Source organism: Rhyacophila brunnea, unplaced genomic scaffold (genome assembly GCF_057557595.1).
Source record: "Rhyacophila brunnea isolate RB1 unplaced genomic scaffold, BYU_Rbru_1.0 scaffold_7, whole genome shotgun sequence".
Taxonomy (NCBI): domain Eukaryota; kingdom Metazoa; phylum Arthropoda; class Insecta; order Trichoptera; family Rhyacophilidae; genus Rhyacophila; species Rhyacophila brunnea.
The window spans coordinates 14,041,408-15,194,840 of NW_028233339.1; the positions used below are offsets into that span (position 1 = coordinate 14,041,408).

The 1,153,433-nt window shown below is 32.5% G+C and overlaps 5 protein-coding genes and 1 long non-coding RNA gene across 9 annotated transcripts; 3 read left to right on the forward strand and 3 right to left on the reverse strand.

Annotated features, from left to right (window-relative positions):
• Window positions 1-20,853: 20,853 nt before the first annotated feature.
• On the reverse strand, window positions 20,854-51,125 carry LOC147064528 (uncharacterized). The gene is made up of 8 exons (XM_085958223.1): window positions 50,790-51,125; window positions 37,532-37,642; window positions 28,520-28,618; window positions 27,051-27,149; window positions 25,513-25,611; window positions 23,275-23,472; window positions 22,888-22,983; window positions 20,854-21,467 (listed from the first exon to the last, which is right to left on the reverse strand). The coding sequence occupies exons 1-8, from the start codon at window positions 50,799-50,801 to the stop codon at window positions 21,261-21,263; spliced, it is 921 nt and encodes a 306-aa protein (XP_085814349.1). The 5' UTR covers window positions 50,802-51,125; the 3' UTR covers window positions 20,854-21,260.
• Window positions 51,126-51,834: 709 nt separating this feature from the next.
• RpS21 (ribosomal protein S21) lies at window positions 51,835-53,973 on the forward strand. The gene is made up of 4 exons (XM_085958224.1): window positions 51,835-51,881; window positions 51,966-52,025; window positions 52,909-53,100; window positions 53,883-53,973. Exons 2-4 carry the CDS (start codon window positions 51,976-51,978, stop codon window positions 53,890-53,892), a joined length of 252 nt encoding a protein of 83 aa, XP_085814350.1. The 5' UTR covers window positions 51,835-51,881; window positions 51,966-51,975; the 3' UTR covers window positions 53,893-53,973.
• A 2,858-nt stretch (window positions 53,974-56,831) lies between these two features.
• On the reverse strand, window positions 56,832-236,078 carry LOC147064530 (uncharacterized). Its single transcript, XM_085958222.1, has 7 exons — window positions 235,992-236,078; window positions 131,476-133,618; window positions 129,992-130,510; window positions 78,080-78,265; window positions 76,461-76,620; window positions 61,116-61,342; window positions 56,832-59,581 (listed from the first exon to the last, which is right to left on the reverse strand). The coding sequence occupies exons 2-7, from the start codon at window positions 133,599-133,601 to the stop codon at window positions 59,380-59,382; spliced, it is 3,420 nt and encodes a 1,139-aa protein (XP_085814348.1). The 5' UTR covers window positions 133,602-133,618; window positions 235,992-236,078; the 3' UTR covers window positions 56,832-59,379.
• Window positions 236,079-236,284: 206 nt separating this feature from the next.
• tio (zinc finger domain-containing protein tiptop) lies at window positions 236,285-953,915 on the forward strand. 4 transcript variants are annotated; one of them, XM_085957599.1, is made up of 6 exons: window positions 236,336-237,298; window positions 320,532-320,587; window positions 331,771-331,821; window positions 503,500-503,688; window positions 940,316-940,478; window positions 949,220-950,706. In XM_085957599.1, the coding sequence occupies exons 1-6, from the start codon at window positions 237,292-237,294 to the stop codon at window positions 949,225-949,227; spliced, it is 474 nt and encodes a 157-aa protein (XP_085813725.1). In that variant the 5' UTR covers window positions 236,336-237,291; the 3' UTR covers window positions 949,228-950,706. The 4 variants fall into 4 exon arrangements, with proteins under 4 accessions (XP_085813722.1, XP_085813725.1, XP_085813723.1 ...); XM_085957596.1 differs by lacking the exon at window positions 320,532-320,587 and having other exon boundaries at window positions 236,285-237,298; window positions 949,220-953,915; XM_085957597.1 differs by lacking the exons at window positions 236,336-237,298; window positions 320,532-320,587; window positions 331,771-331,821 and adding an exon at window positions 341,873-342,747 and having other exon boundaries at window positions 949,220-953,915.
• On the reverse strand, window positions 848,927-851,787 carry LOC147064532 (uncharacterized). The gene is made up of 3 exons (XR_015071957.1): window positions 850,641-851,787; window positions 849,157-849,334; window positions 848,927-849,106 (listed from the first exon to the last, which is right to left on the reverse strand). It is a non-coding gene; the product is annotated as an uncharacterized LOC147064532 (long non-coding RNA).
• Window positions 953,916-1,002,876: 48,961 nt separating the features above from the next.
• Window positions 1,002,877-1,003,749, forward strand: LOC147064533 (uncharacterized). Its single transcript, XM_085957669.1, has one exon. It carries the CDS (start codon window positions 1,002,877-1,002,879, stop codon window positions 1,003,747-1,003,749), a length of 873 nt encoding a protein of 290 aa, XP_085813795.1.
• The last annotated feature ends 149,684 nt before the right edge of the window (window positions 1,003,750-1,153,433 follow it).

Consider the following 1,153,433-nt stretch of genomic DNA (forward strand, 5'->3'; position numbering starts at 1 on the left):
TGGAGCGCTGGCATTAGAGATCACATCAATAGCATTCCTAGGGTAGAATCCCACTTCCTGAGAGCTCAAACTTCCAACCATGTCCGATCTAATAAGATCATATATGGGCCTCCACGGTGTGGAGGTTTGTACTAACAGATTTTTGTTTTTTTACGAGATATGGATGTCAGTCACTTGCTCAACCTATTAGGTCCATACTATGACTCATACACAAATTGAAAAACAATATGTGTACTTGCCAGACCCAGGATTAGAACCAGGGACCCACGACGCCACAGTCCGATGCTTACACCAGACAATTTATTGATGGCTCTTTAAATTTAGCAACACTTTTGCGATCCACACACCAAAGTGAATATTCGCGGCGAATTATTCGCAACGAATATTCGCCAATCAAGCTCGTATTGGCTTACGGGAAAGATCACGCTTGCGCGACCGCCTTGAGCCTTGAGTGCGAATTTTTCGGATTTCAGACGGAATCGAATTACAGATTTCGGAAGGGAATTAAGTTATTCTCTTAGAAAGTTCAATATGAAGCGCTGCGATTGTTTGACGTTTCGGTCGAGCATTCAAATATATAAATAATTTTATATTATTCGCTATTGACTCTGAAGTCCCTTGAGATGTTGATCGTATTTTTTGCCTCGTGTTCTTCTTTGCTGGCCCTTTTTACCCCCTGTTCTTCTCAATTATTTATCTCTCTGGTTGCTCATCTTGTTTAGCAGGCTGGCAGGACTGACGCTTCTGTTGGTGGCGTCCTTTGTCTCTGCTATTCAATAGTTGATTGTTTTTTCCTTTGGTCGCAAGAGGAAAAAATGAGTCTTACGAAAGTACAGTTAAATTTTGAAATCGTGCATTAACATGAAGCATAATGAAGACAGCAACTTCGCGGAAGGACTGGCGATGTAGACCGACTCGAATGAGTCAGAATGACTGATGGAGGATCCCGTGAGTGAGCTGAGGGCGTCAGTAATGTTACTGGATAATAAGGTATCGCAGATTTTTTCAATGTTGACCCAACAGGGTCTGCCTGCAGTGGTACCTACTCCGCAGAAGCCGACGGTAAACATCGACTCTTCGGTAAGTTTCTTACGGCCGCCCGCAAGGCCCAAACCAGCGGAAAAATCCAACAGGATTCCGTTGCCCTTATTTAGTGTCGTAGTACAGGAGCCTGCTTTACCGACGCCAGACAAAGCTCGGGTAGCGGAACTTACCAGATTCCAGTTTTTCGACACAGATAATTGGGCGGGGGTTCGCTATGCTGAAACCCAAAAACAGTATTTATTATCAAACAGCCAATTTTGTGTAATGTCTCTTTCTATCCAGCGTTGAAGTGATTATAGACATGGCGGGTGGATAGAATCGAATGATTTTTTTAATGGTAAAAATGTAATTAAGTACCTACTGTAAATTATAAATTTACGTAGGTACATTTTAGTATGGAGTTTAATAAATCAACCTATTCATTTTAAAGTGCAGTAGCAAAAACACAACAAAAACAAATCATATAGGTATAAAAAGTTAGGTATCCATAAAATAAGCTTTTTCATAGAAGTAATAAATGTGTATTGTACATTGGATAATTAGTGAAGTTGTGTTTAACGTATACCTTGTTTTCATGTTTGTACAATTCATTATTTGGCAACTATTTTTTTTACTCAACGAATAATTCACATGAATTGAGAATTTAACTATGATAGAAAAAATCTTGAAAAAATAAACAATCAAGCAGCACTAGTTTTTATGCTTTTAGCCACCATATTTCAACATTGCCCATACAGATTACAGCACCAAACCTTTCTTATCAGATGTCAGTACATCACATTAGCGCTTGGCGTGAACGGTTCAAGTCCTGCTCGGTGTAATATTTTTTTCCAAGGTATTTTCTAGTAGCCCGGTATATTACTGAGGTATTTTCAAATAGTGTACATTAATGAATTCATTATTTTGTTTTTAATTTTTATAACTGTAATTCTAGTACATATTTAAACGGGGCATCTAATTAACTGAAAGAAAATACTACCGTTATTGCTTTATTTTGGAATAAATAATTGTTTTCCCCCATTAGACATATGAGCATAAATAACACAACAGATAGGTAGGTAAAAAAAACAAAATATCTTTTTACATATTTCAAAAATATTGAAATATAATGTATATTATGGAGCCAAAAATATAAATGTAAATATTATACAACATAGTATCATGTATCTATTGTCATCAAACGAAAAGACCCTAGTGCGATAACGTTCCAAATTCCAAATCAGTAATCTAATCAAAGACCTCACTAGGATACCCCGACTAAAGGTTTAACTTTCCTGACTTACAACATAATAAAAATTGCAAAACGCATTCAGTCGGTTGAACGACGTGCAGTCAAGGGACGAGGGTGCATTTTTTAACTGGCCCGGAGAAGACCAAAGCACAGTCAGCCGCCAAACCTTCCCTTTGCCCCTCTCCCGCTATCTCACCCCCCTTATACCGAGCCCGCCCTTAGATTTGTTTTAGATAATTGTTGGGCAGTGCAAATTCTCTGGCGAGAGAGGAACGTACCTAGCGCCACGCGACGTGGCCGTGCGGCCTTCCTCAACACAAAAGTGCAGGCCGCGCATGTTCCTAGTTTTTTTTTTATTAATTTAGTGAACCCTTTTTACCATTGTTACGTTAATAATGATTCATATAACTACCCTTGAAACGAATCACGTGTCCGAAAAAGTGCTTTGGTGTCAATGCCGCTGGTGTGACTAAACGCGACCCCAAATATAACGCCAGTGCCATGCCTAATATAAGATCTCAGTTATAAGCGATATTGTAAAATTATCATTGTTTGCCCATGTGTTAGTCTAAATAAATTGCTATTCTGCGCTGAATTATAAATCAAAAATATGTGTTATCAATAATTATGTCCCACGATGCCCACACCTCCAACCTGAAGTGATGCTGGATCAATGATATCTACCAAGATACATGTGAGTCCTTCTTTCCGGTATTACTATTGTTACCAGACAAAAAAAGACCATGGCGCGATGACGTTTCAAATTCCAAATCAACAATTTAACAACAAACACATCAAAACGCCCCCGGCTAAAGGGTTAGTTTTCCTGACTGACATCATAATAATAATTGCGAAACGTATTCTGGCGGTCGTGCAGCGTGCCGACGAGGGACAAGGGTGCATTTTTTTTTACCCGGCCCGGGGTTGGAAGCGGCCGATCCCGAATGAATGTACCGTTGGTCAGTAACCTGCCCCTTTTCGCCTCCCTTCAGCAGAATAGACCCCGCCAAAATTAAAAGATGCCTTTTAAAATAGCGTCAGTTCAAATCTACCTACAATGAAGTGATAACATAAAATAAGTGTTACGCCGGCGTGCGGCGTCAGCCGTGTAATCGCATAATCAACCGTGCTTCTAGCCAATTACTAAATCATTTTTTTATTATCAATAAATATTGTAATAAATAACAAAGTGCCTGCGAAATTAAATAATGTGTAAACACGTCCATGTGAAAAAGAATGCAAAGTGAAGTGTTACCTAGTTGAATGCCGTGGGCCCCCTAGCCATCGACATGCTTTGCGTAACCTCTGTCGATTTAACGTTACTTTATCTCAGTCATGCTGAACCCTTGTATTCCAAACTTGTACAATTTAATGTAATTAAACGTCTCCGCGGAGAATCTGTCAAATCAGGAATCCGTGTTATAATTTACCCTGTCAGTAATGACGCTGCACACACCCTCTAACCAGTCTAACCGAAATAATGTTCATGAAGAATCCTGCCAGTCCACATGTGAGTCCCCATTCATTCTTCTTGGTATCACTATCTATATACAATTGATTGTTATTTTTTTCATATTTGTCCATTTTATTACAATATCGTGTTACTTTTAAAGCTCATTGTAATTCTAAAATCTATAAATATTTTACTTGTATTCTGTGCAAAAATGATTATTAAAACTTTCTTAATCTAAACCAAGTATTTTTTATTGAATGATCCTGCAAAAATATTTAAGTACAGTTAAGTGACTGTGACATATTTTGTTTTGGTGTATAAGCCATAAATTTAATAAATATACATAAATTATATTTAATATATACATAATTATAATATATACATGTATAGGTACTGTATGTATAGCCACGGTTGGTAGTGCAATTGTTGCTGTAGCTGTGCGATCTGATGTGGTCCATTATCCAAAAACACTCAATCACATTTCTGGTCTAACAGCGGGCAGCCGTGTAGCGAGCCTTGGGTGAGTCTGGCTGGGCACGTAGAAACAGAATGAGCATGTTTTTCTATCGCATAACCTGAGTTGTCTGAAATGTTTTTTCGATCAGTCAATGCCAAGAGGAAACGGAGAATGACGAAGTCGATCGAGAGAAAGAAACGTAAGCAGCGACCGACTGCATCATCTGTTTCACGTATATTGGAGTCATTCCACAGTGGCATGAAGGTTACAGCAAAAGCGATTAGCAGTTGTGTTGGTATTGTTTGGTAGCATTGAAACAGGCATTGTAACAAACAATACCATTACAGCTGTGGATTACCTATGGTGGCACTGTAGAATGATTTCAATGTACATAGTCTGTTAATTTGAATATGTTTTCGACTGAAAGTTGTAAAAATATTAGAAATCAGGATTTAAATAATTTAAAAACTGTTTCATTAATTATCCTATTCATACCTATGCAAAATTTTGATTCCTTTGAAGTATACAAAATATGGATGAATATAAACAAAACAAAAATATTTGTTACTGGTACTGCCATAGTAAAGTAAAGTTTAACATACTTCTCTATTGGAACAAAATTCCCAATTCTTGTCGTTCTGTAGACGTTTCATTTCAGTTTTTACCAACGATCCATTAAATATGAGTTGTTCATGAACACTTATAGGAAATCTGGCACTCACTACCAGAATGTCCATGTCAGATACCTGCATAAAAATAAATGTCATGTTAAGATATTATACGTAATGAGTATGAATGTATCAGAAACCTCATAGATTTTATTACCAATTTCACATTTACAGAAAAATTTCTGCGGTCATTTTTGAAAGTCTCCGAGCGGAATGCACAATCTAAGATTTCGTTCCTAAGGATAAGTCGCCGAAAAGCATGACTTAACTATAGACAATCCTGAGTATAGAGTTAAGGAATCCTTAACCATAGACTACTTTTGTTATGAACACGCCCCCTTCTGTATTACCATTTACCACTGACAGCTGCTGTCAAAATAAATTCGCATGTCTATAACACAGTCCATACACTCAAATTCATTTAACAATGTATCTCAATATGGATATTGATAGTGTTAATTCGTTTGGCATGTACTTGCAGAATATTATTTTACTTTTATACGCCAGCCCGCAGAAATACAAAATGCCAAGTGAAGAATGACACTTGACGCTAGTGTTACCATGTTAAAAAAATATCTTGTGGTGCCTGTGGAATCACGTATAATGACTTATAACGGAAACATAAAAGTATTATAATTAAATATTAATGTGTATTTATAGTTATTGCATTTATAAAATGCAGTTGTCTTTGTTTTGTCATCGTTTAATAATTATAAAATAATTTACCTAACGAGAATTTTTAAATATGGTATTATTTTCAAAAAAAATGATCTTAACTAAGGACAGTGTTTCTGCATAGTGTTTTCTGCTAAGGAAATTTTAGTTATGGCAAATGTTTCTGCATTCCGCTCTACAAGTATGATGGGTATATTCGCAAATGGGTGCAGTTAATGCACCCAATGATTTTCGGGAAACCTGCCCTTTCTTGAAGTCTGAAATTAAAAATATTTTTACCGACACAAAATAATATTCCCGTTAAATTCTTATTGAGTAGGTAATTTTACTTGTTGTGTCTATGCGCAGTTACTCTAGTTACATGACATGTACATTGTAATATTGTATAAATTGTTCAGAGGGTATCAACACAACACTAAAAATAATGCATATCTTTGGGTTCGGTCACGACTGTCAGCGCTGTAATATGGCGACTGTATGTAAGTATTACTAAGCACTGCTCAGTGCTCGAAATGGAAAATTTTACGAACAGGAACGCTCAATAATTTTTCAAAAATGTGCAATATTAGATATAATATCTGTAATATAAAAAAATATCTTAGTTTTACATAATGTACTTTATAAAACATTTTCCTCATCACTTTCGCCCGAATCAGTTGTTTGTAACATAAAAAATATATCATAATATAAGTTTACGAAATCGTTTACTAAAAAATACATCATTCATTATAATAATAATTATACAAATAAGTATACCTAAATGTAAGTATATGAATCTAATTGGAGTAGGAAACATAAAAATATATGAAATAATGGACAAACCAATACAATTGTCCATTTGTTTCGTCAGTAGTTTGAATAAAAACATGTAAATAAGTGTAAATAAATGGAAACATGAGTAAAGATACTTTATCGTTATTGATTTTTAGGTTTTCACCACATGTACTTCTTCCTTCTTTCTTCGATATCATATAATATCTCTTGATAATGGCCTCTGTAACAAGCCCGATGTAAATAAGTGTAAATGGAAACATGAGTAAAGATACTTTATCGTTATTGATTTTTAGGTTTTCACCACATGTACTTCTTCCTTCTTTCCTCGATATCATATAATATCTCTTGATAATGGCCTCTGTAACAAGCCCGAAACGTCGAGCAAAGAATGAAGAATTACACACGGTGAAAACCCAAAAATCAATAACGATAAGGTATCTTATCTTCAAGTCTCAAACAGAAGATAAGTACATTGGTTAAACCAAGTTACATGCTACTTTATTTAAAGCTAGTAACTAAATTGGAAATATTTTGATTAAACAATTTTTTAATCACATCAAAATCCATCATGTACGAAAAAGTAGGAGCATGGTTCATAATAAATTAATTTAATAAAATTAAGTACTTATTGAATACACCAGTTTTACGAATGTAGCATTCATTATTAAATATGCATAATTTTAAACAACCCCAGACTAGAAAAGAATATTCAAATATTTACACCATGTGGGCATGTGGGATAATTTATTCTAATAGGTTTCTGATGTTGTTGAAACTATTAATTATTGTGTAAGTAAATTCCCATTGGATTCCTCTATGATTTTATTTAAATGTATGCTACCTCTTTTATTTCGTCAACATCTATCGCATGAGTTTTCGCAATGTATTATTTGCTCAATGCAATCTATATGTTATGTATTATATAATATATAGGTGCATATGAGGGTGAGAAAAAACACGTCACACAGTGATGTTCCTAAACAAATGCCGCGTCAATTTTTCTACAGTATTTTAAATCTCCCTATGATGACTCAAATACCTCTGTAATAAGGAATCTCTTCTATGAATATATAACAAAAAATACCTTTGCGATAATAGGTATAAGAAATTAATAACTAATACATAATATTTATTCGCTTTTTATGTTACTAGGTATAAGATAGAGTTTAGACACTTACCCAAATCACCGGAGTGTAAGGTCCTATTCGATACCCAACTTCTATAGGGAAACAACTCGAAATACATTGTTCTAAGATTTCGTCGTTACCACTTGGCAATACCTACACAGTTTTGTTATTTTTACTCATTTGTACTCTGCTATTATTGTACAGTAGGTACCTATATAAAAATCCTTAGTACTATCATAGTACCACTATGTTTGTGGTTTGCATATTATGCGACAAGTTTCTCCAATCACAAGACAAACAATAATTCAAAACACCAACAAAAACTCACAATCAAGACATAATAATTATTATAGTACCTACTTGATTTAGGTGGGTGTGTACTTTTTTTATAATTATTATGGTTTTATAAATAAATATTACGACGATGTAAACGACCACGACCACGACCTCTTGTTAGTCGAGGATTGCTGTTTAAACTAATATTTTGTAAGAAAATTTATTCTTTCAAAGCCCTCAAATCAAAAATTACACGTGCTATTAGTTATTGTTTATAAAACCTTTTTTTGAGACAAAAAAATCTCTTCCTTACGTAACATTTCTGTGGATTTGGGAGCAATAAATCTTCAGCGACAATATTTTTTTCAATGCACAATAGGTAGGATTCATTGTATTATTATTGAATAGTAAACAGCTTTGCTACGTAGAAGTTTTGTGAAACAAAAAATATGAACTAAGTAGATACCTACCTATATTGATTTAATGATTTATTTCAAAGGACCGTATTACTATGGTTATTTTAATATTCTCAACAATATATTTTTTCCATTAGCTTTATTTTCTGTATAACATGAAGGATAGGTAAAGAGTTTAGGTAGGTACCTACCTACGAGTATTTTTTCACTGCGAAGTATTTCTGCCGAACTAAAACCGAAATAAAAAATAAGAGTAGGTACCTAGCTCAGCATGATATGGGTAATACTATGAACGTTTAAATTTGTTCGTCCCCCCTGATGAAGATGCCCATACACGCAAAAATTGTACAGAGACCACTGACATTTTAATTTACTTGCACAATAGCGTTATTAAACCTCCTCGGTTGTATATAGCTCCATACCGATGGGAAGACACCTTGTTGGTTGCATACCATCTAATATCAACAGGTCGACTAATGAACGGCCTCGATTGTCTTATGATGTATTGTGAAAACTATGAATGCGTCAAGCTTACCTAGTACCTAAAGTTAGCTATCCTATATTTTACGCAATCGTCAATCGGACAGTTATTGTTTTGTTTCTTCCATCCATTTCTCTCCCGTTTCATTCCATAAAATATTGTGACTTCCACTCCCGTATTGATTACAAATTTAATGTACTCAAAATCATAACTGTTTGGGAACCCGCGATTTACACTCTTACCCAAGTCAGCTAAGCCCTGTGGTTCATACCAAAGGGTCTAAAATCCAAGCCTTGGTAGATACCTACACAGAGGTAATTTATTTATTCATAAAACATCAATTAACAAATGAATTATTTTTCACAATACCTATGTAGATATTTCATGTGTTTTAATTGAAAATCAAAAAAAGGTGCGTAATAATTTAACGTTATTATCGATATTAGTAGTAGGTACCTACCCTAAATAAATGATGTATTTTGTGATTTTGTCTGCAAGCAAAAAAAACTTGTTGAATAGCACTGAAGAATAGAATAATATACTATTATCTCATATTGTCTTAAAGAAAACGGAAGAGAGCAATACAGTCATGTAAGGGTGCTTTCTTCAATAAAAAATGTATTTTTTATTATCAGGCATGGATTGCCAAAAATGCATTGTTAGGAAAAAATATACCTAGATGCATTTCTAAGAAATTTGCCTTACTGTGGCACACATTTGTATCGACATGTACGAATTATTAAAAATCAGGGGTAGTCAACAAGTAAAATCATTGTTTAATAAAAAGATTTTTTTTTTTTTTTTAAATATATTTATATACCAATTCATATTCCTCAATTTCAACACAATCTGAACCGGAACGCTATATTAAATATTCTGATGAGGCTCGAGAATTTTACGAGACATCTCGCTATCAGGATTCCACGAAAAGGAACGGTAGATTCGAGGAATCCACGAGACGGAACGGAATTGTCAACGAATTCATGAACCGGAACGGCGCTCGGGGCGTTCCGCTCCATTCTGAGCGCTGGCACTGCTATTATAGCATCGGACACGTTTCCTATGCATCTGCTTACTGATGCCTGGCTCATTGCGCAGAAGACTTGGTTTACCCGTTTTTGGTACGCTCCCTCTGCGTAGAAACACAAAATAGTCAAAACCTACAATTCAAATAAAGGAGACATGTTATTTCAATATCATATTCCCTTCAAATCCTGTTAACCCTTAATGGTAAATGCTTATAGATAAAGTATTTACATGTGCAGTTATGAAACTGAGTAAATCTATCTTACCCATGAGCCATGGCATTGGCATAGAGTAAGGTTATATTAAATGTCGATGTAATTTGTCACACGCCATCTCCTTATATCTTCAGCGTGTAAAGCATTCAGAAGACGTGTACATTTGGTCAATACACCATTTTTTTACACGTATTTAGTCTATGGCTGCATACATTGCTGCCATCTTGTTTTCAGATAATTAAAATACACTTTACGCCAAAGAGATTGGACACAGTCTAATCTCTTTGCTTTACGCGAAGTGGGTAAAAGTTGTAGTAATTCTGAAAGCGCTATAGTGTACGTATATGTTTCATATTTAATTCATAAAAATTATAGAATATTTGGCGTAAAATATAAATATTATTTACATATTTAAATCAGGCGCGTAAATAAAATTATTTAGTATATCGTCGTTTCCGTTGCAAAATTGTATATCTGCAAAATTTGAGTTTTTTACATTTTTGTATAATTAAAACCGCAAAAATCGCCTTTACACACATGCAAAATAACACAATTTACAAAAATTGCATTTTCGTTGAAATTATGAAAACCTTTTTTGAATTGATTCAAGTGCCATACATGTTTTAAACTGTTTTATGCTCCCCTGAAAACTTGAGATTTTGCAGATATACAATTTTGCAATGGAAACGACGATATGGTTGCGTCGCTGACGCTTTGGTGTGATGCCAAACCAGTGATGCCAACCGTACTATAATTATAGTACAATACTATAATTTTAATGTTGCGAAAAATGTAAAATACTATAGTTTTACGCCAAATATGCCAAAATACTATAATTTTAAATTATTCAAGACGTAAAATGTTCCTGTACTATATATTTTTCAGAAATACTATAATTTTTACGCTTTTGTACTATAATCAGCATAGAAAAAGATGGCAACACTGTGCCAAACGCAAAATTCGCATCAAATGCAAGCGGTAGCGACAGCGATAGCGAGTGCGTTGCGAATTCGCTGCGAATATTCGCGTTGGTTTGTGCGAGGCTTAATATATTGAAGAGTTTCATATTAGTTTATATCATCTCTGTTCTGGCAGAACACACTAACTGGAGTATACTAGTTTTGAGTAATTTGACTTTGAAGCTTTTACAATGTTTGAAATGGTCTATCATGTGACTTTATTAAGTAATCGTAAAAAAGATGACTTTAAAATAAAGACTGTTTGTTTATTAAGAAGGTTTCTGTTCTTCTACCCGCATGGGGTATTGCTAATTTGAATTTGTCCAGGGCCTATGAAACCGCCTTGCAAAAACCCTGGAAAATTCTTAGTAGCGCAAGGCGGAGGTGATTCTGATGAATATTTTGTCGTATTCATTGGGAACTGAGGACTGCGATATGTAGTCGAGTTTTTTCCCGTGGTAAAAGAAATCTGGCATAGGACTGATATTCTAAGTATATACTTATCCTATCTTATATGATTGCAGTCACTGGATCTGAAAGGCATGAATCATCTTTACATGTCACCATTTATTATTTTTATTCTTTTTATTACATCAATACAGAAATTAAAAAGTGCATCTCTTCCGGCCTCGTTCGCCATGGTCCCCGGAAGGTCTCGAATGTCCGCATCTGCCATCTGTAATAAAAAGTTCAGGTTGTGCCGCTCCTTGCTAAAGATTTGACAATCTAGGAGTAAGTGTAAGACGTCCTGGTCGCTTCCGTCGTCGCATGGACACTTTCCATCAGATGTTATTTTAAACCGGTGCAGGTATGCTCGCATGACTCCGTGACCTGTAAGAATCTGAGTCATCTTAAAACACAGCCCCTTATGCACCCTGACGTCTCGTGCTGCTAAAATTGAAGGTAAAAACTTTCGGGTCAACTCCCCTGTCGATGAGTTTATGTATCGTGAGTTCCATTCGTTTTTCACCATATCTGAAATTGTAATTTTCGCGTAGCTCAGAGGAAATTTGTCATAAGCTATCGCGGTCTTGGGTTCAGAGGCACCATGCCGAGCCAATTTGTCAGCTTTTTCATTTCCTTCTATCCCGGTGTGTCCCCTTATCCACTTGAAGTGCACCTCGGGGTGGCGCCGTCTCAGTAGAGCGGACTCGCTGTGAATAGAAAAGACAATCGGATTAGTAGACAAGGGATCTCCAATTGCTTGGATTGAGCTTTTAGAGTCCGAATAAATACAAATACTATGGTTTTCGGTGAGCTTTCGCTGGATTGGATCTGTGCCTGCCCACTCCAGAGCGCATTGGATGGCATAGAGTTCGGCCTGCATTACCGTACAATAGCTGGCAAGGCGGTACTTACGAGCCGCAATCTCACCGCCATTAATGTATGCCACAAACCCTGCACCAGTACCGCTATCAATTTTGCGCCCATCCGTGAAAATCGGCATGTTATTGAATTCGTTGCTTTCCAACGTTGCAGGATAAGAAGCCACTTCAGAAAATAGTCGGGAAGGAAGAAATAGAAACTGGCCGGGTGTGGCAGCCTTCTATAGTCCACCGGTTTTTCGTAAAGCCTGTCGTCAGGCAGAAAACCTGCAAGGCCCTCCTCGCCCTTCTTAGCTCTGTAAATGAGAGCGATTTGTTTTAAACGTAAATATAGAGGCATAAGTCCTGCTAGAGCTTGCGTTGAATTGAGCGAAGCCGTTCGGTAAGCTCTGCATATTCGTATCGCTAGTGCTCGCTGAACCGTATTGAGTTTTTTTGCTATGTTTTTCCGTTTGGCAGCTTCATGCCATATGCTGGCCGCATACGTGATCATAGGCTCAATAGCACAAGTGTAGAGAATTCGAAGAGCTTCAGAAGATACACTCCATGTGGGTTTGGCCATTCTAGCTAGTTTGAGCGAAGTCAACGCTGCTCTTTTGCAGATGCTGTCCGCGTGCTTTGACCAATTTAGTTTGTCATCGATTACAACCCCTAAAAGTTTAAAATCCCTAGAAAAAGATAGAGGTTGCCCATTCATCACCAGCGAAGGCGGAGAGACGCGCCTCCTAGTAAAGAATCAGGCCTTCGTTTTCTCCGCGGAGAAAGACAGTTTGACCTTCCTTCCCCAGGCCTTGACGCTCTCCAGCACGCTGTTAGTCATGGTTTCTAGAGAACCAAGTTCTTTGGATTCCATAATCAGCCTACATCATCAGCAAAGGCCTGTGCGTGTACACCTTCAGGAAACGGCATAGAGAGAAGATCGTCGAGAACTATGTTCCACAGTACAGGGCCACAAGACGAACCTTGTATGCATCCCTTTGATATCTCTTTGGTAGCAGATGCTCCAGCATATTCGACGAAGACTTCTCGGTCGGATAGATAGTTTTTGATGGGCCTGAAAATGTTAGCGGGACAATTTTTAGATTTCAACTGTTGAAGAAGATATGGCCACCATGCGTTGTCAAACGCGCCTTTGATATCAAGAGATACCGCCACTACGAGCTGACCATCGCGGTTAGTCCCCCCTGATTCTATCAATTGCTGCATGAAGCGCGTCTTCAGTCCTCTTTTGAGGGGTGAAACCGTACTGGTATTCGCTGACAGATGTTTAGTCTGAAGTTTCCAGGAAACTCGATTAATAAATAATTTTTCGAGTACTTTACCGAACACGGGCAGCAATCCGATGGGCCGATATGACGAGACGTTAGCGTAGTCGTCTTTTCCCGGCTTGGGAATGACCACCACTCTAGCTACCTTCCAGATTTTTGGAAAATGACCAATTCGCAAACAAGCATTATAAAGAGCGACAACTATGCTAGGAACAGTTAAGAATGAATTGAGACAGATATCCGCCGTGAAACTGTCGTGTCCCGGAGCTTTAGCTGGATTGAACAGCCTCATTGTTCTTTCGACCTCCTCGAGAGTGAAGTTCTCGTCCTCATCTTCCTCTGAAGGAATCGAGGCGGCATTTCGGATCAATGTCTGTTGCTCCGTTTCGTTTGCAATACTGTCGTCTGGAAAAAAATACGCAAGAAGAGCCTCTGCAGTTTCGAGAGCCGAAGAGGTCATGCGACCGTTGCTTGTCAGAGTTTCAGGCGGTTTGAACGCCTTACTTTTGAGCAATCTCTGAAGACTATACCATACATTCTCTTTTCCCTGAGCCGAGCAATGGCTCTTCCAGCTTTCTAATTTCGCTTCCGCAATCGCAGTTTCATACTTATTCTTTGCGGCTTCAAAAATCTGTCGAGTGAACGGCCGTCGAACCACGCCTGAATTTAGAAATTTTGTCCTTTCTACTCTAAAAGCCGTCTTCAATGTATCCAGTTTCGGACTCCACCATGGATTACTTTTTCTTCGGAATCCTTCGCCCGAAGAGCGCACCATCGTGCTCTCGCATGCTGACTCGTTCGCCAATGACCATTCTTTGACAATGTTTTCGAGCTCATGTGCGTCTGTGACGCTATCCAAACTATCTACAGTAATACCGCGATCCTGAATCTGTGAAATAAGTGCAAGCCTAAAACCTATCCAGTTAGCCTTGGACGTCTTAAGAAAACCTGGTCGCTGTTGATTGGCATTTGAAGTTTTGTTTGCAGCGTAGCTATCTGAGGCCTGTAATGAAAAAAACAATCGCATTGTGGTCGGATTCCAACGCTGCATCACGACATACTCTCCAATTTTCATTTCTGGTGAGCAGAGCGTTGGATCGCGCAGTAATATCAATATAGCTTTCCAGCTTACGAGTTCCTCTGATTGTTTTAAACGTTGGGACAAAACCCTCGTTTAATACGTTTAGGTCGTGCTGTGCTAATAAATCTGACACGGCTGTGCCTCTGCTATCAGTACGTCGACTGCCCCACCAGATGCTCTTTGCGTTTACGTCGCCTCCGAGTAACAGCCTGTGACCCTTTGAAGTGTTCACTAGCCTGCTCATGCCAGTCAGCGATTCATCGATGTGCATCGACGGCGCGCAGTACAGTGATCCGACCAGTAGCGTTTCTCCTAAGTAGTCGAGTTCTACAGCAGCGCAACTATATGAGCTAAACTCGGAAAGTAAAATGCAGTGGGTTAGAGATGACGTTCGACGCACAAGAATAGCTGCCTTCACTGGATACAGACTGCTCGGCTTCTGAAAAATGATACATGAAAAAAGCGACGAACGGATTTGACCCGTGTTACCAGTGTAGGCAGATTGATCGTAGCTTGGGGGCGGCAGTTACCCAAAGGGCGGCAAATCGAGGAGAATCACTAGAAATATATACCCATAAATAAGTAGGTATATCAGTAATAACGGAAATATCTTTGCATTAAAAAATTCAGCTCACTGGTTGGAAACAAAATGTATTAATTAGATACTATAAAAGTTTTAACAGGATTTTTTTTGGCGGGTTAGCGATGTCTAGTTTACTTCCGTTGTCCTTAAACGTCATGTGGTAAACAGCAATGACACGTGTATACCTAATTTAAAAATTATCCAGATATGTTTGCCAGTCACTCGCGAGTTTTGGAAGTTGTTAAGTGTAGAATCGCTGTATTGTATATTAAAGCAGAGATGGCATTTAAATTAGATTTAGTGGTATAAGTATATCTTTTTAGTAATGTATCCATACAACACATTTCTTAGATATTGGAGTCATGAAAGGATGATAAAAAGTACTGTATTAAAAAAATGTGTCTGCATTTTAGTACTGCCTAGGGGCGGCATTTTGTCTAGGAACGTCACTGGGTACGGGCTCCACCAGGGTCCGCACTCCAAGCGGAGGTGACCGCATCTGGATGACCAGCTTGGAAGAAATGGAAGACAATGACATGGTGTAACATGAACCTAATGGATCATAATAGCCCTCAACCAATGGAATTGGCCAGATACCTAGGCTACTTGCACAACATGGAGGATTTGTCGTACAACACCATCCTGGTGCATAAGTCAGACATAGCCATTTTGCAAACCGATTATCATTGTAGATATCAGCATTGACGTGGTAGTACGACACAATATGTTAAAGGCAATTTCGGTACATAAAACGAAACCCGTCAAACCACCGGTTTGGAATCCAGGACGAGTGGTAGATCATCTTAGGAAAACAACACCGGTCGAGTACAACCTATTCGAAACGTCTCGCAGGACAGCTACCTACTCGGCTGCTTCTCGCATCGGGACGAAGGGTTCATGACCTCACAGTACTCAGTAATAGTAGACAATGGATTAGTGGAAAAAGTGATCACATAATTGTATGGCCAATATTTACCGCCATACATCCAACAATACCGCAATACCGCCAAGCATCGTCAATCGGAACGGAAGCTAAGCGCTTCCACGTGTCAAAACATCGACCCAGTATTCTGGTTACGGAACTCGTCTGCATGTCAAACTCAAGGAGAGAGGAAGGTGGGGATATTTCGGAATTATTTATATCTTCAAGAGGACCACCAAAACCAGCTTCGAGGACAGTTATAGGGAATTGGATAAGGTCAGTAGTGTTGGAAGCAGGGGTACAAGAACCACCAGGCAGTGTCCGCTCAGTTGTGGTTTCCTTAAACTGTTAATATACCCAATAGATGACATCTTAAAGAGAGGTAACTGGCGTAATGAGTCGACATTTCACGACAACTACCAGAGAACGATGGGCACACCACCATCAGAAGGGGAAAAGAATCCATTAACTTCTCTATTCAACCATATACATTGAAAGTCACGATGGTCTATACCGCGTAATGAATCATTATCACATACAGAAATTTAGCATACCCAACCAGTGGCGCACCCAGGGGGGGGGGAGGAGCAAGGGGCCCTGGCACTGTCATGTCCAGCGTGGTCGCTGTTAGTCACTTCCAATCTGCCAGTCGCTGATGACACGCTCAACGGTTACCGCCGCTATGCCTCCAATTTAATAAAAACTAGGAGAAACTGTACAAATAAACCACCGTGTATTATAAAATATGTAAAAATAATTATATGAAGAAGAAAAAGAGCCTATGGGACTAATTAACATTGTCCTCCTTGCCCCCCCCCAATATTAAATCCTGGGTGCGCCACTGTACCCAATACCAGGTGATAACAAACAGATATCTCAAGGACTTCAAAGTCAAATTCGAATAATGATAGGAGTTTTACCTACCCATAAAACTCTTATTATTCATGTTGACTTTGAAGTCCAAGTAACTTCTACCTGGTTCCTTGAGCCATATCATAATGAAGACAAAGGGGTCCCAAACTTCCTACATAAAAAATGGACGCGTGGGTATGACCAGTAAATAAAAAGGGAGGAATGACCAACGACAAGAAAAAGGAAAAAAAATAGTAGAATATAACCTCACGCGAAGAAGAAAGAGCAAACCCTATCTCAAAGACTTCAAAGTCAACATGAAGAATAAGAGTTTTATTGGTAGGTAAAACTTCTTTCATTATTCTATTTTGACAAAATCTAGCGTTTTTTCCTGCCAAATACCTAGCTGTTTCCGTACCTACCTCCCCGTATGGCATGTTTTTGTCAACGACCGTTGGTAACACTGGCGCCATCATATAAAAAGTATCTATGATGATGTCTATGGTTATTATTTTTTGACGTCTCCTGGGACAAAACTTAGTCTATGGACAAAACAAAATAACGTTCTTTGGGAAAATATTATACTTACTATAATATTATTGAACATTTTAAAGAAATGGATCACATTAAACAGGAAATAGATGACGAAATGACGGAAGTTTCTGAATGTGATTCTAAGTCATTCGTTTTCGGGCGAATTTCGTCAAATTGATGAAGAAACGAGTGTTGAACTCGAATGTCCGACCATCGATATTGTTTGTTAAGCAAGAATTTGACAGTAATGACGGCGCGGAGCCGCCCAAAATTGAACAACCCACGAATTAACGTGACAGTAGACGAATATTCAGATGACCAATCTTTTAATATTTTTGTTTTTCATTTTTGTCAGCTGTAAAGACTTCCACAGAGCCTATACGTCTTATAATATTTACCGTTAATGTGCCGCAGATGCCGTCATGAGATTTTATAACTTTCTTTTTAGACCAAACCTAACCTCCTACCCCAACCTAATATAATCTTGGTTTGTGATAATGATGCATCCAAATGTATGAAAATTTTAAGTAACAATTATTGGATTGAAAAGCCTATGCGCCGACAAGAGGGTATTTATTATAATTGTCTACATGTAATAAACTGTTTCCGTAAAAAATATGAAAGCTCATGGGCATCTGCGGCACAATTACCATATTTACAAGTATTGATTGTTAGCCAATGCTTCAGTGATTCCCAACCTTTTTGATTAGTGTGATCCTTTATGATTCCTTAGTTCAAAGCCGGCTTATTGTTTGGGCACCACATTAATTGATTATCATGGAAAGGGTTCAGATGACACTATGGATACTATCCATGGCTTTATCTTGGATAATCTATCAGTGACCCTTGGCGGAGGTAAGTTGTGGATATCTGGCGATAAAAATGCACACTTTGTCCAGTCATACTTATTTGTTTTCATTGAACTAAGAATACAAATTTCAGATGGTTTTTTTTTTTTTTAATTCGATTAAACCCTGCCTAAACCAAACCATAAGAGAAGAATATTTTTGTCTAATATTATATTCTATTATGGTTTGCTTTAGGCAGGGTTTAATTCAGCGCTCGAAATGGAAAAGTTTACGAACCGGAGCGCTCGACAAATATTATATTATTAAAAGATATTTACATAGTCATCAAATCGTATGTGTATTTTATAAAAATAAGTGTGTCAGATTTTCTATTTTATGGCCTATCTAGCTCAGATGGTTAACATATTTTTTCCACGAGACGGAGAGATAATTTTACAAATTTCACGAGTCGGAACGGCGTTCCGTTCCATTTCGAGCCCTGGTTTAATTGAATTTAAAATATTAACCAATACCATCTGCAGTTTGTTCAATTTAAAATTGCCAACTGTAGAGGAATGAAAAGACCTGTTGGAGTGCTGCTATGTTCTCGTATTGTCAATGTGAATATTAAATCTCACACTTTTAATCAATGACATTATTAATGTACAACGCACACAATACAGTAGGTAGCAAGTAAACTCGTGGATAGCGACATTCGCACATGCATAGGTAGACATCACGCATCAGGAATTTATAGCAATATCACCTTTATTATAATGGCGTTAGAACAGTGTTTCTAGTGTCAATGTTCAGTTGAGCGAACCCGTTCGAACCAAACCATTCGGCAGACCCAACAAAAAAGTGAGTGACATTTTTTTCCCAGATGCTTCGTCCATATTAATGTCATTGCTTTTAATACATATTTACTTATGACCAAACCGGTCAGTATCTTCATAAATTTTTAATTGATTTCATAATGCAATTCTACAATGGAAGGCCTTAATGACAAGAAAACATATTAAAAATGAACAAAGAATTTTGAATTCAAATTAAATTCATGTAGTTGCAATAGGAGGTGTAAAAATGTTTATGGACTTTAATCAAACGTCCACTAATTTAGGCCAAATTAATAATGAAAGGTTGGAATAAAAAAATAATACATTTACCATTCATTGATCTCATCGGCTGGGAAAGGTTGATAATAAAACAAATTAATATGGAAATATTGTTTAATTCTATTAAAACTTAACAACTTTATCTAGGTATATTGAAAAGTTATTTACGATGTTATGCTAACTTAAACTGAAGAATTAAATGTTACAAAATAACTACTTAATGTTTTTTTTAATAAATTATTATTCTAACCTAAAGGAAGTATACTGATTATTGCCACGTAATTAAAATACTCTCTTAAATATATTATAATATTTGAGCTTTCAAATAAATACTGTATAATGATCATATTATTATCATTTGTATTAATAGTTAAGATTTATAAAGTAGTGACACTTCATAGGTAGTAATACGACTCAAGATTACATACATAACTAGTAGGTACTATTTGTATTAAGGGGTTGAACTCTTTCATAATCAGTTTTTATCATAAGACAGGCAATACATGTGATTCATATATTAGTGAGTGTAGCATAGGTACGTTATTAACATTTTTTTATACACTATGATATCAGTATATAGCTCAACAGCCAGAAATAGCAGCTTGTAATCTATATAGAGCATGACTTGACTATTATCTTACTATAATAATTATATACATGATATTAGTGCTATTCAATGAATATTACTTAATATTAATAGTGCAATAGGTACATGATAATTCGAAATTGGGGCAGATTATTGGCCAATTAATTATTACATAATAACATTGAAAAACAATTCAATACAAAAAGTTGACATTTCATTTGTCTTCTCATTGTTATCACATTTGATATCTATTATGTGCATTTCTCCCAGTGTTCTGTTGAACCTCATGATTCAAAAAGTATTTAATAAAATGCGACAACTATAATTTGAGACAGTGGTTCTACCATTGCGATGGTAGTATTAACGAACACCGATGTATAATAAAATATTAGACCTCAAGTTATAGTTGTTGGTCTCTAGTTATGTTATTTTTAACTTATTGTAGGTATATAGTTAGAATGAGCGAAGTTTTTATTATTTCTACTGTGAAATCAGAGCAAACAAAGAATGATTAAATGCTTATTTATGAGATATCAATATGTATTCAGACATAAACCATTTTAGGCAGAATTTAATATATATAAAACCTACTTACCATATAAAGGCAAGTAGAAGGCCACCTTTATTTCTAAAAAAAAAACAAGTTTTCATGAAAACACTTTCAATAATATGCTTGAATAACATTTTGATGGCATTAAAATGTAGGTACATAATTGAATATTTTAGTTGCTACTAACTAATTTGGTTATAATATGGAGAACGAGATAATGTGATTGTTGTTTTGACATTAATGTATCACAATTATAATAATATACTGATTCTTTAGTAAAATATACCAAATATCGTTGAAAATGTTAGCCCACAATTATTATATTGTACAAGATCGTAGCGTCAATTGGAAAATATTTATCTTTCCATATTTTATAAACTGATCAATACGTATCTATATATATATATATATATATATATCAAACGTAAAGTATGATGCCGATTTTTTGTGAATGCTTAATATAGTTTGAATGCAAAAGTGTGCTATCAAAGGGTAGCTAGGATAGCATTAATAATGGTTATGGTAAAATAACTAATTTAATGTAACGATTATACTCTATGTTGGTGTAAATACAATATTTTTGGATAAAAATCTGAATACTATTTCAGATAATTTTACGCAATTTAAATTTACATTATTATTGTAAGAAAGTATAAAATGCAAACTGCAATATAGAGAAGTAATTCAATTACAATGGTTAAATATTTAAACGTTATGTAGGACATTACACATTGTAAAATTTTTGTTATTCTATAATCTATGACAATCCCATGATTGTAATTGTCATTCGAGTGAAGTAATTTAAACGGCTACGAAGGTCACTTCTTGTGATCAGCACGCATTGTAGATTTATGTCATGTTCGATCTTTGTTAATAAGCTCTGCAATGTCCATAGTGTGCAAATACGACGCCACTTCTTTTTTCTTATTTGACTCAGCCAGCTGATAAGGATTGAATCCGGTTTGGTTTTTTAGTGTCACGTCACTTCCTGCAGCTACTAAAAGCTTCACACATCCTAAATGGCCAAATAATGCTGCGCCATGAAGTGCGCTTTCTCCATTCTGTAAAAAAAATACATAAAAAATGAGATAAAAGTACTTAATACAAACATAACTTTAAAATATAAGTATTGATATGGAGGGGTTTTTGTCAGTGGGTTTGTTTTGACTTTTATTAAAACCACGAATTCGGGGAAATTGACTATTAGGTATATATTAGATATAAGCATTGATATACTACTAGATGAGCAGTTCCCATACAAGTCTCATTTTAAAAATGTACCACAAAAGATATTACGAATATCGTCTTATAATATTTCCTTATAGGTATAATGCGTTAAGACCGATAACATGGATTCCCGAATTTCAACCGTATTGCCCTGGCTGTAAAACTAAATTTGCGTTCTTGGAATAGTGAACCTAAGGGTGGCTGCAACGCAAAGCAGACAGAGCAAGTCGTCATGCGCTGACTATTAGTTAGAGTAAGATTCAAGCTAGATTGGGCTTACTCAGTAAGTTTTAACAAAGGCCGAGTCGCTGAAAATCGGGCGTCATTTTAAGAAGCATATGATTCATCCAGTAGTATATCAATGGATATAAGACATATAGCTGCTAATTGAAGTTAGAAAAACCTTGGTGAAAGTTTGTGAAACAATTTTCAATAAGTCACGGGCGCTTTGTCATTATTAGAGATGAAACACTGTTTATGTACTGGTTAATATTAAATAAATACGAGCGGCTTGAGCGTTGGCGTGTAACGTCATGTGTCCCAGGTTCTGAATCCTGGATCTGGCAAATACACATTGTTTTTCAATTTGTGTTTGAGTCTGGGCCTAATAGATTAAGCAAGTGCATCCATTTATTGTAAAAACGAAAATCTGTCAATACAAACCTCCATTCTGTGGAGGCCCATATGATCTTATTAGGATCAGATATGGTTAAAAAAAAAACTTTGGATTACAAATTGTTATTAAAACTAGACTGTAGGTACGCACACTTCGATATTTTGATTTGGGAATGCGCCTCTGCAGTAGTTTTGAGGGCTCATCTACTACTGAACGATATCTTTTTCTTTAAACTACGTAATGGTGGAAGTAATTGCAATTATTCCGTTAAATTAAGATTCTTAGAATTCTTTATTTTGTTGTTAGACAGAAATATACTTGTGAGTGTCCGATTTCAAAATTACAAATATTATTATTACAAGTTAAACATTTACCTACCTAAATCTTTCGATTATAAAATTTTTGATAGGGGATTTAATTGATATGAGGATGTACTGTCAACTTCAAACCTATCTTGAATTTTCGAACATAAGACAAAAGGGGTGTTATATGGTGAAAATGTAAGCGAGAGTTGTTATTTGACCAAGTCACATATTTTTGGCAGAGTAATAATTAGTAAAAAATATATTACGAAACCAATAAAATTCATTCTTTCAAATTGCTCCTAGTAAAGTTGTCACCAATGCCAATTCACTTACAGGTAAAATTCCTAAATTTGGTTTTTGTTTCAGAAGTTCAGATACAACAGCTGAATGGCCCTTATGTGCAGCTTTAAACAAAGGGGTTGCACCGTCCTGAAAACAAATTCATACAATTATATTAATATTGTCATTTTTAAAGACGGCATATAGTAAAGAAATTGTGAGACTGGTAATTAAACATAATTTACAGAAAATTATCTTTGACATAATTGAATTGATGAACTAAAATACATATTATATGTACAAACAAAGATAACAATCTACTTTTGGTCAGAGAGTGCCTCCTGCAGACTGGGTATTGGAATGCTCATTATGTATACAAACGGATTTCTCTTCCACCTTAATCAACATTACAGTTATATTATAAAACATTTAAATACGTACGCTTCTAACTTGGTCGACATTTGCACCGTGCCGACATAAGAATTTGACAATATGGTCGAATCCCATCTGCGATGCGATCCAAAGAGGTGATGCGCCATCTGTTCTAGTAGCGTTAGGCAGTGCTCCTGATTTTAATAATGTCTCTACGATGCCCGCATGTCCATTTTGAGAGGCAATAAAGAGTGGTGTAGCTTTGTCCTATAAAATAAAATTGTATTAACTTAATACAGGTCTATACATATTACACAGTTTTCATATATCGAACATTGCAAAAATTATTCTCTTCCAATTCCTCTCAAAACGAGGTCAGACAAAACATTTATTATCTTTCTTGGATGCTTACTGTCAATTGGAAAAGTGGTGTTATAATTCTCAAATCATTTTCATCAACTTTTTTATGCGTAAGGTAAAGGCACTAATGGTTGACAGTGCACTAATGGTTGACACTTTTGAAATATATTAATTAAAATAAGAAAACCTGTGCGTGTATCCATTCGAAAATAGCTTAAAAACATGTACAGTGTAAATTTTGTGATGAACCAGTCAAAACTCATTTCTTTGCGAGCCAAACCATTAAAATGGCGAATATTTTTTAAAGGGTGTGACAGAGTGAGTACGTATTTCAAATTTTCTTACCAAATCCGTTAAGAATGCTGTACTCTTCCAGGTAAGAAATTATTACATAATATGTTTTTATTTCAGATTTTTGGTATCTTACATGTAATAATATATGTTAGAGTGTAGATTTGAATAGGTTTCGTGATAATATATTTAAATTTATGTCTGAAATTGATGGGTGTCAATTATTGGACCACAAAATAAAGAAAACCTAATAGTTGACAGGGTATGTCAATTAGTAGTGATCACATCAAAGTTGCAATAAGAGTGATTTTTCAACAATTTCGGCATACACATACATTCAGTTTTGATTCCATATAAGAAAGTATATTTTTCGTCCATCCTCTCCAATAGTAGACACATGTCAACTACTAGGTAAATTAAATGTCAACTTTTGGTTCCGCAAAACACGAAGCGACTGCCTCAAGAAAAATGCCACCTATAAAACGACAAAATGTTTCAATACTCTTAAGGCTATACCTCAGTTGAGGCATGGTCTAAAAAGATCGTGGCTAGGGGGTGCGCAGATTGCGGGTCGCGGGTGCAAATGACGCATGCCGACCGAAATATAATTTGTCATATAAATCCAACATGCGTCCATTTAATGTTCTGTTTATTGTTCTATCAGTAACAATAATAATATATTCATTGACATGTTTTCTTTTTAAAATGGGTAACGTTTTATGTTATCTTTACACGATTTAAGAATTAATACCCCCGTCGCCATCACGAAACAAAATTACGTATTGACACCTCGACGTTGTCTCTCAGACTGCCAGCGAGTCCAAAATTTCGTCGCGCCTATAGTTGAAAATTATTTGCCGTTCCACTGAAGTATCGCCTTAAGCGTCAATTACATTGAGCTTCTTTACGAGCTGTTTGTTGGCGAATTTATAATCTGCCTGTAAAGTCCCCCAGTGTAATTATCGAACAAGCTAACATGTTCGATGATTACACTGGGCGACTTTACAGGCAGATTATAAATTCGCCAACAAACAGCTCGTAAAGAAGCTCAATGTAATTGACGCTTTAAGCATCTCTTTACGACAACTGCAAATCCAAAAAAATGTATTTTAGAAGGGAAAAAGAGATATCATAAATATGTCTGCGTTGTCCAAAGGCATTTAATAAAAATGATATCATGGTAATGATTTGTTTTGACAATGCAAAAACGAGTCACCGGTTGATGGTTAATTTGTATGTAGGTACCAGAAAAGGTAAGGAGAAAATATTTAGGTAGGTACATGTAAATTATACCAAAATATTCCATGTCAACTATTGGTGTCTAAAGGTGTCAATTATTAGTGATTCATCTTTTTTGCCATGTCAAGCTTTAGTGATAAAAGATAGGATACAAAAATGTTTTATTAAAAAGTGTGTTTGATTATTGCTTATGTTCTCTCATTATAATATAATCGGTAAGGGTTTTGTGCAGTGATTAAGATATCTGGTTTTTAAATCTATGAAGAAATGTGTATTCTATATTAAAAAAAACATGATTTTTTTCTTAATGTGTCAACCATTAGTGCCTTTACCTTAGTAAATATTATCAAACAGTATAGGTAATAGAGATCATTATAGTTATATTATAACAACAAAGGTATTCAATGAATATCGTACCTTCATACAAGCATTGACTTTCGCACCTCTGTGGATTAATTCTTTGACGATATCATGGTGACCGCATTGGCAGGCAACAAAAAGCGGAGTACCACCATCCTGAAAACAAAATCGTTATAAATTTAGAAAAAATAAGAAATATATTCCTTATTAGGTCCCTTAAAGTGCTGACTATCTTGCCAATCTCATTCTTCAAGAGTAAGTGAGATGCGATGTTGTCATTTTAAAGTACTATTTGACAGTTGGTGAAAATTGGTTAACCTCAAAATGAGTGCGCGGTGTAGTTTGTTTTTTACCGGCAGGTTCGTCACCATCATTTTACTGCGCAAGCACAGATATAGAACAAATCCCGGTACAAGTCGGTTATCCTGGATACAGCGGCAAACACATTTTGAAAATAGCCGATATACTGGATTATTTGTTAGGATAACCTAACCCAAACTAACAAAAAATAATCCACTATTTCGGCTATTTTCAAAAAGTGTTTGCTGCTATATCCAGGATAAACGTATAGAACCCAAATCCCAACTGTCGCGTGACAATTCAGAAGCTTCCGAACTTTTTTGATTCATGAATGCAATCTTTCAACTTGCATGATAATACATGTTTACACGTAAGTACATTTTCTTGTTATAGCTGCGATATTACGCACTGTCAGCAGTAAATCCTTGCACGTGTAAACGGGGTATTATGCTCGATACAAATATACTAAAGCCGAGACACATTCCTGGATAGTTGGCTCTAAAGCAAAATGTCGAGTAACGAAGCATTTATATCCATACAATTTCCATAGGATCGGTTACAAATTTAAAGTGTTTAGTTGGAATGTATTTCATAATCTCATTTTTATAATAAAAATAAATGCGTTCATCGGGATCACTTTGAAGTAAGATGTTCATTCTTAACTCAAAATGAGAAAGCCACCTTTGACAAATACTTAGGAGGTTAATTATCAGCCTAGAAATTTTTGTCATGTGTCATTTGTCAATGTATATGATGTAAGTTATTGTTATACATCTACTCCAAATATTTTCATCTACAATTTATTATTGTTTATATTTTTTCCAAGTAATAAATCAAATATCAGAAAATATATCAAAAAGTATTTTTTTTTAACTATGTTGTATCGAAAAGAAATTGGGTTGAAATAAATGAACATAATAGAGAAAAGAGTAACATTGTAAGTATACATGTAATTACAGTTATTTGTGGTTAATTATTTAAAAAAAACGTTACATTCACTGATTTAAATTTGAATATAAAATAAACACTAATTTGTTGCATGTTTGTCAGAAGGTGATAATAATATATTGACAGTTTACTATGTTTACAGTTATTAATTGAGCAGAGCAACAGATGCTCCGTCAACCACGGTAGTCAAAAGGTCGAAAAGTAACTATCCTTTAGAAATGTGTACATTATTGCAAAAATAATATAAATTTGATTCTTCCTAGTTCATTGTTTGCCTGGAAGAACCCATGCTGTGGAAAGTATTATCGTGGTAGGCTATGTATAGTTTTATAACTTTTATTTCTTACCATACTAGGTGAGTCGGTTTTAGCGCCATTATCTAAAAGCAATTGGGTAATGTCCAAATATCCTGACTGTGCCGCAAAAAACAATGCCGTAGTTCCTGTCTGAAAAAATTACAAAAGTCATTTTAATATCATAGGTGTTTTACTATTTTTACAACGTTTTTCTTAGGTATTATTCTTATTTTTCCGGTGGTTGTTTGTCCGGTACAAATCTTGCAATTGATTTTTAACTAACTTCCCGGCTAGCTAGACATTTGAAACTTTTAGAATATATCAGAACACGATGCCAATGCATTTTTTTAAAATACTTTTAGCCATCTTTAAGTAGAATTGAATACATTTTTAGTTAATTCTGTTTTGTATGAAAAGTTATTTCGATACCATTATTGGTTGCTAGGGGGTCCTAGCAACTAAATTATTAATAAATAATATTTACGTGCGTTACTATGGAAATCAATATGAGATGACATTTCATTATTCAGTATTTCTATCAAGTACAAATTTTTTTGATCGTTTAAGCTAGTCAAGTCAAGTTTATATGATTCAACAGAAAATTTTAAAACATGTATATAAAAAGTTCTTTTTATCTTGTAATTATTATTCAGTAGCCTGAAATTTTTCAGACTACTGTACACTATCAAGGCATATTAAATTTCATCAATATTTTGATAAAAAAACATTCAATTTAAAATGTAATGTTTGTTGTTATACAAGTAAAACGTATCACCACTAAAAAACACATAAAATGATACTTAGTGATGAAAAACATATTTAAATACAAAGTGTGCTATTACATAAGGCCTCATAGCTTCAAGACACAAAACGATTCGCACAGGTGAAAAACCTGAGGCATTAGTTTGTATTCTTTGCCCCGGGATACATACATATTTAAACAAAACATACAATAGATGTATGTACTGCTATATCTATTAATTTCCATCTATATTTTTTCTCATGTATCAAATAAATAGTTAGATACACGATATAAATAATTTTCCCAATTATATGTGGTATAAATGAAAACTCCAAAAAGCCACTCTTGTCAGTGTTGATTTGTGCATTCCTAATAGCTGTCTAAGAAACTGAGGGTATCAGTTTGTTCTCTCTGGGAGTAGAAATAATCTGGTATTGGTGATGCCAATTGCGATTGTAATTGGTGTCTTCAATCAAATTGCTTCTGATGTTGATATATTCCACTTACAAGAAGTGAAAACTATTTTTATATCAGGTTTGGCTTATTTATTTCTACTTAACTTAAATGAAAAGTTGTGAACATCTTGAATTAATAATTTTTTATATCCATATTTATGTTAAAAATAAATGAATTGAATTAAACAGTTTTTTTTTTAAATAAACCTATTACTCAATATTATCATCATTAGAAATTATGAATTGAATGCTTGGTGAAGGCGTCCTCACGCATCCTTCTATGCGACTCAAACATATTGGTAGGTATATTAATAATCGCTTACAAGTCTCCGAGCGGCAGGATCTGCACCTTGTTCGAGGAGTTCTTTGACGCATTCCATGTGGCCGGCAGCCGCAGACAAAATTAAAGGTGTTGTCCCATCCTGTGGAAAATTGGCAAGGTGTAGTAATAATTATTGTTACATTTTATAACATATATTTTTATGTATGGTTACAGTAGGCACCATAGTAATAATGACCCGAAATCCCCCCCAGGTAATGTTCAAACACGCGCGTTAACATGATCTTACTCCCTACTTCATTTATCGTTTGTCAATTTATGGCTACGGCCGTATGTTGTAGCTTAATCACTAGGAAATTCCAATAGAAATGGCATATTTAAAAAAAAATATTACTTTATTCTTAGGTCAATAATTATTATAAAGCAATCATTGTTCCTAGGATGTTTATTACATTTGAATAGTCAAAGACATAGCTTATAATCAGTATCTTTAGAATTATCTTCAAATGTGTTAATCGTGCCCATTTTTTGAATAATAAAATGCCTAATTCTTGTCAAATTTGGGATCACAAAGATTATAAAATATAATTTTTTATCGTAAATATGTCACTATATAATTTTAACATTAATTTTACTAATGGTTTTGTAAATGCATTAAAAAATGTAAAATATCTTAACACTACTCACTGCACATGGATATACTGAAATATGACTATATTCTAAAACATTAGAGCGAGAGGTTTAAAAGAACAGTATTTTATGTACTTAATAAAAATACTTTATGCAGTCATCAAATGTTTAAAATAAATATAAAGGATAATAAGGCTTCAAAATTATATAAATAGATTATCTACAACGTTTAAGGAATGTCCAGGGTTATGCTCTGAAAATACCATAAAAGCTTCATTTTGACCTACGCTGAGCATGTGGGCCCATAATAGGTAGGTGATGAAGTTTTTACCTAGTTTATTGTATTAATTTATTATATAAGTTCAAATTAATTGTATTCGTTGTCAGTGTGTTTACCTTTTAGTGAGTGCACATAGTGCCTGAAGATGTCGAAAGGCGAAAACCGGGTCGCAAAAAACAGCTCAAATGGAATATTACAAAACTTGAATCCATTAGAATTCAAATTCCATCAAGTACCTTCGTCGGTCGATAGTATTAATATTATAAACTCTTTCATTCAAAATGGTGAGAAGGTTTATTCGGCATAATAAGAGCGTATGATTGTTAGTAACAATAGATAAAATTAGTACCTATGCTGTTAAAGAGTAAAGTTGGTCTACTAAATTCGGTACAATGACAACATCTGTTACAACTATAACTCTATCTATTAAAATAATAATAAACGACATTACACGCTTTAAAGGTCGCGAAGATGTCCAATCTGGAACGGGATTTATGTCATTATTATGAATGTTGTTAAGTCTTAAAAATAAGATAGTATCATCATATTGGAATTAACTGCCACTTGTCACCAACCAGTTTGGTCACGGTCAGCGCTCGGCAATGCACGCAGCCGCACACGTCGCCGGAGTTGACGACGCCTCCATCACTTTTTTGTGTGTTCGATAAGAAGATTTGCTGATGATATCTTGAGACTGCGACAATTTGCTACCAGTGCCGTGGAGAGAAATGTGTCAGTATGGGGGTGACAATACATACAAATATCGAAATATCTATTCATTACGTGGTGATTTTACTGGTTACATGTGATTTGTACGTATGTAGTTCATCGTGGGACACTTCGCACCGTGAGTGTAAAACCAACGCATCTGCAAAAGACATATTTTGGATATATTAGGGTTTGAAGTCTTCGTTTTGTTAGGAGAAATAGATTTTCTAAAAAAAACATAATATTTGGTTTATACCTACATGATATTGCATGCTCTTTCAGTTACTTCACTTTTACATGATCAGGTTCACGACTTCTGCAGTTGTTTTGCATTTAATCTCGAAATTGAAAAATTTGCAGATACGTTGGTTTTACATTCACGGTGCGACTTATTCGTGCGCCGCAGTACGTGAAACATGAGTTCGTATAACATTTTATCAAATAATGACAAGTTCTTCGTTGAACATTTCACCGTGGAATACATTTGTACGTATCTTACAAAATGCGGCGATAGTTTGCAAATAGTGCTGATCCAATTAGATTAACCCTAATTTAACCTAGTAAAGACATCTCCACATGTTGTTGGATACGTAATAATATACTCCACGGTGAAATGTTCAACGAAGAACTCGTCATTTGATTAAATGTTACACGAACTCGTGTTTCACGTACTGCGGCGCACGAATAAGTGTCCTGCGGTGAACTGTTTACGTACAAATTTCCGGATACGGATTTTACTATGAGATGGGATGATCGCAATCGAATTGAATGTGTAGATGTCGTATTCAAATTTCAGTGATTTTAATTTAAAATTTTTCGTGCGATTATAAAAATTGAATCAATGTTATCCAAAGACATTTATATGTTATCAAATGTCAGTGATTTCACTTGTGACTACGATGTTCGCACTCGTTTTTTGAAGCTTGTCCATTTTTCTATGCATTTTGGCTTGCAATGTGATAATCCCAATGGTCGATTTCGTTTATATGACTATCGCATAGCAGGTCCATCCATGCATTGTTAGAATTCATTTTAATTCAAGCAATCGTTTTGAACAATAATTATTAATAACGCAGTGCGGTGGGCGCATAAGCCGACTATAATAGTCAGGCCTAGACACTGAATAGCAAGGAACGATGGTAGTGTTAATAATTATTGATTATTTTCGAATACAGTGCAGTAACCTGTTCGGGGTATATGAAGGTAGTCGATTTGTTCAAATTAATTAATGTAGGTATTACTATTTTACAACAATCGTCATTTTATACAAGCAGTTTACCGTATTGCATTTGAAGAATAAAAAACAACTAGCACTACAACCAGGGCTCGAAATTTCCCGGAGCGCACCGGATTCCCGTTCCGGTTCATGAAATCTACAAAATCATGTCTCGTGGCAAAATTTATTTGACCATCTGAATTAGATAGGTCACATAACACCCCTAAATCCACCAAATGAAGGTAGACATATTATGTACACAGATACATACATACCAGCCCTATCACTGATTGAGAACCATGAGTTTTATTTAGGTAGCACCGGCGTGATATAGGTTGAAATCATAAAAGGTATTTTGAGATAGGTACTTATAACATTTTATAAAATTTAAGCATGGATTTTCAAATTTTAAAATACATTATTTCCACTAAATATTTGACGAAATATTTTTAAAACAAATTAATATAGTGATCCTGTCATTACTTAGGTATTAATTAAATTATCCACTGATAACGTAGTCTTAAAATAATTTATAAGATTCAATTATTAAATACCAACATCCCAAGTCATATCACATTTGATCCCATAGGTAGCGGTTTGGCAACTAGTATGTCATTCAATTTATCTACATATTGAGTTTATGGATATTTATCTGAATTGTATTATTACTTTATAATGAATATGTTGTAATAATTAAGAAATGCGCCGCATCCACGGCATTTCTGGACCACACGCCACTGGTAGGTAGGTATCTAGTTACTTTTCAATTAAAATCTTCTCTATTTTGGAACACGTTGTACCTATAGCGATTACCACATATTATGTACTTATTTAGTTTTAAGAGTTTTTAATAAACCATTGCGCGGCCCTGGTAATCAATCGAGAGCAACAGTTTATATTAATTATTTTATTACCTAATATTTTTTTAACGCCTCTACATTTGATGCCCACTTCTCTGGAAGACGATTCCTACAAGTGACATGACTGACGAGTTACACGGTTTTGGTCATTTTTACTTATCTTGATGACAGCAGAGCCTTAAAAGAGTGCAGAGAAACGGACGATTGATATCCGGGCTCCATAATAAACCAGTCGGGAAAAAACAAGCCAAACGTGACTGACTACGGGAAAGTCAGGCAATCGTTATTAATATGTTTTAATTTATTTAATTTCAAAGTACTGTTATGTTATTGAAAGTTAGTAGGTAGACATTAATAAAATAACATTTGGATGGCTTGATTCTCAATTATTATCTACTGTATTTATGTCATTCCAATATGATTGAAAACAATTCAATACGGCAAACTTTTCAATAATATATTTAATTTTGACGTTCTACAATTATAATACATAATTACAAGATAAAAAGAACTTTTTATACCTATACAACGTTTTTAAATTTTCTGTTGAATTATTATGCTCAATTATGCTCAAACTACTTGATATGAAGTAAATAAAAAACAAACAAACCAACAAATATAGAATACTGAAATGTCATTTTGACATTTCATTTTGATTTCTATAGTAACGCACGTATATATTAATAATTTTGTTGCTAGGACCACCCCTTTAGCAACCAATAATAGTCTTTTACTTTGTAAGGATTTTTTTGAAACAACTTTCCATACAAAACAGAATTAACTGAAAATGAATTCAATTCTGCTTAAAGATGGCTAAAAGCAATGACATTAATATGGACGAAGCATCTAGACAAAACAATGACACTCAACTTTTTGTCGGGTCTGCCGAATGGCATAATCTGTTCCAACGCCATTACAATAAAGGTGATATTGCTATAAATTCCCGATGCTCTTTGTCGGGTCTGCCGAATGGTTCGTTTCGAACGGGTTCGCTCAAATGAACATTGACACTAGAAACACTGTTCTAACGCCATTACAATAAAGGTGATATTGCTATAAATTTCCGATGCGTGATATTGCATAATGGAAACTGCGTGACGTCTACCTATACATGTGCGAATGTCGCTATTGCGCGAATTTACTTGCTAGCTACTGTACTGAGTGCGTTGTCCATTAATAATGTCATTGGCTAAAAGTATTAAAACGTTGTAAAAATATGCAACGCACGGAATGAGATAAGAATACTATTATTTCTAGAATTACATTAACTAACTACAGTGGCGGGTTTCCTTGACGCAGATTACGCAATATATTTGTCAGAAGATACTAAAAGGGACCTCGAAACAGTCAGAACCTGGCATACAGATACAATTGATAAAATCTTAAACTTTTTACAAATTGAGTATAAAATATTACCCAAAGTATAACAAAATCCTTGTAAATAACAACAAAAGAGCTCATAATATAACAGGCACGTACTTGTACATAAAAAAATATAATGACAAACATTATTATGTGTCGCCAGTCATCAAATCAACCTTAATAATAATTATTGTACTTGAAGGGTGTGATTTATAGTTCTTTTGTGTCGTGGGGAGGGTGGTTTAAAACCAGACTATGCGTTAGACCTCCACGTCCCTAAACCTGACACTGACTAACTATGTTTCCCCCTATTAGAATATAGGCCTCCAAATTTTTCATAAAATATAATACATGAAACAGATACATACATATTACGACAATAATTAATATGTTTACACAAATACGAAGTTTAAATAATACTTTGAATTTATGTTATTTTTCTTCGAATATATTTAATTTCAATCAATTAATAGGTATGAGCCTTGAAAGCAATCAGCGCCTGGGACTAGAGAATCCAATCTCGAGCCAAAATCTTAATCCCGGGATTTCGGGATTACAATTTGACCGTTTGAAATTCGGGACCAGTCCCGGGATCCGCATTTTTTCAATAGATTAAATTTTTATACCTATATACAAATAACGTTGATAAAATCGGTCAAAAATAAATCTAGTATAATTTATACTATTTAAGACATTTATTGTTAGTATTGTGTACTTTCAATCTTAGAAATACATTAGTTTAATGCTTCCGCTTCATAGATCTAATTAGTCAGCGAAATATGAAACTGTCGCAAAACGTATGAGATCATGGTGGAATCACTTTGTTAAAAGTGCGAAGCATTGTTTTTTCTAATTTTTCTCATTTTTATTAATTTATGTGAAAAAATAAAATGAATTGACAACACATGGCTAATAAATGAAACTTCCTTCAAACTCAGTTTATTTCTAATGTAGTTATATGTTATCAAAAGTATTTTTTCTGTTATATTTTCGTTTATATTTGATTTTCCATAAAAATTGATAAAAAAATCAATCCCGAAAGATTCGGGATTATGTTTACCAATCCCGGGATTCATAGGTATCGAAAATAGATCGGGATCCTGGGATTGGAATCCCTACGTGGGACGTATTTACGCATTAAACTTAAACCACCACTACTGTCGAGGCACGAACTCAGAATAATGCAATTTAAAAAATATTATATTAATAGAAACCGGAATTACCGTATACGAGAGTGAAAAAAACATCTTTCGATTTATATGATAATTCAGTCTGCTATAAATATTATTATTCTAATGACTGTTATGGTTTCGCTTTTGTTAAAAATACTATGAAATGTATTCAAATTAGTTTTGTCGTGTCGACATGTAATGTTTTGAATACACGAGTAAAAGAAAGTGACATTAAACGAGCTATTATACTTTAGCATGCGATAATGTTAGTTTGATGATCACTTTTACTACCTACTTACGTCTTTGTATAATTACTTACTGTTAATTGTTTATCAAAACAATACCGAAGCAAAATAATTGGATACGTTAAAAAATATAGCTAATTGATTTCAAATTAATTAATAATTGTCCCTTGCTTTAGACCTGTATAATAATTATTGTATAACAATAGTAATATGTAAAAGATTTAAAAAATATGTAATATGTATTATTAAATAAATACAATCAACGGGAAATCGTGGACCTTATAAACACAGTTAACAAACACACAGCAGCTAATAGTAAAATTCAGGGTCGACTTGATGACAGTTTTCCGTTTCAGTCATATTATGATTCGTCGAAATTATATACAAAACATACCCAGTATAGATTATAGAGAATGGGTAGCAAACCTTATGAACGAGTGCCAAAAATTAAAAAATAAATATTTACAATAGGTACCTGCGCGGTGGATTTTTTTTTAAAATTGGGAACTGCATTTTTAGCTTTTACCGACCGCTTTTTTCTCAAAAAAATATCTAAAAAACAACTCAGTCGACTTTTTTTTAGATATATTAAAAAATATATATCTAAAGAATGAAACGATGGCTTTTTTAAAACTTTCTTTTCCAAAATATATTTTCTCATTTGAACTATGCTTTGCATACATTCAAAATCCAGGTCGAGTTTTTAACTTTATTAAAAAAAAATCCGAACGGTTCCCCCCCCCCCCAAATAAAATTACTACCTAGAACCGAAGACTTTTTAGCTTTCCTTCCGAAAAGATTTTTCCCGTTCCAACAACCTTTTCGTCGTAAAAAATATCGTAAAGATTAATAGGTTCGCCACCGCTGGTAACCACATAATAAGACAATGGTGATGTAAAAGCAATTATGCATAAAACTTTTTAAAATTACTTCATAGTATTTTGGTGCAATACAAGAATGCATATATATCAACAGATGACCGTGGAGTTCAAGGAAATGTTTGCACATAATTGTGACGAAGGTCTTCTAGTAGTGAATGTAAACAAACAATATGCTGTAGTCTTCGCTTATAAGTAACCCGACTATAGTGATTTTTCGGCTATTACGAACCCGTAAAAAAGCCGTATCAAAGTTCTATAAGACGTGTATTTTTTATTCGGTTAAAACGAACTTTCGTATATTACGATTTTTTGCAAGTAAAATTTTCGTTTAAAACAAACCGAAAATAAATACATATACTTTGATTAAGTGTAAAACTATTGGATGATGATAGAATTGTAACTCCTGTAAGTGCCAGTCAAATTGTTGATGAGAACGAGGGCAAAGGTGGTGGAATTGAGAAGAACTATTGCATAATAGATCCAGTAACCATTACTCACAGTATTGGAGATGCTCGTTATTTTCTTCAGCCGCGGAATACTCTACAGAGTTTTCAATGAACTAGCTGAAGTAAAATTATATGTAAATGAATGAAATTTTGTCACAAAACGAACTTTTTTGTCTAAATAAAATGACATAAATAGAATGAAAACGACTTTTTAATTTAGAAAACGTATTTTTTTTAAGTTATAGCAAACTTCCATGCACTCGTGTATAAACACATTGGTTTCATAAGTAGCAGAAAGTTTTCTGTGTTTTGTAGATACGCGAGTTCTTTTTTTTATAATAAAATCAGGGCTCGAAATGGAACGGAGCACACCGAAGCGCCGTTCCGGTTCGTAAAATCCCAAAAGTTTTCGCTCCGTCTCGAGGAAAAAATAATTTGACCATCTGAGTTAGATAGGCCATTTATAACAAAAAAATCTAACGTATTTACGAAGTTTTATAAAATATACCTACATAAAATTTGATAACTATGTTAATATTTTTGGAAGATTATTGAGCGCTCCGGTTCGTAAAATTTTCCATTTCGAACGCTGAATAAAATAAAGAATAGTTTAACTGAAAACGGTAGATTTTTTCACTGAGCACTTATAACGAACTTCTGATATAATGAATCTTTTTTGTCGGTACCCTCGAGTTCGTTATAACCGAATACCACTGTTTACTGTATAATATGACAAGAGACAATAATTATTTATCCAAATTTTAACTTTTTGGTGCATACAGTATATATAAGTAAATTGTTATTGATAGAGATCGCAGTACGAACACAATAATACCGATCATATGATTTATATTCGTTGATAACAGTGCTTTATCCGAATAATCAAACATAGTGGTTTGTAAGACATTTTAAGCACTGTTTTTCCTGGCTATAAATTTATTCATAATATATAATAATTTGCTGACTTTTCCCTGTGATATCCGGATAATCGAGTCCACGGGTACTTAAGTACGGTATAATAGCAGCGTCATTACGAGCCAGATAAAATAAACTGCATGCTAGATTGTACCTACTGAATCTGTCTGACCAAATAATAATGCATTCCTGTGTCTTCGAACAAAACCACAGAGCGCATTAGGCACATTCAGCCACTCCCGTGTTTCCGATTTCGGAACGAGCCGGTGCAATTGAATTCAAGTTAGAAAAAAGGAATATACACCAAAGTGTCAATTTATTTTGGGAGCAGAGTAATTACCTTGTCTCGCGAGTCGACGTGTACTTTTCCGGTGTCCAAAATGCTCCTCAGTTTGTCCACATCTCCTCGGAGAGCCGCCAAATGAAACTGGACATCGGTACGAGATTCTTTCTGAAAACACAAAGTGGAAGAAATATTAGAAAAAAGACACAATATGGATAAGGTAGCTCGTTATATAACAATTATGATGATACAAATTTCATTATTTCATAAACCAGCGCATCTATTCTATATACAAGACTGCTTTCGGCCGCTACGGCAGCTATCTAGGGTAGGTTTGTATCGAAGTGTTAGCACTTATTGTTTTTTTTTCTTTCAAAAAAGATTTTTTGCGAGAAAAAAGTGTTTTCTAATTATGTATGTTAATTTATGTATTGTTCCCCCTCCCCTGGCAACGAGTGTATGACTAACAACCAATATTTTTTAAAAACATCGTTCACCATGACAATCACGTAAAATGACGTACAAATACGAAAGTCACTTCATCAATTTTATTTCTGCAACTATAACATTTCGTAACAATCAGGTTTTCTAATTGGTATTGAACTGACTATGTGTTAATTAAATTTATTAAATAATCACCCAACAGTGCAGTAAGATGAAAGTAGCGTGTTAGTTATTACGTACAGGAAAACTGATTTAATTATTCATACCTAATTACTTGAATGGAAATAACAAAAAAAACTAATCGTTTCACGTGTGTCATTGTATGTGAATTTCGACAAGATGTTAGACACAGCTAATTACCTAAATATTTACAGTGCAAAACTTTATCACAAATCAACTTTGATAACCTTATTTACGTTGTGTTGAATAAAATGCAACAAAACCACAAGTTTTTTGGACATGTTGGTGTTTGTATAAGTTACATTGTAAAAAAATAATGATTAAAATTCCTACAGAACTGCGGAAATTAATATAAATATTTTGCTAGGTATAAGTAGATAGTAGATCTAGATACCTATATACTAGTGGGCAATTAATAATATTATTGCGGTTGCCATGCATGAGATTAAAACATTAATACCATGTAACTACATTGCTGAATGATTGCAAAAATGGACATTACATGGTTTCGATGGGGACAATTAAATATGTGTTACTCGTCACCAGGAACGGAAAAAATAATATTAGAATGATTAGAAAGTTATACTAATACTAGTTTCATTAAAATATTACAGTTTGTCGAAACATGCATTGATTGCAAGTGACTTGAATGAACTATACCATTATTTGAGGTAGCTGTACGTATGTTGTTTACATAATACATTAATGTTTGTAATGTCACCTTATGTCCCTCAAATCCAAGTTTGATGAAAAAAAAATCCATATGTATGCAGCAAAAAAGTCGCCTGTGTCGCAAGTGTGTTTAGTAGTGCTTACCTATGTGCATTTAAAAATTATAGTTGGGGGATATTACATTTTTCTAAGCTTAAGCAGTCAATTTATTATATTTAGATCGTTTTGAGAACGGATTTATAACCTGTCAACTCAAATATCGTAAAACCAACAAAAACATTTTCAAAACTTCAATATTTTACACTAATTTTGGTGTATTTAATAAGATTTTTTACATAAAATTACATTAGGTAGATGTTTAGTTACTGATTATAATAATTATTAATATTAGTGTGGTTTCGTTCATATTTCGTGGGCATATCGACTTTTATTCAATATCTACTTGACCAGAACTGTCAATAAATTTCTGTGAGTAGTTTTCCCCCAATTTTTTTCCGTTCAGAATTCAAGTCGAGACATTTTATTCTTTTCGTTTTTTTCCATGCGTTTTTTCTAACTAACACAAGTATCTCTACTATAGTGTCTATCCACATAGAAATGAATCCAGGTAATGAGAAAGCTTCTTTAAGCTTTCCTTTCAATTAAACCTGTTTTCCTCCCTTATTATTTTTCCTTTTAGAATCCAGGCCAGCAGTTTTTTATCATTTCATCCCATAATACATCTTTTCTCCATCTTCTCCATCCTCAAGCCTCATATCTTTAGACAATCTTTTACTTTCGGGATCGACAAACATTTTCAAAATAAAGGACATTTCAAAAAAGAAAAAAGGTTTAATATAATATAAAAGACGGATGATAACCGTACCTACAATTAAAATGCAACAGATTCAAATCTTAAATGTTCGTATCTTTTCTATGTTCTCAGTTCGCCTCTGGTCTAAATTAGGCCTGACATTGATAATGTAATAAAAAAAACCTAAAGAAGAAAAGCAATAAACTGTGTGTACTTTGCATTGTTTTAGTACATAATGATATTATTCATTGTCAATAAAGAATAATGCAATGCAAACAAAAAAGACGAGATTCTTGTAAAATTACATCCATAGAGAAAGAATGTCATTATTTCTGTGGTTTGGAGGAAATCACCGCTTTGTAACTTCGGCATACTAAAATACTCATAATAGTTTGAAGTGATATTGGATAGAGTGGCCAAAAAATGTGAAATATGTTACGCGTAGTTATCATTTAAAATATAAAAAATAAAGACAGCCAGACAAGAGAATACAATTCAATTTCAATTTATTTATTTTTGAACATATTGTGGACATTACAAATTATAGGTTTAAGACGTTCAGAACATGACATGAAACATTATTACAAAGAAGAAAGAAAAATAAAGGTAATAAAAGGGATAAAAATGAAAATACAATTATAGGATCTATAGAAGTTTAAAGAAGTACACCGAGTTTGCCAAGGACACCCTATTTTAAGAATGTATAAAATAGCGTCCATTTAAACTCACCCTCACGCAAGTGGAATATATCAACACCCGAAACAATTTGGTTGAACATGGTTATTGCCCTCCCAATTGGCATTACCAGTGGCAAGTTGGTTCTGCACCTTGGGAGAATAAATAACTGATGCTCCCTATTTCTAAGATAGTTATCAGGGACACACAGGTCAACACTGCTCAGAATGTATGCCATTTATACCTCGTATAAGTCGAAAAAATACGTAGCTAAATAAATAAATAAAGATCTCTTCTAAATTGCAGACTGCAGTGTGTAAGTATTTATTTTATTATAGTTCGATAGCTACCTAAACTATACTGCTGTGCTTGTGCGTCCACGTTGATTATAATTTAATTAGTTTGGGAATTATTTGTGAACGAGTAGGTATAGCGTATTTATGTCATGAAGGTTCACTGTCTATCTGCTATGTAGGATGCGCGGTAGTAAAACTAAAAATAGCAACTGGTCTCAACACGCAATAAGTAATTATTATATAGTTATATATAATAGTTATATATATATATATATATAGTTATAGTATATTATTATTATTATACCTAAGAGCCCAATTGAAGATAATATCATCATCATCTTGGATCAATTTACTACTTGATGAAGGATTCTTCAACCTGAATTCATTCCTCGCGGCCATATGTGTCATGAAATATCAGCTTCTGTAGAACAATCTCGTTGATCCAGAGTCCAGAGGCCTCTAGGCCTATCTTTCGTTTTTCTTTCTGTATACATATTCTTCTTCTTCGACCATGTCCGATCCTAATAGGATCATATGGGCCTCCACAGAGTAGAGGTTTGTATTAACAGATTTTGTTTTTACGAGAAATGGATGTCAGCCACTTGCTCAACCTATTAGGTCCATACCCTGACTCACACACATATTGAAAAACAATATGTGTACTTGCCAGACCCAGGATTCGAACCTGGGACCCACGGCATGATATTCCAACGCTTATGCCGCGCGGCCACCGTGGGCGACACATATCACTGAATAACTAGAATTGTTCAGCGATTGTTTCTTCTTCGAGCTATGTGTCTTGCCCATGGCCCACACATCCTGAAGCAGGCCCCCAGTCTAGGATCTTTGGCGGGCCTCCTACCTATCGACAAGCTTACGTTACGTATTCGAAATAGTGTTCGAGGTAAAGTTTTTATCGATTTTTTGTATTTGAATTATGGAGTTGTCGAATACCAACAACAATAATCAAAAATTACATCACACAGTCACATAATTTTAAATATTAGTATGTTTTAAGTGAAATAGCGCCGTTTTTTACTATCAGAGCAATTTTGTGATGTTTGTTTATCATACTTGGGTGGTCGATCAGCCAAGCCGGGTCCCCAGGCTAGAGCCCTGTCAGCCCCCTCTTTGTGAGGGCCATGGTCCTGTCTATTTCCGTTCAAGGTTTTTTCGAAATCCCCGATTTTTTGCGATTTTCCATCTAATTGTTTCATTACCATGCTGTGTTAATTTAAGTTTACAAAGTAATCTTTCTTTTACCCAAGGTCCATGTTTCGCAAGCATGATAATTAATAAAGTGTAGTCAAATGTTGTGAGAGTCGGTAGGTACTGCTTCTTCTTCAATAGGATTCACTCAACATCGAGCCCTGGCATCCTCCATCCTTCGCCTCCACGACACTCGGTCTTCTCATGTTGTCCACAGCGTCAGCTAGGTATTTGGCGTCACTCTCTACAACTACATTGTTTACGATGCCTACATCATAAGGGGTTAAAAAATTAACGCTGGTTAAATACTTTGTGAACAATTTCGTCAAAATATATACAACCTTCTATAGACACTTTATCCTGTTGTCTCAGATTGGTGTAATTCTTCACTAGCTTACGTCTTGTTGATGAGGATCTTTTTTCGGTAAGCGAAAGAGTCAAAAATTCATTCATTAATATTATTAAGTTCGTATAATTTTTTTCTGGACACGGTGTACAAAACTATTTTGAAAATATTACAATATAGGTACGCACGTAACAGTTCAGTTATTTCGTGGTATTGCGGTCGAATAATGATGAAATTATACTTTATATTTTGTCAAAACAGAAAAGTTGAAGATACAATTTACGGTTTTTTGTATAAAAATCTTCCTACTTAATATATTATCTTGATGATGAATCGATGTATGCAACAGTAATATAATTTATTATATTCTATCATATTATGCTATGGTGTTATGGTTAGTTTCATTTATCTTCGATGAATTGGCGTATGGTAACTATCTGGACATGACGTGACGTCAGTGGCGCACCCAGGGGGGGGGGGGGGGGCAAGGGGCCCTGGACCAAGGAATCCTTTGATTAAAAAAATCAGCTCACTGGTTGGAAACAAAATGTATTAAGAATTAACATAAAAGGTTTAACAGTACTGTATTTTTTGTCGGTTTCGCGATGTCTAGTTTACTTCTGTTGTCCTTGGACGTCACGTCCTTGATGACCAGCAATGACACGTGCAGATTTGCGAATTATATTATGTAAATACATAGGAACTTACATAGCTTGCGTATTTTGAAAGTTATCAGGTGTATTTTTAAATGTATCTGAAACCGTGGACTCACAATATTGATTATTGAAGTAGAGATAGCATTTAAATTGGATTTAGTGGTATATATTTTGTTAGTAATGTATCCGTACAACACATTTCTTAAATATTGGGGTCATGTAAGATGATAAAAAATACTGTATAAAATGGGGCGGCAATTTAGCGCTGCCTAGGGGCGGCATTTTGTCTAGGGACGTCACTGCAAATATTATAGCCCAAAAGTGCATATAGAATAAAATTGTAGGTATACCTAGTATATTACAAACTTGATTATCAGGATTAAACGGCCACATTCTGTAGATAGCAAAAACTCTGAGTAATTTAATATCCGGAAAATCGAGTTACTACTGTAATCCAAACTTTACATTTTATACAATATTATATTATTATTATCATCATGGCGTGACAAAGTTTTCTCGGTCTATGTGGGATGTTATGTTGGCGTCTGCCTATCTTGTTTTTAGAATTAACTAAGTACGATTTAGTTAACAGAATGTTATGTACCGATTGTGCGTAATGGTAGCTTCAATTGATTCAACCTCATTTTACGCAGGATGAAAATACGTGACATTTGAAATCAGACGGATCAGATAAAATTAAGACAGGACATTTGTAAAAATAACAATGGCGAAACTCATTATGTCACGATTGAGTTAAATGTTAAATTGGTAACGAAGATCTTCAAGCGAAGACAGCTTGTCTTCGTTTCGTAAACACACGTGTCTGAAACAAACATAAGGCCTAATAAAATACGTCGTAGTTTTTATTATTACGTATTGCAAAATTAGACGAATACAAATGTACGTGTTTAGTTAAGAAATTATTGATACAAACACCATCCATTCATTGCCATGATAGACAAAAATATTACACTGTTTGTTAAAATAATTGAGCTGGCAGATACAAGAACTAAGAAGACTCCATCAAATTACTGATTTTCACCAGCCAGTGACGTCCCGTGAGGGTAGGCAGATTGAGCGTCGCTTGGGGGCGACAGTTACCCAAAGGGCGGCAAATCGAGGAGAATCATTAGATATACATATAAAGCTACATAAACTTAGTAATAACGAAAATATCTTTCCACTAAAAAATTCAGCTCACTGGTTGGAAAAAAATATTAATTGTCGGGTTTGCGATGTCTACTTTACTTCCGTTGTCCTTGGACGTCACGTTCTTGGTGAACAGCAATGACACGTGGATACCTAATTTAAAAATTATCCAAATATGTTTGCCAGTCACTCGCGAGTTCTGTAAGTAGTCAGGCGCATTTTTAAATGTACCTTTCTTAAACCGTAGACTCGCAATATTGTCTATTGAAGCAGAGATGGCATTAAAATTAGATTTAGTGGTATACCTATATCTTGTTAGTAATGTATCCATACAGAACATTTCTTAGATATTAGATCTTAGTCATAAAAGGATGATAAAAAGTAGGTACCGTGTAAAAAAATGTGGCGGCATTTTGTTTACGGACGTCACTGTCACCAGCTTCGTTAGCATATTGAAATGAGAAAATTTATACTTAACTAGAGAGTAAAATTATAGAAAAAATATGGTTAATTACATATTCAATTATACTACATGGTAATTCCATAATTTAAATCAAAATAAATGGCGGTTCTTGTCGGTTTAAGGGAAAAAAGGGGCGGCAAACAAATTTTGAAAAGAGCCGATATTAGGTTTTCATTCTTGAATTATTATTCATGAATGTTGCCAAAATCTGCAATGAATTAGCGCGGTTCCCGCCTGGCTTCCAGTAAACCGATTAACCGACTTGTACCTAAATGTCTGTTATTATAAAAGATTCCTACTATAATAATAATATAAAGCAAAATAAGTATTTATGAACGAACGTATTTAAATGAGGTAAATTCATAACTATTTTATTACAGTATTATGCAACTCATGTCAAGAGGCAAACCACGAATCTGTGTTGTTCAATTTACTGTCATTACTTACTTAAAAAACAGACCATCCAAGTAAAATTCGACACTTAAAATTCAAGTCACGTCCAAAACACTTGTTTCAACAAACAATGTAAAAACAGTAAAATTCAGAACGAACTGAAATACGCATAAAAATATACCAACACAAGACGTCGAGTAAATCATTTATTTTTAATTTTTTGAATTTAGTCTAAATTTAAGGCTATACCTCAGTTGAGGCATGGCCTTAAATTTAGCAAAAAGATCGTGGCTAGGCGATGCGCGGATTGCGGGTCGCGGGTGCAAATGACGGATGCCGAACGAAATATTATTTGTCATAGAAATCCAACATGCGTCCATTTAATGTTCTGTTTATTGTTCTATTAGTAACACACCCTCCTCTTGAGGGGGATCAGCACAACACTCGCCGGTGTCCATCTGACACCACCGCAGAGATCCGAGGACGTTCCTTACAGGAAGACTGTAAGTGACATTGTGTACAAGACCGCATTTGCGGCATGGCAGGCGAGGTGGACCGCCTCCCCCAAGGGACACACTTACCGTTTTTTTCCAGACGTATTCTGCAGGCACCAAGCTAGAAGACTCCAACCTTCGCACTGGATTAGCCAGTTCCTCACCGGCCATGGCAACTTCGCCGCCAGACTCCACGAGTATGGCTTGATAGTAGATGGGCCGGGTTGTACCTGCGGGCACGACCACCAAGATGTTAAACACATCCTCTGGGATTGCCCGCTTATGGAACTCGAACGAGCGGAGCTGTTTGCCAGGGTCCGTCCTCACACGGGCCCAATTGGTCATGGAGATCTGGTAGCAACCGAGGCCAACTTTGCGGCATTTGAGAAGTTTGCAGCGTCGTATGGGGAGCGGGATAGTCCCGACTCTTCTGAAGACTCATCCATTTCAATTCGTGACACTCAGTATGCGGGTACACAAAGCGCTTAACGTCAGCGGACAGCAGAGCCAGTCCAAAAAACAAACATTTTCTTTCTTAACTTTCTTCTTTAAGCACTACGGTGCATGGTTGCAGCATCAGTCCCGTGCGGCTCCGTCTCGGGACGGAATGAGCACTTAAAATCACTTCTTTCAGACACGGTTAAAGCGTCATAGAAAGCGGCCGTGCATATCCACGGTTGTGCATATATGACGGGTGGTGGTGGGCACTTTAACGTATGTTCTATTAGTAACAATAATAATATATTCATTCATATGTATTCTTTTTCAAGTAAATGGGTAACGTTTTTAGTCATCTTTACACGATTTAAGAATTAATACCCCCGTCGCCATCACGAAACAAATTGACGTATTGACACCTCGACGTTCGCTCTCAGAATGCCAGCGAGTCCAAAATTTCGTCACGCCTATAGTTGAAAATTATTTGCCGTTTCACTGATGTATCGTCATTACTCTCAGAGGCATGCCATTAGAATGCAACATATTATTATATGATCGAGTGAGCAGTCGCCCGGTAACAAAAAGACGTCTGTCCGAATCACACACAACTAAAGCCTTCACGTTTTTAATCCTTACGTTGTGTCGGCATTAGATGGTCATTATATATAATTAGCATGTTATTTAAATGTTGTAATTAAATAGTACTTCATTAAATGTTCCGCGGTGAATGATTAAGGTTTGATTTTTCAATCCTGTCTTATCTTTAGCCTTCTTAATTAAATATAAAAATAAAGCCTAAAATTATATTTACACCTAGTACGCACTGTCCAGTTTGATAATAATATTATTATAAGTATAATACCTACTTACATAAATGCAGTAGGAACTAGGAATGGATTACAAACGCACTAGAAACGGTTCATTCTCTGTTTATCACCGTGAAAGAGATTAAATTTGTCGAACCGTATAAAATAAACTGGCATTTCATTTCAGAACAGTGATGCCAACCGTACTATAATTATAGTACAATACTATAATTTTGATTTCGCGAAAAATGTAAAATACTATAATTTTACACCAAATATACCAAAATACTATAATTTTAAAGGATTTAAGACGGAAAATGTTCCTGTACTATATATTTTTTAGAAATACTATAATTTTTACGCCTTTGTACTATAATCAGCATAGAAAAATATGGCAACACTGTTTCAGAACAAAAGTTACGTATTTACCTTTACCGACCAACCTTGTAGGAGAAACCTGCAAATTACGTAACCAAATAAATCAGTCGGCATTGCATAACTAAATAGGTATATTTTTCGATTTACGCCGATGTTTTAACCTTTGGAAATAGTCTGATTATAAAGTAAGGCTTACTTACTGGCAGTGAACGTATTGATATCAACTATACCTTTCGAAGACAACCTACATACAGAAAATATTTGTTTATATACCTACATAATATAATATTATACTATTGTAGTATCTACCCGTGTTTTGTTCGTAAATGACCCCCAAAATAATTATTAAAAAACTAGTTCGCTATTTTATGCTAAATACAAAAAACATGATATTCTAATATAACTAGGTATATTAAAATACTAAAATATATTATGAGCGTACTTCAGTGAAACGGCAAATAATTTTCAACAGTAGGTGCGACGAAATTTCTCACTAGTCGCCAATCGGAGACAGACACGAGGTGTCCGCACGTCGATTTGTTTTGTCATGGCGTCGAATGAAAATATTCTTAAATCGTGTAAAGATGACTAAAAAACTTTACGTATGTACTTAAAAAAGAAAACAAGTCAATGAATATACTATTATCGTTAGTAATATAACAATAAACATAACATTAAATGGACGCATGTTGGATTTTTATGACAAATTATATTTCGTTCGGCACGCGTCATTTGCACAATCCGCGCATCGCCTAGCCACGATATTTTTAGACCATGCCTCAACTGAAGTATAGATACCTTAATATTACTAATAATTTTTATACATAGAAAAACATCTTACAAGAGGTTGTGATCGATAAATATTATGAAAAAAGTATATTTTCTTCTCGTAAAACCACAAAAAAAAATTCTGGGGGATTCTCGAGAATCTCGAGAAATCTATACTTACAGTTATATCGAATTCTCGAGAATTAAAAAAAATGTAGAAATTACAAGGTCTACACCAGTGGGTAGGGTCTATTTTATATACAAAGCGGCTATCGACGGTAGTATATCATGTTTATGTATCGAGGTATTATAATTGTTACAATAAGTTAGCCGTCTAAACTAAACTGTCTATCTCGCTCTATAAGTTAATACATACAAAAGAAGGGCTGTTAAAACAAAGCACTTTTTGACGGTTTACAGACTTATTGTAACAATTAACCCCTCAATACATGAATATGATAAACTACCGTCGATAGCCGCTTTGTGTGTTGAATATGTCCACAGGCTAGTAAATCGTTGTTGGCAGGGAGGAAAACAAAAAAATACAGTCAGATTAATATTATTATCGTATTGCTTTTTGGCCACGATGTTATTTATGGTCTGAAATAAATTCAACAATAATTATTAACAAGTAGGTACTTAATACCAGCTCAGTTAATATCAACGATATTAAAGACATCCTTATTCTTAGTTCAGTTAGTTCCTTCATTTATAGTTAATATTACAACCTTCCTATTACAAACATGTTGTCTTTTAAATTTAATATTCAATTAAGTACTTAGTTACATTTAATATAATTGCATGAAATTTAAATAACGCATTAAAAAAATAATTTAAAAATAAACATAATTATTAATTAGTATCTATAAAATAGTTAACGTTACGTAAAATATACGTAACAGTGTTTTATTTTGAAACCGACTGCCTGCTAACTGTGCTAATTGTGTAATGCAGCATAATAGGTATATAGATTAATAATAAGTATTACCAATTATTTTGACATATTCTCATATCTCAGTCGCACCTAACACAAATTAACAGAACAAACAACTAGGGTCAAACTTAGGGTTTGCAATACCGGCATTTCAAAACCGGTATCCCTGTATTTTTCGGTACCGAATTACTGATATATTCGGTATTGAAAATGGAAACAAAATGTATTAATAATTAACATGAAAAGGTTTAATAGGATAGGACTGTATATTTTTGTCGGGTTAGAGTGTTAGATAATATCTGGTTTACTTCCGTTGCCTTTCGACGCCCTTGGTGACCAGTAATGACACGTGCAAATTTTCGAAATACATTATTGCATTATAGGTAGGTAGGTACTTCCCTAAGCTTGAATTTATTCAAATGTTTTCGCCAGTCGCTCGCGGGTTTTAGAAGTTGTCAGATGTGTTTTTATGTTTTTTCCACATCACAAATGCCGATATTAAATAGGAAATACCGGAAAATCTACTCACACTAGTAGGATATTAATTTTATAAGTAGAAATCGAAAGAATATTATTTTGAGTTTTCGATGTGATGTTTGTTTACAGTTTAGGTACACAGTGATATAATATTACGGGCCGTTACAGAATCGTTATAGCACTTATAGCGTAGAGTGAATAATAGGTAAGTATATGGGTATATCTCGGGTGGTGCTGAAACGTTGTAAAATAAATTTAGATACGCCAATATTCCCAAAATTTAATTTAAATTAAATTACACATTATAATTAGTGGTTGTCAGCCATTCACTCTAACCATTTGGGCTATTGAGCTGGACCAAACACACACTGAAAAAGCAACATGCATTTTTTCCAGTCGCGAAATCGAACCCGCAACCCACGTCGTAAAAATAGGGAAATATCCAGTTACTATAAATTGATCGTGTGATCGATTAATGTGTATATTTAAATTTTAAATTATATGAGTAAATAGGTAGGCATTTTCTAGTTAGGGAATAGGTATAAACTCGAGGTTTCTATTTAGTATTATTTTCAATTCCGAATCCAAGAAGCTCATACAAATTTAATCAGGTATTAAATTTGTACCAAAGTAATATTGCTAAGAAAAACACCACACATTTAAAGGCATATTATTTTGTAGGGATGAAAAAGTTGCCATCATAAATATGTATAGGTACCTACATACGAGTATGTCTGGTTAAAACATTTTTACGGAGCTACAATACCTATATTCTGATGTCAACTGATATTAATTTATTTATTGAAAAGGAAAAATCATCAAATACATATTCTTAAAAAAACTAGATCTTGAGAAAGATAGTTATAAGGAGTTCAATCGAAATGTACCTATACAGATTTCATTTTTAAGTGGTGTTAGTTAAAAGGTTACACCTTGAGTTACATATGTTTTTAGTTTACGAACAAACGCTATTTTTATCAAATAAAATATAACTATTCCTGAAATAATTGAAAATGCTCGAATCCGGGGATTTCGGATTCAAGAAATTTAACGATGTCCTGATTGCAAACCCCGTGGTTTCAAAATTTGTTGCTTGTGTAGCATCGTTCTATGAAACTAGTAATATTACTCAATCACTGATACTATTATCAAACTATAGATTGTCATGCCATCTATTATTTGTCAACAATTAAAATAAAACTAAATTCGGAGCAATTCTAAAAACTCCACATTGACATTAGTAGTTATTTATTAATTTTTGTACTACCCGTTTAATTGTGTATATTAATATCTAAACATGGCATTGACAATAATAATTAGTGATAAATTGTGGAACCGGTCAATTAAGCTGCGAGGCTGTTGTAAAATAGAATGATGTTTCTCATTATTTTTATATGTGCGTTTACCGCACAATAAATCAGGTTTTAAATACTTGACGACAACAGGATACAGTATTGTAAAAATGTAGGATGCCCGTGGTTCGAATATAAATCTGATTCCGATTTCCAATCGAAAAGAAAATCCTAATCTATAGGTCAATTGATATAAATAGCTAGAGACTTGGCGGGCCTGCGTACGGACTATGTTTACATACATTTTCGTATGTCAGTGAAGTCCGCCTCTGGCCGACGAAACGTCAATATTGTTACTTTTACTTCACCTTGAGCTATTCCGAGATATTACATCAATAAATTGTATAATGCAACATCAGTCACAATAAAATGTAATACATGATCACTCTTACCTTCAATGACATTTTCGTATTGTTGATGATTTTATCCGGTGACCTTTTAGGCTATATTTTATTCGGCAGGAAAAACACGTGATGAAAAAAAATAAACACACACGGCACTCTAATAATAAATGTTTACTATATTAATACTGTTCATTAGAAATGGATGCATATTTTTATTTTTATAAAAAATAGTTTGACAAAATGTCATTGGTTAATATTAATTCATTTGCGCGCGTCGAACAGCTTTGGATAGATCGCACACATAACTAAATACTCTGCCTGCATTGAAAACTCGACGAGCGCACACTCCCGTACGTCCGTATCATCGATGCTATTTCGCGTATTATTGCGGCAAACAGTATTCCCGCCACTTTTAGAATGACCATAAACAATAATATTTGAAATATAAGGCTGTTCAACACACAAAACACTCAAGGATGATTTAAGAAGAAAGTTCATTTATTGAGAAGTTAATTTATTTTTCATGCAATAAATGTAACTACCTACCTATTCCAGTTATAAACTTTTGCTGAACCTATTACATTTTTGACACCAAACTTGAGTGTCACCACTTGGACATTATTCATGGAACGCTTTAACTATTAATAATAATCGAAAGTTGCTTCCATGATGTGTTCTCCTCTTTGACCAAACCACTATTTATAATATTATTCAATTCCCATAGTTATCCATCAAGAGAGTCCTTCGTCGACTAGCAATCCGACGTCTTTTTTAATTTTAAATTCTGTAATACACAATAAATTACAACATACGTAGGTAGGTATGTAGGTATATTTTCACAAAATTAAAAAAGAAAGGTTATGAAGACATTTAAAATAATAAGTTTAATATAAACGATTCAATCAAAGAGATTGAGTCCAATCTCTTTGGATTCAATATTGCTTAGTTAGTACTAAAAAATTAAAAATAATTAAAATTACGTCCAACCTCTTTACTAAAATCACACTTATTTATATGAATACGTAAACTATTTGTAGCCATATGTTTTTAGTTTTTTTTTCAGAGATTTCTGCTTTACCATCCGATTTTCGTTCCTTTGCTTCCGCCATTTGCAACTTTTACGCGTGTTCTGTGTCAATCGTACGTGTTTTTCGATAATTTAAGTGTTATTAGTGAAGTTCCATTATACAAGGAGCGAAATTAAATATTATTTATATTTTTCAGACTCGCCACAATGGAAAACGACGCACATGAATTTGTTGATCTGTACTGCCCAAGGAAATGGTAAGCATCTGACGTTTCCACGTGTGTCACTTTTCAATGCTATATTACCCAGTTTGCATGCAATGAATTGGCATACAACGACTTATTATACTCGTGTGGTTTGTATTAAGAAGATTTTTTTGAATTGTATCTGTCATTTCGTTTAAGTTGTCGATCCTTTCGATATTTGTTATTGAACAAATTAACCTTACTTTAAATATATCATATTATGCATAGATCACCCAGTAAGTATGTATACAAATTGATTGATATGACATTTATTCATGATTTTATCCTTTTTAGTAGATACAATACTCAATATCGTCATAAACAAAATTGATAAACAGCCCGTAATTCACATTTTTTACTGAAGTCAAAATATACGATATAGGTATTACCTACAAAATTGTATTTCATGAAAACTGAGCGCGATGTCAGATGCAAACGCAGCAATGGCAAAATGGACTTTCTTTTCTAAATAAATCTTGCTCCAGTGTCCTAACACAACCCAGTGAAACTGAGAAACAAATGAAGGTAATATTTATAATATTTACTCCATATTGTCATTTCGGTTAAGGTGTTTTGAGACCAAAAACCAAACCAAAACCTAACACTACCTACTGAAAAAACACAACCTACTTATTTTTAGGTTATACTAGGTTGTGTTAGGTTTTGGTTTGGTTTTTGGTGCCAAAAGACCTTGGTCACAATAACGATATGGAATACTGTAAAATTATCTAAACGAAAACCTATTGCGCAAAGCCCCCATCCTGTGTAAAAAAATGAATATCACATTTTGATGATATAGAGTACGTACACATTGTATTAAGTAGGTACCCTGGCAGGCAGGTTGTAGTAGTAGTTCTGTTGTATGTTGAATTAACTAAAAACTGTTGCGTTCCAGCTCCACCAGCAACCGATTGATCCATGCTAAGGATCACGCTTCAATCCAGATCAACATTGCTGAGGTGGATCCCACAACCGGTCGCATGACTGACACATCCAATGTCTACACGATCTGTGGAGCCATCCGTAGAATGGGAGAATCTGACGATTGCATCGCCAGGCTCGCCAAGAAAGATGGAATCATCGCTAAGTATGTTTATTTTGAGACATTGGATTTAAGCCCACTATTCATAATTAGTATTTTGCTTTGGGCACAATTCACTGATATGTATAATTATACATTAATTAATGTCGAGAAAGGTAAAGTTGAGAAGTTCACTTTTTTGTCTCCTCTTTGTAATTGATTTTTCAAAAACATTTAAGTACTTAACAATTTGTTATTAATCAGAAATTGCATGAAAGTTTAAGCAGACATTGAATTTGTCATAAGTAACATCCCACAAAATTTTCATTTAATGATTTTTACCCCGTTTACACCTGCTGACAGTATGTATTATCGCGGCCATAACATGAAGATGCATGTGTAAACACGTATTATCATGCATATTGCAAGATTGCATGCATGGATCAAAACAGTTCAGAAGCCTCTGAATTTATTGGTATTTGCATAGTGGGTGCACGCGCATGTGCAGTAGAATGATAGTGGTGCACTTGCCGGAAGAAATATGAACTACACCGCATAGAATAGTTTGGCGTTTACTGATTATCTACGTATCTGTCTGAATCTGTTAAATAGCATCATAAAATGACATCATTGCGTCTCGCTTACGCTTGAAGAATGAGACTGGAGAGACAGGCAGCACTTTTACGTGTAAACAGTTATTATTGCGATAGTTAAAAGTACCCACTATTGGTGCAAGTAAATGTATGCACGTGTACAGGTGCTACTATTTCTGCACTAGCTAAATATTTTAGATGACTTGAGATGTTGAAATTAATTGTCACTAATTCTTTGTTTCTCTATTTTTTCAGAACCTACTAAATGGCTGTGTGGAGTAGCATAAGTTTTAATCTAATTTTAATATGCTGTAAAAAAAGATCAATATACGGTAACAAAATCTAATCCTGTGTTTTTCTATATCTTACACTTCTTTACCTTGAATAAACCATCCCATGAAGAATATATTTAAACTGACAAGAAAAAATAAATATGACTAAAAGTTATTCGTAAAATGAAAAGAATGGGTAAAAGTTGAAATAAAATTTAGACAAATTATGTAAGTAATTCATTTAATTAATTGTCAGTTTGCATAGTTACATTTTTAATTGACAGTTCATAATCGGTGTTATAAATTTCACCATTAAATCGACACCTACATGAAAGGTTGGAGCTGCGTTTTTGGCAATTTTGACTTAACAGCTTAATGTCCGCATGTTTTTTCATTGAAATACACCTGGCGGCCGGGCGATTTTGCAAAAAATTCGCAAAAAATTGTCATTTCACTAAATTCACTATAACTTGTGAACCAATTGAGATATCTTAACCAAATTTGATTTGATGGCTTCCAGATACTTCGCCGCATAAATCAATGCGATTTGAGCAGTGGTTCTATATCTGTGGGTTGCATACTTATGTGGTGTAGTGAAAAAAAACTTAAATCTACTATAAGGTCTTTTTTTAAATATGTAAAATCTACTTTTTCACATTGTTTTCTTTGCTTTTATGATCATAGGTGTCAGAATTTAATTGGATGAACTCTTTAAATACAATTGTAGAATACAAATATTTTAGAAAATCATAAAAAAATATATTATGGATAATAACAAATTCCACCTATCATTTATGGGTTGATTGGTAAATACACAATTGCAACTTGTGTTTACGTCATCGATAGACCTATATTGAATCTGAAGATGCCGAAAGGTGAAACCCAGATGGTTAGAACGATTTAAACCACGAAAAAGTACACTATTCTCAAGAATTTAGCTGTAAATAGATTATTTTAGTTGAAACCATATTTGTTTTGATGAGGAAGTGGGAAAAAAAAGGTTTTCCTACCCATACTGTATCTTTTGAGAGTATTTATTATCTGCCCTCATAGACCCACAATAATATCTAATAAAAATATAAGAACGACGATAAAATCATGCTACAAACATTATCGAACAAATATGATAATGTTATATCATATTATAAATACCCAAAGTTTAAAAATCTCTGCTTCTCAAATCATCCCTGTTGCAGATTCGACCCCATCCCCATGTAAGTTTGTTTCCTTATTTTTTTCAGTCATACTGAGAAATCATAGGTTCATATTACTCTTATTAGTAGGTATTAAAGAAATCTGGGTAGTGTCTTATAAGTTTTTATACAATCGATATAAGTAAATTGTATTCAGTCTCTTCTGAACTATCGGTCAAAACGTCGCCAAAATTGCTATTCTCTTGCTAATCTTTTATGATTGTAATCTTCATATATAAATTTTATTTTTATTCACCTCAAAATGGGCGGAGGAGATGAAACATATTTAGAAAAATTTCAAAGAAATATTTTTTTATTTGTTTCGTAAACATATGTTCAGAACCCCTTGCCACTAGGTTTGAATAGGTCATAATATTATCAACTTCCCTATAAACACGTCAATAATTGTTTTCGGTTATCATAATGACTCGGCACCATAAAAAAATGCCATATGGGCCCATTCATAAATAATGATAAATTATATATAACATAAATTCGTGAACATAAGTTGAGAACCGCTGTCACTAAGTTTGAATATGTCATACTATTATCAACCTCCCTATAAACACGTCAATAATTGTTTTCGGTTATCTGACTCTGCAACATAAAAAATGCCATGAGGCCCATCCATAAATCACTACGTATAGTGTAATAGTAACCAATACTACGATATTTAGTCAAAGGCCCCATGGTGCATTCCAGCATCCACTGCTTGTATGTATTACGTATAATAAATATATGTGAGAATTCACTCTCTCGCTAAGCAGAGACACAAACCAGCAAAATTTAAAAATACAAACATATTATTATGAATAGGCACGTGTTATTCTCACACACGTCAGTCTACCATCTAGGATTAGTTTTACAAAACTATTTAGTAAAAATAATAGTTTATTTTTTGTTAAATAATACGTTGATGTGTACACTACCATCTATCATCGACATTTGAAATCAAACTCAATTGTAACCCAGTATTTTTTCAATAGAATGTAATGTATGACGTAGGACGCATATACGCGTCCACGGACAGCAAACAACGTACTTCAAGGACGCAAATACAAGTCCGCGGACATTAAGCTGTTAATTGCCTTTTATTAAATAATTTTAAAGATAAAGTGATAATATCGAGAAAAAAAACAAAAATTGAATCAATATTTTATAGGCATAACTAAAAAATACGATTCCAGCATTTAAATTAACGCTGTAAGTCATTAAAATTTATTAATATCGTTCTACTGGAAATTACCATTTTGCAGTTCTGACCTTATACATGGAGGGTATCGAAATGATAGTAAGTATATTATGTCAGCAATAATTGGAAACAAACAAGAAATTCAGAGTGGCAGAGAAGTATCTAAATTATTCTTTCTATTCATCTATTTAAGTTTTCCGCTGAGGAAGAATATAAGTTAAAGTTATAAATATATACCCATGGACTAAATATCTATCGACACGATTATTTACTTGCTACAAAATAAGTCATTGATTTTTTGAGCACTCAAAATTAATTATACAGACACCGCGAACCAAAATAATAAATGAATGTAATGTCCCTTGACAGAACACTAGATATTCTTAAACTCAAAATATGAAAAGTTAAATTTATATTTTGTGCCTCCATCAAAAGTCGACATCCACCTGCCGGTCATAGCATAATTGAATAGATTGGTGCAGATCCGGTTTCCAGTCTTACAGGCAATTGGACCAAATGGGCCTCACGCTTCCAGTGAAACATAGGATAAGTTAAAAGTTGTATTTAATTTCAATAAAATATTTCGAGTATTGAGATATTTGAAAAGTAGGGCCCTGTATGTACAATAATATAATCATAGAATTCTCGGGATAAATTAACAACCAAAGATTGTAATAGTAGTGATTCAGGAACACTTGAAAAAGACATTAAAAATTAGCACATCGCTGTCAATGGAGATGCATTAAATATTGTTAGACGGATACAAGCGGCTAGTATTTTGCTGTCTTTCCATTTTATGTGTCACTGAAAAGAAAGGTGTTGAAGTGGGCATGAAATTTGAATATACCATAGACTTTCGATTATCCGGGCTAATGGTGTGGAGAGACGGCACGGATAATCCGAACTATGGTTTTTTCTTTTTAAAATACTCATTTGTGTATTATACATTTCTATAGCAGATGATTATTTTAACATGTTTAATACTCATTATTTATTAAGAAAATCTGGTTTTTTCTAATATCAGTTCAAATTTTCCCAAGAGTTATTATATTGTTATACATATTCGAATTCCCATTGGTCGATGTACCTACTCCAATAGTGTCAACAGAAGTCAGTGGCGTGTTGTGACTAATGCGATTGATAATTTCTTCTTCCTCACTTTCAGCCTCTACTCTTTCTCTTCTAGTTGAATGAGATTAGAAATAATATCAGTGTCACTCATTATTTGAAAACCTAGATTCATGTATCATATTCTAACCACTCCTCAATATTTTCTCTATCAACATTTTATGCTTCAAGCCATGTAAATTTGACATTAAATAGCTCACATATTTCAGATACTATTTTACTTGTCTCAGGCTCGATAGAATCCAAAAAATCACACGATCGAACGAGTGTTATTGGCTTTATTTTGTACCAAGATTGAGTTACTCCATGTGTCGCATCCGGTGTTGTAATTTTTTTCCATGATTTAATCAAATCATCTTCAATTCAAAGGCTTTTAAGAAAGCCATTACGGTAATGTCGTTTCATTAATGAGATGACCCCTTGATCCATGGGTTGAATTAAAGATGTAACATTAGGTGGTAAAATTTTTGCAACCATAAGGCTATCGTCCGTTTTCAATATGCTTTCATTTGGATGCAACCCTTTACTTTTCAAAAAATTTCTCACTTCTGGAACCCATTTAGTTTTGAACCAATCTTCAAAGATCCTTCTATCCATCCATGCTCCTTTCCGGATGTAATAATCAACAGGAAGCTTTCTTATATCTGTTCCCTTCAATGATCTTGGTTTTTTCGTTTTTCCAGTCAACAAAAGTTTCATCTTGCAAAGATCTAAACACGAACATGTGCACTTATAGGACGTGTAAACATGGAAGCAAGCTTCATGTTAACGAAAACGAGCGATTTTTTTAATAACTAAATTCATGCACGGGTAATCGGGAGTTTACTGTACATAGTATTTGATTATGTAAATTGTCCAAAACTAAATCTTTTGGCTTTGGTGATTTTAAAGTTATTTCCTTTCGCACAAAGAATATATGAATATTGAGACATTCACAGGAATGAGAGGTAAATAATATTATTTCAAACCTCGATTCAGTTGTACAATTAATTATTTTCAGAGGTTTTAAAATAGGTATGTCATAAAATCTTTTTTTTTTTTAATAAAATGGGTGATGAAATAATTGTTTTCAAACAGCTTTTTTAATGCACTTAAAAAATGTACAGTTGTTACCAGGTGACAACTTATCAGAAACAAAAGAAAAACCACAAAAAAATCAGCATAATGTAATATTAAAAACAATTTCAGTAGATACACAATAAACTTTAAAGTTCATTTATTGCAATGTTTGAGTGCCTGAATGGAGTAATGAACATGTCAATAATATAATAACGACTCGAAAAAAATGAAACCTTGGTATTGAAGTTTTAAAAAAAATAGTGAAATGTGATTTTTTGTCTGTCTAGTGGGAACACAAAACTGTATCATCCTCAATAGTTGAGGCATTCTAAGATTGGATTTACAATAAGAGATAACAAAAAGTTCAGCTGTTTGTCGCCTAAATTTTGGTGGCGGATGGAACAAGTATCTTATCTATGGATGGAACGGATTGGCTTTTGGGCCCTTTCAATGCTATCAGTTTGATTTATAATGATTTAACAGACAATAATAATATGAAACAAAAATAATATGTTAGTGAATACAATCAGCAACTTGTTAGGTACTTGTCAAAATGCAATCTCATTTGTTCAATTGTTTTCGGTGAGATTTGAAGTAAGAAAACAAAAATGTCAATATGTTTAGTTTGGCCACCAAGCTGACCAATATATATTTTTGGTTTACTTATAATCTTGAACTGTAATAAGAGCACTATAAAGACATACAATTATTTCACATGAACAACGGATGGGTTCATCACGGTACTCCGTAATAATAGTATATTTCTGTACAAAAATATTCTTTAGGTTATCTGTTTTTGGAAACAACAAAGTAATATCAGTATAATTATTTTTGTAATCTCGGTTATTAATGCTTTTATGGTATGGTCTGACATGACAGATTTTTAATCTCTCTCAATTAATATTTTTCTATTCTGCCTCTAGATACGGCACCAAAGTTCCTGTTTCTGTGACACTGTAGCACCCTTCTGTGGGCAATTCTTCAAGAATGTTTTCAGTCTGTCTACCGAAGGTCATTTGGTCGCTGGTATCAAGGGTTGGGTAAGGAACGTCAAATTTGACAGCGCCTTCACTCATGAGATCTAACTTAAGGTTGTCAACACTGAAAACACTGAAAAAAATAATTAAAGTCAATTTTTCAATTTGTATCAAATAATAGGCATTAGTTTGAGTAAAACATAACTTTAAACAGTCATTTATAAGTTAAGTTTGGATATCAACTGAACTCTGACATTAATTTACTTATCGGTGTAGCACTTTCGAGCCCTCGTATCCTGTTATAGATCTACCATCATAAATCGTCCGGTGTTCGAATTTAGAACTAAGCTCATCAGTCATCACAGTATAAAAAGTGTTGAATGGTATTTCAAATGCTAGCATGTAGCGTCCTCACTCAGCGGACAACTTTTACTGGTGGATCTTTAATAGACACTTGGGTCTACTCATACAAGTTTCACTCATCCGTAAAACAGATAAAATGTGGTTGGAAAATTAACTCTACCCACATTGCTATAGCTGGGGCTGCAGATTTGTGTTCATTTCTTTACATCATTGTTGTAATATTGCTAATATGCCAGCTTAAATAATAGCTCGTTTACACGTGGATGGATTTACTGTTAGCAATATATATTGTCACGATCATAACAATAAAATGTAAACATATTATCATGCAAGTTGCAAGACTGCATGGATCAAAAAAGTTTAGCGGCTTCATTTTCACGTGATAGTCGCAACTTGCAAGACATTTTCCGCATATGCAGTAGAACGATAGTGGCAAACCTGCACACAATATATGTGTGGAACAACCAATGCGTCTTGCGAATGAGATTGGCTCGACAATCAGCATTTTTGTGTTTAACACGGCAATGCTGGCAGTAAATCCATGCATGTGTACATTTGCTATAATACAATTTTCATTGCATATTCTATGTTGTTAAAAATGTATTATATCAACATTTCAATAAATCATGCTAATTGCAAATTATCATTCATGTCGGTATATTCCGCAAACATGTCTACTTTGATATTGAGATTATTTATAAATTATAAATATGTGCCCTGTCCAATGACATTATTAATAGACGACGCACTCAGTACAGTAGCTAGCAAGTAAATTCGTCCATAACGACTTCGCACGTGCGTAGGTAGATGTCACGCAATATCCATTATGCGATATCACGCATCGGGAATTTATAGCAATATCACCTTTATTGTAACGGCGTTAGAACAGTGTTTCTAGTATCAATGTTCATTTGAGCGAACCTGTTCGAACCGAACCATTCGGCAGACCTGACAAAAAGCATCGGGAATTTATAGAAATATCACCTTTATTGTAATGGCGTTAGAACAGATTATGCCATTCGGCAGACCCTACAAAAAAAGTGAGTGTCATTTTATTTCCCAGATGCTTCGTCCATATTAATGTCATTGGCCCTGTCACAGCTTTCTATAGTATTCGTGTATAAGCATAAGGGAATGATTTCAACTAGATGGTCTGTGAAATTGAAATTTAAAAAATCCTATTTAATTATCATGGTGGTAATACAATACCAAAGATTGCTACGAATATTCTGCACTGAATAATTTTAATAACATAGATTTGTTTAACCTAATATAATATAGTTTATGATGACTTAACCATTTACCTATTCAACTGTTCCAGTTTTGCGTCTCCGGTTTTCAAATAATTTGACACATAGTTGGCGGTAGATTTATGATCTGGATATATTGACGTATGATCTTTGGTGAGATGAACTCTGAAATCTTTTGCGAAGTTTGTTCCATACTTTTCAGGTAATTTGCAGTACTCGCATTCATAAAGATGTTTGTCTTTATGCTTATTTCTTGTAAGAACATGTTTCCTCAAATTTTCCTGAAATCAGTAAATATTAACATTAATGCATGATTCTTTACATCCATACAAAAGCTAAATCACAATTTATTATTCTTCCAAAGTCTCAAGCACTAGCGATATTACCGTAAAGTAACATTAGGTGTGGATGGATGTAGAGGCCCCGTGGACTAGGAAGCGCCTTAGCCCAGCCTAGGTAAGCAAATGAGTCGCTGTCAGGGCTCGAAATGGACCAGAGCGCCGTTCCGGTTCGTGAAATCTATAAAATTATCGCTCCGTCTCGTGGACAAAATAATTTGACCGTCTGAACTAGATTTTCCATATAACAAAAAAATCTATCACACTTATGTTTATAAAATACACATAAAATTTGATAACGATGTTAATATCCTCAGAAAATTTTCAAGAGCTCCGGTTCGTAAACTTTTCCATTTCGAGCGCTGGTCGCTGTAGAATTTATGCAGAATATTATTGTAAGCATACCACATGAGCATGATACCCCGTTTACATGTGCATGGATTTATTGCTGACAGACAGTATGTATTATTGCCGCCATAACAAAAAAAATGCATGTGTAAAGTAGTATATTAATAGTTCCTTATCTCTGGATAACATAATATTTAGCATGTTTTATTGTTACTGTCATATCAGCTAAAACCAATGTGAACACTGTACTTGGGTTTACATGAGGACACTTCTATTGTAATATTTATTTATATCTTACACTAAATTTCACATGCTATTTACATAACACCTACATCGTATTATCGGAGCAAATTGCAAGATTGCATGCATGGATTAAAAAAGTTCAGAAGCTTCTGAATTTTCTCGTGATAATTGGACTGTGTGATATCTGCGCCTGCACAGTAGAACGATGGTGGCAAACCTGCGGGTAAAAAAACAAACTACTCCGCGCAGAGACTCATTTTAAGGTTAACCGATTTTCACGACCTGTCAAATAATAGCATAAAATGACAACGTCGCGTCTCATTTACTCTTGAAAGTGGCGAGACAGTCAGCACTTTTACGTTTATATCGTGTTATTATCGTGATAGTTTAAAATACACACTATTGGTGCAAGTAAAGCCATGTACGTGTACAGGCGCTATGAGTTTGACAGTTTTGACAGAAACTAGACATATTTGGAGGGGCGCCGAGCAAGAGTAGACGATGCAATATTGTTAATGAACATACAGTCCATGATATCACCCGCAACATTAATCACATTTCCCCCGCTTAATTGCTGTGCAGGTATGTTTGTGGTGAAATTGTTCCACTGTGGTGATTGGGGATAAGTATGTAGGTCACTATGTAGGGGAACGAATGTGAATATTATTACATACTTTTGAGAGTACATAGTCACAGAGGTTTCATGGAGATTTTTTTTGGCACTATCCACATGACCCTCGTCTAAAGCACAGTAAATAGATCTATGGTATGATTTTAATTGTATTTTTCCGTTTAAGATACATGATAAGGAAATATCACAGGTACCTACATATCATCGACTTTACTTACAATTTAAGACTAAAAAGTGGTAAGGGCGGCATTTTATTTAGGGATGTCACTGGCTGTTATGATAAAAACAAAATTCGCAGTGCATAGTTTTCCAGTAATTTCCTATTTAAAAAAAAATATTTTAAAACCTATATAGAAAATGTCTTTTATTTACTTTTGATGGCCCAAGTTTTAGTTGTAGGAAAGGGTTGCCCAATAATGTCAGTGCCTACGGATAGTCACAATCTGCAACTGGTATCGAAGTATTCCAATTGTCTATTTTCATAGGAATTGGTTTGTTAGTTCTTCACTCAATTTGATGACTTGTGAATGAAAAAGGTAAACTTAGCTCATCAGAATCTTCATAAAGAATGCTACATTAAGTTTTGTGTGTACCGACATTTAGTTTGATGAACAACTTTTTTGGTCACTTTTGATCACTAATGAATAAAAACTAATTTTTCTTAGCAGAAATAATGTTTGAAAATATTTTTTGAAATGTTATTTGTAATAATAATATAATGATAACAATGAATATATTAAGTGAAATATTAAAGATAAATTTACAATTTAAAAAAAAAATGTTATAAAATGTGAATCCCATCTCATTATTACATAATATTATTTAATGATCATATTTATTATTAAAATTTAGTTTATTAAGTTTTCATAATTTCATAATACATAGTTTTAATATTTTTTTTAATTGTAAGTTTATCTTTGACTTTAAATAAAAAATACTTTTCTTTTTAATGTTTTCAGATACATATTTAGTATAAATATTGTAAATTATCAAAAAAATGTCTAAAATTGCAAGCTTCGTATTTTTCCGCTAGGTGCCTCTGGTGGGTAGAGGGTTCGCCTTAAAGCGTCAATTACATTGAGCTTCTTTACGAGCTGTTTTTTGGCGAATTTATAATCTGCCTGTAAAGTCGCCCAGTGTAATCATCGAACAAGCTAACAAGCAGGTTGTAAACACTCTACCGAGAAAAGTTGAAAGCCGGTCAACTTTACACGCTACACGCCGGCGTGTGGGCCTACTGCGTCTGCGCAGTAGAGCGCAGTAGCAACCTCCCGGTAAAAAAACGAACTACGTTCTGTCAAAATAGTCGCTGGCTTGTGGCTTCTCAGCGAATGGAAAGTTTTGTGTGTAATCATCAAATCGCAGTAGCTGAATCGCCCGCTTTTAAATTCACCGCTTTAAAAAAATAAAATAAAAAAAAATGCTGGCTATCAAGGACATGACATCCAAGGACAACGGAAGTAAACTACACATCGCGAACACGACAAAAAAAATACAGTCCTCTTAAACCTTTTATGTTAATTAATACAATTTGTTTCCAACCAGTGAGCTGAATTTTTAATGACAAAATATTTCCGTTATTACTGAGTTTATGTACCTATCTATTTCTGTATACGTCTTAATGATTCTTATCGATTTGCCGCCCTTCAAGTAACTGCCGCCTCCAAGCGACGCTCAATCTGCTTACCCCCACGGGACGTCAATGTGTAGAAGGAGGGTTTCTTAAACATATTTGGTTCCTCTCTCTGTCGTCGCTGGTTACGTCACTGGCCATAATTCGAAAAATCTATAACGTGTTAATCTCATGAATATAAAAAGACTCCAGCGCAAAATGTTATTTCTTAGAACAACGATTTCCATAATGCATCGACATGATAAAAAATCACTTCGCGCGAGATTTATGTAAAGTCGTATAGTATCGGGTAACGAGTAACGATCATGCATGCATGCGTTAATCGCGTGAAGTTGGCGATTCTGCACGTCTCACAGTTTGCGGCTGCGGCACTGATATGTTTATTATCCGCTGAATTAATGTGGTAAACGGTGTCCCGCTGAGAAAATAAGAATAAAATAAAACGTTTGCCAGTGGCGGCGGGTGGGATAGTTAGTAATCCGGAATACCTTCAGTGATTTTCCACGTCTATATATTTGTCTAGTACGTGTATTGTTGAATATTCATATTTATTTAGCTTAGCCAAATTAATATTAAACATATTAACAATTAATTGATAACAATGTTATGAACAATAAAATTGAGACTGAATTTATACAGTGTCAGCTTATATATTTATGAATTTTCTTTTTTTCCATATTAGTCTTAAAGTTTTAACACATACTACCCAATAGTTCGCTCCGCACCAACCCACCCGGCAACACACTTGGTTTTAATCGGGCATATTACGAGGTCCTACGTTTGGTGTGAAGCATCGCTAGTTGTTTACGCCTGGGAATGTCTCAGAATGTGCTTTGGCTGAGTTTACAGAGACTTTCTAACAAAAATGCCCATGGGAGAGAGGAGCATGGAGAATTAACAAAAATAAATGATTCTAATTAATTTACATAGGTATATGTAAAATCAAAGTTAAAACAATACGGATATACTAAATTATGTGAAGAGATCTTCACGTCCACAATAAGACGCCGCAAAATCATTATAGTTGGCTTTTGTGGGGACCAAGTTGGACGGCTCGATGGGCCCAACAGTTGGTTGGATCGACTTGAGCATCTCTTCCCTTTCTGTGCACATTCTCGGACATGGGATGTGGTTTGCACCCTGTAGTTATCCGCCACATGGACATGATAGTCGGGTGACAAGTCCAAACTCAAAGAGCTTGGCAGCAAATCCACCGTGCCCAGTCAAGAATTGACTGGTGTGATGGTCAGGAGTCGGACTGGTTACCTCCAATCGAAATTGGACATTAGGAAGGAACAACACATACTAAATATTTAACAGATACTAATTAATAAAGTACAACTTAATTAGTAATGTAAGATAAATTGCAGCCATTTTTTTATTTGTATAAAATACCACTTCGGCAAAGTGCTGATATATGAAAATTCCAATTAGTTTGAATATATTTTTACCATTAGTGAACCGGTGTGATGATTTCAATCAATTTGTCTAAATGTTTTCGTAAAAAGCCACCAGAGATGCCAAAAGAAAGTATTGATGAATCTGAGATTAAAATATTCGATCAGATTACTTGCATTTTAGGATCTGATTCTAAAGAAAAACATATTAAAAATGAAACGTGTATATCTCGACGCCAATGCGCTGTAAGTGCACTTGGATCACATTAACTTTGAACCATTCTTGGACATCATGAGAGCGCTGGTATTGACAAGACGTTATACTTGCCAAGATAGCATGACGCCTGAAATATTGGAGACAGTTGGTGACATATTTATTTCGCTTTCGTTTGAATATAAGTGCCTTTTAACTCATAAATGATGTCAACATTTGCGCTTATTGTAATTATTGTAAACACAACTGTCATCAAATATACTTTGTAAGCAAATTCATTTGAGATGTCCTCAATCAAGAGTTTCCGGCATACCAATGCAACATACACTACTGGTATCGTTAAAATCATTAAAATATGTTTATATTTGATACACGAAAGAATTATAGAACTTTAAAGAGTACCGACGATATGCCTTTAGTCAACCGTCCCGGAAAATAATACCCCGGTTGTATAATGTCCCGGAATTTTAGAAGCCACCCACCTGATTTTCTTTTTAAAACAAGTAGTTTTGAACAAGACGTGGGACTTGGCAAGATTAGAAATTACGATGACGAGAATTAATTTTGTAAAAAAGGGAAAATGGTCTCGACCCATATTTTTGACGGAATTTTAATTTTAGGCGAAAAGGCTGATAATATTGAAGATATTTTTTAGAGGAGAATATCTAAAAAAATTGGAAATGGTAATTAGTATTTCCTAATTAGTAAAAAAAGTGGTGTGACTGCACCAAAACTGGATTCGATAAGTATAGATTAAAAGGATTTGTTATAGGTCTCGAAAGACTTTTATTTTCTAGAAAAATCGATGTTTAAAATACATTAACTAATAATCATTAAAAAGAAAACCTACGGCGTTTGACAAAGGTTATTATTCAAATTACATTTTTTTAATATAAACATAAAATAATATTACGTAATATATAATAAGATGAATTCATTCAACGAACACACTTTTTCTTTTAAATTTAAGTTATTTTTTAATTTAAAAAATAATTACAACATAAAAAGAACTTTTTATATACATATTACGTTTTTAAATTGTCTGTTGAATCATATTAACTTGACAATTTTATTTATTAATAAATACTTTTTTTGTACTTACGAGTATATTAAAATATAGAATACTGAAATGTCATTTTGACATTTCATATTGATTTCCATAGTAACGCACGTATATATTAATAATTTAGTTGCTAGAACCCCCTTAGCAACCAATAATAGTGTTTTACTTTTTACGATTTTTTCCGAAATAACTTTCCATACAAAACGGAATTAACTGAAAATGAATTCAATTCTGCTTAAAGATGGCTAAAAGTATTAAAAGAATGCATTGTCGTCGTGTTCTGATATATTCTAAAAGTTTCAAATGTCTAACTAGTCGGGAAGTTAGTTAAAAATCTTCAATCGTCCAATACAAATCTTGAACAAACATGAAAAAAATTATACCGGACAAACAAGAATACGAGCTAATAAAAACGTGGTAATAATAATAATAAATCTTATAAACGTTTTTAGATATGTAAAATATTTATTAAATTGCAGTTTTCGCTAAATGTATCATTGGCCTCACACTTATTTCAGTTTCGGGTTAGTACTGTTAAATACCTTTTGAAGATTTTGTAAATATATATTTTAGCCTGCACTATATACTTTAAGAAACTGGCCCTTACCATTCAATAAGCGTTTCCCAAATGGGTTCTGCAATAGTTTATGATTTTAACAAAATAATTGTAGACTGACTAAAAATATTTCAATCATTCTAAAAACTAAACAGATGCAGCCGTCCAGATTATATTATAACCCGATCGAAGTCACGATAATTAAAGAATATATGGATAATCACCATTTTGCCCTGCTCCGGTGGCTATTATATGGCTATATAACCCTTTTAGCCTAGTGGCCCAAATTTATTGGGGCTTCGGGGTCCGTTTATACAAAACCTGGAAGCAAACGAAACAGCTGAACGTGCGTGAAAGGATTCGCATCATCCAAAAGCACGACAAAGGTAAGTAGCTACTTTAAGTGAAATACCTACACTATTATTAATGTTAAATAAAAAAAAAAAATTCCACCGAAGAAAATTTTAAAATAAATGTCCAAAAAATAAGTGTCAAGAGTACGTCATATGTCGAATATTGACCACTGCTCTCTATATATGCAATGACGTTCATTAAATATTGGTGTATTTGACGGTTGCAATACACACTATTGCACGTCTATTATAATGCGTGGTTCATTTTCGTAGGACACTTAACATTCAAAAGCCTACGTCAAAATGTAGTGTATTGGGGATAGCCTATCGGAATTCCATTTATAATCTGTTCTGTGGTTCAGACGTTATGCAACTGCAAACATCATCAATTTTGCAAGCATCAGCCAAAACAAACGTGTTTGAAAAACGTGCAGCAAAAAAGCACATATAAGTACCTATTGAATATTTTCTGAAATGTCATTTTAATGAAATATTTTTCTGGGAGGATCAATATGTTTTAGCCTATGGTCCCTTTGAGTGTAAATCCGGCCCTGCCGGTAGCATGAAAAGTAGTCTTCACTAAAAAAAGAGTTGTTGATATATTTTCTGGATCATAGATTTCAATTAATAAACATTTATCTAATATATAAAAATTAATATTTGTGTGTTTGTTTGTTCGTATTTAATGCGCAGCCATACCGTTCATCCGATTGCGATAAAACTTTGTCAACTTATTGCTTGCACTTGCGCGAAGAGTATAGGCTAATATATAAAAATGAATGTCTGTCTGTCTGTATGTCTGTCTGTCTGTCTGTCTGTCCCGTATGCGTTCCTATACCATTCATCCGATTGCGATGAAATTTTGGTAAGTGGTTGTATGCACACCCATGAAGGTTTCTGAATTTAAAAAATCATCATCTTCTTCTTCTTCTTCATTCTATTTTATTTTATTCGTATGGTTCCTATACCATTCATCAGATTGCAATGAAATTATGGTAAGTGGTTGTATGCACACCCATGTAGGTTTCTGAATTAGAAAAATTATCATCTTCTTCTTCTTCATTCTATCTTCTTTTATTCGTATGGTTCCTATACCATTCATCCGATTGCAATGAAATTTTCATCAGTGGTTGTATGCACACCTATGAAGGTTTCTGAATTAGAAAAATCATCATCTTCTTCTACTTCTTCATTCTATATTCTTTTATTCGTATGGCTCCTATACCATTCATCCGATTGCAATGAAATTTTGGTAAGTGGTTGTATGCACACCTATGAAGGTTTCTGAATTAGAAAAATCATCATCTTCTTCTACTTCTTCATTCTATATTCTTTTATTCGTATGGCTCCTATACCATTCATCCGATTGCAATGAAATTTTGGTAAGTGGTTGTATGCACACCTCTGAAGGTTTCTGAATTAGAAAAATCATCATCTTCTTATTCTTCTTCTTCATTCTATCTTCTTTTATTCGTATGGTTCCTATACCATTCATCCGATTGCAATGAAATTTTGATAAAGTGTTGTACCCTTGCCCGCAAAAGTTTCTGAATTAGTACAATCATCTTTTTCTTCTTCTATTTGTATGCGTTCTTACGCCATTCATCCGATTGCGATGAAATTTTGACCAGTTGTTGTGCGCACGCCCGCAAAGGTTTCTGAATTAGTACAACCATCTTTTCTTCTTCTATTTGTATGCGTTCTTATGCCATTTATCCGATTGTGATGACATTTTGACCAGTTGTTGTGCGCACGCCCGCGAAGGTTTCTGAATGAGTACAACCATCTTCTTCTTCATCATTCTATCTTCTTTTATTTGTATGGTCCCTATACCATTCATCCGATTGCGATGAAACTTTCGTTAGTGGTTGTGCCAACACTTGCGAAGGTTTCTGAATTAGAAAAATCATCATCTTCTTCTTCTTCATCATTCTATTTTCTTTTATTCGTATGCGTTTCTATTCCATTCATCTGATTGCAATAAAACTTTCGTCAATAATTGTGCTAAAACCCGCAAAGGTTTCTGAATTAGAATAACCATCTCCTTCTTCTTCTATTTTATCTTCTTCTATTCGCAATGAAACTTTTGTGAGTTGTCGTGCGCATGCCCACGAAGATTTCTGAATTAGAAAATCATCTTCTTCTATTCGTATGCGTTCCTATAACATTCGTCCGATTGCGATGAAACTTTTGTCAGTTGTTGTGCGCACACCTGCGAAGGTTTCTAAATTAGTATTAAATTCAACGTTTATTGTTTGTTTGTTCAATGCAATTTTGATTTTTTTTTACTACTAATAACGTTTGCATATTTTGGATTCGATTTTAATTTACTGGTCTTTTGTTTGACATTTACTCCTATTAGAATTATTTTCATATTGCCATATTGTATTACACCGATATTTTAATATTAAAAAAACAATTACCACTTATTATTTTTTAAATATCTAAGATAAATATACCCACGAAGCGACCCTGTGCGAAGCCGGGTACTTCAGCTAGTTAGTTATAAAATTTCGCTGAAATAATATTCATTAGATCAAAATGTAGTAGTAATTTAATATTATCGCTTCAAGGAAAAATCATTTTTGAGAGATAGGTACATGATAAAAATGAAATATTTTCCAAATTTAACACATTAAAAAGGAAATCAGCTGTGACATTTTTTTTGCCTGCGCCAATTATTTTTGTTACATAACGATAACATATTTAAAAGGTTCTGTTATGTTTCACAACATAATATAAATAATTACGAGATAAAAAGAACTTTTTATATAACACGTTTTTAAATTTTCAGTTGAATCATAATATAAACTTGACAATTCTATGTTTTAATAATTTAGGACAAATAAGGCAATTGTCAACTAATCATTTTTTGCTATTTTGCAACAAACAAACAAATATAGAATACTGAAATGTCATTTTTATTTACATAGTAACGCATGTATATATTAATAATTTAGTTGCTAGGAACCCCCTTATCAACCAATAATAGTGGATTGGATTACTGATTTCTTCCGAAATAACTTTTCATACAAAACAGAATTAACTGAAAATGAATTCAATTCTACTTATTAAAGATGGCTAAAAGTATTAAAAGAATGCATCGGAATCGTTTTCTGATATATTCTAAAAGTTTCAAATGTCTAGCTAGTCGGGAAGTTAGTTAAAAATCGATTGCGAGATTTGTACTGGATGAACAACCACGGACAAACAAGAATACGAGCTAAGAAAAACGTGGTAAAAATGGGGTTCCGTGACTAAAATGAATTGAGAAATGCTGATATTATTTTAGATGATTTCAATCTTAGAAATTGAATCAATTTACAATTTAGATATTGTAGAAATTGTATTACAAACATATTATATAGGTAGTATTAATAATTGCGCATAGCCATAATGGTTTGATTAGTATTGCCAGTCGTACGGCGCATATTTCAACGAGTTATTTAGTTGCCGCAGTTCTTTATATCACGCATTGAAAAGTAATTATCGAGCTTCCATATTCTTCGAAGACTTATTTTCCGATCGAATCAGATATACAGCCAGTACCCAGTGCGTTCACCGCAAAATCGCCTCGGTTAAGCACACATAAAATGCGTTCAGCCATTAAAAAGCGCGAACGCCTGAATAAATTTCTACCACGGGAATAAGATGAGTGCCAATATTCATTAGCGAGCCGGGGCATTAATTATGTGAGATGCCTCGCGAAACTAAATCATGGAAAAATATTAAATAACAGGTTCGTCACAGCGAGGACTCCCAACACTAAAATATATCCTACTTGATATGATTTAAGCAAATCGCCAGTGCTGTCTGTCTAACTTATTAATAAGGGGCTCGTTTCAGGATTATAACTTGATAGTGATGTGCATGACGAATGAGAATGATACCGGCGTGCCGGGTCGGAATTTCGCGACTATTCTGAAAGCAATACAATATTTTAATAATGCTAAATAATGTCTAATTTGACGAATGTAGAAAATAATCAATAATGTCGATATTTATTTTTGAATTGGAAAAGGTCGATAAACTAAATATTTTCATATTGTGGAGTCCATGTCTCAAAGCCATCTACATAGTAAGGCCGAGGCACGAACTTGTGAGTTTCGATCGTAGTGCAAGTTACTGCTTATACTTTGAATCCAATGCAGTTACGTCATGTTCGCAATAACTTATGAAGATTTTTGATTGAATAGGTACTTTGGATTGTTTGATTGAGAACATTAGTGACACTACTTTATATGAATGAAGAATGGGCTCGATCAGCTGGAAAATTGCGATATAGAGGGTTTAAAAAGATATGGCGCCATTGAAAGAAGTGAATATATTAAAAAAAACAATTGAATAGCTCCGCATCCAATTTTTCACGAATTAAGGACAAGAAAAAGCGGTTCTTGTCGGTTTAAGCGTTTAAGGCAGGAGGGGGCAAACTGCGGCCCGCCATCATTAATTGTACTTCTGATGACGAATAACTTTTATATATATTTAAAAAAAATATTGACAATAGATTAAAATTTGAAGAATTTGTTGTTTCGTAAATTTATATATTATCTCAGTACGTCTTCCTTGAGTCTCGTCTCACACTATGTAACCACTATTTTCTATATTGAACATCGTGACACATTTAAATACTTTTAACTCCGCGTTGCAAGGAAAAAAAATATATGCCCATGATATGGTAAAAAGTTTGAATGGATTTCAATTAAAACTCAAGTCATTCCTTCGACAAATATCGAATAACAACGTGGACCACTTTCCAACTTTGAAGTAGCTGAATATACCAGAATATAAATTTGAAGAATATGGTAAAATTATTAAAGCTCTGAGTGACGATTTTTTACAAAGATTTGGTGACTTCTGAAAAATTGAGACAAGCTTAGCAATAGTACGCGATCCATTTTCAATCAATTTCATTGATAGTGTACCGACAGAGCTACAACTTGAGATTATTGATCTGCAGTGTGACACTGATTTAAGAGAATTGCATCGTCGTGAAGAAATCTCCAAATTTTACAATGCCCTTAATTCAGACAAATTCGACCAACTTAAAGATTATACAAGAAAAATGTTCGTTATTTTTGAATCAACTTATATTTATGTGAACAAACATTTTCGATCATGAACCTCAATAAAAAATTTTTACGATCGAATATCTCCGATGCCCATTTACAAGCAGTTTTGAGAATATCAACTGCAAAATTAACACTTGAATTTAAAAAAATGTGCAACAGTTTCATTCTTCTCAATATTTTTTTGTAATGTTTATTTTTCGTGATAATAAATAGTGTATATATTATCTAAAAATGGTATTTTATTTGCGGCCCGCCGCTCATTTTGAATTATTGAATTTGGCCCTCCATCCAAAAAGTTTGCTTCCCCCTGGTTTAAGGGAAGCATGCGGTAAACAATTTTTGAGAATAGACTGCATACTAGATTATTTGTTAGGTAGGTTAAGTTAGGTTAGGTTAGGTTTTCATTCTTGAATTTTGAATGATTTTTGCCAAAATCGTCTATGAAAATTGGCGCGGTTCCCACCTGGCTTCCCGTAAACCGACTTGTACCGATTTTTCTTGTCCTGAATTCACTAAAGATAATTCTCATTAAATAAATAAAAATAATTAGTGATTCTTTATTACTAGGTCTGAACATCTAGGTAGAAGAAATTAAGGTGACAATTTGAGAAAAATATATTCATTTATTAAAGATGTTTGGTAAATTGTTGAAGCCCCTGTCATATCTGTGGAATATACAGATACTGCCACTGATTCATTACCTACATATTATAATGTATTGATAATATTCACAGAACAGATTAATAAATAGAATTCACATATGCTATCCCCAATACACTACATTTTGAATCAGGGTTTTGAATGTGTGAGTGTCCTATGAAAATGAAACACACATTATAGATGTCCAATAGCGTGTGTTCCAACCTTCAAATACACCAATATTGAATGAGCGCCAGTGCATAAACCTACAGCAGTTGTCAGAACGAAAGACAAGCTTAGAATTACGTATTCTTGACACGTATTTAAGTTTATCCCATATTCTTCCACACTCGAGATCGGTTGCCTGTTACTCCACACCCGTTAGGTATTTCAGTTCGCATTAATTCTGTGTCCCCTGATAATATTGTATGGTTGTTTGTATATTATAATGATCCATATGAAAAAAAAATCCGTGTGTGGGAATTTTCTTTGCATAAGATCCTTTCATTGTATATTTTGGTTTTCAATAATATGTCATTTTAGCGACGGGCTTTGGGGATTTGGGGACGTGGAGGCCCGGGGCACTGATTGATTTTGAGGCACTCAATATAAAAATATATTACGAACCATAAATTCCAACTACCAACTTATCTAGTCAATCAATCAACAATCAATGTATCTCTTTTCTACAATCACATACAAGTATAAGCCACTTTGATCTTAATTGTAGGGATGTTGGTAATATTTTTTTTTATTCAATTTGTAAGAAATACGCATATTTTAAAGATTTTTGTACAGTTTAATAATTGTATGACTGGTTTGAGTCTCCCATTAAAATATTCTGACGAATTGATGGCATCATCTGTGTTAAGGCTATCCTTCACATGGGGCACGGTCTAAAAGGACCGTGACTACGCGAAGATTGTGCAAACGACGCGTGCAGAACAAAACATAATTTGTCATAAAAATTCAACATACGTCTATTTGATGTTATGTTTATTGTTCTATTAGTAATAATAATAATATATTCATTGACATGTTTTCTTTTTCAAGTAAATGGGTAACATTTTTTAGTAATCTTTACACGATTTAATAATTATTAATTTCCCCGACGCCATCACAAAACAAATTGACGTGTTCACAGATCGACTTTCGCTCTCCGATTGGCAGCGAGTCTGAAATTTCGTCGCACCTATAGTTGTAAATTATTTGCCTTTTCACTGAAGTATGCTCTTAAAGAAAAACGTTGCTGGTCGGGATCGTAAAACTATTTATTTCTTATTAACAACAGGCTCGTATAATCGTTTCGAGCACAACGGAAAGCCTGCATCGGTTAACGAGAATTACGCAAGATTCACGAATATCACTCGTGGAGACTTGTTGCCAGTGCTGTGTAACGTATCGCTTATTGCTTTTGTTCGCTCATATAACCTCCCCCTTACATATTGCTTATACGTCGTAACGGAAATAATATTTTTCCGTATGGCAATATTTCCTTAATGAGAATCGTGCCTGCACCAAAAATACGCTTATCGTTAAACGAACGCTGGCTGTTATCTATTTAAGCAGACCTCGCTTCACTCCCTTCGAACATGTTGCCTTGTAATTTTCCATGTCACTTTTCGCGGAAGATAGTTGAGGCGGTCCATAGCTTTTCTTCCGTCGATCTATTAACGTATACCTACATAAATTTATTTGTGCCATAAACGACGCAAAACCGTACACCGAAATAATGTTTTGATAACTAAAGGCGGTAAGTACCACACATATCTTTAATGTAATATGTTACCTACAAAGCCTTACACCTTATACCTACCTAATAACTCAATAAAAATAGCAGGACAAGGACACCAAATTATATCCTTCTCCAATTTTTAAGAAAGTCATTGCAAGAGCAGAGTGGCACTTGGAGGCACTGATTGATTTTGAGGACCCATATGATAAAATAAAATAAAACCATACATTAATTCCAACTACCAACAAACCTAGTAAAAATATTAATTTATCTCATGCACAGAACAGATAATAAATATAATTCCGATAGGCTATATTCAATACGCTACATTTTGATGGAGGGTTTTGAATTATGAAAATGAAACACGCATTATGCACGTGCAATAGTGTGTGTAATACACCAATATTAAATGAGCGTCAATGCATAAACCGAGAGCAGTTATCAGTATTCTACGTATTATTGACACGTGTTTAAGTTTATTACGGATTCTTCCTTACTCGAGATCGGTTATCTGCTACTCCTTACCCGTTAGGTATTTCAGTTCCCATTAATTCTGAGTTCCCTAATCTCATGCCTAGTGCCAAGGTGACACAAAATAATAATATTACTGGTTTATTTTTTGTGTAAAATTAGATATATATTTGATTGGTCATGTTATAGGATTTTTTGACGTCAGTTGCAGGGATTTTCTTATACTTTGAGTATTACTTTATTAATACGCAATTTGTATAACACATCTTTTTAAGAATCAGGTATAATTTCATAATAGTGTGACTGCTTTGAAACGTTTCGAGGCCACCTTTTAAGTCCTCTGACGAATCGATTACGTTATCTAACTACGTCAAAGAAACGCGCCGCTGCAAGAGCATCATCACTGTTTCCACGTCGGACGTTGTGTGTCGGTGAAGTTATGTATATAACCGACCAAATTCAACTGTGAAAATACAACCGTCCATCAACAATTTTGTCTTCCCGATATGATTACTACAAAACAGGATATAGATGTATTTACATAAAAATATTTTATAGTATGCAATCAGCTAGGTAGACAACGACAAGACGGGTATATAATATATATTATAGAGAGGTCGAGTGTGACTGACTATAGAGGGGAAGGAGAAGGACAGACTAACTATTGTATTGTGAGGATATTGTAGATATAAAAAAATATACTTACCAGATTATTACAAGAAAATGAGCAATATCGGCACGCGTAAGGCTTGTCACCAGTATGCAGCCTTAGATGCCTTTCCAATCGAGCTGGATGATCAGCTTTGTATGGACAATGAGGACATTGGGCTTTCTTCTCTCGGTCTCCAGAATGAACCTTGTTATGCCTGAAATTAAGGTATTGATTATAATACATTTAATTGTGCAGTGCAGATCTGAACAGTCCTTCTAAGAGTCTAATTCTAAGGTATGTATCCACACAAATGTTTTCAACCTTCGCAAACAGAAATTCTGTATAAGTATGCAATACTTTTTTATGCAATGCTAGATTTTTGCACGAACTTTTGCACATTCTTCACAGACTCATTTCTTATAGGACAATTATTACCACCGCATTATTCTAATAGTCTTCACAATAATTATTATTTCCATGTTAGGTAGGTACTTACTTTATTTCGCAGTATAATAATTTGACGAATAAATTTATCTATGCAGAAATGATGAATATTTATGAATATTTGTTGAATCAAATTTACTGCACGTAGCTACTTAGTTTATGATCCGCAAACACATATTAGAACAATTAGAAGGAACGTTGTTGCTAATACCAATTACACATGTTGATAATGGATAAGTAGGTTTCATATTTAGTATTTTTTACTATTATTTTTCTCGGTGTAAAGGCAGGGTATTAATGAAATAACAAAAAATAATTAACCGATTGAAGATGTCATAACGACAAAAACAGTCTTGGAATGATAATAAAAAATGTGGAAATAGTATTAAAAAATAAAATTAAAGACTAAGTAGGTAACTAAATTCACTATTTATTATTCCTTTATTTCATATTATTATTCATTAATATTGTAAGTAATTTATCTTGTAGAATTTAGCATAACCAATTATTAACAATAAAATAATCAAGACAAAGCACCACAGTGTTACGGTATCTTAACATATTTTACGATACATAAGTGTTAACCATTCGTTCAATCCATTGGGTCCATAGTCCATATGATGAATCCAAATACACATATTGATTAATAAAAGCAACATGTCAACTTAACTCTTCAAGTTCGGTGGAAGAATGCGGCAGCAAAGTGCAACACACTAAGATGACTAAGGGATGTCTTAATTCAGCAGCGGATCTACCCCGAATGATGACGATGAAAACACGTAGCAATGGGTATATGGATTAGGATAGTTGGAAAATTGTATCAACCTACATTTAGATAAGGGTGTACGTTGCGATTTCGAGTTTATGTCCTCGAACGTGTGCATTTAATTATTGATGTTTTGTATGTGATGATATGCCTAAGGTTGAAATTAAATACTTATTTATGAATCTGCATCATATTCGTCATATATTAAAGATAAATACAAAGGGAAAGTTTAAAGGATATAGTTGAATAATATGCCAAATTAGCCATATATTACGTTATGTGTAATACGAGTACATGCGTAAATGAGAAACGAAATACTGCTGAAATAGTAAATTTAACACAATAAGTAGATACTTATAACATATTATAAATAATTCCGATATACACACAATTTGTCCAAAATCAATCATATTTTGGCTCTCCTTTCATACATAAAACGACTAAGTATCAAATTCCATTATACCTTGTTAGCTGTACTGCAGTTTTCGCAGCATATGAGCAATGTGCACATTGATGTGGTCGCTCTGAAGAGTGGGCTGCTGCATGAGCGCGTAGTTCAGATTGACTTCTCCCAGTGTAAAGGCATCCTGCAATTGGGCAAGCATGAGCTCGTCCAGTGTGCCTCGTCGCGTGCTGTTTCAGGCTGTGTCTGTGAACCAACCATACATGAACGTCATATTTTGATTTTCTTTGGACTATACCGATAATGATATGCAATCAAATTAGTGAATAAATCCGAATTTCTTGCGTTCAATAGCCTGACCATCATTAAGTTATAAACCAAAACTGCTATTGGTCTATGACAGTGGCGCACAACCTATTTGAAAGATGAGAGAATTTATCGATTTTATATTTTTTCACGGGCCGCAGTGGGTAAAACTGTTGAATAATAATGATATATTGTTGGTACTAGACGAGACATACCTATATGTTATTATACTAAATTTAATAGTTACGTATTATTTTCAGCTTTTCTATCTAGCTTCTCCTGTGGCTGGAATCAATGCCATTTGAGGGAAATATTTCTTTGTAGTGCGGGCCACGGCTTGTGCATCACTGGTCTCTGACGATCGGCTTTTGCATTTATTCAGTTTCCTGAAGATAACCGAAATTTTCTTAGGTTTCGATTGTACGGTTCATAAATATCATGTGGTAGATACCTACCCACCACAAATTTTCATAGATTTCAAGGACGTTATTATTTGAAACCTTTTTTGATAACTGGAATGACTTGTTAGATTAGCGACATTTACATTATAAAATTATAGTTTATTGAATAGTCACTACGAAATAAATCGTATCTGAAAATAATATATATAGCACCTGAATATAATTAATTTATATTTATAAACAAACAATAAACAAAAATTGTTTCCAGGTTTCGCCACTGAGATGAGTACCTACAACACATATTTTGAAAAATAAATTTTCTGTGAATTTCTCTATTGCAACAATTTTCTTATGGCAACATTTGTGACAAAGTCGGGAAAATATAATTTAGCGTTTGTATATGAATAAAAAATGAATGTGGTTCTTCTGAATATGTTTGTACCATTGAGATAATTATTATCTACATGATAAAGCAATTTGAACATCTAAAAAAATCTGTAAGAATCACTCTTTTTTGCAATATAGGTAGAGTTCAGTTTTAAGTACATATGTACAAAATGTATTTATAATAATTCTTTTAAAAATATTCAATAAAATGTAATTATTACCTAATTTTTATTTTAAATTATAGTAACTAACAATAAAATTGGCGTCGGTATAAAAATTAACGCAGTTTAGAAATTGGCCTTTGTTACCAGGGACGTGCAAAGGGTGGGTGCCGATTGGGTTTTTTAGTTAAAATATGATAAAAGTCAAAGAAATGTTTTATTGTCATCAAAATATATAACAAAATTTATGACATATTTTACTTGCTTATTAAATAATTAATACAACATTATGAATTATAATGTAAATCGTATTTATAAGAAAATTGCGCAAGCGATTTTTTCATCATAAATTATTTCATTTTATTCAACTGTTTTTTACTTTTGTCGCCTCCTTAATCCTGTCGCCCGGGTGTTTTGCACCCCTAATGCAGGCGCTCCATTGACGAACCAAAAATCCGAGGACAATTAAGTCGTCCGACTTGTCTATGGTCTACTACTGATGATCAACGAACGAGTAAAAAAGTCGAGCTTGAACAGTTGCGATAGTAAAACATATTATCGTGATATATTCCGATAGTTTTAAAATGTGTTATTTGCGAGTTGATTTGCTTAAAATAATAATATAGGAATGAAAACAACACAAACTTTACGTTTTCTTTTAAAAATTTCATTAATTCAATATAAAAATAATTGCTGAATCTCATGTAAATTATTCACATTAATTAAAATATTTTTTAGAATAATTACAAGTTTTTTTGGTCCAAATTATTGCGTATTAATGTCAAATCGAACTAATGTATTGGTTAACGGACGAATTATAACAACTCGGCGAGTTAAATATCAAACACGTTTCAAAGTCCGCAGATTTTGAGTGCTCCATGCGAAAAATCCAAAGACTGTAAATCGTCTGACTTGCGTACCAATGGAGTAGGGGCATAACACCACTGCTTGACGCACACGTCCTGTTTATTAAAATACAAGCAGAGATAATTTTTCCATAACTTTCATCTTTATTTATTTATTATGAGAGAATACAATTATATGTAATTCGCTGACTAAACTTCAAGGCAGACTAAATTTTTTGAGTAATTTTATTTTCCTCATACTTCGTCTATATAATAAATAATACGTGAATGGTTTGTATACACATTATATAAATATATAGCTTACATATATTTGTATCTTCGGAGTTTTTTAGATACGGACGTGCGACGATATATCATCCCATCCCATAATAATCATTCTTGGCCGAGCGCTCCGAGAGCTGTAGAAGGAGGTATCCATCAAAAATCATAATTCAAATTTATATTTTAAATTAACAAAGAGGAGGGTAGGATATAAATCGCCGGGCGGTGGAGCGGGTGGGCGGGGCCCCGCGGACACTCCATCTTCGTGTGCCGGCCCTGGGAACGAGGATCTTTCTAGAGCGCCTTGACTTGACTGATCAATGACCATCAGTGCTGGACCGGAGACGACCATAACGCCCCCTATATTGTGGAAGAAAATTCTCTAGAAACTAAACTAAAGATAGTACCTTGATTTAGGTACATCTTGTAAGAAAATAGAATTATTTCTGTTCATTTAAGAAAATACGAATCGTTTTCGTTTACCACCCATAAACCTGTCGAGTGTCAGCTTTAGCATAAACCTTTAAAATTATAAACCTTTTTCGTTAGTGTTTTAAAAATAATGTTTACTGTGAAACCACTGTAAAAAATGTGTAAATAAAATGCGCTCAAACCAGGGTTCGAAATGGACCGGAACGCACCGGAGCGCCGTTCCGGTTCATAAAATCCCCAAAATTATCGCTCTGTCTCGTGTAAATATAAATTTGACCATGTGAGCGAGATATGTCATATAATAAAAAAAATCTAACAATCATTTTTTTACATACCTACATATATGTATAGCATTAGATAACTGACAGTTTTAATATTTTCGTAAAATTATCAAACGCTCCATCCGCTTAATCCATCGATTATAATCCTAAATTTCTATTTATTTAAAAACTTTTAATAACAATATGTTTTTCGCCAAAAATCTTACGAAATAATCAGCTTTAATAACTATCGAATGTAAGGCCTAGTCCAGACTAAAATACGTCTATCTGTATATGAACAATATTTTCCATCCGCGGAAGAATACGAAAAAGAGAAACATTATTATATGACAATATTTTTAATGTTACCCATAGAAATATGTGTACAAAGTTTTTAAGTAATGTTCATTTGTTAACATAATATTATGTATCTTGGTTTTCGCCTCCTAAATCATCGTTAAATTAGTTTTATCATATTCATAAGTATTTGACAACTATTTATTTCATGGACGTATTGAATATCATTCATTCATAATTATGCTGATATTATAATAGAGAGAAAATGATTCATATAAATTAGTATCGTAGTGTAAAAAATAATCATTATATAAATGTGATTTAGACAGGTCTAGAGCTGAGACCCTTTGATTGCTAAGCCAATGCTTATATTTGTTTGTGTTAGAATGCATATTATAATATTATTATCTTGCTACAATGACCATGTTTTATCATCAAATAATAATAAAAAAGTATCAGTGTCGCAGCTAGGAATATTGGTGCGCAATGAATATATTTAAGCGAGGTTCCCCTAGTTGTAATTGAAACAGAATGGTTTCATATTTAATATTTGGTAAACTATGAAGAAAATATATCTATCTGTTATACTTCAGTTTCAGATCTTCAGAAATCAGGTTCATGCTAAACTTATTTATTTATTTTTTATTTATTTATAAAAAAGAGTATTACGGCATTACAGCTATTAGTCAATGGGCCATAATACATAATAAATACAAATATATAAAAATATATTAATTAAAAATAACAACTAATATAACAAGAAAGTGGAAAAGACAGCATGTGTAAATATTAAATATGATAATACTCGTATATACAATTATAAATTTAACCTATTTAATACGTCCAAAAACATTATATAGTTAATAAAAAACAAATCAACCTTTATGGTGCCATCAAATAAGCAAATTGCACGATACACAGCATCGTGAAACATAACATCTGTCCTGCGACGAGATATCTTGAAGACCGTGGAGCTACGAGTGATATTGGTGGGAACATGAAAATTAATATTTGCCAGTATATACGGATTGTAAATGAACCCACGAAGAAGTAAAAAGAAATGCTTTAAAAGAACAATCACTCTTCGGGTGGACAGGGATTGCATTGATAGCATACCCAGAAGAAAACGAGTCGGGAAATTCATTTTATTGTCATTATCATAAGGAAAGAACCCGTATGTTCTTAAGTAGAGAAATCTAAGAAATCTATTGTGGACTCGATCCAACTTAACTTATGTGGGTACCTACTTACATCAAGAATAATTACCGTAATAGATTTTTGGGATTTCACCGCGTGTTCTTCCTCCTCCTTTTCTCGACATTTCCGGCACTATATGTCTATAAATAATCTGACGTGAATGACATAATATTATTGAGAAATTTTATTCATTAAAAATAATTCATAGGGGACTGAGATCTTGCAATCCATATATGGCGGCCCCCAATGCATTGAATATTCTTGTATGAAATAGCTACACCACTGGTAAGTACAGGTTTTATTGCTCTAGTTTTTATGTTTTAGTATTATTCATAAAGTATATTATACATCTTTAAAATATTAAATTGGATTGCTAAATGAAAGATATATGAATTTTGTAAGTCAGTGACGACATCATTTTCTGTATAAATCACAAAAAATGTATACCAAATTCATTCCATTGAATATGTCAGAAAAAGGATAACAAACAAAAATAATATATTATCGGGAAAATTACAAGCGCCTGTCTGCATTAAAATAATTTAGTGCCCATAAGACAAAAAATACCGGGGGTGAATAAAGGGGGGCAACAAATCCTCGGGGGGGCGCTAGACGCAAGTGAAGGGGGTCCCGGCTCACACACGCCGCTCAGGCAACTTGATTTGGCCCATAAATAAAATGAACACAATATAAAGTTGACAGATTTATTATGCATAGGAGGAGTACGGGTTGGCCGGGTCTGCCGGAGAGGGGTGGCAAGGCATCCGAGAGGGACAGATGCCAGGAGTAAGGATGTCTCCATATCAACGATAATGCGATTATTACTTGATTCGATACTGATAAAGTACCGATAACTTTACCCCATTACAGTCAATACCTCCTTACCGTTACTAGTTACTATCTAGTATGTTCATTATTTGAATTTTTGCATCAATACATTAACACATTATATTACAACAAAGTTATACGAAAAATTAACATACAACAGAAACGTGTTTTTTTGCTATTTCAGCAAGTTACAAAGCATATAGATAATTAAATTCAAGATTTTTTTTCAAGGTAAAATAGTGGCATGTTCGCTAACTAGGACTATTAGTCCTAAACTTTTGAAATGTGTTATAAATGGTAGAAAAAAACCGTCATGTTTTTAGTTTATTAAAAAAGTAGAATAAATAGGTACAAAAATACGTTTGTACAGTGTATTTTTATAACGACGCACTCCCATTGGGCAAGGAGAACGATATAACGAGAATGTTATGAAACTAATATTCCAGAATAATAGTGGATTCATTATCTAATCTTAACATATCTGGGGGTGCTGCGGTTGATTAAAAAAAAAAATTATTCGGATTATAAATTAAATATAAATTATTAATTGTTTTAATAAGTAATTAAAATAAAGAACTTTGCATAAATTGCTTGCAGAAATAAACTTTAACAATGCTAATAAATCATTAAAGCTATTTTTCTTTCCTCCGCTGTCGCGCGCGTGCTCACGTACGAACGTAGAAACGGCGATACACTGTCGGGCCTGCAGTACCGATTAAGCTCCCAGCTGCATGCCCTGCGCCCATTCGAGCATATTCGTTTGAAAACGGTACTACAGTACCACGGTGTATGATATTTATTGGATATATCTGTGCGCGGGCGAGCTTAATTCATGCTTAAATAATATTGATATTTTCATACAATATACATAAATTTATGTAAATTCTAATATTCTATTTTCTCAATTTGGTTGGGGGTGTTGCAGTTCCGCAGTGCATATGGACGAGCCGCCACTGTTTATGATACTAAAGAATTATCATGTTGACAGTACAATTAATTGTTCTTCCGGTACACACGGTGAAAATGCACCTTATCCGGAATAATTAAAGAAATAACATACTTCAATAATTATAAATACATTTCAGATTCAAGTTTTTTTATAATTTTGTAAAAATATCGTTTTAGATAGGTAGTATTTAGTTGTTTGGCATGCGTCCCATCCCTATCCGGGAGGACGTCGGAAGACGTGAAGGATGGGCGCCGCGAAACGCAGCCAAGAGATAAAAAGACGATGGATTGAAACGATGCCCTTTCGAGGGCTAGGGACTTTATTTTTAAGCCCAAGTATTAATTATTATTAATGGACAAATATTTTTGTGAATATTTATTTGTCATAAGACAAAAATAATTTTACACCAATGATCAAACGAATCCGAAACGTTTCAAATTACAAGTTACTCTATAACAATATTTGTGATCATGCAAAGAAGATGTTTAATCATCTATGATTCTACAGGAGTAATCATCTAATTAGGACTGTGAAAGATTATTTTAACACGTTTTTCTTAACTCGTATTCTTGTTTGTCCGGTGGCTGTTTATCCAGTACAAATCTTGCAATCGATTTTTAACTAACTTCCCGACTAGCTAGATATTTGAAACTTTTCGAATATATCAGAACACGATGCCAATGCATTCCTTTAATACTTTTAGCCATCTTTAAGTAGAATTGAATTCATTTTCAGTTAATTCTGTTTTGTATGAAAAGTTATTTCGGAAGAAATCCGTAATCCAATCCACTATTATTGGTTGCTAAGGAGGTGGTCCTAGCAACTAAATTATTAATATATACGTGCGTTACTATGGAAATCAAAATTACATTTCAGTATTCCATATTTGTTTGTTTGTTTGTTGCAAAATAGCAAAAAAATGATTTGTTGACAATTGCCTTATTTGTCCCAAATTATTAATACATATATAATAGAATTGTCAAGTTTATATGATTCAACAGAAAATTTAAAAACGTGGTATATAAATAGTTCTTTTTATCTTGTAATTATTTTTGGATAAGTATATTGTGGAAAGGTTTCTTAGTTGTTTTTTATTCAGGTTACCTATTCACTATTGGGTGATAAAAATTATCTATAAATTATAATATACTTACATAATATTAATACTTAACTACTAATTTGGACAATATATAATATCATAAAATATATTACGTTGTATTATAAATAGATGATGATGGTAAACGTATTTTGACATATAATTTTTAAATTATTACCTAATACGTAACAGGGTAATTTCTTTGATGTATGACCTATCTAGTTTATTTTTCTGTAAAAACATAACACGAACAAGTAGTGGATTGTAAATATGTGTAGGTATATGCTCAATGATTCAAATTTATATTTAAAGTTTTAGTAAATCAGTTTTTTTGAAATTATTTAGATTTATATTATTAATAAATATCTATTTAAAGAAGGTATCTAAAAATATGTAATTAGGTACATTTGTAAAAAAATCAACTTTTAATTGGTTAAAATAATGTATAATATATTAGTTTCGACAGCGAACGTTAATTAACTAAAAGCCAATAATTAAATTTAAAGTAAGTTCAAAGTCAGGTGTTTATATACAATATTTACATGGACATTGCAAATTAAATCAATGTGATATCACTATATTTTTGGGTATGCTAAGCATACTTATACATGCAAGTTTAAGTTATTTAATTAAGAACGATACAATTCGAAATGTTTAGATTTAAAGTCATGACCAACTTGATTTCAAGCTAATAAAGTACATCTTAATTAGATTTATATGCGTAAAATTATTGCCAAATCAGCAATTTATTCAGAGTAATGGACCAAAATACGCTTAAATCAAGACGATACAATCTTAAAATAGAGCGTGGAATATTTACAACCGGAATAATTTCTACATTAAGTTTATTTAGAAGTTTAAATTTGCCTCATTTTGTTTGCTAATAAATATTGAGAGATAAGTGCAAATACGGAATCGTCCACGAATGTAGATTTCTTAGATTGTTTTTAAGACAACTACTCGTATCAAAATGCATTAATTAATAAATTAATGCAAACGTTGACTATTATATCTTATATATCACTACAGTAGAGTTGTACATCCATCCTAATTATTAGTTTGATACTATCATGAAATGAGGTGTGTTCATAAAACTTATTCACAAAGTTATCAGAAAATATACAGAGATTTATCCAGAAGCGGATTATTCCACAAGTGCACGAGGACTCGTCCTTTATTCAGTGGAGTCACGTCGCTTAAAAAATCATAAAACTATTTTTAATACTTTGCATGCAGCGCAATATTTTGTCCTATATGTATTAGATTTACAATAAATTAGCAATGATTTAAATTCAATTTAAATTTAATTGAATTTTGGTATTAATACTTATCACACTTTACCATTCGTATAAATAAGTCACATAGCCATATTGTTGGACTACTTCTTTCGACGACATAAATCCGTGGTGTTCGTTTTCTCTTCTCATTTCCATATCCATGACTTATGATATAGGTAGGTACATCCACCGTCTCTTTCTTGGAGCAGGTTTGATTTAATTTACTCTGTTTTTGAAAGTATTAATTTATATTAATTATACTATATGTATCGACCTGATAGGTTGAGCAAGTGGTTAACATTCATTTCGTGTAAAAACAAAAATCTGTTAACACAACATCTGCTGTGTGTAGGCTAATATGATCCTCTTAGGATTAAATATGGTAATGTAATGTAATAATCGTCTCTGTTCTGGCAGAATACACTAACTGGAGAATACTAGTTTTGAGTAATTTGACTTTGAAGTTGTTAAAAAGTTAAAAATAATGGTCTATCATGTGAGTTTATCAAGTAATCGTTAAAAGGATGACTTTAAAATAAAGACTGTTTATTTATTAAGAAGGTTTCCAGACGGTAAAGTTTGAAATAAGGAACATTTTAGTACTTACTCAATATGTCATTTTTTCGAATTAGTGTCTTCTGCCAGAACAGTGATGGTATGTTTCAATACAATAATTCGTTGTATAACTTTACTGTTTATACAAATTATAGGTATCTTTTCCCAAGACAAATTTCCTTTGTTAGGTTTTTGAAAAACTGACCAAAACCTGTCGTGTGGTGTACAAACATTTATTGTCATTATAAATTATGATCATCCTCTATTCGGGGTGGCTTCTTTCAACAACTGTCGCCACCCATATTTACTCGTTGTACTGTTTTTATAATACTGCATCTATTTGTTTGTTTTTTTATACTTTTTTGTTTTGAAATGACATGCCGTGAACGTCTTTCATTTATAAAGTTTACTATATGTAAATAAATACATTTGAATTTGAATCCTAATCTAAAGTGCTTAAGCTTACCCACTCGGTAACCCCAGAATATGGCAGTCATTGGTAACACCAAATGGTGAAATTTGACAGTACTCTTCTGCTGTATGTACCCTTTTATTGCTCTATCGTATTTTGTTTCATTGTCGACGAGTGGAAAACCGCTGGAGAAATGCAGTCATACAGTAGGTAAGTCATGCCCCCCACACCATCAGGATAGGATCTTTGGCGGCCCCCCTACCTATCGCTAAGGTTAAAAGCAGTGACGCACTACATTAACGTTTACAAATTGTATTTTAGGTGAAATTAGGGCTACTTATATGGTGTATTATTAGCGACTTTTAATAAATCTACTTTAATTATGGAGTAGTCAAGTATCAACAGATAATAATGAAAAATTATATCGTATAATCATATAATCTAAAATGTTAATGGTCATGAAGTATAATAGCGACTTTTTACTGTTAAAGCTAATTTATTATTTGTGTTTATCTCACTTATCCGGTAAACCCGCCCTGCCAGCCCCCCCCCCCCCCTCTTGTAGGGCCCATGCGGTAGGTAGTACCCAAAAGGCAGAGAGTCTCCATAAAAGTTGTTGAATCGACGAACCCATCATGTTCAGCGGATGTACGTAGAAGCGAATACTTGGGGAGTGGATAACAATAGAGAATGCCTTCATCCAGCAGTGGATCGCCCCTAGGTAATGATAATGTAGTATATGAAATACTCAATTAAAATATTATACAGTAATTGACGTCTGACAGAAGAATGTACGATGTAAATCGGCAGGTAGTTATTTATTATTATGCATTTTACCAAACTTTCGTTGTGAATATTATTATCATTCAAGTTATATAAGCAGTGGAATCTCATACTCGTGTCAGTAGTTAATTCTCATTCCATAGCAGGCAGTCAGTAGCTTGTTACTAGACGAGAAGTGAGTAGACACATTGCCTCATATTAACACTTCTAAAGTTTCTAATTCCGATGAGCCATTTTATCATACTAACAGGTCGCGATGTGCCCGACTCGACGCAGTAATATTCTCCGTGTTTATCCACGGTACGTCGGGCATAATTACGAACAGGGATGCGACTTTCTGATATGCCGAAATTATTTTCAAAACAACTTCTAATCACATATTTCATGAATCATTTTAGATATTATGTTCTATAAATATTATAAATTGTATTTATTATAATGACTTTCTATCGATAAACTTAACGGTGAGCATACTAACAGTGGATAATTCATAGTTACATCTATTGACCAAATGGCGAGACAAGACTACACCTTACTGAAGAATAATTTAATATAATTTACCTTCGAGGTATTTTAATTAGATGTCACTGTATTATTGATTAATAATCGATTGTGTAATCCTAAGAAAAAAAGCTATTATGATGTAATTATAATAATTATCATTTTTTTTAAATAATTATAATATGTCAATCTACGTGAATAACAATGCATATATTCTAGATTTATTATTGAATGTATTCTGCCCTCATAAGGAAAAAGGCAGCTTTTCGACAAAAATCACAAATTGAGTTAGTGTACAGATAATGCTCTACGTGAAATTCTGAACCGTTTGACATAAAGTAGAAAGCGGTATAAAATTTATTTCAGTGTAGTAATAGACATTTATTATTTTTCGTTTTTTTTCAGGAAAACGGTAGTTATTCTAAACAAAAAGACATTATAACTAGTTTCATAAACAAAAACACAGCATCGATTGAAAATATACTGGTTTTTGCTTATACCATATATCAAATGATTCATCCACATTATTTAAAAAAATATTAAGAAAAGTTGAAAAAACGTTAAAAAGTATTTTTTTCGTTTTAATATTTTTGGATACGTCTCCCCTCGATCAATTATTAAAACAATATTAAATGTAAATTGTCAATACAATAGTAAAATGAAAGCTTTATATTCTGATGCTTGATAATTATATGTAGAAATCAGAGTATTTATCGTAATATTGGATACTCACTTATCGACATAAAAAAATCATGACATTATAAAGAATAATTCACAATCAAAAAGGTAAGATATAAAGCAGTGAAACAATAACGAATAAAACGCTTTTTAGAGGTATGTAGACCAATTTACTAGAGCAAATGCTTTATAGAGTTGACGAGGACCTACATATATTGGAGACAAACAGGTGAGGTTGGCCCAGTCGTGTTAGCCGCCCCTGATTAGTAGCTACTAAGTACGCGAATCTTCGCTCTCTATGTACCGGCCGCCTCGAAAGTTTGAGTTAAAGATATTAGACTTTGTGATCCTGATGGAGTCACCTCTTGGCGTGTGACGCTTATTATGTAATGCCGCGTAACGGGGCGAAAGGTGAGAAGGCGTCGCGGCACGCCTCGCACGCTGCCGGCGACGGCGTCGTCGGGCGTCGTGTAGCTTACTCGTTCCGTATAATCTTCTAATAACCGGGAGCGGGTTGGGAGACTTTTGCTTAGACAGTTCAAACCTATTTACAGTAGCGTGTATATCGGTAGGTATTCATAATATATTTTGATAATAAATGTTGATACAGTATTTTATTTCATGTGTATCTTTTTCTTATCGATGATATTTTTTAAACAATATCTGTTCCTAAGTAAAGATTAAAGAATTTCAAATTTATCGTAAGAACATTTATTATTTATGAAGATTGTAAGTAGAATGCTGTCGGAAAGATCACACTCTACAATCAACTGTGGAAAGGAAAAAAGGCGTAATCCACACAAATCAAATTTTACAGAAGGCACAAAAACGTTTTTGTTATGGTTTTCGGTCTAAGTTAAAATACAAAATAAACATCGACCTTGAAGTGCATAATAATTAATAGTTTGGTATTTATATCATATATGCATTTCACTCCAGCTGACAAATGGAACAACACAATTGAAATGAATTACCTAGTCGAGAAGATCATTGCGACTTTTATACGATTTATACGATACTTTTTAGATATAACCCAAACCTGGGAATCAAAACGGGAATGGTAAAATAGTCGAAAAGACATTTGGTACCTACATCTTTTCGGACATCATATATTTTTAGTGGTGGCGAGGATTCACGCAGTTATAATAATATAATATTGTAGATGTGAAGAGGCATACTCAGAATTAGATGAAACCTGGAACGACATTGTTACAAACGTTGAGGGGATGACAAAGATGAAAATATCAAAGAAATAATAGAATAAGTAAAAATTAAATACTTTGGCTACATCTACATTCTACATTATATGACATAACGAGTATTAACTTTTGCATATTATTATTCAAATGAAGATTTAACTATTGCGAGGTATAATAATAAAAAAGTAAAAGCGAGCAATAAACAAACGAGAAAAGAATGCCAAAGGCTTAAATACTTTCGACAGATAATTTAAAATTATCTACTTAATTTACTGTATTACTAACCGTATCCGGAAATTTGTACATATGCAATTTGCCGTATCACACTTCACCGTCAAATGTTATATCGGAAATATATGGTTGTATATTAAAGACCGTCCAACCTCTTTGGTTTGTATAGTACCTACTGAGATAAAATTCATGTCTAAATAAAACACGGTTCTTGTCGGTTTACAGGAAGCCAGCGACAAACAAATCTTGAAAATAGCCGATATAATGGATTATTTGTTAGGTAAGGTTAGGTAAAGTTAGGTTAGGTTTTTTTAGAATTATTAATACCCATGTCCTTGCTCTTTCGTATAAGGTAGTTGCTAGTAATTTATAACACTCACAGACAATCCAGGCTTTGAGAAAAACACATAAGTATTGAGCCCTCACCGGAAATCGAACCCAGAACTCTCGGGTGGAAGGCCGGCACAGTACGTACTGCACCACGAGAGCCGCTGGTTAGATTAGGTTAGGTTAGGTTAAATATCAAATCGAACACATCAAATTTAATATCTGATAACAATGATAATACCGGTAGTCCCAGAAGTACCCGACCTGACGTATAGATAGCAGTTTTTGTTTGAAAATAATGACTATGATAGAAAATACCAACCTTATAAAGCCTAAGTTTGAAGTTTGACGATGCTAAATTGTTCAGTAATTATTTCTCAGCCATCAAAAGTGAACGCTCTCAGTGAATTTGTAAACATGGAAAAAATTGGTCATAGTTATGTGATACAATACTTTCATTTGAAAGGCTTCAGTCCAACCAATATCAAAGCGGCGCTAGATTCTACTCTGGGGGTGTCTGCTCCTTTGTTTGCAACAGTAAAATATTGGGTGGCTGAGATTAAACGAGCACGGATGAGCTGCCAAGACGAACATCGCAGTGGTCGACCAAATGAGGTAACCACGCCAGAAATGGTGACGAAAATCCACAAAATGGTATTGGATGAACGTCGACTGAAATTGCGCGAGCTAGTAGACATGGTAGGCATTTCAAAAAGTGCTGTACATCACATATTGACTGAAAATTTGGACATGCGAAAGCTGTGCGCAATGTGGGTGCCGCGATTACTCACAATGGAACAAAAACAGCATCGTGAGGATGTTTCAATCGAGTGTTTGGCGAAATTTCACAGCAATAAAGCAGAGTTTTTGCGTCTATTCATAAACATGGATGAAACATGGGTCCATCACTTCACACATGAGACGAAAGAATAGTCAAAACAATCGACTGAAAAGGGAGAATCGGTTCAAAAGAAGGCGAAGACAGTTCCATCTGCATACAAGGTCATGGCGTCAGTTTTTTGGGTTGCGCGTGGGGTAATTTTCATTGATTATCTTCAGAAAGGAAAATCAATTAACGGTGTATATTATGCAAACTTATTGCAGCGTTTGAGTGATGAAATCAAGAAAAAACAACCGCATTTGGCGAAAAAGAAAGTTTAGTTTCATCAGGACAATTCATCAGTTCACACATCCGTTATCGCCATGGCCAAAATCAATGAGTTAAAGTTCGAATTGCTTCCTCACGCACCCCATTCACCAGATTTAGCCCCCTCGGATTATTTTCTGTTTCCAAACTTGAAAAAATTGTTCGGTGGTAAAAGATTTGGCAACAATGAAGAGGTGGAGTCTGCGGTTGATGGCTATTTTGAGGAGCTCGACGATTTTCACTATAAATAGGGTACCGAAACTATTGAACATCGCTGGGAAAAGTGTATCGACATAAAAGGAGACTACCTAGAGAAATAAAAATATTTTTCCCCAAATTTTTTGTGTTTTCTTTGTTAGGTCGGGTACTTCTGGGACTACCCTCGTAGTGCTATTATTAGATATTTGAAACTAATCAATATCAAATTAATTGGAACATTATTGTCTGCAAAGCTCCAGGAACAACGCGTATTTTTTTCATCTCTTTCCGATAAGAAAGCTTATGGCGAACTGCGCTACGGTGAAATGTAATACGTACAATTGACATGTAACCATTACTAACTACATATTTGTATTTCAATTGTCTTTATAATTTAATTTAGAGTGGTCAGCTCGAATAACATACTATAGTCATATTAGTGCATAATATAATAATAATAAACATAGTAGGCGGGTATATATTATTATATAGTGAAACAATCTAAATGTTCAGAAATAAAACACGTTAGGTGCGCCACTGATAAAGTAAGTGTTCAGTCCTCTCATTTACATGAAATAGAGTTACATCATAAAGGTGACGATTTTTGAGACACATGTGTTGTTAGTCTGAGAACAATGTTGTGTTTTATTCGAAAAGTTTCACAAATGTATGATAATAGTTACAATTAAAATTTTTGAGCGTATTTGAGAGAAAAGCAACCGCATTATATAGCATTAGGGCCTACATAATAATTATAACAGATGTGTCGTATGTACATATGTATCGTATATATACGTAGTAATAATTTTAAAGAAGAAATTTGAAAGTATCCGTGTATAAAAATAATTACCGTGATTATTTAAGTGAAAATTAATAAAACAATATTATGAAAAAGTTAGTTCTAATATTATCATCATCAGCCACTGCTGGATGAAGGCGCCCTCTAGCTCCTTCCACTCTTTTCGTTCCCTAGTTTTCTGCACGTACACCAACCGAACTTTATAAGTTCGTATATCTAGCTGGTTTAAGGGCATCTCTGTGGATGTTTAGTGCCACTTGGGTACCACTCTATCACGGAATTTGTTCGGTGCTTGGCCTTTCGCCGAGTGACATGTCCAGTCTATTGCGATTTCATCTGCTTAGCCACCTCTATCCGACTGATTTTCTCTTAGGGATGCTTACATACTATAGCTTAAAATTTAGAAGGGATCTTTATTTAGCTACATATTTTTTCAGACTTATACGCGGCGTAAATGCGAACTCTGCCATTCTTGGTGGTGTTGGCGTCTGTGTCTCTGATAATTACCTTAGGAATCGAGGGAATCCGTTGTTTGTTCTCCCACGGTGCAGAGCTAACCTGCCATTAGTAATGCCAATGGGAGGGCAGTAACCATGTTTAATGAAATTGCTTCGGATATTGATATATTCCACTTACATGAGGTTGAATTTAGGTGGACGTTGTTTTATAAGTTTTTAAGATAGGGTCTATTCAAAGTTCACTCTGTGTGCTTCCATCTACTTTTATTTTGTTATTTTATTTTATTTCTTTTCTTATTTTACATCTTATTCTATTACTTATTGTATTATTAACTTGCGCTTATCTGTATTTTTATTTTTAAATTAAATAAATAAAATAAACACTTATTTTATGTCATGTCGTGAACGATTTGAATTTATATTTTGTTATGTTCATTATATGTAAAATAAATAAATTTGATTTGATTTGATCACATAGCGTACTCTTGTCTGCTTCCTTATCCGTTGGTTTTTTGTGGTCTTTCCGCGTTCGTGATGTGGATGTTAGAGAAATCTGACGACGTCAGGCTCATTAACAGGCTTGTAGAGCTCATGAGTATAGTGATGTCAATAGATTACAGATTGGGCTAAATACATTTCCAAAAATTCTGGATAAAGTACTTCCTTGTTATAAAATTCGTTCTTTTGGTTTTATGACCAAATTAATGCTGAGTTAATTATATGGTTTCTCATATAACTGTCAACAGATTATGATTCGGTGAAATTTAATACTGTACCTCAATTATAAATTCATTATCCATTTCCGTATTGTCAAATTATAGTAAAATCAGTAAATATTATTTTATTGTTATTTCCGCGATATCTATATTTTATATAATAGTCAGCTACTCGTGTGTCCATTAATGCAAGTGCCATTTTAGTCGGTGACTCGATCAATATAATCATTTACTAAGTTATTATGAAAAGAATATTATTTTGACTGTATAAATAGCTAATAATATTTCATCGAAAATGTCACTCGAATATAAGTTCCCGGGCTGTTAGAATGTCATTCTTCGTATGGTCCCGCACAACATCTCATTGAATCGAGATGCGGACTTCGGACCCGTATCATAGGTATTGTAACACAACTACTGTGACATACTATTGTACCGACCATTACGCTGCAAATAAAACTCGCTTCTGCGTCCATCTTCGACTTCTTCATCATCATCATTCAACACCATGACATACGACACGTCCACGACTCCTACAGTGGTAACTCACATCGAACCGCAAACCGCAAATATGGTAACACTGCTTTAAATGATGTGTGCATGTTAAAAATATTACAAAACAATGTTAAGTATGGAAAGCTTTAAGAATCATAGTAATAACATCAAAAATCTCCAACTGAGAGCTTAAAGTATACGGAATAGCACGGCGTAGTTCTGTTAAATACGGGAGGTTTTCTACGTGTCTACGAGATAGCTACGGCGTAGCCATCTACGGGCTTTACGAACATCAAAAAGCTTCTGCCAGCCGTGACAAGTTACTTGGCACCGCTAAAAACGTTAGATGGTCACAATATGTTGCACATTTTGTTATGGATTGAGTATCTTGTGATATTTATGGTAAAATATATGGATTGTGTATTGGAGGATCACATCGGATAATAGATCCGACTGTGCCAGGATATTGTACGTATGCAGTTCGCCGTAACACGAAATGTTGGATCGGAAATAGATAGCCGTACAGCATTGAGATTAAAAAGTAATTCACCGTAAACCTTACCAACTGTGGAAGGCCGGGGTCGACGACGATCTGTTATACTACTGTTGAAGATGTGATCATGTAATTCACTGTATTAAAATATGAAAAAAAAAATGCAAATAAAAATATGAATTTGGACATTTACATTATTAAAGAAAGAATTTGGTTTAATTTTAATTTAAAGTATCGCTAAAAAATAAATATAAGTACTATTTTTCGTTGAGTATATAATTAGCTTAATAAGTGGGCCGTGGGTCTCACAAAGAGGGGGACCGACAAGGCTCTAACCTGGAGGCCCGGGATCTCGGGCGGGGAGGGAGCAGCGTGGCGGGTCGACCAGATAAGTGAAATAAACATACAACACAAATTTTCTCTAATGGTAGAAAAGGCGCTATTGTACTTAAAGAGTTTTAACATTTTACAATACGTGGTTGTGTGATGCGATTTTTGACTATTGTGTGTCGCGATATCAGAAAATTCCATAATTTAAGTGGATTTATTGAAAAATACAAAAAATCACAGAATACCCTTAACTCACCATTTAGAAAACGCTTATGCAGAGCGTCACACTGCCCTTAACCCTAGCGATAGGTAGGAGGGCCCGCTTCAGGATATGCGGACCATGAAGTGGACCTACTCGAAACTATAAATTACCTTGGGGTTTCTATTGTTCTGTCACCAGAAAAGTCTAATAGAGTAAACATTATTATATTCTATACTGATTTAGACTTATTATGGAGTACCTAACCAGTATCTACCTACTTAGTTTTTTATCTTGTCATACCTTCATATACTAATCTAAGATCTTTATAATTATAAGTTAATACATTAACTATTTACAAGCATATAACCAGGGAACTCAGAAATAATGGGAACTGAAATACATAACGGATAAGGCGATAGCAGGTAACCGGCTCGAGTAAGGAAGAATCCGTGTTAAACTTACACACGGGTCAAGAATACGTTTTACGTCGAATATTGAAAACTGCTCTCGGTTTATGCATTTACGTTCATTTAATGTTGGTGTATTACACACATCATCGCACGTGCATAATGCGTGCTTCATTTTCGTAGGACACTCACACATTCAAAATCCTGCATCAAGATGCGGCGTATTGAATATAGACTACCGGTATTCTATTTATTATCTGTTCTGTGCACATAACTATCGTAGATGTTATTTACTTTTACTGTTGATAGTCAACACTGAAAATGATATAGCGCCAGGAAACACAGAATTAATGGGAACTGAAATACCTAACGGGTGTAGAGTAATCAGCAACCGATCTTGAGTATGGAAGAATAAGCTTGTCCTTCTTTCTCTCATTCGATATTGGTGTATAGTTTACAATGTGTGACACTCACACATTCAAAACCCTGCTTAAAAATGTAGCGTATGGGGTATAGCCTATCTGAATTATATTTATTAATCTGTTCTATGTAGAGCTCCTGCAGTGAGATCCGTATTGTTAATTATACGCTTATTATAAGCTCTTGTACCTACCGCATGAATCGTACCTACTACCTTTGCGAGTTACCAAGATAAGCAATCATTGTAAAATATACATACATGCCTACTCCCTAAGTAGTCGGATAGTTGGATTAGCGGTCACCTCTTTACTCACTTATTACCTGCTTATTCAACTATAGATCCATTTATCCAACTTTAAGTCTATTTATCCAACACCACAATAATGTGCAGTGTGGTTATATTTTTTCGGAACATAAATACACCGCTGAGTGGACTGGAAAAAATGGTCACAATAAATAGGATACACAGTGGCGGTACATGCACCTGTGCAGATGGAATGTGTGGGGGGCATTCCGCAGGCACCCTGCGATGTCACACAATGCCCGAAGATAATCCGACGCCACTGGCTGGGCAAAAAGCAAGCACATTGATAGTACGGTTTCTCTAATGGACAGGACCGAATTGTCTTTTGAATAGTAGGTAATTATGTTTATATTAACTGATATTATATTACATAAATACATATAAATATTATATAACTATATATATAATATCAGTGTATACCAGGGCTCGAAATGGAAATTATATGTAGGTTCTATAATAAACAATGAAAACTGAATAAAATCACAAATGAAACAGAGAAGCACCAATTTCAAATCCCATTAAAAGGTTTTTGATTTTTTTTTAGTTGGAATGTATTTAGATGGATATTTTTGTTACCTATATGATGGCCAAACTATTGAACTCAAAAAAACGTGAAAAACCGTTACGTATGATCAAAAATTAGGTTAAATTTGAAAACCCGCTAAAATAGTTGGGTGTGCTTTTCAAATACCTACCCCTAAAATGGATAAGTCAAAATACTGTTTAGAATGTAAGAATTAAAAAATAAATAAATACACAAAGTTCACAGATTTAATAGATGTGAGTTTTTTATCATTTTTCTCAAAACTACCTAAAATCATTTTTATCATTTTCCTCAGAACTACCTAAAATCGTTTTAGGGGCTTTTGAAACTAGGTGCTTCAGTCTTTTACTGTCGAATATTGAACAACTAAGGGGGGGGGGGGGGCAGAAACAGTTTCAAACTTCCGTGATATTTTATATTTAAAATCTATATTTGTGTTTTCCATGATTTTCAATAACATTATTTACCAAAAACAATGCATTTAGGGCCTAAGGGGACAATCTACCACTTCTAATTAGCATAGTAACCTACTGTTTTATTTTCATTTTAAATGGTTAAAAGACGAGGATACATCCTACTTTGTCATTCCAGCGCTTAAATCTTAAATAAACAGTAATTTATCAATGAAGCGTAGGTGATAGTTTTTTTCAGTGGTTAATGAATAGTAACAATAAATTAGAAAAATGCATGTAACATCATATTTTCGGAAGAACGAAGTAAGTATATTAATTGGTGTCTTAATTTTCATTCTATATTCTTCGTTTAGTTCATTTTCACAGTTAAACATGCGGAATATTCGTTGAATATGTTTAGATTTTAAGGGCAGTATTTTCCGGAAACATTTTCGTCCCATCCGGGTGCTGCGTCGCCGTCAATTGTCGCAGACGCAGCGCCGGCCAGCGCCGCTCGCCGCAACTTTGTTTACAGCGCGAATAAACGTGGAAAAACGAACGAAGCCGGTCGCGCGTCGCTCGTAATTTTGGCGGCGAATTCTCCAGCCCCCGTTTCCCGCCAAATAATGTGGCGGGAACTGCCGACTGCAACATGGCCGCTGACTTATGCGCGCCGGAATTGAGGTTAGGTTAATTTGAAGTGAGCCTGCGTCCGTGAGCGGGAATGGCCAATGCGACGTTAAGATTCCAAAGAGTTTTACGGCTTGCCGGCTGGCGAATTCGCCTTTTCATTTGCCAAAAAACGTACTTGTTTCGTTCACAAAGGCTTTCCGCGCGAATTTACGTAGTAATGGGACTAAAACACTGAGGAATAAACAATGAGAAGCTTTACTAGCTTAATTTGTAATAGTTCATTACTTATTTCCGTCATTCAATGCTATGTTAGTACCTACGTAAATACGAGGGTGGGTCAATAAGTCCTTAGAAAAGCTGACAGGTGGCGCGACTAGTACTGTAAGCGGTTTGTTTTCATGCAGCGGCACTACCGATTCAGTATGCTGCGAAGTTTCAATCAGATTGGTCGGGTTGTTGTGTGTTTCTCGTACATTTAAAAAAAAAATTTGCTTGTGGAAAATGGAAAAATGGAAAATGGAGAAAATTGAGTTTAGAGCTGTTATTAAACATTTTAATATAAAAGGGTTAACAGCAAAGGAAATAAAAAATGAGTTGGATTTAGTTCACGGCACATCTGCTCCTTCACTTGCAACTATTTATAACTGGTTAAATGAATTTAAACGTGGTCGTACATCAACAAAGGATGAACCACGCTCAGGACGTCCTGTAGAGGTGACTACACCAGAAATGATCAATAAAATCCACGATATGGTGTTAAGTGACCGAAGATTAAAGTTGAGTGAGATAATTGAGGTTACAGGGATCTCAAAAGGTAGCGTCATTTCTATTTTACATGACAAATTGGGCATGAAAAAAATTTCTGCAAGATGGGTGCCGCGTTTGCTCACAGTCGACAATAAACGCAATAGAGTGGTGGCCTCTAAAGCCCTGTTGTCGCTCATGCAACGCAATCCGGATGAATTTTTCCGTCGCTTTGTGACTGTAGATGAAACATGGATACACCACTATACTCCCGAGACGAAAGAACAGTCAAAGCAGTGGATTGCGAAAGGCGAACCATGTCCAAAGAAGGCGAAAACCGTAAAATCAGCTGGTAAGGTTATGGCTACTGTATTTTGGGATGCACGTGGAATTATTTTCGTTGACTATTTTGAAAAAGGAAAAACAATAACAGGGGATTATTATGCATCTTTATTGGACCAGCTAAAAAACAAAATTGAAGAAAAACGGCCTCATTTAAACAGGAAAAAAATCCTCTTTCATCAGGACAATGCCCGTGTTCACACATGTTTACGATCAATGGCTAAAATTGAAGAATTGAAGTTCGAATTGGTCGACCACCCACCGTATTCGCCAGATTTAGCCCCCAGTGACTTTTTCCTTTTCCCAAACTTAAAAAAATGGCTAAGTGGACAACGTTTTTTTTCAAATGAAGAAGTCATCGATCGGACAAATGCTTATTTTGAGGACCTTCCGAAAACTTATTTTTCTGACGGTTTAAAAAAAATTGAGAAACGTCTAACCAAGTGTATTGAGCTCCAAGGAGATTATGTTGAGAAATAAAAAAAAATACAAAAATAAAAACTGTTTTAATGCTTTTTTCTAAGGAATTATTGACCCACCCTCGTACATAATTCCTATAGATGGAAAGGTTTAAAAGTAGGCAGCCATAAGGGTAGCTAGATTTAAAAAAAATGCATTTGTACCATAGCCTTTACATCTGAGGATTGTTGGGGCTGCTAGCTTTGTGAAAAATGTTACTTAGGGTTTCAAAAAATAAATATAGTAATATCGTAAAATAGGGTAAAAAAATATACTTAGTAATATCTTAAATGAGTATATTATTCTTTTTTGAACACTACAGCATAAGGCCCAATAACGTAGTATAGTTAAAAGAGTATTGCAGTAGTAGAAGTGAATCAATCATATAAACTCATAAGCTTTGAGAAAATCACCTACTGAATTGGGACCTCGCCGGGAGCGAACCCGGAGCCCCCAGATGAGAAGCCAGTAGGTACCTTACGCACTAGACTACGAGGGATGAATGAATATGCTTAGAGCTACTTACGTAATCATTATTATTTATTTGTTGTTTAGTGTAGATAGGAACATATCCGTCAAACTTTTCTAACCAGTCGTTGCTCTGCAATTTTATAGAAACTAGGTTATGTATTATATTACGAGTATTAGCATATTATTTTGATATCCGGGACAAATTTACTGCATTTATTGAGACAAGTACTATTTTCAAGAATTACCACTATAACACGTGGCATATCACGATTTTGCTCTGCAAATAAACAGGTGTGTATCGAAAAGAACTCTTGAGAATCACAAACACACAAATAGAGAAAGGTACATATTTTATATAGTAATTAATATTAGTGACATGACTAAATATCTGTAGATGTCAAAAATATTATTTAATCGAGTGATATAATGTTAATGACAGTTCTAGAGATAAATCTTATATCTAGTTTTCTCGTTTTCACTCTAAATAATCTGTCTAAGAAAATTTTAGGGCATATCCAAATGTAGGATAATCTGAAAAAACTTACAAGCTATCTTTACATTACAAGGATCTTGGGATTCCGTTTCATTTGTTGATTTTGATTTCCCGCGGTTAAAATCATTGATATTCCGGAAGTTCTGGATTAGAATTCTTCATGGTCAACTGAAATAACGTATTTTACTCAGTATAACTTAGATGAAACGACTATTTTAAGATATATATCGATATAAAAATAGAACTATGCATCATAAAACTTTCATTTTCTGTTTATTTATGGGAATATTATAATTAAAAAAATATATATTATATTACCAATCGATTACCTACCTAATTAAATAATTAACATTATTTTTAATATCGTCAACACTGGCGGCTCTCGTGGTGCGGTGCGTAAGGCGCTGGCCTTCCAACCGGGAGCTTTGGCTTCGATTCCCCGTGAGGCCACAATATATTTATTTCTCAAAGCCTCGGTGTTTGTGATTGATCAAAATTACTAACAACCAAATTAACTTACAGCCCTACAAACTTGGGAGGCCACTGCCGAAAACTAAACAATCAAGACTCGCAACTGGACAGAAACTGACATTCGAATGACGTTTTCAAAATGTCGTCCATATGGTAGTTCATACTTCCATTTTGACCGTTTTTAGAGTGTAAGTTGGTAGGACTGTAATTTAATCAAAAAAATATATCGTCAACACTAAGTTCCCATTCGCTATATTATAAATCAATAATAAAGACGTTGGTTTAAACGGGCTAATAGAAAATCCTCATTGATAATAAAAATATTGACAACAGTTGATTGCGGATTCAGAAAAATATACCTACATATAATATAAATAGGATGGGTACAAAAATATAAATTTTCCTCCGCTATTTCATTATGAAACATGTCACTACATGTCAAGTAGTTGTATGAATATTTTTCATTAGAATTCATATTATTCATATGTATTAGAAACGATGATTTTTCTCTCTTCTAATTTCATGTTTTCACCAATCCCGAAATTGTACCAAGAAGATTAAATTCTTTAAAAAAAACTATAATCACTTTAATATTTGAAACATAGCTCTGGAGTCTAGATATAGTCATTAAAGATTTTTTGATGCTCTGACAGTCTCGTCCGCCAAATGTCTGAAACGGGTGCATTCATGCAGTGACGCCCCGTGGGGGTAGGCACATTGAGTGTCGCTTGGGGGCGGCAGTTACTCGGAGGGCGGCAAATCGAGGAAAATCATTTCGTATATATAGAAATAGCCACTTAAACTTAGTAATAACGAAAATATCTTTCCAAAATCAGCTCACTGTGTATTAAGTAACGTAAAAGGTTCAACAGGACTGTATTTTCTTTGTCAAGTTCGCGATGTCTAGTTTACTTCCGTTGCCCTTCGACGTCCATAGTGACCAGTAACGACACGTGCACATGTGATAAAAAATACTGTATAAAAATGGGGCGGCATTTTGGCGCTGCCCAGAGGCGGCATTTTGTCTTGGGGCGTCACTGCATTCATGGTGCATCATATTACGTCTATAAGATTAACCGTCACTGTTTTTTGGTCATACGTACCTTCAGTGTGGTGTAGTAGGTACATAAATTAAAATTTTCTTGACAATAAATTTAAATATAACTAAACCTCTCTAAATATCAGAAACCTGGCACACCTGTCGATAATTATTATGAATATTGTAGTTTGATATTATTGGCAAGGAAGTAACCAGATAGCTACTTAGTTGGTAGGTACATATTTTAATAGGAGGTACTTAGTCAGTATTATTTCATTGTATTAAAGATTGAGCAATAACAAAATAAAGGGCATTGAGTTTTTGCAATCCAAGCTGATATTCTGTTATCATGAATCGCAACTTATAAATAATTATTGTGCTTTCAATACTTTTAACCAGTGAAGTACCAAGTACGTACCTACAAATAAAAATATAGGTATTCTTGAAAGGGATCAGCGCATCTATTCTATACAGAAGACTGCTATCGGCAGCTATCGAGGTTAGTTTTTAATATGTTTGTATCGAAGTATTATAATTATTGTTACAATAAGTGAGCCGTCTAAACTGTCTATCTCGCTCTTAAATTTAGCACAGCCAAAAGAGGTGCTGTTAAAACATAGAACTTAATGTAACAATTACAATTAACTTATTGTAATTGTTACAATGAGTGTTAATACTTCGATACAAAAATATGAAAAACCACCCTCGATAGCTGCCGATAGTAGTATTGTGTATAGAATAGATGTGCTGATAGAGTTCTCTTTACCTAATAATAGTTTTTCATTTTATATTATTTTCTACTACGGATTGGTAGGTATTCGAAAAAAATATCTCATCTACTCATCGTCATTATGAAGCTGTCCGTACACATAAACCATCAAACGCAGCTTTTGATCCTCCGCTCGCACTTCGACCCTTAATAAATATACCTAGGGAGACGCAACGGCCGGACGTTCAAGTGGGTGCGCGCTGTAAAAATCACCGCAACTGGGGCCTCCCAAGCCTCTTCCAATTAGGTGGTTTTGCATAAAAACTTTCAGGTCTTATAGTAAGTGACCAGGGAACTCAGAAATAATGGGAACTGAAATACACAACGGGTAAGGCGATAACAGGTAACCGACTCGAGTAAGGAAGAATCCGGGTTAAACTAACACACGTGATAAGAATACGTTTTACGTCGAATACTAAAAACTGCTCTCGGTTTATGCATTTACGCTCATTTAATGTTGGTGTATTACACACACTATTGCACGTGCATAATGCTGCTTCATTTTCGTAGGACACTCACACATTCAAAAGCCTACTTCACCATGCGGCGTATTGAATATTGCCTATCGATATTCTATTTATTATCTGTTCTGTGTAAGTGACGTATAGAAATTCTGTAGGTACGTGCGAAAGTATTGTAGCATCATTTAAAACCTCAACCAGTGGCATGTAGAATGTCCCAGCACATGGTACATATAAGTGGCTATTTTGACGTTTTTTGGAAGAAGAGCTAAAAAAGCTCTCGACTTGAATTTTGCACGGAATTTTCATCTTCGACAGAAAAGGCGATGATATGACTGGAAGGAAAAAAAACTTGAAAAAATCCTCGGCCATCCATCCATTATCACAAATATTTTTAGTTAATCTAATTTTTGTATTTTTTTCGCCTGCAGCATTTATTTGTGTTCGTCACCTCCCCGCAACTGTATAAATGGATGCGTTTCATGAGTTTATCTAATTATGAATTCGGATATAGGTCGAATACCACGGAAGTTTTCGGACCGGTGTTCGGATGTTAGGTCACCGTGAGAAGTAGAAGTGGGGCATCGTCTATTTTCTTCGTATTCTTTGGAATTGACGACTCGCGCGCTCCACTGCTTTAAACTTTCAAGCAACTCATATTATTATCACCTGCTTCCAAAGATCACGAAAACAAATCAATTGCGAAGTGACGTCACAGAGTTTTTCGCCTTTGTTGCTCGCAGCCAGTGCAGAAAATAAAGTACGACGGCGAGCGCTAAGGTTACAACTCATTCGTATTCTGTCATTCTCGTTGCCGGGCCATTCATTACGAGGTCGTGATGCGAGGTTTGAGTACCAGCCATGGCGGAGCTCGCCTCTCGCCTCCCCCCGGAGCGTGATGTTTACCGAACACAAATCAAACAATCGCGTGAACTTTGAATTCTCACCGACCGGTCGGTTGGCGGGCGCTGGAGATTACTTCGTCGCCCCGGACAGAGATGTCGCCTTGAGAAAGTTTTCCCGCGCGTCGCGTCGCCTTCCTGTCACGCGGCGCGGGTTTATGTTGTGTTCGAAATTTGAACGCGCCGCTGGATGAAGCGTTCAATATTGAAATATTTATTTGTTTTCTTCTGCGACGCCCTATCGCTTTGCAGAGACGTTTGTTTTTATTACGGAAATAACTTTGTCTAATGCAACATGATGTCGGGAAAAAACAGAATGCTAAAGAATGATAGGTAGTACATATTGTTATTTCGTTGGATAAGATTTTTCCTACCAATAAATACTAAACATATAAATAAAACGCTTAACACCAAAACTACACAAACTGAATTATTGAGTGACATCATTTTATTTACCTATGTACCTATATCGATCTAAAATTTGTCACTTGTAAACAGATAATTCTCATTTTCGACGTTAGATACGTCAGCATTCCAAACATATCCATTTAAAACTTGTTTTTAATGAATAGCATATCTTAATGGTATTTTTTTTAGATATTGAGACATTTCAAAATTTACCCAGGAGTCACTAAATTCCGAAATGGGGTAGAAAATTCAATTTTATAATATTACCGTCTGATTTTATTGGTTTTCAGTTAAACTTGACGTTTTTTAATTGGACACCTATAAAATACCAAGATGGTGGGGAACATTGTAATTTTCTGTAATTAATTACCATTTGATTTGTTGATTTTCAGTCTAGATAATAGGTAATATTATGTTTGTATGGTATCTAATGAATATTAGTTCTAAGTTACACTGTTGTAATTGGATGCCTATGAAATAACAAGATGGCGACCGAAAAATCATATTGTTTATTTTATTCTGACTATATACAATATTTTTTAAGAAATTAAGTATGGGTACGTATAAAAAAATTCTACTCCTTTTAAGACTTCGCTTCATTAAAGGAAAGTCCAAATTTAAATCAATAAAATCAGAAGAGAATTATAGAAAATTCAAATTTTCTCCGCCATTTTAAAATTAAGGGACTCCTGTGGGTCTATTCTATACTTATCGAACGCTAAAGTGATAAATAGTATCAAACTTAGGGTAGGTTTGTATCAAAATATTAGCACTTATTGTAACAATTACACGAAGTTGGTTTTTATTGTTGCAATAAGTGCTTTATTTTAACAGCAGTAAGATAGGTGCTGTTAAAATAAAGCACTTATTGCAACAATAAAAACCAACTTCGTGTAATTGTTACAATAAGTGCTAATATTTTGATACAAACCTACCCTAAGTTTGATAATATTTATCACTTTATCACTTTAGCGGTCGATAGGTATAGAATAGACCCACTGGGAGTATTTTATAGCTGCTCAATATCTTAAAAACGGTCCTTAAGATATGTTCATCATTTTGTCGGATTTTATTGACCGAATAGTTACGAGAATTAAAATATTAAAAAAAAACAATGGAATGTTTTAATGCAGTTAAAGCATCTCATTCCAAAATGAAAAGTCTAAAATGCCACATTTTCATATTTTAAGTCTATATTTTTAGGAAATCTTCAAATCGTACCAAAAATGTAATATAAATTTGGAAATTAATGTTAAACTTAGTAGGTACCTACGTTTTGGAATGCCACTCTTTAAATCACGCTATAGAGTATAGATAAAGTCGGCGTGCCACATTTCTAGCAATTCCTCGCTGAATAACTTCAGTGAAATCCATGCATTGGACTTTAGATGTATATCTATATATACCTGTGGTGTGCAGGCAAACGTAAATTATATTGTATCAATAAAAACAAAATTATGCAAATATTAACAAGTCAAAAAACAAAATATACTATTAAGGTGTAAGTACATACATAGATAAAAATAAATCTTTAATAAACGATTTAAATTGATGTTTGCTACAATGTTTTTCGATTCGAACCATAAAATAGATTAACATTTCAAGAAATGCATTCCTGTTTGTGTCGGAGCCACCACCACTTCGACATCACAGTAACAAAGAGCATTCAAAGAAAAGCATAATAAAATAATATATCACTTGGAATCATAAAATAATTTAAGTTACCATATCGAAGTCATACAATAACGTAACTTCTGTATGTCCTGGCCCGGCCGAATTTCTGTTGTAGCGAAAATGAATAAATAAAATGAATATGGATATGAGTGCCGTCTATGAATTGTCCATTATTTGAATTTAGAACTAAGCTCATTACAGTAGGTATATAATCCAATTCACTACTAGACAAATTGATTAGGTCAATATCTGGAAGGTCAGCTATTTTTGTAATAAAATACAAATCACTTGCCAAAAATGTAAAATATCAACGATGACAATTTGTGAAAATTTATCAAATCCACATACTTATTTGTTAAGTTGTAGATACGTGAAAATTTTCACACTTAAATGATAAATATTGTTGGAAATATACATGGACGTAGAAGACGTTGCGAGTTAACACGCTCGTGGCTTGAAGGTATATTTATAGGTAAAACCTAGGCGAGGCCTATAAAAAGGCGATTTAAATTTCTCATGGCACTCTCCGCGATAACGAATAATAACGATAAGTCAAATAATGTAAATATGCAGTGCCTTTACTTATCGAACAATTTGTATAGATTTATTTTATTATTATTATACATAGAGAAATAAATACAAATGGTCACCGAATCTTTGGAATGGAGTGAATAGTGCCTCCTGGATGATATCATCAAAAGGATTTCCCACTGTGCCTACAACGCAGTGTTCAACCGGTGTGTAGGTACCTACTTTCCGGAATCACATATACCTGCTAAAGATGGAAACTCATTAAAAGAGACATTTAGAAACAGAGTATCATAGCTTGGCACAGGTAAATGAATGCTGCACATACAGCGCAAGAAGGACAAATAACGAAATAATTTGATATTGTAAATAGGTATGGCATATATATACCTACCTCAAAAAAGACACAATTTTTTGACAGAGGGTAACCGAAACGTACAAAACGTAGGGTAGACCCAGAGGTCGCTGAATGACGAGATTCATACGTTATACGGAATTACGTGGCTAAGTAATACACAGAACTGAGAAGAATAGAATCGGCATTTAGAGATTTCCATCCAGTGATAGATTGATTCAAGCTAATTATGTGATAAAGAATTCAAGATACGAAATAAGTATATATTTAGGATAATATATAATTAACATTAACCGGTTCTAAACTTGTTGGGCAGGTTGGTGCATATAACATATATTATATTATTTCAGGGTTGTCACTATGTATAACTGTTCGTAAGATGATCTGTTTTCAGGTGTTTAATACCTCGTTTATTTTGTTTATGGTATGTTCAAATATGCACGCTACAACGTGAATCGCGTTCGATCAAACGTAATAACAATAATAACGCAGCATTTCCATGATTTATACGTCGGCCATTAACAATCCGAGTACATAAATATAACACATTCGAATGTCTTATCGTCTTGCCTTATCAAATGTGAGCCGATCAATAATTTATTTGTGAGAAAAAGAAGTGTCCGTCGCTTCGGATGAGAGTTGAAGAATTATGACTGACGCGGTTCGGGTAATAACAGGTTGGCGTGGGGAGTGACATTTGCCTTCGCGATTATTGTTTATGGCCTCCATAGATAACGCCCTTCTGCTCTATGGATGCCCTTAAATAAATTGATATTGTTCGTGATTTAGATTTAAAATAAGAATCATTTATTTATGCTACGGTCACTCTATTCGATTAGGTTAATTTAGCTTCCTTGCTTATTCTAATTTTGAAATTTGAAATAGTGTATTACAATTAATAAGCTTCGCATATTGCACCGATGGAAGGCGCCACATAATTATTAACGCAATATAAAAATGTGCACGCGGAAAATCAAAATGTCTTCCTCGAGCATGAGTAAATCTGTCAACAGACGCGAGCATGTTTCTCCGATAATATCTCGTCAAACGAACGTGTTTTATTCACTTCCTCCGCATTTAGATTTAACACACCGAATTACACTGACTTGCCGCCATGTTCTGTCGTCAAAGGACCAATAACGAGTTTCCGGCGACCGCCATTTCCTCAACGACGCGATTGACAGAAATTTAGATATTGTCATGTTGTTAACCCGAAATGACGTATTCGTGAATAAGTAGAGATTTTATAGAATTTAAAATCGCAATCTCCCCAATATAACTACATGGACACCACAAGGAAAACGTGAGAAACATGTCATCACAGGTAGCTAATAAAATTTATTTAATTATTGTTAAAATTAAGAAGATCAGGAAGATCTATTGTACAGATTGAAATGCAAACATTATTCATGTATGTATACCCATTTGCCATTTGGTATAACTAATTTATAGTACCTACCTACGAGATGTATTATAGAAATGCAGAAACATTTGTCATAACTAAAATTTCCTTAGCAAGAAACACTATGCAGAAACATTGTCCTTAGTTAAGATCATTTCTATTGAAAATAATACCATATTTAAAAATTATCTTTCCTATAGTTTAGGTAAATTATTTTATAATTGTTAAACGATGACAAAAATATGACAACTGCATTTTATAAATGCAATAACTATAAATACAATATATTAATATTTAATTATAATACTCTTATGTTTCCGTTATAAGTCATTATACGTGATTCCACAGGCACCACAAGATATTTTTTTAACATGGTAACACTAGCGTCAAGTGTCATTTTATCATCTGGCATCTTGTATTTCTGCGGGCTGGCGAATAAAAGTAAAATAATATTCTGTAAGTACATGCCAAACGAATTAACACTATCAATATCCATATTGAGATACATTGTTAAATGAATTTGAGTGTATGGTATGTTTTATAGACATGCGAATTTATTTTGACAGCAGCTGTCAGTGGTAAATGGTAATACAGAAGGGGGCGTGTTCATAACAAAAGTAGTCTATGGTTAAGGATTCCTTAACTCTATACTCAGTATAGTCTATAGTTAAGTCATGCTTTTCGGCGACTTATCCTTAGGATCGAAATCTTAGATTGTGCATGCCGCTCTAAGACTCCACATATCCTACATACATAATATTATTTTGTCCTTCAAAAGTGATAAAAATATTTATTTATAATTATAATTATAAATTATAAAAAGTATTTAATATAAGTACAAATATAATATATGTATTATCTTCTTAGACCATGTCCGATCCTAATAAGATCATATTGGTCTCCACAGAGTGGTTTGTATTAACAGATTTTATTTTTACGAGAAATGGATGTCAGCCACTTGCTCAACCTATAGGTCCATACTCTGACTCAAACAGAAATTGAAAAACAAGATATGTATTTGCCAGACCCAGGATTCGAACTTGAGACCCATGACGCTATAGTCCGACGCTTAAGCCGCGCGGTCATCGTGGGTGTCATAATATAATATAGTAGGTTATACACATATATTATATAACATTCTTTTGAGAGACGTTTCGTTGGCCAGTAATTCTAAATATGTGTTAAGTTATCAATAGCTCTCGACATAGAAAAGTTGTCGATCTATAATTTTGTACGTTCAACGAAACTTCAATTACGTGCTTCAAAGCAGGTTGCCCCCCTTTCTAAGCCACTGCTTACATGCACACAATATGACAAGGCGCTAGGAATTATTATTATGTATGGATTGTATGGATCTCATTCAACAGTTTTAAATGTTTGTGATGTCATATTATTTGGAGTCTAACGTTAACGCTAGGCTTGTCAACGATTAGTACTAAACATATTTAAAAAAAAAAATATTTATTTGGTACTCGTCGGCCTACTGGGATTTATTCCAGTGTCCCGCCAAGCTAATCTGCAACTAATGTCCAACAAGAAGATTTCGTCAATATTAATTCGCTGTAGTCGCATATAGAAGACTTCTCAGTGACGTACCTGTCATGGCGGCAACGCGTGTTTAAATAATCTATCGGCTCTCTTTTTAGATGCAACTCCTTTTCTTCTTCACAATAAGCCAAGAGTTTACTAATGATAATTCTAACATCACTCCTGATCATTTTAGACATTTTTTTATTATTAAAAAAGCATCAGATTATGTAAATTGATAGATCCGTACACCACGGAAGCGTAAAATGAAATGATAAATTTGGAGCGTTCCTCATTTGAAAACGGAAGTGCAATTAACTGCACAGGAGGGGCTTGTTAGTTCACAGTTTTAACACGTGGACAAAAAGTTCTTGTTCGACCATAGATATTTTCTATCGATACAATACCGTACCTTTTCTTTAGGTATCACAGCACTAGACCGTAGCTTTGTCCAAACTAAGCGCACCGTGAAATTAATGAAAACTGTATCTATTACTTACATACTAATTTAAAACTCCTTATTTGTTAGCTATATTAAATGCATGCAACCGTTATGGTCATGAAGCATGCCTCACGCACCAGGAATGCGTTTTCATAAATGAGTCGAAAACAAAATAATGTATGGAATTTGCCTGAGAACATAAATATTTGTTATGCTTTACGACAAGTGTTGTAATCAAGAGAATCGCGAAGTGAAATGACATTTTCTGATCTTTGATTTGAAATTCCGTAGCCGACAATTCGCGTCGACTACATTACACATGGTGATGCCAGTGGTGATTTTAGTCATAACTAGAAAAAAACTATCGATTTCTGTACTTAGATGTATGTTCAAATGTATTCATTAAGTCAAAGATTGTCGAAGTTCATTAGGGGATAGCCATTAATAATTCCTAAGGGCGCCGCAGGTTATTCGATTTTTTTTAGATATTTTATTTATTTACTAAATAGTAGTATGGCATTACAGTCTTTGCTCAATACGTCATAATATATAGTAAAATACGAGTAAGTATACAATTATTATTATACTCAATAATAAAAATCAAAAAATTACTAGTGAGGCCTTCAAAAGAATCAAAATATTCGTGCCAAAAATAATCTAAGTACTCCACTCGCATACCCACGATTAGGGATTCCAATCCCGGGATCCCGACCTATTTTCGATACATATGAATCCCGGGATTGATAAACATAATCCCGAAACTTTCGGGATTGATTTTTTTTATCAATTTTTATGGAAAATAAAATAAAAACGAAAATAATAACAAAAAAAAATACTTTTAATAACAAATATAAGTACATTAGAAATAAACTGAGTTTCAATGAACTTTGATTTATACCCATGTGTAAGTTGCCGATTCATTTCATTTTTTCACATAAATTAATAAAAATGAGAAAGATTGGACAAAAACAATGCTTAGCACTATTAACAAAGTAATTCCACCATGATCTCATACGTTTTACGGCAGTTTCATATTTTGCTGACTAATTAGATTTATGAAGTGGAAAGGCCATAAGTACACCATGATTTTCTTTACTATTTTAAATCTCGCTAACCCATTCATTAAGTCTTTACTATCAGAAACAGCAATCTCATATTAAATTCCATTATTATTTATATTACAATATTATTTACTCCATTAAACTTATATATTTCTAAGATTGAACGTATACAATATTACCAATAAATGTCTTAAATAGTATAAATTATACTAGATTTATTTTTGACAGATTTTATCAATGTTATTTGTAAATATAAAAATTTTATATTAACAATGGGAAAAAAATGTCAATCCCGGGATTGTCAAATTAAGCTAAGGATAAAATCTTTAGACATTAAATCTTCAGTTCTGTCATTGTGACGTGAGTCGGAGGGGTATTGACATGTTGAAGAGATTGGTCAGAATTTGCAGCATAAACGGAACAAGATAAAGAGGAAAAAACACACACGCGCTGGATGGATCGATTCAATGCACTGATGCACGCTCAAAATGACAGAACAGTAAGCTTTGGCGGCTATTTATTTCGGGCAATAATACAATTTTATTGCAAAGTGATGCTTTTCCTTTATACTCTTCTGCAACATCTTCTTGGCTACGCTTCTAGGCGCTGTTGTCTACTAAATGGGAGGAGCTTGTTAGTTTATATTGGAAGTGCGGTTAAAAATGGGCAGAACATGTTAGTTCACAGTTTTAGCACGTAGCCAAGAAGATGTTGCTGATGAGTAGTAGATATTACACACGGAGTCGAAATCGGATATGATTTCACAACCTTCGATCTGTCTACAAATCCCCAACGAAAACACTTTTATTTTTTTTTAATGTCATTAACATTTATTTGCCTCGCTACAACTTACTGTGGCTATTCGTTTCCTGTACAGCATTTGTAGCTACATATTATATTTTAGGTAGGGATATGTGGTTATTGTTGTTCGAATCTGAGTTTCGTGTGAACAACAGGTCTACTCACCCACCCCATTATTAGATAATTGATATTTTTAGGGCGTTGTGAAAACATCGTAATACAGTAACGAAGTCGTCAGCCGTGAAACGAAAAGTTTGAAAACCACTGCATCAAGTGATTACCGCGAACCACAGACAGAGCCGAATGATTGGATAACCGGAATTCTTAAGAAAAGCAGTGTCTATCTACTGGTACCCGACATTTTTCACATTGGTACATGTATCGATTGACAAAATGTCCATAATATAAAAACGGCGACTAAGATATCGCGAAGTTCAATACATTATTTTAACATTCTGAGTGTAATAAAAATAATATTACAATGTATTGGATTAATCTGTTATTTTAAAGAACATACATAGGTACCTACATATTATACATAACAAAAAAATCCCGGAACCTGAATTCCAGGATCCCGTTTGATTTCTTGATTCCGAAATAACAGACTTCGGGATTAGTTTAGTTTTTTCTGTTTTGTTCGGAATATATCGGTCGATGTACATGGTACCCAAGAACTAGTGAAGAGAAGAGTGAAGGGAGCTATGGGAAGGCCTTCATCCAGCAGAGGATCGATTCCGCTATGTTCGTTCGCAAATGCCATTATTTGTTATGACTTATACCTATCATTTATATAGGCTTTATAATGATATTAAGTTGAAAAGAAATGCGGCTAAACGATCGTTTTGTCTGAGACTTACCTAACCGTCATTTTCTATGTTGACTCTTCTGACTAAACTATGATGAGTTTAGTTAGTCACAAAAGCCATCTTAAGACGATACTTCAGTGAAACGGCAAATAATTTTCAACTATAGGCGCGACGAAATTTTCGACTCGCTGGTATTCGGAGAGCGAACGTCGATGTGTGAATACGTTAATTTGTTTCGTGATGGCGACGGGGGTATTAATTCTTAAATTGTGTAAAGATGACTAAAAACGTTACCCAAAGAAAACATGTCAATGAATATAATTATTATTATTGTTACTAATAGAATAATAAACAGAACATTAAGTGGACGCATATTGAATTTATATGACAAATTATATTTCATTCGGCATGCGTCATTTGTACCCGCAACCGCAATCCGCGCATCGCCCAGCCACGATCTTTTAAAGCCTGCGCTGCGCTATGATAAAAATGATGGCTACAACAACATGTCATTTTAATCTTCTTTGTCCTTGGGTCGGTAAATTGAATTTACGCATACCAGCAGCGTCATTAGGCCGTCAACAGTTAAAAGCTTGCATTAAAACAAATTCTTACGACGCCGGTGCTTAAACCCCGGCTCGTTGGTCAATTAATAATATCGAAATCGTAATAATAATGGATGTAAATAAAATCGGAATTCGAAATTATTGCACGTACGGCATGATATGAGAGTCTCACTGTGGGCGGTTTATTACCTTCTCTGCATCGAAGGGGTCAACTTTTCATTGCCGATTGAGGCAAAGCTATCGACAATTTGGTTCTTCAATCGAAAACCTTTCAGAAAGTAATAATAATCCGACAAAACATTCTGAATGCTGAGCTACATAATTAATTATCAACAATAATTCTGAAGTGTAGGTAGGAAGTTGGAAGAACCTACATAATTTATTGTTGAGTAGATATACCTATACTTCGTCTTATTTTTTACGTAGGTACCTACACAGCGCAATGTTATAAAAATTCACTGAATAGATTATTAAATAGAATTCAGATAGACTATACCCCAATACGCTACATTTTGAAGCAGAGTTTTGAATGTGTGACTGTCCTACGAAAATGAAACACAGTATAGACGTGCAATAGTGTGTGTTGCAACCTTCAAGTACATAAATATTGAATGAGAGTCAATGAATAAACCGAGAGCAGTTGTCAGAACAAAGGACTAGTATAGAATGACGTATTTTTGACACGTGTTTAAGTTTATCCCATATTCCACACTCGAGATCTGTTGCCTGTTACACCACACCAGTTAGGTATGTCAGTTCTCATTAGGTAATTCTGTGTTCTCTGTACATACTTAACACAAAATTGCTGATTGATGGCAGTTAAAATCTCAAAAGTGAGCTTAAAAGTTAATAATTATAGTAATTAAAGTAAAGTTAGAAAAACAATCGTAGAATTTGTCTATGTGATTTTGTTGTCATTTGGTGGAAAAAACATCTGCTGGTCGCATTTTTCACTTGACAGTCGCAGGCAGAATAGAAAAATGTTGTATGGGCGCATGTGCAGGAGCTGCCTATTCATTCGATTCGACTATCCGCGCGCCATCACTGTCTCGGCATGGTCTCACCTGTGTGCGCGGAAAAGAGTTGCAACAGTTCCGCTGATTTTGATTTATGACCATATTCCAGTTGAGACAATTTACTATGTGCTTATAGTGTTCTGTTCTCGTAAATCTAGGAGTGTAAAACAACTAATCCCGGGATTAAACATTTTGTCCGGATTTATCGTTGTTTTTTTTTTTTTTAATAATTCATAATATTATTTTAAATCGCTGATGTAATTTAAGACGTATGCACGTAAAAATGGTTAACGAGCAAAGGAGCTCTCACACAATGGACACAAATCAAAATTTCTAAAACCCGTTTCAAACCTAGCTTTTCAATTCTAATGAATAACTTAACAGCCAGTCGGTGTAGAGTTGTAGACGCTACAAACTTGTTTTACTGTGACCTTCAGAAGGTGATTTGGAGAAAAAAAAATGAGATAAATCATCATAATATCCAGCAATAAAAATTTAATTATGCTAATAACACAGTTATTGTTCTGAAATCCCAAAAATTTCCAAAATGTCTCTAATAGATTGTCATTAGGGACATAACTAACAGAATACCTAGTTTCTAGAAAATATTTATTTGTAATTATATTAAATTTATATAAGTATATAAATTTACCAGATATAAACGAATCTTTTAAAATGTTAGCCACATGAAGTCAACACTAGATGGCGCTATCGGTAGGAATATTCTGATAATTCAGACAGGAAATAGATAATAATATACCTTCTACATTACCTCCATATGCTACTAACTATTATGGTTTTATATTAATTAATAATACCCATTATTTATTAATAATAAATCGAGGGATCAGAGCATTATGACGACAAGTACAATAAATACCTATGTTATAAAATAAATATTTTTAAACTTATGATAGTAATTATTCCACTCATATTCTACAAGAAACAATATTAGCATCTAAAATTAAGAACATAAGCGTAAATGTAATAAATACATTATTGTGGAAACTTGTAACTTGTGACGATGTAGTCTCATCCATTTTATTTATATCGTATTCCTATACATTGTAACTACGTTAATTGCGTTTATTAATGTTTTAAAATTTTATTTTTCGGACACGGGGTCCGCACAAATTTTGAGGGTCTGGGTTATAGTCCCTTTTATTTTATAGTAAATTAGAGCCTGGTAGTCAATAACGTCCCGATCTATACCTTTAATTAAAAAAATAACCGAAGCATAAAAATCTTGACGAGGTAAAACTTTTACAAGGGTGCCTACAAACCTGCCAGCCCCACAGATCTCTACGTCCCTAAAACCACCACTGTTTGGGAGTAGATTTCGTTGAAATACTTCAATTCTCAGTAGATGGTGTGTAAGTCAATTTAATAATTTCTGGTGTATTTATCTGACTTTAAGATATTCGAAAATAAACAATAATAATTACAAGATAAAAAGAACTATATACTTACAACGTTTTTAAATTTTCTGTTGAATTATTTTGCTCAATACGCTCAAACTTGTACTTGATATGAAGTAAATAAAAAACAAACAAATATTAAATACTGAAAATGTGATTTTGACATTTCATTTTGATTTCCATAGTAACGCACGTATATATTAATAATTTAGTTGCTAGGACCACTTCCTTAGCAACCAATAATAGTCTTTTACTTTTTACGGATTTTTCTGAAATAACTTTCCATACAAAACAGAATTAACTGAAAATGAATTGAATTCTGCTTAAAGATGGCTAAAAGTATTAAAAGAATCCATTGGCATCGTGTTCTGATATATTTTAAAAGTTTCAAATGTCTAGCTAGTTGGGAAGTTAGTTAAAAATCGATTGCAAAATTTGTACCGGATAAACAACCACCGGACAAATAAGAATACGAGCTAATAAAAACGTTGTAAAATAGAAAGATATCTATATAAAAAAACAGATAATTTTTTAAACTAAAAACGAAAGGGGACGGCATTTGGGACGGGCTGGTAATCCAATGTTAGGTAAGAATAAAAATAATTACTTGTTTGAATCCGTTTACACGCATCAAATAGTTAAATGGTGATGTGAAAACTGTCCATAAATCATGTTTACTTATGTACCACTTCTACTCCTCAATTTTAAGGCTATACCTAAGTTGAGGCATGGTCTAAAAAGATCGTGGCTAGGCGATGCGCGGATTGTGCAAATGACGTGTGCCGAACGAAATATAATTTGTCATATAAATCCAACATGCATCCACTTAATGTTCTGTTTATTGTTCAATTAGTAACAATAATAATATATTCATTGACATGATTTCTTTTTCAAGTAAATGGTAACGTTTTTTAGTCATCTTTACACGATTTAAGAATTAATACCCCCGTCGCCATCACAAAACAAATTGACGTGTTCACAGCTCGACTTTCGCTCTCCGATTGCCAGCGAGTCCAAAATTTCGTCGCACCTATAGTTTTTTTTTTTTTTTAGAATTATTAATAACCTTGTCCTTGCTTTTTCGTACAAGGTGGTTGTTAGTAATTTTGAACAATCACGAACACCCAGGCTTTGAGACAAACACATAAATATTGTGTGTCCTGACCGGGAATCGAACCCAAAAACTCTCGGATGGAAGGCAAGCGCCACTGAAGTACCGTCTTAAATTGAAGCGTTTTTCGCAAACAGCCACGGAGTCAACCATCAATAAGCATAGGTAAAAATGTGGAGTAGATAACTACTTACCAACGAGCGTGGCATGCAATGCGGAAATAGCACGATTCGTTCGCAGTTGAAATATCATTGCAGCGGCCATTTCTCAGATCTGGCTTCTGACGTCACAATCCACAGGCAAGGTGTCACTCCGTTGCCCCTTTGCGAGTTTTGAATTCCTCGATAAGTTAATAATATTATCATTACTGTAGTAGATATACATTAATAGGTTTACTTCACAGCGATAAGAGATTTTATAAATGTCACTTCAAAATCAAGTAACAATAAAATTCCATTAGTTTATGTTTATAAGATGTATTATGACTATCGAAAGGAAAAAGGGCGTAATCCACATAAATCAATTTTTACAGGAGGCACAAAAACGTTTTCGTTATGGTTTTCGGTCAAAGTTAAAATAAAAAAAATAACATAACCTTGAAGTGCATCATAATTAATAACCTGGTTTAATATCCCTAATCTGATATTAATTAAAAAATAACCAACAAAATGATGGTTAAGTCATTTTTCCCACGTCACTTCCTTCTCTTTTTAATTGTTAGCTAAATTTAGATAATAAATCGGCATTTACAGCTTGCAACCTTTGAACACAACGTGTATTTAGTCGTATACAACGTTACTTTGCAGTAAAACCTATTTTGAAAAAACTGGGGGGTTACGTCCTTTTTCTTTCTACAGTCGAATATGTATTATCTTAAAAATGCATTTGGTACCTAATATATTTCTGGTAACGATTGTAAACCCCGTACCTAATCAGTAAAAGCTTCAAAAAATTGCCATAAGCTAAATAATATCTGATTTTTCTGAAAAAATCTTATGTACCTGTTTATATTTCCGCAGATTGTAAGAAAAAATATCAAATTTGCGTCTAGCCACGTCACCAAAAATACCTTTCAATAAAAAAAAAATCAACTTTCTTTGACTTTCGCCACATTTCCACTAAGGGAAAAGACTGACACTCGGGCGAAAATCTTTGGTTCGTCGCTTATAACTCACCACCCAAAACATTTAATATCTTAACCTCTCACAAATAAAAATATGTAATTGACTTAAGTATTTAATTATCTTTATGGACCACCTTGTAGGTAGTAATAAGCAATCGTAATAAATTAAAAAAAGATATAGGTAGTATGAGTATCCATAAGTTGATCATGTTTCATCAATATTGTTCTAACAGTTATTGAAATAACAAAACAAACATACAGGCAAAACATCACAAAGCCCGATCTACGCTACAAAGAATTTCCAGGGTTTTGCGTGGTGGTTTTATAGACTTTCATAGCCGAATCCAATATTTAGTAATTGGTTGGGCCATTTATGTTCCGATTCCACTCCTTATCTCCTCACCCACTTCCTAATTTCCAGTGTTATTGTTACCAGACAATGAATAAGCAAGAGACGGTGTTACAAAGAACATTCAGTTGCATCTCGATAGCGGGCTTCTAATAACTTTCCGTCGCTTAAGTGATTGATTCAATAAATACAGACTCATCCAGAATCTATCATCATCATCATACACCCTCACATATAATCCATAAAACTGTGTCACAAAGTGCGTGAGTGTACGAACCGGGTGACCCAAAACAACAACACCGCGCGAGCGTAAGTTGAAACCAGACCACGGAGCCATCATACATCATCACAAAGGTCAGTGTCTGGCATTCTGTTCCATCGCCCCCACCCCTAGATCCGACCTCCTCATCTTCCCTTATAATAATTACAGTCCACTTAAAAAGCTCAACCAGTAATATCCAATGCGGAGAGCGAACAAGGCATTTTTCTCAGCCGGCACAAATTCCTTTTGACTTAGCATCAAGTAGAGTAGTTTACGTTCCAAAGTCCTTAAATAAACTTTGTAGTAAATGCGAGGTATCCATAAAGGCATTTAAAAAAATATTCTTGATCCTTATTTATAAAATTATTAGTATGTGATTATTATGTTATATGATAAAAATATACCGATTATTAATTACAATTTTTTTTTATTCAACGAATAATAATTCACAAGATTTAACATTCTAATTATTGAACATACATAATTTTGAAAACACTTCTGAGAAAATATATTATAACCAATAGAAAAAATCTTTTTGAAAAAAGTAAGACACCACCCCACAGGAATCGAACTTGCATCTCTCGGGTATCGCGCTCATGCAAATTGACTACAATGCTAAAGGAGTCATACTTAACTACGACAAATTTTAACTAATGGGTTTTAATACTCACTATAGCGCTTTCTAAGTTGAGCTACATTGGCGATCGGCTTTTTTATTTTAAATCAAAGTAGGTAGGTACTTACCTATTACTTTAGATACTAACCGACGTTACGGATCACTCCAAGATTTGTTGTAACTTACTTGAACTTACTCGCTAATAATTTTTAACTAACTTTTTTTTTATAACGAATAATTCACGAGATTTAAGAATGTATGTATTCTAATTATTGAACATAGAGGTTACTTTTTTCAAAAAGATTTTTTCTATTGGTTATAATATATTTTCTCATAATTGTTTTCAATATTATAATACCGATTATTATTACCTATTAATTAATGTCATTTTAATATTCCCAAACCCATAAATAAATTACTCAGTTTGTATTGATCATAGATTTGACCCGCTTGTGCGAGTATAAAATGGCTATTTAAAATAACTTTGAAACTACGTATCGATTTGTACTTTCATATAGTACTTTTGCGTACCAAAGTGCAGTAAAAAACGGCATGCATTCGAAGAATAAAGTTTGAAATTGTTGAACATATTGCAACGCGATGCATTTGGCCCGCGTATACCATAAAGGCGGGATGGTGGATTCGTAATAATTTGCATATAAAATTCATATTATTTGAGTAGATTCGCCTTGCGTTCCTCATAAACTACCATAAAACTTTCGAACATGACTTGATGTTTAACTTGGCGGTATAAATTGCCGAGTATGCAAACGATTAATAGTTGAAGTAAAATAATACAAACCTCCATGTTGACATTTCGCCAAGTGAATTATGGCCAAGTTATGTTGGGCTGAATGACGGTTTATGCGCGAGCTCACGTTTTGCGGACTCTACGCCAGTGGTTCCCCAATGCCCATAGATACCGTTACATGTCATTATTATTTAACGTAATTTTCTAGTTACATTCAGTGCCGCCCTTGAGCGGACTTAGAACGTCGTCCATTTTATATTTAGTTTGAAATTATCTGCAGATTCGTTAGGTTCCTACTTACTTAAATTATAATAAATTTCAGGTATTTTAAACAGAAAAATAAACCAAAAATCTTATAGTAGGTTTTGCAGATTTATTTGGTGACATCGCATTGAAATACTTGGGATTAATGCTAGAAACCTAACAGAATTTTTTATACTACCCAAAACCACACTATATTTAGAAATTTTGATAAACAATCATAAATAATCTGCAAATAACATTACGTAAATAAGACGGTAATCAAGCCCTAATTATTTTTTCTGAAATTACTCTTTACGCCTTGTCTGTCCAGATGGCGCGATTTGACTGGAGCGTAAAAACTCGCGCGCATTCCGGGTACATGTGACCTCATTGAGCCGTCCACATGCACATGCAAGTACTCGCCAAACTCTCGACAACACGACATTTTTATGGGCATTTTAAAATAAATTACGTCACCTAGGTCGTCAATACCAAGAATATATCTTGCTAGTATATTGTGAGTTATTAAATCTAAGGAGCCATGCGTCACGACTGAGTCGCGCTTGTCTTTTATGCCTATTAAAAATGTAATACGTTGCATACTGCCAAATGAATCGCGTTATATGGGCGCAACAAGTTTTTGTTATTTGCGCGTAAAGCGCGGTGAGACAGGCGCCATCTGGACAAGGTCTAAGAGAACTAACTACGCATTTCGTTAGTCGACACTTGGATCACACATGGATGTCATCATCTACAACTCTACATTTATATGTTTTGTACAATATATAAATGCATTTACATGATCCTACTCTGGTGTAAGAAGGTACAACGTTAAAGTACCCGTATTGTTATTCTATGGTTGCAAATTTTAGATAGAAAATTGCAACACAAAAAGAAGAAATGTGCAAGTAGGTATAACTAATATTTAAATTTATTCCATTACATAATATTATGTACTTATATTTATTTTTAAAGTGAATTTTAAACGGAAATTTTGAGAAGCTCCGTTGAATGGGGTAGCGTACTGTAAATAGGTTGATCATATTTAAACAAAGCAATATATTATTAGTTTTTAGAAGGTTTAAAAGATTTATAGCAGTTTTGATATTGCTTTTGTACGATCTACGAGTAGTCTAAAAGTGATGGAGGTGCACAAGGGACGATTGCCTTGGGGCGGTTGGATAATTTAAATTTAGAATATTGCTTTGTATAAAATTAAAAGATTAGTATGCGAAATGTATGTTACACAAAACTAAATGATACGAGTACATAAATAAATACTTTGAATGCTGAGAAGCCGTCCACCATTCACAATTTATAAGTTGGTAATAACGTATATATAAATGTATTAGCATATAATATATAAACAAGGTAGGACGTGAAATAACAGTAAAAGATTATCTACCACTGCTAAGTAAGTTGTCTTGCATATGTAAAAGAATTATTTCGACAAAATTATATTAATTAATGAAGACATCCAAATTGTCTTTGGATTGATAATTGGCTTTGAAAAATGTTTCCAATTATTTTAAGGAATCACCACAATAAATAATAAATAATATATGCACATATTATTATGCTTGATTTCATTATTAATTATTTTTTCAATGCGTAATGTGTTGTATGACAGCACAATTATTTTCATGTTATTGTTTTGTTCATCTGTCATCGACGTCAAAATAATATTTTAAATTGGAACTGCCCAAAAGATTTATAAAACTAAAATTAATATAGTTAGGTATACATAAGATAACATTATTTTCCTGATTCAAAGCGCCACAAAACAACAAGTAAAAAACGATAATAATTTCTGGTAAAACATCAGCCAGGGTCCACTGCAGGATAAATACCTCCTATCTTCTTTCCACTCTTCTCGGCCCCTAGTTTTTCGGTACCAAGACCAAGTGAGTCGATTCCGGGTTTAGTGTCCCTTAGTACCATCGTATGACTGTATTATTAACCATCGGTTTTCGACTTGCCGAGCACATATGTCTAGCTCATTGCCATTTCATCAACCCTCTATCAAATCGTGTAGTCTTGTCTAGGGAATCCAATCCCGAGCCAAAATTCTGATCCCGGGATTATAATTTGACAATCCCGGGATCCCGAGACTGGTCTCGGGATTAGTATTTTTCTCCATTGTTAATATAATTTTTCTATATTTACAAATAACATTGATAAAATCGGTCAAAAATAAATCTAGTAAAATTTATACTATTTAGGGCATTTATTGTTAATATTGTATACGGTCAATCTTGGAAATACATAAGTTTAATGGAGTAAATAATATTGTAATATAAATAATAATGTGAATTCAATATGAGATTGCTGTTTCTGATAGTAATGATTAATGAATGGGTTAGCGAGATTGAAAATAGTAAAGCAAATCATGGTGTACTTATGGCCTTTCCGCTTCATAAATCTAATTAGTCAGCCAAATATGAAACTCCCGTAAAACATTTGAGATCGTGGTGGAATTACTTTGTTAATAGTGCTAAGCATTGTTTTTTTCCAATCTTTCTATTTTTTATTAATTTATGTGAAAAAATAAAATGAATCGGCAACTTACACATGGGTATAAATCAAACTTCATTCAAACTCAGTTTATTTCTAATGTAGTTATTTGTTTTTAAAAGTATTTTTTCTGTTATATTTTCGTTTTTATTTTATTTTCCATAAGAAATGATGAAAAGATCAATCCCGAAAGTTTTGGGATTATGTTTATCAATCCCGGGATTCACAGGTATCGAAAATAGCTCGGGATCCCGGGATTCGGGATCCCGGGATTGAAATCCCTAGTCTTGTCTGCCTTCGTAGAGATTTGTTTATTATGTCATCTTTCCGCGTTATGCTTAACATGCACTTTTTATTCCACGTTGTGTAACGTGGCAAGTAAAATTTAAACTGACAAAATATATATTCCTTAGGAGAGTATTTAATTAAGTAGATACCTGTTCTGTCATAATAATAGGTGGGTGTGAACGGATCTTAAGGCGGAAACTCGTGTTCGTATGATTGGTGTGTTTGAAAAGTATTCATGCTCAAGTCATGAATTTATAAGCCGTTTTTTATTATTTACTAATAACCAGTGGGAAAATATTTGTCAAGTAGGTACCTATACCAGTCATGGGATTGCGCCTTTAGTAAAATTTCATAATAATTAATTCCCATTAACGCATGACCCCATATATTTTATTCGTATCCGGAAAATTGTACGTACGCAGTTCGCCGTATCACACTCCATCGTGAAATGTTTTATCGGAAATATATGGCCGTATATTAAAGACCGTCCAACCTCTTTGGGTCATATAGTACCAATTAATATCATTGAATAGTACTGACATACAATTAATGTCTAAATAAAACACGGTTTTTGTCGGTTTACACTTTACAGGAAGTCAGCAGCAAACATATTTTGAAAATAACCGATATACTGGACTATTTGTTAGGTTAGGTTAGGTTTTCATTATTTAATTTGATTTAATCTACCGTATAGTATACGGTCATCTCATTCTGATAGAAAGCTCACGGCGAACTGTGCTACGGTGAAATGTTTTACGTACATTTTACATGCAATCATATTTATTAAGTATGACTATGCATAAAAGGACCCTGAACCTACTACTTATTACTAATACTTTTTACTAAAATATTATTAATTATTGGTACGCAAAATGGTGGCAAACTGTGTTTATATTATAATATTTACAAATCAACCAGTGGCATATTTTTTATGGCATATCTCACTATGTAAATAAAACTGTCGATAGCGAAATTTGATACGAAATTTCATTTATATATGAAAATATTTTCCTATTAGGTGATTTTACGGTTCTTTTAATGTCATACAAATAGTCGGGTTAATAAATTAGATATCTTTTATTGATTCGGGAAGAAGTCAGCGATGATTTTTGATTCAAAAATTAATGTCATTTCAGAAGGCCGACCATGCGGATTATGTTACATGGCAAATTTTATACAAGCTACCATACTTATCATTATTAATAATAAAATAATTAAGTATAAAATCGTCTGAATGCAAATGAGTAAATAAAATTTCGATTTATAAATCGATAATTCAGAAACTATATTATAGCCCATAATTGATTGCAAATGAAAGAGATGATTATTTTTGTTTTCACCTGACAAGTTTTATTTTTAGAAATAATCTGAAGATTTTAAAGGTTAATTAGCTAGGTTGAGGGAAATACATTTTTGAAATTTGATTATAAAATGTCATATTGATCAATCAGTATTATGCTAAGTGTTATGCCAAAATAATAACAATAAATAATCGTTATGGAATGAGACAGTCTGTAAAAATTGAATTTTAATTAACAATAAATAGTCGACGATTTTCAAATCAATAAATAGTAATCATATAATGACCGCTTTGAGGTGCAAAGCAGGTGTATTTGGCAAGGAAAACAAAATAAACTTGAATAAATATTTTGGAATTAATTTAATTAATTATGTGACAACGTAACGGAGCACATGATAAAATAGAAGTGACGAAGACGCTGCATTAGACGTTTTATAATTTAACGTTTACTATAATTTTCCACTGATAAATTAACTACGAGAAATTGATAAACATATAATTTAATTGCCACCAATAGACATGAACATTGATAAATTATTCCATGCAAATGTATCGATATTCGAATTGCAAAGATTACTAATAGTTTAATATATACCTATTACCTACCTACTATGGTTATCAATTTATGAAAATAACTGTACATAGTCGATTTAAAGAATATATTGATTCATCCGAAATTTAACCCCACGATCTATGCGTAAATTGTAGCACTTTGCTGATTTGGGTTTGAAGATAAGATCTAGGTACATCTTAAAGCAGGGTTTTGAATGTGTGAGTGTCCTACGAAAATGATGCACACATATTGCAACCTTCAAATACGCCAATATTGAATGAGGGTAAGTGCATAAAGCGAGAGCAGTTGCCGGAACGAAGGACAAGCTTAGAATGACGTATTCTTGACACATGTTTAAGTTTATCCCATATTCTAATGTAATGGAGTTTTTTTTAAAATAGCAAATGAAAATGAGGTGAACATATAGTTCGAAGAAAAGACAATCGTTAGAAAACGTTCGAAAGGTAAACGAAACAGAGACAATAGTTAAGTTTTGCCGAAGTACATGGAAATGCTAATTGGTACGACGTTGAGGCCGAGGGGAATGGAATCAGCTTGAAGAGACTTTTATCGAGTAATGAATCAAATTTATGCTGATGATGATAAACCAGGGAACTCAGAAACAATGGGAACTGAAATACCTAACGGGTAAGCAGAAGCAGGCAACCGATCTCGAGTAAGGAAGAATACGGAATAAATTTAAACACGTGTCAATAATACGTTTAGTTCGAATACTGAAAACTGCTCTCGGTTTATGCATTTACGGTCATTTAATATTGGTATATTACACCCACTATTACACGTGGATAATGCGTGTTTCATTTTCGTAGGACACTCACACATTCAAAACCCTTCATCAACATGTGGAGTATTGAACATAGCCTATCGGTATTCTATTTATTATCTGTTCTGTGTGATAAACAATTTAATGAGCTAAATATATATATTTTTGTATTATGTCAATTTATTGTAAAAATAATGTTTCTTCTTGCCATTTATTTTTATTTATATATCTATACCTACTGCTTTGCTTGTTGGACATAAATTTACCGTAATAAGAAAATTATATGCGAGTCAGAAGAGATCGTGCACGGGAGTTAACGACAAACAGAAGGGGATCTCGCGAGATGGCCGAGCAGTGTTGATCTCTTTGACCGTTTGACATTTTATTACCGAGCAGATTCAAATGAAATGCGCTTGTAAATATTGCACTCACCCATCATATTAATAAAATAACCCGTCGAGCCATGGAGAACTACTGTCATTGCATTGCTTTGCATGTGTTTTCATATTACTTTTCTTAGCAAATTGTTATAAGTACGCGTGCCATGCATAAATACCGGACGTTAGTTTCCTATTCATATTTTATCATTAAACATAACACAATTTCTTTTTTAATGTAAGTTTAATATAATACATCTGAATGCTTCGACAAAACTCAAATAAAAAGTTATATTTTAATTACATATTATTTCTTTCATTAACTTTGCTTGCTGCATTATTAAGAAATTAATGAATTTACAAAAATTTGATTTAAAAAATTGAGGAGTAAAAAAACAAAAAAAAAAAATACCTCGATTTTGATTGTGAACGGAATTTCTTAAATTTGACGGTTTTTTGGCCAAAAGAGCTAAAAAAACAACTTCCCACTTTGATTCTGAACGGAAATCAGGGCTCAAAATGACCGGAGCGCACCGGAGCGCCGTTCCGGTTTGTGGAATCTGTAGAGTTATCGCTCCGTCTCGTGGTTAAAATATTTTGACCGTCTGAGCTAGATATGCCATATAACATAAAATCTAGCACATTTATGTTTATAAAATACCCAAAAAAATTGATAACCATATTAATATCCTCAGAAAATTTTCGAGCGCTCTGGTTCGTAAACTTTTCCAGTTCAAGTGCTGACGGAAATATCTCCGTTAAAAATTTTTGTCATGGAAAGTTAAAAAGAAGAAAGAATGCTCAAATTATGCTCAATATGCTCAAACTTGTACTTAATATGAAGTAAATAAAAAACAAACAAACAAACAATAATATAGAATACTGAAATGTCATTTTGATTTCCATAGTAATGCACGTATATATTAATAATTTAGTTGCTAGGACATGGTATGGGGGGATCCATTTTGAAATAATATCAATAATAATTTATTTTAAATTATTTAACGTGATAGGAGGGGGTGTAGTTAACAAAATCTAACTTTATTGTCCCTAGCAACCAATAATAGTGAATTGGATAACGGATTTCTTCCGAAATAACTTTTCATACAAAAAAGAATTAACTGAAAATTAATTCAATTCTACTTAAAGATGGCTAAAAGTATTAAAAGAATGCATTGGCATCGTGTTCTGATATATTCTATAAGTTTCAAATGTCTAGCTAGTCGGTAAGTTAGTTAAAAATCGATTGCAAAATTTGTACTGGAAAAACAACCACCGGACAAACGAGAATACGAGCTAATAAAAACGCAGTAAAAAATCTCGAGAATTCCCGAATAAATATCATTGAATTCGAGATTTCTCGAACCTCAAGAAATGAAAAAAGTTGAGAACTAACAAGCTTTAGTCCAAACGTCATTTTTGAAGAAATTATTGTCGTTTTATCACGTTATAGCAATTATTAATTTTTTTCAATTACCTACCTAATGAGTGATAACAGATTTTTTTAAATAGGCTTGTGAATCTAATCGCACGCGATATATATATGCAAATATTTGTAGTCAATCTTGAACCTTGATTATCTCAAAACTAATAATCGTAAAATAAGTAATAACTGGAGTGCAGTCAAAGTACAATAATCAGTTTTTGATTTTTATAATAAGACTAAATATTTGAGATTTTCTTTTTTTACAAAATGTTTCAGAACTTTTGTTTTATATTAATATACACCTTTTTCTCACGTGCATTTAAAAATTTGTCATAAAGACTAATGATGAATTTTTAGGCGTATTACTAAATGGGTGGTAGTATTATAAAATTGTCTGCGAATATACATTACTGGGAGTATGTCGCTGCTTCAGTACTAGGGTACACTATGTGACAAAATGTCAGTTTTGACTTGAATCAAAAAATATGAAGAATCAGTGAAGTTTCTGGGAAAGGCTGCACTATTTTTGTAATTTATTTTACTATAATATTTCAGATAAATTTGTAGACACCAACATGAATATCAAAGGAGTATGTTTGTTTTAGTGCAATACTACACTTTATTACATGAATTGATTTAATTTAAATAAGGAAGGGAATTTGAGGTGGGTCTTTATAATTTTAGATAAAATATTCATGTTTTTAGTATATTTACATAATAATAATATATAAATACTTTTTAAAAATAACTAATTACTCCCTTATTGGTGTTATTCAAAAACTTTGACAGCCATTTTCTCCTAACAGGTTTTTGTCAAATAATGTCAGTACAAGGGGTATTGAGGCAGCGATGTATACATTCACATTGAATGCATCCCATACAAAAATAGGAACCTATTGGTATAATATAGATATGCAAATTCATTGCCTTCTTCAAAGAATAATGATTAAAAAAATATTTCATATTGTAATTTGGTCATTATGTACATATTTGTGTATAGATACTAACATTTTATCAATCAACATTATTGTATAGTCAGAAATAATTATTTTATTTAAGATTAATAATATAAAATAATTTAGTACCTGTATTATATTGTAATTGTTGTTTTAAACATAAAAATTAACGATGGAGACATTCAAGAGCTTAATAAAAAATATAAAACTGTAAGTACTCACTTTTTCGAAAAACCGGCGCCGCACTCCGAGCACAGGAAGCGTCTCGGCGCTTCGTCACATTTTCCCACCTTTTCGCTCACTAATGGCGCCGATAAATACTCATCACCGCTTTTCTGACAATCGCTGTGCATCCGCTTGACGTGGAAGATTAGGTTACTCTTCCTAGAGAAACTAGAGTTGCATACTCTACATACGTGAGGTCTTTCGTTGGTATGCTGTCTCAGGTGACAGCGCAACGATGGCTTCAAGAACAGCTTCTGACACACAGGACATGCGTACTTCTCGGAGATCTTGTCTTTATTGTTTTTGCCAGTTTCTTCAATTATTGGCTCGCCGTGCAAGACTTCGTGAAATATGCACTCGGCGTGTGATGCAGTTACAAATGGACACATTCGGCAATTCCACATTTGGAGAGCGGAATAATGCGGATGAGTCGTGTCTTCGAATGAGCATGCCTTGTTTCTGATGTGCCATGTCACTTCTTGGGGGAGAGTGAATTTTTTTCCGCATTGAGGGCAACTGTGGAAAAAAACACAAATTATTCAGATGATTACGCGGTAATTAAAACTGTTCATTATTCACTTAAGGCGAAGAGAATTGCTACTGTAGACTTACTGGGGGCATCTAGCGACAGAATATTTAACTGATAAATTATAAAAGTGTTTTAAATGATTAATATATAAATCTAAAGACATTCATTATAATACTTAAATATATATTTTTTTAAATTCCAAGATTATCATAACTATTATAAAATTTGCGTTCTTTGAACACTTTCATCCTATTATTACATACGTATTATAAATAATTATGTTTATCATTAAACTGTGGTTTAATAATATCTATTATCATATTATTTTGTTGTTATTATTATTATTATTATGTTATTATTATTATTATGTTATTTTTTTTAATAATTCGGAATTTTATTGAATTTTAAAAATTAATTACAAAAATCATCGATTTTTCTAAAAAAATAAAATGTGTTTAACTTGAAATCCATTTTTTTTATAAACCAAGATTCACTATTGAATAATCCAACAACTAAATTTAATAAAAATAAAAAATGACTTCATGTTATACCTACCTATTATATATTATAAAATGACATAATTTGTCGTATGAAAGGTAAAACGATGTTCATACCTATTTACTTAGTCGTTTATCAACATGAGATTTTGTGATGTTTTTATTCTTCTTTTGTTTCTTCATATGAACGAGGAATGTTAAATCATGGTAAAAAAAACTATTGAAACATCATTACAATACTATTTTTCGTATGGACTGGCCAGCTATAAAATAAGATGGTTCCTATTTCAATCCGCCATTAGGGCTGCACGAAAATGGAGGTTATTTCACTAATACTGAGTTTCTACGAGGAATGGTTCTTACCCATTTTTGCCGAACCCATTTAGTCATCGTTCTGGGTCAAACATATTAACATAATATAAGTATCTATTGTAAGGTGTTTTTGTCATAGTTACCTGGAAAAAACGTCTTTGTGTTGTTGCTGTATGTGATATTTCAATTCAATAATATTGGCAAATCTTGGAGCATCACAGTGCTGACAAGCCTTAGACAGATCTTTAACTTCAAACCCTTTCTCTCTTCTCTGTTCCTTTTCTTTGATTCTATGTGACTGTAGACTTCTGTGCACCAGAGCTTCTTTTGCTGAAGAAAACTCTAAAGAACATGCCGAGCAAAAATACATCTTCCTGCTATGTTTTTTTAAGATATGACGAGAAAGTCCAATCCTTGTCTTGCAAACATAAGAACACTGGCTACATTTCTTCGTTTCCTGATACTCATCAGATGCAGTAGATGAAGTTGATGCTTTGCAGTGGATTTTACTATGTTTTTTCAATTGAGCATTATATCGAAACCTTTTATCGCAAATTTGACAAGAAATAATCGATTTCTTTCTTATAATAATGGGCATAGATCTATTGATTGCCGCGATTACTTCTAGGTGGTCACAGCCTAATAAATGGTCTTCCATAGATAATGAACTTTTAGTTTCGTATTTACAAAATGAGCACCAGTATTTTCCGCTCATGTTGTCTGTAGTATTTTTGTGAGATTTGGATCTCCAGTGGCTCAAAAAATCGGATTGCCAGTTTGTATAGAACTTACATGGACTGCATTGGAATGGAGACTGGCGAGTTATTCTGCAAATATTATCTAAAATTTGCTGCCTGTTTACTTCGTCATTCATACTGCTTTTTCTGAAGTGATAATGTGAAATCAAATGCTTCCCCATTAAAAATGGTTTTACTTTGCATTTACAAACGAGGCAAACAATCAAAGTGGATCTACGTTTTCGTTTCGTTCTGGGAACCTGAATATCTTTTTCGGCATCAGTTGATTTTTTAGTACTCTTTCTTGACAAATATATTGAGTCATCCAAATAAAGCGATCGTTTGATAGTTCTCTTCGCAATATCAACTACCAAAGAATTGTTTCTGAACGAGCCAGAATATTCCAAATCTTTTTCAGGGAGGGTGCGCTTTAGATGGAGATTTGACATTAAGTGTTTTTCGTAAATATTTCTTGATCCTAAACGACGATTACATGGACCGCACCAATATTGAACCGAACTTCCTTCTTTATGCAAAGCCATTGCGTCCATTATTTGTGTTTTCCCGCTTTCTTTAGCACCCGGTATCCATTTTCCTTTAGTATGTCCAGGAGGAGGCATATACGCGTCTTCTTCTTCATCATCTATTTCAAGACTCTTTTCCATTCTAGATATACTTTCCTGAGGCATGATCGGTTTCCATTTCCCTCCTGTATGTTCTTCTTCCCAATCTTCATTATGGTCCGGCTCCGGCGTTATTGGTGTAGCAGCAGTCCAATGCGTTGCCGAATCTCTACCACTAAAAATAGGTTTCCATTTACCACCGGTATGAGAAGGAGGCGGTTTCCATTTTTCAACAGAATGTACATGATCATCATCTTCCATATCGTCAGACTCATCAGACATATCACGAGAATCTTCATCGTGTTTGAAATCATCAATTATCGCAAACGACGGTTGAGTGTGTTCTTTTTTAACGGTCTCACAAATATTCGCGACAGCTTTGATAAGCTTAGTTTGATTATCATCTGTACCTGTTACTTTCAAATTGTGTCCACCGATCCAATCTTCACCACGCTTATTTGAAACAACATTAGAATAAGATTCATTTGTCCCATAAATTTCTTTTACTGTAAAATTTGTAGCTAGCATAGCAGCCGTAGCTCGTCTTGTCAAAACTCCAGCACCAGATTTAGAATTTATTTGTATTGGTGGAGGTATTGCTACAGTAGGCTTTTTAAAACTACTTTGAAGTTCCAGTGATTGAAAGAATACATCAGCTCCAAGATTATATTCTTTCTCTTCGTGAAACGGTCCTATTTGTGATTCAGATAAAACTTTTGATTCATCATGTTTTATTTGATCTAAAGCATCAGAACTGATGCTTAAATCTTGCGGTATTGAAAGTTTATTTTTTCCACACATTGATTTTCTGTGTTTTACATAATTTTCTAATCCAATAATCGTCATGTTGCATTTAATGCAGAGGTGATTGTCATCCTCATCTTCGTCGACGTGTGGAAGCCCTAGCATCGTGCAGAGTTGTTTACCTGCGAAACAAGTTAGTCTGTTAGTCAAACTGATAAGTAGATAAGGTGATAATAAATCTCCCGTAGCTTCTTCGGCTGGCGATAAAGTTTCAGGCTTCAACGCGCTCGCGAGATGATAGAGACAACGCCGTGATTGATGATGAGAGCTTAAATTAATTGTTGACGCAGGTACGACTACGTATGAAGCTAACTTACTTACACATGCCAAACAAAGTTGTAGTTGCTTAGATACTTTGTTAGAGCACCCCTCCACTGACACTTCTAGGTGAAATGTGCGAAGTATTAGTCACAAGGGTTGACAAAGAAAATAACACACTGATTAAATGATAGAACTTAATGTGTCAATAAAAAGTGTTACAACAAATTACATAATTTTATTAATAGTTTTAAAATACTGATTGTGACTTTTAAAATAAAGTATATGATTATTTAGATAATATTATATACGGCTAATTAATCATTAGGTATAAGCGAAACCATTAGATGGTAAAGAATCTAGTAATATCATCATAAATCGCCAGGTTTTCGAATTTAGAACTAAGTTCATCACAGTATTAAAGTATTGAATTATATGTCAAATGTTAGCATGTGGCGCCCTCACTCAGCGGATAACTTATACTGGACTATTGCAAAAAACATCCAACGTTTAATCAAACAGTTATTCATTCCGTGAAGGCAGTGACGTCCATATGCAAAGTGAGACCCTTACACAGATTTTCATTGCCGTCACTTTTCATTTTTAGTTTCAAATTGTCTGCAAATTCATTCAGGTATCTACCTATTAACTTATTTTATTATTAATTTTCGGTCATGACCAACCATGATATGCACTCATACACACCATCTACTGAGAATTAAAACATTTCCACAAAACCTACTCTCAAACAGTGGCGGTATTAGGTAGGTGGACGTCTATGGCGCTGACAAGTTTGGAGGCACCCTTATAAAAAATTGCCTTTGCGATAAACCACCATTGCTATATGTATTACAATGGGTACTACAATACAATAATAGCTGTATTGTCAGAATTAATTAAGCTTTGGTTATTTTTTTAAAATTAAGCAGTCGACACTTTTTCTCATTTAGTGCTAACACCGCGACTGGCGCGTTTGGAGTCGTTGGCCATTATATATACTTAAGTTTTGTTATTAAGTTAATTAAGTCGAAATATTTGTAGTCGTTCCTTCATTCGCCGCCCTTTATAATGTGCCACCCCCATGCAACGCATGACAGGCCTACCCCCACGGAACGTCACTGCGTAGAGGTATAAATATAGTGTATTTACGTAATGGCATGATACCATGAATGTACAGCTGAAGGTTCCTCATAGAAAAAATATTATTTATGCTCTAAAGCAGAGCATATCAGTATACCGTATACCTATCACTACCACAGCCGAGTTAACTCGTCAAAGCATGTATGTCGCGTCAGGCCATGGACGAATTAACTCGTGCGTTCTTGTAAACGTCATAACTTCTGAATAAACTGTTTATGTATATTTTGTAAACAATATTTTATCATTTTAGTGTAAAAATATTCACGATAAAATCAAGAAACATGTTGATTTGGTAAGTTTTTACAAATATTAATCATTCTGCTCCAATTTCATATTTTTAAGGGATTTATATTAGGTATTCCAAAAATAGCTGGCTTACAAGTGTCCACCTAGTAAACATTGGCTGGCAGTGATAAGGCCCATGGTTTTTATCCGCATACTTGATTTTGTGCACTTTTTTTTATTAAATAAGTAGTTTCCAATTGTTATGTAATTAGATAAAAATAGTAGATAGGCTAAGTTATGTTGAAAGTATGATATGTGCACAAATTTTAACAATTTACACGAAAATATTCGTTATGACGTATTGAACGCGATGAAAATTGTTGGTTGCATTGATAACCCTGCCGATTGGAAACATAAGCGCCGCGACGCTCGTCGGTCCGGTATGTGCCGACGCCGAAGGCCTCTCTACGCAGCAAGAATTACTTTAAAATACTTTAAGACGAAATAATTAAGTGCTTTTAAGGGGTAATGTGATACAGTACAATGATGGCTTTTTTGAAACGTATTGTACATATGATTTTTTTCAAAATATTGTGAACTCAAACATAGGTACTTAATAATAAATATGTAGATACCAGTGACGAAGGGTGCCTTTTGAAAGTAGGTGGGCTATGGTAGATAATTGAAAATAAGTCCTAGAAGCCATATTTACAGTGAGTACCTACTTGAATTTGAATTTTGTTCGTCTTCAATGTTTTACTGAATAAATATAAATATAAAATAATATAAGTAAAAAGAGACAAAATAAAGTATATATTTTTAAAAGTAATGCCCAACCGTCTCAACCGCAATTTGCACTCGAAAATTGTACTATCACAGGAGTCGGACGTTCAGTCCTCAGGACCACGGGACGAATCCAGTACGCCGAAATGAATAGTTATACATATAAGAAAAGAGCCTGTTGGGCTTAATAACAAAAAGCCTCAGGTCACATGATATAATGACCCTGGTTTTGTGTGTATGTATTTTTTATAATAAGTACTGTATGATTGTTTGTATGTGTTGTGTGCGTGAAATTTACCAAATTACTTGAAGCCTTTATATTATTGTGTTTGTCTCTGCTACATATTAGTACCAATACTAATTGCGTCAGTAAAAGTAAATACAATATGTCTATCCAGGCGGTTACTAATAAGTAATAATACATTCCTACATATACGACAGATATCGTTGGGAAACTAAATTTAAAAAAAAAAATCTAAGAAGGTAGGCTTTAGATCAGTGATCGCCAAACGGTAGATCACATAGGATATTTTATCATATTATTTATAGATTTGCCTCTCAAAAAAAAACTATCCAGCTCTATCGTCGAAAATTTTCAAGAAGATGGCCCTTCATCAGAAATGGAATTGTTAAAATTTCAATGTGATTTGTCGCTTTAAGAGTATTGCCTCAACTGTAGAATCTGTATGGCCTTTCGTCCCAATAGAAAAGTATCAAATTTTAGTTCGAATTGCACTCAAAATGAAGGCATTGTTTTGTTCTACCTACCTATATGAATCAACGTTTTCCACTATGAAGGTTGTTAAAAGTAAATATAGAAACAGACACATATGTACATCTTGATAATTGCATTTAGGTGGGAGTGACAAGGTACTCATCGAGAATTGAAAAAAGTGTGGAGGAAAGTGAATGCCATTCTTTTCACTAATTATTTTTACTTTTAATCACACTTATTTCAAGATATTTCTCAATTATTACTTTGTTTATAAATAAATAATTACCTTATTATTTGAATTCCGATGTTTATTTTAAGTTTATTTTAAGTAATATAATAATATTATGTATGGTACGATAAAGGACAATGATAACAAATTATAAATAAATAATTTGTATAAGTAGCTCACATCCTTATTGAGTTTGGAGACCACTGCTTTATATAATCTCATAGGAGGCCTAGTATGGAGTCTTCTCTACTGACCAATATTCTAAACATATTTTTTTTTGTTACCTATTCAAAATCGAGTTGTATACCTACCCATACAAGATTTAATTGAAAATTCATAATAATTTTGAAAAACGTCAGAAACAGATTTATTTTATTAGATTATTAACATGGTGTATATTAGACTGAATTATTTTCTTCATTTTGGTTAATGTGCAACGTACGAAATTGTGGGATACTGAAAACTGATGGATTTCTTACATAAAGAAGATGATCTGTAATCTTTGGATGACTAAGTCCGTTAACGTATCTATTGCGGAGAAGCTGAATATCCAGAAAAGGAGTTCGGGGTTATGTGTGAAAATCTGACTTCAATTCTTCATCTATACCTATGACCAGTAAATATCCTAAGTCAGAGAGACTTGTAGTCATCGGATAACTCAAAGGAGGCAACTACATTAAAAGTAAGGACGTGGAAGATACGAAACCCAGGCGAGCTTATAAATCTACTTATTACTTAATTCAGAAAAAAAACTTGTGTCAGCTAGTGAAGGTTGTGATTAGTCCTAGATTTACCATAAAGTTGAAGTATTTTTTCAGATCGTTACAGACCAGAATCACTAACGTTCATTTGCTCAAATGTTAACAGAGTTTGAAATATTGTTGTTTTAATTTAATAAAACGCAATTTTTTTGTAGTACTTATTCCGCTTTTAATCAATAGATTAGGACCGGTTTCGTCCGCCACAGAAGGACATTTTCAACTGAATACATTTTTTTGTATAAATACATTTATGTCGCTTTGGATTTTGTTTGATAAATATTGTCTTAAAAAAAATGTATTCAGTTGAAAATGTCCCTCTGTGGCGGACGAAGCCGGTCCTAATCTATTGATCAAAAGTGGAATAAATACTACATAAAAAATGTGTTTATTAAATTAAAACAACAATACAATGCAGTTCCCCCATGAATTGACAGTTAACAAAAAAAAATTAAAAAATATAAAAAAAAGAGTTTGAAATAATAAAAATCACTATAATTTTTTGATTACAAGTGATACTAAAAGATAAATAAGATTAGTATTACTAAAAAACATTTTTTTATGAGGTACCTATTTATGTACTTTTTTGGAGCCTCTGATATGTATTATCCCAGCGTCTAGTGGTGTAGTGGTAAATAAAATAGTACCGAATCACTGTTTTTTAAAAAATTCCAATAAATTCTCCTTCTTTTCAGTATTACGACCGACAGGCACTGACAATTTTGTAGCAGCAATGACTAGGATTATTGATAGACAAAAAATCGATTCAATTAGAGTAAAGTAGGCAACATATTATTTTCTACTGAGTACCAACTTAATCACATCGGGATTGGAATGACTGTTTTTTTCGTATATTTACGCCCATATTACTAAGTATGAATTAAACCCCGGACCCATGGTATGAGAAGTCAATGTCTTACACATTGGACTAGGAGTGGCACCAACTCATTTGATGAAACACACACGTGTCTATTACAATCTCACGAAGAAGATATCCCTCCAGTGAATTGAAGGACTCCGAACAAAAAGAGGAGAGTGGGGAGGATTGGAGCAGTGATGGCACCGTTGAAATAGTGCATTCGCTCACGCAACTGCAGCCAACTTAATAATAACTGTAGACGTGCAAAATGCAATTTGTTGTAATTTACTGTTCCGCATTATAATGTGCCCCTCTGTTTCAGTTGTTCGGTAAATGCATCGGCGAAGGGAGCCAGGGTGAGTGGGGCGCGGCGAGACGCTGGGAGAGGCATTTTGATTGAAAGCTTTGCACTGCATTTGTAATCGTATGGCATTATTAATGACTGCAGTGTTTCCGGGAATTTTTAGATTCGAACGAACGAGGTAACGATTAATGTCTCCTTAGTAAGAGCATGATTTTACCCTTTAAAATAATAATTTTAAGTAGGTACCTAACTTAGTGAATTAATTTTTACTGCAGTCCATTTTTATTTTAAATGAAGTACGTGGTGGCGAAGAACTAGAGACTGAGTAGACTGAAAATATCTAGGGGATACCTTCATCCAGTAGCGAATCGACCTCAACTGATGATGATATTATATGACACATCTGATAAAGAAAATCTCAATATTGACGAGGTCAGAATAGTTTAAAGACATGAAGGCAAAATTGCAATATAAAACCTGATTGCAATGTAGGTGAAGTTAATTTTTAACCACATTTATCTGTTTTAATCGATTTGCGAAAGAATGATGCATACTGAAATGTCAGCAGTGTCGTTAACGAGGGGTCTTTTATTATTCATATGTTGTATCTATTAGTATTTAAAAGACACGTTCACATACAACCATCGATGTTGTTTTAATTTATTTGTTAAAATAACGAATTTATTTCAGTAGGTAATACTACAACGTCACATCTATTATATTTATACGTTGAAGAAAGTCTTATTCTACTAAACGCATACATGTGACCACTAACCACCGCGACCTGTGGTTGCCACATGCTGCAGACTGGATTTTTGAGTCCCCGGTTTGTCGATGTTACCGACAACCAATCTTCGTGCTCATACCACTGCAACGCATTTCATAAGCTATCGAAATGTCGCGGAACGCCATAATATACTCCACATAATAATATTATGTGGAGTAAACATGTAGGTATATGCGACCAGTGACAGCAACCAGTGGTGACGCTAAGCTACAAAGGATTGCGTATTCGCTATGCCTAATGCGTAGCTGTAGCTAAAAAATTGCTAATGATTAAATTGGCTGCATGTAATTTCACAATGGAGATTCATTCGAAGCAAACATCACAGTTTTCTGCGTTGAATAGAAGATTATTATGTAAGTATGTAACAAATATGTAATGTAAAACAGGTGAGTGCCGTTCAACTTAGTACTCGAGACAGCGAATAAATGTACCTATAAATCCAGAGACATAATATAGCCACCGTCTTAAGTACCTACTCTTGAACTATCCAGAGGAATACTTGGGAAAACCCAGGATATAAATAGTTTTATAAAAATATTAGTTTATATAATATATATTATCTACTTACTAATATCATTTAATTTTACACATTTTTTCAATTATTTTGTTTCCTCTTTTATTTTATTACTGTTTAACTATTTATTAATTCTCATGTGATTCTCAATGTAGGTAATATAATATGTATCTAACTGATTGTTTGCAATGAAATAAGTAATATAAATTATATTAAATCCTAAAAATTATAAAAAAATAGGTTTATGTATGTTTAAATAATTTATTTGAATGATATTTACGGCTTATACATATTATATATTAATTATACTTATGTCAATATTTTTCAAAAATAATTATTGAGTTAATTATTTTATTAGGTATGTAGTCCAAAAAAATGTTGAAATTTACTACATACTAATAAAATATAAATCGTGTCGTTCTTTGTTATTAGTTAAATTATTAAAAAAAGTAGTTTATGCCCTAAAACAGAGCATTGGAGTCAGGCGTTAGGGGCGAGCGTCATACCTATCTGTTATTAGACCACAAGCACAATCCGAAATATTAAATAGATAAAGACTGATAATAGTATATTGTGTCGACATTATGCAATGTATTTATGTATGTGTACGTGCACTCAGCATACTTCTCGATAATAGCTACGACATAATTTGAAACAACCTTAAAAACATACATATACCTACCTATAATATAAAAATAACTGTAGAAAATTATTTCAACCGTATCGGTAGGTATTGAACCTACAGCCATAGTAATCCGGGCGAGCAGATCAACCAAATTAGATACTGGCTCAAATCCTAGCCATGCCAAATCAATTAATTTGAATGTTGTTCAATGAATAATAATATGTAATATATTTTTAAATCTTGTGTAGGTCTTTAATAAAAATAATCACCGTAAAAAAATCTTTCGCTTCATAGTATTTAGGCAGTAGGTATATTTTTAATTGATATATTATAATTATATTGGCGGTGCTCACATCGATATTGAGTAATCACCAACCAGTGGCACGTAAGTCAGACATCGTTGCTACGGTCGCCGTGGCGAGTGGAAGTGCGTGTCTCACCTGGATCAGAGCATCTGTACTGCGCACTGCAACATCAACAGTGAACCAGGAGTCTTTCTTGGAAACCCGCAGGGATCCGGACACGAGAATCAAGCTACGCTCGGATAATAAAGCTGATTGCTGCCAATCTAGTAGTATGGAAATCCTGAATTAACGCACGCAAATATTGATTTATTTTAATAATAGTGAACCAATTATGTGTAGAATGTATCGTATCACCATATAATTAATTATCATGATTTATAAGACCCTTCATTTCGTCAATATTTGTCTCAATAGTAAACATTACACGTATGACATTCGTATGAATAAAATTAGTTTTAAAATCCATAAATTAAAAAGTATTTGTAAGTACCTAAATAAAAAATTGAATTTGTAGATAGATTAACAAGTTTATTAAAAAAAATATTAGGTACCTACCTAGGTAAATACTTTGTAGTGGCAGGTTTAGTGACTTGAAAGCTCGACGCACTCACTGAGTGATTTTGAGGTCCCCCACGATGATAAAATAAAAGAAAAACCATAAATTCCAACTATCAACATACCTAATAAAAATAACAATGTAGGTATCTATGCCCTATTCAATTATTTTTGAAGGTGACAGGGGATGATGCATAATATTAGTGGTTTATTTTTTTATATAAAAATACGTAGGCATTTATTTGTTTGTATTTTGTGTAGATGTGTTATGATGTTAGTTGCATTGATTTTTTTATACTGTCGGTAATATTTTATACCTACTCAATTTGTGATTTAATAGGTAATTGTATGACTGGTTTGCACTGTTTCGAGGCCCCTTTTTAATCTTTTGATGAATCGATTTCATCATCTGCGTCAATGAAAATCACCGTGGATACTGTGATATTGAGGAATATTAATAGTGATCATAACATCAAAACAATAATAATTATGTTGCACCCATGATAGGAGCCGTCTATGAAGTTGTGGCTCACGGGTCCGATCTCATGGTTGAACAAAAAATAGGTAGTAGGTACCTAAGTATATATTTATTATTATGTAGGTATTTGAATCAGTCCAGAGACCGAATGGGTTAATTGAATGACTGACAACCACTTCTCGTAAAAGGAATACTGTCCTATATAAAATCATGAACATGTCGATATATATATATAATATATATTTAGAATATGGCGTAAGCCGTAATGTGTTCAAACAATTTGTACTAGCAGTGGTAACTTATGCGTGTAAAACATGAGAGATTAAAAAAAAGGTTCACAAGTCATAGATGGGTGCATGTTGGCCATAATGTAGAAAAACCACAACTGTAACTGAGGGATATAGAGAGGTGAGGCCATTACCTAATACACGATGCACTAGAGGTCGCCAAGCTGAAGAAATAACAAATCAATCGACAAATGGACAAATGGAGTCATCAAAATATTTTGAAGCGTGATACCTTTTGGGTGTGGTTGTATAAAGGTGCGATTCTCGAGTGTGGTGAGAAATATGGGATACACTAAAACACATGTCAAAGAAAGGTTGCATTACAGCTTGTCACATAAACGCAACGCGCATTAAATATTGGTCAATATTAGAGGAAATTAAGGGAGCTTTGCATGGCGAATGACAACTGACTTTCGCATTTTATTGTATTAATCTGGTCTGTCGCAGTCATACAGTGGCACTTACTTAAGGAGTACAAAAACTAAAAGATCACAATACCCCCCTAAAACCTACTGAATTCATCGGCAGTTAAAAACTATGGATCGAAGAGCTAGGGGAGGCTAAATTTAGTCCGAGCGCTGATTTTCATGATGTCATAAAATATACGTTTTTGAATGGGTCTTGTACGATTTGGCGCCCCGACAACTGGGCGCCACGCAATTCAAAAATAAATAGACGTTAGGTACTTATAGGTAGATACTTATAAAAAATATTTAATATTATTATTTATATTTTGATTTAATAGTTGGTGAGAATTTAAATATGCACACGAAAATAATGATTTAATCGTGCATATGTTTAAGTTCCAACGAAAAAAGAATTTATTTATTTTAAATAAAGGCTTAGGCATGGTAATTCTCAATCCGCAATAAAAAAACATTATGTTAAGAGTAAAATCAATTAAAACTACTAAGTAGTAGATAGAAACTGATTAAAAATTTTCGTCTACGTTCTGTATACGTGTCTACGACAGTGCGGCGTCCAATTGTCCTGGCGTCCAGTTGTTCCGTTCCCTTTTTGAATATACCTACCCGTGTTAATTTTCGCGCTAATTGTAAGTAAACATATTTTTGGGCTATATATAATGGATCTATACCTATCTAAAACCAAGTGTTAGATGTTTTAAACATTATTATAATATTGTAGTATGTAGTTGTAGATTGTTATAATGTATGGAACCGTGTACCCGTACCCCACATCGCACCGCCTGTCGGGGATATTTTGATGTATGCGAGCAAGCGAATATTTTAATTAGCCAGACATTATAATATTGCCGGCTGACATGCGATCCAATGATACTATGAATTAATTATTGAAACGATTCCCGACCGCTGCACTTTTCCCAGTGGCGATGAGTGATAAAATAAATGGAATATTTTTAATAATCAATATCGCTCACATTATTACGTATATACGGCAAGCAAATAAATTTGAAGAACGTACAAATTTCGCGCATAAATACCACTTTTGTTGATTGTTTCACATTATTCTGCGGTGGGTTTCTTTAACGCTAATGACGCAACCGATTCGTCGGAAATTTCCACACTAATTTGAATATACACTAGGTCCCTACACTACTACAATATTTCGTACAAATTTAAATATCATTTTGTTTTACTGACATTACTTAGAATTCTACCTACCAGAATTTATAATTACACTATTTAAATGTACTGTTAATATCTTTATCTACCACCAATTAATATTGAAATAATATTATCAAATTAGCAATAGATGCCTATTATAACTATTAAAAGCAGTCATGTATGATATGTATTAATTTACTTTTTCCGTAAATATATTCATAACTTTCATGCGTAATAAATAAATATACGAAATCGCGTGTTGGAAAGCATTTCTATTATGTAGTTAATTATTAAGGCTATACCTCAGTTGAGGCATGGTCTAAAATATCGTGGCTAGGCGATGCGCGGATTGTGCAAATGACGCGCGCCGAACGAAATATAATTTGTCATATAAATCCAACATGCGTCCATTTATTGTTCTGTTTATTATTCTATTAATAACAATAATAATATATTCATTGACATGTTTTCTTTTTCAAGTAAATGGGTAACGTTTTTAGTCATCTTTACACGTTTTAGGAATTAATACCCCCGTCGCCATCACGAAACGAATTGACGTGTTCACAGCTCGACTTTCGCTCTTCGATTGTCAGCGAGTCCAAAATTTCGTCGCACCTATAGTTGAAAATTATTTGCCGTTTCACTGAAGTACCGTCTTAATGGTGTCAATCAGGAAACGTTTGCCAAAAACTTAAACTGTCTTCGGACTTACATCGCCGATCAATTATATTATTTGAATTTAAATCAGCATTCAAATTTAAGAAATATATCAATGAAAATATTGAAAGACGGTTTACATGGTATTTTATTTTTTTATCAATGAGCAGGTATTACCTATAATTATTCATAATTATTTGTAAAAATAAAACATAGGTTAATAAGTTGACCATTGACCAGGTTAATCGTACTCCACTGTAACTATATGGATGCATTTTGCCGCTTAGATGCCGGTGTAAAAATATAAATTACCCGAAAAGGGAGGCACATCCCTCCTCTCGTGTTCATGTTGTGTCTACGTCAATGCAGAAGAAATAAGAATTAATGATTTATCGTTTAGATTTAGATGTTGATTATTGATGTTGAAGACAAGAACGATATAAATATATAGATACCTATCGATGTATATATTTAATAAAACAAGATATTGAAGACTCAAAATTTAGTAATCGCTGGAACCAGTTCCGATTAGTCGATTGATGTGACGCTATAATCCAAAATATTATTACAGATTTATTTATAAATGAATATTTACAGATTTTTTCAATCGTAGCTATACTTGGGTACCTACGTAGCTATATGTTTTGATCATAGCTTGAAATTTGTTATTAATAAAATATTATTATTATATTTTATTATTTATAGTAGGTATACCTACTTTCTAAATTTATGAAACAACAAGACGTACCTAGTCTATACAGGAATAATAATTATTTTCGAACAATTTGTATTCAATAATGTGTAAGAATGACATTAAAACCAATTCGCTGCGGACCTTTTAATTAATATTTAATTACTACAATTAAATAACATGCTAATTATATAATATAATGGCCACCTGATGGGCAACGCACCAGTTGCGTTGGACGCAACGAATGGGTTTTAATTGAGTTCTGGTCGGCTCCAATATTTTTAAGATACTGGTGCTACGCCCAATTATTGTTTTGTAATTTCTTTCAATTATAGTTTATTTGTGATTTTTATTTAATAATTTAAGTATTTATGTATATATTTAAAAGAAAAGTTTCTGATTAAAATGTAAGTATATATTTGATTCATTTTAATTTTCTAATATTAAAAAAATATGTCCACTTAGGAACAGTAGGTATATCATTAAATATCATCGAGTTTGTTCAATTTATTATTGACATTTTAAATATAAGTACTTGACCGATTTTAAAAGTCCATGTCCACATGGCGCGTTTTGACTCGCGCGCGGTCGAGGTACAGGTGACCTCATTGAGGTGTCCACATTCATTCGCGGCGAGACACGCGCCATGTGAATACGACTTAATTCGTGTGTCTGGCGAGGAAATTTTATTCTAATTCGTAAATAGCTCAAAAATTAACGAATTATTTTATACTTTTCCAGAAATTCTACTGTGTGATATCTAAGTGATAAGCCACCAAGTTAGTTCAGTTTACCCTACGAAATAATATCATAAATTATTAAAATATACATATTAATTATTGATATACCTATTATGTACAATTAAAATATTATTAGGTATTTAGTGGGACGAAGCAAGTTATGTCCTTATAATATCAATAAAAATATTTTTGTAATAAAATGACGAAAGAAACAATTAATTATTACTTTATGTTTAAGAAAGTAAGATAAAATAGAAAAAAAATCAATTAACTAGATAATCTGAAAGCATTTAATATACTACTCATGATTAAAAAGTACTTAGGTATTATAATATCGTCACTTAATATACCTTGCCTTTCGTTGGTCCCGTATCTAAGACGTCATTATATCCACGTCTTCGGCATTACAGGCCGAGTTGTCCGGAGCCAGAGGGTGTCGTCCGAATAACGACTGACGCTCAACATCGATCCACCCCCTTGACACCCGGTCGCCTCCTTAACTATGCACCTATTTCCATTCTACTCCCCCTCTATACGTCCATCTGTCTGGGACATTTCAGTCATATTCTCCACCTTGTACATCATTTTTACTGAGAAGCACATACATTATTATTCTTGTTAACAAATACTTTAATTTATCATATCATGAAATTCATAATTAGTTATTAACTAAAAAACCGTATAAATAGTAGGTATAAGGAATTCTACCTGTTTTTTTTGCAATTTGCCATCCAGCGCTCGAAATAAAAGATTTTACGAACCGGAACGCTCGATAATTTTCCAATATATTAAAGTGTGGCCGTTTTTTTCTTACATGTCTGCCTTCGAGGAACAAAGGCAATAACAGTCTATAAACATCGAACTCGCAGATTAGCCAAAAATTTACAGGCCATCCATAGACTGACACCGCATGTAGTTTTTAACCGTATACCATACTAAACTTATGATTTCTGTTCATGGAAATATATTTTCACAAAGTATATTATAAGCATCTGATCGTATCCGTTTATACCATACACTTCCACTCACAAACTTAGTGAAAATATATTTTCATGAACAGAAATTATAAGTTAAGTATGACACATGGTTCTGAAATGCATACGGTTTCAGTCTATGGATGGTTTCTTAGACAGACATCATTTTCAATGCTGTAGGTTAAAAAAATATCTTTTATTTGGTTTACTGTAAATAATTCTATTATTCTCTTATATGCTTTCATTTGTGGCCCATAAGCAGTGCATTATCAGTTTTTTTTAGGAACAATCAATATAAAACAATGATCTAAAAATATCTGTAGCAAAACAATACATAATCTCATTATTGCTTGTAGAAATACAATCTTTTACCATGCGTTCTGGTTTCGTGTTAAGCTTAACTATTATTAATCAATTGATATAATAATTTTCTTAATAATTTATGACCGAAATGTTCCACGAGACGGAGCAGTCTTGAGAATTTTATGAACCGGAGCTGCGTCCCAGCCCACTTCGGGCGCTGAATTATTCAATGAATTAAAAACATACACAACTGACCGTGTTATGCGTTTATCGATAAAGCGATGTTTTCCCTAAACAGACAATTCGCTTGAAAATGTTGCCTTTTATTAATTTTTAATATGTTTAGGTACCTATTGTAATAGTTACAATTCGAATTGTACAACAATATTTTACTAACCTCCATTCACATTACCCAATTAAACGACAAACGGTTTTAGTGAGGATTGACCAAATAAAAGATTTTTGACTAGGTACTTCTGTAGTAGTGAAGTCTCTTGAAGGGAAGAGAATATGTTGTCACTGAAATATTATTAGGGTAATATAGGTATCAACAGGGCTTGAAATGGAACGGAACGCACCGGAGCGCCGTTCCGGCTCGTGAAATTTGTAAAATTATCGCTCCGTCTCGTGGAAAAAAATATGTTGATCGTCTGAGCTAGATATGCCATAGAATAGAACAAATGACACACTTATTTTCATAAAATACACATACGATTTGATGACTATGTAAATATCTTCAGAAAATTTATCGAGCGCTCCGGTTCGTAAACTTTTCCATTTCGATCGCTGGGTATCAACTTGAGAAATTTTATAATTTTATAATATTGCTGAATGCACGTCAACAAATAATTTAATATTATCGTATATTTTAAATAAATAAACATACCTACGTGACATAAACCTGAAATTAAGTCGTTGGTCGTTATCTATGCAAAAGTTTGCTGCACCATTTATAATAATTTCATGAATTAAAAGATTTTTAATATTTTAACACAAGACGTCGGCAGTGTTTTTCAAACGCGTGTTGTCAATTTGAAATATTTTAGATGTGATTAATTTTGTCACGGTCTGTCTGATTTATATGACGTCAACAAATAAATCATTTATTTGTGGCCCTACGTGCATATTATTTTTAATAAATGTTTGTAATTAAATTAATTTTTTAGAAGTCAAGATAAACGTTAGTTCACTATGAAGTCTTTACTATACATAGGCAGGCACCTACTAACTTTGCTATAAGTAAGTAAAACCTCTGACAAAATTGAGTGGGCGCAGAGTCGAAATGATTAATACACTAAATTATGTTCCTATAAATCATATCGCTATTATAAGGATGAATAAAATGTTTTTATTGTGGATATCTGAAAGTGGTTTTGTGATAACATCGCTTGTGTCTCATGTAAATTAGGAGTCACCAACTTAATATTTGATTAAAACGTTATTATCTATAAGTAGGTATACTTACTTGTGTATTTTATATATATGAATATCGTAAGAAAGATGCCTTGGACGAGTTATAAGCTTTCGCAGCCGTGGCTTGCGGGTTCAAATTCCGCGTTTGGAAAATTTCTATATTGCTTTTTCAATTTGTGTTTGCATTTAGACAATGCCGTCCCGTGGGGGTAGACAGGTCATGCGTTGCATAGAAGCAGCACATTATAATAGGCGGCAAATTAAGAAATAAATACAAATATTACAAGTTTTGAGGCAGTGGCGGTTCTACAAGAAGCATAAAATGCAGTCGATTCATTAGAAAGTATCAACATGTTAGTTTAAAAAATGACCGAAGCATAAAAGATCCTGACAACATAACTATTGTCGTATTTTAATGAATGTTTATCACAGGAAACATTTTCACAAGGGTGCCTCCAAACCTGTCAGCAACACAGACCACCACATACAAAAAACCACCACAGCTTAAGAGTAGGTTACGTGTAAATTGAAGACAGCCCAAAATAAAAAAAAATGTAATAGGCAAGTAGGTACCTAGCTACCTCAGAGTAATAATATAAAGGGAGTGGGTTTTGTTCGGTAAAATGAAGCCGTAATTCTTCTGTAACGTATAGAGTCGAGTAAATTTGTGTGGATACATCTTCTTCTAATTTGCATATTATTTTATATACATACCTAAGTGTTAAAGTGTAGATATGGGTTGTAGCAATATAATTCCGCATGACGTTAGTATGGACCATGCAACCAGTAATTAAAGTCAATGTTTATTATTCCTTCAATGCGAATATCTGATCGAAAATATTGAACAAGATTCAATGATAGCTATTTAGCCATTGGCGTGCCGATTTTTTCAGCACTGTGTCGATGAAATAAATAATAAATTTAAGCATGAACCTATGTAGGTAAGTACCAATGTGAAGTTGTTACATTTAGTATGATGTTTTTTTTAAATTGCCAATGTCTTTTTACTCACTTTCCGCGGGTCTAGAACGATTTGGCGCCGGGACAACTGGACGCCACGCAATTCGAAAATAAATAGACGTTAGGTACTTATAGGTACTTTAAAAAAAATATTTAATATTATTATTTATATTTAAATTATTATATTATGATTTAATAGTTGATGATAATTTAAATATGCACTCGTAAATAATGATTTAATCTTGGATGTGTTTCCAACGAAAAAAGGGTTTTTTATTTTTATATAAAGCGTTAGGCATGGTAATTCTCAATCCGCAATAAAAAAAACATTATGTTAAGAGTAAAATAAATTAAAATTACTAAGTAGTAGATAGAAACTGATTAAAATTCCTCGTCTACGTTCTGTATACGTGTCTACGACAGTGCGGCGTCCAATTGTCCTGGCGTCCAGTTGTCCCATTCCTCTTTCCGCCAATGCATTGCAGTATTAAAATTTGAGAGTGATCTATTAGTTAGGTAGGTATATACCTATTTCAAACTTGGGGTAATCCATACATCATTCAAACAAAAAAGTCGTTACATTTTGGCGTTAAATTAGACTACTCATATATTATGTACTTACTAGAAGTACCTATATAATACAATCATTTATACGAAGTACCAATTTTGTATTCAAATATTTTCCAATATAATTTTAGTATCACGTATGCATACAGTTAAGTATGTATATTCTCTGCGTTAGCAGCATTGTTTATAAATATAAAAATTACAATTTTGTTTTAAATAAAATTACACTTTGGTTACCTACTCTTCTATATACTTAGGTATTTACTGATATTTGCGGTTTGACGTGATAATTCATTAAATAATGATTCAGCCATACCTACATAAAGATTTTTTACACTTGTAACACTCATGTAATGCGTTTTAATATCAGTGTCTGTCAAAAAAATATGTCTGCCTGTCTGTCAATCCACCTGAATCTTGCTGCAAATGAATCTGCAATGTAAAATATGTTGTAACTAATTAAATAATAAACCTTATTAACCTTATCACTGCCAGCCAATTTTTACTAGGTGGACACTTGTAGGCCAGCTATTTTCGAAATAAAATAAATCCTTTAGAACATATGAAATAGGAACGGAATGATAAATATTTGTGAAAACTTAGCAACACAGCATGTTTATCAAGTTTATCGTGAATATTTTCACACTAAAATGATAAATATTGTTGAGAAAATATACACAGAATGTTTATTCAGAAGTCATGACGTTTACAAGAACCCGCGAATATAATATTCGTCCGTGACCTGACGCGACATACATGCTTTGGCGAGTTAATTCGTCCGTGGCACGGACCAGGCATTTTTGAACTTCCCTTTCTTAGTCAGCCTCTACCTTCAATGATGAAGGATTTTTTTAAAACATATTTGGTCAACTCAAAGGTAATCAATAATCAATAATAAGTAATAATCATATTATACATAATTAGGTAGATACGAGGGTGGGTCAATAATTCCTTAGAAAAAAGCATTAAAACAGTTTTTATTTTTGTATTTTTTTTTATTTCTCAACATAATCTCCTTGGAGCTCAATACACTTGGTTAGACGTTTCTCAATTTTTTTTAAACCGTCTGAAAAATAAGTTTTCGGAAGGTCCTCAAAATAAGCATTTGTCCGATCGATGACTTCTTCATTTGAAAAAAAACCTTGTCCACTTAACCATTTTTTTAAGTTTGGGAAAAGGAAAAAGTCACTGGGGGCTAAATCTGGCAAATACGGTGGGTGGTCGACCAATTCGAACTTCAATTCTTCAATTTTAGCCATTGATCGTAAACATGTGTGAACACGCGCATTGTTCTGATGAAAGAGGATTTTTTTCCTGTTCAAATGAGGCCATTTTTCTTCAATTTCGTTTTTTAGCTGGTCCAATAAAGATGCATAATAATCCCCTGTTATTGTTTTTCCTTTTTCCAAATAGTCAACGAAAATAATTTCACGTGCATCCCAAAATACAGTAGCCATAACCTTACCAGCTGATTTTACGGTTTTCGCCTTCTTTGGACATGGTTTGTCTTCGCAATCCACTGCTTTGACTGTTCTTTCGTCTCGGGAGTATAGTGGTGTATCCATGTTTCATCTACAGTCACAAAGCGACGAAAAAATTCATCCGGATTGCGTTGCATGAGCGACAACAGGGCTTTAGAGGCCACTACCCTATTGCGTTTATTGTCGACTGTGAGCAAACGCGGCACCCAACTTGCAGAAATATTTTTCATGCCCAATTTGTCATGTAAAATAGAAATGACGCTACCTTTTGAGATCCCTGTAACCTCAATTATCTCACTCAACTTTAATCTTCGGTCACTTAACACCATATCGTGGATTTTATTGATCATATCTGGTGTAGTCACCTCTACAGGACGTCCTGAGCGTGGTTCATCCTTTGTTGATGTACGACCACGTTTAAATTCATTTAACCAGTTATAAAAAGTTGCAAGTGAAGGAGCAGATATGCCGTGAACTAAATCCAACTCATTTTTTATTTCCTTTGCTATTAACCCTTTTATATTAAAATGTTTAATAACAGCTCTAAACTCAATTTTCTCCATTTTCCATTTTTCCATTTTCCACAAGCAAATTTTTTTTTAAATGTACGAAAAACACACAACAACCCGACCAATCTGATTGAAACTTCGCAGCATACTGAATCGGTAGTGCCGCTGCATGAAAACAAACCGCTTACAGTACTAGTCGCGCCACTTGTCGGCTTTTCTAAGGACTTATTGACCCACCCTCGTACCTACTAATTAATTAAAGTCAAGACAGATGCAACAAACGATAGAATAAAACTAAATTACGAACAGGAATGACAAAAATATTGGTTTATATTTTAATTATTCATATTTTATTGCCCATGTAATAAAAACTGCATTATTAAAATATATTGCTTTTCAAATGATCGCTGTAGGTACCTAAGTATTTTCGGATGGCGGATATTTATTTAAAGATGTACTCCCTTTGAATATAATATAATAATCCATTCCATAAAAACGAAAAAGTCATTAATTTTGTTTTTGTGTATCTCCCCTCGCCTCGAAATCCACGGCACGTCATTGGGCCAACTTGGTGCATTACGCAGCGAGTAGGGACCTTAGAGAAAAATGGTCCGATGCATCGCATAATTATTTACCGAGTGAAAAAGATTAATAGCAGCGATCGCCAACAATGGTGGACGAAATAAAAATATTGGTCGAACCGCGGGACGGCGTACTGAGACCCGCCTTCGCATTTGTAATCGCGGGCAGCTTGTCTTGCTCGCTCGCATCCCAACAATGGACCATCGCGGGACATCTTCGATAGAGAAAATCGTTAAAAATAGATGACTCGCGATCCATAGGTATAATATTTAATTTTAGTGGCCGGTTACAATAATAGATGGCATTGGGCACATGTCGATAAAGTAGTGTTTTAAAATACCGACTTAGCATTCATTGATAGTTTATATTATTATTCATTCCGTTTTGTCAGCCTGAGCCATTGTGTGTATGATAACATTGATAACACTTTACAAAATATAATTGTAATTTAAAGTAACCCAAAAACCAATGTTCATCTATTTTCGTATACTGGGGATTTTTAACAACGATAATAATTAATTAAATGTAAAGTTTTGTCAATTTAATGTACCTACCTAAGTTCAGAGGGATTGACTTAGTAATACATTTGTTACGTGCCGCAGGAAATTATTTTGAACAAGCTGACGTAAATGTGTGAAAAAGTATTTGTCTCTGACGATTAATGGAAGGCCATCTGTTTCTAATACACTTATCATATCATGAGTATCTTATGCGTATTGCCTCTACCTACCCATGAAGTGGTCACCGGAAAAAAAGACGATAAGATTCGAAGAATCATCTCTATCCCACTAGCTGTCTTAATAATGTGTAGAAGGTACCTACCTATGTAGTAAACCTGCCAATATTTTTATTTTTCAAGCTTGCAAGCTGGGAAAAGCTTTGGCTTCACGTGTATATAATATATCTCACAACTTTGAGGCGTTGGGGACTGATAGATACCTACGTTATAGGTATTAGGTTTGCGTCAAATTAAAAAAAACACCTATTTTTGTGGTGAGTTCAATTGATAATAGGTACTTACATACATATTTAATAATTGGAAACTAAGAAATCAAGAGTATTCATTAGTTTTAAAATATGCATTTTAATCTCGTGAACGGTTGGTTACTCGTATTGGTAGAAACCGGCATATTACAATATATTATAAAATAATTCACGTTTTATAGTGGGTAGCAGTGGCGAAGGGTGACTTTTGGAAAGGGGTAGGCTGTGGAGATCTGATAAAAAGAACACACTTGTCAGGTATACTTACGAGAAATAAGAAGATAATACGATATTACTACTAATGAATAGATATACATTAATGATAACGACACACTAATTTAATGAAACTTCAAAAACTCACTGACGACATGAAATTAAATTACTTACGTATTTTTTCAAAAAATTTATACACATCAAAAATCATTAGATAAAAATTCTTTTTATTTTTAAAAAACAGTCTATATTTATTAATATTCGATTAAACACCATAGAATTTTTTTTCGGTTTTAGGCTCTGCGATCGGAGCTTACCTTAGTTCATACAATTCGATATACTGGGCGGGCCTACGTGACGTAAAGTCCATATGAAAAAAATTGAGAATTATTTGAAACATAATCCGACCTTTATTTACGTCAAGACAGATGGCGCGCTGTGGTATATTTTTTAAAACCTTTGTAGATTGTTTTACTATTATCTGTGTAATACATTCCTACACATACGGCATCTCTCGTTGGCAAAATAAATTATTTTGTAGAATATATAATCAAGTGATTATATAAATAAGTCAATATGCAATTAAAAAATATTTTTCTTAAGAAGGTAGGCTTCAAATAATCGCCTTGTATGGAGTCTTCGCCACTGGTGGGTAGGTACCTATTACGACTGTTTAACAAGTCAGTATCAACTAATATTGACATACGAGGAATGTTCTGTTGACAATGTTTATCTAGCTAGGTCAATGAGGATTGGTTTTTTCGCTGCGCTCATGGAGATGCCCATACAGCCGAAAGTCGTACACTTTCCATTTTAAATTTGGTCAAACCCGATATGAAACAGTCGACATCTCGTTGGCTGTATACCATATAATATGTAACACCAATACGCTGACCAATGAATGGCCTCGAATGCCTTAAAACTGTCAAAAATGTACGCATATGGATAATGACTATTCTTTAAGTAGGTATAGCAAATCAATGATCTACGGCTTGGTGTAGGTAAATTGTACGTAAAATATTTCACCGTGGCACAGTTCGCCGTGGGCTTTCTTATCGGAGATAGATAACCGTATACTATACGGTCTCCAATTTTATTAGATTCAATAATATGAACATTACTTAATTCAATTTTAATAGCCGATTTTGACAAAATTCATGAATTCAAGAATGAAAACCTAACCTAACCTAACAAATAATCCAGTATATCGGCTATTTTCAAAATTTGTTTGCTGCTAGCTTCCTGTAAAGTGTAAACGGACAAGAACTGTGTTTTATTTAGACATGAATTTTACGTCAGTAAGTACTATACGAGCCAAAGAGGTTGGACTGTCATGCCATATATTTCCGATACAACATTTCACGGTGAAGTGTGATACGGCGAACTGCATACGTACAAGTTTCCGGACACGCTACGGCTTAGGCTGACCAAACCTTTCATTGATCGATTTTCAACTACCTACATACTTTGATTATTCTATCATAAATGTCATATTTTTCAAATATCTTTTACACCAGCTGTCTTCTTCGCAATCGCAGTTTCATTTCCCATGGACGAGTCTCGCCATGTAATATTCACCTCAAACGACTGACGGGACAAATGCATCTCAATATTTCATACCCTTTCAGTTCGCTGGCTGTGCATATTCATCATGCGAGTCTTCGGGCAAGCTGCGATGCAAGTCTATCCGAGAGGCTGGACGCTGAATTGATGTGTTCTTGTAATATCTACTTTCGGAGTTCAGATGCATTTATATACCTGCTGTGATCATGTCATGGAAAGATTCGATGGAGGTAGGTACATACTTGTCTGCATGGTTGGTAAGTAGGTATTATCGATTGCGATACTCCTTACTGAATGTAGATATGTATTTTCAATAATATATTCCATCCAAGTAAATCAATTCGACTTATATTAGTAATACTAGGTAAGTAACAAAATATGTACCTACGAAATTTATTTAGCATGGAATAAACACCTACCATGGAGAGGAGGATATCACGTTCGGCTCTTGAATAGTGACTGGCTGGTTTGAATAGCTGTGTGTAAACGGATGATCACGTATATTAATCATCAAATTTAATATGCGATTGAAATTACTGTTTTCTTTTTCATCTACGGAAAAAAATATTTTTCACTTAATTTAGAGTTTATACCATAACCTCTAGCGTAGGAGCATTATATCTATTATATTGTGAAGTAGGTATGAATACGTAATATCATGCATTAGTTAAAATGTGCTGCGTCGTACTACTAATACTCGTGCGTTCAAAGGCTGTAATATTTCTTACTTAAATGTATCACGTTTTTGTGTAAAATATTATGGCAACTATAGGCAAATAAATTATCATCACAGATCGGAATATTGAACTAGATCCTTTCATTATTTTTCCGACCATGTCTGATCCTAATAGGATCGTATGGGCCTCCACAGAGTAGAGGTTTGTATTAACAGATTTTTTTTTACGAGAAACGGATGTCAGCCACTTGCCTAACCTATTAGGTCCATACCCTGACTCACACACAAATTGAAAAACAATATGTGTACTTGCCAGACCCAGGATTCGAACCTGGGACCCACGGCGTTATAGTCCAGCGCTTAAACCGCGCGGCCACCGTGGGTGTTTAAATGTTTTATGTTTATTAGCCTTGAAAAAATAATTAAAATTTAGATAATTAAAAAAAGTCTAAGCCGGTAAATGATAATTAATTTAAGGTATTTTTGAAAATAAATTGAAATTTTTTCTTCAGGATTTATCTACTTAGTTAAGTTAAAAAAAAAACACTTTCCTAATTCTACGATATTATTCTCGGTTGACATTAGTAGGTACCTACCTACCTATATCATATCATTATTATTAAGTACCTATTAGGAGCGGAATGCAGAAACATTTGTCATAACTAAAATTTCCTTAGTACAAAACACTATCCAGAAACATCGTCCTTAGTTAAGGTCATGTTGTATATGGTTCACCTCGTCGTAAAAGCTTCGTTCGTTTTTTTCTATTGAAAATTATAATACCATATTTAAAATTTCTCTCTCCTATATTTTAGGTAAATTATTTTGTAATTGTTAAGCGATGACAAAAATATGAAAACTGCACTTTATAAATGCTATAACTATAAATACATAATTAATAATTAATTATAATACTTTATATCAGTCATTATACGTGATTTCACAGGCACCGCAAGATATTTTTTTAAAATGGTAACAATAGCGTCAAGTGTCATTCTTTACCTGGCATTTTGTATTTCTGCGGGCTGGCGTATAAAAGTAAAACAATATTCTGCTACATGCCAAACGAATTAATACTACCAATATCCATATTGACATAAATTGTTAAATGAATTTGAGTGTATGGACTGTTTTATAGACACGCGAATTTATTTTGACAGCAGCTGTCAGTAGTAAATGGTAATACAGAAAGGACGTGTTCATAACAAAAGTAATCTATGGTTAAGGATTCCTTAACTCTATAGTCAGTATAGTCTATAAGTTAAGTCATCCTTTTCGGCATCTTATCCTTAAGATCGAAAAATTGGTTTGTGCATTAGGCTCTAGGTATCTACTTAGGTCTCCTAAATATGACCCCATAGCCTACCGACTTCTAAAAATCACTATTCGCCTCTGATATAATACACTGATACCTGATAGGTACCTAATCACGGAATGGAAAAAATCATCTCTCACTTGTTCTGTTATGATATGACTAAGTAAGAGGTAGGTAGGTACTTGCAATATACAGGCCAAGTAGCGCGCAGCAATTTGATCAGTCGGGTTTATGCCGATTCAGCGCCGGGACAACTGGGCGCCACGCAATCGAATGAAATTCTAAAATAGACGTTCGCGAATTATAGGTAGGTACTGTTAAAAAAATATAAGTAAGTAGGTACCTACTTATTTAATATTATTAAGTAGGTATAGATATTATTATTTAATAACTACTTTGTGAGAATTTAAATATGCACACGTTCACACGTATCTACCTAAATAACGATTTAATTGTGCATAAGTTCCAACGAGAAGAGAGCTCTTCTATTTTTTATCCTACTTACAGCCTCAGGCATGATAATTCTCAATCCGCGATAAAAAAAACATTAGGTAGGTAGGTACTTATGTTATGAGCAAAATGAATTAAAATTACTGCCTAAGTAGAAGATAGAAACTAATTAAATTTCCTCGTCTATATTCTGTAGGTATGCAATCGTAACGAACGTATATTTATTTCATTCGATAGTGCGGCGCTCAATTGTTCTGGCGCCCAGTTGCCCATTTCCGTTCAGTCGCATTTAGCGTTTTTGAAAATAGTACTATTAAATTGTTTACGTTCAGATTGTTATTTTAAATAGTATTTTTGTATAGCAACTACAGTCTTATGTTTTAAGTGGGGCGGCAATCATAATAATTAGGTGTGTTAATGACACAAAACTATGGATGACAATAATTTCATGAAACTAAAGGTGTCACTATGTTATCAGGTTGTTTTTTTAGGAATTAGGTACCTACTTACGGGTGGAATAATACATCGATTCTTTTGCGAGTCAAGGTAAAAATTAACTTAGTATTTAGTATCGAATCGTCAACATTGCTCTCGGGTCGAGATGATTAATATGTCAATCGTGCAGAAATATTAAATTACTCACAAGCTACTCACGTAAGCCCGATTGTAACTATTTACAAGAGTAATTTTAAGTCATCATACATACATACGTATTTACAAGCTTAAAGTTTACATGTGCTTTTTTATAAACGCGTGTGCAGTCAGTTGTATATAGTGACTGTTGAATGATGATTAAGTGAACCATTAAATCTCCAGCCTATCGCCGAGGCGAAGAGTTGAGGGGCGAGAGCCAATCGCCATCGCAGGCTGGTGGACTGTCAGTCAGGTAGTGCCGTGCCCGCCCCACATCATTAGCGAGACGTCAATCAATGTCAGGAGTTCTTATTGTTGTTTTTTATACGAATACACAATGAGAGACATGCCTTGATATGGGTAGTGTAGGTTTAGCTTTTGACTCGAAAACATACATTGGCATATAAGTTACTAATATTTATTATTGTCTATCTATATTCTTACCATACAGGTTATATTGTAACATATGTTTACAAATACACCACTAATATTACGGGATAATAAAAATTGGTGTGATTTTTTATTCTACACGTTTAAGAATGGAATGAGGAATGAATGATTTTGAAAATCAGACTGTTATGTATTATGAATAACTTTAATGACATCAATGAAGTGGCAAAGACTCCATACTGGGTGATTATTTAAAGCCTACCTTATTAAGTAAAATAATTTTTAATTGCCTTTTAATGTGTTTAAATAGGAATAACTTAATTATCTTATATTCTACAAAAATTATATATTTTGCCAAGCGACATCAGTATGACTGTAGGTATAATATGTATTATAAATTGACTGACGGCTTGCTTAACTTGAAGGATATGTAGCTATTACACCAACATCACCAACACAATCCAAAAAAGGATTTAACATATTAGGGACATTTCACGCAAACAACACATACAGACGATTAAACACGTATTGTTAAAAACGCACACACATATGTTATCTAGTTTCATACTCTAACGTGTCCAGGGCTGTAGATATTTTAGCCTAACGGGTATATTGTAAAAAATAATATACCTACATTCAATTCGGCAGCCTCGCGGTCTAATCGACCGACTGGTTTAATAGCACAATTTTTTAGTCCTTATTTTAAAATGTTAATATTATAATATAGTATTGACTAAACACAGTTCTTTATATTTTATAACTAATTACGAATTGACGAGAAATTATTATGGTGACATTCATTGTAGTGTTAGGTATAAGTGTACTTGGCCAGTTGAAATAATAACATTTTAAGTAGATATGTTAATATTTTTATGCTTACAGAAATAATTATTCTCTCTGTTTAAAATTCGACGCAACTACGAATAGATATGTGGTACATATCGCGAATTAAATGATATGGTAGAAGTATCTAGTCAGAGTCAGTTAATGATTAGGTTACTTCTATGTAACCACGACTGTAGGTAGGTACTTACTTCATATAATTTTATTTTAGAAAAATGATAAAATAGCATCGAAGTTTTCCACGTATGAAATTAATTAAAGGTATCAGGATCGCATAAACGAATACGTCTCGAGGGGATGATTGATTCATTATGCCTCTCTCTCTTTCGCTAGGATCTTGAAAGGCGTCCACTTGGGACGCAGAGCTGCTGTCTGGACGATGCGATGGTCAGGTTTAACCGCGGGCTGGACAGGTATCAGGAGTGCAGGGAGGGAGAGGGGGAACTTGCTCACCTATGTAATGTTGATTAAGTGGGCAAAATTAAACCAAAGCTGAAGAACAATTAAATCATAAATAGGTACGTGTATATTTAATACCTAAGTTCGTAATAAGTTGTTACTTTTAAAATTTAATTTCACATGCCTAGGTAGGTACCTATATCCAATATATTTATAACAAACTGAATAATAATACCTATGTTCAGTTCATTTTTAATATTAATATTCTAGTAAGTATAGAAATTAGGTAGGTAGGTACTGAATCTGTCTTATTTCTTTAGTGTTGTGCTAGTGATTTCCATATCAATATTAGCTACAATAATTATAGGTGTAATTTAGGTACATACTTGGCCCCTACATCCTGAACCGAGCCCCATGCTAGGATCTTTGGCGGCCCCCCTACCTATCGTTAATATTAAAGGAAGTGTGATGCTCTACAGTATTGTTTTCAAAATGGTGTTCAAGAAAAAATTAAGGGTATGTATTCAGTGTATTTTTTACCGTTGTTTGTATTTTTTAATACAACCACGTGAAGTAGGTACCTATAGAGTTGTCGAGTATCAACAGACAATAATAAAAAATTGCATTATACAACCATATTTCTAAATGTTAGTATTTACGAAGTATAATAGCGCCGCAGTCGACTTTTTTTACTATTATAGGAAATTTGTTATGTGTATCAGACGATCGAACCGCTACGCGGGGCCCCCAGGATAGAGCCCTGTTAGCCCGCCCCCCCCCTTTTGGGGGCCATGGTAGGTACAACTATTTAAGAATATCGATGGTTATAAATGTCATAGTTTCGTTACTTGCGGATTGATCCATAAATTGACTTTTACTATTTATGTCAATAATTATTGCATTATACTTATTAAGTGATAATATGTTTAGAAAATCAAGTTACCTATGCGTTAAATATTAGTGCCAAGTCTTCAGCCGCACAATATATATTATATGCTCTATATGGTATACCTACGCTCCTAATCAGCGACGATTTAGTATTGACCTAATGTCCTAATAATATACCTATGATATCTATATTCGTATGGTAAGTACAAAATCAGGTATCTCGGTCTCACTCTAGTCTAGTGGAATATGACAATGTATTAATCAATTTTGTAGAACATATTATCCATTGTTATCGCTTATGGTATACCTACATGGTTGTTATTAAATTTGGAGCTTACTAAGATGGAAGAAATCTAAACGAGTGGTGATTATGAACAAAATATAATATACAGCCAGTAATTGGATAGGTAGGTGGGGGATGGGCATAAATCGTACGAAAATAGTTAATATATTTAATTAAAAGCACCTGTCTCAATTTTTGCATGCGTAATTAAATTACATTCATTATAATAGTATGTACAACACACATTATCGTAAGGAATCTAATCTGATCAATATATCGTACACGCCCCATGTTTCCTTCCTCGTCGAAGCAGAAATAATTTGAAGTGTTTTTTCGTTAATAGGATATCAATCAATCCGGTACTAAGACGTACAAAGCACACACCTCCATCACATTCTCAGGTGTGATTAAGTATGGAGTGATCGGCCTATAATCTGCCTTCCTTCTTGTTAACCCACCCCACTCATACTGCAACGAACTTCCGCTGCTTCCCTCACAACGCAGTGGCGGATAATATGGAAATTTAAGAAAATACTTTGTTAAAAATAATTTTGACATTGCAATTGCCAGAGGATCTGCAGGTATATTCTTAACGATAATTACCTTGGCACGTTTCCGTTATTTTCATTAGTCAAAATTAACACGAAAGGCATTCTATGAACAAAACAGTTATCGGCGGCTGTCTTCAATTTATAATACGGCGAAAATTTAGGTTCGTAGACATGTCGGTCAAATTAAGATATGTTCGTGCTGCCGAACTTAAGCGGATAAGACCGAACACAAGCGAATAAAGCCGAACCAGCGTCATCTAGTCGGTAATGCGCCAAAAACAAGAATTTTGTATTGACACGTCAGACATATCAACATAACCTACAATTTTATTAGTCATGTCATTGCGATTGCAGTACAACGATCGGATCTTGCATTTCAATTCTCAATATGTAAAATTGATGTGTAAAGTTAGCACGGCCAAGAGAGGGGGGGGGGGGGGTTATTAAAACAGTTCAGACGGTTAACTGTTTTACATAATTAACCGCCAGAATACGTAAATTGATAAAAATGTGATATATTGATCACAATTAGGTAGCTATTTTTTTGTTGTTAAATGATATGTTAGAATAGGCCTGCTGATAACATTTAATCTTATAGCATAGATACATAATATTATTCAATTATAAAATCTAGTCGCAAGAAAATTAAGTTAACTTCTCAAACAAATTGTGGATTAGGTAGGTATCGACAGTTGTTATGGGCGGCAAGGAATTAAATATTAATTTAATTTCGATTATAACGTAATAAACACAAAAACCGGTGGTCCCCATACGATATGGACGGGATCGGGACAACTGAGCGCCATAACAATTGGACGCCGCACTGTCGAATAAAATAAATATACGTTCGTTACGATTTTATACAGAAAGTAGACGAAGAATTTTAATCAGTTTCTATCAGTTTAAATTCAATTTGCTTTTAACATAATAATTTTTATTACGGATTGAGAATTATCACGCCTGGGGTTTTATACAAAAATAAAAGAGCTCTCTTAAACTTAAACAAATGCACGATTAAGTCATTATTAACGTGTGCATATTTAAATTCTCACCAAGTATTGAATAATAATTTAAATATAAATAATACTATTAAATATATAGGTATCTACTTTAAACGTAGATAGGTACCTATAATTCACGAACGTCTATTTATTTTTGAATTTCATTCGATTGCGTGGCGCCCAGTTGTCCTGGCGCCGAATTATCCTAAACTCCTGTGGACTGCGTTTGTATGGGACGAATGTAGTAAGAGTTATAAAAGGTATGTAAAAGTTAAACATATTTATATTTGGGGAATTAATGATTGGAGTAGAAGATAATAATATATACTACTTAAAATAATTTATATATCACAATGTAGATAACGTCGAGATAGTGATATTTTAGCGAAAATGAGTTACATATTTTTTTTTGTAATTTGACTTCCAGGATCTAGTCAGTGAGCGTAATTTCGTGCCGAAGTTACAACATGAAAAGTAAAAATTTATATTTTATTTAATTTTTTCTGTCTATAAAGATGCAAACTGTCCTTTCTTTGTGCTGTTAGGATAGCTCAACACTTCGGTGTTATGATTATATTATTATTATATGGAAGGGAGTTTAGATTTTCACCCCTCATCCCCATCCTTATCACAGCCACTCAACACCCTTCCACGACTAAGTGGCTAATGGAAGATGATTGAGCGATTGCCTTGGACTAAACATCTTACAAAGCAAAATGAAGAACGATGCTCAAGACCTGTTGCAGTATGACATGTACGTTATGTCAAAAGTAGAATTCCTATTATGGCACAAACATTAACTAGGTACGCAAGTAGATACTTAGGTAATATACCTAAAAACGTAATATTTAACTTCTACAATACATTATAATTTGAAGGATGAAATTAATCACACAATTTGTATTAGATATACCAACAATCAAGTGGTAAATATATTATTATGATTATATATTATGTTCATAAATAAAATTCATTAAATGTTATTTTTTTAGTATTTTCATAAGGAAGTTGATTTCTCAGCAGAAACACATATAAATGGAAGTTTTTATAGGCAGAATCTACCTACTGACAATAATTTGAATTTGCTTAACTTACTCAAAATTATTTAATTATGCATTACTATATAGGTCCAATTTAAATCTTATCATATGACGATGACAATTTGATTGTATGCATATATAGATACCTTTATAACATTAAAAAGAAAACATAAAAACAGTACTTATATGTTCTAATAAATAAGGGACTAAGTATTAATATTACTATCGGGAGACCTAAACTACCGCGGTGGTTTGAATGTGTAAATAAACAGACACATATCATCACAGAACAGATAATAAATAGAATACCAATATGCTATATTCAATACGCCGCATGGTGAAGCAGGCTTTTGAATGTGTGAGTGTCCTACGAAAATGAAGGACGCATTATGCACGTGCAATAGTGTGTGTAATACACCAACATTAAATGAGCGTAAATGCATAAACCGAGAGGAATTTTCAGTATTCGACGTTAAACGTATTCTAGACACGTGTGTAAGTTTAACCCGGATTCATCCTTACTCGAGTCGGTTACCTGCTATCGCCTTACCCGTTGTGTATTTCAGTTCCCATTATTTCTGAGTTCCCTGCATAGCATCCACGAGCTTGCGGCGGACAGAGGATAGTGGAGAAGCTTCCTGGATGCAGCCGAGACCAACAATGGGTTGTAATGCAAATGCCCGATGAAAATGATATTGATAATATTATGTGCAAATGCCGGTTTTCAAATACCGGTATTGCAATCCCTAATCAAGGCTGAAAAATCTGAGAACATTATTGGTATATAGGAGATTACAGAGTTGTTCCAGTTAGTGGTCTCAAATAAAGACTTCGATCTTTGATGATTACCATCCTTCGTCGAAAAAATATTGCAATTATAGAAGACTATTAATCAAACAAAAAGGGTAGATTATATGTAACATAACTTTGCACTCCGGCTCTAGGATGAAAATGATGTAATATATTCTAAAAATATTTTCTTATTACTACATAATATATGAATAGATACAAGTGAATATCATTTGATCTAATTTTATGCGAGGTAATCAGGGACAGAGGCGTATCAGTGTAGTAAAAGGTGCAAAAAAGTGCAAAGTTATAAAACGTACCTAAACCTACTCTACGTTCACTGAAACCTAAAGCACTATAATTAATTGACATCTAAATTGGGAAGATCGTCATTAAGCAGTGCAGCGAGCATGGCAATATATTAATGCTACCTATTCCTTTAAGGAGAAGTTAATCATGCGTCTCGAATTATAAAAAAGGTGACATAAATGAATTATACAGGTAAATAAATCTCCTTTTCAGGTATTTTTACAACATTCGTTTATTTCTGTGTAGATATGACACGTTCACCGTTCAAAGAATACAAGATCGTATGATAAGTAATAAATTTATGTATTCACAGTGGAATCAGGCGTTTGTATCGCGGTTTAATCTTACATCTTAATTTGACTGCGTCTCTACTCTGTGGAGGAATTTACGTATGATGATATGATAATACTGCCAGAGGTTTAGACATTCGGCCAAGTCAAAAGTAATTAAGATATAATTTCATATTATTAAAATCCTACAACAGAGAAGCGCGAGCGAGGTATTAAACATGTCAATAGAATAAATATTAGAAAGAGAATGAATCCTTAATATTGAAGAATGAACAGAAAAGTAGGCTTTAAAAAAATCATTGTGAAAAAGGTCGCAACTTTTTGTTTGCCTAGTAGGCACACGGAATTGGATCATAGATACTCGACCATGGCCCCCACAAAGGGGGGGCTGACAGGGCTCTAGCCTGGGAGCCCGGGATCAGCAAGGGCCCGGCGTGGCGATTCGACCAGATAAGTGATATAAATACACATCACAAATTCTCCCTAATAGTAAAAAAAGTCGCCTGCGGAGTGATTTTCCTTCACTAATGTTATAATTCAGAATTATGTATTTGTATGATACAATTTTTATTTGTGTATCGATACTCGACAACTCCATAACTCAAATCAAAAAATTTTAAAAAAGTATACATTAATTTTACCGCGTACACCATTTGGAAAACGCTAATGTGGAGCATCATACTGGCTTTATCGTTAGCGATAGGTAGGCGGGCCCGCGAAAGATCCTAGCCTGGGGGCCCGTTTCAGGATGTGGGGGCCATGTACTCGACAGTTTGGGGCAGTCGAAATTTGAATTTACGATTTTAAATATATAACCAAAAGGACAGCAATTTGCAGCCTTGATTTTAATGTGGAAATATTAGTTATCTATAACAAATTAGTAAATACAATAGATTCAGGTGGAATTGGTTTAAAGTTCATTAAATGCAAATCGTGTCGTTTTTAAATACCCCTGCCATAATAAATGTGGAATGAGTAAAGATTACTCCGTCCAATGTGTTGTCCAACTTATAACAGTTGAATTCAAACTTGATTTATGTCGCGAGGAAATATTACTAATATGTATTTTTTCATACGCTCATAACCTGCGGCTTAATTTATTGGGCCCGGCCCGGATTGGAACTCAGTTTTGGTTTAGGGTCACGAGGTCGGTCTCAAGGCGATTGGACGATGGACGCTTTTTGGAAACATCAAGACCGACAAATAATATCGTAATACATTACATAGGTGTCTGTCTGCTTACAATCGGTATACTGCCGTAATGTGTTAATATTTTTTTATTCTGTGTAATATTCGATAAAAAAATACTTAGTTATTAACCTTGCAGTAGAGTAGAGCATACGCTTAATTATTTAAATTGACATACATCTATGTCTTGCTGAGATCTTTCTCGAAGATGTTGCATGTCTATGTAACGGAATAAACCGTCAATTACATAAATACATCAATGCCTAATTAACCTTGCCATTACGATGCTAATTAATTCCGTCCATTCCGGTGATGTCACCTTGAGTTACCATATGAGATTGACAATATCGACACTGTTCTGGCAGAAGACACTAATTCTAAAAAATGACATATTGAGTTAGTTATACCAAAATGTTCCATATTTCAAACTTTACCGTCTGGAAACCATCTTAATAAATAAACAGTCTTTATTTTAAAGTCATCCTTTTAACGATTACTTAATAAACTCACATGATAGACCATTTCAAACATTTTAACAACTTCAAAGTCAAATTACTCAAAACTAGTATTCTCCAGTTAGTGTGTTCTGCCAGAACAGAGACGATATTAGTAAAGTAAAAGAAAAATGCCTATTTTGCAACATAAATAAATTTAACAAGATTTTATCATCATTTTTAGCTATTTTTTGTTTTATCTAATAAATTATTTCGATAAATTCTTAGAGTTTAAAAGTTATAATAGGTACTATCTTGGTCTCACAACTTACTTTCATATCTCTTTCTCACAATTGAGTAGGTACCTATGTCTCTCTTTCTCGCATACACTTTTAGAATATTTTAGATATATCTCTTTTATTCGTAATATAATGCGACACTCTGTTTGCAATGTGCATTTATATTATACGACAAAATAAATTAAATCTGACGGATGTCTTTCAATTATATGTACTTAGGTACTGGATAATGCTATCGATTTTGAAAATAATATTAAAACATTATATAATAATATTTTAATTATGAATATTGATGGAATAGCCGAAATATTAAGATGTTGAAGTATATAGTTATTAACTGAAACATTTGCAGTTTATTAGGCTGGCTAACATAAGGTGACATTACAGTAATAGGCATGTTAAACATGGTCATATACATCACACAAATACTGAACCAAAATGCTCGATAACTAGGCACAAAAAAAAATTCAAATCACCACGAAGGAAAAACTATCCAATACAAATCTTGTATTCAAGAGCATAGTAAGCACTATGTAAAGAAATCTTATAGGAAAGCGAAAGGGTGTCTATCTTAAATCTCGCCTCGTGATACTTACATTGTTTACGGTTTGAACCCCGCGACTGGGTAAAATTAGATAAATAGTAATTAGATCCAGTGGCATGGACTCAATAAGTTGAGTGAATGTGTAACGACCATTGATAATAATAATGTATGGTATTATACGATATGCAATCAGTGATGTTTTATATTTTATATCACTAAAATGCAAGTGTGTATTTACGATTTTCATTCACAAGGACGTCTTCAGAGCGCAACGACAAACTTAAATATCATTGTTAACATGCAACCAATGTTATCTCAATGATATTATACTCATCTGAGGAGTTAATTTTATCTAAAAAAAATATGTGTGCAAATATTCATATTTATTTGCATAGATAAATGAACTCGTGAAATTATTATAAGTATTATGTTCAGTCAGTCTTCCTATAATTGCGATAAATGAAGATGGCAATACTGATTGATTCCTTTATATACACAATATTATATCGTCTCGAGAAATATGTAATGAGAAAAGTTGATTCTCATTTCTCGACAAATCAACGTAGGTACCTACCTAATAACTCTATACTGTCCATAAAGGTAATTGAGTATCTAAGTGGCCTACTTAATTTTTGTTATCAACATATTGTATAATTTTATCAACCTCACCCACCTCACCTCATACACCTTCAACTGGGTAATATAATTATTAAGGTACCTACGCAATTTTTGAGAATAGTACTAAATCTGATACAGTATTTCCTTCTCTTCGTTAATTTAATTAGCAGATTACTAAATAGTAACCGATCATTATAAAAGACTTAGTTACTTAGACATTAGATTATGTTTACTTACAAGGAGGGAATGATGTTTATAATAATATAATATACTAGCTGACCCGGCAAACGTTGTTCTGCCATATAAATTATTTCTAGTGAATATTTTGTTTGTTAAATAAAAAATAACGAATGTATCGTAAGTGTGTGGGGATGGGATCTATGACAGAAAGAGGAATAGAGCGCTGTAGACGATGACCGCCGATAAAAACAAAAAAACATCAACCATTCATTTTCTCAATTCAAAATGAGTAATGATGTTCATAATGAATGAATTACCTGTGACAGGATCTCGTTGTTTAATGTTTATGCAATATCCGTCTTGTCCCTTCCAGAAAATCAGCGGATATTGGAGAGCGTCCTATGAACGGTGAGTGTCAGCGATGAACTCCAGATTATTGTTTCTTCTTCGAATCACGATTTCTCACGTCGATGTGCGGTGGCCAACCATGATTCCAGCAATGTCGTCAACAAAAGTCGCATTGAATCGAAGTACGTGCTCTCCAGCTGGTGTTTTATCAGGATTGATGACAATAGCGTGATTGTCACTTTGCAATTCGTGCATGTGTGCTTTGAAGAATTTCAATAATTCATTGTGCTCATTCAACAGGGCGTCCAGTTCGCCGACGATGCGCCTGGCATTAGGCGAATTGAGGCTATTGTAGCCGCAACGTGCATCCACATGATTGATGTCCTCACCGCCACGCCCATGAAGTAGATTTGTAAAAATGTATGTGGTTCGTTTGGCATTGGCAGCAATGAGCTTACTTTGTGGTATGCTTGGCCTTTGACTTTGAACGTAGAATGGAATTGTTGACCATTTGCCGCAGTATTGTGAACTATTTCTGTTGCTCCGGACGAAGTCATTTGGAAGCATGAATTGAATGTGCGAATGGACTTCAGGAACAGGTTTGAATCTGGAACCGTGCCGATGAGCAAGCCGTTCAATGGTTCTGGAGGTATCTCAATTTCTGGTAGTTGCACTTTTCCTGATGCGCAACACATCCCGGCTGACTCATGTTTGAATTTGAGCGCACGACAATGGGGACATTTTTTGTCCATAGCACCAATCAGCACTTTCAGATGAGCGGAATATTAAATATCTGGCTCGTATTCGAATGCGAGACGAAGGAACGAAGCGGATGTAAATGTTCGATGTACTTGTTGGCGTTATCGGTCATTTGCTCTGCGTGTGTTAACTACGAACCGGCGCGCTTGGCTCCGTTCCAATTGTCGTTGTTGATTTCGTTTAGCTCGTGCCTCTTGTGATTGAGATGCACGCAATTGCGACATGCTTACACGCACGTTTTTGTTATCTTGTTGGATTTGTTCGTCTGTTCTTTCTGCTCTACTATTTCGCATGTTCGTTGCTTTATTCGTTCGATGGCCCAAATGGCCCCCTTTGCGTCTTGCTGGCATTGTGCACTGTAATACACGCACATAAAAATAGATAAATAAAATAAATCGTACAAAATTTTGCACGCACTGCATTGTGGTATGCCGAATGAAATGTCAAAATGACGCGACGCTTCTCTTGAATTCTTCTCGGACGTAGCGCTATCTGTCATTCAACAACATAAATAATTTCGTTCTGTTTGAAATACGAACGACGGTTAAATTTGTTCATACAAAAATAATAAAATCGCGATTAAAAATGGGAGGGTGGGGGTAGGAAGGTGAAAATTTGGGGTTATAGGTATTTTTTTATGCCAAATAATAAAAAAATACAAAAAAAAATTGTCAAAAAAATAAAAATAAAATATTCTGGATAGAGATACCCTAATCACCTAGCGGTATGAAATATACTTGTTGACCTATTCTCATACCTAACAAATATACATAAAAAATTTCATAAAAATCAGTCGAGCCATTTCGGAGGAGTTCGACCACAAACATCGTGACACGAGATTTTTATATATATAGAGATTTACACTATACAAGAAGTAACTACATATTATTATTGAATATAGTTATATTTACTCTACCTACCGAAGTTTAATTTAAATTTCTAACAAGTCAACATTTAGTTGCAGTATTTACGTTACAAATTATTATTGTCTATCGCATAGATTACAAAAGTACGTAGATTATTATTTAAAAAAAAAAGTTTCGGTAGTTGTATTATTAATTATATATATATGTACTTATATTATATAATATCCTAACGATGCAAAGTAAATCTATGGAAATACCGCTATTATATTCATACAAAATTACTATAGGTACCAGCAGTACCTATCTATATGCAGAATTTAATAAATAATAACATAATATGTAAGTACCTATATAAAAACTGGAATTGTCCAAAACTACAATTTTTTTGTTAGATTTTCTGACTTACGTTCTTACGTATTAATCATCTATCAAAGATGTAAGATAATAGTCGGTATATAGCTATAGTACTGCTTTTTACATAAGTATAATTTTAAAATAAAGTTTTAAATCGATAAATTAAAAAGTCCAATAATATTTTTACTAAAACGTAAATTAATGTTTTACACATAAAGTTTACATCGTAATAACTTTAGAAATAATATTATAATATACAAATGTCTTATATTATACTTACCTATATACTTTAAATCTTCTTCTGTGCAGCTACAATTTTAAGGAATATTTGTCTTATTTCAATCAATATATACAACTTTATGTAGATACTAACTAGATAGCATAATATATAGGTACTATTAAAAATTTGAAATTTAAAATTAGGTACTATATAGTTTTTTGGTATAATTAATTACTTAATTTACCTAATATAAGTATAGGTACTAACACTATTAATTATACTATGTAAAATCAATGCCAAAAGGTGACTTTTGGAAAGAGGAAGACTGTGGAGATCAGAGAAAAAGAGCACACCTATCATGTATACTTATGGGAAATAAGAAGATAATACGATATTACTACTGGTAAATAGGTGTGACTAGTGACAACGACGCACTGAATGAAAGCTCACTGACAATAAACATTGAGCGATGAGTTTAAATTATGTATTTATGCACATCAAAATTCATAAGATAAAATTAGTTTTATTTTTAACAGCAATCTATATTTTTATGTGATTTAATGCCATAGAAATTATTTTTTAAATTATCTTATTATTAATTATTTTGGACAAAGTTGCAGTTATAGACAATAACATTATGCGCAAAGGTTTTAGGCTTTGCCTTTTGAGCTTACCGTATTGCATACATTTCGGTAGACAGGACTGAGACGCGTGAGCTAAAGTTCATACAAAAAAATCTGATGTTCATCGCACAATAATCCGATACATACAATAGTTGAAGACAGATAGCGCCATGGAATATTTTTTTAACCTTTGGCAGATGGTTCTGTATATATTATTTATAATACATAAACGACAGATGTCGATGGAAAATAAAATTATTTTTGTATGAAATTATTATTTTAAATATATATGCAATAAAAAATCGCCACTGCTATGCCTGAAGCCTTCGCCTGTTCTTCAAGCTAACTAGAATGCTATCCTGGAAGGTCGCTAAATATCAACCATGGAGTATTTAAATAAGATACAGAATGCTGGTGTGATCTGGAGAGATGCAAGAAGACTGGCGAGATGACATGGATTCGTATCGTATATATAAAAAAAACAATCGTTCCTTTTTCATGCGTAATTTTTAGTATTTTATTAAGTTACCTCAGTTTACACTGAGAGTAGAGCCAATCAAATAAGTAAGATTAATTTGTCTAAAAAAGATGACTGTGATTGGTTGGAATGCATGAGAGGATTATTAGAATGAGAATGAGACTTGTTGATTTTTTTATCGAAGCGCTTCGTACAAATATTACAAATGTGATTTTTGACATTTACAATATATCATTTCATTCGAGAATAATGATTTACTGATTGGCTTTATGAAATTTCGTTTGGAGGAAGACCGAAGACATAATATATCTAGCCGTCTACCTACACAAGTTCATTACCAACAATAACAAAAAAAATCTGAACCTGAGAGGTAAACTGAGTTATAAAAACATTTATTTTCAGAAATTTTCCTATTGTTTTCGCTATTCATTCGTTAATATTGTAATAAATCTTGTAATCTATGTAAAATATTTAACACAATAAGCATTTTATTTACAATGACGTACGTTTTAATTGATATAATGTCTTATTTTTTATATTTTATTGGTGACTATAGGTAGAACTATTTATCTTGGACAAATCTGTGTTTGAAAGGTATAAGTTATTAATTTTTTAGTAGTCTCATTTTTACGAAATTAAAATTTTAATGCTAACGTGTGTAAAGAATAAATTGTGCTCTTTTTTGTGTAACATAGATTTTGTCACATATACGCAAAATAAATAGATTTACTTATACAAGTCGATTTACAGGAAGGCAGGAGGGAACCGAGCTAATTTTCATAGCCGATTTTGGCAATCTAATGAATTCAAGAAGGAAAACCTGACCTGACCCAACCTAACAAATAATCCAGTTTATCGGCTTGTTTTCAATATTGTCGCTGGCTTCCTGTAAACCGACAAGCACCAATAGATATTTTAATTTGTAGAAATAACTTAAACTGGGAAAATCATTTTTAACTCTAAGTAGAATTGCTTATTCAAAACATTGATAATGTATAATAATTAACTTAATTATAAGTACATACATAATGTAAAATATATACAAAAATATACACCAATTAACTTCTAAGCAAGAGTATTTCGACAACTGTGATGTATTTCAAAACTGATTATCTCAGCTGCAACCAAACTGACTTAACGGTCAACGTGCGCCGCGTAGGTCAAAATGGAGTTTTTATGGTATTTTCAGAGCATGATCCTGCACATTCCTTAAACGTTGTAGAAAATCTATTTATATAATTTTGAAGCCTCATTATCCTTTATATTTATTTTAAATATTTGATGACTGCATAAAGTATTTTTATTACATAAAATAGTATTCTTTTAAACCTCTCGTGTTTTAGAATATAGTCATATTTCAGTACATCCATGTGCAGTGGTGTTAAGATTTTTCAGATTTATTAATTTTTAAACGCATTTATAAAACCATCAGTAAAATTAATGTTAACATTATATAGTGAACTATTTACGATAAAAAATTATATGTTATAATCTCTGTGATCCCAAATTTGACAAGAATTAGGCATTTTATTATTCAAAAAATGGGCACGATTAACATATTTGAAGATAATTCTAAAGATACTGGTTATAAGCTATGTCTTATGTCTATGTCCATTCGAATGTGATAAACATTCTACGAATAATGATTGTTTTATAATAATTATTGACCTAAGAATAAGGTATTATTTTTTTTAAATACGCCATTTTTATTGGCTTTTCCCAGTGGTTAAGGTACAACATACGGCCGTAGCCATAAATTGACAAACGATAAATGAAGTATGGAGTAAGATCATGTTAACGCGCGTGTTTCAACATGTACCTAACCGAAAAAAAAACTTTTTTTTAAACGGTGACTACGACGAAATTTCCCGAAGAACCAAACTGGTACGGGTATTTGATGGTTTGAATATTATCTTTAAAAGTGATCTTTCACTGTGTCTTGAATGTAAAGTGTTCAACCAATATGTGCTACCAACGCTCACCTATGCGTGTGAAACAAAACTTTTAATGTAAGAGGAATTCAACGAGTAGCGTAACGTGGCATCGAAATGTGCATGTTGGACATAACGTAAAGATACCACACAACAAACCAATGGATAAAGGAGCAGACAAGAGTACGCGATTTGATAGAAATCGCTAAGCAGATAGAATCGCAATCGGTTGGACGTCACACGGTGAGTGGACAATCGCTGGACAAATGCCGTCACACAGTGGTATTCAAGGGGCAATAAACGACCACAAGGATGCCCTAAAACTGGCTGGATAGACGAACTCATTAAGTTCGGAGGATGAACGTGGGGGTAAATAACTAAGGACCGATAAGAGTAGAGAGAGCTAGGAGAGGACTTCATCCAGCAGTGGATCGACCCAGCGGATGATGATGACTGAATATTTATTATTAGATAGGCACCTACCTATTAAAAATATATATTTAAAAAAAAAAAACTCAAAAACGTAATCATAGAAAAATAGTTGATACGAATACGTGGCGAAGGATCGAGGGTATTTGTGAGACCTTGTTCTTGCCCAATGCTGGATAGTGATGTAATACATTATCTAAGGTGTGTCATTAACAGTTACTATTTTGAATCTCAGTTTCGTAAATAGTCAATGACATTATTTATGTGTAATCGAATCAATGAATGAATACCTAATACATTTTTACGTAGGTATGTTTACAGTTTAATTCAACGATATGCCACATCATGTTGTCAGTTAAAAAGTGACGTAAAGATTAAAAAAAAAAGATTTTGTACTTTTCGAAGTTTCAAAAAATAATACTTACCAACATGACAGATTAATTTCAAAATTATAATTCACTAAACCGCAACAATTCCCTTAGAAGTAACGCAATAACAAGGAAAAATGAAGAAAAACACATTACTTTCTAACAACATGTCAAAAATAATGTGAAAAAAATTGGAAAAGTCGACTGATGTAACCAATTTTCCGTTCGTCAAGCGCTAATTTTCACTTTAAGGTGAACGATAGACGCAAAGCTTAATATTCACAGACTCTCAAACAGTCATTATGTTAAGAATATATTCTTTTTTCGCGTTATAATCCTCGCGACTGATGATTGTGACGTCTCTAACTCTACTATCCTCTGAAAGCCTTAATGTGGTTGCTTTCACTTGGTCACTCTACCTAGCCGGTATTCGTCCTCTACCCTTTTTGACTAGTCTCATTGCCAATAATAATGAATCTTTCAAAGCTTTCTAGGTCACATATAGTTACTGAAAATAAAAAAAAAATATTAATATCAGGAACGTTTTCACGATTGAAAAAACCACCGTACACTATTGAAATATATTAATTAAGTCAGAGAATAACACAGTTTTTTGTATGATTGAATAAATTACAAATAATATTTTTTCAATGATAGCATTTAAGAGATATTAGCAGATTTTGAAACTCTAATGCATTATAAATAAATATGATGTCGGTACTAGGGATTCCAATCCCGGGATCTCGAGCTATTTTCGATACATATGAATCCCGGGATTCATAAACATAATCCTGAAACTTTCTGGATTGATTTTTTTTATCAATTTTTATGAAAAATAAAATAAAAACGAAAATATAACAGAAAAAATACTTTTAATAACAAATAACTACATTAGTAATAAACTGAGTTTGAATGAAGTTTGATTTATAACCATGTGTACGTTGCCGATTCATTTTATTTTTTCACACAAATTAATAAAGATGAGAAAGATTGGAAAAAACAATGCTTCGCACTATTAACAAAGTAATTCCACCACGATCTCATACGTTTTACGGCAGTTTCATATTTGGCTGACTAATTAGATTTATGAAGCGGAAAGGCCATACGTACACCATGATTTGCTTTACTATTTTAATCCGCTAAACCATTCATTAAGTCTTTACTATCAGAAACAGCAATCTCATATTAAATTCACATTACTATTTATATTAAAATATTATTTACTCCATTAAACTTATGTATTTCCAAGATTGAACGTATACAATATTAACAATAAATGTCTTAAATAGTATAAATTATACTAGATTTATTTTTGAACAATTTTATCAATATTATTTGTAACTATAAAAAATTTATATTAACAATGGAAAAAAATGCCAATCCCGGGATTGTCAAATTGTAATCCCGAAATCCCGGGATCAGAATTTTGGCTCGGGATTAGATTCCCTAGTCGGTACCAAAAAACATATTACAAAAAAGAAAAAGGCGCGTAGGTATATAACTGGCTATTTCTTAGATACTCTAATGCTATCACTCGAAAATATTTGTGATGAACGAAAACATTCGATAAGGAAATTAGAAATGTTTTTATATTGCAATTGAGACAGTTTTCTATTAAAAAGTAACTATGAAAAAATTATTAAATTAAACCTCTTTGTCAAATCATTATTTTTTTTATACTCAATGCCTTTTTCAAGATTAATAGATTTTTATTATTCAAAATACATACTTTTAAAACACTTTCATAAAACAAATACCTACAGATAAAAGAAAAAAAATCCTAGAAAACGGTAGAAGGATCCGTTCGCATATGACGTCATATGTTTTGGCTAACCTTTAACCCCCTTGTCTATAATACGTCACATTTTTGACACATCCCCTAAACTAAACAGATTTAAAAAAAAATACCATTAAATCCACGATCTCTAATATTGTGCTTTCAGTTACTTTTATATTTTTTGTTTAATTTGTGACGTCACATTTTATCTTCTGCCCCCCTGGAGCGTGACGTCATATATAGACGGCCACTAAGTGAATCTCATCCATCCTAATGTCTTTCTTTGTCTAAGTTTGCGTTATCAGTCCATAACTCTTGGAAAATCAAATTAATTGTTTACGGCGTTTACGCCATTATAGGTGTATCACATTTATATATTGTTATGTGTTACAAAATTATTTAATATTTAGTAAGAAAATTATATTTCACCATAGCCTCATTGGGATATGGAACTATTCTGAAGAAAGGTGTTTGTACGGGTTGGGAAGTCCCAGTGATGCCGGGAAATTGAACAGTTTCCCGGTTGAAGACAGGTGTTGTTAATCCATCATCTTTGTGCGGAAAAAAGTAATTGTTTTCAATGGCGTCTCTCGGTAAGCCGCGTACATGCCCGCCGCATTGACGCGTCATTATTTTTTCCATCAAAAATTGATTGAACACGCCTAAGAGCGAACGCTTACTACAGTCAGATGAAGAGGTAAAGCTATGAGAGAGGGGGAGGGGGTTGCAGCCGGATGAAAGCTTCCCAAACTGTATGGCTAAAATAATTCAGTTTTAAATTAAACCGGTTATGATTATTCAGCCACAATGACACTACAATAAGTCGGCTCGCACATCATAACTCGCCTTGTGTGCCTGACGGCCATAAATCAAAACTTCTGAGACCGCCGGCGAATGTTGCATGCTACAACAACCTCGCACATCTGCCTAGCGGCAAACGTCAAACGCGAAAAAGGAGAAGTCTCTCGTCTGCCATTTTTATTGTGTTGATTGTATGAACAAACGTCAAACGCGGTGACCAGCGATGAGCGAGCAATGACAGTGTAGACAGAGACAGAAATGGCCGATTGTGCGGGCTGTGCGCATGCGCGGAGTCGACATTTTTTGAGATCGACATGCAGGCTTTGGCCAATGCAACTCGAGGCATGTTGCAGGGTCGCAGAGTCGCAGTTGCATCGGCCAATCTGCGAAGCTCCATTTGATAACGTTTGTTTCTTGGTTTACGATGACGTCACATCGACGAATTCGTCGTAAGACGCATGCGGCGAGTTCTGATGTGCGAGCCCTCTAACAGGTTACTTAAGTACCTACTCGTAAACTTAGAATAGAGAATTTTGACCAGTTATAATAATATTAGACATGCGTTGTACTCTATTCGTATCCATTGCCCATTGTGTACCTAATCATCCTCCATGAATCTCTAATCTGAGCTTTCTATCTCTATCTCTCTCAACAGTTGGTCACGGCCTCCTTCGTTTGACCATCACCTTAGGGGGAGGCTCAAATTTTATAAACGGTGTTTACTATTTCAAATGTTATCTGTATGAAGCATTAATATACTACTGGATGAATCATATGCTTCTTAAAATGACGCCCGATTTTAAGCGACTCGGCCAGTGTTAAAACTTACTGTTTTAATATCAGCGGACTTAACTCGATATAAGCTCACTTAATATTTGTCTCGAAAACGACCTGGCAATAATTATGAGTAAGCCCGATCTAGCTTGCATCTTACTCTAACTAATAGTCAGCGCATGACGACTTGCTCTGTCCGCTCAGACATGAATTTTTGGTAGCTTGCAAGCTTTGGGTAGCAGACACCCTTAGGGTCACTATTCCAAGAACGCAAATTTAGTTTTACAGCCAGGGCAATACGGGTGAAATTCGGGAATCCATGTTAACGGTCTTAACGCATTACATACAAGGAAATATTATAAGACGATATTCGTAATATCTTCTTTTGTGGTACATTTTTAAAATGACACTTGTATGGGAACTCCTCATCTAGTAGTACCTATATCAATGGTATGAAGTAATATTTAAGTATACAATAAATGCATACATATTTTACACAATTTTAGGTACTTCTCGTATTATGGTTCATCACTGCATATCACTCCTAAATATATTTTTTTTAAATGTAGTAATTTTTTCAAAAAAAAAAATATATCAGGATGGATTTCGTTTATTCAGAATTTAATACACCGCTATTCTGGTCGCTAGCTAAAAAAATAATTTTATCGGGCAAAATATATACCTACTATGGTAATAAGATTATTAAAATAGTTTGGTTAGTTAATCAGGGTATATAAGTACGAGTATGTAAGAAGCAGATGAACCAAAGAGGTGGAAGGTCTTAAGCCTCAATTACATTGAGCTTCTTTACGAGCTGTTTATTGGCGAATTTACAATCTGCCTGTAAAGTCGCCCAGTGTAATCATCGAATAAGTTAATAAGCAGGTTATAAACACTCTACCGAGAAAAGTTGAAAGCCGGTCAACTTTACACGCTACACGCCGGCGTGTGGGCCTACTGCGTCTGCGCAGTAGAGCGCAGTACCAACCTCCCGGTAAAAAAACGAACTACGTTCTGTCAAAATAGTCACTGGTTTGTGGCTTCTCAGCGAATGGAAAGTTTTGTGTGTAATCATCAAATCGCAGTAGCTGAATCGCCCGCTTTTAAATTCGCCAATAAACAGCTCGTAAAGAAGCTCAATGTAATTGAGGCTTTAGTCTCTCAGGAGATGACGGAATTTTAATGTTGTCTTTATCCTCAGCAATGAGGGAACGAACAAGAAGAGAGAAAGGCATTTACTTAGTAAAATATCTAATTTTGTATTTTTCTCCAATTTCAATTAACTGAAAAATATGTGATTATAACAATAATGTCATTGGATTATAACATTAAATTTTGAAGCAAAATAATAAAATATTTAAATAAGTTACATTCTTATAACTAATGACAGTTTAAAAAAAAATAATGATCACACCTACATAGAGTTTTTTTAAATTCAATAGTGGTCCATGTCATGAATAAGAAAACTCGTTGAGAAGCAGCATAGGGGTGGAGAAGTGGGTGGGCTCTAATTGAAATGCCTTCAAAGACAAGCGCAGCTGAGTCCTCTTCGTTATGCTTTTCCATCTTTTGTCAATTCTTAGAACCCGCTTGTGAGTGTGAGGATATATTCAATCGTTTCATGTACAACCGACTGACATCTCGTACAGAATAATGATTAAAAATTCTATACACGAATTTACGAACGTGTAGGCCCTGCTTTACAATAATATATTGACTGCCTTATACATATACATACATAATATATTATTACATTTATGGTGGATAACTTTTAACTTTATATTATGTGTCTTTTTAGTATCAAATACAGCAATATTTTAGGTACCTACCCTATATACCTACGTGTTAGGAAATTTATCATACCAAAGTGTATATTTTATCTACTTTTTTATCGTTTTAATTTAATGTGTTAAAGTATGTCTTTTAGATTGTGAATAAAATATTGTTTTACCGTTTAATAAATAAGCTTTTCTGTTTTATTTAGAATGCCACAATGCAATTTTAACCAAAACCGAGTATATATAATATATGAAGAAACAGAAGTAATCAGTTCCACTGTTGTGCGGAAGGATTTTAAGTCACATAAAAAAACCTTCAAATAAAATGGTCGATTGTTGACGTGCAGATGTAGACAAAACATGGCCCCCACATCCTGAAGCGGGCTCCCAGGCTAGGATCTTTGGCGGGCCCCCCGACCCATCGCTATGGATAAAGGCAGTGTGATGCACAGTAGTGTTTTCCAAATCGTGTTTAAATTAATGTGTAGGTACCTAGGTATATTTAGTGTTTTTTTTTTGTATATTTTAATATATCCATTTAAATTTTAAATTATGGAGTTGTGTTGTATAATCACATAATTTAGATAATAATATTATAGGAAGAAAAATAGCGCCGCACGCGACTTTTTTTTATTACTATTAATGCGAATTTGTGATATGTGTTTATCTCACTTATCTGGTCGACTCGCCTCGCCGGGCCCCTCCTGAGCCCGAGCCCCCAGGCTAGAGTCCTGTCAGCCCCCCCCTTGTGGGGGTCATGAGACAAACACTATCCTAGTACGTGGATGTTGTTAGTTTGGTTTGACTTACGTTGACATTAATGTTTATTCATGCAGCCTATGCAACAAAATGTCTTTTTAAAAATTATAAATAACTTTCGAAACGCTCTCCCGAACAATTAGCAATAAGCTATTTTGGCTAGTATTCATATTGATGTTATCATAATGCTTATTAGGAATAAAATATTTACAGTCATTGTCAGAAAATGTACAAATGAACTAGACAATCTGATTATTTTCGTAACCATTCAAATTGTTAAATTAAACAATACCTATGGGTCAGCATATTGTAATACGTAAGTATGTACAATTACTTAATGATAAATAATACTTACCAACAAAATAACAAAACCTAATAGGTACGCCATATAAAATCTATGAAAGTTTATAAACTCACAGATAATATCAAATTGTGTATACCTAATAAACACAAGAGACCTAAACCCTAAGTAAATTGCTTACATACGTACCTACAGCACGCCATATTTGTTTCTTTGTATATCTGTAACGAAAAAGCTGTCACTCTCTGACGTACGTAAATCTATATGAAAAAAGTTTGCGTCTTTGTTGCGCAATCGCATAAATAGAACACCCACGTTGCATCCCTCTCACGCGCTCTGCACTTAATCGGTTACTCACGTATGTACCTACATATATTTCGCTGACATGCCACATGCTCACATGCACTCATGACACTCACGTAAAATACATCGGCTTTAACGAAATATATACCTACCAATCTATATTAGTTTTCAAATCGACGTGTTCTTTAGCTATGAATATTGTTGCGCTATATTGATTTACTTATGATATTATTGTTAGCAAATTATCGTCCAATACGTCCAATAAGTCTACTCCCTATTCTCTACAAGACTTTCACAAAAATTCTCTCAAACCGTCTGCAAAATGTACTAGACGAGAACCAACCGAGAGAACAAGCCGGATTTAGAGGAGGATACAGCACTATGGACCATATCCAAGTCGTCAGAGAAATCATAGAGCGGTACCAGGAATACAAACTGCCACTATGCATGGGTTTTATAGACTATGAGAAGGCGTTTGATTCGATAAAGAAATGTTCAATACTCGAGGCACTCCGAAAACAAGGAATCCCTGGACGCTATATAAATATTTTCAATAATATATACAGTAGCGCAACAGCATCTGTAAATCTCCATAAACCATCGCGCAGATTTCCTATCAGCAAAGGAGTCCGACAAGGTGATACAATCTCACCTAAACTATTTACAGCTACCCTTGAAGACTTATTCAGGCAACTTGACTGGAATGACAAAGGGATCCCCATAAATGGAGAATACCTGAGTCATCTGCGCTTTGCCGATGACATAGTAATTTTCTCGCAAGACTCAGAAGACCTCCAAAGCAGAATGCAGGAACTCGCTGAAGTAAGCAACAAAGTAGGTTTGAAAATAAATGTAACAAAGACGAAAGTCATGTTCAACTGCTTTGCAGGCCAAAAAGAGATCCTCATCAATGGCACTCAGCTCGAACAGGTGAAAAGCTACATCTATCTGGGACAACAAGTATCTATGGATGGATGTATATTTGATGAAATTGTTCGCAGAGTAATGCTAGGCTGGAGTGCTTTTGGCCGCCTGAATAATGTCTTCAAAAGTGACCTTCCACTGTGCCTAAAGCGCAAAGTGTTCAACCAGTGTGTGCTTCCCGTGATGACATATGCGTGTGAAACATGGACCCTAAGTAAAAGAGAGATCCAGAAACTTAGAGTAGCACAACGTGGTATGGAGAGGTGCATGCTGGGCATAACGCGAAAGGACAAAAAGAGGAATGAGTGGATAAGGAAGCAGACAAGGGTTTGCGATGTAATAGAGTTTATTAAAAGCCTTAAATGGAGATGGGCTGGACACATAGCTCGAAGAAAAGACAATCGTTGGACAAATCTAGTCATCCAGTGGTATCCAAGAAGTACAAAACGTCCACAAGGTAGACCTAGAGGCCGCTGGATCGATGAAATGATAAAGTTCTGCGGAAGTACGTGGCAACGCAATGCACAGGACCGAGAGAAGTGAAAGCAACTTGAAGAGGCCTTCATCCAGCAGTGGATAGATTCAGGCTGATGATGATGATGATATAGTAGCCACCTGATATTTTCTCTAGTTTCAATATAATTATAGTATCTTTGCAAACTACTGGCGAGTCGTTTGCGTATTCCTAAAGAATTGCGCATTTATTTAATTATATTTTACCACCAGGCGTCATTATCGGTTTATATATATTTTTAATGTGTGAATTACAACCGAAATAATCAGCAGATTCCTTTAAAATTAGATGAATGTCATTGTTTATTCGGGATATCAATTTATTTAAATTATTTGTAGCAATGATTGCATATTGTGGTTAATAAATGCATAAGCTTGAATTATAAAAATGCTAAAGTCAAAGTAAACGTTAAATTAATGAATTTATCGGTCACTTTTGTGTCTTTGCCAATTGTATAATCACTGTGTTAATTTAAACGGGAAAAAATCTACGCCGTCAATGCTCATTTTTGCAAATCTGACTGAGGGTCTAGGACGATTTGGCACCGCGAACTGGCCTCCGCCGATTGGCCTCCGGTTATTGGCCGCCGGTACAATCGGACACCGACCCAACTGGCCTCCGGGACGATCGGACGCCGGTACAATCGGGCGCCGGCCTAATTTGACACCGGCCCAACTGGCCGCCGGGAGATTGGACGCGGCACCGCTGAATAAAATGCGCAAAGGAAAAGACCTACGTAACGACTTCGTAGAGAAAGTAGACACGACACTTTAATAAATGCTTCTATCTACTTAGTGGTTGTACCTAATACATTTTGCGCTTAATATATTTTTATTATGATAGATAATAATTATTATTCATGCTTTATGCTGTTTATAAAAGAAAAGAATTCTTTTCTCGCCAGAAATTGAAGATGTGCATAATTAAGTAATTTTTGTGTATACCTACCTATTCATATTAAAAACAACAAATATTAATAATATATTGGTTAGTTAAAATATTGTCTTTCGGCGTTTTCTCGATTTCATGTCATTATAATTGAACTTTATATGTGTATATAACCCGTAAATAAGTATTTTGAAGATTATGAAATTACAAACAATATAAGTAGGTAAACTACTTGAAAGGTATATACATATTACATTAGATATTATGTTGACAAAGCGAATTTGTAACTTTATTGGAAGTTTTAGTCATTTTTATTTAAGTATAGTACGAGTATATATATGATGTTTATAAAAATAATGGAAAAATTTTAAAGATGTGCACAATTAAATTTACGTATTTTTATTTATATTTACGAATCTGTAGGTGTCCCTATAAAGGGGATAATTAAGTATATGTTATGCGAAACTCAACTTTACAGAAAGCGAGGAAAAACACCAAATAAAAACAGTAAGTAACCAAAATATATGTATTCGTATATGGTACATATTTTTTTAAAGTTTATTAAATGTATATGATTTAAAATACAACCATAAAACACTTAAGCTATTGTTATTTATTTCGTCGTGTGTTTTTTATTTTTTTTGTCTGTTTCTAGTTTATTAGTTAAATTGAGCCAGTTTGAATGAAAATAATATTCTTTCAGACTTTTCTTAAATTAAAACAATACATTTTAAAGTGTGTTTTAGGGTAAATAAAAATATCTTTAAAAATTTAAGAAAATAATCTGCTGTAAATATTTCAGTAGGTTGATGGATAAATATGTAAAGTAACCTTATAGTAATTAATAATATTCACTATTTGCTAAGTCATATTTTTATAATAATACTTACATATGAATTTCTTTAACGGTATTAAGTCACAGTGAAGCCTTGATGAAAAGACAATACCAATATTAAATAATAAAATAAAACACAATATTATGCAGTGCTAAGCAAAATTGATAAATAAAACGACAATTATAATAATACATTTATTTTCAATGACAACCTATTTTAGACAATACATTTTAATAATATAAAAACAAAATGCAGTTCATAAATTAATACACATCGTATGGGTATTTTATAATCCTGCTTATGATATTTAAATAACATAATATACGTACATATTCATCTCAAAAAACCTCAAAACAAAATAACATACGAAAACTACACAAAATATTTATTACTATCCATAAAAATAAAGGAATAAATGGAGGAACCTAATAATACAATATTAGGTACCTTCCTACCTATCTACCTAAAACTTGTAATGTATATGCGATCATCTTTTCTGTAAATTTAATTCATTAAAGCACTGTTAGAAAAAAAATTTAACGTTTAATTAAATTTAGAATATAAACTAGATTATTATTAAAATAAGCAGTAAGGATTTGCATCATATTGCTACTTACAATGATCAAAGAAAATGTCTATGACGAGGATTATACATTTTTTTATTTTACCATATTTAGCTGTTATGAAAATTTGCCCCGAAAATATACTCCGAAATTATGGTCTATGTATACAAAGGTAAATAATCATTAGGTATTTTTTAAACATCTCAAAATACTAATACTAAGTAGATAATGCAAAAGTTAAAAGCATTAACCCTACAGCGGAATGAATCTAGATCAGTGATGGCGAACCTGTGACACTAGTGTCACGCGAGATGATTTTTCATGGCACGCGAATGTTTTATTTTGAAAAGAGAAAAAAACCTACAATAATTTAATAATATACAAGAAAGTTTTGCAAATAAATTAATGTTCTTATAAGTAAGTATATAATATTAAAAAATGATGACGACAGAGCAATGTTTTCTTCGGTTTTTAATATTATTTTTACCAATCAACGAAAGTCAGGCAAAAATGACAGATTAAAAATAAAAATATTCATCCAACAATGATGATCAGCAGTCATTCAAATATAAACAGCTGCTTATTATTTTACCTCAAATATAATCGCTAAAAACGGAAAACCGCTTAGTTAGTGATAGGGAATATAATAATATGAAAGAAACGTTGCTAAAATGCTTCCACGATCTCCTTGAAATTTTGAAAACAAGGAAAAAATTATTGAACGAATAAAAGATTAGCCTTCGGCTAGAAACACAGTGACAATAGAATCTCAAGAACTCAATTATAATCTTTAAACTTTATCAATAGCATTCTTAAAAACTGTTTTTCATTTTTTTCTCATGAATCTCGGTATGTCAGACAGTCGAATAATTATAATAGGGAAATTTTGGCCCACGTACGTAAAAAGGTTCGCCAACCCTGATCGAAATAATACTATTAAACCTATTTTTTTCTCAAAAAAAGGGGTTTTCAAACTGTGTTCATTCGTATAATTCTGTTTAATATAATATTTCTTTTATTAATTATGTTAACTGTAAATTCATGGTGGAAATGAATCCTATTATTGATTTAATTTAATAAAACGCAATTTTTATCGTACTGACTAGACTAGCCTCTGGGTGGACGAAACCGGTTGCAGTTAAAAAAGGTTCATGTGATTGGGTCATCGATATATTTAATAATATGTTTACTGTTCAATTCTACTTATTAAGTCATAATTTGTGTTATACTAATTATTTAATTTATAAAAACGTGCTGCAATATAATCAGTCAATGTCGATTTAATGATTTATTTTCTTCCAAACTCAATAATTACCCAGTATTATTTAACCTAACTAAAAACATACGAAATCCAACAGGATTCGCGCCCAGATGCGTGCTCTGGCCACTAAGCTATACGAGTCCTATCTACTTGTATCGAAGTGAGCTAATGCTTTTATAATTGTCTCTGAAGCACTTTCTAAATTGCGTTACTTATTGGCAATCGGCTTTTGTATTTTAAATCAAAGTAGGTATTGAATTATCGATTTCAGGATCACTCCAATGTTTTATATTATATTTGGCTGATATTTTTGAACGAATTCACTGGACAGCCGGCTCTTGGACTGTTAGCCGATGAGTTAGACATTTTTCGAAATTCTTGTCCTATTAAAAATATTTTTAACGCTATTAAAATATGTTGTATAATTCTCATGACAAAGGCCAATCATTTTTTAACCCCTGATCGAGCTAATGAGGTAGTTAGATCAGATTATTTTTAAATATCTGGGGCTTTCCCACGTACCCAGGTATTTCCACAGATAAATTAAAAATAATTCCCTATTACAAACATCGGCTTCCTAGTGATTAATATAATAGGTATTATACATTTCGACGTAGTTACACAAAACAATACAACTCATTAAATATAAATCCATGCTTGGTGAAATGTTTCACCAGTCAATATAATTTTTTTCCCTAGATTATTTATTTTCTTATTATCTTCCCAAGTCATGTCACCATTCTGTATCCACCATATACCTATATAATGTGTGGATGGTTTTTAGTAGCCTTGGTCAGGTGACAGGTGGTGTTATTGACTTTTGTTGTCAAAGAGGATATATAATTATTAAGTTTACACTGCTACTTATTACTATTTTGTTTTACTGTTTTTGTTATATTATACGTATTCATATTCCAACAGTGAATTTTCCATTTGTGAGATTTTCTTCAGAAATAAATATTTATCTTCTTCTTCTTATTGTGCCATCTCCTAGCGGAGGTCGGAAACCATCAAGGCAATATTAGCTTTGTCGTCTGCTACCTGGAATAGTTCAGTGGAGCTGCACTCGTACTAATCACGGAGGTTTTTAAGCCACGAAATGCGGCGCCGTCCTCTGCTACGCTTACCTTTGATCTTTCCTTGAATAATAAGTTGGAGAATACTGTACTTTTGTCCTCTCAGAATGTAGCCGAGGTACTGTAGTTTCCTGGTTTTAATACTACGTAGAACTTCTTGGTCCTTTCCCATTCGATTGAGAATTTCAACATTTGTCACCCTGTCAGTTCAAGAAATTTTGAGGATGCATCTATACAGCCACATCTCGAAAGCTTCAAGTCTCCGTAACATCTATTGGTTTAGCGTCCATAATAATGTTTATAATAATGTATTGATGTTAGCCATACTATTTATCTTTCAACAAAAATATGTGTACACATTTTAAATTAAAGGTGAAATTTTTAACATATGAACATTTCGACTTAAATTAATATCTAGTACACTCTACTCCAGTTATTTTAAAAATAATGTAAAAAAATATACCACACTATGAAAAAATATTCATTTACCTATGCACCGTGCTGAATTTTTTGAGTCAACTTTTCTTGAAATTTTTCTAATGTGAATTAGCGCGTTTTTTATAAAATACGTTTAGTAATAAAAATGGAATAAGCAATTTTAAGCCGAAGAAACCTAACACCTATTTCAAACGATAGTCTATTGATAATAATATGCACCTACATACAAATTCGCTTTGTCAACATAATATATAATAATGTAGGTACAGAATACATGTAGGTACTGAATACGGTATAGTTTGTCAATTATTATAGACTTATTTTATTTATTACGTAAACGCCTTGATTAATATAAATTGTACCTAATTATTAAAGATCGATTGACCAACACATTTCAAACAATAATATAATATATAATGTAATATGTAGGTACCTTTCAAGTATTTTACCTACTTATATTGTTTGTAATTTCATAAACTTCAAAATACTTATTTACGGATGATGAATAAATATAAAGTTCAATTATAATAACATGAAATCGAGAAAACGCCGAAAGATATTATTTTCACTAACCAATTCATTATTAATATATATTATATATTTTTAATATGAATAGAATACACAATAAATAACTTACTTAATTATGCACATCTTCAAGTTCTGACGAGGAAAGAATTCTTCTCTTTTTATAAACAGCATAAAGCATAAGTAATAATTATTATCAATCATAAGCGAAAAATGTATAAGGTACAACCACTAAGTAGATAGAAGCACATTAAAGTGTCGTGTCTACTTTCTCTACCAAGTCGTTACGTAGGTCTTTTCCTTTGCGCATTTAATTCAGCCGTGCGGCGTCCAATCTCCCGGCGGCCAGTTGGGCCGGTGTCCAATTGGGTCGGCGCCCGATCGTACCGGCGTCAGATCGTCCCGGAGGCCAATTGGGTCGGTGTCTGATTGTACCGGCGGCCAATAACCGGAGGCCAATCGGCGGAGGCCAGTTCGCGGTGTCAAATCGTCCCATTCCCTTTGACTGAACCTGAAAAAGAAGAAAGATAATGTCGTCCCCAGAACAGAACAAGCCGAACTGATTTTTTTGTGAAAATACTTCCTTTTTTGATTCTCTATATGGAGTCAGAACAATCCGACTTATAAACATTAAAAAGATTATCAGTTTAGATCATTCCAAGCTTAACATTCAATCTTAAAAACATTTTGGAACAATATTAGCTTATCTGATGTTATCTGACAAAATATTATGTAACAGAATATACTTTTTAATGTTTTTTTCACATAGACAATGCTTTTAACTAATGCATTCGGTATCGTATATTTAAATCAATATTCTTATATATACAGTTTTCATATTAATCACAAATAATTACAAGATAAAAAGAATTTTTTATATACAACGTTTTTAAATTTTCTGTTGAATCATATAAACTTGACTTGATTAGCTTAAACGATCAAAAAAAATGTACTTGATAGAAATACTGAATAAACATAGAATACTGAAATGTCATTTTGACATTTCATATTGATTTCCATAGTAACGCACGTATATATTAATAATTAAGTTGCTAGGACCACCCCCTTAGCAACCAATAATAGTGTTTTACTTTTTACGGATTTCCTCTGAAATAACTTTTCATACAAAACAGAATTAACTGAAAATGAATTCAATTATACTTAAAGATGGCTAAAAGTATTTAAAGAATGCATTGGCATCGTGTTCTGATATATTCTAAAAGTTTCAAATGTCTAGCTAGTCAGGAAGTTAGTTAAAAATAGATTGCAAGATTTGTACTGGATAAACAACCACCGGACAAACAAGAATACGACATAATAAAAACGTTGTAAAGACATTGTAAAAAGTTTAAAAGTGCTCTCCTGTAAAATGTCAAAAAAATCAGTTACGTTTGTTCTGTTCTAAGGGGACGATGTGTTATTAAATTAATGTGGGGTAGGTACCTACTACCTACAAAATGGTATTCGATCAATATATTTTAATTTAATAAGTTTGTTGAAGTTTTTATTTAACAATAAACACACGTAGGTGAGAGGCGTCATGCATTAAAGAATAATACATTTAACCGTGGTCTGCCGTATTTTCCGGGCACAGAGTCACCCTTGACGGGGGTAGATAATTCCCCCGGTTCTCAAACCCCAAGCAGCCAACCGCTCCCTCCACTCCCCCCAGTGCTGCTCTCATTTCGGATGTCATAAAGTGACAATTTATGATAACTTGGGGATTAGCGGAATGCTCGCTTCTCTAGCAATATTTATAATGCGACCGCCGTATTATCTATACGTTTTAATACTCGGGATGTATGGGTGATGCCGACCAACTAATTCGGTTCTCGAACGATAAACAGAGGCGGATCAGGAATTCCCTTATTCGAGATCAATCATCCAAGCACTAGGTTCGTTAACACTCATACCATTATTCAATTCAATTGAAAATTATTTATTTACATACTTAACTTGTGGAATAACTGTCAATAAATTTTAAAGTTAAGTGATTGCACTAATTTGAATGTCTAATATTTGATATGGGGTTTTTAATGAATAATATTGATTTAAATTATTTGCAGTGAGTTCTCGACTTACGACCACCTCAACTTACGACCATTCGCACTTACGACGAACAAAAAATCGTTACAAAATCAATTTTATCTTAGTTTTTGCGCGCCCATAAAAAAAATCAGCTTACTGGTTGGAAATAAAATGTATTAATTAACATACAAGGTTTAACAGGACAGCATTTTTCGTCGTGTTTGCAATATCTAGTTTACTTCCGTTGCCCTTCGACGTTCTTGGTGACCAGAAATCGATTTCATTATGCCAAAATCTTTGAATCGCAAAAATGACATGTAAGAAGCCACAATATTACCGACGTCAAAAAATGGGGAAAAATATGTATTGATTTAATTTTGTATGTTTGGTATATAATATTTTGTTAGTAATGTATCCATACAACACATTTCTTCGATATTGGAGTCATGAAAAAATGATAAAAAAATACTATATAAAAATGGGGCGGCATTTTGTCTAGGGACGTCACTGGTTATAATTATATTCGATTTACGACCATTTCGACTTACGCCTTATGTGACGGAACGGAACCCCTTAGTAAATCGACAACTCACTGCATTAATCGTCATTTAGCTGTCAATAAAACATAAGAAATGACAATTTAGTTGAAATGTTTATTTACATTTTAGTACATTACGGTTTTTTTAATATCATTAGTATATTATAGTTTATTAAAGCCCTGTCATATCCTAAAATAATTTTATAATTAAATATAAAAACGTCTAATGTAACATGTCACATTTTAATAAAACCAGTCATATCGGAGCTATTAATTACAAACAACTAATTGCTGATGACGAATTTCTCGCTACTTATAATTATATTTACAGCTATTTAGAGACTTACGAAAACTAGAATTTAGATCGCAATGAATGCCTTACTCAAAATGAGACGCCTCCTTAGCAATTGAAACGTTAACCTAAGTCTGAGACTGCGTATGGAATGTACAGTGGCGCGTTTAGGGTGGTGGAGACCCGACGCACTGATTGATTTTGAGCCCCCCTCGATAAAAAATAAAATAAAAACATATATTCCAACTATTTTTTATTTGTATAAAATTTTGTCTTATTTGCATTGCTTTTTCAAGAGTCTTCGGAGCTGTATGCGAGGAGGATAGCACGTGGCGAGGAAGGTACAACCACGAAATATATGCATTGTATGAAGATACCCCTGTAGTCTCATACGTGAAAGTGAAAGGATGGAAGACACCCAACCACCAAAGAGGCCTCTCTTCAACAGACCAGAAGGGAAAAAGAGGGTCGGGAGACCTAGACTGCGGTGGCTGGACTGTATAGAAAGAGACACAGCATCACTGAGACTAAAGCGGTGGAGAGAGCTTGCGGCAGACAGAGGGGAGTGAAGACGTTTCCTGGAGGCGGCCAAGACCCACATTGGGTTGTGGTGCCGATGGTGATGAAAAGATTCTTTCTATTTTTTTTTATATAGTTATAATATATATTTTTTCTCAGTGTTTTCAAAGTTGTGTATGTTCAATTGTTAGAATGTTACATAAAAAAAATTGTTAATTAACTACTTATGTTTAAATATTATTTTAAATAGATGGACATTGCCAACAGCGCCAAATCCCACTCTGGCGATAATTCCCACCTAATGCTGTTTAGTATGGGGAGATATCCACAATTAATATACGGCCAAAACCAGAAGAGACAGGCATTGTTTTTCATCTAATGTGTTTTGCTCAAAGCCTTTTTTAGCAAGTAATTTAAATCTGAATGTATTCAAGGATCACGCGGTATTTTTATTCTCCTTGAAAACTGCGAGTTTCAAACAATAGCTTTGCGCTACAGTCTACATTGTTTCGGTTATATTTTTAAATAGAATTTAAAAAAATCAATAAAAAACGTCAAAGTAACCATTTTAACTTGATTAATGTATCATGAGACCGTATTGAAAAATGATTTATATTAACCCATGTCTATAGAGATGTCACGAATTATTTGTTTAAGATTATGAACATAGAGAGATTGTCTACGATGTCCGTATATTATTAACATATAAGTAGGATTAAAATTAATATTGCCAAGTAAAAAAAATGTCTATTAAGTTATAAACAAGGATGCAATTTGATATTTTCATCCGCAATAAAATAAGACAACAAGATAAAATACAATAATCATATTGTCTACCATTAAACCACCCACCATATCACAGAAGTAAGCGCATCATCATGTGTCTGATTCTTAGACTACGGGTTCGAATTCCGCTTTCTGCTAATTATACAATTAAAATAGTGTTTTGAGTATTTTCATGCAACGATGACCCAAGACGTTGAGCAAGTGGTAAAACATTAACTCTCATGAAAAGTCTGTAGGTAGGTAGGTACGATTTGGTGTGCTCACCCTTAAATGGATACATTAGCAGAATAGCTTTAAGCATGTATTTTGAATATGCACCGTTATTGTTAAGCAGGTAAAATAGATTTTCCAACTACATACATAATGAGTATTATATTGGGCATATGCGGATTTCTGCGGATGAATTGAAAGAATAGGTAAATAGGAGAACAATGTTGTGTTACATTGGTCGTTGATTGACTGACTAACAACCATTTCTCGCAAAAACATCTGATTAAGAAACCTCTTTGGTAGTTGGCTAAGATCCTGGCTGGAATCCAGATCGGACTGTACAGTAAACGATAAAATAATATAAAAGTACCTATGTAATTATATATTATGTAGGTCTTTATACAAATATTATTGGTAGGTATTATCAATTTATTATTATAAACTTCTGTAATTGCATGATATTGTTATAGTTCGTATTAGAATTAGATTCGTAGGCAAAAAATTACCATGAGTTTGAGACGAAAGTGAGAGTTTTCTTAGTGGGAAGAGCGCGCAATGGAATGCGAAGAGCCATCGATAACATTTAGCTTTGAGAGGAAACCGCCAAAAACGGCGCGTTCCTTTAATCCAGCCGCGCGTAACTGTCAGGAAACATTGGCAAATCATAATCAAGTCGGAAAATTTTTATGATTTTTCCAAAGGAGTAACAACCCCCCGAATCCTCCCGCGCCACCACGACCCCTGTATGACTTCACGCGAGGGAAAGAAGTGAATGGGGTGGACACCGTGGGGGTAGGCGTGTGATGCGTCTCTCGACAATTCGACAAATGGTATAAATAAATCAGTTTTGATAAGACACACACCTAGATAATAATTTATTACGATAAATAATTACAATTTATATACAATAATATGTATTAGTGTCCGGAAAATTGTATGTACATAATGTGCATTTAGACGTTAAGATCAAATTGATGCCTAAATAAAACAAATAAAAAATACGTAAAAAAACCACCGGGATACAAGGAAGCCAAGTTATTATTGACCACACCCACTAATAAAATTACTCGAAAAAAATCGGTATGTTGACGTTTATTTTATTTGGACTAAACCACTATGTGCCATTGCTGTTATTAAAGAGTACTTATAGATTAAAGGTAATTATTACAAACACACCGCTATGCGCAGAGTAACTACCGAAAAGAACCCCTTGTGCCACCTCCGCCACGCGCGCCGCTTTCAGTGTGCTTTTTCCCTAACGATGGTGGTAAAGCACTTTTGAAACATCAACATTGTAAACATCACTTTGTCAATCATTTGTCCTCTCGTTTGTTTTTTAAACACGGTCATATTTGGATGCTACTTCAGTACCTTAATATCGTATTTAATTGTTAAACATGGCAAGCATAAGACTAGCCAAATTTTATGATTGATGTTCTTACGATTTACAGTGAATAGTAAAGTTATTCAATATTTGATTAGCGAAATTTGAAGCAACTCAGATAAACGTAGTTGTTAGAAATAATTCGCATGAATCATAGACGGACAGATAGCTTAAATTTAAACTTAGAGAACTCACACGAAAAGTGTAAGATATGTTTCATTTTTTCATTTCATTATTTTTTCTAGATTTCTGTCGAATGTATAATTATTATAAGTACTAGTACTATAAGGGAAGTAGCGCGAACTTGTGCTTGCCCTATGCCCCAATCCTGGGTCGTGACGAGGTTGAAGAATATTACTTAGGTGTGTTTTCGGCGTTTTTCAAAATTATGTATTTCAGAGTTTAATAACAATTAATATTATATGATCATAATATACACCCACGATGGCCGCGCGGCTTAAGCGTCGGACTATAGCGTCGTGGGTCCCAAATCCTGGGTATGGCAAGTACACATATTGTTTTTCAATTTGTGTATGAGTCAGAGTGTGGACCTAATAAGTTGTGCAAATGGCTGACATCCATTTTTCGTAAAAAACAAAATCTGTTAATACAAACCTCCACGCTCTCGAGACCCATATGATCCTATTAGGATCGGACATGGTCGAAAAAAAAATATACCTGGGTATTTGGCGTGTACGAAAATACTTGTATGAACATTTACTCACATCGGTCCTCCGTTGGTCTCCACGTTGGTCGTTTACTAACAACAGATCCCTGGTGTCCCTTTTCACACTATTTTTACACGAGTATGAGTACGACAATGGTTTTTTATCGTTTATGAATCGGCCTGACGGTTTCTTCGTACAAATGTTTTCTTACAAATAACATGTAGGTAACTCGTACACGGTCGACTTGTTTGCGAAATACAGGACGGTTTCTAGGGTCTGGGGCGCCCAGGACAGGCAAGGCAGCGGAGTTACGTTATCTCGAGAGCGTGTGACGCGAAATGTTTTGTGTTTTAAGGGTGTTTTAATTTATTACCGACCGAAGGGATGGGGGTTGAAATAATACGAGTATGAATTAGGATCATGGCTCGGCTCTTGCTTATGGATAGATAGATTTAGGTACCCTGCACACTTACAGCGCTACTGCGAGAACGTAATCTCTGAGGCTACCGTGACCTTTCAGATGTATGGCCTGTTTGTTTTATTAAAATTTAGGAGCCACTGGCCCTAAGTGCGAAGGAGGTATGACTCAAATCCTGAATATTTTAAGACCGTGAAAGTATATTAAAATGAAAATGGAAAAACTATGTGACGTTTGTGGTATCATTGCGGTGGCACTCTAGTGAAAATTGATAATTTATTTGAATGGGTAGAGAGCAATACACATGAAAAGTTTACTTTTGATGTAGATCAAATTACATGCTTTAATTATAATGGCAGCTGATTAGTTATTGTGGTTTTGAGAGTATTATCACCGTAAATGAAAAACATCTGAATTATCTCAATTATACATTACAATTCAAGTACCTAGGCTATATCCAGTATCAAAACTGTCAGTGGTCTAACATACTACCATTGTCATTATTCAACTTGTATAAGCGTAAGTATTATATTTGACTTAATTTTAGTGAGGATACTGAGGTGTTACAAATTAAACAGCAATTGGTTTTATTTTCCAACATCACAAACAAATACTCAATTTTCCATTCGTCGTGAAAATGATAAATGTCTCGGTTTTCTTTTAGGCACTCATTTCACTCATCGTTAATTTATTCTTCAACTGTTCAAAACTAAATTAAGAGAAGAAACTATGCCTGAGTTTAAAGCGCGGTGATTCATATCTTTTCTTTCTCTCACTCCTGCGGCAGGCTGTGAATGATTCAATAAAAACCAAGTGAAACGACGAAGTCACAAGGCCTTCCTCATGAATAATTTTAAAGCAACTTTCACGTAAGCTGATTAAGAAAATAAAAATATGAATGGTTATGTTAGTACCGGGTGATTTTGCCAACATAACAGTGATCGACGACCAATGGTCGACTTTATCAAAACAATTATTGTGCTAAGATACATTATAGTGTGGGTAAGCGAGAAATTTTTTATTTTAATAATTTATCCGTGCACCGCTCACTAAATATTAGATACTTAATAATTTAAAAAAAAGCATAACAGAGTAAAAATATGTGTAACGTGAAATGCTTTTTATTTTAAAAGAAGAATCGATGTTGCTAAATTTAAATATAAAGCATATTAAAAATATGAATTGTTAAAAAAAATCACATACGTACCTACATACGAAAAAAATATTAAACCTTACTTTAATGATATAGGTCAGCGGTTCCCAACCTGTGTACGCGTACCACCGGTGGTACGCGAGTGGGTAGTTGGTGGTACGCGAAAAATAATCAGTAATGGCGGACATAAAAATTAAATCAAAATCAGTCATAAAAATAACATTTAAACTATTGTATTTTTTCTATAATTCATAATTTTAATTAATAATATACAATACAGTTGTTAATGTGTACATTCGATGATCGAAAATCCAACAATCAATATCGTATTTTTGGAGTAGAAAGAGCTTTTTCTTCATATGTTTAAAAAAAAAAAATAAGTATGGAAAAAAATTGGACGCAGGTGTAGATTTAAGGGTATATCTTACATCTTTTGAACAAAATTCCAAAAATTATGTTCTTCGAAACAAGTACAAGGATCTCATTAAATTTATTTTGCTTATATTTTCGTAAAATTTGTTTAAAAATTAAACTTATAACTTGATAACGACGTATTATAATCTTAAGCAACACTTTCATAACTATTATTTTCGATACTAAATAGAAAATTTTGCCTGCGGCGTTGCTGTAAATTTGTAAAAATGAAAGTGTGAATTGTCTCGTTCTCATCAGAAGATTTTTTACATTTACCTTGTTTAATTAATTTTATATATATTAATATCGGTAATTTTTGGAAAAAATCGCCTGCGGCGCATTTTATTTTTTATACAAATAATTAAATTTAATTCTATGTAATTTTTTTTAATAAAAATTAGTTGTTAAAAAAACTTCTTCTTCCTGGTTTTGAATTTCGACAAGCAATGAGCTTCGGCACCTTTTAAAAATAAAACCTTTGGTATTTTTTTTAATCTTAAATAAATTGAGTTCTGGGAAATATAGTCGCCCTATAAAATTTATAATGCAAATAGAATATCAAATTTCTCGAAATACAATCATTTTTACGAAGTGGTACAATTAAGCGTGATGTAGGTACTACCAAGTGGTACGCGAGCCAAAAATGGTTGGGAAACGCTGATATAGGTGATCATATAATAATACATAATAATACGTGGAGACTGTTCAACGAAAGCACATTTTATAACATTTTTTTTTTAATTGTAAGTTTATCTTGGATATTAACAGATTTTTTAGATACGTACCTATTGATTAAATAAAACTCTTTAAAACAAAGATTACCATATAATTAAACTAGATTTCACGCTTCCTATTTTGTAGCTAGATGTGTCTAGTAAAACCACACATCCCTAAACATATGCAAATATTATGAAATATTCATTGCACGACATGAACAGTACAAAAATAAAGTATACATTTAATAAAATACGACAATATCCACCACTTATACTAATTCCCACGACATATCCGAACCAATTCGGTTGAAAAAAACTCTTGCCCTCCTGATTGGCACCACCACTGGTAGGTTAAATCAAAACTTTGGGAGAATAAATTCATGTTTCGGAGTTCATATGTATCTGGACACGCGATCGACTCTAGCAGGAATATGATTCACATCGTGCAAATAAGCCTCAGACGTTTTAACACTTTTAATGGAAGGGACTTATTTAAACTTAAACGTTTACATGTAAATTGTATGTACCTATTGCATTTCGCCTTATCACTGATCGTCGTCAGCTGTCATACCGGAAATATATGGCCGTATAGCATTGAGATAAAAAAACGCGTTTTTCGTGGTGTATTGCAGATATAAATGTTCCAACTCTATTAGAGTCAATAAGAACATTAATTTGACGTTGATTTTGTATACATTATCTGATAATAACGCTGTCATTATTATCAGATATTTGATTAATACAACTTAATACTTACGAGCACCTACGTACTAATACTGCTAACCTACTTTGGGTTCATTCAAAGTTGCATACACATATAGATGGTATGCTTGTATTTACTTATCTGCCTATTTTTTCTGTTTTTACATTGTATTCCAGTGGCATTTATTATGTATTTTTAAGTGTTTTATTTATAACTGAATTTGATCTCAAGACTTTAAGTTACGTGACTTCAGTCTGTCTATCGCATTATATGCAATATGGTACGATCTGACCGCCAAGCCTAAAATCTTTGTGCATAATAATAGTCCAATCAAATTAGACCGAATACTAAAACTAAGGCAAAACTGGTACTAATTCGTGTCGTGGCACCAGCGGTACTGGTCGGGGTATTGGAATGTGGCCTTTTCTACCACTCCCACGTACCAACTGGAACATTGGACCCTTTGAACATAAAGTCTAGTTTGTAACCCCAAACCGTTTATTTGTAAGATCTTAAGTTTAAAATGGTATTTCTTCTCATTAAAGTTTGATTTTTACTATAACGCGTGTTTTCGAATACATATATACTGTTTTCAACAGCAATCTCATAGGGGTTAGAGATAGAAAAAAATTATTATATAAAAATTTTAGGAATGTTAATAAGCTTTAAAATTGTATATTACAATATTTTTGCTACGACCGACAGTTTTTGAGATATAAGTGAAAAACCAAAAAAAAAAATCAAAATTTTGCAGTTTTTTGCCCGCTCAAAGTTGTGCCAAAGTCATCCGAATTGGCAAACTCGTTTATTTCTTACTCATTATCATTATATACAAGTTGGAAAAAAAAATCTTCTACCCCACCTTTTGCAACCAAAAAGTACAGATTGACTGGACTATAATTAATAATATTGTATATGACTGCAGCGTTGTCCAAAATAGTTAATAATTAGATAATTTAATAAAATAGTTTCAATGACATTTAATAAAACTTATATGAATAAATATGTATATACTTACATTTTGATGTGTAAAATGTTTAGGAAAATACATAATTTAAACTCATCGCTCAATACATATTTTATGTCGTCGGTGAGCTATTGAGATTTCATCGAATTAGTGTGTCGCTGTCATTAGTGTGTACCTATTCATTAGTAGTAATATCTTATTATACCTGTCATACCGGCCATCTATTTCCGATTCGGTATTTCGGGAATGGGACGACTGGACTCCGGACAATTGGACGCCGCACTGTCGTAGACACGTATACAGAACGTAGACGAGGTATTATCAGTTTCTATCTACTACTTAGTAATTTCAATTCATTTTACTCTTAACATAATGTATTCTTTATTGCGGATTGAGAATTACCATGCCTAAGGCTTTATGTATAATAAAAAACTCTTTTTTCGTTGGAACTTAAACATATGCACGATTAAATCATTATTTACGTCTGCATATTTACATTATCACCAACTATTAAATCATAATATAATCATTTAAACATAAATAATAATATTAAATATTTTTTTAAAAGTAGGTACCTATAAGTACCTAAATTTTCGAATTCCGTGGCGTCCAGTTGTCCCGGTGCCAAATCGTCCTAGACCCGGTATTTCATGGTGAACTGTACATATTATAGCATGCGTACAAATTTCCGGACAGAACAAAAAACAAGACAAATAGTGTACCTACACAAGAACTTAGTACACTTACATCACCTGTTTTTAAATGTCTTTACGTAGGCAATATTAATTGTCACAACAATGCAATGTAAATTACTTATGCCGTCATATTTCGTTAATTTATACCACTTAATCAGTGTCATTAATGACATCTGAATGACAAACTTTACTTTTAATACGAACTCGATATAAATATTCATAATCGACAATATTGTATGCAAAGCAGGCATTTAGAAAGGACGTCGTGTACGATAAGTATTATTTATAAATGAAACTATTGCACGACAGTGGCGGGCTTAGAGACTCTAAGGCCCGATGCACTTACTGATATTGAGCCCCCCTCACGATAAAAATAAAATAAAAACCATAAATTCCAACTACCAACGTACCTGGTAAAAATATCAATAAGTATATAATATAATATTCCCTATCCAAATATTATTGATGTAAACAGTGATGAATTGAAGACAATATAATATACTTAAGGGCGGACGTGCTCAGCGGGGATCAAAATGGAGCTTTTTTTCTATTTTCAAAGCATGATCCTGGACATACCTTAAACGTTATAGATAATCTATTTATATAATTTTGAAGCCTTATTATTCTTTATATTTATTTTAAACATTTGATGACTGCATAAAGTATTTTTATTACATAAAATAGTATTCTTTTAAACCTCTCGCTCTAATGTTTTAGAATATAGTCATATTTCGGTACATAACTGTGCAGTGGTGTTAAGATTTTTTACGTTTATTAATTTTTAAACGCATTTATAAAACCATCAGTATAATTTATATCGACATTATTATAGTGAAATTTGACCAGAATTAGGCATTTTATTATTCAAAAAATGGGCAAGATTAACACATTTGAAGATAATTCTAAAGATACTAATTATAAGCTATGTCTTTGATCATTCAAGTGTATAAACATCCTACGAATAATGATTGCTTTATAATAATTATTGACCTAAGAATAAGGTAGTGTTTTTTTTTAAATACGCCATTTCTTTTGGCATTCCCCAGTGGTTAAGCTAAAACATACGGCCGTAGCCATAAATTGACAAACTATAATTGAAGTAGGGAGTAAAATGATTTTAACGCGCGTGTTTGAACATGTACCTAACCGATTTTTTTTAAACGGCTCCATTTTGACCTACGCTGAGTATGTCCCCCCATCTGTTTATGTGGATATGTTATAGGCACAGCACAGTTTAATAAATATAATTCAGATATGCTATACCCCAATATACTACGTTTTAAAGCAGAGTTATGAGTGTGTGAGTTTCCTATAAAAATGAAACATGCATTATAGACGTGCAATAGTGTTTGTTGCAACCTTCAAATACACTAATATTGAATGAGCGTCAGTGCATGAACCGAGAGAAGTTGTCAGAATGAAGACGAAGCTTAGAATGAGGTCATCTTGACGTGTTTAATTTTATCCCATAATCTTCCACACTTGAGAACGGTTGCCTGTTCTCCACACCTGTTAAATATTTCAGTTCCCATTAATTCTGTGTTCCCTGGTTAATAGGTTCTTTTGAGGTTAGTTGAAAGGATTTTGTTATGCTTTGAGTATTATTGTATACCTACTATATTTGCGATTTAATAATTGTGTGACTAATTTGAACTTCGAGGCAGCCTTTGAAACTTTCCGATGAATCGATTGCATCATCAAAGAAAATATTATATGAATAATTAATATGGCGTTTAAATCATTTAAAAATAAATATTTCTTAGTACCCACCTAAATGAAACTGCAAAATATACTTCCTCTACCCCAAGGTTTTTTCATGTTTTTATTCAATTTATTTTTCGGGCTTCAGGACCATTACCAATTTGGGGGTCTTGGGCTTAATGCCCCTATGGAAAAACTGACCCTGTCTGTAGCTAATTAAGAAACTTGCTTTGATTTTACGTTAATTTTTTTGAAAGTATTAATAACACTATGCGTATTACTGATATAATTATACAGGTAAAACAATGTTGTTAATAGGTCATTTTCAAAGCCTCCAAAATACGAGTATATCTAGAAAAAAGTTTTTGAGAGGAATTCAAATAAAAATCTTTCAATTTTTGGGAGCAATTAACTGCTATCGACCTAAATGTAGGGATTGCAATACCGAATGAAAATGTCAATGCCGGTTTTACGGTATTTCTTATTGAATACCGGTATTTCTTAAACATTTAAAAATAAATATAGCTATTAAAATCTTTTAAAAATATTATTTTATAGCAAAAACCTATATACCTAAATTTATTATGTTGTATTGATCATAATTGTAGAACTAGTGATTTTTTACAAATAATTTGAATATATTGATAATTTTAAGTCAAGCCCTCAAAAGTTCATCAAGTGCAAATAAGTCCGGCTGCAGGAAATGCTTCTTAAATTCAACGCTTGTACAGTCAGTCATCAATAAATAGAATAATTGAACATTTTTGTCACGGATGTTTTCTATTTCGAAATAATATTATGATAATTCATCGCGACAGTTACTTATATAAATATATTTGATGAAATCTGTTTTATTAATTTTTCACCTCTGTTGGATTCATTTGCATTTTAGCAGCACATAACATATAATTCATTTTCAAAAACGTAAACGATTGTGCTTTCTTAATACCGGAAATTCCGGTATTTTGGATTTAAAAAACCGGTATTTCGGTATTGATAAATATTGGAATATCGTTTTTGAAATACCGGTATTGCAATCCCTACTTAAATGTACCTACTACAATTTTTCTAATAATATTATGTATGTTTCTCATTCCTTTCGAAAGGTGAAGGTACCAATATCCAATAAAATAATGTCACACTATTAAATTTCGTGATATATATAACACATTTCAATTACAAGGCTGTTACATTGACCTATATACTATGGAGGTTCATAATTGCTCTGTCTAAAGGGAAAATGGTAATTGATCATGTTTAGCTTTATTTGCTATGTACGTAACCAATCCATGCAACGTAGACAAAAAGATTATTTGCATTATGCAGCTAAGTACTATTATGCTTCAAATATGTTAATATGTGAAACCTGCAGCCCGTAGATCGCTTTTGTAGCAACGCTTTATGGTGAATGAGAGTTGGCCGCTTCGGTCAGTATTTTATATTAAGTACACACTACCTATGAAATACTGTCCACTTGAGTGTACCTTACAATGACGTAAGAAGAAACTTGTATATGTATAATTATTTTGCTATCAATAATTCTTTTTACTTTTGATTACTTTCCGACTGCTATAGGGTATGCTCACTTTTCACTCTCTTGAATCTCGTAGGTCACTTCTGCTCTTGAGATATTTTTGTCTGCTATCACGAGGGATGGTTTCCAGTCCTGGCGTCTTAAATAATTAAAATTTATATGCACCTATCAATTACCTACGTGGTCGCAGCCATGACCTATTCTGGGTCAGAACTATTTCCTCGAGTCAAGCCTATCAGGCACCATTAGCGAGGGGTGCGAGACCAGTCAATGCGCTCCCTAAAGACATAGAAATTTTCAATCATGTGCTGTGCATTTTGTTTTTGAAACTTTATTTTACTGTATAAAAAATTGTTTATGTTTATTATTTTTTCTTCTTAATGTAAATAATCTCGTGTTGTGAACGTCCTGAATTTAGATTTGTTATGTCCACAATGTTTTGTTTTCTTAAATAAATAAATATTATAAATGCGTAATACATACCTACTCAATAATAATTGTAATTTATTTCTTTTAACTATAATACTTATTAGCTTTTTGCTGAGAAATAACAAAAAAAGAATATTTTAATAATATTAAGTAATGAGATATCAAAGAAAGTATCTATATTGACCATATTATGATGTTATGAAAAATAATACTGTTAATAATAATACTGTTAAAAATAATACCGATTTTTTTATACTGACAAGTCAATGAATGATCGCTTTATCGTAATTAAAATGTCCAGTACCTACTGATAGTGAGAATAGACAAGCGATTGTATAGTTTGGCGTGTTGCAAAACAAACGTCGGCGTGGTGTGGGCGGCTTCGCGGGCGGATTTGAATGGCGGAGATTGATCCGGGCGCATTCTTATGGGGCGGCTGCACGGCGCTAATCGATGCGGCACATTGCGCCACCGGCTCCTTCGAGTGGACCACCATTACGCACCTTTATGGGGGCCCGCTGGCACCCCGGGTCCCCGCTGCCGCCCGGCTGTTGTGTCTTTTTAGCCGCCCGCCCACCCCGGCCGCCCTTGGCCCAGACGACTGGTGTCTTTACCCCGCGGCGAGGGTAGTTTTTGCGTTTTTCTTTCGGAGACTGATTTGATTGTAAAGCCAGGTGGATCGGTTGCAATGTCGCTACCCCATCGGCATTTGAACGTTTTTGAATATATTATAATAATATATAATACGAAATACTTACCTACATGGAATAGAACCTCGTTCCTATAGGTATATTATAACGATACAATAATGACATATATCTGCAATATTGATTGCCTTTCGTAAATAAGTAGGTACGTTGCTGAGTTATTAACTGCAATAACTATATACTCGTACCTACCACAAGATTTAGATTTATTTTCCACATTATAATTATTGTTTAGTTAACGTACCTATGTAAAAGTGAAGAGATCTATAAAAAGGTGTACCAAAACAATTCACCGTGCGGCCAGCTGTACTCGCGGATAGATTCACAAGCTTATTAAAAACTATTATTACTTCCTTATAATGATATCGTAGAAAATTATTAATCGCCAGACATTTAAAAACAACTAACTTAACTAGGTAGGTATATAAAATAATACTAAACTATTTTTTTTATTTAACGAATATTTTTTTGGAAAATCTTCAGTTGTATGACAACTAGTTTTTTTGTGGTAATTAGGTGGGACACAGGTGGCTCAATTGGTAAAGCACATTGGACGGAATCGATGTGGGTTCGAATCCCACGTGGCATCTTATTTTTTTTCAAGATTTTTTCGAGTAAGTATGTTTTTGAGGTGTTTTAAAATTATGTAGATATCTATGTAGGTATATTGTAAAGTAGCCGCTGTGTTCCTCCAGAAATAACGTATTGGAATAAAATTGTGAATGTTCACGAGATTAAACGCAATGAAATGAATTAAATAAACGTATTTTTATTTTTATCCATTCCAGAATAATGCATGCTAGAATTAAAAATTTATAGTACCTACCTATATGGTCATGGTTTTAGATATTTATGCCACAGTTCGTAGAACTCAGTACAAATTTATAAGACGGTTTTGTGTAGCTTTTTGTGCTCAAAAATAATAGTTTAAACTAAAAGATAATATACAATAAAATTTAATTAAAATATCTGATAATACTGACTATTTATATCGGCCAATGGGTAGCCATATAAAGCAAATTCTATCGGATAACAAATGTTATGTTGGTGTTATTGACCGTCTTCACCTCTACCTATCTAAAAAAATATTGCAATGTCTAGATAGGTTGTAAATATGTAATAATATATAGATAATAAATAGAACATAGATGTTCAAACGTCGAACATCATGTATTGAGCAAATAGTGATTTGTTATGTAACTTTCCATTGACTTGTCAGAAGAAACTGGATCAAGCCAGAAACCAATAAATCAATAATCTTTACATACGCATACATAATTTTGCTTAAGTAATTCACTGAAAAAAATCTTCTCCTCAGCTAAAATAGAATAATGAATGTTATATTATGGCAAGTCGAATAAGTATTAGTTACCTACCCATACAATGTAGGTAAGTATCAATAGGTAAATAATCTAACGATTCACAAATAAATAAAATTTATGGACATTCTACGCACACTACTGTAATGACAGTTATCTCACAAAAGGTGAATACAGCTTGATTTAAAAAAAATGAGCGACCACATAACTAACTGAAATAACCATAACATATTTATTGATTTGTGGGAAAGTGTTTCAGATATCAATATCATGGAATTAATAAATATAATTGCCGATAATAATATTAAGCTATGCTATGACAAATGTACCTACTATGGCCAATTTCACAAAAATAATTAGATATTATCCATTTTTTTTTCTTGGTGGTAACTCAGAAGTTCCATATCAGAATTTCAGTTTTGTGTAAAATTGAAATCATTTGCATAACATTTACATGCAAATAACTTGTTAGGTAGGTACATTTTGAGTTACAAATATCATTAAATAGTTTATTTATACGATAGATTTTATTCGTGCTCAACGTTATGATTTAAGGCTATAACCTCAGTTGAGGCATGGTCTAAAATGATCGTGGCTAGGCGATGCGTGGATTGTGCAAAGACGCATACCGAACGAAATATAATTTGTCATATAAATCCAACATGCGTCCATTTAATGTTCTGTTTATTATTTTATTAGTAACAATAATAATATATTCATTGACATGTTTTCTTTTTCAAGTAAATGGGTAACGTTTTTTAGTCATCTTTACCCGATTTAAGAATTAATACCCCCTTCGTCATCACGAAACAAATTGACGTGTTCACAGCTCGACTTTCGCTCTCCGATTGCCAGCGAGTTCAAAATTTCATCGCACCTATAGTTGAAAATTATTTGCCGTTTCACTGGAGTATGCTCTTATTGACAATACGATAAATTTGGTTACATTATTAATTATTTTCAATCAAACTTAATAAGAGTAATTTGATTAAGACAGCTGTGAAATATGAATACGGAGTTTTGGCACCAAACTTTGTACCTGGCTTGTAGGTATATTAAACTTTAATCTATGAAGATTTAAGAATAATCAGATACCTATGCAACGTAATTCAACATAATTAAGTACGATAGGTGTCGTTAAATCTTGCAATGCGAGGATAAAACAATGTGATTAATTTTACCAATTATGTGAGGTTAATGTCACACCGATTTGAACTCGGAATAGTCATTGCTCATCAATCAGTCATATCAACTGTTCGCATTTACAATATCTCTGATGATTAATATTGAGTTTAACACCTTAACTTTAAAAAATGTAGGTACTGAAATAATGAAATATAATATACCGAATAATTTTATTCTACTGTGGTAGACAAAATATTTTTTTTCTTTCTATCCTTTTCACATTCATTCAAACGCAAGCTTTCTAATAATAGTAATGTTGAGATATACCTAATCATTATTTAACTGTATTCGTTGTCAATGTGTGTTTGCGATTGGTGAGAGCGAATAGTTCCTGAATATGCCGTAAGGCAAACCCCGAGTAGCGAAAAATGACTCAAATGGAATAGTACAAACCTCAAATCAATTAGAATTTAAAGGCGTGCATTTTTGAAGCAAGTATTAATAGACAATTTTGAAAAGTTTTTAAATAACAACTGTCAGAATTTTAAATGAATGGTAAGTATTTATTTCAAAGTATCGGTATAAGCCCGCCAGTTTTAATGTTGAATGTAAAATAATGGTACAGCAAGAAATAATATTCAAAAATCAGTAGTAAAAATAAATAATCATTATTTAAATGACATGGGCCAATAGATAACATCAATATCCATTATTATTTTGATAGTATGAAAAGTAAAAAACATTCAATGGGGCGCACGGCATTTAAGGGTTACCATTATCGCATATAAAGTATATTACTCTATGCATTCATGAATATCGGTAAGAACAAACTATTTATGATTATATTATTATTAAAAGAAGATCAAATAAGAAGTCGCAGAGGTGCAGAAAAAAGAGCTAGATGGACATTTCACAGAATAAATGCGAATAACCTCAAAGATTAAATTAATAATTTATCAAAAATATAGGTTCTCTAGGTAGGTACTACAAATATTACAGAAATCATTTTTTTAAACTAAGTACATTTTTATTACCTATTATTGTCTAATTTTATAAAAAAAATGAATCTCAGTTTGGGTACAACAATAATTAATAGTATGATATTAAATTTATCTCAATTAAAATTGTATGCTAAATTAATTAGTTAGGGTTCGTGGATTTTTTATATGTTACATGTTTTTTACTCATCACTACAAAAAAGGTTTTTTTCAACGTCTTTTAAAATTACTAATTTAAGTAAGTATCCTAATTATTTATATAATATGTATATTATTATTTTTCAGTGGCGAAGGGTGGAGGTAGGCTGTTAAGATTCGCTATAAATAGTGCACACTAAACTTTTTTAGTCATATATATTTGTTTTTATTGAACTAAGACTACAATTTACAGATGGTGTTAGTAAGTTTTTAAAAATCAATTAAACCCTGCCTAAACGAAACCATAATAGTTTTGGTCTAATTTGGGCAATACGCCAAAATTGTGCACACTTTTTCATTCATAGTTATTTGTTTTCGTTGGATTAAAAATACATATTACACATATTGTTGGTTATTTTTTTTAATTCATTAAGCCCTGCCTAAACCAAACTATAATAAATAAAAAATATTATTCTATTTATAAAATATTCAAAATTATGTGTGATTTAATTGCATAATTTTAGATATTTTATAGATACACGTGTATTTTTTGACTATTATCTATTATGGCTTGGTTTCTCAGGGTTTAATTGAATTTTAAAAACTAACCAACACTATCTGTAAATTGTAGTCTTATTTCAATGAAAACAAATATGTATGTCTGACAAAGTTTAATGTACTCTTTTTATGGCGGATCTTAACAGCCTACCTCCACCCTTCGCCACTGTTATTTTTACTATTAGTGTAAATGCCGAATCAGATAATAATTTAATATTGTTAATTTATTACAGTATGTAATATAAACAAGACCGTGAAACGTATTGCCATTGGCGAGCCAAAAGTCCGAGGACAATTAATAAGTCGTCCGATTTGTCTATGCTCTGATACTGATCAACGAACGAATAAAAAAATCGAGCTGTCAAAAGTTGCAATTATCGGAATGTTTTCCGATAATCCTAAAATGTTGTGTTATTTATATGTAGACTTGCATAAAATAATATAACAGTAAAAACAACACATATTTTATGTTTTCTTTTATGAATTTTATGAACGTTTTTAGTAATAGGTTGTACGTAATTGAAGGAAAAGATTTTTATGTTATCGTTTGACTGGGTGTGTATTCTAGATTATCATTTTCAATCATTCACATTGATCGACATCGGTCGTCTTTAGTAATAGGTTGTATGTAATTGATATATCATTGAAGGAAACGTCTTATTCTGTCATATGTTTGTTACAATTGATTATTATTGTGAATTTTTGAACACAAGAAATACATTTATTGTAAACAACTGAAGTCTGTCTTATTATTTAATTCTGATACTGAAAATAGTATGTAATAAGCACTATACAAGTCTGAAGTATGTCTTGTTTTTATTGCAAAGTTGAAAATGTATAAAATATACACTACAATTTATTTAACTCCGCGATGAAGTAGAGATTAAGGGTTTGAATCTCATAAGGTAAGGTTACATATATCTTTGAAGTGCGCTTAGATCAAGAGTGTATGCCTAACAGCTACCTACAACTGGTGGTTCGGAAGGTGCAGTTAAGTTAAGTTACAGCTGATAGTTAAAATGAAATAGTATCTTAAAGGCACTAGAAGCTTGCTCAGGAGACTCGCATTGCATCATTGAGCCATTTTATAGATACACAAATGCTGCTACACTAAATGGGCGTAAGGGATGAAATAATAGAGAAATACCATTCTAATAGTACAATCTGTTCTGGAGAGCCAGGTAGAAAGAACAATACTATCCTACTAATTTTAACATAATAAGGAAGCTACTAAATAAGTTATTTCTGTAAAAGAAAATATCTGTCCAAAATAGATTTTATACTGACAAATTGATATTTATACTTACCATTAATTATTTAAATAATTCCAGGAAATTGTTTAAATAATTCCCTATCATAATTTAAATACTTCCATTGTTATATTATAATACTTACCAATAATCATTTTTTACTTGCTGTTCATATTAAATAGTTCCCACCTTTTTAATAAAATACTTGCTCGATTTTTTATTAAAATACTTGCTGTTAATGCATATATATACTTACCCAATAATTTGAAGCCGAATTTAAATTCAAACTCCATAAAGTACCCTCAGTCGATAGTATTAATTTTCTAAATATATAAAGCTTGGCTTTTTTGAGCGAAGCGTATTACGTGGAGTCTTCGGACCATGGCCCCCACAAGAAGGGGGGGGACTGACAGGGCTCAGGAGGGGCCCGGCGAGGCCAGTTGACCAGATAAGTGAGATAAACACACGACACAAATTTGCTTTAATAAAAAAAAGTCGCCTGCGGCGCTAATTTCCGTCGAGAATATTATTACTTAAAATTTTATGGTTGTATGATAATTTTTTAAATTGTGTATCGACACTCGACAACTCCTTAATTCAATGGATGTATAATATACAACAAAAACACTAATTATACACATTAATTTTACCGCGCAAACCATTTGAAAAATGCTACTGTAGAGCATCACACTGCCTTTATTCTTAGAGATAGGTATCGGGGCCCGCCAAAGATCCTAGCATGGGGGCCCGGTTCAGGATGTGGGGGCCATGCTTTGGACCCATCAATGATACACAGGTAGGGTAGATACGGAGATACAATGACGTACTAAACGCATTGTACAAGATCCCACCCATCGTACAGTCCATTAAATTGGACCACTTTATGTGTCTAGACATGACAATTAAACGTTCTGGAAACCGAGAGTCAAACGAAAACTAGGTCGTCCTTGTACAGGATGGAGGTATGCTATCGAGTTGAATTTAAAGGCGGCGAAAACTAGGTGAGTGTAAATGCTGGAGAAGGCTAAGGCGTAAACCCACTTAACGGAGCGAGTGGGGCTCTCGCGCAAAATTTCACAAGTGGCGTGTAAATCATCGAAAATTTAACGTAATCAAATACGCCAGCGCACACTGGATTTGACAATGCATTGTGCTCGCCTGCCCCATGAGTCATCGTTTTTTGGCTTCTCAGCGATACGAATTAACGAAAATACAACGTAGTTCATTCATTGAACACGGCAAGCAAAATCACGCTCCTCGAAGCGTCGTCGATAAGACGGGCGAGAAGCCATTATTTAAGAACAGTGAACTCTTTGTTTAGTTATTGCGTGTCCGATATTAATTACATGCCCCGAGAAATTTAATAATATTTTATTGCTTTGTTATGAGAGACGCTGATAATAATAATTATTTTGTGCTCCTTGAGCCCCTTATTACATAGGTGAAGGGTAATGCGCGGGTGGGAGGGGGCCTATTCAGTAGTGAGCGCACCGAACGCGTTTTTGGTGGGCTTTATGCCTAATACCCACATAAGGTTGGAGCGCCAAGAAGAAGTACACAGATTTAATAAAATGTGTAGGTACCTAATGATTGTCGCTCTCGTTTCAAAAGTTCAATTATATTTCTTACAAACACCATCATCTATGAATTGAATACATTTAAACATTTTATTATTATTTGAAAAGTACGGACATAAACAAACCCATGGAGTGATCAATAATTCATGTTTATAAAATTTATTAAGAATATCTACGGATGTCTTTTTTCTAAAATGTATTTAAAATTTACGACATTTTTTGATAGGCTCTTATATTATGGATTAAAAATGTATTTTACGATGAGAATATTAATACATATGATCGTTAAAGTAATAATTATTGCCGAACACTCGTCTACGCAGTGGGCACATTATCTGAAATGTCTCTGTTTTCTGATTTTAATCTTAATATGACTGAATTAAAAAAATACGGAAAATATACTATTATTGTCATTTTGTTTTTACACGTAGCTATCTAAATATTTAATTAAAACGATGATTCAAGTCATATTAGGATACCGGTCTTACGACAGATATTATATATGGCAAGATTGGTGAGTTTGTGTTTGTATGTATGAGATTCCCAAATTCTTTATAAGATATTTAACCGATTTTCCACCATATAGCGTATATCACTGTTTGTGACGTAAGCACGTCATTCAAAATGGCTGCTTTATATGTCACTTTCAAATGTCATTTTATTAATGCATTCATTACAACAAACGTTTGCTTGAGGCCCTCGTTCATTTTGTAGACTCTGTAAAACATTTGCGAACTTTAAAAACAGTTCCTAGTCATGCTGTTTATTTATTTCATTCATTCATTTATTCTTATGCCGTTTTGACATCTCACAATAGAAGTGATTGAAGTGAAGTTAGTTATAATATAACTGTATGTATTGCCACCAAATGGAAATGTTTACTGGGAATACTCTATCCTTTCGTACAGTAGAATTATAAAATAAATGTGATAAAATAACTGTTAATTTTTTAAATTATTTAAAGTTCATAATATTTATTCATTTATAATTATTAAATGTATATGGTACCGTTCGCACACTTTAAGACACATTAACAATTTCAAAATTTTAAATTAATGATCGGGGAAAGAAATTTTATAAGTTTTCCATTATATGGACACCATGGCACATTATGACGTCACGTCGTGACGTCGCTAACGAACGGATTACATTTGCACTCATGCATACAAATAAGCAGTATTTAGCCTATAAAGTATTTGGGAATCTCGGGCGGATGTTTGATTAATATTATTCCATAGCTTATAGTATTATTAATGTTTACATATAAATTGTACGTATTAAATTTCGACGTATCACAGTTCACCGTGTCATCCGTCATCAATCCGGTCATTATACGCTACGCATTATTAGATATTATACCTGTATTAGTATACTTAATGGTTATTTTATGTCAAAATGGAATCTCCCGTTCCATATAATTTTCCTGTGTGCCCGCTTATGGTGGTGCTTTTGTGCGATGTCAGTCTTGCATAACGTGTGTAAAAATGTTTTAAAAGTAAAAATATGCTACACAATACGCGTAGAACGTAGATGAAAAAAAAAGATTCTAGAATGATAATAATATCGCAGTCGCAAGGTCGGTCGCGGCTCACCTGTCAAAATGAGCACTGCCTTAAACAAAATGTCTTATTTATGTTAATTCAGAAACAAACCGGAAAAAATATGTACTACCCCCCGAACGAAAATGTAATATTTGTAACAATTCATAATGCCGCGCGTCAAATATATCATTCTGTTTGTTTGAAGAGTTATGGATGCTTTTTGTGTAGGGACGTATCGGTTGTAGGAAATATGGAAAATAGATGTGTTTATATCCAAGTGTAAGGCATGGGCCGGCTGAGGATAATGTCAGAGTATTCTTTCGAGGGATGAATTACGTGGACTGGTTTAAATTTAAATGTAAACCGAAACGCATAAATCATTATAAAACTGTGTCTTACGTACATACATAAATCTTACGCGTTAGATATTATGCAGTGGACTTGGTTTTAAAATGATTTATGACACTCTGATTGAATAGAAAACACGGTTTCAATTCCACCCTAGGTATGTTTTATTTGCATGGAATTTACTTAATTTTTAAATACATATATACTATGCAAGTACACGGGCAACGTATTTTTGTTAATAAGGGTGGTGCTAATAAATATAGACTAACTAGATGCATCTAGAGACGGAATACGAAATATGGAATTTATTACCCGAAAACATTAAAAGAAAAATAAATATTTTTAAAATTCAATAATAAATTTACAATTAAAAACGTTATAAAATGTGCGTTCGTTAAATACCTATCAATAAAATGTATTTTAATAAGTTCTATCGAAATTGTAAAAGAAGTTTTTGAATATGTTATAATTTTAATACTTACTAGATAATAGATACTAAATAATAATAATAAAGATAAAATAAAAAATGTGTGTAAGTACTGAATTTTTTATATTAAATCGAGGTTCGGTATTGTGAACATATTTCTAAGTGTAGGTCTTATATTTATATTTAAATATATGAACTGAATTGTAAATTATATATATAGTTACTGTTAAGATGGGGTGGGGACATACCTATTACCTATTCCATAATTATATAATTACGGATATTGATAAATTATACTAAATAATTTTATTTACAAAATACAAGGAATGTTCATTGATCAACAATGGCTAGGCATTTTTTGCTGTGAGGAAAATATTGATATATTTTTATAAAAAATACAATAACCTGATCACACCGTTTACCGTTGACATGACAAGCCAAGCGACCCTTCAAGTTGCCATGTATTTGCTTTTTGTAAACAACTGAAGCCTGCCTTATTCTTTATTTTGATGTCAAAAATAAACCTATAATAGACACATATGTTGTACCTACCTACCTGTCTTCTTATTTTTTTAAGTGATAAAAATATAAGTATTAACACACTAGGCATACGACATAATTATATAATGGAGCATGTATTTTCAATGGTCATTAACCCAGTGTAGATACCTACTGAAAACAGTTTCTAATTAACATTAATAATTGATTACAAACTAATTCTGTTGTACCCAGAGCATAGAGCCAACCAGTGGCGAAGGGTGGAGGTAGGCTGTTAAGATCCGCCATAAATAGTGCACATTAAACTTTTTCATACATACATATTTGTTATCATTGAAATAAGACTACAATTTACAGATAGTGTTGGTTAGATTTTAAAATTCAATTAAACCCTGAGAAACCAAGCTATAATAGATAATAGTCAAAAATTACATGTCTATCTATAAAATATCTAAAATTATGCAATTAAATCATACATAACTTTGAGTATTTTATAAATAGAATAATATTTTTTATTTATTATAGTTTAGTTTACGCAGGACTTAATGAATTAAAAAAATGAACCAACAATATCTGTGATATGTATTTTTAATCCAACGAAAACAAATAACTATGAATGAAAAAGTGTGCACAATTTTGTCGTATCGCCCAAATTAGACCAAATCTATTATGGTTTCGTTTAGGCAGGGTTTAATTGATTTTTAAAAACTAACTAACACCATCTGTAAATTGTAGTGTTACTTCAATAAAAACAAATACATAGGACTATCAAAGTTTAGTGTGCACTATTTATAGCGAATCATAACAGCCTACCTCCACCCTTCGCCACTGGAGCCAACAGTTACAGCTGTTGGCTAGAACATCAATGGCTAGAACGAATTTCTTAAGAAACCTGCTCAGAAGATCCACATTGAATTGTGGAGCCTTTTTTTTTAGATACATTCATTACAATGGAAAGAAAAAATACTATTCTAGATTTCTAGTGCTGAGGAAGTCAACTGTCATCTGCAAGTTACAGCATAACCATAGACGATTTTGGTATTAGTCTATGATACAACTAACTCGAATATTCGTCTATGTTATAACCCTGGTTGGAATGACAGAGAAGAATACTATCCTAGTAAATTTAAAAAAGCGGCCAATTAAATTATTTCTGCCCAAATTTTAATCTATTCTGACACACAAATATTTATACTTGACATTAAACATTTTAATAATTCCTTGTGCTTGTTTAAATACTTTCTCATATATTATTTGAATACTTACCATTGAGCATTTTTTTACTTGCTGCTGATTTTAAATTATTCCCAAAGATTAATAAAATACTTTTATTAAGATACTTCCTATTTTTGAATATTTATACTTACCGAATAATTAGAAGCCTATTTTAAAGATCAAGACAGGCAGCGTACATTTAGCCATAATACTAAGAGAAACGGTGATGAAACAAATGAAACGACCCTCCCGGCGATGGACGACTTCGGCTGGCACTGTCTGCAATTCTCAAGAAAGTGTCGATAATACCAAGCGCTGATGTGACCTTCTTGGAAATGATTCACTGGCAGAACATTCTGGTACAAGATTAGTTCCCATCTTATGCTTAGTAATGGATCTTTATAAAACTACTTAAATAAAACATAGTTAAATAATTTCCTCTTTTTTCTTGTTATAAGACCGTCAGAAACCGGCTCCGGCCCAATCCCCATAGGAAGTCAATTTATTGAATGCTAGTAGGTACACACGTGATTCAGTGCAATTATAGAACAAGCATGATGGCTGAGCGGTTACGCGTCAGGCCTATAATGTTGTGAGCCCCGGGTTCGAATCCCGCGTCTAGCAAATTCCCATGATGTTTTTCAGAGTGCGTTTGGACCCACAGTGTAGAAATAAAAGGTTGAACAAGTGGCTAACATCCATTTCTTAGAATAAAACAAAAATCTGTTAATACAACCTCCACTTCGTGGAGACCCATAATATGATCGTTTTAGAATTGGACATGGTTAAATACTTAAAAAACTGTAGGTATATTTTTTAATGGAGTTCTATTAACTACCAAAGTATATCTACTCAAACTTAATTATTGAGATTGGATCACTTACAAAATATTTTAATTATAATTTCAAAATTAATGACATTTAAGATAAGTATTACATATTCGTGTAAAATTGATTCATAGTGTTGTCATAATTAGTTTATAGATAAATCAATTGTTATCAACAATAATTGTTATTTGTAATTAAGATATTCTTATACATTTGTATTTATTATGTATTATGGCGCATTGGCCAATAGCTGTAATGCCGTAATACTCTTTTTATAAATAAATAAATAAATTACCAAGGTAGATACAACCCCCAAGAGTGAGATTTAACATAGGTATTCCAAAATTAACCATCAACGTAGATTTTAACTTTCAACGGTGCGCTGACGAGAGTTGAATGTTATCCATTCCTTGAACGGTATCGTAGAGTGTAATAATATTTTTTTAAATTCCCAAGCACGTAACCGCAGAGGCCAGAGAGGTAGTAGCTGCTTAGTGGTATCTAGATGACCCTTCATTTATGGGGAGGAAGGAAGGTCCAACTCTTTATAATCTTCGTGAATAAAGTAAGCATTGCCACAGGTAACGTAATAACTAAAGAGGCCAAAGTAACAAGGTTCTTTCGCCGTTAAAGGTATTTTAAATTTCCTTCTGACTAATACGGGCCTGTAAACTATAACTCATTTCCAGAGACACGCTCCCAGGCCGAGACGGCAGTCACACACAGACTGAACGCGGCGCGATCTTTCAAAACTGGCGACGATCAAAGGCATGCAGATCTCAGCCTTTTGTCAATACGCAATAAGGACGAAAATAAATTTAAAGAAATCCGGAATTCATTGATAGTATGAAAGACAGCGTATGGGAGTTCTTTTATAATTCTTTGATATAAGATTTATTACACGACCTAATACTTATAAATGCTACCTAGGTAAAAAGGTACGTATAATAATTACAGACTTCTACAATTTTCTTAAAATAAAAGTATTCATCAAATTGTTTTATAAGCACAGCCTGTTTAGTAGATACCTTGAAGTAAAAATATTATGAAAAGGAAATACTTACCTAATATAAATTAATTAATAGATACCTATCCGTAGGTGCATATGCCTACACATATAATACATCCATATTATAATAATAGATATAGGTATACAAAATATATTCAAATTGTATTCGTGCATTTCTTACTTTCTTACTATATTGTTGTCATGTGTCATATCCCTGGGGATTATTTTTGTTTTTTTTTCTATTAGCGAGCTCGTGTTCAAAGCAATCAACAAGTCTTCAATATTATCAATGCAATTAAATTGATATCCAAGACGCACAAACCTATTCAGTAGCGGAACTTAGAATTTTGGCCGAACCCGAAAAAACTACCCCCATTTTATTTCAACGTACCTAATAAAAAATATTTCAAAAAATAATAATATGAAAGCATAAAAACTTCAAAATTAAAATGGCACAAGCAAATTACAGTGAAGTAAATTGCGTCACAGTCGCATTTTTTCTGCATCTAGGTATGTAAGTAGGTATATGGAAAAATAGGTTGCATGTAAATTATACATATGTAGCTTTCACCATAAGTTTGTATAGGTACCGGAAACAGATGACCGTATAGCATTGAGATCGATTTATTATTTATACTAACAAATTTATAGATTACAATAATTTGTTGTAGAATACGTCGCATAAACACTAATTAAAATTTAAAAAAAAGTCAAAAACACTAACTAAACTATACCGGCCCTGGTTATTATTATATGGTGTGGAATAAGCATTAGGTACCTACATATTAATGTGTTTTATTTTAATTAATAGGTACAATATTTTCACACCAGTTTTCACCCAGTGAAACTAATATTTTTTTACTAAAAATTATCAATTACATAAACAAAATATTCACTTTAAGGTGAAATACTCCACGAAAGATATAATTGAGAATAAATTGTGACTTGTTAGTGGTAGATACTTTAAAAATTCTCCGCAAACTCTTCAATAAATAGGTATCTACTTATGAGCACTGCATTGCTGAGCTTTTAGACTAGGTACCTCAATTATTGAAACAATCACAATAATTAATACAGTGGTTTCCAAATTTTATGTTACTACGCCTCCCTTTTAAAAAAATCTAATCTTGGCGCCTCCCCCCTTTATTTTAATATACAGACACATTTTTAAATAGCCAAAAATGTACTACTTAATACAACAAAGAAAAAAACTTAATTAAGTTTAAAAAATTTAATCAAGATTTTACTAAGTAGGACTTTTATTATATTAATTTTTAAATTAATTTGTTTTTCATGCGATGGATGTGCTTGTTTCTTAGCACAGTGTACTCTTTTTCTACTAAACGGGGTCAATATTTGGATTTCATTGCAGCTAATGCAGAAAATCCGTTTCGCATAAAAATATGATGTTACAAATGGTATAATAGTAGTACCTACTTTACTAATTACAACTTGCATTGCTTTTCTTGACAAAGTATTAATATATTATTTCTTCATTTCGATTCAATCAAAATTGAATTAGGGTTTTTGTTTCAATGAATTATTGCATGATAATTCTATCAATTTTTTCCTTTTTAATAATAGTCAATCCAAATTCATCATCGTTCATTGACAAATGGATTCTATCATGGGCCCCATATCCTGAAGCGGGCGCCCCAGGCCAAAATCTTTGGCGGGCACACCTACCTATCGCTGAGGTTAAGGGCAGTGTGGTGCTCTAAAGTAGTGTTCCCTAAATTATACACGGAAGTTATCATTTAAGTATATATGTCCTATAGCAATCATCATAATAGGTATCACATCAAATTGCAATGCACAACTACATATTTAAAATATTTAATAGTCTTGAAACAAAGTAGCTCCGCAGGCGACTTTTTAAAAAATATTGGGTTAAATTTGTGATGTCTGGTCCCGGGCCCCAGGCTCTTTATAAACTATGCATTTGCAAACTGCAAACCTGTGGCTACATTTGTGTTAAACTTTTCACGCCTCCCTTTGCAACACTCCGCGCCTTCCCAGGGAGGCGCGTCTCCCAGTTTGGAAATCGCTGAATTAATATATACCTACAGCCATACAGTGCAAACTGTTCAACAAGACAACATATTTTTTAAAGAGTACCTATTTTATAATATCTATAAGTGCTCAATAATATTATTATGTGGATAATAATTAGGTAATCAACAGATATTATTTTAGTAGATATTTTATCGCTTTTATGTTTTATTGCAATATACCTAGGTATACTTGATAACATATTTCAAATTTCCGAACATGATTTTTTTAATGTTGTAACATTGAACAATTATTATTAATCGTTTAATAAACATCTGTGTTACCTCAAAGTCCTCAGGCATCATAAAATATTAGCAACTAAGAGTTCCATATTATATAAGAATGACTATACTAGTCTATAGTCGTCTAGACTCTAGAGTCTAGATGTCAGTTATAAAACTATTTCGATATAATGATGCTTGGGGTCGCTATAATATTATCTCCACGGCTTTAACAAAGCGGGGAGCCAATAAATCTGTCAAACAGTTTTATGTAAGCTGCCAGTATAAAGTAATAAAGTAAAATGAATACGGGGGCACGTTAACGCACATTTAAAATATAATAAAATATTCCACAAGTACCTATGATTCAAGGTGCTAAATATACTTATCCGCATATATTTTATGTGATAAAAATACTTTATGCAGTCATCAAATGTTTAAAATAAATACCTATAAAGGATAATACGGCTTCAAAATAATATAAATAGATTATCTACAGCGTTTAAGGAATGTCCAGGATCATGCTTTGAAAATAGAATAAAAGCTCCATTTTGACCCACGCTGAGCACGTCCCCCCTTAAGTTAATAGTAGTTAATATAATTGGCTCTCTCTCTCTCTCTTTAGGATAATAATTGCTCTAAGGGCGCAACGAGTGTAACCAAAGACTAAGTAAAGACGTTAGAAATGAGAATACCTCATATATTATATACTTAGACGGTTCCTAAACATATAAAAATGTGGCAAAAAAGATCTTTGGGGCCTCTTATTTTCATTAAAATTACAGAGAGACACTCCAATTTGCATTATTCAACGTTATTTTTTATGGTCAATAAAAGTGGCCAATATAAAATTATTAATGTTTCGTAATGTCATAGTGATTAGATATTATTTTTTTCGATGTCATAGTGAGTAGACAGGTAGCTTGTGAATTCACCCCCCCCCCCCAGCGTTAAATTGTTCGTGAACCTTTATGATTTGTCTGTGTTTTATTAAATAACAATTAATGGCGGTGCGATGCCACTAGAGTCATCTAATATGGCATAAAATGAAAGCAATTTAATCAAAAAGTGTTTTAATTTAAATTATAAATATATCTATACCTATATATTCAATGATAGGTAAACTATATTTTTAAAATTGTTCTAAAATGTGCGTTCGTTGAATACTTTCATCTTATTAATGACATCATATTTTATAGTTATTAAAATTAGTAAAAAAAATCTTTCAGATGTACCGATGGGATTTTTGAATAATTCATAGTTTTAACGTATTACTCTTTTTTTAAATTAGATAAATATAATAAAAAACTTATCGGTTTCTGTAGAAAATTGAAGTCTGTTTGATTTGATTTTTTATCGTTTATATTTATGGTAAACCTTTCTTCTCATGTCATGGAAAGATTTCCATAAGTAGTTAGGTACCTAGATAGGTACTAAATATGAATATTAATTATTAATTAACTACCTACTGAATTCATTGATTTTACAGGAAAATTGATTTCATTTGTTGCTAACGTTCTCTATTTAAAATTTGTCTTTATTATTTTCAGGTTTAATTGCTTCAGAATCAAACACCTCCTCGCATATCATGCTGCCTCGATACTTTATAATATTTCGTAACAAAAAAAAGAAGTTTTAAGTATAAAAAATCTCTGTGTGTTTTTTCGATATTGTTTTTAATTAGGTAGGTAGGTATGTAAGGAAGTAGCGTCTCACAGTGGCCTCCCGAAAACAATTATGATTCCTTTCCGTAAATGTTCGCAATTGGCGGGCAGAGGGTATAATTTAAAATTAATTTTGCGGCAGCGAAAGAATAAAATTGACGGTATTATGGCACAGAGGCGTACTTGCTCACGGGCGAAAAATATTTCGAAATTATAATCAATTATAATAATATTAACCTTATAATTTGATTCTTGAACCATCGAATCTTTGACGTGTTACCGATGCCCAACGTCCGTATCTACTCACCGAGCCACTGAAACGTAATTCTTTTGATAAATCTGATTATGATAATGTTAGGCTCATAAAGAATAGCTAGAGAGTTTGTACACAACTTTGATGACGTAATTAAGATATATTTCAATCTTGGTTAAATTGTTTCTGAGATCGCTTTACGTATTTACCTATTAATTTATTTACGTATACCTATCAATTCAACGCACACCGATTAGTTTTCAACCTACAGATACCTATGGCTATTTAAATTTTTATCGGTGCAAGCCAAACCCTGTGACAAAGTATGTTCTGACTTCTGAGCATATTAAACAATCATTATTATTATTATTGGCGCTACAATCCTATGTGGATCTTAACCGCCTCACGAAGAGGTATCTTAATATGTTTTTGTTTTTTTTGTTAGTCACTTGCTCTACATATTAAGTCAATACTGTGGATCGAAACGCAAGTTGAAAATCAACATGTGATTTTTTTCCATATCCGGGATTTGAACCCGGGACCTATGATATTACAAGGTCGACACGTAGCCGCTCGGCTATCGTGGGGCCGTCATTCTGACTTCTGAGCATATTAAGACGATACATCAGTGAAACGGCAAATAATTTTCAACTATAGGCGCGACGAAATTTTGGACTCGCTGGCGTTCGGAGAATGAACGTCGAGGTGTGAATACGTCAATTTGTTTCGTGATGGCGACGGGGTATTAATTCTTAAATCGTGTAAAGATGTCTAAAAACGTTACCCATTTACTTTAAAAAGAAAACGTCAATGAATATATTATTATTGTTACTAATATAACATTAAATGGACGCATGTTGGATTTATATGACAAATTATATTTCGGTCGGCATGCGTCATTTGCACAATCCGCGCATCGCCTAGCCACGATCTTTTTAGACCATGCCTCAACTGAGGTATAGCTTTAAGCAATCATATTAGCGTAAAATATGTAGGTAGGTAGGACCTACCTACCTAGTTTGTTTCGAATTTCATTACCCACTTTAAATCCTACACTTAATTCATTTACCTAATTAACGAGTTCAATAATATTGATTAAGATAAAACTGCCAAACAAAATACAACACTGTTCCCTTTTCATAATTAAGGTGGTAGGTACGAGCTGTGATTATAATTTGTTAATATTATCTCAGTTTTAACGATAGGTCAACATCGTATATTTTTACCAATATGTCGAAGTGCGTAACGGTAAAAACTGGCCAATAAAAATCACTGTAAATACATACGGACAATAAATACAGTTTATATATTTAACAAACACCATCGAGGATGTCGATAGTTAGGTTAAGCATTTGTTATTTTATGCATATACGAATTTATAGCAGACTGCTATTTGATTGTCTAAATCAAAATGACATTAATAATATATTTTGATTTAATAGATTAAATTGTGTGGTGTTCGCTGATAAGAACGCCTCGACCCCTAAATGCAGCTCTGAAGCATTAAAATGGCGGGCATCAAGTGAAACGGGCCGACTCAAGAGTTGCGTGAAGCGAGCCGCTACTGTGGCCCTGCACCGCTTTTTAGCGTTCGGAGAGGAAGAAAAGGGCGCCTCGCGAATGGATTTCCCAAAGCAATAAAATTAACAGATAATATTTTTAACAAGAAAAGTTTTTCGTCACACAAATTTTGTTAACGGCCTAATAAGACGACTTTCACTAGGCTATAGAAAGTAATTGAGCATTAGATACCAACACATCTACAATTTTATCGCATTAAGAATATTTTTGTAATATTTTTGATTTTTGTACAATTTGTAATCCAAGAATACTTTGTCAACGATATTTTCTTTTGTTTTAATTATAAAACAAAATTTTACAGATTCGCTCTTCGATAAACCCCATTCAAACATTTCTACATAATAGATATAGGCACCGAGTATTGAAATTTACCCATTATCTACGTACTTAGGTAATTATCTACGAATCAACAAAAGACTACTTACTTATATAAACTATAAGTAGGTATTCCGACTATGTGCGATCCTTATAAGATCATATATGGGCCTCCACAGAGTGGAGGTGTGTAGGTATTAACAGATTTTGTTTTTACGAGAAATGGATGTCAGCCACTTGCTCAATATGTGTACTTGCCAGCCTCAGGGTTCGAACCTGGGACCCACGACGCTATAGGCCGACGCTTAAGTCGCGCGGCCATCGTGACTTATTATTATTATTAATTTAATTTAATAAAACGCAAATATTTAAGTACTCTTATAGTACTTTTCCACTTTTATTAATTATATCTGGACCGGTTTTGTCCACCTCAGAGGGCTATTTTCAACTAAAAAATCTTTATACAACAGTCATTTTTATCAAAAATCAAAACAATTTAAAAAGGTGACACAAACATTCAATCATAAATTAATAATCGCCTATTAAAAAGTCGTCGTCACTGATATATACCTACCAACTTTTATACTCAGTTACAATAAAAACATATTATTTTCTCTATCTTCACTTCGAATATGGCAAAGTTTGTCATAAAACGTAATAAAAACCAGAAAATACGTATCTACTTATATTAAAATAATTGAAAATCGCTTTGTACCTAACAAAGTACCTACTCATGAGGTAGGTACTCCTTGATGGGGTCATTGTTAATAAAGTGTACAATGAAAACGAAACACATAGATGTCATATAAGTAAAGTTCATAAGTACATTATTATTATGCAAGATACATTTAAAAAAATCACAAACAATATACTTTACGAAATGTGAAATAACACCCACGATGGCCGCGCGGCTTAAGCGTTGGCCTATAGCGTCGTGGATCCCAAGTTCGAATCCTGGGTCTGGCAAGTACACATATTGTTTTTCAATTTGTGTATGAGTCAGAGTATAGACCTAATAGGTTGTGCAAATGGCTGACATCCATTTCTCGTAAAAAACAAAATCTGTTAATACAAACCTCCACTCCGTGGAGGCCCATATATTATGATCATATTAGGATAGGACATGGTCGAAAAAAAAACGCTAGTCACTGGATTCATAGAAAAATATTTTTTTGTTTAATTTATAGATATGTATTAGATTTATTAAACACTCCCTTTCATCGAAGATTGCCAGTGAGTTATGTGCAAATACCCAATAAAGCTTATTGAAGCGCCTACTTATTTTCAACAGCATGAGATTATTAAAATTTATAATCAAAAGTAGAAGACGTAATATGTGGCCATTGTGCACGTCGGCGCCTCTGCGCCTGCGCGTTTTCCGTTGATGCATAGATCATTTTTGGATCTATGATCCGCAGATTTATGGGGCATGCGCGATCGTAATGATGTTTTGTTAATGGGGTTTTTGTAATATATAGACGCAATAACATAAAGGTACCAGTCAACGGCTTGGGAGCGGCCTTCCATACTTTTGTTCTGAACAGACTTGTTTATTTTTATACTATGCACTATGGTAGTTATGTACTCAGTGCTGTGCAGTTGAATACGTTTTTTTACAAGGGACAATTTGGGAAACAATAGATATACTATTTAAGTATTAACATCATTAAACAATTTCCGGATTCCAATAAAGATTTGCATGTTGAAAAATTGATAGCAGAAAGACCATTTTTGTTATTTTATGACTCAGACTAATTAATTAACACCACCTGTCTAGCAATTTGATAACTATGAAATTTTACACAATAATAAGGAATAGCTAACAAGTAGCTAATAATCAATCATTAGTTTCGTGAATATTCTGATGTTGTTGGTAGGTATATTAGACAAGACACCAATGAAAAACTAAATAAAATAGATATTTTATATTCCTACTTATCTACCCTTATATAGAATCATAATTCCAACTTCAGATCACATGTCGAAAATATTTGAGTTTTATTTCTTTACATATTCAACTTTTTTTTTTCATTCAAACAAACCTACTTCATTTCAGATTCTTCACACAGAAAGTCTTCACCAGGGTTAAAACTCCACTATCTTTTTATTGAATAAGTTATGTCGTTTTCCAGGTTTACACTTAATACCTAGTTTTAATACCTACATAAGTATAAAGCTGTTTTATAGCAGTGTAGAATTCTCACCATTAAGTCAGTGTTAAAACCACTACTTATTAGGTAGGTACAAAGGAGATAACGCATTTTGAAGAAAGTGTTTCGCGCCATTTTCATTTAGATATATTCCATAGACTATAGATACATTCTAATTTTAATTTGTAGTAGGTAGGTACCTATATTATTGTTCCATTGGTAGTTTATAATATTTTAAATATTATTATACTGATAGTGACATGAATGATAAAATAAATAAATGTCAGTGGCGAAGGGTGGAGGTAGCCTGTTAAGATCCGCCATAAATAGTGCACACTAAACTTTGTCAGTCATACGTATATACGTAATCTTACCTTGTATTTATCAGTACCGAAAGGTGGAGGTAGGCTGTTAAGATCCGCCATAAATAGTGCACATTCAACTTCGTTAGTAATAAGTATTTGCTTTCATTGAAATAAGACTACAATTAAATTTAGTACTTTTTAGTTTACAAAGTTAGTTTTAAAAATTCAATTAAGCTCTGCGAGATCGAAGCCATAATATATAAGAGTCAAAAAATACTTGTCTATCTATAAAATATCCAAAATCATGCAATTAAATCATACCTACATAACTAGAGACTATAAATGTCAGTGGCGAAATGATTTTTAAAAAAATAACCTACACCACCTGTAAATAATTGTAGTCGTGGTTCAATAAAAACTAACTAACTGACTAACAAAGTTGAATGTGAACTATTTATGGCGGATCTTAACAGCCTACATCCATCCTTCGGTACTGATAAATGCAAGGTAAGATTTGTCAATTTAATTTACTGTGCTGTTTTCTGTTGTAGTAATTTAACTTATTGTAACCAAACAACCACAGAGTATAGTCGGTAAGACCCCCTTGTTGTGTACGGCACTGAGCGCTAGAAATAATACCTAACAATCTATTATATTATTTTAAAACCATGGGAGTGTTTCGTCAGTGGAATTGATGTAACAGCGTGCAGTTGTTACGTAAATCATTATATTTTGTTGTTTGTTTTCAATTTGATGTATCGACGGTTTAATATCGAGTATAGGTAGGTATTTGATGGTGCACTAAAAGATAATAGTATTTTTTTATAAGCAACACTATTGTGAGGAAAATTTAATAAGCTCTAACTACATAGGTACTAACCTACGCATGTTATTGCAAAAAGTAAATCCCGGATCTCGAGAAATGAAAATGTCCAAAATTTCGAGAATTCTATAATTTCTGAAACGGAAAGAAGCCTTGATTTATAATGACAACTTTTAATATAATAGAAATAAAAAAACGCTTTGAACCGGAACAGAATACCTTATAGGTACCTACGCCTGTAAAATTTTACATATTTTATTAATAATAATTCGGCGATAAAATTTAAAACAAATTGGGCAAGAAAAGCTAAAAAAACATCTCGACTTAGGTACAACCGAAGCGAAATTTTCTAAATTCGCCTTTAAACATTTTTTGGTAATAAAAGCTCAAAAAAATAGTCTTTTTAAAATTTGGGCCGGTTGAGAAAAGAAATAAAGGTAGGTAATTCTCAAGAATTCTTGCAATTCTCGAGAAAAAATATTCTTGAATTCGAGAATAATAATCGAATCTTGAGAAATCACAAACTTTACTTAGGTAGGTGGTTATAAGGTCCGAATACTTAAGTTGGAAGGCTACTTCTTTTTGTAGTAAGTAGGTTGAAACGAGTATTGATATATAAATAATCCAGAATAATAATAGTAGATAGGGACCTATTCATTTCTGAGTTAATAAGAAAGACACCTAAAATATCTACCTATTATAACATTATAACGAAGGCTATGTACCTACTTGCCAAATTGAAAAAAAAGTCAAACCTAACAAAAACATTCATATCAGCATGCCCCCCACAAGGGGGGCTGCAAGGACTTAAGCCTGCGGCCGGTAATGCATCAGGTTTTTAAGAAATAATTAATTTATTTAAAAAGACACATTGAGCACATAAGAAATTATTAATTCAAGACGTTCATAACATGAAATTTAGGATAAAAGTACAGGTAAATCAACTTATTACTTCAAAACAACAATAATTCAAGAAAAATACGAAATAAACAATAAAATCGAATTTTAAAAACAAAATACATATTGCATAGCTAAAAATGTCTACATCTCTAGGGAGTGCATTTACCAGCCGCACAGCCCTCGCTATCGGTGCCTGGTGAGCCTGACATGAGGAAACAGCTTTCACCCAAAATAGGTCATGGCTGCGACCACGCATGTAATTGACAGTTGCATAAAAATTCTTTTTCAGAATATCAGGATTAGAAACTACCACGCGAGAGCAGGGAAAATGCTTTAAGAGGAGAAGTGACCTACGAGCTTCAAGAGAATGAAAGGCAAGCATGCCTAAGAAAGTTAGTCGGAGAAACTGACAAAACGAAAATATTTACATACGTTAAAATAAAGATGTCGTGGGTCCGGGTCTGGCAAAAATCCAATGTTGTTTTTCAAGGTCATCCGTGTGAAACTCAATAGCTACCCCTTAGGTACCTACCTACTTACATCTGTCATAACGATCGACCTAGATGGTTATTCAAAATCATATTAATAAACCTGTAGGCATAACACGTTACTATCTAGCCGTTTGATATTCTATGATTGTCAATAAAATAATATCATTTGATTGGAATGGTTAGGTAGAGTCAGAGTTATTAAGATAAACTCCAATGTAAAAAAAAAACTATTGACACTGTGTACGTGTGTGTGTCGGCAGGTAGGTAGATACACATTACTAATACCCACCTGCATCTGTGTGGCGGCACATCGCATACTATAAACCAGGGAAGACAAAACTTCGGCTCAGTGTATATAAAAACTAAATTATTTTAATATTTCAGGCAAAGCATATGTCGAGTCACTTTCACAGTCGAGTCACACGTCTTATTTAGGTATGGTCCCAATATTTAAACTCGATTTGATATAAATAAAAATGATTTCAAATTATATCTACACATTTATATTTTTTTATATAAATCGATGTTTTTTTAAAATAGATATAAAAAATATTAAAACTATGAATTAGTCAAAAATCTAAACGGTGACAATTTTAAAACTTAATAAACTTAATTTTAATAAAAATATAACCATAAAAATAATGTAATAATAACGTAACCTATGTACCAAATATATGACAAATTCACATTTTTTTTACAATTGTAAGTTTATCTTTGACTTAAAAAAAAATCTTTTTAATGTTTTCAGATACATATTTATTAATTAATACATGTGAAATTGTAAATTATCATAAAAAATCTCAAATTGCAAGCTTCGTATTTTTCCGATAGGTTCTCTGTTGGCATATAATAATATGATCCCCCTTGATAATAAAAAAGATAGGTTGATATTTTCTGATACGAGGCTGCACACTGCACAGCCGGCCGCCAGAGGTGGCTGCCTACCCTCCGATATGTTTTTATATTAAAATGTTTTTGTTAAGTGATTTGTTAGCGGGCTTTCATGTTTTTATGATTGGTGCCCTGAGCTTGGCGCTCGGCTATAGGGCGTCTACAAAAATATTATTAATCGATTTATTTTAATAAAAAAAATATCAAGTGTACGTCGGTACTTAGGTTATAGGTAGCGGTATGTTACGATCCAAATGTACCCTTGTACTAAATTTAATAAACATCTAAGACCTATCTAATTCAATCAGTTAATATTCATATATTATACTTATACCTAACATCACTTATGATTCTTATGAAAGAAGTGATTAGGGATATATTTTCACCTGCGGTCTTTTTTGCTATTTATAGGTTTTCAATATTCAACGTTCCTACATAGGTAGGTACCTATTACTAAATCCGTCAACCCAAGAAGGTTATAAAACACTTGGTCATATAATTATGTATTTATTGTAGGTACCTAAGTACCTACATAATATAAACCTAAGGTACCGGTAAGAAATGTTTAATTTTATGATGAGAATTATTTCGAATGGTGAGAATTATCTCGAACCACCAACGTCATCGTAAAATATTAATATTTACGTAGGTAATCTAACCATATAATTTACGAAATGAAAAGCATGCACGGTTTGCAGGAAACTTACCTATGAAAAAAAAAGTCTGTCGTAGGTAGTAAAAAAAAAATCCATTCCAGGAAAAAAATCAAGAGCTTTTCTTCTAGTTTTTTAGTTTACACAAAAAAAAGAAATACTTTTGAGTTTAGTTACCATACAAATAGTTAAGTAGGTATATCTGGTTATTTAAAAAAAAACTAAAACTACTTAGTTGTGCCATGAAAAAATGCTAAATTTAATGCCATATTCCAGGTGCGATATTTTCAAATTAAAACTGATTAAAAACGCTAGACAAAGAGGATGTATTTGTCCATTGCCGACTCAAGTAGTAAGCCGATACATTCACAACGACTGGTCCTACTTTTTCCGCCCTTCCCGTTGTTGTCTATAGGTGACCTGTCATTGTTCTATAGAGTGCTCATACTGGCGCGTCTGTCGTGTTCACACAGGGAATGGTTTGATTTGGATAGATGAGTTACATGATAAATAATACAATTACATTAACACACCTTCTACAAATGTAATGCATAGATCAATGCTACATATTTTTTGGAAATCGATATTACCACCGGTTTTTGTATGAAGGACTAGTCTGACTTTGACAGCTGATGAATAAAAGGAATGTATATTATTTATAAATAACACTGATAGTTAATATATTTGATTTGAGATTTTTTTATAATTCAATTTGAAACGAGAAAGGGCGAATCAACATGTCAAGCAATCTGGGATCTGATTTTGACAGCTGAACAGTGGACCATGGCCCCCACAAAGGGGCGCTGACAGGGCTCTGGCCTGGGGGCCCGGGCTCACGAAGGGCCCGGTGTGGCGAGTCGACCAGATAAGTGATATGAATAAGTACACATCAAAATTTCTCTATAATATCTAGTAAAAAAGTCGCTATTTTCCTTCAATAATATTATTATTTAAAATGATGTGTTTCTACCACACAATTTTTATTTGTGTATCGATACTCGACAATTCCATAATTCAAATTCATGTATTAAAATATATAGATATATAAATATACACATTAATTTTACCGCGTACTCCATTTGGAAAACGCTACTGTGGAGCGTCACACTGCCTTTATCCTTAGCGATAGGTAGGGGGGCCGCCAAAGATCCTAGCCTGGGGGCCCGCTTCAGTATGTGGGGGCCATGCAGTGGATCACTCGTTGCTTGTGCAAAAAGATATGCTCAGGCTTTATTAATCTAAAGATGACGCTGATTTGTCACATTATGTTACAAAAAAATAAAAGACCATAACCATGTTACTTCATTTTACCTATTAGGTATGCTTTGTGATTTATAATTATATTTCATAGTAAGGTGGGTACCTCTCTACCTGGTGATAAAGCTATAAACCTTTCAATTGAATGTAGGTAGATACGGAAGGTATAATAATTATGTAGGTCTTACTAATTTAAACTTACTTGCGTAGTTATTTTCTGTAAAACATGCGATGACATATTTTAATCCTGTAACCTAGATAGGTAGCTACATATTTCTGAAAATTTATCTAGTAGGTACGTAAGGTAGATAACTAACACACTTACCTGCCTTTGTAGGAATATATTTCAACGTAGGTAGATAGGTATGTGCACCTATTTAGCTATGCGGGTGGTGTGAAGACGCGTGAATTGGGGTGGAGAGGGGGAGGGTAACTAGCAGGCCCAACAACAAGGGCAGATGAAACAATGACAAGGAGGCAACTGCTAAAATTAAAGTCGTTAAAACAGACCCTCCTCGGAATGGACAATTAAGCCAAATTAACAAATGTTTATTCAGGAATAAGAACGCTGATCCAGTGGCGCACTAATTCCTTCAAATATGGCTGCATATGCTTTTATTCTCGATATCTACAACGTAAGTTATCTAGCGATCGAATTTTGTTGAAGCTTCATAGTAAACAGACTTAAAGTGACATTGTACCTAGCACCTAGGTAGGTACAATAGCGCTGCATGCAATTTTAATCGTGCGTACTCATAGAGATATTAAATAAAAAGAGGGGCAAAGAATCGGTTTTCTCATACAACTGAATGAAGCAGGCAAACAATAGCCGACAACTTATGAGAAATAGCGACGCGATAAAAAAAAATCAGGGCATCACGGAGGATTTACTTTGGTCATTATAACGTACCCATATAATATTATGTTAACGTGGAAGTTTTGCCGCAACTTGATTATCAGCCCGCCTCACCAGACTAGCCTGCTTCACCATACTTTCATATAACCTGCCGCCCCTAGTGCGTACTAGTGCAGAAAGAAAGAGTAGTTCACACAGTCTACACATACAGAGAAATGTGAAATTTTGTTGTGTGTTTAATTATTTATAATTACCTACATATTCCATATATATAAGTACAGAATTAGAATGTTTAATGATTTTATACATAGGTAACTACCACATTTATTGTAAGTATAACCTTTAAGGCTTAAGGAAATATAATGCAATCATAGACTATAGATACATCTAGACGCCACCCGTTGCATTGCTAAATGAAGCCGCGTGCCTTGCGTTTGGTTTGTGGGCGAGCGAACGCATTCGTCTACAAATGTTCGAGACCATAGACCATTTCGCTAGTGCTCGCCCAAAGTGCTCGCACTAGACGCTCAGAATTAAAATATAATTTTCTATTTTTTTACGTTATATAGTATTTTTAAGCGGTCAAAATGCAACCATTAGATAAAGATATCCATAATTTAAGTTATTTTAAAGAAACACTAGGTCACTGATATTAAAATTTACAAATAATAGACAAATAAATTATCACGAACATGTATCAACTTACCTATGAAACGTAATACCATCTTCTTGCTTATCAGTACGGCTACCAAATTTTAAGACAACACACAGAACCATCTTTTCTACTTAATTAACTAAAAATATTTACCACCGACTTTATGTTTAACACAAAAAATAGCAATTTTAGCAATACGAGCTCGCAGGTTATCGACGCTATGTGAAGCGTTTCGCTACGATTTGCCGGCGATACTTTTGGAAACTAGCTCAGACATTTATGTAGACCTTTTATCTTACTCTAGCGCGTGTCGCAGAGATTGTAAGGGTGCCGAATACTTTCTCACTTGCACTCATACATCGTTGTTGTTCAGGCCTTGAATGCAATATTATTTATGTTATTTTAGTGTTTGTTAGTGTGTGATTGTTTTCTGAAAATCGAATATGGCATATTCTCCGATTAGTAATTTTTTGTGGGTTTATAGAACATTTTTGTGGGAAGGATGAACACGATAATAAGTAGTAGGTACATTTTTCACTTAATTTGTGGATGACTGCTTTTTACGCGATTACCTACCTACACTCAATTTTATTTTACTAGGTAAGCATATAGTGTAACCGCTGCAGATAGGTTTTTAGTTTACTCAGACAAGCTTTATATTTTTGACGGGATGGTCCGCCTCATCCTGTAACCTTGTAATATCGTATGTAGGTAACTTGGACAAAACTAACAACTTAGGTATAACTATTGAGACCTTGATTTATAAAAAAAGTGAAAGAACGTAAACTGCTTAAACCAAAACATTCAAAATCACATTCACTTGAAAACTTCAGTAAAGCTGGCCAATGGTTTGCCGGATTCATTCAAACCATTTTTTTATCCATCAGTGTATAGGTAGGTGCACAACTATATCTAATTATATTTTTTTAAACGTAGTTAAGTAGGTAGGAACTACCTATGCAACTAGATATAGGTATATTAGGTATTTGTGTATATAAATATCTATTCGACAAAGTTACCTAACAAATATTACATACGACACGTGTTTCGTTCAATTTAAAACTTTAGATATCTGGAATTTAATCAGCAAGTGATTACAATATAGACGTACCTACCTGTCACATTGTCAAGTAGGTAAGTTACGTAAATGCTGAATATCTTTATTCTTTTTGTTTACCTACTCATCGTTTTATGGTAGGTATCTTCTTAAAATTGGTACCAGGGAACTCTGAAATAATGGGAACTGAAATACATAATGGGTAAGGCGATAGCAGGTAACCGACTCGAGTAAGGAAGAATCCGTGTTAAACTTACACACGTGTTAAGAATACGTTTTATATCGAATACTGAAAACTGCTCTCGGTTTATGCATTTACGCTCATTTAATGTTGGTGTATTACACACACTATTGCACGTGCATAATGCGTGCTTCATTTTCGTAGGACACTCACAGAGTCAAAAGCCTGCATCAACATGCGGCGTATTGAATATAGCTTATTGGTATTCTATTTATTATCTGTTCTGTGATTAGCACTCTTCACACTTACTTAGGCAATCCGTATCTAAGTACCTGCCTAGTGTTTGAAATATTTTCGGTTAAAATGTTGAAAAATTTTGAAAACAAAATATTACTTACTTTGGTGCCTACCTACTTAGCAAAAGTTTATTTAGGTAGGTATATCGAAAATTAGGTTAGTAGGCATATTTACTTTTTCTTATGTAGCTCCTATCTAGGTGGCTAAGTAGTAGTAACTACCCAGGTACGTACCTACCTATTGGCAATCTATTGGCCGTTATTGAGATCGACTTAATATTGTATAAGTAGGTACCTAAGTACCTAGGTAGTACTAGGTAGTATCTAAGTGGGGAACTAATAATTTATTATGACATAGATATTATTTACCTAGGTAGGTAGGTACTTACCTAGATTGTTCTTTTTTAAATTCCCTTTAAAATCATTTACGGAGCGCCACTGCGGGGTTCCAATATAAAACAGCCACTCTTTCCAAAGTTAGCAACGCTTTTGGAAACCAAATGATGATTCGACTTTATTGATTAAACATTTGAGTTTACTTTTTGTTAATTAAAATAAACATTTGCAATGCAAAATCTTTATCTTTTACCTCAAATAATAAGTAGCATTGTTGGTGCTCAAATGTTGACCTAATCATCATTAAATGCCATGAATTGTTAGCTACCTGCCGTATTTATGTAGGTAGATAGGTATGCACCTACATACTATAAAAATGGATTGTGAAAAACTGTAATAATTAATTAGTACTTAAGAAAGTAGGTACCTAATTGTTAAATTAAAAAAATATCTAGGTACGCAAAAGCGCCTACATAATATATTGGTTCATAGGTAGACCTACCATGTAAAGTAGGTACCTACCTACCTACCTATAGGTTGTTTGGTCAGTCTGAATATGTACCTACTCTTAGGATTGATCAATCGAGTGATGTCTTTTATTCAATAGACGTGATGTAGTAAAAACTAGCTTGGGTATATTAGGGTCGACCCACACGGACCGCAAGACAACGGACAAGGTAACATTTTATCATTTTTCAAAAAAAAAACAAATAGCTACATAGGTAGGTACCAAACACAGAACAGATAAAAAATAGAATACCGATAGGCTATATTCAACGCATCTTGATGCAGGGTTTTGAATGTGTGAGTGTCCTACGAAAATGAAGCACGCATCATGCACGTGCAATAGTGTGTGTAATACACCAACATTAAACGAGCGTAAATGCATAAACCGAGAGCAGTTTTCAGTATTCGACGTAAAACGTATTCTTGACACGTGTGTAAGTTTAACCCGGATTCTTCCTTACTCGAGTCGGTTACCTGCTATCGCCTTACCCGTTATGTATTTCTGTTCCCATTATTTCCGAGTTCCCTGGTACCAACTTATATTTTTCTACAATACTTGTTAAACTATTTTCGTGTTTGAGTGAACGAGCAGTCTGGGTCAGTAAATATTCAACCTACAAAAAAACATGACCTACCTGAAGTCTAGGGAATACATTATTAATAAATGAACATCAGTGACCACTCGCATCATCCCCAAATCCAAACCTAAGCAACCCGAACGAAGAGGAAAAAGAAATACTCATAATAAAACGGCCTTTATGATTTGTGGACCGCGTCGCCCCCCCGGCCCGTCCCTTAATCCGTTCGCCCGGCACACATGCAAAGAAAAAGCACCAACATATACAAACGGCTTGTATCAATAAATTATTTAACGTTTTGTATAGCGGCTAATGTCAATTATTTTAAGCGATGGCAGCCGTAAGTACAACTATTAACTGGCCGCGCCCACTGTGGGCGGCGCTTCGATCGCCCGGCCGGTGCTGCCACCTCGCGGATGCATTTACCGCCAAACAAAAAAAGCTAGGTTATGTCGCTGCAGAAATATGTGTTTTAGGAATTTTTACGCAAATCTATCAATAGGATAACACTTATATGTGTAATTGAACCTTCTTTTGTGCCAGCAATATACTTGACATGTTGTACTATCGTTTTAAAACGTACACCGACATTTTAGTACAGACGCAAGGAGAACTGTCAAATTTGTACAAAATTTCTTATTTTACATTAAATTGATAGTTTTCAGTTAAAATAATAAGTACACATGATAAAATAATGATATTATAATGAAATTTGTACTTACAATGCGGTGGGATAGGCGAAAATCTGTTGAAATTGTTTAAAAATGCTCGTTGTCAAACGTATCACTGCACTAATTTGACGTTACTCCGGGCGTTTGTAGCAACGTTGGCGCGAATAGCCGAGTGCAGCCGACGCGGTTCGGAGGACGGCCCAGCGGCGGGCCGTGGCAGAGGTACGCCCACAGATCGCGTAGTTTAGTCTGTCGCTAGATGGCTCTGGTGCGGAGAAAGCGCGCCAACATTCCGGATGAGTTTCCCGCCACGGGCCGAAACGCAGCGGAGACGCCCGACGACCGGAGTGTCCGGTGATTGCGCCGCGGAACAATTCACCCGTCGCCGGGACGTCAGTCAGCGTCCGGCAGGCCGGCTACTTGGGTGTGCGTCGCGACGCCTCCGATTACCCTAACTCACTATCAGCCGAGCCATCAAAAGCTACCGTTGCTTACTAATAATAAAACACAATCCTTCAATAACATTCACCGAATGAGCACAACTTCTTCCAAGTGCATTCCTCCTTATTATCCAATTAAAATTAAAAAAAGAATAAACTTTTTTTAAAAAACACATGAAAGTTTTCCTAAACAAAAAACTCGATGAAAATTTTCGGGTGACATAAGAAGAATTTTTACTATTATTACTAACCTATGTAAAAAATATTGTGTTATGTAGTGTGAAGACTTGAATGAGAGTTGTGATACGACCGTATGAAGTTGAATTGTTTGGTTCTGTGACAACTTACTTTTTAGCAGACAGTCTGTCAAATCAATTGACTGCCAACCTGCACGATGAGATCATAGACAAAAAACTAGTATACCCTGATCAATAAATAAGTTATTGGTGATACCGAATAGTACTTAATCATAAATTATAGCAAGTTTCTAAGAATAGCAAATAATCTAGTATGAATGATTTATTTACAAAAGATTGATGATAATTAAAAATAAATAATTATTAAACTATACCTACCTACACGTACCCAATCAATAAAATTGTATACGATTGTGCAATATTTCAAGCATTTTTTTAAAAGAATTTACAAGAAATTCGTAATTGAAAATATCTTAAATAAAATTGATTGATTATTAATAAATACATAAGATAAAAGTGTCCATACATACTTACAATAAATACATTATAATAACTTAGAATAAAAATATAATCGACTTACTTAAATATAAAATCAAAACAAAGGTGTTTTGTGAAACTGCACTTCATAAAAAAAGTTGTGTAAAAGTTTTATTCACCTAATATTTTTGACAAGTTTGTGCCAATGCAGTGAAAGTCTTTGAAAGATTTTTTGGAATGAAAGGTAAGAGAATTATTTTACCTGCTTAAATTTTAATTATTCTATCATAACTACCTACCTATCTAATTTATATAAGCAATTCATACAATAGGTATATACACACAGGGAAAAATATAGGTACATAGCTACTTAGTAGAATGGTGTCAGATACTTGTGGCAGTGCAGACGACTCATTCGGGTGGTGTACAGTACACCGTTGCAAAGTGATTTCTACGTGGCCGCAATGTTAGAAGAATATGTCCTTCCTCTACCTACCCACACAACTATCATAAGATGAAGATAATTTTATTTACTTATCAGTAATTCGAACATAAGTTTATACTTAATTAAATAACGCCAAATAACTATTAATTTTATTATCTAACCAAAAATATTACATAGCTACTATCTACCTATCTGCATATTATAAAAATAACAATGTGGGTAGTTATAGGTAGATATCTATCTACTCATCAAAAGTGAAAAATTTACTAGATGCGAATGTAGGTAATATAGGTAGATGAATATAAATTGATTGAAAACTAACCTATTTCAATTTTATAGATATAATATTATGTAGGACATATTATGTGAAATATTTGTAGGTACGTAGGTAGATACTTATACATAACTTACCCACTAAAAATCAGTATTTAGGTAGGTAATCCATATTATAAAAGCTTTTTTGAGATCAGTCCTACCTAGCTACCTAACAATGTGCATTTGGTACGTACCTATGTAGGTACATAACCTAACTTATGCAGGTGGCATACCCACCTACTAAATAAAGAAGGTATCGTGCAATTACCTACCTACACACTTTATAGGTAAGTAGGTATCCCTATTCATCTTTAAAAATCCAACTACTTATAGGTATCTACTTAGAGCTTAATAAATATTTTTGATAAGTAGGTAGGGGTGCACCTCGGTAGTAGTTGTCTGTCGGTACCAATTAAATTAATATTATTTGATTAAATATTTATATTGGATAAATACATACTTAGGTAGGTTACTTACACAGGTGCTAATTAGTTATCAAATCAATATGGTGAAATATAGGTATTATTATTGTATACCTACTTAGATATTAGATATACATAATTTTAGATATTTATACTACCCTAAAATTGACTATTGGTAGATAATCTGAAATACTCGTTGATAGGTTTGTAGGTAAGAAGTACCTACCTATCTACCTGTTTATGTAAAACATTGAAAGATTTAGTGTAAATAGGTACCTTACTAAATTCCAAAGAAACCGGATAGGTACTTTTTATAATCTGATTAATTGCATTAATAATATGAATAACTTGTAGGTACCTACCTACCTATACTTACCTACATTATCATTAGTTTATTAAGTTACATTTTGTAACAGTCACTGATTTGACATTGGCCAAATCAGAATGGAATGAAACGAATGAGTGTCAAATGAAATCACTGTCACTTTGACATGTCAAAATATGATGTTACGAATTTGGCGGTGTGTGTGTAGACTGTTGGTAGACACATATTATTATTCGGCCGCATTTATTAACCTGTAACTCACCTGTCACTTGCCATTTTGTAAAGTTCCCTGACAATTCGTGCCAGGACCAATCATCACTGATTACAAAAGAAGATAAACAAGCCTTATTTCTTGACGTTAGACAGATTTTAATAACATAAATAAATCGAATTAAATAGGTACCTATATATCTTAGGGTTAATACTTTGATTTAATCTGAAAAAGTATGAAAGTCCATGTCATAGAATATCATATTATTATTAATACTAGGTAATAAAAATCATCTACTTATAAGTAGGTATGTACCTAGATCTCTAATTTTTTAAATGGTAGGTACCTACTATATTTAGAAAAATTCAAATATCAAACTGAATAAGTCAATAGTTTGAATTTATTACTTGTGTGTATCTACCTATACTTATAGAAATGGGCTTAATTTCAATAGATCAGGCCGCCACATAGGTACATAATGTAAGAAAGAAGTCCTCTACTTTTTAATATTTGGTAAAATAAAAGACGTTGAACATGATCTAGTGGATGGACTTTCGAAACTGAAAAATGACTAGTTACTTAGTACTAGGTACCTAAAACTAATTAGGTAGGTATTCAATTAGTTGTACCTACCTAAGTCATTTCGCACAGCAATCAGTTAATTCCATTATCCATAAATTGTAAAATATAGATATGTATCTACTTATAGATAGTGACATGATAAACACTATAAATCTGGAATTTGTTATAAATTAATGGTACCGTTTTGTTAATTAGGTTGGTGATAGATAGGTATGTAGTTACTATATACTTTGATATGTAGGTAGGTACAAACATTGATTATTTCGAATACGAAACATGTTCGACTTGAACCGGGCCTAAGTCATTCATTTTGTATTAAACATTTAGCTTATATCTGCCTGTGAAAGAACAGGCTGCATTAATTATTTTACATACCTACTTAGATAGGTAGTCAAGTAGGTAGGTAGGTACATACACCGAACCAATATTATTTAAAATATTTAAATAAACAATCATAAAAAATCACGTGATCGTGTCAGAGTAGATAGGTAAGTATATAATAACGAAATAAAAAAAGGTCACCAAAGATAGCGATTTTATAAATAAATGTTTATAGAAGCCAGTGAAGTTGTTAATGCACCATCGTATATAATATTCATTTTGGTATGGCTACCAATATTCAAGTACCTACCTACCTAATTTGGAAATCTCAGAAACATTTTTTTGAAAAATATTTGTACCGTGTGGTACGTGAACGCGAGCTAACAACTACGCGTTCGATGAGTGGTCTCATAGTCCTTTTATATTAACGACTAGGTATCTTTCATAATTTTAAATCTTAGGTAGGCATGTAGGTATTACCTATTTATTTAATAAAAAAATGTTTCACATACCTACTACACATTTTGAGAAATAGGAATTTCAATCAATTAGTATTTTAATTGAATACCTACTCTCTATTCCAAACTCTTTGGTAAAAATAAAGAAAATCAGCTAGAAATTAAAAAAAACTCAATAACATTTATTTATTTTGCTTGCGGCACTCAAGCTATGTTCTTTGCTTTTTTGTATTTTTGAATATGGAATGAATAAATTATTGGTGTTTTAATTATTTGCCTATCTTGATTTTTATAGGTACCTACCTATATGTTATTACAATAATATGTGCATGACCTATTATTTATGGCACGGATTCAGATGCTTGTTCCTTGATGGTGCACCTATACTCACAAACTAACTACTTAATAGTTAGTTATATATTTATATATATTTTAGCATACAGTGCGAAGTAGATATAACAGTTGATTTATTGTATCTATATAAATCTATAAAATATCAATATACCTATTATGTTTTCTTTCAGGTGAGATTGTTTATTGGAAAATACCTATATGTAGCTATCCAATAGCTCTTTATAATATTATGCCCACTTATTACATGAATACCTATCAGTGACGTCCCTAGACAAAATGACGCCTCTAGACAGTGCCAAAATGCCGCCACATTTTTTTATACAATATTTTTATCATCCTTTCATGACTCCAATATCTAAGAAATGTGTTGTATGAATACATTACTAACAATATGTATACCACTAAATGCCACCCCTGCTTTAATAGACAATAGATATTGCGAGTCCACGGTTTCAGATACATTTAAAAATTCGCCTGACAACTTCCAAAACTGATGAGTGACTAGCAAACATTTTACACAAAATTAAGTAATTATGTACCTACCTATAATTCAAATATAATTCGAAAACCTGCATATGGTATTGCTGTTTACCAAGGACGTGACGTCCAAGGAAAACGGAAGTAAACTAGACATCGCGAACCCAACAAAACATTATAGTCTTATTACAACTTTTATAGTAATTATTACATTTTGTTTCCAACCAGATGAACTTTTTAATGGAAAGATATTTCCGATATTACTTAGTTTAGGTGGCTATTTGTATATATACCTAATGATTCTCCTTGATTTGCCGCCCCCAAGCGACGCTCAATCTGCCTACCCCACGGGACGTCACTGATACCTATGTATTTATAAAATATGGTTTATTAATAACACAAAGCTAGATTAGCGGTGAAAAATCGTTACCTACCAAACGATTATTTAACGCAGGTACCTACCTACACCTTGAATAGCAAATCTACCCATGTGCATTTAACTTTTTATCTCTAATTCCTAATTCCTGTTTTCTTGACAACTGACGCTAACCGAGCAAGCGGTTCTTTTATCAGCTGTAAGTAAGTATAAAATATAGGGGGAAAAGGCTATACATTTTGTATGGAAATCTATGACACCATTAAACGGACATTTGAGTATCAAAGCCGATATGTACACCAATGCGTGGCCCTTACAGGGGGACCGACAGGGGTCCAACCCGCGGGCTTGGCTTAGTAGGGAGGGGGGCGTGGCGGGTCGAGCAGTTAAGTGAGCTAAACACATTTGCTCTAATAGTAAAAAAGTCGGCTGATGATTTTATAATTATTTTTAGCGTGTTTCCTTGATTAATAAAAATGACTGCTCACGGTAATCATGGTAACTGCGAAAGGGTGTCGCAATCAGTGCTTCATGATGTGATGACGAGTGCAGAGGACTCAATAATTCAAGTTGATTTATTTAAAAATACAAAAAAATCGCTAAAAATACATGGAATAGGTTCCTTCCCTTAATTTTATCTCGCGTAAACCTGGGGTTTGCTAAAACCATTTGGGAAATACTGCTGTAGAACATTACACTATTCTTAACCTTAGCGATATGTAGAGGGGCCTCCAAACATCCTGGCCTGGGGCCCGCTTCAGGATGTTCAAGCCATACTCCAATGTAGGTAGGTTCATACCATAGAGGTATTAAATAAGGGGCAAGGAATCGGCTTTCTCATACAACTGAATGAAGCAGGCCAACAATATCCGACAACTTACGAGAAATGGTGACGCGATAAAAAAAATGCAGGGCATATAATATAATGTTAACGTAGAAATTTTTCCGCAAGTTGATTACCAGCCTGCCTCACCATACTTTTTCACCATACTTTCATATAACCTGCCGCCCCTAGGTTCATACATACGCCCTTAACAAGACGTGGGGCCCCCGAAGCTATTGCAAAACAAATAATATAGAATATACCTAGTCTGACTCAGAAAATAACAGCAATACCTATAACTTAGTTTGGCAGTGTTGCCATGTCTACTGATGTTTTAGTACTTTGTTAGACAAGTTGTTTTACTGTTAAATCAACTGACATTTTTATTGTATATGTCACTATAATGGCGGTATTGTTACAATAAGTATGTAAGTATATTTATATTCACATTTTTGGCCTTTTAATTTAGACAAACACACCTTGTACCTTCGTCCAACAGGCGTTCTTTCCGACTGCAATGTTAATATGTAATATGTTAATTTATTCAGCTATACCTACCTCAGCAATCTTTTTTATGTAAGTAGGTACCTGGGGAGGTGCCTATTGTCGTTTTTTGTTAATATTGTAAATAACACAATTCTTTTCTTTTTAGGTTAGAAATATTTTTCAATAATCTTATATGAATGTTGATAATATTTGTGTAAGTAGGTATTTAAGAAGGTAGGTACCTATCACAGAACTTTTTTTATTTCTTTGTGATGATTTTTAACACTTAATAAAAAAACTTTGTGATTTAAGTACCTACCTACCTACATACTTACGATATTATATTTAAATTACCTCACGGCTTATGCACTGACGCTTATTCAAAATTGGTGTATTTGAAACACACACTACTGTACGTCTATAATGTGTGTTTCATTTTCGTCGGACACTCAAACATTCAAAACCCTGCTTCAAAATGTAGTGTATTGGGGTATAGCCAACCTGAATTCTATTTATTAATCTGTTCTGGGTTAATAACATTATAAATAGCACGTGCATGATAATAAAATGAAAATATAAAGAAATGGGAATGTGTTTTTTGTTGTGGAGTGTTGTTTTTTAAGAAGTAACTATCGATATGTGATACTTCGAGCAAGTTCCGAGTGGCATCAATCATCATATGAAATATTAAGTTAAACAGAAGTTCATCAAGAACATTTAATCATCATCATCATACGTTTCTTCAACTATTAATGTGTCCTGGCCTACTAAAGCAATTTAGGTACTATATTCCGGACGACCTAGCGCTGATGCTTTCCAAAATTCTCCTGCGGCGCTGTCCAGCCATCTCAGTTCAGGTCTTTCAACGTATGCGTAGGTAAATAGACCGCCTTGTTCAGTGACGTCCCAAGGGGGTAGGCAGATTGAGCGTCGCTTGGGGGCGGCAGTTACTCGAAGGGCGGCAAATCGAGGAGAATCATTTGGTATATATAGAAACAGGTATCTAAACTTAGTAATAACGGAAATATCTTTCTATTAAAAATTCAGTTCACTGGTTGGAAACAAAATGTATTAATTTACATAAAAGGTTTAACAGGACTGTATTTTTCGTTCGCGATGTCTATTTACTTTCGTTGTCCTTGGTCATCACTCCTTGATGACCAACAATGACACGTGCAGATTTGCGAATTATATTTGAATTATACGTAGGTACCCAATTAATTTATCCAAATATTTTTGCCAGTGATTCACGGGTTTTGAAAGTTGTCAAGTGTATTTTTAAATGTAGGTATTTGAAACCGTGGACTCGCAATATTGTCTATTGAAATAGAGATGGCATTTAAATTAGATTTTCTGGTATATATTCTCTTATTAATTTATCCATAGAATACATTACTTAGATATTGGAGTTATGAAAGGATGATAAAAAAATACTGTATAAAAATGGGGTGGCATTTTGGCGCTGCCTAGGGGCGGCATTTTGTCTAGGGACGTCACTGGCCTTGTTGGTAGCTTCTCTGTCGTCGTCGATCCAATTCAGTCTTTCCATTTTTACATAGGTATGTAGGTACCTATGCCGCATGATCGTTGCATACCTCAAAGTGAGTAAATAACTCCTCATTATAATATATTATATTATATCGACCTCCAATAATTGTCATTTTCTATAACAGTCTTAAAAACTATTCTCAGAACTCTCCTTTCATAATAGGTATTTGATGAGGTCCTAGTTATTTAGATTTAGTTAAAAATTATTGCATCAGAATATTTTCTGTAGCTATTGTATTGCTGAAATGTGGATCGAAAGATAGGTATGAGGAGGATGATTACATGTAGGTAAATTGTAAGTAAAATATTTCACCGTGGCACAGTTCGCCGTGAGCTTTCTTATCGGAATGCGATGACCATATAGGTAGGTATAGGTAAATCGTTCTACAGTGGCACCATAGGCGATTCGCGCGTGTATTGAATTGCTTGCGACAATGCCTGTTTCAATGCTAGCAAACAATACCACTACAACTGCAAGCCGCATTTGCCGTACTCATGGTGCCACGGTAAAACGATTTACCTATACCTACTGATTCAATATGAACATTAATTCAATTTTCATGGCTGCTTTTGACAAAAGTTATGAATGCCAGAATGAAAACCTAACCTAACCTAACAAATAATCCAGTAGGTATATCGGCTATTTTCAAATTTTGTTTGCCTCTGGGTTCCTGTATTCCCGTAAATCGACAAGAACCGTGTTTTATTTAGACATGAATTTTATGTCAGTACTATAAGACCCAAAGAGGTTGGACGGTCTTATACGGCCATATATTTCCGATACAACATTTGACGGTGATGTGTGAAACGGTGAACTTCATACGTACAAGTTTCTGGACACGGAGGGAGGATGGGGTGTTCTAATAATATCAAAATCAATCAGAACTACGCCACTGACTAACACATATTAAATTTAATGTTAGCTAGGTAGATATGATTAAATTGTATCATGATTTATCCTCGTCTGTCATTATTTATGTTTTATACTACCAGCTGTCTACTGTTGAATAAAAAAAAAGAATTATTAAATAATAAATATTTAGTTGATTCGAGTTGTTCGTCAATTTGGCCGTCATTTATGAGGCATAAAACGGAGTATAGACGGTCATTACCCGTTTATAGACCACTAATATCCCAATTAAGAACAATAAAAGCCATGTCCCTGTGCGTTTGTATGGGTGATATGCCCGCTTTATGCGCTCCTTTAATTGGTCGTTCCCCAAACACCTTCGCTTTGTCATGCACGGGTTATGGTTTATTACTACATTTTTTGACATGGAAAAAAATACTTATTCCAAAAAATAAACGTTAGGTACCTATGTAGGTACTTATATTCAAGCATTTTCCTAAAGGGAGGAATTCGTGAAAACAAATCTAGGTATACCTATATTGTATCAAATTTAACATTTCATGCACCATGTAGTGAAACATAAGTCCATTAAACTATTTTTTTTATTTAACTAATAATTCACAAGATTTAAGAATGTAACATTCTAATTATTGAACATACGTAATTTTCAAAACACTTCTGAGAAAATATACAACTAATAGAAAAAAATCTTTTTTTTTTTAAATACGATACCCAGCAGGAATCGAACCTGCATCTCTCGGGTTTCGCGCCCATGCACATATAGTTGCCACTATTCTCTAAGTATCATATTACTTAATTGCGAAAAATTTAACTAATTGTTCTTAATACTTTCTGAAGCGCTTTCCTGCTGGGTGTCGTATTTTTTTCAAAAAAGATTTTTTCTATTGGTTAAGTATATATTTTCTCAGAAGTGTGTTCAAGCTTATGTAAGTATGTTCAATAAGTCTAATAATTATCTAATAATATAAGTGAAACAATCACAAAAACCAAAACCTTGAGGAAATCACATTAGTATTGTGACCTCACCGGGAATCGAACCCGGAGCCCCCGGGTAAAAGCCAGTACCTTAAGCATTTGCCTATGGACAATGACTCGATATTAAAGATTAATTATTAACTTTACCCATATAAATGTTTTATTTACTACATTTAATAAATGAATTATTGGTCAAAAGCAAATAGGGTTTTCTCCACCACGTAGGTACTTACTTGTTTTATATATCAGTACTTAAAAAAGGGCAGGCACCTACTTATATTTATCGCATTGTTTACATATTATGCTCAGCAGAGGCGAAGGGCGGAGGTAGGCTTCGGAGATCTAACATAAATAGTGGAAATTAAACTTTGTCAGTTATATCTACATAGGCACTTCATTGACTTCACTTCAATTAACTCCTGTCTAAAACAAAACCATAATTATTGATATAAGATAAATATTCTTCTGTCTATAAAATATCTAAAATGTGGCATTAAATCATACGCATTTTAAGATATTTAATAGATAGAAGAGTATTTTTTATATCTGCTATGGTTTGGCTAGATAGGGTTTAATCGAATTAAGAAAAACCATCTCCAATTTGTATTCTTAGTTTAATGAAAACAAATACTTAACTATGGACTGACAAAGTTTAGTGTGCACTATTTATGTTGTATATCCACAGCATACTTCGCCACTGGTAGAATACACGTTTTATAATTTTGCACCTTTTTTGCACTTTTTACTACACTGATACGCCTCTTTGCCTGATTACCTCGCATAAAATTAGATGAAAAATGATATTCACATGTACCTATTACATTATATACTTATATATAGTAATAAATAAATAGATAATAAGTCTTGTGTAAAACAAATTAGAATATATTACGTCATTTTCATCCTAGAGCCGGATTGGAACGTTATGAAGCGTATAAGTGGGGCCACACCGGCAACAAGTCGCGCGACAACTCGTTAAATTTTACGATAATTATCATAATTGCTTAAGAAATTTTACGATAATTATCATGCTTATCGTAAAATTTAACGAGTGGTCGCGCGACTTGTTTTCGGTGTGGCCCCACTTTATAGTTTACTCAGGTAATTCATTTTACTTAGATGGGTAGGTACATAGGTACTTACATAAGTAAGTATACTTATTTATGATCATTTTGTATTTTGTTTTGTCTTTTGTATGTAAATACGTATTATCTATCTAATATATATTAATAGTGTCCTCTTCGTGTAAATAAATAAATACATTTGAATAACACCCTTCCAATGACATTAATATGGAAGAAGCATCTAGAAAATAAAATGACACTCACTTTGTGTCGGGTCTGCCGGATGGCGAAATTCATATTTTAATATCGGTATCCTACGCTCAAATGAACATTCTGCTTGCAAGCGGTCTGGCGACACCGCTGGGTCTGCCCATACAAAATTTCTGACTGTCAGGTTTCGACTCCACCGTTATTATTGTGTTACAAAATGCCAATGTGCCTAGTTAAAAATTGTAAAAAAAATCTACTAAACACTCCAAGAAAGATGGGATATCACTTTTCATGCGTTAGTATTATTTATTATTTATAAAATGCCATTTTAAGATAATGTTTATTCAATGCAATTGAATGACAGCAACCATTGGACAGTCGCCTGTGATGTGCTGGGCTCACTTGCGTTTAATCTCCGAGAAGTCGTAAGTAACCGAGAATCTGTTTCTAACGCAATGAGTCATGACACTAATACGCCATTACAATAAAGGTTATATTACTATAAATTCTCGAAGCTTGTATCGCATAATGGAAATGGATACGTCATATGGTCACGTGACATCTACCTATACATCTGTGAATGACTTTCATGCACAATTTCTCGTGCGCGCCGGTATGAAGTGAGTTGTCCATTTAATATGTCATTGCACCCTTCTTCTTATAAAGCTCAAATTACACTAGCTGACTCGCAGATCCACCCAGATCCAACAACTCACCCCGATCGCACTAGTGACTGGATTGTGAAATTCATTCGACGATTGATGACAGTTTGCTAGACGGTTACCATACGTTCTCGGTAATCGAGTCTGCCAATATCGATGAGCTTTATTCTTATTATATAGTTGTACCTATGATAGTATAGGCTGAATGGTATTTCCCAATGGGTCTTGGGTTCAAATTCCACGTCTTATTCAAATAACATGTTACTTTGCAGATCAATGTATGTTTAGAACCAGCGCATGAAACCAATTATTGAGAAAATGGGTAATGATTATTCCTCGTAAAAATTCAATGCGATTTAGATAATAGGTACCCCTTTATCTTACACATTATCCTATCATAGAGACTAGATTTTATAATAAAGAATCAAACATACAAATTAAAAAAAAAACTGTGGTTTCTAAATAGGTGGTGGAGCACCTTCAGAAAGATCAAGAAATAATATTCAAAAAAAAAATATGTAACAACCGCACTAACCCCCCCCCCCCCCCTCCAATAAAGTTGACAGGTAACCGGTTGTAAAGAAAACTGAACAATAGGTAGCTACCTAAACTTTGTCAGTCAAACGTATTTATTTTCATTGAACTAAGACTACAATGTGTAGACATGTAGACAGTGTTTGTTAGATTTTAAAATTCGATTAAACCCTGCATAATCCAAGCCATAGTAGATATTAGTAAAAAAATATTGGTTTATCTATTAAATATCTAAAATTATACCATTAAATATTAGATAATTTTAGAAATTTTATAGATAGAAGAATATTTTTTATCGTTGTGGTCTGTTATAGGCAGGGATTTATTAATTTTAAACAGTTAACCAACACCATATATCCCTAATATTATTATGTATTCATAATTCAACGGAAACAAATAAGTATGACTGAAAAAGTGTGCACTATTTTTGTCGGATCGCCCTTATCATACCTAAACTATTGTGGTTTGGTTTATGCAGGGTTTAATTGAATTTTAAAAACTAACTAGGTACACCATCTCCAAATTTTATTCTTAGTTCGATGAAAACAAATACTTATGATTGATAAAGTTTAGTGTGCACTATTTATGATGAATCTTAACAGCCCACCTCCACCCTTCGCCACTGCTATTATACCCAGCTATGTAATTTCAACCGAGTTATGCTGCTAAATCCCAAATAGGTAAGTACACAAAAACCTATTTAAATTGAATTTCTTAAATGAATCCGCTGTAGGTACGCGTGAAGCTAACAAAAAAAAAACAAACAAAAAACGTAGATAGGTAATGAAGGCATCAAATAAAAAACATAAAAAAAGACTACCGGAACAATATATTTTTACGAGTCGACAATTACCATGTCGGGCGAGCGCCGCTAGAGGCGCTGCCTTTTAATGTCCTCCCAACTTCTTGTTATCTTTATTTTTAGTGGAGGGATCTATCTACTGCCTTCCTACGGCAGGTCAAGAAAATCTATGGAATGGAAATTGTCTCTGATTGCTACTAACACAGAACACTCGCCTAACGTGACGCAAGGTAGTTGAGTCATTGTAATTCTATCGTGCCTATAGCATATCACATAATATTTTTTGTTTAGAAACGTATTTGAAGAAAATATATTTACCTACCTATCCGATAGATGCTAACGAGGTGGTGAATACTACAGACACCCAAAATAAATAGTATGTAGGTACTTATTTTGGGATGTTTATTATATTTTGTTATTTTTATTTGGACTATGATTAGGTACCTAAGTAATAATGTAAGTAAATCAAATGGTTATATAATACCTACCAACCAATATTTAAAGAAATATACAGTGTTACTACATACCAACGAACTTAGCTAAAATTATTTTTATATTAATTCTTATGACATTTAAATACGGTCGTAAGGGGAGATTTAGCACTATAGCCGTATACCTGCCTACGTGAACTGAAGCTAGAACTATCTGTACGTGCCTACGCTGATTTTGTGGTTTATCAAATTAGACACAGGGTGGTCGGCATTATATTAAAAAATCGAGGATCGAGGATAGTTTTCTCTTCTGATGTCGTAAGAAAATAGGTGATCTGTCCATCAGGAGTGGGCTTTACCTCGTACTTTCCGACCTTCGACCTGACCAAATAATTTTCTCAATAGGTTTATGAACAAAAATTTTCAGAATCCACATAACAGACAAATATCTAGAATGGTGTCAGATTCTTGTGGTAGTGCAGGCGACTCATTTGGGTGGTGTTCACCGTTCCAAAGTGATTTCGTCGTGGCCGCAATGCCTGAAGAATACCTATCTATGTCTATCGTACCTACGTGGAGTTCGTTGAAGATAAACTTGTTTGTCCGTTCACGAGACTCTCAATATCCTCATCTAGTCTTTACCATCCAAATCCCAGAGGCATAAGTAAATTATAGGTAGGTACAATCTGGGAAGACAAAAAACTTTACTAGACGCATTTAAGTTGCTTAGGTTTACCTGACGTTTTTACCAATTAATAAATATACATAGCTAATAAAAATGTATAAATATTTGTATATTTAGGTATATTTTACCATTAGCATAAATTCATATTAGATATAGGTACTTTCTTACATAACAGATAGGTAGCAAGGTACCAACATAATATGTGTGTACTCATCAGCAACATCATCTTGGCTACGTGTTAAAACTGTGAACTAATATGCTCTGCACATTTTTAACCGCACTTCCATTATAAACTAACAAGCTCCTACCATTTAGTAGACAACAGCGCCTAGAAGCGTAGCCAAGAAGATTTTGCAGAAGAGTAGATACCTACATTTTTTTGCGAAACTTGCAGTTGCATTTCCACCAATACTGGGATCAAAAAATCCATGAATTATTATTAAGACTGACAGCGTTGTGTTACAAAGTTGTAAGTAAATAAATAAGTAAAAATTCAGTAAATATTTTTTTAATGACTTGGTAAAAACAATAAACATATAATGATTTAAAAGGTTTTATACCATAAAAACTTATAATATTTTAAAATATGTATCACTAATGTTTATTTCACACACATTCAAAAGAGTTCATAAACAACTCACTAAAACTTGATTTAATATTAAATTTATTGCCCGATATGCGAATAAAAATATAATTAGATATAAAAAATCAAATGAACAAATTCTTTTATGTTTCTTTAATTGTGGACACAAATTATACCCATATCGAAAACCAGTTTTGAAGAAACTGATGTATAGTATAATTTACCAAACTAAAACTGTGACCGACATATTAGGTATAATTGACTAGGTACCGTCTTTCTTCTCTTGATCACGGTGTTAAGGAAAATGAAACATATATGTTTAAAAAGACATTACTATTGTTTAAAAAAAGTATTTACTACTTGACGACAACTAGAGAAAAAATGTATTTGTTATCTATGCCATATTAATAATTTGTGTTATGCAAATATTTTTTATTTTAGTATCGAAAGTGATTAAAAAAAATAGGTGTAATAAGTAGGTAGGTAGTACTTACCTCACTTTAAAGAAAAAAATATATATTATTTTAATTAAGTATAAGTATATAATTCAAAATTATAAAACAGTTATCAGAAGTCGATTATTTACTTAAAATAAGAAATTGACATACTTACATATCTATAAAATTTAATTTAGAGTGAGTCATCACTCAGTTTTGGTTATTTTGCCTATAACACTGATAAAATTTCGTGAGAAAGAGATGCATACTACCAGATAAAGATAGAAACAGCATTTATATTTGATTATCAGATTTTATGTGTGTTTATTATTTAATATTAAGACAACACATTTGATCATATCAAGACAATGTTGCTTTTGATGGGAACATCAAGGTTTATTGGGACATAGGCACATAGAAACAATACTATTTTAGATCTACTATCTATATTGAAGATTCTGCGTCATTTTTGAGTTTTGTTGCGAGTCTAATTTATAATGTGAACTAATAAATTCGCGACCTTGCAACACTTTCAAATCCATCAGACATCCAACACCAAATTACATAATGTACTTAACTAATATCACAACCAGTGGTGTGCGGTGAATTTTGCCTGTAGTAAATAGGTACCTACGTACAATTTAAGATTTAGGTTTTCATCATACTAAATTATCTGACACCCCTAATTCTCACATTGCTTTTTTTTCGGTAACGGATAGGAGCCAGGGTTGGCCTTATGTCGAATATATGAAATAGGCCCAGTCGGAGTATGCACACTAGGGCCTCATGCGTGATGCTAGATGTAAAGCTGGAACCCTAATCCAACTAAATGGAGCAGGTGGGATGGATAGGTGCATCAAAAAAAAAATCAGAACATGTTGAGTGTAATTTTAATATGATCATAAATTTATTTCTCTAAAGTATAGTCATAATGTTTATACAAATATTAATTACAGACCCAACATTTTCATACTTGGATACCTAAGTACCTATGTCTCTAGGCCCTAGAGCAGCGATGGCGAACCTATGGCAAGCGTGCCACTAGTGGCACCCGAGATGATTTTCCACGGCACTCGAATGTTTTATTTTGAGAAGAATAAAGAGAAAGAAAAAAGAGAAAAATACATACCTAAGTATAATAACTAAAAAAATATTTGTTTTACAAAAAAGTTTTATAAATAAATATATAAGTATGTACTTATTTATACCTATAGGTAATATTAGAACATAATGACAAGATAGCCATTTGTATTTTCTTCGGTTTTTTATATTAATTTTTCCAATATTATTTACCAATCGATTCGGAAACGGAAACGACGAAATTCATGCATTAATAACAGATCGCTTTGTAGTATAAAAAACAGCAGGCAAATATTATTCAAGAATTGTCATTACATTTAATTGTGTAGGTCGGTCCTTACGTTTTATGCATTACACATAATATTATTGCACTGACCTCAACAGGCGGGGGGAAGCGTGAAAGAAGAGTGGTTAAAATCCTCACACGACCTCTTTGAAAAATTTTAAAACAAGTAAAAAAATATTCAAAGAATATAAGATAGGTACATATGCATTCGACTAGAAACACCGTGAAAGACAGAACTCAATTGTAATTTACAAACTTTTTTAATAGAATTCTTTTTCCATTAGTGCTCGGCACGTCAGACAGTCAAAAAATAATATTTAGGAAATTTTGGCACGCCTACGAAAAAAGGTTTTCCAACCCTGCCCTAGAGTTGACGTTACAATTTTCACTATTTACGAATGTAATTATAAATTAATTCGCACATGAGAATTTCCTTATAGGCAGTGCCTCGCATTAAGAAAATTATCATATTATTTAAATTATTTTTACGAGTTAATAATTAATGTAAGTATAATATTATAATTATTAATAGCTTAGAATCGGATATTAGCCATTGCTGTTATAGGTAACCTACATAACATTATAAAGTTTGTAAAAAATCTCTTTTCCTCTTTGCCCAAATTCCCAATGCGCCTCTGTAGATATCAGGCGCGCATTGGACATAAGTTGTGATTTGTGATATAAAACATAATGGTGCGTCATAATTCACGGCGCAAAGAATGCGAGCGTTCGTCACGCCAACCTACCTAGCTACTTTTTGAGAGAATTCCCTTTGACATGTTGATGGAGACTGAGGAAGCTATAAACATGTCACTTTCGAGGTGGCAGGGTGGCACTGCGAAGGGGGCCACTCAGGTAGGGCTGCGTGATAACTGGACACTGTTACCAAAGTAACAAGGAAAAATAAGGGATGATAAGTATTCGTTTTTAGTGCGTTTTCACATTATATATAATATAGTTTCATACTGTGTTATATACAAATAAATCTATTTCTATAGGTTGTTCGGTCTCTTAAAATATTAGACTTTTGAGAATCAGCATATAAGTCAGCAGGTATGTCATTTGTGAATATAGTGCCTATTGTTAATTAAATTTAAACACTAGATGATCAGTATTGCACCCTATGGGAGCAAGTGTGGTATGATACGGGACGTGCTATTTGGTATACTATAGTTATTAAGACGATACTTCAGTGAAACGGCAAATAATTTTCAACAAAAGGCGCTACGAAATTCTGGACCCGCTGGCAGTCGGAGAGCGAACGTCGAGGTTTGAATACGTCAATTTGTTTCGTGATGGCGACGGGGGTATTAATTCATAAATCGTGTAAAGATGACTAAAAACGTTACCCATTTACTTGAAAAAGAAAACGTGTCAATGAATATATTATTATTGTTACTAATAGAACAATAAACAGAACATTAAATGGACGCATGTTGGATTTATATGACAAATTATATTTCGTTCGGCATGCGTCATTTGCACCCGCGACCCGCAATCCGCGCATCGCCTAGTCAAGATCTTTTTAGACCATGCCTCAACTGAGGTATAGCCTTAACTTAATAATAAAATTTGTATATTAGTTAAGTAATTAAAAATAATTTTCCCACACTACGCCAGTGCGTATCCGGCGTGACAAAAATCTTACTTAATATCTCACATATGAGTGTGTTAAAATAGATCTCAAAATACACCTTTTGACAACAAATATTATCCTAAACTATACAGTGCCTACTGCTTCTTGTAGGAGCACATGACTATGGTGTCGGACATTCTCTTTGGAAGTTAAAAATTGATGTTACGAGAAATGCATGTTAGCCACTAGCTCAACCTATTAGGTCCATACTCTGACTCATATTGAAAAACATTATGTGTATTTACCAGACCTAGGATTCGAATCTGGGATCTACGACACTATAGGCCGACGCTTAAGCCGCTCGGCCATCGTGGGCTGTGACTGTAAGTAAGTATAGTAACATTTTAAATGTTGTTTTGGATAAGATATATCTAATATTGGATAATTATTATCATTTTCGTATATCACTATTCTTTCATAATAATATGTACCTACCTAACTACCTAATTTGTAAGCAAGTTGACAATAGATACCTACCTAAATGGTATACAAATTAATTTATATAAATAACCTTTTATTAAATTGAGTATCGAAATACTTTATTTCAAAATTGAAATGTAGCATGACAAAAATGTTACATGCACCGTCCTATATCTACATGTATATAATATAAATAAAGGTGTCTGAAAATATCACTTATGTACAATTTTAATACATAATTACTTAATAGGTATACTTAATGATACATGACAATATTGTACTTAGGTACTTGATAATGTACCTAAGTAGGAATTATCAATTACTTAAATAATTATTTATTTTACGTATCTATTAATAAAAATGTTTTTAGAAAATGTGAAATCTACCTCATTCAAAGGTGGCAAATTGGTTTTGGTTATTAAAAGCGAAAGTATAGTGATAACAAGCGATTTTCGAATTCCTATGAAATAACAGCTTGCTGAGTGTATGAAGATTATTATATTATTTGTATAAATTAGTAATTAACCGGTCATTATTTGATCTTGGCAATAAGATTGCGCTGTTAGCATGTTGTCGTGATCGCCAAAATGTTCGGCAAGTATTCGAAACTACACATTGTACGGCAATAAACGGCTGCCATTAAATTTAAAATAAATGCCGGAGACATTGACATACTATTCACGTCCGCATTAAAGCTGATTTATCTGAGAAGATGTCATAATGATTTCAATAAAATATCTTTCTACAAAGAGCACATCCAAAGCCGGCCGTGATGTCATCTTTATGAAACGTCAAATTTCTGTCAAACGAGTAGTGTCGTTCTACTACTGGATCGCATGCATTCGATCGAACCGCTCGCTGAATTGAATTAAATGCCTGTTGTTCGAATACTACGGTCATCATATTATTATCGTTGGTATCATATCTACTTTCATTTTTTAATAATCTTTGTGATATAATTTGAATCATACATATTATTATGTACTTATTATCTACTTATTATTATGTATTATAAAATCTATATAAAATAAGTGTATATTTTTGTAAAATTTAAAGAAATTTAAAATGTTCGTTTTAACATTCATAGCTCCGAAAACTAAGGCTTTAATAATAATTATTCCTATTATCATCATAAACAGCATAATATTAAGCTACTTCTGACAATTTGAATGGCTGAATGACGAGTTCTTCGTTGAACATTTCACCGTGGAATACATTTGTACGTATCTTACAAAATGCGGTGATAGTTTACAAATAGTATCTACTGTTCCAATTAGATTAACCCTAACCTAGTAAAGACATCTCCACATGCTGTAGCATACGTACAAATGTATTCCACGGTGAAATGTTCAACGAAGAACTCGTCATTTGATTGAATGTCACACGAACTCATATTTCACGTCTAACCTAACCTAGTAAAGACATCTCCACATATTGTAGCATACGTACAAATGTATTCCACGGTGAAATGTTCAACGAAGAACTCGTCATTTGATTAAATGTTACACGAACTCATATTTCACGTAGTGCGGCGCATGAATAAGTGTCCAGCGGTGAACTGTTTACGTACAAATTTCCGGATACGCTAATTGACAAGGTTGCCATACTTATATTGTCTGGGAGAGGGAAAAAAACTATATAGGTAATATTGAATCATGCTTAATACTTGCTACATTTAGGAGAACATCACTATTGCAGAAGAGCGAAATCGCCGTCAATCCGTCGACGAATCGTAATTAATTTTTATTCAGCTAAAAAACCTAAAATGGCGATCGTAAACGTGTCACATCTAACGGCCGAACTTCAGATGAGTTGTGTTGATTGCCGCGCAAAATACAAGAAGGTGGAGGAAACAAGCCGCTGGAATTATTACGGAAATATAATTCAGTTGTTGATTTGCATGTTCTGCAATACATTTCTTTGCTAACTTTTATTTCGTAGCGATTGACGTGAGATTTTTATGAAGCCCGACTACAAATTTTCGAGTTCGTTTGAAGTCGTTAAGATTCGCGATTTCAAAATACTTACGTACATTGAATGCAGTGAATGCTTTCCAAAATTGAGTTATATCGGAATGTAAACATTTTGTCAACATTGCAATCAGTGTCGGGTTCAAGGACGTGGAGGCCCGACGCACCGACTGATTTTAAAGTAAAATAAAAACCATAAATCACTTCACTCGTCTAAAAATAATTGTGATTAAGGATGGCAGTGCTGAGTATTACTGCCCTTCTAAGGAAGAAGGCTGTAAACTGACTCACACACTTTCGAGATAAATGACATAATGTGTTTTTTTTTCCAACTTTAGTACTGTGAATTAATAAAAAACGGTGATAATTTTTATTAGTAGGATGTTAAAATACAAATAAAGTAATAATAAACAAGCAGTAACTGCAATAAATAGGTGCACTTACTGGCTTTTTGCTAAGAAATTTGTATTATTTTAGCATATGTCCATTTTTTCAATAATGATTATAACGGTATTTTAGTTATAATTCAGAATTTAAAGTTAACAGAATATATAGCTTTTAAAATTACCTAACGGATGGCATTCATAACTCAATTTCACAAATTTTGCGAGTTACTGCCTTCTTCCTTGGAAGGGCACTATAGGTATAATACCTACGTATCTGTTTGAGTGTTTATGTTATAAGCCCATTGCCTCCTATGTTACATTTTTGTTATGCTTTGGGTAATATTTTTTACTCAATTTGTGAGAAAACGACGTATCTTTTAAGATTTTGCGTATTTTTTTGTTAAGTATGCTATTTTTTTATTGCTTTATTTTTATTTTCCAAATTTTGTGACGAATCTTTAAAAAATCTTCGAAAATTGATCTACAAAATAAGTACCTTGGAAGATATTTTGAAAAAATATTTAAAGTAACTTTTATCCGATCGGTAAGGTGTGAGATAATGACCTACAGATTAATCTGCTTTTGACTATAAATTTGTAACTTGTTTGTATTTTAACTTCAAAAAAAATTAGCAACCATTTTTTTAATGCGTAGGTACCGATGTAGGTACCTATGTGCATTCGTGTTTATTTGGAAGACATGATCTAATCAAATAGGTAGGTACCTTAATTATTTAAATAATATTTACGTAAGTACCCACTCACTATCCTAATAATATGATAATCAAGTTGACCTATTGATATTTAAGACAGAGATTTATTACATCTTAAAATAGGTGCTTCCATTATTTTGTATTGAAGTATCATCGATTCCGATATGATAATTTTGAGAATAGACAAAGAAATTCCATCGGAAAACCGTCGAAGTTTGTGATTTATTTTTATAGATGTGATCTGATGGCTTTGATTAGAATTAAAACAGTGGCGTTCTTGACTCCATAGAAGGAAGCAAACACGTAGGTACACATAAATAAATAATACACATTTGTACTCTTTCATCATTTTATTTTAAATATATAGGTACCGACCTATATATATATACACATTCATATACAGTCAAATGAAAATAATAGATTTTACTAAACAAAAAATCGAGGCTTAGAAGGTTTAATTATTTTTACACGTAGTTCACCACATAATTATGTAGGTGAGTATATTGTTTCAAATTTAAAATTCATGTTATTATAAAGTTGCAATCTTTCGATTTCAGTAACTTAAATAAACAAGTTAATTTTCAAAACGTGCAATAAATAGCATGTATGATGCGAAGATAGGTACAAGCTAAAACAGCTAATGCGAGTATTGGTTGGGGGGGGGGGGTTAACAGGGCTTTAGCCTGGGGGCCCAGTGTGGTGGATCGATCAGCCAAGTGAGATAAATACACATCACAAAATTGTACTAATAGTAAAAAAACGTGCTAAAAAGGCGCTATTTCACTAAGCATAGACACCTACTAAAATTTAAAAATATTTGGTTGTGCGATGCAATTTTTGATTATTGTTTGGCGATATTCGACAACTCCATAATTCAGGTGGGTGTAGATATTAAAAAAATACAAAAAAAATAAAAAATACCCTTAATTTTACCTCGAACACCACTTGTTATACGCAACTGTAGATCGTCACACTGATTTTAACCTTAGCAATAGGTAGGGGGCCCGCTTTAGGGTACGATGGCCATGATTAGTTAGGTAGGTATCGAATAATCGACCTAGCGTCGTATTTTTCTCAAGTAAAATTTCTAGTTTCTATCTATAAGTACTTATATTTGAGATATTTTCAAAAATATATTGGTGTTAAATAAAGAATTGCACATTCTCAAATCTTGCGAATTGTTCGTTGAATAAAAAACAGCTTTTTGTTAATAATTATTGGATTTGAGTCGATGTCAAACACAAGAGGCATTTCTTTGTAAAAAATAATATGGACACCACTGAATTTTTATTAATGTAATAATTTATATACCTACTTAGGTACTCGTAGATAAAAAAAAAAACTATTAAATGTGACCTTTGAAATATCGGAAATACTCAATATTAATTACAATATCTGATTTAATAAGCATTCATTATTTTTACATTTTAGTCACATCAAGATAATAACTAACAAAACCGACATTTAAACAAAAATTGCGTTGGTGAGATAAAATCTGAAAATTGAGTAAAAGAATTCAATTATTACATCTAAAACTACACTTTTTAGTATAAATATCTATTGCCAATGCCCAATGGTTTCAATTGTACTTGTCTCTATAAGTACATAGAATCAATATATACATACTTACTTAAGTGGGCACAATAATAATTAAGTATCTAGATTCTAGTCTATTCAGTATTGGGAATATTTTTGAAGACTGTTTATTATTAAATTCTAATTTTAATATACATTCATATAATCATATATTAATAATACCACAGATGAATAATATATTATTATAATCTGCAGTGACGTCCCTAGATAAAATGCCGCCCTTAGGCAGCACCAAAAAGCCGCCTCATTTTTTATAAGTACAGTATTTTTATCATCCTTTCATGAGTCCAAATCTAAGAAATGTTTTGTATGGATACATTACTAATAAAATATCAAACTAATTATTCGCAAATCTGCACGTGTCGTTTCTGGTCACCAAGTACGTCAAAGGAAAACGGAAGTAAACTAGATATCGCACACCCGATAAAACCAGTGAGCTGATTTTATTAATGGAAAGATATTTTCGTTATTACAAAGTTTAGGTTGCTATTTATATTATATTCCAAATAATTTCGATTTGCCGCTCTTCGAGTAACTGCCGCCCCCAAGCGACGCTCAATCTGCCTACCCCCACGGGACGTCACTGATAATCTGCATACATACAAATCAAATGACTTGCTAATGCAACTCATGTATCAAACTTTTTTCTACTTTCGATAAAATGTTCACAAATTTAGGTTTTGTCTGGCGAGCTGTAGCAATCTTTTAGTCCCCCCGAGTGATATGTGTGGTAAACCATTATTCACTACTATTTTGCATATTAATTAATGTCTTCGCATTTTTTATAATCAATTATGCAAATGAATTCTTGTATTTTTTATAAGAATGTGTCGCGAATTAATTTGACAATTAATTAAATCGACTTAATTTACTGAAATTCTTTTATTGAATTATGAACGAATTAAAGGTGAAAATATTTCAATATAATGTACCTATTTCGAAACATAAAGCTCATTCCAATAAAATAACTACTCAAATGACATTGAATATCATATATTATTATATACTTATAATAATATGGACGAATCATCTGGAAAACAAAATGACACTCACTTTGTTGTCGGGTCTGCCGAATGGCATAATCTGTTCTAACGCTATTACAATAAAGGTCATATTGATATAAATTCCTGATGCTTTTTGTTGGGTCTGCCGAATGGTTTGGTTCGAACGGGTTCGCTCAAATCAACATTGACAATAGATACACTGCTCTAACGCCATTACAATAAAGGTCATATTGCTATAAATTCCCGATGCGTGATATCGCATAATGGAAATTGCGTGACGTCTACCTATACATGCGAATGCGCGAATCTACTTGCTAGCTACTGTATTGAGTGCGTCGTCCATTAATAATGTCATTGATAATAATATATACATAGTCAATGATGCTTTTATACCAAACGAGAATAATTACGTAACAATTGGTGTAATCTGATTTAAAATGAAGACTGAAAACCAAAAATACAAATACATATAAAATAAATACATAATATTAATAATGAAATCAGTTATCACTAGAAGATTGACTTACTATACATGACAATGAGGAAAATATTACATGTATTATTTTTGAATTTCGTGAGAATATTAGATTGATGGATTTGTGGGAAGGTGGGTGTACACTGTAAATATGCACCAAATTGAGGATATAAGACTTATTAATAAAAAAAAATAGAAACACCTCCGGTTTTAATATTTATTCAGAGTTCACAGAGATTGATTAACAATGAAAGAGAATACTTCAAACGGTACACGGAAATAGATTAACAAGATAAGATGACTCGCTCGACCCAATGAGCAGATGAACTTGCCAAAGGATTAGTTCACTTCAGGTGTGTATCGCATTTGACAACTAGATAACTACACCTAGCACTAGAAACGGGTCTCAATAGTATAAGGTGATTAGTTTAAAAATAGAGGACCTGTATGATCAAAAGAGTCAGAGCTATCCAGACTAAGCTGAAGCTGAGAGATTGTGAGTGAAGATTACGAAGGAACATAAATCCTATTACGTCTGCATAACGCAAGCGCCATGAACTAAAAAAATTGAAGCCATTCTTAGTTTATTGCTCAGGCTATAAACCGTAGGAAACGCAAATGACACCGAGTGTCTTAAAATATCACGAATATTGAACGCGAATTTCGTTTAAGTGACAAAATTTAATGTAGGTAATGATATTATGTAAATATTGAAAATAACATATTATTTAATAGGTACGTGTTGAAATTTATCCCATACACTCGAGATTTAAAACTTGTTACCGAGAATGTAACGCACTTCCATTATTTCTGTGTTCCCTGTGCACTCAATTTATTAGTGGTGTCTATGTGCTCCAACTAACGAGTAGTCATGGATTAAGAAATAAGCACAACGGCTTAACCGTCGGCCTATAGCGTCGTGGGTCCCAGGTTCGAATCCTGGGTCTGGCAAGTATACATATTGTTTTACACATTTGTGCATGAGCCAGAGTATGGACCTAATAGGTTGAGCAAGTGGCTGACATCCAGTTCTCGTAAAAACGAAATCTGTTAATATAAACTCTCCACTCTGTGGAGGACCATTATTATGATCCTATTAGGATCGGACATGGTCGGAATGAATGAATGAAGAAATAAGATGATTAGTATCTTTAATACTATCTAGGAAAAGAAATACTAGTCAAATAATATGCAGGTAGGTACATACTCTTAGAATAAATAAAGCTTCTACGAGAACTTAATTAAAAAAACATACTTATGTATTTTACTCATATAGTTTATATTATTCCATGTAAATTTTTGACATAAAAATACTGATTATTCAGTATTCACGTACTTTCACTCATAGGTATAGTGAAATGGATGGCATTAATTATATGTAAAGTTCATTTCTCTAAAAAAATCAACTAACACAATATTATACTTACCTACAGGTAGTTTGATTAGAATTTTAGTTCATAAAAAAAATAATAAAATAAAATGTAAAATCTTTTCAAAAAAAAGAAAAAAGAGTTTTCAAAAATAGTAAATTAATTTTATTAGCTAGTTAATTTGACAAAAATTACGGATCACCGATCATTTCATTCATTGTCAATAGAATTATTTTGTTTGTTGATGTTTGACATCATTGTCCTCCTTAGAACCTTGATAAAAAAATATTCGAAACGAGTTTTCTTCAAAATGTATGTGATCGAAATCTTCGTTTACCTGAGATTGTTATATTTTTAGATACTTCGTTGATCTACCCTCGCCGGTAAATCCGATATGGATCTGAAGACAACGAGGAATAGCATCTGTGGTCAATAAATCGAAGTGGCAGTATGTATAAGAATAGCTATATTTTAGGAATAAAGCGGCCATAAATCACGATCTGTCAACTTCTGTCAACTGCAGAGGCCTGCAGCAGTATGCGACTCGGGGAAGGTAAAGGCAGGTAGGTTTTTTATTTTTGGAAGAACCTTATGCAAAAAAAGTCGCGAACAAAGCTGATAGAATGCATACAAATTGTGTAAGAATTCAAACGATGTTATGATATAAGAAAATCTATTAGATCAGTATTTAAAGTATAAAGTCTATAGTAAAATAAAGTTAACTTAGGTAAACAAACAGCAATGTAAATTTAAAACAAAAAAAGGTTATTATATTACCATTTGAATTTTACTGTTAAGGGGTGTAGATTGAAGTAAATTAGTGTTTCCTTCAATATACTTACTTACTCAATAAATTAAGCCAATGGTGTTAACTAAAAAATATAACAGACGATTCGAATAGCAACATACACAAAACTTAGACAGTGATTAGTGTCATAGTTAGGACTACCATACGTCCCGGTTTCACACATTGGTCCCGGCTGGTTTGGCATTTTGTCCCGGTTGTTGTTCCGCGTATGAATGATTGTCAATAATACATTGTCATGATTGGATGAAGTAGCGTATATATAGCGTCGGGCTTTACCCCACTAAACGAGGCACTGAGTAACATGCACAGTACAAAGTAATGCAAAATCTAGTCGCCATAGTCGAAGGTTTTAACGTCAGTTTTGGCTTATGACTTAATGCGTAGCAAGTCATTCAACGCAAGAAATAGAAAGCCCCCCGAATGACGTTAAATATTAGGTACCTACTAATATTGAGTCCACGCTGCGTTTACGTGACAAACTTTATTATAATAAAATTATTAATTATAATTATGATACAGACGTAAATATTGAAAATAGCATATTATTCTTCTACACGTTTTCACTCCAGAATCGTAGCTTATTACAACCGCATCCAGAAGGTACGTAACGCACTTCTCATTATTTGTGTGATTTAATCATATTCAACTTAGGCCATGCATTAGTTGAGGCACGGTCTAAAAAGATCGTTGCTAGGCGATGTGCGGATTGCGGGTCGCGGGTGCAAAAGACGCCTGTCAAACGAAATATTATTTCTCATATAAATCCAACATACGTCCATTTTATGTTCTGTTTATTATTCTATTAGTAACAATAATAATATATTCATTGACATGTTTTCTTTTTAAAGTAAATGGGTAACGTTTTTAGTCATCTTTACACGATTTTAGAATTAATTGGCCCGTCGCCATCACGCAGCAAAGTGACGTATGTCTGACTCGACGTTCTCTCAATGAATGCGAAGCGAGTACAAAATTTCGTCGCGCGTACAGTTGAACATTATTTGGCGTTTCACTGATGCGTCACCTTAACTAAAAATATAATAATAAACTGAATATGCATGTTCAATTTATTTTGTAAAGAATTTTTGGCAGCTCTTTTCTTTCTTCAAAATGTGGCGTTAGTTATGTCCATATTACCTACATACACTTTCATTGCAATAAAGTACGAAATCAATAATTCCATACTAGTATTTAGGTACCTATATAGGTGTCACTATTTACTATTTTCTAACGTTGTAATTTCATTTCTTACATACGGTACTTATACTAATAAATTCGCACAAGATGAAGCAAGGATGATCGTGACCATCAGTTTTATATAACGGAAAATGTATATACAGGTAAAGTATTACACCAAACTAAGGTGTAGCCTAACTGGTAATGTCACTTTTCCACTAAGTTACACGACGTACGAGTTAAGTAAATTTAGCATCGATCTTTGGAATGTTTGTTCTTCATCAAATACTCTGCTAAGAGATGATAATAATTTATGTATTATTAATATAACTGGTGGGCATTTTTGATTTCATTTGCGTACTCCCGAGAGCAGTGGTGGTGCTGTGGTACAGGTTTTTCATCAAGCGGCCGCTATAAAAGTCGCAAGATATTAACTAATTTATCGACTTGAGTGATTAAAGTGTCCGCTCTACACGTGCTTCTCAAAGTGGGTGTATTATACAAGTCACTTCTGATAACTATTAACAATCATTTTTAGGTAAGTATATCGTTTTCCCTTGTAAAAAATAAAAATAAATATTCAACTGATGGGAAATTGATTGGAGACTTAAATGGAAACCGTAATTGGGTACTTTCTATTATTACTTACAGTTTCCAAGTATGTATTATTTCTGAATAGTCGTAGGTGTAGAAAGAGAGATAATAATTATGTCTCTTACGATGAGTTTTATACTTACTACTTAAGTCTAGATAAGTATTTTAATTTTGAAAATAGACTCATATATAGACTATATTTTTTCCCTACAATAGGAGACAAAAGATAGACGATTTAGTTCCCTCTCCATCTGCATAGATATAATGAATAAAATATTTTGCAGTGCTGACTCAGTCAACCAGTGTATAACCCTTATTTTTCCATGTTCTTTTCTTTTTCTTTCTTAGACCCACGACGAAGGGCCATGCACTCTTCGTTAATAGGTATATAAACGCAAGTACTACAGATGACGAGAATAAAAGGCCGTTTGGCTTTGGTGCCTCATATTAGACCTGCCTATATATAATTGAATTGATAATTTTGTAATCTTTCTACTTTATAGTAATTTAACAACCGAAATAACTATCGACTTTAAGAAAATCCTGTAGAATTTAATATGTATACTTACAATATAATTTATATTATCATTTTGTTTTTACTATTTTTTTATTCACTTTATATTTGCAGCGTTATTCAGGGATGAATATAAATAAAAAGCCTCGAATAATAATTATTATTGTTAAGTAGACAACAATCCGTATTATCATGTGTTATATTGTGAGTCAACTGTTTCTGTGATTATTATTTCTTCAATATCACAACGATTAGGTAATAGTATTCCAAAGCGGCTGTGTATGTGTGAGGTGTGTGCTAGTAAGCTAAATACGTATACCTACTTACTTATACTTTTTAAAGTATTTTTGTATAAATATGCACACATGTACTCACCCTCACGCAAGTGGAATATATGAATAGCCGAAGCGATTTGGTTGAACACAGTTATTGTCATCCTGTTCGCCATCACCAGTGGAAAGCTAGTTCTGCACCTTGGGACAACAAATTCCCGATTCTTTTTGAAGTGAACTATCAGGGACACATAGATCGACACTAGTTTTTATTTACACCGTAATAATGAAACTTAACCGTAAGTAGTTGATGTCCGATCGAGAACAGTTTGAGGAGCATATGACAACGGTTTCCAAACTGGAAAGCCGTTTTACAATTCTAATATTAATAACCCGTCATCGTCGCCGGCGGATTCTGTCTCTTGCTGATTGATTTACTGCTCTGTTTGCGCACAAATCTCATTTTTTACACTTATTAAATATTATTTTTATGAATAATATAGCCGGGGAGCGGGCAGCGCGGTCGTGGGACGTATTTTCATTGCGATCAACCTCAAGCCGGTGAGATGATGAACTCTTAACGGTTATTATCTCAAATATATTATTGTCAAATGCCACGGGATGGACGTTTATCGTGATGGACGGCATGATACAAAACCCAGACGCCATCTCGCCGATATGCATATGAATAATTAAAGTAATAAAATAAATAATACCAATATAAAAATGATTTCTTCACTTTCAAAAATAACGTTTTTATAGCGAAGGTACATCTTTATTAAGTCTATTTTGTAGGTATTTACGTCTTTCAAAAATTACGTGTTTTCATTTAATATTTTCTGTTAATTGTTTGTACTTCGCCCGTCGCCGTGTTAACACCTCATGGCAAAGAGGCATACCACGTGACGTCTCTCTACTTTACAAGTAGATAGTTTTAAAGAGAGGGACATCAGTAAGTAATAACATCTGATATAAATATATAGCTATGTAGCTACGATTATATTGCATTTGTAGGAATTATTGTAAATTTATAAATAAATTATTGTAAGGTAGTAACAATGCATCAGTGCCTTGAAAGAGATGACAGTTTTCAAATACCCATAACTAAATATTTCTTTTTGTAAGAGAGATCTAAAAATGAAGAGTACCCCATCTGATACGCTCCAAAACTGGGGGCATAGGGGACACAATATCTTGTCATTTTCCTCGGTCCTCGCCATGTTTTACGCTTACCGCCATGTGAGGAGCTGCAACGCGTAGATCGATTTTGTAGCACCACTGCAGGGTTAAGAGGGGTCGGCTACGGTGACTGATCGCACTCTGTGGCGGCATACGGAACATATATCCCATTTACGTGATCCGTCTCTTCGTGACATTGACTGCTGAGTAGATAATTACATTTTAATTATCACGTTTAAATAACATGCCAATTACATAGATCGGCCGCCTGATCGTTACGCGCTAGATGTGTCTTCAGCGTCCAATGACTTAATCACCGAGAGGTGCCGTATCCACTCAAGATTTCGATTGTTTGTAATATACTAATATATCTACCCCTAAGATTCAGCGAAGACATCGATTCTTAAAGATCAAAAATCGAGACTTTTGGAACCAAGTAAGAACCTCAGAAGAAGTCAAACCTATACCTACAGGAGGACATGCAAAACGTACTAGTTGAATAAATGAAATTAATTCATAGAATGGGTACAATAATACAGCCTTGACCTCCACGTGACTTCAAAATTGCCGAATGCAGCCCGCCACGCCCACGTGAATTTTATGTTCACTAGGCAGAATGATTATGAAAACACAATAGATAAAGCAAGCAGACTAGAATACGCGATCTGATAGAGGTCCTAAAATTGAAAAATTGCTGTGCCATTCTGAAAGGGCTTAAAACATGCTTTATCAATGAATTCAATAGAACTATGTACCTACATGTAGAGTTGGGTTTCGGGAATTTCCCGACGGGAATTCTCGAGAAATTTTCGAGATTTTCCATCCTGAATCTCGAGAAGCTTTTCTCGGGATTCGGGATTTCTTTATTATCAAATATTAATTGAAAAAACGATTTTCTATATGGAAAAAGTGAACAGAAAAAACAAAACGTTCAAGGACTGATCGAGGCATTTAATACAATTAAGCCAACGTCGACTCAAAATGAGCAAAATTTTTGCAACATTAGGGAAAAAGCTCAAAAGCGTACGCGATTGTCAGACGCAGCCATTGACATTCTGTGTTTTTTGAAATTTTATTTTAATAAGTAATATTTTGAATTATTTTTGTTTTCCTACTTCTATTTTGTTTGTCTTCTTACATAAACAAAAAAATCATATTTTTTTTGGAATTTGTCTGTTTTTACAGTGATTTTAGGATTTTTATGTCTTTTTTTTTTAATTTCCCGATATCTCGAGAATTCTCGAGAATTCTTTTCTGGAAATCCCGATCTCGAGAATTCAAAATTCCATCATTTCGGAAATACCGAACTCTACCTACATGGCACAAAGAAGAGTGGACAGAGCTAGAGGAGGCATTCATTCAGCAGTGGATTGACCCAGGGTGATACTATTATAATGTTACTGATGCTAGTAATTATATAAAATTGGGTTCAAATTTTAATAAGTTTACTGTGGCATTATAGGTCACAAAATAATGTATTGACAATGTTTGATAGGGAATACCTAATACTACTACAACTGCAAATCGCTTTTTTGGTAACCTTACGCTGCAACAATTTACCTATATGTACTTTATTTTATATATTATTATTTCCATAATTCCACCAAACTATTGATTATTCACGTATTAAATTAAATGGTCATGTTCCTTACTTATCAGTGGCTAGGGGTGGATGTAGGCTGTCAAGATTAGACACAAATAGTGCACACTAAACTTTGTCAGTCACTCTTATCTGTTTTCATTGAACTAATAATACAATTTACAGAATCTGATGGTGCCGGTTAGTTTTTTTTATAATTTAATTAAACCCTGCCTAAACCAACCCATAATAGTTTAGGTACGCTATGGGCGATCTGACAAAAATAGTTCACACTTTTTCGATCATACTTATTTATTTTCGTTGAATTGACAATACCCTAATATTACAGATAGTGTTTTAGTTTTGGTTTTAGTTTTAGTTAGTTTTTTAAAATTCATTAAGCCCTGCCAAGTCAAACCATAATCGGTAAAAAATATACTTCTATCTATAAAATATCTAAAATAATATAAATAAACGAATAGTATTTTACTATTAGCTAATGTGCTAAGTTTAATTGAATAAAAACTAACAAACACTATCTACACATTATTGTAGTCTTAGTTCAATGAAAACAAATACTTTTGACTTACAAAGTTTCGTATGCACTATTTATGTCAGATCTTAACAGCCTACCTCCACCCTTCGTTACTGTTACTTAGTATCTAAAACGGGTTATCATTACCAATCAAAGTTAATAGTGTGAAAGCAACGTGCACTACTAGTATTTCTACAATTTTATTTAGATATGTATGTATGTAGGTTAGTAGGCATTATTACGTATTACGAAGTATGAGTAGGTATACTTATCAATGCCTGTCAAAACAACAAGACATTTTCCAATTCTTCAACTGACAAATAATCCGTCAGATATTAATGTTCGTGTTGTTGACCTATCGCATGTGGAAAAGAATAACTGCCAACTTGACTGATGAATCAAATAAAGCCAGATTAATTTACATCAGTGCAAAATTGACAGGAAAAATCATTGCTTTTGGGGATCGTCGCGTATTAGTTTTAACACAATGATTATATTTACATACGTCAGCTAACAGTGGCGAAGTCTCCATGGCGATTATTTGAAGCCTACCTTCTTAAGAAAAATATATTTTTATTTCATATTGACTTATTTATATAATCACTTGATTATAATATATTCTATAAAATAATTTGTTTTGCCAACGAGAGATACCGTATGTGTAGGAATGTATTACACTGATAATTACAAAACAATCTGCAAAGGTTTTAAAAAATATACCACAGCGCGCCATCTGTTTTGACGTAAATAAAGGTCGGATTATGTTTAAAATAATTCTCATTTTTTTCATATGGACTTTACGTCACGTAGCCCCGCCCAGTCTACCGAATTGTATGAACTAAGGTAAGCTCCGATCGCAGAGCCAAAAACTAAATTATTAATAATTAGATAATTAAAAAAATAATTTCTATGATAGATATGATATAGGTATAGACTGTTTTCAAAAATAAAAAGAACTTTTATCTAATGATTTTTGATGTGTATAAATGTTTTGAAAACATACGAAAAAACAGCTGATCGCTTAATTTTATGTCGTCAGTGAGTTTTTGAACTTTCATTAAATTAGTGTGTCGTTGTCATTAGTGTGTACCTATTCATTAGCAGTAATATCGTATTATCTTCTTATTTCTCGTAAGTATACCTGACAAGTGTGTTTTTTTATCAGATCTCCACAGCCTACCTCTTTCCAAAAGTCACCATTCGCCACTGTCAGCTAATAATGTAGCCATACCAAACGGAGATTATAAATTTTATCAAAACTTTCAATCTGTAATGTTTCTTCAAGTAATATTAAATTACGTAAATAATTAGTTATGAAAAAGAATAATATTATGCAAAACAAACGAAAGGCTTCCATTTATGTAACAGATATTTAAGCCGGTACTTCAGTGAAACGGCAAATAATTTTCAACTATAGGCGCGACGAAATTTTGGACTCGCTGGCATTCGGAGAGCGAACGTCGAGGTGTCAATACGTCAATTTGTTTCGTGATGGCGACGGGCGTATTAATTCTTAAATCGTGTAAAGATGACTAAAAACGTTACCCATTGTCTTGAAAAAGAAAACATGTCAATGAATATATTGATATTGTTTCTAATAGAACAATAAACAACATTAAATGGACGCATGTTGACTTTTTATGACAAATTATGTTTTGTTCTGCACGTGTCATTTGCACAATCTTCGCGTCGCGTAGTCACGATCGTTTTAGACCGTGCCCCAGGTGAAGTATATAGCCTTAAGTAATAGTTATTTGGAGGAAATTAAAAACTATTTTTCAAATAAAAGATTAGATTATCCCTAAAAATAACTAGGTTTCAAAAAAACTTTGCTAATAAAAAGCATCTACAAATTTAGGTAGGTATATTACGAAATTAATGTTACAACGGGTGAAGACTCCTCATTGAAGGAACGTAAATAATAGTAGGTAGGTACCTACTAATTATTACAGGAAGTAATGTTTATTGTTTTGAAATGTCAAGAATTGTTAAAAATAATATTATGCTATTATGTAGGTACATATTGCTGCTGATAAACAAATACAAAAAAAAGTCTAGGCCGACTCTATTTAGGTCGGAATACAAAGCAGAAAACTTCAATCGTAGTGCTAGTTGTTCCGTATTCTTCGAATGCAATGCCTATAGTAAAATCTATATTAGATATGTACTGCAAACAAGTTACCCCATTGCATTTGAAGAACATAAATAACCAGCACCACCATCGTAATTCGCTATTCAGTGCTCGGCCTGACTATAGTAGGTCTTGTGAAATGCGCGTCAAACGAAATCAAAAATCGTCAAATAAATAATAAACAAAATAAAATATATACACTTCCAATGAATCCGATAATCAAGTGGTCGAAGGCTTTGACAAAAGAAAATATCCCCGCATAATACCTACGTGTACATGCATCAGAATTGTCCGGGGTCATGACAGTGAACAATGTGCAGTTTGTAATAAAATTGTAGATATTCTTTTACTTTTACCACTGGACAGCTTTAGTGTTTTTCACACAAATTAAAGCGATACTTTTAGGCGTATATAGTATTCAATTAAATACGGAAATATAATTTAGTTTGCATTATTTGTGACATTAATTAGGTACATATTGTTCGTAATTAAATTACATCTAAGCTAGTCAATGTAAACATTAAACGGTTAAGGGGGAGAGGCACGCCAGCAGAGAACCTAGCAAAAATTTTTGAAGCTTGCAATTTGAGATTTTTTTTGATAATTTACAATTTTCAACTGTATTAATTAATTAATATGTATCTGAAAACATTAAAAAGATTTTTTTTTAATAGATAAATGTGTATAACTTGATTTTTTTATTTATATCAAATCGAGCTTCAATATTGGGACCATACCTAAAATAAAATGTGATATAAATAAAAAGGATTTCAAGTTATAAACATTTATATTTTTATAAAAATCGATGTTTTTTAAAATAAATATAAAAAAATATTAAAACGATGAATTAGGCAAAAATCTTAACGATGAAAAATTGAAAAGTTTATAAACTAAATTTTAATAATAAATATGACCATAAAATATAATGTAATAATAAGATGTGACCCTGCAACGAATTCACATTTTATTACATTTTTTTACAATATCTTTAAATTAAAAAAAAAATCTTTTTAATGTTTTCAGATACATATTTATTAATTAATACAGTTGAAATAATTGTAGATTATCAAAAAAAATCTCAAATTGCAAGCTTCGTATTTTTCCGCTAGGTTCTCTGTTGGCATGCCTCTCCCCCTTAAGAAAAAGTCACATACATAATATTATATAATATCGATGGTTTAGTGCGGTGGTGGACAACCCATTTGAAAAAAAGAGCAATTTATCCATTTTCTAATGTTTCACGGGCCGCAGTGGCTAAAAGTGTTGAAAATAATAATGATAATATTATATTGTACTGAACGAGACATACATTTTATTATTTTAAATTTAATGGTTTCATAATATCAGCTAGGTACTCTAATCACTCTCCACTCTGTATTACGTATATAAAATGTATTTGAACGATAGAATAGATAGATAGCATATAGGCAATTAGAATTTTGTCGTATTCAATTAAAAATTTGGTGATAAAGTAGGTACCTACTTGTTATTTTGGGTCGTATGCGGCCCACGGACCGCGGTTTTTACTTCCTATAACAATGATTTGATTTAATACATGATTTATTATTCTTTCTATTATAGTGTAATTAGTGCTGTACAAAAGTGTCAATACTTTTAACCGATATTTCGATACCGAAATCGGTATTTTGAGATTTTTTCAGACAAAACATCCTTGTGAAGATAAGTATAAATCCTTTTCGTCCGATATGGATACCGGCATTGACACTTTTTCTTGCAATATGACGGCTCTGGGGGGTAGGTACCTAATGAATATTTTTAAATTGGTTAATTATATTGAATTAATAATGGGCTACTAAAATTGGCATAATAAAATCGGTAATATACCTATTATTAGATAGATATACCTACCTACCTATATTTTATTTAAAATTGCTTATATCAAATGATATACCTACTTAGGTAACGAATATGTAGTTTATTATATAATAGTCGAATAATCGATATAACACCTGCACTATGTTATATATAGCCATGACCTATGTTTGTCAATGTCACCATTACGATACATCAATATAATTCCGCATTTACGGACGATTCGTGACTTTACATTAGATCTGAATGTTCAAATTATGCAAACTGAGATGTTAAAGATACGTCTACACTGCTCCGGTACTTTTTATGATAATTAATGATTTAATGCAATGCTATGTGTAATATTAAATTGTAAAAATTATATTATTTTAATGATTTATTCTTGACATTTTGTTTATTGAGTTTGCCCGGACGTTGTGTAGTCATGTCTTGATGCGTTGATGCTTTTATTCCTTGAACCACTTGATTTATTGCTATTGTCGTGAGATATATTTATTCTATATGCTGGACAGTGGCGTATTTCGGACTTTTTGTTGGTGGGATCAAGAAAACAGTAACACATTCTATACCAAAAAAAAATATTTAAATGTTCAAATTAGAATTTAAAATCAAAATAATCATAGATTATTACATATTAAATATTATATATTACGTATAAATCAGCGATTTTAAAAGCAGTGGTAGCTAAGCGTGTCTCTGGCGGGACAAAATAACTACGTACAGTGTAGGTACCTACCATATATTATATAGTACTTATACAAATTATGGCTTCAAAAAGCAATGCTTGTTTTCTATTTTAGGAATGACGGTTGCCATAGAAACTTCAATCGGAAATGATTCGAACAATACCATACATATATTATAGACTATACACTACATATTGCGTAATGTTAATGATCACTTGAAAACTATATTGAAAGTATGTGCAACATAATAATTGTATTCCTTCCTTAATTTGCCACCCCTTATGCCTTATAGTGTAGTTACTTCCCCTACTATGATCTACTTACCTTCACTTAACATTTTAATATATATCGATACTCTGCTGTAATATTTTAAACGCCTCTAACCTACCCCTGAACTCACCTCTCAATTCAGCATTTTGTATTCCTTCATCCGTTATTGTTACCTTTTTACACAATTATCAAGAAGTTTATTCAAACATTAGACTATAGATACCTACATCTAGGCGCCACCCATTGCATTGCTAAATGAAGCTGCGTGCCGTGTGTTTGGTTTGTGGGCGAGCGAACGCATTCGTATACAAATGTTTGAATACATTTCGCTAGTGCTCGCACTAGACGCTCCGAATTAAAATATAATTTTCTATTTTTTACGTCATATAGTATTTTGTAAGCGGTCAAAATGCAACCATTAGGTAAAAAGTATCCATAATTTAAGTTATTTTAAAGAAACACGGTCACTTGATATTAAAATATACAATAATATACAACTAAAATATCACGAACATGTATCAACTTACCTATGAAACATAATACCATATTCTTGCTTATCAGTATGGCTACCACATTTTAATACAACACACAGAACCATCTTTTCTACTTAATTAACTAAAAATATTTACCACTGACTTTACGTTTACCATAGAAAATATCAATTTTAGCAACACGCGCTCGCAGGTTATCGACGCTTAGTTAAGCAACAAACTAAGATTTGGCGGCGACACCTTAGCAAACTATCTCACGCATCTGTAAACCTTTTATCTTACTCTAGTGCGTATCGCAGAGATTAGAAGGGTGCCGAACACTTTCTCACTCGCACTTATGCATTGTTTTTGTTCAGGCCTTGATTCAAACCGTTCACGGAACCCCGGTTATGAATCGGTTAGATACATAATAATATTATCTATATTATTTGCAATGATTCTTCGTAATTATTTTTTATCCCCTCTGTTAATAATGTGAAATGTGGCACTGGTGTCAATGATATACCTAACATTTATAATTACATCGCTAGACAGAAGGCGTGTTTTATTCCTCACCGGTTATTATAATGCATGAATGATGTTTTCGTGACTGCCATGGATGTTTTTAGTACCTAATAGACATGTAAAATAGATAACAATGAAGCAATTATTAAACTTCAGAATACAGAAAAACGGATTGAGAATTGAATTATTTCACAATGATAATGCCTAATTTTATTCATCCAAAGAAATAAGTACCTATCTTATTGAACACAGCTATGCGTTATTGTAGATACAATAAAGTAATATAGGTACCTACCTAATGGTTTAGAAATACTGTTCGTCATAATATTGTACAATAATTCTTGATCATTTATTTATATTGCTATTTCGGGCTAGAAACCTATTTTTAGAACGAACAATCGAATTAAATAAATGAACAATGAGATTAACTTTAACGTGTGTTAAAGATTATAATGTTATTTTCAATAATAACGTGTGGTACTTATGTATGATATGCAATAAAATTTGTTACGTAAACGAAACACACTTTCAATATTCGAAATATTTGACAATTCTTACGGTTGTTGCGTTATTATTGTCTGACGACTATATTTCTTTCTTACTAATCCAGGGCTCGAAATGGACCGGAACGCACCGGAGCGCCGTTCCTGTTCGTAAGATCGGTAAAATTATCGCTCCGTGTCGTGAAATAAATAATTTGACCGTCTGAACTGGATAGACCATTTTATATAAAATCTAACACACTTGTTTTTATGAAAAAAAACACATAAACTTTGATAACTTTACTATGTAAAAATCTTCAGAAAACTGTCGAGCGCTCCGGTTCGTAAATTTTTCCATTTCGAGGACTGTACTAATCTATTCTGTAGTTCAGAATATAAAATAATCATGGGGTAAAGAAGTGATGGCTAGATAATAAGACAATACCTATACAAATAAAAAAATATTATCATACTTATCCAAACACAGTAAATATTATTGATACAGTGATAAGTACCTATCTACTCTTCTTGGTCGTACCCTCATGGCTGAGGATTGTGACCACCTATGAATTTTATCATTTTTTGAGCGACCAATACTTCCCATCCCTCTAGATCTTCCGCTTCTCTCAGGGCGTCCCCAGTTAGCTCCTTAGCACAGCCCAGAGAGGTGCTGTTAAAACATAGCACAGAATTACAACTAACTTATTGCAATTGTTACAATATGTGCTGATACTTCGATACTTTCCTACTCTAGATAGCTGTTGTAGCGGCCGAAAGCAGTCTTGTGTATAGAATAAATGCGCTGAAGAAAATCTATCGGTTATGTCGCTCATTAGTAAGTAGACAGGTATGTAGGTAGGTTACCTAAGAAATATTACAATTTTAACAAACAACATTCAATAGCCTAGTTATAAAATAATATATTATTGAGATACGATGTAGATGTGATGTTTCTTTAACGCAGGCGACGCAATCGATACGTCCGAAGATTTGAAAGGGGGCCTCGAAACAGTTCAAATCCGTTATACAATTATTAAAGTATACCAAATTGTTGCGCCAGACCTCTTCGTCACTAAACGCGTCACTGTCTGCAAATAGGTATTTGCACTATTATAATTATTATAGTTCGAATCCAGGGTCTGGCAAGTAGGTACACATATTGTTGCACCCACGATAGCCGCGCGGCTTAAGCGTTGGCCTATAGTGTCGTGGGTCCCAGGTTCAAATCCTGGGTATGGCAAGTACACATATTGTTTTTTTTAAATTTCAGAGTATGGACCCAATAGGGTCTGACATCCATTTCTCGTAAAAACAAAACCTGTTCATATAAACATCCACTCTATGGAGGTCAGTGATGCCAACCGTACTATAATTATAGTATAATACTATAATTTTAATTCCACGAAAAATCTAAAATACTATAAATTTACGCCAAATATACCAAAATACTATAATTTTAAAGGATTTAAGACGAAAAATGTTCCTGTACTATATATTTTTCAGAAAACCCATAATTTTTACCCTTTTGTACTATAATCAGCATAGAAAAAGATGGCAACACTGATTGCAGGCCCATATGAACTTATTAGGATCGGACATAGTCGAAAAAAATATCTTCATTGCGCTTGCGGAGTTTAAGTATAAACACAGTAGGTAAGTTTAATTTCCCATTAATTTTATTCAAGTTTATAGGCGTAATATAAAATCATATCAATATGTAAGGTTATGATTAAACGACAAACGTCATAATGTATGTGAGTTAAAGTCGGTAAGAAACGTAGGTTGATACGGACACATGTAATATTTTCTTTAGATGTTACAAAAATATATCACATTTCTCGTATTTGCCTTTGATATCCGAGCCTTCTTCATATTTCACAGTGATTACTGCTTTCTGTCTCGATTACTTATCGCCCACGGTTTCCACTAAAGTAATCTTTTTTATTTTACTCACTAAACGGAAAGTTTGAACGCGCGTCCTCGCCAACCATCGGTTCGATATTGAATTTATGGCGCCACGGCAAAGTTGCGAGTCCGACAAAGTCTTCAATGTATGCCTTCAATAACTCCGACTGATCATCTTCGCCGCGTACCTATACGGTGTGCCAAAATATTTGCACCCCTTCAAAGCATTTAATACTCGAGTAATATTATCCAATCATATGCACCTATCATTAAGTTATGTTGTTATGTGGCTTCTGAATATGGATCAATTCTTTATAGATATGTTCTTACGTACTTAAACACACTCAGTGGTCGTTTTAGGTACGCGGAGACTCCGTTAAACATGTTGCTTTAACAATAAACCTCTATCGAGAGATAAAAATATAACCATAGTTATTTAGAGGTGAAAAGGATGGATAGAGTAAAGAGTTTATTTTCTGTTAAATAAATAAATACAATGCTAAAATGACAGGGCAAAGTTATGATATAGTGTACTGGTATACCCACTGACAGGACTGACTTTGTTAAAGTGCTGAGATTACTGAACGAACTGAGAATTGGAAAATCTGCTGACCGCCGCATCGTTGCAACTTCGAGGCGTTTCGATGACAGAGCCCAAGGAAGTAGACCCTTATCAAAGTATGTCACACAAGTCAAACATGCTAATCGCAGATGCACCGATTATGCGAAAGTTGAATGACTCGTTGATTCTTAAGTTGTCGTAATAACGCTGACAAGGCCCGAGGTCATTGACCTATACAGTTACTTTTTCAGGAGTTTTTACACTTTCATTTAACATCTTTTGGTTAATATTTTGCACACATAAAAATTGTAAAAAACTTTTTTTTTGAGAAAGCTACCGCATTATCTACTTCATGGAAAACTACTACTGAACATATTACAATAATATTGGATGGTGGGATTTGAAGTCCGAATACACAACATTAATTTATTGAATGAGTGATTTGAAAATACATCAGACAGTGTAGTTATTAGGGCATAGATACACCACACGGTAGTTTGCATGCGTCGACGCTGGTCTTACTTGATTCCAAATGCATCCGATTAGAATCTCCAATTGATTTTTTTATCCAACTGCAGTGTCGTATGTCTGAGCCCTTTATATTTTATTTACAAACCTAGTTGGTACTTAGTGGGACGAAGCTTTTTTCTTTATGTTTGTGAGCTTTTCTTTCCTAGTTTTATGTATTTTTAATTAATTAACCACGCTACTTTACTAAGTTGTGAGTATTAAATTAATCGAAAAATGTATAATTATAATTGCTTCTAACATTAAAAGTGTTTTTTAGTTGCTCAAGTAAAATTTTTCCATAGCTGTTGTTTCATTCAAGTTCTTTTAACATAATTTATATTCTTAATCTATTTTAATTGTTAAAAATTTAGCCTTAAATATTCCGAGTAAAGAATAAAACTACAAATATCTGCTAAATTTATTCAAAAATCACTTCAATATGATTCGCAAAATTTATCTTAAATCTACAAAAAAATATTAAATTGCCTTCATTTCATGAAATATTCCTTGTTACCTTGTAATATAAAGTAGGTTTTTTTTAAAAACCTGTCACAAAATTGCACTGATCTTTTGTAAATTTAAAACGGACACTGTCTAAAAAGAATTTCATAATAAATTAATATTACCAACCAAACTATAGTTACCTATTGTTACTTAGTATGAATGATTATAATAATATACATAGGTAGGTACTGATATTAGGCCATTATAACATGCCGATTGCCGACAATTAAATACAAAGATACTTTAGTTTTGTAGTATTTAATAATATTGATGATTATGATCAGTGTACTATATATTTATAGTTTTCACACATCTCTAAGGCCCGTTTCAGACGGGACACCGGTGTCGCGCTCGTATATAATAAGGAGGTCTTTGTATACGAATAAAAGTGCCTTTGTATTATGTTTATGAACGCCCCGAGCTAATGAGTCAAAGGGTGTCCGGTACACTTTTCCGTCGGCCGCTACATTCTCAAGCCGCTGATACACATGTTTTTATGACCGCAGCCAGTTTTATATTCTAATTTATATCGCGAAATTATGCATTGACTCATTAGCTCTGGGCGTTCATAAACATAATACAAAGGCCCCTTTATTCGAATACAAAGGCCTCCTTATTATATACGAGTGCGACACCGGTGTCCCGTCTGAAACGGGGGTAAGATTCTAGGTAACACCATTACCTGTCGTATGTGAATATATCAAATAATAAAAAAAAAATGGTTCAAGTCTGTTGTCAAGCCAGGCGGGAACAGCGGCAATTTTCATATTCTATTTCGGCAAGAATTCATGAATTAATTCAAGAATTTTAATCTAACCTAACCTAACCTAACCTAACCAATAATCCAGTACCTATCATCAGTACTATATCAGCTATTTTTCAAATTTGTGCCGCTGGCTTCCTAAATAGATAAGAAATATATTTTTTTCACGAGAAATCGATGTTATTTCCACTACACAGACAACAACCAAGAAAACTTTAAAGAAATATATATTTTTTACCCTTCTGTAGAAAAATACAAGTTAGCGTTGGACGGTACTAAAATAGAATGTTTATTACAGCTGAATCGCGCCAATGTAATGTCGCTCTCTTAGAATTACTTTAATTTAGTGTCTTAAAACTGATAAAGACTGTCCGCTGACATCTGTTAGGAAATGAATGCAATTAAATTGCGTAACAAATGTGCGATGAAAAACGCATTGAAATCCCCTTACAATCATATCAGTAAAGTCTAAATACCTGGCCACCTTGCATTTCGACTTAATGTGACATGACGTTTTGCAAACTTTTTATATTATAAAGAGCAACATTTTATTTATCATTTCAGAAAAGAACATTCATTAATACTTATCTGTTTTATTTTGTCGGCTTTTCGAACACAAACTAATAAATACGCTACGTGAAGTCGTATAACTTGAAACAAGTCAGTATTGCATTGACATTCTACGTGAGTAGTTTTTTTTAATATGATGCGCTGATTTTATGGGATTATTTTAGTATTTTTTAACGCCTTTTCACGTTCCAAATAACGAGTTTATGGTTATTTAAGGAAGAAAACATGATTTCTGTTAAACGTTTGCTCACTGGATCATAATATTTATATGTTTAATGTTATTTGAATAGTTTGCAATATTATTTTTTTTATTTAAATCAAGATTAAATATTTTTTTGATTCAGAATAAGAACTCGTGTGCTTTTTTATTGCCGTTCATTGATTTAAATTTTAAAATATCAACATCATAACTTACTAATACGCTGCCTACCTACCTAGATATATTATTTTCGTACCTATAATACGTGTGTGGTATAGGTACAATTTTTTACGGTTTTTTGTGATTATTCGTCTAAAAATTAAATGATTGTTTATTAAAAAAAAAATCGGTATGTATACTTATGTACGCGCGTTAGAAGTAAAACTTCTTTGGCGTAACAAAACAGAAACAAAATTTGTGATAAACTAGATTCTTTGACTAGCTCTTAATTATCTTGTTAAATTATACACTCAAGAAAAAGGACCGCTTATTGGAACGCCGTTGGCTTATTTCTATACACTTTAACTTATATTATTAAATTATATTATGGTTTCTCGTTGTTTTTATTTGAAAGTACCAACTGTCACTCTGACGTTAAATCGTTTGTTTACGTAAGGAATTGCAAATAGCCGGCAATAATAAATTCGCTGCCTAGGCAACGGAACAATTCTAAACTATAATATTATACTATATAATCGTTACGATTGCAGTTTCATACTGTGGCGTGAAGGTAGTGCGTTCGGATGATAACCAAGCAATCGGTGGTTTGAATCCAATCGAGTGCGTTTTTTTTCGTCTGAAAAAATAAATTATGTGTTACATGTCACTCGCCAAAAATACACTCTGATCTGATTTCCCAAACGCGCCAAAAGAAGTTTAAATTCAAAAACCGAAGGATTGATTCACCATTATATGTGTGTATCTAAAAGTGCGGCTACACCGGCAACAAATCGCGCGACAACTCGTTAAATTTTACGATAAATATCATAATTGCTTAAGAAATTTTACGATAATTATCATGCTTATCGTAAAATTTAACGAGTTGTCGCGCGACTTGTTTTCGGTGTGGACCCGGCATAATATTCGTCATTGTACAGGCCAATTGCCGTAACCCTCACTTTTCACCAAAGTGACATTTTGATGGTAATGCACTTTATTGCATACACTTTCTTACACGAACTGGCCAAGTATCATAAATCCAAAAAAAATATTTCATATCAAAATAATTGAAAACTATTTTTGAAGTTATACTTCTTTTGGCGCGTTTGGGAAATCAGATCAGTGTATTTTTGGCGTGTGACATGCAACACATAATTTATTTTTTCACACGAAAAAAACGCAATCAATTAGATTCGAACCACCGATTGTTCGGTTATCAGCCGTACGCACTACCTTTACGCCACAGTATGATCTGCAATCGTGACGATTATACAGTATAATATTATAGTTTAGAATTGTTCTGTTGCCTAGGCAGCGAATTTATTATTGTCGGCCATTTGCAATTCCTTACGTAAACAAACTATTAAGCGTCAGAGTGACAGTTGGTACTTTAAAAATAAAAACAACGTGAAACCATTATATAATTTAGTAATATAAGTTAAAGTGTATAGAAATAAACCAACGGCGTTCCAATAAGCGGTCCTTTTTCTTGAGTGTGTAATTTAACAAGATAATTAAGAGCTAGTCAAGGAATCTAGTTGATCACAAGTTTTGTTTTTGTTTTGGTACGCCAAATAAGTATAGGTAACTTCTAACGCGCGTACATAAGTACACACACCGATTTTTTTAAGCCATTTGTAACTTGACAAAAAATATTCCAGCCTAATGATGTAACCCTCTCTAAACGTAAGCCACGCAATTCGTAATAAAATAATATACATAAAATAATAAATAAATATTATATAAAATAATAAGTAGGTAGGTACCTACATCCAATGCCTACAGGTTTTTTTACTTCCTGAACAATTTCATATTTTGAGGGTTACGCTACTTGGCCTGTACCTACAGTGATGAATTATAGGTATAAAGACTTTGCAGTTATTTTGCCACATAGCCAGAAGAGAAAACAATAATTTGGAAAAATTCATCGGCAATGGAAAAATCTAATACGAGGTGAAAGTCGCCCACACAAAGCTTCAGACCTTTCATTGGCTTAAGTTATGCGAAACGGTAGAATGTGGGGATAGCTGGACAGTGACGTCCCTAACCAAAGTGCCACTCTTAGGCATCAGGGCTCGAAATGAACCGGAGTGCACCGGAGCGCCGTTCCGGTTCGTGAAATCGGTAAAATTATCGCTCCGCCTCGTGGAAAAATAATTTGACCGTTTGAGCTAGATAGGTCATAATATACCAAAAAAATCGAACACTAATTTTTATATAATACTCTAATTAATTTATATATAACTTGATAATTATGAATAATGTTAATATCTTCAAAAAATTGTCGAGCGCTCAGGTTCGTTAACTTTTTCATTTCGAGCGTTGTTAGGCGGTATACTTAGAAAGCCATCCCCTTCCATTTTTAGTTCCAAATTGTAGCAACAGAATTCTTTAAAGGATTAGAGCGTTTCAACGAAAACTGCGGTATTTTTAGATACTTAGATTTCTGTGGGACTGACATATTTGTAGGCACCATATGTTTTTTTAAACTTCGTCGGTACTTTCTAACGAAGCGACCGCATCGTCTGCTTCATTGAAAACTGCCACTTGCAGCGCGTTTTAGGGGACTGTAATGTGGTTGGAGCTTTCTGGTTCTGGGAGGGGGTGGTTTATATGGGAGTTAATCCAGGCACTAGCCTTGGTGTTGTTCGGCTTTTTGGCTGGAGCAGGTCCCGGGTCATGCACTCTCGCACTTGTATGGAAATACTTATCACTCGCACGGTATACTGGGGTTTGGGGTTAATGATAACACTCGATAAATACTCATTAGATGAGTCACCCTGTATGCGTTTTCGGTTGTTAAATTACGATTGCCGGTGTTCAGAATTATTGCTTTTAAATGTTGTGAAGATCGTATTTGTTCCTTCATTTGTCGCCCCTAAGCAAAGCACGGCCTGCCTACCCCCACATAACAAGAATAATAAGGGGAGTCACGATTCTAAATATCGAAACACCCAAAAAAATAAGATTGTAAAACTAATGTTGGGCGTTTTTATTTCAGAGCAGACATGGCTAACAGGTGGGTACCTACATCTCATAGCATAAAACTGTTATGTTTGAAAGTTTATTATTTATGCATATGCAATGCTAAATAACTTGCACCTAATATAATCAAAATCCTTAGCAACTAAGTCGTGTTTTTGTCAGCTTCATATTATGTTTAGGCTCCGCTCTGTCTATCTAAAACAAGGTATTCTTCTATGTCTCAGGTTGGAAGGTAAGCACCTAAGTAACTTACCGTGATCGATCCTAAGAGGAGAATATGGCTGTTCACAGAATGAGGGTAGGTACCTAGTATTGACACATTTTTGTTGTTACGGGAAATGAATGTTAGCCACTTGCTGAACCTATCAGGTCCATGCTATGGGCCCGAACACGCCCGGGATTCGAACCCGAGAACCGCGATGTTATGTGACAACATGTTACCGCTCGGCCATCGCGGGCTTACCTTTATTATTGCGAATGCTTGGAGCAGGTCGTCAAATACTAGGTACTCGGTATTCCTCGTAGTTCAATGCGTAAGGCGCTGGAGTTCGATTCTCGGTGAGGTCACAATATATTTAAGTGCAAGACTGTGATTTTCTCAAGGTGGTTGTGATATTTTATCTTTTATTACTAAATACACTACTATGATTGGGCACCATGGCCTATTGTAGTGTTATAAAGAATATATTTACAGAATGATATTATTATGTATTTTTAGTTTTAATCACAGAACAGATTAATAAATAGAATTCCGATAGGCTATACCACAATACATTGCATTTTGAAGCAGGGATTTGAATGAGTGAGTTTCCTACGAAGATCAACCACACATTATACGCGTGCAATGCAATAGTTTGTCTTGCAACCTTGAAATACACCAATATTGAATGAGCGTCAGTGAATAAGCCGAGAGCAGTTGTCAGAACGAAGAACAAGCATATTCTTGACACGTGTTTAAGTTTATCCCATATTCTTCCACACCCGAGATTGGTTGCCTGTTACTCCACTCCATAGGTAGTTCCCAATTTTTTGAGTTCCCTGGATTTAATTAACTGCAAAACGGAACGACTAATTATACACCTTAGTAACATTGTTACTAGCTTTATCTTAGTATATTAAGGCTCTCCACTTACGTAGAATAATATAGTTTTCATCTTCATCTTCGGTTTATTTATTTTTATTATTGTGAATGCTTGGAGCAGATCGTGCACGGAGCATTTACTCGCTTATTTTTAGTTTTACTTAACTTATCCGTAATCTATGCTGGTGAAATAATCACGGCAAAAGTATGCCGAAGGAGGAGGTATCAGGATGGCATAATGTCCAAGAAGCATGCATTGTTTTCCATGGCGGGACGGGCGCGTAGTGGCCACTGGCCGGTGGCTGCAGATGCTACGAGATTAGGCTCCTCTCCGGACAGTGGCGCCACGTGATATTATTACCTCCACGATTTACATAGTATTACATACTTAAAATACTTATATGAGGACTATGGAAACAAAACAGCGTTTTCTGTTCTCGTAAAATTTGTTTCCATAACGTTACGTTAATAATTACGTTTTATTGCATTGAATAAGCACCACATTAGAAGTAGGTAAATACAATATGTAAAAAAATAAGTGAATTAAATTAAGGACCTTCCAGTAGGTATTTATTTATTTAATTTCAAGCTAAGTTCTAATAAGAATACGTTTATTTGCATGGTAACTCGTTATGAGTATTGTAAAAATCATTTCCATGTTTGTCTCATTTCATTGTTAATGACAATATTTTTCTAGAAAGCTTTGAATTTATAGAATGCATTTGACAATATTATCTACACCATGATATTATGTCGAGTTGTAGGTTATTGTAATCAGTAGGTCAAACGGTACATATATTCTCAAAAAAAAAATCTTAGTCGCTACACAAATATAAACAAACAGTGACAAAATATACTACTGTAGTACATTTCCTCGAATACATCTTTCGTAAGTAGAGATTTTGCAGATTGCATTCAGCGGGTCTATTCTATACACAAGGCAGCTATCGAGGGTAGTTTATCATATTTACGTATTGAGGTATTGTAATTTTATTGTTACAATAAGTTAGCCGTTAAAACTGCCAAGCGAGGGGCTGTTAAAACATAGCACGTTTTGACAGTTTAGTTTATTGTCACAATAAACCGCATCAATACATATGATAAACTACTCTCCATAGCCGCCGATAACTGCGTTGTGTATAGAATAGACCCGCAGGAGTGTGCTGGCGTTGGTAGTTTACAATTTCGTTACCTATACTTACATGTTATTTTAAGACAGCAATAACAATGGATTATAGAAACAAAATTACCTCAATAAATCATTTTTCTAGCATTACCCTTTAAAATACCTATAAATACATATAGGCATCTACAAAATGCGTTAAAGAAAATGTTCCTTCTATTGAGAATACTCTTATTTATATGAATGTTAAAGTGGACAAGTTCCATATTAACGGCTTAGACACACGATGCTGCATTTTGTAGAAAATTGACTAAATGGATCCGCTTAGAATCAAGCAAGATCTACGTTGTGGCACTACTGTTTGCTTCGATTTTCAGCGACGTGTCTTCGTCCTATGGTGTATTACTAAATTAGTTACAAGGATTGATTAATCATAATATAGGATAGGCTTTTAGCTAACTGTAAATACGTCTATTGCATACATGATTTTTGACAGGCATTTTGAAATTTTAATTTTTAGCAATCGGGGCCGTTCAGTTTTGCCCTATTATATCGCTATGATGTAGGAAAGCCCAAATTGAACGTGGATTTTTGTTTGTAATGGCGTCTCTATGAACGCTGCAAAAATATTCATGCCTCATTGTATACAATTCATTTTGAACTGCACTTTAGTTTGTAGCAAACGTTTGAGATTTCTTTGTCAATGATATGCTTTTAAAAAAATATGTTCTTGCGGGCTTGCGTTTTAACCATTTTTCTTAGGCTCTTTCGTGGAGTTCAGAAATTTTATCCGCTTAGTGGTTTAACTACACTTTTCAGTCTATGGTTACCGCCAGCCGTCACTGTCTTTCGCCCCCGGCGTGACCCCTCGCGGCATACAATGCGACAGTGGCTCTCGATAAAATTCTTAAAATAATGTATTAGGAGCGCAGGAAGACGCGCCCGATACAGCGCAAGTCGCGATACCGTCCCACCGCCGTGCATTGTTCGCGTTCTTTTTCTGACTGCGCCGGCAGGTTGGCCTCTGTCGATTTATGGTCGCCTGATACTTGAAACGCTAATGAATTGAAAAGTGCGGATGAAGTGCCGTGTTATCCCCGTTCTCGCCAGTCGAAGCTTTATCAGTTGACACCAGGGAGAGCTTTTTTGGTCCAATAAAGTATTCCGTGTTCACGTTCCTGTGGTTAAATCAGCCCCACTCACCTGTTTTTTTTCACCTGTCTCTCAGTAAAGCCACAAATGTTATATTTGGCATCTGATTAAAGAATACATGGTTTCAGATGATATCGTTTTTATTATACCTTACCTACATATCTAAAAACTCAGTAGGTACTACTGCTATGTATCTAATATATATTAGGATTAAAGTTATCAAAGCCGATATAGGTGTGTTCTATTGCTTCATGTTCCCACGTGCAAGAGAAGTTCGAGTTACTGGTTTTTATAATTTTCCTGAGGCTTTGATTGCGATAAAAATCCGTTGTTTTCCCCAATTCTGTTAAAAAAAACACAGTTCGATATTATAGAAACGTGTTAAACAAACAAGACTTTAAAATATTATTATGTAAGTTAAATACGGCTAAGAATATAAAAATTACAGAATGAGGAAATTGATAGTAAAAATATCTTTTTGTGAAAACAGTAGCACAGCATAAACAATATTTTTTTAAAAGTATGGTTTGGTGAATGAGTTTAGCCGATACCTAATTTCCATTTGATTAAACGTGAAGTTAGCAGCAATCAAAGCTGTCAATATCGATAAATAGCTTCAACGTAATTTTTCCGGCTGAACTGCCACTTATGTTAACTAAATCACTAAAGTGTTGCGAAAAATATTTCTTTTGCATCTGACAAAGCATAAGTATGAAGTTATTATGTTACACAGGTGCAGTCAAAGTGAAATTTAGGATCGTATTCTGATATCAGCACGTTGCATATCCATTTTAACGACAATAAGTGAGACAATATTATTACTTTGTTAATTATTCATAGGCGGATTCTAAATAGGTACTTACCTACTAAACTTTAGTTAGGTAATCTATATAGAATGTACCTCCATATTTTCAAAACTAAAAGCACATTATTACTTTGATAAGATAATATTTTTTAAACACAATTTCTCCTTAAAGGCGATTTCTTTACCTACGAGAGGCACCTGGCGGAAAAATACGAAGTTTGTAATTTGAGGTATATTTTTGATAATTTACACTTTCATCTGAAAACATAAAAAGAAATATATTTCTTTATTTTAAGTCAAAGATAAACTTACAATGTAAAAAAATGTTATAAAATGTGAAATTGTCAAAGGACCTCATCTTATTATTAAGTATATATATTTTATGGTCATATTTATTATTAAAATATAGTTCATTAAGTTTTCTATGCTGTACGTAAGAGATTTTTGACGCAGGTATTCATAGTTTTAATATTTTTTATATTCATTTTAAAAAACATCGATTTTTATAAAAATAATATAAATGTGTTAGTATAACTATGTGTTAGTATAACTATGTGCTGTCTTCTCTATGAAGTTGATAACCATAAAAGCGATTCCCAACTTTGAGACCGGTGATCGGATCGGAGGTTATGTTTTGAGGCTTTGATCGAGAATTCTTGACAAGTAAAACCTAATTTTTTTTTCAGAAATTTCTGAGATTTTCATTTCTCTAGAAATCAATAATGAAAATTTCGACGATAAATTTTTCGAAAGAAAAAACTTTTGACGAAAACCGAACATCTGTAATAATAACGCATGTAGGTACACGTCAATGAAGGCCAGCAATAACGTGCAGATTTAACTATCGTGACAATAAATGTTTACACACAAACCTTCTGATTGTCGCGCCAATATCATTTGTCTTGTTGTTTTCGAGTTTCTTGTTGTTGCGTGTATGTTTTGTGTGCTGCGCGAAGTAGTTGCATTTTAATATTATGATCACGACAATACGTAGCTACTGGTACCTACCTATTGTCAGCAGTAAATCCATGCATGTGTAAATGGGCTATAAGGGCATGTTTTACAAAATTTCAGCCATCATATTCATCTTCTGTCTAAGCCTCTTTTTCTAAGACAGTGATGCAAAAACCACGGCCCAAAATGGCATAAAATGTTACGGCCCAAAATAACAAGTAGGTACCTACATACATATTTACTTCATCACCAAATTCATTTTTTTTTTACAAATGAGTCACTGTGTCTGCGATGCAGGTGCAGTCTATTTTTAGATCATTGTTTACAAAGCACAATGGTTAGTTATCCAGATAGTTTGTCAGTGCACGTTTAAACTAATAAAATGTGTGTATTGTCTAGTATAAATACATATATCATTGTTTTTCAATAATAATTTTATCCTCTGCGGCCCATGAAAAATTAGAATGCATAAATTAGCCCTTCTTTCAAATAGGTTGTGCAACATTGTTCTAAAAGTTCTCTCATCTAGAATAAATAATATTCAATGTATGAAGTAGTTTGTTTTACCACTCATCACGTATCCAAAATACGTTTTAATATGCCCTTTATGAAGTGCATTAACTAGCTACTATATTATGTACTTTTAATACTATGTAATAATTTAAACGTAACAAATATGATATGGTTTTACCTATATGAAAATTTAATAAAAGTATCTTAACGGTTCATACTCACAGACAGTATCCATCATTAATAAAATTAATGGTTATCGACAATGAGGCGGGCACAGTTCAGAATCTGATAATTTTTCACAAAAAATAAATAATATGGACTTGTACTGTTTTATTTAAGACATGGTGGGAAGGTGAGTGTGTGTGTGAAAATGCGTGAACAAGAGAATTCTGTGCGTGTATTCGCACTTTACCAGGTATGCAAAAACAGGTATTTCGAATTAAGCTGCTCGATCCAATGCATTCCTGTTCGAGTCTAAATGAGACGTCAATGCAAGATTCTTTGCCATCTTTATTTATGACTGCTTGTCTATTTTCTAAACTAATTTATTGCTAATTAATAATATCTCATTGCATTAGAAAATGAAAACGCATTTATATGTCTCTATATGACTGTTAATTGTGAATGAATGCTGAGTAGGTAGTTGGTAATATTAGTAGGTAGGTATATATGGTTTATTTCAGGAGCATCCCCACCAGAAAAAAGTCATTTTATATATTATTGTCCATAATATATTTTATACTAGGTACTTAAAGTACATAATATATTAGGTATATTATTATATTTAGAAACTATAATTTCCCCTAGAATATTATTTAAATTCTTTGAATTTTAGAAAACGTACGAGCACAAGTCTGTTTACTGGAATCCAGGTGGGAACAGCAGCAATTTTCATAGCTGGTTTCGGCAAAATTCATGAATTTAAGAATGATAACCTAACCCTAACCGAACCTAACAAATAATCCAGTAAATCGGCTATTTTCAAAATTTGTTTGCCGCTAGCTTCCACTAGCTAAACAGACAAGAACTAACATAATAATGTATATATCATCACCTCAATACCACAACTTTACTAAATAACTTGATTTTCACTGTTTTTGAGATATCTATTAAATTATGATTCTACATTTCCTTATCTACAAAATGATAAAACTAGGTAAGTCAGAAGTTAATGGAAACTGTGTTAATTTTGTGTTTGAAAATATTAGATAACATGCATTAAATAAATATAATGATATAGGTATCTACAATATTTTTTTATACAATTGAACATAATTTAATGGTTCCCAATTAGACAACCATTATTTTCCATTTTTATTTTAAATAGTAATTAGGTTTCGCCTAGATTTATGTTAATCAAGTACCTAAAGTTTAAATTTCATTTTCCCAACAATGACCAAATCAGAGTTATCTAGTTGTAGTATTGAGGTGACGATATTATAATATAATGTTCTATAATAATTGAACTTTGAATAATTAAATTTTCCAAAATTAATAATTAATACATACCTAATAATTATAATTAACTAAGAAATATTTTGTAACCTAATCAGGTACCTAATCAAGTTTGGTAAAATGTGTAAAGCATTTAATATGATATAACGTAAATAAATCTTACGTTCGCAGTAGACAAAATCATCAACTTGTTTCTGTTCTATTAATCACTTTAAAAAAAACGTGTTGACTCGGTATGTTAATTTGCTCAAAAACATTGAACATTTAATTAAATTATAACACCTTTTTGGAATAACAAATGTCATTTTATTTAAATACCTAGGTACCTGAGTTTTAACAATAATTTTATTATTAAACCAAGTTATCCATATTTTTTTAACGTAAGTAAGTAACTTAGTATATAAACGTAACTGTATAATTACAACGATTTAATATTATAGACGGAAGTAGTTGTTAAACTATCCATTGACCTTAAATCGTAAGGTATACGATAATTAAAATAAATCAATTAATTGAAAAATATTTAAGTAGGTACCTACATGTACTTTTATGTATCTAGGCATATAACAGATTTATAAATTATCTATAATTTATAATTACTGTAAGCAAGTAATAGCCATCTGTAAAGTTGACTGATTTAAGTGTCATAAAATATACAATTCCATTAAATACAGAAGTAGCCAACCTTTGATTCGATTTTAAGCTCATAAGTATATTTTTTAAACATTTCGCCAAAAAAAGGTTATGTATCTATACGTAAACATGTAGTAAAATAATTATAATATGCACATCACTACCTATGAAAATATTTAAATTTCTTTAGCGTAGGTAGGTAAGAGCTGAAATTTGCTACATAGTTAAAGAGGAAAGATCAATCCACTCTTAAGTTTACTGAAGTTTTTTTAATGTAATATTGTGTTTAATGCAGAATTAAATGAAAATAATGACAACTTTTATCCATTGTATCATTACACTCATTACTGTCTTGCTAAGTAAAAAGACAGTGTATTTGTTTTTAGTGAAATGAGAACACAAGTTTTAAGCCCTTTTCTTTTATATTAAGTAAAATTATTGGATTGTTTTGACATAATCTCTAAATAGATAGTGTCTATAAAGAAAGTAATTTAATAGTTGGGTTCTCATTTCACTAAAAACAAAAACACTGTCTTTTTTAATTTTATTTCACCAAAGTGCAGAGCATCATCTATATTCTATATTCATACAAATATGTATGAAGATTACAGCATCAATAATTTAATAGTAGGTATTTAAAGGTATCGCTGATTTATCACATTGCAAATTTATGTCATAGGTAGGTACCAACATTGGATGGATTGGAACTTGGGATTCGTAATAATTAATACGGTACCGTACCTTGTAGGTGAGTTTTTCATATTAAAATTATTTTTAGGAGACAAGATAGATTTACATTAATTAATGATTAAAATCAAGTATTTACCACTGGTTGACGATGTCTAGTTCACTGTTTTATAATAAATTAATAATATTTTATAATATACCTACCCACAAAGTATTCGTGAGTTCATAAAGTAAGATGACGTACTAGCGAGCTTGCGCCAACAAGGTAGCTGTCAAAAGACGTTGCCAGTATCAAATGATAGTTTACCCAGCAGGTAGAGTTATTTATTCGCTAAAATTTATAATCTGGGAACACTGATGACGCTACGTTTTGACAGGATGCAGTCGATTTATGGATATGCTTCGTTTAATTAAAATTTTATGTAGATACCTAATTTACATAACTAAGATTGAGGTGTTTTATCGAATAACCAAGCTTTACTGGCAATATATCGCAAAAATAAATATATTTATAGGTATTTACATCTCTTGGAAAAATAGCTGTCTTTATAAAAAAATTACTCAAAATATTTTCAACTCATTGCGTATGGTCCCTCAATTATTTTTTTATTGTATGGTACTCGTATCTATAGACGCTAAACCGAGAGATGTCACGGAGACTTGGGGCATTCAAGATGTGCCTGTTTAAATGCATCCTCAAAATTCCTTGGACTGACCGGGTGACAAATAATATTTAAGTTCTCAATCAAGTGGGAAAGATCCGAAAAATTCTGCGTAGTATCAAAACCAGAAAACTACAAGTAGGTACCTCGGCCACATTATGAAACGAAAAAATACGACATTCTCCAACTTGTTATCCGAAGAAAGATCAATGCTAAGCGGAGGAGAGGACGACGCCGCATTTCGTGGTTAAGAACTCTCTGATTGGCATGAATTCAGCTCCACTGAATTGTTCCGGGTAGTAGATGATAAGACAAAGATCGACCTTCTGCTAAAGGATGACATGATACGAAAAAGAAATGGTAAAATGATTTTTAATTCTAATCTCACAATATTAGTGAAACAATTTAATCTTGAACATCCACAAATGCGTTTTATTCTAGTGTGCACTTAGGCAGTGGCGCACCCAAGGAGGAGAATGTAAATTAGTCCCATAGACTCTTTTTCTTCTTCACAGCTTAATTTCTCGTTTATCGGTCTTTTGTCCATTGCAATCGGTGTACCTATACCATGGTCCCCACATCCTGATACGGGCCCTCAGGCTGGGATATTTGGCGGCCCCCCTACCTACCGCTAAGATTAAATGCAGTGTGAAACACTACATTAACGTTTTTCAAATTGTATTTTAGTTCAAATTAAGGGTACTTATACAGTGAATTCTTGGCGATTTTTAATACATCTACTTTAATAATGGAGCTGTCGAGTATCGACACATAATAATCAAAAAATATATTGCACAATTATATAAGTAATTGAAAATGTTCATGGCCATGAAGTGTAATAGCGCCGCAGGCGACTTTTTTACTATTAAAGCTAATTTATGATGTGTATTTATCTCACTTATCTGGTCAACCCGACACGCCGGGCCCCCAGGCTAGAGCCCTGTCAGCCCTCCCCAGCCATGACCTACACCACTCCGGAATTCGGGTGGACACCGAGAATTTTTTGACAGTTCCCTTAGGTATTGGGTTTCTAAAAAAACCTGACATTAGTGTCTCGAAATTTTTGTGTTAGAAATTAAAATCTAAGAAATTTTTCTAAAAAGGGTGCTGGAGAATTATAACAAATCATTTTTTTGCCGTGTTTTTATTTGTCTAATCTATTGGCTTTCAATTTCAATGTTTTTGGGGGGGGCCAAGGCCCCTTGCCCCCCCCCCCTGGGTGCGCCACTGCACTTAGGTATATGAAGCCCACTGCATCGCTTTATAATCTAAATTATTTAAAAAAAAAATATTTCTATTGATAGGTAACCTTAAATAAATTAGAAGTATTCAAATTAAAAAGGTATCACAGATTAATAGTACCTACTAACTTATTGATAAGTATTCAAACATTGTTTGTATTTTATATTCTTTTTCTTCTGTCGTGTCTGTGAATACGATGATTCTAGGTCTTAGAGACGCTCTAGTTAGGGTCTAGCTGGACTCTTCCTATCCATGCCTTGTTCACCGTGATGGGCTGCAACATTTGCTTCAAACATATCATCGATGGTGCAAATGGCTATATTTTATCAAATAGTATTTATTATAAAAATATTATAATTTATAATACGTATGATATATTAGGTACCTACACCTTACAATAAGTCCTTGTTTATTGAATACTGAACTAAGATTTAATTATAAAATTGAATAATAATCAAGCATATTATTATTAATTAACTACAATTAGTTATCCGTATTCTTATATCCCACTAACAATATTAAAATTTAATTGCTTCAAAATTCCACATGTATTACAAGTCCATAATAGCTATTAATTTCCATGGGATGTATATAAAATGATGGCGTTTGATTCAGTTGACAGGCAGCGTGGGCCTTCTTCGAGGCAGAGATTGACTGTTGAATATTTTCCAGTGGCCATTCATTATACGAACGATGTGCCAGTATCAGATGACACTGAGGCGGTACATACCTACCTATAAAACTATATTATAATATCTCTTCGCCACCTTCTGTCTGTGGTTGTAAAACGGTAGGATTCTTGAGTCTGGGGAAATATGAAATAAACTTGATAAAAATATGATATTTTCAATATTTAGATCTGCTAGTCTGTGCTAGTGCTAGGGATGCAACAAAGTTAGTCATGTAAACAAAACGCGCCTTAAATATTGGTAATATTTGAGAACAATCAGTGATCCTGTATTTATTGCGTTTTAATACTTGACCGTCATTAAGTCATAAACCAAATCTGACTTCAAATTCTCGGTATATGGCGACTGGTTTTGGCATTTCTACCTTATTAAGCTGATCTGTGGTAATTAGTAAAATTATAACAAGCAAAATAACTAGTGGCACGTTTTAGTATCTACTATGAAATTAATTCGTCATTAAGAGTGCATGTGGACAGCTCAATGAGATCACATGTACCTGGAATGCGCGCGAGTATTTCTACGCGAGGTAAATCGCACCATGGCCTAACTATACCTACTATAGAAAACTGAATAGGTACCTACCTACGTAATTCCGAATATAAAACAGAATATTTCTAAGGTAACTAATGTGAGTAGGTACCTACCTAATACCTACGTACTTAGGTATAACTCAGTCAGTGACGTCCCGTGGGGGTAGGCAGATTGAGCGTCGCTTGGGGGCGGCAGTTACTCGAAGGGCGGCAAATCGAGGATAATCATTTGGAATATATGGAAATAGCTACCTAAACTTAGTAATAACGAAAACACCTTTCCATTTTAAAAAATCAGCTCACTGGTTTTGTCGGGTTAGCGATATCTAGTTTACTTCCGTTTCCCTTCGACGCCCATGGTGACTAAAAACGACACATGCAGATTTCTGATAGAATAAAAACGACACATGCAGAGAGTCTGATATATTGTTAGTAATGTTTCTGTAATGTTTCTGTACTGTTAGTAATGTTCAACACATTTCTTAGAATCTTAGATATAAGACTCATGAAAGGATGATAAAAATACTGTATTAAAAATGGGGCGGCATTTTGGCACTGCCTAGGGGCGGAATTTTATCTAGGGACGTCCCTGAACTCAGTTTGATCTTTGGTCGGAAAAATAAGTTATCTAAACTAATATAAATTGGGTTCACATTTTTGTTTAGAACCTTGTTGTTTACCTTAGTCCAGCAGCCACTCTTCGCCACTGCCATATAATGACATTATAATATCTCCACGCATGGATGGCATCAATGCATCAGGTTGTTTATTAAGAGGATTAGCGTCTCATGAGGGTCTCTGTAATGATGCAAATTTTTTTTGAATCGTTAGGTTGTTTTCCCAACTTCTTCGCTGATTTATAATATTCGTTGAAAAATGTTTACAGAAATAAATATTTAGTATTTATTGATAGCATCTAATGCCACAAAATAGTATTAACATAGTTTAGTTAAGATGTTGCTACAGGCGAGGCTCGATTTCACAACATATTTATATTATAAGTGGGTGCCTCGCCGTATCACAGTTTACCGTGAGTTGTCGTACTGGAAAGCGATGGCCGTATACCGAGGGTTTCCAATCGGTTGACGGCAAAGCAAGCATTTGGTCGATCCCAATTACGATTGTGAATTTTCAAAATATAAATGATTTAATTATGAACACCAATAAATCATTTCATTATTCTCAAAACATTACCCTCAGATAAGTTTACTTCAAAATAACTTAGTAATTAATACTTATACCTAAGTGTAATTTATTAAGTGAAGCATGATGCACAAAGTCGTTAGGTACCTCAGACTTCGTTGTTTTGCGAACGGGTCACTCTGATCGTAAGACGACATCAAGAGATAAAAACGGTCAATCAAGGTGGACGTTGGACGCAAACCGATAGCTGTCCTCTCAGAGTATTAATCCCTGTTAATGCTATCGGTGGAAGGTGCCTGGTGTAACTCAACACTCGGATGCCTGGACTTAGGACTTAAGAAAATGATTTTAAAGGAAGTTGGGGGTACCTACCTACTTATGTAAGTATCTTATGTGAGTATCAAGATACATACTGCTATATGTAGGTAGGTAATGCGCATTTAAAAACAAATATCTAAGAAACTTAAATTCGTCCTGATTATGTGTAGGTACATATTGGTAAAAGATACGTTTACCTCCACAAAATTAATTACTAGGTACTTTTTTTTATTTAATATTATTAGCATATGCGTATTCTGCCCTCATAAGCAAAAAGGCAGCTTTTAGACAAAAATAACAAATTGAGTTAGTATATAGATAATGCTCTACGTAAAATTCTTAACCATTTCACATAGAGTCAAAAGCGGTATAAATTTTTTTTATTATAATAATCGACATATTGGTTTTCGTTTTTTTTCACCAAAACGGTAGTTATTCTAAACAAAATGACATTATAACGAGTTTCATAAGCAAAAACATAGCGTCGATTAAAAATATACTGTTTTTTGCTTATACCATATATCAAATGATTCATACAAATTATTTAAAAATTTATTAAGAAAAGTTGAAAAAACGTTAATGTCTCATTATCTCAAAATGTGACTGAAAATGTGTATTAGCGTATGTAAATAATTTGGAAACACATCAGAAACATACTTATTAGAAAAAATCTTGAAAAATATATGTTGTCGGATAGGGCTCGTACCCACATCCACTGGATTACTGCCAATGTCCTCTGCCAAATAAGCCACCTGCACCCTATCTAATTACGGCAAAATAAAACTACCTAATACCTTATCATGCAACTAAAGCGTTTCTCAAATTTCGATAATGTAGGCTAATGCCTTTTGTGGTTTGAATCAAGATATTATCAATCAATAGTTAGGTAAATTTACTTTGATTTTGAGTCGGCGTCCGAATCTCAAATATAATACAACCGATGGTAAATATATAGAAAAATGAGCACATCGTTTTTTTGCTTATTAGTTAGGTTACTTAGAGGATTGTAAATATTATCAAGGCTTTTATTTCATACGTGTGAAATAGAACGTAAAATTTTATTATGATCATATCGTTATTTCAACGCTTCCGCACGGGCGAAACCCGAGTTAGCAGGATTAATAATATTACAATTTTACGAGACTGGCATATTATTTCATAAATAATTGTATTCAAACATAAATATTATTATAAGAAGAAAGTTATATATTTTTTTTTCAAAATAACGTTTATTATATTATATTATTTTTATTTGGAAACATAAAAAATAACAATATACCAATTCGTCAGCGCCTAGAAGACCATCATCCAGTTGTCCTAGTATCCAGTTGGTGTCGGTGTCCAGATGATGGCGCCAAGCCATCCCACCCTACTTAACTAACTACCGACTAGTAGGTACCTAGCGCCATGTAAACAGATAGTTTTTATTAGATTCTTAGAGAGTAATTAATTTTAATATAGCTACCTACTCATTAAGTTAACAGATCATCGTACATTTATTTACTTAACCTTTTATCTTTTTATAATAGATATTTCATTTAAATAAGCACCAAGATAGATATAAAAAAAATTACCTGATGCGCAACAGCGATTTTAACACGGACTAGAAAATTCTACTGTCTTGGTAGTTCACCGTTTTGTCGAAGTGACTGTTTTGTATCGAGTTCAGCTCGAAAGAATAATATACAGGTAGGTAGGTATTTAGTATACCTAATGCCGGGTCCACATTGGCAACATGTCGCCGGCAACCTCGTTAAATCTTACGATAAGTATGATAATTATCGTAAAATTTATCGAGGTTGTCGCGCGACATGTTGCCAGTTTGGACACGGCATAAGGACGTATATAATAAAAACGATCATAAACATGTCAGACTTTTATACTTATAGCCTCAGATTTTAACATTGAGTGCGAGTGTTTTTTGAAATATGTGTGTAATCGTTTGTATGTGTTGTACGCGTGAAAGGTACCTACCAAATTAGTTGAAGCCTTTGTTAGATTAGGTTTGTGTTAATGCTCGTTACGTGTTAGTGGGATTGCTACGTGTCGTCTGGTTGACCAAACCGACAACCTAGACAGGTCGTTGGCAAATTATATTTTTTGTAAAATATAAAACTATCAAGTTATTATTTAAATAAGTTCATATGCAATTAATAATATTTTTATTAACAAGGTAGGCTTTCAGTATTCGCCATTGATATCCTTAAAACTATTAATCTAATACAATTGTAATAACGGTTATAAAATATCAGAAAAAATATAAGTTTTAGCTTATCTCATAGTTAGGTTCTGAAGCATTGTTCTTACCTAAGGTCAATTTTAATATTATACCTACCTATAGATTAATAATATATAGGGAAGTGTTTGTACATTCTACTGATTGTTACTGGTAGGTGTAGTAGGCACCTATGTATATGTATACGTCAAAATTATGGTAGTGTATTTAGCTAAAATGTAATTCTAAATATTTTTAAAGACATACCTACATACTGTTTAAGCGGAGAGAAAATGTCATTGTAAAAAGATAAAACAGCTCTACCTATGGGGGTAGGAAACACGTGACATCAGAGACTTACATTTCCCGTAAGGGTGGAGAAAACATGGAACCGTGCGAAGAAAAACGAAACACTTGTCACAGTTCTGCACTTGTAACAATGGAATTAGGTACTTACTTCTCTATATCACTAAATGAGTATAAACATAACCGATTTATGTACTTAGGTATGATTTTAACGGTGTAATAATTTGAATATGCATACGTAAACTGTGTAATCGAACATGGATTTGAAAAAAATATATGGGTTAGCAAAAATGTTTGGTGGCGCTTTTCGCAGTGGACTGTATAATTTGAAGGATGGCTGTGGATTCTCGATCTAGTGGTGGGGGCGATTTAACAGAATGCCAGACACTGACCTTTATGATTATTTATGATGGCTCCGTGGTCTGGTTGCACTGTCACTCGCGCGGTATTGTTTGTTTTAGGTCACCCGGTGCGTGGCACTTGACTCGTACACTATTTTATGGATGATATGATATGGGGTTGATGGAAGATGATGATTGGTTTTATGATTGATGCACGCTACGTTCACTCGATAGTTAACGCAGCGCGGCAACACGCAGTCGTTCGTATTCTTGAACTGACTCAATGTCCTTCGCAATTACGATCGATTAGTGACCCGCAACTGCCGGTTACTTGGTCTTGTGGTAATAATCCTGGATTTGGTTGGGGTATGTGGGAAATAAAGATGACAATCGCTCACAATCGGCGCAACCAATGTTCTATAAACACATATTTATAGACGTTTATAAAGGAGAAAAGTTATAAAAATACCATAACTAGAATCTTCTTCTTGATCGTTCCTTCATCCGTCTCAGTAGAGACTGTGCCCGGCGTCAACGCTCTTCTTCTACTTCGCCTGTCCTGGAGCCTACCCAAAACCACCAGTTACTTCAAGTTATCCAGCCGTGCCGAATAATAGGTACATTTTCCCCACAAGGGGAGGGCTGACAGAGCTCTGAGGGGGCCCTGCGTGGCGGGTCTACCTTATAAGTGAGATAAACACACATCACAAATTTGCTCTAGTGGTAAAAGAGTCGCCTACGGCCCAATTTTACTTACAGAATATTAAAATTTTAAAATATGCGATTGTGTGATGCAAATACCTATTGATTATTGTGTGCCGATATTCGAAAACTTCATAACTCAAGTGGATTTATTGAAAAATACAAAAAATCAATTTACCCGGAACATCATTTGGGAATCGTTTTTGTACAGCGTCTGTTTTTAACCCTAGCGATAGGTAGGGAGCCCCGACAAAGATCCTGGCCTAGGAGCCCGCTTCAGGATGTGGGAGGTACCTATGATTTTGTTATGCCTTGAGTAGTATTATTTATACTCAATTTGTGATTTAATAATTGTATGACTGGTCTGATCTGCCAAAGTTTTTGTTTTTAAAAACAATGTTGCTAGATTTAGCAGAGTAAGTAGATTTGTATCTAATTATTTAGTGTGCTTAGTTTCCGGTTTAGTCCGTGGCATTAAAATTTATGTGCAAAATTTTCTACAGGTAGACAGGTATGCAAGTAAGTTGTGTCAATGATAAATTTACATAGATGAAGATTATTTCGCACCTCTTGCGTTTCAATCGATAACCTGTTGTTTGGATGGATGTGACAGTTTGCAGCGAAACGTCGCAGTAAAAGACATGAGTTACTTGACGGTGCAGGATCCCACTATGACCAGTTCAAGGCCTGACTCCATCTCGTGACTCTAAGTCTAGTTTAGTGCGATGCAGGAAACATTAGCTGGACAGTTGGGTGGTATCTTAACGGCCTTTTCACATTGAATCACCACGGTCAATCGCCTACTCACTATCATAATATATTCAGAAATGTCAATGGTATGTTATGTTTCTGATCAGGGGCATCAGGGTCATGGTTGAGTTAGGTGGGAAAGGAGGATTGATGCAGGGCGCAATTAACCGAAATACATATTTATCGACTTTTTCGTTTCTCGAGATTCGAAAATGAACGAATTCAGGCACCAATTTTCTGACAACCACTCAAACTGACACGTAGGTAGGTACCTACTTACTCACAAAAATAGGTACTGACTAATGATAGTATGTTTCCATAACAATAATTATTTTCGTTGAAAGATGATTATTTTTATAACCGGGGGGAGGGGACTGGTTTAGAATCAGTCAGTGCATTGGGTCTCCACGTCCCTAAACCTTTCACTGTGGGGAAGTCATATAATGCATAGGTTCAACAAATAAAAAAATCATTCTATTGTCAATCATTGAGACTCTGTTTATCCCATACTTTTTGGTATTTTGCTCTTAATTAGATAATTCAGTTAGTTTAAGGGTAGTTATTTTGCAGTTTTAAGTGTGCATCTGAGTTTGAATTTATCCCCATCATTTTCTAGTGATTATACATAAATTAACTGAGAAATGTATCCAGCTTTACGTTATTTCAAGTGGTACCTATGTGAAATTATTTACATAATCACTTTCGCTTGTTTTCTTTTGCTGTCCCTTTCAGGAGCACAATAATATTATGAAGCTATTTGGGAACGTGAAACATAAATGACACCGACACCATTAACTATAAGTCGTTCGGTTGGTTTATGTACAATACATAACTATTACAGGTGATACTAATGCTCACCTTTAACTAAATGTATTGCAGCTTTCTTTAGTCACTCTATAGTCTACACGGTTTCTCTCCTACATTGGCTAAAACACCAGTAAGTAATGTCCATATTTAGAACTTTCCTAATAAAGTTAAGAATAATTTATTATAGTTCACTGTACAACTGTCCATAATAAAAGTTGTCCAATACAAAATTAACAGTATAATCGTGTTTTCAGCCATTCTCTGACCACTCACTTTCCTAAAATAATAATAATTATTGTATCAACAGATCGTGAAACACGACTAAACAATGGGAAATTATTTACTTAATAGAGCAAATAATAAATATCGTAAAATCTAAAATAGACAGCGACGTATTACTGTACTTGTATTTGTAACAATACTGGTTTTGCCGTAACTGCAAAACAGGTGACAGTGATGTTTATTGAATACGTATTAATGTCGTGAGGGAAAAGTTTTTCGTGACATTTTGCGCGGTAATTGTAGAAAATTTATTACCATAATATTATTATTGATAAAGTAATAACATAGAAAATACGATAAGTAGGTATCTAGAAGTTGTATTCTTTTTAAAATAAGTATATCCGGCACAATGTAGGCACCTACCTACTAAGTAAGGACAATGACATACTGTTAATTAATGGCGATCAATAAAATATAACCGTATGCTCATAAAGATATATTTACTATTGTAACAAATTGGAAATATGTAGTAGGTACCTAGATACATACCTAACGATGAATTTACTACAGTTGTTATACTTATGTACCTACTTATATGGTCGGTAATGACCGCGACTTTGCTCAGGTGAGCGTCCACGGAATGGGGGTTATATTAACAATTTGTACGAGGGATAGTTGTTAGGCTTTCGCACAACCCACTGGGTTCGTGCATTGGATCAAACATATGAACCTAAATAAAAAAAAAAAAACATAATAATATGCATTTTTATTCAGCAACTCACGGCTTTGGACACCACCGCTCTAACAACTGATCATCAAATTCGAACCAACTATCATACACTTAATTCGTCTAAATGTCACAAGATAAGAGAAACGTTACCCGTCTAAGTAACTAAGAATTTAGGTACATGTTGTTTCGGACCCAGAACATGGACCTAATAATATAATGTTTGAGGCTTTCACGGTTGTTTTTTTATCGTAATAGATTTTTGAGTTTCCACCATGTGTAGGTACTTCTTCCTTCTTTTCTCGACGTTTCGGGCTCGTTGCAAAGGCCATCATCAACGAGCTTCTGCAACGAGCCCGAAACGTCGAGGAAAGAAGGAAGTTATACAAACGGTGGAAACCTAAAAATCTATTACAATATGGACCTAATAAGTTGATAAAAACAGTTAAAATCCATTTCCCGTTAAAACTAAAATCTCTTAATACAATCTCCACATAGTGGAGATATATATTCTCATCTTATGATTGCACACGATAACTTTCCTATTACTTTGTACAATGTGTCTTATGTTGGAATGGTATTTCCCATATTTTGTATGAAAAATATGGCAATGGTTGTATTACGGCATTACGCGACAATCATGATGCGTCGCTACCAATTACCTAAGTGTCAATCAACTATGCTAAGTTTCGCAATGCCGTTATTATATTTACTATATAGGCACGTATGTCGTGTATATACTTATTATGAATGAAAACTAAATCAGTGTTTTCATTTACATTATTTTGAATCCGAATAATGACCGGAAAAAAAAAACAATGAAGTACCGGTTATCGCGGTCGAAAGGTGGCGCTATTCACAGCTCCTCTGGGAGGATCTTACTTACCCCCACCGCCCCACACCGATGTGAAGTCGGCGGCGGTTGCCTTCGCTCGTAAACGTTGCCCCATCAAAACGTAGTAAAACCACATTTTACGATCCGTCGAAATCTTTAAGCGTTCGTCGTGTACCGCACCACGCTTTGCTTGTAGCTCTATCCGCAGAACATACCCTTTAAAATGTTAAAAAATTATCACAAGTAACTAGACCTAACGGGATTCGTTAGAAACAAAATCAGCAATGTTCAAAAAAGTTCTATAAGATTCATTCAACTTTGATTCGAATTGTTTTATAATACGTATCTTTTATGTTTGGGAATATGGGTGTATCTGTATACTATCGGAGGAAATGTGCCGTGGGTATTAGGTAAATTTTTCAAGCCTTTTTATTAAAGACAGAAAATAACATAGGTATATACATACATAGGTATATACATACCTAGGTTAGAAATAAAGTAGGTATTGACACCCTATTGTATGGTGGTGAATCTTCTTGCAGACGAGACCTTCTGTTGATTCCCTATAAAATAGTTCTAACAAGTTCCAGTTTGATGTACCTAAGTGCCTTTTTCGTATGAAAAAAATGAGAATAGAGGGTTACGTGCAAAATGTACGCACAACATTTAACTGTGGCACAGTTCGCCGTGAGCTTTCTATTCGAAAAGAGATGACCGTACACTATACGGTCTCCAATTAGATTCAATATGAACATTAATTCCATTTTCATAGCTGATTTTGGCAAATTTCATGAATTCAAGAATGGAAACCTGACCTAACCTAACGTAACCTAAAAAATAATCCAGTATATTGGCTACTGCACACGTACAGGTTTCAGGTACAGGCAGTGGCGGCTCGACGATTTTCTGGGTGGTGGGGTTTAGTCATTATTTATTAAATATACCTACCTACCTACTTTCTTATATTATACATTATGAGGAAATTAGTAATTTTTCCGAATAAATAATATGGTTATCTGAGTCGTTTAATAATTATTATAGACTTACCGTTATCAGTTTTGAAAAACGACATACAGCGAGAGTTTTTACTCACCATTGGGTCATTTGATTGTCTCCCCAGTATGATAAAATAAATTAAATAGTTCATTTAATCATGCAATTCAGTAGGTATATTGTGACTGTGATAAAAATATCGAACGTGTATTTTTGACATAACGATGTGAGGATGGTCCCTACGAACCCTTAAGGTAGAGCCGCCCCTGGGTACAGGTACAGGAAAAGAGATAAAAATGTACTTATGAACTTTAACACTTACCTACCTATCAGTGGTTGTACAAAAACTAGTGGTCCCAGTTGTCTTTTTTGCCACACTGTTCACATACTGAATCCAATAATATTATGTAGGTACCTACTTATAACATCGTGAATTTTGGAGGCCTTGATTAAAGTTATGTGCATTACATTAATAATATAGGCACCCATGTTGAAAATACCCAACTACTTTTCAGAGACAAGAATCTGTTAGAGATAGTATATAAAAATATGAAAATATCTCAGGAGTCGTAAATGAAGCTTCATCGACATGTGACAGGGGTGCTACAAACCCCAGAGCTTGTGAAAAGGTGAATGATCGTCGTCTGGGGCGGCCGTCAAAATATTGTGAAAGAAATGTTTATTGCCGAATAAAACATTCAGAGGATATCCATTCTCAGGTGACTTGAACTTGTTGGGTTATATAGATATGTATGGTAATAGGTAGGTATACCTACAGGTTAAATGAATTAAGTATGATGTGATATGGAAAACCAAATAGGTACTCAGTACCTAATATTATTATATTATTAGGTACCTACATAGTACATAGGTATATATATGATATATTATTCAAAATAATGCGTTAGACAGGCCTCAGATCTACCTAGGTCCCAGCAGTGGCGAAAGGTGGAAATAGGCTGTTAAGATATGACGTACCTAAATAGTATATATAGTATTTCAAGTTATACAAATTTATATTTTTATAAAAATCGATGGTTTTTAAAAAATATTAAAACTATGAATTAGTTAAAAATCTCTATGTAAAAACATAGAAAACTTAATAAACTAAATTTTAATAATACATATGACCGTAAAATATAATGCAATAATAACGTAACTGTGGACATAAATATGTAACAAATTCAGATTTTTTTACAATTGTTAAAAAAAAGTTTTTCTTTGACTTAAAATAAAAAATATTTTTCTTTTTAATGTTTTCAGATACTACAAATTTATTAATTAATATCTACAGCTGAAATTGTAAATTATCAAAAAACGTCTCAAATTGAAAGCTCCCTATTTTTCCGCTAGGTGCCTCTGGTAGGTACAAGCCACCCCCTTAAACGGGCCCATAAAAAAAACCACTCAAACTGATAATATGTACCTATCTATTTGTATACTTACCTACATAAAATAAACTACTCATTTTCATCCTTGTAATTCTTCATAATAATTATTTTTGGTTAAAGGATGTGATTTATGATTTTTATTTTTTTTATCGTGGGGGTCAGAGTATAAGCCAGTGCATCGAGTGGTCGGGCCTCCTCGTCTGTAAACCCGTCACTGTTCATTTTCCACTCAGATCACTCATACGAGTAAAAATTTCAGCAAAGTAGATACCTACGTCAGAATTTGGGTGAATTATTGTGATTCAAATGCCTCAATCAGATCCAAACCACACTCCTCTGGAAATTCTCTCTGCAGGTGTGGAATAAAGCTTGTCCCAGGAGAACTAACGAATGTCGTGTGGAAAAATACCTAGAGGTTGGTAACCTGTAAGGTTGGTAAGTCTAGGTTAATTGCATATTTGCTAGCCAATAAGGAATTTATACTTTTTAAATAGGTCCCTATATAAAAAAGATACTCACCTAGTACCTATAGGTAATTAATTAAAATCGTGACAATATCTTACTAGAATCTTGGTAGATTCTAATGGGAGGGTGGAATGCCTTTAATGTTTCAATTTCCGTCTAAATATTATTTTCCATTAAATTTGAGTTTCCTAGCTGGAACGAATCACGCATAGGTACACAATTTCATTATTAAAACAGTTATGTTAGCAGAAAAAGTCAACGAGAAGAGCGCAACATAGCATTGGTAATCGCTCTTAAGCTAATTTTTACAACTATGAAAGTACCTACAATACAACGTAGGTACCTACCTATTTACATACGAGCTGCAGACACATCAACGTATTAGGACAACAATTTTGTAATGACAATAACTCAAATTTAATGACCCTTATTACAAATGTAAATACTATAAGGTATCTATAGGTAGTTACTATTTCAAATACCTACGTTAAATTACATTTAAATAATTAAATTTAGACGAGCAGATCCGAATTTCTATGAGTAATATCATTTACGATAAATCCATTATTAGATAGGTACCTAGGTAGGTAGGCACCTAAGGCAATCAACTAATTTATTTATGTCGTATATCGGTACTATTTAGATATAACCTGTTTGTCGTAGGTAAGTATATTAGATCTATTTCAAAAAACCTTATTTGAAAAACGATTAATGTTTTTTTATACCATTAGGTACCTACATTATATCTCACTCTCATCGATCCACTAGAAGAAGGCCCCTTCTTGGTGTCTCTATGGTTCGTAGTCTTTTGTTGCCACGTACTTCGGCTGGGGTTGATTATACCATTGATTCTGCTGAGCCTTAGTCATCTATTAGGCATTTTAATATCTTTTGTGTATGCAGATGAAGGACTTATACCTACTTCTGGCATTGCTGCCATGACAAAACCACCTTGTAATGGTGTTAGTCTTCTTTTAAAGTTACAAAACCAACACATAAATGAGTCACCTGTAGGTACTGCCAGAAGAATTTGACACCATTCTATCTACTGGATAGTGAGATTCTTCCAGAAATGATCTGCCCTTCCAGAATCGCGCTTGCCAATTTCTACTTCGAAGTCTTCGTTTTCTTTGTCTGTTTATTTACTTATAAGTATATTAGGTACTTATACTTATTATAGGTATTTTTATCATTCTTTATATTAGGTATGTGTGTAGTAGTCTAATATTAACACTGCCAATAAACAGTATCTAGGTATGTAATGAAGATATGAAACCAAATAGGTAATATTAAAAAAAGCTCTAGTATAATATTCTTTCTTTACAATAAGGGCGCACCTGCCGGTGGAAATAATAAAAAACAATGGCTGTGTAGGTACAAGATGGCGGCCTCCACTTTTGCCGCCTCTCGTTTTGACGTCCCGCGCAATCCGTAATCACGTGCTAACATCCGCTTCCTGCAACGCGTGTTGTTGGTTGTTTGTTTCGTTTTTTATTCATTCTTTTGGCGGGAAGACGGACGAATAAATATATCAAGCATGTTTGAATAGGGGACGGAAAATTATGAATTCACATCTATAATAGGTAGATAGGTATGTAACTAGTGAAGTTTAGTAAATATTAATATCTACTTAGCATACTAATCGTAATGTTGTTTTGATACCTAACAATATAAAATTAAAAAAAGCGTTAGCAAATTAGTAGATACCTATATGTAATTACATACTTAGAATTGTTTTATATGGAAAACTTTGATATTATTGAAATAACTTTTTTATCGAATAAAAATAATTCAGTAGTTGAATTTGAAATTTTAGAAAAGCATTTCCTGTATATCACATTTCGCTAGGGCCATAAAACATTTTTTTGTTTGCGAGTCAGAGCTTGGAAATAGTTAACTTATGTGACAGATATAAATCAAGAAAGTGACGTTGTCGCAGGGCGAGCAGCTGACGTACGCCACTGAAAGCGAGCGTCATGCACTCACAAAACACATACATCCATCATTTGTCACGTTTTGCAAGGGCGGTTCGTAACAGCGCCAGAACATTTTGTTTAATATACCGAATAAATCTGTATACCGTTGAAACAATCACATCAGTCAAAAATGCGAAATATTCTGAAATTTCAGTTTTATATTTATGAAGAAAAATTAATTCATTTACTAACCTGAATACTATGGACATAACTAATAGTTAATAATTATGTATTATTTTTTACACGAAACCTCAGATTAAAGAATAATACACAAAACACATAAATCTGTATCCAATTTTCTTTACACTTAAAAAAACTTAAAATCAAAATAACGATTATTATTACTGTTAGAAAAATAAGTGAAAAAAAATAGTGAAATTTGAAGAAATTAAGTATTTACGTTAATGTAATGCGCAAGAGAACACTCGGCCATCTTTGTGTTCCTTGCGTTTTATGGCCTGGCTGACATAAAGTAATAAAGCGAACCGGCTTCAAAATCTATCATGAAAAGCCATGGCGACTAGTTTTCATAATGGTATCTTATTAATCTGTTCTATGGTCATCTAGCAAAAATATAAACTTTTATTTTTCACTACAGAATGTTCAAACCGCTTCCAAGTGACGTTATGGCGTAGATAATCGGAAAAGACTTTTGGCTGCCATCGTGATCGTTTTCTACGTCAAAATACGTAAGAAAACGTTTCTATTGATAGCACCCGGTACCTACCCGGTAGTCCAGTGACGAAGGGTGGAGGTAGGTTGTTAAGATCTGCCATAAATGGTGCACACTAAACTTTGTCAGCCATACATATTTGTTTTCATTGAAATAAGTCTACAATTTACAGATGGTGTTTGCTAGTTTTTAAAATTTAAATAAATCCTGTTAAACCAAGCCATAATAGATAATAGTAAAAAAAATACTCGTATATATATAAAACATCTAAAATCATTCAATTAAATCATACATAACTTTGAATATTTTTATAGATAAAATAGTATTTGTATCTATTATAGTTTGGTAAGGTAGGGTTTCATAAATTAAAAATAATTAACCAGCAATATATTATGTATCTAGTATGTATTCTTAATCCAACGAAAAAAAAAGTATGAATGAAAAAGTGTGCACAATTTTGTCATATCGTCCAAAATATACCAAAACTATCATGGTTTGATTTAGGCAGGGCTTATTTGATTTTTAAAAACTAACCAATACCATCTGTAAATTGCAGTCAAGAGCAGAATGCAGAAACATTTATCATAACTAAAATTTCCTTAGCAGAAAACACTATGCAGGAACATTGTCCTTAGTTAAGATCATTTCTATTGAAAATAATAGCATATTTAAAAATTCCCTTTCCTATAGTTTAGGTAAATTATTTTATAATTGTTAAACGATGACAAAAATATGACAACTGCATTTTATAAATGCAATAACCATAAATACATATTAATATTTAATTATAATACTCTTATGTTTCCGTTATAAGTCATTATACGTGATTCCAAAGGCACCGCAAGATATTTTTTTAACATGGTAACACTAGCGTCAAGTGTCATTCTATCATCTAGCATCTTGTATTTCTGCGGGCTGGTGTATAAAAGTAAAATAATATTCTGCAAGTACATGCCAAACGAATTAACACTATCAATATCCATATTAAGATACATTGTTAAATGAATTTGAGTGTATGGACTGTTTTATAGATATGCGAATTTATTTTGACAGCAGCTGTCAGTGGTAAATGGCAATACAGAAGGGGGCGTGTTCATAACAAAAATAGTCTATGGTTAAGGATTCCTTAACTCTATACTCGGTATAGTCTATAGTTAAGTCATGCTTTTCGGCAACTTATCCTTAGGATCGAAATCTTGGTTTCTGCATAGGGCTCTTAGTTCAATAAAAACAAATACGTATGACTAACAATGTGTACTATGTGCACTATGTATGGCGGATCTTAATAGCCTACGTCCACCCTTAGCTACTGTCCAGTACAAGTACGAACATTTTTGTTGAATAGTAATACTGTTTATGGGTTATAATTAACAAAGATTGGTTATAGGCAGTTGTTTTCTACAAAACAACATTTTAAATAGGTACCCACGAAAAACAATCTACCCAGGTGTAGACAATAAAATAAATAGACTTAAAAAATTATCTTTTGCTTGTTCGAAACTAAAATCACTATTAGGTAGGTACATAGGTAAATACGTTAAAACACCACTGTGACTGAGTTTCTTCAGTATACCTATGTAGAGTTTGTATTCTACAAGCTGGCGTTCACGTCACGTCATTCGCGGACGGATTGCATTGTGCCATCGCATTCGACTGTTGCAAGTTTTCAATGGGAGGGAACGAGAGGGAATGCAGTGCTGAATGCTGAAGCGGGGGGGGGGGGGGGGGGGAACCGCACGCCAGCTTATAGAAGATAGACTCTACTTAGTTCGCGTTAGGTTTTACAAATCGGTGATGGTTTAATAATTAATGTTCTCGATTATATAACTAGGTACTTACCGATGTAATGTAATATTTATCCTAAGATATTTCATTAAATTTGACGATGTTGAGAATATTTCTATTGATCAATAATACATTTTTGTTCTTAGTTCAATTTAATCACCGCCACCACTGATCTAAATGCAAACACATATTTTAGAACTTTACAATATCACCAGATTAGCTTTCCTTTCTTTGGCCGCTCACAAAATTAAGTTACATAAATCACTCAAAGAGCGGTGTGCAAGTCAAAAATGCACAAGCTGTCGGTCACAAATCATTATCGGCCGACACAAATTTGCAATTTTGTATTCAACCGATAAAATACGTGTGACTCTACAACGCTTACCTTGACCCAAAGTTCTTGTTTAGTTTAGTTTAGTTTGTATGGGATTGGCAGAATAATTATTAAACTGCAGAGCTTTTGAATGGCGTGCTCAAGCAATTCAGGTGGTGGGTATATTCAATTGGTTCTTAATAGTCAGAAAGTTTTCAAAAGAAAATACACGCATAATGATATTCCTTGTTTATTTATATCTAACACTATAGCATAATATGAAGATTCTTTAAATACCTTAGTAGATTACATAATCGTGAAGTTTAATAGTTTTGGAATGAATCAAGACTTCAAGGGAAGGGCGTAAAACGAGAAAAAGCGATTCAATAGCAATAATTACATTAACTCTGTATTATTTTTGTTCACTAGAAGAAATCGCATCTGTACATATTCACAGTTAAATGGTTCTATTATATAGTAATAATTGTGTTAACTTAAAGCGTCAAATCTCTTTATATTTATACATATATAAACAAACAGAAATGCATACATTAAATTGTAAATGCGTATATTACCTATATTCGTGAAAATGCACGTTTCATTATTAAATTAAATCACCATAGTTTTGTATGGTTAATCAATTTCTTCGTTAATCCAAGATGTCAATAATTATTATCATAATATTTATATCCATTTTTTTTTCAGATTATATACACGCTGATAGGAATGAGTCATTCGTATTGATATTATTAATGTTAATAATGGACGACTTTGCAATTATCAATAATAAATGATCTATTAAAAACACAATCTTTAATTTAAAAGCATAGGTATAAAGTGTTTTCTCCGCAATATAGCTACTGCAAATTTAATCGTTTCAAGTGTAAAATGGGTGGTTATAATAACAGTTGTTCTGGTTTTATTTCATCAATTCACTGGATTATCAAGAGTCTCTTGTACTATATTTTATTTTTATAATCTTTATGATATTATGAAATCGTCATCATGTAACAGCTATCCATGTAGGTATTATGTTAAATAATGTTACACTATAAATTACTTATATGCTGCTTAGCTATATGGAAATAAATAAGTATTGTAAATGTTTTTTTATCACATAGGGTTGTCATATGATAACGAAATAAAAAGATTTATGATCACAATTGTACAATCATGACCAGTGTCAAAATTCATTCTACATAATGTTATATTATAATGTCATAATGAGAATAATCGGTATAGTACCAATGTCAATGATATAAATCAATAACATTGATAGTACAGTACAGGACAGTAGGTACATATAAAAATAATGTAAGTACTGATTTTTTTTTTTAATATTTACCCTTGGTTTTGGTGGGCCCCCTTCAGGTGCATATCGTTAGTTCGACACACCACTGAAGCAATGAATGCTTTTGAACAATTTTACGGTTCTTTTATTTGAGAAATGAATTATTACCATTACAAATTTGAGCACAAAAGAGGAAAGCTTTGCGGCGACTATTTCAGTTAGCGATAGATCTGCGAAAAAAAATATAACATTATAAATAAATAATAGTGTTTGCTTAAAAATATTGGGGCTCGAATCTGCAACGCGATTGATTTTACGGATATTTTTAAAGTACTTTGTTATAATTATTTATAGCTAGACAAGAGCGTGATATAAAAATGTAAGTAACTATCTAAATAAATGTTCGACATTTTACATTAATATGTGGATTTAACTAAAAATATTATATCAGGTCTAAGTAGGTACCTGCCTATCTGAAGTTGTATAATCAATAGGTATATTATTTAAAAAATAGGCGATATACCTACCTGCTGGATTATTAGGTTAGGTTAGCTTATCGTTTTTGAATTGATGAATTTTGCTGATATCGGTTATGAAAATTGCTACTGTTCCCGCCTGGCTTCCAGTAAACAGACCATGCCCCCCACATCCTGAAGTGCAGTGTGACGCTCTACAGTAGCGTTTTCAAAATGGTGTATGCGGTATAGGTACTTCATGTGTATATTTAGTGTTTTTATATATTTTAATACATCCAGGAGTTGTCGAGTATTGATACACAATTTAAAACTGTATCGTATAGCCACATAATTTTAAATAATAACATTATTGAACAAAAATAGCGCCTCAGGCGACCTATTTTTACTATTAGAGAGAATTTGTGTTTTTCTTACTTATCTGGTCGACTCGCTACGCCGGGCCCATCCTGAGCATGGGCCCCCAGGCTAGAGTCCTGTCAGCCCCCCTTTTGTGGAGGCCATGAAACAGACTTGTACCAAACGTAATTATTGATCAGTGAATTCAACAGGAAATAAGGATTCCATATACATATTTAACAAAACAATATTTCTAGACGATTGAAAATAATATGTTAATACTCGAACATATTATAAATGTGTAAACGCAGAATGTCTAAAATATATAACAAAGTAGGTATCTATTACGAATTTGACATTTTTTGTTTAAAATGTATTCTCGACAAAGTTGGTATTATTATAATTCCATATAATTAACAAAAGATCCGCGGGATACGTAAAAGTTTTTCTCAATGTCATAGATACAGAAAGTCGTAAAATATTACTTCATATTATTATTATATTTCTTTTGTATAATGAAGTTTTGAAGCATATTGAAATTCCGAGAACGATAATTTTATTCCTGATTGGATTCGCAAACAAATTACTAATAAATCAGCAAAATTCTCTGCTACCTACCAATTGATTTTTTGTTTTATTTATGTATAGCAGAGAATATCAATATTGATTAGCTACTTACATTGAATAACGAACTTGACATCTGGTCATTTTGTCAACCACTACGATCATTAGAATAAAATAATAATTTATTATGTAAAAATATTCATAGTTATACCTATACTTAGGTAATAATAAGTATATACTTAACTATGTAAATAAATTACATAATATTATTTTGTTTAAATACGCACCATTTAGGTTCTAACCATAAAGTGAGAGTATTGAAAAGTTTTGACAAAGATCTTTACCATGGAACAGATTAATAAATAGAATTCCGATAGGGATAGACTATAACTCAATAAGTACAATACATTTTGTAGCAGGGTTTTGAATGTGTGTCCTATCCTACAAAATATGTATGTGTAGGTGTATCCTACAAAAAATAAACCAAACGTGCAGTGTGTTGCAATTTCAAATACACCAGTCTGAATGAGTGTCAGTACATAAAACGAGAGCAGTTGTCAGAACGAAATAAAAGCGTATTCTTAACACGTGTTTAAGTTTATTCCATATTCTTCCACACTCGAGATCAGTTGCCTGTTTCTCCACAGTCCACACCCGTTAGTTATTTCAGTTCCCATTATATCTGAGTTCCCTAATCTTTACCCACTCTATTACTTCAATACCCACTGAACACTTAAATACTGAGCTTGACCGCCCCATTAAATAGTACCTACGCTATTTGGATAACTGGATCTTTTTTAGCTAACGAGAAAATTGATGGATGAATTGGTGATAAATTTGAACTCCCAACCATGGAAGACGACCATGCATTCAATCTTAACTATCTAACATGCCTATATTATGGTAATAAAATAATTTACATAAATAATAATAATACCTAATAACACACAGTATGGATCATAATCTATCAATATGTATGGTTGGCGTTGGTATTTATAATATGAATACGTGTATTAATTAAGGCGCTAAGTACCAAAAACAAAAAAACTGACATTTTTATAGAAAAGTGTTCTACATACTAACGTCAATAACTTCAACTATTAATTGTCTAAGTGAAAAAAATACAGCAAAATATTTAAACCTGTCGACGTTGTAAGTCCGTTTGCCTGTTTTATTTATAATGGTGAAAATAGCACAACAGTGGTCAACCTCATTCAATATAAAATGGCTGACAATGATGTGTTGACACTTGCGAGTTCTTAATACCTAAAATTATGGAGGCTGCCGTGATTGCTTCACTGTAAAACCACATTTTTCAAAATGTCTGCTTCATGAAATTTTACTGCAATGAATCGGTATTTTGTAACTACAGGCAATACTACTTTTTGGTACTTAGAGCCTTAATTAATACACGTATTCACATTATGCCGTAGGTAATTAATAAATTCAAGTTACACTTTTTTTTAGCAGATTAATCAGTGCGTTTATAAACGATTTCTAACCAAAGATCACCCATAGATAGTGAATAGGTGCCTACCTAATATTACATAATTATGATATTGCCATTGATGAATCCACTCTAGGTACTTACACGATACAAAATACGAAATGGTTGAAACTTTTTAAAAATCATAGACAATTTGAAATTAACGATACATTTTTATTTTACCACTGGAAACCGCTGGCGTTTTCAATATAAAATTAAAATTAGGACAGCAGTAGATATATGAAGGACTTGTAACTATTTAAAGTATAATGTAGATTTCATCAGTTCCCCTGCGCAGTGTCTACTTTGAAATCCGGATAAATAAATTAATTTGTATTAAAAAATGTGTAAGTAATTCAATTATTATCCCTTTCCCCCCGGATCGGTAAAATCTTTTGGCCAGATCGCAAAGAACGTTAATTATATAGGATTTTTGGTACAAGTCTGTTTACTGGAAATATAAAATTATTAATATAGCTATGGCAATTTTATTTTCATAGCTGATTTGAACAAAATTCATGAATTCAAGAATGATAACCTAACCTAACAAATAATCCAGTATAACTAATGGCTATTTTCAAATTTTGTTTGCCGCTGGCCACTTGGCAACCTGTTAATTTTATTCTATGCTCTGATTCTTAACTTACCTTGAAAGCTCTTGTTCATTTTTATATACATATTACGTACCTATTGACATGTACAGCACTTAATTATCATTCTAACTGAACAGTTTACGACTGACGCGGTACCAATTTTTTCCCGACTGGGTACTGGTGAAAACGAGAAAGTATCTCTTCAAAAAGACAAGGATGCATTCAGGTAACTCAATCTGTTCGGTGGATACATTAGTCGGTATAGGGAGAAAACCATGGCCCCCACAAAGGGGGGGCTGACAGGGCTCTAGCCTTGGGGCCCGGCGTGGTGATTCGACCAGTTAAGTAAGATAACCATACACCACAGATTTGTTGTAATATTGAAAAAAAGTCGCCTGCGGAACTATTTTACTTAAAGAACAATACCATTTAAATTGATTGTGCGATGCAATTAAGTATAATATGATAATTGATATAATTAAATGACAATTTAAGTGTAAAATTTTATTTTATAGTCATTTTAGTGTATTTCGTGACTAATGACAATGACTATTTTTCCAATATGATGGAGGTTTGCAAGTAACTTGACTACAACAAAAGGGGGTCGTGATCAGTGCTTCATAATATGATGCCAAGTGCCGACAACTCAATAATTCTAGATATATTTTAAAATACAAAGTATCGCTAAAAATAGACGAAATACCCCTAATTTTACCTCGCGGAACCTTGGGGTTCCACGGAATACCAGTTTGGGAACACTACTGTAGAACATCACACTGCCCTTAACCTTAGCGATAGGTAGGGGGCCCGCTTCAGGAAGTGGGGGCCATGGAGAAAACATATCGCCAGGTAGCACTTTGTAGGGAACTTTTTACTCGTGCACTTGCACATTTCAAAATTTTACTAGGCATTTGAACTGTTTAAAGCTTAAAATGTTTTGTAGGCGACACACTGATGCATTCGTTTGGTAATACAATAGATAGACTCCCGATTATTCGGGATAATGGTGAGGAGAGGTGGCATGGATAGACGAAAACCACGGATAATCCGAACTATGGGTTTTTATTTTTAAAATTCTACATATTATACCTACTAACATTTATAAAGCATATAATTATTATTTTAATATGTTGAATACTCATTATTTATTGAAAATCATCAGCTCGAATTTTCACCTAGCGACAGTCGCGCGAGCCTTCGAAACGTATAGATATTTGAATGCGGTGATCGGCGAGCCGGTATAGGAATGACCAATTCGTAGAAGTTTGTATGCGACTTCGACTCTTTGACTCGGAGCCCGAGAAGCATGCAACTTGTCGATTGCAACAGCAGATGTTTTTTTTCCAAACGAAACAGTCGCATTTGACCAATCCGCGGAGCTCCATTTGGCAACGTGTGTTTTGTGAATAACGATGACGTCACCTCGACGTATTCGACACGTAGGTGAGACGAGTTTTCAAGCGAGAGCCGGCTCAGGGGTCAAAATTTGTGAATCTTTCATTGTGTTCCAAATTGGACCGCGATCCCGATGGTTCTATTCCCACGTTTAACTAATTCTTAGAACGTTTATCGGTTTCGTAAAGGATAGTCATAACCTAATCAAATTTATCGCTAAGTCAATGAGTTATTTTATAGGCATCCTCTTTGTTTGGATCCATAAATATGGCGATTGAACGCCGGTTGACGACGAATGTTAATCGAGGAAATATTATAAATAGCCCGATTTCGTTACATGAAACCGAGCAATTTAATACGATTGTGACATAGTAATAAAAAGACGTGTTTCCTCAACTATCATTTTGTATTATATTATTTTACTGAGGAAATAATTCATAATTTTATACTTATGCAGTATTGTCATGTCATGAACAACTGAATAAGGAAAAATAAATAAGTTACATTAAAAAAAAGCATGTTTATGTTGTGTTTTACTTGAAAGATACTTTCTACAATTCTAGCATCATAAATCATTCGGTGTTCGAATTTAGAACTTAGCTCATCACAATATAAAAAGTATTGAATGATATGTCAAATGTTAGCCGTTAGTTAGGCGCCCTCACTCAGCGGACAACTTATACTGGTGGATCTATACTTAGGTAAATATATCGTATTAAGTATGTCTTATCATTGATGTAGTAAATAAATCTACTTATAGGTACATACATTCTATCGTAATAGTTTTCCAGAGAATTTTAATCAATTCCAAGAATCAACAATGCTGAACACGTTGTATATATTTAAATTTTTTTTCAAAGAAGAGAAAGCGTGCAAATGGCATGGCAAAAGTTACTGTATTTTCAATCGATCAGTTCTCGATTTGCTTCCTATTAATATTCGACTGTGAAAGAAAAAAAGACGTAATCCACACAAATCAAATTTTACAGGAGGCACACAAACATTTTTCCCTTTCTAATTTCTACAAGGCATGCTTACTTTTCAATCTCTTGAATCTCGTCGGTCTCTTCTTCTCTTGAAACACTTTTGCTTGTTAGCGAGAGGGATGGTTTCCAATCCTGGTGTCTTAATAAATTTGAATTTACATGCGCCTGCCGTGGTACGTGGTCGCAGCCATGATTTTATAATGGATCGGAACCGTTTCCTCGTGTCAAGCCTATCAGGCACCATTAGCGAGGGGTGCAAGATAAGTAAATGCGCTCCCTAAAGACATAGACATTTTCAGTGATGTACTTTGCATTTTGTTTTTGAAACTTTATTTTCCTGTGTAAAATTGTATGTTTTTTGTTTTCAAAATTTTATTTTTCTGTATTAAATTGTACGTATGTTTTGATTTAATTTGTTTTTCTGTTATTATTATTATTATATTCCATATTGTAATATTATATATAATGTAAATCTCATATTGTGTACGTCTTGAATTTAGATTTGTTATGTCCACAATATTTTGTATTCTTAAATAAATAAATAAATTTTTGTTGTGGTTTTCGGTCAAAGTTATAATACAAAATATACATAGCCTTGAAGTGTAAGATAATTAATAATTTGGATTTTATATCCTTAATCCGATATTAATAAAATTATGGAGCTAATTAAAAAAAACCAACAAAAATTATGATTAAATCGTTTATCCACGTCACTTCCTTTTTTTAATTGCTAGCTAAAATTAGATAATAAAACGGCATTTGCAGCTTACATTGTTTAAACACACGTGTATTAAGTCGTGTACAACGTTATTATTCAATTAAACCTATTTTGAAAAAAACTGAGGGTTATGCCTTTTTTCCTTTCTATAGTCGATGATTTTTGGCCGTTGTTTTGCTGAATCCGTAAACTTGCCAAATACGATCACTTCGCGATAGCATGTCTCATGTGTTTACTGATCAATCATTCGCCTTCTCAATGCCATTTAAGGAAGAGGAACCAAATTCGAATACATAATAATTGAGAGACACGTATGATTCTTCTACCTGAGATGACAGTATACACTACATGAAACGTTTTGGTGGCCATGCCAATCATGCTAGAAAGTGGTGGTGGCTACCACTCCTCACCTTCTACTACTAACTGTGTCTGCTAAAGTCTGTAACTATATATTATATATATAACAATTTAAAATGATGCATTGTATCTTTCTTTTTGTGACATTAAACTTTTGAGACGTTAAAAAATTTGAGATGCCCTGGCCTAGGTATCACACTGCGACAATTTATTTTACGATGACACGACAGTAATATTTCTGTGAATGAACGAAATCATTTTTGAATATTTTAATGTCATTCCTGCACCAGTCTTTTAGAGAGTTTCGATTAATTTGATCAAATTATTACAGATAAATAAATCGCGTCCGGGCGGAGTACCATTTTGAAAACCAGTGGGGAAGCGTGTTTGGAGTAATTTTTATTTTTTAAAAGGCGTTGATTTAATAATTTTATCATCGGTGTGCCGGTATGGCATTAACGATAAATACACTGAGGTGTAAATCAAATATATGTTAGGTGGATTATCATCTACCTATCTACTCTGCTATTGCTATGACCAATTTAGTTTATCATTTGATTCGTTTGTATGGTGGAAGGCATGTAGCTATAGGTACCTACCAGTGGCGAAAACTCCATATTAGGCGATTATTTGAAGCCTGCCTTCTTAAGAAAAATATTTTTTAATTGCATATTGACTTATTTATATAATCACTTGATTATATATTCTATAAAATAATTTATTTTGACAACGAGAGATGCCGTGTGTATAGGAATGTATTACACAGTTAATTACAAAACAAAATCTGCAAAGGTTTTAAAAAATATACCACAGCGCGCCATCTGTCTTGACGTAAATAAAGTTCGGATTATGTTTCAAATAATTCTCATTTTTTTTTTCATGTGGACTTTACGTCACTTGTATGAACTAAGGTAAGCTCCGATCGCAGAGCCTAAAACTAAATAATTAATAATTAGATAATTAAAAAAAATATATAGGTATATGGTGTTTAATCGAATATTAATAAAATATATAGACTGTTTTAAATAATAAAAAGAACTTTTATCTGATGATTTTTGATGTGTATAAATAAATGTTTTGAAAAAATACGTAATTTAAACAGCTGATCACTTAATTTTATGTCGTCAGTGAGTTTTTGAAGTTTCATAAAATTAGTGCGTCGTTGTCATTAGTGTGCACCTATTCATTAGTAGTAATAATGAATAGGTACACAGTATACCTGACAAGTGTGTTCTTTTTTTCAGATCTCCACAGCCTACCTGTTTTACCTCTTACCTCCAAAAGTCACCCGACGCCACTGGTACCTACACTCATAAACTATAACACACAATCATTTTCATGATTATGCATTGTGTATAAATAATAGTTACCATTCTAGTTTACAGTTGTGCTACTACAGAGCGATCGAAGTAGTTTTAGATTTTTTTCATTTTTCGAGATTAGATAATATACCTAATCAATAATAGGTATTTGTTTTCTCAAGAATTCGAGATTGGTGTCAGAGTATTCTTGAGAAATTTAACAAATTCCGTCAAATTGATGGTCGAGAACTTTCTTTAAGAACTGCACTCCAGAAGAAAAATATTTATATCGGGAAATTTGACAAAGTCGGATTTTAGCTTTTTCGGTCACTATAACTAAGTATAAATCAAATTTTCTTGGGCAACTTAACCGGGTGACATTTTCCCGATTTATCTATCGATAATCTCATCGATGATTTCTCGAGAAACGAGAATTCTTGGTTATTCTTGGAAAAAAAGGTCGAGATTTGAGATTGGCGAGAGTGTCTACCACTCCCTCAAGGAAGGTATAAGGCTTCGGCTACACCGAAGTGCTTCGCTTAGTGCTAAGCTAGGTGCTATGATTGTCTACTAAAAACACTACTGCCACATTGCACGCTACGTGCGTAGGTACAAATTCAGTTGACATTTTTTGGGAGCGCTTAAGTCAACAACGATATTATGTCACTCTCAAAACTAACCAGAAAGCCACTTCTCACAGAGAATTTAAGTTTCAAATTTCGATAGTCTCAAATGCGAACTTGTTGGGTGCATAATGTCAATTCATCTAGAAGTACTCTTGGAGAGTTTCAACTTCTCTACAAAGAATTTCGGAAATACGATGAAAAGTTTTTTAGTTATTTGAGGATGAACCAGAAAACATTTGACTTATTGTTGGGCAAATTAAAAGTAAACTTTATAATTATTATGTTATCATTTGTAAGATGAATTCCACAAGGCCCTCTTTTATAAACCGCTCCTATTAAAACTTCCTCCATCTTGCAAAATCACTAGGTGACACAATAAAATTAACCAACACGTCTGTTTGCCGGGAGACTCACTAGGTGACTAATAATCACGTAGCGAAGCGTGCAGTGTAGCCATTGCGATAGTATTATAGTGTGCGTCCGTTTGCTAGGATATGTCACCTAGCACATAGCGTAACACTAAGCACCAGGCAAGGCACCTACCTATGTGGCCTCGGTCTAATGGTTTGACCACACATACCTACTTAAGAATATGCAAAATGGTTTGGATTTTTCAACATGTACCTACCTACCTAATAGGAAATCACTACATTGCGGTAGCCTTTTGTGTGAACGCTACGTGTAACATTTTTATCGGTATGAGCGCGTGGCAACGTATATTATTTCATTTCGAGCTAAATAATACTGCGATGTGCCTCCTGGCTTCTGAAAAGTAGGGTTTGGAGTTATAGTTTGTATGCTCAACGTTGAAATGCGGTCGCCAAAAGCTACATCGATGTAGGCGCGAAAATTGTCTCCGCCTTGGTTTCTGATAAGTAGGGTTTGGCAAGCCGCCTTCCGGTTTAAACAGGGTTAATGTAATTATAATGCCATTTTCCAAACGAATGAATGAATATTTTCTACAACAGATTATTATATTTTATATTAAGTATGTATACCTACGTAGAAATATAGGTTCTTATCAGTTTAATGTTTAAGGGAAGCTAGTGGCAAACAAATTTTGAAAATAGCCAATATACTGGATTATTTGTTAGGTTAGGTTAGGTTTTCATTCTTGAATTCATGAATTTTATCAAAATCGGCCATGAAAAATAGCGCGGTTCGCGCCTGGCTTCCCGTTCCGATTTGTACCATTATATTATATCATTACTATCCATCAGATAATATACCCACATACTGAGCACACAAGCTTCACGTATCTAGTCGGTTCATAATTATGTTGTAATATTCAAAACTTTAATTTTAATATTAAGATTCATGTGTACCTATTTGTAAGTATTTTTTTTACTGGACGTCTGTCACTTTAGCCAAAGTTTTGCTTTTTAAAATGCAGTAAAAACCTCTTTGGGGTGAATTCGTCATGAACGCCAAAGGGAGATATTTATTACCTTGCAAACTAATTACCGATACACTTGAGATTTTTTTTTAGACTTTTAGTTTTTTTCTCGACACAACTCTAACTGGCGGGAAGTTGCAAGAAGTGCCTACAAAGTTTGGTCCGAAGAGTGCAACAGTGGCGCACGAAGGGTTTATAATATGAATGATAATTAAACTGACATCGAGTACCCATTGGGACCTCTAATTACCTACGTTGAATAAACTGGTGGTTAGTGTTAAAAAAACTGAATCGCTTGAGGGTTGACCGACAAATAAAGTAGGTATAGATCCACCAGTATAAGTTGTCCGCTGAGTGAGGTCTCCAGATGCTAACATTTGACATATCATTCAATACTTTTTATACTGATGGCTTAGTTCTAAATTCGAACACCTGACGATTTATGATGGTAGGTATATCTATACATAAGTATATAATGAAAAATACACATAACCAATAGAAAGAGGTGAATCTATAGTATTCACTTGTATCGTTTACTACTATGCGTACATATATTAGTATAATGCCATTCTATATTGAATATTTATAAATACCTATATTATAGCCATTTTTGTTGAGTATCTTTTAATTTAATGTGAATTCATCATCATCGTCATCATCAGCCTGAATCTATCCACAGGTGGATGAAAGCTTCTCTAAGCTGATTCCACTTCTCTCGGTCCTGTGCAATGCGGTGCCACGTCCGCAGAACTTAACCGTTTAATCGACCCAGTGGCCTCTGCGACTACCATGCGGACGTTTTGTACCTCTTGGGTACCACTGGATGACTAGACTTGTCCAGCCTATTTCCATTTGAGGTTTTAAGCGAACTCTATTACATCGCAACCATTGTCTGTTTTCTTATCCAACGACAGTCCGCTTTTTGTCTTTTCGAGTTATGCCCAGGATGCATTTCTCCATCATATATGTACGTGTATATTAAAATCGTTAGAAGTGTTTGGAGATGAGATTATTTGTCACACCAAATTTCAGATTTGAAACAGGCAGGTTATACTGAATAACAAAAGATTAAAAAAAAAAACAAATGTATGTAGCATTTTGCTGATATCACGTGACGCGCTGGTGTGATATTGACAAATTATTTTTCAATACTTAGTGAAATATTCCACTTTTATGTAAGTAGGTACCCGCCCATGGCCTCCACAAAGGGGGAGACTAACAAGGCTCTAGCTTAGGGGCCCAGGTCTATCAGATATGTGAGATAAACACACACACATCACAAGTAAAAAAGTCGCCTGCGGCGCTATTTTACAAAGCGGTTATTAAAATTTAAAATATGAGTTTGTAAGATACATTTTTTTATTGTATTGTGTTGATACTCGACAAAAAAAAATCTTTCTTAACTCATTCTTTAAGCACTAGGGTGCATGGTTGCAGCATCAGTCCCGTGCGGCTCCATCTCGGGACGGAATGAGCATTTAAAATCGCTTCTTTCAGACACGTTTAAAGCGTCATAGAAAGCGGCCGTGCATATCCACGGCTGCGCATATATGACGGGTGGTGGTGGGAACTTTAACCCCCATAAATCAAGTAGATGTATTAAAACTACAAAAATAGCTAAACATAAACTGAAAGCCCTTACTTCCACCTCTGTCACAATTTTGAAAATGCTTCTGTTGTGCGTCACACATGCCATCAAACTTAGCGATAGGTAGGGCGGCCCACTTTAGAACGTGGGGGCCATGTACCTGCCTATAATTTTTTTTAGAATTATTAATAACTATGTCCTTGCTTTTTCGTAGAAGGGGGTTATTAGAACCCAGGAATTCTCGGGTGGAAGGCAAGCGTCTTACGCACTTCACCACGAGAGCCGCCTTGCCTATAATATTAAAACCATAATCCTCTAACCTAATTATATTTTCCGCTATCAAATAGCAAGTCTCACACCACACTACATTTGCTAAAGTGGGGAGAATTATTACTGGTCAGTTAGATAGGTCATTTGTCCAAATGTAAACGACCATGCCACAAGCAACCCAATGTCATTGAAAGCAGGTTTTAAGTCGATTAATAGTTTGGCCAGTCTGGGTTTGATTAGGACTGTAATATATTAATTCGTCAGTGATATTTTTATCCGAGTTAAGGATTTAACAATTAATAAATTGTACCCACGTGAAATGTGATATCATAATAGCGTTTGAGATACTTATACCTACCTGTACTACCTACAATGTGTTCAGATTCAAATAGTTGTCAACAAAGAAATATTTAAGAATCTTGTAGGCAGCAGAAACTACGGGTGACCATACACAAGGTGGATGGAAGATAACATTTTATATTTTTAAACATTTTATAATCGTAGTAGTCTATAAGCATGATTAAATTAAATTGTTTTGTTATTAACAATGAAGACCTACTCAGAAGTCATGATATGTGTCTTTTCAGATATTGTTATAAGTTTAAAATCGTTTTCTTTTTCATACCTTGTAGGATATTATTTGCGTAAATAAACAGGCGTGCCAACTGATTTGAAATCACTCAAAGTCTGGTCAAATCACATTATTTCACGATGGCACTCTTTATCTAAGAACGTCCCTGTTTGCGAGAGGACTCGTCGTTAGCGGTCGGCTCATAAAGCACCCAAGAGCGGAGGTCATAAATAAGGAGAGCCAGCTGTCAAAGTGGTGTTGCGCGGGCTGCACATTTTGGAACGTAGCGCGAGATTTTTGGCGGAATGGTGGCAACACCAGTGCAGCGTTTCGAATATCGAATGCAACGCAGGAAACAGTGATCATTTTGTATTTTTGAAAATCGAATATAGACACCTAGGTACCTACTGCTTGAAATGTCACTGTGTTTTGTATTGAATTTGAAATGCAATCCTCTCCATTAATAATATGACTATGTGTTGCAATTATGACGTATTGATTATTAAGATAGGTAGGTAATTAATTGTCCGCGGTGCCTAATAGAGTAATAGTATACCTACCCATGTTTATTAATATCTATACCTCAGTTGAGGCATGGTCTAAAAAGATCGTGGCTAGGCGATGCGCGGATTGTGCAAATGACGCGTGCCGAACGAAATATAATTTGTCATATGAATCCAACATGCGTCCATTTAATGTTCTGTTTATTGTTCTATTAGTAACAATAATAATATATTCATTGACATGTTTTCTTTTTGAAGTAAATGGGTAACGTTTTTTAGTAATCTTTACACGATTTAATAATTAATACCCTCGTCGCCATCACGAAACAAATTGTCGTGTTCACAGCTCGACGTTCGATCTCCGATTGCCAGCGAGTCCAAAATTTCGTCGCACCTATGGTTGAAAATTATTTGTCGTTTCACTGAAGTACGCTCTTAACTATCCCAGTGATAACCTGTATGTATCCAATGAAAAATTTGCTCTTCGTGAATGATTATTTTGGTTGCAAATAAAGAGTGATGTGTTATAATAACAAAATATAGCTAATTTAAGATCTTTGAAACGGTTAATTAACGCAATGATAATTATATTGCCAATAGCCATTCATATAATTATTATATACAACTCCTGTCTAATTTATAGGTACCTACCTCAGGTATTTCTTTTAATTTGTAACTATCTTCCTAGTACCTAGCAGTTTTTCATGAAGCAGAAGATATGTGTGCTTCGTCCAAAAGTACAAAAATCTTGACTTATCTGCAATGCATGAGAGAAATCATATTATAGTGTAGGGAGAAGACGTATTAAATGGGGGAAGTTGAAAGAAAAGATAAAAGTAAACGAAAATGGTAAATTTGACAAATAAACTGACACGGAAATAAAGGAATCGTTTATTTTAATCGGGTCATGAAATAAAATAAATGATAGGATACTCTCATAATAGTTTGACAGATGCTTGCAGTGTAGTACCTATTAGCGAATCGAGTATGTAGAAAGTCTTAGATAAACGACATTACAATTAATTTGTGACGGTTTCACGGAAAGCTGTAAAAAAGTAGGTATGGCTCGATTCAAATTGAAGAGATTTTGGCAGTGGATAAATCGAAAATCAACAAAGTAAGAAATTAGCGTGTTTATCAATACACAATTAATAAAAAAATATACACATTGTGAGTGAGGAAGAACCACCAGCTAAGTGTTTTCAAAAATTGGATAAAAATTGTTAGTTTTGTTCGACTGACTTTTTGGATCAACTTAGAAATCCAAAAGATTAACTCATCCGCTATCACAGATCCCTACATACACTTGATTTCTCAAAATAATTAAAGGGGGAGCTTTTAAATCAATACAATTTAGGTCAAAATCCAGTCTCTCCAAGTCCAAACTAGAATTGGAAACGGAACTGAAGCGAACATAAAAACCTGAGGACCTCATAACAATTATTGTTTTGGACTGTAATTTTTACCTTGAGGAGGAATTCTTTGAAATCCTGTACGGATTCCCACATAATGGACAAACGTGGGTTTTATAAACGAATACAAGGACTGTCTATAAACTTAAAGGACGATTATTAAGTACCTTTATTTTTTACGATCCCGTAATCCCATATTATTCCAATAATTTATTTACGTTTGACTAGAAAATGTATTTTTTCCGGGATTTTAGGTTTTAGAAATCCAACTGGATCATAGGATTGCAAATCCTAGTATGAACCGTAAAAATTAAAAGTGTAAAGTCAGCAAAGTACCTAGTTACCTACTTATCATAGATCATTGGCGAAGGGTGGTGGTAGGCTGTTAAGATCTGACATACATAGCGCACAATATACTTTATCAGTCAAACGTATTTGTTTTCATTGAACTAAGACAACAATGTATAGATAGTTTTGGATAGTTTATAAAAATCAAATAAACCCTGCCTAATCCAAGCTATTGTAGATAATAGTCAAAAAAATTTCGTTTATCTATACAATATCTAAAATTATGCCATTAAAATTAAATCATATATAATTTTAGATATTCTATAGATTGCAGAATATTTTATTATTGATCGTGATTTGGTATAGGCAAAGCTTAATTTTTAAAAACTAACCAACACCATCTTTAATATGTATTCTTAATTGAATGAAAAAATTAAAGTATGACGGGAAAAGTATGCACCATTTTTGTCGAATCGCCCATAGCATAGCTAAACTATTATGTTTTGGTTTAGGCAGGGTTTAACTAAATTTTTAAAACTAACCAGCACCATCTGCTAATAATTATTGTATTGTTAGTTCAATGAAAACAAATAATTATGACTGATTACAGTGTGCATTATTTTTGTCGAATCTTAACGTTCTACCTCCACCCTTCGCCACTGCCATAGATCGACAGTTAATAAATTTTCAATATAAGTATAAGCAGATATATAGGAAGATTATATATATATATATATATTATTATTATACATATATAATAATTATACATTATATAAAAACAAAAACAATAATTTTACATTGACGCCATGTGCATTATTGGATCATTACTCTTCAGGCATTAAAAATATGCAACTGTCTAGGTAGATATTTTAATAAATTATAATCATGTGAGTTGTATTATAAAGAAAGCAATAAATACACCTTTCAAATTCAGTGAATTATATCAAAATAAATCAAGCTATGTATCCCAGACATTTTCAAAACGTCAAGGGTTGAACTTAGATATTATTAAAAAAAATAACCTGTATTTTTAATTAGTTTTTTTGTTGATCAAAGTCTTGCATGATCAATAAGCATCGATCATTATTTTTTTAAATAATAAAATATCGTGCTTTGAAAAGTTTGATCGCTTAGAAATGTGTGTTTGATGGTTTGTAAAATGTTTTTAATTTTTTGTGCTGTCATAGATTTGTTGTTAAAAAATCAATGAAATATTTGTTAAATTAAGTATCGCTCATAAAAAAGAGTAATAATATTTAATATTTCATGCTCTTTGATAAATAAAAATGGGTTTAAAATGTATATATTTTTTATTTAGAAGTGTCAATTAATCTTTTGAATCGCTCAACAATATAATGCTCGTTGATAAACAGGTAAATAAGAATTCACAAAGCTGTACGAGATGACCCCATAAAAATTAAACTATAGTAACAATTTATCAATGGCGTACGAAAAGAGTAATAGAGAGCTATTAATTTTCATATTATTTAAAATTTTATGAAATTTATAAATACATACATACCTACTTAGTGTTTTAGGAAACGACTGAAACTGAAGTAACAATAACTGGGTAGATAGATACTCAACCTATTCGACTGTATCTATAACTAACTATCTAAAACTTAGGTAATTTTATTTTATTAGTTAAGTACCTACCACTCCTTAGTTTTGAATTTATATATTATTGAACATTGTAGTAGACAGTAGAGTAGGTACTGAATATTATCCACTACTAATCTGGTGTCTAAAATCTTAATTTTAACCAATTACAGACTATTTTAGAACTACTTTGATTTTTTGTAATTTTGACTATGAATTCGAATATATTGTATACTATTCCTGTTTCCATTTGCATAGCTATTCGTAGTTCTGAGGTGAGTGTGTCAGGAGGAAATTGCCTATTTATAGTGGTATAATGTTCCAAATTTGAAGGACACGTAAACTAAAAGTATTTATATCAAAATTGGAGAGATGGTCTGAACAGCGAATCCTCATTCAGATGAGAAAAGTAGATATAACGGCTGATCGCAATTAAATATTCGGTGAAATTGTATAAAAAAGTAGATAGGTACCAAGGTACCTACATGATTTTGAAAGTTAACCCTAGATAACACGTCAAAGAATAGTAAAACTCATCAACTTTTAATGTGTGTTGACGGTGTATTAAGTAATGATAACGTTATTAAAAATCCATGCTATCTATTTGTTGCGTTGTCTCGTACGATGATGCTGAAAATTGAAATCTTCTCATTGTGTACCATATCTATCATGTCTACCTGACACTGGCAATTACTTTAGCTAAGGCGTATTTTTTGTGTACTCTGTGGAACAGATCCCGACTTTTCTAAATTTAGGCTAGTCTCAAATGTACCTCAGCCAATAAGTTACATTCATATACGTACTCGTCATAGTAACTTCTTTGGAAGCATAATTATAATACTTTTTAAGTTTTTGGGTCAAATGGTGCTTAAAAAGTAACTCGATGTAGGATTGAGGTAATAGATAATAATTAATCAGGAAATAGAAGAGTCCTCTTTGATAAAGTCGTGCGTGTGCCACTGGGAGTAGCTCCGTAAAAGTAATGACCGGTACACAATGTGAGTAAAAAAAGTGATTCGACAATTAAATTTTATTGAAGAGCCGAATGATCCCTCGAAATGTACCTGTATTAATCTCTTTACGATACCGCTGTGAGCTGTGATCTCAGCTCTAAATTATGAGCGATATCATTATAGAATCCGGCAAGACGCCGCCATCTTTGAAAGAGTTGAAAAAGGAACGAGAGTGAATGAAATATATGTTAACTGTCAGAATATTAATAGGTAACACAAAAGGAGAATGAGGAATATTTATGATAAATGTGCGGGGAGGGTTTCTCATTATAGATATGGCCAAATCAAAAGTCTTTATCGCCTTCGTCTCACATTCATCATATTTTATACACCGCCCATTCCTACGGATAAATAAATTCTCGAGAATCGTGAGGCTCAGTCGTCTCTGTCTATCTCTATTGCCTTCTTCATCTGGACGTAGTGACAGGTCGGTCAGTTGAATTACTGTTTTACCATCCGAGTTCCCGTCTCATCGGATATCGCAACAGGGGGCTGCTTTACCTTTTCTGTTAAAAAACCTACAAAATATTACTATGTATCAGCTACAAATCTGATTCATCCAACTGGATACAATGGCTCGGTGATATACGCACTGATGGAACCATTCAAACCAGACGTGTCCACTCCTCGGTCTAGAAATGCTTCGACGAATATATTTTTATGGACAATAACAATGCGGACGAGACTCCGACGACTTTATGTTTTTTGGATTCCAATCTAACTTATAAATTCTTTGAATATGTTAATACGAAAACATTTATTTTTATTGAAATGGTATTCAAGTTTTGAGCTTGATTTATTTATTTCATAATAATAACAATTACATATAAGTACCTACTTTTGAATAGATATTGAGAAAAAATGAATAAAACCAATTTTATATAATTTCCTACTTATTAGCAGATGTTTCATATTACATTCCTAATAATTATTATTTATTTATTGTGCCACCCTTGGACGCATTACAAGATTAGCAATGCCTATTATATTTCAGTGGCGAAGGGTGGAGGTAGGCGGGTGAGATCTGACTTAAATAGTGCACAATAAACTTTTTCAGTCACACGTATTTGTTTTCATTGAACAAGTCTACAATTTACAGACGGCGTTGGTTAGTTTTTTTTAAATTCAATTCAACACTGCGAAAATTAAGCCATAATAGATAATAGTCAAAAAATAATCGCCGATCTATGAAATATCTAATATTATTTTGTCAAATCAGCCATAACATTTACTAAGGTTACTATGGTACATAACTATTATGGTTTGGGTTAGGTAAGGTTTAATTGATTTTTAAAAACTAACACCATAATATTATGTAAATTGTTGTCTTAGTTCAATAAACACAAATACGAATGACTGTCAAAGTTTAATGTGCACTTTTTATGTCGGATCTTAACAGCCTACCTCCGACCTTTGCCACTGCTATATTAAGGCCGTGGCACTGAAGTGCGAATTACGACGGCAGTACTAGTTATTGATTATCTTCTAATGCAGTACAGTTTTTCGTTTAAATTATTACCATTTATTTCAATGTAGGTACGCAACAATCATCATTTTCTACAAACAGTTTACCATAATGAATTCCACGTATGACCGATAATAATTAGATGCATGTAGATATTATAACCTATCATTTATAGTTTTTTAAACGTTGAATAGGTGAAGGTATGGAATTAATGTGTATTTAAATATAATCAATAATTACGTGTGTTTGAATACAGGATACATTTATTTTATAAACTAGATGTGATAGGGATCGGTCAGCAATTGACCCTTGCCTGTCAAAAGTTTTAAGATACTAACATAAGAAGAAATTCAAATCGTCGACATTAATCTACGTACCGAATGTAGGTAAAATACATAACCTCGTATTACAAACGATAAATTAATGAATTTATGTCTGTTTTCATTTTCAGATTCTGTCAACTAAACTTGCCCAGGATTTCGGATTACACACAATTTACAAGGTAAACATACCTATTGTACCTATTGAAATATCTTCCTACATATACGAAATCTGTCGTTGACAAATTAAATTATATTATAGAATATAAAATAATCAAGTGATTATATACATAATATGTAAGTATGTATGTAAGTATATATAATCGCCTAGAATGGAGTCTTCGCCACTGACATAATATAATTTATAGTGAATACTGTTACATATGTACCTACTATTTTATTTATGATAATACCTACGTAGATTCTTAGGTACTTTGAATCACCCGTTTTGATAACAATAGCATGTCACAAACTCTCATGCAATAGTTTAAATTGAGCGTAAAGACATCTATTCTGCGAAGTCCAGGAATATCCAGATCAAATGCATTGAAATTATCAAAGATATCACGATAGGACTAATGGAAAATATTTTCCACGAATTTTAACAGACACTTTGTTATATTTTATGACAACGCGACCACTAAACGGTATAAAGGTTAAAGATGAGTTATGCGTCTTTCTTATTAGTCATTTGTTTCATATTTAGATCACTGTTTCTCAATAATTTTATCTTAGGTACGTACGTAGGTAGGTATGTATACACCACGACACACTGTCGTTTATTGACAACAGAAAAAAATAAAGTAAGTAGGTACCTACTATGGTACCAAATTCATTAAAATATGTTTTACGAAATAATAATAAAACTGCGTTTAATTATTGCCCTATGGCTTATGTTGTATATTATGTACAATAACTTACGAAAATAATAAGTAGGTAGGTACATACAATTGTCAAAATATTTTTTTTTGTATTATATTTGTAAAATGTAGAAGATATTTTTTGCTGTTGGGTAGGTAGTTGAAAATTATTACGGTTTTTATTTTTCGGGATTTTGGCCTTTCAGGATATCAGCCTTTGGGATTTAGACCCAAAGCCTTTACGGGTCCTGGGTGCCTGCAAGAATTCATGTTCTAAGCAGCTTGCATTCAATATTGGACAAGCACCAAAGGGCACGATTGCTACATCAGTCTCGTGCAGCTTCGAGACAAGAAAGTGTGGCACTAAAATATTTTCATTCTGACACGTTTATAGCGTCATACAAGGCGGCCGTGCACAAATCGCTATTGCATATTATATATGACGGGTGGAGATGGGGTAATTCAAATCGCCTCACAGTAAGTATCATAAAGTCAAGCTCAATACTATTTACCACTTCCTATATATCCTGTGCACGGTCGGCCAAACCTTCTTCGCCAAGTCTGGCTTGGGTAATCAGTTACTTGGAAGCATCTGAAACTGGGTTCGTCATTGTATCTTCTTCTTCACCCCGACTGAACATCATTGATGAGGCCGAAGATAACTCAGAGTAGGTAGCTACCTAACATAAAAGTTTCCCTCAACTTATCTGTGTTTTAGATATTATACAAGATTTCCCAGATATAGGTACACAATTTGCCTTATCAAATGCACTTCAAATGGCGGATCAAGAAGTTGGAACGTAAAAACATAGTGAGGCTAAAATATTAATGACCCACATACCTACATAATATACTAAGAGCGCGATATAAAACCATACTTAGTAGCACACGTTCCTAAGATACGCGTCTATCTTTAAGAGGCCAATATTGGCAACTTAGATTGCGTCGTCTACACTGTCTACAGTGTCCATACATAATAAGGTCAAGATACACTTAATTAAGACTAACTTCATTATCAATTCTGGATGGTAGTTATTGCTAAGTTAATTCAGATGGTTTTGCATCGCACTCTAAAAGCTTAAGCTTTAAACCGTCTATGCGTATGCCCATTGCCCACTGAAGGAGAAAGCCGATACATTGCACGACTGGTCCTACTTTTCGCCCCTCCCGTTGTCTATGGATGACCTGTCATTGCCTGTTATTGTCTATAGAGTGCTCATACTGACGCGTCTGTCGTGTTCACTTGTTGGAGTATTTTTTTATATTGTTTTAACGTATCTCAGAGACCTTGGAGATCATCTGATTTAGTGGCTCTGTGTTATTAATAATTGGAAGTGACGATCAAAGTAAGCCTTGACACAGGGAATGGTTTGATTTGGATAGATGAGTTAAATGATAAATATTACACTTTCTACAAAATGTAATGCATAGATCAATGCTAAATATATTTTGTAAATCGATATTATCGCCGGTTTTGTGTGAAGGACTAGTCTGACTTTGATAGTTGATGAATAACTGGAATGTATATTATTTATAAATAACACTGATAGTAAATATATTTGATTTGAGAATTTTTCAGAATTCAATTTGGAACGAGAAAAGGCGAATCAATATGTCAAGCAATTTGGGATCTAATTTTGACAGCTGAAAAGTGGACCACTCGTTGCTTGTGAAAAAAGTTATGCTCAAGCTTTATTAGTCTAAAGATGGTGGTGGTATGCCGTATTATACCAACCGAATTAGTTAATAATTTATTAAGTAGATAATAATACAAAATATACTTTTCGTAAGATGTAGTATATCTAGGTAGGATCGGTTTCATCTCAATCTATCCGTTTACAATATTTTAATTTGATTTTTTTAAAGAATAAAAAAATAACATTTTAATAGTTTACTTGTAAAACAATGTTACTTAATTCGTCAACATGATATTTTTGTGATACGAAAAGACGTAGAGCCATTAAATTATTTTTATTTTATTACTCCCCAGATGGATAGGCATGCGTCATAAAATTGATTTGGATTTATGGCTGATTTTATAGTTTTGATGTACTGCTGCTGTCTGATTATCTCTAGATGGTTTTGGGTACCAGTGGTTTTGAATATTTCATATCAAATGTATGTAGGGAGCACAGAACAGATTAATAAATAGAATTCCGATAGGATATTATTCCCCAATACACTACATTTTGACGCAGGGCTTTGAATATGTGAGTGTCTTACGAAAATGAGCTACACATTCAGTGACGTCCCTAGACAAAATGCCGCCCCTTGACAGCGGCAAAATGTCGCCCCATTTTATATATAGTATTTTGTGTCGTCCGTGCACGGTGTCGTTTCTCGTCACCATGGATGCCGAAGGGCAATTGCCGGCCACAGACGGACAGTTCTCGTAACAGGTTGAACATGCCAGTTAATAACTATACAGTTATCTTTGGTAGATAATCTGCTGCGCCCATAGACGGACACTTTTCGACCTTTCAGATGTTTGCCATGTTCAAACTGCCAGCGACCCCGTACTCCCGTGTTTTTGTAAAACTGTTGGAATTTCAACTAGCCGAAAGTTTTCGGGTGACGTTAGATGTTGGTAACGTAAAGTAGAATATACCGCGCGATACAACTACGGCTGGTGTTGCTTGTTATTGCATTTTATAATATATTTTATAATACATTAAAAATGTAATAATATTATGTACGCGGAGATCGCAAATATTATATTTTATTTATTTTTACGAGAGTAAAACAAAGTAATAGTTATTTATGTAAACATATTATTTTATACAATATAATATAAATGTTAAAATGAAAGTTATTGTGAAAATATAGACTAATAACTCAGTACTCAAATTTTGTTTATTGTATGTAGTGAATATTAAAACTTATTAATTTAAGACGTTCACAACATAAATTAATATACCTAATTGTGAATGACAATCTCGGTAAATCTAAATAAAATTTAAGTATATATTTTAATAATATCATAGTAATTAATTATTATACTGATAATTGATGTAAATATAATTTTGTGGCATGTTTAAATTTATTGTATATAAAATCAATACCTTTATAAATATTACCATTTTCTTACTTAATTAATACTGTCCATTAAAGGGAATAATTTATTCAAAAGAAAAGATTACATTTTATATTTACACAAATGTGTATAATATTGTTTCGGTGAATCGATAAAATACACAATCCACTAGCGAAATCATGATTTATTTTACCAACGTCATAGGTGTGTATTTTATGTCAATTTGTTTCTAATAAAAACAATTATAACCATAATAAATTCAAAGTAAAATTATTCGTGTATCATCGTTCAAGTATACCCTACCTAAAACTAATTGAAACAATACCCCTGTGTAATATCTCCGCGAACCTAACCGCCATAGTTTTTGACACTTGCTCTGCCACAGATAATAACTGTACGTATATGGGCACGTCTGTTGACAGTTCGACAGATTTAAATGGGGTAGTTAAACTGATCTGTGGTGTGTCCACTAACGTACAGTTATTGAACAGTTATTGTCTGTGCCATGTTCAAACTGCTACGAGAACTGTCCGTCTATGGGGGCCTAATGGAAGTAAACTAGGCATCGCGAACTCGACAAAAAAAATACAGTCCTGTTAAACCTTTTATGTTAATTAATACATTTTGTTTCCAACCAGTGAGCTGAATTTTTTTACAGTAAGATATTTTCCTTTTTTATAGTAAGGTACTTAGTTTAGGTAGCTATTTATATATTTAGCAAATGATTCTCCTCGATTTGCCGCCCTTAGAGTAACTGCCGGCCCCAAGCGACGCTCAATTTGCCTACTCCCACGGGACGTTACTGCACATATGACATGCAATTACTAAATTATAACAAAATCTTCAAAATATACGTAGGTATGTCTTACAAATTGAATAGTAAGATATTGCCCGAAACATAAAACAATCCCTTCAACTAATAATAATAATTACTTTTGATTTAAGGATGTGATTCCTGGTGTTTTCCATATTTTTTTATCGTTGAGTTGAGTCCCCCCAAAATCAGTCAGTTCGTCGGGCATCCACGACTCTAAGCACGACTCTAAGCACGACACTGACTACTGCTATACTATAATTATATATATAACTATAATTCCTTAGTGAGAAGCCGGCTTGAGAGTGGGTCGCTTGTTTGGGCCCCGCATCAGTTGAAATATGACCTTATGGTGGAGCGAGTTCAAAAGAAATTTTTGAGACTCTTTTATTTGAGGTTATATCAATGACATTGTCATTGGGTTACATGGATACTATCCGTGGCTTTATCTAACTGACTTTCTCTTAGGTATGCTTACATACTGTAGTTTAAGTGCTAGAAGATATCAATATTTGGCCACGTATTTTTTTCGACTTATACGTGGTGTGAATGAGAACTCTGCCATTCTTGGTAGTATTGACTTGTGTATCCCTGATAACTATCTTAGAAATCGGGAGCATCAGTTGTTTGTTCTCCCGAGGAGCAGAACTATCCTGCCATTGGTGATGCCGATTGGGAGGGCAATAACTCTGTTCAACCAAATCGCTTCGGATGTTGATATATTCCATCTACGTGAGGATGAGTATAGGTGGACGTTATTTTATAAATTATTAAAATAGGGTCTGCTTAACTCATCCGGTGTACTTCCTTGTAGGTATACCTATATATTTTTTTGTATTTACACATTTATACTGTAGAATAACTTAATGCTGATCTATCTCTTTTGTTATGTACCTAATATTGTTTTAATAATATTTCGTTGTTTCTAAATGTAATGTTGTGAACGTCTTAAACTTATAATTTGTAATGTACACAATATGTAAAATAAATTAATTGAATTGAATTGAATACCTAGGTACCTACCTACTTTTTACAACCTACTAAGGGTAGCGGGTGGGGGGAGGCAAGGTTTCCATTCTTAAATGCAAATAATGATATAGGTAGGTACCTAGGTATTATATTATCTACGATAAGTGTAAATATTAAATTTAATAAACTACATATTTTTATATTCAACGAATAATTCACAATATTTAAGAATGTAACATTCTTTTACTGAATATAAATCCTATAAAACATTCATAATTAATTGTAAACACTTCTGAGAAATATGTGAGTAACCAAAGTGGGCGCAGTTTTGAATCCTGCTGGGCAATGACATTAATATGGACGAATCATCTGGAAAAAATAATGACACTCACTTTTTTGTCGGGTCTGCCGAATGGCATAATCTGTTCTAACGCCATTACAATAAAGGTGATATTGCTATAAATTCCCAATACTTGTTGTCGGGTCTGCCGAATGGTTCGGTTCGAACGGGTTCGCTGAAATGAACATTGACACTGGAAACACTGTTCTAACGCCATTACAATAAAGGTGATATTGCTATAAATTCCCGATACGTGATATCGCATAATGGAAATTGCGTGACGTCTACTTATACACGTGCGAATATCGATATGCGCGAATTTACTTGCTATCTACTGTATTGAGTGCGTTGTCCATTAATAATGTCATTGCTGCTGGGTGTCGTATTCTTTCAAAAAAGATTTTTGTGTGTGAGAAGAAGAAGAAAGAAAGAAGTGTTTTAAAATTATGTAGGTAGGTATGAAGTAAATATTCTTTATATAGGTAGTACCTACTTATTATGTACCTTGTTACTTACTTCAGATAAATTCGTTGGAATACCTAGGTAAAAATAAAATGATATGATTTTTGTATTGTTCTAATTTTCTGTGGTCTACAGTTTCGAAAGCTGTGCCCACTTTAAGGTCAAATAGCGTCACTTTTTTGGCGAATCCCCGACAGGGTCGGATTAACCCATGTTAAATCGGGGCGAAGTCGCAGCCGGGCTTTCTGATCCAGCACTGAGTGCGTCCGACCATCTTCCTACGATTATCTGAGCTTTTTGACACTTATCTTGACGGAAATGTGTGTTACTAATAGAGACAGCCTCGCGTTAACTTAAAAGCTCTGCCGACTAAATACGGGAACGCAAAGTTATTCGTACCTATGCCGGATTATTTATTAAAATAAAGCACAATATTCAGGTTTTGTGCTAGTGCTGTAATTTTTAAGTTTCAAAATCTATTAAAAAATATGAAATCAACATTAATTGAGACCTACATATTTAAATAATAAAAAAATAGACTAATGAATTCATTTTTCTGTTTTTATCCAAACGTATTTTTTAACGCGATAAAAATATTATTAACATAACACGATAAGGCACCAGGAATTGCTTATAATATCGTTATTTTAGGGCAATTTATAATAAAAAGGTTTGGCAAAATAAATAATTTGATCCTTGTCAGGTTTCCTGCATTTTTCTCAATGCATAGAAAATAAAATATATTTTTTCTACTACTGCATGTAGGTAGGTACCTACCTTTTTTACTGCAAAAAAATGTTGTTGTCATCTGATTTAAATTTGTATAGTTAAGGTGAGTTCTCCGCCTATAGAGGCACCTAGAAAATGTACGAATGTTGAAATTCAAGACACTTTTTTGATAATTTACATTTATATGTTAATTAATAAATACGTAGGTATCTAAAACATTAATAAATATAAAAATAAATATTTAACGCCAATTAAAAAAACGTTATAAAATGTAAATTCCTGGATTTCATCTTATTATTGCATATTATTTTATGATCATGTAGGTATGTAGGTATATTATTAAAATATAGTTATAAAATTGTCTCTGATGTATTAAAAAGATATTCAATAGATAATAAAAATTTGTATATGTAAATGGCCCTACCTTGAAATCCTCTTTATTTATATCAAATCGAGCTTCAATATTGTGAGTGAAAATGAAACGGTATTTGCGTACTTACATAAAATTTAAAAATTTCCATAATTTTTAATGCATATAATATAGGTAAGTACCTACCTACATTAATGTGTTGAATTTTTTTATCCAAAGCTATTTCGAGTGATTTAGGATTTTAGTACATAAGTATAATTAAGGCTTAGATTTGGCATTTGAATGATTCAGTGGCACGTGTTTAGTGTCTTTGGTACAATTGGTTTAAACGCCTGCCATAGCGGCACTTGCACCGTTTGCACCCACGAAATGGCTGAAAATTGGCATCGAGATTCGCGACAACAGGTGAGCGCGTGTTTACCGGCGTTCGCAGTTACCGGTCGTCGGGTGTGACAGGCGGCCTCTCGCCCCCTCCCTCGCGTTCTGTCCCACCTTCCCCCGCGACTTCACCACCAGCCACTGGGGGGAGGAGGGACGGCGGTCGCGGACGCCCGGTTTGATTGAAAGCCCGGTCGACAGACGGCGTGCACGGTGGTCACAAAATGTTGTCGATGTGTCACATTTTGCGCATCGAATTTTCCGAGGTAGACTTCATGATATTTTATTATACCACACACAGAGTATCTTGAGATACATGTGTACATCAGTTGTTATAATATAGGAATTAAATCCCAAACAATTTAAAACTGTAAACTAATTAAGAGAATTTCATTGTTGTTTTTTTTTAATAAAACGCATTTTTTTTGTAGTACTTATTCCACTTTTAATCAATAGATTACGACCGGTTTCGTCCGCCTCAGAGGGACATTTTCAACTGACTTAAATTGCGTTTTATTAAATAAAAACAACAATACAATGCAGTTCCACCATGAATTGACAGTTAACAAAATAAAAGAAATAAGAGAGTTTCATTTTAAATTTAAAGATTCAACCTCTTTTTAAAATCATGCCAAAATCCAATGATAGTTTATGTAGTCATCTAGTGGTCTAGGTATTTTGAAAAATATATTAAATGCTTTGATTTTATACAAACCTATATTGTATTATTTAAATTTACAATATTCTATACTTTATATATCTATAAACGATGGATAGTTTAGTAGGTATGTAGATTGAAGGGTATTTATTATAATAATATAATATTTATCCCTACAACATGCGACGAGGTACAGTATTACAGTAATGAAACATAAGTGTAGTATTAGAGGTGAAACAATCACTGAAATATTCATGCTTGACAGAATCACGAATATATATTATTCAATATTGTGCCCATCAGGAATCGAACTCAGAATCCCCGATATGAAAAATCAGTGCTTTACCTATTGAACCGTGTCCACATTGGCAACAAGTTGCTAGCAACCTCATAAAAGATCGATTAAAATAATTTTTGGTGAAAAAAATTTAGATAATTATTGTGAAATTTGATGAGGTGGCCAGTTTGGACACGGCATTAGGCTACGAACGTCAACTACTACTGAGTGCCTATGTAGTGGGCACATATTGGTTAAATAATAGTACCTAGGTATTTTTAAAGGCGATTAATAGTATGCTATTAATCACGTAAAAAAATACTAAGGAGGTACAAGTAAATAATAATTGTATCCACTTAAACACAATATGCCAAAATTTATCACTCAGTCAATATGGTTTAGTTTAAAATTATTTGAATTAAATAAATCACCATGAGAAATTCACTGAAACTTAGTTAAGATATAAAAAAATTAGGTACCTACCTACTTATGTATCTACCTAGTAAAAGAAATTAATGTTCCTACATGAGAGCGAGAGCGGGTATCTATATTATAATCTATGCAGTTTTAGAAAAAATAAAAATACTTATTACTAAGTAAATAATAATGTCATCATAATATTATGAAATAATGAAGCCAAAGAAATAGGTAGGTACGCTTATGTTAAATCGTATTATTAAAAGAATACTAACACTTGGTAAAAGATTTTTTCACAACATCCAATATGTCACTGTCAATAATATATCTGCCTGAAAATAAATAAACATTGCATAAATATAGTTAATACACATTTATATTCAAGATATTTTTACACAAGTGATTATACTTTTAATGTATTCGGTCATTGATGGAAGAAGCTGATAAACAAACTAATATGGCTAATATATAGCGGAATTTTTTCACTTGCTCATCGGAAGTAGCGACCTGTCGTCTTGTGAAATGTTGTTTTGATTAAAGCCTGTAATTTTTTTACTGTGTGGACTGTTTAAATTATATTTGATAGTAATGATAGCAGGCAAGGAAATGCGTTGAGCTTCTAACGATTGTACGTAATTTGTCTGGTGACAAAAGTTTACAAAAAAGGTGTACGTCGATCTGTAGGTACTAGGCTTAAAAGATTCTAAAACAGTTTTAAGTAGTGCAATTTAGTGTTATACCGGTATTTATGATGACAAATACGTATATCAAGCCATAGCAATTTGTAGGTCAATTTTAGCTGGGTATATTACTGTTACCTGTTGAGACTTTTCCGGAAAATTCGGTGCATCTGTTCGCAAGGCACCCTGTAGGGGCGGCATGCCAGTCGACCGTCGGCCGATACTCTCGTCATTTCGACATCGTCATTCTCGCCCGTGGCGCCTTGCCGGTCGGTCGCGTACCGTTCCCTCCACCGCAGTCAGTAGTCCCGTGCTAAACTTCACTCGAAACGCCGCGGCCAATCAAAACGCTACCTCCGGCCGTGTGATTGTGCCCAATTTCATTGTTTATGTCCAACTGACATCGCGAACTTAACAATATAACCTAAAAATACACGAGTGAACGAAAAACGTTGTCGATATGTAACCATAGTGCCAAAAACAAGTGAATAGCATAAATAAACAACACCTCAAACTCACGTGGAAAAGTTTTGCTGTCAAAGTTTTCCGTTTGTAACAATAATAATATTGAACTTATTAAGATTTATTATTTTTGTAGAGTTGCATACAATTAAAATACGTAATGCATAGTTACTTAATTAATAAATATATATTTTGATACCTGTGTAAAAGTGTTAAATTTTGACAGCGGTGGAAAACAGTGATTTAAAAAAATATGGTGTTTGAATACTTCTGTTGCAAAGTATGCGATTCTATTTTGCAAGTCATTTTTAATTGTTTATGATGTGTTTATGATAAAATTGATAGACATAACGCGGATAAGGGGCAATGTGTGTTTTAAGTTGCTGGCATGTGTCGTTCCCTGTGAACGTTTTGGAATAATTCGGGATACTTATTGTAAATAATATGACACGGATTTATTATACTGTGATATAAATTTCATCAAACCGCGCGGAAAACGCGCTTAAAAAGTGCCCTAAAGTTTGATATTACACAGTGTTTATTGCCAATTCTGACGACAAATATTTGTGCAAAAAGTCGTTCACAGAGAATAAGTTGCTGAAAGCTTCAAGGATTTTATAAGCTTTATTGCTGGTGGAGTAACTATTTTTATATCAAGGTAATAAAATTGTTTTGAAGTTAAATTATTACAACATACCTACCTATATATATTGCACATGGGTAGATAATTTTACCTAAGTTTACAAAAATATGAAGAATTATTATTTTGAATATTTCTAAAGTTTAATACCTATACAATGTTTAGTTGTACCTATACCTATTATCATTTATTATTAAGTTATTTATATTATAAAATGATGCCATTAATGTCATTGTACTTATACCTATTTAGTTAAGTACCTACTTAAATATATGTTTACGTAGGTAATTAGATTTAAGCCTAGCCACCGTGTCTTTGCATTGCACAATCAATTCTGTAAGTAGCCACCTACCCGTATATGTACATCTTTTGACAATATAATCACGTTAGCGGTAGGTACATACGTGAAAAAGTTTATGGGCCAAATGCATCGTCATAGTTAAGTAATCTTAAGCACTGTTTACCTTTAACCTTACGTCGCTGTAACTGGCGTCTTGCGAAGTGAAAAAAAATGTAAGTAGGTATAATAAGAATGTTTTATTTAGGCTAACTTAACATGACATCTTTGCATTTGGCCTTTAGTACCTACACATATCAAGTTATAAGTAGATAGTTACTATTAATATCTACACTAGGTACCTACCAGCTACAGCTACCTAATCATTGCCAGAGAATACACAAAGTATAGCAGTCATAGTATTTATTCATTTAATATGTTACCAAATAAAATGTATTTATTAGGTATCTAGGCTTTGATCTAAAATAAAAGTATAATAATTAATGTCCCTACTGTAAAAATATTAGCACCTATATTTAAGAAAAATAAAATATTGAAACAGGTAGGTGGGCAATATATGAATAGGTACATATTATAAAATTCACATTGTACATATTACAAAAAGATTCCTAAATTTGAGACTGGTATTCAATTTATTAACATTTTATATTTAGGTACTTTTTTATCAATTCCTACTGCTAGATAAAAGAAATCTGTATTTTTAATTATTAGGGTATCAGATTATTTAATATATTGTGCAAGTTTAAACGATTAGTATATTATGCATTCTGAAAAATGGGCATGCGGCCAATAATACCTATCTTGAATTTGCATACTAGTCACATTCGTCGAACTCAACCAATTTTTAAAATAATATTGTTTTATGCAATCCGATAATTATTATTTTGATACTTAATTTAATGATTGATTATTATTATAATTATGTTTAAAATTATTTCAACAAATAGGTATCCTGTATAATTCCTATTCAATATTTTGAAATACCTATGTAGTTATTGTACACCGACTGTATGCAATTTATTTTGCATCGATGCTGGCTTGATTATCCGGCGGCTTTGGCAAACTATTATTACCATCACGTTCATATTTTCTAACAATTAAAGCTATAATTTTAATTAATTTCTATTTACAGGTGTAAATTTAATATGTAATACTTTGTAAATAAAATTAATGGAGTACCTATCAACTAGGTAATCATTATGATATTTCTCATAACAATAAAATACATAGGTGTATTATGGACATGTATGTCCATAATTCTTTATTAAAATACACATAATAATTGAATTAATTTAATTTCATTTTATCTAATAATTTTTATATTATAAAATAGTTATATTTCTCTAAAAATATTTCACTTCCTGCTTACCTAGAATCATTTCTAATTTGTTGTTTCATTCGTAATAAACAGATAGGTAAATACGGACATAAGTTACTGAAAAATTACTTATTCGAGCGCCGCAGTACGTGAAACATGAGTTCGTATAACATTTAATCAAATAAATGACGAGTTCTTCGTTGAACATTTCACCGTGGAGTATATTTGTACGTATGCTACAACATGTGTCGAATTTTATGACATGTCTTTACTAGGTTAGGTTAGGGTTAATCTAATTGGAACAGTAGTTACTATTTGCAAACTATCGCCGCATTTTGTAAGATACGTGCAATTGTATTCCACGGTGAAATGTTCAACGAAGAACTCGTCATTTGATAAAATGTTATACGAACTCATGTTTCACGTACTGCAGCGCACGAATAAGTGTCCCACGATGAACTGCATACGTACAACTTACATGTAACCGTTAATTTGTATACATAGGTTCATAGATGGGTACGTCAATTGCATTTTTACTTATTATATGATATTTTTTGAAAAACAAATCATTATAAATATCTACATATTGTACCTACTGATTTACCTAGTTAAAACTGAACCATATACCTACCTTCATTGCAATGAGGGAAAAATGCTTTTGTTTGAAAATTGTATCCATTTTCTGTTTAGATATTATATTGTATGGGGTGACATGTAAATTCGCCGCATCACAGTTTACCGTGACCGTGAAGAGATGACCGTATAGCATTGTGATGATGACGCGTTGTTCCTGGAGCATTGCAGACACTAATGTTCCAATTTTATTTGATTCAATAAGAATAAGATATTGATTGGTATTAAATTTCTGATAGTAACGATGATATTATTATCAGATATTTCATAGGAATGACCTGATGCTTACGAGTATCTGCTACCTATAATTTTATATAAATTATTTCTACAACAAGTAGTATTTCTAATTTACTTCCCTACCTACTTCACTTATTTCAGTTGTTTTTATTATGTATTTTGTAACCGTCTTATATAGACATGAATTTAATCTCAATACTAGGTACCTACAGGTGTCCGATAGCTCACTATAAACTGTAAACGGCCAACTACCAACAACTTAATACTTTCGAGCCAAAATACCTTTGAATCATTCAAAATTTTATTAGTAAACTTAGGTACCTCCAATTTTTCTTTGTATTCTGCTATTTATCAGTAGGCATACGTGTTTTATTTAGATATGAATAAGATCTCAATGATATAAGGCCATCGGTTTCCGAAACTACATATTATTATTATCACATGAGTAAACTGTGATACGGCCAACTGTATACGTACAATTTTCCGGACTCGGTTGTATGGAATGGTTGAATCTTGTAGCAGTGGCGAAGGGTGGAGGTAGGCTAGAATCATTTTTATTTTTATAATTTCCCTGTGCTCTTCTCCCCGGCACTTTGCATTAGAAAGTAACTTTAAACTCAGTCAGAGCTCACTTTGAGCGTAGCAACCTTAGTCTTGGGTATCTTCTCCTAGGGCATTCCCGTAAAACTGAACTAGATGCTTCACATCGCCAATGTAGGGCCACGTGATACGCTCGATTAAGACCGGGTGTGGTGCGTGGCGGGTTTTGGTTTGGAGGGATTCATTTCAATGATAAAATCCGACATAAATAGTATACACCAAACATTGTCAGTCATATTTATTTGTTTTCATTGAACTAAGACTACAAAGCGTAGGTTGGGTTTGATAGTTTTTAAATTTTAGTTAAACTCTGCCTAATCTAAGATAATACTAAAAAACATTCGTTTATTTATACCTACTTGTATATTTTTAACTTATGCCATTAAATCATACATAGTTTTTCATATTTAATAGATGTAAGACTATTTTTATCGATTATGGTCTAATTTAGACAGGGCTTAATGAATTAAAAAAAACTAACCATTAGCATAATGTTTTGCATTAGGTATGTACCTATTCTTTAATCAACGAAGTCGAAACAAATAAGTATGACTGAAAAAGTGTACCTACAATATTTTTGTTAGATCACTCATAGCATACCTAAAGTATTATGGTTTGGTTTAAAGAAGTTTTAATTGAATTTTAAAAACTAACCAGCACCATCTGCAAATTGTGTTATTAGTTCAATGAAAACAAATACGAATCACTGCTAAAGTTTAGTATGCATTATTTATGTCGAACCCTCCACCCCTCGCCACTGTCTTGTAGATATAAAATTGATGGGATAGATATTAAAATAATAGGTACCTAATATTAATAAATTAATTTATGTACCTATACTTGTGTATGGAAATGGTCACATATAAGTAAAGACAAATAAAAATTCATGTGCCATTAAATTACTATTGTCATAGCGAGAAGGTATCTAATAGTTAATTAGTAAACTTGTAAACGTACAGCAATACGTTAATAAAATATAAGTAATAGGAACTAAAAACTACGCGGAAATACATTGTGAACGCAGAAAATATTTGTTTTCCTATACAATTTTCCATAATTAACTATTCGTGTAGTTTCCATTAGCACGGCGAACCATATTTGACAAAATGTAAGTAACAATGTTGTCGTTTTGTTTTTCGTTAGACACGGTCTATTTTGCATTAGCTATAAGTACTTACTTGGATATATCTCAAAATGGCATATACCTAGTGTTAGATGGATATGTGGATAATGGAATGAACGTAATAGAAAATTTAACAAATTAGGAATGACGCTGTGTTTCAGAAATATTCAGTTACAGTGGCGTACTTCCATGGACAGTATTTTTATTTCCAATAATGCAACTAACTAAGAGTTTTTCTTAAGGCTATAACTTCAGCTGGGGCATGGTCTAAAACGATCGTGACTGCGCGGCGCGAAGAATGTGCAAAAGACGCGTGCAGAACAAAACATAATTTGTCATAAAAATTCAACATGCATCCATTTAGTGTTATGTTTATTGTCTTATTTGTAATAATAATAATATATTCATTGACATGTTTTCTTTTTCAAGTAAATGGGTAACGTTTTTTAGTAATCTTAACACGATTTAAGAATTAATTCCACCGACGCCATCACAAAACAAATTGACGTATTCACAGCTCGACTTTCGCTCTCCGATTGGCAGCCAGTCCAAAATTTCGTCGCACCTATAATTGAAAATTATTTGCCGTTTCACTTATGTACGCTCTTAACAATGGATGATAGGTAGGTACATGCTGTTATTTAAAGTCTTAAGGTAAGTGATTAATAATTATATTGATGATGGGTCGTCCATAAACGACCTAACACATTTTTTGGTACTTTTAAACCACCCTCCGACAATCGCAAAAATATTTTACCCCCTGTCTTAACTATTCTACATCACATTTATAATTCATTCATCATTCGTTAAAAAATAAATTCGTTGAAAATGATCGATTTAAATATAATGTTCTAACGGAATATTTTATTCTCAGAAAAAAATACATTTCGTTGAATCTGTGATGTCACATTTTATACGACCATGTTAGTTAAAAATCTTAACACTATATGAACACATATATGGATGGCCGTTAATACGATTTTAAACACATTAGATAATACTACGCGACTCTACCCTATGCAGGAATAAGAGACTGCACATTCAAGTTACATCATTAAGTCCAGGTTTTAGCTGTGATAAATTAAGTAATAGGTAATAGGTACCACAATGATATTACTTAGTACATAATATATCAGTGGCGAAGGGTGACTTTTGGAAAGACGTAGGCTGTGGAATTCAAAGAAAAAGAACACACTTGTTTACACTTACGGGAAATAAAAAGATAATACGAGATTACTACTGATGAATGTACTCACTAATGCTAACGACACATTAATACGATGCAATTTAAAAAAAACTCACTGACGTCACGAAATTGAGCGATGGGTTTAAATTACGCATTTTTCAAAACATTTATAGGTATACATCAAAAATCATTAGATAAAATTTATTTTTATTTTTATAAACAATCTATATTTATTAATTTGCAATTAAACGCCATAGAATTTTTTTATTTAAATTATCTAATTATTATTTATTTTGGACAACGTGCAGTCATGCTCAGCGATAGGAGCCTACCATATTTCATACAATTCGATTGACTAACCGACAAAATATCACAATTCCTATAGAAATAATTCGACATTTAATTACGTCAAAACAGCTGATGGCGCGCTGTAGTATATTTTTTAAAACCTTTGCAGATTGTTTTGTAATCTGTATAATGTATTCCTACATATTGGTAGGTACATGTGTTGTCGGCAAAATAAACTATTTTTATAGAATATAAAACAATCAAGTGATTATATAAATACCTACCGTCAATATGCCTTCGCCACTGGTACATGTGTAGTTACATATTTAACTACTATCAATGACTTAGACTTAGGTAATATTATTAATAAATTCCTAATCAAACTATTGAAAATATTGCACTTAAGAATTTTTTTTTATAAAAAAACAAAATTGAAATATATTTTTTTGCTTCGTAGGATTAGTGTTTTTTTAAATTGTTTTTATCAAAGAATGTGAAAAATATTATGCATAAACATATGAACCTAATGAAAATATAGATAACTTAATTAACTTTACCATTCAGATACTTATAGGTTTCTTCTTTCTTTAACTATCTTCCGATTAAAACGTTATGCTCTTGGTTCTGAAGCAGTTATACGGAGATTGATTTTTTTTAACATCGGTTTGTTGATTATTAACTTTCCTTAAGTATGTAAAGCTAAATTCATAGTAGAGAAAAAATACAATTAATCATTAATTAATTGTTATTTTAATAAATAAAAACCCCCCTCACAGGTTATATTATCTCACGTCTACGCCTTTTGTTGCAGTGTATTTATTCAGAATAGACATTGTAATGCATTTTTATTAGCTGGTTCATGCAAACGGTACAAGAGATATTCATCTAAGTAAGTATTGCATTATTATTTATTCACAATAAATTAGGTTATGTACACAACTACACTGGAATTATTTTACCTGTTAACTTGTTTACGGCGAATTAGTGACTTTCACGTAATTTATCATTTGTTTCGGCTTGTAGGTACATTGTTAGCGACTATAATAGTTATCTATCTGAAATTTTTTTCATATTAAAGTTGATTAATAATTTTATACCTCCATCGCAGTTAAATTTAATTTACAGGCATTTTTCAGGAGGTTGGTAGTTAACGATACTTTTAATATGAAATACGAATAAAAAATGCTCTAATAATTCATAACACGTGGGTACTTAGTACTGTTACAAAAAATTAAAACCAAATTATTTATTTATACTTATAATAAAATACCGTAATTGTAGCATATTTTTTCTGTGTATTTCACATACATATATAATAAAAGAGTAAAATATACCAGTTTTTATATGTTTGTACCTACTTAACTTTAATGCAATAATTTTATTGCTAATAGAAAATTTACGTGCTAGCAGGTAAAGTGCTTTAGAATTTGTATCAATTACCTATGTATTGTAGGTACCTGTCAGTGGCGAAGAGTGAGTTTTGGAAGTAGGTAGACTATGGGGGTCATAGTACATTGGTAGGTAGGTACCTATCTACTTATCAGTACGGTACCTTCTTGGGAAGATAATATTATAGTAATATGATAATATTACTAGTAATTAATACGTATACACGGACGTCAACGTAGGTGGTAGAATAATAAAATATAATAATGTTTTTCACGGTGAAGAAAATAGTTTTTTCAGATTTGAAATTTTTAATTATTTGTATGAAAACTGATGAAAAGCCTTCGAATTGAATACAATTTGTTACAGTAATTTTCCGATAGATATGATATTCTATACAAAAACATTTGCGTACGGATTATTACAGCTTTTTAACGCACGAATACGTATTGGTGGTACATAAATATACGATGTCGCATATTCAATTTGTTGGTATAAGTATATTATATTGTGTCAACTACATTATATTATTCACGTATCGATGCCTCCATTAATTTGTTACTGATATTATAATGTAATATACAATTTATTTTTATTAAGGTAGGCTTTGAATAATCGCTTAGTAAGGAGTCTTCGCCACTGATACCTACACACACACACGCACACACACACAAATATATCAGTGGCAAGGGGTGGAGGTAGGCTGTTAAGATTCGACATAAATATTGCACACTAAACTTTGTCAGTCATAGATACATATTTTATTTTCATTGAACAGAGAATACAATTTAAATACAATTTTTAAAATGTAATGAAACCCTGCCTAAACCAAACCATAATAGTTTAGATATTATGCTATGCTATGATATGCTACCTCCAAGTGGCCAAGGAAGACTTTTGGAAAGAGGTAGGCTGTGGAGATCTGATAAAAAGAACACATTTGTCAGGTATACTTACGAGAAATAAGAAGATAATAAGATATTACTACTAATGAATAGGTAGGTACATCCTACTAATGACAACCAAACACTAATTTAATGAAACTTCAAAAACTCACCGACGACATAAAATTAAGCGATCAGTTTAAATTAAGTACGTATTTTTTCAAAACATTTATACACATCGAAAATCATTAGATAAAAGTTGTTTTTATTTTTAAAAACAGTGTATATTTATTAATATTCGATTTAACACCATAGAAATTATTTTTTTAATTATTAATAATTTAGTTTTAGGCTCTGCGATCGGAGCTTACCTTAGTTCATACAATTCGATAGACTGGGCGGGGCTACGTGACGTTAAGTCCATATGAAAAAAATTGAGAATTATTTGAAACATAATCCAATCTTTATTTACGTCAAGACAGATGGCGCGCTGTTGTATATTTTTTAAAACCTTTGCCGATTGTTTTGTAATTATCTGTGTAATACATTCCTCCACATACGGCATCTCTCGTTGGCAAAATAAATTATTTTACTGAATATATTATAATCAAGTGATTATATAAATAGGTAAGTTAATATGCAATTAAAAAATATTTTTCTTAAGAAGGTAGGCTTCAAATAATCGCCTTGTATGGAGTCTTCGCCATTCGCCACTGCGTATTACGATGTGTAAATCATCATTATTTTTCATTTTAAATGTTGGTTCATTAATTAATTTAACCGATGATTCCGAGATCGTCATTGTACAACTTCCAAAACTCACGAGTGACAGGCAAAAATATTTGGATAAATTTTAAATTAGGTAAGTATAATTATTCTCAAATCTGCACATGTAATTGCTGGTCATCAAAGACGTGACATCCAAGTACAACGGAAGTAAGCTAGACATCGTGAACCCGACAAAAAATACAGTTCTGTTAAACCTTGTATGTTAATTAATACGTTTTGTTTCGAACCAGTGTGCTGATTTTTTTATGGAACGATATTTCCGTTATTACTAAGTTTGGGTAGCTATTTCTAAATATACCTAATTATTCTCCTCGATTTTCCGCCCTTTGAGTAATTGCCCCCCCCCCCAAGCGACGCTCAATCTGCCTACCCCCACTGGACGTGACTGCCCATCGTGCAAACGTAGAAATATGCCAGGTACCTCTTCTTTTTGCGATCACGGGTATTGTTTATTTTTTTACGAATGGATTTAAACTGTTCATAGCTCACACTATGTGAATAAAACATTGTCAGTAATCTTGATAATATAAAATTTGACAACCGTTGCCAAGGCATCGTGGGATTTGACTTCTCAGCAGTTAGGACAGATTTATGGGCCCTCTAGCAAATGAATCATGAATTTATTTTTCGAAACGGGTCAGATACATCTGAATAACAATAATAATAGCATCTTCTCCTGAAATATTTCCACAATACACAACGGAAAAACGAGCGATCCATCCAATAATGTGTCCAATAAATCCAAGAAATGTGAGCGATTAAGTGTATGCGATAATTGACCCGCAGGGGCGTCCTAATTTTTATATATTTTCACTAAACATGTCAATAAAGTAATATTACGAAATTTAATAATATTATAAATATATTGAATCATAATGGAGTTAAATCAATCACGATGAACACCAATGACAGAATGTAATTAATCTATTATTTACACAAAGTTCTAAGTACCTAATTCAAACCAGGACATAGATAATTCCACAAATCAAATCATTATCAAGTCAAAATGAAAATTATCGACTTAAAATTGAATAAGTAAATTTCTTGCAATAATCTACTAATTAGCCCTTTTACTGCAAGTCATTTTTTACTAGGTGAATAACAACCTCTAGGCTAATTATTATTTCTAGATTAAAATAAATCACATTAGAAATACTATGAAATATGCATAGATTGATCAAGAAAGTTTCATTGTGAAACCTTGCTAAATAGACACTTTTCTCTATTTTGCCACGTTTTTATTAGCTCGTATTCTTGTTTGCCCAGTACTAATTTTTCTTGTGTGTCCAGTAATTTTTTTTTCTTGTTTTTCCAAGATTTGTATTGGACGATTGAAGATTTTTAACTAACTTCCCGACTAGCTAGACATTTGAAACTTTTAGAATATATCAGAACACGACAACAATTCATTGTTTTAATAGTTTTAGCCATTTTTAAGCAGAATTGAATTCATTTTCAGTTAATTCTGTTTTGTATGGAAAGTTAGTATTGTTGGTTGCTAAGGGGGTCCTAGCAACTGAATTATTAATATATACATGCGTTACTATGTAAATCAATATGAAAGAAATGTCAAAATGGCATTTCAGTATTCTATATTTATTCAGTATTTATATGACGTACAATAAAAAGTTTTTATTAATACATAGTATTGTCAAGTTTATATGATTCAACAGAAAATTTAAAAACGTCGTATATACAGGTTCTTTTTATATTGTAATTATTTTCGTCTAAATTTTAACATTAGAATAATAGATATTGATTTGAAATTATACATGAACTACCTACTACTAACCTTGCTATGATGTCGAAAAGATCTCGCGTGTAAATTCGCTTATGGCCTGACGGTATCTACATAAAAAAAACTTGGCGAATAAACTCACTCGTCGAACATAAAGGGTAGAATAATACATGTATTTACTATACTGGACAGTTTGGATAGGCAGCGTACAGTTTAAAAACTGTCGATGATAGCGGCCATGGACAATATTCATGTATTTCTGCTTAGGTACTACTGTATTATAAACATTGTTAGCACATTAATTAGTGTGATTTGTTTGTGTAAAATCTAAGAATAGGTGATGAAAAAATATAATCTTTCTATTTTAAGAGTCCTATGTATTTATCAAAATGATTATCTTATCGCATATGGTTGTATAGTATAGTAGTTTTACCAGACTATGGCTTGCCGATGTTCTGCTGGGTTGGGTTAGCAGGGAATTTAGGGAAAAGTGGGATTGCGTCTTCATGAGATAAATGCACTGTAGTCTGAAACAGCTCCTCTCCTGCACTTCAGAAAGTATTCATCGAGCGAAGACGTTGTTAGCATAGAGTGGCAGTTTTTCATTACTTAAAATGTTCTTACATTTACTTCCTCAATGTGGCCATATTTTGCCTAAGTACCTAATCTGTGGTCGATAAACACGTTTTATTTTTATCGACACGGGTAAGTTTATTTTTTCATGTAATTTGACACACTTGTAGAAAAAACTTCACCACATCTTATTATAGGTGCATATGATTTTTTTTAGATTTTATTAACTCAAAATCGGAACATAATGCAAGTAGCGCCACTGACGTATTCGGGTGCTGGCATCCCTCACCTCTCGTCAATCACCGTAAGCTTGTATGCGCACCTATCATGGTGTGCGTGTATCTTGTATCCATTATTAAAGTAATATTAAACACATGCTAGTTTGGGAGCTTTCAAAAACAGATGTCGTCAATAAATCAATCGAGAGCCGGGTAGATTGCTTGAGAAGGACTGCTTGTGTGTGTATTATTTTATTATATTTGTCGCCGGCGTACGAGTATATTTTTGTGAGGAATTCAAGCATCGGGAACCGAAATGATAGCGTATTTATTGTTTGATTATATATACCTATGTAAACATGTATCTATTATGCAGAGACGCGCTACGAATTAGTAACTAGAGTGGTAAAATGTTTGCTTGAGAAGTGGTAGGTCACGATTTCGAACCCCCTATTTGGAAAATTCACGTTGTTTTTCAGTGTGTATTTGGAGTCAGACCGTGGTTGCATGGATCCTAAGTTGAAAAAGTGATTTATCACAGAACAGATTAATAAATAGAATTCAGATAGGCCATACTTAGGTACTTACCACAATACACTACATTTTTAATGAGGGTTTTGAATGTGTGAGTGTCATACGAAAATGAAACACACATTATTAGTGTGTGTTGCAACGTTAAAAAACACTGATATTTAATAAGCGTCAGTGCATAAACCGAGCGCAGTTGTCAGAACTATAGACACGCTTAGAATTACGTATTTTTTGACACGTTTAAGATTATCCCATATTCTTCCACACGTCTTGATATTGGTTGCCTGTTACTCCACACACGTTAGGTATTTCAATTACCATTAATTATATGTTCCATGTGACATTCACTTTTCGTAAAATATGTTTTAAAAGAAACCTCTTTCCGGTCAAAATTTATGTGAGATTATAGAAACGATTGAGTAGAAGACACCGATCTACTTTACTACGAGAGACGATATTTTTTCTCTGCAAGTCGTTTTCCTTGTTAATAATATACGTACACAGCCTGAAATAAAAAATCTAGGCAGACTATGTCATATACTTACTATACTCGAACAACATATTCTTGGCTACGTGTTAAAACTGTGAACTACAAGCTCCTCCCATTTAGTCGACAACAGCGCCTTCCGGCTTTTGCCTAAATCTTCTTGTTGGAGAGTACATATTAAACGTAGATATATAAATATATATTATACTTATATAAAATTGATTATGAATTACATACCATCCCAAAGTCAACATAACAAAGGTAGGTACATAGTCTTAAACGTTTTCGTATTTAAAATAGTAATACTTATAGTATGTATTTTCGGCCCTCTAATAAATAAATTAAAGTTGTGTATTGTCATAAAATTAACCATGAAATATTAAAATTTACTAGTTTGCGTAAAATTATAGAAAAAGCTTGCAAAAAAAATATTTACATATACGATGATGACGCATTTATAAAGGGTTAACGTTTTGACACTCTAATCTTTTAAACACGTATGTATATAATGTAGAAATTGCTATGATAGGGAAAGCGCATCTATTTATTTAATTATATCCGCATTGTTATGTCTAAGCTGTGAGTTATTGAAAGCTTGTTTAAGACTAAGCACGGCGCCACTGGTTTGGCGTCGTGAACCATGTCCTGGCGACATGACATGGTGACGAAACAAACGCCCCCCACTTGAAATTAATTCCGCAACAATTTATGTTAAAAAAACGTGAATCGGCACAATGTTTTTTTCTTTGTTTTTCGCTCGTTTTGTTGGTAATTAAATTTATGTTTTGTGGTCAGAATGCGGGAAGATTTGATACTCAATGAAAATCAGATAATAAAATTAATTTGTAGACTGGTAGAAAATTTTGTTAGTGGGTTCCTCATTGAATAATGGTGGATTTTATATCAATGCTAGCGATAACCCGCGATATCACACTCGACTGAGAGCTCGAGTGAGCGCGCGCAATCGACGACAGTTGGATGTACGTGCGCATCCTTCTACGCACATCACAACCTTTCAACTCTACTCTCTAGCCACTTTACATAATCGTGATGAATTGTTTCAAGTGCGTTAATTACGAAAAGATTTTTCTTGACCTTTTGAGATATCGAGATGAAACTATATTAAATTCTTAGGTACCTACCTACCTACTAAAAAATAATATATAGGATAGGTATGCAATAATCTAGTAGTTTTTGAATTATAACGAAAAATAACTGACAGATATACGAAAAGTCATTTGTTTCAATTGAACTAAGAATACAAATTGCAGATGGTGCTGGTTAGTTTTTAAAAATCAAGTTAACCGTATTATATTATAATACATAAAATACTTATATAAAATTTATATAATTAGGTATGTAAGTACTAATATATAAGTACCAATTTCTTAGTATTTTGTACTTAACTATCACGGAAATGGTCAACGCGCCGATCCAAAGCCAAATGTTCAAAAATCATAGACATACACTAGAATTTTATTATTAGTAGAATATTATAATATTACATATTATAGATACCTATAGTCATTTTGATATAATCAATGGAATGTTGTTAAGTATGCAGGTATGTGGGTACCTACTCGAATGTTCGTTAGTTAATTAATAAGTATTATAAAATTAGATTGATTCTATTTAAATTGGTAGTTTTAATAAGCTAGATGCAAAACATCCAAATATTTCCGAATATCTGTCTCGTTTGAAGTGTTTTTATAAACACGTCTTTCGGTAGCAAAATGATGTTAAAATATTAAACGAAAAATAAAATTATGTGCTTAGAATTTTTTCCCTCGTAAATTTGTTTAGAGTGGTTTCCAAAACTTTAAGTGTTCATAATTTCCCGTTATGAGCTTTTAATCTTTTTTCAGTTGCATAAGCTTTCTTGCACGAAATCGATAAATCCAGTTGATCTTATGATTCCCAAAGGCACTTGTGACGCGTTTTTATGACAACATGGCGCTTGTGACGAGGCGGTTTGCAGGGAACAAAGGAGTAGCTTAATTTTTATTGGACCGTTTTATGGATCATAAAATGTGTGTTCCCTATCTGCCTCAATAAGCTTAGGAATACTTACAATGCAACATAGGCGAAATGAAGAAAAGCATGCTATGTATATATTATAGTATTATACAATTCCTGTCCACTTCATTTAAATTTAATGCAGTAAATCCATAGTGTTCGAAAATTATAGTTTTACGATTTTTCGATTTCCTGATGATATACCCTTATAATGAATGACTTACATTCTTAAATCTTGTGAATTATTCGTTAAAATATTAGTAAGTGCAAGTACGTTGTAACAAAAATTTGGAGTGATCGTCACATTGGTTAGTAATTAAGGTAATTCAAAACTTTGATATTTAAAATACAAAGCCGTTTGGCAATAAAAGTACTTAAGGCCATGCATTAGTTGAGGCACGGTCTAAAAAGATCGTTGCCAGGCGATGTGCGGATTGCGGGTCTCGGGTGCAAAAGACGCCTGTCAAACGAAATATTATTTCTCATATAAATCCAACATACGTCCATTTTATGTTCTGTTTATTATTCTATTAGTAACAATAATAATATATTCATTGACATGTTTTCTTTTTAAAGTAAATGGGTAACGTTTTTAGTCATCTTTACACGATTTTAGAATTAATTGGCCCGTCGCTATCACGCAGCAAAGTGACGTATGTCTGACTCGACGTTCCCTCAATGAATGCGAAGCGAGTACAAAATTTCGTCGCGCGTACAGTTGAAAATTATTTGGCGTTTCACTGATGCGTCACCTTAACGCAATTTAGAATGCGCTTCAGAGAGTATTACAAGTATGACAAGACCCGTATAACATTAGTGGTCAGTGCATATAGGTGCGAATCCCATGGGGCGCATGCACGAATTCTGCTGGGTACCTATCGTATTTTTTTGTTACAAGTATATTAAGTTGTTATAAGTATATTTCCCAAAAGTGTTTTCTTATGTGTATATAATTAATTATCTAATAGTTTTTAGCTGCAACTTTATTTCATACAAGCCGGCACTTGTCTTGATACAAAAAAACTACATAATAAGGCTAAGTGTAGATCTATATATTTTTTTTTCAGTTTCTTTATTTATGAGTAGTAGAGAGGCGAACTTTATTATATACTTACCCGTTCGGTATAGGTAATATGTACTTCGTTTACTTAAATTGATTAATATTGACAGTGTGCAGGTTTTAAAATAAGGCAGTTTCAGTATTTACACATCTAATATTTGGATCGGAGAAGAAAACTGAGTTAATCTAAAATTCCTCAGTCGAGTCTAAATGAATTTATCGCATGTAATACGCATACAATTTTAATTAAAATGTTATCAGGTAATGCCGAAGTAAGTTACGTAGGTACCCACCGATCAATATTGATTCTTTAATAAACGATAGACAGAAAAAACACTATGAAAAAGAATGGTTTTTTGTCTAGCAATAATATATTATGTACTTACTTAATTTATAAAATCACTGTCATTTTTAGGATTTGAAATCTTACCTCTGTAAAAATAATTGTATGGACATTTTCACGTAGTTATCGGTAGCCAGTGGGTAAAGCTCACCGTCTGGATTGTACCTGACGGATGTAGGTTCAAGTGCTAGTCGGTACAACATTTTTGAAGGATTCTTTAATTAGGCGTACGTATTTATAAGGTTGTTATAACCTATGTACATTTCATATTTTGATGCAGCATGTTGCAAGTAGTAGGCAGGATTTTCTTAACTCCATCTCCTAACCCCACCAATTTTTTCGAAATCGATCTCCTAAACTAATAGCATAGTGTATATATAATATCATGATATATTTTTTCTGGTTGAAGGACACAAGCTATTGCGGTAGGTAAATAATAATTAATATTGTTCAACCAGTTCCTTCATAAAAAACTGCTCGTTTCAAAAAATCATCAGTGCAGTGGTAACTTACTAAAATGAAAATGTAAGTAAATAATTATAATTATATGTGCTCGATCCACTTTAGTGAAATAACGTAGGATATTTACATATATCGTCTATAAAGTGGAAACGGTACCTACACGCGTAGTTAATTTGTGGTAAAATTCACGTCCAATTGACAGTTAACACTGCAACTGATTTGTATAACAACACATTACAAAACTATAAACAACACTGATTGAAAAAAAACCTGGTTTCCAAATTATGTTTTATTGTGCAGTGTGGGTTTTTTTTATAAAAACTTTCTAGTTGATATCTAAGTAGGTACCTACTAGAATTAATGCGCGGATAGGAACATATTTTTATTCTTATCGTGCCATCCCCTAACGGAGGACGATCTGATCGGAGTTACATCATCTAGCTAGAGTACCTATACGTTTTAAACTTTGCACTTTTTTGCACTTTTTACTATACTGATACGCATATTTGCCTGATTACCTCGCATAAAATTAGATCAAATGGTATTTACTTGTATTAATATATTAAATAAATAGATAATTTATGTACTTAATTTTTTTTTAAATTTATTGAGTACTTACATCATTTTCATCCTAGAGCCGGAGTGCAAAGTTATGAAGCGTATAGTCCACTACGCGGAACAGTTCGGTGGAGCTGCACTCGTACCAATTACGTAAATGCGGCGTCTTCTCTGCTATTATTATTAATTATATGTCATTTTGATGCGGGTGGGTATGTTACACTTAAATCTTAATAATTGTATCACATACTTATATTGGCAAATATAATATAAATAAATTAATAGGTATGTAGGTATTATTTATCCCTTAAAAATAGCTAGTCGCCGAAAACCATTTAGATGCTATTTACGTCAAAATAATTACGCCAATCCGTAGGTCACAGAAACTTTCAAAAAACTCGGCGTTCTTTATTTGAAAAAAAAAAGTTCATGAAGAGTTTCGCGCCCTTTCTTTCGTAAGAAACTCTCTCACGGCCTCCCGCGATGTAGCCGCCCTCGCGTTCCCTCCTTCCCTCTCCGCGTTCTACCAGGTCCCCTCACCAGTAGACAGGCTGATTGTAATTAACATCGGCCATAAATCGGCCCTAACTGTCATATCATATTGATTTAATCACCGCCTCGGACGTCATTCAGGCTAACCAATTAGAACTGGCTCTATGCTGTAAAACTTGTGAGTACATTTCTCCATTTACTTGTATCGATTGATCACAATATTTACTACCGTCCTAATGAAGGAGCCCGAAAATCTTTTGTATAACAACAATTATTATCGATATCGATTCTACAACGTTTTTAGAAGTTAGTTGAATTGGTACCTTATTGTATAAAATAAAGGTTATTATTATTATTCAATTCTGAAAATACACCAGCTTTAAGAATATTTGAATGCCATTAATTTTCAGTAGGTACATAGGTACCTAACTAAAGAAAATAATTAAGTGTTTTGTCAAAAAATATTGATTTGACTAAGGTTTTTTTCTAACAGGTTTTTTTTCCTGAGGTTTCCAAATTTTTTATTTTCTATATCTACTGCTACTACCTATAGCTGTTTTCGCAGCACTGGATACATTGTTTATCAATGCAACCCAAATAGCGGCCGATTGGTGTTGATTATTTTTATTTGTTAATTAATTTCCTTAGTAGATCATCTACACATACAGCATACGTCTACGCAATAAAGGAATTTGAGAATAAAACAGATTGAACATATTTTTCACATTTTCAAGTATCATAGTTTCAAAAACATACCTTTGTTCATAATATAAAAAAACATGAGCGCGAAAGTTTTCTACAAACGAAATTGCAATTTTACTTTTTTATGTTCTCTTTTACACGTAGGTACATACGTGTCACGTATGTACCTATTTAACTATATTATTTATTTTATAACGCCCACTAAAATTTGTCAGTTTGCCAGTTGAACGTACCTATTTGTTTTCATTGAACTAACACTACAATGTGTAAATGTTATTAAAATTTCATTAAACCCTGCCTAATCCAAGCCATAGTAGATAATAGTCATTTTTTTCCGTTTATCTATGCAATATCAAAAATTATGCCATTAAACCGTACTTAACGTTAGATATTTTATAGATAGAAGAATATTTTTTATCGCCCATAATATCGATACATAAACAATTGTGGTTTTGTTTATGTGGGGTTTATTGAATTTTTAAAAATTAACCAGCAAATTGTATTCTTAGTTCAATGAAAACAAATGTGTATGACTGACAAAGCTTAGTTTTCACTAGGTACGAATCTTAACAGTCTACGTCCACCACTCACCACGGGTAAGTATTTATGTAGCTTTATATCTGATTGGTTGAGTATCCCACGACAAAATTTTTTAATTCTGACAATATTACAAAAGTAACATCTGTAAGAATTAACATTTGAACATAGCTGGGAGTTAATAGAATCTGTTATTTGTTGTATGTACCTACTACCTAGTTATACCTATTCGTATTACTTATTTCAAGAAATTTTAATCTAGATTTATGATGTAACTAATCACTGACATCAAATTAACAGTCATCCATGTAAAATGTTGCCATAAAATGTTTTATTATCGTATTTATAATTTCTCACGTAAGGCAACACAATGGCTAATTATTACTGTGACGAGATTGTAAATAGGTAGGTAGGTACCTAAGCTTACTTACTGATTTTTTTAATATTAATGATATTTTTTGTGAGCTTTTTATTGAGTGGGAAGTTTATATTTTGCAAGAACTTCATTATTTTCAAATATAAAAGAATATAGCTAAGTATTTGATTAGATACCTACCTTATTTCGGTAATAATTAATTTTTCTTATTGCCAATTAATTAATATATTAAGGCAATCATAATTAAATAATAACATAATATGTATTTATAATTTCTGCCTTGGATACTTGTTTATAAAAATTAACAATGTAATTTATATATTGATATAAGTAAATATTTATTTTTATTTTCGTACAGCCAGTATGAACCCCTGATAGTCGAGACGTACTTAGTAGAGTGCTTAGTTAGATCCTGCTTGGAAAATGTAATTTCTATGAGCATGGTATGGCATTTTGATCCCAGGTGACTGCACCAAAAAAATTATTTGTTAAATACATTTTGACGAACGCAAAGATCCTGCCAACAAGTGTATTACAGTTAAAATAATAGAATACAGTATGTACCAGGGTGTTTTATTTATTGAATTTTAGTCAGTGTTCCTTTTAAAAATTGGCCGGTAATAACTATGAGATAATTCTGATAAATGAGGTACTTAGATCTAGGGATTGCAATACCGAATGAAAATGTCAATACCGGTTTTTCAGTATTTCTTATTGAATACCGGTATTAATACCGATATTTCTTAAACATTAAAAAACAGAATTAGGTGCTTATCAATAAATATAGTTATTAAAATCTTTTTAAAATATTATTTTATAGCAAAAATCTACATACCTACATTTATTATGTTGACATTTAAAAATATGTAGTTATCATAATTGTAGAACTAGTGATTTTTTACAACTAATTTAAATATACTGATAATTTTAACTAAAGCTCTCAAAAGTTCATCAAGTGCAAATAAGTCTGGCTGCAGGAAAAGCTTCTTAAATTCAACGCTTGTACAGTTCATCAATAATTATAGAATAATTGAACATTTTTGTGACGGATGTTTTCTATTTAGAAATAATATTATGATAATTCATCGCGACAATTACTTATATAAAATATGTTTGATGAAATTTGTTTTATTATTTTGTCACCTCTGTTGAATTCACTCAATATATTTGTATTTTAGCAGCACATAACTTATAATTCATTTTCAAAAACTTAAGCGAGTGTGCTTTCTTAATACCGAAAATTACGGTATTTTGGATTTTTAAAACCGGTATTTTGGTATTGATAAATACTGTAATACCGGTTTGGAAATACCGGTATTGCAATCCCTACTTAGATCGAGTGCAGACACTATATTATTGGTTGCACACAACAGATTAATAAATATAATTCAATACAATACATTTTGATGCAGGGTTTTGAATGTGTGAGTATCCTACAAAAATGAACCACTTGCAATAGTGTGTTGCAGCGTTCAAATACAAAAATATTGAATGAGCGTCAGTGCATAAACGAAGAGCAGTTATCCGAACGAAGGACATGTGTATTCTTAACACGTGTTTAAGTTTATCCCATATTCTTCCACACTTGAGATCGGTTGCATGTTATGCCACACCCGTTTGGTATTTCAGTTCTCATTATTTCTGGGTTACACGTAAATTTTACGTAAAACATTTCACCGTGGAATATCTCGCCGTGTGCTTTCTTATCGGAAAGAGATGACCGTATACTATACGGTCTCCAATTTTATTAGATTTAATATGAACATTAATTGAATTTTCATGACTGATTTAGCCAAATTCATGAATTATTCAAGAATGAAAACCTAACCTTACTTAACGTAACAAATAATCCAGTATAAACATGAATTTTATGTCAGTACTATACCTACGACCCAAGGACGTTGCACACAATCACTCTTTTAATTGCATTTTAATTACCACATTTAAATAACACGTTAATTACATCTAATGGCCAACTGCTCCAAACGCGCCAGTCGCGGTATTAGCACGAAATGAGTTAATATACGGCCATTTATTTCCGATACAACATTTCACGGTGAAGTGTGATACGATGAACTGCATACGTATAAGTTTCCGGACACGTTATTTCTGAGTTCCTTGGTTGCCATTCTTGCCATTCTCTCTTTGTAGATAGACGTATTCGACGTAGCGAATACCGTAGTCCCATACAGTATAACTACACTGTGAGAAGAGTGTGCCAACCACTGTCGGCTGTAGGTACATAGCAGTAAGTTGTGCTTGCGCCCGGCCTAAGCAATACATATTATTATTGTCACTTTTATTGGTTGAATTATGTCGACGCCATTAATTCAGAGCTATTAACAAGAATAATTAATTTGTCTAATTTGTTTTTGCATAACTAAATACAACGATCTCTGCAAAAACTGTACGAAATATATTCAAAGTGACACAGTGTTTTTGGTTTGCATAAATAAACAATCAATATCGAATGATCTTTAGGAAAGAGGGACGCGGATGATATAGTTGTATTTCCAAAATTAAATTAACTGGTTATGTAGGTATGCATGGTAACATATGCCGACAAATACTCATATTTATTCAATTAATACTGCTTAAAATACAAAATTATTGGAGAAAAACCTGACTAATTTAGAATCATCACATCATCAATAGCCGTTATTAATAAAGAAATAATGTAGATTTACTCCATTACAAAAATGAATATTCTGCTCGTGAATATACAAATATTTTGTCTTTCAAAATTCCATATTAATATTGATTTGCATTTTTTGATATGGCTAGATAAATAATATATCCACGATTGATGTTGAGAGATACTTATTAAAATTATATAATACAGTATAACCCCTATTTTACGTTTTTTAAGGGACTGGAGAAAAAAAACCTAATTGGAGGGAAAATGTAAAAGGGGGGTATTGAAAAAAAAGAACATATAAATTTTATGTTTCTAAAAAAATAACGTTTTATTAAAAAACAACATTCAATTAAAAATTTTATTGAAAAATCGTTCGAATGTCACGGCCCAATCATTGTCAAGTGCGCGTAACTCGCATATTTTGAATATTTCCGACGTAAATCGCGGGAAAGAAAAACGTAAATGCGGGTATTAAATGTACTGAAATACTGAAAAAAATACACGCAATTGCCGGGAAAACGTGAATTCCGGGCACGTAAAAACGAGGTTATACTGTACTTATAGTAAGGATATAATATCTACATTTTATAGTAGAACATAATATTGTAAATAATTAAACTCATGTTTTGTTTTGTAGATAAGGATGTAGGTACAATGTACACCAATCTATAACACGGATATTCGTATTAATAAATACCTACATCTAATATAATATACTCACACTTAAGTAAATACATACCTACGAATCTAATCATATAATATTTACTACAATTTTCCACGTTATACCCTTATGACTGAGGATCTTGATTACTTCTAAATGTGTATAGGTACTACAGCTGGTACTAACAGTCTATGTCTATTATGCAATATAGGTAAAATATGATATAATATGTATCTTGATTTGTCTGTCTGTAACACACACATACACACACACACACGATACATCTATATTTGCACATAATATACAAGAATGTTGCCAGGTGACACGGCTACCCGATAGCATTTTAAATTATCATCATGTAAATAAGTTATGTATGTAGATATTATTCTGGCCTGCAAATTGTGATCACTGGGTCTATTCTATACACAAGGCGACTATCGGCGGCTAGCGACTGTAGTTTATCATATTTATGTATTGAAGTATTATAATTGTTACAATTAGTTTGCCGTTTAAACTGTCAAAACTGTCTATCTTGCTCTAAAAGTTAACACAGCCAAGAGAGGGGCTGTTAAATCATAGGACTTTTTGACAGTTTAGACGGTTAACTTATTTCATTAATTAACCGCCTAAATATATAAATATGATAAACTACCGTTGACAGCCGCTTTGTGTATAGAATAGACCTACAGGACTACTATCTCAAATATTTCGTATACCTACCTAAGTAGTATGTAGTTATGATTAATAGGTAGTTTATTTCACACGATTGTTAAAAATTCTTGCAAAGAATGATAAATTAATTAATAATGTCGTACAGTAGCCGAAACGAGAAGCTTTTGATTTTTTCTAAAACTTTACAAACTCCAAAGTTTTGAAAATTGATGTTAATTAAGAAAGTCATTAATAAGTTAATAGCGAATGTCGTTAGATGAGTATTATAGATAGCGACGAAATTTTATGCCCAATTCCCGACTACTTAACACGCCCGTTAGGCCCATAAATAATTACACGTGTCATATTAAGCGATCTCTTCGAGTGTGTTTAATCCGCGTTTTATGGCTCGCATTGTAATATGCAAATTATTAGATTACACACAGGAGAAAACTTCGCTCTTATGAATATTAATAGCAACAAAAGGTTTTTAAGTTTCGGAATTGTGATATTACATAGGCAGTTTCGATGATAATATTCATCATAGACGACGTACAAAAAATAAGTAGATCTACTTACTTTACCCTATCAGGAAATCTCGCTACAGCGTGTCGTAGCTCACAGCAAACATTTTCGCTCAATTTGACTTCTGTTACGTTGTACCTACTTATATTCGAACTAATTATTATAAATTATTAATTTTAATTATCGAGATTTATCAAGTGTTATTTGTAGAATTGAAGGGGGTAGGGCATCGCAGTTAACTATTTCAACAATTTGGCACAGTTCAACGCAATTACCAGGGAACTCGGAAATAATGGGATCCTTAATACCTAACGGGTAAGGAGAAGCAGGCAACCGATCTCGAGTAAGGAAGAATACGGGATAAATTTAAACACGTGTCAAGAATATGTCATACGTCGAATACTGACAACTGCCCTCGGTTTATGCATTGGCGCTCATTAACTATTGGTGTATTATAGATACTATTGCACGTCTAATGCGTGGTTCATTTTCGTAGGACACTCAAATATTCAAAACCCTGCGTCAAAATTTACTGCATCGGTATATACTGTATAGCATATCGGAATTTTATTTATTTTCGGTTTTGTGGTAATTAGTGTACCGTGTGTATTTTTTGAAGGCGGTATATTTTTCTTAGACGTCTTTTTTGATACCTACCTATTGGTTTTAAATGTATTTTATCGAAAAAAGTCTAGTTAAAAGAGTATATTTAAATTGAACCCTTTTCAGGGATAAGGCCGCAACCGTCTTCTGACAGTCTTGTGACTAAGATTGTGTTATCCAATATTTGAATGTACTTAGGTACTTATTCGTTTAGTAATTTGTTTGCGCTATTCAGTTTGGTATATATAAACTAAACCATCGCAAAAAACCTACCGCCTCATTAGTGGAGCCTCTTATCCAATAAACCTCTAGGCCAGAGTCTACCGCGCTACAAATAACATAGTTATAACGTTAAAAGTATATAATATACGCAAAGGCGTAGTCTTTAAAATTACGACTCATATAGTGAGCCAGAAAAAACAAAAATCTCAAGGAAAAATTGTGTCAAACTACAAACAAAAACTTTGGAGTAGGTATCCCAAAGTGTGTGTGTTAGTAGAAGATTCCATTGACTTGAATTCCAAATTCAATTAAGCTATGATACTTAGAGACAGATGGCTGTGTTGGTATTGTTTATTTTTGAAATGTCTTTATATGATTAAAATCTATTCTTCTTGAAGCCAATCTTTAAAAATCGGATAGGGATTTTTCTGTATAAATCATTCTTCTGCAAACATCGTGTTCAATGTTTATAAAAAAATATAAATATTCTTTTCAGTCATATTATGTGTGGGTTCCTTTTTGCATAACACCATCGAACCATTTCTGGTAAAATATTACTTAAAGCTTTACTCACTTTACTGTATAAAAAAATCAGTGGCGGCGAGCTTCTCGTTGTACCTAATCAGTATAGCACTGACAAGTCGCAGTAGTATAAGTATACTGAATGAAGCGTGTTAATTTAAAAATAGCACAAGGAAATAATAACACAACAAAGGAGATTCCTTTGTCCTTGTCAGTCCTTGTTGGTTGCGCATCGCGAGTGCAATCGCTGCTTTGCACAAATCCACAAAGAGGAGAGAGAGAAAAAACCATCCTTCAGTCGGAAACAAACATGTTTCGCCGCAATTGGTTAATTGATTTTGGAAACATAATTTTCTGTGTGAACGATCAAAACCGGCTTATGATTCGCGGCTCCGCCATCACGGTTCAACTAACGCCACTGCAGAGGCGACTCGTAGCTAATCAATTACAATAATAATTAATCTATAGATTTATTATTCGTAGATTATTAAAATAACAGTGAAAATGCATACTGATAACGGATATATTATTTTGAATAATGTGTACCTATTCAAATGGATCATCAACTTAAATTAGGATAGCCTGCATATTGAAAGGATTATTTGAACATATCAATCAACCCAGCCTCTAAATCTAACCAAAATCCAACGATAAATAATAATATCTAATATTGAAGTAAAAGCCATTATGATTGAAAAAATATTTTCAATGTAAAAGTAATACAAAATAAATATAAATTATATTATGTTTCAATATGGAAAATAGTATTTACAATATGTATTGGGCACGCTATGTTACGTAGGTACCTACGTACACTTTTTAAATGTGCATGTCTTATGATAATTATTGTACTTAATAATATAGTAATGTATGTTGTATATGTAAAATAATATAGTACTTAATTAAAATAAATTTAGTTAACTGCTAATTATTATCGGTGGCCCGTCATCACAATTAGATAGCAACACACTTTCTTGCACTTCTTCCACATTTAAAAAATAAATAAATGCCGGTTTTGTTAATTATTGGTTCAAGTATTTTCAACAGATAAACAAATGTTTAAGCTCACTGTGTACATTAATTAGTTGGTATATATATATTTTCTAGATGCCTTTATGGATACCTTGCATTTACTATCGAGGTTTCTTAAGGACTTTGGCACACAAACTACTCTACTTGATGCTAGTCAAATGAAAATTGTGCCGGCTGAGAGAATATATCGTCTCTGTTCTGGCAGAACACACTAACTGGACAATACTAGTTTTGAGTAATTTGACTTTGAAGTTGTTAAAATGTTTGAAATGGTCAATCATGTGAGTTTATTAAGTAATCGTAAAAAGGATGACTTTAAAATAAAGACTGTTTATTTATTAAGAAGGTTTCCAGATGATAATGTTTGAAATAAGGAACATTTTGGTATAACTAACTCAATATGTAATTTTTTCGAATTAGTGTCTTCTGCCAGAACAGTGACGATATATGCCTTATTGAAAACTATTCTTCTACCCGCATCGGGTATTGCTAATTTGAATTCGGCCAGGGCCTATGAAACCGCCTTGCAAAAACCCTGGAAAATTCTTTGTAGCGCAAGGCGGTGGTAATTCTGATGAATATTTTGTCGTTGGTATATATTACGCAGTCGCGGGTTTATATTCGACGCATACATTGGTTTAACACTTAACGTTTTAGGCACAGTATGAGATCGTTGTTGAAGATACTATTCAGGCGTTCAAATGTGTACGCATAACAATATTCCATGTTTCAATCTCCTGCAATGTCAATGTATAGAACTTTATCGAATTGTTATAAAACATATTTAAATGTTCTAGGAAACATTTAAATTCGCGATAACTCTTGCCTCTCCTAGTAGGTATTGAAAAAATCATAATATAACCTGTTTTGAAAGCGCAATGATGATAATATGTAACAACCTATCCACTTGATATTATTATAAATATTTAATTAACTTTGGTTTCATTACGCACCGCCCATGTGGAATTAGTGTACTACGGTGCATCGTATCACAAACGGTCAGGTGTGTTGATGAAGGCGGGCGGGTGTCAGGGCTCGCCAACCGCAACACATACTCATTTAAATAATTATTACTACGTACGTACTACTACTAACTAATATTTCACCTTGTTATTAAGTAGGTAGGTACTCATCACACCGCTTATGGTTGTTGAAACATGTTATCGCTATAAAATCTGACTTTCCAATACGGAATAAAAATAATCCAAAAAAATGCTTTAATACTGACAATTGATTTATTAAAATATACATTATGACTAATATATTTAGTTAAAGTGTTTTTCGGTTGTAATTATAGTTAATTAACTCATGTAAATACTTACATAATAAAATAGATAATGGTAATTAATTCACATTTCATTATACCTACGTTCTAATCAAATAATGATACCTAACCGAAAAAAAATCTTTTTTTTAAACGGTACATGTTCAAACACGCGCGTTATCATGATCTTACTCCTTATTTCAATTTTAGTTTGTCAATTTATGGCTACGGCCGTATGTTGTAGCTTAACCACTGGGGAATGCCAAAAGAAATGGCGAATTTCAAAAAAACACTACCTTATTCTTAGGTCATTAATTATTATAAAGCAATCATTATTCGTAGGATATTTATCACATTTGCATGGTCAAAGACATAGCTTATAATCAGTATCTTTAGAATTATCTTCAAATGTGTTAATCTTGCCCATTTTTTGAATAATAAAAAGCCTAATTCTTGTCAAAATTTGGGATCACAGAGATTATCAATATAATTTTTTATCGTAAATTTTTTACTATAATAATGTCGACATAAATTATACTGATAGTTTTATAAATGCGTTTAAAAATTAATAAATGTAAAAAAATCTTAACACCACTGCACATTTATGTACTGAAATATGACTTTATTCTAAATCATTAGAGCGATATGTTTAAAAGAATACTATGTTATGTAATAAAAATACTTTACACAGTCATCAAATGTTTAAAATAAATATAAAGGATAATAAGGCTTCAAAATTATATAAATAGATTATCTACAACGCTTAAAGAATGTCCAGGATCATGCTTTGAAAATAGAACAAAAGCTCCATTTTGACCTACGCTGAGCATGTCTCCAAAAATAGATAATGATAATTAATTAACATTTCATTATACGTTCTAATCAAATAATGATAAAGCATACTTACCTGTGAGATTATTAGGTATAGGTACCTAATTGAAAATTTAAATTAAACATTCAATATTATTTAAATAGAATAAAATTACCTAGATAAGTAGTTAGTCTGTATTACCATGTACTTATCAACGATTTTGGATGAAATACTATTAAACCTCACTAATTTAACACAGATTTTGCCGGTGATGTCGTTGGTAGAAAGAGCGCTTATTTCTGATTGTCTTGAGTTTCCTGCGGCTGGAAAAATACCTACGCGCTATTTTGTCTGTGTTTTCAAATTATGTATATACAGTGAAAGAACTTAAAGGTTTAACGAATTACTAACAACCATTCTCCGTAATAAAAAGTTTGCATTATGCCCATTGGGTGGGAAAAAATGCTTTTTATTTTCATTATCTGTGTATTTGATCCAGTGCAATCACTCAATGTGTTAAGAGCGTACTTCAGTGAAACGGCAAATAATTTTCAACAGTAGGTGCGACGAAATTTCTCACTAGTTGCCAATAGGAGACCGACAGCGAGGTGTCTGCACGTCGATTTGTTTTGTCATGGCGTCGGATGAAAATATTCTTAAATCGTGTAAAGATGACTAAAAAACTTTTACGTAAATACTTAAAAAAGAAAACATGTCAATAAATATACTATTATTATTAGTAATATAACAATAAACATAACATTAGATGTTGGATTTTTATGACAAATTACATTTCGTTCGGCACGCGTCATTTGCACAATCCGCGCATCGCCTAGCCACGGTCTTTCTAGACAATGCCTCAACTGAAGTATAAGCCTTAAGAAAATATCTAGTAAAAAAATAGCACAACTTCCATTCAGTGGGAGCTCATATCATGCTCCACAGTCGAACATAGTAATTTATTTTTACTAAAACTCCATGCTGTAGGTATGGCCATATTGTCCGTTTATGAATAAATTAGTAATAAAGTTTTTTATACGTTTTAGTATTATTATGAACATAAATATGAATGACCTCTTATTAATTATTTTTAATTTTATAAATTCATGGTTTTAAGTAAAAAAATAATGGATATTGTCACACTTGATGGCAGAAATAGTTTTCGACTTAAACGTTGGAAAATTTGTGGAATTTGGTGACCGAAATTAAATAAATTAACTACTTATTATTATTTTATTAAATATTCAACAGAATATTTTAAGAACGTTATATTATTTTTATCGAAAATGCACAATTTTAAAACAGAAAAATAGTAATAAATCGGGTGAATGCTCTATCCCCTTAGCACTGACCTGACTATGATTTAAGGTGACGCATCAGTAAAACGCCAAATAATTTTCAACTGTACGCGCGACGAAATTTTGGACTCGCTGCCATTCACTGAGAGAATGTTGACCCAGGAACACGTCACTTTGCTGCGTGATGGCGACGGGTCAATTAATTCTAAAATCGTGTTAAGATGACTAAAAACGTTACCCATTTACTTTAAAAAGAAAACATGTCAATGAATATATTATTATTGTTACTAATAGAACAATAAACAGAACATAAAATGGACGTATGTTGGATTTATATGACAATTAATATTTCGTTTGACAGGCGTCATTTTCACCCGCCACCCGCAATCCGCGCATCGCCTAGCGACGATCTTTTTAGACCGTGCCTCAACTAATGCATGGCCTTAAGCGAATTAATTGTCTTCGCAAAGTTAGAGCGGCCGTCCTTATATGTAGTTAAATTATGTACATTGAGGTTACCCAGCGCCATCTTTAGATTAATAAAGCCTGAGCATATCTTTTTGCACAAGCAACGAGTGGTCCACTGTTCAGCTGTCAAAATCAGATCTCAGATTGCTTGGCATATTGATTCGCCCTTTCTCGTTTCAAATTGAATAATAAAAAAATCTCAAATCAAATATATTAACTATCAGTGTTATTTATAAATACTATACATTCCTGTTATCCATCAACTGTCAAAGTCAGACTAATCCTTCACACAAAAACCGGTGGTAATATCGAATTTCCAAAAAATATGTAGCATGGATCTATGCATACATTTGTAGAAAGTGTATTAATGCTAGTGTATTATTTATCATTTAACTCATCTATCCAAATCAAACCATTCCCTGTGTGAACACGACAGACATGTCAGTATGAGCACTCGATAGACAACAACGGGAGGGGCGGAAAAGGTCGGACCAGTCATTGTGAATATATCGGCTTCCTACTTGAGTCGGCAATGGGTTAACTAATTAGTTACTAGCACGTAGAAATTGCAATACCGGCATCCAATTATTATTTATTGATACCGAAATACCGGCTATCAAATAGTGTTTTAAATAGATTTTAATAATTATATTTATTGATAGGTACATACTTATTTTTTTATATAATATGTTTTGACGAAATACCGATATTGATATTATATATTTATTCGGTATTGCAATCCCTACTAACACGATTGATAATAATATATATATATATATATATGTTTTCTTATGAATTCATATAAACGGAGTACTATATAAATAACTAGAAATCTGAAATAGACAGAAAAGTGATTGAGTTTGCATTCGAAAAAAGTTTAACTCACTTTATTACCTGACTACCCAAATTATAGACAACAACGGGAGGGGCGGAAAAGGTAGGACCAGTCATTGTGAATATATCGGCTTCCTACTTGAGTCGGCAGTGGGTTAACTAATTAGTTACTAGCACGTAGAAATTGCAATTCCGGCATCCAATTATTTATTGATACCGATATACCGGCTATAAAATAGTGTTTTAAATAGATTTTAATAATCACATTTATTGATAGGTACCTACTTAGGACTTATTTTTTTCTATAATATGTTTTGACGAATACCGGTATTCAATAAGAAATACCGATATTGATATTATATATTTATTCTGTATTGCAATCCCTACTAACACAATTGATAATAATATACTATCTATGTTTTCTTATGAATTCATATAAACGGAGTACTATATAAATAACTAGTGATCTGAAATAGACATAAAAGTAATTGAGTTTGCATTCGAAAAAAGTTTAATTCACTTAGTACCTGACTACCCAAATCTTTGCGTAATAAGATGTAGCTGTAACTTTGTAAAAATAAATACTAAACTTCATATGTTTGTAAGAAAACGACGGCATTCAATTATTTAATGCTGGGTTAAACTGTTTTAGATTTGAGATTGTTATTTATGGCCATTGTACCTAAATAAATTTAGTTAAGCGTGCCATAAATTTAAATCAACCTGAATAAAAATGCCAATCTCTTTTCGTCTCAATTAGTGAACTTGCAAGACTGATAGGATAGTAAGTACTTGTGACACATCCGAGTTTTGTCTAACTGGTAACCAGTGGCGTAAACACGATCTATCAACAGTGGGATATTAATAAAAATACATGATATATATTTTAAATAATACTGCCCTCATATTTTTGTCAATATTTTTTTTATATTTTTACAATACTTAAGTACTAAACATAATAATAAACCTAACGTTTATTTCCACGATTTTTTTAAAACCGTTTTGTATTGAAAATGTACCTACTATACCTACATAATATTATATACATGACGGCAAAGTTGACCAAATCATAAATGATCATTACATATTCAATTACGTGAATTAATTATTTATCTAGTTATTTATTTAAAAAAGAATCATTGAGTACCTATATGGCAAATTATTAATTCAAGACGTTCACAACTTGACATTTAGAATAAAAAGTATAGGTACATAGAGAAAAAAAGCAAACTTAAAAATAATTAAAATAAAAAACAACAATAATTAAAAAAAATGCAAATTAAACAATAATAATTACAAGATAAAAATAACTTTTTATATACAACGTTTCTAAATTTTCTTTTAAATTATTGTGCTCAATATGCTGAAACTTGTACTTCATAATATGAAGTAAATAAAAAACAAACAAATATAGAATACTGAAATGTCATTTTGACATTTCATTTTGATTTCCATAGTAACGCACGTATATATTAATAATTTAGTTGCTAGGACCACCCCCTTAGCAACCAATAATAGTATTTTTACGGATTTTTCTGAAATAACTTTCCATACAAAACAGAATTGACTGAAAATGAATTCAATTCTGCTTAAAGATGGCTAAAAGTATTAAAATAATTCTTTAGCATCGTGTTCTAATATATTCTAAAAGTTTCGAATTTCTAGCTAGTCGGGAAGTTAGTTAAAAATCGATTGCAAGATTTGTACTGGACAAACAACCACCGGACAAACAAGAACACGAGCTAATAAAAACGTTGTAAAATAGAACTTAGGTAGGTACCTAGATAGGATATTTTCTTATATGTAGGTACATTGTTATTTGACTTTATTCTTGTATTTGCATAAACATTCCATGAGCAAGTTTATTTCTAAAACGTTAGTCCGGTCGCACATTAAAAATCATACTAACTAGAACATTGTCATAAATGAAAACCGCCGGCAATGTTGCAACTCTCTTCCACGTTCACAGGCGAGAACATACCGGGTGCCAAGAGTATGCTAATGATTTGTATGTTTCAGACTAATCCGAGTTAATCTAAGATTAAAGGTGATGCTTCTACCTACCAGAGGCACCTCGCGGAAAAATACGAAGCTTGCAATTTGAGAGATTTTTTGATAATTTACAATGTCAACTGTATTAATTAATAAATATGTATCTGAAAACATTAAAAAAAAAATATTTTATTTTAAGTCAAAGATAAACTTACAATACCTAATTGTAAAGAAATTATAAAATGTGAATTTGTCACAGGACCGCATCTTATTATTATCTACATTATATTTTATGGTCATATTTATTATTAAAATTTAGTTTATTAAGTTGTCAATATTTTCTAGTACTTAAACATTTTTGACTAATTCATAGTTTAAATATTTTTTATATTTATTTAAAAAAAACTTCGATTTTTATAAAAATATAAATGTGTAGTTAGGGTATAACTTGAAAAGAATTTTTCTATTACAAGTTAGATAATATGTTTTGTAATAAATAATAATGCACTATTTATGAAACTTGACTGTTACCAGCTATACTCCACCGCAATAACAAATCGACTGTGTTTAGGAAAAAGGGTGTAACCCTCGATTTTTCGAAAAGTGGTTTTATTTGATATTAACAATGTACCTACACAACTAAATACACATTCTGTAAAAAGGAAGTAAATGCCGATTTATTATCTAAAATCAGGTTTTAATTGAGCTTTAATTAAGTTTTAATTTAAGGAAAAAAGCATTTACCCTCAATTTTAATGATTTTTCTGTAATAACTTGTTTAATTATTAGTAGATCGAAAAGGTACTACACCAAATCATCAATCATCATGCACCAAATGTATGTGCCTATTTTTTATTATTAATATTGAACCAAAATCATTCAAAAAAACGTTTTTTGCCTCTCCTGTAAAATTTGTTCTATGTGGGTTACGCCTTTTTCCTAAACACGGTCGAAATGAAGGTTTGTCAGCTGCCTCAGTGACTGTTGACAGGACTGAAACTATATGACGAATTTGTTAATATAATAAATGTAGTTGGTAATAAAAAGATTATTAAATACACATGCTTGCACTTGAAAAATACACTATTGTAACGATTAGATACTGCGGTTGGTTTAGATTTAGTAGATGAAATAAATTGGGTAACATATCATGATAATGTGTATTAAGTATAATAGTTGTAAATTTGCTTCCAGTCGGCGGAAATTACTGATTATTTCGCTATTAGTGTATAGCCTTATATGTAGTTACTATTCGAATATTGAAGATATTTGTCAGGAATACAATGGCGACACCATAAATAATCAGTCTTCAAATGATTATGTTAATTACGATATCGATTATATTTTCGTGTACGCCATTTGAGATAATGGCCGGCATGAGCCTCACAATCGTCAAGGTTCAACTGTGATTCTCCGAACGAATGGCAGAACCAACGCTGGGAATGTTTTAAAGTTTTTATCGATCAATGACTTCGGAATTATGCTCTGGCGATTGTCATGATCCGGAGATTTAATTGAACGATTGCCCGCGAGATGGCTTGATATGTTCTTTGTCCTCTTCCGTTCCTGCGTCGCTCTTTTATTTGAGTGTTGGATGTGCTGGTGACAGCTCGATGGAGTTCTTTCATTTCGTAAGTCGTTTTTGGTAAGCAAACTACAATGGCGTATTGTTGTTTGCGCGCGGGAAACGTGGGCTTTTTGTTTTTTTCGAGGATTTTTCATCTTGTAAACGTCCGAACTAATTGCTTTATCTTTCTGGGTACTTATTATATCATCACAAATTGGTTCGTTCCCGCTACAAATAATGTACGCAATCGATGGATTATTTTATTTATCAACCAATTCGTAGAACACACTGAACGGGACTTAAATCCAAATTCAATACCGCTATTTTATTGGAATTAATAATATACCTACACAACAATGGTTCCGCATATGACTAGGTTAATAACAATCAATAAATGAATCGGTATTTATTTTGCTAATCAACGGCTCTGACAGATTATTCATGATCCAATTGTCACCTCTATACCTACCTATTAAAATTACAATGACAAAATCTAATACATTATTAAATTTGCTTATATAATACAATTAATAGCAGATAACTTATTTCTTAATAGTTACCGTTAAAGATTTGATAATATATTAAGGGTATACCTCAGTTGAGGCATGGTCTAAAAAGATCGTGGCTAGGCGATGCGCGGATTGCTGGTCGCGGGTGCAAATGACGCATGCCGACCGAAATAAATAAATCCAACACGCGTCCATTTAATGTTCTGTTTATTGTTCTATTAGTAACAATAATAATATATTCATTGACATGTTTTCTTTTTAAAGTAAATGGATAACGTTTTCTAGTCATCTTTACACGATTTAAAAATTAATATACCCATCGCCATCACGAAACAAAATGACGTATTGACACCTCGACGTTCGCTCTCAGACTGCCAGCGAGTCCAAAATTTCGTCGCGCCTATTGTTGAAAATTATTTGCCGTTTCACTGAAGTATCGCCTTAAATACCTATAGCAGTGGCAAAGACTCCATACTAGGTGATTATTTAAATTTTAAGGCATAGGTACCTATCTTCTTAAGAGAAATATTTTTTATTTGCATATTAACCTATTTAAACAATAACTTGATTATTATATATTCCTCAAAAATAATTTAATTTGCCAATGACATCTAGGTATCATATACGTATAAATGTATTATGAATGTATTCAGAACCATCTGTCAAAGGTTAAAAAATATGCCTTAGTGCCACCATTCTTCAACTATTGTATGCATCGGATTATTGTGGGATGAATGTCAGATTTTTTTGTATGGACTTTACTTTACGGACCTCAGCCCCGTCTACCGTAATGTATGTAGTAGGTACGGTAGGCTCGAAAGGCGAAGCCTAAAATCTTTGCGCATACTATTATTGTCGATGACTGCAGATTTGTCCAAAATAATACTAATAATATAATTTAAAAAATCTATAGCATTCGATCACATATAGGTAATTAATACTTATAGGTTGTTTTTAAAAATAAAAATAAATTTTATCTAATGATTTTTGATGTGTTTAGAAAATTGTCAATGAGCTGTTTAAATATCATCGATTTTGTGTGTGTTGTCATTAGTGTGTAGTAATATCGTTTTATCTTCTTATTTTCCGGCAGTATAGGTACCTGACAAGTATGGTCTTTTCTCTGATCTCTTTCCAAAAGCCACCCTTCGTTACTGGGGTCTAGTAATATATCGTCCTTATAAATAATACCTACACTCTTTCCGTAAATTCCAAATTTCTGCAGTTAACTACTAAAACACTAATATTTGAATATGACACTAATATGTTATCTAGTTTTTTACATTTTATAATAATAAATCGTTAACGTAAAGATAACATAGAACTAGGAACACTGGGCTGATGATTTAGCAATCTTTTCATCATTCTTAATATTTATTTTGTCCCCCATTCTTATTATTAATATTTACCATTAAATTAAAATCAAACATATATTTTATATAAATAAAATAATTGATTATTGACATTTTGATGATTTCGTCTCCAATTTGGATTAAAAATATATTTTTATTATTAATAAAAATTATATTAACGATAAATATATTTTAAATTACTGCTATGGCCCGTTTCAGATGGGACACCGGTGTCGCGCTCGTTATAATATAGGAGGCCTTTGTATTCGAATATAGGGGCCTTTGTATTATGTTTATGAACGCCCCAGAGCTAATGAGTCAACGCATAATTTCGCGTGATAAATTAGAACATAAAATTGGCTACGGTAATAAAAACAAGTGTATCGGCGGCTTGATAATGTAGCGGCCGACGGAAAAATGTACCGGACACGCGTTGACTCATAAGCTCTGGGGCGTTCATAAATATAATACAAAGGCCTTTATTCGAATACAAAGGCCTCCTATATTATATCGAGTTCGACACTGGTATCCCGTCTGAAACGGGCCTAAGTTTCCAAAACGCTGAATATTACTAAAGCCTCAATTACATTGAGCTTCTTCACGAGCTTTTTATTGGCGAATTTACAATCTGCCTGTAAAGTCGCCCAGTGTAATCATCGAATAAGCTAACATGTTCGATGATTACACTGGGCGACTTTACAGGCAGATTATAAATTCGCCAATAAACAGCTCGTAAAGAAGCTCAATGTAATTGAGGCTTAAGTATGTATTATTTCTTACATGTTTAGAGGTAAATAATTAACCTACCTATGTGCATTAAAAAGAGAGCAATATTGTATTTTGAAAATTATCGGAAAAAATATTGGAAAGTCGATTATATAACTTCGTTTTAACCTTATCTACCACACCATGACTGTCTAATAGTACCTAAATATATATTTTTTTGATTTATAAAATTATATTTTCCTTAAATAATAAGAATTATTATTTTTTTTCAGGTAAGAAATTCTGGAATAGACCCACTAAAAGTCTGTAAGTAGCATTTAATTTTAATATAACGTGAGTGATCTTAAGTAGGGAGGAGTATTGTATAATTAATAATAGTAATTATTTACATATTAATTAAGTAAATATTCGCGATAATAGAAATACACAAATAGTCATTTTAATCTTTTTCAAATACTTTTATTACAATAATTTGCATTGGCAATTAAAACTATCTACCAAGGAAATGTTTGGTTAAAATATTTCTTACGTGAAGTTTTACACACAGTCCTGTGAATAATCTTGTATATTTCAAAATGATAATAGTTATGCAAAACTATAAACAATTATTAATTAGTATGTCCGATGGCCATTTTTTATAACAGCTAATCGATGTAGCTATAAAATTTTATAATGGTTATAACATCTTTATTTAAAATCAATATAAAATCATTAAATTTCTAATCAGCTCATTGATATTGCTACTTAATTTGTTAAAGACATTAGTTATTTTAGCAAATAATATTACGCAGTTTACATAATATTATTATTGTGACGTCAGTTGCAGTATTTTAATTGTGTAATCAAATTAAATCATTTTGGTAGAATCGACGCAATCAATAAAATCACCGAACGAATAAAAACGAAAAAAAATCGGATTTTTACCAGAATTATGTACGCATAGTTTATTTTTATTGGCCAGGTTAAGCAGAGGTTATAAAATCAATTGTCATAAACAATGGTCGCCAGTCACACGCAGATATTTCGTGGGGCATATGCCGCGTTTCCATATTGTGGTGATTTTTGTCGTTTAAACTATCTGTTGAATGTTGAAAAATGAATCAAAGTATCGATTTAAGTTGAACAAGTCAAGTGAAATAAATAAATTTGACGTGACGATGCGAGTTGAGTTGTTATCACTTTGTTTATTTGCCTAGGCAACCAGTTACCTTGAATGTTGTACGACTAACAATGGAACGAACCTCAACGTTATTCGATTCAACTTACAAGTTGATCAACTTTGTTAAAATGTAGTTCTCACGTATCAATTGACGTTCAATTGTCATTGACTGATTTTTGTGAATGACCAATAGCCAATCCTTTCTAAAATACTTCTACAGTTTGGAGAGATCTGTATGTTCAGTTTAAGAGTGTAGTTTACTCTTGGTCTATTCAAGTAGTCACTTACCTACAAGGTAGTAAGTACTTAGCCAGAATTTGCTTACTGCATTAATTGAAATTAAATAAAACTCTTTAAATTATGTAATTATTATTACTTGTATCGGTATATATCTATATAGATTAATAATAAGTGTATTACAAACACTGTATGTTAAGTGTCTCTCATAAAGATAGACAAAAGGATCGAAAAACAAGAGAGACAATCCAAGACAGGCCAGACACATAGTTTGTAGACAAGATGGGTGCTAGACGAATACGAGAATCCAATGGTACCCGAGGGATCAAATACGACAGGACGTATACTGGATTGATGAACTATTGAGGCGAAATTACGAGATATACAGACATAGAGAGTGGACATAGCTTAACGATACTTTCATCCAGCAGTAGATTAAAACAGATTAATAATGATGACGATATTATAAAACCTAAATCTCGCCTGAAGTAGCAGTAATTAAATTTTAAATGTAGCGTGCCTTTTTGGTCAAGTCTCCCAAACACAACATAATAGGTACCCACATACCCCGATGAATCATTATTGCAATAGTAACTGTACCTTTTATGAGTATCTTATTTTCAAAACCTGCCTAACTCTACGAACCAAATTGTTGATAAATTAGTAGAAACAAATAAACAATGAAACAATTCCTGTCAGGCTTATAATGTGGAATCAAAATTTAAAACGCTATTTAGTATTTAATAATGCACTTAGATAGGTTTTGAAACTCAATAATAGGATTTAAGTAGGTTTTGTAAGCAAATGTAGTATCCTGGAAACAATAACGTTTCCTTTTATGGCACTAAGTGGAAGAATAAAAAAACGGGCCATTTTTATTATGTTATTCGTTGTTTCGGAATCGAATAGGTTTTGATATTAAATACGGTTATTATCTTACCTTATCTCTCTCGGTATTTAGAGCGAGTTGCGTAGATATTGAAAAGGAGAATAGTTTGACAAATAAATTTAAAAAAAAATGGTCGTTAGGTAGGTTTTGAAAATGATATCCATGATTATTGTCTGCGTTTCGCTTGTGTATGTCTGTTTAGACTTTGACAACTCTGTTCGCATTCGATAAACCTACATCGTATGCAAATTAATGTTTCCAGTCGCCCACTGCTATCAATCACTAGCATCGCTACTTAACAATGCCTCTAGAATAGAAAAATGCAAATAAATTGTTCACATTATTAATGTAAGACGACAGTGAGATATAATAGGCATTCCATGTATGAGTTAAATTGGAAAATCCATGATATTTATTATAATCACTTTGTGTGGGATGATAAATAATATTGTTATATCGATTCGTCACTGTTAAATTATAAACAAATGATTTATATATATATGTCGTGTACACATATTTCAATAATTACCAGAGAATACCTACTTAATTTTCAACAATGACAACTTAAAAAAAATATCAATGAATATTTTAATTTCATCTTATCCATAAAAATGTAATGTACCTATCTTGTATAGTAAATAATTATATAGTGGCACCATTAGCGATTTGCAGGTGTATTGGTATAATTTGCTACAATGCCTGTTTAGATGCTAGTAAGCAATACTAATACAACTACGAATCGGTTTTGCCGTACTCATGTTGCCACTGTATAATGATTTAGGAACTTATAATAATCGAGGAAAAAATTCTCATTATTCTTATATGTACCTAGGACGTAAGTAGGAATATATTATACACCAATGGCGTGCGGTTCATATAAATGCTGTAAATGCGGTGCATGCCTTAATTATTCAAACCTCTTCGTATCAGAATATAATCAATAAACAAATTTCATGACTAACTAGTTACTAGATGATCAATACTGTTCCCTAAAGTGGAAGGGTGTAGTAGTTTCCATTTGAGTTTTTACTTTTTTTTTCAGTTTCAGTTCAACAGCAACGTCAACATATATTTTAATAAGGTACCAACAACAGCAAAACTACATTTATTTGTATTGAAAATCTGTAATCGAGCGAGTATTCAGTAGAAATAATGAATTCAAAAATAGGAATATCCAGCTTCACAAAAATGTTACGTTCGTACATCTCAAAATTTAGAAGAGCATGCCCGATCTCAAAAAACACCGCACGCGATTGATAGACACATAATAAATAATGAATAAGTACTTAATTAATATTCCCGAAACAAATCGATAATCTAATTTTAATTTGTTGTTTTTTGCTCTGAGCTTTTTTTCTGATTCCATACTAGCCGCCCACCTGACCATATTCAGCATCCCCATCCCCCTCACAAAAGACGACAAATACCGCCATCCTTAGATTAATAAAGCCTGAACATAACTTTTTGCACAAGTAACGAGTAGTCCACTGCCATACTATTTATTGATAACGGACTTGCGAGCAGAGTTTGGTATCCTATAATGACTGAAGAGTATAATAATAAGTTTTTAGTTATTGTCGTTTAGAGTCGACTGTCACATTGACAAACGTCCTAGTGTATTATGATTTTATTATACACAGAAGAAGTTTACTTACTTTAATCGTCACTTCCAATTATTAATAACACATCACCACTAAATCAGATGAACTCCAAGGTCTCCAAGATACGTTAAAATAATCTAAAAGAAATCTGAAACTAAGAATACTCCGACAAGTGAATACGACAGACGCGTCAGTATGAGCATTCTATAGACAATGACAGGTCATCCATAGATAACGGGAGGGGCGAAAAGTACCAGTCGTGTAATGTATCGACGTCCTTCTTCACTGGGCAATGCGAAAAAGCAATGTTAAAGTTCCAATATAAAAGATACTCCAGAGTCCAGACAGGAGTCGAACCTGCAACTATTGGATTCCGGTAAATGCACTTTATTAATTTAACCATCTGCATCCTACTGAATTACGGTGAAATTAACTAATAATCGTGCAACGGAAGCGATTCTTAATTTTCTTTGGGGGTATTTCCAAATAATGGATGTTCAACAAAAAATGTTAGGTACCTGCCTATATTTGTTGAATAAAACAATAATTTATTAAATTATTGAAAATACTAGTTTTTATAGGAATTAACATGTAACGTATGATAATTGTAATATTTGTAACTACTTCGTTTTATCTATTTACCTGTGTAATTTTCGTGTGAAATATTTGCACTTTAAAACAATATTTTCATACACTTACCCTAAGTCAAGCTAGATAGATATTAAATTTGAATGATGGCAGTAACTGAACCTTGAATTGTCACTGTGTTTGTGGCTTATACCACACAATACATCAATCTCCTACGATTCTTATCACTGTTCTGTGATCGCTCCTCGGTCGCAGCTATATTTTACCTGTGCCAGTCAGGTGTACCTACCTGATATCATGGCATGATGTATTGGCTAGGCTCATTTTGCGGACATAACTTCTAAAATAATTGAGACAGCCGGTTTTCAAGAGATAGCAGGCTTCGAATTACATACCTACTCACTTATCTATCCATTAAAAATATTGTATAGTTACTTATTCTGAATAATTTGACGCAATGTTATTTTATGTACCTAACACGCTATTTTTTTAATACACCGTAACAATTTTTGTTTGTTTTTGTTTTAAGATATTACCTAATATGACCTACCTATTATAATTATATTTTATCCCAGTCAAAGTTTTTTGTGCGGTTTTGTTTGAAGTGAAGTGACTAATTATTTGTACAATATGCTTAATTCACATTTTTATTACTTCTGAATATATTTCAATTTCACATAATAAGTTGTCGAATAATCGTTCATTTAGCATACGTGAATGTCTTTGATAATTTATCATTAGATGGTACTCTTTATAAATATTTCGATAATCCCAAACATTTCACAGGTGAAGCATGTTCGATTACTGACTACTTAATATATTAAATTATTTAAATTATAATGGATTTAAGTTTTGTACCTACTACATATTCCATTTGAGTCGTTTTTTGCGACCCGGGTTTCGCCTTTCGGCATCTTCAGGCACTGTGTACACTCAACAAAAGGCAAATACACACTGACAACGAATACTATTAACTCTAACTTATATAACAAATCAATACAATAAAGTAGATTAAAACTCACCTACCTAATAAGTCAAGGATCACAATAAAAAAAATATAACGAACAAATTATGAATAGTTTAAGTGTTTGTAAAAAACCCCCTACCTTATCAATAATAATACACTCTATAAGTGTATAATAAATCGTCAAAATCTGATAATAGATTATTAGTAATTATAAACAATACAGATATTACACTCAAGAGGTGTAAAATCGTCCATTCTGGGAACAATGGTAACGTATTGGGAATTAATGGAGTTAAATAATGAAATATATATACATATATTATATATCTAATGGATCTAATCTTACGTTACGCGTTGAATTAAAAAAAAAATATTGTATAGTAAGGTGTTACAAGCAATATAGATATCGAATAAATATTTAATTTATGGATTTTCATTTAAATAACATAGGTACCTACTAGCGTATAATAAATACTAATAATATGTTAATGATATGACAATGGAATAACATCAGGTCAGTGCTTTTCCATGTTATGATAGTTTGATGAAAATTTTCCAATTTTTCCATCGCTAATTGAGCTGCAACAAACATTTTAATTCAGCTACAAACAGTGAAAAAACATTTAAATTATTTGAATATTTTAATAATGACAAATGCAAAGTAGCCTTTGGCATTATTCGTCAAAAATTTGCATAAAATAATATCTACCTAACTAAAACGGTTGTCATTAGCACAAATGATAGCGGATTGCTGACGCGTAAATCAAAATATTTATCGCTGGCCTTTACCTGCAAATAAATTCACGGAAAGTAGAAAAAAAATCGTGAACGTGAAAACATGTTCTGTGTTTTGCATAATATTCATACAAACTAACAATGGAATAATGTTACCAATTTAATAAATTAAACCGAGATCAAAAAAATTATATTATTATGTATATCAGTTTTAGACAGATTTTTTGTCACAATTCTCGTATATACTCAATTGGAGTACTTAGGTTTAAAAAAATATTAAAAAATCAATTGATATTTTGGTACTGTTCGGTAATGAGGAATACAGCGGAAAACACATTTTAAAAATAGCCGATATACTGAATTATTCGTTAAATGATAAACGTATTTTATCTGACGATTTAAATACTAAAATAATACAAAATGATGCTTAAAAAATACAACAAAACTAACGAATTCATCACAAAATCAAACGCCTGTCACAATGATTGCCGTTCGAACATTCAAACCGAATTATCTTGGCGGGAGAGACTGTCACGGCGTGATTGGTTATCAAACGTTTTGCTCGAATTGATTTTGCGGAGTTTAGGTACAGTTGTCACACTGTCACCTAGTTGTGGAACAGATTCACGGTCAAAATGTCAAAAAACATTGATTTGATTTAACACCATTCCGTCCGTTTGTTATTTACTGCAGGAAATACCTTTATAATTTCACTATCTTTCCTCTCTGTCCTGCGTAGCAGTTTCCTATATTTACCTATTTCAAGAAAAGTAAGTTAATCGTATCATTAAAAATCTTTAGAAGAAGAATATAAGAATATAAAATATCCATAGATAATTTGAAAATACATGTGAGAGATATAGATATAACCACTAGAATTTTTTTTTCAAAAAATGCCTCGAATTCCAGAGGCGCGTGTTTGAATCCCGCTGGGTGTCATATTTTTTTAAAAAAGATTTTTTAGAGGTTATATTTTATTATATAAATGTACTTATATTTCTGACATGTGTTTCCAAATTAAGTATGTTTAATAAAGTGTTAACATTCTTAAATAAAAAATGGTTTATATAATAATACTTATATATAGTTATAAAATAAGTTTATTTGAGTACCTATATCTAATAATGAAATCATATGGTCATACAATATTTCACTGTTTTTTGATATCAATATAAATTTTGCTAATAAAAAAACATTATAAAATAATTAACGTTATAGTGATAATTATTGTCTTATTATTATTTAGAAGTTGAATTTTTTTTGTTAGTTATATGTAATTTACTTATCTTACGTAAACATCATAAAAGTGTTGAGATTCGCAATCGATAATCGATTTAGTAGAAATCCTTCTTTCGACTATATAGTTACAGATCAAGAAACCCAATGATAATAGTATAGTAGTATGGTGTAGGGAAATAATAACAAGAATACTCAGACAGTGATAAAATCACATAAATGTATTGTATCTTCATCGGGAATCAAATTGGGTGAGAAACCGTTGCCTTGCACGGGCCATCTGTCAGTCTGAGCTCTAAATAATTCATATAAAAAGAAAGCTAATGAAAGTTATAATTTTCCTATAAAAGCTTAATTACACTGTTTTTACTGATGACACGGACTTGCCATTTTATTACAATTTTATTAAGTTTATAAGAATACGTTATTCTAGATGAAATCAAACACCTAAGTACAAACACTGATTTAAGAACTATTCTGTACTTCCTCACGAAATTTTAGAATTCAAGTAAAAAATTTCAATCACTTGCATATAATACGTAGATAGGTATCACTCACAGTAGATGGCAATATGTATTTAATGAAAGAGGTTAGTATTGTGTAACCGTAACCTAATAAATTAAGTTTATGTTATAATAATATTAGGATTAATTTATTTGTGTTTACTAGCTACGCCGTAGCGACTAGACTGGCCAAAGCTGTAGCGTAGCCGTAGCAGCTTCGTAGACTCTTTCTAGGTGAAAGATTTTGTAGATTTTTTCATTTAATGTATCATACAATTATACCTAATAATATCCAATAGCGGTTAGTACAGTTATAAAAAAATATTAACGTAGTATAAAACTTGATTTTTACAAAATTAATTAAATTAAATTTAAAGTTCTAATCTCTCTGAATGTGGTCACTAAATAAAGTGATTTAAATATGTTTATCCTAAACATAAATTCAATGAAAAATATAATTTCATTTCAGGTTTATTTTTCGTGGATATTTTATAAAGACCGTTAGAACTGAGCACTGTTCGCAGTTATCCCTGCTATTCCGGCGGTTTGATAATATATATAGATAGTTGTATTTACAAAACTAGAGAAATACTTAATTATATTAATTTATGTAGGTACTTATATAGAGCAAGGTCACAGAGTCAATCAATATTTAAAATTTAGGCCTACTTTATCTAACAGTCCATTACTTTCTACAATTTTAGAATTCACATAGGTACAAACATGGTATAGGATGCATACCTATAAAAAAACTTAATTAAACTTAACCTAATAATATAGCATTATGTGTACGTATATTTAAAACATGACATATAACTATGTGCAATTTTTTTATTTTTAACCATTATATGCTTGGCAGCTGTAATATTATTACTTTATAAATTTAAGGTGGTACCTATTTATGTGTATAGTTATTTATTTAATGCAATAGCTTTGCACAAAACAAGTATGTACAATTTATTTAACCTACTTACACGTTGAATCAGTATACTGATTGTCATATTGTATTATTAGGGAAAAGGAAAACGACGTAACGCGCAGTTTTTTCAAAATAGGTTTATTGGATAATAACGTTATACCTACACGATTAAATACACATTTTATATTATACAGATTTATCATCTAAATTAAGCTGGTAATTTAAAAAAAAAAGAAATGAAGTGTGAAAAATGACTTAACCATCATTTTTATTGGTTTTTCTTTATTTACCTCTATAATTTATAAGTATCAAATATTAGGAATATAAAAACCAAATTATTAATTATCATGCACTTGACGGTTATGTCTATTTTGTATTTTAAAACCCGTTTGCTGCGGACCTTTTAATTTATATTTAATTACCACATTTAAATAACATGTTAATTATATCTAATGGCCACCTGATGGGCAATGCACCAGTTGACTGAAAACCATAACAAAAACATTTTGGTGCCTCCTGTAAAATTTGATTTGTGTGGATTACTACGTCTTTTTTTCTTTCTACAGTCGATATTATTATCTTACTACACCATTTTCAACAAATCGACACTTCGGTAAGTGAGTACCTCTACCTAATATTCAAAGTAAGTATTTTAATTTACAAATCCAGCACTTTTTGCGAATCTGCATATATTAGTTATTATATAAGTATTTATTTACTATTCCAACAATGTTTAATTGACTTCAAGGCCAGTTTCGTCTGTAAGTCATCTTCAATAATTAGTCTATAATGTGTTAAATTGTTTGGTATTTATTAAAAGTGGTTAAATAATATGAAGTCAATATAGTATGTCAATAGTAATTAAATAGATCTAATGGGATGAAATGATGAAAAATGATTTAAATGTCATAATAGCAACGAGTCTGTTGTTTAAGGCTTATGGTACCAAGACGTCGTACTATTTTGTATTTTCTGTGGTAGAGTAATATGGTGATTAAGCTACCAAGAGGTTTAAGCTGATAGCATAATGGGTCCATACATCTCTTCCCGCGACTTTGACTATCCGCGATCCGCGAGAGAACATCGGCCGTGATGCCATCGATCACTCATTGCCTGCATTCCGAATGAATTGCACTCACGCAGGGTGTGCCAAATAATAATTTAGAATAAAACACAGTATCTACTTGCACACCATTTAATCCGTGGGGAATCGGATTACGGCGCAAAGCTGTAAAATTATGCCCGCCACAAGGTGTAATGGTTGGACACGATTTTGATTTTACTGCGTGCAGAATTACCTATAATAATGATTTGGATTGACGTTTTGGCATTCACATTATACATACCCAAAGAAAATTATGATATTAAATGAAATATTATTATTTATCACTTTTGTCCTGCAATCCTACGTGCATTGGTTTATTTAGATAGTTAATAATTGACGTTTACAATAACTGTTTAGTTATACTTATTATGCGTAATGATTACAACAAACAAATATTACTTAATATATTATTATTTTTTATCCTTACTTACCTACTCACCTACATAAATAAGTATTCTCTTCGTATGTCAGTATTCACATATAAATAGAGAACTAATGAAAATATCTACAATCATCGATTTTTTTTAAATTTTTAATTTTTAGAATCTTATTCAATTGTGAACTTTAAAACTTTGTTAATCATATGTATTTGTTTTTATTGAACTAGGAGTACAATTTACAGATATGGTGTTGGTTAATTTAAAAAAACCAATTAAACCCTGCCTAAACGAAACCATAATAGTTTTGGTTTACTTTGGGCGATACGACAAAATTGTGCACTCTTTTTAGTCATACTTTTCGTTGGATTAAGAATACATATTACACGTTCATTTTAAAAAAAAAAATATTAAACCCTGCCACACCAAACTATAATAGATAAAAAAATATTATTCTATCCGTAAAATATCCAAAGTTATATATTATGATAGACGAGTATTTTTTGACTATTATCTGTTATGACTTGGTTTTCGCAGAGTTTCATTGCATTTTAAAAACTAATATCATCTGTAAATTGTAGTCTTATTTCAATGAAAATAAATACGTATGACTGACAGAGTTTAGTGTGCACTATTTATTGCAGATCTTAACAGCCTACCACCACCCTCCGTCATTGTATAATATCCACAATCGAAAACGATCGGTTAACGGGTGAAAAGATAAAAAATAGTCTCCAAGAGACAAAAAAATGAACAATGTTTTAGGTCAATAAATAAAGAGTAGTTACACAAAATGTATTGCTTACGAATTTAAAAGTAGAAGCTAATCTTTTGCGACACAGTAAAATGTTAGACTGTAAATAAATAGATAAGTGAATATAATGTAATCGACAAGTAAAATTATTTTTAATGCATTTTTGTCGGCATCCTGAGCCTGAGCATTAATAAATTATTAAATTGTGTAAATTAAGTACCTACTCACTAAATTTTAAATAGTTATATTAAGCAAATAGTTTAATTATAATATTTCTATCAGTTTACTGATAAATATATTTGTAGGAATATGAACATTCTTATGTTTTAGACTTTAAAGAAATTCATTTCATCAAATACGTAATTTATATTTTTATTTATTTTGCCGCCATCTTTATTTTACGCCACCGTCATCTTTAGATTAATAAAGCCCGAGCATAACTTTTTGCACAAGCAACGAGTGGTCCACCTTTCAGTTGTCAAAATCAGATCCCTGATTGCTTGACAAATTGATTCCCCCTTTCTCGTTTCAAATTGAATTATAAAAAATTCTCAAATCAAATATATTAATAAATTAAGTATACATAATATACATTCCTGTTATTCATCAGCTGTCAAAGTCAGACTAGTCCTTCACACAAAAAACCGGTGGTAATATCGATTTCCAAAAAATATGTGACATTGATCTGTGCATTACATGGTACTGTTCGGTTAAAGCGGATACAGCGGAAAACGCATTTTGAAAATAGCCGATAAACTGGATTATTTGTTAGTTTGGGTTAGTTTAGGTTAGGTTAGGTTGGGTTAGGTTAGGTTAGGTTAGGTTAGGTTTGGTTAGGTTAACAAATAATCCAGTTTATCGGCTATTTTCTAAATGCGTTTTCCGCTGTATCCGCTTTAACCGAACAGTACCCATTACATTTTTGTAGAAGGTGTGTTAATGCTAGTGTATTATTTATCATGTAACTTATCTATTCAAATCAAACCATTACCTGTGTAAATACGACAGACGCGTTAGTATGAGCACTCTATAGAACAATGGCAGACAATGACAGTTCATACATAGACAACAACGGTAGGGGCGGAAAAAGTAGGACCAGTCATTGTGAATGTATCGGCTTTCTACTTGAGTCGGCAATGGTGTATCTCATATTCGTCTTTAGAGAAAATTTTCATATCATAAGGCGTATAGTTGATCATACGTGGGAAGAATTTTTATTCATTAAACCAGTATTTATGTGACTAAACTTTGGACGACATACACATATAAATATTAGAATTATACAAACTGCATTTTAACATCTATATTTGTGACTGACTAGCGTATTTACTAAACAATAAATTATTTTTATCATGAATTATATTTATTTTTTTGTCAGTCTGAATAAAAGCAATGTAGGTATATTGATATATTTTAGTGATTGGTTATATTATTAAGTTGACGTTTACATGGATTTTAAAAAGCCATGGCCCAAAATGTTAAACGAAAATCTATTGATATTATTTTTGGCAGTTTTTATCATGTACCTATCTAATTCGATACTATCAATATTATTAGTCAAAATTTGACTGGCATGAGAATTAAATAATAAACAGATACAATATATCTACCGTCGGAGAAAAAAAATCTTTTGTTACCTTCCCTATTAAATAACACCGTGACATAATTCGAATTCAAATTCAAAAACGACAACGTAATATTATCAAACGTTTGTCAGAATACAACTATCAATTTCCTGCTTTTAATGGTAATGATTAATTTGATATTTAGCATTGCAAATAGTGCGGCCCTGGCACGGCAGTGAACCGCGAGGCGCGTCCACTCGCGCACCCACCAATCAATCAAAATCAACATCGGAATAAATTATTATTTCTGTATTATTATTTACATCTGCATTTACTGGCTTCAACCGGTCGGCTCGGCGACAATATCGCCAAACACGAACAGAGCAACTCGCGTGTTTTCGCCACACAAATAATACAATAAATTAATAAAATATGGTTGTAATTTTATTACCGATTATATTGAAATGTGATTGACGAGGCCCAATTTATTGCAAGGGTTGAATCAATCAAACGTAATCGCTTTTTTTTACAATGACACGCAACTTCAATTAATTCAAATTTTGATAGCATTACAAGTATCTCTATGATATGTTTTAAATTGATATTATTTATTAACGGTGTTTTTATTGCCGTTCATTTCTGTTATAAATAATTGTATGCTAAAAATAAACACATTATGGATTATTTAATATATTGTGTACCTAATAAGTGGCACAGAATAAAATTCGTAACTATTACTTATTATGTAAATAAGGTCTTTTGAGGACTTCTGTAAATTTGGTCAGGTATGGACATCAAAGAGCGTCGTCGATACTCTCTGATTCGTGTAGATACTCTTTACTTACTTCAATTGATGTTTTGGTTAATACCTTTGAACACAACGTCTTTAAGTATAGGTATGTGGACAGCGCTCGAAATGGAAAAGTTTACGAACCGGAGCGCTCGACAAATTTTCTGAAGATATTTCTTATTTATAAAAATAAATGTGTCAGATTTTCTATACTATGGCCTATCTAGCTCAGGTGGTCAACATATTTTTTCCACGAGACGGAGCGATAATTTTACAAATTTCACGAGCCGGAACGGCGCTCCGGTGCGTTCCGTTCCATTTCGAGCCCTGTATGTGGTTTACCATTTATGATAGTCCTTAGTCGATTTCAAAACGGTTATGCCTTTCCATAGAATAAATATATCTTGAACATCAATGTGTATGTGCTTTAAGTCTATCCAATTTTCTTTTATGCGACTAACAGTTGGATAGATATTATTATTATCATTATTATATACGCGACATGTAAAGGTGCATGTCGAGCATAACGCGGAAAAACCACAAAATAAACCAATGGATAATGAAGCAGACAAGAGTACCTATACGATGTGAAAGAGGTCGCTATGCAGATGAAATGGTATTGGGCTTGGAGTGGACAACCGTTGAACAAATACCGTCATATAGTGGTACTCAAGGGCCCTAAACGTCCACAGGGATGCCCTACAACCCACTGGATTGATAAACTCGTAAAGTTAGGTGGATATAGGTGTCAGCGAAGAACTAGGAACCGTGAAGAATAGAGATAGCTAGGTGTAGATTTCATCCGGCGGTGGATGATATACAATTCCGTATTTTTATTAAAACTGTGCAAAAGCCACTCAATGTTTTCGGTGTTTGGTGGCTTAGATGAAAGACATGGCTTCCAAGATAAATACAAAAAAAACTAAAGGCAAAGCGAGCGAACAAATCCAGAGGGTTGGAGCGGACCCTTTTGTCAGTTACTCCTCTCCAGTACCGCTCCGGGACCTAATACTTGCTCCAGCTCCGCTCTAGTGCCTGCTCCGCTCCGGGTAAAAAGTTGTAATAGTATTACCTATATAATATACTTCGCTCCAATGTTTATTATCAAGTTTTCCATAATGTGTGTCTATTCCTAAATCACTTTCCCTATAAGAATCCTAGATTTTTATATCGTGCTCACAGCATTTTTTTCTATTTATTCGGAGTGTAATAAAAGGAATAGCCGATGAAAATTTTTATTTTACGTTATGTTATCCGAATTATTCTTTGAATGGTGCTAATAGGTACGCCAGTTGCTTCGTTTGCCGATTTAACAATATTATATTTCAAAATTGTACTATTTTTTATCACTAAATATTCGGTCACATTAAAAACAATAATTTCTCGTGCTTGTCTTTGTAAAGGTTTGTTGTAATACCCCGATCGAGATGGGTTATTCATTGGAAAACTGTAAATATACTATTTTATCGTGTAAAACAGACTTTTCACACTAAGACACAGCGTTTACGCACCTACTCTATACGCACGAAAGTAAGTGTGCTCTGCGCAGGTCCATGCTAAGTTGTCCAGTTATATGGGGATTTTCTTTGACGCAAGTGACGCAATCGATTCATCAACAGGTTTAAACATTTTAACTTCTGAGTGGATGATATATGTTTGGGCTAAGGATAGCAATATGGGTATTGGGTATTGACTATTGCGTAAAAACTCACCTTTACTTTTACAACGTAGGTATATTTTCCTATAATATTACACCATTTAAATAAGTTACTCGATAACTATAATTGATAATACGAATTTACGAATTTTCGCAATAATTTGTGTTGAAAAGTAAAGTAAGCTTAAATGGGAAATAATTTGAAAATGTGTATAATTCAATTAGTATTTAATGAAAAGAAGTATATAAGAAGAATCATCGAAGTTTAGGCACTATTGCTGGCATTCCGTCTCGCTAATTTCCATTTAGCGGCATGTCAGGTTAGACTGGTTGAAATTGCACAGCGCGTGCATTTAAAAATGCATCCATCGCTCAGTGGGCACGCTCCAATGACACCGGACATAAAACTGCGATACGCGATATTATACCTAATAATTATATCAGTAAAATTGTAAGTCAGCTTATTTGTTTTCGCCTCATTATGTTATTGCAATTTAAATTTCAGTTAAACCGGTAATAAATACAATGTTTAATAAAACACATAAAATTTACTTATTTGTATAACATCACAAGCGGTTATACAATATGTGTATACAGGATAACGTCTATGTACCCACTTAGTTAATAAATTATATTTTAGTCACGATTTATGTACTTACATATAGGTCGAGTTTATTGATATAAGTTTAGGATACATACACCAGGAAAAATGGCTAATATACCAAAAAAGGTTATAGACATCTTACAAAAGCTTACAAGCTCACATGAGTTTACTTATGGTAAGTCCGCGCTACATGCAAAAAATGTGCAATGTTTTTTTACTTGGTATTTAAAATATTACCATACAGATGCTTCTATCACATTTCGAGCCAAAAACGAAGTGTCAGTTAGCAACATTTTCCTAAATGTATCAAAACCACACCAAGGTCACCTCACGCGTATCATGCCATACCACCAACCTCGCACGAAATAATGTTTTACGTACCTACCTAACACAAGGGAACTACAAAAATGACATATACCTAAATAACACAATGTTTTTCTAGGTTGTAAGTTTTTATTATTGAATATTCTGGTGGTTATATCATAATAATGACCTCATGTGAAGTTATGGTAATATGTTTCTAGCGTAAGAATCAGTCTTGTTACAATGCAGGTAGATCCAGTTTTCATACAATTTGTACTTATAAGTATATGTATAATATTCTATAAAGTTTAAGTTCCAACCTAACAATAAAATTGAGTTAGGTACTTACACAAATTTTCTCAAAAAATTGACCTACGTTACAGTTTATCTTTCTGTCACTTTCGTCTGTATTTACGAAAGAATAAAAAAAATATGGAATGATTCTGGTAGACTAAACTTTAGGGCACATTAAAAATGTATCATTTTATTTTTCACGTATTAAGTTACTACAAGATAGCAGCATTACTTAATTATTCATATTAAAGCAAAACGTAAAGTCACAAATACGCTCATTTGGATGACGATATATGTGATCAAAATGTAAATGTAACCACTCTCACATCGGTATGATTTTTAATTGAAAATTTGTCTGTTTCAATTTAATTTTGTTACGCATCGTATCAAAATTTGAAATTTATGTGACGGTCACATCTCATTTAAAAAATCATCTCCTTGGACTGAGAGTAATAAAAATATGAATAGGTAATTTTATAGCTGAATAAATATATTAATATGACTTACCTACATTTTATATATATTTTTTTGAATATTAATACGACATGGTCTTTGCGTCACATTTCAAAAAGACACTTTTATGGTTATTTTCAAAATATCACAGAAATTATTGATTTATGCAAAAAATACAATAGTCAAATATAATTAAAAAGTCCCACTGTATTTCAAGAAAATGTCGTTTGATCGTCTATTTATTAGGACATGTAGCCATAATTTTGGAGTTTGTATATTCATATAATAAAATTTGCTTAATCTTCAATAAAGCAACCAAATATATTTAATTATTTTTTTCTACATCGTCGACAGAACTTTTTTTTCTTAATTTATTTTAAATATGACACTAATTATTTAATGATCTAACGACAAACTGTATTAAATTAATATTCACTCAGTAGAATTTAAATATGTATAACGTTTTTCAATTCTACAAAAGTATTTTTAAAAGTTTGTAGAATATACAACAAACAAATAAATTTACACTTTTAACATCTAGTAACAACAAAACAAAAACAGCGATGCACGTAGTTACATAATTTTTTGAACGTTGAAAGTATTTATACTGTCTATGTATCTATACGATGAAACGTGTGACTTTCATAAATTTATAAATATTTTTATCACAATAAACAAGGAATGACATAATGAAAAATTGACATTTGAAAATAGTAGGTAAGTTTATCTACCTACCAAGATTTTTTTTTTGTCGTGTAACGTCAAATATTGTTGACACAGTTCACATAACTTGACGTGGAATAATTAATTAGATCTTCGGTGGATGTGAAATCTTCCATTGAAATTAGCAAGTAGGTAGTCAGTCAAAAACGTGTATTTTGTCCAAACAATAATAATGTGACTCGGCAAAAAGCTCGCGAAAGCTTCAACTATTATTATTTTCATCAAAGGCGAAGTCTTCACACGGCGACCGAAATATTGCTACTTACCTATATCTAAACAAGGTGTTTAAAAAAATATTCCTAATAAATAAATCTGTTAATATTATAATCGACCTAGAAACTATAAATATTTACAAAATTAATTAAATAAGTAGGTACAACAAATATTTTCTTAAAACTAAAATAATAGGCATGTAGTTAGAATAAGTGGCGGTTTTAGGTAGGTACGTAAAAACCCGTGGCGTTGACAAGTTTGGTGGCCCCGTCCGATAAAACTTGCCTTTACTTGTGTGTTTTGTTGTTTACAGTAGGTAAAATATTTTAGTAAGATATTTTTACACTAAAAAAATGCATCCTTTTAAAATTTTGCACTCTTTAAGATAGCGACCGTTTCATCTGAGTCGTGTCCGGAAAATTGTACGTATGCAGATCACTGTATAAATACGTCGGATCATTACTGTCTACAAATAAGTATGGTATCTAAAAGGAACCCTACCGAGGTTGTTTTGTAAAACACGTACAAAATTACCTCATGGTGAAATGCTCCATGAACAACGCGTCATTTGGTCTCAGTGCTATACTGCTACCTGTTACTGTTACAAAAGCTTACGGTGATAATAATTTATCCTGCATACGTACAATTTACATGTAACTAGATACGTTGCTATCATTTACATTACGCACTGAAAAATTAATTATATATTACGTGTATATTAAAATATTGTGGTGGTTTCAATAACGGAGATCATGTTTGATTGGAATGCTTTAGAATACCTACTTACATAATTTTTTTTCATTTGGACGATTTCATTAATTATTAATTGTGGAAATAATACTTTCACATACATACGCAAAAAATGCTTAGTAGTAATAAAAAAAAAATAGGTAGGTACAAACATTATTGTGTGTTATAAAAATTAAAATCTTAAATTGTCTTTTTTATTGTAATTGAATCATCATGCATTTTAATTATAGTTTTCTATCTAATTGTTGTACGATACTTCAAAGTAACGTTAATTTTTTGACGGCCCTAGTTGTAGTAGAAAGCATACAGGAAATAAACGAAACTTTGTGAACACCTCGTATCCTTAACTTGAATAAATGACACGGTTCAGACGCAGACGGGGTGACTGGGCGAAAATAATACAACATCGAATGCTTGTCATTATCTTTCCATTGTTGCGGCGTAAACCATATGTAGCAGCGCGCCCCATCCCCCCCCCAGGGTTTAATCAAACTAAATTTACGTGCAATATATCTTCCATCCGTTCGTCCATCAATCAATCAAGCTTCGTATCATAACAGAAACGTTTCTAGCCGACATTGGTCAGGGCAGCATTCGGGATATTCATCGCCTGAGTCGACTAAAAAAACGCTATTTTTACTGAGATATTTTAAAAAAAATACCTCACGACGACCTTATCAAGCAGCATCAAATACGGAGTCCTTTGGATTGAAATAAAAAAGTATTTTAACTACATTTATTTTCGGTTACAGAGTTGTTTACAGTATAAAAAAATAAATAGGTACCATATTATTATATTTTTATTTGACTTTACCTTATTTTTAGTTTGTTATAATCAGCCACCTAATATTCATTTTCAAGCAAGCTCTCATAAAACAAATTTTGAATATAATTTTATTCATACATATTTATCGATGGAAATATAATATATATTTAGACATACTGGTGACATATCGTATTAAGTTATTCGCACTCATTATGCATTTTTATAGGAAGCGAAATAAAAAATAATGAATTAGGTACCTACTGCAAATGAACTGTATAAAATACATTAGATGCAAACTTATAAAAGCCTGAGACACGTCATCTAGATTTTTTTGATCTATAGTGGTATTCAAAAATATGCCAATAAAACCGGTGCGTTATGTTCGAAATAAAATTTGTTCTAGAATTTTTATATTATTATATTTATACCTATTAATATCCATTTATTTTCGATGAAAAATAATTTAATTATATATTATTAAAATTCCTTCCTGATTTATAGCGATTTAAAAGAGCTGTCATATAATATAATATAATATTATGTTTGTCACGTAAAAACACCACTTGGGAGTCTATGGCGCCTTACACGTGCATGGATTTAGGTACTTGCAGCAATGGTGTGTATTTTGAACTATCGAGATATTAACTGCTGACTGTCTCGCCAATCTCATTCTTCAATAGTAAGCGAGACGCGATGTTGCCACTGTATTGTACTATTTGACAGATCGTGAAAATCGGTTAACCTCAAAATGAGTCTGCGCGGTGTAGTTAGTTTTTTTACAGACAGGTTCACCATTATCGTTCTACTGCGCAGGGGCAGATATGAAACAAATCCCAACTGTCGTGTGTAAATTCAAAGGCTTTTTTGATACATGCATGCAATCTTGCAACTCGCATGATACTCGTAGTATATGTTGTGCAATTTCTTGTTATGGTCGCGATAATACGTAAGTACTGTTAGCAGCAGATCTACGCACGTGTAAACGGGGTATAAGCTTATTGTAGTAGTTATGGTAGTATGTATTATTTTATTCGCTTTAAATTTATATATTGTATCTGTTTTCAATGATTTATTTGGTAACTAATGGAAAAAAGGTTGTGTCTAAAATTCTAAAATTTAAAGTCATACCTACTAATATTCTTAAATTTGGTTCTTGCTTAGAGAACTGCTGTAAGTTAAGTGTACTGACCTTTATAATTGCCGATTCGGCCCTGTCATCGGCATATTATCAGCGTGTCTGGTGGAATCTATCGCAGCCATAATAACGATATCTACCTGTGGGTAGAAATAGCCATCGTTTGTAATTCGCGATCGATAATGTTTCATGTTTGCGCATTTTTTTTTGTAGAAATACTAGACGTATCAGGTTCAATTCGTTGTCAGAATAACTTATCTTTTACAAATACAAAGTTTCGAGATCGTTTAAAACACCTTTATTTATTTTAAATTTAACAAAGTGTTATCACAAATTAAATTATTTTTTTTCAAAACTAAAAATTGAAGAGAAAAAGAAAAATTGAAATAATTTTTATAGCAATTACATATTTTTTTTAAACTTGAAAAAAAAAAACTTTTCCATTCATAGGAAAAAGTTGGACCGAGTAGGATTGAAACTCACACCATTCACTGTTCAGGTGAGTAGGCACTCTTGTAATATTATATTAAACACTATCGATCCGTAGTTAGGTCTATATTATGATTCATGCGAATTATTGATTTTTAGGTTGTACGCTATCTATGTTTCGAACTTCGCCATGTTATTTGCAAGAAATCTCTTGACGTTGTATGAAAATTATGTAAGTGATACCTTTACAGTGATTTAAATCACAAAGATGGTCAGCTTCCCTCGGCGGAAATTTCCCTCAATTAATTATCAGATCCATATTATATATGTTTTCTTTATGTCACATATTATAAAAAAATGGTTGGCAATCATTGTGTTAATGTCTGTCATTCACGTTACGCTACTGTAAAGTGACTTTACATTGGTCGAACCCTCAGAAGATAAATGCTTTCTGTTCTTATTTTCCCGTTTTCCTGTACGATAAACTGTATGCATCCATATTTTGCCACGGTGTAGAAGAAGAATTTGAGTGTTTTATTCTTCACCATGACCAATAAGGATCCCTGAGCTTTTAAAATACTACAATATCACGTAGACATTCAATTCTATTCCATATCATTCTAAAAATTCTCTGGTAAAACCACACCTTAATAACTCCTATTTTATTACGTTTTTATTTATTTTAAATTCAATATGAGTTTATGATAAGAGAATATAAAATACATGCTCTCACTTCTTTATTATTTGTATTATTAATATACGATTGTACCTAATAATAGCCAAAGTTCAATAGTACTCCACTGATTATATTAAGTACTAACTGTACTCGTTGTTAGTGTGTATTTACCATGGGTGACATGCTCCCGAGGAGCAGAACTAACCTGCCATTGGTGATGCCAATTGGGAGGGCAATAACTCTGTTCAACCAAATCGCTTCGCATGTTGATATATTCCATCTACGTGAGGATAAGTTATAGGTGGACGTTATTTTATAAATTCTTAAAATAGGGTCTGCTTAACTCATCCAGTGTACTTCCTTGTACCTATATAATTTTTTGTATTTATACTGTGGAATAACTTAATACTGATCTATCTCTTTTGTTATGTACCTAATATTGTTTTAATAATATTTCGTTGTTTCTAAATGTCATGTTGTGAACGTCTTAAACTTATAATTTGTAATGTACACAATATGTAAAATAAATGAATTGAATTGAATTGAAGATGTCGAAAGGCGAAGCCCGGGTCGAAAAAAAAATCTCAAATGGAATAGTATACAACTAAAATTCATATTAATTATTTCAATTCAAATTCCGACAAGTACCCTCCCCTCGGTTGAAAGTATTAATATTCTAAAGTTGTGTTGAGATTTTAAAATTGTATAGGATCAAAAGAACATTATCAAATAAACTATTTTGTTTATTCAAATGGATAGATTTGTAGGTACACGTAATTTAAGATTGTGTTATTCTTTAGTTCATAAAAATATTGTTTTTCATGGCTGGTAAGTTAAAATTTTAAAGATCCTGACGCCTTCCAATAAATCAAGGTTACTACTTATGAGTCTAATGAGACATATATTGTTGAAAATTGCAAGGATTGTCGCTAATATTAACGGAGTTTGGAGTATAGCACGTGGAATACGATGGTTATGGGCTCAAGTCCTATTCGATATAAATCTATTGTAACATATTTTACCTACTTATGGTTTTGAGGAATAATGTGGTGAAATATATCAGTTTGTTTTATGTTAAGTGAAGGTAGCTATTAAACTTTCGGTTTGACTGCTACCTAGAATTCGTAGTTTTTGTCTCCATGATTCACATCTTAAAACGACATAAAATCACAATTAAGGTAGACAGGATACTAATATATAAACTTATTCGAAATTGTGGTTATTGGTTATCTACAACGCTTTGACGGTATTTGTTGACCTTTGCTTCCATGGTTTATGATACGCTGCCATAATAGTTACTTGTATTAATAGTGTTTTTTTACAAGTCTTGACTAGTTATATTTCAACTACCAAATTGATTAAAAATATATATTTACGGCATTTTTTGAGGTGTATTGAAACATTATCACTCGGTAGTCGAATGAAATAATGATAAAATGAAAACCGAATGTACCAACATATTGTAATGTATTAATAACCATTATGTTTCAATATTCATAGATATATAAATGTATATTTTATTATTAAAAGAAAGTGCTACAACTTGTACAACAACTTACTAAGTGTATATACAACTAACGTATCGATTATTTATACCGACTCATCGGAGAGCTTTTAATTTCACTGTTTTTACTGAATAAGTAAACTGACCTTCCCACCGAAGCAACAGTTTATCAAGTCCTTTATGCCCTAACTTCTGATCCCCTGATACCGCGCAACAGAAAAAAGCTCTGTACAACCTACTTGTAGAGATATCTAGCCTTCAGTACTGACAGATTCAAGTACTCGTAGATACAAAGGCTACTAGATTAAGCGGGAGAGAGGGCGATAAAAAAGCTCCTAGTCATTCAAGGCCGAGCTTTTCGTGGAGCTTTTAGCTTACAAAAAACTGACAAAGTACTTATGGAGGTGCCACCTTTACGAAATATATATTTTTCGACGAAAAGTAATATAGGTTCATTGATTATCGATTGAGTGTTGCTTTGTGTACATTAGGTAATATTATATGTTTTCCATTAAATTTGATTACGATTAGTACATTGATATTTAAAGTTAAGTTTCCATTGGAAATGCCTATTTTAGTGGTTACTATTGAATTGATTATTTCTGATAAAGTATATTAATTATTATTTGTTAAAAATTTAATTATTACCTACCTATGTATCTAAATAATATATTGGAAAATTTCAAAACATTTAATGCATAACTACTTACAAGACATAAATAAATAAATTTAGTTCATACTTATACAGCTATAATAAAGAAATTTTTATTTATGACTAATTTAATTTATCTACACTCATGTATTAGATTTATGTAGATAGGTATGCAGATACTATTTTTATACTGTTACATTATATGTACCAATATGTAATAGTTATCTTCAAAATAGTTAAATATATTTTTCATGCATTTTAAAGTAAAGGATTCGCCTATTCTAAGTTGCATCAGTAAATTTATATTTGTAAATATACTGATGTCTAATCGAGTATCAATGTTTTCAATCGGTTGAAGTCTATACAAAAAATATCAATCTCCCGTTTATTAAAAATCGCTTTTTAAAAAATACCCGTCAAATTTACAGCAGTAAATCAAAATACCGAAAAGCCGTTAACGAGCATCCATTTCCTCGAATCCCCGCGCGTAATTTTCCGAATCAATTGCAAAGTGTTTACGAGAGGGCGTCGATAATATCTCCGGGTCGGATGAGTCACGCCGATGCGTCGCGACGCCGGGTTGATTGATAACAAGTGACGTCGACGGCGTCGTTCGGCGTCCACCGGCGTGGAGGGCGCTCCACATCCTGTCTAGTGGACGGACGATGTGTGCTCGGTCAAGCGGCCCGGACTTGTTGCTTCCCAATCAAGATAATGTTGGTTGGGCCTAATTCGGAGGCTTTTGAAGTTCGTTGATACACCCTTCACGGCTATGTGATTTTTGAATGATTGCTGAAAGATGAACTGTTTTCATATATTTTCAAATGATAAAAAATACCAATTTAATAATGATTCTTAAGTACTTAGTACAATTATTAGGTTATATGTTACGTTTATACTGAGAGTATTATATGCATAATTGAGTTTCAATACAAATAAACACATGTAATTCAAATATATTTGGTTAATAGGTACGTATTATCATATTTTTTAAACATTAATTAATTATAAGATTAAATATTTATAATTAAGTTGGTGTAGGTATCTGGAGATGGTGTGTATCATTTATTGTTTCTCACCACATACGAACTAAAATATTTTCAGTTTCGGCAGTTCAAAGTTAACCTCTGAATTAAATAGTCGTAGCATGCATATTGTGTTTGTCCTAATATGACATAAAACTATTAAATACTAAATTCACATAGATAATTAAATTAATATTATCTATTGTTGTTTTTATTTAATAAAACGCAATTTTTTTATAGTACTTATTCCACTTTAATTAATATATTAGGACCGGTTTCGTCCGCCTCAGTGGGACATTTTCAACTAACAACATACAACAATTTACAACATATTAATTAAAGTGGAATAAGTACTATAAAAAATTGCGTTTTATTAAATAAAAACAACAATACAATGCAGTTCCACCATGAATTGACAGTTAACAAAATAAAAGTAATATTATCTAAATATATAGGTAGGTACTTATATCTTCAAAATGTAATACAGTGTACTTACAAGTGTATACAATAAAATAACCATAAAATAGTTTTGTCTATCAATTAAGTATGTATACACGTCAAAACTTAAACTTAGTAGTTGAATAATTATAAATAGCAACCCCTTAAGTAATTAAATGAATATATATCCACACTTATCTATATATTTAGGTACTTGTATCTTATTTATATACCATGGTATCGTATGCACTACAATAAATAATAGAAAATACTCGTTTTTATTAATTTGGCTGAATTCCACAAAAAGTTAACAACTGTCGAGGACAAAGTAATGTGGCTGTAAATTATTTGCTTAAATACCAAGTTATAATCAGTTAGCATGGAGAGGCCAAAAGGCATTTTGGCAGTTGATTGAGGCTGTCTGTTAAAAGCTGAACACTTATAAAATAATATATAGCCGGTCATCTGCATAATTAATTGAATTCGTATAAAATTATGCTGCGTAGTCGAATACGTCCATAATTTTGAAAATACATCCAATGTCATCAAAGAAAAAGTGTAATAAAAAATGAAAAATGTTACGATCGAAGTACTAATTATTATTTATATAAAATTCGAAAAACATTCTACTCCTAGATCAAACATATTTTTGTGTGTTTCCGCAACGATTAATTACAAATTAGCCACACGCAGATGTCTTTCGGGTGCAAATAATATTTCGTTCGGGGTCACATCGCTACTAGTTATTTAGTAAACTCATTCGATAAACCTGAGCTACCTCTTTATTTTAATTGAATACCAAACGGATATTAATCGAATTACGATACTTTAACTGTTTTTAAACAATTTGCGTTTTCTATGTCAAACAAAGACATAAGCTTCAACGTACTCCATCAGTTGGGGGGTCTCGCATCATATATTTATATATTTTTTTTAAAATTATATTGCTGAATTTATCGTCCAATGTTAAAAGTCCAATCTAAATCACAGGTCAATGAATAGAGCTTGAATATACATACTTGCATATTATTTTTATTACTCTACATTGTTTTATTCCGTATAAATCTTTCCAAAATCTTTTTTTGATACGTCTTGATCAATAAAAATTACTTAACTTTTTATATACAACGTTTTAAAATTTTCTGTTGAATCATATAAACTTGACTTGACTAGCTTAAACGATCAAAAAAAATTGTATTTGACAGAAAGAATACTGACATGTCAATTTGACATGTCATATTGATTTCCATAGTAACGCACGTATATATTAATAATTTAGTTGCTAGGACCCCAGACCCCTAGCAACCAATAATGGTGTCGAAATAACTTTTCATACAAAACAAAATTAACTGAAAATGAATTCAATTCTACTTAAAGTTGGCTAAAAGTATTTAAAAAAATGCATTGGCATCGTGTTCTGATAATATATTCTAAAAGTTTCAAATGTCTAGCTAGTCGGGAATATAGTTAAAATCGATTGCAAGATTTGTACCGGACAAAGAACCACCGGACAAATAAGAATACGAGCTAAAAAAAACGTTGTAAAAAACGTTGTAAAAATGAAAATTCTCAAATAATATATTAAATTGCAGTTTTCAATTCGCTCGCCAACTCATTAGGACCGCCCTTAATGATAACTAATTGTTTGTTAAAATGTGACAAAATAATAATTAAAAATTAAAAATAATAAATTAAAATGTGACAAAATAATACATTATTTGAAGACATGTAGCTAAATAATAGTTTATTAATGTATAATAAATTTATAACTAAACATTCATCATAAAAAAAAAATATTAAATAAACTGTATTTCTCTACAGGAATATCTCTTTCGAATCTTTTGTCAAGGAATTCAAGCCAATTATAAGAATTGATAAAGCTGAATGACGAACCGTCCTTGCTAAAAATCATCGAAATATGCTCCGGAATAATTTGTTTAAATATTAAAAAAATATCTCATAAATTCATGAATTCTGTAATCAGTTCTCTTGGAGTAAACTAGGTAGGTATATCGTATTAATTTGTATTTTAGGAAGTATAGTAGGTATCCACATACGTGCATATAATACTGTGAATGAGGATGTTCAGTTACTGCCCCGTATTGAGAGTCGAGTGCATGACGTGCAAATTTCACCCTAGCTAACAGCTCGCGGCTTGTGCGGTGCATGCACCACATCAAACGTTCTCAAAGCGCGAGCTAATTTCGAATCTTTCAAATACTAACAAAATCATCCCTGCGAAGCAAAATTCGTGTTTTAAAACAAGAAAAAAACAAACGTAATCTTCCGGGAAACGTCGGCCGGGTTTACTGACAGCAGTGGAAAAGAAAATGTTTGTTGGACGGAGGTAAACGAAATGAATGGCAATACAAATATGGAAAATGAGGCATTGCGTAATTTATGTAGTACGTACATACTGTAGATAGTAATGCTAAGTTATACGGAGAAATTCATTCAAGATTTTCTGCGTAAACAAAAACTTCTGAAGAAAATGTACTTATGATATTTTTTTAATATTTGTTATTTTTTCAAAGCGTAGTGTTTTTTATATGACGAATTTTGGTTAGGTTAGGTTACTATGGTAACGGTATATATCGGTAGTTCTTTGCATTGCAATTTTCATACTGGAATTTGAAAGGATACATAAATTCTCACTATTATTTGTCACTAAGACAAGTAGGTACTGATATATTTTAATCTTACCTTACCTAAACTGTTTTTAAACACTTTTACAGTTAGCCATAAACCAACATTCTAATTTGTTGATATAAATCCATTTATTTTATTTTTGGAGTCAGTAAGTGGTATAAGTATAGAAAATTCTCTCTTCTTCGGCCATGTCGGCTTCTAAGTTGGAGCATATTGGACACCGCACGGCTCCTTCAAGAATCCCTGTCGTTCACCAGTCTTCTTGCATCATTCTTGGTCATACCCAGCATCCAGTAGGAATACACTTTATAGATAGTCTGAATTTAAGAAAATTACCGAAGTTATAACTAGATACTTACTGATAATCAAGCTTCTTACTCTAGTCTGTTGCCATTCGTTGTCTTATAAAAATGTTGATGCGTATTACAAAAATTCATATGTATTAAAATTAAAATATAATTTTGGTCTTTATTAGTGGAAATATAAATATTCATTTTATTATTATTACAAAATTGATTTTAAAAGTGTTAGTTATAAACAAGAAGATTAAAATATTAGCATAAATAGCATAACATCATTCACATTATGTTGAGGTCATTTTTGATATAATTATGCAAGCACTGTAAGTATCAAATATTTTTATATTAAGTACCTATCGATTTATTACACAAAAATTATAAAATCTTACGTATATATATAGTATATAAGAATTGCTATGTGTTGTAGTTTTTTTGATGGCACAGAGCTACCCTGAACATTTTAGGTAGGTTACCTACATATAACCATAATATAGATATAATATCATGAAGCATGAACATACGTTTTATCATATGAACATGTAAGTATGTACATGCAATGTACCCAGTAATATAATGGGTGATATTGTAATTTATAACCTTTGTCGTTGCAAACGCTTTAGCGTTAGCCAATCCGTCTTGCATCAAATCACTGACCAGATGGCTAAGTTACCTTTAAATTTGTGTGAATTTGACAGATATTACTGGGCTGACAGATACGTTATTTATATACATATGGATCGTTCATCTTTTTCCAACTGGTCATTTGATAACTTCTTGTACGCCTCGGGCAATTTTATTCAACACTACACTCACCATACCTACATTATTTCGTATCCGGAAAATTGTATGTAAACAGTTCACCGCAGGACACTTATTCGTGCGCCGCAGTACGTGTAACATTTAATCAAATGACGAGTTTTTCGTTGAACATTTCACCGTGGAGTATATTTGTACGTATGCTACAACATGTGTAGATGTCTTTACTAGGTTAGGTTATTTTAGGTTAGGGTTAATCTAATTGGAACAGTACTATTTGCAAACTATCGCCGCATTTTGTAAGATACGTACAAATGTATTCCACGGTGAAATGTTCAACGAATAACTCGTCATTTGATAACATGTTATACGAACTCATGTTTCTCGTACTGCGGCGCACGAATAAGTGTCCCACGATGAACTGCATACGTACAACTTACATGTAACCACATTATTTATTAAGTAGAGTCGATGAAACACATTATTTTAGAACTAATGAATATAATAGTTTTAGAATCTCTCACAATCCTAGTATGTAGGCACACATTGTATCGGTTCATAGTTTGTGATACAAAATCAGGGTGGTTTACCGGCAGACGGCGATTCGATCGCAACTGGCAACTGGTGATGGGATGTGACACCATACCGCTGACGGACGCTCTTTATCGTTTAATATATGTATCAAATTCGTATGGGTTTAGTTTGATTTTCGCAAAGTGATGCATTAATGTTTCATGTCTCATTTACGGAGTATGACATGTGAATACCTAATATTTATAGATGTTGTACCATGGTTGCATCTAATTACCAATTAAACGTACATAGACACTATTTGTTTGACATAAGGACATTTAATATATATATATCGTCACCTCAATATTACAACTAGATAAGTAAGATATTTGGTCATTATTGGGAATATGAAATTTAAACATTACTTGATTAAATTATATCTAGGCTAAAATTATTTAAAATTAAAATGGACAATCATGTTCGTCTAACTGGAAATAATTACATAATGTTCAATTGTATGAAGAAATATCGTAGATACCTATATTATTTTATTTATTTAATGCATTTATGGTTTTGACGTTATCTAATATTTTCAAATACAAAATTAATACAGTTCCCATTATCTTATGACTTACCTAGTTTTATCATATTGTAGAGAAGGAAATGTAGAATAATATTCAATAGCTAACTCAAACACAGTGAAAATTTACGGTTCCATGACAAAACAGAACAACGATAAAAATATAATTATGTCCTTTCAGGAAAAATATAAATTTAATATTGAAATTGTCCTATCTCTATTATGTGATAGATTTTTAATAGCATAGATTTTCAATACGCCATAATAAATCAAATTATATACAGTGTTGCCGTACAGTATGTATATAGTGTTGCCGGCAAGCTTAGGATATCTCATCTTAATCAATATAATATGTTCAAAATGATTGGGTGACTAGGTACAACGAAATAATGACCTAACCTAACCTAACCTAAATAGATTCCATAAAAATTAATGTTTCATTTTTCCCCTGGCTGGACTGTTTTGTCGTGTTCTGTTTTGTCCGGTTACCAGGGGGTCCTTATTATCCGAGTATTCGTTATCCAAGTCGCCGCGGTTAACGAATTTGCAGGAAAATGCAAAAAAACTATAGAAACACATGAATAAAACAAGCGCAATAGCTCACAGTCGTCAACTGTCACTTTCAATCTTTCAATCCCATACTTTATTCTTCTAAGCCCATACTCCTACATTATGTCTGTCTTGCTCACGTTTCTTTTCTAATCGTGTCCCAATTAAACCCATTTACTAAGTAATTTTGGTCCCAGTTTTAAACGGATTCGCTTTAAGAGGTATTTTTTCGGTCCTAATTACTCTCGGAAAACGAAGACCCACTGTATATCCTTTTTAACGTTACAACAATCCATGAGGCCAAATGACAGTAGTCTCGTGAATAGTAATTATTATTATCGGTTAACTTTAATATTTTTAACACTTTTGGAATTTTATGGTAATACATACAGTTTAGTTATAAGATAAGTATCTACGGATTTATGGTATTCCGTTATGATAAATGCAGAATTAATATTTTTTATTTAGAGTTTTAAATATTAATTTCTCCCCATAAACCGAGTGACGAGACTGCAATGGAAAATTATATAAAAATATCTTAATTACGTTTGAGACTGGTTTATTCCACGTAGAATATATTTTACGAATGCTGTCCACTGATCAATAATTATTAATGTCCATCTAATATTTTTTCTAAATCAATTAAATATATGAGATTTAAATATTATTTTTTTATGAAATTAGCAGTATTATAATTTAATGTAATTATTTAGAATGCAGACTGTCTACAATTTAAGAAAAAATGTGTTTACAATGATGTATGTAAGTAATACATATGTTTTATCTACGTGCTACATAAATCACACAGGTTCCCTTCATATAATCTGTATTTTGTTGTATTATTCCATAAAGACAATTTCACTAATCGGAGTCAGCGTTGCCAATTTAGCGTTTTTCTTGGCAGATCTAGCATTTTTTGATAGACATTTAGCTTGCAAAAAACGCATCTGGCTTGTGGCGTTTTTTGTAGCATTTTTTGATGTCTCATACAGCTTTAAATGTGTTGAAAAATCAAAATTCTGACTATCGGATACTTAATGCAGGTAGGTCGGTAGTAGCTATTTTAGTGAAAAATAAAACACGATGAAACAATTTCATGCATTATTTAGTATTTTTGTAAGTATATTATGCCGAATCTCCATGTAAGTATAAAAAATAATAATTTAACAAATACTCATCAAAAAGGTGCCTATGCTCTTTAATTCTCTATGTTTCTATAAGTACGAGTATCTTAGTTTTTTCGTTTTTTGCACTTTTATTTTTGATACGCGATAGCAAATATATTGAAAACAGAATAAATAATAAATATAATACCGATAGGCCTTATTCAATACGCCGCATGTTGATGCAGGTTTTTGAATGTGTGAGTGTCCTACGAAAATTAAGAACGCAATATGCACGTGCAATAGTGTGTGTAATACACCAACATTAAATGGGCGTAAATGCATAAACCGAGAGCAGTTTTCAATATTCGACGTACAACGTATTCTTGACACGTGTGTAAGTTTAACCTGGATTCTTCCTTACTCGAGTCGGTTACCTGCTATCGCCTTACCCGTTATGTATTTCAGTTCCCATTATTTCTGAGTTCCCTGGTATTGAACTTCATTCATGGTAGAATAAGTAAATTTATTCGCAATACTATTTTCACAAAATCTAGCGTTTTTACCTGCCAAATAACTTATTTTCATACCCCGTCTAGCATGTTTTTGTCAACAGTTGGCAACACTGATCGCAGTATGTACATACCACATCGATTTGTAGAAAACAGCCGCACTACACTAAAATGACATAAATAATTTATTTATTTACTTAAGAATTATTCACACTCCTGTAATTCACTGATAATTATCATTTAAAAAGATAATATGTTGTATCTTCAATGGTTTATTTTATAGTTTTACCTAATCACACTCTACATGACAATACAAATTTCTCTGTTTATATTATGTATGAACTGATTGATTTTCGTATAAACATCATTAACAAGTTAATAAATTAATTATAAAATTTACCACAGTGAAAAGGTTTATCACAATGGTGGTGAATGACCCAGAGATAACACATTCTATAACTAATTATAAATTACCATTAAGTAAACGCTGAAGGTTTTGAAAAGTTTCAACAATATTTTTGCTTAATATTAGACAGTACCTACTTACCTAATACTTGGTTTGTAGTTATTTCATCATACGTTGGTAGAAAGGTATCTAAGCATATTAATTTAGCAATATGCTTATTACTATGGATAGCTGTTAAAATGCACAGAGACAAATATAGCCACGATTCCCAAGAATTCACGAGATAATAGTTTAATACCACACTTATCGCATTGTGCCCAAATTCGTAACGATTCTTTTGTCTGCCCATTGTGGCCGCAGTCAGCGAGCACTGTCAGATGTTCCTCGTCATAATAGCAGATCACGAAAATAGCAATTAAAACGCATCAATAGGCCCCGTGGAAGGCTGGGCGATATCGATACTCGATACTGCCCTGTCATCGCGGCTCCATCATTCTAATTCGGCCCAACTGACAAGCAGACGTCCCGGGAACTTTTACTGTCAGGGGACCTGCAGTTGTTGACGGTGGCCAAGATACACTTGGAAAAAGTGCACAAACAGTTTATTTAAAATATTTATTACTCAGGCAGGGTTAGATTTTATTATTCTCATAAGGAATTTAAATTTGAAGAAAGAAAGCGATTTTAAATGCGAAGTTTTCTCTTATATACCTAAGCGACATATTCCTATGTACAGTTACCAACCATCACATGTGTAGACCTATATTTGGACTCAACCAAGCGACACATAATTATTTAATATAATATGCTATATTATATGAGTATAACGGGACAACTGGGCGCCACATAATCAAATGAAATTCGAAAATAAAAACATATATTTAATACTTGGTGAGAATTGAAATATGCACACGTAAATAATGATTTAATTGTGCATATGTTTAAGTTCCAGTTAGAAGATAGTTTTTTTATTTTTATATTTTATATAAACCTTCAGGCATGATAATAATTCTCAATTCATAATAAAAAAAAACATTATGTTAAGAGCAAAATGAATTAAAATTACTAAGTAGTAGATAGAACTGATTAAAGTTCCTCGTCTTCTTTCTGTATAAAATCGTAACGAACGTCTATTTATTTTATTCGACAGTGCGGCGCCCAGTTGTCCCATTCCCTGTATAGCTGTGGCGATAACTTATTTGTTACCATGCAATATTTTCATTGATACGTTTTTCTTTAGTTTAAATAAATTCTACATATATTATATTTGTAAAACTTATTTGGTTAAACCACTCTATCAGCAAACAAAAAACTTATGTTTGAATTCCAATTGGTCACGGTTTTTTCAGACTTCTTTCTGATAATCAAGTTATGTTTCTGAGGCTATTCCAAGAGGTAATCATATTTAATTATCTGATGGATAAACTTTTTACTTATCTCTTTGCATAAGGTATTGCAAACTAATAATACCATAAACCTATACATTTTATGCATATAAACCTTGTTTGTCTGTTATCAACACTATTTTCATTATTTGTCTGTTTCCACTCTCCATGTCGAAGCTTAAAAATTTCCAGTTTTATGTTGGTCAAACTGACTAGTATTGCTATCAGTTTATATCCCGTAATAGCCGGAATCACAAACTCAAAGACTATAAGTCATAACACTGGTGTTAGATTTTCAGCACAATAATGGAGATCTACATTTGATTATTTGTTACTTATATGGGAAAGATTTATTTTTGTATTGAAGCACAAATTTAATGTAGGTACTTAAGTTCCGCTAAAAATGCAGTATTTACAAAAGGGGGTAGGTAAGTTAAAAACTATATTATTAAGAAAAGATGTCGGCCATTAGTGAAATGCGAACCGGGGTTTGAGCACACTCCCAAACGTCACCGGTCAAATAGACCCAGAGGGGAAAAATGTATCGATAGCATGACGACGGAAACAAAGAGATCATGCAATGACATGCCGCGTACTGCCTCCCCCTCCCATCGCCCCACCTGCCCGTGGTCTTCCCTGAAAGTCAAAGATGCCGCCGAGTATCGTTTAATTGTGTGATTTGATGGGAGCTTTGTGGCCGCTGGCATTTATCATAATCGGCAGGATAGGTAAATCTGGGGCCCGCGCGCAGAATTTTCCCGGATGTGATTTTTTTCCCCATAATATAAGCATTTTTTAAAATGGTCAATGTACGACATGTTGTTACTATAATAATATTATAGTAAATTCATCATAGCGCTCATCATATTACCTAAATGTCCGGCAAAAATCACAATACTATGATGATTTTACAAAGTCCGTTTGAATCAGAGCTCGAACACAATATATTGGATTAATGAGTGACAACCATAGTAAAATATTTGCTAATATAACCTCCACTTTGTGGAGACTGTGTGCGTGGCTTTGGGGTGAATTTTAAACAGATATCGTGACAATAACTGTTTACACGTAAAAGTGCTGACTGTCTCTCCAATTCATTCTTTAAGAGTGAGCGAGATGCGATGTTGTCATTTTATGGTACTATTTCGTATTATTTGACAGTTAGTGAAATTCGGTCAACCTGAAAATTTGTTCGTAGTTTGTTTTTTTGCCGGCAGGTTTGCCACTATCGTTCTACTGTGCAGGCGCAAATCGAAAAAATCCTACTGTCGCATGAAAATTCAGAAGCTTCCAAACTTTTTTGATTCATGCATGCAATCTTGCCAACTGCAGGATATGTTTACCCATACATTTTCTTACTGTCAACAGTAAATCCATGCACCTGTAAACGGGGTAGTAATTTAGTTTTACATTTTATATTTTAACTTCATAAGTTGTCGCATGACATACCATTAGACGTTGCATTTGAACCCTCTATTCCCCGCGTAAGCGTACATTGCTGGCTAGTTTCTACCTTTCTTACGGCGGCAGGGTCCAACAGGTGTATGGGGGATCGAACGCAACGTTTGGTGGTTTATGTTGGTGGTCAGCTATAATGTTGTTAAATGTTAACATTTATTAACATAAAATATAGTGAAAATTAACCATTTGGATTCAGCTTGCTATCATTAGGTATTGATTCATAGAAAATGGATCATCGGGGAAAACAGTGCACATGGAAAATTGATTGCACGTTGATTTCTTGATATGATTATTGAAATGAAAGTTAACCTACATGCAATTATTTTCTCTAGTTAATAAACTAAGTACATATGTACCTAATTTTTTACAACGTTTTTATTAGGTCGTATTATTATTTTTCCGGTGGTTGTTTGTCCGGTTCAAATCTTGCAATCGATTTTTAACTAACTTCCCGACTAGCTAGACATTTGAAACATTTAGAATATATCAGAACACGATGCCAATGCATTTTTTTAAAATACTTTTAGCCATTTTTAAGTAGAATTAAATTCATTTTCAGTTAAATCTGTTTTGTATAAAAAGTTATTTCGGAATAAATCCGTAATCCAATTCACTATTATTGGTTGCCAGGATCCTAAAAACTAAATTATTAATATATACGTGCGTTACTATGGAAATCAATATGAGTGTCAAATTTTTTTTGATCGTTTAAGTTAGTCAAGTCAAGTTTATATGATTCAACAGAAAATTTAAAAACGTTGTATATAAAAAGTTCTTTTTATCTTGTAATTATATTATTTGAAATACCTATCAATAGTAGTATTAGTAAAAGACATCAAAAGCTTCGCTTTGAGTGATGAAAATGAGCCAATGAATGAAAAAACCGACAAGATTTGTGAATGAATATAAACAGAAGTCACCACTAAGAAAGCATAATAATAATAAATGTATGTAGTAAATATATTAACATCTGGGTATATCAATATTGGAAAAAAAATCTCTTTATGTTCAAATCGTGCCTGAATATCTGAAATAATTACATGGCCTCGATCGCGAAATTTGACTCACCTGCCCACCTGCAAGTAGATAACTAATTCGTGAAATATCAAACTACAAAGTAAAGTATGTAGATACTTACTTAAGTAGGTATACTAAGTTTCATCAAATGTTTCCGGTGGTTTATCGAACACTATCGGTTTAGGGTTAACAATACTATAATAAATTATTATAATTTATTATTCATGTTTAAGAAATATAATATTTTTCTTTCTCACCTATTGATTGATTGGCGGTAGGTTACAGATTATCAGCTGAGCGTGAAAATTATCTTATTTATTATATTTTGAGGAATACCTACGTATTATTTTAAGGCTATATTATTATTATCTATATATATAGGTACCCAATTATGTTTGCATATATATGATTTTATTTGTTTTTGAATGTATTTCGAGACGAGGCTCAAATATTTTTAATCTTACTCACATATTCGAATTGCTTGTTGTATTTTTCCGATTTTATATGTTATATTGTAAAAAACAGTAAATCACAAAATCATACATTTTACATATAGGTACCTATAGTTACATATACTGCTTTGGGGCCTATATATCTACGTATATAAAATTGCATATAAAAACAGTGTCTTGTCGATATTACGTTGTCTTCAATCGTTGCCGATTTCTTCTTAATGCTGTCCTTTATGCCCCGTTTACATGATTCACTTTTGACGATCATCGCGGAGGAATCATCCCCAGAGACCCGTATAAACGTATACATATTCTTCAATAAATCATAGAAGGTGATCATCCGCAGGGGCGGCTCTACATTAAGGGTTCATAGGGACCATCCCCACATCGTTATCATGTGGAGAATACGTAAAAAACATCCGATATTTTTATCATCGTCGCAATTTTAGAGAGATATTTATTATTGTTATACAAAAAAATAAAGCAATAATTGTAAATTATGTAATAATATAATAATAATTACGCGGTATTAAAATAAATATTAATTTAATACGCCCTATTTCACGGTGACACCTATGTACAAATTAAGAAAGCTATGGCATCTATTTTTCGCTAATAGGGGTCACTCTGTCCCATCCCGTTGCTGCGGTACAAATCTCTTTCTACAAAGCATGTGAATGCATTAGCGTTATTATACGCATACTAGGGACCGAATAGAATGTCCCCATCGGTGAGTAAAAACGCTCGTTGTATGTTGTTGTTCAAAACTGATGATGGTAAATCTATAATAATTACTATTATTAATTAAGTTTATATTTTTAAGCACAATTTTTAGATGTGATTAAGTAACGACTCAAATAATCATATTATTTATTCTGAAAAATTACTCATTTCCTCATTAATAAAATCATATTATTATAAGTAGCTTCGTACCTAATGTACCTATAATAATATGAGAATGTAGGTAGGTACATACTTGTACATATATTTGATAATTAATGACTTAACCCCACCACCTAGAAAGTCATCTAGCCGCCACTGATCATCCGGATGTAAATGAAGTTCAACTGGTTCTACTTTTTGATCACTACGGATGATTCCAAAATTTCTGCGCTTGCGCACCCACGCCGCAGTCCACGCCACGCATGCGCACTGCGTCCTGAGTACTGTCATCATATTCCCCATGATATTACGTCGCATTACCATTGGTTTTATGCACCAACGACTATTCCTATTCATATATACCGTCAAACTTGGTTATTACGAGGAAGATGGAACCGACTGAAATTGATCGTTATATAACATTTTTGCGCCACGTTCTATTTAAACATAGAACATTAAAAATCTGAAAACCATCGTAACCATGGCATTCATAAACTACAAAAGAAGTTGTAAAAGTAGGTACCTACTGACTTCACAAAGCTTGGATTTTTTACATGCAATTTCAACTATATCCGTGGATACTTTTTCAATGTTGTCGGCGAAAACACCAATTAGGTACTTAGACACTTAAATAGTGTCATAAACGTAATCCGATCCCCGAGGCATCGGTCGATTTTATTGGTTAGGGTCGAAAATGTTGTTTTTAAACGATCGACACACTACAGTTTTGCTCGGTATACCCGATAAGTAGCTCGTTATAAAAGTGAATAAATGTATGGAGTAAATCATAAACTAAAATGTCAACGAATGTTTCCTCATTACATCCGAGATCTCGCAATTTCCGTGATCGTAATAACCAAGTTCGACTGTATTCCTATTTTTTTTCCTAATCAGTATGTGTATTTCTGAGGTGTCATTGTTTTTACGTGACTGGAGATTGACTAGGTCACATCGAGTCGAGCTGGGCCTTACTTAGTATGGCTATTAGTATATTAAATTTGTTGGCGATCCGTGGCGTGATCGTGCGGCCCGCTTCGCAATGGTCTTCCGCGTCGAGCTGTCAGCGCCCGCCAGGTACCACGGTCCACAATCATTCCGGTCGTAGGTATCGATCTCAAGCCGTCTTATCGTCGGATCGATCTCACCGATCGCTGATCCGCCGCGGCCGCTGTGTGCCCGACAGACGAAGAAATTTATCCGGCGATCTATTTATGCGGACATCAGTCCTCTGCTATGCGACAATTCGTCACAGTTGATTGATGCAGACCTTACTTTTTTACGCGATATGTCGCAGGATTTTTCATCATATTCTCTGGGAGTGTCCATATTCTTGTAGAAAAGCAGCGGCATGTTAATGATATACTTAGTGATTTTGAGCTCCCTACGATAGAAATGATAATTTCACGTCCACGAAATCTACTGAGATTTAAGTAGATTTATGCACGAAAGCAGCGTTACCAATTTAACGTTTTTATTACCAGATCTAGCATTTTTCGATTTGCAAAAAACTCATCTGGCTTGTGGCGTTTTTAGTATCATTTTTTAATCCCTCCAACAGCTTTAAATGTGCTGAAAATACGCTAGATATTTAGTTTATTTATTTTTATCAGGTAGGTACATAGGTACTAGCACTTTATGCAGGTAGGTCAGTACCTATTTTAGTAGCGTGAGAAATAAAACAACAATATTTCACACGTTGAAACAATAGGAGCATTCATGGCCTTATAGCGAATTGGTATCTATAATATAATTTAATGTGTGTTTAGGTATGTGACATCAGTTCGATGATTGTCGGAATGAAGGAAATGTACTGAATTGGTTCTTGGTAGTATAAGTAAATTTACTAGCAATTTTGCTTAATTTGTTTTTGTACCCCGTCTGGCATGTTTTTGTCAATGATAGTTGGCAACACTGTACGTAAGTATGTCATATTGACAATTTCTGCCTTCATTATTTGGTGTCTATTATTAATACATGATCTGCCTACTCTCACTAGACGTTACGGATTGTAGTATTCTCATATGGTAGTTTAGCGTTTTGTTATGTGAAACCTAAACCGATATTATCAATAAAATTAAAACATCAAAGCACGTATTATTTGTATTTAAACCTATTATATTCAAGAGAAATACGTACATATGGAGTATAAATAAAGTATTTACTCAACATCGTCTTTCAATTATTAATTACTATTTTTCGATATCTAATGACTGCAGTGCGATATGCTTGATGAACAGACATCATTATTGTAAGGTTGGCATTGTGACATGTGAACAAAATTAACTCATTCCGCGTGAGTTGGACTATGCGCCCTCGACCCCAGGTTAATTTCATGTGATGCATCTGACTACAATAAATTTGTTATTTTCACAGTGTTAGTTTTGTGCACGAATGAAAGTCTATTGCACACACACTGTTACCTGCAAATATCGGCGTATATAGGCATTAGTTAGGACCCAATACCTAATCGATTGACACTTTATATTACTATGAAGTATATCATTTTTTAAAGCCATAGTTAATTAGTTACTTACCTGGTCTCCTCGTGATATTGTAATTATTAAGAAGGAAGCTAATTATATTAAAATAAGTAAGTACTTGTACATACTAATTTTATATAAATAATTCATTTGTTGGGATATTAAATAGGTTCAAATTAGAGGCCTTGTTTGTTCGCATAGGCTCTAGTTTTTTTTTGTAATTCATCCAGGTCATCCAGGTTCAAGCCATCAAATACAGTAAAAGGTTGCATGGTTTTAGCATAATTTTAGAAACAATATAGAAATTATTAAATATACTTATACAAAATAATTAAGTGTCACCTAACAATAAGTTTTAACTTTTTTGTTGGTAGCTTCCTAGTTTCGTAGGTGTACTTACATAGGCGCTTAAATTATTTCACATAAATGCCAATATGTAAGTAAGGGTGGAGGTAGGCTGGACTGGCATAAATAGTGCACACTAAGCTTTGTAAGTCTTAGAAATTACATATTTTCTCTCATTTAACAAAGGGTACAAATCGCAGATAGCGATGTTAGTTTTTAACATTCAATTAAACCGTGCGTAAATCAAGTCATATCTATTAAATATTTAAAAGTATGCCATTCAATCATATATAAACATACTATATTTTATAGATAAAATTATATTTTTTTTCGATTATAGTTTGGTTTACCCAGGGCTTAAGAGCATACTTCAGTAAACCGGCAAATAATTTTCAACTATAGGTGCGACGAAATTTTGGACTCGCTGGCAATCGGAGAGCGAACGTCGAGCTGTGAACACGTCAAATTGTTTCGTGATGGCGACGGGAGTATTAATTCTTAAATCGTGTGAAGATGACTAAAAAAGTTACCCATTTTCTTAAAAAAGAAAACATGCCAATGAATATATTATTATTGTTACTAATAGAACAATAAACAGAACATTAAATGGACGCATGTTGAATTTTTATGACAAATTATGTTTTGTTCTGCAGGCGTCGTTTGCACAATCTTCGCGTCACGTAGTGACGATCGTTTTAGACGGTGCCCCAGCTGTATAGCTTTAATGCATTTGAAAAAAATGCAATTTATATTCTTAGTTCAATGTAAACAAATAAATTTAATATGACTGACAAAGTTTAGTGTGCACTATTTAGGTATATCAGATCTTAACAGCCTATCTCCACCTCTCGCCACTGCTATAACGATACAATAATGACATGGGAGCTTAGATTATAGAAAAATATAGATGGAGCTATTGCATGTGTTTGTCCTTCAAAACATGACGAACTTTTTCACGCACTTGCCTCGCCCCCTTCACGCTTCCTCCGCGACCCTTTCCTGGGTTATTCGAAAATATGTGTGACAGTGTGCGTGTCGTAGTGTTGCCAGATATCGAATATTTATTCCAATGTTATAATTTTACAAGCGATTTGGCTATGCACTTGGTAAAAATTACTCACTAAAATCGACTCATGCGGTGGGCTTGCATGGGAGGTTATTTTTTGGGCATACCTACGTTAAGATCACTTGGCGACAACAACCTCTTAGGCCGAAGGGAAATCACATACCTACCTACCTATCTAAAATCGCCACTGGATGGAACTTGATAAATATACTATACTATACTATAAAGATACTCTTTGCTCGAATTAGGGATGTTTATGTTTAAGCTTAAAGTTTGAGAAAGACGGACGGTGTCTGTACTAGTTTTTTTATTATTATTAAATGAAACATATTATACAATATCAATCCTGTCATAATACTTATTTCTAACACGTTATATCAATGTCATCAAATTGTTGTTAACTATACAATCATATTATATACATACCTACCTACCTGTATTGTATCTAATGTTACTATTATCTGCATCAATCTTCTATTATCAATCTTATCTAAAAGCCTTATCATCAAGTGCGGCTAACTTCAGTCAGATTCGTGTAAACTATCATAGACAAGATTGTATTGGCCATAGACAGATACCTACAATCAAATAACACAGATATCATTTTTATGAACAGAATGGTCCGATTGAGACTCTAATTTTTATTAATAGGGTATTTATTACATTAAATGAATTAGCAATTTTTCTAGAAGGGCCATACGAATTCTTTTCATTTGCTGTAAATAATTCTTATTTTTATAGTCACGATCATAATTGTATCGTTCATTTATTCTTAAGGTTGAAATAATAATGTTATTTGAGAATTTGATTGACAATGTTTATATAGGTATCTACGTACAAAATAAATTATTAAATTAAATAATTACAAGATAAAAAGAACTTTTTACATACCACGTTTTTAAATTTTCTGTTGAATCATATAAACTTGACAATTCTATGTATTGATAAAATCTTTTTTTTGTACTTGATAGAATTACTGAATAAATATAGAATACTGAAATGTCATTTTGACATTTCGTTACCTTACTTTGAAAAGGTTCTGATTGCAGTTGACCATGTTTTGAGCTATGAGCGTTTGAAATTTGGAATGGTCATATTTTGCATATAAAAAGACATGTCGATATAACTCCGGAATACTGCTAATTCTCATATTTGACAATAGATGACTCTAAAATGAATGTATATTATAGAATATGGCTAATGGAACCTTTTTACACCAAAAAGTCATTTTAGCCCAAAATGTCAGAACCTTTTCAAAGTAAGGTAACGATTTCATAATGATTTCCATAGTAACGCACGTATATATTAATAATTTAGTTGCTAGGACCCCCTTAGCAACCAACAATAATAACTTTCCATATAAAACAGAATTAACTGAAAATGAATTCAATTCTGCTTAAAAATGGCTAAAAGTATTAAAAGAATGCATTGTCGTCGTGTTCTGATATATTCTAAAAGTTTCAAATGTCTATCTAGTTGTAGCTAGTAGCGGAAAGTTAGTTAAAAGTCTTCAATCGTCCAATACAAATCTTGGACAAACAAGAATACAAGCTAATAAAAATGTGGTAAAATAATATTAATCATGCAGTTCGTAGTTTCTTACAGTGAAAGTTTTCCTTGAAGCGCTCGTTGCGTTAAAAAGTTACAAAACGGTATATATCCTTTGCGCTTTTAAGTGTAAAAAGCCCTTGGTGCACAACTTCAGTGCTTTAGCCGGCTCGCACATCTAAACTAGTCTCGTCTGCAACATATCGAATACATCGATGTGACGTCACCGTTATTCACAAAATACACGTTACCAAATGGAGCTCCACACATTGATAAAATGCGACATTTTAGTTTGAGTGTTGCTAGCAACAAATAGCACGCGTCTGGCGCTGCAAGCCGAAGCTGTCAGTGTTGCGGTTACGCATACGCATACTCTACGAATTCGTCATTCCTGTTAAGTTAGACGTAGAAGCTCGCCGGTCGCCACATCCCATATATATCCACGTTTCAAAAGGTTACGCGCGACTGTCGCTAGGCGTCAATGTGCGCGGTCTTAATATGCAACATCGGTGTGACGTTCTTAGAAGGTTTGATTTAAGGCTGTGCGGCAGACGAGGCGAGTTTAAATGTGCGAGCCGGCTAAATCTTGACACTCATATACGTGTATTGAACAATCTAAATGTCCAAAAAGGGCCTCAAAACCTGTCATAAATTACAAGAGAACAACGCACATTTTGGACATCTGCGTATTATGTTAAAATATCTAGACAAAACAACTAAATTGGTTGATCGCATACTATTTTAGAAAACGTGTTCTTTTTGCTAGTTTGGTAAAAAAATTTAATTTCAAAAAAATCCCTGTATGTTTACGAAGTAGGTACTTATCGGGTATTTGGTCAATAATATGTGAAATAAACTATGAAGTCGCTAATTAGATAGAATTTACAGGATTTTATTATTTGTTTGTAATAACGAATGACAAAATTGTATTGATAAAGTTTTTTTTTATATTGTTTTATAAATTATTTTGTGAGAAAAAAATATGCAAACTTTATCAATTTGCGCTAATGTACCTGTACTTAACAATTTACTGACATAAATGTGTCGCTACATTTCAAAATCAGCCAAGTCTACCTTAAGGTATTTATGACATTTTTGTGAATTACTGAAGAACTAAAGCTTTCTTACATTTCTGCATTGACAAAATGTGGAATTTATTAATTTTAAACATTCTATACTCGAAATAAAATAAACTTTCACCCTTGTGACTGTGTATTTGAGAAAACAAAAAGCTGTTTTTCTCCTATTCATCTATTATGGACTTAGCTGATTTTGAAATCTAGTGACACAAATATCTTTTTTCCTAAAATTTAAAAAAAAAATGATTTTTTTCTTCGTTAAGCGTATTATTTATATTTATTTTATAACATCCATATTGTCTCTTGAAAACTCTTAAGTACTAATATATGTTTGGCAAAAGATAGTTTTTTATTTCGCCGGCTATTTTAAAAAGTTAACCTGACTTATAAAAATGTATAGCGTAATAATAATGACATGTATAAATGGTATTGAAACGTAGTTATTGGAACAATCTATTTCAGTTTAATTTAATCATGCTTGGAAGATATTATACGATTTCGCGAAGGAACTGCACGCAATTGGTAATTAGGTAGTACATTTTAATGATTGCAGGATATTCATTTTGTAAAAAAATAATATTTATAAATTACGCGTTGTGAGTTTCTTTTTAAGAATTACTAATTAATTTAATAAATTTGATATGCTACCTATTTCTCATATTTTTTTGAACAATTAGTATAAACCGTTTTTTCTTTAAATTAAAACAAAATTATTAAATTTGATTAAGTGAACAAGTGACGTTTCATGATCTCAATATGAATTGCCTATTGCATTTTATTATCTTATCGTATTAAAAAGAAAACAGTAAAAACTTTTAAATGCGGCAAAATTTCACGGTGTGATTTTCAAAAATGTGTGCTTATTTATACCGATAATGCAATCTAGAAAAATAAACTTACGAACCAAGTTGTTTGCATATTATTCACCGCTAAGCCATTAATCTTATCAAAATATCCATTGTGTATATTTTAAATTGGGTCTAAGATTAATTTTTACAACCGGTAAAACGATTTTTATTGCATATTATCAAATATTGTTTCTACGTAAATAAGCCCGTATGCTCTTATAAAAGGCAATCTCCGTCACGGTCGGCAGTTTTAAAATGGATAAACATATAAATTCTTATCAGGGCAATAAAATTTCTTAACAATCGTAAATTTTATCGTGATCATGTGCAAACTATTAAAGCTCGGTGTATGTGAAATTAAGAAAAACATGACGCTAAGTAGTTAGGTACTTGTGGCACAGGTAAATAATACACTATTCGTATTTCACTAAGTGAGGAAAATAATAATACGTCCAGATAATAGTAAGTCTAGATAAATACTTCCGATGGAATTTATTGTAAGATTATAGTACATGAACAACGTAAATTTATTGTTATAGTAAACGTATTATTAGGTATGGTTTCTCTTCAGATACAAACAAGGTTTTAATGAAAATTTTAATTAGTTACTTAACGACTGAAAAGGAATTTAAATAAAAAATAATTATTGGTTTAATTCTTACTGTGGATGACATTCTAAACAATCTAATTCCATAAAGGTCTACTTTTTGTTTAAATATTCCATATTATGCACTTGACAACTCTTTATTACGAGATATTTTCAAAAATTACCTACCTGTCACGCAAAACACTGCAAATATAATAATATTATTTGGTTTCAATTTCTTATTGTAACTCTCATCATTCTGTATCACCTATTTATAACATTCCGTATCTTCTGCAAGGACGATGCTTTCGGTTTTCCACTGAAATATTTCACTTTGTCCCTCCAACTCCTCGGCGTCGGCCGTCTGCAGTACCTTTTGTCGGCTACGAGAGAGAAGAACATAGGTAGATTAGTAAATAACAAATACAAGCATGCCGTACATAATATAATATATCTATATAAAATTCTGGTAGGTGCTCCTGAGTATTATTAAGTCGTACCCAGTGGCGACCGGTGACAACAATATTAGGGAGTGCAAAAAAAGACTCACATATAAATGCAAGAAGTTCAACCTCCGATTTTTTGACTTTGAAAACATATCGATTATACAAAATATTGAAGTCCAACATTGACGATAATTATCTAAAGTTAAATATAGCATTAATTTCCAGTCTTTTGGAGAAATCGTGACGATTATCTTAAATATATTCAACCGAATATGACATCATAGTCGTTGTTCAATACTGCAAATAGTTAACGAACTATATCTACTATACTATAACTTTTCGTAAAGCTCGTAATATGCATTCGTTTCAGGGAGAACAGCAACATTCGACGGTTAAAATACCCCATATTTGAATGCATCACCACCAGTTTCATTATGAAAGTAATATTAGTATGACATCACAAATAATAATTTTTAGGCAGGACATATTCGATTATGCACACCTCAAGTGGACCGCGCGCTGTGACGTGGTAGTGTTTTTTGAAAGGAATTCGCGGGAAATTTTAAATTGGCGAACTCGTATAACTACATATTATATTATTATATTTGGATATCGTCTTTTAATTGAGAATAATACGGAGGTGCACTGCACTTTTGCTCCTTTATAAGAGCCGTCACTGGTCGTACCTACCTAACAAATATATGATAATAATGACAGCGCTATATTGTCAGTATCATATTAATGTTTTATCTCAAAGTCATATGGTAATCTCTTTCCGGTAAGACAGCTCACGGTAAACTGTGCTACGGCTAAATATAATACATATCTACAATTTACATAATATTGTAACACTTCAAACCTGTCAACGTCTCTGACTTCCGAGTAATCTCTACTAATCAATGAAGAAATTATCCAGAAAGTGCTTTGCCATCGTTGTAGCTACTAAATGTACATATTATTTTGCTTACCCATTTAACACATCTCTTCGCTATCAAGTCGTGTCATGTCCTGATGCACCGAGTATGTACCTAACTATCCTGGCATCTATATGCGCTCACAGTTTACGGTTGATGTTTCGAATCAGTTGAGATACGACCGAAGTGATTACAGCCACCTGATGTACAACGCAGGTACAGGCAACAGCACTTCGCAGGCCGTGTTCGTCGATCAAAAGCGCTCCAATCGATCATTTTGAAAATTGCCTCACAATCACGGGCCTGGAATTAGGATCATTTTTGCAAATAACGGAGGCATTTCATCGATAATTCGAGCCGGACAATCGAAATCATCTGAACGGTACCTATATTGTCTTGCATACTTCATAATATTCACCGTACTATTGTTACAGATACGTCACTATAACTGTCAGTTAGTTAGTGGCGAAGTTTGTTTGTTGAAGGGAGGTAATGTATAACCAAAAAAAAATGATAAAATAATAATTGTCAACACGATAATAATTAAAGATGAATTCTAGTTCATCTACTGTTATAGTAGGTACCTACTTTACAAATAAACTTAAAAAAAGACATCATGGTGTCATAGTTCATAATAATTAGATGTATAATAAATACGAAATAAGAATTTATTTATGTTTTTTTTTGACCATGTCCGATCCTAATAGGATCATATGGGCCTCCACAGAGTAGAGGTTTGTATTAACAGTTTTTGTTTTTTACGAGGAATGGATGTCAGCCACTTGCTCAACCTATTAGGTCCATATCCTGACTCACACACAAACTGAAAAACAATATGTGTACTTGCCAGACCCGGGATTCGAACCTGAGACCCACAGCGTGATAGTCCAACGCTTATGCCGCGCGGCCACCGTGGGTGTCAAGAATTTGTAATATAATATAAACGATTTAGTAATTACCTACACATTTTTATTGAATATCCTTACATACATACTAATAAAATCGTTATTTTTTTTTTTTTTAATATAAAATACGTATATTTAAATATATTGTAGGTACCTATATAATATAAGTATAAATATTATGAACTGTTAAAAATCACTTAATGATCTTTAAAATACCTTATTAAACTGTACTATTTTGATATAATAACTTTAAAATTCAACGTAAATACTTAACAACACAGTAGACTATTGAATGATAAGGCATATTTTTCAAAGATTTTTTTAAAATGTTACTTTTAAAATGGTACCTAACGAAATCTTTAAATAAAGAAAAAATATTATTTTAAAATGTTAATTATAAAAAGCTCATTAAATTACATGCTTCGTATTCCATCGCTAGATATCCCTAGTAACATGACACTCCCTCTTAAGACTCGTAAATACCTATATATCTTGCAAGTCTGGTCTGACAAGATATTTTATTGTAGGAATGTGTTTTTATTGTGAATATGTGAATAGTTCCATTTTTCTTCCTGATTTAATCTTCCTGTTTAATTTGTCATACCTACGTAGGTATAGTTATCAGTGAAAGTGGTATATTATTAACCTATAACAGTATTAGAAATATATTATGAAACATTTTCTATTTTGATTACGTCACTAAGTTTTCTTTCATTCTGGAATATTTCAAAATGAAAATCAGTAAATTACAAAAACCTATAAATGTCGCAGAATTATAATTTCCGTTCAAGTTATTTTCACTGAGTAGTGGTGGAACATGAAAGATTTCGCATTCGATCTCGTTTTGAGCAGCATTAATCTTGTTTGTAATCATGTAAACTGCTTAAATTATTGCCGCTAATTACAGCCCACAGTTGCTATGAGCGTTGTTTGTTTATTGCCCTTCGTCACGTAAAAAAGCGTCTGCATCAATACCACCTGAAAGCTTCCACATGACATTGATTGGTTCAATCAACCCTTTGGGGTTTTTACACTTGCATACAACACACCACGGTAAAATGAGTCAGGTCATGTTGTGTACCTATATTAGTCCTATATTATTCTATAAATTATACATGGAACATTTTCATGACGTTTTGGTATTTGAAATTCCACACTATGTACAAATTCGATAGAATTTATTGTCAGCACTCAGTTATGAATCCAAAGTTTTAAAAATTTACTTCATGAATACAATTTATGTAATTTACTGAATGCCACATAATTTTCTATCTGCTACGAAAACCGGAACCGAAACGATATATATTTTTATTTGAATCGGAATAAAAACCGAAACGAAAAAAATAACGACTCAAAGCCCTGGTAAATACCCACTCAAAGACAATACAATCATTGCCTAATTCATTATACTAAATATAATATGTATACTACTGATAATAGTTAGAACATGTGTCAAAAATAAAAGCATCCAAGCGATCTTGCCTCTATACTTCGCCTTGGTTTGTTAGCTTGTATCGCTCACGTGCGAGCATTAATCAAACAAATTCCACCGGATATGAAATGACTGTTGAAAAATTTATTGCTCTCTGGATGCGATTGTGATCGTGTAAAATGAAATACACCATTCTTCATTAATAATAAATTAAAATGAATAATTTTAGGTTGAGAAGTAAGTCTCTTGAAGAGCAAGTCGGCCACGATTTGGCAGTTAGGCGGCCATTTTTATTTCAATATGGCTGTTTCGTAATCTTTGCTTCCGTTTCCGTGTTGCCTCCATCAGTCCGGTCTAAAATGATAGCCATTACTGCATCACAGACAAGCTTTATCGGTGTATTTTTATATATGCATAACAAGTGCTGAGGTGGTTAAAACATAGTATTTTTGTCTAAAATGATGTAGAACAAAATTATTAAGGTGTTTATGGAGTTTATTTCAACTGGAGTTTACGTAGTAGAACTCCAATACAAAGGTTTTCAAACAATGCAATAAAAAAGAGGTATGTTAATTTCTTAATAATGTGAATACCGATTCTAAGAGGTAAGTTATATTTTTATCTCAATCATGTTATCAGTAGGTAAAAAATCTACTTGCGATGGCCGAATGGTAACGTGTTCGCCTAAGGCCTTGTCCAGATGGCGCGATTCGACTCGCGCATAAAAATTCGCTCGCATTCCAGGTACATGTTACCTCATAGAGTACATACACTCGCGGCGTATCGCAGCGAGACACGCGTCATCTCGACAAGCTTTAAGAAGTCGTGAATCCTGAGTCCGAATGGTTTGACAAAATCACATGTCATTTTGGGATGTGTGCTTTGATCCAGAGTATGGGACTTAGAAACCGTTATCCATGATAACCACAAGACGTTGCGTCAAGTAGCAGACCAGGTGTTCATTTACACAGCCATTAATCCGGCGGACGGTGCGAGTTGCGGGAAATAATTATCAAATATTCAAACTATTTCGCATTTCCCCGCGTAATATCCCCATCTTTAAACCATTCCTATAATGAACACTTGCGGGTCTATTCTTTACTTATCGACCGCTAAAGTGATAAAGTGATAAATATTATTAAACAGCTTAGGGTAGGTTTGTGTCAAAATATCAGCACTTTATTTATTGTCATTGTTACAATAAGTGCTAATACTTTGATACAAACCTACCCTAAGTTTGATAATATTTATCACTTTATCACTTTAGCGGTCGATTATGTAAAGAATAGGAATAGACCCACTGCTCTACGATTTCCTGCTGTGCGACAGTTATAACTAACAGGTTGAACAAGTGTTTAATATTCTAACATTAATTTCTCTCAAAAAATGTCAAAATCAACATCAGATTGAACCTATAATCAATGAAAAGCGGAACGTCGGTATATCATGAAATAATAAATATTGACAATATTGCATTATATTTTTTCTTAAAAGAGCATACTTACTTATTGTATTTTAATATATGAATGAGATTTTTAATGACATCATTTATTGAATAATTTAAATTATCAATTTTTGTAGACATGATGATTTTACATAATACAACAATAATTATTATTACATTTATTTGGCTTTAGAAGTATTAGAGTAGGTAGGTTTGTATTTTGATGTACTTACATGGGTAGGTAATTAATTGTATACTGATTGTCATAGTATATGACATAGATACACACAATAAAATGTAACTTTCACAAATGCACTATTACATCTTCGAATCACTATGCAACTTGCAACTATCAATTCTTGTTCACCTTACTGTTTCTAAACAAAAGGTCAAAAATGTAATCTCGCCTCCGATTTGCGAGCAATTAGGACAGCGATATTCCGGCGTGTGAATACCAACATATAGCCGTGTATTTAGCGTTAAATGTCAGAAATATATAGGTACCTACTAGAGAAGTTCCTACTAGCTACTACCACCGTGACTAAAGTTCTAAGTTATGATTTTCTGTCAGTATTTAACCATGGCAGTAGGTACCTATCGGAATGTTTCCTAATCGTTAGTGCATAATACTGCATAGTCATACTTATAGGCAGGTATGATTTTATTTCTCCACGATCGTCGCTTATAAAAAAAACAAGATTTATTCGGCGAAAAGTTTCATCTTTGTTTGTCATCTTTTTTTCTGAATATTTTTTTGCCTTTATTTCGCACCAAAGTATTGATTGTTTTATGTATGGATAATTTCCTCACTATATACATACCTATCTACTCAAGCTATTTAATTAATTGTTTTATTTGAAAGATTGTGTTAAATATGTAATGAAGTGTGGTTTTCTATTTCCTTAAATGTAATTTTGTATATTATAATATATTATTGTTTATTATGTACTTACGTAGGTAAATTATTTTTATTAGGAGTTGTTAATCATCCGTCCTATGAATGGGTCCTAGCTATGAATTAAACACATATTGAAAAACTACATGTAAGTTTTACCAGAATCTGGATAAACTTGCATAACGACTTCATAAACGGGCTACCAACCAGAGCTGAAAATCGAACCGGAACTGAACCCTAAAACACTGAGAACACCTATTTTTTATTCCTTAACTTGAAAAAACCCCTAACAGCAACTGAAACTCTTCAAAATTGAGTTGGTTCCATTGTTATATCATTTTTGGTACTCACTCATGCTGGAGTCAGATAATCAAAAATCAAGTATTTAATTAATATGTTAAACCTACATTAGCAAGGTAATCTTTTACTAATGTGGTTGAATATTTATAAGTCGTGCAAACGTATGCTACACCTCGCAACAACATATTGAAAGAATAATAGATACCTAACCTACTCTTTGGGTTTTGATATAACATATTATTTATAATAATAATACCTACATATAATTAGGTAGTTACCTAAGTGAGTAAATTAGTTTTTTAAATGACCGGAATGGAACCTTGGAACCGGTAGTTCATTATTTCCATTATTTCTCTGGTCTGGATTTGAACCTCGGTCGATTTATCCACAGAAACCGAACACGAAACAGGTACCTTTAACAAATACTGCCATCGAAGAGCATTATTGAAAGCCCATAGTTTTGTTTGTGTACAATCTTGCATAAATTATTGATTTGTTTGAGGGTTGACTTAGTACAACCTAAGGTTTTTTGAGAAATTGATATTTGCAACAAATAATTATTTTTACACGAACGTGCGGTTGTATTTTTCTGGACGGTATCAGTGACTGGTGTATCTCGACCATAAGATTTGCAATATCATCCAGATAATATGATTAAAATTTTGAGTTGAATACGAATTGATAATATTTTATTATAAATTTATTCCCTCCCACAGTTGAATGGGTGTATTCCATTTGACAGAAGTATTATCCGAAAGTAATCCACCATGATTAAAATGAAACTACTGAACAATAAAACAATCGATTCCATAGACAAGCCTTCCATACAATATTGTAATGTTTAACTATGTAGGGAAATATGGCCAAGGCATCGCGGCAATTAATTGGCCGAGTGGCTCATGTCGTGACGTGTCACCGTTACCAGTTGAGTTATTGCATATTTGACGCCAAGACTGGTTAACTTGTATACCTACATAGTTTAATTTCGCGCCCTTTTTGTTATTCCGGATTATTGATTTGCTACCACCAACGGTTGTTTTGATCAACATTGAATGGAGCTGTTAAACCACCTTGAAAACTAGCGGCAACATATATGCATATAAACAATTTTGTTTTGATTTCAGTTAATGTAAAAACTTACATATATATTTTTATGTGCCAATAAAGTTATTTATCTAATCTTGTCAATAATTAAGGTATACATTTCAATACTGTATCTAAACATCATTTTTAACTTATAAATTCTAGGTAAGGACCTATACTTAATCTTTCTGATTGTGGAATAATATTAACATTTGATCAACGCAAATTCTATTTATTGCCTGCTTTTGTTTGGTTAAAATGTTAATTATTCTTAAGGAATAGGTACATACTAATAATCTTTTCAGGTAAATACCGATGACAGCCGAGTAGTACCCAACGTACTGGCGTAAAATGTCGTAGATCTAGGGTTCGAATTCCGGGTCTGGTAAATTCACAAATTATTTTTCAATGTGTGTTTGGACCCAGGGTATGGGCCGAATAGTTTAACCATATGACTAACATCCATTTCGCATAAAACATAAATCTGTTACGACCTCTACAAGATGGAGGCCGATAATATGATCCTCTTAGAATCGAACATTTAGATGCAGATTAAGCCGATGGTAAAAAGAATAATATCTATTTAATCCTTATTTCTTTCTAATGAGCGATACTGTTCAAATTGAGCCGTGGTCTATTCAATTCTTAAAATCAATTTTTCTCGATTCTCAGTACTCTCTGAACATTCTTGTACCAACGTCAAGCAGCTGCAACACGTTCTCCCTCACACCATCGAGCCACGGTTTTCCCATTTTCTTTCTTCGGTATTCGCTAAGGATAATTTTTGAAACTCGTGCCTTTGGCATACGGTGGAAGTGTCCTGCTGCACCCATTTAAAATCATGCATGGAGAGCCTGTGTGTATTGTACCTACGTTTTATATATATGTAGTTCTTCATTATATCTTCGCTGTGTATTCGTCAGGCTCCACTTCTATTTGTGGGCTCAAATATCTTCCAGAGAACTTTCCTTTCAAAGCAATCCAACATTCCAGCCATTATCACCATACTTAATTACTGTTCATATAGCATTTTTGTGATATGTCATGATCTAAGTACGGGCAATACATACTTAATGAGTAATAATGTAATAAAAAAACAATAATTTAACTTAGTAATAGATCATAGTATTACCTATTATATATTACATAAAATATATAGGTACCCATATACCTACTTTCAATATGTATTTTCTAACAGTATCAACTATTACACATAACTATAATAGTTGTATCAAAGGGAGCATTTAGAATTGAATCGGTAATGTCAGTCATTGAGCTTATTACTACGTAGGTGTGTGTGCTATGCAAATTTTCAAAGCTCAGACGAACTTTTGAAAATGCCAGGTCGCGGAGGCAAATTACGATAAAGTATGTAGGTATGTACTTGCACAAAAAGTGCTTGTATGCATTATTTCGATAGGTAGATACGTGTGCTTACACATCACTTGCATTCAAATTTGTGCTGGTTTTATGAGACGCCAGTTTAAATAGTTATGTCATTTTCCCGTAACACTTTGCCGACGCGCAATATTGCGTTTTTACAAGTATTTCTTGTTGAGAGAAAATATTCAAATAAAATACACCTGACTTCTGAATAGTAAATAAAGCTTTTTTTAATATCGTATCTATTCTAAAATCATAAATAAATCTTATGTTAAAATATACAGATATTAATTATTAAGAACGCTCATTTGTAACAATATTATGTTTGTTTCATATTCATGTGATATACGTAATTTATCTTGAGGAAGTCACATTATAATATTATATTTATATTCAATAAACCATTTCTTTTATTCAACGAATAATTCACAAGATTTTGAGAATGTAACATTCCATATATTGAACATACATAACTTGAAAATACCTCAGATATACCCAATAGAAAAAATCAAATATGATCTGCGCATCTATTCTATACACAATACTGTTTTCGGCCGCTATCTAGGGTAGGAAAGTATCCGAGTATTAGCACTTACTGTAACAATTACAATAAGTTAGTTGTAATTGTTACAATAAGTGATATGTTTTAACAGCACCTCTCTTGGCGTGAGATAGACAGTTTTGACAGTTCAGACGGCTAACTTATTGTAATTGTTAGCATACGTGTTAATATTTCGATACTTTCCTACCCGAGTTAGCTGCCGTAAAAGCCGAAAGCAGTCTTGTGTATAGAATAGATGCGCTGAGGTGTTTTCAATTTATGTAGATTTATATTCATCTAATCACAAGTAAATGCACAGTTGACTGAAGGAACTTCGCCTTCTTCTTTCTTCTACAATTCTCGTTTTTTAGATTAATAATGAGATGATATTAATGAGTTAGTCAAAAATTGTAGTAGTATTGAAGACAGTTTACTTTGAAAAATCAAATGAAAATTATAACACGATTTTTACTTTTAATATGCTTTCAAACCTTGTGAATCTGAGGTGAGATTATTCTTTTATAACATTTACTTTTATTTCTTGGTGGGTTTATTTACAATATTTCTATACTCACAAGTATTATTTTGTATGATCTAATCAATACTACTCAAAACTACTGTCGTCATGATACCCATAACAGAACGTATGTAATGTTTCATAATGCTGTCTATCATGCGGTTAACCTATTCGATAGAACCATTGAGGTTGATCTATTTTTCTAGAAATGTATATTTTTTGTGTTGTTAAATTTATTCTTCTTCTTATTGTGCCATCCCCTAGCGGAGGTCGGCCTCCATCAAGGCGATCTTAAATTTGTCGTCTGCTACCCGCAACAGTTCAGTGGAGCTGCACTCGTACCAATCACGGAGGTTCTTAAGCCACGAAATGAGGCGCCGTCCTCTGCTACGTTTACCATTGATATTTCCTTGATTGACAATAATACTTTTATTAATATAGTTTTTCTTTTGCTTGAGCATTTACATTTTCAATTACTACTCTACATTACTTATCACTCTCAAGTAAAAAATAAATTCATATTTATATAATAAAGTATAATTATTTCTTCCTGCCCATAATGCAGGTAAAGGTAGAGGGCAGCAACAAGCGTAAGTAGAAGGATACTCCCTTGACTACGTAATCTGCGTAAGTGGGCAAATGTCCAGGGCGTTAGTGTTCTGATACCACTGATCCAGGATAAGGAGATGAAATTATAACTTTATTATATTATTATGGTTTCAAGTAGACAGCTCATTTTTTCTCTGGTTTACTATAATAGTTATTGAATACGTTGAATTTTTATTATGTATTACTATTGTGGCACATTGGCCAATCAATGTTTTGTAAGAACACTGTTTTTTTTATATTTAATAAATGAATAAATAAATAAACTCATAGTCACACTCAAGCAATAATTTCACCGTGTCCGGCACGTAGCATGTAAAGCGTCGCGCGCCGAATTTGTCGGCAAGATCGCGTGTATTCGCGCGATTTGGCACAGCTCCCAGAACGAATCTACTTGCTGTGTTATTTTTTGGCAATTAGGCGAAGAGTGATGCTGGGAATGACATCGGCATGTGACCAGGTCGCGGCTCAGATAACGCAGTCTTATGTTTTGCATAACTTGCAATTTGTTGAAAACTATTGTCCATTGATATAATATCATTCAAATATATTGCACCTCCTGAATTGTATATAATTTTCCGTCAAATCAATTATCATTTATTTGATGAAATATTTATTAAATGAAAAAAATATTAGATCTACAATCATTCCGTTAGTATCAATTATACGTCATTGGTAAGCTATCTTGGAAATACTCCATCCTAGGCGATTATTTAAAGCCTACCTTGTTAAGAAAAACGATTTTTAATAACCTCTAAGTCATTTTAAAGATGAAAAAAATACCAACACAGCCGTCTATCTCAGTTGACTGATTAAGATTTAGTTCGAGATAGAATCTAAGTTCCAAAGATTGCGGACAACAATAATTAATTGTAGGTAACTGGTAGGCAAGTTACCAACACCAATTTCTCGTAAAAACAAAAATAGTCTGTTAATGCAAACCTTTACTCTGTGGAAGCCATTAATATTATGATCTTATTAGAATAGAACATGGTCAGAACAATTCTAGAATGCTCAAGGCAGCAGCCTGGATGACGTCAATTTTCATACTAACCACGAAATTCGTCATTATCTAAAGACTGATTTGACTTATGTGTGCGCTATGTACCTTACGACTGTAACTTGAATGTAACTTTTTTACGACAAGGGCATGTCTGACTTAAGACTGTCTCGACTATGGTCTGGCTAGGCCCAATAAGTACCTACCTAATATTTTTTTTTATTGCATAATAATTATTTTGACTTATGATATAAAATTTATATTGTTTTTTTGGTGTTCAAAAACACGTTAAATTTATTTTATATTCATTCATTTATTCTTGCTTTCCATTTATTAGCAGAACAATTAAAACTGACATACGTCAGAAATTATCTTAAAAACCAACGTAATGTTGTTAAAAGGCATGTAAAAATATTCAACTCAATCGAATGAGACAGATTTAAATGACTATAATGAATAGCGTCGAATGTTTCTCTCCACTACGCAGTTTTTCTTTAAATTATTTTCTAAAAGAGATCCTCTTAAAATCAGAATTCCGATCGTTTGTTTAGTCTGATAAATGGTTGGCAAGTAAAAATCACTAAAGAATTCACAAACACTTTCAATAAAGCGATCACAGTGGACATGGCAGATTCCGTCAAATTAAAAAGCCACGTTTCTTTGATAAAAGCTCTTAAAATATACACATTGACCAATGCAATACAAGTCTCTACATAATATTATACCACCTACTTAGAATGGAGTTAGGTAGGTACTTTCTGTAAGTCTGTGGGACTAGACCTGTGTTCCGGTGTCTATTTAATAACAACTTTTTGCGAAGAGCGTAAATGATTTTTTAAAATATTGCCTATTATATATAAACGTCCATATTAACTAATATTTTTGTTTCAAGCGGAGATTAATAGGTTTAAATCCCTAATTATCGTAATAGATTTTTTACAACTATTAACTATTCACTAAAATCATAATTCCATGCTCCTATGATCATAATTCAAAAACACACGTAAAAAAAACAGCAATACCTATTATAAATTTATCCAGCCGCGAAATTCGAACCTGCAACTCACATGTTAAGAGAGACGTTACGGCTAAAAGTATAGTATACCAAACATGTAACTAAATTAATAATCTAAATATGAGTAAAATAAGTATGTGATGTTTTCCTTATCGGAAAATAAATTAACGCGATTTCTTCTCCCTGCATACTTGCCAAAATGCCTTGAGCCCTGAAAATTACTCCGTTTGAAAAAAGGATTTTTTGGTACAGTTCGGTTATGAGGAATACAGCGGAAAACGCAATTTGAAAATACCCGATATACTGGATTATTTGTTAGTTTGGGTTAGTTTAGGTTAGGTTTGGTTAGGTAAAACTAACAAAAAATCCAGTATATCGTGTATTTTTAAAATGTGTTTTCCGCTGTATTCCTCATAACATAACCGAACTGTACCGATTTTTTTAGTAGGTACCTACCCAAAGGATAAATCCTGGATGCTGAAATAATATTTCTGATTTTGAATAGAATAGGTACATGAGTCTGTTCTCTCATCATCTTAAAATATAAAACTGATATTATTTAATAATTTTATTGCGTGCATATTATTCTCATAAAAATCTTTCAGCCGATGTTGACGTCTGCTCTGTGTGATATAAAGCGTTGCTTAATTGCCGCTATAGATTCCATCATCACGGTTGATTTCGCCCGATTGATCTGTCGTGACGGGGTATTTTGGCACTCGTCTCGTCTCCAGACCCTAGCAGCCAGCTAGCACATGCCGGCATTGAATCAATCGACGACACGAGACGCAGTAGTTTCAAAGTTAAATAGTCACATGTGCATTGTATAATACGGTTACATGTAAATTGTACATAAAAAATTCACCGTAGCACAGTTCGCAGTGAGCTTTCTTATCGGAAAGAGATGACCGTATACTATACGGTCTAAAATTTTTTAAGATTCAATATGAACATTAATTCAATTTTCATAGCTGGTTTTGGCAAAATTCACGAATTCCATAATGAAAACCTAACCTAAACCTAACCTAACAAATAATCCAGTATATCGGCTATTTTCAAAATTTGTTTGTCGCTGGTTTTCTGTAAAGTGTAAACCGACAAGAACCATGTTTTATTTAGATATGAATTTTATGTCAGTACTAATACGACCCAAAGAGGTGGACGGTTTTTAATATACGGCCATATATTTCCGATATAACATTTCATGATGAAGTGTGATTCGGCGAACTGCATACGTAGAAGTTTCCGGACATGGTATAATACACATACCAACAGAGTTTTTAACGGAAATGATGTTTGTTGGTAATCGGGAGATTTCAATGATTCCGGTGATTGATTATACATGCAAATAAATATATTTTTTTACGATTTTTAGTGGTTTATCGATTCTTACAAATATATAATTTATTTATATTATGGGTCAAGTTTTTCATTTAATTTCAATGAGATTACCATCAAGTTTTCTCAACAATACGTTCATAATTTAACAAAAAATCTTAATGTTAGTATTTGTATTTATTAAAACTGGCTCGAAATGTTAGTTTAGCTTGATAATATTTTTGCCATTTATTAGTAACGTAATAACATTATTTTAATGATTTTTAAATCGACAAAATTTTGATGTTAGTAGGTATAATTTTATTATTTACCGCTTTACACCGAGATGTGGATAATGTTCCGCACTAATGGATCCGTCGACCTTGTTCGTCCTCCAGCCGGTGATAATAATTTGTGATTTTTAAATTTCGAGCTAAGATACAAATCCCTGTCATATTCAATACATGTGTACCTGCTCCTTCCTCTTAAAAAATTCTGATAGCTACCTTTAATGGCTCACAACCGATCTGCTAGGATTCAGTTTAGATACATATTTATCACATTCTTGTCGTTTATACGCTCCATCTTGTGTATTAATACGAAACCTTCACTTTAAAAATGTTAGAAATACACCTAAGTAAAATCTTTTCGGTTTAAGACGCAGCGTCGTAACGCAACTCATCCAATAAATCTAGATGCGCCGCGGCGCTAAGTGACGCGATGCGAATTATGTGTCGACTGACGAGGAAATCTCGAAGCGTTTTACCAACAAACGTAGGATTATTTTGGAGTATGCACCTATGCTATGCAATACTGGCTACGTACTTGTTTCCAAGTCGTGTGCGATGATTGAGGATTGAGCTAATTGAATAATATTCTTGATTTAGAAATCCATTCATAATATTTACTCATTTATTTAAACAGTGACCCACCAATTAGGATCGCAGTACGGGGGTCACTGTGGGGTTGTGACGTTAAAACAAACGTAATCAGTTTTTTATAAAAATTTTATAAAATTTTTATAAACATACTTACTTTCTATTTTTTTTTTCACCCACGTTGGGTTAGTTTTAGAGCAACCGCCTCTGAAACAAATTTGGCGGTTCGACCCCACGACTGATAAAAAAAACATGTTAATTTTTCAGTGCATATTTGACACAGCGTAAGAACTCGTGCGAGAAATATAATAATTCTAAAGTCCGTTAGGTAATATATTCACAACTCCGCAAAGGCTTATATTATAATGCTTTTAGGAGCAAAATTGATAATTAACGTAATTCACTGATACTTACACTTAAATTAATGAAAAAAAATATATACAGACACAAAGTTTGCTTTTTAGAAGATCTTAGAAGAGAGGTTGTATTAACTATTAACTGATGTCTGTCTATACCTATTAGGTCCACAAATATACATTGTAAAACACCATGTGATTTTTTTGCCAGACCTAGTATCTACTGGGAATCTGGGACCCATGTCATCATATGCCGATACGTTATCCGCTCGTCTATCGTGTCATTGCATAGTACTGTAATATTGATTATTTTTGGATATGTCCATCTCCATCTACGGCATCTACAGCATCTAATGACCGCACGCCACTGGTGCGTCGGTAGGTACCTATTTATTTGCTTTAATACTTTAATGTTATATTTGATTTTCACATTTTAAGCAGACTTCTTGTATGCAATATCAATTAACGTGATTTACACCCAATTTAGCTACTTTGTCAGTTAATTGCTAAAATAATGTTGAACTACACTTAATGCCACATCTGTGCCAAGTCTGTTTCCTGGGATACATTTTAACTCTGTATGCCTGTCGCTACTAATAATTTATTTCAAATAGGTAATCTATCTTCAATTATAAATATTTATATCACTTGCGAGTTTCCCTTTTCAATAAGTATTGCGTTATCTTGGATTATCAAAACAGTATAGGTACATTTTCTCATCATCTTTCTCCTTTAGGAGTATTTTCCCATATCGACTCGTCAGCAGTGAAAGTATTAGATCTAATGGCCACGCACCTGGCGTGTTGTTAGCAGTGAAATACTTAATCTGCAAACCAGCCAACTGCACTTTTGATGAAAAATAGAATTTTATGGAATTCTATTATAAAGCTTGTTTTCTATGCTCATAAAAAATTTAAAATTCTTAAACCTATAAATAAATGCGTTATCATTCTTCACACAAAACACCCAACTGCAGGTGCCAAATTTTCAATATCGTAAATGGAACAACTCCGCTCTCCATATAAATTGTCTTTATATCTAAAAGGGATGCTAAAATAGTGTATTAATTCATAGTGCAGCGTATTAGTAAAAAAAATAATAATTTCCATGTGTATTTTTGGAATTGTTAAATTCCGCTCGATAGTTAAATTATTATGTTTTTCTCCTTCCTTAACAATTTACCTAAATGGAGTTAGCCGGTTTGCAGATTAAGTAGTCGATATGTCAATAGAAAGATAAGAGTGTCTTAACTTGGTACGACTACTAATTACAATTATTTGTTTTTATGAAGGGGTATATGTGGCATCTTACAGTGAGCAGGAAGGTCACTTCTCATCGAAGCCTCTCAATAATAGATTAAATTATAATAGGAATCACGCACACTCTGTTGCATGCTAACCCAGGCCTTGAGAGGTTACACATGGGACACTTTATATACAACTTTGAAGAGCACATGTCGATAGTAAAGTTATGCTATGATAACGAGTGGGGAAGTAATGCGTAGTGTAGTAAAACAAGATTTCCTTTCAGAAACACCAGCAAAACCAGAAGGTTATTTCTAATGCCTGGTCATCGTCCTCCAAACCGTGTCCGGAAATTTATATGTATGCAGTTCGCCGTCTCACACTTCACCGTATAATATATGGTCGTATACTAAAGACCATCCAACTTCTTTGGGTAGCTTAGTACTGAAATAAAATTCATGTCTAAATATGACACGGTTCTTGTCGGTTTACAGGAAGCCAGCGGCAAACAAATTTTGAATATAGCCGATATACTTACTTGATTATTTGTTAGGTTAGGTTAGGTTTTCATTCTTGAATTCATGAATTTTGCCAAAATCGGCTATAAAAATTAAATTAATGGTCATTTTGAATCTAATAAAATTGGAGACCATAGTTATCGTAAACGATCATCTCTTTCCTAGACGAAAGCTAACGGCGAAATGTGCTACGGTGAAATGTACTACGTACAATTTACATGTATTCCCTCCAAACATCGAAGTCCTATGTGAAAGTGTCAATTTTTAACTGCGAATAGAATATACAAAAACATCTATAAATTTGGAAGATTTAAAATTACATTTAAATAACAAAAATACATTCGCCGTCTTCTAGTGAATATGGAGATTATATTTATTTAATAACGGTAATATCGGGAAATGTGTGTTTATAATAATACAATAATATGTATTAACATTCAATTGGATACATAGGTTATTTTAAGTTTATAAAAAGAAATTTATAGATGTTGCACACTTTTTAAAACAACTTAATTTTAAAGTGCTGACCTTCGGAAAGTCATAAAATTTTCTTTTATACAAGAAGTGTGTTAAAAGTTCAACGATCCAAACGACTGATATTTCGAGAATCATTAACACGAATTTATCAGTTTATTATTTAATTTTATCGCGTCGGAAAGATTTATCGGTCGAGAATCCGGTAATAAAGGATCCCCGATGAGCTTTCACCTAGCGGCGTCGTTTCTGCGGACGTCGGCGTCGCTCTCAGCGTCACTAATCTCTTTGGCAGCGCCGCAGGTCGAAATAGATTTCTCGGAGGCAATAATTCACCGCGGACGAGATGAAGCAGGCAATTCGGTCAACGAGGAGGCCGGGAAATGACGAACCATCCGGACGGCTGTCTCTTTAGACGGCTTTGCAACGAAAAAGCAAGACCTGATGTAAAGTGCACTTTTTATTCATCATTTTGTGTTCTCCCAAAGTGCAGAATTAACTTACCACTGGTGATGTTATATAGAAGGGCAAAAATTTCCCTAACCAAATTGGTTCGAATAGGTATTGATATATTCCACTTGCGTGAAAGTGTATTTAGTTGGATATTATTTTTAAATTCTCAAAATAGAGTATACTCAGCTCATTTTGTGTAGGTATTTTTCGATCCAGTGCAAGGATCCAATCCTCGTAAAAAAACGACTTGTTAATATTATAACCTTCACCTTCTTGGAACCATAAGAACCATCCAGGAGAGAACATGGTATTTTAAAATTATTTCGTTATTTATATTTAATTTCATGATAAATACAGTGTTATATATCTTTAACCAAAGAAATTAAAAAATATATATACATAGTAATATGCGACTAAATTTATCTGTGCAACAGTTATGAAATTGAGAATGTTTCGACTGAAAGTAGTGTAGTATTTTACAGGAACATTTTGGCGTAATTACCTGAAAACTATTTATAATTCCAATATGACCAAATATGACGACGTATCAGTGGCGAAGACTCCATACTAGGCGATTATTTAAAGCCTACCTTCTTAAGAAAAATAGTTTTATTTTCATATTAACTATTTATATAATCACAAATAATAATATATTCAATATGCCCCAAAGACATTTATCGTTTAATTGTCATAATTTTACGATCTTTTCCCATATTTCAATAAGCACCATCTATGGCATCTCTTGAAAGTTTAAAAAAATAAAACACGCCGCGTTTCACTTCACATATTGTATAGGATTATTTTTGCGTTAATCGACGGGTTTTTCAATATGAAGTTTTTTTCTCATAATTTCAAAATGTCTGGCGTCCCGCATACAAATGTGCAAGCTGTTTCGTTAGCGCTTGCGTCGCGAGAGCGCATTTATTCAAAATAATTAATAAAAAGATAATTTAAAAAAATAATTTCTATGCCATTAAATCACATAAATATGTATTGATAAAAATAAAAAATAATTTATCTCGTGATTTTTATTTATTCATTAGTTCACTCGTTAGACAATTTAGATATCTGATATTGTATCTACCTAAGTCTGTGTTTTAAATATAGAAGTATTTTAAAATGTCTAGTTTTACGGGTCAAATTATAAATTGTTATGTAACATAATACATATACAACAACGGATATTTTCATACATGATAGGTAATATATTTTGAGCGTATGTTACGTTTATTAATGTTTAGGAAAATACATAAGTAATTCAAGCTAATTGCTTAGTTGTATGAACTAATTATAACAAACCAATTAAGCTTTTGAAATTTCTACGTTTTAGCGTACCTATTCATATTGGGTTATCTTCTTATTTCCCGCAAATATATCTGACATGCATGGTTACTACCACAGCATACCTCTTTCAAAAAGTCACCCTTCGCCACTGCGACGTATGTATATTTAATAATATATTATGTATATAGTGATAAAGCCACACAATTCAGCGTTTTAAGCTTTATCATACAATAAAAATATTTCAGAAAAGAATGAATTAATATTTGATTGAGATATCAAAGATTTTTTGTGAAAGGATTCGAATCTTTGTATTTTAATTGATTTCACATAATTATATAAAATTCATTGACAATTTTTTAGTCTGTGCTATAATATAATAATTGTTTTGACTATCTTTATTTTTTCTTGATTTAGTATAAGTAGTGCATTTTGATCGATTAAACATAGATACTTATTATTCCCCAAATTACATATCATTAAAATTGATTTATTAACAGGTCTTTACATTTTACAAATTAAATACATTCACAAATAGTGAAATAGAAAAAAAATATAAAGTAGATATTACCCTATTTTACGAATTTATAGAACAACATTCATCTAAACTAAACTCAACCCATACTCACGCAAATCGAATCATTATCCAAAGCTATTTGGTTGAACACGTTGTCATGTATAATAAAAAAGTAAATTGCTATAAATTTACTTTCCACTTAGGGACTAAATAAGGGCCATAATAATTGTGGAAAAATTATATATTATCTATTTTTTACAACGTTTTTCTTAGCTCGTATTCTTATTTGTCCGGTGGTTCTTTGTCGGGTACAAATCTTGCAATCAATTTTTAACTAACTTCCCGACTAGCTAGACATTTGAAACTTTTAGAATATATCTGAACATGATGCCTATGCATTTTTTAATACTTTTAGCCATCTTTAAGTAGAATTGAATTCATTTTCAGTTAATTAGTTTTTGTATGAAAAGTTATTTCGACACCATTGTTGGTTGCTAGGGGTCTGGGGTCCTAGCAACTAAATTATTAATATATACGTGCATTACTATGGAAATCAATATCACATGTCAAGTACAAATTTTTTTGATCGTTTAAGCTAGTCAAGTCAAGTTTATATGGTTCAACAGAATTTAAAAAACGTATGTAAAAAGTTCTTTTTATTTTGTAATTATTTTGACCATGTCCGATTCTAATATTATTATAATATAAGCCTCCAAAGAGTGAAGGTTTATATTAAATGGATGTTAGCCACAGGATCAGCCTATTGCCCTATTATGTCCATACAATGACTTCAAACACAAATTGAAAAACAACATTACGTGTATTTGCCAGACTAAGGATTCGAACTTGGAACCCACGACATTATACGCCCGTGGGCCTAATACTTGAACATATTAAATTTAGAACCTGCCTAATATCGTCTCTTTTCTGGCAGAACACACTAACTGAAGAATACTAGTTTTGAGTAATTTGACTTTGAAGTTGTTAAAATATTTGAAATGGTCTATCATGTGAGTTTATTAAGTAATCGTAAAAAGGATGACTTTAAAATAAAAACTGTTTATTTATTAAGAAGGTTTCCAGACGGTAAAATTTGAAATAAGGAACATTTTGGTATAACTAACTCAATATGTATTTTTTTCGAATTAGTGTCTTCTGCCAGAACAGTGACGATATATTGTATTAATAATTTGTTTATTTTATTTGTTACAGGTGAGTGACATAGCGCATCAGCCGTGCCCGACTGCAATAGATTATTAGGTGCAGTTTCTTGAAAATTAGTGAGTTGTTTGTTTAGTTATTACTTGATTAATGAGATGTGGAAGCTGGCCGAGTACTATTGCCAGTTGACCGACATACCTAATTGCGAATTCAGCTATCAAGAACGTCAGTTTGAATAATATCTTTGATTTACAAAATTATATGACCGGTCATATTTATTATGTATCAATATTATTTCAAGCCAACTTACATATTACGATGACTAATGTATTGAAAAGATCAAATTGATATTAATTATTATTTAAATATATGTATTATTATTAATTTTATTTATTGAATAAAATGGAAAAAAATAAATCAATTGACAATAAATTTTCAAAAGTAATTGTAAAGGCATGTTTTTTGATCATTTTGAGTGCTGAGAACACACAATGAGCGAGAGGAAGCTGTTAATAAATTGTTTAAAGGAATATAATATACAGTGGCGCACCCAGGATTTAATATTGGGGGGGGGGGCAAGGAGGATAATTTTAATTAGTCCCATAGGATCTTTTTCTTCTTCACAGCCTAATTTCTCGTTTATCGGCCTTTTGTCTATTGCACTCGGTGTACCTACACCATGGTCCCGACATCCTGAAACGGGCCCTGAGGCTAGGATATTTGGCGGCCCCCCTATCTACCGCGAAGATTAAAGGCAGTGTGAAACACTACATTAACGTTTTTCAAATTGTGTATTAGTTCAAATTAAGGGTAGGTACTCATACATTGAATTATTGGCGATTTTTAACACATCTACTTTAAAAATGGAGCTGTCGAGTATCGACACATACTAATCAAAAAATATATTGCACAATTATATAATTGAAAATGTTATGGCCATGAAGTATAATAGCGCCGCTGGCGACTTTTTTTACTATTAAAGCTAATTTATCATGTATGTTTATCTCACTTATCTGGTCAACCCGACACGCCGGGCCCCCAGGCTAGAGCTCTGTCAGCCCTCCCCAGCCATGACCTACACCACTACGGAATTCGGGTGGAAACCGAGAATTTTTTGACAGTTCCATTAGGGATTGGGTTTCTAAAAAAACCTGACATTAGTGTTTCGAAATTTTTATGTTAGAAATTAAAATCGAAGAAATTTTTCTAAAAAGGGTGCTGGAAAATTACAAATCATTTTTTTGCCGTGTTTTTATTTGTCTAAGCCCAAAGGTATAGTTAATCGGCTTTTAATTTCAATGTTTAAAATCATTCTGATAATTTTGGGGGGTGCCAGGGCCCCTTGCCCCCCCCCAACAGCCATGAGATGCATTGTACAGTGATCTCTCTATCGTTTTGTATGTAAGTGGGTCGACTTCGTTGGGCAGGTCATGACGTCTCACAGAGGCTCATATTTAATGGATCACGAAAGAGAGTCATGGTCGAGAGATTTTAACTAAGGAGGCTGGATTGTAATGTAGGAGACACAGAAGCCTATGCGGTTAAGGCGTGGATGAAACTTGCAGTAGACGTCAGGGAGTGGAGATATGGATTCTCTGGAGACGCCAGCTGTAACCCACATCGGTAAGTGCAATGGGGTCAATTCAAACCTGTCTCACAGTTGAATATAGTGTGAATTAAGATTATTTGCATCCTACTTAAAATCCATTGCAATATTAAAATTTTAGTTTTTTTAACAAAATATGTCATGTCGTGTGATCCATGAATAGGCACATAAGACGGTACAATCAAATCCAACTGACATTATATTATATATTATTTCTATTATCAGTGCGTTAGGCTCTGTTCTTTTAACCGGAGACCCCGAGTTCGATCTCGGTGAGATATTTATGTGATTTTCTTAAAGTCTGTGTTTGTGATTTTTTCTCTTCTATTAGAAAATACACTATTGTTTCACTCACTATACTACTCTCATTGTGCCTCATGCCCTGTTATAGTACTAAAAACATTCTTCTACAGACATGGAGCCCTAAGTATGAAAGCGTAGAAAATATACCTATACTTTAGATTTTTCACACAGACTGAAATTAGTAGGTTGATGTTTGATAGGAAAATACCACTAGAATTTGATTCCATTTTGATTTTTCACAGGGAAACCGCAGACGATTTTATTTTGCAGAAAAGGCTTTCTTCAACATCTTTTAAGATAGTGCTTTATCTGTTTTTAATACTTTTGTTTAAAAAAAATAATAGGTACTATCGGCTGAGAGTAGGTACTTGGTGGAAATTGAATTTTAATTTTAATTGATTTAAGTTTTGTACTATTCCAATTTCAAATTCAAACGCCGTAACTTAGGTCGCAAAAAATAGCAAGTAAACTTTGTTAGACCATTCGATTATTTAAATTATTTTACCGAAGCATCATGCTTTGTAAATATGATAAAGCACGGATTTTATTGAGGTTTAATAATTGTTTACTTATGGGTACAAGTAATATTTAAAACAATAATGACTGGAAATGTTGCGTTTTTGAGATAAAGTTTTTTAAGTGAGTGCTCATATGACTAAATTAAAAATCATGTTTAGTAGAGGTAAATTATTCCACAGTGGCACCATACGCGATTCGCGTGTGTATTGTAATTGTTTAGGTACTGCAATGCTTGTTTATATGCTAGAAAAAAATACCACTACAACTGCAAGATTTTTTTTTACCGTGCTCATGGTGCCATTGTACATATAATGATTTACCTAATACCTATGCGATGAATAAAATAATAGAAAAAAAACTTCACCTAAAAATTTAATGATTTTATATTTTTACATTATGTATGAATTAAGTGATAGTTTATGAATTTAATGATTGTGATTTATACTGACGTATTAAAATATAATTTCGTTGTTTATGCGATAATAAAAATGTCAATTTTGTCAATGATTTAAGGAGAAGAATGCGATAATCATAGCTGAAATACGAATTTAAGAATTAATTAAATGCCGAATTCTTTTGCCATGAAATAAGATGTCACTATCAGGTCAAAAGTGGGCGGAGGGATTATCAGCTTATCTCATTATTTGTATGATCATGCCAAAAAATAATAGGCTTATGATGACGCGGTGTTATTGGGATTACACCTGTTTTGATCAAACGCAGTCTTAACACATCTTAATGTAAAATAATTCACAAGGTCTAACTTTCTATTCAAAAATATTCCCATTGCATTGTAGGTACATAGTCGTAATTTTAAGAGCTCGCGCTGACTACGACGGTCAGCCATTTCGACGTGTTATCGTAGTGGGCGTGAGATCTAAGTGGACTGTATTCGTGTGCGTGCTATGTGTCCATAATAAGGGAGGGAAACTGAATACGGTTACCTTGAAATCGTAGACATTTGCAGTTGCAATTGATACAGCCAAGATTAAACGGCCAGAATCTCTAATATGGATAGATTTCGATATTATATAAGTATGCGACACTTGGTGGTTGCGAATAAACTACGATATGGTTTAATTTCATATGTGATTTGTGAACCCGTACATGCTAATCTGATGTCGTCTCCAACTTTATTTTTACACTGAACCATATAGTACAGTGGTGTTCAAAATTTTACATTTATTTTAACAGAGCCCATGGTGCAAAATTATTCTTTCGAGGCGCCCTAAAATCTATATTCTGACTGGCAAAGAGCAATTTTGTTTTCTTCTTAATCACATTAAATCAGACATTATAGTCACCATACCGATAAGGGGAGAGCAGATACCACGTTGTTATTACCAGAAGGTGTAATTTAACAACTACCTAAAATATAAATCTATTATTGTGTTGGAATGATTACCTTTGTATGTTAGTTGCGATCGACACTCCTTCTAAGATTTCTATTACAAAAAAAATATATGTGCAAATATTCACTGTTTTTTTTTACGTCGAAAAATGAACTCGTCAAATTATTACGTCAAGGAAGAAGCTACCTACATGACAAGGAAGTAAATATTCTTATTCATATTCTTACCTATTACATATTTGCGTTATTTGGTTTACTTTTTATATAAACGTATTAAGAAAAGATGGCAATACTAAGTGCTTCTCTCACTTCATTCATCCTGTAAGTAATGAGAAAATTTTAAAATGTGTAATAAAATTTAGTGGTAGACGTGCACACCTTAATGTCGATTACACAATATATTGGAAATGGCGCGTTTAAAGGAACCAAATGAGTTATTACATGGATCAGTGGTGTAGAAATATCGTACCTAATTATTACAGGAGTGTTGAATGGAGGAATATATTATATACTACCAATCTGCCAATAATATTTATTCGCCTTGTGGCATTTTAATAAAATTATTTAGAGGAGTCAGTATCGAGTCAATGATGTCTTAATCGTTGATCACTTCAATGAATTCAAAAATGTTTTGATCTTGGTTCACTCGATCGCATTTTGATTTGACGCAATCCATATCTTCCGATTCCCACAGTTTATTTGTATTTGAATGTCTGTTTTTCTCGGATCCACTCGCTGCTTTCGGTCATGCTGTCATTTCTAAAATTGAGAATGCGACAACGGGCAAATGTGAAATAACCGTCTTTCCGATAAGTGACTACTCCAAGAAGTAAACTTTTTGGCATGTGCGAACGATTCGTCTCCGAAAACTTAATTATAACAAAACTGCAATGTACGCAATACCAACAAAATTGTTTTTTACTAGTCCGGGTTGGACGGTCATCGTTTTTTAAAGGATGCTCAAAATCATTGCATTGCAACTTTCTAAAGTCTTAAGAGCATACTTCAGTGAAACGGCAAATAATTTTCAACTATAGGCGCGACGAAATTTTGGACTCGCTGGCAGTCTGAGAGCGAACGTCGATGTGTAAATACGTCAATTTGTTTCATGATGGCGACGGGGGAATTAATTCTTAAATCGAGTAAAGATGACTAAAAAACGTTACCCATTTACTTGAAAAAGAAAACATGTCAATGAATATATTATTATTGTTACTAATAGAACAATAAACAGAACATTAAATGGACGCATGTTGAATTTTTATGACAAATTATGTTTTGTTCTGCAGGCATAGTTTGCACAATCTTCGCGTCGCGTTGTCACGATCGTTTTAGACCGTGCCCCAGATGAAGTATAGCCTTAATGCTTAATGCGCCTAATTATCTATTATATTCCATGTAAAATCTTCCTCAACATGCAAAGACTGTATAACTTTGAAATATCAAAATAATATCACTTGATATATCAATAAAAAAAATGGCAATTTGACTTATTATACCTACCTTTGGCGTTTAGGCGTTTCTGCATTAGTTTGTGAGTAGGTATCTGTTCAATCTATCGACTGAAGTTTTTTTTAAATTTATAGTTCTTATATATACCTACTTACCTATAATTATATAATATTATAATTTAAGGATGTTTTCACAAAATATCCCAATACCACCCAATCGAGAATATAAACATAATAATTGTGGAAGTAGGTACCTTCCTAAGTGTGATAAATAAAAATATATAAATATGTATTATTAATTAAATATTAATAGTTTTTTAACAGTTCCCAAACTTGTCATGCATAGGTACCATAGGTAAATAATACATAATCAATCAATTTAAAAAAAAATAAGAAAAAAACAGTAATTATTATTAGTGACAATAAATTAAATATAAGAGAATGAAGTTCTTAATGACTTTGATAATGTTGTATCATTGAAGTGCAAAGTTCAAGAACTTCAAGCACAATATTAAAAAAATTGAATTCTTATGATAAATGTGGTGTGGTATCGAGCCTGTTCCTGGTTTTGACTTCGTTTCAGCATAAAAAAATCTTATTTCGCATAAATATGTCGTGGTGAAGGAAAGTAAAACACTCACTCTTCTGATAAATTTACGGAACACCTATTGTCCTATTAGGTTCCGCGGAACATAGTTTGGAAACCCTGTTATAGCTAATAGCTATTTCTCATTTTTTTTAAAGTCGATAGCGATTTCGGCTTTTTCACCATTATAAAGACTATATCATTTGTAATGATGTTGTAAGTAAATGCTGACTCAAATAATAATAGCTATTTCGTTTGTTATAATTATAAATAACATAGCCATTATCAAGACTATACACATAATGTTGTCATTGGTTATGATTATATAGTTACAAGTGAAATAGATATCGATTAAAAAAATATTCTGTGTTTAATTAAGTAATTTAATATTGTAAATAATATAATTTTGCTCCTTTGATGAATGAGAAAATTATCAAAGGTCTAGCTGATGACTTATTGCTTACATAATTTAGTCGTAGAAAAATAAGTCTGGCATATTATCTTATAGCCGTTTTTTAAGTATTATTAGAATATTATATTTTTATAAAACCAGACATTTTACGACGTTTTTTTAAAGCCGCCATCAATAACCGCAGTCTACCACTCGGCACCGAACTGTTGGCGGACAAATCATCCCGGAGATTCGAAGATGTCACAGAGCAGACGGCCAAGCCATAACTCTCGCACGCCATACGTCCGTCATCAATCTCCAACGGGAACACTTTGATCCCGCCAATTTATATCCCCGGAGTGTTGTGCCATCTCCACGACGTGTTGGCTGTTGGTTCCTCCTTGGTTATTTTCGAGCGAAGAATGTGCGCCCAGAGCCACATCGGGGGATTATTGTGGCCTTGAGAATCTTGTTAATCCAAATGCCACCCACGCTTGAATGGATCACAGATAATATAATTATATTGATTTATTATTTATTTTAAAAGGTTGCATGCTTTTCTTATCACAGAAATTAAAATATTTAAAAAAAGACAGAATTAAACTGATTATTCCTTACAAGTTTGTGGTTTTTGGTCAACTTATGAAAATCGCCAAACTGATATTTTTCATTAAAATAAGTACCTAATTTGAATTATTCTATATCTCGCTGTAAGTCCGTATAAGAAATAACCGTGCTATAAATATAAAAGTAATCGTTATAAATTTAATTAACTATTTCTTTTATTGAACGAATAATTCACAATACTTAAGAATGTAACATTCTTTATTGAACATGCACAATTTGAAAACATGTCAGAGAAATATTTAACGACTAGAAAAATAATACTATTTTATTTTTAAAATACAAAATCCAACTGCCAATAATAACGAAATTTAGAAAGCACTGAAGAGAATATTGTAAATATCACTGGTCAACTTTATCGCAATTAGATAGGTCACTTATAACTTAGTGGTCAAGAGAATATGAGCGCGAATTACGGGTTTGGGTTTGGTTTGTCACATATTTTTTCAAAAATGATTTTTTCTAGTCGTTATATATTTCTCAGTTCTTGTCTGTTTAGTGGAAGCCAGCGGCAAACAAATTTTGAAAATAGCCGATATAGGTACCGGATTATTCGTTGAATAAAAGAAATAGTTTAGTAATATTTTTGAATTTATCTGTTAACCTTTTTAGAAAAAAGAAACTAATATTGGTCACTGTGAATATTATTAGTGTGGGTCTTATAATTCCTAAATTCCTTACTGCCCATAATATAAGCTTCCGCGCGGCGGAAATAACGTTTTAATTGTTAAAGTTCTCTCACTGTTTTGACATTAAAAATTATTGAAATTGCAGCGTTAAAGGATACTGAATAATTGACTGCTAAGACTGATTCTATTCACAGTATGACTGTTAGCACGTCTGACGTCTCATTATTTCTCGTCATAGCTTTTCCACATTTTGTATACTTTAACTATCACCCAACAGTGAGTTACGTAAGTCTTTTTGTTTACTTTTAAACTAAGTATACTTACTTGTTGTATAAATTACTGCCACATGTATTATTTTTAACACAAGCGACAGACTCAACTGAGGATTGGCTGATATTATGTAGAATAGGTTCATTTCTAAACTTCAACTTATTTGTTGTACGAGTATGACGATATTTAGTTTTTTAAAGGTGTTAATGAAAAAAACAGTGATTAAAAATTATTGTTGTTTTTATTTTATAAAACGCAATTTTTTTATAGTACTTATTCCACTTTAATTAATAATAATAATAATAATTAATTAAATTTAATTAAAGTGGAATAAGTACTATAAAAATTGCGTTTTATTAAATAAAAACAACAATACAATGCAGCTCCATCATGAATTGACAGTTAACAAAATAAAAGAGATTAAAAATTAACTAAAATTATTTATGAAAAGTAGTTAGGTATATATTGTCTAGTAGTAATGCAACTAATCAAGTTCGATCAATTATATTTTATGACCGAAACAATTTTTTTATTCTTGTCAACTTTTCTTTTAATTTATTGAATTTAGGCCCACGATTAGTTTGTAATGTAATCAAACTTTCCATCTGACCTGAATGGATATTTGGATGAATGACTGTTAACCGTTACTATTATTACGTTAGTATCAGTTAGTACGCCCACGGTGGCTGCGCGGCTTAAGCGTTGGACTATAACGCCATGGGTCCCAAGTTCTAATCCAGGGTCTGGCAAGTACACGTATTGTTTTTCAATTTGTGTGTGAGTCAGGGTGTGGACCTAATAGGTTGAGCAAGTCAAGCACGAGGTCGACGTCGCATTTCGTGGTTTAAGAATCCCTGTGATTGCTATGAGTGTAGCTCCACTGAAGTTCCGAGAAGCGGATGATAAGGTAAAGATCGCACTGATGGTGGCCGATTTCCGTTAGGGGATGGCACGATAAGAAGTAAGCTTATATATCGATCATCATTTTTTGTTTTAAAATATTATTATATTGTTATTATTATATTCACAAATAACATTATACAAAAGTTTGCTTGTTTTAGTACCTTGGCCGATGGCCGCGCGGATTAAGCGTCGGCCTATAGCGTCGTGGGTCCCAGGTTCGAATCCTGGGTCTGGCAAGTACACATATTGTTTTTCAATTTGTGTATGAGTCAGAGGATGAACCTAATAGGTTGAGCAAGTGGCTGACATCCCATTCTCATAAAAAAACCAAAATCTGTTAATACAAACCTCTACTCTGTGGAGGCCCATATGATCCTATTAGGATCAGACATGGTCGAAAAAAAAATCATACAAGAATAGAATAGAAAATAATGTTTACAAATAATATCTATATTTTATGGAAGGCTACTGTCGTGTATTTATCATCAAACTGAGGTACATATCCATTTACTTTATTAAATATTGATACATTACATTATCCTTTTTAAGTTTTTACCCTTCTGTCATTCATTTTAAGATTTAATATTGACTGACAAAATATTAAAACATACAAAAATATTGAAGTTCACATAAACATTCAAATATATAATATTATGATATGTAGTTGTATGAAAGCTGAAATGTCCATTGGAAAATTGAAGAAAACGACCAAGAAGGAAAGCTCTGGTATCGACAGACTGGCCCGCCAGATAAGGACGGAGCGATGCGACAGAGATTACGTCTGAAAGGGATGGCATGAAAACAGACAGCAGCCTTTGACCATATTGTCGATGCGAATGGAGACGTTCGTAGTCTCGACAGGAACAGGGTGAACATTAATGTTTTGAAAAAAGGTGCCTATCTACCTACTTTATTTTGAACTGATATTGATTTACATTTAGTTACCAAATTATAAAATATCAATAGTAAGGAACTAGTGAGGAAGGTTTTTATATCGCACACTGAAATTTATAGGGTCATAACTGCATAAAAAACCCAAAAATGACTTATGAATGCAGCTCGATAGAAAAATACTATTTTTTAATGGTATATGGCATTAACTGCTACTTGAAAGCAGTGGCCTCCTATACAAGTGTGTCCATGGTTATTTTATATTTAAAATTTTAATTTAGAGCTATATAGAGGCATTATCCTACATGAGGCCCTTTTGCCTAAAAAATATTTCATCTTTGGTACAATATTTATTATGCTAGACCGACGTATTTTTCAGCAGTCGACTGCAATTAATTAAATTGTAGTTAATTATTTAACATTCAAACGTAAATTTCTCAAGATCATGTTATTTGCAGTTATGACCCTATAGATCTGAGTGTGCGATATTACATTATTATGTAATTTACATAGGTTTACTTGGTAGGTACCTACCAGCTGGGCAACATTCAATAATTTGAAATTGAAATTCCATAATTTTTATTTTTTATTTTTTATTCGTTAGCTATTTTTTACGATTATAATGAAGAAGTAGTGTCATCTCGCCTGAATACACCAGTATATATTGATAATAGTATTAAAACCGAAATAGACCAAAAACTTAATTGGTGTAATGTATTAGGTACTTATTAATAATACTATAATATATTCATGGTACAGGCAATTAGGTCTTTGTGGTAAAAAAGAGATTTTGAAGTTTTTTATGGTTGGTAGATCACTTAAAGCGTTTTGTCAAATCGGATATAGGTACCTACGAGTTATTGTAACACTTGGAATATAAATAAACACTGTGTTACTGTGACGTTAGCATATATATTTTAAACACCGTCACATACACAATACAAACAGTGCGTAGTAGGCGGCGACACTCATTATTGACTACTCAACTCTTCAGTTTTTATTCCTTAATCCATTGTTGCTATATCTCGTTATCTAGATATTTCATTAACGCGATATTTCTAAATAATACTTTTTTATTCAATTACTAAAAAAATGCAAATTCTCGCATTACCCCTGGCACTAACTATATTTGGGGTAGGTAAACACATAGATAACGTAATACTTCACATATTTGAAGCAGAGACATATTTTGTTTGTCTTTGCAATAAAATTTTTATTAATTTTTTTCACTACGTTTTTTACCTCAAATTTTCTTTTGAATAGCGACAAATATACGTCGTATTAAATTAAAATGAATGCCGGGAATTAATCGTTTGTATAAATATATGTTAAATGGTACTAACGTATTTGTTGTCAATGCAGTGTATCAACGTCTAAACTAAACGGACGAAATCGGTCCTGGTCGTTAATATATTATGTATTTTAATATGGATTTAGTCGGAAGTATACTATATTACATAATATTAATATAATTAATATTATAATATCGGTCCACCTAGGTTTGATAGCAAATACCGTTAAAGTGATACAATGAGTTTTTGACTTACAACGGGGTTCTATTGCACCACTTAGGTCGTAAGTCGTAAATCGAATTTCATTATAACAGGCAAGTGCTTGGTCGTATCTTCGAAGATCTATCGGTCGGTGTCTGAGTCCATATTTTCAAATTGCATAATTGATTTGTGACAAAAACTAAAAAAAATGATTTTTTTGTCCGTCATAAGTAGTCGTAAGTCAAGAATTCACTACTCAAATATAGATAAGATAGGTAGTATGTAGCTAATTTTCCTGATATATACACATACATATTTTTTTATATACTTAATCTAAATTGTTAATATATATCCAAAATTTTATGATAAATTTATAGTTTTGCCGTCTGAACGATTTTAATTGGCTTATTTACTGTTTTTTTTTAATTTACGTTTTGTTATTGCATCATACGTAGTATGTATTTGAATAAATTTGAATCATTATAAGTAATAGATCTTTTACAGTAATCCTGTATAAGAGAATATTCTGTGGATATTTCCGTATTAATCGTGAATGGCAATGCCTATTTGACCGAATGTTTGGACATACATACCTAGTGTATTTCACGTAAGGCTTCATATTGATAGGACACATACACCTGATAGATGTAACTGATAATCAACGTGCTCGAATCATAATATTATGTAGGTAGTCATTCCGGTGGTCGAGATTATCCATTGCAACGGAATAGATGTTTATAGATGCAAACGTAACATACATAATTCATATTATTCTCTATTAATATTGGGTAGGTATATTATTGATGGGGTGGTAATAAATGCACCTACTATTTTAAACATTCAAATAAATCATCTGAACATCTTTCTATATTTGGATGGTTTTCACATTGCTATAATAAGAATACATTATTATCGACCGATGTTACTTCGAATTTATTATTGTATACCTACCTACTGTTATTTTTAAATAAGTATTTTTATTTTATATTTATATTAGGACGCCCACGATGACCGCGTGGCTTAAGCATCAGCCTATAGCGTGAGTTACCAGGTTTGAATCATGGGTCTGGCAAGTACACATACCGATTGCTTTTCAATTTGTGTATAAGTCAGAGTATGGTGGCTAATATTCATTTCTCGTAAAAACAAAATCTGTTAATACAAAATTTCCACTATGTGGAGGCCCATGTGATCTTATTAGGATAGGAAATAATATGGTAAAAAAATATATTCAATGTGTATTTCAAATGGTTTCAGAACGAAGCATTTGTTACTAGCTAGTTACCAACATAATTTGAAACATGAATAACTATTTCGATGTGAAAATATTCCTATTTGTCATTTTGAATCAAGGTATCGATAACTGGACGTACAATGTAGAAGATGTCAAGATGTACACAAATTTTAATTATAGTACCTAGTAGGGGTTATTATATTCTATCACTTTTTTAGGACTGTAAAGTTTATCGGAGACAAATACGTTTTTAATAATATCTATAATCCGCAACCCTGATTTTTTCATATGATCAATGGTAACAAATAGATACAATTAAATAATAAATTGGCGGGATATAATACCGGTAGTGGATTTCCTCTTGTGAGAGTTAGGAAGGACTGGTGTGGTTATTGGTACGGTTGCTATCGTCAATTTTTTACATTAACAATATTGCATGGCGTTCTCTCGCCTTCTTCGGCAACCTTCCGAATATAATATCCTGTTTTCTGCTAAAACTATTGAACATCACGCCAATATGGTATCTCATTTACGGTGTTAACTGTCAATTCTTGATAGAAATACATTGAATTAATTAAAATAAACCACACTATGTGGTACTTATTGCACTTAAGGACATCGCCCTAGTTGACGATGTCGAAATGGAATACGTACATACCTAGGCACTTGCTTTTCTCTCCACCACCCGCCACGTCTCCACACCCGTTATGCAGGCGTAAACCGTAGCGTAACGAACGATATGCGGTGTTCAAATTTGTGCCGAAAGTGTCCCAGGAGCAACTTCCCAAGATCTTGGTTGGCGTGCACTAGAGTGTGCGTGATCCCTACCTCCATATAATGTATTACGGTGAGAAAAGACCTTCTCGCTCGCCGTATAATGCATTTCTAAAAGCTGAGAAGTTTTCCCTTGTAGATATCAAGTCGCAATTGCCGACCGGTCTAACTGAGGGTCGGACCGACTTGAGAAGCTCTTTCCTTTCAACCGACATATCGTCACCGTTCAGGCAAAAGTCACCAAACCTAAAAACATAGTTTTGAGATATCGCAATTTGAAAGTTTGAAAATGCAGGAAAAATCAGATTTTAATGTTTTTAAGGTTTTATCTACATTAAATTATTTTCTCATATCTTCTTAATAATTTCTTTAAGGTACTTTTACTTTTTGATTCTAATTAAAACATCTGGAAGGTTTTGAAGGAGGCAAGGTAGGTCAAATTATGGTTTGGTGACTTTTGCTTGTTAATAATCTGAACAATGTTAGCCAAAAGAAGGATCAGTAAAACTCACCATCCATAGTATAGTGACTTTTGCTTGTATATTTATAACAAAGGATTTTTTTTTATAGAGTCAATAATGTCTATTCACCTATAATGACTTTTGCTAGTTAAGATTTTATCGAAAGTCATTTAGTGAAAAACAAATAATTCGGATTTAAGCAAAATTTTACTAACTGATGTACCGAGGTGAGTTTTGCATCTTAAAGAACATAATTTTACGCTTCGGGTGACATACTCAACTCAAAACTGCCATTTTCAGGGTTGGTGACTTTTGCCTGAACGGTGACGATATGGAGACACTCCCAGAGGATGTGATCGGCATCCTGCAATTCGCCACATAAGCAAGTCGGAGATTCTATTAGGCCAAGCTGACAGAGCTTGGAGGCAAAACCACCGTGTCCGGTTAAGAACTGAGAAGTCCAATAGTCTGGAGTTAATCTGGTTATCTCCATGCGCCACTTTATATTAGGAAAAAACAAATGCGTTTGTCTGCCCTTGGAAGAAGTGGTCCATCGCCCCTGCCACGCACGCAGCGCCGTGCCATACGCCAGGTCACGTACAATAACTTTTACTATACATTGTATTTTATTTTAATTAATCAAATCTAATGTGGTAGGTATGTTTATAATATGACTTATCTACCCAGTTTTATTTGAATGCCACTTTTCAACTTTGAGTGGCAATAATATATAGAATAAAATTTAAATGACAATGTTAATAAACATAGACTGGTAATATTATACTAATTAATATTAATAATGATCTTGATAAAGGGAGAGAAGGTGACAGTTGGTAAATTTCCAAATTCATTCTTCACATGATAATATAAAAGCTTCAACTCTTCAACTGCTTAGAGTAAGATGTATTTTTCTTTGAATCAAATACGAGAAATTGGTCCGAAATCACTTTTCCATTTCCCACGCAGTACGCCCTATCTCACGACGTCGCCTGCTCTACGATGTGTCGTAAAAACTAGACGGACGCGGAATGAGTGACAGAGCTAGTGGACACGACACGGGAGACAAGAAGGATCGCACAAAGGAACACGGACAGTTATATAATACGAATAATAGAGAGAGACGGGGAAGCGAATGACAACTGTCACCGAACATTATTACGCGGGCTTGGCGTCTTCCGCTCCCGCGTCACCACGTGACAGCCGTGACGCGGCGCCCGCTGCAGCGACCAACGGGCGACCGCCGCGCGAAAGATTCGGCCCTGATCTAGATACATTTTTGAATTAAGAATCATAGATATTTTATCAGCAATTGTTCAATCAAAAACAAATATCGGTTCTTGTCTATTTACTGAAAGCAAGAGACAAACAAATTTTGAAAATAGCTGATATACTGGATTATTTGGTGGTTAGGTCAGTGGTCTTCAAACTTTGTCGACTCACGGAACCCCTAGAATTATAAGTTTTTTTCGGGGAACCCCATCCCATCCCATATATCTTAAAATAATTACATTTTTTACACAATTTGTCAACAAGTCTAGGTCTATTTGTCGATTTTTTTTGACTCGCGGAACCCCCAGAGAGTAGGTTATCATTCTTGATTATTCATGAACTTTGCCGAAATCTGCTATGAAAATTGCCGCTGTTGCCTTGCTTCCAGTAAACAGACTTAATATCTTTTTGAATATTATTACTAATATCCTTTTCCGTATTATTTCTCCATGGTTTCCGTATTGCCGCATGTTGCAGGACATAATACATAAACATTAGTGTTGTCAACTACCACCATTGACAAAAAAATGGCATATTTTCTTATAATTAACAAAAGTGGATAGAAACTAGCATTAAAAAAAAATAAGGCATAAATTTGAACATTGTTTTGTGAGACCAAAATTGTTGAATAATAATACATTGTTTTTAACAATTAAGCACCTACGAAAATTATTCTTCACTTAAATATTGTTACATTTTAATTTATTGTTACGATAACATATAATTATATACAAGAGTCAGCATGTTGATATTTAAGCAAATTGGTATACTATTTCGATATCAAAAAAAATTATCTATTTAACGGTATACGCCAGATGCGTATTTTGCAAGCTGGATACAAATTATATTTGTATTTTGCAAGCTAGATTAAAAATACTAGATCTTGCAAAAAACGCTAAGTTCCGATAAACACGCATACAAACAAAACCACCACAGACACTCACAATGTAATGTATGTCACTTGATGCGTTTGTTAGTATTAGTATTTTCATTTGTAATTAATTGGTTTAATTATATGGTAACAGGTTTATTGCTTGCACCCGCGGTGGCCTGATTATGATAGCCTGGTTGGTAGAACAGCCATCTGTGACGTCACTGCTTCGATCACGCGCTTGATAAAAAAGCATTTTCATTTTTTCAATGTGTGTTTGATTCAATATTCAATACAAGATCACAATTGTTTGGATGAATATGCGACAGACATTCCTTGTAAAAAATAATCTTAATATAACCTTCACATCATGGAAACCCATATACTCCTCTTCGAAGGAAACATGGTAATTTACCCTTTTTGGGAGATTTGGGTGTCTTCAAGTCTTGGTAACATTAATTATTGGGTAGAATTGAATGAATATTATTTTTTAAAACCGCTCGTCAAATCTTTTCGACACACTGCGAATTGATTTGCTAATATTATGTTTTAGCATTTACGTTGCGCGTTTTGAGATCACGCCTGTTTTGATCAGCGGTGAGCCGATTACTCATTATTGAGGATTCAGGATAGTGATCAGTGAAAAAATTATTGTAACTTATTTTCTCGGACAACAAAACAGCAAATAGTATTTAGGAATAGTTAAGTGTGTCGTTTTTGTTTTTTTAAGTTGTGTTCCATAGTTCATATTTACATTTTGCATTTTTTATTCAATTATTTGTACCTACTTTAAACAAACTATTTTGAAAATTGTAATTGAGTAACTTTATATTGATTATTTATGTTTTTTTGTTATTGTATTATATTACTTAAGTATAATTTTTTTTTGTTTTTTATCGGTAATATTGGGTGAAGTGGGTATTTACAATATTTTTCCATAAAAATGTCAATTTTTAACTGCATATTTCTTTGGTTTTAGTGCATATTTCAATGATTTTAAGTGCATATGTGCATGCATATAAATTCGCTCCCTAGTGATCACTGATCACTACAATCAAGCGTTACAATCAATTTCATTTAATTTAAATTTAATACAGACTGAATTAAACTTGCATTTTCGAAATTTTCGTTCATGAAAAATGCCTACCTACATTATATTATTTTAAGTTTAATACAACCGTTGAGTATGACAGAAAAAATATATGTTTTTATTGTCTTCACATACACCAAGTTTACCAAATTATTTGGACATTTTAATGTGTTTATTGTGCCAAATAGAAAGTGAAATTTGAAAATCACTCTCAGCGACGATTTGTCTGGAAACAAATTATTTTCAATATCTCGGTGCAACGAAGTGACGTCTCACTCAGGCCCAGTCTGTATGAATCAGGCAAAAAAAGATAAAGTATTCAGTCCAATGTCTTTCAATGAGCGATGGTGTGGTGTCAGGCGGGATAAGAAAACGTATCTATTGTGTTGATAAAAAGACGACGAATTATGATTGTGAATTTTCGATCGGTTAATAATACCTTTATACAATGGAGACTATATAATATAAGTATATTTTATGGTTTCGTGGAGTAATAAAACAAAATTACCTACATATTTTAATATAATCATCGTAAACTACTTAACTATAAGACGGTATTTATTCGTTGGCATAGCAAAAGCAAAATATTGGATCTTATACTGGACATACTTTCAGAATAAATTATCATTTTTCAACCATTTCCTATCCTAAGTAAATCATATTTTATTATGGGTCTCCACAGAGTGGGGGTTGTATTATCAGATCTTTATTTTTGGGTATGTTATATGTATTTTAACCATTTTCTCAATCTTAGATCCAATTAGATCCATACTCTGGGCCAAAACACACATTGAAAAACAACATGGTAATCTGGACCCGAGATTTGATCACGGGACCCACGACATTGTAAGCCCGACGCATTTTAATATTTTTTTAAAATAGTAAAATCGCCCTCTAAAAACGCCAGATCTTAAGTTTAAATTTCGCATGTGGCAATTTCACATACTTACCTATTACTATTTTTTATTGGGAGCATATACGTTCCTAGTTGGTAGCTAATAGGTAAGTAGTTAGGTAGCTAATATTAAAAATAACCATTCCTCTCTTGATAGAGCTAATAATAAATGTCGTTGATGGAAACCCCTCAATTGATGATCATAAAACCGTGTAGAAGATTATGCATTTTTTTGACATTAGTTAGTTTTTAGTTAAAATGTGATTGTATTGTCTTAAATATTTCTTTGCTCATAATAAGAACGTAGTAAGTACCTATGTAGCTATTTTCTCTATGGAATTGACGATACCCTAACATCTGACTTCTTTGCCTTTCTGTTGAGATTGCAAAGGCATTGTCTTCCAGCAATACTACTAATACATCAATCAGATATACCTAATTATTATTGTTTATAGTATTTTTGGATTAACCTTCCCAGCCTGTAAGTATAATATATTAATTAGAAGTCGAAATGAAGTATTTATTGACATATTAAAACCAATTATTTATCGAAGACCAGTTCTTTATCGAACAATTGAGATAAAACAAATGAATTTATTTATACTTAAGTATACTAAAAAAATATACATGGCCCCCACAAAGGGGGGCTGACAGGGCTCTAGCCTAAGAGCCCGGCGTGGCGAATCGACCACATCAAAAATTCTCTCGAATAGTAAAAAAAGTCGCCTGTGCTATTTATCTTCAATATCAGTATTATTTTAAATCATGTGGTTGTACGATACAATTTTTGATTGTGTATCGATACTCGACAACTCCATAATTCAAATAGATGAATTAAAATACATAAAAACCACTAAATATAGGTACACATTAATTTTACTGCGTACACCATTTGGAAAACGCTAGTGTGGAGCGTCACACTGCCTGTATCTTTAGCGATGGGTAGGAGGCCCGTCAAAGATCCTAGCCTTGGGGCCCGCTTCAGGATGTGGGGGCCATGAAAATATGTAAGTACATTAAGAGATAAATCTTTATTAAAGTATGTTGTAATTATTGTCATTAACGTAACCAATTTATAGAATAAAAAAGATCTATCACCTTAATATAAGATAAGTCAATAAATTAACCAGTATTTAGGTACTTGTTCTCATTCTACCAGTGGACTCTTCACTTGTTTGTAGCTGAAACGTTTATAATGCGGTAAGCGATGAATCATGTTTACCGTGTTCCAGTTTGAGAATTTTTACGTCAAAATACAAGCATTTCTCATGAAGTCAAGAACAAGCTCTTGTTTACCGCCTCCATAGTGCAGTGCTGTTAAAAGTAAGCAGCATATTATGGGAATAGATATGTTTTTGTGAATGTATACATGTTTTCAATAATAATAGTCAATATTTTTAATTATTTATTCGGCAATCAAAATATCATTGTGTTTGAGTTAGTCAATGCGCCAAAATATACAGATATAATTAATTATACTTACACAGAAAAACGAAATTATACTTATTTAAAATCAGGTTAGTAGAAAATAATATTTATAATATACTTAGGTACCTAGGTACGTATAAAAATATTAACATAATTTATAAAAAAATAATGGACATTTAATTAAAATGAAACACATTATATAATAGTCCCTACTTATTATCAGCTGGTAATGTACCTAAGATTATTTACAAACTTTTCCGGAAAATCCGGATATTTGCGGAAAATCATTATTTGCAACCTTTCTATACCTCATAATAACTACAAGTTGAAGCAGTGCTTTGAAGACTGTAGGCCGTAGGGTTTTATAAGTGAAATTGAGACTATCGCAAAAATTAAAAAATACCTATGACTATGCTTTAATAGAAATAAGAAAAAAAATATATAAACACTACTTGAGTTGACAGTAAATGATTTAATTGAAAAGTATGTAGATATATGCACTTAGCAAAAGAAAACTTACTGAAAAACTATTTTTTTTTAATTTATGTTAAAATGATGTGATTTTATACCTTATGTTCGGTCTATTTATTTAAGGATCAGTCCATTTATAGAAAGTTTTCAAAAAGTGGTATCCAGCGGTTTACCTGCGGTAAATTGCAGTGTTTATTTAGAAACCTGCAGCGCATCTATTCTATACACAAGACTGCTTTCCGTTTCGGTACCTACGGCAGCTATCTAGGGTAGGAAAGTATGGAAAATTAGCACATATTGTAACAATCATAATAATTTAGCCGTCTGAACTATCAAAACTGTCTATCTCACTCTAAAATATATCTCAGCCAAGAGAGGCGCTGTTAAAACATAGCACTTATTGTAACAATTACAACTAACTTATTGTAATAGTTACAATAAGTGCTAATACTTGGATACTTTCCTACCCTAGATAGCGGCCGAAAGCAGTCTTGTGTATAGAATAGATGCGCAGAGCAATGCTTTCAAAAATAATGCACGCCCTTTTTGTGGAAAAATGCGATACTTAAATCTATGCAGTGCCATGATGTAGGTACCTAGTCGCAGAATTTGAATTCGCGCCCTACTGATCTGGACCTGAACGTGTCAATATATCTGGTCTACCTATCGTCTTAATATCATGAGTTTAATCATATTAATTTACGAGTACTTACCCCTATGAAGGTTGATTTTTTTTGTTGAGAATTTTATCTTCTGTATAAAATAAAAGAACATTTAGTTTAAGTAAAAGAGACAATCGCTACATAAATGTCTATTTGTCTTACGGATCGGTTCCATTCCATGTAAATAACATGATTATTTATCACTGTGTTCATGAATTAGTACAAGTTTCAAAACAAGACATTCCCGTAATAAAGGCATAAAACATGTAACCCACTGTTTAATAAGTGTGCCGTGTTGTCTTGAGCCCACTGCCTTCGTGCATCGACTCCCACATTATGTGAAATACGTAGGAATTTTATGTTATATCAAAATTCTCTTACCCATTGAAGATATCACAGACGCAGTCATCCATAAATACGAAATGGCATATGAAAAAAATACATAGGAGGAGTAGAACGCTTCTTCTTATTATTATTATTTCATTCATTCATTGTTTTTTGTCATACCTACTCTTTAAATGCAGCATTTATTGTCTATGCTATAATCTAAGTGTCTATGTTAAATTGAAAATAATTCTACAAAATGGATTAATACTAGTAGATATTTGGAACATGTAAACAATATGACTAATCGTTGGTATTTTGTTGTAGCATCGAATTTTTATATGAAAATAATAAGATAGTGAATCGTATGTAATACTATTGAAATAGCCCAATTTTTACGATATTCAGTCATAAAGTGAATTGTAAAAATTACACGAGATCTACGCGTATTAATTAGTACTTAAGCTTACTAACACAATAAATATGTATGGGTCAATGAGAAATCACACTAGTTTCAGGAAATAAAAGTTATTGAGATCGCATGGAGTGCCTTTTTCAAAATAAGACGCCTTCTTAGAAATCAAGACCTTAACCTAGGTCTGATAGCCCAATGCACAACCGTCTGTCATAACTAAAATTTACTTAGCACAAAACGCTATGCAGAAAGCCTGTCATAGTTATGATCGAGCTGTCTATGGTCCACCAGACCTTAAATAGCTTCGTTCTGTTTTTATATTGAAAATAATACCATATTATATAAAAATTCTCTTTTACATACTTTAGGTAAATTATTTTGTAATTGTTGAACGATGATAATAATATGACAACTGCCCTTTATAAATGCAATAACTATAAATACAGAATTAATATTTAATTGTAATACTTTAATTTATCCGTTATCAGTCATAAGACGTGATTTCACAGGCCCCGTAAGATATTTTTTTACGTGGTAACACTAGTATCGTCGATCTTGACATATCAATCTTCATATTTCTTTGGGCTGAAGTGCAATAATTAGTAATACTATAACAATGAATATTACACAAACACGTGTATGGACGGACGTATGTACTCTTATATAGACACGCAATTTTATTTTGACATCTGTCACTTGTCAGTGGTAAAGTGCACTGCCTACTTGACCTACCCTTTTCCGTAAAATTTACTCTCAAAATGACAGTTCATTATTGTATGGATACAGAAGGTGACGTGTTCATAACTCTTTAGTCTATAGTTACCACATGGTTTTCGGTTCCTTAAGGCAAAATTGGTAAGTACGAATTGTGCATTGGGCTCTCAGACTGCGTGCGGTTCGTTGTTATGTTCTCTCAATTCTTTTCTATGGTAATTGTATGGAAGTATGGAGGTGTCGAGGTTTTCAAGATGTGGCTGTATAGATGCATCCTGCAAACTCCTAGGACTGACAGGGTGACAAATGTTGAAGTTCTCAATCGAATGGGAATGGACCGAGAAGATCTGCGTAGTACCTATCAAAACCAGAAAACTACAGAACCTCGGCCACATTAGGAAAGGACAAAAGTACAGCATTTTCCAATTTGTCATCAGGAAAGGTCAACGGTACACGTAGCCGAGGTCGACGTCGCATTTCGTGGGTTAAGAACCTCTGTGATTGCTATGAGTGTAGCTCCCATGGATCTCAGAAATAATGGGAACTGAAATACATAACGGGTAAGGCGATAGCAGGTAATCGACTCGAGTAAGGAAGAAACCGGGTTAAACTTACACCCGTGTCAAGAATACGTTTTACGTCGAATACTGAAAACTGCTCTCGGTTTATGCATTTACGCTCATTTAATGTTGGAACTATTGCACGTGTATAATGCGTGCTTCATTTTCGTAGGACACTCACACATTCAAAATCCTGCATCAAGATGCGGCGTATTAAATATAGCCTATCGGTATTCTATTTATTATCTGTTCTGTGGTAGCTCCACTGAAGTTCCGAGTAGCGGATTTTAAGGTAAAGATCACACTGATGATGGCCGATTTCCGTTAGGGGATGGCACGATAAGAAGTAAGCTTGTATATCGATCATCATTTTTTGTTTTAAAATATTATTATATTGTACCTATCACAAATAACATTATACAAAAGTATGCTTGTTTTAGTACCTTGGCCTATAGCGTCGTGGGTCCCAGGTTCGAATCCTGGGTCCGGCAAGTACACATTGTTTTTCAGTTTGTGTATGAGTCAGAGTATGGACCTAATAGGTTGAGCAAGACGTGGCTGACATCCATTTCTCGTAAAAAAAAAAAACTGTTAATACATACCTCCACTCTGTGGAGGCCCATATGATCCTATTAGGATCGGACATGGTCGAAAGAAGTTTTAGTACCAACTAAGTGTTTTATTATTTATGGTCATATTCTTATCATTATATTATTATCGTTTACTAGAATATATGTATGTAATATCAATAGTTAAGTAGGTACTAGGACTACGTTATAGGTTCACATATAATAATTATTATGATGAATTTGATGACACATTGACTTGTTCTGTGACAGTACCGTACTATGGAAGGTAATTTTGGGTGGAGGTTATGGTTTATATTTTACAAGAACTGGTTATTCGTCAATCGCTCTATCTATATTATGTATTCCATTCTTTTGATCTAACGGACATATTAAAAAAAAAACATGTAAACTCGGACCTGTTACAACAATAATGCTTTCATAATAGCTACTCTTATGTATTTATGTAACGTTACGAATGTATTTTAATGATAATTCCTATTGTGTTGTAATGTGTACGTACTCTACGTCACTGTTTTTTGCACTTTGCATATCTCGCTCCACTCGCACCCATCGCGTTGTCGATTCTTAACAAGAATCCTTCACCGCATATTAAATTTGTCATCCGGTTAATTAGCGAAGAATGTCTCTTCGCATACGTTCTGTTAAAAAACGTCTATACCAGCAAGCGGTGAATTTATTTCCCTGCCGAATGTTTATGCGATTACATGGCGGCTTTGGATGGAAGGGACGCGCAGAGTGTGTGCAATTTCGTATGCGCCTCTCTCACTGTCCCTCCCATCTTGTTGCATTTGGATATAGGTACTTACTAAGCAAGACGAAACTATGCTTTTGTTGCAGGGTTATCAACATAACATTTACTCTTATTATCAGGTTGCACATTGACAAAAAAACTTAAGGATATAAAATTTTAGTTATTAAGCGGAGCATATCGACTGCTTGATCTGCAAACCAGCTAACTGCACTTTTGACCAAAAATTAGATTTTGATCGCATTTTGTTTTAAAGCATGTTTTCTATAATCACACAAAATTTCAAACTCACATAAGTATAAATAAATGCGTTATTCTTCTTCACACAAAATAGCCAACTGCAGGTGCCAAATTTCCAATATCGTAAATGGAACCAACTCCGCTCTTTATGTATATTTTCTTTATATGGAAAAGGGAAACTAAAATAGTGTATTAATTCATAGTGCTGCTGTGTATTTAAGTGTATTTTTGGAATTGTTAAATTTCGCTCGATATGTAGTTAATTTATTAAGTTTTTTCTCCTTCCTGAAGAATTTGCCCAAGTGGAGTTAGCCGGTTTGCAGATTAGTTTAGTTTAGTTAGTTGGTTTTAAGTATTTTTGAAAGGATAGTCAGAAACATTTATATGCGTATGATGCAATATAAAAAAACACAGTTATTGTGTTGCAGTAAATAGGTATAGTATAAATAAAATAAAGGCGTGCAATATATGTCTTTGGTGGTGTTGGAAGCAAGGTCTGGCTTAGCAGAGGGCAAAAGGGGTTGGGTGGGCAATAATAATTTTAATAACACTCTTGATCGTTTCAGACATATTTTTATTATAAAAAACTCCAAATTACGTAAATTGATGGATCCGTACACCATGAGAGCGTGAAATGAAATGATAAAATTGAGGGCGGAAGTGCGATTAGCCGTAGGTACTGGAGGGAATAATTGTTAGTTTACAGTTTTAACAAAGTAGACAAGAAGTTCTTGTTTGACAATAGCAGCAACCGTTTTCATAATCCCTAAACTTTTGCAACGTTTATTCTTCGCGAATTAATTTGAATATGAATTAAATTTTTAAAATCCCGATGCGTTATAAATGAATACTTTATTTAATAACCCTGTAACCAGTGTAACCACAGGGCTGAGGAAACAGATCCTCGGGACAAGGCAAGTTACACGAGCGAGTGGGTCGGCCGAGTGGCTGAGATCCCCACGCTGCATCTCGGCGGCTTGCATAATATAATTTGACGGGTTATTGTGTGCATCTCTTGACGGCCCGCCATTTGTTTCCATTGTGATTGATTGGTACTGATTGCACGTCGGGAATGTGGGTTAACACGTCTTGCAGTAATTTTATGACGACGCTTAAACAGTGCATTTATCATTGTTGAAGATGCCATTTTCGAATGATTCAAATTCGCAACGAGTCTTGGCGCTACACATCGGGTACATGGTACATGTGGTTGAGTAAGGCCCGTTTCAGACAGGATACCGGTGTCGCGCTCGTATATAATATAGGAGGCTTTTGTATTCGACTAAAAAGGCCATTGAATTATGTTTATGAACGCCCCAGAGTTAACCGTCTAAACACTCCAAACTGTTAAAAAGTGCTAGGTACCTATGTATTAACAGCCCCCTTTGAATGATCTTTAAATAAATTTATATAATAAAGTGTTCTTAGATCTATATGTGCCCCACTGGTGATTCCACCAAATGTTTTACTGGTTTATTGTATTTTTTACACTTATCAATAATTCCTTTAATATTATCCCGTAAAAAGTAAAACCGAACAAAATATTGCTCATTTCTTTGTTCAAAAAAATATATTTCTCCTTTGTTATATAAGCTACTCTTCAGTAGAAAAAATAGGTACATTATAGTGTATAATTATTATTTCATCGCGAAATCTTCGATTCATCGCGAAACCGAATATATCGGTATTGTCTGATTTTGAAAACCGGTATTTCGGTATCTAAAAATACTGGAATACCGGTTTTGAAATACCGGTATTGCAATCTCTATATATACCTATATAGGTGTATAGTAATAAATTCAAACGTAATTAAAACCTTATATAAAAGTATTCGACAAGAAACGGTTGTATTGTATAAGTCCATTATAAGTTTAATACGAAGTCATAAACTTAAGAAAAAGAGCCTTGAGTGGAAGAATAAATGCTCGGATTTTAGTGATTTATGGCAAAGAAAACGCTTTGATTTATTGTCAATTACATACTGCTTTACTGCTGCTTTTCTAAAATAGTTACTAAAACTAAACGAATTAATTCGCATAAATTATTGCCCTATTTCATAAAAGTGTATCATGAAAATCTAAATTTAGTACCGTGCCCCGTGAATTGTTTTTCGCAATTAAATCTCTAAGAAAATACTTTATTTTTCCCAAGTTTAGAAGTGGGTCTATTTGTGATCCCTATCGATTTAAATTTCTCTAGCGAGAAATGTAATTAATATGTAGTTAGTTATAACAAATAAATATGCAAAAAATAATCGTAGTGTCAAAATTACACCACGATCAATAATTAAAAAAAAAAATCTTGACAATTATAAAAATATCTATAAGTATCTATAAAATATATAAAATTATGTACGGTTTAATTGTAGAATTTTAGATATTTTATAGATAAACGAATATTTTTTCACTATTCTATTATGGCTTGGATTAGGCAGGGTTTAATTGAGTTTTAAAAACTAACTAACATTATCTACACATTGTAGTGTTAGTTCAATAAAAACAAATACATTAATACAATTAACAGCCTACCTATACCTTTCGCCACTGATGTCATCTGTCTATATTTTGTATCAAGTATCTTTCATAGGTTAAGAATATCATAATATTATTTAATAAGAAGTTTCTCGGGTAGGCAGTTAGCTACTACTGGTTTATTGAGTGGCATAAATTTATTATCAGTATAATGCGAACATAGTCATAACTTGTATGCACCAAAGCTCACTCGATCGAAGTTTCTTGACCAATCGATTATACTGGTGGCATCTTGTACCCACAATTATTTTTATGCATATCATTATGTAGGTGTTCATTCATACAGTCGTTATGTTTTAAACGTGTTTTTTAGAAATCGTTCTCATTTATCTTTCGGTTATTTTTTTTTTAAATATTTTTTATTGATTTGACACTTAACATCGACGCTGATTTCATCAAAGCCTCAGACGTTGAATCCGTCTTCACCCTTTAGAGTTTTCGCATATCTACTTAGTTAACTATGCGTTGTATGTTTACTATCCACCGAAGTCGTCCAATAGAGATATGTATATTATATACTTAATTCATATTAGGCGTTAGAATATTTACGAAATCCAGCTCATTAGCTCGCGTTCGTTACTGTCCACTACTCTAAACTGTATGTATGAAACACCGATCAGGTGAGAATCACTTATGTTGTTTTTTTCTGGATAGTAGACGAGATTTTAGCTGTATGTAGTATAATATAGAATTGAAATGTAAATATTTAAACAATCGTACTATTTTCCTTATTTTCATTAGTGCTAAAAGCAGTTGAAATATTTTTTTATTACAATAATATTCGGTAAGAACCACATTTGTCAATATAATTATAACTAGTCATTTACAGATTTCAGTACATATTGATGTTTTTTTTATCGTATTTTGATAGTAATTCTTCACATATCAATGATAATTATATTATAATTTAAAATAAAACATGTCTAACTAAAACAATAATATACTTTTTCAGTTTGTTTCCACAAAAGTAAAGATTCAGTAAAGAAAATTAAAAAGACGTCTACATATTATTATCTTGTATCTACTACCAGGCAAAATTTTTTAATACACAACCATTAAAAGTCACCAATTAAACAATACTGACATATCATATATGAAATTTTTTATATGCAACGATAATAAGCATTGTCCGAAATTCATTGTATAAAAAATAAGAATGTGAGTAACATTTTTATTATAACGATTTACGGTATTTATTATTAATTTATGATTAATGCTTACTTAATTTTAGTTTGTGATGTTGGTAGTTGTGTTTCTTTAAAACGGAAGAGACGTGTGAAAAGTTTTCAAACATTTAACAGATTTTTACTATGTCTATAATAAATAGTCATTAGCGAGAAAGCACACTGAGAATGGCCGTGCGATGCGTGAGAGTTATAAAAAGCACTTGCTTTTCGCACTACAGAAAGCGACGATTATGCCCGTGTGCTCCGCCAATTACAGCCAGATTTTTTTATAACCCTCACAAATTGGTGTCTTTTAGTACCTAGTGCACAAACACCCGCTAAAATGCGACTTTTCTGGGCACACGCGTATGCCGGCGTTTTATAAAAGCATTTGTGTCGTTTTTAAACAATGTCGATGTTTAAGGATACTTCCTGTATTTTAAAGCACAATTTGCTGTTTATCACTTAAAACCTATCACATAATAAGAAAAAATGTTTCGTTAAAGAGTTTTTTTTATATAAGTAATTCATATTTTTTTATCGTAGGAGAAAACAACGTATTTTGAACTTCAACTGATAGATTCATATGTATGTAACACGTTAATTATATCCAATGGCCAACAACTCCAAACGCGCCAGTTGCGGTGTTAGCACTAAATGAGTTAAAATATATCTTAAATATGTCTCATAATCTCTTGGGCAAGAGGACATGCACTATTTATTTTTTTTATATTCATTTCTTATCATGAACAATATAATATTAATTTATATTTTACCGTTATGAAAAATGATGCCAAGTTTTGAAACAAGGCGCAGTATGTATTGATTGGCGAGTCAATTAATCCCGTATATCTTCGACATCGTATGAGGATAGTGAAGAAGAATAAAAAAATGTTTAATTGCAAACATGCTTCCCGTTCTGGATTCGCAATGTTTCGATACTACTGCCGTTAATTATTAGAAACTAGTTCCTTGCCGATTGACGTCATGGCAGAAACAAAATGATTTAATGCATGCTGCTGTGATGTGAATGTTATCAAAATCATTGATGCTAATCGCTACGGAGGTATTATAAACCTCCTTGAATAGTTTGAGTCTGATTATATTTGAGCAAAAAACTTTTGCGTGAGCAGGGCTTTATTATTTAACACAATCGCTGCGTAACTTTTAATTACTTTTTAATTACCGTATTTAAATAACATGTTAATTGGATCGATCGGCCGCTTAACGGGGACACGGCAGCCGTGTCATCCGCGTCGAATGAGTTAATCAACTATGATACATAATATTTTTTATATATTCGAGAGAATCTAAGACAATAAGCTTTCTGCATTTTTTTACTTACCCTTTAATGCATGTTTTTTTTTTTTTGAAAATTTTTATTTTTTCTTGGTGTCAAAATGCCTTATGAATGAAGGAAAAATAAAAAAAAAATATTTTTCGAAAATTTCATTAAATTTTGTATGTTACTGCGTGGTGTCGCAGATTTACGACCTTTAGAAAACTTACCTTTTAGTATGACAAAATACAAAACCAAATGAAAACAATTATAAAAAACTAATGTACACACCTTATTTGATGTGTAGATATTTTTATTCAACTAATTTCAATCTTCTGTATATTTTTTTTTATTTATTTACAAATGCGGATTTTCGCATACATACGAATTCGTCAACTGTCAAAGCAGAAATGCAGAGACTATAATGCAGAAATGCTTTATTTCTTGAAATGTCCAAACAAAATCGGTAAAGTAGGATGTTTATGGTAAAACAGTTTTCTAGGCATCGAAAAAGGATATTATTTGATAATTTACACAGATGGCATTGGCAATATCGAAATAGTTTGAAATGTCGCAAATTTGCGACACTATGCAGTAAAGGGTTAAGAGCGTACATAAGTGAAACGGCAAATAATTTTCAACTGTATGTGGAACGAAATAACGGCCGCGTTGCCAATCGGAGAGCGATAGTCGATTCGTTTTGACATGGTGTCGGATGAAAAATTCTTAAATCGTGTATAGATGACTAAAAAACTTTACGTATGTACTTAAAAAAGAAAACATGTCAATGAATATACGATATTACGAATATAATAATAAACATAACATAAAAAGGACGCATGTTAAACTTTCATAAAAAAATATATTTCGTTTGGCTTGCGTAATTTGCACCCGCGACCCGCAATCCGCGCATCGCCTAGCCACGATCTTTTTAGACCATGCCTCAGCTGTGGTATAGCCTTAATATAATATTTTAGTAATTAGGAACTATGGTTCAATAGATATTATATTATGTAGTATTTATGTATTTTCACTTAAATTATGTATGCGGAAAGTTTGTTAAGTTCACACCGTTCCTAAATGATGATGGTCTGTTTAAGGGATTGCAATACCGGTATTCCAGTTACCGAAATACCGGTTTTAAAAATTAAAAATACCGGAATTTTCGGTATTAAGAAAGCACACTCGTTTACGTTTTTGAAAATGAATTATATGGTATGTGCTGCTAAAATGCAAATATATTGAGTGAATCCAACAGAGGTGAAAAAATAATAAAACAAATTTCATCAAATATATCTATATAAGTACCTACCTAATTGTCGCGATGAATTATCATAATATTATATCGAAATAAAAGACATCCAACTGATGAACTTTTGAGAGCTTTACTAAAATTATCGATATGTTATTCAAATTATTTGTAAAGTAAAGTTCTACGATTATTATCAATAAATATTTTAAAATGTCAACATAATAAATGTAGGTATGTAGGTTTTTGCTATAAAATAATATTTTAAAAAGATTTTAATAGCTATATTAATTGATAAGCACCTACTTCTGTTTTTTTTTAATATTTAAGAAATACCGATATTAATACCGGTATTCAATAAGAAATACCGAAAAACCGGTATTGACATTTTCATTCGGTATTGCAATCCCTAGACTGTTTACATTACGGGTTGTTCATATATTATTATCACATTTTTTATAAGGAGAGAGGTGTCTGACAAAATGTGTTGATTTGCGACGAGTGAGGGTTGTGTAAAAGATCAGAATACACAGAGATTGCGACGGATTACAGCAGTGGCGAAGGGTGGAGGTAGGCTGTTAAGATCCGTCATTAATAGTGCACATTAAACTTCGTCAGTCATGAGTATTTATTTTCATTGAACTAAGACAACAATTTACAGATGGTGTTAGTTAGTTTTTAAAATTCAAGTAAACCTTACCTAATCCAAGCCATAATATATAATAGTCAAAAAAATACTCGTCTATCGAAAAAATATTTCAAATTATGCCATTAAATCATACATACATCATTTTGGATATTTTATTGATAGAAAAATATATTTTATCTATTATGGTTTGGGTATGCAGGGTTAATGGATTTAAAAAGACATAAGGAAGAATGAAAAAGTGTGCTCTATTTTGTTGGATCGCCCATAGCATACCAAAACTATTATGGTTTCGTTTAGGCAGGTTTAAATTGATTTTTGCAAACTAACCAACACCACCTGTAAATAATTGTAATATTTGTTCAATAAAAACAAAAACGTATGGCTGACAAAGTTTAGTGTGCACTATTTCATGGCTCCCATAAGGGGGGCTGACAGGCCTCTAGCCTGGGGGCCCGGGCTCAGGAGGGGCCCGGCGAGGTAATTCGACCAGATAAGTGAGATAATCACATATCACAAATTTCCTTTAATATTAATTGCTTTAAGCTATTTTCCGTCAATAATGTTATTATTTAAAAATATGTGGTTGTACGATACAATTTTTATTTGTTTATCGATACTCGACAACTTCATAATTCAAATGGATGTATTAAAATACACAAAAAACAAAATATACACATTAATTTTACCGCGTACACCATTTGGAAAACGCTACTGTAGAGTGTCATACTGCCTTTATCGTTAGCGATAGGTAGGGGGGCCGCCAAAGAATCTAGTCTAGGGGCCCGCTTCAGGATATGAGGGCCATGCACTATTTATATCGGATCTTATCTGCCTACATCTACCCCTCGCCATTGATATATAGTCCGCTTTCTTCCTATATCATCGTGATATGAAATATTTAATAAAAATATGAATTCAAGTTATAGAAACGAATCGATAAAAAATTCATATAACTCTTCTTCCATTATCACGACGTATATAATCAATTTATTAACCTATTGTAGTATTTACCTAAAATATTAATAAACATAGTTAAATATAATTATATCTATTAGTATTGGTTTAAATCTACCTTTATTGAAAGAAATATAAGTCATCTTTATGTCGAGAAGTCACAACCTACGGCAACGTCAAACTTAATCGCATAGTAATCTTGTAAAATTACACAGAATTAGTGACACAACATACATACATAATATACCTAGTAATGGTGGAATGAGTCGAATAGCATTAGCGGATTACCAGTAAATAATGATATGCGATTACTTAATAAATTACCTAATATATTACTTCCTTGATAATATCCACTGAGCTATAAATGACCGTGAGTGAGTGACCACCGATTATTAACTAGGTATACCTGACCATCAGCTGCTTTCTATACGTATTTATAGATAACTTGCTATCTTTGGGTAAGATAAAGGTTTAGCTACATTTAAGTTTACAATATGTCTGACATTTTTTTTATATAAATTGATTTTTAAAGAAATGGGCATAAAGAATGTGATTATTTATCAATTGTAATTATTATGTTAAATAATCACAGCTTTTTAAATATTTTATTGTATATTAAAGACCGTCCAACCTCATTGGGTCGTATAGTACTGACATAAAATTCATGTCTGAATAAATCACGTTTCTTGTCGGTTTGAAGCCAGTGGCAAACAAATTTTGAAAATAACCGATATACTTGTTAGGTTAGGTTAGATTTTTTTATAGTGTACCTACGCTCACCTCTTTCCGATAAGAAATCTCACGGCGAACTGTGCTACGGTGAAATGTAATACGTGCAATTTACATGTAACCAACTATTATACCTATTTATCAATAAGTATACTTTTATATTAAATAATATTATATTCTTCCATATTTTACTAAATATAACCTTCTAGCACCTGTACACGTGCATGGAATTACCTGCACCAATAGTGTGTATTTTAAACTATCTCGCCAATCTCATTCATCAAGAGTTAACGAGACGCGATGTTATCATTGTTTGATACTATCTGACATGTCGGGAAAATTGGTTAACCTCAAAACGAGTCTCTGCGTGGCGTAGTTCGTTTTTTTCCGTCAGAACCTATTCGCCACTATCGTTCTTTTGAGCAGGCGCAGATATCGCACAGTCCAATTGTCGCTTGAAAATTCAAAAGCTTCTGAACGATTTTGATTCGTGCATGCAATCTTGCAATTTGCACGATACTACCTGTTTACACGTGCATTTTTTTGTTTTGGTCGCGATAATACGTACCTACTGTCAGTAGTAAATCCATGCAGGTGTAAACGGGTTATTCCGTTATGTTTGCTTATAAAATAGGTACTTTTGAAATTCAGTATGAACTACCAATGTGATCACGTTTTGCTTAGGATTAGGAAAAATCACATGCAATTGAAACAAATCGGGTTGTTCAACACGTTTATGTGGATGGGTTTGATATAGTGTTTGCAATATACCTATATCTACCTAATATTTATTTTCAGCCATATTAACCTGATAAATTAATAATGGTTTTCTCCGTCTATAAAAAAACATTATTTAATTATCTAACCATACGGGCATTATATGGTAGGTATGGTCCAGTAATATGTATTTCAAGACATGTATTCCTGTATAAAAATGACTAGAAATTTAAATTTGTTTTATAGATGTTGATGAACTGCATAAACTAAAGGGTGGTGAACCTGTTTATGATTAAATGCCAAAAAAACTAAAAAAAAATGATTGGTACTCAACGGGTGACGTGCCAAGTGTGTTTTTCCAAAATCCAGGTCGACCGCTTTTTAAACTCCTTTTCAAAAAAAAAAAAAATGCCACTTATACCACGTGTTACGTCGTCAAAGACATTTACATGATTTTTCAATTCGTCAGCTGAATGCAGAAATATTCTAACACACATTTGAAATATTTTACAGAAGTGTTTTTTGAAATAGCCTATTTCTGTTATTTATTATTTATATGGACACATTCATTCATTATTTTCATAAATAGTCTTACTAAAATATTATGTAAGTATATATTATTTATCATCTATGCAAGTAATAAATATTTTAAGTAGATTGTTTCAAAGAACTCCCTTCTATAATATGTCAAGTGTGAGTAAGAATGGTACTGCATTCAGCTAACAAATGGTTTCGTACACCAACAGAATTTCCCCGCGTGCCAAACGTGGCACTTGGACTATAGGTTCGCCACCGCTGTCATAACGTTTCATCACACTATGTTGTCATTAGTACCTGTTGCCATATAATTGAATAAATAAATCCCTAGGTACTTATTTACAATAATAACTGTCATTATTTTAGTTTTTACCGTTCTTAAGTAGTCACAATAACTAATTTTTTGATTTTTTATTGTATCACAAATTTAATATTGTGAATCGTCCTTTATAGAATATTCTTCCTTTCCACTTCGCGAATGCGGTGACAATAATTGCAGTGGAATTTTCATAGGTACAGTTTACTGCGTCACCCGAGGCACTCGATGCTCACGTATCCAGGTTTCAAATAAAATTAGATAGTGGTCACATCACTCACAGTCAGCTGTTTTGCGTGGGCGACTGACAAGGCTACTCAAGGTGCAATTTGAAAGAAGTTACGATACAGTGTTTTTAATTTCAAATAGGTAGTGTGAATGTCATTAATATAATTAATATATTAATCTGCTATGTATCATTATACCATATATACTTCCAAATTATGTAGTAATTGTTTTGTTGGGGAAAAAATTACATTATATACGTAGGTATCCAATTAGAAACTAAGAGGTTAAGGACCCCTTAAACATTTTGTTTAATTTTTTCAACAATAAAGTTTCGCATAATAATATAATATGATATACTATATTTATAGGTGGTGAATAGCTTCCAGTAAGAAAAAGATTATCATATTAGTAGTGCACTGTCGCTCGTTATATTTTACATTTAACCATGTACACAAGATGCGATGCGGTTAACATGTGTTGTTTTTGCGGTAGGTATATACATATATTTTTTTTCGACCATGTCCTTATTAGGATCATATTATGGACCTCCACAGAGTAGAGGTTTGTATTAACAGATTTTTGTTTTTTTACGAGAAATGGATGTCAGCCACTTGCTCAACTTATGAAGTCCATACCTTGACTCACACACAAATTGAAAAAAAATATGTGTTCTTGCCAGACTCAGGATTCGAGCCTGAGACCCACGGCGTTATAGTCCAACGCTTAAGCCGCCCGGCTACCGTGGCATATATCAACGAGTTAAGATTATTGAATGATAGATTGAGAGCAGTTCCTTTTGATTTTGCTACCCATAGCTGAAGGAACTATTAAAAAAATGGTACAATGACCAAATAATGAGCGACTTTTTATAAAACACTAAGGTAAGTAATATTCACAGTTTAATCTCAGAGCGGTGTTCAATTGAAGCATAAAAGCCTGCAAACTAAACTAGCAAAACAATGAGAAATGATTTGAGTTTTATTTAATAATTAGTCTTCGTTACCCATTTAAGCAGTTTTGAGCAAGACCAACAAATTATTAATTAATTTAAACGACATATTCAATCGACAATCTTTATTTACTGCAAAGAAATTTTAATATTGCATTCGAAAACTAGCACTGCCATTATAACTCACTATTCAGTACCCTGGCCTGGCTATATAGTCGGCTTTGGGCATTGGGACGATGGAAGAGCTCGGAAAAATTATAAAGTTTTTTAACAGAATTGGAGAGAGAGTCTGAACAACAGATCCTCACTCAGAGAAGAAAATGTGATATATATTAATATGACAGTATGTAATGTAGATGTAAATGTAAAATACAAAAAAAATATTCTTTATAAATAAAATCAAAATTTCGGTCTGCAGTTGATGTTTGGCTTTTACTTATTTACTTTACGTACTATTTATTATTTATGATATTTCGTGATTGTCTATCTAAATACTGTTTATTAAATGAAAAACTTATTTTAGGCTTGTGACACCCATGCAGGTCGTATTTATTTCTCGTACAGCCTTGGAAAATTATAGGTTTGGCACAAGTGAATCTGCAAAGCGAAATTACTTAAAGTTGGTATTCTTCAATAACTTCAATACCTATTATCTTATCTCAATACTATATGAAACTGTTTTCTTGTCAACAAAAAAGTTTTTAATATACAATTTACGAAGATAATATTATTAGAACATGGAAAAGGTTTAGAGTCATAATATTATTTCTACCTAATAAAATAAATACTTATGTTAATCTACGCATATTTTAATTTTATTGTTTATGGGTCCAAATCCAAGTTACAGGTGTTTTCGCTAATTTTTGTGATTCACAATAGGATACAGTATTAATTTATCATTTATGGTAAGTACCCACTATAAGATACGTTATAAATGTTTGTTTTTGTTTTTATCTGGATAGTAATCATTAGATCAGACACATAGATAAACATGCCCATCAACCGGTCATTATTTGAAAAAAAAAGAACACCGCAGTGAGTCGCTTCCCGCTCAGACCTGCACAGCTATTCGCAATTTAATCTCACATGCAGATTCTCCGTTGTCTATGATCGACTGGCTGGTTATAGAAATCAATTTGAATGCAAGCGTGTAATCCGCAGATACTGGCTAACAGCATTCGAAAAAAGAACATCGCCGTTGCGAAATTGGCGCGCATCCTGGTTGCGCGCGCACATCGCAAACTTGTCTGGCTACAGCGTGATTGAGATTCATGGGTCTCGTGTCACATCAGTCTTCATATTATCATGTCTGCTGGCTCTATTACACGCTGAATTTATGACATTGTGCGATGGTGTTCGTGAGGATTTTCCGTGTGTGCGGGTATATTTGTTGTTGCTGGTCTTCGTCTTCTTAGTCTTGTTTATTTGATGCTTGCCTTGTATGCACTTGTTTGGTATTGGTATACACGCAATAGTATTGGTGAATTTGCAGTATACATTTATGAAATAAATGATAGTTGGGTGATAGTGCTGCTACACACAATACAATAGTAATGACCTGCTATATATCACATGCATAGATAATAGAGCTCTGTGGACGTAATCTCAATACATACATAATAATTAATTTGAGATTTCAAATGAATGGAACATTTTGAAACAATATTAACATTTTCATATAATATAATATTCAATACAATATCATTGTGTATATAGGTACCTAATTGAATTAATAATATGTACCGATTTGCATTGAAAAAAGCAAACGATTACTATTCAGAATCACAGAAAATAAGATGAAACACACCATGATGAAAGTCAACTTTTTGGCAGCTAAGCAAGCTGCATCCTTTTAATGCATTATGCATAACTTCAATAGTGGGTGACATGATTTTTTCAATGAAAGATTATGTAATCTGGTAGCTTATTAAACAAAGTAAACCGTCAATATTTTTCATAACTTTCCTTCACCATAATGGCGTTATGTTACCATGCCCCCACATCTTGAAGCGGACCCCCCTACCCATTGCTATGGTTGAAGGTAGTCTGACGCTCTCCAATATTGTTTTTCAAATGGTGTTCGAAGTCAAATAAAATTTAGTGTAATTTAGCGGTTTTTTAACACATCGAATTATGGAGTGGTCGAGTATTACCTACTCAAGGCCTCCCAACAACGATATATTTTAAAATTGTAATAACTCCGAAGTAAACTAGCGCCTATTAGAGCAAATTTAAAATGTGTATTTATCTCATTTATCTGGTCGGCCCGTCACGCCGGGCCCGACCCTGAGCCCGGGCCCCTAGGCTAGAGCCCTGTCAGCCCCCCCTTGTGGGGGCCATGTATGTTACATAAGATATAGGTACATATACCAAGTTGTAAAATTGCAGTGGCGAAGGGTGGCGGTATGCTGTTTAGATCCGATATAAAATAGTGCATATTAATCTTTGTCAGTCAAACGTATTCGTTTTCATTGAACTAATACTACAATGTGTAGATAGTGTTTAATAGTTTTTAAAATGCAATTAAACCGTTTAATAGTACAAAAATATTCGTTTATCTATTAAATATCTAAAATTATGCCATTAAACTATGCAAAGTTGTAGATATCTTATAGATAGAATAATATTTTGTTTCGATTATGGGTTGGTTTAATGATTTGCAGGCAGCGTTTAATGATTTTTAAAAATCTAACTAATACCATCAGTAATATAATATCGTCGGTATACTGGCAGAAAGCTATAAGTCAAAAATCCTTGTTTTGAGAAAATCGACTTTTTCTAAAATCAAGAAGTTTGGAGCTCTCTATTTGTTCACCTAAATCATTATTTATTAAACCAACCACTCTATGGAATGCATTAATCATGTAAGAATTCAATTCAAGTATAAGCAAGTATTTTTTGTAATAATTATTGTTGATTTTTTGAATTTGTAAATAAAATGGTGACTTATCGTTTTCTACCAGTACACTTTTGGAGTCAATGGAGTGGCAATAGGCTAAATGCTATAGGTAGTTGGCTAGTAATTTACAAGACTACTAATTATTATTGAAATGGATTTTTTTACTTGCAATTTTATATAAATTAGAAATTTACATAGAAATAGAGGTACTTCTGTTTGACATTATTATGAAAAAATATCTACTTTGATGACTTTTTTGTGTATCATTGGTATTTTAATTTCAAATTGAAATAGTCTTTATAATTTTTTTCATACAATCAATACCTAATTAATTATGTCAATTACGTGTATTTAGGGGAGGATAAAAATATAAATGGGAATTACATAGTATTTTGTTTATTAATTTGTTTCCAAAAATATTGAAACAAGAGTTAAGTACCTACCTACCTATGATCTATTTTATAAAAAAAAAAACATATAAGTAATAGTTAATTATGTTAGCCACATTTAATTTTACATAAATTGAGATAAATTACATAAGAGTTATTCCTCTTCCACATCAGAATCAAATTCCGATGGCTCAGGCAAATTTACACACCACGGATGTAGTTCTGGAGGTATAATGTTAGGTACTACGACACATGGCCAACAAATCTTTATTTCTTCTTAGAAATACATAATTACGAATGACACGCGCTCTACCTTCAGCAATTCGAAGCCTCCGTATCTTTGGTGCATTGCTGTCAATATTTCCCAAAATAAAATCTTATTTGCGCTCAAAACTGCCTGATGCATATAAAATCAACTGTCAATCGATGAGTAGAATGCGCGGGTGACGTACGCAATTTAGTTAAGTTGGTACAAAATAGCCTAGCAGTCGCATAAATGTGTACAGCCAAAAAGATATAAGTCACGTTGACGTTTTTGTGCAGCTATAGAAATATTAAATCTCTACAGTCATAAAACTTTAAGTGTACTTATAGTTATTTTCCAGTAAGAAATGCGAACATAATTAACTTAATTCGTATTGACATCTTTAAATTACGAAAACAATAAATGGAATATGAATGAGCTTGTTTTTCCAGACGATAGAGCGTGTTAAAATCTATCAAGTTGCATTATTAGGTCAAAACAGCTAAATTTTGACTTAACGTTTTCTGCCAGTATACTGACGATATATTCTTAATTCAACGAAAACAAAAAGTATGACGAGTATGAAAAAGTGTGAACTATTTTAGTCGGATCGCCCATAGCATACCTAAACTATTATGGTATGGTTTAGGCAGGGTTTAATTAAATTTTAAAAACTAACCAGCACCATCTTCAAATTGTATTCTTAGTTCAATAAAACCATTTAATTATTATTGACAAAGTTTAGTGTACACTCTTATCATGTCAAATCTTAACAGCTTACCTCCACCCTTCGCCACTGGTAAATTGTAAGGGGTTCGTCGGACCGAGAATAAACCGAAAAGAGTGGAGATAATTTGAGGAGGCCTTCATTCAGCAGTGTAGTGACTACCAAGTTATTGACCCATTTTATTAAATTATCAAGTTAGTTGGGTTGGTAATAGTTATATTTATTGAACTTAATGGGCATTCTGATAATATTAGGTACCTAGGTACCTAGGTAAGTTGGTACCAGTGGCGAAAGGTGACTTTTAGAAAGAAGTAGGCTGTGGATATCAGAGAAAAAGAATACACTTGTCAGGTATAAGTACTTACGGAAAATAAGAATATTATACGATATTACTACTAATAAATACTAGTAATAATACATACTAATGACAACGATACACTAAATCGATGAAATTTCAATAGCTCACTGATGGTAAAAATTTAAATTATGTATTTTTCTAAACATTTATATACTTACATTAAAAATCAGTAGATAAGATGAATGTTTATTTTTAAAAACAATTACTCTTTATATGTGATTAAATTATCTTATTATTAGTTATTTTGGAAAATAATAATTATTATGCAAAAAGGCTTCGCTTTTAACGCCTACCGTATAGCATACATTACGGTAAACGGGGCTGAGGTCCGTGACGTAAAGTCCATACAAAAAAATCTGACGTTCATCGCATAATAATCCGATACATACAATAGTTGAAGAGACGTGGCGCTCTTATATTTTTTTTTAACCGTATATAGATGGTTCTGTATATATTTATAATAATATACGACAGAATTGTCTGATGTCGTTGGCCAATTCAATTATTTTTGTAGGATATAAAATAATCAAGTTACTATTTAAATATAATTTGCAATTAACAAATATTTTTCTTAAAAATTTATTCTTATTTAAATAATAGCCTAGTATGCAGTCTTCGCCACTGGTAGGTACCTACCTATATTTTATTACTATTTCCAATTTCATTTAGTGAAGTAAAACGAGTTCGATTTCTTAAAATTTATTAAAGTCGAAGTCTCGTCTTCATAAAATGGAATTCTTTTAACAACAGATTTTATCTTAATGAAACTTCAATCATCTTCATGAAGTGTTAATGATGCTCGTTGTGTCAGAGTCTTTGACTGTTTGACATTGTCTTTTGCTGTCAAAAGTTTGTGATTGACATTAAAAGCCGTCAGTGAACACAGGGTGACAGTTTGATTGACAAACTGCATTAAAGTAATTTCTGGCCATCTTTACAGTCGTACTGGGTAATAATAATAAATTATGTAATGATTTGTTATTTTTACGGAAATTTAAATGTTATAACGAAGGCTTTTTTTCAACATTAAATAATAATATAGTAATCTCCTCTAATATGTGCAACTTACTATCAATAATCGTATTCGAAATTCAATGGTTACTAACAATTAGGTACTAATTATATATACATATTATATTATTTCGATTAATTTAATTTTGTATCAAAGAAAGGTTACAAGTTCTACTATTAACACAATCACTACTGACCTTATAATTTCCTTCTAATTACCACATTTAAATAACACGTTATTTATATCTAATGGCCAAGTACTCCAAACGCGCCAGTCGCGGTGTTAGCACTAAATGAGCCTTATCACTGTCACCCAATTTTTACTAGACATTAATAATTGTAGGCCAGCTATTTTTGGAATAAAATAAATCCCTTAAAAAATATGAAATAGGTATAAAATCAACATGTGTCTAGACTCTAGAGTTTATCATGAATATTTTCATACTAACATAATAATATATTGTTTAGAAAATATACACAAACAGTTTATTTAGAAGTTATGACGTTTAGAAGAACGCACGAGAACTCGTCATGGTCTGACGCGGCATAGGTACCTGTATGATTTGACGAGTTAACTCGGCTCTGGCTTTGGCCTTAAGACTAATGCCAAAAGAGTTTTACACTGTTTCTAGTAAGTGTAAGTAATACAATATATCGCAAAGATGCCGGTGGCGAAACCCGGCACGCTAAATCGATCACTATGGAATTGCGCATAACTAGCTTATAATAGAATTTGAATCATTATTCATCAATCATATCTGTACAGTGTAGGTACATAGTATTAATTTTTAATAAAGGTATTTTAGTTTAGTAATGAGTCCCGTCACATTCTAAATTCAAACAGAACGTCACGATTCCGCTCCCCCGGCGCAACAGTTTTCTTATTTCTTTTCCTCGGAAATGGCGCGATTTTTTTCGTGTGACGTAATCCGTTTATAATTAACAGAAGCGTGTATTTCCTTGCGAATTCTCTGACCCCGCGAGCCCGCCCCCATTTACCCCGCCACCCCGCGCTGACAAAAACATCTGCATCGATAAATTATTCAGTGTCTTTGCTCTCCGGTTCATACACGAATCGTTTGAGACAGAGGATATGAACTGGTTCTTTTTTTAAATTTCTTGAAACCATAGATTCGCACTATCATTTGTTTTGAAATAATATTGTCATGTATCCTAAGTAAGTATTCTAGGGAAAATGTGGATATTCCTTGAGTGTTGTGTCTGGAAAAAAAACTTATGTTATATTTTCGATGTGAGTGTATTTGATTTAGACTCCGGAAAAATAGTGTGTTTAAGGCTATACTTCAGTTGACGCGTCTAAAAAGATCGTGGCTAGGCGATGCGCGGATTGTGTAAATGACGCGTGCCGATCAAAATATAATTTGTCATAAAAATTCAACATGCGTCTATTTCATGTTACGTTTATTGTTATATTACTAATAATAATAGTATATTCATTGACATGTTTTCTTTTTCAAGTAGTACATACGTAAAGTTTATTAGTCAACATTACACGATTTCAGAATATATTCCTCCGACGCCATGACAAAACAAATTGACGTGCGGACACCTCGCTGTCAGTCTCCGATTGGCGACGAGTGTGAAATTTAGTCGCACCCACTGTTGATAATTATTTGCCGTTTCACTGATCTATGCTCTTAATAAATGGTAAAGAAAAATCTGATTGTAACCAATAGACCTTAAAGCGACTGTTACTAAGTACCTATATAAATATACAATTAATTAAAACTTTGAACCAGCCGCTCAATCTCCTTGTAATACGGTTCATAAACTCCAAGCGAAACCCAGCGTAGGCTCCCAACAATTGGTTGTGAGTATAGTTTCATAGTATTGTAGTCGTTTCCATAAATGGCGACTGATATTAGGAATTACTAACATGTTTTCTGCTGAAAATCTTCTCATCCGATGCTTCATTACTGAAGATTCGATAGACCTTTCTTTTTTACTGTTTACTCTGTCAATCATCAGTCTATCTAAACTCTTCAGGTTATGATTGAGTAGAGATCGTCCCCCAGGAAAGGGCATCACTTGAAAATATTACATGTTATCAATATGATAATATTTCCTTTTTTAAACATTGAAAGGTTATTTCAAATAAATAATAACAATTATTTTATTACGGTATTATTATGCATTCGGATTTAAATGACTTATCAATATTGCAGCTCAGAAAAATATCAGAAACATGACATGATCAAAAATTAATTGAAATCGCCTTCTAGAAATTGAAAAAGTTTTTCCATCACTGGCCTGCAGTGTACTCGAATGTAGTGACTTTCCTTGTGCAGAGTTCGACAATTCAGAGTAATGCATTCTGTCGCACCTATTACTGGCAGATTTGTATTTATGTCTCGTTCTCACTAACCGTTTCCATGTCGCGCCATCTCAGCTGCCTCCGAATGGAGCTTATGTATTTTTTAATAAGGTTACGAATTTTACGACATTGCGCATTTGGCGCAACCCTTCTCTTTGGAAACAAAATTAAAATAAAGAAAAACATGAAAATCTTCATAAAATATTTCATTCCCTATTTACTTCACCCTATCATGCTCCGACATCAGAGCATATGACAGCGGCTCAACAACTACGTCTATCTCGGGAAACAAATGGTGAGATTGCTTACATGCTCAGAACAGAAAATGTGTTCTATCAATATGTGCTGATAGTGCTTCACGTATCTATGTGAAATTTTGACTCATAATGTAAGAGAAATCAAGACTTACCAACCTTTAGCAGTAACCCCATTCGTGGAATTGCTGCCAAAAGTTGGTAAGTTGGTAATTTAGGTTTTATCGAGTTAACGACGATTTATGTATCTACATATTATACCTATATAAATACGTATGCTAAAAAAATCAAGGCCATCCGATATATTATAGAACATATACATAAAACACAAAGAAATTAGGATTATGCCTGATTTTGGAGGGCATGTCATACTTTCTAATGAAATTACTTTATATCATGATTTCGAGACTTACCAACTTTTGGCAGTAGGTATCTAAGGAACGCCACAAAATCATGCCTATAATATTCTAATGAAATGAAAATGTAAGAATTTTGAATGATCTAAAAGTAATTAAGTAGTCGTTATTACCTACCGCGACTATTATAAAACATTTATTATAAATTAATTATTTCAGGCAACATTGATTTTCAAGAAAATAAATATTCTACACACTGTACATCTATAAACATGTTACAAAATTACCATTCGGTCAAATGCTCCACGAAGAACGCGTCATGTAGTATATTGCCATCTGTCACTGATACAAAAGCTTACAGTGATAATGTATTTGGCGAACTGCATACGTACAATTTACATGCCGTATCCGAAATCCACAACTTCATAAGTGGATAATTAATCGTCCAGCGCGGGGATATGTGATATGAAAAGTGCATTCATTATTGTCAATACTATGAGTAGGGAGGGAAGAATAAAATCTATAATTATAATATAATGATATGAGAAGAGACAGCTGATAAATTTCCAAAGTACGAGTATAATAACATAGTGTGAATTTTCAATTGCGAAGGGTGTGGAATAATTATGATGTATAACATAACGAACAGTTTGGAATAGGTAGCTCAGATAACATATCTATTAGAAAAGGTGGATCAAGAAGTGAGACTTAAACCTTACATATTTCACTATCCGGTGAGAGCTCTTGACTATTGAGCTGTCGGTCCGTTTATAACGTCTATGGCGCTAGGCGTTATGCAAATTTATTTAGCATGGCGTCTATTATACTTGTTAATTTTTTAACATTCCTAAATCTGGTAGATATATTATTCAGTAAACGATTTTTTTTGATAATGCCTGATCCTAATAAGATAATATGGGCCTCCATATAGGCCACTTGCTCAACCTATTGGGTCCATACTCTGACTCAAACACAAATTGAAAAAAATATGTGTATTTGCCAGACCCAGGATTCGAACCTGAGACCCACGACGTTATAGGCTGAAGCTTAAGCCACTCGGCCATCGTGGAGCCGTTATGATTACCTCCCTAATGTATTATTGACGGTATTAAAAAAAACATTGTATATTTTATCTTATTACGTTTTTACTAGGTACTAAGTCTAAGTGATACATATATGGAATATATGGATACATTTTATAAAATATCATCAATTATTATTACTAAGCAAATGAGATTATTATGTATATATTGAATTGTGGCGAAAAAGGTTGTGGGTCGCTGTTTTATATGTATATTATTATCAATAAATAAGTAAAAAATAACATAATTCTTCCAGGGTTTTTGTTTATGGCCGTCAGATTTTCAGTTAGTGCGTTCGGACTTTCGTTTATTCATCGTTTCCGCATGGTCAGACCTCCTTAAAAGAAAACAACGTCCAATAATCATGGAAACACAAGGGCTGAAGTGGCCCGTAGATGAATATCATAGCTGTTCACGTCTTCGCAATAAATCTCCTATTTTCAGCATACTGTGCATAAATAACAAGGCCGGACTGAAAGTGCGAGAGGAATGGGACGAGAGGCTGCTTACTAGAGAGCCATAACGACATTTCGCCTGCGCTTTATTACACTGAGGATTCTTTTTAGTACTGTTTTCTGTAGATACAACTCGGGATTCAATAATATGAATTTTAAATTGATTAATATAAAATGTAATTTATTTTTATTCATGACTGTACCAAATAAAGAATAGATAGGTAGCTATTAATGATAAAATATACATATTGTACCAAGCAATGGCGAAGGGTGCCTGTTGAAGGTGGATAAGCTTTGGTAGATAACTAAAAAACATTCTAGGACAGCCATATTATGTACAGTACTTAAATTAGATTTTTTTCATTCTCAGTATTTTGCTGAAAAAAAATATGTTTTCCTTTGTTTGTAATAATATATATATACATGAAAAAAGACAACATGCACTAAAATAGATTGATATTAAAAAAAAGAAATACCCAACTGCGATTCAACCTCGGGCTAGAACATTGTGCTATCATTACATCGTTCTATGGACCGGAGGGCCATTTTCTTCCGACCATGTCCGATCCTAATAAGATCATATGGGCCTCCACAGAGTAGAGGAATGTATTAACAGATTTTGTTTTTTATGAGAAATGGATGTCAGCCACTTGCTCAACCTATTAGGTCCATACCCTGACTTACACACAAATTGAAAAACAATATGTCTACTTGCCAGACCCAGGATTTGAACCTGGGACACACGGCGTGATAGTCCAACCCTTAAGCCACGCGGCCACCGTGGGCGGGGGACATTAGGCTTAAATATCTACAGCCTCAGATGAGTTGATAGTATGACACTGGTTTTGACATTGCGTGCGTGTGTTTTTGTATAAAATGTGCGTAGTTGTACGTATGTGTTCTTTGCATGAAATGTACCAAATTAGTTGAAGCATTTGTTGGATTGTATTGGTGACGTTGGTGTAATAGCTGCATACGTAAGCAGTTCGGTAGTCAATTTATATTAGCCATCTGTTGATGGAATTTGAAATATTGATAATATTACTTTATAATTTAGTTAGAATACATGCTCGTCAATAGAAAGAGTTGTGTTAGAATCCTAGTGTATCCAAGATATTTTCAAGATTTTTTAATAATAGGTTCTCAGGATTTCTCGTTTCTTAAATTTAAAACAATTTAAGCCCAATATAGGAAATGTCTTGAGAGCGCGAAGAGATAGATGGACCCGGCCACGTTGTTAGATGCCATGGATCCATGGATGTGGCGCTCTCTATAGAGTTTATGAAAGAAGACTCTGTGGATACTCGGGCCCTGGGCTACCCCAAGAAAAGATGGGGGTGAATAACGTCAAGAGGGACGCAGAGAGGTCGAATGTGGCCAGGAGCCAAATGGTCTGTAGCGCCAGTTTAAGTTACTAACTAATTACTTTATAATGGTATAATTGTTTTTATGATGTGATTTTGTTGCATATTTAAATATGGTAACACAGCCGCTACTGGACCGAATTAATTCATATTTTTTCGTGTACATTCACTGCTATTGAAGTCTCTCCATTATATACATTCTTCGATTGTAATTAATAAATTATTGTATTATTTGCAATATATTAATTGTAGGCAGTAGTTGCTTATTAGGTATCCACCTTATAATAATATGTATCATTCATTAAACTAGTATTAATATTAATTATGATTTATTATATTATGTACTCATGTCAATTTATTAAACGATTGTCCAATAATGTATATGATTTAATTAAATACATTGTATGTATCAGCTGAATGACACAACTAGTTCAACCGGATTTCCACAATCCGTTGTAGGTACCTAGGTACTGCCGAATCGTTTCGCATTTAGTTTTCATGTGTTCCACCGTTCCAGTTGTATGGGTACCGCCCACTCCGAGCACTGGAAATGGAAACAATTTTCTTTACGCACGTGGTTTATGGGACAGATTGTATTTATTCACAAGGTTTGTTGTAAAAATAAGGCAGAAATATTTCAATCATAAACCATTTTTAGTCTTATGAAAATTGTTGTTTTCTGTTTTTGAAATCGCCTACATATTATAATATCTAGATATTATTTTAATGAAAAAAATACTGTGATATTGAACATGAATTTCAAGAGATGGCACTAGAGAACCTACATATTACATTTTATTTTCTGATTTCGATACAACTATCATTATTATAAATTTAACTCGTTAATGCATCGATTATAAGACGCACAATTTTTTAAACAAATTGTTTTTTTTAAGTCACCATAAAAAAAAACTTTATAACGAAGCTATAAGAGATAATATTATATAGAGTTATCAAATTAGTAGGTACTACAAATTTTTAAAACGGCATAGCTGCATTTTTTTAAAATTAGAGCTAAACGAATGACTATTTCCAATCAGTATAGAAATCCTGGTAAATAATATTATGTTGTCCATTTTGTCTAGAATTTTATTGTTAATTGACATCTGAGTTAGCAGAATTAGTTTATTATAAAAATAAACTAAAACAGTTTGTAAAAGTTTGTTTACAGGCAGTGTCCTTGGCAATTTTCATTATATGAATTCAAGAATGATAACTTAACTTAACAAATATCCCTGTAGGTATATCGGCTATAATCAAAATTTGTTTGCTAAAGAGACAATAACCAAAAAGTTGTATGGGGACCTAACCTGCTACCAAATGCTTGTAGAAGTACATTAAAAAATAAAAACAAAACAATGATTCGGTTGGTCGATGGTGTGCGTGCGGATGGGGGGTCGTACTAAATACCTGGCAGCCGGTGAGCGTGAGCGTATTCGTACGTATACGTATGCAATCCACGAACCGAATCATTTTTCAGTTTCAGTGGCACTATAGGTGATTCGCAAGTGTATTGGCATTGCTTGCTATAATTAATACCTTGCTACAATGATAGAAAACAAAAACACTACAACCGCAAATAGCTTTTGCTATAAAATATAGTAGGTACATACAATATACATAGGTACATTTATTTATCTGTTTATGACCTTTAAAAACGAGCGACATTTTCAAGGTCCTTGGATAAATTTATTTCTATTGTGTTATTTTATAAAAATATGACGTTTGTGGTATTCTTTTAAATATACCCAACTACTTCAAATTTATGAGCAAAATGGTAGGTTGGTAAGTACCGCAATACATCCATATTAAATTACATCGTAAGTTAGCCCACTTCCACCACTGTATATATCCCCAAAACAAACGAAATTTTATTCACATACTTATCGTTAGGGTTTGGTGGAAGGCAATAAATCGCTCATGCGCCGCTCCCTCTGCCCCCCGCCCCCCTCCCTGTCTTCCTTCACTCTACGGCACTGCTCAGTTTGTCGAGGGGGTGTTTACAACTCGTAGAAACACCGAAAACTTCACGGTTGGTAGTTAATTTATAATTATTAATATTTTAATCAGCGTATGATACATTGAAAGAATCCATAAATTACCTATAATACGACATATTTTGATAAAAAAATCTCGCTACGCAGTTAATGCATTATAAAATCGATTTAAATTTTGTAAAACAGTAGGTATTTTGTCCATACTGACTTTGGCGGGAAGAGGTGAAAAATTAATATCACGTGTATTAAATTAACGTTGTACTTCTAATACTTTTCCAATCGATATTCAACATATTTTTAAAATCTATCAATATATTTCTAATACGTCATTATTACTGGGTATACCTGGGTATACCTGGGTATATCTGGGTACACCTATTCAAAAAAATATTTATTTCTCTTACGTTTTTCTATGAACATATTATAAATAACAACAGTGGAATATAATGTACGTGAAGTGATTTGGAAGCCTCCTACACCATAAATCAAACCGATCAACTATTTTTTTCATGTAATACGTACAAATCCAAAAAAGTTTTGTCATCACTTTAGAACGATAGATTTAATACATTTCATTAATAAACAGATTGAGGAAAAATTTTTTCGCTTATTATCTGTTTGTCTGTACATATTTTATTGGAAGTTTGGGAACCACCTAGCCTGTGTAGTTAGTCTGTGATAAGCTTAGGTAGGTATTCTGAGTGTTAGTTAAAAATTAAATGAAAAAATGTGCAGCAAGAATTTTTACATTTTAAAAACTTTAATTATGAAAAATACGCATTTTAACTAGGCACCGCTTCTTGAGCGTAAAGCAAAATCGTCAATGGCAAAGAAGAATATACTTAATATATTTTATATAATTATATACCTACGTATATATTATAGGTAAATATATTACATACGCGATGTATTTTACTATCAAATCGTCACATTGTTATTGTAATATCCACAACATTTTGTTTGTAGATCAAATTACGACAGGTGTCTGTATATTGAAAAGCCTTCAAGAAGATAATTAATTATCATCGAATTCATCTTAAAATAGATTCTATGAATCAAACATTATAAAACTATACATATAGCTTGAGAATTTCACTGTTGCGTTGTTATTGGTTATTGTATTTCGTTTTTTACAACGTTTTTATTAGCTCGTATTCTTGTTTGTCCAGTAAAAATCTTGCAATCGATATTTAACTAACTTCCCGACCGACGAGCTAGACATTTGAAACTTTTAGAATATATCAGAACACGATGCCAATGCATTCTTTTAATACTTTTAGCCATCTTTAGTCATCTTTATCAGTTAATTCTGTTTTGTATGAAAAGTTATTTCAGAAAAATCCGTAAAAAGTAAAAGACTATTATTGGTTGCTAAGGGGGTGGTCCTAGCAACTAAATTATTAATATGTACGTGCGTTACTATGGAAATCAAAATTAAATGTCAAAATGACATTTCAGTATTCTATATTTGTTTGTTTGTTTTTTATTTACTTCATATCAAGTGCAAGTTTGAGCATATTGAGCATAATAATTGAACAGAAAATTTAAAAACGTTGTATACGAAAAGTTCTTTTCATCTTGTAATTATTTCTTCCTACTTCTTTCTTCGACGCTATGGAGTCACTACGGAAACTATTCTCAAGAGATGATGAGATGAAAATAAACTTTACAACGAACCTGAAGCGTTAAGGAAAAATGAGAACGAATGGTGATAAATGTAAAAACAAAATATTAAAATATCATTAAGTGTTCTTTAATTAAATATTTTGTATGTATGTGTTATTTTCTTCTTCCCCTAACTCATGAAATGCGAAAAATTAAAACCGAATTACCTTTGGGTAAATAAAATACGGAAGTGGTTAGCTGTAAATTAGAGGTGTGTGAAGAACTTTACGCGTGGTAAAATCGACGCACGCTACTCGCGTGTACATTTCATATGAGCGAGAGAGGGATGCGTGTACAGGGACTCTCAAAGTTCGGGAGGGTTCAGTTGGCAGGGACGGGTGACGCGAACAAAAGAACAAGAAGACTGGTGCGTCAAAATTGATGTATACCCCAGCGTAACGAATCTTCTTTAGATATTATATTTTTACTAGAGTTTAATCATCTCTTCTTCGGAAGACAGGACAGGTTAAAGATAATTTTTATATTTATGCTATATTTTTATTGCTATACCAGGCCATAATACTCGATTACAGTTAAAGAATATATCACACCCAGGCTTGCAAAAAACACAATTGTCATAAAACAGAAAGTAACTTTTAAAAGTAGTTAAATTTTTTTTTGAGCTTGCTTGGTATTTTCAGAAAATTCAACATCAAATGATTTAAATAAAACCTACCAAATATATGACTAATTTTAAATACTAGAAAAATCGGTACTGTTCGGTTAAAGCGGATACAGCGGAAAACACATTTTGAAAATAGCCGATAAACTGGATTATTTGTTAGTTTGGGTTAGTTGGTTAGGTTAGGTTGGGTAAGGTTAGGTTAGGTTAGGTTTGGTTAGGTTAACCTAACAAATAATCCAGTTTATCGGCTATTTTCAAAATGCGTTTTCCGCTGTATCCGCTGTATCCGCTTTAACCGAACAGTACCGAAAAATCCAGTCAGTTATTTTCAAACAGCGTTAAATCTATTTGAACCAATCATATCATCGCAAGAGCAGACGGCATCTTTCTAATTGCCATACATTATAAAGGTGATTATAGGGATGGCTTGTTTGTTTTTCTTTGCTAATAAACACATACTTTTTAAGAAAGGAGAATATAGATAGATATCGCATTTTCTCACTTTGTCAAAAAGTGGATTTAACCTAATTTGTTAATCACCTCCAGCTATAGGTATTGTCACCTACTACCATTTAGCTCTAAAAACTACCCAGTAATATTGTCGAATAAATACTACTTACATACGCCGTCATCCGAGATTAAACACGTTGTAACTGCAGCTTAATAATTCTGAGTTAATGATAATAAGGTCTGAAAATTAGGTCCAAATATAATCAATGTAGTAGGACTGATTAGAGTTCCGAGTATCACAGAATTAACTGAATAATAAAATATGGCATTGTTTACTGACGATAGACAAAAACTGCATAAATATTAACACAACTGAAAAAAAAAGAAATTATTTTTCCACCCAAATAATATTTAAAATTAATAATATATATAAAAATAATATATTAATATATAAAATTAATTTAACTGGCGATTATGTAGAACTCTATTATATTAGTTTTTAAGCAAAGTTTTTTTGTTAATTTAACCATATTTTAATTATTTATGTTGATAGCTTTTTTGGGTTACTTCGGAAGAGTCTACAGCAGCTTATTTCCTTAATACGTAACGCAAATAGAAAATATTGTTCTCGTACAAGCTTTCTTAGTTTGGACTATGCTTAAGACAATGTGTCGGAGCTTTTTGTTTTTTCGGACAATTAACTTGTGAATGTTTGTTGTATTGTTAAACAATTTAGGGGAAAATTAAATTCTTTTGATTGACTAAATATTAAGCATAAATTGCAAGCCAAACGATGTAGACTATTCAAGTATTAAAAGTTCTTGTAATTTGAAAGCTTACAACGTCAAAATAGATGTATAATAAAAATATATATATACCTATATCAATTATATTAAGTACCTATATCAAAGATAAAAATAAACATTAATAATAATTTGATATGAAATAACGTAATCGGCGCAGAAGCCGTGGGCACCCAGCACCCATTGCAGTCACTCACACACAATTTACTCCTATTTCGGACATAAATCTTTGACTAGTGTTGCTTGCACGATTCATCAGTGCCTTTACATCAGGGCCTCCCTTTCACTCCCTCGTCAGAAGGCATTCCCCATCCCACTCTTTACGCTCGTTGCTTTTTCCCACCGGCCACCTTTTCTTCCTTTCTCTGGTTCTGGGTTATGTTATGTTATTGCTCGCGAAATTGCGCTAGAATTATGATACCATCGCAACTTAAAAATATGTATTATTTTTTATTCTAATCGCGATTGTGACAAAATAAAATATGATTATAATATTGTTTTGTTGAAGTTTGGTGGTTAGACAGGTGAAATGTTTTTTGTTTTAAATATTATAATAATTGATACATACAATAAAATTATTCAGCTTTCAATAACTATTTTCACAATTAAAATTGTTGCACCATACTTATACTTATTTATCCAATTAATATAATTTATTTTTGTTACTTTTAGAATTAAGTACTTATATAAAACCGAGGAACAATATTAGTAAGTAAATATTTATATCTTCTTCTTCATCGGAACTTCATCACATAGGATCGTTACCCAAATGTCTGATATTCTCCACGGCTTGGCTCCATCCCTCTCGGCTTTCAGCTGAACGAAGAGTCTAACGTCCCGTGTCAACCTTAATGATGATGATAATGGAGAGAGGTCTTCAGTTATCTGACCAAATACTACGAGTTTATCCATGAAATCCCCGATATTATCACTCCATCTCGTGGAAAACATAATTTGACAGTCTTATGTAGGCGATATAAGGTAAGGGTACTGTTCGGTTATCAGGAATACAGTGGAAAACACATTTTGAAAATACCCGATATACTGGATTATTTGCTAGTTTGGGTTAGTTTAGTTTAGGTTAGGTTGGGTTAGGTTAGATTAGGTTTTATTAGGTTAACCTAACAAATACAGTATAACCTCGTTTTTACGTGCCCGGAATTCATGTTTTTCCGGCAATTGCGTGTATTTTTTTCAGTCCCGACGTATTTCAGTACATTTAATACCCGCATTTACGTTTTTCTTTCCCGCGATTTACGTCGGAAATATTCAAAATATGAGAGTTACGTGCGCTTGACAATGATTGGGCCGTGACATTCGAACGGCGTAAGGTGATAATTACATAACAATACATGATTTTTTTGATAAAAAATAAAAAAAATCAATATAAATTTAAATTGAATGTTGTTTTTTTTAATAAAACGTTATTTTTTTAGAAACATAAAATTTAAATGTTCTTTTTTCAATACCCCCCTTTTACATTTTTCCTCCAATTAGGTTTTTTTCAGTCCCTTAAAAACGTAAAATAGGGGTTATACTGTAATCCAGTTTATCGGCTATTTTCAAAATGTGTTTTCCGCTGTATTCCTGATAACCGAACAGTACCACAAAAAGTTTAACACACTTATTTTTATAAAATATACATGAAATTAAATATGTTAATATTTTAGGAAAATTATCGAGCGCTCCGGTTCATAAAATTTTACATTTCAAGCACTCATATATGACTTATCTACTATACCTACAATAAAATTACTAAATATTTTTTTACTACCTATAAAGAGTTTTATAAGTAAGTACTAATATATTTTTGTTTGAGAAAGTTGTATGCGATTCGAGATCCTTCATTGTGTGTTCGAAATAGTTTCGTGTGTTGTGACCGTGAACGTCTGATACTGAATAATGATAGCCACTTAGGAATATTTTGAGCTTTGATCCGCCACGCTATCGAGGTCTTTGTTTTCCGTTGATTAGTTCCTTGGCTTTATACTTTAGGTTCGCTTCGTGTTTGTACTTAGTTGGATAATATGTGTGGCTTGAAGATTTATTTGTAGACTAACATACTGTTATTTCCGGCACAGTAAATAATATACATCTACTGATTTGTATTACAGATGTATTTAATATTTTTTTATTTAATAACGTTTGTTTAAATCTATAATAATAATAAACTAATTAAAATTAGTTGACTAATTCTTCTGAAAGGAATTTTACTCGGTATGCGATGGCCGAGCGTAATGTGTACTGGTAACGTATCTGCTTATAAAGCCGTGGGTCCCTGGTTTGAATCCCTAGCCTGAAAAACGACGCAGTTTACACGCAGACCATAGCAGAGCAATAGGTTGAATAAGTTGCTAATATTTATTTCTCGTAAAAACAAATATAAATGTATAGAAATCTCTTCGTCAGGCGGTCAAGGTCTATCTATATAGGTATAGAATTGCAAAGTCAATTAAAAAAATGCGTCCCTTGATAAATTTCTGGACTATAGTATTAAGTAGGTTGGTACTTCGAAATATTATTATATACTAGTACCTAAATACTATTATGTTTTATACATAATTTATAGACGAGAAAGTTATTTTTTTTAGAAAGCGACATGTTTTTATAAATTGTTATACAATAAATATAAAGTGTACGCGATGTTTTATGCGAGTACGTCGAGAAAACCGAAAGGTTGTATTGAAAATGTGTTTACTTCATTCGAAAAGCGATATTTCGTATCATTTTCTTTTGATAAAAGCAGGGATGTTTCTTTTTGTACGATTCAACCATATTTTTTCATGGCAACCCCTTCAATCACGAGGCGAGCTTCAGAGAAAGCAGGTCGCTCGACTCAAAACGCCAGGAAAGCGAAGAGCCAATATTTTACAAGTTTTTGACAGGTTAGATGGCTTTCCTATCTGATGTACGGTCGGGCGAGCGAGGAGGGGGGAGTCCGCAGAAGGGAGGGGCGCTCCGGGGGCCGGGGGCCGGACACCTGTGCTTTTTCAGGCGCCCGGCCGGCGACGCCTCGCCTCGCAGATGCGGCGATAAATTCACAGAGTTTATGCCGCGGGGCGTCCGCCCCCAGTCGATTTATCGAGGGGGGCTCCGCGCACAAAGGAGCCCGGAGACGCTCGTCCGCGAGGGAAGGCCGCAAAGTGATTTCGCGAATCATCGCCCCCGCGACATTCCGTCCGCCGATGGAAGCCATTCATCCGAACGCCGCGGACCTCGCGTGGACCTTTTCCAATAGAAACGGGAGTGTCGCTTTGTTACCCGATATGTGTAGCTCGAACGATTCCTTCGCTTATAAAACACTCTCCACCTGCAGCCGAGCGGAATAACTCGCAGCGGAATTCGCACAAAGGCCGGATATTTATTTTATACATCTGTTGTTCCCTTGACGTAATGTCCTTCCATATATCGTCTGCATGCTTTTAGACTGAAGGCTGTTACGGGAGGTCGGCAGTTTGCTCTCCCTCGCGCGGGGGAGGTTCGCTCTGGGAGGGTGGCTTAAGAATTATTGAGAAGAGATATTGTGTCGGGTGGAGTGGCGCATTGCACACTTTTTTGTAACGGCCTTCTCTCTCGCGCGGTTTTTTGTTTACGGCCGGCGCAGAGGCCTTCGCAGATGCAGAGGCTGTGTCGGGAGGTGGTGGGCGTAGCGCTGTGACTTGCGGCGACTCGGGAAAACATCGTCTTCGGGATGGAATTGCATGTGTCACAATAAATAAGGGGTTTTATGTTGGCAGCGGACGAGAGTGGCGCGCTGTACCGCTGTCGGGAAATGCTAATTTGACGATTTATTTCCTCTTATCTGAGTGAATATCGCGAATAACTGATTCCGCACGATGCGTGTCGCTCTCTGCGTGCGATTCCCTTCGGCGCGACGCTCTGACCATAAACTTGACGTCGTCTTACAGCTTAGATTAATAAGGGTCAGATCGTGAGAAATTAATTACAGTGTGTACAGACAACTAAGATAATAATATTCATAGTAAAACAAAACGCATAAATTCTCAGTCTTCACTCAACATATTTAATGGTTAAATGTTTTACAACCGGCATAGCTTTGCGTTAGATAACTATTTATTTGATAGTTCATGGTAACATTATTATCAATAATTAATAATAATGATAATATACAATATACATGATGACATGATCCTCATTCTACAAGTAGTTGGATGACAACTTATTCACACGCAGCGAATATTATCGCGCAATATACTAAAGTCGCGGGACCATTCTCAATGTAGATATGTTGGTGTACAGTGGGTCCACAAATCATAAAACGTTTAGCAGGGAATGATATTTATTCAAAGAAAAATACGAAAATCTTGTGTGTTCGAGTGTCCCAGCACAGGTAACAGGCCGGGTTTAATTGGCGATGAGTTTTCCTTGCAGAGCGGTAGATACCATATATTTATTTGACAACAGTTTTGTCATATCTTGGGACAGAGCATAGCCCTTTACGGAATAATTGAACATTAAAATTCAAATTCAAATCTATATTCATTATTCATACTTATAGATACGTACAAGACATTTTTCAAATTCAAAGTCTTTACGACATTATAAGTATATATACCAACTATCTAACTGCTTACTTGCAAAATCATAATAAAGAATTTTGTGATCATAGGAATTTATGCATGCATAATATATTACGAATACCACGTAAAAATGGGTGAATTTCTCCGATATTTTGGTATCGCAATCCGTAGTTATAGGCCTCACAGATAAAAATAAGATATGCAAGTGATGATATGAAAGTGTATAGCTTGGATCCAATTATTATTCAGAATATAAAATAAAATAGTTAAATTAGGTTTAGATTAGCTTAGGTTATCCATTTATTAAAATTACTCAGGTATTTTTTGTCAGTCTCTGAACGGTAGAATTCAATACTGTCAACCTTCAAATAACAGACAATAACTAGGTGAAATGGTTTTTAGCATCTACCTGTTGTTAATGAACGTCTGCTGTTCTTTATTATTTCGCGTACCTGCTCAAAAGATGTACTGCAATCCTGTTGTATTAAATTTGAAAAGGAATCGTTCATAATGTGTAAAGTTTGATTTATGTTGACTTCGCTTTCATAAATCTGTAAAGCAACTAATGTAATTTACCATCATGAACCTTTTTTCAAGATTAAAGATATTTAAAAAAAAAAAAAAAACTCTTTGTTACTTATGTTTGTCGTCTGTAGTCTCAAGGATACACAGTATAATCATCACTATGTACTCAGACTCACCATCCTGGCCTATCAAAACTGTATACGGATACAGGGTTGAAGACATGGGATTGAAAAAATGGAATGCCTTCACCAAAGGCAGACACATAATATTGATTTACTTTCCGAATATCAAATAATAATGGCGAATGGAGATAACTACTGACTCCGGACACATTTGTCAATTTTGACTCGTCATAGTAGCTTCCCTGGCAGTCTTTATGAGCTTAGTCTTGTTACCCGTTCAACATGTCCATTTGGTGGAGAAATACAGGATGCAAACCACATCCTCTGGAATGTTGTAAAATATGTACAGAAACGGAAGAACTGCTTAAGTCGGACCCATTGGACTTGGTCGCCACAAAGGCCAATTTTGTTGCATTTAAAAAATTTGCGTCGCTATACTGACAACGTGAAGAAGGCAGTTTTAATATAAAGTCATGACTGTAGTTTCAATTAAAGCATACTTTAGTGCATGTCGACATAACTGTGTATTAGACTTTCCCGGTCATAAAAAATACTGATGCTTTATATCCAAACGTAAGGTCCAAGACCGGGGTGGTTTGGTGGGGGCAACTTTAATTTATGGTGGTACTGATGTAATTTACTGTATGTTGTCTAATAAAACTATGAATTTATTGCAATCTTAATGCCTGCCTAAACTTGGGCTGAATATTATTATGACAGGAAATAATTTAATGTGTATCTTTTACAGATTCGTGATGAGCAGGCGATCACCGTTGTCTTCCAGGCCAGGGGTGAGTCATTGAGAGTGCCCTCAGTGACGAATTGGAGTGGGGGGAGCGAGAGAGGGGGAGGGCGCGCGGCGGAAGGGCGGCGCCCACCATGCGATCCAAGCAGCAGCCCAGGCCCTCCTATCGATGGCTCAAACCAACGGATAACGGTCAGTCCACCTGTCTTTTCTTTTATATATCCATATCAATGTTACGTTACGTCATAAGTATCTATGTATAGGTATATCAATGGCAAAGAGTAGGCGTAGACTTTTAAATAGTGTACAATATGACAAAATTTTGTCATCGTTTGTTTCAAATTCAATTAAAAGTAATACTTATTCAAAAAATATTTGTCTATCTATAAAATATCTAAAATTATATTATTAAATCATACATTATTTTATACATACAGTATAGATACTTATTCTATTTTAAATACATATAGTAGAATATTTTTTATCTATTATGGTTTGGTTTAGACAGAGAAAGGAATTTAAAAAAAATTAATCAACACTATCTGCAATTTATATCCATACTTCAATGAAAACAAATAAGTATGACTGGCAAAGTTTAGAGTGGACTCTTATTTCTGTCAGATTATAACACCCTACCTTTACCCTTCGCCACTGGTATAATAATTATGTTGGTATAGATAGGTACATATTATTATACGTGCATACGTCGGATGTCGATAGTTTAAGGGCCTAGGTACTACAATATGAAAGTCGAAAATGCAGAATTTATTATTGTACTATAGTAAAATATACTCGGTAAAATTTTCAATTGAGTTTGTAATTGATTCGTAATTTCGAAGAAATTTTAATAATTGGCGTTCCGTATTTGCCATGATATATTATTCTATATCTATATAAATAATTATCACTGTAAATGATAATCTAAGTCAGTGGTTCTTAACCTTTTCGAAGTCACGGTGCACTTTTGATCATTATTCTATATCTATATAAATAATTATCACTGTAAATGATAATCTAAGTCAGTGGTTCTTAACCTTTTCGAAGTCACGGTGCACTTTTGATCATAAGAAAAAAATTGCGGTGCACCAAAATCAAACGGTCAGAAAACAAAGAAAAATATGCATAAGTACATATCTTTTATTATAAATTAAACAGATACAGATTTGGCAAAATATAAATCACATTAGATCTTTTGTCTGCTTTCATAATTTAGCAAAGGACTGTTTCGGTTTTCACTATTTCGCGGATTTTTCTGCTTTTATCATTTTTTTTGCGGTGCACTTGCAACAAGCTAGCGGTCCACCAGTGCTCCGCGGTGCACCGGTTAAGAACCACTGATCTAAGTGAATGTCACTGAAAGAAAATTTTCAATTGGCTGAGAGGAATTAAAACAAAGTTTTCGTTATCAAAAGTGGAAGTAAGGTAGGTACGTCGGTTATAAATATTATACCATTGAAGGGATTTTAGCAGATTGTAAGTTTAGGAAATACTGCATTAATAAGGCCCGATTAACTCTCTAAAAGAAGACAATGCTTACATACCAATGAATGAATTATTACAAATAATTGTAGGTAGTATTTGTAAATGATTCAACATGATTTAATTTCTGACTCACCCTTATTCCTTACATTTCGCGCATCATCCCTCGGCGGATGCCCTCTCTCCCTCAGGCCGTCTCCTCTCTCTTTCATGACATCCATCGCACCCTGCGTATGACTTATGGGACCTTCTGCGACGCACAATACGGGATTTTTGACGCGCATTCGAAAAAATTACAGTAATATATTGCTTCACGGCGTTTAACACGATCCGAATAAAGTACCCTGTGCCGAATATGATTCATTTAGTGATTCCATTCATATCTTTAAAGAGTCCACCTAAATTAGTTGCAATTAAACGATATTAATTTCTCAATACACAATTTGAGCTTTCTAACTTTAGGTAGGTAGGTACCTTAATTAATTTTTCTCTAAATGTTGACTTAATAATAGGTAATAATAATAATTAATTTAAGTATGAATAGTTTATATATTTTTTATAATTATTCTTCAATTTATTTAATAAGTAAATTTAATCTTAATTGATTTCGTCAGTGTCAAATGTCAACTCTTTTTAAGAATGTCAGTAAGTATATTAATATAAAACACAATAATTAATAATTATTCTACGTAATTTAATACATAATGGACAGGGCCGGTTTCATCCGGTTCAATAGGAGTTGTCAGTTAACCAGTTGAGAACGTTTGTCTGACGAAACCGGTCCTGATCGTTAAAATAAATTATTACCTTTTTGTGTTAGGTGCAGTTATTAATTTAATTGGAGAATATATTTTTTTTCTTAGAATAATTTAGCAGAGTTATTAGTGTACAGTGGTTACAGGTTCAAATGCCTTCGGGCGTCGTATTCTTTTCTAAAATATCTTTTCTGGTATGTATATGTAAGTATACCTGAGGTGTTTAAAAATTATGAAGGTATTTTATTCTATATAAAAAATAATGTTAAATTCTCAAATCTTGTGAATTATTATTTGTTTGAGAGAAATTGTTTTGTATAATATTGAATCGTTTTAGGAAACTCATGGATGAAAGTGAATGAGTGACGGGTATCTTTAGGTGAAACGTACTATACCTACAAACACGATATGGGTGCAGGCATAAATCACATAGCTCTGTCTCCTTTTTGTATTTAGATTTATGTTGCACACGGAACAATGAGCCAAGTGCAGCTGTATGTAATATTCGTTATTACCGCATCGAATTCCTTTTTTCGCTTTTTTCTTTCAATGTTTCTCTCTTTTTGTTTTGTTTGCTATCTTCACAATTTATGTTTCTGTTTCTCTTTCACTCCATTCGACGTATTCTTCTTTTCAGTGGGGCACGGAAAATTTTCCATTTGATTCAGAGGGATAATCTGTGTACAAAAACGTACAGGGAGACACTCCAAAATTACTACTTTTCGAGAGAAAAATAACATTTAGTGTAAGACAATTTGGTACAAGCAGCAGCAATTTTCATGCCAGATTTCGGGAAAATTCATGAATTCAAAAATGATAACCTAACCTAACCTAACAAATTATCCAGTATATCGGCTATTTTTTAAATTTGTTTGCCGCTGGCCACTAAATAGACAAGAACCGACATTTTTTTTATGTGAATATAATATGTGTATGAAACCAACTAATTGGCGGTGTCGATTATATTCATCAGTATAATTTACTTCTCAAATTCTCTTTCGCGTACAAAAAAAATAATAATTAAGTTAGTCCATAGTTTAGCCATCTCAATCGGGTCGTATTAAACTTTTATGATGTTTAATTGGTCACACCATACACTGTTATAACTATAAATATGAAAAATCCGCATATTATGGAAATACCTTCACCCTTTTTAAATGTAGTATTTTTGTTATACTGAGTAGTTAACTGTTTAAGTTACTGTAATTAAAAGTGATTAACACGACGTGAGCAAACGAATTGCGCCACAGACTATATTTTTTAATGTTAGTAGGTAGAATTCTTAATCTGAAACACAGAATAATACAGCTCCACATGTTTTTTTAGTGGGCTCCTTTTAAATTCGTGTGGTATACTGCCATTGGTTATAGTATTTTTTTCTGTGGCATTTCCGGTATTGTCCGTCAATGATGATTTCAGCCATATTTATTATTTACCCTTCCAGTCGCCGCTTTCAATAAAATTTTGAATGCTGATGACAATTTATAACCGATATTCAATTCTACTAATTTGTTTTATTTATGCGGTAGCTTTTTTAGTTTTACTAACAATTTGGTTATTTACAGGTTTGGACAACAAATACGAATAACTACTAAAAATCAAACAGTTAATATTGTTTAATTATAGTGGGTCGGTACGCCTTTGGAGTTTTCTCTCACCGTTCGTTGTCCGTCTGGTTTGTTCAGATCGCGTTGAGACAATTTATGTGTGTTTGCTTGTAGTGGTTATTTCTTTTTTGTTCTAACAAAACATCGGAAAGATGTCGTTTGAACAAGTTTATTCCGATTGAATGTCGCGTAAACACAATAATTTCGAATCTGATTTAAGTTAATACGGTAATTTACTTGCACCAATAAAGGATAAAGACCCATAACTCTCTTGAAACTACGAAAGATTTGATAAGAGCATTATAAGAACAGTACGACATGTGATGTGACTACACTATTTAATATAATTTCTATACTGTCAACAAATATTTATGTAGGTACGTTCGATATACCCAGGTTTTATAACACTACATTAATGAGAACTGGTAAACGTTTCGAAGCAGTGTTTGCTTTATTACTTTAGACTTTTAGAGAGCTTTTAGGCCATAAAACCATGGGACATACTGACAGCACACGACTGTTCTCAAATAATTATTGCGTGTTATGTTTACGTGACAATGTTTATTACATATTATTATGAGAGACACTATTGAAAATAATAAAATATCCTTTAACACCCATATTGTTATACCACACCCGGTAGGGCATGCCATTTGTGTGTTCTCTGGTTATACCTTTTAGTATACTTACTGAAAACTAAACTTGTGATTTTTAACAGTTTCCTTAAATTATTTAAAACAACTGCATTTCGTAATTATAGCAAAATGCTTTTTTAGTTAGTTCAAAATTTAATTGCATCTAGGCACGACAATTTTTTGTACTTACTTATACCATACTTATACAATACATCTTCTAAGTAGGTTTATACAAAATAATGTAATTAGCAGCTAGGATTATTAATTAAATTTGTTTTTTTCAAAAACAATAGACCAACTGCTGACATATAAAATGATTTCAGTCAATAATTGTTGTATGCTTATCGCCAATTAATAGTCAATATCCTTGCGCCCATACTCTTGGTGAATTTTTTGAGGGGCTGAAGTCGTTGGATTTGTAAAACATAAAAACGTATACTTAACGGAAATTGAAATATTAAGATAGCCGTAAAACGCATGAACTTAATATTTTTATTGTATATCTACCTGAATATTGCTCGTGGCTATCATTTTGTTTCCAATAATATATCAACAAACACGACCTTTTTTATGAAATATTGACATGAAACATGAAATATTTTAAACAATACCAATTGTTTGAGACAATACGATACATTGCATATGTATGATAATCATTTATTTTGAAAGTTTTTGGAAGGAAGAGTTAAAAATAAAGTTTGCTCTCGTCTTGGAGTCTGAACGGAATATTATTTATTTTCAGTTTATGAAGCCAAAACTTATATCCTTATTTTGGTCGTGGCTTAAAATGGTTAAAAAAACCCCTAATGGATGAAACTTAATAAAACAATCATGAATACTAATATATTGTTTAATTAAGATACCCACCTTGTACGAAAAAGCAAGGGCATGGTTAGTAATATTAATACTTTGGACGCGGAAGACGCACACGGCGCGTAATGATCAGGCGGCCAATCGATGTAATTAACGTGCATTTTAAAGGGGGCAATTAAAATCTCATTATATAGTCAGCAGCGAATGCGTTAAAAAAAAAAACAAATGAAGACATCAAAATAATAAATGGCTGAGACTGAACCATAGAAAAAACGCGTTTTCAAAAAAGCAACTTTATATAATGGGGACTAAGACATCAGGAAATACCAAAACTATTTACAAATATTATTGGATCGATATTTACAGAAACAATTACATTATACATGTGAAGAAATGAACATGACAAATACGTTATCATCATAGATGAGGATTTTTATTTGCTCATTGCATCAGTGACATTCTGAATACACAGACGGGTTACAGAAAAATATATTTATATACCTCATTTATACATTATAAAATGAATGAAATTATAACTTCAGTAATAATTATTGATTTAGATATCGATTGTACCTAATTTAGTTCTCTAGGATCTAGTTCACTGCACAGCCACTGTTCTGGACTAGTATCGTAATAATACATAATATTGTATCTGATTGTGTGTGGCTTTTAGCACATGTATGTATGTTTGGTTAGTTGTTCTTGCTGGCAAAACGCCTGACACACTGTGGGAAGTAAATTATTACCCAAGTATTTCGCGCCAGGCGATTGCATTCAATCGAGATCAAACATCACATCGAATCGATTGTGTTATTTTGTGTCACGTAACATGTAAATTTGCATTAAAATATATTAATCAAGCAGATGGTAAAATAAATGGCAAATATAATCGATGCTTCTTAAGTAGGCAGGTAGATGTAATTTTTTTCCCATTCTACTTTGTGTGCATTTTTCTCGTAGAGTTTGGCAAATATCAAAGCGTTGTAGGAAATGATAAATACATTAGGATGAATTATTGTTTAAATACTTAGTTTCATAAGCCTTTCCGTTTTAAGGTACAACTCTGCGTGTGAATAAGTATCTACATTCTAATAGATATGTAGTTCTAAGCGTGTTATGTATTATGGGACATTGTTTGCAAATAAATATTGCTGAAATAATTTAATTAATTAAACAAATTACTTTTAATATTCCTAGTGTATGGTAAAAGAAAAAGAGAGGTACCTACCTAAAAATAACTACTTTTAAGCATAGTCAAAAAAATCATTGAATTTTGGGCAACTGATAATTCAGCGGCATTGATTTGACTCATCTCTTGTCTCTTTTATATGTATGCATCATAGTTTATTTGGAATATTTCAATGTATAAAGTCGGGTAGCGAACGGTGGAGATAAGCTGTGAAGATTCGACATAAAAATATATACACTTTGTCAGTCATACTAATTTGTTTTCATTGAACTAAGAACACTAATTAGAGTTGGAATTGGTTAGTTTTTAAAATTCAATTAAACCCTGCCTAGGTCAAACCATAATAGTAGACGTAGAGATCCGACAAACGTAATACACGCCTTTTCAGTCATAGGTATTAGTAGAATACAAATTTCAGATGGTTTTTAAAATTCGATTGAACTCTGCATAACCAAACCATAATAGATAAAGAGGTCTTGTCTGTGTAGCGGAAGCCAGCGGTAAACAAATTTTAAAAATAGCCGATATACTGGATTATTTGTTAGGTTGTTATGTTGGGTTAGGTTATCATTTTTGAATTCATGAATTTTGCCCAAATTGGTAACGAAAATTGTCGCTGTTCCCGCATGGCTACCAGTAAACAGTAAACAGACTTATACCGATAAAAATATGTTCTATCTGTAAAAAATCTAAAATTATGTATAATTTAATAACATAATTTATGATTTGTTTTTTAAATAGAAGAATAGGTATTTATATTAATTAATATCTGTAAAAAGTATGGTTTGCTTTAGGTAGGGTTTAATAGAATTTAAAAAACTAATAAACACTATCTACGCATAGTAGTCTTAGTTAAACGAAAACAAAATACGTTTGACTTACAAAGTTTAGTGTGCACTATTTATGTCGGATCTTAACAGCCTACCCCTACCCTTCGCTACTGTTATAACTTTAATGTAGTTATTATCATTATACAAAATCATGCGTTAAACACTAACTGTAAGATTATATTCTTTACCTAAAATTACCGAACCCTTATCCCCTTAATGAAAAACGATTAAACACGGCATAGCGATAAAAAGTTTTTTGAAGTTATTTATATAACGTGGTTTGCGATACTTAGTTACCTATGTTCCTTATTATTTAAATGAAAAGATTTGCGTTGCTTAAATTGAAAATAAATAGGAAAGAAAATTTTATGTTGCATATTATTAAAATTATATAAAAAGAACCGGTTATTTATTGCTTAAGTATTTACAACAAAAAGAACTATTAAAATGTGTTAATTATTAATATTGATATGATTTATTGCATACCTTAGGAGTTGTTGGTTTATTTACGATGATTTTGAACTAAAAAATCCACGTTGTGTTATTGAAGATGTGAAATGTGTGCATTAAATCATGTAAAAATACAGACATTAATATCTCTATACAATCATACGAATTTTAATTGTTTCAATGTATATTGTAAAGTATTAACGCACAATGTATTTTAATGAGCCACTCCGATAGGTAGACAGACGCTTATAAATCATTCAAATTTTCTTAAATAAATTAATATTTAAGTAATTATGTAGTTAGGTGCGTAGCCATTACATCGTAATTATCAAACATATATGGTCATCAATTGGTATGTACCAGTGGCGAAGGGTGGAGGTAGGCTGTCAAGATTCGACATAAAATAGTGCATACTTACTAAGATGTTGCATCGGAAATAGATGGCCGTAAAGTATTGAGATCAAATCCATGTCATAAAATACATTTGTAAAAAAACCCTATAAAACTACAGGAATACAAAGCAGAAAAAAATAAGTTAGCCAGTAAATAAGAAATACAATCATACCGTAGATATATCATATCTTCTTCTCTTTTTTTCTCCCTGTTATGACACAGCATTGGGGCAAGCTCAAATTTGCGCCACTTTCCTCTATCCATCGCCAACTCTTGCGCCTCCCGCCACGCTAGGAACTGCAGCTCGGTCTTTTGTAGCAACGCTGTATGGTGAGCAAGGGCCGGCCACGACGAGGGAACCCTTGAGGCTGTGCCACAAGGATACGAAGTGTCGCACTCTTTGGCGACTTTGGCTTTGACGAATATAGATTATTTATACAATTCTGATAGGTGCTTGTAAGTAGCCTTAGCTATAAAATATCTGGTTAATATACACTTATCAAAGTAATATTCTTATTGAATCCAATAAAATTTACATATTACTTATTAACTGGAATGTTCCACGAATAACACGCTTTTTTTTTGGTATATTATATTACTATTTTGATATATACTTATATATATATATATTATGTACGACCATTTGTTTCCGGTAAGCCAGCTCACGATGAACTGTTACCGCTGGGATGGTGATGATAGTAAAACATTGTAATTGTTAAGCAGTTCCAAAGTTATAACCGGTTATCATTGAATTCTCATAAAATAAATAATTTTGTAAGAATAAAAATAGCTTATAAATAAAGCCCTCGAGACATAATATTTTTAATATGTATTATTTGGGTCGGCATTCGTTCGTTTTTAAATCCAGATGTCAGTGCGCGGAGAACTCTGAAACCGTAGCAATATTTATTTGTGTTTGACAATTTAATTACAAATTATCGGCAAGAACCCAACATTAGTGAGCTGTAAATCAATCAAAAACTCTATAATTGCTTCTCGGGTGATTCCGTTTTTTTGAAGATTCCTTCATGAATATTCATCATCGCATCGGGTTCCGTGGCAGGCGGTGTTTAGTGGAAAGAAAAAACCCTCGGCGGTAGCCATTCATTTTATTTCCGCATTTAATCAAGATCTCTTTAACTACTGTGTCGGACAGAGAATCTGGCGTATTATATTTCGGGCTTATGTTAGAATCAAAGATTCAGGTATGTATCTATCTACCTGTTTAATTGTTTTAGATTTAAACGTAGGTAATAAAATACAAAAATGAGGGGGTGTGAGTACTGCGTGAAGCAATAGTTGGATTAAACGTTTGTACTTATTTCAAATTTAATTTATTTTACGTAGGTACTATACTTAATGATATTTATAAATTATAAACTACATGGCAATAAATAAACGAAGAAACGGGTAAACACTTTTAAGAAGAGTAATTAATAAAGAAATAACAAAAAGTTTATGAATGAGCTAAAACCTAATCGCCATATTGAATATTTTCCATTGAACACAGTTATTGGCCTACCAATTTGCATTACCATTTCCAATGAAAGATTAGTTCTGCACCTTCGAAGAATAAAACAACTGTGGTACAGGGGGACACAGGTTAATACTTACTACAAGAATGGCAGAGTTTTCATTTAAACCGCGTAGTTACCTATCTATAAGTCGGAAAAATACGTGGCCAAATACCTATAAATTTAATATCTTCTGAATTTTAGACTATAATATTAACCAGCATGCCCCCTGTTCAGCGGAGGTCTTTGGATTCACAATTACGACAAGATTCCGATGGTGGCTTGGCGAAATGCCAATGTTTTATTAATACAGGCGATACTTTACTAAGGGGCGGCAAATCAATGATTAAACGCAATGTAATTTTTATAAAAAATACAATATATTCTATTAATGAGTTCAACTTAAAGATGTTATTCAGGTCGTTAAAAGCAATACGAAAACGACTTCTAATTGATATTATAGCTGTAAGTAGACCTATGTACTGATATCACCGTTTTATCGCGTTATACCCCCCATTTGAATAGCGTTTTTAGAACAGTAAAGACCTCCACATCGAAGCAGTTAGACACGTTCTAAATACCCTGACACTCTTTCTTTGCACACTCGTTGTGTAAACAAAATATTATATAAGTACTCACTTATCTCTAGAATTTCTACTGTGCATTGATACATCAGTTTGCATAAACACTATTTATCCGGAAGCAATCCCTCCTCACCCAAAATATTCCTCCCTTTCTTGCCTGCGAGTCCTTACAGTATTCGCCCAGAACCACGAGGGTGGTTTTTAGTACCTACCTACGTCGAAACTGTAAGTTATAACATATATAGTTAAAACATCTCATGCATATAAAACCCACTAAAAAAAAACCTTTTTTAGAAAAAAATGCGATAGCCGACGAGAATTGAACCTGTAATCGCTGGATTCGCAGGAAAATGTTGAAAGTGTATTAGCACGGCGGAAGGCCATAATAATAATAAGTATATTGTGTTATGTACATAAACTAAATATTCTAAATTCTAAGTGGACTGACTGTTGAAAATTGACATTAACCAGTACACAACAACTGACATCTGTTGTCTACAGCCGAAAACCAAGATGACCTCCGAGGAAACTATTCTTTTTTTGGATTTCACAAGCAGTAAATCTTTCCTTCGCGTCTTCCTTCGTCGCTATTACTCAAGAATTGTACTCATAAAGCATAACCCATCACACGTAAAAAATCATTGGCGTATAACCCCCCCTCTCTACGTTTTTACTTGAGGAGGCAAAACGCGTTAAAAAAATCACGCGAACGGCCGCAATAAATCTGTCAAAAACTGAAATACATTCTGTTACATGGAATTATAAAACCTTGATGGATTCAGAGTTTTATAATATTATTAACCGCATATATCATATCATATTTTAATGACATGTCGACATCTTTGCGCAACCTTTAAATAATTGAAATAATTTAATAACAAAAATATATCGTCACCTCAATGCTACACCTAGGTAACTCTAATTTGGTCATTATGGGGAAAATTAAATTTAAAATTTATTGGGAACAATTAAATAATGTTCAATTGAATGAAAAAATAGTGTTGGTATTTAATTTTATCTATTTAATGCAAAAATATACTGACCTAGTTGTTACATACACATTGTTTACTAATATTGTTATTAAGTAAAGTAAAAAAATGAGGAAAAGAGAAATAGTGAAGCCCTCGTCATCATCATCAGCTGAATTTACCCTATGTGGTAGATATAAAAAGTTTCATAATATTATATAATATGTATTGCTGATGGATTTGTTTTAATAATGACATTTAATCATTATATTATTTGGCTCTCGTACTTTTTTGGCGCATTTTCCTTACTAATTCAACCATTTGCCTTCTGAGACTCGTTATTAACTTCACTAAATCATACGACTATTTTTTAGGTTATGTTGTATAATAACAAGAGCTATGTAAACCAATGACATTAATATGGACGAAGCATCTAGACAAAAAAATGACACTCACTTTTTTGTCGGGTCTGCCGAATGGCATAATCTGTTCTAACGCCATTACAATAAAGATGATATTGCTGTAAATTCCTGATGCTCTTTGTCGGGTCTGCCGAATGGTTCGGTTCGAACGGGTTCGCTCAAATGAACATTGACACTCGAAACACTGTTCTAACGCCATTACAATAAAGGTGATATTGCTATAAATTCCCGATGCGTGATATCGCATAATGGAAATTGCTTGACGTCTACCTATACATGTGCGAATGTGGCTATGAGCGAATTTACTTGCTAGCTACTGTACTGAGTGAGTTGTCCATTAATAATGTCATTGATGTAAACCCATGATTGGTCGAAATTGGTTGCACACTAGTCCGATCACATTCAACGTTCGTAGTTACCTAGTTGTAGTATTCAGACAGTCACGGTTTTAAAGTTATCTAATATTTTCAAACACAAAATAACTACAGTTTCCATTAACTCCTGACTTATGTAGTTTTAGTATTTTGTAGATAAGGAAATGTAGAATCATATTCAATAGCTATCTCAGAAACAGTTACCTAGTTGTAGTATTGAGGTGACGATATAATAATAATCTACAATCATTTATGACTTGTCATATTTCTTGATCGAATAATGAAATATTGGTGCTATAAAAACTACATGTATTTTATATGATAATTAATTCAACAATGTTTTTAAAACTTGAACAGAATGAAACAATTTTTTAATATTTTGGAAAGTATTTGTCGACAGTAGACAGTAATTAAGAAATTAACATAGTGGATGCTATTAATTGGGATGACTGAGAAATAAGTTATTAGTATGCAAATCAATGTGATAAATAAGTTAGTGCAGTTTTTATAAGTTCGCTTCTTCTAAATTTCCCGTTGCACTCCAGAAATTAACCTAGTTTATACTTACTTTATAACATATTGTTATTATTTAATAAACGGCTAACGAATATTTGGATACTGACGGGATCTGAATAATCACATTATAAAACTAATAAGCTATAGATTATACTTTATAATAAGTATATGCCAGTAATAGAATAACTAGTATTATTGTTCTTATAATAATACATTTATATATTCTTGTATAAAACTTACTTTCCGTTAAAACATGTGGTATTGCCCACGTTGGGAAACCGTATTATATTTTAATCTGCGTGTCTGTGTAAGCCATAAGTTTAGTAAATTAGTTACAGCAAACTAATGCATTTCAAAATATGGCCAAATCCAAATGAATTCTGGTACCTCATGGACCTAGAGGAACCTCAAAATCTATTTGCGCTTAGAGCCTATTGCCTATAGTAAACCTTCACATATGGAAATTGGTTAAATTATTATTTTATCTATTACCTATTGGTTCACTGTGAGAAAATTATCACTCATAGATTATTAAACATCATCCACTTTTTATGAAAGAATCTCATAGAAATTAACACGAGTAAGTACCCAAAACGGTGGAAATTTATATTTTACAGAATGGTCAAAAATTAATAACGTTGTTTCAATATTTCAGTTCAATACCCACATTTTTTTTAGGATTATTAATAACCATGTCCTTGCTTTTTCGTACAAGGTGGTTGTTAGTAATTTTGGACAATCATAAACACCCAGGCTTTGAGAAAAAAAGCATAAATATTGTGTCCTCACCGGAAATCGAACCCAGAACTCTCCAGGCCAGTGCCTTATCCACTGCACCACGAGAGCAGCCAATACCCACATTATACATATAAAAACTATTTAAAAAACATTACAAGCATTAGGTATGACTTAGTTTAGGCGTCTTTTTTTAAAAAACTAATAAACCCACAAATTAATATTAATTTTGTCGTAAAATATGTTTCAAGCGCAATACCTAAGTGATTGGTTTTAACGTCATTTTTCTCAATTTTCTCTCTCAATTTAAAATTGGATCAAAATTACGATTTTTGTTAGCCTATAAACTCTTGACTGTAATAAATAAAAGGACAATAAAATATGACATGCCAACATTTAGGTAGGTATTTTTATCATTTTAATTGATCGATTTCTATTCGCATTTAATGTGTGAAATTACACTTCGGTACAATATGCATTTTTTGTTAGATTTTGATCATATGTGAACTTACGTACCAGGTTTTACAAAAATATGCTAAATTTATTCATCTAGTTTTCTAGTAGGTATTGTTACCTACATTATTATGATATAATTAGACACACCTACCAGTACATTTATGCCCAAAAGAGATCTGTCTTTATTCGATTGGAAATAGCCATCAGAATATAGATTCAAAAATTATCCATACCTAACCTATATGCGAAGAAGTATCGTCTATTTAACAACGGCAATTAAGTTGTAATAATTATTAATTCATTACTAATCCAGCATAATACTTACTAAATCAAATTTTGTTACACTCTGTACGAAACAATAATATCGTGCGAATAACGGAGGCATGCGAAATCATCGTTAATTCGCCGAACCGTGCAAAAAAGTAACTGGGTATTAGGTACACTGGTACACACATTTCTACAAACCAGTAGATAATTATATATTATGTACTTGTAATAAATGTAGGTATTTTTATGCCCATAGTCTAGTCTAGACGCTAACTATGTAGAGTTTAGTTATCAATAATTTTAGAAGCCAGAGAACTGAATTTATAAATACCACCTACCAACTGAATAGTGTCCGAAAATTTATTCGTTTTCAGTTGGTTGTGTCACAGTTAACCGCGAGATATTGTGTCTGAAATAGATGGCCGTGTAGTATTAAGATCAGATTCATGTCTAAATAAAATATACAAGTAATACAGAGAGAAAAAGAAAATACATATGTAGGTAAGTAAATTAGAAATATAATCGTACAATGTATATTTATATAGAATGATTCACGTATCAAGTTGTACTCATCAAATAACTAATACCAATAACAGCATAATTTTACCAATCAATATCAAATAGGGTACTATTGTAATGCTCTATGAACAATGCGTATTTTTTTTACCTTAATGCTATAATACATGGCTATCCTTTTCTCGTAAGACAGCTCATGGTAAACTGTGATATGGCGACATTTAATACGTACAATATACTGATAGATCATACGTTATAATCATCCAGAAAAGTCTGAGAATTAAAAAAAACTGCTACACACTCGTAATAGGATTTTTCTCAAAGCAGACATGGAATTATCAATTTTAACATGATTTCCTATAGACAGCTCATCACACTTCTGCGAATTAATTAGAAAAAAAGCAGTTAGAAATTTACGTGACATTTCTATCATATTGTATTGCACGTTCTGTTTTTTGGTGCTTTAAATGGAAATTATTTAATAATTAATGAACATCCTATTGACGAGATTTTTGCTTTGCCGATAATGTTGTCTACAATTTGCATACATTATTAAATTTAAACAATCTCATACATTATTGACTATCGATCTAATGTTATAATTTACAGCATGTGACGACATCCTTTTTTTAAACAATAAATTGGTGATATTTGCATATCGGTAATTATACTGTATTCTCTCATTAATAATAATTTATTCCCAAAGGTGTTTTAATACAGGTGGAAGTGTCATCTATAGAAATATTTATCTGGGGTTTACCACCAAAAATATATATATTATTAATTTTCGATCATAGCAATCCAGCTTGAAAAGTTTAATCGCCTGTTTTTTATACCTATACATTAAATTCAATAATAAACTTGTTCATAATAATCAATAAAATCGACCACAGTGAGCTAATAAATATTTTCTGCAAGAGTCGGGTTTATTATGAATAGCTACATGGAAAGACCACATAACAATTTTCAAAAAAGAACGAATAAAAATATGTAATAATTACAAGATAAAAAGAATTTTTTATATACCACGTTTTTAAATTTTCTGTTGAATCATATAAATTTGACAATTTTATGTATTAATAATTTAGGACAAATAAGGCAATTGTCAACAAATCATTTTTTTGATATTTTGCAACAAACAAACAAATATAGAATACTGAAATGTCATTTTGATTTCCATAGTAATGCACGTATATATTAATAATTTAGTTGCTAGGACCACCCCCTTAGCAACCAATAATAGTGGATTGGATTACGGATTTCTTCTGAAATAACCTTCCATACAAAACAGAATTAACTGAAAATGAATTCAATTCTCAAAGTTTCAAATGTCTAGCTAGTCGGGAAGTTAGTCAAAAATCGATTGCAAGATTTGTACTGGATAAACAACCACCGGACAAACAAGAAGACGAGCTAAGAAAAACGTGGTAAAAATGAATTTTATTTGCCTACCAAAATATTAAATTTATTTGCGATTTATATAATATACATAATACATATAAATAACACATTATAATATTATTATGTATTGCATAATTTTGTTAAATGTTTTAACCTACCTTATGCATATTTATGTTCACCAGAGATATGAACGAAGATAATTACATTGTGCCTATTCAGTTATGATGTAAACTTTTATTAAACTATTTGTTATATTCTTTTACTACGTCTGTATTTTTGTAGGGTAGGTATCTATCCAATATGTCTTACTGGCTGAAGTTTAGTAATGATGTGCTTGATGTATTCAGGCTGGCATTGCTTATGTTGTGTTTGTTCTTACAAGATTAAGTTTTTTTCATATCTATCTAACTGGCATATGGTAACCGCTTTAAATTTCTCAAAAAAAATCTAGAAAATGATTTCAGATTTGGATGGCTAATCTTTACATTATATTTTAATAATAAAATCATAGTAATATACCATACTTAAGCAATGATTAAATTTCGTGCATGTATTTTGATTTAAATATAACTGTGGTTTATTTATTAATAATTAGAAAATGATAATCATTGTTCATAAATAATACCTACTATCAACTGAGAGTTGTTGGTGGAATTTAACTCAAGTTTTGTAATAGATAGGTAGGTACTTATTTCATTTGAATATAATATTTTAATATATCTACGAATGAAATAGTACGACCACATGCCAGTCAATGAACCATGCCGCGTAGAAGATTGTCGTATGGTCAAATTATTAGGTTCTCTTTTTGATGTCCCGACGATGAATAAAGATTTTAAAAGTTTTAAAGTAAAAGATTTTTTTTAAAGGGTAAGTATTTCTTTAAATGTCAGTTTCTTTACATTTTGAAACAATCTACCATCGCCAAATTGTTAAGTAGCTTATTTTTTTATTTGCCACAATATTTTGCAAATGACAGTTGGTAACGTGGTATGTACCTATCCAAACATTTCTGATGTTCTTCTGATTAGTTCACATATTATCATATATTCGTTTAAGACAAATTTTACTACAAAATCAACCATTTCATGGATTAAATTCATAGTGAAAATGAAGTGTATTTACCTAATATTCGATGTCTAGTCGTAAGTTACCCCAGAAATATCGGCAAGTTCAGTGGTGACTCGCAGAGTTGAGGAATTGAAGCCGCAATAAAATAACAACACAGGGTAAAGGGAGGGGCCGCCACCCACTGGAAGGCTCTGCTTTTTGCTTTATTGAAAACCGATAGCGCCCTTGGGGGCTGTTAGGGCGGCGGCACGCGACCACCCTCGGCCATCGTTTCAACATTTCTGCCCCCACCCCCGCCCCAATTGCGATCTTCCGCAGTTTACATTCACGCAATACGATTTACTATGCTCTTCTACAACTGGCCGGCTTGGATTATATCCGGATTTATCATGTTGTGATGTAAGTCTATTCTCATTATTTGTCGGTAATATAGGTAGCTAACGAGCTATCAAAAAAATCCCAGACTGTGAAATTGCACGTATTTCTAACACCGTTCTTTTTTTGAAATTTATTATTTGCCAAATAATGAATCTTGAAGTTTATATTTTTAGATACAGGTAATGTTAACTATAATTTTATAATAATATAAAACTCAAAGATACCTACTTAATAATAATATTATGATATATGTATCTATTTACAACATAGCTAATAATTATTGTTAATTAATAAAATTAGCGTGAAGAAAGTCATATGTATGTATTAATACGAAATCTATATGTTCATAATAATGTATTTCGATCATTGACTTACTAATAAACTCATGGTAATAGAATATCTGAATAGTAAAGGGGCTCTCATCAACGACCCTATTCATAGACATCTTACTCTATCTACTCATACATATTTTTATCTAAATATATGATTGTGGATTGAATGTGAACCCAGCCTCCATTGGAATAAGAGCGATTATCGCAATTCTGCGTTTATACATCATGTATTTACATCATTGTTATACCATTCTACTAACTTGTTACCTTGTATTAAATTGTATGTAGTTGATATTTTACCTTTTCTATGCCTCCCGATATTACTATGGCAGTGTCTGACAGGCCACAGATCTTTAATAACATACGTTGAATGTAGAGCGAAGCTGTTACTACAATCGCTGTAATACCGATAATTTGTAGCTTAGTGTTTCATAATTATTCAAACATATTATGTCACTGTGTATTTAATTTTCTAGATTATGCAAATCAATTGACAGTGGCTAGTAATTTGAGTTTTAAGTCGGATGAGATAACTCGCGAAATTTGTATATGTGCAGCTTGTTGTTCACGGCTTCATAGTACGAGAAAATTCACTTAAGTCATAGCACCGATTAACGATATCTACGTTGTAATAAGCGTATTTAATTTTATTTTAATTCACGTGTACGTCTTTGATTGATATCGAGTGAATTGTTACCTAGGTGCTAATAAATATTTTAATACTTTAAAAAACCGCATCGAACCTGCATCTCTCGGGTTTCGCGCTCTATGCACATATACCACTATGCTATAGATATCATACTTAATTGTGACAAATTTTAACTAATGGAACTTAATATTCTCTGATGCGCTTTTTAAATTGAGTTAGGGCGCGAAACCCGAGAGATGCAGTTTCGATTCCTGCTGAGTGTCGTATTTTTATTTTTCTATTGGTTATATATTTTCTCAGAAGTGTTTTTAAAATGATGTAAGTTCGATAATTAAAGTGTTACATTCTTAAATCTTGTGAGTTATTCGTTGGATAAAAAAAATAGTTACTTAATTAAAATATTTATGCGTTGACTAGTAAACAGGCGCTGAAAATATCGGTCTTCTGTTTAGGTTAAGAAATATATATGATGATATCATTATAGATACATAGGTATTTCACCTAGTAGATAACCCAGTGAATAATGTAATACTACAATTTATAATCAATTTATAGTAAGTATAACTTTCTATATAAATATTTTGAGCAATGTCATAATTTAGCTGCCTGTCTTATCTAACGAATTAAAGTAATATCTTTTGAAGATAATCACCACTAAACCGAAGCACGATGTTAATTTCCCAGTTTCAATAGAGCTAGATTCACTAAAAAAATTCACAAAGTGTTGTCGATGCAAATTAGAAAGCTTCTGGAGTCTATCAAACATTATAAGGATATTATAATTTTGGCCTTTGCCGAATTTACGATGCGCTGCATTGTCGTTTTCATCGATTTTATCTTTTATTAAATTAATGTTCTTGCATTATCGGTTTTATAATCGAACTACTAATGATTCACTGCATTAAATTAACAGGATTCCGAGTGACAAATTTAATTTCTACTATAAATTTCCGGTGAACTCAATGTGACTACTACAATAATTCTATGGTGTCTGTCTGCCAATTTAGTTAGTGTCTTATCTGCTAATTTAGAGGCCATCCATAGACTAAAACCGTGTGCCTAACTAAACTTATAATTTCTGTTCGTGAACATATATTTTTAGTATTTTTTTTGCTTAATAGTGTAAGTGTATGACAAACGGATACGATCAGGAATGATGCTTATATACTTTGTGAAAATATGTTTTCATGAAAGTTTAGTATGGCACACGGTTCAAAACAAAACCATATGCGGTTTCATTATATAGATGGTCTGTTAGTACCTAAGTGTCTGCTATTTAAAAATATTTACTTTTTAAATAAAAGTTTTGGCTATTTACTTGGCACCTAAATATAAGCACAACATATGTCTGTTTTGTTACCGGTTAGGTACATCTTACTTAATAAAATGGGTACTAATTTCAGTTATCATCTTGATATCGCAAAACATTATGAATTCATAAGATAAAATTTCTCGAAAATAATTCATTTCCTACAATAGATTTTTCTGTTTTCATCGTGTGTTCTTCCTCCTTAACCTTTTTCTAGATGTTTTGAGCGTGTTGCAGAGGCCATTCTCTACTATTACGTGTATGAATACAAACGTACACGAAAATATATCTTTGCGACCTCTAATTTTTGAACAAATTTTAAAATGGTTAATGAAGTAGGTATTCTTACATGTTTCTTATTATGCCATCCACTAGCGGATGTCGGACACCATCAAGGCGATCTTAGCTTTGTCATTTGCTACCCGGAAAAGTTCAGTGGAGCTGCACTCGTACCAATCACGGAGGTTCTTAAGCCATGGAATGCGGCGTCGTCCTCTGCTACGCTTACCATTGATCTTACCTTGAATCACAAGTTGGGGGATGCTGTACTACACTCATAATGCGGCCGAGGTACTGTAGTTTCCTGGTTTTGATACTACGCAGAACTTTCCGGTCAATTTCCGTTCAAATGAGAACTTCAACATTTGTCACCCGGACAGTCCAAAGAATTTTCAGGATGCGTCTATACAGCCACATCTCGAAAGCTTCAACTCTCTGTGACATCTCTTGTTTGCATAAAAAAGTGCACTTACATCAAAGAGAAATTTGTGTGTAGTTATTTTTATAGAGAAACATTTCAAGGTGGCTCCAACTGGATGAAGATGAAAATGAATACAAAAATTTAAATTATTACCCATTTGCGACAGTCATATAAAATCTAAGTATTCATATAGGTATAGAATAATGTAATATGTTATCCATAATTTATCAACTTACTCGGTGGATGTGTGACAAAATATCGTCTTCTGACGCTCGTCTTGTAAACACCATGTGTTTTTTCGAAGAACGTCTCCATAACTCCATATTCTCCAAAAATAACTTTGTCTTTAGTTTAAATAACTGTATGATTCTAAATTTTGTATCAGTTGAGAATGTCCTATTGAAGTAGATGGTACCTACTTAACTGGTCCTGACAATTATTAAAATATGTGGAATGTATTTTGTATTATATTTTAATTGATATAATGACAAAAAATCAGTTAATATCATTAAAGAAATATACATTGTTTTTTTTTTTTTTTTTAACATTGTTAGGTGAGGTTAAACTAGGATATAAACAAACTGATGTTGTCACTTGCTAGTAGTAATAATTAATAACGCGGTGATAAAAATGTGCATTTATTATTAATAAACAATATGGAACTCGAAGTATTCATCGATAATAATATTGGTTACATGTAAATTGTACGTATTATATTTCACCGTAGCACAGTTCGTTGTGAGATTTCTTATCGGAAAGAGATGACCGTATAGTATACGGATTTTGGAAAAAAGCATGAAAGAATGAATGAAAACCTAACCTAACAAATAATCCAGTATATCGGCTATTTTCTAAATTTGTTTGCCGCTGGCTTCCTGTAAACCGACAAGAACCGTGTTTTATTTAGACATGAATTTTATATCTGTACTGTACGACCCAAAGAGGTTCGACAGTCTTTAATATACGACCATATATTTCTGATACAATATTTCATTGTGAAGAAGTATGATACGGCGAACTGCGTACGCACAAATTTCTCGACACGAATAATATTATGTTATAATAATGCTCTTCTATAATATGAAATTTATCCTAATATAAGTTGTTGACATTTTGATACATTTGATTTAAAAAACTTCGAAAATATAAATATAAACCGCATCACCTTTACTTTGTACCTACACATGTTTGTAATGGATGTGTCTGACCAAAATCGTGGAACTTTTTGAATAATTGATGTCTGCTGCGACATTTCCCGTTTTCACCAACTTGCAATTTTATCAAACACAATAATTCTTTTTATAAAACATTATTAATTGTATTATATAAAAAAACGTTTATGGCTCCGACGAATCACAGATTCTGGTTGGTAATGAATTATTCTAATTCAATGTCGTTACTTACCAAATTGATTATGATAATGAATAAAAAAAACCCAAAATGAGCTCTCGCTGTTAAGTAAGCAATAAATAAGTCATATTGTTGTCATTCATTTCAGAGATATCCCACGTGAATTATTGACGCTATAAAAATTCCTGTTTTTCTTATTATAGAACCACTTTTGCGCATGACAAAATTATTTATCTTTTTCCAATACTTAGCTGAATGTTATGTAATTACTTCTTTATTAAATTATCTTTTGTTTTAATTTCATCAATTTATTCTAAAAAATGGGAAAAGTCGTGTTACGTTTATACCCCGTAAACATGTGCATGGATTTACTGCTGAAAATACGTATTATCGGGGTCATAACAAAAAAATATGCACGTATAAACACGTATTATCGTGCAAGTTGCAAGATTGAATGCATGAATCAAAAAAGTTCAGAAGCTTCTAAATTTTCACGTGACATGGACTGCGAAGTATCTACGCCTGCACAGTAGAACGATAGTGACGAACCTACCGGAAAAAATTAACTACACCGCGCTGACACTCATTTTGAGGTCTTCTTATTTTCACGAACTGTCAAATAGCGCCATACAATGACAACATGGCGTCACGCTTACTCTTGAAGAATGAGATTGGCGAGATAGTGAGCACTTTTACGTGTAAATAGTTATTATCGCGATAAAATACACACTATTGGTGAAAGTAAATCCACGCAGGCGCTTTTATATCAACCATAACATGATGAGGTACCTATATGTAAATCTTAAACAGTATTTTATTTTAAGTGACACAACGTTAATTGTATTTTATTATATATTTATCGTAGTCAAATTTGAATAATGATTGAAAAAAAACTTGTCATCTGGTTGATAATCGATACTAAAATTATTGAAAAATATCGTTGGTAGGTACCTACATTATTTAACACGACCACAAAAGAGACAACTTAAAATTGGTGCAACATTGTGACAGCAGAAATCATCTTGAATGTTGCCAAAACTTAACTTATAAGTATGTAATTTATACGAAAGGAATTCGGCCGAAAAACAATAGACGTATTCACACAAAACAATTAAGCTAGTTTCGACAGCAGTTTTGCAGCCGTTGTAGTTTAAACGAATTAAAATAATATGCATTTACTTGAGACATGGATTTTATTAAGAGAATATTCTAGTTTCGTGAAAGTATTAAATTTTTACTTTATGATGTTATAATACTTTTGACGAAACATGAGTAAGACAAAATGCGACCGTTAGCCGATCAATTCGAAAGAAGTAATAATGATTATTCATATCGATTTGTTGTCAATATCTACATATTTTTCATATTAATTTGGCGACAAGTTTTTTTGAAAATTGATTAAGTATATTAATTCTTCTGGTAGCTGTAATTATTCGCATTTAGATGTTTTTCGTTTATCATTACACTATTTTATGAATAAGTAATTATTTCGAAATGTTTCATTCTATCCACAAAAAAGTCAATCCAATATAAGTTTTATTAAAAATAATATTTATTTATATAATACATTTATGTAGGTATTTCTATAAAATAATGTAAGAAATAAAATTATTTTGGTACTCCATTGCTTCAAATACATTATCATCACGTTATGTGCTGTCACCTGCTGTCACGCCGACAAATTTAGTCTATGGTTTTGTCATTCCGCAGAATATTTTGAATGATCACTATCTCTACAAATTTAATGATGGAGAGTGCACACTCTAATGTATTAGTATTTTTAATTATTATTCATGCTAATTTGAATTAATTTTAACAGTTTCTGCGTGTGCGTACGTTAAAATTACTTGCGATATATCATACGTAGATAATATTTTGAATATAACCCAACCTGCAGACCATAAATAATAGATAATAATTTAATAGAAAATCCACAGAGATAAACAAAGAATACGCGATTTTGACATACGTCAAAAATGTGTAGGGATGTAGAAAATAATAAAAAAAACGTTCATTGAGTCATGTGGCTACCGATGTAGCGCGGTGAGCGTTAGGTGACCTCATTGTTGTTTTGGCGATTTCGGCAGATTTTGCTAACTGACAATGTTCGTTAAAAGGTTCAAAATGTGCTACGGGATGGGAGCATCAGTCTGATAACATTTTAAATACCAAGAAAAACAACATTACACACGTTTTTTCCCGTAACGGCAGCTTATTGTGACAGCACGTGATGATAATGTATTTGAGCCATAAGATTCTTCAATATTTAATGTTATTCATAGATCATGTATATTATTTTTATTGTCATCACCTATTTTCGATAGAGTTTTTCTAGCTGCCATCTTGGTATATTTGTACAAATTCTTAATAAATTTAAGATTAATACAAACTAGAGCTTATTTTTAAATGTTATCGTCATAAAAAACGTGAAGCAGATGGTGTTGAACGATAAAAAATGAGATTAATCAAAAAACCCAATCGGTACAAACGAGTTTATAATAGATCGCCGAATTTGATTCCACAAAATCGAGGCATATTTTTTCATATTATAGACACTATAAAATATGATAAATTACAAAATCATACATGGAAATCGAAAAATTTATGGGTGTTCAATAAAATATGACAAGTTTTTGTATGTTTCCGCCAATGCATATTTATAATATCGTAGTGAGAAGTCGCCAATAACTCACAATGATCTTCGTCCATTTGACGTGTTGTAACGTAACGATGTCTGGGCGCTGCTAACACCTCCGCCGGCCCTTTTTTGATTGTACACCCGCGCACTTTGACACGCTGCACGCCGGCTCTGTCATCAGATGGCGCCACAGAGAATATATTTCCATACTTTATGGGAATAACAATAATAATTTATTTGTGCAATCAAAGTGCATCTAGCTTTTTATCATGTAGATGTAGACTACTCAGTACCTAAGTAAGTGGATATTACCGCGCAAATTTATAGCATATCTACTAAACAAATGACGTTGATAGTATTATGAAGTAAGTAACGTATTATTAAAAAAACGACACTATTCTGTATGACCTGTATTTATTTAATAATTTATTATTTTTTCTTACTATCTTCTTGCTCTTTATATGATTCGGTCGTCCACACTTCTGCAGCAGTGCTTCCTAATACTTTGGTACTTACACTCTTTAAAATATGGAGTATACAATTTTTGCGACACCAATACTAACTCGCGTACCTACTTATTAATCACCTTTTTTCGAATAGACATATTTTTTTATATTTCGCATTTAATTCTTTGTTTGAATAATAATAATATGATATTTTTATGTCGAGCTCCATTAGAAATAATAATTGACATGGTAAATCTATTTTGTGAATGTAATATTTACGTTTATTTAAATGTTTAAAAGAACAGAATTTTTTTGCATTTTGGTCGATCCTTGAAAAAGCTTCTCGTGATTCCTGAAGGCACAACAAAATTTAATGATGATAATTTGAATTTTTTATCCTGATCATTGACGAGAAAGATTTGTTTTAAATCAATTCGTATGTGGTGGAAAAGGGTATAGATAGAGCAACTCTTTATATTATCAAGTTTTCTATGTGACAGCGTGTCTTGACACTGTTACGTCACGTGCTTTTTGCTTGTTGACTTGTCATATATTATAATGTTTTACTTCTGCGTACGCAAAGATTTAAGTATTTTATTTTTAATAAAACTCCACGCGATATCGAATACACGCTGAATTGTGGGCACGGAGAATCATTAATCAAGAAATTAGTTCAAAAAAAATCCATGGTGACGTATAAGACTCAATGTGAAAGTAGGCACTGTAGTAAAATCTTAAATACACTTTGCATTGTTATAAAATAAGATAACGTTTATTTGACAGTCAAAAAGAATTCATACATAAAACTAAATATTTTTGATATTTCTGATCTTCAAGGTTATGATCATTTTTCAAAAGGAGAACATTTTTTTAACTAAAATATCTTGCACTACACTTCGCAATTAACCTGTTGGTAAGCTATATCCTACGGTATAGATTCTCGAGGACGTTCTCCGGTGAAATTGGGATAAATTGAAGTTACTTGTAAAATCAGTAACGCAAAACATGGTTGTGTAATAATTTAGTATTTAATAATATATTGTCAGTGGTAATTCTCTATTTGCAATTCTAAGTATGACAACCGGTTTTTTATAAAACATACCTTCTTCGGAATAAAAGTTTGCCTAGATGATAATTATTTAGTAACTAATTTCACAATTAGTCCTCTGATAAGTGCCAAAATAGTGTTGTACTGACAATATATTGTAGACATATCCTCAGCTTTTATTTGATATATATATAGTGGCTTATAGTTATAGCTGGTATATATATATTATTTTTGTCTCTAATTATTGTTGATACTAATTATAGTAATGACGCCATTGATTTAGAACATAAATCAGTATTAGTAGTATCAAAGCCTTCTTCAGACTGGTATAACCATGTCTCTTCTCTTGAGTCAAACGTCATGCTGGTTCATTAATTAATTACCTGTCATCGTATGGACATTTTATGTTCCTCCTCTCCATATTATCTGACGATTAACAGCCGTAATGCCAAGACAGTGGGAGTAAATATAAATACAGATTATTTGGCGATTTGATATGGCTTCCTTTTACACTTTTATTGAAATGGTACGATTAGATACGACTTCGATGACGACGTCTATTGTGCGCAATATTGCAACAGATTTTTCGTTAATATTTTTTACGGTTACATGTAAATTGTACGTAAAACATTTCACCATGCCACAGTTCGAGATTGCCGTATACTATACGGTCTCCAATTTTATTAGATTCAATATGAACATTAATTCAATTATCATAGCTGATTTTGGTAAAATTCATGAATTCAAGAATAAACACCTAACCTAACCTAACAAATAATCCAGTATATTGGCTAATGACTATTATCAAAATTTGTTTGCTGCTGACTTGCTGCTGGCTTGCTGCAAAGTGTAAACTGACAAGAACCGTGTTTTACTTAGACATGAATTTTATTTCTGTACTATACGACCCAAAGAGGTTGGACGGTATTTAATATACGGCCATATATTTCCGATACAACATTTCACGGTGAAGTGTGATACGGTGAACTACATACGTACAAGTTTCCGGACACGATTTCGAATAGTTACATATTTTGTTCACACAAGAAATAGTATTAAAAAAGCTATTGAATAGCCAAGAATATCATAATTTTGAAATGACATAATAAGTAGTTCAGTGACGACTTGTGAGAATATTTTAGGAGAAGTTATGTGTTGCGTAAGAGCGGCACATTGTAAAGGGCGGCAAATCAGGAACTAATAACATTTTTACAACTTTTGTAAGCAGTGGCAATCGACAATGGTAGTAAAAACTAAAACTATTAAAATAAGTGTTGATTTTTTTAAATGACATCGCTAATATAAATATTGCCTTTCATGATTGCGGTTAATATTTCATCCGTGGGTGGAATACAAAATATTGATACACTGTTGAAATTATCTAGAAAAGGATGTAGCATTAATTTATTATAAATTTGTCGTTTGTTGATTTTTTTTATAAATTTTGATCACTGTCAGTGAATAATATAATTTAATGTCAATCTTTTGTGCTGATATTTTTATGGTTATAAAATAAGAATAGTTGAAAATCATGATTTTTTTCTATGCTAGCCAGTTATACTGGTTTATATTATCATTTAAAATAAAATGTAATTATAGGTTTGACTAAGCGTGTGTTTTGGTGAACGCATTTTAAAATTGGATATATCCGTTTAGGTAAATTTTGATCTAAAATGAATTTAAAGAATACCCCATTATATAGGAATTTCTTAAAAAAAATAATAGGTCACAGAACAATAATAATTGCACGTAAGAATTTAGGTTGAAAATCAGATATATAACTAGTTTTTTTGTAGTTCCATGATCCCACTATAGTATGTTATTCTGCTAATATGTGCAACTTCTTCCTGACCTGATTCTTTAATGTTTTTTCCACTGTAATATTTTTAGTAACTAGTCAACTTGATTTTGCAGTCTAGGAATTAAAAATGGAATGCTGGCATCTTCAGGTTATTTTGTATGTATTTGATTTTTGACTGAATATTATAAATATGGATATCAATCCTACCAATGACCCCAAGAATAAACCCAATGGATTTGAAAAATAGCTTACATAGATAAGTATCAACTAAACAAATATAAATTGACGTAAATTGTTCGTTTATACAAAAAAATCAGACTTTAATTGTGTTAACTGCCAATGATTGGTCAAAAGAAATAGAATACTTAAATAAAAATAAAATACAGTATATAGTAAGTATTATTTTATGTAATTTAACAACGATCGTAACCAATTTTCTCTGCTTTAATAAGTTCAGTTATATTCAATAGATTTTGTTGGTACCTATACACAGCAGTATTAATGTATTTTTGTATCAGTTTAAAACGTCATATTGAAGCGGACATTGGTCTTGATCATTATTTAGTAAATTATGTGAAATGAGTTATATTTATTGTGTTTTATTTTATCTGATACAAATACAATTATTAATCAATTAACTTTTATATGCTAACAGAAACTGAAATAATATGCAGAATTATAATGAGACATTAACTATTTCTTTTATTCAACGAATAATTCACAAGATTTAAGAATATATCATCCTGATTATTGAACATATATTATTTTGAAAAACACTTTCTGAGAGAGTATATTATAACCAATAAAAAAGTCTTTTTTGAAAAAAAGTAAATCACCCCGACGGGGAATCGAACCCTGTATCTCCCGAGTTTACGCCTCATCCGTCGCATTTAACCAATATGCTACGGCGTGACATACTAATCGTACATACTAATACCGTACGTTCTTCTTTCTTCTTTTCTCAAAATTTCAGGCTCATTGCAGAGGCCATTCTTTAGACTTTGAGAGCATCGAGAAAAGAACACACAGTGACAACCCAATAATCTATTATGATAGGAGAATAATCCTATTTTGTTTTTCCGTTAATGTAAATTCATAATAATGATGTCGGTACGTTATTATGTGGATATATTATTATATAAAAAATGTTTTTTTTATAATCCCGGGATTGAAAGATTTATCCGGAATTGCAATTTCTAGTTAGCATTACATCACAGCAGATAATAATAATTAATACACTAAACATTTAATATCAATGAACAAGATCAACGAGGTCGAGCGAAGTGGACATACAGATTATCAGCACATTATTTTTTAAGCGATACTTTATATATTTAGGAAGTAAAAAAAATACGACTAAAAGTATTAGTAAAGTAGCTAAAATTTGCATACAATAAAATAAAACATTATAGATAAAAAATAAATTATCGAAATATTTGATAAACACTATTAACCTCTCTACATGACATAAATTTTCTATTGGTGATTCATTGGTTGAGTTTCAATTTTAATATTTAAAAAAAAAAACAGGAAGTTGTACTTAATCATAAAACTGGTCACTAAGATTCTATAAACTTTCTAAATATTTTATTGAAAACCGTGAAAGAGCAATAATTTAGCGATTAGTGGATATAATACGTGTTTTATTTGTATTGAGAAATAATATGACAACCAAGACGTTTCTGATTAAAATGGTGGGTACTTAATAACCTAACAGATATCAATATTGGACACTAATTTATATATTTTTTTATTGTAAAATCAGTAAAAATATTTTATCAACTGCCTAACATTCGGTTTTTAGAAGAAAATCATATTAGAGTACACGCTTTATAAGTTTGCACTTTTTACTACACTGATACGCCTCTTTGCCTGATTACCTCGCACAAAATTAGATCAAGTGATATTCGCTTGTATTAATATATAATACATAATAAATAAATAAACAGGTACTGTTCGTCACTGTACAGGCCAAAGTAGCGTAACCCTCAAATATCAAATTGTTCAGGAAGTGAAAAAACTGTGGCCATTGGATTTACTTATTATTTTATGTAATATTTATTTATTATTTTATTACAAATTGAGTGGCTTACTCTGTACGTATCCATATAGAATTTTGTAAAAATATAAATGTGTATAACTTGAAATCCTTTTTATTTATATAACAATTTATTTTAGGTATGGTCCCAATATTGAAACTCGATTTGATATACATAAAAAGGATTTCAAGTTATACACATTTATATTTTTGTAAAAATCGACGTTTTTTAAAATAAATATAAAAAATATTAAAACGATGAATTAGTCAAAAATCTAAACTGTCAAAAACTTATTAAACTAAATTTTAATAATAAATATGACCATAATATATAATTTAATAACAAAATATGATCCTGCAACGAATTCACATTTTATTACATTTTTTTTACAATTGTAAGTTTATCTTTGAATTAAAAAAAATCTTTTTAATGTTTTCAGATACATATTTATTAATTAATACAGTTGAAATTGTAAATTATCAAAAAAAAAAATCAAATTGCAAGCTTCGTATTTTTCCGCTAGGTTCTCTGCTGGTATGTCTCTCCCCCTTAATGGCATAATCTTAGATATTTTATAGATATCTTATAATGGATAGAAATTAGATAATTAATATAAATCTTATATTATCTAATAATGGTTTACGCAGGGTTTAATTTATTTAAAAAAAAACTAATCAATACTATCTGCATATTTTAGTCTTAATTCAATTAAAACAAATATGTACGAACGACAAAGTTTAGTGTGTACTAAATATGTCGGATCTTAATAGCCTAAGTCCACCATTCGCCAGTGACGGCCACCCTTATGCAACGCATGACCTACCTCACAGGTCGTCACGAATTCCACATGATAATTTTTATTTCATATGTCAGCTCACAATGATGATGCTTGAATTATGCAATAATAAGAATCAGAAAATGCCGCAAAACCAGTGACGTCAATAAAACAATGTCATGACGTCACGCAGCACATGATTGTCGATCGCTGCCGCTGTCGAGTTAATTCGGCCCTTAGCATCCCAGAGGCGTGCCGCGCGCGGCTCCCTCACTATTATTAGACCCCATAAAATTGTGTAACAATACTGGATAAACGACGGCTGATCGCAGGGTAATCAGAGGCGATTGGAAACCCGCGGCTCTGGAATTGCTGGCTTCCAAATGCATACAATGAGAGGCCTGCTTCAGAAGTTCTTTTTGTCTTATTCTTCTCAATCATTGCATTTCTTATTCTGCACATGAATCTCTTCCAGTTATCTATGGACTCACCAATGAAATATTCTGTCACCTTCTCGATCTTATCGGTCCAATAATCCATCTGATTTTTTTTCTTTTACCGCTTATGGTTAAGGACATCGACATTTGTTACATTGTCAGTCAAAGTAATACAACCACATTTCGAAAGCCTTAAATCTCAAAAGTCATTTCCTAGCTTAAATTCTATACCTTGATGACACAGAAAAGGATTGAGAGAACATAACAGCGAACCATATGCAGTATTATGTGTAGAATAAGGTCTCGATTGCTAAAGAAGTATCTTATTTGAGAAAAACACTCCTTACTATCTTAATGGCAGAAGTACAGCGATCATCAAGGAAAGATCAACGGTAAACATAGCAGAAAACGACCCCACCCATCGTGACATAATATGTCACGATTAAGTATCTCAGTGATTAGTACGTGTGTAGTTTCTTCAAACGGTTCCAGATAGCATGTCGTGATCAATATTGCCCAAGTTATCACTTTCACTCAGAGTTCAAATAATTTAAGTATTCATCTTGGACAGATGGTTGAGACTGTTGAATGTTTGTCTTTTATCAAGAGCTCTGTAAGGATAGCTTTGATGATTACCACATGCCTCCAACAACTCATCTTAAAAGCAACGATATTTTTTCGATCTGTAGCGCATATGGCGACGCATACTAAGGAGTGAACAATAAAGAAAATGCTCCTTTTAATAGTGGCTCTCGTGAATATGAAATTTTTTCGCCTGGTCACTGACAAAATATGCATAATCAGAGCGTTAGTTAATATGCGTGCCAGAAGTTTAAATAGTTTTAATGCCCTTTTTTGATTTATTTTTCTTGCAGTAGTGTGATTGATCCGTCTGTGTAAACGTAAAATATACTCGATTTTTCACTGACGTATCTGCGATCTTTAAACGTTAATATTCCGCTGAACGTTGTATGATGCGGATCAATTGAGAGTATGCACAATGCACATTGCACATTATTCCGTTAGATAATTATTATACTCACAGCATGTTAATTTCACGTTTTATTATATCGTTTTTGTACAATAACAATTTTTAAAATACTGTTGATATTTTATGGATACTCGCAATTAAATCTCTAAGAAAATACTTTATTTTTTCGAAGTTTAGAAGTGGGTCTATTTGTAATCCCTATCGATTTAAATTTCTCTAGCGAGAAATGTTATTAATATGTAGTTAGTTATAACAAATAAATATGCAAAAAATAATCATAGTGTCCAAATTACACCACGATCAATAATTAAAAAAAAATCTTGACAATTATAAAAATATCTAAGTACCTATTTATAAAATATATAAAATTATGTATGGATTAATTGTAGAATTTTAGATATTTTATAGATAAACGATTATTTTTTGACTATTATCTACTATGGCTTGGATCAGGCAAGGTTTCATTGAATTTTAAAAATTAAGAAACACTATCTACACATTGTAATCTTAGTTCAATGAAAACAAATATGTTTGTGTGCACTATTAATGTCAGATCTTTGCAGTCTACCTCCACCCTTCGCCACTAAAATATACATACCTACATAAATATAATAGAAAAAAATAAACATGTTGTTGTTATTAGTATTAGTTTATTACATTAGTAGATGGAGAGATAATGGAAAGGCATTAATAGAAAGGGTACATCTGAGACTTTATAGTGAAATGAGGTTTCTCTGATATACTTACTATAAAATATAAATCAAAGGGCATATATTATTTTCATGCAAGTCATACCCACTAAAATACGATGTAAATGATATACTTGATATTATATAATATACTTGATACTATGATTAGTAATATGGAATACCTATTTGCTTTCTCGAGTGACATTTGTATCCGCTGAGGACCAGATATGATGAATAATATCAGTAAATCTTTTCTTTCATTCTAATGATACTTTTAAAAATCTCTTTTGCTGGACATTCATAATATATCACCTCCAAATTGTTATCAATTAATAGTAAGCATTGAATTTTAAAGTTAAGTCTGAAATATGTATTTGTTACACTGAATAATGCTAAGAAAAAATTTACTTTGTTAAATATTTTTATAAATTATTTGCTGGTTACATTTAAACACATTTATTTCTATTTTATTTTAGTCTGAAAAAATATTTGTTGTATCAATATAAATCTGCCAAATCATTATTGCTCAGTAAAGCGTGATCAGTCAATGATTGACAGTGATTGTGGTATCATACTGCAGCTGTTTAAATAACCAATCAATTCAGTCAACAAATACCGTAACAAGATGCTAAAAAAGACTATGTATATAACTATAATACTCTGGAATCTAGTCTACAGAATTGGTCACCTCATTGACATTGAGTTGATGTGAAATGTTGCGGAATATATTGGCACAGGTATTATAATATACCGTTTAGTAAACTGTAGCAAACATATAAATCAATCAGCTACGATAACTTAACTGCCATTTATTGCGCTTCTCAAACGTTTTCTATTTTCATTATCTGGACGATTTCAAGAGTCCCATAAAGTTACATATTATATTATATTGAAATTGAGATGAATCTTTTAGGCATGCTATGTCTCAAAAATTAAGAGCACATAACGAATTAAAAGAGTCATTTTTAAAGAACTAGAAGGGAAAAGTAATGTTGGGATACCTAAATTAAGTCGATTGTACTAGTAAGCCGGCTCTCACACCTAAACTCGCCTCGTCTGCCACACGCCATAAAATATGAAACCTACTAGGAACGTTGCTCCGATGTTGCATATGAAGACCGCGCACATAGCCACCTAGCGACAGTCGCGAGTAGTTTGTCGAAACGTGGATATATATGAGATGTAGTGACCGGCGAGCCGGTATAGGATAGCGATAGACTAATTCGTTGCATCGTACTGGCGGCTTCGACTCGCAGCCCAAGATGCATGCAATTTGTTGCTAGCAATAAGTACTAGATGTTTTTTTTTCAAACTAAAGAGTTGCATTCCACCAATGTGCGGAGCTTCATTTGGCAACGTGTTTTTTGTGAATAACTATGACGTCACATCGACGTGTGTGGTGTGTAAACGTATTGAGAAGCTATAACGTTTCATAGGTAGCGGTTAATAATATTAAAATTAAGGTTCTGCTGTGAGTCTTAATATGTAAAGAAAATGGCTTCATGTAGCCAGATAATACAATCTTTCTTTAGTATTTATTATTGCTTTGAGTTATAACGACACTTGCTTGTCTGTCAGTACATTTGCATACTATGTGCTCCATCCGCGGCCGCATACGAAAAAGTCTTTTGTTTTATTGTAACAAACATTTTTGTACATTTTTTAAACAGTGTTTATACATTTATTTATTTATGTTGATTTCGACAGGCGAAATAAGACAGTGTACCATCTGGATATGTACCTAAATGATTTCTTATTTATTTAGGGAAATTGCTGATATAAGAGGGAATATTAATTTTTCTATTGTTACCAGTTTTAATTTTAATAAATGTTGTAACTAATACAAAAATTTCATAACGATTTCATTCTCTCTAGAGTCTAGATATTATCATCCAAATTATAGGTATGTTAGTATTATATTGTAAGTACACGTTTGAGAAACACTGTACTAGCTAATCAGGTGGCACATGACACTACGCCAAACGTTATTTATTTATTGCATAGGATTTTGCAGTTTGCGTTCTATTTTGTTTTACTTACGAATGTACATTATTGTGAAGCACAATAATAATGCATTGAGCGAACCGTAGGAAATTAAGCGATAGTAGAATATAAGTAAATATGTTATAAGTAGTGGATTGCCATGAAGACATAAAAGCGGGACTTTTGATTGTAGCTGTAATTTAAAAAAAATTTTGATAACATTTAATGATAACGTCATGATCTTCAGCATGGTTACATACTATTAAAAATTGTACGTATTACATTTCGCGGTACAAGTCTGTTTACTGGAAGCCAGGCGGGAATAGCTGCAATTTTCATGGACGATTTCGGCAAAATTCATGAATTCAACCCAATTATAACCTAACCTAACCTAACCTCACAAATAATCCAGTATATCGGCTATTTTCAAAATTTGTTTGCAGCTGAATTCAATTAAAAAGACAAGAACCCATTTTTCCATAATTATCTTACTAAAAAGAGATGGTTTTATAGCATTAAGATAAAAAAATGACGCGTTGCTCGTGGAGCATTTCAGTTCAATTTTATTAGATTCAATAAAAACACGACTATGATATCGATTGGTATCAAATACCTGAAAATAACACTCATTATATGACATGATACTTACGAGGACCCATCAGAATTGTATATTATACTTAAATCATACGATATCATTGTATTTATAATTTACTTGCATACTTCTATTTTATTCTGTATCTCTGTATTAGAGTAGCACAACGCACAACGTGGTATGGAGAGGTGCATGCTGGGCATAACGCGAAAGGACAAAAAGAGGAATGAGTGGATAAGGAAGCAGACAAGGGTTTGCGATGTAATAGAGTTTATTAAAAGCCTTAAATGGAGATGGGCTGGACACATAGCTCGAAGAAGAGACAATCGTTGGACAAATCTAGTCATCCAGTGGTATCCAAGAAGTACAAAACGTCCACAAGGTAGACCTAGAGGCCGCTGGATCGATGAAATGATAAAGTTCTGCGGAAGTACGTGGCAACGCAATGCACAGGACCGAGAGAAGTGGAAGCAACTTGAAGAGGCCTTCATCCAGCAGTGGATAGATTCAGGCTGATGATGATAGCTATTTCCGAGACAACATCTCACGGTGAACTGTGATACGCACGTACAAATTTCCGGACACGCTTCTGGTTAACACATACAGTACGCTGGGCATGGAGACTATTTATATACAGAAGCAACTCATCTCAAAAGTTCGTGGACCCAGTATATTTTAAGTATATAAAGCACCAAAACATCATGCGCGACTTTTTTAAAAGTTGTGAAGAAGTGCTAATTTTTATAGAAGAGTTGTGTTTATTTCGTTGAAATTAGTGATGTTATATGGAAACTCCCGCGAATGTGTTTACGTGTAAATATAATATTATGTTGGTGTTGAAATGAACAAAGTGGTAGTACATGGAAAAAAATGAAGTCTTTAAATTTGCTAGTGTAATATTGTAGTCAATTATCGTACTTGGCCACGATTATTCTGAGTTTTACGATATTGGTACACTGTGAAATAATAGTCACCGTATAAGTAAAAAAAAATGCGTTTGTTGTTAAACTATTGATTTAAATATTATGTAGTTTTGTATAATATATCAATGTACCTTAATCTATTCATCAAGACTACGTGCATATTCCCTGCGAGTTTATTTAGAGTGAATTGTCATGATTTATGTAATCCACGTTTGGAGACATGAGTAAACGAGTGAGACAACATTGAACTCTGAATAATGTTGAGACATGCATGTGTAAGGAGTGAGACAACACATGTCTCCGAATAGCATAGCGTTGATAAGCTACCGAATGATTTACTCATTTTCTTTGCACAAACGCAGTTATCATACTAGAATATTCATGTATCATAGCGTAGACCTTGGTATTATGCGGAGAATACAATAAATCTAATACTCAATAATTTATGGTTTGACGTGGAAAACTATTGTTATTTTTATCTATAATAATACAGTGCGTATACTTCGGGAAATTGTTATAATCTCGTTTGTCAATAAAATGTATTATTTCAAATACACCAGCGGCTTTTTAGTTATGGTGGTGCAATTAGTCTGCGGAAGTTTCAAACGTATATACCTATATACCTACTCGTATTCATATATACCTATTTCAATTTTGTGATATGTCCGATGCAAATAAGTTGAAGAAAACCTTCTTCTATCGAGTTGGACTCTTAAGCATATGAAAATTGGATAAAAAATAACCTTTGAAACTAAAGGTTTAATTGATTTTTTTTATCAACTCCTTAACTTACTAATCTGTCCTTACAGGCAACGAGTTAATTGTTTTTACAGTATTTTTTTGTTTCCTTTATAAAAAGGTTCCAAATTGGTATCCTTAAATTCTACAGATGATGACAATTTTCATAATATCGTAAAAACAGCATTTTCATCTTTTAAAATTTTATTGCCTTCATTTTTTTTTTTTAATTTTAGAGTTCATCGCCAGTGCAGACTCTTGACTCTTGCACGCACTCACGGAACGGTTAAATGCGCCCCTGCTTACGGCTTAGTAGATTATGTCGCGTGTGGTATATATATTTTGTTCGAATTACTTGAAAAACTAGCCATTGGTTTCCTAGTAAGTTCCTAATATCTATAAATATCAAGTAGACGTTAATTCCGAAATCCAAGATTTTCACCATTTTCAATTCTAATACGTTGGGATTGTAAATCTTAATAATCTACATCACTATTATAGATAGATACTTACATCCTTAAAATAATTAAAAAATATTTTTGTGTCTGGAATTTTCCAGCACCCAGCTCACGTCTTTCATTATGACAAAATAAATTTATGGCGTCCGTAGAATGTAGATGCTCTCCAATATGCACAAGATTTATAAGATGCATTCATCAATCCACGTTATTTTTGTACAAACAAATATTTGATGAGAAAGCATATGGTTCAACTGCAGTGAACACAACACGCGAAGTACCTACATATTATTATGCACATATTTATTATAAATTATTATGAAATATTATAATTGAAACTAAATTAATAAAATAATGGATATAACATTATCTGTCAAAATTCCAACGTTCTGAAATTGAAATTCAATAAACAATAAATACTCTATTGGTACATGAAAATATATCAAACTAAAAATATAGCAATTAGCTTTATTTATTAAATGCGCTTAAATACTGTGAAATATAAAATAAAACCATACACACAAGGCCTGAACAAAAACGATGCACGAGTGCGAGTGAGAAAGTATTCGGCACCCTTATAATCTCTGCGACACGTGCTAGAGTAAGATAAAAGGTCTAATATTTTTGAGTCAGTTTCCAAAAGTATCGCTGGCAAATCGTGGTGAATCGCTTCACGTAGCATCGATAATCTGCGAGTTCGTGTTGCTAAATTTGCTATTTTTGTGTTAAACATAAAGTCAGTGGTATATATTTTTAGTTAATTAAGTAGGAAAGGTGGTTCTGCGTGTTGTATTAAAATATGGTAGCCGTACTGATAAGCAAGAAGATGGTATTACGTTTCATAGGTAAGTTGATACATGTCCGTGACAATTTATTTGTATATTATTATTTATTTTAATATCAGTGACCTAGTGTTTCTTTAAAATAACTTAAATTATGGATATCTTTACCTAATGGTTGCATTTTGACTGCTTAAAAATACTATATAACGTAAAAAAATAGAAAATTATATTTTAATTCTGAGCGTCTAGTGCGAGCACTTTGGGCGAGCACTAGCGAAATGGTCTATGGTCTCGAACATTTGTAGGCGAATGCGTTCGCTCGCCCACAAACCAAACGCACGGCACGTAGCTTCATTTAGCAATGCAACGGGTGGCGTCTAGATGTATCTATAGTCTATGCATACCAGTGGCGAAGGGTGACTTTTGGAAAGAGGTAAGCTGTGGAGATCAGAGAAAAAGAGCACACTTGTCAGGTAACTTACGGGAAATAAGAAGATAATACTTACGATATTACTACTGATGAATAGGTGCACACTAATGACAACGACACACTGGTCATAGGTTTCACCGCCGAATTTGTCAAATTATTTAAATCACTTATGGCAGTAGAATTCCACGCATACTTTCTTTACCAAACAATACGCATCGCCAACAAAAAAGTTTGTTTAATGTATAACTGCCAGTTAAAAACAAATATTTATCATTTATAAATTGTTGTGAAAATGTCTAATATAAGTTTTTTTGCTGTATTCAAATCTAAATGAACCCTTGGAAGGTCAAGCTTTGATAATTTTTAAATGCAATCGTTCGCACATTTTCTACCGGGACACTACACAATTTAATAAATACTTATATATTTAAAGCACTGGTGAATGATTTCGGTACAATATGAGATAATTTATCCACATTCACAGTAACACAATGAATTTTGTATTATAAAATAAACCTTTACCACCGCTTTGACATGTCAAAATGACATAAACTGTGAATAGCATGTTATGTCTGTCTATGACTGAAGTAACCTAAATAATAATCGCGAATTAATACAATATTTATTTTTAATAACAATTTATAAATTATATGTGATCGAACACAATAGTTATTATTTTTTTTAATCATCCTTATTATTTATTATTTGCTTTTAAAGATAAGCAAAGACAATAAACAAATCAACATTTCGAATAAGCTTGTCTGTTAACGCTTCTGAGTCTCGAACAAAAACCCAGACATGCATGAAGTTGGCAACTGAATTTCGGTAGAAAATTCGGCTTGGATTATCGTTGAAATAATTCTAAAAATAGCACTCACGTTGGACGTTCCGTCATTTATTTTTGATTCGAAACATGACTAAATTAAAAGCTCTACTTATAAATAACGACGATAGATGGCAATCAATATTTTTATTATAAACTACAATGTCCTACAATATAGATATTTATTTATATAAATTAAATACTTGAAAATAGAAGGTAAGCTTTAAATAATCGCTTAGTATGGAGCCTTCGCCACTGATGCATACACATCCTTTACATATATATATATAAATAAGTATTATTGAGGATATGTTGGAGTACGAGTGGTGATGCCAAACATTTTATATTCAATATATAAGAGATATGTATAATTTATGTTCAGTTTTAACTGTTTCGAGACTCCCTTTTATATCGTCTGACGAATCGATTGCATCGTCAGCGTTAAAAAATCATCAGTGTAGGTAAAATTAGTATTTACAATAATTATTATACATTAAAATTCCAAATACGTAGGTACTTACTTATATGCTGTAGGAGTTATGTGTATGGATTTTAACATACCGTTTTGTCATATACACTTATATGGAAATTAATCTAATTCACTACCTTATTTAATAGTTTTATGTTATGAATGACCTACTGTTGAATGAAAACCTCTTTTACTTTACAAACAAATAAAGAACAAGTTATTATCATCCTTGCTGACGCTTCATTAATCCACACTAGGTTTAGAGCTTGTCCAGATGACGCGAGTGTATGTGGACGGATCAATGAAATCACCTGTACCTTGACCGCACGCGAGACGTCACACGCTGCGAGTGCTTGCGAACGGCTCAATGAGCTCACATGTACCTGAAATGCGCGCGAGTTTTTACGCGCGAATCAAATCGCACCATCTGGACAAGGCCTTAGTAGATTGTAGTTATATCATGAAAATTTGTTTCTCAAAATAAAATCAATAATCGTTTACATAAAGCAAATATTTGGAAGGATTTATTATGAAAAACTAGCTACGATGGCCGCGCTGCTTAAGAGTCGGCTTACAGTGCCATGGATCTCAGGTTCAAATCCTAGGTCTGGCAAGTACCTGCATACATTCTTTTTCAATTTGTGTATGAGTCAGAGTATGGACCTAATAGGTTGAGCAAGTGGCTGACATCCATTTCTCGTGAAAACAAAATCTGTTAATGCAAACCTCCACTCTGTGGAGATCCATATATTATGATCCTATTAGGATCGGACATGGTCAGAATGAATGATATTGCTCTATTTGGAAGTTTTACTTTTAATTTCATTTTTATGATTTTGAATTTAAATTTATATATTCTGCGATATCATGTTAATGCACACGTATAATAATTTAATATTTAATTGAACAAGTATAAAAAATCAGTCATAAACCTTCACGAAAGTGTTATAATATTATTAATTTGTTTGTTCGTAATATATCAAAATCTGCAAGAGAAATATTTTATATTTTAAATAGATTGTTTTCAAAACGTAGATTGATCCATTGTTTAACTAATTATTAACATCGGTTTTATAAAAAAATATATGTGTAAATTATTCTTCATATTATAGTGTAATGTTTATAATGTATACTTGAGACAATATTGTAATATTTTTGGATGTTGATCCTCGTTTCACTTGGTACAAGAATGAAATAATACGTTAATCAGGATGTGAACGTGTAATTATAATCGGGGATAATGATGCACTGGTGAGATCGATTGATTATAAGGCATAAAGCCCACCAAAAAAGCGTTCGGTGCGCTCACTACTGAGTAGGCCCCCTCCCACCCCCTCCCACCCGCGCATTACCCTTCACTTATGTAATAAGGGGGCTCAAGAAGCACAAAATAATTATTATTATCAGCGTCTCTCATAACAAAGCAATAAAAATATTATTAAATTTCTCGGGGCTTGTAATTAATATCGGACACGCAATAACTAAACAAAGAGTTCATTGTTCTTAAATAATGGCTTCTCGCCCGTTGATCGACGACGCTTCGAGGAGCGTGATTTTGCTTGCCGTGTTCAATGAATGGACTACGTTGTATTTTCGTTAATTCGTATCGCTGAGAAGCCAAAAACGGTGACTCATGGGGCAGGCGGGCACAAAGCTTCGTCAAATCCATTGTGCGCTGGCGTATTTGATTACGTTGTATTTTCGATGATTCACATAGAAAATGAGCGAGCGTCCCGTAAGCCTGCTTTAGTGGACTTTATGCCTAAGAATGAACTGAGAAATTTATTTTGAGTGAAATGACGTTGATTATGTCGAATGAATGACTCATGCTAATAGTAGTATGTCTCGTGACGGACTCGATGAGTTGATTGAGGATTCATAGATGATTGTCCTTCTTATTTATGTTAATGCAGTACATATATTATAATAGAATATTGTCTTAATTACCAATCAAAACAAACACTGATCTAGTTATGATTGAAGAAACGATTAACAAAACCTACGTATTAAAGTGTGTCACTAATTTAATGCTGAGTGGTATGATTGCTACATATTGTCATAGAATATATCTAATTTGTTTTTTTTTCTTGTTTCAGGTAAGACATAAAATACTTTGGCTGAATCTTGAGACAAATACATTGGACTGAAGATGTGAGTATTTGTGATACTACGCTTAAGACAAATTTTATTCCACTACGTTACGTAAAACATCATTCTATAAAAATGTCAAAATCAAATAATTTAAAATGGAATTAGAATTTTAATATAGAAAACAGTTTTCTATAATTCCGTTATTGAAGTAGATTTGTAATCGATTCCAGTATAAACCATAGCTATTACTAATACAAAAAAATGGAGATTTATTGTTATTTCGTGTAACTGATAGTATTTATGTAGGTAAAGAACTTTAATCGATAAGGTTTTAACTCGCGTTTTCAACAGCGATTTAAAGTTAAAGGAGCATTTAGAAAGCAATCGATCAACTTGAAACAAAGCACCCTTGCATCAGATATCGTTCACCAATTTCCACATTTACAAGAGGTCAACTACCAATACTATTGAAATACTTTAATATATTAGTTTATCAAAACAATGCTGTCACTTCGATTTAGAGTTTCTAGCTAAATGAACAGGGTCACATTTAACAACTTTGGGCTCTTTTTCACAGCACCAATTGGCCCTCACATAAAATAAATAACCACAATTTAATTACTTAAATATAATGAGTAAATGACACAGGCACAGACATAAGGCATTTCGGGCTATTCATAATTATTAATACGTACTTATAAGCTTAAATTCTAATGGATTTGTTTTGTACTATTCTATTTGAGTCGTTTTTTGCGACCCGGGTTTCGCCTTTCGGCATCTTCAGGCACTATGTACACTCACCAAAAGGCAAATATACACTGACAACGAATGCAATTAACTCTAATTTATATATCAAATCAATACAATAAAGTAGGTGAAAACTTTATCACCTTCCCATTAAAGTCAAGGATCACAATAAAAAAACTACATAACAAACAATTAATTATGAATAGTTGAAATGCTTTTAAAAAACCTTCCACCTGATCAATAACAATACACTGGATAAGCGTATATAAATCGTCAAAACCTAGTAATAGATCATTAGTAATAATTATAAACAATAAAAATACTACCCTCAAGAGGTGTAAAATCGTCCATTCTGGGAACAATGGTAACGTATGGGAATTAATGGAGTTAACTAATGAGATACCTATATCTATGATATCAGTCTTTAAAAGTTATTAGTTAAACAATTAATATTCAATAATAATAAATTATATTATGTACACGAATAATTTTTTTGTGCAACTATAGAATACTTTGGCAAAGATCAGGAAGAGGAGTTAACTTTCAGCGGTTAGTTAAATTTTTGAAAATCAATTCGGAATAGGCGCCGTTTAGATGGCCGTTAATTTTTTAACTCGCGGTTAACTGACTTTCGGTTTTTTGCCACCGCTGCTGTGGCTCGCATCTCTGTAAGCGGTCGCCTCTATCAATACCTATATTATAGTTTTCATTACTTATGTGCCGTATTTTGAATTCTACTTGAACAAAATAATGCATAAGATTACAAAGCATTAGTATAGTGGTAACAATATAATATACTGAACTAGATATAATTTTTATTAAAAAATATATATAGAATCAGTTGGAAGCAAGACGATAACAAAATTTATTTAAAAAGAAAGACAAAGAAAAATAAATTTAGATACAAAAATGGTGATTGATGTGTGTGAGATAATAAAGAAATCGCTAGCATAAATAAGGTGGGCAGGTTGAAAAAAAAATCTATATAAAGAATGACAAACTTGATAGGGAACTCGAGGGTATAATTTATTTTAATGACCCACTGTTAATTAAATTATTTGTGATAAAATGTTGTATTTTTGGAAGTAGGTGTGTAGGTACTTATATTTAAGTAACTATTTAACTATTTTGGTGATCGAAAAGACAACCCCATCAATTATTGTTGGTACTCACTTCGAACAAATGAATAACTACTCGTACATTCACCATAGCAATTGCCAATAGATGAATACATAATGTGTTGTTTAACTTGAGTTGTGTTGTTATCGAAGGATTGTGAGAGTATTTCCAGGATTGGAAGATATTATTCCTTATTATCTTGATAAAAGCAGAAATATAAAATACAATTACATGTTGACAGTTTTTCCCCATTGAGTTGGAATATGTTTAGTTATGCATGGAAACATTTACATGTCAAATAATTTGATCTGTCATGACCGCGATTTTTTCGTGAACAATGTTTAAGTGCGAATAAGCTGTTTTTAACGTTTTTTTTAGATGTATGGCTTAATGCCCATGGTCCGCGCGGCTTAAGCGTTCGACTATAACGCCGTGGGTCCCAGGTTCGAATCGTGGGTCTGGCAAGTACACATATTGTTTTCAATTTGTGGGTGTCAGGGTATGGACCTAATAGGTTGAGCAAGTGGCTGACATCCATTTCTCGTAAAAAACAAAATCTATCTAGAGAAACCTCTACTCTGTGGAGGCCTATAATATAATCCTGTTTGGATCGGACATGGTCGAAAGAAAAGAAAGATGTATAGCTTATAGTCTTCCTACCATAACTGTTTAAAACTTTATGCACTATTAACACATTAAAATCACTTACAGCACACTCAAATAAGAAACATCGTATATGGAAGCACGTGAGAGGATTTTAAAGCTCCAAGCTGCCGTACATCAAGTTATACTTGTCGCATTCTATTTGATACGTTGGGTTGAAGTGATTTTATCCACCTGCATAGTGTCTTCAAAAGTAACTTCACATTGTACATAAAACGCATGTTCAATCAGTATTTCCTGTACCTAATCATAAATGGTTGCAGAAACTTAAGAGTAGTGCAGCGTGGTATAGAAAGTGCATGCTGGGCATACTGTGAAAATAGAATAATTGGATAAAGGAACAAACCACGGAGTATTATATTGTATATGTTAGTTTGCTAAATACCTCAATTGGAAATAGGCTTGATTTTGAGCTCAGAGAAACAACAATTGCTTAACAAATTTAGTCATAGGATAGTTTCTAAAGTGTAAGAAATGTCTAAAAGGTAGAACTAGAGGTCGTTGAATCGACGAAGTAGTCAAGTTCTACAGAAGGATAGAGAAGAAGGATCCAAGGTGATGATGATAATATCTAAGAAATTTTCAATCAAAATGAGTGATAGTTAATGTTCCTTTTTATTAGAAGATATAAATGAACATTCAGCACTTGTTATATATTTTTTTTCATGGTTACATGTGAATTAGTCAATAAATATTGTTAAGGTACCGAATATAAAAATATTGCTTTACTTTCAATTGAATGGTGAGGAATAAAATGCGTCATTACGATACATCAAACATGAGCAGATAATTCATACTTTATCTAAAGAAAATATACGTATAAAAAAAGATCGCAGACGCTATGAAAACGAGGTAGAAAATCACAAAAGGAAGCACGGCTGACAATTAGGTTGGTATGAACGAATACGTAGATATGCAAACGTGACGCTGATGTATTCGTTCAGGAAGATAATGTACGATCGAGCAGAGTGCACTGTGAAGTACCTACAATATACTACATAGCTGTGAAGTACGTGGCTATGTGTTAGAAACAAGTAGCCTTACTATGTGAGAAATGGAAAAGTAGATTATTTATTGTTTGATAAAAAAGAGTTAAAATAATGTACTTTATATACTTTTTGATTTAAGTTTTGTACCAATTTGACGCATTTTTTGCGATCTGGGTTTCGCCCACAAAACAAATTAATAAATAGAATTCAAATAGGCTCTCCAATACACTACATTTTGAAGCAGGGTTTTAAATGTGTGACAGTCGTACTAAAATGAAACACACATTATAGACGCGCAATAGTGTGTATTCCAATCTTAAAATACACCAATATTGAACGAGCGTCAGTGCATAAGACCGTGTGTCCTTCTTCCTTTTTTACTCGACGTTTCGGGCTCGTTGAAGAGGCCATAATCAAGAGATGATATGATGATGATCATAAGTACGTATCTACTATTTATTTTCTAGTCATCATAATAAAGAGGTATCTCATGTTATCTATTTTAAAATGGCAGAGTGAGATAGGATGTGCAATTATTTAATTTAATATCCGAAAGTTATTTTTTTATTGACAAGTTCAATGATTCAAAAACAACAGCGGCTAATATTATAAGACTTAATACTGCGTTTAAAACGGAATATTTTAGATTAATTCGAGATTGTCACGGTGCATGGTTTGATAAAGTGGCGTCAGGATGTAAGTGAGTGCAAATCCGTAGTGAACATTTTCTGCTCTCCTAATTATGACAGGCGAATTCACAGAGTCCATTAACTGTTATTAATCAGAACACGTGTCCGGACATGAAATGGAAAAGCCGATGCCTAAACGCGTGATATTCAATTTGATATTACCTTACTTTAGCCATTTTAAATGCAAGCTATAAAGGCAAATAATGCAAAACATAGTCAAATTCCCTAAAGCTGACGTTCAATTTTGACATAGCGGAACAGTCTTCCATAAAATGTTGGATGAGTATTATAATTAACCATGCATGCATTGCTAAAAGAATATATTATTAATATGTGGAGTATCTTCTAAAATTTAGTAAATACATATGCCAACTTATCTAAAATTTTATTTTTATTTATTTAAAAAAGACACATTGAGCAGATAAAAAAATATGGTACTGTTCGGTTATCAGGAATACAGCGGAAAACACATTTTGAAAATAGCCAATAAACAGGATTATTTGTTAGGTTAACCTAACCAAACCTAACCTAACCTAACCCAACCTAACCTAACCCAAACTAACAAATAATCCAGTATATCGGGTATTTTCAAAATGTGTTTTCCGCTGTATTCCTGATAACCGAACAGTTCCAAAAATATTAATTCAAGACGTTCACAACGTGACATTTAGAATAAAAAGTACGGGTAAATCAATTTGAGGAAAACTAAGGTAGAAAAAAAACAAATCAAACAATAAAATAGGATTTTAAAATCAAAAAACATAATGCATCAATAAAAATGTCTACATCTCAAGTGAGTGCATTGAGCAGCCGCACAGCCCTCGCTATTGATGCCTGGTGAGCTTGACATAAGGAAACAACCTTCACCCAAAAAAGGTCATGGCTGCTAAATAGTTTTTTTTCCCAAAGGTTTATTATAATTATCGCTTGTAAGAGGTGTATAATATTGTAATCTCCACATAAATGAAGTAATGTAGCCAGAGTCTTTGAGGAGATAATATTATTATGGTTGTTGTTAATTCACTCAACCTCGCTTTTGTCTGGATGAACTATCAAACATCAAAAAGTGAATGACGGTGTCATCACAGGTGAACACTCAGTCGCCAATTTACAGCGTTTTTTAGTTTAAAGGTAATTTTATTTGGTATTTTTACATAAATGTTTTTTTTGAGAAGTGTTTTATTGACACTATCAATTTTATTAACATATTAATTATTATTATTAGAAAGAAACATGTGCCATAAAACAAAATTATATTACTTATATAGAATCCATTGTAAATATTTGCGGTGTGTACTCGATGTGGTTAATATTAGCACCTATGTCATTGACTTTTCTAAAAAGAATGTTAAACCTTTCTATGCTACCAATGAAAAAATAATTACTTTTCAATAACGCCGTATATTAAATACATATTTAAGTTTCGTTACATAGGTACTATCTACTTATTATTAATTGCATTTTTACAATTTATATAATAATACATATTATGCACTTAGATAACTACTTAATATATCAAAATATTTTAATGAAAGTGCGCTCTACTTCCTTGAATAGATTTATTTATTACCTTTGCTTACCTTTTGCAAATACATGTTCCTTTCGGTTTGATTAAGAGATGTTCAAACGCATTTTATAAGTATAAATATAACAACTATTAAGTTTTCGCGAAATACGTGTTATAATTATTTTTGAGTAGTTACCTAGGTAATTTTTTAGACATGCGAGATTACCATTCTAATTATATACTTAAGTATATTATAATTCATTATCAATCTCTTATTGTGGATAGTTTGTTTGTAACTATTTATTTTAAAAAAATGACTAATACGTAGGTTTTAAAGGTGACCTCTTGTTTACTAATTCTTGTTAACATTTTTTTTTATGTTTCAGTTCGATCAGATAAACAGTGATCGGACAGAAAGCTATTACATTTTGCAGCTGAAATTATTCATATTAAAAATGTATCTATTTCCACTTGACGTTCTACGTAAGGCAATAAATTATATTAAGTAGTAACTTTGATTCATAGATGCCATCAGGATTTCACAAAATTTTGCGTTCAGGTGCTTTTAATTGATAATAATTATAATAAAAAATTGTAGCTATCATGAAAATATAGGTATAAATAAAATCAGAAACATTCATAAAACTAGGAAGATTGTGCAAATATCACCATCATTTATGGCACTACAACCCTTGGTGGGTCCTGGCCTCTTTTAAAAACTTCCTCCATCCTGGACGATGCAGCGCCGACACTCTCCAATTGTTTTGACCGAGGATTTTTAAATCTCCCGTGGCACAGCCACTCCAACTCCAGCCATCTTAATTTTAGCCGTACAGGTCTTCTCTTGCCATCGGGGGTTGCGTACATAACCCAACTCGCTAGTATATCCTCCGGTATTCTATGCACGTGGCCGACCCAGCGCAGTCGCTGCATTTTCATAATATGCCATGTGATCGTTTCACCCCCATAAAGTGTGTATAGCTCCTCATTATACCCTGACCTCTAAAATTGTGCGAATATAACTCGAAGAAAATCAACAATCGGTATTGATAATAAATACCACAGAATTTTAAACATACTTATTTAGGATCATACTAGTAATATGTATTAAATAAAGTATTAAATTGCAGTTGGAACGGCATAAAAGCAGAGCGGCGAGTTGTCGAAATAATAAATGCCCATGTAAGTCGTGCACTTAATCTCGCGCCACCGCGAAGCCTGCGCGTGAAAGAAACAGAATAACACATTTTATCCAATAGCGAGTGAGATGCAAACATTCGGAGGCTTCCAATGCAACCTGTGCCAATAATATCGAGACACAATACCACATATCTACCTAAAATGTTTATATGTTCAGTGAAGCACTTCTGATGTATATATACTTGCTTTTTTAATATATCTAGGTATATTGTATCTATTATAAGACATTTTGAAATAAGTATGTAACAAGTTGATAGTTTTATTTTTAGATACATAGTGAAGTGTTGTTTTTATAAACATCATTAAAATAAAGAATTTGGACAAGTTAGTAGGTACCAGTGGCGTGCGGTTCATATATGTTGTTGATGCGGTGCATCCCTCAATTATTATTCCAAGATATTCATAAATTTAATTAACTAATTGACTACAACCACGTTATTGAAATCCGTAGCATGTTCAAGTAAGAAATATTTTTAGTAAGTAAAATACATAGCTGTTTTGATCACTCTCAGATCAGCTCTCAGAAGTCACCACACCCACTCGAGTGTATTAGCGAAATAAAAGTATTATCAACAACTGAAGAACAATAACATAACCATACGGGTAAATGGTATCTTCATATTTTTATATAATAGTTTTATATTATCGTTGGTTATACATACCTACATGGAAAAAAGATGTTACGATATAAAAATGTGTTAAACTTGGTTCAAGGACCGTTGGGATCGCAGAGTGCAGATAAAGTCGTATTTTAAATCCAGAAGATTTTTTATCATTAATTATTCTTTGATCACTTTATATTTGTTGCATAATTCAAGAACGTATACAAAGAAAAATCTACTGATTTAACTTTTTTTGGCTATAAACTAAACTTATTAAATGTACCTACTGAAAGAGCCATTTCAATCCGTATAATTAAATGTTGTCTGTGCTGAAAAAAAATACAAATACACAATTTATTGTTATTAATCTGCGATCTGTTTAACACAATCACTGCGTACCTTTTCATAATTTTTAATTATCACATTTAAATAACATGCTAATTGCATATAATGGCCGTTTAACGGGAACACGGTAGCCGTGTCGTCCGCGTCGAACGGTGTTTCTGTGCGTGAGAAGCTTGTGAATCTGTCCACTAGTGAATATTTGAAGGTTGCTATTAAATTTTGACTGATAGTGCCAACCAGTAGCATGCGGTGACTGTTGTTTATATAGAAGCTGTTAAAAAAAATACAGAAGTATAATGTACTCAATATTTGCTACTTATTTGCTATTATGGTTTAAAAACTAATTTAATCTGTGCTGGCGGCTGATAAATTACTATAGGGTCTGTGTGCATTTGCAGGATAGTATCTCTGATATATTTTAAAAATATCTACATCTTTTTAATAATACTTATAAAACCATTATAAGGATTAAAGTAACGTAAAATTTATAGTATGATTGCATAGTGAAGAATACATACCTACATAATATTATTAAGTACATAATGTTACCGATTAGTTCTGGAGGTGCGCTGCATCTGCAGCGTTTATGGACCATACGCCACTGGACTGCCATATGTAATATCAAATGATTGTAAATTGGAATAGTGTGATTTGTTTGTATATTTTTTTTTGTTTGTATAGTATTTGTACATAAGCTGTTTTTTTTATGAAATTCGAACCAAACAAATACCGCCAGTCAATGTATTAGACCATTTCTATACCTAATATAGTAGAAAAATAATGTCAATCTCAAAGCGACCTTATATACTAATAATTAGTAAGTATGTTGATTTGATATGGAAAATATCTGAGCCAATATAATATTAAAATTTGATAAAGTATGATATAATAGGTATCCATTTAAGACGTAAATACAGTTATTAATTGTTTAACATTTTATATCCGGTATCTTACAATGAAATGCTACTAACTCGTCGATGTGCATTTGATATTATGCACGCAGGGAGGCATTGGTTAATGACATTACGTGATCGCCTATAATTGGATACGCGAAGAGATTTGATACTCGAGTCCGCGACCTGTTTTACCGACATCGAAGCTTCGGGTATTAACTCTTTGAAACCAGAGCCTTGTGATTTAAAAAGTATCTTGATAATAACATTATCATTAATTCGGTATTTACTTAATAATTAAGTTATTGCATTGTAATAATTATTTTTAGTAGGAACGTATGGTTTAATTTTGCAGTACCTACTATTTATCTAAACACCGAATTTGTTTATTATTATTGATTGTATTTAAAATAAATGATTATTACGGTTTGCTTTTCACATTTTCTTATAATATGAATAATGTGGTTTAGGTACAAGTAAATTTTCAATTTAGGTATTTAGTAATCAACGTAACAATACTTAATTAATATCCATACCAAGTTTCTGGGTTTGTCATAGCCAGTGATGGTTTTCCCTGAAGCGTAGAAGGCGTTCGGTAACAGATTTTTTATTCCTATAAGTTTTTTTTCACAACTAATTAATTATAAGTATATAATTCAACTGTTAATAGAGGCTTATTTTACTACAAAATTTCGCAAGGATACATCCAAATTTACCACACAATATGAAAAAACAATATGCGAGACTCTTTTTACTAGGGATCTGTTTGATTGATTTACTTTCTATCGTTTGACTGTAGTGTGCTTCGAAATTAATTAGTGCTCGGGGCCTTAGGTCACCTTTGAGTAAAACTACGTATAGTACAAATTTTAGTTTCGGTATTTGAGCAAAACAGAAATCGATTTTATCATACATTTTGTATCCAATGGTAAAGTAGGAATCATTATTTCAATTTTGCCGATATATGTTACTGTAAGTTGTGGTTGTTCGATATAATTTGTAATCAAATGACGCGAGCCGGAGATGATAATAATTCTGTATGGGCCGAATTTAGGCAGATATTTTTAACGGCTCTATTTAAATTCAGTTTTAACCACAAAAATATTAGATTTTGATCGGGAAAAAAACATTACTGGATTTTATAAGGTAGATTGATTCATTATTTATGATAATATAATAATTGTTAAAAATATTTTAAACTTAAAAATTTAATACAGCATTTTTATAGTACAAAGTGTTTTTAGATGAAAATTTATAGAATTTTTTTTTTTTTTTTAAATATTTTTTCCGTCATCACATATTTTTTTATTAAAAAGTAGAAAATCATGCATTTAAGGGTTAAGCCACCACCGATAAAAACAGTTAAATAATATGTATATATTTTATAGAAATCAGTTTAGTTAAAAAAAATACATATTCAACATAATTCAATACAATATATATTAATAATAAACGAAATCTACATTCATTCAAACGGAATGATTTTGTCAATAACGGCTTGTTAGTTGAGAACAAATAATTGATACTTTCGACTTATTATATAATAATTAAGATATCATGGACACACAACGCAATAATAGCAAGAATGAAAAGTTTTAAATAGAGTTAATATTTTTTTTATAAAAAATGGTAAATTATGGTAGTAGGAGTTTGGCTGTTCTTGCTCCAAAATTTTGATATATTTAAATTAAACAAATGCCATAAAGTGGCTTAGTGTGTTAATCAAGACGATCTCAACAATGAAAAGTACACGACAGTTGGTATCAAAGCATTGGTCGCAATGCGGCGATATGAATGATGAGTTATTCGAGATTGCGTGTATGGTCTACCGTTAAGTCTCCATAATTTATACCTTATTTAAAATTACGCACAAGAAAATGAAAGTTCAAGACAGATTGATTTATAAACTTTATTAAGTCGGCTTTGCCAGCGTTTCGAGAATTAATTATGCCTCACTAAATAACCGATGTGATAGTCACAATATAATTAAATGTTAATTGCAACATGCACCCAAATGTATTACACTTCTTCATAATATAAATCGCATTAAACAGATTAAATACTACAGCAACTGTTATTATCATTAAAGAGTGTTTGTACACTCTTAAGAACCACAGTTTTTTTAGTATTGGGGTAATTTTTGTAAAAAATATTTTATATTGTGTATAATATTTCTATATAAATTCAAATAGGTAGGTATACAATTAAATATTCATGTATTAGTTACAATAAATCAATATATATGTAGCAATCATACCATTCAGCATTGTAAGGGTAACACTTTGTGTTGATATTTTATTGTTTTATTGTCAAAACAAATCAAATTGGAGGAAGCGATTGTCAGCATTTCCTCAATCATAACCTAGAATACTACTGAGCTTGACAGTAGCTATAGATTTTCTTGTCTTTTCTACTAGTCTTAAAATATTCTGTGATTGTGATTATCCTAGGATATCTTTATGGCACGCTTATACAGCCACGAGGCTGATGATGCCTACTGCCGCTACCATGATTAATAAATAAAAAGAAATCTCTTATGTACTTATGTTTCGAAGTCATCAGGAATTGATGCAATGATGTTTGTTCCTGAACAGCAAACGCGTCAATGTGTCTTTTTAAAATGTAATTTTAATTTCCAGTACATCATTTTTGACTGTCTTTATTGGCAGTTTTACTGTATAGGTATTTCATATATTTCCGTTTTATATTGATTCGTAGAGATAACACCATTTATAATTAATTATATAACCTACATAAAATCACAAAATATTTTCGCTCATGTATGCCACTATACCTACCTTAAATGCTTCTTACAATCGCTTCTTATAAAACAACAGGGTAGATCATGGCCCCCACATCTTGAAGCGGGCCCCCAGGCTAGAATCTTTGTCGGCCCCCCAGCCTATCGTTAGGGTTAAAACAAGTCTGACGCTCTACTTAAACGTTTTCCAAATAATATTCTAGTTAAATTTGAGGGTATTCAGTGTATTTTTAGCGATTTTTTGTATTTTTAAATAAATTCACTTGAGTTATGAAGTTTTCAAATATCGACACACAATAATCAAAATTTTCATCATATAATCACATATTTTAAAATATCAATATTCATAAAACAAAACAGCGCTGCAGGCGACTTTTTTATTAGGGCAAATTTGTGATGTGTGTTTATCTCACTTATAAGGTAGACGCGCCACGCAGCCCCCCCCCCCCCCAGAGCACGGGCCCCCAGGCTAGAGCCCTGTCAGCCCCCCCTTGTGGGGGCCATGGGGTAGATACTACTGATATATAGTTTCAATTCCCAATTATTGATGTAGTAAGTAATCTCAGTCAATGACAATAAATATACGACTGATTTACAAAGATTGTTCAGTTATATTATACTCGTACAATGAATGAATATGTCTATGAAATTATCTCTTGTAAATAGTACATTGTACTTTGTACCAATCTACTACATTATATATCCACTTGTTTTACCTATCAGTCCTGCTACATTGTGTATGATTACTTTAATAAAATGATTTTTAGAGTATTTAGGTTAGGTATTAGTAAGGTATGCGATGCCAGTATTATTAATTATGATGTTCGAGGCAATAAATTAGTAAACCCTTTAAATGCCTGCATCACAAGTGTCGTATATTAATTGCTGTTGTTTCAGCGGTCGGGACTCAAAAATGTCGAAGCATGAAATGGGCGGGATGTACTAATGACATTTTGTTTGGCAGCGGATTCCACGAGACATTCTTACGCAACACGTGAGCCGGCTCAATTAATATCGAGAAAGCATAATTTTCGTACGTGACATTTGTGTCGACAATGAAACGTAAAAGTTTTAAGCGCCAATCAATCTCGGACTATTTTTAGCTTGGTGTCGCATTGGAAAGGAAATCTCAAGCACGAACATACAACTCTAAGCTATGAAAGAATTACGTCGATTTAAATTTTCTTGTTAATCATTTAAATCAAATAAAAGGGGTGAGAGATTTTTGTATTATTTGAACAAAAGTAATAATTTTATCTACCCGTTTTATAAGCTTTGGTTTTTGATTTGATTTGTATAATAGAGTATAGACAATGTTTAAATATAGAAAGCTGTTATGAACATAGATAATAATAAGTATATTGAAAATATAAAATACATTACAATGTCATGCTAACGGTTTACTTAAGTATTTCTTTTATTAATTTTCTTTGCAAAATAGCTATTAAAAGATTTTATTAGATATACCTACGTAGGTACTTAAATCAATAATAATGTAAAAGTTTATTTGGTCTACGTCATATGAAAGAGGAATTCCGTTACTGGTGTACATGGAAAATGTACAAATAATCGTACATGCATATACCTGGTTCGACCAGAGCTCAAAATGACCAGAGCGTCGTTCCGGTTCATGATATCTGAAAAGTTATCGATCCGTTTCGTGTAAAAAATAATATAACCATCTGAGATAGATAGACCATATAACAACATTAATTTTTTATAAAATATACATACATTAGATAACTATGTTAATAAATTGAGCGCTCCGGTTCGTATTTTTTTTTGTTCGAGCGCTGGCTTCGACAAGTGCACAAGTGTCGTAGTCAATAATGTCAACTGTTCCTACGACTGGTGTTTTTATCAAATGTTTATGCCCGAGTCTTCGTTTGTCAAATATTAAAAATTAACCATATTAACCTATTTTTTTTTCAACGAATAATTTACAAGATTTAAGAACATACATAATTTTGAAAACACTTCTGACAAAATAATATATACATTGAAAATAAAATCGATACCCAGCAGGAATCGAACCTGCGTCACTCGCGATTCGCGCCCACGCACATCGACCACAATGCTAATGAAACGAGACTGACAGAAAATCCACCTAAAACCTGCGTTACTTATGCGGGTGGGTTAATATTATTATTTATTATTGTTGATATTATTTTTGAATTATTATAGTCTCTAAATTGAATTAAAACGTAGATATTACATTTTTTGGGTACGAAATGAAGTTAACCAAAATAAAAAGAGCATTAAATATTAAATGTAAGGGTGAGTTATAATAATCATAATTTTATATTCAAACTTTTGTTTTTTCGTAAACGATAAAAACTTTAATTCATATAACAGTGTATTGAAAAAAGATTGCAGCAATGAGACAGCCGCCCACTCTTGACAACAACGAAAATCGTCCCAAGCATCAAAAGTTATCCGCGCCTTCTGATTGTAGCGTTTTATTTACAGAGGGCAATAAATCGTGTGCCATTTTGTTCCATCACGAGACGCCAGAGCACTTTTCAGTGAGATGAAGTGAGGGTGTAATAACAGTGCGAGATATAAATTAGAGTCCGCGAAGGTTATTTATGGGCCACTGGAAAGGTTGGACGACTGTACTCGGGCTTAGACAGTGGAGCCTCGTCGAGGCAGCGAATGTGGTTTGAAAATTTTATTTAGTAAAACGTAGATTTTATATTATAAGCGAATTAATTTCATATACAAGATTATTGTGTAATATTAATATATATTAACGCGTTATACGAATATTAGTATAATATAACTGTAGTTTTGTCATTGGTACGAAAATGATATATTATATTATATATATTATATTATATTCTAAAAATATTTTTTTTACATAAATTATCTGTCAATTAATAAATTATGTATCAAATATTACAGATGTGGCTTGTTAATTGCAGTGTTTAAAACATAGGTACATAAGTTTACATTAAAAGAAATGTGGATAATACCTACAACATAATATTATATTGAGATTACCTAATACGAGATTGGTTTTTGGATTTATCTTCGAAATTACCTCTTTTTGCCGATTTTTTAGACCTTCCGGCCAAAAAAATCTTTACCAACAATTGTCTTACGGCTAAAGATTTTAAGAAATTTTAGAATATTTAATAAATTCCGTTCGGAATCGAAGTTGTGGCCTTTTTTATTTTTAATTTCGGATACGGTCGGCGACCTAACCTAGTAATAATTTTCTGGAAGTGAAAATTATCGAAATTTCAAAAAAGTAATTTTTCAAGATTCGATATTGTCTATTTATGATTATTTGTCGAGAATTAATGAGACGAGATTTCTCTTAATCACAACCTCTAGACTCTGTGCTCTGTGCCATTCGCATTAATTTTCCAACTTCATGAATTCTGAAGTGTTTAGTTCACGTAGTCAATAGAATTCTCTTCCATGAAACTATTACTCTATACAATATAATACGTACAGTAATAGGTACATGATAATTATTGTTTTCGAAGGTAAATCTTTGATTAACTATTTATTTTATTCAAACGAATAATTCACAAGATTTAAGAATATATCATTCTGATTATTGAACATTATATAATTTAGAAAAACACTTTCTGAGAGAGTATATTATCACCAATAGAAAAAATCTTTTTTGAAAAAAGTAAGCCAACCGGCCGGGAATCGAACCCTGCATCTCCACGGGTAAACGCCCCGATCGTCGCATTTATCCAATTGATTTCGAAGATTGATTTCGAAGAGCGCTGATGAGTAGGTATTAAAATGACCGATAGTTAAAATTTGTCGCTATTAGTATGTCACACCGTAGCATATTGGATAAATGCGACGATTGGGGCGTTTACCCGTGGAGATGCAGGGTTTGATTCCCGGCCGGTTGGCTTACATTTTTCAAAAAAGATTTTTTCTATTGGTGATAACTGATAATATACTCTCTCAGAAAGTGTTTTTCTAAATTATATAATGTTAAATCTTTGAAATAAGGAGTAGGTACTTTACTACTTATTTTTTGTAATCTTAAATTTTGTAAATTTCGGAAAAAATAAAAAAAATATGCATATGGAGTTTTATACATAACCATTACTTAGAACATGGTTTAGGACGTTTAGGTGTTTAGCTCATACTACAAAATTTAAGATGTACCTGAGATATCGCTATTTCCTGAGAAAGATATCTCCGCTGTCTTCACCCAGCAGTCTTGTTGATGCAGTTTTCAATCTTGGGCATAGAGCAAGTCACGACCGAAAGTAGTTGAGAGTGTATCTGTAAGCCAACACCGCCTTCATCTTCGGCGTGTCTCGTAAACAATTATAAGCGGGACTGCTGCAATCTGGTGCAGGGATGCACATTGCACATAAGTATTATTATCTACTCTACTCTTATGAAAATCTTGATACTGTTAAGTTTGAGTTTATTAACTCTATGGTATTCTTAAATCATAGAGAAAGATGGGACTGTATTTTGAAAATAAGCACAGGATTGTTTACAGAATAAATATGTCAATCCATGATACATTCAGTGCAGTTTACATTATTGCATCTACAGGATACATAATTTCATACAATATTATGAACAGAAAAATGGGTAGGTACTTTTTCCAGAAAAGGTTATCGACATCTGAAAAAAATATTTTCAGATCATCGATATTGCAATCTATGTAGAGTTCAGTTTTAAGTATATTCAATAATATGTATTTATAAGATGAAAATCTGGCGTTGGAAAACAGCCGTACTGACGAGAAAAAAATTCAAATTATCACAGTTTGGCAATCGATCCTTAATAATGCAAGTACAATTATTTGGTTGTCATTTTATTTTTAATTCATTGATCAATCCACGTCAGGTATTTAATATGTGTATTGTATAGGCAATTTAGGGTTAACTTAGTACCTGAAGAATTCAAATTTACCATACGTTATAGTGCACGTCCACTAGAACATCAGGCCGTTGCGTCTTGACCCCGATATACATACCTTACTCGCCGACTGTCTTCACAACTTCCTGCAGGTGATGGTTTATATGGGGTATTGCGTTAGACTTATAAAACAATAATATTTATTTTTTATATACGACCAATTACGTATTTTTAAAATAAGTAAAATGTAATTACAAAATGGAAAAATTTTTCATTCGAATTTAATGATTTTCTGTCATTAATTGGCCTGATAGGTTTGGTCAAATTTATTTCTTATAAATTAATATTTTCGCCTTTCACTCTCAATAATGAAGTGAAAACGGTAAGAAAAAAGAAAGAGGATTATCGAAAATGATGCATCAACAATTATTATTGAATTACCAGAGAAAAGAGAATAACGCCCGTTACCGGCGGGACACCGGTGTCGCGCTCGTGTATAATAAGGAGGCCTTTGTATTATGTTTATGAACGCCCAGAGCTAATGAGTAAACGCATAATTTCGCGATATAAATTAAAACATAAAACTGGCTGCGGTCATAAAAACATGTGTATCGGCGGCTTGAGAATGTAGCGGCCGACGGAAAAGTGTACCGGATACTCTTTGAATCATTAGCTCGGGGCGTCCATAAACATAATACAAACGCCCTTTTATTTGAATACAAAGACCTCCTTATTATATACGAGCGCGACACCAGTGTCCCGTATGAAACGGGCCTTAGGCCTATACGAATATCTTAATAAATATTATGATTCTATTATGGCATCGATTAGGGAGACAATTCTGGCCACAATGATTATTATTATTATCAATTAATGATTTGGGACACACTTCTAGTTTTAATTTAATAAAACGCCGATAAAATGGTACTTTCGATACATTTTCAGATATTGTATTAAATTGCTGGTTTCCAAACCTCTGTATCCCTGAGTAAAATATTTTTAAGCGTCGAGTTAATCCGGGTTATTACGTACGCCGTGTTTACCGGCAGATCGACTCATAGAACAGATCCCCTACAGATAATCTTCCACGGCATAGGTTTATTGGCTGCGCGATGCTCATATTTACACATTAAACATGCCAAAGAGTGCAGTTTGACCACTTACCAACAGCTGATTATGTTCCCGCTAAGTGGCTGACACAGGTACGGGTCACCTGGCCATACGTGAATGCGCTTTAATACACCTCCTATATATAATTATATACACCGTTTCACGTAATAATTCCAGGATCGATGTTACCTCTATTTTTTTTATTTGCAACGCGGACAGCATATTTCATTAATGTTTTAATTTGTAAAAATAAAATACCTAAATGGAACGAAAGTTTTCTCTGTTGAATAGCAGCTGATTGAATTCCGGGAAGGCAAGCCAATGCCTCATATCGTACATCGCCAACGGCAAATAATTATCGATATCTGTTCATTCGAAGTCAGTCTGTTTCCAAATCTAAATCTGATTGAAAAGTGTATGCTCATTACGCTCCACTGTATTTTTACAACGTTTTTCTTAGCTCGTATTCTTATTTGTCCGGTAAAAATCTTGCAATCGATTTTTAACTAACTTCCCGACTAGCTAGTGAAACTTTTAGAATATATCAGAACACGATGCCAATGCATTTTTTTAATACTTTTAGCCATCTTTAAGTAGAATTGAATTCATTTTCAGTTAATTCTGTTTTGTATGAAAAGTTATTTCGACACCATTATTGGTTGCTAGGGGTTTGGGGTCCTAGCAATTAAATTATTAATATATACGTGCGTTACTATGGAAATCAATATGACATTTCAGTATTATTTCTATCAAGTACAATTTTTTTAATCGTTTAAGCTAGTCAAGTCAAGTTTATATGATTCAACAGAAATTTTAAAAACGTATATAAAAAGTCTTTTTTATCTTGTAATTATTTCAAATGAAAACCGATCTACCCAAGATGTTGTTGATTAAATATTAGGCTTCGTCCTTAGCTTTGACAGCATATATAATCACATTAATTTGACTAACTAAAAAGATTGAACTATAAATTATCATGCGCAGAAAATTTTATGTAGTGCGTGGTATCCGCTAACTTTAAAAGGAAATTATTCCAGCTATCAAAAAATGCTCGTTGTTTGTGCAACTGTGACAGCTCTTAAGTAATTAAATGAATTGATGAATTGAATGAATTAAATGAAATACGCACAAATCGTAGATTTTAAATAAAACAAAGAATTGAATTTATGTATTTTTTAATTGTTTAAAAGTTAATTGGTTTAATGTATGTTATAATGGGCCTCGATGTATGTTTACATTATTTAATATTCCAAAAATATTTACTAATTGAAACATATCAACCCTACTAATATTTCTTTTGTTTGCGATATTTTATAAAACACAATAAGTTTATATCCATCACCGGAATCATGCAGTAGAATCGAGTCTACTTAAGCCAGTCTAAGGTCATGATGAAAGTCGATACTTGCCTACTTATTTTGCAAAATTCATGATCTTAGCCTTTCACCGCAAACTTTTAAAGCTCCTGATAGCTTATTGAGTGATCGCTTAGGTACCAACTAGCAAATAAAATCGTTTAAATAATAATGGCTTACAGTAAAGATACATGATTATGACCTATGTAAAATAATAAGATTTCTTTGTGAAATAGTTCAGAGCTTTTACAAAGTTTTCAATACCTATGTTTATGTATGAGTGTTGACTACTACTATAAAACTATATTAAATGGGTAAGGATATTTATTAAGTACATCACAACCAGAACTTATTCCCAGTTATACGATATGCGGACATGAATAATATTTAAAAAAAAATCAACATTCAGAAGCGACTTAGGTATTTATGATAACATGATTTATAACTCTGTCGGTATAGTGGTAACATATTGCTATCCTTGGAATTTCACTGCACGATGATTCTGTCCATTCAAATAATACAATAATTAAGCCCAGTAGATAGATATAAACGATATTGAGTAGCCGAACTGACACATTAAAAAAATACCGTTAATATTAAATGCTCATATCTAATTAGTATGTATTTAATAACTCATAAACATACATTTATAGCTCATTTAAATAATTTTAGTTTTGCGTTATAGTGTTTTACCTACATATATTTTTTTTTATCAAGTGAATAATTACTAAAGTATCGAACGAAATATACTTTCTTTGATCTACGTTTACAAGTTTCTGCATGAACTGAAACATATAGTTTTTGGAACTCGAGTTGGCCTCACCTGATAAATTGGATCATCGTCATTCGTCAACGTCAATGATTGACGTGCACGTCAAAGTACGTCAGTGGGTACCAACTAGCAACAAACACGGTCGCATTCGTCGCGTAATTCAACACCGTAGTAATAATAGCGTAAGTACGTTGAGGTTTTCTTGGTGTGTGGACAGTTTGTCATCGAATAATGGGAAAAAACAATTTAAGGATAATACGTAGCTATTTAATACATATAAATGAAAGACGTTATGGTTTAAACTTTTTTATCATACATCTGTATTTACCCTCCAAAACGTATGTTGAGGTGGTTCTAATACTTTTGTATAAGGTACCTACAATTTGTTTTATGATTAATGGTGTTAGCCACACGGTCAACACATTCGCTCATTGATGCTACATCTTTACTAATCATTTTCATGCCGGTAAGAAAGTTGCAATACTAATATGGTAGGTAGGTACACCGTTTTTATAAACATTTCACGAAAGAATGGGAACGGTTTTGTCAAGCAGTGGAATATTATTTTTAAATGTACCTACTATAAAAAATTAGTTGGCCAATATTTTTATCAATGTAGGTATTAGCGTATTTATTTATTAAAACAATTATATAGTAAATATAGAACAATATGTACAACATAATAAAAATTTCCATCAGGCAATGAATATACCCTTAAGACTAATTTATGGCTGCGCTTTTAAGCCTAGTTTAAATAATGAATATATTTATTATGAACAATGTTTTCCACTTGCGTTAGAAAACAAATAGTCGTGCAAACAAATCACGTACTGCGATAGTAAAAACGCAACCATATATTTCACGGATTCATCAAATCATTTTCACGCAGCGACTTGAAAGAAAATTTTGATTTTCCAATGGTCAATTTTCCAACTTCACTTAGACGAACTGTCCACATTATGATTTTCTCCGTAGTATATTGTGTATGTCCTTCGCGTCACGTGACCCAGCAGCTGTCGCCTGTGATGGATCCGCGGCCCGTCCACCTCCCTTGTCGTCTCCGCTTCCTCGCCCCTGGTCCCCGGCCGTCGTCTCCGCTCCACCTCTTTGCAGCCGACATAATTCACACATTTCACTCCGCTCAGTCATTGTCACCTCGAGTTGACTGTGGTGGTGCATTATCACCGTGGAGAACACCGCTTGATGAATCTTAAAAGACGTGCAAAAGAAGCTTTTATACAATTTATTATACATTTGCTGATGATATTTCAGCAAAAAACAATGCCGTATACCAGTGGCGAAGGGTGACTTTTGGACACAGGTAGGCTGTGGAGAAAGCACACTTGTTAAATGTATTTACGGGAAATAAGAAGAGAATCCGACATAACTACTGATTAATAAGTAGGTACACAAAAACCGATGAAATTTAAAAAGCTCACTGATGGTATAAAATTAAGCAATTAATTTGAATTATGTATTTTCCTAAATATAAACGCAAGATACGCTCAAAATATATTGAAAATATCCGTTGTTGTGAATCTGTTCCATAAGAATTTATAATTTAACCCGTAAACTAGACATTTTTAAATACTTCTATATTTAAAACACAGACTTAGATACAATATCAGATTTCAACTGACATAATTTGCTGAATAAATTGTCTTAGTATATGAATAAACTAACTGACAAATAAAAATCACGAGATAAATTATTTATTATTTTTAACAACGATCAATATTTATATGTGATTGAATCCCATAGAAATTATTTTTTTAATTATTTTATAAATTATTTTGAATAAATGTGCACGTACGTAAAATGTAAGCGCTCTTTAAATAGCTTACCAATTTATATGGGCCGCCGCAGACGTGTTGAAATTATGAGAAACAAACGTCATATAAAAAAAGTTTTTGATTCATGCGAACATAATCCATACAAAATGTGAAGCGAAATGAGATGTCGCTTATTTTTTTAAACCTTCGAGACATGCCATAAATGGTGCTTATTGAAATACTGGAAAAGATCGTAAAATTATTATGACAATTATACGAAAGATGTCGTTGGGCATATTGAATAATGTGATTATATTATTTAATATGTCAATATAAAATTTAAAAATATTTTTCTTAAGAAGTTAGGCTTTAAATAATCGCCTAGTATGGAGTCTTCGCCACTGCCGTATACTTAAATATATACATGGGTAATTTTAGAGTGTATTCTTCAGTATGATTTGCTGAACTAATTTATGATATATTCTTATGACAATGAATTATCTGTAACGTATTAGAAAAAAATAACGAGGCAGGGAGAAGTCGTATTAAACATATTATAAATTTGAAAAATCAGGAAAGTCGTTTATTTTAATCGGGTCGTGAAAGAAAATAAATGATTCTCTCACAATAGTTTGACAAATGCTTACATGGTCACAGTGCGGTGATAGCACATTGAGTGATTTGAGTATCGAGAATTGACTACTTATGTTATCCAAGATATTTAAGGGTAGATACCTAATAATAGGGATAGGCTGTAACCTACTGTAACCTTAGGCAACATACACAATCAATAAAAAAAAATAGAAACATGGATGAGGAAAACCATCAGCTAAGCGTCGACACGTGACAAATGAACAGCGACGGTGTACTCAATAATTTCAGAGAACTCTACAATCCGCCAGGCTGGTGCAGCAGAATACAAAACAGAATTAACTGAAAATGTATTTAATTCTTCTTAAAAATGGCTAAAAGTATTAAAAAATGCATTGGCATCGTGTTCTGATTGATATATTTGAAAAGTTTCAAATGTCTAGCTAGTTGGGAAGTTAGTAAAAAATCGATTGCAATATTTGTACCGGACAAACAACTACCGGACAAATAAGAATACGACATAATAAAAACGTTGTAGTAAAATGTACAAATTTTGATCCAAATTTATTAAAAATAAATTTTCCTTGATTTCAAATGTTGAAAACTTGTTTTTAAAACTCGAAAGAGTATGCAACAGCTCGCAGTGGTGCTAGAAGCAAGAAACTAGTCATAGCGCAGTAATGTGAGTGCATTAATTTCGCATTGTGTGCAACCGCAGCTCGTCGGATTTGCTCGTAAATAATATTACTGTTATGAAAAGGCACACGTCAGATATGATTTTCCGACTGTACTGGGATCATAGTATGTCGTTTGATCTATATACCTACATGTTATATTATAAACCTAACAGGTAAGTTAACGTAAAATGACATATTTTTGTAGATGGAAGAAACGAATGCATCCGTTATTATTTGAATACAATATTTTTTTTTCTTCGACGATGTCCGATCCTAATAAGATCATAATATATTATGGGCCTCAACAAAGTGGAGGTTTGTATTAACAGATTTTGGTTTTTACGAGAAATTGATGTCAGCCACTTGCTCAACCCATGAAGTCCATAGACTGACTCATACACAAATTGAAAAACAATATGTATGTGTACTTGCCAAACCCAGGATTAGAATCTAGGACCGACGACGTTATAGGCCGACGCCATCGTAATAATATTCGCCGCAACGGAAGCGTAATTTTGATTTCTGTCTCTGCTGAAAAGGATGCATACGTTACACAGAACAAATTAACAAATATAATTGTAAAAGCCATCACCATGGACCAAATTTATAAAACAGGGTACTTTTATGACTGACAGACCATATAACCCAAAGATACCGACAGCCCTCAATATGTCATACACGTTAAATTCACGTGACAAACTTTAATGCATATTATTATTATGATACATACGCAACATTATTTGACACGTGTTTAAGTTTATTGCATATTTTTTCCACACTCAACAGCGTAAGCCTGTTATTCCACACCCAAAATTAGTTCCCATTAATTTTGTGTTCCATGGTACGTTAATGTTATTGACTCAAAAATGAACAATTCATAGGGTTATTGCCAAATGGTAAGTCTTCAAGACATATATTATAATCCGTTGTTAACTCTAAATACCTAAATTATCAACTTACCAACTTTTGGCAGCAACATTGTCCCACTGCCCTTTCTAATCTGTACTTGCCACTATCTGTAAAAATACATTTCATTCTTTCGAAAAAAGTTGTGACCACAGTTGTAACGGCAGTTAGCCACACGGTCAAATTTGGTCAGTGATGCTACATCGCAACTTACTCTTTTTATGTTGATAAGAAAGTTGTAATATTAATATGTAAGTATTTTTAAACATATTCTGCGAACTTTAATAATGTGTATGAAGGAGTATCCTCGTATCATATTCACAATGTTAAATACTTTTTTGAAGAAGCTTTTCGTTGACTTATTGTGAATATAATTTGTATCATTAACTGAATTAGTGTTTACATGGTTTTTAAATGAAGTTGACAGGTATTTTATTAATTAAATTGCAGGTACATGTACGTATATATCTATCGATGAGAATAATAAGAATCTTTTGTTTTAACCCTTTCATGATAACAATATGAATGCAGGAGACAAACTGCGCGAACAAAAAGTTAATTAATTAACGTGCTATTATGAGTATCCGCTTAGATTGTTGCATAAATCAAAAGTGCAACACAGTTTGCATGTGCAGTAAAAACAAAACATATTCTAACAAGCTTTGCGCTGTCTCTTTTCCTCACGACCTAAAACAAGGTGGTCCAGGCATTCATTTGTTTTTTTTTTATCGAATATTTTGTTAATTATAAATGATTTTTATATTACCACTATTTTAAGGCTATAATTTTCCCGTGAGGCTTGATACACTCGAAAATTGAAGTGAAGAATCGAAAATAATAAAGAGTGAAGATGTATCAATACATTCATTTTCTTATACTATATATAGTATATACCTGTAATTTTATCGTTTTATTAAATACTAGCAATCGCTTGCGACTTCGTCCGCGTAAAATATGGTATGAAATTTAGACAGATATTAATACCGAATGAAGAAACATACGTCAAGATGAACATCAAATGGATGTGGGTACGATATTTTTAACCTGCACCTCTTCTCATTACTCCACCGCTGCTATCTATAAATTTTACTTATTTTCTCTAAAAAATAAATTAAAACCAATATTATACCCATTCTATAATCTGTGTAAGTTTAATCAATATTGGTCCAACAGTTTTTGAGTTATAAACGGACAAAATAGGTGCCATGTAAATATTAAAAACGCTGATCGGGAGGCAAATAATACTTCGGAATCACACTTTTATTTTATTATTCACTTGTTGGCTGAGTTCACCGAGCGGCTTATGCGTTGACTTATAATGTCGTGGCTCCCAGGTTCGAATCCTGGGTCTGGAAAATTCACATCACACATATTGTTTTTCAATTTGTCAGAGTATGGATCTAATAGGTTTAGCAAGTGGATTGGACATAGTCAAAAGAAAGAAAGAAGAGAACTTATTCTTTGTTTTTTAATACTGCATAGTAGAGTTTACATATTTCTTAAATTTAATATATTATTATTGGTCATAATATTTATTTATCAGTAAACTAAAAATGGTTTTCACTTTTTATGATATTAAAAATATCGTTACAGATTGAAAGTCACTTAAATAGTTGTACAGGTAGAACATTGTTTTGATTTACTCTGTACATTATGATAGTTTGCTTTGTCACCGCTTTCAAAGCTCACTGCATATTTTCCGCGTGCAAAAGTAAATTCTAATTTTCAGCTCGATATATTCAACAAAAAAGCTCGAAAGCTCCTCTCATTAGGGAGATAACGGCCGTTGCAAAATTTGTCTCATTTCACCCGTGTCTTTTTGATGATATGCCAGAACACATCTAAATATTAATCATTCTGTTTATGATGAATGAAATTGAGTTGCATACTATTAATTTGATATATTTTTATACGCTATGAATACCATACATATTTTCCCCTTTACATTTATAATTCATTCTGAATTTTGATCACCCACCTTCTGATATATTTTTTTGAAGAATTATCTTAGTCAGATACCTTCAATATATTCGTTTTGAATCGAAATACACATTCAAAACTACTAACATGAATTTGTCAGACGTAAATACGATTCCGCGATACACATAATATTATCTAGAAGAGGACATTATGCCACTGCACCACTGCAGGCGTTGTAATATCTGCTGGATAAATTATATTACCTGACCGATATATCAGAGGGCTGTATGTAGTGAAAAACTATGGACGTGGGCATCAATCAAATATGTATCTACATAAAAAAGAGAAGGGTTTTTCAAGTTTCGAGATGTCCAGAATATAGAAGTCGCATTATACGTAGGTATTTTTAAATTGTATGTAATTGACAATGGCATGACGGTGATTACAAGTTAACATCTTTCGTTAGTCATTGCATCAATGATTTGTTGATCTTAAAGAAAATTACTATAGGTATACATGTAGACGTTTATATATATATATATATATATATATTATATCGTTGTATACATATAAGTATATTAAGTATCATCATCATCAGCCGGGGTCAATCCACTGCTGGATGAAGGCCTCCCCAAGCGTATTTTCGTCGAACTTTACCAATTCGTCAATCCAGCGGCTTTTAGGGTGACCCTGTGGCCGTTTCGTGCCCCTTGGGTACCACTGGATGACGGCATTTGTCCAGCGGCTGTCCTTTCGGCGAGCAATGTGCCCCGCCCATCTCCATTTCAGCTGTTTGGCAATGTCTATTACATCGCGTACTCATGTCTGCTTCCTAACCCATTCGTTTCTCTTACGGTCCTTTCGCGTGATGCCCAACATACACCTCTCTATGCCTCACTGTGCGACTCTTAGCCTTTGGACATCTCTCGTGTTGAGGGTCCACGTCTCGCAGCCATACGTGAGCATGGGTAGCACACATTGGTCGAAGACCCTACGCTTTTGACATAATGGTAGGTCACTCTTGAAGATACTATTCAGACGTCCGAAAACACTCCATCCCAGCTTTGTTTTTCGAGCAATCACCTGCTGTCCGAGATAGACGTAGCTGCTGACTTGCTCGAGTTGGGTATCATTAATACAGACAATCGCAGGATCCGAAAAACAGTTCCTCATCACTTTTGTCTTTGAGACATTTATTAAGTATATCGTATTGAAACTATAGTAAAAAAAACTATTCTATTCCCTAGTTCTAAAAATACTTTTATAGTTTTATAATAAAATTATTGTTGATCATTTATTTTATGTTCGTAATTAATAATGATTTGGTATTATTTAAAAAGTCCATAATGTTATGATTCTGATTGAATACACTTACAGAAAAGCTGTTTTAAGTAGATCACAGCAGTAAATTTTGACCATAAATACCTATATAATTTTAAACTTGACAGGTAATTCAAAATTGTCAGTTGAACATAAGAAGTAAATTTACACCTGGATGCAGTCCCGTGTATCAATATTTCAAAAGGGACATACATATTTATTGCAATGTCAAGTAAAAAAAGCGTTTTTCTTGATATAAATAATGTCTTTTGAAAATTTTCGACTTGAATAATTGACGAACTGTTTGCGTCATCCAGCATGGTTAATTCGCATACCTGAAGGCTCGGATGCGAAGAGTTATGGGATTAAGAAAACAACTCTCCAGTGTACAGCGGATAATGTCGCAGAGTTGATCCATCATTCTGTCTGTCACAACGCTTGTTGGTGTATAACGTATTTTTTTAATTCTTTTCTAGAATTGCAGAGCTGTATTACGAAAAATAACAAATTAATTGTTAGGTATTTTAATGTTAATACTATCGACCGAAAGTAATGAATTATTAGGTAAGCTAAGTTGATCATTCAGGATAGGTAGGCTCTGCAACTGTGATCTATTTATTTCTTATATTTCTTAGAATAAGTAATTTATAATCACCCGCATGACTGTGAAGTAATTTCGCACCTTATTCAATGTCAAACATATGTTTTTCATTTAAATGGTTCGCATATGATGTATCTCCAATCGTTGTGTTGCTAAGTGTTCTGCAATTCTAATATTTAATTTCCTCGTAGTTTTACCCACGTAAAATTTGGGGCAAGTGTTTGTTCCATTAGGTAATCCTTTATACTAAACCATGAGAAATTAATAATTTTTATAATCAAAATTTTAACACGAAGATATACCTATCAAATTAAGGGTAAATAACAGTTTGTTGTATTGTATTTAACTTTGAATACCATGCATAGGTAATTAGGTAGGTGCCTAATCTTTTTCTTTATCTGAATGACTTATAATATGTGTGATTACCATATTGTGATAATAAAATGAGATGCAAATTTTAGTCTGCTAGAATCTTTTAATATTTTTCTTATTCTTTTGTAATACACAGATAAACACAAATGAAAGTGGCGGACTCTACTTGCATTATAATATGGATAAATCTTCTCCCGAGGGTTCCGGGCTCAATTCCCAGTAAGATGTAGTTTTATCAAAGTTTGATTGTTTCACTATATTACTAAATAATACATACACTACTGTTTCACTGCACTACTTTTGTTATGCCTCATGGCGTGTTGTAGTGTTAACAAGAAAAAATATACGTTGTTAATTTGTATCCGATAATTATATTGTTACTTTAATTTAAAATAAATGCTATGGGACATTTCTAAGAGAATTATTATGTACCTACTTAAAACTGAGCCCTCACTACATTGCAATTAGAGTGATTTTTTCAGATTTTTATTAATGTCTATGCTTAAACTTTTCTAGAAAAGATATCTATTTTTCTATTCACATCTATTTATATCTTAGACATTTATTATTTGTGATAACATATTTTATATATTTTAATATCCTTTCATGGTGAACTTTCTGCATTTTACCAAAATTATGTGATATGGTTTGAGGCTCTGCGGGTGGCTCTGTCAACTATTCTGTCTATTTGCTTTTAATTATATCATCGAAAGAATGAGAATATAATAGTAAGTTATGATTCACACGTTCATTACAACATACCTAATAATACCTACTAGTTGTTTTTATTTAAAGAGTTGATTCCAATCACTCGTCATAATATCATATTACGAGTATTATGATAGTAGGAATTTTTTAAATATTTTTTCATGTTACTACTTAAATTAATATAAAATTATAATTTGCTATTGTTTCAAAACAAATATGAATCATAATGAGACATGTAAATATCCCTTAATTCCGTACGAAACATTTTTAATTGCCGCTACATGTGCAGTGTCACAATCGCTGCCTCCGGCATGACATCCGGTTCTGGTGCGCCGCGACGTCTCATCTGGCGTCTTCGCGGCTAAGTGACAGACAGAGTGACGCGGTATTGTTCCAAGTGGCAGTCATCATTGTTTGCGGAGACGTCGGGCTTATGAGGCGCCGGCGAGCGTCGAATCGCGTCGCCGCGGCCGTACAGCCTTCCTTCGACGCGACGTGCAGCGTCATCTTTGGTGCAGTGACGGCAAAGCGATTGCAAATGAATTCAGCTTTCAGAATGGTTAAATGTTTACTATATACTACTGTAATAATTTGTGTGTGTTGAACCTATTTTTTCTTAAACAAAAACCTATATACTTAGTTAAATTGTAAATATATATCACATTATTCTCAGATAATATTCAAGGTTATTTTGATAATATTATTTTATTAACCAGAAAGTCATTTAACGTGTACCTAAATGTATATTTTACGTAATATGCACGTATCTTAACATGAGGAATATACATAACTGTATATTTTCTATAATTTATTGTTAATAAACTAACCGGAAAAAACTAAAATGTGTGGAGAAAATAAGAGATTCATTAATTATATCTATATATGAATGTTATAAAAGGATGAAAAACGGCTTTTGCTAATATACCAAGTATTATACTTATTTACCTTTACACCGTATGATATAAGTTGTAAAAAAATAATGATTCATTAATATTAAGTAAATTAATAAATTCCTAAATAGGTATTTGTTAATTCAACTTATATCACGTTGAAAATATGTAGGTACCTACTTATTTATTTTTCATAAAATAATGAATTGAACAAGAAATAATTAAAATCATATCAATTTTATCTTATTTTATATCTAGCTTGTTTTTATACATTATCAGCTATTGTGACATGTTTACTACTGAGCATAATTCAGCGTTCAGATGGCAAAACTTAATATGTGCGCTTTTGATATTTTATTATTGTGCAGGAGAACTTTTTTAAAGTTAGAGATTGTTTGAATCTTTCTGGTGAATGTGTATTTTGAAAAATAATTTAAAGTAATGGAGTATTTAAAATAAATTTTACATATTATAGAATAAGTATTTCAAAGTTTCGATACTCCACGTTTCATAGAAAAAAGATTTTCCAAGATATCATGTTTTGCTATCTCGTGTTTCAGTATATTGTAATTATATGGTAAGATGGTATAATATGACATGTGTGGTAATTGAATAATAAAACTTCAAAAAATAGCTTAAAATATATATGTTTAATGCTTGACACTATCGGCTTCAAATATTTTCAGCGGGTTGCAAAAATAATTCCTATCCATTACATGAAATACTATGAATTCAATATGTTCTTACAGGTAACTACTAATATAAAGAAACTATTATAAAAATATAAAATTTAATCTTCATATTATAAAAAATATTATATTATATTATACCATTATAGAATATATTATGAAAATATCTTTTTAAATAGTGAAATTTAAGTTACAGGTTATTTATAAACATTGATAAGTACCTAATACTATATCAAATTATTTTACGTCTTATAATAAGTGAAGAAAAACTATCCATGATCACCCACCCCTATGGACGAGTTTATTTTTGCGCGGAATTCAAATAGCGTAAAGTCAACTCTAGTCTCTCGTTAAAATTCAGATTATCTTGTGAAAAGTGGCGGAAAACTTAACATAAACCCTGTCTACGAATGCTGCGGCCGAGCGTTAATGACATTTCAACAAAACCGTGTTTACATAAGCGACCAAATTACGCGTCGTTGTAATTGCAGTGATATTTTATGACAACTGTTTGTGAGGGATACCCAAATAGCAGCCGGCTAATTGCGAGGGCCGCACTAGAGAAAGTTTCGCTCCAAAAGTATTTTTTATTAAAGTATAAGTTTTATTGAATGGCGGAAATTTGATTGGAAAATAACTTATTGGTTGGTGACTTTGTCAGGGGCACGGTTTATTCAAAAATCTGTATACACGCCGAAGACACGATCCCTTTCTGTTATTTTTTTTTGGAAAAAAATTAGGGTACAACGGGGATTAATAAGGGTAAGTAAACTTACTAAACAATTTAAGTATTGATAACATATTATATACGTATTATATATATTAGGAAAAACATTAACGATGGATCAATATGTTTTTATTATCTCATATAGATATTGATTTTTGTTATGGTTCTCTGAGTGATTATTATTTCGCCTAATGCCAATATTTTAGTGTTGTCGTCACTGTAGTCTATAAAGCTTTCACAAAAAACACTCTACATGTATGCATATTTTAATAAAATACTACATAGATATAAGTTTCATCCCAAACATTGAAAGATGACTATATCCATGAATTAAAATTGACTGTCAATAGAATGCGTTAACAATAATACAAAAAAAAATATTTACGTGTATGTGCCATTTACATTAAATAGCGTACATATTCGAAATTAATTTGAACGACTTCATTACTAAGTCCCTTTAATACTATGTGATTATACCATAATTTTTAATATTAAGACAGAACATTCTATTAACATTTGGGGGCAGTCCGGTGCTGTACAGATATATCTTTTTACATATTTATTTACTACTTAGTATCGACCAGTTTTTTTTACCGTAAAATCATACTTAGATGACACTATTACAATATGCAAAGAAAATTCCTTGAAAATCTATTTTTATATTTATTTAACTTATATTACGATCGAAATACCTTCCGATCCTAGTAAAACACTGATTTCCCAGTCCCCGTGTAAAATTAGTTTTTGAAAGCTTTTTTTAACAATTTTGTTTAATTTCATTATATGTGCAAAAATCTCACGTCTGACACTGTCGACAAATAACACATGAGCCATTGTAACTCACGGGGAAGTGCTAACGCGTGAGTAAGTAAGTAACTCACGAGTTGTAACTCCCTTTAAACGCGGATTGTTTTCGGTAAATTGTTTGTGCTTCGGTGGGTATTGTTATTGTGATTCAAAGCGCCATCTTTTGTGTATTATTATCATCATTATTATGACTCGCTTTTCACTGTATTTGTCGTTGATTGTTGATCTTTCAACTATTCACGATATTTAACACGTACGTAATATTCGCTTAGAATTTATTAGTGATATTTTGAAATTTAAACACAAGTAAAATCGTGAATTTATTGATAAAAATGAATGTACGTATCTAATGCATTTCATTGGTTAATTATCAAAAATAAATTGTACAAGAGTAGAATTTACTATTTATAAAATCGGTGATAAAATAACTATGAAACAGCATACAGGTTTAAGGGTTTATTTTTACGTTGACTTTAATGCTACGTTTTTATATTGCGTACGCGTATGTTTGTATATTATAGTAATTACAATACACTTAAATTACTTGGATATAATAAGTTAATCAATAATCTTCTATAATTTATCATTTTTATTTATAAAATGATCTTTTTGTTTTATATTTCTATTAAACAACATAGTTTTCAATACGTAATTAGACTGATTAACTATTTTTATATTCAACGAATAATTCACAAGATTTAATAATGTAACATGCTTTTTATTGAACACACATACCTAATTTGAAAACACTTTTGAGAAATATAAACCAATAGAAAAACTCTTTTTGAATAAAATACGACACCCAACAGGATTCGTACCTGCGTCTCTCGGAATTTGCGCCCACGTGGATTGACCGCTATGCTTATGGGCATCTTATTTAATTGCGATGAATTTTAACTAATGGTCCTTACGATACTCCCTGAAAGACACTGTTGAAGAAAACTTATAAAGAAATTGTTGCTTTTGATTGTTACAACTAAACCCACCTATTCAATTTGGCTGTTTAATAATAAAATTAATGAATGATAGTATTTATTTCATTGATCAACATAAATATTTAAAAAAAATACGTGTTTAAACAAACTTCCCTTTAGTATTTATATGAGAGCTACTAATTTAGAAAGTTAAAGGTTTCTAAGCTTATGATGGAAAATTAAAATTCTTTTAAATGTATCTGTAATAATAGTTTACCCATTGTGACTACAGACGTAAATAAGGAATTTTATTTCCTCATTGTAACAATGTCAGCTTAAAAATACTATGTAAGACTATGGTATTTTCAATTCATTCAGAATTAAATTGTACATTTCATTGGAATAAATGTCTGATCCCAATTGACAAAATGCGAGGGCAATTTCATTAGTAGTTGCTAAATTCGAAAAGATATTGTAGTAAGTACATAGAGGCAGTTTTCTTTGTACCGTAAAAAGCTTCGTCAGAAGACACTAGAGTAAAAAAAAGTACATATGCAATTAATATTATATTGCTACTATACTTGTTCCTTACATAAAGCTGTTACTGTTAGTTAAGTTAATATTATAAGGAAAATAAAAATAATTTCCATAGTGAGTAGATATGCGTAGACCTATCTCAATATATATATATATGTGTGTTTTTCACTACAGCTTGTGTATAAAATGCAGGTATTTGAATTTATAGCTTCTTACGCAATCCCGTCGTAGACACCTAGCTTCAGCAGCTTTACTCGAATAGGTTAAGAAGTTAACTGCAAGTCGAATACTTAGGTCCTATAAGCTCGTTTGCATACAATGCTTCAGTAATAAACAACCATAAGTTATTAATACTGAAATTAAATTACCTTCCAATAACACTTTATACTAAATTTACATCCACGTTGAAAAAAATTTATGAACTGATTGTAAAATAATATAATAGTATTTTTAATTGTTATTATCATTGTTCTTCAAATATTATAATTTTAAAGATTATAATAAATATTTGAAGATCAGTCAATGGGTTCAATCCGCTCAATATAGAATCACATTTCTAATCGGTTGCATGGAACATTCGGGTTTATAAACCTATTTAAAGGGTTACATGTAAATTATACGTACATCATTTCACCGTGGCATAGTTCGCCGTGAGCTTTCTATCGAAAAGAGATGACCGTATACTATACGGTCTCCAATTTTATTAGATTCAATTTGAACATTAATTCAATTTTGATAGGTGATTTTGGCAAAATTCAAGAATGAAAACCTAACCTTACCTAACCTAACCTAACAAATAATACAGTATATCGGCTATTTTCAAAATTTGTTTGCTGCGGCTTCCTGTAAAGTGTAAACCTACAACAACCGTGTTTTATTTGGACAATATGCATTTGATGTCAGTACGACCCAAAGAGATTGGACGGTCTTCAATATACGGCCATATATTTCCAATACAACATTTCACGGTGAAGTGTGATACGGCAAACTGCATAAAATGCTAAAATTTTTCGGACACGATGTAAAAACGACACCTGGGTATTTTAAATATAAATAATTTTAAAGAAGTGTTTGTAACTTAAATGAAAATTTATTGTAGAGCACTGCTCTCATATTTAAAAAAATATTTCGGGATATTGAATTTATTCCTTGTTCATCGTATTAAAGATGACAGTTAAAACTCTTTAAGTGTACTGTTTGACTATTGCACTTAATGTGTTTTACGTCTTATACATAAAATCTTAGTTGTTGGTCCACCCATCATTTAGTTATAGTATTTAATTTAAAAATAACTAAAAATAAGTTAATAAAGGGTCGATTTGGTTGCCAATGCCTGTATTACGCGCAATAGCACATGCTCCAATGAGTTTTCCGATAGCAGGAGATGTCCCTTCGTGTGCCCACGAGTTAATAGAGTGTTTTTATTCCTCTCGCATTATCTGGCCGCAATGTTAATGAGACATACAATACGGCAGAGCAGGTGCATTAGTTTGCGCCAAGCTGGCAGATTTAAAGCCGCCCTGATTGAAGAGGCATCCTTCGACGACGCGGATTCCGATTTCGAGTCACCGGCGGTGTGAAGATGCGACGTCACGATTGGACTGCATGATTGTGTTGGAATGAAATTGACTATTGTATAGAAAGCGCTTTAGTGTGGAATGCAGGTTCAATACATAATTCAAACTGTCTATCTCGCTCTAAAATTTAGCACAGCCAAGAGAGCTGCCGTTAAAACATTGCACTTATTATAACATTTACAACTGACTTGTTGTAATTGTTGCAATGAGTTCTTACACATCGATATAAAAATATGAAAAACTACCCTCAATAGCTGCCGATAGCAGTTTTGTGTGCAGAATAGAATAGAGTTATTGGTTTTCGGCATGTTACCATTTAGCGTAGATACCAGAGGGTTCTATGACAAAACAGTACAGTGATAAAACGGAACACGACAAAACAGAACACGGCAAAACAGAACATGACAAAACAGAACAGTGATAAAACAGAACAACAATAAATATAACTATGACCTTTCAGGAAAAATATAAATTTAATATTGAAATTGTCATATCTCTATTATGTTGATAGATTTTAATAGCACAGATTTTCATTACGCCATAATAAATGAAATTATATACCTAATTTCCGCATTATTAATCGCTAGAAAGCCTCAAATAAACTTAACTCGGTGTTGCCGGCAAGCTTAGGATATCTCATCTTAATCAATATAATATGTTCAAAATGATTGGGTGACTAGGTACAACGAAATAATCAGTAAAGTTTAATAAATTAAGGTATTTACGCCGAATGGCCAACATGCAGTGATTACATTATACAATTGTATATACTCTATATATAAAAAAATGCATTATTTTCAAAATAACGGTATTGTAAAAAAAATGAAAGTATATAATATTATACCTTGATGATTTCACTTAAAAATTGATTTTTTTAATATAAGTATATGTATTTCGTTTAAAATTTAATTAATAAATAGATTCCACAAAAATTAATGTTTCATTTTTCCCCTGTATCTATCTCACCTGATCTGCCCATATTAATTTTTCGTCTTGAGCGGTGTCTAAAATACACAATTTTGGATTGCGGGGGATGCCGTCAACAACCCGTCAAGTCAATTTTATTTTAAGTCTATTCATTATTCCAATGAATATTCAATTGGCTTTTGACAATTTGTTTGAATATTCATCCTCACCGTCCGATGCTTTGTACCGAGCGATGTGGACGGTGACATTTTTTCGACAACCTTTTTGCATATTTTGTAAAATTTTCTTCCTTATTTTTATCCAATCGTATACCTACTGATATTAATAGAAATTTCTATAACGAGAATCGTAGAATGTTTATATGAACATTACCCAAATATTCAATCCAGCGCCTGGTAAAAATCACAATATTTTACCACGTTTTTCTTAGCTCGTATTCTTGTTTGTCCGGTGGTTGTTTATCCAGTACAAATTTTGCAATCGATTTTTAACTAACTTCCCGACTAGCTAGACATTTGAAACTTTTAGAATGTATCAGAACACGATGCCAGTGCATTCTTTTAATACTTTTAATCATCTTTAAGTAGAATTGAATTCATTTTCAGTTAATTCTATTTTGTATGAAGAGTTATTTTGGAAGAAATCCGTAATCCAATCCACTATTATTGGTTGCTAAGGGGGTGGTCCTAGTAACTAAATTATTAATATATACGTGCGTTACTATGGAAACCAAAATGACATTTCAGTATTCTACATTTGTTTGTTTGTTGCAAAATAGCAAAAAAATGATTTGTTGACAATTGCCTTATTTGTTCTAAATTATGAATACATATAATTGTCAAGTTTATATGATTCAACAGAAAATTTAGAAACGGGGTATATAAAAAGTTCTTTTTATCTTGTAATTATTTTTTGTCAATTTGTGTTTAATTCAAAGCAAGAATACAGTGGGCTGGATGAATTGAACGATTATCCCTGAATTTGTGGAAGCAAAGATATCGTAGTATTTTAATTTTATTAGCAATAAGAGTTATCTACTGGTTTATAAGTTTTTGTAGAAATTTTTGGCAGTGGGAAATTAATTTCTTGTTGAATTGAGCTGGCCTTCCCGAGTGAGAACACAATATACCTATGTATGTGACTTTTCAAAGTCTGGGTGTTTGTGATTGCTCAAAATTACTGGTAATTGTCCGATCCTAATAAGATCATAATATTGCCCTTCACAAAATGGAATTAACAAAATTTTCTTTTCACGAGAAATGGATGTCAGCCACTTGCTCAACCTATTAGGTCCATACTGACTCCAAACACACATTGAAAAACAATATGTGTAGTTGCCAGACATATGATTCGAACCTGGGACCCACCATGATAATTAAGCCGACTCGTAAACCACTCGGCCATTGTTGGCGATTTATAAATAAGCTTTATAATCAGCATATTATTATTTTCTAAATTAATGTATTTTTTTTGAGACCCAATAGTTATGCTCATAATTATTGTTATATACTTACCTAAATAACATTGATATTGATAAAAAGTATAACATTGTAATATCATTAACATGTTTGTACATAAGAAATTAATTACTCAAAGATTATCTCATTTATTTTCTGCCCGCATGTAATAAACTGTATAGAATTATGGCCATGTGCAAATAAAATTAATCAATGCAATTAATCTACTGCATAATTACCGCGCCAGAGATCAAGAAGGTTAATATTGATTATCAGTTTACTAGAAAGCTCAAGTCATATTTTATGCCATGAAATATTTTATATTATAATTAATTATATATTTCATATACTTGTCATCAGTAACGGATAAAACATTAATTGGGTAGTAGCGGGTTATTCCTCATATGCTTGCTATAAAATTGTTATCTATCACTGATGGAAAGCCAGTTTATAACCTTATGATGCTTTACTCCTAATTATTGGTGTTTCATGGCTGTTTATGATGATATTGGGATAATCTTTTAAATGTATTAGAATATATTTTTTATGTACAATATGTATCTACCTAGGGATTGCAATACCAGTATTTCAAAACCGGTTTTTTCAGTATTAAGAAAGAATACACGTTTATGATTTTCGAAAATGAATTAAATTTTAATTTTAATTACTTACTACTATAATTATTACATATTAAATTTAGTCTATAAGTTTTATGCTGCTAAAACGCAAATATATTGACTTTTAAGCCAACAACAGTTATACCTTAACATACAATAGTAAAACTTATTGAATTGTCGCGATGAATTTACATATTTCGAAAAAGAAAATATTCGTGGCAATTATTAATCTATAACTTACTATCGAGGGCTTAGTGTCAAACAACACTATCTACAAAAGTGCAACTTTACAGGAGAGCCAAAAATCGTTATTTTAGATTCTTGTTACTCAACAAGGGAAATGTTTATTTAAAACCTAATGTTAATATTTTATAATTTATTGTGTATTGTACATTTATCTTGCTTATGATGATGTTAAAATTTATAGGGATAGTTTTAAAAAAATATGAAAACAAGGGTAACTTATGTAGTTAGCGTTAAACTTTACTGACGATTTAATAAGAAATTAGAAAAAATTGACATAACGTTGTTTGACTATCATGTAGCCGTAAATGTAAAATAACGTTATCTAAAAAAAAAAAAACACTTTTTTGTAGATAACGTTGTCTGACTTTAAGCACTCGCTATTGTTCCGACGTTGGCAGTATGTACATCCAACAAACGTTGAATATGAGAGAGATTTTTCTGTACCCGCAGTTTTAAAATATTATGATCAATACATATTAAATTTATAAAGGTCAACATAATAAATGTGGGTAAGTATTTTAGGTTACCATAAAATGGTGTTTTAAATAGACTATACTAGTTATATTTATTGACAGGTACTTTTTTCTATAATATGTTTTGACTAATACCGGTATTTAATAAGAAATACCGAAATACCGGTATTGATAATATATTCATTCGGTATTGCAATCCCTTTACCCACCGTATGCACACGCGATAACCACGTGGTTGCGAGTGCGACAAATCGCAACGACTCGTAGTTTAATATACCACCAGTGGTTATAACTGTAGTTCAAACCGGTAAATTATCTGTCAATTTATTTGTAATTACCGTATTTCTGTAATTAAAAATATACTTAACATATTTTTTCTAATTATGTAAATTAATCTCTACTTCAAAGTCAGAGAGTGCTTGTTTACATAGTAAATATTAGTAAATCTCTGCGAACGTCTTCTAACAAATTAATATAATATTATTATTATGTTAGAGGTTACTCTCGCTACTTCATACCCGCGTCGTATACTCATAGCCCCTACAAGAGAGGGGCTGACAGGACTCTATCCTGAGGGCCCGGGTTCAGGGGAAGGAGGGCATGGTGGGTTGACCAGATAAGTGAGATAAACACACATCATGAATTTACTTTAATAATAAGAAAGTCGCCTGTGACGCTATTTTACTTCAGGATTATTAACATTAAAAAATATGTGAATTTTATGATTATTGTATCGATACCCATAAACTCCGTAATTAAAATAAATGTATCAATATACAAAAGTAGCTAAAATTACACTGAACACCCTTAATTTTACATCGAACACCATTTGGAAAACACTAATGTAGGGCGATAGGTTAAGGGGGCCGCCAAAGATCCTAGCCTGGGGAACCGCTTTAGGATGTGGGGGCCATGGGTATACTATCAAAAGAATGATAATAATTAAACTTATCTATTAACTAGTATATTCGCAATGGATATGATCTAATATTATAATATTATATAAGTGCGTAAAATTTAGATTATGATTTATTACTGACGTCTATTAAATCTGTCATTCATTCATATTTTGTACGTACTCTGAGATTTACATTTTCCCTTACTAGAATTTTATTAAGAAAATATTTAATCGAATTAAGTGTAACTTTTAGAATAGTAAATTAACTATATAATAAGATGAATGTAGCTGATATTGATAATTACTGGTAATCTTTCATGTAATAGTTTGAAGGTTATTTGCAATTTGCGTATATTTTCCAATATTTCATATTTATTAGTACTTTTGTAATATAGATCTTACGTTATAATAAATTGTAATATTACTGGTCATTATCATAGAATACTAATCTATCGACAGCTAGAAACAATACAATTTAAAATTAATTAGCATGGTAATAATAAAACGCTTTACAAAACTGCAAATGAAAGAGTAAAACTGGTACAAAGACGCACGAATAATATATTATTATTATGCTTTTGCTTAGCGATTTCCAATCTTTTTGCCATCGTGATCCTCTTTTGTAAAAATATATCCTGTATAATTCACTACTGTTAACCATCATAACATACATATTTAGAAAATTATATCATTTGTCATAGTTTGAGTCAAACTACTGATCCTATTTGTAACATTCTGTTAATGTAAAAAAAATAATAACTTTACTGTCATCAAAGCAAAATAAAGAAATATACATATGAACCTACGTAAATTAAACATTTAAAATATCCTCAATAATTAAACCCTATTTTGATGTAGGTACCTACATACTAACACAGATTATACAAGTGTCCATCAAAATATGTAATCACTTGACCTTTTTAATAGGTAGAGTATACGTTTTATAACTTTGCACTTTTTACTACACTGATTCGCCTCTTTGCCTAATTACCTCGCATTAAATTAAATCAAATAATGCTGTTCACTTGTATTAATACATGTACTAATAAGAAAATAAATAGATAACAATATTGTCTACTTAATTTCTATTATATTATGTAAAAAAATATTTTTAGAATATATTACAACATTTTTATCTTAGAGCCGGGAGTGCAAAGTTATGAAGAAGCAGCTCCGTTTTTCGTTAATTTCGAAAATTCCAAGTATTTTTGTTAAAATAATTTTTATTACAGACAGGTAGTAAGTACTAGAGGAGGAATATAATATTATTTATTGAATATGTATACATAATAATAAAAGCCTTGGAAATATATTATTATCTTTTAGAAAAATCCTTGAAAATATTCTACGCATTGACATTTTTTAGGTAATTACATAGCGTTAGTATTCAATTGGATGTTTTATGTATGTATCATATGGCTTTGGATTTCTCTAATTTACTCTCTAGTAACTTTACTTGGGGTTCACAACCCACCGTTTGGGAATCACTGGTTTAGACAACTTGCACGTTTCACAGGTGAGGTAGTAGTTAGTTACCTGAGCTCTGCGGATCTTATCAATTAGCTGCCGTTGGTTCGGTAGGATCGTTTAATAACCGCCCTCTCTTAGTTGTAATTACTGCAATATTGTGGATAACATTGACCGGAGCGTGTGACGCCATGATTGAGGATCAGTGCTCGAAATGGAAAATTTCACGAACAGGAACGCTCTATAATTTTCCGAAAAAAGGTATGCTTAATTTTTTTCGTTACATACGTACGTACGTTTGATGTATAAATGCAACAATAAACTTTGAACTTCTTATGTGGATGTATATTGAGCAAGTGGGCAAGGATTGTCAGCGCCGCAGGCGAAAGAACCTCGTCTCAACAAAGTATACCGTCAAGAATTGTATTATTCTTTACTCTTACTTTATCTACCACCCATAATCAGCAGGCATGTTACTTCTACCACCACTCGTCACTGCTTATAACTTATATTACTGTCTCATTTGGGATAGTTCAGTTTGTTAATTAATTAAACTTAAAAAACAACATATACACATACCTACCATAAAGATTCAAATTAAAAATTAATTTACATATAGCAAATTTTACAGATTATAGATTCAAGACGAGCACCGAATATTTTAAAAAAATCAAAGAAATAGTATTAAAATAGTGTTTAAAAAATAAAGAAATAGATGCAGCAACTATTAGAAAAAATAGTAAGTACCTATACAGAGACGAGTAAATACAAAATTTATACAGTACATATCTGTACACCGATAGAGCTAACTACGCCATTTAATTATTTAAGAAGTTATAAAACAAAGAATTTATAAATTGTTCATATAAACTCGTTCTCACGCAGGAGGAATATACCAATATCTGAAGCGATTTGGTTGAACACAGTTGTTTCCTGCCCAATCATTATCAGCAATTGCAGATTAGTTCTGCAGTACAGTATGTAAGCATTCTTAAGATAAATCAATCGGATAAAGCCATGGATGGTATCCACACAGCTTCAAACAAAGGATCCTCAAAGATTTATTTTGAACCTTCTCCACCATAAGGGCCATTAGGCCATACCTACTTCTAAGAAAAGCTTCAAGCCATTATCACCAAACAACGTAATTATAGCATTTTAAATTACCAATGGTGTATCATTAATTATCGGCTTTTGAGCTTTGAGAATCGATGTCTCCGCCGAATCTTAGGGGTACATTGGCACGAGCGCGTTACAAATACCCGAGTTCGTGAGCAGACAAAACAGCCTTCGGTGATTGAAGTTATCACGAAGAGACGATTTACGTGGCTGGGACACGTATTCCAGTGGGTCTATTCTATACTTATCGAACACTAAATTGATAAATAGTATCAAACTTAGGGTAGGTTTGTATCAAAATATTAGCACTTATTGTAACAATTACACGAAGCCGGTTTTTATTGTTGCAATAAGTGCGATATTTTAACAGCAGCAAGATAGGTGCTGTTAAAATATAGCACTTATTGCAACAATAAAAACCGGCTTCGTGTAATTGTTACAATAAGTGCTAATATGTTGATACAAACCTACCCTAAGTTTGATAATATTTTTCACTTTATCACTTTAGCGGTCGATAAGCATAGAATAGACCCACAGATGCCGCCAAAGAGTGCGGCACTTCGTACCCTTGTGGCACAGCCTGAAAGGTTCCATCGCCGTGGCCGCCCCTCCCTCACCCTGCAGCGGTGCTACAAAAGCGACCTATTTGCTGCAGGTCTGACATGGCGGGAGGCGCATGGCGATGGACCGAGGGAAGTGGCGCCAACTTTGCTTGCTCTACGCCCCAATATTGGGACGTGACAGGGTGAAAGAAGAAGAAGAAGTATCATTAATTATATAAGTAAAACATGACGGAAGGTGCAACTCGAGTTGCTAAACACGATTCCTATAGAATAATATAAAATTGTCATTAATCAGTAGGTATCTACCTATATTCAACATTATAAGGACTAATATTGTAGTGTATGTATACCACATCGTGAAGCAGGCCCCCAGGCTAGGATCTTTGGTGGGGCCCCCTTCTTATCGCTAAGAATAAAGGCAGTATGTACGGGGTAACAATAATCTGTATATTTAGTGTTTTATTGTATATTTTAAAACATCCATACGAATTATGGAGATGTCGAGTATTGATACACAATTAAAAATTGTTTCGTATAACCACATAACTTTAAATAATATTATTGTAAGAAACTTCTTTTTTTTACTATTAAAGCAAATTTGTGATGTGTGTTTATCTCACTTATCTGGTCGATTCGCCTTGCCGGGCTCCTCCTGAGCACGGGCTCCCAGGCTAGAGCCCTTTCAGCCCCTCGTTGTGGAGACCATGACCTATATGTTACAATGATGATGCTTTGGTTACCATTATTGTAATATACGTACACTTGCCACCTCAGATTAAAGAACTTACCACCGTATTTATTTAATCTATGACTACCATCTAAAATTATTAGATGTCCGCACTGAACACGTACCTATCTAATTTGTGAGTGTATTTTAAACTAAACGATTCAATTTGTGATGTTTGTCCTTACCTAGTCTCGTTATTATTGCCACGGTGATGAATAATGATAATGCAGAACAATAATTTATTATTATGATTGATAAAACAAATTTACAAACAAAAATTAACTAAAAGTTCTCTACATAGTAGGTATCTATTATTTCTATTATTTTTAAAGTAGCAAGTTTTTAATGTAATTATAACACAATAGAAACGTCCCTTAAAAATAAACTAATTACGGTAGGCTATTCAATAGTTTCATACCAAAAACATTTTTGTAGGAAAATGGCATATTGGTGCTTTCATTCATTATTCATTGTAAAAATAAGGGTTTACGACACGTCATAAATATTTTTTAACACGAGTCAATTGTTGAAATGACATTGAATCAGAAAACTTTGTTTCCACTGTATTGTCGATCTTAAATGCTTATCGGAGTGAATTCTTAATGTTTTAGCAGATTTACACGAAGTACCTACTACTTAATTAAACCTTCATAAAATTTATAAATATCAACTCATATTTATCATTTTCAAAACGAAAAAATTCTGCTTGTGGCCACTGGTCAACAGCATTATGTTAAAAAAAATATATATGTAATATATAGAAAGGTATCGCCTGCTGAGATGTTTAACCAAATTTTAAGAGAACAAATTTAAATGATACAAAATGTTTTTAAAAACAAGCGATTATCACTAATAAGTATATTTTAGCGGAATTGTACGATTTAAATTACCAAACTTTATCATATTAATTTTACCACCGAAAATTTTGCCCGCAAAAATAGACGTGGGTATAAAATTAACACGGCGATGAGATGGCGTTGAAAATAAATAAGTTTTATCACTCACAATAAAATATAAGTAATAAATTAGTAGGTAAGTAAATTCGCAATGCATACCAGTCAAAGGTCAAAGCGAGACTGTACTGAGATGTTTCATACTTTGGAAATTATTATACAAATATGTAGGTGCCTACTTTATTTTTTATTGAATTTAAGTTATTTAAGTACAAAAGGTTTTCAAACAATGTCAATGCACAATTCTTTTGTAGCTTGCAGCTACAGTTACTTTTTTCATGTAAGTATGCAATTATTTGGAGTGTTTAGACAATGCATTTAGACACGGATGTATCGACACAAAAAAGAAAATCGAAAGAAATTTAGGGATGTCATAAATTTTATTTTTAACCCTTGCACGCCCGGCATGACATAACTTCGTTAATTATTAATTTTGAGAAAACCTTTAAGTTTAACTTAACTTAAAATTCACACATAAATATCTCCATTTAACGAACCGCAACGCAATTTTAAATGAATCCACGAGCCGGAACGGTATATTTTGGAATTCCACGAACCACAACGGCGCTCCGGTGCGTTCCTATCCATTTCGAGCGCTGTTGAGGATAGTACGTGAAGGAATGGTGATAGGTAGTTTACTGTAAACATTTGTAATGTAGGCTTTGTAGTGCGTTATTAAAAGATATTTTCCGTTATAATAATAATATACATAATTTGGCACACCTCAGAAACATATCTACTAATGACTACATTATAGGAAAAATATTTTGTGAAATAATAATGTCGGTTGGGACTTGACTTCCATCAAATTCAGGTCAATATGATCTACCATTTAAACGACCTCCTGTACTCAGATACCCACGGCGGATTTAGATGCTCAAGGCACTTGTTGATTTTTAGTTCAGTTTAGTTGGTTTCTGTTCAAATCTAGAGTTTGATACGATGTATTATATTGGTTGAATGTGTAACCATCACTATATATTTTTTTTCGGATTTCAGTATTAATTATAAATAATAAAATAATGAAGGCGTTCAGGTATAATTAAATAGTAAAAATTGAGAACAGATGAAAAACCAAGTTATATTTCAATTCCACTGTATTAAATTTTTACTATTTCTTTGTACGGTGGTTGAAATTCCACTATGATGATTCATTGAATTGATTGCAAAGTTAAAGTGGGTACCTTTTTAAAACTCTAAAGACTTTATTTTACAATGTCGTAGTGATTTATAGTTTAAAAAAATATATCTTTGTGATTGGGCCATCGCTTAGCAAATAAGCTTGTGAATCTGCCCGTGCGGTTCAATTAATTATATGGAGACAAAATTCATATTCAGTAATCTATATTCAAAATAACATAACATCTCTGTTCAATGAAACCTTCATTGAATACTTTTTTCACGGTTAAATAAGACAAGTACAAACTCAGTAGATATTATTATTATGTAAAATTCTTTTTTTATATCTATTTAACTTTTTTCACAATCTATTTTAACAAATTATATTAAAAATAATTAAGAACGAATGAATGATTTAATTGATGCGGCCATTTTAAAAATGCATTCTCAGTTGTCGGCCATCTTGTCGAATAATAACGTCACACAAAAAGCGCAATACCTAATACTCTTTCTCTACGAATCACATTTCCGTTTGTCCCGGCTCCGTGCAATAATAGGATCACCCCCTTGCAGGCTGCAGTCGTCATAATTTCACCCTGCAGACTCATAAAGATAAACCACCCTCCGGTTCTGCTCGAACCGCCCTCCCACCCAGGCCATCTGCCTCTCCGAGCTACCTACCAGTCCACCTCGTGCCTCCTTCATTATCTCATCTCTTTCTATGCAACCCCCATTTTCACCCGAAAAACTGCATATTTTTCGTTATTTAAAAAGATGGTTGCTTATTCAGTGATTGTTCGTTGTGTGAAGCTCTATAAAAGCAAATATTAATTTAACTGTCCAACACGAGTAAACTAACCGTAATATCTTGAGGAAATATAAATTAGACTGTATCTAGGTATAATACAATTTGCTAAGATTAGTCATAATTTATTATAAGCTTTTTAGTAATAGATTTTTCTACATTTGATCTAAATTCTAAAGTATACCTAATACCTTAAAAACCGGCAACTATAAATTTAGACGCGAGGGTAGCATTAGTCTCGCTATATTTTTAATGTATTGCAAGCAATTAGTTTTCCAAACCTCATAATCTAAAATATTAAAGTTTCTGCAGTATATATATTGTATAGTATTAATATATATTTTCACTATATTTTTATTATGAAAGATTTTAGAGCGAATGGCTATCAACTAGCGTTGCCATGCAACCAGATTTTGACGAACATGTCCTGACTTAGAAACCCATACCTTTGTATGAGTGCTCTTCTCCATATATATATATATATATATATATATATATATATATATATATATATATATCAATTCGCATATGACTATGATTAGATATAATCACAGTTTTTGAATTTTAATTTCGTGACAATTGACATTTTGGCAGAATTAGCGTTTTATTTTTGATTAATGATACTTGCAGTATAATATCTAAAAAATACGTATCTTTTTTTACTTAGTATATCTACAATTAGTTTTGAATCTCTATTGAAAATCTGACATTTCTGTAATCAACTTTATACATTATTGTGCAAAACGCAATTAATTTATTCACCAATAAGCATATCGTGGACGATAATCGCTAAAATGTTATGGAATATCTATGGAAAAACTATTGTCATTGTTTGATAAGTGAACGCAGCCTAAACGTCTATATTTTACTTTACCTACCATAGTTAAGACAAGGGGTGGTGCGTAAAAGGGTAAGCGAGGAGGGAAAGGGAAGCCACCCTCACAACAAATATAAATAATAAAACTCCTACGTGAGTCGTAAAAACAATAAATTTCCTTTAGAGATACAATAAGTATCTCGCCTTGATGGGGAAGATGGGATTTGTAAAAGAAAAAAGTACGTATCGAAGTTTTTTCGCGAAAGTGGGGAGAGGTGGCTCTGTTTGGAAATGAATTTACAATTTTTATACCTAATGAAATTATGGGCGCGCTTCACTCTTCGTAAATTTGCATAAAATCTTGCCATTCTTTGGCAATAGCAATATGCAGATAATATTATACTCACTCCAGGAACAAAGTTAAGATTGCCTTCATACTGGGATCTCATAATTTGTAAGCGGTATCTTTCGTAAAATAGATCCATGAAAATATTTGATAGGCTATATTGATTATAGTGGAATATATGGTACAGTTCGGTTATGAGGAATACAGCGGCAAACACATTTTGAAAATAGCCGATATACTGGATTATTTGTTAGGTTAACCTAACCAAACCTAACCTAACCCAACCTAACCTAACCTAAACTAACCCAAACTAACAAATAATCTAGTATATCGGGTATTTTCAAAATATGTTTTCCGCTGTATTCCTCATAACCGAACTGTACCCAATATATTTATCAGAAGCATGCGGTGACTTTCGCTTGTAGAGATGCTGTTAAAAAAATACAATATGATATGAACCCTTTTCTTCTTCTAACAAAACCATAATAGGAACTATTAAATTAAATGAACGATAGCATTTACGAATAAAAACACAATCTGCATAGTATTTTATAGATTATTGAATATTGCCACTGATATTTATTTTAATAAAACTATTAGAATTTTATCTTATTTCAACCTGAGGGTAATGTTATTTAAGTGCAAAAAAGACTATCTACCTAGGCACGGCAGGTTATATGAAAGTATGGTGAAGCCGGCTAGTATGGCGAAAAAGTATGGTGGGGTGGGCTGGTAATCAATTTGTGGCAAAATTTGAATGTTAACATTGTATTATATGGGTACATTATAATGACCAAAGTAAATTATCTGTGATGCCCTAATTTTTTTTTATCGCGTCGCTATTTTTCGTAAGTTATCCGCTATTGTTGGCCTGTTTCATTCAGCTGTATGAGAAAGCCGATTCCTTGCCCCTCTTTTAATTTAATACCTCTATGCTATCTACCTACGCTTAGCTGGCAAAAAATATTTTGTTTCTAGAGGTTGCAACATCCAGTGAATTGATAATAATTAGCTACTTACTGTTTAAACTGTAGGTTTATATTGAAATTTTGCACACCGTTCACAACGTTGAACTTTCATCCGTGAAACCTACCAGCACCACTTTGAAGCCTACTTCTCATTCGTTAGCCCACAGCAAACGTATACAAGGGTGAAGAAATTTGACGAATGGTGGAGAGAAAACATGTGTCCCTATTTAAAAAAATGCGTTTTTGTACCTACATACATAATAATATTACCATTGGGTTACGGTTACACATAAAGTTAGTCATAGATATTGTAGTAAAACTAAAATATCAAAACAATTTTTATAATATTTTGAAATAATTAGTTTTTCGGTAGTTTCTTTAGTTCCATACAGCTTGTAGACTAATAATTTTATTTCAATAGCTTTATAACTAGAATATTGTTTGGAGATGATTGGTAGATACTCGAAATTGAAAAAATTCTTTTCCAAAATAATTTAGAGTAGGTATAAGTTTTATAACTTTGCACTTTTTACTACACTGGTACGCCTTTTTGCCTGATTACCTCGCATAAAATTAGATCAAATATTATTTATTCATTTATATAAATAAATATATTATATATGTAAAAAAATATTTTTAGAATATATTACATCATTTTCACCATAGAGCCGAAGTGCAAAGTTATGAAGCATGTATTTACCTTTACCTTTTCTTTAAAATTGATTAAATTATTAACTGTTCTTTATTTTATTACCGTAGATCGTATTAGGTACAATATTATTATTATTTTATACATTAGAAAACTAACATTCCCTAATTCAAAATCAAGTGTAAAATAACATGTATGTTTTAGCCAATAAAAGTGACGAAAATTAATTAAGGTGCATATTCTGCTTTCATGTACCTATTTCTGTAAATCTCACCGCGAAGACGACAGAGAGTGTCAATAAATTTGTAGTTAATTGCGACAAGAAATACTCACCGATTCTTAATAGTTCAACAGAAAGAAAATCAAAGTGTCAACTTTCCTGGAACGCAGTTGTTTCGGCAGCGTCGTATTAGAAGTTTGTACGAGAAGGAAAAAGATAAATCTACAATTTTATATTAAGAACTTGGAACATGATAATGATTCGATTAAAAAAAACTAAATACAATAAAGTACCTAAGCCGTAACCATAAATAGTGATACAAACAAGTGGGTATGCTAGAATTCGATAGAATAAAATAAATATTGTACGTACGTTTAGTGCACTCAATGTTACGAAGGTATCTTCCTACTACATAATGTTAGTAATCTGAATGCTAGTATTTTATTTTAAGGTTTCCCATTTGTTTGAAGATATCAACATTTTTACCCAGTTCATATTGCCGTGTCCACATTGGCAACAAGTTGCTGGCAACCTCATTAAATTTTACGATAATTATCATAATTTATATGACCATAAATTATTTTAATCGATATTTGAGAATGCGTCTATACAGCTAAATCTTCAAAGCTTCAAGTCTCCATGAGATGGTTAAGCGACCATACCTTTATAATATAGTCCATACCATAGAAAAGGTTTGAAAGAACATAACTGCTAAGGATTGCAATACCGAATGAAAATACTAATATCGTTCTTTCCTATTGAATATCGGTATATGGTAAAATATATATGGAAAAAAACAGAAATATCTACTTACTAATAAATATATTTACCATAAAAATCTCTTGAAAATATCAATATTTTATAGCACGTGCCATTCCTGGTATCCAATGGAATTAAAGGGCAACGGAAATAGACTAAACATCGCGTACCCCGACAAAATTATAGCCACGTTAAACCTTCTACGTTAATTAATACATTTTTTTCTACTTTTAATACCGAATAATATATGGGTACTATCTGATTTTTAAAACCGGTATTTCGGTATCGAACATACTGGGATACCGGTATTGCAATCCCTTATAACAGCGTACTATATGCAGCCTCGGATTTCGGCTACAGTCTTGATTTCTAAGGTGGCATCTCATTTTGAGAAAGGTATTTTAGTTATACTCACATGTAAGTAATAAAATTAATATTTAGGCTTTATCGGAGTAACCTGTCTACATAAGAAATATTGTGTATGTATATTTTTGGCGTAGGAATAAAAATATTATTTTTTAGTAATTCGATTGCTAAAAAATTGTGTAGCACGCCATTGCTTGTCATGCATTGCCAGACATCGGAATAATTATTGACTTCTTTGATGTCAACCAACTTAAGAAACTTCTGTCGTGCGATTTGATTCCATCTATTTTTGACATATCTTATAATCTCACTCAGCTATAAACTATACTCGAATCTTCAGATAATGCTTCAGGAATATGACAAAGAGTTTATTTATCTGCTGGGCAGGTGCACGCTGTTTGTAGGTACCTAATGAAAGTATGTTTTGCATAATTTTCATAATAATAATTATTATGGAGAGTATGAATAAAATTTATCGTTCAATACAGATAAATTCGAAACGGATGTTTAAATTTATGCGAATGTTTTATGACCGATAATAATAAAATAACTTAATGCGGAACAAAGCATAACTTTGTAAGATAAGTAAGTAAGTAACTTTGTGTGCCAAATTTAAGCGATGTTTTGATAATGCGAAGGTAAGAAGAATTATTATTGTTATGGAAAGGAATCGTTTTACGATATTGTCGATTTTTAATGAACTTAATCGTAAAGATTTTACGAGATGTCGCGTGTTTAATGACATCGGCCATAAAACTCATGTCGGATTCTATTAAATATTCAATATCTGTAATTCATTATGTATTCATAAAACAATACTTAAAAACCGTGTTTTGTTTTGTATTAATCGCGTAGTATTTTATTTATCGTCTTCTTTAACATGTCTAAGTAAAACTTATTTTCGTTGTAAAACAAAATGAATTTTGTAAAAATATAAATCAGAGGTTACATTATAAAGTATGAAACTATAATTAATATTATGGCTGCGAGACGTAGACCCTCAACACGAGAGATGTCCAAAGACTAAGATTCGCATAGCAAGGCATGGATAGGTGTATGTTGGGCATCACGCAAAAGGACCGTAAGAGAAACGAATGGGTTAGGAAGCAGACAGGAGTACGCGATGTAATAGACGTTGCTAAACAGCTGAAATGGAGATGGGCGGGGCACATTGCATGGCCACTGGACAAATGCCGTCATCCAGTGGTACCCTAGGGGCACGAAACGGCCACAGAGTCGCCCTAAAAGTCGCTGGATTGACGAACTGGTATAGTTCGGCGGAAATACGTGGCAGCGAACGACACAGGTCCGAGAGAGTTGGAAGAAGCTTGGGGAGGCTTTCATCCAGCAATGGATTGACCCCGGCTGATGATGATGATGATATAAAGTGGTCACTCAAATACAGAACTATCTTAACTCAATTAATATTCCAAACGTTTTCCGTTGGTGTCCGTTGTAATTGTTACCAATGTAAGATATTTTGTATATCCTTTGATATAAGTCGTGTACAACTAATATCCCGCGATGTTATTTATTGAAATACACCAATAAAATGGAATCTGAGAAAAAAACTAGCATAATACGTTTATTGTAACCATTAATTATCTACCTAGTCTAGATTTTCAATGAAATATCGTAGAATACTGTTAAAGCGTCATCAATATTATCATCAGCTGGGGTAGATTCAACGAACTCAGTCGGCTCGCACATTGGAACTCGTCTCGCCTAAAAACGTGTCGAATACGTCGATGTGACGTCATCGTTATTTAACGAAACAACATAACACGTGTTGCCAAATGGAGCTTCGCAGATCGACCGAATGCAACTGTTTTGTCTGAAAAAAACATCTGGCTGTTGCATTCGACATGTTGCATCCTTCTCGGGCTCCGAGTCGGAGGGTCGAAGTCACAAAGAAACACGTCATACGAATTGGTCATTCCTATACCGGCTCGCCAATCGCCGCATTGAAATATCAATACGTTTCGAAGGCTACGCGCGACTGTCGCTAGATAGATGTGCGAGGTTGTGTCATGCAACACTGGCCGCCTGTTCTCGGAAAATTTGATTTATGGCGGTAAGGCACACGAGGCGAGTTGTGATGTGCGAGCCGGCTTAGAGCTTGTCTATTCAATGGGCTTTAGTGTGTCTGTGGTTGCTTAATGCACATTGGATACCACTGTATGGTTGATTCTCCACTTGCCGAGCAACATGTCCAACATATTGCCATTTAATCTGATTAGTGAACTCTTTCACATCGAGTACTTTTCTCTGCTTCCTTACCCAACGGTTTCTTTTGTGGTCTTTCCACGTTATGCCCAGTTTGGACCTTTTTTGCTACGTTGCGCTACTCATATTTTTTTCACTTACATAGCAGTTCATGTTTCACACGCATATGTGACCACTGGTAGTATACATAGGCTGAACACTATTCACAAGACACATTGGGAGGTCACTTTTGAAGATATTGTTCAGGCCCCCAAATGCTCTCCATGCACAGCTAAGTGCTTCAAATCAATAATATTGACATACGCTAAATTGTAGATAGGAATAGTTTTGCCTTCACAATCTGGTAGTACGTGGTGCATATAACTATGAACGTAGCTCAAATTATGTGTTTACAATTTTAACTTTACCTACCTACTTTTCAATTACTTTCTAATTCGAGACCCGAAACTGTAATAGCCTATAAGGTTCATAAACAATTAATTATTAAATTGATAGTCCGGCCCTACCAATAAAAAAAGGTTTAAAATCAGCGATTTATATGATCATAATTATTATTAAAATACCTAGTGTAATAAATACTTTTTATTGGATATATTGACATAATATTTTTGACTGCAAGACATTATAATATCGTCTCTGTTCTGGCAGAACACACTAACTGGAGAATACTAGTTTTGAGTAATTTGAATTTGAAGTTTTTAAAATGTTTGAAATGGTCTATCATGTGAGTTTATTAAGTAATCGTAAAAAGGATGACTTTAAAAAATAGACTGTTTATTTATTATGAAGGTTTCCAGACGGTAAAGTTTGAAATAAGGAACATTTTGGTATAACTAACTCAATATATGTAATTTTTTCGAATTAGTGTCTTCTGCCAGAACAGTGACGATAATAATTAAATTAAAAATTAAATACAATACATAGTAGGTAATTAATCCACATAGTTTTTATAATGATAAGTACCCTATTAAAATTCTATTGATTTTATTCCTTTAGTAATTAAATCATAGAGGCGTAATGATTTCACTCTTTATGTTTCTTTCATGAAATGTAGGTATATATAGAAAATCTTTGTCGAGATATTTAAATTTATATGTACTATGTAGTGACTTACCTACTGTACCTACTTTATAATTACTGTATTGGATCAATATTAATTTGAAGTGATCGCTATTAAAATATAATAACATTTGAACACGTTAAGTGTACTTATGCTTTAAAATATCCCTTTGTATATTTTCTGCATATATGAAAATAAATCAACGTGTTAAAGCATTCAAATTAACTTTTAGCAAATTAAAAGCAGTAAAGTGCAGCGAGGCGAGTGAAGTGACCATCAGGAAAAACCGTGAAAAATTCTCGCCGCCCGGAATTTTCATTTTTCGCCAACTAACACCACAGCTAACAGCGAGCGCAAGTTTTCCGTTGACCCGAAAAATATTGGACTTGAACCGAGTTCCCGCAATCGCAGAGCGCATGGCTCACTTCACGTTACTTTTATCACGTTCCCCCCTCTCTTGTGTTTGCCCGTACGCCCCTGCTTAACCGTCACTATTATTGCTACATGATGAAATTTAACTTACCTTAATAATATGACATACCATTATTTTAATGTTATTGGGGACTAAATTGATTATCAAGAGATACCCAAAGCAATGGGCGGTAAATCCGCGATTCGCGACAAAACCTTCTTAAGCTTAGATCCTATATTTTTCTAATGGTTTAAAATTATGCATTTTTAATAAATAAATACAAATGTTTATTAAAAAAAACGATAAAATAATATACTTACCTATAGGTATGTATCAAGTTGTTTTTTTGTTACGATATATATTTATTGCACAAGGTCGAATAGTTTTCAATTTAAATTAAATTATTTTTTTTATTTATTTTCAATTTTTTTTAAAACATATTGTGGACATTAAAAGTTATAAGTTTAAGACGCTCACAACATGACATGAAACATTATTATAAAGAAGAAAAGTAATAAAAATGATAAAAATGAAATTATAACATAATATAGGTAAACATACAAAAGCAGTGAAAAACCAATTATACATCTATAGAAGTTCAAAGAAGAACACCGAGTTTGGTAAGGAGACCCTATTTTAAGAATTTATAAAATAGCGTCCACCCACTTCACCCTCACGCAAGTGGAATATTCAACACCCAAAGCAATTTGGTTGAACATATTTATCGCCTTCCCAATTGGCATTACCAGTGGCAGATTAGTTCTGGAAGATTAAACAACTGATGCTCTCTATTCCTAAGATAGTTATTAGGGACACACAGGTCATCACTGCCCAGAGTGGCTGAGTTCTCATTTATGTCTCGTATAAGTCGACAAAAAAATTACGTAGTAAAGATCTCTTCTAAACTGCAGACTGCAGTATGTAGCATACGTCCTCTATCTCCTACTTGGCAACAGCCAATCTTTTTGTCATAGTCAAATCTCCTCCATGTCCTCGAGTACGTGAGCCAGCAATATACCACGGAGGTTCAAGTTGATTGTTTTAATAATGAGCTAGTGACTATTATTTTGTTATTATGTTTTTTATAACTTTTTCGTACTTTACAAATTAAATAAAAATGATTGTAGATTAAATATGCACTCATGGCTATAAAAAACGGTTACTTTATTTATGAATGTACCTACTTTAATTAAATGTGTGTATGTTAATGAAAGTATACAGCCCCCATAAGCAAAAAGGAGGCTACCTACTCGTATTTGACAAAGTCACATTTTTAGATAATGAGACATTCACGTTTTTTCAACTTTTTTTAAAGAAAATTTTGAAAAATGTGGATGAATCTTTTTCATAAGTATTACCAACCAATTTTTTTGACATATATAAGTGGTTATAATAAATCGTAATCTTTAATGACTGATATTTTTTATATATAATAATTAGGTTAGTTTTAGTATTTAGAGTAGGTACAACAATCGTATTGGAGTGATCATAGAATTTGTACATATACCATTTCCATCTCTCAGTGTAATAGGGGTGGTGTTCTATTTCCCCCCACCCCTAGTGTACAGTAAAATGGCACAAAAATACGAGTATTGCCCAAACTTTACGCCGGTCTGGATACAATTTAAAAGTTCCGGTGCACAATTCCCGCGCGAAATATGGATACTGCGGCGTGCGGGACACAAAAGTATTATACATAATGGTAACATTCACTTCAGTGACGTATTCATGGAGCGTGAAAGGGATACTTCAAAAACTATAAGGTGCTGTGGAATATTGTTTATTTTATTTGGTTATTTATTATGCAGTATGTTTGTTCGATGTATATATCCCTCTTGTGTTTACTTTTATTTCAGAGTAATTCCACTAATGCAGAGTCATGTTTTTAAATTAGATATATATTACCAAATTGCTCATTTATATACATAATAATAATAAATACTGCCAATGAAATTGATGTTTTAAATAAAATATGTCTAAGGTTTACATTATATCAGTATTTTAATGAACAAGAATGCCCCAAGAGATTCTTTCGCTGGTTTGATTTTGTGTAGGAATGTTGTGTTTTTATCTCATCGTTTTGAGTTTTGTGTAGTTGGCAACCTACTGCCATACAATTAAAAGTATGAAATAGATAGTTGGATAGGTACTTATCTACTAAAATAAATATAAAAAAACAGTTGACCGGTACCTGTCAGTTGATAAAATAGACTGATTATTGATAAAGTCAGCATTGACTTTGAAGAGATAAAACTAGTTATTGTACCTAATTGTTATACTGAATGAAATTGTAATTATGCAAAAACTATTGAATGTATTTCAATGTTTAATGCCTTCAATGTAAGGATCTAGGTTCCAAAATCCAAAAATAGAAAAATACAATTTATTAAAGAAAAAATAAAGCTGAGCAAATGAGCAAAGCCAAGATTAATCATTAGATTGGGGCTAGTGTCTATTATAATCTTGGAATATGGAATATGGAGTATGGTTTAAAATACACGTTTTTGTAATTGAAGTAATTGTTATTATTTAATCACTGTTCCAAAATTTTTATTTAGGTACTTCAAAATGATTTTTGCTTCAGTAGTATGAATAAATATTGTAACTAACTCTTAAGTATTGAAACCTAAATAATATTCAACGTAACTGGCTTCAAGTGAGACTGACGATATTGTAAATTTTGAAACAACATAATATTGTACAAGAAGCTTGTACCTTATAAATGTGGAATTGGTGAACATTTTTCTGAATAAACACACAAAACGAAGAACTTGTGTAAAATTTTCAACTCGTATAGGTCCGTACTTAAATTCTAAATTATTTCCGATTTATATATTGCTATGCAAAACATCATGCGCGACACTGCTTCGCCCTCTACGTGCATATTACAGGGGCGGCGTGTGCATGCGGCGCGCGGGGGGTGATATTGGGGTACGTGCTCAGGATTTTTTGATCCATTATACTTGAATTTAGACGCAAAACGTGGAATTTTTTGATCCACACGTTGAGGACTTGGGTTTTATGGTTGACGTGATAAGTTTTCAGCGGCAATCTTAGGATTTGGAGAAATATATATTTTGTTTATTCCCACTTTTCATTGTTCAAACAAATAGATTTTTATGAAAATATTATTGATACTTGTTTATATTGCGGTGGTGTACTACCATAGTGCGCTTCTTTAGAGCCGTGAGTGCGGCCTCGAATTTTTCGTCTGGATAATCAGTGTGTTTGATCCAGAGTAAGAACCTAATCAGTTGGGTGAATGGCTATCAATAATTGAGCCCTGTTCCGGAAAGAACGCGATATTATTATAATGTTTGTTCTGATTTATTCAGTTTAAATAATTCGCACAAATATTTCATCATAATATCAGTCAAAAACCGTTATGCAATGTCAAGAACAGCGCATCTATTCAATACACAAGGCTGCTATCGGCCACTATCGGCGGCTATAGAGGGTAGATTTTCTTATTTCTGTAAGTACTTATTATAATTTTTATGATAAGTTAGTTGTAATTGTTACAATAGTTTCTATGTTTTAACAACACCTCTCTTGGCTGTGCTAACTTTTAGAGCGAGATATACAGTTTTGACTATTTAGACGGCTTGCTCATTGCCGCCCCACGGTGGCCGCGTGGCTTAAGCATTGGACTATAACGCCGTGAGTCCTAGGTTCGAATCCTGGGTCTGGCAGGTACACATATTGTTTTTCAATTTGTGTGTGTCAGGGTATGGACCTAATAGGTTGAGCAAGTGGCATCCATTTCTCGTAAAAAACAAAATCTGTCAATACAAACTACTACTCTGTGGAGGCCCATATGATCCTAATAGGATCGGACATGGTCGAAAGAAGAAAAAAAAGAACTTATTGTAACAATTATAATATTTCAATACAAAAAGGTGATAAACCACCCTCGATAACCGCCGATAGCAGTCTTGTGTATAGGATAGATGCGCTGTTCTTGAAATTGAATAACTATTATTGACTGATGTTATAATGAAATATTTGTGCGGATTATTATAACTGATTAAATGAGAGCTATATATAGAATATAGAATAGATGCACAGATATCATTTAAAGTGCTAGAGTGGTGACGTGCAGCACATATTACATGATTTTTGTTTTAAATTGAAACGTCGAATTTTAAAGTTTTTATTTCGAAACAAAGATTTCAGGATTATGCTACTTTTGTTACGAGGTGCTCAATTTTTCATTATAAAAAATATTTTAATATAATTTCAACATCGTGTAGAAGAGGATTATTATAATGAAATTGTCAATAGCTATACTTAGTGAAAAGTATCTTAGTATTAATATGTTTGATACATTTTAAAACTATATTCAACAAACAACAAACATCTTCACAACGAACGTAATTTTTTTAACAAAACTGTGAGTTAAGGATTTTATTTTTAAATAGTGCTATTTTCATTTCAATCTAACTATACTGTATTTTAGTATATTATATAGGTAATATTAAACGTTTTATAGTCTTTCGACGAAGTTACAATAGACTTTATGAGATCACAATAAAAGCCTTTATTAACAATATTCCCGTCAATCGATAAATCCAATACCCATACCGATACAATAGTGTGGACTTTATTGGTCTTAAATCACGCGTTTGTGAAAGTTTTGGCGCCATTTTAAACGCATTCTTTATTTGAATACCTACACAAGATTAGCTTCTGCTTAATTTGAACATTAATTTTAATATGGCGATAAAATATTCTTATTTATAACCAATATTGAAAAACCTACCTACCTTAATCCGTTGAGATTTATTACAAAGATTATCTTTCGTGAAGTTATTATTTAAAACAATTAATACGAAATTTTACAAAATATTTTATTTGTCAATGACAGCATCTTGATTTTTTTTGTATGAATTAATGATAATAATATTAAAAAATAATTTTATCATAATGATAATAGATTTGTAATTCAACTGTAAATATTATAATAATCATATAATACATTTAATTTGTAGAGATTTTATCATTCTTTAAAGATAATGCAAATAATATTTTATGAAGTAACACCGTCTTTTTGTTATATCTTTACGACTTTGCTTTCACAGTACGATATTAATAGACATTGATTTATAAAAAAAACATACGCTTTCATACAAAAACTCAATATTAAAATGGTCACGTTTGTAGACGCAAATTGTCAACAACCACCCTTATTGCAATATATTATTTTTTTCATCAAAATAAAGATACATATTTTTGTGTATGTGTCAACATATGGGCGCATCTACGCATGCAAAACCTCGTTAGAACAATGCAACAATGCTGTAAATACATGAATACGGATTTGTAATCATGGCCCTACCATATTCAAAAAATATATACGAATTTATTTTGAATATTGATATTTCTATTAGTCCCGGGAGTGAATCTGTCTTATAAGCAAGCTTTTTAGACCGGCCCTTTTATGGCGTTACATGCTATGTCTATCAGTAAGTCATTGGCTTTGACGAATAATACGCATTATTTATTATTGTTGGTTATTGTTGATTTCCTAATTTTTAAATACCAATTTTATCTTGTTTATTTTATTAACAATTAACCTATTAATCTTTCTGCAAATGCCTCTCTAATTTATAATGGTATTAAAAATAAAATAAATGACATGTACATTTACTTAAGACACGGTGTTTTTACCTTGTCGTATATCACTTGATAGGTTATTGCAATTCACCGCTGACAGGTAGCACAGTTTCAGTTTCCTAGAACCATCGTTAGCAGTGCAAAACATCGACTCATTTATATACCTACCAACTATCGCAGGTGTTTAAATATAGGTAGTAGTTAGTTGTTAATAAAATTCTAATTAATATTATAACCTGTATAAAATTATAAAGCCAATAAACGTTTAATACACATCGTATTATGAGATTATTAATTCTAATTCCTAATTAATAACTAGTAATTTCCAGTTGGCTCGATTTAAATTATATTTTATACTTTCTCGTAATATGAATTTTATTATGAGTCGCATTCATATTGTTTGGACCTAATATTGCGTCAAAATGGTCATTATTTGATGAATACCTCCATGTCATTATTTTTAGATTTATTTTAATTATTAAGTCTTCAGATGGGGCTCAATCAATCAATATAACGAGTTGGTACATTATGTATCTATAGTTTTCTTTGTCTGTAGACTATACAAATTAAGGAAAATTTCTGTTTTTCTTTATTTTGGACTTGGATTGAACACACCAGAAATCCATAAGCTAATAAAAGTTACCTTTTGACTAGCCTACAGTATGAATTAAATTCGTCCGTTGTGGTCAGAACTATGTTGAAGATTTTGAACTTCATATAAGACGGGTTGATTTGTATCAATGACTGAAGATTAAAATTATATTGTCTTATGCAGTTTATTATCTTTTTTTAAATTTACAATCATAGTGTGTATCATTATGTAGCAACTAGGTACATACTGTTACCATCATAATGATGCATCGATATGGTTAGTAAACCGATGTATTGTGATGTTTGACCAAAACGCGTCTAAGGCAGATTTAAAATTTTAAAATTTTCACGAAATACCATCGAGGAAAAAGTTTCTCTTAAAATCGGTAGATAGCAATATTGCCTTTTTGCATGAACCCCATACACCCACGGTGGCCGCGCGGCTTAAGCATTGGACTATCACGCCGTGGGTCCCAGGTTCGAATCCTGGGACTGGCAAGTGCACATACTGTTTTTCAATTTGTGTGTGAGTCAGGGTATGGACCTAATAGGTTGAGCAAGTGGCTGACATCCATTTCTCGAAAAAAAAAAAAAAAAAAAAAAAAATCTGTTAATACAAACCTCTACTCTGTGGAGGCTCATATGATTCTATTAGGATCGGACATGGTCGGAAGAAGAAAAGGGCTATCTATTTATCCATCCACAGACCTAATTATGTGAAAGCGCTGCCAAGTTTTTTTTGGGCTAATGTTTTCTAATATGCCCCCTATTATTCTGTAAGTATACGAAACAATGGATAATTGTGTAAAATCCGTAGTTGTCAGATTTATGTTTAAACGTAAATTCTTTTCCAACATTTCCTCTTTACGTTTAATGACTCGCTGTAAACTTGTAAAGTAACCCTATTCATAAGACATAAGGGTAGGTACACTATTTACCGATATCATATTAAGGGAATCGGACAACTGGGCGCCGAACTGTCGAATGACATAAATATACGTTCGTTACGATTTTATACATAAAGTAGACGAGGAATTTTAATCAGTTTCTATCTACTATTCAGTAGTATTAATTAATTTTTCTCTTAGCATAATGTTTTTTTTTATTACGGATTGAGAATTATCATGCAAATAAAAGAATCGTCTTCTCGTTGGAACTTAAACATAATATGCACAATTAAATCAATATTTACGTGTGCATATTTAAATTCTCACCGAGTATTAAAAACTAATACTTATAATAATTTAAATTTAAAAAAATAATAATATTAAATGTAAATAGATATATTATAATTCACGAAGGCATATTTATTTTCGAATTTCTTTCAATTGCGTGGCACCCAGTTGTCGGGCGCCAAATCATCCTAGACCCCATATTAATACTTCAAATAATTTACTGTACGTACACAGTGTACTCACCTGCTGAAACAGACAAACAATACGAATTGAATGTTAAATCACTCCTTTATTGAGTTTTAGTGCAGCTCTCCTGGATTTGTTGCATCACTCGTCTCCTGATCTCTGTTTGTTGGTCCGCTTCTTTACCTATGCCTCTTTATCTATTTAATTTATTCGAGCGTGTAATTTAGCCGAGCGGTGTCTATCAGAATTGCGAATCGACACGCAGTGGACCCGGGTTCGCTTCCAACTAAGCAGTGACGGTACTTAAAATGTACTAAATAAGCAAAGGCCTATGGCAATTAATGAGATCTTTAAAAAATCTATATAATTTCACAGTTCTATTTTGTACATTAATGTACTATACATGAATGTATTGTTATTATACCGCTGGGTTTCGACAAATGAAAAAAAAATATCATCTAAGATTCTAAGTATTAAATTACTCTCAGTTAATATTATAAGAAGTCTTTTTAAAAACTAGATAATTATCTAAAACCAAAAATGTCGACTGCCTGAATTTTTTGACACTCGCGCGTTTTTTTTGTTTTGTGACACTGGACGCATAATAATTGATTTTTATCATATAATACTTACTTTTTTCTATCTTGTAGTTCTTTTCGTCTTATTATAATTTAATTAAAGATAATTACAATACTTTGATCAAGCACGGAGAATATATTATCGAATATCGATTGAAAATGAGGCGAGTAATAATATGCCTATTGCATCGATTGACATAATAGTGTTCCGACGTTTTCATCATAATTTACCGATTATCTTAAATTGTATTGTCAAATATTTGGTATCATTTATATATACTTATATAGAAACACTCTCTGTTTATTTACTGTATTTATAATTTTTATTATATTTTTTCCATACTAATTGTTTATGCAGTGTTAGATGTGAGTGACATGTACAGAGCAGATTAATAAGAAGTGCGTCCAGTCACCACAGACCAAGTCTTTGACGGTAGGTTTGGCTTATTCAAATTCAAATTTAAATTCAGGTTTATTTATTTTTACATGCCGTGAACATTACAAATTATAAATTTAAGACGTTCACAACATGATATTTAAAAAAACAAAGAAACAGTGTTAAGAAGAAATAAATATACGCAGTGTCACAAAACTGTATGAAAAGTAAAGTAAGTATAACACACCGAATGAGCTAAGTTCTTATGATTTGATGGGAAAACTATTAAACACAAGCCATATGGACATTCTCAAATACTATCAATATTGAATACGCGTTACTTTTACGTGACAAATTTTAATGTATAATATTGTTTATAACACGTTTTTAAGTTTATCCCATATTTTTCGTCAGTGCAAAATCATACCTTTTTAGAAGCAACACCACTTTTCAGTAGTATAGCTTGTTGTAGCAAGGTGCATGCTGGAAATAACGTAAATAAACAATGGATAAGAAAATACGATGTAATAGTTTTGCTAAAATCCGTTAGTGAAAATGGGCACGACAAATCTAGTCATCAAATGACACTCAAGATAATATGAAATAGTTAAGTTCTGCGGAATTTTTATAACCCCCCACCCATGGAGTCATTCAGCACGCCACTACAGATTAGTCTCTCCGATGTTGCAAGCGCAAGAGGACAGACACATCTCGTAGAAATAAACTGCAGGTTTATTTATGGCAAGTCGATTGCGATCATTTTGGTGAATAGTTAATGCAGTTTTTGCCATGACAACCGAACGGTTGCATATCGGATCACGTTATTTTTTCTCTGCTCTTTTCTCGATCAGATATTGTTTCATGTCTAGGCCTGAGAGCTTCTGATTTGCAATAGCTAAAAATAGAATCCACACAGGTACAATAAAATGCTATGGTAAAAATATTGTGTGAACCTTTAGGTACCTATTGTCCGTTGCATTAACCATATCAATATATCTGTGTGTTGAAGCCAATGATTTTGTAATGTGTTTGATGATTCTCTCTATATAGATAATCCTGAAAATATATATTATAATAATTATAATTCAAATAGGTAGGTACTTCATTAAATATTTATAAGATTAACATCCAGCAGAGAGGAAAAACAGTCGCCAAAAATATTTATGGCAAAGGAACCTGGAGGAAAGAAAACTCAAAATGATATGGCTTGACTGCGTGAATAGAGACGTTGATCACGCTGTTTTTAAAACTAGACAACACGTCATAAGATAGGTACATACTAGGTAGGCGTAGACTCGTAGATAGATATCGCACCAAATTGTAGAGCCAACGTTGTCGACCTACCCAAATAAAGTTACAAATATGTAACGTTATGTAGGTAATCGTCTAAAATAAAATATAATCTCATACATAATATATTATAATATGAATAGTTTATGAAGTTCAGCATTGTGGCATTAGTGTCAATCCAAAATTTAAAATTTCAGAAGGAATTCGAAGTTTAATAAAATTAAAATATTTACATCCAGATAAAAAATATTGTTTATGGTGTGGTGTCTTGTATGCAGAATTAAACTGCTTTTGATTAAATTTCCTCCGTAAAAGGTTCTTTCCCATAGCAATAAATTCATATTTAATATTACAGTCGTTGATTTCTGAATAAATTTGTAATCCTTTTGAAATATATTATGCCATCTGACTCTTGCACAAAGTGTTCAAACAAATAAACTATACTGCCAGCACCATAACTTATCAGAAACAAAAACGTTTGAAATGTACTAAAAAAGGATCCTTCAGATGTTGCAGGTGGAAAGATACCTGTGTTGGGACTGAGTTGATAATATATTTGAAGGATGCGTTAGTGTATTTGTGTTTATTTAATTATTTATAATTAATTGTATGTTTGTATAGGTACTCTAAAATTTGATAGATTTACGTAACTAATATAACATAATATATATAATATAGAATACACATTAAAATTTTAATATAAAACAAATTTAATGTACAAGTCTGTTTACTGGAAGCATTGACTGGAAGCCAGACGGCAACATCGGCAATTTTAATAGTCGATTTTGGTAAAATTCATGAATTCAAGAATCATAAACCTAACTTAACTTTACAATTATTTATCCAGTATATCGGCTATTTTCAAAAAAAATTTGCCGCTGGCTTCCACGAAATAGACAAGGACCAAAACAAATAACGTATCCAAAACAAATCAATGAAATTATGATGTATTTACTTGGGCTTGGAATACGATTTAAAAATTCAAATAGATTAAAATTCAAAAATTCAAAACGGTTCAAATACGATTTACAGTTTGCATATGATTATTCTAAGGTTATTATAGAACTACTTAGACGGTAATCCTATGTTCCTGTAGTAGCGTTTTGTGTAGCATTTTTAACGATATTTTATATCAGCACACTATCTAGCTATTAATAAATACGACGCCATTAATAAATTGAGGGCTCTATAAATAAAAACGGCAGTTTTTATTTTCATAAAACGTTGTGCGACTCATTAAAAATCTTTCTTATAGATACAATTTTCCCTGTCTTGATGAAAAAATGTGATGAACATACATAACTTGAAAACACTTCAGATACATACCCACTAGAAAAAATCATATTTGAAAAAAATACGAACCTTGACGGGATTTGAACCTGTATAACCATTGGTGTCGCGCCAATCTGTGCATTAACCAATTATGCTACGAGACTCTATTCGAATAACGATAATTATTTAAACTAGAAGGTTATACATGGAAAGCTTATCAAATTGCGTTATCATTAACTATCGATATTCAAGTTATGTATATTCAATATTTGGAATGTTACATTCTCAAAATCTTGTGAATTATTCATTTGAATAAATGAAATATTTTATGAAAAAGTGTATCTTCTAACCGAGATTAAAACAACCTGAAATTAATAATTAACATTGTTTTATACATGTTTATATATTGACATAGGTATATAATAACACAATTCAAGACGAGGATAATCTTCTAAATATTCGTAATTATAGATTTTAAAAATGTGTGCAACCTATACTGTCTTAAATATAAGAATCTCATGTCAGTCACAATCCACGACATGTCACCCATTTGCATGTGAAAATAATATCACAGGTATCTTACCGGGCGTCCCAAATTGGTTGTTAACCTGTCGGTCGCGGGGCGGACCGTCTTCATAGAGACCGATGTCACAATTCCTCCGAATTTACTGCCGCTTTATCACCGAATATAAACTATTCACATGGAGCGGATTCATAAGCATAACTTAGGTTATTTACTCGCGCCCTGGCTGGTCTATGGGGCCGTCACATAAACTACACCCCCCCGAGTGTACGGGCCGCTAAACTATGCTATGTTACTTACCTGTCTTAAGACAGATCCGCATGTAGAATATGTTTAACCCATAAGATGCCAAGTAATCACGCGAATATTTGCATGCATGTATATTTTCAGTTATATCTGTAATGACACTATGTATGTTCCTACCTAATCAATTTCTGACATGTTAATTTTGTTGCTGTTTTGCATTTGATAAGTAACTATTAGATACTAATATTTTTAATACAGGTAAGTAATAGTTTACGAAAAATTACCTATGTGGATAATTGTCTATAGACTATATGTTACTCTAGGAATTTTAGACATTTATTTTCATCTAAACTGAAATCATTCATAATTATTATAAAAGATTCATTCACTTATTTTTATATGTGCGTAATAAATACACATAAAATTATATTTGAATGATAGATACATATTACTTTCTATTATCATTTTACATCTAACTTCATCACCAAAAGAAAATTACACAGTCATTAATTAATGTTATATCTCGTCAACTTACCGCTGAAAGAAAAGGGTATAGGTATATTTCGTGATAGCTAATTCTTACGCCTCATCCAGATGGCGCGATTTGACTGGCGCGTAAAAACTCGCGCGCATTTCAGATACACGTGACCTCATTGAGCCGTCCACATGCACTCTCGATGTATCACAGCGAGACATGCGTCATCTAGACATGCTATTATGCGCGAATGTATTGTTGTATTAATCGTGTGATGTGTTCAAGGAGCGGATATTGTGTTGAATTTAGGCAATTAATTATTTTGTTATAATATGCTCAAAATACCATGTCTTTACTTATCACTAGCACCACCTATGATGTAGAAATGAAGCTTGTTGACTTGTGTTGTCTATTAAAGGAAATAAAATCACTTTCCTTTTTCGTCTTGACAGCCGTTGTTTCTATTATAAAAACCTTAATACAATTCATCATAAACATAACAATTTTCAATATACATGTTTAACAATCGTTTAATAATGAGTTTTCGCCACTGATTTGTCGAATGGGTAGATGACTGGGTACTTTTTTTTTTAAATTTCTTATTCTTTCAATGTTTCGTCTCAATAAATTTAACATTAATATGTTGGTATTATTTAGGTGCTTAATGCTTTAAATTTGTTTCTAAAAAAGATTCTATCCAGAATTGCTCATTCTGATCAGAAAATAATTTTGACAATCACACAGCAATCTGTCGAAGCCGATATATTTATTATACGACAACAATTGATTTATATTATACAAGACATTCGTTATTTTGCATGACAAACGCCCCAATTGAAATGAGTCGTGAAATACGGCCCTGCGTCTATCAAAATACGCTCTCCTCGCGCTCGGTGCCTTCCAATCGAAACGTCAATGTGACTATTTAAAAAAATTAATAAAATACGTGCGTGGAGCGATTCCAGATGTCGCATTTCACCGATTTATGTGCAAAGGATTTCTATTCCGAAGACATTCTTTACCAGTGTATCCGATTGTATACACGGAGATGCAGCATTTTATACGCATCGTTTTATCAAGCGTTTAATATTATGAATCTTTAGAATAGTTACGGAATATAGAGAGATTTTATAGGTTAGTTAAAAATAGCGACTATTTTAATAAAAGCAAATGATGATCGCATTAAATTATTTCATTGTATACTTTTTGTTCAATGATATTATCAAGTGAAAGTATATTGAAACTAATAGACTTTTATTATTTTATATTAGAATAATTGATTGTTAAATATTCACTCAACCTGTTGGGTCTCAGTTCAAATAAAAATGATTAAAAAATAATGTGTAAATTTCATTCACCTTCAGAATTCATGGAATAAGGGTGATTATTTTAGTACCTATCTCTTCCATGGTGCTGTTACCAAAATATGTCATACATTACAATCTATATGCTACAGTGGCAAATGGTAGAGGTAGGCTGTTAAGATCCCACATAAATAGTGTACATTAAATTTTTGTCAGTCATTAGCAGGGAACTCAGAAATAATGGGAACTGAAATACATAACGGGTAAGGCAATAGCAGGTAGCCGACTCGAGTAAGGAAGAATCCGGGTCAAACTTACACATGTGTCAAGAATACGTTTTACGTCGAATACTGAAAACTGCTCTCGGTTTATGCATTTGCGCTCATTTAATGTTGGTGTATTACACACACTATTGCACGTGCATAATGCGTGTTTCATTTTCGTAGGACACTCACACATTCAAAAACCTGCATCAAGATTCGGCGTATTGAATATAGCCTATCGGTATTCTATTTATTATCTGTTCTGTGGTCATTAGTATTTATTTTTTATTGAACTAAGACTACAATTTACAGATGATTTTGGTTAGTTTTAAAAATTCAATTGGACAACATGGACTTTTACGCAACGTGGCATGGAAAGGTGCATGTTGGGCATAATGCGTAAAAATCACAAAATAAACCTTAAATAGATAAGGAGGCAGTACGCGATGTGAAATGGTAATGGGCTGGACATTTCGCTCGGCGAGTAGACAACCGCTGTACAAATGCCGTCATATAGTGGTACCCAAGGGACACTAAACGCCCACAGGGACGCCCAAAAACCCGCTGGATAGGCGAGCTCATAAAGTTCGGTGGATGTACGTGGCAGCAAAGAACTAGGGACCGAAAAGAGTGGGGAGATCCACAGCAGTGGATGATTTACAATTCGACCCCGGCTGATGATGATGATGTACAAATTAAAATAAGTATTGAATATTAAATAATATAATATTATTTAATTAACTATTTTTTTATTCAACGAATAATTCCCAAGATTTAAGAATGTAACATTCTAATTATTGAACATACATAATTTTGAAAATAATTAGAATATTACATTTTTAAATCTTGTGAAAAAAATGGTTAATCAAAAATTGTTAGCAAGTTCAAGTAAGTTACCAACAAAAAATCTTGGAGTGATCCGTAACGTCGGTTGGTATGTAATTAAAGTAATACCTACTTTGATTTATAATACAAAATCCGATCGCCAAATAGTAGCTCAATTTGGGAAGCGCTTCAGTGAGTATTAAAATGCCAATAGTTAACTATTTGTTGTAATTAAGTATGTCTCCTTTAGCATAGTGGACTATGTGCGTGGGCGCGATACCCGAGAGATGCAGGTTCGATTCCTGTGGGGTGTCTTATTTTTTTCAAAAATAATATTTCTATTGGTTATAATAATATATTATTTTCTCAGAAGTGTTTTCAAAATTATGTATGTTCAAAATGTATTATTATGTTGACAGTCTTATCTTAAAAATAACGAATGATTGATAGCTTAATATAAATAAAATTATGAAATGTTCACAAGTATTAAATAAACAATGAATATTATGTCATATTGTAAAAAATCTTACAAAGATCGATACGTTACAAAACGCACGACGCGCGTAAAAAACACAGGATGGTCTCTGGGGCCCCAACGCCTGGTTATCTCGCTTTTTTGACATTTTTATAGCTGATAGATGATAATTTACAGATTCGATACGGGGAGATTTATTGGTTTAATTATATTGCAATGTCTCTGGCATCCACCGCACTTTGGACGGATGTGACGTCATGTCAAGTGTCATGGTTTCCATCAGCAGGGGTCGAATCCTATTTAATTATAGCCGCAGCAGCGTTGTACAAAATGGCCGTGCCACTTAAATCGCTTCGGAGTGATTTATAATGATCCAAATAAATTATTGTTATTCTCGAAAGGTGTCATCGTTATTTATTTCAATCATAATAATTTTTGTTATTTTCATCGTTGTTCTGGCATCCTGTTTATATTCATTATATTAATTATGTGAGTTTTATTGCGCTCGGATTCGAAAAAAATATTTATTCTCGCGTTTTATTTTATATAAAACTGATCAATGTCCGCTATTTCAAAAGAGTTCTCAAACGGATTGTTTCCGGTGTCAGCCAATAATACGTCTAACTAACATATTAGTTTAAACTTAGATTGCGCTTCTTTGACACTTTTTCACTATAATCTTAAAAATAAACGAACGGATGTTAAGTGACACTATTCACTAAGGTTCGCCGTTTGTAAAGATCAAGTCAGTTATATATTTTCTTATATATATTATATCGTCATAGAGTTTCTTTTCAGCTATAAATAAACATTTTTTTTTCAATAAATATCAATTATAGACATTCAATTTTCTTAGATTGGCAGTAGAGAATTATAATACATTTGTTTTGATTTATCTATCTGTCTGTCTGTAACGCATGAAAGAAAAAAAACATATTTAAATATGTCGAAGCGAGACAGGGGGAAGCTATAGTACAAGGGGAAAGATGAAAGGCCGAAAACAAATAATTAAACAATCATTTTAAATTTGAAAAATAAATTACCATGCGAATAAAGTAGATAACAGTTTATTTTAATGAAATCGTGAAAGAATGCAATTTTAATGATAGGATACTCTGTTAATAGGGGTACTGCCACCTGCTATTTTTTCTAGTATATAATAATAATAATACGTGTAGGTATCAGTGGCGTGCGGTGGTTTTACACGTAGGGATGCTGTTGAAAAACAATAATATATAACTAAGTAGGTACTATTTACTACTTATAGTCTAGTTAACGGTATGTAACTAATTGCATTATAGAGGGTATTGGCTGCATGCTATCTATATATTTAATATCAATACCAAGATAAACTTTAGAAAATGTTATTTATTTTCAATCTAAATATTTTTCACTCAATATGGATATTATATTAATATAGCAATGGGTCATATACAATTGTTTTTTTTTTGCAATTACAGTTTGGAAAGATCAAAATAATTCAAGTGACGTTGGTGTTTTGACTGATTTTAACTGTTGACAGTGCGGTAAAAACACACGTTTATTTTATTCCTTTAAAAACTCACTTGTCCGAAAGAGGTTGGCTGAGAATTCCCACGTAGACACTCACTAGTTTCGCAGCCTGCACCCATCCGACCGGTGTCGGTGAGCTTTCTCGCGGACGCCGGTCTTTGAAATAGACGTCGCGATGTAATGTATGAAATATTTATGTCTGTAATTGTGCAATGTATTCTCATATTATATATTAATGATTCAATAGAATATAAATATCATTTTGTCGTGACGTTTCAAGGTATATTAAAAACAATTCAGTAATTCGTATTTGTAATAGGGACAGTATTTAAAATAAATTTGAGAGGCAAAATAAACAATATGCATGTTGCAGTTTCTAAAATTAATTAATCATAAAAATATTATAGCTATATACCTAACGCTTAATAATACGTATTTAAATGATAATAACATACATACTAATATAATTTATATTATTTGACGTTTTACAGACTATTTCAAAAGTGAAATAATAATCACACTGGCGTCCTTGTAAAGATTTACCAACAATTGAACAATGGCTGACCTCATGCGAAAAATTCTTGAAATAATACGTACAATATCTATGCAAAAATATTAGCATGACATCCAGTAATAAACAAAATAACGTACATGACAACCTGCCATTTTGTAATTTATCGCTTTATATTTTGAATGATTGGTTTAGGTGTCACTTTTTATTTGCGTCAAGGCTGCTATCTATTGTGACTGACATCGAGTCTTTTTTAAATAAACACAACACATTGTACAATAATTATTGTATTTCAAAACCATCGGTAATTAAAAATACACATATTTATTTGTTTTTTGTTATATTTCTGAGAAAGGAATGATATTCCCGAAAATAAAAAGTGTAATAAATAGCGTTGTGATTCGTTAAGGACATAAATGATCTAACGAAAATCTGTAATTTTATTTGGATATTTAAAAATCTTCCAAGAAAATATGCATATCAGGCAAAGACTTATTGTGAATAGGTTACCATATTGTATTTGAAGATAATCAATGACTAATCATTACTATCGTAATTCACAGTTTAGTGTGTTATGTTAAAAATAATTATATATATAATTTTATTAATTAAAATTATATTTATAATGTAACTGGACTCTTACTCTATAACCCAACTGCTGCCTAGCTCAATCGCAGACCTTAACCTCAAGGTATGAGTTCGGGCTTCTTGATTAAGACGGTACTTTAGTGAAACGGCAAATAATTTTCAACTATATGTGCGACGAAATTTCGGACTCGCTGGCAATCAGAGAACGAACGTAGAGCTGTGAACACGTCAATTTATTTCGTGATGGCGACGGGGGTATTAATTCTTAAATCGTGTAAAGATGACTAAAAAACGTTAACCATTTATTTCAAAAAGAAAACATGTCAATGAATATATTATTATCGTTACTAATGGAACAATAAACAGAACATTAAATGGACGCATGTTGGATTTATATGACAAATTATATTTCGTTCGGTACGCGTCATTTGCACAATCCGCGCATCGCCTAGCCACGACCTTTTTAGATCATGCCTCAACTGAGGTATAGCCTTAACACAATCACTGCTAACCTTTTAATTACCACATTTAAATAACACGTTAATTATATCTAATGGCCAACGACTCCAAACGGGCCAGTCGCGGTGTTAGCACTAAATGAGTTTTAAACTTACCCCATTAGAAGTAGGAGTAATCACGACCTGAATATATTCGGCCTTACGGCACATACGATATAAGAATAGAACAGTGGGCAATATATTTAGCACCAATATGGACAAGAGAGTTTAGCTTCAAACAACAATGCTTATAATTTCCTCAATTTTGGCACAGTTCGAATTTAAACAGTCAGTTCAGTATTGCGACATAACATAGCAGACTTACTGAAAGTGCGACATCTGATGTCAAGACATCTTATATTATGCACTTCTCATAAAATCGTCATAAGTTGAAGACAACTTTGCGGGAACTCGAGATGTGAGTTACATGAAATATAATAGGTGACTAAGATTGTTTACCTATATATGTATTACATATGTGTTACGAGACGGTTTACCCATTATGATCTGTCTGCAGACGTTACGGTGACATTCCGCGGGTGTCTTATCACCGTCTGAACCTTGTGGAACACTCGGTACAGTTAATTATTTAGTTAATAATATACCTCTCCCTATAGTCAAGTGCATTCTGAAGTTAGTTTATAAATTTATTATGTATGTGCCTTATAATGAGGAATGTGAGACAGTACCTATACTATATAGTAAAAAAATGTGAAAACAAACCTTTTTCCGTTAAATAAATCCCCTTTTCCCACCTATACTCAGTTATTGTGTCTTCGAAATTAAATTATCTACCTTTCTTATATTATTACATAATAATATCATCTATTTTTATATCTCACAGCATTGAAAATAATATTATTTTAATATTACATAAACCCGGGCATTTAATGTTGGTAACTAACTACTCATCTTAACTAACAAGACAAGTATAGAATATACTGTTTGAAAACATGGTAATTTTTACCATGCCACTGGCACGATCTTGAAAGACGAATTAGTTTTGATTATATTTAGACAACTATGTTGTATTTTTTGAAGTTATACTTCTTTAAAAATCAGATCAGAGTGTATTTTTGGCGTGTGACATGTAACACATAATTTATTGTTTCACACACAAATAAACGCACTCGATTGGATTCGAACCAGCGATTGTTCGGTTATCAGCCGAACGCACTACCATTACGCCACAGTATGATACTCCAATAGTGATGATTATACAGTATAATATTGTAGTTTAGAATTGTTCTGTTGCCTAGGCAGCGAATTTATTACTGTCGGCTATTTGCAATTCCTCACGTAAACAAACTATTGAACGTCATTGTGGCAGTTGTTACTTTGAAAAAAAAAACAACGATAAATAATTATATAATTTAGTAATATTAGTTAAAGTGTATAGAAATAAACCAACGGCGTTCCAATAAGCGGTCCTTTTTCTTTAGTGTGTAATTTAAGAAGATAATTAAGAGCTAGTCGAAGAATCTAGGTTATCAAAAGTTTTGTTTTGTTTCGCCAAATAAGTATAACTTCTAACCGCGTACATAAGTACACAGATCGATTTTTTTTTTGAATATAATATATACTCCATCTGTTAATTTAACACAAAGCTCCAGATATTAAAAATTCAGTTTCTTTTTCCCCGACCACCAGATCATCCGCATAGCCTAATACTTTGTGAGATCCGTGTAGTATGGCTCTGGCTTCTGCTTTGAGTGCTTCTCTTACAGTTTTCTCTGAAGCGTGATTAAAGGAAGATGCGATTGCTACGTAACGTGTACCCTGATATAATAAAACGACAAATGATCTATAGTGGCGTTAAAATATTTTATAAATATAAAAATCAAATAATTAAATCGAATCGATTTCTTACTATTTCGAACAAGACGGTATTAATAATATTAAGAAGTTATTTAAGTAGTTTTAAAAATCACATTTATATTGAATGAAATTCTTAGGTCAGGCTTACAAATCATTGTTCAAAATCCACACCGCTGAACATTATTTAGCGGTGAATGTGAACACATTCTGGAACAGTGTTTAAATACTGCGATGGAAGAAACTGTCTGGCGGGGACACATAACTGCCAAGAATTATAACTGGAGACGGAGGAGTGTGCGTGATGCCTTACGCCTGCTACGTAAGTTGGGACATCATGCACTCTTGCATTTACCAGAGATGCAGCGAGCTCGCGTATACTCGGCAACTTACTTGAAACACTGCTATCCAAAAAAATATTTAATAATCTATGACAAGAAATATTATATAGCAATTTATAAAATATGCCGATTTGTTTCTGGTATATTATTATAAGATATAGGTAATAACATTGAACTTTCATCAAACTTCAAATAGGATCAATTAGAAGAAAAATAAAATTATTGAATAGAATTTAGCTAAATCTTGTTATTAATTATTATTCATTATTGTATGTAGGTAATGGCTAGGCAGGTTTTGAGATCTTTTTTTGATCAGAATAAATAAAAATACGATATATATTTAATTTATTAATATTTTTATTTTATTATTATACTATTTTTCATAAAGCTAAATATATCATACTTAATTAACTTAATCCATATTATAATAAATAAACTAAACGATCAGGACTTATTATTATTATTTTTTATTTTATTTTATGTCGGTAAGCACTGTAATGATTTTTTGATTGTTGTTATACAAAATTTTATGTCACAGGATTAACAGGAAAAACTTTGTTTTAAAACTATTTTAATTTAACAACTTTAGATTGCCTATATAACATAATACCCCTCTATAGATAATTCCTGAAAAAATGGCAGGGTTTTGAAGATACAATTGATTTGAAATATGTTAAGTAGATACTTTTAAATAGTACAAAAATACATATCTTCTTCGTCATCACGATCATATGCCAAGATCACTTGGAATTCTGTAGAAATTTGTAAAAGATTTCTTCAAAGTTTCGCTGTCTTCTTGTCGTGGATACTATGGATAATACAGTATTCATTTACATGGCAACTCCGCCTCATCGGTGAATATGTCGTAGGTAGAAGACCGTCATCCACGGATGCTCAGTTCCTGCAGACTTGATACATTGACTTTTTGTTCTATCTTTAGCACTCGTTTCAAAGCTCAAAATTCTCTATTGCTTACATATAATTACAAAATTTAATTAACGCTATAATTAAAAAAGGGAAATATATATTATAAAAAAATTTAATTGGTCTAATGTAAATGTTTCCTTAGTTAACTGCAAGACAAGACGTATTGCATATCTCCCGCGGTTTCCTATGCTCTTATTATGCAAATATGACACCGCCATAACTCGTTCCATCTTGTTTTGGTAAAGCTAATTTTCCGACATCTTTTTGGGAGATTTACGCTAAGTGCCTTAGTTACGGTTTTCATCTTGCTGTCTGACTCTCGCTAGTTACTTAGGTAGGTATATTGCATTGTTACATTATACATTCTGTTTAATTGTTGGAAGATGCAAGGCTGTATTTTTTGATATATTGTATTTAAAGATTTTTATTAGCAGGATAGGTGATATGACAAAAAAGTGAAACGATCTCTTTAGGCAATATTTCTTTTTGGATAATTAATTATTAATAGTCAAATTCTATTTTTATTTTTCCTGTCATCACTAAAGACGTCGCTATTAATGAAAGTCGGTGATAATTCATCTCGTTTATTTATATCAAAGTATCTATAGATAAGGAAACAGTTCCAGACTATTCCACAAATTAGATGTCTATTTTTGTTAAACTATGATAATTGTTCACAGAAATGCTTGCATATGAGAAGTCTTGTAAAAGCTACATTGAATAAGTATTGTTGTGAACGACGAAATGATACATATGATAGGTGACGGTAGAGATGGGTGGAAGTAGGCTGTTAAGATTCGACATAAATAGTGCATACTAAACTTCGCCGGTAAAACGTATTTGTTTTCATTGAACTAACACTGTCTACAATGTGTAGATAGTGTTTGTTGGTTTATAAAATTCTATTAAATCCCGCCTAATCCAAGCCATAGTAGATAATAGTCAATAAATATTCGTTTATAATATATAACATAATATATAAAATTATGACAATAAACTATACATACTTTTAGATATTTTATAGATAGCAGAATATTTTAAATCGATTATGGTTTGGATGAGACAGGGCCTAATGAATTTTAAAAAACTAACCAACACCATCTGCTGTAATATTATGTATTATTAATTTAACGAAAATAAATAAGTATTACTGAAAAAGTGTGCACTATTTTTGTCGAATCGCCCAAAGAATACCTAAATTATTATGCATTGATTTAGGCATGGTTTAATTGAATTTTAAAAACTTACCAGCACTGTCTGCAAATTGTATTCTTAGTTCAATGAAAACAAATAAGTATGACTGACAAAGTTTAGTGTGCACTATTTAAGTCGTATTTTAACAGCATACCTTCACGCTCACCACAGTGATTGATCTTATCAAAATATTGCGATAAATATCTGAAACAATATTAGGTAGGTTTATGTATACGATAAATTAAAGCATATATAATAAATCTGATAGGTAATTTTTATAAATTAAAACGATGTTTTTTCACGATATATCGCGAACTATTGTAATCGTTATTTAAATATTTAAGATTAATTAAAAATTGCCAGAAATTTATAATGTATTATTTATTATCAAACTTTTCAGCTGATTGTAAATTTGAGTTTTTATCAATGTTGAATCAACGTCTAGAGTTCCTTGAATATTTGATTTTTTTAATGCTTAGTTGGGTTTAATCTAATATCACAGAGAAAACATCTGAATAATAATGTCAAATCATTTTAGAGCCATACAACTAAAATTACCCACTTAATATTATTCTATTGAAGTAAGTTGAGCTGTAATATTAGCATTTGATACCTATATAGACACGTTTGTCTTAATATTCTTTTCACCCTTATATTAAGTAAAGTATATTTCACAGTTAAAAATAACCCTCTGATGCGGACGAAGCCGGTACAATTATTTAATGAAAAATGGAATCAGTAAAAAAAATTGCGTTTTTATCAAAATTAATAAAAGTATATTTAACAAAAAATGCAATAAATCAATTAAAATTATTTTTTTCGTGCAATAAGTTGTAGTTAATATATTTATTTCTTATGTGTATTTAAAAAAATGTTTTTTCATACATTAGTTTGATATTATTTAGATTAAAATAAATAACATAATAACACAACAACATTGTTAAATTAATCTATTACGTAGTTATATTTTGAAAAAAAATGTAAGTAGGTAAACAAATTTAAATATCCTACGTATCCCCTTGTATATAAAATATCTCATCTAGTCCCATCTGCAATACCTATTATTAGCTGTTTTCAATTTTAAATACTCAGTTGAACAGCATTCACCTGTTTTGTAAGCCAAACGATGAGTGATATCTGTTACCACCCTAATAGTAGAAGGTCTCCAAAGATTCAGGTGGCTCAAAACCCAGGGGACAGATAAAAATTATGGTAGTCGTATTTTTTGACACTCAACTAATTTTCTGCCACCTATGTGGTGTATTGCGTTTTAAATAAAGAATCAATAAATTAATCAATGACAATTTCTACATTATTTCATTTTTATTTCTTGTAATAATTTCGTAATAATGAACACAACATATAATTGAAGACACAAGTGGATGAAGGAGTTATGTTACAAAATCAAAGTTCTGAGTAAATTGAGGTCAAAGTTTTTTTGATGTATTTTTTTCAGTTTAGGATAATTTAACTAGTGATGTATTCAAGTGGTAACTAAGGATCACACAATTTTACCAACGTCAGAAATAGTTTGTTAAAATCTTCAAATGTGTAATTTATTTATAAAAACGTATACATGACACCTTCATCCACTAAAGAAAATAACAAAATAAAATTAAAACTAAAAAAAATAAAGTAACATAGTCCCTTCATCCCTTGCCGTAATGCCAGACCAATGAACATTTTAAGATTTTTGATACATCCATATGAAAGATGGGTATATAACACTTTCATCCACGTAATAAAAAGACTTTGTCATAAAATGTAACATAACACCTTCATCCACTTGTGTCTTCAATTTAAATTCAGATTGCATAGGAAATTTAATACCTGGTCCTCTGAAAAGTTTGAAATAATCACGTGTGTCGTTTTGGCTTTCAATCGTCGATATTATACTTTTGACCACATATAAATAAGTCTTTTATTTTACATCGGTAAATTAAAAGCGCTCATGTATCTTGAATCATATTATGGCAAAGAAATATTTTTCCTGTAAATACCCTAAGTATTATTTGACCGCGGCGTTATTTGCCCTGTGTTTATTTTGTAAGAATATCAAAACAGTTTTCACATTTCATGAGCAGTTTTAACGTGAAAAACTAAGTCTGATTGATCGGCTGATTAAACCGCTAAGAATGAGTGAAGTTAAACGTCATAAAAACGCCACCTTAAAGGAAAACGTGGGTACGTTATTTCTCCGAATGAACGCGCAATGGTATACTTCTAAATTGGGAATTTTGATTATGGTCGCGATAACCGGAAAATATTATCCCCAAATTCACTCTTACTCTTTATGATTCATCGCGTTTTACTGTTTATTTATATTATGACCGATTGTGACACAGGAGTTTAAAAAATGTATACGTACACAACACGAAGTAATAATGGCTTTTTGGGACGATATTTGAAAGCTTCGCTATAAAAAGGGTCTACTTATATGTAAAACAAAAATGTTCAGGAGAGAATAAAAACACTTAGCGAAATAAATACAACAATTTCAATAATTTATGTTCCAGGTTCGAATCCTGAGTCTGGCAAGTACACACATTGTTTATCAATTTGTGTGTGAGTCAGGGTATGGACCTAATAGGTTGAGCAATTGGCTGACATCCATTTCTCGTAAAAAACAAAATCGTTTGATACAATCCTCTACTCTGTGGAGCCCCATATGATCCTATTAGGATCAGACATGGTCAGAATATTTTGAACGATAAGCATTTATAATGTATTGTAATATTTTAAGATAACACGAAATAGAGGAAACAATAAAAACATTAAAAAAATCAAAGTAGAAATATCAAGTATACTCCTCTCTTCCACGTTAGAAAAACTGTCGAACTAATTTTGATAGAAGTGTGGCAATATTGTGAAAATTAAATTCCCTACGCTGTGTATTATACTGTTAGTTAGGCCCTTTATACAACAAAATCACTTTTGATACCAATGTATTATAGGTATAGACACTTTTTGTAGGGACGCCTTCATTTTGTGAACGATTTCGATAATTATTTGGGACTATAAAATAAACCTATTCTCAGAACGGCTCAAAGATTATTATTTTGTTAAATTGACACTAAGGGGAGGACAATAAAGAAAAATTCTGGAGAGATCAAGCTAACTAGATTCCTACACATCGTGTCGTATAATATAAAACCAGATATCAGTTGGTCTCCTGCGCATCTATTCTATATACATGACTGCTTTTTGTCGCTACGGCAGCTATCTAGGGTAGGTTTGTATCGAAGTATTAGCATTTAATTACAATAAGTTAGTTGTAATTGTCACAATAAGTGCTATGTTTTAACAGTACCTCTTTTGGCTGTTGTGAGTTTTAAAGCGAGATAGACAGTTTTGGATGTTTAGACGGAAAACTTATTGTAATTGATACAATAAGTGTTAATACTTCGATACAAACCTAGCCTAGATAGCTGCCGTAGCGGGCCGAAAGGAGTCCTGTGTATAGAATCGATGGGCTGGTAGGCCTCCCAAAAACGGAAAGATAGTTCATACGTAATTTCGTATTTTTTTTTTAATAAAACAAAGTCTAATACCACAATAATAAGAATAAAATTTAAAAAAAAGATTATTTAAAGTAATAAATTCCAAAATGATTTTTTGAAAAATTAATTACCCTTTTATTTTGTACCTACACAAAAACGAGAAGACAAAGTTTATTTTTTACAAACTTATTCATCATCGAGGCAGTATGTAATGATTTGATTTGCCTGAAGGAAAGTTTTGAAAGCGCATTTGATTGTTAAATTCTGTCAAATGTTTTGCAACAGTGTTACATGTCAATAAACTAAAAGTTTTTGATAAATGTTGACACGCCAATCTGATTGAGACTTTTAATGAAAATTTCATTATTTTCAAAACATCTACGTACCGTACGTAGTTTGTGTGACTGACGCAATAAACCAATAAACAAACTCTTCCAATTCTAATATAGACATTGATAGGTTCCTTGAACTGTACCCAAACTTTCATAACATACATCTCTAGTATATTAATTACTTAATTAAATTTATTAATTAATCAACGACAACTGTATTTTATAGGTATTTAGATATAATGAGTTGATTATAGTTTCCTGTATATGAATATCATTCTAAATGATATTTAAAAAAAATACTGAAACTCAACATAAATATTTTGTGCGCGAAAGGAATAATTCTTAAGTTATTATATGTCTTTAAATAAAAGAATATTGGGTTTCGGACAAATTTTTATGTAAATTTCTAATTTAGTAGATAGCGATAGTTCTACTCTTTCCTTTCTACATTTAGGGAGAAAACGTACATGTACTGTTGCAATTACGTTATTTTTTTAAGTTTTATCAAAACTTCGGATCCTTTGACGTGAAAGTTTTACGAATATGAGTCAAGTAGTTTTTGAGTTATAATAATTTAAAAAAAAAACTATATTTTATGCTTAGATATCATAGATATAGTTAAAATACCGATCAAAATGCAAATATAGCGGGATTAATTCCAATATAAGAAGGAAGTAAAATAATATTGGATAAATTAAATTTAATAGATAACCTGAAATTTTTGCAAAATTTAAATTTAAGAAACACTTAAGTACGGTTTCTTGTAATGTTAGGTTCCGAATCGGTTATTGGTCAGACTTTAACATGATGATATTATATGTTATTGAAGTATTAAATATGCTTATTTATTATAAATTGCTTTAGTTCCTGTTTAATATTTAATTAAATATTCTGAATATGAATTATTTAAAAGAAATCTAGATCAGATAAATTTAATAGAAAGTTCTCATGTTTCGTCTCTTCTACAAACTTGGTCAGTATCGAATACTGACCGTAAGTAATTGAATCAATACTAACTTTGAACTTAATTTTGTCATAAAGTCCGCTGTTTTATTGGCGAGGAATACTTTCCTTTGACAAGTGAACATCTTGTTGCAATTCAAGCGAAATAAAATGATTCCCATGGTGTTGCAATAAAAATAATTTATCACGTAAAGTTTATTTAAATTTGCACCGTGTGGCGAAAATATTACCCGCCTACCGAAACCGGTGTAAAATGAGTGGGTATATTATTTTGTCCAGGTCATTTGACTATTTATTTTACCGGAATTTTAAATTATTTTGTTGCAATTAAACATAGAAAGTATATTATTTGTAAATAAACGGTTTGAAAATTAATTAATATAATATGTTTGTTCAGTGGCGAAGGGTGGAGGTAGGCTATGCCGATATAATTAGTATAATATTATATTAAACTTTGTCAGTCATTCGTATTTGTTTTTTTTTTAACTAAGACTACAATTTACAGATGGTGTTGGTTAGTTTTATAAATCAATTAAACCTTGCCTAAGCCAAACCATAATAGTTCTGGTATGCTATTTATAGGCGATTCGACAAAATAGTGCACACTTTTTCATTCATACATACTTACTTGTTTTCAATGAATTGAATACTTATTACATACATTGTTGGTTAGTTTCATTAAATTCATTAAGCCCTAACTAAACCAAACCATAGTATATGAACACTCAGAAAGTGTTTTTCAAAATTATATATGTTCAATAATCAGAATGATATATTCTTAAATCTTGTGAATTATACGTTGAATAAAAGAAATAGTTAATTACAAACCATAGTAGATAAAAATATTAGGTATTCTCTCTATAAAATTTCCAACATTATGACGTATAGTTTAATGACATAATTTTAGATATTTTATAGATAGAAGATAATTTTTTTCACTACGGGTATTATCTATTATGGCGTAGTTTCCGCAGTGTTTAATTGAATTTTACAAAACTCACCAAAATCATCTGTAAATTGTAGACTTAGTTCAATGAAAACAAATACTTATGACTGACAAAGTTTATTGTGGACTATTTATGTTGGATCTTAACAGCCTACCTCCACCCTTAGCCACTAGTTAGTACAAATTTAAAGATGTAATCTATATAAGGAATTTCTTTTTAAGATGACATATTATAAGATATGATTAGGTAGTTTAAAATATCTTGTTAAATATTTCCACTAGAGATTCACAATAACGGATTTACAAATTTAGAACAGTTGTCAACAATCCTAAATTTCGTTTTGTTTACGTCACAGGACGATTATATCTTTATCCTGATAATGTTGTGTATAACTTATTTAAACTACCCTTTAAAAATTTTAAACGGAATTTGCTAGTGCAAACGACAGCTGGCTCCATACGCCTATGTTTAAAAACTAAGTGAGATAAAACTCCTTCACTTATTGGTAATAAAATGATTTTTTAATTTATTATGTAATTTGTATTGAAATATGTATAACTATAAGCTACTTAAAGAAACATAACTAATTGTTTTTTTTTCTATTCATGTTTCAGGTAAGAATCTACACAATTTTGTAATATCATGAGAAAAACTGCTTTTACTGCCCATTGGAGACCAACCCTTAATTTAGTAAGTGTTTTTTTATTAATTCAATTTTGCTTCCAAGTAATTGTTTAAAGCTATACTTCAGCTGGGGCACGGTCTTCAGCTGGGACACGGTGACTACGCGAGGCGAAGATTGTGCAAATGACGCGTGCAGAATAAAACATAATTTGTCACAAAAAGTCAACATGCGTCCATTTAAATAATGTTTATTATTCTATTAGTAATAATAATAATATATTCATTGACATGTTTTCTTTTTCAAGTAAATGGGTAACGTTTTTTAGTCATCTTTACACGATTTAAGAATTAATTCCCCCGTCGCCATCACAAAACAAATTGACGTGTTCACAGCTCGACGTTCGCTCTCCGATTGCCAGCCAGTCCAAAATTTCGTCGCACCTATAGTTGAAAATTATTTTCCGTTTCACTGAAGTATCGTTTTAATAATTAAGTACCTAAGTAAATCAGTTTTCTTGTTTATTAACTATGTATATGTTATAATTTAATCTTGTACCGTGAATTATCTAGGTAAAAGCATTTAAAAAAATAATTATTATTTTGGTAAGATATTATTTACTCGCTTATACTAGTCGTTAATACTATTGCATACATACATACAATGTCTTATCTTCTTTACATCAGTATTCATGGAAAATGTTCACGCACTTTCTATGATCTAAATATAACCGACAATTTAACTAGGTAATTATTGTGAATGTTTGACAACCAATTGCGGTTTAATTAATGGTCGATACTGAGCCGACAATTACTGGTAGGTGTCAAAATTGAAGTATATATTTATAAATCAATCCGCGAAAGGAGACTGTCAGATAGCTCTGACACTAAAATTGATAAAATCTGCATACTTTTACTATACCTACATACATGTTAGATTCTTGATAAGATATCTAACTTGGATTCTAATTAATTAAAATAAAGTAGAGTATACCTATATAATATAGATGGTAGTTACTTAATTGTCATATATAATAATGTAACTTCCACTATTTGCAGTTTTATTTACTTGGTTAAAATTTTATTTCAGGCTGTTAATTTCAAAGTAGGTAACTCTATATTCCATCATTTTGAGATAATCGCCAAAACCGATAAGCATATTATTTAGGATTGCAAATATAATATTTTCTTTTTGAAAACATATTAAACAATTAGAAAACGCGAATAGCGAAATAAAATGTTCTAAACGTCATTAAAATTAATAAACATCTTGATTAAAGTTAGTCATAGAATATACAAAATGGCGGCTGAACGACTTTGCAATAAATGTATTTAACTAACAAACAACGGACTTGGATTTGATATTTTATGAATATACGTACATACGACGGAAAAGAATTAGAATCAAGAAAAATATCAAAAAAGTAAAAATGAAGGTTACTGACTTTGAAAATATTAGCCTCAATTTATAATTCAGCGCTCGAAATGGAAAAAAAATACTTACCAGAGCGCCCGATAATTTTCCAAATATATTAACATATTCACCTAATTGTATGTACATTTTCTAAAATAAAAGTGGTTAATCTTCTGTACCTTTTAGTAAGTCAAATTAATTTGTCCACGAGATAGAGCGATAATCTCGAGGATTTCATTCACCGGAACTGCGCTCCGGTGAGCTCCAGTCCATTCCGAGCTCTGATTTACATATGTAAGTACTTAAATAACAAAAAGGATCAGTTTTATCTTCTTAGAAGCCACTGAATACATTTTAAACCTATTTATACAAAAAACATAATTTCATATAAAGACATGACAATTATTTGAATAATATATTATTCTTTTTAATATCTAAGTAACATTTATATTCTATTACAAAAAAAATAATCTAACTGCCCATCTACCCTTTCTTATGATTTTCAAACTGACTTTATTATGCACATTCGTTCTTTGCAAATCGTTTTATATTGTCACCCGTGACGTCACTTGCCTTTCACATGGCGGGACTCAATAAAGTCAGACGTTCGCAGTACTAAATCAATTAACATCGAATATGTCTCACTCTTTTATTATCTTGCAGTCCTATTCCGTTGGCTGTCAGAGATGTGTAACTTATACTCTGTTAGAAGACCAATTAAGCGAAATTAATCGCAGTCCACGATATAAATGAACAAGTTAGAGGTACTAAGTAACATATTTTCATTATTAATCGTCCATAGTATTAAATTTATTAATGCCAGTAATGATTAGTAAACTATTCCTTTTTAGTTTACTTTTGAATAATATTATGTAACTAATTGTCATTTTATAGTTTTTACGAATTCTAAATTGTTATTCTCCTGTGATGCAATTGTGATCCATAACTTTATTTGTACTTTGATGCACGAATGATTTAAATTTAAGTAACACAACGCAGTAAATACATTTAGTACCAGGGAATTCAGAAATAATGGGAACTAAAATACCTAACGGGTTTGGAGTAACAGGCAACCGATCTCGAGTGTGGAAGTATAATGGAATAAACTTAAACACGTCATGACAAGAATACGCTTGTACATCGTTCCGACAACCACTCTCGGTTTCTGTACTGACGCTCGTTCAATATTCGTGTATTTGAAGGTTGCAACACACACTATTACACGACTATAATGTGTGGTTCATTTTCGTAGGACACTCACACATTCAACACCCTGCTTCGAATAATGAGTATTGGAATATAGCCTATCGGAATTATATTTATTATTCTATTCTGTATTTAGTACCTATAAGTATTAATTGAGCTGGAAATTACTTGGTAGAAATTCATTTTAAAGCTATGCGTTATTATTGATTATTATTTATTAATAAATACATGACGTATGATTTAAAATCAATAATATTATACATACTTTAATCTATATATTCCTCTATAGGCTCGCATTATATGGGCGTACGCCGTGGCGTAACGAACATTAGGTGCCCTTTTAAAGTTGTATAGAGAGTGTCTCAGAATAAATCTTTCAAAGCATTGGTTGGGGAAAATTAGAGAAGAATTCCCTAACTGGCGTGCTGTGAGCAATTATGAAGTATGCCGCAGAAGTTTATCCTTTTCCTTTATCTAAAGAATTATGTAAGCTATGCTTTTTTCACAAATATGTTCTAGGTACTATTTTGTATGTTGATCAAAAAAAAGTCATCTGCGGCGTGATTATCTTAGATGTATTTATAAGAAATGCGTTTGGTACTTAGTACCTATTTTTTTTTAAGTTTTCGATTATTACTTATCCATAGTTTATCACGTTTTCTGGCTAATTATTATCTTTTATTTGTAAAATTTATTGTTTATGTGGATCATTATTCTATAAATCTTATATGTCAACACTAGCTAATTTACAAAGTAAATTAATTGAAACCATACGGCACTCCGATTGAGAAGTTCTGACCTGGATTACTTGTGTTAAAACTAATTCAATATACTAGTAGTTTCTTTGTTGTTCTACTATATGAGGGAATACTATATATTGTATTTTATTATAATTAATGTAATGGTTTTTCTCCAAGAATTTACATCATTAAATACATTATTTTATAATAAACTTCTGGCTAAGTTATCATTCTCATATTAATATCATAATATAAGTTTGTTCTTATTGTATAAAATTCCTAAATACGCATAAGGTGGATCCTACATTTTTTCTCATGGTAATATTTAAAAAAAATATATAAATTATATTCTTAAACTAAGGAATGTTACTCATTTGAGTTGTTTAAATCTAAATTCGCGCTCTTTCCTTCGAGTATATTTAACTATAATGTCCCCATCAATGTTGCAGGAAACAAGTAAATGCATTTAAGATTGGTAATAATATTTGCATAGATATAATTTTGTAGTGGGCTATACCGTTATGTTACGAGAAAGTTAGTGGGTTACCCGTGTTTATTTCTGCATACATAAATTAAGATAAAATCAATTAAATTATGTCCAATTAAGCTACTTAATTATACATAATTCTATTACCTTAATACGTATTAAGTAAATCAGTTAGTATATCTATCAGAATATCTAAACCTTATTAGCAGATATAATATTGACATATTAAATCAATTTGTTTACAATATATCGGTTTTTTGCAATAGCTACCTACGTTATACTATTATAACGAGACAACTCCGTCACAAAGATTCATAACAAATTGTAAGTATTATAAGTAGTTAGTTAGACTTATATATATATTGAGATTAGGGATTGCAATCCCGGGATCCCGGTCTATTTTCGTTACCTATGAATCCCGGGATTGATTTTTTTCATCAATTTTTATGGAAAATAAAATAAAAACGAAAATATAACAGAAAAAATACTTTTAATAACATATAACTACATTAGAAATAAACTGAGTTTGAATGAAGTTTGATTTATTACCCATGTGTTGCCAATTCATTTTATGTTTTCACATACAATAATTAAATGACGAAATAGGTACTTGATACTTTGTTATTAGGTACTTCGGGCATATTATTCAGAATATTGTTTTAATTAGGTACCTACTTAAATATTTAATTTTTTATATTGTATTTATTGTCAACACAGGTTACTTTTTTATTTTAATTGAACTTTAATTCGTATTTGTTATATTTTCTTATACATACATAAATAAAACTGTTATACTTTCACATTATTATTTATATTATAATATTATTTACTCCATTAAACCTATGTATTTCCAAGATTGATCGTACACAATATTATGTCTTAAATAGTATAAATTATACTAGATTTATTTTTGACCGATTTTATCAACGTTATTTGTATAGACCCTAAGCAACCAAGGAATTTCCAGACGCTACATAAACATATTGAACAGTATATAGAGTGATGCCACAGCATGCGTGAAACTCCACAAACGGTCGTGTAAATTCCCCATTAACAAAGGTGTCCGGCAAGGTGATACCATTTCACCTAAACTATTCACCGCTACTCTTGAGGACTTATTTAGGAAACTTGATTGGGAGGAAAAATGTGTTCCAATTAACGGAGAGCACCTCAGTCACCTGCGCTTTGCAGATGATATTGTTATACTCTCACAAGACCCGAAAGACCTCCAAGGTAGAATGCAAGAACTCGCGGATGTCAGTCAAACGGTCGGTCTAAAGATAAATGTCTCAAAGACAAAAATGATGAGGAACTGTTTTTCGGACCCTGCGATAATCTATATTTCTGGCACCCAACTCGAGCAAGTCAGCAGCCACATCTGTCTCGAACAGCAGGTGTCCATAGACGGAAGCATGCACGATGAAATTGCTCGAAGAACAAAGCTGGGATGGAGTGCTTTCGGTCGTCTGAATAGTATCTTCAAGAGGACCTACCATTATGTCTTAAGCGTAGGGTGTTCAACCAATGTGTGCTACCCGTGCTCACGTACGGCTACGAGACGTGGACCCTCAACACGAGAGATGTCCAAAAGCTAAGAGTCGCACATCGAGGCATGGAGAGTTGCATGTTGGGTATCACGCGAAAGGACCGTAAGGGAAACGAATGGGTTAGGAAGCAGACAAGAGTACGCGATGTAATAGACGTTGCCAAACAGCTGAAATGGAGATGGGCGGGGCACATTGCTCGCCGAAAGGACGGCCGCTGGACAAATGCCGTCATCCAATGGTACCCAAGGGATACGAAACGGCCACAGGGTCGCCCTAAAAGCCGCTGGATTGACGAACTGGTAAAGTTCGGCGGAAATACGTGGCAGCGAACGACACAGGACCGAGAGAGTTGGAGAAAGCTTGGGGAGGCCTTCATCCGGCAGTGAATTTACCCCAGCTGATGATGATGATTTGTATAGGTATATAAAAAAAATATATTAACTATTGAAAAAAATGCCAATCCCGGGACCAGTCCCGGGATCCCACGATCGTCAAATTGTAATCCCGAAATCCCGGGATCAAGATTTTGGCTCGAGATTGGATTTCCTAATTGAGATAGTAAGTAGTTAACACCATTATATCCCTAATGGGATAATGTAGTAAACAGTATAGAAAATAGGTGATCACTTAAAAGTAAAAGGTGGGTAATATTATTTTTGAAAGTAGGCGGGTGCATCAGTACAATTAATAATACACATCTAATTAATACTACCTCATATTATTTTTGAAGGTATCTTAGTAAATCTTCGTGACATTTGTGCAATGTTACTTTGAAACTCTATAACCTGACGTCTGGAATTTAGCACTGGCGACAGGTCTTGTCTAAGTTTATTATGTATGTGTAACCGAACACAAAATAATACACAATACTTGTAAAATTATTGCAGTATGCTCATTATTAATAATATATATTACATTGTCATAGATAATTAATTCTTATACTATTTTGGATGTATGGAGTGGACAATTTCATATTCTGACTTTATGATATATTGGGTATATTATTTTACTTCTTACAAACGTCCTCACGGTAACCGAGTTGGTAGAGTGGCCATTTAAATATGAAGTTGTAAGTCGCGGATTCGATTATACAGCGAGAAAAAAAGTTATGTCGTTTTTTAATGTGTGTTTGATCCAGTAAAAGGCTCAATGCAATATATAAATTAAGTAATTGTAACCTTTCTACAATAATTGTATTTTGCAAAATAAATTATAACTCAGCAATAATAATGTTTGATTTTTATTTTAGTATTGGAATGAGTAGGAATGTAATGAATTTGTCATTGTTAGCTGTAAAATCGTTTATTATTTTTAACTTCACGACATTATTTTTTCACTCACATGTTGAGCTTTACGTTATTGTAAGTATCTACCGCCTAAATTTGGCTTGGAAGACTTTCTGTGTTAATTTGATAGGTACGATTCGATACGAGCATATACCAGACTTTTATATAAATATATACTTATACAATATTATTGTATTTATAATTTATGTAATTTATGGTGAGATTATACATATTATGATAGGTGATAGTGGCGAAGAGTGGAGGTAGGCTGTTAAGATCCGACATAAACAGTGCACACTAAACTTTGTCAGTCATACGTATTTATTTTCATTGAACTAACGCTTCAATGTGTAGATAGTGTTTGTTAACTTTTAATGTTCAATCAAACCCTGCCTAATCCAAGCCATAGGAGATAATGGTCAACAAATATTCGTTTACATAATATTTTATCGATATAAAAATATTTCTTATAGATTATGTTTTGGTTCGGTAGGGCTTAATGAATTAATAAAAACTAACCAACGGCATCTGTAAAAATGCATTCTTAAAAACAAATAAGCATAACTGAAAAAGTGTTGGTACACTATTTACCTACCTCCACCCTTTGTCATCGATGTAAGTATCTAGTTTCTTTTGTCTTTACTATATATTCCTGTCGTTTTTATTGCATGTTTTATGAAGACATGAATTTGAATAATATAAAGCCATTTATTTACGATACAACTTTTACAATGAAGGTGAAAATCAGTGACGTCCCGTGGGGGTAGGCAGATTGAGCGTCTATATAGAATGGAATAATATATAGAAATAGCTACCTAAACTTAATAATTACGAAATTATCATTCCATTAAAAAATTCAGCTCACTGGTTTTGTCGGGTTCGCGATGTCTAGTTTACTTCCGTTGCCCTTCGACGGGCTTGGTGACCAGAAACGACATGTGCAGATTTGCAAATAATTACAGTCAGATATTTTGTTAGTAATGTATCCATACAACACATTTCTTAGATATTGGACTCATGAAAGGATGATAAAAAATACTGTAAGTATAAAAAAATGGGGCGGCATTTTGGCGCTGCCTAGGGGCGGCAGTTTATCTAGGGACGTCACTGGTGAAAATGATAGGTACATACAAATTTCCGGACACGGATTGATTGAGTTATTATATATTTGAGATACCTACTTAATATTTTTTAATAATTTATTGGAATATATGTACAACAATCCACAGTTTTACAACTCTACGTAGGATGTAGATACATTACTAACGTATTTGATATAAGTCATAAATTATCAGTGCAGCTGTTGTTTTTTGTCTTTCCTTATCATTATATTATCATGCGCTCTCATTTAAAAGGTTTCTCCCCCTTTCCTCCAATTCCTTTCCCTCCTTCGAAAGTCCCTTTTCCCATAAATCTATCACTGGAGTGCCATGTAGCTTACTGCTTCTGGCACATTATCTCTTCTCTCATCTTTAAAAGAAACATGTCCCTCTCCCACTGATTAGTTCAGATGCACACCAGACAGTGACGCGAGTGTTTTTGTTTCACGAGCTTCGTGGAACGATGGGAATGAAGATTCGACTTTCTTTGACATACGTTTTTGGGTTGAACTGACGGCTTCCATAAAAAAGCTCTTCATAAGCTTTTTAGGCAGTTTCAAAATTTATTATCTAAATTACTTCTTCATAATTTTTTCATTGTAATTTATTATTACAGTACCTACCTACATAATTATTTCTCAGACGGCATTTTAAAGTTATAAAGTACAAACCTACGTAATATTATTTTTACATAGGCTGACAACTTATTGAAATAAGTACTTACATTTATTCATTTAACGCAAATAATAATTTATCATCAGAATTTATGAAATAGAAAAATAGGCAAATTACATACATTTATATTTTTTAAGATCAGTGCCGGGTTCGCTTGGTTCATACAATGTAACAACTTTAATATAAAATTTAACTAGCTATTGCTTGCTCAGAATAAAAATAGTACACATACGTGTACACGTATCTATACACAATGAAAAAATATACTGATTCGTATTATAAAGCGTTTGATTTTTAGGTGCGCATTTCTTTATATTGGAGGAAATGGGTTATTTTTAATAAGATTATTTTGAGATACCTATCGAGAATCGTGGTGAAAGTCTCGACGAAAGTTTATCATGTTTATATCCACATAAGATCTGTCAGTTTCACCATTATTGTCCCGATAGTTATGACTTATAACCGAACAAATAGACAGTCAGACAGATAATTAATTGTTAATGTTATTATTAGTAGGTATAGATTTAGTTTTTTTTAAGACGACGGGAAAACCGAATGAAGTTATATCCCAGAGGTGACCAAGGTCCAAATTTGGGTTATAGTGTGCCGATGATGACGTCAATTTATGGTTTTGTACATTACAATTATTAGTCATGGCCCTCACATCCTAAAACAGGCCCCCCGGCCAGGATCTTTGGCGGGCCCCCCTACCTATCGCTAAGTTTAATGGCATGTGTGACGCACAACAGAAGCGTTTTCAAAATTGTGTAAGAGGTAAAAGTAAGGGCCTTCGGTTTATTTTTAGGGATTTTTGTAGTTTTAATACATCTACTTGAATTATTTAGTTGTCAAGTATCAACACAAAACAATAAAAATTCATCTAACGACCTCATTTTTTAAATGTAAAATTCTCTCTCGTGAAATAGCGCTGCAGGCGACTTTTTTTACCTACTATTAGAGCAAATTTGTGATATGTGTTTATATCAAATATCTGATTGACCCGTCACGCCGGGCCCCCCTGAACCCGGGCCCCTAGGCTAGAGCCCTGTCAGCCCCCCCCCTTGTGGGGGCCATGCAATTAGTATTCATGTAATATTTATTTATTTATAAGAAAAAGTATTTTGGCCAATGCGTCATAATACATACTAATATACAAATTAGGTACTTATACCTACATACATGTTTAATTACTGATAACAAATATAAAACAAAAAACAAGAATAGAAAGTAAGTCTTATGTAATATGGAAGTAAAATAATAGAAAAATGTAAAAAAAGGTAAATACACCTTTTGGTGAGTGCACATAGTGCCCGAAGATGCCGAAAGGCGAAACCCGTGTCGCAAAAAACGACTTAAATGAAATGGTAGAAAACTTACATCCATTAGAATTTAAATACAAATTTCATCAAGTACCCTCGGTCAATGGTATTAACATTAAATTGCTAGTTAAAAAAATCATCGAGACACGAAATAAATTGATTTACGTATTAAATTGCTTTAATATTTACAACGTTCTTCCGATTGTAACCAGATTTTAGTAACAGAATGAGTGGATTGATAGTTAATGAACTAATATAATGGTAAATATAAAATAAGTACCTACATAAAAATTAATTATTTAAAAAAATATAAAAAGTGGACATAACTGACTTGGCAACCAATATCCTCAATTAAAGAGAAGAAAGTTTAGTAAGATCACTATTGTAAAGGAATACTCATGTCGTATATCAAACATAGGAAGAGTGTCAGTACAAATAAACCATCAATTATCATAGCCAAGGTGTATTCGACGATTGTAATATTGTATAATATGAAAGTGTGAAATCTTTCTCTCATCTCTGCTTGAGTTTCCAGCTTCGCGTTGTCCTTATGTGTATAAAGTTAAAAGCAAAGCCGTGTGATGGCTGAACTCGAATACCTACTTCTCCCAGTAAATCTCCGGAACTTGACTATTTATAAACCAGAGACCGTGGAATAGCTAAGATATTGAGTATGGTGAATCAAATTTTGAAGTAAATGTCTATGATGTATAATATTATAATAAATTGATTAATACCATGTTTAGTGAGAGACAGGTACCATTTATTTTTATTTAGCCTACAATTTTTTTTAGATTCGTAAAAAGAAAATAATATAAACTAGGTAAGTACTAGTCCCATAATTATTTAAAAAGAATATATATATATATCACATTACATTATTTGTCATGATGTCTTGTATCGTCACCAAGTAGACATACTTACAGTGAAATTTTTGATAATAATACGTAAATAATATGTTCACATTGAAGACAATTATTATGAAGAATAAACTAAGTTATTTTTGTTTTTGTTTGAATTGTTATTAATTAAAGTAATCTACTACGATTAGGTGCATAACTACCCTAAGCTTATAACAGAGTTTATAATAAAGTAAATGTTAATAGTAATTTGAGTAAATATTTATTATTTTTTTTATCTATGGTCCCATAGATCATAACGAAACTTAGTTTTTTATGTCTCTTTTCTTTAATCATCCTAGTCTTTGAAGTTTAAAAATCAGTATTTTATATTAAAAAATGTTTAGTTTGGACACATCAAATGATCAGAAATTTTGTTTGATTTATACGAATATATTTTTAATGATTAAAATGCAGTTTTTCCAAAGAGATAAAAAGATTTAAAAATTATTAACAATTTAAATATATTATTTTATGTTTAATTAACATACACTTAATTTGTGTAAAAAATAAAAATGTCTTTAATTTGAAAACCTTTTTATTTATATCAAATCGAGCTTTACTATTGGGACCACACCAAAATATCCGTAAATTGTATTGATTTTCATGCTTTCTCTTCATCTTTAGCTAAATGCCCCTAGTAGAAAAACAGTGGCAAAGCACTTCTCTTTAAAATTTAAATCAAAGCTTTTTTGTATCATACGACAAGAAGTATTTCTGTATTTATATCCCATTGTAATTATATATAAATAAATATTAGATCTAAAGTGAATTGTATTTCTATTTTAAAATTGGTATGTAAGAGAATCAAATATTGGAGTTTAGTGCTGCTTTTAGATATTGTAAAAATATTTCTAGCATGTATTTTAAGCTTCCGGCGTTTTCATAAAAGTTTAAATATTATTTGAACGCACAGAAAATTATCGCCAGTCAAGTGATTTTATTCTACAAATAAAATGCAAATAAGGGCAGTGAGTTGTGAACAAACAATAGCTTTTAAGTTCGGAGAATTTCCATCACGCAACGCATTCGTTTTAAATTATTAAACTATTTTTGAAGTTAACCCGAACTGATGGATTGACGCTCGGTGAATTTCTTAACCCTAATAAGTTAATACATTTTGTTTCAGTGCATTTAATTTAATTTCATGAAATTCAAACTAGCTGCACATCTACATAATATAAGCTGATCGTGTCAGTTAAAAGAAATAAAAATACAATTATTATTAATTATCGTCAAAATAATGTTCAATTATTGTAATTTAAAGTAAACATAATCATCGACTAAAAAAACTAAACTATTTGTGGAATTAAATTATAAATTATACCTACTATTTACAAAAACATTCGATTTAACAGTATTGAAGAATTGTTACCATCTTCGTCAGCAGCTGTCACCAATATGCTGGATGAATTCATCCCCAAATTTTCTACATTTTGCATGATTCATTGTTTCATGTTGCCATTTTTTTCGCCAAATTAATTTATTTCATTTACTCAGTTATGTAATTTTTAATCACTACTGGATGACTGAATTTGGCCAGTGATTGTCTCATATTATTTGAGCGATATTCCCGGCACATCGTCATTTCTTTGGAAAATTTTGTTATACGTATCATATACTTTGTAGACCATTTCTTTTTCATTTCCCTGTCCTACTACGTACTATACCTTTTCATCTCACACTGCGATATATTTCTTGTATTGGAGGTTCATGTGTTGCATGCATTCGCGATCACTAGACGCACTCATTCATTGAATTCTTCTCGCTAGAAGCAAAATGGAACGTTTATAAATAACATTCACGTTTCCAATCGTAATAATAATATATTAGGTAACTTGCTAGTACCCATACTTAATAGAAGAAATTATACTGGAAAATCTTTGTCCACGTGGCACAACATTGTTAATAATCTGTCGATATGAAAATGATGTAGAGAACGAAACATATTTTGACCAAACATATTTCATATATTTTTCACGGAAAATTGACATTGAAAAATATGTATTTTACTGATTTCTAAGAAAAGTTTTGAAAGTATGTATGACTCTTAAAACTCGATGGTAAGTTTAATACTTAGTTTAAATGTTTACTTGAAGTAATTTAACTTTACAGCTGTTATTAATACCTTGTTTAGTTTAAATGTACGACATTGATAATATTCACGATATTACTACACACATAGAAATATATTAGGTATAGAATAGATCGTATTTTTGTGCTATATCAGCTGTTTCACGATGTTGGTGATGATTTTGATAATATTTCCCCTATTGAAACTAGTCTATGAGAATTCGGAATAAATAGGTTCTTCGTTTACCGGAAATTTTCACTTCAGTCATCAGATGAAGATGTTCCTTCTCAGAATTTCACATTATGTGATCAAAATATGCTGTCTTTCTAGTTGTAGCTTATTTAATTTTCTCTATGGACAGAATTAATTGGGTATTATAAATCTATTTCAATATTATTATATACGTAAATTAATATTATTTTATTATGCCAGTTTTCTTCTGTCGTATCTATGCGAGAGATGTGCATAACCTCTTTCCAACCATGCCTTGGCTACTGTGAAAACTGTGTAATTGATTTCAAACATATTATCATCGATATTGCAACTACAGAGATACCATCATAAATCGTTAGGTGTTTTTAAAATTAATGTCATCTCAGTATAAAAAATATAAAATGATATGTCAAATGTTAGCATGTGGCGTCCTCACTCAGAGGATCACTTATACTGGTGGATAGATAGTTACAACGCGCGGACAGACCATCACATTTTCTGCAGTTTCCGCGGCGCCACATTCACAGTTGGTTATCGTCACTTCTTTATATTGTTTTTGGTTCATGGACGATACATCGTCCTCTAAATTCCCAAAGTTCTGCTTATCCATAATTGGCAGTTTTTTGATGGCTGCATAGTCGCATCTATATAATATTCTTTCCAAAATCTCCTTGAATGACCTGAGGCAGCCTTTTCTTTATTATAGTATTGATTGCGCCGGTGCACCTATGTCTATATAAGAGTTGTCTGTCACTGTGTCCCGAAATTTGAAATTCACTTTGCCGTAACACAGTTTCTAGTGAGATGTTCTATCGGAAATAGTTGGCTGTATAAAATATTGAAATCAAATCCTCACGTAAATAAACCAATTAAAAATACGTTCTAATAATTCTCTAAATATAATAATTCTAAATACGGACAGAAAAAATAGGTAGATAAGTAAATTAGAAATGCAATTATAATATTGTATAATTTAAAAATATATATATGGTAGGTTTTCATATCAAGTCAATGCCAATCAATATCAAATTAAGTAATGTTTTTATTGAATCTAATAAAAAAAACTGTCTGCTCCACGAAAAATGTTTTTTTTTTATCTCAATGGTATTTGGGAATTTCTTTTTGGTAAGACAGCTCACGGTAAAATGTGCTACGGTGAAATGTAATACGTACAATTTACATGTAGATGTCACCGTCTTTCATCGCACATTTGGGTTGTGTGATGTACATTGGAAGCTACTTCTCAACAAACATCCGGTGGTGTGGTTTTAGTCAGGATGTGCACTTTTTCCACAGGACTCGGTGATACAATAAAAATGACAGAATGTTTTAATATAAATATTTTAATGCCAAAGTTAATAGTTTTGTCTAAATTTTTATGATCTTATACTTAAGTAGTTTTGAAATATTTTTTTATTATAATACTTAGTCATAATACAAAATTATTTGTATATTATGAGAACCTGTTGTCTCGTATATCACATAAAAATCAGACATTAATACCGAGATTAATAAATAATGTTAATAATAAAGTCCGCCGATGACATGTAGATATGATTTTTTTCGTAAAAAAAACAGACAATAACAATATTTTAGTTGCGGAATGGATTCGACCCGCTTCTACTGACGACGACAGTCACCGAAGCGACGTGAAAATATCGTAATCAATAACGCTTATCAAAATTCCGGCGTATCCCCACACTAAATTTGTGTCCACCGGTACATCAGCATAAATTATGATATTTCTTTTCCCACTCACATACATACAGCAGGGGCTGATAGTAAGGATGGGGCGAATGTTCAAAATTTGAATATGGTATCGTCGTTATTGATAACTTATTCTCGGAATATGCAAGTAGATTTTCAAAATAGTAACTCATGTGGAATTATGTAGCATGTATAAATTGAATATAATATATGATGACATTCAATAAATGATTGATTATAAAAATGAATACAATTAGTTATCCAAATAAATCGCACTGCATACATTTATTTGAGTTCATAAAATATGTATAGAACATTTTTATAACTATAAATATTGTTAGCTATAAATTTAATGAGCATGATTAAGTGGCTAACATACAATTTTCGTATAAAAAAATCCGTTTTAAACAACTAAGATCAACATTTAATTGTAGACCTAATGAAAAATAAGTAATCTATTTTAATAAAAAAAAAAAATCGGGATTTTATATAGGTAAAACTAAAATAAAATAGGTGACTCAATTAAATACAATATTTAAAATTGATAATTTGGTGTAAAATCGTACAATTATGAGTGTTTAACAATTGATAATAGTATATAGTTGACAGTGACTTCCTTAGACAAAATGCTGCCCCATTTTTCATACAGTATTTTTAATCATCCTTTCATGACTCCAATATCTAAGAAATATGTTCTACTGCAATGATATGTTTAGTTTGAGATCGCAAAGCTTTAGGCATTATTAAATCGATAACCAATGACGGCGTGACGCTTCGATACAGACTAAAATCTTGGACTGGAGTGGTAGGTGGAACGCTCTGTAAGAGGAGGGTGCATCTTTAATTTCGACGACCAACGCAACTTCCGTGCATACTGGTTAATAACTAAGACTGTAATTCATAAATTTGCACCTGTCGTTTCTGGTCACTAAGGACGTCGAAGGGCAACGGAAGTAAACTAGACATCTCGAACCCAACAAAACCAGGGAGCTGATTTTTTTAAAATAATAATACGTATTTATATATATTCTACATGATTCTCCTCGATTTGCCGCCCTTCAAGTAACTGCCGCCCCCAGGCGACGCTCAATCTGCCTACCCCCACGGGACGTCACTGATAGTTGATGATAGTTGCACATGATATTTGTGTAATTTTTATACACTCTTCAGTAGGCATTGTCATATTGTATCAACCATTCTAGTCTTTACTACACATATTGTGTAGAACCTACACATATACTTACTTTGGATTCAATTTTTAAACTCGAACATATTATCATAAATTAATGTAAAATAAAATACCTAAATTTGCAGATTCATATGACTTTGAAAAAATACTTTAGTAGTATTTAATTATAAATGTTTTAGCTTTCATATCGATATTGTTGAATTAATATTACAATATCTAAGTATTGAAAGTATGAAAGTAACTAAACATGTCACCGAGCAACCCTATCCGGCAGCGCACTGTAGCGTCGGAGCGGCTCACCGACATCCAATATATCTATCACTTTTGTCATTCCCAGCCTACATAAACGTAAAGTATAGTCAATAGTCGGGGCAGCTGTCAGGTACAACTTTCGATGTTTATTAGTCACGGAAACAACATAAATATTATTGGTAACATCATTATTTTTACCCGGTAAATTAAAACAAAACATAGAACGAGCAACGTACTTAACTTAGACAATGTCTACTTATGTGGTTTTTATTTCTTGTCCAATTTACATGTAATTGAGATGTTTACATTGCTATCTTTGTGTTTATTCAATGTTAGAAAGTCGAATAAATTGAAAATAAATTTATCTGTAAATATTTACTAATATCATTACGTCCACTATACCTACGTCAATAATAATTGAAGATCTGGGTAGTATAGGGACGTAACTGCTATTTTATATTGTTGAGAAACATGCTTGTAAACATTTTGATGGTATTGATGACGAAGACGATTGAGAGGTGGATGATTTGACATGTGTGGCATTTGGGAAGTAAGAATTGGATACGAATTCCATGAACAGCCAATTCCACTAATGTCACTATACTCTGGAGTTACATAACGACTGTGTTTAGGAAAAAGGGCGTAACCCTGGATTTTTCGAAAAGTGTTTTTATTAGATATTAACAGTGTATACAACTAAATACACGTTCTGTAAAAAGGAAGTAAGCCGCAAATGCTGATTTATTATCTAAATTCTGGTTTTAATTGAGTTTTAATCAAGTTTTAATTTAAGGAAAAAAGCATTTACCCTCAATTTTAATGATTTTTTTGTAATAACTTCTTTAATTATTGGTAGATCGAAAAGATATTACACCAAATCATCAATCATCATACACCCAATATCTGTGACTATTTTTTTTTTATTAATATTGAACCAAAATTATTCAAAAAACGTTTTTTGCCTCTCCTGTAAAATTTGTTCTGTGTGGGTTACGCCTTTTTTCCTAAACACAGTCGATAATATGCTGAGATCTCGGTGTTATACATAAAATGCAAACTTGGATACTTAGCCCATATTGTCTGAAGGAACGCAATAGTTTAAAGAGAATGGAGGTCACGGAAAAGTCGAATAATGAAACGGGCATAGAAGAAAGAACTGTAGAAAATTGTCAAGGGTGATGGTATATGGGCCGTTACTCTCCACAGTGAGATAAGAAGACAAAAATATTTGGAACAAGTTTTATTAGAGATTCATTATCATCAATCTTCACATTGGCCTAGTCAGTAGAGAGCATATCTATGAAAGCGCGGGTGTGGATTCAATCTGGTTGATATCTTGCTGGTTGTATTTTTAATGTGAGTTTGATCCCATAACAATGATCCAAAGAGTGGCGATTGGCGAATAACCATAATAAAAAAAATCACATTAAGACTTTCATTCTTGGAAGCTCCTCAGGAGTATTGAAGTATCTACCGGTTAAAAATTTCGGTATCAATTATTAATGATGCATATATCGTCTATTCAATTCTAAACTATCCTAAACGCCAATTTTTCGAAAAACGTTTTTTTACATCAATCGATTCTCTATGAAATTTCCAACATTTCTGTATAAACTTAAATGCATAGGATTATATTGAATTTAAGAAACAATTATTTCTATGCCACTTCTAGTATCTTCTCAGTATCCTAAGTGACATTATTTGCCAATGTATTGAATTTTTCATAAATTTGAAATTGGAAAAAATTCCCAAGTTGAAACACAAACAATGATTTTTTAATATTTCGATATTACAGAACTATATCGAATTAAAAATAGGTTCATAATTTCTAAATTTCGCTTTCCTGCACATTTTATGATTTGTCGTTTAGGGTAGTTTAGAATTGAATAGACGATATACGAGGTTGAAACTTTTTGAAAGAAAAACGCAAAATATCATTACCTATATGTATCAAAAGAAAGTAGGTACCTATATATTTTTTGACAACCCTAAGTAGGTGTTTTAGTCGTCAATAATGTCTATAAAATACGGTATAAACTTGATTCAAAATCAATAATTGTATTTCAGCTTCTAATCAAATATTATATAAAATCTAATTAAATAAGCACTAATTAGTATGTTATACGCATTGATACGGTGCTGTATACATACTAATTATTATTGTATTATCGTTGTGAAAGTAGCTTCGAATGAGTTATTGTAATTGTTAACAGTCAGTGTCGTGATTTACACCAAGTTGTAGAACTCCCATAGTTATTCGATTATCACTGATCTGACCTGAGAATTGATACCTATCCGATACTTGTTTTCTAGTACTCACTACCCAATAAGTTATTAACAGGCATCATAAACAAATAACTGTATACATCCGCTGTAAAACATTATTTTTTAGATTTTTTAACTGAGTCATAAATAATTATTTTTAGGATAAGTGTGTATTTATCAGAAACGTGGTTTCCTCTAACAATTCTTTCCACTTATCATAAACGATAGTCAGTTTAATCTATAGGTACAGTCAGTGAGTGTTTACCTTGTCGCTTTTCCTGGGCCTTATTAGGTTGAATGAAATTCCTCCCTTTGCTCAGTTACTGGTTTATATTGTCGTTCATACGATGCACATGACTAAGGTACTGGAGTCTCCCAATTTGCGATTGAACTACTATTCAATTTAAAAAAATGATAAGTTTAGTATTGTATCTCCTCCTCAAATATTAAAATATTCAAAGAGATCATTTTAAGTCCGCGAATCAAAGTTTTTCATACCTGTATCTTAATAACTATTATTATTTGATTAAATGTCACGTAAACCTGATATCCCTCTTGCGGTTTACACATTATTTCCTTATTATTTATGTTTGACGTATCTCGGTAATTATACTTTATTATTGTTGTTTATTTTTTTTCAAAATTGTTAAATATTTATTATTATTAAAAAATATTAATCCTTTTAATTAACTACGCAAAACGACATTTACAGTTAGTTATCCTATTTGTAATACATTCTGCTTATTTATCTCTGAGTAAAGACAAATAAAATTAACCGTCTTTATTGTATCCAATTTACTATACCTAAACTCTGAATATTTTCAATTTAAAGAAGTCAAATAGGTAAATGATGGGTTTATTTGTACCCTCAAAACGGGTCTAGGACGATTTGGCACCGGGACAACTGGACGCCACGGAATTCGAAAATAAATAGACATTAGGTACTTATAAGTAAGTACTTTAAAAAAATATTTAATATTGTTATTTATATTTAAAGGATTATATTATGCTTTAATAGTTGGTGAGAATGTAAATATGCAGACGTAAATAATGATTTAATCGTGAATATGTTTAAGTTCCAACGAAAAAAGAGTTTTTTATTTTAAATAAAGCCTTAGGCATGGTAATTCTCAATCTGCAATAAAGAATACATTATGTTAGAGTAAAATGAATTAAAACTACTAAGTAGTAGATAAAAACTGATTAAAATACCTCGTCTAGGTTCTGGTTGATACGTGTCTACGACAGTGCGGCGTCCAGTTGTCCGGAGTCCAGTCGTCCCATTCACCTCAAAACTTAAATCAATTGGGATTTAAAATAAATACGCCCTATTTGTTAGATGTCTTGATATTGTGATGTAAAATATGTATAATACATACCTTGGTAAATACTAATATGCAATTTTTCTCAATGTAATTTAACATGGAAAAAGTAAACAGTTGCAAATGTAAAGATTATCAAGCTGAGAAAACATGTTTCTATAAGATATTATTACCTAAGTATTAAGGGAACCTACACAAAATACACGTCTACTATTAAAAATGGCGAAATAAAACAATGACATAATTATTAAATTTGTTTTTTCGTCTACCCTGAAAAATTTGCGTTATGTCAAGTAAGTCACTTTATTTTTCAAGTGAATATATTTTATTGTGAACGTACCTATAATTATGTTTTTATAAAGAGAGCATGTTTTCCTCCATTGGTTATCTGTCATTGGCGTGATCAGTGATCACCGTTCCACCGTGAGCCACGACCAACTGCCGGTCATAGTTTCCTCCGTAACGAGGCAATGTTTTTAAACTCTTGCCTATTCGTAATAAATATGTCAGGTGTTGCCATCACCGCCATCGGTGCGGGCGTATTCTTTGTGAGCCGTCGTGAATTACTGGAGTGAACAGGTCGTTTGGATGCTAATTTTATTGCCCCGGTTGAGTAAAGACTGGATTTATACGTGCGGAGCGCACACACACACAATGTGCTCCGTACCTAAGGTGGTTGTCTTCGCGAGAAGCGAGTGCGATGACCTGCCGATTGTTATTGATTGTTAGAATAATTTATATTAGTCATAATTACATAATATTTATCAATGTACATACCTCATTGTATCCCGTGGTGTGTATACGTACATTTACCTGATATGGCAGTATAATAGGTATAACAAATTAAAAGAATATAACAATTTTAATTTAAATTCTAAGTGGTAGGTATACTTGTATTTTTTTTGTAATTTTTCTGTTTGAATCATTTTGTGATACAAATTTGTGCATTGTTACTTAGTTAATGATAATTACTGACAGTTTATATCGGTAGGTGCTATTTTCATGATTTTTCAATATGTTAATAATTCAGTAGGAGCGTTAGGAGTACAAGCTTCTAATTAGTGGATGACATATTCTAGAGACCAACAAATTAAACATTAAACTTGTCGGTCTCTAACTCAGAGGTTTTGTCCAATTTACATTGGTTGTTTTTATAGCATTGGTTCAATATTCTGCCCTGCTAAGTGAAAAGACAGTGTTTTTGGTTTTAATGAAATTGTTCTAAGATAACCCAAGTTTTAAACTACCTTTTCTCTTATATTATGTAAAATTATTGTTTTTTTTTATATAATCTCTAGATCGACTTAGTCTTTTTAAAACTCGAGTTCTCCTACATTTCACTAAAACCAAACTTACTTATATGGCAGTATTGAGAGTAATTTGTTCATGACTTAATCTTCGAAAATGTCAATTATAATCTAATATAGGTTTCTTATTAGATTTAAATTTGTGATTATACAGCATACCTGTCTCCAGTAATTCAATATTACATATTTGTCCAATATATTTAAATGAACCTTCGCATTTCAAAAGGGCAATATTTTGTTGTTATGTGGTTGGTAATCTAAGGTGGTTGGTGATAATCTCTTTGTTTATAAATACGACTTCTAACATAATAGCTTTCAGCTGCTTCTGAAAATTCTCTTTTTACTTAAGAAATTGATAGCAAACCGAGCTATATTGGTTTACTAATGATATCACATTTTCACTTTGATTACCGCCTATTTGATAAACGCTTTAGTTAAATGTGGTATCAGTGATCATGTTCGCAGTATTCCTGTAAATATATTACGTTATTCAAGTCGGAGGTTTATTATTTATTATTACAGAATTCGAATCTAACATTTAATAGTTTTCACTGTTGTACGTCAACTATCGCGAAGAGCACTGTAATTATGTGCACACCCACACTTGCGCATCTTGGGGAACTTATCGAAAGAAGCTTTGTATCGAAAATCAATATGGATGGAAAGAAAACTTTCCACTTTATAAAAGGGAAACAAAGAAGACACTGTGGACTGATCTGCAATGCAGAAAATCATCATTTTCGGGTCAACTCAACGCTTACGCCAATAGTGACATCAACACTCACATCGTTACGGTTCATCCACACTACGGCAGTGTTTATTATTTATTATAAATACTATAATATAGATTATAACACAGATTATAACAATTTATTATTTATTATAAATACTATAATATAGATATATAACACAGTTTGTGCTTAATTTAGTGCAGTTTCAATTAAATTTAAACATATGTGTAATAGTAATATAATAATAATAGTTTCATGACTGTAACGAACAATTAGGAATACTTGGCAATTGGAATTATATTTTAACTGCTAATAGAAAAAAAGACAATAATCAATCGAATTATATGTATTTTTTTAAGTTCTAGTCAGTTAGTCTTAGTGCTTCGTTTGTGATCCATGGACCCTATTCAGATCTTGGGCATCACTTGATGATTTTTTTTTTCATATTCACTTCGAGGTCTTGACGCATTCAACTTCCACTACTTATCCTTTTTTTTCAATAGGTACGCGTCTTTCCATGTAGCCACTCTCCTAGTTTTCTTCGTTATATATTTTATATATTTGAAATTTTATGTAGGTATATTATGTTTTCACCCGTACCTCAGTTTGTACTGAAAGAACACACTGGTTAAACACTATGCTTAAATAATAGTGGGAGGTCTCTGTAATATTTTATTTGAACGTCTAAATACACTTCATCCCAGCTTTGATCTCCGAACAATCATTAAAAGTAATTTATTAACACGTTTTTTAAATGGAAATACTGGTAATGCGATACAGTATCATTTTGAGTTTACCTTATCTTGAATATTAAAATTAATTTCCGTAATATTTTTCATCAATCTGTCACATAATATTAAACATTTCGCACTTTGGCTGTTTATCGCGAAGAAAAATCGCAATATAATAAGATACGATAAACTTGATTATATTATGCAAAACTTTAGAATTCATGATTCAATTCTAAGTAACGATAGCTGTTCCTTTTAGTCAAAATCTTTTAGAGCGCCTTTGAAATCGACCGACAGTTTAATGGGCAATAAAGCTACTGGTTTATTTTCTTTATATCACACTTGTGTAATAATTAAGCTTTTGGTGCTTTCAATAAATAAAGTTTCTTACATAGAGCTTTATCTGATTGACTGACGTATATATTTTCAAAATAAACTTCAAAATATATTATATTGATTATGTATAATATAAGAAACCTATAATACATGTATAATTAAAAAAAAAACTACCTGTCTCAATCTTTATTTCGGAAACCTAGGTTATTTTCTATAATAGCTTAACAATAAATTTCATTAAGTGTGTATATTCACTTCCAATTAAATAAACTTGTTATTTTGGTCGATGGATATGAATTTATAATAACAAATTAATTAATTGTAGATTATAGTTAAACAAATTCATATAAATTGAGTTAATAATATATACCTAAGGAACCTGAGTAGTTTGGAGGGTTATTGCGTATAGCAAATGCACTTGGGTATGTCAAACTGAAATAATTACTGAAATCTTCACTTTCTGTAATACCTATTTGGATTTTAACAAGCACCTAAATACAATGGTCAGTGGATACCTGTACCTACTGCGGTTATTTTCAATACACGTTTTTTATTAATCAACTGTGTAGTCGCCAAAGTGCTTTTTGTACTTACCTACATAAATGAATTCTATGTTAGAGCTTAATTTTGGTATTAATATGGAGGATATTTCTTAATAATTTGATTTAAAATTTAAGGTGTAATCTAATAATAATGGTTATTGAAAAAAATGTAATATACGTAGGTGCAGAGATTATTCTCCATAATATCATTTACCTACTGTTTAAGGACTAAAGTTTCTGACTTTAGCATCTTCACTCATAGTTCTAGCAACTGGAATAGATTATAGTTATTTACAGCATACAATATTACCTATGCTAAATCAATATATTAAAAGATCGTGCAAAGACGTTATTTCCAATTTAATAAATTATCCAGAATTCGATAATTTACAGTGTTAAATTAATAATGTTTTAAAACCAAACATTAAAATACTACATTAGGATAGATCAGGGAACACAGAATTAATGGGAATTAAAATATAAATTAAAACGAGTATGGAGTAACAGGCAAAGAATATGGGATAAACTTAAACACGTGTCAAGAATACGACATTCTATGCTTGTCTTTCGTTCTGACAACTGTTCTCGATTTATGCACTAACGCTAATTCAATATTGCTGTGTTTGAAGGTTGCATCACACACTGTAGCACGTCTATAATGCGTGTTTCATTTTCATTTTCTGAATTATATTTATTAATCTGTTCTGTGTGGTAGAGATATGCTTTGTAACTTCGCACTTTTTTGAATTTTTTACTATACAGATATGCCTCTTTGCTCGATTACCTCACATTAAATTAGATAAATTGTATTAATATATTATGTAGTAATAAATAAATAGATAAAATTATATATAACAAAATATTTTTAAAATATATTGCATCATTCTCATCTTAGAGGGAGTGCAAAGTTATGAAGTGGGAACTCTACTTACGGTTTATATTAGTAAGTACTAAATACAATATATTGAAATATTCATAATAATCTAACATTATTTGTAACTATAGGAACTGCAATATTAAGTAGGTGTTGTATTTTTATAGAACATTAGGTAATGATCATCCTATTATGCAACTATACATTCAATAATAGGTATATCAGGTTATAATACGAATGTATTAATTATTTTTGATTGATACATTCACTGCCTTCATAAATTCGAATCCATTATAATAGGATTAATTCTAAAACATCATTTTATATTATGTATATTGATAATATCTTTTTTTGAAGTAATGAAACATCATTTAAGTACTTACTCATTATTTTCCATTTTTATTTGTAGGTAAAGATATGGAATATTTTGGATTAATATTAAATATAAATGTCTGATTTATTACATCGCTTTACAGAAAAGATTTTTTTATTGTCTCTGGTCAAAATTATTGATGTCCATTAAAACAAAACAGTTTGTTGAATTTTAAATCGGAAATTATTTCATATTTAATTTGATTTATGACCAGTTGAAGTACGGTAAGTATCTCTTTATTATCATAAAAATATAATACAATTCATATGATAAAAAATGTGAAATTCCTAATTGCCTTGCCTAACATTATTTAAAGATTTGTTTATGATGGCTATTTCAAATAAATATAAATCTTTTCAACAGCGTGAGTCAAAAATAATCTTTCGAATCTGAAGGAAAAAAATCAACAATTCACTCGTCCCCGGTCAACGAGTCTGTGTAAGCTCAGATTCTTGTTGAAAATTTATTCGTTTATTTTGATACGACCAGCTGTCTAAATATTGAAGTGTTTCCTATTTTATTACCGTTTGTGTTCTATTTTATTAGTATTATCATTACATTCTTGCCAGTGCAGTGTATATCTAATGGTTATTATACAAAATGATATAAAAACATCATACTAACGATCATAGAATTTTTTTTTTTTTTTTTTGTGATTTTACCGAGGCTTTGACTGCGACTCGCTGTCATATCGCCTCTTCTCTTCTAGAAGGGGATCCGTCGATCAGGTCCTCACTCCTATTCTGTTAAATAACTTTACAATTTTGCCTAGCTCTTCCGTCTTACCCACCGCCAGGACACCCTTCAATTCGTCGACATTCTCATAGATATCTGCAATTCGCAGCTGTACTCTGTGAATTTCATATTTGGGGCATTGCAGTGCTATATGTACAATGTCCTCTAAAACATGACATTCATCGCAGAGCTGCGATTCGCTTCTTCCCATGAGGACATCAAATCTTTTGCCCATGGTGTGCCCTGTTCTTAGCCTCAGTATTAACTTAAGCTCATTCCTCGTCAAAGAAGACTCTACAAACCAGGGCACCTCTCGTGGTGATGGTAGAATTGACTTACTCCATTTCCCCTTTTCTAATGATGCCCTATGGTGAAAATCTATCCACATACTATGGCACATTTTTTTTATAGCCTCATTCCAGTCCAGGTTTTCTGGTATCCACTGATGTGGTACCCCTGAATGGCCGGCTTCCTTTGCCAGATCATCTGCCCTTTCATTTCCCTCAATGCCCATGTGCGATGGGATCCATTGAAGGCATAGATCTCCTCCTCTATTTTTCTTGGCGTCGATCTGGTCAAGGATGTGGTATGCTATGGTTTTACTGTTATGTGAGCGAGTTGCTGCGGCAAGATGTTGTAAAGCGCTTTTGGAGTCTGTTAAAATGACAGCGGATTGCGCCGAGAAATCATCGCTTAAAGTGTAGAATTTTATTTTAATAAACGTTTCTCGTTAATGAAAATAAGACAAACATGCAGATTAATGATAGCTTTAATTTATATTGACAATAATTAATGTGACATTCAAATATTTAAAAATACCTATATATATATATGTAATAAGACGCACTTAAGCTCTCTTTACTACACATATTTTTAGTTACGTAGCATCCGGGCTAGTATTACATATTTTTTCTCGCCTTGGTGCCCTATGTTGTAACTTGTGACATGAAGTCACCCGACGACATGACGTAATTGTGACGTAAGCTCAATACACGCATCGAGACGAGCCGCCCAATGCACACGGCTCACCATATATATTATTATGCTGAAACACCTATTTGTGTAAGGGGACAATGAATAACGCCAGTATTAGAGTAGCGTTAATTTCTCGAATGCTATTAACTCACTCCGGTAGTACGTCACAATGATGTCATATGACGTCATGTCGCCTGGCGACTTCATCTCACAAGTTACAACATAAGGCCCCTGCTCAACTACGCCGGTAGTCAAGTGGTAGAGCGCCTGGATCCGAAGTGGAAAATATACTTTCTGCATGCATAGTAAGTATTCCTTTTGTGAAATAGATGTTGACAAAAAACGTGACTCCTTCGTGTGACACTACCATAATACGACTTTGGGATAAATGTTATTATAATGTAATTAAGTGTTCTTATAATTGGATTCGACTATATATTATGACGTCACATACTAATAGAGGAGGGGATCTGATATAATATAATAATTTGTCGGGAAAGGGTTAGGTTAGGTTAGGTTATCATTTTGTCATATATAATTATCGCTATGCTGATACAATGTTATAATTTCATTTCAATCTATATTAAGCTGGCAACTCATATACCATTCTAGCAAATATTTTCGTGTCCTACGTACTCGTACCTACGTAATTTGAGGTGTCCAAACTTTCACCTCTGGCAAGTGTAAGATATGAGTTCGAATCCCACTTTGCGTAGGTTACTAAAGCTGTTTTTCCAAGCTATTATGTTCAACAAAGACGAGGTATTTACTACATAATATAAACGTAAGTTTATATTTTATCTTCATAAAAATAATTTTGTACTTAAATTACAGTCAAAGCTTTCTCGAACAAAACGAAATATCTAATTATTAGTCAATACTATTTTCTACTCTACTTAGATAAGTGCTACGGCTATGTTCGATAGAAAAAAATAGAAGAATAATGTATTGATTAGATGGATGCGTATAAAAATGTACCTGATGAATATCGTGTACGTGGTATGCCACTGGTGTCTGGGGTCATTAATTCAGATAAAAGAATGCAGAAAACGCTAATCAAGGGCCGTTTCACATCGTTTACCGTTTTAAGTGTTGAATTTATTACCCTGATAATTACCCAAATGAAGTCATGTTTAGTGTGGTAATTTAAAGACTAATTTTTAACTCTCTCAGGCGTGTGGGTACATTTATTTTACGGACAACTTCTTACGTTATAATAATTTTACCATGGACACGTCATACTGTAGTAGTTTTTTTTTATTATTATAATATAACATGATGTATATTTTTATTAGCATAAATAGTTTAAATTTGGTGTAAACAAACATTCTGCTTTTAAAATCTAATATCTAAACACAATAATTATTTTAATGGATATAAACTTAACGGTTTTATACTATACTCTACGCTAGGGATGGCAAACCTATAGCACGCGAGATGATTTTGCATGGCACGCATTCGCATTCTTCATTTTGAAGAGAAAAGAAATTACTATTTATATATGTATATTTAAAAAATGTTTTTTTATAAGGATTCGTTACAAATAATTAAATAAAAAAAATAATGACGACCTAGCCATGTGTACTTTTTTCGGTGTTTCATATTATATTTACCAATCGATGCGCAAACGGAAACGAAGAAAATCATGCATAAACGACAAATCGCATTATATAAAAAATAGCGGGCAAATCCTTTTCAAGAATAATCATTACTTACATAAATTAATTATCGGCAGTCATTCAAATATAATAACTGCTTGTTATTTTGCCTCAAACATTATCTCAAAAAATGGAAAACCGTTCAGTAATGGAGAATATAATACAAAAGATGAGTGGTTTAAATGCTTCCACGATCTCTTGAGGAACTTGAAAACAAGGAAAAAAATATTAAAATAATAAAAGATATGGATTCAGCTAAAAATTCGACGAAAGATTGAATATCAAGAACTCAATTGTAATTTTAAACTTTTTTTTCCGCCATGAAAAACTGCTTGGCACGTCAGACAGTCGAAAAATATTATTTGAAAAATTTTGGCACGCGTACGTAAAAAGGTTCGCCAACCCTGTTCTACGCTATAGTAACTATATAGTAAATAGATAATTTATGCTTTTTGAGTGTTATATTTAATCTATATTTACACATTAATATTTTAAACAATGAAGATTCGTGTACTGCACTCGTCAGTAAAATATGAATCAATTTCGGTAGTTACTATGTAGGTATTCTTTTTTATGAAGTATTAGTTAATTGTTTAAACTGCGTTTTGGAACCAAATTCGCATTAAAAAGACATTTTAATTATACGTATAATTTTGATCTGATATAGAGGAAAGAATTTTGTATACATACTACTAACTTCAATTGCGAAAAATCCTTGAATATACCCTAGAGTGGGCCATTTATAGGGCAGGTATGGTGAGCAGGTTAATAATGATTGTTTTAGAAGGTATGGTGAATTCGAATAACCACTTCACTACATCCTCTACAATATTTAACTTATATCGGAATTAAACAATTTTGTATTTTTTCCCTTTTCAATAGTCTTGCAGGAACAATTAATGTAAGTGAAAGAATATAGGCAATCAGTCTTAAAAATTGAAAAAATGAATTAAACATTCCAAATGAACAATACCTACATCTATGCACAATTAAAAAAAAAATGAGTCGAATAAACGCCTCTGAATTACTAAGTTCTACACAGAAATATTGCAGTTTCCATCCAAAGTGATCCAAAAATGGCTCTCCTGAAAAGTAGTTATTTTAGACTTAATGTCTTCTTCTTTTCGCATACAAAAATACGTGCTTTAACGATTAATATGCTATAAACAATATGCGCTCGTATGACGTCATTGACTAGTGAGTTAATATTAGTGGATAAAAAAATGAATATTTTCTGTTGCTCTCCACTTAAAAATAAGGTTTTTTATAGTTTCACTTGTGTTTCAATGTTTTTATCTGTCAGTAGCAAAAGGTAGAGGTAGACTGTTAAGATCCGCCATAAAAAGTACACATTAAACTTTGTTAGTCATACGTATTTGTTTTTATTGAACTAAAACTACAATTTACAGATAGTATTGGTTAGTTTTTAATTAATCAATTACGCCCTGGCTAAACCAAACCATAATAGTTTTGGTATATTTTGGGCGGTACGACAAAATTGTGCACACTTTTTCAATCATACTTCTTTGTTTTTATTGGATTAAGAATACATATTACACATATTATCGTTGGGCTATTTTTTTAATTCATTAAGCCCTGCCTAAACCAAACTATAATAGAGACAAATATTATTCTATCTATACAATATTCAAAGTTATGTATGATTTAATTGCATAATTTAATATAATAAAACTAACCAACACTATCTGTAAATTGTAGTATTATTTCAATGAAAACAAATATCTACACAAGACTGACAAAGTTTAGAATGCACTATTTATGGCGTATCTTAATAGCCTACCTCCACCCTTCGCCACTGCTATCTGTGCGTGTTTTTATAACATACTTTTCTAGTATTAATCCGGAATTTGCATACAAATTTAGTACATCAATTTCATACCAGACTTGGACTACAGATACATACCAGACGACTCATTTTTTCTTTATATTGTAGAAACTAAAGCACTTCTTTTGCTACAAAGTTTTCCTCACTGTGTAGGTATTCGTCGTCGATGGTAGGTATCAATTATCTTAAATGTCTGCATTTTTCCCGTCCGCGTTTCCGCGAGTCTAATCACGTAAAAGGTTGATACTTGCAGGAACTTCGAATTTCACAAATTAGGCGAAATGCCTCGGAACAAAGTAATGCAAACTGCCTCAAACGTCGTACAATAACAATAAAAAACAAACAAAAACAGCTATCGGTTGAAGATTAAAACGAATAAATTGCCCGGGTGTCCCGGGAATAAGTGAACTAGGTAATGCGGGAGCAGGGAGAATGTGTTATCATTCACTCGCGTCTTTTTATATATTCATTTGAAACAGTTTGAGAACCACTCAGAAGACATGTCGTATAATTCATCCACATATAAAAAGTTTAAATAATATCGTTCCAAACACAAAACATCAAACGTATTATTACTGTGTATTTTTTTATTGTGAAAGTCATGATGTGTCGATATAAATATTTAATTTACGATGGCGCTACAGACGATTAAGATCTATGACTGATAACATAATCGTTCTCCTTAATCTCTATTCCGAGCGCCCTCCCTCCAGTCAGTCACACCACTCAGTCTCTCTTGGTGTTATCCGACTACCTCCTGAGGATGGCACATTTGTCATCCTTATAGCTTATACGTATGATTCCTTATATATTTTTCTTATATCAGTGCTCGAAATGGAAAATTTAAAAAATATTAACACATTTATCTAATTTTATGCATCTTCTAATATATAAAAATTAATATTTGTGTGTTTGTTTGTTCGTATTTAATGCGCAGCCATACCGTTCATCCGATTGCGATAAAACTTTGTAAACTTATTGCTTGCACTTGCGGGAAGAGTATAGGCTATACTAATATATAAAAATGAATGTCTGTCTGTCTGTATGTCTGTCTGTCTGTGTGTCTGTCCCTTATGCGTTCCTATACCATTCATCCGATTGCAATGAAATTTTGGTGAGTGGTTGTATGCACACCCATGAAGGTTTCTGAATTAGAAAAATCATCATCTTCTTCTTCTTCTTCATTATATTTTCTTTTATTCGTATGGTTCCTATACCATTCATCTGATTGCAATGAAATTTTGGTAAGTGGTTGTATGCACACCCATGAAGGTTTCTGAATTAGAAAAATCATCACCTTCTTCTTCTTCTTCATTATATTTTTTTTTATTCGTATGGTTCCTATACCATTCATCCGATTGCAATGAAATTTTGGTAAGTGGTTGTATGCACACCCATGAAGGTTTCTGAATTAGAAAAATCATCATCTTCTTCTTCTTCTTCATTCTATCTTCTTTTATTCGTATGGTCCCTATACCATTCATCCGATTGCAATGAAACCTTCGTCAGTTGTTGTGGTAACACCCGCAATGGTTTTTGAATTAATACAACCATCTTCTTCTTCTTCTTCTATTCTATATTCTTCTATTCGTATGCGTTCCTATTCCATTCATCCGATTGCAATAAAATTTTCGTCAGTAATTGTGCCAACACCCGCGAAGGTTTCTGAATTAGCACAACCATCTTCTTCTTCTTCTTCTTCTTCTTCATTTTATCTTCTTTTATTCGTATGGTCCCTATACCATTCATCCGATTGCGATGAAACCTTCGTCAGTTGTTGTGGTAACACCCGCAATGGTTTTTGAATTAGTACAACTATCTTCTTCTTCTTCTATTCTATATTCTTCTATTCGTATTCGTTTCTATTCTATTCATCCGATTGCAATAAAATTTTCATCAGTAATTGTGCCAACACCCGCGAAGGTTTCTGAATTAGTACAACCATCTTCTTCTTCTATTCTATCTTCTATTCGTATGCGTTCCTATACCATTCATCCGATTGCAATGAAATTTTGATCAAGTGTTGTGCTCACGCCGCAAAGGTTTCTGAATTGTTACAACTATTTTCTTTTTCTTCTATTCTATCTTCTTCTATTTGTATGCGTTCTTATACCATTCATCCGATTGCGATGAAATTTTCGTCAGTAATTGTGCCAACACCCGCGAAGGTTTCTGAATTAGCACAACCATCTTCTTCTTCTTCTTCTTCTTCTTCATTTTATCTTCTTTTATTCGTATGGTCCCTATACCATTCATCCGATTGCGATGAAACCTTCGTCAGTTGTTGTGGTAACACCCGCAATGGTTTTTGAATTAGTACAACTATCTTCTTCTTCTTCTATTCTATATTCTTCTATTCGTATTCGTTTCTATTCTATTCATCCGATTGCAATAAAATTTTCATCAGTAATTGTGCCAACACCCGCGAAGGTTTCTGAATTAGTACAACCATCTTCTTCTTCTATTCTATCTTCTATTCGTATGCGTTCCTATTCCATTCATCCGATTGCAATAAAATTTTCGTCAGTAATTGTGCCAACACCCGCGAAGGTTTCTGAATTAGCACAACTATCTTCTTCTTCTTCTTCTTCTTCTTCTTCATTTTATCTTCTTTTATTCGTATGGTCCCTATACCATTCATCCGATTGCGATGAAACCTTCGTCAGTTGTTGTGGTAACACCCGCAATGGTTTTTGAATTAGTACAACTATCTTCTTCTTCTTCTATTCTATATTCTTCTATTCGTATTCGTTTCTATTCTATTCATCCGATTGCAATAAAATTTTCATCAGTAATTGTGCCAACACCCGCGAAGGTTTCTGAATTAGTACAACCATCTTCTTCTTCTATTCTATCTTCTATTCGTATGCGTTCCTATAACATTCATCCGATTGCAATGAAATTTTGATCAAGTGTTGTGCTCACGCCGCAAAGGTTTCTGAATTGTTACAACTATTTTCTTTTTCTTCCATTCTATCTTCTTCTATTTGTATGCGTTCTTATACCATTCATCCGATTGCGATGAAATTTTGACCAGTTGTTGTGCGCACGCCCGCAAAGGTTTTTAAATTAGTACAACCATCTTCTTCTTCTTCTATTCGTATGCGTTCCTATACCATTAATCCGATTGCAATGAAACTTTGGTGAGTTCTCATGCGCATGCCCTCGAAGATTTCAGAATTAGAAAATCATCTTCTTCTACTATTCGTATGCGTTCCTATACCATTCATCCGATTGCGATGAAACTTTTGTCAGTTGTGTGCGCACACCTGCGAAGGTTTCTAAATTATTATTATATAACATACAAAGTTTGTTGTTTGTTTGTTCCATCCAATTTTGATTTTTTTTTTTACTACATATTAATAACATTAATAACGTTTTCATATTTTGGATTCGATTTTAATTTAGTGTTCCTATGTTTGACCTTTACTCCTATTAGAATTATTTTCATATTGCCATATTGTATTACACAGATATTTTAATATTAAAAAAATAATTTCCTCTTATTATTTTTCAAATATCTAAGATAAATATAACCACGAAGCGACCCTGTGCGAAGCCGGGTACTTCAGCTAGTATTTAATAAAAATAAGTGTGTTATATGGCCAAACTAGTTCAAACGATCAAATTAACTTGTCCACGAGACGGAGCGATTATCTCGGGGATTTAACGAACCGGAACTGCGAACTCCGGTCCATTTCGAAGCCTGACTTAAATGCTATTTCCAATTAAGTAATTTATTTTCCTCTCATCTTTGCAGTAATACATATATGTAGTTGGTAGAGGTTCCACCTATGTTCATGGTTCGCGGTTTTATCGTGGAAGCATATGAATTTTCACGCGATTTGTGAGATATAGAACGATAGTGGCGAACCTGCTGGAAAAAAAAGAATTACACCGCGTAAAACATTTTTGACGTTTACCAATTTTCACAACCGGTCAAATAACACCATACAATGACAACATTGAGTTCCGCCTATGGTTGAAAAATGAGATTGGCGAGACAATCATCACTTTTATGTGTAAACAGGTATTATCGCGATAGTTAAAATACACACTATAGGTACCAGTAAATTCATGCACATGTAGGTACATGCGCTATAAAAATATGTCCAATTTTATAGAGGCAAATAACAACAAGTTTTTTCAACTATTCTATAAAAGTTTATTACTATTTTAAGTTCAAGTATCAATAAAATAATTACTAAATACCAAATATCGAAAATATTCACCTTCGCTATTTTCATTATGTTTGATTGCAAAATTGGTTGTTCGTAATATTTTTTTAATAAAATTAGTCTCTGCAAATAGTAGATATGTAGGTCTTCATGCTACATATATAAAAGGAGTGAGTATTTAAATATTGTAGGTATTTAATTTTTATTATGTGATACAATAATGGTTGGAAAATAAATAATTGACTATTACTGTGGAGTATTATATTAGTTAGTTTATATATGAAAATGTATAAGTATTGTAATTAGTGTCTGTGTGATTTTTCGTGCTACCTGCATAATATTTTTTCGTGTATGAAATTGCTAACGATTTTCAATAACAATCATGATTTAAATAACGACACTGCTGGTTGACTCCTAAGACTCGTGCGCCGTATTTTTGCAAGCGCACCTTATTTCGCAATAATGCAAAATTACGTCAATATACATTGCCAGCGCTACGCCGCCGTAGCAGCCCCATCTACGACCGTCGTAGAGCGTCGTAGACAATCGGGTGTACCAGAAGAGGAGACGTAGCTGGTGTCCCCCGGCCATTTCTTGTGTTGAAATTCGCGCCAGGAATCCGAATGGCCTGCTTAAAAAACACAATTTCGAGATGGGAGACGCGCGACGCTCAACCTGCCGTAATGACATTTTTTCCCCGTGAACTGACGTGCCAGGTACAATGCATTTCACCGAGTAATTCCAGTTTTCTATATAAAACTTAGTCTAAATTACCTATATTCAATAATGTATTTGTAGTTTTTAATAAACAGTTTAATTAACGGTTATATTTAAAATGATTACTGACAGTTTTTGTAATCGATGTATCAATTTATATTTTTATTACGTATAAAAACATGTTAGAGTTATCAGAATTTTTAGGTGAAGCGGTTTTTGTGTACCTCCGCATTGCCTCCTTTTCCCGCCAAATTCGACTTAATAAAACGAAAACTTATTCCTTTCCCGCGCTTTCCACTCGCGCTGCGACATCTCTCCCGCCTTTTTTCTCGAAACAAATTAAATGATTTCCAAAGTTCGGGAATTAAACGCGCTACCTCCGGAGTCGCCTCACATACATATTGCTTATTTAAAATGAAATTATTTCCAATTGTCCTGCGTTTTAGAGGCGATGTTTATTCGGTTTGTCAACTAGCGGAGGGGTCTAAATGAATTTGCGCCGCGGTGAATTTTTATCGGCTGCTTAATTTCCAATAGCAAAACGACACTTAAAATTTAAATAGGACCCTCGTCTGTACATTTGGTAAAACAAAGGACCATGTTATTAATTCCTCATGAATTTTCTTACAATAGACTATAAAAACATGCAACTTGTTTTAAGAACAACGTTTGAAAAAACCCATCATAAAATTGATAATAATTATTTTATATATTAAAATATGATTTCTACATCCCTTCACATTTTCTTTATCATATTTTGAAGACAATTTAAGTTGAACGCCACTATAAATAAGAGATATAATTTGTACGAATAATACGAGAACTTACAAAAAATATACAATTTTTTTGATTATTATAATCAGTCCAGTGACGTCCCGTGGGGGTAGGCAGATTGAGCGTCGCTTGGGGGCGGCAGTTACTCGAAGGGCGGCAAATCGAGGAGAATCATCTCGTGTATATATATAAATAGTTACCTAATCTTAGTAATAACGAAAATATCTTTCCATTTAAAAAATCAGATCACATGTTGGAAAAAAAATGTATTAATCAATGTAAAAGGTTTAACAAGACTGTAATTTTTTTGTCAGGCTTGCAATGTGTAAAAAGCCACTGTATTACCAACGCCAACGAATCCTTATCTTGAGGAAAAAATATTTATAAATTTAATTTTGTATGTTTTAGTGATATTTTTGTTAGTACCTAATGTATCCATACAACACATTTCTTAGATATTAGAGATATTAAAGGATGATAAAAAATACTTTATAAAAAATGAAGTGGCATTTTGGCGCTACCTATGGGCGGCATTTTGTCTAGGGACGTCACTGAATCAGTCAGACATTTCTGAAATCATTGCATCGGTATTTATCTACTAGTTAGTAGAATATCTTATTTTAATTATTATAATATATTTCCATTATCAATTGACATCCATGCTATTAAAGTAATAAACGTTGTGTTACCCTTTGTTAATTATTAAGAAAGCAATTAGGTACTCACTTGACATTGGCATACTATTGATATTATATTTTTATAATTATTTTTATATTATGCATGCTATACGTTTATATATTAAAATAAACACTGTATATCTTGATAATGGCTTTGTAATGAGCCTGAAATCGCTCTTCGATAACCCAAAAACTACAACCAACCGTGAAAGTCTCAATAATGTTCAATACGACTATATTTATTAGGTGAATATAAAATCAAAAACACCTCAAATTTTAATACATATTTCTATAATTAGTACCGACGTACATACATGTTTAAATGAAGGAATGAGTAAATTAAAATACAATATTTATATTATATTAAGTATTTGATTAAAAAATTGTCTAATACATATTAATATTTAAAGAACTTTTAACAAAAATGTGAGTTACGACTACCTGCTCATTTTATGATGACCGTCGGCTTTAATAACCAAGTTAACACTGAGAAATAAGACTATGCGAATTATTATTTGATTTTTCCATATATTTGATTATTTTATTCGTAGGTAGTGGGTATATAATCAATATAACGCTGTCTGTCAAGTCTCAAGTAGAAAGCTTTGTTTCCCGTGATGTCAGGGGCTCATCCCGTCTTGCAAAGACACTCGTAATTAGTTAGACAGGTCTAACTGATGACTAAATTCACATGATTTATAATGATAGATCATCTACACCGGGGTCCGAGACAGAGGTAGTCACTCTTACAGTGCGTTGGGGGCGAAGGGGTCTAAAGAGGGTGGTTGTGGACATTGGAGGTCGAAGAAGCATACAAACAATTTTAATATCATATAGAATGCATACTGATATTTTATTGTTACAAATAAATTATGATTAACACCATTTGATACGAATGACATACAACCGGACAATATTAATTACCAACCGTTTGATTCAAAAGAATAATATAATTACACTGCTACTAAAATATATTTTGTTTATCAATTAATATATAATATAATAATATTAACTCACTACACTATTGATCTCATTGGTTTATCAATTATAACGTTTAATAATTCGAATTGAAGAATTTCCTTTATAATTTTATATGAACTGCAACTTAACTTAACTTATTAACTTAACAAATTAACTGAGTTATAAGCAGTAGGTACCTACATCTCCATTTTTATGGATCTACATCCCTTCCCATTTAAAAAAATCTATTTCTGTATATATAAATAAATCAACAATAATAAAATAAACAAATAAATTGTATATGCATTACTTTTTTAAATAATAAAATCATCTTCGGTCAATTTTCAGTATGAAATTATTATCGTTATTTATTTATTTGTATATTTATACTACCTAATGCAAATCTCCGAAGTTTCTTTGATTATTTTCTTTTTCATTGTTTTAACCAAAATTAGTGTATAATTAAATTAAAATATACCTATATAAAAATGTTAAATCTTCTTCAGTGGTTTCCATATAAAAAAAAAACATTAGAGCAAGTTTCAGTTTGATATAATAGGTGAATTGGACGTCTAAAGGTCCCTATTTTGATTCACTTTCATATTTTTATGCTTCATCTTTATAAGCGCAAGAAGAATTGAATATAAATAAATTGTAAAAGTGGGTATTGATTAATTAATTAAAGCACTTTAATTTAAACTGGTTATTTTTCAAAATAAATGTATTTAATTGCATATTTACCATTTCTTTTGCCAGATTATCCTAGAAGTAATGTATTAGGACTACACTTTATTTAAAGTCTTAAGTCTTGTCTTGTTAATGGTGGGATAGTCAAAATAGTTATCGTATAAAATAATAATATAGGTTAATATAATTATAAAAATATTGAATATTTCATAACATACCCTTTAATGATGCAGAGCCTACTTCAGTCTAATGTGTGAGTACTGTAATTATTACGACCATAGTAACGATATTGAGAAGACGGTGGTTGAGAACGAAATAAATACTTATACCATAATATATACTATGTCAGTGCTTTATGCTCACTGATGCAATAAATTTGAGAATAGTTTACCTTTTTTGATAATCATTATTGACACAATAGATATTGTACAAATTTAATAATAACGATCACGTCGAGAGAATATTATTTGGTAATATTTATTTTAAATAATTATGTTTTATTGAGAATAATTGTGGACACGTGGGTCATTCCTCATGTGTCTTTGTCATGTAATTAAATGCCCATCAGAGAAGTCAATGTGAAGTTTTTGCTAATTGATCAATCGTTTTTTTTTCGCAGGTGAGTTTTGTACATCATTAAGAAAAACTTTTCTAACCTGGCAGGCGAGATCTACCTGCTCCTGTGTTTTGGTGAGTGAAAATAATTAATCTGCTGTAAAAAGTTATGATTGAATGGTTTTATGTGTAATTAATAATGTTGATTTTTCGTTGTTTTTCATGAATATAAGTATGCACATACTTTGTCAGAAAGTTTTATAATATTATATTATTTTTAAATCACATAAAATTCAGAACAATCTCCATCCATTTCTATTTATGATTTAGATCTCACCATATATTTATATATATAATAATAATCAATAGATCTCCAGAGTCTCGAGCTAAGTATTACGTATAATTATATTATAAAAAAATACATAGTTTCAAAAACCAAGAAGTATTGGATAAAATTTACCATGTAACGTTTGATGTTATATTTGACTACCTACCTACCTACTATAAATTAGATAGATTTATTGTATAAACAAGCTCATTGGCATGTTTCCATCGTTTACACTAGAACACCAATGTAACTGTCAAATGAGGAAATACACATCATAGTAATTCAATGATCACAATATTAAATTTAAAAAAATGTTTTTTTAGTCGAAAACCTATTTCACCGAATCAAACACCGAATTCGTTTCAATTATTATTTTGTATTAAACTATTGTAAATAGGATTCTAAAAAGTAAATTCTAACTCTTTCAACTTTGAGGGATTTTTAATGGATGAATTGAATGGTTACCTGAAATACCTACATTCATTATGCAGGTAGGTACTCTAAAATCATACTTTACCGGGTGCTTTGTTTATAGTAGTGGCAAATGGCATATGCCACGTCTTAAATCTAGAATGGCGGCCACTCCAGAGTCCAGACACAATGCACAATAAAAAAAATCAGAGTCGATTGCACACTCCAAAAGAAAGTATACTGAAGTATATTATAATTTATTATATTAATATATTAAAATATATTTATAATTAAGGTAGATAACGGACGTCTGATGTAATATTAAAATGTCAAAGTTTATGACAATACAATACCTGTTTCAACTAACGCTACCAATACAAGTGTGAATCGTTTTTGTCATATCATTGGTACCACAGTAGAATTATTCTAGAATACCCTTTTAATTATTGATAGTTAATGTCTAATTCGTGGTACTGATAGTAGATTTACATTTATTTAAGATACAATATTTGTAAATTTGATTTTTATAAATATGTTTCATTAATATTGTGTTGGTGCATTCTTAACGTCCTTCACGTCATGATATTGTAACAAATCGTACATAATTCGCCACTATTTCATCGTGCTGCACTAACTCGCAGTCCATACAAACAAACGAAACAAAGCAACTACGGCTAATTCTCCCGGTGCGACATTAACATTTTCCCTTCGGCCACATGACAGTTTTCTCTTACCCGAATTTCCAAGCAGGGGCGAAATGATGGTAAGGCTTTATTGATACCAAAAAAGGTTAATTATTCCTTATACATTCTGATGTAATTATCATATTATGTTACTGTTGTTCAATGACATTATTAATGGACGACGCACTCAATACAGTAGCTAGCAAGTAAATTCGCGCATTCGCATGTATAGGTAGACGTCACGCAATTTCCATTATGCGATATCATGCATCGGGAATTTATAGCAATATGACCTTTATTGTAATGGCGTTAGAGCAGTGTTTCTAATGTCAATGTTCATTTGAGCGAACCCGTTCGAACCGAACCATTCGGAAGACCCAACAAAAAGCATCAGGAATTTATAGCAATATCACCTTTATTGTAATGGCGTTAGAACAGATTATGCCATTCGGCAGACCCGACAATAAAGTGAGTGTCATTTTCTTTTTCCGGATGATTCGTCCATATTAATGTCATTGCTGTTGTTAGATAACATGAGTACCTACCTACCTACTATTATCAATAGGGTCTGTAATATCAATCTGGCTTCAATTCTGAATTAAAATGTCATCATCAGCCTGAATCTATCCACTGCTAGATAAAGGCCTAACCAAGTTTAATGCACTTTTTTCGGTCTTGTGAGTTGTGTTGTCACGTACATCCACAGAACTTAACCATTTCATCGATCCAGCGGCCTCTCCGTCTACCTTGCAGATGTTTTGTACCTATTGGGTACCACTGGATTTGTCTAGCGACTCTCCCTTCTTCGATCTAATGCATCCAGCCCATTTCTATTTGATGTTTTTAGCGAATGCTATTACATCGCAAACCCTTGTATGTTTTCTTATCCAATCATTCTGCTTTTTGTTCTTTCACATTATGCCCAGTATACACCTCTTTCTGGATCTCTCTTTTACTTAGGGTCTATGTTTCATACACTTTAGGCACAGTAGAAGGTCATTTTTAAGATACTATTCAGGCGGCCAAAAGTACTCCAGCCCAGCTTTACTCTGCGAACAATTTCATCAAATATACATCCATCTCTAGACACTTGTCCCAGAAATGCAATTAATTTCTTAGGTACTTACTTTTAGTACATACGATCATATGAAATTTAAATATTAAATGAATCATTAATATCACAACAACAAAAATATATCTCTTCATCATCATCGGCTCTACAACTCAACTTACCTAAGTCATGCCCACTTGCAGATTTTTTTCCTTTTTACAAACGTTATCCACTGCCTAACGATCAGACACATGGTGCTGTAATTTGCGAATTACGCGAACTGTGGTGGTTATTGATTGATTTTAATTTGATATATTATGAATCAATTAAGACTTGCGTTGATTTGCAGCGCTGTGCGTTTTCATCATTAGCCGTATAGATGGTGTGTATTTTTATACAGTCTAACGACATAAGTCTTAATCTCTGACCTTCATTTGCCGTCCAGTTCATTGAAGAGAAACATCATGATTGGTTAGCTTTTTTCCATTTTTAAAACTTGGCCTACGCAACGGAAACGCCATACTTTCACATGTGAGACCGCAGAGGGATATTTGTACAATATATACGTATTATGTACTTTTAGTAGCTACAGCTCCAAAAATCCAGATTTTTTTTAGACCATTACTGTTCATGGATCTTAAAGGATGATTTAAACATTTAACGTAAGTAAGATCAACAGAAAACGTAGCAAAGAGTAACTATCGATTTCGAGTTTAAAGAACTTACGTGATTTTTACTAACTATTGCATCTCCAAGTGTTCCGGGTAGCAAATAATAAAACAAAAATCGTTTTTGTCACAAGAAGAAGTTTTAATAATAAAAAAAAGATAACGGTGTTACCATCATAATAATAAATCTGCAAGACGTGTGAACCGTAATGCATTATTGTAATTTTCATTTAATTGACTAAAGTAGATCCAGTTTTATTTTTGTTTGAAATTCTCGCCATTTAGCAAGGCTCTGTAGTGAAATCGCTTAATACGGACATTGTCGCATTTGTATACCTACCTGCGAAGCGATCCTTCAATTGAGCTGGCGAGCATTTGATTCAAAATGTAACTTCCCTGGCTTATTTTTTTTATGGAGTGTATTGTGATCTCGAGCCCCTTTCAGAACGTTAAGAATCACTTCCATAACTATCTATGATTTTCATATAAATGTGTTTGGTTAGATCCGACTGTAAATAAAGTAAGTACCTATTATCAATTACTTACCACTTAAATTAAATGATGTAAAATTTTCTTCCATTCACCGTAAATTAATATAAGTCAAAGTGTGACACTGGTTAATAACTAACACACTTAAGTATATTATTATCGGTATACAATATAAGTACATAATATATAATATACTCGTACATTAAGGTTTCATATCAAATAATGGGTACTAATATTATGTGACAAAATGCGTATCTTGCCATCGAGATGATATCAAATAATATGTTATAAAGACAAAAATTAGGTATTGTCAACAATAGGTAGGTACACGTGCTGAGTCGACCCTGCTTAATTCCCGCCTTGGGCACCCCTGCCCCGCGTCCGACAGGACATCAGCTCAATCCCGTCTGTTTGAGACAGATCAAAACTGCTTTTTAGTCCGAATATGCCTTCAGGTTTTGTCAGGGGTGGCCAGTCGGTGCCCCAAGCACTGTTCAGTGTCACATTTTTAGTTATCATCACCGTTTAAAAGTACCTATTCGTACCTTATAATTATAGTGGATGCATACACAATCTAAACTGACTATGTTATTGTGTATATCAGTGCCGAAGGGTGGAGGTATGCTGTTAAGATGCGCCATAAATAGTATACAGTAAACTTTGTCATTAATATGTATTTGTTTCCGTTTAAATAAGACTACAATTTACAGATATTATAGTGGATGCATACACAATCTAAACTGACTATGTTATTGTATATATCAGTGCCGAAGGGTGGAGGTATGCTGTTAAGATGCGCCATAAATAGTATACAGTAAACTTTGTCATTAATATGTATTTGTTTCCGTTTAAATAAGACTACAATTTACAGATGGTGTTTAGTAGATTGGTTTTTAAAATTCAATTAAGCCCTGCGAAAACAAAACCATAATAGATAATAATAAAAAATACTCGTCATCTATAAAATGTCTAAAATTATGCAATTAAATCATACATATCTTTGAATATTTTATAGATATAATAATATTCTTTTATCAATTATAATTTGGTAGGCAGTGCTTAATGAATTTAAAAAATGATCCAACAATATATGAAGGTAATAATATATACTTATTCTTAATCCAACAAAAACAAATAAGTATGAATGAAAAAGTGTGCACAATATTGTCGTATCTCCCAAAATATACCAAAATTATTATGGTTGGATTTAGGCAGGGTTTAATTGATTTTTAAAAACTAACCAATACTATATGTAAATTGTAGTCTTAGTTCAATAAAAACAAATACGTATGACAAACAAAGCTTAATGCACACTATGGCGAATCTTAACAACCTACCTTCACCCTTCGCTACTGGTGTATATGGTATGCACGCCATGGTCTTTTATTACTATTATTAGGTAATATATTTCATAGCATACTTAAATTCATTGATAACATCAAGTTTAAGGCGAATAAAAAAATATTTGTTGATATTGTAATTACAAAAATGTGTAATTGTGAAGGGAATGCGACGATTCACTAACACCTACTGAACGCCAGGATAACTAGGCGATGGGATAACTGGGCGCCGCATTTATGAATTACATTCGTGAATCTCACGTTATAATTTGAAAGTATGCAAGTCGACAATCAAGACTAATACTAAATATCTACCCATAGTAATTATTGTAATGACACATTTCGATGGTGTACTTTGACATTTAAATATTAAAATCAACCGCGGTATTATTGTGCAATGATCGTTAGTAATGACTCAATAATCCGCAAATTACGCAAGGTGTCCACAGAACTTTTGATTATGATGATATATTAAATAAACCTTAGATATAGTTACTAAATGATCAAAAATATACAGCAATATATTATATTGATCACACACATATATACACTTCTTATATTTCATTCCATTTTCTAACAGAAAATTATTTGTGCAATCAGTATAAACTAACAATATTAAATACGAAGCTGGCAGTCTGTATGTGAACGATAATGAAACTAAATCGATCCAAAATCGCCGTTTCGTATGCGGATGGGTTAAAAGAAAAAATCTTACGCATATTTAATACTTAGCAACCTCTATAATCACTGCTTGTCGTATTGATATGGCGAATTAAATATTTAAAAATACCTTGTAACATGGTTGTGTAAAACAACCCTATGTTTTGCACATGACAACTCAACCCTGGGGACAACTGACCCCTCCGATTGAGAGTGTTGCCCACAGAAACAGTCCCCGATGATTATACGCCGACCTTATTAAGGGATTTTTCACGTGTGGGAAATATGTTTTTTGTCCATACGCATATACCTAGGTACTGTTAGTATATTACAAGTATTTTATAACCGATTGTTATTTTATACATAGAATGGATCATTGAATTGATATATGTCACATGTCGTTTTGTAAATCGCAAATTAATGTTCTGCAGTAGTTTACAATATAATAATATTAGTACTTGCAATATTTATTAATCATAGTTATATTATTCATCTCATTCCTCTTTCTTGTAGTCTCCATAATCAGTTCCTATTCTACTCATAATTATGTTACAGTTCTTTTTAGACTCAACCCGGGACAACTAGGCGCCACGCAATTGAATGAAATTCGAAAATAAATAGACGTTCGTGAATTATTGGTACTTTTAAAATATATATTTAATATTATTATTTATATTTAAATTTTTATATTATTATCTAATACTTTTATTTTTATATAAAGCATCAGGCATGATAATTCTCAATCCGCAATAAAAAAACATGTTAAGAGAAAAATGAATTAAAACTACTAAGTAGTAGATAGAAACTAATTAAAATACCTCTTCTACTTTCTGTATAAAATCGTAACGAACGTCTATTTATTTCATTCGACAGTGCGGCGTGCAATTGTCTTGGCGCCCAGTTGTCCTATTCTCCCGACACCATATACATAGCATATAATTTTAATTTGATCAATGCAGCATGTGTGTTTTTTTCCTTGTGTGTTTGCATCCTAATAATAAATTAATTTCAATATTCTTTAAATAATACTTTCCTACTGTTGCATGAAATTAGAATTTAAACTCTTACATATTGGTATATTTTAATAAAACAATGAAAATACAATTAGATTATGCTTATACCATATTATGTAATAATTATAATCACTCCAAACCATCATTTATAGCTGAGGATCGAGAATCCTTCTCTTCATTATTCCAGCATGTCGATGACTTTTATCTGCTTGTCTGAAGACTATCGTACCTATAATTAATATTACCTACCTACACAATTTTACCAAATAATATATTGCCAGTCCAAGAGTTTTACTAATTCCATAACTTATAGTTATTTATATTGTATTATTAGTAACATACTGTTCATGAAACAATTAAGATAAAAATAAACATCAATTTTATATTCCTCAGTTTTTTGCAAACGCAGTGTCTACGCCATTAAACGTAGTTGACATTGTAACGTTGTATTACGTGTTCTTCTTTCATTGTGTTCATCGTCAAAGCGACGTATCGGATTGTGTGTTATTTTCATTATTTTACTCAGGCGTTGAGAGTATTTAAAATTCTCTTTTAGCGAACACTTTCACACATCAGACCGGACGCCACAGCCGTTTTCCCACCCCCTACCCTCGCTGGCAATCTCCCTTGCGTCGTACAACCTCCTTACGCTGGACCCCATAGGAGCACCGTTTTTCGCAGAGGTATAAAACTAGCGGTTCTTCTGACAAAAAAAAGAGCAGTTTCATAAACCATTCCATTTCAATCATTTTACTATCTTAATTGATACATACGTACATTCAATTTAACATAATTGTCTATCCACAGTATGGACAACAATTTAAAATTTGTGAATGATAACTGTAAAATTGGATGAAAGATATTTTTTTCATTCTTCGTTATCAAAAATATATTGTTAAAAATAAATTGGCGAAATTAGCAAGAATCTGACGATGTCCGAGTTCTAAAATAGTAACATTACAAATTAAGAGTTTTTTTTTTTTTTTTAATAAAATACCATCTCTAAATACAATGAGACTTACTACGTTAAGTATCTACCTATTCCTAATGGAATATAAAGAATATTTACAGAATATTTGTAAAAGTATTACTATATTCTAAAACCCATTATTGTCACATTTAGAAGTTAGTACGTATATAGTATGGATATATAATATAATATTGCATTTATTTAAACATAAATACATGCTATAAATGATTTACTTAAAATAATCAGACACAACTGACGATTTCCTATGACTAAAGCGTTTTTACGATGTGTTTTACATCTAAAACTTGAACTTAAAAATATTTTAAACGTACAATTTAAATAGTCAAAATAAGCGTAGAATAGTATAATTTATTATGTAGGTAGGGTCGATATGAAAACTTAAATTAGTTTATTTGTGTACTTTTGTTTTAATGGTTAGAAAATACACGTTTTTGCCCATATAGGAGGAAAAATGAAGGAAATTTCTTTAAAATGCCTGTTTTGAACGAGTATATAGATAAAATGGTGTCAGATTCTTCTGGTAGTGCATACTACTCATTTAGGTGTTGATATCGTTACTTTCAAATGAGACTAACGCCATTGAAAAGTGGTTTCAGAAGAATCTGTCCTTCCTCTACCTATCGTTTGTAAAGAAAACGTTTGAGGCACATTTATATTACTGAAAAGAATATTAAAACAAATTTTGTTTAGACTTAACATTTTCATAAATATCGTCACGTTTATTATAATGTTCATATTTAGAACGTAACCATAGATACTGGCCTATTTCTTTGAATTATATTAATCTGGTGCTATTGAGATAGATAGATATTTATAGAATAGTTAATTTTTATTGGTTACGTGAATATATGGAGAAGAATTTAAATAAATTAATAATAACGTTGTGTATACCTCCTTTGTGTATCAAATTCATACGTGTCGTACACGTTGTGTACTACCTGCTTAAGTATAGCTTTAGCTTGCTGGACAAACTGTCATCGGCAAGGCAGACGAGTGAATTTATTTTCCAATAGGCGACTGACCCAGCGAGTCCCTCGAAAAGTCTGGACATTCCAGAACCTGCCTTCTGACTAGGGGGTGACTTCCCTTTGTGAAAGGGTTAGCTTTTTTATACTTCGGCATCATAATATCGAAAATTGCCCCCCAGTTGCCAAAGTAAAATTTTGATTTTAATTGAACTTTTGTCAGACGTTTATGTATGTAGGTATACATTACGAATAGAGGGTTTTTCAACTAAACTAATTATTGTGCACTTTTTTATCAATATATGAACAATATATTTGAGAGAAAGATTTATTGTGTATTACTTTACATTAAATATAATATATTGGTACAATATTGCTCCCTCAAGTATAAAAACCGTATTTGCTATTTAAAAAAAATTGATTGTTGCACATTTACAATTAAATATAATATCAGTGTTTATTGTAGTCTCAGAGTGTAATTTGAATTAAATTAGTATTTGAACTTTTGTGTTATCCAGCCATTTATAACAAAAACCGTATGTGATGTTTTCTACTGTTTGAAAAACTAAACCAATGATAGTTATCTATATTATAGACCTCAAAGTGAAGCCATCCATAGATAGGACAGAAAGTAAGTGGCGAATCTCTTACATAAAACATGGAAATCAATCACGTTTTTGCATTGCCGTTTTACCTCTTGGAATATGGTACATAATAATATTATATACTAATTTTACTTGATGCAGTGGCATAATACCTACTGATTCATGGACCAAATGTAATATAGCCAATAGAAAAAAATCAACAAATTGAAAGCTTGCCTTAAAGCTTTTATGAGCTATATTCATTGTTATATAGAAAAATATTGAAAAATGTAACTATATTGTTATTATTTATTTTCTATTATATAAAGTAAGAAAATGAGAAAATATAAATAGATGTACCTATACTTAAGTAAAAATCTCAGATTCCTTTAAGCGTTACAAAACGTATCTTCCTGTGTATCCTGGAAATGCAAAAAAATAAGGGTGTCTAATGAATCGCCCTTCCATTTATATCGTCAGGGGGTGCAAAGGTAACTGGGAGGGTGGCAAATGGCGAATGCTCTTATGATGCCTCCGCATAGGGGCTGGAGGCTTGCTACAAAACACTCTTGCGTTAACAAATTCATAACCTTGTGTAACACAACGCTTTGAATTGTGCGGAGGAAAGAATGGTGAATTAAAATCCACTTTTTGAGTGATATACTCACGGAAGAGGTACCTATTGAATTTTTTTAAATGTAAAAAGGCATTGCTATTAGTGATTCTAATGATGAAAATATTTGTGTTTTTTTTGTGGATACCAATGAGTTATGAGTTATGTATCAAGTACCTTTTTCAAGGAAAGAATTATACACAACTATTACTAGATTCTACTGCATATTCGATGCTTATATGATGTATTTAAACATTCATGTATGTATAGTCATATGGTTTCTCTCAAACACTCATTAAAACGTATTCCCTCTATTTTGAGTCTATACTGTGGTCTAATCCTAATGAGCAGAACATATCCTTAAAATTTGTGTATTGACAATTCCACAAAATTTATTGTTATGAATAGTGTAAACTAGGTTATGAAAAAAAAACAACCCTTTTTCTTGTCGTTTGACGCTGCATATTTACTTAAAGTAGGAATATTGCTTTTTGATAACAATATAATCACAAAAAACTGTATAATGCAGACTTAATTTCAGTTGAACGTTTTATTGTAAGGTTTGGTGTTTTTAATTCATAAAGGCACGTTGACATCTCAATTCGTCTCACCTGCCCAGTAGAGTGGGAATGAGCCTACGCGAGATAAATACTCTTTACTGTCAGTCATTATTTAATTGTTTACTAGAAGCTGTCATTTTAATCCACAGATAAAATACCTAGTTCCTTGTTTACAATTTTTAATTAAATATAACTATTATTAGTTTGACACCTCTGTCATAAATATTGTTATCGAATTGTTATTAAATAACCATTAATATATTATTATACATTACAATAATTAATATTATTTTCTGTGATATATTAATTATACGATCATACCGTATAATATTGAAAATAAACTATTGGTAATTTTCGAGCATGTGTGTGAGGTTGTTATTTGTTTGCTACGTATTCACTGAAACTTGTTTGACAGGCTTCAAAGACCGTTTCCGGTAGGTGAATGAGGCTGTCGTTGACCGATTTTCCAACCCCGTTTCATTGACGTACGTCACTGGGATTTATTAATACTGTAATTTTCTGCAAATAAACTATTTATTTGGACCAAATTCGAGATAATTAATTATAAATTGGTGGGCACATAAATTAATACTCAGTGTTGTAATAGCATTAGATTATTCGATATTAATTTGGTTTCAAAATAAATAAATTCTTCAGTCACCCTTATAATAGAAAAATAAATTATATTCGTAGTCATAATGAGCATACATTAATTATTAAAATTGAATAATAATGAAGTTAGTTTAATCATATACTCGCTTATGATAGATTGACTCATTTTTCAAACTTCGTAAAACAATATTGTCGCAGAGTAGTGACTTATATAATGAAATACATAATAATATATTTATAAATAGGTCTGTACATGACAACCACTTGTTATAAAAGTGAAACTTTTAGTTTTGCTTTCCATTCTCGGATAAGCTATCGTCAACTTTTATATTTTTTTTCTGATTTTAAAGGAAGTACATTCGCATGTTTTGTTATAGCAATTATTACCTACTATTTTAATCGTTATACTGGTAATTTTACTATAAGTTTACGTACCTATTCAACGTTTAAGAGTTCGTTCATTTTCCGTGTTTATCATTTTCATTCCTAAGTAGAAAATATACCGAGCTTTCTTTATTATTAGAGTTGTTTTAGTTGCTATTATCATATTTTTTTAAACGAATATTAATCAGTATTAGTCATTCGCCTAGTCCATTGGGGCATGGTCTTGATAAAACTTACGTTGAAAAACAACATGTTACTTTTACCTGGTACGGGATTCGAATAGAAATCCCACAGCATATACTTTTATAACACCATTATAAAACATTACTTATTTGAATAATACTTTAAATCTGGTTTTTTTTCAAAAAATTAAATTAATTAGATTTCAATCTATTGAAAGATTATCATTTAACGTGATCGAATCAAACCGGATGCGGATATTCACCCTTTCCACGTCGTGTATACAAAAAGCCCACCCCATGTTGTGGCGTCGTTGGCGTCGCGGCGCTGAGGGAAGCTTTAAGCTCAGCCGTCACCTCTTTTGCCGACGGAACTTTTGTACGTGACGTCAAAGTTTAAAAAATGTTGCCGCCGCTTTATTTAAAGTACTCAACCGACGCCAACACCCCTCGTACCTCCCACCTATTACTCGTGTGCAATTTTCAGCACTCATTTCAACTTTTGCTGCAAAGTTCCGTCCATGACAGCGAGATATTTGTAGATACTCATGACTTAATCTTTCAATGAATATTAATTAATAAGGAATATAATGGGTTATTCCACAAAATATAGTGTAGTATTTTAAGAATGTTAAATATTTTTTAACGTTTAATACAAGATAATATATTATCTTTTATTATTATTAAGAAATCATTCTTTCCATATCTCTGTTTTGAGCTGAAAAATAAATCAAGATCCATTAAAGGCCCGCGTGTGCCACGTAAGTCTAATTGTCAGAGCATAATCCTGGACATTCCTTAACGTTATAGATAATCTATTTATAAAATTTTGTAGCCTTATTATCCTTTATATTTATTTTAAACATTTGATGACTGCATAAAGTATTTTTATTACATAAAATAGTATTCTATTAAACCTCTCGATCTAATGTTTTAGAATATAGTCATATTTCAGTACATCCATGTGCAGTGGTGTTAAGATTTATATAATGTTAACATTAATTTTGCTAAATGTTTTATAAATGCGTTTAAAAATTAATAAATCTAAAAAATCTTAACACCACTGCACATGGATGTACTGAAATATGACTATATTCTAAAATATTAGATCGAGAGGTTTAAATTAACACTATTTTATGTAATAAAAATACTTTATGCAGTCATCAAATGTTTAAAATAAATATAAAGGATAATAAGGCTTCAAAATTGTATAAGTATATTATCTACAACGTTTAAGGAATGTCTAGGATTATGCTCTGAAAATACCCAAAAAATCTCCATTTTGACCTACATGGCGCACGTGGGCCGTTAAGACATCATCTTATGCACTAAATCATTTCCCAATAGTGCAATTAATATTGTATCCAACGGAAAGAATGGAGAATGGTGTCATATTAAGATAATATAATATTTGTCATTATTTCCTATTTAAACTGCCGTAGTTTTTGAAGGATCTTTTGTACGGTACGAGGTCTGGCATTAACATGATAAAATTAACACCTTTTCTATTAGTCAGAGTTCGGCTTTTGTTAAATTGATTTCTCCAGTCACTCTAAAAATCTTCATATATCTAACTGTATTCTCAAATAATATACTTTAGAATATGATTATAGTTTCTTAAGAGACTTAATATCTCCCAGATTTTATATTGCCTACTTAGTAATAGTAAAAATAAATAATTATATACCTATATGATATAAGGTAATATATATATTATATTGTATTAAAAATGCAAATGAAAATGTTTATAAATTTTAGAACAATTTTAGGTTCTATAAATATGTATTAAATGCATTTTTATTATACAATAATTGAATATAAAGTATTCAACAAAAAATTCTACATTTAAATTTAAGAATATCGGCAGTTTTATTTTTAGGAAACTGCTTTCAATTTTCTTAAACACACATCTAGACATCAATCGACCAAGACTGCTGGATATATAATGCTTTTGAAAATCAGAATTCGCTGAGATAGCTAGTAATAGTAATAGTGTACCTACCTGTACGCTGTTAGGGTAGTAACCATTATTATATTATGTTATCAAATCATAAAAAATCCTACTATGACAAAAAAAACATAGCAAATTGTTTCATTAATTTTAAATCAATATTAGGTAGTTATATTAAAATCTTCGATCATAAAAATAATATACAATATTCTTCTCAAACTTTTCAGGTCAATTTACATAAATGATTGATAGTTTAAAAAGGAAAGCTTGTGTTGATATTGTAATAATTTAGGTCCTAGGGCCTAGATCAAACACAATAAGATTTGAAATTAAGACTTCACTAATTTAAAGTATTTTCGACTGCAAAATATTTTTGAAGTTATACTTCTTTTAGCGCGTTTAGGAAATCAGATCAGAGTGTATTTTTGGCGTGTGACATGTAACACATAATTTATTCTTTTACATGAAAAACAACGCGCACTCGATTGGATTCGAACCACTAATTGTTCGGTTATCAGCCGAACGGACTACCTTTACGCCACAGTATGATACTGCAATCGTGACGGTTATACAGTATAATATTTTAGTTAAGAATTGTTCCGTTGCCTAGGCAGCGAATTTATTATTGTTGGCCATTTGCAATTCATTACGTAAACAAACGATTAAACGTCAGTTAGTAATATAAGTTAAAGTGTATAGAAATAAACCGACGACGTTCCAATAAGCGGTCTTTTTTCTTGAGTGTATAATTTAACAAGATAATTATGAGCTATTCAAAGAATCTAGTTTATCACAAGTTTTGTTATTGTTTTGTTACGCCAAAGAAGTATAACTTCTAACGTGCGTACACAAGTACATGTACACACACCGATTTTTTTCTTAATAGAAAATTTACATTTACACAATTCAAGAGTGTTACACTCACGAGTCACGTGGTGTTAATAATGGTATCTTTTGTATAATATGATGAACAAAAAAATGTAACATGGGTAGGTATATTGAATGATTATTATAATAAAAATAGGTTATTTTTATATCTTGGTCACCTTATATTAAGTATATACCAGAAATGCATTTCCAGTTCTCTCAGTCAGGTGATCGTAGACTGTTTCTGTCTGTCTCGTTTCCGTGTCTCCGCGAATGACGTTTGTCTGCCCTCACTCATCCCTTCCACCCCTTTCTTATTCACCCGCTTACTGCATAAGCTCTACCTCCTCATCCCACTTTGACAAGAAACGTTGATCTAAGAAAACTAACATTATGCAAAATGTATTAATTTATAAAAAAAGTTCAAAGATTGAGATTCCTCAAAATGTTTTAATATAGTTAGTTTATGCGAATGGTTAGCTAAATGAAAATTATGTTGTCTTTTCGACTTGTCAAAAATTAAATTAAAGACATAATTATATACCATTTATTTAATAATTATATTTTACAGAAAAGTAGTTTAATAATAAATATCGCATAATATGGACACTTATTTACCAATAAATAATAACCGCATATAGTTTTCAATGGACTGCGTATACCTACAATAATATCAATCATATGTGTGTCTACAATTCTGCATGGTTTTTGACTTTTTCTGTTGAAAAAATGGTTTACTATAATTTTCTCGATTTAAAAAAAACATCATGTGCATTTTCCAGGCTGTTTTAAACTAACTAACGGTTTGTAGTTATAATGTGACAATAGTTTTAATTCATGGAACATAGGTTAAATAATGATCTCGTTAGTCATTTTGCACATTGTTTGATTTAAATTCAATATACTATACATGCGGATTATTTGATTTTGAAAATCGGGTTTATGCCGAATAAGTATAATTATCTGCTTCCTACATACTATGTGCTTTAGGAAGCATACAATTTATTTGCTCGGTTGTATTTATTGTTTTGCTTCAGTTATAGTTGATTCAGTCCCTTTTTTGGTGGACACTCCATCTGGAAGGTGCACATTCTCACAACCTCCTCTATTTGATGCCACCAGAGATCAGTTTCTCTCAAGGCTGCTCTGAATTTTTTTACAATGTGATTGAAAAATTGGAGAAAAGACGAAATTCGAATTAAGAAAATTGAAAAAAATACAAATTTTTTGATGTTAGATTATTCAATGTCCTTAGTTCGTTTCCCAGAGCGTTCTTCGACATCGCAATTCTTCATCTAATCTTTTTCTTGCAACTACCGGAGTCACTAAAGCTTAAACCGAGGCAAGTAAAATCGCTCAGTCATTCCAAATGGTTAAATCTACCGGTGAGGACAATCTTGTCAGTTCGATTGACAATCATTAACTTCGTCTTAGGTCAAGGCCAAATTTAGCGTATACTTTTTCAATCCACTCAGTGACATCGTACAAATTATTTTTGCTAGTTGCGTTTAAAGCAGTGTCATCTGCATATTAAAAGTTAAAAGATTTCATTGTCTCCAATCAAGGAGTGACAAAAATGTCGCATACTCTAAAAAAAATTCTACACTTATTATGGTAATGTTTATTTTATGATGGATCGTGTGTAATTAATTAATTGAATTTGCTTTAAAATTGTAACTTGTAAATTGAATTTTTATATAGGTTTACACTACATAATTTTGAAAACACTTATAACAATAGAAAAAATCATTTAAAAAAAAAGTAAGACACCCCGCAGGAATCGAACCTGCATCTATCGGGTATCGCGCCCATGTACATATACCACTATGCTAAAGGCGTCATACTTAATTGCGAAAATTTTAACTAATAGCCTTTAATACTCTCTGAAGCATTTTCCAAATTGAGGTTATGTATGTTAAAATTTTCATGATTCCACCAAATCAATGTATCACTATTGAAATTATGTATGTTCAATAATTAGAATGTTACATTCTTAAATCTTGTTAATTATTCGTTGAATAAAAAATAGTTAATTGAATTTTTATAGATAATAATCATACTTTGATACCTAATCTTATTATATAAAAGAAAAAAAACAATATGCTTAGGATACGTATTTTATATAACACTATTATAATTTGATGTATGTAATAACCAAAATAGATAATAATATTATCAAAGATTCACCTTTATGTGTACATCTAACCCGTTTACAAGATAGCGGGGTAAAATTTCTCCCTGCCATGTTCTCCGTGGTCTCCCGGCTGTATGGCGGCGTGTAAATGTCACTCTGTCATTGTCCTCCGAAAAACGTTTGACGAACAACACCGCCACTTCAATAATCTACGTCAAGTTGAGTCGATCGGAGGTTTTGTCTGCGTAGAAACAGGACATCTACGCCGGGACTGAGTGGTTCGTTTGACAGCGGATCTTGCCGAGACAGATATTCTATGTCAGAGCTTTTCATATCGCGGCTCATTGATGCTTGATCGAGTATTTTTATCAATAATATTATTGCGCCAACAAATATAAATTACGAATATAATTCACACGTAATTATCAGTTGTGTTATTTTTTTCACATTTTTACGTCATTATAATATTATTCACTAACGCCACGATGGCCGCGCAGCTTAAGCGTTGATCTCAGGTTAGAATCCTGGGTCTGGCAAGTACACATATTGTTTTTAAATTTGTGTGTGACCTAATGGTTCAGTAAGTGGCTGACATCCATTTCTCGTTAAAACAAAATCTGTCAATACAAACCTCCACTCTGTTGAGGCCCATATGATCCTAGTAGGATCGGACATGGTCGAAAAAAGAAGAATATTATTCACACTGGAGAGTACTTTACAGTTTATAGAAATAAACCCACCAAAAAACTTGCATACCACCTGTCAAAAAATCATTTAATAGTCGCTTACGTTGTTTTAATATTTCATAATTTCAAACTTTTGATGGAAAAGTGTAAAAAATCTGCATATTGCAGCAGCTTGCGTTTTTGTCTGATGGGTACTTTTATTTATACTGGAATCATTTTTTAGTGGCACCATATCTCAGAGTAATGATACGAGTATATTATATATATAAAACGCCTATTTTTCGGCAAAATGAAGCCGTGTTTCTTGCGTATAACGCACAGTAGAACCTCGATTTTATTATTGTCAACTTAACTATGAAACGTTATACCATCGTGTTGCTTCTCAGTACGGCTACCAAATTTAAACACAACATAGTTAACAATGTGTTCTACTAAAATAACTAAAAATAATTACCGCTAACTTTATATTTAACACAAAAATAATAAATTTCAGCAACACGTGCTCGCAGTTTTTAAATGAATGTAATCAGTCTAATCCATCTTTACAGCCGTCTAAATTCTATCTTACTCTAACGCGTAGTGCGGAGATATAAGCGTGCCGAATGCTTACTCACTCGCACTTATGGTTCGTTTTTGTTCAGGCCTTGCACCATATTTTTCCATAACCATGGTGCCAGCCATTATAGAATGACTCTGGTTTACCCACCGTTAAAAATACGAATGCATTATAATATTATCTTCTACTTATAAACTACATAAATTATTATATCTACATTAATTAAAATTAATGAAATGTCTTTGCTAATTTATTATATTTCATGTAATTGTTGCATTTTTTTTGTTTCAGTTTGACAGACGTTTCAATTAGTGTTAACATAATTTCTGTGCTATCAAATTGTGAAAAAATGGAACGGCAGACTATTAAATCTCCCGGTTTATCAGTGTAAATAATAAACGAACTAATGATACCACAAAATGGCATACACACCGAGTGTAACAGGTGTGGTTTGTGTCATATTGTTATTAATTTTAATATGTATCCGTTTCTTTTGATATTCACACACAGCCGCTAATCGATGCTTTTGGTATAAAATATATATTTATTTTTGCTATATAGATCAGTAGGTACCTACTAACTAGTATCTCAAATAATTAATTGTAATTATAAAGAAATCTAGTATTGATTAATAAAATATTAAGACTATTTTTTTCATGAACTCACTCTCACTCTAGTAGAATATGACAACATCTTAATATACCTACAATGAAATAGAACAGGCCCACGTCGTTGTTTGTTTTACCTAATATTGCTATTATATTTCATACAATGAAGAGAAAAAAATCTAATTGAGTAATATATTAGATAATTTAATAATTTCTCGTTAGGATTCAACTAAAAATAAACTAATTAGAATAATGCTAATTCTTACATTCATTGAGTACCTACCTACATTTTTATTGCAGCCTTTGTTAAGAAAATTCAATTATCTTTGCAATAAAAGAAAATCTTATGAAAGCTCCTTTGGATGCGATATACTTGTGTAGGTGTGGTATGTACAAACAGTGGTTGGCGGGTCAACCCGTCGCTCGTCGCTCTCGACAAGACGCCTGCCTGCCTCAGTAAATCCAGGCGTGTGCACGTAGGTCATGGGCCACCCAATGTGGCTCGAGTATAAAAATTTGTTTTAATTAGTGGTATGGATTTTATAAATCAAAAAATAATTCTTACATGATATTATATACTACCGCTTTTATTCCATTGTACCCACCGCGAGTGGAATATATTGCGCCAGGATTATTGAGTTGTTACTCTTTATCTATAACAACTCAATAATTCTGTAGCGATTTCCATATCTACCATACTCTTATGTTGTCATACTTCTACTTGAGTGTCGCGTCGGATTATGTTTGGCACATTGAGGCGTTATAAATTAAACAACACGTGTCTTTCACCATTACAAAGAAATGTCTACTCAATTCACAATATTTATATTCTCATTGCACTCATCAATGTCAATCTCCCACTCTACAAAGAGCCAACTGCGTGACGGTAAGAGAACTACGCCTCAGTTTAAAGCGCAGGGACTTACATCTTCCTTTTCTCTCTCCCCTACGGCAGGCAGTGATGTTATTCAAATCCAGTGGTACGACGAGATAATAACGGTTTCTTCATGGTTAGTGTCTAAACGACTTTCACGTAAGCAGGTTAAAGAAATAAAAATAGGAATGGTTATTGCTTAGTGTTCAAAATCCTTATGAAAGCATTCTACATTAAATTGAATATTTGTACACGTTTTATTGTATTTTCACGACTCAATTATGGTGCGATCAACCAAAAACAATCCTGCGATCGACGTGTTGGACGTGCCTGATAATATATTATACTAACGAATTCAAGTGTCCTTTTTAAAAATGATTGTTTACGTTTTAGTATAACTACGTTCTAATAATGTTAAAAATCTTTTAGTAAAATTTTTAATGTAGAAACTTGATATATAAGTATTTGTCTTCACTTTATCCAAAGCATTTCATTGTTTGCAGAATTTTCTCTGTATTCACTGTGCAATTTAATTAATTATTTTGAAATTTTAAGATTTACATTAATATAAACCACGTTGATCACTTTAAATATAACTACGTATTAAGACGTACTACTGAAAAATACAAAGCTACGAAGTCTCGTCTGAGACTTATATACCTTTACATTTGTATACTGTTATTAGTGTTATCACATTGCTCGCCGAAAGGACGGCCGCTGGACAAATGCCGTCTTCCAGTGGTACCCAAGGGGCATGAAACGGCCACAGGTCCGCCCTAAAAGCCGCTGGATTGACGAACTGGTAAAGTTCGGCGGAAATACGTGGCAGCGAATGACACAGGACCGAGAGAGTTGGAGAGAGCTTGGGGAGGCCTTCATCGAGCAGTGGATTGACCCCGGATGATGATGATGATTAGTGTTATTACATTAGTGAAGAAGTACATATTATTCATTTAAATACACAAAAACGCTTTAATGTATGGCTGAGCTATAAACATCTCAAGAGCCTTCGTTTTTGTCACCATAAAGCTGACATTGCCAACGTGATTTATATTTTCAATATCGCTTCTGTATTGATATTTAAGATTAACTGTTAAACTATATGTAATAAACTTATAGAACTTACCGTACATTATACCGACCTACGGCCCTATGTTAGAACTTGCGAGTGCAAGCTTCCCGGTCGACATGACGTCATATGACATCATTGTGACGTACTACCGGAGTGATAATAGCACTCGAGAAAATAACGCTACTCAGACAGTGGCGCTATTCATTGTCACCACATATAGGTGTTTCATCGTATTAATATCTATGGTGAGCACTGTGCGCTGGCCGGCATGCCTCGAGCGTGTATTGGCTGACGTCACAATTACGTCATGTCGTCTGGTGCCACACGAGTCGATAGTTAGGAAATCGCGGTGCTAACAGATGTTTTTGAATTATTTAAAAAAAACAGCTAAAATTAAAATAGAAAATACGTTAAAATAACAGGGCACCTATTATAACAAAAGGAAAAACCTATTTTCAATCATATTATAGAAGTAAACTCAAACTCTTAAATTTTTTAAACTGACTTTCTGCGGTCTGTTAATCGATGCATTGCCAGTAAGACAATCAATACAATATTACGCGTCATAAAATATTCATAAACGACCTGACTATAAGTCATAATAAAATAAATAGAAAAGTAGTAAAAAAAAAAATAGGTTTCGTCGCGTCCTCACAGTTAGCGAAGCAGTGGGTAGGATGCCTTTGCTTGCACCCTGAGTGCGCCTAGCTAGACATCAACCGCTATTTTTCACCCATCGGAATTGTATGAGAGTCTCGGACTGGTATTGATTAGTACTTGCTTCTGTCTGAGCCGACGTCAGGTGGAGAAACGGGGACGATGGGGGTTGGGCCTCCGAAAGGGGATGCTGACAGTTTGTCATCAGAACAATGTCCACATCTCGTCACGTCAGAATTTGAAGTATTTTTATTCTCCCGCTCTTCTGTCTGATGCTTCATTTTGATTATTTACTGCTTGCATCCGTGTCCGGACATTTGTACGTATACAGTTGGCCGTATCACAGTTTACGCTCAAAATCGACCAGGATAAACTACTTTATTTGTTACATATTATTAATTGATAATTGAAACGAACGTGAATTTCTATTTGAAATTGTTTTAAAATTAAAAGCAAAAATTAAACTAGTTATAAATTATATTAGGTACTGAATTAAATATAACATAGATTTACCAATATATGAATATTCCATTATTATAAAAGAAATATTGAAGATAATAGCCGCACCAAACCACACCCGCCCCTCACCACACCCGGTCTTAATCGGGCGTATCACGGAATCCTACCTTTTGATGTGAAGCATCATTTTTTTTATGACTGGGAATGTCTCAGGAGCAGTTACCCAAAACTAAAAAAAATGTGCTTTAACTGAATTTACATGAATTTAAGTTAAGGTACCCACCCACGGGAGAGATGAGCACGTGGAGGTAATATTTAAAAAAATGTTGTAGGTAAGTACCAAATTAAAGCTAATAAAAAACTGCCGAACATTCTAAGTGAAGACATCTTTACGTTGGCAGTATGACGCCGAAAATTTTCTAAATATGCAATAAAATTGGCCTTTATGGCGACCAGATCGGACGGTCCGATGGGCCCAACAGCTGGTTGAACCGACTTGAGCAGCTCTTCCCTTAAAAGAAATGGTAAAATTGATTTGCCATATAGAATATACTTTATATAAAATTGACGCGTACATGGTGTTTGTTATTTTGTAAGGCAATCGGGCCCGTTCATTAGTTGGTAAATACCTAAGTAGCTAGCGAGGTTTCTTCCAATTATTGGTATTAAATAGTGTGCAGGTAATGAGGCTTTTTATCCCTAAAGTGCAGATCAGTGATTACTAAAATTGGGTTCTTTACGATTGTAGTACGAGAGCGTCAAATCAAACATCATTAATTTAACTGTAGGTACATTTCGGTAACAATCGGTCATATTAGGTGTAGATTACTGACCGAAGAGTGTAGCAGTTAAAATTCAGTAAACATAATTAGATTCATAGGCACTGGTATGTATAATATAATAAACTACAGTATATTTTCTAAAAAATGTCCAACGACAAGTTGTGTTACAAGATTATTTTGCTAAAATGTAAAATATTTGAAAATTGCCGACATGTCCCGTTGACGAATTTTTGAGCGTGGAAAATGAACTGGAGCAGAGGTAGCGACCAGGAAAGCCTCGGGCAGCTTTGGGGGGTTTCTGCTGCAGACTTCAGTCAAAACTGTGCGGCGGTGACACAGCGACAGTCACTCACTCACTCGCTTGCTCGCTCGCTTCTTCCTCGGTGACCCCCTCAACTGCGCCGCCTTTGCTGCCCGGTTTGCTACGGCCGTCTACGGCAGTTATTGAAAACTCAAAAGCTTGCATTCGACAATCATATCATTATTTGTTCTATCACACTGTAAATGCACTGGGGTTTACTGTAACAGTCTTATCTGTCCGTCGTATGGATTATCCACTGCACCTGTTGTATTTTTGGGTCGTTTAAATTACTGAGATTAGGTTTTTTATTCTTTCTGGCACTACAATACTGTATGAGTTAAGCTTCTTCTTCCATTCAGGTGTATCTATAGCCACTTTTATCGATTTTTTATAAGGCCAACAAGCCCTTCCTGAATATTAGATTTATTGTCATGCAATGGTTCATCCATCCTGTGTGCATAGTCCAGTCATTTGAGAGTACCCCAATTTGATTGACTATTTATAATGTATAAAGTGTACGGCATGTAATTGTATCTTCGCCTATAATCTGACGGTGTTAAATTGATGGGTCCAACAGAATAAAGCAAAGCAAAGAACTGGAAAAAATGACATCACACTTCAAATGAACAGAAAAATATTCCGCTATATGCGATACCCGCACGTTACCCCGAATATTATCGTTATCCCCATGTCCAAACCATCACCGCATTGAATAGAAAATCTATGACTTTCTAAATTCAACTCCTTCTATTTGTTTATAACGTCTTAGCAAAACCTAAATATTTTACTGAAAAATCAACAGTTTGAATTATATACAAATTTGTAGGTATATCAAAATAATATGATATAGGTACAACAAGCAAAAAAACATTGGAATAATTCAAACTTAGACATTCGCAGATGCCGTTTCTTCTATGTATGTTTCGTTTTCTGCCAAAACTTGCAAGCTCATACTAATTTAGTATGTTTAGGTATAGTTGTGGGATGAATGTGATATTTTTTCATATTTATTGTCAAAATTTTCAATTTGTTTTCAGTCATAAAAACTTATTGTGTGTAGTTTTATTCCCAGCAATTTGCACTATTATTTTCATCACCTCTGTTACATGTATTATTTATAATCTGCCGTATGTATGAACATAATAAATGTAATTCATGTGCATTCATTTAAAACTTATAAATCGTACCCGAAGAGTAGAACTATATTATATTATGTGAAAAATCTAAAAGTATTTTCATTTATTTATAATTTATATAATATGACGAAAGGTTAACTATTGATGACCAAGATCCGGCGAAGCGTTATGGACCGATCACTGAAGCCGACGCTATCTAAATGTGCGGGCTCGACTTTATATTATATTATTTGTATACAAGAATGCACGTCTATATGTATATATGAATTTTTGAGTGTATATATGTATGTAAAAGGCTTTTCGAACTACACTCCTTCACTATCTACTGACTACTCACTGCGGAATGCATTTTATGCATTTTTCTATCGATGATGAGAAGTGCAATTTAAGCCAGTGCACTCTAGAAAATAAAATTAACTGATTGTTTTTGCAAGTTTATTTAAGTAACTATTCACGATTAAAAACGCGATGCAGAATCATTTGGATTATCTTGGCAATAAATACCATACAGAGTTTGCTAATTTACGTCGACTTAGTTAGGCGTGTCTTGGCCGTATTTTAAATGGTTTCGTTCTGACCCGCTGCCCCATTTCCGTAAATTTACTTACTACCTGCTATTTGACGACTTACTATGAATAGATACTGTAGGCGACGCAATCTAAGTTGTCGATATTGGCCTCTTGAAGATAGGTGCGGTTGGCGCTCTTAAGTATGATTCTGCATCGCGCTCTAACACTAAATTATTTAAATATAATTATATTTAAAAATGAGCGTGTATGACCAGCACATGCGACAAAAATAAAACTTTTTATTTTGTTGTCCATTCTTGGAAACTTTTTGGAGTTTTCATATTATTAGAAGGTGCGTTCGCAAGTTTTCTTTTGCAATACTCTTTTGGTCGTTGTGCAGCTGATTTAATCATAATTGAGTCAGTGAAACTTATTGCTTAATACGAATCAGTATTGTATAATGTTTAAATGTAGTGTATACCGACGTATATTCGTCAGTATTCGGGAGTTTCGGCACTTTCCATCTAGTTAGAGGGTTGCTCATTTTTTGTGACGATATTTACGTTACACATCAGGAGGATGCACTATACCGCTAGCATAAGATTTCAGTTTAATAATAATTATAAGGTTTATAATGTCGTGTGTCCCAGATTCAAATCCTGGGTCTGGCAAATATACATATTGTTTTTCAATGTGTGTTTGGGGTCAAAGTTTGGACCTAGTGGCTAATATCCATGTCTCGTAAAAAAAAAGCTGATAATTTAAGCCTCCACTGTGTGTAGGCCGATATGATCGTCATAGGATCAGACATGGTCAAAAACAAAAGTAAAACATGCTTTTATACACATTATAAAATAATTAATTTTGTTAAATAAAAATAATATCATTCTATCTTGATATAATAATGACGAGTGGTTATTAGCCGTTTGCTCAGTACATTTGGTTCTCGCATTAAATAATCTTGAAACATTACATTACAGCGCTCAAAATCGAAAACTTTACGAACCGGAGCGCTCGATAATATTACGAAAATATTAACATAGTTAAGTATATGATTTTATGTGTATTTTCCAAAAAAAGTGTGTTAGATTTTTTGTTTTTATATTAATATCTAGCTCAAACGGTGAAATTATTTTTTCCATGAGACGGAACGATAATTTTGGGATAATTTGGGGATAATTTGGGGATAATTTGGGGATAATTTGGGGTTATGAACCGGAATGGAGCTCCGGTGCGCTCTGGTCCATTTCGAGCCCTGAAATAATTTGATACTACTGACGACTTCTTCAATATAGATATTAATTACGATATTAACATTGCAATACGTTTTAATATTCACAGTATTATATCTATTTGAAAAACAATAAGTGAAAATGACATTTTAGTTTATCACTGTCGCAATATTTTTATTATTATGTGGATAGCTATTTACAGTGAATTTCTTTGCATTTAGTTAATCAGTTTTCATAGAAAAGTAACAAGCTGTAAGTTGAAAACGTCACACAATCAAACTTTTCAATAAAACTGGGAAAACTGACTGAATAACGTAAATGAATAAAAACAGCCTTAAACTAACTAGTGATGTTCACTATGGGATCGCAGAGCTTCTTTAGAACCTTTCGTTTAAATCAACAACCCCATCGCAATTCAAATGATAATGAAAATAAAATCAGTTTAATAATTCACAAGAGAAACAGTTTTGTGACGAAGTCCCAATTTGGTGATATACTCTAGTCGGCCAGCTTCCCTGCAAATCTATCGTCGGCCTCAACCGCATACTCTGTGGATATAGCCGTGATCAACCCCTGTACGAGTAAATCCAAGCTATCGTATAATATCGAGGGTTTCAAGTTTGAATCCTGGCTCTGGCAAATACACATATTATTGTTTTTTAATTTGTGTTGGGAGTCTGAGTATAGACCTACTATGTTAAGCAAGTAGCTAACATCCATTTCTCATAAAAACAAAAATCTGTTAATACAAACCTCCACTCTGTGGAGGCCCATATGATTATATTAGAATCGGATATGGCCAAAAAAAGAAAAAGACTACCCATTTTAGATAATATGATTTTGTGGTTCACTTTATCTTTGTGTTTCTGTGTTGTGTTCTGCACCCTGCCGCCAAACGAGTGTAATAATAATTATATATTTTTTTATTCAATTTTCAATTTGAAATACTGTCAAAAAAGGTCATTTTGATGTAATTTGTTTTGAATCCTATTGAAATTTGTATTCAATAATTATCAATTTCTAGACGGAAATATTATGTTGCATAAATATTTAAATAGTTTGTGTTCTTATTTAACCACGTTTTTCTTATCTCGTATTCTTGTTTGTCCGGTGGTTGTTTATCCAGTACAAATTTAGCAATCAATTTTTAACTAGCTTCTCGACTAGCTAGATGTTTGAAACTTTTAGAATATATCATAACACGATGCCAATGCATTCTTTTAATACTTTTAGCCATCTTTTATTAGAATTGAATTTATTTTCAGTTAATTCTGTTTTGTATGAGAAAGTTATTTCGGAAGAAATCCGTAATCCAATCCACTATTATTGTTTGCTAAGGGGGTGGTCCTAGCAACTAAATTATTATTATATACGTGCGTTACTATGGAAATCAAAATGAAATTTCAGTATTCTATATTTGTTTGTTTGATACAAAATAGCAAAAAAATGATTTGTTGAAAATTGCATTATTTAATACATCAACAGAAAATTTAAAAACGTGGTATCTAAAAATTTCTTTTTATCTTGTAATTATTTAAATGATACTCTTTATAATACTGAGAACACCTAGTTGAATTTGAGTACCTAATTCATATTCAAAAGACATCACAGCAGGAAACTCGTCAGGTTGGTACGTTTGCTAAAATTCAATAGCATTTTGTAAAGAAAGGGGAAGGCTGCAATTAGTTTTTTGTTTTATTATTTTTCTTTCCGCGGGGCGAGTTGGCCGCTACTTTTCTTGCCAATTTAACAAAAATAATGTTAATTTTCCGACATTTTATTGGCATCTAGCATGCGAGTGCTTGCTTTTTGTGTAAAGCAAGGTTGCGTTCACAGCGACGTGAAGCGGGGAAGGAAACAGTGAACGCGCTACTCTATTTAATATCATTATCGTTATTTGGCTAGAGAATCGTATAGTGAGTTTATCATTTCTTGTTGGATCAGCCATCATCAGATTCATCATCACGATCACAGTACGTAGGGATGATGGATTTTAGATTCAATTCTCTACATTTCATTTAGTCAGGGGATATTTCTCATAGATTTTTCATTGATACTGACTGACAGGAAACCGTACTTCATATTAATTAATATTTATATGAGATCTTGGCGATATTTTTAAGCGTTTTTCTAAAATGACTCACAGCCAAAACCAGGCTGCAGATTTCGAACGACATACGTTGAATTTAAAGCGAAGCTCTTACTAAAATCGCTGTAATACCGATAATTTGTGGCTTAGTATTTTATAACTATTCAAACAGATATCACTGTGTGTTTATTTTTTAAGATTATGCAAATCAAGCGACAGTCGCTAGTAGCTTGAGTTTAAAGTTGGACGAGATAACTCGCGAAAATTGTATGTGCGGCTTGTCTATCACGATCTCATAGAGCAAGAATACTCGCCGAAGGCATAGAATTGGTTAAAAGTAAAACAAATAACTTCCACTTTTGATAATCGGTGCGTAAGTGAAATCACAATATTTTTATTTGATTTTCTTAAAGCTTGGGTGTTTTGATTGTTTCTCTCTACTACTACATTACTATTTTCACTACACTACTGTTATCATTTTAGCGTTAGAAATAATGAATATAATATGTGTAAGTATATATTTTTAAAATAGGAACCTAATTATTAAATTAATCCAACTAAAATTAAAAAAAAAAATAGTAGACTTAGAGTTGAAAAAAGATAATAAGTTTTAATTTTGATGTCTTGAACATCTAAAACTGTGGCTTGTACGTGTAGTTAATGGTTATCGCGTTCTTTCACCACTTCGATCTACTCTGAACGAAATCTAAAGCACACTACAACAGAATAGGTATGCAGGCTGCAAGTTTGCCGAGGGAATGAAATAGTCGCTTTGATTTTGCTACTGAGAATAACTAACTCCACCCTACTTTTGTTTTGCGTTAAAGTTTTTAAACGAATTGCGCTGGCTTTTCACGTAATATTTCAATAAATTATGGCGATGTTGTGTAGTTTGTTGTCCATGTTCGCATTATGAAAACGTAATTAAAATATTCGAATGTTCGCTGTTTTGTTTCTGTCATTCAGTTGCTACTCGCACAGTAGTTGTGATTGCTAAAATATTGCATTTTTGGTGCAGTGAAAATAATTAATTCGCCGGCTTCCTATTATGATGGTTAACCTGTGGAAATGACTGCTTAGCAAAATACATATTAAAACCTTTCATGTTTAAATTAAACAATTTATATATTTTTCAATCGCATACACTACTTATTATTCAATCAAAATACATTTATTAGAGCAACGCATCCGAATAATTAAATAATATAAATATTATGAAAAAATCGATCTGAACTACAATCGATTATTCTGTAAATAAAGTGTATTTTTATTCAAATATTTTTCAATATAAAAATATTGTTGATGTCTAATTTACCATCTAATTGCTCAAGACATACATTTAGTCTGATATTAGTAATAATTAAAAAATATACCTATTAAATTAAATTTTAACAATGGCAGAGTGGATCACTTATAGAGCCTGCCGTCTCCGGAAACTTGTACGTATGCAGTTCGCCGTATTATACTTCACCGTGAAAATGATGTATCGGAAATATATGGCCGTATATTAAACACCGTCCAACCTCTTTGGGTCGTATAGTACTGATATAAAATTCATGTCTAAATAAAACACGGTTCTTGTCGGTTTATACTGTAGGTACAGGATACTGCCAGCAGCAAATAAATTTTGAAATCAGCCGATTAACTGAATTATTTGTTAGGTTAGGTTAGGTTAGGATTTCATTCGTGAATAATTCATGAATTTAGCCAACATCAGCTGTGAAAATTGAATTAATGTTCATATTGAATCTAATAAAATTGGAAACTGTATAATATACGGTCATTTCTTTCCGATAGAAAGCTCACGGCAAACTTCACCACAGTGAAATGTTTTACGTATAATTTACATGTTGTGTCCGGAAACTTGTACGTATGCAGTTTGCCATATCACACTTCACCATGAAATTTTGTATTGGAAATATATGGCCGTGTTCAACCTCTTTGGGTCGTATAGTACTGACATAAAATTCATGTCTAAATAAAACACGGTTCTTGTCGGTTTATACTTTAGGTATAGTTTACAGGAAGCTAGCAGCAAACAAATTTTGAAAATAGCCGATATACTGGATTATTTGTTAGGTTAGGTTAGGTTTACATTCTTAAATTCATGAATTTTGCCAAAATCAGCTATGAAAATGAAATTAATGTTCATATTGAATCTAATACAATTAGGGACCGTATAGTATACGTCATACGGTTATCTGCTTCCGATAAGAAATCTCATGGCGAACTGTGCGACGGTGAAATATTTTACGTACAATTTACATATAACTATTTCACGATTATTGCGCCAGATACCGACGCAGTCTTATTTTTAATTGTATTTAAAAATGTACGTACCCAACACAAAGTAATAAAACACTGCACCAGTTTACCTTTGCAATAAGGGGTGCATTTATTCCCTCGACACAAAACAGGCAAACGTTAAAATAATCCATGGAAGTTTTAACGTTTGATGTGAATGCATTAGCCGCAGACGTCGCTGAAGGAATTACTCCGTTGCAGTTAGCGAAGTTGTCCATTGTTTTCGCTCTTTTCCGTTTTGTTTTTATAATGTCAGCCTGTCAGTGCGGAAAACGCGCGACATTTCAACAGGATGTTATGCCTTCTGTTTAATGTCAAAACGGAACGTAAGGTGCGATTCTCGCGTACTAATCTAAGGTCATTCGTATTTCCGTGTTTTTCTATCGGCAGCTAAGGTTTCCGTATATAATAGGTATGTATAAGGGTAATAAACTATTAATTCACAAGATTTTTTGATAATGTAACATACGTTATTAAACACACATAACTATTATAAGACACATCAGAAACATAGGTACACATTAGAAAAAATCTTAAAGAAATATATGGCGCTGGACTGGACTCGAATTTCTATACATCGGATTCGTGCCAATGTGCTTAATACGTAATGCAACTGAAGCTCTCTACAAATTAAGCTAGACACTAATTCGTCACCTTGGTAAATGTCTATTATTAGTACTTTGTTTTAAATCATAAAAGCCGGTAGCCAATATGTTGGGGTTACTGCCAAAAGTTTGTAAGTCGATAATTTAAGTATTTGGAGATAATAACGGATTATGTGTTTATATATGAATATGTATACTAGGAAAAATGTTAGGTTAACTAATATATACAACATACACATAAAGCACAAATAAATTAGCATTATGCCTGATTTTAGAGGGCATGTCAAACTTTAAAATGAAATGACCTACTACATAACATAGAATACGAGACTTACCTACTTTTGGCAGTGACCCCACGAATTAAAAATAAAAACTTCAGTTGCATGACTATTAGTTAGTTTCGTAGTACTTAGGTAGGGTGCGGATAGCTAAAAATCACATAGGTAGGAATTCAAAGGATGAATATTTTAGTCCTGTCTGTCACCATATTTTTTTCAAGATTTTTCTAATAATTATGTTTCTAATGTGTTTTCAATTATACTTGTTAAATCGAGGTTTTAGTGTCAAACAACACTATCTACAAAAGTGCAACTTTACAGGAGAGCCAAAAATCGTTATTTTAGATTCTTGTAACTCAACAAGGGAAATGTTTATTTAAAACCTAGTGTTAATATTTTATAATGTATTGTGTATTGTACATTTATCCTGCTTATGATGATGTAAAAATTGATAGGGATAGTTTAAAAAATATATGAAAACAAGGGTAACTTATGTAGTTAGCGTTAAACTTTACTGACGATTTAATAAGAAATTAAAAAAGATTGACATAATGTTGTTTGACTATCATGTAGCCGTAAATGTAAAATAACGTTATCTCAAAAAAAAAAAAAACACTTTTTTGTAGATAACGTTGTCTGACTTTAAGCACTCGAAATATAAGGGCATTTTAGATGTTTATAAATATTTAATATTAATACACAACACACCGTGGTAGAAGAGTAAAGAATGTTTACATCTGAATTTTAACTAAATATCAAATTTTAAAAAATCCAGTTAATTGTGATACATAGATTAAGTTAAAAAATATATGTTCTCGTAATACACTAGTCGTCGAATGATTTGTAATCCAACGGTGAGTCAAACGTATGGCCGTTACATTTTAATTTATCTAAAATATACATACTAATCGCTAAAATATAATAATAAATTTCCACCTCACCAGTTTTCGGATTAGGTTTACGTTTGCATGAACCGCAGACACAGTCCGGGTATCAGGCTAACATGAAATCGTCCGGGCATTAGATGATATTGTATGGAAAGTCGCTTTTCGGTCTACCGTGACATATTTTGCGTCGATCTGTTCGCCCTAATATCAGTTTATGACCTCCTGATAGACGACCGCGAGAGAGATTGAACAGACGCCTATCCACTGCGATCTGTGTAGGTATGTTGGTTCGTAAAGGGCGTATTTTAAAATATATATATCGATACCCTAGTTCTATAGGGAAACAAGTCAAAATTTCAAGGTTTTGAGTTAATAATGCCATTCAATGTAGAACGGTTCTATCTTCATAATTCAATAAAAAAAAATCAAAAAATCTATTCAACGGGTCAAAAACTCAAAAAACCGTTTTTGGGATTAATCATTAATTCAAATATTAACGGGAATGTCTGAGTTAATTATTTGTTAAACTGTAACATTTCATTTTGCATTGCTAAGTTAATTTGAACTAAATAAAAAATAAATACATTTACTTCAAAAATCAAGGCTTTAACATCGAAATGAAAATTTGTTCAAAATTTTCAAAAGCCATTATCTTGGAACAAGGTATTTTGAGTTATTTCCCTATAGAACTAGGGTATCGAATATGCAAAAACCTCATTATAATTAAAAAAGTCATCATTTCATTTTATTTACTTGGGGATGATCGTGAACTTTATCCGATACCTATAGAAGCAACAACGTATATTTTACATACTACTTTAGTTATGGTGGTCTAGAAGTATCTTTTGTGGTAAGTTGTAACAATACAAAAATATTTCGATACTAGTCGGTTATCCTGGATACAGCGGCAAACACATTTTGAAATTGTCGATATACTGGATTTTTTGTTAGGATAACCTAACCTAACCTAACCTTACTTAACCTAACCTAAACTAACCCAAACTAACAAATAATCCAGTATATCAGCTATTTTCAAAATGTGTTTGCCGCTGTATCCAGGATTAACGTATATAACCAATATTTCTTATTTAAATGATTCACAAGGTTGTCTAAATTCTAGGATGTTATATTATAAAATGTGTGTAGCCACCTCAGAGTAAAAATACTATAGAGATACCTCATTGTCTGGTTGTATGGGACAGACATTTTGTGTGTCTAAAAATAATTAAATAGTACATAATTAGTACATCCTATAAACTGAAAGAGTGAAAACAGTCCGGATTATCCAAAAAAAAATATTTTAATTCAGAAATAAACTTTTTTTCACAGCAACCCTTTTCTTAGCATACGAATTAAATGAGTTTGTATTTACTTGGTACAATTCTATTTTACAAAATGATAATATTAGGCTTGGTAATGGTGTGACAACCGAAATAGATATCAATTAATAAACCAGTATGTAGAATTTATTAGGTACCTACCATACAAAGTTGATGATTATAGTAAATTTTAATAATACAAATCTGGATAATCGTTGTGCGCAATCAATGTACTGATTACTTTCTGAGATTTTATTTATTTAAATTAATACATGAAATTTGACAATTTTTAATGTATTCTGTTTGCAAGAATTATTTATATGTAGTAATATTAATGTGTCTCTTCGTGATAACTTCAATCACCGAAGGCTGTTGTGTCTGCTCACGAACTCGGGTGTTTGTAACGCGGTCGTACCAATGTACCCCTAAGATTCGGCGGAGACATCGATTCTCAAAGCTCAAAAGCCGAGACTCATGAAGCTTCGTAAGATGCCATGACTCACAGCCATGTACCACGTAGCTGGGACACGTATTCCGGATGCCGCCAAAGAGTGCGGCACTTCGTACCCTTGCGGCACAGCATCAAGGCTTCCGTTGCCGTGGCCGTCCCTCTCTCACCCTGCAGCGGTGCTACAAGAGCAACCCACGTGCTGCAGATCTGACATGGCGGGAGGCGCAAGAGTTGGCGATGGACCGAGGGAAGTGGCGCCAACTTGTGTTTGCCCTATGCCCCAATGTTGGGACGTGACAGGGTGGAAGAAGAAGAAGAAGAATATTTATGTATTTAGTATATTATTTTTATGCTTTATTTTATGTTGTTACAACTGGTGTTACCATGATTCAGAGATATAGCCATTCGTTATTAATTTAAAAATCAAATGAATGTAGGCTTGTTTTCATTCATCCAGTAGTATTTTGACAACAGCCGTCGTTGTAATACTATCGTGATATAGTTTGTTTGACTTTTATACATATTATTAAAGACTCATCCCTTACAATCTCACGGAAGTGTTCCTCTTATCGTTTCTTCCCGAACGAAGGAAGAAAATATACCGCGGGGTGTCTTCTTGCGGAATTTCCCGGGGTGGTCCAAGTTATGTAAATGTGAAGCGGGTTTCGCCTCTCGACACGTCTCCGAGGCGCGCCCCCGTAACTGTTTTGCTTCTAAATATATTTAAACGTACAAGTCAGCCAATCTTTGAAGGGTTTTTGTCCGCCGTCTGATTTGTTACTGTATTGTTTGACATCGAAGTCTTGATTTAACATTATTTTAATGATAATATATGAAAAGAATACTCATGACGTGTATAATAAACTTAAAGCAAAGTGCAGTGCTTCCGTTACGATACTAAAGACATCTAGTGACGCCATTCTAAGCATACAATTTAATAAAATACGTAATCACCTCTTAATTTAATCAAATCGTATCTGAAACCATTGAAATAAAAATACGTATTATTTTAATTTAAAGATAATCTTGCAATAAAATAACAAACTGTTTTTAAATGTGTGTTCATTTGACGGTTTTTATTACATATTCTTTTATGGTTATTATAGTCATTAAATGTAGTTTAATAATTACTTCTCTGAAATGTGTTTTTTTCATATTATGATGACTTTGAATACGTCGTAGTATTAGTATATTTTTGGTTGTGGACACGCCATAGATTTTAAAGTTATTAAAATTTATTAAACATCAATTTTACATGAAACATGTATTATTATACATACCTATATTATACAAAATCTTTTCCACAAAAAAATGTTTTTTTTTCTTTCTTGTAAAATTTGCGCAATTCAAGATAAGTGTCAAGATTGCGCAATTATTATTGTGTGTATTTTTTTATTTTTCGGGATTTTGGCCTTCGGGATTTCGGCTTTCGGGATTTCGGCCTTCGGGATTTCGACCCGAACCCCACTACATAGTGTACTGAATGTAGTGGTAGAAGTGAAATAATCAAACACACAGACTTCACATAAATATATCGTGACCTCACCATGAATCACAATTAAAAAACAAATCATTTTAAAAGGCAATTTTATAAAAAAGATAGCTTATTAATTTGTTGTTATTCCTATATATATATAGGAGATTTCATGATTTTTTTTAATCCACTGGTAATTTTTTATACGGTTATAATTATTAAGATTTGAAACAAATGAGTGAATCGAGATTTTTAGGGAATAATTTGTAGTGTATTATGTTTTTTGTGGATTATATTAATAGTTTGTGTTTTCCACGGATCACTTCTTGTATGGCCAACTATTGGCAGCTTGTACTCCGTTAGTGGCCTTAGAAAATGTCCACCGAGCAAATCCACTCGCATTCCGTCGAATTGAAGTAGATTTAATAACGGTCAAAGAAAGAATGTGGACAAGAAGAATAAAGTGTAAATGGGAAGTGGTGGAAACAGTCAGCCTATTCTGACAACGTATCGGTTTGTCGTGCCGGCGACATTTGCCGCTTGTTTTGTCCCACTTCTAATACAAGTCCGAAATGGGACACCAAAATTTATCCTTGTTATTTTTGCCAAGGAAATTTTGTCTCCCTTTTTGACGTCGTGTATACAGTTTGGTTACAATACCTACCTACACGTTAACAACATACCTACCTATTTTTACATTTATATTATCATCAGATATTGATCTACTGCTAGAAAAAGACCTCCCCTAGCAAATAATAAAATAGTTCCGGGTCGTTGTTTTAAAAAACCTTATCACCTTCCCCAAGGCTTGAACAAAAATCAATCATAAGCGAGCGTGAGAAAGCATTCCGCACGCTTATATCTCCGCAGTATGCGTTAGAGTAAGATATAATTTATACGGTTGAATTAAATATTTTTTGGATTCTCAGTAAAGAAAAAAATCAGAGATAGTAATTATAACAAATTAACCACTGACTGTTGAGTAGTGTATAGTGAAGATTGGATGAAAGTTGTTTGAATCTCTAAGCCTCACATTTTAACTCGCCTCGTCTGCTGCACAGCCATAAATAAAACCTTCTGGGAACGTCGCTCCGATGTTGCATATGAAAACCGCGCACGTAGGCACCTATCGACAGTCGCGCGTAACCTCTCGAAACGTGGATATATTGGGATGCGGCGACCGGCGATCTGGTATAGGAATAACCTATTTGTAGGTATGCGTATGCCTTCTGGCGACTTCGACTCGCAGCCTGAGTTGCATGCAATTTGTTGCTAGCAGCACTAGATGTTTTTTTTGCACGTTTGAGTTGCAGACAAGGCGAGTTTTGATGAGCGAGCCGGCTAACATTAGTTATCGTAGGGCGTAGACCGTTATGGTCATGGTTTTATATCGCAAAATAGCTTTCAAACATAAATAACTCAGATATTGTAAACTTAGAAATAATTTGGTCTCTTTTTGACATTATTTATAATCAAAAATTAATGAATAAATTGTCATTAACAAGCCAGGAAAATATTCAAAGAAAAAAACATTTAACTGTTAAAAATATAGAATAGATACATTAACAGATTGCATAGAACTAGCCTTGTTAAAATTCCATTTGCAAAACACGCCATTGCATTGTGAAGTGCTTTTGCGGTGATGCCCCGTGATTTCCGGCGCAAGAGCGGTTTCCGGTTGCCGCCGATATTGCCCCCCAGAGCCTCCTAAGGAATCCGCCTTCCGCCATATGTCGCGCCGCAGCCTCTATTTGAGCGTCCAATTCGATCATTTGAATGTAAACTACCCTTCTTCTCTCTGAGAGCCGAAAGCAATCGAGAATCGCAAGGCATGTACTTTTGGCTACGTAGGACGTAAACAAGATGGTGTTTGAAAATAATCAAAAAATGTCGGAGCCCGTTGACTACGGTCTAAAAATACTAACCGTATCATTTTAATAAATATATATCTACATTTTTTTTACATTCTCATTGTGGGCTATATTTGTTAACCTCAGTACGAACTAGGGATGGTAATCCCAGACAGAATTTTCAATTCTAGAAATGAGGATTAGTATTTTTTTCATGAATGAGTGATTTTTTTCTTAAAAAGCATTTTTCATTGTCAGGTTCATGCATAATACAAATTTATACTATATTTAATAATTGAGCCGTTGCCCGGAATAACGTTGTATCCAACAATATTCTTGTTTTGAGAAAAATGGAAAAAACTAAATCAGTTATGTTTTTTTACATTTTATATTTGAAATACAATAAACAAACAATTATTAAGAGTTTTAAAATATAAAGTGTGAAGAAAGACAATTAAATTTGAATTTATTACAAAAAAATATAGTGAATTAATGGAATAATGTTGTATATGAAAATTTCACATACAACATTATTCCACAAAATGCTTTTTATTTATTCTACTTCACTCAATAGTGCCTTATAGAAAGCAGCGTGCTCATCTAGCATGAATTCACACATATCATTGAGGTCTTTGAGCTTAGCAGCCTTGATTGGCAGCGGATTGGAGTACATTGGAGTGAGTTCCAAGCTCCCTAACTGCATGAAATTTCTCCGTACGTTAGCCAATCTTCCCCGTCCTCCACGAAGAGGTGGTAGAAGACTGTATGATGTCCATGATTCCAGTTCATTGTGGGAGGTTCGAGCTCTGATTGTCGTGGGATCATCAGCAGAGAGCTGAAGCCAAATGGCACCAGTGATCTTCATTTTTGTTGGTCTCTGCATTGCATTTTCAACATCTGTGAAATTTTTAAAGTCAATGCGATCCATATTCTGTATATGAAATGGGTTGTTTGGACGGCTTTCTTTAATAACCTGATTCCACTGATCCGGCACCATTACCTTCGAAACCCGTTTCCTTTGCTCTATTAAAGCAAATTCACGGTCACAAAGCATAAGTCAATCGGTGAGTGATTATCATAATTAGCACTATCTTCGTCTGCTCTCTGAATACGGCGTCCGACATTCAATTTCTCGATACATGAGACGAGATAATGACTCTGTCCATTATGATTTAGCAACCTGAATGCTGATTGTATTTCTGTCTTAATGTTAAAATCGAGAACACATCCGCGATTCAAACATTTTTCGGCACAAACGCGACCCTGCGAAAAATAGAAAGAAACGATTAAAAAATTTGAAAAGGTATTATATTAAGTAACAATATAAAGAGTAATATAATGCAAGCATTATTATCAAATAACAATATGGATAAATCATTTGAATACAATCGATTAACGTTCGACGAGGAATAATATGTCGAACATAGTAATTTTATTCGTGACATCAATAGAACTGTCAAATCGTATACAACATTATTCCACAAACCTGTTTCGGTGGCTCAATTGCAGGTTTAATAATATTTTTTCTGGATAAATATTCTTTTCCTGCATCCTTCAACTTCTTGGCTTTATTATCTCTCCAGTTTAAAACATTGGATGTCCGTTTTCTTCCTTTATTTACATGAATTAAGCCACGCTCCGTGATATTGACGGACGGCGACGCCATTTTGACAACTGCATAGACAACGTTCTTCCATAAACCAATAACTTTAAAATGCTGCCACAAGCTTAAATATTGTTTCCCGACCATAATACTTACCTTAAAAGATGCATAATAACATACCCAACATTATTCCATCAATAACTCAACATTGACAGTTTTGTTGGATACAACATTATTCCGGGCAACGGCTCAATTACTAAAGTACATAATGTTCAGTAAAATTTTCTTTTTATATCAAGGACTGGTGAATGCTATAGTTATTGGATACCCAAGTAAAGTATGTACTTTCTTAAATAGTGTAAAGTAATAATAATAAAATGGTATAAAGCACGTAGTAAACATGTCGAGAATATATCTAGAGAATCTTTTCATAAAAAGTATAGTTTTAGATCTCGAAAACTATAGGAACTAACCGACTTCAGGGATCACTCCAAGATTTTAAAGTAATACCTACTTTGATTTAAAATACAAAAGCCAATCGCCAATGTAGCTCAATTTAGAAAGCGCTTGAGTGAGTACTAAAAGCCATTATTTATAATTTGACGTAATTAAGTATGACTCATTTAGCATTGTGGTCAATGTGCGTGAGCGCGATACCCGAGAGATGCAGGTTGGATTCTTGCGGGGTGTTTACCTTTTTCAAAGAGATTTTTTCTATTGGTTATAATATATTTTCTTGGAAATGTTTTCAAAATTTGGTAGGTACCTACCTATATTAAATAATCATTGTCTAAAACTCTTTCAAAATTCAAACAAATTTTTCCAATATAAGTAAATACAATGAAAATGTTTTTAAACTAATGACTTTTTTTGAATTCCACCGTGGATGGAAAATATTTGAAAATGTATTGGAGGTTATTTTATCGAAAGTTATCGAAAGTAGCAGCGCGTGATATTGTGGAATGTTGTTTTGATTAAAGCAAGGAAATTTGTACTATGTTGACTGTCCAAATTTAATATCAATGTTTACAAGTGTAGACGTGCTTACAGCTTAACACAAATGATTGTGCATTTGTATTGCAACAAAAGTTTATAAACCACTGTGAAATTGATTTGTATGCGTACATATGCATTTTGTTTTAGATTAGGCTTTAAGTAAGTAGTATTCGCCTGTTAGTTGGCAATATACTAGTCCTATCAAAGAATGGCTGACCTTCACAAGACAAAACTTTAAGCGACAGATATTTGTTCGAATAGAATAGACTACACACACCCATCTCCTTTATTCTCGGGCCCCCTGATCCTATGAAAGACCTCAAAGTCCCTCTCCCCCCTCCCAATACTTGCGGCGAAACAAATCCTTCTGTCCGTCGCGTCGGTGAAGCTGAAATGGACCTAGGTCACGTGACATTCAATTTTAGCTACTACTTTTTAACGTAGATGTTTACTTAGTAAGCATCTTTCTAGGAAATTTTGTACGAGAATTTATATCGACACTATGGTGAAAAAGTTTATATAACAGAAGTTGTGAGTTCAATTATTGCGTCTGGTAAAAATTACATATTGATTTTGAATTGCGTCGCGGTACAGAAAAAATCGCTGGTAGAATCAGTACAACTAAAACGTAATGTCAATGCTTCGAAAATGACTACATATCCAAGGGTGGTTCGAACTACTAGTCTTTCGATCTGCAATAGAACGCTCATACCTTATTGCGATGATATATTTTGTTATTTCTTTTCATAGCTTCGTTATGTACATATTCTTTCGAACGAAAACGAGAACATGTATACCACCGATTGCTTTAAATTTTAGAATATTCACTTATGTTGAGTGTGCTTGACCGCATAATTTATTAAATATTACGACTGATTTTGTTCGTTTAACCGGATATTGTTAATTAGCGATCTGTCAACTGGTGATTAAGACAATTGGCGGACAAACCAATCCCGGTCATTTGTAAAATTATAACTAGGTATTTGATTAAGTTATGATATATGCGAAAAATAGGCAATTTTTCTGTAATATGTTTGGTAGGTATGATTTCTGATAGTACCTATATGATAGTTCATTTTATAATGAAAAACGCCAAAGAAAAAAAAATCAATTTCTAAATATAAATGTCAGTAGGTATTTAAATTATCATTAAATGACTAGAGATCGCATATGGTATATTTTAATAAAAATTTCTTTCATACAAAAATTTTCAACTTATATCAGATAAAGTGGTAAAATTATAACATGAATTAATAAATTATAACCCGATGAGTAGTATAATAATATTTATAATATTAGGTAATGGACGGAAGTGATTTGTAATAATACTTAATAGATAAAACGACTGCTTTTGTATGGGTGCAAAAGTAAATTCAGGTACGGTTCTACCTTCCTTCAAAAAGCAAAAAAAAATCAAGTCTCTCTCTCTTTGCGTTCGGCAGTTTGAGTAGACGAAAGCGGACTATTGTCTTTTATACTCGCCCAGGGCGGCAGTCGTGGGGGTGGGCGGCGGTGGCGGGCTTGTAGGCGGCGGCTGCATGCATCATTGAATAAGCAATGAGGCTTGGACCGCGGCTAGGGGTACACTCTTCCTTGTTTGTTAAACTGTTGCTTGTATTCCGCTGGACCGTGCTCGCGTCCAACTCCGCGGGGATGCGTTTTCTTTGCTTCGATGCCTCCTCTGTTAGCTGCTGTGATGTGATGGAAACTGTAAGGTTGATTCGGATTTGACAAAAGCTCTATTTACAGTGTATACATTAAACTTACGAAAACTTAGAGTACCAGATATTTTTTGTATTATTTATTCAAAACATATTTTGGACATTAACCAATTATAAATTAGCAACTTATAATCTAGGTAAGCATAAAGCAAATTTGATATTAATTAATTAGTGCTTGATAACCTTATCGAGAGTCCACAATTCAAAATTTGTGAGGATAATGATATTTTTGTGTGTCAATCGTGAGTAATTGATTTTTACGTTTGATTATTTTTTTCATCTGTCGTGTTGTATTTTAAAATTAATACAATTTATGCCCATTTAAAGCTATTTTATTATAATTTTAGTGGTTCGTAGAAGCTATTACATCTTTTCTGAAATTACACATGACATCTTTATGTAGTTTTATTAGATTTTTAACATATATTATGGACTCATTAGTTTATGAATGCGACCACGTAAGCAATTCACATGTGCACAATGAGATGGAATAGCTTCAAGTTCACATAAATCACTTTGTTTTAGTTAAGCTTAGTACTAAGTATTTATTACTAAGCTTAAGTACTATAAACTTAATATTTTAATGCAATTTTTATATAACCATTCATCTTTTATTTTACGGGACATCCCTAGGGTTATTTTTCAGCGTGGTATCATTTAGATGCACACGAAATAAATTAATATATTTTCCATCTAAACTAAATTAATATTGTCACATTATCTATAATAGGCAGGTATATGTTTTAATTTATATCTTTAACGGTATCCAAAAATACTGTTACATCAGAACATAATTCTACTTAGGACCTTCATCGATCTAGCTTTTTAAGTATATTATTAAATTAGCAATAAGTACCTAATCGAATTAACCGAAGTAAAATACAAATTTGTGGATTATATAAAAAGGTATAGTGTCGTAGAACAAGTAACAGATAGCGGTTGTCACAATTTTATTGTTTTTGAATATTAAATAAGGTAAATACCTTTAAAATACAACTCCCAAAGGGGCCGTAGCAGTGTGGGATCTCATTGTTCATATTATATTTAAATTACATCTCGTATCAATATTTACTCGAGGTTAATACGATTCCGAACAAAACAATACAGTGCCTGTTTAACCTCTCGCTTTGCAGAATTCAATTCAAAAGATATATTTAAATAAACACAATATGAGGATGATCTTGTATGTGATCTCCAGTGACTTATGTGGAGGGATCCATTGCTTATTGTCTCCAAGGGAAGTTGCGATGTCGTACTTTGGCAGATATCTACATTGCTAATGTGGCCTGGCTTTTGGAAGTATAAATAAAAGTAAAACGTTTTACTGAACACTGCTGGCGTTCTGCGTAAAGAAAACGTTTACCGATTCAGGCACAAATTTACCTATCTATTTTTTTTAACTATGTACCTATAAATATGTATTTATTTTTTAAACTCAATGGATCATTATAAAATATAAAATGTGTAGGTATATCACTTGTTATCATCAAGTGCTTGGTGCTACATATTATAATTGTTTAATATAAAATATGTTTCAATTGAAAAGTAAGCATTATCAAGACGTATGGTAGTAATAAAATTTGTTTGACTTCATATACCTCATAATATATACAAAAAAAAAATACTTCTAAGATTATGTTACATTATACTAACAGTCGTCCAGTTGATAGAGCAGCCATTTCTGATGCTGTGGATCGCGAGCATAATTTTGCGGTTGAGTAGGGAAGAAAAAGTTTTGTATGCGTAGATTTTTGGTTTAGTGAAAGGGTGAATGGCTATCAACCATTCGTTATAAAAAGTCTAATTAATATAACCCCACTTTGTGGAAATCCATATTATGTTCTGTAGGTGGAAACTTCTTTATTATATACGTATTAATACAGTGTGCGATGGCCGCGCGACTTAATCGTTGGCCTATAGCGTCGTGGGTCCCAGATTCGAATCCTGGGTGTGACAAGTACACATATTGTTTTTCAATTTGTGAATGAGTCAGAGTATGGACCTAGTAGGTTGAGCAAGTGGCTGACATCCATTTCTCGTAAAAACAAAATCTGTTATTACAAACCTCCACTCTGTGGAGGCCCATAGTATGCTCTTATTAAGATCGGAAATGGTCATCCATTCATATTTATTTAATATAATGTTTTATTAATATATACTTTGGGAGGAATCCATTATTTTTTTTAATATAGCAATAAAAATTATATTACATAATTTACGTTATTATTATTTTTACTTGAGTAAATATATATACATAAGAACATCAGATAGAACCGGAATACCTTATTATTAAAAAAAACTGTTTCCAGAACTCTTGATACTGAATCAAAATAACCTACAATTGGAAACGGAAGCCCTTAAAATAAATAATTTTGTAATATTTTTATTCTATATTATAGTCATTTTTAAATTATGATGGAAATATAACTACTAGCCTATATTGCATTCCGTTGTAATATTATATATAAACGTTTTTTTACTAATGTAATCTGCATAATAAATTATGTTGTGCCTGGTCACCTGGTGAATAAGACTTGAAAAACTATTTGAGTATTGGAATTTATATAAAATATCCATCATATAATTACAACTATATCAGGAAGAAGGTAAGTATATTGATTCTTAAATGAACCGGAACCAAGTTTTATTTAATATTTTTCACTAGAACTGAACCCAGTGAATAATAAAAAAAATGGTGTTAAACATGTTATTGTACCTATCTCTTCGTTAGAATAAAAGTTTTTAAAGGTTTAATTAGAAATATGTATACTTAGATATTATGAACGAAGTAGTGATTTTCTATCAATTCCAATAAAACTTCACCCACAATCGATATAGCATAGGGACCAAGCATCACACAAAATAAGATTGCGTAATATCACCGCACCCGGACATCTTTCCTTTATACGGCCGTCGTCCTGTTTTAATACACTGTCACCGTCCTCATTCCGACTGACGAAAGTCACACAATATACGTCCGCGCGTAATAAAAAGCTGTCACATGCCCCGGGCGGACATTGTGTCTAATCATCCCTTAGCACCGTGCCGCCCGCCAGTCCCACACGGGGAGAATCTGCGCCCCGGCTGCTCTGAGCTTCGGAGACTGTCCTTCGCTCACCAAAGGAATCTGTGTCTGTCCGGCTCTTTCGCTCTCGAATAAAATTGAGTGACACCGCTTCGGGCCACGCTGTGTCACGACAGGACTGAATCACAACCAGTATTTAAATCACAAAAAAAAAAAAAAAAAAATTTCAAAATGCTTATGACGCCAATCTTACATACTGTGAAGTTATACCTAACCGTTTCACATTTGATGGTGGAATAAATATTTCATTGTTATATATTATATGAGTAGGCTCTTCGCGGATTGCATCAGCGTCGCCTTATCATGCATAGTGTGAGGTTAAGGTATTTTTGTTCTATTTCGAATTGATCAAACATGACTTACAAGGCCCAGAGAGGTTTCGTGACTTATACCTATTACTCATTATTTAGGCAAAACGGGAGTTTTAATAATCAATTGCCTTTTAAATTTCATAATTGAGCCAATAGATAATATGCAGATCCCTTGGTATTTCATAAATGAATTAGTGTCAATATCAAAGTTTTCATGTGTAACAAACAATGCTTTTATTATCATGTATTCATATTTAGATATCTATGATAGATATTATATATTCATATTTTGAAACCGTGGACTCACTATATACATAATATGTGTTTATTAAAATATGTATTTCACTATTTAATTTCTTAGTTGAGAAACGTTTGTTTTTCACTACACATTTTAATAATTTTCCGATTCTGTATTATTTTAATCGACACCTTAAGTTATTTTTAGTGCTTTTTATTAAAACAAAAACACCAATCCTTACTATATTAGATTCAGTAGTAATAAAATTATATCTTAAAATCAATAACTTATTTACAAGGAATCGAAAATCAAAATACACCATTATTACCTTAGATGTCCCCAATGCCCACCTGTCCACAGCGTCTCCTACCGTCAGCCACCCCCTCAAACCCCGAAGGTGTGAGCTGTCGGGAACAGACGGGGCAGTCTTCAACTTGTGTCCAGCGCTAGAGTAGCGACCTCCCCCCAAAATGTCGCCCTGATCCTTCCACCGCTTGGGACTCCCACATTTGCCCCCATAAATGCATATCGCCATAAGCTTAAACGGTTACTGTGTCTCGCGATTTTTTAAATAAATTATCTATTATTAATGTATTTTTGTTATGATAATCTTTGAATTATTCAATTACTTACCAACAAGATAAGTATGTATTAAAATAGCTACTCTGGTATCGACGTATGCATGGGTAACATGGGCCATTATAGTAAGATTCGTCGCACATTACGATAGCTATATGCAACCAAATATCGCTGGACGTCTCAGTGCAGGACTACATTTCGGGAACGGTTAGGTTAGGTTAGCCGATATGTATATTACGGGGGGGATGGGGAAGTGTCGCACGTATATTCATCATCAGCGCGATTTTCTATTATCCGCAACCACTCCGAATTGATGGGCGTACGATTTTAATGATTTTTTTTCGAGTGCAAGCATAGTTTTTTTTTTTTTTAATTATACGATCAAACGAATATTATAATACACAAAAATACGTACCGAGACTTTGGCAGACGCGCTCAGACTGCCTAGTTACAGCATAATTTTTGCAAAGGAGAAAATATTGCGGTTACATTTTGATTAGAAGTCATTTAATTTGAAAATGAATCATAAAAATATATATAGTAACACGAATATCATTGTCGCTTTTCCTCTACGGATTGTTAGACATAACATTTATGGACGTATACAATACGATACTAAAATTATTTGAAAACACCTATGATATTTTGTTATTTATATTTATGCTTTTGACTAAATTTGACTATAAATACTTATCACGATAAAGTAAGTGGAAACATATTATACAATTATCACTTTAATTTCTTCAATATTTAAATCTCCGAACATTTGATAGCTAATCGAAAATTTAATAAATCGTCTATTCATATATTTTCTCAAATAGGCAGCCGTTGTGGTCCAGTGTGTAAGGCATTGGGCTCTCACCGAGGAAGGATAATGGTTTGGTTCCCGGTGAGGTCACAATTAATATTTTGCGGTTTTTCAAAGGCCATGTGTTTACTTATACTACTGCATTACTGTTTTACTATACTACTATCTTTGTTGTAGTAATATAAAGAAATTTTATGTACATATATTGTTAAATGTTCAAAGACGCAAATGGGTCGGTTGTGCCTACTCGTAATTTTCATTTACTCTTTTGATATGCTCTTAAATATTAATATTATCTGTTGTCTTTAATGCATTGCCATCGATTCGAAACAAACAAGAAAATACACCAATACATATGTAAGGGTGGTCTTTACACATACAATACACACCGTCTGACGTCTTGTCCACACGTCCAGTTTCCATCACGGACAGATCAATGCGGACCAGCGCAAGAATGAGACGACAGATGGGAGACAGCCTCCCTTTGAGGAGGTGCGAGCGGGACGGACAGCTGCTTAGTGTCACCTGCACTTTTCACTGACTGTGAGGAGGGGACAAAAGGAATGAATGAAGCCAGTGACGCCACATTAGAAGATTATATTATAAAATTATTTATTATATCTATTCTTTGCATGTATTTTTTTCGTCACACTATTCTTTCATTATGTTGGCTATCACATTGTACAGGTTTCATAAATATATTTTCTGCATTTAGTTGTTGCCATTAGCTTTAGTTTTAGATAGATGTAATAAGGTTGAGGGCACCATTCATCCTGGCTTCAAATGGATAACATATGTGAAGAATAAAATAACACATTACACATCGTACATTTAGTATGCCAGAATCCTGTCATACAAATTTTATTTTTTGTGTAATAAACATAAAAATAGATGAGAGTGATGAACTCCAACTGCAATGTAATAAGCCTCAATTTGAAAACTGTGTACCGTATAGTACGTAATTAATGTGTTCCCCTCCAACGCTAGATGCTTATCATAAAAATAGATATTGTATTAACTTAAAACTGACCATTAATTACATTACAATAAAAGCTATTCTTACGAATTTGTGTCAGATATATATAAAATTTTCTGGAAAAGTACCCATTATTGTATTAAAATTTTTGTATGAAATGATGTATCCTGCACAAATATACACGTATGAGTTTAATAATATATAAACTTAGAGTTGATTAAAAATATAATACTTATGCACTTAATCCACTCAATAAATAAAGATCATGTCCGGTTCTATCCGTTCAGAAAATAGTGGTTTTATTACTTGAGATAAACCATAAACTAATTAGTAATTATACTGTTGCAACGGGGGATTTTGTTATAAAGAAGCGTGGTTTATAATAATATCGTTCACAGAATGGAATTTATATATTTTTTGTATAATTTGGTAATTGTATTATTTTTTTAGTAATACCTATTTTTGAAATCGTTTATTGTGTTATATTAATTAATAAAATCCAATATTATGTTCGAGAATAGGCTCTATTTGAATCGGATGCCACTGTAAAATGTGGTGGGAGGGGACTTTGGAGGGTTGTGAGAATTGCTAAGGAATGGGTGTAAGAAGGCTGCTAGCTGTGGACAGTAGGAATGAAGCGGAGAATATTCTCTGTGGGTGATTGACGTTTTTCAAAGGACTCTTCTGTTGTGAGACGGTGCAATTTTTAAATAAAATCTCGCAATAAACACCGTATAATTTATCTTGATGTATTAAATTCATCATAATCAACAATTATTATTAGTAATTTTAAAAATCAGTAGGATGTACCTAGTTGATTATTTTTTTTAAAATTAATATCAGCAATAATGCGGCAAAGAAAAAAATACGCGTACACCGTACATAATATATTAAATACGCAGTGTCCCAATTTTGTTTATATTAAAACGTATGTATAAAACAAATTTAAATAATGTTGGTATTATTTATTACGTACTGAGCTATATACAAATATTAAAAGGTGAGAAAGTCATCAATTTGAGTGCTGATTTAATCGATTTATTAAATAAACAGGTATATAGTTTGTTATCGCATATATATTAGATTTAATAAATCTGTAATTTTTTTCACATTCCATTTTTTCAACCACTTATGAATTTTATTTATTATATCCTGTCACTAACGATTAATTTTTATCGAATAAAAGAGAAGTTATTCAAAGAATTCATGTAAAAAATATAATATAATATATATAATATAATATCATTATCTTTAATTTAGTCTGATTGATTTTTTTCTACGTAGTAATTATCTTAGAATTAGCATCGCGACATATAGATTATTTTATATTAAGACCAAGTTACATGAATAAAAAAAGTAAAACATAAAAATCGTTATAAATATATACATATCCATACATGTTCATGCAATGTTGGATTGAAATGTCTGTGAATTGAAAGTAGGGTAGAAAAATGGGAGGGAATAAAAACTGGGCAAAGAGAAAAGTCTACCGGCTAGGCTAGGTGGTGCTAAGAGGGATAGGGGTGGATAGAGGGTGGTTTTCCAAAGAGGAAGTGGAAGTTGGCTGATTGATTTCGCACGTTTCTGCTGGTTGGACTATTTATTCGTAGACAATTTATATTTCTATTCAATGCTAGCATAAGGCTATTGTATATTCAAATGATTTTTATTTCGTGTTTATTTTCTATTATAGTATATACTTAGAAATTTTAGTGATAAAATCATAGCAAGTAATCAAAAAATTAAACTTTATAATTGCCTAAGTGTATTATTTTGTTAACCTTTACAAAAAAATGTAGCGTAGAGGCTCTACGTCGTAGACTGATGGTAGACTATAATATATTTCTTATGATTATCTACGTTATTATTCTGAATACCCACGATGACCGCAGGGCTTAAGCGTTGGCCTATTGCGTCGTGGGTCTCAGGTTTGAATCCTGGGTCTGACAAATACACATATTGTTTTTCAATTTGTGTATGAGTCAGAGTATGAACCTAATAGGTTGAACAAATGGTTGACATCCATTTCTCGTAAAAACAAAAATCTGTTAATACAAACTTCCACTCTGTGGAGGCTCATATGATTCTATTAGGATCGGACATGGTCGAAAGAAAAGACGAATTATTTTGAATATAAACAACAGTTTAGTTTAGATTGTAACTAATTAAATACGTTATTATAAAACTCATATTTGAATTCAGGAATTCATTTTTAACAGTACCTACCTACATACTATACCATTGTTTTATTTTTTGCTTTGTATGTAATGAATTAAGATTTTTTTATATGCCATAATAGATAAATAAATAAAAAAATGTAGAATATGACATATGAACAGATGGATTAGAGTTTTGCAGTAGTTTTATCGAGCCGTGTGTATGATTCAGTGATGCATTGACAGGAACAGAATCGGCTTGCTGTGACACCTGTATCACGGTATTAAATCTACAGTAGATACATCCGTGTCACGTGAGAATAATATTGTCTACCTGTAGAAAAGTTACATTGTTGAAAACAAGTTTATTTAAGTACCTATTTATTATTATAGAAAAGTTAGGATGAGAAACATTTTATCAATGTTAGATCTGTCATAGTTGTATTTACATCTTGAGAATACATATCTAGTGTAAAATATTTAAATTTATTACCTGTGTTTTCAATTAGAAAATTTTCAACAACTTGAAATAATGGTTTAACCTTAATCTATCAAATTTATTAATGACAATGTATATTTACATAGTTAAGTCTAGTACATATAGCTCACTCCATATTATAACGTAGAGATGACATGCATATAATATCCTGAAGTTGAAACCCGGGTCGCTCAAATTGATTCACATACAATATTATTTATTATTTTTAGGGTTATTTTTTTTGGAACGACGTGTTATGAGAAACAACAAATAACCTTTTAAATGTTTATTTGTAGTTATTCCATAAAATATTGACCCAAGACAGGGTCCATTGTCAGGGACATTGTTCTGACACGGACAATATTAATGTACTTTTTTTTTTAGATTTATTAATGACCATATCCTTGCTTTTTCGTACAAGGTGGTTGTTAGTAATTTTGAACAATCACAAACATCCAGGCTTTGATAAAAACACATAAATATTGTGTGTTCTGACCGGGAATCGAACCCAGGAACTCTCGGGTGGAAGGCAAGCACCTTACGCTCTGCATCACGAGAGCCGCCTGCGTACCTATTATTAATTGGATAATGACTATCAAGACGAAGCTGGTCTTGGATTTATATTCATATTCTGTGGTAGATACAAATATCTATGTACAACTCTAAACATTAAAAAAAATGTTTGTTATTTCTTATATCTATAAAAAATAGTTAAAAATTCTCATAACTGTCTTAGAAATCGGGAACATCAGCAATTATCTCTTCTCCCAAAGTGCAGAACTAAGCAGGATTGGGCATGCCAATTGGGCGGGCAATAACTGTGTGTAATAAAATATATATTCCACCTACGTGAGGATGAGTTTAGATGAACGTTAATTTATATATTTTTTAAATAGGGTTTTCGGCGTACTGCTATGTACTTCACAAATTGTGTATTTACTCATTTACTTTGCTTCTATTTCTTTGTTTTTCATGCGATATTGTTCATAATATGATGTCTTAAATTTGTAATTTGTATAATTCACCATATTTGAAAAAATTAAAATTCAACTTTCAGCAAGCGCTCTCTGTCAATGGTACTTACTATTAGTTATTACATCAGTTGACTTCATGCAGTTGACATTAGCGATATCTAGTTTTCTTTAACTACCTACTTGGTTAAATTATGAACAATATGCCCCATTCGTTAATTATCTGATTTGTTAAACTACCCATTTACCATAATGAAAATATTGATGGCATTTCAAATCATAAATCATGATATTGCTATATTAATTAGGTACCAAATATTTAAATTGTTAATTTACATTCCTCTTGTTTAATTATTTTTGTAAGGAAAGAATTATTTACAATGTTACTTTTTGTGTCATAGGTTTGTATGACAAAAACGTTAATAAGAGATAGTAAAGTAATACTTGCACGATATAAAGTTTTGAGTACAAGAAATATTTATCAAGTTTCATAAATACAAATTTGCATGCACATTGGCTCAAGTTCTTTGCACATTTACGTTGGAAACAAAGCGAAAATATGATAACATTTCCCCATCCGTGCACTTTTCGTTGGGAATTCCCGGTAAAAGTGTACAGGTACCTATCTATTTTGTTTTCCGCGAGAAGAGACCGACCACTTGACTGGAACTCGCATTTCAATACTACTTATATTTTTTTTAAATTGTCATCATAATAATTTAATTTTAATATTTGTATTTTTTTTAAAATAATATAGACTTTCGGCCGTAATTTAAAATTAATAGTCATGTTTTTAATTTATTTTTATGGTATTAGGTACCTGTATGCATCTCCAATACCATTGGTTAGGTTAGAGTATACACTTCATAACTTTGCACTCCGGCTCTATGGTGACAATAGTATAATATATTCTATTTATTTATTCATTTATTACTGCATATTATATGAATACAATCTTTTTTTTTGCGAGGTAATCAGGCAAAAACGGGTATCAGTGTAGTAAAAAGTTATGAAGCGAATACGTATTCTACCTATTCTGCCCTGATAAGTAAAAAGACAATTTAAATAGATTATATCTCTAAATATATTATTATATTAAAACAAACCAATAATCTTACATAATATAAGAGAAAGGGTAGTTTAAAACTTAGGTTCTCCTACAACAATTTATTTCATTTAAACCAAAAACACTGTCTGTTTATTTAGTAGGGCAACATTATGAAATAGTGTTTAAATGTATTTTGCAGTATTTTATTGTACCTATGGTATTTTTTTACACTATGTTTGATTCTAATAAGATCATAACATGGATCTCCATAGGGTGGAGGTTGTATTTATTGACAGATTTTTGTTTTTACAAGAAACGAATGCTAGCCATTTGCTCAATTTATTGGGTCCATATTCTGGGTTCAAACACACATTGAAAAACTTGGTATGAATTTTGCCCGACCCAGGATTCAAACCTGACCTTTGACATTATCAGCGGTAATTATATAAATTATAAGTTGTAATGAGAACCTATACCGGCTATTGTCATTTATTCTTCAATATTATATAAAATAATATACTAGTTTCAGTGATTAAATTATAAATGTGTTTGACTTATTCAATAGTTGTAAATATAATTTAAACTGAACTTGAATTAGTAAACAACCAAGTTGTGTAAACCTATTGACGATTTTATTATAGTATTATTCACCTGTGTTGGATTACACGCGCAATCAGAATCGCCCACCCTTGGCGGCGAGTGACACAGCAACCGCTTCTGTTTCATTGTATGGAAATGCGATATGACACTGCACCAGTCATTGGGAGCTCGCGCACAGACAAGAGACGCGATAAATGTTTTGATCCAAACTGTCGATAAACAATATAATCCACCGTGCACATTTGATGCTGCATCCCACCAATAGCATCGCGTCCTGTCACTGTAGCATTCACATTCACCCATTCTTTTTTTATGTAAGTACCGAATACAAACCCGACAGAGAAGTTCACAAATTACGTACATTCAGATTTTATTTATTTACATGAGTGAACATTACATGTTTTTATGTTATACGTGTATATCATAACACAAAAAAATACAATTAATACTATATATTAGACCATGGTTTTCTTACTCTGGTATTATAAGTACCTACCTATATAATATTATCATAATTGGGTGAGATGGAGCAAACACTTGCAGATGTACACAGTTGATACATCATTTTATCTAGTTTAACAAAATATGGTATATCTAACAAGTAGCGTCGCTTCCTGTAATTGTATTTAGATATTATTTGATATTGTATTGAAAATTCAAGGGTGAGAGAAGTTTATAATTTAATAAAAAATATACCTAAATATAATTGCTTTAACCTCAATTTTAACAAATTATTCTAACGAGGCTTTTCGCCCGAACCTGAAACATTACTACACATGGAAAAAACAAGATATTTATTTTCAGCCATGTGCTCGAACCCGCAACCCATGACTTAACTTAACTAAGGCCGTTCCACCATTTCAGCTACTGTATATTATGTAGAGCTATTTGTTTAGCGCTAATTACAATCACAATTCTAAAGAAAAATTTCATTTTTGCAAACACTAGTAATTAATTAGAAAAAACAAAAATTATTACAAACTATATTTAAATTTACTCGAAATATATTATATAAAATCGCAGCATAGTTCAGAAACAAATGGAGCTGGATTTGATAGATTACGAATAGATATATCTACACACGATGGACAAGTACTTCGAACACCAGAATCAAGGAAAATAAATATAATTATGAAGGTAGGTAGCCGACGTTGAACCAATAACTTGTATTATTTAACTTTAAATAATGTTGTAAATATCTAGAATTAAAAATATAACTTTATTTGATCTAATAATTAATAAATTAAAGTACTTTAGGAGTTAATATTTAATTACGGAATTAGTAACTTACTATGAATTTTAGGCTGTTATCATAAATTGTCATTTAATTCGACTCAGTCAAACTCCACTTATCCAGTACGAATGCAACTGCATTACCGTCAGTTCAGTTCTGCCAAAGAGTTACTTCCCCCTCCCGCTCCGGTGCCTCCGCCCAACCACCCAACTCTCGAAACGACGTAATTTGACGACGTAAATCTTCAACTCTTGGCTGCCCCTAGTTCTTTCCGTCTCGGTACACGGTCTCCGATCCACCCCGCCCCCTATTCCACCCCGAGGTCTTTTCTATCGCTGGCCATTGCCGAGCACCACCCCCCGCCCGCCTACATGTATCGCATTATTTTTCTCTCATTCTAGTACCCTGCGGTGTTTGCTTTGAAAATATGCTCCAATTAGCGTTAATATGGGAAGTTATCTGCTTGGGTCGCATGCTGGGAAAAAGATACAAATTAAAATGTTGACTGTGTATAACATTCCGCTGTCATAATTTCATAGAAAACCTGGTTTGACTTGTTTATTGTTTTTATGTTCCATCCATTATTTGCTTGAGAAATAAAAAAAAATATGAGTAAAAGTTCCTAAGTTTTCTTGCAATAATAGTAGTGTTCATTAAATAGTATCGAATGGGCTCAAATATTTTAGGCGATAATTAATAGTTTAGGACATCATTAAGTAAAAAGATATTTTTATGTATCATCGTACATGCAACTATCCTTTTTATTATCGAAATTAAATCAAAATATGTTTTATCATTCGCATTAATTTGACAAAATATAATAGTAAAATAATACGTTCACTTCAATATTACAAATGAATGGTATAGTTACACAGTACCTATATACAATCATATTATTATGGTGATAGTAAATAAAAATAAAACAAAATCTCTAAATTAAGTTACAATCGAAATCGTATGCTCTCAATCTACGCAATAGTTTCCGGCTTGGCATGTTGTATGGCTGAATATTCGCCGGGGAAGGCCTTCAACTTGGAAAAGATTTCTGAAAGGTTAGTGGAGACGTCATTATTATCATCATGGATGGTAGTTTTAGTTGATATACTTATTTTTCATTTTTTTTTATTTATATGCGTTCATATGCACTGCCAGAAGACAACGCAGCGATTACCAAATATAATGTTATATCTAGGTACAAATTATTAACTACATTATACTCTACTATTGTACATCACTACAAAATACCTTGTTTATGTATAGCTAAGTAATTGTGGGTGTTCTAATGCTAACTAAATAATATGTTTACTGCTGATTTTTCATTTAAACTCCTATAGTAAACGAAAATCACATTTTTTTTATTAACAACAAAATAAGTAACCGAACATTGTCGGAGTATGTTGTAAATAGTGATTAAAAATAATATATTATTTATAACCAATATTTTAATATTTTAAAGTAAAGTTCAGCAAAATAATTAATTTATATGACGTACCTATTTAAGACGGCACAACAACTAGCTCACTTACCTACCTACTTACTGTATGCAGCTTTCATTTAACTAACTAGCAATTTACAATGGCTTTACTGCATAGGTAGGTGTATTAAAAGATGAAAAATCTGGGAGCATAAGTATACTATTATATTTGCCCCTGATAGATTTAAGAAAATAATCTTATACTAGTAGCTTATTGAGACAATATTCTCAACATATATGTTAAGAAATAAGTATTAATACCCACAATATTGTTAGTATTAGCCTTGCTTGCTCACGAAGCTTTTAGTTTTTTGTTGTTGTCATAAATTTAAGTGTTGCGCCCATCTTGCAACCCAGGTCTTTAATTCAAGCTATCTCACACAAAATAGCTTTAGTGGTTTTGCATAATTTCAAGTGTGATATTGAATTATATATAAGGATTAACTACATGTTGTTGTCTAATTACAACGTTTTTATTAGGTCGTATTCTTATTTGTCCGGTGGTTGTTTATCCGGTAAAAATCTTGCAATCGATTTTTAACTAACTTCCCGATGCCAATGCTTTTTTTAAATGCTTTTAGCCATCTTTAAGTAGAATTGAATTCATTTTCAGTTAATTCTGTTTTGTATGAAAAGTTATTTCGGAAGAAATCCGTGATCCATTCCACTATTATTGGTTGCTAGGGGTCTGGGGTCCTAGCAACTAAATTATTAATATATACGTGCGTTACTATGTACCTAAATCAATATGAATATCAAAATGACATTTCAGTATTGTTCTATCAAGTACACATTTTTTTGATTGTTTAAGCTAGTCAAGTCAAGTTTATATGATTCAACAGAAAATTTAAAAACGTTGTAGGTATATAAAATGTTGTTAATGTTAAATATTATGTTCCAATAAATAATTCATTAATGATTATATTACGTGTTATAAATATTTATAACAGCATCGTCACAAAGCGTAGTGCATTTTATAATACATAAGAATGCACTTAGGCATTGCCAAAAATGACCGGAAAATATTCTACCATATCACAGAACCTGCATTTTGCAAGTGGATTTTACGATCAACGCCAGGATCGTATTGCGCTTAGATCCATATCAACATCTACGCCGTTCAGAAATGGCGCTAAATTCACAACATTATCTCGAATAATATTCATAAATTTCTCCACACATCCGAAACATTCTTCCAGAAAATATTTCTCATTCGCAGAAAAATAAAACCCCGCCAGCAGAAGAAGGTCGTAGGCGGCCGGGAGGTCGGCGGCGCTTACGACCCCCGCCGGAATATAGTGCCGGGCGATTTATTAGTTATTCCGCATCTCGCAGCTCCCCGGTTCAATTATTATAAATATCAGTGAAATGTGGGTCAGATCGGTCGTTCAAATGAATGTCCCCGTTTGCGCCGCCCACTCCTACAGAAGCCTCTCAACATTTTATATAAATTTTCTTCATACCGGAAAACTTAACTCTATATATTATTTATTAAGTGGGTATTTCTTCTGAATATTTTTTTGTTTTATTATATCAACCAAGCGAGTGAATTGGTATGCGTAATTACATTTTAGGTACCTACATACATTTACTGTTTTCTTATTTATTTATAAAACAGTATGATGATACATCACAATAAGTATGAATTTTTTAATTTATTTATCATACATCAGTGATTGATAAATGCACCACAATTCACTATAAAATTAAAAGTACGAACTATGAATTTGACATAAAGAACGACTTAATTGTTAATGATAATAAGTATGATACAATAATTATAGAGTAAATACCCTTTGCAACAGGTGAAAAAAAAATCAACTGATAAACATGATATCAAGTTTAACCCATTAAACACATCCGCAAAAAATAAATGATAACTATATGAAAAATAGACACATCGTCTATTCAATTCTAAACTATCCTAAACGCCAAATCGTAAAATGTTCAGGAAAGCGAAATTTAGAAATTATGAACCTATACTTAATTCGATATAGTTCTGTAATATCGAAATATTAAAAAATCATTTTTTGTGTTTCAAATTACAATAAATTTTAGGGAATTTTCACCAATTTCAAATTTATGAAAAATTCAATACATTGGCAAATAATGTCACTTAGGATACTTAAGAAGTGGCATGAAAATAATTGTTTTTTAAATTCAATATAATCCTATGCGTTTAGGTTTATACAGAAATGTTGGAAATTTCATTGGCGTTTAGGATAGTTTAGAATTGAATAGACGACATCTTGGTAGTGATATCAAATAAGTGAACTCATTCACTGTGGACCTGTTAATTACTTATTATTTATCACATTTAAATAACATGCAAATTATATATAATGGCCATCTAATGAGCAACGCAGTAGTTGCGTTGGACGCACGTTATGAGTTAACCGCACGATATGCAACATTATGAAACATACAATCCGTCCTGCGTTGTGGCACCTGGATAAATGCATAGTTACGAGTGACAATGATTGCTAGTAGAGAAGAATCGTAAATGAACACACAAAGCAAGAATTCTAAAAATCCAATAGGTTACGCCAAAACACACAACTGAGATAAACCAATATGAAATCTTTGCTTTGATACACAATCTTGTAAATTAAATATTTTTTAAAGTTTCCCATTATCCAAAAATATAATCGAAATATCTGGAAACACTGCATAATTATTATACTAACATAAGTCAATTGACAAAAAAATGGATTTCATATTAAAAGATAATCTATGTAGGTATTTACACCGATATTAAGTTTTAATAAAAATATACAATGATGATATTATAGAGTAAACTATACTTATACTTACATTTGAATCATGATAGGTACGTACTATTTTAAAAGTATGACAGTTTAAACTCTAAAGAGTAAAACAAATATAAATATATGACATAACAAAGAATCAATATTATCTACATTTCCACAATATTTTTGTGCTATGCACTTGAAAAGAAAATCATTTACATATGTACTTAGCTTACTTTACGATTTGTTTGACAAACTTTTATGTTAAAACACTAAGTGAAACATCTTTTAATCAATTCCCTGCAAACCTTACGGATTGAGAGCCACGATCCTTTCAGAAGACGACGTCTGTGCAGGCGGGCGGGAGAGCGGCAAGTCGTGCGGGGGGTGGGCGGCAAGGCGCCGCGACACCCGTCAATCGATTGTCAAGCCAGTCGGTGGGTGGATGGGGGAGGGGGTGGGCCGGGGTGCCGCGGCCGCACTGCACCGCCTTTCGTCGTGTGAAGCCGTCAAATTAAACCCCCCTGCTAGACGCTCTGCTCAGCGGCTGCAGTGGCTAGGGCTGGCTCTACGTCTTTCGGCGCCCTGAAAAGTGCATCGATATTAATACTTATTCTAAAAAAGACAATTAATATTTTTAAGTGTTATGTTCAAATTATTATTCAATGAATTAAGGACTTGTTTAGTATCATTCATCAAAATTTACACAACAATGCTGTAGCGAGCACTAACTATTTGGTTTGTGTAACTGTTTTTTTTTTTTTTTTAATAATTATGTCTATTTAAATAACTTTACGTGATTTATTTGTTCAATGAAATATTATAAATGATTGAAAATTCTAATACCATTATCTTCATATGTTTGTAGATCATAAGGAGAAAATATGATAAGATTCATAATTAACGTAACTATATTAGAATTACTATAGGTACGTACTAAAATTTCATTAATTCAAAGTTCTTATGTGAAAATCATAAATTCAGAATCTCATATTATTATGGGCCTCCACGGAGTGGAGGTTTTTATTACATGAAGAACTTGATCATAATATATTAATACCCAGTAAAATCGACCAGTATAGTATAGTCGGTTTTAAAATTGTTAAATATCTATGTAAATTGTACATAATACATTTCGCCGAAGAACAGTTCACTGTGAAATATCTTACCAGAAAAATATGACCATATAGCACTGAAATCAAAAAGATACGCGTTGTTCGTGGAGCATTACAGATAATGATGTTCATTTTTTATTATATTCAATCTTCTTCTTCCACCCTGTCACGTCCCAATATTGGGGCATAGGGCAAGCACAAGTTGGCGCCACTTCCCTCGGTCCATCGCCAACTCCTGCGCCTCCCGCCATGTCAGACCTGCAGCACGTATGTCGCTTTTGTAGCATCGCTGCAGGGTGAGAGAGGGCCGGCCACGGCGACGAAACCCTTGGCTGTGCCACAAGGGTACGAAGTGCCGCACTCTTTGGCGGCATCCGGAATACGTGACCCAGCCACGTTAATGTTGTAGCAGATAGAGGAGGGTTCAAGGCAAATCACCAGCGCCTAAAAACTGGTACACTCTGGCTACGGGAAGGAAAACCCCTACAGAAAACCAGAGCATGTTCACGGGCCCTAAGGTGGCAGCCCCAGAAGTGAACTCGGGTGCTGTGGGATGATCACCTGCACACCCTAAAACAACAGATTAATCCAAGCATTAGATTCAATTGGAATATGAATTTGATTGGTACGACTACTTGATACCTACGAGCACCAACCAGAATTTTATATAAATTATACGATATGCATGTACTTCTAATTTGCTTACTTACCTATTTTCTTCGGCCTTTTCCTTATATTCCAGTAGTTTTTATTATGTAGTATCTTGTAATTTATACATTAATACAACAGCTCTCGGTGAACTGTGATACGGACTACTGCATACATACAGATTTTCTGACACGGATTTAAACAACCATTACCAAGAATATTTAAACCATTTTATAACATATTTAAAGAATTACCTATCATATTTTGTCTTTATGGGAAAATTGTGATTAATGCGATAAGACATGTAAGAGTAGTTTTATAGCGTCTAGGACGATTTTGCACCGGGACAACTGGACGCAACAGAATTCGAAAATAAATAGACGTTAGGTACTTATAGGTAGTTTAAAAAAAACTATTTAATATTATTATTTATATTTAAATGATTATATTATGATTTAATAGTTGGTGAGAATGTAAAAATGCTGACGTAAATAATGATTTAATCGTGCATATGTTTAAGTTCCAACGAAAAAAGAGTTTTTTATTTTATATAAAGCCTTAAGCATGGTTATTCTCAATCCACAATAAAGAATACATTATGTTAAGAGTAAAATGAATTAAAACTACTAAGTAATAGATAAAAACTGATTATAATACCTCGTCTACGTTCTGTATACGTGTCTACGACAGTGCGGCGTCCAATTGTCCGGAGTCCAGTCGTCCCATTCCCGTTTTTTCCACCAATAATAATATGGTAAAATTTTTATATTAATGAACTTTTATACCTTTAAATAATTCAACTCATCAATTGAGAAAGTTTATGTAAAGGCTAAAAAATAGCTATTAAAATAATTACAGTATAATAATATATGTAATTATTGTAATGATAACTTTGGTCACTATTTAACTAAAGGATACAAACGGTCGAATAAAAATATATTGCAGCTTTCACAATATTCTGTTCGTCAAAAAAAATATATCGTTCCCCACGCCCTGGTCCACGGTAGAAGAAACCCCCCGCCCTAGATGCTCCCCAGCCGCCCACCGGTCACCAATCGATAGCAGGAGATGATTGATATGATTACCGCCGCCACTCGTCCGCCCTCCGCGCTTCTGATGGATCGCGGAGTGGAATACTTCAGGAGTGACGAGACTGATGAGTATCACTCACTTCTTGGGAGCGGAGACGAGACGGAGCTGTGATAAAGTGGGATATCCTAACCGGATGGATTGCTGGCAATTTAAAATTCCAGCCTGTGTCGTATTCTTTGACGTCTTTTTTATTTTTTTATTTCTTGAATGATGATTTTAATTTTTATTTCAAAAGAAATAATTGAGTAAAATGCTTTTATGCATAATATATTTATATTTTATACTTTAACATATTTTGTTTAAAATAAAAGAAATATGTAGGCACATACATATTTCTACCTACTTTTTTATTTATGTACGTATGTATGTATCTTATATAATCATGCAATAAGACAATTTATGACAGTAAAATATCCATCATAATAATTATAATTTATAGATATTATATTATATTTTATTAGCTACGTACAAATTTCAGTAACTTCACTTGGATTTTATGTATATAAAGGACATTTCTATATTTATATCTATCTTTTAAACTTTCTTTTTCTGTACGCCCAGAGATTTGAAATTCAGTACACAGGTTTCTTTTATTGTGTGAACTGTCAATGGTGTCAATTCATGGTGGAACTGCATTGTATTATTGATTAATTTAAAAAAAAACGCAAAAAAAAAATAATACTTATTCCACTTTTTTTATTTAATAAATTTGTACCGGTTTCGTCCGGCTCAGAGGGACATTTTGCATTTCATAAAATTAATCAATAATAGGGTAGTCTGTGGGTCTCCATACAACGTTCATGATTTTTTCCCCGTTGACTGTAAATTAACAGTAACTACCTACCTATATATGTAATATTTAGATAACACCAATGCACTCAATATAGAAAATCCTCATCTATGAAGATGACATATTTGTAATAATTTTATCATTATTTTATAATTTAAATGATTCTTGATCTTGATTTACTTAATCTGATATCATAATGATACACATCGATGCAATGAGAAAAATTATCTCTTAGTATAGAGCCTTCTAAATATCTGATTTCTTAATCTTCATACTTACTATAAAGTATGTTTCTATTTTTTTTAAACAAAAAAAAATTTAGTTAACACATTTTTTCATAGTTTATTTAATTAAGTAGAAAATTTTAAATACTACTAACCAAAAATATCAAGATGGGTACGTATAACCACTTTAGAGTAGGTATACATTTATTAAAAAAAAAGCTTTAAATACTTCTTCACTTCTTTAAACACTTCTAGATTAACCTAGGTACAGGGTTTGATTATTCAACAATAATTGTGTATATCAATGAAATAACTAAAAAAAATAGGTATCTTATCATTATGATGATAGTCAACTTACCTTATTGAACTTTATTCTTGGGTCACACCTGGGACAGAAGAATACTAGATGACCATATAGGTATTAAATAAAAAGAGGGGTAAGTAATCGGCTTTCTCATACAAATCAATGAAGCAGGCCAACAATAGCCGACAACGTACGAGAAATAGCGACGCGATGAAAAAAATGCAGGGCATCATGGAGCATTTACTTTGGTCATTATAACGTACCCATATAATATAATGTTAACGTGGAAATTTTGCCGCAAATTGATTATCAGCCTGCTACACCATACTTTCATATAACCTACCGCCCCTAGCAGATGACATAATAATATATAATATGAGATTTTACGTCCACTTGCATTGTGTATACATTGTACAATATAGGTACATATAATTACATAATATATCGCAGATGTAAATAATCTTATACGGTCACCCCTATCGGACCGAGAACCTCAAATTTACATATATGTAGGTATATTTATTTAGCTTAATATATCTGATATACAAATTAAAAATTTTAGTACCTAGTATTTTACGGATTATGGACAAATGGTGAGGTGAATTTGTTTACATAATATGTTTTCCAATTTACGTCTATGATTGTCTTGGTAATTGAGTCATAAAATCTAGGTTTGTTTTTTTGAACGTCTCAATTCCTTTATTTAATTGTTTGTTTTATATTGAAACGGTAATTATTTTTGTAGAGCTCTGCAAATGAAACGTAATGTGCAGTATCTTTGCTTCTGATTTTAAGGAATGTAGTTTTAAGCATATTAATTACTAAATTATTATTAGAAATTTCTATCTTGTTACTTGTACAAATAAACAATAAAAAAGAATCTCACGCTGTAGCCCACATTCAGAGCAATCCAAAATATTTTATTGGGCAGTATATCTCTTTAACTGACTGCAGTGATTTACTCCTCTTTAAGTCAAATATGAATGTTACTTCGCGTTTCAAAAATATGTATACATTGTTCGGAGTCATGAATTTGATTGTTAAATACAAAATTGTTAGTTTCATTCGCAAATAGCTGTCGACCGCCCTGTGGGATACATTCGTTATGAAAAAATAATATAGGATGTTTCAAGAGATTTCTGTTTAATAAAAATGAAATACTAACAATTTTTTTACAACTGATTCTGAAATCAATGCAGGAAATTGTTAAAGTTTTATTTCATATGCGCCTTTTATAAATAAATAAAAATATAACTTTGATAATATCGAGCCTTCTGAATTTTAATCTTGTTGAATAACTATTTAAATAGGTAAGACATTAGATTAAATTACAAAAATTATAGTCACCATTATTTCTCTTTCCTTACCTATGCTAAAACATAGTTGACTCGATAGGAATCCCCCATACTGCTCGGTTTTCGCTCTTCTTCTTCTGCTCTCCATGTGCTCGCTTATTGTTTTGTAGACCATCGAGGCATGATAACGTAGCCATCGCCGTTCAGTTCAGGAATTGGGTTTTGATGAACATAATGACGTCAAGATCATCAGCTGATGCCATCTTTGCACATGCGACTGTTCGTTCAAATTCCTGTAACTTAGAAACATAGAAATCACTGACAGTTAATGTCCACGTCTCTAAACCATAACAAAATAATGGAAATTTTAGGTAGAAATGTTTGAGTTTATTGATAATCTGATGGATTTTAGGTTCCACACTGCTATGATTTTTTGTGAATTTACCAAAACAGAAGAATTTTTTGAGACTCCTCTACTGTATGCTCTAAGGATATTATCTGTTGCTCTATCCGACTGATATTCTGTTAATTATGCTTACATACTGTAGTTAACAGTTTATAAGAGATCTATATTTAGCCGTATATTTTTTTCCAACTTAAACGTGTTGTAAATGGAAACTCTGCAATTTTCGTGTGTGTCCTTGATAATTATCTTGGAAATCGGGAGTATCCATTGTTTGTTCTCCCATGCTCATTTTAATCAATCAAATTGAATTAGAATTGAATTTTGAGATGAATGCAAATTTGGAATAGAATTGGATAGAATGCGGATTCAATGTAACATTGGACAAAACCTAAGCAACTGCATTTTTTTTTTCTGGTGGCCGGAATTAGGAGACATTAATACAATTGATAGAAAAAGCACACTAAATCTACACACACACACACAATCACAAACTTATCTGTCAAACTATTTTAAAACAACCGGTATTGTAGCAAAAGCAGTATTCTGTATTCATAAGGTCATTTTCAATTCATTATCAGTCTTGTTATAAGTACCTTCGCCTACATTTTGATATTTACTATTAGATTAGAGTTTTTACATTTAAAAAAAAATACATTTCAATGTTACCCAGATAGCGTATTATTATTAATACGAAAGTCCAAAGTTACCCAATTATTCATTTAAAATTGAACCACCCATAAAAACAGCATTTTTGTTATTTTTTTTAATATTTTAAATGATTCAAATATAGAAAATATCAAAATTAATTTAACGAATTAATAAGAACACCTAATAATCTAAATAGATGTAGCTGACTATTTCCAAAAACCAATCAATCGCTAAAAACATCTAAAAGTTGTCCAATGTTACCCAAATTGACTGTAACTTGTATTATAATGAATAATGGTAATTGAAAAATCATTGATTAGTGATGTCTCTATTTGGAAACGTTAGTAAAGAAATGATTATTGGCAATACATTTTCCGCATAAGGATATAATATCGGAAATGTATTGAAAATAACGACCACCGTGCGTTTGTCGCCGCCGAGAGTTTACGATCCGGCCGGACGTGACGTTTATGATTTCGGTAACGGGTTCCCATTCTTAAAGGCCTCTTTACTTTTAACGACCGCCATAAAAAGAACATCTTGATGAGTGCGCCACTATTCACTGAAGGTTTCGCATAATTCACGGGGTTCCCCGGGATACAACTAACAGCTCACCTGGCCTTTTCACCTGTCACTCTTGTTTATTTAATGCGGCGCTAACACTTGTCTCTGTGCGACAAGCACTACATGCTAATGTAATCCGCACACAATACATAGTTGCCGTACACTCAGATAAAGCTAACGATAGTGCTGTTTTAAAATTCATTGAATCAAAACACGATGAGAACATTATGTTTAGTAGTTACATACTGGTGTGTGATTATTTATAACGGACTGCAATTATTTGTTGGTTAGGTATCAAATAATTTAATACAGGATCATGCAATGCTAATTAATTTAATATATTGAAATTACATACCTTTTATTTGAATCCTTTTCCGTGCATTAATCGATATGTGGTGAAGTGAAAACTGCTCCCAAATTATTTTTATACTTTTGACGTTTGTTTTTATATTATGTACTCCATTAATCATCACATTCTCAAAAAATGTACTACGATATATTTTCAAATTTAAAAGTAATTTGTTCTTTGTTTATTTTTGTTTTTAAAAACGAGTTTCGATTGTTTCAGTTTAATCTATTCGGAATTTAAACATATTGCATGTACACAGGAATGATCATAGCATATTTTAAACATCTTGACAAAATATACTTATTAAAAATGTATGAGCTTTTATCAACATTTATAAGGCAATAAAATAAATGCATTATGATTATACTCGTATTATATATCTATAGAATTATAAGGCACCGAGACCAAATAGCCTTTATTATCGTCATTTGGAGTAATCACATGAGTTATACAGAGGTTTCTCTTTGAACTTTATGGAGTCAGCACTGCGAAATAAGAAAATTAGTATTTATCTTCATAGGTGAAGAGATAACCAAATGTTCTCTATTTTGTCTTTTACTGTAGGAAAGAAATATATACTTAATAAGGAGATTTTAAGAACAATATTGCTCGTGGTTGAAAAAAATCTGTGTGGACAGCTGATTACAATTTTTCAGATCTTTGATCGAATGAATGGGGAATTATCCTGTTATGGAGCTGTAGATTTTTTTCGATAGTTTTGTGGTCATGGATGGGTTTCACATTTAAGTCTCTGTAAAGGGTGACACTAGGCTTCCGTATTAGGTAATTCGTTTTTTATATAGTATGTAATTAAAACGTAATTTTTATTGTCCCACGTGCGCTTTGCGTCGAGCTCTCATCGGAGTATGTGAGCGCAAAGTAGCACATTGTCGCATATTCAGTGAATAGCAGTGTAGCTCGAGTCCCACCGGGCATCATTATTTTTTCAAAGAAGTTTTATAATATTTGTGATATGAAATCTCTTCAAATTACTTCGCTCCTAACTGTAGTATACAGTAACTTCAAGAATCCTTCTTGCTCGCCCTGTCGAAAATATATTTAATACCATGGTAACTACATGCAAAATAACATAGAAGTGAGGCACAATTATATTCAAAAATATGTATTTATTTTAAGAAACCATTACAATTAGTATATAAAATCATATGGTAGGCCACCTGTCTGTGTCGTCAGAAATCATCGATAAAGTGTACATATATTATGTAAATATTGTTTGAATATATCAATACTACCTTATTGCAAAATCACACACCAAACTTCTTCATCTGCCAAGATTGAATTAGTTAAAAAGTTCTTAGTATCAAGATAAAAAGTAGCAAATATAATACAATGATATATTTTTTTTCACTGAGAAAAATCATCGTAAAATACTGGAATCTATTTTTATTAAGGGCGGACGTGCTCAGCGTGGGTCAAAATGGAGTTTTTATTATATTTTCAAAGCATGATCCTGGACTTTCTTTAAACGTTGTAGATAATCTATTTATATAATTTTGAAGCCTTATTATCCTTTATATTTATTTTAAACATTAATTTGATGACTGCATTAAGTATTTCTATTACCTAAAATAGTATTATTTTAAACCTCTCGCTCTATTGTTTTAGAATATAGTCATATTTCAGTACATAAATGTGCAGTAGTGTTAAGATTTCTTACGTTTATTAATTTTTAAACGCATTTATAAAACTATTAGTATTATTTATGTCGACATTATTATAGTGAAATATTTACGATAAAAAATTATATTGATAATCTCTGTGATCCCAAATTTGACAAGAATTAGGCATTTTATTATTAAAAAAATGGGCAAGATTAACACATTTGACGATAACTCTAAAGATACTAATTATAAGCTATGTCTTTGACTATTCAAGTGTGATAAACATCCTACGTATAATGATTGCTTTATAATAATTATTGACCTAACAATAAGGTAGTGTTTTTTTGAAATACGCCATTTCTTTTGGCATTCCCCAGTGGTTAAGCTACAACTGACGGCCGTAGCCATAAATTGACAAACTAAAACTGAAGTAAGGAGTAAGATCATGATAACGCGCGTGCTTGAACATGTACCGTTTAAAAAAAAAGATTTTTTTTTCGGTTAGGTACATGTTCAAACACGCGCAGTCATTAAATGTTTAAAATAAATATAAATGATAATAAGGCTTCAAAATTATATCAATAGATTATCTACAACGTTTAAGGAATGTCCAGGATCATGCTTTGAAAATAGAATAAAAGCTCCATTTTGACCTACGCTGAGCATGTACCCCCTTAAGTAGTAAATATACTGAAAATACTTCATAATAAAAATCTAGAACATAACTTACTACTATTATAACTACCATACTACTTCTAATATTATTATTATTATTTAATATTTTTTCGAAAAGCTCGATATAATTTCAGGAATTTGTGGATGGAACGAATTTGAGACATTTTTTTATAAGTGCACTCATGCAATGAAATAATGACTATATATTGATTTATTTATTTATGCAAAATATGTCATTATTGGACAAATAATTGCTACTTACTTAAATCGTGAGATGGTAACTTTTTTTTATTTAACACTCGTGTTGCCAAAAACATACACCATACATCAATCAATCATAAGACATATAAACAAAAAAATGTATGATACGTTTGCATCTGTCACGGTAAAATTGGAACGACATCTCTAAGCCCTCAAAAAGAGGTGGAGTATTTAAGCCCGGGGTATTATAACCGGGATGCTTGTGTTGGTTTTCTCCTGGTGTACGCCGCTTTTGAATCGCGTTCAACATGGCAGCAGACATCAAAGGCAATTGTTTCCAGCAAGATTGAATCCGCCAAGGCGTCTGATAGATACGGAACCAAATTGTTTGTGACAATTGGTAAATCCAGCGTTCCGCAACAAACACTTTGCAAGCTACAGGATAAATTTTACAAGTATATGTTTCGATCTTCGGCTACGAGCGAATTTGTTTGTAAGGCGTAGATGTAGACTCTACGCCGTAGATGATTAGAGACGTAGAAAGCTGATTAGAAACATGTCACTATACTCAACCTTACGGGCCAGTTAACAAAACCATGTGAATAATACAGTGCTGTATTTGGGAAAATCATTATAACTACAATGAAAGTGATTTTGAGATAGCTGCGTATTTAACAGTTTTACTAAGTTTTTTGAACTCATTAATTTAGCAATTCAAAATTTTGTAATTATACTAGTGTATAACAGTTTTTATGAGGAACGAATGTTAGTCATTCGCGAAACGTTTTTTTTACACACATCGTAGAAAGCAATTATAATTTTAAAGTTATTATTTTAATTTAATTCAAACGCAATTTTATATACCGTAATTATCTTTGATTGTAATTGAATCATTTTATTGTTTTTATTTTATTTATTACATTAATAATGTCATTAACATTTTTTTCTTTTTATTTCAGGTAAGTGACTTTCAAAACCACTGTCTTCATAATAATGTGATGAAACAAGCTTCATCAGTAGGCGCTTTTGTATAAAGTAAGTCAAAGCTTTACGTTACTATTGTTACTTATTTTATTATATTTTATTTTTATTCTGTATGAAACTGGTGAGATCCCAACGGTTCTAGAAAAATTTCTTGCATTTAGTGAATGATATCCACTTCCACAGTTCATTACTCTTAGTGTAAACTGTAGATTGATAGTTGGTTAACATTTTATTACTTAACTGTCTCTTATCTGTCATATTTTTAAATATTGTCTATGACATTAATTAATATATTATGTTTATATACAATCTATATTCTGTGAAATAGTGATATTGAAGCTGAAGATTAAATGAATATCAATCAACTCAGATGGTAATTTAATTTTTCTCCACCATTTCTGAAATTATTGACTTCTTTATATTTATTGATATGGTATTATATTCATCTTGTCAAAGTTCTTGCTTTTATAAATGACTAAATATTTATGTGTGGAAATTATTAAGCACAGTAATAATTGAATACCTACATAAATTATATATAACTGATAAAAGTGTGTCAATTGTAGTATTTATAAACGTTTTTTTATGTACACAATTATATTTAAAAAGTTATATAATGGTGTAGTACCTATTTCATAATTTTCTTAGAATCAAATGAGTAGTTTTTTTACGAAAATTCTATGTTATACTATAATATGTGCTGTTGCAATAATCATACAATTAATTCTAATTCATTGCCATATTTAGATCAAATCGTGCTATTTTTTGAAATATCTTCGTAGAAATGAATCAATAATAATAATCGTATATAAAATAGCAAAATAAGCTTATATTATAGATTATAAAATCAAGAAGTGTACATATATGTGTCTCTTCTTGGTCGTGCACTCATGGCTGAGGATCGTGACCACATTTAAATTTCGCCATCCTTTGAGCGACCAAGACTTTCCATCCTTCTCGATCTTCCGCTTCTCTCAGGGCAGAATGGATGGTGCCCCCAGTCAGCTCTTTCACTTGGTCGCTCCATCGCGCAGACGCTCTTCCTCTGCTTCGCCTACCCTGGAGGTTACCCAAAACTGCCAGTCTCTCCAGGTTGTCCGGTCCGCGCATGTATTAAATAATTAGTTGGATATCAGAAAATATACCTGCATCAAAATAAAAATAGTTTCACTTTAAGTTTTCTATTTATAAAATTCATTATAAATTTTGTGTATCTACTAAGGTATATTTTTATTTTACCTAATAAGAAAATATAATTGACAGATTTTTTTCAAAGAGTTTTCCTTTAAAATGTGACATATTATGATAGTTATGCATTTAAGTAGGTAACATAGTAATATGAAATAATTGAAAAACATGTATATTATTGCAACAAATGATATAATATTTATATATAGATACAATACTTTGATGGTGGCTATACGTAATGATTAAAAATATATGTTATTAAGTATGATTTTTCAAAAAATGTAAAACACGTTGACAGACGTTAACGGTGTATATTTGTATATTGTTTTGTTTCGTGAAAGAATCTCTGCAACGTCCTTGCACGAAAATAAGGAAAAAAACCGTTTCGTATGAGCTCTAATTAGTACACATATAAATTAATAAACACGACCGTGCCGCCATGCCAGCCAACGCCTTGTCGTGATATTTTCATTAAAAGCATATCCTCTTAATTGAGTCACTGTTGCTGTCTCCTAACAAAAGGCATAAATTATCCTTACACGTCTCCGCTTTCCACTTGAGGCATAACTTTTTATTTCAACCCCGCGCGATGTGTCACGTGACAGGCGCCCTCCCCCGCCCCGCAGGAAACTCGCCCCCCGCCCGTCATGGACGCCTGCTACTACAAAGTATCTTGTCAAAACAAAAGAATACAACTTGTCATGCAAAATATGAAATATGCGGAATTACATAATTTTGCGGGAGTGAGAGATCTTGTTGCAGCCCGTTACAGGGGAGAGTAACATAAACCAGTGGCGTGCCGTTTGACGGGATGATAAAATGCGGAAATGCGGTCAAGGTCAAAGGGTGTCCCAAACTACATATAAAATTTTAGTATATTGGTAGGTGTCCCTAATCAGAAAATTTAAATATATTGTTTTGGCTATACATTTAGATACCACAAATTAGTTTTTGTCAAATTTACAGATTTATTAAATGTCATTGGAGGAAAACTTTAAGTGGGTATATGATGTTTATAAATAAACCTATTTTAATTAGGTATAATTTGTAAAAATTGACAACCGTTTCGAGTAATCCAGCCATCATCAAAATATTTAGTCTCAAATTAATGATTCAGTTATTGTGAGTTGTATAATATCAAACGTACTACTGTTCATTAATTATTAAGTGTTAATTAGACGTTAAATTAAAAACTATATATAATCTGTAATATATAGTGACATTGTATATAATATAATATACCAGTTGTTCTTAACCCGTGCACCGCAAAAAAACGATACAAGCAGAAAAATCCACGAAATAGTGAAAACCGAAAAAGTCCTTCGCGAAATTATAGAAGCAGACGAAAGATCTGTTGTGATTTAGATTTTGGCTAATCGATCGCACGCGTCTTCCGTGGCCTCACAGACTTACGAATTTTGACGAAGAATTGAGAGTAGCTATATCAAATATTCGACATAATATTTCTAAAATCTGTAAAATCCGACAAGCTTAGGTACCTATCACATAAATTGATTTTCAGATCCAAAAAAATCCATTTCGTTACGGGTAATTTTACTTACAGTTTTTTCATATATTATCTATATACCTACTTATCTTTTCTCTAATATTTTTTTTCTTTGACAGTTATGTAATATGTTTAATTTGTAATGAAAATGTCCGCATGTTTTTTCTGTTTCACCGTTTGATTTTGGTGCATCGCAAGTTTTTCTTGTGATCAAAAGTGCACCGTAACTTCGGAAAGGTTTAGAACCCCTGTAATATACTGTCACTTTACAGACCATTTTGTACACGTTCCTTTTTTTCTGGTGCATTGATCCCGGTACTTAATATCTGATATTTGGCCTTAATTATAATAAGTAAAACATCCTTATAATATTTTATTTAATAAATTGTCATACAAAAATAATCATCTGAGAGTAGGGACTTTTTATATTTGGATAATTTTTCAGTTTGTCAACAATCAAACATGACGAATAATAATTACTCCATTATGCTTGTATTCGAATGTGGCTGATACTTCTCAAGGCAGCGCCCGCCACTGTTATAGGGAGTCAGTATTCCAGGGTGGGAAATTGAATGGGCTGAGATGTACAGGGGTGGCAAAGGGGTGGGCGGCGGTAAGTTTGATTTATACAGTAAACACATAAATCTGGCTTCACGGCGTCGTATCCCCCGGGTTGGCAGCTGACTGATAAACTGCAAACTGTATGGAATGTAAGGAAAAATCGACGTTTGTTATTACTTATTAGAATCGATAAATCTTAAAATTTACCCCCCCCCCCGTTTTCTTAGAAATTTCAAATATTCTCATGGGTATTTTATATTATAAAATTCAAGTGAACTTATTCGATATACTTAAGTAATTAGTAAAATATTATTATGTAGCACTAAATATTTCACATCCACGATGGCCGCGCGGCTTGTAGCGTCGTGGGTCCCAGGTTCGAATCCTGGGTCTGGCAAGTACACATTGTTTTTCAATTCGTGTATGAATCAGAGTATGGACCTAATAGGTTGAGCAAGTGGCTGACATCCATTTTTCGTAAAAACAATAATATTTAATACAAACCTACACTTTGTGTAGGCCTATAATGATCCTAATAGGATCGGACATGGTCAAAAAATTTCATTATATTATAAAAAAAAATGTTATAAGTATAAATATATTTCTACAATTATTTCAGTTAAAAAATATCTACTAAGTATATACTCGTATTATGTAAATTACACACAATTTTTTATGCTTCTTTTCAATGGTATTTTAAACAAAACTATAAATTTAAAAATATATGTAGGTAGACACTTACCATCAGATTTATTAAGATTGCATTTAGCTACACAGAGTTATTTTTTAAATCTGCGTGTCACTTATAATCATAATATTCCAAAGATAAATTTACTTTTACACAATATTATGGGGGTAGAATTAAAAATGTAAGGGTAAAATATAAAATTTACCAATTATTGTTAATTTTCATAATTGCAATATAGAAAAATCATCGCATATATTACATACATACCTACTGTAGGCTTTATTTAGAGTAAATTTAATAAAATAAAGTATGCTTAAAAACTGGAAAATAATGTCATACCCTGTAATACACATTGTAGTCTTATATTAAAAATATTTTTTTTTTATTATCAAAGAAATGAAAATTTAAAAATACGGCAACGTCAGTAAGTTATTAGTGTTATGACTGCCATAAATATATTTGTCAGCGTAGACAAAAAGCGTATTTACGGTTATATGCATAACTTAAGGCGCGTCATCCCCTATCTATGGCATGTCGGGTAGCGTTCAGAGCCACCCTCGAACCTCCTCCCACCCCACAAGCCTTGGCTCGCGTAAAACACTTACATAAATTTGTCAAAGCTGCCAGCGAATTTTGAAACATGATGTTTATGTTTGATTCTTGCGACCCCCGCGTGTGTTGGTGCTCGTTCCTATAAGATTAGTTGAATTTATGTAGCGTGTATAGGTAAATTTTGAAACACTGCAACGTCCACTTGCTGCAATAATTTATTCTTACTTAAAAAAAAAAGTAACTTTTAAAAATCAGTACCTATACTAGTTATATATTGTACAATATGTTGACTTGTATCTATCTGTTGGACTTGTGTGAGCAAACGTAAGTAATCTTGTACTAATGATCGTGTTAACTTAACCCAGTGTCTGCCAAACTTTTTTACCTGACGGCACACTGGAGAAAAAGAATTTGTTTCGTGTCAAATCAAATAATAAAAAAATCTTAGTTGGTATGTACCTACCTATAGCTAATAATTAAATAATATTTTTTTTGATCAACATCGAATTTCCAAAGATTATTATTGATTCCAAATTCAAATCCAAAATGCTGACAACTCTTTCTAGCTCATATAATGAAGCTTTGTGTACTACAGTATCGTTTATTAAGTCTATTACATTCTCTTCCACTGTGGATGTCAGGTGTGTATCACCGTATCGTGTGAAAGGATTGATGATATATAATAGTTTGGCAAATACAAATTTAACCTAACTATGTAGAAAGTACATTACTATGGTCAAAATATTCTGAAGATATTCAAATTTTTGAAAATTTAATTGTTTTTTTTCCGAAGGTGACAGCAAAGTAATGAACTTTATTAAACACCATTTCGTATGTAACCTACATACCTAAGTACATTTTTTCAGATGTCACGTAATAACAAAATTCAATTATTTTAATTATAATTCTCACTTTGAAATGATATTATGTCTTTCATAAATTTAAATGTTTTATCTATTTCTGTTATATATGCCATATGAAGAAAAAAAATGTAGTAATGCAGGTCATAATATGACTTAATACTGTAAAATTATTGTACATCCAAATAGGATATTTTAGAAGATGCTGTATTATTCAAATATACAATATGTCCATTTCTCATGCATTTCAAATTTTAAACATCGATTTTCTCAAAACATACTAAACTGAACATACAATATTATCTGTGCACTAAACCATCGATATGAAGAATATTTTAGATAAAAAAATTCCTCGCATCGCTGAAACTATTCAAATTTTATTCATACTAGACGAACTCTAGGTTATAATTTAATTTGGGCTAGTTCTCCATATTAATGTGGATCGAGCCTAACTGACAAATTTTCACTAAGAATATTTCATCCGTTAGCTTATAATTTTATTAAAGATATATTGTTATACTTTCTGCACAGCGATGGAATTGATAGGTTTTCTTATACTAGATTGGTTAAAATTGCACTCAGTAAAATAATCAACTTTTTCCAGTTGCTTAGTCTATAATCTTAAGAGACTTTGTTTTTTTTATAAAATACCGCAACAGTTTTGCCACGTTAACCATACCTGGCACAATTTTCTATCGGTGTGCGTGAAATTTTACAATGGAAAATAAATTACGCTCGCATGTGTAAGTTAGAGCAAGTTTCACACGTTTATAGCGAAGATTTATCGACGGGGCCAAACGTTTGGACGAATAATTAGGAGAGTGTTATGTTTTCATTATTTTCACATTGATCTTGGGGACATGATAACTTCTTTGACCTCTAAATGGATACGATGTAGTGCGCATTGTTTTCAGGGTGTCATGAGTCACAATATTATGTAGGTAATTGATCGGATTTCTACGAAAACATTTTGTATTATTACATTGTTTTCATATTAATCAAGCCGAAAATAGTTTATATTCCTAATATATTATTCGTGTTAGTAACTTAAATTGAGGTAGATTTTATTTATCCATATTACATATTACATTAGATGGAATATAATTATTATAGTAGGAACGTAATTTAAAAAAATGTATATTTTTGCTATAACTACATACCACTTTGTTAATCATACTAGTATGTTTGTGGTACAGCGAACCTCCTCCCTCTCAATCATAATCTATTGGATAATAAGAGTTCATCTCACATAGATGGTTGCGAGACTATATATTTTATCTGTAACTTTTCAAATATGGTTTACTGAGTAGGTATTTACATTTTATCCCGAATTTATTCTTATCACCTATCTACATTTCTGCAAACAACTTACAAGGCACGTGGTTCGCTCAAATACATTTTAACGGAAATGTAATTTAAGTAGGCAATTAAACTATTTTTTTTATTCAACGAATAATTCACAAGAATAAAGAATGTAACAATATATTTATTGAACATCCATAATTTGAAAACATTTCTGAGAAAATAATATAACCAATAGAAAGATCTTTTTTGAAAAAAAATACGACACCCGGCAGGAATCGAACCTACGTCTGTCGGGATTCGCGCCCACGTACATTAACCGTCTTATATGATTACGACAAATTATTATTACAAACTAGTTACTACAAACTAATTACAAACTAGTAATAAATATAATTAATACCTAGGTACTTTGATTTAAAATACAAAGCCAATTGCCAATAGTAACTCAATTTAGAAAGTGCTTCAGAGAGTATTGTAAGAGCCATTAGTGTTTTCTAATTATGTAGGTATATTCGGAAAAAATAATGTTGAAAACAATTGACTTTATATAATATTTTTCTCAGTGTAGCCCGTTATGTGTATCCCAGGGATTATACCTGGAACGATGGATGTGATGAAATTTTTAATATTTAAAATAACTTGTATAATAATATTGTTGATTGAAGAAATAGATAGATACACATAATGATGGAGCCGAGATATTAACACAATATATTAAAATGCTACATTATTATCATGTAATACTATCAAGAAGCTTTTAATTTGATAATTATTTCCGTTCATGGGGCAATATCAGTATATTACGAGTAATAATACTAATATTTCTGCACCTAAGTGGAGAGTATTCATCCATTGCAGCAAGGTTACTGATTTTTTATTCACTCATTCAACTCAATCACACATTTTGGAAAATAACACGTGGTGTTTGGCACGTGTAGAATTCCAACTCATAACATAATCATTTGTTTTTTTTTTTAATATTAGTATAAATTAAACGTTTCTCATAATTATTATCATTTCCCGAAGACGTATTTAGTGTCAATAGTGGATGGTAAGGTTAAAAATCAAAGAAAGTTAATTCAGTGGGTAATTATTATAGCTGATTCACCAAAATCTTGTTCCGACGATCCATGTTAAAATCACAGTGCGTTGTGCCGTCGTTTGACATATCGACGCCTATCGCCAGCATCAAGCTCGTGATTGTTTATTTATCGTCCGTCATACGTTGTACGGCGTCGGCGTCGGTACAACCTCCCGGCCGAGGGTTTTCTATGGGCTGCGAAATTGCCGAATGACGCACGCCCATAAATCTAAGGGCGGCAGTTTGCGAGATGAATGAAGGTTAATATGGGATCGCTTAGAATCGGCACGGTTTTAAACAGCCTGAAAAATGGAAGTAAACGATGTAAACTTTTGCCATGGTTACTTTTACGTATTACGGAATCTATTGAGACATTTAATGACGTGTAATTTATTACAAATAAAATCAGCTGGTATATACTTACCTAATTTGAATGCAATTATAATTATATAAATTCAACTTATTCTATGATAATAATGGTACCTATGTATACATATCCGAATATTTATGAACCTCTTAAGCCATGAATATTAAACGTAGCATACTGAAGAAATAATTTTTATTTTGACTGCATATAATTTGATCTTCCGGGAAAAGTAGCACTGTACAACAATTACCTACTGCAAACTTGACTTCACATATCAATATTTTAATCAGATAATTTATTTATTATATTATTCAAATATTTTTATTTTGTGTATTTAAAAAAAACACACTTCGATATGTAGGTATAGTATATATTTTTTTTAATTTTCTCACACTTAATTTATAATTTTAAAACAAGACCGATTTCATCTTAACGGCCTTTCAAAATTACAATCCTGATTTTGGTTTGAAATTAAAAATAACTGTGGAAAAACTAAAAAAAAATAAGGAAGGAAATATGTATATGGAAAACCGTCGAGTCTTTCTAACATAACTTGGAATTTTTTCATTCAGATAAAATTGAGTGACTTAAATCGTATTGTTTAAACTTTTAAACAATAGTTTCTAATGAATGGGTGTTTAAACCAATTTTATTTGTTTATGAATAAAGTAGGTAGGTACCTAATCATTTCAAATAAATAAAAGCTCGCCTTGTTCTGAAAATCTGAAGGGTTTGAATTTTTTTTTTCAAAATAAACATTTCTGGAATATAATGTATGAATTATGATGTAGGCTTCCCAGATAAATCGCCGGATTTATTTAAATAAAAATCGCATTTCAGACAATTCGGAATTGTCCGAACGATGACAATAAGCTTAAAATTACACCCGACCGAAAAACACCTCAATTATATATCATTCCCGCGCCACATTTCAGGACAATAGAATAAAGAAGCGATTTTTTTTCATAACCCCCATTCAAATAGTATTATTATATTCATATTCCGGAATTCTGATCCTCGTAGCGGGAAGAAATCCTGCATTTTACACGTTCAATTACGAAAAAACTCTAATGGCGAAAAAATAAGCAAACAATGGCAGTATTGTTTTATAAGCACCCCTTGGACGTAAAGATAATACATATCCTGTGCCCCCCTCACCGTGGGAGGGGGTCCGGGGTTGCAGGGCACCCGTACAATGGACGCCCCTGACGCAGGGGTATGATTTACGTCTTAACCTCGTTTTATATTATGTTTTAACGTCGGCAGAGGCAAATACTACCCGTTATGCTCTATATTAAATACATGCGGAGAGATGGGTGATGGTGACCCCGGTTAGGGGTGGCGCGTCACGTTCGGGTTGGCCTACTGAATCATTCGTTTTAAAATTTTGCCGGGTTTTCGATTCTTTTGTGAGAAGGTCTCAAAATTTTACTTGAGTTTTCATTTTTGGCACTGTCGCATAAAACGAATATTTTAGCATTCAGAGTTATCACCTTTTAAATACATATTACGCACATGTGATATAATAATATACTATAGGATATATTTCTTTTAGGGGAAAATTTTACTTTATTTTGGGATATATTCATACCTAAAAATAAGTAAGATTTATCATTGTTACATTAGCTCAGCCAGAATATAGTTAAACACAATCTTAACATTGTACCTAGATGGAATTATTTTAATGATATTATTATTGTATGCATTTTATTTAAAAACTGCATATGACACAGTACCTACTATTATTCTAATAAATATGACAATATAAAATGGTATTTTATATAAATATGCAATTGACATTACAATGTCGATAAATTATCACCCAAAGGTAAATTAAAGGAAGTCAGCTTAGTTTATTAGTAGAAAAACTATTTTTTTAATTACCTAAAATACAATAAAATATGTATTTCAATTAGTTAAATAAACAAAGTACAAGTTATCACTCATAGCATATTATAATATATTACATTTAAAGAGACATTTAAATTTATGTGGAAAATATATCAAATGATAACCTGAGTACTCAACACATGAATTATATAAATACCTACTGTTTGAAAAGCTAAATTGATGTATTTTAACATTCCAATAAAAGGATTATTTATTTTTGTCATTATATACATGGAAAGAAAGAAAAATTATAAAAATCAACGTTAAATGGGTATTTAATGCAATGGAAAATGTACATATAGGTAAGGTAACTGCATTATAAGACACGTAAGTTTTGTTGAAATAATATTTCAATTTAAGTTTTTATTCAAAGTTCAATTGAATGATTGACGTATGTTGTCGAACTTTTTGTTCATAATGCTGTCAATGTTTGCGTGCAAATACATGTAAATATTTTTTAGTCACCGATACAAACAATCAGGGACTTGTAATTTGACAGTATCTCAACAAATATAATAAAATGCAAATTTCTTGACAAACAGTGTCAGTGGCGCGCACGTAAGGGCTGGCGACGGGCGCCCTTCGCTACGCCCTGCGCTCCACGGCGTCGGAAAAGGAAAAACTACGGAGAATGGAATGATGAAAGGCCGTCGTGCGGTGGCATTTGAATGTGTGTGGGCGGGGAGGGAGGCACTTCCTCCGCCCGTTGTCCGCGGCCCGCCTAGATTTATAGCCGCCCCCGCCTACCCCAGAACACGCCAGGGCGGCTGCCGAGCCACCGCTTTTAATTATAATACTTTATAGCCCAATAAATCACGGCGAAATGTCCCAGGACGCGGCCGGAGTGCCACCCCTTTTTACTTTGAAGGATATCTGTTCAATTCTCGGCAGACGTAATATTTTACGGCGGAATTATGCATATAGGAAGGGCGGGAGGTGCTCGAGGTGCGCACAAAGACAATTCGTGCCCGCAAATCTCAACCCGACTCCCCTCATAAGAAACTAAGAGATTACCTCTAAAACACAAGTACTTATCTTCAATTTTATTTTAAACCTGTTAAAATTTTTACAGTGTAACTCGAAGACGTTGAAAAAACTCTTGTTCTAGACGTCAACCCTGCGTATATCAAAGATATAATTTTAGTACAAAATGTCAGTAGAATTGTTGATATAATACACTTACCTGTCGTTCGTAAAGTTTATTGTTATGTTTTATTATTACTAAATTTTAAGTAGTATTGTAAAAATCAGTGAATACCTAATCACAAAACCATCCAGGCTTAAATATATATTATTATGTATTGTGGCCTCACCGGAAATCAAACACGAAACCATTTATATGAGAAAACAGTGTCTTATGCATTAGACAACGAAGGTCGTATAATGTAATATGTATGTTTACGAAAGTATCATAATATATGGTAAATAAGTGAGCAATGTGGCATAATATTATTTATCTTAGCTTTAATGCAAAACAATATAACACTAAGGATGAAAGTGAAGCTGAAAAAATATCAGTTACCTGAGTTGATAAATAATTAATTAATAATTACTTACACGTTATTTAGTTTACAGATTCGTCTATAACAAAAATGATAGTTGACAGAGCTTCCTGGATGAAAAACGCATTGTAAATTAATAGAATTTTTTATACACCATTATTTAGAATATTTACCTAAAAGGACAGTCACAAAAAATTCAAACCATTTGATCAAATATCAAACAGGCTGCAATTTTATTTGGTTACATGTAAAAATTGTAGGTACCGGAAAGCAGGTTCGTATAGCATTGATGTTGAGATCATATTATTATGTACATATTTCCCGACAAGATTTTATTTACAGCTGCCATATTTCAATGTGCAAAGGTACATAATATTGATTATTCTAAGGCTATTAATAATTAATCTACCGTAGGTACTGATTTATGACCTTACTGTTTCCATAAAAATAGGTATATAATATATACTTATATACCTACTTATAAATAAGTCTATAGAGATTGCATGCATGGTCATTATTCAAATGATATTATTATGACGTAAGTATTGATGTTACGTATTTATTTATTAAAAAAAAAGTATGTATTATAATAGCCTATAATTTATTGAAATTAATAATAAATTTAAAACCCAGAAATGTTATTCGTACACACATTTACAATCAGATTGTATTTTAATACAATTTGGTACTGGTGATATACCTACTCATATTTAATATTATTTAATTAAGAAATGGTAATATTCCGACCATGTCCGATCCTAATAGGATCATATGGGCCTCCACAGAGTAGAGGTATGTATTAACAGATTTTTTTTTTTACGAGAAATGGATGTCAGCCACTTGCTCAACCTATTAGGTCCGTACCCTGACTCACACACAAATTGAAAAACAATATGTGTACTTGCCAGACCCAGGATTCGAACCCACGGCGTGACAGTCCAACGCAAATGGTAATGGTAATAACTTATTTATAATATGTCGATATTACATGCTTCACATATTATGTAGTAATATAGACAATGGCATGCACATAAATCGTAATAAAAAAGTATGAATCATTCTAGAGAGTAAAAGAATAAGAAAAAAGTTTCCCAATGGTTTCAAATTGTGGAGAAACCAATGAGTCCAAGACCCGCCGGGTGCAGTGGCGGGGTTGGCGGGTGGGGTATCCTACACTCTCCAGCTTTTCGTGATATCTACAATAAATGGGAGTAATGTATGAGAAAGTGCGTTTAAATTTTTGCGCCGTTTCATTTAATTATCGTTCAAAGTTTTGACAAGCTTTTCATTTAGAATGGCGCCCATTCGTTTTGGCCGTCCGGGCGCGAAGGGCGGTTCGGGAAACGGTCTCGTCATTTTTTATTTGCCCGTTTATTTGTCCCTGGCAATAAAAACACTCCTAAAGTTGTAGAGATTAAATGAATAATGAAAATTTTGAACGTAAAAGCTGCTTCGCGAACCACCGTTAAATGTAATGCATCTGCGTCAAGCGGCCTGTTTGCAGAGATAAATACCATGCGTCGTTGGATACAAACATATTCTTGATTTCAGATGATAGAAAAATAGTATATTAGTAGTATTACCTAGAATCTTGGTGCCTACTGATATAGGCATAAGTAAAGGATAAAAACTATGGTTTTTGTACATAATTGTTAAGAATAAAAATTAATAGTTCTGTACCTATGCACCAAGAGAAAATTAACCGTGTAAATTCATTCCATCGTATTTCCGGAGTAAATAAATATACTTTATCTTTAGCCCTGTATTGAGACTTAATAGTGTTTATGGTAAGTTATCGTGGATACTGGATATCACGTGCTTTTTGGTAATTGTCAAATTTCTGTATTAGGTACCTATAGAAATAAATATATTTGACAGTCCGGCAGACCATGATGATTTTCCTGTTGTTAGTTTAAGTACGTAGGTGTGTGGTTGAAAAACGAATTCTACTTATATTACAGTTAGAATGAGTATTCTATTATAATATTATTTCAAACCGCGTTAACGTTGTCTGCTAAAGTGACCACTTTAGTAAGTATTGAGATGGTTTATATATGGCGTTCTAGTATAAGACGTCAATTGAGTCGCCTAGAGTCATCACTCACGTCTTGCAATTTTGTCATTTTTCAGTTAAATATACCAAGTGATTCTAAAGACATTAATCTATATAAAGAAACCAATCTAAACCAAAAATAATTAGAAGATAAAAAGAACTTTTTATATACCACGTTTTTAAATTTTCTGTTGAATCATATAAACTTGACAATACTGTGTATTAATAAAAACTTTTTATTGTACTTGATAGAAATACTGAATAAATATAGAATACTGAAATGTTATTTTGACATTTCATATTGATTTCCATAGTAACACACGTATATATTAATAATTTAGTTGCTAGGACCCCCTTAGCAACCAACAATAATAACTTTCCATACAAAACAGTATTAACTGAAAATGAATTCAATTGCTTAAACTGCTTAAAAATGGCTAGAAGTATTAAAAGAATGCATTGTCGTCTGATATATTCTAAAAGTTTCAAATGACTAGCTAGTTGGGAAGTTAGTTAAAAATCTTCAATCGTTCAATAAAAATCTTGGACAAACAAGAAAAAAATATACTGGACACACAAGAAAAATTGGTACTGGACAAACAAGAATACGAGCTAATAAAAACGTGGTAAAATAACCAATCACGGAGCTCTATTTCTCATAGTAAGCTGTGTGTTTGCAGCCTTAGTAATATTATTTATATTTAAAATCAAACAAACACTCACTGATTAATATTCAAGGGAGTTCAATACCTTTCTTCTAATTACAAAAAAACAGTGCTCTGATAGTTTTTTGCGATTATCTAAAAACTAGATTCTTGGAATATGTAAGTTATATTTCTAGGCAACTCAAATAGTAGGTATGTGTTATTTAATAAATTATAAAGTATCTTAATAAAAACTATCAAGACGTCTATCATAATATAAATCATTAACTTGTGTAATATGATCGTTCCTGGAAAATATAAAAAATAAATAATGTTCGTAGATATACAATTTAAAAATATTTTACAAGGCTTATTACGTTGGGAAACGAAGTTAATTCATGTTGAAACAATCAAATACCACGTCGTCTGCGACTGACTACAAATAGGTATCTACCGTTTATATTAATTGACAATGACAAATTCGTAGGCGTGTATCTGCCAAAACACGAATAACTAACAAAACTCCATACATCACCAACAAACAACGATTTATCACATAATTTTTTTTCAATATTATTTGTCAAATAAATCAAAATACAAAAAAATCTCGCGTACAATAATAATGCATTTAAAGCAACAAAGGCTATCGCAATCCTGTCTCGTGACGTCACCGGTGACAATTTATCACTGACCGCCGATTCTGGGCATCATGGCGATCGCTGATCAGCGATGATCGTCTTCTGCCCACGCCCGCGCGTATCCTCGGATAACAAGACATCGTTCTTCCATCACTCTCACCCCGCCGCATCTGTCCCCTTCCCCCGTAGTGACGGCTGTCGTATGTGTGGTCGTCTCGTCTATATCTCAGGTGGAAAAAGAAAGATTTAGGAAGGCGATGGATGTAATGCCATATTAATATTAGTTTCCTTATTATAAAAGTAAGTTTATCTATTCTGTACACTATTATAGATTAAAATAAATAATCTATCTATTCAAGTATGTCCTTTATTTCGCTGCCTTAAAAATTATTTCAGTGTTCACTGTTCTCAAACTACTTCTTTTTAATAAACTATTATTTTATTCAACGAATTATTCACAAGATTTGAGAATTTAACATTCTATATATTGAACATATTATATAATTTGAAAATATCTCATGCATTAAATTTAATACTAACTAGAAAAAATCTTTTTTTAGAAAAATTACGACACTCGGCGGGACTTGAACCTACAACCGTTGGATTTGCGGCCATCCTACTTAATTACGATCATTTTAACAAGTATTTCTTACAGACAATGCGTATCATATTGCTTTTTTTAGATATGATATAATCATTGTTTTGTACGTAAACCTATTAATTACCAATACTGATTTATTATTAGAAATGGATCATTAAGTCAAGATAATACTTACTACTTTCTTCACCTTGTCAGGCCCCAATTTTGGGGCATAGGGCTAGTACAAGGTCACGTTACTTCCCTCAGCCCTTCACCACGTGCGACCTGCAAGCAGCTTGTTGATCGCTTTTGTAGCAAAGTTGCAGGATGATGGAGGGTAGCCACGGCGATGCAACCTTTGAGGTTGTGCCACAAGGTACCTACTAGGATATTAATTTACTTACCTATACTTTTGAAATATTAGATAATTATTGTAACTGTTTTATTTATCAGTTAACAATATCTGTCTAATTTGGCGAATCTGGTTTTAGTGCCTTTAAATTGTGTGTATTATTATATAGGTATCTGTTATCAACGCTGTAGTCGAACCTGTACTCATGGATTTAGATAGGCACACATTACGTAGGAAAATATGAAGACACTGGTTCATCTATTGATAAAATATAAACGAATTATTTTTTTCTGTAGAGTATGTAGGTATCTTCTTTACCGATAACCTACCAAGCCTGAAATATCAATCTAGTTTAATCATAACTGTCAGGTATTAAATTGATGTATGCTGTTATAATTTTATGAATTGAAAGTTAAATCTAATCTATAAAATCATTCACCCCTCACAAAATGCAACATGCTACTCAGATAAACCTATTCATTTATTTAACCCGTTTGCTACTGGGCGTCCAGATTATAAAACAGTGTCCGCAGATGGGTGGCGATGTTTAGCCTGAGCGCCTAGTTGTCAAATTATGTTTTTACTTTTATAACCCGTTATCAACCATTTTATATCGTACAAGCATCTGTTTTTCTCGATTGTTTCTGCTTTACAATAATAATAATTAATATAATTATTAAAACAAATACTATATTAGATGTATTATTCACATATTATGTATATTCAGTAGTATTTAAAATTAAGTAGGTACCTACCTATATCGTATTAATTATTTAGGTTTTCAAGTAATAGTGTATATTTAAAAAAAATAAAATTATTAACTATACCTACTAAGTATAAGTATTATAATATTGCATTATGTTATAGATTGAGAGCGGCATGTACACTCTAAGATTTCGATCCTAAGGATAAGTCGCCGAAAAGCATGAGTTAACTATAGATAATCCTGAGTATAGAGTTAAGGTTAAGGTTGTTATGAACACGCCCCCTTCTGTATTACCATTTACCACTGACAGCTGCTGTCAAAATAAATTCGCATATCTATAAAACAGTCCATACACTCAAATTCATTTGACAATGTATCTCAATATGGATATTGATAGTGTTAATTCGTTTGGCATGTACTTGTAGAATATTATTTTACTTTTATACGCCAGCCCGCAGAAATACAAGATGCCAGGTGATAGAATGATACTTGACGCCTAGTGTTACCATGTTAAAAAAATATCTTGCGGTGCCTGTGGAATCACGTATAATGACTTATAACGGAAACATAAGAGTACTATAGTTAAATATGAATATGTATTTATAGTTATTGCATTTATAAAATGCAGTTGTCATATTTTTGTCATCGCTTAACAATTATAAAATAATTTACCTAAACTATAGGAAAGAGAATTTTTAAATATGGTATTATTTTCAATAGAAATGATCTTAACTAAAGACAATGTTTCTGCATAGTGTTTTCTGCTAAGGAAATTTTAGTTATGACAAATGTTTCTGCATTCCGCTCTGAGTTTGTCTAAGTAAATCTTTTGTGCATTCTGTTGAAATCATTTGACTGATTACAATATGTATGCTAATTTTTTATACAGATAGATTTGTGTTATTACGAGAAATAGATGTTAGCTATTTTGTCAACTTATTAGGTCTGAACACACATTTACAAAAATTATGTGAATTTACCAGTCCCAGAGTTCTAACCAGGGAACCACGATATAATAATCTGACATGTTATCGCTCGCTACCTGACGTTAATTTTAAGATATGAATTTAGTTGAGCGGAATCTTGAATATATGAAAAATTAGCACAGATAATAAAATATGAACCTGGATCGTATATATTTTTTATTATTATTTTATTATTATTAACACGGAAACAAAACTTGACCATCATACAAAAGTCACTATCAATGAAAACATACCTAATACATACATACTCACAATTATTAATTATTGTCAATGGTTGATGACGTATTAACATACAATTAATGTTTTGACACGTTTACTTTGTGATTGGCTATAATATTCACTAGAATAATAACTGAAAGCTGCCATTTCTGCCAATAGTGACTTTTTTGCGTAAATATCGAGGAAGTAATGAAATTAATATTTTATAGTAATACATAATAATAACCCATACCTTCATATTGAATAGTACTAGTGTGTAGGATTACAGTTACCTACATTATTATCTTCAATTTATATTCAAAGTCTTGCATTCTCTTGATTATCCATTATTTTTAACATGGCCCTTCCAGTTGAATCTTGGCAATGCATGCTCTTATCAATATTCATTAGTGCAGTCAAAGATTTCGCTTTGCAGGCCGATAAACAGCGCCTCACATCGCGCGAGTCACAACTCTCCCGTAGGTAGATAGGTACTATTCGAACAAGGCAAGGGTTAATTCAAACCATTTATTTTTAGTTAGATATTGTTGATAAAAAATTATACATTAATTGTTATACTTATAAAAATTTGTTGTTTACAATAAGATGCTAACAATAAAAGTGTGTAAAAAAATGGCATTATATATAAATAATTTACATGTAAAGTTTGTTTTACCGTACGATAGTAAGTAACAGTGGCGAAGGGTAGATGTAGGCTGTTAACATCCGACACAAATAGTGCACACTAAACTTTGTCAGTCAAACGTATTTTTTTTCATTGAATTAAGACGACAATATGTAGGTAGATAGTGGTTGTTAGTTTTTAAAATTCAATTAAACCTTGCCTAATTCAAGCTATAGTACATAGGTACTGTAATGAGCTTTTGAAATTTCATCGATTTAGTGTGTCGTTGTCATTTATTAGTGTGTTCCTACCTATTCATCAGAAGTATTATCTGATTATCTTCTTATTTCCCATAAGTATACCTGACTTTCTCAACAGCATCTTTTTCCAAAAGTCACCCTTCGCCACTGTATCTATAGCTGATATTGATACTGAACATTATGGAAGTGACCACTGCTCTTAAACTTTTCATACAAACTCTGAAACATGTTACTATTGTCCGGCAACTTGATCTTGGCTACGTGGCAAAACTGTGAACTACAATCGAACTTCCGGTTTCAAATTAGGAACGCCCCTAAATTATTCATTACATTTTTGACATTTGTATTTGACGCATCTATCTTTTACGTAATTTGAAGCTTATTATATTCAAAAGATGTCCAAAACTATACGAAGTGATGTTCGAAATATTATTAGTAAACTTTTGATGTATTGTGAAGAAGAAAAAGAGTCGCATTTAAAAGGCGAGCCTATACAATACTTAAACAAGCCCATATATCACGGGTGGCGGCCATGTCTGGTATGTCAAAATTCAGTGTTGTAATACTAGAAATATTTCCCCAATTACTGGAAATTATGTTTGTTTATTATATAGTTGTGTGTATCGTAATATGTTTTATTAATATTTTTAGACGTATAATAATTAAGTATAAATGATCATTTAAGTACACTGGCAGTGTAATAATAAATTGGCAAGAAGAATATTTTCAAGAATAAACATTATTGTAATTAAATCAATTATTACAGAGATGTAAAATTTACAAAAATGCTTAAAATTATATAGATACTTACAGGAAGTGTATCATTAATTTACAGGAATATCCCCAAGGACAGTTTCGAGAATTAAGAAAGAAATGACTACAGCGAGTGCCTCCTCTTCAAAAATCGTAACGCCTGGAAAAAAACGCCGTGGAAAAAATAAGATTGCGTTGGACAGTATGGACTTATGTACCATACGTCAAAAAGTGCAGGAGTTTTATACTGTCCGCAAACAAGTTCCGACGCTGCGAACCTTACTAGTTTCTTTAAGAGAGTGCATGGACTTTCAAGGAATCAAAGAATTTTTACGGCGATGGTTACATAAGCTAGGGTTTAAATTTAAAAAAAGCCTTTCTAAAAGAAATGTTATCATAGAGAGACACGATATAGTTACGTGGAGAGGTAGATATCTCAACACTATGCGAAATAATCGGCTTGGTGAAAATCGTCCTGTGTTCTATGTAGATGAAACATACGTGCACGCATCCTATGTTATGAATAAATGTTGGCATAGTGATGATATTAGAGGAGTTTTGAAACCGGAATCCGCTGGTCCTCGATTATGCATAATACATGCTGGGAGTGAAAATGGGTTTATTAATAATGGATTGGTAATATTTAAATCTAAATCAAAATCTGGAGACTACCATGACGATATGAATACAACTAATTTTAAACAATGGGTGGAAACACGCCTTGTTCCAAACATTCCCACAAATTCTATAATAGTTATCGATAATGCCCCTTACCATAGCGTTAAAATAAATAAACCGCCAACTATGGCCAATAAAAAAAGCGTTATGAAAGAATGGCTGAAAGAAAATAATATTATATTCGAAGAAAATATGGTTAAAACTAAATTAAAAGAAATAATTGATAGAAATAAACCAACACCAAAGTATTTATTCGACGAGCTGATCAAAGAAAAAGGCTCAACAGTAGTTCGTCTACCACCATACCACTGTGATCTTAACCCAATAAAATTTATGTGGTCACTTGTGAAAAGAAGAATTGCAAGTAATAATGTTGATTGCCGAGCAGCTGACATGCAAAGGCTAACAGAAGATGCTTTTGGAACGATAACACCGGACGATTGGAAAAAACAATGTGAACACACAATACATTTGGAAGAGGATTATATGATAAAAGATAGATGTTGTGAGACTATGAGTGACCAAAGTTTAGTTTTTAGTGTCAATTTTGATAGCAGTAGTGAAAGTGAATAAATTAGTATCGAGTGATGATGAAACCAATATGTCTGGTGTAGAATACCTCACATGATGATTGATTTAATCAATTTTTAATATCGTGTCCTTGGAAATGTACTTTTAAAAGTTGTGTTGATGACCTTACATATGATGCTATCAATTATTTTAATCTTATTTGTATTTACGGTTAGTTAATTAGTTGTCCTCTTGTATTTTTAAACCGATAAGTAGGTACATATTGTTTTAAAGTTTATAATGTTAGGTGGATATAATTTAATTTATAGAAAATTATTTTCACAGTAGGTATGTGTTTCTACAACAATTTTACTAAAAATACGATATAAAAGACGGCATTTGTAAATTATAAAAAAATGTGATTATGTCATCAATATAATATTGAATATGTTATATCTTTCACTTCTACTTATTTAGTCATAATTTGTGTTCTCCTAATTATTTAATTCATAAATACCTGCAGCAATATTATCAGTTAATGTGGGTTCAATGATAGATTTCCTTCCAAATTCAATAATTACACCTAATATAATAGTAATGAGGTGAAATTATTTTTCTATTGATACTTATCAAACAATAATTAGATTTATAAATTAATTACTTATTGAGAATAGAATTGTTATAAATTAAAAACTTAATTTCGCGGGATTTGTTTTCTCAAAAAATGACAACATTGAGAAATATTCTATAAGTGACACGGGCGACTTCCTGTTGTCGCCTAAATAATGTTGTCGTACAGTAGTAATTATGTATAAGTTGGCAGCTTTTACCCGCCAATTTGCAAAATGCCTATCGATTTTCTTTTGTTTTGATCGACGAAGCGATGTTCGAATAACAATTTATTTGTTCGAAATTCGAAAATCCCATCTGTAGGTAGCCGTTGGTGCATCGATGCGCCGCGGTGTCTCTGCGCACAAATCACCGCCTGCCGGCTAATTGACTTTTCTTGTTTGTTGAAATTTAAGAATGTCTTCGCATCTCAGCACGGCGCAAGTGTGTTGTGCGTCGCATAAACAAAATAAAGACACCTACCAATACTAATATATGCACGGACCGCGTTTAGATCGCGGTCCGCGGCTAATATTCCATTTTCAAAATCAGTGATGAGTTGTTTTTGTCATCAAAACTGCCAAAAAAATGCATATCAATAATAATAAATCATATAAAGCTCAAAGTTTATACCCGCTGAGTATATAAATTTCGAATAATTTTGTACAGGTCGGTACAATTGAGGTGAAAGTAGATACGATGTTTTACTGGTACACTAAATTTTAATCATAGATAAAGACATATGGGTGGTTCACAATAATTATGGATCAAGTCCATCAAAATGGATCCTGAGATATTTGGACATAAAGTTAAAACTCCTTTCGTAAAATTCAGAAATGTTTTCACTGTATAAATACTTACAATATTTTGATAGTAGGTACATGGACCAATTTAAATAAATAGTCGAAACATAAAGTATTATTCAGGCTTTATTAATATGAGCAAATTAATGTTAGCAAATACCTCTTTATACTGCTGAAGAAACTGTCAAAATGGACATGATTCACATTCAATTTGATGTCTTATCAATACTAGTATTGTCATTTATGCGAAAAATTGTAGAGCTACAATTGCGATATTAACACACATTATAGAAATCTGTTTTATCTAGCCACTGAAACAGAAAAATCGATTTTTATGAAAATTGGACTTGATCCATAATTGGGCCACTCATATTTTACTAGAGGTGAGACGTACACGTTAGTTATAGTACAATACATACATTTGAACCAATAAATTAAAAAATCAAAAATATTGATTGTGACATGTTGTCAATAATTATTATTAGGCCATATAAACATTACTGGGGGCTGTACTGATGCACATTACCCTGCTTATAATATTTTAATAATCAAACAAAACAACAGTTGGTATATTACATTAGTCTTGATTGTTGTTAATTTATGTTCATGGCAGCGTAGTGTTTCTATTTCGTTTACATGTACATAATTGACAAAAAATTATTATCGATATTGCTACGCCAAAAGAAGACAGAAAATAAGTTATTTCGGTCTTTAAATTGTGTAGATTATCATATTTAGCTTATCAACGTTTCATCAGCAGGATTTAGTCCATGACGAAGTTACAACTATTTTTTTTAAAGATAGTTAATTAAAGCTATGAATGATCGACCTATGACAAATCCAATAAAATTCTTTTTTCAAATTATTTTCCTGTACTGTATAATCACCCCTATAATGCATTTGCATGACATTATTAATGGACGACGCACTCAATACAGTAGCTAGCAAGTAAATTCACATGTATTGGTAGACGTCACGCAATTTCCAATTATACGATATCACGCATCGGGAATTTATAGCAATATGACCTTTATTGTAATGGCGTTAGAGCAGTGTTTCTAATGTCAATGTTCATTTGAGCGTACCCGTTCGAACCAAACCATTCGGCAGACCAACAAAAAGCATCAGGAATTTTTAGCAAAATCACTTTTATTGTAATGGCGTTAGAACACATTATGCCATTCGGCAGACCCGACAATAAATAAAGTGAGTGTCATTTTCTTTTCCAGATGATTCGTCCATATTAATGTCATTGCACAATATGATCAAATAATTTTGATGGCAGATAATTTTAAATTAAATATAATTAAATTCAATTGTTTTATATATATTATTAAATCATATATAATATAGGTATTATAAATGTTTAATAGTATGCTATTTATTGACATGGGTACTATCTTATGAAATTATATGGAGCTTTATATTCTAATCCTGAAGGTACGAAAATAGGACCAAGGAAAAATGTTGCTTGAATTATGCCATATTTCGACTTAGGTATGTGTAGGTGGTACTGCGTATGCTTACAGGTGATGTTTTATCACGTGTGCATGTTAGAGTGACAGTGAAATAGTTTATCTCATTCGCTGTTTGTTTACTACTACATAAAGACACGACCATGTATAGATGAGCGATGAATAGTTGTTTATAACATAACCTACATTTTTTTTACATTACATTTTAGATTACCAAACTACAATGTGCTGCTTGTTTGGTATTACCTAAAAACCTAAAATATTATGTAGATAGTAAGATTATTTATTTTAAATCATCTTTATTGTATATATTATTCCTGTAAATATGATACCTTCAATTTCTAATGTATTTCAAAGTTTTATTAATCATGATTCCATTTTTAGTTATATAGTATCGTCTCTGTTCTGGCAGAACACACTAACTGGAGAATACTAGTTTTGAGTAATTTGACTTTAAAGTTGTTAAAATGTTTGAAATGGTCTATCATGTGAGTTTATTAAGTAATCGTAAAAAGGATGACTTTAAAATAAAGACTGTTTATTTTTATTAAGAAGGTTTCCAGGCGGTAATGTTTAAAATAAGGAACATTTTGGTATAACTAACTCAATATGTCAGTTTTTCGAATTAGTGTCTACTGCCAGAACAGTGACGGTATTAATAAGAGATAAGTAGGTAGGTGTCTATATTTTTTATCATTAGTATCCTTTTCTTAAACAAACTTTATTTTAGTTATTACTTTAGAAACATGTGGAAAATAATGTTATTTCATAGTTGTATTAAAATATAAATTATTAATTTTGTTGGTAATTTTAATTTTACATGGTCGCGTTTGATTTAAGTATTCATAAAATCAATAAATCAAATCTGTTGGATCAATAATTACAATAAAAGTACTTCATATGTTATACGCTATAGCCTTTATAAATCTACCCTAATCTGACCAACTGAAAAAAATCTTAATTTAAATATCATATAAATTACACTCTTGTATCAGATTTAGCCCAAACAGATTTTTTTAGCACAGAAACAGACCTCACCTATTTATTACGGTTTCAACATATTGTTTTACACCGAACATATTTTAAGCGTCCTGTGGGACTATTCTATAATTATCGAACACTAAAGTAATAAATAGTATCAAACTTAGGGTAGGTTTGTATCAAAATATTAGCACTTATTCTAACAATTACACGAAGTTGGTTTTTATTGTTGCAATAAGTGCGATATTTTAACAGCAGCAAGATAGGTGCTGTTAAAATATAGCACTTATTACAACAATAAAAACCAACTTTGTGTAATTGTTACAATAAGTGCTAATATTTTGATACAAACCTACCCTAAGTTTGATAATATTTATCACTTTATCACTTTAGCGGTCGATAAGTATAGAATAGACCCACTGATGTAGTAATCTTTTTAGTCTCAATATGTAATCGTATGTATTTGTTTTTTTTTTATTATGGGTACTTGTATTATGTATGTGAGTTCTAATACATTTATCATGTGTATATTATAAAGAATATATTACGAAGTGAATCATTCACTTCTTGCGAATAGTAGAATAGGTAGGTACATGTTATCAAGTAACGCGAAGATATACTAGCAGGGTGAAATAGCAACTGCTCAACTGCGATGGAAGATTTATCAGAACAACTCCTGACCGGAGAGTGTCGGTAGGCTGCTAGCTAATCTTTCACGCTGATTGTTTTAATTAACAGTTGAATTTACAATTCCATAATAGAAGGCGTATAAAACTACGAAGAGTTATACTTTTACGTGTTATAATCGAGACTTAGAAATAATACCCCATTTAACGATTTAGCTCTGTCTACTTTGCAACATTGTCTATTCACTATATATCAGGCGACCATTTTCAATAACCGATATGCTGTTAAATTCAATATTTACTATTGGTTTTCAGGTAACTTACGAAAGTATGTTAAGACAATTCAATACCTTACTATACTGCCCTCGTAAGGAAAATGGCAGCTTTTCGACAAAAATCTAAAATTGAGTTAGTGTACAGATAATGCTCTACGTGAAATTCTGAACCATTTTACATAAAGTCAAAAGCGGTAAAAAATTTATTTCAGTATAATAATCGACACATTGTTTTTCGTTTTTTTCACAAAAGCGGTAGTTATTCTAAACAAAAAGACATTATGACGAGTTTCATAAGCAAAAACACAGCATCGATTGAAAACATACTAGTTTTTGCTTATACCAATTTATTAGGAAAAAAGCTGTCTTTTTGCTTATGGGGGCAGTATACCTATCAGTGGCGAAGGGTGGAGGTAGGCTGTTAAGATCCGCCATAAAAAGTGCACATTAAACTTTGTCAGTCATACGTATTTGTTTTCATTGAAATAAGATTACAATTTACAGATGGTGTTGGTTAGTTCTTAAAATTCAATTAAACTCTGCGAAACTAAGCCGTAATAGATAATAGTCAAAAATACTCTATACCTATAAAATATCTAAAAGTATGCTATTGAATCATATATAACTTTGAATATTTTATAGATAGAATAATATTTTTTATCTATTATAGTTCGGTTAGGCAGGGTTTAATAAAGTGTAATATGTATTCTTAATCCAACGAAAACAAATAAGTATGAATGAAAAAGTGTGCGCAATTTTGTCATATCATCCAAAGTATCCCAAAACTACTATAGTATGGTTTAATGATTTAGGCAGGGTTTATTTTTTAAATTAATTTTCAAAAACTCACCGATACCATCTTTAAGCATACAAGAAGTTTGTATAGATATAAACATTGTTTGCTTAATTTTGCAAATATAAATCTTTCTGTAGTTTTGACATGAACAAAAACTTCTAAATTCAAATTTTATAGTCTTCAAAATGACGGAAACAAATTTTATTGTGTTTCCTTGAGATTTTTTAGATTAAAATATCAAATTCCACGTTTTTTGCATAACAAGGATAATTCAATCGTCCATAATTTTTAATCACCGTGATTTTAGTGATCAAAATAATCTATTTAATTACCATGACATCAACTAATTTATCCGCCTTCGTAATCGAAATTGATAAACAGAAAACAACAAAAGAAAAAAAACACATTTCAGCTATTTTCATGCTGTGAGAGATCTTCAAACTTACCGCTATCAACGAACACTGTCGTTAATGGCCGATAATATTTCCTACACAGAAATAAATCTGTCCGACCACCTTTAAAAAATACCGGATAAAAAGTAGCTGAATGCTCTTATGTCAATCTAATACACTAATTAAACTGTTAAGTACCTGTTTATTTTTAAATTAAACAGCTTAGTAACTTGGTTGTTGAATAATTTTATGATATAATGAATGTAAAGTAATTGTATTTACGTCAATAAATCAGTTAATCCATCAATAAACAAACACTCGACTATAATTATTATTAATAGCAGTACCTAGTGTGATTTTTTCTTCCTGTCTTGTGATGATATAATTATATAAGTTGAAATAAACCTTAAAACAACATATTGAATGAATTTTTATCGCGTGGGACTTGAACCCAAAGCCATTGAATTAATTAAATTAAAAACGATATAAATACTTACGTCCGTAGGTATCCAATTTACAATACAACTATACAATTGCTTAGTCTTGAGTTATGTACATGGAGAACTTAATCGTACATCATTTGATGGATCTAGTGCACAGAACAGATTCATTAATATAATTCAGATAGCTTATACCTAAAAACACTACATTTTGAAGCAGGGTTTTGAATATGTGAGTGTCCTAAGAAAATGAAACACACATTATAGACATGCAATAGTGTGCGTTGCAACCTTCAAATACAATGATATTGAATGAGCCTCAGTGCATAAACCGAGAGCAGTCGTGAGAACGAAGGACAAGCTTAAAATGACGTATTATTGACACTTGTTTAAGTTTATCACATATTCTTCCACACTTCAGATCGGTTGCCTCTTACTCCACACCAGTAAGGTGTTTCAGTTGCCATCAATTCTGTGTTCCTTGATCAAGTATAATGTAATGTTTCCTTTCATGCCACAGCCATAAAGTGTAGATCACTTTTATGTAATATTATATTAGGTATAACACTAAGGCTGTCAAAAAAGTATTGATATCTTTTGACCGATACTTCAATACTTGGTATGGTCATTTTCTTATGATGAAGATATGTACTGATTTTACGTTTCTTTTCCCGAAATAAATCTCACATGGACAAGCATCATTTGATACCGACACTTGCGAGTATCAATACATTTTGACTTACCTATACTTTGATACTTTGGTATTGATACTTTCTTTCGATACGATACCGATACCGCGTATTGATACTTTTTAGTTCGATAATATGATGGCCCTAAGTAGAACCTCTGAATAATTGTGGGCCATGATACTTGAAACACAAGAAATACGTGTGACATATAAACTCTACATTTTTATGTTTCCCGATACCTACTACATATCTTGCGGTTAACCTAATTCAGTTATGGAGAACGTATAAGTAGTGCATGGGAGAATTCTTTTAGTACCTACCTACGTAGATAATCTTGGTGGATAATAATACGTCCATCTGGTAAAACTGTCAAAGTTGACTTATTTTTTTCTTGATTATGATTTTGCGCACCCTAATCCATGTTACACATTATTATTGTTATACTGTGTATGCACTTTTACTGTGTATTGTGGCGCATTGTTAAATCACTGTTATCATAATACTGTTTCTGAATTAAATAGGACAGTTTTTTTTTCTGAAAATATCAGATAGAATAATCAACTTGAATGATTCTGTTACATTTTGGTTGACAGAAAAAAATGTAATCATTGATTCAAAATTAACACTTTAAAGTCACGCACACGAGTTTATATAAATTCTCTCATTCTCAGTTTTTCGATTAAATTTATCGTGATGTAATTTGTTCATTTGTTGAATAATGTCTGCGTTTAATTCGTGTTATTTTTTAATGACAGTTTTGTTAGTTCGTGTCAGCGGCTATCGAATTTCGATTTGATTTCTCTTGATCTTACATCACAAACCAGTGGAAAGTGTGCCTGCGTTTGAATGTTACAATAAAAAACGAAACAAAAAACTATTATCTTTATCAACTAATTAGGTACTTACTTGATATAATATGTATAATGATTGTAGACCACAACTTATTGGTCACTATTATAAGTGAGTTTATAAAAGCTCCGCAAAGTCTCGACTATACCTTTTGATAATTAATTGTAAATTCAGTTTCTTGAACTTTTTCTAAAATTTAAACAATGCAGTTTTTATAATTTTATTTTTCTTGAATACGTATGGCGTATGGGATTATCTTAAAATGTGAAAGAAAAACCTTTTTATAGGTAGACGAAGCTTTTAAATAATGTAAATAATAGATAAAAAGGTTACTGTGATTAATTAGGTGACATATTCTCATAATTTAGAATATTACCCTGAAAAAGAAAGTAAAAAGACAGAGTATTTACTTAGCAGGGCAGAATACCTAAGAATGTTTAATGTTATTAGTACCTACCTCAGTAAACTAGATATCAAATCTGCTTAATTTACTTTAATAAAAATTCTGAAATATCTCAAATTTATTGCTATTAATAGCACAGCAGTTACGCACAATGCTGTAACAATAAATCGTTTACAATAATTAATTATCAAATGCTCTTGAAAGTTATACTTATATTAAATTTCATTGTATAATAATTATATAAGTTTGGGGTATTTTGAAGGTTTGCCACTTCTGTATGTTCTCTTTAATTGTCTCACAATTAATGTAAATGATCACTGTCCATTTGATATAAAATAAAGATTAAAATACGAATTTATAAGTAATACGTCTCTTTTTCTACTGGAATGTTACATAATTATTACACTAACAATAATAATTACTAATTTTATTCTTGAATAAGCACGTTTTAAAACGATCAGTATTGACAGTTTTTATTGCAAAAAAAAAACAATCTAAATATATTTAAGACAACTAAAAATATTCACGTTATGTTACCGGCCCGTGATGGATAAGTGGTAAATTATCTTTTAAGAAGTCGTGGGTAATTTCTGATAAATAACGTGTTATTTTTAAAGGTGTGTTTTGATCCAAAGCACGGACCTAATAGATTGAGCAATAAGTTAAAATTCATTTTTCATTAAAAAATCTGGAAATGGATGAAAAAACTCCAAGAGCAATTTTCAAAATTTTCTTTATAAATTAGGTACATCGCCACCTGAAGGCCTGAAAAGCCTCTGAGATAATTATGCCAATCAATTGCTGATAATTATAGATACATACATAATGATTCACTGAGATTTAAAAAAAATATAATACTCACTCAATTTAGAAGAAAAATACCAATGTTGTATTTATTAAAAAGTACTGTAATACTCGTATCAAAGGAACAGTGGTATAACTGAAAAACCCACCGTTAAAAATATTAACAAATCTACCACTACCATCGAACACTATCATCTATATACCGCAGAAAAACAAAATAAATATAATTATAGTTAACGATTTGATTTTTATGAAACAAACATAGTTCAATTATCTCGAAACAAGTATTTTTGACTAATTACCCCAGTGTTGCTTTCAGGTAGTGACATATTATTGGCTACCTGCTCATTTCTTTATTGTAATAATAAATGCATAGCAGATTACCAAGGCATTTACCTAATCTATAAAGACTGACACAATTTAATTACTTTATATTAAATATAAATATATTTATATTAGTTTTTAGACTATTATAGAACTGTGTGAAAAAACGAAACACCTTCCACTGCAAAGCAATATTGTGCACTATGTAGGTGTATTCGTATGAAATGTGTCAGACGTATATTGATATTTTCCGTGAAATTCATAAAATATTCATAAAATCGGCAGACAGAATGCCAAAATAACCAATTTCCGAAGTTGCATCACCTTCATGTTAATATTCAGAAGTGACCATTTTATAAATAAGTAGCGCTTATCTATTTCGAGATCTCCCGTCTGCCCAATAATTTATTGTTATAGCCACGAGATTGATAGAGGAAAGCAACATGCTTAGACAAAATTATAACATGCTCATCCTGTTAACAGATTAGAGTCAAAATAATGAGACGGAATGGATTCAGACTAAGGTATTCTATATTCAACGATTGTGTTGTTTTGCTTTGCATGCAGACATCATTTTGCATATTATTAAATTTAAATCTGGATAAAAAGTATTTTTTATTTGAAATATTGTATTTAATTGTTTTTTGAAGTTGTTTATTATCACGATGGTCGTATTTTTTGGCAGAAAGCTTTTGTTTCTTTGCTTTAGTTATGCATTTATTATTACGTATAAAAATAAAATCTTAAATTAATGCTATTATATATAATAAAATAAAACAAGGAAGATTGGAAGTTGGAAGAACAACATCCTTGCTGGATAACGTTTAGGTATGTAGGTAGTGATTTAATTGAAAAATAATACTTAACATTCAGTAAGAAATGACCCTGACGATAAGAGAAGAACACTGCTCTTAAATATATTAAATGTATTTATTACCTATAACCTATGTTTTAAACCATACTATAATTGCTTACATTAAGTTTGAATGGATTGTCCATCACAGCTTCAACATTATTACCACATTTTTCTTAGCTCGCATTCCTGTTTGTCCGGTGGTTGTTTATCCAGTACAAATCTTTCAATTGATTTTTAACTAACTTACCGACTAGCTACACGATGCCAATGCATTCTTTTAATACTTTTAGCCAACTTTAAGTAGAATTGAATTAATTTTCAGTTAATTCTGTTTTGTATGAAAAGTTATTTCGGAAGAAATCCGTAATCCAATCCATTATTATTGGTTGATAAGGGGGTGGTCCTAGCAACTAAATTATTAATATATACGTGTGTTACTATGGAAATCAAAATTACATTTCAGTGTTCTATATTTGTTTGTTGCGAAATAGCAAAGAAATGATTTGTTAACAATTGCGTTATTTGTACTAAATTATTAATACATAGGATTGTTAAGTTTATATGATTCAACAGAAGATTGAAAAACGTGGTAAGTATATAAAGCATTCTTTTTATCTTGTAATTATAATGTTATTTTCATTTTAACTTTTCATTGTGTTTTTTTTTTTTTGGTGGCAAATATTGTATTATATTTTTTGTTTCGTCTTTATATCGGGATTGTTTATTATTTAATTATAAAAATAATATATTATATTTTGTTTATAGATAAGTGTATTTGTAGATTAATAATAATAATAATAAAAAATAAGCTTTGTAGTTTTTTCTTAGTCTCAAAGTATCCAATTAGTCTTTCGACGATCACTTCAGCTATTGTGATGTTCGTTTGTCCAACTTTTATTATTTTGATCAAAAATAGCGTCGGATTCTTGCCGAGACGTCTCTGTCTATTTCCAATTGGGCCACATCGGTCACGGTCTCCCGTCCAAATTGACGACATGTTATTATTTGTCTCTAAACTCAGTGTCCATAGGTATATACGTCTGTCTGTCACGGACAGTCGGTCAGCTGTATTACAATGGACGACCAAGTTTCGTCAAAATCAACTTGGGGATATTACGCCGTTTGCTATGTAGGAATTTTTATTAACCTAAAACTATTTGCATGATAACATAGAAACTTTTGCTTATTTTAGTGTATTGATAATTATTAGTGTAAAGTCAAGTATAAAAAGTATAAAAATCAAATAAACTGTCGATAGATCGATGCCTATCTACCGTAATAATGCTCAGAATAGTTTTCATCTATCTAGTTTACACCCTCTACATATATATAAATACATTTTCACGGTTATCGATAAGTACATAAGATAAATAATATGTATCATTTCGTAAAATATTGTATGAATGTAGAAAGTAATTCATTTTTCGCGTTTTAAAATTATCTACAATAACCCTGTGAGTGACAAAAAACGGGCCAACTTTTGTAAAAAAAGGTTTAAAATTGTCTTCTTTCCAATCTTTGGAGAATTCTCGCAAAACTCCTGATTATGAACGCAGAATCAGGTTGGCAATTACAGATATTATGATACTTTAGTCAAAAAAAAATATCGGTGTGTGTGCTTATGTACGCGCGTTAGAAGCTATACTTCTTTGGCGTAACAAAACAAAAATAAAACTTGTGATAACCTAGATTCTTCGACTAGCCCTTAATTATCTTGTTAAATTATACGCGTAAGAAAACGGGCCGCTTATTGAAGCGCCGTTGGTTTATTTCTATAAATTTTAACGTATATTACTAAATTATATAATTATTTATCGTTGTTTTTATTTTTAAATTAACAACTGCCACTATGACGTTTAATCGTTTGTTTATGTAAGGAATTGCAAATGGCCGACAATAATAAATTTGCTGCCTAGGCAACGGAACAATTCTAAACTATAATATTATACTGTATAATCGTCACGATTGCAGTATCATACTGTGGCGTAAAGGTAGTGCGTTTGGTTGATAACCGAACAATCGGTGGTTCGAATCCAATCGAGTGCGTTTTTTTTCGGGTGAAAAAAATAAATTATGTGTTACATGTCACACGCCAAAAATACACTCTGATCTGATTTTCCAAACGCGTCACAAGAAGTATAACTTCACTAATATGATAAAAAATATTTTACTTAGGTAATAAACTAAAACTAATATTTTTAAATTTATTATTTCACCTATATTAAAATGAAATAGTACTTATATTATTGATATCTACTTATCTGGTTTGTAACTTACTTACTTACACTACAAAATATTGAATTATATTAAGAATAAACAACATATTAATATCTTCGTTATAAAATACTATAGTAATGAATTTTCTTTCTCGTAAATTAGATAACCACTAGAATCGTGTCTTTTCGTCTAATACGGCTACATCATAAAGAGTCTGTCAACTGTCCAGATCAGACAGACAGACAAAAGCTGCCTCACACAATCGAGTATCTATTTCTTTTATGTTACGTCATAATAGTTATAATACTGTCATTTGATAAATGCACTATTTCCACGTAGTTATAAGCATTGATTAATAAATTCAAATGCTAGCTACCGTTTGACACCTGTCTTTTGGTCTCGATGACCGTTGATCAACTGACGGCTACGTGAAATGTCGTTTAAACCGATAGACACATTTGGCTTTGATTTCAATTATAATCTGATCAGACGCAATCAACGTTTCGTTTGAATGTTGTTGACTTGATTAATAATGTATAAATAAAAGTAATTTATTTCAAGGATGATGTATTTTTTATATTTTAATACCAATCAGCATTCATTTAAACAAGAAACATATTGTTATTAAAACTATTTTAAGTATATATTCTTACCAATTAAAATATCAATCTAAGTGTCTTTCTGGCAAATAATTTCTATCAGAAATGAAAAATTACGTCAAGCTTTGGCCACGTCATTTAAATTATAAATCCACGTGATAACATCAGGTACCTACGTAGTAAGTAACACTTGTGTCGCCAAGAAAAATTTGGTTAAAAACTCTTTCTTTTAGCATTAAGGTGCATGGCTGCTACATCAGTCCACTAAAATGTGGCAGTGGCACTAAAATCTTTTCATTCTGATACGTTTATATCGTCATGGAAGGCTGCCGTGCACAAACCGCGGCGGCATATAAATACATGGCGGGTGGAGATGGGGTAACTCAGGCTGTGTTATCTTTTTTTTACAATATCAATGCGAAATTTTCACCGATCGATATGTCTAATAAAAACATGTCTACGAACTTCTTTTCAATATAAAATAATATAATAAGGCAAGCATTTAATTAAATCACTGTGTAAGGGGTTACATGTAAATTGTACGTAAACAGTTGATTGTGAGCTGTCGTACCAAAAACAGATGGCCGTTTAGCATTGAGATCAAATTCATGTCTAAATAAAATACGTCCAGACACCTGAGTAAAGAAGGAAAAAGAATAACGGACGATTATAATTCAAATAGGTACCGTAAAACCTTCAAGAAATTTATTAAAACAAATTAATAAAAATATTAATATAGTAAATAAAATAATATGAATGTTGTCTAACTGAGACCCTGTAAATTATTTTATCATTAAAAGTAACTAAACGTCTTCGCGATAACCCCCACAAAGGGCATTGATTTCGTACCTCTTCTGTCGGCCCCGGCACTATCTATAATTCGTATGCAAATTTTCCACGCAATCACAAAACACTTCGAAAAAGTTGGAGCCGAATTGCCACCTCTGAGATGTGGCATTCGCGCGTTCACCAGTCGCACTCCTGCGCTAATGAGCCAACCGACATCGTCGCAGGAAGCGATAAATACTCGTGATGTGGGATTCGGCTTTTAGGCGACATGTTGTGTCGTTACCCTTTTTGTGACACAAATCAGCGAAACGACGGATGAGATATTCTCTCGAACGTTTTAATGTCGCTTTGATTCATATCTTGACGGATTGCCTTTGATATTTGACGGGTTTGAGATAATGCAAAACGTAATAAATGTGACAAACTACAGAATAAATATACGCACTGTTAAGTAGTTTTAAGTTATCATTTTTAAAGCAATACTGTACGTAAATTTTATTATTTTTAATAAAATCGTCTTCTTCTTAGTGACTCAATGATACAACATCACACCCAAAATTTTTTTTCCTGTCGGATAACAGCAGGGAACTCAGAAATAATGGGAACGGAAATACCTAATGGGTTAGGTGTGCTGGTAACCGATCTCGAGTAAAGAAGAATCTGGGATAAACTTAAACACGTATCAAGAATAAGTCATATGTCGAATACTAACAACTGCTTTCGGTTTATGCATTGTCGCTCATTTAATATTGGTGTATTACACACACTATTGCACGTGCATAATGCATGTTTCATTTTAGTAGGATACTTTGCATCAAAATGTAGCGTATTGAATATAGCCTTTCGGAATTATATTTATTATCTGTTCTGTGAACAGCCTTCTCCATAGCTTGATTTTTTTCAAATGAATTTCCAAATAACAGATTTAGGGGTAGATGAAGGTGGAGGAGAGAAAGGTCGTTGTTGCTTGGATGTTCTGAGGGTAGTTTATTGATCGATACAAGAATATAATAATTACAATACTAAAGATGATACTAATGACAGTGAGAGTGAGATTATAATCGCGGATGTACTGGTGAGATCGATGTAATCAAGAGATTGATTATATTAATTAACTAAGAGACTTGATTGGAGTGGAGTGATGGTTAACTACGTCGAGTGAAGGACTCGTGATGATAGTAGTGCGTCTCGTGATGGACTCGATGAGTGAGTGAGGATTCACGCAGTCTCCTTCCAATTTATACAAATGAAGTACATTATAAGAGCTATTATCGCTATTAACGGCCCACGTGCTCGTCGTAGGTCAAAATTGAGTTTTTATCGTATTTTCAAACCATGTTCCTGGACACTCCTTAAACGTTGTAGATAATCTATTTATATAATTTTTAAACCTTATTATCCTTTATAGTTATTTTAAACATTTAATGACTGCATAAAGTATTTTTGTTACATAAAATAGTATTCTTTTAAACCTCTCGTTCTAATGTTTTAGAATATAGTCATATTTCGGTACATAACTGTGCAGTGGTGTTAAAATTTTTTACATTTATTAATTTTTAAACGCATTTATAAAACCATAAGTATAATTTATTGCGAGGTAATTTTTGTAAAATATTCACGATAAAAAATTATATTGATAATCTCTGTGATCCCAAATTTGACAAGAATTAGGCATTTTATTATTCAAAAAATCGGCAAGATTAACACATTTGAAGATGATTCTAAAGATATTTATTATAAGCTATGTCTTTGACCATTCAAGTGTAATAAACATCTTATGAATAATGATTGCTTTATAATAATTATTGACCTAAGAATAAGGTAGTGTTTTTTTGAAATACGCCATTTCTTTTGTCATTCCCCAGTGGTTAAGCTACAACATACGGCCGTAGTCATAAATTGACAAACTATAATTAAAGTAGGAAGTAAAATGATATTGACGCGCGTGTTTGACGTGATGATTACTAATGGTCATTTTTATTCAATTGAAATTATATTATTGTTATTGAAAATATTCTATGAGATATTATTATCAAACTAACAATAATGATAATATAAAACAAACGTATGCAATAATAACACAAAATCTTTAACTTTATTTGAAAAATGATTGACGACATTTTTTTCCAATAGGTTTCAAATAAAATTTTCATCATTCTAATGACAGTATCATGGCCCCCACATAGTGAAGCGGGCCCCCAGGCTAGGATATTTGTCGGGCCTTCTACCTATCGCTAAGGTTAAAGGCAGTATGTCGCCTTATAGTAGCGCTTTCCAAATAATGGTGTTCAAAGTAAAATTATGGATACTTAGTGTATTTATTGTACTTAAATCCACTTGAATTATGGAGTTATCGAGTACCGAGACACAAATAAAAATTGCATCGCATTACCACATATTTTGAAATATTAACAGCCGACTTTTTTTATTGTTAGAGCAAATTTGTGATGTGTGTTTATCTTACTGATCTGGTCGACTCACCGCGCCGGCCCCCCAGGCTAGAGCCCTGTCAGCCCCCCCCTCCCTTGTGGGGGCCATGTATAGGGTAAACAGAGCTTATTCCGTGATGCCAAAGTTTTTTAATGTTTTCCATAGAAAAGAATGAAGTTTCAAATGTACTTATTTATCCAAAGAGTTATTGCGACATGAAAAGGTGGTAAATATTACGGCTTCGAACCAAAAAAAATGGAAAAACCGTTTTTTTTTGTCGGAACGAAAACCGGAACTGAACCGAAAAAAAAATCAGTTGTTATTGGCGTAACACATCTTACGTCTTGGGACTCTTGGGTCAAGGTCCTTGGACTATTGGTCTTTCACTTGGGTCTTGGGCTATCATACAGATACCATAAAATGCGGTAGAAAATATTCTTTTTATACAAAGAAAAACATTTAAAAAATAATCACTTCGGAGCTGAACCGAAAACTGGAAAAACCGTTATTTTTTTTCGGAAATAAAACCGTAACCGAATCGATATTATAAATATATTTACTTGAACCGGAACGCAAAAAAATGGTTCGAAGCCCTGGTAAATATTGAACTTACTCTGTAATAGTATGTTGGATGGCCCAACTGCGTGATATGGTTTAAATAAAAAAGTTAAAAAAAAATTATGATAAGAAAACATATCGAAACCCTAACTATAAGAATTATGTTAATGATATTAATTTTGATGACTATGAAGAAAGATCAATGAGAATAAAAAAAAATGTATGTCTTTTAAGTTGATTTGTTGACTTCAACCACATAAACTCGTAGGGTTTTTATTTTTTTTTATATCCTAGAAGTTTTAGGTGTGACACGTGTTTTGTTTAAATATAGACTCATATTAATTTATAGTGGTCGTCGCTAGTATGTAAAGCTCCGTAATTATTGAGTGATTTTTTTAAATTAAACTAAATAACTAATTTGTGCATTTTCTCACCTACCTACGTGTTATTATTTAAATTCTCGGTTGACGCCCTGTTGATTGAATTCAAGATTTAAAATATTTATTGTTGGCCAAAAACTCAACGTAAATATTAATACCAGTATTTAGTCTCGTCTCGATGTTGCAAGCTCATTAAAGGTGGCGTGTTTTTTTGAAACTGTGTCTTTTAACAAATGGCGTTGACTTTGTCAAACAATCCCACAAATAGATGAATAATGCGTTGACATTAATTGTTGCGACATTTCATCATCAAAAGTGATGTGGATGCATTAAAGCGACGTCGCTTGGCTCCATTCCAACCTGTGACCTTTTGTCACGACATCCGATGACGGCTACAGTTTCAAATTTATAATTGTAATATTATTAATTTGACAAGAAATGCGACAGCGCCGTGTGACGGACGCATTTAGCCGATTAAAAACATTGATGTATGCAATGCTGTTTGTACTATTCCCCTATCGTAATGACCTTGACTGATTGAGAATTTTTATTCAAAGAGATACTACTTCCATCTGCAATATTGGTATTTTGGCTATGAAACAATTGAAGTTTTTATTTTCACTGTGCACGTAGTAATAATAAGTATTAGTCTAGACTCTAGAGAACTTTGCACTTGATTTGTCTTGTATCATGTCAATACCTGTAACTAGGGATTCCAATCCCGGGATCCCGAGCTATTTTCGATACCTATGAATCCCGGGATTGATAGACATAATCCCGGGATTTCGTGATTGATTTTTTTTATCAATTTTTATGGAAAATTAAATAAAAGCGAAAATATAACAGAAAAAATACTTTTAATAAAAAATAACTGCATTAGAAATAAACTGAGTTTGAATGAAGTTTGATTTATACCCATGTGTAAGTTGCCGATTCATTTTATTTTTTCACATAGATTATTAAAAATAAAAAAAGATTGGAAAAAAACAATGCTTCGCACTTTTAACAAAGTAATTCCACCATGATTTCATACGTTTTACGGCAGTTTCATATTTGGCTGAGTAATTAGATTTATGAAGGGGAAAGGCCATACGTAGGTACGCCATGATTATTTGCTTCACTAATTTAAGTCTCGTTAATCCATTCATTGGGTCTTTACTATCAGAAACAGCAATTTCATATTAAATTCACATTATTATTTATATATATATATATTTAATATTATTTACTCCATTAAACTTAAGTATTTCCAAGATTGAACGTAAATATACAATATTAACAATAAATGTCTTAAATAGTATAAATTATACTAGATTTATTTTTGACCGATTTTATCAATGTTATGTGTAAATATAAAAATTTTATATTAACAATGGAAAAAAATGCAAATCCCGGGATTGTCAAATTGTAATCCTTAAATCCCGGGATCAGAATTTTGGCTCGGGATTGGATTCCCTAGTCTACGGAACTTTGCATTTGATTTGTCTTGTATCATGTCAATTTATACCTGTAACTAAAGATTTCAGAATAAGAACAGCGACCAATTTTTGTATTAATTATTGATAGTACATAATTATTGAACATACCATTTTTTTTTGATAATACTTATCTTGTTTTCTACATCATAATATATCACTCGATGATATACATTTGAGGATTTTAGCGAACTCTATTAGGTACATCGCAAACTTTGTTCGTTTTTTATCCAATCATTCCGCTTTTTGTTTTTTCGCGTTATGCCTAACATGCACCTCTCCATACCACGCTGTGCTACTCTAAGTTTCTGGATCTCTCTTTTACTTAGGGTCCATGTTTCACACACATATGTGATTACGGGAAACACACACTGGTTGAACACTTTGCACTTTAAGCATGGTGGGTGATCATTTTTGAAGACATTATTCAGGTGGCCAAAAGCACTCCAGCCCAGCTTTACTCTGCGAACAATTTCATCAAATAAAATCCATGTCTATATACACGTGTTGTCCCAGATAGTCATTTCATTTGTTTGAACTGAATGCCATTGATGGAAATTAGCTGGACACATAGCTCGAAGAAGGGACAATCGCTGGACAAATCTAGTCATCCAGTGGTACCCAAGTATTACAAAACGTCTACAAGGTAGACCTAGAGGCCGCTGGATCGATGAAATGGTTAAATTCTGCGGAAGTACGTGGCAATGCAACGCATAGGACTGAGAGAAGTGGAATCAGCTTGGAGAGGCCTTCATCCACCAGTGGATAGATTCAAGCTGATGATGATAATATAACTCGGGTTCCTTCTAACGTCACGGCGGTGCAACTTTCCATCCCCATCAAAATTAAATATTATTATCTAAATAAACATGATTACACGTTACCATGTCAGTTCAGGCTTCAATGTATCCAACACTATCAATAATTGATATAAAATTAATAGATTTATAAACCAATTTCTAAGCTGGGTTTTTGTATATATTTAACATTATTAAATTCAATTCTACGGTAGATTTTCATTCTGTTATAATTATAATATAAGATCTTTAATTATTTCAGTAATAGGTATAATACAATACAATATTATATTGTTTTATCGAACTTTAGTCGTAGCTACCTATTACCATACAATTTCCCTGCCAATGTTCACATCGTTACAATGCCACAAATCGATGCATTCTATCATTTCAACATCCAGAATCGTCGGTTTTATTATAAACTTTGTCATGCCCACACAAAATAACACCGTATTTTCTAGCGATTTCACTCACTTTCACATAAATTGTCACAACATGACATTTACGCCGCTACTGGCGGTGATGTACTGATGTGTCTATAGCGATTACAGCCCGCGACATCTAGCGGCATAAATTCTTTTTTCTTCTATTTATACATCACTTTATCGGAAACGAATATATATTTATTTTATAATAATAGAAAAAAGACTTGTAGTATAAGAATTCAATAAACGTGTTAGATTTTCCTCCGACGAAGAAATTGTGCTTGGATATATTAATTACAGTAGGTAATATCGAAATTATCTAAAAGTATTGCAAAGTAAAATCAAATTAAAATTCAATTAAAACAGTGAAAAATAAACGTTTTCCACATAACACATTAATTAAGATAACATGCATAAAATAATATACATTCACTGTGTACTCTATTACTTAGGTGTTTACATTTTCAATTATTATAGAAATTATATAGAAATAATTATGTAGGTTACTATTTAAAAAGGCGTATGTCAGTTTGAAATATATATTTATATTTTGCGACTTTTACTTTCCAACGATTTTCATATCATGGCACATTTTTAAAATATGTACACAGTTTTCGTTGCACAATTCTTTAAATTAACATAAAATTATATACCTGTATAATATTGTATTATATTGCAAAAACAAGCCGATTAATTTATTTTAAATAAGATTTGTCATAAATTCAAAACCATAAAATAATCATATTATAATTGCGTATCCAAAGACAAGGTCCATAATAATTACAAGTGTTAGTATTAATTGCTATTTAATATGTGTATTTCCTGTTTATGGTACCTAAAGAAAAAAGAGAATTTTAATTGAATAAATATTTTATTTGGTCGGTTAGGTATGTGGTAATAATGCTAGTTTAAGAGAATATAATTATGTAATATCTGAGTCAATGCTTCAAGGAACAACCCTAGAGAAAGCTCGCTAATTTTAGTTATTTAATATCTCGCGGTTCACCAGTAGTGTAGCTTTGATACAATGAACTAAAAATCTTCCTCTCTCTCCCCTTCGTTCGAATACAAGTCTATCTACATATCCCCATACGCAATTACATATTATATTGTATGCATATCTGGACGGTTATTGATATGAGTACCTGTTCCATTTGGACTTCAAGACTGTCATTCAAGTTCTATTACATCCAGAACTACATGCCTTACAAATCCGTTCGTTTGTCCGGAATATAACAATGTATCAAAAGGGGTAGTAACGCTCGATTTGCAATTTTATAAAATATTCGTCAGCCGCTGATCAGATGTTAAAGATAATAAACGTCAACATTAAGAAATACAATATAAATGTTCGCAAGAAGATTTTTTTATTCTCTTTATACAAGTCAAATGTAAAGCAAACGCCATAGTGCCGTGTTTCTAAACAAGACCATCAACTGCCAACCGGCGAGCCTGTTTAGCGATCATTCTACTATGCTGACTGACACGTGACTCGCCGTAACACGCCGTGACGTCACGATGTGAGCTACCCCCTATAGCAGTTATACAAAAAGTATGGATAGCGAGCCATGGTTTATGATAAATAGTTAAGAAAACAATACTACCATAATATATAATTACAATATTATGTTCGTAGGTAGGTACTTATTTATCTGTTTCTTTTAAGTACAATTAGAAAATGCGTAAATTTTGTTATTTTAATAGTTAATAAAATTTTGTTGTGAACAATAACAAGAAATCGTACTATGAAGATATTATGAATAGAAAATTGTATTTTTAAATTGACTAAATTGTAGTATTTTAATATAAGGAATTTTGTTAGATATATTAAAATATATATGAGGGTCGAGGGATGAATATTAAACATATTGTATTTTGTAACAAGACTACATCAGTGATCTTTGTAGATATGTAAATAATAATATGTTATAGGTATATTAATATTGCGATAGACAATTATTAATCTATAAATTTAACATCCATTGTAAGGAATCCGGAATAATTAAGAATTACTGATACGAGTGAATAGTTGAAAAAATTGTAATATTTTATAAAAATAACTCGAATATATAGTTGAAGAAACGAGAAGTGAAGTAGGAGGTATTCAAATATCCATGTCATAAGTATCTATTGTAAGGAAAGTTAAATGTTAGAAGAAAATATATACCAAAACTGTATAATCTCAGCGTATGGTAATACTGTACCATAGGAACAGTAGCTCTCTTTCAGAAAGCCGTTATTGCGATGGATAAAATTATCTACAAATAAGTAAAAATCGTTATGTGGCGAGTCTGTAATGAATTTTTGGCATGTATATTCAGTATTCACTGTGCTTTCACTTTCCATCAATTAACGTTTCAGTTAATTATGTATCATTATCCACTATTATCTTTTAATAAGGAAGCCAAATAACAACAGCATTTTTATGATTTATATGAATAATTAGAATGATCACAGTAAAAATAGGGTTATTCAAAAAGTTTGCTGATTTCTTTTTAAATGTGCCACTCCCCCTTTTCACCGGTCCCCTGGAAAACAGCAATGACGATTTTTCGGGTCGCGTGTTAACGACTTTCTCGCCGTGTGGATTATTGTAACGTATGGCAGGAGATACGAATCTGATAGCCGGACGGCTTCGGAAGGCCAGGTGCAATTGCGAAATTGGGACAGTGACTATTTCTACAGAATGATGATACGCTGGTTTATTCTTATATCTTATTGTTTAAATAGGGATTCAGATTTTTCGTTTAAAGGAAAAACTTTATATCATGGTTTTGGTTATAAACTATTAACGTATAATGAGATAAAATAAATAATTAAAAGATAAAAAGTACTTTCTATATACAACGTTTTTAAATTTTCTGTTGAATTATTATGCTCAAACTTGTACTTGATATAAAGTACGAGGGTGGGTCAATAAGTCCTTAGAAAAGCCGACAAGTGGCGCGACTAGTACTGTAAGCGGTTTGTTTTCATGCAGCGGCACTACCGATTCAGTATGCTGCGAAGTTTCAATCAGATTGGTCGGGTTGTTGTGTGTTTTTCGTACATTTAAAAAAAAAATTGCTTGTGGAAAATGGAAAAATGGAAAATGGAGAAAATTGAGTTTAGAGCTGTTATTAAACATTTTAATATAAAAGGGTTAACAGCAAAGGAAATAAAAAATGAGTTGGATTTAGTTCACGGCATATCTGCTCCTTCACTTGCAACTATTTATAACTGGTTAAATGAATTTAAACGTGGTCGTACATCAACAAAGGATGAACCACGCTCAGGACGTCCTGTAGAGGTGACTACACCAGATATGATCAATAAAATCCACGATATGGTGTTAAGTGACCGAAGATTAAAGTTGAGTGAGATAATTGAGGTTACAGGGATCTCAAAAGGTAGCGTCATTTCTATTTTACATGACAAATTGGGCATGAAAAATATTTCTGCAAGATGCGTGCCGCGTTTGCTCACAGTCGACAATAAACGCAATAGGGTGGTGGCCTCTAAAGCCCTGTTGTCGCTCATGCAACGCAATCCGGATGAATTTTTTCGTCGCTTTGTGACTGTAGATGAAACATGGATACACCACTATACTCCCGAGACGAAAGAACAGTCAAAGCAGTGGATTGCGAAGACAAACCATGTCCAAAGAAGGCGAAAACCGTAAAATCAGCTGGTAAGGTTATGGCTACTGTATTTTGGGATGCACGTGAAATTATTTTCGTTGACTATTTGGAAAAAGGAAAAACAATAACAGGGGATTATTATGCATCTTTATTGGACCAGCTAAAAAACAAAATTGAAGAAAAACGGCCTCATTTAAACAGGAAAAAAATCCTCTTTCATCAGGACAATGCCCGTGTTCACACATGTTTACGATCAATGGCTAAAATTGAAGAATTGAAGTTCGAATTGGTCGACCACCCACCGTATTCATCAGATTTAGCCCCCAGTGACTTTTTCCTTTTCCCAAACTTAAAAAAATGGCTAAGTGGACAAGGTTTTTTTGCTAATGAAGAAGTCATCGATCGGACAAATGCTTATTTTGAGGACCTTCCGAAAACTTATTTTTCTGACGGTTTAAAAAAAATTGAGAAACGTCTAACCAAGTGTATTGAGCTCCAAGGAGATTATGTTGAGAAATAAAAAAAAAATACAAAAATAAAAACTGTTTTAATGCTTTTTTCTAAGGAATTATTGACCCACCCTCGTAAATAAAAAACAAACAAACAAATTTAATATAGAATACTGAAATGTCATTTTGATTTCCATAATAACGCACGAATATATTTATAATTTAGTTGCTAGGACCACCCTTTTGGCAACCAATAATAGTCTTTTACTTTTTACGGATTTTTCTGAAATAACTTTCCATATAAAACAGAATTAACTGAAAATGAATTGAATTCTGCTTAAAGATGGCTAAAAGTATTAAAAAAATGCATTGGCATCGTGTTCTGATATATTCTAAAAGTTTCAAATGTCTAGTCAGTCGGGAAGTTATTTAAAAATCTATTGCAAGATTTGTACTGGACAAGCAACCACCGGACAAACAGGAATACGAGCTAAGAAATACGTGGTAAATACGTTTGTTTTATCAATAACTAAATCATATTTTCGTCGATAGTTAGGTATATCAAATTGGTTGGGTATCGAAAAAACATTTAACGAATCAAACAAAACAATGATAAATACAAAATCACAGAGTTTGTAATAGTAGAACCAGTAAAGTATGCAACGACCTCCGGTTCGGTCTGGTGTATGGCTGAAACTCCTCCGAGGAAGGTGTACAGTTCCATAAACTTATCTGAAGAACGAATAAAAATATAACTACTATGACGCCATATTGAATACGTCATTTCACTGCCAGTTGCGAGTTTTGATTGGGTAGTTTTCGATTGTTCCTCCCCCATCAATTCTTCAGATAAGTTTGTGGCACTGTACATGTATGATTCCATAATATATTATATAAGTATATACTTATATATTTTATTTATTAAGGAAACAAAAAGTTACATTTTGATTACAAAAATATGTTTAAAAATAGTATAGTGAAAAGTTATTGCAACCAGAAAGTTTCCGTATATAAATTAATTAATATAGTTAAGCTTAACAGGATAAAAAGTAAGAAGAAAATAAGTATAAAGAAATTACATCGTGGTCTGAATCCCAACATACTAACAAAGTGGGATCTTTTTCAAGCCCCACGCACATCTAGAATACGCACAACGGATTCAGTTAAAAGCTTAAAGTCGGAGAAAGCTCGTCCAGCGGATAGAAGGGAGAAATCGTTCAGGGAATAAAATGATTTCGATGTAGGTACCTATTTACTGTATTCAAGCTAGCTAAATAATTTCACTTTTATCTTTTGGGTGCGACGTTATATGTGTACACATAGGTACACATATGTTGATCCTTTGTAGAGCGAGTTCCCTTTGAAGGACATTTGGCCTAAATGTGTTTTTGTATAAATGGTATGGTGACCCTAGTTTAAATAGCAGGTGGACGGATCAAATTGATACTGTTTGCATTGTTCGCATTGATGCATGCGCCCTAAAGCGATAGTGAAAGCGCGTAACATTATTTTAACTCGGTCGATTCGAGTGATAAATTTCAGTCAAAGGAACACTAACGCTTGTGCACCTTGCTTTTGGCTTTATGGCTGTAATCTGTCAAGTTATTTTACAAACTATTTTTATTCAAACACGTCATACAATCTATGCATTCAAAATACGATTGGAGTGTAATTTAATAGTCATGGTTTCGAATATCACGTTTAGATAATTCATGTGTTGTTTTATCCAGAGCAAGGACCCGGTGGTTTGAGTGAGTGGCTTAAAACGATTCCTTGTAAAAACGCACTCATTTAAAGTATCGCAGTTTCAGCTTAGAAAACCAGCGCCTTCATTTCATTGTACACACTGCGAGTGGAATGTATAGCGACAAGATTATTGAGTTCTTATTACATTGGTAAAACTATAAGTATTGCTACTGTACGTCTAATGTGTGTCTAATGTACTATAATTTCAGAAGGCCTCTTCTATACATCTCCGTAAATAAATACTTAAGAATTTAGTTTTGACATTTTATAGGTAGGTAACTTAACAAATTTAACGTTCCAAAATTAAGATATATCTTACAGTAGAATTTTATATTTTCATAAAATATCATTTGGTTCAGTGGTATTAAAAGTCATTAAAACATTATGTATTACTATGCTTATTTTTTATGTAACATTTTTGAAAATTCCAAATTTGAAATCAATTATTTTCATATTAATTTTATACAAATGAATAAGTATAGCATTTCTGTCATAATTATGCACTGGCGTAGAGTAAGCAAGGAATTCTTTTTTTTAATTACGTATTTACAAATTATATATTAATATAGTTATGATATGATGAAGTTACTTCACTTAATTTAATACGAAAACGAAAATTTAAAAATAACTTCTTATATTATACACTACCGAGCAGCAAGCCCCCCTACCACACCATTATTTTCTTTCAAAGAAAGAAATTGATTATTGGTAGTTTATGTGATCAATTTTATTTTAAGACGGAATACTCAAAATCTTAGTTTGTTAAAAGTTGATTATTAAAAAAGAAAAAAACTATGTTACCCAAGGCTACTTGTATTTGAAATATTGTATAAAATAATGATACAGAAAATGACACTGGAAAATAGTTATTTTTACATAAAACTTTTTCTAAAATAATCATATCTTACTATAATATTCAGTCCATTCAATTCTCCAGAGACGCAAAAGTGTTCAACGTATCTTGTAATTCAATTAATATTTCATGTCCGCCATTGTCAATCAATCAATATTTTAGACACATTGTCATCAATCAATAATAATTCTATTATTTGAATTTCCAGTGTCAAACTTTGTGTATGTGTACAGGGTATGACAATTCACTCAATCAAAATTATCATAACAGCAAGGCCAAATAAGTGTGTAAGTAGCTAAATCGATTATTGTACACACTTGTTGCATATTTTAAAATTCGAGATATTAAAAATCAACCCGTTAATATCCATTAACTAATACATAAACATAATATTATAATCTTTCAATAAGTGAAGTTTTTAGGTCAAACAAAATACAATCATATATTATACATTAATTTGAATGTTATGTTATTTTAATACACTGATTAAAAATAGATATTTTAAATTCAACTGGTATTTCTAACTAGATATAATATGTTACGAAAGTGTGTTTTACGCGGTTTCCTGTAAATTTTTAACAACATAAAAATATGTTAGTGTATTACTTTTTTTCTTTAAAAGAATTGAACCTTTAATTGTGAAGATATTTTATACACTAATTGTATTAAATCGGCTCTTCAAAAGCAAAAGAGCACTTCTGCAAAAAAGAGTTTTGAGAAAAACGCATTTAAAGTTTTTTTGAGTGAAAAAAATTGTGTGGAGGTTATTTCTTAAAATTTTAAAATGAAATTCAGAGCGGTGACTTATTACTCAAAGATTGAAATGTAATTTTTATTTAATTGTATTTGTCCCTTTTTCTGCAACAACATCCTTTTTTTGTATAAAGGCCTTTACACATTTTAAAATAGTTACACATAGCACTTTTTTCTAATAGTATTTTTATAACCACTGCACATAGTCTGGCAAAATTGTGTACCTACATGTTACGTTTTTGCTTACGTTAATTGAAGATTAGTTGACGAATACACATGTGACCTTTATTTTATTTCATAAATTGTGATTTCATGGATTGAATGAACTCCACAAATTCCATTTTGCCTAATATAGAGAGGAAAAAATTATGAACAAAACTTCTTACTTTTGGGGCGACGAAATGACACAAGCTATAAGTACTATATTTGTTTATCCAGTGACGTCCCGTGGGGGTAGGCAGATTGAGCATCGCTTGGGGGCGGCAGTCACTCGAAGGGCGGCAAATCGTGGAGAATCATTTGGTTTAATATATAGAAATAGGCACCTAAACTTAGCAATAACGAAAATATCTTTCCACTAAAAAAATCAGCTCAGTGGTTGGCAACAAAATGTATTAATTTAAATAGAAGGTTTAACAGGTGTATCTTTTAAGGACCTCAGACTCTGGTGATTTGTGTAAGTGTCTAAGTTAGTAGTTATATTACATTTATGCGATTTTTATATCTAAATTTAATTTTGTATTTTTTAGTGGTAGTATTTTGTTAGTAATGTATACATACAATACATTTTTTAGATATTGGAGTCGTGAAATTATGGTAAAAAATACTGCATAAAAAATGGGGCGGAATTTCGGCGCTGCCTAGGGGCGGCATTTTATCTAGGGACATCACTGTGTTTATCAATAATATTTACGCTATGAAAATAGAGTCTCATAATATAATCTCTCGGATTAGGTAATTATAAAATAAATATTAAAATAAGAAAAAAATAACTTTCATCTCTTTAACTATCACGAGAGTTATATTAAATCTATGATCACGAGATTATGAGTTATATAATATTAGGTAGGTACTTATCAACCATCATATATTTACACTAAATTATCAATCAAGATATTACTAAGTACTTATTTGAGATTTATAGCACAATATACACACAACATATATAGTACAATTTCGAACTACGAGATTTTCTCGCCCTGCAAAAATTAATAAGTATAGCAACTACAAAAACCGATAACTTACCACGTAGTGTCTCTACAAGAATCCAGACTATTGAAAATATCTAAGCATCCATTAGGTTTAGTCAATTTTTTCTCTGGTATATCCATAGCAATTTACAATGATGTGTCATGAATATTTTGATGACCCACTATGTGAAGTGTTTTTCGCAATTTTTTTCTTTAATAATTGACTGAACATTATTATTCTCTGTGCAATAGTGTCAAGCCGGCGCACCTTCGTATGCCAGGAGAGCAGGCCGATCAATCGGCGATATGTTGCGACAGACACCAGTGATACCTGACAAGATTTATTGCTGTCGCCTCACGACTTATCTGTATTATTTGAAAGCAGGCCTTCTCAAACTGCCGATTTCAGAAGCAAACTTCCCATTAATATTTAATGTAATACAATTTAAAAAAAAATGCTGCAGTTTTGATCGATGTTACCAAAATGTACCAATAATTAATAATCATTTAGTAATTGGTGAAAATATAATAACCTACGTTTCTTTATAAGTCATGATTTAATCTAACACATTTTTTTATTTATGTTGGTACTGATTCCGGAAAACACTTAGCAACACACGAAATAGCCTTAATTTAAAAATAAATTCCATGGGAATAAAACATACTAGAATTTCTTCGTCTGGTGTATTTATTTGATTAAATTATTGATTACTTACTCATCTTAAAGCTGGTACCCAACTTCAAACATTTGTAGCAATCATAGCACTCAGCATTACCTACATGAGTGATACACTTTAATATTACGTAATATGTTTTGTTGTCAAAACAAAACAATAGAGCGATACTGATCGTCAGTATTTCCTCAGTCATAACTAGATCAGTAAGGTCTGTTATGATTTGTTAAGTGCGACAATATCGCTTGTAATATAATATGTACTGCATTTGTATAAATTAATAAAAAGGACAATCCATGAATCCTCACTCACTCTTCGAGTCCGTCACGCGACGCACAACTATCATCACGAGTCCTTTCCTTTACTCGACATAGTCAATCGTCATTCCACTCGAGTCAAGCTTCTCAATTTATTAATATAATCAATCTCTTGATCACATCGATCTCACCAGTAGGTACATCCGTATCCGCGACTATAATCTCACGCTGTCATCTTTAACATCTTTAGTATTGTATTTATCGTATTCTTGCATCGACCAATTATCTCCTTTCATAACATCCAAGCAACAACAACCTTATTATATTTATTTATTCTCGTATCAATAGATAAACTCTCCTCACAAAACATCCAAGCATCCACCTTTTATCTCCTCCACCTCATCAACCCGAAACATTTGTTAATTAAAAGTTTTAAAATACGACCCACTGTTTTTTAAATACCTACATTAAATGAAGAATGCACTGATATATTTGTAGCTATATACTTCATAATATAACTATGATGTATTAATTAGTCATCATTATAATAAAAACATATGTTTCATCTTTCGGTCTCGTTGATAATTATTTTGCATCTATAAAGTTTAGTATTTTGATGCCTGTATTCATTATTCAGCATGATATTGAAATTCAAATAGGTATTTAATACTTACCAAGTAGTTTTCAAAATAGTTAGGTTAGGTTACACATTTCTAATTAGGTTAGGTTACAAATTTAATAACATACTATCTATCTCTTTTTTATGTAATACTTTTTTATATTTCTTTGTGTCTAAATGTCATGTTGTGAACGTCTTAAACTTATAATTTATAATGTCCACAATATGTTAAAAATAAATAAATTGAATTGGATTGAATAAGGTAATATCAAGCAACAAAAAAAATAATGGGAATTGGTTTATACTATTGGGTATGTACTATTATACAATAGGCTACGGATATCGAGTGTGGAAAAATATGGTATAAACTTAAACATGTGTTAAAGAATAGTATGTTTTTCTCAATAGTGAGGTGCGTATGTATAATAATACTATGCAATAAAGTTTGTCACGTTGTAATGCGTATTCAATATTTGAAGGCAGTCTGCTAACTTCTTTTTACTTGGGTTTTATGGACTGACCGTCAGAAAGAACCCTGCATCAAAATCTTGGTTCATGGTGCTTTTATATTTGTATCTTTTTCATGTTCTGTGAGTAATATCTTTTTGTGTTTGTAAAAAAAAATCCATGCTACTCTGTCTGCAATTAATTAGTTATTAATTAATTGTTTTTGATTAGTATACTTTGAGAATAGTTATGTTTAAACAATCCAATCAACAGTGTCACGGTAAATTTGACTTTTTTTCAGCCTGCGGTTGGTCATATATACCTTAACATTTTTTTAAAAATCGAATACACAACATAATACCCGCTTCCGAGGACGAGTTTGTTCGGACTTTGAATTTAATTGGTGTGTCTCTGCTGCGAGAGGACGGAGCGCGATAACTCGACAAAAAATGTATATAAAAGCTTTAATTAGATGGATATTCTGGTGACATGTTTATTGACAGATAAACACATAACTTTGTGCGAGATTGCTCATTAATCTAACTCAGGAATGTCTTGACTGTTTTCAGCCTCTTACGTCTCTCTGTTTGGTCGGTCATATTAATGTTTGAAATCGACGTAATTTACGAACGGTTTTCGTATAAATCTCTCATCTATGGTCATCGCATGAATAAACTGCTTCCAAATTCAAATTCATAAGTCTTTTTTTATTAGTTGATCTGATTATTTGGTTATTTATTAATAGTAAACTTCGTATTATCCATAATGTCTCTAAATTCTTCCTTTTACAACTAATAAAATAGATTAACGTTAGTAATAAATTTACTTCATCCAGAATTAAACAATAATTTTATTTTAGAAGTATTTCAACCATAGTCATTATTTTGTTGACATTAAAATTTAATTTTATTATAAATAATTGAAACAAATTACATAAACTATAAATATGTAAATACTGATTCATTAAATATACTACCTAATGAAAAAAATACTTACTATCGACTAATTAATTTTAGGTTAATATTTTTTCATTTAAATCGTTTATATATACCTACTTGGATTTTACCTTTTCGCATTTAAAAACACTAAACAAAATTTCCAAAAGCTAGTGCCGATTTTCTGCTGGCGGAATTTTGGTTAACTTTGTAATAACGTTTTTCGTGTAATAATTTTATAAATAAACATACATCTACTATGTTCTGTTTAGAATAGCCTGAGAGTCTGAAAATGCTTAAAGCCAAAACCCGCGTCACAAGTAATGATTCGAATAGAAAAGTATAAAACTTAAATCAATTAGAATATCTATAAATAGTGTAATTGCGAAGGTTCTATCGAATATGCTTTGAGAAAAACACATAAACGTTGTGTCCTGACCGGGAATCGCACCCAGAACTCTCGGATAGAAGGCAAGCGCCTTACGTACTGCACCACGAGAGCCGCCACACAAATTTTAATTATTATATTTAATAGATTATTATTAATTTTCAACATAATAAAATACCTTTAGTACGTATGTAGTACGCACTGGGTTATAAGTAAGTACATCAGTATGTTAGTATTTATATGGGTGACAATTACATATTATGTATTATTTTTGATTTAAAAAATAAACTGTTGCGCTTAAATTTGAAACAAATAATTTATAATATAAATTATATTATATTTACCGTGATAATATTTGTATTTGTTAAAAAAATATTTTAAACTCCCATCTTCTTTTTGATTTTGCAAAAACGACGAAAACAGAATTCGTTTTAAGTGAACCGGTTAATAATAAATTACATAATAACTTAAATGGTAGGTATATCTGAAGAATATTTATCTTCATCTATGATTTGATTGACAGACGTATCCTTTGAGAAAGTTCAAGGTGATGAGGTACGTACGTCTATCGATTTATTGCCAATTTTGCATACTGATGGATATTTTCGATACGAAAAGATATCATGAATATCGAAATAAATAACAATAATATAATAAAAAATTTAAATATTTTATTTATGTTATCGTTATAACACGTTTATTATATAATAAGATTAACTGAATAGATTTTAGCAATATAATATAGGTACCAAATTGGTCCTTTTATACAACCATAAAACAAGGATCCGTAAAAACATTTACAATATACGTAAACAATGTCGTTTTCTAAACTCTGTTATATAAGCATTACTCCTTACGATCATACATTATAGTGTTGAAGCCTACTTATTATATGTTAGTATGTACCTAAATTTGAATATCTCGTATTATCTCGACATCTCAATTTACTAAAACATTGAAATATATACAGAAGAAAACCATGTAAATATAGAATTTATTAAATGACCAACATGGAAATGACATAAAAAAGGTAAAAATATAATGATAGCTTTATTAATGTATTATTTATAAAAATATATATATTCGCTAGGTATAAAATATTATTAGTTAATATTCATTTTGCTTTGGCCAAATTTCGTCTAGTTCATCTTCCGAAATGAGCTCGTCTACCTATCGCTGTATTCCATTTTCCCAAGAATTCCTTCAACCTCAAATCCCAAGGTAAAATATTATAACTAATTTTATGTTAGTGTGTTATTATTTTGTAGTTATATTTCTGCATTTAGTTCAATATTATCATCGCTTGTAAACATTTTTAAGTAGTCAATTAATACAAATCTTACGAGTAATTTTTATCGGTGATGGCCGAGTGGTAGCGTGTTCAAATCACGGGTCTGGTAAAATTCATATATTATTTTAGAATGTGTGTTGAACCCAGAGAATAAACCTTATAGGTTTAGAAAGTGGTTAACATATTCCATGCTGGCCAGTTAATTACCACAATACGGTCACTGCTAAAGACACGCCTGGCGTGTATCAATTAGCATGATAATTAAATTTGGTAATTAACTCGTCAGCAGTGAAAGTATTAGATCTCATGGCCACGGGCCTGGCGCGTCTTTAGCGGTGAACGACTTAATATCCATTTCCCATAAAAAAGTGTGACGTACCTAACCATAAGCAATAAAAAAATCTAACGATTTCTTATTTACCGTGAATCATGGTCCCCACAAGGGGGCTGACAGGGGTCTAGCCTGGGGCCCGGCGTGGTGTATCAACCAGATAAGTGAGATAAAAAAACATTACAAATTGACCTTAATAGTAAAAAAAGTTGCCTGTGGCGCTAATGGTTTTGATCAGCTGCATAACAATAATATTTTAACCATTTTTTCCAAAACTATAATTATTTGTACGACAAAGACTCAGAAAATGAGATCAAAAAGATACAACATTTCAATAAAAAAAACCGAATTTTCTTCTATATTGTATTAATTGTCCCTCCATTGTTCATCGATCACCCATACCACAATATATCCATCGTTTCAAGTCGCTTCATATTGTAATTCAAAAAGTAAAAGTCATTATGTCTAAGTTTTATTATATTTTAATTGAAATAAAAAAATCATTTCAACTTTACTCTCATATTTTCGCTAAAATCAGTAATGGTGTTTGTACGTTCATGTTAAGTCCTTTATGTATTATGCTTAGTTATCAATACACTTATTGAAAAGGAGCGTAATTTTATCAATGATAAAAATAATGTTTTTTAAATGTATCAACTTATGTGAGTCGAGCTATATGTTAATTTTATCGTTGATATCATCACTGAACGAATTCATCAAATCGGACAGTTTTACAGAATTATCACTTTTGGTAAAGGACAATAAATAAATCTCCGCGTCACATAAATATAAAACGAAGCACGATAATATTTTTATTATTTCGGAAAATTTCATTTACATTTTTTTTAAACGGAGAAAAATATTTTAAAATTAAAGATAAATTACTTTCTGAGTACAACTATGAAAAAACTGACTGACTGTTTTACATAACAGTTGAAGAAGCATTTGATGTTTAAAGTTTTTATTTTTTCAAGTTACACAACATGTCTTTACCTATAATGTTTTTTTAAACAATTAAAACACTTTTATATTTACATATTATCAGAATCTATATAATTTTACTAAATATACGCAAATGAGTAGTTACTAAAAAATCGCTCTTTCGGCTCTGGACATTCGTCGGGTGGAATCGCAGGAGAGAAGGGTGGAATTTTTTTCGTGGATGAATACTTCGGATGATACATGAAATTATAAGATAAACATAGTGTATTTTGTTTAATTCACAGCGCGTGTGCAGGTATTTAGTTAAAAGCTCGCCTTCTTGGATCGACAGGGAGGGCGGAACTGAATTCAATAACACTATTCAAAGTTCAAATGAGGGTGAATGAACCTTATGAATCCGGAGGAAGTAAGGAGTAAGGTTTTATTACCGATAGCGCGTGGGTACCATCCCGATGGGTGCCTTCACAGAAATGGGGTAACGTACTGAGGTACTATATATTATAATATAATATCAAGTAGTGCGTAGGATATGAGCTAATATGATGAGGCCAATAACATGTAGGTACTATACAACTTGGAGCTCTATCTACAATCACCTTTAATGAGAATGTAACTCAAATTTCGTTTAAGTTAAATGAGTCAGATAGGCAGACTATTTACCATGAGTGTACTCAGTCGCGGATATATCCGGTAAATTGTGCATTTGTAAATTAAACATTTGGACTGATCAATTTTGGCCGAAAACATTTGTATGCAATGCAGATGGCAAAAAAGCTTAGAGATCGTATTTTATCCGCGATTGTTTTGTTATGCGACGCTTATTTATAATCAATATTAATGTTTTAATTACATTGAATTAAACTATTTTACAATGTTATAATAATGGCAGGTAGGTCCCACTTACGAGTACCAACTTACTTACTTTACGTTTTAATCATTCAGAAATCCTCCTGTACTTGATGATGTTTTTTTTTATTGATTTTGAACAATTCAAATTATGTTTATAAATAGCTATATACAATATTTTTCCATTGTTATCTTACTGGTGCATATTTGTTTCTGTCTTTCTTTTGTGTTTTGTATTTTGATAGTTTGGTGCGTGTTATTAAAATACGTACAAAATTACCGTACGGTGAAATGTTATTCGAAGAATGTGTATAAAAACGTTTTTCTGCCATCTGCAATACGTAAAAATATTTTTGGACAACATTTATACGTACAAATGTATAAGTAAAAATGACATGCAAGTTGCGAGTAAAATATGTGTCTATTGAAATCGAGAGCAGTGAGGTATGTCGTGTTGCATCGCGGGCCAGCAGCTAGCGATATCATAACATTAAATTGCAATCGAACACTTTACACGACGGAATTTGCAAAATATCGCTCTAAGGGCGCATAAATATCGACGTATCTGTTGTAACCCCCCTCCCCCTTTTACCACATCGTGACTGCCGTTTAGGGGAATGAAGTGCATTTCCACATTTCCACTGAAAATATCGAACTGTATTTGATTGTCTCTTTGAATATTTTGAGGAAGGAATTGTATGAAAAGTATATGGAACTACTTCATTATGTGAACACTGTGTACTACAAAAGTATAGGCTATAAAGCTTTTGTCCATAGCGACTGGCTATCATATTTCTTTTTTTTTCTTTCATCCATGTCCGATCCTAATAGGATCATATGGGCCTCCACAGAGTGGAGGTTTGTATTAACAGATTTTATACTTACGAGAAATGCACCTATAAATATACCTATTACTAGGTACTTACTAATACATCTCGAAATTTCAACGAATGTACATTTTATAACGATTTTTTTAAATTGTTAGTTTATCTTTCAATTAAAAAAAAAATCTGTTTTAGTTTTTTCGGTTTTTAACTAATTACCTATTGACTAAATAAAATACTATAAAATGTAAATTATCACGATTTTCAGTCGCCAGACACTGCTTCCCATTAAATAAATAGAATAAAAAAGCATATAAAACCAATCGAATAAATGTATAATTTTTATTTTTGTGCATTGATATGATCATTGTGAAATGGTCTTTAAAATTCGCTGATTATATACACAAACGCGAGCTTTCGATTCGCATGGAATCAAAAGCTCTACAAAGCGCGCGGTCCCACACTTAGCCGAGCTTTATAGCGACGTCTTGAGAGATCAGACCCTACCATGAGGGGTCATAAAAATTTAATGTGCCAAATTGGCGGTTTCTGTTGTCAGCCGCCGCCATGCGTCTCGGCGACCTGTTTGTTATGATTTTGACGCCGTTTTTGTAGATTACCTTTTGAAAGTCGATCTTTGATATGAAAATACGAAGATATTACTCATTAATAATTGACTCGTCATTGTCTAACTAAGATACCCAATATACCTTTTTAACTGCTGTAATATATTAAATAATTTGAGTTTTTTTGTATTACAATAAACATCCAACAGAGAATTTAGTGTACAATTGTGAAACTTGCTATTAAATTAAAGCAAAATTAAATAATAATTCAAATTAACCCTCACTACACTACCGTCATGCATCCATGACCTATTTTGGGTGAAAGTTGTTTCCACATGTCAGGCTCACCAAGTACAAATAGCCAGGGCTGTGCGGCTGGGCAATGCACTCCCTAAAGATGTGGACATTTTTAGCGATGCATTATGCATTTTGTTTTAAAATTCTAGTTTACTGTTTTTAATTTTTCTTGAATTATTGTTGTTTTTTTTATTTTATTTCTTTTGCTATGACATTGTTGTTTTAATTTAATAAAACGCATTTTTTTTAGTACTTATTCCACTTTTAATCAATAGATTAGGACCGATTTCGTCCGCCACAGAGGGACATTTTCAACTGACAACCGGCAGACGAAACCGGTTCTAATCCATTGATTAAAAGTGGAATAAGTACTACAACAAAAATTCGTTTTATTAAATGAAAACAACAATACAATGCAGTTCCACAATGAATTGACAGTTAACAAAATAAAAGAAATTGCTATGCAATATTTATTTGCTTTGTTTTTTCGATATTTAGTTGATTTACCTGTACTTTTTATTCTAAATGGCATGTTGTGAACGCCTTGAATTAATAATTTGTTAGTGCTCAATGTGTCTTTTTTAAATAAAAAAATGAATAGATGTATTAAATACGAAACAATTCCGACACCTTCGACTTACTCACTTTCGAGTCCGGAAATTTATACATATGCATGTCACAGAGATGATATATCGGAAATAAATAGCCATATAGTATTGGGATCAAATTAATATCTGAACAAAATACTTAAAAATACGTAATAGGTAATAACCATCTAGTTACAAAGGAAAGTCTGAAGAAAATATGTTAATGTACAATCATTGAGGGTGGGTTTTATAGTTCGAAAAAGCTGTCATCATCATTTACTAAAAATTAAAGAAATCACAAAATTATATTCCAAAACTGTTTTTATTTGAGAGAGTATTAATAATAAATATTTGACTGATCGTTGACAAATTTTAAATAAGTACTTATAGAAATATAAAAAATATTTGTATGGAATATCATTCGGTTCTCGCAAATCATATTTCATGATATTTTAATGCTCTGAAATAGACGATGGAGCCTATCATTTTAGAGTGCAGTAGACGGTCAATTAATTTGTTTTCTTCGAAGTCGTATAAAAATGACAGTTTCAAAATATCTGACAGAAATGAAATGACTTTAATAAAACCATCTTAAAATATTTTTTATTTAATAAGTACCAATATAAAATTATTTACTTTTATAATTGTAACTATTATATTGGGTAGATATATAAGAATAACTTACTAATAGTATTAAATAAAACCTAATACATTATAAGACCTACTACAGAATGATAATATTATTAAGTACCTACCTATAATTTCGTCCGCTTCAATGGGAAATTTAAAAAATACAGAAAAACTTGGTTAATTTATATGTGTAAAAATACGCAAGAATATTAAATAATATTCTTTAGTTCTTTTAATATAAAAATCTACTTAGGTATATAACTGTTAATTTTTGGTGGAAACACATCGTATTTAGTAAAAAAAAATCATAATATTGTATACACGTATAAATGTAGTTATAAATAATTCCACGTATTTTAATATTAATCAGCACACGTTTTGTTTGCTTCAAAGTAATATTGTCAGCTTAATATTAAACTAAGTGGAATTAGTACTAAATATTGTGTTTTATTTTATTAATTAAGTATATTTTATAACCTTAGGTATCTTTTTACTTACGTGTATTGAGTTATTTGATAGATTATATACATACTTACGTCTTACGATAATATATAGTTATTTACTCATTTTAGAAGAAAGATGTGAGTAGAGAAGACATTTATTTAGCAGTATAATTTTATTTTTTTAATTAAAAATTACGTTAAAAATACGTAAAAGTGAAGAAATTAAAACCCGTAAATTATTCATCACGAAAAAATCTGTCCTTAAATTTTCAGCATTTTAACAAGTTATTCTTGTCTCGTCTTCCTTTGCTCTTTTCAGTCCTCTACATGCCATCCCATTATTTTTTTATTTATCCTCCCCCACCCCCCTTTTCTACTCACCTCACTCCCCACTCCTTCTTGTCTTTCAGACGTCCGTCATCCTTCACAGGTTGAGCGGCATGTCTGAGACGGCTATTTCCGTAGAGTACCTCTTAACAGGACCAATAAAAAATTCAAGCGAATTTCTTTGTGTTTTTATTTTATTTTTACTTTTTGCTACCAAAAAATCTTAGATTCGTACCAACAATCATTTTCATTTTATAACTTCAATTAATAGGTATTTTAATTATTAGTCAATAAACGCATGTCCTGTTTTCTATACTTACTATACCAAACTAATAACATAATCTATACCTTTATTATTCAGGCATAGTTGCTGTAATAAATGATACTAATGTTCTATTAAAATTTGTTAATTCAAAACATTCACAAAATATACAAAGATGCTAAAGTCAAAATACAATATATGACACATGAAACTAACGCATCATGAACTCTATGCATAGATCAGCTTAGCAAAACAATAAAATAATAACATTAATGCCTGCCATTTTACAACGTTTTTATTAGCTCGTATTCTTGTTTGCCCGGTGGTCGTTTGTCCAGTATAAATCTTACAATCGATTTTTAACTAATTTCGCGACTAACTAGACATTTGAAACTTTTAGAATGTATCAGAACACGATGCCAATGCATTCTTTTAATACTTTTAGCCATCTTTAAGCAGAATTGAATTCATTTAATTCTGTTTAGTATGAAAAGTTATTTCGAAAGAAATCCGTAATCCAATCCACTATTATTGGTTGCTAAGGGGGTGGTCCTATCAACTAAATTATTAAAATATACATGCGGTTCTATTGAAATCAAAATGGCATTTCCGTATTTCTATATTTGTTTGTTTGTTGCAAAATAGCACAAAAATGATTTGTTGACAATTGCCTTAATTGTCCTAAATTATTAATACATAGAATTATCAAATTTATATGATTCAACAGAAAATTTAAAAACGTGGTATATAAAAAGTTCTTTTTATCTTGTAAATATTAAATATCGATTTCCATATATTTTAAAAATATTTTTCAATTGTAAATTACAATGATGACAGTGTGAAAACTGCACAATACAAATTTTAAAATCATTAAATAATAGTTATTATTGACTAAATAATATAATTTAATAGTAAGTTAATCAGTGGTTTATTTGAATAAACGCAGTTGTCAGTATTAAACGCTACGTCAGTTGAAATATATATCAAACTGATTTCAATAATTTTAATTATTTAACGTTATATTATTAATACTAAGAGTCTTTCGTGTTTGCGTAGATAATCGGTACTCCATGAAACGTTATTACGTGTTATTTTTTATGCGCCTAAAAATCATTTACATAATTTTACGAAGTTTGACTATGTATTGGGGCCTAACACAAAAATTATTATATTTTATTACATATTATAATGAGGAAAAGCTTATGAAATAAACCCGACTGTAAAAATTTCTGATATCATTTATATGGATCAATTCAATATTTCTCAAATCTAATATCAATCAGTTCGTGCATGCATGATTTTCATTGAACACTAGTCAATTAACAACTCCAAAAGTTTTTTAACTATGTGGAATATGTACTAACTATTGTGTTTTATTTTAATTAATACCTACAATGTCTTTACTACGAGAATTGACAGATAACACTTATATATAATACTCGTACATAATTAATTAATTGAAATTAATTAGTCGCCATCTTTGGCTAGAATTCAGTACCGCAGGAAGAATTCGATAATACCAATATTCATTTATTATTCTAGGAGACGAAGTGTCGATAACATGATTATATTCAGGATTGATTTGTTTTGTAGACATCGACATTATGATATACTTGGTTAGATTACGAGAAGATTTGCCTTGAAAAATATTCTCCGCTAATACATCGCTATCAGAGCGCGCCGCTCGTTTGATTGACGCACGTCTTTAACGGATGTATCCATCATTTCAGCCGCAAACGGCCCGTTCTTACGAAATTCCAAGGGTAGTTCAACCGACAATATAAAATTTTAATATTTATTATTTATCATCTGCCGCCAATAAGGCTTTATGCAATAATATAGATCAACTTTTAAAACACCGGCTAGACGCTCATCCTTAACCACAAGCTTACCGGCGCAAACCGGTTTGTATCGGGAAGCCCGTGTGTATGGATCGGAAAACTGTAGCTCGCGGAAAACCGAAAAGCGGTGTAAAAGTAGTTTGTACAAACTATGCCGCGCAAGCAAGTCGCTGTCGTCTAGCCGGCGCCTCATTCACTGCTGACTAGATAATGATTTTTTTAATTGCCAACTTTAAAATTTACGTTAATTACATAGATCGGCCGCCTGGTCATTACGCGCCAGGTGCGTCTTTAGCGTCCAAAGCATTAAGAGCTAGAGAATATCATAAATTTATAAAATCGTTAAGTTAACTGATCGGTAAGTTATACACCGTATTACTCCAATCGATATTTTCCATAAAAATGTATCTTTGTTTGCTAGTTACTAGTTAACGAGCTAGTTATTGTAAATTTAGTACAATATTTATTTACCACAATCCTTTCTTACATAGAAATTTATTTCATTAATTTAGAGTAAATCGAGATTTAACTTTCAGTCAGAAATAATAATTATTTATATGATAATATTTTATAAATAATAGTAAGATTATAATTCGGCACAATAAAAATTTAAACAGGTGAATCAGAATATAATATTGCATCTTGTAGAGACATTGAAACAACATACAATTTGTTGCAACTGATAATTATTCAAATATAAAGGAAATAGTTTTTCCTAACAAGAAGATTGTAGTGGAGTTGCAATATAATTTAATGTCTCCACTCAGCAGTGCATACTTTTTTACTTGTGCCAGTGACATCTTCTAGTTTATTTTTGTATTCTCAATGATAAACAACACTAAACACCGTACTTATGTTGTGTTTAATGTGTATATATTTTTTTTAATAAAGCGGTTTTTATCTATGTATGTTTTATTACTTAATGCAATTGATAAAATATATTTAAAAAGACATATTATATTATTAAATTCCGAGATAAAATCACTGTTTAATGTACTTACTATAATTTTCTTTTATTACTCAAAAAATCAGAAAAATGTCCACATAAAGAAAATGAAAAGTAATGTAACTTTTCCATTGAACACGAAAATTGACCCAGACTAGAAATATATCAAGATAGTTAAATGCCTATTTATCACACAACATTTATAATTCAAGAGGTGTGATAATTGTTTTGGAATTTATTATATAATATTAATTGTTCGTTAATATTTGAACAACCCTTCGATTAAAACATACCTTCCTTTTTCCCCTATAGAGACTTCATCCAAAATCGACTGGTCTTGATTGATTCTAGACAGAGGGATGCTTAGCATTATCCCAGACAGGATTATTCCAGTGGCATAGAATACGTAGGGTTAGATAAAGTGAAATTTAATGGTGTATTAAATATGTAATAATAGGTACTATTAATGGAAAACTGTTATTATTTTATATAAATAATAATATAAAAATGGTTTTATCAACAATGTATTCGCTATTAGAAAAGTACTTATAATTGCAGTGAATATGTTCATATTTTCTGTGCATATCAAATTTTTCTCTAATATAGGAACTATCATGATATTTTTATAATAAGTTTGTTGTAAATTAGACACTGTCAAGTAATATTACTTATAGATTATTAAATAAATAATATTTTTTTCGTATTAATATTTTATACAAAATTGGCAATGTGGCATTGTAAAATTCAACATGAAATCTTTCTACGTATATTTTTATAAACTTATTTGTATTTTTCACCACATAATCATTATCACTTTCTTTTGATTGAACGTTATAATATATTACATTTCGTATTCTAATCTTCTAATAATCAAACTTTATAAATTTGGTAGCCACCCATGAATAATATTTAGTAAGCCACTGATAATATTACGAACATCACTTTGATGCGGATTATTAAACCCCTCTTCACAGATTTGTCGTGTTTTTTTTGTTATTTTTTTATAAAGCTTGCTTTTACTTAAATGATTTGATAAAAAGTATAAATACCTATAACATGATTTGATTTGACGTTAATAAATAATAATAAAAAAACTTTAATATAAAACGTCGATATTAATTCACCGTGGTGTGGTTATAACTAAAATTTTACGATTAATTTTAAGAATTAGTATTGCAGTTGATTTTCTAAAGTTTTAGTTAAATGGACAATATAACTAATATACGACGGCCATGTTCAGCTTGTATTAAAAATAAGTAAGTATTTTATATTTACAAAAATGTAAAGCATGATCTTATTCCCTAATCTATATGTTATTCTAATTTCTCATTTATAACGCAAAAGAAGAAAAATATTATTTTAGTAAGTAAATACTTCGGGAAAACACGAAAAGATTAGGTGGTTTCTAAAAATGTAGAGAGTGCGCTGGATTGGGTACGTACGTGATAGATACATCTACAAATGCCTTGAGGGAAAAACAGTGTCATCTCATGAGAGTTAGGCAGGTCATGCGTTGGTTAGGGCCAGTATATTTTGAAGGGCGGCAAATGAAAGAGCGAGCACGAATATTATATAATTTGAGATCAGTGGTGATTTTATATTAACCACACGATTCATTCTATTCTTTAGAAAGTGCTGATATCTTATTATAAAAAATAATGGAAGCAGTAAAAATCCTGGTAACCTATCCTATTATTTATATTTTATATTGTAATAGCAAATGGCTACTTGGAGATGCCCTTATTCGCATTAGATGATGAATAATATAATAAATCGGTAGATAGGTACCCTGCAAATTTGCATAGGTACAATTTGAGATTAAAAAATAATAGGAAATGGCATTCTATGTCTATCTAAGAGCGGCACTTTGGCTAGGGATAGAATATCTGGACAGCCGTAAGTTAGATGGCTGAATTGTGACACGAGGATTTAAGGATGCTTGCCCTAAATCGTCAAGAATGGAATAGGTTCTCTTTAAGGATTGTAGTTTCAGAAAGGATGATTAAGAATCCGAATGTAAAATTCAGAGGTGTTATATACATAATCGTTATCGGTAATAATTATCGTATTTTCTCGATTATAAGACGCACCCTTATTTTTATATACCAATAATAAAAAATAAAAACATATATATTATTTTATTTGACTTCCAAAAACGAGTATTTTCTAAAACGTCTTACTTATCACAATTGAATTTTATTTAATTATATTAGTAAACAAACTTACTTATATTGAAAATTATGCAAATTATGTATGAACATAATTTTCTTACTTAATATTATGTTTGACAAAATACATAGTTGATTTTGTTATCATTATATTTACAATACCATTTCACTGTACCTTGTATTAGAGCGTCTGACAAAATCATTAGTTTCACCTTCAAAGCCAAAGCAAACCCTGGTGTCTGTGTGTACACGTTATTTTTTCGCTACGACATTGTCGTCTTCGTCAATAATCCCGAGACAGACCGGCGTCTCAACCACCCCCTACCCGCCGACGTCACATCCGCCCACCGCCGCCCGGCGCCCCCACCCGAGCCGAGTGACAGTCAGGCAAGTGACGGCCCGTCCGACGCGTCACAGTGACAGTGACAGCTGACAGCTGACAGCTTGACGCGTGTCATCGCCAGACCCATCCCGTGTTCGTTAAACCGAGAATATAATTACACCGGCTCTGTGAATGCGAACTTGGATATCCTAACCCTGCGGAGTATGAAGTCTAAGCTCTTATATGACATCTATGTGTATATAATATTATATAGACATCATACAAATATCCATTATCCTCGAATTAACTGTTACTTTTCATTACGGTAAGAAACAAAGGTATTATTTTAAAATTTTGACAGATATTTCGATTTGTAAATCAATTACCATACTATTCAGTTTTACCTACATCAACTTTGTAGTTGTAACTTTATGATTGCATTCTGCCATTTTCAAAAATAACCGAGGCGTCTAGCTAAACGTAGATAGTTAGTTACTTTATCATTTTTCTGTATTCTAGCTTCGAAATTATTCGTAGTATCATAATGTTTTATGATTTAATCAAGTCTGGCACAAATATCGATTGAGAATGAGGTAACTTTTGGTATACCATAAATGACATAATTTATTGGCCGTTATGAAAAAATAGAACCATCGTATTGATTCTCTGAATTGAGTTAATTCTCCGGAAATCTATTGCGTAGTGTTTTTTTATAGAAACAATATATCTGTTCAATAAATTTAATTTGAGGATTAATATAAGTATCATAAATAACATAAAATATATTATGTTTACTCTTTCTTTGTGGTTTTATATGACGCTTAACCAGGATTAACAGGGTTAAGCTTTTGATTAGTTTTTTTTTTTTTTGCTTTCAATTTCGTATTCTTTTATTCACTGATGACAGCTGGGTGACGTTGACGGACTGAATGATCTTTTTAATAACTTCTATACAGTTTCTTTGAAATTCCATAATGGACTATTTTATTTCTTATTTGTACCATATTCTATAAATGACTTTACTTAGTAATTTTTATAATTTTTGATACAATGACAATGTGTTTGTTGAAATCTTAGTTAAGTACATGAAAATATATATTTTGTTTCCAGTCATATTTGTATTTCTATTTATACTAATAATTGCATTTCTTTTTATTTCAGGTAAGCAAACAAAACTGTCACTCTATATTGAAATCTACAGTTGATTGATGACTATTATCGGTAAGTCAATTGAATTACCATATTATGAAGGAATTTTGATGAGCCAAATTTCAACAACTCGTGTAGGTATATTATAAAATATTGAAATATTCTATTACTTATACAAGTTTATGAACATAAATAAGTCTTATTATAACAACAGTGAGAAATACATAAGTTGTCCAGCAGTAATGAAATTTGACTTCGGAATAGAATAAAAATCAACAACTCCATCTATAACGATGACGTAGATTTATATGTCATTTTATCTTGATAATTTTATTGAAAGACCAATCTTTGTTCATGAAAATAAATAATTTTGACAAACGTTAGAAATATACTTGTTAGCTTAGAAATCTTAGGTAGCTTCATAATAATATCAAATTCTTGAATATTCAGTATTTAATGAAAAAATATATACCTATTTAGGTACACTTTTTTATATTTAGGTTTTCTTACTGTGTCTGATTCTTCTGGCAGTATATGTGAGCCATTAAACTTTAAATGTCACTAACACCGTTACAATGTGATTTCATCGTGGCCGCAATGCCAGAAGAATAGGTATGTCCTTTTTCTACCCTGCAAATAAAATTATTTTCATTAGCAATAGTTAACAAATAAATAAATCAATTTTTTATCAGTCTTTGTTTTAAATTTAATTTGACAAATTAAATCATTACCGACTTAATTATTTGATGTTTGATGTCCGTTTCCATTTTTAAATTGCATTTTTTTCGCGGGTATATTTTTTAAAGTGGTAGGTACCTACCTGTGTCATACCTAAGCGCTCGTTCGCGCTCTTACCGTTTGAGTGACACGCCGACAGATCGAGTGAGTGATCGAGAGTGACTTCTCGTGAGCCGATCTCAGAGACACACACACACGTGCGCATATTCGCCGCGCGTACCCACTCACTTACGCGTTGTTAAATACGTTCGCAAAAATATACGGCGGGATAACTTTCGAGTCTAGACCGACATTAATTTGTGAAACTACTGGGAAGTTATAGCCACGGAAATTATATTGATGTTAGAAAATTTGATTACTGTATGAGAGGATACGGCAGAAGTAAAAGCAATTTGTGATCATTCTAGCAATTAATAGCTACGGCATATCTACAAAATTACTAATATTTAAAAAGCGCCAAACAAATTATTTAAGTTTTTTAAAAGTTTTCTTGAGCTTTTGAAATTACTTTAGTTTTTAGCATATGTTTCGATATAGGTACTAAGCTTATCATAAACTATTTAAAATGCCAATACGAAAAATAATAGAGATCAACAGGTTTTCCGTTAATATGTTATGTGTTTTCATTAGACAAGTTTTTCCTAATTTTCTATGCATCAGATTTTTTCATTACATATTATAGGTGATTTTAAAATATTAATTTCGACAAAAAATGTTAAACATGACATTCCTATTATCAGAAATCTGACTAAGCCCCATTTTTAGATCTACGTAGATAATTATAATTTTTTGGTTTTGAATTATACCTTGTACATAAAATACCTTATTAACCTAGTTCTTAGTGACCGTCTTTGTACGAATACAAAACAGTAGATAGCAGGTTCAAACTCGCGGCTGGTCAAAAAATATATAATATTGCGAATGAGTTGATCGAATGGTAGGTACTATTCGTCTACAAAATAATCTATTACAAACTATACATGCATAAGAGGCCCGTTTACTTCACTTAGGATCGAATATGGTAATTAAAGTAATTATTGAACACATTTACCTAATTGAAATAGAAATATTAAATGATTCATTATCCATTTCCGGTAAAATCTACTGTCTCTGATAAAAATTAAATACGTATTTAACACATATATCTATATAGGTATATGCACATTGTTAACAGCAGCTTACCTATATTAATCAATTATTTTACCAATAGGAAAATACAGTGTTCTATTTATAATCAGAGTAAGTATGTTCAAGGTCATTCTATGAATTTCGCTGTTTTTATATTTTATAATATGTTTATCAAAACAAATAAGTAGGTACTCTATCTTCTATTAGCTAATTTTTTATAAATAATAAACTTTACAAGACACCACGGTGGCCGCGCGGCTTAAGCGTTGGACTATAACGCCGTGGGTCCCAGGCTCGAATCCTGGGTCTGGCAAGTACACATATTGTTTTTGAATTTGTGTCTGTCAGGGTATGGACCTAATAGGTTGAGCAAGTGGCTGACATCCATTTCTCGTAAAAAACAAAATCTGTTAATACAAACCTCTACTCTGTGGAGGCTCATAATAATATGATCGTATTAGGATCGGACATGATCGAAAAAAAAGAAACTTACAACGTTTGAATACATTCACGTTAACATTGTGTTAATTTAATTTAAATAGTACCTACCTAGGTAGTTTTTTGTTAACATTGTGTTAATTTAATTTAAATAGTACCTACCTAGGTAGTTTTTTAAAATTAAATTTCAGGTATACGCACATATTGGCTATATTCAGGTTCCCAACTAATTAAATAAAAAAATAGGTTTATAATACACCACGGCTTAGTTCAGGACTTTATTTGCAAAGTTAATTACGTAATTTGCTATACTTCATACAAAATGCATCTTGGTAAGAGTGACGTGACGACTGCAGTGTTGCATATTATACATTTTCTGCCAAGTGCAGGCCAGACGAGACTAACGATCATAATACACGGGACGATGCGATTCTAGTTTTTGAGAGGCATTGTGTAAAGAGATTTTGTGGTTATGGTACTTTAATATAAATGGAATTGAATCAAACAATATCCAGAAAGCAAGCAGGAGTTTTATATTAGGTACTGTATGTTCTAGTTTTGTAAAAATGTGTTCATCAAAATAATAAAATTTAAATATAATCAATATTGATGGTACATTTATCAATCGTAGCATATAGTAGAATATATCATGGAAGTATATGAAGTCTGAGGCATGTTATATTTAATTGATTTTGATTAATTCAATATTCAACAATTATTAATTCGTTAAAATACACTTAAAACCACATTAGAAATATAATATATACTTACTTATTGACTAAATATTTAAAGAGATGAACTGGAATTTACTTTCATCTGTCTGTCACTAGTCAGTTTTGGTTCCAAATTAAGTATGATCAATAACGAATTCTATATTCAAAAATGTATTATTCAATTAATACAAAAATAGTCTAATAAAAAAATGTAAAAAAGTATCCTAGAGTTTTGTACCTAAATTATATCATAACCAAACTATAAATAATCTTTTTAAGAAACTTAGCAATTATTTAGTGGTAAATTATTCGTTAAACAATTGTTGGTACAAGTCTGTTTACTGGAAGCTAGGCGGAAATTTTCATAGTCGGTTTCGGCAAAATTCATAAATTCAAGAATGATTACCTAACCTAACCTAACAAATAATCCAGTATATCGGCTATTTTCAAAAATTGTTTGCCGTTGGCTTCAACTAAACAGACAAGAACCCAATTTTTATATGTGGATAATAAATACCAAATTATAAACAAATTTTATAAAACAACCATACCTACGTTTTTCACTCTCATTATTTATACTTTTTCTATGTTTTGTCTTTATGTTACAGTACTTATGAGTTTTTTCTTTGATGCGATTTGTTTTTAACTTTGGTTTTTTCTTTAATTCAATCGTTTCAGCAATTTAAAAGAAATTAACGTTTTAAAATGTCATAAGTAATAAAATTTCTGCATCGTTTCTTCTCTTACGTTGTAATATAGCCACCAGGCTGGCGCAAGAGAAAGAGATAGAGCGGGAGAAACGACTGAAAGGGGTCTGATTCGATTCACGGACGATTCATATTTGCAACGTCATTCAATCCGACAGCAATCTGATTGTTGCTTTTGACGTCCGACATCTGACGTCTGAGTCGGACTGACTGAGAGCAGGAATGGAGACTGCGATGGTATAAACTTGCCTTTGTTTTCTGTATTCTGCAGTACGTTTCAAACGAAAACAAATTTATAGCTGCAAGCTGCATGGAGGATGCATTTGGAAATGATTGATGGATGGCACATGATCTTTACGTAGATTCATATAATACTCGTGTGTTAGACGTAGGTAGAAGATATATTTTCAGACATGCATTCGTGACAAGATTGATTGATCTAAATATGTCACTACATATTTTTATAATAGGTAGATACAATAATTATTCACTCAGGTTAGTAGGGAGGTTAGTAGGTACCTACACATATATGTGCATATTATGCATTGTTATTATTAATAAAGTTGTGGCCTGCTAACGAATAGCATTACTATTTACTTGATAGAACTTTAATATATTGCCATGTTACAACCAACTATTCTATAAATACTATATATATATATATATAGTATTAATAATATACAATAAATACCTACAGTGTACTGTTTTCCAAAATATGAAAGTGTTCGTGAAAGTATACGCTTTATTTATCGGTAAAACACAAATAGAGCTTTCAAAGTTTAAGAAGATCAATATTTGATAAAAAAAAATATGCAATATTATAGGTACGAGTACGTGATAAGTATTGTGTAATAAATACAGAGGCTGCTTTTTAGTAGTCCGAGTGCGTGTAAAAGAGCACCGCGCTGACAATAAGGGCTCCCAAAGCTTAGAAATTATAATATTTCAAAAAAAGTAACGAAAAATTCAAAAGTTCCGTGAATTTAGTATTTTCAATGAATCATTGTTTAAAAAAAATACAATTAATTAAATAATGGCTTTATTATATTTATTATAACCCGTTGAGGCTATTGAGAATTATAATAATGATAATAATGGGAAATATAAAAATATATATCGGAAGGTTGTTTTTTTTTTTATTAATTATTAATAATTGTGGACATGTAATATAATATTATGACATTTTCCTTAGGTGTGATAAAAATGATAGGATTAGGTCGCAACTATGTTGAGGAACCTCTCTATTATTATAGATATCAGCATAAAGTGATTAATGATTTAAACGAATTTTAATAGTTTTAGTAAGATAATGATGTCCTCATAGTATTTTATAATGTATTCATAGTAGCTAGTTTAAAATAATATGTAAAGCTTTAAGTAACTGATTATCATTGATTACATCATAGTGTACGTAAAATCAATATATTCTTACTCTATTCCATATGTCCATAATATAAATATATTATAATAATCCATTAGATAAGCGTTACATAAAGCTTTCGCTTAATCGCATTGAAAAATGCACGCTTATCAATCGGAATGGCAAGCGTCTCTGTCAGTGAGGTGTCCGGCATTGCACAACCGGCTCCGGTTGAGTGATGGGGGAGCGAAATCCTTCTTCTGGTGTCTGTCGGGCTGTCCGGAGCCTCGCGTGACGTCACTCGTCCGTCTTTTTGCGAAACTCATATGCTTGTCAGCCAACTCTCCATGGTGAAGCCTCAATTAGATTGCTAGAATACATCCATATACGCATTATTTTTTAGATATTGCAAATAGTCGTATGATGTTTTAACTTAAAATAGTTCAACTTTATGGTTTAATCTTAATGAACTGACTGAAGAGTATTACGGTAATGAATACTCTTATACTACTGATTTTCTAATTCATGAAGGATGTGGCAAATAAGGGTGGCCTCGATAATGAGCCTACTGATAAACATATTGTTTACATGCGCATTCAAATAACAAATTTTCGTGGAAAGATAATATATACAGATGAATGCGGTGAAAAATAGACTCAAAGTATCTTAAAATAATTAACGCTATTGCAAATCCACGTTAACTTTGCATACCGCACATAAAATGCATTATTTTGTATGTAGTTGAAAAATATCTTTATCTATTATAATAAGGATTATTGTACAGATCCTGCAAATCAGGCTGTTAATTTCAAAGTCGTTAACCTCTATGTTCCGCCACTTTCAGATAATAGCAAAAAATCGTCAGGCACATATTATAGGACTGTAAATAGAATGTTTTCTTTTTTGCAAATGTCTTATATTACGAGGGTGGGTCAATAAGTCCTTAGAAAAGCCGACAAGTGGCGCGACTAGTACTGTAAGCGGTTTGTTTTCATGCAGCGGCACTACCGATTCAGTATGCTGCGAAGTTTCAATCAGATTGGTCGGGTCGTTGTGTGTTTTTCGTACATTTAAAAAAAAAATTTGCTTGTGGAAAATGGAAAAATGGAAAATGGAGAAAATTGAGTTTAGAGCTGTTATTAAACATTTTAATATAAAAGGGTTAACAGCAAAGGAAATAAAAAATGAGTTGGATTTAGTTCACGGCATATCTGCTCCTTCACTTGCAACTATTTATAACTGGTTAAATGAATTTAAGCGTGGTCGTACATCAACAAAGGATGAACCACGCTCAGGACGTCCTGTAGAGGTGACTGTAGATGAAACATGGATACACCACTATACTCCCGAGACGAAAGAACAGTCAAAGCAGTGGATTGCGAAAGGCGAACCATGTCCAAAGAAGGCGAAAACCGTAAAATCAGCTGGTAAGGTTATGGCTACTGTATTTTGGGATGCACGTGAAATTATTTTCGTTGACTATTTGGAAAAAGGAAAAACAATAACAGGGGATTATTATGCATCTTTATTGGACCAGCTAAAAAACGAAATTGAAGAAAAATGGCCTCATTTAAACAGGAAAAAAATCCTCTTTCATCAGAACAATGCCCGTGTTCACACATGTTTACGATCAATGGCTAAAATTGAAGAATTGAAGTTCGAATTGGTCGACCACCCACCGTATTCGCCAGATTTAGCCCCCAGTGACTTTTTCCTTTTCCCAAACTTAAAAAAATGGCTAAGTGGACAAGGTTTTTTTTCAAATGAAGAAGTCATCGATCGGACAAATGCTTATTTTGAGGACCTTCCGAAAACTTATTTTTTTGACGGTTTAAAAAAAATTGAGAAACGTCTAACCAAGTGTATTGAGCTCCAAGGAGATTATGTTGAGAAATAAAAAAAAAATACAAAAATAAAAACTGTTTTAATGCTTTTTTCTAAGGAATTATTGACCCACCCTCGTAGTAAACAATTAGAAAAGGTAGATAACTAAATAAAATATTCTTTTCGTCATTAAAATTAATTATAAATCATAAAATATGGCGGTGGATGAATATAATATACGGCTTTGCAATCAACCTCCGGTTTAATACTATTTAACAAACGGATCAGCGCATCTATTCTATACACAGGACGTTATCGAGGGTAGTTTTCCATATTTTTGTATTGAGCTATTATAATTTTTACAATAAGTTAGTTGTAATTGTTACAAAGTGCTATGTTTTAACAGCACCTCTCTTGACTGTGCTAACTTTTAGAGCGATATAGACAGTTTAAACTGTCTATACGGCTAACTTATTGTTAGTTGCGCAGGATTTGATAGTTTAATTTTTTTATTTATTATATTTGATGTTTGCATACGATAGAAAACTATTTACTGAATCAGGACCAAGAAAATATATAAAAAAGTAAAAATCGAGGTTACTGAATTTAAAACAAATAACCTTAAATATTATATCAGTAATGATGAGAATTCTTTTTTCTAATTTATTCTATTGAGCTTAGAATCTTGACAGTAAATTGTGTCTTATATACAACACCATCATTATAATAATAGTTGGTATTAATTATTGATTATAACCAGTGTATTATAATCGTCGTTTGCTGCTGTGCGCAATGCCCAAGGATTGAAGCTGATCAATGCGCACTGGAGCACAGTTCCGGTTCGTGAAATCTCCTAAATGACCTAAATTATTGTTTCGTCTCGTTTAAAAAAATAATTTTTTGTTCCTGTTCGCCAATTATTAAAAAAGTAATACAATTATATTAAGTATATTCAAAGTTTAATACGAAACTTGTCGAACTCATGGTAATAAATAAAAATTATGACGTATCGTCAATTTTCTTTTTCGCTTGTGGCGCTGACAACGTTTCCATGCCACAACTACTATATAACAAAAAATAACACTTTTATATAATACACAAATTAGATAAATATGTTAATATTTTTAGAAAATTATTGAACGGACCGGTTCGTAAAATTTTCGACTTCGAACACTGTCGATGCCATCTTCACGGATCGACGCCCGCCGGAACAACTACCTGTTAACTTATTGCCAAGATAATTAAGTTCGGAAATAGTTATGACCTGCGGTAATTCGGCCCGTCGCGTCGCTTTGAGGCCATTGTTTCACTATGCGATACGACAACGTTCGCAAGTTGGATCGCGCAAATTCATTAGAGTGACTATCCTGATATTCTAATATGATTTGAGACAGCGGGCTTTACACAGAATCTCAATTCTTATGTACCTACCTATATGTTATCTCAGTAGGTCAAACGCATGAAGGCAAATTTAAAAAATGCATATTTATAGTAATTTATACGAAATTATAGGTTGACCGCCGTCGAGGCAATACTATAATGACAAAAGTATATTTAATTTAAAAACGCAAAGGGAAAATATTTTAAATACAAATCATATATTTGCACAGGTATACTAAATAGGTGCAATGATTTTTTTCCCGACCATGTCCGATCCTAATAAGACAGCCAATAGCGTCGTGGGTCCTAGGCTTGAATCCTGGGTCTGGCAAGTACACATATTGTCTTTCAATTTGTGTCTGTCAGGGTATGGACCTAACAGGTTGAGCAAGTGGCTGACATCCATTTCTCGTAAAAACAAAATCTGTTAATACAAACCTCTCCTCTGTGGAGGCCCATATGATCCTATTAGGATCGGACATGGTCGAAAGAAAGGTCTAATTAATTTTCAGTGACAACATATTTTAAGTAGGCATGTTAACAAATTTGTATTATATAATTATCTTGATTTACCTATCTTACTTTCTATAACGCAGGGAGAAATAATAAAAGGGATAAGGTGAGAGAAAAATAATATTATGTCCCTAAATGTGTGTGAGATTATATTAAAAGTCAACAGTATTATTGAGCACATTACAAGAATGTTGACAGGTGACACTGCCACCTGACAACACAATTTTTTCTAGTTTATTGATAATAATACTGTAAATATATGGATGTGACTTGTGATATGCACTCTTTTTATGCTCCTTATATTCATAATATGTAGAGTTCTTATTTCAAGTTTCAAGCTAGATGTCTATGAAGTCGTTGACGAGGGGTGGTTTTACTTATCAGTTAGTATGTCCAAGTAATATGCCGATGAAACGAAATTATGTGTCAACCTAAGAATATTAATTGTTATAAAAGTAGATTAAGTATATTATTTTCATATATCTACTAACTTATTTTAATTGTACAATATATGCGTTATTTTATTGATTATTCTTTGTCAACATTATTTTTAAAATTCACTCCTCGATAAAGCTCTCCCGCGTCTGCTTTCCCCTCATACAAAATTAGGGATGGAATCGGGTAGTGTTTATTCTTAAAATATATTAAGTATATAGGTAAGTACAGTAAAGTCATAAGTAACAATTAACTATAATTAGATATCTCAATATAAGGAGTAATAGATTATAGTATATATGAAGACGTTACTCCCTACTACGAAATATTATAATAAATACATATTATATTATGACAATATAAAATAAATGTATAGATAGAAGATACAAGCGATTGTGTGTATGTGAGGATGTGTGCGTGTGTATATCTGATATGATAATAATTGTGCGTATGTGTGTGGTGCATATTGTTTTATTTGACCATCAATCATAGGCAGAGCCGTTGCGAAGAGACGGAAGGCGAGATCCGTCGCTCAGATAATGGAAACGTCAAAATGAAACCGAGGGCGGCTCGTCACCACTCGCTCACCTGGTCAATGACTCGGAATTAATAATAGTTTAGATTTAAATCTTCTCTATGTATGAATTTACTTTTAGATGTTGGTTTTATGGAAATACTTATCGTGATAGATGTCTTCAGGTTTTACGTGTTTAATTTTTTTTCTCATCGTATTTGGTCTTTAATGTCAAAATCAATAAAAAATGTGATAAATATGCTGTATTATATTCAGACGGTCAATTATCCTGGGATGAGAACTGTTATATACTAAGAATTGAGAGGCAGCGATTTTGAAAATTAATAATAACATTGCAACTCTAGTGCTTCAAGTGTAGTTGAGTAATACCTATCTACCTACTGAAACATATTTTTAAACACATCATATTGCAATGGTCTTACTTGATTCCAAATGCATCCGATTATATTCATAAATCGGACTGTGTTTCCAATTAGGTATTGTAGATAACCGGCTTGTATACGGAATTACCCCGAGTGATATCCGTGTTATTTTGGTTAAAGAAAAATAGCGGAAATTATTATATATTAGAAAGCTGACAAGCTTCTACACAGCATCTTGCTGAAATTGTGTTGTAGAGCAAGCATGTTTTGCGTAAAAGTATGTATATTACATTGTTTGCATTTTGACATATCATTACTCTGAGATTTTGACGCTTTTTTTAAACTTGGACATCTGAGAATAGGTACTCACTTCATTGTTTTACTTGTTTTGGGTGCACCATCAGCCAGTGCTTGTCAATGGCATTTTATGTACGGTAACGTATTACGTATTTAAATGAGTCATGTTTTCGAATTTTTTCGAAAGCAGTTATTAAATGTTCATAAGTTCATTAAAAACAATTACAAATGAAATATTAATGTGTTTCTGAATATTGATATAATGAAACCAGTAAACGTATAAGTACATTACCTATACCAGTGGGTTTATTCTATACTTATCGACTGCTAAAGTGATAAAATGATAAATATTATCAAACTTAAGGTAGGGTTGTATCAAAGTACTGGCACTTATTGTAACAATTACAATTAGGTGTTTTTTATTGTTGCAATAAGTGCTATATTTTAACAGCAGCAAGATAGGCGCTGTTAAAATATAGCACTTATTGCAACAATAAAAATCAACTTATTGTAATTGTTACAATATGTGCTAATAATTTGATACAAACATACCCTAAGTTTGATACTATTTATCACTTTAGCGGTCGATAAGTATAGAATAGACCCACAGGTACTATAATATTAATTAACACTATAAAAATCTTTACCTTACTGTGACACTGAGAAATTAGGTCATTCGGACATCTTTGCAATCGCACAAGTCAATTTTTTTCATCCGTTTGATTTGAAATATAATGATAAATATAGAAATATGTTCCTTAAAAACTGTGCTTAGAATCTCAAAGGATGCATTTCAACTAATATATGTTTCCTAGTAGAAAAATTGTAATAATGAACTACGATTATTTTGAATTCAGTATACCTAACATCTTTATAAACAATATTGGTACACCGTATTCTCTTTACACAGACAGAAAATTATTGATCTCTATGCGAGTAGAAAGCCTTAAAAATAATTAAGTCTGTGATAGCAGACAGCTTCAAAATAAACTTTTAAAATATCTATGCTTAACACACATGCCAATAAAAACTTCAAAAAATAAAAAAATATTTTGCATACCATTTATATTTCAATACAACACCACTTCCACAAGAATCCAGACAGCAAAAACTTTTCATATCGCTCAGCCCCTTCTCCCACGAACCACCAATGTGGCTTCACTCAAAAGCTTCTTTTCCGTTCTTTATTTATTATTTGTTGACGGACAAAATAAAGTCACTTTTTTGGGAGAGATAAGTGAGTGCTCCATATTTATTCGGTCCTCCAGGTGATGGAGTGACTGCGACCCGATCGGGAACTTGGTGACAAGTGGGAAGACTGTATTACATGCGACGGACCTATTTTTTACAGACTTGTGATTGTTTAAAAACAATATTTAGGTTTAACAACATATTTTTGAAAAAATCTACCTTTTTTTAAATTTATTTATTCTCGTAAATCTTGTTTTTTTCTGGACATTGTGATCAAAGCCAAAGTTTTATATGTAATGTACCTGCTTACTATCAAGATTTATAGCTTTTATTTTTTCATAATATTATTATAAATTATCTTTCTCTTATTATATTTAACATTTTGATATTAAAATTAATTTCAGCGAAATACGAATCTAATAGAAATATTCAACTGTTTACGCGATCATTTGAATCATGATTTAAAATAAATAATATTTTGTAGGTATTAAGATATTTGATGTTTTCTCCTACTAAGGTGGGTGATCATCGTGTATCGTAGTTCAATGCGATTCCCGGTGAGGTCACAATATATGTAACTTTCTCAAAACCCGGGTGCTTAAGACGATGTCTTTACCTACCTGAGGCACCTAGCGGTAAAATACGAAGTTTGCAATTTGAGACATTTTTTTGATAATTGAAGCGCCTAGTTTCAAAAGCCCCTAAAACGACTTTAGGTAGTTCTGAGAAAAATGAGAAAAACGGTTTTAGGTAGTTTTGAGAAAAATGAGAAAAAATCATTTATATTAAATTTGTGAACATTATGTATTTATTTTTTAATTCGTTACATTCTAAAGAGTATTTTGGCTTTCCATTTTAGGGGTATTTGAAAAGCACACCCAACCATTTTAGCGGGTTTTGAAATGTACCCTAATTTTTGATCATACGTATTGACGGTTTTTGGCGTTTTTTCAAGCTCAATCTTTGGTCATCATATAGGTTACAAAAATATTCATCTAAATACATATTATATAACTCAAAAATTTTCAAAAACTATTTTAAGGGCTTTTGAAACTATGCGCTTCAATTTATAATTTAAACTGCATTAATTAATAAATATGTGTCTGAAAACAATAAAAAGAAAAATATTTTTTATTTTAAGTCAAAGATAAACTTAAAAGATATATTTATTATTAAAATTTAGCTTATTAAGCTTTCTGTGCTGTCCCTAAAAGATTAATATTTTTTATATTTATTATAAAAAACATCGATTTTTATACAAATATAAATTTAATGTATTTAACTTGAAATCTTTTTTATTTATTTGAAATCTTATTTAGGTATGGTCCCAATATTGAAGCTCGTTTTTACTAAAAATGTTTCAATAAGAGTGTGAATAATTGAAGTCCGATTTTTTAAACGACCCAACATCTCTGCTTATTATTTACAAAATACATATTGCTTAAAGTTATTTTTGTCATAATATTTAGTCAGGTAATTTGGGTCTGTTGTTTAAGATACTTAAAATAAGAACTTTCAAAAATAATAAAATTTACACAATTGGCTGGCTAACTATTAGCTATATTTATAGTATCTATAATTTTATTATTGTTCTTTGATATAAAAAAATACTGATCTTATTTAAGCGAAATATATATAATATACTTATGTAGGTACATAATAAAAATATTGGTACACTTCGTGACGCAGGTATATTATATTATGTGGTTGCCTTTATATAGTGAATTTTCGATATTAAGAAAATTACTTTCAACATTTTCAAAAGACTCTTTCGCTCTGTTGTTATCTTGACTGTGTTATTGTAATATTGCCTGCGATTCAGGACCTGACGAACGAGTGGGCAGGATGGATGGATCGGACGTGTTTTCTATATGGACGACTTGAAGGATCAAATATTGATTGATTGATGTTTGCCCAGTCAGGACATTAACATACCCATCTAATAGTTTTCTACCTGAGTATTTTTCCAACTCCTATACCTCTGTCGCTCTGCATTTGTGAATGTGAAGCAGAATCAAATTTAAAATATATTTTGCCCTTTCAACATTATTGTTAATTTTATTAATTGACTGGATACTCAAATATTTTTTTGTATTCACTATGTATGTGATTAATTATTTACCTGTGTAAAAGTGACCAGTAATTTTATTTCGCATCTAACATTTATTATCATCTTTCTACGTGTTTTTTTTTTAATTATTAATATAATCCTTTACTTTGGACCAACTTTTGAAGAAATCGAAATTTCAAGCTTAATTTATTGTATATACCTACTTTGTGCATATTATAATTGTAGGTAAAATGTACATAATTTGAAAACATCTCATGCATATTCACACTAGAAAAATTCGTTTTTGTAGAGAAAAAAAATACCTCGCCCGATAGTAGGTACTTGAACCTGTATCTGCTGAATTCGCGCCAGTATGTTTTACCATTAAACTACGGCCGCCTTAGATAATTACGACGATTTTAACTAGTAGTTGCTACATAAAATACTTATCAAATTGTGTTATATCCAGCAGATACAGGTTCAAGTCCTGTTGGGCGTCGTATTTTTCTATAAAAACTATTTTTTCTAGTGTGTATATGCATGAGATGTTTTCAAAATATGTGTATTCAGTATATAGAATGTTACATTCTGAAATCTTGTGTCTTATTCGTAGAATAAAAAAATAAAATAGTTTATTATAATTGTATAAATAAATTCAGTAGGTAGGTACCTAAGTACCCTTCAATATATTATATAACTACTTAAATTCGCAACACGTACCTATATTCATAATCATCAGGGAATAATAATCAATCAGATAAATTATTTTGTAGTTTATATACTGAATATTTTCTTTGATATACGACATACTACAAGGTTTCCTCTGAAAATTTGCTTTATCTTAATTAATATAGTATTATTTATATACTCAAATCACGTGACGTAGTAAACGAAATCCTGGTAGAATATATTATATCTTATTTTTGCTATGTGTCTTTTGATATTTTTGATTGCGAATATAATTATTATTTCTGAGTTCGCCTCTGTCACAGGTGAGGTACGTGAGTCTTTCGCCTTTTTTGTTTTGTTTTAATGCACACCTTTGCGAGAGGAGCGCAGGCGCAGACCGAGTTGTTTACTCTGCCTGCCGAAGTCGAGAATCTGTCTCTGCAGTCTTAATATAAAGGTAGACAATTTGATTGATTTGTTGGAACACTAAAGCTCTCACAAACGATACGAAAAAAACACACAGCGTTATTGTCTCCGACATACAACGGCTATGACAGTTAGAAATTAATGAACTTCGTATCGAATCAAAATGTTTTATCTAGGCCTTGTCAAAAATTGAGAGCGAAACAAAAGGATGTCGTCCGTTGATCGTAAATTGGAAAGACATTTTTTTCAGAAAGACTTTTGGTATCAGCAATAATTTATTGTTAGTATCATTTGTTTTGGCGTATCGTAATGGGAAATTGATTTATTTTGCCATATAAATAGTTTGATTCGATATTAGCTTTGTATAAGTAAATATCTCTAAAAACCTAACACACACACTATTATAATATGTGTCGCTACATTTCAAAATCAGCCAAGTCCACCTTTATGTATTTTTGACTTTTTTGTGAATTGCTGAAGAACTACAACATTTCTGCTTTATCAAATTTGGAATTTATTAATTTTAAATATTCTATACTCAAAATAATATAAACTTTCACCCTTGTGACTGTGCATTTGAGAAAACAAAAAGCTATTTTTCTCCTATTCATCTATTATGGACTTGACTGATTTTGAAATCTAGCGACACATATGTATTATGTAGGTTGTAATACCTATTTTATTTTGAAATTATTTTGAAATATGGTAGGTAATAAATAATATTAATTCATTCCATCAATGGGTCTCAAGTCCAGTAGGTAAGCTAGACCACGTTATAGTAGTTCGTAGGGTACACACTGAAATCTGACATCAGATTAAAAACGTGATGTTTGCTAACGTAAATGCTAATATATTCGCACCGTGAGTATAAAACCAAGGCATCTGCAAATTTTTCAATTTCCGGATTAAATGCAAAAGAACTGCAAAAGAACTGCAAAAGTCGTGAACTTGATAATGTAAAAGTGAAGTAACTGAAAGAATATGCAATATAATGTAGATATAAACCAAATATTATGGTTTTTTTAGAAACTCTATTTCTCCTAACAAAACGAAGACTTCAAACCCTAATATATCCAAAATATGTCTTTTGCAGATACCTTGGTTTTACACTTACGGTGCGAATCATCAACTCTTTTAAGGTCCATAAGCTTCGCTTAGGAATGGAATTGGTAATTAACTTGAATAGTGATATTTCACGCATGTAGAATTTTTTGTCGAACAGAATTGGTATTGCGACATTCTAGATAAACATTATCCAGTATTCCTATCCCTTGCAAGCAAGTGGATGATATCGGTTGTTTTGTAAATTCCTTCACTTACTCCACCTTGTCGGTATTCACCAGACACATTTCCCAGAACAATAATTAAGTTTTCAATTTTTCTGGGTCAAAGTCTTTCAGAATAGTTATAGGGTCGTAAGCATGAGATTCCCAAATACGTTATAGGCTATATACTGCTCGTTTATATGCATAAGTGCAAATGTTATTGGTTGGTTAGCAACATCACAATGTGACGTCATAATGTGTTATGGCGTACAAATAATTGCAAGCTTATAAAATTTCATTCCCCTACCATTAATTTAAAATTTTGAAATTGTAAATGTGTCTGAAAGTATGCGAACGGTATCTACCATATAAATTTAATAATTATACATGAATAATTATTATGAACTTTAAATAATTTATCAGTTATTTTATCATATTTATTTTATAATTCTACTGTACGAAAGGATAAAGTATTGCTAGTAAACATTTCCATTTGGTGGCAATACTGAATATTATTATGACTAACTTCACTTCAATATGACTTCAATTATGAGATGTCAAAACGGAATAAGAATAAATGACAGAAATGCAAATGATTTAGATAATACTATGTAATGATCTCTGTATAATATTATCATTTATACCAATCACCGTATGACACTATTGATGTTTCCTGTGTATTTGAGAGTTGTGCCTTGTTTATTACAGTTATCTTACAATAATTAACTAGGTAGGTAGGTACCATAATATTTTTAAGAATGCAAAATGCTTCCAATTGCATATTTTAATGCCAGATACAGCAGTAGGTACATATTTTTGCGGTCGTTTATATCATCAAGCTCAAGCTCAAGTAAACGTTTGTTGTAATGAATGCAAAATTAAAATGACATTTGAAAGTGACAGCTGAGGCAGCCATTTTGAATGGTGCGTGACGTCAGATTGCTTGCGTCACAAACAGTGCTATACGCTACATGATGGAAAATCGGTTAAATAGCTTATAAAGAATTTGGGAATCTCATACATACGGCCCATAGTCTGTTCTCTCGTTGATGCGCAGTTCTTGCTGTATCGAGGTAATAATTATATACTCTTTCAAGGACAATCTCAGCAGTCGTCGTCAGCGCCATATCTCGAATACTGCATTGTGTCAATATTATTAAAAATATTTTTTTATTAACAAAAATATACCGTACGACTACGTAAACTGCTGTTAAAAATATCCCTGTTAATGAAAGCCAGTTTTAGAGTCAGCTATCATAGTTATTAAAACTTGTTTGAATTTTTATTACACTTAGTAAAGATGGATTATGTAGATGTGTTATGTAGCAATCATACCACTCAGCATTAAATGAGTGACACACTTTAATATGTATGTTTTTTATGTCGGGACAAAACGATAGAGCGATAATATCCGTCAGCATTTCATCAATCATAACTAGATCAGTAGGGTTTGTTGTGATTGGTAATTGCGATAATATCACTTAGGATGTACTGCATTTGTATAAATTAGTAGGACAATACAGGAATCCTCACTCAACTCATAGAGTCTATCACGAGATGCACTACTATTGTCACGAGTCCTTCACTCGAATCAAGTCTCTCAGTTCATAAACACAAACAGATCTCGACCACATTTCCCACCATTGTAACACTCTGTACTCTGCATAAAAATAAATAAACATCATCTCTACCTCATCATCTACCGCCAAATATATACACTTTTTTTTAATAATATGCATTATTTACATATTTTGTGTACACGTGTAAAATTATTTTTATGACTATATTTTAATATAAATTAAACGTAGTTTTATGACTTTTATGCGTTTTGATTGTTCCATACAATTATTTCATTGTGATATTAATTCGGTAGGTACTTTCCGCAAGTACCTACTTATATACAATTTATACTCTTGCAATAATTAGGTAGGTACAGTTTATATTTTTATTAAAAGTTAACAATAAAAATTCATATAAACATACATATTTTAGATACTGTTGACTTTTTTTGGTTGTTCTTTTAACTACAGTTATTACTTTTCTATCTTCATATCTGAATAACCATCCAATTTCTAGTTAAGTAAGTCTCATCATCGCCGTCATTAAGAATAACTGGCCCACAGTTTCCAGAATTATTACTCTTGTAGTATGTGAACAAGTTGAGGGTATGGCGTTGCATAGAATGGACCACCCTGTAGCTATTATCACTAAGCATTTCTGAACATGATGTGCACAGCCTTGGCTACTGAAATAAGGTGTGGTCAATGCTTGGATATATTTTCATTTACCGATCCTTCAAAGACAATAATTCGAATAATTATTATTACTATTAGTGTGGTAATTAATACAATTAGGTACTGTTGCTTAAATATTCATTAGTTGATAGTTAATCTATATATTTGAGAATAAAAAACTCGATTAGATATAAATAAAAAGGAAGTTTTAGGTATGCGAATATTTACGTACACATTCGTAAAAGTTTAAAAAATATGTTGGCTTTCATATTATGCATTGTTGCTTGCACGTATGAATGCAATTGTTATTCATCGACTGTTTTAGATATTTTCTTATGGTAATACTGCAATACTTAGTCAAAAATCAATTCATAAGACACTACCTATCCATATTATGTTGCGGTTGACCGTTTGCAGTAGGTACATACATATCATGTTAATTATACTTATGAACGTTATATAACCATAATTCGCGAACGGCTGCAATATCAAAATATTTAGATTTTCTTCTATGTTTCTGATTACCGGTTCGCAAAAACAGGTTTGAAAAACGCCGATCCATATTCATTAGCTGTGGTTAATTTTTTGTAGCAAGATAATAGTACAAATCTGATGTTTGATAACATTTCGAGGTTGCTATGCCAAAAGTATATTAGGAACAGCCTAATTATGGAATTAGATTATAATGTTATCTTCAGGGCATCTCTGTGATGATCTTTTTAGGATAAAATTATGTAAGTAAATATGTATATTATTACCAATGACATTATTAATGGACAACGCACTCAATACAGTAGCTAGAAAGTAAATTCGCGCATAGCGACATTCGCACATGCATAGGTAGACGTCACGCAATTTCCATTATGCGATATTACGCATCGGGAATTTATAGCAATATCACCTTTATTGTAATGGCGTTAGAGCAGATTATGCCATTCGGCAGACCCGACAAAAAAGTGAGTGTCATTTTTCTTTCCAGATGCTTCGTCCATATTAAATTATTACAAATGAAACATAAGTATATTATCACGAAACCGATATTTTTTTTCAATTGCTCTCGTATAAAGTTGACACCATTTTGGCATTGTAACCTGAACTACGTACCTACTAAAACCTAATTGGTGAAAATATGCTTTAGGCACAACTTCTAAAAAATATACAACGCATCCAAACATTCTGTGTGCGTTTATCTTGCAAATAATGTTAAGTACGGTCCGCGATAACCTGAAGATACACCCTCCCTGTCCGGACGGAGGGACCACTAACACGGACTAACGATGTCCTCCTCCCTCCTCAGCTGGGAGAGCCTCTTGGATAATATGCCCCCGCGCAAACCGAAACAATGAGGACCGCCTCGAAGGCACTGGCTCGAGTGGTCACCGCTTTCGACCAGCCGTCTTATCTCCACTAGCAGTGACGTAGATCAATCTAAAGATTGCATTGATGCGGTATTTTTCACAATTTAAATTTTAATCCACTTAACTGTATGTTAATGCGTATAAATTAGTCACAGAAACCGAATGTATAAAATCTATGTACAAAAAGGTAAAAATATAAAATATTTATCCAAAATACCCAAAATATTTTAAGTACCAACAGACTGATTCAAATTGAGTTGAAATTTTCGAAAGAAACAAAAATTAACACACAAAGTTGTCTAATACTAGTTCTGATTTTTTTTCTTTTCGTTTCTTACACATAATTATATATTTTATGAAAATTATGATACGAGGGTGGGTCAATAATTCCTTAGAAAAAAGCATTAAAACAGTTTTTATTTTTGTATTTTTTTTTATTTCTCAACATAATCTCCTTGGAGCTCAATACACTTGGTTCGACGTTTCTCAATTTTTTTTAAACCGTCAGAAAAATAAGTTTTCGGAAGGTCCTCAAAATAAGCATTTGTCCGATCGATGACTTCTTCATTTGAAAAAAAACGTTGTCCACTTAGCCATTTTTTTAAGTTTGGGAATAGGAAAAAGTCACTGGGGGCTAAATCTGGCGAATACGGTGGGTGGTCGACCAATTCGAACTTCAATTCTTCAATTTTAGCCATTGATCGTAAACATGTGTGAACACGGGCATTGTCCTGATGAAAGAGGATTTTTTTCCTGTTTAAATGAGGCCGTTTTTCTTCAATTTTGTTTTTTAGCTGGTCCAATAAAGATGCATAATAATCCCCTGTTATTGTTTTTCCTTTTTCCAAATAGTCAACGAAAATAATTCCACGTGCATCCCAAAATACAGTAGCCATAACCTTACCAGCTGATTTTACGGTTTTCGCCTTCTTTGGACATGGTTCGCCTTTCGCAATCCACTGCTTTGACTGTTCTTTCGTCTCGGGAGTATAGTGGTGTATCCATGTTTCATCTACAGTCACAAAGCGACGAAAAAATTCATCCGGATTGCGTTGCATGAGCGACAACAGGGCTTTAGAGGCCACCACCCTATTGCGTTTATTGTCGACTGTGAGCAAACGCGGCACCCATCTTGCAGAAATTTTTTTCATGCCCAATTTGTCATGTAAAATAGAAATGACGCTACCTTTTGAGATCACTGTAACCTCAATTATCTCACTCAACTTTAATCTTCGGTCACTTAACACCATATCGTGGATTTTATTGATCATTTCTGGTGTAGTCACCTCTACAGGACGTCCTGAGCGTGGTTCATCCTTTGTTGATGTACGACCACGTTTAAATTCATTTAACCAGTTATAAATAGTTGCAAGTGAAGGAGCAGATATGCCGTGAACTAAATCCAACTCATTTTTTATTTCCTTTGCTGTTAACCCTTTTATATTAAAATGTTTAATAACAGCTCTAAACTCAATTTTCTCCATTTTCCATTTTTCCATTTTCCACAAGCAATTTTTTTTTTAAATGTACGAGAAACACACAACAACCCGACCAATCTGATTGAAACTTCGCAGCATACTGAATCGGTAGTGCCGCTGCATGAAAACAAACCGCTTACAGTACTAGTCGCGCCACCTGTCGGCTTTTCTAAGGACTTATTGACCCACCCTCGTAATATTGCGAGTAATGGTGCATTCAAATAAAACTAACAAGTGAACATTGGACAAGGATTGAAATGAATCTTGGTATTTCGTTATATATTCAGATGAAAGTATTGAAATCGAAATACAAAATATATCATCATCATCATCAGCCCGGGTCAATCCACTGCTGGATGAAGACCTCCTCAAGCTTCTTTCAACTCTCTCGGTTCTGTGTTGTTCGCTGCCACGTATTTCCGCCGAACTTTATCAGTTCTTCAATCCAGCGGCTTTTAGGGCGACCCTGTGGCCGTTTCTTGCCCCTTGGGTGACGGCATTTGTCCAGCGGCCGTCCTTTCGGCGAGCAATGTGCCCCGCCCATCTCCATTTCAGCTCTTTGGCAACGTCTATTATATCGCGTACTCCTGTCTGCTTCCTAATCCATTCGTTTCGCTTACGGTCCTTTCGCGTGATGCCCAACATACTCTCCATGCCTCGCTGTGCGACTCTTAGCCTTTGGACATCTCTTATGTTGAGGGTCCACGTCTCGCAGCCATACGTGAGCACGGGCAGCACAATTGGATGAACACCCTACGCTTCATTATGTCTTATAACATAATATATAACTTCTTATATTTTTTTTTTGTTTACGGATTTCATAATAACATTAAAAGCACTGATTTTAATCGAAAGTAGAAGATAATGTCATTGTATTGCTGACCTTACAAATGACTTTCTTAATAAAAATCGCAGTTTTATTGAAATCTTTTTTATTGAAAAATTTCTACACGAAAAAGAATATAATATTACACATCAATATATAAGTAATGTAAACACATTATTTAGATATATTTTCAGATAGTTCACGAAGCCTCCAAGTACATATTTACTGTTAATAATTTCTACGATAAGAAAGCTTTTACATACTTACATTAAAACATACGATGATTAAAAATTAATTCCATAGAATAAAAAATATATAACTACATACCACCGTGGCACTGCCATGTCGTCACGTCAAATTGTGACAGATCCTTTGTCCAGCGTGAACCTCCATTCATCTCCTCGCGTTCTCTCAATCTCCTCTTGAAGCAGTCCACTCCTTTAGCACTCATCTTTATTTCATTTGATTGGTCTCACACGACGGATGCCCATCACTGCCTCATGTCACTGTGATGATGATGAGGAATGATGAACTCCAACAAAAATGTTCAACAATACATTATTTCGAAATATTGTTTTAGTATGTGTGTTGATTTGGTTGATTTAAGATTGAACAAATATTTATACGTAGTTAAATAGATACTTTTAATACATTTAGTAAATTTTAAGTTAAATTTTCTGACAGAATTCCTAATAGGTATTTCACTTATTTTTTCACACATTATCTCACGAATATACAGCGGTAGGTTTAGAGTTTTCAAAGCGCAAGGCACTGACTGATTTTGATGCCTCCGCGATAATAAATATATAATATAAGCCATAAATCCTAACTACCAACATACTTAGTAAAAATACCAATGTATCTATTCCTTATTCGATTTTTATTGATGATAACAGTGATGACACATATTTTTTTTCTATGTACTAAAATACAAAATAAATCTATTTGTGTGGATGTGTTGGTCATAATCAATTTGTGTTTCCATAATTGTGTGACTAGTGTGAACTGTTTCAAGGCCCTCTTTTAAATCTTCTGATGAATCGATTGCGTCGTCTGCATTATAGAAAATCGCCGCTGTAGGTAATGTATGAAAAAAAGTCGTTGAGTAATAATAATTTTAGCGTGACCTTTCAAGATGCTATTAAAGATCACCTATTATATCAATAAACGTCGTTTAGGTATATTCAAGTCATGGGTCAGTGAATCGAGCGAATGGCTAACAACTAATCATCCTTAAGGTTTATAAGTTTCTTCGGCACTCTGTAATCTCAAACATTTGTCACAACTATAGTTGTGACAGAAAAGAAAATATAATCGCAGAATGCGGTGGAATAGGCTTGATGTACCTAATGTACATTCCAGAATTGCAACCATATGAATAATCATATTCGCCCTAAGGTTTTGATTGGTAAATTTTGGTGTGATTTAGGTATATTGTATTCAATTTCGTCAATTAGGTAGGTACCAAAATATTTTACGTGTCTATGGTTAATCAGACATCTAATTTTTGTATGTGAAGCTTAATGTTAGTTTTTGCATTAGAGAATTATTTATGATTATAATTTGACATACAAGAAACTAGTTAGCTTTAAGACAAATGTGTCTATTTATTAGAGAAATAAAATAGATAAAATGTTCAATTAATTGTCAACACCTTTATTATAATTTATTTAATCTGCCGGTTTTTTCCAAGACAGGTAGGTGCAATGCAAAAGATCACAAATTGACTACGAGTGTCATTCGATTTTGATTGGTCGTAATTGATCATGTGCTCATTAATGTTCAAAAATCAATGAATGTTCAAGTGACGGGTGATCAGTCAAGCAACTTGCAGTGATCACTTCACGTCACGTCAATTTGTATTATAGAGAAGCATTTCGCAAAAACTTGAAGCGTTCAATCAAATGTTAGAGTGTTGAACCCGTTTCTCTTGTTTTGTCGCAGATTGACGTACACATTGTCTAGATTAGCACAATTATTATCGTTATTGATTGTTTGAGCTTTGATTTCTTCCCCTCTAGATAGAGCCAAATACATATTATGAGTTACGACTGCCTAAAGTTGTTAGTAATTCCAAGGAACGAGAGTGGACTATACTTTGAAAACATATTCAACCATAAAAGAAAGATGTTAATTGCATTAAAGAGATCGAATATCTGTGGCGAAGAGTGACTTTTGGAAAGAGGTAGGCTGTGGTGATCTGATAAAAAGAGGACACTTGTCAGGTATACTTACGAGAATAGTACGATATTTACTACTAATGAATAGGTACACACTAGTAAATGACAACGACACACTAATTCAATGAAACTTCAAAAACTCATTGACGACATAAAAATGAGCGATGTGTTTAAATTACGTATTTTTCAAAACATGCATACCCATCAAAAATCATTAGATAAAATTTATTTTTATTTATAAAAACAATCTATACTTACTTATTTATTAATATTCGATTAAACGCCGTTGAAATTATTTTTTAAAAAATCTAATTATTAATGATTTTGGACAAAGTGCGCAGTCATGACAACATTATTATGCGCGAATGTTTTAGGCTCTGCGATAGGAGCTTACCTTATTTCGTACAAATCAGCAAACTTGCTGAGGTTACGAGACGTAAAGTCCATACGAAAAATATTCAGAATTATTTCACCATAATCGGAGATTTATTTACGTCGAGACGTCGCGACGTTCATTTATTTACGGCGCGCTGTGGTATATTTTTTATTAATACCTTTGCAGTTGTTTTGTAAGCTGTGTAATATTGTAATACATTCCTACATATACGACATCTCTCGTTGGCAAAATAAATTATTTTTAAATATCATAAAATAATGAAGTGATTAAGTATATAAATATGTCAATATGCAATTAAAAAATATTTTTCTTAAGAAGGTAGGCTTTAAATAATCGCCTAGTATGGAGTCTTCGCCACTGTCGAATATTATACCAAGATATGACAAATAATAGATTACGGCGGAGAGATTCTTTTAAAAAATATACCAAAAAAATATAAAATAATAATTGTGACTCTTCTATAATAACTCACTAAAACTGGCTAGATTTTGTAACCCGTCCTCAATTTAAAGTAAACCTCACCATACCATTTTTTGTGTGCGCGCCAGATAATGCATAATTCTTTTTTTTCTTCTTCATCTGTTCATGTTTTTTTTTGTTCGGTTACCATCTGACCCTATTAGGATCATATGGGCTTCCACAGAGTAGAGGTTTGTATTGAAAAACATTTGTTTTTACGAGAAATAGATGTCAGTCACTTGCTCAACTTATTAGGTCCATACTCTGACTCCAAACCTCAATTGAAAAACAATAATTGTGTATTTGCCAGACCCAGGATTCCAATCTGGGACCCAGGACATTATAAGCCGACCCTTAATCCGCTTGGCCATCGTGAGGCGGTGGGCGTAATGCATAATACAATCCTAAAAAGGACTAATCGAATAAACGCCGCTAAATTAGTAAATTTAATATATCGCTACCTGAAAGCAATATTAAGGTAAGTCAAAAATTTTAGTTTGTATCGTGCATATGAAATAGTTAACTAAGGTACCTATTACATTTTTTTCAAAGTGTCAGTAGTTTATTATACTTATATGTATAGCTTTCAATAATCGATTGACATACTTATTTCAAAATAGACGTTTTTCACTTCTTTTCACGACTTTTCTCACTGTTGCTTCCAGATACCTAGCCTAAAACAACCTCTATTTTCTTTCGGCTCACAAAAAGTAGTTATTCTAAACACATACATATACCGTATCTTCGTTTTTAATATATTATTAAAAAATTAGTTTCGTTTCTTTCTTGCATGAACATAATATAATAAATATGAAGTAAGTAAGGATTTAATTGCCAATTATCTAAATACCTAACTTTGCAACTATTTAAATCTTAAAAAAATGGTTACACCAAATGGAAGTAGAGTTAATACCATTTAATGTTATTTTCTTATAATTTAAACTACCGATCTGTTTCAAATTGCACTAATCAAGGTAATGATTTTATTTACATGATTATAAATGACGTCCGTGCACTTGTTTGTTTCGAATAATTATTGAATAATATTCTATACTTACACAAGGTTTGTTATTTAAATCTGTTATGCATGTGTTAGCTGACAATATAATTCCAAGTATTATTATATTATACCTATATAGAACTGAGTATTTACAATATTCAACTCGATGGAATGAAATCAAACAGTACGTCTATAAGGCTATCTAGGATCCCGTGCGGATACTTGGTATATAAAATGTAGTGAGAAATGAATTCTGATCCCAGGAGTAGATTCTGAGTCTGCTTCCAGTTGACGCTCCGCCCACCGCGCGATGCACTGGTTTTGTATAACAGATTATAAAATAATAATAAAATGAAACTACACACTGCCTGAAATAATTATTAAGGCCATAGTAACGGTAACGTTACATCGATTAATTGATTAAGATTAAAGACACATACTTCAAATATGGGCGCTGGAAATCATAACTTTCATAATCTTCATAACATTCATCTCTAAATATCTACTGGAAAAATAATGATTGAAATTAAATACCTATATAATATAAAGGGTGATTTGTAGAGGTATAGAGCTTAAAAATGAAATAAAACACATAAAAATCGTATTAATGACCATGGTATTGAAAAATCTTATACTAAATATATGTTATAGGTTTTGAATATTGGGTCTGGTAAGCACACGTATTGTTTTTCAATTTGTGTATGAGTCAGAGTATGGACCTAATAGGTTGAACAAGTGGCTGACATCCATTTCTCGTAAAAACAAAATCTGTTAATACAAACCTCCACCCTGTGGAGGCCCATATGATCTTATTAGGATCGGACATGGTTTAAAAAAATATTTATATTAAAAAAATATTTATATTAAAAAAATATATTAGAAAGGTATGTATGATTTCTTTACGCCACAAGTAATACAATCATTGAAACTTGACAGTTAAAACTATCTACCAATGCGACTAGTGAGATATTTGGAACTGTGATATTATTTTTAACTGAGCACTATATTGTAAGAAGTTGAAACTTATGATAGGTATTCCAATGTTTGTCTTGTATTAATAATATGTCAATAGTATAATGAAACGCAACCCCAAATTGCACTGTTATTATTACAATTTAGAACTTAGAGGTTAAGTGCATATTGCATATTTTTGTTTAATTTCTATTTGTTTATTTGGCGATAATATTGTATATATATTATATAAAATCTGTTAGTATAGTATAATAGACTCATCTAGGTATATAGGTATTATTAGAATACTATGCCCGTGTTTTGTATTTTAAAAAATAATGATGGAGTCGCATTTTAATTTTCATCCTCTTTATCTTGATGATTAATTTGTTTAATTTATATAATCATTAATTTTATTAAGTAGTCTTCATCAAGAAACCATTACATACTGATTACATAATAATGTTGACGTATAAAGTTTATTGTATTAAACATTTGATTAACATGCCATTATAATCAATATAATCAATATAATCAATTTATGCGTTTATACATTCTAGTTACTTACTTCACTTGGATATTTTTTCAATTTTACCACTTGATAAAAGAAATACTGTGTATGTTACCTTATTCAATGATAATTAAAGAATAGAAAACTTGGTAGATTTTAGTAATATTTTCATCTCTCAATAATATTTTAATATTTTGTAACACTTTTGATATACATAATATACTTACTTAGGTACGTGATAAAGAATACTTGCTAGGTATTAATAAATTAACGTTTTTCCTGAAATGTAGCTAAAATGAGAACGATGGTGTATTTTTTAAAAATAAAACTAAGTAATTATAGATTTCCGATCAATGTAATTTCATATCATTAACTGAAAATATTTTTTTTGTCCATGTTCGATCCCAAGAAGGGTCACGTCATGGGCCTAGTGGAGGTTTGTATAACATATTTAATAAAAAAAAACACATTTTTTAAATCTGTGTCTACAATAAAAAAATATTAAAATTTAATAATATAATATGTTTGCCACAGAAAATATTGTTTAAGTTGACAAAACATTTGTTTTGTAAAAAGTTTATGAAAGTTACTGACTTTCAACTAATACCCTCCCATCATACATTGAGATAAGATAGAATTGATGTGATGATTTATCTAGACTTTGCAACATTCCATTGGTGGTGTTTTGTAATAGGCTTTAGTCCAGACTTAAGATGCATGCAAAAACTTCCAAGCCTACTCGGCCAGCAGCACAGTCGCACTTTATCGGAGGACTTACAATGGGGAGCAGGTCACGACTTCGGCGTCAATGGTGCGCTGCTATCATCCCGGCTGTGTGCGCGGACCGCAATAAATTTCTTCGCGGATGACATTTTGTATGCATTTTGTGTTTTATTATTCATATTGCTATCGGATGCGCCTCTCGGTCCTCGGGCGAGTGCAGTTTTTAAAGAATCCCTATTTCAACGAAAACATCCTCATATTAAACATTATTAGATATAATATTTTAAATCCTTAAGGCTATTCTTCAGTTGAGGTATGGTCTAAAAAGATCGTGGCTAGGCGATGCGCGGATTGTGCAAATGACGCGTGCCGAACGAAATATAATTTGTCATAAAAATCCAACATGCGTCCATTTAGTATTATGTTATATTACTAATAATAATATTATATTTGTTGACATGTTTTCTTTTTTAAGTACATAAGTTTTTTAGTCATCTTTACACGATTTAAGAATATTTTCATCCGACGCCATGACAAAACAAATCGACGTGCGGACACCTCGACGGTCGGCCTCCGATTGGCGACTAGTGAGAAATTTTTTCGCACCTACTGTTGAAAATTATTTGCTGTTTCACTGAAGTATGCTCTTAAGCAGGACAGAGTTTTTCATATTATATTATCAAAATATATAATAATAGGTTATTTTCCATCGAGACTTCACGGCTTCCACGGCATGGCTCCATTCCTCTGATTCAGCGGCATCTGTGGATCTGGGAAAAGAGCATATACCTATCTATTACCAACTCGCTTTTACATTCGGAATTTTAACAGACATGTAGGTAAACCTAACTTAACTTACCTCAACCTAACAAAAAATCCAGTATATCGGCTATTTTCAAAATTTGTTTTCCGCTGGCTTCTTGTAAACCGACAAGAATCGATTTTATTAAAAATAGTTACCAAATATTTTGAAATTTAAATAAAATAGGTACCAGACTCAGCGCCTAATACAATTTAAAAAGTATTAACAAAATAACTAGGTAAGTACATAATTGCGTAGATACTAACAAAAAAAAAAAAAAAATAATATGTTGAAATTTTACAATAATTTAACAAATTATACGTAAAATTCGTTTATATGGTATGAGAAATATGATTTAGTTTTAGTCCAAATTATAATTCAGGAAAAAGCAAAGAATAGCAGAGGCAGATACAGAAAGAATTAATTATTTTGACAACGCATCCTTCGTAAATACTTAAATTTCTAAGGCTTTTAAGGACCAATACAGATGGCTGGGAAGTGTATGGAAATTAATTCGCCAATCTTCGATAGAAGACGACTCCAAGAGAAGAAGAAGATAAAAAATCATAAATTGTATAAATTGCCATTGTCGCTTATAAGTAGAACATAACGCTCCCCATACAGTAGAGGCTATTATTGACATACTTTTTACGAGGAACGTTTGTTGATTATTTTCTCAACCCATTGTTACCCATCAAACACAATATCGTCACTGTTCTGGCAGAAGACACTAATTCGAATAAATGACATATTGAGTTAGTTATACCAAAATCTTCCTTATTTCAAACTTTACCGTCTGGAAACCTTCTTAATAAATAAACAGTCTTTATTTTATAGTCATCCTTTTACGATTACTTAATAAACTCACATGATAGACTATTTCAAACATTTTAAAAGCTTAAAAGTCAAATTACTCAAAACTAGTATTCTCCAGTTAGTGTGTTCTGCCAGAACAGAGACGATATTATCTTAATAAAAAAAAATGAACTTAAGTTTTAATTCAGCAAGTTCTATGAATTCTTGCAGATATCACATAGTGAACACAGGCACCGATTTAGAAACGGGTGTGATAATTAATATAAGGGAATCTATATGTATGTAGTTGAATTCTATATTATTAATGTTAATGTTAAGAACTTCACAATGCCTTCCGATTGTATACATATATTAATTAATATTAAGTTATATCTCAATATTCAGCTGTGCTTTAATTACCTATCTATCATATTATTATGTGACATGTGTAAAATAATAGGTTTACTTGCAAACACTAGAATTGCATATCAAACGTATCGCAATATGCAACTGGATTCACTACACTAAGCCAATCTCCACATGCCATCAGCATCTCCAGACCTCGTCATATTCCATCAACCTATATACTATTCATCCAAACTGTGCTCCTATCTACTTGTTTGTTTAACCGGCGCCATGATCCAAACGTCTATCTTCAAGTAATTGAATCAACAGTGCATATTTCATCTCGGCATGACGTCTATTATTAAGACGACGCGTGATAAAGCACTCAACCTACGTCCAAAACACACCAGATAGCCTAAGAAAATTACACAACAAGTGTCTTTATTGGGTTATAAAATAGAGGTTACAATGCCGCGGCGTATAACGAGCTTGTTAGGGGTCGTTTACGCCGTTGCGCGGGCAAGGCAGTAGATGACTGCATCAATATAATACGGGTTGGGTTAACTTGGTGAATGAGTGAGTGATTGAGATGTCAGGAATGACTTGTGACCTCTCTTCTAGGAGGAAGCGAGAGAGGGAGAGGGAGGTCTTCTCTTGAGTAAAGGTTTTCAAACGTAAAATTAGCTCCTTACGTAGACTCGGGCGGCAGAGCCTCGGCGGAATAAATATCTCAGCGAAATACGTTAGACGTCTCCATTTTGGCTTGCCGTATACAGTGGAATTGTTTTAGTTTTTGTTTTGTGGTCGTAGGTAGGTATGTCTTTTAAATATTATTTTAAATTTTTTAGACAAAATATTTTTACGTACTGTATTTATATCTACTAAAATCGCCGATATAGTGAAACCGACTGATGTGTAATGAAAAAGCTCGAATAATGAAAAACGTGTTCACTATTAGATACTACTAATACTAAGACTTATCATTAGTTCATTTTTAAATTAAATAAATACCCAATTGGTATAACAAATGTTTACAAAGTTAAATGACCGGTAATTGAACCGCCTTGTTTCAAAAGCCCCTAAAACGATTTTAGGTAGTTCTGAGAAAAATGAGAAAAACTCATATCTACTAAATATCTCATATTTATGTAGGTACCTATTTATTTTTTAATTCGTTACATTCCAAAGAGTATTTTGGCTTTCCATTTTAGCGGTATTTGAAAAGCACACCCAACCATTTTAGCGGGTTTTGAAATTTACCCTAATTTTTGATCATACATACGTATTGACGGTTTTTGGCGTTTTTTAAGTTCAATCTTTGGCCATCACATAGGTATTTGAAACTAGGCGCTTCAATTATTATTTTTTGGAATATTCTTGCATGGGAGCATGAGTCGATGCTTGGAAGAGCTAATAGTAAGTAATAATTTCTGATCAACAAGGACAAATCAAAAAATGTTCTTCTCTGATCTGCCCTAGCCCTTACAAGTCGCTCTGTTATGTACGATGTATTTTATTAAAGTTATCAAACTGTGTTTCTATATACGGCCGTAAAATACACGATATAATATTGGTTTATTTTAATAATATACGTCTGATTTGCGTCAATACTACAGATGAAAATTTACGGTAAATAATAATTTAAATGTCAATATTATCATGGCAGCAAATGCAACTAATCACGTGACGATGAATATGCCACTTGTTATGAAGCTCTGTTCTAAATATTAAAGAAGAAATCTTGTTAATTAAACATGCACCTATATTATGTTCCGAGCGAAATAAACGCCTGCCAAAAAAGTAGCTAAGAAAAAACTCACTGTCCGCGATCTTTTTGTCTGAAGTTTTTTTTTATGTCACATCAATTAGCGTTTTTTTCAACGAGATACGACAAAAGATCGATTACACACCGCGATGGCCGATTTAAATATTTGTCGCGTTCAAATTTTTTTCATAATCTTTGTTCATTTTCATCAATCAACCGGATTAACAAGAAGCGCTGTTTCTTACTTCGCGTTCCCCACACACTTTTATTTCTCCGCTCCCGTTCGAAGCGGCGATTATTTTTTTTATTCGCCCAGATGACAGTTGACATGTTTTTTGTGGTTCGAGCGTAGCATCACACGAGAGATAAATGGATAATACATTTTTTTGCCTTCTTATGATGTGAAAAATGACATTTCTTACACTTCTGCTTACATCACCGTTGACAACTGGCGTTATTTCTGTGCTTTCGCGATTGCCAAAGTTGGGTCAAGCTTTTTGGGTCGATGTGTACACCAGAGTCTTACTCGCTATCAATGAAATATGACTACCATTATGCTTATCAATTATTATCAAGACAAATTTATTCCTCACAATCAATCTTTTTTTTCCTCACAGAATCAAATTGATATTAAATTAGTACTATCAATGTGGGTAACTTTGCCAATCGGTCTAACTGTCCATAGTTAACCATCGCAAAGGTTGATGTACTAATAATAAATTAAAATAAAAGTAATTGAGATTTTTTTTTCAAAAATTATGAAGTACATCATTAGGTACTAACACCCCACCCCGTCTTTATGATGGCACCCATCTGGACGCTCCCCGCGCGCTATCAATAATAAAAACGATTCGTTACACATTTTGGTTTACGGTTATACCGCATTCAATCCATTCACTCTCATTTGAACCTTGAATAGTATGTTGAATTCAGTTCCGACCTCGCTTTCGAACCAAGAAAACGCATTCTTCACTAAATACTTTTCAGTAATCAAACATAATATTATTATACCTACTTTCATTATATTTTCTAGTATAAATTCTTAAAATTCTATGTATTCATCATCAGACAACCCCCTACCCCATCAAAAACATTCCACCCCTCTCTCCTGCGATTCCACCCCGTATTCGTCCGGACCCGAAAGGGCGGTTTATTAATACCCACTCACTAGCGTATATTTTGTAAAATAATATGATAGCCTGAAATATTCACTATTAATAACTTAAATAAAATTAAAAAAAGTGATTTTATGTCTAAGCACGATTACTTATATTTTTTAGTGTAGGTGTAGGTGTAAGTATAAGTAAAATTATAATATATTCTATATTATTATAGGATTTAGATTGAAATCTAATAATGCTTTTTTATGAATGTTTTAAGTAGATCCCTTTCAAACATGTGATATTTTTGTTCAATCAAATGGAATTATTTTAAATATTATTACAATTATTACAATTACTCTTGAATTTAAAGGGTTTAAAAAATATCTAGTTAAATAAGTAACGAAATTTTTTATCCAAATTACACCAAATAAATTCTTAAAATAAACGCACGCAAAATGGATTCATGTTTATACTATGCAATATCATGGTTAATATTGACTTGATCCATTCGAATGGCTCACCTTTTGTGAATGGAGTGAATTGTACATTTTTATTTCTCTTTGCGTATGAAAGTCGACAGCCGGAGAGCGTGGACCATCCATCAAATCGCCGTTAAATCTGATGAACATAAATCAATGGCAGACCATGTTTTTGTTATCTTCGTTTTTATTTTAAAAAAAACTTTGAGGACAACTGACTTTTGATCCACGCTTTAAGGGTGGCCTTTGTCAACGACATCATAATAAAATTGTATTTTTTTTGTAATAAATTAGTGAGTTTTAGTATTATAATGATGAATTATATTTTGTAGAGTATATTTTAAAACCGTTAATCATTTTCGATTGATCTATATAACATATAACTAGGTACTATTAAAAATATACCAATTATATTAGGTATCCTCAAAAGCATTAAACTTACTTGAAACTAAAAAAAAGTCCAAACTTGTTTTTTTCTACATAGTACTTAAGAGGCCATCCATGGACTGAAACCGTATTCGGTTTAGATTCGTGTGCCATACTAAACTTATGATTTTTGTTCATGAAAATATATTTTCACTAAATTTGTAAGTGTAAGTGTATGGTATAAACCAGGGAACTCTTATTTTTCTTTTCTGTGGTATAAACGGATACGATCAGATGTTTATAATATACTTTGTGGAAATATATTTCCATGACCAGGAAATATAAGCTTAGTATCGCACACGGTTTGAAACCGCATACGGTTTCAGTCCATGGATGGCCTATTAACCTTCGAATCACGACCCTGGATAAATTCCATCTACTGGTCTACCCCTATTGTATTTAGGTCGCTTTTGTAGTGTTTTCAAGTCACTATATCCACCTCTGTAAATATAAAAGAATAAAATATTAATTGAAAACATGTCTTCATGTTGTCGTGTGTTGCAGATTCAATTACGTGTTGAATAAATTGACACTAAGTTTTGTACTATTCCATTTGAATCGTTTTTTGCGACCCTGGTTTCACCTTTCGGCATCTTCAGGCACGAAGGCGAAAGGCGAAAGGCGAAACGCGGGTTGCAAAAAACGATTCAAACGGAATAATACAAAAGTTAAATTCATTAGAGATTAAATTCAAATTCCATCAAGTACCCTCGGTCGATAGTAGATACCTATCAATATTAAAATCAACATTTTGTTTTTTTTTAATTTTGTACGCAATCATACTCTGAGTGAATGGCTAAGAATCATTTTTTAAAGTATATAGACCAAAGCATCATCAAATTTACTTGCAACTAAAATTAACAATACCTACTTACATAATTACTGAAAAACTTGCATGGATTACGTACCAGTGAGTATTTTTACTGATATGTAAATCACTCAGACTGAGCGTAATGCTTTATCTTGTTGAAGATACTTACCAATCACAACAATATGAATAATATATTATAATATATAACTGTAATTTATACATAATATACATATGTTGTTCTACAGGTATTATATTATGAATAAACGGGCTTCCTTATTATGTCTTAATATCGGGCACTCAAAACAACATATGTTTTTTGTGACCGACACCATCAGAAGCTCTGTTTTACCATACCGCGATATCTTTTAACAGGATTAGATTAATTTAAAAAAAAAATGAATGACAAATTTAATTAACATTTATAAAAAACGATAGTTTAATTTAATCATATAGATGTGCTTTAATGTTTAAACTGGTCTCACTCACCTACCGGCCCGGTCCGAGTGTCTCGCGTCCCCGTCAAAAGTGAGCTTGATTGGCGTGGATCAAATAGAAACAAAAGAGGCCTGTCATGCTCTGAAGGCTGATGATGATGAATAATGAATATTGTCGCTCACCGGGTTGATGGAATTCGATTTTTTGTATTTTTTTTTATTTTTTTTACAGAAGTGCCGGTGTTTGTCAGACCCAAGGTCGTATTATTTTTTTTTTTGGTAACTTGATAAATAAAAATGCAGTATTTTACAATAAATTTTGGCTAATGTAGTAGAAAAATGACAGGGACCTATAAATTAACCAAAGTTATTCTAAAGCCTTGTTAAATGGTTTAATTATTCTTTAACATGTAGAAAAGAACCTACTCGTAGATCTTAATATTGTTTCTAAGTCTCTCTATTCTACTGCTGTAAATATCAAATATTAAAAATAATAATTGAGAATATTACCAGCTAAAACGCATAATATGTATATCCAAGTTTGTTTGTTGTGGGTCCAATCATGTATTGAATAAATTTACCTACTTGTTGGTTTTTTTTTTTAATTTTTCAATAACCATTTTTCTTAAAAATTTACATTTAAGAACATTATTATGGATCGAGTAAGATCTACAACAGTGTATAGTGGCTGTGAAAAAAAAATCTTTCCTGCGATATAACTAATAAACCTCTCATGCACACGTAGATCACGTCATACTTAACATACCTATAGTGATGTAAAAATGCATTTTTTTAATGATACTATTATGTAGGCCCCTTTTTACACACTAATAAAATTAGTTTTTTTAAAGTGATATAATAATATAAGGTACCTACCTATAATATAAATGGCTTAATTTATCGTTATCTCTTTATTGAACATACATAATTTTGAAAACACTTCTGCCGATCTTCTGCCGAAAAGCCAATCACCAATAGTAGCTCAATTTGTAAAGCGCTTCAGAGAGTATTAAAAGCCAATAGTTAAAATTTGTCGCAATTAAGTATGACGCCTTTAGCATAGTTATCTATGTGTATGGGCGCGATACCCTCGAGATGCAGGTTCGATTCCTGCGTTTTTGCAAAAATGTTTTTTTTTATTGATTATAATATATTTCTCAGAAGTGTTTTGAAAATTATGTATTTTCAATAATTAAAATGTTACATTTTTAAATCTTGTAAATTATTCGTTGAATAAAAAAAAATAGTTTTTTAAAAGTTATCTTGGTTTTATTATAACCATGATATAAAGAAAATAATTATGATGTATCTACCTATTATAATTATGGGTATCAGTAGTACCTAAAAGGTTGGGTGTCCGTTTTTTATGCAAACTAGTATTAAATGTAATCATTCTTAATCCTTTTCTCTACATATTGGTAATATAATAGATGCCGTATAATTAAAAAAGTGATGTAGCCAATATACCTACCTAAAACCAATATAATATATCTACATATATAGAGTTATAATAGAACAATGATATTCTGTGACAAGAAAAAAACTTTTTACGTCCAATGTATAATATCATAATATTATGTAAGTAGGAACGTTTATAGTACAAAAAATTAAGTGAAAAATCCTAAGAATTTTATTGTGTAGATTCTTTACTTATAGTTTTTTCAACACTGAAGGAAAAGCCTCTCGAGTATTTTTTTCTCTCTCAAACACTATACCTTTTTCAGAATTTTCTTTAAATATACACCAAGACAACAAGGGAAGAAAAAAGCGGAGAAAGAAAAATAAAACCCCGTACCTACAAAAATCTCATTTCGCAAGTGTGGCGATTATCCGGTAAACTACATATGGATTCCCGCAACACCTCATTGGATATGCGTGCTGTTTTGCCGGTGCGGTGTGTGGGCCGCGGGCCCTGATTGCAGATCTGCGCCGCCCCTAGAGGGGGCCTGTGGGACCGCGGGCCCTCATTGCAGTGCTCGTTTTGCTTGATAGCCAAATCACAGACACGGATACACACCGATAAATACACGTGCGAGCGAAATGAAAACAAAATTAACTTTGTTTATATTTTCACCTATATGGGTACCAACCAACTAATAAACTTATGTACCTACATACATGTTATTATTATAATATGTTTCATACATTTAGTATTATTACAAGAATTAATTGATAAAAATACAATACTCAAAATATTCAACTACAGGGTGACCTTAGTTATCTTGAGAAAATATTGTTATTCCATATGTGCCTTATCCATTCATAATCCATGTTTCCCACTATTATAGTCTGATGCACAAGGTACTGACTTCTCATACTGGGGGTTCCTGGTTCGATTATCTATAAGGTCATATCACATCATGTGATTTTATACAAATAATGAACATGTTTGTTTTTGTATTCCACCGTGGATTGAAAACATGTTCCCATTAGTGTACCAATGAGATATCCACTGAAAGTTTAAAAAGTGACATGACTGAGGACACGTTATGCATAGTTCAGACCAATATACGAATCATTTGTAAAAACATTAATTTTACAAACAAATATTTTTTATATAAATGTGTTATTCTGCCACGGATAGAAAGTAAGTTTACTGAAAATCAAACAAACATGGTCATGTTTGATCTTAAACTTTTATTGTTTTATTGGAAGTTCTAACGCGTGGTTTTGTATAATGTTATTTTGCTTAAAATGCGTAAATGTATACAATGTGGACTGCCAAAACCTCATTTAAAAATATTTACCGTCATGGACGTATATGCATCCAGTTTCAAACAACTGACTGTAGGCTTGCATTTTTGTAGCGCAAACGTTTACAAACCGTTGTATAATTTGTTTGCAAGCATATGTATATTGGTCTGAACTTGAGTTGCAAGTTCAAAGACTTTCCCATGTATCAAAAACCATCTACACGTTTTCTTAATATTCCAGTGGCGTACGGCTTAACTTAATAAAACAAATAGGCTATCAGTGGCCGGCGGACCGCTCCACCAGATTTCCCCCATATCCTTCCATAGGTGGCTCAGATACCACCCTTCACCCTTGCATCCCTATGCGTAAACATATTTGGCTGAGGTCAGCACTTTTGCCAAATGGGGTCGCAATGTTGACTTACTGTATTAAAAATAAATATTAGATGGTGTTTTTCCTCCCAAAAAAGTGTAGCATTTTATAAACCAATTCACGCGTAGTAAGGTACACGCAATTTCGTTTATTAGCCCCAATTTGTTTTGTATAATAAAAGACGTGTCGTGAAATCAGATTGAACTAAATATTTTTTTACATTTATTTCACCGGTCAGATAAGAATCTGTACGTAATAAATTTTAATAAAAAAAGTTTGTAGGTAGATTCACGTAAACAGTTATTAGCTACCCTCGTTGGTGTAAATTAGAAACATCATAGTTGTGACTTAATCCGTAATAATTCTCGATGTTAGGTATATTATTTTATTTTATGTGCATTTTACAAAATAAAATATATTGTCAGTGGATAAAATATAATGTGCACTCTTTTATTGTCTTGTGTGAACGGTTCGGATTGAGCTATTCGATATTCATTAAAAAAAACAGCATACCTTAAGTTATAAAATTATATCCATGATTTGCCTTTGATGAGCTATGTCCGTGATAACAAAACTTAAAATGTAGTTAGATATTTTATTATTTAATTTAGGTCTGTTTGTTTATTCCGATGTAACTAGGTAATAAATTACTGAACTAATGATGCAGCTTGCACAGCTCATAGACTTCAGTTTTCGTACCAATTCATCTCGATATCTCAAAAGGTTCCGTGGAAATAAAATAAAACTTATCTTAACGCACTCGCAACAATGTATGTAAACACCACGAGTATGTAAAGTAATCTTAATAGTTATGGTAACAAATCAATCTAGGTATATTATCATTATATAATTATATACCTACTTACCTCTATTAGTCACGAATGTCTTTAGGACGAAATCAGAGACTACTATTCGTTGTCTTATAAAGTCTATTGAATAAACTTATTATTTTTGCATATTGAGTCTTTGTCCACATGACGCGTTTTATCTCGCGCGCATTCTAAGAACATGTGACCTCATTGAGCCGTCCACAAGCACTCGCGCCGTGACGACTGTCGCGCGCGGTCGAGGTACAGGTGACCTCATTGAGGTGTTCACATTCACTCGCGAGACACGCGCCATGTAGACAAGGGCTAAGTAGGTAGATACTAAAATATTATTGTGCATGATAATAGTCTCAGATCTATAAATAGATCTAAACAGGTATTTCGTTGGTACTACTTGTGGTATTACAAATTTAATATTACTATCGTCAATTTATCAGAGTATGTAGAGATACCTTCAGATGTATAAAGCTACTGTTTTTTCTAAAGATATGAGAATGCGAGTCCCTGGTGAGTGTGCCAGTACATTCGTTGACGTTGCGGTCGACGTAATGAAGTTTGTCGGTTCGATTCCCCACTGGTCGTCAACGCCTTCCCTCTGCCCCATCTTCTGATCTTGCTAGCGTAAGACCACTATTAATGCAGAGGTGCTGTAACTTTGGCACATGCATTATTGTGTAATGATACTAATACTGGACATTTGTATATAACTGATGTTGTAATCATATGTTGTAATAAAGTAGGTAGATCAATCACGTTTGTACAAATATTTTAAGATAAAATTGAAATCATTGAAGGTGTTAATTTTAATATTTTTGAAATGTGAAATGTTAAAGATACATACCTACTATTATTGAACTAATACGGGTGCGCCATCATGAACAAATCGGCTTGAAGTATGCATCGTATTTATTTAATGATTATTTGTTACCATACCCACAAATGAAATGATATGAGTTAAGTTAAAAATATTTAAATTGAGTATAATATATAATAATGAAAATAATAACGTAATTTTGTACATAATGTGCATGAGATATATGCACTCAAATGTTAATAATAAAATACTAGTGTCTTTTTATAAAAAAAAAACAGTTGCAATACATACATGATTTAACCCAGATATAGGTATGTGGTGAAAACCTAACCTGACCTAATCTAACTGCGTGCTCAATTATGTGATTCAGCACCCCATTTATAGTCTATGGTAAATTTATATATTTATGTACTTGGTACAAAATAGATAATTTTGAGATACATGTGCACCTATATAGTTATTTGAGATTTTTAGTTTATTCTATCTATACTAATGCATAAACGTACATAAAAAATAATACATATTGTCTATTTTTTTTTAAATGTTTATAGTCTTCTTATAAAAAAAATATCGATATAATAAATTGACCAGAGATTACAATAATATATTATATGAGTAGGTATGTATTTCACATAAACAGTATTGCTATATAATTAGGTACCTATTAAACGTAATATTTTTATTATTCTTCTGTAATTTATGTTATTTTATACATGATTTAATTTTAATTATAAATTGAGAATTTAAGACTACATAGGTTAGGTATATTTTGTACCTACTATATTTTAAGATATGATACTAAATTAGGTAAATAGATACAGAACCTAAAATTTATAAACAGATTTTTAATAAATTCTTAAATTCTCATACATACATAGGTATATTAATTATTTCACTAATATTGAATAATTTTGAATGGTACATCAATAATATTAACTATTTGACATTTTAAAATATGAGCTTTTCTCACTAATATCAGAAAAAAGTTTACCTTTCTCTGTCCACTAATATTTAGAGGAGAGCTTCGGAAAGGGAGTGACGTTGGCAGCGATTGAGGGAATCGTGTGAGGAAACTTCTGATTAGACAAGCCGATTTATTCTTATAAGCTTTTACAAACCTTCTGTCAAAGCTCATGCTTAGTATAATAAAAATATACATGTATAGGTATCAGGCAAACTTTATTAGGACCTCACCCTTAATCATATTTACTAATTAATACCCAAGTCATACTGGTATAGGTTTGTACCCCTTTATCTTTATTCCATGTATAAGCTATGTCACAATATCGTGTAATAATTTAAAAATAGATTATACCTAACAACTTGAGTTAGTATTCATTTAATTATATGTGGATACTACTAACTTTTAATTGGTAGGTACAATTTTGTATCAATTCTTTACACAAGGCTGCTATCGGCGGATATCGAGCGTAGTCTATCATATTTATGTATTGAGGCGGTTAACTGTTACAATAACAACTGTCTGTAAACTGTTGCTACGTTTTAATAGCTCTTCGCTTGCCTGTGTTAACTTTTAGAGCGAGATAGACAGTCTTGACAGTTTAGACGGCTAACTTATTGTAACAATTATAATACCTTAATACATACATACGATAAACTACCGTCGATAGCCGCCTTGTGTATAGAATAGACCCACTTATGTGGTTTTATCAATCATCTTTAACAAAAGTAAATTAATTTCGTTAAAAATAATTGTATCGTTGTTTAGAGTTTTTAAACTTATATACCTACAGTTGATAATTAAATAATATGTATCCACGATTGTTTTAAAAATTGGTACTTCTATCTAACACATTTCAACTTGACTCTATCATGATACAGTAACCTTGTATGAGGGTGAGTTTATGTGGACGATGTTTTATAAAATCTTAAGATACAGTCTAGGTACTTAGTTCATTTGATGGTACATACGTACTTTTTGTACTTACTTACATATATCATAATATACTGCTTACTTGTGTATATTTATTTTGACTTCTTTCATGTAATATTGTAAACATCTTGAACTTAAAATTTGTAATGTTCACTCATGTTAATAACAAAAAATAATTGTGCTTACTTATTGAAAAAATTAAATGAAAAAGTGACACATTTCTTTTTGTAGCATCACTGTAGGGTGAGTGAAAGTTTTAACAAAATCAATATTATAAAATAAAAATCGTTTCGTTTAATAATACATATTATTATCATTATGCTTTTTTAATTGAAATGTCGAAATGTTTTATAATTTGTTATTTATAAGACAACACAAAATCACTTGTCTTATTAATTATTTAAATTCTTAATTTCTTATATTATATGGTCGATAGGTATGTTTTGTAATTTTAATAATCTCTTCCATTCCTAAATATTGTAATACTTTTGAAGACGTGCGCAGGTAGAGGTAGTACCTATGTCTTAGCGCTGCCAATGATCCGTTCATTCTTCACCTTCCTCCGAGACTCATCGGCGGGCGGGCGGACAGGGTGGTCTAGTTTGGGCGGCGTTCTTCGTCCGCCCATAATGATATCAGCGGATCAAGACGTGAGCGCAATAGCCGAGCACCAGCGCTGTATGTCTTGTGTCAATCAGTTGAGGGCTGCGCGTGACCAGCATCCCAGTTAGGCGGCGGCCACCCCCGCCCATCAAAAACCGCCCCTGGATGACGTGGGTACTGATTGGCAGCACGGTTTTGATTTCGTCCGATTGCCAACTTTGATATTATGACGGGTGTGATTGCGTTTTGGAAAAAGGACCACGGTAATGTGTTTTAGAAACGGGGATCTGGATCGAAGGCTTTTTCTTATTGGCTTCGCTATAAATACTGCCTGCCGATGCCTTTGAAGTTGATTTGACGCGCTACTATAAGTACCTCCCTACTTACTTTGAAACCTTAAAGCTTCTTGTACAAGTGTAGGTATATGAAAATATCGAAGTTGTTCGAATAAAACTACGCAAGTCTAAGATATTTACTTCACGGGAGATCCTTTTTTTTTAAATAATGAACTTTTACGTAGGTATTCTGTTAAATGCAATAGGTAAAAATAACATCAGTTAATTATTTATATTCATCGAGAAAATAAGTTGTATTTTACTTATGCAGTTATTATTAATTTATACGCGTTTTAATCGTATTTTTTTACAATCTTACATTTAATAATGAAATAATTATTAACCAATAACTGTACCTCAATATTTTTTCTAATAAGTTATATAAGTTAAAATAAGTATGTTTTTTAATGTATTTCTAAAGTATGTAGGATGTTAATACTACATATAACAATATGAATACAAGAATACAAAGGCGCGCCAAGGGGGGTATTAGGGGTGTGAAACACTCAGTTGGTAGGATTCAGGGGGCGGTAAAAGTTCGAAAAAACGTTTTTAATGAAATTATTGAAACAAAAATGTTATTCAATTGATCAGGTATATAAAATAAACTTTATGATAAAAAAAATCTTTACATAAGTATTTATCGATTTTTCGAAGCTTTGCAATTTACATTATAATTCAGAAAGTTATAGGTATAAGTAAAATAATAGGTTCTTGTCTATTTAGTGGAAGCCAGCGGCAAACAAATTTTGAAAAAACTTGACACACTGGATTATTTGTTACGTTAGCTTAGGTTAGGTTATCATTCTTGAATAATTCATGAATTTTGCTGAAATCGGCTATGAAAATTGCCGCTGTTCCCGCCTGGTTTCTATTAAACAGACTTCTACCAAATAATAAATATGTCATATTGTTTATTTTTTGTGACAATAAAATATTTGTTTCAATTTTATTTGGCTTCAGCTGTCATTATTTTCACCAAAAACTTTACAACTCGGCACCCAGGCGGTAGTCACCATTGGCGCATTCATGTATGAATAATTCATTGAATAAAAAAATAGTTAATAAAATTATAAGTAAGTACCTACGTTAATTTTTTTCGTGTTCTGGGTCCCTTTTTCTGGGTCCAAACATACTTGAAAAACAACATGTCAATCTTACCTATTAGTAGAAAGTAATATAAATTTGATATACTTACTTACAATTTTATCAACAGTTTGAAGACACCCTCTCTAATATTTATTGATATGTATTATCAATAGTATTTATAGTGACACTACAATAATATGTTATTAAATTTATATAATAACATTAATGTGGTACCAAAATTCCTATGGTTTTTATTATTAACTTGACACTGAAAGGGTCGAAGAAAGAGTGAAGGCCTTCATTAAGTATTGGATCGACCCTGATTAATTATAGCATTATTTGCAATTTATTAATCTATTTTCATTAAAAACCGTGTTGATTGGATAGATATGCAAGTAATTACATTTATTATATATGTTTATAACGTATGTATAGTGGTTCTCTTTCTTTAGGAGAATATGATCATTTTAGCAACCACACTGGTCATTTCAATGCAAAAACAAAAACCAACACCGAAATAATTTGATATCCCATCCACGCACGTGATGCAAATTTAATAGTCCCGAAAATACACCTCTCGACATCTCTCGGCCGAAAAAAGACTAACAAAAAAAAAACTTGCAGCGCAAAAAATGCACTAGGCAATTGACGTCCTGTTGGGCGCCGCTGCATACAAATAAACTGGCGAAATGATTGCCCACAAATCTGCATTCGCTCATTCATTCATTCACTCAGCGCAAAAAATGCGAAAAAAAACCCGGCGAGGAAAAATCACACGTGTTTTTTGAAACGGGCAGGTAGTAACTCTCGTTTCGGCGGGGATTGCCCGTTATTTACGCCCTCCCGCCAGAGAGGGTTATCGGCGTGTTTTTGCACCGGAGCTTTTTGCGTGGGTGGATGATAATAAAATCGTTTAACCTCTGTTTAAAATTGTTTGAAGGGATGCGTGATTGACACACCAGTGTGAAGGCACGGTACAGCGTTGATTTAAATTAGCATTAATTAATGCTCATCAATTTTCTTGTATATTTGTATACGTACAGTAATCTTTCATCTCGCTCTTTTCCTCATAGCGGAGAATCGTGTTCAATTTAAACTGCAACCAAATTCTGTGGGTCTAATACTCTTAAATTATCACTATATTCAGTACAGTAAGCTCCTTCACCAAATTTACCCACTCAGTAGCGAAGGTTGCCTATTGAAGGCAGGTAAGCTGTAGTAGATAACTGATAACAAGACCTAGAACAGCCATATTTACAGTATGTACTTAAATTTGAATTTGGTTCGTCTTCTTAATGGCTTACGTCCTACTTTGATATTCATATACTCGGATATGTATTAAGTACCTATATATATACTAACAATATTAACATGTTGTTTAGTTTTCATTTCGTATAGTCAGTTATGCACCTATCTGTTGGTTGTCCTTTGACCCGCTATTTTTGGTGCCGTTTACTATAATATTTGTTTGAAACATCGCGGTGGGACACATGACGCGTGCGGCTAGAACCATCTATCCGAAGCCACCGTACTGTCACATACAAAACAACTTCGCACGAACATACCTGCCTAGAAAATTATGAACAATTCGGAATATTTCATGAATTATGATAATGAATTGTGGTTTCGGTAACGGGGTAGAAAATGCAGATGAAACGGAACCGATAATGCAGACACTGTGTGATGATACCTTTACATTATGGTGTATGTAGACAGGTATGCTACAATATTACATAACATAATATGTACTAGAATTAGACACTGAATATTGTTTTTAAAAAATAATAATATGCAATCCATCTTTAAATAGCCCATATAAGTAGGTACATAGTTTTAAAACAGCTTAGCTTGTATTTTGAACTTTTATAATAAATTAATATCCGAATATTACCTATTTCAAAATACTTCTTACGGTAATCACAATATAATAAGTATTGACCTACTATTTCAATTATTAATTTAATTTAAAGTTGCTTGATAGAGTACCATAATCTGAACGGCATCGTGTGTGGTGGTATTCTATAGTGAAATATAATTCACACAGAAAAAGCTATAGGTATTGGTGAATCTGTCTCATTTGAGCCATCGAATAATACTGGCTAATTCCATTTTATCCTGTATTAAAATACTTTCACAATATATGTAAGTACTTAAATTGAAAATCTAATAATATAAAACAATTTAGGTATACCTAAATGATACGTAATTCAAACAGTATGCTTAGTCAAGACTAAAATACATCAGTTTAATGCACAATATTGAACACAAATGTTCGAAAGTTGTATTAAAAAATATTTTCCAACATATTGGTAGTATTAATACCTACATACATATTGTTCTATCTCCGTATTTTTGTTTCCTACGTACCTATATGAAAAATATTATTCAGAGATGTTCTTGATCTGTATTAAACGAATATACCTACACATGTGGTGAATACATATTTTGTTTCTTTTCAGCAATTGAATAATATAAATCTACTAGCAAACATTCTGTCATATTTGGTTTAAACAAAAAAAAACATAATAAACCAAATATGTTCAATTTAAGTAACATTACCTACCTACATAACCTACATATTATTTAGTAACTCACTAAGTATTCGCTACTAATTAATAGTCACTGAAGTGATAATTTATAAAATATATTTAGTGTATTTTTGCATTCATAATCACATTACCAATGCTGTGAAAAAATGTAGATTTAATTCAAATATTAAAATGAAACTTTACCTCATTAATTCGTTAAATGCGGAAATGAATTATCACTAAATAGGAAAATTAATGCAAAATATATTTTTGGAGTGCAAACGACAGCGGCTGCACTACCCGGCGACCAACAAACGCGAGCTTTTACCGTCGAGTGAAGTGTCCCGCCCACTTCCATCACAAACCGAACAACCGCCCGCGCCATCTGTTTCGGTCTAGTTTATTCCACTCATATTTGACGAATGTGGCGAATTAAAACCGTGTTTGTGCAGTTTTATTGTAATTTTGAGTCATCGCTGGGATTTACTGCGCACATTTCAGTGGAAATTATTTTTCGTATGAGCGTGAAAGCTTTCATGTTTAATTTTTAATATTTTACTTAATTCAAAATTGATAATTATCTATCAAATAGTGCTTTATCTTTTGTGATACATACCTACAATGTAGGTGTGTTGTTCACGGATACCCGACAAACATTTTGTTTAATATTGTGGTTACTAGTATTTCAATAAGCAGATAGATATATACCACACTATTTTTACTTAGGCACAAATTTAAATATAGGTACAGTTAACTTAAAGACTAGGTACAGCAGTTTTAACAGCACGCAGAAGATAACTGTTAATAAAAAATGGCAAAAAACACAATTTTAGTACCCACAAATACTTAAGTACCTAAGTAGATACATAATAATATTATTATGGCTATAATTGAGGCATATATTATCATAAGTGCACATAATTCATTCAAATTCACTTTATAAGTATACATACAAAATAATAAGATCGCCAAGCGGATGAAAATGATAATGGGCCAAAACGTGTTTCTTGGTGACTGAAAAGGGGGTAGTCTAAGCCGGGTCGTTAATCATATCTAATACCAGCAATGTTACAATTCTCTTTCGCGACTAACGGAAACGAAGGAAACACCAGTGGGCCAATGCAAGATTTTGCTATTCTATATCCGCACTATGTTGAATGAAATAGGTTACATGCGATATACAAGTGTTTTTTTTTCTATGATAAATGTCGCAGAACAATATATGCGACTATACATTAAGTAACATATTATGTTAACGGAATCACATAGACAAATTCAACGTGTTTCAGTCGAGACGAGTTTCCATGTGCGACCCGGCTAATGGTGTCATAAAATGTAACTGAAAAGGCGCTGAACCACCGTATGGTCGTCTTAAAATCAGCTGGATTAACAAATTCACCAAATTTCAGCGAACATACGTACATTGCAATTAATAATATTAGAAGTCGATAAGAGTGACATGATAATATAGTTAATAGTTATGTTAAAAATAATTGAAAACAATTCTATTTTGTAGTATGAATAAAAATATGACTTCAGTATGTAGTAGATGACCATAAAAATTGCCATCGAGGCACGCCTCTTAACAGAAATACGCCACCTTTAAACAACCAACCTAGTTTTTAATAATACTCTAAACGCAATATCCCCAATTAATATTAACTAGTGCATAAACATATTAAAATAGTGTTCCATCTTTAATTCCTAATTACAAAGTGCCTATTTCATATTGACAATAATTATCATTATTATATAAACTATCATCTATGTTTTTGTTAGAGACTTCCATCCCTATATATCAATACTAAATTGATTAAGTTCTTATGGATACAATAGGCAGCGACTATGGTCAAAATTTAATAATAATATTGCAATTTTGAATCAATTTGGCTATGATACGAGGGTGGGTCAATAAGTCCTTAGAAAAGCCGACAGGTGGCGCGACTAGTACTGCAAGCGGTTTGTTTTCATGCAGCGGCACTACCGATTCAGTATGCTACGAAGTTTCAATCAGATTGGTCGGGTTGTTGTGTGTTTCTCGTACATTTAAAAAAAAAATTTGCTTGTGGAAAATGGAAAAATGGAAAATGGAGAAAATTGAGTTTAGAGTTGTTATTAAACATTTTAATATAAAAGGGTTAACAGCAAAGGAAATAAAAAATGAGTTGGATTTAGTTCATAGCATATCTGCTCCTTCACTTGCAACTATTTATAACTGGTTAAATGAATTTAAACGTGGTCGTACATCAACAAAGGATGAACCACGCTCAGGACGTCCTGTAGAGGTGACTACACCAGAAATGATCAATAAAATCCACGATATGGTGTTAAGTGACCGAAGATTAAAGTTGAGTGAGATAATTGAGGTTACAGGGATCTCAAAAGGTAGCGTCATTTCTATTTTACATGACAAATTGGGCATGAAAAATATTTCTGCAAGATGGGTGCCGCGTTTGCTCACAGTCGACAATAAACGCAGTAGGGTGGTGGCCTCTAAAGCCCTGTTGTCGCTCATGAAACGCAATCCGGATGAATTTTTTCGTCGCTTTGTGACTGTAGATGAAACATGGATACACCACTATACTCCCGAGACGAAAGAACAGTCAAAGCAGTGGATTGCGAAGGCAAACCATGACCAAAGAAGGCGAAAACCGTAAAATCAGCTGGTAAGGTTATGGCTACTGTATTTTGGGATGCACGTGAAATTATTTTCGTTGACTATTTGTAAAAAGGAAAAACAATAACAGGGGATTATTATGCATCTTTATTGGACCAGCTAAAAAACAAAATTGAAGAAAAACGGCCTCATTTAAACAGGAAAAAAATCCTCTTTCATCAGGACAATGCCCGTGTTCACACATGTTTACGATCAATGGCTAAAATTGAAGAATTGAATTTCGAATTGGTCGACCACCCACCGTATTCGCCAGATTTAGCCCCCAGTGACTTTTTCCTTTTCCCAAACTTAAAAAAATGGCTAAGTGGACAACGTTTTTTTTCAAATGAAGAAGTCATCGATCGGACAAATGCTTATTTTGAGGACCTTCCGAAAACTTATTTTTCTGACGGTTTAAAAAAAATTGAGAAACGTCTAACCAAGTGTATTGAGCTCCAAGGAAATTATGTTGAGAAATAAAAAAAAAATACAAAAATAAAACCTGTTTTAATGCTTTTTTCTAAGGAATTATTGACCCACCCTCGTAATATCCTTTATAAGTTATATTATGAAGAGTACGTGTGAATGAACGAAGCGACGCCGCACGACGCCTAGTAAAGCTTCGGCGTCCACGCAACTTGCGCTACTTACGCTACTCTCCATAAATGATTCCAGTGCCATCCGGTGGCGCTCGCCGGCAATTTCGCGCGCCGAACTCAGCCGACGGTGCTCGTAAAAAGGGATGAATGGCGCGAACACGTGTTAAGTACGTCGCTGGATGGAGTGCGCCCGTCATTGTGTGTGGCGTACATTCGTCATAATATTTACAGCGCGAAGAGTACGCAGTGTTTTTTTTATATCCTCTAACGAAAGAGTGATAAAATTCAGTTGAGATAAATTTATGCTTTTCATGTTGTGAAAATGTTCATGAAACACTAACGCAAAACAGCACTCATTTTTACACCAGTACACACACGACTTTGGGATGAAATTTTCGTTATAATGGAAAATAAATTTATGAAAATCTACGGCCCTAGACAAAGTGCCAGCAATTAAAATTGCCCCTTCTATTTTTAACTATCAACTGTACCTTATTATATATTTCTTCTCCGTTATATTAAAAAAATAATTAAGTATCTGAGCATTAGTGTTGACAGAACATATCAGCACCGCAGGCGAAACAACATATTTTTCATGAAACATAATCTCAAAAGTTGAATAAAGCTTGAGATACATTACCATCACGTCATATTATGAGCACATATTATTATGAGTTCGTAAGTTCATATCAAAGGAAAAAGTATGCGATGTCATTTTACTTGGTATTTATATGTGACAGAACCACTCTTAAATCACCTCACGCATATCATGCCACACCACCAACCTCATGCGTGATAGATTTTTTTTGCTATTTTCTGAAAATTAAAGTAGTTTAGTGGTTTGAAAGGCAGATACAAATGACCGCTAATTATTGATATAATATTTTTACAGGTTGTCTGTTTTTATTATTGAACGTTCAGATGGTTCTAGCATATAAGCTCACGTGATGTTGGGATAAGTGTTTCTTTCTTTTTGTGCATCAACGCATGATATGCCTGCACTGAAAAACCTGTGAATGAGTATTAAAAAAAAAAAAAAAAAACAATTGACCGCACATAACTTAAAACAACCATCAAATCATGACATCAAAGATTAATAATGAATATAGCTACAAAGTAGTATTTTTTTTATTTTAAAGAAATAAATATATAGCATGTGTTTATCAATCGGTATTCACCATTCATAAAAATCATTTTACGATAAGCGTTCCACTTACGTGATGAGCTTAATCAAATATAAGTACTGAAAGTAGTTACTCAATTAATGTAAATGTTGGTACTTACACTTGATAAAGCTCACCGCGTAAACGCATCGTAACATATTTTTATATGGTGTTAATACCAAGTGATAAACAAATAAATTGTCACAATTATCATGAAGATTATCACTAAATACCTAAATTAAATTTCTTGACAAGAAAAAAGGTATTTAAGTATTTATATAAGATAATTTATTATGGAATCTGATATTAGAGGGCTATTCTTTCTTCTACTCTACTTATTTAAACACGTTTTATTTAATATTATAATCTTGTCACTTTATACATTACATAGGTACTAATATTATTGATGTATTAAAAGTTTATTAATTAAAAATCTTGTAAGTATGTATCACAAAGCAAATGCGTAGGTACTGAGGGCGTAAATTAAAAAGGTATACAACGGCCCTTTATGAGCTTTTTGACGATAAAATATTAAACACGAGAGTGTTTGCAAATACTTCGATAGCATTTTCACTTTAATATTCTCATCTAATATTCTGCCCACTTTTGTTATGGATATATTGATCTATTATTTTGTACAATTCTTAACAGTAGTTATTTAACATTATATAAAATTTTTATATGATTTTATAATGTTTAAATTCTAATGTTTGCATGGGCTGAATTTTGGTTGGACTTTAATCAGAGTAACGGAATCACTAGTTGAAACGGATTTTACTGCATTTAACGAAAGCTCGACCAAAAGCTCGGTCGAAATCTCTCCTCGATAATACGCGTCGAGCGTGATTCATTTAACGGTCGCTGATGATTTTCGACTTTATTTATGGAGGATTGTCCCGCCGCAGACATTGTTTTTGCTTTATTACCCTGTTCGCACGTAAATGTACAGGTGTATTCCGAACAGGATATTTTACTGCCCTTTAAATAAACAAAAGAATAAGCTCTGTCAGATGATTGGACATCATCGTTGTTCGCAATAAAAAGGTGTTTAAAGTTTGTACAGATTAATAAAAAAATCGTTGCAGACTGTTTTCGATTGTATAATTAGATACTTCAAGCTTTTCAAAATGAATGTCAATGATTAGAAGCTTTTACAACATATTAAAAATAGTCTTCATAATACACCTAAAGTTTATTGAATATGGATACAGTACCTATGTAACTAATTACTCTAAATACAATAATTAAATCAAATTAAATCAAGTCTGATGACAAAGTGATACTTCCATATTGGTAAGAGAGTAATATATAACCTAGACTTAGATACTTAGATAATAAAAAAGGCTTCGATATTTGCTGCTCGTAACGCGGAAAAAATTAACTCACTTCCTGACGGATAAAGTACAAGTGAATGAAGTCTGTAGCAAGATACCGCCACCCCACTCGACAGATTGACTGAGTGACAAATTGTCAAAGCAGGTCGGGGTTCTTTCGGGAGGGCGGGATTAAAGGGTAGGTTAACTATGATTGTGTTCGTTTCAGATTACTCGCCTAAATTTATTTTACAGTCTATAAAAGCTCACTTATTTATAATATAGAATTTTTAAATATAGGTACATTCAGATAAATTATAGGTACTATTTTAGGAAATATAAAAACATTTTTAATGTTTGTGTACATATTTATTATCAATACAGGTACATACACTCAATAAAAAAAAAATCCGTAAATTTTTAATTGTTATTAAATAAATTTATACACCTACATTTTGTTTTAAGGTATAATATAAATTAAGAACGATTTTTCCTGTTTTTTTTTTCAATTAACTGTTTTATTGTTAATATAAATAAGTAAATAACGTACCTATACCTAAGTGTAATTTAGTTTCCATGCTTTATATGGTCAATACAAAATATTTTAAAACTCCATGTAAAGAAGCGAAAGGAAAGGTTTCAGATCATTTTATTATTTTTCTTAGCCTTCATCGACCTTATCCACGGACCGACGCTTTTTGGAAATAAAAAAAGTTTCGTGTTGCAAAAAGGAAAATAATAATATCTTATTGTTTTCATAAGATAGTAAAATTATTACTTCACAAAAAAATATATAATTTAGAGTCTGCATAATAATAAATCTTGTACCGTTGTCAATATCAGAATATACTATTTTATAGTGATACTCACTAACCTATTTTATTTATCTCATTTATAGCAAATTTCCACCTCTCTATAAAACCAATAATAATATCCGATTCCTACGTATACCAATAAGTAAGCTTACAGAACATAGACTACGTATTACATCTAATCCTAATGATGTACGTAATCAAATGTGACACCCCGTCAATTAATTTACACAGTTTGGAGTGAGGCAGACGCGTCTAGGGAGGCAAAAGGGGTGAAAGTATAATAGGAAGAGGGTAGGTGGTGATTGTTAAGGATTGTCTGTAATAGAATGTTGCCAGATATTACATATAACTTTTTTGAATCAATATAATATGACTAGAAAATTACCTTATATTTACTAATTGGTACAATATCTTTAGTTAACGTATGTTATTCTAAACAAATAATACCTATACTTTTATCATTTCTCAATAATGTGGGATAGCGAAACGTCATTATCATATTAAAAGGTGCCGCCTTATTTTTAAACGTTATTAGCTGTCATTATTTTATTGACAGTATAAAACAATAGTCTGTAATTCATAATTAACATGTAAACACCACTAGAATGTGCGGAAGTTGTGAAAAGTTATAATTGAATAAGGATAATGAAAATGAGCCATGTTAGAATGGATGAAGTTCATTTTAATCTCAGTATAGGTATATGAGTGGCTGTCACGAAAAATAAGATTAGGTATTGTATAAAAATGTTTTTCTCACCAAAAAAACCTGGTATACTTGTGTAATCATTTATTTTAACCGTGTTGGGTTAAATAAAAAGGCTAGAACAACCGAACAAATAGCTCATTTGATATTCTCTCTTGATCTTCTCACTCTATCTCGTTGTTATCTTTTGCCATTGTATCACTGTACTTTTTTCAAACTCGCAAATAAACACGCAATATCCTACATCATCATCAGACTTAAGTTCTTTACTCCCCCATCGCTCATTCATCTCACATACTGCCAAAGTAGTGACCTCAATGCTATCCCCAAATATGTGAATTTCTCAAACGATTTTTTTTGTACAAATTAGCGCGTCGGTAAAGGGAAGAAATAATAAAATGCGATTTGATACAAATTATCTCTTGCATTTTATAAAATGTTTCTGATACTTTCAGTCTATATAATTGTGTATTAATTGTACAAGTATTTTCGTACAAATTACGTGTACGTATCTGTTATTTATAAATACTATTGAAATCATTTGGCGACTAGTGGGTAGACGATTTAGTTATATATAATTATTAAACAAAAAATATATATCATGACACAAAATATATAAATAAAGTTTGTTTTCCAATATGTTTATTATGGCAACACTGTATGTATGTACGCAGGGAGTTTTCCTTTCTCTATTTTCGGGATGGTGGTGGTAGTGGGTAAACACATCTAAGTGATGCTGATTCGGCCAAAAAGGTATCGCGTCCCCTGATTTGAGAACCCATTTTTTTCTTACGCTTTTACCTTTTTTCACTTTGTGCTTTGTACTGATTTGATAGAAGTGAGAATAGAAGCGATCATTATTTTATTTTATTCTTTAAATATCACAATGTTAATAATGTCACTGTGTTTTTATTAGGCACCCATTTATCACATAAATGCTAAGAAAATCAGTTTTAAAAGATTAGGTATCCAACATATCTAAATACCTAACTATAATGTAGATATATAAAAAAATGACAAATAGTATAGGTACTTTCGTTAACACATCGAGTAAGTTTATATTAATTAGATTTTATTTCATTGACTAATAATCCTGTATACCTATAGTTATATTGGCAGTCTCCTGGGGGATATCTTATATTTAAGGAAATTTATCGTCTAATGCATATATTATATCTGCAATAAACATCAATGCTCTGGATTCAAAGACATTTATTGGAAAACATATAATTTATTAGATGCAAAGTTTGCGTACATGATCTACGGATTTGGAGGCAAACATTGTACCACTATGTAATTCAATTTAAATTTAATACATTTGGAAGCACAATTTTATTTGTCCTTTGAAATATTAGGTAATTCGGTATATCAGTCGATAACTAATTATTATGTGATTGAACTATCATTATTATGAATAAGAACAGTCTTGTTAATGGTATTATAACCAAAGGATTAACTAAGCATATTTTAATATAAATAACATTATGCTGTTAATAGTTAAAGAAAACACATCTAAAAATACAGTACAAATTATTGTTGATTGTAATGTATCGCAGTGTTATGTAGGTAAAAAAAGACAAATTTTTTAAAAATAATTTTTGGCCTCCGAAGCTTTAAAGAACGTAACTAAAAAAAGACAGCCAAATTACTTTGAATACACGCCGTAGTACCCCCCGTCCTAGCGCAGCATCGCTACGGCGTAGAAGAGCTTTTCCTCTACGCCATCGTAGATAACGCAACGTTTATCCAGTAACGTAGTTAGCGCTAGCCGAGGAGATATCTCTGTGTGCTTCTGGAACATTAAAACCGTAATGTTAATTCACTTGTATTTATACTCGCAGCTGCCGGATGGACACTTAAAAATAACGATATTACGGCTCCCTGGCAAATATAACGATAACTCTGGTAGCTTTGTTTCCAGAGCCGGCATCGTTAGGTACTGCTATGCACTGTGCATGTTCTGACTAAAGATTGCAATTATTATTTTAAATGAAGTTACCAATAATGAAACATTTTTTTTAAAAATCTCATTTTATTAAATAAATTTACACTCCATTAGTAGGTATATGCTTATACAGTCACAGTGATACTCGTAGTAATATCAACAAGTTAGTCACAGGTTCAAGTGCAAATATTTGCATAAAAATAAGTATATTAAGATTTAAACATAGACGTTAGGTAGGTATTATTTTATTTAGTATTTATGTTCTATATATATATATATATTACAAACAGAATAATATCCACAGGGCAGTGGCGAGGGGCGGAGGTAGGCTATTAAGATTCCATATAACTAGTGCACACCAAACTTTGTCAGTCATACTTATTTGTTTTGATTAAACTAATAATACAATTTACAGACGGTGGTGGGTAGTTTTTAAAATTCAATTAAGCCCTGCATAAACCGAACCATAATACTTTAAGTATGCTATGGTCGATTCGACAAAAATAATGTACATTTTTTAGCCATACTTTTTGTTTTCGTTGAATTCTCTGCCTATCCAAACCATACTCGATAAAAAATATTGTCTTATCTATATTTTTTTTTAAATTCTGTAAGTATGGTTGGCATAATTTTAGATAAACGAGTATTTTTTTACTATTATCTACTATAGTTTGGGTAGGCAAGGCTTAATTAATTTTTAAAGTTAACGAACACTATCTACACATTGTAGTCTTAATTTAATACAAACAAATACGTTTGACTGACAAAGATTAATATGCACTATTTATAACGGATCTTAACAGCCTACCTCCATCCTTCACCACTACTACAGGGTTTGCAAGAGAAACGGGAAAATGTTATAATTTAATAATATATTTTATATACGTTACTAACAGCTGCTCAATCAGTTATTCAGTATCACTCAGTGTTTTTTTTTTAAATCAATTTTCTCCATCTGTTTATCAGTGACATTTTCTCTAGAAGGTCTGGCGACCAAATTACAATAGGTATGTAAAGTTTCCTATTACCAACTTCTCAGATAGTCAGCTTTTTATGAAAGTTGTGTAACCAAGAGAATATTTTCCCGGTTTTTATGAACTGGTGAAAATGAAATTGTATAAAATATTGTTTTTTTAGATAATTTTTCCACACTATAAAAAACGTAATCTTCTGTTATAAACAGTATTATCAACCTATTATTATTTAATTATTCATGTATTGAAAGAAATGAGTGTTTATCTCATTAATATCATATAGATATTGGTAGATAATCGAACAATTAGTTCAAAAGTTTTTTTTAATAAAATCAATTTAATATTAATACTATCAACCGAAGATACTTGATGGAATTTGAATTTTAAATTTGTATTAAAAGAGCATTATTGTAAAGTAAAAACTATGGATGAACCCTTTTCCATAGAGAAGCAAAGGTCGCTCAAGCGCGTTATGACCGATCGTAAAGAACAAGTCCTACGAGGCTAAATTGTCGAACATGCAAACCGATCTCGCCGACTGAGCTATATAAATATATTTATATCTTATGTTAGTTTAAACGTATAGGTGATACAATTGATTCAAGTAAGTGGGTACGTACACATGGACGTATAAGATATTCTAGAATCAATGTATCAGAATAACGACCTTTCAATAAATATTTCTAAAATTATATACCTACTCCCAAGGGCCCCACATCCTAAACAGGGCCCCCAGGCCACGATATTTGGAGGCACCCCCCTAATTATCTTTAAGGTTAAGGAATGTATGATGCTCTAGACCAGCGCTTCCCAAATAGTAGTTTTGCTAGGTAAAATGAAGGGTATTTTGCGTGTTTTTAGTGTTTTTTTGTATTTTTAAATATACCCACTTCAATTATTGAGTTGTAGGCACTTAGCCCCATATAAAGCATTGATCATGAGTCGTGACCTCTTTTTAGGGTGGCCAGATAACACGTGACTACTCGACGTATTGGGACTTATTTTAGTATTAGAGAAAATGTTTGATTTATCTCACTTGGCTGGTGAGCCGCCACACAGGGCATTCCGGCTAGAGCCTTGTCAGCTCCCTCCCCTTTTTTGGAGGCTTTGCCTACTTCAGTTTAAAAAAAACCGGTACCGTTCGGTTATACGGAATACAGCGGAAAACACATTTTGAAAATAGCCGATAAACTGGATTATTTGTTAGGTTAACCTAACCAAACCCACTCTAACCTAATCTAAACTAACCCAAACTAACAAATAATCCAGTGTATCGGGTATTTTCAAAATGTGTTTTCCGCTGTGTTCCGTATTACCGAACAGTACCAAAAAACCTTATTTCTAATATTGCAGTTTCTCTGTGTACATACATAGTAGACAAAGGTTATTTTCCTATAAAACTGAAACTTTAAATTTTGCATTGCATAATCATTTTTAGTAAGTTTCGCAGTTGATTTATTTTTAGGACCACTTTAAAAATAATAAAAGTTAAATTATTTAAAAATTATCAATTTGTTAGATAAAAATTCACAAACTAAATATTAGTCAATTAATTAACTATCATTATTTAGATGAAGACAAATATTAACGACTTTATTTAAATATTACGTAATTAAAGTCCAAATATAATATATAAGTACATATATTATTACGTCCAACTGCAGAATTTTTTCAATTTAAAAATAATACATTAAATACTGCCAACAAAATAATAGTACATAATATATTATTTCTTCTATGGATACCAATTTAAAAATACTAAAATTATAAATAAGTATTGTGTCATACAAAAAGCTTTATTAGCGTAGTTAAATTTCTTCATTGATTGTTCATGAATTTTATATACATAATATTCAAAAGGTTTGTCTATTTATAATATTGATAATAATATATTGTGTCTTCCTTTAACTAAAGATTTAAGTTATTTGCACGCCTATTTGCATTATCCAAATCAAAAGCTTTCGCACGAATCAATATAGCCTTCCGACGGTGATTCACCTTGCTTCACGATACGTGACAAGTGTAAAAGCTCGCCCGCCTTCCGGTCCAAAGCATTCCCGCGGGAACCCCATCCGTTCTCTTCCGGCGACTTTATGATCTCACCAAGGCGATTTTGAATTGTAATTCTAGAAGACGTCATCATGCCCAAGCGTAAAGTGGCGGGTTTTCTTATATAGTTGTAACTGAAGTTGGACTTGGGCATTAGTGCCAGATTTTATTGGATTATTACCTACATCCTTTAACCTTTAAGCCATAATAATATAAACCACGATATTAAAATGACTTAAAACATTTTCAATATGTTATCATGTAAAATCGTATATCTCGATTTTAGTTTTGCATCTTTCCATTAAAGTCATTTCATGTCAAAATGAATTCATTAAAATATCTTCAAATCAATAGCTAATGAAATACAATATTGTTGGAGTGATTTTGAAGTGTTTGGAATATTATATTCTAAGTATAATATTTGCCAGCGGGTGGAAAAAATGGTTCAAATTAAAAAGTACAAAACTCAATTAGAGGTTCGTTTAAACTTTAAAGGACACTCAGTCGATAGTATTAATTTTCTCAATAATGTTAGACTAATCACAGAATTAAGTAATAATGCATCGTCTACAATTATTTTACTTTTAATCTCTGATCAAGTAATTTTTTTAGCAGCCTATCAGTTTGTTTTGTGTTTAGCTAAATATATGTTTTTTTAATTTTTCATGTACTTAATAACATCTCCATTGTCATTTAGGTAAATTGTATTAACTTTACTTAGGTTACAATATAGGTTTAAGGGGGGACGTGCGCCGCGTAGGTCAAAAGAGAGATTTTATGGTATTTTCAAAGTGTGATCCGGGATATTCCTTAAACGTTGTAGATTATCTACTACGTTTAAGGAATGTCCAGGATCACGCTTTGAAAACACCATAAAAGCTCCATTTTGACCTACGCGGAGCACGTGGGCCGTTAATGCATCATTATTTCGATTTTACTAAGATATCAGATTTGTACCTATAGGCATATATTTTATTTTCCAACCAAAAACCTTTAACCTTTGAATTTTTCATTATATAAAGTATTGTTTTAATTAGATCTGTGTATATTTTTTCAGCGTATTTCTTAGTCATTCTTCAATAAAATTATCATTCTGAAAATCACACGAAAAAACAAAATTGATAAGGCATCCATCATATGTGTTCTTTTTGTGATTACCTAATTAAAGCCTACGCCATTGCTTTCAAGGCTTAGTAAACCTTGGTCAACTCCTATTAATAAGATTTATTTAAGGGCGGACGTGCTCAGCGTGGGTCAAAATGGAGCTTTTTTTCTATTTTATTTATTTTTTATTTAATTTTATTTTTTTTGACATACCTTAAACGTTGTAGATAATCTATTTATATAATTTTGAAGCCTTATTATCCTTTACATTTTAAACATTTGATGACTGCATAAAGTATTTTTATTACATAAAATAGTATTATTTTAAACCTCTCGCTCTAATGTTTTAGAATATAGTCATATTTCAGTACATAAATGTGCAGTGGTGTTAAAAAAATTTTAATTTATTAATTTTTAACGCATTTATAAAACCATCAGTACAATATTTATGTCGACATTATTATAGTGATATATTTACGATAAAAAATTAAGTTTATTATTTCTTTAGGTTTAATAATTTTTAAACGCATTTACAAAATCATTAGTAAAATTAATGTTAACATTATACAGTGACATTATCCCAAATTTGACAAGAATTAGGCATTTTATTATTCAAAAAATGGGCAAGATTAACACATTTGAAGATAATTCTAAAGAAACTCATAATAAGCTATGCCTTTGACCATTCAAGTGTGATAAACATCCTAGGAATAATGATTGATCTAAGAATAAGGTAGTGTTTTTTTGAAATACGCCATTTCTTTTGGCATTCCCCAGTGGTTAAGCTACAACATACGGCTGTAGCCATAAATTGACAATTGAAAATAGAACAAAAGCTCCATTTTGATCTACGCTGAGCATGTTCCCTCTTAAGAGAAATAATTGTTACATACCTCATCAACCTATTCGATCCATGCTTTGAACACAGGAAAAATTACATCTGACGCTCAGGGTTTAGAGACTGACGCTTGACACTATTCCACCACACAATAACAGTCAATATATTCGTTATATAATAATATCTTGACTGTTACTGTGGTAAAAATTAATTGTACCGAATATTGAAAAATAAAATACTACAATTTAACGAATAAACCTTGTTTACGTGTTGTTGTAAAGCAAAGTTTGAAAATAAAACCGAGACACCCAAAGTCATTTAACTTAAATTTGAATACGAAAACCATGTCAATGCAGCTGTAGTACAAGTCTTAACTCTATTCGGACGCTGCGGGGTCAATACAGCCCCCTAAGAGTACAAGGGGATGCACAAGGGTGCAAAGAAGGGGGTCTGCAAGCCCCGGTCATAAGAGAGTTCCGAGGGAGAATACACGGCAATTTAATTCCGTCCACGTTCTAATAATGACCGTCATAATTCGTTCAAAGTGTCCGGCTGGACCTACCATCCACCCCACTTCGCCCCTACAGGCCCCTCGTTACAGCCAAGCTCCTTTCCGCAACGACAGTTTCCTTTGTATACGTACACAAGTTTTCCATACAACGCGATACAAAAGTGTGCGTGTGGTACAATAAAATTCCGTGTATGTGTTGGTCGACTCTATTTGCATGCTGTGGTTGTATTGGGGTGTTGTTCAAATGTGTCTTTAGTATTTTACGCAAGTAAGGATTAAAATCTACTATATTCTCAAATACATACGATTATTACGGCCTAGGTATAAATTCAATGCTACCAATGTTCACATGAAATATCTAATCATTAAATAAAGAATAGTGTAAGTATGTAAAAACAAGATCGCATTTAAAGTTTCATTTAATTGTATTTATATCATATCATCAGACGAGGTCGGTCCACTGCTGGGTGCAGCCTTCATAGCTTCATCAGTCGTTCGTCGTCGAAGTTCGTTGTTGCAGCGGATTTTTAGGACGACTCCGGTGTTTGTTGTTTAGTAGAGTTTCCATTTCATAACTTTGCACTCCGGCTCTAGAATGAAAATGATGCAATATATTCTAAAAATATTACTTTTACATACATTATCTATTTATTTTCGTATTATTACATTATTAATACTATCGACTGAAGGTACTTGATGGAATTTGAATTTAAATTCTAATGGATTCAAACTCTGTACTATTCCATTTAAGTCGTTTTTTGCGACCCGGGTTTCGCCTTTCGGCATCTTCAGGCGTCGTGTACACTCACCGAAGGTAAACACAAAAAACGACTTATATACGTATTACTAGAATAGTACAGAGCTTGAATCCATTAGAATTTATTACATATTAATACTAAGTGAATATCATTTGATCTAATTTTATGCGAGATAATCAGAAAAAGAGGCGTATCAGTGTAGTAAAAAGTGCAAAAAGTGCAAAATTACAAAGCGTATAGGTACTCTACCTTTTGCAATACAATGTATGGTTTCATTAAATTTGTCCAATGGCTATCCACTCATCGAGCGATCTTTTTGCTCATTACCATTTCATCAACTTGGCGATCTCGCATAGATAGCTCTCGATAGCATCTTATCTTTCGCCTTCTTTGTTTTTTTTCCGCGTTATGTCCAAGATGTAAATTCGTTTACCACGTGTCGTTATTCTTATAAGTAAATTGTATTAATTATATTTTCTTATTTTTTTTTCAGGTAAGCATCAATTCTCTTGGACGAAATGGTTTTTTTAAAAGAACACACCTTCGGTACAACGAGCAATATACATATATATTCTGAATAAATGGTAAGATTTAAAATATCAATATTTAATATATATTATAAGAGGACAAGGTATAGTATTACCCAGCTTAATATCCAAGGACAAATCAATGATATAACTGTATACGCGGCAATATACGGTATTTCGTAGTTCGTTCCTAGGACAACTTTATAGTTAAAAAGTGAAGATTTCTTTGATGGTAGCCTAATTCCGATATGGTATGGCACAATAAGAAGAAGATAGGTAGACATTTATTTTTATGAATAGAAATAGTATACTACATCAAATGATACAAAAGAGATACTTCGATAATAACAAACAGTACATACTTAGATATCAGTGACGTCCCGTGGGGGTAGGCAGATTGAGGGTCGCTTGGGGGCGGCAGTTACTCGAAGGGCGGCAAATTGAGGAGAATCATTTGCAATATAATATAGAAATAGCCACTTAAACTTAGTAACAACGAAAAACATCTTTCCATTAAAAAATTAGCTCACTGGTTTTGTTGGGTTCGCGATATCTAGTTTACTTCCGTTGCCCTTCGACATCCTTGGTGACTAGAAACGACACGAGCAGATTTGCAAATAATTACAGTCTGATATTTTGTTAGTAATATATCCATACAACACATTTATTAGATATTGGACTCATGAAAGGATGATAAAAATAATGTATAAAAAATAGGGCGGAATTTTATCTAGGGACGTCACTGCTAGATATATATAAATATTTTTAATCGCATCATAATATCAGAAAGACTTCGAAGAATATCGTTTCATATTCAAAAACGAAATGCCAATTTGTTTATGGTATTTGTTTATCTGAAACTTTCAAAAAGCAATTGATCCGGATCAATAAGCAGGGTTATAAACCATCGCCGATAATACGGGCGATAATCAAATAAAATTTGTTCAGTATCCTTTTGCAAAAGTAAGCACGCATTGAAACGCGATCGCGTAAAATGAAACTGCATCAAAGTGCAAATTGCACTCTACGTAATTGAAGTGAACTGGTTATAAAAGTTAATCACTCAAACCAATCAGTTTTATTGGATTTTTCGAAAAAAGGTATCTACCTGCTTAATGAGGCACCGGTCAATCAATGGGGTTAGTATTTTTCAGTATCGACCAATCTTTGTGGCGCCTCTCTTATTATATTATGTTTGATATTTTTTATTCCTCTACGAATGTAGACTCAGAATAAAATTTAAAAAACATTGATGTGTATTTCTGCAATATCACTGTTATTCACTTGTACCTACATAATATCAAAACAGAAGATTAAAATAAAAATGTTTATTTCACAACTCAAACAACTACAAATACAATACAATAGGCGAAATAATTATTATTATATACTAAAAGGTATCCTTAGCTTTGATACATTATAATTTAAAATAAATTAGGTTATTCTAAATTTAAAAAAAATTAAAATATTAATACATACCTACAAACTAATCTAAAGAATGGGATGGGGGAGCCACTGTCAAAAACTATCCAATCAAGACTCGTAGCTGGACAAAATCTGACATTCGAATGAAATTTTCAAAATTGCGTCCTATGGTAGTTCGTAGTTTCATATTTGGCCATTATACAGATACGTTTGAAGATCTGTAAGTATAACATACTGCCCATAACTGTTCATTAATTTTACCTAAGGTCGCAAGCACTAGGCTGCCATACTTCTTTTTTGTCACGTCAATAACGCAACTCGAAGATCGTTCTTGTTTCATCGTTGCTGTGTGAGGGCCAGCTACGACGATGGATTCCGTAAGGATGAAACAAACATAAGCACGTTGTGTTTGGTCTATCGGGCGACATCCGAAAAACATGCCCGTATCACTCGTAGCGAAGTATCTCTTAGTGATAATAAAACCTATATGCAACATTTTCTGGTATTAAAATCTCCCCAAATTCCTTTTTCGTATCATGATTAGTTTCATTCTTAGACTATAGATACATCTAGACGCCACCCATTGCATTGCTAAATGAAGCTGCGTGTCGTGCGTTTGGTTTGTGGGCGAGCGAACACATTCGTACACAAATGTTTGAGACCATAGACCATTTCGCTAGTGCTCGTCCAAAGTGCTCGCACTAGACGCTCAGAATTAAAATATAATTTTCTATTTTTTTTACGTTATATAGTATTTTTAAGCGGTCAAAATGCAACCATTAGGTAAAAATAGCCATAGTTTAAGTTATTTTAAAGAAACGCTAGGTCACTGATATTAAAATATATAATAATATACAAATAAATTATCACGAACATGACCAACTTACCTATGAAACGTAATACTATCTTCTTGCTTATCGGTACGGTTGCCACATTTTAATACAACACACAGAACCATCTTTTCTACTTAATTAACTAAAAATATTTACTACTGACTTTATGTTTAACACAAAAAATATCAATTTTAGCAATACGCGCTTGCAGGTTATCGACGCTTAGCTATGCATCAAACTAATATTTGGCGGCGACACCACAGCAAATCATCTCACGCATTTGTAAACCTTTTATCTTACTCTAGCGCGTGTCGCAGAGATTGTAAGGGTGCCGAATACTTTCTCACTCGCACTTATGCATCGTTTTTGTTCTGGTCTTGGTTTCATCCGATATTAGTACCTACATTCAATAAAAAAACTTGGACGTTCAAAGTGAGTTAGAATTTTAAAAGATTGGTGGGCGCTGAGCGATACTCAAAAAACATTGAACGACCTCCGCAGCCGTAACATTCTTATCGAGATTAACGATTATTGCTACAAAATGTGGTCAATTACTGGAAAAGTAAACTAAGGTAACATGGAGATAAGGCGGGGAATGCAATATATCAGCGTGTATATTTCAACGCGGTATCACGATTCACCAAATAAAGATACACCGGGCCTACAAGCGTACATCTGATACTGGAGATACGATTCCAAAATACATTTCGTTCATTTATCTGTTTTGCAGCTGCGACATTTTTTAATGAACTTATATGCTTAAAATTTACATTAATGTTAAAAAATTAAGACTCCAAGATAAAATTCAATACATACTTACAAATAGAATAAAACAATTCTGGTCATGTTTTTGCTAAAATTTATACGATGATACTAATTGAAAAATTAATTATATTCTGAAGTATTACAAAAAAAAACTGTATTACTAAGTACTACTGAAAAAGGAATAGTGTCTTTTAGAAACGTAGGAACTAACACAACACGCCCGCAAAATGTAATAAAAACACAGTTACATGAGGTAGATTTTTTATCATTTAAATAACATTATAATATTGGGTTATTAATATTTTTGACTTTGCAAATAAATGATTTAAACATAATTAGCTGGATTTCATTGTAAATATATATGGAAAAAAATCTTAAATGCAAAAATTTCAACAAAATATATTTAAAAATGTTGGAGGAAGCTGATTTTGCAACTAATACTCTCATTTATTTGTAATTATTAATACATTCAAATATCATTTATAGTCTGGTTGAGATCCTGACCTTAGGTCCAAAGAAACGCAGTTATTGTCCGAGGCAGGGAATTGAAATTTGTCAGTTATGTAGGGCGTAGGCGATGTATCTGTTTCGCAAGGGTTATTTTAAGGGCAGGTTTGTCCTATATGTTGACGTTTACAAAATACAAAAGTGTATCTACTCTTGTATATAATCATACGTATATATAATCATAAGTACTTACATCAAAGTAAATACCATTAAATAAACTAAAAATAAATATTAATAATGGAATTTTAATTTAAAATAGTACTTACATACCTACCTAGTACCTACTAATTTGAAATGTTATGTAATTAACTATTTGTGTAAAAACTTGAATAATACAATCTAGTATGATGACATTGTAGTAGTGTAGGGATAGTTTTTATATTGTTTGCTTAAATTTAACACTGTAGTAGGTACCTACATATTTACAATATGTACTTATTTCATTATATTTATAATTTTCTATTGACATTATAAATACAGTATTAAAATTACGATGGTTTACAATATCTACCTTGGTTTAAAGAAGATAATGATTTTATTAAAATTCAAAATAAAATATCCTAAAAATATGATACGGTTTCTTTGTATATTGATTAAATTTTATTATCTAATAATATGTTCTGTTATTCTTACTTATGTAGTAGGTACCATAGAAATCGGTCTAGAGTTTAGGGAACCATTCCTCTGAAGAATGCGAATAATATTCTCTTTGAGTCTGCATTTATACGAAAATCACTCAGATGCAATGGCAGGCGAAGACGACCACCTATTCTGAAGAAGGAGATAGAGAAAACCTCTGAGACGTCCGAGGAAAATTATGATAATGGCCCGTGAAACGAGTCCGCGAGAGAGGGACGCAGCGAGTCTCGTGTTAATGGGCGGAAAGAGGTGAAGCTCGATTTTCCTCGAAATGTATCGCCAGCCATCGGAGTTTAGCCGCCCACCGAGTCCGCCCGCCCTCGGCGCTAAGAGATTAGGTCCCGCAGACGGTTTACGGCGGTGCTGGTCTCCCGATCTATGCGAGCGCGTCGCCTTAAAGCCTTGTTTATTACTTTTTGTGAGGGTTTGAATCGGTAATTATCAGCTGCATCCAGATTATACTTACTGGACTGGCGTGGAATAGTATGTTTGTTTGCAAAGAATACGCGTACCCAACACTAACATGTTGCTTTCAAATGATTATTAATTGACTGAATATCAGTGCATTGTTAAAACTGATAAAATATGTTTTACTGACATTAAAACTAATTATTTTCTCTCGTAATTTTCTTTTGTGGCAAATAGTCTTTGCTAAATAGGTTTTTAAATATTTTTTCTAATTCCATGGTATTTCAGTTATTTATAATGACGGCTTTTTTATACTATAAATACATCCTCTAACTAAACAGTATATCGTCTCTGTTCTAGCAGAACACACTAACTGGAGAATACTAGTTTTGAGTAATTTGACGCTGTTAAAATGTTTGAAATGGTCTATCATGTGAGTTTATTAAGTAATTGTCAAAAGGATGACTTTAAAATAAAAACTGTTTATTTATTAAGAAGGTTTTCAGACGGTAAAGTTTGAAATTATGAACATTTTGGTATAACTAACTCAATATGTCATTTTTCGAATTAGGTAGTGTCTTCTGCCAGAACAGTGACGATATTAAACTAAACGGTATATGGTGGGTAGCTAATCACGAAGATTAAGGCAGTATGCGTCCATGCCATAGAAGAGATAAATAAATATAATTCCGATAGGATATCCCCAATACACAAAATTTTAAAGTGGGGTTTTGAATGTGTTAATGTCCTACAAAAATGAAACACACATTATAGACGTCCAATAGTGTGTATTGCAACCTTCAAATACACCAATATTGATTGAGCGTCAATGAATACACCAAGAAAAGTTGTCAGAACGAAGGACACGCTTAGAATGACGTATTTTTGACACGTGTTTGAGTTTATCCCATATTCTTCCACACTCGAGACCGGTTGCCTGTTACTCTACACCCGTTAGGTTTTTCAGTTCCCATTGATTATGTATTCCCTGGTCCATGCCCTAAATATCAGTTTTCTTTTTCGTTCACAACAGTAACGGGGTCTCATTTATTGTTTTTTTTAATGTTATTAGTTTTTATTACGGATTTTAATATGTTTAAGTATTACCACACTTTAATAAGAGGATTAAAATCTACACTACTAAGGTCATCTGTAGGATTTATTAATCGTATATAAACTGTGTTTTTATTATAATGTTATGTGCTCATATAAAATTGTTTATTTCGATATTGATAAGTACAGAAAAAATGGAAAGTACCTAATCATCTTACGTTTTATGATGTGAAATATACGAATATATTATTGTACCTATTGATTTTTTTATCACTGGAATTTTAAGACATAGTTGAAATGCAGTGTGGCGTCTTATTGACTTGTCCAAGTGTGAGATTGTCCGCGGCACTTCGCAAATCTAATACAAATAGATGCTCTAACTTCATTGAATTGGCTTCTCTTGTTTGGCGTGTGTTGGGAATTCTAGTGACGTTTGCTCTGTCAACGTGTTTTCAAACACGTCGGAAAGCTGGACGTGTCAAACACGTAGCATTTCAAATATTAGTAGTTACTATTGGTTATTATAGTTAAATGATGTTTATCCATGAAATTAGAACACATTACGGATTGACCAATCAAGCGTTATGTATACCTACCCAACAAAAATAGTTAAAGACGCTATAAATGCTAGTTAAATAATAAAAACAACGTTACTAATATTATGAATTAAAAGTCGTTGTACTAGTTAGTAATATAATATTTAAGGTATTAACGAAATATCACTGAAAATGAAAACATTTTTATTACCATTGAAATCGTATGTATTATTATTTAATATTTTTACGTAGGTATAAAGTAGAGCTTTGAACTGTATTTTTTATGTAAGGGTAGGACTGTAGGTAATATGCTTTATCTGTAGGTAGATCTAGATATCGAGAGCACTGTATGATCAATACTGTTACCATTAATTATTGATTTATTCATTACAATTTACTTTGTGGTCATTTAACAATGAAATTTAGGATAACAGATCAATTAATAATACCTTTTTTGTAATAATATTTGCCAATTTTTTCATTGATTGATAATATCACATCCTTATAATAAAATGATGTAAAGCCTTCATTATCTAACTTGTATAATTAACGTGTTAGATTAAGGCTTAATTAATTAATTACAGACGTACGTTTGAATGACTTTTTTTCATTCAATAAGCAACAAGTTACTTTAGTTTTTTATTAAGTTCTGTTTATATATTATATTTAATTTTATAACTGTAAATCCCATCTATCATGAGAGGTCTTTTATCATACCTTCATCCAAGCCATCACATACATATTAACTAATTTAGAACTCAAGGTAACTTAATTAAAAGTGAGACTTGCATGCCCATCGCCCATGGACTGCTTAGTCTGATGCATCTTGGTTGCGCATCTATCTGACTTAAATGCATTTTGGTTTCAGTTGCAAGCTACTACAACTAGCGTAAGCACTACGTTATGCAAGTTGGATTAAAAATTATTCAATTTGTCGAATAAATATCTAGTGAATGCATATTATATACTTTTATAATGTAATGAAAAGTAATAAGACAAACTCATAAAAAATAGCACAATGTTGATTGGAATATTATATTTATTAACTGAACTAGCAATTATGTACTAGGATTCTATTATAACACATTGTATAGTTTATTGATTTTGACAAATAGTCAAGGAAACATTATTTTCAGAAGTTATCGACAAATCCCTCTGAAGATGACTTTTTAGCCTAAAATTATTGCTGTCCGTTTTTTAAAAAGAATATTTTTTTTCGGTTAGGTACATGTTCAAACACGCGCGTTAATATCACCTTACTCCCTACTTCATTTATCGTTTGTTAATTTATGGCTACAGCCGTATGTTGTAGCTTAGCCACTGGGAAATGCCAATAGAAATGGTGTATTTCAAAAAAATACTACCTTATTCTTAGGTCAATAATTATTATAAAGCAATCATTATTCGTAAGATGTTCATCACATTTGAATATTCACAAATATACGAGGGTGGGTCAATAAGTCCTTAGAAAAGCCGACAGGTGGCGCGACTAGTACTGTAAGCGGTTTGTTTTCATGCAGCGGCACTACCGATTCAGTATGCTGCGAAGTTTCAATCAGATTGGTCGGGTTGTTGTGTGTTTCTCGTACATTTAAAAAAAAAATTCTTTGCTTGTGGAAAATGGAGAAAATTAAGTTTAGAGCTGTTATTCAACATTTTAATATAAAAGGGTTAACAGCAAAGGAAATAAAAAATGAGTTGGATTTAGTTCACGGCATATCTGCTCCTTCACTTGCAACTATTTATAACTGGTTAAATGAATTTAAACGTGGTCGTACATCAACAAAGGATGAACCACGCTCAGGACGTCCTGTAGAGGTGACTACACCAGAAATGATCAATAAAATCCACGATATGGTGTTAAGCGACCGAAGATTAAAGTTGAGTGAGATAATTGAGGTTACAGGGATCTCAAAAGGTAGCGTCATTTCTATTTTACATGACAAATTGGGCATGAAAAAAGTTTCTGCAAGATGGGTGCCGCGTTTGCTCACAGTCGACAATAAACGCAATAGGGTGGTGGCCTCTAAAGCCCTGTTGTCGCTCATGCAACGCAATCCGGATAAATTTTTTCGCCGCTTTGTGACTGTAGATGAAACATGGATACACCACTATACTCCCGAGACGAAAGAACAGTCAAAGCAGTGGATTGCGAAAGGCGAACCATGTCCAAAGAAGGCGAAAACCGTAAAATCAGCTGGTAAGGTTATGGCTACTGTATTTTGGGATGCACGTGGAATTATTTTCGTTGACTATTTGGAAAAAGGAAAAACAATAACAGGGGATTATTATGCATCTTTATTGGACCAGCTAAAAAACAAAATTGAAGAAAAACGGCCTCATTTAAACAGGAAAAAAATCCTCTTTCATCAGGACAATGCCCGTGTTCACACATGTTTACGATCAATGGCTAAAATTGAAGAATTGAAGTTCGAATTGGTCAACCACCCACCGTATTCGCCAGATTTAGCCCCCAGTGACTTTTTCCTTTTCCCAAACTTAAAAAAATGGCTAAGTGGACAACGTTTTTTTTCAAATGAAGAAGTCATCGATCGGACAAATGCTTATTTTGAGGACCTTCCGAAAACTTATTTTTCTGACTGTTTAAAAAAATTGAGAAACGTCTAACCAAGTGTATTGAGCTCCAAGGAGATTATGTTGAGAAATAAAAAAAAATACAAAAATAAAAACTGTTTTAATGCTTTTTTCTAAGGAATTATTGACCCACCCTCGTAGCATATAATCAGTATCTTGAGAATTTTTATCTTCAAATGTGTTTGTTATTCGTGCCCATTTTTGAATAATAAAATGCCTAATTCTTATCAAATTTGGGATCAAAAAGATTATAAAATATAATTTTTTCTCGTAAATATGTCACTATATAATGTTAACATTAATTTTACTAATGGTTTTTTAAATGCGTTTAAAAATTAATAAATCTAAAAAATCTTAACACCACTGCACATGGACGTACTGAAATATGACTATATTCTAAAACATTAGAGCAAGAGGTTTAAAAGAATACTATGTTATGTAATAAAAATACTTTATGCAGTCATCAAATGTTTAAAATAAATTATAAAGGATAATAAGGCTTCAAAATCATTTAAATAGATTATCTACAACGTTTAAGGGATGTCCAGGGTTATGCTCTGAAAAAACCATAAAAGCTCCATTTTGACCTACGCTGAGCATGTGGGCCGTTAAGTGATTTGCTATACATACTTGATATCGTCTTAGCGGTTTTCAATTCTCCTGTTAAAGACACGCTCCACATTAGCTGTCATAATACGATATGCCCGTTGCGTCTACGTGTCCGCCCGCAAATTCAAGCTCGCCGCCCCGCCGCTCTTGGTCACCATAAACCGCCCAAAGCCACTGTGCGAGACACTCCTCTTGCAGATAGGTAATTGATAATTGGTATTCTGTGGAGCTGTTTTGGTGTCGATCTCCCGCCCACCCCACGTTCTTGAAGATAGACTCTGTCCACCCTTTGTCCACGTTTTGGTGACAGCTCTCCACTGACACTGTCGTATAGGATGCGCCATCACCTTGGAATCGTGGTAAAGCTTTAACACGTAGACCACCAATTAGTAAATAAAACTTACCATCATTACGTTTTTATTTACTTAGACTAATTATGTGCTTAGAATCTTCACTATTTCACTGTCAATAAAATATTGAATAGTAATATAACCTTCTAAAATTTGTGTTATTTAAGTATCAAAGTGTTCAAGAATTATGTCTAAGATAAATTAGTAGGTATCCATTTTTTTAGAGTTTATTTTCTTTGATAATTAAAAAGTAACTTACTTAATTAATTTTTCAGCTTAATAATGAACTTTTTTTATATAATTGTTATATATATATAACTCTTATGAACTTATGAAATAATTTAATTTTTATTTTATTATTCCTACACTTTTACCCTAGCTCACCGCCCATGATGGATGGGCGGTAACGTGTCGGCTTATAATTCAGTGTGTTTCGGGGTCGAATCCCAGGCTGGTAAAAAATACATATTGTTTTTATCAATGTGTACTTGGGTGCAGATTATCTAGAGAAAGGACAGATTCTTCTGGCATTGCGGCAATGACGAAATCACTTTGCAACGATGTTAGTATCATTTGAAAGTAACAACACTAAATTAGTCGCCTACACTGCCAGAAAAACATAATAAGTTGAGCAAATATCCAATAGAAAACATCCGTTTCTTGTAAAAAATCTCTTAATTCAATTTTCACTGTGTACCTAGTCGTCCATTATTATGATCTTCTTAGGGTCGAACATGGTAAAAATTCTTTTTAAATTGACATTTTATTAATATGTATGTTTCCAATGTGAACTTATGTAAAATTGATAATTTTTACGGAATAATTGGCGTATTTTTAAGCCCAATATTTTAAAATAATATATACTAATTGCTTGGTACAGTTCCACATGAGAAAATGTGGTGTGGAATTTATGTACATAAAAGTGGAATAGGGACCATATAATTTAGCTTTCTCACTCCCAGTGTATGCAATGACTAAAAATGCTACAGTTGTTTGTTTTGAAAATTTTTCAAAATTTCAAAATTGGAACATCCGGCATGAAAAAAGATTAGGATCTGAAAATACCCCTTATGCTTCTGATATATCTAATAATATAATGAATTATCGATAAATTTGAGGTTTTAATATTTTATTTTTATATAGAGTAGTTCTGTATTCAAGGTGTTAATAATGTTATGCAGAATATGCAAATGATAACGTGTTTACGCTTTCAGCGGTCAGTGTCTTTGTGGTATCACTAGTATCGTCTTGTAATTTTGGGATTATCCAGAGAACAGGACTGTGTTATCTTCCATATTCAGTACGTTTCTGCAATTAACTTGACAACAGGACTATACGATAAAATTTAGTTAGGCATGTTAAAAATAATATTATCAGCGATGTATCTATATCTACAATTTATCCCAACACGGCTATATAGTGGCAGCAACGTTTCTAAGCAAAGTGCTGCCCTTAAGAAGACTTAGCATGTCCTCAAATTTATTTTTAGTTTTATATTGTTTTTAAACTTGTTAGGTTACCTAATTTTAATTTAATTTGAGATATGTAATATGCCATAATAATTATAGAATTTCCGCAAAACCTACTTTAAAATGATGGTGGTCTTGAGGCACGTAGGGGTCTGTGGACTTACTATTACAATATGTATTATATTTACAATACAACAATAGTTATGCTGTCACCATTATTTAAACTAAGATGTCTATACTTTACAATGAAGCGACGCATCTCAAAAGTTCTAATAATTTGTTCCTTCATCCACCGCATTGTATTATGTGCCGCTCCTATACAATGCACGACCTGCTTAACCCCATGTGACGTCATTTTATAATAGCATAAAATATTTAGTCAAAATTAATTCATAATTTGATGCACGCTAAATAAGTTCAGAAATGTTACAGTAATTTAAATTCATACGAATTAATTAAATTTGTGAAATAATAATATCTAAAGTTCAATCCGTATGAAAGCGTAATATGTTGAGCACAAAAAATGCTGACAATTAAAATCAATGTCAACATTCAATTTTATAATTTATTATTTAGATTAAAGACTATTATTTTTTTTAAATTATAAATGTAGGTACTATTGATGAAGCTCAAGAGGTAATATCATTATTTGAAAACTATATTATTACAAACACGAGCATATAGGTTAGATATTATTTTTCGTGGCTGTGAGCAATAAAAATATGGCATAGTGGAAAGAGGGTGCTGCAAGGTGGAAAACGGGTGGTAAAGAGGGACGCTATTTGAAGACAGTGGCGGCAGACAACGTCCGTCGCATCGTAATTGGCTCTAATCAAGAGCCCGCGGATTGTTTTACCACCACCCTACTAAATGCAGACCATTTCATCTAACTATTGCAGTCTGTGATATATATAAATTAATTCCTAATAAAAAACTACTAATGTATTTATTGACTTTTATGTTATTACATACTTAAGTAATTACATTTTTCAAGTTATTTATATAATAATTACAAGATAAAAATAACTTTTTATGTACAACGTTTTTTTTAATTTTCTGTTGAATCATATAAACTTGACTTGACTAGCGTAAACGATCAAAAAAATTTGTACTTGATAGAAATAATACTGAAATGTCATTTTGATATCCATAGTAACGCACGTATATATTAATAATTTAGTTTCTAGGACCCCAGCAACCAATAATGGTGTCGAAATAACTTTTTATACAAAACAGAATTAACTGAAAATGAATTCAATTCTACTCAAAGATGGCTAAATGTATTAAAAAAATGCATTGGCATCGTGTTCTGATATATTCTAAAAGTTTCAAATGTCTAGTCAGTCGGGAAGTTAGTGAAAAATCGATTGCAAGATTTGTACCGGACAAAGAACCACCGGACAAATAAGAATACGAGCTAAGAAAAACATTGTAAAAATGTGTTTGATGATAGCAATGGTAATAAGTAGCGACTAGCAGAATTCTACCAAATGAATTCTAGGACAGTGGTGGCATGCGAAATAGTTATAGAATCATATAAAACTTAACCGTTGACATGCATAATATCCCAATCGATGTAGCACCTGTCAATATTGATAATTTGGATGTTAGGTGTAGTTTTCATTGTTGGCGTAAAATGCGATAAAAATAGAAGGAAATTTTTTGATAGGAAGAGCTAAAAAATATCATGGTTTTGAGTGTAATTAAAAAAATCGTGTTCTTACCTTATCTGGCACATTGTTGCGTATTGCAGGCAATACTGCTTAGCACGTCACTCTTTTACAAATATTTAATTAAAAATGGCAAGCATAAAAAGTTTGCTATCTGTAATCTACCGGCAAGGTTTTTATTGCAGTATAGGTAATGAGTGCATTTTATTTTTTATATGCACCTAAAATAAATAAGTAACTGAATAAGTAGAAATATATCATCACTTAATTCTTAATAGGTCAAATACACCACAGAATTTCACTGTGGCTAAGGAAAATTTAAGTATGGAAAATGCAAGAAATTTTAGTGTTTTTTTATATAAAAGCTGCCTGGCAGTACTCATGTTCTATACGAAAACTTCTGACAGTAATACGATTATCAAATCAAACCCAAATAATAATCATTTTTATACTTCACCCGAATAATTCCTTGGATCCTAGTGTACGGACGATGCAGTGGCTAAAGGCGCATACCGCACCGAATACGTTATCGAATCGTGGAAATCAGTTTTGTTCGCTGTCCGCCGATCACGGACAATTCCATTTACGGCATCTTGAGATAGTTTTAAAGTCATTAATTGTTTTCATTTAATGCTCTCACATACCTCTTACTCACTACTTACTTGTATTAATTATTGTGAGTCAATTTTATTTAGGGCACGATATGACATAATAATATACCTATTTATCATAAAATACATACCTATATCATGTTAAGAGTACAGAACGCAAAATATTGAAAATTCTCTAAAATTACGAGACAATTGAAATCTCCAATAGAAAGTTTTTTTTTCGACCATGTCCGATCCTAATAGGATCATATGAACCTCCACAGAGTAGAGGTTTGTATTAACAGATTTTGTTTTTTACGAGAAATGGATGTCAGCCACTTGCTCAACTTATTAGGTCCATACCCTACTCACACACAAATTGAAAAACAATATGTGTACTTGCCAGACCCAGGATTCGAACCTGGGACCCACGGCGTTATAGTCCAACGCTTAATCCGCGCGGCCACCGTGGGCGTAATAGAAAGTTTACCGTGCATATTTCACTAAATCTGTATGCGAGAGTTAAACTATGGTAAGTCCACGTTGTCTATTTTCACATTTTACGATACAATTTAAGTTACCTACCTACATTTTTCTAGTAAGTAGGTATACGTATATTTTTTATTTTCTATTCTTTCTAGTTCAATAAATGTTTTTAGACTTCAGTATTTTTTAATGCCTGAAAAGGGCTGTTGAAAGTTTACCTCAAGATACACTTTAATGTTTTCTTTTGTTATTAATATTAAATATCTACATATTATTATCCTTCTGTAACATTATACTGCTATTTATAATGTTATAGAAGACAAAACATATTATATTCAACGTAGTAATAACTCATTTTTACCAAATTTTAAGTAACCGTAGTTAACCTATTACATAAAGATAGCGTAATGACAAAAAATAATGCAATAACCACAGATGTATTGTATTTAAATATATGGCTTTATTCTTTAATTTAAGAAGATGAAGCTAAAGATTTCTGAATACTCGTATATTGACAAAAAATTTCAGATGCCAGAACTAAATGTTACTACTATACCTATGTACTTATTGCCTTATTGACGATGGCTTAAAATAACAATATTATTATATTTCTCATTTGCCTGACCAGATTCGATTCTCTTTATTAGAAGATTAATTAGTATCTATATTATTTAGTTACCTAATGAAATAAACGTTAGTAGGTACTTACATGTGTTTGAATCGTTTTATTATTTTTTATACATTGAAAAATATAAATGTGTACCTTGTTATATACAAGTACATTAAATCGATTTAGAAGAATATAACGAAGCAAAATAATAGTGTACGTATTATAGGCGTGGGTTGTGTAAAAAGTCTCCAGACAGAAGTTTTTTTCGATCGGAAAATAGTTTGAAAAAATTCTTTCGTCTTTTTAAAAGTTGGACGAATTTAAATTCACTGTGTGTAAAACGTAAGGTACATTGTCGTTCGCTAATTTATCACGTGACAATCAAAGAAGAAGTAAGTTGCGACTGGAACAGAGGAACGAGTCTGCCGGCCGCATAGCAATACGCCTTAATTGGTACATCACAGTTAGTCCTAGACGCTGGTTTCAATAAAAAGAATAAAAGGTAAACCTTAAAAATTACACTGGAACAAAGGATATACTTACGATTGAATTTTAGACATAAAAATTATTGATGTAAGATGTCTATTGGTGTTTCAATTACTTTTTAAAGTATTAGTATGTCTTGTGAATTAAATTTTATCTGAAGGTCATTTTTAATTTCTAACTGAATACTACCTATGAATCTAATATGAATATCGTCTGGCACCGATATTTTTGAGCAGGTATATTACATTTCTGATGTGTTATATTATTGTGTAAATTATATAGGTATCTAATAATAATGTTTATACCAAAAAACATACTGGTAATACACTGCTAACGATGAATAATGGAAATTTGCTTTTCATTGAAAACTATCCAAAATTTCAACTTATTCATAATAATACTTATATCATTACTTACAACCCGACTTACGTTTTTCTATATTCAGGCAATATACCTAAGTACCTACATAAAGAGATATGTACGTTTATAATTGATAGTAGTAAGGTTGTGAGACATTTTTCTAACACTGCCATATTCCAAAAACTACGAAAATGTATATACGTTTAATAACTAGGAATCGAAAGGTATATTATTTTTTAGTTGAAGCGTTCTAATCGATTAAGTACTATTTCACCACCTATTTAAAAACTTTACTATTTATTTTCAATATGAATGAATGACAATGTGTGTGGAGACAAAATAGTAGTTTCCTGAAAATTTCAAGGAGAAAATTCATTTATCGATACAAGAATAAATAAATACAATGATAAATATGACAGAGTAATGTTATAATCGCGGATACGGATGAACTGATGAGATTGATGCTATTATATATTGAGAGATTAATCGGACTGCAAGACTGGAGTTGAGTGAATGACGGTTGACTGTGTCGAGTGACCGGACTCGTGATGAGTGACGAGTTATGGACCGTCATTGCTATTTATACAAGTGCAGTCCATACATTACAAAATATATTGTCGCAATTAAATAAATCATAACAGACACTATCGATCTAGGTTTTTATCGAGGAAATGCTGACTATCGCTTCCGCCACTTTATTTTGTTTTGACAACAAAACATAAATATTGAAGTGTGTCATACTTGTCATGCTTAATGGTATGGTTGCTATAAATAATTGAGTATTTTATTGAAATTTCATAGGTACAATGCAGATAACATAATGCACCATTTTTTTAAAGTTGACTAATTCCATATTTACGAAATGTTAGATTCATCATAAAACGAATCGTTTATTTGTTTTTGAGTTGTGTTAAATGGCGAACCCTAGCAATCAAGAAAGACTTAACAGTGCTAATACTATCATTATTCTTATAAGTTATACGAGAATGGTCGTGTAGTTGAATTATAAAAAAATATAGAATTTTATGAAGCATACAAGATTATTCTTTAAAAATACTTTTCTTTAATACATGGAAATACATTAAATGGATCGACAAATTAATTTAAAAAAGGGTAGGTTTATAAAAGTTATTTTCTAATATGAGAGGGTAGTCCTTAATAGATAATTTTGATTGAAAAGCTGTAAATATGGAAACAGTTTTGGAAAATAATCCAATGGTTGTATTTTTTCTACTCAGTAGGCACAGTATAATATAAGAAAGCTTTTATTTATTCGTATTTTATTAAGGCGTTTCATTGTAGCTGAAGCTACGTAACAGCGCAATTTAAATGCTATTTTAATAGAGCGTATTGCACAATAAATCTACTAGCAAATATCTCCACACAATCTCCTCAGGTAATCTTTTTGTATTTGCAAAGATAATTATACAAATAAAACAACCTATTTTATGTTGAAAGAGCTTAACATCGAATACGTTCCCGTGGTCAAACACGCTTAGATTACTGTGTAATTACTGTAGATATAAAAACAACTTACCACCTACGACATTGTATGATACGGGGTTATTGAAATCTATAATACAGAATTCTTTTAAAAACATGTGTACATTTTATAAAACATCCATAGAAATAAAATATTTTAAATGTTTCTAGCAACGTAAATTTTGATATATCATCGTTAAAAATATATTATATTATAGAATTATAATAATTATATTTGTGTAAATGAAATTTTAAGTTATAAATTAAAGAATTTAAATATTGCAGCGCTCATCTATCGATATTAGGTCATGTTTTAGTACATATTATCTTATAGTACATTTTCCAAACGGTAGTCAAACAAGTTGTCACCGTTTTATCTTTATTGCCACTGCTTTACGTTATATGCCCGTATTAAACACGTTATAAAAAGTTTCATTATAAAAAAATAAAATATACGACCACAATAAAAAAATAATACAACCTTGCACGCTAAAAAATCGATTATTATAATATAGTGAGATTTGTAGGAAAACGACTGTTTTAAGATATCGATAAAGTAGGTTTAAAAATATTAACGTTATAATTACCTACACATAATCAGCAAAGAAAATTATAATATGTCATACGTGTAGTTAATTATTATACATCAATTTACTCAACAAATTTCATATATTATAAATTAATGAATATGTGCCTAGTTTGTTTCTATGTAGTCTGTAGTACCTATTTAAATTAATTATTTAACTGAAATAATTATATGCATACTACAGCAATTAGGTACCTACGTTATAATAACAATGAATAGGTTTAATAATAATAATAGGTTTAATTAATAACATTTTACGTTAGGTATGTACCTACATACAATGTATGTGATATGAGTAGGTAATGCGTAATGAGTGATTATAGGTTTGACTCTCGAGTATTGGTTCCAGAGTATGGAATTGTAGCAAATGGCTGACAAGCATGCATCGTCCACAAGAGCCAAGTGAGATACGCACTGAATTGCTAAAATAATAATAAAGAATATTATATGAGTACACTTTACTTACATTGTATATTTTATATGAAGCCATTAGAAAATAATGAATTTTATGAAATAAAAGTGTATATTATTTCATTTAATTAACTCTAATTTTCCAATTCGTTTTATTTTATGTTTTGGATTGTAATTAAAATAAAAGAAATAATACTTTGTACCTAATAGATACTATAGAATATAGGAATGGTGTCGTCTGATTAGAGCAGGGGTAAAAAATATTGCATTCCGAGCGAGTCTTTTTTTTGTTAATTAAGAACAGCAGTTTTTGCTATTTTAGCTCTTCTTTCATTAAAAAAATCGTCCAAAATTCGACTAGATATTCCACTTTTTTCAGTTGCTGAAAATTGTTAAAGCCCTGTAAATATCCATGACTATATTTTTAGTGTGCTAGTAGAATTTTCGCGTGTTCCAAATGTGGCACATGCACCATGGTTCGATACCGCTGATTTAGAAGGACATGTCCCAATCGAACAAAACTGATACTGATCGATATTAATTTGTGAGAATTAAGTGGAGTCCTGTATTCCTTCTTAGGATCGGACATGGTTAAAAAAATATTTTGCTTATTTCAAGAATAAGTAAATTAATATAACTTCTGTTTTTCCATCAAAAGTTGATAGTTACTATAAGTACTTAAATTGATTATTTTGTGTTCTACAGTTCAGTAATTACTAGGTATACTAATTTAATTTAACAGAATAATATTTTTTTTCGACCATGTCCGATCCTAATAGGATCATATGGGCCTCCACAGAGTAGAGGTTTTTATTAATAGTTTTTTTACGAGAAATGGATGTCAGCCACTTGCTCAACCTATTAGGTCCATACCCTGACTCACACACAAATTGAAAAACAATATGTGTACTTGCCAGACCCAGGATTCGAACCTGGGACCCACTAATATTACTGTAGGTTTAAATAGTTATTTTATATTTATTATCGTTTATGAATACCACTTTATTTCTCCAGTTATGTATCAAATATAATTAGCTAAACGTTAAAAATAGTACGGGAATAAATTTAATAATCCTATTAAGAATAACCTCTTTCACTACTCTTGATCCGATAAAACCTAAAGGTCACCGCCCATTATTATGCAGGGCATAAAAGTGCAGGCGCACACCGTCCGGGCGCATGCTTTACGCACCGGCTCGCATAAGGACGCAGTCGCAACGATCCTGCGAGACAAAGGGCTCTCGGTCCTTCAGCCGCGCAGCAGCCTCACCTTTGATCCTGTCGTATCCCTTCTCATTCTTCGCGCGTCTCTTTTTCATTCCAGTTACGCGAGCAGATGCTACCAAGTTAATTTAACATTTTTTAAAGGATAGTTATATTAAAATAAACCATTTTTTTATTCGGTACCATTTTTACGGAAATCTTACAAAAGTTTACTTAGGCACTTACTATTAGGTAATAATTATACAAAAAATCACAAAAACGATTTTGTAGTTGACAGTTGTTTTTCCAACCATTATCAAATGGTTTGTCCCTGTTTAAGTTCCTACTTTACTCAAATATAGAGTCGAGATCTTCTTTCTTTTTCAATCTAGTAATTGTGTATTTCAATATTTAGGTAGGTATACCGTGTTTTGTATTTCGTCAACTGGAATAATATAATTAGGCGCGCACACAAAATAATGGTTTAGGAGGGTCCATTTTCAAAAAATTTCAAAAATATTCATAATATTTTTTCATTGAAAATTTAGCATGGACCACTGGCTTCCACATTTATTCCGCTTTCAACCGCGGAATATCTCACTTTTTAAGATACATTCCATATACCCAGACACTCCCATCCTGGCCTACAGCCTACCGGTATAACTATGGTCATTCACATACGATTTATTGCGAGGTGCCTCATCTGCAAGTGGTTATCGAATGCGCATGGCTTAATGGTCATCATAAAATTATTAGAATCGTTAGTGTCCGGTTGTGTCGTCTCTTAGACATACTCAGGTGCCTAAATAGTATCTTCAAAATAAATCAATATATTATCATCAACATAAATCTATTGTAAAATTAAATTCTACCGCCGATAATAAGTCATGATTCGGTTTTCAGCCAAAAATAAAGATCTTAGTGATTATTTTACTTTGTTATTTATATTGAATACATTGGTTATACACTATGTAGTAGGTATATACGTGTATGTACACATATCGTATCTAAGATCTTAATAATTATGTTTACATTATAGTGAGAAAAATATACATAGGTATAATCTAGGTAATCAAAGTATGATTGCTTTAATAAATCAATTATAAACAGTTAATGGTACTTTCCATGTATGTACGTATTATTATTACCACGTATTTTTTCATGGCTTTAACAGTTAACAAATGTTTAATGTCAAAATTATGTTAGACTAAAAAGCTCAATTGAAAAGCTCTGCTCGGTGAGGATAAATCGGAACGTGTTTTAATTTATATCCGTGCGTGCACCAGCTAACTTAAAACAATACCGGCGCAATGTATCGGAGGCTTTTTTCTGGGAATCGTTGACAGGTGTCGCATGGGTGTACATAAATGCAATATGTCTTTACAGTAAATTAGAATACTATCTACCTGTGGACGAAGTGTAAAAACAGAGTCTTTATATTTTTCAAAATTGGTTTAAATCGATTTTACTCAAACTATCTTGGTTTACATCTTTAGTGTGGGTGAATAATTGGTTACTTTTAATTAATTTTAGGTTTATATTTACAATGAAATTTACTGGCTACTTATAGCATATTTTGATATCATATACTAATTTCGTTACGTGTGTATTCGTGATTATCAGTTACACATTAATCACATGCGATTGTTCATCTAAATTATGATCATTCGCTGTATAAGAGCTTTCTTATGTTGGTAACACTAAAACCTTAAAAGTGTGACCTTTCTAAATATGACTAAAAATGAATTAATTACGACTTATCAATTCTTTAATTAGCTTCATTGTTGTGTATAAAACAGATTTTATACAACATCTGGTGTAATATGAAAGCACCCACACCCATGATGGCCGAGCGGTTACGCATCAGGCTTATTTTGCCGTGGATCCCGGGTCTGGTAAATGTATATTATGTTATTTTTAAATATTCGTTTTAATCCATATATACCTACTTAATAAGTTGAGCAAGTGCTATGGTATAAACAAAAATCTACAACCTATACTCTCTGGAGGCCCGTATTATAATCTTCTTTGGATCGATAGAATTTTCATTTAGTAAGTATATTATTACACTATCTACCAACTGTTTATCAACATTTTTATACTCTCTAATTAAACTGTTGCTTAGGTTGCTATTTGTTAGGTTAGGTTAGGTTATCATTCTTGAATTCGTGAATTTTGCCAAAATCGGCTATGACAATTGTCATTGTTCGCGCGGTTTCCAGTAAACAGACTTGTACCAAACTATTTTTATACAATTAACCGTATGCCAGATAAGTATATCTACAATTTAGGAGACAAATGATATAAAATATAATTCAAAAATATTTTATTAGGCTATAATTATGTCCTAAGTATTATTTATTTTTTGTAGAGATGTTATTTTTTGTCTCGTGGATTTTTACTTATAATGTTGTATACGCTACTGACCAAATGGTTCGCATCATGGCACAATGAATGCGGTCGCATATTGTCCACGGATGACCAAGATGGCATGCAAGCCATTTTGGTGACAAATAAATCAACAGGCGCTTTTGTGCAGCCACATTCAATGTGTTTTCTATATGAATAATGTTTTCTACGGCCGCTTTGTACTCTATCAACGAAAAAATCATGTGACATAAAGTATTCATGGACTTCTCATAAATGCAGTAGATACCAGTGGCGAAGGGTGGAGGTAGGCAGTTAAGATTCGCTATAAATAGTGCACACTAAACTTTGATAGTCATATGTATTTGTTTTTATTGAACTAAGACTACAATTTACAGATGGTGTCAGTTAGTTTTTAAAAATCAATTATACCCTGCCTAAACGAAACCATAATAGATTTGGTCTAATTTGGGCGATACGACAAAATTGTGCACACTTTTTCATTCATAGTTATTTGTTTTCGTTGGATTAAAAATACATATTACACATATTGTTGGTTCATTTTTTTAATTCATTAAGTACTGCGTAAACCAAACTATAATAAATAAAAAATATTATTCTATCTATAAAATACTCAAAGTTATGTATGATTTAATTGCATAATTTTAGATGTTTTATAAATAGACATGTATTTTTTGACTATTATCTATTATGGCTTGGTTTCTCAGCGATTAACTGAATTTTAAAATTTTACCAACACTATCTGTAAATTTTAGTATTATTTCAATGAAAACAAATATGTATGTCTGAAAAAGTTTAATGTGCACTATTTATGGGGGATCTTAAGAGCCTACCTCCACCCTTCGCCACTGGTAGATACCTATGTTAGGTACCTACCTACTGATAGTATAAAGTATAACCTGACCGTTTTCAGGTTATCTTTAATAAATCAATTAGGTACCCACCTACTTAATTTTTTTCTCAAATTGTTTTTACCATTAAGTTAGTATAATTACCATCATATTAATAATTAATAATAGGTACCTAGTAATTTTTCAGTGAATTCACTCAACCCACCTGCTGCCAACACAGTAGGAAATTCAAATCAATAACAACGTCCCTCATTTTTTATGAATTCAAAATTGAATAAAATATGCAATATTTTTATAACGGTTACATTTAAATCGTACATACCCATTACATTTCGTTGTATCACCCCGTTCATTTTGAGCTGTCGTAGGTACTTACTGTTAAGAGCGTACATAAATGAAACGGCAAATAATTTTGAACAGTATGTGGAACGAAATTTCGCAGTACTCGCTAATTACCGACCGTCGATGTGTCGGCACGTCGATTTGTTTTGTCATGGCATCGGATGAAAATATTCTTAAATCGTGTAAAGATGACTAAAAAACTTTACGTATGTATTTAAAAAAGAAAACATGCCAAGGAATATACTATTATTATTAGTAATACAACAATAAACATAATATTAAATGGACGCATGTTGAATTTTTATGACAAATTATATTTCGTTCGGTTCTCGTCATTTGCACAATCCGCGCATCGCCTAGTCAGATATGTTCGTATAACATTTTGATTAAAAAATGACGCGTGCTTCGTGGAGCGTTGCCGACAGCAATGTTCCAATTTTATTACATTCAATAAGAATATTAATTTGATATTAATTGGTATCAAATATATTATGATGATAACGCTGTCATTATTATCAGATATTTGATAGGTAAGACTTAATACTTACGAGCACAGTTAACCTTCTTTTGAACCTTTCTGATTTTTACAACGTTTTTCTTAGCTCGTATTCTTATTTGTCCGGAATAAATGTTGCAATCGATTTTTAACTAACTTCCCGACTAGCTGGACATTTGAAACTTTTAGAATATATCAGAACACGATGCCAATGCATTTTTAAAATACTTTTAGCCATCTTTAAGTAGAATTGATTTCATTTTCAGTTAATTCTGTTTTGTATGAAAAGTTATTTCGACACCATTATTGGTTGCTAGGGGGTCTGGAGTCCTTGCAACTAAATTATTAATAAATATACGTGCGTTACTATGGAAATCAATATGACATGTCAAGTACACATTTTTTTGATCGTTTAAGCTATTCAGTCAAGTTTATATGGTTCAACAGAATTTAAAAACGTTGTATATAAAAAGTTATTTTTAATTTGTAATTATTATATACTATCTAAATATCTTTTCTGCATATTTTCTTGTGGTTTTATACCGTATTTTTAAGTGTTTTATTTAGATATGAATTTAATCTCAATACTACACAGCCAACTGCATACGTAAAATTTTTCGGACATGGTAATTTTCATAAAAAAAATAATGGTATAAGTCTGTTTACTGGAAGCCAGGCGGGAACAGCGGCAATTTTCATAGCCGATTTCAGTAATATTCATGAATTCAAGCATGATAACCTAACCTTACCTAACAAATAATGCAGTACCTATACCTATCGGCTGTTTTCAAAAAAAATTTGCCGCTGGCTTCCATCAACTAAACAAGAACCAAAATAATAATAAACAGAATAGAATAGATCTTGGTTGAATGATGAAAGCCATACTTACCACAAAGTCGTATAATGTATATAATACGTAGTTATACTATCTGAAAGTATAATAATATATATGTGCATACTCCGTTCCGTTCAGATCCTTCTATCTTGCATGTAATCTATTGTGAAGAGCTTTAAATTAAGCTCGTTCGTGCGCATTCTATGACCAATAAGGCTCTCGCGGTTGCCAAGGAGACGCGTCTGCGCAGGACTCGACGTAACAAGGGGAGCAATGCGCATTGCATTTTTTTAATTGGCCTCGTCCCATTCTCATATCTTAACGACTTGGGCGTAATCTCTTCGATATGCAGCGGATCCACTATGGAAAACTGCATACATTGAGAGATATCCTATGGGAGAATTTCTATTTTAAATTGAAATAACTCAAGACAATTACTTGGGTGACTAAATACATTTTTGCTAAAGTAAATGAAGACTATTGAGTCAATTGGTATAGTTTTAACGTTACTAAGTCGAAACTGATTCTTTAATAATTATTTTTGTTCATCATGTCTACCTACGCATTTACGTATTATTATTACGTACGTAACAAGTTGTACATGCTTTCAAAATTAGATAATTTTACTATTTGTCGTTATGTTAGAAATAGATACTTAGGTACATCCCTTGATTTAATATATTATGTGACCATTGAAAACAAAAGCAAAAAACCCCAATGAAGCTACACAGGACATTGTTGCGTACGTTTCCAACAGTCTCATATACAATAATATTTTAGATTCACATGTTTGGCGGGTACATTGTTTTTGACATTTCGTAAAGCTTCATTGGTCGGCCAATGAGATGTCTCTGTCGCTTATATCGCTATGGTACGCGTGTATCAACCCTGTATGTCCTCTGTACGATTTTTGCTAATAATTAAAAAAAATAGCCAATTTTAAATAGTAGGTAAGTAGGTACCTATGTTTTTCTATTGAAAACGTAAACTTACACTTGGTAATAAATCAAAGCATTATTTTGTGTGCCTTTCAATTTTTAGCTACTTAGTAAAAAAGAATCTCATGTTCCATCCTAACAGAATCTCTAGTCTCCACAGAGTGAATGTAATTAATAGACTTTTTTATGGTGAATATGTTTTAGTTATTCGCCCAACCCACTAATTCCTTCAACTGGGTCACATAAACATTAAAAACAATATGATTTTTTTTGTTGACACAAAAACGACCTCTCCACTGCAACTAAGGCAACGTTAGTGTTAGATAATAATACCACACATGTAGGTATACTTACCTAATTCCCCCTTTTTATATGCAAATAATATTATAAAAGGTATAAAATCAAAATTAGTTAATTTACTGTTATGAGTACATACCTGTATCGCGAATTATACCCCTTATCCGTATAGTTCACTTAAACCCTTAAGAAAACCATTCGTTTATGAATAGCGTATAAAAGCCGACAGAAGTCCCGGAGCATTTGCCGCAATCTTAATTTTCGTGAACATTTTGTAGGAGTGTACCGTGTAAGAACTCAATATTCCAAGATTCGATGCTCTTAATGTTCTACAATGAGGCATAATGTATTTTTAAAAAATGAGATAAAAATAAAATTATGGGTTTGGGAATATTGCTTTAATTAGAAGAATGTGTGTGCTTCCTGAAATAAACCAGTTAAGTTAATTTTAAATAATATATAACACTCAAAGGTATACAAATTTATTGGATTGGACATAGTGTTATCTTAATTGTTTTCAATACTACATCCTTATTATCCCTACCAGTTAGTTGCATTTAAATAATTCTCTTTTGAAAAATATTCCAAGCATGAACTGTATAATTATTTAATTATAATAAACAAAATATAAACACATTATAATACTCGTATCACAAGAATTTGTAAAATTATACAACTGTCTGCCGTAGACAAATGGCAAAATGTTCACTTCAGCGCATCTATTCTATACACACTGCTGCCTTTGGCCACTATCGATGGCTATCGAGGGTAGTTTATCATATGTAGGTATATATTGAGGTATTATAATTGTTACAATATGTTAGCCGTCTAAACAGTCAAAACTGTCTATCTCGTTCAAAAAGTAAAGACAGCCAAGAGAGGTGCTGTTAGAGATAGTTGTAATCTAGGGGCGGCAGGTTATAGAAAAGTATGGTGAAGCAGGCTGGTAATCAATTTGCGGCAAGATTTCGACATTAACATTATATCATATTTATGATTACGTTATAATGACCAAAGTAAATCCTCCGTGATGCCCTGCATTTATTTTATCGGGTGGCTATTTCTCGTAAGTTGTCGGCTATTGTTGGCCTGCTTCATTCAGTTGTATGAGAAATCCGATTACTTGCCCCTCTTTATATTTAATACCTCTATGGTTGTAATTGTTATCAAAAGCACCTCTTTTGGCTCTGTTAACTTTTAGAGCAAGATAGACAGTTTTGACTATTTAACTTATTGTAACAATTATAATACCTCAATACATAACCATGATAAACTACCCTCGATGGCCGCCGATAGCGGCCTTATGTATAGAAAAGATTCGTTGAAACATTAAATAATTACCTAACACAATAAATGTTAGCTTACTGTGATTTTCATTCGTAAGTCAGTTTTTTGAGATGTAGGTAGGTACCTACTTATATTGGCAAATTACAAGAGTAACTCTTGTAAATATATTATATCTGCGAGATATAAACGTCTATATACGTGGGAAACTTGGCTTTTAGCAAATAATTTGGACTATACATAGCCCCATTTTTGTAATAGCATTTGAAATTATTTATTGATGATGATGACGATAATGATTGCATTTTTATGCACCCTAAAAATTAGCAAATAAATGTTATAGGTAGTAAGTTAAAGTTATTTTCAAATAAACCTGCAATTTAAAGTCACTTCTGCCTTAATAGGTGGACGATAAGTCTATTTTTGTTTCAGTTTCCTATATTTAGGCTACATCTCTATTGAAGAACATTTTTAGTAGGTATCTATAATTAACAAAACATTCTTTTTAGATTGATATTATTTTTATAGAAATTACTTACGCAAATATCACATTTATTTCACGTATACGTAGATAGTTGGTGATTAAAATACTTATATGGCATTATTTGAATATGGAACTCAAGTATGTCAAGTTCAGCCGCCCTATGGAATTGAAATTCCTATTTTCCATATAACGTCCTCCAATGGCGAGAGGTTGATATGTGTTTTCCATTTTATGCAAAATTTATAAGGCAATAACATGGAACAAATATCGCTCGGGTGACAAGTGGAAGATGTTCGGCGTGCCTTGTCCCCTCATATGGACCGCATCTCGGGCGATCGAATACTCCCGACTGTGTATCTGTCTCAGTTCACCTTCTATACGTAAAAACGAGACGAAGATACCTCCGGACCGAGAATCCCATTGTGCGATATCGAGATTTAAAATAATACTACTGAATTGAATTTATATTGAGAATATATTTGTTTCGTTTAGCTGCCTACGCTTATAGATTCTGTCATTAGCTGTCGCTTGTTCTTGATTTAAATAAATCGTGGAATATATTATTATGTATTCTATGTGTATAGTCTATTAAACCAGCTAACTGTTATATCTATTGTCAACCTTCTAGTCTTGGCTCTAATGTTTAAATATTTAATACACTCGTAGGTAGGTACATACTGACTGTAACTCAAAATTTTATTAATTGAAGGGTAATAAAATAAAGATTTTTAACTCATACCTACTTAAAACAAACTAACAAACATTAATATTTTCTATTCAAATCTATATGTATCTATTATATAGAGTCGTATTATTCGTGTTTCGTTTTAGAGAGAGGTGAATGTTGGGCAAAATGCAAAAAAATAATTACCTACATACCGATGAGATTTGTATGCCAAACTGCCTAAATATAATGGGCTTGAATATCGCTCTATGAGTAGATAACCAGGAAGCAAAAATGAAAAACTTTAGAACCGACAGAAAATGAGAGAGTAATTGGAGGCATTCATCCAGTGTTGGATAGTCTCCGACTAACAATGATAGCGGTGTTTATAATACTTTTAGTAATGCATCTAGGTATATTTAAGTATACAGCACATATTTTTGGCAATAATTATTGTGAAAAGATTAAGAGGTTTTTAACAAACCTACAAATTAATACGTTTTACTAACTTTAATTGAAAATAATCAATACACATCTACGAACATTAAATCTGCTTTTTTATTAAAAGATAAACTAAGTATCTACCCTATATAAAATATGTTTTTTTGGAAAATAGATTGGTATAACTCTGTATACCTACTGGAAGTCAGGCGGGAACAGCGGTAATTTTCGGCAAAATTCATGAATTCAAAAATGATAACCTAACCTAACCTAATCTAACAAATAATCCAGTATCTATCGGCTATTTTCAAAATTTGTTTGCCACTGACTTTTACTAAACAGACAGAAACCAATAGATTTCTATAAGTATGTTATAAGTTGTATCCTACATCTATGTTATTGATATTTTTTTCATTAAAATGTAATCTTAAAAACTTTTTAAAAAGTCACAACGATTTTTAAATTTTTTATTGTTTTAGTGTGTTTTATTTTTTAATTTATTAAAATTATTATATCGTTTTAGGTACCTACCTACATATTGATAATTTAAAATGACAATTATTAATAAAATGTATTAAATTCAATCATAGAGACATCATTCTTAATATTATTATTATTGGATCGTCAAAAGCTCTACTAGACTAAGCCTTATTTACTTTTGTATAAATAAATTAGGTAGGTTCCAGTGGTTTTAAAAAAAATAGGCTCGACACAATATTAGTCAAGGTAAACAAACTGAAATCGGGTTTTTTGTCATTTAAAATCGTCAATGTTATTGAATTAAACTTAAATTGTTCGAAAAAAATGTGTGATAGCTTTACAATTTACAACAGTAAGTAAGTACCTACATAAGTAACTACTACTAAGTATTTACATATTTTCTTTATAAAGTATATTGCAGGGTAGTATTGATTTCAGGGTACATAGTAATAAAGTTTAACTGGTAGTAGGTATTAAACAGAACTAACTACAGAAATATCAGTGGGTTCATCTAAAATACGACATTGATTTAAAACGACGAAGAAAAAAAACATTCGCAACACATAAAAAGCCTCGGTGGACGCTTCATTTGAGGTGACAACGCACTTACCCGAGGACAGAGGTATGTCACCAGCTATCGCGACACGTCCAATAAAAAGCCCGATTTATTTAGGCGGACCTTATACGCAAAACGATACGCGACATTTGCAATAATATCGTGGACGTTTCAACACTTCTCGAAAACTAATAAAAATACATACGATAAGAGAGAGTCTCCAAGTCAAACTCTTTACTGACTATAAAATTCAGGACAGCTTTTAAACATTCTTCCAATCAATACATTGTCATTATTTGACTGATAATATTTTTTGTAATCTTTAAAAATAAAAGCTTAGACTTATCTGCGAACCAATCTGTCTTAATCGTCGCAATTTATAACAATACTTCGATATAGATACCATCTTAATAAAATTTTATCACAATTGTTTTGATGATAATATAATAAATGTTGCAGTGGCGAGGGGTGGAGGTAGGCAGTTTAGATTCGACTTAAATAGTGCACACTAAACTTTATCAGTCATACTTATTTGTTTTCATAGAACTAGGAATACAACTTGCAGATTGTGATATGGGCGATCCGACAAAAACAGTGCACACATTTTCACTCATAATTACGTGTTTTCGTTGAATTAAGAATATATATTACAGATAATGTCAGTTAGTTTTATAAAATTCATTAAGCTCTGCCTGAATCAAATCATAATCGACAGAAAATATTCTTATAAATCTACAAAATATCTAAAATTATTATTTATGGTTTAATTTTAAATATTTTATAGATAAACGAATATTTTTGATTGTCATCTATTATGGCATGGATTAGGCAAGGTTTGATTGAATTTTAAAAACTAACAACAATATAAAATAAATACATTTGACTGACAAAATTTAGTTTTCACTATTTATGTGGGATCTTAATATCTTATCTCTACCCTTCGCCACTGAAATGTTGGTAATATCACCAGCATACTGTATTATAATTGTTAGAAAAACTAATTTGTCTATATAATGCATTAATAGATTCGTACATTTTTATGAACATCTATTAATATAGATAATGCTTTTATTAATGTAACGCTAACTCACAATACTTATTGCAAATGTTACTAAGTAGATATACCTACGATTTGAAATCATTTAAAAAAATCATTGCTGTTTGGAGTGTAGGTAACATAAATTATATTATAGTCCAATTATATGCATACGTAAATAGTAATATTTTTATAGTTGTTGGACATCTATATTTATTTATATAATACAAGTTGTCGTGCATTTTTTTTTATTAAACATATTATTTATTGGATAATCCAATAAGACACGTCTAAGATACGTATCTAGGTACCTACCTACATGATTATATTATATATATATTATATATTATATATATTATTATTATATATATTATAATTGTTAGAATGCTTAGACAATTAATTGATTGCACTTCTTCACTACGTTTTCTCATTTATAAAATTTTGATTTAAATTCATTATTTTATCATCATAAATAATGACAGTCGTTGATAGGTGGAGATAGAATGGAAATATGTTATTAAATATTTCAGTCACAATTCAAACTTGTATTCTAGATACATTTATATTCAGAGTCCCATCAAAGTTATCCTTTGACTGAATCCTATTCCCAGTTCCCAAGGGCTCAACAACCTCAACAGCCATCTGCCAAACGTATCATCAATGAAGTTATAAACAAATAGACTTTTCGTGGAACTTGGTTCAATGCCAGGCCCATCAAAATTAAATTTGTCGTTACACATGTAGTTCAAGCTAGAAATGATCCATTAGTTTGATGTGCAATTAGTCACGCAGTTATTTAATGAAATAATTCAAATTAACGTAGTTATGAATGGCAAATGGTTTTAAAACCTGCATATTACACGAATTGTATAGATACTTATTTAAGAAAAGACAAACATTTAAACCCGAGTTATAGAGTTACGTAAAATTATTTTTTGATCGTTATAGTAATATAGAACTAGCTTCTATCAGGTTAGGTCAATAAGATATATCTTTAATTAATCCCGCATCGCGTGGTGAAATATTTATTATACATATCTTAACCGACATCGCAGAACAGATTAATAAAAAGAATTCCGATAAACTATATCCCAATACACTACATTTTGATGCAGGCTTTTGATTGTGTGAGTGTCCTACGAAAATAAACCACGCATTTAAGACGTGCAATAGTCTGTGTTGCAACCTTTAACTTACACCAATATTCAATGAGCGCCATTGCTTAAACCGAGAGAAATTGTCAGTATTCGACGTATGACGTATTCTTGACACGTGTTTAAGTTTTTCCCGTATTCTTCCACACTCGAGATCGGTTGCTTGCTTCTCCACACCCGTTAGGTATTTCAGTTCACATTGTTTCTTAGTTCCCTGAACGACATATATTATTCTTAAAATTATTTGAGTGTTGCATTTTGGATATGTGCATAAGATTGCAATAAAAATGAAAAAAAATATATTTAAAGAGTATTGTACGTTATTTAGAGTGATTTGATATTAAATTATGATTGTTTAACATCGGAATTTTGATAATTTATATTATGCACATCGAGTGGAAACGGTGAACTGTGGGTCTATTGTATACTTATCGACCGCTAAAGTGAACCGTTGACTGACGTATTTCAAAAACCATTTAGATACGAGAAGAAGTTGTTACTGGATTGGCATACATTTGAAGAACTGACAAATAATTTGTAGATATCTAGTAATTAACCATAAATATCAAATTATTATAAACAATAAACACCTATTAATTGGCCACACCAGAATCAGAAAAAGAAATCGAATAAAATTGTGCATCTCAAGATAAAATTAATTACATGAAATCAAAATTATACTTATTTATTTTTTGCTACACCAGTGGGTCTATTCTATACTTATCGACCGCTAAAATGATAAAGTGATAAATTGTATCAAACTAAGGGTAGGTTTGTATCAAAATATTAGCACTTATTGTACCAATTACAGTAAGTTAATAAGTATAGAATAGACCCACTGGTGTAGCAAAAAATAAATAAGTATAATTTTGATTTCATGTAATTAATTTTATCTTGAGATGCACAATTTTATTCGATTTCTTTTTCTGATTCTGGTGTGGCCAATTAATAGGTGTTTATTGTTTACAATAATTTGATATTTATGGTTAATTACTAGATATCTACAAATTATTTGTCAGTTCTTCAAATGTATGCCAATCCAGTAACAACTTCTTCTCGTATCTAAATGGTTTTTGAAATACGTCAGTCAACGGTTCGGCACTGTGTACTGCTGTCGCGACTCGACGCTATTTACGACCGCTCGGACGCTCGTCGCGGAGCCTTCACATATTTTATTCGACGTAATCTTAACTGCCGGACGATGCCGGTGACTGGGTGTCATACCCTTCCCTTACTAACGGCCGCGATCGAACCGGGAACATTTCGTCTCGTTTGAATTGAGAGCGGCCTAATGTGAATAGAATAGAGCTTATCTATGGAATTATGTTTAAAGGAATACGTAATTACCTACTTGCGTGTGATACACTAACATGTACGATCGTACTTAATTAGAGAGCAGAAATTACAATCTTAAGATAGGCGACAGAGCTTACAATAAGATTGACAAATTACGAGTACCTACCTACCTAAAAGCGAAACAGCGCCACTAAAATAATACATATCCGGCGACTGGTACAATAACAATCAAATATTGAAATATCCGGTCGCTTTCATTCTACTCTACGTAAATTATTACATATTATAACAAAAGTGCAGTTATCAAAATTGTAATACGTTTTCTTTAAACATAAACATATTTCTATGAATATACTTGTGGGTACATTTAAAAATAATAAGATAAAAAGAATTTTTTATATACAACGTTTTTAAATTTTCTGTTGAATCATATAAACTTGACTTAACTAGCTTAAACGATCAAAAAAAAATGTACTTGTTAGAAATAATACTAAAATGTCATTTTGACATGTCATATTGATTTCCATAGTACCTAACGCACGTATATATTAATAATTTAGTTGCTAGGACCCCAGACCCCTAGCAACCGATAATGGTGTCGAAATAACTTTTCATACAGAACAGAATTAACTGAAAATGAATTTAATTATACTTAAAGATGGCTAAAAGTATTTTAAAAAAATGCATTGGCATCGTGTTCTGATATATTCCAAAAGTTTTAAATGTCTAGCTAGTCGGGAAGTTAGTTAAAAATCGATTGCAAGATTTGTACCGGATAAACAACCACCGGACAAATAAGAATACGACCTAAGAAAAACGTTGTACAAAATACAATAACACTAAAAAAGTGTAATTTCTTCGACCTATGTTTTTACAACAGAGTTGAATAAAGATAATAATATATTTTATTCCCTATCAAACTCTCGAATTTAATAAACAGATATTATTATCTTTTATAATGTACACAAATATGTACTACTTTATATTGTTATATGTAAAAGTAAAAGCTTTTGCAGGTAAATATTTGAACTAATTAAACTTAAGAATAATTACTCAGGTAGGGAGGTATCTATTACTTACAATAATTCATTTAATCGTGGTAATAAATTAATTAGGCTCACATTATTAGAATGATTCCTACTATTTACAAAAACAAAGGTTTAATTAACTGTCAATTAAATATATAATATATACCTACCTACCTACTATTTTTATTTACTTACCAACTTATTAGTCAAACAGTCTGAGTTTATCCACATCATTGATAGGTAATAATATTACTTTTTCGCCACTCTGAGGACAGTAGTGAAGTGAATCACCTACGCCTTCCACACGCTCGTACGAGTCCAAATTGCTTATCAATTATGTGCTGGAGACAGAATGACAGTTCTGGATCCGAATCAATCACGTTCATCAATCATTTATTATGTGGGTTGATGTGTGAGTGACTGGTCGTATGCGTCACTACCTGTGCATGTCAGTGTTTGTGAGTGCTTCAGAGGCTTTTAGCCTGCCACTGATATAATACCATTATTACCATTGCCACTGATAAGGCCATTAAAAATTCTCTTTCTAAATAATAATTACCATAAAATACACCATGATACTAAGATCGCTTTGTAATATTTCGATGACATGTATATTTTTGTTCGTTAGACGTAAATTGAAAGGGGGCAATAATCGTGAAGTTTGATTGCCATATAAATTTTAGAATTTTTTGTTGGAGATTATGTTTAATTATTTTTTACTCATTAGACTCTGAATATAGGTATATATAACAAAATAAGAATAAAATATAGCATTCTTTTTATTAATAGAAAATAATGGTAGATACAAGACGTCTGTTTTCTGGAAACCAGGAGGAAATAGCGGCAATATCCATAACCAATTTCGGCAAAATTCATGAATTAGTCAGTAGGTATATCGGCTATTTTCAAAATTTGTTTATTTGTTTGCCGCTGGCTTCCACTAAATAGACAAGAATCAAAATAAGTTGTAATAACCTCAGAAACATACATATTATAAAACTCCTAAAAACAACTAGGGCAGAGTAGGATTCAGATGTACTATTTTCTTAGATACCGGACAAATGATTTATCCATTAAGCTACTGAGTCAAGTGTCCCTCTTTCGGGTAATTTGTTTTAAAAATCGTGAAATTTTACGAATGCAGTTGGCCATATTTATAGTTCACAGTGATCTATTGTATCAAAAATGATCAACTTTATGTCTAAATAAAACACTTAAAAAATACATAATAAAAACCACCAGAAAACAAGGAAAAACTGCAGAAACTATGTACCTATATAAAATTCTGAATTGTTCAAAAGTAGGTTAGCAATTAAGTGCTCGTAAGTAATATTGGCATCTAATAAAATTCGAACATTACTATCTTCAATGCAATGCGACCATTTCTTTCCGGAACGACATCACACGATAAACTGTGATACGGCGAAATATAATACCTACGTACAATTGACATGGCGATACCGAATTCGGTACAGGTTTACTGGAATTCAGGCGGGAACAGCGGTAATTTTCATTGACCATTTGAACTACTCTGCTGATTTTAATTTGTCTATTTTAATATTCATTGAACTTTTAATTGTGTAAGGGCATGTCTACTATGTATGTCAGTTCTTAAAAAATGTAAATTATAATATGAATAGAATATAATATAAAACAAACATTAATGTTATTATAAAAGTCCCGGATAATAAATATTATTGAATACCACTGGTTTAATGATGCTTTCGAATGGCCGAAAGAGGACTGACTGTTTCGCACAATGTTTATTTTTACTTCTTTGATCTATCAATCATCCAGGACACTGTGCACTAGTATGCGTGGCTATTGTACACACATTGTCAATAAAATAATGTAAACTGAACGTTAGCCAACTAACTATTTGAGAACCTTTAAATTGAGCCTTTATTTTTTTGCTGTATTGAGAAAAATACGTAAAATTGTAATTGATAATATTATCTCAAGATGTTTGTAGGTATGTAATTATATAATAACAATATGTATTATAATAATATACAGTATGTAGATTCTCTCTCTAGCATTTAACTGTTCTTAATTGACTTAAATAGATAGAAAAAGTAGATAGGTGCGTAATATCTAAAATATAAATTTAAATATTGCCATAACCATATATAAAAATCTACTTAGGTACATATAATACTGACATATTTTCTTTTTTTAATATTTTAACGTTGGACTCATTGGAAATAAAACTGTAATATTGTTATACTACGTACTCGGCACTGCTTCCTTTAGTAATAATATGGTGTGGTGTAGAACTTGCTATTTTGTGATGAAAAATAATATTGGTACCTACTGTAGGAGAAATTTTTAATTTTGGTTTTAACATAACCATCTTACCAACATGACAGTTAAATACGTATTATTATTATGTACCTAATATGTAATTTTTCGTCTTTATGTCAATACAATTAATAAGACTGATAACAAACGTTAAATTCAGTATTGTTTTATTTTTTTATAAAATAGTTACGAGTAGTGTCGAAATAGTTTATTTAAAATCGTTACATTTGAATAATATGTGGGATGTGTCTGATGATATCTATAGCGATTGTAACAATAATTATTGTTTTTTTATTTGTCGAATATAAAATAGAAAAGTTTACAGAATTTGGCATACTTTGATGAATATAGAAAAGTATTTGTATCAAACTGGACATGAATCCACAAATATTGCAATCCCATGTAGTCTATCGACATGCATTCAAGAATAACATATCTACCTATCTTATCTATAAGACACATTTTCTATTTCTCGGATAAGCTTTCATTTTTTACAATTAATATCGATTCCAATATAATTACATCTAATAAAAAGACGTAGGTACATTTCTACATATCAAGTGATTATATTAACAATAATAATTATTAATTTCAGTCGCTGATTAAATTTGCAAATGGTTATTTGATATTAACATAAATATATTTCGCTCATTTGAATATTATCGCAAAAATTAACACCGGAATAGTAACTTATTCAATATCATTGCCAATTAAAGCAACTGTAAAAAATAACAACCTCATCAATATGTTTAATAATTTTCCATTTGCAGTCATTTCTGTAACGAGCGCGGGAAAACTGTTAACCACTCAACCATGTCCGATCGAAAGTTACAGCCGTAGATATTATAATTATTTTTATTAAGCTCGCGACAGTTATGCAAAGTAAACCGGGAGCTTTAGCGATGATGATAACACAACATTTCAGGTCGTGCTACACAACACTTACGATTTGGCTGTTAGAAAATTTACATTCATGATATCGCGCGTTAGCTACCTACATATCGAAAAATGGAAGCTTTTCAAGGAATAGTTTACTAGGAGTATTTTTTTTAGCTATTTAGTTTTAAGTAAATTATTTACTCAATAACTCGGTGCTAATTTTTTTAAATCTACCAATACAATTAATTTCCACTAAGAATTGACAGTTAACACAATAAAAGAAAGAGTTTTTTTTATCTACAATTCGTCAATAAGCCTAACTACCTAACCACTGTTTAAAAATTGCTGAATTACCTATTCTGCATGCAAAATGAAAGATTAGTCTAAAATCACTATTTTTCAGGAAAGCCAAAATAATTAGCTGATGTATGGTGGTTGAGAAATCTAAGCCAGTGAATGGTTGAGGGTTGCATCTTGTGGAACTTTTTGCCATAACCTGATTAAAAAGCACCAGCATGGATTTAAGAAATATTTCTTAACAATGTGATTTTATTGGTAACTATGGTTTCATTTCTGCCACTATTTAATATGATATGTTGGCATATATATCCTGAAACCATATGAACAATAAATTACCTTCATGTTAGGTACGTGTGACCATTTAAAAAAACATCGGTAGGTACTTATATGAGTACATTGGTATCAAAGTGGGACAAACGCCACCTCGCACTAAATTCATGTTTTAATTGATTATGGTAGTGCAAAAGATGCTCTTTTCAAAAAGTCTACCAAAAGTAATAAAAACAATAGTTTTCATAGAGATTTTTGAGTTTAAAGTTGGTATGTTATATGAAAAACGGACACTTTTCACACATGTTTGTGAGTCTCCTGTAAATTTTTGTAAATGGCTTATGTCCCACTTTGATACTAAGCTACTCATATGTCCGCGCGTTATAAGTTATAGGTACTTCTTTGGTGTAACAAAACAAAATAATCGCACACCCCTTTAGTAAAAATTCACATCAACCAAAAATACCAAACAAAAGTAACGTACCTATCACATTTAAAAATATAAGTAAGCTTAGTTTTGACAGCTCATCACATAGAAAAAGGAGTAGGTACAATTCACAAAGCGAAACAATATTTTTCACCAAGCAAAATAATCCATACTTCTTAGTCTATGGTCACTATGGTCGGCTATGATCACGTCATCATTGAGCGAGACTCAGGGGTCGAAATGGACTGGAGCCCACTGGAGCGCCGTTCCTGTTCGTGAAACCGGTAAAATTATCGCTCCGTCTCGTGGAAAAAATAATTTGACCGTCTAAGCTAGATAGGTCATAATATAATAGAAAATCTAACACATTTATTTTTATGAAATTCACATAAAATTTGATAATCGAATATCCATTTCGAGCGCTGCCGAGACCTCATGTTCCAGAACTGTCAAATAAAGTATGATATTAGATAGAATTGACGTTTTAATAGTCACATATCAATAAAAACTAGAATAAAGGAGAACCGCTTATTGGAGTGCCGCTGTGTTATTTCTATACACTTTAACTGGTATCACTAAATAAATTATATAATAATTTATCACTATTTTTATTTTATTTTGGCCAACAATAATATATTGTTTGCCTAGGCAACGGAACAATTCTACTATCAAACTTGCGTTTGTATACAGCTGACTGATTCGCAGCTCACTTCATACCTACTGTCAATTAGGTACTTTCGTAACAGCTCTAAATTTCATTATCTACCAAACGCCCCAAAAGAAATATAACTTCATTAATTTTACATACCTACCTACTTTGGCATTATAATATTATTATATCGGTCATCAATTCTCTCGCATACGATTATTATATCCTGATATATTATGACGAAATATATTATTATAAATGTGTCTTATGCATATTATTGTCTGTGTAGTAGCTACGGAATTGATATTACAGTAGGTATCTAAAATTTAAATATAGATAAGTCAAATGGAGCTGTCTGGAGGTGAACAATTATGAAAGTAAATCTATTAAAAAATAATATAAAGTGCAGCAATATAGATGTCCATTTTCATGTACAATAAAATTTGATATGTTATGAAAAAAGTTTTTACCTATAAAACAACTTGTGATATATTTGTGTGCCCTTTTTTTATAAGTTAAAGTAAGTACTTACTTATGTAGTTATGGCATCGCTATTTTGCTGAGTGTAGATCGTTTCTCTCGATTACTTCTTCAAAGACAAGGAGGAAGGGACAGACTTTTGTCGTTTGACAAGGTAAAACAAAATGAAATGTAATACAATAATAAAATAAAAACTATTATAATATCCTCATACGAGGAAGTCTTTGGTTCTGTTCCTACTTCATCCCTTATCTTGCATCTCGACTGTCGTGAGTGAATAAATGTTTAGCAGAATGAAATGAATGATTTTGATTGACGTAGAGTGAGTGATGAATGATAATGCACGAGTATATTTTTACTTACTACTCGTTTAAACGAGATAACAGATAATATCATAATTTATCATTAATACAAATACTCAACTGTTTATTGCAACATATTCGGTAATACAATTATATATTTTTTTTATTAATTTACCTCGTTTTCAAAGCAAAATAACCAATAAACTACCAATAGTACTGATATATATTTTAATTTTATACAAATATTGAACATTTATTTTTTTAAATGTAATCCAAATCTCTCAGTTTACATAATCTTCCACAAATCCATTCAGCATACTACAGTAATAATAATTATTATAGAATGGTTTACAAAGAGTAAATTAGTAAATGTACACATTTATTGAACTCTATAAAGGAGAGTGAAGGTTATATCAATAGAGTTTTTGAGAAGAGTAATTTTAGCTATGTACATATTGTATCAAATATCTATACAATGAAGTAAATCACAGATGACTTTTGCCAGACATTAGATTCAAAAACACCAACGGCTTGTACCACTACTCCACCGTAGGCATTTAATTAAATAAAGCAAATTAATCCACACAATATTCTTTAAACGAAAAATAACTACATAATTCAACTATGAAATATATTAATAAACTAGTCTCACAGAATACATACAGAAAATAAGTTATCTAGGTAATTGCATATTATATATTTTTCTAAACATTTAATAAGCATTTTCATCATACGTGTGTTAAAATATCGGGCTTCTTCTAAGCTTTTATAATATTGTATATACCTATAAAAGAGACGAGTCCTGCCAACAAGAGAGTAATGTAGAGTAAAAAATAGGTAACAAATAATGCCTCTACGCCGTAGCCGCGTAGACTTAAAAGCTCTTATAACTAAAATGAAAATGACATTATTTATTTTATAATTTTCTATATTTTTGTTGATAATTGATTATTATGATTACTCAGTGTTCGTTGTACAAACTATGCCAACATATTGTAATGAAATGACTGACTACTATTATCACTTTGTGTAGCATTGAGAATATTCTTGATTAATTCATCCACGACTTGAATAATTTACATCAACCGCGAGTGCAGGACTGCAGTATCCATTGCCCGCTCGGCTTTTATCGAAATGCTAATCGGTATTTCGTTATGAATACTTACTTACTTGACCAGGAAGTGGAAGGGTCTAGAATTGCATTGTCGTATCAATCAACGACAAGTAGTTTTGTTCTTGACGATAACTCCATGACATGGCAAGAATCGTGCAATAGTCTATGGTAACCTACGTTATGATTTACTCATATGAAAAGGAATTGAATGAATATTGAATTTAAAACATGTTGAAATTGTAATAGGTATTATATTAATAACATACAACTTTTGAAGATAGTTCGGTACATAAATATTGTTTGAAACACAAGTAAATTAGAATGAGACTGATTTTTTTTCAGCCATCTTTTGTGATTTTGAATCAAGTTACATACTTAGTCTAACTTTATTTCCTAGACGGCGTCAGGATTTGTCTTTATTATAGTTTTGGCGGAGGTAGGTGCATTTTGATACTTATAAATGTTAATTTAACCAGTTTTTTATTCACCTCAGAAACATAATAATATATAAGTATCTACACAAGAATTAGAAAAATATTTTGAAACTATAAACTATAGAGTTGTTCTTTATATTGTAGTAATACTGTTATGATCCGAAAAATAATCACAATGGGTATTTAATAATATACAATTTATAACGTGTAAAATGTATGACAAACTATAAGTAGGTACTGCTTATATCTAGTTCCTCAATAGTATTCAATGAAAAAATCATTTCACCAAGATCTTAGTTATATAAAATCACACATTTTAACTCATAGAGAGGCTAGTAAGTTATATGAAACGTTGGAAAGTGGAGTAGATAGCTATTAATTGCCCAAGTAGTCTGAATATGATAAATTTAGATGCACGGTACTTATATCTATTCAATAGTTTATAATATTCAAATAACGTGTATAGACCAAAAAGAGACAATTCTTAATATATTATATTATTTTATATATATAATATAAGTACCTATATATTAAATGATTACTTCCAATTTTCTATTTTTAATTTCTCTGTGTCTTAGTTTCAATAATTACCTACCACCCATACTAACTACATTTACGAATCTGCTACGTTTATTCTTATGAGTTAGTTATCAGTCAATTAGTAAGTATTAATAATTTGATAAGATAACTTTTCACGTTGAGTTTTATTTTTTTGCTTTTATATATTACCTGTCAAAAAAACATGCTGAAACTTATAGAAACCTCAATCAGTCTCGAATGAGATTAAATTAATATTATTTAATTTATGACGACAGTGATATAAGATATTGGTTAAATCGGTTGCAAAAACTTTTTTATTTATTAGAAGTGGTGGTAGGTATCAACCGAGCTACCGACAATGTTCCAACATCGCTATCGGCCGATCAGTTGTGTAGGCCAGTGTCGACAATGTGCGGCCATCTTAAGCAAGCCGCTAACATAAGCCTTCGAGTCGTTTTTTTTCAGCGCCTCTGATTATCCTACCGATAATGCATTCATTCGGAATGTACGTGTATATGTGACGCGAAGTTCAACCCTATAGTGAGCACCTACCCATATTGCGGAGCGATACTTGAACCAGGATACAGGGACGAACGTAAAATTAAATATAACAAAAAAAGAATTATTAAAAAAAGTTCGGTTATACGGAATACAGCGGAAAACACATTTTGAAAATAGCCGATAAACTGGATTATTTGTTAGGTTAACCTAACCAAACCTAACCCAACCTAACCTATCCCGACCTAACCTAACCTAAACAAACCCAAACTAACAAATAATCCAGTATATCGGGTATCCAGTATATCGGGTATCCAGTATATCGGGTAGTTAACATTATAATTTGAATCCAAATACTTTATCTAGTATAGAGAAAGTATCCTCCACGTAACTTTGCAATTGTACACAGTGACAAGATTTGTGTGTACCTAATACGCACTCCGTAGGTATTAGTATATTACGAATTGCCGGGCACCTGATTTAATCAAATAATTCAAAATAATTCAAAAAAATCTATTCCAAATTGCAAGGTTACGTGGAGAGTAGCAGGTACCATATATGCGGTGATGCAAAATTTTGAAAAGGTAGATAGGTATTACGAATTACATAATTATCAATTGGAAACATACTAAAGCTACACATATTTATGAAAACTGATGGAAATTGAAAAAAGTCATTCACTCACAGGAGAAAACTAAAATATTTAATGTTTCAAACCTCCTCTCCGTCATTACATGAGAAATTTACTCACTTAGGTACCTACTTCGTAACACTAAGTATACCTACTTACACCTAGTAGGTTGGCACACAGTGGTATCATCAACCATACTATATGTAGACCGCCCTGGTAGCTTCGTCACATTTTTTTTAACACTACAACAGGCCATGAAACCCAATGACAATAGTGTAGTGAAACAGGCGTGTATTTTAACTTAAAATTTAATAAGAAAGATACTTTGAGAAAATAACAGATATTGCGATCTCATCGGAAATCGAACCTGGAATCGGATAACGGGAAAGGACCTTTGGCATTTGGACTACGACGACCACGAGGATATCTCAATGAAAAAAATCTATAGGCTTGCGGCATAGTCAAATTCTTAGAGGTATCTAGAAACGTAGCATATTATACCTACGTTATTTATTTAAGTATCTTTTAAAAACCATGTATCAAGTACCTACTTGTAATTATCTTAGTAGGTTCCTTCTGTATGGCCACATATTATGTAAGGCGTGCCGTTTCCTTGTAGGTATTTGTTTCACATGCGCAATTTTTTAGTAAAACCACTGACTTTCGCGTCGTGAGGACACCATGTTGTATTATTTTTGCCTTTGTCATTTGCCCATCGGCTATTGCAACTCTGTAACGTCCTTTTAAGAGAAAACATGCCGAGGGCTTATTATCGGATTCTGTTTTTCTAAACGGTAACCCACGAAAGATGAGCTTAATGATCTATATTGTTCTATATGAATCTTAACATTATTCTGAATTAAGAAGAGAAACAATTATGTACAAATCGCTCAGTTATAATGATAATTAATTACAATAGATCGATATAATTATTATTTTCTTTCGACGTTAATCAAGTTTCTACGATATTCATCATCATCAGAGGCGCGACAACCCGGTGTGGGTCCTGGCCTCCTCCAACAGCTTCCTCCACCTGCCCCTATCCAGTGTGGCCGCTTCCAATTTGGTACCCCCAGAATATGGCAGTCACTAGCAGCTCCATCCAACCAGCGAATCTTTGGCCTCCCTCTTCTTCTACGTCCTATTGGATTGCTGGACATCACTCTCTTTGCAGGTTCATTGTCATTCATATGGTGCACATTACCTAGCCATCGCAGTCTCCCAATCTTAATTAATTGAACTGCGCTGCAATCTTCGTACAGCCCGTAGAGCTCAGCATTATATCTTCTCCTCCAATTGGTGCCATCCCTGATCCACGATATTAGTAAGGTTTAATTAATTTATCAGTACTTAAACAATAATTCTGTTCTTTAATCAGTTTAATAAAGAAAGTCAATAACGATGTGTTGAAAATGTCCAAATTGGCTACATAAGCATTGATTTATTTTAAAAAAATTAACAATAAAATATGTAGGTACCTATGTTAAAGTCAGGTTAAAATTATTCAGATATTTTACAACCACATTTTTTACCATTTAGCCATTTTTAAGGGAACCTTTATAATAGAATATCACAATTATTTGTCTATATGAATACTACAATAAAAGAAACGCATGTTAAAAATCAATTCTTCATAGGTATCTATTTGTTATTTTCCACAACGTTGTGTTCTTCTTTTAATTAATATTTATTTTCATGTCGCTTATAAACAGTTGTTTCTGCATTATATCACTTATTTTTAAATATCACCTAATAATATAAATATACAAAATTAGCGCGAAGTTCGATAGCTTTGACAAAAAACAAGATGCCCATATCTGAGGCGGTGTCAATCTAACCTAAACAAACTGTTATAGAATTTCAACCGTAACCATACCTAATCACATCCACCCTGCGTAACTAATGCCCTCTAGAAGGAATTGCATCTGCTCTTGTTCAAGTTATATAATTTCACTATAGTGGCATGCAGTGAGCTTTGGTTTCACTGACATTCTTCTGCTACTTACTATATACGTATACAAACCAATAAATTAATAATATTTTATCTTAAATTTGCTCAAAATATATTTAAGTAGATAGAAGAGCACTAAATCTCCTAGTACCTACCCAATGGCGGATATAGGCTAACGAGCTGTAAATAGGTAGGTAACTATATACAAATGTAATAATTCTTATGTTATCTCTGGTACCTATATACATGTTATGACTTATTTTTCTGTTGTGTCCGTAAAGACTTTTCTCAATCATGCCTTAGGCACTATGATGGCCTCGTCTATGGCGTCAAACATATCATCGGAAGACATACTAAAGTAATCTTAATCAATCATTATCTCTATGTTGCCATATGATAAATAATTAAGAAAATCGAATTAATAAAGTTATTACTCTTCTCCCTAAAATGGATCTATAATCATCCCACTTGCGATACGATTAGAGATGGGCAGAGCAGCATGCGCGGATCGGCCGCTAACTTGTATATATTATTGAAGCAAAATGTGACAAGCCTGCGCATATAGAGTCACGTGTCGCATATTTATGATCCGGCTCTGATCAACTTAAGGCACCTTTCTGTAACTATGATATTAGGTACTTAGGAATAGATATTATGTATTTATTATACATAATTCGAATACAATACAATATGGACACATAATATGGTAAGTAGGTATATTGGAGTATTTCATAAAATTTTTCATGCCTAACCATTGTCTAAGCTTCAAAAAAGCTTTATACTACCTACAAAAATACCACTTTCACTGATAAAGATACCACTCCACGGTTTGGGGGTGATATTAACATACTTTTCACGAGTAATGACGTTTGGCTCAAATCAGACACACATTGAAAAAATAACGTGTTGGTATCTATAGGTAAATCATTCTACAGAGGCACCATGGGTACGGAAAAGGCGACTTGCAGTTGTAGTGGTATTGTCTCTTAGCATTAATTCAGGCATTGCAGCAAACAATTCCAATACATACGCGAAACGCCTATGGTGCCACTGTAGAATGATTTACCTATACTTATCTAGATATTTGTAAATCATTATACTGTGGCACTCTATGACATTTGCGGGTAGGTAATAGGTATAGGTATTGAAATTGTTAAGAACTACGAAAAATATTATAACATTGTTTACAAATATAACTAGTATTTTTTTTTTTAATTAATAATAATAAATATTATACAGTTGTGAATGTTATCAATGGTCGTATACCTACCTTAATTATTAGGTACAATATACATATTCATATATAAGGTATTATAAGTATCTATCAAACCAATAAATAAAATGAATAACATACTTATAGGTTATAGGTATATTGTGGGAATAATTACTAATAAAAGGAACACTACATTCATTTGTTTTGAAAATGTGTCATGGTGTTCAGTGGATATACCCACCTACCTAATGTATTTTAAAATCTAAAAATCCAGCATACCTAATTATCTCAAAATAGTCCTTATGATTTCAACCTACCGATATGTTCTTGAAGAGCATGCCTGATCTCAAAAGACACCGCACGCCACTAGTAGGTAGATACCTATAAATGCAATCAGCTAGTAACCAGAAGATAGCTTATGTAGGGTGACAATCACGATTTGCAGGTACGTATTTACCTACTTGCATAATATTTATTACTCGGCAAAGTTATTGCATGACAGTTGCGTACTTTATTAACATATTCCATTGCATCTAAGCGGGCAGGTCGCTTGTTATTTCCTTAAACTGACGATGTCATACGTATTAAATGTTTTATGCGGACGTTAGCCACTTTATGCTAATCTTTGAGAGGATTTACTACTCGCAGATGCTTTCAACATAGTAATAATAATATAATATTGTTTAACACTAACTGTTAATGAATTAAGCACAAAAGTTAACGTGTGTTCCCTTCAATTTATAATGTGTGTAGATTACCTATAAGTATAAGATTTAATCTTCCAAATAAACATTATACCTATTATTATTTTAAATAGATTATTATCAATCATAGTATTTTGTAGGTATAATATTATGAAATATTTGCTAATCAGTTATTTTATTTAGCAAAAATCAACTGTAGGTACCTAATCTGATTTGTTTCACTTTTTAAATTAAATAGTTAAATTCATAATAATAATATAAGTATTCCTAGTCTACCTTAAGGATCTTTAACTTCAACAAAATATATAATATACCTAGGTAATATTGATGTACGATGCGATATTACGATATATTGTTTTTTCGACCATGTCTGATCCTAATAGGATCATATGGGCCTCTACAGAGTCTGAGGTTTGTATTAACAGATTTTGTTTTTTACGAGAAATGGGTGACAGCCACTTGCTCAACCTATTAGGTGCATACCCTGACTCACACACAAATTGAAAAACAATACGTGTACCTACTTGCCAGACCCAGGATTCGAACCTGGGGACCCACGGCGTTATAGTCCAACGCTTAAGCCGCGCGGCCACCGTGGGTGTTACGATATACTTAGTTATAAAAGAAGGTACCTACCTATGAAATCATGTAGTTTATATAGGTATAGGTATACATACCAATTAATATTTATGTTAATAATGATAGTCATATGTGGCATGGGTTTCAGTCCTAGGTACTGATTCCAGTGGCTAAGTCGACTATTCACTGTTATTTATAGAGCAAAATGTCCATCAACTAATTCTCGTAAAACATCTTCAAAGATAGATACTGAAACTGTGGTGATTCACAATACTTTTGGTGCAGAACACCTTTCATGATCACCTGCGCCGCCTGCGCGAATGTATCTTACTACAGTTTTGTGAATCTTACTTTAATCAACTATAGGGAGTGTTCGATAGAAAATTTTTCTTTAAACTATTGGACTACGTAGGAATTTGTTACTTCTGAGTTAATCAGTTAATTCAGATTCAACATTTAATTTAAATATAAGCATGAGATATTGGTTATGGTTATTCATAGGTACCTATATGGTAGAATAGAATAGGTATTGTGAGTAAATAACATAAAAGATTTCAGCCGTTGAATCAAAATATACCGATGCCACATTAGTGTCTAATACCTAATTTATCAAAAAACATTACGTATGAGTCAGAGTATGGACCTAATAGGTTGAACAAGTAGCTGACATCCATTTATCGTAAAAACAAAATTTGTTAATACAAACCTCCACTATGTGGTGGGCCATATGATCCTTTTAGGATCGGACATGGTCGAAAGAAAGAAAAGAAGGTACCTATTTATGTCAAATTAGAAACGGGATGACGATTTAGTAAAGCCTAGTAAAGGTAATTTTTTGAGTTTTCATCGCGTGTTCTTCATCCTTCTTTCCATGACATGTATCGGACTTGTTAGATAGGCCATTCTCATGATAAATGTATGGGAAAGAAGTAGAAAAAGCACGTGGTATAAACCCAAAAATATATAACGATAACAAACAACCATAAAAATCTCTACTAGCGTCTTATGATTGTCATATTTTTTTATTCAATTAGCGATAACAGGTTTTAATAATCACGATACTAGTGGGTAGGTACCCACCTATACTTATACCTCCACACAATTTATTTTTATACCTACCTAATAATATCATGGTAGATACGTTTTAATGGCAGGTAATGATTACATATATGATCAATACAAAGATAAATCGATAACATTGCATTGTTTGTAATGCCTGGATCCGAGAGATAAACTGAGTAATTTGAAAAACGTAACTGTTCAGTTACGGAAAGATGCACTTTTCTTTCATTTAGGTAAGACGCCCATGATTTGAATTTAACTAGGTACGTATCAGTCTAATCCAGTATATCTCCTAAGTGTTGTATGAATATTGCATGCTATTAATTAAGTGTACGAAAATACTCGTAATAACAGAATTTGGCTTTTTGAATTTTTCGTATAACCCATTTTACCTTTCGGGTGCAGATATTTCCCATGCATTACAAATCACAAGACCACTCTCAGTACCGCCTCTCGTCCCGATCCCTGGGCGGGTTGACAGATCCGCGACCATCGAGCCTTCGACTCCAAACGATCGCAACTTGCTCACACGCCGCCGCGAGAAATTGACTCTCTTATCTATCCAAATCTGCTTGTTTAACGTCGTCTTTCCTTTGAAGTGTGGCTGGCTGTTTGGTTTGGCTCGCATCAAATGACCATGGCCCGGGGCCTTATATAGTCGGGGAGGCGGATTGCGCAGTTGACAGCTGAATGCAATGCGCAGTGCAAACTGCGAATGCACGACGATCATTGCGCACGTCAGTCTTTCTTTATGCGTGCGAGAGAGCGGTCGTGCAGGCATTGTTTTGACCATAAATGGAAACTTGGCGTGTGATGGAAATATGCGATGATGGCCGCTATCGGACCGTGCTATATGCTCCTCTTCAATACAAACGTATTTCAACACAAAGTAAAATTTGATACCGAAATACCTCGTTAGAAACATACAAGGTTTTATTACCATTACCTAGATACTTACACTTAGGTACCTACTTTTTTATTTATTTAATAAATTTATCTATTCTATAAGTAGCCATGTATGTATCTACCTATTAATGAGTTTCATAATATTAATATTAATACCCGCGGTAACCGGGTTTGTAGGGCGGTCAGTTATGAAGCTGTCATGGGTTGTGGTTTCGATCCTGCGGTTACACAAAATCTATCTTTTTTTATTACTATAATATGCTCTCTAGTCACTAGTGTAAAGACCGGATGAGTTGAGCCAGCGCCATCTTTAGATTACTAAAGCCTGAGCATATCTTTTTGCACAAGCAACGAGTAGTCCACTATTCAGCTGTCAAAATCAGATCCCAGATTGCATGACATATTGATTCACCCTTTCTCGTTTCAAATTGCATTATAAAAAATTCTCAAATCAAATATATTAACTATCATTGTAATTTATAAATAATATACATTCATGTTATTCATCAGCTGTCAAAGTCAGACTAGTCGTACCTTCGTGCCAGAAGGAGATGGCAATATAGCATTGACTTGTTGTTCGCGGAGCAGTAATGTTCAAATTGTATTAGATATTAGATTCAATACCTAAGAACATTAATTTAATATTGACTGATATCTAATATCTGACAGGTATATGGCCATCAGTTTCCGATACAATATCTCACGGTAAACTACGATAAAGCAGACTGCATACGTACACCTTTCCGGATACGATATGTAGGTACCTATGTGGCAAGTGGGAGGATTTGTAGTTCTGCAGATCGCTGCGAACATATCTGTAGCCTTGATCTTGATAGTTAGGTATAGTCTAATACTAGACTCTAACTAAAGTTCTAACGTACTTAAGTCCGATAACAAAAAATGGTCAATTTTATCCTAAAGCGAAAAGCGAAAAACACTCGTCAACACAGTTTGTATAAAAGTGCAGAAAATGACCGCAAAGAATATAGATACAACTTACCTAGCTAAACCTGCTTAGCAGTGACGCAGTCTCATACATTACAGTGTAGGTACCTACTTGTGCATCAACACAGCGTGCAGTGACACCAACACTATCGCGGTGTGTCCGCATCAACGCTGCTGGCACAGCGAAGCCCCGGCCTGGCCGAGGAGTCCATAACAATGAACAATGGACGCATAAATCAGTATAATTAGTTTGCTCCACGGGCGAAATCATTGGTCAAAATGTAAAGTTTTACTCCGCCTCCTTTCGCTCGAGATATCCACGGCACACTAGTACCTACATGTGAGCGCGAGTGAACTCCCGGCCGGGCATATGTCGCTCTTTTTGTTGTTACTAGTAGTTGTGACTCGGTGTGAGTCCATCTTTATGCCAGTGACCACTCGTTGATATTACCTACAATTTTACAAGTACTTATTTAAATCGATCTCTTCACATGCCAATCTGTAGACTTTCTTTTGATACCTAGTTGCTAGTGAGTAGTTGGCATGGTATTTCAAATGACATGTAGGTACGTAAGCTTTTAATTGAATTACGTACATCTGTGGGTCTATTCTATACTTATCGAACACTAAATTGATAAATAGTATCAAACTTAGGGTAGGTTTGTATCAAAATATTAGCACTTATTGTAACAATTACACGAAGCCGGTTTTTATTGTTGCAATAAGTGCGATATTTTAACAGCAGCAAGATAGGTGCTGTTAAAATATAGCACTTATTGCAACAATAAAAACCGGCTTCGTGTAATTGTTACAATAAGTGCTAATATTTTGATACAAACCTACCCTAAGTTTGATAATATTTTTCACTTTATCACTTTAGCGGTCGATAAGCATAGAATAGACCCACTGCTACACATTGGATTGAAGTTGCCGAAGTCTGGTTTGAGACATTCTGCATTTTTTAAACAGGATTCATAATGCTGTCTATCCTCGGAATCTTAGAAACTGCCTTATCATACCGATATCCTGGCGAGGCCATAATACATAGATATTTGAGATTTTCTCTATACTGGATATTTCTGTGATTGTTTCATTACTAAACACGTACTACTACATAACTTGAGTGAGGTGCGAATGTTAAAATATTTTTTAAAAAATGTGGCTAGGTACCTACTTACCTACATAAAAAGTAGATAGGGGTTAGTAAGTGATTTTTTTTTCTCGACCATGTCCCTAATAAGATCATATGGGCCTCCACAGAGTGGAAGTTTGTATTAACAGATTTTGTTTTTACGAGAAATAGATGTCAACCACTTGCTCAACCTATTAGGTCCATACTCCGACTTAAACACAAATTGAAAAACAATATGAGTAAGTACCTAACATGGGACCCACTACTGACTACACTATAGGCCGACGCTTAAGCCGCGCGGCCATCGTGGTTATTACACATACACTATCCTGCTGTAACTAGTAGGATGTTTAGGTACTTATTATTTTCTTAGTAATTGTAATTAATACCTATTTAGGTAATCAAGTAATAATATGCGCTGTTTATCATGTAGAATAGATTAAAAACTGGTGAGTTCCGACGATTTTTCCCGTATCGTCAGGATCAGGTAACAAAAATACAAGGAAAGTGGGTTACTTTATGTACCAATCCGGCTGCAAGAAGGTGTGTGGAAAATCTGGAATAAACCAAAGCGCGTGTTATATTTTCAACATTTAGGTAGGTACGTCTGTATTATAATGTGTACGGCTTTATATTTTCATGCATTTTTTCCTATTTGGAATTAAAAAAAATAAAATTGAAATGAAATGAAGTGCCTTGCCGCCACTGCACGGCGTCTATGCCAAGCGTTTAGTTGTGTATGAAAAAGTTGTGCGTCGCGTCGTTTGTTTCATGATTTTTCCTTCGCTTTTTTTCACTTGTCGTTGTTTATGTTGTATGGTAAGCACCCACCAACAACTTTTTTTCTCTTCTACCGCAGCCGGAAATTCGCGGAAAGGAATGCGCCACTGTTTTGGATTATGCAATTGAATCTCAATGAAAAGAATGCATCGAATGTGGTAGGTATTTTTTAAGTTGTAAGAAATATTCTAAACTCTTTATCGTGGATTATATCGATATATTTGGACACACACATACCTACAGATGATTTATTTATTGCGTGCATGTAAGGGTATAGATACTTCAGTGGCGAAGGGTGGAGGTAGGCTGTTAAGATCTAACATAAATAGTGGATATTAAACTTTATTAGTCATACGTAGATATTTCTTTTTATTGAATTATTAATTAAGTACCTACCTACTACCATTTACAGATGGTATTGGTTAGTTTTTAAAAATCAATTAAACCCTACCTAGCCAAACCATTAATAGTTTTGGTATATTTTGGGCGATCCAATAAAATTGTGCTAACTTTTTCATCTAACTTATTTTGTTTTCGTTGAATTAGGAACACATATAACCTACCCATATTGATGGGTAATTTTTTTTATTCCATTTAGCCCAGCCTGAGACAAACTATAATAAATAAAACAATGTATGATTTAATGGCATAATTTTAGGTATTTTATAGATAGATTAGTATTTTTTTTACTATTATCTATTATGGTTTGGTTTCGCAGGGTTAAATTGAATTTAAAAAAACTATCCAACACCATCTGTAAATTGTAGTCTTAGTACCTACCTACAATAAAAACAAATAGCCACCTACGCATGACTAACAAAGTTTAATGTGCACTATTTATGGCGGATCTTAATAGCCTACCTCCACCCTTCGCCACTGGTATACTTATACCTATGTAAATCAGTAGGTATAGGTACAGTGGCACCATGGGAACTGTAAAAGCGGATTTTAGTTGTTGTGGTATTGTTTGCTAGCATTGAAATAAATATGCATTGCAGCAAACAATTTTAATACATTCGCGAATCACACATGGTGCCACAACTGTTTTACCTGATATTAGGTACCTACTCACATTCCCAAATGACAAATAAAAAATACAATGCTAGTTGTTTTCATATTGAAAAATAATTTTCATTTTTTACCGCAGTCAAAACAAGTTTCGTTGCAAATAAATGGATAGATAACATTTTCCTACTTGCATATTAGGTAGGTAGCTACATCCTCTCGGTTGATAATATTATTTTTTATTGTAATAATATGTTGATCCACGTCATGTAGATACCTACCTATTGCACGATTTCTTGTAGTAATACATATTTTATACTCAGGTGAGAGATATTTAACCGAAATACGGGGACCTATTATTATAGATTGCGTTGCCTACCTAAGTAAATCAATAGCATTTATAAACGTTTCCTATTGTGTTGCAATCATACTTATTTTAGGTAGTGCACATTCATTCGTCGATCTCATCATTTGCGAGAGCTTTTAAAATTTGATCAAACGAGACGAGCTTCCAACAAAAGCTCCAATAACGTTTTGTGTAATAATCTATCAGAAGACGCTGCCCAGTGTCGTGCTTTATTAAACCGCGGAAAATCGTACTGGCGCAATACAATATAAAACTGTATTGGTACCTACATACGGAAGAGAAAATAATACTATTTTAGATGTTAAAAGTTATGTCTGGTTATGCTGTTTTCAGATTAACAAACATGAGTTAATATCAAAAGTAAACACCGTTTTATCGGAAATATCATGAAAAAAGAATCTTAAGTTTTTATATTTTTAGGTTTATTAACAATCTCATGAGTTGTGTTAATATTAAGACAATATTTTAGTAAGTTATTGCTATAAAGTCTCAAAAGTAGACACTTATCTATCTAAATATTACGTACCTACCTATCTAAAAATGCTAGTGTTAGGTACCTACTCATATATTTTTTTATCAATAAAATTGTTTAAGCTTAATACTTATATTATGTAAATTGGTCCCAAGCCACCTATGTAGGTACCTAGGTAATTAAAACTTTAAAGCTTTCGTGTGGGTTTCTAGATACATATAAGTACCTAATATTCTAGTCACAAAAAGCACAAAATAATATTACACACTTTTCACATTCTGCATATTCTCATTACTCACATAACCAATGTATACCTACCGACCTACTATAACTTATTATAGTAAGGTGAGCAACACTGAAAACAATACAAATTGTTTTTTTAAATGATGCATTATGCTACATACCTACACAAAATATGTTTAATAAAGCAAGTTCAATCTAGATACTTTCTTTTGCAGCATAATAACCTGACGGGTTCATTTATCTATTCAAAAAAATATACAATTTGCGCACATAATTTTTCTACAAATTTTACTACTTAGATAAGTATATGATCAACACATTCAATAGCATCATTAAAGTTGGTAAATACACAACCAATAGATTACGGTTTAAAGAATTAGGAAGGCAGTACGATAATAACCTAACTATAGGTAATAGGTAAGTAGGTATCTATATTCCTAATACTAAGTAAAATAATATATATTTTTGAAAACTTTTAATTTTGGTTTTCGGTAGTGCGATGATAATCTAGTTAGGTGTCCCGTTGCCGGTTTTTATAAAATTATCTTGGAGCCAAGTGTACACTTTATAAAATGCTGGCCCATCCATGGCTATAGGCACTCCACTGTAACGACGCTCGGTCGGCGATTGCATTCTTGCGAACAAATGGCGGCGTCACGTCCCCAAGGATCGGCGCTTCATTAAGATTGGGTTCTATAAATTATTCTTATCGCATTCTTTGTGAAACAAAAGACAGCGTCTTTCAACTTTCCTTCACGAGACTTCAAAACTTCGCCTTATCGGATGTACAGAGAGAGCAAATAGAGATTGCCACTGGCATAGGCCAGTTTCCGAGAGCTGATTGATTCAATAAATACTACACCAAATCAATCAAAAAAATAATCATTTTCATTACCTACTTATTACTATTAGGTACCTACTTATATTTAAAAAAATATTTGCATGTAGTATTTAATAGATATCGTCACATCAATATACCTAACTTGATTTTCACTATTTTTGAGATAGCTATTAAAATATGATTCTGCATTTTCTTTTCTACAAAATGATAAAACTAGGTAAGTCAGAAGTTAGTGGAAACTGTATTAATTTTGTATTTGAAAATATTAGATAACTTTAAAACCATAGATGCATTAAATAAATAAAATAATATAAGTAGATACCTATCTACGATATTTTTAAATTCAATTAGACAAGCACAATTTTTCATGTTTATTTTATATAATATCTAATTATAGCCTAGAGCTATAGAGTTATGTTAATCAAGTAAAGTTTAAATTTCATTTTCCAATAATGACCAAATCAGAGTTATTTAGTTGTAGTAATATAGGTGACGATATGTAAAATCAAAAACATTGCTCATAATATACCTACATATTTACTGACATAAATCATTGGTAGTAGTAAAGTGATATTAGAAAAAAACACAATTTTCCAAAGACATTTAAAAAACCTTTTTCTATGCAGGTGGTGTTTTCGTATATGAAATAGAAGCTGAAATAAAGTAACTCCTAAATATTGAGTAATTATCTGCAAGTCATTTCAAACTGCAGATTTATTCGTGGCAAGCTTCACACTTGTGCTCCAACGTCTTGCATTGGTGTTACAAACCAAGTATTTACGAAAAACTGATTTTCTTAGATACGAATTCGGAAGCGCCTGTTATTAGCTTTAATCGTAAGGCGGGGTGAAAACAGCACAGATTTCAAACAATATTTGGCTTTGCGTTGATCAATTAATCACGATTGCAATAATAGTAGGTACATTATTTCACACGTGTTACCGATGTATCTATTATTACGATGGTAATAATAGTTAGGTACCTACCTAGTTATCAAATTTGTATTTTTTTTTTGATTCCAAATACTTCTAATAAATTAAAAACTTATTAGAATCCGAATCATCTATATTTACGTATAAAAAATTTAATTTTCTCGTTTAAACAGAATGGTAGGTACAAATAAAACATAATATATTATATAGGAGTAGGTTGGTATGTGCTAATTAAAGTAGTAAGTACCTATTACCGATATCAATTAATTAATTAGTAGGTAATGTTTAAAAAAAAACACTTGGTTAGGTATAATTTTATACATCATCGCCCACTTTTCACGATCTGTCGTACAACAGTAAGGCTCTGTTCGTTGATGAGAAATCTTTATGAAATACTCTGCAAAATAATTAGAAGTCATGTAAAACTAGATTCGGTACAGAGATATTGTTCTGCGCCTTTTCTCAATTAGTTTTCATTGAACATCTACAGATTTTCGGCAGAATGACATTGAAGAAACTATCCTCAAAACATCGCTTTTATATTATGCATAAAAGAGTCTGTTTACAAAATTCATATATCTACCTACCCATTTGCAATAGCAAATTTGTCCATACGTTCAATATAATAATAAATCTAACTAACACAGGTAGATATTCTTTATTGTATCTACCTATGTACTAACTGGGCTGTAATAAAGTTACATATCAATATTGATATAACTAGATTATTAAATTACTCTATTCATTTCTGTTAGGTACCTAAGTTGGTTATCAGCATAAGTAGGTACATAATTAATACAATTTAGAATTTCGAAGTAAATGTGTAACCGCGTAACTTGAATTTATTTCGCATTATCACCGTTAATACGTAGAACACGTAGGTATAACGCATTGGGAAAGTTGCAAATAAGGTAGCAATATTGTTTTTCTATTTAATTTACGTTAGGAAAACGTGTTGAATTTAATCATATTGACAGTGCAATTCATTTCCTTTTTATCAGACGGAATCGTTTCTACGTAATTTTAGATTATGCAATTTAAATAGGTGGCCAGTTAGGTACTGTAAAATAATGCAGGTACCTACGTAATTATTTTAATATAGGTACAAAGTAAATTAGCATGTTCACTCCTAACTGAGCATATGCGCCCATCATAAAGCGAAGGTTATATTCATGGACCTAGGTATTAACTGAGTCCTAGGACTACCTACATCAAATACACATTGACAGAACAATATGCATATTTTTGACTAGCAGTAAGTTCATATTTAGGTATACAAAGACGGCCGCTCTACCAACTGAGCCAAGGTGGATGCTCTTTTTAATGTAAATACTTTCAATAAAAATAAATAATTAACAATATTAAAATTAAATATCAAATCAACATATAAAATGGATATAAAAAATATTAAAACTATGAATTAGTCAAAAATCTCTTAGGCGATGCTTAGAAAACTTAAAAAACTAAATTTTAATAATAAATATGACCATAAAATATATGTAATAATAAGGTGCGGTCCGATTCAACAAATTCACATTTAATTACATTTTTTACAATTGTAAGTTTTTCTTTGACTTAAAATAAAAAATATTTTTCTTTTTAATGTTTTCAGACACATATTATTTTCAGATATTTCTTTAAAAACGGCTCAGTAAAGGCTTCACCTTCAAAATGCTTATAAGTAAGTAAAATCAAAAATATTTCACAAAAAATTGTTCACTGAAAGGTTAGTCAATGTTATTTTTAGTTAAAAAATAAAATTTCTTTGCAATAGCTTGCTTCACGTAATGTATTCAGTACAACGTAAAACGACAACGTACGACACGTATTAACGTGTGTAGTGGGCAGCGAGGGTGGCACATACATAGCCGAAACAAAAGCCGAGCCTCGTCGGGAAATTTAATGGTACAAGTGCATTTTTAATCCCATCGAGTTATTTTATGCGGCCAGCCACTGGTGCAGATATCTGCAGAATACAGGCAAATGCTACGACGTTTATCCCATCATACAACTTTGGGGTTTGTAAAAACTTAGTTTTTTTATTATTAAACTGGTTAACTAAATATTATTTGCCTAAGTTACAACTAAATGCAATATTAATTAATAATATATGATTCTATTTAATCAAGTTTGAGTGTCCGCTTCTGAAGCTGTGGGTCATGTATTCGAATTCCGCGTCTAGTAAATGCACACATTCGACGGTTTTCTTTGATGCAGATAACGTAATCGGTTTACCATAAGATTGAAAATGAAGCCTCAAAAAAGTTCAAACTAGTCATACGATTACTAAATTATACTTACCAAAATATTCAAAATATGCGTTTTTCTCTCAAATTGAGAAGGAATTGATAACAATATTATCTAGAGCAAAACAACCACGATCAAACGATTGTAGATACATACTTGTACATTGGGATTGCCCACAGAACAGATTATAAATAGAATACCGATAGGCTAAATTCAATATGCCGAATGTTGATGCCGGGTTTTGAATGTGTGAGTGTCCTACGAAAATGAAGCACGCATTATGCACGTGCAATAGTGTGTGTAATACACCAACATTAAATGAGCATAAATGCATAAACCGTGAGCAGTTTTCAGTATTCGACGTAAAACGTATTCTTGACACGTGTGTAAGTTTAACCCGGATTCTTCCTTACTCGATTCGGTTACCTGCTATCGCCTTACCCGTTCTGTATTTCAGTTCCCATTATTTCTGAGTTCCCTGGGTTAGCCATACCGAATGAAAAATTTAAAAAAAATATATTACGTATGCAAACATAAATTTATTATAGTTTTCGCATGTAAATAAAACTTCAGTTCCAGACATATCAAACTCTTAAAATCCCTTCGGCATTTGTGCCCTGAATAAAGTACTGATGTATTTTTATTTTGAGGCCTCCGGAACCATTGCAAAAAACCGAGGGTGTAATAAATTTTAGACACCACTGCGATTATAAATTTAAGCTGGAGAAATGCCGACACTGATGTGTCGACTTAACGAAATAGTTAAATACCTACCATTCAGTAAACGCATTTATTCACTAACTATTGTTTTTACTTATATTGAGTTTTAGATAGTGATCGTATTATTATTATTATACCGCAATCATTAGTGCAACTGCTAATAAAATATAGTCATAAATGAATACTTAATTCATTATCGATTTGATTATACTCTTATTTTAAATATACCTAAATAATAACAAATCATAATAATTACAAAATAAAAAGAAATTTTTCGTTGAATCATATAACCTTGACTTGACTAGCTTAAATGATCCAAAAAAAATTGTACTTGATAGAAATAATACTGAAATGCAATTTTGACATGTCATATTGATTTCCATAGTACCTAACGCACGTATATATTAATAAATTAGTTGCTAAAACCCTAGACCCATAGCAACCAATATTGGTGTCGAAATAACTTTTCATACAAAACAGAATTAACTGAAAATGAATCCAATTCTATTTAAAGATGGCTAAAAGTATTAAAAAATGCATTGGCATCGTGTTCTAATATAATATTCTAAAAGTTTCAAATATCTAGCTAGTCGGGAAGTTAGTTAAAAATCGATTGCAAGATTTGTACCGGACAAATAAGAATACGAGCTAACAAAAACGTTGTAAAAATATACAATGATAATAAACAGCAGTAGGTATATTATTAATGTTCATTCATATTTCTCTATCAGATTCTCAAACAGGTTTTTCAATATCACATGTCGACTCAGGGTTGATAATAATTTCTGTGTTTTCCCGTAAAAATTGTTTTTGACAAGACGCATCCCGAATACAAAGCCACAAACAATGTGTCTTATAATCAATGAACTATGGTAATTTATTGTTCAATACATTTAAATTACTTTAAATCACTACAGAAGAGTTCCGTTTTGAATTATGATATTTTAGCAAAATAGTTATAAAAACATTTGCTCGCGACAGTTGTCATGAACACCAAGAAAACATTCATTGTATAAAAAAACAAAGCCCATTTTTTTATATTTCATTTATAGCTGACTTTGCTGAAAATCTAATTAATTATTTTACTTTTTCGTTTTTTGCACCGAGACGATTTGATTTAGTGCTCCCGAGATATATTTTGTAAATGGTGCGCATATGAAAATCCAGTTAACGTAGACGAGCGAACTAAATCTTAGTGACATTGATAAAGCCAATTTGTTTCGCTGAGATGCTCAGAGTTCGGTAAATAGTCTGAAAATTATGTTAAGTCTAAATCATAATATTCTATAGCCGTCCCATTAAATCACCATAGCGTTCCCAAGATTATACAGCAGTGTTATTTTGATAATCGTCAACATATTGACATATTAATTTACTCTTTTAATATAACATAAGTACATAAGTGTGTAATATTATTAAATTTAGTTTTATATTATAACAATTCGAGAGTTAATCACAAGGATGACATACTTAACAATAAATAATTACAAGATAAAAAAGAACTTTTTATATACAACGTTTTTAAATTCTGTTGAACCATATAAACTTGACTTGACTAGCTTAAACGATCAAAAATATTTGTGCTTGATAATATGTCATATTGATTTCCATAGTAACGCACTTATATATTAATAGTTTAGTTGGTAGGACCCCAGACCCCTAACAAACAATAATGGTGTCGAAATAACTTTTCATACAAAACAGAATTAACTGAAAATGAATTCAATTCTACTTAAAGATGGCTAAAAGTATTAAAAAAATGTATTGGCATCGTGTTCTGATATATTCTAAAAGTTTCAAATGTCTAGTTAGTCGGGAAGTTGGTTAAAAATCGATTGCACAATTTGTACCGGACAAATAAGAATACGAGCTAATAAAAACGTTGTAATTAATATTTACTTTTGCATAGGTAATAATAAGTAACGTTGAGCAGAATCGTGTTTGTTTTTCCCCTGTATTATTGATAACCGTTATATTATCATATAACTAACTTTACTATTCTTAAAGCAACTACTTACTGATTCTACTGATTCTGTTTTTCTGATTTTCCTTGATTGTCCGTGGTATTGGTTACAATCCAGATGATCTGTTAATATATTGTGTGATAGGTACCTATATGTAAAACTGTATCGTCGTATCAGGCTTATTTCAGGTATTTAACCCCCCCTCCTTCATTCGTTAATAACAAATTATTTGTCACAGAATATTTTATTATCAGAAAACATGAGTTTATATTCTGTTGACTGAATAACGTCACATGTTATACAAACCGTTTTGTCCCATATATCGCAAATCATCACACTGTATCAGACCCTCATAAGGCGATTTCTAATATATATACGACCCCACCGGCCACCTGTATCAAAAGTTGCGGAGCTGATCAATGCGCTCCTTGAGACGTAAACATTTTTATTGATAGGTATGTTGTGTACTTTTTTTTAACAATTTATATTTAATTGCTCATTTTCTTTCTTAGATTAATAATTATTTTGTATCTAATATATTATTTACTACTTTGTAGTAATATGTTTATAATAATCTATATTTCATGCTATAAACGTCTTCATTTAGATAATAACGTGTATAATGCCCATATATTTTATATAAATATATAATACCTACGTAGATTATTATAAATTCCTAGTTAACCAAAATATATTTTTTTATTTATATAGAAGTAGGTATCTGCATTAGGTACATTTCGTTAGTTGACAAAAACAATTCTTTTTGTCAAAATCATATTCTGAAAATCCAACATCAAAATTCGTAGACAAAACCGATCTTCATTGGTAGGTACGTAATTAGGTATGACATATTATTATTTAGTTATATTTAATTTATTACCTTGGTTTTCAACCTAGATTTGACAGTTAACAACGTTTAAGACAATGACTAGGTACTATTGACTCTATGAAAACCGTGCAATTAGTTAACCTGACCCTTACCCTAAACAAACGGTAGCTAATGTGAGCATTTCATTTCTACAGTTACCGAACCGTGACAAATTTTCCCCAACGATAAGATAAATACATTGCGTTCTCGAACTGTTGTTTAAAACTAATAGCTGCGAATATAAGAAAAAACGTTAGGCATCCATCACTAAGATCCGACAATTTTTCAGTGGGCCCTTTAGCCCCCTTACCCAAAAACGTGCTAATTTAACAGTGCTACTGTTTTCGTAAAAAAATACGTTTGTGGAGATCTCACACACGTTCAAACACTCTTGAACTTTCAATAGCGAAAGTTGAGTGTAAAAGTCACGCACTGGCTTAAAAGTACCTGCCTAAAGTAACTCGCTCACCAGATCACTCTTCATGGTTATGTTGAATGGTACTGCCATAGTGGCAATTTCAAAGAATACTTAACCATACCAAAATTTTATTACATGATTTTGTGGCACTGATTTATTTTATTGCTTAGGCATGAAGAAAATCTATAATGCATTACAATATGATACCCAGGTTATATCTATAATCACAATCACCTATTTTTTACCTATTCTATTGTAATACCCTGGAATTTACAGGAAGTGAATACCTAGAGGATATTACTTATCGGAAATATAATTAAATAGTTTTATAAGCACCTATAGATACGTTTTATCAATGGATCCAATCCATGGAATCCTTTTATCAATACACTGCAGATTTCTACAAAAAATAAGCTTTTCATCAATAAAGCTGCCTCTAGGTCTATATTTCTGACGTTTTGTATAATATATTTTGTATGTCAAATCCAAACAAAAATACATACTTAGGTATAGTTTAATGATAATATTTTAATTTACGTAGCACGGTCTTTTTATTGATTAAACCAAGGAACTTCAATTCTGTAAATATTACATTAATTATAAATTAACAGCTAAACAAATATATTAAAGGAAAAATCTTATGAATACTTACCCTTATTAATTGCATTGCAAACAATTTGCCATTGTGGCAAGATGTCACTCGCCTACCCTCACGCACCTCAACCGGCGCTTACCTTAGAGCCCTGTTTACTCACACAGAGTTGATTAAGCTCCGTGTGACGTCATCGGGAATAGAGAGTCCCACTTCCTAGGCCCGATGGGGTCATCAGTCAGCGGGGTCCCGCGGGAGGCGCGGTCCGCGGCCATACAGGAGGTCATTAGTCCTCACCATGCGTCAGTGGCGTGCAAAGTAATTCAAGCTAGTTCATTATTTATTACGATGAATTGTAGAAAAACTTTACGAGTTAAATTATTTAATTTACAATGTATTTAAAAAAATAATTAAAACTGTTATTATTATTGATTTTTATATACCAACATTACAGTAGTTGAATTACCAAATTTAAGCAGAAACTGTATGAAATCGTGTGTACCTACATTCTTTTGAATAAAACATTATTAAAATAAAAAATATTATCGAGTATCTACAAACGTCATTAGGAAAGTTTTGAGAAATTTTGACGTCGGCTATAAATCAAGGTGTCCCTACCTACTAATTTTGTTACCTTGACTTGAATTTAACAATAAGGTAATCATTTATCGATGGACTTTGAAAACAAACCTCAGGAGGAGTAAGGGAAGGATGCCAGTTGCCTATTGGTTAAAATATCTACTCACTTGGCAGGTACCTAACTGACATGTTTTGGAATTACAAATAGTCAAAAATTACTTAAATTTATTAACATGTAACTCTAAGTAAATTATTTCTGATGCTTTAGCTAGTAAATAGGCATAATATTTTAATTTATCGAAAGTATGTAGGTGCAGTTTTCAATGAAGCATATTATGGGAGTGGGTCACCTTATCAGACAGTACCTAAGTAGAAAAGTAGGTAGGTACCTAATCATTTTTTTGAAATGTGTGTATTTTTAAATCAATTTAAGGAATAAAAAATCTACAATTTAAACTCAAAACGGTAATTTATCGCACAGCTAAAATTTAACTAAGTGGGTCTCCAAACATGTCCGCGCTTTAGTCCTGCTATTGACTATTTTTAATTATACATTATAATATTCGCCCAATATAAGCGTCGGCCTATAACGTCGTGGATCCTAGGTTCGAATCCTGGGTCTGGCAAGTACACATATTGTTTTTCAATTTGTGTGTGAGTCAAGTTATGGACCTAATAGGTTGAGCAAGTGGCTGACACCCATTTCTCGTAAAAAACAAAATCTGTTAATACAAACCTCTAGTCTGTGGAGGCCCATATGATCCTATAAGGATCGGACATGGTCGGAAAAAAATGACATTCTGTTTTTTTTTTGTTTTAAATAATACAACTTAAGGTAGTAAAAATTCATATTTTTTAAATATGTAAGTAAGTACATATATAAAGAAAATGAAGCAATCTATCATCGGTAATCGAATTGCTTAATAAGAAGATAAGTAATAAATAAGTAGTCTGGCATAGAAATTACCCTCTCTGTCTTCTACGTCAATGCACAGTACAGTCTACGGCAGGCTTTTTTTCGTGGCCATAATCTCGCCCAATCACACGTGTTTATGTAAACCATCTTTCTTGTTTCCGGCGGAGGTCGCCTCTCATTACGGACGGTTTGATTTATAATTGGAGCGAGGCGTCGGCAGGAAAACTTTCGACGTCCCGGCGCCCCGATAAGGGCATCAAAAGTACACCACCAAAAAGAAGGGTTAGAAAATCAAATTCCTCACAACGTTGAACAGGCTTATTTAGCTTTTAATTACATAAAATGCGACATGGAAAGAATAGTGGCAAGGTTTATATACGAGTAAATATGAAAGGTATAGATAGGAACATAGGTATTTATTTAAGTAATTAGGTACATATAAATATAAATTAATAAAATCCCTACATATATAGGTTATATAAGGACTTAAATTGATTTAACGAAGGTCTCTCCATGTACGTAGGTTAAATAATATCTTCTCCATTCTCCTGGATAGTCCAGTCTTTGGACATCCATTTCTAGTTACACCTACGTATTATCACAGATAGTAAGCTTGAAGATGCTAAAAAGTGAAACCCACGTTGTTAAACTATTATTTATTGAATAAAACAAAGCTATAATCGGTAAATCAAAATTTGAATTCATTTTCCATTATATACCTACGTCGATTGTGTCTACCTACTGTACCTACCTAATATGTATTGATTTACTTACCAACTCGCTAATATTTCAAATTGTAATTAAAATTAGATTATTCGCGGATGACAAAAAAGGACAAGAAAATACGACTAGACCGAAACGAGATAAAAAAACACTGTTGGCGAAAGCTACCATACAATACAAATTATACGGGAAATAATATACGCACACAGTACTCTCACTGTCAATACATCCGTTAATAATAATTAACTGCACGACATTCACAACTAGAATCTAGAGAATTTCTTCTTGGGACGCTCCAGTACAACTTTTAAGAGCGTGTTTCGTTTGTTACGCCACGGTATGTACCTGAAAGGGTACGGAGATGTGGCAGATGATAGGTGCAGATGCCTATATGCTACCTAAAACTATGGTTGAATATCATATGTTGCTTTATTAATTGGTACGTAGGTACATATTATATATCTGCTTTAGAGAATATTACTTGAACATAGATTTCGATGGATTGATTAATTTTTTTTCACCACGTATAGATATTTCTTAATGATATCTTCCATATTGAAAATAATTACATTAATTATAACATATTTCATATACTTACCTACCTACCTGCTTATTATCATATAATTTGTATCTGTGTATTCACGGGGGTTTAATTTTCTGCGAGCACCCTCTTACCCCCACAGTTGTCATACCGACACCCACTGTTTCAAGACAGGTGGGGTGGGGCGGGGGATATATTCTAAAATAAACTTTTCACTATAATTTCCTTCTTGTCACTTTACACGTAAGCCGTGATACGAAGGCATTAGCGATGCCAACTGATATAGATGAACTAATACTAATGCTCTGTACACATTCAGTGCTGGAACTCAATGAAACTTGAAACAGCGTGGAATATTTAAGGCAAATGCACCGCTTACCAAAGGCATCCAGCGAAAAATAGTGAAACTTGCGATTCGAATTAATTTATTGATAATTAATATTTTAAAATTCGTGTTAAAACACGAATAAGTAAAATATGTTTTATTTATAGCCAAATATTAACTCTTAATTAAAAAATACCGTTATGAAAAATGGTAATTTTTTAAATGATCCCATGTTTTTATTACATACTTATTATTAATTTATGATTATGTTTATGATTTTTTCTATAATACTTCAAAAAATATTTTTAATGATTGGTAGTTTTAATGTAGCGTACCTACTTATCTAAAATATCAATTTTTATAAAAAAAATATAGTAAAATGCGTAGGTACCTTTTAAATAAAATCTTTTTATTCGTATTACATCGAGCTTCAATATTATGATCATTTTTACAAAAATAACAACGTGTTAACCTATAACTTGAAATCCTTTTTATTTATTTCGAATTTAATTCCGCTGTGATCATAATATTGAAGCTCGATTTAATATAATTAAAAGAGATTTTAAATTTATGCCTACAAATTATTTTTATAAAAATCATGTTTTTTTTTAAATAAATATAAAATATATTTAAAATATGTTATCTATAGGAATTAGAGAAAACTTAATATACCTACTATTTTTTAATGATTAACATATCCATAAAATGATTGGATCCTTCTAGCGAATTTCCATTTAATAACGTTTTTTTATTAGTGAGTTTATCTTACTTATTTTAAATACTTTAAAATGTGAATTGTCTTAAATTGTAAGCTCCGTATTTTTTCGCTGGGTACCTAAATACCGCATTCAAATTAATTCAAAATGTATTTAACAATAATAAATATGTATATTTTTTAATTCCACTATTTAATATTATGACACACATTGTAGGTACTAGTGTTTTTCATTTAGAAAGAAAACCTTTATAACTGTAAACAAAAACTTCACTTCTCATAAATATAAATTCGTCCGATTTGTGTATGTCGATTAAGCATAAATCCGTAAAATATATAATTAATCCCTACAAAAGAAATCAATCAGGTAGAAAATAGTCAAAATCTTTATTGTATCATTGAATAAAATGAATTATTATTATTGTGGTGCTAGTTAAACGTATGAAAAATAAATTTATAAGATATCTACCAATTAAACTTTTATCTTATTTAGGTACCTATCTACTTACCATGTTTTGGATTTGGTATAAATTGTAAACGTTTTAAACCTTAAAAGAATCATAAAATAATAATAATTAATAATGCATAATTAATTGTAGCTTAAATAGCAAAAAAATAACCCCATGTAAAACGTATCGTTAAAGTGTGTAAATTTAATACTTACTGATTTACTTTACGTTACTTACTTTGTACAATATAGCTTTTTTTCAATTACCGATTCGTCTTCTAGGTTGTTTGTGGTGTAAAAATAATAGTAAATTAAAGGCGTTGATAATTTCAGATTAAATAATTACAAGATAAAAAGAACTTTTTATATACAACGTTTTAAAATTTTCTGTTGAATCATATAAACTTGACTTGACTAGCTTAAACGATCAAAAAAAATTGTACTTGACATGTCATATTGATTTCCATAGTAACGCACGTATATATTAGTAATTTAGTTGCTAGGACCCCAGACCCCTAACAAGCAATAATGGTGTCGAAATAACTTTTTATACAAAACAGAATTAACTGAAAATGAATTCAGTTCTACTTAAAGGTGGCTAAAAGTATTAAAAGATTGCATTGGCATCGTGTTCTGATATATTCTAAAATTTTCAAATGTCTAGCTAGTCGGGAAGTTAGTTAAAAATCCATTGCAAGATTTGCACCGGACAAACAACCACCGGATAAATAAACACCGGACAAATAAGAATACGAACTAAGAAAAACGTTGTAAAAATAGTCACATAGGTATTATCGACATTTTAAATTTAAATAGTTAATGACAAATCTTTCATAAATTTCATCAAAATTATTATTAAAATAAATTATAACTCTTTGCAGTTTTTAGTGTGTTAGATTAATCTAGTATATTGACACGCTTATAAACGAATAGAGTTTGGATGAACACTTTGCGAATATCAAACAAGTCGACTGCTAATGAAACGATCAGATCCCTGCGAGATATTATAACTTACAACTTTGAATCGTGATCTTGAAGACAGGAAATGTTTCCATTTCTTGTTCATGTTGTTGTTTTTTGGCCGTGGGTGGCGGATTCCGATGATTTAAGACCGCGAACTCACTTTAAGTATTGAAGCTTCTAGAACGGTACGCGTACTAAACCTTCAGCACGGGCACCTACTTATTATATTAATATAATTATATACTTATTTGCATATTTGAAAAAAGTATAGTTACCTGCTTAACATTAGGTATACCTACGTCCAGGGTTGTACCTAAAATAAAATGGTATTTTTCATACAGTGCTCATAAAATTTTAAATCATAATTTGCACATATTACGCAAGCTACACCCAATATTGACAACTGTATTTAGAGCATAGTACCCACGCTCATCATTCCTAATCAATCTTTTATAAATATTCATGAACTTTAGGTAGCCTAATTGGTAAAGCACTCGCCCAGATTGCATGACATGATAGAAGTAGTAAATTCAAATTCTATTCAGTCCATAATTTTGTCATATGCTGGGTTTTGCTGGGTTTGCTGGGAAAAATTGGGTTTTTTGATCTTCAAATGGAAATAACACGTTGATTACAAAATTAATTAAAAGTGCCCGTAAGCATTGAATTGTACCTACGTATGTGTGTGATTAAATTGTTTAATGTTAAAACTGTTTCTTAGATCATGGCCCCCACAAAGGGGGGGCTGACAGGGCTCTAGCCTGGGGGCCCGGGCTTAGGAGAGGCCCGGCGTGGTGGGTCAACCACTTACATGAGATAAACACCCATCAAAAATTCGCTCCAATAGTAAAAAAAAGTCGCCTGCGGCGCTAATTCACAAATACAGTTTTTTTAATTAGTTTAAGTGGGTTCCTTGACTATTAAAAATTACTAATTATACGATACGGCGAAGGTCGCATGTTACTTAGCCATCACAAAAGGGGATCGCGATCAGTGCTTCTAAACCCATAGCTTACGGGCCGCACATACCTAATTGTGTTTTCGCTAATTACTTTTTAAATGCAAATTAACACGTTAATTACAAAATTAATTAAAAGGGCCCGTAAGCATTGTGTTAATATGATACAGAGTGCCGACAATGGATTTATTTAAAAACGCCAAAAATCCCGAAAAATACATGGAACCCTGTAGTTCCTGCTTAGAATATTACACTGGTTAACTTAATATTAGCGATAGGTTGGGGGGGGGGCGCCCAACATTGTGGCTTGGGGGCCCGCTTTAGGATGTGGGGGGCATGTCTTAGATGTCAGATTGATCACTTTATATATATGACAGTTGTATTTATGTGCAATACATTTTAACTATTTTTTTAATTGAAATTGCGTAATGTATGAATTATATGGGTATCTACCTACTTAGCTATAATGATGGCCGGCCGTGAGGAATGAGTCTTGGTCACTCAGAACATGGTAGCATTTTATAATACCTACTCACGATCAATAAGAGAGAAAATTGTGAGGTGGTGCACACTAATCGAGTTTAATTGGTTTCAATGTATAGATAAGTATTATATCAAATTCAAATTTTCAAACAAGATCTATTCTACGTACGACCTTCATCGTCACGCGTATGGCAGCAAAGTGTTCATGACCTGAGCACTATGATAAATACAGCGGCGATTTTCTTTGACGCAAATGACGCAACCGATTTGTCAGAAGATTTAAAAAGGGGCCTCGAAAAAGTTCAAACCAGTATAATTATACAATTCAAAATCTTAAATGTTGTTTTTTTGTGGATCAGTCACACACCTACTACATCACTAAACCCTCCATTGAAAAATCGTACTAGCATTAATTTTCATTATGTTAATTAATTAATAGGTGCGTAATACTAGTTATCGTCTATTTTTCAAGCTATTGATTGAAATTGCGTATCTATGTATAGGTAGACATTGTATTGAAAGGTTTACAATCTCTGTTCAAAAATCTTTTTAAATAGAACTATGAACACCTACTTTATGTCTATGCAAAGTAGGTACCTAAGTACCAAGTTAAATTAGTCATGTTTGTATGTATGAGTAATATATACGGTTATCGGTTACGAATTAAAGTTTTATAAAGCACCTTTTCCTATCAATATTAACCGTAGGTAATTCATAATAAGTAATAAATTAAAAATATGTCTACCTATCGCAATAAGTTAGGTTGTTCTTCCTCACCATTATCATATGTATGTTTTTTCTGCAGTGGCGTATTGTAAAGGGATTTGAAATTAAAACAATGCAAATAATTGTATTGTTTGCCTTTCTTCTTTTTATTCAAGTTTCTGTACAACTAACATTATGGTTCGGAGCAGTCTTTTTACGATACCTAAATGATACCATACTTTTCAGGCTTCTGAGGATCTGTTTTTATCGCACAGTCAGAACCAGTGGCGAAGGGTTAATGTAGGCTCTAAAGATCCGATATAAATAGTGGACATTAAACTTTGTTAGTTTTTACTGAACTAAGACTAGGTACAATTTATTTACGGTGTTAAAAATCAATTAAACCGTACCTAACCAAACCATAATAGTTTTGGTATATTTTGGGCGATTCGACAAGCACATTTTTTCCTTCATATTTATTTGTTTTCGTTGAATTATAAGTACATATTACACATGTTGTTGGCTATTTTTTTTTAAATTCATTAAGCCTGCCTAAATCAAACTATACCTAATAGATAAAAAAAATATTCTATCTATAAAATATCTATGTATGATTTAATGGCATGATTTTAGATATGTTATAGATATATGACTATTTTTTTACTATTAGGTACCTATCTATTAGGTATGGATTGGTTTCGCAGGGCTTAATTAATTTTTAAAAACTTACCAACACCATCTGTAAATTGTAGTCTTAGTTCAATGAAAATAAATACATGTGACTGACAAAGATTAGTCTGCAATATTTATGGCAAATCTTAACAGCCTACCTCCATCCTTCGCTAGTTGTCAGAACACGATAATATTCTATAAAGTTTTGCCCACTCACATATTATTATTATTTAAAAATCGATTATCATTCTGTGTAGAACTTGTCATGTTTGTATTAAAATACTATAATTCAACCAAATTTAGCTACTTATAATATTGAAATAAAAAGTTGCGAATATGATAGGTACATAGTTATATAAATAATTATCGTATATTAGATAGCAGTCTGCATTTAGGCTTAAGTAAATTGGGCAAAGGGGTTTCTTGAAACTGAAGGAGACCATGACTCACTTAGAGTTATTCATATATACTAGAATTATTATGTATATACGTTACCTACGTTACAAATACGATTAGGTAAATATAGACATATAAATAATATCGTCTCGTAAGTATGTAGGTACTTATCTAAATATTTGTGTTAATTTTACAGGTATAAATGTTTGATGTCGGTTTACTTTACTTTAAAATTCAGAAACATCTCATAAATTTTAAATGACAGGCCTAATTACTACGCATCGAAGTAGGTTTTTCAATAATTCAATACGTCATATGACAGAACCGAAAAACACCCCGAGGCAAAATGCAAAACATATTATTAATTGAATTCTTGCCCTTGAGCTTTTGCGTATAATAATTTTGCCGGAGCTTTTCTTATGCCTTTGTTATTTCATGTCAGCAGACAGCAAACAATATTGGCAGACGTTCATATGAGCTTTTGCAGGATGATCCAGGAAATGAATTCAATGTTCCTTTGATGAAGATCTAAGGTGAAAGCTCTCGGTATCTATATTAGAATACGTTTGGCATTAAAAATGATTGCCAATTAAAATTGATAACGGTTTTGAGATTTTGTGATGACGTAATCTCTTATTTATGAATTATTATTAATTATTTTAATGTGCAGTGTTTACTCGCATCAAAGGATTTCTGAAAGCTTTGTTGGTTGCGATTATTTTATTTAAATACATTGTTTAAATTAACTTAAATTATATACTTAATTAAAGTTGTGATAGGTATTATTGTCATTAATTGAACTGACTGCTTAGGTGCATGGTTAAATTAAATTATAATCTTTTTGTTATAATATCATAGAGTTAACAAAACCTTTATTTTAAACACATTATAACATTGTTACTTCTTATTCGATAGATTAAAATATTTTATATTGAACATATTATTATTATTATCATATCTTTCAACGATAACTATGTACGTACTTATACATGCGCATCTATTCTATACACACGGCTGCTATCGGCGACTATGCGCGGTTAGCGAGGGAAGTTTATCATATTTATATATTTAGGCAGTTAATTGTTACAAAAAGTTAACCGTCCGAACTGTCAAAAAGTGATATATTTTAACAGCACCTATCTTGTCTGTGTTAACTTTTAGAGCGTGGTAGACAGTTTTGACAGTTTAGACGGCTAACTTATTGTAACAATTACAAACACATAAATATGATAAACTACTCTCGTTAGCCGCCGATAGCAGCCTTGTGTATAGAATAGATGCGCTGATTGTTATACCAACTAGTAGGTATTAGATGATATATATCTACCTATAATTGTATAAACTAATTTCCGCACGTCACCACTAAATCATTGATGGACAGACCATCGGAAAAATACTAGTACCTACTTCAGATCATAGACATCACCAGATCTGCTCATAAAAATTGAATTGCTCATGAAGCACGGATAAATTAATATTGTTGAAAAAATTTCTCTAGCATTGTAAATTCTTATTGATCTATGCTGCTAACGTGTCCACTTAACTTTTGAATTCTTGTATCAAATGCATACTAGAGTTCATTAATAGCTATATAAGTGTTACGTTTCACTTATAATAATAATGTACTCTTTCTGCGCCATCTCAGTCATCGGACGTTCCATTTAAATTTTAAAAGAACTCATCTAAATACTAAAATTCCGTTGATGTACGAAAACGTATCATTTTTTAATTCCGGTTTGCCAGTGTCGTCGCACGATCATTGCTCGCGGGGATTCTTTTGTTGTACTTTGATAGACAAATAAGATAAGGGACAAGGATTGCTCATTTAGCTTGCAATTAATTTACGATTCTTCTTAATACGCCCACCGTTTGCCCTCTGCCTCAGTCGCTGATTCTCAAAACTCCACACAGTTTTCAGTTTTTTCTTATACTTGCCGATAACAACAATAATATACTATATGAATGTTTAATTGCAAGAAAACATTATTAAAATTATGTACCTATGCACCTACATACCTACATCTTTTCCAATATTGGGTCCAGGTGTAGCAGTAACAGTAATAGATTTGTTTTTACGAGAAATGGATGTTAGCCACTTGCCCAACCTATTAAGTCCATACTCTGATTCAAACACAAATTGAAAAACAATAAGTGTCAGACCCAGGATTCGAACCTGGGACCCACGACGTTATAGGCCGACGCTTATACCGCTCGGCGATAATGGGCCAATATTATAATGTATAATTAAAAATAGTCAATAGCAGGACTAAAGCGCTGACAGGTTTGGAGACACACTTAGTTAAATTTTAACTTTGCGATTTTTTATTCCTTAAATTGATTTAAATAAATGCACACATTTCAAAAAAATGATTAGCTGCCTACCTACTTTTCTACTGTCTGATATGGTGACCACTCCCATATGCTTCATTGAAAACTGCACCTACATATTATTATATACAAAATAAGACTTTCTTTTTTAATATTTTAAAGCAGTTTTTTATACTTACAGTTACTATCTAACCCAGTGGTTCTTAACCTTTTTGAAGTCACGGTGCACTTTTGATCATAGGAAAAAATTGCGGTGCACCAAAATAAAACGGTTAGAAAACAAAGAAAAATAATCGGACATAACTTTCATTACAATTTAAACAGATAACATAACAGTCAAAGAGAAAAATAATAAAGAAATGATATATACATTATATGGAAAAACTTTAACTAAAATTACCCTTAACAAAATGGAATTTACTTGATGAAAATCATTTAATGTGATACTTGAGCTCTTCGGATTTTGCAGATTTCAGAAATATTAGGTCGAATATTTGATATTGAGCTACCCTCAATTTATTATTCGTCTAAATAAGTAAGTATTTCTCCTTTTTTAGTGTTTATATTAGTTATTGTTGAGAAACCGAGCTCACACAATTATAATGTTGAAAACTGTACCAAAATGTTCAGTGCCCTCTGTAGAGAGCTGGATATTTGTCTTGGACAGAAATCCAAAATTCCTCCATAGTTATTTCATATTTCATTTAATTTTTAGAGTATGATCCGTTCACAGGGTGACGAAAATTCACAATCAATCGTAGCGAATCAAAGTCGTATTCAGTCATAATTTTCTATATTTAAGGAAGGGAAGTAATGTGCAATCTTTTCTTCCAATAAAGTTAAATGTTCTGTTATAGCGGAAATAATTCCCTCGAGATCTTTCGTCGGCTTTCATAATTTCGCTAAGGACTTTTTCGGTTTTCACTATTTCGCGGTTTTTCTGCTTTTATCATTTTTTTCGCGGTGCACTTGCAACAAGCTAGCGGTTGAGAACCACTGATCTAGCCGTTCACATGCTACGCCCTTTTCACTGGATCCACACACCGGTGTGGATCTACACGCGATCGGTTTCTTGATAATAATTGTTTTTCGATAAATGATTGTTAGCCATTTGATCAACCTATCAGGTCCATGCATGGGATCATACATGTAAATTGCTACACACGGCTTCAGAAGCAGCCATTCTGCCAATCCACCATGGTTTCACATCAGCGCTCGATAGGTACAGCACTAAGACAACAATTGATAATATATTTGCTTTGTAATTACCTACCACTTATACTGCCCTATACTGGCCTATACTAGTAGGTATTCCTTCTCTTACCTAGCTTAACAATATGCTCTTATATGATTTAATCATAAACTAATAGAGAATACGTATTAATAATGTAGTAATCAATTCAAATCCCGGACAGAGTAAATATTGTAATCTTTTTATTATGTGTACGTATTATTAAATATCACTGCCATGCTTTTGGAACCACTGGCACACTGTGATGCAGATATTGTATTGCAGCATCGGCTTAGAGATCAGGTTTGTCCAGATTATCAGATGTTTGTTCTGGTGGATCTTAAGAAGCTCCCGTCTCTTTTATGACCGACAAAAGGTTTTCTGTTAATTTTCACCTCTTTTATCTATGTAGAGTACGAACACCAAGAAAGTTGTTCCTACACTGATTTTCTAGAGTTAAAAAATAATAGTAATGTTTGATTGTAGTAAAATAATAAACTAGGTATCTTATAGGTATACCTACCTAATATTTTAGAGTAGGTATATTTATGTTTGTATATTATTACGTATGACGTAAATCTGAAAACATGTAGGTATATTTTTGACAACGCATTTCATAAAAAGAAAGTAGGTATAGGTACCTATGCAGTATCACCTCCGAAGGGTGGGGAGGGAGGGTTAGATAGATACCCCTCTCGTTTTTTGAAAACATCGTCAGCTGTTACTGTTGTTATTATTAAAAAGACAGGTGCACACACAGAAATGATACGGGGGTCCATTTCCAAAAATTACCTAAAATAATTTATTATTGGTTTTTTAAGGCGGTGGGAGGTGGAAGGATTAACAAAAGATAGTATGTGTCACTGACTTCCGCATTTACTCTGTGGACCTTTACACTTTTCCGGGTACATACCTATCTCATACCCAGAGTCTAGCAATGAACACATGTCAATAAATTATATTAAGTAAAAAATACTGATAGATCTTTTTGCCGCCTTCTAAATTCAGCTGTGTTTGTGAAATACACGTCAAACACAATACTTGAACGGGGTGGAACTGGTGACCAGCTCCTATTAAGTAAAACCATATACATAGATTAAAAGTAACGTCACCCCATTTATTTTTATTCTTGCCATAGAGTAAAATCAACTATTTAGAAGAGTTACTTGTAAATTACAAATACTATGTGTAGTTTTGGCTTCTTTATCCTCGTAAACCACTGTTACCTATATTTTATAAATTATTAACACATACCTTCAAATATTATCTAATTGGGAGACACTGACGAGTTTAGGGACGTGATGTCGCAAGACAGTGACTGATTCTGATCCCCTAGGATAAAATTAAAACGATTGATTCTAATTATAGTAAAGTACTAGGTAGGTAGGTACATATATACACACATACATGTACATATATTATATACGCTAAAATTAATTCATATTATAATCTCAATCGAGTACCTAAGTATTTATTGTGTAAGTATGCCCATTTGATATTAGTTGCAGGATATTCGTTAGTCTTTTGTCCACTCAGTTTTTGAAGAATACGCACCTTTTAAGATTTTGTGATATAATTTAATAATGACTAGTTTCAACTATTTTAAGGCCACTTTTAAATCATCTGACGAATCGATTGTCAAAGAAATTGTACTTATTTATTAATTATGCAATGAATTATTAAATTTGACGGTCCATAATTATGGTCACTCTGTACCTGCTCTTAAGGATATAAATAAAATACTTAGGCTGTAAATGTGTAGCCTACTGTGTGCCTTATGCGGCGGCGCGTTTCTTTGTCCTATTATTTGCTTAAATTATTATCAATGACAATTTACCAACAGGTAGAAAAATAAGATAACGCTTCTGTCAAGATAGTGACTTTCTTTAACCTATGACGCTTCCTACTTATTTACACATGTACATTTTATACCTTTGAATGATAAAATAATGAATATGACACTTGAAATTATAAGTTGGTAATCAATTAGGTACCTAAACCTAGTAGGTAAACCTATTAATTGTCAACTTCACTTGCATTATATTATAAAGACCAGTGGCAAATGGTGGAGGTAGGCTGTTAAGATCCGAAATTTTTTTCCCCGTATCATATGGGCCTCCACAGAGTAGAGGTTTGTATTAACAGATTTTGTTTTTTATGAGAAATGGATGTCAGCCACTTGCTCAACCTATTAGGTCCATACCCTGACTCACACACAAATTTTAAAACAGTATGTGTACTTGCCAGACCCAGGATTCAAACCTGAGACCCACGGCGTGATAGTCCAACGCTTAAGCCGCGCGGCCACCGTGGGTCTTATTTTAATTATTAGTCTTATTTTAATGGAAACAAATACGTATGACTGATAAAGTTTAGTATGCACTATTTATGGCGAATCTTAACAGCCTATGTCCACCACCCTTAGCTACAGTGATAATGACTCTATATTCTTAGAATGATAGGTTTTGTTAAGAAGTCTTTACTTGATACATTATTAATTACGTTTTTTTCTCCATTTTTCCAGACGAGGAGGGCAGTCCAGAGGAGGGTAGTCCGAGGGATGGCAGCTGCGGGGGCGGAGGAGAGGGAGACGTGGACGGGGAAGATCTGCAGCAGCAGCACGATGCAGACCACGACATTGAGCACAGTATACCGGCGACCCTTATACAGGACCCAAATGCTGACAGGTAATTATTATTTATTATTGTCATCATGCACAAAAATCATTTTTCAATTTAGGTAGGTACCTACGTAGTATAATGTACACGATGACCGAGCGGTAACGTGTCGGCTCTTAATTTTGTAGGTCCAGGATTTGGCAAATTCACATGTTGTTATTGCATTGTGTGACCCAAAGTATGCGTACCTAACAGGTTGTTTACCTAAGTGGCTAGCATCCATTTCTCGTAAAAATAAAAATCTCTTGATACAACCTCCACTCTGTGGCACACTATAGGTATGACCTTATAGGATCGAACACGGTAATATTAAATGCAGGTAGGTAGGTAGGTAGGTACATAGCTCTTATGATAGAGTGAATTATAAAATTGTATAAAACTCGAGTAAACCTACCTACTCTGCCTACAATTAAGTATATTGAAAGGATTGTCTTGGTGAAAATATACGAAGGTTTTTAAACCGCTGTAAGCATAACAGGTTGTTATAATTAGGTGAATAGTACGTGGTTACGAGGGATTTATATTTTAGACAAAGTTTTCAATCCTTGTAAGGAAGGGTCTTGATATATGCGAAAAATCTTATATGCTCTTTTTTATAAGTAGGGATACTTAAGGGTATGTAAGCAGCGCTCGAAATGGAAAAGTTTACTAACCGGAGCGCTCGACAGTTTTCTGAAGAATAATACCTACATAGTTATCAAAGTTTATGCGTATTTCATAAAAATAAGTGTTTATATTATATGGCCTATCTAGCTCAGACGGTCAAATTAATTTTTCCACGAGATGGAGCGATAATTTTACCGATTTCACGAACAGGAATGGCGCTCCGGTGCGCTCCGTTCCATTTCGAGCTCTGTATGTAAGTATTAACAACATTTTTACACACTTTATGAGTATTAGGACCTACGAGCGAAGCTTTGGGTAGTACCTAGTAGGTACTACCTACTTATAGTTATTTTTAAAAATGTGTTGATAATAATATAACCCCGTTATACCTATAAAATAAATGCCAATGTAGGTAACTATTTTTCAAACTACAATCCCTCGCGTATTAATGAAAGGTTTGTTAAATTTTAGACAATTGGAAATAAACAATAAGCATTAGTAACACATATAGCACATTTAATCTTTAAAATCGGTAATATAGGTAACGCTATACATAGACACGGCAAAAACTTCCCTAAAAAACCAACCCTACTGTCTGTTAAGTCTTTGGATAATCATAATATAACGATTCCATCAAATATTACGACAATAGTACAGGTACATATCTAGTATGTAGGTCAGTATAGAAAACTGTTTTGTCAAATAAAACTTCTAGTAGGTAGGTAAATTACATTTTAGTGCAAACCATAAAATAAGTAAATAAATAAATTGTTGATACCTATCAATCAGTGGGGTGCAGTACATAATTATAGATGCTGTAAGTGCGGTAGGTACATCTACAGAAATTTAGTATTCGAGAAATGACTATGTACATTATGTGTGTACATAATATGTTTTGAATATCAGAAAGCTCCCACACTATACTGCTTTTCTTAGGAAGAAGGCAGTAACTGACTCTCACACACTTTCGAGATAAATGACATAATGTGTTTTTTCTCAAACTTTAGTAAGTACCTACTGTGAATTAATAAAAAACGGTGGTATTTTTTATTAGTAGGATGTTAAAATACAGACAAAGCAATAATAAACAGGCAGAAGCTGCATAGGTGCAATTACTGCCTTTTTGCTAAAAAAAATGTATTATTTTAGAAGATCGTCGCTATAGGATTTGTTTCCCGAATAGACCAAATGTCAATTTTTCAGGAGACGAAAAACAAATTTCATTGACGTATATTGAAATATCAGTAGATGTATCAATCATTCTTTCTACACTGTATGATTGCAACATTATCTAAGAATAGATTCCAAGAATAATATACTAGTATAAATCAGTAAATGCACAGAAAATGCGTTTTATTTACAAGTACTCGTTGTGGATATTCGGGAAATTTTTAGCGCTCTCCCAGAATAATGGATATTCGGGACAAAACAAGGACGTTCGGGACTTAAGACCATAGTGTATTGCTGCACGGCCCACGGATTACTGAGTGGTCAAAAAGTACGCACCTCAAATGTTATATTTATTTACACGATAATTGTTAATGATTACTTTTACTATTTAAATACCTAATGATCGTAATAACCCAAGTTCGTAGGTAATAATAACATGCGGCATTCGCTTTTTTCGGTTTTTTTCGTAATTTATTCAACGAATAATTCACAAGATTTAAGAATGTACCACTCTAAATATTGAACATACATCATTTTGAAAATCACTTCTGAGAAAATATATTATAACCAATAGAAAAAATCTTTTTGAAAAAAGTAAGACACCCGGCAGGAATCGTCCTGCATCTCCTGGGTTTACGACCCAGTCCACGAATTATCCACTATGCTACGAGGTGACATACTTATGACGACAAACTTTAACTATTGGCCTTGTAATACCTGCTCATCAGTATTCTTCAAAATCAAGCGACTATCGGCGATCGGTTTTTGTTTATTAAATAAAAGTAGATATCTACTACTTCAATTACTAACCGACGTCACGGATTTCTCCAATATTTTATGATGGTACTTACTCATACTTGCTAACAATTTTATATTAATACTTTTTCCAAAAAAAAAAATCTATGTATATATATCTGTATATTATTATATCTATATATTTCTATAATTAACAATTAAACTTATTACAAACCACCAAATAAATATTATATATTTACTATTGGAATGACAACACAAAATAATAGCGTCTATAAATTAATTACCATTGGCTGCTAATATAAGGTAGGTACCAATATCCTAAGTATATAATATTCACCAAATAAATAGTTACTAACATACATATTAAATTAAATTAACTATCAGCGCATTCAAAAATAAATAATAGCATCGCCTTTATTTTCATAGAAATACCTAGATTAAAAGTAAAATAAAGACAAACAATGTTTGATTAATAATAATTTGAAATAATAATTATTTTTTACGTCATAGTAGTTGCCGGATCATACTGTAGAATTCATATAACCGTTGGGATTTTGTGTCATTTATCAAAACAAAATGCAGTTATTTAGGTTAAAATACTCATTTCCATAACTTTACTATAAGTTCAGGGCGAACTGGTGATGTATCAGCTATAAATGATCACTTCAAATTTGATGAATTCACTATTAAAACAATAGTAACTTTAAAAACAATATCAATAAGACGAAATTTGAAAGAGCACTCCGTACGGCCGAAAAATATGAAAGTGGGCGTGATTGTTTTAGAGCTGGACAGCGTGAATGTGGGAGCGAGATGCACGGCGTCAGCGCGGTTTGATTGGCTAAAAGTCATATTCGGGAAATAAAAACTCAGCCGAGATTTATTTCGACCGAAATTAACTTGGATATTCAGGTACGAATAGTTGGACATTCGGGAGAACAACACGGAGTAATTGCAACTTAACATGGCGTATTCGGGTTTTTCAAAAAAATATCTCTGTTCCTAGATAAAAATATATTGTTTTTATAAATGATTTCGGTAGAGTTCGATAAAAGAAAATGAACTGCATTAAAATGTCGATTTCGACAAAAATGGATATTCGGGAAACAAATCCTATAGCGACGAGATGTCAATTTTTTCACTAAGGGTTTTAACGGTATTTTAGTGATAATTCTGATTTTAAAGTGAACAGAATATATAGCTTTCAAAATTACCTAACGGATAGCATTCATAACTCAATTTCACAAATTTTGCGAGTTACTGCCTTCTTCATTAGAAGGACAGTATACCTACTACACACCATGATTAAAGTTAAAAAAACCCTTGAAAAATTTGATAATATTTAGTAAATAGTTGTTATACCTACTTATAATATTTAAGTTATTTTTTTCTATTGCATCCCGAAAAGTAAAAATTACCGTACGTCTCTGCTATCAATATTTAGTAGGTATTGTGATGAATTTTATTACCTAGTCCATTTTTATTTTTAAAGCTACCTACCTAGGTAGGTATGTTAAAGTATGTGGGTACCAACATAAGTAGCTAAGTAAATACATACCTACCCTTATTATGTTAGGGTGACTCAAATATACCTATATTCTTTTGACTATTTCTGTCGCCCTGTGACCCTTCTTTATCGTACGGAGTTTTTTTTGGAACATTCAAGTTTCTGATAGGTGTTATTGGGCACTAGTATTTTTCCTTTCCGCAATTTATATAGAAAGGGTGAAGGTTGTATCAGCCGATAAAGTGCAACGCAACAAAAAAAGTCTCCATTTGTATCGCGTGTCGATCTGAATTGCCCCAGGCAATCATCATTGTCACCGAAAAAGTTTATCATAGCGCACGCACACACACACAACGCGATAGCCATAAAAGATTTTCCGTCTTCCCTCGTCTCTTGTCTCTTGTCTGTGACTTAACGCGCGTCCAAACCATAAATAAACATCAGAGGAGCACTGCGCTTCGTGCGAGGGAGAGAACCTCCACTATGGGCCTGCGCGAGAGCTTTTTCACCCCCGAAGCCACACTGTCCCGAGTTTATCCTGTCATTCCTTTCTAACACACGGCCCAACTCGGTCGTTTTCTCGCTAGCCGTCTCCCTCATCCTCGTAAATCACACGCGGAATTTGTTTGAATCTTCATTCCACGCGCAACTGCCGCCGGGGCAGGACGTGTGAAGAACTTTGTTAGAATTTTGTGATTTTGTTCCGCGACAGTTTTGTTTCATCGTGTGTGCGTCGTTCGCGACGAAAGAGGAGAAAATTGATTTCTTCAGGATGATCGTCGAATGTGACAGGCGGTTGAAGAGCGTCTCTGTTAAAAACAGGTACACGACTTTGATAATTCTTTTTTTTCACCCGATAACTAATTCTGAACAGGTTCTTAGCTTTTGACAGGTGTTTGTTTATGTTTATCTGAATAACTACATACGTCGCGACGGCTCTTATTTGGTTTTGATTGAGTCTTCCGGTTGTTTTTTATAAGCTTTCAAAAAAGGTTTTGACATGTTAAATTTTTATTTGTACAAAAAAGTAACAATATTATAACTAGTGTTTCATTCTGTAAATAAGCAGTGGATTTAAATATTATATACCGGCCGAACGGTAAAATATTTCTTCGAAAACCTTTAAATTAAAATATACTGTCATGTAAATTCTTAAGTGAAATAAATATTGCGATGATGAGTTAAGTATAATAATACTTAACTCTTTTTACTGCCTACCAAAGGTACGATAAGCTTTTTAGTAAGTAGGTAGATAATTTAATAGACATTAGAAAAATTCTGATACTTAAATCATTATTGGTACCTAGATAATAATGAAATACTTATTATGATTTATCCTAGATATTTATTTGAACATATTTAAATCCAGAGTTGGTATTATTTTTTACGTGTCGGGTTAAGAGTTGAATAAAATTGCATATGGCAAATAAGCGCTTACATACTGATTGATTGTATTGTATCCTATTTGTCATAACAATTAGGATACAATCTTAGGTACATTTTTATCCTATCTTTTATTGCAAAAAATAATATTTACAGTTTTAAAAAGTTAATATTATTCGCTTTTATGTATGTATATGTTTCATTAAAATTCCTTTAATTTATTATTTTTAATCCGTAAAAGAATTTATGTAACATTATTCAGTAATATTTCATGATATAGTTTTAAAAAGTTTAAATACATATTATTGGAAAGCTACTAAAGAAGTTATTTTGACTTAGATAGAAATGCTCGAATTGTATCGTCTGTTGATACTACCGCCATCTGTTATTAGTTCTTATAAGATGGGCCAGTACAATTTTATTTTTTATTGTAATACTATTTTATACTGTTTAAATTAAAACATGTTTCTTCATTCGATAACAATGAATAATTTCGATTATTTTATTCTGGTGCCTTTTCAATAGTGGAAGCTACCTGTCTGCACAACGGGATTAAAATGAAAAGTCATATTGTGTAGAAAATGCAACGGATAGATACTTATAAATGTTGCAACTATTTCTATTTGCGTTTTATAAGGTTTTCTATCACATAATTAGTTAAAGGACGTGGAGACCCGACGCACTGACGTATTTTTTTTTTAAATTTTAACAGTGATACCTAGAAATATTAGTGGTTTACATGTAGGTTAGTATGATGTTAGTTGAAGGGATTTTGATATGCTTTGGGTTAGTCTCTTATACACAAATACAAAATACACATCTTTTGTACAAGATTTTTGTACAATTTAGTAATTGGTTGAGTGATTTAAACTGTTTCAAGGCTCCCTTTTAATTTTTCTGATTAATGGATTGCGTTATCTGCTTAAAAGATAATCGCCACTGCATATAATATAATAATAAATTGATACCTTAGTAAGTTATTAATTAGTTTAATCTAATATTATCTACATTTTTTCTTACATACCTACTTGTAGATACATTATTGATTAACGGTAGGTACAACTGAGCACAAATTAAATTCTTAAAACCGGTCTTTCATTTCAGTATTTTTTCTATTCTATTCAAAAAATGGATAGATATATGAAAAAGTTTTTTGGATATAACTCAGTCTATGACGGCATAATAATATATTCAAAATTCTAAAAGGGTCGCTCTAACATTCGTATTAGGTATTATTAAAATGCAATTTTCAGTGTATCTAACTAAGTGTTCAATTCATTTATTATTAATACTTAGGTATTCATATGTCATTGTGATTATTAATTTTGGTCAAAATCACAGTTAGAGGGTATTTTTTTTTAAATAGGCATGTAAATCTGTTCTGCAGTTATCTGGATGGTCAATTATCCCGGCACATCATACATAAATCTCATTACCTACTAGTTATTGCATATATGTACCTAATATTAGCAATAAAGCTGTATTCACTAGTAAATGATAATATCAACCAGGTACGGACTGGTATAATTTCAATACTTAAGTAATTAACTCATCGGACGTAACTTGTGAAGATTTATCAACCTACATAAAATTGCATATGGACAATAAAATTATTGCACGCGCTGGTAGATTCACAACCTTATTCAATAAAAGATATTTCCTACTCACTGCGATATAAGAAAAAAATGATTATAAGATAAAAAGAACTTTTTAAATACAACGTTTTTAAATTTTTTGTTGAATCATATAAACTTGACTTGATTAGCTTAAACGATAAAAAAAAATTGTACTTGATAGAAATAATACTAAATTGTCATTTTGATTTCCATAGCAACGCACGTATATATTAATAATTTAGTTGCTAGGACCCCAGACCCCTAGCAACCAATAATAGTGAATTGGATTACGGATTTCTTCCGAAATAACTTTTCATACAAAACAGAATTAACTGAAAATGAATTCAATTCTACTTAAAGATGGCGAAAAGTATTAAAAGAATGCATTGGCATCGTGTTCTGATATATTCTAAAAGTTTCAAATGTCTAGCTAGTCGGGAAGTTAGTTGAAAATCGTTTGCAAGATTTGTACCGGGCAAACAACCACCGGACAAATAAGAATACGAGCTAATAAAAACGTTGTAATAACAATCCATATGGTATATACTGCCTAGTGCAAAACAATGGTTGTGCATTAACTACAACTTGGTTGCACCACATATAACATTTTATTAGTGCAGATTGTTCTCCTTAAGAATTTTGAATAGTTCGTGTTGACTTACACTAGACAATTTTTCTCTGTCGTTCCGTAATTCTGCAACCAGAAAATAGAAAACACAAATCCTGGAAAATAAATTCCTATACTTAAGTATATTTTTCTATTGCGGTCCATAACCAATAAGTAATCGGTAATATAAGTAGGTACTTAAAATAATATTAAAATGGATTCTAAATAATATACTAAGTAGGTATATAATATTTAGAACGTGTCATTGATAATTAAAATATGTAGATATTATTAAATCTACTATGAAACATCAGCTATTGGATGCCTGCAAAATTTTCTGCAACCACATTGATATAAGATTTTTTTTATACATTATATTGAAAACACTTCTGAGAAAATATATTATAACCAATAGAAAAAATCATTTTTGAAAAAAGTAAGACACCCGGCAGGAACTTACTTATTTCTTACTTTTTTCAAAAATGATTTTTTCTATTGTTTATAATATAATATGTATTTTCTCATATGTGTTTTCAAAATTATGTATGTTCAATAATTAGAATGGTACATTCTTAAAATCTTGTGAATTATTCGTTGAATAAAAGAAATAGTTAATTACATTTTTTTTTGTTATATTAAAACCTCAAACAATAGGTATGCATCTTAAATATTGGGTACCTACATTAAGTTTATTGATTCTACAGTAGGTATGTAGGAAATACGTCCAGGCGTTTCTACGTGGACAAAATGAACATTGTATAAAATCTGTTTACAAACATTTTTTTTTTAAACAAATGTTCATGTTTTTTGTATTACGTCGTGAATGGAAAATATTGTTCACGTACAGGTTAATCTTCGTTTGGGCTAGAATGATCAGAATAATGCAATAGCATCATCGTAATAGATAAATATATTATTTTTATGAATTACAAACAAATATTATTTCAATATTCCTATTTAATCTAATTTAAATCGTTAAATAGGGATAGTTACGTCATCTTATACTTATAATAATAAAATATTACAATGCCTTTCGCACTTTGGCAGACTACCGTTGAATAATCGATTAAATTTTCTAATATTATTTTTTCTCTATTTGTTGCAGAGAATTGAGTCCGCGATGTTTGTCACGTGACTCATCAGGGGCGCCGCGCTGTCCGTCAAGCGAGTCGGCTTACAGCGGGCGGGGAGGACTCGCCGCACTACTACCGGGGTCGCTACCACCACCGGCAGCCATGGCCGCCTACTTGGGCGCCGCCGCCGCAGCGGCCCACCAAGCACACCAGCGCTTGATGGTCTCCCCGTTGGCTGCAGTTTCACCGATGCTAGGACCAACGAATTCATCTCCTCCCCCACCGCTGTTACCCTTACTAACGGGGCGTCTTCCTCAATCTCCGTCACCGTCTTCATCGCCACATGATGATGCTGACGTGCTTGACTTCAGCACAAAGCGAGGTGAAGTCAAACACGAAGAAATGGATACCGACGTCGTCAACCTATCTAAGCCTTCTGAGAATAGTCCTCTTGATTTATCTGTCACCAGTAGAAAACGAGGCCCAGAAGATTCACCATCACCTGTATCTGCGCGTAAGAGTTCTCGTCCTCTGGATTATAAGACGGCCGTTTCACCATGGACTTCTCCTGTGGCCTCTCACCTGCCTTATTTTGCTGCAGCCGTTGCGGCAGCTAGCCTTTCGCCCAAAAATAATAATGCCGGTGAATGGAATGGGAAATTAAAGCACATGGGCCCTTCGCCTAATGATGCAACGAAAGCTCTTGAAAAAATGAGCGAATTGAGCCGATTAGGAGGAGAAGAACTATTTAGATCTGTTGCACAAAATGCAGCTCTCGGTACAAATCTTCCAGGGACAGCGGCTGGAAGACATAGCGCTTGGCAGTCTCACTGGCTCAACAAAGGAGCAGAGCAAGCGAAGGATGTTTTGAAATGTGTCTGGTGCAAGAAAAGTTTCCCTACTCTTGCCGATATGACCATTCATATGAAAGAGGCCAAACATTGTGGAGTAAATGTCCCCGTCCCTCCATCGCAAATCCCTAATCTCCCTCCACCGCCATTGCAACCTCCGACTTCTTCGCCTTCTGCTTCGTCTATGAATACATCATCATCTGGTGGTCCAGGAAAACCAAGTCAGAATGATCTCAATTTATTGATCAAGGAAACTATGCCTCTTCCACGAAAACTAGTACGTGGTCAAGACGTCTGGTTAGGTAAAGGCGCTGAGCAAACGAGACAGATTTTAAAATGCATGTGGTGCGGCCAGTCTTTTAGATCCCTTGCTGAAATGACAAGCCATATGCAGCAAACACAGCATTATACCAATATTATTTCTCAAGAGCAGATTATATCTTGGAAATCTTCCGATGAAACCAAAGGAACAACTGGTCCTCCTGGAGCCACTCCTCCTGGCGCACCTGTTACAGGAACGAGTAGTCATGTAAGCGCTGTACTTACTTGTAAAGTCTGTGATCAAGCTTTCAGTTCTCTAAAAGAACTAAGCAACCATATGGTGAAAAATTCTCACTATAAAGAACACATTATGCGATCAATCACAGAAAGTGGTGGTCGGCGGAGACAAACAAGAGAAAAAAGGAAAAAATCTCTACCCGTTAGAAAACTTTTAGAGTTAGAGCGCGCTCAACACGAATTCAAAAACGGTGATGGAGCCAATATGGGCTCTGTCAAGCCGATGCGAGATATGAGTGCGAGTAGCCGTATCACCTGTGAAAAATGTGGCGATAAAATAGAAACTGCTGTATTTGTGGAACACATACGACAATGTGTGGGAGGTCCCATTTCCAATAGTCAACGGAATCTTCTCAAAAATGCGTTGATGTCCAACAATATACTACCTCCAGATAATCCAATGATGGTTGGTCATTTAACACCTACGAATAGAGAAGGTAGAAAAAGTATCAATGACGACATGCCATCTCCTGGATCTCGTCACCATAGATCGCCATCTTCTGCCACGGATCTGTCACCGAATCCAAAAGACAGTGGCGCAGGTGCTGAAAAAAGTTCCTCTCCGTCAGTTTTAAATGCCATAGAACAACTAATTGAAAAAAGCTTCGACTCCCGATCACGGCACGGATCTTTACCAGGAATTCCTGGAGCACCCTCTCATGCCCCAATAGGATCAAGCATTTTAAAACGTTTGGGTATAGACGAAAGCGTGGATTATACAAAACCACTTGTAGACGCGCAAACTATGAATATTTTAAGAAATTATCACCATCATCAGCAAGTTCAAGTTCAAAATTTTGCCCGTCGGGAAAGGAGCGGAAGTGAATCTAGCTCAATGTCTGAAAGAGGTAGTAGTCGAGTAGAATCTTTGACGCCAGATCGAAAAATGGATCCACCATCCTATCATATGACTCCGCGGACTACACCAGATACGAAGAGAGGGCAGACACCTCTTTCTGAAAGGATGAACGCTCATGATGAAAGACCCCAGAGTGCCGAAGTACGAATAAAGAAAGAAATGCCAGATGAAGATGATAGGGATGAAGGAATGAATCTCACAAAAGGATCAATTCATATAAAAAAGGAAATTGACGATGACGACGATCGATCTGTTCGTCCAGAAAGTCGACACGTAGTCGATCAAGAAGAATCTCATCTGCCAGCAAATTTAATCAAGAGGCGAGATAGCAGTGCTAGTCCTAGGCCTCGTCCTAGTCCTCAAAGTGGACTACCGCAACGTAGTCCATCTCGTAATAGTGCCAGTCCTGCCAGTGACCGGTCAGTTACGCCAAGAAGCACTCCAGGGGCAGATAGAAAGCCCTCAGGTAGCCTAGGTGCGCTGTCTTCCATGTTTGACAGTTTATCAGGTGGAGGTGGGGGTAGTGCTACTGATGGCGGGGGTTCCGGAACTGGAAAGCGAGGTGGTAGTCATCCACTTGCTGCACTACAGAAACTATGCGATAAGACTGAAAACCATCATCCTAATCATCGAAGCGGACAGTCAGGCGCTAGCGGAAGCTCAGCGCCTTCACCCGGCTCATCAGGTGGCCCGGCCACTGGTGCTATCCTTGCATTCAGTTGGGCTTGCAATGATGCAGTCGTCACCGCTGACTCCATCATGAAGTGTGCCTTTTGTGATACTCCTTTCATCTCTAAAGGAGCATATCGCCATCACTTGTCCAAAATGCACTTTGTGAAAGATGGAGTTATTCCCGATCCAGTGACAGTGAAAGCCACTCATCAGCAGCCTTCCGGACCGGCAAACTCTCCTCCAGGCAAGAATGGCGGCGGTCCTGGAAACTCTTCAGGCCCGTCAGGATCAGCGCCTCCCGGATCAAGGAGCCCTCCTCGTCCTCCTGATTTTGAAGAGAGTCCTCATTCAAAGTTTCTAAAGTACACAGAACTCGCAAAACAATTGTCGAGTAAGTACGTGTGAATATATTGTATACAATTAGGAATATTTTAAGGAGAACTGAGAGATGTTTAGTTTCTCTTTCGCGACAGTCGCGAGTTATGTTTTGAGGTGAATTGAATCAAATTCGTCATTCATTCCTGTCTGCTGTACATGTGTACATAACGATAGCCTTAGTTAGTCGGGCAGCCCGCTCATGTGATGCTACCATATCTCGCTACAGACAACTTATATCCGAGTACGCCGTAGTCCCGTAAGCTTTAGGCTAATAATTCTTGTGTATAACGATTGACATTGTACTTCCGTGTGAATGTTCAGGAAACTTAATTTAGTCGTAGGCTTAAGTTGAACGGCATTTTTTGTTTATGAAGCTTTATTATAAAAATAAACTTTTGAATGAGTTTATCGAAGGAAGACTTGGGCAATATCAGCTAGTCTCTGTGACAAATTTAATAATAGGTCAATTCATTTCATTAATGAGACAATCTCCGAATGATGTACACCTTCTAAGGTGATCCGGTGGATTAATTTATTATAATAATTTTATGTTCATAAATAATTATTGTTATGATTTTGATTCGCAGTCTTGATGCCATTTTGAAAACGTACTTATCTGAAGTGTTTTAAATATTTATTTGTATTGTTAATCTTTAGAGTCACGCCTGTTCGGTGATTCCATTGCATTTGTACTATGCCGTCTTTTAGATAGAATAGTTATTTAGGTAGCCCTCTCTTGAATCCGACCGCGCGGTTCCCCTGCCCTATCCCTGTGACGTCACCAGAGACTATTGAAATCAATTGAACCGCGTCGGATCGGATTAATACTTAGCGAGTATACGTGTTAAAATTAATAGTCAAAATTATTATTCTGGTTCTATATATTAATCAAAAAAAAACATAAATTAAGATTTTGGAAGTGTAATTTTTGGCAATATTTGGCGGTAATTTATGATCGCTTATTTTTTTTAATGTGACGCGAGTTTTCGCGTATTTTTTGGCGTCAGTACTTACTTTTAAAAGGTTCGAATGCCTTCTCGCTAGTTTTGTGATTAGTCATATTTACAAGAAATCTCATTTATTAATTATTATAAACAATGTTTATTTTAGATTGTTATTTTTTTATGTATAGCCCTTTTTGAATATACAGAAATCCGTACGTAGTAATGTAAGTATATTATAATTTCTTATCCGTAGGCGTTTATTAGTCAATTGATTAAACTTTTACAAGACTCGATAATGCTTCTGAAGTATTTTTCTCCCGCGAGATGCCGATAATGTAATAATGAACCTTATTTGTAAATATTAAGTAATAATTGATAAGTTTAAACGAGTATACTTATTTCCTTATATAACATGATATTTATTGAAATAAAAAAGTACTCAGTATACCACAATAAGCATAAAATAATAGTGAAAGAAAAACAAACATTCGTATACGTATCCCCACATAATCTACAATTCTTCCAAAAGAATTTTTAATTGAAAAATATTGTATTTTATCTGAGAATAACAATTATATTACTATCCTATAAAATATTAATTAAACGATAAATTAATAAAAAAAAATCCACAAAAACAACAATTAATTATTGAAAAACAAAACATGATGTATACGCTAGTTCTGATCAAGACGATTTTGCTCATTCTTGATAATTATAATTATTATTATTATTGATTTTACCAAATTATCTTATTTAATATTTTGTTGTATATTAAAAATGCAATTAAAAGCTCAAAAGAATATGTATGTTAAAAATATAAATATTGTCTTTTATTTACTGTATTTTTCTCCTCTTTTGTACACATGTGTCATTTACCTCAAAATGAATAGGTACCAGTCGGGATCATATAAGATCTCAATCAATACTAAAGACTACAGACATCTTACAAGAGAAGTAGGGAATAAGGGCTTTAACCTAGGTGTCACATAAAACACGGAATACCCAAAGTAAGTAAGTACCTAAGTAGGTATCATACTGAGTGTCTATGTGCATACAATTTTGCACTGCTTAAGGCGCGGACACACGGCATTGCAGTAGACGTGCATCGACGCAGGTCTTTTTTGATTTCAATTGCATCCGTTTAGAATCACCAATTGGATAAAACAAATTCTAACAATTGGAATCAAAGAAGAGCCTGCGTCGACACACGTCTACGCACATCCACTGCAATGCCGTGTGTCTGCAGCCTAACTTCTCAAACCATCTTTCATAACAAAAGAATTAAATGCCTATATTCATACTTAACTTTACATGTGGCCAAGTTGCAACAATAAGTATGCCAATAAATACATTATACACAATTGTCATAATAAACATTGATAGCTATCAAGAATAGGAATGGAAGTCCTACGTTTTTTAAACCTACACATGAGAAGTCATACTAAACTACACAAGTAGCCTAGTTATATGGTAAACATAAATAATAAACAGAATAAAATGTAATAACAATAAAATTATCATGAAATGTCAAAAATAATAGAAATCAGTGTTACATTTTCTTTAAACGTAGGTAACCCTATATGAAATGTCATAAATCTGACCTAGTCTAGATACATATATGCCAAAAATGCATATCGACCTATAGGTATACTGAATAAAATTATCTGGAAATACTAAAAACTAATTGGATTCATCGGAATATAATCTCAATAAATCATAAAATATAAAGACCATATTATATTTTGGCAATAACGAGAATCACACATTAAATTTCAACAAAGATCACAATGGTGAGTTATTTATTTTTTTACCACATAAAGGGCGGCCAAGATATCTTGACATACCTATGTCAAGAAAGATTATTTTTCAGGAGAGAGTAAACTATATAAATTAAGATTATTTTTTATTAATTATTAGTAAAATTATTCCAATTAAAAAAATCAAATACAGAAAGTAGGTCTTCTCTAATCTGTTCTACGAGTACCTACGTATTATTACCTCATAGGTACAACTTTGGGATTTTCTGTTGCAGTAGTAAACGTAGATGGCACAAACCGACTTTGACCAATAATGACTTATACCAGCGATTTCCAAACTGGGAGGCGCGAAAAGTTAACACAATTAATGTAGCCACAATTTTTCAGTTTGCAAATGCATAGTTTATAAAGCGGCCGCTAGTTATAAACTATACAAAAAAACAGTCCTATAAAATGTTTGCAAACCTGTCTGAAAATATGGAAACTAATTTTATAATACCTCACTTATATACTATTGTGAAGCGCGCTGGCTATCTCGTGAAATGAAATATTCAAATCATAATGTTGAAATTTGCGGCAAAATTGTTTAGGAACGATAATTTGGGTGTTAAACTTCTCTATTTGGCTGAAATTAAAAAAAAAACTGAGTGAATAAATCAATGCATGGACACTAATGCATTCACTGATTTAAAAAGACAAAGTGAAGGCATTCATAAAAAATGGAGCTTTGAAAATCAAAATTACAAAAAAAATTAGTTCGCCATGTCTCCACTTTTAAATGATTTCTACGCCAGATAAGTATATTGAAGCAAACCAAAATCTATTTCCTGAGTTCTTGGTTAGTTTGCTAATGCACTTTTAACATTATTTTATTAATAGTAAAAAAAGTCGCCTGCGGCGCTACTTTGTTTCAGGGCTGTTAAATATTTTAAATATGTGGTTGAAAAATCCTGGCCTTGGGGCCCGCTTCAGGATGTGGGGCCAATGAAAGAATCCATTTGTCAATGAACGATGATGATTTTGAATTGACTACTATTAAAATTGATTGTGCTAATAAACAAGCACATTCGTCGAATGAAAAACAAATTAATTTAAAAATGAATATAATATAAGTAGTAAAACCTTGTTTATTTTTATATTTTTTTTCATTTTTGTATTACTACATTATTGACTTTTTAAAAAGGTGTATTATTATTTAATGAAATAAAGCTGGGGACGCGCCAAGATTAGTTTTTTTTAAAGGGATGCATAGTAACACAAAGTTTGGAAACCACTGACTTATACTAAGTAATGTAGGTATGGTAGAATTATTGTGGCGCTGAAAACAACTGCTGTACGACGGAAAACCAGTTGGAAAATATTATACGTAAGTATTACTTATAAAAAAAATAGGTACAGTTAATAAGTCACGCACAAATGACATACCTACCTAATAAAATAAAGTAGGTAGATATAGGTCTTTTATGATATTAAGGACGATGAAAAGTGTGTACCTACACCCAGAATTTATACATAAGTACAATAATTAATAATATATAATTGATAATATTATGTATCTACTGAAATGTAAGTAGATTATTATAACTTTGACTAATGTAGGTATATAACGTCTCTGTTCTGGCAGAACACACTAACTGGAGAATACTAGTTTTGAGTAATTTGACTTTGAAGTTGTTAAAATGTTTGAAATAATGGTATATCATGTGAGTTTATTAAGTGATCGTAAAAAGGATGACTTTAAAATAAAGACTGTTTAATTACTGAGAAGGTTTCCAGACGGTCAAGTTTGAAATAAGGAACATTTTGGTATAACTAACTCAATATGTAATTTTTTCGAATTAGTGTCTTCTGCCAGAACAGTGACGAAAGTCATCTGTTTATTAACTTAAAAGAAGCTCTAATGAAGGAAAACTACGTACTAATAAGTCTTGGCAACTGACAGTATTTTGCTAGTTTAGTATTTACACCGACTCACCTTTTGTGTCAAAAAATAAAAAAAATAATATATCGCTTACACACCTGTTCTCGCATTTATTATTGCGTTTAATTGACGCGCAGTGACATCTAGCGATCAATTCGTGAAGTTGAAATATTATAATATACAAGAATGAAACATTTAATTTTCCATAGCGAGAAAAAAAACAACTGCACAGTATCGTGTGAAGTGTGAAGAGTATTGGTAGGTACCTACTACATGAGGACGACTAGATAATTTGCCAACAGAATATGTTTCTTATATGTATCTTCCTATTTTAAAATACAAAATAGATAGGTACATTTCTGCAATCATAAAATAGATAAAGCATCATTTCTTTTCACGATTATTCCACAACATTTCCTTAAACGTAACGTAATAGGTATAAAGTTGTCAGTGACGTCCCGTGGGGGTAGGCTGATTGAGCGTCGCTTGGGGGCGGCAAATTGAGGAGAATCATTAGGTATACGTAGAAATAGCTACCAAAACTTAGTAAAAACGGAAATCTTTCCATTGAAAAAATCAACTCACTGGTTGGAAACAAAATGTATTAATTAACATAAAAGGTTTAACAAGACTGTTTTTTGACTGACTTTTTTGTCAGGTACGCGATGTCGAGTTTACTTCCGTTTTCCTTGGACGTAACGTCATTGATGACCAGCAATGACAAGTGCAAATTTGCGAATTATATTTGAATTATAAATAGGTAGGTACATACTTACCTAATTTTAAATATATCCAAAGATATTTTTGCCAGTCACTCGCGAGTTTTTGATGTTATCAGGTGTATTTTTAAATCCATCTGATACCGTAGACTCGCAATATTGTCTATTGAAGCAGAGATGGCATTTAAATAAAATTAGATTAGTGGTAATTATATTTTCCTAATATTGTATCCATACAACAGACAACTTTGATATTCGAATCATTCAAGGATGACAAAAAATGGGGCGGCATTTTGGTCTTGCCTAGGGGCGGCATTTTGTCTAGGGACGTCACTGAAAGTTGTATTTGATTAATGCATAATCTTAGATAGGTATTAATGTGTAACTATTTGGTACAAGTCGGTATATGGGAAGCCAGACGGGAACCGCGCCAATTTTCATAGCCGATTTTAGCAAAATTCGTGAATTTAAGAATGAAAACTTAACCTTAAATATCCTAACTTAACTTAACTTAACCGATCCTAACAAATAATCCAGTATATCGGATATTTAAAAAAATTGTTTGCCTATGGCTTCCCTTAAACTGACAAGAATCAACTATTTTAAAGTATTTGGCAGCTGAAAGTGTAATTTCAGTTAAATTAATATTTAATTATTTAGGGGCGCACACACCGAGTAAAAGTCCAAAGAGTGGTATAACGTGGGGGTTGGCAGACCACGCGTTGCTTAGAGGCGGTGAATTAAAGAATGAATACTTTCTACTATCTATCATGACAACTTTTTAAAGCAGTGATGGCTTTCGATTAGTACTAACATCCTAATTTAAATAAACTACAAGAGAGCCTTCAAACTTGTCAATGCCTCAGACATTCTTCTGGCAGTGCCTGGCGACTCATTTAGGCGTTGGTATCGCGTTACTTTCAATTGGCACAATCACTTTTTTATTATTATACTCGTAATAATTATTATTCTTACATAATTTGTAACAACCGTAAAAATAAGCTTTTATGAAAAAAAACCTATGTGGGTTTCGAACACACTTCTTATTCTTTGACTGATAGCTTAGTGACCAGCCTTCGCCTGGCAATTAACGACATAAGTGTTTTAGAATCACACTTGGTACAAGAAATTTATTAGGATTTTCCAAATATTTTTTTGTGCTTTTCCACTTTATGTAATACCAATGACGTCCCTAGACAAAATTCTGCCCCTGCGCAGGGCCATAATGTCGCCCTATTTTTTATACAATATTTTTTATCATCCCTGCTCGTGTCGTTTCTGGTCACCAAGGACATCGAAGGGCAACGGAAGTAAACTAGACATCGCAAGCCCGACAAAAAAATACAGTAGTGTTAAAAACCTTTTATGTTATTCAATACATTTTGTTTCCAACCATTGAGCTGATTTTGTAAAAGGAAAGATATCTTCGTTATTAAGTAGGTACTCAGCTTACGTAGCTATTTATATATATACCAAATGATTCTCCTCGATTTGCCACCCTTCGAGAAACTGCCGCCCCCAAGTGACGCTCAATCTGCCTACCCCCACGGGACGCCACTGTGTAATACACACTAATAATGTTGTGAAATCACCAAATCGTAGTATACCAAGTAAGTATTTAAAAAAATCATGTGTTTATAACTTAGATTAGTGGTAGTCCAAATGCTGTGGCTTTTATTATCATTTTATAGTGCTAAATTTCGACGAGACGAGGCATTGCCTTCTGCTATAGTAGATGAGCAACGTCTTTGTAGGTAGTTTGACGGGCGTCGCAGCCGATTAGCATCAGGAACTCATTCGTCCGCCTTCCTCTCTTGTCACCGCTGATGCAGTCCACCGAATAATCGTCCATGGCAGCTCTTGTCTGTGGAGTCTCCAAACAAAACAACTGTTGTATCTTTAAAAAAAGGCAACCAAGTGTATGTTTAATTCTTTATGTCGTTAATTAGTTGCAAATTTATCGGCGGGATGGTTGAATAACCTAATACAAATATGTCAGGCGCTTACACAAAAAAATGGTTTCAACAAAATATATATAATATTTTATTATTGGTTTTTAAAGGCTGCGTGTGGGGACGGTATTAATAAAATCTAGCAGGCGCCACTGAATTCCACAGTTACTTTACCTAGTAGGTACTTTTCGCGGGTAGGTATCTACATTCCTTCATAACACCCACGGTGCGTTGCTATGAGATGGCCATTAGATACTATTAGCATGTTAATTACATGTGGTAATTAAATAGTTATTAACTGGTCCGCATTGAATGGGTTTTAACCCATTCATGGGCGTTGGCCTATACCTATAGCGTCGTGGGTCCCAGGCTCGAATTCTGAGTCTGGCAAGTACCTACACGTATTGTTTTTCAATTTGTGTATGAGTATGGACCTAATAGATTGATCAAGTGGCTGACATCCGTTTCACGTAAAAAAAACAATATATGGTAATACAAACCTCCACTCTGTGAAGGCCCTTATTTAAGAAAATAATAATACCACTTAGACTACAATACTTGGAAGGTCTAGCGTCAAGTAGGCTGTGATCTTCGATCTACGGTCCAGTATCAAAATTGGCAGTAACCTATCAAATTATTCCCTTATTGTCATTCTTCAGCTTAAGTAACCGTCTTACGTCGACTGAGGATTGTGAGGCGTTGCAAATTAAAGAACAGTTGTCTTTCTCCATAACATATAAATATCTATTCAATTTATTATTCATCTTGAAAATGATAAGTTTTAGTCTTCTTTTGAGCGTTCTCATACTGTGCAAAGAGCCTACTGCGCGACGGTAAAAGTAAATTACGCCTAAGTTTCACACATCCTATTTTTCTCATTCTTTCGACAAGCCGGGCAAGACAATACGGTGAGGTCACACGAGCTTCCTCATTGATAACCTAAAAAGTACTGAATTGTATGCTGGCTAAGGAAGTAAATATAGAAAGGGTTAATACTTCTCATCAAAATCTCAACGATATCATATTGTATTACAACTGAATATTCACGCTTTTTACAATATCAAATGTGTCGCTAGATTTCAAAATCAGCCAAGTCCATAATAGATGAATAGAAGAAAAATAGCTTTTTGTTTTCTCAAATACACAGTCACAAGGGTGAAAGTTTATATTACTTCGAGTATAGAATATTTAAAATTAATAAATTCCACATTTTGATAATGCAGAAATGTTAGAAAGCAGAAGTTCTTCAGCAATTCACAAAAAAGTCAAAAATACCTAATGGTGGACTTAGAAGTAATACCTACTTCTTTGGCGTGACAAAACAAAAACAAAACTTGTGATAAACTAGATTCTTTGACTTTGAATTATCTTGTTAAATCACACACTCAAGAAAAAGGACCGCTTATTGGAACGTCGTTGGTTTATTTCTATACACTATATTACTAAATTACATAATGTTTACTCGTTATTTTTATTTTTAAAGTACCAACTGTCACTCTGACGTTTAATAGTTTGTTTACGTAAGGAATTGAAAATGACCGACAATAATAAATTCGCTGCCTAGGCAACGGAATAACAAAAGTGGTTCGAATCCAATCGAGTGCGTTTTTTTCGTGTAAAAAAATAAATTATGTGTTACATGTCACACGCCAAAAATATACTCTGATCTGATTTCCTAAACGCGCCAAAAGAAGGATAACTTCAAAAATCGTTTTACCACAAATATTGATTTGTGAACTAATCTTTTATTTAAAAATGAGCCTCATAATAATATATCGAATCTTGTAGAATGTAGGTAGATGATAAAATAATTCAAAACATAGGCAATATGTATATTATTTATTTTGATACTTAACCCTTATCATACCGGACCCGGAAATTTCCGTGATTAATGTTTATTCCTTTTAATACCGGACCCGGAAATTTCCGGTTTTGTTCCTGGCCGTAATTAATTTAATATTTTCAGCTATCTATAGAATTTTTCGAAAAATTTTGTTTTCTGAAAAATACGGAAAATTCCGAATCGGAGATATTGGAGACAGTTGGCGAAAGTTGGAGACAGCTGGCGACAGTTGGGGACAGTTGGAGACAGCTGGCGACAGTTGGGGACAGTTGGAGACAGTTGGCAAGAGTTGGAGACAGTTGAAGTGAGTTGGAGACAGTTGACGAGAGTTGAAGACAGCTGGAGACAGTTTTAGACAATTGGAGACAGTTGAAGACAGTTGGAAACATTTGGAGATAGTTGGCGAGAGTTGGGGACAGTTGGAGACAGTTGAAGACAGTTGGAGACAGTTGCAGACAGTCGGAGACAGTTGGCGAGAGTTGGGGACAGTCGGAGACAGTTGGCAAGAGTTGGAGACAGTTGACGAGAGTTGAAGACAGTTGGAGACAGTTTTAGACAATTGCAGACAGTTGAAGACAGTTGAAAACATTTGGATACAGTTGGCTAGAGTTGGGGACAGTTGAAGACAGTTGGCGAGAGTTGGAGACAGTTGGAGATAGTTGGCGAGAGTTAAAGACAGTTGGGTACAGTCGGAGACAGTTGGCAAGAGTTGGAGACAGTTGACGAGAGTTGGAGACAGTTTTAGACAATTGCAGACAGTTGGAAACATTTGGATACAGTTGGCGAGAGTTGGGACAGTTGAAGACAGTTGGCGAGAGTTGGAGACAGTTGCAGACAGTTGGAGATAGTTGTAGACAGTTGGCGAGAGTTAAAGACAGTTGACGAGAGTTGGAGACAGTTGAAGACAGTTGGAAACATTTGGAGACAGTTGGCGAGAGTTGGGGACAGTTGGAGACAGTTGAAGATAGTTGGAAACAGTTTTAGACAGTTGGAGACATTTGAAGACAGTTGAAAACATTTGGATACAGTTGGCGAGAGTTGGGGACAGTTGGAGACAGGTGACAAAAGTTGGAGAGAGTTGAAGACAGTTGGAGACAGTTGACGAGAGTTGGAGACAGTTGAAGACAGTTTTAGTCAGTTGGAGACATTTGGCGAGAGTTGAAGACAGTTGGCGACAGTTGGAGATAGTTGCAGACAGTTGGAGACAGTTGGCGAGAGTTGGAGACAATTGGAGACAGTTCGGATGCTCCGAATCCCGAATTAAATGAATTCACCGGCAATAATAGATTTTCTGGAATAATATCCAGACATACTCTGAAGGTCATTCCACAGATTGCAAAAAAACAGTATCCATCGCGAGTCTGCCAAGTATGTGCTGCACATAAGAGGCGAGGAGAGACCAGATACCTTTGTCAAGAATGCAATGTGCGTCTTCACAAAGGATCATGCTGGCAAAAATACCACACAATAAATAAATATTGATTGCATTGTCAAAAAATCTGAGTTTTATTCCAATGTCTCCATAAATATATCTTTTGTAAGCATTTTAGTACAACACTATGTAATGAAAGATTTTTCTGAAATCATGCCGGTGTGGGAGGGTTTTCTATTTATTTTTTGCCGGTATTGAAAAGGTTAAAGATGGTTAGGAATCAAATTCAAGAAAAAGGATTGGACTGTATCTACTTAGTCTGAACTAACCAGCTCATACCCTCGGCCTCAGATGCGTCCCTAGTCCCTCAGATATGACGCTTCAATCAAAACGTCAGAGATGGTCGCCGGGTGTAGTGAAAAAGAGACGCAACCCCAATGCATCAGTGTCACCGTAAATACGCCTCCATAAATCCACTCCGCGCAGGACGCAAAAACACTCATTTTTGCAATTCAAATTTCGCGGGTCGATTTTTCAAAATATCACTCCGCGGACGCGCCGTGGACAGTGACGGATGGGGACGCTATCTCAGTTGTCCCCCCGATTTCCCACTTTTGCCTCCTTTGGCCCTGGACACCGGACACTTGTTGATGGACGGCCTGTGATGATACATCGCATGTCGTTTTCCATCGCGATGATTTTCAACCTTTTCCGTGATGCAGGGCTATATATTATTTCTATTTGATATTTTGATATGACGAACGATATCATGCCATAAAAGAAATTCATTTTTTATAAAATAAACCAAAATAGCACCAAAAACAAATATTTAATACAATAGTAGGTATATTATTATATAATTTTATAAAGAATCTTCATAATATATTATGTCTATGAATAGTAGATACTATAATCCAGTGGCGAAGGGTGGAGGTAGGCTATTAACATCCTAAATAAATAGTGCAACTGTAACTTTGTCAGTCAAACCTATTTGTTTTCGAACATGCATAATTCTGAAAACATAGCCAATAGAAAAAATATTTTTCGAAAAAAGTAAGACACCTGGCAGGAATCGAACCTGCGTCTCTTGGGTATGGCGCACTGTACATTACCACTATACTGCGACTGACATGCTTAATTGCGACAAATTTTAACTATTGGCCTTTTTAATATCTGCTCATAAGCGCTCTCCAAATTGAGTTACGGTAGGCGATCGGTTTTTGTATTCTAAATTAAAGTATTTATTATTTTAATTCAATGACATTATTAATGGACAACGCACTCAATACAGTAGCTAGCAAGTAAATTCGCATATAGCCGCAAGTAGACGTCACGCAATTTCCATTATGCGATATCACGCATCGGGAATTTATAGCAATATCACCTTTATTGTAATGGCGTTAGAAGAGTGTTTCTAGTGTCAATGTTCATTTGAGCGAACCCGTTCGAATCGAACCATTCAGCAGACCCGACAATAAGCATCGGGAATTTATAGCAATATCACCTTTATTGTAATGGCGTTAGAACAGATTATGCTATTCGGCAGACCCGACAAAAAAGTGAGTGTCATTTTTTTTTCAGATGCATCGTCCATATTAATGTCATTGCTTTAATTACTAACCGACGTCATGGATCATTCCAATATTTTATGTTGTAACTTATTTGAACATGCTAATAATTTTAATTAACTATTTCTTTTATTCAACGAACAATTCACAAACAAATAGCAGATACTGTTGGTTAGATTTTAAAATTTAATTAAACCCTGAGTTAACCAAAACACTCGTCTATCTTTAAAATATTTTAAATTATCCCATTAAATCATACATAGTTTTAGATAGGTATTTTGCAAATAGAAGAATATTTTTTACCTATGGTTATATAGGCAGGGGATATAAGATGAATTTAAAAAAAACTCGCATGACTGTGAAGTAGTATTTGTCAATTGTATTATTATTGATAAGGTAGGGGATTTTTTTTGCATTTCAACAATTCGTAATTTGTTTGTTATATTGTTTATTGTGATCTTGACTTAATAATATGTAAATAGGTGATAAAGTTTTTACAATCTTTATCGTATTGATTTGTTATATAAGTTAGAGTTAATTGTATTCGTTGTCAGTGTGTATTTGCCTTTTGGCGAGTGCGTGGCGACCTGAAGATGCCGAAAAGCGAAACCCGGGTCGCAAAAATAAATAAATAAATTAATAATAAATTACTTAATTCAACGAAAATAAATAAGTATGACCCAAAAAGGGTGCACTGTTTTTATCAGATGGGTTTAACAACTATCTATAAACATTATATGCAGATTGTTGTCTTAGTTTAATGAAAACAAATAATACCTATCTACGTTTGACTGACAAAGTTTAGTGTGTATCATTTATGTCAGATCTTAATAACCTACCTCCACCCTTCGCCACTGGTAGGTAGATAGTAGTACTTAGGTATTATACACAATATCTACATATATGAAAGAGTACATTTTTTGAGATAATATTTATAAAGTACAATATGTCAAATATGTGATTTGACTCGATTTAATATAAGTTAATATTGATAAATTGCGCAGATAAATATCCAGATATCCTCCTAACATCAATAAATAATAAGCGCCAGTGAAAGCTTCCATTCCATCAAAAGTCGGAAAGTGGTCGAAAGTCATCCGAAAAGAAAATGCTTTTTGATTTGACGCCATTAATCATTGCCACATGCGCCCAGAGAAAAGGTATTCGTATGTGTCCGGTACATTTCACAAGTAAATAATTTGGCTTATAAACTATAATAAGTGGATTTATTCGTTACGTCTAGCTTGTCATTTGTCTTTGGACGGATGAGGAGGAGAGGCTTGTCGTACTGTTGAATGAATCATGAAAATTGAAGGGTGGCGCATTGTTTTGACCTGAGATTTGATGGCATGTATCAAGTCTAGTACACATATCAAAGACTTCATACTAAAAAAACTATTAAAAATCTACCCTTCTAAGACAAATAAATTTAAAAAAAATAGCCTAAAGACATTTCAAACGTAAAAAAACAGAGCCATCTATAAATTTCTTTTATCGTGTTAGCTGTCAATTTATGGTCGAAATGCATTATATTATTGATTTAATTAAACACAAATTTTTATAGTACTTATTCCAATTTTAATAAATAAATCTGGACTGGTTTTGTCCGCCTCATATGGACATTTTCAACTGAATAATCTTTATAAAACAGATATTTTTATTAAACAAATTTAAAATGTGACACAAATAATCTACCGATACATTGAATTATCCGTCCAATGTTACTTTGTCTCGCCCGAGCATTGCCACAATCTATCCAATCATTGTCGGTTTATCGATGCTCAAAAGTGCTGCGCGCGGCTGCCTCGCGTGACGTTAACTTTGTTGCGAGCCGCCTAGCGCAGCGATTTTTGCGAAGGAAATGCCCGTGGCAAATGCTCGAGGCTGCTCGCTCAGTCAGTAGGCGCCTAATAAATAAAAATTAAATTTTAATTAATGGAATTGGAAATTCATATTTCATACTGAGTATGTACATCATAAAGAACACTTTGATAAGTATCTATTTTATAAAGATTATACAGTTGAAAATGTCCCTCTGAGGTGGACGAAACCGGTCCAGATTTATTTATTGAAAGTGGAATAAGTAGGTACTTAGAAAAAATGTGTTTAATAACCATGTCCTTGCTTTTTCGTACAAGGTGGTTGTTAGTAATTTTGTACAATCACAAACACCCGGCTTTGAGAAAAACACATAAATGTTTTTGTCATGACCGGAATCGAACCCAGAACTCTCGGGTGGAAGGCCAGCGCCTTACCCACTGCAGCACGAGAGCCGGCGGGTATTGTATTTATAATCTAACATTATGGTACCCTTCCCTACCCTTTACAATTCTTTGTAAACTATCGATCCTACACAAAAACACAAACATTTGTTTGAAACTCATCACATCTCTACATTCGAAACACTTATATCAAATTAAATGTAGTTTAGACAGTTTTTAAATCTACTATGTTTATTTATTGCGGGAAAATGTATGTAGACCTTTATTAGTTCTTCAGCATATATTTTAGAACATTTTTTTATTTTAAATACTAAACGGTACGTGGAATATACCACATTGATTCTAAAGATAAGACCATATTATGACTTCCCAAACTGGTAATGGTGAAATGACCTCCAATAGCTTATTCGGTACATACGCAGTATTCTTTGGGAAAATGGCTAAGCGAATTTTTAGCTAAGTACCTATGTCAAAAGACCACATTTTTTTAAATACCACATAATGTAATAAAATACAGGCAAAGAAGGTAAATAATAACCATCGTACTTCCTTCATCTAGAAAAAAATGGTTAAATAAATTGACATTATACATTATTTGTGTCGCCGAGTTTCAAAACCCGCTATAACACTTTTTCATTATGTTGAGAAAATCAATAAAAACTTTTTGAACTAAAGAGGTTTTTGAATGTTTCAGTAGTGTTATAGCGGGATTTGATAGACACATTGATTTTGTTTCATAAATGACAGTTAATCGTATCGGCTTTTGAAAGAGGCGATAAAATTTTCATGTAGAGATTTTAATAATGAATCCAACGATATATTATATATATCTTAATTATTTCAAAAAAGTGTTATAGCGGCTTTTGAAATTTAGCGACACATTTATACTTTACTGTACTTCCACCACATATTGGTAATATAAAACGTCTTGTTTTCGTAGGAATGAATCAGTGATATATAATGTATATAAACACTAAACTTAACTGAATTTAGAGATAAGTTAACGGTTATGTTACCTATATCACAATAAATCTTAACCATAATTGTTGTAGGTACATAATTAATGTATTCACACCTTTTAATAATGTACATATTCTGCACAGTGGTATATCACGTTTTTATATAAAATAATAATAAATAGAACTTTTTATATACAACGTTTTTAAATTCCGTTGAACCATATAAACTTGACTTGACTAGCTTAAACGATCAAAAAAAAATGTACTTGATATGTCATATTGATTTCCATTGTAACGCGCGTATATATTACTAATTTAGTTGCATGGACCCCCTAGCAACCAATAATGGTATCGAAATAACTTTACATACAAAACAGAATTAACTGAAAATGAATTCAATTCTACTTAAAGATGGCTAAAAGTATTAAAAAAAATGCATTGGCATCGTGTTCTGATATATTCTAAAAGTTTCAAATGTCTAGCTAGTAGGGAAGTTAGTTAAAAATCGATTGAAAAAATTGTACTGGATAAACAACCACCGGACAAACAAGAATGCGACCTAATAAAAACGTTGTAAAATACCCTGAAGACATTTCAAACGTAGAAAAACAGAGCCATCTATAAATTTCTTTTTTCTGTTAACTGTCAATTCATGATGGAATTGCATTGCACGATTTGATATATTCTAAAAGTTTCAAATGTCTAGCTAGTCGGGAAGTTAGCTAAAAATCTATTGCAAGATTTGTACCAGACAAAGAACCACCGGACAAATAATAATACGAACTAAGAAAAACATTATAAAATACTACGCAATAAATAGTTTTATTAGTATTTATAGGTGTGTGTCGTTTAAATAGATTATTATTTGTAAGCAATTCTGTTAATACTTACATGAAATGTCTCACGTATCGTGAATTATTCAACACTTGTCCAATTTCATATGATCATAGTGAGAAAATCCACCCGCTGTGCGCCTGCTTAGATCAGAATAAGAAAATGCCTTTGACATTTGGCTTTCCATCAACCCCGTATTCAACACATTGAAAACTTGCGACTTTATTTCAAACCTTCAGTTTTTGTCAAGGTAGATTCTGCACTTTTTTGAGATTTTTATTTAATATCATGAAAACTAACTATATTTTATGGCGATAGTTGTTTTTATAATTACGTTAGCTAGTCAGCTAGAAATAAACCATAAGGAATATCTGAAAAACAGTTTCTACATTATTTTTAAACAGAAACATCCCTAGACAAAATGCTGCCCCATTTTTTTATAAAATATTTTTTTTATCATCCTTTCATGACTCCAATATCTAACAAATGTGTTGTATGGATACATTACCTACTAACAAAATATATACCACTAAAACATACAAAATTAAATTTAGATGTAAAAACCGAATACATTATAATATAATATAAGTTAAGCGTCAATTACATTGAGCTACTTTACGAGCTGTTTGTTGGCGAATTTACAATCTGCCTGTAAAGTCGCCCAGTGTAATCATCTAACAAGCTAAAAAGCAGATTGTAAACACTCTACCGAGAAAAATTGAAAGCCGGTCAACTTTACACGCTACACGCCGGCGTGTGGGCCTACTGCGTCTGAGCAGAAGAGCGCAGTAGCAGCCTCCCGGTAAAAAAACGAACTACGTTCTGTCAAGATAGTCGCTAGCTTGTGGCTTCTCAGCGAATGGAAAGTTTTGTGTGTCATCATCATAATCGCAGTAGCTGAATCGCCCGCTATTAAATTCGCCAACAAACGGCTCGTAAAGTAGCTCAATGTAATTGACGCTTTAGACACCGTAGTCTGAGGTCCTCTTTGGTTAATATTTCTGATATATTGGTTTGTACCATTTAGCAACACACAGATTTATTATTTTCACACCATTTTTATATGCTATTATTATACAATATGTAAACAAAATAATTTTCCTTGTTATTTATTTAATATTCACATACTTTTAATCATAAATACACTATTTATTAATAGTCTCAACACCCTCAACACTCAACCATTTAAAGAAAAACTATGTCATCACATGAGATGAAATAGCAGAGCTATCCACAGATCACATAAAACACAATTTACATGGTGCCTATTTGTTTTAGAATTGTAGATGAACACGCATTTATTTTTTTTATAAATATAATAGTTTTATAAATCTTTCCTTAAACTATTTTTTGGGTGCACATTCTTAAATCATTTTCACAATGTTGTCATTGTATAGACAGGGCATAGGCCATTGATTGTTTTATTATTTAGCAATACATAACTTTGATACGTAGAAGTAATATTAAACAAAAAATAAGAACTAGGTAGGTATACTTATTGATTTTTTTCAAAAAACTTCTCGTCCTCGAAGAACATTACATTTAGCTTTTTACAATATAGCATGTATTGACCATAAGGCATACAAATAGAAATAGCAATCTAACAGCATGAGGTTACACAAAATGGAAAAACAGGTCTTTCACTTGCCGGGCGAGTATACTAAGCAACTAAGCTATTAACCAAGTAGGTAGCTACCTTCATTTTTACCATGTTCGATCATACGAAGATATGGTGTCCTATATAGTGAAGATTGTATTAACAGATTTTTGTTCTTACGAGAAATGGATATAAGCCTTTTTACCTTTTACCTAACCGAAAAAAAATCTTTTTTTTAAGCTGTACATGTTCATACACGCGCGTTAACATGATCGTACTCCCTACTTTAGATTTAGTTTGTCAATTTATGGCTACGGCCGTATGTTGTAGCTTAATCACTGGGGAATGCCAAAATAAATGGCGTATTTAAAAAAAAACACTACCTTATTCTTTGGTCAATAATTATAATAAAGCAATCATTATTCGTAGGATGTTTATCGTATGTAAAAGATATAGCTTATAATTAATATCTTTACAATTATCTTCAAATGTGTTAATCTTGCGCATTTTTTTTTAATAATAAAATGCCTAATTCTTGTCAAATTTGGGATCACAGAGATTATCAATATAATTTTTTATCGTAAATATTTCACTATAATAACGTCGACATAAATTATACTAATGGTTTTATAAATGCGTTTAAAAATTAATAAATGTAAAAAATCTTAACACCACTGCACATGCACTACTGAAATACTGAAATATGACTATATTCTAAAACATTAGAGCGAGAGGTTTAAAAGAATACTATTTTATGTAATAAAAATACTTTATGCAGTCATCAAATGTTTAAAATAAATATAAAGGATAATAAGGCTTCAAAATTATATAAATAGATTATTTACAACGTTTAAGGAATGTCCAGGATCATGTTTTGAAAATACAATAAAAGCTCCATTTTGACCTACGCCGAGCATGTCCGCCTTTAATGAGAATCTGTTCATAAACTATCTCAAACTTAAACATTACAGGTAATTGGATATCATTCACTATATAATACGTAAAACGCTAATGAGGGGTGAATGTAAATTCTTACAACGAATCATATGAATCAATACAAAGGAAACTTCTCCCAGAGCATCATGAATCTTGATTACGAACAAAGCAGGAATTGCATAGCATTCAAAGACGATACTCGTATCGCAGCACTGGGTAAAATGACGGCTAGGGCGGCAGCTGTCGCGTTCTGATGGATGGCCGAGACACATGTCTGTTGGCCCCGACAGCCTCCCACAAATCTCCCGCCTACTCCCTCCCCCCTCATACCCAAGCGAACTTATCCAACACCCCGCAACTGAGGTATAACAAGGGTTGCCATGGATTTGCTGTATTATGGTACAATGTAAGTTAATCATATAAACTTGTTTAATATGTAACAATTAAAAAATAACAGAGAGGCAGTGACGTCCCTAGACAAAATGCCGCCACATTTTTTTTATAAGTACAATATTTTTATCATCCTTTCATGACTCCAATATCTAAGAAATGTGTTGTATGAATACATTACTAACAATATGTATACCACTAAATGCCATTTAATAGACAATAGGTATTGCAAGTCCACGGTTTCAGATACATTTAAAAATACGCCTGACAACTTCCAAAACTCGCGAGAGACTAGCAAACACTTTACTTAAAATTTAGTAATTATGTACCTACCTATAATTCAAATATAATTCGCAAATCTACACATGGTATTGCTGTTCACCAACGACGAGATGTCCAAGGAAAACGGAAGTAAACTAGACATCGCAAACCCATTAAAACATTATAGTCCTATTACAACTTTTATAGTAATTAATACATTTTGTTTCCCACCAGTGAAATGAACTTTTTAATGGAAATACCTATATTTCCGTTATTACTTAGTTTAGGTGGCTACTTCTATATATACATAATGATTCTCCTCGATTTGCCCTTCGGGAAACTGCCGTCCCCAAGTGATGCTCAATCTGCCTACCCCCACGCGACGTCACTGGAGAGGCTATTATATCCTACATATTCCAGTATCTAAACATAAGACAACATCACCCCATGTAGTAGGTATGGTACTTAGTCAAGTTCCACACTTCCGGACATGTAAGACTAACTTGCAACACATAAGTCGCTTTTATGGTGCAGGATAAAACAAATTCATGCATCTGTGTCACAAAGTTACGGAGTGTCGCATTCACGGGTGACATCTGAAACACGTCTGCCAACCGGGTGCCGGACGAAATCCCGAAGGCCGAAATCCCGAATGCAGAAATCCCGAATGGCCAAAAACCCGAATGCCGAAATCCCGAATGCTAAAATCCCGAATGCTGAAATCCCGAATGGCCGAAATCCCGAAAGTCGAAAACCCGAATGCCGAAATCCCGAATGCTAAAATCCCGAATGGCTGAAATCCCGAATGGCCGGAATCCCGAAGGCCGAAATCTCGAAAAATAAAAAAATAAATACAAACAGCAATAATTGCGCAATCTTAACACTTATCTTGAATTGCGCAATTTTTACAAGAGAGATAAAAAACCATTTTTTTATAGAAATATATATAAAAATTTGTGCAATCTTTACACTTATCTTGAATTGCGCAAATTTTGCAAGAGCGACAAAAACCCATTTTTCTACAAAAAAAAGGTTTTTTGTCAAGATTAATTCAATGCATTTATTTATTCACTCATTTTTTTTTAATTTCACCAAATAGACAAGTTAACAAAATTATCGTTCCTAAACAAATTTGCCTCAAATTTCAACATTATGATTTGACCCTTTTATTTCATTTTTCACGAGATAGCCAGCGCGTCTCACAATAGTATAGAAGTGAGGTATTATAAAATTAGTCTCCATATTTTCAGACAAATGTGCAAACCTTTTATAGGACTGTTTTTTATGTAGGTAGTTTATAACTAGCGGCCGTTTTATAAACTATGCATTTGCAAACTGCAAACCTGTGGCTGCATTAATTGTGTTATACTTTTCGCGCCTCCCTTTGCAACACTCCGCATCTCCCAGTTTGGAAATCACTGCCATACTGTAACACGGCATAGGCCTTCATAGGCCGGCTGTCAAGATTCGATTCAATAGTGGGCATATCTACTTTTATCTATTTTTTGACAGCATCCCTACAAGCAAGTCACCGCACGCCACTACTATTTAAACTTATACACATAAATCAAGAGAGTTAGAAAGAGAAACCCAGGTTATTTTATCCAATTCCTGGGGAATAGTAGAAAACTTTCATCTATTAATTGGAATTTGAATTGAAGCCTATACTTCAGCTGAGGCATGGTCGTATGACGATCGATGGTCGTAATCGTGACTACGCGATGTGCGGATTGTGCAAATGACGCCAGCCGAACGAAATATAATTTGTTATAAAAATTCAATATGCGTCCATTTAATGTTATGTTTATTGTTATATTAGTAATAATAATAGTATATTCATTGACATGTTTTCTTTTTCAACTACATGCGTAACGTTTTTTAGTCATCTTTACACGATTTAAGAATATATTCCTCCGACGCCATCACAAAGCAAATTGACGTGCTTACACCTCGACTGTCGGTCTCCGATTGGCGACGAGTGAAAAATTTCGTCCCACCTACTGTTAAAAATTATTTGCTATTTCACTTACGTATGCTCTTAATATAAATTGAATTTCAATCGAGTATCTACATACCCAGTAGATATTAGGTATTAATATTCATTAAAATACATAATAATATTTCACGAATACGTAGTATATTATGGTCCACCTATGAATGTATGTAGGTATTGCCAACAAGACGCGTCGCCGAGTGAGGAGCTCGCACGTCGACAAAATGACGGCAATTTCTCATTTCTTTTCCATAAATTTCCACGATTGTACGTAGCACTAGTGTGCGTTTGTTTTTGCGCGATAAGGGTCATTCTTGTGTGCCATTTCATTCTTATTTATATGACGGGAGTTATGGACGTTTAACGGTGGAGGACGGACAGTGCTTCAGGTGTGAATTATTGCTTTTCGGAAGAGAAATTACCGTAAGTATATTTTCGCATCTACACGAAACACTGTCGGGCCAATGAGAATCAAAACCGCACAAATGATATATTATTACGAAACGATTTTTTGGCAATAAGAATAATAGTAGTTTAATATTATAAAAAAATGGTTTTTAACGTATATGCTTAATCTTAATTAACAATTTAATTTTATAACGCGTCTTTCGCTACTTGCTTGAATATAAAATTTCAGTTATCTCTTGTTTTAGTTAACACTTTATTTATTTTTTCGGTGGCGATCAACAGAGTAGGTACACCTACTGATCATGGGCTAATTGAATCAGATCTCCATCGCCATGGACCATTGGCGCACTCAGGATTTAATATTGGGGGGGGGGGCAAGGAGGAGAATTTAAATAAGTCCCATAGGTTCTTTTTCTTCTTCATAAATTATTTTTACATATTTTCACAATACACGGCGGTATATTTGTACAGTTTCTACTAGTTTTTAATTGGAGGCATAGTGGCGGTAACCGTTGGACGTGTCATCAGACACTGGCGGATTGGAAGTGACTAACAGCGACCATGCTGGACATGTGCACCTAGTTTGCTAAAACATTACTCAAATAATATCGGCTGTGCTACCCGCTTGGCCTAGAAAGTTTATAATATTTATGCCGAATTCAACTGAAAAAAAAATGTTCTTTTGATTTACACCACCACTGACTGTATTGTAGTCGTTCTTTTCGCCAAATGTTTATCGTCGATTTTTGTTTTTTTAATATTGTGGTTTCAAAATATTAATTGAAAATGGACAAAAAAAAGTATTATTGCATTTAACTAATACACAAACCTATTCAACGCAACACAGCCTAATTTCTCGTTAATCGGTCTTTTGTCTATTGCACTTGGTGTACCTACACCATGCCCCCTACATCCTGAAACGGGCCCTCAGGCTAAGATATTTGGTGTCCACCTACCTACCGCTAAGATTAAAGGCAGTGTGAAACACTATATTAACGTTTTTCAAATTGTGTTTTAGTTCAAATTAAGAGTACTTATACAGTGAATTATTGGCGATTTTTAATACATCTACTTTAATAATGGAGCTGTCGACAGTATCGACACATAATAATCAGAAAATATATTGCACAATTATGTAATTTAAAATGATCATGGCCATGAATTACAATAGCGCCGCAGGCGACTTTTTTTTACTATTAAAGCTAATTTATGATGTGTGTTTATCTCACTTATCTGGTCAACCCGACACGCCGGGCCCCCCACAGTCCGGGTCTCGAAGCTAGAGCCCTGTCAGCCCTCCCCAGCCATGACCTACACCACTCCGGAATTCGGGTGGACACTGAGAATTTTTTGACAGTTCCATTTGGGATTGGGTTTCTAAAAAAACCCCACATCAGTGTTTCGAAATTTTTGTGTTAGAAATTAAAATTTCTAAGATTTTTTTTCTAAAAAGGGTGCTGAAAAATCACAAATCATTTTTTGCTGTGTTTTTATTTGTCTAAGCAGTTTATTGGCTTTCAATTTCCATGCTTAAAATCATTCTGATAATTTTCATGTTTTGGGGGGTGCCAGGGCCCCTAGCCCCCTCCCCTGGGTGCGCCACTTCCATGGACATTGAGTCACATATTACGGAGGTATTGTATTGAAATATAATGAAGTATATCTAAGTTTCGGCTGCCCTTCCCTTGTATTATTGACTTGGAGTAAAATCATAGTTTTTACTGCGAAAAATTATAAGCTCGCCTAAAAACTTAATGACGCGATCAGCCCAAGATATCTTCAGGGTACGCCGTATATTTTTGGTTAGTAAGTATGGGTTTCAAACCCGCAAACATATCTCAGAGACTGGTACTTTGTCACTACCACACCATGAGGAAAATAATAATCAAATTATAATAATTATTGTTTGCTACGGTCTTTCTAGTGAACTTGTAGTTCGCTTGGCGTGGTGGACTATATTGTATTCAGTCAACTTAAAGTCACATTAAGGTCAATGTTGTGTTTTGTGAGTACCAGATGCCGTTTATTCAATGCGCGCATGTTACCTAATATGCTCTTATATTGCTGTGAAACGAGGCATCTTACATCTTAGTCTCAAAGGTCTCAATTTTTGTGCTTTGAGAATCGAATCATAAGGATACCCTAGTACGACCGCGTTACAAACACTGAGTTCGTAAGCTTACACGTCAGTCCTTCGCGACTAATGTAATTATAATAAGGCGCTTCATGTGGCTTGGACACGCAGGTACATATTCCGGATGTCGCCAGATAGTGTGATAATCCACACCATTGTGGTAGAGGTGCAAAGATTTTGTCGCTATGGGCAACCTCCTTTATCCTACAGCGTCAATTTTAAAGCGATCTACGCGCAGCAGGCCTCACATGGCAGGAGGCGTGAGACGTGGCGAAGGATCGAAGAAATACGGACAAACTTGTGCTTGCCCTATTATACTACTATGCTGAAATGTTATAAAAGTGAAATAGTAGTATTATAAGACGTATATTAACGTGTCGGTTTGTAATGTCGTGGGTTTGAATCCCCGGGTTTGGCAATATGTATTTGGACACAGAGTATGGACATAATGGGTTGAACAAGTGGCTAACATTAACATTCTCGTAAAAATCAAAACCTGTTCATACAATCTCCACTCGGTAGAGGTCCACATTATGAATCTTAAGATCGCACGTGGTGAAGTAAAAAAATAACATTGTAAATTGTAATGATCATTTAACTAGGTAGTACGCACACCTTTTTATAATACAAGTTATTCATTCTGAAATAAACTATAAAACCACTATAACACATTTTTAATACATACCTACTTTGATACATCTTAGAGTAAATATTAATAATATATGTATACTTGACAATTTTTATTTATTACAATATTATATCTACTTACCGAATAAGATTATGAATTATTTGATGTTATTATAGGTAGGTACCGATGTACGTACCTACGGTGTACACGATATGAAAAATACACATAATTACGAATAAGAGAAATTCCCCCCATAAAATGTGTGGCCATTATTGGCCACTCATTGATTTATTGGTTATGAATCAATGTCATTTCTCCTATCTACGGGAACATTTCACATTTTACCCCCCGCTCCATTCTCTATGCGTAGTGAATTGATAGAAAGTGAAGGATAACGCATAATATCGTGACACAATAATTTAATATAAAAAAATGAGTATTAGTAGGTGGATATACCTATTATGAATATTTTTTTATTCTTCATAGAACGACACAATATGCTATTAAAAGCAATAAGTAAGGCAATACATAGTATTATGTTATAGGTTCTTACATATTATTATTATGTTATATATTATATTAATTATAATCCCAAAATCGGTTTCGTCTTACGATATCTCCAATATGACAACTATAATATAATAGTTTGCATTAATAACTTTTATTTTAAATAATCAACACGTAGATAAATGCCTATCGAAATAAATTAAAAGATTTTTTAATATTTTTCTAAGTAGGTAATTAAAAAACTATATCAATTAAACGAAAACTTGGTATAAAATTGCAGATTGAATTTTATGAATTTATTTTTAGCATTCTTTGTGTTTGATTGTTTCACTTCTAGTACTTACAAACTTAACTGTTTCTCTACAGTCTACACTACTATCATTGGGCCTCGTGGCCTGTTGTGGTATTAAAAAAAAGTGTATTTAATATATCAGTGGCGAAGGGTAGGATATTTAGATCCGACATAAATAATGCCTACTAAACTTTGTCAGTCCTACTTATTTGTTTTCATTAAACTAAGAATACAAATTGCAGATTATTTTTTTTTTAATTTATGAAGCCCTTCCCAACCAAGCCATAATCGATAAAAAATACTCTTCTATCTCTATAAAATATCTGAAAGTATGCATGGTTTAATGGCATAAACTAATATTATTATATTAACAAATAGATAAACGAATATTTTTTTACTATTATCTATTATGGCTTGTAACAAACACTATCTACACATTGCAGACTTAGTTCGATGAAAAAATCGTTTGACTGACAAAGTTTATTGTGCACTATTTATGTTTGGTTTTAATAGTCTATCTCCACCTCTTTCCACCGGTAGATATACCTATATATATAGGTATATATATATATTTTATTGCATTCTTTTGAAAAAAAAATAGTCTATCCCTCGGGTCACCGAGTAGGTACCTAGACCTGCAACTGCATAATCATCTTCTTCTGCAATATTTTATTGTCGTACAAAATTATCGTCAACAACCTACTTCAGCTTCTAGTCCTAGTACCTACCACTCATACAAGCTTCCAATCAATATGCAGTATTCCAATGAGTTCGCTTTATAGTACTGATTTAATTTAGGCTACGTTATATGAGCTTATTTCTTTCATAGGTTGATAGGTTTATAAACATGTCAATATATTTTTAATATTTTTATGATTTAGAAATCATCGCCATATCCTTCCGTTTTACATTCACAATAATACAGTTACGCGTGTTTTCAAGCAGCACGTGCACACATACCTACATACAATAATAAAGCACGGTGGAAGTAGTTGTCAAAAATGCCTATCAATAATATCAGTCATCAATTTTGGAAATGATCCGTCTGCATCTGTCAGCGAAAATGGACTTAATGCAACAACAATGACAAGTATGTATTATTATATTATTGCTAGAATCAGTTTGAATTTTTGGAAAAAAAATGGTGGCAACACTTTAATTTACATATTACTTTTCAAATCAATCACATTATTTATTTAATGTCTAATATTATTATAAATTCACAGTGGCACCTGTGAATAAAAAATATAACTATTTTATCAACTGCAGAAAACTGCAAGCTTACTAAATAGAATTTCATTCACACTAAAAATATAAAGAACAGTACAGTTTGTTACTGAAAGTAAACACCATGCAATAAAGGGTTAAATTACATAGGTAACGCAGTTTACTGTACACTTTCTAGGAAAATTTAATGGTATTCGCTCCACTAATTAATTATTAATCAATAAAATTTCTTAACTCTTCTTTCTAAGTAGGTTACTACTTAATTTAATATAGAATACAAAAGGGATAAAATCCCGTTTGAAATAAAAATGTAAAAATATATATCAATGTTTATTTATATTAAGTACCTGCCTACTTTAAATAATCGGTTGAGAGAAATTTTAGAAAAGTCTCGCATTTAAAAAGAAAATTGTAAGCTTTAAGCGCGCTTAATAGTTTATAGATCATTACATAATATTATATTGTATTAAATTGCATAATATAATACAGAATACAAACGTACCTACGTATTTTTTGTTAGATTTTTACCATATTATGTGGAACGTATCGATTATGTACTAGGTATATCCAATAGCTGAATCGCCTTATTTGGTTGCTTTCTATTGGTATGTATTTAATATTTTTCTGATGAACAATCAGGGTGACCATGTTTTATGATGGTGCTAAAGTGGCTTTTACTTTTGATGATGAAAGACCGCGTATGAAACATTAACAATAAGTGATTCGAAACGTCACGACTTTCGCACCATACTGTGAGTCTATCGTTGGTAATATTGATTCACTGCGAGACCACATTGGACATAATACAGGCGCGAACTGATGAATCTAAATGGGGCTTATTAAAGCGACGGTAATATTTCTTCTGAATACAATAATTAAATTTATCGGGACATTAGAGTCACTCGAAACATATTTGAGACTTTTAAATTAAATACTAACTAAAACCGTGTTTCTCAAACAGGGTTTTGCAACATTACGTAGAAAGCTAGAATTTTTTTTTATATCATAACATTGGATATAGGTATTAGGTATAGGAACATTTAAATATTTTAACCAGTAAACAATCAATGATATACTTACCAATATACTGGCAAGAGAAATATTTAAAAAAACAACCCTTACAGCACTTAAGCAATTCAAAAAAAAAATCTTATCATAAAATCATATTATATTAAGTTCGTATCATTGAACCTGAACTGAACGAATCAAATGGCACCGTTGGATTTATTTGATTTGGAACCGTTTGGTAGAATGTCCACGGAAACGCTTTTCTGACAACTAATTAGTGTTGCCAGTACTTAAAATTAATTAATAATATATTAGTCTCTAAAACAGAAACATATTTGAAACGTCAACTTGTTATGAAATTCTAACCTCCTATCGTGGTCTACAATAATACAAATTTAACAAACTATCGTATTCATTCATTTTAAATATACAAAATATAAAGAATGCTTCATAAATAGGTAGCCATTTAGTTAATTTATAAGATTTATAGGTATGACGAGTTTTTAAAAATTACTTTTGATTAGAGCTTTTCATAATTGACCACTATTGTTCATGTCGACAGTATGATATTGTGACTTAGACGACAATCGAACATATTAAAATCGTAAGGTAATATAAAGATCATTCCGGGTTGATTTAACACAGTTTGTAGTTTAGAATCTCCGTTACAAAATATAAATAAAATGAAAATAAATTCTTTGTCTGACATAATAATTATAGTAATGATATTAAATCGAACTTGCATAGAAAATAGTGCTGGTTTTTGAGATAATAAGACCAAAAGCGGCGTCTTGTTCGCGTATGGTTACTTATGAATAATAGGTATTGATTATTAATCTATAATACATATAATTCAAGTGAACTCCTATGGTGTAAATATCTAACATATTAATATGAACACCTCACGATATATAAATGCCGAATAATGCTTATCAACACTTTGACAGATTGCCATTAGTCTATGGATCGTCCGAATTGGTTTGACGTTTCATGTCAAACCATTTCTGATGGTCCTAGAACGGTTTGATTTTCAATGATACACTGAACCAAACGTCAAATCTCAAACCATTTCCGATCAACTACAATTTGTATGTATATTGTCTATGGTTTAATTTGATTTGTTTCGTTCATGTTGAAAGAAACGAACCTATTATGATCTGTTAGAGAGAGAAATCTCAAGATCGGACTTTGGATAACCATTGTATAATTTTCCATCAGTAGATATAAGTAGATACGTGGTGTCATTTGCTGACTAATTTGATTCATAATTTAAAAACCAGCAGAAACTATGAAACCGAACGGTACCCAAACCTACAGCAATCGGATTCCGACCCATTTGCATGACCAATGAAGCAACCTGTAGTAAGGTACCTGCCACGCAGAATTTTTTAACTCAAATTCCGTTAATATTGGCGACAATTTTTTGTGGTTTTATTTAAGGGTATTTTACCTTGATTCCTAAGTGGCGTCAGAATTTTTCCAAAATTTAAATATAACGTAGGTACTGATGGGTAAGGGTTTACGTAGGGTGTTTTTTATACTTTTCACTTATTAAAAATACTGATTCAGGGACATTAAATTACAATAATATCATTATATTGCCAACTCTGTCGATTGAAGGATTTTTGATGGGGGATTTAGGTACTATGATAATATAATAAATATTATTTGGTATCAGTACCTACTTCCACTTTTTATTATATGGTTATAAGCTCTCTTGCGAAATCTAATTTTGACTATTAAAAAGTGTTAAGTGTTCAAAAAAAAAGTTGTGTTGCAATGACTTTTTTTTACACAACAATGTGTTTATGAAAAATGGTTTTAAGATAATAATAATAATATGGAACCAAACGCCCCCAAAACCTCCAAGAAACACCGCCATATTGTCTATAGTATAATATTAATAATATATATAGGTACCTTTGTCCTATAGCAATATTTAAACAAATACCCGAGCATAAGCGTGAAAAAAATATTTTTAATTATAATATTATTTGTCTAGCTTCCTGAATACTCGTTCTTATAATTATGTTTAGGTGAAATTTAATTCTAACAATATTGTTTTTTTAATATTATACGATAAAAAATGTTAAACTCTTCTTATTGAAACTAAATCAATTTAAAATGCCCCAAACATGGCCAAACCATAAACTATAAATGAAGACTACCAGTCAATACCTCGAGCATAGAGCAGTAATCAAACCAATGAAAAGGGAGGTTTCAACTACTAGGAACCTTCTACTGGACCAAACTTTTTTCTTGATTTTTTTTTCTGAATTATCAACTTAAATTCAATTGTATTAAAAAAATTGTGAAATAATTTCAGGCATGTACCTACTGAGTAATTTTCTCGCCCGGACCTGCCCATATTGTAGATACGATATCATACAATAGAAGTCACATTATTTGGGCAGGCATTTTGCGTTAAAAGCGACTTGTATGAAACTAAACAGAAGAGAGCCGCGGGATTCCGACCAAATCGATCCTCGTAATTATTAATGCTGCGAAATAATCAGGCGAGAGGATTGGTGGAAGAATGCATTTCATTGATCGTATCGTTCAATTTCAAAAAGTTAACCTATTTATTTACTATTTAAATACATTTAACGATAATAAAAAAATATTTCACACAGTTTAATACAATCAAAACCGATTTTATATGCTTTAATAGCAAATGTTTAACTGATATTAAATTTAAATTCTAATGGATTTATGTGTATTATAAATAGTGAATACCTACACACTGAGAATGTGCATTTACCATTAGTAATTGCAAATAGTGCCTAAAAATACCCAAAGGCGAAATCCGGGTCGCAAAAAACGATTCAATTGGAATAGGTAGTATAAAACTTAAATCCATTAGAATTTAAATTCCATTATGTACCTAAGTACCATCGGTCAATAGTAGATATTAATATGACATTGAATTATTAACTCATAAGTAGGTATAAAGCTCCTGATTCGAATCGAACGATACCAAAATACCAGGTAACACAAAATTAATGGAAACTGCAATACCTAACGGATGTGGAGTAAGAGGCAACCGATCTCGAGTGTAGAAGAATATGAGATGAACTTTAACACGTGTCAAGAATACGTCATTCTTAACTGCTCTAGGTTTATGCACTGACGTTCATTCAATATTGGTGAATTTGAAGGCTGCAACACACACTATTGCACGTCTATAATGTGTGTTTCATTTTCGAAGGACACTCACATATTCAAAACCCTGCTTCAAATTAATGTAGTGTTTTGGGGTATAGCCTATCAGAATTATATTTATTGATCTGCTCTGTGCCAAATACTACCATATTTAGGTATTAGAGTAACTTCCTATTTAAGAATATTATATTTTTAATTTCATAACATTTTTTTTCAAATAATAATTAAATTTAACCTATTTTAGGGGTTTCCCGTTACAGTTTGGGGTTCTCTAGATTAAGGCTTCCGGTTCCGGTTTCAGTTCTTTTAAAATAGTTAAGTGGTTCTCATGATTTCCGTTCTATCACCAGATGCGATTAAAAGTTGGATGATTTAGGTTTATATAGGTGCCTAATTTAAATAATAAAATTATTTCCCATTTTTCCACAACTAGAATCATCACTTAGCTTTCGTGGAAAGTGCGTCGAATATAAATTCCAGTAATAATAGAACATTCACGAGGGAAATATAGATGTTCAATAATGCTTTGATGATGATGTTATGAATTTTCGCATAGTATTATATGACAAGGTAATATTTCTCGATTACGAACACATGATGGATATTGCCGTGTTTATGAGTAATAATAAATTATAATTGGCATTTGAGATATCGACCCTTCCTAATGTGTCTCAAATGTCTCCACGTTATAAAAGTTATTTAACACAAATAATACGATAAATACTTTATATTATCTAGTAAGTACGTAGATACATTCTTATATTAGTTCAAAAACTAAGTTAAGATTCAAGCCTTTTTGTAGAGCCAGTGATAATGAAAATTTGATAGAATTTATACAGCGATATTCTAATATAGGTACCTACATATCACCATATTTAGAACATCTATGATATCACCTGACTCAATCACAAAATCAATGAAAACAGTATTAAAATATAAGCTATGTCGTATTCCGAGTGATAATTAACCTGAGATTGAACTTTCGGGCGCGATGTTTTTTTTACGCGGATAGACGCGCTAACTGATTAAAGCAAGGTAAATGACGAAAATTACATATTAAAATGGGATGGTTTTGAAAATTAATACTAACATAGCGACACCAGCGTCACTGCGCAGCGCGCCAAACCAAAATTGGCGTAGTACACGCCTGTTAACTGTGAAATATCAAATTGTAATACCTACATTATTCCTTTGTATGATGTTGGACATAAAATTTAATATATGTAAGTATATTATAAACACCATATACCTATAATATCTAATAACTGAGATATAGCACATTCATAAGTTTAGTACCTTTTTTAGTTTAAATAAACGTCTAAGTACAATTAATAATATATAAAAAATCAGTCAGTAGTATGGTGATTGTGCAGCAGCTGTTAAGTGTTAACTTGCAATTTAGATGAACGTTTTGTATTAGTCAAGTATTAATTGACCCAAGCGATATCCGAGTTATTTCTGATTAAGAAAAATAAAGTAAATTATCGTGTTAACTAGTTGAAATAGCCCGACAGAGGTAGCACACAAAGTTCCCTCTTTGGTGTTTGTGGACAATTATGTTGAATGAATTTAAAGTCTTATTTGTTTGTCAAATGAGCCCTCAAGAAGTGAAGTAGGCCAAGTGACAAAATGGTGAAACTTTCTTATTGAAGGTTTTAGTCTAATGAACTTTTTACATAATTTTTTTGTATGGAGCTGTATTCATTTTTTTATATTAATGGAAGTTTATTAGATAAACAAATAGAAAAAAGTATTTATGGATAATATTGATTGTAATAAGTAAATAAAAGGGGTGAGTTTACTTCACCTTTACTTATTAATGTCACTTTAGCCTATATTAGTCGTGTTCACCTCTACATACTAATAGTACTTGGCTTACTTTTAGATAAGTTAGTCATGTTCACCATTATGTGGGAAACTTGCATGAATACATAGAAGTGAACACAGCTAACAAGAATATTACCATAGCAACTTGCGTGTTAGCCGTGTTCACTTCTATAGTATACTAACATGACGTTCACCAGTTGGTGAGAACGGTGAAGTGAGCTAATGACTTGGCTCATATTTTTATTTTAACAATAAAACACTATTTAAGTATATATTTACTTAGCTCACTTTACTTTTATGATAGTTTATGACATATAGGATACCATAACGCATCTTAATCATTTGTTTTCAAAAATGTCGGTTGGCTCACTCGACTTCTCATTGGCTCAAATTTAAATTAACTTGATTGACATGTTTCAAAAAACAGTATAATGACAAAAAGATTTAAATAAAAAAATAAAAGTATATAAGCAAATATTATAATATAAGAATAAGTAATAGATTGGCCCGAGAGACTGTAATAACCAAAATTGGATAAGAATATCGTGCAATTGACATAAAAATATTATCACCTTGTTAGATAGGAACATTATTTGACGAGTTCATTTATCTACGCAAAAATGGTGAATATTAATTTGTAATCATTCACAAGTTTATGATCGATATACACAGTGGAAAATTTTGAAGGAACATTGGTGTCACAATAAAATTATTATAGATGGAAGGTACATTGTCAAATCGACCAATCGGGAAGCATAAAAATAAAAGTATTCGAAAAAATTTGCAAATGTTTTTCCCCAATTGATACCGTATCGGACCATTTTATCTAACAATGGACGGCGTATTTTTTAATTTCGTCATATTCATCGGCACGCAGCGGACGGCCGGATTGATTTATTTACTCACAGCGTTCAGTTTTTCAATCGTTGCATTCGCGGCGAATCAATGAATGCAACACCGCTTGCAATGTAAGCCTTTAGTGATGAGTTATGAGTGCATTACACACACACATGCGTTTTAATACCTACACGCACACAAACAGCTGATGTAATAGGATGAAATGCATTTACACGTGACAGTAGTGTTGACTTAAATACATAATTTAGAAAAATACTCAGAAATATACAAAATGTTGAAAAGTGGTAAAAATCGAAGAGATCTTTTAAAAAAAAATGTTTTTTATTCTACGAATAATTCACAAGATTCAAGAATGTCACATTCTTTATTAAATATTATTTATAGTTTGAAAACAACTCAGTAAGTGTTGGATAGGACTTTAATCTGCATCCATAGGATTTTTTGGATGGGCTAATTTTATTGACCAATTTAACTACCTGCATCTTACCGAACTTATGACGAAATTAACAAATAATAGTGATTTTTTTAAAGATATTTTCTAATAAGTAGGTACCTAACTATGTTTCTGAGGTGTTTCAAAATTATGTAAAAGCTTATAATGGTATTGTGTAAAAAGTAGTAGGAAACTACTAATATAAAGTTTAGTCAAATTTCATCCATAGTATTGATTTTGGCAAGTATTTGACTAATACTTTTGGTTCTTGTCTATTTGGTGGAAGCCAGCGGTATAGCGGTAAAATAGCCGATATACTGGATTATTTTTTATGTTAGGTTAGGTTATCATTATTGAATTCATGAATTTTGCCGAAATCGGCATATGAATCGGAATATGAAAATTGCCGCTGTTCCCGCCTGGCTTCCAGTAAACAGACTTGTACCGATTTTTTCCCTATAAATTCTTGTAAAAATATATTTGCTTTTTTTTTTATTTCAGTTTAAGTACCTACTTAACCTACCGTACTTTTGTGTATTATTAATAAAAGCTACGAAATAATAACATATTTTTAGACTGGGCTAAAGAAGCCTTAACGATAAGTACCATGTTAATTTTGATTATTGAATGTTAAAATTACATAATACTGTAGTGTTAATTTATTTTTAAGGCACGAGTGTCATAAAAATATTAATCATTATCAAGTATGAATAAAAATATTTTTGTTGTATATTCGTCTGCGTCATATAGGAAATAATAAATAAATAAGTTGGTCATTATTCATATTAGGTATATTGTGGTTATTATACCCAGTGGCGAAGGGTGGAAGTAGGCTGTTAAGATCCGCCATAAACAGTGCACATTACACTTTTTCAGACATACATATTTGTTTTCATTGAAATAAGACTACAATTTACAGGTAGTGTTGGTTAGTTTTTAAAATTCAATTAAACCCTGAGAAACCAAGCCATAATAGATAATAGTCAAAAAATACATGTATATCTATAAAATATCTAAAATTATGCATTAAATTATATATAACTGAATATTTTATAAATATGTAGAATAATATTTTTTATTTATTAGAGTTTGGTTTAGTCAGGGCTTAATGAATTAAAAAAATATCCAAAAATATGTGTAATATGTATTTTTAATCCAACGAAAACAAATAACTATAAATGAAAAAGTGTGCACAATTTTGTCGTATTGCCCAAATTAGACCTAAACTGTTATGGTTTCGTTTAGGCATGGTTTAATTGATTTTTAAAAACTAACTAACACCATCTGTAAATTGTAGTCTTAGTTTAATAAAAACAAATACATATGACTAAAAAAGTTTAATGTGCACTATTTAAAGCGAATCTTAACAGCCTACCTCCACCATTTGCCACTGATTATACCTAGTATTTAAAAAAAATATATTTAACTAGGCCGATTGAAAGGCAAATACAAACATCCGTTGACTAACAAGCGACGTGCACCGTTCGCATAATGCACGTTCGTTTTTAGGTATCTAAACCCCAAATAATATTTCTAACATTCGTCACATATACGCAGTAAATTATCATACATATGACTGGTGATATGACGGGGCCCAGCCATTAAAACACGTTTGATTTAGATGCGGCCATAAAATTGATTTATGCTTTGACGTTGCACCGCGTATTATAACACTATTCCGCGGCAAGGGAGGGGTAGAGGGGGCCGTCAGCTCTGGGGAAACATTATTGACAATGTTAGCTTTTTTCCCCCCCGCTTCTCGGCGAAATTAATTTTCATAAATAATATTATATCAAATTTATTTGGAATATACAAAAAAAAATCCCGGAATTTAATCGTAAATCAATGTTGAAAACAAGGACCATAAGGAAAAAAACGTATCATAAGTACGAGTAAGAAAGCATTCGGCACGCTTATATTCTCCGTAATATGTGTTAGACTCGTTAGTGTAAGGTAGAATTTCTACGGCTGAATTAAATATTTTTTGTACACGTCGCCAGTAAATATTGGTTTGGCTGACTCGGCATTCAAAAACTGTTAAAAAAAATTAGGTATTGTTTTTGTGTTAAATATAAAGTTAGTAGTAGTTATTTTTAGTTAATTATTAATAGAAAATATGCTTAACTATGTTGTTTTTAAATTTAGTTGCTGTACTGAGAAGCAACATGATGGGATAACGTTTCATAGTTAAGTTTAGAATAATAAAATTGAGGTTCTACTGTGCGTTATACGAAAGAAACATAGCTTCATATAGGTGAACAATACACACTCTCTTTATATTATTGCTCTGAGGTTGAAAAACAATTTTAATTAGATAAAAGACTTCAAAAGTTGCGACCATATTATGGCTACTGTAACTCATAGAACACAGCGAAATTACGAGGCTTTACTTCTTTACTACAACAGTGTAGGTACCAATTACGGCTGACGATGATCAATTTTAAAATTTAGGAAGTCAATAACAGATTTTTCATGGTTTACATAAAAAATATTTTTAAAAACATCAAAAAAAGTTACAAAAGAGTTTTTAATGATAGGGCCAAAATAGCTGTCAAATAAGCCAATTCAAACCTGTTTAAAAAGAGTTTGTTTATCAACAATTGTCAAGGCATGTAAAATTAAATCATTTTTTTTATAAACACCCACTTCCACAATATAATTCGATGCAGAGATTATAAATCATTATTATTTAGATTGACACCTAGGCGATCCTCGTAGCCCAGTGCGAAAGGCGCTATCCTTTTATCCAAGGGTCCTGAATTTCGATTCTCGAGATCACAATATACCATTTATGTAATTTTAGAAGGTATTCGTGATTGTTTCTCCTACACTACTGCTATAATTGGGGATCATGGTATATTGCAGTCTTAAAAAAATAGTGTATATTATGTTCTGCCGGATTTAGGCTTAAATGGGCACTAAGCGAATAGGTACGTGGGCCCCCCATAAAAAATCATTAAAACATTATAAAAAAGTGGTTAAATACCTATCTTATTGCTTTTTTGGTATATTTTCCACACTTTTCAACCATGAATATGGTGGCTAATGCATGCAAAATTGATGATTTTCTTTTCATAACATCTGAACGTTACGATAGCTTCTAATACTTACGTTAGTGCATATAGTAAAGTTGTGCTTCCTGCTTAGTACCTATATATTTATTTCTTCCGGTTACACTTTTCCGGTTAATATACGGATGCATTATATTCAAACTATATTCAGCCTATTTATTCATTCTGTCAATTTTTTATTGCTGTACTTCACATAGATAAAGTCACGGGCGATCGCTATGATTACGTCATATTACATCCAAAGCAAGAAACTTAAATACTTAATAAACATTACATAGGTGGCGATTATAATATGTCTGGCTAACAGAAGGGTTTTCTAATCACTAATCAGAATACCCCCTTTTTTTAATGAATACTAAAGCATAGGTATAATGTGTAATAATAAATAATGTAGGTATCTACCGATTCAAAAATATATTAGTGAAACAGCATGCACCACCAAAAATGAACAATATTTTATTGCTTTGAAACAAGTTCTACAAATTCGTTTATAAATTTATGAAAACAGAAAAAGATATCTAATTTATAGCAATGAAATATCATTATAAATCTTTTAAAATGTTCATGTAGCAATAGATCAATACAAGTTTTATGATGTGGGTCCGTTGATTGAATAGTGAGATTTATAGGTGGCCATAATTTATGTGATAAAAATCTCTTTGAAATGAGAATAATACCTACGTCATATTTTTTTTATTTATTACGATTTCAAATTAACAAAACTTGTTGAATATAAGACTTTCTAATCAGATATGAATTAGTGTTAATATTTTCGCTTACGTACGAGTATTAGGTATTTTTATCTCTCACCTACTACGTCAGTGACGTCTAACCTTTTTGAATCAAAGGGCCATTTTCACCATCTTATATTATTATCTCCCATGAAATTAAAATTAAAATACATCAAATGTAGAAAATAAATTAATATTGACTGAACACATAGTCGTATATCTCAATGTCTACTTTCAGTAAGTACCAGAATATTGTCACAGTCGAAATTTTTCAATCATTTTCTGTTATTAATTCTCACTGAAGTTTTTTTTATAACAGTATGTTTCGAAGAATTTTAATTGCCTGAACTATTTTTATTTCTTAAATATTTCTACAAATTTTTCAAAATTAAAAAAAAAATGTCTTTACAAGCTACTGTGATTGATACAGCTACCGGCTGGACACACATACCATCTTTACTAACTAGCTGATACTTAACAGTTATCACCAACCCTGTTTTAAAAAAGTATATTATTATGTTACCTCCTACAAATAATATCTATTATTGTACTTTTATTCCAATTAAGGCTATACCTCAACTGAAGCATGGTCTAAAAAGATCGTGACTTGGTGATGCGCGGACTGCGGGTTGCGGGTGTAAATGACGCGAGCCGAACGAAATATAATTTGTCATAAAAATTCAACATGCGTCCTTTTTATGTTATGTTTATTAATATATTCGTAATAATAATAGTATATTCATTGACATGTTTTCTTTTTCAAGTACATGCGGAACGTTTTTAGTCATCTTTACACGATTTAAGAATATATTCATCCGACTCCATCACAAAAGAAATTGACGTGCGAACAGATCGACTATCCCTCTCCGAATGGCAACGCGGCCGAATTTTCGTTCCACATAGTGTTGAAAATTATTTTCCGTTTCACTTATGTACGCTCTTAAGCGTCGGCCTATGGCGTCGTCGGCCCCAGGTTTGAATCCTGGGTCTGGCAAGTAATATTGTTTTTCAATTTGTGTAAGAGTCAGAGTATGGACATCATAGGTTGAGTGAGTGGCTGACATCGATTTCTCGTAAAAATAAAAAATTGTTAATACAAACCTTCACTTTGTGGAAGCCCATATTATGATCCTATTAGAATGGGACATGATCAAAAAAATATACTTATAGTTTGGCAACCTTCGTGAAGTCCTGGAATAAGGTAAACGATTACAATAATATGTATATTATATCCAGGTACATAATATAGACAATTATAGATAGTAACTGCCTGCCAATTTTAACTACGTGAACACTTGTAGGCTAGCTGTTTTTGGCATAAAATAAATCCCTTAAACATATGAAATAGGAATAGAATGATGAATATTAGTAAAAACTTACCAAAATAACATGTTTCTCAAATTTATCGTGAATATTTTCACACTAAAATAATAAATATTGTTTATAAAATATACACAATCAGTTTATTCAGAAGTTACGACATTTACAAGAATGTACGAGTTAACTCGTCCATGGCCTGACGCGATATACATGATTTGACGAGTTAAGTCGGCTCTGGCAGTTAACAGACAATATTATCTTCGGTCATATTTGGCTTAACCCGAATGATTCAGAAGCTACAGTTTAGATTTATTAATAATATATTTTTCTATAGATAACATTATATCTCCACGGTGTATGGTGTTTGCTGTTTTATTACAACATTTAGTTCGAATATAGACCAATACATTCATATTATTTGTACCTATATTGTCGTTAGTTTTTCACCAATTTGATTACTTACGGATGAAATAATAAATCAATTTACAATGTTTGTGACAATTACTGTGTTTGGTATATTACATGTAATTCTCGTAGATAGTTAGATTATTAAATCTTCGCCACTATTAATCGATGCATAATAAGACACATATTATTTACTATAATGTAAGCGTCACTAATATACACAAAAAAGGTATAGAGTATTAATTAAAAATGTTCTTCTATTTAACTGAAACACTGAAGATTATTTTATAATGTTCCATATGTATCCATACAACCTCATATAATACATAGGTAGACAGAAGAACCCATTGAGGCTCGTTAATTAAGACGTGCAGTTTTTACCTCAAAATAAAACATCTTTCTTATTAGTATATAGGTAGGTACTCTAAAAATAATTTATGTGGATGTTTTGATTACAAATATCAAAGTGTTTCTCAAAAAGTTTTGGGCAGCTGTTTTGATCACGCAGGCCACAAACTGTTGTTCTAGTGACGCGCTTCTCAAACCGTGGAAATTATAAAATATCTTTGACAACATCCAAATATTCCAAATCCTTCTTTTTTCTCGATACATGAGACAAAGTAGAGAAATCTCCATCTGTATAGTATGTTATTATATATATTAATTATTTTATAAATCCGCGGAGATTCTTCAGTCAGAAAAAGAAACTACTGTATTAATTCTATAAAGAATAATACATTCTTGCAGTAGTACCTATGTATATAACTACCATAATATATTATTTTTCTACTCCAGTTCCACGACAAAGGGCCACGAGTTCTTAATAAATAGGTCTACATCTACGAGTCCTAAAGATGAAGAAAATAAAGGCAATGGATTTTTCTTCTTGGTCACGATCCTTAGCCATAAGCTTATGGCTAAGGATCGTGACCACCTTGGATTTTTTTCATCTTCTGAGCGACCAAGACTCTCCACCCCTCTCGATCCTCTGCTTCTCTCAGGGCATAGTGAATAATTAATTGTCATTTTGATCTATGTCATCACTTGTACTTACATATTTAATTATTTATGCAAGTATAAAATAAACTGTAAACAGGTATATTAAATTGTTTGTTTTTTTCATAAAAGGAGGATAATACAGAAACGCACCAGGTCCTACATTTTTGTATCAATTTTCTGGTGATCATCAACCTTTTTAATGGTCATCAATCATTCAGACTCACGACTTCATAAGAGGACACGTTAACACTCGACTATCATGGACGCAACTGACAGACAAATTATGTTATTTATTACAATACCTATACTTAATTATTGTAGCATTTATGAATGATCTCATGTGACATAAAATATTGTGATGGCGTGTCCGCTATGTCCATCTGTAGGTACCATCGGCGACATGTTGGAAGTCAATGACGCGACCATAACAGTGGACAGATCATGGATCAAAAAGATTACTATGTACAACGTTTGGTTGTCGCATACACACTAGAAGACTAAAAAAATTTAATTAAATTTCATAATTGGCAATGACTCTTAAACTTTTCTCATGTAATCGTTCGGCGGTTCTAAGAGTGAAAAACTATGAGAGCCGGCTGCCTAGTCGTCGCTATAGGATTTGTTTCCCGAATAGACCAAATGTCAATTTTACAGGAGACGAAAAACAAATTTCACTGTCGTATATTTTAATATCAGTAGATGTATCAATCATTCTTTCTATACAGTATGATTGCAACATTATCTAAGAATAGATTCCAAGAATAATATACTGGTATAAATCATTAAATGCACGGAAAATGCGTTTTATTTACAAGTACTCACTGTGGATATTCGGGAAATTTTTAGCGCTCTCTCAGAATAATGGATATTCGGGACAAAACATGGACGTTCGGGATTTAAGACCGTAGCGTATTGCTGCACGGCTCACGGATTACTGAGTGGTCAAAAAGTACGCGCCTCAAATGTTATATTTATTTACACGATAATTGTTAATAATTACCTCCACTATTTAAATACTTAATGATCGTAATTACCCAAGTTCGTATGTAATAATAACACGCGGCAATCGTTTTTTTCGGTTTTTTTTCGGATTAAGTAATAAAATAGTTTTTAAGTAATTAGCTATTTTTTTATTGAACGAATATTTTACAAGATTTAAGAATGTACCATTCTAATAATTGAACATACTTACATTTTTTTTTTAATCACTTCTGAGAAAATATATTATAAGGTATCTACTACTTCAATTACTAACCGACGTCACGGTCATTTCTCCAATATTTTATGATGGTACTTACTCGTACTTGCTAACAATTTTATATTAATACTTTTTCCAAAAAAAAAAATCTATTTATATATATCTGTATATTACTATATATATATATTTATATAATTGACAATTAAACTTATTACAAACCACCAAATAAATATTATATATTTACTATTGTAAGGAACAACAACACAAAATAATAGCATGTATAAATTAATTACCATTGGCTGCTAATATTAGGTAGGTACCAATATCCTAAGTATATAATATCCACCAAATAAATAGTTACTAACATACATATTATATTAATATATTAATTATCAGCGCATTCAAAAATAAATAATAGCATCGCCTTTATTTTCATAGAAATACCTAGATTAAAAGTAAAATAAAGACAAACAATGTTTGATTAATAATAATTTGAAATAATAATTATTTTTTACGTCATAGTAGTTGCCGGGTCATACTGTAGAATTCATATAACCGTTGGGATTTTGTGTCATTTATCAAAACAAAATGCAGTTATTTAGGTTAAAATACTCACTTCCACAACTCTATTGTAAGTTCAGGGCGAACTGGTGATGTATCAGCTATGAATGATTTCTTCAAATTTGATGAATTCACTATTAAAACAATAGTAACGTTAAAAACAATATCAATAAGACGAAATTTGAAAGAAGTCTCCAGATGGCGGAAAAATATGAAAGTGGGCGTGATTGTTTTAGAGCTAGACAGCGTGAATGTGGGAGCGAGATGCACGGCGTGAGCGCGGTTTGATTGGCTAAAGTCATATTCGGGAAATAAACACTCAGCCAGAGATATATTTCGACCGAAATTAACTTGGATATTCAGGTACGAATAGTTGGACATTCGGGAGAACACCACGGAGTAATTGTAACTTAACATGGCGTATTCGGGTTTTTTAAAAAAATATCTCTGTTCCTAGATAAAAATATATTGTTTTTATAAATGATTTCGGTAGAGTTCGATAAAAGAAATTGAACTGCATTAAAATGTCGATTTCGACAAAAATGGATATTCGGGAAACAAATCCTATAGCGACGTAGTGTGAAGTATCGAGCCAGTTTCTTCACAATTATATTTTTAATTTAGAAAACTTGCGTATGTACTCCAATACATCAAAATGATTTATCTTGATAGGTTTTAAAGCTCAAAATTTATTACGCTGCCGACGAGACACGGTCCGTAAACTGGGGCGGATCACGATGTTGTAATTCGATTAAATAAAAAAAAACTTGCATATAAATGAGAGATAAAATAATATTAAACACTTTTCGGTTACTTATGTACCTGTAGTACATACATGTTTCATGTTTATAAACTGTTACATTATTATATAATAAATTTATGAAATCTTTATATTGTGACATATATTTTATTACGTATGTACCAACTTATTCATTTTAATTTAGACTCAACTCAGTACTTAAATAGTTTTCAAAAAACTTACCTTCAATAAATGAGACTAAATATTATAGTATTGTAGAAATATTTTGGCATTGAAAAAATAGGTAGGTACGACGACAATATCATAATAAGAATTAACGGTTAAGATATACGTGAGGCTGCTGGTTTCAAAGTCGACTACCTCCTTTATTATATTGTACCTATATATTGTATATTTTTACTATTTATCAAGATTTTGGTTCTCTAAATATATTTTCATGGTTACCCCATGGGAACTAGAAATTTAATATTAGCGAATTAATAGCCAATGATTACCAAACATATTATAGTACCTAAGTGTAGTTGTCGAAATTATATTCAATAAAAAATTATTCAAATTTAGTATCAACTAACGTAGGCAGTGCTTTTCAAAATACATAAAGCACTACACTTCTTCAAATTCAATTGCACAAAATAATATATCTACAAACACCTTGTCTGTGAAAATAATTTCATTTGAAAAAAAATAGTTCAATTAGATGACTTTCTGGAGTTATTTACACAAAAATCGCTACACTACTGGCAATACTATATACTTAGGGATTGCAATACCAAATAAATATATCAATACCGGTATTAGTAATACTAGTATTCGTTAAAACATATATAGAAATAATTACAAGATAAAAAGAACTTTTTATATACCACGTTTTAAAATTTTCTGTTGAATCATATAAACTTGACAATTCTATGTATTAATAATATAGGACAAATAAGGCAATTGTCAACAAATCATTTTTTTGCTATTTTGCAACAAACAAATATAGAATACTGAAACGTCATTTTGATTTCCATAGTAACGCACGTATATATTGATAATTTAGTTGCTAGGACCACCCCATTAGCAACTAATAGTAGTGGATTGGATTACGGATTTCTCCCGAAATAACTTTTCATACAAAAGAGAATTAACTGAAAATAAATTCAATTCTACTTAAAGATAGCTAAAAGTATTAAAATAATGCATTGGCATCGAGTTCTGATAAATATTCTAAAAGTTTCAAATGTCTAGCTAGTCGGGAAGTTAGTTAAAAATCGATTGCAAGATTTGTACAGGATAAACAACCACCGGACAAATAAGAATACGAGCTAATAAAAACGTTGTAAAATAGATGTGCTTATCAATAAATATAGGTGTTAAAATCTATTTAAAACATTATTTTATAGCAACCTACAGTTGGTACCTACCTACATTTATTATATTTACCTTTATAAATATGTATAGATGTTAATATTGTAGAACTGCTGATTTTTACAAATAGGTAGGTACTATAAGTTCGAGTGCAGAAAATCTTTCTCAAATTCAACGTTTGATGGGTGTACTATCAACATTCGATCAATAGTCATAGAATAATAATTGGAAATATTTGAAACGTGATTGTGTTTTATTATTATTAAACTGAAAAAAAAATCTTGTTTAAATCAATATAATATGCGTTTTGGCATCATACAACTTATAAGTACTAAGTAAGTAATTAATGAAAATATAAAATTAAATTCTTTGTCGGAAAATATAAACGTGTATGATTTCTTAACACCTACAGAAAAATCCGGTATTTTGGTATCAATAAATAATTGAAATTTTAAAACACCGGTATTGCAATCCCTATAATGTACTGTAATACCTTAAAATTAATAAAAACCTGTTAATAATTAATTCCGAAATATTTTTTTCATTGCACGGCCCAGTTAATGTGCTTTTGCCTAAATAAGATGGGCGCTCTTCCTTGACGTAAATTATTGGCAAATATTTTATAGACAGTTTATGAAAATTCTGGCTTATATACCTTTACAGCTACATACCGTATTATCTTCTCTTTGCTTCATTGTCTCTGGCGTTATAGATAGGTATATCTATATATTATATAAACAATATAAGAAAAATTGTATTCCTCATGTCTATAAGAAATAATTTGTCTAAGTATAATATTTTAGTAGGTAGGTACGTATATTAAGAAAAATAGGTACAGTTCGGTTATGAGGAATACAGTGGCAAACACATTTTGAAAATAGCCGATATACTGGATTATTTGTTAGTTTAACATAACCTAACCTAATCCAACCTAATCTAACCTAAACTCACCCAAACTAACAAATTATCTAGTATATCGGGTATTTTCAAAATGTGTTTTCCGCTGTATTCCTCATAACCGAACTGTACCGAAAAATATTATTACAATATAATATTATTAAAATAAAAACTATGGCGGTATCATTAATAGGTACGTACTACGTAATCAGTGGCGAAGGATGGGGGCAGGCTGTTAAGATCCGCCATAAATAGTGCACACTAAACTTTGTCGGTCATACGTACGTATTTGTTTTCATTGAAATAAGACTAGGTATAATAATAATTTACAGGTGGTGTTGGTTATTTTTTTTTAATTTAATTAAAACAGTAGTCAAAGAATACTAGTCTACCTAGAAAATAATATCTACACTTATCCAATTAAATCATACATAACATTGAATATTAAAAAAACAGAATAATATTTTTTATCTATTAGGTACTTATAGTTTAGTTTAGGCAGGGTTTAATGAATTAAAAAAAAATGAACCAGCAATATGTATACCGCGTGTATATACGCTCATTTTCTATGACCGGCCTTATGCGCATGGAATTGTAGATCGTGTAAACGCGCTTGTGGCATACCTCTTCATTAATTATAATTAATGGCATAATCATAATAAACATTATTTATAAATTAAGTACCCATGTTTTCATTTTTGTAATGGAAAATGGGTTACAGAAGACCAGAAACGGGCACATTAATTGTTTCAGAAGCAGCAGGTATTCCTGATCCAATCTGGGTAGAGGATAGAATCTGGCGATGTCGCTGTAATCAAAAGCTCTACGATGTTTTTGATGGTTCTAACTTCATCAATAGATTTATCAACGCCTATCGCTATGCAACGAGTCGGCCAAGGTGCCGGTATTTTCTCAAATATCACGAAGCTTTTCGAATTTGATAGGTGTAATAAATGAAAAAAATATATAACCTACTAAGTACCATAGAACAGACAAGCAGTATTTACAAGGAAAAGAAAAAGCTTGAAATTATTTCGAGGGTCGCGTTCAAAAACGGTGTCGATGTGCGTAGGTACCTACTACTGCCAAACATAATATTATAATGTCTCGAATAGAGCTTTAATAATCCTATAACTTTTTGAATAGGTGAAAGTTTACATTATTACGTTCTTAGTAGGTATCTACATAAAGTTAATTAACAAATAAAATAATTTCGAGTATATAATTAAAATATTGTGTTGTACTTATGTGTACTTGTATGTATATTATGTATACTTAGTATTATAAATGATGATATACAGCTTAGTATCTCCGGTTGAGGGTAGGTGTGTGTACATGGCATCGTCTACTTTAAAATTTTAATACAAATACATAAACGAGGGTGAAATGTGGATTAAAAGAATACATCCAAACAATTACGTACAATTTTCATCCACTCTATGTATTTGTATTCTTTAAATAATAAAATTCACATGTAGATGTGACGCTGTAAGTCCGTAACACAAAAGTTGAGCAGAGATTATTTAAAATATAAAATATTGGTTTTACAGAATACAAAAGGTAATATTTATGTATGGATGTATGGACTAGCTCAATCATAAAATGCTCGTAATAGATTACATAATGCAGGCACTATTTACCCGAACAAGAGAGTATTCAATTGTATTTACTGACAAAGTGTAATTGAAGTAGATGTCATCATTATTTTAACTGCAATCCAGTGTTAATGTTGGTTACTTCAGGAAACTTTTGTCTCAATTAGGGATTCCAATCCCGGGACCCCGAACTATTTTCGATACCTATGAATCCCGGGATTGGTAAACATAATCCCTAAACTTTCGGGATTGATTTTTTTTATCAATTCTTATGGAAAATAAAATAAAAACGAAAATATAACAGAAAAAATACTTTTAATAACAAATAACTGCATTAGAAATAATCTGAGTTTGAATAAAATTTATTACCCGTGTATAAGTTGCCAATTCACTTTATTTTTTCACATAAATTAATAAAAATGATAAAGATTGGAAAAAAACAATGCTTCGCACTTTTAACAAAGTAATTCCACCATGATCTCAAACTTTTTACGGCAGTTTCATATTTGGTTGACTAATTAGATTTATGAAGCGGAAAGATTGATTGAGAAGGAACACTACGATTTTTTATACTATAGTAAATCTCGCTAACCCATTCATTAGGTCTTTACTATCAGAAACAATCTCATATAATATATGTAAACACTAAACACAATATTGATTTTACGAATTTTTATAAATGAAAATAGTTTAGATTTGAAAATAGTTTTACATAATTAAATTACTTAAATCTTTAATTTTTTCAATACAATAATATGTTATTTTTTATTTTAATTGAAATTGTATTTTATTTGTTATCTTTTCATAAATAAATAAAACTGTTTTACTTTAACATTATTATTTATATTACAATATTATTTACTCCATTAAACCTAGGTATGTATTTCCAAGATTGAACGTACACAATATTAACAATAAAAATGTCTTAAATAGTATAAATTATACTAGATTTATTTTTGACCGATTTTCATAATGCTATTGTTATATATTAAAATTTAATATTAACTATGGAAAAAATGCCAATCCCGGGATTGTTAAATTGTAATCCCGAAATACCGGGATCAAAGTTTCTGCTCGGGATTGGATTCCCTAGTCTCAATCTTCCTTCACTGTGTCTTCATATACACAGTCGAACCATGAACCATATAATTATATACCTATAGGTTTAAATATTTGGCGGTAGATGAGGTGATGTAGATAGAAGGTCATGGATGCGTGGATGTTTGTAGGAGAGTTTATTAATCGAGACAATAATACAATAAAGATGACAGCGTGAGATTATAATCACGGGTAATGATGTACTAGTTAAATCAATGTGATCAAGAGATTGATTATCTCATTTAGTGCTGACAACGCGACTGGCCCGTTTGCGTTACCTGACCATTAGATATAATTAACATGCTATTTAAATGTGGTAAATAAAAACAGAGAGGCTTGATTCGAGTGGAGTGATGGCTAGCTACGTCGAGTGAAGGACGCGTGACAATAGTAGTGCATCTCGTGACAGACTCGATGAGTGGGTGAGGATTCATACATTGTCCTTCCAATTTATTCAAATGCAGTACATATATTACAAAAGATATTGTCGCAATTAACTAATCATTACAGACCCTACTGATCTAGTTATGATTGAGGAAATACTGACGATAATTATCGCTATAAAAACAAAACGTACATATTAAAGTGTGTCACTCATTTAATGCTAAGTGGTATGATTTCTACATATATTTTAAATAAGAAGTCAGACTATAATCCCATCAAGTGAAGGACGCTACGAGCTTCTTAATACCTTTAGTTATACAAACGGTGAAATTCAAGGAATACTGAAGAGATATAAGTAAGACATTTAAAAGAAGTAATGATATTTAACAGAGAGAGACAAAAAAATAAAATATTTAAATGAAGGGGTTGATCTATCGCCTTCATAAATATTGTGTTGTTCTCTTTAAAATCTATACTGTAGTTGATCTATGATGTCCTCAGTTTGAATTGTTTTTTTATTGTAATGTAGGTATATTTTATACTGTAGCTCAGGTTCTGTCAAAAAGCCTATATAATACGTGTAAACGATCCATTCGAAAGAAGCAATGTTTGGATGGTGTTGCAATTGCGATTGTGTTAGTATGTATGAAAACAAACACACGAAAAGAGCAATATGCAAACGTCGAAATGTACACAATACATCTGCAAATACAGACACTAATACAATATTATACAGAGTACAATACAGGGTGGGAGTAATAACTATAAAGAAGGCCCATTACACGCCTTGGAACGACCAATTCAACAGCGCTAAAACTTGAGTGAATTCTGTCATAAACTGCACGTCTACTCGGGATGGCTGGGCGGCAGGGTGGGACTAGGGAGTGGGGCCCGCGAGAGGGGCACTACAAGAATGGGTATCGTCCTTTTCAAAGATTTATACGAAACTTGTGCAATTACGGGGCCGACTGCATCGATGCGATAAAAACAGGATTGTTTCTTCTGTTCACTCTCGTTTCGCGAGAAAGATTGGCGCACCTCCTCGCGCCTTGATTTTCTGTGTTTTTTTCGATCTCAAGGTATGCCATTGCTTTTGAATACGGCTGACTGGTATTGGCTTCAAAAATTTAAAAGTCTACCTGTACGTTTGTGATGCGATCGAAGAAACGGAAGTACAGTAAAAAAAGTTTTCACCGGTAAACTTTTCGAGCACCATTTCAGAATAACTTTTTTATGTTGAAAGATGAAAATATTAGTTTTCAGTTTTCATATGCCAATATACTTGATGACCAAACTATTTTAGTTAGTATGTAGGTAGCTTAGGAGTCTATAAGATTTGTTCATTTAAAATAGAACTCAGCTAGGTACCTTGCTGTGGCGAAGGGTGGAAATCCGACATAAATAGTAAACACTAAACATTGACAATCAAATGTGAGGGTGGAAGTAGTCCGCAGACAGTGCAATGTGTAGATAGCAGTTAAAACCTAAAAATTACAACATTTTAATAATTCAATATTTTTAATAATCAGCAAAACACTGCCGTGAGAACGGACATATGATCACCTCCCGCCGGCTGAAGAAATGCTTAAGTGCCGGGTGTCAGTTGTCCATCACAGGAATGAACGAGTAAACAGTGCATTCCTGTCATTGTGTCGTGTGAAATCCATTGTTGGACTGATAACGTTTGTACCTTAATCAAATTTCGCAGACAAAATCCCAGGAATCTATCCGCAATGTGGGAACAAAACAATAAATTTACCCACGCTGTGGATAGCATTTCCTTTGTCTACTTTCAATATAAAAACAGACGTGGCAATCCAACAAGAACTCAGTACCTTAAATTCGCTCGTCTTAATAACACGCCGCTCGCTTCAACGTTAAAATAACTTTTATCACAAACACTATCGTCGTAATCTAATTTATAAACTTTGTATTATTCAAGCTGTAAATTGAATCTGTAATTTGTGTTAAGGGATAATAAATTTGGGGAATTACTTTTATACGCATCAAAACCTTCTGATTTTATTCATCACCTACCCCTCATCACACCATCCCTTGCAACAGTGGTGACCCGTAAAGTAAAATTCAATTCATTCATTTTCATTTTACAGACTTCGTTTAATTTTTTATTAACTACTATTTTACTGTGTTTGTGAGAGAATTATTTTTTCGTTGGAGCTCGTTTTCCCGCGCAGTTTTCAACATCCGTTTTCCCGCGTTAATTTTCTTAAATTCACTTGCCTTGTCAAGATGCCCAATGGACAGTTCTCCAGCGGGTATGGCAGCAATGCCGGAGGAGAAACGACAACACCAGCACCAGCCCAGCAGACCACACCTCAGATCAGCCGCGTGGCAGTGAGGATCCCACCATTCTGTCCAGAAGACCCGGAAATGTGGTTCTGCATGGTGGAGCGAAGCTTCGAAGCAGCTGGCGTCACGACTGACGCGACCAAATTTGGATACATCCTGGGAGCTTTGGAATCTCGTTACGCTTCAGAGGTTCGAGACATCATCCTTAACCCACCTCGTGAAGGAGCCTACGAGCACCTCAGGACGGAGCTGACGAGAAGGCTGAGCTCTACCCAGGAGCAGAAGACCAGACGACTACTGGAGCACGAGGAAGTTGGTGATCGCAAACCATCACAGTTCTTGCGCCACCTACGTTCTCTCGCAGGAGCAGCCGTTACTGATGACATCCTACGCACGCTTTGGATGGGTCGCTTACCACATACCATGCAATTGGTACTGGCGACACAGAAGGACGCGGATCTCAACAAGGTTGCAGACCTAGCTGACGCCATGGCAGATTCCACATCAAAGGCATCCATTGCTGAAACCACGATGGAAGACCTGTGCGGCATCAGCAAGCTGGTGATCACCTTGCGGGAGGAAATCTCAACTCTTCGCGAGGAGCTCTCCAAAGAGCTCGCAAGAGGAAACCGACCATCAAGGCCACGTCACCAGTCACGATCAGCCAGCCAAAGGAGGAACCATTCCCGACCGCGAGACCAAAGCCACAGCAAACCTGGCATGTGTTGGTATCATCGTAGATTCGGCCAAGATGCGGAGAAGTGCGTCACACCATGCACCTTCAACAAGGGAAACGCCACGGGCAGTCGCTAAGCGCGGCCAGCGATTACAGCCCTACCTCCAGCCGCCTCTTCGTCACCGACCACGCCACGAAAATACAATTCCTTATCGACACCGGAGCGGACCTTTGCGTTTTCCCACGCACGAAAGTACAGGGGCGCCGACCAAAATCACAGTACGAACTTTCAGCAGCAAACGGATCTGTCATTGCTACGTATGGCAGTATCTCACTGACGCTGAATTTGGGGTTACGAAGAGAATTCACCTGGAAATTCGTGATTGCAGATGTCACCAAGCCCATTATTGGTGTTGACTTCCTAATCCATTTCGGATTATTAGTCGATGTCAAGAATCGCAGACTGTTGGATCAGACGACTCAACTTACAACCTCTGGACGCCACAGCAGCACTGAGATAGCAACTGTCAAAACTGTCGCAGGTAAATCCCTTTATCATGGATTACTGCAGCAGTTTCCGGATCTCACGCGCCCAGATGGAGCTGGTAGAGAAGTCATCCACAACACGAGACATCACATACGAACCACCGAAGGACCTTCTGTAGCTCAACGTCCTAGACGCCTAGCTCCCGACAAACTTCACATCGCCAAAAAGGAATTCGAAACCATGACCAGACTTGGAATAGCACGACCATCTGAAAGTTCTTGGGCGTCACCCCTTCACCTGGTGCCCAAATCTGAAGATCAATGGAGGCCATGTGGTGATTACCGCGGATTAAACGCTCGAACCGTACCTGACAGGTACCCCGTGCGTCATATCCAAGACTTCACACAAACATTGCGTGATAGGAAAGTTTTCTCCACGATCGACCTGGTGAGAGCATACAACCAAATCCCAGTGGCTGAAGAGGACATTCCGAAGACTGCCATCACAACACCCTTTGGATTATTCGAGTTTCCATTTATGTCTTTCGGCTTGAGGAATGCGGCCCAGACTTTTCAGCGCTTCATTGACGAGGTTCTGCAGGGTCTGGACTTCTGCTACGCCTACATAGACGACATCCTGGTAGCCTCCACAACAGAACAAGAGCATCTTCAACACCTGGAAATTTTGTTCAAACGCCTACAGGAGTACGGCCTGGTTGTCAACTCCACGAAGTGCCACTTCGGAGTAGAGGAAGTTAAATTCCTTGGCTACCTGGTTTCCAGCACCGGAACTCGACCACTTCCAGATCGTGTCAGCGCTATTCGCGAATACACCCGCCCAGACACTCAAAAAGGACTACGACGGTTCTTGGGAATTTTGAATTTCTATAGGAGATTCGTCCCCAAGGCCGCAGAAACGCAAGCTCCACTGAACTCACTCCTGCAAGGAAAAACTTCCAAGAAAGAACCTATCATCTGGACACCAGAAGCAATCAAGGCCTTCGAGGAATGCAAGAAGAGTTTGGCGGAAGCAACGCTATTGAAACATCCGAAAAGTGAGGGGACTCACTTAGCGATAATTAGTGACGCATCCGATACTTCCGTTGGCGCAGCACTTCAACAACGAGTTGACGATCAATGGGAACCGCTGGCATTCTTTTCAAAGAAGCTAAGTCCAGCGGAGAGAAAATATGGCGCTTACGACCGCGAGCTTTTAGCTATCTATCTAGCTGTCAAACATTTTCGACACATGATAGAAGCTCACACGTTCACCATATTTACCGACCACAAGCCCATTACGTTCGCATTCCAACAAAAATCGGACAAGTGCTCACCAAGACAATTCAGACACCTCGATTTCATCGGACAATTCACGACCGACATACGTCACGTCGCTGGAAAAGACAACATCGTCGCTGATGCCTTGTCTAGGATAGAAGTCGTTGAAGACACACTGAATTATGCCAACCTCGCAGCCGACCAGGAAACTGACAACGAAATGAGTACATTTTTACGTGACGGATCGGTACTTCAGTTGAAACAAGTACTTATTCCCGACACAGACATAAAAGTATTCTGTGACTTGTCAACACCTATCGCAAGACCTTTCATAACCAAACCGCACCGACAAGCAGCTTTTAATCATATCCACAGACTTTCACATCCCGGAATTAATGCGACCGTCAAACTTGTCACACAACGATTTGTTTGGCCGTCGATTAAAACGGATTGTCGAAATTGGGCCCGCAACTGTCTTCAATGCCAGAAGAACAAGATCACACGTCACATATCAGCACCACTCGGAAACTTTGCACCTTCAGGACGATTTGAGCATGTCCACATCGACATCGTCATCCTTCCTATGTCTGAAGGCTGCAGATATTGCCTCACCTGCGTTGACAGATTCACGCGGTGGCCGGAAGCATTTCCGATTAAAGACCAAGAAGCGGAAACGATCGCCCGTACATTCTACAATGGTTGGATCGCCCGTTTTGGAACGCCCTTGAGAGTGACAACGGATCAAGGCAAACAATTTGAGTCGAACCTTTTCAGACAATTAAATCGTCTGACTGGTACGGCGAGGATTCACACGACAGCATATCACCCAGCCGCAAACGGTATGGTCGAAAGACTGCATCGTCAATTAAAAGCCGCTATAAAATGCCACGAGAATGAGAGATGGACTGAAACATTGCCGACAGTGTTAATGGGAATCAGAGCAGCTTGGAGAGAAGATTTAAAGACGACAGCAGCTGAGCTTGTGTACGGCGAACCCTTACGCCTACCAGGGGAATTTTTGTGCCATCAAACCAGCACAAACCAAGACCCAAGCAACTACGTCACGATCCTGAAAAAACATTTCCAACAACTGCAACCTGTGAAAAGCCAGCAACACGGCGAAAAACGCGTTTTCATTTTCAAAGACCTTAACAAATCGACACATGTCTTCTTACGCGATGATACAGTCAAAACTCCGCTAAGATCTCCATTTACCGGACCATATGAGGTCATCACGCGCAATACGCGAACATATGTCATTTGCAAGAGAGGAAAAAACGTCACCGTTTCTATCGACCGTTTAAAACCAGCGTACATTCTCAAGGAAAATAAAACAATGGAACAGCCTGAGAAAAATCCTGACACCGTGGGAGCTCGTGTTACCCGATACGGCAGAAGTGTCCATTTTCCAGACCGTCTCTAGGCCAGTGGAGCAAATATCGGTCAACAACATCAGGCACGAGCCGAACAATGCAATCGGGGTCGTGTTTCAAAACAGCACGCGGAGTTTCCGATTTCAAAACAGCAACGTTAGCGAAAGCAAGAACACACATCGACCTAGAATGTAGGTCAGTGGTGTACGCAATATTTAAAATGCAGGCATAAACAATTTATTCACAATAAATGCGGATAACTCAACTGGATTATTCAGTATTTTACCATCATCATCACCAAGAGACACCAGCATACGAAAATGGGTGCACAACAGACAAAGGAAGAGATCATCGTCGCACAGACTGCGTCGGGCGGAGCAATTGTCAACGACACGTCGACAGGCCAACTGTCGTGGGCAACGCTTGCCTTGATTATCGTCATCATTGCCGCAGTTTCCAGCTACCTGCTATGGACAAATTGCAAAAAGCACATCACCAAGAGAGTCATCAAGGACATGAGAGCAGACGTCCCGGGATGCAGACCACCGCAGCATCCACCGAGACAGATCTGATTGGACCTTCAAGCGACCACCTCTACCTACTTTCATCGCGATTTGCGTGCCGCATTTCGCTGGAAGGGGGGTATGAGGGTGGAAGTAGTCCGCAGACAGTGCAATGTGTAGATAGCAGTTAAAACCTAAAAATTACAACATTTTAATAATTCAATATTTTTAATAATCAGCAAAACACTGCCGTGAGAACGGACATATGATCACCTCCCGCCGGCTGAAGAAATGCTTAAGTGCCGGGTGTCAGTTGTCCATCACAGGAATGAACGAGTAAACAGTGCATTCCTGTCATTGTGTCGTGTGAAATCCATTGTTGGACTGATAACGTTTGTACCTTAATCAAATTTCGCAGACAAAATCCCAGGAATCTATCCGCAATGTGGGAACAAAACAATAAATTTACCCACGCTGTGGATAGCATTTCCTTTGTCTACTTTCAATATAAAAACAGACGTGGCAATCCAACAAGAACTCAGTACCTTAAATTCGCTCGTCTTAATAACACGCCGCTCGCTTCAACGTTAAAATAACTTTTATCACAAACACTATCGTCGTAATCTAATTTATAAACTTTGTATTATTCAAGCTGTAAATTGAATCTGTAATTTGTGTTAAGGGATAATAAATTTGGGGAATTACTTTTATACGCATCAAAACCTTCTGATTTTATTCATCACCTACCCCTCATCACACCATCCCTTGCAACAAATGTGTTCTTAATTGTTTTCACTGAACTCTGTCGATAATGTTTGTTAGTTTTTAAAATTTAATTTAATTCTACCTATTCCAAGCCATAATACATAATAGCTAAAATTATTCCATTAAACCATACATCATTTTAGGTATTTTATAGATAGAAGAATATTTTTATCGATTTTGTTTGATGAATTTAAAAAACTAACCAACTCCATCATCTGTAATATTACCTATTACTTATATTAATTCAAAAAATGTGCACTATTTTTGTTAGGCCATCCATAGCATACCTAAAATATTTTATTTTGGTTTAGGCAAGGCTTAATTGAATTTTTCTAACCAGCACCATCTGCAAATTGTAGTCTGAACATGAGTATGAATTTTTGTGTACGTAGGTCACAGCCTACCTCCACCTTTTGCCACTGGTATCTAGATAAGTAAAATTAGAAGTTTACTCTATGTATTATTTAATTAGACCCATAATTTTTATGTGTCTTAATGGGTTTATAATTATTAGTGATGTTAAGGAACTAACATTTTAATTTACTTATTACTTTTTATACGTTCATATTATCTGTATTAGTTTCATGATATTTTCATGGTATTTCTTTGTACGAACGGCAAAGGGCGATATGTCCCAAAATTTAAAAAAAACTAGTTTAATATGCCAAATTAATATAATTTAAAATGAGAAAAATAGTGAGTCGAATATACATCTCTGAGTTAGTCAATTTCACTAAGAGACATAGAAATTCCCATACAAAGTTGTCCTAAACTTATTCTTTTAGTTCTCGTGAAAGATTTTAGACGTATGTAGGTACCCTTTGCTTTCAGTGGTTTTGTAGGTAGTTAAATACATAATATGGAAACGATTTTCTTATTAAGGATATTCAAAATGTATAATACGAATTAGGAGAAAAGAATAAATTATATAATTTGTGATAAATATACAATGTATTTTTGAATATTATTTGTATCTCTACAATGTATTAGAAAGAAAATGCGTAATAATACATTACAAATAGTATTCAAATGCACTGTAATATGTAAAAGAAGATACATCTATCAATCAAATTTAAAATATATATAAAGTATATTATATCTATCTACAGATAATATATACAGACTTAGGAATATAGGTAGAGTTTAAATTTGGAACATATTGTTCCTACGAAAACAAAAGCAATAGATATGCGGTTTTATATGTATACATTATTTAAAAAAAAAGGTGATAATGCGTATATTTAATGTTATGTTTATTGTTCTATTAGTAATAATAATAATATATTCATTGACATGTTTTCTTATTCAAGTAAATGGGTAACGTTTTTTAGTCATCTTTACACGATTTAAGAATTAATTCCCCCGACGCCATCACAAAACAAATTGACGTATTCACAGCTCGACTTTCGCTCTCCGATTGGCAGCGAGTCCGAAATTTCGTCGCATCTATAGTTGACAATTATTTGCTGTTTCACTGAAGTATGCTCTTAAGTGAAGAAAGTCGTAATCGACAGAGACACTATTTTTGACACGTAGGTTTAAGCTACGAAAAAGGAGGCATCGAGTATCTAATACGTAAGGAAATGTCAATTTTCAACATTCGATATCTATGATTTTCTATCAAATGGACATATATCAACTATTAATTATAAAATTATAAAACGTGTACTTTAAAATATCTTAAAACAATATTAATAGGTACCTATGTAATAACAATAAGTACATAAATTAATAATTGTTCAGTTAATAAAATTCATAAAATGAGCGTTTGTTGAGAGCTTTCATCTTATTATTACATTCTTATCTAACATGTTTTCAATTTTTTCGAAAGTAGGTATGGTAGAGCTTTTTAAAGAATTCATAGTTTTAATATATATTTTATTTTATTTTATGCATTTAAGAAATTGATATAGGTACATGGTACATGTCTCCTTAATGTAAAATCTATGTTATTTATATTTAATCGACATTTTTGTATTGTCATGATTTCTAAATTGAATACATGAAATAAAAATGGCACTAAGTGCCCGAAAATCGAGAAAAAAAGTGAGTATGCAGAAATATTCTATGTGCCATCGCTAATATCCTAAATACATTTCTTAGTACCAAAAAAAAATATTAGAACTTCTATGGATATTTAAAGATGGCTCTGGGTGTAAGAGGAAGAGTGATTAGTTTTAACATTGGCACTAAGTGCCGTTTTGTTTCAACTGACATTAGTATCAAAATGGCTGACAATGGTGTTTTAGCGTCTTGTCCTAATGTTATAAAACGTCGTAAAAATGGTGAGAAGAGTGTGAATTGTGCGAGAAAAAACTGAAAAACGCCGGCAAAGAATATGTATCATGTGTTAATAAAGTGATATCTGCAAGAAAACCGCCAAATAATGAAGTAAATGCTAATTTAAATTTTCAAGTCATATTTTAATTTTCTTCAAGATTTTATCAGATATTGGCAACCGTTTTCAAATTATGATATACAAAAAGTGCATAATTATGAGAACATTTATTATTAGAAAATAAGCCATAAGAATATTGTGAGTTTCGAAAATAACTAGTTGAAGATGGTGTCATATTGTGATAATATTTGGTAGGGTTGTCAAAAAATGGTATTTCTTAGAAAATCTTTATCTTACGAAATTATAAAAACAATAATGTTCAATCAAAATTTGAAAAATGAGTAAAAAATAAATATAAACAAAAATAAAATTTAGTGCAATAAAACAAGTATACTTACATGAAAAAAACATAATGTAGGTATTTATAAAAAAAAATCTCGCATATTGGAACATGAGTTATAAAAAATAAAATGAAAATTATTAATACCGTATAATATGATGAAAATGAAAGAATATGATATTGTTAGTATCAATAAATTGGGTTTTGCAACTACAACAAGATTTAGAAAGAGACGGCATAATATCTTTAGGTGTGTATCTAAAAATAATAAAAAAGGAGTTTTTGTATAATTTGCGTTTCCTTTGCCCTTGCCGGACATTGATGATTGCTTGTAAAAAATAGTTTCATTGGATATTTCACAGTTTGATTCATATTATAATTCTTTAAATTCTAATAGATTTATGTTTTGTAATATTCCATTTAAGTCGTTTTTTGCGATCCGGGTTTCGCCTTTCGGCATCTTCAGGCAGTGTACACTCACCAAAGGTTTCAATATAATAATATGTTATATTTTAATACATTCATTCTTTTTATGAGTAATTGTGAACATCCATTACAAAATGTCATCATCATGTTAATTATACTATTAATGGTTAAGTTAGGTATTATTTGATTATTCAGACACGTAAAAGGTTTCCTATCTCTTGGAAATATAAGAAGTTAATAACAACATGTGTCATTGAGACTTAGTTCCTCGTTACCGATATAGAGCGAGGCACTTAGTGCTTATTTTAAGAAATTGGTGTTGCGACGTAGTGCTTTTCTAAAATGTCGTTGTTGAAACGTGTTTTTCTTAGAATGTTTAATTATAAATTGTATTTTGTTTTCTTCTAATGATATTAAGATTGTATGCTAAATCTATTGAGAAGTTAATAAAATAGTGCTTTTATGAAAAATAAACGAATTATTCATTGAAACCGCTATATCTCAAATTCAACTTTTTGGTACTCAGTGCCATTTTTATTTCATGATGTGTCAGTAGGTAATTGACTACTGGAATAACTAAATCTTTTCAAAAGAAAAATGCTTCAGTAGTGTTCATTCATTGTTCTTATGTCACAATATTGAAACTCCATTTGATATAAATAACAAGATTTCAATTATACATTTTTTTTTATAAAATATCGATGTTTTTAAATATATTTAAATATAAAAAATATTAAAATTGTGAACTAGTCAATAATCAATAAATATATTAAATTTTAATAACAAACATGACTATAAAATAATATATAATAATAAGTTATGCCATTTTAACGAATTTACATTTTATAATGTTTTTTTAACTTTATCTTTATTGAAATGTAATAAATGTAATATAAAGTAAATGTAAATTATCCAAAAAAATCTCAATTAATTGCAAACTTTGTATTTTAATGCCAGGACGTGTCTCTGGTAGGTGGAGTATTCACCTTAAAAGTGTCAATACCGACACCATTAGTAGACTAAACCGAATTTCTATTAAACTATTAACAAAATTGTACCAAGGTAAATAAATAATACTAATTTGTTTATTTCAATTGATTTTATTGTTTAATTTGTATTCTTTTTTTAATTATTGTTTTTTTTTCTATAAAATTAATTTTTGCTTTGTTTTTTTTCTGTACCTACCTTGTTTTTTCTCTATTTGATATACTTGTATCTTTTATTCAAATGTCATGTTATGAAAGTCGTGAATTAATAATTTGTTATGTGCTCAATGTGTCTTTTTTAAATAAATAAATAATACTAATTTCTCTATTTTTTCTTCTATTTAAGAAAAATAATATAAAGGTAAAGTACCTAATAAAAAGATTTTTTAAATGTAATTTCATTCTAGGTATTGACTATAAACATCGACTCATTCCTATTTCAAGTGACTGAGTAATTTATATTAGATATTTGTTTTCCCAAGATTTGTGTTATATCCCGAAACTGTGATAAATCCAGAATAAGCACACTTCTCGTCAGTCGAACTGTATCCATTTTCACGGAATGAAAGCGCTTTTTTGTAGGCGTAATGGCGTCAGTGGGTACTTACTAACTGGCAGGCTCCGAGTTATTTATTCATTCACAATGAATAACACTTAATCCCACCTTTATTCGATCTATTCGGATGAGGTGAATAAAAACCAATACGCAGATAAAAATTTACACCTTACTAAAGCTACACAATCAATTCAGATAAACTAAAAGTAATGATTCAACAAACAATTTATTGGACGCGATAAAATTTCAATGGTATTTTACTGGTTCTTTTTTTATAACAATCAATATTATTGATCGTTTGTATCTAAACTTACATAGACAAGAGGCACATTCACATAACTTTACACCTACAATTAATAATGTTACCTATAATAATATGTAAGCATAGAGTGCACATTTGGTTGATTCTTATTTTATTCATACTGACATCTTCAAATCTTAGTGAACGTATATTATTAATCATTATTTTTTCTTCGTGATGCTACATAATAATCGTCACTGTTCTGGCAGAAGACACTTATTCAAAAAAATGACATATTGAGTTAGTTATACCAAAATGTTCCTTATTTCAAACTTTACCCTCTGGAAACCTTCTTAATAAATAAACAGTCTTTATTTTAAAGTCATCCTTTTTACAATTACTTAATAAACTCACATGATAGACCATTTCAAACATTTAAAAAACTTCAAAGTCAAATTACTCAAAACTAGTGTTCCCCAGTTAGTGTGTTCTGCCAGAACAGAGACAATATTATTTGTGATGATTTCTACATAACAATCTGCTATTGAGGACATCTTGGCGTAAAAATAATTATTTATAATCTTACAGGGTTTATTATTTTATCTTCATCGTCCCAAAATTGCATCAGCGCATCTATTCTATACACAAGAGTACTTTCGGCCGCTACGGCAGCTATCTAGGGTAGGTATCGAAGTATTAACACATATTGTAACAATTACAATAAGTTAGCCGTCTAAAGAGTCAAAACTGTCGCTCTCGCTAAAAAATTTAACACAGGCAAAAGAGGTGCTGTTAAAACAGAGCACTTTTTGTAACAATTACAACTAACTGACTTATTGTATTTGTAAATACCTATTTCGTGTTATTATGTAAAAAAGTATTTTTAGTAGGGTAGATTGTGAAAAATATATGACGAAACTAATAAAATTCTAGTTTTCAATTGCTCTTATGAAGAGTTGCAAATTGTAAATAATGCCTCTTTTACTCGGCACTGTGAACTTATATAATATTTTTTTCGCATTGACTGAGGATATTATATTCTCATAGAAAAAATCATCTTCTTTGCTTTTATGTTTCTGAGTGCGGCTCTGTTTGGAAAAATTGCGACTTGTAGCTAATTTGATATGTGGATTATTTATCCGTTTTTAATCTCTATACATAGGTTGCCGTTTATATTTCGGGAATTTGCAAAACTGGTATTGCTAGGTGGAATTTGACTTCTGTATTTTAAAGTTTGACATTTTAACGGCAAAAGTACTCAGAACGTTTTAACAAACGGACGCTTTTTGTTTTTTTAAATTCATTTGAAAAATTTATCTCGCCAAAAAATGGAATTAACTCTTGAAAATTTCCTTCAACATGGATTATCACAGGAACAGTGCATCGCTAAACTTAATGCTTTATATGGAGATGAAGCACCATCAAAAACTACTGTATATCGCTGATTTAGCGAATTTTATCGTGGCTGTCGTTCTTTCACAGACGAGCCGCGTGAAGGTCGTCCAAAATCAGTTGTTTCTCTAGAAAACATCGATGCTGTGTGTGAACTGATAATGCAAGATCGTCATGTGATATACCGTGAGAATAAGGCATCTCTGCGAATTAGTAAAACTAGCGTGTATATGATCTTGCATGGACATTTAGATGTAAGGACGGTATGTTCGCATTGGATCCTGCATAATTTGACAATCGCACAAAAAGAGGCGCGTGTCGATTGGTGAAAGGAAATGCTCAAAAAATACGATCGAGGTGCTTCAAAAATCGTTTATAAGATTGTTACAGGTAACGAATCGTGGATCTATACGAATGAGCCCGAAAGTAAATAACAGTCGACCGTATGGGTTGGGTATGGGGCGCTCGAAGCACTTCGAATCAAATGGTCGCCTGTTTTTTCGGAAAAACGGGCCATGTCGCAACTGTACCTTTAGAGAATCATAGAACAGTTAATTCTAAATGGAATACAACCATTTGTTTTCCAGAAGTTTTTGGTGAAATGAGGAAAAGCAACCGTCGGCGTCAAATCATCCTTTATCAAGACAATGCGAGCTCTCACACATCGGCTCAAACAAGCGCCTATTTGAGCACTCAAAACATTAAATTTATGGGTCATCCGCCGTACAGACCTGAGTTGGCACCAAATGATTTCTTTTTATTCCCGACAGTCAAAGATAAATTGCGTGGTCAACGATTTTATACACCAGAAGAGGGGAGGGGGTTGATGCATTCAAAAACCAAGTGTTGGAGTTACCTTCTACAAAGTGGCAAAAATGCTTTTCAGATTGATTCAAACTCATGGAAAAGTGTATAAATTGTCGTGGAGATTATTTTGAAAAACAATAAAACTGTTTTCATTGATAAAAAAATCGTTTTTGTTTGTTATTCCCGAAATATAAACGGCTACCCTCGTATAACATTTTTTATCAACATTAACAGTTTATAAAAATACTTTGCTATTCAATTTTAAAATTGATTTTGAAAGTGACTAAATTAGGTGAGGTACATTTTTAACATTTTCACAACCAATATTTTAAACTGATGAAAATTAATGAAATACACATTGCTAACATTTGTGTATAAAAAAACTCCAGTTAAAATAATTATTGTTTACCAAAATTTTATGATGTTACCTAAATGAATAAACTGCCAGGAAAACAATTCAATTTCTTATCCTCTTTAGAATTCACTGTATTTTATGAATGGATTAGCAGATTATATCGTGTTGATTTTACCAATTTCGTCAGAATTTATGAAGGTTCTGCCGCTGCATTCATCGTATCAAGTCATAATATTTCACAGCCTGCAAGAACCTCAGCCTGATTCTTTGTCCCGTATGGCCTTCCCATCGCGTTTCCACCTCCTCAGCATGCAATAATTCAGTCCTGCTAATCGGGCATCCCAATCGGCAGTAATTTTCGCCAGAGGAAAATGTCTCTCGCCCAACATCTCGGCCCGGGGATAACGCCCTGAGTTATGCCCGTCTGAGTTCCTCGTGGGGCGCTGGTTCGGCTGCCGAGGGGGTGTTTTAAGGGTCCGGTGGGGTTAAAACGGGGGTAGAAACAGAGCCGCGGAGCGATAGAAGTCTGATGCTGGTCGATGGCCTGTCAGTGGTGTATTCTAATGACGTTTCAAGTAGACAGCAGGTACATATTATGCATATTGATTGGGTATTACTTTAATAACGTCCACTCTCTATAACTTCATGAAAAATTATCATAAAATAAAATATGTTTTTTGCTCAACGCTTCTTTATTTTTGTTGTTTCTGGGCTTTTTGAAAACTTAACTTCAGATTACCGTGTCAGTATAAAACTAAAGTTCTTATAGAGGTCTTGATTTAAAACTGGATTGCTTAGCATATTGAATGGGTCACCGAACATTTTTTTCAGTTAATAAACAACTTACTTATATCCTATAAGCACACAATTTGAAAGCTCTAAAAGCTCTTGACATAAATTTTAGACGGAATTTTTAAGTCAAAAATATTATCCTACTAGCTACGATACACGGCACTATAAGATGCAGAAAAGTGAAGACATACGGCGATGTAAGTCGCCTGCCAGATGTGCATGACATTCTCTAGCATCCGCGCCAAAGCGGTGCGATCGCGGCATCTTGCAGCGCCAGCGTCCTAATCTGGAGCACGTTTCAAAAACGTTAGGAAACCCCGTGTCCGTATTTTTAACGTGTGCAGTATCACAGTTCACCGTGAGCTATTATATCGGTAATAGAAGGCTGTAAAAAATTAAGATGAAATTAATGTCTAACCCTTAAAAACACATAATTAAAACCATCAGAATACATGGAAAAGGCAGAAGAAAATAAGTAGGTAAGTAAATTGGGAAAACAATCATATTGTAAGTATATACTTACCTATTTATATATATAAATAAAATAAAAATGAATGAAAAGTAGGTTAACAAGTGGGTGCTTGTAAGTATCAAGTCGTACCTACCTCTATCTATTACGTATATATGCTAATGGTTATAATTATAATCACGATATTATCAGATATTTGATACGAATCAATATGAAATTAACGTTATTTTTGAATCTAATAAAATTAGAACATTACTGTTTCCAATGCTCCGCGATCATCGCGGCAATTTCCTGGTCTCAAAGATATCCAGCCATCTTATTCCTATATGACAGACAGTTCACTCAGTTCACGGGAAACTGTTATATGACGAAGTGTAATACATACCTACTATTTAGTATTTACACTTAACCAAGAAATCTCACCCGTATCTAAGATATTCTGTTTTAGTGTATTTTTATAGCATGATTGCTACGCGCTACAACTTGGTAGTAATATTATTAACGAAATTAATAATATGATGGAACATATTATGAGATAGGTGAGAGATAATTAATAAAGCCTTCCATCGCCCGATTAACTTTTAAACAGTTGATTTTTCGATAAAAAAATCACGCGCAGAATTAATTGCATTACGATGTCATATAAGTAATATACATTAATTTTAATTTATTCGATGTTAATTTTGTTGTTTTGAATATAGATATGAATGAGTAGATAGTTATTCTTTTAGAGTATTTGTAAAAATATGTTTTCCTTAGTAAAACTTACTTAGAACCTTCTTCTCCCCCGGCTCCACCCATAGGCCATAATTTTTAACGTGAGTTTTGCGATCAGCAAAAGGAAGTGACAGCCCAAAGATGGACGGCCCAAGAACACATTCACATTCACACGTTTGCAGTGGCGTGCTTGAAATATTAAGGCTTAACTGTAAATAAATACAACGAGTAAAAATTACCTACATAATATTACGTAGTAGCATACTTACTTTTACTTTTATCATTAGGTATATACTTATTAAAAGCTATTTTTATTTGACGAATAATTCATTACAATTCTTAAATCTGCAACATTCTTTAATAAACACACATAATTCGGAAACACCTCTGAAACGTTCTTATATTTATAAGTAAATAAATTGAGAAATGTGTTGCTAGACTTCAAATTCAGCCAAGTCCACCTTTAAGTATTTTTGACTTTTTTGTGAATTGTTGAAGAACTACTGCTTTCTAACATTTTTGCATCATCAAAATGTGGATCTTATTAATTTTAAATGTTCTATAATCGAAATAATATAAACTTCCACTCTTGTGACTATGTACTTGGGAAAACAAAAAGCTGTTTTTCTCCTATCCATCCTTTATGGACTTGGCTGATTTTGAAATCTAGCGACACAAATATGGACGCTAAATATGCACCCAGCACGTAATGATTAGGCGGCCATTCGATATAATTAGCATGCTATTTAAATTTGGTAATTAAAAAGTATACCCAAACTGTGACAATACTGCGCTAGATTGATGAGATAATCAAATAAAAAAAACCAAGAACCGAAAAGAATGGAGACAGAAAGTAGACGTCTTCGTCCAGCAATAGATCAAAAGTGGCTGAGATTTGGTCATAAGGTAGGTATTCGTTAAGGGTTCCGTCACCGTAGCCTGCTTTCCGTTATCCTGCAGCGATGCTATAAAAGCGATCTATGCGTTGCAGGTCTCGCATGGCGGGAGGCGCGAGATTTGGCTATGAACCGAGGGAAGCGGCGCGATCTTGTAGTTCCCATATACCTACCCCAATACCGGCGCGTGACAGTGTGAAGTAAATAAGTAATATAGATATTAATTAGTATTATTATAACAATAATTACTGCCTTCGAATCATTCCCAATTAATTGGTGGGATCAAAATGTAGTTGAAAACCTACCTGTCAAAACGACAATATTATTATCATGTATGCCTAATGTGAGTTCAACTCACATTATAAGTATGTAGGTGTGTTTACCTTTTCTTCTTATATATGTCACGTCACTGCTTCATTTCTATGACTCCAGCAGTATATTCGCTAGTATGAGATTGGCGCAATATATAGGCAGTCGGCTTTTGCTACTTTCACAGCATGAGGAAACAGCGGTGACGCAAACCTGCTTTTGTCGGTGACTTTTACGACATCACTGCCATCTATTGACTCAAATGAGCAATATGAAATTAAGACACGTTTATTGGCATTTTCATACGGTACATAATATTATAATATTGTATGCGGAAGCCGGAATGTAAATCTAAATCAAATTATACAAACTTTAAAATGCTTCAGTATTTCCCTCAGAAATTTTATTTAAAATTTTATTTAAAAACCGCTCATCCATGATTCGTATTACGTACTGTCAGTGGTATCAGTAAGTACTATAAAATGTTGTCAGTACCTAATACTGATTATGTCAGTGACGTCCCTAGACAAAATACCGCCCCATTTTTATACAGTATTTTTTTATCATCCACTCCAATATCCAATAAATGTGTTGTATGGATACATTAGGTACTAACAAAATAATATATAGGTACATGCCACTAAAACTAACACCCACCACACTTAAGCGTCGGCCTATAGCGTCGTGGGTCCCAGATTCGAATCCTGGGTCTGGCAAGTACACATATTATTTTTCAATTCGTGTATGAGTCAGACTATAGACTTAAAAGGCTGAGCAAGTGGCTAACATCCGTTTCTCGTAAAAACAAGTTCTGTTAATACAAGCCTCCACTCTGTGGAGGCCCATATACCTAATCTTATTAGGATCGGACATGGCTGAAGAAAAAAAAAACATACAAAACTCAGCTCCTATGTGGTTGATATTTGGTTTGTGCTAATGCAAAGACATGCACTATCACATGAAAAACCGTTACTGCTTTCAAAAGTTGTAATATTGTATTTGTTTCTTCATTCGCCGCTCATTATTTATTATGCCATCCCTATGCAACGCATAAACTGTCTACCCACGGGAATACCCCATGGCCCACACAGACTGCGGGCCCCCAGGCTAGGATCTTTGGCGCCCCCCCTACCTATCGATTAGGATAAAGGCAGTGTAACGCTCTACAGTAGCGTTTTCCAAATGGTGGACGCGTAAAATTAATGTCTATAAGTATTTTATGTACCTAGTGTTTTTTTAATTATACTTATTGTAATACATCTATTTGAATTATGGAGTTGTCGAGTATTGATATAGGTACAATTAAAAATTGTATCGCACAACTATATAATTATAAATAAAAATATTATTGAAGAAAAAAAGCGCCACAGGCGACTTTTTTTTACTATTAAAACAATTTTTTCATATGTGTTTATCTAACTTATCTGGTATCCCCCTACACTCCTGAGCCTGGGCCTCCAGGATAGAGCCCTGTCACCCCCTACTTGTGGGGGTCATGGAATACCATCATGGTAATATTTATAGGAAATATCGCTCAAAGGATGGCGAAATTTAAATGTGGTCACGATCCTCAGCCATGAGTGCACGACCAAGAAGAGAGAATATTTATAGTATAATATAGAGTACGACACAAATTAATTTCAAGGTGACAACGTCGTTTAGTAGGTACCGATATTTTCAAAAGTCATTTCAAGTTTTAACACAAATCCGATGACTTGAGCTAATATTCTTACAAAATTGCTTAAACAACTTCAAAGACATTAACCGGTTGGATAATTTAAAGTTGGAAATGCAAATATACCAAAGCCAAGCAGATAATGCCTTATCTAAAATCACAAGTAGGCATTAATATCAAACATACTATGGATTAATGAAAATCATACAATGAAGAAAGAAGCGGCATTCTCGGATTAAAATGGATGACATTAATAAAATAAACACAAAGCAATGTTAGCATAGATCATAAATTAAATAATATATAGGTTTAAAACAAGGTGCTAAACCTTTATCCCTAAATCAACACAAACTACACATGCGCTTGTCTTGACATAAGGTGAGATAAGATGGTTTTTTGTAAGAAATAAATATACCTCACAGGTAAATTAAGGACAAATACCTTTGAGGTCATGGTTTTCAAACATTGACATCGTGCATTAGGTACCTACTTAATATTAAATATCGTCACCTCAATATTACAGCTAGATAACTCTGATTAATTGGTCATTGTCGGAAAAATTTAATTTAAACTTAATTAACGTAAATCTAAGGTATAATTATTATTTAAAATAAAAATGGAATATTGTGCTTGTCTAATTAAGAACAATTAAATAATGTTCAATTTTATGAAAAAATATCGTAGATAAGTATATTACATATTTTATTTATTTAATGCATTTATTGTATTAAAGTTATCTAACATTTTCAAACACAAAATTAATACAGTTCCCATTAACTTAAGTTTTTAATCAATTAATTAACGTTAAAGTTTTATCATTTTGTAGAGAAGGAAATGTAGAATCATAATATTCAATAGCTATCTCAAAAACAGTGAAAATCAAGTTATCTAGTTGAATTGAGGTGACGATATGGTTTTACATATTTTTTAAGATGCATTATAACCTAATGTGGATCTTGGCTGCCTCAAGAAGAGGTTTATTAGCTACGGATTTTTGCTTTTATGAGAAATGGATGATAGCTAGTTGCTCAACCTATTTTTTTATTCTTTCCAAATATTCAAAGGCGATTGAAGATAACCTAGAGTTTCGAACTTTGACTTGTCATCCAACCAAGTTGTTCACGTGCTCTGGGAATCTCCAATAACGTGCTCCAATAAAGAAGATATCCCATCATGACGTCTGACCGGGTCATCATAAATGTCAATTTTGTTGCGTTTAGAAAACTGCGGCGTCTTATTACATTCAAAGCACATGTGAGTGCGTGGTGACCTCAGTTTTAGATATTTTCTCCTGAAATATTCCTAGGCGTAAAAAACTACTAATGTTTCACAACAAAACGTAGGACCTCGTGACACGCTTAATTAAGACCGAGTGTGCTGCCGGGTGGGTTGGTTTGGAGGGGTCTGTGTTTGTGTTGGCCATCAAGATTGTTTGATTTGGCATCGTTGGATTTCTGTTTGTGGGGTCCAATCTCTCTATGTCTAAATGTATGAATATTGAAAAAATCAGGTGATTTTTTCACAGACCCGGGATTCAAACCGTAGAGCCGTCACAACTTTGTGATTTTCTATTATACATCTATCGAATTGTTAAAAAAATATATTTTAGGTTTAGGCATCTTCACACATAATAATATTATTTGTGACATGATAATATTATTAACATGATATTATCATGTTTGACTTGAATAATAAATTTTCTTCCATTTTGTGTTAATCATTTTTTATCTCACAAATTACTGGACATGAAAAACAACATTCTATAATATTATATTCTTCACATTTCTTTATAATCTGATACTTACAATGTGTTTAAATTTCATGGATTTGTTTAATAATTTCGGATAAATTAATGTAAGTAGGTATAATTTTATTATGAAAGAATAATTTTGAAAATTTAAGACTTGCATGTTGAAATGTTTAATGAAAAAATAAGGTCTTGAGGAGGCGCATAGCTTTTAAAGTTGGCGGTAATAAAATTCAATGTGTGCCGGTCGTAAAATTTCGGCTTTCCTCAGAGGTCCACCATATTCTCGGAGTGAGCTGGTGAGTTTGGCAAACACTCGATAAAGATGAAGAGCGGGAGGCCGCCGAGACAACACTCGTGGTGGACCATGGACCGGTAAAGTGGTAATGTTGATAGTAAGTGCACTGATGGGCAAAAGAAATCAACAATTTAGTAGATATTTATAACGGTTATTACCTAATTATAATTGTATTTTATTCCGTATTTTTGTCTTGATAAAAAAATGTAGGTACAAGATGAAGGGATAGTTTCGAGTTGGATTTAAAGACCTTTGGAATCCTAACCTGGAGGTAAGCGACTTTCGGCAGACCTGGATGGAGGCAGATGCTGAAGAATGCCAACACCCACATATGGTTGTATCGCTAGGAAGAAGAAGAAAAAGAAGTCGGACGAGATGAGGTTACGCTGGCTACCCACCGGTTTGAATCTAGATAGCCTACTTTCTATTTATTTGAAAGAATAAACATGGTTGACAACAACGAAGTCTTGCAATAAAAATTATGGTTGCTGTAGAGTGTAGAGTGTAGACTTGTAGAGTGTAGACAGTGTCAACTAGTGAAGAGGAGAAAGTAAAAACAAATGTACGTAGGTATGTTGCCAATCTGTAACCTTCTACTCTCTTACCTTAAGGGCGGACGTGCTCAGCGTGGGTCAAAATGGAGCTTTTATTCTATTTTCAAAGCATGATCCTGGACATTCCTTAAACGTTGTAGATATTCTATTTATATAATTTTGCAGTCTTATTATCTTTTATATTTATTTTAAACATTTGATTACTGCATAAAGTATATTTATTAAATAAAATAGTATTCTTTTAAACCTCTCGCTCTAATGTTTTAGAATATAGCCATATTTCGGTACATAAATGTGCAGTGGTGTTAAGATTTTTTACATTTATTAATTTTTGAACGCATTTATAAAACCATCAGTATAATTTATGTCGACATTATTATAGTGAAATATTTACGATAAAAAATTATATTGATAATCTATGTGATCCCAAATTTGACAAGAATTAGGCATTTTATTATTCAAAAATTGGGCAAGATTAACACAAGATAATACATATTTAGATAAACACGAAAACCTAAAACTAGGAAAAATACAAATCAAAATGAGTTCAATCAAAGCGGCTATGATATTATTTTTATTACTCTGAGAGAGGAAGTTTATGAATGTCGCTGTTCCTACTTCCTGGCAGGTGTTAACATAATTATCTAGGTTGGTATTGACACATAATTTTGGTGTACACTTTTGTACTGCATTTTAGTAGGCTCTATAATCTATATCTCTATGTAGGTGTGAAAATGAATTTATTCATTCAGCTGTAGATAGTGTAGATACTCAAATTTTTAAACAAGAGTCTAGTTCTAGTTGGGACCTCTATCTCACTATCTACCTAATGCAACGGGGAATATACAAATTTTGGCCCAATATAAACCACCTAATATAAAAATGAGCAATTATCTAAATTATATTTTACGAAATCGACTTGCAATATATCAATATAATTCTTTTTCTCACTTCTATACTAATTCTTTCAAATTTTGTATATCTGTGTGTATTTTTTTGCAACTGTTTATCTCAGACCTGAGACCATACCTAATATGAATGAAGCAGTCCCTCATAATTTTTAAATAACATATAAGTCGATTGAGTATCTACATTATAAAAAAAAGTTATAAGCAACCAAGAATAAATTGACAGTTACTTATTGTTACTTATTGACATATTACTTATATGTTTGTTTTATGATGAATAAACTATCTGCCTGAGTTAGTTCCTTTTATTATGAAATTATATACATTATAATATTATGTAATATAATATTATAGGTCAACTTTATGTTTCTCAGTTAGATATAAAAGAGTAATATTTATGATAGTAGGTAATATAACTACCCTGTAACACATTTAAAAATTATTATTACTACCAAAAGATGTTCGAGAAAATTTTCTTAATTTGGAGTCGAAATACGAACCTACAACATAGGTATTATGAATGTGAAGCTTAAAATGTAGCAAACATCAATATTTTTGCAAATAATAACGTTATATTATATACTTACCCAAGTCTTATAAAATATTTTTTATACAATATACCATCATAGTCTACAATCACTTACAAATAACTGTACGTAAATAATTATTAAAAAAAGGCATCAAACGAAAACCACAATAATTTTGATTAACTACAATATTTATTTAAGTATAAAATAATGTTAATTTTAAAAACTGCCAGGCACATATTTTAGGACTACAAATAGAATTTGTTCTGTTTGCAAGCATATTATCGAATAATTCGAAAACATGTGTAAGTGAATAAAAATACCGAAAAATCATTGGGATAATTAACACAAATTCGTTGGTTAAAACATAAAAAATGACGGCTGATGCAATCAATCTCCGGCTTAATAATATATAACTAACATACGGAGCAATATTTGATATTTTGTGAATATACCTACACATACTACAGAAAAGTACAGTCGAACTTGGTTATTACGAGGAAGATGGGACCGACCGAATTTGCTCGTTATAAGCGTTACTAGTAATATCAGAGAATATGTATTTAAAATGAGCGGTCACATAACACAAAGTCGCAATTCAAACAAAATACACAATTAGAATTTTTCCCCGAAACAAGTAAGTATGGCATTCATAAACTAAAAAAGAAGTTGTTTATTGTAATTTACGCTGGCAGGTACCTACCTACCTGGTGACTTCACAAACCTTGGATTTTTTACATGCAATTTCAAACATATGCGTGTATACTTTTTCAATATTGTCGGCGAAAACACCAATTCAGTAACTACTTAGACACTCAACTAGTGTCATAAACGTAGTCTGATTCCGGCGGCATCCTGTCCAGTCGGATTTTATTGCTTAGGGTCGAAATGTTTTTAAACGATCGGCACATTAACAGTTTTAAGAAAATTTTGACCATATTTTAGCTCGGTATAACCGATGAGTAGCTCGTTAGAAAAGTGAATAAACGTTTAGAAAAAATCATTTAAACTAAAATCTCAACGAATGTTTCCTCGTAACATCCGAGATTTCGGTATATCCGTGATCGTAATAACCGAGTGCGATTGTGTAATCAAGAAAAAAATAAGGTAACCGACTTTGAAACCAATAAGTATCTACCACAGAACAGATAATAAATAGAATACCAATAGGCTATATTCAATACGCCGCATGGTGAAGCAGGCTTTTGAATGTGTGAGTGTCCTACGAAAATGAAGCACGCATTGTGCACGTGCAATAGTGTGTGTAATACACCAACATTAAATGAGCGTAAATGCATAAACCGAGAGCAGTTTTTAGTATTCGACGTTAAACGTATTCTAGACACGTGTGTAAGTTTAACCCGGATTCATCCTTACACGAGTCGGTTACCTGCTTTTGCCTTACCCGTTGTGTATTTCAGTTCCCATTATTTCTGAGTTCCCTGGTATCTACACTAGTTTTACGTCATAATGATTTTTAATAAAAAACATTGTGAGCGAATTCTCTCGAAAAGATTTAGGGAATAGGTACCTAATATGTTTTCCTGGTACTGTTATCAGGAATACAGCGGGAAACACATTTTGAAAATAGCCGATAAACTGGATTATTTGTTAGGTTAACCTAACCAAACCTAACCTAACCTAACCTAACCTAATCTAACCTAACCTAACCCAACCTAACCTAACCTAAACTAACCCAAACTAACAAATAATCCAGTTTATCAGTAGTTAATAACAATACCGTTTTCCTTTGTTATCAATGCATCCATACTAAAATCGTTATGTAATTATTGTCAAACAATATTTATGTAATATAAAAAGTTTGTAAGTATGAATCCTTCATTCCTTCATTCTACTATCTCTTCGCTACTAACATTATTTGATTAAATTACAGTAATGTTGAGTTGACAGTATATTATGATTTCTTCACTGTCTGTAGTCTAGACTAGACTAAGAATGATTATCTTAATTAGAAGCACGTATTCTTTGCCAAAAAACCGACTTTCTTGTACCGAAAGTACAAAACACGCTTTATCCCCCTTTAAAAATGTCAGCAATAATTCAAATTTGAATCCCTTCTTCTCACGCACATCATCTCGTCGAAAAAAAAACTATGGTGTACGTATCTTGAAATACAACATTCAAAAGTATTTCTTTGAATGTGTTTCTTTGCAAATAATTACGAAAGGAAGCGATAAATCAGACCATCAATTTTGTAACATCTGACAGTGAGTGGGTGTGTTTTTTTCTTTCAAAATTTGATTTACAGATTCAAACTAAGTGCGTTGTCTAGTTTCCACATTGTACAAGATTCAAATAGAAAAAAATGAAGTCTAAATAAAATTAATAGAATTTACATTATTAGGTACAATCTAATTGCGCTTAATTGTTTTTTTTTAAACAACAAAAGACTCTCACAATAATACGGTTAAAGTATTATGGACTATTTAGGGACGATAGATAAATAGATCAGTCAGTATAATAATCTAAAAAACAATAAAATGTTATTTTATAGTAACATATCAATTTTACGTATCTAGCTATTATACACAGAACAGATTAATAAATAAAATTCCAATAGGCTATTCCCCAATACACTACATTTTGACGCAGGTTTTTGAATGTCCTACAAAAATGAACTAGACATTATAGACGTGCAATAGTGTGTTGCAACCTTCAAATACACCAATATTGAATGAGCGTCAGTGAATAAAACGAGAGTAGTTGTCAGAACTAAAGACAAGCTTATTCTTTACACGTGTTCAAGTTTATTCCATATTATTCCACACTCGAGATCATTTGCCTGTTTCTCCACACCCGTTAGGTATTTCAGTTCCAATTATTCCCTGCTATTACATTATGCAGTATCACAGTTCACCATGTAGATACTGTATTATAGCATTGATATAAATAAATTACTTGTTTTTCATAAAATATTGCAGACAGTAATTGTTCCAAATTTATTTGATTCAATAAAAACAAATTGATTGATCAAATTGTTATAATAATATCGTTATATTAAAATATTTGATAGTTACGACCAACACATAACCAGAATTTTATATTATTGCAGGTATACGATACCTATGATTGTATTTTTAAGTTACTTACATACCTGTTTTCCTCTATCTTTCCCTTAGGTACTTATATTCTGGTGGCTTTTACTACGTATTTTCGACATGAATTTGATTTAAATACTAAACAGTCATCTATTTTGTACACAACATCTCAAGGTGAACTGTGTATTTTATATCCAGAATAAATCTTTAAAAATTTAACTTTTTTATAATTTGCTTTGTTACATAGTTGAACATTTTTCTCAATTGAAATGAGTAAAATTATTATACAGATAATCGAGGTTTTAGTTTACATTCGTAGTTGCTTAAAACTAACAGATTAATAATTTAATGACCCAGTTCCGCCACAAATCAAGCGTAACAAAAAGGAGATCACACCATTCCCAGCGGTTCCGCAAAGGTAAGGCAAGGTAACTTAGTTACCTGGGTTCGCGTCCCACTCGGCATTATTTGCTACATGACGTCTGTTTTTTTTCATGTGACAGTTACGTTATAAGGAGTGCGCAATATATCTTTCACACAGGCCATAACTCACGGCCGCTTAACTAAGTAACATTGTGTGGCTTTGTAGCCGGGAATATTTATGTTATTTATACGTGGTAATGTGCTCTTGAAACGCATTTGATGTTTGAAATGCCTCTGGTGTGTATAAACACATGTTGGGAGGATATGAGTAGAGTGACTACTCGCTCCATCACCGTTGACAATGACAGGTTTTAAAGAATCGACCGAAAATGCGAATTTTTTATCTACATAACAACTATACATTTAATAAATAAATACATTACATTATTATTGTAACAAACACGCAGTAAATTTAATATTAAACTTAAGCTGCGTTCTCACGTGGCGATTTTTATCGCTCAACTGTAGGTAGAGTATACGTTTTACAACTGCACTTTTTTGCACTTTTTAATACACGTCGCATAAAATTAGATCAAATAATATTCACTTATATTAATCTAATATGTCGTAATAATTAAATAAATAGACAATATGTAAAAAAATATTTTTAGAACATATTACTTACATCATTTTCATCATAGGTTATGAAGTGCCGGAGTGCAAAGTTATGAAGTATAATACACTCTATGTTTAATGACACTTCAAAGTCAATTAGTAACTGGGAATCATTATCATATTGAAGGAAGTTGGTGTCCTTTTTACTTTAGTCGATTTAAGGAGGAGGTTTCTACCTACCACCTATCGGAAAAATACGGAGCTTGCGATTTGAGTTTTTTTTTGATAATTCACAATTTCAACTGTAGTAATTAATAAATATGTATCTGAAAATATAAAAAAGTAAAAAAAATGTGAATTTGTTACATATTTACGTACCTACACAGTTACGTTAATATTACATTAGGTATATTTTATAGTCATATTTATTATTAAAATTTAGTTTATTAAGTTTACAATTTTTTCTCATATAGATTTTTGAGTAGTTCATAGTTTTAATATTTTTTATATTTATTTTAAAAAACATCGATTTTTATAAAAATATAAATGTGTGTAACTTGAAATCATTTTTATTTATATCAAATCTTATTTAGGTATGGTTCCAATATTTAAGCTCGATTTGTATATCTATCATCATATATCAAATTGCATCGCATAGTCACATACCTATTTTAAATCGCAAATACGTTTAAATAAAATAACGCCGCAGACGACGTTTTTACTACATATTAAAGCAAATTTGTGATGTGTGTTTATGTCACTTTGCTATTCGAAATCGCACTCTGGCCCCCCAGGCTAGAGCTCTGTCACCCCCCTCCCCACTGCATAGTAAGCGCGAGGCCCCTGCGTACGGAAAGAAAATATTACACTCCAAAGGTCATTTGATAGGAGTTTACTTGAAAATCTCACAACATAGGCTAAAACAATTTTATTACATAGTAAGTTCTTATGGATAATATGATTATTTCTTACCATGAATTGCTCGTTATATTGACAAAAAATGGTGTGTGTAAGTACTTATGTACGCGCTTTATAAGGTATACTTCTTTGGCGTAACAAAACAAAAACAAAATTTGTGATAACTTAGATTCTTCGACTAGCTCTTAATTATTATCTTGTTAAATTACACACTCTATAAAAAGGGCCGCTTATTGGATTGGTTTATTTCTATACACTTTAACTTATATTACTAAATTATATTATAATTATTTCTCGTTGTACTTATTTTTAAAGTAACAACTCTCATTCTGACGTTTAATCTTTGTTTACGTAAGTAATTGCAAATAGGTCGACAATAATAAACGGAACAAGTGTACTATAAAACTTGCGTTTGTATAAAGCTGACTGATTCGCAGCTAACTTCATACTGTCGCGCGCTTTCGTAACGGTGTGTGCGTGCAGCTCTCAATTTTACCCTCTACCAAACGCCCCAAAAGAAGTATAACATTAAAACTTAAAAAAAAAACACTTTTCTTATACTTAAATTTAATCTTATATTAAAGCTTATACATATATTTTTATATATTTTCATATTGTTTATTATAAAAATATGCAACAATTATAATATAGCGTAAAATGTTTTTTGTGATCGAGCCTCATTTTGAATGATTTATAGCGATTATTAAATTGTATTCATTAAAATACACCTTCCGCTTACACGACATAAAAAAATATCACATAAAAACAAATATAATATTACACTGTGTAAACTGCCACTGGACGGTAGAAAAAGAGCTTATATTCAAATCTCTTTTAAAAACATATAGTTAAAAAGAGACAGATTCAATTTCTCCGATAGTCCTGAGAGTTAACACTTTGAAACCTGTTCAAAATGTACAAAAGTATTTAGCATGATTTTATTACAAAACCGTTTTCACTTGTCTGCTTTATGATACATACAATTATTTTAAATAATATTATTAATTAATACAACACCAATTTGAGGACCGATACCAGAATGTTTCCTCTCGGCGTATTGTAGAGCTGATGTGATGTATATTTTACTAAACTTGTAAATTAATGGTAAATATGTTTACTTCCGACGATGTCCGATCCTAATAAGATAATATGGGCCTCCACATAGTGGAGGTTTCTATGAACAGATTTAGTTTTAAGAGAAACAAAGTTTTTGGAAAACTATTGAACTTCACGCTTATGTGGTAATAATAATAATAACGCCCACGATGATCGAGCGGTAACGTCGTGGGTCTTTTTTTTCTTCTAAGTGGCTAACATTCATCTCTCGTAAAAACAAAAACCTGTTAATACAACCTTTACTCTGTGGAGCCCAATACTAATATGATATACCTATATGTATATATATTATATTTTCCATGTCCGATCCTAATATTATCATATGGGCCTCCATAAAGTGGAGGTTTGTATTAACATATTTGTTTTTACGAAAAATGGATGTTGGGCACTTGTTCAACTTATTAGGTCCATACTCCTTATACACAAATTGAAAAACAATATGTGTACTTGTCAGACCCAGGATTTGAACCCGAGGGCCGCAACGCTATAGGCCGATGTTTAAGTCGTATAAGATATATTACCATATTATATTCTTAGGATCGAACTTAGTAAAACAAATACTGTACAATCATATCAAAATAAATCGGTGGATATTATTATCATGTTGTACGATTTGTTATTAGTTTTATGATATCATTTTATAATTTTATTATGTTATTCAAATGTATAACTGTGAATTCTCCCGAGCACAAAAATCGGGACCCATACCGTTAGCACAGGGTCGTGCGTAACAATATGATTTACTTCTGAGTACACAAACTGAGCTACCTTACTAATAATAATGGTTCGCTGTTTGATATTAAAAAGATGGGCTACAAATTATGATTATAATTTCAGGGTGACATTAATGGCCTGAATCCGCTGACGTCGCTCATTACACAGGGGTGCAATGTCATTTGTGTAATACATTGATATTTTTTGGGGTGGTTTTAAGAAGTTTTTTTTTAGAAATAAGAAAAAGTGTAGACATCATTTTAATCTTAGCTACTTTTGATTCACTGCTGAACGAAGCTTCTCGATGCTGTTTGCACTCTACTTGGTCCTTAGTCTTTTGTTATTATTACGTATCACATTGCATTCATTCATTATTATTATTTATCATTGGCGCTACAACTCAATATGGGTATTGGTTACCTCCAGGAATCGTTTCAACTCCCCTTTCGTACAACATAATTATAAGTTTTTGTAACATAACTAATAGCTATATTAATTTATATTACTTAGTTATTCGCGATGGATAAAATCTTCATATCAACATAATATGTACATTATCATTAAAATATACTTAGGTACTTCACCATGTCACTCTTCAGCTTCGGAGCATCCTACTGGCACACGCTAGCTCTATATTTCGTATCTCTTACCATATTATCAGCCCTGCAACACATGATTGCTCTAGCAGGATTGTTGCAGGATGCTACAGGGTCGCACACAACAATAGCGTTAGATTTACCATTGAGCTATAGGGGCTATATCCTAGGGACCCCTGTAATTTTGGAAACAAAAAAACATGACGAGTAATATGAAAATAAAAAGGTTTTATTAAATTTTATTATAATCAATTTTGTGGCAGCCAATAAATAAATGTACCATAACAATAACCATAAGAGCATGGAGTATCACTCTCTATCAAATCCGAAGTAAGTAAGTAATTAGGTGCATGTCCCATCCCTGCGGGTGTATTCTATACACAAGGCGACTGTCGACTGCTAAAGTGATAGTATTTTTTACATATTTGTATTGAGGTATTATAATTCTTACAATAAGTTAGCCGTATAAACAGTCAAAACTGTCTATCTCGCTCTAAATTTTATCACAGCCAAGAGAGGTGCTGTTAAAATATAGCACTTATTTCAACAATTACAACCAACTTATTGTAATTGTTACAATACGTGCTAATACTTTGATATAAACCTACCCTAAGTAGGTATAATAATATTTATCACTTTATCACTTTAGCGGTCGAAAAGTATAGAATAGACCCACTGAAGCGTCTATTCATAATCACATACATAATCAAAGACTAGCAAGTTTTCCGGTAAACTTGAGCATTTGTAACGGGGTCGTACCAGCGCATTCCCAATAATCAGCGTATAATTCTAAGATTTTTGGAGCTTTGGTCAGATGCCACCTCTTAAAGCCAGACAGGACCACTCGTAACAATCACATCTTGAAAACATATTATTTTATAATTAAATAGGTATTGAATTGAAATATTAATTAAATGATACGTTGATTACGCATGTATAATGTTATATTAACGTTGACAGAATATCATAGAAAAGAGAAAACGGTGTTCATTATTTTTGATGACTGTATTGAAACGTGTGATTTTTTAATAATACATAATATTTTTACAAAGGGATGATATAAGATGTCCCCAAAGAATACATACGAAATTTCACGAGTCAAAATACAAAAATGCTCATATTTTCTGATTATTTTGTCATATGGTCTGCTTTTGATAAAAGCATACCCCGATCCCGATGTAGGAAATGATTTTACGAAAAATGGATTTAAATACACATGAAATCTATTTGAGTTATTATTCATTTGTTACTTAGGTATTAAAAAAAATCGTATGAAACAATATAATATGAACAAAATTACTACTTACTAAGTATAAGTATAGATAACTACCTTATTATATATCGGAATAGTATCATTTATATAGGTATGTAATCGTAATATTAATTGAATTTGAGCTTATTATTTTTTTACACTGTATATTTAACTTTCTAGTTATTCATGTTAAACGGTATTTTGAGTTTATTATTATAAAATCTACATCGTAATGGTTATAATTATGATTGTATTTTAACAAAAAATGACATTCTTTTCGAATAAAGGAGGAACATAAGTATATTATTTATAATTCCTAGGTTTATTGATTGATAATAAATAATACTTTTTATATTTATAAATAACATGAAGTATGAAGCTATTTTTTACATTACCTACCTACTTGTTTTGTATGTAATTTCTTATTTAAAGATTTGATATTAAAAATAATTATAACATAGACTCACGTTAGGTAGTTAAAATATATTTTTATTTTTTCTACATTTTATAAGTAGGTACGCATTATCATGCTAGTAATAAAAAACTAATTAAATTACATATTTTCTATCTCTTTATACTTATTATATACTATTCTTTCGTGAAAGTTTTAAGTACTGCTATATACCTACATAAGCTTAATTACCTACTGTATCAAAGATATTATATTTCCCAAAAACGTGCATACTATTACGAGTATTATGAACAGGGTGTTCGCCGGGAAGGTTTACTACTTTAATTTTGTATAACTTTATGGAAAATGAAAACAAAATAGTTTAATGCTGATAAATGTTTTATTAAATCCTGGGAATTACGTATGGAAGACAGTGTCAGCTAAATGTCCACCTCTGTAACCTCACAAATGCGGCTCTTTTTACAACATTTTCAGACATTTCTACCGGTATTTCATTAATGTAATCACATATGTTTTGTTTAAGTTGCTGAAGTGTTTCTGATTTGTTGGCATAAGCCTTGCTCTTTAGATATCCCCACAAAAAGAAGTTTGGGTTTGTTAAATCCGGCGACCATGGAGGCCAGTCGACATCACCATTTCTTGAGACAATTTGTTGTGGAAATAGATCTCTCAGTAATTCCATTGTAACATTGGCTGTATGTGAAGTGGTACCTACCATCTTGTTGGAACCACATGTCAACCAAGTCCAAAACATTCAATTCTGGTGTCAAAAAGTTGTCAATCATATTACGATAACGTTCTCCGTTAACAGTTACCGTTACGCCACGTTCATTTAAAAAAAAAAAGTAAGAGCCAATGATTCTTATAGATCACATAGCGCATCATACATACACTTTTAATGGATGCAAAGGTGACTGATGAATGATTTGGTCTCTAATTATCTGCTACATAGCTTTTCTTCAAAATCATTCACTAATCAATAAATAGTGGGTTTTGATGGCATATTATTTCTACACAAAATTTTACATAATTTTCTAGTCGTCACAATAATTATTGATGATTGATTGATTTTGATTAAAAAAAAATACGATTAAATAACACATTGGTTTATCGAATATTTTTCAATAATAAATTTGTCACGTTTATACTTCAAATATGAACTGTCGAAATTCATTTTTACCAAAATAATGGCGACCAAACAAAGTAGTAAAGCTTTCCGGCGAACACCCTGTATAACTTCTTCTCCAAATAAAAGCTCACTACATGCATTATTTCTACAAATTGTAGGAGAAATAAGAATACTCTAAATTCAAAAATAAAATAAGATTAACTAAAATTAAAATGTAATGAAATAATCTCTCGGTACCTACCTACCTAGGTACACAGATGATAAAATACCGGATGTATAAGAAATTCAAATTAGAATACATACTTAAATTTATAATATAACAGCCATTGTAATAAGTAATAACACATTAACCCTCTGCTAAAATTAATATGATCTACCGATACGAATAAATTATCATTGATTGATATTATTAAATATTTATTAAATGATATATTAATTCCTACTTATTAAAAAAAATATTTAGATATTTCTAAGATAGGGGTGCATATTCTCTCTACTTTATAGTGATTAACCACGATGTTGACAACTCTATATTGTAAAATATAATCTCATATCATAAAATTAAATCTACTTGCCTTTCGAAAGTGCTATTATTATCGAATTAAATATTATGGAACTTTGTTAAGTAATAGCGTTAATTAAAGCCTACCATCAAACCAATAAAATAATAATTCATACCAAAATTTTATTATCATCGTAAAGTTTATTGAAATCAATATTTATTGCATCCGCTAAAGAAGCGAATAATAATTATAAAAAAAAACATATTTCAATTTTTACTGTATCCAGTGAATAATCCAAAGCATTCAATATATTTTCTATTTATATAAATGGGCATAAATAATTGAAAATGATTACTTCTGCAAAAGAATATTCACATAAAATTTCTGACAGCCTGGACCACGTAAATCACTTTTCAATTATACGTTTAGCAAGTAGAACCAAAGGCGCCTCGTGCGGAATAAATCCGTTGGAAGTATGTAAGTAATTAATTGATACTTTACCTTAGTTCATATCGGTGTTCTCAAGGAAAATGGAGACAAGTTGAAGGAATGATATTGAATTGTATCGCAATGGAATAAATTTAGAATATAGTTAAGTACCTAGATAGATAGAAAATCTTAAAATGAATAATGAAGAAAAATACTACTGATTCTGACACTACTCCTCGTATCAAATTAAGGGGTGAGTACAATAAACTTTGTATTGAATGTTATATATTATTATTTTCCTTGACACCATAGAAATATATCATTGATGTCAGTGAGTTATTGGTATAAAATAGGGATCATTACTGGAAAATTTTATTGTTGGAAGGGTTTTAACCGTGCACAGTTTTTTCATTCGTCAAAACTTTACTTTTCATATTTAATTGATATAAAACTGCCAATTAAATAATATAATAATATCGGCTGATTTTTATACATAGGGACGGTACGGACATCATTTTTCATAGATGGGAAAATTTTAAGCGAGTAATCGAGCCTTAGTAAAATTTACATTTACGCAAATACATTTAATTGGCGCCCGCAGTAGAGTAGTAGAAAACCGCTCGTCTCCGAATTCATTGATAGTAGATTTGACTTTCTTTGTCGGCTCAAAATTGTATATAGTAGTTTTTTCAATGTGTATCTATTCCCAGAGCAAAGAACCAATGAGAAATAAATAATAACCATCTATATCGTGGATACCCACAGAACAAATTAATAAATATAGAACCGATAGGGTATACCCCAATACACTACATTTTTAAGCAGGGTTTTGAATGTGTAAGTGTCCTACGAAAATTAACCACATATTATTCAGAATGAAGGACAAGCTTAAAACTACATATTCTTGACACGTGATTAAGTTTATCCCATATTCTTCCACACTCGATCGGTTGCCTGTTACTCCACATCCGTTAGATATTTCAGTTGCCATGAATTCTGTGTTCCTTGTCGATAGCCATCTGCACCACTTTGAAGCACTGTATGGAAAGTTTTGCTCAAAGTTCTATGATATTTTTTTTTTGTGCTGGATGCAATTTTTATTTCCATTTTATAATCCAAATTCTATTCAATGTAATTGCGCAGCCTTACTATGGTTTTAAACACGCATTAGTATGCATTTGTACCTCGCAGCGTAAGAACGTTACAAGTCGTATTTCCGCTACCGTTTATTTTTTTACATATGGATCGGCTAGTTTTCCGATCACGAAAATGCAAAACTTTCACTCGCCACCCTTTAGATAATAAAGGAGTGTTTATTATTGCCAGCCCCGCTAAAGATGGCGGCGGCTGCACCGAGGGAGGGGGTAATGTGGGTTTTCGTCGAAGGGTGGGGGGAGCAAGAGGGGACGTCGGTGAAATGGCCTTTTTTTGTTATCATACACCCAAGATTTATGTACACCACAGGCAGTCACAATTTAGAATTATGGTAAATTATATTTGTTCTTATGCCATTTTTTTTCATCGCCCGCTCATTTTAATCGGCGAAATGTACTATTTTTCAAAAATTATCGCCGCATCAGAAATAAATCGTCTGGTACTTGAAATGAGTTTTCTCCATGGATACATAAAGATAGAGGCAAAGTTAACGAAAATAATTTCATATTTTAACAGAAATGTGGTGCCTTTAAAAAAATATCATTAATTTTATTATAAAAATAACAATAAAGTCATACAAAAAATGACATTTGTTTATGCACAGAAAAATTAATTCTAGGGCGTGTCCAACTTCAAATAGGTTGTGATCAGCATTCAGCATCAAAACTGGCAGTGATCAATCACAATATTATCATATTGTTATTCTTTAACTAGAAGAAACGTCTTAAACAAAACACCTTATTCTCTTTTGCCATCACAAACATCTCAATTTAAAATTCGTCGTAAAAATGACAAGTTTTAGTTTTTTTGTCAAAGAGCCTACTGCACGATGGTAAAGATAAACTATGCCTCATTCCAAAAGACGGTAATTCACATCTTCTCCTTCTTTCATTCCCAGGAAAATCAGAAATAATGGGAACTGAAATACGAGTACATAACGGGTAAGGCGATAGCTAACCGACTCGAGTAAGGAAGAATCCGGATTAAACTTACACACGTGTCAAGAATACGTTTTACGTCGAATACTGAAAACTGCTCTCAGTTTATGCATTTACGCTCATTTAATGTTGGTGTATTACACACACTATTGCACGTGCATAATGCGTCCTTCATTTTCGTAGGACACTCACACATTCAAAACCCTGCATCAAGATGCGGCGTATTAAATACCTACAGCCTATCGGTATTCTATTTATTATCTGTTCTGTGGTCATTCCATGAGTGATAAAATACGAATGAAAGATACGACGAGGTCGCGTGGGCTTTGTAATAGTTAATTTGATAACGACTTTTACATAAGCTGGTTAAGAAAATAAACATAGGGTTAATTTATGTTTCTCTCAAAATCTAATCAAATCATATTATCAACTCTATTTACATATAAACTCTTTTTACATAGGTATTCTACGTATAGGTACTACGGACCAAACTCCATTCAACGGTCGACGTGTTAGACATGCCTGCTAACTATAAAAACCTCTGCATAAGTACAGAACATTTTTATTAGTAATTCTATAATGCACCCCATTTATTTGTATAATTTCGTATATCTAACATTGTGTAAGTGTGTTTGTATTTTGATTACCTTTTATCACATTTTTTTTATTTAACCTATATATTATGACGTAGGTCGGCCCCAAAATCATCTAAACATATATATAATTTTGTGTTTACTTCGCATTCATAACACAATAAGGGTAGAATTACTACGAAATCAAACTATTTTTTCTCATAAAATATAGCGTTTAATTTGCATTTTCTTTTTTGCCTTGATAATAAGTGGACGGTACCTACTACCAATAAGTTACTGAGAATGTGATGTAATAATAAGTATCTAATGATTGATACTAATAATTGCAAATTGATATTATTCTTGAATAATTACAAGATAAAAAGAACTTTTTATATAAAACGTTTTTAAATTTTCTGTTGAATCATATAAACCTGACAATTCCTATGTATTAATAAATACTTTTTTTTGTACTTGATAGAAATAGGTACTGAATAAATATTATAGAATACTGAAATGTCATTTTGACATTTCATTTTGATTTTCATACTAACGCACATATATTTTAATAATTTAGTTACTAGGACCATCCCCTTAGCAACCAATAATAGTATTTTACTTTTTACGGATTTCTTCTGAAATAACTTTTCATACAAAACAGAATTAACAGAAAATTAATTCAATTCTACTTAAAGATGGCTAAAAGTATTAAAAGAATCATGTTCTGATATATTATAAAAGTTTCAAATGTCTAGCTAGTCGGGAAGTTAGCTAAAAATCGATTGCAAGGTACTGGATAAGAAACCACCGGACAAACAAGAATACGAGCTAAGAAAAACGTGGTAAAATATAAGTAACGTATTCATACAATATTTCCTACCACATTATAATCACGTTGCGACAGAGGCGCATTGCTAAGTACCAACCTGGAAAGATTTTAGTACCTACCCCTAAAATAAAATAAAATAGACATTATAAATATATACAAAGTACCTAATGTTGTCACGATACTGCATGACACCATATGATAAGTCGTAATGATCTTTTTATTGACTAAAACTTACGTAATTTCATATTCAGAATCTATATAATTTTGATTACATATCCGATGTTAATGGTATAATATACAAATGCATTTTATTGCATTTGGGAATCGAAGGCGTACTAGGATATCTTCCGGTACCCCGGTGGAATATTAGATACATGCTGCATTAGCCGGATCGCACATTTAAACTCGTCCGTCTGCAAGTCGTGTCAAATACATGATGTCATCGTTACCAATTGGAATTCCGCTCATTGGTAGAATGTGACTAAAAAAAATCTAGTGCTGCTAGCAACAAATCGCAAGCGTCTCGCATTTCTAGTCGAAGTACGCATACGCAAACACTACGAATTGGTAATTTCTATACATAAAAATAATATTGTCGCATGATCTTCTTTCACTTTCAGTACTGTAAGCCAGCTCGCATATCTAAATTCGCCGATCACCGCATCCCATATTATATCCACGTTTCGAGAGGTTACGCGCGATTGTCGCTAGGTGCCTATGTGCGCGGTCTTCATATGCAGCATCGGTGCAACGCTCCTAGCATCAGAAAGGTGAGTTTAGATCTGCGAGCCGGCTTACAATACTAATTATTATAAGTGAACGAAGATCATACAACAATATTTTAAATGCCTTATAAAAAGATATTGAACATTATTGGAATTATTAAAATAAGGACCAATCATAGTTAATAGATATTATGATTTTTTTTAATGATAAATCTTAAATAAATAGATCGATTACCTATTATAGAATTTTGTTTCTTTAAAACGAAAAGGATTAATAATTATATTGTATATACTTAAGACATGAATTTGTATTTGAAAGCTAGATAATTTCCGTTAAGTTGCAAATCAACATTATATTAAAAACAGGCGTGTCAAATTCCCTTACAGGCAAAATGTGCACATGCCCTTTATCATAGATTAAATTTCCTATTGCCTAATAAATTATAATTTAGTATTTTATTATTATGCGGCCTATTTGTATGTCTGTATGCGTGTGTCACTTAATAGGGTGAGTAAAATAAAATGAGATATCATCAGCCGACATGATATTTTAGATTTTATTTAAATCTAACATTGATGTTTTAATTTTAAAATAAGAATCTTATGAATTATACTACATTTTATTTAAAATTAATACTATGTATTTCCACAAAGATTGTCAGTTAATACTTACAATTATTAGGGGTTTCAATTCCGGGATCCCGAGCTATTTTCGATACCTATGAATCCCGGGATTGATAAACATAATCCCGAAACTTTTGGGATTGATTTTTTTATCATTTGTAATGGAAAATAAAATAAAAACGTAAATATAACAGAAAAATACTTTTAATAACAAATAACTACATAAGAAATAAACTGAGTTTGAATGAAGTTTGATTTATACCCATGTGTAAGTTGCCGATTCATTTTATTTTTTCGCATAAATTAATGAAAATGAGAAAGATTGGAAAAAATAATGCTTCGCACTATTAACAAAGGAATTCCACCATGATCTTATACGTTTTACGACAGTTTTATATTTGGCTGACTAATTAGATTTATGAAGCGGAAAGTCCATAAGTACACCATGATTTGCTTAACTATTTTAAATCTCGCAAACCAATTCATTAAGTCTTTACTATCAGAAACAGCAATCTCATATTAAATTCACAATATTATTTATATTACAATATTATTTACTCCATTAAGCTTATGTATTTCCAAAACTGAACGTATACAATATTAACAATAAATGTCTTATATAGTATAAATTATACTAGATTTATTTTTGACCGATTTCATCAATGTTATTTGTAAATATAAAAATTTTATATGAACAATGGAAAAAAAATGGTAATCCCGGGATTGTCAAATTGTAATCCCGAAATCCCAGGATCAGAATTTTGGCTCCGGATTGGATTCCCTACTTACAATAATAATTAAATGATATAAAATTATTATTCAAGAAAATCTTGCAGTATCTACCTACTGTATCTATATTATTGTATAGTCTAAAATGAATATATTACGTGGTTCGGCCATGTATTATTAATTTAGCAAGGAGTTTTAACCTGGCAAGTTTTTTAGGTTCTTGTCTGTTTAGTGAAAACCAGCGGCAAACAATTTTTGAAAATAGCCAATATACTGGGTTATTTGTTAGGTTAGGTTAGGTTATCATTTTTTAATTCATGAATTTTGTCGAAACCGGCTACGAAAATTATCGTTGTTCTCGCCTGACTTCCACTAAACAGAATTGTACTGTTCTTTGTTTTATCCACGGTGGAAAGACACAAACGACAGGGATTCTTCGAAGCATCATGTGGTGTTCATATAATTCAAATATCTACGGTCATAAAAAAGTAAGAACAATTTAAATTGGTAATTACGTATGCAGTCGCAACCAATGTAAGTTTAATATTTCTTAATTTAATTAGTGTAATGTTTTGTAAAAACAGAAAATAAATAATCACATCGATAAAAAGGATAATTTAAAATAATCACCAATATATATTAAGAGGTCAGTTGTAATGATTAAAATCGATAGTTATAGTTGTCCATTGTTTTCTGTTCACCCAGTGCAATTCCTTGCGCGGTCTCTCTCGCAGCCTTATCTGAGTCGCTGTGTCCGTCCTAGACGGATCCCTCCTTGATAAAAGCGCCCCCCAGTTGTTAGCTTTGTAATTTTATGGGGACATAAATTTGACTGTGTATAGCAGACCCGCGTTCTTGATTTACTGGCCTTACACCCTCAGCGATTTTGGGAAAGGCCGGTGAACGAGCACCGACTCGGCTCACTCTCGTGAGAGAAGTAGCTGACTGACTTTCGTCTGAGCTTGCGTCATTATGAACAAATCGATAAAAAAATAATATTGAACATCAACTATCAGAAAACTTACATAGGACAGCGACAAGGAGAAAATACTATTTTGTGAAAGTATTACGTTACTTACAAATACTTATAATTTTACATTTTCCAAAAAAATGAGCTGATTTCAATTTTAAAATCATTATTTTTAAGTCGATGACAGATGAACAAAACAAACTAATAGTGTTGCTATCAATTATCATTTGCAAAGTTTGAAGAAGGTTTTATAAAACGTTCTGACTATTTTAATGGGCTCGTTTATAATTATTAATTGTGGACATAGCACTTTTATATACACAAGACATTTTCCTTGACAGCTATTGTGATTAGGTATCAACTTTATAAGATGTAAAGAAATACTTTTCTGTTTTCCTCATGTTACTTAATATTAAATCTCGCGAAGCATCGTTTGGGAAACGCTGCTGCAGAAACCAAAACATGGTAGGTATCTATGTATGTGATAACTGGAAACAAAATACTGATTTATTCTTTACGACAGGATAGAAATAGTTTTAATATATATAGACAATCAGTTAAAACGTCAAAACTCAATATAGCTACCTAAGTGAATTATAGTAATATATTATTCTACGTGCTACTAATCAAATATTGACAAATATTGCTTTTTTATGACGTTTTGCCGAATATTTATTAAAATGTCTTAAATAATGTGTGGGGCTTATCAATGACCTTCATATATTTATATAAGCCCTACATAAAATAAGGTTTGTCTTCAACATATTTTTCGCACCTATTTCAGAGAAATATAATTTTTATAGTCGGTTCTATAATCCATTGAGTATCTTGAAGGTTTCTTTTCTTGACTTTTAGACGAGGATTGATTGTTGATAATATTATCAAAATAGACACTATATACAAAAATATGTGAATTTTCATACACGAGGTTCGGACCTACGACCATTACGTCACGTTACGCATATCGCACCTCCGAAACTAAACCATCACAAGTCCAAAATTACGTGTTTTGTGTTACATTTACTACGTTTCATAGTCTATTATGCAAAGTAGGTAGGTACCTAAATGTAGTGAAAAATTCGGTACTGTTCGGTTATACGGAATACAGCGGAAAACACATTTTGAAAATAGCCGATAAACTGAATTATTTGTTAGGTTATCCTAACCAAACCTAACCTAACCTAACCTAACCCAACCTAACTTAACCTAAACTAACCCAAACTAACAAATAATCCAGTTTATCGGCTATTTTCAAAATGCGTTTTCCGCTGTATTCCGTATAACCGAACAGTACCTCTTATCTCTAAGTCGTGAAATGCAACTCAAAAAATTCGTTCAATATCTAAATATATGAAGCGTCTAGTTTCAAAAGCCCCTAAAACGATTTTAGGTAGTTCTGAGAAAAATGAGAAAAACTATTTTAGGTAGTTTTGAGAAAAATGAGAGAAAATCATATCTATTTGATCTGTGAACTTTATTTATTTATTTTTTAATTCGTTACATTCTAAAGAGTATTTTGGCTTTCCATTTTAGGGGTATTTGAAAAGCACACCCAATCATTTTAGCACGTTTTGAAATTTACCCTAATTTTTTATCATACGTATTGACGGTTTTTGACGTTAACAAAAATATTTATCTAAATACATATATAACTCAAAAATTTTCAAAAACCGTTTTAGGGGCTTTTGAAACTAGGCGCTTCATATTTTGAAAACAGAGTAGTTATAGGTAGGTATAACATGTGAAAGATAAAAACTTTATAGCTGATATTCTCTGTTTGTCTTTTTTTATTGTGGCAGCTTAGTTGCGGGATGCGATATGCGTAATGTAATATTTATAACTTTACAATATTTATAATTATTGAAGACAATATTGTTGAATCATGTCTCACGCATGATTAAGAGGATCTATCTATGGGTAATATAAAATATACTGCTTCTAACTTCTTTTTTTGTCATATTAGTTCACTTGTAGAAAATTGTTTAATTCACAGCACATCAATTTAATTTTCTGGTTTTCATAAGTGCATTGTTTTCCGTCTGTGCAAAATTAGATGCTTGGACAAGATGTAAATTTAGCAGATGCAAGGACTTGAATCTGCGATGTTATACTTCAATACTAGTAGATAGTTCTTGTAATAATAATTGTCCAACGAGAGCAACTTTTGAAATTGATTTTGGACATTGTCCTAGAAATTACTAATTAAATGCATTGCTCCTAATAACGATGAAGTGCAAAATAACGTCGGTCGGTGCAAAATTGGATGCATTTCTATTAACGTTTTCAATTGACGCAAATTACTTCGGTGAAACTTTAAAATTTGACGCGGAACGCAAAAGTAACAGGGACGGAGGCAGAAAGTGAAGTAAAAACTATTCAAAAGAGCCCACTTTAATTTCTTAAGCAAACAGCGCGGTCTTGAAAAAGCTCGCTCCAGCATAATTACGCCAAATTAGAAACACGAGTTTCGGACGTGAAGTTTCAGCGGCAGTGACGGGGAATATCTTCTGGAGGGGTGCCTTATTTTATTAACCGTATGCATTTTATGTAAATGTTTAAATTTATTTTTACCTAAACACCTATCTAACTATTAGTAATATTTCTCAAAATACAACATTTTTTATTAAACCTTAAAGAGAATAATCTATTCCATGAATATGGAATCCCATATTTTATTGGATTAGAAATTAAGATTTATAAATACTAAGGCATTCATGTATCCGTGTCCGGTGTCCGTGTAGTTATGCAGTTGGGCGTATTACAGTTTTCCGTGAGATGTTGTATCTAAAACCGATGTCCTTATAGCGTTGAGATCAAATTCACATTCACATCAGATCACATGTATCTCTCCCTTTTTTTTAAATATTAATAATTATAATAAAGTAAATAAATATACCTATTATTTGCATATCAAATAAAATAATACCCTGCGCTTAAGGGTATGTGTGCCATATAACTGTCGATAATTAAGAGTTTGATATATTTTTAAGAGGCAAACTCTGTATAATTTGTAGACTTTATAGTAAATATGTAGGTACGAGTACCTACATTTCATAATATGTGAAAATAGTGTCCTGTTATTTTACTTAAATAATCTTTATGCTACGAGTATGATCATATTATTATAAAATATTTTATTACCATAACAGGTACACCGTCATTTGAATTTGCAAGGATGTCATGGTAATAACACCTGATAAAATTATTCTTTTCTTAATTCGGGCATTATACTTTTTTATACATGATACTTATATGGCTAAGAAAATATCTTCAGAAAACTTTATTTTGCAGTTTGTAATTTATTTAAAAAAGACACATTGAGCACATAACAAATTATTGATTCAAGACGTTCACAATGTTTGTGACATTTAGAATAAAAAGTAAAGATATAGGTATCTATAAACAACCAATAATGGAAATACTACTTTAAAGTCATCGTTATATTTGCCAATGTATAGAATATTATTTTTCTATGGTTAACAAATCATCCAAATTAAAAATCTTCAGTAATCGCCGCCAAAATTTTCAATATAAAAAGCGTATAGGTACATAAAGTAAAAACTTTTGCGTAGGTCTATGATAATAATAATTTTAATAAAAGATCCCCCTTAACGGTAACCCACTGCCCGATAGTACGTTGCGCAGTTTTTTTTCAGTAAAGCCGAGACAAGGAATCAAAGCGTTTTTCGCCAATTAACGCCACTTGTGTCACACAGTTCTGACGTAAACTTTTGCAATGAGCCAACTTTTCCTGGCGGAGTAGACGTGCACAGTCAATCCACCAGGACTGGGAGACTGCTCGTTGCTAGCTACCTCCCAAGAGGCAATCTCTGCGAGATGAACGATTAAAAATATATTTTATAAGTATCTACCATCTACGTCACTGAGAGGAATTATTGGTTATTTTACCTTTGCTTCTTTTCAAATGACATTTTATTTAAATTTAATAACTCAAATAAAATTTATTTTATAGGCCAACGTTTAATTCTTTTATATTACCAATGTGTGTTCTACTAAATAAAATATTACCTATATGTTGTCACGTAATTGCACATTTATCGTAAAAAAGATTGACACATCAGAACGTCATCGTTATAATGGTGAATATAAATTATTGTTTGGGATTTGGTGGTTTATTATTAATAATCTTACATAGTGTTTGGGCCAATTATTATCGTAATCTGATCCATAACCCGATCCAATATTCCCTACCCACATTTCATAAGTATTGTCGCCATCCAGGCACTGCAATAACGACCATGTTAAATAAATACCTGTAAATCCGTGATACCGGCACTTGTGAATTGACCGTAAACCGCACTGCATACAGGGAAACTCAACCATCAAGTACCCTTTCGACCTCCACCATGCTCAAACGATACAACCAAAGCCGTATTAACCACAGAGTGACTCATCCATCGCGTATCTGTTCGACCTTCGTTGCGCTAAATCTGATACGGTTTGAACGAACGTCGCGTCTCTCATCCATCCAGAACCTGCCAACATCATTAATCCCAAAACACACGTTATACCGTGAGAGTGACATTCCAAATCGTCCGTTTACCAGTGCGTGAGTGCGTGAACACGGAACCAGCTCGAGCGCGCGAGCCATCTCAACATCAAAAGTCAGTGCCTGGATTGATCTGCAAGCATCCGGAATTCACCCCAATTATAGTCCATTGAGAATCGCCATCACATCGGTTCTATAATTTTAATAATATTTTGTATCTTTCAATGTCAAAATAAATAAAAATGAAATATTTATTATTTAATTATTTCTTTATTTAAGATTTAACATACCATATTTAAGAATATAGCGATTTTCACATATTAGAAAAATCCTAGAAAAATACTTAGACCGAATGGTATTCAAATGCATTGGTCTAACGTTGCAGATATTATCTAAGCTCTACATTCCACGGTATGTGCGGTACCACCGCCATCTTTAGATTAATAAAACCCGAAGATAACTTTTTGCACAAGCAACGAGTGGTCCACTTTTCAGCTGCCAAAATCAGATCCCAGATTTCTTGACATATTTATTTGCTCTTTCTCGTTTCAAATTGTATAAAAAAAACTATCCGTGCTATTTATAAATAATATACATTCCTGTTATTCATCAGTTGTCAAAGTCAGACTAGTCCTTCACACAAAAACCGGTGGTAATATCAATTTCCAAAAAACATGTAGTATTGAGCTATGCATTACATTTGTAAAAGGTGTGTTAATGCTAGTGTATTATAATTTATCATGTAACTCATCTATCCAAATCAAATCATTCCCTTAGTGAACACGACAGACGTGTCAGTATGAGCACTCTATAAAACAATAACAGGCATTGACAGGTCATCCATAGACAACAACGGGAGGGGCGGAAAAAAGTAGCACCAGTCGTTGTGAATGTATCGGCTTTCTACTTGAGTCGGCAATGGAGGTACCTATTTAAAAAATGTCAACAATGGTTACTGTACCTAATTTGTGTAATTTAAATCCCAATAATAACATTACCAACTAACATTATTCATAGATGGCGTCAGGATTATTGCAAATTTTATTTTGGTATCTTTCTAAGTATGTTGTAAGTAGAAGAAGAACAGATTCTTATAGCATTGTGGCCACGACGAGATTACCTTGGAACGGTGTTATTGTCATTTGAAAGTAACGATACCATGATAAATGAGTCGCCTGCACTGCCGCAAGCATCTGACACCATTATACAGGCAAATTATTATTTTTGTATCAATGATAAACATACTTAAAATTTAAGAATGCAACATTTTTCAAAGCTGAATTTGTGAGGTAAATTATTTATGGCACCGTAGGGATGTGTAAGTTTAAAAATAATTTATTTTATATAATGGCATCCAAATAAAAAAGACAGTTATAGGCAATCATGTTATGTACTTACTTACTTAATATCTACCTATATTACTACTATAAATGAGGATGTATTCTCCAACGATTCATTATTACGATTTCTAGAAAAACATTATTCTATATCTTGTATTAATATTTTTAGTTTTAGAATGAGCACAAATCATTCAAATTATATGCATTAATATAAAGAATATTAATATATCAGCTATACACCGGAGTATGATATAATTTATAAAATATGTTAAAACAAAGCACCGAGTTTAATAATAATAATATATTTTACGGTGTCGTAGCTTCTAGGTGTCCTCACCCCGCGTCAGGCGTTTCCAGTGAACGTTCCCATCTCCTGGACAGTGGCTGATGTCTGGAGGACATTGGGCTGCACTTGTGATATACTTTAGAAATGATGGCTCGCCGTCACGTAACGTTCGTGTTCTTTTATTGTCCGACTCACTCCCGCTCCTCTTAAGTGTCCGTTCTTCCGAGGAAAAGTAAATGGGCTTTTATCATTTGCACTTTGCGAGAAAACGTCTTATAGGTGAATATTCAATGGAATAGGAAAAGTCTCATGTATAAATAATATAAGTACCTACTAATATATTAAAAGACAATGAGTTTTTAATTTGTATTAATTTAAAATGTAATAGGTATTTTTAAGATTTAATATTAAGCATGAAAACATAAATAGGTATAATTACTAATAAGTTTTATAATGCTTTATAATTTATATGTATGTAATAATGTATTATATTACATTATATATTTGTTTTGATTTATCCGTCTGTCTGTCTGCGTCTTTGTAGTGCGACCGCATATATATAATATCCACGTAGCATCCCCTTCAGTTTAATTGCATACTATATACATTTTGCTTACACGCTTCTTAACCCATTCAGTGTTTGTTATAAAAAAATAAGACAATATTAATGAAACCCACCTGCAATACTACGGCTTCATCGAAATATATATGTATATACCAATATATATCTGTATTCAAATCGACGCTTACTTTAGTTATTAATGTGTTACCTTATATTGCTTTGCTTATGATTTAAAAACAGTATTATTTATGCTCAGCTTAAAAGTATGATTGAGCACGTAATTGGTTCTTAAAAATGTGTTCGAAAGTTGAATGTTCGAAAGTAGAGGGATGTAAAAAAAAACATCAAAAAATGTACTTTAAAATATTTATATATCAATGGGTATAATAAACTTAACGAGGGGTATTAGCAATCAGATGTTTTCTTTGTTAACTGGCCAACAGATAGTTGAATACCACCCCTTTACACATTTGAGAAGGTGACGGAGAGCGGAGGAGAGAGAAACGACTACATGGAACGTCATAGTTTATAAATTATCAACAAAATCTAAATGTTAATAAATGTACGAAATAGCGAATTGTGCGAAAGTTGAACGTTCGAAAGTATAAGGCCGCCTATACCTATTGGGCATTGACTTGAGAAGTTACAGATATTTAATCCGGAAAATCTTGCTAAGGGTATTTTGTCCCCATCTGAGATGATAGAATCTGGTGACGCTGCTATAATCATGAACTTTATAAGCTCTATGATGAGCTTGGTGGCGTTAGATTAAAAAAAAAACCAACGCCTGCAATATGTCGGTCTTGTGATACTTATGGATGGTTTTTTTTTGTACCTGGAGAAAAGTGGAGTGCAAGAAAACCACGATGTCGATGACTTAATGGTCTATATACCTAAAACTTAAATCGTAATCAATTGGAGGTACAGTGCGAAATTATATTAATAATGTACATCAGTTACAAAAATTGTAAATTTAAAACTAATTTGAAGAATTAATTAAGTATGTTGGTGCTAAATTAATGTCAATTTACAGAAAAGTTTATAGCCCCTTGGCCCTTACCAATAACGATATAAGTATCATTAGTATGAAGAAAAAATATAATTATCATGTAAGTAGGTACACGGAATTTATTTAAACCATTGACTTATAAACTTAACAAAGATTCGAAATCTCAATATAAAAAGGTAGCGTACTTTTCTAAGTACATCTAGCGTCGATATAATACGTAAATATCTAAAATATTAAATAGAAAAATATTTTTTCAAAATTTTAATGAGTGTCTTGTGAAAGCCTCCCATTCTATCAATGCTTTCACTTTATTATCTATTATATTATATTTTATAGATATATTATGTATCTTCTCATAATCTATCTAAACGTAATTTTAATTTCTCTCTCAAATATGTAGGTAAGAGAGATTTTTATTTTGTTTAATCTAAATCTATTTTTTTTTTTGAAATTATTTATACTTAACTCTAAATTTTAATCATTTTTATTTATGTGGAATCGTGTTTCAGTATGGTCATAGTTACCCAATAATAAATTTCTTTTATAAACTTGTTAAAGTTAGAGTGACAATATTGGATATATAATACAATCGTATTTCATTACGAACTATAATATTATAATATGATACTACCTAGTCTAAATTATTTTACCATCAGCCAATTTTAAGTTTTGATTAAAATATACAGCATTTAATTTTCCCAAATCACTTATAGGTGAAAACTTTACAGCCATTGCAGTTATTAAATACGTTTTTCCCGTCTGGTGCAGCGCTGTGTCCGTCGCAGTGCTCTAGTGGTCCAATCCATTCCGGTCAGCTCTCACCGGCCCTCCAGTCTCGCGTCACGAGACCACTGCGCGGGACAACACATAAATATTGGAATTTGAAGGACCCAACTTTAGACGTTGGCCGCTCGTTGTCAATACTTCAATTTTATTTGAAATATTTTTAGTGCACTAACCATCTCTAAAACGCTTCGTCTGGAAAGATAATACTTAAAGATATAATATGACAGTAATATAAGATATGAGTCTATTAAAACAATGTATTTCTAAATAATATTGATACAATGTCTTTTAATAATATAGCGTAAGACAAATCCTATAAAAAATAACAATAATTATTATTATGACATATTGTCGTATATTTAAATATCTACAGTAAGCTTGGACCCTAGCTAGATAGAAGGAGTCTTAAGGTCCAAATACATTATGATCACGCCACGTACTGACACATAATATGCTGGTATGGCGACAAATTAAGTCTATGGCTTCGTCATTCCGCAAAATATTTTGAATGATCACTATCTCTATAAATTCAATCATGGAGAGTGCCAACTCTGATGTTTCAATTATTATTCATTATGCATGCTAATTTCAATTCATTTTAACAGTTTCTACGTGTGCGTACGTTAAAATTACTTGCGATATTGTATCCATAGATAATATTTTATTTTAGAACCCAACCTGCAGACCATTGATAAAATACAATATTCTTATAGAAAATACATAGTGCCAACAATGTCGAACAAGCAACAAATGTGTAGGCATGTAGAAAATGATAAAAAACATTTATTGAATCATGCGGGTGTCGATGTAGCGTGGTACGCGTGAGGTGACCTTATTATTGTTTTGGTGATTTCGGCAGATTTTGCTTGTGTTTATGATTAGACTATGTTTGTTTAAACTTAAAAAATTGAACATGTGCTACGGGATGGAAGCATCAGTCTGATAACATTTTTTATACCAAGAAAAACTACACAACATACATTTTCCCGTAGCGACAGCTTACTGTGACACCACATAACGTGATCATAATGTATTTGAATCTTTATACGCATTTCGTATTCGAAATTTTGAAGGCAGTTCGATTTTCGAATCGAAGGATTACACGTGTGGTTGTGGGATTGATAACAAGTTGATTATTTTTTTCTTCTATTGGCAGCTACAAAATAAAATGGTTCGCGTTATTGTTTAAAGTCTGTTGCTTTGTTTACATAACCTACATTTGCATTTATCAATGTATTGCATAATTGGTTTTTTTCTGGCTACATAAATTGACGAGAAAGAATATTTTTACAGGTAAATGCTTAGGTACTTTAACACGGCAATATGTGTGATGTATGAAGATCTAAATGAAGTCGAATTTAATAATACACTTTTGAGTTGGGTTTCTGGAATTTCCCGACGGGAATTCTTCAGAAATTTTCGAGATTTTCCATCCCGAATCTCGAGAATCTTTTCTTAAGATTCGAGATTTCTTTATTATCAAATATTAATTGAAAAACGATTTTTTTTAATTGAAATAAATCAACAAAATTTGAGTTCGAGTGAGTAGTGTATAAAAAAAATGGACAAAAAACGCAAAACGTTCAAAGACTGATCGGGGCATTAACACAATTAAGCCAACGTCGATTCAAAATGAGCGCATATTTTCAATATCAGGGAATTTTGACTATCAAAAGCGTACGCGATTGTCGTACGCAGCCATTGACAGTCTGTGTTTTTTGAAATTCTATTTTAATAAGTAATGTTTTGAACTATTTTGTGTCTTCTTGCTTAAATAAAAAAATCATATTTTTTGGAATATGTCTGTTTGATGATTGAAACTGATTTTAGGATTTTTTACGGGTTTTTTTTTTAATTTTCTCGATAGGTATCTGGAGAATTCTCGAGAATTCTTTTCTAGAAATCTCGAACCTCGAGAATTCAAAATTTCATCATTTCGGGAATTCCCGAATCTCGAGATGGAGATTTTCTCGGGAAATACCCAACTCTACACTTATCCACTTCTATAAATTTAAGTTGGTACCTATTCACATTAAGAAATATGCACATTTATTTATATATGTATGTGCCTAATTGGGTGAAACTGAAATTATAGTGGAATGACACACACTATAATAACCGTGAAGTTTTCTTTAAATGAACCCCAAAACAGTCATTTAGAGCTTATTTAATCAGTAGACCAGAAGTCTCTTTTTGTGTCAATGTCATACATTTGAGTGCCTTCTCTATAGAGGAAATGTTTTCTTAATATATTTATTATATATCTAAAGACAATTTAGTTTCAATCCTTCTATCTTGATGGAAATATGTATTTTCCAAATGTGTTTAAAACTGGGTAAGTGCATATTTTTAAAACTTACCTATACATTATTTAGTATGTTAGTAAAATATAGTAAAATAAACATTCGTCTTGGTTACTTCTTGGTATACGTTTATCACCGAGACCATTCATAATATTATTCGAATAGTCTTTGCTGATATATTATAATATTATACCCATATAATGCATAATATGCATTAGGTAGGTATAACAACAAAAACCTAACGCCGTCTTCCTTTCGCACACAGTTTTGAGTCCATTTAAAGAGTTAGGTACATTATTTGTGTAAATTGTACCTACATATTACATTTCTGAAACTATATACCTACTTTAATAATTATTTTCATTCATAAAAAACCATTGGTTACTAATCCATTCATTTATAAATACATTATCATTAATAAACCTACTTATACTATATTCATTCATGTAATTTAGTAGATTATTGGTTTTAAAGTAATAATTTATTTAATTATTCCAAATATATGATAGTTAATGTATAGATACAGAAGAGTAGAATCCCTGTGATCAAGCTATTACACCGATGAATTTGATGCTCTTTTCTTTTTTCTTTTGACCGTGTCCAATCCTAATAGGATCATATGGACCTCCACAGAGTGGAGGTTTGTATTAACAGATTTTATTTTTACGAGAAATGGATGTCAGCCACTTGCTCAACCTATTAGGACCATACTCTGAATCATGCAAAAATTGAAAAACAATATGTGAACTTGCCAGACCCAGGATTCGAACCTGGGACCCTCGACACTATAGAACGGCGCTTAATCCACGCGGTCATCGTGGGGAATTTGAAGCTCACTGAAGGGATACCAAAACTACACTCATTTTATAACTAAAGACCATTAAAAACACTGAACAGTCAAGAAAACAAATTGTTGAATGTTCTATATTTAAAATCTAACATATATATTTTTTTGTATATAAGTATTTAAGTCTCACATTCTTCTTCATGTAATGTTACGTTACCACGGGTAAAGCAGTTTTTCCTTTAAAACTTCATATATCGAGATGAAATTAGTTTCATAGATATTTTGGTATTGCTATCGTTTCGCAACTCATAGATATCTTGAATGTAGTGTTCTCAACTATTTTACTCGTCACGCCTCTAAAGTAAAACAAAAATAATTCAAGCAGCAGGTCCCGCTCTAATAAAGAAAGTCGCGAAACTGGAATGAGGGGGCATTTTGGGGAGGGGGTCGGAGAGGTCGTAGGGTGGGGGGGGGGTGAAAAGACGTCGTGGAGGGGGTGGAGACAATGCGAAGAAACAAAGCAAAAACAAAACGTCTCCAAAGTAAGTCTTACGGTTCTGCTCTCGAGTAATATGAAGGCTCTGGATCGCCGTGGATGTTTGTTATTGAAACATGTTGTCGGCTGAATGGTGCAGGGACGTAGATGGACATATTCTAGACAGATAATATTCAATAGAGAAAAACTCTTCAAAATCAGATTAGTACGATGTGTATCAATTGTAACAAATAAAACGAAAGAGGGAGGCTCCGTTACTTATCCAGACAGTAAAGTTGTCATCAATATCATGACGTTACATGTTTAGTTTTAACAGTTTTTTTTGTCACGTGAATAAAGACAAATATGTATTTGTTATGTTTAGCTTGGAAACAATCGAGAACGTAAAAACGCGCGAAAAGCGATTAGTTAGTTCAATCCTTAAGTAATATGGGAAAATGTAGTGATCTTAAGCATCCTGTCGCTTCGGTTCTTTTTGTCCTCGTCATTGCTATTACTAAATTTTCGGTACGTATTCGTCTAAACTCGAAATAATAAATCAAAGAAAAAAGTGTAGAATTAATGGTTTGGGGGGGGGGGTGGGGTCAACAAGAAACTTTAAAAACTGCGACCTGGCACTATTCTATTCAGCACTAAATAACAGGAAACAACCCAAAAACCAAATTGTATGGTCTCAGTTTTCACATGGAAGAAGAATATTCTATAAATTCCTGTTCTTATATTATGAACAATATTTACCAAAGTGAAAAGGATTGCAAACTAAACAGATATCTAATTAATATTCAAATTCATTTTTTTTTTACTTACCGTGAACATTACAAATTACAAATTTAAGACATTGACAACATGACATTTAAAAAGTATAAATATATATATATATATATATATATATATTAAATATAAAAATACAAATTATAAAGCATGGAAGCACACCGAATGAGCTAAGTGGACCCTATTTTAAGAATTTATAAAACAACGTCCACCTATACTCATCCTCACGTAGATGGAATATATCAACATCCTAAGCGATTTGGTTAAACAGGGTTATTGCACTCCCAATTGGTATCACCAATGACAGGTTAGTTCTGCTCCTAGGTAGAACAAACGACTGATGCTCCCGATTTCTAAGATAGTTATCAGGGACACACAATATGTGCCATTACAAATAGGAATTTTATTATTTATGCAAGTGGCTTCTTTTTTTTATTACCACGGTGCCGTTATTGTTGTTACAATATGTTGTCCAACATTCAGTTTCTCATATTTTAAATCTGGAATAATTGAAATAGACCCCACTTAACATTATTCGTTGATTGTTTTAATACAATTGCATTCCGCGAGGGCAGGGTACCAATAATAGTGGCGAAATACGTCATAGAAATACCTAAAACTCTATAAAAAAAACTTTGAATAAATTTTCAATTAATACTAAACAAAAAATAATATATTCCTAACGGTAAAAATAAATTGACCTACGCCTTTGTCGTTGAACGTCCACTATTCGTCCCACCCAAACTTGGCACGATCACAGCTGAAATGAACGACAGGCGACATTTTCTTTCTAAATAATCCTCACAGCCACTGTTGGTGCCGAGCCATCATCACCTCTACAACCATCTCATTAGAGATCAAAATCTGGCAAAGAACAAAACGAAAGAGTTGATTTTGAAAGCTGACCGCCTTATGAAGACAACAGAAGTACAGTCGTGCGAATTTCACATATTAAGTAACAATGACGACACTGCAACATGTTTGTATTTTTAATAAAATATACTATTTTCATTAGATGACAGAATTTCCGAACGGATTTTCGTATCTAAGTGGAAAAAAATAGTAAGTATTTCAATAAAATAATAAACTAACCAAACATAATTACAACATAAAAGAACTCTTTATATACAACGGTTTTAAATTTTCTTAATTAAAAATTATTATGCTCAATATGTTCAAACTTGTACTTGATATAAAGTAAATAAAAAACAAACAAACAAGAATACTGAAATGTCATTTTGATTTCCATAGTAACGCACGTATATATTAATAATTTAGTTGCTGGGACCACCCACTTAGCAACCAATAATAGTGGATTGGATTACGGATTTGTTCCGAAATAACTTTTCATACAAAACATAATTAACTAAAAATGAATTCAATTCTGCTTAAAGATGGCTAAAAGTATTAAAAGAATGCATTAGTATCGTGTTCTGATATATTTTAAAAGTTTCAAATATCCCGCTAGTCGGGAAGTGAGTTAAAAATCGATTGCAAGATTTGTACTGGACAAACAACCACCGGAAAAACAAGAATTTGAGCTAATAAAAACGTTGTAATGTAATAATGTAATAAATATAAATAAGTAGGACGCTTTGGTGCATTCTGAACTTAATTCAAATTCATATTTATTTATTTTACATAATATAAAGAACATTCACAACGTTAAAAATATTTAATAAAAGCAGGTCCTTGTCTGTTTAGTCTTAGTGGAAGCCAGAGGCAAACAAATTTTGAAAATAGCCGATATACTGGATTGTTTTTTTAGTTTATGTTAGGTTATTATTCTTTAATTTATGAATTTTCCTGAAATCGACTATGAAAATTTCCGCTGTTACTGTCTGGGTTTCAGTAAACAGACTTGTATCTAAAACCATATAATATTAATATGTGTAAAAAAGACACAAAATCACACCGTATGACCTTATTAGATCCGGTTTTAAAACAACGTCCAACTAATCGTCCTAACTTAATCCTCACGTAAATGGAATATATCGATAGCCGAAGTGATTTGATAGAACACATTTACGCCTCCTAACTGGCTTAAGAGCATACTTCAGTGAAACGGCAAATAATTTTCAACTATAGGTGCGACGAAATTTTTGACTCGCTGGCAATCAGAGAGCGAAAGTCGAGCTGTGAACATGTCAATTTGTTTCGTGATGGCAACGGGGGTATTAATTCTTAAATCGTGTAAAGATAACTAAAAAACGTTACCCGTTTACTTGAAAAAGAAAACATGTCAATGAATATATTATTATTGTTACTAATAGAACAATAAACATAACATTAAATGGACGCATTTTGAATTTTTATGAAAAATTATGTTTTGTTCTGCACGCGTCGTTTGGACAATCTTTGCGTCGCGTAGTCACGATCGTTTTAGACCGTGCCCCAGCTGAAGTATAGCCTTAACTAATGGCAGGTTGGTTACATATTCGAATATTTAGAATACACGTATTACATTTCATAAATCTTATAATAGTTTTCCCTCCGTCATTGAGTGCGAGTATGTTGGTGTAATAATTTTGAATTTGCAATTTTATATTCATTACTTAACCTAGTTTGACATATTGTCACTCAATCTTAAAAGCCCCCCAATTCCAAAAGATCTATTAAAATAGTACCTAAAACGTTGATAAGACTCATTAATTTACCATACCTATAGGATAGGCTTTTAACTAAATTAATATTGATTTAATACGTACACATTTTCTGACAGTTCGAAAAGCATTCTTCGACGTGTTGGTATTAAACGGTATTTGAAAACAGGCGATTTTCATTCAATATTATGTTATATTATTATGATGCATTTGGGCCTAAACTGAAGTTGGGCAATGAATGCTTTTCGTTTATAAGGGCGTCTTCATTAGTGTAGGGAAAAAAATCAAGCCTCATTGGCAAAATCCGTTAATTTTCATTTTCAAAAAAAATGATAACAATGGAGTCTATACAAAATGACATGATTCTTGATATTTACGAGGCTTACAATAATTATTGTTCTCGTTATATGGGAATAATTTAGATATAAGCGGTATTCGTGGATTGATTTTTGAAATGTTTAGATGTGGTGTTAGGTACAGCAGTATATTATATGTATTAAATAATAATACTACAGTAGGTACAAACGGTATTCAAGAAAAATATTTTTACATTGACCGATGACATTAATACTTTTGTCAGTTTGGCTTCATACGTCATTAATATATTATGTAGATATTTGAAATTATTAATATTTACAATTGCAATAAATGTTTTTTTTTATAATGAAAAAATATTTATGATTTTTAATATAGTTTTTTTTGACAGACTTTTTGCACGAGAACGAAGACTTAAATGATAGGAAAATGTGGGAGTGTAGTTTTTTATAGGTAATTTAAAAAAAAATCAGAACAGTTTTATTTGTATCATTATTTCTGTTAGTTAGGTAAGCAGGGTCGAGTTGCTGCTTTTATGACGATGTCAACTTGTTTTTGTATACCTACGGTTTTTCAGATATCGTTTAAAAATAATCGATTATTTACATGTTTAATATGTTAAGCCGTTGAAATAATCTAATAATTCGTTGAATAATATAATAAAAATATATTTGTGTTTTTTCATGAGAAGTTTGCAGCCTTTGATCTTCGATTGTGATAACGAAACCAAACGACAAGTCAGTAGAACTGTGGACAGTGGTGCACGGACGTCAAACTATTTTGATGTCTTCCTTTCTTCTTTCCAAAGAAATGATATAACAAGAGATAACGGCCAGCGGGTAACGGGTAACGAATAACGGCCAACGGCTAACGACTTACAACGTCAACGGATAACGTTCGGTTCGTAGCGGTAGCTTCCTCCTAAAGGCTTTTCGAGTGGCGAGTAGTACCTATCCGAAAAACATTAGCCGATTTTCTGACCTGTGAAGAATTGGATACCAACTCAAATATATAAATATCGAGAAAAACCCTGGAAAATTTTGTTAAATTAATGTACCTAATAAGTAAGGTACACATTATGAACATATTATGTCAATGGAATATAATATATGTAAACACCTACATTGTATATTACACTATTGAATGAATATTATAAAATATCTTACGAGTGACCTTGGGTAGGTATTATAATATATTGAATTTAAAAAATACATAAAGAAGTGTAAATAGCTAGGTACCTACAATAAAGCAAAAATTTGGAGAGATCACGTAATTTAAAATAACCAACACGTAAAAATAATACTTCCATCGAATTCGAGAAGAAGAGTGGTGTTATCAAATGACCATTTTTTGTTAAATAATGTTAAATTAATGTACTTATGTTTTAATAATGGTTACATATTCACTTTTTCCAATAAAAATAAATTATGGTCCCCAATATTAAGCATATTTTTTTAAATAGCACCTCATAGTTATTTGTTGGAAACTTAGATGCTTTCCAAGCCACGTGTGGTTTTGTACCGTGTGTAATACTAAATATAATACTAAATAGAGTCGAATCCAGCGAATACGGGTTCGAGTCCTGCCGAGACTCGTATTTTTATCAACGATTTTTTTCTAATAATTATGTACCTACCTACCGATGGACGTGTATTGCAGGCGTTTTCAAATTTTGTTAATTTAACAATGTCAGTTATTAATAGTAGGTACATAATAACTATTATATGCATATAAACCTTCACGTACCTACCTAAGTTGATTTTTATAAATTACGTTCAGAGTTACTTCATAAGAAACAATAATATTTATTATTATTTATTAAAATAATATGTTTTTACATTACCTATTTACATAAATAATAAAAGGTAGGTATTCTTTTATAAAATACACCTCATGTAGCAGTAGGTATTTAAACTAATATTAACTGTAAACTTATGAATAGTATAATAACATTTTTTTTAAAAAATCAACTGAAATATTTATTTACTGTGTTTACATATTTACCGTGTGTGAATGTGAATAGTGCCTAAAGATGCCGAAAGAAGAAAATCACGTCGCGATAAATGATTCAAATAGGATAGCATAAAATTTAAATGAATAAGAATTTTAGCAAGACCCTTTATTTTCTAATATTTGTGTAATTTATCATCATGAATTGATTAATCTAATATTTAGGTGGCAAAACTGTTGGTTTAAAACAAAGTTATTGTTAATTCTACAATTATTCTAGACACTTAATGATTTTGAATTTTATATTATCAATCCAACCTTAAATATATCTGGAATGAACCTAAAAATCATCCTTTCCAATATACTGTTTAGTTTTAGTTAGGTACTGGCACTTGGTACAAACTTAGTGCTTGGTGACAAATAGTTCTTGAGATCATTATGAAGAAACAACTATAAAACCGTGTCGCAAAGTGAATATAACTGAGCTAGTTTACTGGTCTTTATTTACTTGTTTTACCATCATAATAATTTATATTAATAATGCATGTTGGTAAATGTACGTAATACAAACTTGCGATTTAAATCTTTACGAGTGTGTTTAGCTTATCTCGGAGTATCAGCAGTTAATCAACAAGGCATTTGCGGCCGAGAAGCCTGCAGTTCTTTCAGCCCGTGAGCGAGTGTGGGTTGGTTCTACCGCCATGTCCATTTGAATATTTCAAAAGTGCAAGAAGGACTTACTCGTGCTGGTGTGAGAAGGAATAAAACGTGAGTTGTGCGCGGCGACATGCGCACGTCGTACATCGCCTTTATGGAGTCCCATTCGGTATTACTTATGAATACCCTAATGTAGCATGGTTCTCAATAATTTACTCTTGTAGAACCATACTACAAAATTCAAAATCAATTATGATATTATAAAAAATGAATTTTGGTAATAATACAAGCCAAATACATAATATACTAATAAATATATTAAAATAATTACAACATAAAAATAACTTTTTATATACCTACAACGTTTTTAATTTTCCTGTTCAATTATTATGCTCAATATGCTCAAACTTGTACTTGATATGAAGTAAATAAAAAACAAACAAACAAACAAATATATAATACTAAAATGTCATTTTGATTTCCATAGTAACGCACGTATATATTAAAAAAAATGTTGCTAGGACCAACCACTTAGCAACCAATAATAGTGGATTGGATTACGTATTCTTCCGAAATAACTATTTATTAAAAACTTAATTAACTGAAAATGAATTCAATTCTACTTAAATATGGCTAAAAGTATTAAATGAATGCATTGGCATCGTGTTCTGATATATTCTAAAAGTTTAAAATGTCTAGCTAGTCAGGAAGTTAGTTAAAAATCTATTGCAAGATTTGTACTGGATAAACAACCACCAGACAAATAGGAATACGAGCTAATAAAAACGTTGTAAAATAAGTCAGTTTAATAGCGTTGATTGCTTAATATTTATAGAAAAATAGAATACAATATTGCAATAGCTATTTTTGTGGGTACCTACTTATTAAATTTAGTACCGTACCTCTTGGGTAGAATATAATATTTATTGTCTTTACCTATATAGGTAGGTACTTTATATCCAAATTTAATAATATCTATTCCTTAATATAATAGGTATCTACCAATTTCGTAGGTCAATATATAGTACCTACTTAGTTCATGTCCGCTTCTTAGTTGGAGTCTTTTTGTATCTTCGCGGATTATGTCAGCATCTTGTAGGTCAGCCGTATACACCTCGTAGATGGTATTAAGTAACCTTTCAATATCCGTTTTGAATGAAGAAACATCAGAGCAGGTTAACACTTTATTCAATTATCCGTAGCATGGCCCCCACATCCTGAAGCGGGCCCCCAAGCCATAATTTTTGGAGAGCCCTCTACCTATCGTTAATGTTAAGGGCAGTGTGACGCTTTATATTATAGTTTTCTAAATTAGGTTCCAGGTAAAATTAACGGTAGGTACCTAATCAGTGTATTTGTAGCATTTTTTATTAGGTAGGTATTTAATACATCCACTTGAATTATGGAATTGTCAAGTATCAATACACAATAATTAAAAATTTCATGGTTAAATTACATATTTTAAAATTTTATATTCTCGCATGAATATGGCGACTTTTCGTTACTAATAGAGCAATATTGTGATGTGTGTTTAGCTCACTTATCTGGCCGACTCGCCACGCCGGGCTCCCCTAACCCCGGTCTCCAGGCTAGAGCCTTGTCAGCCCCCACTTTGTGGGGGTTATACCGTAACATAATATGGCCAAGTCAGGTTCGATATCGCTTCTTCATTTTCAATGTGATAAGAGACTGCATGATCCACCCTCTTCTCGCTTTGTTACTCTTGAACACCTATCATCACAGCTAGTATCTGCCACAAGCATCTGTTCTTAAGTCTCAGTACCTACATATATGGTTTCTCTGACCCATCATAAGATGCCGTGCCTTGCTACCAGAGAGAACACAGTCAGATCGGAATACAAACGTCAAACGGGCAGTATTTGGTTTTATAAACGCGTACAGCCAAGCAAAGGTACAAAATATATTATTCTTTATAATAAGAAATGGTGTTACTATAAATTATATTGATAATTTAAAAATGTGTGCCCCCATCCCATCCCCAATCCCCATCCCATCCTTCCTAAATCCCCATGTCAAAATCACTATATGACACTACCCCAATTAAAAAATAGATAGACATGTGCCTAATTTCGTAAACTGTCTGACCTGTCATATCAAAATGTAAAACATTGATTTATAATATTCAAAATTACACAACGAATCTGCTTGGGAAGCTTTTGCCAAATGCTCGTGGACTCCTTGGCAGGCTGTTTTATCAGCATCATGTCGTGTGCCCGTCGATACTGCAGCGTCGCGACGCAGGCTGAGGTCGCAAGAAACGTCATAAGCAAGAACTGAACTCTCTTGATGCACTATTGTCAATGACCGTATTCTGTATTATTTATATATTATGTTTTTAATCAGCATTTTCTAATCATTTGCTATTTGTCATCATAATACACGCTAAAATGTCTAATAACATCATTTACCTTAGCATTTAGAAGATAATAGCCTTTTTATATTTGTGGATATATTGTAGATATTATTGATAATGCCACAAAAATAAATAAAGTCAGAATATCTTAATTTTTAAAAGTAATTAATTAATATTAATAATTAAATATACCTACTTGTCACAATATTTGGATTAATTCAACTTTTTAAATATTATTTGCAACCGGGTTCGTTCCCTTCAGAAGTGTTGCGTGTCGTAGAATGCTGAGATGAGTGGGGCTTGTATTTTGTTGCATACGTCACGAAGATGCGTACAGGAATGCGCACCAAACTTAAAATGGCGGCGATCAGCGCGAGCTATCAGTGTCACTTTAATAATATACGTCTAAAATGAGTTCATCACAACAAGCGTTTAGTAGGAGACTTGAAACGTGCCGTTGTGCTATAATCGGATTCATGATGATGCTAAATGATGCTAAATGCTTGTAAAAATGTATACAGATCGTGGATCGATGGAGATGTATGTCGAAGCTGTATTGCCATATTATGGAAATATTTACTGGGTATACTTTATCATTTTGTGTATTAAGAAGTATAAGATAAATATAATTTTATAACAAATAAATTATTTTAAGTTCATGATAATTATTCATTTATAATTATTAAATTTATATGGCACCGTTTGCACATTTTTACACCTATTCACAATTTCAAAATTTTAAATTAATTATCGGGAAATTTAAATTTAAAAGTTGGAAACATTAGCCACGGCATGACGCGTATTACGTCAGCGACGTGTTAGACATTAAAAATACAAACAAAACGAAAACGAAAAGTGTGAAATTAAACAATTTAAACGACTAGAATAGAAAGGTGAATATGGAAGTCAGTGGTACCTACTTGATTTTGTTAACCCAGCACCTCCCACCACCTTAAAATCAATAAATAACAAATTTTCTATGTATCAGAATGATGCTCAAAAAAATTTGCAACCTTACTTAATTGATATGAATTAAGGTGAGGGCACTATTTTTGGGACTTCTTTCTCATGACCGAACTGTCAAGCTATAAATAGTAAATTTTACGTGAAAAATAAGCGCATAGCGGACTCTTTAGATATAAATAAACCGATATGTCGGCAAAGACAAGCTTAAAAGCTCATAAAATATTTGAAATATTACATTTCGTAATAAAAAAAAAACAAAAAACACGGCTCTAAAATCAACCCACCAGAGCTGGACCCGCGGGAAAAAAAGTTTAATATATTAATCCCTTAAAAAACAGTTTATACGAGGCCAGCGCCGGCATAATAAAAAAGTCAAAATCAGAAACCATCTTCTTTTTTCGTCGTCTTTTCTGTCAGATAAATAATATGTGTAAGACACTCGTGCCTCTGTATGAAAAATACAACATCAATAATAAGCAGTTGCCATTGAACATTTTTAAAGATCGTGTCGATGACTCGTATTGAGGTGAAATACTATAAGAAGCTACTTACATAGGTGTAAGATTTATGAATCAAAAATATTACAATATGAGAAACTGATATCAGCGCATCTATTCTATACGCAAGACTGCTTCCGGCTGCTACTTTCAGCTATCTATGGTAGGTTTGTATTGAAGTATTAGCACTTATTGTAACAATTACAATAAGTTACTTGTAATTGTTACAATAAGTGCTATGTTTTAACAGCATCTCTCTTGGCTATGCTAAATTTTAGAGCGAACAGTTTTGACTGTTTAGACGGCTAACTTATTATAATTGTTACAATAAGTGCTAATACTTCGATACAAACCTACCCTAGATAGCTGACGTAGCGGCCGAAAGCAGTCTTGTGTATAGAATAGATGCGCAGCTATATAATATGTAACTAGATCTGTATTCAGAATATTGTTTTAAATGCCACGGTATTCAAATATTTTGCCTTCTTCTTATCGTGCCATGTGTCTTTACGATGCCGCGCCTTGACAACTGGGCGCCACGCAATCGAATCGCAAAATGAAAATAAATAGACGTTTGTGAATTATAGGTAGGTACTTTAAAAATATATATTTAATACTATTATTTATAATAAAAGTATTTTATTATTGTTTAATATGTTCTTGGTGAGCATTTAAATATGCATACGTGAAGATAGTGATCTAATTGTTGAATTACATTTAAGTTCCGTTGAGAATAGAGTTCTTTTTTTTATATAAAGCCTCAGGCATGATAATTCTCAATCTGCATTATGTAGAGAGCAAAATGAATTAAAACTACTACTTAGTAAATAGAAACTGATTAAAATTCCTCGTCTGCTTTCTGTGTAAAATCGTAACGAACATCTATTTATTTCATTCGACAGTGAGGCACCCAATTGTCCTGACGCCCAGTTGTCCCATTCCCTCGTGCCATCCCATGTGACGGAGGTCAGCGATATTTGTTTTATCATCTGCTATCCGGAGCATTTTTCACATATTTTTTTTTTCAAATTTGGTAAGATTGTAGGAATCTGAATAAAACATTTGAAACCATAATATTCTAATAATAAAGATAATCTTCTCATATAATATTTTACCAATTACCACCAATAGCTGTTGATAATGTATACCGTTAAAGTGCAATATTACTTACTAATATACTAATACTAGCTAATACTAATATATTACACAGGGAATGATAAATATAATATTATTTATTTGTAATATTTAACAAAATATTGCTATTTCGGTAACTTACAATATTAATGTCTAAATAAAACACTTAAAAATACGTAATAAAACCATCGTAATACAAGGAACACACATTAAAAATAGGTAGGTAAGTAGATTATAAATACAATCACATCGTATAGGTACATTATTTATGTAGTTTCAACATTAAATTATTTTAAAGCAATAAAGACATCTCATAAAATTCGTATTGAATCTAATTGGAACAGAAAACTAGCGCCACGTGTTGTAGAATACGCATTCCACGGTGAACTGTATTCCACGGTGAAATGTTCAACGAAGAACTCGTCATTTGATTAAATGTTGCACGAACTCATGTTTCACGTACTGCGGCGCACGAATAAGTGTCCCACGAAGAACTGCATACGCACAACTTACATGTAACCGTGGTTAGTACCCCTTGTGCACATCTGTATGACGGCATTTATCCAGCAGTTGTCCACTTACCGAACGATATGTCTGGCCCATTGCCATTTCATCTGTTTAGCCATCTTGTCTGGTTCTTTATCGATTAGTTTCTTTTGTGGCCTTTCCGCGTTATGCCCAACATGCACATGTAAAATCTATGTAGGAACCTAATATTAATAGAACTATTTTTATGATTAAGAATTAATATATTTATATATTTGTCTTGATTTATTAAACTATCTGTAATGCATGAGAAAAAACATATGTTAATGTGTAGGAAAGATCGAGACATGGAGAAGACTTACGCACGTAAACGTAAACGCAAATTCTAAATTTGAAAAACTCTAAAGACAAAACAATTAATTTATGACAAATCGGTGGAATGGTATAATTATAGATGAATATGTGTGTCCGATAGGAAACGCAATTTTAAAAATGATAATATACATATCTTTGAAAATGTCAATTAGGTAAGTACCTACTTATATAAAAAAATGTTTGATTCAAACTGATTCAGAAGAGATTTTGGAAGTAGATAAATCGAAATGAAAGTGTTAAATATCAACCAATTGGCGTTCAAATATGAAATCAGTATGTTAACAGTTGTTAAATCGATAAAAAAAATGGAAACATCATGGCAGAGGAAGCACCAGATGAGCGTTGCCGTTTGTCAAATGAACAATATCAGAAATGGCGTGCCTGGCAAAGCTTTTAATCAAAATAATTCACGTTCCAGGTCTATGCCACATTCAAGAATGTTGACAGGTGACATTGCTATTCTTTAATTTTATAATCTTATAAAGTATCAATTAAAGTTTTATGTCGTTTTTTATTTATATCACTGCCAATTTAGTGGCTTTAAAATATTATTAAGGGTCCGATAACTCAACTTTCAGCAATTTATTTTGAATATTTTTCTATTAGGTACCTATGTACTTCTCATCACCTGTTATATTATGCTTATGGAAAATAACTTTTGCCTGATATGCACAGAATGTGGAGTTACGTTTATATATTGGAACCGCAATATAGTGAAAATGACATACCTACATATTATACCAAAATAAAATGACAGCCACATTGTTTTGCCATCATATTTTTTTCTATTTTTTTTTTTTATATTTTTTAATTTACATAGGTATACTCGAAAAAGTATGAAATCTCCACGATTTAAATTGAATAATATTACAAAATTTAAACAATTTGATCATTGCTTTGATTCGACATAGTAAGTATAATAAATGTACCTAGCAAAGTATTCGTATATTTTTTATTTACATGGAATTCATAATATGCCTATCGTGTGTTTACGAAAAAAAATATCAACGTTGTTGATAATGTATTGAAGTGTATTTAATACTTCTATTAGTATATATACGAGTACCTCACAAATCATCAGGTGTTCGAATTTAGAAGTAAGCTCATCCCAGTATAAAAAGTTTGAAATTATATATCAATTGTGTCGCTGAGTTTCAAAACCCGCTATAACACTTTTTTGTTATATATATCGATGGATTCGTTATTAAAATCTCTACATGAAAATTTTATCGCCTCTTTCAAAATCCGCTACGATTAACTGTCATTTACGAAACAAAATCAATGCGTCTATCAATTGCCGCTATAACACTACTGAAACATTCAAAAACCTTTATCGTCCAAAAAGTTTTTATTGATATTCTCAACATATTGAAAAAGTGTTATAGCGGGTTTTGAAACTCAGCAACACAATTGTTAGCATGTGGCGCCCTCAATCAGCGGACACCTAATAATACTGGTAGATCTATAATAGTAGGTATGCCGTATTTACATACATATTTAATCTACTTTATTGCTATATATATATATATATACGTAAATGCTTGAAAATTAGGAGTTAGGTTGTTGTTTGCGTGGATTGTGTCACATTGTCTCTAAGCCCTATTTGTATACATTTTTTCGCTATTCATCAAACAGCCGATAAATGACAGCATAGTGTATACCGATCCATGACTTTCCTTGCATATCGGTTTCAGCTGATACATTAATTAGGTTGGTACTTAGATAATACTATTATTAAGAGTAGGTACTGTTTATGATACAATGTCTCATGTTTATATCAAACTCGACTATTTTTTTTTTTTAAATAAAATGTTGTCATTCAATAAACAAAAAAAGTCGATGATTAAGCCAATAAATATTCTTTTTAACGGCAATGTATTTTTCTTCGTTGTTATATCGGGCCGCAGGAAATAATTTATCCATTTTATTTAACATAATAATAGCATTGAAAAATATGAGCAGTATATTATCATTTATCAGTCAGCGATGCCCGGCAAGACTGTCGCATTTTCCTCGAGAATGTATTTCGATTAAATATATTATTCATGAATATTGTTTTATTTTATTCGATTTATTTTTTGAATTAAGAACTTGACTTCGAAAAGGGTCAAGATAATAATTAAATCATTGCGTACCTACTTAGTAAAAAATACAATTTAATTAAACACACTATATTTAAAAAATAAAAGGTTAAATTTAATAATACTAAATATATTGATTTTTTTTAAATCCTTCTATAATCTACATCGATAACCTAGTTCTATAGGGAAACAACTCAAAATTTCAAAGTTTTGCGTTCATACCTACTGCCATTCAAAGTAGATTTTTTTTTCTTTATAATTCAATGTCTATGTCATAAAATCGAATACGTACCCTTTTCTGAGATTAATCTTTAATTCAATTTATAAACGATAATGTCTAGGTTGATAATTTTTGAAACTGTAAAATTTCATTGTGCGTTGATAAGTTCATTTAAACTAAATAAAAAAATTACGCACTTCAAAAATCAAAGCTTTAACATTGAAATGATAAATTTAAAACACAATTATCTTAGAACGAGGTATTTTGAGCTGTTTACCTATAGAACTAATGTATTAAACATACATCATTTTTGAAAACACTGCAGAGAAAATAATATATTAAAACGATTAGAAAAAATCTTTTTGAAAAAAGTAAGACACCCCGCAGGAATCAAACTAGAATCTCTCGGGTTTCGCGCCCACGCATATTACCACTATGCTAAAAGTACCTCACATAATTACGACAAATTTTAACTAATGGCTCTTATAATGCTCTCTGAAGCGTTTTTAAATTGTGCTACTATTGGCTATCGGCTTTTGTATTTAAAATCAAAGTAGGTATTACTTTAATTACTAACCGACGTCATGGATCACTCTAAGATATTTTAGTGTGGTAGCTTCTTTGAATTTGCTAATAATTTTTAATTAAACACGTTTTTATTCAACAATAATTCACAACACTTAAGAATGTAACTAATCTAATTTTTGAACATAGGTATTTTTTTAAAACACTTCTGAGTTTTCTTTTTGAAAGGTATTAAATATTATTTTTCAGGTTCCCATCTACATTAGGCACCTACAAGTAATTTTGCAGTCTTCCATATAACAATCGCAGGTTATATGAAGTGTTCAACGCTGTCTATCACGCGGTTGCCTAATTTTTGATTTTTTTTTCAAATTTTATTAAATATTCCACGTGTGACTGATCACAATTGTTATAACTGGTAAGATACATTATAACACTATCAACACAGCTCTGAATGATTGGGACAAACCCCATTTTTTTCTCATACAATTCATTTGTCATACTTACATGAATAGTAGAACACGAGAAAGCTGACAAATACCTACGCTAAGTAAGCTACACCAGATAAAAGACCTTCAGCGTATACAAACTGCCCCTTAAATTATGCTGAAAATATTATATGAAGACATAGGAGGCCTTTAAAACAGAGGTAGAGTAAACGCTTCATAACTCTGCACTCCAGCTCAAGGATGAAAATGTCTATTTATTTATTTAGGTATTTATTTATTACTACATATACTTATTACTACAAGTGAAAATTGATCTAATTTTATGCGAGGTAATCAGGAAAATAGGGAATATATATCAGTATAAAATGCAAAAAAGGAAAACGAATACGTATAGTTATATAATATAATCTTTTTTCTAAGTAACCATATAACGTCTACCACAGAATTTTTAAAGTGGAAATTTTGTCTAAACATCAAATACTCGTATAATCAACATCTATAGAGGCCAGGAACATAAAAATATCGGACGAACGGGCCACCAAAAACCACCTCTGGAACAGTGTGGATGCCATTAGCGACTGCCCAATACTTAGAAGAACATAAGCAATGGACTGTCAGGGCTCAAGATTGCTGAAAATCAGACAGTGCGTTGGTTAGAGCTGTAAGTACGATATTGCATGTCATATTTTACAATCTATATAAGAAGTATAAAATATTATTGATAACGCTCACTAACGAAAATAATCGTTTTTAATAAAAAAGAAATAAAATAAAATTCTTTATCGCGTCTTCATCATTGATTAATAAGACCATGTCAAGCTTTACATATAAGATCCGATACTAAAGCGACGCCTTTCGCTGCCAACACAAGAAAAAAAAATATTAAATATTATAGACATTTGTTTGAAGTGCGTGCACCACAGGTAGTTGTAAGGTGTGCATATCATATTTCTACTAATAACTTATTTGATTCGTGTAACAGATGTCACGTTGGTGTCAGAGTGAGAAATTTTAAGTAAAATGTTACCAATAAAAAACCGTCACTGATGGAATAGGTACATCACAATATAATATGTTATTCCGTTTCCTGTCCATGAATGAAACAAGATAATTTATTTAACAGGTCGCAGGTAAAGTTATGTAAAGTTATGAGTGTGGGGACTTTAAAAAATGGACGCTTCAAAAATACCTGTTTAAATCATTTAACATATTATTGCTATTGAAGATAAACAATACGGGTATAGTCTAATTATTAGAGATGAATAAAAAAAAAAAATTACTAATGACAACCCAACGTTTTCTAGGTATTAAAAAATAACAAATACAAAATCATTGAGATCAAGGGCCTAGCAAAAAAGATAAAGTGCTACTCAAGGGAACTGGATCAATCATCCAAGCGCCGAGACCCGGACGAGGAGATGGAAGAATTCTGCAGCGCCGGAGGCCGAGAAGAGGAAGAACTGCACGGCGTGGCCTGGACCGACGGACGCCCTTGTTTTGTTTGTGCGCATGGAAACACTTTACAAATACTTACTAGCAATGACATATTAAATGGACAACTCACTTCATACCGGCGCGCACGAGAAATTGTGCATGAAAGTCATTCTAGATGTATAGGTAGATGTCACGTGACCATATGACGTATCCATTTCCATTATGCGATACAAGCTTCGAGAATTTATAGTAATATAACCTTTATTGTAATGGCGTATTAGTGTCATGAGTCATGACGCATTGCGTTAGAAACAGATTCTCGGTTACTTACGACTTCTCGGAGATTAGACGCAAGTGAGCCCAGCGCATCACAGGCGACTGTCCAATGGTTTCTGTCATTCAATTGCATTGAATAAACATTCATCAATATCTTAAAATGGCATTTTATAAATAATACTAACACATGAAAAGTGATATCCCATCTTTCTTGGAGTGTTTAGTAGATTTTTTTTACAATTTTTAACTAGACACATTGGCATTTTGTAACACAATAATAACGGTGGAGTCGAAACCTGACAGTCAGAAAGTTTGTATGGGCAGACCCAGCGGTGTCGCTAGACCGCTTGCAAGCAGAATGTTTATTTGAGCGTAGGATACCGATATTAAAATATGAATTTCGCCATCCGGCAGACCCGACACGAAGTGAGTGTCATTTTATTTTCTAGATGCTTCGTCCATATTAATGTCATTGCTTACTAGAGACCAAATCACTCAGACCTCCAACCTGGCCTCAGTCGATCGAAGCCGCCGAAGCCAGGTTCTATTTAACTGAAAAAAAATTACGCTAAACAACAGATAGCTACAACATATAAAGGGGATAGGCCATAAATATAGCCTAGGTGGCCCAAAAAATATAGCACATACCCTAAGTAAGTAGTAGTTTTATCTATGATTCTCAATTAACTCTGCCAAAATACTATCGACTAAGGGTAGGGAATTGATGGAATTTGAATTATTACAATTGATTTAATTTTTGTACTATTCCATTTAAATAATTTTTATGATAATGATATATACCTATTATATTACCATTTCCAATACTAAGAATATCATATTTTGGGCCTGTATTAATAGATTTTTGTTTTTACGAGAAATGGATGTTAGTCACTTGCTCAACTTATATTAGGTCCATACTCTGGTTCAAACACATATTGAAAAATAACATGTGAATTTGCCAGACTACGGATTTGAACCCGGCTCCCACGACGTTATAAGCTGTCGCCGTAATGACTCATAATAATCATAAAAAAAACTAAAAAAAGGTATGTAGGTACGTAGGTATGTAGGTATGTAGGTACATTTTTGATAAGGTTACAATATTATTATTTTCGTTCTCCTTTTTGTCCTTAAAACATATGCCTACCCAATGTACCTATCTACTAATAAAATAAAGAAAATGGTTCTCGTTTCCAGAAAAAATATCATAGGTAGGTAGGTATATGTAATAGAAACGCTCATGTAGGTATCTAAAACGTTGGTCCAGATTTCAATCCGTGAAGGATATTTTTTGAAAAGATTATCTAGGGAAGATTTTCTTTCGATACTACAAAATCTAGAATTTTTAAACTGCCATCCTTTGTCATTTGATCTTCTATATCTTTTAACCCTAATTGTTGTTGGCGGCTCATAATGTTGTTGGCGGCTCAAGTGTACATATCAGTGACAAAGGGTGGAGGTAGGTTGTTAAAATCCAACACATTTAGTGCACACTAAACTTTTTTAGTCAAACGTAATTGAACTAAGACTACAATGTGTAGATAGTGTTTGTTAATTTTTAAAAATCAATTAAATTCTGCCTAATCCAGGCCATAGTAGATAACAAATAGTCAAAACATATTCGTTTATCTATAAAATATCTACAGAATTTTATATATTTTGTAGATAAACGAATATTTTTTATCGATTTTGATTTATTTAGTTTGTTTATGGTTTATTTATTTATTTAGTTTGGTTATCGGCAAAATTTAATGAATTAAAAAAAAACTAGCCAAAACCATATATAATATTATGTATACTTAATTCAATGAAAACAAATAAATATGACTGAAAAAGTGAGCAATAAGTAAAGAACATACCTAAACTATTATGGTTTGGTTAGGCAGGGTTTAAATACATTAAAAAAAAAAACTAACCAGCACCGCCTGCAAATTGTATTCTTACTTCAATGAAACCTGATACGTACCTATGACTGACAAAGTGCAGTGTGCACTATTTATGTCCAATATTAATAGCCTACCTCCACCCCTCGCCACTGGTACCTACCTACATATATATATATAATAAGGAGGTATTTTCACTGTATGATGGCAAAACAATCACATCTTATACATGCCTTTCCCTCCACTACCCGCCACGTATCCATGCATATACCGTGGCGTAACAAACGTTAGACGCCCTTCAAAATGTCTCAGAAGCAACTTCTCAAGACCTTGGTTTGCGTGCACTAGAAGTGTGCGTGATTCCTACAACGCATATTTTATTAAAACGCAAAGACCTCACTGAATCTGCCACGTATCTGCATATTATACCTACTTGAGGATCAATTAACTAGGTGGACTATGCACACACCCCCGAGGGTATCATAATACCGAGGCTGTGATGGCTAGACTGCACTACAGGAGTTTTGAAGATAGAAAAATAATTAAAAAGCGGTGGCGCTGGATCATAATAATATGTAGTCGAGAAAGTTTCTAGAGAAAGCCAGGAAGGAACATTCAATAGTTGGAAAGTCCAAAATGATAATGATTCTGGTAAAATGTATAATTGGTAGTATCTGTGGTATTTTTATTATTTGCTGCCTAAGTCAGTATTTAACATAATATCAATACATTGCATTTTATAAGCCCGTCCCACTTATAAAGCAATATTTATATATTATGCTGTACCTCACATAAAATAATTCCAGTTTCTGCACAGAATAGTTGGCATAGTTCACAGGACCTTAATTATTATTCCCCTTCCTTAAAACCTTTACCCTACAACATTTTCAACCTTCAGAAGGCTCTAACACTCGTTTGTTGGGAGGGAAATTATTTTCACTCATAGCCACGCGTCGGTAATAACAATATTAAATTGTTGTACTGAGACATCTACCGAGTATTTTTAAAAGTTCATATTGTTTATTTTTTAGAATAACAGATGGAGGCTTTTGTTTATAATAGTATTATTAATAAAATTAATTAAATAGGTATTTTATTTTTTATCTTTTGGCTGTTATCTTATGATAGTTTTATTATTTGTAGAAATCTCGCTTAATATCTGTTTTAAAATCATAAATGTAGAGCTAATGGTAATGGTAATGTATGTACTATATTTAGTCAGTCTTTCATTAGTTTCATTTATATAGGTACGTTTTAAGACATAACCCAGAGCTCGAAATTGAATATTTTACGAACCGGAGCGCTCAATATTTTATGAAAATGTTAACATAGTTATCTAATTGCTTGTGTATTTTATAAAAATAAGTGTGTTATGCCGTGTCCACAATGGCAACATCATTCAATTTCGATTAAAATAATTTTTGGTCAAACAAATTTTGATAATTATTGTGAAATTAAATGAGGTTACCAATGTGGGCAAACTTTTAGATTTTTACGTTAAATGGCAAATCTAGCTCACTGTCAAATTAATATGTCACGAGACGGAGTGATAATTTTGGTCATTTTACGAACCGGAACGGCGCTCCGGTGCGTTCCGGTCCATTTCAAGCCCTGCTTAACACATTGACTGCTGACTAGATAATTACTTTTAATTACCACAATTAAATAGCATGCTAATTATATCGAATGGTCACCTTAACCGCTACGCGCTGGGCGCGTCATTAGCGTCCAATGTATTGACGAATCAAAGCATCTAAACTGCTTCACTAAGATACCTACTGTCGTATGATTATAATATCAATCAAGTACTTACCTTATATATAACTTACTATAGGTACCAGTGGCAAATGGTGGAGGTAGGCTGTTAAGATTCGACATAAATAGTGCTCACTAAACTCTGTCAGTCATACGTATTTGTTTTCATTGAACTAATACTACAATGCTTACGTAGTATTATTGTTAGTTTTTAAAATTAAATTAAACCCTCCATAATAGATAATAGGCAGGTAGTCAAATCTATTCGTTTATCTATAAAATTTTTAAAATTATGACATTAAATCATACATAAATTTAGATATTTTATAGAAATAAGAATATTTATTATCGATTATGGTTTGGTAAAGGCTGAATTTAAAAAAAAACTAACCAAAACCATCTGTAATATTATATACCTATTGTTAATTCAACGAAAACAATAAGTAATTATGATTGAAAAGATGTGCACCACTTTTTCCGGATTGCCCATAGCATACCTAAACTTTTATGGATTGGTTTAGGTAGAGTTTCATTGAATTTAAAAAAATAACCACTTGGTACCATCTGCAAATAGTTGTATTCTTACTTCAATGAAAACAAAATAAGAGTGTGAAGTTTAGTGTGCAATATTTAAGTCGAATCTTAACAGCCTACCTCCACCTTTCGCCACTGATAGGTACTATGTAATTTGATTTAATTATAAAAAAATAGGTAGTGATAACTGATAACTCCTCCTAGCTGGGTGTTGTATTGGAATGCTCAGGAAACTTTCATTTTTGGGATTAGAGTGAGAGAAGGCTTTTATATTAGGTTGAAGCACACTTTTAGTAGAAAAGGTGAAGAAAACACCGGATTTGAAATTTGATTTGAACATATTGTATCTAACCGATTTTTTTTTAACGGTACATGTTCAAACACGCGCGTTAACATGATCTTACTCCCTAATTCATTTATCGTTTGTCAATTTATGGGTACGGCCGTATGTTGTAGCTTAACTACTGCACATTTGAATGGCCAAGGACATAACTAATAATCAGTATCTTTAGAATTATCTTCAAATGTGTTAATCGTGCCCATTTTATGAATAATAAAATGCCTAATTCTTGTCAAATTTGAGAACACAGATAAAAAATATATTTTTTTATCGTAAATATTTCACTATATAAAGTCAACATAAATTTTACAAATGGTTTGTATAAATGCGTTTAAAAATTAATAAACCTAAAAAATTTTAACACCTCTGCACATGGATGTACTGAAATATGACTATATTCTAAAACATTAGATCGAGAGGTTTAAAAAAAATACTATTTTATGTAATAAAAATGCTCTTAAAAACTTGTAGTGCCTTTTTACAAATGACAGCCACATGACCGCTAAATGTCAGCTTACCACCTTAACTTAACTTGTTAACTTTGCTATACAACTAATGGCTTTAATTATGTATACCTAATGGTTTTGACAATAATAAAATCAGACTATTTTAATAATATGTACGAAAAACAACCGGGTGTTCTAAAATCAGCAGATAAACTTCGTGATTACGGCAATCTCCTTGGAAAGTTTATTTCGCTAAAATCCTCTTTAAGTAACGGCGGGTAAAAAGGACTCCGTGGCAGCAGCCAGCAGCCAGTGGCCACTGTATATCACATCCGGTAGACGCTAACACATCCCAGCCATCCATCCCTCGTGGAGAAAACTCCGTCCGGACAACTCGGACAGGGCGGGGACACAAAATATCTCTAGTTAAAACTGTTACGCCGTTTTTCTTGCTATGTGCCTAATCTCTTACCCTAAGCTTACTGCTATATAGATTTCAATATCAATATCTGTGTTTAACCGTGTCCGGAAATGTGTACATATTATGCAGTTGGTCGTATTAAATTTAATTGTGAGCTGTTGAATTGGAAATTAATGGCCGTATAAGTATTAAGATCAAATTTGTGTCTAAATAAAACACTTAAAAATACGTAATTAATTATTTCTTTTATTCAACGAATAATTCACAAAATTTAAGAATGCACCATTCTGATTATTGAACATACATAATTTTAACAATTGATACTTTTTTCAAAAAAGATTTTTTCTATTGGTTATAATATATTGTCTCAGAAAGTGTCTTTCAAAATTATGTATGTTTAAAAATACGTAATAAAACTTCCGGAATATAAGAATATGACAGAAGAAAATAGGTACATATGTAAGTAAATTAGAAATACAATCATGTCAAACCAATCAATATCAAATTAATTGTAATATTGAATTGAATAAAATTTGAACATTGCTGTCTGCAATTCTCCACGAACAATGCGTTATTTTTCCGATAAGACAGCTCACAGTGAACTGTGCTAATGTAAATTTACATTTAACCATGCTTAACAGTTTTTCTAATAAATTTAAGAAAAACGTTCACCTGAGCAATTATTTATTCTGGGTGAATTTTTCAAAAATATTCCCAGTTTACATATCTGGCGTTACCTTTTTGTGTATACTTGGTATACTGGGATGTCGTTTGAAATTATTTTTAATGTTTGTTTAATAATTATTATAAAAGTGATTAAAGAAAGCAATTTTTTAAGTAGATATCTAAATACGCTTTAATTGTAAAGAGAGTTTTATTATATTTATGTACCCCCATAAATCGTTCAGTGTTCGAATTTAGAACTAAGCTCATCACACTATAAAAAGCATTCAATGATATTATGTCGAATGTAAACATTGACGCCCTCACTCAGCGGACAACTTATACTGGTGGATATAATGGTAATTGTGCCGCAGATGCCGTCATGAGCTTATATTTTTTTTTTACAAAAACAGTTTGTTCCATGTATACAATTATAATAAATACATTTTTCTGTCGGCGCATAGGCTTTTCGATACAATAATTGTTAAATTAGTAATTTTCATACATGTTGATGCATCATTATCACAAACTAAGATCTGTATACCAGAGGTAAACTACGGTAAATCCAAAATGACAACTTCACAGGAGAGACGAATTTGTGATTTTTGGAACTTTCAACTTGTGGCATTCGTGAATGGAAAAAGATAAAATTTATCTATTTATCAAAACCTTTTTGTTTGTTTACCGCTGTAGTTCGATTATAAGTTTCATCAAAAGAATTGTATGTTTTTTTTACTGTTGTGTACCTCTAATAGTTATGGAGTTACAATGACATTTTTAATTTTTAACTTTTATAATAAGAGTAATATGAGTTACAGCTGTTTACCACGTATGCAGGATAAGTAATGAAGTAACAATAACTCCATTTCACGATTTTTGGAGTTACAATAGTTTACCTCTGTAATATTAGGTTGGGGTAGGTTAGGTTAGGTTTGGTTTGGTTTGGTCTAAAGAGAAAGTTATAAAATCTCATGACATATTATAATAAATCTTGTAAATTTTATTTGTTACCACCGGATTATGATATTTTAACAAAAGCTAGGTAATAGTTTGTTACATAAAAACCTACTCATGTTTAAATGTTGCCACACATTAATTGATACCCTGTGTTATTAAATAAACACCGTACTATTTTCCCACTGTACCACGTGCCCGCCGTCGCAGCACAGATATAAAGTAAACCGTAAGTGGGGATGGGCGAGAGACGGAATGTTCGTCGAGGAACACCCGTCGTCCGGGAGTCCGGCACTAAATCTTCACGGCTCGACATCTGCTTTAATGGGATGTGTCCTGCGACACCCTCACTCCCCCTGGACCTCAACTTCCACGTTACGTCACCGGCCGCCCTTGCCACCCCACCAGCCCCCGGCGCCGCCGCCCATGCCGTCAAACGCGACAGCTTGTTTTTAAGGCTTATACTTCTGAACTAATGTGTACCTGTTTGAATTCCTGTTCCGATCTAAACGTATGGATTATCTTCTCTCGGTATTTTATTGGTGTCAACTGCGTTTGACAGTATTATTACTGTTTCTTAAAAATAGTAATGGCTTTTGCAGGCTTCTTTCCACTCCTTGATAATAATTTAATTATTTTACAAAACCTTAATTTTATTCACGTATATATGTTACACCGAATGTGCGAAATTGACTATTACATGAAATGGGCAAAATTTTGGCTAATTCATGTAATAGTCAAGCCTGTTGCCTTATTCATGAATTAGGTTATTTTTCTGCTGAGTACATGAATTCGCCACGGTATGGAATTCTTGAACTGTCAACATGACAGAAGAAAAAGTAAATTTAATACGGATGGTTTTATTAGTTATAATTGGACATAATATAATATTATTATTAGGTTAGGTTAGGTTAGGTTAGGTTAGGTTAGGTTTTGTAATTCTGAATTAAATTATTCAACTGAATGTCCATTTTGAGGTAAGCTATCAAGTGTCAACAAACTATCACAAACATTCAATCGACCATTGCACAATTGATACCCAAGCACGAATCAAATCGCGAAAATACTTTTCAATAAAATTCTTCCGTTATCATATTATAGTTCTAGAATTTTTTTGCGCATAGTAAATGGATATGAACGTCATTCAAATCAATGACATTTGACACATTTGTTTAGTTGCAAAAAACACCACGGAGCGCGATCATCTATTTTGACCATAGATAATATAAATGCATTTGATACATTTAGTTTAGTTGCAAAAAATACCACCGTAGCGCTACTATCTAATTTGTCCAAGACATGAAGTCGGCAGAAAAATTACTGCCGATTTCACGCACTCTCCAGATATTTTGTCTAATTCATGAATAAGGCAACGGGCTTGCATTTTTCATGATTTAGGCAAAATTTTGCTCATTTCATGTAATATTCAATTTCGCACATTCGGCGTAACATATACATCAACATTATACATTATTTCATTATACAGGGTCTTTTAACACTCATTATTATTATTACGGTATAATGAGAAGTGTGGGTTTATAATTTTGGTCATAATCTCGTCAAGTCTAAATCTAGGCAACAAAATCCCGGCAGGTTCAGAACTTTGAATACCTATATAGTCTAGTACGCGACAGGCATGTGTTTATTATGGGAATTTTGGCACCTAAACCTAACCTAGCATAACCAAATCCGATATGTCCTGCCCAATGACAATATTAATGTACAACGCACTCAATACAGTAGTTAGCAAATAAATTCACGCATAGCGACATTCGCACATGTATAAGTAGACGTCACGAAATTTCCATTATGCAACATCACGCATCGGGAATTTATAGCAATATCACCTTTATTGTAATGGCGTTAGAACAGATTATGCCATTCGGCAGACCCGACAAAACATTGAGTGTCATTTTTCTTTCCAGATGCATCGTCCATATTAATGTCATTGGTCCTACCCTAACCGAACCTAACCAATATGTCGTTATATTGACTCTTTCGTTTTTAATCGGCCCCAGATATATCTATATTCTTATATATCATACAGAGATATTTTTTTCGAAAAACATTTATTCATTTTTTTTTTAATCTGTTTTGTTATTTCCAGATAAGTATGAAACTCTTCATAATACATTATTGTTCTCAAAGTTTTAAATTTTACAGTCAGTCTTCCACAATTGTATTATTGACCATTAAATTTAAAAAAATACATACCTATTAGTAATTTTATTAATAATGTTATTTAAAAACAAAGGTTTTATAACATTATAATTATAACAATATCTTTCAAATAATTTTATTGTGTTATAGTAGAAACTATACAATACAATATATGTACATTATTTCTACTATCGACTAGTTTTAATGTTTTTAAGTTATTTGTTATAAAACGGACACTACACGACAAGATTCAGTATAAGGTTATAAAGATTACTGAAAAAAAAAACGTAGAAAACGAGTGAAAATTGTTAGATTGAATCATCACAGAAACCACAGTCTACTCCACATAGTCTAAATAGAATCTTTAGAAGACAGTGGGTACACCAACTTTATTCCTGCCGTTATACAAAGGACCCCATTTTCATACCCTATACTATGCAGTGACGTTCGTAGAATATATTAGTTAGTATCAACAGTAATATCATATTATGTTCATTTTAATCAAATCCCAAGAAAGGGCGGACATGCTCAGCGTTGGTCAAAATGAAGCTTTTATTGTATTTTCAAAGCATGATCCTGGACATTCCTTAAACGTTGTAGATAATCTATTTATATAATTTTGAAGCCTTATTATCCTGCATAAAGTATTTTTATTACATACAATAGTATTCTTTTAAACCTCTCGCTCTAATGTTTTAGAATATAGTCATTTCTTTTGGCATTCCCCAGTGGTTAAGCTACAACATACGGCCGTAGCCATAAATTGACAAACTAAAACTGAAGTAGGGAGTAAGATCATGTTAACGCGCGTGTTTGAACATGTACCGTTTAAAAAAAATCGGTTAGGTTAAAATGAATATAAAGGATAACAAGGCTTCAAAATTATATAAATAGATTATCTACAACGTTTAAGGAATGTCCAGGATCATGCTTTTAAAATGCAATAAACGATCCATTTTGACCTACGCTGAGCATGTCCCCCCTTCCGGTTGTTTCTTTGTGATTGCCTCAATTTTATATAGATTTTCACTATTTTTTGATTTAGGTATGTTGATATGTTTTCAATTACATGATTAATTTAAAATTTTATCTGTAAATAAAGATTCTTAGAGTTTAAAATAATACATAGGTACGAACCTATATTATGAATGTTGATAATCAATCATATTTATTTTGTCACTTTACATTGAGGGCACGAAAAAATTCTAGACTGATAATACCTATTTTCTCTGGAGAGATTATAGTTTACTGAAGTTAATGAGTAGGTAAATAATTAGTTAAATTATATACGCTATTTTTTAGTATGGTCGTATAGATTTGATTACGAATGACCGAATGAATGGCTACTAACTTGAAAAATCCACAGAAAATGCAGTTAAAGCAAATCTACCTACCAGAGGCACCTAGCGGAAAAATACGAAGCTTGCAATTTGATATTTTTTTGACAAAGTCAAAGATAAACATACAATTTAAAAAATACATAAGTACTAGCTGACCAGGCAAACGTTGTTCTGCCATATAAATTATTTCTAGTGAATATTTTGGTTGCTAAATAAAAAGTAACGAATGTATCGTAAGTGTGTGGGGATGGGATCTATGACAGAAAGAGGAATAGAGCACTGTAGACGATGACCGCCGATAAAAACAAAAAAACATCAACCATTCATTTTCTCAATTCAAAATGAGTAATGATGTTCATAATGAATGAATTACCTGTGACAGGATCTCGTTGTTTAATGTTTATGCAATATCCGTCTTGTCCCTTCCAGAAAATTAGCGGATATTGGAGAGCGTCGTATGAACGGTGTGTGTCAGCGATGAACTCTAGATTATTGTTTCTTCTTCGAATGACGATTTCTCGCGTCGATGTGCGGTCGCCAACCATGATTCCAGCAATGTCGTCAACAACAGTCGCATTGAATCGACGTACGTGCTCTCCAGCTGGTGTTTTATCAGGATTGATGACAATAGCGTGATTGTTACTTTGCAATTCGTGCATGTGTGCTTTGAAGAATTTCAATAATTCATTGTGCTCATTCAACAGGGCGTCCAGTTCGCCGATGCGCCTGGCATTAGGCGAATTGAGGCTATTGTAGCCGCAACGTGCGTCCACATGATTGATGTCCTCACCGCCGCGCCCATGAAGTAGATTTGTAAAAATGTATGTAGTTCGTTTGGCATTAGCAGCAATGAGCCTACTTTGTGGTATACTTGACCTTTGATTTTGAACGTAGAATGGAATTGTTGACCATTTGCCGCAGTATTGTGAACTATTTCTGTTGCTCCGGACGACGTCATTTGGAAGCATGAATTGAATGTGCGAATGGACTTCAGGAACAGGTTTGAATCTGGAACCGTGCCAATGAGCAAGCTGTTCAATGGTTCTGGTGGTATCTCAATTTCTGGTAGTTGCACTTTTCACTTCACCATGTGGTAGCAACACATCCCGGCTGACTCATGTTTGAATTTGAGCGCATGACAATGGGGACATTCTTTGTCCATAGCACCAATCAGCACTTTCGGATGAGCGGAATATTCAATATCTGGCTCGTACTCGAATGCGAGACGAAGGAACGAAGCGGATGTAAATGTTCGATGTACTTGTTGGCGTTGTCGGTCATTTGCTCTGCGTGTGTTAACTACGAACCGGCGCGCTTGGCTCCGTTCCAATTGTCGTTGTTGATTTCGTTCAGCTCGTGCCTCTTGTGATTGAGATGCACGCAATTGCGACATGCTTACACGCACGTTTTTGTTATCTTGTTGGATTTGTTCGTCTGTTCTTTCTACTCTACTATTTTGCATGTTTGTTGCTTTATTCGTTCGACGGCCCAAATGGCCCCCCTTGCGTCTTGCTGGCATTGTGCACTGTAATACACGCACATAAAAATAGATAAATTAAAATAAATCGTACAAAATTTTGCACGCACTGCGTTGTGATTTGCCGAATGAAATGTCAAAATGACGCGACGCTTCTCTTGAATTCTTCTCAGACGTAGTGCCATCTGTCATTCAACAACATAAATAATTTCGTTCTGTTTGAAATACGAACGACGGTTAAATTTGTTCATACAAAAATAATAAAATCGCGATTAAAAAATGGGAGGATGGGGGTAGGAAAGTGAAAATTTGAGGTTATAGGTATTTTCTATGCCAAATAATAAAAAAAATACAAAAAAAAATTGTCAAAAAAATAAAAGAAAATTTTTCTGGATAGAGATACCCTAATCACCTAGCGGTATGAAATATACTTGTTGACCTATTCTCATACCTAACAAATATACATAAAAAAATTCATAAAAATCGGTCGAGCCATTTCGGAGGAGTTCGACCACAAACATCGTGACACGAGATTTTTATATATATAGAGATATTAAATGTGAATTGGTTGAAGGATCCCATATTATTATTGCATATTATTTTATGTCCATATTTAATATTAACATTTAGTTTATTAAGTTTTCTATATTGTCTTGCATAAATTTTTGACTATTTCGTTGTTTTAATATTATTTGTTAAATTTATTTTAAAAAACATCGATTTTTATAAAAATATAAATGTGTATAACTTGAAATCCTTTTGATTTATATCTAATCGAGCTTCAATATTGGGATGAGACCATACCCAAAAGATACATCATACAACATGTTAAAATCATACGTTCAAGAAAAAGTTAATTATATTTTAACTAAGATTATTATTATTATCTAAATATCATCACTATTTTAATTAAATATATGCAATTAACTAAATATATATTTTAAGCGGTCCCTTTAAGAAGATAGTTATTATAATTTAATCCACATTTTTTCGATACTTTCCATAGCTATTTATATTATAATAATATTATTACGTTCATATGACATTCCTCACGGGGTAAACCAAATACATATATTTGAAACAAACAAATAAAACAACTTATTTATTTTAATATGTACCTACTTGTATTACAAAATATTCGTATGCATATAAAGTGGTAGGTATTAGGGGTATTTTACTGGTGGCAACACCACTGTGTTCCACTGTCCACCCAAGGGTCTGCAGCTTTCCGATAGTAGCGCCATCTCCTGCTTGGTCCATGATTTAGCGCTGAAAGTTTTGACGTAAGTAAGCTTCGGACACGAGTGTACGTTATGCCAGGATATAATACGAACATGAGTTGCCAGAGAGGAGACGATAAATAACAGAAAAAATGTACGTGCGTGCGCCTGTGTGTGTGTATCTTTGGGATGGTTTAATACGCGATATACACCCTGTCCTAAATATCGTGGCACTAACCATTCAATCACGGTTATACGGAGATTATGTAAAGGAACTTCCGAAATCATCATCAAAAATATGTTTATTTAAGTTATAGATAAAATAAACTACGGTATTAAATACAGAATGCGGAATAAGATAAATGTGATATATTAATGCCATTAATGCAATTAATCAATGATTTTAAAACACGTTCTAAAATGAAACATTACAATCATTATTTATAATATAATTTGAACAATATCAAGTTATATAATATGAAATACTTATGGTGATATTGTTAATTTCATATTAAAATGTAATTAAAATAATTAAACAATATTATCTACCTTAAATGTTATTTATTATTAATTTTTAAACTAAATTTTAGTTATTTTTAAAGCATCCGTATAATTTAATGATAAATCATTATTGTTACTACAAGGTGGGAGATTATTAATTGAAACTCCATAATAAAGTAGAGGTACATCTTCTGATTTTTACGAGTATTTATTGTAAACCAATAACTCAACTAAACTAACCGTAAAATTATTTATTGAAGAAAAAACGTCATAATTTTACTAAATCAGTGGTGCTCAACATCGTGTTCCATAATTATTATAAACATGTCGTGTTCATTTTTAGTTCATTGTATGCGAGGACCAAGAGGGATAATAAAAGTTTTGGTATACCGACAAGTCCCAAATAAATCCTTTTAAAAACAGAAACTTACTCTTAAATGAGATCATGGAAAATAATTTTCGATGCCTGGTCACATTGTGATTATTACAATTTTATCGCCCTCTTGAGTCTTTCAATATTTGATAATGGAATGACCACAGTACAGATTATTAAGAGATAAACGCAAACGCTAGTCTAATAAATTGACGCCAGTTTTTGTTTATGACTTAATTTTTAGCATGCCAATAAATGCAAGTAATACGATGATAACAATAGAGATGTTATGTTTCATGATGCTGTGTGTCGTGCGATTAACTTATTTGATGGCACCATAAAGATTGATATATTTTTTATTAACTATATAATGTTTGTGGACGTGTTAAATAGGTTAAATTTATAATTGTATATGTCATGTTTCTTTAATATTTATATACACACATGCTGTCTTTTCTACTTTCTTGTTATATTAGTTGTTATTTGTAATTAGGACATTTTTATAATTTTGTATTTATTATGTATTATGGCGCATTGGCCAATCGCTGTAATGCCGTAATACTCTTTTTCTTAATAAATAAATAAATAAATAAATAAATACAAAGACCTATGAATTTCCTCAAATATTACTAATATTGATTACGCGTTATGTTGACGTGATGATATTGCATATAATACAGATTTACATATTGAAAAATTAATACCATATTCTATAAAACGTGTTTAAGTTGACGTCATATTTATCCATACTTGAGAATCGCACATTCTCACAACCAGGCCTAGATCCCTAGGTAAATATATTTTGGACTGATTATCTAACATATTTCCTGGCTCGGTACTAAAATTATTTTTTCAAAAATGAGAATATTCATTAGGTATTAGTTATATATTTAATAACTTATAATAAAAATTAGAAGAAGATTAAAAATAAATGATTTTGATAAAATAATCTCTCCTATCTATGATTGTGACCATAGGTTTCCAAGCACAGTGTATAACTAAGGGGGTCATTCATAAAATTGGAAGTGGACATTCCGAGCAAACTTTTTCCAAACTGTCACGTTTGTATTAACGTATAAATCTCTCGAAGCGAGGCTCTGCGTATTGTGGTGTCGTTCCTTTTTTTTCATTTATGTCCTCCAAAATATTGTTTATTTATTATTGCGCGTATAGAGATGATCTATTGTTATTTACTCGAAAAGTTTTCCAAGATTTTATTTTTTCGCTAATTTTTGGCAATTTAATCAAAGGATCTGCGTCACTAACTTATATAATCAGTTGAAGTATAATATATATTTTTTTCAGAATATTACTTAGTCACCATAACATTTTCTTGACTTGCGACATTTTTGGATCAAAATTATGCCTTCATTGATTCATTAATTTTTTGCAAGCAATACCTACAATGAATAAAAAAAAAAATTAATTTAAATCTTACAATCAATATTTTATCGATTACATTCTAGTTTTTTTTGGTACAGTTCGGTTATGAGGAATACAGCGGAAAACACATTTTGAAAATACCCGATGTACTGAATTATTTGTTAGGTTAACCTAACCTAACCTAACCTAACCCAACCTAAACTAACCCGAACTAACAAATAATTCAGTATATCGTGCTTTCAAATTAAACATACTTTCCTACAAAGTGGGAATTGTATTATTCATGGGTTGATGGGATGCATTGCTGACTGAAGTAGAAAGCCGATACATTCACAACGACTGGTCCTACTTTTTCCGCCCCTCCCGTTGTTGTCTATGGATGACCTGTCATTGTTCTATAGAGTGCTCATTCTGACGCGTCTGTCTTGTTCACACAGGGAATGGTTTAATTTGGATATATGAGTTACATGATAAATAATACTCTAGCATTAACACACCTTCCACAAATGTAATGCATAGATCAATGCTACATATTTTTTGGAAATTTATATTACCACTGGTTTTTGTGTGAAGGACTAGTCTGACTTTGACAGCTGATGAATACCAGGAATGTATATTATTTATAAATAACACTGTTAGTTTATATATTTGATGTGAGAATTTTTTATAATTCAATTTGAAAAGAGAATGGGCGAATAAATAATACGTCAAGTAATCTGGGATCTGATTTTGTCAGCTGAAAAGTGGACCACTCGTTGTTTGTGCAAAAAATTATGCTCAGGCTTTATTACTTTAAAGATGGCGGTGGTTAATGAGAAAATGTATTTTTATTGGCATTTCGGCTAATTTATATTTAAACACACCATAATTTATTATATTTCATTCAACTATGGGATCGAACCCGTGACCCACGGTTTCAAAGATTACCGTGAATGTATATTGTGTACGTCATCTATAAGCCACTGAAAATATTTTAATCCCTTGACCACTTTAAACGCTTTTTATTATTTTATATATATATACTAAAGCCGTTTAAATATAGGCATGTAAGTTTACGTGTATTATAATAATATATGTGAGCTTTTTTGCGCACGCAATTGAACCCAGCATCTGACGAGATGATCGGAAGCGTCGAATCTCTCCGGGGCGCGAGCTATCATGCGATATCGCCGTAAATCGCTACATCTCTCGCAAGACCCATCCAAACACTTCGAATTCACTCAACTATTGCACGCACATACTACATAACACACAGCGTCGTGTAAACTCACCTGGAATCTTTCCAGAAATATCGATCCTCTGTTCACCATCGCGTCATGTTGACACACCTTGACGACACACATTTTCCACCACCACTCGCCACAGTCTCATACACGTTTGAGTATACCTTCTTCTTCTTCATAACGATGCAACCATAGGTAAGTCTCTAAATTTATATATCCAAAGTACATGCACTCTACGTCTAATTAGTGCAGGTTATCCTTGATTATCGTTCCATTATTTGTAGCCCCTACGAAGTTTCCGACAAATTTATTTTAGAGCGCGTCTGGAAGAAATTTCTTAGTATGTTATTGGTTGTACTTGAACAATTCTTTTAATGATATACGACTGCCTTTCTTCAAGGCATGATTTCTAGCTACTCTCTTGAAGCTCGTAGACCACTTCTGATTATTAGACATTTTTTTCCCTCGATGATGGTTTTTATACGCGACTTAGAAAATTTGAATTTCTATGCACCCGTCAATAAAATTATCAAACATCATTTGCTATGGTTGCGAGTCAATGAACAGCCCAGAGTCATTGAAAATTTCGGTAATGTGCTGTATATTGTTTAACGTAATTTAAATTTTGTTTTTTTCTTCTCTCTATCGGCATGTTCAGTTTTTTATAATTATTTTACGTCATAAAGAATGAAATTATTTTTCAAAATTAATTTTTTTACTAGTAATACAGTACAAAACAAAACAAGTGAATTTTATTATTATATACTAGTGTTTTACAGCTCACCTCTCCGAACTATACCAATAGGTCTGTATTCCCGTAAGTCTTAATTTGGGTAATATAATATCTATGTAAAAACCATTGGTTGAGCTTTTTAAGTGGACTGTAATTATTTTGATTGAATGATGATTTGATTTGATGAAGATGAGGAGGTCGGATCTAGGGGTGGGGGCGATAGAACAGAATGCCAGGTACTGACCTTTGTGATGATGTATGATGGCTCCGTGGTCTGGTTTCAACTTTCGCTCGCGCGGTGTTGTTGTTTTGTGTCACCCGGTTCGTACACTCACGCACTTTGCGACACAGTTTTATGGATTATATGTGAGGGTGTATGAAAATATGATGATAGATTATGAATGAGTCTGTATCTATTGAGTCAATCACATAAGCGACGGAAAGCTATTAGAAGCCCGCTGTCGAGATGCAACTGAATGTTCTTTGTAACACCGTCTCTCATGATCCGTAATTGCTTATTGATTGTCTGGTAACAATAAAGCTGGGGATTAGGAGGTGGGTAAGGAGATAAGGAGTGGAATGGGAACATAAATGGCCCAACCAACCACATATATTAATCTCGATCAATGAAACAAAAATGCACATTAGGTATTCCCTTTGTAATATTTATTATAATAATTAAACTGAATTGACTAAAACAATCGTTTGCCAAATGGTTTTTTTTTTAATTTAAAGCAGTATAACTATCTGCATCCGTAGTTTAGGGTATCCGTAGTTTAGTATCAATTATTTAGTCAGAATTATTAAATTTCTTCCCAATGATAAACGGTACACCAATATAAATTGTATATACCTATATGTTAATTGTTAGAAAGTTTTCAAAAGGTACAGTTTTAATACTAATGTAATTATATCCTAATTAATGTCTAAATAAATCAGTGAATAGGTAAGATATTTTTTAATATGTTCACATTCTTCACCCATAAGTGTATAAGTATTATTATTAACAAAAATTTTACTTAATAACTGGTCTGTAATTAAAACATTTTATATATTGGCTCGGCAAAAAGCGACCCTAAATGAAGTTCTGAAATCTTTATCTCACCTTTTCCCATAGCTTGAAATAGCAATAAATCTCTTTGATTAAATCAAGAAAGAGAGAAGAAGACACATAAATTTTGTATAATAATAAGAGAGGTACGTATTTATAGGTATCCCCCTTCTGTTCGGCCAGTTTCGTTTGTTTTTTTTTGTTCATTTTTTATTATTATTTTTAAGGTTGGCAGTCCAGGGTGAACATAAATTTATTTGGCTTAAACCCCTAATCCAGTTCAACACATCCCATCTCGTAAATTTACTGGTCAAACTTCATAAATCAATCATACGAAAAACAAAGAGGCCGCCTTTGATTGGGCTGACCTTTTCTACTGTATGATTGTGAACAGTATGATAAATAATAATACCTGCTCTTCCACAATTCTACGTAAATGGCTGTATTTTATTTGATGTTCATTTTGTAAAGTTAATTTAGGAGTAAAATCACTGTATCCGTCTATCTGGTCAGTAGATATTCTCATTTGCATGAATTTTAGTACATATTATCTTATGTTATATTTGTATAGGTAGGTACTTTAAAACACACTTTAAAGTCTCTTATGTCACCAAAAATTGTCTCTAAGTATTTTTCCTCTAGTTGCATCTGATAAGCAGAGTATTCACCTTAATTGCGTTATTAATAGAGAAAAGCAATCCTATTGCAACCAGTGACGTTTCCATAGATAGTAAAATTATATTATAAAGAACAATGATAACATAAAACGCAAGAAATCAGAAGAAGAAAAATAGAAAAAAATAGATGAATGGGCATAATGATATTTTTATAATAATATAGTTCTGATGGTGTATCGGTGATATTATTGACAAAACAATTTTTTTTTTTTTAAATAATAATTATGAAGTTCACATAATATTATTATGTTAAGTTATATTAAGTACTATAAAAACATATGATAAAGATGATAATATCTCTATAAAATAAAATAATTTAATATATATACGTAACTAAAATAAATAATACTTACCATTATAGATACCATAACATCAAGTAGATTGGTCCAGTTATTTTGCAGAGACGTCGAACAACCCGTTCTCAATATAGACGGAGTTTATAAATAACATATGAAAGTGAAGAAAATTATTAAATAAAAAGATATTGTCAAGAATCACGAAAACCGTACAGAAACTTGATTTATTTAACAGGGCTGCACTAAATGAACTGTGTTAGCGGCATTACCGTAAAACATGTTTTTTTACAATGAACCATCGGAACCATTATTATTTAGATGCACGTATAATCACAAACGCCCACGAAAGTCGAGCGGTAACGTGTCGGCTTATAATGGTCTTACCGATTCACACGTTGTTTTTCAATGTCTATTTGGAATCAGAGTAGGTACTAACCTAATATGCTGATTAAGTGGTTAACATCCATTAGGTGATCAATATTTTACCTAATTTATTGTATTATTTTTTTATAATATAAGTTAGAATTAACTGTATCTATTCGTGTTCAGTGTGTACTTACCTTTTGGTGAGTGCATATAGCGCCTGAAGATGCCGAAAAGCGAAAACCGGGTCGCAAAAACAACTCAAATGGAATAATACAAAACTTAAATCGATTACAATTTAAATTCAAATTTCAACAAGTACCCTCAGTCGATAGAATTAATATTAAGAATTTAGATATTACTTCGTACATCTTTGGATAGGCCACAATATTAATCGCATGAAATATCAATGATTACATTGTATGATTTCTTGAGTATTAATAATTATTAGCTGCCAGATAAAATTACATAATTATGTAATGTAGCTGTTATTAAAGTGACATTTCCGCAGTGCCAATGACACGGCAGGAGTGCAATGATCTCTGATGTGAACTTTGTGAAAATAATAATTTATTTAAACAAATTAATAATCACCATTTGCGGACATAGATAAATGCTCGTCCGCCTCAAACGACGAGCCTGAGGATCTTTGAACAGTACACGCCTGCTTGCAAAACTTGCAACACTGCACCGAAAGCAGTGAACGGTAATTTGTCCGACTGGACTGAACTGGCCAAAAAAATATTGGTGTTTGATGATAATATATTTTAAATTGCTTAATAGTATTTTGAAATATATTGTATCGGAAAATATTTCTGAGAATTTTTGTACTAATATGGGTAGCAGTGTAGTGGGGCCAATGACATTATTAATGGACAACGCACTCAATACAGTAGCTAGCAAGTAAATTCGCGCATAGTGACATTCACACATGTATAGGTAGACGTCACGCAATTTCCATTATGCGATATCACGCATCGGGAATTTATAGCAATATCACCTTTATTGTATTGGCGTTAGAACAGTGTTTCTCTATCAATGTTCATTTGAGCGAACCCGTTCGAACCGAACCATTCGGTAGACCCGACAAAAAGCATCGGGAATTTATAGCAATATCACCTTTATTGTACTGGCGTTAGAACAGATTATGCCATTCGGCAGACCCGACGAAAAAGTGGGTGTGATTTTTTTCCAGAAGCTTCGTCCATATTAATGTCATTGAGTGGGGCAGTTCTCATCGATGTTATGTTACAGACAAACAAAAATAATCTCGTCAATATTGAAAATTATGTCGATAATTTGGTTAACTTAATTAATTTAACTAATATATTATGTACCTATATTCATATCCAGTAAACTGGGTGTAAAAACGCAAGAGAAGTGATTAGTCAGTCTATTTCCGGAGTGACTATGAGTAAATTTACCTATTGCTCGTATACCATAACATTTGTATATATTAAAAAATGCGCTTTTGCGTTAGAGGTGGGGCGGATAAAATTAGCAATCCGGTACTATTTCAATTAGCACTACGCCAATGTATGTGGATCAATTAATCAAGAGCATTTTTAAGTATTTTACTACGCTGATTAGCTAACGTGACCGTGTGAAGAAAGTAATGTCCAGAAATCAACTAGGATATAGATAGTATGACAGTTCAGATATCGCTGGATCGATGTTATGATGACTACCATAGGTAGAATCCATGAGACAGTTGTTGGAGAAACAATATTATAGGGTACCCACTACTCTTATAATATCGATTAAGAAAAAAAATTAACAAATCTATAATTATTTTGCGAGAAATGTTTTGTTAATCATTCACTTATCCTAGTTGATTTATGCTCTATGTCTAAATCAGATTTTAAAAAGACACGTATATTTTCCAAATGCAGAAGTCAAGTCCGTGACCGATATACTTAAATCTAGCATTCTGTCACTACACCGCCATATACCTAAGCCTTTTCTGCTACCATCAAAACATCAGCATTTATTTATGCTGTACCATAGAATAAAAAAGGGGAATGGGACAACTGGACGCCAGAACAATTGGATGCCGCATTGTCGTAGACACGTATACAGAACGAAAACGAGGAATTTTAATCAGTTTCTATCAACTAATTAGTAGTTTTAATTCATTTTACTCTTAACATGATGTTTTTTTATTGCGGATTGAGAATTACCATGTCTAAGGCTTTATATAAAATAAAAAACTCTTTTTTCGTTGGAACTTAAACATTTGCACGATTGAATCAATATTTAGGTCTGCATATTATTGAATTCTCACCAACTATTAAATCATAATATTATACACATTTAAATATAAATAATAATATTATTTTTTTTAAAAGTACCTATAAGTACCTAGCGTCTATTTATTTTTGAATTGCGTGGCGTCCAGTTGTCCCGTCGCCAAATCGTCCTAGACCTAAAAAAAGATAGGAGTATGCGATGTGAAAGAATTTGCAAAGCTGATTATGGCAAATCGTCGAAGGGGTACGAATCGATCACAGATTCACTTTAAGTCCAGCTGAATTGATAAACTTAACCATATTTCGTGGAACTACGAAACAGCGAATAACTAGGGAGTGAGAAGACTTAAGAGCGGCTGTCATACAGCGGTGGAAAGACAATGGCTGATGATGATCATAGCAATGCTCAAGTCAGCGCATTCAGTTGCATACTATAGCCCGGGTAATGCAACTGCATTATTCTCGATTATCATTGCATTGCGATAAATCAAACCTACAATAATGATAACCACGTCTCAGTGCCCCGCGGTGGATGTGTTTCGACTTTTGTTTCTAAAAGCAAAAATCTTTATTTATATCTCGTACCGCCTTGAATGGAATTTTAGCCACCAGTCGCTAGAACATTAGATCGGCTTATTTATGTCCGACTTTCGATATTTATTGCAATCTGATATTGAAGCGAGTTACGTAGCATTGTTTTAAACGAATTTTCAGTTAATTTTAGCATACAATTAAGTATATGCAACATTCCATATTATTATGCAACCCATTCAGATAGCCCAGGCAGCATGGTCAATATGTATACCCTTTTTTCACACTATCGCCATACTAGAATATTCCAAAAATATGCATTAAATTTAGTCAAAACGAATTGGCTACCTTTGTAGTTAAATGTAAGGCACTAGATTGATTCCGATGAGTACAAAATATCTTTGTGATTTTCTCAAGCTTAGAAATTTGGTTGATGGTTTCATTACTACTGCAACGCTATTGTCTCACTATTTACATAACTGTAGGTAATTTATTCTTCATGACAGTGATGTTCCTAGGCAAAGGCCGCCCTTAAGCGAGATTAAATGCAAAACAACTGCAAAAGTCGTGAACTTGATAATTTAAAAGTGAAGTAACTGAAAGAACATGCAATATAATGTAGATATGAACCAAATATTATGGTTTTTTTAGAAACTCTATTTATTTTCTCCTAACAAAACGAAGACTTCAAACCCTAATATATCCAAAATATGTATTTTACATCTATGCCTTGGTTTTACACTCACGGTGCGAAATTTTTGTAAGAATGTTATATGCGTACCTACTTAGGTTATCTTAAAAGACAAATATACAAAAGATTACATCTATTCTAACGAATCTAATGAATTTAATATAAAATCCCTTACATAAGCATTATATATATATCAAATTCAGTGGTTGAATCATTGTACGGCAATTTCAATATAATAATATAGACAGAGTAAAACCTTGGATATCCTGTTCTCTTTTTGATTGTTTGTTTCGCATGAAAGTGGTATAATTATTTAAAATATAATATATTTGGTAAAATGGCTATTGAACATATCGTGTCTCTAGATTTCAAAATCAGCCAAGTCCATAATGGATGAATAGGAGAAAAACAGCTTTTTGTTTTCTCAAACACACAGTCACAATGGTGAAAGTTTATATTATTATTTCGAGTATAGAATATTTAAAATGAATAAATTCCACATTTTGATAATGCAGAAATGTTAATAGGCAGTAGTTCATCAGCAATTTACAAAAAGGTAAAAAATACCTAAAGGTGGACTTGGCTGACTTTGAAATGTAGCGACACATTTCTCCTAACAAAACGAAGACTTCAAACCCTAATATATCCAAAATATGTATTTTACATCTATGCCTTGGTTTTACACTCACGGTGCGAAATTTTTGTAAGAATGTTATATGCGTACCTACTTAGGTTATCTTAAAAGACAAATATACAAAAGATTACATCTATTCTAACGAATCTAATGAATTTAATATAAAATCCCTTACATAAGCATTATATATATATCAAATTCAGTGGTTGAATCATTGTACGGCAATTTCAATATAATAATATAGACAGAGTAAAACCTTGGATATCCTGTTCTCTTTTTGATTGTTTGTTTCGCATGAAAGTGGTATAATTATTTAAAATATAATATATTTGGTAAAATGGCTATTGAACGTATCGTGTCTCTAGATTTCAAAATCAGCCAAGTCCATAATGGATGAATAGGAGAAAAACAGCTTTTTGTTTTCTCAAGTACATAGTCACAAGGGTGAAAGTTTATATTATTTCGATTATAGAATATTTAAAATTAATAAGTTCCACATTTCGATAATACAGAAATGTTAGAAAGTAGTAGTTCTTCAACAATTCACAAAAAAGTAAAAAATACCTAAAGGTGGACATGACTGATTTTGAAATTTATTCTGGAAATATAATGCACGTTATACAATTTTGCGATTACCCAAATTTATCATTAACAGAAGTATATCCATTCGCAATAAATTAATCCAGATAATCGAGTTTACGCTGTAATACCAGGCGACCACATAATCGGGGATGTTAATGGAATTTGACATAATTCGTGATATTAAAAGAAATACATGCTTTTAATATTGTCATGTAGCATATATCTAAAAGATGGAACAGTGCGGCGTGGACGATACAAACACACAAACTGCCATAAATAATAATAAGTATCGTCAGGCCACGCACACATGAGAACCACTAGTGGGTTCTACAGGCTGCGGCAACTCGTAGGTGAACCTCTAATTATTGGTTATATACATGTGTAGTGCCGATCTTACGTTTATCTTCTTCTTTTATGATTCAAATCTCAATTGTCATCTACCTACGTCATTTATATAATATACTGTATTTTCTCTGTTTGTACTTTAATTTGTCACCGAAAATGCACTAAGTCAAGTACTACCTTCATATTTTTTCCAGAAAGTAGCAAACCTGCGTTTATTTTTTAGTGACACATTAAGAAATTTGTAGCCAATAAAACGATCTATAATTTGAAATCCATAACTACATGACCTTTCATATATATAAAAAAGTTAAGACCACGCAAACTTTCAAACTCGATTATCTCAAAACTAGTATTTTTGACTTAATGCTTTTTCGCAGTATACCCACGATATTATATTATATACTTATAAATAAAATACTTGATTAATACTTTCACGTAAGTCAATTTTTGTGAGTTTATCACTAATACCCATAGCATTATTTATTATTTCTCAACATTGGCTTCAGTTCTTAATCATTGTAGCAATACAGCACCCATTTAAAAGTACTGGAATAGTTATTAACATCAGAATAATAAATTTATTAGCAATAATTATGAGACGCGCATTAATATCAAGCAGCAAACCCGTGCTTTCGCGAACTTGTAATTAACTGATTCTCGTATATAACGGTAGATGGAATTTAGATTCTCGATATTAATCATATTGGTGAAGAGACAGACATGTAATATATATGTAATAATAATATAATAATTAATTATAAATATTACTCAAATCTTATGCAGGTGGGTAGTAGATACCTACTATAAATTGTACTATAATCCAGGACATGTTCTTTATTTGACGTTAGGAAGATTTTTTTTCATTTATTTTTATGCAGGTCAGGCCTAACTGCATCTAAAAAGCCCTCCTCTCTACATTATTACAAACAGATGAAAATTTTCAAGCATAATATAAAATAAATTGCTCCACGTTTAAATTGTGATTCTGTAAATTATATTTGAAAAGGAAAATATGCGTAATATGTGTTGGTACGGTAGATAGCGAAAATTAGCTTGGTCTATAAACTTATCTACTTAACACATTTTATTTTAACAGTGAATTACGAATCATCTATACTATAATAGGTGTTTTTACGATTGGTACAATATTCATTTATATAGGTACTTAACAGTTTTATGGCGTTTTATATATTTTGTGAAACGCGATGGTCGCTAACTTTTAAATATTTTAAAATGTAATTTACATAAAATTAAAATAAAACCGAACATATTTTTTACCGCCCTCTTACTACGGCCGCGCTTATGTGATGCTCATTTTGCATATATATGCACAAAGCGGCTTTAACATGGCTTTAACTGATATTATGTGAATTTTACCAGACACTCCCATCTGTCGCTAGTAAGCTATATTCCATCCTTGAGACATGGCTTGGAATCATTGTCGACGCGTACCTACAATAATTTGTGGTTGTTTAGTAATAATCACCTGATTATCCATAAGTATAAATACCTTATATTTTTGTTCGACCATGTCCGATCCTAATAATATCACATGGGTCTCCGCAGAGTGGAGGTTTGTATAAAGAGATTTTTGGTTTTACGAGAAATGGATGTCAGCCGCTTGCTCAACCTATTAGGTCCATACTCTGCATACACAAATTGAAAAACAATATGTATAGGTACTTGCCAGACCCGGGATTCGAACCCACGACGTCATAGGCCGACGCTTAAGCCACATGGTTATCGTGGGCCGTTATATATAATTGTTATTAAATGCGTTCGTAATTTTGATGAATATTTTTCGGGTTTTAGGGTTTCGTCTTACAAAGTATTTGCCTTGACTTTTCATTGAGGATTAATTACGTAGGTAGATATAAAATATAACCCTTATGTATTTCCAAAATCATAATTAACCGATATTTTAACTATCTAAAGATCAATTTAAAATACTTCTCTAAAAATAAAATACATACAATCGGCAATCAGACACAATCAATAATGCGTATCAATTACTGAAATAAAGTTGTACCCAAGTAGGTACCAAATATTTTATTGGTTAGCATGCAAACATCTTACTTCTGTACCTCCGAGCTTGAATCTTAGATATGAAATAAAATACGTGGTGCGAGCTGATATTATTACATTCCGTTGAGGCAGTCTTTTCACTGCGCAAACCGATATAAAAAAATATAATACTATTCACGTGCGCACGCGCAACTAATCTGGTTACAAAATGAGAACAACGCAGATGGATTTTTGTAGTGAATCTTTCTTGGTAATCGCATAGATGTCAGCATAAAATATTATTAATAATAAGCCATTTTGCGAACAATAATAATTTTAATTTATATTAAAATTGATGATAGTTTTGAACAATTAATTACATTTGAATCCATTTTATGCGGCAGTTAAAGAAAATCTAATTTTTCCATGTTAATTTATTAGGTAGGTACCTATATAAACAGTGAGAAAGTTCATTTATGTCAGTTGAATATTTTTTTTACTAAAATGTATAGTTAGATTTTATACAATTTGTCACTAAAACTTATTTCTACAGTATACTTCAAAATTCGCATCACATTAGAATTATTTTAATTTAATTTCCATTAAGCCATTTATGAATTAAATTGGCGCCTTATATGATGGAATTCCATTATAATTGTTTTGAAATAAAATATATTTTTGTTAATTCTACGATATCTGAGTATTTTTTATCGAACGGTCATGATAGAGCGAGAGTGTAGGTATATTATATTTATTTTAATATGTTTCTCTTCTCGCTCGCAACAGGGGCGTAGTCTTCATTTAGTAGTGTTAGTCCGTTTAATAGTAGTATTTAATATTATTTAAATCTGTATAAATTTATATAGTAAAAATTAAATCCTAGTTATACATATTTAATAGAAAGTAGATAATGGAAAAGCAATTATTCCATTATTAAGTGGGTGCCAGTGGCGAAGGTTGGAGGTAGGCTGTTGATTCGACACAAATAGTGTACACTAAACTTTATCAGTTAAACGAATTTCTTGCCATTGAACTAATTCCATAATGTGTAGAATTGTAAATAGTGTTTATTAGTTAAATTCAACTAAGCCCTGCTTAATCCAAACCATAGAAGATAATATTAAAAAAATATTCGTTTATATATAAATATCTAAAATGATGCCATTAAACAAGAGGTACATCATTTTAGATATTTTATGAATAGAAGAATATTTTTTCTCGATTATGGTTTGGTTAGGCAGGGCTATTAATGATTTAAAAAAAAACTACCCAACACCATCTGTAGTGTGTATTCTCTAATCAACGAAAACAAATAAGTATGACTGATTAATCGTCCATAGCATACCTAAACTATTATGGTTTGGTTTAGGCAGGGTTTAATTGAATTTTAAAAACTAACCAGCACCATCTGAAAATAAAATTGTATTCTTAGTTCAATGAAAAAAAATAAGTATAACTGACAAAGCTTATTGTCCGGCAACTTCATCTTGGCTACGTGGCAAATCTGTGAACTACGTACAGCTAATCGAACTTCCGGTTTCAAATTAGGAACGCCCCCAAATTTTTCATTACATTTTTGACACTTCGTATTGGACGCATCTATCAATTTACGTAATTTGAAGCTTTTTATATTCAAAAGATGTCTAACACAATACGAAATGATGTTCGAATTATTATCAGTAAACTTTTGATTTATTGCGAAGAAGAAAAAGAGTCGTATTTAAAAGGTGAGCCTATACAATATTTTCAACAAGCCCATTTTACGGGTTCCTGTCATGTCAGGTATGTCAAAATTCAGTGTTGTAATACTAGAAATATTTCCCCAAATACTGGAAATTATGTTTGTATATTATAAAGTTATGTGTATCGTAATCTATTTTATTAATACTTTTAGACGTATAATAATTAAGTATAAATGATCATTAGTTAGTTAATGAATTGTCCTATTTTTTCCTAATTTTTAAACCGATAAGTAGGTACATATTGTTTTAAAATTTATGTAAGGTGGATATAATTTAATTTATAGAAAATTATTTTCACAGTATGTGTTTCTACAACAATTTTACTAAAAATACGATATAAAGACATCATTTGTAAATTATAAAACATGTGATTGGGTCATCAATATAATATTGAATATGTTATATCTTTCACTTCTACTTTTTTACTCATAATTTGTGTTCTAGTTATTTAATTAATAAATACCTGCAGCAATATTATCAGTTAATGTGGGTTCAATGATACATTTCCTTCCAAATTCAATAATTACGCTGTAATAATTAACCTAATATAATAGTAATAATTAAGAGGTGAAATTATTTGAAAAAAAATTCTATTGATATTTATTGAACAATAATTAGACTTATAAATTAATGTACTTATAAACTTACTGAGAATAGAATTGATATAAACTTAAAACCTAATTTCGCGGGATATGTTTTCTCAAAAAATGACAACACTGTGAAATATTCTATACGCGATAAGAGCGACTTCCTGTTGTTGCCTAAATAATGTTGTCGTACAGTAGTGTGCACTATTTATGTCGAATTTTAACAGCTTATTTTCATCCCTCGCCACGGAAAAGGTAGATACATATTATGGAGTCTAAGTATGAGTATAGTGTTAATGGCTATAAGGAATTTTTTCCTTTATTCATTTTTTTTATCTACTCTTTTTTTTCTTTTGTAGAGTCGTACGCGAGGATTGGTGATCTACATAAGTATATAGTTCCCGTTCTGCACACTATTCATACTCTTCCTTGTCCAATGAAGATTTGATTGCATTCTAATTGAATCGGTCCAGCATCTGGGTGTTTTTCATCTTGCTTTTTATCATTGCTGGTCAAACATATTGTATCTCTTCAAGATGTCATGTTCTGAAACTAACATGGCTAAATAACTCAAGAGTTCTTCTCGGACAATTTAGTGAGAGTTTTTTTTTCATTAATATCTACCTCTTCAAGAATGGATTACATAATATACAATAAAAATATTTTTAATTTAAAAAAATGCTTAATTAACAACTACAAAACCATTCAAAATTGTTTTAAAAGGATTAAGTTTATTTAATTTATACCTGACGTATCTAAAGCTGTTATTATCGCCCATCTAATAACATCCGTCAAATAAAAACAAAGACCGATAAAAATATCCTAAATCAAAGTCATTCCAATATGAAATACTCCAAATTTAGATCGATATATCATACGAACGAGATACTGCATCAAACCTCAAAAAATCCAAAATGAAATGTTTATTATAAGCCTAATCAGGTACAATAAACTCACATCAATTTGTTCGATTTATAGAAATCGGTTCTTTCTCATAATTTCAGGTTTATTATAATATATTCAATCGATTCTCATATTATGTAAGAATATTATATTCAATGTTATGAAATCAATAATAATAATATGTAGAAATATTGACAGGTGGTAATTATTCTTTTACAAAAGATTCAGTGTTTACTATTTATATTCATGATACTCGTAATTTCATAAAGTTTGTAGCTTGGTATTCAAAGATAATTTATGATATTGAAATAATTGAATAGAATACGTGTTTTGTTTCCATAGTAATTTTCAATTTTATACATGATAACATATTTAAAACACAATATTAGCGTAAATTACAAAAAAATACGTAATTACAAAAAACGTGACCTAGAGTAGGTATACGCTTTATAACTTTGGACGTTTTTTAGCACTTTTTACTACACTGATATGCCTCTTTGCCTGATTACCTCGCATAAAATTAGATCAAATGATATTCACTTAGGTATTAATATATAAAGCACTCTTTACAAGACACTTGTAAAGCCAGTGCTCACCTACGCATCGGAAACCTGGACATTAACTCTGCGAAATGAACGAGCCCTGAAGATCTTTGAAAGAAAAATTCTCCGCCGTATATATGGACCGATCAGGGATGGCACCAATTGGAGGAGAAGATATAATGATGAGCTCTACGGGCTGTACGAAGATTGCAGCGCAGTTCAATCAAATATGATTGGGAGACTGCGATGGCTAGGACATGTGCACCGTATGAATGACAATGAACCGGCAAAGAGAGTGATGTCCAGCAATCCAATAGGACGTAGAAGAAGAGGGAGGCCAAAGATTTGCTGGTTGGATGGAGCTGCCAGTGACTGCCGTATTCTGGGGGTACCAAATTGGAAAGTGGCCACACTGGATAGGGACAGATGGAGGGAGCTGTTGGAGGAGGCCAGGACCCACACCGGGTTGTCGCGCCCCTGTTGATGATGATTAATATAATATGTAGTAGGTAATAAGAAAATAAATAGATAATAAAAAAAATATTTTTAGAATATATCAAGAACCTATATCATTTTCATTCTAGAGCCAGAGTGCAAAGTTATGAAGTGGAAACATTCATGATCAAAATGTTATAATATACTACTCGTAACTTATTTTAGAGAAGAAAATGATAGGATATTTTTTTTAAATAGGTACTAAAGTTATGAAAAATAGTAAAAGAAACAGTTTTCCGTCTGTACATAAATGGTTTTAGATTTTTTTAGTCGATCTAATTAAGTTGTATGATGTAAATTGTAAACACAGCACATAAAAACTTGTGTGTCGTATTTTGTTGTTTTATGAGCATAGGTACCAGGGAAATCATTTTTCTTTTCTGTGATAGGTACCGATATCAAACAGGGCTCGAATTGAACCATCACAGCGCCGTTCCGGTTCACAAAATCTCAAAAACTATCACTCCGTCTTGTGGAAAATATATTTTACTGTCTGAGCTAGATAGGTCATCTAACAATAAAAATATACAATTAAATAACTATGTTAATATTTTTGTAAAATTATCAAGCGCTTAAGTTTGTAAAATTTTCCATTACTAGCACTGATATTAAATATATAAAGTATTTTCTGTGTTTATATTTTACAAAAGTATTAGCCAATAAACTGGATTATTTGTTAGGTTAACCTAACCAAACCTAACCTAACCTAACCTAAACAAACCCAGTATATCGGATATTTTCAAAATGTGTTTTCCGCTGTATTCCTGATGACCGAACTGTACCGTATTAAATATTATACTACATTTCATTACGTGATTTTATGAATATAAAATAAATCTTTATTTTCATCATAGAGTGGATATGGTAATATTTCATTACAAAATCCGTATATGGAAAGACTTCATAAAATATTCGATACACAACCTCACAGGCCATCGAATGCACAAAGGTAATATCGACAGTGAAATTTATAACTCTTGTTAATTTTTTCTCGTTTTTAATTGTTCGAGATGAAATATAGAGATGCGAATGATAGATAGGTGTTGTGCGGAGGGTGGGCGGAGAGATTTAATATTATACCTCACTGCACCATGAGCTACGGCCCTTGAAATAATGATTTGAAAGAAATCTGAAGGTAGCAATTAATTTGGAATAACTTAAGGTTGCTTTTGATGATTGCAGGCAGGTAAGTATTTTTTTTTTTATAAAAGCTTCTTATAAATGGTTTTGATTCGATTTCATAAATCATCTACATTCCGAAATCTCTGAAATTCTGTGTTATTATAATATACATACTAAAGTTATTATTGGACAGATGTTACTTCAAATTATTATATTTACGAATAATGTATAAATTTAGATCTTTCGAAATTACAGAGCTTTAATCTAAGTTGAAGGGAATTTTGATATTTTTAATTTCTCGAGAAATTATCAGTGAGATTCTCGAGAAATCGTGAAAGTATTACTAAGCTGCCCAAGAAAACTTCTTTGGTTATATTGGCCGAAAGAGTTTATATAAAAGCTTTCCACTTTGATTATGAACGGAATTTTCTAAATTCGTGGGATATTTCGTTGGAGTGTTGGATTCCTTTGAAAGAACGTTATTTGGATCCGAGTAAGAAAAAAGATACTATAATAATAATACATATTAAAGATTTGTACTGCAAATGGAGCTAGATTAACCATACATTTTAAACTGGTGCGGCTCAGTTTGGTTACATGTAAGTTGTACCTATGCAGTTCATCGTGGGACACTTATTCGTGCGCCGCAGTACGTGAAACATGAGTTCGTATAACATTTTATCAAATGACGAGTTCTTCGTTGAACATTTCACCGTGGAATACATTTGTAGGTATCTTACAAAATGCGGCGATAGTTTGCTCTACAGTACTGTTCCAATTAGATTAACCCTAACCTAACCTAACCTAGTAAAGACATCTCATAAAATTCGTATTGAATCTAATTGGAACAGCAAATTAGCGCCGCATGTTGTAGCATACGTACAAATATACTCCACGGTGAAATGTTCAACGAAGAACTCGTCATTTGATTAAATGTTACACGAAATCATGTTTCACGTATGCGGCGCACAAATAAGTGTCCTGCGGTGAACTGTTTACGTACAAATTTCCGGATACGGCTCAGTTTAGCAGGACATGTCCACCATATGCCAAACACGTGAATTCCGAAAAGAATGCTTACCTACCGAAAATCCAGATCGGAAGCGTTAAACATGCAAACTGGTTGAATACTGCTGTAGACGAATAAAAATGTTGAAGAAGAATTGAAGACTCCGTTGTTTTATTTGAGCTTTAGCGTAATTGGAAAAAAGGTGCGACTAAAAATTATAATATACAATTCTTAACACATAAATAAAATTACATTCGAAATGTGGTTAAAATTATTGTCTAATCAAAATCAAAACCGCCAATAAATTGACAGCGAATATAATCCAGTTAATCATTATTTCGTTTAGTTACACCCCGTACCGTATTATATGGAAGCACTAGTAATTAAAAGCAGAACCGTGCGATTAACGAAATATTATAAACGTCATGTCAGACCACAGCTCCTAGCCTTCGGCCATATCTTTTCGCTATTGACTGCTTATTTATTGATGGGTGTATTTTATCGACGGGATAGGGCGGTACTTAGAGAGGAAGATCTGAATAGAATTGTAATATTGTTGAATTCGTGAAGCAACAACTAAGCTTGTAATTATGACTTAATTATTTGGAATTGAATTAAAATACGTTATTATATTTTTTTAGATCACCATATTACTATTATGTGTTAAAGGTAAACATTAATTTGATCTAATCTCACACAAATTAACCATGTAAATTGCTTAAAGTATCGTTAGGTGATGTCACAAATTCCAAAAAACTAAACACAAAAGTGAATATTTATATTAAAATTTGTAATTAGGTATATTATTTAAACTAAACATTCACAATATGCAGCTATGTAGTATTTTTCGTTAAAATACACAACTGTAAAGTCTACAAAAGATCACCTGTAATAAATGGTAGCCAGAATAAATTTGTTTAAAATAATTTGAAAAACACCGTAGATGCGAAGTTATATATTAAAATATTATCATCAGGTATGGTGGTACACAAGTCAGTAACTTAATTGTGAAAAACGTATGTTTGAATTCGACATAGTCCAAAATAAGTAGTAGTGTTCGAAGATTTTTCATAATTTTCATGTAATTGATACTCATTTGTGAATAAGCAAGTGAAATATATAAGTGTTTTCATAACAAACGTTACATAAATAAATCAATAGTGTAGTTCTTTCAAAAGATAGATATGTTTATAAAAAGTTCTTTTATAACACAACGCAAACCAAAGATCAGAAGTTTGCTTCAAAATACTGAATAAATAAAAGCGGTTATCATTTGGTTTTTCATACGTACTATATAACTATTGGTAAATTATTTTAATTTATGACTATTTTATTTTAAAATATTACTCCGCATGATTACTATCGTATTACTTGACAGATACATCAGCTCTGCAATGCTCTGCTTAGTTGAAGTTGATTTCGGGGTAGAATTTTTGACGCGTCGGGTAGTATTTTGAAAACAAAATTATAATAATATTAGTTAAAAAATCTAGTATTTATTGCCTTTATAAATACATTTATTGAATATTTATCTATGCATTAAAATAGTCACAAAATTACAATACGAATAATATATTAATTGACGAAAAATCAATATGAAGACATAGTATTGGGAATGGGACGACTGGCCTCCGGACAATTGGACGCCGCACTGTCGTAGACACGTATACAGAACGTAGACGAGGTATTTTAATCAGTTTCTATCTACTACTTACTAGTTTGAATTCATTTTACTCTTAACATAATGTATTCTTTATCGCGGATTGAGAATTACCATGCCTAAGGCTTTATATAAAATAAAAAAACTCTTTTTTCGTTGGAACTTAAACATATGCACGATTAAATCATTCTTTACGTCTGCATATTTACATTCTCACCAACTATTAAATCATTTATAATCATTTCAATATAAATAATTATATTGAATATTTTTTTTAAAGTACCTATAAGTACCTAACTTCTATTTATTTTCGAATTCCGTGGCGTCCAGTTGTCCGGTGCCAAATCGTCCTAGACCCATAATATTGTATATTTTTATAAGTACCCTATGCGTGAATATCTTCGGAGCACTTCGTGTCTAATGTACAGCCGTAAAATATTACTTTAGAATTTTCGTTTTGGTTACAGATAAAAGGCACTTAATTGTTTCCTCAACACCTTTTTACCCTACGTTTCCGTAACCCAATTGAAACATTACATTAAAATTATAATATTCGATTCAAAGTCTAAATTTATAAACTGAAATTATTTCTAAACACATGAATAGGTACATATTTTGATCAAAAAATACTTCAAATGTATTCTTACAAAGACATCTCTACACATTTATTAGTTGTATGGGCGTCTCAGTTCATGAGACTGACACGGGCAGGGCTCCACAAATCATAAAAGAGACGGCCCAGCGACTGATTTATCTCGACTGATTCTTTGTAATGGCCGATGGGGTTTTAACAGGGGTGGGCTTTTACCACCCCACTTTTCTTTTCATTCTAGAAAAATATTACATTTACGAACTGGTATATTTTACGTCATACTTCTGTAATTTGATTTATTTTAAATATGATTTACAACAGTATAATATAATATATTCATTCATTGATTATACATTTACATTTTGTAGGTACGCATCATTTCAAAAAATATAGAACTGCCTACAGTTGTTCCGTGTGATCGACGACAGACGGACGTCACCAATAACGAGATAGCGAGTGTTTACAAATTAATAATAACCAGTTGTGCGTGCGGCGTAACAATAAATTATTGTTACAAATTTGTTTACATTTAAGTGTCTCTGACTACAGGGGCGCTTATTAAAAATCAAAAAATACAACGTTGCCAGCAATGGATCACCAAAAAGAAACCCAACAAACAATGTCTTATGCATCAGTTGCTCAAAAAATGCAATTTCCGAAGAAGGAGCAAGCCATCGTTCTAGATGCTATCGATGGCATCTCGATACGAGAATATACACTGTCAATCGGGAATAAGGTAGGTCCATGTCATATAAGATATGTATCTAGGATTTCCCAGGGAAGAATATGTATATACTTGAGTAGTGAAGAACAAGCAGATAAATTAACAGTAAATCAAGAAACAGTTAAAATTGGAAACCACATACTAGAAATTAGGCCGCTGATCACCAAATCTAAGAGGATAATAATATCAAACGTGTGTCCTATAATCCCACACAGCGTTCTGGAATCCAAACTCAACGAATTAAACATAAAAACTACTTCACGTATTACAAGCATCAGAGCTGGTATTAACGAACCGGGTTATGCACATATTTTAAGTTTCCGGAGACAGGCTTATGTAAACCCAGAAGACACAATTAAACTGCCAGAGTCAATGCAAATAAATTTTGATAATACCCTGTACTGGATTTACTTCTCCACCGAAAAATTGACATGCTTTATATGCAAAGAAGAGGGCCATCTGGCCAAATATTGTAAAACAACTAGAATTAATGAACCTCACCCTGTACAATCGTCTGACTCTCTCAATGTACCAAAGGTGTTAACCTCTCTTTCGTTAGAGAGAGAAAATACACTCCAGGAGGATGAACTAGCCGCAGATATAGAGTCGGACAACTCTATTATCAACAAGGATACGCCAATCGGTTCAAAAAGGCCGTTGACCAGTCCAACTGATATCAGCAGCGTAGAATTTGAATTTGAAGATACAGTGAAAAATAATGCAATCTCACGCATTCCTGCACTCCAACAGACACCAAAAAAAACCAAAAAAATCGAAAAAAGTATCCACTGAGGATACAAATGAACTTTTGTTACCTGCCAAGGAACATGTTGAAAGTAATCGTCATAGATTTCCAATCGATTATGAAACATTACTCAGTTTCCTTGTGAAAACACATGGAAATCCCAACACCGAAATGATTGCAAATGAATTTACTACTGATATAGAAGCTCTTAATAACATGCTAACAGAAATCTATAGTCATTTAAAAGAACGCAGCATTAAAAGTCGCATAACAAGGATCAAGAAAAGACTCAGTAATCCACAATTAAAAGTTTCCAGTGAAGATATTAGTTCGTTGGAAGGACAAGAGGAACAATAACATAATGCATAATTCCAGCAACAAAGTTAACCAATTTATTCAATCTGATATACGTATTGTTTTCTGGAATACAAGAAGCATTCTTAATAGACTAGAGGAGCTTAGAGTAATGCTAGATGAAATTGATATTTTTATAGGCGTGGAAACATGGTTAAACGACACCATTTCTCACATAGTTATTAGCTTCCCAGGTTTTATGGTGCTTCGGCGAGACAGGACGTACGCCAGAGGAGGAGGTATAATTTTCATTATTAGAAATACTATAGCTTACAAAGCTATTAACAACCTCATCATTCCGAACATATCCACTGAAGTTTTGGGCATTACACTGACTAACCTTAAAGATAAAATTAATATCATTGCAGTTTATAGGCCCCCGAGCAATAGCGGAAATAATACAAATCTGTCGCTTCAGGAATGGGATCAAGTTTTTAGTAATACTCTATTAGATGATAAAACCATATTGGTGGGAGACTTCAATGCCCACAATGTCGCGTGGAATTGCAATAGAAATGATATAAATGGTTCTAGAATCATCTATACTTTAGCTGATTACGACTTAATTTTAATAAACAATAATACTAAAACCCGTATTGATCTGCGACGAGGTACAAAATCAAATATTGATTTAGTTTTTTCTTCTCCTAATCTTCTACAACAGATTGTATTAAATATAGATGAAGACCCCCGGGGATCGGATCACTATCCAGTGCGTATTAATTTATCTGTACAAAAAGCAATTTATTTCAAAAAGACTTTCAAGTTGCAGACCAAAAAAACCAATTGGGTTAAATTTAAAAATACAATGGCGGAAAATATTAATGAATTCAAAACAGATTTTTTTCTCAGTTTAAGTTCAGTCTCGCAGTATAAATTCCTCACTAAAAAAATCACACAAGCAGTCATAGACTGCACCCCAAAAAAAGGGAATAATCCCCAATTTCGCCATAGCAATCCAGTAGAATGGTGAGATTCAGAGTGTGATAAGGTAAAGAGAAAAAGAAAAGCTGCCTTAAAAAAATGGGAATTTACCTTAGATTTTAAAGACTTAATTGAATACAAAAAGAATGCTGCCATAGCTAAAAAAACTTTTAAAAAGAAAAAGAGTGACTGCTTTCGAAAATTTGCAGAGACCATCAATTTTAGCACAGACCTTAAGTATACATGGGAAAAAGCAAAAATTTTTAAAAACAAATGGATAAAAATTAGACCCGATAGTATTGAACAAAATATGCAAAATAAAGAGAAAATTGAAGCTGCTCTTGAAAAACTATGCCCACCGTGGGTTCCAAGTAACCCTAACATTTTCCCTGTTACCAAAAATAACACGCTATTCGACACTCACTTTAGTTTCATAGAATTCAGCATAGCATTAAATTCTCGTCAACATAATTCCGCACCTGGAACGGACGGGATAACGTATGAAGTCATTAATATGCTTCCCACTCCAATAAAACATATATTCCTTGACATTTTTAACCTCATGTTTCATAGCATGGAAATTCCCTGACGAATGGAAAAGCATATTTATACATTTTATTAATAAACCTAATTCGGATAGCTTAAGACCTATTGCACTGACCTCATGTGTCTGCAAAATCTTAGAAATCATGGTCGCAAATAGATTTCGCTGGTGGCTGGAAAGAGAAAAAATTATCCCAGATACACAAACCGGATTCAGGAAAGGTTTTTCCTGTGCGGATAACCTAACAAATGTTGCAATGTATATTGAAGAATCTTTTAATGAAAAAAAACATACGCTAGGTATTTTTTTGGACGTGATTGGAGCCTTTAATAACGTTCAATCAGATATTCTCGTTGAAATATTGGCACAAATAGGGTGCCCCTTTAAACTCGTTAAATTCTGTTTTTTTCTTGTCTACGAGAGATTAATCTATACTAATTCAAACATAGATCTCCCGAGGACACTGTATAAAGGCGTTCCTCAAGGAGGAATTTTAAGTCCGCTGTTTTACATTATATACGTTAGCCACATTGTTCGCAATATACCGAAAGCTATAACAGTCTCCCAATTTGCAGACGATATATCTTTGTTCCTTAAAACTAAAGACCCCAATCAGGATAAAAATATAATGGAATGTGCACTAGAAACAATTAGAAATAATCTATTTAAACTGGGTTTGGATCTATCTCCGGAGAAAACGGTATTTGTACATTTCAACAAAAACAAAATACTGCCGGGAGAATTTCAAATTAAATTGAATGATATGATGATTAAATCATCTGACTCAGCCAAATTTCTAGGTATTTATTTCGACTTCAAGCTTTCTTTTGATAAACATGTCAATTACATTGCCCAGAAAGTCAATAGAGCCACCAACATTATAAAGTTCCTCAGAGGTACTTGGTGGGGATCACACCCATCCACTCTAATAACTTTCTATAAAAGCTACATCAGATCCATAATGGACTATGGAAGCTATATTTACTTCCCAAAAAATAAAGGAGCAAAGCTACAGTTAGAACGACTACAGAACCAAGCTATCAGATTGGCTCTTGGCCTAAGAAAAAGTACACCTACTAACATACTACTTGCCGAAGCCAAGATAACATTACTAGAAGAAAGATCTAAATTTCTATGTAAAAACTTCTTGGTAAAATGTATGTCAAACCGTACTTCTAATACGAGATATAATGTTAACAGATTTCTACAAACAACTATAACGCGAGATCGTACTCCGAAGAGATTTCAAATTTTAAAAGAAAGTATCCAAGCTGTAAATTGTATTGATCATCTGATTTTAAAAAGAGACTTCTACAACTTTTTTAATTATACCTATGAGGATATTATATATAACGTTTTAACTAATACAAAAATAGGAATGGAGCTATCGCACTCCGACTCTCCCGACTTATTATTCAAGTCCAAATTTAGCAATCAAAATGTAGTCCAAATTTTTACGGATGGAAGCAAAATTCCCGATTCACCTTCAGTAGGTGTAGCAGTGTTCTTCCCCCAATCCAACACGTCGGTTGCCAAAAGTGTCCACAGATTCACTTCCATCTATACAGCAGAGTGCTTAGCCTTATGCGAAGCCACTAAAGTTGCACTTAATTACAAAAATAAAAATATCAACATTTTCACTGACTCCTTAAGTCTGATTCACTCGCTCGAAAATCCAAATTTCAGCATCAAAACTAATGACTACATTCTTAATATTAGAACCAACATTTCCAAATTTAGCAATAGTAACGAACACGGTACAAATATACAGATATACTGGATTCCAGCACATAAAGGAATTAATGGCAATGAAATTGCTGATTAATTGGCAAAAAAATCTGTAAAATACCCATCAGAAAATATAAGAATTCCATACACAGATTTTAAAGCCCAGTTTAAACAAACAATGAGCGAAAATAACGGTAAATATTTAGAAAATCTTGGGAAAGAAAAGGGAACACACTACTATCAAAATTATTATAGTAGGTCTCCTAAAACTTGGTTTAGTAAACATTGTAAAATAAAGCGAGATGTAATAGTGACAATAGCTAGAAGCAGGACAGGGCATCACAGTCTCAACGAATCATTGTACAAAATTAAAGTGGTAGATAGCCCTCAGTGTCAGTGTGGACATCCCACTCAAGATCTTAACCACATTGTCTGGCAATGTGATGCCTATGACCAGGAGAGAGAAGTGTTATTGAATAAGTTGGGGAAATGCAGGTTATACCCTCCTTTTACGATTAATTCGTTCCTGGCAAAACCAAATATTTCAGTTATGAAAATTGTACATGAATTTCTCCAAAAATGTAACGTAAATGTCTAGTGTATAGTGTAACAAAAATGTAATTCTGTATCATTAATAATGTAACTATTTATGCCTGTCGTTAAAAAAAAATGTTATTATACTTTTGTAAACCATTGTAAAGCAGAATAGCCTTCCATTCAGAGAAGAGCTCAATTGCTTCCAAATAAAGAAAAAAAAAAAAAAAAGAACTGCCTATATTTTTTTAAAATCTTAAATATGGCTGTTTGCAAAACAAGTACTAGGCATAAGGCATCAAGGTTCACCATTATACTACAGGCATTACGTCATCAAAAAGGCGATTTACTCAATCAGCAGAAATAAATTATATTTGCCATGCACCATGCATACGTGGCTTAATGCTTAAGTCGTTTGCGATTTGATATGACTGTTCCAGAATTGGGCGATGTATCTATCGCAAATTGGTTCCCAGCCTTGGATAGAAGACGGTACTGAAAGAAGAAGATTATATTGTAAACAACTTATTTCGTCCCGGTAGACACTGTCAGTCAGGAAGTATTCATTTGTTTCTTCTATAAAGTATTACCGATTGCATATGCCCGTATTTTACAATCATACATTAAAAACCGTCTACGCTACTTAACTAACCACGATGGAGTCAAATATTTCTCACCCTCATGCGCCTGAAGTAGTTACTCACCTTATAAAACAATATATTGGAATATAAATTATAGGATTTCTATATATAATAATTATCAAGAAGTACATCAGAAAAGAGTTATAATAGGAAAACTCTGCCAATAACGGCGCGAGGGCAAAAAAATCTAGGTGGCAAAGTGAAAATTTAAAAAGAGCAACCCGAAATACATAAAATATTTCAAGTTTCAAAACTCACGCAAAACTTTATAAGTAAGTAAAACTTTCTAATGCCTGGACTATAAAAGTACTATAAAACAGGTTAATAAGATAGACATGCAACATATTCCAGCGCATTGCGAATTATGTGCCTAGCAACCATTTCTCTTCAAAAAAATAAACTGTTAAGTAACCTCATTGGGAGACGTACCAGATTTACATAGAATTGTAGAATAATACCAACATGCAAAAATAGTAGTATTATGTAAATTAACCACATCTCTACTCTCCATGACATTTTAATTGCATCACACATTAATGTGTCATACACTAAAATTCTATAGATAATAAAAGGTAAGAATGGTAGTTGTTCATTTTATCCATAGAGCAATCAATAGTGGCAGTTGAAAGAGCATTATGTCTAATAAAATATTATTTTATTTACCGCTCAAAAGTAACCTACTCGGTTCTACGGTTGACCCTCTACTCTCTGCCTCTGAAAGAATAATGTTGAAATTCAGTGCGCCAATGCCTACTCACTTGTGCGCGGAATATCAACGCAGCTATAAATAATACATAAAAACCCGCAAATTTACTTATTTATCCATTGTTTTTTTAATTACTAAAACAACATAATATACCTAACTATAATATCTAAAGAGATTATCTGTGTGCGTATGACAGCTGCACTAAATAGAATAACTAGAATACTTACTGAAATTCAAATTCAAATGTAAAATTATTTATTTACACAATATACTTAGTGAAGTTTACAAATTACAAGAAATACACAATCATATTAGTAAAAGAGTAAACACAAAAGGTATAAAGTACCTACATGTACAAGTACGTCGAAGGAGCTAAGTAGACCCTAAGACCTACGTAGATTTTAAGAATTTATAAAACAATGTCTAGGTACCTAAGCTCATCCAAACGTATATCTGGACGTGGACGTCAGAACTGTTATTTGCAATAGTATCAGGTGGACACACAGAAAAATGGTTTGGGGAGGGGGTGGGGTGATCGGTGGTGTTCATTTCGAAAATAGTATCCATTAAAATTTATTATTGATTTTTAAGGCGGTCAGAGGGAGTGGGGTTAACAAAATCTAGCTGGTGCCACTGACTTTCACATTTACCCCGTGGATCCTATAGTTTTCCAGGTACGCACCCCATACTATCTTAGAAATCGGGAGCATCAGTTGTTTGTTCTCCCGAGGAGCAGAATTAACCTGCCATTGGTGATGCCAATTAGGAGGGCAATAACTCTGTTCAACTAAATTGCTTCGGATGTTGATATATTCCATCTACGTGGGGATGAGTATAGGTGGACGTTATTTTATAAATTGTTAAAATAGGGTCTGCTTAACTCATCCGGTGTACTTTCTTGTACCTCTATATGTTTTTGTATTAACACATTTATACTGTAGAATAGCTTAATACTGATCTATCTCTTTTGTTATGTACCTAATATTGTTTTAATAATATTTCGTTGTTTCTAATTGTCATGTTGTGAACGTCTTAAACTTATAATTTGTAATGTCCACAATATGTAAAATAAATGAATCGAATTGAAAAAAATACCCTCCGACACTCCGCACGTTCAGTGTACTTTGTCGGATTATAGAGACAATGAAAAAGTTTTCAAGCCACTGATTTATTGATTTCTACCATCTTTTAAATATCCATATATTTTAATATAATATAAATAGACAAACAGATTCAAAAAAATCAACCACTTTTATTAGAATTTGAATATTTGGGATGTTCGGATCCGGACCCTCACAAGAATTATACCAAAACCCTAAAAAAAATATATTTATCACAAATTGAGTATACACAAGTATACAATTTTCGGATGTTACTATATTAAAAATTCTTTATAATTCCTTAGTGAGAAGCCGGCTTGAGAGTGGGTCGATTGTTTGGGCCCCGCATCAGTTGAAATATGACCTTGGTGGAGCGAGTTCAAAAGAAATATTTGAGACTCCTTTATTTGAGGTTATATGGATACTATCCGTGGCTTTATCCAACTGACTTTCTCTTAGATATGCTTACATACTGTAGTTTAAGTGCTAGAAGATATCAATATTTGGCCACATATTTTTTTCGGCTAATACGTGGTGTGAATGAGAACTCTGCCATTATTGGTAATATTGACTTGTGTGTCCCTGATAACTATCTTAGAAATCGGGAGCATCAGTTGTTTGTTCTCCCGAGGAGCAGAACTAACCTGCCATTGGTAATGCCAATTGGGAGGGCAATAACTCTGTTCAACCAAATTACTTAGGATGTTGATATAAGCCATCTACGTGAGAATGAGTATAGGTGGACGTTATTTTATAAATTGTTAAAATAGGGTCTGCTTAACTCATCCGGTGTACTTCCTTGTACCTATATACCTACTTCATATTTTTTGTATTTACACATTTATACTGTAGAATAACTTAATATTGCATACATACTTACAGTATTACATAATACTGTTTTAATAATATTTCTTTGTTTCTAAATGTCATGTGAACGTCTTAAACTTATAATTTGTAATGTCCACAATATGTAAAAATAAATTAAAATTGAAATTAAATTGAAATTACACTATAGTCAGTCCCTGCAATTGACATCTAAGGGAATTTTTCACAAAATAATAAGCCACTTATACGTACTATTGCTTATGGGACATCGGTGTAATCTTCAATAATTATTAATACTATTAGTTAGAGGATATTATTCTATGAAAGACATACATATTTTTACTAAGTACGTTGGTATTTGGAATATATAAGTTTCGTTTTATTTTTTTATTATTATGGGCCTCAAAATTACCCAGTTCCTAAGCCTGCCCCTGTACACAGCCGCAATTAAAATATTATATTAAAGACGCGGTTTCTAATTTGAAATGAATTTCGTTCAGTTACGTTTCAACCACAGAACAAGTAGCCTGAATTAACTTTTATAGCATAATTTTAAAACATTAGCCACAAGTAGTGCTACAGGCTGTAAATCAATTATTGTTAAGAAATTTTTAAAACTATCAAATTGTACCATTGATTGGTTCGGTAATTTCTTGAAATATTTTATTAAATATCTTTACTTACATCATAACTAGCGCTATAAACGACTCGGCAGGTCTATTCTTAACAGTTATCATTTTAGCACGTTTCCGTTATTTTCATTGTTACAAATTAACACCGAAGGAATAATTCTATACACTAAACGGTATCGGCGGCTATCTCTAATTCGTAATACGGTGAAAATTTAGGTTGGTAGACATGTCGGTCAAAATTGGATATGTTCGTACTGCTGAACCCAAGCGGATAAAGCCGAAACCAGCGCCATCTAGTCGGTAATGAGCAGAACACATGAATTTTGTATTGACACGTCAAACATACCAATATAACTTACCATTTTATTAGTCATGTCATTGCGATTGCAGCACAACAGGCGGTTTTTTGTCTCAATTCTCAGTATATAAAAATGACCTACTCTATCGCGTTCTCAAAGTTAACACGGCCAAAAGAGGGATTGGTAAAAGATATCACCTTTTGACAGTTCAGACGGTTAACATTTTTGCATTATTAACCGCCAGAATAAGTAAAGTGATAAATGTAATTTATTTATCACAATTAGCTCTTTTTTGCTGTTAGGTGATATTATGTTAGAATAAGCCTCCTGGTCTATGGTCAACTGCACAACCGTCTTCCATAAATCTCTATCACGACTTCTCTTTTTTCCAATTGATCACACTCAGCCTCTTTGCGACTTTCTTGATGTTATCCACCAATCTTCTCCTGGAGCGGTCCAAGGGGCGAGTGTCGACAGTGGTTCCTTCATAAACTTTATGAAGAGCTCTATATACATTGCATCTAAGTACGTGACCAGCCCATCTGAGTCTTCACGACCTCAAGACATTGACTGTATTGGGCTTAAATAATTTAAGCCCAATACTTTAATTTAAATTATTTAATAATTTAATAATTATTATTCGCAGAGCTAAGCATTTGTACAGATGCGTCACCTTTGATTTTCTTTAATCGGGTTACATGTAAATTACATTGTAAATGTACGTAAAACATTTCACCGTGCCACAGTTCACCGTGAGCTTTCTTACGGAAAGAGATGACTATATACTATATGGTCTCCAATTTTATTGATTCAATATGAACATTAATTCAATTTTCATAGCTGATTTTGAAAAAAATCATGAATTCAAGAATGAAAACCTAACCTAACAAATAATCCAGTATATCGGCTCCTTTCAAAATTTGTTTGCTGCTGTCTTCCTGTAAAGTTTTGACTGACAAGAACCGTGTTTTATTGAGACATGGATTTTATGTCAGTACTATACTGCGGGTTTCTGGTCTGCCCGTCGAGCTGGTGTCCAGATTCAAATACTTGGGTGCCACGGTTGCCGATGATGGTGGTATTTCTAGTGAGCTTGGAATCCGCATGGGTGTGGCGGGCTCTGCGTTCAACCAACTTGGAGTCGCATGGAGGTCAAGGCTGTATTCTGTGAGGACCAAATGTCGTTTGTTTAACGCGTGCGTGCTACATGTGCTCCTGTATGGCTGTGAGACATGGCATCTTACTAAGCTTCAAGAGTCTCGGCTTTTGAGCTTTGAGAATCGATGTCTCCGCAGAATCTTAGGGGTACATTGGTACGACCGCGTTACAAACACCCGAGTTCGTGAGCAGACACAACAGCCTTCGGTGATTGAAGTTATCACGAAGAGACGAATTACGTGGCTGGGACATGTATTCCGGATGCCGCCAAAGAGTGCGGCACTTCGTACCCTTGTGGCACAGCCTCAAGGGTTCCGTCGCCGTGGCCGGCCCTCCCTCACCCTTCAGCGATGCTACAAAAGCGACCTACGTGCTGCAGGTCTGACATGGCGGGAGGCACAGGAGTTGGCGATGGACCGAGGGAAGTGGCGCCAACTTGTGCTTGCCCTATGCCCCAATGTTGGGACGTGACAGGGTGAAAGAAGAAGAAGACTATACGACCCAAAGAGGTAGGACGGTCTTTAATATACGGCCATATATTTACGATACAAAATTTCACGGTGAAGTGTGATACGGCGAACTACATACGTACAAGTTTCCGGACACGCCTTAATCAATCAAAGTATTCTTGGGAAAATTTTGTTTTACATAACAAAATTAATACAACTGAATAATATATTTTTCTCACACAATATGAGTATATTTGGTAGAAGATACCATGTTACGAGTTTCAAAGGGTTATGAAAAATATTGATATATATTATTTTCTCGTCTGTACGGGGTGAATTGTGTATTTGCGGGTGACGATATGGGATGGTGGAGGGAAGTGAAAAGTGAGTGGAGGAAGGGGTGTATGAAATCAAACATAATAAGTAATATATTGCACCGCAAGGTGGCGACTTTTTCGTTTTCATTCAGAGCTCTATCGAAGGTGACACACAATCGGCGCTTGGGAAATATATGGCGATCATTGACAGGGCCTTATTAGTTTTTTTTTCACTAATATCTTTATTTGTATTCAATTGCCAAGTCAGAATATATCGCCAAATCAATACCATTTTACTAGTCGGTTTATGGAAGTCAAATGAATAAATGTTTTTATAATGTGATGGTAAGTACCTATTTGTTGACAAAACAATGGCATTAATTAATCAATAATACCACATATAGATTGATAGAAACTAAATTATAATAAGATGATAATTTTTCCCCTAAAAGGTATATTTATGTCGCTAGATTTCAAAATCAGCCAAGTCCATAATAGATGAATAGGAGAAAAACAGCTATTTGTTTTCTCAAATACACAGTCACCATGGTGAAAGTTTATATTATTATTTCGAGTATAGAATATTTAAAATTAATAAATTCCTCATTTTGATAATGCATAAATGTTAGAAAGCAGTAGTTCTTCAGCAATTCACAAAAAAGTCAAAAATACCTAAAGGTGGATTTGGCTGATTTTGAAATGTAGCGACACATTTGTAGTTAAATCCTGTGTATTTTTTGGTGAATACAAAATTGTTTAATTAACAGTTAAGTGTGAGAAAGTTAAAACTTAAATTTTGGGAGATGCAACGACGTCTTGGAACCAAGACAAGTAAGTAGAATGTACGCTTTATAACTTTGCACTTTTTACTACACTGATACGCCTCTTTGCCTGATTACCTTGCATATAATTAGATCAAATAATATTTACTAATATTAATATATGAAGTAATAAATGTTTGTTCAAGAATGGTCTCCAATATTTAACGATATTTGATATACAACTCGGAAACATAGTATTAGGCAATTTTTGACATGGTTAATATTACACAGATTGATATATTAATAAAATGCATTGCCTGGAATCCGATTAATGTAGGTTCGAGTTCTTCTCGTCACAAATATTTCTTCAAATTTTTTTTTTATGTTTTACCAACTATGTTTACTACTCATTAAATTATTTGTAATTATTTTCGCACTGCAGTTTAATTTGCAGTATATTTACCGATTTATGAACTGATTTTTATTTTTCAAGGTAGTAGGTACTGATATAAAAATTCATAAGTGGGTAAGTATATAACATAGGTTTTTCACTCAAACAACCACTTAATTTTCATTCTATCAAAAAGTTCAAGAAAAATAGTATTAAAGTAAGATATCTTTATATAATACGAATATTAAATTATAAGTAATCATTTATTAAAGACTCATTTTCAGTTTAAATATTAAATTATTGTTTATATAAAAACTATAATCAATCTACCCATCACTTTAATATTATTTAAAAGAATCATTTAGATAGCCACTGTTTTGTAATATTACGAAATTATTTCTTCATCATTAAACCGTACTTATGTATGTGAAAGTACGAATATTTCTACTTTTCCACCGACAAAAAAAGATTCCATTTATTAACTATTTTGTGGTCCGACGAAAGTTTTTATTTTCAAAACATTTTAATATACTACTGTATAAAAGTTTGAGTTAAATTTAGCCATCTATATGTTTATATAAATATATTTTAATGGTAATATTGTATATTTACAATTCGTCTCTGTAAGTTATTCCAATCGGCGATATTTTAAAGCGAGCGCCCACCATGACGAAACGTATCACCTCTCTCCTGCAAACCTTAGAATATAGAACCTATCCTCCTTCTTCCCCCACGCTCTATGTCGTAGACATTTGGCATAGAAAGATAGAAAAGAAATAGAAGAAAAGTGGGGCCATTAATTTTATCGATACCATACACACGGTGTCACACTCGCGCCGAATCTCACATTCCATAACCTAGGTGCTTCTACAATATTTCACGTTGTGCCCCTTTAAATAAAGTTATTGCGTAACTGTTCAAGTTCTAAATAAAAATCTATATTATTATACCAAGTTTATATTTTATAAAACCACCATGTAAGTTTTAATGTAACTGTTGGATGCGGCGTGACAAGAATCTTGACGGACAAACGAGATTTTTATTTACGACAGCTCTCTCAATTTTTAAACACATCGCTCGCAATAAGAATGATATACTAAAAATTATAACCCCTGGTTTTTGGTCAGGTTAAAGGTAGGAGTGGCCAAGAAATGGAAAAAATCAAGAGTTCCAGGTTATTTAAAAAAAATCTATTCAAAAGTTGGACCTAATATTTATTCATGAAAACATAATTTTACTCTCACGGAAGTATAGTTTGTAAGTCAGAAAATTATAATAGATAATTTTTTTATTCAACGAATAATTCGCAAAATTTAAGAATGTAACATTCTTTTATTAAAATATATAATTTGAAAACACTTCTGAGAATTAATATATAACCGATAGAACGTCGTCCGTATAATAAAAATACGACGCCCAGCTGGATTCGAACCATGTACACTGATGACTATGATGTATTTTACACATGTCACAAATATAAGTAGGTACGTTATAACAAAAATTTGGAGTGATGCTAATACCAGCCAATATCTATTTAAGGTACTTTAATACTTTGATTTAAAATAGCCAATAAGTAGCACAATTTAGAGAGCGCTTCAGAAAGTATTGTACAAACCATTAGTTAAATTTGTCGAAATTAGATAAGATACGCATAACATAGTGGTCAGTGCACATAGGCATGAATCCCGATTGGCGTTGGCTTTAATCTACAGGGTCTCGTATTTTTTTCAAAAAGATTTTTTCTAGTGGTTATATTATATTTCTCAGAATTAGTGTTGTGTATGTAGGATATTATAGTATTGGTGTCAATTAAATAGCGAAAAAGTACCTGTATTTCTTTGTTATAATATTAACAAATCAACAATAATAATTATTATAATATTGGTTTAAATATGCCCTGTATTAATAATGAAACATTTTTCTAATGCTAAAATTTCTAAAATGATTTGTCTTTGTATTGTATATTTTTGGTGATTCGTAATAATTAATTTAATGGGTTGTTTTTATGATAAAAATAGTATATCTCGCATTAGACTAGGTACCTACTAATTATCTATAAGCCATAAGATATAATTTTAAGACCATCCCAGAAATTTTATTTATGTACTTGTATTTTTCCAAGGACCTTAAAAACAATTTTATTCTATAGAGACGTAACTTGAATATATGAAAATGAAATTGAAATTAGACTACTAAGGTTAATGACTATATCAAATATAAGTCCTTGCACATACAGATTCATTTGTAGCAAATATTACACTGTTGTGTTCTGGTACTTATTTTCCAAGGATACGGTGAGATAAAAAAAACCATATTGTATTATTTTTATATATGTAAAACAAGTTTTCATATATTGAACCATCATATAAAATTCAGAATGTTTAGATAGATGATTACAAAAAATAAAATTAGAACTAATTCTCAAAATAGGCCGCTATCTTGTTTATAATACTCAACTTTTAGATAATATTTACCATTGCTATCCATAAATAATTAGCTATTTTATTTATTTATAGAATAAAAAAATAGGTAATTAAAAATTATTAGCAAGTTCCAGTAACTAAAAATCTTGGAGTGATCCGTGACGTCGGTTAGTAATTAAAGTAATACCAACTTACATTAAAATACAAAAGCCGATCGTCAAATATAAGCTCCATTTTTGAAGCGCTTCAATGAGTATTAAAAGGCAAATAGTTAAAATCTGTCATAATTATTAAGTATGACTACTTTAGCATAGTGGACTATGTGCGTGGGTGCGATACCCGAGAGATGCAGATTCGATTCTTACTTCTTTCAAAAATATTTTTTTCTATTAGTTATAATATATTTTCTCAGAAGTGTTTTCAAAATTTTATTATGTATGTTCATAATTAATTATTCATACTTAAAACGTTTATGTGTTTATACTGCCATCAAAAGATGTCATTAAGAGTTCATAATATGAGCCTGTCTAGTTGTTATAATATTTCAAGCCTTTTGTTAAAACACGTTTCAATGAAATAATGTCATAATGATATTATCTTCTAGGTATGTTAGGTTTGCATTCAAGGACAATGACACCACAGTTTTCGAAGCTCTGTCATAATGGAATACCAAAGACGCGATGGCAGAAGCTAAGGAATTTGATATACTGCCTGTAAAACGGTAATGTAGCGGCGACTGCGTTATTTACTTCGCACTGCCTTTTGGTTTCTGTCGTTTTTTCTATCGGAAAAGTGAATTCTTATAGGACACGTTTACGCACCTGCTAATGTTATGTTGTACTATCATTTAGCTGAACATATATAGGTACGGTACGCATATAGCGTTTATTAAATATTGTCATTTTAGTAAACAAAATTATAGTAAAAAAAGGTTAACCCGATGTAGATCTTAGATTAGTTCTGGTGGTGAGTTCTTGGTATCCGGATATTAAATAAAACTAAAGTACTATTTTCAGTTAAAATGTGCATTTAAATTCTGGACATGTTGATAACAATCTATTAGATTGAACAAATAGCTAATAATCAATTATTATCATAAACAGCTATCAAGACACTTCCACATTGTGAAGGCTCAGACATCTTCTACTTTTTATAGTAGGTACTTAAAATAATAGAACATTTTATAAACCTGAGCACATGATAATTTTCCAAAAATTACGTTTAACACATTCACAATATGTTCATTCACACATTCCCGTTTTTTCACATTAAAGTGTGTTTGATTATTTTTGAAAACCAAAATTAAATAGAATTTAAAATCGCCAAAAAAATAAGTCCTTAACCAAATAATACAAAAGGGCATTATTGCTTATATAAATGAATAGGGGCATATTATGTTATATATAATATATATAATATATATTATATTTTTTTCACGATTCAAATAACGTCCATATTAAATTTGAACAAAAATACATTAAAAAAAATAAGGAATGAACAAAAGATCGTGTTTTGATTTTTTCAATGAGACTCTAGAGTCTAGATTATTTTGTGTACGTAGTTTCTATCCGGTCCATTTCCTAGCCCAGCACGTTTATCACAATACTAATCTAAGAAGTTGGAAGTACATATATTAGTCGTGAAACAATCACTGAAATGCCTATGATGTAATTCCGTCAATATATGTGTCGCTACATTTCAAAATCCACCTTTAGGTATTTTTTTGACTTTTTGTGAATTGCTGAAGAACTACTGCTTTCTAACATTTCTGCATCATCAAAATGTGGAATTTATTAATTTTAATTCTTCTATACTCGAAATAATATAAACTTTCACCCTTGTGACTGTGTATTTGAGAAAACAAAAAGCTGTTTTTCTCATATTCATATATTATGGACATGGCTGATTTTGAAATCTAGTGACACATATAACATATTTATAAGTAATAATTACCTCACCGGAAATCAAATCCGAAGTCCGATTATGAGAAACCAGTGCCTTAAGCATTATACACTACTAGGTCTTATTGATGCCAAAAGCTGGGAGATTAATATTAAATCTCATTCAAGTTATTTTTTTTAAATAAATACAATCAGTAGATAATTTGCAACCGTTCATCGAATAATTTTAACAGGTAGATCAGTCTAAACATAAATCTCACTTACTCTCTAAATTTTATTACTCGTCACCCCAGTTATGAATAATTGTTGTAAGTGCTTGAATTCATATACAAGCACTGTTGGAAAGTAGGTACCAGCACAGGAGTACATTAAAAATTAAACCAATCGATAACATTTTAATGGTAATGCCTACCTACGGAAGAAAATGCTAAGTTGTACACATTTTTTTATAATAGATGGCCATTATGAAAAATTAAGATTTTCCCCTACATGTGATGTGAGTGAGGTGTGAAGTGAGGGAGCGATGAACTAGGTACCTACCTATTTACAGTTACATACTAACAACGACATAAATATTTTGTGATATCTAGTGGTCACTTACTTTTACAGTGTCACTGAATCAAAGAGTGAAATAACAAATTCAGTCAAGATGTATTCACTATACCTACTAAGTTTTAAATTAAACTTCCTTATATTTCAATACAGTTACAAAAGTAATAAAATCTAGTATTGTATTTAGATTACATTTTTTATAGTAGACGTGTGATCTAAATACTTACCCATTGATACTGTTCAAAATATGTTCCAATTTCAAATAAAAGTTTAAATAATTACAAGATAAAAAGAACTTTTTATTTACAACGTTTTTTAATATTCTATTGAATCATACAAACTTGCCTTGACTAGCTTAAACGATCAAAAAAAATGTACTTGATAGAAATAATACTAAGGCATGGGTAGCATTACCAACTTAATTAGTAGAATTTAATTCTAAATCAAAATAATTACAAGATAAAATTTAAACTTTTTATATACAACGTTTTTAAATTCTGTTGAACCATATAAACTTGACTTGACTAGCTTAAACGATCAAAAAAAATATACTTGACATGTCATATTGATTTCCATAGTAACGCTAGTATATATTAATAATTTAGTTGCTATGACCCCAGACCCCTAGCAACCAATAATGGTGTCAAAATAACTTTTCATACAAAACAGAATTACTGAAAATGAAATCAATTCAAGATGGCTAAAAGTATTAAAAAAATGCATTGGCATCGTGTTCTGATATATTCTAAAAGTTTTAAATGTCTAGCTAGTCGGGAAGTAAGTTAAAAATAGATTGCAAGATTTGTACCGGACAAACAACCACGGACAAATAAGAATACGAGCGAAGAAAAACGTTGTTAAATAGAAACTATGTTAAACTTTTATTTTCAGTTATTCATTTTTGTATAAAAATGTTTGCTACAAATTTAAGAGACATTCGTAAAAGAGAATATTATTTTCAACAAAAAAAAAATGCCTAATATAGATTGAAAATCATTCATAAAAAATGTGCGGCTTCCGTTATTAATACCTTTTCATACAGTATACCTATTACGTAACACAATTTACGAGCAAACCTGTTAATTTTGATATCGGTCCAAATTTATGGATCCTACCGCTTTCTAAAATTTCGATCAAATTTACCCCACTTGTTATCATCGCACTTTTGATACGAAACACAGTCGTTTGTCTTCCGATGTTTGCACCTTCCAATAATTCCTACAACCCTGATGAGCGTACCAGATAAAATTTGAATTAATGTCCCTCCCCTTTATACAAAATCATAACCAATAATACTTACCACCCCCCTATTTCCCCACACTCTCCGATATTATAAAGTCCGCTATATTACAGGGAATCGTTTATCACTATTTCATTACGTGCCCTCTGCTTCTTGTTCTCTTTTAAATTAACAGTATTTTTTCTCGTTTCTATTATTTTTATATAAACATTGATCAATGTGTTATCATCATTTTTGACACTACAACCCTTGTTGGGTATTGGCCTCCCTCAAAAACTTTCTTCCTTCTGGACGATCCAGCGCCAACCATCTCAGTTTTGGCCATCCAGGTGTCTTCTTGCCATCTGTTGGTAACCAATCAATAGATCAATGTAGACATTAGGTATAAAAACTTTTAATTGAAAAATAAATACTATATAACAGATTTTAAAACGCCTGGAAAAATTGACACCTGGACACAAGAATAATGTATTTTCACGATCTTTCAATATTGTAATTAAGTTTTTTTTTACAGATTTTTGTACAAGAAGTGGATGTCACTTGCTCAACCTAATAGTTTCATACTCTGGGTTCAAACGCACATTAAAAAATATGTAATGTTAGTCACTTGCCTAACCTAACAGGTTCATACTCTGGGTTCAAACGCACATTAAAAAACATGTAAATTTTTTCCAGACCCGGGATTCGAACCCGGGACCTACGACATTATAAACCTGACGCGTAGCCGCTTGGCCACCGTAGTATATTCTGTAATTGTATACTTTTCATTGTTAAATACGCACAATGCCTGAAAATGTCAAAAGTTGAAACTCTAGTCCCAAAAAAAATATTAAAATTTAATAAAAAAAAATTAAATAAACATACATAATACAATGAGTTTTTATTATTTATCAGTTAGTATTTTACAAAATTACTGATAATATAAGTGGGTATATTAAATTCTACTGATTCTATCTAATTCTACTGTATTTCTATGTAATTCTACTGATTAGATCTACTGAGCGCCGGCGTCTGCTTTGGATGTGCAGTTCCTTTCTTCTCAAGAGTAATTTTTTGGTGTCGCCCGTGGAGCTTATACCATCGTCCTCCTCAACCGCATCACAATCGTCCAGCCGTTAGTCTCTTGCCCCTAGTACGTATTTTCTCCACACCATAAAGTCATATTCAAAAGACTACCGACAATACTAATCTTATATTATAATCCTTTTATAGTTTGAACATATTATTATGGATACTAATCGCAAGCGAAAGAAAACAGTTGGGCCCTTTGAGATGTAATTCTTTAGTATGTTAGGTTATAATTTTGTTCTTCCAAACTATTACGTCTACCGCAAACGTACAGGATAATGCTATCAATATTTGACTAATGACTTTCACAAATTTCTTTTTCATTTACACATCAGCCGATATTTATAAAATCGTAGCTGATTTCCAAATCGTTTGATGCCATATTTGACGTTGATAGCATCCTGTTCGATCGGTCAGTGATCATTAATTTTGTGTTTGACTCAAGTCCGAAGAGCATAATTTCTTTTTTCACTATTTTAATAAGTTAGATAATTTTTAGGATAAGTATATGTAACATACACATTCGTTTTAGAGTGAAGAAAGTAATTATTGGAAGAAGTTATGGGAAACCAAAAAAAAAAGCGCTAGGACAATCGAGTTTCAAATTTATTTATAAGTATTTTACTTAAAACTATTTACTGTACACAAAAATATTATATTTGACTATTTTAAAATAGATACTTCACAAAATATCAGCCGCAAAATCAAACCTGAACCCACACAGCGGCTCTATTGACGGCCTTCTCATCCACCGAGCCACAGAAGGCTTGCAAACTAGACATGAATGAAATATCATAAATCATTGTGTGCTATTCCTACTATTAACCCATTGATCGGCTTAATAAATTGTAAAAATATAATATATGATGAATGCATTTTACAAAAACCCAAGATGGTGGACGTCGTCAAACTGACTGCCATAGATTGGGATTAAATAATTTTGTAGAATTTTCAGAATAATGATACGAATGAAGCTAGCGTCGGAACGTTAAACTGTGTTAATTAATAAGTACTTACAGGGAATACTTTATCCGATATTCAATTAAAACACTGATAAAGTAGTCAATAAATTATTTAAATACTTATTCATTTTATGTTGTGTCGTTTACATGTTTTTAGCATTCTTTACAATTAAAAAAAAATATAGGACACAGAATTGATTGACGTCATTGATTTGAATTTTAACAACTTTACTGGCATTGCATTTTCTTTTATGCGTGTGGTTGGGCCAAATTGTGGTCGCAGTCATCCTTAGTCCCCATTTACTCAAATCCCCTTATTTATTATTGTCACAAAACCAGACGATGAGCGATTACGTGTCATAAGACGACCGTGATTGCGATTAAGGAGTTAGCTCAAGTGATATGCAGCAAGCGGGCGTGGGCAAGTCTGTTATAACTTTACCGTCGCTACCTACAAAGTGACTTCAAGACAGCCGTCGCGCGTGATTCAGCTCCAGAGAACGAACGGGTGCGTGCTGCCGCGCCACGTTATACAGAGTGATTCAAACAAAACATATCTGTTCGACCTTCGTTGCACTAAATCTGTTACTGTTTAAGTGAACATCGCATCTATTATCATCCATCCTGAACCTATCATTATGGCCCGAATTTATATGCTAGTGCATGTTTTGTTAGAGTGTATGCACAGCTATGAGAGTTGGACAGAAATCTATTTTGAAAGACGCAGAATCCAAAAATAAAATTTTATTGTGCATATTAACGCATATTTGAGACGTTAGAGCATATTTGAGACAGTAGGGCATATTTCATAAATAAATGCATATTTTAGGGCTTTTGTATTTATAATTTTAGTTTTTTTAAATTATTTTATCGACATATAACTAAATCAGGTAGGTACCTAGAATAGAATTTAGATGCACTTGCATTTTTTAACGGCATCCCCGAGCTGTGGATGTATAAAAAAAATCAACAGGGGCACTTTTAAATTTTGCGCAATCACCTCTGTGAACGTTGAGAGGTCTTTTTTTGCATATAAACAAAATACTGACAAATATGTACAGACTGATAAGTTATCATCATTCATCAACCTCATATATTATCATCCATCCAAAAGTGTATCATCCGTTTAATAGTGCGCGCCAGCCTTCACAGCATCAAAGATCAGTGCCTGGTATTCTCTTGTAAACCCCCCTCCCTAGATCCATAACCAACCATCCACTATCACCTTCAAATTACAGTCCACTGCTAAAAGCGCAACCAGCGTGTAATATTGGCGTTATTTCAATTTTATGTAATTTAGCATTCTATGCATACTGTTCTTACAAACCTACTTTATTGACTTGTTTAATATTATTTTTTATATTTTCAAATTTCACGTAGGTAGAGCAACATTCCGAAATGGTCCGTGCGTAAAACGACGTTGTGTATGGTGTCGATAAAGCATTAGCCGTCCTTATATTACGGCAATATTTTGGCATTATGTATTGACCCTCTCAGAGCGGGCCTTTATCTGGCGAGGATTGTATCTGTGGCCTCAGAGATTTACGCGAACGTCCCTTGACCCATGACCCCCCCGGGACCCCTGGAAACCCCATCTCCTCGATTTCAATCTCACCTGGTCGCGAGGTGTTACTAATGTCTTGAGGAATCTTTGATTTCAAGTTACCATTTTTTTTCTTCTATTTGACTATACTATTATAAGTATACCTTTCTCCATTCTTATAACATTGTTACTTTTTGTTTTGTTTTTATTGTTCTCATTTTCAGCTTGGTCAGATTATCATCAATCTTGTACCGATTAATTGTAAAAGTTGTATAATGGGCGGTCGGCCATTAGACGCTGTCGTATAATGTTATAGTTCTCGGGTTCGAATCCCGAATCTGGAAAAATTCACATGTTGTTTTTCAATGTAAATTTGGACCCAGAGTATGGACCTAATAGGTTGAGCAAGTGCCTATCATATATTTCTAGTAAAACAAAAATCTATCAAAAACCTCTTTGTAAGGCTATCAAGATTCACTTGGGTTTGTACAGCAAATTAATATATTATATAGTTTAATGTTTAATACATACCTTATTATGGGTATAAATTCATTAACCTATTATTAGTAAATGTGCAGAATATTTTCTTAAAAGATTCTAATATACCATATCATAACATAACATAACAAAATCAGTTTTTTAAGATTTCTCGAATGATAACATTGATTAATTATTTATTAAAGAATACAAAACATTGTGGACATAACAAATTTAGATTCAAGACGTACACAACATGAGATAAGTCAAACATTGCCCTCACAAGAGAAAAGAGAATATATAAAAAAAAAAAATAATAATACCAAAAAAATCAAAACATACTTAGGTACAATTTAATACAGAAAAATATAATTTTTGAAAACAAAAAACATACAATTTTATACAGAAAAATACAGTTTCAATATATATAGGTATATATATTCCATTGTCCTGTTATAACTCTAAGATTATACTAATTGAGTTAGAATTCACTTTATATAATTCCATTTTCCAATAATTAAATAACAACCCTTTATTATAATTATATTGAGTTGACAAGCTAAAAAAAATGCTAACTAAGAATAAATTAATAAGTATTATCTAAGTAGGCGACTAACGTAGTCCAATGCATAAGGCACTGGATTCTTATCCGAGACCTCCGGGTTTTATACCTGATGAGGTCACAATACATTTATGTGCTTTTCTCAAAACCTGGATGTTTCCATGAATATTGTCTAATATTGTTAATTTGGTAAAGTTGTTGTTCAGTGGTGAGTTTAGGGCTTTGGAGCTCATGGCACTGATGATTTTGAGGAGTCCCAAGGTGAACAAATAATCGTAATCATAAATTCCGACTATAGACATACTTACATAGTAAAAAAATCAATATAGGTATCTCTTTTATAGAATAACTTTCTGTAACTAAAAATGTTTTTAATTATTGAAGAAGATAGTGATGACGCAATAATATTAGTAGTTTATTTGTATGTACAAGTACGTATCTTTTTAAGTGGTTATATTATAGACCACTTTCATATCAGTCGCAGAGGTTTTATTATGTTTTACTCAATTTGTGATAAATACGCATATTTTTTAAGAATCTGGTAAGTATAATTTAAATTTTATTTATTAACTAGTTTGAGTCTCCCTTTTAAATCGTCTGACGATTCAATTGCGTTATCTGTCAACTTTTAATCGAAATAAAATCGACGCTGTTAGTATTGTACCCATTTCTGTGATCCATAGCAGATTCACAGTACTAATTCTGGTATAATGACAATGTATTTCTGTTAATTGTAGTACTAAAACGAGCCATGAGGTTCAATGACAGTAGTGTAGTGTAACAGTAATTTAGTAATAGTAGTGATGCGATAACAACATCCAGATTTTGAGAAAATCATATACTTGTGATCTCATTGGGAATCGAACCGGAGCCTACGGATGAAAGGCCAGCGTTTTACGTAGCGTTGCCAATTTAGCATTTTTCTTGTTAGATCTTATATTTTTCGATAGGTATCTAGGTTTCAAAAAACGCATCTAGCTTGTGGCGTTTTTACTAGCGGTTTTTCATGCTTCCAACAGCTTTAAATGTGTTGAAAAAATGCGAGATATTTAGTTTATTTATTTTCATACGCATAACATTTCAGATAGGTACTTAATGCAAGTAGGTCTGTAACTATTTTAGTGAAAAATAAAAGGCGATGAAATAGTTTCATTATTAAATGTTTTTGTATATTATTCCGAATCTCCGCGTATATAAAATAATAATAATTAATCTAAAAGGTATGTTCTTTAATTATCCATGTCTGTCCTGGAAGAAAGAAGCTCTTGTTTTAAAACATGAAACGAAACTTGAACGGTATTGACACTATAATATTATAGCTATTTTTTTGTCAATTTTGAAATATATTTCTTGTAAAATGTGTGGTTATTACACGTATCGACATTTTTTCAATTTTTGCACTTTTTCTCAATAAGAGAAAGCAAAGGTATTGACTTCGTTCTTTGTAGAATAAGTAAATTTTCTTGCAATTTCATACTGAGTTATGAGGGCCGCAAAATGGTTAACTATATCTAAATTTGTATTAGTCAATCAAAATAACGTTTCGTGCCATCTACTAAAAGAAATATTGTAAGTATGGTATTTAGAGAAAAAAACAAAATAAAATAATGGAAAATCTTGAATACGTTGTTGTGTTGAATATCAAACCGTTTATAGCTAAATCTATTTGATCGCCAAGATTCGAGACGATTAACAGAAAATGGGGTGTCGAAGCGATCTTCACAGAGAGGAAACGGGCCTAACATTTTTGTCCCATTATTTGCATAAATGTAATTATCTTTGAAATTTTGATTGTTCGCGCAAGGTTGACAAAACAAAGCGCCGCGACGTCAAATTCGCACCCCCTCCCCCCGTCGCCCGCCCTCCGCCCGCGGGGGAATCCCTGGTCTTTGAAAGCCGCGACTATTCCGCCCGATCCTAAAATACCACAAAAGCGGCGGCTCTGCCATAAATATCGCCGGTAACAAAACATCAGACGGGTAATTGTTACTGATCCAACCCTGTAACAATTTATTGGTCCATTACGACTTATGCCCTTAAATCATCACCCGACAACATTAAATATTTTCGTTGTGCTTCCATTTTGCGAACCGCGGCAAAAGGACGCATAATTTATGCCGGAGATAGATACCGTTTCACATACGCATTCCGATTACATATATATTTATACTGAACATATATAACTTGACAATACCTCAGATATAAATATACCCACTATAAAAAATCATATTTGAAAAAAAATGCGATGCTCGACGGGATTTGAACCCTTATAACCACTGATATCGCGCCAACTGTGCATCAACCAATTATGCTACGAGCCTCCGTCAAGGTAAAATTAAGTGTATTCAGTGTATTTTAGCGATTTTTTGTGTTTGAAGTATCGACACAATAATCAAAAATTACATCGCACAACCACTATTGTTGAAGTAAAATAGCGCTGTATGTTTATCTTACTTATCTGGTCGACCCGTTACGCCGCCCCCTCCCCCTTGTGGGGGCCATGTCCTGTGGTAGGTATATTAATTTTAGTAATTCCTACATAATTTTGTCTCGGCATTATAATCACCTACAATATTATACTTTGTCTGAGAATAAATAAATTTAGTTAGCTATTTTTGATGTTTTTTTTTTTTTTAAATATTAACATACTTTTAATAACCAGGGATATTTCATTGAAGCCTCTAAACTAAATTTCAAGAAATACCTACCTAAATCATATTTATTTGTACTTTATTTCTTTCAATTAACACAAAACTAAAAAAAATGTTTGTCTAATACATTAAATTTAACAAATTGCATTTTTTCTTCTCCTGTTCTCAGTTTTATCAATTTTACAACGTTTTTCTTAGCTCGTATTCTTTTTTGTCCGGTACAAATCTTGCAATCGATTTTAAACTAACTTCCCGACTAGCTAGACATTTGAAACTTTTAGAATATATCAGAACACGATGCAAATGCATTTTTTAAATACTTTTAGCCATCTTTAAGTAGAATTGAATTAATTTTCAGTTAATTCTGTTTTGTATGAAAAGTTATTTCGACACCATTATTGGTTGCTAGGGGTCTAACTAAATTATTAATATATATGTGCGTTACTATGGAAATCAATATGACATGTCTATACACAATTTTTTTGATCGTTTAAGCTAGTCAAGTCAAGTTTATATGATTCAACAGAAAATTTAAAAACGTTGTATGTAAAAAGCTCTTTTTATCTTATAATTATTTACTTTATTAATTATATGCAGCTTCTTTGAATAGAATGTTGAGCTTTAACTCGTCTCAAAGATTATTGAGCAATGAAAAAATGATACTTGTGGGCAGGTTGCAAATAAGCTGTGTGCGCTGCTAATGAGTTTTTTTTATCCATTACTAGAATGACCACACAAAAGGCGCTCTACATAGACATATCATAATGGCCTGTGGACGGGAGCGGTAATGTTTTCATTCCATACTTGACTACATTGTTGATGTGCGCTAAAAGGAATAATTATTATATCAGTGAGTGAACATCGAGTCAGGCTACTTATCAAGACATAAATTTAATAACACAACCACAAAATATACATTCGCAATATACATATACTTACCTAGATATAAATTTGACCACATTCCATACTTACTTGATATCAGTATAATAATAATACATACCAATTTAATATAATACCTATTTTGTGTTTATATACTTACATAATTTGAAAACACTTCTGTGGGCCTATTCTATATACAAGGCGGCTATCGACGGTAGTTTATCATATCAATGTATTGAGGTTGTTAATTGTTATATTAAGTTAACCGTCTAATCTGCCAAAAAGTACAAAAAAAGTGCGAAAAAGCCCCTCTCTTGACTATGTTAACTTTTAGAGCGAGATAGACAGTTTTGACAGTTTAGAAAGTTTAAACAGTTTAGACGGCTAACTAATTGTAACAATTATAATACCGTAATACACAAATAGGTTCCACCCAAGAGTTCTGAGAGCCTGGGTGTTTGTGATTGTTCAAAATTACTAACAACCACCTTGTACGAAAAAGAAAGGACTTGGTTATTAATAATTTTAAAAAATAGACATAAATAATCGTTGATAGCCACCGACACTTGTGTGACACGCTGAGAAATATAATTAAACACTAAAAATATTAAATGGTTAATACTATTTAATTTACGGAAAATAAAACAGAACAATTTTTATAAATAGGTACCAATAAATATTATAAAAATATAAAAGTTAAATAAAAAATGCTAAATGTCTAGAAAATATTCGAAAATTACAACTTATTTCTTTCTTATTCTTTCTTCATAAAATATGATAAGTTAAAATTTAGGTAGGCAAATCGTGAGTTATTATTGTGAGAAATTTGCTGACCACTCATATAGTTCCATCGCATTCATCAACATTGGTCACATTCAGTGGGTCTATTCTTTACAAAAGGCGGCTACCGACGGTAGTTTATCATATTTATGTATTGGGGTATTATAATTGTTGCAATCAGTTACCCGCCAAAACTGTCTATCTCGCTCTAAAAGTTAACACAGCCAAGAAAGGTACTGTTAAAACATAGCTCTTTTTGACAGTTTAGACCAGGGTTGGCAAACCTTTTTATGTAGGTACGCGTGACAAAATTTCGCAAACATTATTTTTCGACTGTATGACGTGCCAAGCAATTTTAATGGGGAAAAGGTAGTTTTTAAGAATTCTATTAAAAATTATGATTTTTTTTAGATATACTAGCTCCACTATGTTTTTGCTTCTTATTTGGTACAGCCATTTTTGTGGGTAAAAATAGAATTGTAGTTATTATATTATTTAGTTTGGTTCTTTAAGCACAAATTAACACCAGAATTGCTCCGATAAGATGAGGCATTCTCTCGCTACAGTGGTAATCGATCAAAATTATAAATTCGCAGAGCTGCTTCCCCCGCCTTGCCTGCATTTTTTTATACAATGCGATCTGTCATTCATTATTATTGTGGATATTTTTTCTATTCAAAATAAAACATTCGCGTGCCATAGGTTCGCCACCACTGGTTTAAAATGGTTAACTTATTATAATAATTATTTACCGCCTCAATAAATAAATATGATAAACTACCGTCGATAGCTGTCGATAGCCGCCTTGTGTATACAATAGACCCAAAGGAGTCATTCTTAAAACGGTATTATTAATCAGGTATTTAATTGTGTGGATCAGAACCAATCTTGTCCAACCCACAAAAACAAAAAAACCTGAGTTAGAGTCAAGGCACCTCATCGCTATTATAATATATTCATTTTTGTCAGGTTCAAATATGACTATCACTAAAAATTGTCATTTTATGACACAACCACCTACAGTCATTTATTTTATCACATAAAATAATTCTTTATGAGTGGAATATTTCTCTATTCCACATAAAAATGGCGGACAAGTCTGACATTCGTGAAATGCTGCAAGAAACAGATGGAGATTTTTCAACAGATAACAGTGAATACAAAACAAAAAACATATCAAAGAAACATTTTATAAGCAGCCCCTACGGCAGCTATCTAGGGTAGGAAAGTATCGAAATATTAGCACTTATTGTAACAATTACAATAAGTTAGCCGTCTGAACTGTTAAAACAGTCTATCTCACTCCAAAATTTATCACAGCCAAGAGAGGTGCTGTTAAAACATAGCACTTATTGTAACAATTACAACTAACTCATTGTAATTGTTACAATAAGTGCTAATACTTGGATATTTTTCTGCCCTAGATAGCAGCCGAAAGCAGTCTTGTGTATAGAAAAGATGCGCTGGTTCACACAGTTGTGTAGTACTTATTAGGAAATCCAATCCCGAGCCAAAATTCTGATCCCGGGATTTCGGGATTACAATTTGACAATCCCGGGATTGGCATTTTTTCCATTGTTAATATAAAAAAATTAAATAACATTGATAAAATCGGTGAAAAATAAATCTAGTATAATTTATACTATTTAAGACATTTATTGTTAATATTCTATACATTCAATCTTGGAAATACATAAGTTTAATGGATTAAATAATATTTTAATATAAATAATAATGTGAATTTAATAGGAGATTGCTGTTTCTGATAGTAAAGACTTAATGAATGGGTTAGCGAGATTTAAAATAGTAAAGCAAATCATGGTGTACTTATGGCCTTTCCGCTTCATAAATTTAATTAGTCAGAATAATATGAAACTGCCGTAAAACGTATGAGATCATGGTGGGATTACTTTATTAATAATGCGAAGCCATTGTTTTTTCCAATCTTTCTCATTTTTATTAATTTATGTGAAAAAATAAAATGAATCGGCAACTTACACGTGGGTATAAATCAAACCCAGTTTATTTCTAATGTAGTTATTTGTTATTAAAAGTTTTTTTTTATATTTTCGTTTTTATTTTATTTTCCATATAAATTAATAAAAAAATCAATCCCGAAAGTTTCGGGATTATGTTTATCAATCCCGGGATTCATAGCTATCGAAAATAGCTCAGGATCCCGGGATTGGAATCCCTAGTATTTATATATATATATATATATATATATATATATATATATATATTTTAAATGAATTTAAAAAGTATGTAAAATTTCATTTTTAAAAGACCATTAATAAAAGTTTGACACATGTTATTACGAGTATATACAATCCCGATAAACCAATGTTATAAATAATAACAATAAATTGCCATTATCTGAAATATACAAATGTGTAATGGAACATTCATCGTAACGAAGGCAACGTTCATAATAAGTTTTCAAATATTGGCAAACACTCTTGTAATTTATGAGGCAGATATCTTTGAAGAAATGCTGATCACATAAAGAGAACGAATAAGTACAATTTTGATTTACGATTCCGCTCCATTTATCCTCGTTCATTATTAGTAGCGGTAGGTTTGCTCGCTCGCTCGATTGTCCTTTTATGGATGTACCTTTATGTTATTTCTCTCCGAAGCCAAAGTAAATAATAGCAATATTATTTTACTGGATATTTTATATCAGTATCAAATTTTATCTTTCCGCGTAACTACAGAAGGTCCTGTGGTACACGACGGATCAAACAAATTCCCATAATATATTATGATATAAAAATGTATACTTCGTTGTATAGAATCAAAACTACAGCAATCTGTTCTCTGAGTTTTAATTGATGTCTATTTTCAGAATAACTGATTTGAAGTTAACAATTCAATATTAAATTTGTGGTAGGTACACGAAGTTTTTATATTTCAATCGTAATTAGTAATGTAAGTGTATATTTGTCCCATTTTATTAGATATATTATTATATTATTCAAGTACCTGGGGGTACACATCACGGAAGATGGCATTTCGCAGAAAAAGCTCGCTATCCGAATGGGAATGGCTGGAGTAACATTCAACTAGATGTGGAGTGTCTGGGACTCAAGATTGTACTCGGTCAAAACCAAATGCCACCTATTCGACGCTTGCATTCTGACGGTGTTGCTTTATGGTAGCGAATCATGGCACCTTACGAAGCCTCAGAGCAACCGTATGCTGAGCTTTGAAAACAGATGTTTACGACGGATACTGGGTGTGCGGTGGGGTATGACTTTAGGAGTAACGATGAGATAAGAGAACGCACTAAGCAGCCTATCATCATACTGAGAGTGAAGAGGCGACGTTGGACCTGGCTCGGCCACGTGCTGCGGATGCCAGAAAATAACCTCAAACTGGCTTGCCTGTTCTTCAAGCCAGCCAGATTCCTGCGTCCTGGAAGGCCGCTAAATAGTATCTATAGAGTGTATACGGCGGACCTACGGGATGCTGGTTTGACCTGGAACGAATCATGAAGACTGGCTAGCGACAGGGATTCTCGCCACGTGGTGTCTATATACTCCAACTAAGGGGCGGATATGACAGAAGAAGTAGAAGAATTAAAACAATAATGTCATTTTTATTCGAAAACAAACCACTTATTTTAAAAATATAAATAAAATAACATACGACACATCACCATTTTTTTTTTTTTAAATTTTAAGTCATTAAATTTTTAAACCATTATTCGTGTGTCTTCGATTACTTCGTTTTAAGGGTTATACCTAGATCATTACATAGAAAACAACACGTTGATCTCACCAAATGCTTATTAATTGTTATTGTGTTATGAAAATGTAAAAATAGGGTGGATTCTGAATAGAAAAGTTTACCGTTTTTAATTTATTTCCTTAACCAAACCTGGTTAACCACCTACGTGAAAATCATTTTAAAATAATTAACCACAAAGAAGCCGGCGTGACGTCGTTTCGTTACTTGATTTATACTAAATCACTCACTGTCTGCCGCATTAGTGATAGAAAGAGAAGATGTAAACTCACACGCTTTAAATTGAAAGTGCTTCAAAGAACACCGAAACTTGAGTATTTAATTGCGATGGTGAAAGACGAGATGTGAACACCTCGGTATCCTTGGTCAAATTTAATACGTTTATTCAAGTTGACGAATGACAACGTGAGAGTATGGTAAATCTCTGCCAGTTCTGATACTGGATAAGAGATCATAATTTAATTGAAGTTAAACATGCCTGATATAGAACATTATACCTACGTATTTATGTGATATTTTGACGATACATATATATAAATAGATACCACAAGGATATTTTTATTGGTGTAAATTGTAAATTTACTTTAAGAATTATTTTCGAAAAAAAAATTGCAATCACATATTATAATTTGATATGCAGTTTAAATAATATGTATTTCAACAATTTTTACCAAACTGTATTCGTATATATTGTAGCAAGTGTCGTAAATTTTATAATGTTTATGCATACATGCATACGAAATTAATTTAAAAAAATAAGTAAGTAGGTAGGTACTAACTTAAATATTTTTGTTAAGAAACTTCACAATAAATTGAATATTTATAATAGCTACATCAAGAAATATAATAGCGGTGCTATTCAAAATTCTTTCCAATGAAAAATATAGTAGTATAAAATATGGTTTTGTGCAATATTAAAAAGTGCTTCTGAAATAAATTATTCTCCGCCACTTCCTTCTGGATTCGCAAGAACTTCATACAAATCAACTTTCACACATACCTACACATTACATAACGTTCGTATGGCAGAAAATTATCCTTTTCTCATTTAGCCGGGACACCCACCGTCCCCCTTTCGTATCTTTTCCACCCGCCCCCCTCGCCCGGCGAACCGATCCGCCCATAAATAATAAACAGCACCAAATGTCTGCAGATAATGGTAATTTACGATTCCACCCGCTACCTAGCGGTAACATTTCGAAGCAATCAAGTGATATGACGCCGCGTTAGTTTTACATGCGATGCAGCGCTGGACCGAGCTCGGGGTGCCAAGGAAACTGCTCGGAGCGCCCATTAATAAGGGTGGTAAATACAGATCCTAATAATATATTGGCAGTCTTATACATCAGAGGTATAATAAACCTATGATATTATCAGACATCACAATTCTTATTTTTAATACATACCTATCCAATATGTAAGCCAAACCAATATTGAAAAACATTTAATAACCAACCAAACGTTGTCATATCTATTTGGCTCTTAACATGGACCAGTCGGCCGTTATAACTTTATCTATACGGTGGTTGCTACTCAGTTTTCAAAATATTTTTGGTGCCTTACGGTGAGTGACAAGTTCTGTTAAAATAGATTAACTTAAACTAAATAAGAATTGGGGGACTATTAATAACCCCCCTTGAAAACATGTTATATTTTAGTTATCAATGTAAGTTATATACTAAATAAAATTTTGAATATTTTCTTAATTTTAAGATAAATAATCGACAAACAAAATATTTCTTTCAACTTCCTATTGATATGCAAAATACTTTTCTTTGTGCAATATGCAGGAATGACTGGTAGGAATAGAGTATTATTATATACGAAAAGTTTCCTTTTAAATCAGTAAACTAATATTTTACTTTTCAAATCGATCGGTTATATATTCTATTTTACATAAAATATCGTTCCTAATGTACTTTGCTATCATATACTACAATTTTTTATAAAACTAAAAGGTGAAAAATATACACCAAGATTTTTTGACCTGTGTAAAATGTACCTGAAATGAATATATAAAATGAATCTAAAACTTATTTTTTTAGTTTATGAATAATTTAAGTTTTTTAATATAATACTTTCCCCCTAATAATAAAGGTCTACTAAAATAACATTATACATGAGTTTTAAAAGCCACTACATATTTTGAGATGAAAGAATCGAAATTCCATGAAATATAATATTGTTTGTAAAAAAAACTTAAAGCCCATATTAAATATTATTTGTCGATTAATTAAGATACCAAAACGCATAAATTCAAACGATATTAGGTACTTATTATTTAACTGTTAACTTTATGCTATCAATGCCCACCACCACTTTCTGTCCCTCCTGCCATATGGTATCTACTGAGCGTAGATCGTCTTTGTAGCAGAATAAGTGAAAATATCTAATTCGGATACAAAAGACTTGTTCCATTTTAGAGGCCGTTCAAACTAAGTGTCATAATTATTTATGTAATAAATATGCGATGTATTCTCTTTAAATGTTCAGGGCATTCATATACCTTGCACCGAACCTGCCAATGCATCTCCACTCCCTTGAGTTGCTATACTGCCAGGCCACCGCCCACCAAGATAATTTCTTATATAAATCAAAGAGTAAAGAAAGTGTTTTAATTAGTTTTGAGAGAGACGGCCGCCAGATATGTTGATCGGAGTCGTACTCTACTGCCGATATAATTAATGGCTGTGGGGAATTTTGACAAGTTACAAAACTTTGATATCGAAGTATCGGATACAAATTATACGTATGTTTATATGGTTCATAGACGTCCTTATAAATTTATACTTGTATAATAGACGTGATATAATTAAAGAGACTCATGCTAATTTCACATAAAGTTTCATTTCAAAAAAATCAAATGATATAATAATATTATATAGATAATATCGCATATCTATATTCGTATACACAGTAAGTATTGTTATACGTAAGTATTGTGACAAGTAGTTCGTAGTTTCTTATCTAACTTACCAAAAAATACATGTTTTAAATTGGGTACTATTAGTTAACATAAACATTTTAAGGATTCATCTCTCTTTAGTAGGTACCTATCCATTATTATATTTTTATCCACCAATTAAAGCTTTTACTAACGGAATTGTAATCTACCACATAAATTAAAACATCGTTAGCATATTATGTTATTATCTGAACTTAGTATTTTTTTTAAATCGCCTTGCCCCTAGTCTATTGGCAATAAACATTTGAGATCATCGATATCCTTTCTGGTGGATCATCCTCAAGTCGGCGAATACAAATTTCAAACATGTTTGTAGTACAACAAATCCGATCTTCGGACTATTATGCATCGCGATTTATACTGGATAAAAAACCGGAGAGCTTAAAGCATTTAGTATGTATTTCCAATGAATGTATTGGGAGTATTAAGTTTATACTATTCTTTACCTCATGGAAGACTTGTGCCATAAAAACCATTTCTGAAGCCGTTCGAATCTTGCAACTGGTTAAAATCTTTTTTTTTTTAATATTATGCAAGATATAGGCACACAAAAATTTCTTTAATATTTGACGAAAATACGTTTATAATAAAATTCCTCATTTAACTAACAGATCCAAAGCTTTCCACAGGCCAATTATTTGTTTGATTATATTTACTAATATTTAACGTGTATAATTAATTAGGTCGGTATTTACCTATTATAGATAAATTTATTACTAATTAATATTCTTTAAAATTATGTTTTATCCAAGTAGGGACTCAATCAATTATATGAACGGCTATTTCATAATCTATTATAAGTATATCAATATAAAAGCAAATTCATGTAAATTAATGTATTTAATTCTATACTATTATATTTTTAGTGAATTTATAAAAATGAAAGCTTGGGAAAGACATCAGTTAGGTTGAATAATTGTCGCTGATAATTTTGAGCAATTTTTCTTATGTATGATAAACAATTTATATATGTACCTACTTAAAGTGCCGTACGCTAATATTCAATATTTACCATGCACCACCACAAGACTCAAAAAACTTATGTCTTCAAAATGATACAATTCGATAAAAACAAATATCGTCGAAGTTTTAGACTATTCTTCCAGACGGAGCATTCTGTTATTTCACTCTAAAAATGCTAAAGGCAATTTCAATTCGACGTAAGCATCATGTTTATAGACAGCAATTTTTTTTATTTCAATTTATAGGTTGATATGAAAAACAAAGATATATTATTAATAATAGTATTAAAAAGCAAATAAATACAACCGCTCTTAGAAAAACACTATAAAAAGAGTAAATACAAAAAAATCTTAAAGTAAAGGTACTTATGGAAGCACGTCAAAAGTTTTTTTTATGCATTTATGAAACAACGTCCACCTAAACTCATCCTCACGTAGGCGGAATATAACAATATCCTAAGTGATTCAGTAGAATACATTAATTGCCCGCTCAATTGTGCAAATTGGATCCCGAACCGTGTTCGTAAAAGGTCGTTTTTGGTATCACTTTGATATATTTAGGTTCAATCTCTGTAAAAAAGGTTTTCTTCAACATCTGTGAATGTGATCAATATTTTTTAGAACAAGACTGAAAAAAACAAACATGTCTAATATTTAGCTTTAATAGAAAATAACTGGAATGATAATGTAAAATTGTGATATTTTCTAAAAATTATTTAATATGTACCTAAGTATCATAATATTAGTAGTTATACACTAAATATTAGTAAAATAACTTGTTAAAGACACGTGTTTCATTCGCATATTATCAATTATTACGTTTGGATGTAAAATATCACCAGTTTTCTACGCCTGAGAATATCTTAGTAGCAGATACCCAAGACTAAGGTCACCATGCACTTAATACAGTGTGTTTTGACTGAGTTTACAGAGATTTTATAATACAAGTGCTAATGCGAGAGAGAAGCACGGTGAACTAATGAAAATAAATCATTCTAATTAATACATTAATAGTATAAAAAAACAAAGCTAAAATTGTTTCCGTATTAACGGACATACAAAACTATGTGAAGAAATCATCACGACCGCAATAAGACGCCTTAAAAAAATGACCTTTGTGGTCACCAGATCGGACGGCCCGATGGTCCCAATATCTGCTTGGGTCAACTTGACCATATCTTGCCTTTCGGAGCATCCTTGGATATTCCCAGACAGTGGCTCACTCAGGATTTAATGTTGGGGGGAGCCCAAGGAGGAGAATGTAAATTAGTCCCATAGGCTCTTTTTCTTCTTCATATAATTATTTTTACATATTTTCACAATACACGGCGGTGTATTTTTACAGTTTCTCCTAGTTTTTTTTAAATTGGAGGCATAGTGGCGGCAAGCGTTGAGCGTGTCATCAGCGACTGGTGGATTGGAAGTGACTAACAGCGAGCATGCTGGACATATGCGCCTAGTTTGCAAAAACATTACTTATATATTGCACAATTATATAATTTAAAATGTTCATGGCCATGAAGTATAATAGCGCCTTTTTTACTATTAAAGCTAATTTATGATGTGTGTTTATCTCACTTATCTGGTCAACCCGACACGCCGAGCCCCTTACAGCCCGGGCCTCCAGGCTAGAGCCCTGTCAGCCCTCCCCAGCCATGACCTACACCACTCCGGAATTCGGGTGGACACTGAGTTTTTTTTTACAATTCTATTAGAGATTAGGTTTATAAAAAAACCCGACATTAGTGTTTCGAAAGTTAGAAATTAAAATCTAAGAAATTTTTCTAAAAAGGGTGATGGAAAATATTTACAAATCATTTTTTGCCGTGTTTTTATTTGTCTAAGCCCAAGGTATAGTTTATTGCCTTTCAATTTCATTCGTAACGGTCACACTTTCATATTTTTTGAAGAAGTACGGCCCGATAACCGCACTTTTATAGTACAATTGTACAATTTTTATGCGTTGCACGATGGAGAAACAATTAATTATCGTGTTGTTAAATAGTATATTTTCAACTGATGATATGTCACTTCACATGTAACAAATGACAAAACTATGCAATTCAAACCACGAGTACGATGGTAAATTTTTAAATTATAGTTAGGGAAAAGCAATTTTCAATGGAAAAATTGTGAGGGGTAAGATCACGTTGACTGCAATCGTATATAGATTATTTTAATTGTTAGTTTATACTAAGTGATACATAAATAATACGAAATACAACAATTAAAAAGATTTAGCACCGCTGTTTTTTCCTCAATAAAATACAGCGAGGCAGCGCCTACTACTTGGAAAATGCAAGTCCTCCAAATCAGTTGGACACAGTTGCAGCGAAATGCAACTCTTATGACAAAATATCGCATAAATAACTTATGTAGTAAAGTAAAAAATAAGAGGGAAAATGTCATACTCCCGGGTAGGCGGCTTTTCCGCCCGCATCTGCCGCCCTCTGCCACCCTCTGCCTACCTACCCGCCCTCTCAGGAGGATCACAAATTATTTATGTTTAATAAACGACCTGACATTATGAAAATTCTCTACTATTTTAATATTTATCTGTCCCGGGGGTGTGTCATCCATACGTTTGCTTTGAAATCTTTGAAATTGAGCGTTACTTAACGAATTGGAAGTATTTTTATACTTATTTTACCATTAATTCTCATTAAAAAAGCTACAAGTATAACAGAATTTTATGTAAATGATATAAACATAAACTAATAAATATTTTTCAAAGTATACAACAAAATATATTTAAATATAAGTATATAAATTAATTAAATATGCACATACACGTATACATTAAAAATAAAATTTTACGGAAAATATATTTAAGTAAGTATTTACAGTATAAATAATAAAAAAAATATTATTAGGTACCTACTTAGTAAATTTATGCAAGATTTTATTATATATTGTTTTTCACAGTTTTAATATAAAATAGTTGGAAGGTTTTGATATCGGTTTGTATCTAAGAATCTTAGGCGGGTAGATTTTAAAAAATATTGAGAGATAAAATTAAATTTTAATACTAATCGTAAAAATAACACATAACTATACTTTTTCAATGGTAGCGCACTTTGAATCCTTGGATTCGGATTCGATCTTACATTTGGGTAAACTAGCACATATTTTTGTTTGATTTGTACATATATGGTTCAGAATATGTTAAGCGAACATAAACTATACTCTGAACAGACCTATATGCTCCGCTCAAGAGTGAAAAACGTTAATTAATTTTTCATTTTTATATAATTACATAAATGAAAATTTTCATTTCAATATTACAGAAAGTTAAAAATGTGAACCGGTTTCCATTAAAATATATCGTAGGTAGGTATAACCATTGTTTAATGTGATGAAATTTGTTATGGTAATTCCATCGATTACATAAAACGATCTACTTAGCAAGTTATTAGGATAAGATATATTGCAATTAAATTGATTGAGTTTTTGTGATAAACTTTTTTGAGTTCCTACTTATATATAGGTATGTCCATCGTAGCACATCTACGCCGTAGCGTCCCAATTCGTCCAGCAGCGCTACGGTCCACGAGCGTAGACCCGCGGGCTTCATCGGGCCGCGTCCGTCCCTCCCCAGAGAGGCAGGAGGAGGGCGTCGTCGAAGCCAAGGCCTCACCCCCTCCAGCGCAGGATGTATCCGAAATTACAAAAACTCTTGGGATCATAAAACTGTCTGCGAAATGAGGAAGTGCCTTTGTTATTTGCGCTCCGAGCGTCGCGGCCGGGCGACCGACGCCGTCGCCGGCCTTCTAATGCCAGAGCTCATCTATATCCATTACACGACGTCGTTTCTTAAGTAAATATAAATAACACACGCCATTTTGGCGAGGATTTTAAAGGGCTCTTTTCTCTCATTGAAATTCAAACGGGCGGTGATAGGACCCTGTGCATATTTAATTTTCTATCATAAAGTCAGCGCAGTATTTATTTTGCTACAATTATTTTTAATTGTACGATTCACAACTGAGATAATAAAAATTACTAAAGAGTGTAGGTTCATTATACTACTATACATACACAATTATTTAATAAATCATAAAATTATAGAAAATTGTGGTCGTGTAATCTACCAGTCAGTTTAAAAGTTACTAACAAATAACAACTTGTCTACAATTGCATGAATAATAATATCATAAAATTTATGAAGATCCAAAGACTCTGCTGGGTAGAACACATGCAAGGGTATACAATATGTGATTGTCGTTGAAGCGTTGAACGTCAACACCCCCAGAGGAAGAAAAAAAGATGGTGGAATGAAACGACTGACCATTGTCATTATTAAAAATAGTGCTGCATTCTAATTGTTAATTGAACTCAAATTAACGAAAAAGAGCATCATTGTAATGATAGATCAAAACATGTATCTACCACCGAATTAATAATAATTTATACATAACCATTTCAAAATGCAATGATACCTAATTAAAATTAATCTGTTGTCTGAAATAGTCTTTTGGTCTATAAAACAATTATTAAAATGCAATTATTAATTAAACTATTTTTTAGTTATCTCTGAATATGTGATAAAATAAGAATGTAACATTCTTTAGTAAAAATAAATTAATTGGTGAAATATACATTTTAGAAAGAGAAAACATAGAATCAATCTTGGACCGAGTAGTATTCGAATAGGTAGGTACATGTATTTTGTTTGCCGGGCAAGGAAACTTATCACGAAGCTACTGACTCATGAACTAACCTTAGATATTGTAATATGTTTTAAGAACTACGCCATATATGGTACCTATTAGTGTTGTAAAGACGTTAAGGCTATAATTACTAGCAATTCTGACACCGTTTATGAAAAAAAGATTGATTTTAGATTTTTTTAAATATGGAGGCCATTCATTGACTGATTTTGAAAACACGTCAGATGCGTAGTTATAACACTCAACATTTATTTCAACTACAATTAAGTACAGAAGATCTTAAATATTTTAAACTCGCTGAAAAACATAGTCATAACTAGGGAATCCAATCCCGAGCCAAAATTCTGATCCCGGGATTTCGGGATTACAATTTGACAATCCCGGGATCCAGGGACTGGTCCCGGGATTGGCATTTTTTTCCATTGCTAATATATTTTTTTTATATTTACAAATAACATTGATAAAATCGGTCAAAAATAAATCTAGTATAATTTATACTATTTAAGACATTTATTGTTAATATTGTATACGTTCAATCTTGGAAATACATCAGTTTAATGGAGTAAATAATATTGTAATATAAATAATAATGTGAATTTAATATGAGATTGCTGTTTCTAATAGTAAAGACTTAATGAATGTACTTATGGCCTTTCCGCTTCATGAATCTAATTAGTCAGCCAAATATGAAACTGCCGTAAAACGTATGAGATCATGGTGGAATTACTTTGTTATTAGTGCGAAGCATTGTTTTTTTCCAATCTTTCTCATTTTTATTAATTTATGTGAAAAAATAGAATAAATCGGCAACTTACACATGGGTATAAATCAAACTTCATTCAAACTCAGTTTATTTCTAATGTAGTTATTTGTTATTTTTTCTGTTATATTTTCGTTTTTATTTTATTTTCCATAAAAATTGATAAAAAAATCAATCCCGAAAGTTTCAGGATTATGTTTATCAATCCCGGGATTCATAGGTATCGAAAATAGCTCGGGATCCCGGGATTGGAATCCCTAGTCATAACAGTCCGTTCAATTTTTCGTACAGTTTGGCATCCACATGAATTTAAGATAAGTAATATTTTTGGAGAATTACCTTATAAAAGCAGCTAGCAATTCAGGACATGATTTGCTATTATACCATAACGGTCATCGTAAACCATAAATCCGATGGTTACAAAATATTACAAGGCGGTGCCAAATTGAAATAGACTTTAGCAATAATTTTTCCGGACAAAAGTATTACACAAATCATAACATAAAAAAGATGTCATATATCTCAGTTTTATGTTGGTTTAACTGTTTTGTTTTAGTCACAATAGGCATCCCGCTGACTAAGTAAAGCTGAAAAGTTTTAAATGTTCCAAGAAGTTAACATAAGCACCATAAGAAATTGTGACATTCAATTATTATACAAAATACGGATATATCAATATCTTTGACACACTATCAGCAATCTTTAGTTAACTGTTTAATGATAATAACTATCGTTATAAATTCTGTTCACAGCAAAATGTTGGTGGAGTCCATTTAAAAAAATATTAACAATAATTTATTTTTGATTGTTAAAACGGTAGTTAGTAAAATCTGGCAAGTGCTACTGACTTTCACATTTTTACCCCCCTACTACTAATAGCTTCTCGTCGCTTTAACCATGGACTTCGGCACTTTTCGACTACATTTTCTATTCCCAGATACTCCGCAAGTTGAATCTAGCGATAAACACTTGTCCAGCTAAGGTGGCCACCTACTAGCTATTGCGAGCTGTCGCATCCACAGGTGGTTAGTGGCTAGAATATTAAAGCAAACATTGGATGACACAGATGGTTGCACCAACTCATGAGTGCCAGCCACGAGAAAAGTATGGCTAACCCATTGAGAAGGCTGTTTGAGAGAGCCAAATAGCTTGTAGGTATACGATCCTCAGTCACGAGGACCTGACTAAGAAAAAGAATAAGTAGTATTCCATTCATCAAAATAATTTGTATTTTTTCCGTTCCTGCGCTGGGGGGGGGGTCCGGACACGAAATATATTTTGATCTCCCCGGGAATCGAAACTGAAACCTCCGAATGAGAAGAGTGTGCCTTACACCATTATTGAATTCGAGGGAAAAACCTTGCCTTGGACTGACCTTATTAAGGTGAATACTCAGTATACCAAATGCACTTAGCGGAAAAATACGAAGCTTTATTAACTTTAATGATAATAACATTAAAAAAAATGGTGGCTCTCGTGGTACATTGCGTAAGGCGCTTGCCTTCCACCCGAGAGTTCCTGGGTTCGATTCCCGGTCAGGAGACACAATATTTATGTGTTTTTCTCAAAGCCTGGGTGTTTGTAATTGTTCAAAATTACTAACAACCACCTGGTACGAAAAAGCAAGGACATGGTTATTAATAATTAAAAAAAAAAACAATAAAAAAAAATAATATGATGGAATCCTTTAACGATTTTCCAATAATTATAGGCTGAGCCTACGTCTTAATATCATTTACTGATTTTTTTAATCCTTGAAAAAAGTTCTGCTGAAATTAATTGTTTAATGTTAGTATAGTAGAATATAAAACATAGCGACGATAATAATATTCGTACATTTCCGTTGTCGTTAAAATGTAGCACAGTATCCCTCGCGTTCCGTTGTCAGTAGCCCAACCAACCTAAACCACAAATTAAGCTTTTACGTTATGAACAACTTTCTGGGACAATTTTTTTCTTTGAACTTATTTACGAGCATCAGACTTTCCGTTGCTAGGACCGCGAACGCTGGGATGAAATGATTTGTGGGTGTTGTTCTTCTTAAGACTCGTTGTCTTTTTCTGAGAACTATTACATTGTTTAACCAAACAGGCTAATCGCAGCTTATATCTTACTAAGTATAGCAAATATTTTTTTTTAATATGTAACTAAGCGTTGCAATAAGATATATATTATAAACTTTGACAATAATCAAGTGATATGACGCCGCGTTAGTTTTACATGCGATGCAGCGCTGGACCGAGCTCGGGGTGCCAAGGAAACTGCTCGGAGCGCCCATTAATAAGGGTGGTAAATACAGATCCTAATAATATATTGGCAGTCTTATACATCAGAGGTATAATAAACCTATGATATTATCAGACATCACAATTCTTATTTTTAATACATACCTATCCAATATGTAAGCCAAACCAATATTGAAAAACATTTAATAACCAACCAAACGTTGTCATATCTATTTGGCTCTTAACATGGACCAGTCGGCCGTTATAACTTTATCTATACGGTGGTTGCTACTCAGTTTTCAAAATATTTTTGGTGCCTTACGGTGAGTGACAAGTTCTGTTAAAATAGATTAACTTAAACTAAATAAGAATTGGGGGACTATTAATAACCCCCCTTGAAAACATGTTATATTTTAGTTATCAATGTAAGTTATATACTAAATAAAATTTTGAATATTTTCTTAATTTTAAGATAAATAATCGACAAACAAAATATTTCTTTCAACTTCCTATTGATATGCAAAATACTTTTCTTTGTGCAATATGCAGGAATGACTGGTAGGAATAGAGTATTATTATATACGAAAAGTTTCCTTTTAAATCAGTAAACTAATATTTTACTTTTCAAATCGATCGGTTATATATTCTATTTTACATAAAATATCGTTCCTAATGTACTTTGCTATCATATACTACAATTTTTTATAAAACTAAAAGGTGAAAAATATACACCAAGATTTTTTGACCTGTGTAAAATGTACCTGAAATGAATATATAAAATGAATCTAAAACTTATTTTTTTAGTTTATGAATAATTTAAGTTTTTTAATATAATACTTTCCCCCTAATAATAAAGGTCTACTAAAATAACATTATACATGAGTTTTAAAAGCCACTACATATTTTGAGATGAAAGAATCGAAATTCCATGAAATATAATATTGTTTGTAAAAAAAACTTAAAGCCCATATTAAATATTATTTGTCGATTAATTAAGATACCAAAACGCATAAATTCAAACGATATTAGGTACTTATTATTTAACTGTTAACTTTATGCTATCAATGCCCACCACCACTTTCTGTCCCTCCTGCCATATGGTATCTACTGAGCGTAGATCGTCTTTGTAGCAGAATAAGTGAAAATATCTAATTCGGATACAAAAGACTTGTTCCATTTTAGAGGCCGTTCAAACTAAGTGTCATAATTATTTATGTAATAAATATGCGATGTATTCTCTTTAAATGTTCAGGGCATTCATATACCTTGCACCGAACCTGCCAATGCATCTCCACTCCCTTGAGTTGCTATACTGCCAGGCCACCGCCCACCAAGATAATTTCTTATATAAATCAAAGAGTAAAGAAAGTGTTTTAATTAGTTTTGAGAGAGACGGCCGCCAGATATGTTGATCGGAGTCGTACTCTACTGCCGATATAATTAATGGCTGTGGGGAATTTTGACAAGTTACAAAACTTTGATATCGAAGTATCGGATACAAATTATACGTATGTTTATATGGTTCATAGACGTCCTTATAAATTTATACTTGTATAATAGACGTGATATAATTAAAGAGACTCATGCTAATTTCACATAAAGTTTCATTTCAAAAAAATCAAATGATATAATAATATTATATAGATAATATCGCATATCTATATTCGTATACACAGTAAGTATTGTTATACGTAAGTATTGTGACAAGTAGTTCGTAGTTTCTTATCTAACTTACCAAAAAATACATGTTTTAAATTGGGTACTATTAGTTAACATAAACATTTTAAGGATTCATCTCTCTTTAGTAGGTACCTATCCATTATTATATTTTTATCCACCAATTAAAGCTTTTACTAACGGAATTGTAATCTACCACATAAATTAAAACATCGTTAGCATATTATGTTATTATCTGAACTTAGTATTTTTTTTAAATCGCCTTGCCCCTAGTCTATTGGCAATAAACATTTGAGATCATCGATATCCTTTCTGGTGGATCATCCTCAAGTCGGCGAATACAAATTTCAAACATGTTTGTAGTACAACAAATCCGATCTTCGGACTATTATGCATCGCGATTTATACTGGATAAAAAACCGGAGAGCTTAAAGCATTTAGTATGTATTTCCAATGAATGTATTGGGAGTATTAAGTTTATACTATTCTTTACCTCATGGAAGACTTGTGCCATAAAAACCATTTCTGAAGCCGTTCGAATCTTGCAACTGGTTAAAATCTTTTTTTTTTTAATATTATGCAAGATATAGGCACACAAAAATTTCTTTAATATTTGACGAAAATACGTTTATAATAAAATTCCTCATTTAACTAACAGATCCAAAGCTTTCCACAGGCCAATTATTTGTTTGATTATATTTACTAATATTTAACGTGTATAATTAATTAGGTCGGTATTTACCTATTATAGATAAATTTATTACTAATTAATATTCTTTAAAATTATGTTTTATCCAAGTAGGGACTCAATCAATTATATGAACGGCTATTTCATAATCTATTATAAGTATATCAATATAAAAGCAAATTCATGTAAATTAATGTATTTAATTCTATACTATTATATTTTTAGTGAATTTATAAAAATGAAAGCTTGGGAAAGACATCAGTTAGGTTGAATAATTGTCGCTGATAATTTTGAGCAATTTTTCTTATGTATGATAAACAATTTATATATGTACCTACTTAAAGTGCCGTACGCTAATATTCAATATTTACCATGCACCACCACAAGACTCAAAAAACTTATGTCTTCAAAATGATACAATTCGATAAAAACAAATATCGTCGAAGTTTTAGACTATTCTTCCAGACGGAGCATTCTGTTATTTCACTCTAAAAATGCTAAAGGCAATTTCAATTCGACGTAAGCATCATGTTTATAGACAGCAATTTTTTTTATTTCAATTTATAGGTTGATATGAAAAACAAAGATATATTATTAATAATAGTATTAAAAAGCAAATAAATACAACCGCTCTTAGAAAAACACTATAAAAAGAGTAAATACAAAAAAATCTTAAAGTAAAGGTACTTATGGAAGCACGTCAAAAGTTTTTTTTATGCATTTATGAAACAACGTCCACCTAAACTCATCCTCACGTAGGCGGAATATAACAATATCCTAAGTGATTCAGTAGAATACATTAATTGCCCGCTCAATTGTGCAAATTGGATCCCGAACCGTGTTCGTAAAAGGTCGTTTTTGGTATCACTTTGATATATTTAGGTTCAATCTCTGTAAAAAAGGTTTTCTTCAACATCTGTGAATGTGATCAATATTTTTTAGAACAAGACTGAAAAAAACAAACATGTCTAATATTTAGCTTTAATAGAAAATAACTGGAATGATAATGTAAAATTGTGATATTTTCTAAAAATTATTTAATATGTACCTAAGTATCATAATATTAGTAGTTATACACTAAATATTAGTAAAATAACTTGTTAAAGACACGTGTTTCATTCGCATATTATCAATTATTAGTAAAAATCAAATATCTACGTTTGAGTATAAATAAAATACAAAATATAATAAAGGA

What these genes read in the sequence shown, in the direction of transcription:
- LOC147064528 (XM_085958223.1), bottom strand. An exon ending in ATCCTGCCGCTCGGAGACTT is followed by an intron (nt 27,150 to 28,519) that starts GTAAGCGATTAT and finishes TAATTTTTTCAG; the next exon opens with ACAGGAACTACGGCATTGTT. An exon ending in ATGTCGACCAAGTTAGAAGC is followed by an intron (nt 22,984 to 23,274) that starts GTACGTATTTAA and finishes ATTTGTTTTCAG; the next exon opens with GACGGTGCAACCCCTTTGTT.
- RpS21 (XM_085958224.1), top strand. Translation starts at nt 51,976, where the DNA reads ATGGAAAACGACGCACATGAATTTGTTGATCTGTACTGCCCAAGGAAA. An exon ending in CTGTACTGCCCAAGGAAATG is followed by an intron (nt 52,026 to 52,908) that starts GTAAGCATCTGA and finishes GTTGCGTTCCAG; the next exon opens with CTCCACCAGCAACCGATTGA.
- LOC147064530 (XM_085958222.1), bottom strand. Translation starts at nt 133,601, where the DNA reads ATGCTAGGGCTTCCACACGTCGACGAAGATGAGGATGACAATCACCTC. An exon ending in CACAAAGACGTTTTTTCCAG is followed by an intron (nt 130,511 to 131,475) that starts GTAACTATGACA and finishes TTTTTTCCACAG; the next exon opens with TTGCCCTCAATGCGGAAAAA. An exon ending in AAACTGGAACAGTTGAATAG is followed by an intron (nt 59,582 to 61,115) that starts GTAAATGGTTAA and finishes TATTTTTTTCAG; the next exon opens with TGTTTTCAGTGTTGACAACC.
- tio (XM_085957596.1), top strand. Translation starts at nt 503,631, where the DNA reads ATGCGATCCAAGCAGCAGCCCAGGCCCTCCTATCGATGGCTCAAACCA. An exon ending in GCTCAAACCAACGGATAACG is followed by an intron (nt 503,689 to 940,315) that starts GTCAGTCCACCT and finishes CCATTTTTCCAG; the next exon opens with ACGAGGAGGGCAGTCCAGAG. An exon ending in CAGGACCCAAATGCTGACAG is followed by an intron (nt 940,479 to 949,219) that starts GTAATTATTATT and finishes TATTTGTTGCAG; the next exon opens with AGAATTGAGTCCGCGATGTT.
- LOC147064533 (XM_085957669.1), top strand. Translation starts at nt 1,002,877, where the DNA reads ATGCCCAATGGACAGTTCTCCAGCGGGTATGGCAGCAATGCCGGAGGA.